At 42.4% G+C, this 1,153,433-nt stretch overlaps 3 protein-coding genes, 1 non-coding gene and 3 pseudogenes across 5 annotated transcripts; 4 read left to right on the plus strand and 3 right to left on the minus strand.

Annotated features, from left to right (window-relative positions):
• Positions 1-15,998: 15,998 nt before the first annotated feature.
• Positions 15,999-138,009, minus strand: LOC126253230 (D-glucuronyl C5-epimerase B). Its single transcript, XM_049954418.1, has 9 exons — positions 137,813-138,009; positions 129,958-130,125; positions 129,703-129,855; positions 104,989-105,160; positions 98,348-98,575; positions 88,757-88,929; positions 67,880-68,014; positions 49,950-50,137; positions 15,999-16,666 (listed from the first exon to the last, which is right to left on the minus strand). The coding sequence occupies exons 2-9, from the start codon at positions 130,111-130,113 to the stop codon at positions 16,132-16,134; spliced, it is 1,740 nt and encodes a 579-aa protein (XP_049810375.1). The 5' UTR covers positions 130,114-130,125; positions 137,813-138,009; the 3' UTR covers positions 15,999-16,131.
• A 1,146-nt stretch (positions 138,010-139,155) lies between these two features.
• On the plus strand, positions 139,156-789,414 carry LOC126253231 (uncharacterized). 2 transcript variants are annotated; one of them, XM_049954420.1, is made up of 4 exons: positions 139,156-139,372; positions 451,881-451,996; positions 750,208-750,381; positions 786,397-789,414. In XM_049954420.1, the coding sequence occupies exons 2-4, from the start codon at positions 451,882-451,884 to the stop codon at positions 787,614-787,616; spliced, it is 1,509 nt and encodes a 502-aa protein (XP_049810377.1). In that variant the 5' UTR covers positions 139,156-139,372; position 451,881; the 3' UTR covers positions 787,617-789,414. The 2 variants fall into 2 exon arrangements, with proteins under 2 accessions (XP_049810377.1, XP_049810378.1); XM_049954421.1 differs by having other exon boundaries at positions 451,900-451,996.
• Positions 556,038-556,155, minus strand: LOC126254077 (5S ribosomal RNA; annotated as a pseudogene).
• LOC126253809 (5S ribosomal RNA) lies at positions 588,826-588,942 on the plus strand (annotated as a pseudogene).
• On the plus strand, positions 761,384-761,501 carry LOC126253805 (5S ribosomal RNA; annotated as a pseudogene).
• Positions 789,415-874,607: 85,193 nt separating the features above from the next.
• LOC126252351 (uncharacterized) lies at positions 874,608-1,017,805 on the minus strand. The gene is made up of 7 exons (XM_049953241.1): positions 1,017,787-1,017,805; positions 1,017,195-1,017,536; positions 939,511-939,644; positions 914,475-914,694; positions 907,564-907,745; positions 881,545-881,716; positions 874,608-875,115 (listed from the first exon to the last, which is right to left on the minus strand). Exons 1-7 carry the CDS (start codon positions 1,017,803-1,017,805, stop codon positions 874,841-874,843), a joined length of 1,344 nt encoding a protein of 447 aa, XP_049809198.1. The 3' UTR covers positions 874,608-874,840.
• A 118,199-nt stretch (positions 1,017,806-1,136,004) lies between these two features.
• Positions 1,136,005-1,136,078, plus strand: Trnan-guu (transfer RNA asparagine (anticodon GUU)). The gene has a single exon. It is a non-coding gene; the product is annotated as a tRNA-Asn (tRNA).
• The last annotated feature ends 17,355 nt before the right edge of the window (positions 1,136,079-1,153,433 follow it).

Raw genomic sequence — 1,153,433 nt, forward strand, 5'->3', positions numbered from 1 at the left:
CATTATTCAACTTGTTACGAAAAAATAGGGCTTGGTTATGGGATGATGAGTGTCAGGAGGACTTTAATAACATTAAACAGGCATTAGTCAATGCAAACAATCTTAGACACCCTGACATGTCCAAGGATTGTGTCTATGCATAAATGCCTCATCTCAAGGCCTGGGGGCATGCTTGTTCCAGATGCGAAAAGAAGGGAATGATGTACCCAAGGTCATCATTTTTGCTAGTTGCACATTATCAGAACAAAAAGCTCTTACTCTGCATCAGAATTGGAAAGTTATGCTGTAATATGGGCATTTAAAAAGTTTGAATATTTTTTGTGGGGTAAGAATACCAAAGTTTTCTGTGAGCATCAGTCACTGTCATTTCTTTTAACATGAAAACTATTGCACCATAGATTAACTAGGTGGTGTCTATATTTGCACGAATTCAATTTCAAGATCATTTAGATTAAAGAAAGTCAGAATGTTATTGAGGATGCCTTGTGTAGGTTACCACAAGGTTTAGAGGAATTTAGTGAATTAACACAGCAAGATGCAGAAATCAAAACGTTATTAATGCAGGGTACAACACAATAGTCTAATTACCATAAGTTTTGTAAGCAAATGAAAATTATGCAACAGTATGATCACAGATGGAGTACAGTCATGCAAAACCTTAAGCAAGATGAAGGTGTAAAAGTAAGTAAACGGTATCAGGAGTACAAGACCATATTATTTCATAGGAAACATGAAAAATCTGATCAATGGTGTGTGTGCATTCCTGAAGATTATATTGGCAAATTTATAAGACACACACATGAAGTATGGGGACATTATGAAGCAGGCAAATTTACTGAAAAAAATTGCAACACTTTATTATTTTCCAAATCTGAGAAGGTGAGCCCTACAGGCACTAAGAAAGTGTACAGTATGTCAAAAATCAAAACAGTCCAGTGTGTCAAAATATACTGAGCTATATCAAAATGTATGCCATTAAAAATGCAACATCCACAAATATCACAAAAAGAATTGAGGGAGACTATTTGAGAAGAGTAAGTAAACCAAAGGTAGAACGAGTCTTTAAAGAATTTAACCAGTTTATTAGGACATACACCCCTAACAAACACACTACATGGGTACAATACTTAACTCCCTTCAAGCAAGTTGTCAATAACCTTCCACATTCTTCAACTGTTTCACACCTAATGAACTGATGTTCCAGACAAAACAAATGAGTGGGAGTCACCCATACCAAAGGTACCCACAACAGAAATGACACTACAAGACAAAATCAAACAAGCCATGGTTACACTAGAAAACGGGGCTGAGTATAGAAAGAAAATTTATAATCAGAAACTGAAACATCTTTAAATACTTCTGCCAGTATCTCGTCTCCTACCTTCCAAACTTTACAGAAGCTCTCCTGCGAACCTTGCAGAACTAGCACTCCTGAAAGAAAGGAGACTCGAACTCAGTCGGGCACACAGTTTTAATCTGCCAGGAAGTTTCATATCAGCGCACACTCCACTGCAGAGTGAAAATCTCATTCTGGAAACATCCCCCAGGCTGTGGCTAAGCCATGTCTCCGCAGTATCCTTTCTTTCAGGAGTGCTAGTTCTGCAAAGTTCGCAGGAGAGCTTCTGTAATGTTTGGAAGGTAGGAGACGAGATACTGGCAGAAGTAAAGCTGTGAGGCCGGGCGTGAGTCGTGCTTCGGTAGCTCAGTTGGTAGAGCACTTGCCCGCGAAAGGCAAAGGTCCCGAATTCGAGTCTCGGTCGGGCACACAGTTTTAATCTGCCAGGAAGTTTCATATCAGCGCACACTCCGCTGCAGAGTGAAAATCTCATTCTGGAATTTATACAATATTTGGAATGGCTATGTGTGTCTTTCAACAAGTGGATGGTCAAGTGTGGTGACATTAACATGCGTGTGCAACGAAATAATTTCTGAGTATTGTGGCTCACAACTCTTCACACATTAATAAATGAACTACAGTTGTTCGAACCAGTACTTACCTCGTCACCGGATGATGTTGGCCAGTGTTCTCTTCACTGAAATTGTGAGTACAATGCATAATAATGACGCACCGGCCGTAAAAATGGAAATCTTCTGCCACAGCGTCAGATTTTGAATAATAAGCACACACCCACTGCATCCAGGATGAAGAAAAATGCCAAGGCATTTCTTCAATATTTAATACTCAGGTAATGGACTATGTACGTAATCTTTTAGTTTCTTGAAGAACTCTAACATACATGGGATAAGCTAACACATCTATTCCATTACATGAAGGGCATCGACCCCTATCGGCGAATGTAAATATAAGGTATGCACATACAAAAACACTGTACTTATCCATACCATGTCAACGTACAGTGTGGGGGCAATTGTGTAGGTACATGATGAAAGCCCCCCCCTGGTTACAGTAAAGTTAAAATTTATTACAAAATGAAACAGCAATAACGATATAATCAAACACAAGCTGCAACATTGTCGCGAAAAAACAGTGACCTGTATATACAATAAGATTCCTTTAATTTACATCTATGTATTTGACGATGCTGGTGCTGATTCCGCATTTAACATTTGACAATGCCACTATGGTTGCAGTACATTACGACTTTGTTTTTATGAAACAGATCTGATGATGGTCATTAAAGACCGAAACCAGTAATCTGTCAACAAAAAGTTTGTGACCATAGATGTAAATTAAAGGAAACTTATGATATAATCAAAGACTGACTATAAGCGTCGGCAAAGGCATTAGTTATGAATGTGCAGTAAAGCACAGACAAATGACCCAACCCATCATTCATTTTTCTGTGTACATGATTTTGTTTTCATTCTCTCATATATAGAAGGATGATGAAGAGGATTTTCTCCATTTTTTGACACGCACTGGTGTCTTTGAAGTTGGCTGCCTGGATCTATAATTGAAATGTAAGACAGGAAGTCCTAATAGCCTAAATTCGCACAAGCAGAATATTTCTAATAATCCAATTATATTAGCCTTTAAATTTTTTTTAATTCATATAGGTAGATAATTTTATTATTATTATTATTATTATTATTATTATAACACAAAGGCCTCAAGGAAATGTGTGTGCACTATTTGTGGACATTACTTACTCCAGAAAGCTGCTCCTCAGTTCTGACAGAAGCCAGTCTTTCTCTCTCTCTCCCACTACGATGTTAAAATATAGTTATAGAATTAATAAACAGCACCAAGAACAGAACCCAAAGCATGAAGTAAATAAATAGAACAGCCAATTGAAAAAAATTGCAAAAGTTTATTGTAATACCCTCAGATGTCTTATGATACAATGTCAGTTTATCAGTACCTACAGAATAAAGCTTTGAACAATATATGTACAACAGTTTACAAAGAGTAAAGTATGTATTGTCTTAGGATTGGAGTTCAAATTTAAAATATATACACTCACATCATTTCATAAATTTGTTATTTTGCACATCAAAGTAAGAAAAAAACCACTGCATTGGAATGTACCACAAGGATGGATCTTTACAAGTAGATAGATAGACCTCATGAGATATTCATGCCAAAAGTTTTTATACTATTCTGAACTGCATTTATCAGAGCCAGAAATATTAAATAATATAACAAACAACACAGAAGAAATTCATTTAAAAACAGAGATCATGACCAAAAGGATTATAATACAAAGAATATTCACTGGTTCTCATCAAATATCAGCAGAATGCTTACAGTTATTTCAGATATCAGATCATCTGTCTTTTTAGACATGCTCTAAATCAATGGCAATATTAATATAACAAACAATGATTTACCACTGTCACCACCATTAATTCCTAATTACATATAGTCACACACAAGTAAAACAAACTACACAACATTGCTTGTGTTTCTGAACAAACAGTACACAAAAATGGTTAGTATTATGAAACAGGATTTACAGTATAGGAAAATAGCACGGCTTTCAAGAGGACTATGACAACCAGTACAAAAGTGGAAAAAAACTTGTTGAAAGATATTGCTGTAATTTTTGCATCATTAAAATAAAAGTAACAAACTTCAAAATTCCATGATCAATGATCACTTTCATAGAGCTGTTATTCAGATTACCAGTTTCAGAAAACTATGTTGTCATCTTTGGATCTGTAAAGTATACACCAAATAAGCCTAAAATTGGGTGTGAGATATCTGCATAACATTTTTAACATAATATGGATCCATAATGCACCTTATGCAATATACTTCAAAGAATATCGTCCATGAGTTCAACAATTTGTGTCAGATAATAAATAGACAGCCCAAGAATATGAATGGCATAGTATATCGGCATGTCAAAAGCAAAACAATCATATTATAAAATATCATACACACTAAATACATCAAGAAACAAGTCGTTAAAGCACCACCCCGTTTGTTGATGTACTTAGTTTGAACATTCAATATGTTTTGCTTCTTTAACACACACTGAATGATAATTATGGATATGCAGAATTTCATTTTTAAATTTAATTTTTTTTAGAACTAGCATTTTAAAGATAAAAAAATATGCTCTGATTACATTGTAAATATGTATAAGGATTTATATTTTGGGCTTAGGCTTTATATAAAATGCTGTAATTCAGTTTGTTACTACTGTGGTGCCACCTGGTGGCTGATTGTAATATCTGCTATGTTTACTACCCAATCTTAGTCTGTATGCAACTTTCAAGCGAGCACGAGCTTGTATATTTGGTGCACTGTGTTTTACTTTTGACAAGGCAATATAATATTCCACGCATATACCTGGAATGTCTATTTATTACGCGACACAAATTATTGTATGAGATTCTTTGAAGTGAAGTGCATAAGGCATGTAATAGATTTGTATTAGGTTAAAAATGTTACGTAGAAGTTTCACAACCAGTTTTGTACTTATCCAATTCTATGATTTTCAGATCCAAAGACTGCAACATAGTCTGCCAAAACTTGTGATCAAAGCAATCACTGCATTTTGAAGTTTGTTACTCCTGTTTTCATATCAAACTAGATTGCCCAGAGAGTGGGGTAACATCAAGCATATGACGATCACTGTCTTTGACACATGATACACAATTAAATTGTAGGAGACTGTGCCATAAAATACATTAACACTGCAATCAAGCTCACGGAACAATGAGATGCCAACTGGCTATATGTCAACTCTGCCAATGGCGTCAATCAGGTACAGTATGGAGGGGCATGAGATCAGCATATCCCTCTCCCACCTGTTGTCAGCTTTCCAGGCCTTGGAGCCACTACTTCTTGTTCATGTATCTCCTAAGATGAACTGGTTTCATATGCAGCTGACTGCAATTTGCAATCAACAATAAGCATGATACAATCAATAAACTATGCTTATATATGACAAATTGAAGAAAATTCTGACACTACAATGGAAATCATGAAAAATAAACACAATATAATTCTAGCTCCTATGAGTCTACATGGCTGTAGATATAGAGGCATGAAGTTTCTACTACACTATAATGCCATCAAGAGCTATGTCCAGTTTGTGAGCCGAGCTACCACTGATGTAAATCATATTAATTATTTCATGGTAGAACTCTTGGCAATTGTATTTGCAGCAGATCTGCAGTGTGTGAAATTCCATTGTGACCATATTACTGTATGAAGCACAATATTGGTTTATTTCATTATCAGCCATATATTATAAGTGGTGTTCCTGTAATCTATTCATAAAGCACTTCTGTTTGAAGTAAAAGAATCTGCCTGAATTTAAAGTATAGAAGCACAAGTTGATTAAAGAGCGTGTTTCTCATTACATTTCAACAGACAAATAATGGTGTAACTATAATTTACATAACCTGTGAGATCTGCACACTCAATAAAGATACATCCTCGTAATTCTGAATAGTTTTGCTGTACCTTCAAAACAAATCAGTTTTTCAATATTCCACATGTAACTCTTGTATTACGGTAACATGTTACAGATCTAACTTTCAACATGTCAACATCATAGCATATTTTCATAATGTTTAGAGCCACTTCAAACTGATGCACAAAACTGCCTTATTGTTGAACAAAATAAACATTTCACACACACACACACACACACACACACACACACACACACACACACACACACACACACACACACACCTGTTCCACAATTCATAGAATATCTCAATAACAACTACAACTGCCGGCAGGAACACAGATGCACCTTGGTGCTTCACCAAGTAATAATTTCCAAAGTGACACAGCATATCACATTTCAAAACCAATAATAATTTTACAAAATTTTCCAGCTCACAAAAATCTCTTACATACATTTTATCTGAATGGCAGAAATACACAAGAAAATTCACAGTGTGATAAAATAACCCAGTAATTATCATAACCATGCAAAGTCGACAAAATAAAAATATGTAGTTGCAAGGATTTATATATTGCACTTTCCATAGTGGCACATACGCCACATATTTTCAACATACCAACTATAAGTTGAAGGTAATGTTAATTCACTGGTGTAAAAAATTTAAAGAGCGCCATTACAGAGGAATGTTACGACAAATAAACCAATATGCTAATAAAAAATCCTTCTACTTCAAAAAAAAATTACGTAATGATCACAAATCTCACAATGTGTGAGTAAATCATGTAATGAAACTGCCAGTGGAAAGTTCTCATGGAATAAGAGATAACATTTCATTTCAGCTAGGAAGTGGATTATTAGTGAAACAGAACTTAATACAAAGTTAATATGGAATTAAAGATGTAAAATAATTATTTTCAGTGAAACTCTCACACTAATTTCCTATTGGTTTTTAACCAAAGGAATGATCAAAGCATATTAAGCTAAGGAATACAGTCTAATTTGGTAAAAACAACATAACAAACTCTTCATTGCATAAATTTTATAAGTTAGGAGTTGTACGAATTTTTTTTATCAAATACCAAGGTTCAGAAGTAGACAACACATTGGCAAAGACTGATATCTAATTTACAAGCACACTCAAAATACAGAACAACAGATGAAAGTGAAAAATATTGTACTTCTTTGAAAATGTCTAGCTGCAATTCTGTAAAATATAAGTGCCTGTAGCATATAAGTAGTAAACAGTTTGATGCTGACAGTTACATTGTCTAACATATTGCACAGTTCGTCTTGGCTCTTATCACGTTTACAAGCAATTGATGCTTATGTCATCTGCTGTGAATATAATGAATAAACATGTCTCCGAGTTGTATTTCAAGAATTTTAATGCAGTGTCACTTAATACCAAAACTTCTGCTTAATAAAATACATTGCACCTCAATATACCTGGTAGAAGATACCAGATAAAAGAAAGCTATATGTCAATACTGGACTCTACTGACACTAGAAACCCTTGAAATCATAAGAACACAGTCACTCAAAAAATGATCCATTCAAAATTTCTTTCTGCCTTCCAAGATCCTAAATTAAAAACTGTCAAATCAGTATGAAAATCAGTGAAAACTGAAGAGGTCGGTGGAAGACAGTTCTAACCCACAACAGTGTATTTTGAGTAATCACGTGTTATATGCTTGGTTTTAAAAAAAAAAAAAAAAAAAAAAAAAAAAAAAAAAAAAAAAAAAAAAAAAAAGGAGAGAGAGAGAGAGAGAGAAAGAAAGAATGTTAATACAATTTAGACAAAAAAAATCCAGAAAAGAGTTTTTTCTAATGGTAAATGGGGAATCACTTGTTATCAGCTGGGACTCATTCGAACAGACAACCAATAACGTGCCTGTAGCAATCTTTACTAAACGGAGGGTTGGTTCTTTCTTCCAGCTTCAACTGAACTCACAAATAACATACTTTATTAATTCCCCTCCTCATTTTTCACTGGAAAGTTTGTTCTGCATTCACTACAGGATAGCTTTTGTATGAACTTCTACAGGTTACGCATGTGCTTTCTTCATTCCTCACTGAAGCTACAATATTCACAAACCAAAAGTACTATCGCCAATCACAGGTATTCCTTTTTTACATGTTGACCACATTTAAAAAATGATCCCTGTTCTTTAGGCTTCTTCCTCCACATAATTTGCACTGATGAACATAACTCAAGTGAAAGTGAATAAAAAGAGTACGTTCCAGAGTATAACCATAAATGTTTAAAAGAAAGCAGTATAGTATGACACTATTTAATACACCTAGAGGTGTGTTAAAAGAACTTCACATACAACTGGGAAAACAATAATTTAACACCTTGAAACCACTCAAATTATAATGAAACCTCACAAATAAAAATATCAAATAATGTGATGGATGTCACCTTCAGTACTGGGAAATCTGAAAATATATGTATTTGTTACATGTGGCATAAGTATTTTGGAGCAACTGGAAGGTTTTTAACTGAATTGGGTGGCATGAATGCTGATAAATTTCACTTGTATACAACAATGAAACTCAGCTACTGCAGAAAAAAATACCTGAAAATATTCCCAATATTTCAGCTGAAAGCTCCAGCAAGCATCATTAAATGGTGATCAGATAATATAAACTTAATTTACTCGTATTAGCACACACATACATGCACAGACATCTCAACTCTGCATTTTTGCTGTTTACTTTCTCCTTAAATGTGATTAATCAATGCTGTTTATGTTTCAGTCTCTTATTGTACACAAATTGGCTATGGTATTAACATGTAAACATTTCAATCTATTTGGTTTTTATACACATACAACATCCTTTCAGCTACCCTACATATATAACAGACATTATTTAACAACTACCATCACAATGTTTGATAAATACTTTAACAGTTTATGTTGCTAATTCTTGTTTGTTTTCATAATAAATGTAGACAAAACCAGCAACATTTCAACTATGCATTTCTTGAATTACATTCTATTGGTCTCTCAGTCTTTCAGAATAATTTAAATTTAAAAACATGAACAGCTTAGCTCATTCCTACAAGAATAAGTTGCAATACACATAAAAATCTAGCACCATTTGAAGACAATTACAGAAATAAGTTTATAGAAAGTTTCTTAGCTATAACTGGTCTTAGAAAATATCACTATACCTCTGAAGGAAACAACATCTCATATCCTTTTACCAGTATAAGTACCGGTATACAAAAACAGGAAGAAAATGTTCACTATGATAAATAGGAAGCTGATTGTGGTATATAAAGTCTCTGGGGACATAGCTGAAGCTGACTTAAGCCTCCAGTAAGTGCTTTGCAGATGAACCGTTTAATTTGTTGAAAAACAGTAACATAAACAAGTTGGACAAAAATAACATCATGCAAAATTCGTATGTAATACAAGTGTACCAATCCTGTTGTGACCCCAAGTTAAATGTGGAGCAGACATAGAGCTACACAAAGGGCTGTACTCCATGGAGACGTCCAGTGGTCACAAATTCTTACTGAAGACACAAATAACACATATTTAACTATGCATGTAATAAATCAATCCCAATCATCCACTTAAAACTGCAGGATAGAAGAGGGAGAACCCAAGATGAAATAAAAAAGACAATATCATTATCTTTATCAATGCATTACAGAATTAAAAGTGTTACCACTGCCAGTATACCCTGTCACGACCTATTTTGTTTTTAATATAAGTTCCTCCTTCCTCTCTTTAGAATCACACCAATCAAGACTCCATACTTCTTACACTTGCTAGTAACTGTAGGCATTCCAAAAATAGCAACAACCATAGTGCACCATCTATCGAGAAAAGTTTGGCTTCAATAAAACTGCTTCCTGAAGGTAGGTATAATGAATGGGTCAATAATAACTTGCTTATGGTAACAATGCACCTTGAAATGGTCAAATCAAGCATCATTTCTGTGCAAGGACAAAGAAAATATGAGCGGAGAAAAAATATAGGATCAGAATGAAGATTTTAAATCAGAGTCTTGATCCAAAGAGGGTGATTGGCAAGGGATGGAAAGGAATACAGTGTACCATCCAATTATAGGCATCCACAAGGCTAGACAAGATGAGGCACCTAGCCTTTTCTGGAATCTGAGATACAGCCTTTTAAATCACTGCACAAATTTCATGCATTTCTATAAACAGCTGTTTGCATTTCTACTAAAGCACAGATTTAGCACTACCGAGTGCTATCAATCACTACACTACTCAGAATTGCTTGTCTGTCAAGCGGTTCACAGGAAACTGGGCTGTTCCTTGGTGTGGTGTCACTTTCAATGCTCTCTTACAGCAAAAACGGATGCATCAAAGTTGTGAAAGAGATGTTTTAGAGAGTACTTCTTGTTTTCTATCTTCATTTTGAAGAGTATTATTCAAAGGCATTTCTCATCAGTTATTTTTACACGTATCTGGCAGCATTTTATCTGCTGTTCTGACTGCTTTATTTCCATTTTTTAATTTCCATTGTCAACTCAGTATAATTGGTAAATTTAAAAAAATATTTCCTAGCTTTATTTTGTAACTCGCTCAAACCAACTGATTTAACTAAGTGAAGATCTCATTTCAGGCCATTAACACACGAAAAGGGGGGAACTAATAATGTAAAAAATGAAGTTCACATACACAAATGAAATATGATTATATTTTAGGAAGTAACTGTTCTTAAAAAATTTGCTGAGTCAAATTTAGTTCTTGGAGCAAGATACGTCTACAAATTCACAGAATCAGTTAATCAAAACTGACAATATTGCAATTTTGTCCCCACTTGGATAAATTTCTGTGGATGCCCATGCATCAAATGTCAGGAAAGTATGAGAGCAGCAGAAAACAAAGACAGGCTCTAGTACTATGGATGCAGATCAATAGAAGTTGTCATTAAATATGTTAAATGCTATAGATCACTGACACTGTAAAGGCATACATCTGATTAAACAAACTGAAAATTCTCTGTTGCACTGTAGTGCACATTATCTAACAGACAATATGTATTTTCAATATGGACTAAGAATTCCCAATCAGTATCACTACGAATGTCATGTGGTGCATACGGAGGGAACACAAACTCTAACAACAAAATTTCAGAGCTTGTTCAGGGATATTTTCTGAAAATTTGAGTATAAGAAACCCATGGTCTCCAGTGGTCTGTTATAGAGTAATTACATTTTGTCTGCTTTCTTATATTCAATTACCTCTCTGAATCTGTACTGAGCTGAAAATATGTGGACAACAGACACAAAATTGACTGTATATGTACTGTCTGTCTTGCATTCCATTCACTCACAGTATTTGCCTTTGACAACAGCAATGTACACTTTACTCTTCACCCTCAAGCTTGTCTTCAGTACTGCTAAATTCTGCCTCAGGTTTGTTTTTCTGGCAGTTAGCTGCATGTAGACAACACTGGTGCACAGCAGTATGGACTGTTTTACTGACGAAGAGTTGTCTGATATGCACTCATCCATGGGTCCACCATATGCAATTGAAGAGTGGCAGAACAGTGCTATGTCAAGCTGCTCTCACAGCAACAGCAAAAATGTTGCAGTATGCCTGTATCCATCTGAGGATTGTTGCATTACCCTGTTTTGTGTTGTACATTTTGTTGATTGCACATTAGAGGCTTTTTCATTGTTGTGAAGGTATTTTCACAGAAGCAATGGCAAATTGGGTAACTGGAGACTATTATACCAAAATACTTGCAAAATATCCCTGAACTTCTTCTTCTTCTTCTTCTTCTTCTCCTCACTATCACTTACTTGTGCTCCACTGCAGTCAAATTTTGGCACCTTTTTTTTTTTTTTTTTAACTTTGTGGTCAAATGGCCTTCCTGTTGCTGCAGTCATGAGTTACCTGAGAGAGGGAAGTCACATGCATCACCTGTCTGTGAACTGTGTAAATCTTATTCTGTGTGTGATCGTATTTTGACTGTTTGTGAATCATATCTTTTGATGCGGAAAGTGGGGACTATCCCAGCACGTCCCTAAACAAGTGTGAGAAACTGCATACAACCACACTTGGACCAGATGGTGTGTTAGCCATGGTCGTTAATCTGCTGCGCAAATTTGATCTGGATCTGGCTCACCTCACTGTCTTGTGAGCTGGTGTACTGAGCATTATGCTATATGAGCAGGTAAAATATCCCTGAATGTCCTCTGAAATTTAGTTTGTGGAGATTGAGCTAAACCTGTATACAGTAGATTCCGCATTAGTCAAACATTAAACTCTATAATCTTTGTGGCTATGGCACTTACATAAATGAAAAAAATTGGGAATTATCATTAATTCTGACTAAAAATGATGACAACCTAGTGAAACAATACTATAACTTGTGCTTATGCACTTAAAGCTCTAGGAAACAGTAGCATGTGTTTCAACAAAAGAAATGACATAGTCTTTATATGGATGAGTATTTGAAACATTACAGAAGGGCACTATAGTATTCACCTCAGCAATATGGACTAGCAACAGCTATTTCTAGCAACATCCACTGCAGTAGCATACACATATATTACAAATGATGAACTCTGCATTGTAGTACAGTAGGCCCCTCTGAGGTAATGTGTACGGAATTGTGGAAAGCACAAAAAAATCAAGATATGGTCACTGTGACACACAGAAGCTGAAGACATAAAATAAATGTGTAACAGATTTCAATCTCACAGTTCATCAGTAATATTTATATACTGTTCACTCCATTCCGACTACATTACCATGACTACTGTCTCACATATCTTACCGATAACTTTGTAATGTTTTTCACAGTTTCCTTTCATATCTATTACTTAACTCATTCTTTGTGACACACCTTAATTTGTTGATAGTTCTCTGATACATCTGATTTAAATGCTTAAGACCCCCTTTTCTCACGTTTACTGTCAAATTATGCCATACATCACATACATGCTTACAGAAATTTCTCCTTTAAGATTAGTTTGATGTCTGACTTAAGAAGGTGCTTTTCCCTGTTAAACAAATATTTCAATTTTTCAACATTATGGCACTCTTTCCACTACTCATGAGTGCCCCCCCACCCCCCCACCCCCCAATTCCAATTCAAAATTTTAAAGCATATTATGTATTATTATTATACATAGAACAATCCCTCCATTCCATTGGTACTTGTATGTGTTACTCATCCCACAATGTCTTACCCATTTTCAACATTAATGACAAAACCTTTGGGAAATATTACACATTACCTTTCCCATCTCTATTTTCTCACCTCTCTACCTCACTCTCATCAACCTCCCTCCACTAACATCAACATTTGTATCCATGGAAGTTATATGGTATGTTATTATTATTACTGTCATTTTGTTAAATGATTGTCTTCCTTGACTATCTATTTTTATTGTCACTATTTGCTCTATGCAAAAATCGTAATGCTCTAGTAAGAACTAGCTTCCTGTCAAATGGGACAAAACTCGTGTAAAAAGTTTAGTATAGTAGTGGAAGTTGTACAATGGAAACAACAAAACAAGATATATTCAACAACATGCATACTGAGTAGGGGCAACTTTGCTTCACCCTTTAGTGAATATTGTATCTTAAGAAGATATATTATTTTTTTTATTATGCTGTGTTGAGCTAGCATCAAAATAATGAACAACAGCATTATTACATAACTCCCAGCTATTTTAGAGAACAACTTTCATTTTTAACATAATTACATGATAACATTAAGTCACAGAACTATGAAATCTGTTTGGAGACACAAAACACTCTCTACTTTATGCAGACATATTCAGTATTCCATGGGGAATTGAAAGAAAATACAATTTCATAGTGTTGTACAAAAAAGATTTATCTACATGATGTTGCTGTGGTGTTTTTTGCTTTTCAAGTTCCTTTTACCACACACTGAAGTCCCTTCGACTAAATCACAATATTTCTCTCAAGAAAAGCAGCAACACTGAATCAGTTATCCATAAATATGAAAACTGAGCTGGATTACCAGAATTTCTGTGGCACGCGGAATGTCCTCTTTTAAGGTCAGTTTTCTCAGACTTGTTACATGTTATTTGCTGGAGGGAAATCAAAATCTGAAAAATTAACAAACTAGTTTTTGGAAGACTGATGACATCAGACAACTAATGTGCTTGGTAATTCATATAGCTTAGTTTACACAAATCACCCTCTCCTCAAAATTCTGCATCACATTTTTATCAATATAATTAAAATCCAAAAGCAGGACATCCACTGCAAGAAACCAAAGCTGACAAAGTAATCAAGAGGAGCCGAAGAAACTGCAAATGAAGAACAGTGATACCAACAAACCAGCTTCTGAGTGTATCAGTAAGTAATTACAACGGGTAGAATGAACAAAGAGATGCACTGATCAATGACCAACAGCATACAAGCATAGGCATACCTAGCAATTAACTAATATCTTCAGAAAATGAATGATTAGACCTTCTTTACAGGTTTTGAATTGATCCTCTACCTAACATTCATTACAAACTTAAAGTGTCAGCTTTACCAATTTTTCATAATTATGTCTTGGGGTTCCTTGTGTGAACTATTTCTTAATATACAAAACTGAAGCTTATAAACACTCAGAAACACAATACATTTTTGTCCTACAGTAAGAGTGTGAATGTCACAAAAATTTCATCATGAATGTTATTAGAACAGCTTTTCCGTGTGATGCTGACTTTTTATAACACCAGAAAAAAACGTGTTTTACTGAAAACTGGATGCCTGATATTGAGCAATGCCTAACTAGTGGTGAGGAACATTTATATGCTTTACTGGCATAGTCATCATAGTCGTGTATGAGTGAAAAAGAACATGAGATCTTTATACAAAGAGCCAACAAAATTTGGTAAAATGTTCTCTCAATGCAATAAATATAAAACAATGGTTCACAACACACTCAGTCTCAAGGAAGACATGCAGTATACAGACAGGATTTCAAAATGGTTGTAAGATTTTCCTAAAAATTATATATGACTGTACTTTTAACTTAAAACTGATTTTGTGTCTTAACTTTTCAACCTTGTTTCATAGCAGCCAAAGATACATACTATCTGCATAGAAAATTAAGTTATATTGAACAACTAGCCCCTCTTCAAAAAAACCACCAGCACCTTTTCCATCAAAAACAGGCAACATTTACAGCAAACTAAAATAATATAAACTAATAATGCACTTAGTTATGTGTGAAATAACACTACATAGCAGCTCTAAACAACTACAATGACAAGAAAGAAAATTGCACTCAGTTTGTGGTGCCTTCAGTGTGAATAACTACAACACTAATATAATCTACATCGTGCCTGCAATGCTGTTTAAGAACCTGCCACTCTCAGAACATGAAACAATGAAGTGGCTATAATTCCAGCAATGTCGAGGCAACACTAACAACCATGGGACCATAACATTGTTGATGTCAGTACAGTGTACTGTGTGTCAAATAGACAAATGACTTTGTGAGATTCTAATATTAAAAAACATCTGCTGACAATTTCAGTGCAGCATGAAAGGTTACTACACCCTGAGGGATGACCACATCTCAAATTCTTAAAAAAAGGCAATAAAATCAAAAGTATAAAACAACAAATGAAACCAACAATTCCTTGCAGACAAACAATCACTATGCTAAAAACAGGGCAACTGCCCTACTTCTGCATAAAAAGTGCTCCAAATGTAAGTAAAAATGAAAGGAACCAACAAAATGCTAGAACTAGGTTACCATTGTCATTGGTAAAAAAAGTAAATATTACTTATTGATGAAATAATGACACTTACTAAGAACCTACTATGGGATCAACATTGGTGTGGTAAGGCACACATCTGTAATTTTTATTTTTTTTTTAATTTTTTTTTTTTTTTTTTAAGCTGACTTGGAAAATTAGTCTTCAATAACTTCACTCCAAAAAAGACTGCCAGTCAGTTCTTTCATAAGCATCCATTTAATCACTGGATTTAGCTTTATTTTTATTCTCCTCTTCCCTCCCCCCCCCCCCCCAACTCCCACACAATAAAAGATTTCTTTTTTCCAAATGATAATGAAGCTTCCGATTTATCATCCTAATGTATAAATCTATTAAAACTAACAGAAAATAAAGTCATTTACCATGTAATGTTACCAAGAACAAATCATACTGTAAACTTTCTTACCATAATGCAGAGTTATGTCTCTTACAGTCATGCATAGCATCGAAGAGAAGTTTAGCATGACAAACATAAGTACATACAACAAAATAAAGCTGATTACCAAATAACATGTTTCACATGCTGTAAAGAAATTGTTCAGCTTCAGTTGTGTGCTGCATGCTTGCCCATCATGTAGCCTGCCCAACGATCAGCTGTTTCTGCCAGAAGGGTGTCCGAATCAATGGTAGCAAGCAACAGCAGTTGGTTGACATGAGTGGCATGGTAGTCCCACCGTGCTAGATTAGGTGCTGTTCCCAATGTAAAATGTCGTAAATCATAAACAGACCCAAAACCTGTGTCGAACAGTGGTAGCAATGTCTTGAGTGACCTCATACCACGCTTGAATAGATCTGCTGCCTCAGCAGCTGTGTCAGATGGTGCAACTGTCTGCAAATCATACAGTCCTAGTAACGAATAAATGAATCCATTTAACACAAAAGAGGAGGGCTGTGTAGGATATTCTTCATACCAAGATAATTGGTCAAGAAACATTGCTAGCACACCTCCATTCTGACTTGACACACGAAATGGTTTGAGTCCAGCAACAGCAGCTTGAAGATACTGTGGGTCTCCTCCTGAATGATGGTATGCACGTGCCAGGACAGAAATTGCATGGCCCTGGCCCATTGCTGAGTACCTGCACAGGACATAATTTCGCATTAAAAGCATGTAATGTTTAGTGCAAAACATATTTCATCAAACAGTTGTTACAAGGGAGCTTTTGGTTACACAAATAAAATATTTCTAAAATGAATCGTGCTAGTTACTAACTACAAGCTGTATTACAGCTTAGTACAAAAGTTTTGAAATTAATTTTCTATCTGAAACTTCAGTATTGGAGCACTGGAAAATTGCAATTATGTTACAATTAATTTTGACTATTTCTTGGTATCTTGCTTTCCTCAGGGAGCACTGGAAAATTGCAATTATGTTACAATTAATTTTGACTATTTCTTGGAATCTTGCTTTCCTCAACTATACCAAAACTAATTTGGTATTATTAATTGGTAATCATGTCTGCTGCAGCACATTTTAAACTAATTAGCATTGTGTGCATTATGATATCAAATATTCACTTTGTATCACTAAATTAATACTAATATGAATATAATAGAAGGAAACATTCCACGTAGGAAAAAATATATCTAAAAACAAAGATGATGTGACTTACCAAACGAAAGTGCTGGCACGTCGATAGACACACAAACAAACACAAATATACACACAAAATTCTAGCTTTCGCAACCAACGGTTGCCTCGTCAGGAAAGAGGGAAGGAGAGGGAAAGACGAAAGGATTTGGGTTTTAAGGGAGAGGGTAAGGAGTCATTTCAATCCCGGGAGCGGAAAGACTTACCTTAGGGGGAAAAAGGACGGGTATACACTCGCACACACACATATCCATCCACACATATACAGACACAAGCTCTGCATATGTCTGCTTGTGTCTGTATATGTGTGGATGGATATGTGTGTGTGTGCGAGTGTATACCCATCCTTTTTCCCCCTAAGGTAAGTCTTTCCGCTCCCGGGATTGGAATGACTCCTTACCCTCTCCCTTAAAACCCAAATCCTTTCGTCTTTCCCTCTCCTTCCCTCTTATCTGACGAGGCAACCGTTGGTTGCGAAAGCTAGAATTTTGTGTGTATGTTTGTGTTTGTTTGTGTGTCTATCGACGTGCCAGCGCTTTCGTTTGGTAAGTCACATCATCTTTGTTTTTAGATATAAATTAATACTAAGATTCACTATGCCAAACCCTAGAGAAAATCTGTTAATTCTGTAAATTTCTGCCGAGTCAGTCACAAGCAAACTGGTAAATTCTACATGATATGCTGCAGATATCACACAGGAATCCAATTGCAGTCATCGCTAACAAAATTTTGCCACTTAATTGCTACTTCAAAGAATTACAATAGAAGTCTACAATGCAAGTTTTCATGGCCAATATAAATCCATCATTGGTGACTTTTGTTACACTGCCATTAGACCATGCTCAAAGCCATGTTCATATGCACAGCATTTTGTGTCCTAATGATAAATCTTGACAGCCTCTGATGATGTCTCCAGCATTAGGATATGAAACATGCCTTAGATCATGGTCTAATAACCCTATACCAAAAATCACTAAAATTAAAATCACATGGTTGCTTAAGAAACAAGGTGCAATTCCGAAGCTAAGTTTGTTATTTGTACTAGAGATCTAGAAAACTAAACGTATCAATTCCTATCACATTATTACTACCCTTTCCCTAACATGAATCTCCCTAAATATTACTAATGTTGGTGATTCAGTTAGACCACACTGACAATCAATATTATTTTCTCTGGGTGATTTAGTTAGACCACACTAACAATCAACATAATTTTCTCTGGAATGTATGTAAGTTAACAGATATAAAACTGTGGTGTCACAGCCAGACACCACACGTCCTAGGTGGTAGCTTAAATCGGCCGCGGTCCTGTAGTACATGTCGGACCCGCGTGTCGCCACTGTGTGATCGCAAACCTAGCGCCACCACAAGGCAGGTCTCGAGAGACTGACTCGACCTCAGCCCAGTTGTACGGACAACAGAGCTAGCGACTAGACGTACTAAGCCTTTCTCTCTCATTAGCCGAGAGACAGAATAGCCTTCAGCTAAGTTAATGGCTACGAACTAGCAAGGCGCCATTAGCCTTACAGTGATTGTAATTAGAGTGTCACTTGTGTTCACCATAGAGATGTACAAGAAGAAATTAAAGATAAGTATATGAGAAATTCCGTTCTTTTCTTCATAGCATTAATTACGTATCCTGTTCCAGTACTTCACGCCCGTCTGCGTTAGTCTCGCGTGCCCTTTAAGCCACCTCTATCTACAAGGTGTTGGCCCAGCTGCCGACACATCAAAAACTAACATGCAATGACGTCCTAAGGCACCTTGTTACTTTCCAAAATTTTATTTGAGTGTCCTTATGATGAAAACAGGCTTCTTCCACTTATAAGGTTGAAAGGACAGTTTTGTGTAGTTCAACCATTTAAAATGAGGCACTAGAGTCTTCATCTGATCACAATTTTTTCTCCTTGTGATGGTCAAGATCATGTATGCCAAAAGGTATTAATACTGTTTCCACAAAATTCCTCATTTTGATTTATCATTGTTTGTACGTAGCTTCTTGGTCTCATCACCCAAACTCACTGTTTAATTCCTTGACAAGAGGCAGCTATATGTGTCCCTTAAAAATGGTACTTCTGACGTAATTCTGTTAGTGTATATTTTTCATAGATATCTGAGGTGCTTGGCAAGCCTGTTCAACTGAACTATCTGTTTATTGCAGCAGTGAGCAACAAATGTCCATCCACTGTATTGAGCCCTTCCAATATATAATTCAATGTAATACACAAAAAGAAATTCAGACAAGTAACATTCAAGGATTGAGCAAGACTAATAATGTAAATGTAGAGTTACACATCGCAACTCCTTAAAAATATTCTACAATTAATATAAATAATATGGTGTGATTCCTGGAACACTTCACACTGCTGGCACATAATTAGATGGTCAAGGGTCTCTCTCAGCCCCGTGTCTGTGTAACCTGTGCTTCCGTTTTATATCCTCTCACCTCTCCAAGGAAGGAACTATAGTTCTGAAAGCTAGGAAGTGTGTCAATCAGCAGTAAATTTCAGCTCCTGAAGGTAATCAATAGTCAGCGATTCTGTTTCATAATTTACCACACTTAAAAAAAAAAAATAAATAAATAAATAAAAATAAAATAAAAATGAAAGAAAGACAGCTAAACCAGTGAAATATGAGACAGCAAATTCAGTGTTCAAGAACCGCAGGAAGAGAAGATATACTTGGAAAAATGCTGTCGCTCAACATCTCCTCTATATGATGCTTGGCAATTTGTCCTTTTCATAATACTGGGATAAAGTAATTAGGTAACAAGATAAATCTAATGACTTTTATGGTCCTAACTTTCATTAGTGGTGACCCTAAATTTGAGGAAAGTGGCTACTGCTGCCAAATGCTAGTCTCACATGTAGTGTAAAACCACAGCTCACGATTTGCAGTGTAAATCCCAGAACTGATCTGATTCATTTCTGCAAAAATTGTATAATGTTGCAAGAATATTTTTTTGGGAAAGAATTAATTTTCTCATCTCTGTATTCCCTTGGTACACTGCTTCCATTGTTTGTCCAGTAAGGTATCTCTGAATGCTATGACTGAGCCGTCATTTACGATTCTGTGAAACTACACCTCTCATCATAGCTAAACCTGATTGCCTGGTATGCTTTATTGCTTCTATTTGATCACCATGGTCGGGTAAACTGTTTGCTATAGGACTTATATCTATTGTCTGAAAAACAGCTGAAATTACAAACAAATTAGCAAATGCGTGTGCACTAAGTCCTCCTGTTCTTGGAGGAAATGTTAACACAAGGCAATAAACCAATGATGTACATCAGTACCCCTAGATGCATTCGTTCAGTACTATCCAAGATGAAATCAATATTGAAATTACCACATACATTAGTGTCTGTATCATTTTTATTAAGTACTAGTGAAATGGGCAATGCTTCACATTTGTTAAAGACATATGAGAATTGCATGTATGTTCTGGACAGGGTATCCCTGGGATCAGTCTCAGGAAAAAAATTTCTGCCCCTTGTTACGACTGTCTGCTTTGAAGGTATGGAATTAAAAATTATAATAAATCATATAGTATATGAATGAAAAAGCTTCTTTGTTTGAGTTTTTATTGTTTTTAAAATTTTTTGTACACAATATAACTACAAAACTTCAGAATATACAAAATTTTTCGTTTTTTTTGTATACTGTTGTGTAACACCTCGAATTGGTCTTATGCACTACCAGTTCATGAAAGGACAGCATACAACTGAACACATAAAACATTTGTCTAATTGTTTAAATAGTTAAAATCAACTGTGAGGAGGAAAACAAAACAGCTACATGTGTAAATGTGTTCTGGCACATATATTGCACAACACACAGCTTCCTTCCCCCCCCCCCCCCCCCTCACCCTTTCCCTGGGTCTCTGCCAGCCACATCCTCCCCCTCTGTCTGTCTGCCCCCTCCTCCTCCCCCCCTCCCATTTTTCCTGTCTCTCCATCTCCACTTCCCTCTCTCTCTGTACAGCTCCTCCTCACCTCTCTTTATGTTCATCTCCTCCTGCTCCACACTCTCTCTGCCCATCTCCCCCTTTCACTCTCTGTCCATATCCTCCTCCTCTCTATCACCCCCTTCCACCTCCTCTGTCCACCTCATCCTCCCCCTTTCTCACCCTCCACCTACTCCCCCTGCTTTCTCTGCTTATCTGTGTCCATCTGTACATGTAGTCCCTATAAGGCATCCCAATACTCCCAGCACAACATGCCTCCTCCCTCTCTATATGTCCAGCTTTTCCTCCCTTCTCCCTGTCCATTTTATTCTCCCCCTCTTTCTGTGTCCATTCTCTCCTCTTCCAACTGTTTCACTATCCATCTCCTCAACCATGCCCATCCCCACTTGTAAAAGGCTTGCCAATACTACCTGCCCAACATCCCCCCTTCCCTGTCCATCCCCTCCTCTCCATTCTTTCTGTCCATCTGCTCTTCCCTCTTCTCTCTCAATCCATATCCTCCCTCTCCCCCATCTCTGCTCAGCTGTAGCCATAAAAATGTGTAGCCCATGCAAAATAGATATATAAAGCAGGCCAATACCACTCTCACAACATGCCTGTTCTGAAGATTAGCCTGCATGCGAGGGGCTTGAAAAACAGGTTTTGCCTTCCACGTGTAGGCTGCCCTGCAAATCAGGTCAATAAGTGGCGCCAATACTACTCCAGCGCATCACATCTGTCATGCAAGGCAGCCTATATGGCAGTGGCTGAAAAAAAAAAAGTCACATATCTTTGCTCCTATTGCAACTAGGTGGTTATTAATCCCACAGTGGTAATACTTATGAAGTTTGCAGTTTGTAAGCAAAATTTGGACGAAAACAGTCCAGACATTTGGGAGAAGATCCTGGCATACAAATGTAGATAAAGTCTGCTTTACACACACACACACACACACACACACACACACACACACACACACACTAGCCTTTTCCCTGTAGTTTCACCTGCATGCATGTATGTCACAAACAACACATATATCTCTTCGTCCAATTCCTCCTCTCTCCTCTCTCTCTGCTCAGCACCTCCTGACATCCATGTCTGACCATCTCATGCTCACACCTCTCTATCCATTCCATCCCCTCTTTCTGTCTATCTCTTTCTCTACCCTCTCTCCCTGTCCATTTCCTCCTTCCCTCCTCCTCTGTCTTTATATCTCCTCCTGCCCCTCTCTCTCCCTATTCATACCCTCCTACCCCCTCCTCCCCCCCCCCCTCCTCCTCTATCCATCTCAACCTTCTCACCGGGCATGCCCATCAGCATGTGTAGCCCCTGTAAAAGAGAAATGAAGCAGGCTGCCCTGCAAAGCAGGTCGACACTATTCCCACACAACAAGCCTATCGTGCAGGGCAACCTGTATGGATAGGGCATGAAAAGCATGCCTAACTGCCATGTTGGTTCTCTCAGGGCAAGGAGTTGTGGGTCAAATTTGGCCCACTTCAGTCCAGGTGGCTGGGACAAGTTCTTACATATAACTACAAACAATCACTCAGCCTATATTGGTGTATAAGGTATGGAGGTATGGAATGGGGTCACTGTGGCAAGGTTTGTAGGTGGACGTATCTGACAGCTGGTGAATCCTTCTGCCAGGTAATCCTTGCAGTTGAAAACAACAGTGGTGGAGCCTTTATCTGCAGGTAGGATTATCAGTTTTTAGATGGTGGACTACTGTTCTTTCTGTGGAAGTAAGGTTAGTTTGCATGTTGAGGGATTTGGGGAATGATGGTGAGGCACAGTTCGAGGTTAAGGAATTCTGGAAAGTTAACAGAGGGTGATTTGAGGGCAGTGAGGCTGGATCATGATTGGATGGAGGAGTGAACTGAGTTAGGCAGGGTTCAACATTGGTCTTTGGTTGAGTCTGGTAGGACTGGTGAAGAAAAAGTGTTTCCACTGTAGGGACTGGGAGAAGGAGAGAAGCTCTTTAACAAGTCCTGCTTGACTGAATTTGGGAGTGGGGCAAAAGGTGAGGCCTTTGGAAAGGACTGATATTTCTGTGGGGCTAAGGCTTCTCCCACCAACTCCCAAAATCCCACTGCCTGGCCACAGAGGAGCATTCCCCTCATAACTCAGTACCACCCAGGACTGGAGCAACTGAATTACATTCTCCGCCAATGTTTTGACTACCTCTCGCCGTGCCCAGATATGAGAAATGTCCTGTCCATTATCTTTCCCACCCATCCTACTGTCATATCCCGCCATCCACGGAACCTACACAATGTACTCGTCCATCCCTACACAACCCCTGCTCCCAACCCATTATCTAATGGCTCATACCCCTGTAACAGACCTAGATGCAAGACCTGTCCCATACATCCTACCACCACCACCACCACCACCTACTTCAGTCCAGTCACAAACATCACCTATCCCATCAAAGGCAGGGCTACCTGTGAAACCAGTCATATAAACTACAAGCTAAGCTGCAACCACTGTGCTACTGTGGGCATGACAACCAAACAAGCTGTCTGTCCTCATGAATGGGCACCGACAAACTATGGCCAAGAAATGAATGGAGCACCCTGTTGCTGAGCACAGTGCCAAACATGACATCCTTCATTTCAATGACTGCTTCACCGCCTAAGCCACACCAGCTTTCCTGAATTGCGCGGGTGAGAACTTTCCCTGCAATATATCCTATGTTTCCCTAACCGTCCTTGCCTCAACCCTCATTAGTCATTGTCCTCTCCCATCTCGCCCCTTCCTGTTCAGATTCCCGCACTACACAACCCTAATTCCACCATTGCACCCAGTCTTCTTACTTCTCTTCTTTTCCGCTACCCCCCCCCCCCCCCCCTGCCTCGCGTCTAACCTCCCGACTGCACATACCTGTCCTACCCTCTCCCCACCTTGCCCTCCACACCAGCACATAACTGTCTGACACCCCTATCCTACTATCCCTCCCTCTCCGCACCCCAGCCTCCTCCTTACCCCCACCCAGTTGCCACTCCCATCATGCACTGCTGCTCACAGTGTGGCCTCAATTTCCTGAGAGTGCAGTCACATGTGTGGGAGGGAGGGAGACGGTGTGTGTGTGTGTGTGTGTGTGTGTGTGTGTGTGTGTGTGTGTTTTTTACTAACACATACTCTCACAACCTTTTGCATTATGACATATTTGAGGTAAATGAAGAAGTGGTATTAAGAAAATATTTTGACATAGCATCTGTTAAGTGACTGAATAGCAAGTGAGATCTGTGGTTACAAGCACAGTAAAAGCAAAAAGAAAGTAAGTCTTCAAATATTTTCAGTACTCTATCTAGGTAAAAATACTCTGCAAAAACCTGCAATGTACATTGAGATTCTCCTTCGTTACAACCACAAAGGATATATTGCAAAAATGATTCCTTATATGCTTCCATGTAATCAATTATTAATGTTATTTAATCTTCACAGTCATTATAGGAGCTCAAGATTATTCACAGATTTTACTAACCAAGGGGTTCGTAGAAGTTTCCACAAGACACTTCAAGTATTTCCGTGAATTTCCCTACTGCCAATTTTTGTGTGTAGCTCATGGGCAGCTATGGGCAGCACCCTGGTGTCTGCCACTATTTCTTACTAACCCAGTGATGTGACAGGATATACCACTCTGTTATTTAGTGCACTGAAGCTCTCCTTTATGTGCTAAATGGGCTGTAATGGGCTGAAGGATCTTTGATTGGACAGCTTTATCGCTAAATCGGATTCATCAGAGAGATAAAATTGTATGATTGCATGCTGTTTTTGTTTAGTCACAACCTTTCTTTCTTTCTTTCTTTTATTTACAATTTCTTTGAATTGAGCCAATACAGTGATGGCTCTTACAAACATCAGTATGACAATAATTAGACTTGGAAAATATGTTTTCTGCTGCAATTGTTGCATCTTATATTTATTTTATACATTTATTACGTTACAGCCAATATGCTACTTGTCCATGTTACAATCCCTGTCTCAAAATTCATTGAATGAAGGTAAACATTTTTTCTATCTGAAAAGATTTGAATTTTGTATGAAAATCATTCCTCATAAGAGAATTTGGTAGTTTGTTAAACTTAATCAAGCCATTGATGTATGGCCTTCAATCTGATGTAATTAATGTTGTTTTTTTTTTTCAAGAATTTTTTAAAATATCATCCAGCTGTTGTGATCATGTAAATCACTGCACTTGATACAGTCTGTTGATCGACCCATTAAAAATGTAACTAATTTCAATATGTACAGAGAATATGTTGTTAGGTATTGGTGCTGCACAAACACTTAACAACATGAAATTCTACAGCCTATCCCATGTATAAGTCTTGCTGATTTTTTTTTCTATAATATTATTCTTTTTAGGTGTACCTCAGTTCCACAGTCTCATAGTTCAATCCCGTAACTGAGAAGGGTGAGAGTTGTTTCATAACACACTATTATCAATGTCTGGCTAGGAACTATGTTTGCAAGCTGCCTAAGGAGATATGTGGCACTGCTGACTTTTCCACATACAAAATTCGTATATCAAGACACAAAGGAATTAAAGACATAAGCTGCCTATAGGCATTGTTTTACATTAATGGGACACGTTGAAAATTTATGCCGGCCCTTGATTTGAACTCGGGCCTCCTGCTTACTAGGCAGATTCTCTGACCACTACACCATCCAGACATACCAGTCACCACAACTGCATGGTCTACTGTAGCATGCCTCCCGTCAGACCCAAATTCTCAACTTATGCCACACTCTACAGATGTAGTGCTCCTGCTCTTAGCCTCACTATTTGCAGCATCTCGCAGATTCCCGTAAGAGTTCGAGCTTGGTGTACATCTGCACTGAAGGGATCACTGGCCATAATCATTATAATTGTATAAAAATGGTGTCTTTTTTTTTCCCCCCCTCCAAAGATGCCCGAGAAAACAGACACCGCATTTAAAATACATGTAGTTTGTCCACCACAAATTTGCAACAACTTACACACTCAAGAATACAGCTCCCAGTTTCTGTTGTTGAGGTGTTGCATACATTATTTACTTTGTTGTGGTGGGGACTGCCTATTTTAAATGCCAGTAATTGAGATTTGGTGACATTCACCTCGAAACCGTAACAACTGAAGTATTTCGTAACTTCTGTTACAGCACTAGTAGCGAAAGATTCTGGCTCCTTACATTTCCTACTATAGAATAATATTGAGGTGTCACCTTCAAAGATTACTATATGGGAGTTAACGATTGTGCAGTGTCTTTGAGATGTATGAGGAAGAGAAACAGACCAAAGATTGAGCCCTGAGTAACCTTGTATTGTTGTTTCAGTGATGGATTGAAATTTCATAATTTTATTATCTAGTTTGTATGACAGTTTAGTGCACTGTTTGTGATTCAACCGGTATGTAAATAGAAAGTTCATGGATGGTCCTGAATACAATAGGACTTCAGTCTTTTTTTAGAAGTTATCTCTGTTTTACCATGTTGAATGTTTTTGTCAGATCGAAAAAGTATTCCTGCACTCTGCATTCTCTGCTCCAACAGATAGTAAATTTTTTAAAAGAATTGTATAACTTCGTAGTCTTTTCTGAAGCCACAACCTACAAGCACTTTGCATTTTGTGAAAAAGACACTTAGCTAGGATATGATAATAAATTTGAATATCTTACTAAAGATGGAAATTATGATTTTGGTCTGTAGATGGAGACATGCTCCTCCTCCTCCTTTTAAAACCTAGTTTCACTACACTCATTTTTAGAACAGCTGGATACATGTTTGCTCTAATGCTGCATTTAATCAGGTAGATAAGAGGTTTTGAGATTCCCTTTAAGCACACCCTAGTAATTTCACTTGATATGTCATCCTATCCAGGTGAAAAATTTTTCTTTAGCAAGTGTACTGCCTTATATGGCTCCTGCTCAGCCACTTCCACAAATTCAAACTCAGTACACTGAATGAGGTGACATAGGGTCTCTCCCTGCGTATCTATAATACGTGTTCACTGGTCGACAGAAATGAAGTAGTTATTAAAAATATTACATATAGTATTTGCATTTTTTATAATGTTTCCATCATGTTTTATGCTGCTGAATGGTTCCATGTTCATCTTCTTGGAACTCTCATGGTGTATCTCAATTAGCTCCCAAGATGCTTTGCTTAGGTTGTCAGACTGTTCTGTAGGTCTGCTGTTAATCTGATTAGATTAGATTAGTACTTGTTCCATAGATCATGAATACGACACTTCATAATGATGTGGAACGTGTCAGGTTAATAAAAGGTGTCTATGCAAGATATTAAACTACACAAAATATTACATGACACTTAACTTTTTTTGGTGGGGGTGGGGAAATTACCCACTTACTATATCCAAAAATTCATCTAATGAGTACGAGGAGTTGCAATTCAGAAATTTTTTAAATTTCCTTTTAAATGCTACATGGCTATCTGTCAGACTTTTGATGCTATTAGGTAAGTGACCAAAGATTTTTGTGGCAACATAATTTTACCCCTTCTGAGCCAAAGTTAGATTTAACCTTGAGTAGTGAAGATCATCCTTCCTCCTAGTGTTGTAGCCATGCACACGGCTATTACTTTTGAATTTGTTCGGATTGTTAATAACAAATTTCAAAACTGAAAAACAGTTAAGATCCCAAGCTCTTTAACACTTTCGCTGCGGCATCGGTGCAGGCGCGCAGCTCTCCAGTGCGGACCGGCAATGTGCGAGTGCGGGCCGGTAACACTCTGAAAGGGCAGGTACTGTCATGAAACAGATTCGAAAGCTATGCTTCCACGCTATCATCACTCTGCAATTCATCTGCAGTCTCTAAATGATAATCTCCGTGGTATGCCTCATCCTCACTACACAGAAAATCACTGTCGTCTAGTACACTAAGTAACTGTTCCTCTGTCAATTTAACACTTTTTCTGCTCCTTTTCACATTGGAAGGTCAGGGTGTCTGTTCATTAGTCTCCATTTCAAACAATATATGTTCGATAACTGACCACACAAAGGTGTACACGCTTTTATGCTAGCTTAGCCGCTGCAACTAGACTGCGTAATCCGACAGTGAGCGCGGACGCTTATAAGCGTCAGCCGCACTGGCTCGTGGCTTCTTGTGACGCTTATAAGCGTCAGCCACAGTGAAAGTATTAAATAAGTGTTTGCAGGATGATCTTGGATGAGCTCCAGCAATTATTCCGATTACATGCTTTTGTGCAATGAACACTCTTTTACTCAATGATGAGTTACCCCAGAATATGATGCCATACAAAAGCAGAGAATGAATATAGGCGTGTTAAGCTAATTTACTGAGATGTATATCGCCAAAATTTGCAATGACCCTAATAGCATAAGTAGCTTAACTCAAACGTTTCAGCAGATCTTCAGTGCATTTTTTCCAGTTCAACTCCTCATCAATGCATACACCTAGATATTTTGAATATTCTACCTTAGATATTGATTTCTGATTGAAGTCTATATTTATTAATGGTGTCATTCCATTTACTGTGTGGAACTGTATATACTGTGTTTTGCCAAAGTTATGTGAGAGCTCATTTGCACAGAACCACTTAACGATTTTCTGAAAAACATCGTTTACAATTTCATCAGTTAATTCTTGTCTGTTGGGTGTGATAGCTATACTTGTATCATTAGCAAAAAAATACCAGCTTTGCATCTTCATGAATATAGAATGGCAAGTCATTAATATATATTAATAACAGCAGAAGACCCAAGACCGAACCTTGTGGCACCCCATTCTTGATTGTTCCCCAGTTTGAGAAATCAGCAGTTTTTTGCATATTATGTGAACTGCTTATTTCAACTTTCTGCACTCTTCCAGTTAGGTATGATTGAATTCCATAAGTTAGCAACTTCATTTTTAAAAGTTTTCTTTGTCTGATTGTGTGTTTCATCGAAAACCTGCAGAGTAGCAGCTTCATAAAGCAAGTTTACATCATGTATACTCTGCTTGAGTCTTAGCAGATTTGGTGGGAGCTTTAGTCTAGGATAATGTCCATACTGACAGTGTATAATTACTGTCTGGTCTCTGACTGGACAGCAATAGTAATAATGACTCAACAGGGTTGAGTAGAACTCCATTTATCAGCAGACCCATTCACCAGTGATACTTCCATCCATAAACCAATATAAATAACAGTGCACTATTTGGGATTAGTAATTTTTTAGGAATTTGTTACTAATTAATAATTATTAGAAATTTATGTAGTATTTGTCATTGAACACACATCATAAAAATGAATGTGTGGTAGTTTCCAAGATTTCTTGAGAATGGATATGGTGACTGTTGAAACGTTTACTTATCAGGTTACAAACAAAAAAAAAAAATAATATTGATGGAGTTATTTGGATATTGTGTTCAAATGTCCTCAGAAGAATTTTTGCATTTACAGCAAATCCCTTAAAACTGTATTTATCAAGCCACAGTTTGTCTTGCTGCGAGATGCTTTGTAACGTATTTATTTCCTATTATTATTGAGAGTACAGAGATATGACCATTTTCTTTAGAAAGCTCACACATCTGGAGAAAGTTCAAACGAGTTCCCAAAGCACAAGTATTAAACACCAAATCTTCTTCATACACAAATGGCATTTTAATATAATCTTATCAATGAATTAGAGCCTGTCATTTGCTTAACTAAAAACTAAGCCTGTACTATTTCTTTCAGTTCATATTCTCAAACTGTCAATCTGTACCCGTTATCACATTCTTGGTTCATGTTGAGGTTCATCAACTGTGTGATCAAAAAATCTATATTTTTACATTTTGGGAAGTTGACAGCTGGATTTCTTTACATTTACAGCCATTTGCCAGTCATAGCAACAGGTTGATGTCTTGTCAACATCTGGCTGAATATTACAATTGTTACCAGAAAAGATTTCACCACAGCAAAGATTTCCTCAGAGATAATCATGTCACTGAGAAAAAGTGAGACACTGTAACTAATACTAACTGGCATGTCGTTTATTAATAATACAAACAGTTGTAGCCCTATCACACTTACTCTAGCACAACCTGTTCTCGCTCAAGTGCCAGTCCAATGGCAGCTGGACACCAAGGGTCAGTGGTGGGCAGCAAAGGGTGAACAGCTGTAATGGCTAATATGTGGCAGTCAGGCAGCTGGGTCAAAGCCTATGTGATCACATTGCCATGGCCAAATGCTTACAGGCAAGGGTGAAGTGGCTTGCACAAACACAGAAAGTGGGCAATGACACTGCCTGGTGGATAGCTTATCCTAGCTATGTCTACCCACAAACGAGCTGATGGATGGGTGCTGATGGCTGCCAGTGCCCCATGGGGGATAGTGTAATAGCTCTATGACACCTACTTCATTTGCATTAGTGGATGGCACAATGCAAAATAGTGTGTTATGTTCTATCCATCAAACACTGCAAACATTGTTGTTAGCCATAAAAATGTCATGCTGAGACTACCAGAGTTGGTACAACAGAATAGAAATGCAATAATGTGATGCATTTTCTTGAGACTTGTGTAGCATACGTACTGTTACACTTGGGCTTGAGATGAGCTGGATTTCCTGGGGGAAGAAAACCAGCTGGAAATGCTGCTGCAAGAGGGGCTACTGTATCACTTTTTGTTTTTTGTATTTATACAAACATTTAATCGCATTTCACCATAAAATTTTCTAGACGAAAACTTGCAGTCTGCTGGATTGCAACACTGGTTGATGACTTTTCCACATACGGAAGTAAAGCTACTTCATTAAGCGAGTTCATTATTCTTAAGCCCAAACTCCATATATACCAGGTGATCAAAACGTCAGTATAAATTTGAAAACTGAATAAATCACAGAATAATGTAGATAGAGAGGTACAGACTGACACACATGCTTGGAATGACTTGGGGTTTTATTAAAACCAAAAAAATACAAAAGTTCAAAAAATGTCCGACAGATGGCGCTTCATCTGATCAGAATAGCAATAATTCGCATAACAAAGTAAGACAAAGCAAAGATGATGTTCTTTACAGGAAATGCTCAATATGTCCACCATCATGTAAAGCATGTCCGGAGTTATGGTGAGGCATTGGCGTCTGATGATGTCTTTCAGCATCCCTAGAGATGTCAGTCGATCGATACACTTGCGACTTCAGGTAACCCCAAAGCCAATAATCGCACGGACTGAGCACACGATCATCACCAAACGACGCGCAAGAGATCTTTCACGCATCTAGCAATATGGGGTGGAGCGCCATCCTGCATAAACATCGTGCATTCCAGCAGGTGTTTATCACCCAGGCTGGGGACGATGCGATTCTGTAACAATCGGCATACCTCTCACCTGTCACGGTAGCAGTTACAAAACCAGAATCACGCATTTCCTCAAAGAAAAAAGGCCCCATAACGGTAGATGTGGTAAATCCAACCCATACCGTGACTTTCTCGTCGTGCAATGGAGTTTCCACGACAGTTCTAGGATTTTCGGTAGCCCAAATTCTGCAGTTGTGGGCGTTGACAGACCCTCAGAGTGTGAAATGAGCTTCATCGGTCCACAACATGTTACTCAACCAATCGTCATCTTCCGCCATCTTTTGAAACGCCCACACTGCAAATGCCCTCCGCTTCACTAAATCGCCAGGTAAAAGTTCATGATACCAATGGATTTTGTACAGATAGCATCAGAGGGTAAGCGTAAGTGCCAACCAAGCAGAGTATGGAATGCCGGTGCAATGTGCGACTGCACGAGCACCGACTTCCCCGTGCATAGACGAACCCGCTTCGGTCTCCATTTCTTCCTGAACTGTCTCAGCAGCATTACACCATGTGCTCGGTCAGCCACTACGGGGTCTATCGTCTAAACAACCCGTGACTTCGAACTTCAAAATCATTCTTGCCACAGCTGCATTTGTCAACGGACCTTTATCCGTTCGAATCCCCTTCCTATGGCGATAGGATCGTAATGCTGAACTAGCACATTCCCCATTCTGGTAATACAGCTTCACTAAAAGCGCCTTTTCAGGCAACGTCAACATGCTGCGACTGATTCTCTCTCTCATTACATCTCCTTTTATACACGATTGTCACGCGCAGTCACTGACGTATTGCTGTCCAGTGCCATCTGGCGGACATTTTGTGAACTTTTTTTGTTCTAATAAAACCCCATGTCATTCCAAGCATGTGTGTCAATTTTTACCCCTCTATCTACATTATTCCATGGTTTATTAAGTTTTCAAATTTATATTGACTTTTTGATCACCCGTTATTATAAAAATGAATGTACATATGTGTGTATGTTCCACAACTCTTCCTAAGCCAATAGTCTGATTTCAACCACAGTTGGTACACATCTCCCTTACTGTCAAGGCAACAACCACAGTGGGATATTATAGTTCAGGAGATATGATGTCAAACAATGAAATGTGTGAAAAACTACCACAACATGCACGATGTTTAAATTTATTACTTCCGTGTTACTAACTCTATTTGTGATAAATTTCGCAGACAGTAGCCTCATATGCTGCTAAATGCACCCACAACATTATACCACAGTACCATACATAGTTCAGGAGATATGACATCATAAACACTGAGATGCTAGAAAAAATGTCGCATCATGAATGAAGTTTTAATGCATTTATTGTTTATCACCAACACACTCCTACAGTTGCAATAACTTTAGGAATTTTCTGATACCTAGCAGCACCTTTGACATTTTCCAACTGCAAAGTGCAAATGGCTGCAAGTGAAAACAACAGTTGTTTATGGAGCTATGAAGAAGTGTTGCCATAGAGATGTTTACAAAATCGCATTGTAGACATGTGAAGCAGCTGCACCCAGCATCCAGGAAGTGTCCAGGATACTGTTCTTATACATTTGTAAATTATGCATATTTCTTTGTACGATTGTTTCTTAATTTCAGAGGTGTTTTCATGAATACTCACATTGGAAATTTTTTCAATATTATGCTACAAATGAGTTTCATTTTTGTTTCTGTTTCTACCAGAAAACTGGCAAAATGAATATCAAGGTAGTGATGGTTTTGTCAGCTACTTAGTTTACAAAGCAAAGTAAATTAACCTCAGTCAAACCTGGCAACTGACTTACCTTTTAGGTGGGACAAATTATACTGAAATTCGACAGTAACAACTAAAATAAGTCTATTGTTCTAAGAAACAATGTTAAATGGTTCATACAGCATGATCTTGTTACCTCATTTGTAGTCCATCCACATCATTGAATTCTAAAGAAAGAAAATTCTGCTCAGATGAGAACAACAACATAACTCATCATCAACAATTATTATTATTATTATTATTATTATTACTATTATTTACATTTTATGGCCTTCATTGGACCACTCTAGCCAACTTTACACAAAGAATTTTCCAGTTTTCTGTCAGCCCAGTACTTCTTCATTCTCTCGGATCTTATCCTTCTTTCTTCATCGGATATCACCCTTCCTTTTGTCTGTTTGTTGATTCTCGTTTGCAGTCTGGTTTGTTTGTCTGTGAGTTTCCTGGTTTTGTCAGTTTTATTTCTTAGGTCTTCCACTGTAATCTGTAGCTCACCCATATCTTCTTCGATTTCTGTAATCCACTTAATGTTGTACTTACTATTCCATAATTTTTGTATTATTCTTCTGATGATCCTGTTCTCTGGTGTTCTGATTAGATGTCCAAAAAATGAAATGCGTTTCTTCCTGATTGTACTCATTACCGGTTCTATTTCCTTGTAGACTGTTTCATTTGTAGCTACTCTCCAGTGTCCATTTCTCTGGTACGATTTGTTGATCCATGTTCTGATGATTCTTCTCTCTATTTTGAGTATTTTGTCTACTTGTGCAGTGTTAGTTGTTTTGAAGATGGTTTCACTTGTGTATGTTATTTCTGGTTGAGTGACTGTTTTGTAGTGTTTTAATTTTGTTGCTATTGACAGGCTCTTTTTGATGTAGGTGTTCTTGGTGATATATCATCAACAATAATAAGTTCCAGGGTAAAAAAAAAAGTATGGGAAGACAGAGACAAATACATCCAACAAATATATGCAAGATTAGATTAGATTAGATTAATACTAGTTCCATGGATCATGAATACGATATTTCGTAATGATGTGGAACAAGTCAAATTTTCCAATACATGACATGATTAAGTTAATTTAACAACATACTTAAGTTAATATAACAACTTTTTTGTGTGTGCTACTCTGAAATGAAGAGGTTAGCACAGGACAGGCGTGGTATGCAGAACAAAAATCTCTAAGAAAAAGGGCAGAGATGGATGCATCTGCAGGTGTTTTAAACCTGATGGAAGTCTACTTGAACAAAAGACTACATACTTTATGTAGACTTTTTTTATAATTCTGTAGCACTGAAAAAACTTGTTGTCTACTAATAAAACCTATGTTTATGAAACATTACATAACAACCGAAATAAAATCGGTAATCCAAAATTATTAGTTACTATAAACTAAAGAGACACCCGAAGTTGTGGAAAAGAAATGCCAAGTAGTTTGCAATTTGAGACAGGAAAGAGCCATTACTTTACGCATTGTAATCAAAATTGCAAGTACAGTCAGTTTTACATTTTAGTTTCTTTGCCTTTTTGGATGTGGACCAGCACACTTGGGTATTGTTGGACACTATTTTTGGTGTTTTTATGATGCTGTTTACACAGCACGCATTAGTCACAATGAACAAGACACAATGAGTTGTAGTTGGACCAAAGTATGCCTGTCATACAGTTTCCATTGCTGACATTAACCCAGGTCAGTATCAGATTGAGAAGTAGTTTTAGACTCACAATATGTACACTCCTGGAAATGGAAAAAAGAACACATTGACACCGGTGTGTCAGACCCACCATACTTGCTCCGGACACTGCGAGAGGGCTGTACAAGCAATGATCACACGCACGGCACAGCGGACACACCAGGGCCGTCGAATGGCGCTAGCTGCGCAGCATTTGTGCACCGCCGCCGTCAGTGTCAGCCAGTTTGCCGTGGCATACGGAGCTCCATCGCAGTCTTTAACACTGGTAGCATGCCGCGACAGCGTGGACGTGAACCGTATGTGCAGTTGACGGACTTTGAGCGAGGGCGTATAGTGGGCATGCGGGAGGCCAGGTGGACATACCGCCGAATTGCTCAACACGTGGGGCGTGAGGTCTCCACAGTACATCGATGTTGTCGCCAGTGGTCGGCGGAAGGTGCACGTGCCCGTCGACCTGGGACTGGACCGCAGCGACGCACGGATGCACGCCAAGACTGTAGGATCCTACGCAGTGCCGTAGGGGACCGCACCGCCACTTCCCAGCAAATTAGGGACACTGTTGCTCCTGGGGTATCGGCGAGGACCATTCGCAACCGTCTCCATGAAGCTGGGCTACGGTCCCACACACCGTTAGGCAGTCTTCCGCTCACGCCCCAACATCGTGCAGCCCGCCTCCACTGGTGTCGCGACAGGCATGAATGGAGGGACGAATGGAGACGTGTCGTCTTCAGCGATGAGAGTCGCTTCTGCCTTGGTGCCAATGATGGTCGTATGCGTGTTTGGCGCCGTGCAGGTGAGCGCCATAATCAGGACTGCATACGACCGAGGCACACAGGGCCAACACCCGGCATCATGGTGTGGGGAGCGATCTCATACACTGGCCGTACACCACTGGTGATCGTCGAGGGGACACTGAATAGTGCACGGTACATCCAAACCGTCATCGAACCCATCGTTCTACCATTCCTAGACCGGCAAGGGAACTTGCTGTTCCAACAGGATAATGCACGTCCGCATGTATCCCGTGCCACCCAACATGCTCTAGAAGGTGTAAGTCAACTACCCTGGCCAGCAAATCTCCGGATCTGTCCCCCATTGAGCATGTTTGGGACTGGATGAAGCGTCGTCTCACGCGGTCTGCACGTCCAGCACGAACGCTGGTCCAACTGAGGCGCCAGGTGGAAATGGCATGGCAAGCCGTTCCACAGGACTACATCCAGCATCTCTACGATCGTCTCCATGGGAGAATAGCAGCCTGCATTGCTGCGAAAGGTGGATATACACTGTACTAGTGCCGACATTGTGCATGCTCTGTTGCCTGTGTCTATGTGCCTGTGGTTCTGTCAGTGTGATCAAGTGATGTATCTGACCCCAGGAATGTGTCAATAAAGTTTCCCCTTCCTGGGACAATGAATTCACGGTGTTCTTATTTCAATTTCCAGGAGTGTATTATTCATCGAGAAATCTCATACAAAAAAAAAAAAAAACTGCATGATTTTGTAATCAGTGACTGGACATTTACTGACAAAATCCAGTATGAAATACATCTAATGATCAAACATTCATTTCACATCACTTCTGCACAATTTTGTGGCTTTTGTAAAACATCACATCAATAATCTGGCACGTATCAATAACTAACTTTGCAACATGTGTACAGAGGAATAGTGTGCATGTTAACTATTTTAAAAGTGCAATTATATGTGCTTATTTATGGAATATAGTTCAGTGACTGATTTGGATTGTGGAATAACTGTTATTCAGACACCCTCCATACATGTTCATGGATGTACCCACTTGTTGCAACACTGCAAATGCTGTGCTGGGACTGGAAGCACAATGATATGACTGATCATCCCATTTTCACCGTTTACAAAATTGCAAAGTTTCATTGAAACCTAAAACAGTAATGGATTACAACAATTGCATGTTGGGTATCCATTAGTCTCATCAAATGCTTACCTACTTCAATTCTCTAAAAAATGAAATAAAAAATAAAAAATGTTGAAAAAGTCTGATTTAGAAGTTACAGGAGCACAGGGTGTTCAAAACACTCCATATCCCTCTTGACTTCGTACATTTGAAGAAATAAATAGTTGTTCTATTGGCATCTCTGGCTTGCAGCCGGGGAAAAAAGTGTTACCAGCAGTGTAATGTTTTGTTTCAGTAGTCCACTGTTTCAGCTGAGAAGTCTTGGCTGATGTGAGTGTACAGTTATACTATTGAGGATGTCAGTGAATGAATTGTCTGACTGACACGAAGCAGCGAGTTGCAGCCTGCCATGTTTTGTTGGCATGATTTCCAAATGCTGTGTCTCACTCAAAGATGTGATTTTCTGATGCCTGTGCTACATATTACTGTCCACACAGGAGGAATGTGCTTTACTGTGCACAACAGTTGGAAATGAAACCTGCCTTGTTATTGTATGGGTCAGGATGTTATCATGATATCTGTTCAAACCATGTTTTCTTGAAGGGTGTGTGAATGGAAACTCCTGTCTGGATGTGCTGCATACGTGGTTAATACCTCACGCTGAAGATACGGCAATCTTGGATCGTGTGGTTACAGCAGCACAGAGCTCCAGCAAACTTTGCTATTTGTTCTTCTAATTGAAGTCACATTTGCTATTTGTGTTCTTGCAATCATTCATCAATAATTTAGAGCCAGTTGGAATGTATTTGGTTTGGTTGGCTGGTTAATTTGGAGGGGTGTGGGGGGTAAACAGAGGTCAGTGGTACAATGATTCAAATTGGCTGCACCTCCAAATCGAAATAAAGTTGGTCCATTGTAACTTGAGACACAATTTAGGTCGAATGGATGAAGATACAGCTACAGTAGTTTGGTTCAAGTCGAAAGTTAAGCAGTTAAGCTTTATCATGTAGCCATTGCTATGCATCAGGCGCTCCGTCCGTATTTATACGGGTACCCTTCCTTTTCATGTGCTTCGTCTGGTTTGAATCGACTGGTTATTTTGCTTTGATCTGATAAGTGCCGTTCTCTTTGTTATAGGTGTTTACGTCACTCTAAGCTGAAAATGCATTATTGTACTGTTTGTCTCATTCTGATAATGAGTGTTTATGCCCTGTCGCCGCTCGCGGCTTGCCTTGCTTTTGTGTGCGCTACTGCCGCTTACAATTAAAAAAGAGAGAGAGGAATTGTATCATTAGTGAAACAATGGCAAGAGACTGCTATTTGTTGTTACTTACACTGCTGTGTTCTTTGATAATGATCAACAAGAACCAAATAATAGACTGGATATGATAGAAAATGTTCTGAACTAGAGTTTAGCGAAAATTTTTCTCTGTTTGAAAATCTTTACAGACACCTCTTTAGCACATTACATTTTGCACAGAAATTAGAGTCATCTTAGATCTAAAAATCTAGTCAGTTGCTGTACTTCATTTCTGACTGTATCACTATTCAGCATAAGAATAATACAAATATAAACATGGCATGATATGTATATTCTCCCGCATTTGCTGTTGTCTCACTCTAGTTTCGTAGTTTATTAGGCAGACACAATTTAAATGAGATAGCAGCAAACATGAAAGAATACATGGCATAATGTTTACATTTGTAGTATTCTTATCGTGAAGAGAATACTGCATGTGATTCACGATTCATAAAAGTTCCTATTAGCAACGATCTCTTGTCACAGGTAGGAAAAAATTCAGAACATAGAGTTGGCCATATTGACATACATCCCAAACAGTCTTGCCAGTCGGATTTTCGTAGTAGATTTTTAGTCATGACTTCAAATGCAGAGTGTGTTGTTGTTGTTGTTGTTGTTGTTGTTGTTGTTGACTTCAGTCCGTAGACTGGTTTGATGCAGCTCTCCACGCTTTTATATCCTGTGCGATGCAGAATAGCAACACTTATAAAATAAGAATGAAAATAACTAAGAAATTAAACGCTGACATTTAAAAGAAAATTTTATTAGGTTTGTAATACATCTTATATGGAATGTTTAAAATATCAGTCATGATTCTGAATCACTATCACTCAATTCTTTGTTGCTCATTTCTTCATACAGAGCATAGTCCTCTGTACCATCTAGTGCACTGCATAATGAACATTTTTTAAATGCTTGTTGCACAGTCTGATATGGAACACACTTCCATGCATCATAAATCCATTGGCACACTTGCGACAAACTTTCATGTTTTACACATACTGTAGGTGTCAATTGTCCATTGCTTTTGGAAAGCCAGTCTGTGTACATGCGTTTAACCTTGTCTCATCTTCTACCTTTTTTTTTTAAATGTATTTACTGAGGCAGAGGTATTGGCGCCAGTCTTTATCATTGTGCCTGCAAATCATGCCTGTGTAGCGCTACATATATTCGACATCAGAAGTTAGTTGTGGCGGCACCTACCAACATTTTTCAGAACTTCCGCTTACTTTGCACTCGATTCCAAGCCGCAGGTTTTTTGGATTACAAAAACCGGAAAAAAAGTATGGCTTAGATTCGAGTGAGTACGGTAAAGAACAAGGAGGGGTGGGGGTAGGCAGTAGAGAGAGCATGGGAGCCTGGGGCACTCCAGAGGCACTACCCATGACAGGACATCATGAATGCTGTGGACTCATCCAGATCCCCATATCATACCATGACCGTGACAATGGGGACAACACCATGGGAAGAAGACACAAGAAAACAGGGAAAGACAGGGCAAAACCTGGCCTGCACGAAGGCAAGACCAAATTCCTCCCAAACTAAAACAAACACTAACTGGGGGACTACATCCATAAGGAAATTTAGGTACTTAAACCTGGGAGGACAAACCACTTTCAGGAAGAAAACATAGCATGGGTGTAAACATGTGATGGTTGTCTGCTAACACCTGAGAATGCAAGCTTCATCCGCTTACAATCATGACATGGAGTGTGGGAAGGCATATTTAGGGTGAAGGGCCAAAAGGAGAGGAAGTCTAACAAAATTTGGACCACCATGAGGGAGGTCACGCAACTACAAAAGGGGAAGGAGGCACCTCATTACAGAGTAAAAAACCATGGGATCAACCTGGTATGGCTGGCAAAAGGACGGCAGAGGATGGTAGATTCCCACTGCAAGAGGCAGATGGAGGAACACCATGTGGTAGAAATCTCCTTCATTGCACGAAATTTAATGGACATGGGGCAGCCACCAAGAGTTGACCAACAATTGAGCAAAAAAGAATTTAACGTAAAGTGGCAAAACCTGTCCCCAAGCAGGTCACAGAAAAGGGGGGGGGGGGGGGGGAGGTGCAAATATACAAACAATGCCAAGGCATGGATGATGAGTAATATATTTTTACATTTTCACAGAGAATTTGACGCCAAAATGGGGAGTGCTGCAAGAAAAGTGCTGCTGTTTGTAGATAGATGTGCGGCACATCCACCAGACGTATCGTTTCTGAGAAATGTGGAAGTAATTTTCCTGCCACCCAACTGCACTAGCCATCTGCAACCTTTGGACTTGGGAATAATACACACCCTTAAGGTTAAATACAGGACAGCCCTTGTAAAAAAGGCCTTGAATTTGATGGACCAAAGAAACCCAGCAGAGCTCACAACTGAAGCTGCATATTTTACAGGCAATGAATTTAATTATGTATTCGTGGAGGGGAGTCAGTGCTGAAACTATTAAAAACTGTTTCACAAAAGTGGATTCTGTGAGAATGAGATGGCAGCTCCGGTGGAAGATGTTGCAAGTGATTTGCATGAGTTTCAGGAATTAATAGGCAGTGATTCTGACACTTTTGAGGACTTTGTGGCTGTGGATGACAACGTGGTAACCACAAGAGTACGAAGTATTGAGGAGCTGACTGCAGAGAGAAGCTTGGAGAATAATAGTGGTAGTGAAAGTGACAGTGACAAGGAAGATGACCCTGTGCCCCCTACACTAAGGCAGCTGAAGCCTTTGAAACATTCAGGAGATATATGATGGCCAATAGACTTGAGGACAGAACGAGCAAGAAATGATTGCCATAGAGTCTAGGAGAAATAGAAAACAAACATGTTTGCTTGAATATTTAAAAAAATCATAGGTATGTGATTTTCAGATTGCATAGGTTCCTAGAGTTTAGTGCAAATTTAAGTTCCATTCATAATTTAATTATTAAAGTAATTTTTTTGTATCTAATTCTTTTTTAATCTGTACCATTTACTGTAATATGTTGAGTGTATCATAAACATAATTTGGCTCATATTCTGTAATTGGGTCAACTGAAGACCAGGATACCACTTGTAAGCTTTGGACAATGATGTCATATCTTAAGAATCTGTTATAACTTTTTACAGTGCAAACTGATCCATTTACATTCACCCACCCACCTACCGGGCCCCATGTTTTAATTACAAAAAACTAATCATTTGATACATTGATCATTTGCAATGAATATCATATTACGGTGTTGTGAAAATTTAAAATGTCATCTATGGCACTATTTGTCAAAGCTGATTAGTGGTACCCCGATCTTCAATAATGCCCTATAATTATTATTTGGAAGCCTTCCTCTTTATAGTGTTTTCCTCTATACAGTGTTCAGAAATTGTGGTCCCTTGAAAAACGTTATATAGAGGTTTCACTGTATGTTAAACTGCTTGAAGAAGGGCTGTACTTTTAGTTCACAGCTCCCTTGACCAGATATTATTGTTCAGACTACTCTCAATATCATCACACTGGGACTTTGGCAATCTGCAGTGTCGATCAAACCAACAGACAGATTGCAGTCACGATTGTAAGGTCAACACATACAAAAGCTGAAGTGGAATATATTATAAACATTACATTTTGCTTCTTAGAACATAATAATGGCATTCACAGGTCTATTGTGTCCAATTAGTTCATGGTTTCTGAATAGTGGAAGCCAATACAATGCCACTGCAATGCCTCAGAATCGAGGGAATATTTTGGATCAAGGTGTGTAGTCTGTTACAACAATGTGAACAAGATTTGAGTCATCCCACAATGTGCAACACTGCATGGCCCAGTACTCACCGTCTGTGGAAGACTCAGTGAGTAAGTATGACTCTTTCATAGTCACTGGTTCCAAAACTCAGCACTGCCAAGTCCCTGCAGTCAGTTATTGTGGGTACACTGTTCTACTCAAGTTTGTTTAGTAGGCAAATTCTTATTCCCTCAAATACCAGCATCAATTTTACCTGATTATATTTCCCATATCCTTCCCACAACACTTATGTGTAAACTAATACTATTACACCAGATCATTAAAATAATCACTGTGCAGTTAATATACTTTTACATAATAATGTAATAATTGATCATCACAATTTACTACTCCATAATTGTTCTCAAACAATGGCAATGTTCATATTTGATTGTATCATCATTTGCCAAAGAAATAGGCTCTTTTCCAATGCTAAAAATATGGTTCATATTGTTGTTATCCTGATTCATTATAACATTTAAATACCATTTAAAGTCAATATTCTCACAGTATATCTATTATTTTTACATAATTAAAACTTAAAAATCATTAAATATCAAGTTCTGTTATGGGATCAAACCGTTCTGTTACCGGCTGATGCTCTGGAGACGTCACAGACTAAGAGTATGACAAAATTATAGAAGTATTAAAGGAGTATTAGCTAAAGTTACAAGGTTTTTATGTACTTTTACTGCAAACAGTTTAGCTATTAATGATGGAAAATCCAATTACAACTTTTAAGTAACAACAGAAATGAATTTTGTAAATGGTGATGGAAGCCTTGCGAAAGTTGATGCGTTATGCTCCACCCCTTTTAGAGCGGCGATGTGTGCAACAAGGGACATTCTTTTCCCTGTTTCCTGCAACATCATTGAACTCGCTCAAAACTAAGGCACTGTAGAACTTTTGCATGACTAGGTTGTCTATCACCAGTCTTGAGCTGCAACTCAAAACATAACAACATTATTCTTGGCCAAACTTAGTGCCGATTTTCTTTATAGAAGATACTCAGCAGATATTATGCATTCAGCAAGAGTTTGGGGATGCAACAGATATGCATCAGACTGCACATTAAGAGGCCACATGTTTGATTCCTGGAAGGGTAATACGTTTTTAAAAGTTTTACATAAAATACGAAAACAGCTTTAGCAAGAATTGAGTGTAGCAGTTGTTTCAATTGTGGAATTTATTGTACATAGCTTCACATTAGTCTCAGTCTGAGAAATGGATGAAACGAGGATAAATGCATTTACTTTGCGAACAAACAATTCACTTTTTTTGGAAAGCAGTCCTAACAGTGAAGATATCACAATAAGCCCACAGTACATCAAGATGTAGGATGATGAGTTTATATGGAAAGATATACAACATGCAGGTGACATGAACAAAAGGGCTGTGTTGTTGGTAGTGAAAAGCATACTTCATCATTATGTACGATGATGAAACTGCAAAAGTTTAAACAATAAGGAATCTAGTGGACAGTGCAAAGATAAAAACATTGTTTCTAATAATGTAGAAAGTGTGTGGTCAGATAAACTAGAAATATTTTTCCAAATGCAACCTGTGGACAGCAATTGCAAATGAAAGTGCATGTAAACAGCAAGGAAAACACAGTAATATTCTGTTTCTGATCTGTGTGGTGAAGTTTTGTAATTGTGATTTGGTTTTCATATCAGAGGACTGTAAAAAGTAAGTTAAAAGATTTTTTTGGATTAACTCAAACCAGCAATCAACAGATATTACCTCATAAAATTCAACAGTCTATCACTTTAAAACTGTCCTACTAAATAATTCAGATGTAGGTGGGTAAAACAACAACTTTCACTAGGAGTTTAATTTCACTGAACGATACCATCCTTCGTTACAACAGTGGGAAAGCTAATCTTGGACGTAAGTTAATGTTAACTTCACAGCGTAACACACTTTTAATTGAGGTAGTGAAATTGCGCGTTGATGCGGTGACAATTTGCTGGTACAGTGCAACCACATTTTACCCATCTTCTCATTCTCTGGAACACTACAAAAACTTTCCAGGGGTTTTTATAGATGTATTTGTACAATATGAATACAGTATAACACATTTTCTGAAATGTAATTTTCAAACCCAGACATCACTGAAAATTAGCATTACAACATTAGGAGGAGCGAGCTCGCCAGTGATGTTACAGGCATCACATGACTCAAATGGAGCGTTTTAGCGGGCTTTCAAATTAATTGAATTTCATTTTCATAAAAGAACAATGAAATTGAAGAGGAAAAAGGCATGCTAGGAACATAAAATGGCATATTTAATCATTTAAGACAATTTCCGGAAAACAGTTGAATTCCTCCTCCCCCCCCCCCCCCCCCACCTTCCTTGCTCCTCCTCCATCCCCTTCCAGGACAACTGTTTTCTTTTCCTTACATTTGTGGAAAATTTTCATTTTAAAAAAATTTCTGCTGCACATTTGTCTTTCTTCTTCTTCTTCTTCTTCTTCTTCTTCTTCTTCTTCTTCTTCTTCCTCTTGTAAAGGGAACACTAACGCTTGATTTACTCACATGGAACAAATGTGGAAGCGTAACACTTCTGAATTCCTAGAGCTGACACAAGTGATGTCCTATAACAGTATGGTAAAGGATGGAGATAAAAAAGACAGAGTTAAATTGAGTAATATGGTCCATGTGACCTGGAAAGGACATGGCAATAAATTTTAATAATAAAATATCCAGGGGTGGCTCATTCTAAAGGGCCAGCGGGGCCCAGCCCCACCAAAAATTTTGTGATGTATTTTTTTCAGTTCTATATCAAACAGTTCGAGTATGACAACTTTCACGTAGTATGACTGACAGAAACTCTATGTAATCAGGTCCAGTTCTTTCTGTTGTAAGTGCACACAAAGTGTAACATTCTGCAGTGGCGAACCAGTTTTTCTTTCCCCATCCAAAGCCGAGAGCCAGGGGCAACTGGCCCATAGCCCCACACTCCCTCCACACTCCTGGCTCGCAATCACAGTGATGTGACCATTAACTTTCCCTTCTCCACCTTCCTTCTCACCACAGCATAACTGTGGGCCAGCAAGCAAGGATCCCAGTGGACATGCAACCACACGTGTACCCCTCATTCCCCGCACCCAAGCCACGACCGCCCTTACTCCCATCCACACCTCCAGATCTGAAAACTGCAGTCACAGTGACATGACCAAGCTGCTTCCCTTTCTCCACATTGGCCCTCACTCTAGTGCAGCTTAGGGCCAATTCGAGTAGACCTGATGGACAGATCACCTCACCCGTACCCCTCTTTCCCCTGCACTGCCCAGCCGCATTCCCACTCTCCTCCCTTTGGCCACCTGTTCACAAGTCTTCACAATGTTTGGGGCCAGCTACCTCCGGCCTGCAGCCCCTAACTGTAGTTTCTGTCATGTGTCTTACTGCATTCCTTTCCCCATCTACTGTCCTTCATTAAAGGGAAATGTGAAAACAGCGAACGAGGTGACCTCTCATTCATGTCTCATGTTCTCGAGCTGTGTGGTTAAATTCAACTCTTCATACAGTGATTTTAAAATGAATAAAGTAGATTGATTGTTTAAAACACCCTTTCATTTATTCGGTATGGAAGAGAAGCTGGAAATTGAGTGGTAGGCACACATCAACCAAAAATAATAATCATCATCATCTTGTGGTGTTGCAGTTCTTCTTGTTGCATCCGTGATTGCTACGAAAATAGGACGAGGAATTCCCCTTATACAAGACAGCTTTTTTCTGTTTTGTTTCACCTACACATGTTTCAGCACTTTTTGTGCTATCTTCAATGGGTTATTTTTTATTTTCTAACTTACATGATGCAATTGGACATTTATTTTGGTAGCTATTCTGCTACACAGTCTACAACTTCTCATGGTTCTGATATTGTGGTGCTTTCTCATATGTTGTTGGCGAACTGAATAGGCTGATTTTGTGACCTATGCTTGCTCAACACTGCACTTTCTCTGATTTTTCAAAACGTAGGGCAGAGTTTTCGTCACCATTACGTGTGGTATTCATTTGAAATGAATACTCTGCCTATGTTTTGCAGAATCAGAGAAAGTGCAGTGTCAGGCAACCATAGGTCACGAAATCAGCCTACTCACTTCGCCAACAACATACACTCCTGGAAATGGAAAAAAGAACACATTGACACCAGTGTGTCAGACCCACCATACTTGCTCCGGACACTGCGAGAGGGCTGTACAAGCAATGATCACACGCACGCACAGCGGACACACCAGGAACCGCGGTGTTGGCCGTCGAATGGCGCTAGCTGCGCAGCATTTGTGCACCGCCGCCGTCAGTGTCAGCCAGTTTGCCGTGGCATACGGAGCTCCATCGCAGTCTTTAACACCGGTAGCATGCCGCGACAGCGTGGACGTGAACCGTATGTGCAGTTGACGGACTTTGAGCGAGGGCGTATAGTGGGCATGCGGGAGGCCGGGTGGACGTACCGCCGAATTGCTCAACACGTGGGGCGTGAGGTCTCCACAGTACATCGATGTTGTCGCCAGTGGTCGGCGGAAGGTGCACGTGCCCGTCGACCTGGGACCGGACCGCAGCGACGCACGGATGCACGCCAAGACCGTAGGATCCTACGCAGTGCCGTAAGGGACCGCACCGCCACTTCCCAGCAAATTAGGGACACTGTTGCTCCTGGGGTATCGGCGAGGACCATTCGCAACCGTCTCCATGAAGCTGGGCTACGGTCCCGCACACCGTTAGGCAGTCTTCCGCTCACGCCCCAACATCGTGCAGCCCGCCTCCAGTGGTGTCGCGACAGGCGTGAATGGAGGGACGAATGGAGACGTGTCGTCTTCAGCGATGAGAGTCGCTTCTGCCTTGGTGCCAATGATGGTCGTATGCGTGTTTGGCGCCGTGCAGGTGAGCGCCACAATCAGGACTGCATACGACCGAGGCACACAGGGCCAACACCCGGCATCATGGTGTGGGGAGCGATCTCCTACACTGGCCGTACACCACTGGTGATCGTCGAGGGGACACTGAATAGTGCACAGTACATCCAAACCGTCATCGAACCCATCGTTCTACCATTCCTAGACCGGCAAGGGAACTTGCTGTTCCAACAGGACAATGCACGTCCGCATGTATCCCGTGCCACCCAACGTGCTCTAGAAGGTGTAAGTCAACTACCTTGGCCAGCAAGATCTCCGGATCTGTCCCCCATTGAGCATGTTTGGGACTGGATGAAGCGTCGTCTCACGCGGTCTGCACGTCCAGCACGAACGCTGGTCCAACTGAGGCGCCAGGTGGAAATGGCATGGCAAGCCGTTCCACAGGACTACATCCAGCATCTCTACGATCGTCTCCATGGGAGAATAGCAGCCTGCATTGCTGCGAAAGGTGGATATACACTGTACTAGTGCCGACATTGTGCATGCTCTGTTGCCTGTGTCTATGTGCCTGTGGTTCTGTCAGTGTGATCATGTGATGTATCTGACCCCAGGAATGTGTCAATAAAGTTTCCCCTTCCTGGGACAATGAATTCACGGTGTTCTTATTTCAATTTCCAGGAGTGTATGAAAAAGCACCACAATATCAAAAGCACGAGAAGTTGTAGACTGTGTAGCAAAATAGCTACCAAAATAAATGTCCAACAGCAAACAAAAAATAACTCACTGAAGATATCACAAAAAGTGCTGAAACATATATGAGTGAAACAAAACAGAAAAAAGGTATCTTGCATAAGGTGGAATTCCTTGTCCTATCAATGAAAAGATTTCTTGATGTCTCAACTCGATGGAAAGGAGAAGAGAACTTTCTGCAACACATGGTTGTGAAAAAAGTCTTGGTTAACAGTAAGTGAAGAGAAACAAAAATTATTTCATTTCTACTGTGTTATTTGGTGCTGAAGGATTGTGGGAAACAGTCAGTGGTAATGATGTAAAACATTTAAATGAATGACTTAAGGAAGATGAAGAAAGTGCACTACATTTAGAAAATGCTTGTAAATACAAAATGATTGGCAAAATTAACATTGCTGCTCAGTCTGACTTGGTTTATAAAATGTTAATCCAGAAACATAACATATTAGTTATGAAGCATAGACACACATTAAACAGAATAGTAGAGGGCTTAATGTTTTGTGGAATTCGTGAATTGGCACTAAGGGCTCACAATGAAAAATGGAAGTCAGCAAACTATGGCAAATGCCTAGATTTGTCGCCTCGTCTAAGAAATCTTGGAAGTGTGTTAGATGACCACTTAGGCAGTTCTAGTACCTTCTGTGTGTAAATATATGTCACACATGACACACAATGAACTTTTAGACTGTATATATCAAGAGCTGTTTAAAGACATTAATGCTGCCACTTTTGTTTCTGAGCAGGCAGAAGAAACAAGAGACATTAAGTGCAGAAGATAGGTCATCGTTATATTATGGTACATTAAGCAGAAGAAAACTGTTAAAAGATTCCTTTCTTTTGAATACATTAATGACAGGACATCACGTGGGCTTAGTGAGGTTCTAAAAAAGTCTAGAATCTTTCAGTGTTCTAAAAAAATCATCACTCAGGCACACATGGTGCCCTAGTAATGAGTGGCACTTGTGGTGTACAGAATCTGATAATTTCCCATATGTCACGTACATTCATTGTTATATACACCAAATGAATTTGGTATTCAGAATACTTATAGTAAAGATCGAGGAAAAAGATTCTTGGAATGATATTACAATAAGAGAAGCATTTGCTATACAAAATTTACCTCACAATCCATATTTTTTGTTCCTTCTAAATTTTTTCAACGAGATTATGAAACATGTTGGTATTTTGCATAACACAATTCAGATGCACAGTGCAAATGCCATTACTATATTCAAAGCATTATACCACTTTGAGTCAGTAGTTTCTGAAATACAAGAGAATAGTTAAAGGTATCAGGTTTCTGAAGATGAATGTTTTTCTCCTTCAAGAAAATGTTCCAAATATAGCACTGAACTTGATCTGACAACAGATGCCAAAGAAGTGTGTGACACTGTGACCAACCAATTGAAAAGAAGATTCCACAACTCTCATGTATTCATAGCTTCGAAATTATTGGTCCAAAACAGTTTGTTTCTTTCACAGAACATTTCCAAGCCACTTTAGTCAATACTACTTCATTAAATTACAGACCCTTTATTTGCCATGATAAATTGAAAAATGAACTGTCAGTAGTTTATCACAAAGATACGCTTAAAGATATTACGTCAATTTGTGAACTGTTCGCCTTTCTTGTGGAACATTCCTTTGAAGAATCATTTACTGAAGTGCACAAAACACTGCAAATTGCCTAACTGCACCTGTTTCAACAGCAGAAACAGAGAGCAGTTTCTGTACTTAAAAAAAAATAAAACCTCCCTCACAAACAGTATGTATCAGGAATGGCTGAACTTACAGGCTGTTTATTCCATTCATATGGAGGAAATAAGTAAAATTCCAAACTTCAACAACAGAGTAATTGAGTCAAAAGAATAGGCATGCACAACTACTACACAAGTAACCTTACGGAATAGAAACCTCATTAGTTAACGTTTGACTTGGGTAAAATACGTATGGCACCACTCCCACCCAAGGTTTTTCCAAGACTTGGTGCCCTTGATCATAAGGCAAAAGCCTTACCAATATTTGCTCTCCGGAGCATTCTCAATGGGGAAAAATTACTTGCTCCCTCTCACAGTTACACCATTTTTCTTTTTATACCACAATCAGACTACAGAAACACAACTAGAGTAAGTATAAACATCAGTCCAGAAACTTTGCAGTCCACAGCAGAAAGTTTTATGAAAAAAACTTTGAGTGGTTCACAAAAAAAAAAAAATAAAAATAAAAAAAAAATAAATAAATTTACAAATACTGAAAAAGCTGTGTGTGTCGATTTTCATTTAATTCCTCCGACTAATCAAATGTCTATTCCAGCACAATTAAAAATGATCCCCTAGAAAATGTAAGTGTCACAAAAATTTTGGTCCTATGGGTTCAGCAAGACATACACATACAAATAAATTGTCTAGAAAACTATCATCTGTGTGCTATGACCTAAGAACTTTAAAGGCTACCACAAACAAAACAACAGAAATGTAGTATCATGTCCCAAAATCATCCAGAATATTTGTGAAGTGTACAAAAATCACAGTTCAAATAAACACTTACCAGCCTGGTTCAAGATCTAACATTCCAGACGACAGCCTCCTGCGTACAGCATTAGGCCAACCACCTGTATTTGAGTCTTGGTGGTTAACAAGCCACCGGGCAGCATCATAAAACTGAGCAATGTGTTGACTGGATGAGAGAGTTATATTATCCACACACCCAGTTCCATGAAATGTCAAAGCTACAACCTACAACAAAACAAACACGAAACTACTACTACAACTTGCACACTTCAGTAGCATGACATTACCACTTCCTTTGTGTTATTAACCACCAACAAAACAGGAATCTATGAATTTGATATAAAAGAAACAAGAGTGCTCATTGTTAAGGAACAATCTGTCATAGCCTGCACATGTGAAACTGTTTTTTGACTTTGGAATCAAAAACAATCAATTCAAAAAAAGTGGACAAGTTGTTTACTACAGACCAGTCCGTGAGATGTAAAATAAAATCTATGTATAAAGCCACAAATTTATGTAATTACTGAACACGTTTATCATTAGTGGTAGTTACCTTCAAACTAAACTCCTTTGGGTCTATAGATCTGCCTTAATTCCCTCCAATGCTCAAAACATTTCTGCATCTACAAGGTGTACAATTTTGCTTTGGCCATTTTCCCCCAACATTTGAGGCTTTAATGAAACAAATTGGTTACACATGAATCATTCAAAGTTTTTTTCCATTGCTGGCCACTACTTTCTCCCACCTTTTGGGCTGTGTACGAATCCTGTGTCGAAAACATTTTTCATCTTTTGAAGCGATCCACGAATCGATCCAATTTGTGAAATCTTCATGAGATTGAAAGTGTTGGTCAGCCAGGCCATGCACAACTATTCACAAACACACAAACGCCGTTCAACATCTCTTGGTTTCAGCTCACACAAGACCTAAGTTCCTTCTTTCTGAATCATGCCCATAGCCTTGAGATGTTTTGAAATGGCTTGCTGTGTCACTCCCACTAGTCGTGCCAATTCTTCTTGAGTTTGACGCGAGTCTTTACTCAACAACGTCTCCAATCCTGCATCTTCGAAAGCACTCTCTCTTCCACCACTATACCGGTCTATGGCGTTAAAATCACCGTTACTGAAGTGTTGAAACCACTCACAGCTCGTTCTTTCACTAATAGCATCCTTACCATACGTACTTGAGAGCATTTGATGAGACTCAGCAGCTGTTTTCTTCATATTGAAACAAAACAGTAACACGTCCCGCAAATGATGAGAATTAGGCTCATGAACTGACATTTTCAATCGAGAACAACTTTATGATGCATACACAAATTTATTAATGTTTGAATGAGGTTATGTTGACCGAGGTCCAAGCTAACTGTCCGACGTCTGCGATCTGTTTCTTTTGACTGCTACTTACCGTTGTCACCACCTATCGGCAAACGGCGGAAGCAAAGTTGTACACCTTGTAGCATTCTACAGCAAAGAGCCAAAGAAACTGGTACACCCAACTAATATCATATGTCTGAAGTACTGCTGGAGGGAATTCACACCATGACTCCTGCAAGGCTGTCCATAAATCTGTAAGAGTATGAGGGGATGGAGATCTATTCTGAACAGTACGTTGCAAGGCGATATGCTCAATAATGTTCATGTCTGGGGAGTTTCGCAACCAGTGGAAGTGTTTAAGCTCAGAAAAGTGTTCCTGGGGCCACTCTGTAGCAAATCTGAACATTTGCAGTGTCGCATTGTACTGCTGGAATTGCCCCAGTCTGTTGGAATGCACAATGGACATGAACGGATCAGGTGATCAGACAGAATGCTTACGTATGTGTCACCTGTGAGAGTCGTACTAGACATACCAGGGGTCCCATATCACTCCAAACTGCATGCCCCCCACACCATTATAGAGCCTCCACCAGCTTGGAAAGTCCCCCGCTGACATGCAGGGTCATGGATTCATGCGGTGGTTGTCTCCATACCTGTACACATCCATCCACTCAATACAATTTGAAACAAGACTCGTCTGACCAGGCAACATGTTTCCAGTCATCAACAGTCCAATGTCGATGTAGATGGGCCCAGGCGAGGTGTAAAGCTTTGGGTCATGCAGTCATCAAAGATACACGACCGGGCCTTCAGCTCTGAAAGCCCAAAAGCCCAACATTTGATGTTTTATTGGATTCCTGATATTCACAGTACACTCGTGAAATGGCCGTACGGGAAAATCCCCACTTCATCACTGCTCTGTCGCATCGCTCGTGCGCCAACTATAATATCACGTTCAAACTCACTTAAATGTTGATAACTTGCCATCGTAGCAGCAGTAACCGATCAACAACTGCACCAGACACTTGTCTTATATAGGTGTTGCCAACCACAGTGCTGTATTGTGCCTGTTTACGTATCATTGTATTTGAATATGCATGCATATACCAATTTCTTTGGCACTTCAGTGTAAAAGGTTGTGCAAGAGCTCTGCCTTTTTACCTTCCAGCAGAGAGCAAGAAAACCGTGCAATAAACTCTTTGTCCACTGAAAACGGAGCTGATCCATTCTAAACAAACTTGTCACAGCCAAAGCACACAGTCCAAAAAGTCCAAGTCAGAAAGTAACTGCATGCCTATAAACTTCGGCAAATAGTTCCTTAGTAAGCATTTTACTGAGTGGAGGTCATCATCATCATCATCATCATCATCGTCATCATCTATGCAATGCTGCTAAAAATAGTATGTGAAACAATTTCATAGCTTTGGCTATTCCACGTATTCAGTTAAGTTCTTTTGTTTGCTTTCTGAACTACAACTGAACCAATCAGTTTCACAATTCCCATCTTCCAAACTCAGAATACACTGCAAGGTGAGTAGCAGTTACAGCTAGAATGTGCAACTTGTCACCAATAGTGCTGTATAAAAAGTATTTGAAAAGGCTTCAGAAAAATATATTTATTTGAAATATTGCTACTATCCCTTAAAATTCTTCGAAGTACAGCCCTTGAGCATCAACTAACTTTTGCCAGCAGCTTTTCCATGACTCTAAAGATACCTAGTAGGCAGAGTCTGGAAGATTCGGGTATGCATGCAAGCTTCTTTGATGGCACTTATGGTCCCAATGTGGTGTCCTCTAAGGGAGGACTTTACTTTTGGGAATAGTAAACAGTCTGCTGGTGATCAGTTGGGACTATAAAGGGATTGGAGAATCATCACAATGTCACTATTGTCAGGTAGTCTCTGACCTTGAAGTAGGTGTGATTGGGTGCATTGTCATGATGCAAATTCCAATACAGGGTGATAACTAGCCTCACCTGGTTGACCTTCCTCTTCAGTCTTCTTAGTATTTCAAAGCAAAAAGCACCATTCACTGTCTACCCCCCAGGTACAAATTTGTAGTGGACAACTCTCTAGGCACTGAAGAAAATTATTAGCTTGTCTTTCACTCTGGATTTGCTCATTCAATCATTTTTTGACAAGGTGATGCTACAGTGTCACTTGGAACCTTGCTGCTTTATTTCCAGGTCATAATCTAATTCCCACATTTCATCTTCCATGATTATGTTATCCACAAAGCCAAGGTCTTCTACAAAGCACTGCAGAAGGTCTTCACAGGCAGACACTTGCCTCTGCTTTTGGTCATTCTTCAAGATCTTTGGGATGAGTTTAGAGCAGATCTCTTGCATCGCCAAATTTTCAGTCATATTGCCAAATTTTCAGTCATAATGATATGCACTGTTATCATTGCAACTGCATCTGTGACTACACATATATTTAACTGACAGTCTCAATTTAGCACTTTATGCATATGCTGCATGTTGTCATTGGTTCTTGACGTCAGTGCCATCTAATGTGGAGCTCGTCCTCCAACTCTGTGGGCCATCTTTGAAGAGCTTGTGCCATTGGAAAACTGCAGTTTGTGACATGTTTTTATCCTTGAACACTTTGTGAATCATGGCCAATGTGTCCTTACTACACAAAATTTTATGGTGTACCTCTGTTCACTCATTCACTGCATTTTGCACCTGCAATGAGTCATTGAACAGGGCACAACTAAAAACACAATCTCACTTGAACAAATGCTTGCAGGCGACTGGCACTGGGCAAGTGTTGATGGTCACACCCCCCCACCACCCACCACTGAGCAAGTGCAGTGCGAGTGCACTGTTACAAAAGGTCACATCAGGAGAAAGTTGTTCCCGATACTTTTTATACAGACTGTGTCAATGGACCCATAAAACAAAAAAATCTCTGAAAAGAAATTTACCTGTACCGCTTACAACAAAGTTTTTTCCCCCCTTGGAAACATCCACTTATTGTTAGTAATGGGACTGAGCAGACTGAACATGACGAGGATGCAGGAGGGGAGACAGCGACACATAAAACCAATCTTGAGGTCACATTACATACTGGTTTTACAGAACAAAAAATATGGGTTTTGCGGCTTGGTGTCATGCTGCTTCCTCTCACAGCCTGAGAATACTGATTTTGATAACAACAATATCTTCACCTACTTCCTGCAGACTAAAACTTGACTTCAAAGCAGGTAACGATTTTTGCTTGCTTTTCAGTTACAGCGTACTAACTTATATAACTGCTATTCAGTCAGTCATTCGTGTAAACTAACTGTGCTGAATGTGTACATAGCAGGCTATATGTATCTAATCACCACACATCTAGTTGTCAGGCTATGCTCCTCACTGCTACTTTGGGCCAGACTATTGACAGCTTTTGTGACTTCATAAGTTCTCCTCTGACTGCAAGTTTATAATTGTCATAATCTATATCAATGTACCAATGTGAAATAATGTTGCAAATACAATGTCCAATAAAAAGTGAAGCATTCAGAACACATAGTCAGATGTTAATGCAAATTTGTAAATGCACACACCATCAATAAGTATGTAAATGATTATCACTGCAACTCTCTGTGACAAGTAGAATGGCCACTGAGTGCTTTAGTTCTCTTAACATTTAGTTTTGTTAATATGCCTTGTGGAGTATATAAAAGACATAAGCCATGTCAGATTTTCAGTGGTCACTGTGGAAGACATGGGAGACACCAAGTACTCGAGGAGCCTCACTGTGAATCTCTATTTGACCGGCTGGTGGAACTGTGATATCTCAATTTGTAAGGCATTCATTCATATGTCACAGTGGCCCAATGTTGGACTGCATGAAAACTTGAGGGCAGACATACTCGTCAACAATATTCTCTTCGACCAAGTGTGATGACCGTGAGGGAGGATAACTGAACTGAGCACCAAGGACATTGTAGTCTTCACGTTTGTCACATCTACATCTGCCATCTGAGAACAAGTAATAGATTCCCTATAACATTCAGTGTCACCCCATATCACTGGGCTGAGACTAGCAGCACCTGGGCTACCAAATATTGTTCAATGCGTAGGATGCCTTCAACATCACTACACAAACAGCTGAGTACTTTGGAGTGGTAACCACACCAGGAAGCATGGACTGCTGGCAAATGGCATCACATTGCGTTTAGTGATGAATCACAGTTCTGCACTAACCCGGATGACCATTGTCGGCGAGTATGGTGGCAACATCGGGAGAGGTCACATGCTTTCCATGGTTTGGAGAAACACAGTGATGTTATATTTGGTGTCATGGTGTGGGGAATCATCGGGTATGCCTTCAGGTCACAGTTGGTAGTGATTGGGGGAGCTCTGATGGGAAAATGGTGCATCATGGACATCCTGTGTCATCACAGTTGCGTCTTATGGGGCACTACTGAGGTGCTATTTTTCAACAGGACAATGCTCTTGCACACACGACACATGTCTCTGTGAACTATCTATCTGATGTAGATGTACTCCCATGGGATCTTTACCCAATAGGACAAGAGAAGGATCAGTTAAAACAGCTGTGTCAGTTATAACAGTTGTGCACCAACCTGCCTCACAGGAGAATACAACAGTTTTAGGCACCCATCCCAACCAAATCAATGCACACATCCAGGCTACAGGAGAAGCAATGCCATACTGAGAAGTGGGTTCATACTGCCAAGTTCTTTGTAAGTTTGACCCAATTCTGTAATCACTGGCATAACATCACATACCCTCTAAATCCCTTAAGTTTAATTTCAATTTCTTCTCCCCTTCTGGGTGCTCCACATTTTGTCAGGAAGTATAACAGCAATACACATCGCATATCACAATTTAAAGCAATGCACAGGATGTTACAAAAATGAAAGGTTTGTTACAAAACAATCTCTCTCTCTCTCTCTCTCTCTCTCTCTCTCTCTCTCTCTCTCATACACACACACACACACACACACACACACACACACACACACGCTCAAACCAAAAAACAGCGAGAACAGTTTTCTGACTGGTCTGATGCAGGCCAGACAATTTTCTTTCCTGTTCCAGTCATTTCATCTCACAATAGCACACCAAATCTGAAATGTACTCAATTATTCATCACACATAGCACATATTTTCTAATCATTTGCCTTTCCACGAAATTTGTTGTGTCTACAGCTCCTAGTATTATGGAAGCTATTCCTTCACGTCTCAGAATATAGTCTACTATCCTGTTCCTTCTTTTAGACAGCGTTTTCTACAAATTCCTTTCCCTGCTAATTCTGGGAACTTTGTTGTTCCCTACTTTATGAGTCAACTTAATTTTCAAAATCCTTCCACAACAGAACACCTCAAATACCTTGACTGTCTACTTTTCGGGTTTTCCAACAATCCTTGACTCACTTCCAAACAATGTTGTGCTCTATACAAAATGATCACAAAAAATCTTTCTTACATGCTTCATTCTAGCAGAGTTCTCCGGCACAAAATCCTCTCTTTGCCTGCACTTGTCTGCTTCTTATGTCCTCCTGCCTTCATCCATCACACATTGCATTATTTCCAAGGTACGAGAATTCCTTCACTGTTTATTATCTGGCTGCAATTTTGATGTTAAGTTTGTTGCTAACCCCACTGCTGCTGCTTCTTAACACTTTTTTCTTTATTCAGTTTCTTTTCATTTCATATCTTCTGCTAACAAGACTGTTAATTTCATTCAACAGATGCTGTAATTCTTCTTGTACAGTTAAAAGCTAACTTCACATTATTTGTGTGCTAATTCATCCTTTTACTGATTTTTAAGATCCTTTTGTGACCAGCAGTTAACTGTTTGTGGTGTATTACCTACATCACATATCTATTAGAGCCGTAACTCGATCTGCTGGCTGCCATATTCTGAAAAGCTGAGAATTGAAACAACTCCAGTAATGAACAGTAAAAATTTAATGCTCAAATCAAAAATTGGTGCAACCTCACAACCCTTTCACTAATGCACTATGCAATGAACACCTATACTAAGCATATTACTACCCATGCAAAATATGTATTCTACATCACGTTTTTCTGAAACATTTCAGGTCTAACAAGGGCACCTTATAGTCTGACCCCTTCCATTTTCTTCGTACTCACTTATTTTTAATTATTAATGGCACAAAAAATTTGTATATTTATTGTGAATTAAAATTTGATACGAAAATGCTATCCAGCAAATAGCAAATAAAATACTTCTCTTTTTGTATCAAAAAAATATAATTCAGTATTTGTTTGTTAATATTTCCACTCAATGATAAATAAATAACTTAAATAAAGGAAACAAAAGTTTCTGCTAATAAGAATCACACCAGTGACTTCATGATTGTACATCATGCACTCAGCTATTGGTTATGTTAATGGACATGAGATGTTTTATACTTAACAGCAATCAGAAATATTCTCATCTTCAAACACAATTTTTTCATAAAGTTTTGAGAATTTCAGTGTACTCCTTTAGTAAAGTTATGTAAGTATGAAGAAAATGAAATATTGCAACCCCGTAATGTTTTCTTGTAAGTTATACCTTATTAGGTCTATGTACTGAACAATCTAATATCTATGACAATATGTCTTTTTTGGTCAAAACTAAGCTTCGATGCACAAATACTGAAGCGTATGTAGGTAATGGGGCATCGGCAACGACCTTAAAGAAATTATTTTATTCTCATATTAATCCCATTCCCAAATGCAATGCACCGATTCAGATATTGAAAATGTAAAAAATAGCTACTAAGTTAACCAGTGTTATGAAAGGAAATGAATTGAGTCAAAGCTAGTAGTATCAAATTAGCAGTGCACAGTAAGAGTACAGGACAAAATAAGCAATTGCCCTGAAATTGATGTGGATGGAGCTTGTAATGAGACTCTTAGTCAATTAACATGTCTTTTTAATTGAAGGTGCAGCCAGACAAAATAAGAGAAGAACAACATATAACGAAAAGATGATAAGGTGACCCAACTACATAGGCAGAAATTACACTGTCAACAAAGGCAAAGGATTGTGATTAGTGACAGCAGTTGGGAAAGTTACCTAATACTAGTTGTTTGACGGTCAGCAACAAAAACAACAAAGGACAGGACGGACGAACTACATATTTTAAATAAACTTTTCTTTTATTCAATTAGAAGCTAAATGAAGGTTTAATAAACATCTACTTATAAAATTTATGTACACCATCACGTAAGTCACACAGCGAATTTCTAATTATTTGTTTAACATGATGTTAGTGACACACTGTAAATTTCATATAAAATAAATTATTTAGTTGTGCATTTCAAAACACTTTGGTGTAACAACAGATATTTTTTAAAGAGTTTTTATTTTATTTCAAGGAGTAAGAACAAAAAAAGATGTGGGTTTAGCATCCCAGTGACAAGAACTAAGAGAGAAGGTACTTAAGTCACGTCAACTTCAAAGCAACCATCCTGGAATTCACTTTAATCAATTTAAGAAAACCACAGCAGACCTTATACAAGATGGCTGTATGGCAATTTGAAAGCCACTCTCTCTAGAGCAAGTCGAGTGCCTTACGTAGGATATGGATGATGCTTTTGCTCTAACATCATCACCATCCTTAACTTAGTAGATAATGTATGAAAAGCAATGTAGGATTTGTTTAGGCCAAATCAGCACTTCAAAGTTGCCACAATGGTCTGTAAAGGTGTAAAATTCAAACTAGCTATCCTACAGTGTAGCTTACAGGTCAGTGTCTGGCATTATAACATCCATACTTCTCATACTGGTGTCCAGGGTCCATTCTGGTGATGATCTTTTTCACATTGTCTTGCAAGTCATCATGTTGAAAAAGGCACAAAGTACCAATTGTAGCAAAGCCTCTCACAAATGATGAGAGGAAATACTATAAAACCTCTAGTACTTTGCTTCACTATGTTATATGTTACTGTAATGACAGCAATGATGTATCTCAAAGCTTCAATGGCCATTTACATCAAAAGCATATCTGACCGAATCTTATTAAAAACTTCCATAAAGTAACTTGTTGGCGTGTAGTACGCAGTTGTCATCTTGTGAATGATGTCATATGGTGAACTTACTTCTGATATCTTCACTGGAACCCTTTTCCATGATCCAAGATCACTACACGTGGTACAATATTCTTTAACAATAAACCTAGCAAATTCAAAGATTCAGCCTTGGTGACAGTGCAAGAAGTAAGACAGTAAGTGCACATCACTATCTGTTTCTTGCTGTGTCTCAACTTTGGAAATCTCTCCGAGAAGTAAATTCCAAGTCAGTGAAAAACAGCAACTGCAGGAAGAACTGGAACCAGATGTTCTGGGGATAAATGAAGCACACTCTTCTGTCACACCACTGGCATTCCCTAAAGCTGTTTAAATAATGTCTGACAAATTAGTACAGAATGGCCACTGGTATCTGATTCTGATATAATCATGCATCTACCACATCCCAGCCACCTGATGTCAGAATGACGTAGGAATACTTCAGTATGACATGGGATGGCATGCAACCATTTCTGTGCCATTTAGTTGTATTTATTTTTAAACAGGATTCCATTGATTAATTTTAATTCTCTTTTGACAGTTTCTTCCACTTCAATAATACAGGATTTTTCCTTTGTTTGGCAGCAGTGTTTGTCAGAGCAGTGATGACTCAGATATCACCAGTGTTGTAATGTTACTCTAATGGGTTGTGCAAAAGTAGTCAGCATTTTTGCATCTATATCCATTTTTGTATATTATTCATACATCTTATTTCTGAAGTGTTAGTAACTATTTTATCAATCATCCTCATGTATCCTTCAGGCTTCTAAACCAGCATAAAGAATGGTCATTAGTCACAACTCTGAATGAGCTGCCATATAAAAAGGATCAAAATTTACTGGTTGTCCAAATAACTGCATGACATGCTTCCTCAGTTGTAGAGTAATTTTCCTTGGACTTGAGAGAGCATTCTCTAGGTGCATGCAATCGCTCTTTCAGTGCCATTCTGGATTTGCACTAGCATCAGCGTGTTATTCTGCCTGAGCAGTCTCACCAAAAAGCATCATGACTGGTGAATATGGTGGTGTTATGTTAGGAGTACAGGAAGCTGTATCTTGAATCTCAATACATGAAAATTTGGCATCCCCATTTAACAGTTCTTGTACTGGCTATGACCTGCAATTTAAATACTTTATGTGGCAGCACATTGTAAGGAAGGTTCTCACATCACGAATGGGCCAAGGAATTGGAAAATCCATCATGTAGCTTACTTTTATGGACCAGGGCAGATGGTGTGTTAACTAAGTGCTCCAAGATTTTTATTCCATGTATGATTAGGATGTTTTTTGCATTCAAGCGAAGACCTGTGTCATGGACACACTTCAGCATGGTTGTCAAGCAGCTACATGCTCTTCAAATGTCTTTGAGAAAAGAACAATGTTATCACACAGGAAAGATACTTCATCCTTTTAAGATGTTGTCCATATATGTTCAAAGGTGGTAGGAGCATACATCCATTAGCATAACTTTGAACTCAAAGAAGCCACAAGATTTTATTAAAACAGTCTTTTCTTGGTCAGCTTCATCAATTTCAGTCAGTCAGTAGCCAGTCTGCTTAATCCTATGGAGAAATACTTCATTCCCTTCAGACAGTCTCCAATTCTTACCAGTGGTTACGCTCCCTTTCTGATTCTGCTCAGCCACTACAATCCATTCACCGTAAGAATAAACCTGATGTAAACACTGCATTATGTATTCTTGTGCATTTGCTGGAACCTCATTGGTTTTCTGTTTCATGTGGGACTGCAGCAAAGCTGTCTTGAGTACTGTCAAGTACGATAATAAGGGTACATTTTGTGCTCTGCTTTACTCGCACATTGACTTAGCTATAATACGGGACAACAGCTTTACCGGCACATTTAACTTAGACAGCACTGGCCGTTCAGCTGGTATGGCTAGCCTGCAGCGATGTGGCCAGCCGCAGTTCACACGTAAAAAGAGATGAGCAGAGGAGCAATACAGCTTCGATGTCATTTAATTCTTAAGCAGAATGAAATAATACACTGCAAATCGCCCACAATACGCTCCTTAGACGACTACACGAAAATAGCAACACATTATCATTTTTAGTTAATGTACTACTGAAATTAAGCCAGGAATTCTCATCATTCTTGTTTTAACCACAGGGTAATTTTTCTGCATAAGCTGTGGGTAACATAAGAAAGTACTGAAGGATTTACCGTCAGTTGTCTGGTTTTTTTACATTACATTACATTTATCGTTTTCCATGGATCTGATGTCCTTATACAGATTGTTAATAGGAACAACAAGGGACCTAAAATAGAGCCCTGGGGCATCCCTTGTCTGATGGTTTCATATTTTGAATGACTATTGTTATGTGATAAGCCTGATACAGACACACACTGTTTTCTATTAAAAAGGTAGGATGAGAACCATGAGCCTGCTACTGCTGTTATCCCATAATATTTTAACTTTTGTATAAGGATGTCATGCTGAATACAATCAAAAGCCTTAGCCAGATCACAGAATATTCAAAGTGGTAATATATTTTGATTTATTGATTCTAATATACCATCTGTAAAAGTGAATATAGCTTGATCAGTTGACAATCCTTCCCGAAGTCGAAACTGACTGCGAATGAGAATATGTTTCTGTACTAAGTGTTCATAAAGTCTATTGTACATAACCCTTTCAAACACTTTTGAAAATATTGCCAATAATGAAATGTGACAGAAGCTTTCCACTGATGATTGTCTCCTTTTTTGTGTAATGGTTTGACAATAGCATATTTAAGCCTATCTGGAAAAGTACCACTGTGGAAGTATTCATTACACAAGTAACTCAGTATGTCACAAAGTTCTGAGGAGCAACATTTAATTATGGTAGTGCTGATTTCATTGTAACCACTGGTACATTTGTTTTTAAGAGAGCTAATAATATTAGAAATCTCTTTCGGTTAGGTAGGATACAGTTGAATTTTGTCAAACTTCTGTGGAAACGCATTTTTAAATATTTTAAGGTGTCTTCTGAGGAACTATGCAAATCTAAGTTGTCTGCTACTGAAAGGAAAACGTTGAAAGTGGCTGCAATTTTGAAGGTATCTCTAATCAACTCACTATTTACATTTAACATAATTTCCTCATTTGCCTGATTAGTTTTTTCTCTTTCACTTTTTACTATGTTCCATACAGTTTTTATCTTGTTATTAGAGGCATTTATTTTTTCTCGAAAATAAACACATTTTGAGGTTCTGATTACTTTGTTCAGAATTTTACAATATAATTTGTAATGCGATTCAGCTCTGTAGTCATTGTTTTCCCTTGACATTAAGTAAAAGTCTTATTTTTGTTTTGCAGGATACTTTTATTCTATTTGTAATCCAAGGTTTTGAAAATTTTAATCTATTTGCTTTGATTACTTTCTTAGGGCAGCAGTTTTCAATGTGACCTATGACCGTATTAGAGAAACGGTTATATTTTTCATTTATCCCGAGTGAATTGTATACATCTTTCCGGTCTGTATTCCTCAAACAGTTTTTTATACCTTCAATTTCTGTTTCATATATTATTCATAGTTTCCCACTTCCTGTTATTAGTTGAATCAAACCCCACTATATTAAATGTAAGCAACTGGGCATCATGATCTGAAACGCCATTAAATATTGGATTTATATTATGATTTTCTAGTGTGGTAGTATCTTTGAAAATGTTATCAATAGCAGTGCTGCTGGTACCCATACCCTGGTTGGGAACTGTACAAAGGGAATGAGATTATAAGAAGTGGTAAGAGACTATAGTATGGATCTTGAGTAGCTATCCTCCAGAAAATTTAAATTAAAATCTCCACTTAGTACGAGTGCATTATTTTTAGAAGTTAATAAATTTAATACTGCATCAAGCTGTTTAGTGAATAGCTGGAAATTACCAATTGGAGCCATGTATATTGTGACTATGATTATTTTTCTTTTGTGTGTTTCTACTTGTGTGGGACATGCTTCAAAAATGCTGATCACTACAATATTTAAGAATGTCAATGTTGTTATAATTGTGACCCTTTCTAATGTAAGTGGCAACTCTTCCTTTCTCCATCTCTCTTCTACAATACTTTGAAGCTAAGGTATACCCTTCCATATTAAGCATTTCAATTTCTCTAGCTAAATGATGGTAATCTCTTAGCTCCTTCCTTATCCAAAACAAAGAAATACATTTCAGTTCTGGAAGTGTCATTTGCTACGTTGTTAACGAGCCTATCAACAACAGAATCCACTAAGCCAACCAGGCACAGCATTTTCTCTTCTTTTATGACGAGCTGTTCTATATCCTGCCAGTGAGCGGCAGTGACGTGTGAAAAAAACTGTGTGTGTTAGTCCCAGTATGTCTTGCAGCTTAACAGTCTTGTTACTTCCTGGGCCAGTTCCAGGTCAGTTCTGTTGCGTTCATATTGTAATGGTGCAGTAGCAACTGTAAAACTGCAGCGTTTATACGATGTATTCGATGCTGTGAAAATGATTGTTTTTCATGTTTCTAAGATACGTATCTACCTCTGCGGTATAAAACGATAGGCATAGTCCAAATAAAGAGGATTCGGTTTTTTTCAATTTTGCTTTAAAAAATTAAACTTATGTTTTCTTAATTTCAACAACTTTTACGAACAGTCTTTCATAAAACATCGATAATTAAGAATCTGTATTGGAAACGGAAACAGGAATTTCACGTCCAATATGTAATTAGAAACAAGAAGTCTTGCATTATTCATAAAAAAATGATGAGTTTTATAATTACAAGATGTAGGGTATTTGAAATTGGATAAGGGAAAAAAAATGATACTGTGGAGGTTTGAACGACAGCATGAACAACTGCATTTGGTTCATATTTCATTATGCTACCGACTGCGCTACAGTTTCAACATGAGTCTGTTTATCAACTGCAATACATACACCACTGAGAAAACTTCAAAGCCAATTAACTTCGTTAATTGATGAAAAACCTTAAGAATGGCCTATTTCTCAGCACTTTTTAACTGTGTTACACATGCATGTTTCACTACGGAAAAGAAAGCAGCCTCAGTCATTTTCATACTGCACATTATCAGCGCGACAACCAGAGCACAACGCTGCAGAGGCTGTGACTGTACACAATTTTTGAAATAAAAACTCTGTACCTAAAGCATGATTAAGAAAAACATTGATAGCTGTTAGTACATTTGAATATCTGTAAGTTTCATTTAATGTAACTTAGTAATAAGATATCTAATATATAAGTAGGATCTACTTCCAAGAGTGTAACACCACCAGTATATGTGTGCTACGGCTTCTGACAAATCATCCCATTTGTTTACATCAGGTTTATTCTTATGCTGAACGGATTATAGTAATTGATGCAGAAATGCCATTTTCCACCTTTCTTCTTCACAAAGATCACGGGATAGAAAAATAATTTTTTAATAGTTTGACGATTTCACCTCACAGCATATCTTTCACTTCCTCCTGAATTATTCATCGTTCAGCTCCAAACACTCTATATATGAGCACTGACATATGAGAGATGATACCCAGCACTGATTTAGTGTACCACACTGGGTCATCTCATTTGCCTTGCCTCATTTCCGGACTTGAATGTAACTGAAAATTGTTTTAGAACAGTTGACATTCAACAACATCATTCTTTAAGTGAGCCCACACATATTGGCAGCTGGACAGTAGATTCCTCCAGTGAGCATTTCGTAATCGCAGCATAACATGATTCTGCATCAATGGCACTAACCTGACCATTCATGGACTGGTTTGACTGTCCCTGTGTAAATAAAATTAGGAGCAGGTTGGGCTGTTGGTGGAAATTTGTGATGCAGAACTAACCATGTCCACTTGAAATGGTTATCACGGTTGCTGTTATGTAGGTTCCTGTTGTGTTGTTGAGCACCATTTTGCTCTTGGCTCGAGCATCAAAGTTAAATGGCGACACTGGGGTGAGTGGTACACCGGGTCTCTGCTTCTGTAGTAGAAGTTATATGCTTGGAAGACTATTGCTATCACTTCTTAGCTTAATACTTGTGCTTCCTTAATGCCAACCGTGTTGAACACTATGGTGGCTAAGTAACTTCATTATACCTGCACTAACATGTAAACCAACATTAAATGTTCTATGCGGACCCTGAAGTGCATGCTACAGTCAGACGAGGCAGAATGATGCTATTCATTGGAACAATCATTTGGTACACTGCCCCTTGTCACAATGCATCCTCCACCATCTGCCTTCTTATGTGTATGCCACTATAACATTACACATTGAAAGCACATTCATTAAGTACAAAAATATGGACTGAGCTGACATGCTTGCCTCAGGAGTGTATGCTGCAATTTAGACACACACAAAGTGTTCTACCAGATTCCAATATTTCATAAATAATGAAGTCCAGAAACTTCCAGAAATCACAAACATGAAATGATAAATGACTGCAGGGGGGCAGGAATCAAACTAGTGGCCTGAGCATGACCAGCCAGCAAATATAATCACTACACCAGGGTGGATGACAAACGACATATGGTAATATTGTCTTAAACATTTTTTATGATCACACTACACTAAATGTGTAGTTCAGAAACTTAAATTTTCGTTCATTTTTTCCTATTAAAAATAAAATATTCAACTCGAATAACCTCTTCAGTTTAACTGAATCTACACCTGTGACTGAAAATTTTGTAGCCCTGATGCTCATCACAAGTCTTCAGATACAAATGATTTCTTCATGACTTCATAGCTGCCCTAATGATCTTAGTTCCAAGTTTAAACTGAAGAATTGTGTGCAAGTACATCCGGTAAATACCATAAAGAAGACAATGACACACCAAGAGTACATACAATAATGAACCAAAAGGTTCTGACCAGCTGCTTAATAGGGTGTTGGTTCACCCTTGGAATGCAATACACCAGTGATTCAGCGGTACAAAAATCTGACAAGTCTTTGACAAGTTTCCCCCACAGGTATGTGCCACTAGATGTCTATGCACAGGTCACCCAACTCCCATAAATTATGGACCGGTGATTTCTGGTCATGGAGCTGGTGCCCAACAGTCTCCCAGACGAATTCCCCTGGATTCATATGCAAATCTGGCAGCTAAGACATCAACATGAATTCACTTCATGCTCTTCAGACCACTGTAGCCTGATTTTGCCCTTGTGACCAGAACAGTTGTATTGTTGGGAGATGCCATAGCCACTGGGGAAGACCTTGAGCATTAAGTGATACAGGTGGTCCACAATAATGTTTGTGAAGTCCACAGCTCTCATGGTATCTTTCATTATTATCACAGGTTCCCTGGGAGCCCTGGTGAATCTCCCCCATAGCATAATACCTCCACCACCTCTGGTTGGCACCTGTGACTCAGTGCAGTTTTCAAGTAGCAGTTCATCTGGATGATGGTATATCTGGACACAACCATCAAGGTCGTGTAAGAAATCTACACCTATATCGACACTCTGGAATCAACCGTATGGCGTGCTGCCGAGGGTACCCTGTACCACTACTAGTCATTTCCTTTCCTGTTCCACTCGTAAATAGAGCAAGGAAAAAACTACTATCTATATGTCTCCATATGACCCCTAATTTCTCTTATCTTCATGGTCCTCACTTGCAATTTATGTCAGCGGCAGTAGCGTGGTTCTGCAGTCAGCCTTTTCTGTTTCTTAATAATGTGCCTCGAAAAGAATGTTGCCTTCCCTCCAGGGCTTCTGATTTGAGTTCCTGAAGCCTGTCCGTAACAGCTGTATGTTGTTTGAACCTGCCAGTAACAAATCCAATAGCCTGCCTCTATTGTTTCAATGTCTTCCTTTAATCCAACCTTGTACGAATCCCAAACATTAGAGCAGTACTCAAGAATAGGTTACACTAGCACCCTATTTGCGGTCTCCTTTACAGATGAACCAAATATTTCTAGAATTATCTCAATAAGCCGAAGTGTGATTCCTCTGCCCAGGTGACACATTTCCACTGATCCATGGTCCAGTCTCTATGGCCCCATACCCATTATGTTGATGACATCATTGGGTCAACATGGGAGCACATACTGGTCATCTGCAGCAGAGGCAACTATTCAATCATGTGTGCTGAATGGTATGTTCCAAAACATATGTGCCTGCATTAATAATGGATCATTTGAATCCCAGATCTGTTACAGATTGCCACCTATCCTGTTTTACACAGTAGGTAAGTGTCTGACTTCCATGTTCTGTGATGAGTGGGATCATCCAATACCCTGCCACCTACTTTTGGTTTCACTGTCCTTCAACCTTTCCATGGACGCTCCTCACAGCAGAACAACTGCTGACCAGGTCTGGAGTTTCCATAATACTTGTTCCCAAGTACCAGGCATAACATTAAGCCCTTTATCAATGTGACTTACGCCACTGCAGTTCCCCCATTTGCAGGCCATATCGTCACTAGTATGGATCTCTGCTTCACTTTTCTTATCGATTCATGTGGCCACAATGCCACCAGGTGGCATTAGATCTCGCTAAGGGCAGTGGTCGTAATGTCTTGGCTGTACAGTGTATACTGTACCTAAAAAAGCTATTCAAAGTATTACGTAAAAAACAGGTACAGACAGTCAAGTTGTAGCAGTTCTACACAAACAAAAAAGATGCTTGGGTTACCTTTATTTTGGATCTGAACAGCTTTCTTTTGGGCTTCTTCTGATATGCCAGACCTTTCTGTAGGTCAATGATGAGATCACGTGTCAGAAGGCGCCATTCAGATTGATGACCAATACCATGGTAGGTGTGCTGATCCTAGAAAACACACACAGTTTTTTAATATGGAAGACCTGAAAGAAAGGTCTGTGTCTTTGATTTCAATTATGGTTAAATGCAGAGATCAATTATTCTAAATGATATTTACTATTCTGACAGATTAAAAGGGATGCAAAAATTCAAAGTGCAACAGCAGTTATTTGGAATCCTTCCATTCCACATTACACGTTATTATTTTTCTTACTGGAGGATAGCGCAGCAAAAGTTGTTGTGTTGAACTCTTGAGCTAGAAGAATGGGCTACCATGGTATCAACAATACAGAGAAGTAGAATGTTACATTTGCTCAGTGTTGTGTTTAGTCCCTCTGTGTCAGTACTGCAATGTGTTAAATAAATACTAACAATATAATCTGTTTTGGGTATCAGTTGATACTACTTCTATTTTTATTGTGACAGCTACAGCTTCCAATTCACAGTGTTCGTTTACCTGAGGCACGAAACTAAAATAACTGTAAACACTTATGATAAAATAAAAAGTATATAGACTGAGTTTTTGCACTCAGATTACTGCTTTACATAAGTAAGGCTCACAGGGGGACCCTCCATATTGTAAATCATGGATTTTGATGTGCTTCACATATTTTGTAGAGGCACTTACCCTGAGTATCTGACTATCTGGTTTTTTAGCAAAGGGTCTTGGTTTTTAAGAAAAGCGATTTTGAATTTCATTGTGTGATTTGCATACCTATAACATAAGATGTATTCTGAGGAAGTCAGCGTAGCGCAGTGGGAAAGGTTAACGGCTACCGCTCTGGAGGTATCGTGTTCAAATCCTGCTTGTGCAATTTTTTTTCCCCCAAAATCGACGTAGTTTTCAATTTTATTTCCAAGAATATCAGCAAACAGTGTAAGGTGTGCGAAATTATAAGATTATAAAGATATATTCAGTTGTTAATTTTTTCTGTCATGTTGTTGTTGTGGTATTCAGTCCTGAGACTGGTTTGATGCAGCTCTCCATGCTAATCTATCCTGTGCAAGCTGCTTCATCTCCCAGTACCTACTGCAACCTACATCCTTCTGAATCTGCTTAGTGTATTCATCTCTTGGTCTCCCTCTACGATTTTTACCCTTCACGCTGCCCTCCAATACTAATTGGTGATCCCTCGATGTCTCAGAACATGTCCTACCAACCGATCCCTTCTTCTAGTCAAGTTGTGCCACATACTTCTCCTCTCCCCAATCCTATTCAATACCACCTCATTAGTTATGTGATCTACCCACCTAATCTTCAACATTCTTCTGTAGCAACACATTTCGAAAGCTTCTATTCTCTTCTTGTCCAAACTATTTAGTGTCCACGTTTCACTTCCATAAATGGCTACACTCCATACAAATACTTTCAGAAACCACTTCCTGACACTTAAATCTATGCTCGATGTTAACAAATTCCTCTTCTTCAGAAACGCTTTCCTTGCCATTGCCAGTCTACATTTTATATCCTCTCTACTTCGACCATCATCACTTATTTTGCTCCCCAAATAGCAAAACTCCTTTACTACTTTAAGTGTCTCATTTCCTAATCTACTTCCCTCAGCATCACCCGATTTAATTTGACTACATTCCATTATCCTCGTTTTGCTTTTGTTGATGTTCATCTTATATCCTCCCTTCAAGACACTATCCACTCCGTTCAACTGCTCTTCCAAGTCCTTTGCTGTCTCTGACAGAATTACAATGTCATCGGCGAACCTCAAAGTTTTTATTTCTTCTCCATGGATTTTAATTCCTACTCCAAAATTTTCTTTTGTTTCCTTCACTGATTGCTCAATATGCAGATTGAATAACATTGGGGAGAGGCTACAACCCTGTCTCACTCCCTTCCCAACCACTGCTTCCCTTTCATGCCCCTCGACTCTTATAACTGCCATCTGGTTTCTGTACAAATTGTAAATAGACTTTCGCTCCCTGTATTTTACCCCTGCCACCTTTAGAATTTGAAAGAGAGTATTCCAGTCAACATTGTCAAAAGCTTTCTCTAAGTCTACAAATGCTAGAAACGTAGGTTTGCCTTTCCTTAATCTTTCTTCTAAGATAAGTCGTAAGATCAATATTGCCTCACGTGTTCCAATATTTCTACGGAATCCAAACTGATCTTCCCCGAGGTCCGCTTCTACCAGTTTTTCCATTCGTCTGTAAATAATTCGCGTTAGTATTTTGCAGCTGTGACTTATTAAACTGATAGTTCGGTAATTTTCAAATCTGTCAACACCTGCTTTCTTTGGGATTATTATATTCTTCTTGAAGTCTGAGGGTATTCGCCTGTCTCGTACATCTTGCTCACCAGATGGTAGAGTTTTGTCAGGACTGGCTTTCCCACGGCCGTCAGTAGTTCCAATGGAATGTTGTCTACTCCCGGGGCCTTGTTTCGACTCAGGTCTTTCAGTGCTCTGTCAAACTCTTCACGCAGTATCGTATCTCCCATTTCATCTTCATCTACATCCTCTTCCATTTCCATAATACTGTCCTCAAGTACATCGCCCTTGTATAGACCCTCTATATACTCCTTCCACCTTTCTGCTTTCTCCTCTTTGCTTAGAACTGGGTTTCCATCTGAGCTCTTGATATTCATACAAGTGGCTCTCTTTTCTCCAAAGGTCTCTTTAATTTTCCTGTAGGCTGTATCTATCTTACCCCTATTGAGATAAGCCTCTACATCCTTACATTTGTCCTCTACCCATCCCCTGCTTAGCCATTTTGCACTTCCTGTCGATCTCATTTTTGAGACGTTTGTATTCCTTTTGGCCTGCTTCATTTACTGCATTTTTATATTTTCTCCTTTCATCAATTAAATTCAATATTTCATCTGTTACCCAAGGATTTCTACTAGCCCTCGTCTTTTTACCTACTTGATCCTCTGCTGCCTTCACTACTTCATCCCTCAGAGCTACCCATTCGTCTTCTACTGTATTTCTTTCCCTCATTCCTGTCAATTGTTCCCTTATGCTCTCCCTGAAACTCTGTACAACCTCTGGTTTAGTCAATTTATCCAGGTCCCATCTCCTTAAATTCCCACCTTTTTGCAATTTCTTCAGTTTTAATCTACAGTTCATAACCAATAGATTAAGGTCAGAGTCCACATCTGCCCCTGGAAATGTCCTACAATTTAAAACCTGGTTCCTAAATCTCTGTCTTATCATTTTATAATCTATCTGATACCTTTTAGTATCTCCAGGATTCTTCCATGTATACTACCTTCTTATCCCTTCACCACCAGAATAATTTCTTTTATCTCATCATTCATTTCTTCAATTTCTTCGTCATCTGCAGAGCTAGTTGGCATATAAACTTGTACTACTGTAGTAGGCATGGGCTTCGTGTCTATCTTGGCCACAATAATGCGTTCACTATGCTTTTTGTAGTAGCTTACCTGCACTTCTATTTTTTTATTCATTATTACACCTACTCCTGCATTACCCCTATTTGATTTTGTATTTATAACCCTGTATTCACCTGACCAGAAGTCTTGTTCCTCCTGTCACCGAACTTCACTAATTCCCACTATATCTAACTTTAACCTATCCATTTCCCTTTTCAAATTTTCTAACCTACCTGCCTGATTAAGGGATCTGACATTCCACGCTCCGATCCGTAGAATGGCAGTTTTCTTTCTCCTGAACGACGTCCTCTTGAGTAGTCCCCGCCCGGAGATCCGAATGGAGGACTATTTTACCTCCGGAATATTTTACCCAAGAGGACACCATTATCATTTAACCATACAGTAAAGCTGCATGCCCTCGGGAAAAATTACGGCTGTAGTTTCCCCTTGCTTTCAGCCATTCGCAGTACCACAACAGCAAGGCCGTTTTGGTTAGTGTTACAAGGCCAGATCAGTCAATCATCCAGACTGTTGCTCCTGCAACTACTGAAAAGGCTGCTGCCCCTCTTCAGGAACCACACGTTTGTCTGGCCTCTCAACAGATACCCCTCCGTTGTGGTTGCACCTACGGTACGGCTATCTGTATCGTTGAGGCACGCAAGCCTCCCCACCAACGGCAAGGTCCATGGTTCATGGGGGGAGGTTTTCTGTCATACAATATTATAAAATCTTATTTTTCATCATCCACATTGCTTGATGTGCCAGATCAATATTGTGGGTGATACTTACCATAGAAACAACCGAAGCACAAATTTTCGCAGCACGACGCGCATTTTACGAAAGCAACCGTCTTTCAGGCATATGGTTTCATCATGAGCGATACTGGGAAACAATTCTTTTGCATTCAAGATTTCTCTTTCAACTGCTAATTTTGATATGAACCATGCGTACCTAATCATGCTTTCAAAATTAGGTGCCCTGAGTTGATGTAGGATTAGTGAATGTAATTTTATCGCATCTTCCCTAGAAGCGATCTCCCTATTGTCTTCCATCAAGTCGGGACCATTCTGAACAATTTTCGCGAAAATTTTCACCTGTTGGTAAAAATAAATATCGCAGGGCTGCCAATAAGGAGTGCACTTTGGTGGGACCACTTTTAGGGTGCAGGTACTCGCCTTCCTTTCATCAGTGAATATCGTATAAAGTTGAATCAGTTTGCCCTTCCCACAAATCGATAATGAACAAAAAAATTTTCTGTCCCACGTACGGAAGAATTACAGAACGCAAAAATTCTTCATATATAAGTTTCGTGAACTTCCCGCATTTCGCGCAGGACAAGACTACATTTCTGTATTTCCCAGTTAATTTGTCTACTCGTTTTTGAATGTTAGGATGAAACTCGTCTTGCAAACATAAAAAAACACATGGGAGCAGGATTCGAACGCGGTACCTCCTGCGCGGTAGTCGTGCACCTTAACCACTGCGCTGCACTGACTTGCTCGGGTTACATGTAATGTTACAGGCATACAAAGCACGCAAAGAACTTCAAAATCCTTTATCTCAAAACCCAAGGCCCAGCGCTAAAAAACCAGATCGCCTGGTACTCATGGCAAATACCTCTACAATATATTTGAAGCGCATCAAAATCCGTGATTTTAAGTGTGGAGGGTCAGATCCAGATTACTACGTTCCACGAGCAACGTGCTACAAATTGCACTGTGAGTTCATCCTTATGGATTGGTACAAAACTGACTTTTTTCTCATTCCTCAATACATTTTCGAGCTGTGGGTTAGTCCATGAGACATGCAAGGATAGTACAATTGGTAATTTGCTGCCAGTAAAAGGCAGTGACCTTCCAAGTCTCCAGCCTGCCATATGATTAATTCATCACGAAGTTTCAGCACTATAAGTCATCTTCAGTTTCCCTGTAACAAATATGCTAGAACTCACTGGTGGGTGTCCATGAGAGAGATTCATTGTGATATAGTTTATCAGTTTTTATGAGACAATGCATCATTTACAAAGTTGTGGAAAGTCCATGTTGTTCAGTACTTATTTAGATTTTTTTACTTTTTTGCGAAAAAAAAATAATCATGGTGTGAGCAGCAAAGAGGATTACTGAATGAGTACAGTAGTGAGAGCAGGGTTAAGAGAAATTCAAGAGAGTACTGCATAACAAAAATACTACCTTAAATACACACTTCTGTGTATTTTGAATTTCTCTTAACCCTGCTCTCACTACTGTACTCATTCAGTAATCCTCTTTGCTGCTCACACCATGATTTTTTTTTTCGCAAAAAAGTAAAAAAATCTAAATAAGTACTGAACAACATGGACTTTCCACAACTTTGTAAATGATGCATTGTCTCATAAAAACTGATAAACTATATCACAATGAATCTCTCTCATGGACACCCACCAGTGAGTTCTAGCATATTTGTTACAGGGAAACTGAAGATGACTTATAGTGCTGAAACTTCGTGATGAATTAATCATATGGCAGGCTGGAGACTTAGAAGGTCACTGCCTTTTACTGGCAGCAAATTACCAATTGTGAGTTGCACATGTTGAACACTAAAGTTGAATACCTTCGTAATGTGAGAAGAGTGACCCTTTTGGTGTGTTATGCAAAAACTGAGTTCAGATACAAAATATTCAGAGAACCTGTACATATGGAAAACGATGTAATAATAGTTATCGAGGGAAGAAAGGTATTTTGATTGAACAATTTACTACACTGTTGAGATGTGGTGTGATTAAAATTATTTCACTCAGTTTGAATGGCAGAACGAAAAATATTTGAGCCATAATGAAATGGATATGATTGTCACAGAGGCAATATGCTAGAGTGGAATGGGTTGTAGAAGTGAATTAAAACAGCACCAGGTTGTGCAAAGATAGTTGTAACGTGCCAAACTGTAAGAAAGATCAGTTCATGTAAACTGCTGGCCTTTTTTCCTTAAGGCAAAAAGGTAATTCCAGTTTACCAGCACATCTGCAAATCAGATCAAATTCACCCCATGATAAATCCACCATCACAAATTCGAACTATGGAATGGTAGAAGAGCTCCAATGAGTGGCTTTGAAAATAAAATTTAGTACTTCCATGTAACTCTAAGCCTTACGGTAATTTATAAAGAAAAGTCCGTTGGAAACATGCAACAGCACTTTACAGCACAAGACTTCCTTTTAGAGAGTTTATTGCTCTAAATGGGCAAATAAATCATAATTCTGCATTTGCCCATGGAATACAGCCAATTCAACCCTATTCAAATCACAACAGCGATCACTGTCAATGAAAACAGCTGACTGCAAGAGTAGTGGGATGCCAGGTACATGTGAAAACAAGTAAGGTTTTTATTTCTTGATTCATCATTCAGCACAAAAAATAAAAATAAAATAAAATAAAATAAAAATATTCCAGACAATTACTGCATTTTTTGCTGCAAATGCACTATGCATTTCACACTTGATTTTCTAACAACTGTTTGCATGTACAAGAGTCAAAATGATGTTTCACATTTTACTACTGCTTGAAAAGTAGATTTCTCACTGGCTTCAATGACGAACAATGAATCCTCCAGTGAAGCTGAAGGACATAGTACCACACATCACTCAAGAATAAACACTTACTATACATAACTACAGCAGCAGCACGCTGGTTTGAATACTACAACTGACTAAAAACTCGTATAGATATTTGTATGTGATGCACCAACTAAATATCAGCTTATATAGTGGTTTTCCTCATCACATATAAGGTCAACAGTGTATGTTTTCTGTAGCTCTATAAGGTTGACAGATGTTTAAAAAAAGCAGCTCACTTTCTAATAAATATTTACATCTAGATCAACCTCTTTGCAACCAACATATGATATTCATATACAAAATTAAAGTAGATACTTCAAAATCCTGGTGAAGTGTGATACAGCAATTTTCATCATATGACAAAATCAATGAAATAGATAATGTTTACAAGAGGGAATTTAGAGCAGCTCGATTTACAAATTTCAGAAAATATGTGGAACTTTACATCTAAGGGGTGGGAGGGGAGAGAGTGAGAAGTAAGGTTGATTCTGATCAAAGGTTCTGAGATGCAATCCCTGAAGAGTGGACATGGCACACTGTTGGTGGAGACTTTCTACCAAATAACCACAGTAGGTCATCTCAACAGGGATGTAGCCTTCATCTTTAGTGATGATGGTCAATTTGAGCCTGTTCTAACAAGGGAACCTCCCCATCGCACCCCCCTCACATTTAGTTACAAGTTGGTACAGTGGATAGGCCTTGAAAAACTGAACACAGATCAATCGAGAAAACAGGAAGAAGTTTTGTGGAATTATGAAAAAAATAAGCAAAATATACAAACTGAGTAGTCCATGTGCAAGATAGGCAACATCAAGGATAGTGTAAGCGCAGGAGCGCCGCGGTCCCGTGGTTAGCGTGAGCAGCTGCGGAACGAGAGGTCCTTGGTTCAAGTCTCCCTCGAGTGGAAAGTTTACTTTCTTTATTTTCGCAAAGTTATGATCCGTCCATTCGTTCATTGACGTCTCTTTTCACTGTAGTAAGTTTAGTGTCTGTGTTTTGCGACCGCACCGCAAAAACCGTGAGATTAGTAGACGAAAGGACGTGCCTCTGCAGTGGGAACCGAAAACATTTGATCGCAAGGTCATAGATCAACAGATTCCTCCACAGGAAAACATGTCTGATATATTCTATACGACAGTGGTGACGGCATGTGCGTCACATGACAGGGATATGTTGTAGACCCACCTAACTTGTACACTTGGCGAATGGGTAAAAAGATTCTTCTACCTTGCCCGATTTAGGTTTTCTTGTGGATATGATAATCACTCCCAAAAAAGTGATGATGGACAGATAATAATTGTCTGAAAATAAAAAATTAAACTTTTCATTCGTGGGAAGACTTGAACCGAGGACCTCTTGTTCTGCAGCTGCTCATGCTAACCACGGGACCACAGCACTCCTGTGCTTACATTATCCTTGATGTTGCCTATCTTGCACATGGACTACTCAGTTTGTATATTTTGCTTATTTTTTTCATAGTTCCGCACAACTTCTTCCTGTTTTCATGATTGATCTGTGTTCAGTTTTTCAAGGCCTATTTACTGTGCCCACTTATAACTAAATCTGAGGGGGGTGCGATGGGGAGGTTCCCTTGTAAGGACTTGGATGGCTGTTTCAGGCATTAACTAGTTCTTTTGTTACTAACATGGGCAAGTCAACTATAAACATTATTATTTGTCTCCATTATTCTTGTCTGACGTATTTCTTCATTAATTCATTCGACATCCATGAAAGTTTTTTTTTCCCATGCATGGATGAACAAAGAATTGTGTAATAATGAATGGGCATGTGAGCTGCCAAAGGTGCCAGAGCTCTGTAGTAAAAGTATTTAACGACACAATTCGAACTGTCAAAATTAGCTGACACTTAGAAGAAAAGCACCACCGGAAACAATTTGTACACAAGAACAAATTATGATGTCGGTAATTCATAATATAATCACATTTAAAGCCTGAATCACAAAATGAGTTTTGTGAGTGTATAAGTAAATAGCTAGCACATTCTCAAATACGTACATAACTCTGCACAAATCTCAAAGTAGTTTTCAAGTCAAAGACTTCTGGAGGGAAAAAAAAACACTACTCTACTGGCTTGATGTTCCAAATAGGGCTGTGTTATATACTCAGAATGTTCCTATTCCATGAAATTCTTTCGAGCTGTGGTCTTTGTCAAATTGTAAAATGATGAATCGATGTTTTGGGCACAGTTGTATGTGGCAGTTATCAGGTACGTTCCATTCATAAACATTTGCCTACAAAAGGCTATGGTTCAGTTATGAGTTCTGGCTCAGTGCACAATTTTATTGAATGACGAAACTCACGGTCCTAGAAGCCAGGGTGCGTATTGGTGTACAGTAGGGATGTGAAGTCACATAACTAGCTATTTAATACATTCAAAACAGTATTCATGGTATAGAAAGAGCTATCAATAAGAAACAATTTGTACCTTCTACTTAACATATCTCTCTTGTCTATCAGTCATTTTGTTTATATTTTTCATTACATTAGCAATCATCCATAAAAATTTGAAGGTATTCTTTCCATGCCAATTCTGAGTCCAGTGTACACCAAGATCTTCATCTAAACTGATCACTTTAAATAAGCAATTAAAAATTTGAGATTTTGAATCTCCTCTCCTCCCCCTCCCCCCCCCCTCCCCACCACCACCACCACCACCACCACCACCACCACCTAAACCCTCTGTGGACGGCAAATGTAGAGATACAGTAGTAGTCTTATTGTCACACCAGCTTAGGACTGTACGGGTACATTTTCTCTTTTCTGTCATGTTATGTACTACTATATCAGTACGATTGCTTCCATCTGTGATGGAATGGACTGCCATCTGTTGCAAACATCTGCAACCACTTGCATTTTTAGGAAGTCTTGCATACATTTGATCTATGGGAACTAAATCTAGTACTTGCATTTGTAATTTCTTATTTGGTGAGAATGATGCACTCTAAAGGTTTGATTGGCGATGAAATTAGAAAAATACTGCTAAATGAAGGCTCAGCTGTGGAATCTGGTAGTGATTTCAAAGACCATGAAGACTGCAAGGTACTACTAACAGAAAGTGAAGATTCATTGAGTAAGATTGAAATTATTCACCAACTGGGCCCTTCACAAGTGAGAAAGATGCAAAAGGTTGGAAAGAGGGAGTACCGATGGCTGACAGACGGCATGTTTATGTCTCAGAATTATGCTTTTTCTAATGATAATTCTGATGTGAATCCTCATTGTGGACTAAGTGATGATCCTAGTGAAAGTGAATGTTTTTAGCTTACATTTGACAGGCAATTGATAGGATATACTGCCAATGAAACTAACAGCTTCTACAAAGTATTTTTTGCAGTCTGCGTGCTGATGGCACACATACAAGAGAACAGAATTAAAGACTGTTGTTCTACTGACCCACTGACGGAAACACCTTTCTTTTCAAAAGTAATGCCTAATCACAGATTTCTGACAGTTCTTTGAATTGTATATTTTAGTAATGCATGCATTTTGGGAGACACAGAGAGCGAATAGGCTTTATAAATTACAGCATACTGTGAATTTTTTGACAGCAAAATTGAAGTCAATATTAAATGCATTCAGAGATTTATGCATTGACGAGTCTTTGATGCTGTGGAAAGGTAGCCATGTTTTTAAATAGTATATACCAAACAAAAGGCACAGGTTTGGGATAAAACTGTTTATATTGTGCAAAGTTGAAACTACATTTATTTTAGATATTACAGTGTACACAGAAAGAGGAACAGAAATTGAAGACACTTGTGGCCTTTGTGTTTCTTGCACTGTTGAAATCTTATCTCAACAAAGGACGGAGACACACACACACACACACACACACACACACACACACACACACACACACACACAAAATTGTTGAAACAGAAACGAACAACAGAGAAACATGCTAGAAAATCAAGAGACACAGTATTGTTGTATAATGTAGCCAAAAGATGGGGGCAATACATAAAACTGACAGGTGACATCAGTTCTATTGAACATATGCAAAGTCAATAAATGGTACAACACATTTTTCTTTCACCTCCTGGTCTTGTCTGGACTAAATGTCCATATTCTTTATAAAATGAAAACTCAAAAAATCTCAGCCTCTAGGATCTCATGGGATAGTTGCTTGGAAAATACAGCATTCCCAGGAAGTCTGCCAAGGGAGGAAAACCAAAATTGTATGAGACCTTACAATGTCTCACACAGAGGCACTTTACTTCCCCAGTACCACAGATTGCAGCACAAGGATCTTGGACCCAAAGATTATGCCATGTATGCAGTCATATGACACAAAGAGACAAGAGAAGACAGGACACTAGGTTTAAGTGTGTAGAAAGCAATATCCCTTTATGTGTAATTCTATGTTTTAAAGTGTACCACACCCTGAAAAAAAATCTGAATAAATTTTATACTTCCATATAACACTTATCGTGTAATTAAATACAATAAAATGAGTTGATGAGGAAAAAGCAAGTCAATAACTTATCTATTTCGAAATGCTATGTAATTCAACTTCCCAAAATAACTCAGTCCAGAGAAGCAAGCAAGTGTATAAAAACTTAGCCTTCAAAGGGTTAACAACTGAAAGTCAGGTTGAAATTGGTATGCTCTGTTCTGGCACATATACTAAAACAAGCAGAGTCAAAGTTAATAGCTAGTGAGCCGATATAAATTTATAAGATAAGAGAAAAAAATTTCAGGCTGGTAATGCAAGAGATTTGTCTCAGTTATATTGTCTTACCAAAGGCATCTTCAGTGACAGGTGGAAAAGTTTGTATGTTTCAGTGAAGTCTAAGGTTACATCAATGGTAATATGGTTATCAGAAGAGTTATCACAGCCAAGCAGCCTCTGATGGAGGAAACAGACTAAGTGTCCCTTTCAATACAAAGCCTCTGTAAAGGCACAGCAAAGACAGCTTCTCTAGCAAAGAGCAAGGGAGATTTATTGCCAAAAAGCCCACAATCAACTCTTTCAAAGGACTTGTAGCCAAATGAAAAAAATTGCAAAACAAACTGGTTTAAGAATTAGAACATAAGAAGTTTATATCAACTGAGATTTGCCTGGGCACTCAATGCAAAAAATGAAATTGCAGAATTGGCATTATGGAGATAAGATGGTGTAGTGAGAGGATGGTATGAGAAATTACTCATATCTGGAGCTTGGAAATTACTTGCATCAAATTGAAGTCTTTGGGGAGAATGCAAAGAGAACAATTAGAAAGGTAAAAACAGAAAAATATCATGAGAAGACAGAATAAGGGTATGGATATTTAATGCAAGATAACAAAATATGTAGACAGAAATCTATAATCTTCTTTTAGACAATACTGATGTGTGTGAAATGCCAGAAGTATGGCTATCATCTACAATTATCGCCAAAAACAAAAATGGCAAACATAAATTAACAAGTTGAGGGATATCTCAGTTCAGTGTGCTTTATGATGTTTTTTTTTCCTTTCCTTCCACTAATATAGCTAAAATTAAGGCATTTTTTATGAAGTGGATATTGGAGTCATCAGGCAGTGTGACAGTTGCGGACATCAACTATAGACTAGACACATACTATAAGGTACATTAGGGTAAAGTATTGAGAAGTTTTGAAAAACCCATTATGGGAACATTTACTTGTTATCTCATGGCATATGGCGTTACAGCTGAGCCTGCACAATAGCTCGAGGGGAAAATGGAATAGCAAGAAATGTAGTTGTCATTGTCAAAGTAGCCACAAAAAGAACAAGACCAAACATAAAATACCAGGCAGAGGCATACAGCAAATTTAACATATGTGCAGATTGCAGGATTCCACTCTTGAAGGTAATTCTGTCTCCTAATTATAAAGTTTCTGTGATTGAATTTTTCTTTTGATATTGGCACATGCAGATAAAAATCACAGTCCTATCAGAGTCATAAATGGTTATGGAAGGGACAGAAGAATCTGCCCTACAATGCCAGCAAAGACAGCCTTGAAAATCAATGTAAGAGCGTGTTTTTCAGTTAAGTCTATGGATACCATTCAACAGAGCAGAAGGATTTGGCCACTAGAAAATTCCTTAATTTGTTGTTAAATCCTAAACACACATAATTGCTCAGGCAGGTAGCTTAATACCATGTCTTGGTAAGTGTGTTTGTGGTTCTTTCAGTACTTAGGCGAAGTCCAAGGTCAGCGCTAGCACAACGAGTTGTTCATGTGATATTCATTGGACTGGTGCCTGTAAACATGTGTCATGTTAGTGCTCTTTGAAGAGAGCTGTGACGGTGACATGGCTCTGTTCTTGTTCCGGCGTAATGATTTGCGAAGATGGAAGGGGAGGGGAAAAATAATAATAATAATAATAGAGATTTGAGCAGTGGTTAAGTACTTCATAAAGAAAGGAATGAAAGCAAAGGGCATTCATGCCCATTTCCAAAATACACTGGGAGACTCTGCTCCTTCATATTCAATTGTTACCAAGTGGACAAATGAACTTAAATTTGGTCGGGACAGCTTAGATGATGAGCCATGCAGCAGTCGGCCAAGATGTGCCACTACTCCAGAAATCATTGCAAAAGTGCACAAAATGGTCATGGAGGATCACTGATTGAAAGTGCGTGAAATTGCTCATGCATGCCAGATTTCACCTGAAAGGCTATATCACATTTTAACTGAAGAATTAGAACGGAATAAAATTATCTGCAAGGTGGGTGCCGCGACTCTCAATGGTGGATCAAAAACGCTTGAGAATGGACATAGAGGAACAAAGTGTGGCCCGTTTTAGTTGAAATGAACAAGATTTTTTGGGCCAGTTTGTGACAACAGATGAAACTTGGGTGCACGACTATACCCCAGAGACAAAACACCAGTCAAAGCAGTGGAAACATGCTGATTCTCTTCCATCAAAGAAAGCAAAGACAATTCCTTTGGCGGGAAAGGTCGAGGCATCAGTGTTCGGGGATGTGAAGGTGATTCTGTTGGCAGATTATCTCCCCACTGGGCAAACAATTACTGGAGAATACTATGCTAACCTCCTGGACAAATGGCAACAAAAGATACACAAAAAAACGCCAGGTTTAGCAAGGAGGAAAGTCATCTTCCATCAAGACAGTGCACACCCACACAAACGTGCCGTTGCCGTAACAAAATTACGCGAAGTAAGATATGAATTGTTGCCACACCCTACCTGTTCATCTGATATGGCTCCGTCAGACTTCCATCTCTTCCCAAAACTGAAAATTTTTCTTGGAGAAGAAGATTCACTTCAAACAGAGAACTGATTGCCAAAGTTGACAACTATTTTGCAAGACTGGAGGAAACTCATTTTCAAGATGGGATCAAGGCACTGGATCATCAGTGGACGAAGTGTGCTAATCTGCAAGATGACTACATTGAAAAATAAAAAAAATTTCAGAGATGTAAGTACTTTTTTTCTATTCCACTCTGAGAACTTATCAAATCATCCTCTTATTCTCATTCACACTGATGTCTTGTTTTGGATTTTATGTTTCAGAATACGAGTTAGGAATGGAGTGTAGTATCACATTGTACAAATATATCTACAGAAAAACTCGAAAAATTCATTATTTTTTCTGTTTTCCTTAATTCCTTAGTTGCTTCAAAATTCATGGAGGTATGTTACATCTATGCAACTAATTGAAGGGAGTTTTTTTACTGTGATAAGCATTTCGCTTCTTTCATTTGTGAAGGTGCTTCACAAATAAAAGAAGCAAAACATGTATGGCAATAAACAAACCGCCTTCAATTAGTTACATAGACGGAACATACCTCCATGAACCCAAAAAATTGTTTAAAAGAGTGTCAAAGAATAAGGAGATGTGTAGATCGTGGTTCAAACTTACTCCCAGAGATCCAAACGATGAAGTAACCTACTTCCCTATATGATAGATCAATGATTTGGTTCTTAAAAACAAAATTTTAAAAACGCCTCTTCGAAAGTGTGTGGCGAGTGCAACTATTGAAGTTCATCATAGTTTGTAACATGTATCTGATGAATCAAAATGTTTCATATATGGTAGTATAGGCTAAAAATATTATGGCGGGGATCTTTCATCTCTGTCTACTATTCTTAAGGATTCGATCACAGATAAATACTTGTGACAAGCAAGAGTGTAAATATGATTGCTGCTGGTTTCATTCGCATAATTTAAGCTGTGCTACTCGATTCCTGTCTGACCACACACTCTGACGTCACTAGTATTCAGAAAAAAATAGTGAATTATTTGTGACGAGAAAAAATATAAATGTCACTGTCAGTTGTATCATGCACACCAATTTCATCTTTCATTTCTTAAACATGTGGATGTCATGAAATTGAAGATACTCATTACTGAAAAATGTGCTCTTTCGAGTAAATAACAAAAAAACTTAACTTCGACAATTAACAAAGTCTCAATCTCATAATGTGTTACAAACACAAAGAGGAAGAAAATATTTTCGTACCCAGCAGTATGTGAACCCAACACTTTTGGCACTGCAGTTTGTTGCCTTTCTCATTTTTGGGAAGAGATGGAAGTCTGACGGAGCCATATCAGATGAACAGGGAGGGTGTGGCAACAATTCATATCTTAGTTCGCGTAATTTTGTTACGGCGACGGCACGTGTGTTTCGGCGTGCACTGTCTTGATGGAAGATGACTTTCCTCCTTGCTAAACCTGGCGTTTTTTTTTTGTGTACATTTTGTTGCAATTTGTCCAGGAGGTTAGCATAGTATTCTCCAGTAATTGTTTGCCCAGTGGGGAGATAACCTACCAACAGAATCCCCTTCACATCCCCGAACACTGATGCCACGACCTTTCCCGCAGAAGGAATTGTCTTTGCTTTCTTTGATGGCAGAGAATCAGCATGTTTCCACTGCTTTAGCTGTTGTTTTGTCTCTGGGGTATAGTGGTGCACCAAAGTTTCATCTGTCGTCACAAACCGGCCCAAAAAATCTTGTTCATTTCAACTAAAATGGGCCACACATTGTTCCTATATGTCCATTCTCATGCATTTTTGATCCACCATTGAGAGTCATGGCACCCATCTTGCAGATAATTTTTTCATTTCTAATTCTTCACTTAAAATGTGACATAGCCTTTCAGATGACATCTGGCAAGCCTGAGCAATTTCATGCACTTTCTATCAGTGATCCTCCATGACCATTTTAGGCACTTTTCCAATGATTTCTGGAGTAGTGACACATCTTGGTTGACCACTGCACGGCTCACTATCTAAGCTCTCCCAACCAAATTTAAATTCATTTGTCCACTTGACAACAGTTGATTATGAAGGAGCAGAGTCCCTCAGTGTATTCTGGAAATCGGCATGAATGTCCTTCACTTCCACACCTTTCTTTACGAAGTTTTTAACCACTGCTCGAATCTCTATTTTTTTCCATCTTTGCAAATCAGTACACAGGAACAACAACAGAGCCATGTCACTGCCACAGCTCTCTTCCAAGAGCATTGACATGGCATGTGTTTACAGGCAATGAATATCAGATGAGAAACTTGTTGCACTAGCAGTGATGTCTCGTGATGATTCCGAAGACTTTTCAAACCACCCTCGTAAAATGACATAATGTGGCATTTTTGACAGTATCCAGAACACAGTCAATATCCTATCACCATCATTCATTCATGGAAGCATGTGATCAGTGACATTTGAAGAGTATTACATACTCTAACCAAACTTTTCAGTACTGTGAAGAATGGTGTGCCTTGTAAGGGGTCCGTAGGCCCTTACTATAAGTTTGCACTCGGCACAGGTCAACAGGGCAAACAATCGATAGTGTCGGGTTGCGAGAACGAGTGTAGAGTTGAAGTCAGTTTTCCGGGTTGCGGGCCGAGCGGGTGGAGGCCTGTTGATGTAATGCAAGGCTGTACCGACAAAGGGAGTGGCCATCGCCGCAGTTTAACCCCTTTGTGTTAGAATAATACGGGAAAGTGAAAAAGTATAATTACGAGAGTGATCAGTGATATTTCTGTGCCGATATTTGTGGTTTCGCGTCTACCGCGCCGGCATCATTTGGATTGCAGTGATTGTATTTAGCGTGTGACGATTGTGAATAACGAAGAAGCCTGTGCTGAGATTAGCCGTAATTAAACATGTATGACGAAGGCAGTGGCTGTCTCCTTTTCTTGCGTTTTTGAGACGAATATAGGATCTTGATTAATGAAGCTGTGTTGGCGTTCTTCTTGTCACCAGACATTTCATTATTACAGCATTTGAGAAGGACAAAATGGAATGTAACAACTCCGTAGCAGTCAAATCCGATTGCCAGCTCCATTAGGTACACGGTCACATCAATTAATTATTTATCTGGGCTGCTATTCAGATCCCGATCGAGCGGGATACATTAAAAATCGGAGTGTTACAGCCTTTGTCGCCTGTTAGCTGATTCGGGTTCATGCCATTGTGGCATTGCTGTATGCATGCGCAGATCTGAGGCAGATTGCTTTCAATTAGTTGGCATGAGGAGAACTGACAACGGCACCTAGATTTGCTAGAACTGTTCGGTAACTCTTTCAAAATGCTTACAGAATAATGTTGGGGCTCTCCTTAAATAACGATCACCAAAATGGTGGAAAGATACAAAAACAGGGCCTCTGGGCATCTCCAACAGCCATACTACTTGAAGCGGCACTCCCTTAGCCTACATCTGGCACTTGTGTAACCACTAGGAAGCACAGTGAGCATGGCACCATTCGCTTCCACTCTATCATGGGCCAGCAAGTAGACTGTGCCACATCCTTCTGTCTATGCGGTGTCACAAGCCTCTGCAAGCCAGTTCCAGTTGCCACCTCTATCAGGACTATGCCCCTTCACCACGACAATGAGCAGCCATCAGTCAGTGATGAGCCTCTGCCTCTACAACATGACCTATGTGGACTCGTGTGCAAGGAATTGGTATCAGCTGGTTTATTGAATGTAGTCTTTGTAATTAATGGAAAGCCACTCCCTTGAGGTCCACCTGTACTTTGAATCTGTTGTAATTTTGCTCAGTGGTGACAGCAGTCATCACTGGAAATGTAACTTCTAGATTTATCCGTTTACCAGACACTCTCAAGACAATTCATGAAATTATAGGTGATCTTTATGTTCTTTCGGTTAATTAGTAACACTAGTGGACTTAATGTGAAGCAGACTTATATATTTGTTAAAATAAAGTTGATATTGTTTTATGTCTGCCTGGAAACTTTGTTTGTTTGTAGAGTCTGCATTATCCTGCTGAAAAATGGCACAATGATACTATTGCACAAGAGTTAACATGTGAGGACACAGGATGTCCATGGTGTACTGTTTGGCCATCAGAGTGTCTCAACCATTACCATCCACGACCCGATTTCACACCCAATGGCTCCCTAATACTGTAACGCCAGGAGTAACACTGCCATACTACATCAAAACATTGGAAGAAAGGGACCTCTACCCAGATTATTGCCATACTTGGCGATAATTATCAAGCACAGTAGTGAACAAGTGCAATTCGTCGCCGAACACAATGTGAAGCCATTCGGCAGCAGCCCATATTTTCCGGTCACAGGACAAGTCTAAATGCAGCTGACAGTGTAGTGGTGATAATGACAGCCTACGAATGGGATGTTAATTCCCTAGTCCGGTTATTGTTAGTCTCCAGCTAATGGTGTGAAATGACACCATTATTTATTCTCGGATGGCGTGTGCAGATGCTTCGGGATTATGAAGTGCTCTGTGTACAACACGGTAACATGCCTGCCTAGCCTCACATTCTCCTGCAGTCCAATACAGGGGCCACAGTCACATCCAAATGCCCCAATAATGTTGATATTGCACGATTTGACCAGCCGGGCAAATGGAAACCCACAATGAATATCCTTTTGAAACACTGTCAGGTGGCAATAGAGTTGTCTTACGCAAATGCACAGCATCTCTGTGCTCTTCACATTGATCACTCAATATTCAGCACTGTTCTTGCCACTTACACATTCTACAACACTTGGCATGAAAAACACTCAAGTCCCCTGATGGCCATCCCACCTGTCAGAGAGAATTTCAAGTCTAATCACTTACATACCTGCCTATGGTGCGTACATGTACAAAGTTACATCGACAACTGACTATGTCGTCTAGGCACTTCCCTTGTTTTGTCATTCTGTGTTTTTACAAACATTGTAATTTGCTAGAAATTTCCTTTTACCTATAAATGGGAGCAGCTTTTGCTGATGCAGGCTGTTCAGCTCCTCATGTACTTTGTGTATGCTCAATACACACAATTTCAGTTTGAAGTGTTAGTTCTCATAACTGACGCTTTATTCCAGATTCTATGTGACAATAATTTAACTTCTAAACATGGATATCACAATCACACAATCAATATACTTTCTTCCTCCACCTTCTCCATCTTACTTCCACTGCTGGATAAAGGTTTCAGCTAAACTTTCCATTGCATTACAGTCTTCAACCATGCACACATTATTGCTTCTGGATTTTTTTTATTTTAGTTTTTTACTTCATCTGCTAACCTTCCATGATCTCATTATTTTAGTTTATTTTTATCATTTGGAATCTAGCAAATAACAACCCTGGTCCTCCTACCATCCTTTAGCTGTGAGATTTGAAAAAAAAAAAAGAGCCAATCAGTACATTTCATGCAAACAACATTTACTTTTATGTCTTTCTTGTAGAAGCATTTCCATTCTTCATAACATTAACATTTTATCACTATTTTCTATGCTACAAAAATGTTACTTGTTTAACATAAGGTGGTAGTTCACTCAAACACATTCTGACAGTTGTAGGAACACCAACTGGTGATATTTTATCATTCAAATACTATGTCATGTTAATACATACAGGGTGCTGCACTTAAACTCAGACAAATAAAATTTTTTTAAAACCAAATTTATTAAAACAAAATACAAATGCAAATCCTTTTACATATAAGTAGTGGTACCTTTCAAGAGTAACATTACTCGATGTAACCCCCTTCAGCTGCAATGACTGCCTCCAATCTTGTCCTGAAGTGATCAAATGCACACTTTGAAACAGCGCTGTCCATTTCGCGAAATGTTGCTTCGATAGTGGTGTGTAGAAGTAAAACACTAGGGTGCCTCGTTTTATTTGTAGCTCTTTCGACTACGCTCCAAGCAAAGTCGAAAGGGTTAAAATTCGGGCTATTTGGGGGCAGAACATGTCGGTGTTATCCAAGAGCTAGTTTTGGACTAAATGGCTTGTATGAGGTCCTTCTCCGCCATACGATGTATTGTATGTTTGCTGATATTCAATATCGATGCCAATTTCCTCAGCAATTGCCCCAGGTTCTCAGAAAGCAGCACCTGAGCCTTTTCGATGGCTGCCATGTTCGTGACACACTTTTCCTTGAATGAGGTTTCCTCACTGGGTTAGCAGAACATTCCCCAGACTTCTCTGAAGCATTATACCTTGGCCACTATATCAAACAGTTGATCTCGGGTACCTGAAGATTCAACCTATTTCACGCCCAGCATGAAGACTTTCAATAGTCGCTGATTTGGTTGGGCTTGGAGTTGTCTGTAACATCTCGGCCATTTTGAGGTTCTGACTGTTTACTAGATGCATATGGCTTTCAAAAACATTAATCATGACCTCTAAAAGAACTACAATATGGGGGGTAATCCAAACTGAAATCTGTCCAGATTTAAGCACCGCACCCTGTATGTACAGAAAGTAGATTTGTTTCTTTCTGCTAAGCACAACAACAACTCAAATTAGTATACATTATTTGTATAATTATTTTATTAACAGTTATATTGTGCAGCCAAAACAGAAGCAAACAAATATCTCCAAGCTAAAAATTTATTACCTGGGCAGATATAAGGAGGTCAGAGCTGATGTAGTGTAGATAGAACCACTCATGCTTCTCACGATTCTGCAGTGTCACTGTGAAACTACCATTGCCCTCGAGTTTGAAGTTAAGGCTCAGTACCAAATCCATAACATGATCAAGCTGTATTGTGACACCATCTACAATGTTTTCTACAACAAAGAGTAGAATTTATTCATAAAAATAAGCATAAATAGTTTATTTCCTATAACCAAAAAATCACAGTACAATAACTGGTTAATGATTTAAGTGTGCCAACACAGAACTATGTGGTTGATGTACTATTGTGAAAATTAGATCTGTAAAAGTTAAAAAAAAATTTGTCTTCTCTGTTCTTTTCTAATAAAATTGTGCAGTGGGTGCTATCTTTCCTAGGATGCAATGTATTGAACAGGTGGTACACTATGAGAAATGTCATGCTAAATAACAATATATTTCCAAGTATCATTTTCAGAAATATTACTTAGTACTTATTACACAAGTTTTTTGGTTAATTTTCTCATTAAAATTACGGTAGAAAGCAGTGGCGAATTTTCTGACATATGCAATTAATTTTTAGTGTTTTCAGGTGCCAAATTACGACATCAACTTCTTTTTTTAATAAAATGGAATTATGTACTTTTTTTTCTGTGGCATTGAAAAGGGGATTTGAAGAAGACTCCAAGATATTTTAAGTGTGAAACTTGATTAAATAGTTACAAAATAGTACTGCAAATACCATCCCATCATCAGGAAAAGTGGTGCCACAAATATCTGCCCTAACATATAAAATGTAAGCAAATGCCAAACACTTACCTCCAGTATGGTTTGTGTGTTTACCTATGCATTTGAAGTCTGTGCTCTGCTGTTAGAGCAGTGGTTTTAGCAGTGGTAACATACAATCCACACAACACTCCAACACTACTAGGCACATTGAACGTGCGACTGGGATCAAATAAAGGAGTGTTTTACAAATACCATGTTTCAATACATTTCATCCTTTCCACATAATCCCACATGACTCAAAATCCATTACAGTTCTTCAAATGGTGTCTGCAAAAACTGAAAATTGAGGTGGTATTTCTATACACGATTTTGTTCACTGATGAAACATCATTATAAACTGTTGGAAAATCAGAGTCTTCGCTCTGTGTACTACTAATCAGTTGAAAATCGACACTTACTGAAGGAAGTAGAATATTAAACCATTCTCAGTTCGCCAACCTATGATGCAGGCTTTTGAAGAATTGCATCACTGATCTTTGTGGGAATTTAAAGTCCCATAAATAAAACAAGTATCCACGGATCTTAAAAGGTATACTGCTTCAATTATTGGAAGACATCCCACTGAATGTATGGCAACCAGTGTAGTACCAACATGACTGGTGTCCTACCAATTTCACACAGATAATTACAGACCTTGTTAACAGAATACTGAGAGATCCTCTGATTAGTCATTATGTGATTATGGAAAAACAGAATGGGCTTTGCACACACCAGACCTAATATCTCAGGAGTTTTATCAGTGAGGAAAATTAGAACAATCTACATCTACATCTACAGGGATATTCTGCAAATGGCACTTCAGTGCCTGACACAGGGTTTATTCTCAATTATTCCACTCTCTAACAGTGTGCAGAAAAAATGAGCACCTACATCTTTCTGTGTGAGCTCTGATTTCCCTTATTTTATTATGCTGATCATTTTCTCCCTATATAGGATGCTGTCAACAGAGTATTTTTGGATTTGGAGGAGAAAGTTGGCGATTGAAATTTCGTAAAATGATTCTGCCGCTACGAGGAACATCGTTATCTTCATGATGTCCACCCCAAATCCTTATTGTGCCTGTGACACACTCTCTCCTTTTTCTTGATAACACAAAATGTGCTGCCCTTCTTTGAACTTTCTTGATGTAATCCGTAAATCCTAGCTGGTAAGGATTCCACACATCACAACAGTACTGCAAAAGAGGACACACAAGAATAGTGTAGGCAGTCTCTCTACTAGATCTGTTACATGTTCTAAGTGTTCTGCTAATAAAATCCACTCTTTGGTTCACCTTCCCAACAACATTTCCTATATGTTCTTTACAATTTAAGTTGTTTGTAATTGTAATTCTCAGGTATTTAGTTGAATTTATGGCCAGTATATTTGACTGATTTATTGTGCAACTGAAGTTGAAGCATTCATTTTAGCACTCATATGGATGACCTCACACTTTTCATTATTTAGGGTCATCTGTCAATATTCACACCATACAGGTATCTTGTCTAAATCATTTTGCAATTGATTTTAATTTTCTGATGACTTTACTAGATAATAAATGACAGCTCATCTGCAAACAACTGAAGACAACTGCTTAGATTGTCTCCTAAATATAAGGAACAGCAGAAGGCCTATAATACTACCCTGTGGAATGCCAGAAATCACTTCTGTTGCACTCGACGACCTTCCATCAGTTACTATGAACTGTGACCTCTCTAACAGGAAATCATGAACCGAGTTGCATAACTGGGACAATATTCGAAGAGAACAGTCAACTGACACACATTCAACACGGATTCAGAATTCATAATTCTTGAGGCACACAACTATCTCTTTACGTACATGAAGTGCTGAGTGCTAACGAAAAGGGTTTCAAATTGATTGCATATTTCTAGATTTGCAGAAGGCTTTTGACACAGTGCCTCACAAGTGGCTCATAATCAAATAGTACAACAGTTGAATATGAAGGAGCATACTCACACCGTGTATTCTGGAAAGCAGCGTGAATTTCCTTTGCTTTCATACGTTTCTTTACGAAGTACTTAATCACTGCTCGAATCTCGATTTTTTTCCATCTTCGCAAATCACTATGCGGGAACAACAACATATCTATGTCACCACCACAGCTCTCTTCGAAGAGCACTGACGTGGCACATGTTTACAGTTGACAGTCCAATGAATAACACGTGAACAACTCTTTATGCTGTCACTGACCTCCCGCGATGATTCTGAGACCTTTTCAAACCACCCTCTTAATTCATAATGTTCAAACATAGCATACATTCTAAAATCCTGCTACATATTGACATTAATGATTTGGGCCAACATTTAGTGGATTACTCCTATTAGCTTTCTTGAATATTGGTGTGATCTCTGCACTTTCCATTCTTTGGGTATGGATCTTTAATCGAACGAGCAGTTGTATGTGATTGTTAAGTATGGAGCTATTGCATTAGCTTTCTCTGAAAGGAACCCAATTGGTATACAGTCTGGACTGGAAGAGTTGCTGTCATTGAGTGATATAAGTTACTTCACTATGTCGAGGATATCTACTTCTAAGTTACTCATATTGGGAGCTGTTCTAGATTCAAATTCTGTGGTGTTTACTTTGTCTTTGGTGAAGGAGTTTCAGAAGACTGTGTTCAGAAAACCGCTGTAGCAGCAATGTCATCCTAATATTTCCATTGCTGTCAGGCAGAGAAGGCATTGACTGTGTCTTGCCACTAGCATACTTCACATATGACCAGAAGCTCTTTGGATTTTCTGCAAGGTTTCAAGACAAAGTTTCATTGTGAAAATTATTATAAGCATCTTGCATCGCAGTCCGCGATAAGTTTCGATCTTCTGCAAAATATCGCCAGTCTTGGAGACCATGCATTCGTTCAAATTTGGCATGTTTTTCTATTGTTTCTACAACAGTGTTCTGACCCATTTTGTATAACATGAGGGAGTTATTTGGTATAAATCTCTCTATTGCTGTTGATACTATTTCTTTGAATCTAAGCCATATCTGGTTTATACTTACACTGTTAATTTGGAAGGAGTGCAAATTGTCTCTAAGGAAAGTTTTAGGTGAATTTTCATCTGCTTTTTTGAATACTTATATTTTTCGTGTATTTTACGAGGATTTGGTAGTTATGGTATTCAGTCTCGCTATGACAACCTTATGTTCACCCTGTATCTGTTTTGATGCTCATTATTAGCATAGGATTACTTGTTTCTAAGAGGTTTAGTGTGTTTTCACAACTGTTTACCATTCAAGTGGGCTCTTTAAATGCCTGAAATAATTTTCAGAGAATACATTTCGCACAATTTCAGATTATGTTTTACACGTACCTCGAGATTTAAACATGTATTTTCACCAACATATCAAGTGTAAATTGAAGTCACCACCAACTGTAATTGCCCGAGTTGGGCATGTGTTTGAAATTGGACTCAAATTTTCTTTGAACCTTTCAGTAATTTTATCATCTGAGTTGGGATGTCAGTAAAAGGATCCAATTATTATTTTATTCTAGTGCCAAGAATGACCTCTACCCACACTAACTCAGAGGAACTACCTACTTCAATTTTGCTACAAGATAAATTACTTTTACATGCAGCAAACAAACCACTGCCAATTGTATTTACCCTATCCTTTCCAAGCACTGTTAGGCCCTTCGCAAAAATTTCGGCTGAACTTATCTCCGGCTTTAGCCAGCTTTCAATGTATATAACAATTTGAGCATAAGTGCTTTCTATTAGAACTTGAAGCTGTTTTAGTTTCCCCACCATAACTATGAAAATTTAGAATTGTTAGGAATCTGCAGCCTACACAGTCGCAGAACCATCTGAGCCTCTGATTCAGCTCTGTACCAGAGGTCTGCAATCGTTCCTACTGACTATGCTCCAAATGGTGAGCTCTGCTTTCATCTCGGCTCTGATAGCCCTCTAAACCAGGGAGAATCTCTTCCGATCCAAAGCGACACTCATCACTGTTAGCAGCATGAGCCACCACCTGTTGTTGGCTGCACCCTGTGCTCTTCGTGGTATCTGAAAGATCTGTTCCACATCTGGATTGGCTCCAGCTGGTGTGCACATAGAATGCACATTGGCTTTCTTCCCCTCCTTGGCAGCCATGTCCCTAAGTTGCCCCCTAATGCGCCCAACACTGGAGCTCCCAACTACCAATAATCCCACCCTTTGTGACTGTGCAGATCTTGCAGGCTGAGAGGTTTACTCTGAAACAGGACAAGCAACAGTATCTGACTGTGCAACAGTGTCAGCCACAGACAGCACCTGGAATCAGTTTGTCAGACTAACCGGGGAGGCCTCACATTCGGCCTCCTTGGGAAGTCTTTCGCAGGCTGCCATACCTCGAGGCGACCTCCCATGTGACAACAGGTAGGGGCCAACCTCAATGTGAGCAGTCACTGGGCTGGCCACCAGTGTGAATCGACTGGCAGACTCGTGGGTTGTGCTTGATGTCCGTTGGATCCCAATGGAATGCCCACAACAGTGACACCCATGTACCTCAGCCTCAAGCTGTGTAACCAAATCCAAAACAGCTTCGAGCTGAGAGCAAAGTGTTACTAACTCAGCTCACATCAACACACAGCTATCACAGTCCCTATCTGTATTAAAGTACATGGAAAACTACACAGACAAACAAAGGACTATCGAAATGTGCTGCGGAACTCTACTGTAGACCCTGCCAAAAATGCTAGAACTGTGTCTAGTAAACATTACATTAACAATCAGAAATTCAAAAATAAGCTGCAAAAGTATGCAGATGAAACTACGTCATTCACTCTTAGTTAGGAACTCATAAAATGACACAAAATTGGTTACTTACCTGTCATTGCTCTGCCTTGGCTGGCAGCGGCAGCAGCTGACTGACTGACTGACTACTCTCAAATGGCAATTACTAGTTTTCAAAACAAATGAACACATGACTATCGACACATGGGTTGAAACACTATTGCGCACACTGTTGAAAATGCAAGAACTGTGTCTAATAAACTAGATTAACACCCAGAGATTCAAAAACTAAACTACCAAAGCTCACAGGTGAAACTGCAACAATGCAACAAAGACCTGTGCTGTGATAAATCCTACATTAAATTGAATTAGCAGTGTCGCCTGCCTTGTGATGCTGAAGGTTAACATCCTGAGCCCTGATAAGAGTCTATAGGTTTTTTTTTTTTTTACAATAGGGCAGACAATTGTGGGACCTCTTCTCCTGATGGCAGGGCAGCAATCTGAGGTGTTTTTATCTTGTTCCTATTTGATGAAGTTCCATTTGTGTTACACTGTTCCCAGTCCTCTCCAAAGGCTCTATCTCATACCACGGAAAAATTATGAAGGTCCATAAAACACATCTATGTCATAATTTGGCAGCTATGAATGTTAAAAATGATTGGTGAAGGTCACAAAATTTACAACATTGGTCTTTATAACTTGATGAAACCTGCCCACTGGTGTATTTGGAGCAAATATATCTAATTTTGGTGACCAGTCTTAGCCACCCCAAACTTGTGCAGTTTTAGTGCTGTGGTGGGTTATGGCCTTTTCTCTATTTTGGGTATGATTATTCATTTACTATACTATCCATAGTAGTGCCCAAGCAATCATATTTCCTTATTAATTATTGGATCTACTCTTGCACTGGCCCAAATAGATTTTGGGTTGACAGCCCCATGCTTTCTCACTGTTTGCTAACTATAATTCAGCTGAATCTTACTATACAGGGAGTAAATGGAAATTAGGACTTTCTACTACCCAACCATGATATTACTGCACTCAGCCTTCCATGGCTGTTATCAGGAACAGGCCATGACGTGAAAGTAAACAAGTGTAGTGGTGAGTAAGGAAAACACATTACGCTGTCCATGCTTTCAGGTCAGTTCTGCACGTAGCAGCGAGTGGATCAGTGGTCCTCGCATGATATTATCAGTGGTGCAGTGCAGTGTTATCCGCAATCGTCAATACCCCTGAAAGTGGGAGACATTGGAAGATGAACAATTTTACCAGGAAGAAAAAAAGGAGATTCAGGTAACAATAACTCAATAGAAAGCAATCTTGTTGGAGGCAAAAATGGTAGGGAAGTGACAAAGACGTGTAAAATAATTTTTTAAAGATTTTAACAAAGTGAAGAAACCAGAGAAAAAGTGAAAACTCCTAGAAAATAAAGGCATTCTAGAAAAGTTGTTTCTCTAGACAACTTTGATAAAGCACTTATTCTAAGAAAATTTTTGGAGTATTATGAGCATAAGAAGGAAATACCAACATTGAGTACACTGCTTATGTTTTCAAAAAACTGAGAAATTTTCATGGGGGAAGGGGAAACATTTCAGAAAATTTTAAAAGAGATAGGATTTCATTTCAAAAACTGTAAAAATATGAGAACCATGCTATCTGAACTTTAGAAATTGTTGTAAAACATGGGGAATACTTGAGAACAATCACAAATAATGGAAAGGGACCATGTAAACCAGCAGAGTTCATGGATGAAATGTGGATGCATATGCATTATACTATGAAAACGTGTTGGCAGCTTGAAGAAATTCCGGGTGATGACCATGATATGAATGGGGATGCTTATCACAGTTGGTTAGAAGAGAAACTGATTCATCACATCCCAGCTGGTAGTATTGTTGGTCTTAATAATGCACTGTTATCATACTGTTCAGACAAATAAAGCCACCACTACTGCAACTCTCAAAAAGTACTTAACTGAATGCCTCATTCCAAACAAAGTCAGTTTTGAAATGGATTAACAAGAAATGAGCTTTTACAAATTATGCATTATAATAAGCCAAAGTCTGTTTCTAAGACAGATGCAGTTTTAAAGCCTAAGGGATATACTGTTCTGAGGCTCCCACCACATCACTGCAATTTGAACCCTATAGAGATAATTGCACATAAAATGAAACAAGAAATTCCAGGGGAAAAAAATTCCTTTCATTAATTTAACTATCCTAAAAAAAATAACTACAGACTCTTTATCTAAGATTACCCAATATGATTGGCTAAAAACTTGCAGACATGTAAAAGGATTTGAAAATGATTATTGGCACAGAAATGGGTTAATGGAAGAACTAACAGAGAATATAATAATCAGTGTTAGTCTGGAGAGGGAAGGCGAATTTGCAGCACGACAATAACAGTGGTATAGAAACTGAGACACCAGATGAAACTGGAAAGGATTCCACTGATAAAGATACAGCAGATGAAGATACAGCAGATGAAGTATTTGGCACCTACCCCTTGTGCGATGGACTATTCGCTCCATAACTCTAAGCACTAACATGGTGCAGTTTTCATTGCATAACTGTAGTTGCACCACTCTTCCTTTCCTCTGCAACCTCGATTCCGCACTGACTCATGATAAGCTGACTGAAGTCCCCTACTCACAGGTGCAATAATACTGTGGGCAACAAACAGAATGCTATGGCGTTTAGTTTTGGGATTTCACGTACAGAGATATAGATGGGGAATTCAATTGAGCTATTCTGCAGATTCGATTCATTTCAATCTCAGTTTTAGTATGTGGTCATCCAGAAAGTAATTCACCACATTTTTTTCCTTCAACAATTCTTTATTTAACATAATAAGAATTACACACATGAAAGAATAGTGTTTTATCTACACACACCCTATTTTCCATGTAATTTCCATCCCATTCTATGGCCTTCCTCCAGCCCAAAACAATAGCGTGTATGCCCTGTCGGTACCAAACCTACTCCTGGTAGTGGAGCCAGTGCTTCACTGTGTGAATCACCTTGTCATTGCCCTCAAAATGTCTTCCATAAATGGCATCATTTAGTGGCGTTTGTCCTCACGAATGACATCAGCAGCTCACTGCAACATGTCAGGTTTGACAGTCATGGATGGTCTCCCCAACTGCTGCAAATCGTGGAACTCCACCGAACCGCCTTCTAATGACATCATCCGTGCCTAGCAACTAACTGTACTTCTGTCCACAGCAGTTGCTCCATAGACTTTGTACAAGCATTTGTGAATACTCCCCACAGTTTATTTCTCTGAAGTGAGAAATTCGTACAGACGCCATTTTGAAACTGTCCTGCAGGTATGTTATGTCGGAAGTGACAGCAACTTGGCACACTCACTCAGGAGACTTCAAATAATACATACGTAACATTTCGCACCCATAGCATTTTTTTCCAGCTGAGAGAGAGAAAAAAAAATGCTGTGTATTACTTTCTGAGCAACTGTTGTACTTAAATATCCTGTAACATAATACTTTGACTTTTTTCAAATTTTTCTGTAATACTAGCAGTTCCCCACACTAATACAGATCAGAAGTTAATAAAGTACATAAAAGTTTCAGCTGAAACAATGTGTGACTTTGTCTAAGAGGAACTTATTACCCAGATATAACATGTAAAGTTTTTCTAAACTGACAATACCAAAGTGTGAAAGTTAAGAGATGTTTCAATGGCACAGGAAATTCAGTCATCAAATAAAGGAAAGAAAAGCACAGAGTTCCTTATTTCATATTGCCAGCAGTTATCTTTCCTTTTACAGTGTCTTACCCTCTAACTGTGAACATTATCCACCTTTCTCAATGTTCAAAGCGCAGCTAATGACAAGTAGTCATATGCTTATTTCATGCAATGCATAGAACTGAAATAAAAAGTTAGGGATGGATTTCATTTATTTTGTCCTGAACCTAGTAAAATTCAGCAACAGTAAAATTCACTGGTGTTATCTATGTCAAAATATTTGGAGCCACGTAAGTACTTATGCTACATTCACTTCTCAATGTTCACTCTTTAAGAACATCAAATGTAAATATTAAAAGCAGTTCATATCTGGGCTAACCTTGGCTCTTAAAACAGACAATATAGTTCCCTGTGCCATTTTTTATATAATTAAGCTCAGCATCTTTAGGAACTCTCCAACTTCCTCTCTCTTTATCTCCATCCTCCACAACCACTTGATGAGGTTCTGGCTCGGTCATGTTTTTACTATAATGTGCTAAGCCAAACTGTGCTATCTGTGTGGGATAGAAGTAACCCTGAGGTTGCCACTGAGTTGACACTGGTACTCCTAGAAGAAAAGAAGCAACAACATATATTTTATTCAGTTGTGTTTACAAAATAATGTCTCAATTATTATTTGCAACTCTGAATCTAGCCCCCACCAAAAATGGAATAATATGGTGAATAATTCAGACACAAATGGACATTATTTGAAAGGTATATGATGCATAGTTAAGATCATTCAGTAAATGGTAGTTAGCACATATGCGAGGTTAACATAATTCTAATGAAACTTTTCTACTTTTCACAAAATGTGACTGGAGTAGCTATGCTTTTCTTGCGAAGCACATACACAGGTGCACAATTGTTCTGTCAAAAATTTACATAATTTTAAATCACCTACTTTTCTTGATCATTAACAGAATGGGCTGTGAGGAATGGAGGAAGCAAGCTCTGTACATCCCAATGACTGTTGCAGAGAGAGAGAGAGAGAGAGAGAGAGAGAGAGAGAGAGAGAGAGAGAGAAGATAAAGGGAGAATAGGAGATGGAGGAGATTAGTGTTTAACGTCCCGTCGGCAACGAGGTCATTAGAGACTGAGCACAAGCTCAGGTTAGGGAAGAATGGGGAAGGAAATCGGCCGTGCCCTTTCAAAGGAACCATCCCGGCATTTGCCTGAAGTGATCTAGGGAAATCACGGAAAACCTAAATCAGGATGGCCGGACGCGGGATTGAACCGTCCTCCTCCCAAATGCAAGTCCAGTGTGCTAACCACTGCGCCACCTCGCTCGGTAAAGGGAGAATAAGTTAGGTGTATCTTCCTCATGTAATGCTAACACTACATGTGTATTTGCTGCTTTGTACCAAGTATCTACAAAAACATAAGTGACACACAAAAGTAAGAAATATTTTAAGGTTTGGTGAAAGTAAAGACATGAAGTTAACAGAACAGAGCCACACCGGGCTGATCCTGTGCCCCCGACAGAGCTGCCAAATCTGAGCTCATACCCTCTTACCAGTTGTAATAATCACAGCAGAAAAGCGAGTTATAAATTAATTTTCATGTATTTCCTAAAAGTAATGTCACAAAATGAAAATGGATAAATGCTTGTAATTGTGCTAATCCATTTCAAGTTGAAAATGCTTGTATGTGCACAATACATTATACTGGTTCAGATTGTGAAAGAGATTTGAAAAATTAACTGTTGAATATTCCTTCCAAACACAGTATGAATACTGATCCTGTTCCAAATCAAAATTTACTATCCTTCGGTGCTGATTTTGAGCATTGTAATGAGCGTATTGATGACAGAAATATCCAGGCACAAGATCAAAGCTACTGCACAGAAGTAGAAGAAATTTTACAGGTAAATATATTACCAACTAATGAAGAAATTACTACTAGGCAAAATGTTAACTGTGGAAACAAACACTGCCTGAATGCAACAATGCATGCTTACACCAATAATTAGAATTTACAGAACAGAAATAAAAGAGATTAGGCAAAAGAATGCAGAATCATCTCTCTCAATGTAGTGCTGAGTTTTTGAAGTCAAAAGGTCTTCAAACAGTGATTCAAGACTCTTTTGCAGATTGTTCACAACAAGTGGTTACAAAATGATGGTGTACAAACTGGTCATCTGAAGTTGTCTATCTTATCAAGTGTTACCTTTTATCAGGGACGTATTTAAATATCCTCTTACTAGTGAAGTCACTATTAAAAGAATCAGGCAATTTTCTTGTTTAGGTTTTATTGATTTAGGCCTCAGTGTTTTGAAAAATCAATGTTATTAACGAAATGAAAAAAAAGTTGTAATATAATTATTGAGAATAGAATAATAAAACCCATCAATACAGTTAAGAAAATAAAATGACATTATAGGGGGTTTCTCCGTACTACGGGTCTATGTAGTCTAAACCTGTGTGAGCCTCTTACACCAGAAGAAAAGCAGCACATTCCAAGATGACTGACATCATTTGGAGGCTTTGGACCTACATTTCACTGACCATAGCAAAAATAGGACAACTAATATAAAGCCTAATAATAACAACGAAAACTGCAATATACTAAAACATGGAAAACCTGGGTTACATTCATAGCTACATATGAGTTAAACATGTGTGCACCATATGCCAATAAGCTTTCAAAGCAGTGCAGTGCAGTGCAGTGCAGTGCAGCGAGAGTTCACAGTGACACCACAGCTCACAGCCCACCTGCACATGACCCCTACCGTGTGTTCTAGTAGCCATGGTGTGAACCAAGAGCACTGTTCTCACATAAACCACATTAAGCCATCTGCTCAGTAACAATCATTTCTTTATGATGCTAGTTGGACAAAATTACACTGTGACAACAGTGTTTTAGTAAAGTTGTGGATCTATGGAAATGCTTCTTCTCACAGACAGAAGATGGGAACACGAGGGGTAGAACTCCTGTACCTCTCTGGGTTAATTCTTAAACTGTCTTTCTTACTTGTAATTTTTTTCTGGTAAATTTTATGTGCCCTATCCTTGCCTTCACCATTCGTGGGGTCCCCTCTCGCTATCCAATCAGTGTGGCCCATCCAAGCAATTCCACCTCTCATTATGAAGAAAGAAGTAACCAGTTAACATGACAGTCACTTATGTAACTGCTGCTATAATGCTACACATATTACTGTTATCATCTTATCATTAGATCACTAATGTTGGCTGTAGGCAGACACAGAATCCTAGCTGTTCGAAGTCTTCAGACTTTTACCACTTCAGAACTAGGGAGCCCAGTGACCAAGTAAAGTATGACAAATAGTCAGGAAGTTATGCAAAATAAAGGTGTTGTTTAACACATATTTTGCATTACATTTGAAGTATCATGAAAAGTTCCACATTATGGCGCGACATATCAAAAACTGTGGGAAGGTGGATTATGGGGAAAGTTGAATTTGGGTACCAACCAACACAAATATTTGCTGAAGTGTAACACATGAACATCTGCTCTATGTTCAAGGTAATTCCCCCCTTACTTAAAATTAAGTCACTGAAAGGAATTACACAGCAACAGAACAGTACAAATCACAGATAGATAAGGTGTTGCCGATTCGATAATGTTTGTAAAGCCTGCACGAGTGCATAACAAGACAGCTTGTAGCACAATAGCGATATTCTGAGTCATGCTGGGTGTTGAGTGTGTACAGATTTCCCCATCCTCCTTGTAGAAGCCGATGTGCAATAGGATGTGTAAGCTCACTCCCAAAGCTTTACAAGATCCAAGTGTCTCTCTAATTGTTGGCAATCAGACAATGAGGATAGAGATTTACTTCAGCCATGACCGCATAAAAAACTGAACTGTAGCCTAACTGTACCTGGTGTAGCTGTAATTGTTTTCTACCAAATTAATAATTTTGATGATACTGACAATATAGAAGATCAATCTTGGGGAAAAAACGCACCACCACCAGGGACAAGTCAACATTCCTATTCCAGTGAAATATTTCTCTTAATGTGCTATAACACACTTTATAATTAAATTTCAAATATTTACAATGAACAGTTTTTTCATTATGTGCTCACTCAACTGAGTCTGACCCACTTCTGCATAATGCTCTTGGTACCAACTCACATCGTCATCAACCCGTCTGCCAGAAAAGGTGGGAAACTGCAGAAGGTTCTAGAAGCTAAGGCTTGCCAACTAGCACCTGCTGCTAGGTAGTTTACTGGCAAGGATATCTATAACAGTGTCCTTACAAACATCATGATAACTATGATGTGTTGTGTTGTGTTCAAATATATACCGAAATAAAGTACCCTGAGAAGGCAGTACAATTAATAGCTTAAGAGAAAACTGAGGATTCTTTTCTCCTTATAATTTTGAGCGTCACCAAAATACAGAAGCTACAAGGCTAAATTTAACAGTACTGTATTTCAGTTAGAAACCTGGAGTCATGATGTAAAATGCACTACAAATTAGCATTCCTTTTGGCTTAATTTATAGATTAGAATTTCAGCACCATATTTATTAAACAACATAATAAAGCTGTTCCAGTTTTCATATTTGTAATTATAATAATGTGAATTGGCACTTTCAGAAGCAAAAGGCTGCAACAGTCCCACTTGTAAAATTATAGTTTTTATGTTTGTAGGAGTAAATGATACTCATTAATGTCACTGCATCAACCTTCCTTACCTACAGAAAAAAATTGTATTAACTTAGATTCCCAACTGTGAGGGCTAGTTAGATGTTTGTACAACAAGGAGACTTTTAAATTTTCCAGTAGAAGGCTTGCGGCTAGAAAGTTGAATGTTACACACGAAGTCCATATGGAAAAACGATTTTTTTCTTGTTTCTCTGGTGCAATCAGTGAGTGCAGTCCATGAGATGCAATCAGTGCAATCAGTATGTGCTAAACAGTGTGAATCTATAATTCTATAAGCTATAACCATGTGCCTCAGAAGCCTGTTTTTGGTAAATAACATGTCGTGGAAATGACAATGTGATTTTTTTAATGGAAATTTAAGAAACTGACTGATTTGAAGACATTTTTATAAATAGACATAAACTGTTTAGCAGAATTTGTTCAAGCTCTTGTTTGCTTCCTGCTTGAGATATTGCATGGTAAGCAGAGTATTAAATGTTTCCTCTTTCAGGGCAGCCAATTATACTTTTGAACTAACTGACCAATACTTATTTTAGCAGAGATGAAACTGCAACACTATCAGACTTTCAACTCTGAAATGTACCAGTTGCTGCTTGTCTGTATGATAAAGACTGAATACATTTCACATGATGAATAAAACTTCTGCATTGGCTGTTAAAATACTTTTTTAATAAAAGTCACTACCAGTTTTGTATCAGTAGAGATGCATCTTCTGGTGGCAATTTTTTCAAAAGTCATGGTGTGGCAAAGTGGTTGCTTACAGCCAAGCCCCACCATTCATCTAGATAAAACCAACAGCATACTAAAAGTGGTTGCTATGATTAAACTGACTAGCATAACACAACACCATGCTGTACACAGTATACAAGTGTACACAGCACCAGCATATACTTTACTGATCGGTACATCAGTACAGTTTATGCCAGCATTGTGCACACTTCTGCGATATCTGTGGCATGATGTTGCACAGTCCCACTCAATTTAAGCACAGACAACTGCTTTTAGTGTGTTATTGGTTTTATCTAGACAATGAACAATGGGACGTGGCTGTAAGCAACCACTTTGCTTGACAATGATTTTTAAAAAGGCTGTCACATGAAGCTGTATCTCTACTGATGCAAATCTGGTAGTGACTTTTTATTAAAAGTAGTATTTTAATAGCCAGTGTGGAAGATTTTATTCACCCTGTGGAATTCTCACTGCTTTTCCCCAACCTGTAAAACAATATGTTGAATGTATTTCAATTTTACCAAACTCAACTTTATATTATTTATCAAAAATATGCTGATGATGACCCTACACCCAATGAGTCAATTCTGTTTACCTAGGCCGTTGAAGTTTTTATACCATTTGATGGTGCCTATCTTGCTTACTAGATTTTCATGTTTTGTATACTAGTTTAGGAAGACAAATGTGCCTGATGATTATCAGTGATATCATATAGATCTAAACAGGTCATAAAACAATGGAAAAAAGTTTTTAGATCAACGACTGTTCTGAATTGTACAAAGTTTAAACACTGTCACTGGGTGTATATATATATATATATATATATATATATATATATATATATTGGTCTTTGAATATGTCTGCTTGTGTCTGTATATGAATTTTGTGTGTATGTTTGTGTGTGTCTATCAACCTGCCAGCACTTTCGTTTGGTAAGTCACATCATCTTTGTTTTTAGATATATTTTTCCTGCGTGTAATGTTTCCCTCTATTATATATAAGACTGGGCGCAGCAGAAAGTGGCGCGCTTATAAACCTCAATGGCGGCGCCAGAAACGGAGCAATTCTGCGGATCGCGCTTAGAACTATAGCGCAATCCTCCGCCTCTAGGCGGCAGCCAGGCGAAGCTCGTTCAAGGTCACCCGCCTTACGTAGCTGTGACTTACCAAACGGGAAAGTCCTGGTAGATAGACACAATAAAAAACACACAAATACCAAGGTTGCTTCATCAGGAAAGAGGGAAGGAGAGGGAAAGATGAAAGGATGTGGGTTTTAAGGGAGAGGGTAAGGAGTCATTCCAATCCCGGGAGCGGAAAGACTTACCTTAGGGGGAAAAAGTGTGTGTGGGTGGGTGTGGGCGGGTGGGCGTGGGCGCGCACGCGAGTGTACACCTGTCCCTTTTCCCCCCCCTAAGGTAAGTCTTTCCGCTCCCGGAATGGGATGACTCCTTACCCTCTCCCTTAAAACCCACATCCTTTCGTCTTTCCCTCTCCTTCCCTCTTTCCTGATGAAGCAACCGTGGGTTGCAAAAGCTTGATATTTGTGTGTGTGTGTGTGTTTTTTTATTGTGTCTATTTTAATATATTTTTCCCATGTGGAATGATACGAGATCAACATACCTTCTACAGCACTGACACATTTGACCCTCTCCCGAACTTCGACATTGTAGTTCTCAAAATACATGAACACTCCTTTTGGATCATATTTTCCTTTAGGTTTGTAAATCTTGGAATAACTATGAGACCATTCAAATCTTTCATACCCATCATAGGTAGCAAGTTTCCCAAACACCTAGAAATACAAGAGAAACTGTAAATTTTTAAGACAGTTGTATTAAGCATGTGAACACTTCATAAATATTTAGATCTCATGAAACAACTAAGCACATCCCTGGCAATGGTACATAAGCCAAGCCATGGTTTTCACACCATAAATAGTGTCATGTTGTGACCACAGTAAAGTCCAAATCAGAGCAGGGTTATCAACAGTGAAGTACAACTCTTAGCACTGAAAGCACGTTTATTACAGACACCGACGTACAGACAGGACAGACCTGAACTCCTGGACAGAGAGTGTTTTTATTTATACAAACCTTGAATATCTAGAATATGCAGATGGTACAAACATAAATTTTGAAACTTTCTGGAAATGATAAATATTAAATAACAAATATTTGCTGGTAATGGGATTTTAACTGGTGACCCACAGCGCACCAGCCAGTGACACTAAGTGCTACTCCACAAGATAGGCAGCACAGCTCATGACATTGCTCCTTCTCCAGGAGAAACAGCTATCTGCAATTTCAGCGGTTGTTACTGGAGCGGACTACAGCAGCTTGGATCTTGATCACTGCACTCTAGTCAAGTTATCACAGCATAATTTCATGACCAATCAGCAGATCAACAGATCAGGAGTTTCCTTGGACGAGAAGACCTAATCATCTATCAGCACCTGATGACTGTAGTAGGGCTTCATATAGAGGACACAGCTGACCCTTGATGAACTTCATATGTGACATCCACCAAGCAACAATGGATACATTATGGTCCGAAGTAGCACTTTAGTTACTTTTCTGCGAGTCCCACTTTTCACACAGTCATGAAAAGCTGCACCAGATCTGCTGGTCTGCACGTCACTGGCTGGTCCATGCCATTATAATGCTCTCTGCACTTCTCCTGGGCACCCAAGATCCACATGCAAACCAGCTGTCTTACATCTTCTGTTCCTGTGATGAGGTGTTTTATGTAGTCAGCCTAAATATCCTCCAGATGAAACAGGAATGATGTATCCATTGTCACTTCGGCCTTATGACCACGATGTAGAATAAACGGAGTGAAGCCAGTAGTGTCTTGCTTTGCTGTACTGTACTGTATGAGAATATCACAATGGGTGGTTATGATGTTCCAATCTCTCTGTGCAGCAACAACGTATACTGAAAACATATCTGTCATTGTCTTTTAAAGTGCTCAGTGAGGCCATTAGTCTGTATATGACAGGTAGCTGTCATCCTGTGGGTGATGTTGCCAATGTGAAATTACCTCTGTCATTAGTCTCATGTAAAATTTTTTCATGATGAGTGCCCCACACTACAAAATAATTTCTACATGTAACCTTACAATTTCTAGAGGTACAGTAGTCATCATAGCTTTAGTGACAGCATAACGGGTGAAGAAGTTAGTGCAGACTATTATCCTTCGATTCCTGTTAGTTGACTTCGTGATCTTCCCCAAGAGGTTGATTCCACAGATGAGCAGGGATGACAAGCAACCATTTCCATCCCATTGGATCAACGTTCCTCTTATACAAAGTTTTGTGTATTAATTGGTATTCCCTTTTCTCGGTTCCTTCTCCTTAAAGGCTCCTATCATTTTCAGCAATGCTAGATCTTCTCTCTGTTCAGCTGCAATGTCATTTAGTGCAGCGATGACCAAAATTTTGTCAACACTAGCATGTTCCGCCAAAGGACTCTTCGAAAATCAGTTGACATCCTTGTGTTAACATCCGTTTTTGTATACCACTGTGACATCACACTCATGAAGCCTCAGCACCTGCCTCACCAGTTGACCCAATGGATCCTTTAGGCTAGTCAGCCAGTATAGAGAATAGTGGTCAGTTACGAAGGAGAACAGTTTGCCAAATAAAAATGACCAGAACTTGCTGATGAACAAACAATGGCATGACACTTTTTTGTTTGCTGAGCAGTTCATCTCACACTCAAAATACTCAAGAACTATAAGTTGCTACCCTACCAACACCTTCCTGAATCTGTACAAGAACTGCACTTATCTCACACCTGACAGTGTGAGTGTGAAGTTCTGTCTTGGTACTCTTGCCATATAATGCTAAGACTGGCAATGTTGCACCTCCTTAAGAAATAAGAAAGATCTTTCTTGCACCTCATTCCTGGGAAATATGGGGTCCCCGTGCAGTAATTGTTGCAAGGGATGTGCCTTGATATAGACATCCTTTATGAATCACTAGTAGTATGAGCACATTCCAAGGAAACTTCTCATGTCAAAATGTGGCGAGGAGTAGGAAAATCTATGACTTCTTATTTTCTCTGGATCGGGATGGTCTCACCTGCCATTCATTAGGTGCCCTATGATTTATATTTTCTGGGCAAAGTGGTTCTTTCTTGGTTTCAGGCAGAGGCTTGCAATCTGAAAACACTTCAGCACAGTTGTCAGATGGCTTAGAGATATTCTTCAAATGTCTTCAAAAAATAATATCATCCAGACAGCATACAATGGCATCCATTTAAGGTGTTGAAGCAGATTGTCCTTTATATGTTATGGCTAGAGGGGTACACAGTCCAAACAACTTAACTTTGAACTCAGAGAGGCTATCAGGTATTAAAGTCACCTTTTCCTCGTAAGCTTCATCAACCTCAACTTGCCATTCTGCATAGCCAGATTTGACAAATACTTTGCCCTTTTCAAACGGTCCAGGGAATCATTAATGTGTGGCAATAGGTAGATATCTTTTTTCATTATTCTGTTCACTCATCAGTAGTTGACATCCTTCCCCTTCATAAAAACCACAGGAGGAGGACCAAGGACACACTGAAGGTTCAATGATGTCATCTTACAGCACTTCTCTCTTCCCTGCGAATTATGTGTCATTCAGTCGGTGACACTCTACATTAGCGCTGGCTAATTTGTGGATGATCCCCAATGTTGACACAGTGTTTTACCACAGACTGCTTGTTCTGGCTTTTCTCCAGTCCAGATTTGAAAGTATCTGAAAATTGGTGAAGAATAGCTAACACTCATTGACATTGTTTCTCATTCAGAACAGATTCTATTGGCAGTTTGACAGTAGCTTTCTCTACTGCTTGGTCCGCAGCTGTAGTAGAGAACAATCTTTTCAATGGTATTGGACTGCCCATCCTGAACTGGTTCACCTTCTGTACACGTATACTTTTGGGGTGACTTGTGGCTGCTTGTGACTATTAGTGACCTAAATTTCTCCTTTACCATCCACAGTGCTTACGATGATTGTTGGTATGCAGATACCTTTTGTGAGCCCAATAAGCTTTTCGCAACTGACAAAAGATTCACATTTTAACTGTGCCTCTAGACTGATTAATGCAACTCATCCAATTGATGACAGCAGTCTAACAATGTCTTCAGCAGCAAACAAGTGCCAAGAGCTATCTTTGTTATGTGTGCTTGTTGGAATAGCTTCATCACTCTGGGGTTCTGATCTTCCACAGTCTGACTGCTGTGATGTCTGCAAGAAGTCTCATCCCCGAATAACGTAATGATCACAATCTGTTAAAATGACGAATTTGAAGGGATGAGTTCTGTTACTGATAGTCATTTTTGCAATGCATGTTCCTGCCGGGTGGACGTATTTCCCATATGCGACCTTAAGCAGTACTGTTTTTACATCACAAAATATAGTCTTCTTTAGACGGTGACAATAAGTTTTTAACTTTACTGAAAAAGAAACTCCAGATTCGAGTAGTGCCTGGATAAGCTGGCCATCGATGACATTTCCTGTCGTCTTGGTAACTGTCATCCAAGGAGGATTATCATCTTTGTTGAGCTCACCTCCTTAGATGTTCATCTCAGTTACCCTGAATTCAGTGGCTATGTGAGTGGCTGATACCCCAGTACAACAATGGGGAATGGCTACAGAGTGCTGGGGAGCAATCTCGTCCATGGTGTGGTGATGACCATTGATCCACAAGTCAACTAATAAATCTGCAGTTGACTGTTGTGATGGTTGACATCTTGGGGTATTATAGTCACTGTACACTCACCATATTTCTCTACAGTAGTGTAGTGTGCAATGTGTCCACAGTTAAAACAAACCAGTGTGTAATCCTCTGTTATCCAAACGTCTCTTGTTCTGTGAGGCATTATACTTTTCGGAGCAGCTGATTCTACCTGCACTGGCTAGATATTGAGTAGACATTTGACAGCTGCGGCATAAGTCCGAATTGGCTGAGTCCATTCTTCAAGCTGTCTTTGACTAATGGCGTAGATTGGTGCCAAAGATCATTACACATCTCCAGGAATATTCTCTATTACCTTCTGACATACAGGGTTGATATTCATGGTGCTGTCTCTTGAGTACTTTGTCCAACATTCCTGGGTGCCATAAACTGTTTTATTTCTTCTCTTACTACCTGGTGAATGAGAAAGACTAGGTCATGGTGGTGTACTGGCAGCCGTCCCTTTGACAATTTCTGAAAAAATTACTGCAAATTTCCTTTAAATGTAAGGCTGTTCCTTTAGTATCCCATGGTGATTCGGATTCCCTGCATAGTCTGAGTACTGATAAGAGTGAGTACGTCAGAGATACTTAGGGTCCAGGTGACAGCCACTGTTTGCACCTGTACAAAGTGTGGCCACCGCAGAAAGGAGCACCGCCCTCTGACGAGTGTTTGCCAATATACCACAGTCTGGCAGTTGCGGCCAATCTCTTGCCAGTCACTGAAGCCTTACATATGCACCACTGGATAGCAAAGCATTCTAACCACGTTTTGTGATTTGGATTGTGGTACACGCTTAGACAACTCGGATACTCTAGGGACTTGTCTTGGTTATTAATTCACCTCGTGACCTCCACATGTTAGTCACCTCCAAAACTGCTTTTTTCAGTCTGCCAGTTTCTTTGTGACCACCAGCATGAGTAATCACAAACATGTGTTTCTACTTATACAAAACAGGATAGAAAATTGGTGATGAGAATTTTTTCACCATTCAGCTATACCAGTATGGCTTGGTTCATGAGTTTCTCAAGTTGTGGCAGCAGCAGTTGCTACAGAACACCAGCAACATCTAGACAGGCAGCTAGACAGGCAACAACACCACACACAGCTGTTACAGCTACTGCTACACTAATAGCAGTCATCGGCTGTGTCTGGCTCACCTCCCCACCTGACCTTCACTTGTGCTGATGAGGCAAATGAAGATTGGGAGATCTATTTCTGTCATTTCAGTGTGAGTCAAATTACGGACACTGGGCATCAGTGTGCACTCTTACTGTCTTCCAGTAGGAAACTGTATGAAGTGGTGCGAAAACTCTGGCCACTCCCAGATCCTAGTAGTTTGACTTTTTCTGATTTTTGTAGTTTGTGGACTGACTATTATGGTCTCCAAACTCACATTGTTGTGGCTATGCTCAGGTTTAAGGAAACCACTCCTGGGTCATTCCATATCAAATCACCCAATAAAAAATAAATTTTACACCCACCTCCTTAGATTTTCATGAAATTTGGCTCAAATGGTTCTAATACCATCCTGACAACACCTGCAATTTTTTTTTGCTGTATCTCTTACAGTTTTTTTATAAATTTTTAAAGTTTTTATGTTTTGCGTTTTCTGAACCTTCGGAAGTGGTCAATTTAATTTGTATTCAAAACTTTAAATTTGCTTATCTTAAAAACTCTTTTAGATAACATCATGAATTTTTGCTGCAAGTTTATTTATTATACATATTTGAAGATAAAAATGATGCTATTAAAATATATTCATATTTTCTATGAAAAAAAATATATATATGTATTTTTTTCTTTTTTTTTTTTTAACGGATGTTTTGTTTTATAAGAATTGCAATATCTAGAGTCTCAGACCTGATAGAATGCTCAAATTTGTTTTAATTTACTCTTAAACATATAGGCTACTTGATAAAACAAAAATAATGATGGCTTTTTAACATGTTTATTAATTATAGTAGATTACATTAGAATTATGTACGAAGATAGTTTACTTACGACACTTATGTATAACCCAACTGATTGCTTGAAACATTGAATTTTTTGAGTAATTTTGTCTTTTTAATAAACATTAATTCTGATTCAAACTGTTTTTCCACTTCATCCAAGAGCTTTCAGTTCTTTTGATACAGTCTTTTTTGAAGTAATACATTCTCCCAGTGCCGCTTGATTGAGGTGCGTCTACTACACAGACTATGTGCTCCAAAGGCACTATGCAGGAATCTTCTCTTTCAGGCCAATAAAATGATGCAGCGGGTCCTGAAGGATGTAGAAATAGAATTTCTGCATCTTCTTCATCATTGAATATTGTTTTTACCAGTCCAAAGTACCAGTTACCATCATAATTTGCAGCCACATAGCAATTTATGGATGGTTCAACACGAACCCAATCAGAAGAAGAATGGAAAGAAAAGACTAAGGATGGTTTTACACTATCTGTAGTCCTTCTAATTTCAAGGTTGTTTGTTGGAAGTGGTTTGAAGTTATGAAAACTTCTAGTTCCAGGAATGGTTCGGGTTGCTGAAAAACGTTTTTCTAGTTTTAACTGTAGCAAATCAGCTTCTTTTTTGTCAATAAAGTGAAAATGAATGTTCTCAATATTTTTTTCACAAAACTTGTACACATTGATTGCTGTCATTATTTGTTCTATGTCTGAAAGCTGTAGACTGGCTTTCCATAAAATTCTTTTAATAGTTCCTCCTAGGCCCATCACAAATTGACTTCCAATGACTTGTTGCAAAAAAAGAGTGTTGGGCCTTCAAATTAAAGTCTCTCAAGTGTTCAGTCAAATTTTTAAAACTGTTTCTATTTTTGTACTGCCCAGCACAATCATCTGTAAAGTAGTGAGCTGAGTCAATGTCAGTATGATGTAATGACAGCCACTTTGTAATTTCTTTTTGTACAAAGTTAACAAAACCAGTGTCATGTTCTTGGTCATCACTAATAAAACAGTGGTTGGAAACAAAAACATTGTTTTCCTCATTTCTTAGAAAAACTCCAACTGGGTGTAGAGTACAACCACCTCTATTCCAGTGGTAACTTTGGATCTCATTTTTTATAACAAAGGAATAATTTTCACTGAAATCCATCACAATAATTGCTGTTTTGGGTGGTGGGTCTTCTTTCAATCTTTTAAAGGCTGCTGATTGGGATTTTGCTATAAACGAGTGCGGGGTGAGCTTTTCCAATGACCTAACCAATAAAGAAATGTAGTCTTCAACACTGATAGACTGTTTGATCATTTCTGCCCTGTCTGTGTTAACCCACTGACTGATTACAATTTCTTCTTCTAAATCATAATCTTCACTTAGTTTTTCAGTTAAGTACTCAGTTAGTGCAGTATTTGCAGGACAGCTGTCGCAATGATGTAGCATGCAGTTTTGGTTTTCCGTGTTGCACACAAGCATCTTAATTAGGTCTTTATAAGATTTTTCAATTTTCACAGCATCCAGTAATAGTTTAACATTCTGGTGGATACTGCATACACATACAGTGTGTGTGCCTGCAGCACCAGCAAGGATACACCATTTAGGTCTCAAGAAACAAAATTTTGAAAATCCTACTTCTACCTCGGAATTCTCCCATTTGAAAGAATAATAGAGTTCTCTCAAGTTACACAAAATGAGTCCTTTTTGCATGTACACATTTTTTTGAACACTTACTTTGTCTTTTGTTCCAGGTTTCACTCTGGAACTTTCATCCTTTTCATAAAAATCTGTTACAAGTCTTACTCTATTTTCAGAAAGAGTTTTACCTTTTTTTGGACCAGGAGTTTCCAAAATACCCTTTTCAGATTTTAGCTTTCTAGCTTGTCGCACCATGTACTCACTTACATTAAATTCTTTCATCACTTTATTTCGAGTCCAAGAATCTGGAGCCAAGGTCAGAATCTGGATTTTTCTAGACCTCCCAACAGATTAAATCTTCTCTTTCATAAGAGAAATCATTACATCAAAATCCTTTGCTTTCTCAACCACACTTTTATCTTCTTCGTCATCATCAGAACTTGGTGCATCATATTTTAATGCTTTTGAAACCGCCTTTTTTGCAGTCTTTTCAATACTGCTAACCTTCCTTTTAAAATAAGACCCTTTACTTTGTTCTGACAAGCCATGAAGCTTTATCGGTGTTAAACCTAAATAATCAAGAGCAATGTTTGTTTGTACGAGGGATTCATTTCTGGATTCCAATGATTCTAATTCAACCATGACTTCATCATCTGTTTCACTTTCATTGACTTCAACTCTTAATTTTTCCTCACAAAAGTTACGACATGTTGAGCAAAGCTTTTGTCCAGGTTTTATGCTAATATTTTTTGTCAGTAATTGCTTAGAAAGATCCAAGCCTACACTTCTCAACGATTTTTTGATGGGCTTTTTGTGTTTTTAGTGGGTCTACACATGTTGTTTGATACTTTTCAAAAACATTTAAAAAGTAGTAGCTGTGGTGTGAACATATATTCTTAAATTAACACAGATTAATTCCAGATCGCAAGTGGATCAAATCTTTTTCTTCCTCACTCAATTCTGATACCGGTTGTAACTTTTTTGAAGGTGTGTAGGTTGTTTGGAAACAGTCAGATTTTTTAAATAACCCTACACTACAGGTTTGAATATCTGACATACTGATTTCACTTTTGGTCTGATTACTGTTCTGGTTACTTTTATAGGATATTGGAAAAGAATCTCTGTAAACTAAGTAACAGTACTTAATGAGAGTTCGAATAAACTTAATAAAATACTATCCAAGCACTATTTAACACTGTAATAATTTTTTACTTCAAAACACAGGAGTAACAATACAAAATCCAAGTGTACATTGTTACTCCAAGAAGACAAAAACTTATTTTCGGTGTCTAAGTCACTTGGTATTTTTTATTTTTAAAATATAATTAATATTATTTTAAAAATTAGATAACTATTAAACAGGTAAAAAACCAACATAATTTTTCTTTTATCTAATATCCTATACAATGAAGAGTATTTTAAAACAAATTTGAGCTTCCTATCAGGTCTGAGACTCTAGATATTGCAGTTTTTGTAAAACTAAACATCCGTTAGCTAAAATAAAAAACTTGAAAATTTTTTTTTCATTTGGAAGAATTTAATATATCTTTATGGTAATTTTTTTTTTACATTTAGATATAATACACAAACTTATTCCAAAATTTCGTACTGATATCTTGAGTATTCTTTAATATACAAATTTTTTTAGTTGTGAGGACACGTTTAAGTTACAGTTTCCGACTGCTGAAACAACGCCAAATCTAAAAACTTTAAAAATTTATAAAAAAAAACTATAAGAGATAGAGCAAAAAAATTTTACAAGTGCTTTCAGGATGATAAAAGAAGTAATTGTACCAAGTTTCATCAAAATCTGACATGGTTGGTGTCAAGGCCTGGGTGACTTGACATGGAATGACCCTCCTGCACAGTGTGGGCTGCTGACTTATGAAGCTTGGCAGACAAGTGTGACTTTTCCTGTAAACAGTGTGGTACATCCAATGCGGACTCCTTTATCTACGATGTTATTACCCGTCTCACTCTGGATTGAAACATTAGTGCAAAACATTTAGAGATGTTTGATCCTGTCTCGAGTGGTGTGTTAAAAAATACCAAGGCTCACGAAGTAACTGCGTCACTGCAAGAACTATTTCACAATTATTCAGGTGTCAATGTTGTTAGTAGTCTTAGTAGACATTACACTCCAAGATCAACGGATGACTTCCAATCAACATCATCATCCAATTTACTGAGAACCCATTTGTCTGGTGACATAGGTTTTAGTAGTTAGTGCAGTAATTAACAATTCTCCACCCTCACCATACATAAATGAGCACAAATGGAGGTGCTTCGTTCAACGCCAGTGTGTCCCAAAGCAAGCAGACACTCGTACAACATTTTCCTCCTCACTATTGTCAAAGGACCCCAAAAATGTTTGTGCTATCAGATCATGTCCAGATTGCAGTCCACAGCATCAATGATATCACTGCCCTTTCCGCAACATGTGTTTTTTATGCTGCAAACTGGGCACCTCGCAGGTGTCTGCCTTGGCCAGTATGTGTCAACAACTTCAGCCATTAAAAGGCTGCAAGCTATCTTGTCAATATCTGTGACAGCAGCAACTGAGATGCAGTGATTAATGTTGCAACTGGACTTTTGTGGCGTGAAAGTAGTTGTATCTGGTGACTCAGTTGAATCTTTTTAGACATTTTGTAAGCTCCCAAACAGTTTCTCCATAAAACACTGATGGATGGTTACTGCTGAGTTACTGCTGGCTTGGAATTCATTGCTCTCCTGAAAGTACAGACCTATGGAACAATGTACTACTAGTATTCCACCTTCCATTAGCATAAGTGAAGGCTTTAATTGCGTCTAATTGGAGCCACAGCGTTGGAGATGTTAAGAAATACCAGGCGTCTCCATCAAACAATCCACATTGTTACCACAACCAAGTCCAAATACAAAAGCAGAGTCATCAGTGAAGTACAACACTTAGCACTGTAAGCACATTTATTACTGACACAAACATACAGATATAATAGAACTCCTAAATGGAGGGACAAACACTAAATATTCCAGAAATGTTACAAACAAACAAAATTTTTGAGAACTTTCCAGGAATGGTAAACTCTAAACAAAAATATATAGCGGTGATGAAATTTGAGCTGGCGACCTGCAGATTGCCAGCCATCAATGCTAACCATTACTCCACAAAGCATGCAGCACGGCAATATTATTTGGGTTCTTTCAGGGCTAGAGTTGACAGTCATTTCAGTGAATGTAGCAGATGTGTGCACAACAACAAAAACGAAAAAATAAAAAACAAAGGCTGAAGCTCACATTGGATTATGGTAGGGAAGGAAATTGGCTAATTCATCTGAATATTTGCAAGTTAAGAAAACTATACAATCAAAACTGTAAATGCTACAATATTTGTTCAGTTGGAGTAGGAGATATGCAACTACAGTCAACACAGTGTAAGAAGACCACTAACAGATGGCAGTGTTGTTGCCAGCTTTCAACTCCAAGGCTCAGATGACTACAGACAAAAACAACAGCCACCTATAGAGCTGTGACATCACTGAAGCATTGCCATAGAGGCTTTTACAAAATCACATTAAGCAATTGGCTGCAGCACACACACAAAGCTGTCATGCCCAGCCTACTGCAGTTGTCAGGGATCAATTCACACCACTCGACTATAGCTGTTGAAAGAAATCTATTACAAATGTGGGAGTGCCTTCTCTGTTCAACTGTGTATACAAATCCTTTTTCACAGCCTTCAATCATGCAAAGATCTAAGAGTTCAAACTGTGGAAATCAAATGATATTCTATCATCCCTTCACAAGCCACAAGATGCAAAGTTCAGCATCAAGGAACCTGCTAACTTCCTACATCAAAGTGCACATGTATTGTTATTGGCAAATTTAACGGTATCCTGACCAAAGAGATATACATGCATAATGACCAGAATGGTGAGCAATCCAAAATTCAGCAGTGTTAACACCTCAATCAAAACACAATATGCACTGCAGACAAAACACATAGTGTCACCCCAAATGAAGCTTAATTTCAAGGACATTAATTGTTCAAAGTTTAGAGATACTCTCGATGCTACAGTTTTCATCCTTGAACCAACGCCAGCAGCTGCTAGGAGAGCAGCTGGTACCGCTTTATAATGACAGGGAACAGTTACAGCATGTTGCGGAGTGATCTTGCCAGGAGTCTTGCAACGGGTATGAACCCACAGACACTACAATTGGCTGTAGTCGACTGGTGTGAACAGGAATGTTGTGATGGTTAATGTCTTGCCCAGTAACAGTCATCAAACACTAATCACTTTTTTTTTTTTTTTTTCCTCCAGAGAGCAATCATAGATTTTCTTATTTCCCAGCACATTCATGGTGTGAGAAGTTCTCACAATGTGCTCATACTACTTGCAATTCATAAAGGGCTTCTGTACAAAGGCACATCCTTTGCAAGAATTACTGCTGGGAGATCTCAAATTTTTCTGATGCAACAAGTTCAGGTCACTTATTTGGCAAACCAGCCTCCACTGTAACAGACCACCATTTTCTATGCTAGCTGACTAGTGCGACAGATCCCTTGGGTCAACTGATAAGACAGCACCGAGACTTCATGAGTATGATGTCACAATGCATACAAAAACTGATGTAAACACAAAGACACTGACTGCTTTTCAAGGAATTCTTTGACAGAACATAGCAGCATGGACAAAATCTCTATCACTGCTGTAATAAATGACACTGACATTGAACAGAGGGAAGATCAAGCACTGCAAAAATCCATAGAAGCCTTGAAGGAGGAGTGTCCAACCAAAGGAGAATTCCAATTAATAAACATAACACTGTATGAGAAGAATTATGATTCAGTGGGGTTAAAAAGGTTGCTCATCATCTAAGCTCATTTACAACCAGTAATCTTTAATATTTCTGCAATTCTTCAACATCTGGCAATTTGGGATTTGTGAAGATTCCAGACAGTCAGACACAGGTATCATTGCCTTGTTTCTACCAATCCCTTAAACATTGTGCGAGTCACTAAATGATGCCAGTGGTGAAAGGATGTGTTGCAGTTACCTCCAAGCATCTGATAACATTTCCACCTGAAGCAGTGTCATTCCACTAGACTGAACTGATCTCTTGTGGAGTTTCACAAAGTCAATCAGCAGGGATCTAGAGATAATAGTCTACACCCACTACCTCACCAGAAGCTCAGGGCAGTGTGAAGTTCCTTGTAAAGGACATAATTTTGAAGCATGGAGCACTCCGTATGATATTTCTGACCATGTACAGCTTTTCCATTTGAGACTAGTATCAGAGGTAATTTCATATTTCAATGTAACCCACAGAATGACAGCAACCTATCACACAAAGACTAACGGCCTTAATGAATGCGGTAATGGGACATTGGCAGATATGCTTTCAATATACACTGTTGTTGAACAGAAAGAATCAAATAAAATATTGCCACATCATGACATTTGCATGTAAAACAATGAACTGCGACACTACATGCTTCACCCTATTCTTATTGCTCCACAGTAGTGAGGCAAATGCCAACAGCCTTGCCATAATGGTAACACCGGTTCCCGTCAGATCACCAAAGTTAAGCACTGTCAGGCTGGGCTAGCACTTGGTGGGTGACCATCCGGTCTGCCGAGTGCTGTTGGCAAGTGGGGTGCACTCAGCCCTTGTGAGGCAAACTGAGGAGGTACTTGATTGAGAAGCAGTGGCTCCAGTCTCAGAAACTGACATACGGCTGTGACACCTCTGGGCTGAGGATGACACGGCAGCCGGTTGGTACCGTTGGACTTTCATGCCCTCTTTGGGAGGAGTTTAGTTTTAGTGAGGCAAATACAACAATGGATGTACTGTACCCATTTCAAACAGACAATGCACAGGATGGCTATGTGAAACACCTCATCACCAAGGCTGAAGAAGCAAGGCAGCCAGCTTGTATAAAGAGTGATACCCAGAAGACAGACAGAGATCGTTGTAATGTCAAGCAAAGGTCAGCGATATACAGCTCAGGAGACTTGATATGCAATTTTACTTATTTGTGGAAAACTGGACTATCAGAAATGTTACTTTGGGCCACATTCATCGCTTGCTGGGCATCACACAATAAAGGATTGTGCATTTCAGCAAGAAGATAAAAGTGCACAGATCTTGTCCACGTCCTCCATTGACGGAGGCACAGGCTGATGATGGGAGCTTCTTGTTCAAGGAAGTGAGTCTGCTTGAAAACAGCAAATCTTCGACACAATAAAAAGCAAGGGATTGTGCTTTCCACCACAGAAACGATTGTTGTAGTCACCTGCTCAACCATCACATCGATGTTACCATGTGGAGGAGATTCAATGGTGACAGCAGAGGTGAAAGTTTCCCAGTCCGCCATGTTTAACGCCCATCTGGGCAAGTGTCCATGGGTCTGATGCTGGAGCAGTGACAGGGAGATGGGAAAGTGATCACTACCACACAGGTCATCATGTGCTCTCCAGTGGAAGAAGTCCTGGGCTGCAAAGTGATAAATCAATGGCCGAGTAACTGCCATGAGCCACACTGAAGTGTGTGGCGGCCTCAGTGTTTAAGAGGCAGAGGTTGAACTGAGACAGTGAAGTTTCGACATCTCTGCCTTGGCCATTAAGGGGCTCCGGAAAGGCTCAAAATCATGAAAAGTTCAATTTTTACTTTTTTGCGTTTTCTGAATCTGCAGACTATTACCTTTTAATAGATATATAATTTATTCAATTCCGAAGACTACAACTATTTTTAAATTTTTTTTGAAATGTGTTCTACATGGGCGTGACCCACTGTGGCGCTGTTAAACTGCTGTCAAATGGTGTTATTATTAACGTCCGTGTTCATCAGGTACATTTTAGTGATGTGAGATAAAGTATGTGTTGTGGCTAACCTGTGATGGTTCAATATATATCGCTGGTGTGATTGTCGATTGTTTCATGTTTATTTACTCTGTCGTTATCTCGAAAATATTCGTAATTAATTCTGTTTCTTGAGACTCTGTTTTGTTGAAGTATAATAAAGAGTAAAAGTAAAGTTATTAGAAATCCTCTGAAGGCTTTTAAGAAAAGGAGAAATACAAAATTGTTGAGGCTTTCGTGGCCACTTGTTGACAAACTGCCTATTGGCTTCTGTCTCGGGTTCTTCGGCCGACGTTCATCTAATGATTTTTCTGACGTTTCGCCAGCACGAGTGGCTGGCATTGTCAAAGCTTCACCCTCCATTGCCGGCAATGGAGGGTGAAGCTTTGACAATGCCAGCCACTCGTGCTGGCGAAACGTCAGAAAAATCATTAGATGAACGTCGGCCGAAGAACCCGAGACAGAAGCCAATAGGCAGTTTGTCAAAAGGAGAAATGTTGGAAAGCCAAAGGTATGTGTTATTACTGTAAACAATAAAGACGATGAAAATCCCCAACATAGCTTGTGTCCCAAAGAAGAAGACAGTTGGTGTAAATATAACAAAGGATTGCTAACTGGTGAAGTGTACACTCATAAGCATAGTCTGCCTCATGCAATAATGGAGGTGATAAAACCTATTTTCAGAGACTTAGCAGCACCTGAACTGTTGAAAAAGTGTATTCACGGAAAAACTCAAAACCCCAATGAAAGTGTAAATAGTGTTATATGGTCGAGAATCCCCAAGACTGTATTTGTTGGAATAGAAACACTTCACTTTGGTGTGTATGATGCTGTTGCGACTTTCAATGATGGCAACATTGTAAGGTGCAAGGTATTTAGAAATATGGGAATGAAGATAGGTTCTAACATGGTACGAGCAGTGCTTGCTTTAGACAAGGAACGCCTTCGGGCTGCAGACAGGGCTGTAAGGAGTCTAGAAATACAAGCAAGAGTAAACAGGAGGAGGAGCAAGAGGAAGCTGGAGGAGGAGTTTGCAGAGGATGAAGATAATCCATCCTATGGACCTGGCATGCACTAAAAAGTTAATCCATCTTTGTCGCTCGATTCCCAAAACTTTTATTTTCTCATACTAATTACATGTTTTCTAAGGATCTTCCAAACATATTTGTTTCAAACTTTCAGTAAATGTTACACAGTACCTTCTGCATAATTTAACACAGCATTTTTTCCAAAAAACTGTATATTTTTGAATATATAAATAAAAAATTGCAAAAAAAAGGTTGTGAATTTTCATTACAATTGAAAAAAAAATCATCTTTAATTACTGAACTAAAATTTTGTAAAATCCCTGTGTTAAGTTGTAGCCAATATTCCAATAAATAATCTGTAAAAAGTTCAACTTCCTAAGTTATTTTAACATTGCAAGTATAGGGCGTTCCAGAGCCCCTTAAGCATGGTGCCACCCCGCAAGGGGTTACGAGTGTTAAAATATCCCAAAAGTAGGAAGGGTTTAGGGAGTTGAGCAATCAGTGCAGCCAATGCGTTTAGGGGTACTGTACCATCTGGAGGAAGATACATGTTGCAGACAGTTATTTCCCACATCGTCCTTATCCTGACACCACAGTTTCAAGAGGGGTTTGAAGGGGCACCATTTCACTACAGACAGAGTTTAGGACAAACACAAACTCCACCTGACACTCGATCATAGTCGCTACGGTTCCTGTAATATCCCTTATAGCCACATAGTGCAGGGGTCCGCATCGCCGGGAACCAGGTTGCATGGGGGAGGGGAGGGGGGGAGGGGACAGTGCAGAAAGCAGATGTAAAGCTTAACAGTTGACGTAACTCAGCCAGGTGGTGGAAAAAACCGCCTCAATTCCACTGGAGGATGACATCATCGTGAGACTGGGAAGGCATGGAACATTCAATGAGGTAGTTTACACCTCAGGGCCAACTGCTGCCACCGACTTTTTGCCTGAGCAGTCTATATCCATTGTATTTGACGGTCCGGCGAGATCTAGGTCCTCAGCAGATGCCAGAATCTCCACCTCATCCTCAGACACAGAGCTTGTAGGTAGTGATGGTGTGGGTACTACCACAATTTCCTTGTTCTTGGGGGTCTTCTTTTTCGATTTCTCACACTGTTCATTGGGTTTCTCTAGCTGGGAGGGCGTCTTTGATTCAGTCTCCAGGACTAAGGAGGAAAGTGAATCCCTACGACCAGTTACCTGTGGCTACTTCAGCCACTGGTGGGTATCCGCTTTGCCACTGGTAGGAACCTGGGAAGGGAGTGGCCCAAGGGACCCCTTCCTAGTGAGAGGAGCCGAAGAAGACTTACGCTTTTCCAGCTTAGAATTGGGGACTGATGTCCCCATATTTTTTTTTTTTTTTTTTTTTTTTGGGTGGGGGGCGGGGGCTGCTCCCGAAGTAGGTGGTGCAGGAGCAACAGGGAGGGAAGGGCCACCGCCCCCTCCCCCTCTCACCATCAAGGGGGCACGTGTAGTTTATGGCTCTTCTGAGAGCTGACTGGAATTGGTGAAACATATGGGGCTGTAACAGTAGTTTTACAGCAGTTATAGAAGCAGTGTAAGATGTTGTCATGCACATGGGATGGCCCTTTCAAATTTCCTTTTAGCCTGAGTGTAGGGCAGTCGGTCCAGGGTCCTGCATTCCATTATTTTCCTTTCCTTATGTACACTCCTACAGTCAGGAAACTGTAGAGGCAAGGCAAGATGACAGCAAAATTAAATATACAGAACCGATAAAGCCAGTACTAAGTATAATAATGAAAATTCTAATCGAATTTATGAAAAAGCACAAAAATTTCTACAGAAATATGAATGAAAAATTCAACATACTTGCTAAGACAATGAACAAAATGGGAGAAAATATTGTAATTGAGATAAGGCAGTCAAGGGATGGATAAGAGAAGAAATTTGATGAATTAAAAACAGAGGTGTTATTGGATCTAAAAGTAGTAAGGAACAATACTGAAGAAGAAACAATGAACATGCAGGAAACATTTAAGGACAGGAAGATGAAAATTACGGAAAAACAGCATGAAACTATATTGCAGGACATATTACAGGTAGAAAAAAAGCAGCCAGTGTGAGCCAAATGATATAGAATGTGCAACAGTCAATTCGAGAACACGCAGAGCAAGCAGGAAGTAACGAACTGCAGACCACAATGATTTCTACTGAGAAGCAGACAGCAGTAAGTGCTAGAAACAAAATGTCCATCGAATTTCTACCTAACTGCAAAGCTAAAATTTCTGTTCAAAAGAAAGTGCATTGTTAGAATGACAGCTTGGAAGAAATCCACTTCTCATTGGACAGGGTGACTTGGTGAGGTGGATAGTGCAGGGAGTCTTACACAATATACACAGCCAGCAGACATGAAAGATACCAGAAACAGAAGAAATGGCAGCAGACCAAGAACCTGTATTACACGCACAAGCTGAATAAGAAGCAGACAGCTTCCTAAAAGGCAAGGCTGTGGGAATGGTGAAACACATAAGACTAATGTTCATACAGCAAAGATACATAAAAAGATAGCTGGATAAGAAGAGAAATGTTTTTGACACAGGTAGACAGAAGAAGATCACGGAGTAGAAAGAAATTATAGGTGATGGGATATCACTATGGCTTCAGACTTAGAGAATAAGTGGATGAGAAGAGGGAGTCGTATGCCCGAGTGTGACTGTCAAGCAGATCTGCCTAGAACGAGGAGCAAACCAGCAAGCAAATGAGACAGCAGGAATCTCCTGCTAGTGTTAAGATCCAAAATCTGTAAGACAGCAGCAGCTACTGGTGCAAAAACCATGTCAGTCATGAAAAACGGAAAGGTTAAATGAAAAACAGGAAAGTTTACTAGAGGAATGAAAGAGGACTGGAACTAACCCAATTATTATGAGAGAACTATATAGCCAAACAATGAAATTAATAATAGATTCTGGAAGTTCCTGTGTGCCATAACAAGTAATGTTTACGATAAAGTACTGAAGGAAAGAATGGAAATATAGTTTTCCAGCTAGTGGATTTAAAGTTAATGGCACTTTGCAAATGCAAGAAATCTATTAACTGCCAAGTGCCGTTGGAGTTAAATCAGTGGATGTGTGTGTCACATCACAGGGAATTCATGTGTTATATGGTCATTTACATTATTTACAGTTGTTAGGGAGACATGTATTGCTTGCACAAACTGTTGTGTCGTACTTATATTAGGAATCTATGAGAGAAACTAAGTGATGTTAAGAAGAATTATGATGAAATATTCAGGAGAAATGAGACAATATGAAGCTACACTATGTGATCAAAAGCATCCAGACAACCCTAAAAACATACATTTTTCATATTAGGTGCATTGCACTGCCACCTACTGCCAGCTACTCCATATCAGCCCCAGTAGTCATTAGACATTGTGAGAGAGCAGAATGGGGTGCTCTGTGGAACTCTGACTTCGAATGTGGTCAGGTGATTGGGTGACACTTGATGTCATACGTCTGTACATGAGATTTCCACACTTCTAAACATCCCTAGGTCCACTGTTTCTGATGTGATAGTGAAGTGGAAACATGAAGGGACACGTGCAGCACAAAAGTGCACAGGCCGACCTCGTCAGTTGACTGACCGAGACCACAGACAGTTGAAGAGGATCATAATGTGTAATAGGCAGACATCTATCTACACCATCACACAAGCGTTCCAAACTGCAACACGATCCACTGCAAGTACTATGACAGATAGGCGGCAGGTGAGAAAACTTTGATTTCACAGACAAGCGGCTGCTCATAAGCCACACATCATGTCAGTAAATGTGAAACGATGCCTCGCTTGGTGTAAGGAGCGTAAACACTGGACAATTGAACAGTGGAAAAACGTTGTGTGGAGTGATGAATCACAGTACACAATGTGGCAATCCGATAGCAGGGTGTGGGTAGGGTGAATGCCCGGTGAACGTGTGTAGTGCCAACAGTAAAATTCAGAGGTGGTAGTGTTATGGTGTGGTCGTGTTTTTCATGGAGGGGGCTTGTACCCCTTTCTGTTTTGAGTGGCACTATCAGCAAAGAATGTTTTGGAATGCCAACTTCGTGCGAGGCCTCACTGACCAACATTGATACCTCTCCTCAGTGCAGCACTCCATCAAGAATGAGGTGCCAGTCCCCAAAAAACCTTCCAACACCTGACTGAACGTATGCCTGTGATAGTGGAAGCTGTCATCAAGGCTAAGGGTAGGCCAACACCATATTGAATTCCAGAAGGGCCAGATGTCCAGGTACTTTTCATCACATAGTGTATGGTGCATGAAAAAGAAAGAAGGTGACTTTGAGGGAAGAAGGTAGATAAATAGCAAATGTGTTTTTTGGAAGATGACATTGGAAAAGAAGTACTGTGTTTTTCTCTTAGATAAGCAATAGCTGTATATGCAGCAATGAGTACTAACAGACACACTGGAATTCTGATGTACAAAGAAGAATAAAAAGATACTGAACTTTCCGAGATATGATTTAATATGAGATAAACAATATCAGGAGAAAGAAAAAAGTCTGACAGAATTATTAGCAGAAGTATAAGAAGTTTCGCCAAATTTATAGTTATAAAAAAAAAAAAGGCATTGAAAAGAAAGTAAAATGAAACACCTTATGCTCTTATTGTACATCTTCATCAAATACCAGCACCAATGAAAGACAAAAAAAAAAAAAAAAAAAAAAAAAAAAAAAAAAAAAAAAAAAAACATGAAAGTAAGCATACTAGCTGCAGGAGTGGAAGAAGACTAAGCGGAAAATATAATTACAAAAAATTAGTGGAGGAGATATTCCAAAGGACATTAACGAATGAAATTAACCACATTATCAAGTGCTAAAATAATATATGTGCGACTGTCAGGAAAGAACAGCGTTTAGTTTTTGGATTAGGTCTGCATATGTGGAAGACAATGCTATGCATTTATAATAATTATGTTAATGAACAACATTAAAGATGTGTTAAATAGTATATTTGTAGTACTTCAAAATGTTTATACTTTCAGATCATTAATGTGAATTTCTGGTGTACTTTCATTAAATTTTGGGGTAAATCATGTCTTACTTTTCAAAATTTTGGTAATCTTTCATTAATTTTTCAGGATTTTTTCTTTTATTTCCAAACATCCTTGTTGATTGAAGATTCTGGAAACTATTAGTAAGGAGATGTAACAATACAGAGACTGAGACTGTATCCGAAAGATCACATCCACCCTTACTTGCCTTTACTCTGGCAGAGTAGCATTAATGATGTGATGACCCTTACTAAAAGCAGGGAATAGTTTTTCACCTGCCGATAGTTTTGGCGCTTATTAGTTAGTATGACTTTGGTCATTATCTCAAGCAGGTTGCAAGTGTGAGTGCAAACTGCATATAAAATGGCATGATTTGAAGACCGGATTTAGTTTTGTAACTGATGAAAGTATATTTAATTAAAAGGTGACTATAAAGTATCAAACAGTAACGGCAAACTTACATAGAACTGCACTAAGTGGGTGAAACTCTTTTTTTAGTGTAAGATCAGTGTCCAGTGGGAAACTCAGCCAGGCAAGTACTAAAGATGTTAAAAAAGTTCAAGATACTCACAAAAGTAAAGTGAAAAATAATGTTAGTATATTTCATTAAAATATTGGGGGATTGAAGAATAAAATTGATGAGCTTCTGCTTTGTTTAGAAGATATAGAAACTGAGAATGTAATAGATGTACTATGCCTGTCTGAGCATCACATTGTCACTGATATGCAAAAGGTTAGCATCAATGGGTACATATTAGCTGCACATGTAAGTAGAGAAAATATGATGAGAGGAGGAGTTGCCATATATGTCAGAAGCTTCCACAGTGTAAAAAATTTAGAAACTAAAAAATTTTGTGTATAGCAACATATGGAAGCATGTGCCACTGAACTAAAACTAAATGATGGCACTTTCATAATTGTAACAGTGTATAGGTCCCCCTCAGGGAATTTCCAGCTATTTCTAGAAAATTATCATTTGTGGGGATTTCAATGTTGATTCCCTGAAAGAGTGTAATAGGGAAAATGACCTTGTAGTATTACTCAGTTCTTTCAATTTGAGCTCCGTCATTGATTTTCCTACTCGGATAACAAAGAACAGTAGGACATTGATAGATAACTTTTTTATAGACCAAGATAAGTTGAAGACATAAATGCTTATCCTGCTGAGAATCGTCTTTCAGATCATGGTGCACAGCTAGTTACAGTACGTGACATAGCTCCATGCAGTGTATCAAATCAGAATTTCAAAGCAGTGCGTTCAATTAACAATATAAATATTGCAAACTTTAGGGAAAGCCTACAGCAGCTAGACTGGGATGAAGTGTATAAGGAACCCGATGCAAACTTGAAATATAACTTATTTCACGATACATTTTTAAGGGTATTTGAAAATTGTTTTCCCAAGAAAATAGTTAAACATAATTCCAAGAAAACATATAATAAACCTTGGCTAACTAAAGGAATAAGAATATCTTGCAACCGTAAAAGAGAACTGTATCTAACAGCAAGAGGGAGTACTGACCCCGAAATTGTTCTATATTATAAAAACTATTGTGCAGTACTAAGAAAAGTTATTTAAAAAGTCCAGAAGCATGTGTATCATGTCTGAGATCAGCAACTCTGATAATAAAATTAAAGCAATTTGGAATATTATTGAAAGTGAAACAGGGCAACCAAGAGCACAGGAAGACTTCAGTGCCATAAAACTGAATGACAAGCGTACTAACAAACAATCAGAAATTGAAAATATTTTCAATAATCATTTTTTAAATGTTGTGGAGGAAATAGGGTCTAGATCTTCACTAGAAGAGGCAAGGCTACTAATAGAAGAGGCCATACCTGTGCAGTTTGAAACAACTGTATTTCCACCAACCTCTCCCTCTGAAATCAGTAAAATAATAAACTCACTGAAAAGTAAAAGCTCTTACGGAATGGATGGCATTTTCAGCAAGGTACTTAAAGCTTGTTCCACACAGATAAGTAGGATTCTTAGCCACGTATGTAATAGCTCTTTGGAGCAGGGTGTTTTCCCCGATAGACTGAAATATGCCATTGTAAAACCATTGCATAAAAATGGGGATACGTCGGATGTCAACAACTACCGCCCAATCTCTCTTCTGACAGCTCTATCAAAAAGTTTTGATAAAGTAATGTATTCAAGAGTAGCCTCCCATATTTGTAAAAATAAAGTACTAACAAAATGTCAGTTTCAACAGAAAATGCTATATACGCTTTCACTGATCAAATATTAAATGCTCTGAATAACCGGACATCACCCATTGGTATTTTTTGTGATCTCTCAAAGGTCCTTTACTGTTCTTGATATACATTAATGACTTACCATTCCACATTGATGAAGATGCAAAGTTAGTTCTTTTTGCTGATGATACAAGTATAGTAATAACATCCAAAAACCAAGAACTAAGTGATGTAATTATAAATGATGTTTTTCACAAAATTATCAAGTGGTTCTCAGCAAACGGACTCTCTCTAAATTTTGATAAAACACAGTATATACAGTTCCGTACAGTAAATGGCACAACTCCAGTAATAGGTTGGTTGGTTGGTTGTTTGGGGAAGGAGACCAGACAGCGTGGTCATCGGTCTCATCGGATTAGGGAAGGAAGTCGGCCGTGCCCTTTCAGAGGAACCATCCCGGCATTTGCCTGGAGTGATTTAGGGAAATCACGGAAAACCTAAATCAGGATGGCCGGACGCGGGATTGAACCGTCGTCCTCCCGAATGCGAGTCCAGTGTATCCAGTAATAAATATAGACTTTGAACAGAAGTCTGTAGCTAAGGTAGAATTTTCAAAATTTTTAGGTGTGTCCATTGATGAGAGGTTAAACTGGAAGCAACACATTGATGGTCTGCTGAAACGTCTGAGTTCAGCTACGTATGCTATTAGGGTTATTGCAAATTTTAGTGATAAGAATCTCAGTAAATTAGCTTACTATGCCTACTTTCATTCACTGCTTTCTTATGGCATCATATTCTGGGGTAATTCATCGTTGAGTAGAAAAGTATTCATTGTTCAAAAGCGTGTAATTAGAATAATTGCTGGTGCCCACCCGTGGTCATCCTGCAGACATCTATTTAAGGATCTAGGGATCCTCACAGTAACCTCACAGTATATATATTCACTTGTGAAATTTGTTGTTAATAATCCAACCCAGTTCAAAAGTAATAGCAGTGTGCATAGCTATAACACCAGAAGAAAGGATGATCTTCACTATGCAGGGTTAAATCTGACTTTGGCACAAAAGGGGTAAATTAGGCTGCCACAAAAGTCTTTGGTCACCTACCAAACAGCATCAAAAGCCTGACAGATAGCCAACCAACATTTAAAAATAAATTAAAAGAATTTCTAGATGACAACTCCTTCTACTCATTGGCTGAATTTTTAGATATAAATAGGGAGGGGAAAAAAAAGAACTTAAACATTAGTGTCATGCAATATTTTGTGTAATGTAATATCTTGTACAGATATCTTTTATTGACCTGACACGTTCCACATCATTATGAAGTGTCGTATTCATGATCTATGGAACAAGTATTAATCTAATCTAATCTGTATGTCTGCCCTCCTGCGGTGTCATCGAGCTGTTAGTCTGTTATCTACAAATTTAGACAGTAGATAACTTATCTCTTTCCAACCAGTAGAGTTGGTGGCTTACAATGGTATTTTGTTATTTAATATATGTAATATCATAGCATTGCTAATGGTATGAAATACATAGTTTTTATGGTATTGATGAAAGCCTATAAAAAATTTATACGTATATGACTTACTACAGAATATGAGAATAGTACACAATAAATATGTTTAATGAAACAACTGTTCTTCTAGCACTTTCCTATGATAGCAAAAACTTAGGTGTCAATAAAAAACATGCAAAATCCAAGACAGGCTGTAGGAATGAAATATATGGAAACTGCAACTGGAGTAACTGGAAATAAAATGAGTATTAAAGCACCTAATACAAATAAACTGAACAGCTCACAGCTTCCCAAATCAGCTTTAGAATATATATCACATAGCAGAATCCACATATGAAGATCTGAACAGAAATGAGAACAGATAACTCATAAAGTGAAGAAAATGATTATTATTTCTTGAGTTATGAGATTAAGGCACAGTGCATTATAAAAACATACCTCATAATATTTATTGAGAAATGAAAATGGTACATATACTTCTCCCCCTTCTTTCCTGCAGCTCACTGTATATTCACCGTTAATACTGCAGTCAATTTCTTCAAAGCCCTGTATGTCGGTACCATGATCCAGCAAATCACCTGCACCTAGACCCTGAAACAGTGACAACATGTTCAGAAGTTACGAAATCATTACACAAACCCACAAGACAAAACACTTAATAAGACACCAAACACAGTAACAAAGGGCACTTACTGGAACACTATTTGAAGGTTTCTTGTTGTTCCAATCTACAGAATGAGATTTTCTGGCATATACAGCTTCCCCACACTTCATCCACAAATATAGTGTCATACATAACACAATAATACATAGGAGGAACAGCGTAAGTTTCAGGTTCACCCGTATCATAACGATTAAGTCCTGTAAGAAAAAATGAACAACATATGGTCTTCCATCAAACAATTATCCACATTATGCCCAAGATGGCTAAGACAGTGCCTCTCTGCAATCAATTTTGTATATTTATTACTTTCAAAAGCAAAGTGTGCTTGAATTTGCTTTACTTGTGGCAACCACAACAGGTATCCACGAGTGAAAATCAGACAATAACACACAAAATTTTATTGCCATAAAGTTTAAGAGCAGCAAAACCAAAATCACAGATGAACTTATATCTTTTACCTACTATTCTACACAATAACCAATCCTCTCAACACATTTCTCCTATCATGGTACCAATTTCAATATGCCCTCTTCACAGAAGTCCATTTTGTTGGAGTGCAGCCATCCGCAGACTGCTGATTTCACTTCCACATCTGTCGCAAAGCACTGGCCGATGAAATTTCTTCACGGGACCAAACAGATGAATGTCCAACAGTGCACAGTCCGGACTGTATAGTGGATGCTAGATCATCTCCCACTCAAATTTGGGGATTTTCTCATGAACATGAACAGCAACATGGGGGTGAGCATTGGCATGAAGAAGTTTGACACCATCAGCATTAATGTTGTGAAGCACTTTCCTACCAGACTAAGTCACTTTTTTTCATACTAGAAAACCACTCCATAAAGGACCACTTGGTTTCGGGCATGTAGTGGTACACCTACGACTCATCATCAGTGACAATTCCTTTCAGAAAGTCATGCCCTTCTGTGGGTGGAGGGGGGAATAAGTGATCCAAACTTGTGATCATTCGCTGGCGCTTGTGGTTGTCTGTCAGGTTCATAGGCACCCAGCAAGCACTAACTTTACAAAATTTCAATTTGTCATGAACAATATTGCACATTGTGTCATAGGAAATGTTGTACTGCTGTAATATGGTTCACAGTTGTACACACCAGTCATTCAAAATTGCTGCCTCAATTGCTCTGCCACTCTGCAGGGTTCCAGACGTTGCCAGCCGCCTGGAGCGTGTTGAATCGCTAAGATTCACACTGGCCTCTTGGAAGAATGAACACAAGCTGGAGACTTTGTTACAGTCCATATGGTCATCCCTATACAAGCCATGCATGTCTCTGTGAATTTCGCACAGTTCATGTCCTTTGTCCTACATACATCTAACTACATTTCGCTCCTCTTCGCAAGTTGACAACCGTAACATGTGTGCCATGCTTGTTTTGCAGTGCAAGCTTCTCTCTCTACAGCTGCACATGAAAACAAAATACCCTCTGTAGTGCAAACTTCATTATATTTGTGCTCAAATTGCAACATTCCAGCTAGAATATCAAGGCAGAAAAAAATGGTTGTATAATACTTTGTGTTCATCAGGCGTATATATATTTTCCCTCTGCATACAAAATCAATCTTACATAAGTTTCACCAAATATTAATGTTCTTTTAACGACTGTTTCAAATTTGTTTTGGTTTACAATGCTCTCACCAGGCACTTTCTCTTTCTTTAATCCAATTTTATGTTAAATCCTCCTCTGTAGCTACAGTTCCTTGACGTTGCTAGAGATGGCCGGTTTGTATGTTGGTGGTGAAAGATATTGTCACTAACACTACTTGGCTATCACAACAAACAAAGTTGACAATACAGGATTCCTCGTCATCATAGTGTTTGCCAACACCTGTGGTCAACTTCTAAACCTTTCCATTATGTCTCACAAAGTGACAACATGTGGCATCCTTAGTATTACCAAATATAAACAGATTACATATTTGAAATATGTTATTTCCTTTCATTTGCATAATGTTCAGTAACAACATGAACACAACATTACACTCCAAAGCAACCATCAGATAATACACTGACCCAAGGTTAAACTGAATTACAATTAATAAAGCATTAAAATTCAGCAATAACCAAATAAAATCAGCAATAAGGAATCTTATGCCTTAAGTATCTCTCTCTCTCTCTCTCTCTCTCTCTCTCTCTCTCTCTCTCTCTCTCTCTCACACACACACACACACACACACACACACACACCCCTTATACTTCACCACTTCCTTTACATACACAGTCTTCCTTCTCCTGTACCACCTACAATGTTTTAACATTTTATACTTTGCTTAAAAAGCACCACTGGCAGGTATGAAATTCTCAACACTATTTTAACTAACTTATAAGAATCAATGTGTGTTTCATAATTAATTTGTGGCTCCTATATTAGGCAGGTTTGTTACATGTACAGGCTGCAGTAGGTATATATATATATATATATATTAGGAAGTGGGACAGACTTCTTTATGAGTGAAAGCTCTTAATTAGTAAGGGTTAAGGAAGCCAATCAGAAGACATCAAATTGTGCAACCCAGATATTCATGCCATGTAGCTGTTACTGCTCAGTTTGCAACAATCTTCCCACATTTGTTTATACAAAACAATACAGATTGGCTGTTCACCAACCTACAATGTAGGCACAATATGGCAAGTCAAAATCTGCTATCCCTTGCACTAAATGTGTTATGGGTGACAAAAAGACTGATTGTTTAACAACAATACTGAGACAAGCCCCTACCGGCACATCATAAGCCTGCAAACGTTGTGTTGCTCCCATATTCTGTGATTTAAAAGCTATCAGACCTGGGTGAAGACTGCTGTAGATATAGCTCTGCTGGGGTTCAGCACTATTCACACATCTCTCCAAACTCTTTATGCTTTAGAAGGTGAGTGAACCATGAAGTCAGAAAGCCTGTCACAAATAGCAAGTTCCAGGAACACAGTAATTTTGAGTCTAGTAAATGAATACTGGGAGTGCAGAGTTAGGGAACACAGTTTGCACACAAGTCCCCCTTTTTTCCTATACCCTCCCATAGCTATTTTTTCCATCCCTGTTCCATTAATCTCCTTTTCTCCACATATTCTCTTCCACTGCTTCCAACTAAACATCCCTTGATCTGCTGCCTTCGAGCCTCAATTCATGTATCTTCCTTGGTGTTCTAACACATGGCACTCTCTTTACATGTCCGTACTACTAAAGTCTTGCTGCTTCTATCTTTATTTGTAAAGGTGGCCAGTTCTTATTCTGTCCAACCTCATTAGTACCACACTGCTTTTGTGAAATTCAGTGTCATATGCCTATATCTCTCTCAATTTTTTTTTCCTTCACTGTCCAGCTTTCAGAACCATAGGTCAGGATAGACCACAGTATTATTTCCTTGGTCTTCTGCAAAATATCATCAACCCACACCATGCTCCTGACACTTCTCATAAACATGCTACTGCTTATCTCCCTCCCATCAAATTCCTAATAATTTCTTCCACTTGTTTCCAGTATGCTTCCAAGACAAAGCTATGCATTTCTTTCAACTGTTCCCCTGCCATCATGTTTCCTGAGGTAGCCTTCTCCCACTTTGTGCATGCAATAATTAACTCATTCCTCACCACATTAAATTTAATATTATATAATCCAACCACCTATGCCAACACATCTAATTACTGTGATGAAGTCTCCCTACGTTGTCAGCCAAGTCAGGGCATCGCCCTGCGGCAACATTTTGACAAGTTTCCTATTTGTCATCTTTAGACAAAGTTCGACCAAAAATGATGAATAGGAAATTTGTCAAAACATTGTTGCAGAGCGACGCTTTGACTCAGCTGAAAAACCAAGAAGACTTCTTCACTGTCATTAGACGTGTTGGCATAGGTGGTTGGATTATACAATATGAAATTTAATGCAATGAAGAGTGAGTTAATTATTGTGGGCAGGAAGAGGGCTACAGTATTCCATGTAGAAATATTTGGTATCAGAGTGTGCTGCAAAGGAGAATTTGCACAGATGCTACAAGGATTGTAATATATATACATATTTGGACTGCCTAGCTGCTCTGAAGTCTCTCTCTGGCCCTACATTGAAATAAAAAATTGTTCCAGAATGCTACAAAGCCCTTGTGAGACTAGGGGAAAGCCACAGAGTAAGGCTGCTGTGGGTCCCTGATCACTCAGGAATTAGTGGGAATGAACAAGCTGATAGAATGGACAGGACAGGAATGACAACTTGATTTACTGGAGCAGAACCTGTCCTAATCATCACTAGGGCAATGGTAAAGTCACAACAATATAGCTGGAACAAGAGGCAGCACACACAATATTTGACTACAAACCAAAAACAAAAACATCACAAACCAATTAATCTAAAGCGCCATGTTTCAGGAAAAGTTCTGTAATTCTGAATTTCAACAGGGAAGAGACTGAACTCATGATAGGACTCATGACTGGCCACGGGAACTTTAAGAAACACCTACACATGATGGTTATACAAGAAGACTAAATCTAGACTATGTACTGAGGAGGATGGAACCACACCCCATTTAATCTTCTAGCGCGAAACCCTAGAGGACAAAAGACACAGAATATTTGGATTGGTGAAACCTGAAAATATCTGTCTAGTAAGGAATTAGTCAAGTGTCTACTTTTTCTGTTTTTGTATCATTAGTGATCCTATTCATATACCCACCACATTAATGATGCTTCAGGGTTCAACATGGTATCACACTGTTTATGATTCGCTTTCTTTTCTATTGTTTAGCATTATGTTGGTGTAAGTTGTTCTTGAAATCTCTCCAATAACATCTAGAATTCTTGTTCAAATCAAAAGCTATTATTGCAGCAACTGTAACCTAACGTAGAGCACTCTTTCTTCCGTGAGATCTAATATTTATTACTCTTTCACCTACCCTTTAGTAAGCAAGGGGGAGACAATGGATTTTTTCGACTCAGTGGAGATGTGTTATACTGCACAAGGGCAGACTTACTATACTTACTGACAGCCCTAATTTTACCATTTACACGTGAGACAAATTTACACGCGAGACAAATAAGGATATTTTCAACATGACAATACTTCTTTACAATCACAGTAAGCACTCATAATCTCACGATGTCCTTTTGCTGCAGAATATTTTTGGACTGAAAATGATTGCATGTGTTATCTTTAATATCGGATCTCTCCCTGTGTTCTCTAAACAATTTTGATAAGAGTGATCCATTACACAACTCTGACAAAAATGAATATATAGAAGAACCATGAAATACAGTAATTGTATTATTTTCAATATTGGGAAACTTTAATCTCTGTCGCTGATAAGACATTCGAACACCTATAAGATTCCTAACATATTGTGAGCAGAATACGCTAACTACAGTTAGAATAAGTGGACAATTTCTTACAACATAGTGTAAGGAAACAGTAGTATTTACTGCTTCCACCTATGTGATCGAATGTGTATCTAGAAATTAATTAAAAATTTCCCACACACCTACACACAGAAGTCAACACCAGATTTTTGCAAGTTAAAACTTGCTGCAACCCCCCCCCTCCTCCCCCCCCACCCCAAAAAAAACACACACACACACACACACACACACACACACACACACACACACACACAAAAATCCAGTCATGAATGTTGCTTGATACCTCATACGATTGTACTTTTGATAGTAAGTGTACATGTGGTACTGGGACAGATGCTTTTCCGAAATCTAGAAATACTGCAGCTACCTGACTGCCTTGATCGAAAGGATTCAGCATACCACATGAGAAAAATGTGCGCCGGGTTTGACATAATAGATGTTATCGGAATTCACCCTGGTTGACATGGAGGAGGTCATTCTGTACAAGATACTCTTTATGTTTGAGCTCAGAATATGTTCTAAGACTGTACAATAAATTGATGTCAAAGATATTTGACTGCAGTTTTGTGGAACACTTCTGTTACCCTTCTTGTAGATGGGTGTGATCTGTGCTTTCTTCCAACCACTGGGCAGAGTTTTTCCATCGAGGGGTCTACGATATATTATTATTAACAGAAGGGCTAACTCAGCCACAAATTGGGTGTACAATCTGATAGTGATTCTGTTGGGACCTGGTGCTTTGATCAATTTCAATTAATTCAGCTATTTCTCGACACAACAGAGTTAAGCATCCCTGCTTTCGTTTTTCTGCCCTCAATTTCTGTTCCTGTTTTGTCCGTAGCTTGACACTAACTTCGATGCCACAAACAGCCCTTACATACAAACAGAATTCATTTAGGTTTTGCGAAAGATCTTTCAACAATATTTTTCTACACTAGTCACTAACGTCTTCAGGCAGTGCTCTCTCTTGACAGATAAATGTGTTTCATTCAACACCTCTCTTTCTATAGGCGTATGCTTTATCGATACCTGTTACACAGTAGCCTCCGTTTCTTTACAGTGACTATACCAAGGAGGGTTCCATCATGAAATGTTTTACTGGGCAAATACCTATCCAGTGCATTGTCAATTTTCTTTTACACTTGAGCCATAGTTTCTCTACCACTCCTGTCCTGATCTAAATGTTTCAAGTCCTTCATTGGGATGTGAGACTTTCTTCTGTATCTAGTTTGCAGAACATATAATTCTTTTTACTTGTTTTAGTTGTCCTTTGTAATATGGTATTCATTGCTGGTATAACTGCCTCACCACTTCTTAATATTTACATAGCTTGTGCTTAAGTATTACATAAATGTTGTCAAACAGCAATCTGATGCAAACCATGTTCAAAATAAGGAATGTGATAGCAGTGCAAAAATTTGTTTCTTTAATGACATCATCTTGATGTTACATGAAAGTCTACTGCCGTTTTTATGCTTATCACCCCAGCTGCATTGCAGATTAGTTTTTCCACCACAATCATGATTTCAGGGGTGGGGTGCAATACACAAGTTAAGACCAAACACTTTACAAGGAAATATTAATCGCAGCTTTGAGAAGTTTTATGTTCCTTCTGCAGCAAGAAAGGAGTAAATGCTTGGGTCAGTGGAAAGCGATAGTTCAAGGGGGGGGGGGGGTGACGTAAGTCACACACATCTTAAGTTCTCATGGACCCACTTGTTGCAATGATAGGGCTATTCAACAACAATCTTCAGAGTAAATGTACGCCTACAATGACTCAAGTTTTACTTTGTAAAAATCTGGTTATGGCCTGTGTATGTAGATGTGTGGGATTCTTTTACTTAATTTCTAAGGCACATATTCGGTCACTCTGGTGGATGCCGTAATAGAGGTCAATACTAACTATTGTTTTCTTACATTGTTCTAATAAATTCCCCACTTATTATAACTATAGTACAGCCCCTTCTGGTCACAGCATGCGAAGAATCGAATTCAATTATTAATCAGATAATTATCCAAAACAAGAGATAGGTGTGATGATTCTAATGGTTCGTAACCTCGATTTTATAGCCTAAAGTCAATGTTGTATGTCAAAGTATTAAAACACCTTCGATCAAGAATTGAATTTTTCCACTGCTACACAGTTATAAAGTCAGAAAATGCCTATCATGATGGGACAAAATATTCAGCTTCAGATAATGTCATTTAGTTAATCGACAATAGACTCGTCAGTTCCTAATCGTAATTGTAAGTCTTACATTACAGGAGGATAGTTTGTTCAAATACTTCTACATCATATATCTATATGTGGTTTCATAAAATTTGAACTTGGAATCAGAAAAACAAGCTTCAAAATTTTCGAAGTCATTTCCGTCGAACCGATTAAAAATATCTACCTATTCCTACAATCAACCAACATGTCATTATGTTTCTCATATGACAGTATACTTACAGGCAACGTTCTGTGAAAATAGCATTATAACTGTATAGTAACACTAAAAGTTGGTAAGTACGTCAAGCTACTGCACCTGTTAGATACGGTTGAGTTTTCCAGCTCCCATTTGGGATGCGGACTAACTCCTACATTTTAAAATTGAAGCTGCCAGTCAACCACACTTCATGACGGTAAACAACAGCTTACATCGTTATCATTTCTTGTACTGCAACACCACGCCTCTCAGTATCATATTTTGACACATCGTACTACGCAACCAATCACAACATCCCTGCAGGTCAGGTTAAAAACAAATCCAGAACCAAAGATCTTCCGACACCGGATATTGTTCCAATGGTCTTCGTGTATCTAGACAACAGAGATGTACAACGTTTGTACATATAAAATACTAAAGTAACACTGCATATCAATAAATGTATTCCAGCTCATAAAACCGTATCTATTGGAGAAGACAACATATTACCCACTATATTCACACGAATTTTAATTGATTGACGCAGCTCACAGTTGAAGAGCAGGAAGGCCTCAGTACAGAAATAAAAATACTACTCTAGATACCTATATAGGACACTAAAATTGAATAATGTAGCTGTTACAGAGTAAGTTAATATGCAGGAAATTTTCGCCGGTCAACTGGGGATACCCGCTTAAAAATTTAGGTACACCGCAAAGTATTTGACAATTGTTTGACTATACTATTTCTAAAATGTTTTCAGTATTATTCCTATTACCGAAAAATTTTGAACTTTACTTCAGAAAAAACGTAGTTCTCTAAAGGAAGGGAAATGATTTCCATTACTGTGAGAGATCTTGACACTGTACGGCAACTTTATCCACCGTAAATAAACAAGATAAACAATGTGTGTACTTAAAACATTGTTCGGACGCTCTATCTCAATTGAAGTGGCTTACTCGTAGCAAAATGGTACTGTCCATTATGAAATTTCTCGTTGTAAATGATAATCAACACAGGAATGAAACGGTGACATGTTACGAAGGAAGTGAGATCTCATAGCAAGGACGAGGGAATCCCCACAACACTTTCTTGAACAAAGTCTCCCTCGGATCGCCCCTCCACTGCCAGTGCGTGTGCGGAGCGCACTCTCGCGGCAGCTAACCCCTCCTTTCCCAACCCCGCCCGAACACGTCTTAGCGGAGATGCGCCCCGAGAATCGATCGTCCGGCAGATGGCAGTCAACTCGCCGCAAACCAACGCAAGCAGGGTTGCCTGCTTCGCTGAGGGGGGGGTCTCTTCTAGTATGAAGGCAACCTAGTTCTCGGGAAGATTTCAATGATGGATTAAGTGGAGGGGGCAACTGTGTGTGTGGTGTGGTACGGGTGCTTTTTTTTTTAATTCGAGGGACTGGTTTTTTGTGGGAGTGAGTGTATTTTTTCTAGTGTTTGGTGTGCTTTTTTTTTCCCTTGTTTCGCCTCTGTCCGCCGTGATCACGTTGGCGAGGTAGCACTCACCATGCGGAACGAAAGTACTATCGCGTCATGAGACGCAAATTTCGGCGGTAGGCGTGCGCGGGACTCGAACAAGGAGCCTGAGTGGAGAGTGTGCTGTTTAGGCTAGGGGGTGCAGCATCCTCGGCCTATCCCCAGCGGAGGAGATGCCGTGATGGCAAGGGAGGTAAGCAAAGCATCAGCATGTTACTTTGTGTGTTGTTAGATAACTAGGCGGTCAGACGCCGGCCGGGACACCCCTCGTGGTGGCCTCGCTCGCCGCCTGACAGCTCCCAATGTGGGGCACCTATTCGGGTCGAAACTCACTCTAGCCGCCCCTTATTTTTCTCTGTCATGATGCTTTCAATTCTTAACACAACTTACAGTTCGTAAAACCTTACCGCGTCTGTGTATCCGACGTACTCCGGCTTTCTGTGACTAAGGTTGACCCCGGAGATTTTATGTTCCAGTGCTATGCCTCTTAAAATTAATAATAGGAGCTGCGGATTCAAGTTTCCTGTGTGACTAGCCACTGATATTTGATAATAGTGTAAGACGATATTTGTCATTTACTTGATTCAGCAGCATTTTGTAATCGTGCCTCCTGCAGACAAAAAGATCCTTACGATGTATAAGCGCTGTACTACAGAGCTCTTTATGATGTTTTTCGTTGTATTTAATATCTGTTATAATTACTTATTCAAGTCCGCCTTATTATTATGAGTACAAAGACACAGTCGGGCACTTAGTTGTATACACTACGGAAAGAGAACGAAAGCGTGATGTCATCGTGTACAATCTCTCAAGAAGCTCTAAAGAAGTTCTTATACTTGCATAACCTTCTAAAAATTCTGTACGTAAGCCGTCTGAAATTGGGGGGGAGTCGTTTTAAACTTTGCGAGTGGTTTTACTTTGAGCGTGTTTCTTGTAGGATGTCTTATTCTGGCTCACTGGAACGATTTTTTCAGTAATATGGCCACCGGTAGCATTTTTAATGCCTTTTCCGAAACGTGTTTTGTCTTGATAACTTAGGAACAGTCATACCTGGAAGCTGTGCAGTGCTTTAGCTAGGAAAAAAAGTGGACAGAGCAGATGCAAGCCATTCCTCGAGATAATTCCTTAAAAACTGCAAACTGTGTTCCATAGTGAGCTGCTATATTCGGCCAGTAAGACTGTCGATCGCATGAGTAGAGAAATAGGTAGCTCTTGCAGATATTAACATTTTGACACATTAATATCTCTAAAGACAAAAGGAGTGATTTTTTTTATAAAAATGGAAACTGTAAGATAGCATATTTTCATTCATCGAGACGAAGTTTATGTATGTATGGGCGTCAATACACAGCCATGGTTACAGCTATCTCTCATAAGCTTAGCGTGTCTACATGCAATTCAGTGAAAGTTATGAATTAGAAAAGAAATTTTATATTGCACTAAATTTTGTGATTTCTTTTGCAGTACAACGCACTTAATGGAGATACTACTTATCTGTGACCGCATAGTAAACAGATATTTTCTGTAGATCAGGTCATCAATCTCGATAACTATTTGAGTTTGGAGACGAAAGAAAGAGTCTTTGCTATCCGATTTTTGTCTGGAGACTGCACGTCGTGAATTAGGTAGACTCAGTGATGTCGGAAAGCGGGCGATTCTTGGAGAAGCTATGTTGATTGGTTGGTTTGTGGGAGTAAAGGGACCAGACTGCTACGGTCATCGGTCCCGGAGAAGCTATGTCGTCAATATAGTTGTCACTCAGCAAAAACAAAGCAATTTTAGTACGAGAACTATGTTATTAAAGCAAAATTAGACTTTATTTTATGCAGCGCATTTACTCGGCGTTGTTGTCAGAAAGAGTGGGTTTTACTGTTTTTTTGTCCACGTAACATTTGTTACTTGTTTCGGACCTCAAATAGAAGACAGATTATAAACTGTCTTTGCAAACGAAGCATTGGTTCGTAGTAGATAATATGCTGAGCAGAAATACGTGGCATTATATAAATCATAGCGCGGTAAAATTTACAAGTTTCAAAATTGTAGCTAGCATAGTGTACCGTAGCGCTGTACGAGAGTAACAAGCGCGCATCAGGTTACGCACGCTACGGTAGTAAGCACCACGTTTATTTACTTGTTATTCACTCGTTTTTATGATACTTTATTTCCGGTTTCTGAGATACTATATGATGCTGCCTATTTTATTTCGAACAACGCTTCCACAATTTCTCATTTTAGTAGCGATTTTCTTTTATCTTTTGCGTCCATCCACGGAGCGTGTTTGACCTAATCTAGCATCAATTTTCTTTAATCGTTTACAATATCTCTTCATCCGTTCGCGCCTTTTTATTACCGTGGTAGTTGAGCGTTTGTATTTTATAGAGGAGACTTCTGAGCAGATTTACGTTTGTTAATTATGGTTCTGAAATTTTGTTCTCCCTCTCGCTCGAATGGTTTATTTATGAATGCCAGTTTTTGTTAGGTTCCGGTTAGCTCGTTAGTTCTATTTCCACTACGTTCACTCGGAGTTTTTCGAACTTTCGTGTTACGATATGTGCCTCATAATCGTTTTCTTTGATTTCTCAGTGGTTTCTCTGAGATGGCGGCGTTCCTATTATTGCTACGAATGTGTTGAGTGTTCGCGCGGTTGCTGTTTTGACAATCTTCGTGTAGCACTCCCCCTGTACAGCCTCGACCTCTATATGTTGCCTTTCGTATTGTTGACAAATAATGTTTGATCGCCTCTTGTAGCGTGTGCCTGATACATATAATTATATTCTTTTACGTCGTTATTCAAATAGTTGGTAGACATTATAGAATCTGCAATGATTCTTGTTTCCTTCTTTTATCAATTGGCAATGTGAAGACGAGCACTGGCTGGTCGAAATAGGTTACCGCATTGTTAAACGCTCTTGTGATGGTACCGTATTGAAAAATTAAAGTCAATAAATAAATGTGTAGTGTAGGCGCTTGGGAGAGTAGTATCACGCGGTGAAGTAGTTTGCGAATTTCAGTGAGCACAGTATTCGCTGGCGATAAGAGGGCAGCACGCAGGAAAGCGCGTGGGCGGAGTGCGTATGCAGTGCCGGCGTGTGTGCGTGCGCGCGCGCGCCCTGACCCGCGGCGGCGGGGGCGGACGCCGTTTTGGGCGGGGTGGTCCGGTCGCAGAAGCCAAGTTCCCACGCCGTTCGAGTCGAGCCATTTTGGAGAGAGGAAAAAAAATTTTTTTCGGTTTTTTCGGGAGCGGAGCGTAAGGCGTGCGGCGGCGGCAGCGGCAACGGGATCGATGCTGTGGGCCCGTCCGCGCGGCGTGGCGCGCCGAGTAGGTGTGGTGTGCCGCGCCGCGCGCCGTGTGGGCAGGTGCGCTGCAGTAGTCGCAGCGGCGGGCGGCCCGCCCCCGCCCTGGCGCCACCGCCGCTGGGAGGGGCACATGGCGCTCGCCTCGCCATTCATTCAGCGCCCAGATACATGTCGGCCGTTACGTGTTTATGATTCGCTACGACAGCCGGGCCACGCGCCTCCGCGCGCGGACACCTCGCTCCGCTCCACATGTCTCGTCCGCTGACGGAGCCGGAGCCGCAGTCTCTTCGCCTCGCACCGAACCAACACTGTTGAACCAAACTACCAATTTTTTAAAATCGAAATCAACACATACACAATCGGTCCAATAAGTTTTGTTCGCAGATGATGCTGTAATTTACCGTCTAGTAAGGTCATCCGAAGACCAGTATCAGTTGCAAAGCGATTTAGAAAAGATTGCTGTATGGTGTGGCAGGTGGCAGTTGACGCTAAATAACGAAAAGTGTGAGGTGATCCACATGAGTTCCAAAACAAATCCGTTGGAATTCGATTACTCGATAAATAGTACAATTCGCAAGGCTGTCGATTCAACTAAGTAAGAAGTAAGAGTGATTTCAAGTGTGCCGCAGGGGAGTGTCGTGGGACTGTTGCTGTTCACAATATACATAAATGACCTTGTGGATGACATCGGAAGTTCACTGAGGCTTTTTGCGGATGATGCTGTGGTATACCGAGAGGTTGTAACAATGGAAAATTGTACTGAACTGCAGGAGGATCTGCAGCGAATTGACGCATGGTGCAGGGAATGGCAATTGAATCTCAATGTAGACAAGTGTAATGTGCTGAGAATACATAGAAAGATAGATCCCTTATCATTTAGCTACAAAAAAGCAGGTCAGCATCTGGAAGCAGTTAATTCCATAAATTATCTGGGAGTACGCATTAGGAGTGATTTAAAATGGAATGATCATATAAAGTTGATCGTTGGTAAAGCAGATGCCAGACTGAGATTCATTGGAAGAATCCTAAGGAAATGCAATCCGAAAACAAAGGAAGTAGGTTACAGTACGCTTGTTCGCCCACTGCTTGAATACTGCTCAGCAGTGTGGGATCCGTACCAGATAGGGTTGATAGAAGAGATAGAGAAGATCCAAAGGAGAGCGGCGCGCTTCCTTACAGGATCATTTAGTAATCGCGAAAGCGTTACGCAGATGATAGATAAACTGCAGTGGAAGACTCTGCAGGAGAGACGCTCAGTAGCTCGGTACGGGCTTTTGTTGAAGTTTCGAGAACATACCTTCACCGAAGAGTCAAGCAGTATATTGCTCCCTCCTACGCATATCTCGCGAAGAGACCATGAGGATAAAATCAGAGAGATTAGAGCCAACACAGAAGCATACCGACAATCCTTCTTTCCACGAACAATACGAGACTGGAATAGAAGGAAGTACCGATAGAGGTACTCAAGGTACCCTCCGCCACGCACTGTCAGGTGGCTTTCTGAGTATGGATGTAGATGTAGATGTGGATGTACCTGGGTGTTAAAATCACGAACAACTTCAGTTGGAAAGACCACATAGATAATATTGTGGGGAAGGCGTGCCAAAGGTTGCGTTTCACTGGCAGGACACTTAGAAGATGCAACAAGTCCACTAAAGAGACAGCTTACACTAGACTCGTTCGTCCTCTGTTAGAATATTGCTGCGCGGTGTGGGATCCTTACCAGGTGGGATTGACGGAGGACATCTAAAGGGTGCAAAAAAGGGCAGCTCGTTTTGTATTATCACGTAATAGGGGAGAGAGTGTGGCAGATATGATACGCGAGTTGAGATGGAAGTCATTAAAGCAAAGACGTTTTTCGTCGCGGCGAGATCTATTTATGAAATTTCAGTCACCAACTTTCTCTTCCGAATGCGAAAATATTTTGTTGAGCCCAACCTTCATAGATAGGAATGATCATCAAAATAAAATAAGAGAAATCAGAGCTCGAACAGAAAGGTTTAGGTGTTCGTTTTTCCCGCGCGCTGTTCGGGAGTGTAATGGTAGAGAGATAGTATGATTGTGGTTCGATGAAGCCTCTGCCAAGCACTTAAATGTGAATTGCAGAGTAATCATGCAGATGTAGATGCATTTTCTGCACGGGAAAAAACTGGTACTATTAATCGGAAGAAACATGCAATTACAGTTCATCTACGGCTGCATCTACATGACTAATATGCAATTCACAGTTACGTGCCTGGCGGAGGCTCCATCGAAACATCTTCAAGCTATTTCTCTAGCGTACCATTCTCGAAAAGCGCGCGGGAAAAACCAACGCGTAAATCTTCCCCTGCGAGCTCTGACTTCATTACGATGATCATTTCGCCCTCTGTAGGCGGTCGCCAACAAAAAATCTTCACATTCTGAGTAGAAAGTTCGTGACTGAAAGTTCATGAGAAGATCCTGCCGCAACGTAAACACCTCTGTTTTAAATATTGCGATCCCAATTCGCGTACCATATCCGTGCTCTATCCCCTATTTCGCGATAGTACAAAACGAGCGGTAAAAAACTGACACTTAAATCTTTCCAGTTTGGTGTAGAAAACAGCCAGAGTTGCTAAATACAGTTCTTTTTATTTAACTGATGACCGGTTTCGGGCATCAGAATCCATTCTCAAATAATCCAAACAGAAAAAATGGTGCATTCCGTGATACCACACAAACCATGTTAATATTGTATTGCGTGCTGCAATAATTTTTATTTTATTGCTATACGAACCAGATTTCGCCCTCGACCATTTTCAGGTTCAAAAAACTGAAATAAACAACACAAATACAAATCACAAAAACAAGAAACAGGACACCACGAATCTTTCTTTGCCTCATTTATATGTCAAGTGATATCAGACTGATATGAAATACAAGTCCTTGTCGAAAAAGCGTATCTGATCGTGCAGGCCAGATCTGTCATTAGTAAATACATTGCAGACCTTCATTTCTTAACTCTATAGTAGGGACCGATGGCCTTTGTGGTCTGGTCCCTTCAACCTCCACAAACCAACCAACCAACCAACCAACTCTATAGCACAGCCGTTATATGAAACAGCTAACAAGTAAACATCTATGGGCCACACTATTGTGTGTGAACAATATCTGGCATGAACATAGTGAAAAGATCTTCCAAAGATCGTTTGAGAGACATCACAGTCTGCTCATGCGATTTGTGGTGTATCAGGGAACTATGTAGCTGAACTGTTTATTTTACTTGATAATAAGGTCTAAGGCGCTGCAGTCATGGACTGTGCGGCTGGTCCCGGCGGAGGTTCGAGTCCTCCCTCGGGCATGGGTGTGTGTGTTTGTCCTTAGGATAATTTAGGTTAAGTACTGTGTAAGCTTAGGGACTGATGACCTTAGCAGTTAAGTCCCATAAGATTTCACACACATTTGAACTTGATAATATAATTATCTTTGCCTTCATAGGTACATGACAGTGTTCACACTATGTGGAATGGAGGTCCAGTATTGAAATTCACATGTAAATATTATCGTAATATATTTGTAACAAACATGGAATTTCTACCTTGTAATAGCCGGCCGCGGTGGTCTAGCGGTTCTAGGCGCGCAGTCCGGAACCGCGCGACTGCTACGGTCGCAGGTTCGAATCCTGCCTCGGGCATGGATGTGTGTGATGTCCTTAGGTTAGTTAGGTTTAAGTAGTTCTAAGTTCTAGGGGACTGATGACCACAGATGTTAAGTCCCATAGTGCTCAGAGCCATTTGAACCATCTACCTTGTAATACAGTTAATTATATAAAACTTGGTGCACTATATAAGGGAGTAGTTATTTTACGATAAGACACTTCACGACGTTTGCTTGTGAACTTTAATAGTGGACCTGCATGCCATATAATGCAAACTTTATTATGTACCAACGTATGCCAAGATAATCATCACGCAAAATAAACAGTTAAGCTACATTGCCCCTTACACACAGATTGCATGCCCCTTATAAAACACAGATTGTATTGTTCAAACTGTGATATCTCTTAGGCGATCTGTGGAAGATCGTTTCATCTATTTCCATATCAGTTGCTCAGATACAGTAGTGTGGCGCATACCTTTATACTGGTGAGCAACTTTATTTAACAGCAGTGTTGTAGGGTCCAGAAATGAAAGTCTGCAATACATATGAGTATTTGGGCGTTTTAGAGGTGTTCTCATTTTTACTAATGGCAGATCTGGCCTATGCGACCAGATATGCTTTTTCGATACGGACTTGTATTTCATACCAGTCCGATGTCATTTGTCATATAAATAAAGTAAAGAATCTTGGTATTTATACTCTACTTTTTATGGTTGCTTTGCTTTTATTATTTGTACTTCTATTGTTTATTCCAGTTTCTGTTCTTGAAAATGACCTAAGGCCGAAATCTGGATCGTATAACAATAAAATAAATATTATTACAATCAAATGGTGGCAGTATATTCAAAAATTTATCACGACTGTGGCTCCAGCCAAAACAAAAATTACCATAAAAATTGCCATTTTTTCCGTTTGAATAATTTAAGAATGGGTTCTGATACCCGAATCCGGCCCTTAGTAAAATAAGAACAACTAAATTTCGCAACTTTGGCTGTTTTCTACATCAGACTTGTTAACCACAAACTGCTATCCTGCAATCAACCCAGCCTGCTGAAAATGCTTAAATCTCTCTGTAGAAGCACTGATTTCTCTTATCTTATTACCATGATAATTTTTCTCTATGCATGCGGGCGCTAACAAAATATTTTCACGCTCTGAGTAGAAATTTGGTGATTGAAATTTCATCAGATGATCCTGCCTCATCGACAAACGCCTTTGTTTTAATTAATGCCAGCCCAATTCGCGTATCATGTTCGTGTAAATCTCTCCCCTATTTAACAATAATTGAACTTCTTGGATGTCCTCTGTCAATCCTATCTGGTAAGGATCCCATACAGCACAGCAGTACTATCAGTCCGTCCCCGGTAGCTGAGTGGTCAGCGCGACAGAATGTCAATCGTAAGGGCCCGGGTTCGATTCCCGGCTGGGTCGGAGATTTTCTCCGCTCAGGGACTGGGTGTTGTGTTGTCCTAATCATCATCATTTCATCCCCATCGATGCGCAAGTCGCCGAAGTGGCGTCAACTTGAAAGACTTGCACCAGGCGAACGGTCTACCCGACGGGAGGCCCTAGCCACACGGCATTTCCATTTCCAGTCTCCACAAGAGGGCAGGCTCACGATAAGTCAAAATCTTGTATTCTATTTTTGTCTGAGCTGTTTATCGTCCACGTTTCATTTCCGCGCTGGGTTACATTTTATAGAAATACTTCTGTATCTACATCAACACGTTTAATCTACAATCCACAATTAAGTGCCTGCCAGAGGGTTCATCGAACCACCTTCAAGCTATTTCTCTACCGTTTCACTCTCGAACAGCGCGCGGTAAAAACGTGATAGCTCTGATATCCTTATTTTATTACGATGATCATTTCCCCCCTATGTAGGTGGGTGCCAAGAAAATACAAAGTGTCTCAAAAGGTACAGTACAACTTTAATGTGTCACAGCATCCAAACTAATTAAGATATTCACACAATGTCTGGCTTACGTGACACCCTGTTTCCCAAAGTTTTTATGTTATTCAGTCAATGTCAACATGTGCGCATTTGGTGTCCAAGCACGACACCCAGTCTGTGTTCAAGCTCTATCCATACACGACAGTCTATCCACATAGGGCGCAACATATTCACATCAGCTGTGACAATGGCAGCGACGATTCGCTTCTTTAAATCGTTAATGTGGTTAACGGGCCTTTGGTAGACTCTGTCTTGGGCTTATCCTCGTAGAAGTCCACCGGTGTAATGTCAGGCGGCCTATGAGGCCAAAGAATTGGATAATCCTTGCAAATCCGTTCTGTGTTAGCTTCGTTTATTCCTGGTCATCCAGTGTGATGCTGCACATAAACGCTTCCTGTCTGCATAAAATTCCTGTATCACCGGCATATCGAAATCCGCAAGGGTGGTTGCTTCAGATATCATGTTTCGAAGTTCCTTTGAAGCTACGTCTCCGGTTTGGTCTGAATAAACTAGCCCATACTCTCAGCCTTTTTTTGAACCGTTGTCATAATGCTTCAATCACGACAAGCTGGAACACACACAAGGGTGTTTCTCACATGAGCGAAATATGGTGTGAATATCTTAATTGGGGGCTGTAAAAATTTGTTATAGCGCACGTTTTGAGACACCCCGTATTTTCACATTCAGAGAAGAAAGCAAGATGATTGAAATTTCACGAGGAGATCCTACCGCAACGAAAAACGCAGCTGTTTTAATGATTGCCACTCCAATTTGCATATCATATTCGTTGCACTCTCTCTGCCCCTCTTTGAACTTTTTCGATGTCCTCCATCAATCCTATCTGGTGCGGATCCCACACCGGGCGACAAAACTCCAGAAGAATACGGACAAGTCTAGTGTAGGTCGGCTCTTTAGTACAAGTTTTTCATTATCTGAGTGTTTTGCCAATAAACTGCAGTCACTGATTTGCGCTCCCCACAACAATATCTATGTGATCGTTACAAAGACGGAGCACTAGAACCGCCGAATTTTCGAACCCCCTAAACAACTGTCGGGACACAAATGTCCCATCTCTAATCGATGCGTTTACAGTTTGTTCTTATCCTATTTTATTTTAGGGAATGAATTTTCCTGTAACAGATAGTCACTCTTATTGTCAGTTATTTTGTTTTAGCACTAAATATTAGGTAAAGTCATGCTAGATACTTTACGTTCACTACCAGCACGAGTTTCATTCTTACGAAGATGTGGGAAAGCATTCAGTATACGCTGAGAATCTTAATTGACAGTCATCCCGTATTTCTGCCTACACTTATTAGGTTTTGAAATGAGTAAACCGACATCTAAACGTGGACAGGAACACTGCTTATCGACACAGTTATACGGATCATGAATAATTTTGGCAGTTTCTTATGACTGTCTCACATACGTGTAACATGAGAGAAAGCTTTTATTTTGTTAGCCGATCGGACCGTGTCGACAGTAAATCAAACATGAGGTACATCATAAATTTCCTGAAGCAGTTACGTGACACCAGAAAAGACAAACCTTTACGCTCATGTAGAAGACCAAAATTCTCCTGAAGAACATTTTGCTTTCCGCTGCTCCTAGGAGTTCCAATATTAGTAACCACTTTGGCCAGTCAGGAGCTTCAGTCTCTGTACCGATAAACAAATTACCGAGAAAGAATTTTTACCTGAATTACGGCACTTTGTAGCATCTGAATAGCTCAATTTTGCACCATTTCGCTGTACCTACACTCTATGCATTATTGTTATCTTGAGCCGGCCGTAGTGGCAGAGCGGTTCTAGGCGCTTCAGTCTGGAACCGCGTGGCCGCTACGGTCGCAGGTTCGAATCCTGCCTCGGGCATGGATGTTTGTGATGTCCTTAGGTTTAAGTAGTTCTAAGTTCTAGGGGACTGATGACCTTAGAAGTTAAGTCCCATAGTGCTCAGAGCCATTTTTTGTTTTCTTGAAAAATGTCAACCGTAGCAGTTCTGGCTGCACAACCACGAATCATTGTGGCAGAACCGTCTCTACTAACTTTTCTGTTATCGTGATGATGTGGTTGCCCTTTGAATGAGACGGCTCCTACAGATCAGTGAAATGAGCATCATTCGTGGAAAGAACAAAATCACAACAAAAACAGGTAAGACAAAAATATAAGTCTCAGAAACGTTTCATTTCTTACTATACAGAGTGATTCAAAAAGAATACCACAACTTTAGGAATTTAAAACTCTGCAACGACAAAAGGCAGAGCTAAGCACTATCTGTCGGCGAATTAAGGGAGCTATAAAGTTTCATTTAGTTGTACATTTGTTCGCTTGAGGCGCTGTTGACTAGGCGTCAGCGTCAGTTGATGCTAAGATGGCGACCGCTCAACAGAAAGCTTTTTGTGTTAATGAGTACGGCAGAAGTGAATCGACGACAGTTGTTCAGCGTGCATTTCGAATGAAGTATGGTGTCAAACCTCCTGATAGGTGGTGTATTAAACGTTGATATAAACAGTTTACAGAGAATGGGTGTTTGTGCAAAGGGAAAAGTTCTGGACGGCCGAGAACGAGTGATGAAAATGTAGCACGCATCCAGCAAGCATTTGTTCGCAGCCCAGGAAAATCGACTCGCAGAGCTAGCAGAGAGCTGCAAATTCCACAATCAACTGTATGGAGAATCCTACGAAAAAGGTTAGTTATGAAACCTTATCGAGGCGATGGATCGGCCGCCAGGCAGCCCGTGACAGAGCACTTCATCACTGGCCTCCAAGAAGCCCTGATCTTACCCCCTACGATTTTTTCTTATGGGGGTATGTTAAGGATATGGTGTTTCGGCCACCTCTCCCAGCCACCATTGATGATTTGAAACGAGAAATAACAGCAGCTATCCAAACTGTTACGCCTGATATGCTACAGAGAGTGTGGAACGAGTTGGAGTATCGGGTTGATATTGCTCGTGTGTCTGGAGGGGGCCATATTGAACATCTCTGAACTTCTTTTTGAGTGAAAAAAAAACCTTTTTAAATACTCTTTGTAATGATGTATAACAGAAGGTTATATAATGTTTCTTTCATTAAATACACATTTTTAAAGTTGTGGTGTTCTTTTTGAATCACCCTGTATTTCCACTACTGTGTATATATGGAAACTCATTAGCATCTTCATAGCTGGTCTCTGATTCATACGAGTTCCCAGTTGTAACTAATTTCGCATCATAATCAGAATCAGCTGAAATACGTCTACATGCTCCCCCTCAGATTCAGCTTCTTCAGTATCATTTATCAAGGCTGGCATCTGCTCATTCGCGAGAACGTGACTACTAGTGATGTTGCACTACTTCACAGCGCCTGTTTGTGCTAGTTGTATGAAGTTTTATTCCATCAAAGACGCCGCACTTAGTTTTAGATTTGCATTGCAGCAGCAGGGCAAATAAGGAAGCTAACAACGTGTGGCGGTCGGCACCGCGTAGTTTATTCAGTGGGACAAAAATGTCACGTCGGCGAGTCTAGGTATTTATCATTTTTTTTTCGAAAACTGTGCAACTGAGGGCGTTGACTTGTAATTCGAAATATTAAGTCGTAACACTCACCTACCTCCGAAAACAATTAGAGGAGGGAGAGGGGTTAAAATTTTGCTATGGGACAAAAATGCCCCCACAGCGCTTCTAGTGTTAAATTTAATTCGACTTTGACAAATTTCTATTTCTCAAAAACGCATTTCTTGCTATTGCCAGTCTGCATTTTATACCCTTTCTGTTTCGGTTGTCGTCAGTTATTTTAGTGCCCCAATAGCAAAGTTCAACTCTATCTTTAGTGTCTCATTTCTTAACCTAATCCCCTCAGCATCAACTGATTTAATTTGACTACATTCCATTATCCTTGTTTTACTATTTTTGATCATCTTGTAACCGCTCTCCAAGACAATGTCCATTCCTTTCAGCAGCTCCTCCAAGTTCTTGGTAGTCTCTTACAGAATTACAAATGTCATCGGCAAACCTCAAAGTTTTTGCTTCTTCTCCATGAACTATAATTCCCTTTCCAAATGTTTCCCTGGTTTCCTTTACTGCTTGCTCAATGTACGCACTGAATAAACTGGAGTAAAATCAAGGTAGGCTACAACCTGCTCCCACTCCCTTCTTAACTACTGCTTCACTTTCATGCCATTCAACTCTTATAACTGCAGTACGGCTGCAGAGAACCCTTTGCTTCCTGAATTTTGTCCCTGCTACCCTCACAATTTGAATCTTTTAAGGGATGTCTTAAGGGTCAGCATTGCCTTGAGTGTTGCTACATTTCTCTGAAACCCAAAGATAGAATTATTGAGAGTAAGATTTAATGGAAGTTTGACTGATGGACGTAGTCTCAGGACAAAGTCGAAATAAAAGTATTCGCTACAAAAATAAAGTTAAAAAATAGTACTGTAGTTTCAATAACATTCGTATTTCTTTCCAAAAGGAAGCTGAACGTGACAACAACAGTTTTATTTATTTTAACGTTTTGTTAACCACGCCTTTTTGTGGCTCCGCTCAAACAAGATTCCTATAAATTACACAGTGGTCTTCTGTCTGGTCTTTCATACCCAAACGAAGAGTAGGCAATGGACAAAATAATTGTCAAATTGACCAGCGTGAGGTCTAGTTTCGAAAATAAAAAAAAATTGCTTTAAATTAATAGGGATATTTAAGAAAAATTAATTAGAAATTTTAGGGAAAATTTTTTGTCCCATTTTCATAGCCAAACAAAAGGGGTCTCAAACTGACGAGCATGAAGTCTAGTTTTGCAAAAAAAGTATTTAATTGCTTTCAAGTAATCGCGACAATTAAAAAACTAATTAGTGATTTTATGGAAAGTTACACAATGAATTTTTATCCATATTTTCGTAGACAAAGGAAGACTGAGAAATGGAGAAATAGGGTATCGTATTGGCCAGTGACTTAATTAGTAATTTGAGAGAAAAATGTAATATTTCACAAACAGCTGCGTAAACGAAATGCCAAAGGTTTTATCTCTTCGAGCTCATAAAAAGTGATACTGGTGTGATATTTAACTGTCAAAAAAGCTACTAAAGTTGCGACGTTTCAAAAGCAAAAGACTCTAAGACGGCAAATGAGGTTTCGAAGAGTTCATTTGATCAAGGCGTGGCTATTTTGCGTAACTGGAGCGATATTTCATTATTAAATGGCTTTCTTCGAATCATGTACTAATTTAGAACATTTCGAGAACTGCACACAGTAGGAAGACAAATGAGGTTTCAAAAAGTTTACCTTTCCGAGACCTAGCTAATATGCGAGCAGATGTGATTTTTGACTTTCAAACTTGTTTCCTTCGAATCTAGTACTAAATTTCGGGCATTTTGAGAACTGAAGACGCTAGGATAGCAAATGAAGTGTCAATATCACGTTTTCTGAGCAAAATTTGAAAATAAAAAAATAATTGAAAAATTGGTCAGATGTTTTGTGAAATTATATGTCTAAAAGTAAGAAATAAAATAGATTGCAGAAATATTTGACGTGCCTTTGAATGATGCGCGAACTCATGTACAGCAAATTAGATGCGTCAAATGCTTGTGTAACCTGTTTATTTCTTACTTGTAGGCGAATCATTTCGCAAAACATTTGAACGATTTTTCATTTTATAAAGTAACAAGGACAGCAAGCAACAGCTTTAGTCTTTCTTTGCTATATTCTCCATCACGACATTTTTCATCCGTAAAAGTCAATTTCCAGTCGCGAAGACAAAGAAAAATCCTGTTTCGTCAGCAGCGAACACGTGTTGTGCGTCATAATTTGCCAGCAAGAATCCTTGTTCATTTTTCTGTGCCGAACAAACTATGTCATCAGTGCTCGCACTCTCTCCACTAATCTTCACAAATACGGCGTTATGCCTTTTTTAAGTTGGTGAGCCAGCCCTCACCAGCGACGAACCCTTCGGTGCCCAGACTAAGATATCATCTCCGACAGTTAAGTTTTGTGCTCTAGATCGAGTAAGCCATTTCGATAAATTTTCGTCAAGGCGATGATCATCACCTAGCTGAGTTTTCAGCAGTCTGATGTTTCTGCTTCAGAACTATCGCTAGTGCGGATGACGAAATCCCGAAACTTTTTGGCACCTCTTCTTTACCTTCTCCATTTCACAGCCCACGGGCTCAATAACCTGTTTCTTTTCTGCGAAAATCGAAAACTTGCACTTCTCTAAAGTCAATTTTACAACTGATTTATCGAGATCCGAATAAGAGAGAGTGTACTGTATTCCTTTTAGAGCATCAGACGCCGTTTTCTTGCTGCAAGATAATATTTATTTCCATTTCAGGAGCCTTTCAACTTGTTTAAAGCGGTTTTTTTTCTGGAATATTGCAGTATTTTTTTACTTATAGATTTGAAAATTTCACACCACAGTTTTTACTCATCTATCCCGCCAAAAACTTGCTTCTATAAGTAGAAAATAAATAAATATTACAATATAAATCATATCTAATATAAATAATATATAATAAAGTTTTGTTGCTGAGAATGGCCACATTAGCAAATTTGAAATATGGAACTACGTAGACTGTAATTTCTTTTACAGTGGAACACTGTTTATTCGGGCCAGGTGGTATTGTAGGGAATTCGAATAATCGAAGAAGTGCGTAAAACGGAAAATCATCAAAATAGAATGACATGGGTTAAATGTTATAAAAACAAACGTTATTCTCATTTTCACCTAAAGACACAAATCATACATTATTTTCACATAAATGTTGACCACGTTGACGAAGGAAAAAGAAAAACAGTGAGCCTTATACCCCGAGATATCAGTAAATTTCTTTGGAATCACATTCGTATGCCATTTATGTACAGCATGGTCAAGTTAAGTTTTTCACCAATAGAAGTTCGGCCGGACGTTTTGCTCCTGGCGTTCCGTATCAACCATTATTTTGCCTGGCTTCGTTGTTGCTTGTGTGTGTGTGTGTGTGTCACAACGTCTTCAGATACATTGTTAGTTTTCTTAGCTAATCCAGCACCCCTAACATCACTGTGTGCTGACGAACAAATGGCGGTAATTTCATCATCAGAAATCAAATGTAGCCAGCGTCATTTTCATTTCGTAGCCAATCATTTACGTTTATAACACCTGTGTCTGAGCATCGTGTAATCTTTGCAAATGCGTCTACATCAAATTCAGTAGAAATGTTTTTGAACAGTTCTCCTTTATTCATCCTAGCAGAGCATCTGTCCGTGGGTACTATCACTCTCTTTCTGTGTGAGGTCATTTTACATTCGCAACAAACAATGTAGAGTAATACAGTATTGTAGAACTCAGTATCAACTTGTTAAATGACAAGTTACCAGTATACGTCTAAAACAGTACAATTTTTCTCTGTTTTGACGATTGCCTATGAACTATTAAAAGTACACGAGAAATGCGACGGTGTATATTTATATTTTATGCATTGTTTTTCGACCCAGAGTAGCGTTCTTGCGCAATAGGTTTTTGTCAAGAGAGGGGTAGCAGTCCTCGAACAGCTCCCTATTCTCCTCGGCATGCTTTATACTCTTTGCGAACTTAAAATCTGCTCTCGAGAGAGTAGTATTTTGAGGAAGCAGAATCGATTCAGCGGAATATGACGGCGACTCTGAACATCATTCTGGTTAAGAGCTTTTGTAAAGGTGTTCGAAAAAAATCTCGGTGATGGTTTCTGTAGTGTGTAGTTCGCGAATGTATGAACTGTATCCTGAAAGCTAATACGGAATTAAATATCGCTCGGTCTGTTGTCTCCATGTCGTACCGAACGAACACCATTGCATCGAACTCACAACGAAATCACGAGAAACAAGTTTGCACTGTTAACACTAACAAATTTGGATCGACTGCGTGGTCAGAAATAGTCTGAAAAGCTTGTAAGAGTGTTGCAAGGTAGGTTGTGCTTAGAAATAATTGTTGAGAAAAAAATAAATACGTTGCGCCGCTTGCGAGTTAATTAGCATTGCAGCTAGCCAATAAGGGCACTCAAGTGACCCGACAGAGACGGCGTCGCCAAACGTGTTCCTTTGGTTTCTTAAAACCGAACAAGAGATCGATACAAAAATTAGACATATGACGGTACTAAGGATCGAACCCGAGCCAAAGACTGAGCAGTCACGTGCACTATCATCTACGCTATGAAAAAACTGCCACTAATTGTATCAGGCGGCAGCTTGAATTTAAGCGCGCAATAGCCTGACTTGCTAACTTCAATGCTAATTAACTCGGAGACAGCACAACGTATCGAGTTCTTTCCTTAACAATTATTACACGCACAGCCTACCCTGTAACACCCTTACAAGCTTTTCAGACCGTTTCTGACCACTGTATAGGGGGAAGTAAAATAAAAACGAGAATTATGGAGTATCCAGGCGTGCAACTCTTCACACGAAACAAATCCTCGGCACGAATGTCTTTCTCCAGGGTTCGAAAAACGTGGAAATATCGGGACTGTATGAAGGATGTGTAAAGGCTTTCCAGCTAAACGTCTGTAGCGTACTCAAAAAAAACCATTGCAACATGTGGGTCCGGCCACTACGCTGCATAAATTTCCCTGGGAAGCCCTTACACATCATCTATAAAGTCTCCATCTCTCCCCAGGCCATTTCTATATTTTTGGAGCTTCGAAGAAAGACGTTCGTGGCCATCGAATTGCTTCGGACGAACAGGTGCACGCCTGGGTACAATCATGGCTCCGCAGGCAACCGCAAACGTTCTCCCGTGAAGGCGTTGACCGTCTTGTCTCACGGTGGGTAAATGTATTAGGAGCTCGGACGATTAGTTTTGAAATAGTTTACTTACTTTTTTCCATCTGTCTCGTTTTCATTTGACTGTCCTGTAGTTTCTTGTACGAGGTGGTATCCAACATTTCCCGAAAGGTCGTTGTTGTGGTCTTCAGTCCGAGGACTGATTTGACGTAGGTCTTGATGCTAATCTGTTCCGTGCAAACCTGCATAGCTACTGCGACCTACATGCTTACGGTATTGGTCGCTTGGTCTATCTCTGCAATTTTTATCTCACGTATTTCCTTCCATTATCAAACTGACAGTTCGTTTGATGTCTCAGGATGTATCCTGTCAAGCGATCCCTTCTTTTAGTTAAGTTGTGCCATAAATTTATTTTCTTTCCAGTTCGATTCAGTTCTCCTTATTAGTTATTCGGCCCACCCATCTAATTCACAACATTCTTCTGTAGTGCAACATTTCGAAAGCTTGTATTATGTTTTTGTCTGAATAGTTGATCGTCCACGTCTCGCTTCCGCACTGTGCTATTATCTCGTGCAAATACTTGCCAAGACTTAAATATATATTCGATGTTGACAAGTTTCTCTTCTTCGGAAACATTTTTCTTACTGTTGCCAATCTGAATTTTATATTCTCTCTGTTTCCTCTATCTATAATCCTCTGTCCCCAAATAGCAAAACTCATCTGTTACTTTTCGTGTCTCATCCCCTAATATAGTTCCCTCAACATCGTCTGGTTTGATTCTACTACATTCCATTATCCTTCTTTCGCTTTTGTTGATAATCTTATTACCGCTTTTCAAGACAGTATCCATACATATCAGCTGTTCCTCCAAGTTCTTAGCAGTCTATGAGAGCATTACAATGTCATCGGTGAACCTCAAAGGAATTGTTTCTTTTCCAAATTTTTCCTTAGTCTCCTTTACTGTTCGTTCAATGTACAAACTGAATAACGTAGGTGTAGGGTACGACAATGCCTAACTCCCGTCTCAGCTCTTCTCTGTCCTACTTTTATAACTGTAGTGTGGTTTCTGTAAAAGATGCAATCACCCTTTCGCTTCCTGTGTTTCGTCCCTGCTACCTTCACTATCTCAAATAGCGTATTCCAATCAACTTTATCAAAAGCTTTCTCTAGATGTATAAATGCTCTAAAGGTAGGTTTGCCTTTCTTAAGTCTGTCAGGGTCAGTATCGTCTTGCGTGTTCCTATATTTCCCTGGAGTCCGATCTGATCTTCGCCGAGGTCTGCTTGTACCAGTTTTATTTTCATTCTTGTGAAAATAATTAGTCAGCAACGATTTTGTTAAACTAATGGATCGGTATTATTTACATCTGTCAGCTCTTGCCTTCTATGGAGTAGGCTTTATTACATTCTTGTTGAAGCGTAAACATGCTTCGATTGTCTTATACTGGGTGAGTCAGGAGGAAAGGTACAGGGCTTGAGGGATGATAGTATAAGTGATTCTGAACAAAAAAAACTCCATAAGGACATATGCCCTAATGCGAATGGTTCCCGAGATAGAACGTATGTAATAATACTTGTTACTTATTTTCCGTGTTATTCAAACATCGTTATTGTTCACAACGTACGGCGGTAGTGTAGAGGAAGCTGAGACGAACAGTTTCATACAGGACACTTGTGTTGCATCAGGTCGGGAAACTACTTCAGATTGGGCTACAAAGAGTACCTAAGCTCCAGCGCAAGCGCGTCGCGCCAGGTTTTCACTATCGTCGCACTGTCTTTGGGCAGACTGTAAGTCCTAGAGAAACATGAATAGGACCTTTTTTTGTAGGAAACTGAATGTAATTTTGCACTGCGACATGTTTTCGCTGGAGGGTGCGGGTTTCGAGTGATTCAAGAAATCGTACAAAAGTGATATGTGTTCTATCTCGGCAGCCCGTCGGAACTTTGCATTTTGTCATATGAAGTTTTTTATTCAGAATCACTAATGCTATCACCCCTCAATGCGTGTACCTTTCCTCCTGACTCGCCCTGTATGTGTAGGATCTCAATAATTCTTAGTGCATGTCATCAACTCCAGATGCCTGGTTTCGACGTACTGTAATATGTTTAAAAAATTATTACGTCTTGCTTAGATCTTATTCTACACAATCACCTTCAGAATAGTTCCATTTGGAACGGATATACCGATTCCAATATTGCTGCCACTTTTGAAAGACCTCCTAGAAGTCTTCCTTTGTTAAAGTGCTTAAGACCTTTTGCGATTCAGCTTGAATCTCCTCCACTGTATCAAATCACGCCCCTTCAAACTGATTGTCGTTTTGGGGAAGAGGAAGAAGTCAAACGGAACAAGGCTTGGTGAGTATGGTGGGCGGTGAACAACTGCTATCTTGCTTTTAGTCAAAGATTCTTAACTCTAGGGGAAAAAAAGGACGCACCATGAAGAAATTATCCGAATGGGACGGAAATCGGTAGATGTGATGTATTTGTACAAACGAACAAACGATTACAACTTCAAAAAATTTGATTATTAATTGAAGAGAAGGAGCTTCATAAACTGAGCATGTCAATAACGCGTTGCTCGACCTCTGACCCTTACGCAAGCAGTTATTCCGCCTGACATTGACTGATAGAGTTGTTGGATGTCCTCCTGAGGGACATCGCGCCGAATTCTGTCCAACTGACGAGTTAGATCGACAAAATCCCGAACTGGTTGGAGGGCCACGACCATAATGCTCCAAACATTCTCAATTGGGGAGGGATCCAGCGACCTTGTTGGCCAAGGCGGGGTTTAGCAAGCATGAGGACAAGCAGTGGAAACACTCGCTGTGTGCAGGGAGGGTATTAGCTTGATGAAATGTAAGCCCAGGATGGCTTGCCACGAAGAATAACAAAACAGGCGTAGAATGTCGGCGACTTACGGCAGTGCAGTAAAGGTGCTGCGGATAACAACCAAACGGTTCCTGTGCTGTGAAATGAGTTGGCACCCCAGACAATCAGTCATGGTTGTCTAGCTGTATGGAGAACAATAGTCAGGTTGGTATTCCACAGTTGCCCGGGACAACTCCAGACATGTCTTCGCTGGACATCGAGCGTCAATTCGAATTGGGACAGCGGCGGATACCAATCTGACCTGTCAACCATCATATGGCCCGACAACCAGGATCTGATCTGCTATTTCTTTTCATCGCAGGACCACTTGGTTGTCATTCGCGGCACCCTTTCAGCACATTACGTTTGTTGTTCCTCCTAAGATCACATTTCAGCAAGATAATGCCCGCCCGCACACGCTGGGAGTTTCTACTGCTTATCTTCGTGCATGCCAAACCCTACCTTGGCCAGCAAGGCAGTCGGATGTCTTCCCAACTGAGAACGTTTGGAGTATTAAGGGCAGGGTCCTCGAACCAGCTCGGTATTTTGACGATCTACCACGTCAATTGGACAGAATTTGCCGATATCCCTCTGGAGGACATGCAGCAACTCTATCAATCAAGCCGATTAACTGCTTGCATAAGGGTCAGAGATGGACCAACGTATTGTTCATGTGCTGAATTTGTTAAGCCTTGTCTCTCGAACAAATCACCCATTTTTTTCTGAAATTGTAATCATTTATTTGTCTGTACATGTACAATACATCTACGGGTTTCCATCTCATTCGGATAATGCTTTCATTCGTTTGTAAGCCACCTCTGTGGACGTTTTTCTTCATGTCATCTCCTAAGTTCAGAACATGGTGATAGAATCCTTCATTGACCGTCTGACCAGGAGGTACGAACTCTTTACGAACAATAAAAAAAGAGAACAAATCAACAATGACTTCATGTCACTCCTGACTTGTTGAGCTTTTTTTGGTCGAGGTAAAGAAGAGCTCTTCCATTGTGATGACTGCTGCTTCGTTTCGGGCTCATAAGCGTAACACAACTTTTGTCACATGTGACAACCTTTGAAAGAACATTGAATCATCTCGAAACAGTTCCCTTGCAGACCTCCGTGCAATGTTATTTCTGATCGTCTTAAAGCAGTCGTTGAACAAACTTGGTCGCAATCGCTCTTATGTTCAATTCTTCTGACAGAAAACGTTCATACGTACCATCGGCGGAAAAATACTCCTATCGGAGTACAAAACAGCCAGGTATGTTCTTGTTTATTTATAAGACACTGACTGAAAAATGGATACCAGATACCGCAGTCTACCTTCCTCAGAACCCTTAAAAATTTTCACAAAAGTTTTGGCACGCAAACACATTCATGCTTTTTGACATGCGACTCACCTGAATCTCCCACAAGTTCTCATAACTGTAACTCACTCACACTCACTTGTCCACCGCTGTAAGTCGCTCATACCGATCCACTCCCAGTTGCCCTTTCTCACTCACTCATTCAGCCCAACTCATTTGCCGTTATCACTTTGTATCTCTCTGTCATTTTCTTCTGTCCCATAGCCACAGTCCTCTTCGTTCTGTCCTACTATTACGGTCTCGTCTCACTGTCGCTGCTTGGCTCTTGATCTCTCTTAATGCTAATATCTCATTCCTTCATTCCTACTGCTGCTCTCTCTTCTCACTGTCACTATCTATCTCTTCCCCACTGTCATTGTCATACACTGTCTCTCATTATCACTGGTTCTTATTCACTTCCAGCTTCTCTTTCTCTTTATTCCTCCTCCTCTGGCGCTGTCTCCTTCACCCTTTTCCTTACACTGTTCTGTCACTGTGAAGTATGTTCCACTGCCACTGAGTTCCTCCTTTTCTCTCACAGTCCCATTGTCTCCTTCGCTTTTTCTGCAACACCCCCACTGTCTACTACCTTCTGGTATTTATTAGTTCTCTTTGTCAGTGCCACTGCCTTCTTCCCTCTCAGCATAAAAACGCGAATATGATCTTATGCTAAAATTTCTTTAAGTTTCTAAGGAAGGTAGAATGAGGAAGCTGGTACCCCACATGTCGGTCAGCGTCTTTTAAATAAACAGGAACATATTCGTATTTCTTTGCTCCGATAGGACCATTTTTACGATGATTCCCTTCTTTTCCCCGCTGGAACAGGGCATGTAACTCATCCAGAAATGTTTAGGTCAGTAATATTTAGATAGTTTACGTAGATAAAATTGAATTAACTCAAAACTAATTAATTCAAAACTAATTTTACTCCTTAGACCGGTTCTTACGTGCAAAAAATGTTGCATGTGTTTCAGTACTACAACATGGGGTTCCCGGATGATAACGGAGATACTTTACAGCATATTTCTCCGTGTTCTCCGTGTTACGTCGCTTTATAAACTACTTTTTTGTCTCACACCGCATTTCCCGTATACAAGTAGGGTAACTTTGAGCCTCTGTGTCTCGGAAGCGGATAAAGATATGAAGAAAATTTTCAAGGTTGTTTGAGATCGGGGTCTTAGGAAAAAGTAAAAATTTCAGCCATTTTCTGTGCATTGCCATCTTGGAATCCTCGGTTAGGTTTTTTGGTCCGCCGGTGAAGGGTTTCCGAGGAACCGGCCACGAACTAATGGTGCCTCCATAAGTTCCATCAACGCCACCGTAGACAACATCAAATGCAAGAAGTACCAACCGGTTTGCTCGATTTCCCCAAGCAGGAGGAAGTGCGTAATATTCATACTTTGACCTTTCATTGTAGGATAGTGACACTAAGAAGATTCTCTTGTTGGGTATACGAATGGATCGAAGCCCAAGGGCTATCGAAAAAACTTGATCCTACCTTGTTATGGCCAATAGAACGCGAGGTACGAGCACCGGAAAATCCAGTTTCTATGCGCGGCGTTTTCGAACATATTAGGTACGCATGCTATCGTACGAATGCCGGTAACTTATTTCCAAGGTGTAGTGGTCTTTGATGGCCTTTCTTACCATCCTGAGGACTCATATCCCTCACTTTCTGAACAGTCTGTGGTGACTCGAACGTTCGTCAGCTTCAGTCGGCGCGTTACCGCAAGTTTAAGGCAAAACTTGATCAGACACTGTGTTCTTTCAACTCAGCCATCGCTAAACCGCAAACTCGCGAAACACAACAATGGAAAAACGTCAACCAACAGGTAAACATCTCAGCTCGGAGCCGCTTGCCACACTGGTTCAGAAGGATGTATGGAGAGAGACCTAGCGATATTCCAGTATACTTGGAACCATTAGCATGCAGAACTGAAATTTCGGGAACTTTTGTGTGCCACCTCGCACTAGTAGTACTTCTTTTATATTGTTGTCAATAATTTGTTTTGAATGCAAGAGGACTGCGATAGCCGGCCGGTGTGGCCGTGTGGTTCTAGGCGCTTCAGTCTGGAACTGCGTGACCGCTACGGTCGCAGATTGGAATCCTGCCTCGGGCATGGATGTGTGTGATGTCCTTAGGTTAGTTAGGTTTAAGTAGTTCTAAGTTCTAGGGGACTGATGACGGCAGATGTTAAGTCCCATAGTGCTCAGAACCATTTGAAGAACTGCGATAGTTTTCTCATTCACTGTCACTGTTTTCCGGCCTTCGGCATCGTTTTTGTGCGTCAGTTTTTGCCAGAAGATGGACGATATTTTCGAACACCCAGCTTATCCGCCCGATTTGCCCCCAAATCTCAGACCTGCCCTCATGGGGGTGGGGGAGCTGTCTTTTGAGGATGTTGAATCACTTCAGCGGAATGTGAAATCGATTCCAAACCGTATTCACCTGTCACAAGATTTGTCAAGGTCTTCCAGAAGAGTGTCAAGGGAAGGAATGCATGTTGAAAACTAATATTACAATAAATTTTTTTAACGTCATGTTTCGATGTAATCGGCCACACTTATTGACCCACTCTTTATATGGTATAAAGAATACAGAAAAGTAATTTTACAAAGCACACGCTTCCACACTGCACAAAGACGTTCTAAACGGTGTTTGACAATATAACAGTACATACAATAATGGGGCTGAAAATTTTCTGGCTCTGCACAGAAAAAATAATCGGAGTTTTAACGCTAAACGTTCAATCAACATATCTCATACGTTTCCAGAGTAATGTATTACTTACATCGTTGACTCAGCTTTTCTAGTTCATTCAAAAATAAATCATGTGTTAGATGATCAAACTGGCTATCTCTTCAACGTCGTCGTAAATATTGTGATCTCTCATGTTATTAAACATACAGAACTCCAAAGGAGCCACGTCAGGTGAACTCAGATAAGCGACCAACCGGAAACGTACGGCTTTCGATCTGGTATCCACGACTAGGGGCGTGTATGACCGTACATTGTCCTGCAACAGGAGGATCTCTTTGGTTGACACCCCGCACTGTTTCTTCTTGATCGCCTTCTTCAGACAGTCGAGGCAGGAAGATCGAATTTAGCGACCCAACGATGAGGAGGTCATTAGAGACGGAGCGCAAGCTTGAATTGTGGAAGGATAGGAAGGAAATAGGACGTATCCTTTTCAGAGGAACCATCCATTTATTCGCCTGAACCTCCGTGCTCCCGAATACTGACCCATGGTATTTCTATCCCTCGGTCGTTACTGGTCGAGGACTTTCCGATAGTATTGCAGCTCTGAGGCGGTTAGTCCAGCAACACCACAACATTCACTCCATAAAATGAACGCCATGACTTTCTCGTCCGATATTTGGTTGCGGAACGTCTCCGTCCACGAGGAGCCATTGTGCCACCATTTCTTGGACGCTCCTCGGTTTCGGGATCATAAATGAGGATCCATGTTTCATTCTCAGATACTAATGTAGCGACCAAATTCTCTGTTGCATCAAAATAGGCCGAAAAAGGTAACTCAACTTGTGCCCTCTCCTTTTCGCTACTGAAACGCATAGACACCTCGCTGAAAGCTGCCTTATATGTAGAATATTGTAAGTTATGAAAACAATGAGCTCACAGATGATGTCTAGTATTATGGGTCTATTTGGCGGATTTTCACTGGTCCTTAAGAATCGGCGGCTTACGCACATCACCACATGCCGACGTTGGGGGCCACCCACTACGGAGTTCGTATTTATAAGTAAATTCTCCAATTGAAACGAAATACCCAGTGATGTAGAAAGAACACGTCTCGACTAGTTTTTGAGACATCTCAGTGCGAATGTCCTTTGCACACTTGCCCTGGAGAATTAAGAACTTTGTGACGCCCCATAACTCCACGGAAGTGAGACTAGCTTGCAGCTCTGCCATCTCATGCTCTACCTGAAATTAAAAACAGTTATAAGAATACAAAACATGTAATATTTGGACAGTTAGTTAACAAGATATCTAGCTTTCATACGGTAGAAAATTGATTTTTAAATTTTAAGTGGAAGGGACCAAAGTCAGAAAGACTCTCTCCCTTAGGTCAAACAAATCTTTGATCTTAAGTGCTGCTATTCTTTGTATACATTCAGTATCCCTTGTTAATCCTATTTGATATGGGCCTCACAAACTTCATCAATAATTATTTGCACGAGTTTTTTGTAAGTTGTCTCCTTTATCGATTGATAGTGGTTCCCAGTATCTTGCCTATGATTCGAAGGCTGCTACCTGCTTCACCTACAACTGAGCCAATGTGATCATTCCGTTTCATATCCCAACAAATCGTTGCATCCTGGTGTTTGTGAGTTGGCCGGTTCCAGTTAGGATTCCTTAATATTATATTCATATGATGCAATGTGTTTGTGTTTTGTGAAGTGCATATTTTACATTTCCAGACATTCGATGTGACCTGTTAACCTTCGTACCACTTTGAAACCTTATCAAGATCTGACTGAATATTGTGTATCATCTACGAAAGTCTGAGGCTACTATTGCTACTGTCTTTCAGGAGATTAATCCTACTATATGAACAGCGAGATCTCAATCTATGTTAACTGATTCTTCCGTCGCTTCTTGGTGGAACAACATTGTGTATGTTCTACAAGCTTAATTTGCTTAACTAACCGGTTTTCGGCTTACAAGGCCATCGTCAGACTTTAATTTACTGTTGTCGTCAGAGAAATTACAATATATATTAACGACATTCCAAAAGATGTTACTCAATTAGACTGACGCACGAACACACAGTAAATGTCAACTTTGACACTGCAGCCGTGAGGCAATTAAACAGGTAAAAATTGAGCAGTAAATAAGTATAAAGAGCAAACCAGGAAAAACCAGTGCCTATATAACAGTTTAAATTAACAAACTCAGTGAATGAACTTGGTACTTGGTGAGTATACTAAAGAATGGTATTGCATATGCAAATTGATACATAAACAGAATAAAAGATAGAACTCACAACTGTAACAGCAGTATACGTGGAGTACATAGGCAATTCCAATAAAATAAATAAATACAGGAAAATGTAGGAACAGACGGAGTGGGGAGCATCTGGAAAATTGAGGATTAAATGAAGACTAGAAAAGGGGAAGTACTGATCTCAATACAGCTCGGTACTCCCCTTCTTCTAAGCTGCACTATCGAAGATGACATTTACTGTGTGAGTAACATCTTTTGAAATGTTGTTTACAAATAAGGTAGCTTCTTTGACGACAATAGTCAGTTAGTCTGACGATGGCCTTGTAAGCCGAAAACCTGTTAGCTAAATAAAATAATCCTGTTGAATATACACTATATTATTTTTTCCAAAATTTTTAATATTTTTGAACCACAGTTATGTAATAATGTTTGAATTATATTTCCTCCATTTGACTGTACAAACTTCTTTAGTTTATATCATTATCATTATTTCGGCCGTAAGCCCAACATTGTTGTAGTTGATAATGGCTTAAGGCCGAAACCATGATGGTAATATAAAGAATAGAATTTGTAGAGTTAAATGGCGAGAGTATCATTTAAACATTGTGTTTTTCGTTTGGATCTCAACAAATTTCCATGGGACACGCCTGAAATTACTTTTCGATCTCTCCGTTGAAGATAACATGAAGCTCTCTTCCTACCAAGAAATCCACAATCCAGTCAAAAACTTCGTTTGACTCTTCATGTGCTCGCACTTTCATTAATAAGCATCGGTTTGGCACTGATTCAAATAGTTTTCTTGCCTTGATCAATGGCTTTTGTGGAGGACTGATAAAAGTACGGGTTGGGCTTCGCATGACCGATTGTTTCGGAATCCATGCTGGTTGGCTTGCTACATTATATTTAAGTTCTGAATACGTTCTAAGATTCTAAAATAGATGAATGTCACATATTGGACAGTAGTTTAGTGGAGCACTTCTACTACTCTTCTTATAGACAATTCTAACTTGGACTTTCTTCAACCGTTGGGCATAGTTATCAAAGGTATCTACAGTACTTTAGGGTTAAAGTGAGGCGAACTCAGCCGCGAATTTCACTGCAAGTATTTTTTGATGACAATTCACAGCTACAGTGAGCCGACTCTCAACGAGCCATACATAGCTGTGGATACCGCTGACATTGTTCGGTCTCTGGTGAAGCAGGCTTCATATGAGAAAAGAACATACCCAATGGAAGATCGACTATACTGCATTGCAGCACCCATTGATTTATCACAGTGCAAGGCATGAAGTCAGCAGGAGTTAAGGGTTGTACTCTCTTTTAAGGTAGGGATGTACTCGTAGCTACGATTCCGCATGATTTCCCACACGGTACTGTCTTAGACACCCATTCTGCGTGCAGCAAGGAAAGTGCTAATTGAGGCGAGCAATCACTGCTGCTTCCAAGTTGGTTGCAGTGGTTGCCCTCCTCGTTGTTTATGCTATGTTGCCACATCGAAACTTGATATTCGTAATGTGTCTCCTGCGTGAGTACTTCGCTCCATACTACATTCCACTTTCCCTGCAGTTTGTTTGTTTGCCCGTACACGAAAATAATGTCTGCTAATTCCGTGACATGGTGCAATGTCATTTCTGAAGGCTGATCGGCTGTATTAGTTCAAATGGCTCTGAGCACTATGGGACTTAACATCTATGGTCATCAGTCCCCTAGAACTTAGAACTACTTAAACCTAACTAACCTAAGGACAGCACACAACACCCAGCCATCACGAGGCAGAGAAAATCCCTGACCCCGCCGGGAATCGAACCCGGGAACCCGGGGGCTGTATTAGTCGACAACATTGTTACTGCACCTGCGAGTGACGGCGCTTCGATCGGCTCGGTGCTTGCCTGTGCGCTAGAATTCTATCATAATGTGCTTTGCTGTTCTACCGACCAGACAACTTGCTTGTCAAGCTATTCGGATTGCCGTAGTGTATACGACAGTCGAAGAAAATGGACATGGTTTTTGTTTACTGTAACGTCATCCCGTGTTTCCAATAACGGCCACTGGAGGCCAAGTGCAGATGTCCAAGGTGGACAGCAACTTGTACTTGTAAACACAGACTGCAGTCTTACAGGTCTTTACATAAGGGCCGACCATATTAGACTACACAGCCACAGAGTATGTGTGTATATGGAGTGAGCATGGCCTACTGCGCATGTTCTCAATACCAAACTAAGCCAGTCGCATGATTTTGGGACGACGCTGCTTGTCCACAATTTGCGGTAATAGCGAAACTTTAATATTATGCGTATTCGCCTCATTTTTGTACGTTTCTGCATGTTTGAGTTTTAGTAAAAACTATGGTGCAGAACTATGTGAAAGGAGAATCAGTTACTTTTCGTAGATAATGTACAACAAATCTATAATGTTAAGTGTAGTATTGATACGAGGCACTTTATATGTTAGAAAATATCGAGACGCGGTATATTGAAGTCTTGCAACGTGGAGATAATTTCTGCGATTTTATCACCATCTGTTTACGAGACAAGTGCTAGATAAATTTTCAAGTGTGTCTGAGTAGACTGGCAGTTAGTAGATACACATTGGTGCCACGTTCATGCAGATAAAATTTATGCACGGCAGTCTGATTAATTTCCTCCAGTTTATGCAGGTTCTCAAACCCCTGCGCGTATCTGAGTATTTCTGCATGAGATATTTTCCTATCCAGCGTCATTGTAACGTAATTAACTACAACAGATTCGACAATATGAATTGATGCAATATAAAACCTAAAAGAAATATTGTTCGCTGTCACTTATTTTATGACCCCAAAATTCGAGCAGTGATCCCGCATTTTTTTTTTTTTTTGTGCGTAGTGTATGGCAAAATATGTTAGACATGTGATTTGAGACTTTCTCGGCGTATTCCATTCGTGAAATCTTCTCGGGTGATCAGCCGAGTAAAGGCGTCGTCTTCTCGCAACGTTTCGAAGGGTTTCGTACCCATCATCTTCGCTTGAAGATGATGGGTACGAAACCCTTCGAAACGTTGCGAGAAGACGACGCCTTTACTCGGCTGATCACCCGAGAAGATTTCACGTATGTTAGACATTTTACGTGTCTATAAAAACCAGAGGAGTAAATAAAGAAAAATTGCAAATAATATTGGACAAGCAGGTGGTACAAATCGTACAAATCGCTTACTGCATTAACTGTAACAATTTAATAGTTCTACATGCGTTGGTTTTTCGTGACACTTTGACGCCGCTACAGTGACATTGTAATTGATTAGAACAAAGATTCGACAATATGAATAACTGCAATAGAAAACGTAAAAAAAATTGTTGGCTTTCATTTGTTATTCCGTTATCGAAAAACGTAAATAAATTCGAACCTGATTTATGATAATGTGGCGAAAAAGTACAATAACAATGCTCTTCACGTCTCTAATCCAACTTCGTTCGGTCCTTGGTGTCAGATTGTTAAGATGTCCGCAACACGCGACAAAATTTCACGGTATTTCTGAGGTAATCTCTCTTTAGCAGTGAAGTAATGACACTCAAAATACGCTAAACGCTGTAAGGGCTAAAATCCGCCGTCCCAAAATCACGTGACTTGAGCTGCAGGAGATGTTGCGGAAAGAATTCTCCATCTGTGCATCCGAATGCCCACTCCAAAAATATTTACAGTCTATGCACGCCGTACAGCATCTGTAGTGCAGTTTCCTGTTCCTGCCACGCACAATATACATCTACATGTTAGTTTTGCAAACATACAATGTTGCGCGTTGCTTCACCTTTGGAACACAATCTAGCAGCGGTTCTGCGGGGCGTAGATTCAACTGGGCCTTGGTAGGTTTCTGAAGTTTCTGGCACCAGATATCTACGCACCGGTTACGCAATTCCTTTAAATTACGGGCAGTTGGTCTGCGGGCGCGGAGCTGCCTCCCGATTGCGTCCCACACGAGTAGCATCGGATTCAGATCAGGCAAATCTGATGACCAAGAAATTAACGTCCGTTCATTGTACCTGCATCAGCATTGCACTCTGTCGTCAGATCTGCCACAGATCGCCGTCCATCCTGTTATACAGATCGGACAAACCTCCTACCTCCACGTTCTGTGATAAGGTGTGGAAGTCCAGTACTTTCTCCCCCACCCGTGGTTTCACCGTCTTTCGACCACTCTCCATAGATGCTCACGACAGTACACACTAACGCCCTACCAGCTTCGCTCTTCCTTTTTCGACCTGCTCGTGCCCAGACACCGGTCTGTAACAATCTGCCTTGGTCAGTGTCGCTAATGTCAGTGGATTCCCCCAACTCCGGCACCTATCATCGCCAGATTGATTGCCCATTCGTTATGCACTTTCCTCACTACATCGCGTGTCTGCAACGTCACCAGGCGGCATTCTGTCTCGCCTTGGCAGTAGTCATAATCATTTTTGAAAACATTATTGAAAAACGACAATGACCAAAACAGAATATTTGAAATTAATTATAAAACAGTCTAGATCGCAAAGGCACGTTTACTGCAATGTGACAGGTTTGGTTCAACACATGGTTACCTTCGGACTTTCAGAACTTTAATATTGTACAGGATGTAAATTAGAGGTATATATAAAAAGAACATGAAATTATCTGTAAAATTATAAAACATAGATCTACCCATATTTATGGACAATGGCTGTACACGGAGCAGGAACCGCTGAATGACGATAGTCAACTGCTGGGGAGAACAGTGCAGCTATTTGTTAAATACTGGAGGCTCTGCCTACAGCTGGCAGCATGATATCAGTGGTAGCCAATCAGGTATAAGTCGAAATAATTAAAGAATTATTACGTAAAGAAGTAGTTATTAGTAAATAGAACATCAGAATCACGTAGAATAATTTTGTAATAAAGAAGAAACAGGTTGTTAATGCAGCTATTATCAAATAAATATACCAGGAATTTCATGAAGGAAACAAATAAAACATCGCATTTGTTTCGTGTAGGTTACCAACTAGGATCATGCTGGAAAAATAATTACGATGTTGTTGGTTTCTATGGAGATGTTGGACGTCGTTCCTAAAGTGTAGCAGCAGGGCGATTTCCAGAGAGGACGGAGAGTATCGATAGGTGATGACCAACAGACAATATTCCATAGATCTACGAAGTATGGTTACTATGGAGGTGGTAGGCGCTGATTACGAGCGGTTTCCATGGAAGCGGCCACAAACATCGATAAATTATACTTGGTAGAGAACGCCCCATAGATGCAGTCCCAAGATGTAAATAAGCGGTACTTGTTAATGTATGTATTGATCTGTAGTAAATTGTTGTTGATCGTAACATGCTAGAAGATAATAACAAAAAGTATGAGAGGCTAGCAGTATTAAAGAAAAATATGTGCCCATATTTCAGAAAGACAGTCCAAGCAACTTTTTTATATATTGACACATATGCAGGATGGCGTAAAATAATTTTAGACATCATTCAGCTTCCCATTTTCGGCAGGTAGTTCTCACCGTTAATCCACTGTAAAGTGTGACACGGAGCATACATGATATTTTCTTTGATATATTTATTTTATGACTGTTATAGGCTATATGCTCTCCACTTTCCTATGTGTTGTATAGCTTTCTTAATCTTATGGTAACTCCATCCTTTTTTATTGTCATCCAACATTCTATTTCTTCTTCTTCCTCTCCTTCTCTTACCTGCAATCTTTTTTTCAACGACTGTTGCAGGCACTTTCTATGCAGCATGTGCCCCAATCGAGATGTTTGCATCATCTTTAAAAGCACTGCTCCATTCGTCATACTATCAGCCCATTCCATTTTTCACTAAAATCTTCTCGATTTTCAAGCCAGGTCAATTCGAATGAAATTTTAGAGCTTTCGGCAGCTATCACCGCCATCATCGTCAGGAGCAAAACCAGTCGCTGCTGCGGCAGATAGGGTTTTCCGGTCATATAGCCACTTCAGAGGCCTCTGCCACCAGTCAGACAGGGCCGAAACGACATGTGCGCATGAGTCGTCTCAGCATTCCCTGATTGGTAAAACTGGCCGCAATCGTGACTATAAATGGAAAACCGTGCCAGTTCTGGCAGTCAATGGTTTTACTCCTGACGACGATGGAGGAAATAGACATCGAAACCTCAAGAATTTTACTCAAATTGGCGTGGCTTGAAAACCGGGAAGATTGTATTCAGACATGCTGCTTTGAAAGACGCTGAGGTCGCATCTCATATTTCGTATTTTTCTTTACATATATATCAAAACTATCCAAGTACTTACCCTTTTTTTGACTGCCCATGATTCGCTTCCGTACAATACTACACCCAGGTAAAACACTTAGCGAATCTCTATCTTAATTCTAACAGATTTTTTGCTAACAGCAAACATTTCACCTTTTCAAAACCTCATTCACCCGATAGATGTTCTGCTTATTAGTTGTCAAAGGTTTTCCTTCCAGTGATATTTTGATGGAGCCTACAAGATTGCCCGTTGACATCTCTCCTACATTTATCCTCATTGCATACTCCTTCCTGCTTTTAATATCCTCTCCCTCATAAACTGTGTTCATTCTCTGATTTAGCCAACAGTGACTGATTATCTGCATGCTTAGTTGTGTTTATCCTTTCTCTTCGTGCCATCATGTTTCTTTCTTCTTCTAATGCTTTGTTTATTAGCGCCTCAGAGCAAACACAACAGCGTAACAGCATACGTAATGCAACAGTATACCTCCCTGCGACATTCACGCGTAATGTGCATTAACAACGACTGTCGATGAATCAGTGGGTGAAACGGAATCTTCGAAATTAGTCCGCTGCGGTAATTAGGCAAGGTGTACGCTATTATTTATCTATTTGCAATTTTCTTTTTATTTTGTTACCTATAAACAAGAACACACCAAATATTGTACCTAAATTGATATGTATGAATATAACACATAGTACTGTAACAAAAAAATCAATTAATGTAACTCAGAATTACGGCTTTAACGAAAAAATCTACATAAAATATTTCCTTACAAAAGAAGATAATGAAATCTACATACTACCCTTTGTCCATCTGACACACAGGTATGTGCTCATCTGGAATAAAGAACACACATATTACTGGTCTACTGTACTATACCCAATTTTAGAATAGAATTATTTTCATCTAGACTTAATATGGAAAAAGGAGGTGTTGCAACATACATTAAAAGTTGGATATGAAGTCAAAAATATTGAAACTGTTTTTGTGAAGATCAGAACGTAGACACATGTGCTCGTGAGTTGTTACTGCAGAATACTTCTCGTTAACTGTAACAGGCTACAGATCCCCTCTAGGAAATTTTCCGCTATTTATGAGAAATCTAGATGCATTATTGGGCCGTCTTCCACACCAGAAAACACAGTTTGTAGTTTGTGGCGATTTCAGTTTAGATTTCTTAAAAGATATGGATGTGAAAAATTAACATGTACCATTACAAGTATTTAGCTGTGTCAATATAATTTGATTAGATGATTTTTCAACTAGTATGCAACAAGGTGGTGGGACCCTGGCTGATACAATTAATGTGTACCCAGTTAATGGACTGTCTGATCGCGGTGCACAATTCATGGAAATAAACAGTATAGCACATTAGAGCTCAGAGGCAGGTTCATACGAAGCAGTAAGGCTTCTTTACAAGAACAGGTTACAATGTTTACAAGTTAAAAGAGGTGGTATGTGATCAGGTACGTGCTAATGTCAAATTTATTCCACAATACATCTGAATGAATATCGAAAGGAGCTCTTCTAAAAAGTTACCCAGGAAACCCATTACAAAAACAAATAAACCGTGGAAAAATAAGGGAGTTAAAATATGTAAGAGGAAGGGGTAAATTTATACATGGTGAACCAGAACTCCACAGACAAATTTTCAGATAGTTCAGGGAAACATTCTGGTATAACGGATTCACAGTCTCTGGCGGTTCATTATAGAATAGTAATGTTATTATAATTTATTCTGTTTGTTACCGAAATCATCCTTGCTTCTACGAAAATACGTTCACAACATTGAAGATGCTGTAATATTCAATAATCAAAATATACAACACACAACACAGAGTAAATCCAGTAACCCTCAGAAGATGCTGTGTTGTGGGCACTGTTTCACTGTTTTTGTGGGAACAGCTCACCATGGCATCATTACGCTGCTCTTCCACTGCATTCAATGAATCCATTCACAAGGTGCATATCAGGCAGCTATCCGTCAGTAAACCTATCGATGGTACAGCTTTATATCACTGTTAACCCACAACTAACGCTGCCAGAAAACAGAACCCTAGATGGGACCAAGCAGTACAGAATGCAAACTTGAGAACAACGAGTTAAAGAGGGGTTGCTGTTGGCAGCAGCAGGTTCTGTGTGTGAACAGAAACAAGTCACACAGTGCATACCGTCTACATTTTTACTGTTGTGTACTATTTGCAGTGCAGTTCAGATACAAAGTTACTTGGCGCCATAAACCAAACGAAATGCAATATTGAACTGCAGGAGACTGTGGTTCTTTATATCTAAATACTCAGAAGATATTCCTAAATAACCTCTGGAAGTCTGAGCTTGGAATTATGGTTCACCTGTATGAAGGACAAAATAAGTCAAGATATGATGTTAGTTGCATACTACCAAAAATACAGTTATATTTTAAGGAAGTCATTAAACTTTCCAGAAGTATGCATGTCCTAATGGAAATTAATAATCCAAATAATAAAATTATAATTATAAGGGCTATTGTCAAATGGCAGACAAGGCAGCCAGTCAGTGAACGAGACACCACAAAAATTAAGCTAAATGACAATGCTGTGAGTGCTAACTCAAAAGCTGGAAGTATTTTTAACAACAGCTTTTAAAGTGTAGCAGCAAATACAGGATTAAATGGTTCATTTGAAGAAGCAAGAGCATATATTAAAGATGTCATTTCCTAATGCTTTAAGCACCGACAATCCTTTCCAAATTTATAGAAATATAAGAATTCTAAAAAATTTAAGCTGATATGGTGTTGATGTAATTCCAAGTATGATTCTGCACAGTTATTCTAACTTAATAAGTAATGTTCTCAGTAGGATGTGAATGCATCACAGGCTTAGGGAATTTTTGCAGACAAATTAAAATGTGCAATTGTTACCTCTTTATAAAGAAGGGACAAGAAGAACTTAAATAATTATTTCCCAATATCCTTACTAGCATTTTTTTCTAAAGATTCAGAAAAATAATATTCTCAAGAATAGTCCCACATTTAAGTAGAAAAAATTTGCTTAGCATATCACAGTTTGTATTTGCTGAGTTAGTTCTTTGGTTTCATACTCCGTGGATTAGTTACATGCTTAATTGTAACACTGTGGAATGATTCATTTTTCATTCACATTACACATTCATATATAAATATGGTCACATGCAGATCATGTACAATTTTTTTAGTATTGTTGTGAGTTAATAATTCTTACCTATCACCTTTTACACATTAAAAAATCAGAAATTCATCTTTGGGATAGAGGGAGTCGTCAAAGATAAACTTTTTCAGTTTGGTTTCAAATTTAACTTTGATGTCTGTCAGACTGAGTAAGTGACCAAAAATTTTGATCAAATAGGGGTAATGCAGGAGTAGGTTTAATAATGAATAAAAAAATAGGAGTGCGGGTTAGCTACTACAAACAGCATAGTGAACGCATTATTGTGGCCAAGATAGACACAAAGCCCATGCCTACTACAGTAGTACAAGTTTATATGCCAACTAGCTCTGCAGATGATGAAGAAATAGATGAAATGTATGACGAGATAAAAGAAATTATTCAGGTAGTGAAGGGAGACGAAAATTTAATAGTCATGGGTGACTGGAATTCGTCAGTAGGAAAAGGGAGAGAAGGAAACATAGTAGGTGAATATGGATTGGGGGGAAGGAATGAAAGAGGAAGCCGCCTTGTAGAATTTTGCACAGAGCATAACTTAATCATAGCTAACACTTGGTTCAAGAATCATGAAAGGAGGCTGTATACAGGGAAGAAGCCAGGAGATACTGACAGGTTTCAGATAGATTATATAATGGTAAGACAGAGATTTAGGAACCAGGTTTTAAATTGTAAGGCATTTCCTGGGGCAGATGTGGATTCTGACCACAATCTATTGGTTATGAACTGCAGATTGAAACTGAAGAAACTGCAAAAAGGTGGGAATTTAAGGAGATGGGATCTGGATAAACTGAAAGAACCAGAGGTTGTAGAGAGTTTCAGGGAGAGCATAAGGGAACAATTGACAGGAATGGGGGAAAGAAATACAGTAGAAGAAGAATGGGTAGCTCTGAGGGATGAAGTGGTGAAGGCAGCAGACGATCAAGTAGGTAAAAAGACGAGGGCTAATAGAAATCCTTGGGTAACAGAAGAAATATTGAATTTAATTGATGAAAGGAGAAAATATAAAAATGCAGTAAATGAAGCAGGCAAAAAGGAATACAAACGTCTCAAAAATGAGATCGACAGGAAGTGCAAAATGGCTAAGCAGGGATGGCTAGAGGACAAATGTAAGGATGTAGAGGCTTGTCTCACTAGGGGTAAGATAGATACTGCCTACAGGAAAATTAAAGAGACCTTTGGAGAGAAGAGAACCACTTGTATGAATATCAAGAGCTCAGATGGAAACCCAGTTCTAAGCAAAGAAGGGAAGGTAGAAAGGTGGAAGGAGTATATAGAGGGTTTATACAAGGGAGATGTACTTGAGGACAATATTATGGAAATGGAAGAGGATGTAGATGAAGACGAAATGGGAGATAAGATACTGCGTGAAGAGTTTGACAGAGCACTGAAAGACCTGAGTCGAAACAAGGCCCCGGGAGTAGACAACATTCCACTAGAACTACTGATGGCCTCGGGAGAGCCAGTCATGACAAAACTCTACCATCTGGTGAGCACGATGTATGAAACAGGCGAAATACCCTCAGACTTCAAGAAGAATATAATAATTCCAATCCCAAAGAAAGCAGGTGTTGACAAATGTGAAAATTACCGAACTATCAGTTTAATAAGTCACAGCTGCAAAATACTAACGCGAATTCTTTACAGACGAATGGAAAAACTGGTAGAAGCTGACCTCGGGGAAGATCAGTTTGGATTCCGTAGAAATGTTGGAACACGTGAGGCAATACTGACCTTACGACTTATCTTAGAAGAAAGATTAAGAAAAGGCAAACCTACGTTTCTAGCATTTGTAGACTTAGAGAAAGCTTTTGACAATGTTGACTGGAATACTCTCTTTCAAATTCTGAAGGTGGCAGGGGTAAAATACAGGGAGCGAAAGGCTATTTACAATTTGTACAGAAACCAGATGGCAGTTATAAGAGTCGAGGGGCATGAAAGGGAAGCAGTGGTTGGGAAAGGAGTGAGACAGGGTTGTAGCCTCTTCCCGATGTTATTCAATCTGTATATTGAGCAAGCAGTAAAGGAAACAAAAGAAAAATTCGGAGTAGGTATTAAAATTCATGGAGAAGAAGTAAAAACTTTGAGGTTCGCCGATGACATTGTAATTCTGTCAGAGACAGCAAAGGACTTGGAAGAACAGTTGAACGGAATGGACAGTGTCTTGAAAGGAGGATATAAGATGAACATCAACAAAAGCAAAACGAGGATAATGGAATGTAGTCAAATTAAATCGGGTGATGCTGAGGGGATTAGATTAGGAAATGAGACACTTACAGTAGTAAAGGAGTTTTGCTATTTAGGGAGTAAAATAACCGATGATGGTCGAAGTAGAGAGGATATAAAATGTAGACTGGCAATGGCAAGGAAAGCGTTTCTCAAGAAGAGAAATTTGTTAACATCGAGTATAGATTTAGGTGTCAGGAAGTCGTTTCTGAAAGTATTTGTATGGAGTGTAGCCATGTATGGAAGTGAAACATGGACGATAACTAGTTTGGACAAGAAGAGAATAGAAGCTTTCGAAATGTGGTGCTACAGAAGAATGCTGAAGATAAGGTGGGTAGATCACGTAACTAATGAGGAGGTATTGAATAGGATTGGGGAGAAGAGAAGTTTGTGGCACAACTTGACTAGAAGAAGGGATCGGTTGGTAGGACATGTTTTGAGGCATCAAGGGATCACAAATTTAGCATTGGAGGGCAGCGTGGAGGGTAAAAATCGTAGAGGGAGACCAAGAGATCAATACACTAAGCAGATTCAGAAGGATGTAGGTTGCAGTAGGTACTGGGAGATGAAGAGGCTTGCACAGGATAGAGTAGCATGGAGAGCTGCATCAAACCAGTCTCAGGACTGAAGACCACAACAACAACAACATTATGCACTTCTTTTTGTGCTTAAAACAACTTTAATGTGGAGTAGTGAATGTCACTTCTGTTTGTAATTAGGCCTATGTATGTCATTGTTCCTTAAATGCAGTGAAGTATTTACAACAAACTTCATGAGGGAATTAACATACAAGAAGCCAATAATCAAAATGCCCAACTCCTTAAACAAATGTCTACAGGATGATTTTGGTTGAGCACCACATATTATTCTTACAGCATATTTTTAGGCGATGAACACTTTCTTTTTTGAAGTTGAGTTCTCTAAGAATGTTATTCTATATGACATTATTGAATGAAAATACAACTTCCTGATTTGTCTTTCCCAAACATTTGAAATGATTCAAAGTGCAAGTATGAGTGATTTATTAGCTCCAAAATGTGTTTCTTCCAGGTTAAACTCTCATCAATATGGAAACCTAAAATTTTTAATATTTCCACCATAGCCATTATTTCCTCACCATGTGTTACACCTATCATTAGTATAGTACTTACAGGTGTGCAGAACTGAATATCTTGTGTCTTTTTGAAATTAAAAATGAGAATATTTGCAGAAAACCACTCAATAACACTGTCAAGAAATTTATTTACCGTTTTTTCTGTTGCTGTATGTATCATTAGATTGTTTTCAATACTAGTACCATTCGCAAATAGAACGAATTCTGTTTGTCTATTAGACAGAAGGTCTTTAACATATCACATTCGAGCAAGGAAGGTGACACAAACCGAAAACGGAAATTTTTTAAGTCTGTCACTGACAAACACATGTGAAGTGCCCCAACATGCATGAAAAATGTAATGAAACTGACTTCCATCAATACTTACTTTAAATTTAAAGAGAAGTTACACTATTTCGATAAAAGTCTTCTATAATTAATGCCTTAAGTCGACTTGTCTCAAGTTTTACATTTTAGAGTTGTGTTGCTGTTCTTGCCGGGGTGCGATATATGAGAAACAATAGTTGACCTAAGATTGAGCCTTATGAAAACCTATAAGTTATTTCTCCCCATTCAGAAGAATGTCTGCTGTGTACATTGGATGAATTATTAAGTGTAACTTTCTACATTCTTTTAATTGGATATGACATTGGTCTGTTATACCATCATTATATAAAACCTCAGTTTATCCAGGAGAAACTTGTGATGTACACAGTCTAAATTCAGAAGGGTTGCTCAATTGAGAATGTTAATTATGCATTCACTCACCGAATATTACAAGCCTTAAATAATAAAATAATGCCATTGGATATTTTTTGATCCTTCCAAGGCTTTTGATTGTGCAGATCACTCATAGAGAAACCTAAGTTTTATGGGCCTGATAGGTATACACACACCAGGTTTGAATCACACTTAACAAACAGAATAAAAAAAGTTGTGTTGAGTAGTTGAAACAATGACAGAAGGGAGATAAATTTTAATGACTGATCAGAAATCACAAAGGGAATCTCACAGGATTCTAGTTTGGGTCCACTCCTATCCCTTATGTATCGAAATGACCTTCCACTGTCCGCCCCTGGTAGGAACCTGTAATTAATTTTAGTTTGTTTTATTACTTTTACATGTCAGTTGAAAATTATGTACTACTGTGAAATGTTATGACCAATAAATTGGAAAAAAAAGTGGTCAGCGTGACAGAATGTCAATCCTAAGGGCCCGGGTTCGATTCCCGGCTGGGTCGGAGATTTTCTAGGCTCAGTGACTAGGTGTTGTGTTGTCCTAATCATCATCACTTCAACCCAATCGACTCGCAAGTCGCCAAAGTGGCATCAAATCGAAAGACTTGCACTCAGCGAACGGTCTATCCGACAGGAAGCCCTAGTCACATGACATTTTTATTTACCTTCCACTTAAAATTCAACAAACATAATTGGTACTTTTTGCAGGTAAACTAGTGTAACAATAAATCCATTTAGAGAGAAAACAATGGAAGAAATTGTTAACTAATTTTTCAAAGATTCAGTAAACAGTTCTCTGAAAACGGGCTGTTCCTAAACTTTGATAAAACATATATTCAGTCCTGTACCAAAACATAATCATACCAACAACTGATGTAGAAAATGAACAGGAGTCAGTATATAGGTCTGAATGCTCCAAATTTCTGGGTGTATGTATTGATTTTGAACTGTAAGAAGCTTATTACTGAGCTCCTGAAGCAATTAAGTTCACCTCCATTTTCTCATCACATAACTGCTAGTCTCAGAAACAAACGTATCAACCTCCTGACATATTTTCCATATTTCTAATCAGTAATGTATTATGAAACAATTTTTTGGGGTAACTCATCACTTACAAAAAAAGTATTCGTTGCACAAAAGGGAGCAGTAAGAATAATATGTGGTGTTCACCTGCTTGTGTCATGAAGGTACCTCTTGGAGCAGTTTGACATTTCAAATGTACGATCACAATACATTCACCAAAGAAATTCGTCCTAAATAATCCATCATAATCCATACCTACAACACCTGTTATTACCCATTACTGAAGCTGTCAGGGGCTCAGAAAGGAGTTCATTTTGCAGCAACAAAAATTTGGATCACTTGCCCAGTAACATAAAATGTCTGACAGGTAATAAAGCAAGTTTTAAATTAATCCTAAAATCATTTCTCCTGGACAACTACTTCTGTTCTATGGACGAATCTCTTTTTATATACTGCTAACCTGTAAGAAAAATGGTGTAAGCGTAGCTACATGAGTAGGACTAAAAAATGGTGTGTTCATTAAAGTTAACACTACTCACATATTTTCGTACATATCCTATAAATTGACTTGTTCCTCATCATTTAGGCAAAATAATAGTTCAAATGATGTATGGAACATGTAACTAACTGACTAGCTCACAACTAATTTGTCACATGACATATTTTGCAGTTAATAATTGTAGTCTATTCTATATAATACTACATACACTACACTGCTGCACTGTTCTTGGTATCAGAAACAAACCCATATTTCCTCATTTTGTCTGGCTGTATGGCACAACTCAAGATTCACAAAGGCTGTGCTGCTAGTCACCCAAGATGTAGAGATTGGGGGGCAGCTGTCAGGATTTCAAGAATTCCTTCCCTGTTCTACAGTGCTGTGTCTCGTTGTGATGATGTGTGGTCTTCTTTTTGGTTGTTGGTCTGCCATGTAGGCTTGCAGTTCATAAGCTGGTATTTTGACTCTGATTAAGTTCAGCTTGTACCAAAGCTCCTCGTTCCTCATTATGCTACTCAATAGTTTATTACTAAAGATGTTCCTGTCCTACTCTGTAACATCTTGTCTAATGGCATACTCCTAGACAATGTGGTCTGTTGTGTGTTGGCATAATTTTAGTAGATAAGTAAGCTTGGGCCACATTCTGATAGGTAGTGTATTGTTTACTTGCTTTTATGTTAGGAAGGACCTGCTGTCACAGATTTCTTGCCATTCTCTATCACTGCCTGCATGTAATTCCTTTCTTGTGGCTCTTGTGGCCGCATCCCCTTTACCTTATTTATTCTCCCTTTTTGAGCCAATATTGTGAACCTCTTTTTCTGACTACTAGATCCAGTGGTAGTAAGCCTAGTGACACCAGGAACACCTCAGTCAGTGTTATCCTATACACTGCCTGTCATACGTAGAAGTACACTTCTCTGTGGGCACTGAAGAGCCTGTGCTGTCTTTACGTTTCTTACTCTATCAGCACATACACACGACCTGTAACCAACAATAGCGTTTGTCTTGTGCTACGTTCTTATTGTACTTAAAGGTAGCTGAAAGCTTCTTTGGATAATTGATGTTTTTTGTTCAGGATTTTAATGCCCCTCTGGGAAATGATTTCCATGTACACATGGAAGCTTTAATTTTCATCGATGTCTGTACTGAGATAGCTATCTACAACGTTTTGTTTCACATGTTGATCATTTATTCTGACTCTGGAAGGTGTCGGTCTTGATAATTTTCCTTTTAGTAACATATAAGCTGTTTGTTCGCTGCTGTCATAAATTTATTTTCTACACAATAATATCTTTATGTTTCAAGAACTTTCCCGCTATGTTCCTCTAATATGAACCTTCTTTCGACAGATTCTACAGGGTGATTCAAAAAGAATACCACAACTTTAAAAATGTGTATTTAGTGAAAGAAACATAATATAACCTTGTGTTATACATCATTACAAAGAGTATTTAAAAAGGTTTTTTTTCACTCAAAAACAAGTTCAGAGATGTTCAATATGGCCCCCTCCAGACACACGAGCAATATCAACCCGATACTCCAACTCGTTCCACACTCTCTGTAGCATATCAGGCGTAACAGTTTGGATATCTGCTGTTATTTCTCGTTTCAAATCATCAATGGTGGCTGGGAGAGGTGGCCGAAACACCATATCCTTAACATACCAGCATAAGAAAAAATCGCAGGGGGTAAGATCAGGGCTTCTTGGAGGCCAGTGATGAAGTGCTCTGTCACGGGCTGCCTGGCGGCCGATCCATCGCCTCAGGTAGTTGACGTTCAGGTAGTTACAGACAGATAAGTGCCAATGTGGTGACGCTCCATCCTGCTGAAATATGAATTGTTGTGCTTCTTGTTCGAGCTGAGGGAACAGCCAATTCTCTAACGTGCTACATTTTCATCACTCGTTCTCGGAGGTCCAGAACTTTTCCCTTTGGACAAACACCCATTCTCTGTAAACTGTTTATACCAACGTTTAATACACCACCTATCAGGAGGTTTAACACCATACTTCGTTCGAAATGCACGCTGAACAACTGTCGTCGATTCACTTCTGCCGTACTCATTAACACAAAAAGCTTTCTGTTGAGCGGTCGCCATCTTAGCATCAACTGACGCTGACGCCTAGTCAACAGCGCCTCAAGCGAACAAATGTACAACTAAATGAAACTTTATAGCTCCCTTAATTCGCCGACAGATAGTGCTTAGCTCTGCCTTTTGTCGTTGCAGAGTTTTAAATTCCTAAAGTTGTGGTATTCTTTTTGAATCACCCTGTATAATTAGTAGATCGTCTGCGCAGGCGAAGCAGCCTCTAGTGCTTGTCATGCTGTGGAGCTGGTTTGGTAGTGGCTGTATGCCAACATCTCAGAATGTTGGAGCACGAACAGAGCCGTGTGGGTAGTCTTTGGTGGTGCTTTTCACAGTTTGCCTTCCGGGGCATTTCAGTTTCACCTGCCTGTCTGTGATATTACATTGTAGGCTGTTATACACACACCTGAGACAGTGCATCTGCTTCAGTCTTTTGAACAAGGCAGGCGACCATAAATTATAGAATGCCTCAGCTATACCATTCATTATGCCTATAGCGTGCTTGTCGTTTGAGGTGTTCACAATTTGCACTGCCTGTTTTACAGCATCCTCAGTGGATCTTATTCGACATTTATGCACATTCTGAGCACTCGTCTCTGCAAAAGAAATTTGTTTAGTAACGCTGTCAGACATGGAACAATTTGGCATACTAGCTGATGCAACACTTCTGGCAAAATTCTATCTGGCCCAGGCGCTTTTTCTTCTTTATCTTCACTATTGTCAGCCTCACGTTGCCCACGTTTTCGTAACAATTCCTTATTGAATATAATGAGAATTACACACACGGAAGACTGGTGTTTTATCTACACACCCTATTTTTCCACGTAATCTCCATCCCGTTCTGTGACCTTCCTCCAGCGCGAAGCAAGGGCGTGTATGTCCTGTCGGTAGCAGTCCTTGTCCTGGTGGTGGAGCCAGTGCTTCACTGCGTGAATCACCTCCTAATCGCCCTCAAAATGTCTTCCACGAATACGTCTGTCCTCGCGAATGACATCACCAGCTAGCTGCAACATGTCTGGTGTGACAGTCGTGGACGGTCTCCCCAGCCGCTGCAAATCGGTGAGCTCCACTGAACCACCTTTCGATGGCCTCACCATCCATGCCCAGCGACTAACTGTACTTTTGCCGACAGCAGATGCTCCATAGACTTTGAACAAGCGTTTGTGAATATTCCTCGCAGTTTCTTTCTCTGAAGTGAGAAATTCAATGACGGCGCGTTGCTTGTAACGTACATCACTTACAAACGCCATTTTAAAACTGTCCTGCAGCTACGCTATCTGTCGGAAGTGACGGAAACTTGGCGCTCTCACACAGGAGACATCAAATAATACATATGTAACGTTTCGCATTCGTAGCATCGTTTTCGGCTGAGAAAGAAATGCGATGCATTATTTTCTGGGCAGCCCTCGGACTACTGGCACTTTAAGTCTTCCATCGTTATATCTTTCGGTAGCGGAGTTCTCAGTAGGAACTGCATTGATGTCTTCCAGTCTGTCGTCATCGTGCCATCGGATGGTCTCACGGTGAATAACACAGTGAGCGGTGGAGCCTTGTTTGGTACAAGTTTGTGTGGAAAATCCCGTTTCTTCCTTGCCTCCCATTTTTCTGCTCTTGTTTGTTGTAATAGTTCGTTGTATTGCTGCTTGACTATTCGTCAGAATTCGCCCTTCATTGTCGTTCTGTTTCCCCTAAGAATCTCATGAATTATCTTATCGCATGTCTTGATGTGTGTCTTAAAGACTGCAACGAGGGACTCGAGGAATTTTAAATCCTTTTGACTTTCTGTCAAAAGTTGCCACAGCTTTGTCTTGCGCCGTCTGCGATGTCCTCACCAAATCATTGTCTTTGATGTCAACATGAATTACGCTTCCTTGCAGTGGTTGGAGTTCCGTTTCCTTGCATTGGTTGCAGCTTGAATTCTGCCTGTAAAAGTTCACAATACGCTATAAATAGGCTTTAAACTCGCTGGGGCTGGGTGGTGGCGTCGAAGTCATGATCTGTGTATGTAATTGCGGAATAGATGAAATTATAACCACCTGTCGTAATTCCGTCACACACCTGCCAGTTTGCTATGCAGCCAGTGAATTCAGAGTTTGCAATGGTGATATCTGTATTTGTTGCCGCCACTGCGTGACTTAGGAAAGCAGATGTGTTATGAGACCTACTCATGACAAAAAGCCCAAGTTCTTGCTTGCATCCGGAAGGCAGAGTCCACTGTTATCATTTACTGTGCTGTGCTACAATGTTGATTTCGCACTTGTGTCCATTACGAAAACGTGTCTGTATGTCGACCTGTTATTTCCACTGGTTTTTCCCCTGTGTTTTGTGACCCAGGAAACGGTGGGGGTGGAAAGTGGCTGGGGGTTGTATGGGCGTAAACTATTAACTAACTATAATTCAATTTATTAACAAATGTAACAACCTATAGCACATACAAAATAAGAAACAGCGGAAACATACAGGGCACAGATTAAAAAAAAAAATCACTCAAGACCTAACACAAAATAGCGCACCTTTCAAACTTGCTCCACTGGAAACAATCAACTTTACAACAAAGAGATCACAGATTAATATAACGGTTCTAGGCGCTGCAGTCTGGAACCGCGAGACCGCTACGGTCGCAGGTTCGAATCCTGCCTCGGGCATGGATGTGTGTGACGCCCTTAGGTTGGTTAGGTTTAACTCGTTCTAAGTTCTAGGGGACTAATGACCTCAGAAGTTGAGTCCCATAGTGCTCAGAGCCATTTGATTAATATAAGAAAATAACAACACACTAACACGAAAATAACAAGAACACACTAATACTTAACACAACACAACAGAGTATCAATGAATCAAGACCCTCTGAATTGATTCAGCATTACAATTGAAGCGTCATGAATTAAAATAACGATACACAATAAAAGGAGAATATGAGAATGTCTAATAAAAGATCTTACCCTGGAACCAAATCCCAAATGAACCCAACCAAAGTCGACACTGACACCTTATGAGACAGGCAATAAAAGAGAGACAAAATCCGCAATAAAGCCAACCATGTGTAGTCTTTGCTGCACGCAGAAGATAAGAACAGTAAAACAATTAAATCCACTAGCAATGTCAAATAAAATCTCACTACACACATTTTGACCAAATATAAGAATGTATGAAGATGCACCATCATACGATGTGAAGGTTTTCTTTGGTGATGCCAATGATAAAGTGGGAAGAGAAGATATTTTGAGACCTTACGCTGGCCTTCACAGTCTGCATGATTCCTCTAACAACAATGGAATGATTTATGAGTACCTACTTTTCTCGCAAGTCACCTGACCAAGAGACTGAACCAAATAGACCACATACTTGTGGATGCCAGACACAGAACTGCTATCCAGAATGTAAAATCTCAAAGAGGTGGAGAAGTAGGATCAGACCATTGCCTTGTGGTGACAGGAGAGGATAGAAAGCCATAACAGCAGGAGAAGAGAAGTAGACCAGAAAATAAATGCAGACCTACTGAAAGAGGACCACATGAAGGAAAGATATGCATTTGAAATTGGAAACAGCTTCGCTTCCATAGAAAAAGAAGACAAAGGTGATATTGAAAAGTTTTGGTCGAAAATCAAGACAGGCTGCAAGTGAGGTGCTGAAACCAATGGAGAAAAGGATGAAACCAATGGAGAAAAGGAGGGAGAGCAGAGGATGGTTTAATGATAGGTGAAGAGATGCAGTCACCACGAGAAAAGGAGCGAAACTGCTATGGCTGACAAACGAACAGGATGAAAGAACAACGTTGGGATACATGGTAGCACTAGAGAAGCAAGACAAGTCCTTCGAACATAAAAGCGAGAGTTCATAAACACTAAAATAAAACTGGCAGAAGAAGACCAGACAGTAGTACAAGAGACTGTTACAGGGCAGCCAGGTTCTTCAAGAAAGGATACAATCCAAGGATTGACGTGATCAGAGGTCAAGAAGCACAGATAATTACAGATTAAATGAAAGCTATGGAGAAATGGAAAAACTACTTCGAAAACCTCCTGAATGTGGATGTAAACACCATGAGTGCTACAACAGAAAATGAAGAAGAAGAATCATATAAAGAAAACAGAGATACTGTACCATTGGGGGAGTAAGAGCTACCAAGCATGGAAGAGTTAAGAGCGACCATAAAACTGCTGAAGAGGGAAAAGGCACCAGGAATAGATGGCATACCTGCAGAGATGCTGAAGGAGGGAAGATGCTACTCTACAAGTGAGACCATACCACTTCACCTGCTTAATTTGGAAGAAGGAAAGGATCCCAGAAGAATAGAGGGAGTCTGTCATCTGCCCTATTCTAAAGAAAGGAGATACAATGAGATGTAGCAACTATGGAGGAATCACACTACTAAGCACAGCTTATAAGATCTTGAGCTTGTTGTTACTGAAGCGACTAATACCACATGCTACAGTCGCAGGTTCGAATCCTGCCTCGGGCATGGATGTGTGTAATGTCCTTAGGTTAGTTAGGTTTAACTAGTTCTAAGTTCTAGGGGACTAATGACCTCAGCAGTTGAGTCCCATAGTGCTCAGAGCCATTTGAACCATTTTTGAATACCACATGTCGAGGAAGTGCTGGGATTCCAACAAGCAGGTTTCAGAAAGGGAAAGTCAACTGTAGACCACTTACATACAAAATGGCAAGTGCTAGCAAAGAGCTGGGAATTCCGCAAAAATGTTCACTGCCTTTTTGTGGACTTCCAAAAAGCATATGATAGTGTGAATAGACAAACAATATGACAAGAACTCGAAAGGGCGCAAGTTCCCAGAAAACGCATAAAACTGACACAGATATGCACCCACGACACAACATGCATGGTGAGAGTAAGTGGAAACATATCGAAGAAGTTCAAGGCGAGGACCGTAGTGCGACGAGGAGACTGGCTCTCCCCTCTTCTGTTTAACCTGGTACTGGAGAGAGCCCTGAGAGAGGTAGCAAGCCTAGAGACAGGAATACAGCTGGGAAGAAGGATCAACACCCTGGCCTATGTGGATAATGTAGTTTTAATAGCAGAGAAAGATCAAGACCAGGTTTAGATGATAAGAACATTAATGGAAGAGGCAATGAGAGGTCTGAAGTTGAATATGGATAAGACAAAATACCTCTTAGTTAGCAGAGAAAATGATGTCAACCCCTGAAGGTGGAGGACAAAGTCTTGGACAGGGTAAAGGACTTAAAATATCTTGAAGATGTACTCAATGAAAGGAACAAGATAGACCAGGAAATTACCACACGAATACAAGCAGGAAACGGGTCAAGGTTTGCTCTTGGAAAGCTGTCAAAGTCCCGGCTTCTGTCGAGATCCTCAAAGACCAGGATCTACAAGACAATAATACAACCTGTAGTCTTATATCGAGCAGAGACCTGGACCATCACCCAAAAATGGAAAGGAAACTCTTGACATTTGAGAATGCCACCCTCAGACAGATGTTTGGGCCAGTTAAGGATGGAGATGAATGAAGGAAAAGAAAGAACTGTGAATTGCAGGAGCTATACAAGCCGATGGACATCATGACAGTGATCAAAGAAAGAACACTGAAGTGGTATGGACACATAATGCATCAAGAAGGCCAGATCATCAGGCAGGTAGTGGAGGAAGATATTAGAGGCAAAAGACCACGGGGAAGACCACGTCTCCGATGTACTGATAAGGTCTGAGAGGATATGAGTATTCTGAGGCTGCGTGAAGAAGAATACATGGACCGAGGACGCTGGAGGAGGCTGATTGGTGAGGCCAAGACTGACTGCGGTTTGTGTGGCCAACGCAGTAAGTAAGTAAGTAACTTTTTCATTGCCCAACAACGGCCTCACTGTGTTTCACAAACGTAATTAATTGGCAACTTAAGTAAGTGAGCTGTGCCTCAGCCAAATGGGCTACTGGTCACAGGAAAAGCATCCTTCTCGGTCATATTCGAGCCGGCCGGGGTGGCCGAGCGATTCTAGGCGCTACAGTGTGGAACAGCGCGACCGCTACGGTCGCAGGTTCGAATCCTGCCTCGGGCATGGATGTGTGTGATGTCCTTAGGTTAGTTAGGTTTAAGTAGTTCTAAGTTCTAGGGGACTGATGACCTCAGAAGTTAAGTCCCATAGTGCTCAGAGCCATTTTTTTGTCATATTCGAAAACACGCCACAGTGACCAACTTTCACTCCCGGCTGCAGTGTGTTGCTTGGACTCAAGAACCCAGGCTCCATCTGCTGATCTGGCCGGAAAGATGCCCTGTGTTGACAGCAAGCCACCAACAGCCTCAAGCTGTCTCGCTGCTCTGATCCCTATTACCGGGTTCGTCTCTCCAGGCAGCGGTTCCTGTAATTCAAATTGCTGGCGTTTTCCTTCGCTGGCCGTTCCGAATCGCCCTGCTCTCCACTGTGGCTGGCAAACCCATGCGACAGTGGCCACCTCATCCTCTGTTTACACAGAGCCGCGCTGACGCCGGCAACTTTTTGGGCCAGCCACCCCAATACACAAGCAAGTTTTGCACGTACACCATACGTGGCCCCAGCGCCACGCCGAAGACTTCTCCGCTGCTGTCCTTGGCCCCCAGGCATGAGCTCTAAGATGATGATGTCACTACAGTTCCGGTCACCAGACTGCCTTTCGATGTTCCACTCGGCCACGCCTTGTCTTAGCATGGCACTACGTCCATGATACATGCCCCTGCAGTGGAAGGCACACAAGAGCCACTGTGGCCCCACCTTCTAAGTGAGACAGGAATTATGCCACGAATTGCTAATTCACCACACCATGTGGTCATAACTCCTGACTGTATTGATAAATATTGATTGGTTACGTATAATTTTCCCAAGCCATTCATTATTTCCTTTCTCTTCCTGTTTTCGTCGCTGTGTACAGTACTGCCCCAATGTTAAGCATGTTCGGGAACAAACAGAAGTTGTGTGTGTAGGAAAGGAGTACTACCTGCATCAAGTAAGTGCGCGATTCCGAATGAAGAGCAGTGCATTAGACCTATGAGTTTCAGTTGTGTTGGCACTTTTGTAGCGAACAGAACGTAATATCTTCGAAAATTTAGCAACATAACATAACAAATAGGGCGTTTGGTCTCTGTTGCAGACCCTTATAACCAGGTCACAGACTGGTCGCAGTTCAATCTGCATTGACTGTTCCAAGAAGTATCATTTCAAGGCTTTGCTAGCATTCTGAGATACAGCTCAGGGTCGACCCAGAATATTCCTCAATAAGACAGTCACTGAAGACCCCTACGACGTGTGCCCAAACAATCTAGTCGTCGTCGTCGTCTGCACAACGTGACCTGTATCTGGTATGAAGTACAAGATGAAATTCATCAATTTTTCCAAGATAATTAGCAGCAGAGCTCACATCTATCTCAGGAGTGATATTTTTCAATAAACTATGTATCGGAGATGAGATCACGTGGTACTCAAGCCAGACGGAACGCACTTTGTGTGCAACTCATGGCTTTTTTCCTCTTTAAGTTTCGAGGCTTTCCCTTGGGTCTTGGTAACACAAACCACAACCAGTCCTATGAATTACCCAATCTCGCATTGCCTTTTAAAGTCTCCACTAGCTAAGAGGGTTCTCATCATAGAATCTAGCACATACGACATTCCGCTAACCATTTCCAAAACATGATTTCTGCACTCCTGGTACACCACAGCCTCTGACCTATCGAGAGAATCGTACTTAATTACACCATAAAATCAGTCTCCGATCACCTGAATGGTTCTGAACTATGGAGTTATCCCTCCTCCTTTATTCAGTTCTCAATGCAAAGAAACGTACAATAAATTATTTAGGTTAGCACGTAGTAAATGTGTGATGGTATAATGTTAACGTTTACACTCCTTACAGTTCTGTCACCGGCCAGTGCCGTTTTCCGTCTTCTTGTCATCGATTACTTTTTCTGTGGCATGATTCCTTATCGTGTGACTTTCTCATTAACAACTTACTTCGATAGGAGCAGCAACATACTCAACTTCTCTAAAACACACAGTTCTACAAGATCTTTCCTTTTTATGGCACCGTTTCTCAGTTCACACAAACTACTCGGGCAGATTACACCACTATGATTTCATATAAATACCTCTCTATTCTCAGCACTCCCTTGGCGCATGCAGTGCCTTTCTGGCACCGCCAACAAAAAACTACACTGGTGCTTCTCGTTACCGTCAGACTCACAGCGTTCCTTGGCGTGTATGCTCAACAACTGCTACCTCAAATTAACACAGAAGTCATCTATGAAAGTCTATATGCTTTCTACGAAGATACATATCTTAACTTTGTTCTTCAGTTAAAGCTTCACAACAAGAAATCCACCCAGGAATTGCTTTCGGTTACTACTAAGCATTCATCCATACTCGTACAATACAACTTCAAGCTAACCATATAATCACAATGATTAGCAGCAAGGACAATCTTTGTCTCGATTAACATACTTTGTAATAATAAAAAAAAAAAGCCCGCAGCTCGTGGTCGTGCGGTAGCGCTCTCGCTTCCCACGCCCGGGTTCCCGGGTTCGATTCCCGGCGGGGTCAGGGATTTTCTCTGCCTCGTGATGGCTGGGTGTTGTGTGATGTCCTTAGGTTAGTTAGGTTTAAGTAGTTCTCAGTTCTAGGGGACTGATGACCATAGATGTTAAGTCCCATAGTGCTCAGAGCCAATAAAAAAAATCAGGAAAGTGAAGTAATACATACAAGGATACATATTGCAATATGAACGAAAATACTCACAAGATTTACATACTTTTATTTATTCTTTAAGGATTTTAAAATTTCATATATGATATAATCGACATGACTTCTTCATGCGTCATATCTGGATCTCAGCTGCATCTTTATGTGTAACTCTCCTCACACGAAGAGGACCAGCATAATTATTAAACAATTTGTTGCAAAGAAATCTGAGTTGCTTCGATAGCTTCTGGAAACCCATTAACACTTTATCTCTTGCTTTATGTTCCAACTGACGCATTTATCCCTCGTGTCTATGTTTTCCTCCATATGATTCTGTTTTGATATGGTTAATTATGAGTCGAACTATCTCCATGTGCCTATGTCTTCCGGTAGGTAGAAAATTCACAAGTTCTCGTATGCAGTGTGGTGATACTTTGTTTTTCAAGAGTATTTTGAGTCATTCCAGTTGATCCGTGGGGCAACTCATCCATTACTCCTGGAAGATCACTTAAAATGATTACACAATTACGGTGCTGCCTATTGAAATACACTCAACTTAATTTTCCTAATTCCTCCGTAATGCTTTCGGCCATGTTCAAAGCTAGATGGTAGCGTGAAGTGAAGACTGATGTTATTCCTCGTCGCTTAAGGATGGTTTACTATGACCAAAACTGCATTCCGTTGTCCGAGATAACTTTCTCAACGTGCTCTGCTTCCTTCATGAAGCGATTTATGAATTCCATCACAACTATTTTTGCTGTCACGCTTTGCAAACGGTTAACAGTAATAAATTTAGAAATAAGTTCTATGGTAAGAAATACAAACATGCACAGCATTGTTCCTCCCCGATCTTCTAGTTTTGATTTTATTAATTTCAAGGTAGGGTCTTTATACCGTTCCCTTGCAAGGGTTGAAGGGCTGAAGTTATGTAATTCCCGAAAGCTACTCATGATATATTCATCGCACTATACTTATTCTCATTCAGTACTTTGTCTAATCCTCAAGTGAGCCCTGTCATTGCATTACTTGGTCCCGGTACATAAATGATCTCAAATTTAAACTCCTGCAGGTAAAGTGCCCAGTGTGCTATTATTTTAGTGTTAAATGTACGGATATCGGAAATTGCAAGGCTTTATGATCTGAGTACACCTTAGTTTCACGACCAAAAATATAGTACCTGAGTTTGGTGAAGTCTCATACTATATATATGCATCATGTTTGATAACTGAGTAATTCAGCACCGTTAAGAACTTGGATTGCAAATGAGTTTGTTCGTGGTACATGCATTCCATCTTGTTCACGAACCTGAAAGAGTGTCATGCCTAACCGTTTTGGGAACTGTCTGATGAGAGATAAAATTCCTTGCTCAGGTAAGGTGAACCAATATCGGAGCTGATATCAGTGCTCTTTTGATTTCCTCTAAATCTCTTTGCTTCTCAGCATTCTTTTTCCTGTCAGATAATATAAGGGAGGGGGTAGTTAAATTTTCCACCATAATAAATATTTTATAAAACTTTGAGGCAGAGAAATGCTTGGTGGTGGTGGTGGTTAGTGTTTAACGTCCCGTCGACAACGAGGTCATTAGAGACGGAGCGCAAGCTCGGGTTAGGGAAGGATTGGGAAGGAAATCGGCCGTGCCCTTTCAAAGGAACCATCCCGGCATTTGCCTGAAACGATTTAGGGAAATCACGGAAAACCTAAGTCAGGATGACTGGAGACGGGATTGAACCGTCGTCCTCCCGAATGCGAGTCCAGTGTGCTAACCACTGCGCCACCTCACTCGGTAGAGAAATGCTTGCGTTTTGTTTTGTGCAGAGTACCGGAAATTCTCTAATGGAATACAGTTTATCTGGGTCTGGACGAAAGCACATGGACAAGACTGTCCAAATAGTTTACTTCCTTCCAACCAAATTCTGATGTACTTAGATTCACGTATGATATGTCCACAGCAAGATATCTAATGTTCAGTTGTGTTCTGCACATTGTGAACGAAGAGTGTGCCCTCATGCAGTGAACTGGACATTACAGTATCTATTCCTCTAATGACATGTTTAAATCGCAGGGCAGCTTCCTAACCTGAATACAAAAGCTGTGTATTCCTGACAGGAGTAGTGCAACCCTATATACGAGTAACTTGCTGTTAGACTGATTGAAGTTAACACCTGAGCTCCGTTGAACCATCGGTGTAACTGGTTGGTCCTTTCCAGTTTCAGGTATAGAGCGTATTTGTCTCGAAGCTAGGCCTAGTCTTATTGAGTCATCCTTGTTCGGTACACTAAGCAGTGGCCTGCTGTACTAGCTCACTGCAGGCTCTATAACACCTTCCATCAACACTGACTGAATCTCAGCTTTGACTTTTTCTCTGTATGTGAATGGTATCGAATAGAGTAGCACGGAAAACTTACAATGTTGCTTTACTCGAAATTTGTACATAAAGTTTTCAATTTTCACAGTGAATTAGAAAACACACGTTTGCTTGCAATATCTCACGTAACTCTTCTCTCTCAGCTTGCGCTGTTATGTGATGTACTCTTTGTTTGATAATTTGATTCAAATATTTCACTTCAAAATTTTCCTTTTGTGAACTCATGGTATTGTCCAACTCACTCACCTTCGAATTCACTACTGTACTAAGTGATTCACCATATCATCTTTATCGACACATTTCTCGAAAACTAGCGTGACTGCTTGCTCATCCACATTTAATGTTGCACAACATTCTGTCAAAAATAGTACAACCTGGTAACGATTCAAAAATTTCATCAATGGCTAACGCTGGGACCATTTAAAAATTGTACTAAACGAATGCATTTGGCATACAAAGCCTAATCACATTTGCCATATGACTTCCATGCCTCCGCCATGAGCTGCCTCCTGGACCTTGGTCTTCTGCAACGGTAGTACTGGCCAAGATTTGTTTTCTCTGCAGCCATTATACACATCTTCCCTGATGGCTGACACCTGGCACCCAGGATCAAGGATACACTGAATAATGATAATAGCTATATTCAGATGAATTATGAGACACTTAATTGCCTTTGCTTCCTCAGTTTCCTCAAGCAGTGACTCTATAATACCTTCATAGTCTTTGTACAACATTCCTGTTTCTCCCTTGTTCTTACCAGTTTCACATTGTTCTCTTTTCCTCTAGTCACAGCCGTGGGTTTTCAACTCCTCTCCCATCACATTCGTTATGTCGAGGATCGGATGATCGTATTTCTAAGATCCGTCAAAGAGGCGCATTGTTCATTGGTGGCATGTTTTCATTAAACCGCCATCAGTCGTCATTGTAGGGATGCGGACCTCACGAACTGCATCCACAATTTCTGTTCTATCTCCCATTATTTCATTTTTGCAAGTAATTTGCCTGTCAACATTTTCGTTCACGGCTCTCAGTATTTTATGGAGTACTTCCTCCTGACTATGTAACGTGATCTTGGCTGTCTGAATTTGGATCGTAGCCCAGCTATTGCTGTAAGTTCTCAAACGAATTGACATCTTGCATACTTTTTCCAGCGATCACGTTTTCTCGTTGTAAGCGATGGGGTAATTTTGTTAGGCTAATCTGCAACAGTTCTAGGAGATCATAGGGGTTATCTAGGTATTAACTGCACTTCCTCCGTGAAGTACGCAACGGTATCCACGGTCGTTGTTCATTTGTTGCGTCCAGGAATAGAGATTAATTCTATATGGATACAAAGTGCCGCCTACACTTACCATCGGCAGAATCTACGCTTTCGTTCCAGCCCGTTTGTACCACAAATTTTGGAGTTCGGCGACAATTGTAAAGACTATCTTATAAATTGTATAATTCTTCTGAGCCTCGCCATATCCATTTACTGCTTACATTAACATATTTGTTTCCAGGAGCACTATCTACACAAATTTTTCCCCTTTCCTAAATGTCCTTGCTGCAACTGTGCTACCATCTCTCGATTAAATTGTTGATCTCAAGCTGCGTCTGCCTAAAATGCAGCAGTGATCGTATCTCTTGACTGCTGCAGCTTGTGTGCAGTCCTATTCGCCTTCACTCTGTGAAGAAGTTTGCTTCACACGAATGGCGAGTGCATCTACACACATCAAAAAAAGTTTTGCATCACCTCGGTTCCGAGAGTTCCGGAACCTGTACAGAAAATTGGAACAGAAATCAACATAAACATCATTTCTGCTCTTTTGTTGCTCATGAAAACCACATATTGTATGTTGTACCACCATACAGTGAGACCTTCAGAGACGGTGGTCCAGATTGCTGTACACGCCGGTACCTCTAATACCCAGTAACACGTCCTCTTGCATTGATGCATGCCTGTATTCGTCGTGGTATACTATCCACATTTCATCAAGGCACTGTTGGTCCAGATTGTCCCACTCCTTAACGGCGATTCGGCGTAGATCCCTCAAAGTGGATTCTGGGTCACGTCGGCCATAAACAGCCCTTTTCAATCTATCACAGGCTTGTTCGATAGGGTTCATGTCTGGAGAACATGCTAGCCACTCTAGTCGAACATGTTGTTATCCTGAAGGAAGTCATTCACAAGATGTGCACGATGGAGACGTGGATTGTCCTCCATGAAGACGAATGCCTCGACAATATGTTGCCTATATACGAGTAGTTGCACTATCGGTCAGAGGATGGCATTCACGTATCGTACAGCCGTTACGGCGCCTTCCATGTCCACCAGCGGCGTACGTCGGCCCCACATAACGCCAACACATAACAGCAGCTGCACTCGCTGGACAGTGTGTCTAAGGCGTCTCCCACGATTGTCTGGTTGAAGGCATATGCAACACTCATCGGTGAAGAGAACGTGATGCCAATTCTGAGCGCTCTATTCGGCGTGTTGTTGGGCCCATCTGTACCGCGCTGCATGGTGTCGTGGTTGGAAAGATGGACCTCGCCATGGACGTTGGGAGTGAAGTTGCGCATCATGCAGCCTATTGCGCACAGTTTGAGTCGTAACAAGACGTTCCGTGTCTGCACGAAAAGCGGTTTTCAACATGGTGGCGTTGCTGTCAGGGTTCCTCAGAGCTATAATCCGTAGGTAGCGGTCAGCACTGCAGTAGTAGCCCTTGGGCGGCCTGAGCGAGGTATGTCATCGACAGTTCCTGTCTCTCTGTATCTCCTCCATGTCCGAACAAGATCGCTTTGGTTCAGTCCGAGACGCCTGGACACTTCCCATGTTGAGAGCCTTCCTGGCACAAAGTAACAATGCGGACGCGATCGAATCGCGGTATTGACCGTTTAGGTATGGTTGGACTACAAACACGAGCCGTGTACCTCCTTCCTGGTGGAATGACTGGAACTGATCGGCTGTCGGTCCCTCTCCGTCTAATAAGCGCTGCTCATGCATTGTTGTTTACGTCTTTGGGCGGGTTTAGTAACATCTCTGAACATTCAAAGGGACTTCGACTGTGATACAATACTCACAGTCAGCGTCTGTCTTCCAGAGTTCTGGGAACCGGGTTAATGCAAAACTTTTTTGTATGTATGTAGTTTCTCTGCTACTTTACTGGCCTGTCGAACAGAGTCAGTTGTTTCCATCTACATGATTACTCTGCAATTCACAATTAAGTGCCTGGGAAATGGTTCATCGAACCCTTCTAAATTTTTTTTCTCCCAGACTACTCTAGAACAACGCCTGGGAAAAACGAACACTTAAATCTTTCCCTGTGAGGTCTGATTTACACTCCTGGAAATTGAAATAAGAACACCGTGAATTCATTGTCCCAGGAAGGGGAAACTTTATTCACACATTCCTGGGGTCAGATACATCACATGATCACACTGACAGAACCACAGGCACATAGACACAGGCAACAGAGCATGCACAATGTCGGCACTAGTACAGTGTATATCCACCTTTCGCAGCAATGCAGGCTGCTATTCTCCCATGGAGACGATCGTAGAGATGCTGGATGTAGTCCTGTGGAACGGCTTGCCATGCCATTTCCACCTGGCGCCTCAGTTGGACCAGCGTTCGTGCTGGACGTGCAGACCGCGTGAGACGACGCTTCATCCAGTCCCAAACATGCTCAATGGGGGACAGATCCGGAGATCTTGCTGGCCAGGGTAGTTGACTTACACCTTCTAGAGCACGTTGGGTGGCACGGGATACATGCGGACGTGCATTGTCCTGTTGGAACAGCAAGTTCCCTTGCCGGTCTAGGAATGGTAGAACGATGGGTTCGATGACGGTTTGGATGTACCGTGCACTATTCAGTGTCCCCTCGACGATCACCAGTGGTGTACGGCCAGTGTAGGAGATCGCTCCCCACACCATGATGCCGGGTGTTGGCCCTGTGTGCCTCGGTCGTATGCAGTCCTGATTGTGGCGCTCACCTGCACGGCGCCAAACACGCATACGACCATCATTGGCACCAAAGCAGAAGCGACTCTCATCGCTGAAGACGACACGTCTCCATTCGTCCCTCCATTCACGCCTGTCGCGACACCACTGGAGGCGGGCTGCACGATGTTGGGGCGTGAGCGGAAGACGGCCTAACGGTGTGCGGGACCGTAGCCCAGCTTCATGGAGACGGTTGCGAATGGTCCTCGCCGATACCCCAGGAGCAACAGTGTCCCTAATTTGCTGGGAAGTGGCGGTGCGGTCCCCTACGGCACTGCGTAGGATCCTACGGTCTTGGCGTGCATCCGTGCGTCGCTGCGGTCCGGTCCCAGGTCGACGGGCACGTGCACCTTCCGCCGACCACTGGCGACAACATCGATGTACTGTGGAGACCTCACGCCCCACGTGTTGAGCAGTTCGGCGGTACGTCCACCCGGCCTCCCGCATGCCCACTATACGCCCTCGCTCAAAGTCCGTCAACTGCACATACGGTTCACGTCCACGCTGTCGCGGCATGCTACCAGTGTTAAAGACTGCGATGGAGCTCCGTATGCCACGGCAAACTGGCTGACACTGACGGCGGCGGTGCACAAATGCTGCGCAGCTAGCGCCATTCGACGGCCAACACCGCGGTTCCTGGTGTGTCCGCTGTGCCGTGCGTGTGATCATTGCTTGTACAGCCCTCTCGCAGTGTCTGGAGCAAGTATGGTGGGTCTGACACACCGGTGTCAATGTGTTCTTTTTTCCATTTCCAGGAGTGTATTTTATTGTGACGTTCATTCCTCCCTATGTATGTGTGCGCCAACAAAATATTTTCATAGTGACATGTGGCAAATATGGTCTACCTCCGGATGTTTGTGTCGCTTTCATACTGTGAGTAGAAGGTGACTGAAATGTAATGAGAAGACTTTTGGCTGCCATAGATCTAACCGACTTCTTAGTTCATGAGCCTTTTTGTGTAACTCCAAATGACCGTCGTTTTCCTTGTCAAATCTTTATCGAAACTATCGAACTTTTTATTCGTTTCCTGTTGACTCTTGTCGAAACCTTTAAACTTCTGCAATAGCAGCGGGAGTACATGAGCTTGTGAGTGCGATGAACCAGCCTTTATTTCCTCTACGCTAAGGAGAGCTAGCGGCGCCATACCGAGGGTATCCGCTCGTTATCCGTATGTGTTTCCACACTCCGGATCCACTGAGGGACATGCGCAGCGGAGCCTGGTTACAATCACATTCTCCTATGAAGCGAGCAGTCTACGTGCTACACCATTTCCCTTTAATTCCTCCCCTCCAGTCGATTTAAGGTCTTTTGTGCCTGTCCCAGCAGACTCGCGAAACTGCACGCTTTCCTCAAACACGGTATTTTGTTCACTGTCCATAACGACTAAACTTTTTGCCCTGGGCCTGACAGTGGCACCCGTTCGTCCTGATTATTCTCTACAATTCTGCTTATTCGAGAACACTAACCCACAGGAACACCGATTAAAATGAAATTCTATACAGCTGTCAAATACCGAATGAGAACCTAATAAATCCTTTAAAATAGTTGACATGGATATACACAGATAAATAGATTTTCCTCAAAAGGTACAACATAAATTCAATGCTAACAAGGTGGAAACGGCCTGTCAACGTTGAAACAATGCAAGAAAAGTTGTGTGAACTCTGAAAGAGAAGAACAATTGACGTGCATTCTGAAATTGTACATGTGCTGGTGAGTGCAATATACTTCTGTGTACATCACATTCACTGGCTATCAAGCTTGTGTTTCTTAATAACTAATGTACTTCAGTACGGCCTGTCAAACATTAATGATTTTGTGTGACATATAACTTGAATCTAAGCAAGCATGAGGTTGCACTAAAATTTTCTTCATTGCATATCTCTTAGTATGAATCTTCGTCTCTTTCAATACACATCTGCATTGATCTTTCAGGGTTAGGTATATGTGACTAGATGAAAATCATGTGTGGTATGAAAATAATTTGAAAATGTGAAATGATTCTTTGATCGTGACTGATGACAATTTATTCAAAATAACTACTATCATTGCTGATGACAAGCACTTCAAAACACATCTACAACACAAAATATTTCAGGTACAAACGGAGTCACACAATCTATTCCCCTTCAGAAATATTCATTAAACTGAAGGTCCCATAGCACATCAAAATACGATTCAGAGGAGACATTAATTCTACTGTGAATGGATCAGTCTCATGTCCGAGACATTAAAATACAAATCCTGGGACGAGACCCACTTAATCCCCAATCATTCATAAAGTGATGAAGCGGGCGAAGTTTAATTCTAGAGCCCACTCCCATTAATGCAAGCAAAAATTGAACAAGGGAGGTGGTGAGTGGTATCAGAGACGCATGATCACAAAAAATTGGTCAAAAATTGAAAAACTTGTGTTGGTACTCATTAAGTATATAATTTCATGCCCTACAAAATGAATTGCGACTTCATTGAAAGTTATAACATCACGAACACATGGGTATCTAACAGACAAAGGTAATAACATCTGACACAATTGTTCTTCAGTCAAAATAATAGCAAAGTCTTTGCCATACGGTTCATGAGATAATGCCTAATCAAATTACCAGAAAGAGAGATCACACCGTCTAATGTCCGTCCAATGTTTCGGACAGAGTTTACATTTGGTGGTAGCGACACTCATCTTATATACTTATATACTTATACTTAATACGCGAAATTAAATAAATGTATAAAAAAGGATCACGAAACGTTTCCCTAACATAAGGAAGCTGAAATAAAATGGATTAAGCAAATCTACAATTTAAACTATGATATTCAGATACCTGCTTTGTCAGGTGGGCAAGGCTGCTGAGGAGAGGCCGGCCGGTGTGGCCGTGCGGTTAAAGGCGCTTCAGTCTGGAACCGCGTGACCGCTCCGGTCGCAGGTTCGAATCCTGCCTCGGGCATGGATGTGTGTGATGTCCTTAGGTTAGTTAGGTTTAAGTAGTTCTAAGTTCTAGGGGACTGATGACCTTAGATGTTAAGTCCCATAGTGCTCCGAGTCATTTGAACCATTTTTTTGCTGAGGAGAGCACATATCCACTTACAAATTCGCCTCAAGAGTGGCGAAAAAGACCGCATGACAGAACTTGTTCCTCTTTCGAACTGATGGAAGGAAGAAGATCTCATTACGTGTGGCCAGCCACACACCAGTGACATCGGGACCTAGTGTTTATCTTTGACACTGTTCACTGCTTTTTACGGTCTCCGATTTTCTTTTCCTCCAGGTTAAGTTGGTAAGCCCTACTCGCTGCTAGGATCAACCCTGTTTGCCAGTGGAAATATCTGACAATGAAATGCACTCACACGCGCATTCACGCATTGCTAATCTTATATAGAATAAGTGGATAATGGAAGGGACTTATATAAGTGAAGTAAATTAACAGATTGGCTCATCCCTTCTCCAGCGGCTGGTTATTGGCGTTGCAGAGTAATGTGCGTCGTGAATTCAGTACTATGAGCACGCTATGTGTGTTCTAGATACGAGATTTATCAGTCGAGTCTGAATGACCCGTTTAAATAAATCTAACATGCTGATACAGCGTACTCTCTGGTGTTAGTTATTACGCCGACTTGACCCATTAAATGTATATCTATTCAACATAAGTTCCCGTTTTTTTTTATTGTTTTCGATAGTTTTCACCATAAAACTGTCCTTATGTGTCCACACATCTTCTCGTAAACATTATGGGCAATTTTGTTTAATTCAGTATATTATAACATCTTCCTATTATATAACATCTTCCTATTATCATACACCGAGAACTGTCACCTTCTTTTTTTATAGTTAACTTGTTCAATTTCAGATTTTGTATTCTCATTTTTTTTTTTTATTCTGCTTAGCTGCTATAACTTTTGCTATTTGCGTAAGCACCTTTGCTAGTTAATCCCCTTCTTCCTCTATGTTCGTAAATTTTCGTTTTCTAAGATGCTGAAATCGTTGCTTTGTAACTGTATTCTGTTTCTGGAATGCAAGTTACGATTCTATGATAACTTGAAATTGTGGAGTGATTAAGGACTGTTACACTCTGTATAATTTATTTGTTTGTCATAATTTTTAGTGTCATTTGTCCCTTGGCAAGTCCCTTGCTATTTCTTATGTTCTGGAAGGTTGTGTTAAAGACAAACATGTCGTTCTCATCGATTAATTTCACTAAAATATGACCTGTTTAATTTCTAATATATCTGAAGTTTCCCACTGAAGAACTGTTTCTTTAGGTTTTGTCCCACTTTCGCACTCAAATTCCCCATTATCACCATGTAACAGGATCTGCTGTTATTGATCAGTTCCTGGAACTCGACGTAGAGTTCTTCTGCCTACTCATCGAAATATGACTACATTGGTACATAGACTTGAATATCTGTCACTTATTTTTAAGACAAGTTTTTCTATTCTGTACGAGTTTTCATCAGCGTTTGTTATATTTTATTTTTCTTGTTTGCAGTTAAGCTAGCACCTGAGTTTCCTCCCTGTTCTATTCCCGTAGAAAAAAGAAAGTTATGGTTTGGTTCAAATGGCTCTGAGCACTATGGGACTCAACTGCTGTGGTCATCAGTCCCCTAGAACTTAGAACTACTTAAACCTAACTAACCTAAGGACATCACACACAGCCATGCCCGAGGCAGGATTCGAACCTGCGACCGTAGCAGTCGCACGGTTCCGGACTGCGCGCCTAGAACCGCGAGACCACCGCGGCCGAGTTATGGTTTAATTTGTATTTTGTTCACTACTCCTGGTTGGTGCTGGATACCATTTGATTTAGTATAACTCCTCTTACAAATCCACTAACCTATCTTTGGATCCCAGACATTTGCAATTTATAGCCCCTAAACAAATAGTAATAGACGCACTTCGATTTCTAAGGTTCGAATTGTAGTCTTCGCGTAACAAAGTGTGGATGCAGGAGGAGTTCAATGTACTCCAAGGCCTGAGGTCATTGACTAAGTCCTCACGGTCCACTCCCAATATTCTTCCACCAGGTTCATCAGTAGGGCGTCAGAATACCCTAACCATCGTACACTAGCCTACTAAGGTCCGAGGCTTTTGGCAGGATACGTAAACAACGCTACACTTCCGCAGAGCAGTGCCGGCATGAGGCCTGGTCTGGTTGCTTCCAAAGCTCACGTCCTGTAATCAACAAGTCAATTCGTGTGCTAATCATGTGTCAATAGAGACCTAAGGTCTACTGTCAGTATCGTTATTTTGTCGGTTTCTTATTTGTTTAAGCCATCGCAAATCTACTCTTTTCACTTTTTTCCTTAACTATGTGTCTATTACGTATCTTTTTGCTTGTTCCATAATGGAGTCACCTACATAATGATAAAAACTTAAAACCCACCAAAAGCGGCAATGGGCCAATTTGTAGAGAGCATGCCTCGCCTTTTACGAGGATGTGTGATTGGTACGGGTAATCATAACCCGCATAAGCTGTTTCGTTGTAGAAACAGCTTTCCCGTTTTATTACTTCTCTTGAAAATGTGTGTCATCGGTTTCTGTAAACTGTCGATTAAAGATTTTTTGGCATTTCTTTGGCTTTCTTGCACCGAATAAACAAACTGGAGAAGAATTCAATGTATCTTTTCTTTGAATTTTCTGGGTCTCTCATACGTTATTTCAGCTTAAAAATTACATCGGATTGTTGTTGTTGTGGTCTTCAGTCCTGAGACTGGTTTGATGCAGCTCTCCATGCTACTCTATCCTGTGCAAGCTTCTTCATCTCCCAGTACCTACTGCAACCTACATCCTTCTGAATCTGCTTAGTGTATTCATCTCTTGGTCTCCCTCTACGATTTTTACCCTCCACGCTGCCCTCCAGTGCTAAATTTGTGATCCCTTGATGCCTCAAAACATGTCCTACCAACCGATCCCTTCTTCGAGTCAAGCTGTGCCACATACTCCTCTTCTCCCCAATTCTATTCAATACTTCATCATTAGTTATGTGATCTACCCATCTAATCTTCAGCATTCTTCTGTAGCACCACTATTTATTGTCCACGTTTCACTTCCATACATGGCTACACTCCATACAAATACTTTCAGAAACGACTTCCTGACACTTAAATCTATACTCGATGTTAACAAATTTCTCTTCTTCAGAAACGCTTTCCTTGCCATTGCCAGTCTACATTTTACGAGGGCCGTTCAGAAAGTAACCTCCAGTTGATTTAAAAAAATACACCAAGTTAAATAAAAGTATTTTAATATATACATCTTACAACTACATCTTTGCACTATTTTTCTACATAGTCTCCATAGCGATTGAGGCACTTATCGTATCTCTTCACAAGCTTTGAAATTCCTTCTGCATAAAAATCACCCGCTTGTGCCTGGAGCCAGCCTGTGACCGCATCTTTGAGCTCTTCGTCGTCATCAAACCGCTGTGACCCGAGCCATTTCTTCAAATGCATGAAGAGGTGATAATCACTTGGCGCCAGGTCTGGGCTGTAAGGTGGATGGTTGATAACGTCCCACTTGAAGGACTCAAGAAGGGCCGTTGTTCTGTGAGCAGAGTGCGGACGGGCGTTATCGTGCAAAAAAACGATACCGGAAGTCAGCATACCACGGCGTTTGTTCTGTATAGCCCGTCGTAACTTTTTTATTGTTTCACAGTACACGTCTTGATTAATGGTCGTACCACGTTCCATGAATTCAACCAACAACACCCCTTTGGCATCCCAAAACACCGTTGCCATCAGTTTTCTGGCAGAAAAATCTTGCGAGGCTTTTCTTGGTTTGGTAGGCGAATTTGAATGTGCCCATATCTTTGATTGTTCTTTTGTCTCAGGGTTCACGTACTTAATCCAGGTTTCGTCACCGGTCACGATTCTGTTTAACAATGGTTCTCCTTCGTCCTCATAACGTGACAGAAAGTCTAATGCAGAGGCCATTCTTTGAGTTTTGTGGTGGTCGGTAAGAATTTTGGGCACCCATCGTGCACAGAACTTACGGTAACCCAATCTTGCTGTCAGTATCTCGTACAAGAGAGTCTTAGAAATCTGTGGAAAACCAGTAGACAACTCCGACATTGAGAAACGTCGATTTTCACGAACTTTTGCATCAACTGTCTGAACGAGTTCGTCAGTCACCAATGATGGTCTACCACTCCTCTCTTCATCATGAACGTTTTCTCGTCCACTTTTAAATAAACGTACCCATTCACGGACAACTCCTTCACTCATAACTCTTGGTCCGTACACGGCACAAAGCTCACGATGAATAGCTGCTGCAGAATATCCTTTGGCTGTAAAAAACCTTATGACAGCACGCACTTCACATTTGGCGGGGTTTTCTATTGCAGCACACATTTCAAACTGCCACAAAAACTAAACTAGCGCAGGTACGACGTTCACTCGACCACGGCTTGATGCCGACTGACCTGTTGAGTGCGTGAACGCACAGATGGCGTCGCTACTCCCCCCACAACCCGCACTGTGACCAATCGGAGGTTACTTTCTGAACCGCCCTCGTATATCCTCTCTACTACGACCATCATCAGTTATTTTACTCCCTAAATAGCAAAACTCATTTACTACTTTAAGTGTCTCATTTCCTAATCTAATTCCCTCAGCATCACCCGATTTAATTTGACTACATTCCATTACCCTCGTTTTGCTTTTGTTGATGTTCATCTTATATCCTCCTTTCAAGACACTGTCCATTACGTTCAACCGCTCTTCCAAGTCATTTGCTGACTCTGACAGAATTACAATGTCATCGGCGAACCTCAAAGTTTTTACTTCTCCTCCATGAATTTTAATACCTACTCCGAATTTTTCTTTTGTTTCCTTTACTGCTTGCTCAATATACAGATTGAATAACATCGGGGAGAGGCTACAACCCTGTCTCACTCCCTTCCCAACCACTGCTTCCCTTTCATGCCCCTCGAATCTTATAACTGCCATCTGGTTTCTGTACAAATTGTAAATAGCCTTTCGCTCCCTGTATTTTACCCCTGCCACCTTTAGAATGTGAAAGAAAATATTCCAGCCAACATTGTTAAAAGCTTTCTCTAAGTCTACAAATGCTAGAAACGTAGGTTTGCCTTTTCTTAATCTTTCTTCTAAGATAAGTCGTAAGGTTAGTATTGCCTCACGTGTTCCAATATTTCTACGGAATCCAAACTGATCTTCCCCGAGGTCCGCTTCTACCAGTTTTTCCATTCGTCTGTAAAGAATTCGCGTTAGTATTTTGCAGCTGTGACTTATTAAACTGATAGTTGGGTAATTTTCACATCTGTCAACACCTGCTTTCTTTGGGATTGGAATTATTATATTCTTCTTGAAGTCTGAGGGTATTTCACCTGTCTCATACATCTTGCTCACCAGATGGTAGAGTTTTGTCAGGACTGGCTCTCCCAAGGCCGTCAGTAGTTCTAATGGAATGTTGTCTACTCCCGGGGGCCTTGTTTCGACTCAGGTCTTTCAGTGCTCTGTCAAACTCTTCACGGAGTATCGTATCTCCCATTTCATCTTCATCTACATCCTCTTCCATTTCCATAATATTGTCCTCAAGTACATCGCCCTTGTATAAACCCTCTATATACTCCTTCCACCTTTCTGCCTTCCCTTCTTTGCTTAGAACTGGGTTGCCATCTGAGCTCTTGATATTCATACAAGTGGTTCTCTGTTCTCCAAAGGTCTCTTAAATTTTCCTGTAGGCAGTATCTATCTTACCCCTATTGAGATAAGCCTCTACATCCTTACATTTGTCCTCTAGCCATCCCTGCTTAGCCATTTTGCACTTCCTGTCTACCTCATTTTTTAGATGTCTGTATTCCTTTTTGCCTGCTTCATTTACCGCATTTTTATATTTTCTCCTTTTATCAATTAAGTTCAATATTTCTTCTGTTACCCAAGGAGTTCTACTAACCCTCGTCTTTTTACCTACTTGATCCTCTGCTACCTTCACTACTTCATCCCTCAGAGCTACCCATTCTTCTTCTACTGTACTTCTTTCCCCCATTCCTGTCAATTGTTCCCTTATGCTCTCCCTGAAACTCTGTACAACCTCTGGTTCTTTCAGCTTATCCAGGTCTCATCTCCTTAAATTACCACCTTTTTGCAGTTTCTTCAGTTTTAATCTACAGTTCATAACCAATTAATTGTGGTCAGAGTCCACATCTGCCCCTGGAAATGTCTTACAATTTAAAACCTGGTTCCTAAATCTCTGTCTTACCATTATATAATCTATCTGATACCTTTTAGTAAGCCCGCATCTCGTGGTCGTGCGGTAGCGTTCTCGCTTCCCACGCCCGGGTTCCCGGGTTCGATTCCCGGCGGGGTCAGGGATTTTCTTTGCCTCGTGATGGCTGGGTGTTGTGTGATGTCCTTAGGTTAGTTAGGTTTAAGTAGTTCTAAGTTCTAGAGGACTGATGATCATAGCTGTTAAGTCCCATAGTGCTCAGAGCCATTTGAACCATTTGAACCTTTTAGTATCTCCATGATTCTTCCAGGTATACAACCTTCTTTTATGATTCTTGAACCAAGTGTTAGCTATTACATCGGATTAACTAATCTCTCTGAACTGTCGTTTGACTGATACTTCAATATCATTAGTACATCGGATTAACTAATGATATTGAAGTATCAGTCAAACGAGAGTTCAGAGAGATTCCTACTTCGTGGACCAAAATATTTTCTTAATATCCTAACTGAATATCTTAGTGTATGACAAGCCTTCCACACAGCTAGGTCCGATTATTTCATCTTAAATTGCTCCGCGTTGGTATTCCATGGCACCAATGATTGTGACCAATTCCTGTGACCGTTTGGTTGTGGTATGATAAAATAATTAGTGGTCTTTGCCTGTCTACACAGTTGGCATAACATGCCGTTATGTCGGTAGCCATCTGCACTAAGTGTTGATCATCTGGGGGACTTCCTACATCTGCTAGCAATTTCCCCATTATGCTGCAACCTTGTAATCGGTCCTATCGTTCGCGAACAATCTTTGAAGTCTGTCAGTGTTATCTACATCTACAGCTACAAACCACCTTACGGTGCGTGGCGGAGAGTACCCTGTACCACTACTAGTCATTTCTTTTCCTGTTCCACTCGCAAAAATGGCGAGGGAAAAACGACTGTCTGTATGCCTCCGTATGAGCCCTAATGTCACAAATCTTGTCATCGTCGTCCTTTTGCGAAATATACGTTGGCGCCAGTAGAATCGTTCTGCAGTCAACCTCAAATGTCGGTTCTCTAAATTTTCTCAATACTGCTCCTCGAAAAGAATGTCGCCTTCCCTTCATGGATTTCCGTTTGAGTTCCCAAAGCATCTCCGTAATATTTTTGTGTTGTTCGAAGCTACCGTAACAAACCTAGCATCCCGCCTCTGAACTGCTTCGATGTCTTCCTTTAAGGGGAGGTAGGACACCAAACGGGACGACTTGGAGCAGGAGAGGCACCACAGGACATTTTAATTTCCACTGTCTATACTTTTACAAATGAATTCATAAAACTTTGTCAGCAAGACCAGGAAAGCTCCAGAATTCACACTCATAGCAGTGGAAGTTCAAAAACTTAACAAAATTAATTTTTTTACATTTGAAATTTCATAATTTTTTCATTTACTGTTGACTGCATTTGTTGCTATAGGTACACTTTTCTTCGTAAGTAAGAGAGATTCTTCGATGAATTTTGCACAGCATACAAAACATACTTGCAGGTGTATGAAACTCTAGAATTTATTTACTTTATGAAAAAATTAATGAGCTGTTACATTTTAAACTTCATGTTTAGAAAACACTCAAATTTTACAGTTAATTATCTCAATTTTTACCACAGTTTTAATAGATTAGGAACATTCTAGTGTTTCGTATTAAGAAGTTTGTGTTTAATAAATGGTTCAAATGGCTCTGAGCACTATGGGACTCAACATCTTAGGTCATAAATCCCCTAGAACTTAGAACTACTTAAACCTAACTAACCTAAGGACATCACACACACCCATGCCCGAGGCAGGATTCGAACCTGCGACCGTAGCAGTGTTTAATAAGCATACCAAGTTTGAAACTAACAGGATATTTATTCTGGATGGTACATGTACGTAAGTACAAAAATTTGTGATTTGCGGGAAATGTCCGTTGAAGTTTCTGCTTTTATTTGGAATTCTTTTAGAATTGTCCAGCACCATAAGCAGGTTCTTTTTCATTTTCTAAATCAGTTTTCTCTCTTTTTCACATTCTTATGATACACTCTTCTTGATTTTATCACTTCCAAAAATTATTCATATTCTTTCACTACACGCTTTCTGTCTATCGCTTACAAAGCTTTGATGCAGTTCACTCCGGGCTCGATTCCCATTTTCTATAAAACGTGTTTCCTGCTTTGCACACCATCATTAAAACATGAAACTGCATCATAAACACCAATAGCAAATGCATTTCTTCTCACAAATACGGTTTTTGGCAATCTTTCCCATACACTTTGGTTAAAACTTTCCTTTGGGTTTTGGGTACAGCCATGAAGACATTTCTTCAATAACTTTTCATTTTCAAAGTTCCTGAATATAGGTTTGATGGCTTCCATTACAGCAGTTGGTAGAAAATTCCTGTGATGATATTCTTCACCACCAGCAATTGACATTTGGTAGCCACACCATGATTCACTTCCTTTTAGCCACAAGCTGTGGATAGGGCTATTGCCTGTGGACGTTTTGTGGAAGTATAAGGCCCAAACTGTTTGCTTAATATTTTTCAAGTCCCCTGTGATCCTCCTTATTTCCAAGCCATAATATGTCTTTAGCTTGTCAGTTTCTGTATCCATCAGTCACCCTCTCCCTTTTATTCCCTTCCCATCAGATAATTTTACTCCAGACAAAAGTTGTCACAGCCTTCTAAGTCTATGCACGTCGATAGCAGCGGAAAAACTATAGATATCGGCCCGCCCTGCTAGCCGCGCGGTCCAACGCGCTGCCTCCCGAGCGGGAAGGCGTGCCAATCCCCGGCACGATTCCGCCCAGCGGATTACTGTCGGGGTCCGGTGTGCCTGACAGCCTGTAGATGGTTTTCAAGGCGGTTTTCCATCTATCCCGGCGAATGCGGGCTGGTTCCCCTTATTCCGCCTCAGATACACATACGCTTATACCATAATTACTCTACCACGCAAACGTTTGGGGTTACAATCGTCTGGTATGAGACGTTCCAGGGGGGTTCACTAGGGGCCGAACCGCACAATAACCCTGGGTTCGCTGTTGGGTGGCGGTAGGGTGGGTGGACTGCTGTGGCCTGTTGTGGGGATGTGAACCACTGAGGGCTATGGCGGGACAAAGTCTCTCTGTAGTTTCTAGGTCCCCAGTTTAATACAATACAATACAAGTATCGATCACAATAGTCCTTTGTTTCAGGCATGACAATCTCTGGCGCAAATATAAGCATTCGAATTCTGCAGAGCGAAATACACTTATGTATGATAGAAGAATGTAGTGCAAAGGGTGTGGCGCCGCATCTTGGTACACTTAAGACCAAATAACGCGCCTTATAATCTCTCAAATACATAGGTTTAATACATCAAACTATTCAGGAAGATGTGCGCTACAAAATGGACACATTTTTGAAAAATTGAATTCTTTAAATTATTTACGTCCTCCCCACCCTTAATCCGACCTGGTGCGGATCCCAAACAGTCGAGTAGCATTCAAGAATAGGTCGCACCAGTGTCCTATATGCGGTCACCTTGACAGATGAATCACACGTGCTCATAGATACTTTATGGAAGTAACTGCTTCCAGTGGTTGTTCTGCTGTTTTTAATCATACAATAAAGCGTCTTTCAGTCAGTGTATCTGCAGTATGTTATATTCGATTATGTTGAAGGTCAACTGCCACTCCCTGCACCAGGCGTCGATCCTCTGCAGGTCTTTCTGCATTTCGCTACAATTTTCTATCGTCGTTGCTTCTCTGTATACGAGAGAATCATACGCGAAAAGCCTGCTGGAACTCCCGACATTATCTACCAGGTCGTTTATATTACAAATAAGAATCGCATATTAAAATATTTTGATTTCCTCAACGACTGGTTTTGGCCGAAGTCTAGTTGTCATCTTCGGCTCTACAATTTAACAGGAGAGAAACATTACTATTACAATCTGCATAATTGTACAACCAGTGTAAAAGTGGAGAAAAGTAATAATCAGATCATAATATATAAATTCAGATCATAATATATACACTGACGGAAAACAGTCGCAACATCAAGAAGGAGTTGGGTGACATAAACGAAAGTTGATAGGCGTCTTCTTTCTCCATCTGAAAGATGATGCCTACTCAGATTTCGCGGCAGTCGCGTAAGAGTGGTGCTAGTAGCGCAAATAAGGTTTGCTTTAAACATTCACGCTGTAACGTTCGTGAGCGCTTGTTACGTTTGAGAATGGATGTGGTGAGTTGACGTCAGTCAAGAATGCCTTTAAGGGGACCTGGTCGTGAGCGAATTTCCTATGGTTGATCACACTAACGTTGGTAAACTTTTCTCAAAAACTATTACTTCAAATCAAAATAAATTTAAAACATGCATAAGCTGTCACATCTTCTTCAAGGAGTATTGCTTATATGACATTAGCGTTGTTCTCACAGTAAAAAGTAAAAAAAAAGGCATTTAACCAGATAACTGGAATTGAAACACTGATATCTAGATATTTGTCAAACCTTCAATATGACTGCCATAATTCTAGTAAATTTTCATGAAAATGATGTAATTAATCTCTGTACCAAGTTTCATTGACAGATTTATTAGTTATAGAGAAAATAGTACCTAAAGCTATAAATTTCATACTTTCGGGAAAATCATTTAAAGTTTTTCATACAATCTTTTTAATCTACGTTCAAAGTTAAAGACTCGCCAGGTACAGATCTCTCGTCGTTGGGGATTTTTGTATCCTCCAGCCTACGTCTGGAGGCCCTCTTTCGAATTCTGGCTTTCTTTGCCATTTGTAGGACACTTTTCTCAGCCTCCCGCACTCTCAGCTGGTCAGCTGACATAAGCGCATTCTTCATGTTCACCCCAGGCTGTGCGCCCAAATCACCGAAAAACTTTCAGCCTGCTGGCTTACTGGGGACTTAAATACAGCACTGCATCCGTGACACTAATTGTTAGTGGCCTGAGGCTCACAGATTCTGTTTTAGGCAAGCGTTCCCTACTCGGTTACTGAAACTTGTGTTGTGATTTTGAGCTCTCCCATGGATGCATTTAGCATGCATGTTTTTGTAAGCTAGGTTTTAAAACATTTGCTATTGTCGTTGGTAGAGAATGGTTATGTGTACATTCATCACCGATTGCACTAGCCCTCTGATATTTACACCATGACTCGGGGCCCCTCGTCCAAAACGGAATGACAGGGGTCGTCTGTTACCTTTAAACTTTTTTCCACTATTAAACTTCCTTATTCTGCCCATGTTTACAAAATGCATAGATAAAGTGAAACTTTCTTTCTTTCGCAACTGCCTTTATCCCGCATTGTGCGCAGGGTCAGCAGAGTAAGTACGGATTTGGCATGATGAATTTGAAGGGGTGGCCGGATGCCCTTCCTGCCGCCACCCCATACCCCCCAGGACAGAATTAGTGTACCCCAGCTGTCTGCGTCTAGTGTAAATCGTGAAATAGTGTGAATGTGTGTCAAATGTCTGTGAGTTGTGTAACTGAGGCGGAACGTGGGGACCAGCTCGATATTCACCTAGGAGGATGTGGAAAACTGCCTAAAAACCACATCCAGGCTGGCCAGCACACCAGCCGTCGTCGTTAATCCGCCGGGCGGATTCGATCTGTGGCCGGCGCGCCTACCCGAGTGTAGGAAGCAGCGCGTCAGCGCTCTCGGCTATCCTGGCGGGTGGATAAAGTGAAACTATAAACACAATAATATTACTTCCATAAAATCTAGTACTTTTTCACATCACTACGACGAGTAAAACGAAAATCGATCTCTGAACTGACATTCAGCTGTTACCTTCGCTCGCTTGAATAATGTAAATACGTAGAAAGTCTTCTGCAGTAGGAGTAAAGACAGTTAAATTGACAGCAGACAGAAGGGTGTGTGTCCCGTTTATCAAATGCTCTTCTTTCCTATTAATATGGCCAAAACTAACAAAAACCATACATTTAAATATTTTACCCAGGCAAATGTATTTACGAAATTTCGTTTTTCCATGGAGCCGTTATAGGTACGGCCCGTCAGAACACACTTGAGCAAGCATGCAGCAGTAGCATTGCTGGGCAGTTACGCACTGGGCTAACAGGTGGCGTAAGTGAGCCATTACAATGATTATTAAATATTCTTTGAAATACTACAGTGTATTCGCTACACGCATTGACACAGGAATGGTTATTTTATAATGAGATAATTATCTATCGGTCTAAGCAGAAACAACCATAAGCATTTACATAATATCCCAACATAATCAAAGACTGTCATTTCACCTGAATCACCGATACAATTATATCATTATGTACTATATTTATAGCAGATGAATGCAGACGAATTATCTTGGCACCACGCACTCCACCTCGCCTTCCATATATGCCTCCCGTCCCCATCCTCTGACCTGATTCCATTTCCCCATCTGCTCCTTTTCCTTGAACCTATCCAAGTCCTCTACACCTCCCGCAGAATTGATCCTTCCCCATCCCCTGGTTGCTACTCTCCTCTCAAACGCCCGCCTGCTGCTGTGCCTTCACCATTGTGTCCCCCCTACCCTCCACGTCCACACCCTTCATCTCCTTTCCCACAGTGGCTTCTGTCAACTCCACCTCCTGGATGATGCCCTCTCTCCCTCCATTCATCCATCCTATCATCTCTGATCCTCACCTCCCCCTCCCTACCTCTGTCCTTTTCCCAGGCCCCCTCTTCTCCCTCCCCATTCCCTCCTGTTCTTCCCTGCCTACCCATCCTTTCACTCCATTCTCGCCCCCAAGTCCTTTTGCTTTCCCCTCCTCTGCCTTCCCTACTCCTTCTCCCGTCCGCCCTGCCCCCTTTTTTATGCGTCCTCTCTCTCCATCGGCTCCCCCCTTTCTTTCCTCTCAACTGTCTGGGTCCTCCCCTCCCTCCCCCTCTTCAATCTGCCTTATGCTTTGGTGTGTTATCTTCGTGTCTATAGTGCAGTGTACAAGTGAGTATTAAGTGTTGTGCATCCCCTTTTTTAAGCGTTGCGAACAGAAACCATACTCTCACTAGGTGCGTTTTTTATCTCTTGTGAGCAGAAACCAGACTGTCGCCGTGTTCTTTAAACTGTGCATGTCTACTTACTGTGTGTCTTCATTAGCATCGTCAACCCCGTCTTTTTCTGTTTTAACTGTTACTCTTCTTTTGGGGAGGGCAGGGAGCACACACATATACACATCACATCACTTGAGCACATTTTATTTTTACCGAATACACTACACATGTATGGACTGAATCCCGCCAATTTCAATACATTTCAAGGAAGTTAACATGTCAAAGAACACACAAGGGGAAGACAGTCCACATCACTGACATCCCATCTGACCCATGACTCCAATTAACTGCCGATGGGTTTTCAGCTTCACGTTGTTGATTGCCTTTGTGAAACAGTCAGCAACATTCTTCTCACTTGCGATGTGTTCCAAACTTATGTTGTTGGCTTCCACCTCCTCTTGCACAAAGAAGATCTTCACATCCATATGTTTAGTCCTTTCAGAAGCCTCGCGATTTTCAGAGAGTTTCTTCACACCTTGATTGTCGATGAAAATCTTCATGGAGTGGTGCAGCAAACAATCTTCACCAATTTCACCGAGAAAGCTGTTCATCCACTTTGCTTCTCTTACAGTTTCACCCAGTGCAACAAACTCTGCTTCAACATTGCTTAATGCCACAGTTAGCTGTTTCCTGCTGCTCCAACTTACAGCTGCACCCTCAAATACTGTCAGATATCCACTAAAGGATTTACGGTGGTTTGGATCATCTCCCCAGTCTGGATCAGTATACATCACAGTTTTCTTACCAGTCTTATGGATAACAAGTGCATCATTCGTTGTACTACGCAAATAGCGTAACGTATGTTTGACAGAATGTCTGTGTTCCTCACTTGCATTGCTGCTGAAATGGCTCAAGTATGTCGCTGGGTAAGCTAAATCTGGCCTCGTACCCGTTGTCAAGTAAAGAACGCTTCCAACTGCGATCCTGTATCATGTTGCCTCATGTTCGGTGAGTTTGTCTTCATCTGTTGCATTTTGCAGCTTTAAATTGATGTTGAATGGAGTTTGCACAGGTTTACAGTTTTCCATTTGAAATTCCTTTAATATTTCTTTAGCATATGCTGACTGGTCCAAAACCAGCCTTGCAGCTCCAAGATCCCTTACTTCAAATTCAGCACTTAAGATATTTTTCCATCTTTCCTATTTCAGTTTTGTATCTGCACAACATTATATTATCTACATATGCTGTTACTATGATTTCACGTTGTATAGAATAGTAAACACATGGATCAGCTACTGATCACAGCATCCGTTGCTTGTGCAGGAACTCGTCAAGTGTGTCGTTCCATATCCTGCCTGATTGATGCAACCCATAGATGCACTTTTCTAGTTTGCAGATCCACTCACAATTGGGCAGTTCTTCTTGATCTGGTATGCCACTGAATTTTCTTCTTCGTTTGTCAGTGGCATCTGTGAAACCCATGGGTAGTTCCACATAGACCTGATCTCTCATGTCAGCCATCAAATATGCTGCAACAACATCTAAATGGTGAACTTCCCAGTCTCGTTCAACTGCTATTCCCATCAGTAGTTGCATACTTTTCATTTTTTCTATTGGACTGCAACTTTTGTCAAAATCTATGCCTGATCTTTGCTCATTTCCTAAAGCTACCACTCGTGCTCTGGGCCTAGCAATTCTTCCATTTTCATCATATTTCCGTTTGAAGAGCCATTTGTTTTGTACTGTTTTTGTTATAGGTACGTGGTACAAATGTCCAGGTTCGGTTTCAAAAATGGTTCAAATGGCTCTGAGCACTATGCGACTTAACTTCTGAGGTCATCAGTCGCCTAGAACTTAGAACTAATTAAACCTAACTAACCTAAGGACATCACACACATCCATGCCCGAGGCAGGATTCGAACCTGCGACCGTAGCGGTCGCCCGGTTCCAGACTGTAGCGCCTAGAACCGCACGGCCACTCCGGCCGGCTTCAGGTTCGGTTTCACAGTATATTTTTGTATTCTTCTAACATCGCTTTTTGCCATTTGTTTCTGTCTTCAGCTGATATGGCTTCCCATACACTTTGTGATCATTTTCTCTTGGTGTACTCTCATTCTCTATTGCATATACCTTCTTCTTTTCTGTTGTCTCATAGTCTGTTAGCCACTTTGGTGGATTGTCTTGTCGTCCAGAACGTGTTCTGTAGTTTTCATTTACCTCAGATTCTTGAAGTTGACAGTCATTATCCTCATTTGTGGAGTAAACGCTTTCAGCACACTCATCCTTGTCAGCACTCTCCTTCTCAATGTCAGTGTTTTTCGGAAGGCACGCATGTTTCCATAGCTTCACTTCGTTCAATTTCAGGCGCTTCTTCTGTTTCAAAAAATGGCTCTGAACACTATGGGATTAACATCTATGGTCATCAGTCCCCTAGAACTTAGAACTACTTAAACCTAACTAACCTAAGGACATCACACAACACCCAGCCATTCTTCTGTTTCCATAATATCCACATTCTTAATGCCACTTCGTCATATGTGATGTTAATGGCCTTCAGGTCAATCGCCTTTGCAACACTTTTGCTCAGTTTTGCAGGAAAGAGTCTTTCATCAAATACCGCATCTCTGGCTATAGTTATATTTCCTATCGCTGGATGCCACAGGCTGTACGCCTTAATGGTTTCTGAGTATCCAACCATTTCTTGACGCTGTCCTTCTGGTTCAAATTTGGCACATTGGTTTTTCATTTTTGCCCAAACACGACATCCGAATAATCGCAGATGGTCAATTTTTGGGTTCCGTCCGTGCCAACGTTTGTAGGGACTTTCTCCATCATTTTCTGTCGTTGGACATCTATTTCGCAAGTAATTTTCTGTAGCTATTGCTTCACCCCAGAAATTTTGTGACAATTCACCCTCTAACAACATACATCATACAATATTTGAAAGAGTTTGGTTGAACCGTTCTGCCATACAGTTTTGTTGAGGTGTGCTAGGGGCTCAACTGCCTCCGAATACCTTCTTTTAACTATGCTTCGAATTCTTTACTCAAATATTCGCCTCCATTGTCTGAACGTTATGTTCGTGTTCTTTTCTGTTGACAATTTTCTGCGTATGTTTTATATTATTTAAATGATTGAAACTCTTCAATTTTGGCTTTTAGTGAATATATTACTGCATATCTCGAGTAATCATCGATAAATGTGACAACGTATTTTGCTCCAACAAGTGTCTGTGAGCCAGATACACACTTTACATCACTGTGTATCAAATTTTTTCTGTTTGCAGTCAGTTTGGGGAAAGGCTTAGCTTTCATCTTGCCTTCGATGCACACTCTACACATTTCATTTATCTGGTCATCAGATGCTTCAAGAGTAATTCCACTGCATTTGATTTGTTTCTTTGCCTTTTCAACGTGAATGTGGCCTAGCCTTCGGTGCCACAAATCCAGTTCCCGACTGGTGCTAAAATTTGCAGTATGGTAACGTCCACTCACTGAAGGGCTGGAGCTGTCTTCACAAAAGTAATACAGATTGCCTTTTCTTAGTCCTTTCTCAGTTATTTCCCCGCATTGTTTCATTACTCGAGCTTCATTTTTCGTTAATGATGCCAACATTCCTTTATCGGTAGCCTGAGGGACTGATATTAAATTACACATGATATCTGGGATGTACAAAGTGTTGTGCAAGTCGACAGTTCGTCCTCCACATTCTTCTGACAGGTATATGCGCACAATGCCAAAGCCAGAAGTCAACAAATATCCACCACCAGCTACCTTTACTGATTCTTCACGTTCGGTGAAAGTGATGAATTTATCCCGTTGGTAAGTCATGTGGGCTGTTGCTCCACTGACCAGAATCCACACATCGTTTCTTTTGTTTTCAGGGAAAGTAGTGTACATCGCATGTGAATACACAAGTGTCCAACAAGGTCGCACTTAATTCCCTTGTAGCATGACATTTCGTGTTATTGTGTTTTCCTGTCAGTAATGACTTTTGCTATTGGTTAACGCAACAGAATTTGAGGATGTTTTATCTGCTTCCTTTCTCTGGTTTACTTGTTTGTCATTTGAAACATTATCGCGAAACTGTGGACAGTCTCTTCCAGTGTGTCCGTACTCCTGACAACGAAAACATCGGGGACCACGGTCATATGTTTTCTCGTAACTGCTGTGACTATTACCACGCTGGTTGTTTCCGTGGCCTCGTCCCCTTTGAATACTTCCGCCACGCTTCGTTAGTTGTGGTTGTCCTCTTCTGAACGCTAAAAGTTTAATGCTCTCGCTTCACTTTCGCGTTTCATGTTTGTAAGTCGTGTTTCTTCTTCTAAATGACGGCTTAAGTGAGAAATCCGACTCATGACATCCCATACTTCTTGCAAAAGTCTTGTACTCTGAAGGTAGACCCATCAAGGTATGCACAGCTGCTTGCTTGTCTGATAATTCAACACTAGAACCGCGAACTTCGAACAGAAGTGCATTGCGCCTCGTAAGGTAATCTAACATCGATTCATCTACTTTCGTTTCGATGTTCGCGTATTCCTTTAACGCAAAAATTGCATCCCACAAATCAAAATGTGTACGGGAATCTTTCAGTGCATCCCATCTCTTTCGCTGTTTCGCAGTCTTGTATATCGTCAAGTGAATTATCACCTACTGTTGTTAGTAGAACACCCATCGCCCTTTCATTTGCTTTCCGTTCGTCCTCTGTGGGTGCATTTCCCATGACAGGATCGATAGCACATCAACACTGTTCGCTTATGAGAATCCCCTTAATTCTTTATGACCAGTGACGGTAATTATCTGCATTCATCAGTTCGATTTTACGCTCGTCCACCATATTAGTGCTTTAAATATATCGTGTAGTAAAGAAAGACTTCCCGTTCGTAATTTTCCGCTTATTTTCGAGGAATTCAGTCGCGCCTATCACTTTCACACTGATTTCGTAATTTCGCTTACAAATGCTCTTCGCCATCCGCAAAAGGGAAAAGTTTTCAGCACTCTCAGTTTCTGAACAGTTCGAACATTTCTACAGCTTGTCTTCGTTGAGATGTCACCTTCACTCCCTGTCACTGTAGATCGGCGATCCTGGGCCCATAACCTGTTATCGTCTTTTGAGGAGGGCAGGGAGCACACATAGATGCACATCACATCACTTGAGCACATTTTATTTTTACTGAATACACTACACATGTACGGACTGAATCCGGCCAATTTCAATACATTAAAGGGAAGTAAACATGTCAAAGAACACACAAGAGGAAGACAGGCCACATCACTGACATTAACTTCCACAACGTTCCGCCATTTTGCAGTTTTTTTTAAAAGGTCACCGTTTTGTCGCCTGTTTTTATTGTTTTGTTATCTTCTCATTATGTTTTTTAACTCTTCTGTAGGCTGTAGAACGGCATAAACGAAAAAAAATATCTTGTTGATGGTGGCTATACATACAGACCTACTTCCTACATTTACAAATTCAAATGGCTCTGAGCACTATGGGACTCAACTGCTGTGGTCATAAGTCCCCTAGAACTTAGAACTACTTAAACCTAACTAACCTAAGGACATCACACACATCCATGCCCGAGGCAGGATTCGAACCTGCGACCGTAGCGGTCGTGCGGCTCCAGACTGTAGCGCCTTTAACCGCTCGGCCACTCCGGCCGGCTTACTTTTACAAAATCATTCACATAATTATACCGACGACATTATCATGCAGATGTTTAAGTGTAATGTCAGCAACAGTTGGCTAAGGACATACTTGCAAGCCAGCAGGCCTTGGAATTACAGCTCCAACATTCAGACATTCTTGGGAAAATAATGTAGACAGTAAAAATAAAAAATACAATATGCTGAAAAACTGTAAGCTGCTAATATGCAGCACCTATGGGTAAATACTAGAAATGCGAGAGGACTGTTTTATGACATATGGCGTATCAAATGTAACAAGAACGTGCTTAATAAGTAGTATAAATGGAGAGTGATCTTGTTATGGCTGTGCGGTTCATACACAGTAGTACTATTTACAGAAGGTATGTAAAAATAATTGTGATGAGGTTATTACGCTTTTCCACTTATATATTGGTTGTCATAGTAATGGAATATTGATATTGTAGATCCTAAGATGACAGCTAGATGCTGTCGAAACCGGTCATTGAGGAAACAAAAATATTTCAACACGCAATCTTGTCCGCAAAAATTCTTAAGCCTGCAAAAATTCTTATTTATTACCAAAGATGAGATCACGTACTGTCAATATGTGCAACTTGTGTAAATATATATATTGAAAAGTAATGGTCCTGTAAGACTGTCTTGTGCCACGCCCGAAGTTACTTTTACGTCTGAAGACTTCTCTCCGTTCAAAATAGGATGCCATGTTCTGTTTACTAGAAACTCTTTAGTCCAATCACACAGTTGTTCTGATAATCCGTAAGCTACTTTTTCGTTCATCAGGCGGCCGTGCGGAACTATATAGAACGTCTTCCGGAACCCAAGGAACACATCTACCTGAATGCCTTTGGCTGCTGATTTCTGGGTCTCTGGACGAACAGAGCGAGCCGGGTTTCACACGGTCGTTGTTTTTCGGAACCCATGCTGGTTCCTACGGAGGACACTTTCGATCTCCAGAAATGTCATTATTTTCGAGCTTAAAACATGTTCCAAAATTCTACAATCGACCGACGTCAGACATATAGACCTATAGTTTTGTACGTCTTTTCGACGACCTTTACTGAAAACGGGAATGATCTCTGCTTGTTCTCAATCATTAGGAACGCTTCGCTCCTCTAGAGACCAACGATGCACTGCTGCCCGAAGATGGGAAGTTCTTTTGCGTACTATGTGTAGAATCGAACTGGTATCCCGCCAGATTGAGTGGCCTTTCCGCTGTTGAGCGATTTCAGTTGCTTTTCTATCTCTTGGTCATTTATTTCGATATCTGTCAATTTGTCGTTCGTGCGACGATTTGAAGGAGGAACTACAGTGCGATATTCCTTTGTGAAACAGTTTTGCGAAAAGACTTTTAGTGGTTCGGACGTTTCTTAGTCACTGGTATTACGGTCACAGAGTGTCTGGATAGATGACAGTGACCAATTCAATGATTTAACAAATGATCAAACCTTCTTAGGATTTTCTGTAAAACCTGTAGACAGAATTTTACTTTCGAATTCGTTGAACACCGCCTTAAGCTAGTTTTAGTTTCATTTAGCTTTTCCTTGTCTGTAAGGCTTTGGCGGCGTTTCAATTTGCTCCCGACTTGTCAGAATGGTTTGAAGAACACTGATATAATATCATCTCAAACCTCCTGGCAGATTAAAACTGTGTGCCGGACCGCGACTCGAACTCGGGACCTTGGTCATTCGTGGGCAAGCGTTCTACCTACTGAGCTACCCAGGGACGACTCAATCCGTGTCGTCACAGCTGTACTTTCGCCAGTACGTCGTCTCCTACCTTCCAGACTTCACAGCAGCTTTCCTGCGATACTGCAGAACTAGCACTCCTGGAAGAAAGGATGTTGCGGAGACATAGCTTGCCACAGCCTGGGGGATGTTTCCAGAATGAAATTTTCACTCTGCAGCGGAGAGCTTCTGTGAAGTTTGGAAGGTAGGAGACATGGTACTGGTGCAAGTAAGGCTGTAAGGATCGGGCGTGAGTCGTGCTTGGGTAGTTCAGTCGGTAGAACATTTGCCCGCGAAAGGCAAAGGTCCTGAGTTCGTGTCGCGGTTCGGCACACAGTTTTAATCTGCCAGGAAGTTTCATATCAGCGCACACTCCACTGCAGAGCGAAAATTTCATTCTGATAATATCATCTGTCTGTCCCCCTCCCCTTTCCATGTCACGTGACCTCGATCCCACTGCTGTGAGAGCATCTATGTCACCACTAAACCTCAGGGCGATGCTCTGAGGTCTCTCGCTGTCGTTGAGTCCAAGCTATGACATGCGGCCATCTTCATCTGAGCTAAACGAAATTCTGCTCGCTGCTAGGTACGCGATTCTAATTTATTTGCTCAAGAATTTACGTCCTCGTGATACCACTTGACGACATTTCTCCCTAAACTTTTAAATCTCTTTGATTCAGCGCTTGCTCTGAAACTTATCGATTTCATGAGTGTTATTAGCAACTACGGTTCAACTAACTTACGTAACCGACGGCTTTAGTCCGTCTCTATGTAACTACAGTACAGAAGTTATGGGATACCTAATAATACCATGTCGGACCTTCTTTTGCCCGGGATAGTGCAGCAACACAACGTGGCATGGACTCCACAAGTCGTTGAAAGTCCCCTGCCGAAATACTGAGCCAGGCTACCTCCACAGCCTTCCATAATTGCGAAAGTGTTGCCGGTGCATGATTTTGTGCACAAACTGGCCTGTCGATTTTGTCCCCTAAATCTACTATGGGATACATGACGGGCGATCTGGGTGGCGAAATCGTTCGCTCGAATAGTCCAGAATGTTCTTCAAACCCATCGTGAACAATTATGGCCTGGTGATATGGCGCATTGTCAGCCATAAAAACTTCATCGTTGTTTGGGAACATGAAGGTCATAGATGGCTACAAAGAGCCTCCAAGTAGCCGTAAATTACCAAATCCAGTCCATGATCGGTTCAGTTTGATCAGAAGACCCAGTACATTCCATGTAAACACTGTCCACACCAGAATGAAGCCATCACCAGCTTGCACAGTGCCTTGTTGACAACTTTGGTCCATGGCTTCGTGGAATCTGCGCCACCCTCTAACCCTACCGTCAGCTCCTACCAACTGAAGTCGGGGCTAATCGGACCAGTCGTCTAGGGTGCAACCGATATGGTCACAAGCCCATTGTAGAGGCTCAGTAGGCGATGTGCTGTTAGCAAAGGCACTCGAGTCCAACATCTGCTGTCATAGCCCATTAACGCCACATTTCGCCGCACTGTCTTAATGGGATACGTTCCCTGCAGTTATTTCATGCAGTGTTGCTTGTCTGTTGGCACTGACAACTCTTCGCAAATGCCGCTGCTCTCGGCCTTTATGTGAAGGCCATGGCCACTGCGCTGTCCGTAGTGAGATGTAATGACAGCAATTTGATATTCTCAGCACTCTCTTTACACAGTGGATCTCGGAATACTGAATTCTCTAGCGATTTCCGAACTGGAAAGTCCGATACGTCTATCTCCAACCACCAATCCGCGTTCAAAGTCTGTTAGTTGCCGTCGTGCGGCCATAATCGCGTCGGAAATCTTCTCACACGAATCGCCTTGACCGTGTACGGTGGCAGTATATCTACTCCTGTAAAGAATAAAAAATCTGCACATCAGATTTCAGTGCCACCTCTTGCTTTCCTCCCCGCCTCCCCACTCCGTTCGCTCCTCCTCCTAGATGTCCTGCCACCGTACAAACCATAGGCGATAAAAAGCTTCAGTACAGCGCAGGCCGATGTTTTGGACCTTCTACCGAAACTATTCATGGTTCCCAGTATATCAATGTCTACATCTACATCCATACTCCGCAAGCCACCTGACGGTGTGTGGCGGAGGGTACCCGAGTACCTCTATCGGTTCTCCCTTCTATTCCAGTCTCGTATTGTTCGTGGAAAGAAGGATTGTCGGTATGCTTCTGTGTGGGCTCTAATCTCTCTGATTTTATCCTCATGGTCTCTTCGCAAAATCTACGTAGGAGGGAGCAATATACTGCTTGACTCTTCGGTGAAGGTATGTTCTCGAAACTTCCAACAAAAGCCCGTACCGAGCTACTGAGCGTCTCTCCTGCAGAGTCTTCCACTGGAGTTCATCTGTCATCTTCGTAACGCTTTCGCGATTACTAAATGATCCTGTAACGAAGCGCGCTGCTCTCCGTTGGATCTTTATCTCTTCTATCAACCCTATCTGGTACGGATCCCACACTGCTGAGCAGTATTCAAGCAGTGGGCGAACAAGCGTACTGTAACCTACTTCCTTTTTTTCGGATTGCATTTCCTTAGCATTCTCCTAATGAATCTGTCTGCCATCTGCTTTACCGACGATCAACTTTATATGATCATTCCATTTTAAATCACTCCTAATGCGTACTCCCAGATAATTTATGGAATTAACTGCTTCCAGTTGCTGACCTGCTATTTTGTAGCTAAATGATAAGGGATCTATCTTTCTATGTATTCGCAGCACATTACACTTGTCTACATTGAGATTCAATTGCCATTCCCTGCACCATGCGTCAATTCGCTGCAGATCCTCCTGTATTTCAGTACAATTTTCCATTGTTACAATCTCTCGATACACCACAGCATCATCTGCAAAAAGCCTCAGTGAACTTCCGATGTCATCCACAAGGTCATTTATGTATATTGTGAATAGCAACGGTCCTATGACACTCCCCTGCGGCACACCTGAAATCACTCTCACTTCGGAAGACTTCTCTCCATTGAGAATGACATGCTGCGTTCTGTTATCTAGGAACACGTTATCGTAGACAGGCTAGAAGCTGGTGTACTGTAACATCTAAACCGGTAACCACAGCTGATAGTGCTATCCTTAGTACATACACTGAGGTGAATAAAGTCACATATAAAGATGGCGGCAGTGTCGCGTACTCAAGGTATAAAAGGGCAGTGCATTGGTGGAGCTGTTATTTGCACAAGTGAAGTGTTGATAGCCTGCTTTTAATCGTCTGCGATGTTTGTTGCAGCTACACCTGCCTCTTGGGGCCGGCCGCAGAGGCCATGCGGTTCTAGGCGCTACAGTCTGGAACCGCGCGACCGCTACGTTCGCAGGTTCGAATCCTGCCTCGGACATGGATGTGTGTGATGTCCTTAGGTTAGTTAGGTTTAAGTAGTTCTAAGTTCTAGGGGACTGATGACCAAAGAAGTTAAGACCCATAGTGCTCAGAGCCATTTGAACCATTTTTGATTTTGCCTCTTGGGTGATGACAAATGGGGTTCCCTTCAGAGATCCCAGTGATTTAGGACTTCGTCAGGGATCGGCGAGTCCCGAGTGGTTAAAGTATACGGCAAAATGGTGGTATACAAACCTGGCACTGAGGCAACTGTTGTACACCACAGCCATAGTTGACAGTGGTGAACAACAGCTGCAGAAATGTGTCCGGCGAATAGACGTACAACTGTCGAGCAACTGACCGTCCGCATGAACCAAGGGGATACCAGCCATCTCTCCTCAATGACAGTTCAGCGAACGTCGTTACGTACGGGCTTCCGCACCCATGCTGGCTGTTGTTCACTGACGACGAAGACAGGGATTCGCACGCCAGTACTGCAACTGAACGTCCACTGAGTGCCGATAGGTGGCTACGTTTTATGCTTCATCGGCTTGAAACGTCTGAAAGCAAACATTGAGCAACAATCGTCGGAAGGGACCGGGCCAGACGAGAGAGCGTTACGGTCTCGGGATGATTTCGTGGCATTCTCTCGGAGATTTCGTCATTCTGGAAGACACAATGGACCAACACAATTATGCATCTATCCTTGGGGATCATGTTCAACTCTGCATGAAGTATGTTTTTCGTCGGCACGATGGCATCTACCAGCAGCAGAATGCAACGTGTCACACAGCTCGCAGTGTACGTTCGTGGTTTGAAGTGCGCCTGGATGACTTCACCGTACTGCCCCGGCCACCAAACTCCCAGGATTTAAACCTAATCGAGAATCTATGGGACCACCTCGATCGGACTGTTCGTTCCATGGATCCTCAACCGAGAAACCTAGCGCAGCTGGCGACAGCACAAGAGTCCTTACGGATGCCGAACCCTATCGGTACCTTCTACAACCTCACTGATTCTCTTCCCGCACGTCTCGCAGCAGTACGCGCTGCAAATATGGTTATTCAGTCTTTTGAGAGGTGGTCACATTAATGTAACAGGACACTGTAAAGAAAAAATAATAACACTCGAGTGAATGAGAAACGTGCTCAAGTTAGAAGGATAGTAAAGCGCGGATGCAGTCTTTGTTCTTTGCTGCACAAGTTGTCGAAACCGAAGCAAACAAAACAAAAGTTCAGAAATGGGATTAAAATTCGAGGGAACCGTGAAGCAAACAAAATAAAGGTCAAATGAGGTCAAACATAAGATTTGATTATACAGGGTGTTACAAAAAGGTACGGCCAAACTTTCAGGAAACATTCCTCACACACAAAGAAAGAATATATGTTATGTGGACATGTGTCCGGAAACGCTTACTTTCCATGTTAGAGCTCATTTTATTACTTCTCTTCAAATCACATTAATCATGGAATGGAAACACACAGCAACAGAACGTACCAGAGTGACTTCAAACACTTTGTTACAGGAAATGTTCAAAATGTCCTCCGTTAGCGAGGATACATGCGTCCACCCTCCGTCGCATGGAATCCCTGATGCGCTGATGCAGCCCTGGAGAATGGCGTATTGTATCACAGCCGTCCACAATACGAGCACGAAGAGTCTCTACATTTGGTATCGGGGTTGCGTAGACAAGAGCTTTCAAATGCCCCCATAAATTAAAGTCAAGAGGGTTGAGGTGAGGAGAGCGTGGAGGCCATGGAATTGGTCCGCCTCTACCAATCCATCGTTCACCGAATCTGTTGTTGAGAAGCGTACGAGCACTTCGACTGAAATGTGCAGGAGCTCCATCGTGCATGAACCACATGTTGTGTCGTACTTGTAAAGGCACATGTTCCAGCAGCACAGGTAGAGTATCCCGTATGAAATCATGATAACGTGCTCCATTGAGCGTAGGTGGAAGAACATGGGGCCCAATCAAGACATCACCAACAATGCCTGCCGAAACGTTCACAGAAAATCTGTGTTGATGACGTGATTGCACAATTGCGTGCGGATTCTCGTCAGCCCACACATGTTGATTGTGAAAATTTACAATTTGATCACGTTGGAATGAAGCCTCATCCGTAAAGAGAACATTTGCACTGAAATGAGGATTGACACATTGTTGGATGAATCATTCGCAGAAGTGTACCCGTGGAGGCCAATCAGCTGCTGATAGTGCCTGCATACGCTGTACATGGTACGGAAACAACTGGTTCTCCCGTAGCACTCTCCATACAGTGACGTGGTCAACGTTACCTTGTACAGCAGCAACTTCTCTGACGCTGACATTAGGGTTATCGTCAACTGCACGAAGAATTGCCTCGTCCATTGCAGGTGTCCTCGTCGTTCTAGGTCTTCCCCAGTCGCGAGTCATACTCTGGAATGTTCCGTGCTCCCCAAGACGCCGATCAATTGCTTCGAACGTCTTCCTGTCGGGACACCTTCGTTCTGGAAATCTGTCTCGATATAAACGTACCGCGCCACGGCTATTGCCCCGTGCTAATCCATACGTCAAATGGGCATCTGCCAACTCCTCATTTGTAAACATTGCACTGACTGCAAAACCACGTTCGTGATGAACACTAACCTGTTGATGCTACGTACTGATGTGCTTGATGCTAGTACTGTAGAGCAATGAGTCGCATGTCAACACAAGCACCGAAGTCAACATTACCTTCCTTCAATTGGGCCAACTGGCGGTGAATCGAGGAAGTGCAGTACATACTGACGAAACTAAAATGAGCTCTAACATGGAAATTAAGCGTTTCCGGACACATGTCCACATAACAGCTTTTCTTTATTTGTGTGTGAGGAATGTTTCCTGAGAGTTTGGCCGTACCTTTTTGTAACAACCTGTATTTCGATCATCTGCGGAAGTGACGAAGAATTATATGACCTGCTGAATCGAATGAGTAATCTACCAAGCACAGAATATGGATTGAGTATGAACCAAACATAGACGGAAGTGTTGAAGAGCAGCAGAAATTAGTGACGAATTGTCTCTTAGATTTTCTCAGTGATTCGTAGTCATGTCGTTGAAATTGGACATTCTGCCGGTGGTTCGCGTCTTCCCAACACGACATTTCGACGCCGTAATTCGGCCACAGGCAAAACATCCGATCTCGAGGAGGTTACAGTGACAAACGAGCTGACGAGGTAAGGGAATTGTGCTGCGTTGGAGACAAAATAACACGTTACAGACGAAGCTAAGAGAACGTAAGAAGCAGACCATCACAAGGAAACAGCATTTCCCGCCAAAAGAAATCTAGTAATGTCAAACACAGGCGTCGATTTTAGGAAGAAATTTTTGAGAACGCACGTCTGGCGCATGTCACATGAATCACTTACTCAGAGAAAACAGCAAAAGAGGAAAATCGAAGTACTTGAGATTTCACGCTACTACAGAAGGGTGCTAAAACTTAACTGGACTTTAAAGCTGGAAAAGAGGTGGTTTTCTGCAGAATAATTGATGCTAGAAATGTGTGGAAAACACTCTCTATAAAAAAGGGCAGGAAAAATTGTTAATTGATGGATGTTGGATGTAGATGATACCCTATGATTCGTACAAGATAGGAATCGCAGCGAGTGGCATCAAACCAGTCAGAAGTCCATGCTCCTCGTCCTCCTTCAAAAACTGCTTTGTCCATCACGGGAAATGATTTGTTAATGTGAAATACCGAGCGCTACCATAGTTCAAATTGTTCAGATGGCTCTGAGCACTATGGGACTTAACATCTATGGTCATCAGTCCCCTAGAACTTAGAACTACGTAAACCTAACTAACCTAAGGACATCACACAACACCCAGTCATCACGAGGCAGAGAAAATCACTGACCCCGCCGGGAATCGAACCCGGGAACCCAGGCGCGGGAATCGAGAACGCTACCGCACGACCACGAGCTGCGGACGCTACCATTGTTCTAGTGTCCACATTAAACTGCAGTCTACCCATCCACTAGTTGGGTAGATCATTTCAAAGGTCACAGGAGGGCACGTGCAGCCCATCGCCAATAGGACCACCCTTAATAAAGTGTTGTTGTGTTTGGTACAATCTTGCGTTTGATTTTGTCTTATACTAGTAACGTATATTTTTCCTATTTGTGGTGCACACCGTTTCATTCTTTGTAAACAGTATATTCTTCGTAGCCCTTTTATTTCTTTCCAGTAGTTTCGTCAATTCTAAAAATAAACGAATAAATTTTCCATCACATTGCGTTAGTGCGACAGCCTTTCGAAATCCGACAAAAATCTGCCCCGGTCATTAAAGATTCGTTTAGTTAGTGTTATGAAAATGATCAAGGGTTTCGTTTCCTTGAAATTGAAAAAATGTGCCTGGCTCGTCCAAATTAACACGAAAAATAAGAATAACAATCTGTGTATGAAGTTACATCTCTCTTATCTTCGGATGTTGTATAAAAACATCACAATATTAACATGTGAACATGGAAAATTGAAGCTCCGACTATTAACATTAATTATCCAAGGAGGCCAAAGAACTTACATAATTCGAAAGGTACTTTGGCATGGATGCGCACAAAAAGTAATCATGTGTGTACGTAGCCAATAAGAGAGGTAAAAGGAAATACACATGCACACATGATAGAAGTTTTCTTCTGACTCTCACACTGCTACCAACTTCTGTCCCACGTAACGATCAGGTTCCATCGCAAAATTGACACACGAAACGAAAACAACAACGTTTCGTGAAATCACATTTTAGGGACGTTTATGTTTATATGTTGCAGATAGTTCATTTGGTGTAACGCCTGCAAACCGGGCAGCTACAATGCCACAACTGCTAGATCATCGATGTTGTCGGAAGTGGAAAACAATACTTCGTAGTAAGATAGCCTTCGGGGGGCAACACACGTATAGGTAACTCTTTATTTTTTGCCTAAGAGTGTACGGAACTAATTTTGTGTTCATTTGCTGCCTTTACTACGAAGTATCAACTAAGTTCACAATTTTCAATTTCTTCATTTTGAACTGCTACGATTTCCTTATTATACGGAAACTATATTTGTCTTACGCTATGCGTCGAAGAACGAAACATATTTCGTACGTGCACTTACAATGCGACCGCCAGCATGTAACCAAGTGGAGGAAACGCAGATGCCAACCAAAAACGCGAGGAACAGAAAGTAATCATTTATTTACGTAAAAAAAGACGTGAACTATTTTATAATCTACAAATTCACACATAAAAACAAAACAGCCTCAATCTAGATTCCACTGAAGATGCCTTAAAGTAAAAGGCGAAACGTGTCTGGGAGAAATAAAATACACTCCTGGAAATTGAAATAAGAACACCGTGAATTCATTGTCCCAGGAAGAGGAAACTTTATTGACACATTCCTGGGTTCAGATACATCACATGATCACACTGACAGAACCACAGGCACATAGACACAGGCAACAGAGCATGCACAATGTCGGCACTAGTACAGTGTATATCCACCTTTCGCAACAATGCAGGCTGCTATTCTCCCATGGAGACGATCGTAGAGATGCTGGATGTAGTCCTGTGGAACGGCTTGCCATGCCATTTCCACCTGGCGCCTCAGTTGGACCAGCGTTCGTGCTGGACGTGCAGACCGCGTGAGACGACGCTTCATCCAGTCCCAAACATGCTCAATGGGGGACAGATCCGGAGATCTTGCTGGCCAGGGTAGTTGACTTACACCTTCTAGAGCACGTTGGGTGGCACGGGATACATGCGGACGTGCATTGTCCTGTTGGAACAGCAAGTTCCCTTTCCGGTCTAGGAATGGTAGAACGATGGGTTCGATGACGGTTTGGATGTACCGTGCACTATTCAGTGTCCCCTCGACGATCACCAGTGGTGTACGGCCAGTGTAGGAGATCGCTCCCCACACCATGATGCCGGGTGTTGGCCCTGTGTGCCTCGGTCGTATGCAGTCCTGATTGTGGCGCTCACCTGCACGGCGCCAAACACGCATACGACCATCATTGGCACCAAGGCAGAAGCGACTCTCATCGCTGAAGACGACACGTCTCCATTCGTCCCTCCATTCACGCCTGTCGCGACACCACTGGAGGCGGGCTGCACGATGTTGGGGCGTGAGCGGAAGACTGCCTAACGGTGTGCGGGACCGTAGCCCAGCTTCATGGAGACGGTTGCGAATGGTCCTCGCCGATACCCCAGGAGCAACAGTGTCCCTAATTTGCTGGGAAGTGGCGGTGCGGTCCCCTACGGCACTGCGTAGGATCCTACGGTCTTGGCGTGCATCCGTGCGTCGCTGCGGTCCGGTCCCAGGTCGACGGGCACGTGCACCTTCCGCCGACCACTGGCGACAACATCGATGTACTGTGGAGACCTCACGCCCCACGTGTTGAGCAGTTCGGCGGTACGTCCACCCGGCCTCCCGCATGCCCACTATACGCCCTCGCTCAAAGTCCGTCAACTGCACATACGGTTCACGTCCACGCTGTCGCGGCATGCTACCAGTGTTAAAGACTGCGATGGAGCTCCGTATGCCACGGCAAACTGGCTGACACTGACGGCGGCGGTGCACAAATGCTGCGCAGCTAGCGCCATTCGACGGCCAACACCGCGGTTCCTGGTGTGTCCGCTGTGCCGTGCGTGTGATCATTGCTTGTACAGCCCTCTCGCAGTGTCCGGAGCAAGTATGGTGGGTCTGACACACCGGTGTCAATTTGTTCTTTTTTCCATTTCCAGGAGTGTACATTGAAGCAAGGAAATGCTGTTTTTATTTACAAACGCGGTTTGATGAATTTACAGTACAGGTATTGGGCATGCATTTGCAAAAGTACTATGTATTCAAACGAGCTAGATGTGTGGCTCCGCACTTCAAGAAGAAAGAAACACGATAGGCCGAACGCTGCGTTCCTCTTGTTGGTCGGTTGCATGTACCTTCCAACAATGAGCCTTCACCAGCCAGGAGGATTCCCCTAAAATAGAAACAGAAGAGAACCAAAGTAGACCTGCGTCTGAAATCTGAACGTCCTCCTCATTTTGAAGGGCATTAACTAAAAATGAAGGCATCAGGAAGGCGAGAAAGCTGTGAACGGAACTGTATCGTTTCGTGTTTGGGTAGCTCAACTGGGAGGGGACTTGTCCGCGAAAGGCAAAGGTCACGAGTCCCAGTCTCGGTCCGGCACACAGTTTTAATCTGCCAGGAAGTTTCATATTATCGCACACTCCGCTGCAGAGTGAAAATTTCATTTCGTATCGTTTCCAGTCATACCCCGAAGCAGCAAACGCGACCGTGTGTCGATGAAACCTAGAGTAAGACACAAACATCAAACGACAGTGACACGTCTTTTACTTTTCACATTGGGGAGGCAGCTCTGACATCATGCATGATAACAGAAGCCAGTAGTAAGAAAAATCAAGACACTTTCATACGACTTGTCGACCTATACAAAACAGAAAACGAATATTGACGTCCCATGGTAAAGATAGTACCTCACGACGGAACCACAAACTTACGACAGTCGCTCTCAGACGCAGCCACGAATGAGAAACGTCGACGAATACAGGCCCTCAACAGGTTCAGTACGCCACCGCTGCTGGTAATCTACTGCTGCCTCACTCTTTGATAACAGAGGCTGACAGCAACATCTTCGTAGCTCAGTTACAGGCAACGAGTTAGTATCATTAGTCAGACTTTGCACCAAAGTTTATAGTTCAATGGTATGTGGCTGTCATTCAAAGTTCAAAGTAATAAGCAGTTATAACCGTGTTCTGCGACAGTATTAAATATGTATTGTCATTCATGTGGACATGGATTGCTCAGAGGTTAAGTATTCTGTATTACCGAGTTTTACTAAACTGAACTAACATGCTGTGATCAAAAGTATCCGGACACCCCCCAGAACATACGTTTTTCATATTAGGTGCATTGTGCTGCCACCTACTGCCAGGTACTCCACTTCACCAACCTCAGTAGTCATTAGACATCGTGAGAGAGCAGAATGTGGCGCTCCGCGGAACTCACGCACTTCGACCGTGGTCAGGTGATTGGGTGTCACTTGTGTCATACGTCTGTACACGAGATTTCCACACTCCTAAACATCCGTAGGTCCACTGTTTCCGATGTGATAGTGAAGTGGAAACGTGAAGGTACACGTACAGCACAGAAGCGTACAGGCCGACCTCGTCTGTTGACTGACAGAAGACCGCCGACAGTTGAAGAGGGTCGTAATGTGTATAGTGCGCGCAAAATGTCGTGGCCACTAGATGCGCAGTCGGCTGGGGAAGCGCGGGAAGAGTGGCACTGACCCCCCCTCCCCCCGGGTCAGTGAGAGTGCTGTAGGGGATATTCCGAATGTTGGAGGGTTGGTAAACGCCTGTCAGCCTCCCGTTCTGAACAAACGAATGAACTCTCCAAGCTCTTTGGACGAAAACTGGTAACAGCGCATCGGCCACCGTATCCTGTGCTATCTATAATACGCATACATCTATCCAGACCATCACACAAGAATTCCAAACTGCATCAGGATTCACTGCAAGTACTGTGACAGTTAGGCGGGAGGTGAGAAAACTTGGATTTCTTGGTCGAGCGGCTGCTCATAAGCCACACATCACGGCTGTAAATGCCAAACGACGTTTCGCTTGGTGTAAGAAGCGTAAACTTTGGGCGATTGAACAGTGGAAAAACTTTGTGACGAATAGCAAGTGACGAATCCGATGGCAGGGTGTGGGTATGGCGAATGCCCAGTGAACGTCATTTGCCAACGTGTGTAGTGGCAACAGTAAAATTCGGAGGTGGTGGTGTTATGGTGTGGTCGTGTTTTTCATGGAGGAGGATTGCACCCGTTGTTGTGTCAGCACAGGCCTACATTGATGTTTTAGGCACTTTCTTGCTTCCCACTGTTGAAGAGCAATTCGGGGATGGCGACTGCATCTTTCAACACTTTCGAGCACCTGTTCATAATGCACGGCCTGTGGCGCCGGAGTAGTTACACGACAATAAGATTCCTGTAATGGACTGGCCTGCACAGAGTCCAGATCTGAATCCTATAGCACACCTTTTGGATAATTTGGAACGCCGACTTCGTGCCGGGCCCCACCGACCGACATCGATACCTCTCATCAGTGCAGCACTCTGTGAAGAATGGTCTGCCATTCCCCAAGAAACCTTCCAGCACCTGATTGAAAGTATGCCTGCGAGAGTGGAAGCTGTCATCAAGGCTAAGGGTGAACCAACACCATATTGAATTCCGCCATTACCGATGGAGGGAGCCACGAACTTTTAAGTCATTTTCAGTCTGGTGTCCGGATATTTTGATCACATAGTGTATCTGTAGCTTCCTCTCGACCTCCTACAGAAGTTAAACTATTGACTGTCATCTAGGCTTGCTACGAAATACGTAGACGGCCCAGCCATATTAATGTGACAAACCTCTTATGTTCGACGTCAATGTGGAATGAACACTCACAGACGGCAGGTGGCAGCACCGGCAGTGAAGGGTATATAAAGCGTGTCGCGGCGACGCCGAAAACAGTACAGTCGTTATCTTAAAGCGTAAACGGAGCGATTTATCTGACGTACAAAAGGGGACGATTTTCGGCTTTCGGGCCAACGGTGGAAGCATTTCGAAATGGCTAAGTTTGTAAACGGTGTTTCTTTCTTCTTGAAGTGTGGAGCCACACTGGTTTGAATACATAGTACCTTTGCAAATGTATGCCCAATACCAGTATTATCATGCAGCTGGGAACACACGAAGTGTCAGTACAGAAGCATGAGCAACCCGTTAATTTCAGCTTCTTATCTAAATTATGTCGAGACTTCATTTTATCAGAGGCCTTGGGAAGATGTGCTGAGAACGTTAAACTTCGATTTAGATAAACTGAAGATACTTATGATGTGAGCGGAATTCAACACTATTACTCGCAAACTGCGGATTGTTTTTAAAGAATGCTTGTCGGCTAGGACGGTAAGAACTGGATAAATCTGGTTTTAACGCGTTTTTTTAAGTGCAATATTATATAAACTTGGTTGAATCTACCTGTCAGTTTTCTTTCACAGTATTTATGGCTACGGCTTTGGAAGACACTGAAGAGATCATCAGCATATTAAAATTTTCTTTAGCCACTGTCTTGTACCCCTTGAACATACATGTTTTAAAAAAGGGCAATGTTCTGTCTGCCCCCCTCACCGGCTATTCTTGTTTCTTGATCCCAGTTAACTAGTTTAGTATTGACTTGCTGCGGTTCAAATCATTCTCAGCTAATCGTAGTACCTGTTCTATCTGTCTTTGCATTTTTATTCACCACTCGCCTTCACTAAGCCTACATCAGTATGAGTGGTTTGTCTCGAACGTTATTAGCGCTATTCGTGTTACGTAAGAAGGCACGAGGCCTCAATTTGCTGTTGCCTTTGTAGATTTCCAACAGTATTTCAGAGGGAATATTTACAAAAGAAAGTGTTATCACCAGCGATATGTTGATCTTGTTAATCTTTTGATTTCAAAGAAAAATTGGCTTTTGTCCTTCGTGGAGTTTATCTCAGTACACAGAGCGAAATACTATTTCCCAGAATATGAACTTTATAGTGAAACAAAACGATCATATGGCATTACAGGCTAGGTGACCCCTTCTGGGGCCATTCGGCTGCCTGGTGCAAGTTTTTCTATTTGATACCTCCTCGCTGACTTGCGCGTTGATGATGATGAGGTAGAATGATTAGGATAACACAAACACTCCTATTCAAAATAAGGAAATGAAAGAGTCAAAAGTTGTAAACTAAAATCAGCGAATTAAAAATTTACTGTCTGTCTGCTGATGTCGATAACAACCAAGTACAGACACTTATGTAATTATTTAATTTATCTGTTCAGGTTGCGCTAGATCAGTTTGGCTTTAGGAAAGGTAAAGGCACAGAAAGGCTAATCTGACGTTGCGATTAATAAGGGAAGTAAGACCTAAGAAAATTCAAGATACGTTCATAGGATCTGTCGACCTGGAAAAAGCGTTCAACAAGGTAAAATGGTGCAAGATGTTCGACATTCTGAAGAAAGTAGAGGTAAGCTATAGGGAGAGACGGGTCATATACAATATGTACAACAGCCAAGAGGGAATAATAAGAGGGGACGACCAAGAACGAAGTGCTCATATTAAAAAGGATGTGCCCCCTACTGTTCAATCTGTACATCTAGGAAGCAATGATGGAAATAAAAGAAAGGTTCAGGAGTGGAATTAAAATCCAAGCTGTAAGGATATCAATGATACGATTCGCTAATGACATTGCTACCTCGAGTGAAAGTGAAGAAGAATTACATGATCTGCTGAACAGAATGAACAGTCTAATGAGTACAGAGTATGGATTGAGAGTAAATCTAAGAAAGGTGAAGGAAATGAGAAGTAGTAGAAATGAGAACAGCGAGAAACTTAACATCAGGATTGATGATCTCGAAGTAGATGAAGTTAAGGAATTCTGCTACCTAGGCAGTAAAATAGCCAATGATGGACGGAGGAAGGAGGACATCAAAAACAGACTAGCAATGGCAAAAAGGGAATTCCTGGTCAAGAGAAGTCTACTAATATCAAATATCGGCCTTAATTTGCGGAAGAAATTTCTGAGAATGTACGTCTGGAGTACAGCATTGTATGGTAGTGAAATATGGACTGTGGGAAAATCGGAACAGAAGAGAATCGGCGCATTTGAGATGTGTTGCTACAGACGAATTGTTGAAAATTAGGTGGGCTGATAAGGTAAGAAATGAGGAGGTTCTGCGCAGAATCGGAGAGGAAAGGAACATGTGGAAAACACTGATTAGGAGAAGGGACATCTGTTAAGACATGAGGGAATGACTTCCATGGTACTAGAGGAAGCTGTAGAGGGGAAAGACTGTAGAGGAAGACAGAGATTGGAATACATCCAGCAAATAATTGAGCACGTAGGTTGCAAGTACTATTCTGAGACGAAGAGGTAGTACAGGTGAGGAATCCGTGGCGGGCCGCATCAAACAAGTCGGAATACTGATGACAAAAAGAAAAAAAAAACAGGTAGCAATATTTACAACAGTTGCACAAAGTGTTGCCTCCGGCCGCCCCTGTAGCCAGCACACACACCGCACCCTGCGCAATGTGCAAAGTCTGCTGTTCCCCCTCCTCTGTCGGCTGCTATGGATGTTCCTATTCTGCTACCGCTTTCGCTTTTGGGAATGTAAACACATACATAAACATCCCAGATACGAATGTGTGAATTTCGCTTATTTGGTCATGTCATCAATTATTAAAAATAATGCCGCGTGAAATTCATTCCTCTGCGTCCTCGTTCTGATTCGAGGAAGAAGAAAGGCGCTGCATTAACTAACCACGTGTTTCTACGAACTGTCATTTCATTTACTCCTGCTAATATTTTCGCACGACAGACAATTTTGGAGACAGCAGAATAATAATATGAATATCGCTGTAAAATAAAACATGGATAAAATTATGCGAATAACACCATATGAAAATAGAACTCTAGCATACACGTAAATGGATTCTGAGAGAAGCTTTTTCTGATGTGTTAGGAACTTATTCCTATTCTAACAACCACGCTATTGTTCAAACAACATCACAGACAGCGAGAATTCTTGCCAGCAGATCATTTTCGTTGGGGCGAGATGTTTCATGAAATTTCAGTCAACAAAGTTTTCTTCTGAATGCGAAAATATTTTGACGACAACCGCCTTTGTAGGGAGAAATGATCGTTGTAATAGCATTAGGGAAATCAGAGCTCGCACGGGAAAATTTACGTTTTCGGTTTTTTCCGTGCTACCCACAAGAAGAAAGTATGTGGTTTGGAGTTCCATCAAGTTGCAATCGTGTACGTATGCGAATATGTTCAATGCGTTAGTGGACTTCCCTGTGCCCATTCCACATGATGTACATCTACACGCTGTCACTTAGCCTACCCTACAATATCAGCAAATGTGCACGTAATAAATAAATTCATTACATTGTACGAGTAATTATTTGTAGGCGCTCGTACTCCACTGACAGAATTATCTCTCTACAAGCTTGATTCCGTTTTTTAGGACTCAGTTTGTTTCCTGAACAACATACTTCATTCTAAATTGACACATTTGCATCATTCTACACTATATCGCATTTGGAGTCGCAATGGCGACTCCTGTATTCGCTTCAGTTCTTTCCTTAACTAAAGGAAAAAAATCAATTTACATAGCTGTCTTTGGCTATTTGAAATGCTGCAATGTCACTATCCTTGTTCACTTACTTACAGACATATTTGAAGGATTTCGCTGAGGTGCAGTATTCAGTGTTTGGTGCTTGGAACATTCTGGAAAGTAATGTGTTATATGGTGCTATTCATTGATTATTTCCAGTTCGTCGCTGCCTCATATTCGTATTTTTGCTGTGAAACCAACGTTTTCTGCTGATCGTCTTATAATTTGGGATTGCCATCAACTCCGGTTTTTGTGTCGTCCAAGTATGGTTTTGGGTATTTTTTTTGTACATTTTCCGTCACTCATACATGGCGAATTGGGGTTTAATGACCCTCAGAGCCCTTGAATCATGTTCTTCACTACTATGTAGTACAGTTTCGGATCTTTTTGTGGGTTGAGAAATTCAGCTTGGATGATTCTGTCGGTATCCGTGGGGTGAATTCTGTTGTGTAGCCATATGAGATTGTGTGTGTGAGGCAGTCCTCGCTTTTGCCGTTCGATTGTGTAAATTCAGCATTTAACGGTTACAAAGATGTGTTTTGTTATGACTTCAATAAATCTCTTCTTTTTTTGTCGAAAAACTCGGGGTATTACGTCTTGTCGATGCACGAGGACTTGTATCTTAGTTGTTCTTTGATTTCTGGCCGCGACGAGTTGCATGTGAACGTTATAAAGAGGTCAGGTCGCCCATATTTCCTTATGTAGGTCATGGCATCTTGCGTGTATTTGCGCATGTCTCTCGGACTTCGTATATGTGATGAGGGTAAGATTACCATTGTTCCAATGTCGTCAATGTTCCCTCATTTATTATTGCCTCTTGAAGGTGTATGTATTCTTCCGTGATTAGTTTCCTGTGATTCAGTCTTACGTAAGGCATCCGTTCCGGGAACTGTTCGAATAAACGGTGATTGTTGAGAATATGACTGTATGTTTCATTGTCTCTGATCGTTATGAGGAAAGCATAGAACTCTTTGGAAGTGACTTTTTTGCTTGTTTCTACGCCTGTTTCAGGTTGAATTTGTTTCACATTAAAATTAGATCCGTCCTGTCTGTGCAGAAATATTGATGGATATTGGAGGGCTCCATATGAACGGGTGTCTGTGCAATCCGTTGTAGTCCCTCTCTTCTTCGTTGTACAGTTATGTCACGGTTTGTGTTTTCATAGTCCACAATTATGATGACGATTTCGTCTATCTGAGGTGCATTAAATCGGCGTTCGTGTTCTCCATGCGGTCTTTTGTCGGCTTGAATTATGACTTTATAGTCATCAGAAATCATTTGGTCAAGTGCTGTGTTGAAAATGTGAATCAGTTGATTGTATTCATGTAAGATCCTCTGCACATTTCGGACTACTACTCGTTCTAGGCGCGCAGTCCGGAACCGCGCGACTGCTACGGTCGCAGGTTCGAATCCTGCCTCGGGCATGGATGTGTGTGATGTCCTTAGGTTAGTTAGGTTTAAGTAGTTCTAAGTTCTAGGGGACGGATGACCTCAGAAGTTAAGTCCCATAGTGCTCAGAGCCATTTTTGAACTACTTCTCGTCTCAGTCCACCGATATTTGTGCATCGCTGATTAGTTTCTGTTTCTTCATTTCCGATCAAATATACTTGCAGAAAATTATGGTCTTCGTTGAGTAGTGGTAGTAATGATCCCAGCCGCGCGGGATTAGCCGAGCGGTCTCAGGCGCTGCAGTCATACATTGATTGTGCGGCTGGTCCCGGCGGAGGTTCGAGTCCTCCCTCGGGCATGGGTGTGTGTGTTTGTCCTTAGGCTAATTTAAGTTAAGTAGTGTGTAAGCTTAAGGACTGACGACCTTAGCAGTTAAGTTCCATAAGATTTCACACACATTTGAACATTTGAGTAATGATCCCATATTGTGATAGATATGTCCTTGGATGGAAAAAAAAACATAACCAATTTCATCTCTGTTAGAGTGGATCGAAGTGACACCAAAAGAAGTCATTTGGAAGCATTTTGAAGAAATTGTTTTGATTCTGGAGTTTCCCCTGTCGTGTAATGTAAAAATTCCTGCGGAGGTGCTTCTAGTGGTGGTAATCGATTTTTTCCATTCATGCAGCAGAATCCTGGTGTTTCTGTACTGATGTATTTCGCGTTGCGTAATTGACAGATGTTATCCTTTTTTCCGTTGACGACGTGTTTGTATGTGTTATATTCTTTCGTCGTATGGTAGTGGAATGCGACATTTGTTAGATTGTTCTGTTTACTTGTCCTCGTCCGCGCTTCTCGTAGGTGATATTTTCGTGGCTAACTTGAGATCACAGTCTTTTATTATAAGATCGAGTCGCAGTTCTTGATTCTTCAATCCGTTCATTTCAGTGTTCTTCGGTTTCCCTGTTTCTCACGATGATCATTGTCTTTCGTTTGGGAACTTAACCCTCCGTCGCTCGCGCGGATGACACTCGTCATCCACATCACTTTCCCGCTCAATGTTGTCTGACAGGGCAGCATTGAGATCGCGCCATTTTCAGTACCTTTCCGTTAACTCTCCAGCAGTTAGCTACAATCATTGTTGGATTTCAGTTACGAAAGATACATTGTTTATGAAACATTATTATAGTCTGGAGGACACCAGTCATCCGCGCGAGCTCTGCTGCCACAATCTGAAACAAAAGTAAGTCTGTATTACTTTATTGCTTTCCTAGATTCAATCGATCTTTCATGTGCTTTAATTTGGACTTATTGAAACAGACTGCAGTTACCTTCCTTGTTATCTAGTATTCTCTTTATTTTTAGATTGTGGAAGAAATGTCAAAAGCAAAAAAACCTCCGACAGAGTTTAGTAGAGATCCTAATGTATGGTCGGATTGGTTCAATGAGCTGAGTGATGAAGATGCTCACAGTGATAGGGCTGACTCAGAGACTGAGGACTGTGTTCATGAAAGCGGTCATGATTCAGGAGCAGAACAAGAAGTGCCAGAGAATGATGAAAATGAGTCACAGGAAGAAGTAACTCAAGAGGATGCATTTGTTTTAGCGAAAGATGGAATAAGTGAACGAATGAAAAATTAATATCCTACCATTGTTAGAAGCAGATCTTGTAATATTATTACGCATTTACCTGGACCAAAAAATCAAGCTCTTATAAAAAAGAGATAAATAGAAATTCTGAATTTGTTCTTGGATGAAAACATAATAAGCATTGTCACAACATGCACTAATATATCCATCAGTGAATTTCATGGTAAATTCTCAAGGGAAAGGCATGCTAAAGAAACACATGCGATAGAGTTCAGAGCTTTCATTGGTTTGTTATATCTATGTGGATCTTTCAGATGTTCTAGGAAGAGTACATTGAAATTGTGCGATAACTCATAGGGAAACGGACTTGAATCATGTTATTTATGCATAAGTTAATACCGATTCAGGTTTCTGTTGAGATGCCGTAGGTTTGCTAATATCCGTGATGGAGGTGTTCCCAGAGAGACTGACAAGTTGGCTCCTATTAGAGAGGTACTTGAACTATTCACAAACGATTACCAAAAATATTTTTCACCTAGTGAATATCTTACTGTTGACGAACAGCTTTTGGCGTTTAAAGGAAACTGCCCATTCCATTCAGGCAATATATCCCTAGCAAACCAGCAAAGTATCGGTTCAAAGTGTTTACTTTGATAGACGTAAAAACAGTTTACACTTTGAATTTAGCGCGTTACGTCGGTAAGCAACCAGAGGGACCATGTAATGCCAGTAATTCAGCTGAAGATATTGTTCTTCGAATGGTCGAACTGTTTCAAACGTTAGAATATATTATAATGTGTACCAATATTAAATGTATTATATTTAGATTTAATAAAAAAATCATAAAATCAGTCATAAAGACCGTTCAAAGTATACAAATAGACCGCTTGCTTTGTGGATGACACCTGTCATCCGCGCGAGTGACCATGTCACCAATTTTCGCGCGAGTAACGGAGGGTTAAACATGATTCGCGCTCTTCTTCTGTTTCGTTTTTTTCGTTGCTCTTTTTTGTTTTCGCCTTTTTGCTTCAAAATTGGCAAGATCTTCTCCTTTTTTACGTTTGGGGATTGTCTAAAATACCAATAAAATCAAATTTTTATTAACAAATACTCTAAGTCCACTTTACACACTTTCCACACTTCATTTTAGATTTACGAGGGTTGGAACTTTAATAGTGGCAACTATTTATTTACAGCTCGTACAAAATAGATACGTGTTTCAAAGTAGTCACCAGCATAGTGTATAACCCGTTGCCAGCGATGTGGAAGTCGTAGGATACTCATAGCAGTGCCAGTTGTGTTGACAGTTCGAACGGCGCGGTCTATTGCCCGGCGAATTTGTAGCAGTTCTGAAGCGAATGCCGTGAAGTGTTTCCTTCAGTTTAGAAATCGAGTTGAACTCAAGAGGGCTTAAGTCAGAGGAGTGCAGTAGATGGTATAGCACTTTGCAGTCCCATCAGTCAAACAAATCAGTAACAACTTTCACTGTACGTGCTTGAGCATTGTCCTGCAAATTGATGGTCAGGTCCGGCAGAAAGTATCATGACTGCTGCCTCTAAGCTGGTCGTAGGCTGTGTTCCAAAAATGAACAGCATAGAGACAGAGTGATGACACTTAATTGCTTTATATACCGCTACCAATGGGTAGCCCCCACAAGTGGCGAATTCCAGAACATACCAAAAAGGCTACGAATGGTCCACAATGTTCCAGAACGTTCCACAACATTCGAGAGTGTTCTGGAATTCTCTCGAATGTTCTGGAATGTTCTAGAAATTTCTAGAGTGCGGAACTTCCCAGCCCTTATATCTTCAAAAGCACACCCTTCAGGTAAAAAAGGTAACTTTCTTCATGGATGGGGGGTAGAGGACTACCACACCATACCACCCTGAATCGTACTGGAACTCGTTTCTGAGTTTTAGCGGCACCCTTGTGAACTTACTTTTGTAGTATAATATATCGATGATTAGCACGTTTCCTACCGACCCATCCTAACTGTGAAGAAGATACTGGAAGGTGAACCAATTGCACCTAAAGCACTTTCAACTATAGTTCTCCTTTCTTCCTCTACAATCTTCACCATTTTCTTTCAGACTGTCATCATCTATTAAAAAATCCGATCTACAGATAATTACAGTAATTCATGTTCAAAATTGCCATTTTTAGTTATACACTGTTTCCAACTTGTTGCTACGTTGACGTTCGAAAAGTGAAACTTGGCGGGAGTTCTACGACGTTTGAGCACTCACATTGTGGTATTCCAAGGGCTCTATTGTTAATTTGCAACATCGCTTTACTACCAAGGATCGTATGACCATTTTGCCTGATCAGGTCCACCCCACGGTACAATGTTCGTTCCCCAGTGACCTTATTGACGCAGCCCGTTACGTTGCGGCCTGGTTTACTGAGCATGCGGATGAATTGTCGCATCTTTCCTGGCCACCACAGTTATCAGATCTCAGTATTACTGACTATTTGTGATCTACTTAGGAGAGAAAGGTGTGGGATAGCTGTCCACCTCTGTCGAAATTACAACGACTTGCCACTGTTTTGCAGGAAGAATGGTGTAAGACACTTACACAAGACCTGTATATATCCATTCCGAGAGGACTGTAAGCTTTCACTGATGCAAACGGCTTTTCTGCACCGTTTTAGGCATAGTAATGCGTTTTGCTGTTGATTTTTCCATGTTTTTGTCCATTCCCTGTACATACTTACATCCATGGCGTTTTTCTGAGACCAAAATAACACTCCTGCTGTGTGCTATAGCCAAACAAACGGACTTACATGGTCGGATAACACACTGCTGGCCTTTAAAATTGCTACACCACGAAGATGAAGTGCTACAGACGCGAAATTTAACCGACAGGAAGAAGATGCTGTGATATGCAAATGATTGGCTTTTCAGAGCATTCACACAAGGTTGGCGCCGGTGGCGACACCTACAACGTGCTGACACAAGGGAAGTTTCCAACCGATTTCTCATACACAAACAGCAGTTGACCGGCGTTGTCTGGTGAAACGTTGTTGTGATGCCTCGTGTAAGGAGGAGAAATGCATACCATCACGTTTCCGACTTTGATAAAGGTCGGATTGTAGCCTATCGCGATTGCGGTTTATCGTATCGCGACATTTCTGCTCGCGTTGGTCGAGATCCAATGACTGTTAGCAGAATATGGAATAGGTGGGTTCAGGAGGGTAATACGGAACGCCGTGCTGGATCCCAACGGCCTCTTATCACTAGCAGTCAAGATGACAGGCATCTTATCCGCATGGCTGTAACAGATCGTGCAGCCACGTCTCGATCCTGAGTCAACAGATGGTGACGTTTGTAAGACAACAACCATCTGCACGAACAGTTCGACGACGTTTGCAGCAGCATGGACTATCAGCTCGGAGACCATGGCTGCGGTTACCCTTGACGCTGCATCACAGACAGGAGCGCCTGCGATGGTGTACTGAACGACGAACCTGGGTGCACGAATGGCAAAAAGTCATTTTTTCGGATGAATCCAAGTTCTGTTTGCAGCATCATGATGGTCGCATCCGTGTTTGGCGACATCGCGGTGAACGCACATTGGAAGGGTGTATTCGTCATCGTCATACTGGCGTATCACCCGTTTTGATGGTATGAGGTCCCATTCGTTACACGTCTCAGTCACCTCTTGTTCGCATTGACGGCACCTTGAACAGTGGACGTTACATTTAAGATGTGTTACAACCCGTGGCTCTACCCTTCTTTCGATCCCTGCGAAACCCTACATTTCAGCAGGATAATGCACGACCGCATGTTGCAGGTCCTGTACGGGCCTTTCTGGATACAGAAAATGTTCGACTGATGCCCTGGCCAGCACGTTCTCCAGATCTCTCACCAACTGAAAACGTCTGGTCAATGGTGGCCGAGCAACTGGCTCGTCGCAATACGCCAGTCACTACTCTTGATGAACTGTGGTATCGTGTTGAAGCTGCATGGGCAGCTGTACCTGTACACGCCATCCAAGCTCTGTTTGACTCAATGCCCAGGCGTATCAAGGCCGTTATTACGGCCAGAGGTGGTTGTTCTGGGTACTGATTTCTCAGGATCTATACACCCAAATTGCGTGAAAATGTAATCACATGTCAGTTTTAGTATAATATATTTGTCCAATGAATATCCGTTTATCATCTGCATGTCTTCTTGGTGTAGCAATTTTAATGGCCAGTAGTGTAGGTTCCCGTATCGTCCATTGGCAATAGTCGATGACGGCAGTATTAGGTGTCACACTTTAGGCCTTAGATACATCCCTCATATGATCACACCCACCATCACTTACCGCAACGGTGCCCTGTGCAAGCCTGGCGCATCGTCTCATGTTTTTGTTGTACCCTTGCTCTGTCATTAATATCCAGCAACGTTTACCTTGGCTCATGAGTCCAAGCGACCTTTCTTTTGAAGCATCAGCCCTTTGCCACAATTTAGTTTGAACACATGAAAGTCGCCAACTACCAACTGCACTAATACAAAGGGCAACTTGGAGTCTTACTACAGATATAAGGCCGAAGCCGTTCATAAGTCAGTTCACTGCAAGCCATTAATATCGCGGTCACAGTCAGTCCATATAGTACGAATGTAGTCCAGGTAACGCAGGAGCTGTAATCAGACCGGTAGGTTGTGTGAACAGCTTGATGTGCGATGAGCAGCAAATTAAGTATTCCGGGATTTTTATTTCTTTGTCGATCATTTCATTTTCCACACATGGTGGGGATGCTGGCAGTAGCCATATTCTTGATTTTCAGCCAAACTGCGTTAAAATATTAATACAAGAAATATAATTTTAGGATTTATTCTGAAACATAGACGCCGATAGTGTGGCTGATACCAAGAGATGAGAAGGATGATGAGTGTGACACATCTAGTAGATCCCACGAATTCCATGCCAGCAGTTGGGCTGGTGGTCTAGTGGCAGAGAGCGTACTTGGAAACCGAGAGGTCACGGGATCGGATTCCGGTCGGACCACGGAAATTTTCGGCCTGCCTTTAATCTAGCCCTCACCTCTCAATTGTGTGATTAATCGCCAGAAACGACACGTAGTTTGGATTCCAAGTTAAACTGTTGGCCCGTGCCCCGGTTGGATAACTGAGATAGACTGGGACACACAGGTCACCGAAGTCGCGTCAAAATACACTCTAAGACAAAAAAAAAAAAAAAAAAAAAAAAAAAAAAAAAAAAAAAACGACGCACTGCGAAGGAATTGTCCGAATGGGACGGAAATCGTAGATGTGATGTACATGTACAGACAGACAAAAGATTATAAATTCAGAAACACTGGATGCTTTATTTGAGAGTTAGAGCTTCATAAATTGAACAATTCAATAATGTTTGGGACACCTGAGGTGGATCAACGCGTTACTGACTTGCTTGATTTCTGAAGATCATTCTCTTGAATAAATCAAATGGCACTGAGTACTATGGGACTTAACATCTGAGGTCATCAGTCCCCTAGAACTTAGAACTACTTAAACCTAACTAACCTAAGGACACCACACACATCCATGCCCTAGGCAGGATTCGAACCTGCGACAGTAGCGGTCGCGCGGTTCCAGACTGAAGCGCCTAGAACCGCGCGGCCACTCCAGCCGGCTTGAATAAATCATCCAACGTTTCTGAACCTGTAATCATTTGCTTGTCTGTACATGTACATCACATCTACCGATTTTCGTCCCATTCAGCTAATTCCTTCGTGTTGCGTAGTTTTTTTTTTTTGTTTTTTCTCGTCTTAGAGTGTATACACGTATACTGTGTTATATCTTAACATAAGATTACAACTCTTAATATGAAGATTATGACAGCATTTTAAATTTTTTATTTCAGTCAATAATCACATGAAACACTGAAAATTAATTTTTTTTAGCTCCTGAAAGCCGTTAGATGGTTAACCAGCAACTGGGACCGGGTTTCCGTGCCTCGGTTTACTCATTTAGTAACATACACTACTGGCCATTACAATTGCTACACCAAGAAGAAATGCAGATGATAAACGGGTGTTCATTGGACAAATATATTATACTAGAACTGACATGTGATTACATTTTTATGCAATTTTGGTGCATAGATCCTGAGAAATCAGTACCCAGAACAACCACCTCTGGCCGTAATAACGGCCTTGATACGCCTGGAATTGAGTCGAACAGAGCTTGGATGGCGTGTACAGGTACAGCGGCCCATGCAGCTTCAACACGATACCACAGTTCATCAAGGGTAGTGACTGGCGTATTGTGACGAGCCAGTTGCTCGGCCACCATTGACCAGACGTTTTGAATTGGTGAGAGATCCGGAGAATGTGCTGGCCAGGGCAGCAGTCGAACATTTTCTGTATCCAGAAAGGCCCGTACAGGACCTGCAACATGCGGTTGTGAATTATCCTGCTGAAATGTATGGTTTCGCAGGGATCGAATGAAGCGTAGAGCCACGGGTCGTAACACATCTTAAATGTAACGTCCACTGTTCAAAGTCCCATAAATGCGATCAAGAGGTGACGGAGACGTGTAACCAATGGCACCCCATACCAACACGCCGGGTGATACGCCAGTATGGCGATGACAAATACACGCTTCCAATGTGCGTTCACCGCGATGTCGCCAAACACGGATGTGACCATCATGATGCTGTAAACAAAACCTGGATTCATCCGAAAAAATGACGTTTTCCTATTCGTGCACCCAGGTTCGTCGTTGAGTACACCATCGCAGGCGCTCATGTCTGTGATGCAGCGTCAAGGGTAACCGCAACCACGGTCTTCGAGCTGATAGTCCATGCTGGTGCAAACGTCGTCGAACTGGTCGTGCAGATGGTTGTTGTCTTGCAAACGTCCCCATCTGTTGACTCAGGATCGAGACGTGGCTGCACGATCCGTTACAGCCATGCGGATAAGATGCCTGTCATCTCGACTGCTAGTGATACGGGGCCGTTGGGATCCAGCACGGCGTTCCGTATTACCCTCCTGAAACCACCGATTTCATATTATGCTAACAGTCATTGGATCCCGACCAACGAGAGCAGCAATGTCGCGATACGATAAACCGCAATCGTGATAGGCTACAATCCGACCTTTATCAAAGTTGGAAACGTGATGGTACGCATTTCTCCTCCTTACACGAGGCATCACAACAACGTTTCACCAGGTGAGTACAATCGTGTACCGCGACTCATCCATGCTTCGATGTCGGATTCCTGCACCGAAGTTAATCACTGTGCTCTGTGACGTGCTGTGAGCAGAATTTCATTTGTGGAGGGCAACGGCTTTGTATCCAATAGCGATGAGATTGTTGTGGACATTGCGCCAGTTAACCGGTTGCTGTTGTCCACCATTGAACTAACGTGTAATTTTCTGCACAATGGCTAGTCTAGCCGCACTTACAACCCTCGATAGTCGATAGCGACCCATATCGACACTTTATTGCCCTCAGCAGTTGAGTATGGCGGCAGCGGTTTCCTCTGAATCCAGATACTCGCGGTACACTCTCAACACGGTGGCACGTTAGAAACCCGGTACTGCACAGTCTCGGGAGCTCTCATATGGAGCTTCTTGCCCAACTAGCGCTCGACTTTCAAATCAATGTGTAGTTAAAGATCTGACGACATCTTAATTACGAGACGTGCTGCCAAATCATTCCTCTCTCTCTCTCTCTCTCTCTCTCTCTCTCTCTCTCTCTCTCTCTCGCTTTGTCCGCCGCTCGTTTTCTCGCGGTCGCGTTCTCGCTTCCCGAGCACGGGGTCCCGGGTTCGATTCCCGGCGGGGTCAGGGATTTTCGCCTGCCTCGCTCGAGATGACTGCGTATTTGTGTTGTCCTCCTCATTTCATCATCATTCATGAAAGAGGCGAGATTGGGCTGAGCAAAGGTTGGGAATTTGTTGTATGAGCGCTCATAACCGCGCAGTTGAGCGCCCCACAAACAAACCAATCATCATCATCATCATCTCTCCCTCTCTCTCTCTTTTTCCAGCAAAGGAGCTCTGTCTGATTCACGTGATCACGAACAAGTGTATAACGAACTCAGTGCTTGTTGCGACCGTGCATTATAGATAGGTCAGACTGGACTGTTACTTTTGTTACGTGAACTTTCGAACTCCATGCTTACAACGGAAGTATGGAAATGGCCATTGTCAACTGTGGACCGACGAGAGCGGCAGCACCGCTTTGATTACGTCCTAGAAAGACATGCGGATTGAATCCACGTATAGCTCATCTTTATCAATGGCACCGTTGGCGATAATGAGGTCAGCACTGACAAGGAAACCGCACTTAGTAGTCATCATCTATTTCTTTCAAATTTATGGTATATGCAAGGTTTGCCAGAAATGAAAGTTAGGAAAGTGGGACCTCCAGATAGCCAAGCGTTTAGACAAAATAGCAGTTTTGGTGAGGATTGGGCGAGGCATGAGCCAGTTATGGTAACGTAGTTTCAATGCAGCGGTTGGCGCAGCTGAGAGTACAGAATGGTGATCTGAAGGTTGTGGGTTGGAATCCCCATGGGAATTTTTTTAATTTTCAATATTTACGTTAGTTACACTGCAAATAAATCGAAATAATACTCCATATTTTGTGTTTATTAACATTTTCATAAAAGGCATTAAAAGAAAATAGAAATAAAAATTTGGAATTTCAAATAAATTTCGAAGAGGAGAGTGTAAGGCGCACACTAGAATTTCGTATAAGGTGTAAAACTGAATACTTTTATTATTTTTCAGTTGATGATTTACACACGCTGTGGCTATATTCGTCGTAAAAGAGGAGAAGCAGTAATTTTGCGCACGTTATAAATGCAGTATTTTTGCAGTGATATGGTTGTAAGGTTTCATCGCATAAAATACAATATTTTGAACATTATCTCGGTTTATTTGCAGTGTAAGTAACGTAAAAGCTGAAAATTTAAAAAAAGCGTACAGATGGGGACTCGATCCCACGACCCTTGGATTTCCGCTTTGTACCCTTTCCACTGCGCCATCCGCTACCTGAATACTACGCCAACATAAGTGGCTCATGCTTCTCCCGACCCAGCCCAAAACTGTTTTTTTTTTTTTCCCCCTAAACGCTTGGCCATCAGTAACTCCCACTTCTGTCACTTACATTTCTGGCTAAGCTCTCCATACACGAAAAATTTTAACGAAATCGGTGATGACGAGTAGGTGCGGTCCGCTTGAGGGTGTTATGCTTGGGAGGTAAGCAAATGGAGCCGTTCGCGTACTTCCAGGACATGAGGAAATTATGCAGAAGTAAAAATTTTTATTGTCTCTGTAATTTTCTTCTTGCATAATTAGTGCAAAAAAATAAGCAATCATAATTCCCTGTGAATTTATAACTTCAACAATTCTAAAATGCAACGCTGTCCTAGACACATTATTGGTCGGAAGGGGGTGCCTATCACAGGCTAGAGAGCCATGAGGTGGCAATTACTCCAATCCCCTCCATCTCTCTTTCGACCTGGAAAACAATACTCTCATCCAGTCTCTCCGCACAGGCAGACGTATCTGTGTGAAGATATCCATTTGTCTTGAAATCTCAAAACTATTTCACCATTTTACAAAGCTGTTTCACAGAGGAAGACCGCACTGCAGTTCCTTCTCTAAATCCTCGCACAAACGAAAAAATGGCTGACATCGAAATAAGTGTCCAAGGAATAGAAAAGCAACTGGAATCACTCAACAGAGGAAAGTCCACTGGACCTGAAGGGATACCAATTCGTTTCTACACAGAGTACACGAAAGAACTCGCCCCCCTTCTGACAGCCGTGTACCGCAAGTCTCTAGAGGAACGGAGGGTTCCAAATGATTGGAAAAGAGCACAGGTAGTCCCAGTCTTCAAGAAGGGTCGTCGAGCAGATGCGCAAAACTATAGACCTATATCTCTGACGTCGATCTGTTGTAGAATTTTGGAACATGTTTTTTGCTCGAGTATCATGTCGTTTTTGGAAACCCGGAATCTACTATGTAGGAATCAACATGGATTCCGGAAACAGCGATCATGTGAGACCCAACTCGCTTTATTTGTTCATGAGACCCAGAAAATATTAGATACAGGCTCCCAGGTAGATGCTATTTTTCTTGACTTCCGGAAGGCGTTCGATACAGTTCCGCACTGTCGCCTGATGAACAAAGTAAGAGCCTACGGATTGAAGAGTTTTTAGCAAACAGAACACAGCATGTTGTTATCAATGGAGAGACGTCTACAGACGTTAAAGTAACCTCTGGCGTGCCACAGGGGAGTGTTATGGGACCATTGCTTTTCACGATATATATAAATGACCTAGTAGATAGTGTCGGAAGTTCCATGCGGCTTTTCGCGGATGATGCTGTAGTATACAGAGAAGTTGCAGCATTAGAAAATTGTAGCGAAATGCAGGAAGATCTGCAGCGGATCGGCACTTGGTGCAGGGAGTGGCAACTGTCCCTTAACATAGACAAATGTAATGTATTGCGAATACATAGAAAGAAGGATCCTTTATTGTATGATTATATGATAGCGGAACAAACACTGGTAGCAGTTACTTCTGTAAAATATCTGGGTGTATGCGTGCGGAACGATTTGAAGTGGGATGATCATATAAAATTAATTGTTGGTAAGGTGGGTACCAGGTTGAGATTCATTGGGAGAGTGCTTAGAAAATGTAGTCCATCAACACTCGTTCGACCTATACTTGAGTATTGCTCATCAGTGTGGGATCCGTACCAGATCGGGTTGACGGAGGAGATAGAGAAGATCCAAAGAAGAGCGGCGCGTTTCGTCACAGGGTTATTTGGTAACCGTGATAGCGTTACGGAGATGTTTAATAAACTCAAGTGGCAGACTCTGCAAGAGAGGCGCTCTGCATCGCGGTGTAGCTTGCTCGCCAGGTTTCAAGAGGGTGCGTTTCTGGATGAGGTATCGAATATATTGCTTCCCCCTACTTATACCTCCCGAGGAGATCACGAATGTAAAATTAGAGAGATTAGAGCGCGCACGGAGGCTTTCAGGCAGTCGTTCTTCCCGCGAACCATACGCGACTGGAACAGGAAAGGGAGGTAATGACAGTGGCACGTAAAGTGCCATCCGCCACACACCGTTTGGTGGCTTGCGGAGTATAAATGTAGATGTAGATGTAGCTGTTATTGTCCTTGCGAATGAAAATTCCAGATGCCTCTGGGGTCTAAAGCTTTCTGTAGAGTTGTACCTACAAATCGCAATTTCATTTCCTGTTACCAGCAAAGGAAAAAAAAAATTATAAAAATATGAATATAAAAAGTAGCAAGTGGAAAAATGATTGTATCGGGATGCAAAAAAGGGGAATATGCTGCTGTTTAATGTAGACTGAATAGTGGTGTACCAACTGACTCATTCTACATCCATGATCAGCTTTAAAAATTTTAACAAAAATTTCGGCATGCAAATATATCCGTGCTTAACGTGCAACTCACCCTTCAGTCCCAGAAGCTCTGCTGTTACCGCTCACACTCGCTAGTCCATCGCTGTAAGTCGCTCGTACCCATACACTCCCACTTGCCCATTCTCACTTACTCATTCAGCCCAACTCATTGTCATTATGTCTTTGGATCTGTCTACGTGCCATCGTCTCCCATCTTACAGCCACAGTTTCCTTCGTTCTGTCCTGCTACTACGATCTCTTCTCACTGTCACCATGTCCCTCCTCTCACTGCCACCACGTCCCTCTTCCCCTCTCTGTCTGCTACTATCTAATTCATTACTTCCACTTCTGCCGCCACTACCTCTCTATTACTCGTTACTATTGTCATACAATCTGTCTCCCATCATCACTGGCCTTCGAGCACTTCCTTTTTCTCCTTCTCTTTATTCCTCTCGCAGTGACACTGTCCCCATCACTCTTTTACTAGCACTGTTCTGTCACAGTCAACAATGTTCCATTTCCACTGTATCCCCCTCTTTCTCTCACACTCCCAGTGTCTTTATAGCTCTTTCTGTACCACAACCGCTGTATGCTGTCTTCCAGTATTTATTACTTTTGCGTCTCTTTCCCACTGCCTCTGTCTCTTTCTCTCTCAGCATGAAAAAGCGCCAATGTATTCGCATGCCAAAGTTTTTGGGAAAATTTTTAAAGCCGCTGAAGAAGGCAGAATAAGGCATCTGGTATCCCACTTCTCAGTCAGAGTCTTTTCAACAGGAGCATATTCGCCTTCTTTGTGCTCCAATAGCAGCATTTTTTCCGATCGTTACCCTCGTTTCCTGCCACAGAACGGCATCTCATTTATATGAAAATGGTCAGTGAAATCTTGATAATTTATTTAGGTGAAACTGAAATAACGCAAAACTAATTTTGCATCTCAGACCGGATTTTAGGCGCACAAAAATTTTGCTCGTGCCTCAGTACCGCAACAATGGGTTCCGAGAACCCTTTTGATGATAACCTAGACACTATATAGCATGTATCTCCGTGATGCGCCACTTTATGAAGTACGTTTTCGGCTCACACCGGATTTTACATCCGTATTCTATGAGTACAAGGAGGATAACTGTGAACCTCTGTGTCTCAGAAACGGATAAGGATATCAGTCAAATTTTTAACTTTGTTCGAGATTGGGATCTGAGGAATATATCGTAAAAATTTCAGCCATTTTCTGTGGGTAAAAGTCTTGGAATCCGCGGCTCAGTTTTGGTGTCCAAAACCCATGTTTTTGCGGTATTTCTCGATAACGCTTAAAGATGTTTGAAAACGGAAAAACGGCACTTCTGCATAATTCCTTGAGAGTATAAAGCTAAAATTTTAGCAATTTTCTGCAGTTGGTTATGTAGATATCCGTCGCTGACGGGGGGACATGGTGAAGAACGCGTTTTTCGTGTTTTCTGAGGAACCGTGCATGAACTAATGGTGTCTATATAAGCTCCGTTATTTAGATATCCGTTCCTGACGGGGAAAATGGTGGAAAGCGCATTTTCTGGATCTCTCAGGAGCCGCCCATTAACTAATGGTGCCTCTATAAGCTCCTTAAGGCCCACCGTAGAGCACATCAAATGCCAAAAGACAAGTCGATCTGCTCCGGTTGTAATATTCATATTTTGACTCTGTACTGTAGGATAGTGACACTAAGACCAGCTTTCTGTTGGATATACAAATCGTCCCTAGCCCAAGGGCTGTCCAAAATACTTGACCCTACCTTTTTGTCACCAATAGAATCCGAGGTATGAGCCCCGAAAAATCCCACTTTTATGCCCATCGGTACGGAACGTACTGGTAGCCTATGCTGTCGCATGCGTACCTTTTCCTGTGTATTTGAATATTGTCTCCCTGATAGCAAAATAAAGTGGACAAACCTCTTATAAACTACACTTTTCAAATAACGTACACTGAACAGCGGTAGTATTAGTACGCTTGCTCATTAGTAAACACATTCCCTCAGTAGTAGCAGGTTTTATACTGTAAGAAATCGTGATTCGTTTCTTTCACCCCTTCGCCTTCCACGAACCCCCCCCCCCCTCCCTCCCGACCTCCTCCCACCTTTGCCCCCACACCCCATTTCCTGGAATTCAGATTCTACGAACTCTCCTGCTTTGCCGTATTGTAATTTTAGAAGTGAAGCGTTGTCAACAACTGCTTCAGTAAAATTGTTAGGTAGACCTCCACTGCACTACAGAACTATTTGTGATCGTGTTTACAAGTTACTTCTATGTTAATGACAATTTGTGAACAGTGACCAAGAGAGCCACGGAAATGGAAACGCCTCAACGCGTCACAACGAGACTGCCACGCCAGAAGAACAAAGATGACCACAGCATTTACGAAAAGGACTATGTAACATCAGTATGACCTTATTGTCAAGTTGTTTTTGTAATGCCATTTAGCCTGAAGATGAGGTATAACCCTCGAAGCATGTCTCTAAATAAATAATTAATAGAATAGTTGACAAAGTTTGTGACTGGTAGCGGTAATTTAAAAAAAACCTTTACATATTTCTTGAGACAGTCACGGTCGAAAAACAGTCAAAAGGCTTCAAAAGCAGAGAGCTACTAATGCCAGTATTGCTGGTCCCTGTTTTGACCAGAACCGAGGTGGAATCTTCCTACACGTCGGCCAGGGGCCTGAAGATGGCGTAGTAAATTGCCGAAACTAAAAGCCAAATAAAATAAGTTTGGAAACTAGACGGCTGAAAGGTGTTTGATTTGACATCTTTATTATCTCTACGAGTTATTCTCTTGTGCTAACCACTTCATCTCAGAGTAGCACTTGCACCCTATGTCCTCAGTTATTTGTTGGATATACACCGATCCCTGTGTTCCCCCACAGTTTTAGCCCTCTACAGCTCCCTCTAGCACCACGAAAGTTATTCTCTAATATCTTAATGCTACCCTATCATCCCACCTCTTGTTCTTGTCATTGTTTCCATACGGTCTGTTACGACGCAGGGAGCTGTGGTCACTTTATCTGCACAAACAGAATTAAATAGAAGGCAAAATTTTAAAGGCTCTACAAGTATACTGTATATAGTGTTCCCTCAAAAACAATTTCATTACTTTCCAATAGGTATTGATACACCACCTTCGTAAGCTGCATGAAACAAAAGTCACACAGCATGATCATAAATGTAGTTATGGAATGATAGTATGAACCATTCGACGCGCAAGTCGCCGAAATGGCATCAAATCGAAAGACTTGCACCCGGCGAACGGTCTACCCAACGGGAGGCCCTAATCACAGTTGTTTTATTTAGTACGAACAGTAGTAACAGCAAACAGTAAAAAATCTATAGCTAACAAACAATAGAAAGACAAACCCAGGAATTGGATTCACAAATTACACATACTCAAGGCTGTTTGTAGTTCAGCCTCGTGTGTAAAGGCGTGCGCAGGAAAATTTGAAACTGACTGTCAAAGAGTGTTGCGTATCAAGATCTTCAGGTATCATAGATACATAATTTCAATGGACATCTTTCGTTGTAAGCTTATAGTATCTATGGTATTCTAAAATCCTCTGATTGTATATCCTGTGGCAGACAGTTCCAAATTTTCCTGCACACACTCATACACAAGAAGCGGAACACCTATTCCGCGGTTTGTCTTCCAGTTGTTTGTGGTTAACAGTGATTTTTTATTGTTGTTTATTATTACTGTTGTTCTCGGACCTAATATTATTCCAAGCATATTATAGTTTAGGTCATCTAGATTGGTAACCATCTAGTACATGTCTGGGCGTAGAATGTTTTTGTTTTATGTAATTCACTCTAACGTAAATAATGACACGGTTTTTGATGAAACGTTATATGCAGTGCAGTTTTATCCCCTTTGGACTATCATTTACTTTGGTTTGTTGTTATGGTTATAGACGCAGTTCAGAATGAGAAAAGCTGAAAAGTAGTCAGTAGTGCTTACTAAAGTACCACTGTATTTTAAAATAACAACTTGATAGGAACGATATCATCCCCTAAATTTATCGATGCTGTGATTCCCCCCGGTAGAAGTCAACAAAAGAATTCATTTATACCTTTATAGTTTATCACTGGGTCAGTGCAAAATACCCGTATTCTACATGTATTATTTCTGCTGTATGCCAATAATGTTCCAACAAAAATTATTTTCCAATACGAACTGTTTACCTCTACTCATCAATACACTGGAAAAGATGAGTCGAGTAACAGCGAGCGGTTGCAGGTTTTACTTTCAGTATACGTGCAGGCGTGGTATCCGCAGTGCGCGCCTGGTCGTAAGAGCGACGCAGCCCAGCGAGCAGGTTAGCGCGGCGGGTTGCGCGCACGGCAGGGGCGCGCCCGGCCTTGGCTGACGCAGCTCGGCGCGTGGCAGCTCGGTGCGGCTCCCCCTGCCCTGCTTTCCGCACTGGACTGTCCCGACCGACCCAGCCCGGCCGCCACCGCCACCCGGCAGACGCCCCGCTGCCGCCGCCACCGCCGCTCCGCCCCCGGCGCCCGCCCGCGTCTCCGCTGCATCAATTACGACGCCGCCGGCGTTGTATGTCGGTCAGCGCGTGCGTTGCTCGAAATCGATCACTCACCGTGCCGATGACACGGCTGCTCGCTTTGCATTGCGCCAACACTTGATGTCGTTCCGGGGTTCCACCTCTTCCGGTTACATCGCCTTCCTCTATGCGCATCCAACGCAATATCGCACAGCTTATCAATATGATTCAGTGTGATCGCTCAGGTTTTTGATTAATGCAGTTCTTGGAACACCTCGAAGCAAACGCACTAGAATTCTAAGGGCAACTTGTTTTTGTCGATACATCTGACGACACTTTTGAGGTATGAACAGATGGAATGAAACGGCTCGAAGAGCTCCTGGAACACTTAAATTTCATCCTTTCTGATACAGAACGTACTAATGAACTTCAAAAGGATACCCACCTAACAATCTTGGACATGCTAGTTAAAAGAAGAGCTGACAGATCCCTGGGTCACATAGTATATAGAAAATCCTCGCACTCAGACCTCAATTTCCATGCTATGTACCTTCACAGATATGTTTCGTTCTAAGACTCCGGTCCATAAAATTCGAACGCTGAGCCTTTTCAAAGATTTTAAACAACCCCGAACAGTGTTTCGAAGAAATGGCTACTTAGATCTACAAATTGAGCGGGCGTTCCATTGAGCGTCAACCACACATGAGAGAAAGAAAAGCATTATGCTGGCCCGATCTCGGTCTGTAGACTCGTACAGAAAGATGTTATCCAGTGTATTTCATTCATGTCAACAAGGAAAAAAGTCTTCTTTGCTATATCAAGGTGGTTCAAATGGCTCTGAGCACTATGGGTCTTAACTTCTGAGGTCATCAGTCCCCTAGAACGTAGAACTACTTAAACCTAACTAACCTAAGGACATCACACACATCCATGCCCAAGGCAGGATTCGAACCTGCGACCGTAGCGGTCGCGCGGTTCCAGACTGTAGCTCCTAGAACCGCTCGGCCATTCCGGCTGGCTATATCAAGGTGATCTAGATCTCCGAAAGGCGGGTATGTATCACATTGCATGTGGATGTGGCATGTTTCACCGGGCAGAATATTAGCTCAATCGAGGAGACACACACCAACGACACAACTGAACGAAACAACGAAGAAAATTCGGTGTCACCGAGCACTACCTACGATGCAAACGCCATGTTGCTCAGATAGTGTAGTTAAGGAGTAGGTATAATCAAGTTAAAGACGTCGAGAACATGATACCTGGAAAGTTTCCATTTAAGTAATGGTCGGGATCTCGCATCAGTTTATTAAGATCTCACCGGTCATCGCATCCACCAGAGCTGAGATATACTGAGGCAACGTGTGTTTCACGGAATATTAGTGCAGCTTCTGAGCACCAGAGGACATAAAAGGTGCCGGAACTCGAAATCTGCTATAAATAGCGTAGCGGCATCAACAATACCACACAGACTTGTTGGAGTCCAGTCTGTAAATACACGTAACAGCACAGCTTGCAGCACCTGAATAAGAAGATGCGGACGGTCTTCGAAATACGGAACCAATAACATATCCTAATACCAGAAGACACACCATGAATATGAATTCAGTCAATTTTATGGCACATACTGCTGTTCTTACTACCACTCCATAACTACATTTATAACCATGCTATCCATTACTGTGCACGACGTATGACTTTTGTTTTTACAGCTTGTGAACGTGGAGTAGCAACATCTATTGGAAGTAATGACACTATTTTTGATGGAACACTGCATCCAGTGCAGTTGTAGAGCCTTTGATATTTTGGCTTCTATTTAATTTTGGCGTGATATTGTGTTTGTGCACATAAATCGACCACAGTTCCCTGGGTCACAACAGCTGTAGAAGGTTACAACTTTAGGGAAAAACAGAGATCGGAATATGCCCAACAATAATTGAGGATTTTGGGTGCAAGGGCTACTGAGATCAGTAGGTTGACACAAGAGAGGAATTAGTGTGGCAGGCCGTATTAAAACAGCCAGAAGACTGAATCCCCTGCCCCAAACAAAAAGGGCAGTTTACTTATATACACGTAGTTAAATTCAGGTCTATTTCACCCATCCCACTGCAGGGCAGACCACTTTCTTCCCTTACCTCCTTGTTCCATTCGTAAATAGTGCACAGGATGAACGAATCTGGGTAAGCTGCTGGATGTGCTTGGATGTATCTAATAGTTCTGTCATGATCATTATACGGGATTTGTGTGGCAGAAAGTAATATGTTACCTGACTCTTTTTCGAACATATGATCTCGAAATATTGATAGTACTATTAAAACTGCAAGAGCGTACTTTCGTGGAAGATTCACCGTGTAAATTGCTTCTCCCTATGTATATCTCGCGAGAAGACCATGAAAATAAAAAGGCACTTTCGAGTTCACGCAGAGGCTTGCCAACAATAGTTCTTCGGTGCACCATTCGCAACTGGAAGAGGAAAGCGAGCCAAGTGACAGTGGTACACAAAGCACTCTTTGCAACACACCATAAGGTGGCTTACGACATATAGATTTAGATGTAGTATCTGCTTTGCCTACTACTTGTTTAATGTAGCAGTTTCACGTTCTCCCTCTAGACTTACGCTCCTAAGTGATTTACGGTTATTCCTGTTTCCAATTATTGTTCGCCAATTGTGTAATCGAATAATAAAAGCTGTTTACGCCTGTTTATACTTAATAAGTTGCATTTACTTCGGTTGAGTCTTAACTTCCGGTCTCTGTACCAAACGCAGATCTTTTGCTGTTCTTACCGGATTTTGTAACAATTGTCTGGCATTGCAACTTTACTATATAATACAGCAATATTTCTCCCCGTTGAGAGCGATGTGTGGAGATCTGTGTGAATTGAGTTTCATAAGGTCGCTGTTTGCTGATCCTATGTTGATTGCTATAGAGGAAATCTCGCTTAACTGCAATACCGAGAGTCAGCCTCGCTGGAGAAGGTAATAACATCATAAATAGGTGGTATTCTTAGTCCCGAGATCGCCAACTACACAGGGTGTTTCAAAACGAATATTCGGGTTTTAAGGTTTTGTAGCACATATTTCACTCACCTTACAATTATAAAGAATACACGAAATGAAAGAGAAACACAAACAGTTTTTCTTACAATTATTCAGTGTGAGCACCGATTACACATCGTCTCGATAGGCGCCGGCCGGAGTGGCCGTGCGGTTCTAGGCGCTACAGTATGGAGCCGAGTAACCGCTACGGTCGCAGGTTCGAATCCTGCCTCGGGCATGGATATGTGTGATGTCCTTAGGTTAGTTAGGTTTAATTAGTTCTAAGTTCTAAGCGACTGATGACCTCAGAAGTTAAGTCGCTTAGTGCTCAGGGCCATTTTGACTCGATAGGTGAGTTGTTCCGAAACCTTGATCAATGTGTGAGGAGTAACTGTTGCAGTAACACTGTTTCTAAAGTCGGATGGATCAGCTGGTATCGGAGGCACATACACATGATCGCGTCAGGTCGTGTGTGAACGTGGAGGTCATGCATAAAATGCTGTGTCAACCGGCCCCTTGCGCTCAATCCATCGCTCGGATACAACATCGTTTAACCATTCGTGTAATGAGTGATGCCAGTGAGGCGGCGCACCATAAAGATGTGTTATTCAGCTTCTTCCCATTAAGGCACGAGCCGTAGCTGTGACACATCAGGATAAGAAACATCAGTTACAGTTGATTCACCGAGAAAGAAAGGCCCATAAACTTTCCACGGGGATATTTCTTGGGGTTAAGCGTGAAAGACACGCACTCGTTCAACACGTTTTTCAGTCCCTTTTTGTCATTCCATACTCTTACCATTGCGCACAGGTGTACAAGCAAAACTGTTTGAGTTGCTTTTTCATTTCGTGTATTATTTACAATTGTAAGTTGGACGTAATAAATGCTACAACGCCTTAAAACCGGTATGTTCATTTTTAAACACCCTGTATATTGAAAACTTGTGGTTGATAGAGCGTTACTTCTCCGTATTCAATCAACAGAAGGCAGCTTGTAGTCTGCCACCGTGAGAACATCCCATTGCAAACAGTTACTAGCAGCCTTTGTGTCGGTGAGTGGGAAGAGCCCAGACCCATGCATCGAAAGTGCTTATAATTCGAGATGCATAATATATACACTCCTGGAAATTGAAATAAGAACACCGTGAATTCATTGTCCCCGGAAGGGGAAACTTTATTGACACATTCCTGGGGTCAGATACATCACATGATCACACTGACAGAACCACAGGCACATAGACACAGGCAACAGAGCATGCACAATGTCGGCACTAGTACAGTGTATATCCACCTTTCGCAGCAATGCAGGCTGCTATTCTCCCATGGAGACGATCGTAGAGATGCTGGATGTAGTCCTGTGGAACGGCTTGCCATGCCATTTCCACCTGGCGCCTCAGTTGGACCAGCGTTCGTGCTGGACGTGCAGACCGCGTGAGACGACGCTTCATCCAGTCCCAAACATGCTCAATGGGGGACAGATCCGGAGATCTTGCTGGCCAGGGTAGTTGACTTACACCTTCTAGAGCACGTTGGGTGGCACGGGATACATGCGGACGTGCATTGTCCTGTTGGAACAGCAAGTTCCCTTGCCGGTCTAGGAATGGTAGAACGATGGGTTCGATGACGGTTTGGATGTACCGTGCACTATTCAGTGTCCCCTCGACGATCACCAGTGGTGTACGGCCAGTGTAGGAGATCGCTCCACACACCATGATGTCGGGTGTTGGCCCTGTGTGCCTCGGTCGTATGCAGTCCTGATTGTGGCGCTCACCTGCACGGCGCCAAACACGCATACGACCATCATTGGCACCAAGGCCGAAGCGACTCTCATCGCTGAAGACGACACGTCTCCATTCGTCCCTCCATTCACGCCTGTCGCGACACCACTGGAGGCGGGCTGCACGATGTTGGGGCGTGAGCGGAAGACGGCCTAACGGTGTGCGGGACCGTAGCCCAGCTTCATGGAGACGGTTGCGAATGGTCCTCGCCGATACCCCAGGAGCAACAGTGTCCCTAATTTGCTGGGAAGTGGCGGTGCGGTCCCCTACGGCACTGCGTAGGATCCTACGGTCTTGGCGTGCATCCGTGCGTCGCTGCGGTCCGGTCCCAGGTCGACGGGCACGTGCACCTTCCGCCGACCACTGGCGACAACATCGATGTACTGTGGAGACCTCACGCCCCACGTGTTGAGCAATTCGGCGGTACGTCCACCCGGCCTCCCGCATGCCCACTATACGCCCTCGCTCAAAGTCCGTCAACTGCACATACGGTTCACGTCCACGCTGTCGCGGCATGCTACCAGTGTTAAAGACTGCGATGGAGCTCCGTATGCCACGGCAAACTGGCTGACACTGACGGCGGCGGTGCACAAATGCTGCGCAGCTAGCGCCATTCGACGGCCAACACCGCGGTTCCTGGTGTGTCCGCTGTGCCGTGCGTGTGACCATTGCTTGTACAGCCCTCTCGCAGTGTCCGGAGCAAGTATGGTGGGTCTGACACACCGGTGTCAATGTGTTCTTTTTTCCATTTCCAGGAGTATATATATATATATATATATATATATATATATATATATATATATATATATATATATAGTCCTTGAGAGACGAGAGGGAAGACCGAGCGAGGTGGCGCAGTGGTTAAACACTGGACTCGCATTCGGGAGGACGATGGTTCAATCCCGGTTCCTGCCATCCTGATTTAGGTTTTCCGTGATTTCCCTAAATGGCTCCAGGCAAATGCCGGGATGGTTCCTTTCAAAGGGCACGGCCGACTTCCTTCCCCGTCCTTCCCCAATCCGATGAGACCGATGACCTCGCTGTCTGGTCTCCTTCCCCAAAACAACCCCAACGAGAGGGAAGTTTAGTCTCCCGTTGATGATGAGGTCATTTGAGGCAGAGCAAAAGTCCAGTCCCGACTGGGGAAGAATGGGAAAGAATATCGGAAGTGTCCTTTTCAAAGGAACCATTCCAGTATTCGTCTTAAGCGATTTAGTGAAATCACGGTAAACATATGGGTGGCCGGACGGGGATCTGAGTCAACGTCGTCCTGAAAATGTTCCCTGTGCATGCAGCGCGTGTTTTTCGCTGAGGAACATGTCCTCTGTAAACTCTAAGTTGTGTTAGGATTAAAGTGAATTGGTAGTGATTGGCACTGTAGGCAACTTGAGGGTATTCGAAGATTGTTTTTCTCTCAAACCCGTAAATTTTAGAAAATCTTACGGCCATTTAACTCCTATTAGCCGATTTGGACAAAGCCGTTTTCAAGAGGACCTATGAAACACCACGAATTATTTCTAAGAAGCACATCGAACTGATACACAATGTACGTTACATTAAGTAACCATCAGTTTAAACATTACGTGAATTAGTTAAGGGAAATTGACATTATTCACCTGTATGTGGTTACACTGTACGTCAACAGTCATTACTGACGTTCATTGTCGACCCGAATACGCGACACCTTTCAAAACAAATGTGACCTTGCAACCGAACATGAAAAATGTAATTCTGATTAATTGTTTTTCGATTTTAGGCCTTCAGTGTGCCTTATTAATAGTTGTAGTAGTTTCTGTTGCTTACATTTGAGGTTCTGAATGCATCATGGGCTGAGAATTTTTTCAGGTAATTTCGCGTCTTTTAGTTTTACGTTATAGGAAGGTGCAACTGAAGGGACGTGCACATCACATTACCTTTGCTTCACTTTGTCGACACTGACGAGGTATGGGGAGTCTTTGAATATGTTGCCGGTAGAAGCCTTGATGTGAAACGTCCCGAATTGGTGGATGTTGTGGTGCAAGCAGTACACGTGCTGTAGCATCTTCTGAGGGCACAGTAAACTGGCGCCTACATGTTTATTTTTAATTTATTCGTTTTTTTTAAATTTATGTATCAGGTTCCGTGGGACCATGTAAACCAAAGCTAGTTGGTTGTGGAATGAGTCTGTGCAAAAAAAGTCGGTTAGAAAATTTAAAATCAAGAGAAGCCAAAGAATGAATAAAAAACGATAAAAAGTTGTACAAGAGTGTATGAATAAATAGGACATTACGGAGAAAAGTTCTCAATAACTGCGACATAATCTTCCGCAGAATAAGTGTGTGACCAAAAACACCTTTCAACTTAAATATGAAGACTTGATATTCATCATCACTTTTTTTCAGTTCAGTTGGAAGTGTATTGAAAATGAAACTTGTTGAATGGCGCACAATTTTCTGTTAAAAGCCCAAATCGTTTTTCCGTCTACTGTTCACTGAATGAATGTTGCAATTTCTTCTGAATGAGTCAGTATTGTCAACAGTAATGATGAAATATATGCACAGGAATGGCAGAGTTACAACTTCAACTCTCGTCTACAGCCTTCAGAAGTTCTAGGCACTAGCTCTACAATGACTCGTTGCTCGTATGGGATTTGCACAGTTTTATCAGATCTAATGTTATTAGAAAATTTTTCGAATGTAGAGTCGCGTCACGTTGTATAATAACTGTCATCACATAGGCAAAACCAACTTTTCGGTCACGCTTGCAGTGGCTCCATAGAGTTTCTCCATTAGTAGACACAGAAGACACTGCAATCGTGGCCGAAATGTAGATTTCATTGTTTTACAGACTGTTAACTACTCTGGCTGCGGAAGCCTACGCACTTTCAAGTGAAGCCTGTTTTACAGGTGCCACTGCCGGAATTGTCACGTCTGAAAGAATGAGAATCCATATGCGACTGCTGTTAGAGTTCCGAAAATATTTAGGCTCGGTTGATTGTTCATCATCATCTAGAATGTATACCTCTAGCAGCACACAATTATCTGGAACAACTTACTACTCGTATCAGTTTCCGCACACCACATGGAACAGCTGGACGAAGTGCAGGTTGATATGCGCAGAAGAGACCTCTAGTTCCACTGTAGCAGAACCCTAGCACATTTCACTGCTGATGCGCGGACGCGTTCAATTATCGACTTCGGGCATTACAGCACTGGTTTAGGAGGATGTGTAATGTAACCACAGCCGAGAAGGCGTAAGTTGATACCTGACAGGTGCATTGGATTCGGCGCGACAGCGAACTCAGCCAGTCGCGTAATACGATTTTGTAAACGTCTCTATGGCAACGCTTTAGTGTTGTCGTAACTGTATAGACGACTGCTGTTTTCGTCTGCAGGCGTTAGCTCTACGCATCTGGGAGGTGGCAATAACGCTACCAACCGTTAGGGATCTTCTTACGCCGTCTCCACTAGAGCACGTTTGCATGATTTAACGACCTTGACTTTCTTCATTGGTGGCACGGCAAAGATTTCTTTAATGTTATTTCAAATGCCACCAAAATTGAACTGAATAGCCACGACTTAAAAGAATATCCTCACTTCTAACACTTCTTTATAAACGTTTATAAAGGGTGATTCAAAATTCCTATTACAAGCTCCTAGGGGATGTAGGTGAAGTTTTGATGAGGAACACATGTCTGGAAATGTACCGTTTGGTTGTAAAATTACAGGATCGAATCACTTTAGGGTCTCCCACTTCACGGTACACACACAGTGGAGACAATGTCTAACCTATGCGCTGCACGAGGCACGAGCGATGCTTCGAATACTAGTCCTCGGGTTCTCTTCTGTTGGGCTGGTGCATACGTTGTATCGTTTTTCCATAGGTTTGTTAAACACAACATATAACAGAGAATTTAGTCATCAGTAATATAATCTCCTTCGCTATTTACAACAGTCTGCCGAAGCTGGGATAACTTTTCTATTTCGCGACTGTAAACATCACGTGATTTTGAGGCGAAGAGGTCATCGAGCCATGTTCGGAACGCATCTTCATCCGGAAAGGAAGTTCCTTGAAGGTTGTTAGAAAAAGATCGGAAAAGGTGAAAATTGGCGACGCAAGATCAAATGGATAAGGTGGGTATGGAGTGACTTCTCAACCCAACTTCTATAGCGTGTTTTTTTGTCCGTCTAGCAGAACGCAGGTAGGCTTTATTGTGGAGTAGCGTAACATATCGCGTCTTCCTGGTCGTTGCGCCAGAAAGATGCCTCAGTTGTCGACAAAACAAGTCAGCAGTGATACTTACATCTCGGGAAAGCGACTAGTATTACATCACACCATCGCTATTCCACCAGGTATGGGCGTCCCCTCTGCAACTCCCAGAATCTTGTAATAGAAATTTTGAAACATCCTGTGTACGCTGATCAGCCAGAACGTTATGGCCACCGACCTACTATCGATGTAAACCCATCCAGGCCATAGCAGCATCACCGCGCGGTTCTAGGCGCTACAGTCTGGAACCGAGGGACCGCTGCGGTCAGAGGTTCGAATCCTGCCTCGGGCAAGGATGTGTGTGATGTCCTTAGGTTAGTTAGGTTTAATTAGTTCTAAGTTCTAGGCGACTGATGACCTCAGAAGTTAAGTCGCATAGTGCTCAGAGCCATTTTTGAACCATAGCAGCATCACCTGATGAGGGATGACTGCTAGTCAGACACACACAAGGTGTATGTAGTATCAGTGAGCGTATTGTCCGTGTATACTATCAGGAAAGCACATGACCTATCTGAGTTTGACCGAGGACAGGTTGCAGAGCATTTCGGAACTGCACGATTTGTCGGGTGATCGAAGAGTGCTGTGGTGGGTGTCTTCAACACGTTCCGAAACGAAGGTGAAATCACGTCCACACGTCTGTGAGGTTGGAGGGAAACTCTTCATTACAGATGTCGGACTTCTTAGGCTGGGCAGGCTGGTAAAACAGGACAGGTGGCGAGCTGTGGCGGAACTTCAGAGTACAAGTGTGTCTCAACATACCAGTGCACCGAAGACTCCTAATGATGGGCCTTCGCAACCGACGACCCACGCATGTGCCAAAGTTAGCACTAAGACATCGGCAACTACGAGTATGACTGGAATGGGCACGTGACCATCAGCACTGGATGTTGGGGCATTGGCAGAGCTTTGAACAGCCTGGTGAATCCTGATACCCTCTTCATCACGCCGGTTGGAGGGCGCGGATCCGTCGTCTTCCAGGGAACAGCTCTTTGACATAGGCACAGAGGAACGGAGACAAGCTGGCGGCGGCTCCATTATGCCCTGCTAAATATCCGCGTGGGCATCCATAGGTCCAGTGGAGCTCGTGCGAGACACCGTAACGGCTAAGGAGTAATGTACACTGGTTGCAGACCACACACACCGCTTCGTTACGATCATATTTCCCGACGGAAGCGGCATTTTTCAGCAAGATAATGCACCATGTAACAAGACCAGGAGCGTGATGTAGTTGTTCGAATAACACAATGGCGAATTCCAATTGATGTGCTGGCCCCCGAAGACGCCAGATTTGAACCCGATCGAACACATCTGGGATGTAACTGAGCGTGGTGTCAGAGCTCAAGACCCCCTCACCCCCGCCCCCCCCCCCCCTTCGGAATTTACGGGAATTAGGTGACTTGTGTGTGCACATGTGATGCCAACCCCCTACAGCGACCTACCAAGGCCTAAATAGTTCAATGCTACGACGCTTCGCCGCTGTTAACCGTGCCAAAGATGGACATACCGGATATTAAGTAGCTTGTCATAATGTTCTGGATGGTCAGTGTATATAGCGTGAACTGCAACTCCACCCGCAAATTTACAGAGATTGTTGTGGATAAGATCTGAATATTTTATATAACCACGGCTGCCCCGTCGGAGGTTCGAGTCCTTCCTCGGGCATGGGTGTGTGTGTGTTATCCTTCGCGTAAGTTAATTTCAGTTAGATTAAGTAATGTGTAAGCCTAGGAACCGACGCCTCGGCAGTTTGATCCCATACGAACTTACCACAAATTTCCAAAATTTTTAGTATAACCCAAGTATCTGGCGGCTCATTACACAGTTGTTTTATTTCGTTTAGATTCTTGCCCCAGTTAATTGTAGCTTTGTATCTCCACCGGAGTAAAGTAGTGCACAACATTGCAAATGTCGGCAGTATGCGCTAAGTGTCCTGTTTCGTTCCGCTCACGGTACCTGCTGTTGACAGCAGTAATTCGGTCTTTAACTTGTTGCCCTCAAATTTCCATTCAGTACTTCTCGGTTCTGGCTGGGGTCTGTTTTCGGTCAGAGGTAGTTGTGCGTTAACAGTGAAACCCAGCAGTACTGTGGGGAGGTCTATTGATGAAGAGCTGGCCGATATGCCTCTCGTGTATGGATTCATTGAATGTAATAGAAGAGCACCAGAACAACGCTTCACACAGGGGTGCCAAATGCATCACAGCACCTTTGCATCTAAGGGTCGCTGTATTACTCAGTGTGGTGTATTGTACGGTTTGGCTATTACATACTGCAGTCTTCTTCACTGTTGTGAAGGTATTCTCACAGAAACGACGGTGACTGCAATAACAAACCGATTAAATGATAATTTCTTCATTACTCGATAACAAACCGCCGGACGCTGCGGGTCCCTTTAACAAAAATACTCAAAGGGTATCCCTGAACAACCATACCGATGGCCTTCTGGTTCACCCTGAGCTCTGCAGCTAAGATACTATGAACTGTAATTAAATCGTTTTGTGAATTTCGTGACTATTTTTAAGTAATAGTCCTAGGGAACTCGAATTTTGACCGCTGTTGTTAAAACCGATTTTCTTAAAACCAATCGGACTTCATAGAAACAATTCTGATATGCTGTCCGAAACACCAAACAGTTAAATTATAGGTAAGTATGAGTGTTGAGTGTACAAGTTGAGGAGTGCAGCAAATCATGGCATTCTATATTACGGTCGTCAGCCCAAGACGTACATGCACTATATTGAACAACATGGTAACTATGTAGGTACAAACTTTGAATGAACTACACTACTGGACATTAAAATTGCTACACCAAGAAGAAGTGCAGATGATAAACGGGCATTCATTGGACAAATATACTATACTAGAACTGACATGTGATTACATTTTCACGCAATTTGGGTGCATACATCCTGAGAAATCAGTACCCAGAACAATCACCTCTGACCGTAATAACGGCCTTGATACGCCTGGGCATTGAGTCAAACAGAGCTTGGATGGCGTGTACAGGTACAGCTGCCCGTTCAGCTTCAACACGATACCACAGTTCATCAAGAGTAGTGAGTGACTGGCGTATTGTGACGAGCCAGTTGCTCGGCCACTGCTGACCAGAAGTTTTCAGTTGGTGAGAGATCTGGAGAATGTGCTGGCCAGGGCATCAGTCGAACATTTTCTGTATCAAGAAAGGCCCGTACAGGACCTGCAACATGCAGCCGTGCATTATCCTGCTGAAATGTAGGGCTTCGCAGGGATCGAAAGAAGGGTAGAGCCACGGCTCGTAACACATCTGAAATGTAACGTCCACTGTTCAAAGTGTCGTCAATGCGAACAAGAGGTGACCGAGACGTGTAACGAATGGGACCTCATACCATCACAACGGGTGATACGCCAGTATGGCGATGACGAATACACCCTTCCAATGTGCGTTCACCGCGACGTCGCCAAACACGGATGCGACCATCATGATGCTGTAAACAGAACCTGGATTCATCCGAAAAAATGACGTTTTGCCATTCGTGCACCCAGGTTCGTCGTTGAGTATACCATCGCAGGCGCTCCTGTCTGTGATGCAGCGTCAAGGGTAACCGCAGCCATGGTCTCCGAGCTGATAGTCCATGCTGCTGCAAACGTCGTCGAACTGTTCGTGCAGATGGTTGTTGTCTTGCAAACTTCCCCATCTGTTGACTCAGGGATCGAGACGTGGCTGCACGATCCGTTACAGCCATGCGGGTAAGATGCCTTTCATCTCGACTGCTAGTGATACGAGGCCGTTAGGATCCAGCACGGCGTTCCGTATTACCTTCCTGAACCCACCGATTCCATATTCTGCTAACAGTCATTGGATCTCGACCAACGCGAGCACCAATGTCGGGATACGATAAACCGCAATCGCGATAGCCACAATCCGACCTTTATCAAAGTCAGAAACGTTATGGTACGCATTTCTCCCCCTTACACGAGGCATCACAACGACGTTTCACCAGGCAACGCCGGTCAACTGCTATTTGTGTATGAGAAATCGGTTGGAAACTTTCGTCATCTAATCAGGTTGTAGGTGTCGCCACCGGCGCCAGTCTTGTGTGAATGCTCTGAAAAGCTAATCATTTGCACATCACAGCATCTTCTTCCTGTCGATTAAATTTCGCGTCTGTTGCACGTCGTCTTCGTGGTGTAGCAATTTGAATGGCCAGTAGTGTACTTACTGTTCACTTTGTAAGAAACACTCACTCATAATTTCCAATTACAAAAAAATTAAAAAAAAGTTTATAGACTAATTAAGTATTTGACTTTGATTTAGCAATAAAGAGAAACTTTATGAATTGTATCTAAAAGTAACAGATACTGTGTGACTCTAAAGTTTAATTATGGAATAACTGTTTTAACCATTCAATTCAATTTTGAAATGATAAAAAAGGAACAGAACTCGCAGCTAATACTCAGCAGCATGACAGTAAAAGTTCACTGAAGGAGAGGGTAACGGGGCAGTACGTATTAAGAAATTCATTGCCCACAAACACTGAACACAGTACACTGAACCAAAAAAAGAACTCTTTTAAAGAGTGACTCATGCTTTGCACAGTACTAAATCAGTGGTTTTCCCGGAGGTGGTGAAGTGAAGAAATTGTTCATCGTTATCGTCAGTTGTACCAGGTGCACATTTCCAGCACCAAGTAGCTTATGAGTGGCTCCACTCAATATTTGCAATATCCCGTGGACGTTAAGTTGCCTTTTCCATGCTCGAAGACATTATCCAAGCCCTTTCTACACTTCTAGCACCTACGACGCCTCGCTCTGCCTAGAGCAGCTTACGGCTTGGCGGTTCCTGTAAGACTCCTCGAATGTACTCCATTGGCGCGCGCTCCTGCTTTTCCTTTCATTCTCTTCTACCTCAGTACCACAGAGGGTCTTACCTTCGTCTTTTCCCTGTGTATTCGAACATTTTTGCATACCTATCTCTACACAGGGTCTCTCTCGTAAGATTTTCCGGCGCATTTTCTCCGGTTTCCCGGCAAATATCTACCATTTCATGTTTGCAATATGTAGTTTTAGCCAGCCCAAACAAACATCATTCATCATGTCTTTCATGTGACTCCCTGCGTCGAAGGAAAGCGTCGGTTTGTTTCCCTTAAAAAAAAGGAAAAAAATTGTAAAGTGGAGTTTTACGTGTTCATTCGATAGAGTGATACCTAAATTGTCTAGTGCCATATTCGTTTTAGCGATGCGTATTAACAGGTGCAATAAAACACGAAGAATAACCAGTGCTCCAGCATCGGTTGTGCAGCGCTACTGCATGGAGCCGGCCGGGGTGGCCGAGCGGCTCTAGGCGCAACAATCTGGAACCGCGTGACCGCTACGGTCGCAGGTTCGAATCCTGCCTCGGACATGGTTGTGTGTGACGTCCTTAGGTTTGTTGGGTTTAAGTAGTTCTAAGTTCTAGGGGGCTGATGACCTCAGCAGTTAAGTCCCATAGCGCTCAGAGCCATTTGAACTACATTTTTGAGCTACTGCATGGAGGTGGCAGTAAGCGCGGATATGTATGGTGCTGCCGCTGCTAGGGTACTGCTTATTCTTCGAGCTCTAATGTCCCTTTTAATACGCACCAATAAAAGGAATATCGCACGAGACTAATTTGGTTTTCTGTCGAATGGGCATATAAGATTCCACTTTAAAAAATTTGGTTTATAGCCGAAAACAAACCGTCGCTTACCATGGTCGCTTGGCGTCACATGAACGATGTGAGGGCGAGCAGTACTTGTTTGGGCTGATTCGAACTACACACTGAAAAAGCGAAACTGCAGATGTATTCTGAAACACCACAGGAAAAGCGCATGGTGACTCTTACGAGAGACTGCCGGTGTATAGACCAACAGTATCCCAATTTATAATATAAAATGGCAGAATATCTGTATAGCAATTCAAGAAAATACAATACAGCATCTCTCATTTGCAAGAATCATCAATATAAAAAAATAGCCTACATCGATAAAAATATTACTTATGCATTAGTGTACGTAATATGTGACCGTAATTTTATTTTTCAGAGGCCCAGAAAGACTCTATAGGCATATAAATCAATAAATCGCATTGAGCCACGGTAACTTTTATTTCCCCACTCCCTATGTGATCCTAGGCTGTTAATATACGCTCATAAGCATAAAGGAAAATATACGGGAAACCGGCTCTCAAAAATCGAAATTTCTTATTGTCATTTCAAGCGCACTTATTTGTAAAATGAAATTTGATAAATACAAATGCGATGATTATTTTTAGAGATATTGACAGATTTCCGACACATTGCACTTAAAGTCCCAAGTCCTCTTCCGCAACACAGCCTTCGCTCCAGCGATCCCGAAAGCTGATACAAAAGTAAAATAGCATTTGTTCTAACGAAAATCACAAGCATATAAACTCTCTACCTGTGGCAGTTAGCCGCGCGGGGTTAGCCGAGCGGTCTGGGGCGCAGCAAGTATGGACTGTGCGGCTGATCCCGGCGGAGGTTCGAGTCCTCCCTCGGGCATGGGTGTGTGTGTGTTTGTCCTTAGGATAATTTAGGTTAAGTAGTGTGTAACCTTAGGGACTGATGACCTTAGTAGTTAACTCCCATAAGATTTCACATACATTTGAACTTTTGTGGCAGTTATAAACACAATAAAACCTATGGTAAGGGGCCATGCTATTAATTACTTCTTAATTTTTTGGGAATGAAAATATGGTCCAAGTAGGTTGTATTCTTTTTATTATCTTACACGGTAAACCGACAATCAGAAGGAAAGTTTTCACACTGTGATTTGAAATAACGTAGCAAGGATGGTGTTCGTGCACAGTGAAACATGAAACCTGAGTGTGTTAGACACTGTTTTATCTTTGAATGATGGGGAGTCAAGAAAATTCCAAGTACTTGAGGAACTAGGAGCCAATCCAAGGGCAAACACATGACGGATGTTACGTAATACATATTTTTCAAGAGTCCATAAGGCAGATATATTGTTGGTGCACTCAGCTGCACACACGAACTCAGGAAGCAAAGAGTCGTGAGTGAGAAAAGGAGACAGGATGCCTATGATTCAGATGCTGCTGAATAAGAGACTGTGGAATATTAACTGTAAAAATAATGAATAAAATTTGTAAGTTAGAGGGAAATAATACCACAGTATTCCTGCTTTACGTACCAGCATTTTTAGATCCAAGCATCAGAAGTACTTTACCTTTGTAACACAAATTTTTAAATAAATATCAGCAGGTATCTGCACCCTGTATGTATTTATATCTGCGTTAGATCAAAATGTTCAAATGTGTGTGGATTCCTAAGGGACCAAACAGCTGAGGTCATTGGTCCCTAGACTTACACACTACTTAAAGAACAACACACACACCCATGCCCGAGGGAGGACTCGAACCGCCGGCGAGAGGGGCCGTGCAGTCCGTAACATGGCGCCTCAAACCGCGCGGCCGCTACACGCGGCTGCGTTAGATCGAAACAGTGAATGCACACAGTGTCATTTACTAGCTTGATCTGAAACAATGTGTAAGTACGACTGAAGTAAGCTTCTGCCACCTGATAAAAATATTAATGTCAGTCGACAAGATGTGACGCATGGCAATTCATACCCCACAAGCACCACAGAAGGGGGAATTACACCGCAGCGTGCATGGCCAATCCAATACGACTTAACACACAACTGGAAATTTGGCTTCATTGGCTCCTCACCCAGCCATTCCTCCTCCTCCCACACAGGGAATACCACACTGTGTCACAATGCTTTTCCTGCAGGCCTCCTTCGCTGCCTGGTCTGTTTCTTTGTTTTGTGGAATCTCCAAAAGCTCGACAACTTTATAGACCGTGTTAGGCCATTTTGAAATTGAACGATAAAATACAGCCCTTCTGCTACCACCAGTGTCAGCTGAAACAGTTGTATTATTTAACAAAACGTGATTTAGAATGTTTTGCTGATCACTGGTATCTCCTGCGAGCTATTTCCTTGTATTGCTTGTCAGGCAATAAGAGTCTCCTAGGAAATTATTTTTTCCCGTTTTATTTAAAAATTTTAGTTACAACTTTATAAAAATTAATGAAGCTTTTATACCTGATGCATCATTTCAATGCAGTTCCCTACCAAATATTATTTACTTGCTGGGAAGGCGAATCATGAAGACACGATCAGGGAAAATGACGTAACAGCGAGAATATCCCCTTTATGTTTATCATCAAGGGATATTACAGTACAATTGTTGTTCTAAATTAAAATACTGAGAAGTATAGACATTTAAAACTTATCAGTCTAAAATAATTTGTGGCATTGTTGCTCGAAGGCGATTAGTCTTTGGTGGGAATGATGTAAGTTCAATTTCTGATGTTAAACAGGAGTCATCGATACCTTTCCACTTGTAGGTTATTTATAAGCAAATTTCTACAAGTTAACCAAAAATGCGTAAAATATTCTTCCTGGTTAAATTATTACATCCTCTTGCTCAAATAAAATCGTCACTATCCCCTATGAGAGAGTCTTACGACACCATTTTTTCTCTATTTCTGAACATACAATCATCCTTTTGCTCGAAGAAGAGAGAATTTGATGTATTGGTAGTTGTCTGTGCGTGGACAGCACTTCTATAGGGTTGTCGAATCACCCCTGTGGTCAGTTTAGGTTCCTCACAGCGTAGAATGTTCAGGCAGATCCCTAGACCCTGCATTCCTGAGCAAGTTGCGATTGGGCAGTAGCTTTTGTAGACCACCATATAAAACTTGCAGAATGTCTCACAGAAATCTCTGTGCGTTCTTTGTTTTGGTGGGACTTAGTGATTAGAACAGGTTGCAAGGACAGAGATTCCAGTGATTTTGTACTAAATGTCTTATCCGAAAAATACCTTAAGCAATTTATAAGTGTAACTTCATGATTGTCTTGGTGAGAGACAGAACAGATTGTTTCACTTCAGTTAACGCAAACGATGTAATCAGATGCTCTAAGGCCGTATGGCATTCAAGCCAATCCAAGCCAGAGTCATACTGATAAGTGGGCACATACTACCAAGTTCTTTGTAAATTTGCTTTCATTTTTTAATCATTGGAATAACATCACATACCCTCTCAAACAGTGAAGAGTCATTTCGTTTCTTTCACTACTTCTGCGTTTTTCATTTTTTCTTGCCGGGCAGTGTATAAAATGAATCGTGAAAATTTTAGGAAGGAGTTTGGGGAAAACGCATAAACTAATCACATAGAGCTATAAACCAAGATTATTGCCTCTAATTTATTAACTGAACATTGTTCATTTTCCTTAAAATTTAGCCAGCTATGCCCAACACAGACAACCGTTTTTATGTTGTCAATTTCTTTTGTAGTCCCTAGTGTAGTCTTATTTGTGAAAGGCTGCTGTAAAGGGGAGTGGATAAAATTTGCGACAACTGAATTATTATGATATCTTTTAATGCTGTCTTTTGTGGCACTTATTTCGACGATGCTTATTGGTTGCGCTCTTTACTGAATATCTTCATATCTATCGTAGGTGCGATGCAAGAAATCCGTTGCATGTACTTTACATAGAGTCCACAAGTCACTAAGTGACCGGTGATCATTCTGGAAATAACTGCTACAACAAACAGTATTACAAATTATTATAAATCTTCCCATTAGTGTCTACAACTTTCTGGAAGCACTTTTACGCTGTTACAGGTGTGCGTCACGAACCGTGAAAACAAATAACTCAGATTCGCGTACTAGTTTATATAACAATTACACTCAGATCTTCTATCATTTTAATATAATATAATTTTCAAAAAAATGGTTCAAACGGCTCTGAGCACTATGGGACTTAACAGCCGAGGTCATCAGTCCCCTAGAACTTAGAACTCCTTAAACCTAACTAACCTAAGGACATCACACACATCCATGCCCGAGGCAGGATTCGAACCTGCGACCGTAGCGGTCGCGTGGTTCCAGACTGAAGCGCCTAGAACCGCTCGGCCACTCCGGCTGGCTATAATTTTCAACTTCAGTTTAGTCACAATAGGTGAACACGAAGTTTCTTATAGTAATGATTCACGGTACTACAACAAACGTAGGAGCTAGCAAGATAAATATGAGATTTTTTTTCCTGTGGCTGCATGGGGTGAAGTGAGGCGGTGGCGGCAGTATTTTCTGATAGGTTTGATGTGGCCCGTCACGACATCCTCTCCTATGTTAAATTCTTCTCCTCACTTGTTCCCAAGTCCTCAGTTATTTGTTCTGTTCTTTCCTCCAGTTTTTGTGCTTTGCGACCCCTTCGTTCACCACAGAGGTTATCCATTGACGTCTTAGCTCTTATGCTATTATCTTTCTTTTTGTAGACAGTGTTTGCCACGTACTCCTTTCCTCGCTGGTTCTGCGGAGGGTTTCCTTTTTTTCATCTTATGAATCTGTACAATTTTCAGCATCCCTCTGCAACACGTCTGAAACATGTCGACTCTTTTATTTTCTGGTTTACCATAGTCCACGATCTACTACCGCACAGTGTTGTGTTCCAGACGTACATTCTCAGAAATTTCTTCTTGAAATTGATGCCTATGTTTGACACCTACAGAATTCTTTCGGCGAGAAGTGTCCTCTTTGTGCTGGTGTGCATATGTTCTTGCTGCGCCTGTCATGCATTATTTTGCTTTAATAGCAGCAGGAGTCCTTCACTTCCATGTTAAGTATCTGGAAAGATAATCAAAACTTGCGCCCAAAGAAGAGCCACGTTGACAAAAGCTAACATCACTTCTCATTTGCTTAACGTTGTCTACCATTTATTCTTACCCTGTTATCTCAGTATAAACACTGGAGTCAAATTCGTTGGAACTCTTTCCTCCTCTTACAATTTCTGAGGGTCCTTACAGTTTCCCTCCATTCACTGTTATTCTGACTATAGTGCCAACAACTGTAATAGGAGAAGTTCTGAAATCGTAGACTCGCGCTTCATAACAAATAAATGTAACAATTTCGACAAAACAACATCCACAATAACAAACGAATTAATAGTGTGTGTGGTTGCTTGCAACAGTCGCAAATGCTAAGCAACGATGAGGCGTGCTGTCCACGAGGCGGTTCGTGGAATCTGTCAGCAGTCGCTGGCTTCCCTGAGAAGAGATTTTTGCCATTCCCCTGTGCATCTTGACACTGAAACTAGGATCCAGACCCAGAAACCATGTTGGCCAGCACTAGGTCATGTCGATTCTGTCGGGCATTGTCACCGTTGAAGAGAGAGTTTCGACCGACTGTGTTCCCTGAAAAGTCGCATCCGTAGTCGAAGTTCCTCTCGTCAGTACCTCTTAGCGTTAACAGTATTCCTCCAAGCGAAAATATGAAACTCCGTACGACAATCCAACTAGACGTTTCTCCACATTAGTACCCCACCATCAAACTTGAATTCTGCTTTGATTTTCATGGGATCTGCCGGCTACTCTTCTGCTGTAGAAAAGTGTGCGACAAGAACCATTCTCCAAACAAAGGTGAAAGTCATCTGTGGAAAGCTGACTTCCCAATAAACTGGTACGCAAACCGAGCGAGGTGGCGCAGTAGTTAGCACACTGGATTCGCGTTCGAGAAAATAACGGCTCAAATCCGCGTCCGGCCACCCAGACTTGGGTTTTCCGTGATTTCCGTAAACTGCTCGAGGCAAATGCCGGGACGGTTCCTTTGACAGGGCATGGCCGATTTCCTTACCCATCTGTGAAACAAACCGAGCATGGGCTCCTCCTCTAATGGCCTCGATGTCGACGGGAATTTAAACACTTACCTTCGTTCCTTTCGTCTGCACTTCGCACGACGTCTGGAATATACACTGAGACTGAGGTGACAAAAGTCGTGGGACAGCGATATGCACGTATACGGATAATGGTAGTATCGCGTACCCAAGGTATAAAAGGACAGTGCTTTGGCAGAGCTGTAATTTGTGCTTCTTCATGTGAAAATGTATCCCACGTGATAATGGTCGCACGAAGATATTTAACAGACTTTGAACGGGGAATGGTTACTGGAACTAGACGCATGGGGTATTCCATTTCGGAAATCTTTAGGGAATTCAATATTCCATGGCGTCAAGAGTGTGGCCAACCAAATTTCAGGTATTGTCTCTCACCACGGACAACGCAGTGGCCGACGGCCTTCACTGAGCGACTGAGAGCAGCGGCGTTTGCGTAGAGTTGCCAGTGCTAATAGACAAGAAGCACTACGTGAAATAACTTCACAAATCAATGTGGGACGTAGGAGGAACGTATCCGTTCGGACAGTGCACCGAAATTTGGCGTTAACGGTCTATGGCAGCAGACGACCGACGCGAGTGCCTGTGCTAACAGCACGAAATCACCTGTAGCTCATAACCTTGTCAGTCGGATCCTAGAGTCCCGATTTCAGTTGGTAAGAGTTGATGGTAGGGTTCGAGTATGGCGCAGACCCCAAGTTGTCAACAAGGCATTTTGCAAGCTGGTGGTGGCTCCATAATGGTGTGGTCTGTATTTACATGGAGTAGACTGGGTCCTCTGGTTCAATGGAACCCATCATTCACTGGTAATGGTTATGTTCGGCTACTTGGAAACCATTTGCAGCCACTCATGGACTTCTTCTTCCCAAACAACGATGGATTTTTTGTGTATGACAATGCTCCTTGTCAGTGGGCCACAATTGTTCACTATCAGTTTGAAGAACATACTGGACAACTCGAGTGAATGATTGGGCCACCCAGAGCGCTCGACATGAATCCCATCTATGAATTCTGGGACATAACAGAGAGATCAGTTTGTGCACAAAATCCTGCACCGGCAACACTTTCAAAATTACGGATAGCTAAATTTATTTATTTAGCGTATGTGGTTTTCAAGTACAAATGGTTTCATGTTTAAATACGTACAGACAGATAAAGATAAAATCAACTTACATTATAACACATAAATAATGTCTCGTCTTATCGACATTCAATTAAGGATAAAGTAGGCATACACAGGTTGTTACAATAAGGTATATTGTTATAGATAAGATAAAATTATCATATAGAAATTGTTGCTATAAGGTCATTCAGCAATCACATATATGGAATCTATAGAGTCTCTTTAAAGTTCTATATCTAGGTTTTCCATCCACTCGACGGCTGCAGGGGAGGCTGCATAAAGATCTCGAATGGATCCTTTAAACGCACGTTTAGGGCATTCCTGAATGATGTTCTGGATCGTTTGATCTGGATGTCCACAATCGTACTGTGGTGAATCTTGTATGCCCCATCTACAGAGCATCTCGCCACTTCTGCCATGACCAGTTCTGAGTCTATTGAGTATAACCCAAGTTCTTCTTGGCAGGTCTGTACCAGGTAGGTTTCCACCAGGTGATATTTCATTGCAGTTCTTGGATAGTCCAGTCTGAGACCATTCATTTTTCCATGAATCCATAGCATCGTAAGACGTATCCATAAGGTTTTGAGCTGTTCTCCATGGTGGTCTTCTAGATCTTAGTCGGGAAAGATTTGGGGCAATGTCCTGATGGATTGGAAGGTTGTTATTGGAGGGGATTTTACGCCATTCATTAACTAAGGCGGTTTGCCGCCTAAGATGTGGTGGAGCTATACTGCAGAGAACAGGAAGCCAAGGTAGTGGGGTGGATTTAATGGTCCCTGTTATGGTTCTCATGGTATTATTTAGTTGGGTAACGGATAGCTAAAGAGGCAGCAGAACTCAATATTTCTACAGGGGACTTCCATCGACGAGTCGAGTCCATGCCCGTCGAGTTGCTGCACTACATCGAGCAAAAGGAAGTCCGACACGGTATTAGGAGGTATCCCATGACTTTTGTCACTCCAAAGTAAAGAATTGCTCTGAGCCCCCGATGCATGGTCTTTCGGAATACTGCAGCTCTTGAGACAATTTTTTTATCATGTGCACAACATGTCTACAGTTTCGAAATACATTAACAAGAACGTCAGGCTGCGCATCCAAGGTGCTAACAGTAAGCACCTGGATGTTATTATTCGAGCCTCACATTTTTACCCACGTCGTCACATTGTCAAAGTACGGTCAAGTTGCAGCATTTATCCTTCATAAGTGCAATCGCATCTGGGCAGATGGCACGTTTCCTAGACGCTGGCGTAAAACCACTGACACACCCACGCCTAAGCCTAGCTACCGCCCCATTTCTCTCACTCGCTATGTTTGCAAGGTGATGGAACGTATGATTCATGGGCGGTTCGTATGGTGGCTCGAATCTCGCTATCGATTAAACATTGCACAATGTGGATGTCGAGCGCGTCGTGCTCCAGTTGACCATCCCGTCACTTTGTCAACCCATGTCACGGACGGTTTTCTGACTACGACCGTGTTTTTTGATTTGGAGAAAGCCTACGACACCTGCTGGAGTACTGGTATGCTCCGTACTCTAAACGCTTAATTTCCATGTTAGACCTCATTTTAGTTTCGTCAGTATGTGCTGTACAACCTTCCACCTACGCTCAATGGAGCACGTTATCATGATTTTATACGGGATACTCTACCTGTGCTGCTAGAACATGTGCCTTTACAAGTACGACACAACATGTGGTTCATGCACGATGGAGCCCCTGCACATTTCAGTCGAAGTGTTCGTACGCTTCTCAACAACAGATTCGGTGACCGATGGATTTGTAGAGGAGGACCAATTCCATGGCCTCCGCGCTCTCCTGACCTCAACCCTCTTGACTTTAATTTATGGGGGCATTTGAAAGCTCTTGTCTACGCAACCCCGGTACCAAATGTAGAGACTCTTCGTGCTCGTATTGTGGACGGCTGTGATACAATACGCCATTCTCCAGGGCTGCATCAGCGCATCAAGGATTCCATGCGACGGAGGGTGGATGCATGTATCCTCGCTAACGGAGGACATTTTGAACATTTCCTGTAACAAAGTGTTTGAAGTCACGCTGGTACGTTCCATTGCTCTGTGTTTCCATTCCATGATTAATGTGATTTGAAGAGAAGTAATAAAATGAGCTCTAACATGGAAAGTAAGCGTTTCCGGACACATGTCCACATAACATATTTTCTTTCTTTGTGTGTGAGGAATGTTTCCTGAAAGTTTGGCCGTACCTTTTTGTAACACCCTGTATACATGGGGCTTTTGAGGCCGCCTGCCCCGTTTCCTTCAGAAATTTCAAAAGACCGTGTTTTCAAGATACCTGTTGGTTCGGCCTTGTCGGACACCTTGATCCAGGAGACCTGGGTACCTCAAGGCTCCGCCATGAGCATCATCTTCCTTGCTAAAATCATAAACTGTATTATGACCCGTCTCCCGCCAGGCATCTCCGGCTCTCTTTTCGTCGGCGACTTTGCGATCTATTGCAGTTCTCCGCGGACTTGTCTCCTAGAGAGGAGTCTTCAGCGATGTCACGATCGTCTTTACTCGTGAAGTATCGGCAGTGGCTTTCGCTTTTCCACTGATAAAATAGTTTGTATGAATTTCTGGCGGCGCAATCGGTTTCGCTCTCTGTCTTTACATCTAGGGTCTCTTGTTCTTCCATTCTATAAAACTACGAAATTCCTAGAGCTCAAGCTTGATAGGAAACTTTGTTTATCTTCTCACGTGTCTTACCTGGCCGTACGCTGTACCCGGTCTCTCAATGTCCTACGTGTTCTAAGCTGTACTTCCAGGAGAGCGGAACGGGCTACCCTCCTCCGTTTGTGCCGACCCCTTGTCCGTTCTAAACTAGACTATGGGTGCTTCATTTATGTATATGCACGTCCGTCGATCTTACGCCGTCTTAATACAATCCATCATTGTGGAATCAGTTTGGCCACTAGCGCCTTTTACACTAGGCAGGCTGAGAGTCTCTATGCAGAAGCTGCCGAACTCCCTTTGTCATACCGGCGTGATGTCCTCATCAGCAGCTACGCACGCCGTCCGTCTGCCATGCCTGGCCACCCCTCCTATGCCCTCTTTTTCAGTGAGTCCCTTGACCATCAGTATAGGGCGGGAGCACTCGTCTTCTCTGTAACCTCCCAGATATCTCTTTCGGCTGCTGCTCCAGCAACTTAACTTCACGCTACCTGCCACGTTTCCGATGATCACTTTGGCTTCGTGCGGCGGTACGTGTTCATCTTGGACTTCATTCGCTTCCTAAGGCACTACTCTGGATTCGATCTGTCGCTGTAAGTTTCTCGACATTCGCACGGGATAGTACCTTCGTGTACACCGACGGCTCTGAGACAAGTGGTGTCGGGTGTCCGTTCTTCATTGGCACCGACCATTTTCGGTGTCGGCTTCCAGAACACTGCTCAATATTTACAGCGGAGCTCATCGCCTTTTATCAGGTCACCCAGTACATACGGTGACACAGGCTTTTCAATTGCGTCATCTGCTCCGACTCTCTCAGTGCCCTTCAAAGCCTCTGTGCTGTACACAGTCCATCCTTTAGTACAGAGGGTCCAAGAACGCTTCCATTTGGTCGCTGTTGAGGGAGCCGCTGTGATGTTCACGTGGCTTCGTGGTCACGTCGGTCTTACGGGAAATGAGGCTGCTGATATTGCTGCCAAGGCTGCAGTCCTCCTACCTCGGTCCGCTAACTCTTCCATCCTGTAGGATGACCTCCGTGTTTCTGTCTGTCGGCAGGAGGTGTCAGTTAGACATCACCAGAAGTCATCTCTTCAAGGGAATTAGCTCCGCGGAATCAAATCTTTATCAGCGGCTTAGCCGACTTCATTTCGGCCCTCTCGTCGCGAGGATATCATTTTAGATAGGTAGCGTATTGGGCATCGTCGTTTTAGCCATCGCCATTTGTTAAGTGATGATCCCCCACCACTTTGTGCTCATTGTCGTCAACTTTTTTCGGTTCGCTATTTCCCTTTTCTTAACCACTTACGTTCTTATATATGTTTGCCATCTGAGTTATCGGCTGTTTGTGCGAACGATGCGCGTCCTGTCGACCATGTTTTACTTTTTATCCTTCGTAGCAATACAGCGAATAACATTTAATATTTGGTTCGGGACCTCCGCTATCTCTCCAGCGTATTCTGTGGACCTTTCTCCACTAGGAAGTCTCCTTGTTCTTAGCTCGCTTTCCTTCCGTCAATTGAGCTTGACGTATAGTCGTGTATAAGTTCTTTTATTTCTTGATCTAAGGTTATGACATGAGCGCTTATGAACTTAGTTGTTTTCGCGTCCTAAAAGAAACAAACAAACAAACAAAGTTGTACTCCACAGTACTGGTACAGGTTTACCCAAGTTGCATTTATCTGATTATTCTGCCACGGTTCAGTTTTAAGTGGTTTGCATCGCAAAACATACACCAAAAAAAGTTTTACATCACCTCGGTTCCGAGAGTTCCGGAACCTGAACTGAAAATTTGATTAGAGATCAACATAAACATAAAAAAATGGTTCAAATGGCTCTGAGTACTATGGGACTTAACATCTGTGGTCATCAGTCCCCTAGAACTTAGAACTACTTAAACCTAACTAACCTAAGGACATCATACACATCCATGCCCGAGGCAGGATTCGAACCTGCGACCGTAGTGGTCACGCGCCTCCAAACTGAAGCGCCTAGAACCGCACGGCCACACCGGCCGGCCATAAACATCATTTCCGTACTTTTTACTGCTCATGAAAAAGACACATTGCATGTTGTGCCACCCTGTAGTGAGACCTTCAGAGGTGGTGCTCCAGTTTTCTGTACATACCGGTACCTCTAATACCCAGTAGCACGTCCCTTGCATTGATGCACATCTATATTGGTCGTGGCATACTATCAAAAAGTTCATCAAGGCACTGTTGGTCCAGATTGTTCCATTCCTAAACGGAAATTCGGCGTAGATCCCTCAGAGTGGTTGGTGTGTCACGTCGTCCATAAACAGCCCTTTCCAATCAATCTCAGGCATGTTCGATAGGGTGCTGGCCACTCTAGTCGAGCGATGTCGTTACCCTGAAGAAAGTCATTCACAAGTTGTGCTGGACAGTGTGTCTAAGACGTTCAGCCTGACCGGGTTGCCTCCAGACACGTCTCCGACGTTTGTCTGGTTGAAGTCATATGCGACATTCATCGGTTAAGGGAACGTGATGCCAGTCCTGAGCGGTTCATTCTTCATGTTGTTGGGCCCATCTGTACCGTGCTTCACGGTGTCGTGGTTTCAAATATGGACGTCGGGAGTGAAGCTGCACATCATGCAGCCTATTGCGGACAGTTTGAGTCCTGTGGCTGCACGAAAAGCATTATTCAACTTGGTGCGTTGCTGTCAGGGTTCCTCCGAGCCATAATCCGTAGGTAGCGGTCATTCACTGCAATAGTAGCCCTTGGGCGACCTGAGTGAGACATGTCATCGACAGTTCCTGTCTCTCTGTATCTCCTCCATGTCCGAACAACATCGCTTTGGTTCACTGCGAGACGCCTGGACACTTTCCTTGTTGAGAGCCTTTTCTGGCACAAAGTAAGAATGCGGACGCGATCGAACCATGGTATTGACCGCCTAGACATGGTTGAACTACAGACAACATGAGCCGTGTACTTCCTTCCTGGTGGAATGACTGGAACTGATCGACTTTCGGACCCCCTCCGTCTAATGGGCATTGCTCATGCATGGTTGTTTACATCTTTGGGAAGGTTTTGTGACATCTCTGAACAGTCAAAGGGACTTTGTCTGTCATACAGTATCCACAGTCAACGTCTATCTTTTGGGAGCCGGGGTGATGCAAAACTTTTTTGATGTGTGAAATGTGCCACACATTCAAGTAGGGGAGAGCTGGGCAAAGTGGCCAGGGTAAGGTATTCCTATTTTTTAAGCTGAGTATCAATAGACAAAAATGCATAGAAATCAGTGATTACAGTCTGCATCTATTGAAGTATAATATCGAATAGTTTAATTAGCACTTGAGACATCCAATTTTCACAATGTGGCAAAATGACCACTTAGTTTGCAACTCAAAAATAACGGATAAAAACTGTTTTATCAAATCATTTAATATATTTTATTGTAAAACATGATCCGAATTAAATTATTTACACTTCTCACAAATAGAAATTAAGTTGTGTTCCTCAGCTCCTGAACAGAGCTAGTGACCCCAGAGAGAGCACAATTGATACTTAATCCACTACTTTGGCCATGAATTTGAAAATTTTTCTTCGCAGTACATGCACTCTGGGTGCAACATCGTTGCCATCGAAAAGAGTTGTTCTAGGGCTGGGTTTCCCGCTCTTCGATCTCCTGTTTTTACTGCCTTTCTTCTCTTCGATGCTTTCAGTTTTTCCTTCTATTAACTTTCTTTTTCTCCGCTTTTCTTATCAGCCGCTTCTAGATCATTATTATAAGCACTTGCTGTAAGTATCGCCGCTGAGCCCTTCTTTCGGCCGCTGCTTTCAAGTATCCTTACAAAATGGGTAGAAGCCACCGCCAAGAACGCCACTTTTCCGGCATATCTTTTTTGACGCCATTACGCAAAAGCTGTATACCGTCTAATAGTAAGACCTAAACTTCAATAGCTAAAGTAGGATTACGGAATCAACATATGGCCCTTTCAACACAATTTCATTAAAAAGTCATAATTTATATTCTCTCTCCACGACAAGTACACAGACTGACGAATTACTTTACATCAAGGTAAATAAAATTCACAAATTATTGTAACTCTGAGGAGCGGCTCAGCAAACAGGTTAGACTTCATGGCATAATGAGGCCTCCAGGAAGAATAAAGCATTCCCGGCGCCTTGCCAGCACCTTATAGCTGCCAGGCAACTTTGCACGGATGTCCCTTACTCTTCACAACTTCTTTCTCACTTCCTCAAATATTTGGTCTGTGACAGCGAGTGCTGTGTCATCTATATAGGTGAAGCATTTTACCTCAGATATGACATTTTAGTCGTCTTACACGAGATCTGTTCGCTTTTCAGGACAACACAGAACCACTTATTATGCAACAGATCATGTGCCGTGTTTGTTAAGCGGTACTCTCCAGTGGTAACGTGTAAATCCGAATACAGCTTCCTACAGCGATACACTCCATTGTAAAACAAATGCCCTGCTTGTAATCAGATAACTCTGTTCTTCATATTATAAGAATGACGGGATATTGAACAATCGTGTGGGACTCACACGAAGTAAGATTAACACTGAATAGTGAAAGTATACAAAGAATAACAGTAGGAATGGGCAAAGGTTTGTTTGACTTGCAGGAGGTCCGCCCCTGGTAGCTGACTGGTCAGCGCGACTGATTGTCTCATCTAATGGCCCGGGTTCGATTCCCGGCTGGGTCGGAGATTTTCTCCGCTCAGGGACTGGGTGTTGTTTTGTCTTTATCATCATCATCATCATCATTTCATCCCCATCGACATGCAAGTCGCCGAAGTGGCGTCAGCTGGAAAGACTTGCACCAGGCGAACGGTCTACCCGACGGGAGGTCCTAGCCACACGGCATTTCCATACTTGCAGGAGAACGTTAACGAGATGCCGAAAAACCTGAACTGCCAGGCGCTCGGATATAAGCGAGGGCTTACCTGCAAAGTTTGAGGAAGCCTGAAGTGAATAATTTAGAAATATACTACAATACAATACATGACTGATTAGAGCGTGCCCAGAGGCCTTTATGCGGTCGTTTTTCTCGCGTTTCACACGGGAATGGTACGGGAAGAAACATTAGTAAGTGCTACAATTTGAAGGCCCTCTGACATGTACTTCACAGTGGTTTGCAGAGTGTAGTTGTAGACTCAGAGTAATGATCTAAGTGTTGCAGTTTGAGCAGAATTCTTGAAACTGCTTTAAAGGAGTCTGATAATCAAGAGTAACAGACATTCTTGGTTGCCTGTAAGACAGGTATTATCACTCCAAGTGAATGCCAACGCGTTTCGTTTAGTACGAACAAGGACGATTTCGGTTGTTGCCTACTCAAAACTGAGCAATTGTCGAGTGACTGTTTATTGTGCTACTAAGAACATGAAACATTCTCATATAGCGACTTTTTAGGATTCCGTTCCTTAGCTGTCTGTCTGTCAGACTATTTAAGACATCTTTTTATCAGGAGCAGGTAGATGTATCAGGTTGAAATTTTTTGTCACATTCTAAGACCTACGTCTCCTTGGCCGTGTAAAATAATTAAGCTTGTAAGACAACAGTCAAAAGAAATATGTCCCATATTTCGATACTCGCAAACTCACTCATCAAAATCTGTAGATGAATTATCGACATATGTTTTGGGCCTGGTGGCCCAGCGGTAAAGCGGATGCTGGGAACGGAGAGGTCTCGGTATCGAGTCTCGGTCAGACCACCGTTATTTCAATCTTCGTTTTAGCCTAGCCTTCACCTCTCCACGGTGGGATGAGTCTCCAGAAACAACACGTGGTTCGGAACCCACATTAAACTCTAGGTCCCGTTTCAATGGTATGATGAGGCAAGTCGTCGAAGTGGCGTCCAATAAAAAGACTTGCACCCGGCTATTGAGCCACAGGAAATTTTTATTGTTATATATATACATAATTAACTGTGCACAGAACGCTCAGAGCGCGAATCCTAGTCATACAGATCCGGTTTTTTTACGTTTCCAACACACTAAACATCATGAGTCTTCAGGACTCACAAAACTCGGGCCAGGAATTTGTTGAACTAAGATCAATATTTGTAAAAAGAAAAGAAATTCCACCAGGTAGTAAATAGATTTATTTGTTTCGAAAAACGACGTTAAAGTATAGCAGCTTCATTGTTAACGCGGAAAAAATCATCTGTGATTGTTCGGTGAGCCTAAACACACCTAGTCAGGGCTTTGTAATGTCGACAAACACGAAAGAATACAAGCGTTAGGTTTTCGGTTGGACATAGCTCCGACTCGGCGTGTTTACACACATTTATAATCACAAAAGTTGTTTTTATTGAAAATTAAGTTTTTTATGTTTTGAAATCGGTTTGCAAAAGAAGTACGTACAGTAACTACATGGCGGATTTCTTTTACTTGTGTAAATGAGGATCGTAGCTGAGGTCCAGCACGTTTCACCTCAATCTGTAAAATCCTCTAAATATCATTATAGTTGTTGGAAATATTGTGATGTCCTTGCATTCAAATGCTTAAAAACTTCTGAAATCGTGAGCCTGGGGCTGATCTGTAGGACTATGAACACTGAATAAGTTTTCAACTGCCAAGATTTCTAAAATAATTTATTCATGTAGATTACCGGTTTCAGCAGTTCTCTGTTGCCACCTTCGAGTCTGTGTTTAATTGCGTATAATGATGTAACCATAGATCTGAAGATGGCATCAGAGAATCGCAGAAATAATACATATGAATAATGATTTTAGTGACCTTGGCAGCTGGAAATTTATTCAGTGTTCAAAATGGTTGTACAATGTTTTGACTATATATTGGCTTTATTTGTCATGGAAGATCCGTAGTTTAATTTTAATTTTCACAGGACCTGCTTCTCAGCATAGACAAATTTAAGTAAACAAATACTCCTCTTCCTTTTACTGAGTATGTGATTTTTAGTGTTTTTTTTTCCTACACTTACTCATCCATGTCATGAAGAAGTTCAGTCACTGGAGTTACTGACTGTTGGTAGTACAGTCATACTTCTTATTCATTAGGAGCAGTCAACGGAGCTCATTGACATGCACGGTTAGCACTTACTACTTACTGCTACTTAGAGTGTATCTTGTTCAAAAATTGTTCAAATGGCTCTGAGCACTATGGGACTCAACTGCTGAGGTCATTAGTCCCCTAGAACTTAGAACTACTTAAACCTAACTAACCTAAGGACATCACACACATCCATGCCCGAGGCAGGATTCGAACCTGCGACCGTAGCAGTCGCACGGTTCCGGACTGCGCGCCTAGAACCGCGAGACCACCGCGGCCGGCAGTGTATCTTGTCATTGTGCTAATTTGTTCATTAGCTTCTCTCCATAGTCTTTCGGGAAAATTTTGGAAATTTGTAGTAAGTTCCTATGGGACCAAACTACTGAGGTCATCGGTCCCTAGGCTTACACACTACTTAATCTAACTTAAACTAACTTACGCTAAAAACAATACTCACATCCATGCCCGAGGGAGACCTCGCACCTCCGACGGGGGAAGCCGCGAGAACCGTGGCAAGGCGCTTGAGACCGCGCAGCTACCCCGTTTCCGGGAAAGCCATTATTTGTACAAGCGAGTACACTCAATCCAGATGTACAAGGGGGGATCAGAAAGTTTCCGTTAGAGGCCATACAGTCCAGAATCGGTGTGCTGGTAAGGCGAAATCGCCGTGAGCATTGAGACAATCAATGCCGTGTCCCACGGCGGGAAGAAGTGCTAACTGCCTGCTGCACATCCTCGTCCGACAGAAATCATCGACCCTTGAAGGCCTTTTTAAAGAGACGGAATGCTTGATATTCGCATGCAGTGAGATCGGCACTATAGGGCGGATGCTGGAGTTTCTTCCTCTTGAATGCCGTAACTTCTGTGTTACGACGTTTGCGATATGAGGGAAGTGTCTTGTGTCGAACTGCGACCAGCACGGAACTTGGCGCACGATTCCGCAACACTGGATACCGACAGAAGTGCTGCCCAATGAACGTTCTTCACTCACCGATGGATGTCTACAGTGTTCGTGCTTCAGCACCCAAGAAAAGAGTAACAGCACGTTGGTCCTTTTACACGCATTTAGTAATAACGTCACCATAGTTCACATTTCCGCATTTACCGCACAACGTTGAAAAGACACGAATGCCACACTAATCCCTTGCCTGCCTGTCGTTGCTTATATATCCCAATCGGAGTCGCACTACATTATACACTACTGGCCATTAAAATTGCTACACAAAGAAGAAATGCAGATGATGAACGGGTATTCATTGGACAAATATATTATCAGAGACATGTGATGACATTTTCACGCGATTTGAGTGCATAGATCCTAAGAAATCTGTACCCAGAACAACCACCTCTGGCCGTAATAACGGCATTGATACGCCTGGGCATTGAGTCAAACAGAGCTTGGATGGCGTGTACAAGTACAGCTGCCCATGCAGCTTCAACACGATACCACAGTTCATCAAGAGTAGTGACTGGCGTATTGTGACGAGCCAGTTGCTCGGCCACCATTGACCAGACGTTTCCAATTGGTGAGAGATCTGGAGAAAGTGCTGCTCAGGTCAGCAGTCGAACATTTTCTGTATCCAGAAAGGCCCGTACAGGACCTGCAACATGCATTCGTGCATTATCCTGCTGAAATGTATGGTTTCGCAGGGATCGAATGAAGCGTAGAGCAACAGGACGTAACACATCTGAAATGTAACGTCCACTGTTCAAAGTGCCGTCAATGCGAACAAGAGGTGACCGAGACGTGTAACCAATGGCACCCCATACCATCACGCCGGGTGATACGCCAGTATGGCGATGACGAATACACTCTTCCAGTGTGTGTTCATCGCGATGTCGCCAAACACGGATGCGACCATCATGATGCTGTAAACAGAATCTGGATTCATCCGAAAAAAAGACGTTTTGCCATTCGTGCACCCACGTTCGTCGTTGAGTACATCATCGCAGGCGCTCCTGTCTGTGGTGGTATGGTCTCCGAGCTGATAGTCCATGCTGCTGCAACTGCCGTCGAACTGTTCGTGCAGATGGTTGTTGTCTTGCAAGCGTCCCCATCTCTTGCTCGGGGATCGAGACGTGGCTGCACGATCCGTTACAGCCATGCGGATAAGATGTCTGTCATATCGACTGCTATTGATACGAGGCCGTTGGGATCCAGCACGGCGTTCCGTATTACCCTCCTGAACCCACCGATTCCATACTCTGCTAACAGTCATTGGCTACAATCCGACCTTTATCATAGTCGGAAACGTGATGGTACGCATTTCTCCCCCTTACACGAGGCATCACAACAACGTTTCACCAGGCAACGCCGGTCAACTGCTGTGTGTGTATGAGAAATCAGTTGGAAACTTTCCTCACATCAGCACGTTGTAGGTGTCGCCACCGGCGCGAACCTTGTGTGAATGCTCTGAAAAGCTAATCATTTGCATATCACAACATCTTCTTCCTATCGGTTAAATTTCGCGTCTGTAGCACGTCATCTTCGTTGTGTAGCAATTTTAATGGCCAGTAGAGTATATACGCTGCTGCAACGCCCTCAAACTAAAACTTTTTGACCACCCCTTCGCCACGACTTCTTGTTCTGTTCCAACCTCTTCAGCTCGGAGTAGCTCTTACGCCTTACGTCCTCAATTATTAGTTGTATGTAGTTCAATCTCTGTCTTCTCCTACAGTTTTCACCCTCTACAGCTCCGTCTAGTATCACGAAAGTTATTCCCTGGTGTCTTAATACTTGTCCTACCAACCTGTACTATCTCGTCTTTGTTTTCCAGATAATATTTTCCTCGCCAACTCGGCGGATAATCTCCTTATTCCTTATCAGTCCACCTAATTTTCGGCATTATTCTGTAGCACTACATCTCAAACGGTTCGATTCTTTTCTTCTTTGGTTTTTCCACAGTCCATGATTCACTTCCACAAAATTTTGTGCTCCAAACGTACAGCCTATGAAATTTCTTCCTCTAATTAAGGGCGATGTTTGATGCTGACAGACTTTTCTACATCTACATCCATACTCCGCAAGCCACCTGACGGTGCGTGGCGGAGGGTACCATGAGTACCTCTATCGGTTCTCCCTTCTATTCCAATCTCGTATTGATCGTGGAAAGAAGGATTGTCGGTATGCTTCTGTGTTGGCTCTAATCTCTCTGATTTTATCCTCATGGTCTCTTCGCTAGATATGCGTAGGAGGGAGCAATATACTGCTTGACTCTTCGGTGAAGGTATGTTCTCGAAACTTTAACAAAAGCGCGTACCGAGCTACTGAGCGTCTCTCCTGCAGAGTCTTCCACTGGAGTTTATCTATCATCTCCGTAAGGCTTTCGCGATTAGTAAATGATCCTGTAACGAAACGCGCTGCTCTCCGTTGGATCTTTATCTCTTCTATCAACCCTATCTGGTACGGATCCCACACTGCTGAGCAGTATTCAAGCAGTGGGCGAACAAGCGTACTGTAACCTACTTCCTTTGTTTTCTGTGTATTCGCAGCACATTACACTTGTCTACATTGAGATTCAATTGCCATTCCCTGCACCATGCGTCAATTCGCTGCAGATCCTCCTGCATTTCAGTACAATTTTCCATTGTTACAACCTCTCGATACACCACAGCATCGTCTGCAAAAAGCCTCAGTGAACTTCCGATGTTATCCACAAGGTCATTTATGTATTTCTTGGCCAGGAATCCCTCTTTGCCTGCATTAGTCTGCTTTTTATGTCCGTCTTTCTTCCTCTGTCATGTATACTTTGCTTCTAAGGTAATAGTATTCCTTCGCTTCGTCTACGTCGTGGCTCGTAATTTTCATATTTCACCCTGAATTTTAATGCCGCATTCGAACCTTTCTTTTATTTCCTTCACCGCTTCTTCGACAAGGAGATTTAACAGCCTGGGAGAAAAACTGCATCCCTATCGAAGATCCTGTCTTACACTTCATTCTTGACATTCCATTCTTTTTGTTCCATCTTCGTTGTTGCACCTTTTTTTCTGAGAACGTCGAACGCTTTCTCTAGGTCGACAAATCCTCTGTTACTCCTTACTTCCATTAGCAAGTGCAACGGCAGAGTGGTCTCTTCGGTGCCTTTTCCTTTCTTAATACGCTAATGCCTCCAATGCTTTTTAGTCCCATGTCTGACATCACTATGAGTAAATAAATGAAGTAACCTGTTGTCTGCGATATGGCATTGTCCGTGGAATACATTACCGTGCGAAACTAAACGATTTTCTTGCGATCACTGAAACACGTGTATGCTGCAACGGTGGTTCTCTGCAGTTTTCAGTAATTTGGCAGATGTTCAGGGCTCGTTGGTCAGTTCCTTCCCTTCCTGGCATAAGGCCAGTGTGTTTCTGCGGTATCCGCGGCAATACTTGTGCTTTAAGGCTTTCTAGATCAATGTAGAACACTATTTTCATTTGGTGAGATAGTATGAGTGGTGTTTCATAGTTTTGGCAGATGTTACCGGATTGATCATTATGAATTAGAAAGTAAATTGGTACCTGCAAAGTGATGTTGCCTTGTCTTAGGATTCAGTTTAAAGTATGGAAACTTCTGTGGATACGTACTGTCAGCAAACACTTCTGACTTCAATAAATGCATAATTTTTTCATTCTTTTCTTTTTTTCCCTGTTGACTCTTTGAATATGTTTTGGTGGATAAGGCTGTAGGTCCCCGGTTCCTGGTTTCAATCCGCAGTATGTCTTGGGATATTTTTCTTTCACTTAATGCTTGTTTTACGTTTGGCATAGTATGTAGACAATTCCTAGTTGCCCCGTGCGTTGGAGCCAACGTTAAAACTGTAGGTCTACCTCAGCGGAACGGCAGTTCAGTGCAGAGGTCAGTGGAATGGTTCAAATGGCTCTGAGCACTATGGGACTTAACTTATGAGGTTATCAGTCCCCTAGAACTTAGAACTACTTAATCCTAACTAACCTAAGGACATCACACACATCCATGCCCGAGGCAGGATTCGAACCTGCGACAGTAGCAGTCGCGCGGTTCCGGACTGCGCGCCTAGAACCGCTAGACCACCGCGGCCGGCGAGGTCAGTGGATGTCAGGAACATGCTCAGTAGGACCACATATAGATAAGTATTGTGGTGTTAAAATCAGTATCGTTTTCAGATAATTGTATCATGTTTAGGAGTTCCAATATTATTAACGTTGTTAAAAACTCAACGTTTTGCGACAATTATCTCCTTTTACATCAGTTTTCTTAACAGTTTTGTATATCTGTCACCCATTTTCATTTCTCTCTTTGCTCTTTCTCTGCTGAAGGCAAGGCTTGCTCTCATGTTTACATATGCATCTGCATGATTAATCTGCAATTCACAATTAGATGCCTGGCCACCTCCTAGCTACTTCTCTACCCTTCCACTGTCGAATAGAGCGCGGGAAAAACGAACACTTAAATCTTTCTGTGCGATATCTGATTTCTCTTATTTTATTATGAAGACCATTCCTCATGATCAATATGATGAGCATGTGGGTGCCAAAATAATAATTTCCCATTCGGAGGAAAAGATTGGTGATTGAAATTTCATGAGAAGATCCTGCCGCAACGAAAATCATCTTTGTTTTACTGACTGCCACCTGGATTCTCGTATCATATCCGTGGCGTTCCCTATTTCACAATAATAAAAGCTAACTGCCCTTTTTTTTTAACTTTTTCGATGTCCTCCGTCAATACTTTCTGATACGCAAGAAGACGGGCGAGCGTAGTGTAGGCATTCTTTTTAGTAAACCTGTTGCATTTCCAAAGGTTCTCTTAATGAACTGTTGTCTTTGGTATGCCTTCTGCACAACATTATCTATGTGATAGTTCGAGTTTGAGTTGTTCGTAATTGTAATTCCTATGTATTTAGCTGAATTGACAGCATTTAGATGTGTGTGATTTATCGTGAATCCAAAATTTGACGTATTCCTTGTAGTACTCATGTGGTTGATCTCACACTTCCCATTATTTGAGGTCAATTGCTAGTTTTCGCACAATACAGTTATCTTGAGCAAATCATTGTGCAATTGGTTTTGATCTTCTGATGACTTTACTAGGCGGTAAATGACAGCATCTTGTGTAAACAATCTAAGAGGCTTGCTCAGATTGACTCCCATGTCGTTTATGTAGATCAGGGACAGAAGAGGGCCTGTACCACTTCCTTGGCGAACGCCAGATATTACTACTGTTTTACTCGACGACTTCCCGTCAGTTGCTTCGAACTGCGACGTTTTTGACAGGAAGTCACGAATCCAGTCACACAGTTGCGGCGATACTCCGTAGATAGTCAATTTGATTAGAAGTCGATTGTGAGGAACTGTGTTAAAAGGCTTCTGAAACCTAAAAAAATGGAATCAGTTTGACATTCCCTTTGGATAACACTCATTACTTCGTGAGAATAAAGAGCTAGTTGCGTTTCACAAGAACAATATTTTCTCAGTCCGTTTTGGCTGTTTGCCGATAGATCATGTTTTCGAACACAGTATATCTTCCAAAATTCTGCTGCAAGCCGACGCTACTGACATGAGTCTGTAATTCAGCGGATTACTCCCATTTTCTTTGTTGAGTATTGGTGTGACTTGCGCAACTTTCGAGTTTTAAAGTACAGATCTTTCGATTAATGTCTGTTGTATTCAGGGAGATTTTTTCCATGTGTACAATCTTTAGGGATTGAAACGTCGTGTGACGAGGGCCTGTCGTCGGGTAGACTGCTCGCCTGGTGCAAGTCTTTCGATTTGACGCCACTTCGGCGACTTGCGCGTCGTTGGGGATGAAATGATGATGATTAGGACAACACAACACCCAGTCCCTGAGCAGAGAAAATCTCTGACCCTGCCGGGAATCGAACCCGGGCCCTTAGGATTGACAGTCTGTCGCGCTGACCACTCAGCTACCGGGGGCGGACATCTTTAGGGATTGATCGATTAAAAGCATACAGAAGAAAAAAGGTCTAATGAATTTATGTGCGGAAATGCTTGCTTTCCATGCTAAAGACCATTCATTCAATCATACATTGTTATAGAGACTGCGGTCTAATACGCGCTGTACCATACAGCCACAGTTACAGGATGTGTCGAAATTGGTTCCATGTTCCTCAACGCAGGCGTGTACACATCGGCAAGGCTGCATCAGAACAGTGTCTAAGGCAGCATGAATACGCTGCTCCAATGTCTCCACATCTGGAATGAGCTTTGCATACAAAATACTTTTGAGACGGCCCCATAAACAGAAATCGCACTGGTTGAGATCCGGTGAACGAACAGGCCATGCAACAGGATCCCCTCGTCCGATCCACCGACCAAGGATAACACGATTGAGATGAGTCCGGACGTTAACGGCGAAGAGGGATGGAACACCATCATGTAGCAGTCACATAACCCTTCGAATCATCAGTGGCACTTCTCCCAGTTGGGGAAGCAGCGTCACCCACAAGAAATGTCGGTAGTTCCGATATGTTAGGCGACGTGGAAAGAAGACTGGTCCCGAAATACGGTCGCCAATTATCCCGACTCTCATATTCCGGCTATCACCATACCATGGGGTACTGCATACTATACCACAGATGACAGTCATGAAAGTTGAAGTCACCACTCCATGAAAGGTGGCCTCATCTGTGAATAGGATGGAAACCACTGACAAAACTGCTCCCGATGTGGAAAGCCTGTCGCTGCACACGGCTGTAAGTGATAAGGGTAGTAACAGTTGTCGTGGAGAATGTTCCACACGGTCGCCTGCTTTCCCCTGTTCTGGGGCCCAACTGCCTGGTACTGACACGGCGGTTGCCTTCCACAATGTTAATCACATTTTCCTCCAAGTCTGGTGTCAAACTTACGGCTACGTCTTTCATGATTTCCTATTTCCTGAAACGACCCTGTCTCAGACAAACGGAGAAACGTTCTTGCGAACATTGAGTGCTGTGGTTCTTGTCGGCCCGGATAGGTCTCCTGATTCAACCTTGCTGTCCGCCGCCGTTGTCATTTGCCTTTCTGTAAATAAGCACCGTGTCAGCAAGCTCTCGATTCGAATACGGAACCATTGTGTACAACGCTGCATAGCATCCACTTATAAGGTGAGTCAGCAGAAGACTTGGCTAAAAATGGTTCAAATGGCTCTGAACACTATGGGACTTAACATCTGAGGTCATCAGTCGCCTAGAACTTAGAACTACTTAAACCTAACTAACCTAAGGAAATCACACACATCCATGCCCGTAGCAGTCGCGCGGTTCCGGACTGAGCGCCTAGAACCGCTCGGCTACCGCGGCCGGCGCAGAAGACTTGAATCAGACACAACATTATTAGTTACTATGGCAGGAAATGGTGCTAGGGCATGACGTATGAGTAACTGTACCACCGTCTAGGAGAAAACCATGCTTATTGTAACTGTGGCTGCATGGTACAGCGCATATTAGACGGCAGTCTCTGTAACAAAGTATGATTGAATAAATGGTCTATAGCATGGGAACCATACATTTCCGGACATAAGTTCATTAGACCTGTTTTGTTTCGTATCCTCTCATCGATCAATTTCTAGAGTTTGTACACGATGGCAAGAAACACCCTGTTTAATTGCTAGCGGTAAGTATGCAGTTATTGTATCAGCATACTCTGGTATACAATCTGTTTTGCAACACCGAGGATATCTATCTCTAACTACTCATATTTTTACAAAAAATGTTTCCTGACTCCACGGCAGAATATTTAATTCACTGATTACAGATTCACTTGAAATATAAATACATCTGCTGCCTTAGGCTAGCTTCTGCACACTGCCTATACCTGTAAATCGCTCTTGCATGGGAGTGTTGATGGTAGCGCCAGCGACATGGCTCCTCTCCCGCCCCTATTAGTCCGTGTACTCTTTGATGTCCTTTAAAATAATTAACAAAAACTGATGTCATTTGGGTAGATATTTTTGTACTAGGCAATTATAAAAGTAATCATACTGATTAATTAATTTAGAGGGTTACTAGTATACGTTGCATGTTTCCACTCAATTCTGCTCTATGCCATAACCTTCTACGGTATTTCAGCTCAGGTGAAAAAGTTTTATTCTGTAGAAGCGTGCAATAAGAATATTGTTTAAAGTTAATCACCATACATCTTGCAGAAAGCGCTTCAATGGCCTAGCGATGCACCCACTCACACGATAATGCTCATACGGTATGGGAATGCAGTCTTTCTCGACATATTTCATCGATGAAATGCTAGCGTGTTTCAATCGAGTCGTGTCGTCGTTTTCTAGCAGTGTTTCGACGAGTTTCCTAGTGACCTACCTGGTGGTGGTAATAGCGTGGGACAGAACAGTATACTGCTATACAAAAGTACGCAGCAAGGTTTGCTCCTACCTATTAATGTAAACTTCACTCGTTCCACCTCCTGGATACTCTCCTTTCTCATGGGACTGGCGGAACACGAAGTGTGAATGAATGAAATACTGGGTGCACGAATGCGGAAAAATTTTCAGGTTCGAGAATTTATTTTTCAGTTTATTCTTAGAAAAAATTTCAGGACAGTAAGAAAGGAAAATTAGACCTCACAGAACAGGGAGATCCAACTAGACAGCGAATGGGGTTTTTCACGATTCTGAAGACGAACATGAGGCTGCTGACTTACGGCGAGAAGACTGTCATTTGCGAAAGTTGTCATTAGTTTCTGTCCCCTTGCACTTTTATTGCTCACCCTAAATTTTCCATTACGGCTATCACTTCTTCGACGTACTATAAGACGATCGCAGTGCCACTGTAGGGAATAGCCACCCTAGAAACGAACAGCTCTTTATTGAACGGCTCGCAGTAATAAAACCGCCTAGCAGCGCCCACGGGAAAACAACCGATGACGGTACTGCTAAAGATATACAGCATCTGTAGCCTAGGTCAGGTCTGGTCTGACCACGTTACACTAGGAAACCATGTTACTTGTGCATACGAGATTTCTCTCATTGCGACTTACATGACGTTCCACTCCTTTACTTAGTTAACTAAATGAAGTCAATTACTTTTGACTGCCTGTAATATTACCGGTCGCGGCACCGATAACTAAATAACTGGGTCTCCAGCCTCACTGTATAATGTTGACACTGTAACACAACGGTAATTTACCGGGATGCAATGGGCCCTTCTGAAAACTCATTTCCCGAAGACAAATACAATTGAAAGGTTCGGCGAATCCTAGGGATATCAACGCTGGAAATAACAATGAATGGAATTAATTGACATCTCTTCTTTTCATTCCGCCACACTCAAATGTAACACAACACACAGGGATGCAGTGACAACACAAAATACGTGAACAAACAAACAAACTACTGGGCGTGCTGAAAGGTAATGCCTGCGAATTTTGGATTGTGTTCTCAATATCTGTTGAGGTATTACATCTCATGCATATTACTCGGTAGACTTTCCGCTTCACTGACCCAAATAGAAACCCTTTGTCGCTTCAGGGCTCCAAATTTTAGCGTGTAACGTGGCGTTGTGTAACGTAACTATGGCGGTGTTTGAGAAACGGCTTGCTGTAATCGAGTTTCGAATTCGAAGAGTTCGTCCACACAAGGAGCACCATATCCTTCAGCATGACAATGCCAGACCACACACGGGCACTGTTACATCTGCAACAATCCGACGCCTTGCGTTCACTGTCATCGATCATCCTTCATACAATCCTGACTTGGCCCCATCCGATTTTCATCTGTTATCAGAACTTACAGAACACTTTCGGAGTCTTCTCTTTGGTACCAAAAAACTGGTCTCTCGTTGGGAGAAATGTGTTCGTCGGTAAGATGTCTATGTTGAGAAATAAATATGTAGACATAAAGAATAAAAGTGTAGAATGTTAACAACATTTGTTTTATTTGAAAAGCTTCAAGAGTTTTCAGATAAAAGAATTCGGAGACATTACTTTTCAGTATGCCCTCATACCAATAAGGACAAGTGTATGTAAAGTGAGAGTGAAATTCTTTTATTAAATTTAAGTTCAAAGTAGCTCTAGTAGGGGAGCGCCCAGTAATTCCTGGCTTAACTTAAGGAGTTATCAAAACTTTGTTAGTCTCATTCATGCCCTAAGAAACTCGTAGGTTTTCCTGGAAACTAGCTGCAGGTACAGAAAACTACAGGTTCTCCAGTCCTTCACCGAAAAGATCACGTGTCCCCTTCAGCATTGTACCTTGATTTACGTTGACGGTGTCTCCCCGCTATCCGCCACTCCATGCAGAACTCGCTGCCACTTTCTTCGTCTACCGTAGCCCCTGTTGATTTAAAAACTCTCGTCGCACTCTTGGCCACCCTTGGGAGGCCAATCTCCGAGTAACGCTCACAGCTATCGCCGCTTTTTCCGCTCCCGTATCCCGGCGCACGCGCCTGGCCTCGTCCATCTTCTGACTGGTTGTTTCATAAACAACGTACTGACATGCGCTCATTGGATATTCGATTCTCTACACCCGACTATCTAGCTTGCTCCAGCCAGGACCAATTTCCCGGTGAAACTGTGGCATGGAAACCTCAGCTGTTACCGTTAACGGGGAAGTTACACTTCGCAGTTCCCGACGCACATCCGTTCTCTTCTCCTTTTTCTGCTTACTGGGCTGCCCCTGTTTTTTCTGCCTCATTCGTGGATGTGCTGGTCGTCCGTTCTATGTTCGCAAAACACACTGCGCTACGGAATTAAAGGATCATTGGGGGCGATAATTTTGAAATTTTGCTCAAAAGTGCCTACAACCTTTCTCCGTAATGCTGCAAAAGCGTGCCGCTCTACGACGTCGCCCTCTGGCACGGCGACGCTTCAACAGCAAGGTGTTGATACATTCGAAAATAGGCCACAGCTCAGAAGTTCATGTGAGTTGTAAGTCGGGTTAATGATGTCACATTGGCAGCATATTTCACAAATTTTTTCCCACCGACACAGTGGACGTGTCGCACAATGAGAATTTCGTCACAACCCGTCTTACCCACATTTACCCCTTCTCTTGAAGCCTCTGCGATGGAGGTCAGAAACGCGACGTCCACTGATGAAATCACGCGGTTTTCTCATGGTATGGGTGGCCCCGGAAAACATTTCAGACTCACCGCCGCCCAGAATCGACTCGAAAAGACCACAGGGGGGTGTCCTAAATGCCAGCGGTGAAACGACCCCTTTCTCGGGTGCGCTGATTGCCACGCTTTCGCTGTCGACAATTCGCAGAGCGATGAGCGTCACGATGATGTTCTTAAGTGCAGTGCTGCATCCCCGTTGAGTGTGATCGTATCCCTTTTGAGTGCAGCGTGAACGCAATTTTTGTCCTGGGGTACAGGTTGGAACCACTAGGGTCCAGTCAAAACAATCAAACTAAACTTGAACGTGGTCCAAAGTGGTAAAGGGTACTTATGCTTTTCCAGCCCTCCTGTTTTCCACCATCAAATGGTTCAAATGGCTCTGAGCACTATGCGACTTAACTTCTGAGGTCATCAGTCGCCTAGAACTTAGAACTAATTAATCCTAACTAACCTAAGGACATCACACACATCCATGCCCGAGGCAGGATTCGAACCTGCGACCGTAGCGGTCGCTCGGCTCCAGACTGCAGCGCCTACAACCGCACGGCCACTCCGGCCGGCTTTTCCGCCCTCCTATGGCATGATCACAAGGAGTGCAACAATAACATATGTGTAAATAAAACGGCAAATGATCACTCTCGTAAGACACCCCCCCCCCCCCCAGTTCGGCAACACCATCTGTGCCACCCACGCAACTTTATTAAGCACGTTACAAATGTGCGTGTCAGAAATTTCGACTCAAAATCAGCATGGCGGCTTCTTTAGCGCCTGAGGGCTAGGCAACGCTTTCGACATCCCTAGGTGAGGTTTGCCTACTTTCAGGCGCGAGAGCGTTCCGCCAGGGTTATATTATTCGTAATACCTTTTACATATTTACTCTTGTTGAGTTTCGTTAATTACGCTTGTGCCTATTGCTCTGTTCGGCACTGGCACAAATCCCATCAAGTTTACGTCATTGTCACAGGCATTGCGTAGGACTTCATGTCACACCTTTAAGTCTATTCGTAACGTCATTCTGGCTACGCCACCATCGGATCTGGAATGATGATTAAGTAACAAAGTTGTTTGTTAATATTATCAAGTTATGAAAAGTGATAAATTAAAAAGTCAAATTTAAAAAAGTTCGGTGGGGTGAGTTTTTAAAACTTTTTAACTTCTTATTTTTCATCTTCTATAGATTAATAATGTATAACAAACGCCTCTCCTTTTTTCGTTCCTTTAATCTTGATTAAACATCCGCTGAAGGTAGTAGGGGAAACGACGCTATAAATAAAGACATATGTTAAACAATCTAGACTGTTTTATTCACGAAAAAATTTACGCTCGATCCTCTGTTTAAATGAGAAACAGAAATGCGATCTTCCTTAGTGAGACATTTTGGAAACAGGAATTTACCATTTCAGCCTTCTCTCTTTGATCCCCCTATTCGATGTCGTTTTGGTTACAGACTGTCTGGACAGATTGTTTTGATAGGTTTACTGATTTGATATAAGACCGAATCTCCTTCGAGTTTTTAGTCACAATGGGAGATAGAATTTTGCTTTCGAATTCTTCGGACGCTTCACGCTCGGCTCTCCTTACACTAATTTTGTCTTATTTCAGTTTTTGTATGTCTATGAGGCTCAGATTACTTTTAAATCTGTACAGAAGCTTTCTATGCTTTCGAAGGAGCTTTGAAACCAGATTGTCGAAAAACGAGCGGTCTTCCCCAACCCTCACAACTTTAATCAACATGTAACTGCCTCAAGCGTATTGTCCAATACTCTTCAACTTTGTCCATTTATACTGAACATTTACAGTTTCCTTGGAGATCGTTTCATCTGAATCGGCTTTTTGCACTTTTTAAGCAGAAATAAAATGCGTGACAAAAACACGTGAAACATCCGGAAGGATGCGAGAAAACTAAATGGAAACTTTAGTAATTGGGCAGGTATGTGATGTCATTTCATTGATTACAAAATCGATTCAAATTTACATAGAACTTGGCACTTTGAGTCCACTTATCAGTATGACATTGACCCTCTGTGGCCTGGGTGTATGCGCGGATTTGGTTGGGACTGCGGTACAACGTCGGAACACTGTCACATAGGTTTGCCCCACAGATTTGGATACTGCGCTGTAAGGAAACCAGTCGCATGGAGACCCACAACGAAACCCTTTAAAACACTGTCAGGTGCTGATAATGCTGTCTCATAAGCTACGCAGCATCTCCGTGTGCTTCAGTGTTCCGTCAACATCTCATGCTATCCAAACTTCTTATATACTCTTCAGGCGTGGTAACAGCATTAAAAGGAACAACACTAGTGTAGACTAATGGCCTTTTTACCTCTCACAGAGAATCGCAAAACTAATCATTCATACCCCCACCGATGATGTGTACTGGAAGAAAGTCAGGGATGGTCGACTTCCGACCATGTCTTCTGGATGTTTCCCCCCCTTTTTTTTTGTCTGTGCGTTTCTATTGCTAGCCGTATTCGGTGATTCTACAGGATGTTTCCGTAAGAGCAAGCAAAAATGTAACAGGACATAGAGAATGCTCCAGTGAACAATTTAAGGTGGGGAACCTGGGGTTGGAGCAACCAGCTTAGGGAGGTATGGAAGTAAACTTGTCTACAACTTTGTCTAGCATTATTTTCCAGCTTATTTACAACTAACGTGCGTACAATTTTACACGTACTGTGCTTTTTGTTTACATGTGCATTCTTTATTTCCTGCAAGGAAGCAAGGAGGATGAGCATGATTACTTGGAAGTTATGATGCAGGTTTTGTTTACTTTACTTGTCGATAAGATGGTTCTGTTTTATAGTATTTACAATGTCCCATGACAGAACGTGCTGTGAATCAACGACAGACCCATTAATTACTCAGTGGTATTCAGAGACATGCAGTACAATATGATGGAGCAGTACCGGTACAGTTTCGCAGAACTCACTGACATGCGCCTTGTGTGTGGGTAAATGCTCTCGCTGCGTTGAAAGGCTGTACATGGATGATTTCCTAACAGGTATCATCGGTCACGACGAGTTTTTATTTCTCTTGGTCGACGAACGGGAAATAGATACATTGGAAAAAAGAAACGAGGGACCTGGCAATATGAGAACCACTCGCACATCCGATTTTGAAGAGGAGTTGCTGGAACATTTGCAGTGGACCCCACGACAAGTACTCGTCGTATTGCACGTGAAATGGGCACTGCACATACTAGCGTTTAGCGAGCACTCCACGAATAGCAATTGCATCCATATCACCCGCAAGGAGTCCACGCAATGCTTGTTACTGACTTTGCACCAAGGGTCGCATTGTGTCTGCGGTTGCTCCATCAATGGAATGATCCTCCAGACTTCCTCCAAATGTCTACTGACGAGGCCTCAATTGATCGTGATTGTATTTTGAATAGCAGGAATAGCCAAAAAAATGGTTCAAATGGCTCTGAGCACTATGGGACTTAACATATTTGGTCATCAGTCCCCTAGAACTTAGAACTACTTAAACCTAACTAACCTAAGGACATCACACACATCCATACCCGAGGCAGGATTCGAACCTGCGACCGTAGCAGTCGCGCGGTTCCGGACTGTGCGACTAGAATCGCGACAGGAATAGCCATACAATGTAGACTTTCACGGCCGGTGTTGTCTTCAGTTGCAAGTTCCGGGCTGAGAGGCCGTGGTCGATGTATAAAATTTCCACCTACCATCATCCTAGGCAAAAAAGAGATGTCATGAAAACCTTGGTGGACAGAGCCGGCTTACTTGCGACATGAACTAAATCACTTACGGTCAGCCTTCATTAAAAACGGATATACCAGCAAGGAAATTGATCGAGCCCTCCATCAAAGAAGAGAAGAAACCAGAAGTCCAGAGCAACAACGGTCACCTACTGGAAAAGTTTTCCTACCGTTGATTAATGAAGTCACGGACCGTATCGGGAAAGTTCTGGACAAAGATGGGATCGAAACAATCTTCAGACCCACCAAGAAGATTAAGGAATATTTAAGAACTGATAAAGACGCCCGACACCCCCTAGCAACACCTGGGGCATACAAAATTCCATGAAGTTGTGGACAAGTATATATTGGAACAACGAAAAGAAGAGTGAGCAACCGCTTAGCCGAACATAAAAGAAACTGTCGCTTAGTACACATCGAAAAATCGGCCGTAGCTGAGCATGTTTTTCGAGATGGGAACCACGAAATTAAATTTAATGACACAAGCGTTTTACACAAACATCCCATTATCATGCGCCCATGTATAGAGAAGCAACAGAGATTCACAAACACCATAGTAATTTTAATAGAAAAGAGGAAGTTTTAAAGTTGGACAAAATATGGATGTCGATGTTGAGCCAGCAGAATGACAATCGATTACTCTTAATCGAGAATGATGACGCCTTCCAAAGATAGGCATACCGTCGGCATCACGTGACGAATGGTGATGCCCTCTTTTTTCTCTATAAAAGCGAGAGTACCTGGTGCCTCAGTGGCAGTAGCCGGACGACCTCAGAAGATGTCTCCCGCAGATGGAGACGAAACGTTAGGTGACAATTTTATACATCGACCACAGCCTCTCAGGCCGGAAGTTTCAACTGAAGAGCAGGAATAGCCTTGTATGGGACGAGGGTAACCCTCACGCTGTAGTAGAGTCAGACCATCAAGTTCGTTTTGCTGTGAATATCTGGGGCGCCATTATGGGCGACAATCTCTTTGGGCCATCTTTTCTACGTGGCCGTCTGAAACGCCAGCTATAATTTAGCTTCGTGCAAAGAGTTCTGCCTGAGTTTTTGGAGAGCGTACCTTTGGCTGTCCGTGAGAGGATGTGGATACAAACTGACGGTGCACCGCCTCACTTCAGTGTGGGTGTCCGCAACCATCTCAATGCTGTATTTGCTGTTCGCTGGATTTGAAGAGGAGGTCCTATTCGATGGCCTGTGGGGTCACCTGACCTGAATCTCCTTGATTATTTCCTATGGGGATATCTAAAGTCACTTGTGTATGAGACCCCAGTCAATACGGAGATGGAATTAGTTGCCAGAATTGTAGCTGCTTGTGATGTGATTCGAAACATACCGGGGATATTTGTCAGGGTGCGTCAGAATCTTGTTCGTCGATGTCATGCTTGCTTTGAGTTCGATGGCCGTCAGTTTCAGCACATTTTGTAAGATACAATACAAACGGTATGTTCATTGTCTCAGTGATGGTATTTGTAGTTAACTGTTGTTGTTGTTGTTATGGTCTTCAGTCCAAAGACTGGTTTAATGCAGCTTTCCATGCTACTCTATCCTGTGCAAGCCTCTTCATCAATGAGTCACTACTCTAACCCGCTTCGTGTAATCATCTCTTGGCCTCCCTCTACGCTTCCCTCCAATACTAAATTGGTCTCCCCTGATGGCTCATAACGTGTCCTACCAACCGATCCCTTCTTCTAGTCAAGTTGTGTCACAAATTTCTCCTCTCCCCAGTTCGTTTTAGTACCTCCTCATTAGTTACGTGATCTCCCCATCTAACGTTCAGTATTCTTCTGTAGCACCACATTTCAAAAGCTTCTATTCCCTTCTTGTCTAAAGTGTTTATCGTCCATGTTTCACTTCCATGCGTGGCTACACTCCATACAAATACTTTCAGAAAAGACTTCCTGGCACTTAAATCTGTGCTAGATGTTAACAAATATCTCTTCTTCAGAAACGCTTTCCTTGCCATCGCCAGTCTGCATTTTATATCCTCTCTACGTCGACCATCATCAGTTATTTTGCTGCCCAAATAGCAAAAACTAATTTACTACTTTAAGTGTCGCATTTCCTAATCCAATTCCCTCAGCATCACCTGATTTAATTCGACTACATTCCATTATTCTAGTTTTACTTTTGTTAATTTTCATCTTGTATCCTACTTTCAAGATACTGTCCATTCCCTTCAACTGTTCTTCCAATTCCTTTGCTGTCCTGACAGTATTACAATGTCATTGACAAACCTCAAAGTTTTTATTTCTTCTCCCTGGACTTTAATTCCTACTCCGAATTTTTCTTTTTTTTTTTTTCCTTTACTGCTTGCTCAATACACAGATTGAATACAGCCTTATCTGGTTTCCGTACCAATTGTAAATAGCCTTTCGCTCCCTGTATTTTATCCCTGCCACCTTCAGAATCTGAAAGGGAGTGTTCCAATCAACATTATGAAAAGCTTTCTCTAAGTCTACAAACGCTAGAAACGTAGGTTTTTCTTTTCTTAACCTATATGTTAAGATAAGTCGTAGGGTTAGTATTGCCTTGAGTGTTCCTTCATTTCTACGGAATCCAAACTGATCTTCCATGAGGTAGTCTTCTAGCAGTTCTTCTATTCGTCTATAAAGAATTCGAGTTAGTATTTTGCAGCCGTAACTTATTAAACTGATAGTTCGGTTATTTTCACACCTGCCAGCACCCGTCAGTTAGCCGGCCGCGGTGGTCTAGCGGTTCTGGCGCTGCAGTCCGGAACCGCGAGACTGCTACGGTCGCAGGTTCGAATCCTGCCTCGGGCATGGGTGTGTGTGATGTCCTTAGGTTAGTTAGGTTTAAGTAGTTCTAAGTTCTAGGGGACTTATGACCTAAGATGTTGAGTCCCATAGTGCTCAGAGCCATTTGAACCATTGAACCCGTCAGTTAACTGTAACTAATTAAAATAAAAAAGTACACAGTAATGTGATTTTATTCATATTATCTCCTTAAGCAGGCTTCTCTGACCTAAGGTTCCCTACCTCAAATTGTTTAGTGGAGCATCCTGTATGTCATGTTAAATTTTTGCACGCTCTTACGGAAAAACCCTTTATAATGGCCGTATTATCACTAAGTTCCTATTGTACGGTAACTGAATAGAATATTTAGGACCTTTTTGTAAGAAGGTACACTACTGGCCATTAAAATTGCTACACCACGAAGATGACGTGCTACAGACGCGAAATTTAACCGACAGGAAGAAGATGCTGTGATATGCAAATGATTAGCTTTTCAGAGCATTCACACAAGGTTGGCGCCGGTGGCAACACCTACAACGTGCTGATAAGAGGAAAGTTTCGAACCGATTTCTCATACACAAACAGCAGTTGACCGGCGTTGCCTGGTGAAACGTTGATGTGATGCCTCGTGTAAGGAGGAGAAATGCGTAGCATCACGTTTCCCACTTTGATAAAGGTCAGATTGTAGCCTGTCGCGATTGCGGTTTATCGTATCGCGACATTGCTGCTCGCTTTGGTCGAGAGCCAATGACTGTTGGCAGAATATGGAATCGGTGGGTTCAGGAGGGTAATACGGAACGCCGTGCTGGATCCTCGTATCATTAGCAGTCGAGATGACAGGCATCTTGTCCGCATGGCCGTAACGGATAGTGCAACCACGTCTCGATCCCTGAGTCAGCAGATGGGAACGTTTGCAAGACAACAACAGTTCGACGACGTTTGCAGCAGCATGGACTATCAGCTCGGAGACCATGTCTGCGGTTACCCTTGACGCTGCATCACAGACATGAGCGCCTGCGATGGTTTACTCAACGATGAACCTGGGTGCACGTATGACAAAACGTCATTTTTTCGGATGAATCCAGGTTCTGTTTACAGCATCATAATGGTCGAATCCGTGTTTGGCGACATCGCGGTGAACGCACATTGGAAGCGTGTATTCGTCATCGCCATACTGGCGTATCACCTGGCGTGATCGTATGTGGTGCCATTGGTTACACGTCTCGGTCACCTCTTGTTCGCACTGACGGCACTTTGAAGAGTGGACGTTACATTTCAGATGTGTTACGACCCGTGGCTCTACCCTTCATTCGATCCCTGCGAAACCCTACATTTCAGCAGGATAACGCACGACCGCATGTTGCAGGTCCCGTACGGGCCTTTCTGGATACAGAAAATGTTCGACTGCTGCCGTGGCCAGCACATTCTAGAGATCTCTCACCAATTGAAAACGTCTGGTCAATGGTGGCCGAGCAACTGGCTCGTCACAATACCCCAGTCAGTAGTCTTGATGAACTGTGGTATCGTGTTGAAGCTGCATGGGCAGCTGTACCTGTACACTCCATCCAAGCTCTATTTGACTCAATTCGCAGGTGTATCAAGGCCGTTATTACGGCCAGAGGTATTGTTCTGGGTACTGATTTCTCAGGATCTATGCGCTCAAATTGCGTGAAAATATAATCACATGTCAGTTCTAGTGTAATATATTTGTCCAATGAATACCCGTTTATCATCTGCATTTCTTCTTGGTCTAGCAATTTTAATGGCCGGTAGTGTAATTTACGATGCTACTTTCTTGAGTCGGTCCACGGAAGAGGACAGGTGTTGATACGTCAGTTAGGGGCGTCGTCTGCAGCAGGAGGAATGTGGGTGCCTGCATGCCTGCGGGTATTCCCCGCCGCGGGGCTGGGTTGCGTGGAACGCCTGGCCGCGTCGGCTAGCGACTTGTGAAGCAGGCAGGCAGGCAGCGCGAGGGTATTTTAAAAACTGGGGCGTGCCGCGCTGCGGCGCCTCCCCCCAGGTGCGCGGCGCGGCGCGGCGTACGCGCTGGGCTGAAGCGTGCCGTAAAACGCGCCCTTTGATCGCTGGCTCGCGGCCGGCCGCGCGCCCGACTGGAAGGCGGCCCCGGCCCGCACGTGGCGCCGGCGCCTCACCTCAGCTCAGCTCAGCTCGCTGCCCGTGCCGCGCTCTAGTCTCGCCACGGAGCTCCCGCAGGCCGCAGCCGCGGCTAGCCACCCTCCGAGATTAAGGTCAGTCGGCCGCTCCCCGTCGTCGCTGCCTTCCCAGCTCTTTGCGATGATTGTTCAAATGGCTCTGAGCACTATGCGACTTAACATCTGAGTTCATCAGTCGGCTAGAACTTAGAACTACTTAAACCTAACTAACCTAAGGACATCACACACATCCATGCCCGAGGCAGGATTCGAACCTGCGACCGTAGCGGTCGCTATGCTTCAGACTGAAGCGCCTAGAACCGCTCGGCCACACCGGCCGGCGCTACACGCTTTCTGGAGGGCAGCAAATTCAGGAACTTTATTCCGAACACTCTGAAAATTTACTGCTAATATCTTGATAGCTGAAGTGTCTTTATACTGGGCGCGTCCTGATTTCCCTGCCTGCACGTCGACTGGTGAGTCATCAGGATACCTCGCACTACTGCGTAGCCCAAAGACACCCATGTGCACGCCACAAGTGCTCTGCTACCCGAGTAGCCGCTTCCTTTGCGTAGTGCACTCCTGACCTCTCTAGGGGCGTCCTACAATTACCCACCCAATAACGCAAGTCTAGAAATCTGCAGCCAACACCGTCACATGATTGTTCACCGTCTGGTCGCGCGCACTGTCACACTCCGCAATTCTAATCTCGTCACTGATTTCCTATTTCGGTTTGCAGACTACAAAAAATATACTGAACGTTTCAGGAGGAATCTCTCTTACTAAACAGCTAATTGTTGGTAGGGCGGGTGCCAGGTTGAGATTCCTTGCGAGAGTCCTTAGAAAATGTAGTCCATCAACAAGGCAGGTAAACATCTAATTGTTGGTAAGGCGGATGCCTGGTTGAGATTCATTGCGAGAGTCCTTAGAAAATGTAGTCCATCAACAAGGGACGTGGCTAACAGAACACTCGTTCGACCTATACTTGAGTATTGCTCATCAGTGTGGGATCCGTACCAGGTCGGGTTGACGCAGGAGATAGAGAAGATCCAAAGGAGAGCGGCGCGTTTCGTCACAGGGTTATTTGGTAAGCGTGATAGCGTTACGGAGATGTTTAGCAAACTCAAGTGGCAGACTCTGCAAGAGAGGAGCTCTGCATCGCGGTGTAGCTTGCTGTCCAGGTTTCGAGAGGGTGCGTTTCTGGATGAGGTATCGAATATATTGCTTCCCCCTACTTATTCCTCCCGAGGAGATCACGAATGTAAAATCAGAGAGATTCGAGCGCGCACGGAGGCTTTCCGGCAGTTTTCCTTCCCGCGAACCATACGCGACAGGAACAGGAAAGGGAGGTAATGACAGTGGCACGTAAAGTGGCTTCCGCCACACACCGTTGGGTGGTTTGCAAAGTACGATACGATAAACCGCAATCGCGATAGGCTACAATCCGACCTTTATCAAAGTCGGAAACGTGATGGTACGCATTTCTCCTCCTTACGCAAGGCATCACAACAACGTTTCACCAGGCAACACCACCGGTCAGCTACTGTTTGTGTATGAGAAATCGGTTCGAAACTTTCCTCATGTCATCACGTTGTAGGTGTCCTCACCGGCGCCTACCTTGTGTGAATGCTCTGAAAAGCTAGTCATTTTCATATCGCAGCATCTTCTTCCTGTCGGTTAAATTTCGCGTCTGTAGCACGTCATCTTTGTGGTGTAGCAATTTTAATGGCCAGTAGTGTACCTTCTTACAAAAAGGTCCTAAATATTCTATTCAGTTACCGTACAGTGGGAAATTAGTGATAACAAGGCCGTTATGAAGGCTGTTGCCGTAAGAGAGTGCAAAAATTTAACATGACATACAGGATGCTCCACTAAACAATTTGAGATAAGAAACCTGTGGTCAGAGAAGCCAGCTTAAGGAGATAATATGAATAAAATCACATTACTGGGTACTTTTTTTATTTACATTGGTTATAGTTAAGTGGAAGGTACGAAAATTACCCAACTATCAGTTTAATAAGTCACGGCTGCAAAATACTAACTCGAATTCTTTATAGACGAATTGAAGAACTGCCAGAAGACGACCTCATGGAAGATCAGTTTAGATTCCGTAGAAATGTAGGAACACTCAAGGCAATACTAACCCTACAACTCATCTTAAGAGATTGCTTTTCACAATATATATATAAATGCCCTCGTAGATAGTGTCGGAAGTTCCATGCGGCTTTTCTCGGATGATGCTGTAGTATACAGAGAAGTTGTAGCATTAGAGGATTACCGCGAAATGCAGGAAGATCTGCGGCGGATAGGCACTTGGTGCAGGGAGTGGCAACTGATCCTTAACATAGACAAATGTAATGTATTGCGAATACATAGAAAGAAGGATCATTTATTGTATGATTATATGATACCGGAACAAACACTGGTAGCAGTTACTTCTGTAAAATATCTGGGAGTATGCGTACGGAACGATTTGAAGTGGAATGATCACATAAAATTAATTGTTGGTAAGGTGGGTGCCAGGTTGAGATTCATTGGGAGAGTCCTTAGCATGGCTTAGTATTGCTCGTCAGTGTGGGATTCGTACCAGGTCGGGTTGACAAAGGAGATGGAGAAGATCCAAAGAAGAGCCGCGCGTTTCGTCACAGGGTTATTTGGTAAGCGTGATGGCGTTACGGAGATGTTTAGCAAACTCAACTGGCAGACTGTGCAAGAGAGGCGCTCTGCAACGCGGTGTAGCTTGCTGTCCAGGTTTCGAGAGGGTGCGTTTCTGGATAAGGTATCGAATATATTGCTTCCCCCTACTTATACCTCCCGAGGAGATCACGCATGTAAAATTGGAGAGATTGGAGCGCGCACGGAGGCTTTCCGGCAGTCGTTCTTCCCGCGAACCGTACGCGACTGGAACAGGAAAGGGAGGTAATGACAGTGGCACGTAAAGTGCCCTCCGCCACACACCGTTGGGTGGTTTACGGAGTATGAATGTAGATGTAGTCCTCTACACAGTCCCAGTTGCATGTCGCCTTTCTAACGGCTTCCAGAGGCAACAAAAATTTTATTTTCAGTATACCACTATGTTCCAAAACGCAACGCATAATAAGGGCCGGCCGCTGTGGCCGAGCGGTTCTAAGCGCTCCAGTCCGGAACCGCGCTGCTGCTACGACCGTAGGTTCGAATCCTACCTCGGGCATAAACGTGTGTGATGTCCTTGGGTTAGTTAGGTTTAAGTAGTTCTAAGTTCCACGGGACTGATGACCTCAAAAGTTAAGTCCCATAGTGCTCAGAGCCATTTGAACCATTTTTAACGGTATATTCTATAGGCATTTATCTAGAACTGTAATCTTCTCGTTTCCAAACATTTTCATCCGTTATCGAGAAACACCCCAAAAAACATGGTGTTTATGTACCAAAACCGAGCCGCGGTTTCAAAGACAGCCAGACACAGAAAATGACTGAAATTTCTACTGTATGTTCCAAGGATACCGAGCTACAACATCCTTCAAAATTTTCATGCTATCTTTACCCGATTCCGAGATACAGAGGTTCGATGTTACACATCATGTACACGTAAAATACCCAAGGATAATCCGGTGTGTGGTGAAAACATAGTTTATAAAGTTACGTAGCATGGACAAATATCCATAAGAGTGTCTCCGTTATCACCAGAATGGTTCTGGGAATGTTGTAGTATTGAAGCATATGCAACATTTTTGTGCACGTAAAACTCGCTATGACGTGTAAAATTAGTTTTACGTTATTTCAATTACGCGCAAGTAAACTATGAAAATTTTACTGACCGATAAAGTTCTTTTCATATGAGAAATATTCCGTGCTGTAGCAGGGAAAAGAAGGGAAACAGCGGAAAAAATGCTCCTATAGGGGCATAAAAAGGCGAATATGCACCTTTTAAAAGACTGACTGAATGGTAGACTACAAGTTGCCTCGTTCTACGTTTCTCACCGCCTTTAAGAATTATCCAAAAATTTTGGCGTGCGAACATATCGAGGCGAAGGAGATTGCGGTTGTGAGACAGTGACAGTTAGAGAGAGACAAAGAGATAATAACAGTGAATTAGACTGAGTGAGTGATTGAGAATGGGTAAGTGGGAGTGAATGGTTATGAGCGACCTACACCGATGGACTAATGGGTGTGAACGAGTTACAATTAGGGGCGTTTGTGGGAGTGAGAGGTGAGTTGCTTGTTGAAATGAGCGCAATATGTTCGCATCCCAAAACTTTTGGAAACATTTTTAAAGGTGCTGAGGAGGATATAATGAGGCAGCAGGTACGCCAGTTTTCACTCAGAGTTAAACAGGAGTATATTTTCCTTCTTTGTACTCCGATAGGAGTATTTTCCCGCCAGTTTCGTGTAAATGACCGAATTTAAAAATTTAAAGTACTGCCATAATATACTCATTGAGAGGTATAATCTTATATTAAAGGTTTAATACAGCAAGACATGTACCACAGTTAGAAACTGTGCAGAGTAAGGCATCGTAACTCACGACGCACGTACTTGTCAGACTATATTCGTTCGGTATTTGAGAATGAGGAGACCTAAAGACCACCATCAAACTTAATATAAACTTCAAACACTTGTGAAACTTTTTCTCGCAAAATGATGAAAGGAGAAAAGTTTATTGCTTAGTACATTTTCGCTGTTCAGGCAGTTAACTTTCAGCGTAAGGCTTGACGTTTTAATTTATTACATCGTTATTAGTACTTTTAATCTCTACACATTTTTCAGACAGTATCAGCATACAGGTGATCCTAGGAGGAATGGTCAATACTCAGGGATATGGGCAGACACAATTTTTCGAAGCAAAAAATTGTAATAAAGATGGAGTCTTGAATGCATCCTTTAAGAACTACGAACAGTACTGTGAAACATTTCTCTTCTACTGACCAATCTCTCTGCTTTCCATATTTTGGGAATACGTAGTATTGACCAAAACGAGAAAAACTGCCTTGCAAACTTGATCTCTAAAATGCATGCCTGAAGTAATATGAGCACTTCTACATCCACGTGATTACTCTTACAGTTTACAATCCTGTGCCTGACAGAGGGTTCATCGAATCACCTTCACTCTGTTTATCTACCGTTCCACTCTCGAAAAACGCTCTGGAAAAACGAAAGCTTGCATCTTTTCGTGCAAGCTCTGATTTATTTTATTGTGATGATCATTCCTCCCTATGTAGGTGGGCGCCAATTAAATATTTTCGCATTCGGATTGGAAAATTGGCGATTGAAATTTCATGAGAAGGTCCTGCCGTAACGAAGAACGGCTTTGTTTTAATGATTGCTACCCCATTTCGCGTATCGTGTCCATGGCACTCTCTCCCCTATTTCGTGATAATACAAAACGAGCTGCCTTTCTTTGAACTTTTTCGATGTCCACCATCAATTCTATCTGATGCGGATCCTGTACCACGCAGTAATACTCCATAATAGGACGGACAAGCGTAGTGTAGGCAGTCTCTTTAGTAGACCTGTTGCATTTTCTGAGTGTTCTGCCAATAAATCACAGTCTTTGGTTCGCTTTTCCCCATAACATTACCTCTGTGATTCTTCTATTTTAAGTTATTCGTAATTGTAATCCCTAAGTATTTAGTTGAATCACAGCCTTTAGATCTGAGTGATTTATAGCTTTTAGTACGCATGTGGTTGACTTCACACTGTTCATTACTTAGTCAATTACCACATTTCGCACAATACAGATATCTCGTCTAAATCATTTGGCTATTGGTTTTTATCACCTGCTAACTTTACAAGACGGTAAATGACAGCAGGATGTGAAACAACTCTCTTTACTGCTAGTTTTCCATATTTCGGGAGGAGATAGTATACAAAATAAGAAAAAAGTGTCTAGTAAATGTGGACTGTAGAATGCATACCTAAAGAGAGATGAGTAGTTGTTCAAAAAAAAAAAAAATGGCTCTGAGCACTATGGGACTCAACTGCTGTGGTCATCAGTCAGTAGTTGTTCAATAGAATGTGTGCGTTTTTGAGTTCATATGACGTCACAATCATTGAGATGCATGAAAAACTACCTTTTCCCACAAACTAAGAGCAAATTACCCGGACTACGCTCATCCACTCAGCAAAATTTAAACATATTCTCAAACTTTTCCAAAATGTTCTCGCTTCAGTGCTAAATGTCAAATATTGAACTCATTTGTAAATAATCAGAGCTTTGAAGATGTTTCATACAAGGAGTTTCATTTTTTAAAGAATCAGGAGATTCGGGGTTCACTGGTAGTAAATAATTTAGGATAACAACAGACTAATTCGAGTTAAATATTCTAATTTGCATTGGTTACAGAGATATAGGTGATTACAGAGATAAATTTTTGATTTCGTATGTTGGTGCTCCAGTTGCTGTGAACCTGTACATAGGTTGGCATTTTTCTTTTGATGTTAAAGCTAAGAAGTTGTTTATGAGTTTATATAAATCAGTTTGTCAACAGTTACTATGGTATGTTTCAAACTTCTGCTGCATCGTTTAACAATGCCGAACGTATTTATAAATGCTGAGTGTGCCGGTATCTTTGGGTACGGGTTTTCTAATGGAAACGCTGTTACTGTTTGTAGGGAATACAGTAGACGATTTACTTACCGGAGAGAACCAGATTCACGAGTGTTTATTCGTTTTTTCACTAACCTAACACGCACCCGTAAGATGAATCGGAAGAAATGCACACTAACGGCCTCTAATATACACACCATCGGCTTTTTGCCTGTGGGGATGGTTGAAAAGGCGAAGTCTGTAAAAAAGAGCCAAACGCAAGAGACAGAAGATCGTTTGGCTTATAAATACTGCGGCTCTATAAAAGAACATCAAGACGACATCAGAAAGTTACATGTGATGTTGTCGATAGAATTCGAAAGTGCATTGACGCTGTAGGTGGAATTCATGAACGTCAGAATTGAAGTTAATCATTCGCCTTCACTTACCACTTTTTGTGAGTGTTTTGCATAGCGTTATAACAGTTGCATCTCTGTAACCAATCAAAATTTTACACGTGTTACGTGTAATAATTTATTCGAATTAGACTAGACTACGTTTTTGCTACTCCCCTGAAACAACCTGTGTTTCGTTTCAGCAACGACATCGTTTGCACTAGGCCGTAAATTAAAAAAAATACACTGCAGCGCGGAAGGAACTGGTATAGGCATGCGTATTCAAATATAGAGATATGTAAACAGGCAGAACACGGCGCCGCGGTCGGCAACGCCTATATAAGACAACAAGTGTCTGGTGCAGTTGTTAAATCGGTTACAGCTGCTACAAAGGCAGGTTCCTAAGATTTTAGTGAGCTTGAGCGTGGTGTTACAGTCGGCGCACGAGCGATGACACGGTATCTACGAAGTAGCGATGAATTGGGGATTTTCCCGTACGACAATTTCACAAGTGAACCATGAATATCGGGAATTCGGCAACATCAAATCTCCGACCTCGCTGCGGCCGGAAAAATATACTACAAGAATGGGATCAACGACGTCCGAAGAGAATCGTACAGTACGACAGAAGTGCAACTCGTCCGCAAATTGTTGCAGATTTCAGTGCCGGGCCACCAACAAGTGTCATCCTGCAAACCATTCAACGAAACATCGTCGATACTGGCTTTCGGATCCGGAGGCCCACTCGTGTACCCTTGATGACTGCACGACACAAAGCTTTACGTCCCGCCTGGGCCCTTCAGAACCGACACTGGACTGTTGATTGGAAACATTTTGCCTGTTCGGACGAGTTTCGTTTCAAATTGTATCGAGCAGATGGACGTGTACGGGTATTGAGATAACCTCATGAATACATTGACCCTGCGTGTCAGCGGAGCACTGTTCAAGCTGGTGGAGGCTCTGTAATGGTGTGGGGCGTGTGCAGTTGGAGTGATGTGGGACCCCTGATGCCTCTAGATACGACTCTGACAGGAGTCACATACATAAGCATCCTGTCTGATGACCTGCATCCATTCATGTCAATTGTGCATTCCGACAGACTTGTGCAATTCCAACGAGATAATGCGACACACCACACATCCAGAATTTGCTACAGAGTGGCTCCACGAACACTTTTCTGGCCACTAAACTCCCAGACATGAACATTACTGAGCATATCTGGGACGCCTTGCAACGTGCTGTTCAGAAGAGATCTCCACCCCCTCGTACTCTTACTAATTTATGGACAGCCCTGCAGGATTCATGGTGTCAGTTTCCTCCAGCACTACTTCAGAAATTAGTCGAGTCAATGCTACGTCTTGTTGCGGCACGTCTGCGTGCACGCGGGTGTCCTACACGATTTTAGGCAGGTATACCAGTTTCTTTGTTCTATCTAACAATTAACCGATATTTCCATCGGATTGGAAATTTTTGAAAAATCCAGCCGTGAAGTATTCTTTTATAATTAGAAATATTGTTTACGTTTAGAATATTCTGTTATGCATGTGATTCGCGTTTTAACAGCGGAAGACGATGCATGCCTCAATATCTCCGTCAGACATCCGTGAAATAGTTCAATAAAGTTTCTGGAGAACTGCCGGATGTCTACAAATTGCTGACACGATATTTCGGCGCGGAGTCTTCTGGCCATCTGCAGGTGGACACATACAAAGGGTGTGAGCTGACGTATTTAAGACCCCACCGGCCTTTGCGTGCTGTGTCCAGTTGGCGTTGCGCATGCGCTGTTTGTCTGCACATTTGCGCCCTGCGCTGTGCGCCCTCACTAGTGAAAGCTCACTTCATCGATATCAGATCGATTGTCTTCGTATGATAAACGACGCCGGTACCCACCGCAGGAAGTTTTTCCATGACGGGACTCCATGCAGAATTTAACTCTAAATCGCCGTCTTGATTAATAACGGACTCAGAAAATCGTATCTCCACTGATTCATTGATGATAGAGCTCTAAAAGTTTGACGTATGGGTCACAATGTTCGTCCGGCAATAGCGGACTTATTGGCTTGGAGGAGGCGAGTATGCCGCTAATTTTCTACGATGCGTTCCTGCACTGTGCGCTTCGTTTGCCCTATGTAAGATTAGCCGCATTCACTCGGAATTCTGTAAATAACTGCCTCCCGCAACTCTAAGTCGTCGTCTGACAGATCCCAGTAAGGTCGAGATTTCAGGAGGAGGACAGAAAAGTGCTTGAACTTTATGCCTTTTTAATATTCTACCTATTTTCACTGAAATATTTCCAATATGTATGATACATAAGCAGACGTTTTGAAGGCCACCTCCTCTTGTTTGTCCTGGCCGTTTCTACGTCTGTAGCGCTCTCTGTACTTGCTGGGAACAATATCCATTATTCTGGAACACAGTTTGCAGGTGGTCCAGTTCCATTTGCAGATTATCAGCATCCGAGATGGTATGAGGTCAGTCGGTTAAAATCTTTAGAACACTCATGGTTTGTGCCGGATGTTGGCAACTAGTAGCTTGCAGATCCAGGTCTTAGGATTCGCCTTTCGATACACGGAATTCTCAAGTGTGCTATCGTTCTTACGTCGCATCAAGATGTCTAAAAACGGCAAGTAACCATCTTCCTCCACCTCCGCAGTAAATCTTATGTTTCCATGTACGGAGTTCAGATGTTGAAGGAACTCTCGGACAGTGTCCAAACCATGACGCCAAACTATTACAGTGTCATCAAAAAATGTTCAAATGTGTGTGAAATCTTATGGGACTTCACTGCTAAGGTTATCAGTCCCTAAGCTTACACACTACTTAACCTAAATTATCGTAAGGACGAACACACACACACCCATTCCCGAGGGAGGGCTCGAACCTCCGCCGGATCAGCCGCACAGTGTCATCAAAGCACCTGCAAAACACTGTAATCAATATTGGAGCAGCCACCGATGATTTAGTCAAATACTTGACAACTTTACTGAAACCCATTGTAGGCAAGTGTCCACATCATACAAGAAATTCTAGTGTTTTTATCAGCACACTTCAGTCACTTAAACACGAAAGCAACGACTGGTTGGTCAGTTTCGACGTCGTTTTTCTTTTTACAAATGTGCCTCTGGTGGACTCAGTGCATCTCATCGGCAATGGGTTTGGGACTGACATTACAGACTTGTTCAAGCATACTCTTTTCGACTTACTTTTTATTTGACAATGAGTTTTTTGAACAATCTGACGGAGACGTCCTTTGTCTATCTTGGTGGATCATCTTTTTTATGGAAGATTTTGAGGAGCGATCACTCGCCTCAGCTACTTTAAAACCAACTTTATCCTGGTAGTATGTTGGTGAAACGTTGAAAGTCTGGCCTCATGGTTTGGACAGTCTCCGAGAGTTCTTTCAACATCTGGACTTCGTACATGAAAACATAAAATTTACTATGAAGAGGGATAAAGATTGTTAATCGCCGTGTTTAGACGTCTTGGGGCGATGTAAGAGCGATGGGACACTTGGGCATTCGGTGTTTCGATCCACTCATACAGACATGTATTTGCAAGCTACTAGTTGCCAACATCCGGCACAAACCACGGACATTCTAAAACTTTAATCTACTGGCCTCATACCATCTCGGATGCCGATAATCTGCAAATGGAATTGGACCACCTGCAAACTGTGTTCCAGAATAATGGATATTGCTTCCAGCAACTACAGAGAGCGCTACAGACGTAGAAACGGACAGGACAAACAAGAGGATGTGGAACTTCCTGGTCGATTAAAACCTTGTGCCCGACCGAGACTCGAACTCGGGATCTTTGCCTTTCGCGGGCAAGTGCTCTACCATCTGAGCTACCGAGGCATGACTCACGCCCGGTACTCACAGCTTTACTTCTGCCAGTATCTCGTCTCCTACCTTCCAAACTTTACAGAAGCCCTCCTGCGAACAGTTTTAATCTACCAGGAAGTTTCATATCAGCGCACACTCCGCTGCAGAGTGAAAATCTCATTCTGGAAACATCCCCCAGGCTGTGGCTAAGCCATGTCTCCGCAGTATCCTTTTTTTCAGGAGTGCTAGTTCTGCAAGGTTCGCAGGAGAGCTTCTGTAAAGTTTGGAAGGTAGGAGACGAGATACTGGCAGAAGTAAAGTTGTGAGTACCGGGCGTGAGTCGTGCTTCGGTAGCTCAGATGGTAGAGCACTTTCCCGCGAAAGGTAAAGATCCCGAGTTCGAGTCTCGGTCGGGCACACAGTTTTAATCTACCAGGAAGTTTCATATCAGCGCACACTCCGCTGCAGAGTGAAAATCTCATTCTGGAAGAGGATGTGGTCTTCAAAACGTCTGCTTATTTGCTATTGGAAATATTTTAGCCACATTAAGAACACATAAAGTGAAAGCAGTTTTCGGTCTTCCTCCTAAACTCTCGGCGCCACAGGGATCTGTCAAAGACGAATTAGAGTATCGGAAGGCAGGTGTTTATAGTATTCCGTGTGAATGCGGCAGATCTCACATAGGGCAAACGAAGCGCACAGCGCAGGAACGCATTGTAGAACATCAGTGGCGGGCTCGCCTTCTCCAAGCCAGTAAGTCCGCTATCGCCGAACATTGTATTTCCACTGGTCACTCGATGAAATACAACAAAACGTAGATTGTGGCCCATACGTCAAACCTTTGGAGCTCCATTATCAGTGAGCCATTGGAAATAACGCTGAGCCTCTTATTAGTGGAGACGGCGGTTTCGAGTTAAATTTTGCATGGAATCCCGTCATAGAAAAACTTCATGCACTGGGTAGCCGGCGTCGTTTATCACACGAAGTCAATCGATCTGATACCTCTGATGAAGCCAGCTTTCTCCACGGAGGACGCGCAGCGCAGGGCATGATGTCGTGTGACTAGGGCCTCCCGTCGGGTAGACCGTTCGCCGGGTGCAAGTCTTTCGATTTGACGCCACTTCGGCGACTTGCGCGTCGATGGGGGTGAAATGATGATGATTAGGGCAACACAACACCCAATCTCTGACCCAGCCGGGAATCGAACCCGGGCCCTTAGGATTGACATGCGTCACACTGACCACTCAGTTACCGGGGGCGGACAGCGCAGGACACACATTTGCAGACAAAAAGCGCCTGCGCAACGCCAACTGGACACACCAAGCAAGGGTCGGTGGGGTCTTAAATACGTGAGCTCAGTCCTTTCGTGTCAGTATTCACCTGAAGATGGCCAGAAGACTCCGCGTCGAAATATCGTGGCAGCAATTTGCAGACATCCGGCAGTTTTTATGGAACAAACTGTACCCAGGGAAAGTTTTAATTCTCACACCCCTGAAATGCTTACGTCGTAACAGCCCGCGGCGATTTATTTATTATTTTTCTTTTTTTTTTTTAATTGGCTTACATTACGTTTCCATACAGCCATCTCAACAATGGAAAAATGATACAACGACGAGTTTCGACAGTTCAGAGTATTCAGTAGGGTTAATCCGTACACTGGTACGAAGTTACATAGACTTAGTCTTGTCGTATGACGCCATCAAGGCGATTTTAGGGTCAGTTATGACGATACGAAGATAAGGACAACGCAACACCCAGTCCACGAGCGAAGGAAATCTTCATTCCGACCGCGAGTCGAACCCAGGCAGCCAAATGTCTTCAGAAAAGACTTCCTATACTTTTATTTATATTTGGTGTTAACACATTTCTCTTATTCAGAAAAGCTTTTCTCGTTACTAAGAGTCTGCGTTTTATATCCTCAATACATTGGTCATCGTAAGTTATTTTGTATTCCAAATGACAAAACACATCTAATAATTCCAGTTCACTTTTCCTATCTAATTCCCTCAGCATAGGTTCATTTAATTCAACTACATCCCGTTACCCCTTTGTTATTTTTAATATTATTTTCAAGACAGTATTCGTTATATTCAGGTTCTTTGAGGTATTATAATTGCACATAATTTTAATTGAATCAACTGTGGGTTCTTGGTGAAACATTGTAAATTAACTAAACAAACACTGTTTTTAGCCTTGTTTCACAGTTTGCTATTAATGTTATAGCACAACTTAGGTTTCGGGTTATAAGCCCATTTTCAAGTACATTACTGATTCCAAAAGACGATAATACATAGATAAATATGATTACAAGGCAAAGATAATCTCAACTTCTTAGGTATCGATCCATAATGTAATGTACACTTACATCAATGACCATTTTTAACAATTTACATCCATTATTACACGTTCACCAATTATACTTCAATGACCGGACGAAAGTTGTGCATCAGCTAAGATATTTTTAACAACGATGAACTGTGACCAAAATTTTGATTCTATCCTGGGGTTGTGATCTCATCTAAAAGAGGTGAATAATTGAATTGGGTTTGCTCGTTTAATAATAGGTGTGGGGATATAACATCTGTTTTTTAATATCTCAAATTTCTAATTGGTCGAGTTTGGGCCCCTTTTCCTCTGTGTGTAGGACTTTTACATCTGTTGTGTATTTGTGATTATTGTCCAGGAAATGTTCTGCAAGGGCTGAATCAGGCTTCCTCAATCTCCAGCTTTTGTAGTGTTCCTTAAGTCTGGTACAGATTGACTTCCCCGTCTGTCCAATGTAGCATATGATTTTATAAACCCCCAGTCAGTCTTAGTTTGATCGGTACCGAACTATATCATAGGTACTATTTTTCGTAAAGAATACTCCTTGCACAGCAGAGCAGACCAGAGCCTGTTTGGTGTAGCGTAAGTGGGATATATGTGGTAGCAGATTGTGGTTTCATAGAGTAATTTTTTGTGTACGGAATTCTCCACACTGCAGATTAGAAGGCAAATATACAATTCACGGTCCATTTGTTGGTTAAAGGAGTATAGTGACTTTCGTAAAAAAAAGAATTACTCCACTACTGTGTAACTGATATTGCTTGGGATAAACAGTCTGACATAAAAGCTTAATCTCGATATCGACAACATCTTTCGAGATTTCTATTACACATTCTCAGTGAGTTAGCAGCTTTTTTAGTGCGTGACGAACAATCATATGGCTTTTTGGCTTTTAAATTCCCAGTAGTTCCCACCGTGGTCTAGAGGCAGCACGGTAGCTCAGCGTGTTTGGTCAGAGGATTAGCTACCCTCTGTAATAAAAAACTAAGTGAATGGATCAACGAAGAACCTAAACGGGTGTCATCGGACGTCCGCCCCGAACAAATTCTACGAACAATGTAGAAAAAAATGAGACAAAAAAGGGGGTAGCGTCTTTGATTCATAATCAAAACGTTTTCGGTCCCGGGTTCGAATCCCGCCGCTGCTTAAATTTTGATTAATAACCAGTATTGGTGGCCGAAGACTCTCATTCTACCAATAGCCTTGTCAGAGAGGGCGGAGGAGAGGACAGATGTTCAGGGTAGTCTCTTGTCCTACGGGTGGGAAACTGCCCCTAAAGGTAGAAGAATCAGCAATGATCAACGGCATGAGGATGCAGAACGCAATGGAAACCACTGCATTAAAGACAAGTAACGTGTATACACAGGACATGTGGCCTGTAATTGAAGAAGTGTCATGATGATCTCTCCATTGGCAAAAGATTCCGAAACAGTCCCCCATTCGAGTCTCCGGGAGGGGATTGCCAAGGGGGAGGTTACCATGAGAAAAAGATTGAGTAATCAACGGAAGGATAACGTTCTACGAGTCGGGGCGTAAAAGGTCAGAAGCTTGAACGTGGAAAGGAAACTAGAAAAGCTGAAAAGGGAAATGCAAAGGCTCAATCTAGATATAGTAGGGGTCAGTGAAGTGAAGTGGAAAGAAGACGAAGGATTTCTGGTCAGATGAGTATAGAGAAATATCAACAGCACTAGAAAATGGTATAACTGCTGTAGGATTCGTTAGGAATAGAAAGTTAGGGCAGAGAGTGTGTTACTGTGAACAGTTTAGTGACAGGGTTGTTCTTATCAAACACCGACAACGATAGTTCAGGTATACATGCCCACGTCCCAAGCTGAAGATGAAGAAACAGAGAAAGTGTATGAGGATACTGAAAGGGTAATACAGTATGTAAAGGGGGATGAAAATCTAATAGTCATGGGGGACTGGAATGCAGTTGTAGGCGAAGGAGTAGAAGAGAAGGTTACAGGTGAATATGGGTTTGGGACAAGGAATGAGAGAGAAGAAAGACAAATTGAGTTCTGTAACAAAGTTCATCTAGTAATAGCGAGTACTCCGTTCAAGAATCACAAGAGGAGGAGGTATACTTGGAAAAGGCCTGGTGATACGGGAAGATTTCAGTTAGATTACATCATGGTCAGACAGCGATTCCGAAATCAGATACTGGATTGTAAGGCGTACCCAGGAGCAGATATAGACTCAGATCACAATATAGTAGTGATGAAGAGTAGGCTGAAGCTTAAGACATTAGTCAGGAACAATCAATACTCAAAGAAGTGGGATATGGAAGTACTAAGGAATGACGAGATACGTTTGAAGTTCTCTAAGGTTATAGATACAGCAATAACGAATAGCTCAGTAGGAAGTACAGTTGAAGAGGAATGGACATCTCTAAAAAGGGCCATCACAGAAGTTGGGAAGGAAAACATAGGTACAAAGAAGGTAACTGCGAAGAAACCATGGGCAACAGAAGAAATACTTGAGTTGATTGATGAAATGAGGAAGTACAAAAAATGTTCCGAGAAACTCAGGAACACAGAAATACAAGTCGCTGAGGAATGAAATAAATAGGAAGTGCAGGGACCCTAAGACGAAATGGCTGCAGGAAAACTGTGAAGACATGGAAAAAGAAATGATTGTCGGAAGGACAGATTCAGCATACAGGAAAGTCAAAGTAACCTTCGGTGATTTTAAAAGCAAGGGTGATAACATTAAGAGTGCAACAGGTATTCCATTGTTAAATGCAGGGGAGAGAGCGGATACGTAGAAAGAATACATTTGAAAGTCTCTATGAGGGGTAAGAATTGTCTGATGAGATAGAAGAAGAAACAGGAGTCGATTTAGAGGAGGTAGGGGATCCAGTATTAGAATCAGAATGTAAAAGAGCTTTGGAGGAGAGGGTATCGGTGAAAAGAGTACATTGATGGCCTCTGTGAGGGGGGGGGGGAAGATTTGTCTGATGACGTGATAGAAGAAGTAACAAGAGTCGATAGGAAAGAGATATTGGATCAGAATCAGAGTAAAACTTTAAAAGAGCTTTGGAGAATTTACGATCAAATAAGGCAGAAGGGATATACAACATTCCATCAGAATTTCTGAAATCATTGGAGGAAGTGGCAATAAAACGACTATTCACGTTGGTGTGTAGAATGTATGAGTCTGACGACATACCATCTGACTTTCGGAAAAGCAATTCCGAAGACGGCAAGAGCTGATAAGTGCGAGAATTATCGCACAATCACCTTAACAGTTCATGCATCCAAGTTGCTTACAAGAATAATATATAGAAGAATGGAAAAGAAAATTGGGGATACGCTAGATGACGATCAGTATGGCTTTAGGAAAGATAAAGGCACGAGAGAGGCAATCCTGACGTTGCGGTTAATAATGGAAGCAAGACTAAAGAATAATCAAGACACGTTCATAGGATTCGTCGACCTGGAAAAAATCGCTCGACAATGTAAAATGGTGCAAGATGTTCGAAATTCTGTAAAAAGTGGGGGTAAGCCAAGAGGGAATGATAAGAGTGGACGACCAAGACCGAAGTGCTCGTATTCGAATGGTTCAAATGGCTCTGAGCACTATGGGACTTAACATCTTAGGTCATCATTCCCTTAGAACTTAGAACTACTTAAACCTAACTAACCTAAGGACATCACACACATCGATGCCCGAGGCAGGATTCGAACCTGCGATCGTAGCAGGCCCGCGGTTGCGGACTGCAGCGCCTAGAACCGCACGGCCACCGCGGCCGGCAAGTGCTCGCATTTAAAAGGGTGTAAGACAAAGATGTAACCTTTCGCCCTACTGTTTAATCTGTACGTCGAGGAAGAAATGATGGAAATAAAAGAAAGGTTCAGGCGTGGAAATAAAATTCAAGGTGAAAGGATATCAATGATAAGATTCGCTGCTGACATTTCTATTCTGAGTGAAAGTGAAGAAGAATTACATGATCTGTTGAACGGAATGAACAGTCTAATGAGTACAGACTATGGATTGAGAGTAAATCGAAGAAAGGCGAAGATAATGAGAAGTCGCAGAAATGAGAAAAGCGAGAAATTTAACATCAGGATTGATGGTCATGAAGCAGATGAAGTTAAGCAATTCTGCTACCTAGGCAGTAAAATAACCAACGACAGACGGAGCAAGGACGACATCAAAACCAGACTAGCAACGGCAAAAAGGGAATTCCTGGCCAAGAGAAGTCTACTAAAATCAAATTTTGGCCATAATTTGAGGAAGAAATTTCTGAGAATGTATGTCTGGAGTATAGCATTGTATCGTAGTAAAACATGGACTGTGAAAAAACCGGAACAGAAGAGAATCGAAGCATTTGAGATGTGGTGCTACAGACGAATGTTAAAAATTAGGTGGACTGATAAGGTAAGGAATGAGGAGGTTCTGCGCAGAATCGGAGAGGAAAGGAATATGTGGAAAACGCTGATAAGGAGAAGGGACAGGATGATAGGACATCTGCTAAGACATGAGGGAATGACTTCCATGGTACTAGAGGGAGCTGTAGAGGGCAAAAACTGTAGAGGAAGACAGAGATGGAATACATCCAGCAAATAATTGAGGACATAGGCTACAAGTGCTACTCTGAGATGAAGAGGTTAGCACAGGAGAGGAATTCGTGGCGGTCCGCATCAAACCAGTCGAAAGACTGATGAAAAAAAAGATTAGTTGTCGCTTCCTTCTTTCTTCACGTATATTTGTCCCCCTCTTGCGGAGTACGACTGTTGTGGGTCAACTAGTCAACTATTGAGTGTATGTGATAGTGGACGCGGGGAGAGAGAGAGAGAGAGAGAGAGAGAGTGCATTGTCTGGATTATTGACGAGAGAGTGCCAGCACATAGTCCTTCATACGAATAGCGCCGATGACGATCGAAGAGAGTGACCGCGACCATCGGACTATCGAATCACTTTTTGCCGCTGGGCTGTTAAGGAGCGGATCTCAAATCTTGGTCCAGCATTCTTGATTCGAATGCTTTGTGTTTTCCCCAAAATCACTTCAAGCCAGTTCCGGGTGTGATTTCTTTGAACAGGCCAGAGACGATTTCCTTACCCATCGTCATCAAGTATCACGTTGTGCACGTATCTGATGAGCACATGATGTCGATTGTCCTTTGTACTGTAAACTGCATTCCTTCCATGAGGTATTAGTGAGTGGTCTGCGTTGTAACTGAGGTTATTGGTGCATATTCTACTGGTCACGAACCATACGCCAAACTTCTAGTCCCCCACATTGGTCCAAAGATTTCTAGTACCAGGACTCAGCCGAATACCTTCGGAACGAACGTCAACTCAAGAGTTCGTGTTAGCGGCCTCTGTATCGGAAACTCAGAGATTTCCTGCTTTAACATGAAATTAAAAAAGCTAAGGCAAAACCCTTAGAGGTGAGTAAACAAAAAAAAGTTCTCACATAAAATGAGCGACTGGAAACCGTCAAATATTTCATCTGCCTGGGGTGTAAAATTATATTAAGATCAAAGAATGATATTACAAGCCGTATCCGCCAAGAAAAACCTGCTTTTACAACAGAGGAAACATTTTCATATCCAGCTACACAGACAGACCTCGCAGAAAAGACCTCATAAAATTTGTTTGAGTATGCTGCTGTATGGAAGTGAAACGTGGAGACTTAGGGAAGTAGGAATAAAAAAAAGATAGCGTTCTAGACGTAGAATTACCGCAGAATGCTACGGATTGCCTGCCTAGTTAAGGTATCATATGAAGAGGAACTGTGTAGATTGGTGAAAGAGAAGCCGTGGCTCTTAAAGCTTATCCAAGGGACACTTGTGTCGGCAGTCTACTGAGACACGATGCCGTCATTAAAAGCATCATTCAAGGGATAGTAGAAAGGCAGAACACAAGAGGGAGACCGAGACTGGAATACATCACCCAGAGCGTGGATGATACAAGCTGCACCACCTATACCGTTCTCAGGAGGAAGGCTGAAGACAGAAGAGCATAGCGAACAGCTGCTTCCTTACCTAATGGTTGCAGACCGAAGGAGAAGTAGGAGTAGAAGAAGAAGAAGCATAGTGACCAGCTGCTAAAATCTAAGGTACCTGCATAGGGAAGTAAAGATACTGTATGCAACTAGTAAGCAAGGTCGTTGACCTTTTGTTACCAGAGAAGATTATTAATCGAATGTCATTGTGCACAATGATGATGGTGATGATGATGGTGGCACATTGGTTCCACTATTTTTGTCTGTTTTAGTTGCTTTGTTCTCTGGTCGCTACGTAACACCTTGTTTGCAGTCCACATATTTATCTTGTAGATGTTGTTCCTAAAAATCATAGTGAGAAATTAATAGTTATAATGATCATCATCCGCAATTTGATATCTACAGTTGTATAAGAATCACAGCCAGACTTTTCCACCAACTACAGTTTTCAGCTATACATATTACCGATGCTCTCGCCATGTTTTCTGATGTTACCTACCCACCTTCCATTAAGTCGCTTCGGTATCTTCTTGCCTTTTGGAATCCAGCAAGCACCTTCACTGGTCCATCTACCTTCCATTCTGTTACTGTAATGCCGCGCGCACTAGTACTTCATTTTCATTATAGTGGCTATTACATCTTTTACTCCAGTTTGTTCCCTGGCCCATGTATTTGTTTTCATGCCTGTTTTAGTAATTCCCAACATGCGTCACTCAGATGATCGTTGAGTAAATCTCATTGAGTAAACCTCAGTGTTTGATTGATTTCGGATTAAAAATCACTTACTCCCTGCCATATGCCACAACTACTTGTACACACTGATTGGAAACTTTTCTGTTCATACATATCGAAATCTTCGATTTTAAAATTCGATTCAGTTTACCAATAGCCCTTGAGGCAATCGTTACATTTCTGTTTGTATATTTTTCTGTCTTAAATACAATAATTTAACTGGGGCTAAGACTTGACAGCTAGCTAGCACTGTCGTTACAAATATTTTAGCATACAACCACTAATATTTGGAACATAGTCCACAGACACGCTGTTAGTAGTCAGACTGACACCATCTGGCAGTCTAACTCAGTGCTGCATAAAATTCACTTCAAAGATATTCAAGGTCCAAATATAAAAGCAAAGTTATTCGGATATGAAGTTTCCATCTTACTTACTTGAAAAAGGGCAACGCCAGATTCCCTTCTCTGCACATCCTGCAAATCGTTTCATCCGGTCATGTCAGCTGCCTCTCTGTGTGCCGCTAGTTCGTAAACTTGTGTACAACTGTTACAACTCTGACAGACTGCACTAAGCCATCAGCCGTTCCTTAATAGTCCAAAGATTTTACAAAGGGAATGGAGAGACACCATACGAATGATTATGTGTCAAATATTTCACATTTATCGCACTAGTGTCAACCTTAAACAAGATAAAGAAAGGGAAGAAACTCGAACCGCTTGATAAACTAGAAGTGGCAATGCACCGGGTTGAGTTTTATAAGGTACTTAATATGCAAACTGACGAGAATGGTGTTTTTTTTTAGATCTTTTTTAAGGGTGACGTTAGTGTGATATAGTCCGCAGCTCGTGGTCGTGCGGCAGCGTTCTCGCTTCCCACGCCCGGGTTCCCGGCGGGGTCAGGGATTTTCTCTGCCTCGTGATGACTGGGTGTTGTGTGATGTCTTTAGGTTAGTTAGGTTTAAGTAGTTCTAAGTTCTAGGGGACTGATGACCATAGATGTTCAGTCCCATAGTGCTCAGAGCCATTTGTGAACGTTAGTGTGATAAATGTTAATGATCTGGCTCAGATAACCATTAGTATGGTGTCTCTCTATGCCCTTCGTAACGTATTTGGCATGTTATAGAACGGCAGATGTCTCTGTACAGTCTGTCAAACCTGTATAAATGTTTACGAATTAGTGATGCACGGAAAAGCAGCTGATACGACCTGAGTTTACCGCCTTTCGAAAGGAGCGTTTTGAAGAGCGTATGGTAAAATGGATAAGCGAAACAGGGAACCTGGTGTTGCCATTTTTAAAGCAAGACGAAGACTAAATGTCCGATAATTAATATTATTTTTTACTTTTAGTGCTTTTGAAATGCATTTTATATACGATTAACATAGACAACCATATGATGGGAGCATGAGTCCCGAAACGTGTTGCTGTGGATTATGTTCCCAATATTAGTGTTCGCATGCTAAAATATTTATAACGATTACGTTAATAACCGCTATCTCTGGTCCTTAAGATGGACCGTATTAGAATAACTAGCACTATTTAATTTTCTGTGTGTTCATTATAATCTACTTTAGTCTTTTTATAACTGATTTTCGATAGCTGCCCGTACAGCGCAATGCACAGCGCACTATGTAGCGGAACAGGATGGTGAACCATACCAAAACCTTCTAGGAGTCCAGGTGGTATTGATCGTGCGGATCTACGACGGAGGCTGGTGCACCGGCCAGCATGGGTGTGGTTTTTTGGCGGTTTCTCACGCTAGTTTAGTCAAAGCCTGGAATGGTTCTCACTTTCCGCCTCAGACAACACGCTACACACACAGTTAAAACACGATTGCACACAGAATAAATTTCTGCAATCGCATACAAGTGGAGCACGCGGCTTCACTTCTTCACGTAACTGACTGCTACGGTGACAGGAAAGGCGTCCGGCTGCAAAGTTGAATAAAAATAAAACTGCCAAAACTGGAGTACATCGGAGCCCGTATCGAAGAGGGGAAACTATAACGAAAAGAAGAGAAGGTAATTCGTTTTCTAACCTACTTTCAAACTTAATAGAGGCAATTTTACCATTCTGAGTTGAAGTTTACCGCTACTAGATGCAAACAATACAAATTTATCAATGAAATTAAGATGGTTCAGATTTGTCCGATTGACAAATAGACCTTCGTTTTCCCTCTTTTAGGATCTGAAAATTTTCTGTAGCACTGCTAAGAACAGTTTTGACGGTAAGGAACCTTCTCGGTTGATTACTCATTCAGCTGACTTTCCCACTATTCTGCTGAAGTTTACTCAATCAAACGTATGTTGAAGCGCTGGCTGGTTTCTCAATTGCTGTTAATACAGATGTAGTTGAAACCGAGTAAAAAGCCTTCTCAGACCTATGAAACACAAATAAAGTGACAATTCATACTCACTGACCCATTTCATCGTTTCGTTCATCACTTGCAAAAGTACATTTACGGAATATTAGCTGAGAAATACAACTCCTCAACTCTTTTACAATACTGAAACCAATCTATAGTTGCAAGAAAGGAGAAATTTACAAAAATGGTTCAAATGGCTCGAGCACTATGGGACTTAACATCTGTGGTCATCAGTCCCCTAGAACTTAGAACTACTTAAACCTAACTAACCTAAGGACATCACACACATCCATGCCCGAAGCAGGATTCGAACCTGCGACCGTAGCGGTCGCGCGGTTCCGGACTGAGCTCCTAGAATCGCTAGACCACCGCGGCCGGCAGAAATTTACAACTATTGTAAGTTAAAAGATGTTTACCAAAACTATAAGGAACCGTAAAGAACAAAAAGAAATTGAATGTTGTTGAGGAAGAGAAATAAGGTGGAATTAGAAGTGCATACAGCAAAGCGGTAAATCTAATACGCCTTTGATGTTGTTGTGGTCTTCAGTCCCAAGACTGGTTTGATGCAGCACTCCACGCTACTCCATCCTGAGCTAGCTTCTTCATCTCCGAGTAACTACTGGAACCTACATCTTCTGAATCTGCTTACTGTATTCATATCTTGGTCTCCCCCGACGTTTTTTACTCCCCCAAATTTCCCTCCAACACTAAACTGATGTTTTCTTGATGTTTCAGAATATGTCCTGTCAACCGATCCCTCCTTTAATCAAGTCCTTAATCTATCTTCTAAGACACGTCATACGGTGAACATTGTCTCGCGTATTCCTACATTTATCCGGAATCCAAACTGATCTTCCCCGAGGTCGTCCTCTACTAGTTTTTCCATTCTTCTTCTGCAAAGAACCCTTGTTAGTATTTTGCAACCATTCCCTATCAAACAGATCGTTCGCTAATATTCAAACCTGCGAGCTACTGTTTTCTTTGGAATTGTGAGTATTTCGCGTATCTGATGCATATTGCATACCAGATGGAATAGCTTTGTCGTGGCTCGGTCTCCCAAGGCTATCAGTAATTCTGAAGGAATGCATTCTACTCCAGTGTCTTTTCTTCGACGTAGTTGTCATAGTGCTCTGTCAAACTACTGTCGCAGTATCATACCTCCCATCCTATCTGCGTCCTCCTCCTTTTCTATAAAATTGTCTTGAAATCATCTGCCTTCTGAATTCTCGATATCCATACAGCTCCTTCTCTTTTCTCCAAAGGCCTGTTTAATTTTTCTGTAGGTGAGATCTGTATTTACGCTAGTGAAATATGCTTCTAAATCCTTACATTTGTCCTCTAGCCATTCTTCCTTAGCCATTATGCACTTTGTTCATTGTTTAAACCTTTGTATTCCGTTCGACTGATTCATTTGTTTTGATTTATTAGAAAATTGGCAAGCATTTGTTCGTCAACTATCGGAAACTATTGCAGTAAACTCTTCATGATAACTCATAATAATTAATCGAGTGTAACTAGATGGCCGTATGTTGAAATCTGTACAACTGAGACATCTCGGAGTGTGCTATTTTCCTCCGGATCTTTGTTCAAAGGACGAAAGACAGGAAAGGAAGAAAGATTAAGATTAGCATCCCACCGTTATCCAAGTCTTTTCAGAGGGAGACCTCTCTCAGTTGTAGAAGTATTCGGAAAAACTCTGTCACGGGTTGTTTTAAAACGACGCCTACCTACGTCTGATGTGACGTTTACGTCACACTACATAACTGTTGTGCTACCTCCGAAAGACTTGTGGGCACTCAGCGGCACAATACTGAAACAGCACTGTCATTGCCCTTGATTTGCAAAGCTCTTTGGAATTAGGTGGTTGTCCAACAAAAGAGAGTGCGCAGGGTCGTACACAACGCCAGTAAACATAGTGATGCTTAGCTACGGAGAAGTTGACAGAGTAGATGACACCAGCAATATCTAGTAAAAATTCTTAAAATTTACGAGGACTTATTATTTTGTTCTCAATATAGGTTGAGTTGAGGTATTAAGTGTTATGCATATTATCAGATCGACTTTCTTGCTTCGCGGACGCGAAGCTACCCACCACACTCTCCAACTCTCCCATATCCCCCTACGCCAGTTGAATCTCTTAGTCGAGTGGCGTAGTACTTCAAGTAAATTCACAGAATTACAGAAGAGTAAAGCGGTTTTATAAAAGGAAGGTCATGTACGGATAATATGAGGTGTCTCCAAAATGAAACTTTATTATGCTTTATTGCTTGTTGTACAACATTTAAGGCCCTATGCCCCTCAAAATACACTCCTGGAAATGGAAAAAAGAACACATTGACACCGGTGTGTCAGACCCACCATACTTGCTCCGGACACTGCGAGAGGGCTGTACAAGCAATGATCACACGCACGGCACTGCAGACACACCAGGAACCGCGGTGTTGGCCGTCGAATGGCGCTAGCTGCGCAGCATTTGTGCACCGCCGCCGTCAGTGTCAGCCAGTTTGCCGTGGCATACGGAGCTCCATCGCAGTCTTTAACACTGGTAGCATGCCGCGACAGCGTGGACGTGAACCGTATGTGCAGTTGACGGACTTTGAGCGAGGGCGTATAGTGGGTATGCGGGAGGCCGGGTGGACATACCGCCGAATTGCTCAACACGTGGGGCGTGAGGTCTCCACAGTACATCGATGTTGTCGCCAGTGGTCGGCGGAAGGTGCACGTGCCCGTCGACCTGGGACCGGACCGCAGCGACGCACGGATGCACGCCAAGACCGTAGGATCCTACGCAGTGCCGTAGGGGACCGCACCGCCACTTCCCAGCAAATTAGGGACACTGTTGCTCCTGGGGTATCGGCGAGGACCATTCGCAACCGTCTCCATGAAGCTGGGCTACGGTCCCGCACACCGTTAGGCCGTCTTCCGCTCACGCCCCAACATCGTGCAGCCCGCCTCCAGTGGTGTCGCGACAGGCGTGAATGGAGGGACGAATGGAGACGTGTCGTCTTCAGCGATGAGAGTCGCTTCTGCCTTGGTGCCAATGATGGTCGTATGCGTGTTTGGCGCCGTGCAGGTGAGCGCCACAATCAGGACTGCATACGACCGAGGCACACAGGGCCAATACCCGGCATCATGGTGTGCGGAGCGATCTCCTACACTGGCCGTACACCACTGGTGATCGTCGAGGGGACACTGAATAGTGCACGGTACATCCAAACCGTCATCGAACCCATCGTTCTACCATTCCTAGACCGGCAAGGGAACTTTCTGTTCCAACAGGACAATGCACGTCCGCATGTATCGCGTGCCACCCAACGTGCTCTAGAAGGTGTAAGTCAACTACCCTGGCCAGCAAGATCTCTGGATCTGTCCCCCATTGAGCATGTTTGGGACTGGATGAAGCGTCGTCTCACGCGGTCTGCACGTCCAGCACGAACGCTGGTCCAACTGAGGCGCCAGGTGGAAATGGCATGGCAAGCCGTTCCACAGGACTACATCCAGCATCTCTACGATCGTCTCCATGGGAGAATAGCAGCCTGCATTGCTGTGAAAGGTGGATATACACTGTACTAGTGCCGACATTGTGCATGCTCTGTTGCCTGTGTCTATGTGCCTGTGGTTCTGTCAGTGTGATCATGTGATGTATCTGACCCCAGGAATGTGTCAATAAAGTTTCCCCTTCCTGGGACAATGAATTCACGGTGTTCTTATTTCAATTTCCAGGAGTGTAGTCCCTTCTAGTGGCAATGCACAAAACGACGTCCTTTCATGGTGGTTTTAAGTTTGGAAAACAGGAAAAGTCTCTTGGGGTTAGGTCCGGAGAATACGGTGGATTGGGCAAAACGGGAATGTGATGTTTTACTTGATATCTGTGGACATGGAGGCACGCTTGAGCAGACGCCTTATCACGATGCAACATCCAAGTCTCGTTTTACCACAATTCAGGCCTATCCCTGCGCACAGCATCCCACATGCGCGCTAGAACTCACTAGCAACTTCTCGAACAGTTAAATGACGATTTCCGCAATTCAGAGCGCATACACTTTAGATATGCTCGTCTTTCGTTGATGTGGAGGTCGTCTAGGCTTGGTGTTATCACTGACAGACATTCTGCCCTGTTGACAACGCGTAAACAACCCACAGCACTGCCTTCGAATTATATAGTCCGCCCTGTATGCTTGGCTAAGCAGCTGAAATGTCTCTGTGGAAGTTTGGCAGTGTTTGTAGCAAAATTTCACAAACACACACGCACATACACACACGTTGTTCTTCAAGCTTCTTCATTGTCATTTTGGCACTATTCCGAGTGCTCACTTCTGCGACGGTAGCTCACTTACAAATGGTCAGAGCGAAACGCGACAAACGGCAGTTTGTTGCCTAAACATGCCGCTACGTACGCTCAGTAGTCGCAGTCAGCTCCCTCTGCCAGTTGGTGGGATATTTCAAAAGTTCAGTTTCTTTTTGAACATAACTCGTATTATTCGAGGCATGCTGCCACGGGATGGTAGGTCCGCAACTGTTCATTACTGGGGAAATTGGATAAATTTTTATTTCGTTTGGTACCAATGGTTACAATAATAGTGCAAATTGTAAAACTGTAACTGTTTTGTCTTTCGCCTTATTTTATTTTAGACAGTATGCAGCTAACATACAATTACGAACAACATATTTTAGGTTTTAACATTGACTCTCTTTATGCAAGGTATTAATGCTTGGTACGCCCGCCCAGTTAGCCGTGCGCTTTAACTAACTGCTTTCCAGGCGGGAAGGCGTGCCGGTCCTCGGCACGAATCTGCCCGGCGGATTAGTGTCGAGGTACGGTGTCCCTGCCAGTCTGTCGAAATGAAGCTGGTATCTGTATAGATATCATTGGTGATCTTGTAGCTCTAGAAGAATGACATTATAATGAAATTTAGACCTTTAGCTGCTTACAGGCGTTAATAAATATCAACGGGGACAGTTGAAAAATGTGTGCCACGACCAGGACTCGAATCCTGGACGTCCTGCTTACATGGCAGACCCCCTATCCGACTGAGCCTGAGCCACCGAGGACACAGACGATAGTGAGACTGCAGGTACGTATCTCTGGGCACGCTCCCCGTGAGACCCACACTTTCCATCTTTCTGTCAACACACTACATGATTGTCTTCAGTGTGGATGCACTCAAATTGCCCGAACTCGTACGGGAATCGGTAGATTGACAGCCGTGAGCAATGAGTATGGTGGGCAGGGACACTACAAACGTAGTGAGTGGACACAAAGTTGTAAAGTGTGGGTCTCAGGGTAGCGTGCCAGAGATAATTCTCTGCGCTCTCACTATCCTCTGTGTCCTCGGTGGCTCAGTCGGATAGAGGGTCTGCCATGTAAGCAGGAGGTCCCAGCTTCGAGTCCCGGTCGGGGCGCACATTTTTCAGTTGTCCCCTTTGATATTTATCAACGCCTGTAGACAGGTAAAGGTCTAGGTTTCATTATAATTTCAGTCTGCGGGTGGTTTTAAGGCGGTTTTCCATCAGCCTCGGCGAATGCGGGCTGGTTCCCCTTATTCCGCCTCAGTTACGCTATGTCGGCAATTGCTGCGCAAACAGTGTCTCCAAGTACGCGTACACCATAATTGCAATTGCCCTACCACGCAAACATTGGGGTTCCACTCGGCTCGTGTGAGACGTTCCCTGGGGGGGGGGGGGGGGGGGGGGGGGGGGTTCGTCCACTGAGGGCCGAACCCCACAATAACCCTGAGTTCAGTGTGGGGCGGCGGTGGGATGAGTGGATTGCTGTAGCCTGTTATGGGGTTGTGAACCACTACGGCGGGGACGGTGCCTCCCCGTCGTTTCTAGGTCCCCAATTCCATACAATACAATGCTTGGTACTGCATCCTGCTACAAAACTACGGGGCTGTATACAGGAGGGCGCGCTATGTCGTCGCCTCCTGGCATTGTATGTTTCATTTGGACGATACGTTATTTTGTAAACAAAAATAAAAAATAAAAAAAATAAAAAATAACATTTCCTGTAATGTAAAACTGAAATCTTCATTTGAATGCTACGTTATTCCTTAAAACGAAATTGTCAGCGTGTTCTATAGTGTAAATTTGATATTTGTTTACTTTTAAAAATGTTATCAATAAATTGTCGAAAGCCTGAATAAGCACTTTTTGCAGACCGTTGGAAGACGTGCAGGAAGAGAGTCGGTGAGGTCCTGGAAGGTACCGACAGGGATGTGGAACCATACCCACTCCAGTGCGGTGGCCGACTGCGCTGGATTTCTCGGTTGAGGCTCCGTGGCGCCAACAACCCGATCGGGACGGTTCCTCACATTCTCGAGTGGGTTTAAACCCGAGGAGTTTGGTGGCCAAGGGTTTATGGTAGACAGATCGTGGTGCTATTCGAACCTCGCATGTACACTGCGAACTGTGTGACACGTTGCATTGTCCTGCTGGTAAATGTCATCGTGCTGAGGAAAAACAGACTGTATGTAGTCGTTGACATGGTCCTCAAGGATAGATGCATTATTGTGTTGATGCACTGTGTCTACAAGAATGAAGTGATCGCCCAGGGAATTCCACGAAAACAATCTCTTGATCCTAACGCTCTCTACTCTGGCCTGGACCCTTTCGACAATTGTTTAGGTGTTTGTTTTCAGACGTTTCAAGTTGATGGAGCATAAAACGTGGTTCATCTGAAAAGGCCACCTATCGCCACTCAGTGGATGTCCAGCAGTGGTATTGGCGCGCGAGTCCCTGTCTTCGTCGTCAATAAACAACAGCCATCGTGGGTGCGTGAACCAGGCGCCTGCTGCGGATGCCCATGTGCAACAACGTTCGGCGCCGGTTTTGGATAATGGCGTTCTGCCATCCACGGTGTACCTCAACCACGGCGGCACGCGAACAGTTTTCAGTCTTAGCCCTTTCGGAATGGCCTCCAGCCTTGGCGCAACAACCAATGAATGTTTTCCTTTTCGACGTCAGACGAATCACTCCGTTTGCACACTACGACAACGACTACACTGTTTTCCGCGTCCCCCTCGATACATTTTACTAACCCTCCACTGAGAGCACTGTGACCTGCCGTCTGTGAATGGTAATTGCATGTTGAAGTCGAACATAGCCGATGGTCACATTAGCGTGATTGGACCGTCTACCATAGCACCTCTAACATTATCACCATTTATTATACTTTAACAGCAGTTTAAAACGGTCTAAAAATCATCAACCTCATAAAAACATAAAAATCGCCCACAAACTATTTTTTTAAAACGTAATTTATGGATCTCAGAACTTCTATAAACATGTGTAAGTTTTAGCTGACCAGCGGATTTTTTTCGCTACCAGTATGACGCTTCGTGGGGACTTGAAATAATAATAAAGTAAAAAAAAAATGGGAAATCGTTCTTGAGACGATACAGGCCGCAAACAGGGAAATCCACTGATGTAAGCGGCCTCCACAATGGACACATTGTTATGGCCAGGCGGCTGGGAACCAGCATCTCGGTAATGACGGAGCCTATCATCTGTTCACGTACTGCTCTCGTGAGAATCTATGGAAAGGGGTAGGCCAACAGTTGTTGGACGCCTAAGCCTTATTACAAAATGTAAAAGTCGGAGGCTTGGACCGTCTCTAGAGGAGGATGGGTGGTGATCTGTGGCAGATCTGACAACAGAGTGCAATCCTGACGCAGACACAGGTGACTCGGAGTTCATCTTTTAGCGCACATTGCTGAACGTAGGGTTCTGTAACAGAAGAACCTCACGTTTTCCCATGTTGATCCAATGGCATCAACAGTGACGGTTGCAGTGGGCACGGATCATCGAGATCAGATCGTGGATAATGGAAATGCGTCTCCCGGTCGAATGAATCATGTTTCTTGTTACAGTAGATCGATGTTCGTGTCTGGATACTCCATAATCCAGACGAACGGGTGCTCGAAACATGAACGCAGGCCGGTGGGGGAAGTATTATGTTATTGGAGCCATACGCTGGCTTTTCATGGAATCTGTGGTGGTAATTGATGGGACCATGACAGCCCTGCACTACGTGAACGTTATTGCTGACCACCTGCATCTCTTTTACGTCTACATCTACAGCTACATATATACTCAGCGAGCTACCGTACGCTGCGTGACGGCGCGTAGCCTGCGCCTCAAACACTCAGTTCCTTCCCTATTTCACTTGCAAATAGAGCCAGGGAAAATCGACTGTCTCTGTAGCTATTTGCGAGCCCTAATTTATCTTATCGTGTGGTCCTCGAGAAATGGACGTTGGTGGCAGCAGATTTGTTCTGCAGCCAGCTTCAAATGCCGGTTCTTTGAAGTTTCTCAATAGTGTTTCTCAAAAAGAACGTCGCTTCTCTCCCCTCCCTCCCAGGGATTCTCATGTGAGTTCCCGAGTCATCTCCGTAATACTTGCGTGTTCTCCGAACCTACCGGTAACAAATCTGACAGTCCGACTCTCAATTGCTTCCATGTCGTCCTTCAATCCGACCCGGCGCGGATCCCAGACGCTCAAGCAGTACTCAAGAATAGGTCGCACTAGCGTCCATGCGGTCTTCTTTACAGATGAATCACAAATTTCCAACATTCTCCCGACAAACGGAAATCGACTATTCGACTTCCTTACTACAATACCTACTAAAACATGCTCGTTCCATTTCATATCGCATTGCAACCTTATGCCTACATATTTAATCGACGAGAGTGTCAAGTGCCACACTACTAATGCTGTATACGAACATTTCGGTTTTGCATTAACTTACAATTTTGCACATTTAGAGATACCTACCATTCATCACACCAGCTATAAATTTTGTCTAAGTCATCCCGTATCCTCCTACAGTCACTCAACGACGACACCTTCCCGTACGCCACATTATCAGCAAACAGGCACAGATTGCGGCTTACCCTGTGCGTCAGATCATTTATGCGTATAGAAAATACACTCCTGGAAATGGAAAAAAGAACACATTGACACCGGTGTGTCAGACCCACCATACTTGCTCCGGACACTGCGAGAGGGCTGTACAAGCAATGATCACACGCACGGCACAGCGGACACACCAGGAACCGCGGTGTTGGCCGTCGAATGGCGCTAGCTGCGCAGCATTTGTGCACCGCCGCCGTCAGTGTCAGCCAGTTTGCCGTGGCATACGGAGCTCCATCGCAGTCTTTAACACTGGTAGCATGCCGTGACAGCGTGGACGTGAACCGTATGTGCAGTTGACGGACTTTGAGCGAGGGCGTATAGTGGGCATGCGGGAGGCCGGGTGGACGTACCGCCGAATTGCTCAACACGTGGGGCGTGAGGTCTCCACAGTACATCGATGTTGTCGCCAGTGGTCGGCGGAAGGTGCACGTGCCCGTCGACCTGGGACCGGACCGCAGCGACGCACGGATGCACGCCAAGACCGTAGGATCCTACGCAGTGCCGTAGGGGACCGCACCGCCACTTCCCAGCAAATTAGGGACACTGTTGCTCCTGGGGTATCGGCGAGGACCATTCGCAACCGTCTCCATGAAGCTGGGCTACGGTCCCGCACACCGTTAGGCCGTCTTCCGCTCACGCCCCAACATCGTGCAGCCCGTCTCCAGTGGTGTCGCGACAGGCGTGAATGGAGGGACGAATGGAGACGTGTCGTCTTCAGCGATGAGAGTCGCTTCTGCCTTGGTGCCAATGATGGTCGTATGCGTGTTTGGCGCCGTGCAGGTAAGCGCCACAATCAGGACTGCATACGACCGAGGCACACAGGGCCAACACCCGGCATCATGGTGTGGGGAGCGATCTCCTACACTGGCCGTACACCACTGGTGATCGTCGAGGGGACACTGAATAGTGCACGGTACATCCAAACCGTCATCGAACCCATCGTTCTACCATTCCTAGACAGGCAAGGGAACTTGCTGTTCCAACAGGACAATGCACGTCCGCATGTATCCCGTGCCACCCAACGTGCTCTAGAAGGTGTAAGTCAACTACCCTGGCCAGCAAGATCTCCGGATCTGTCCCCCATTGAGCATGTTTGGGACTGGATGAAGCGTCGTCTCACGCGGTCTGCACGTCCAGCACGAACGCTGGTCCAACTGAGGCGCCAGGTGGAAATGGCATGGCAAGCCGTTCCACAGGACTACATCCAGCATCTCTACGATCGTCTCCATGGGAGAATAGCAGCCTGCATTGCTGCGAAAGGTGGATATACACTGTACTAGTGCCGACATTGTGCATGCTCTGTTGCCTGTGTCTATGTGCCTGTGGTTCTGTCAGTGTGATCATGTGATGTATCTGACCCCAGGAATGTGTCAATAAAGTTTCCCCTTCCTGGGACAATGGATTCACGGTGTTCTTATTTCAATTTCCAGGAGTGTAATAGCGATCCTATCACACTTCCCTGGGGCACTCTTGACGCTACCCTTATCTGTTATGTACACTCGCCGTTGAGGGTACCATACTGGGATCTGTTACTTAAGAAGTCTTCGAGCCACTGACACATACAGGCATCATATTTCGTATGCTTGTACCTTCATTGACAATCTCGAGTGAGGCACCGTGTCAAAAGCTTATCGAAAACCTAAGTCTGTGGAATTTGCCTGTTGCCCTTCACCCACAGTTTGCGGGATATCATGTAATAAAAGGGCAAGCTCAGTTTCGCACGGGCGATGCTTTCTAAAACCGTGCTTATTCGTGGACAGAAGCTATCCCTCTGAAGCAATTTATTATATTTGAACTGAGAATATATTGAAGAAATTTGCAGTAAACCGATGTTAAGGATATTGGTCTGTAACTTTGCGGGTACGTTCTTCTATCCTTGTCATATACAGGAGTCACCTCCACTTTTTCCAGTTGCTCGGGACTTTGTGCTGGGAAAGAGATTTGCAATAAAGGCAAGCTAAGTAAGAGGTTAATGCCGCAAAGTACTTTTTATAAAACCAAACTGGGATTCCATTCGCACCTGGCGACTTATTTGTTTTCAACTCTTTCAGTTGTTTCTCTACGCCAGAGATGCCTATTACTTTGTCTGCATACGGGAGTCTGTGCGATGGTCAGACGACGGTATGTTTGCACGATTCTCCTGCGTGAACGATTGTTTAAACGCGAAATGTAAAACTTCGGCTGGCCTTTTGCTATCTGCTTCTGCCGCACCAGACTGGTCAACGAGTGACTGTATAGAAGCCTTTGATGTTTAGCGATTTTGCTTAGGACCAGAATTTTCTCGGGTTCTCTGTAAGATGTTTTTCTGAAGCATGACATTGGTAGTTGTTGTAAGCTTCAAGCATCGTTTTTTTGGACAGACGTGCGAATCTCTACTAATATTTGCCTGTCGTCATTTGCGCGTTATCTTTTGAACCGAGACTGCAACAGCCTCTTCTTTCACAGCATCTTCCGAATTTCGTAGTTAAACCACGGTGGGCCTTTTCCGTCCTTAATCCACTTTCTCGGCACAGATTTCTCCAGAGCACGAATTAAATTCCTTTTGAACTATGTCCACAATTCGTCAACGTCCTTCGTCTGGAACTAAACGATGCCAAATAATTGTCAGAGTGGGATGCTAAGAACTGCTTATCTGCCCTCTACAGTAGAAATACTATATTAGCCTTGTTGATTGATTTATTAAGTAACCATAGCCGCTATGATGACATCACGATCTCTAATCTTTGTCTTTATACTGATGTGTTCAAAAGTATTTCCCAAGACTATCTGCGTGTACCCCCTGCAGTGAATCCATAGCCGTCCCAGTCTGTAGTCGGTAGGTTAACGTCACCTTCAATTACTATTGCACAATACGGGTATTTCCGCACTGCTTATCGTAGACTTTGTTTGAACGACTTTAAAACTGTTATAGCGGAAACGAGTGGGCCGAAAAAAGTCTAATAACTGACTTCATTTTACGTAGATCCGTTATAAATGAGCAGATAATTTAACTGCCACAATCAAATTCGACTTCAGTAGAGACAATTATCTGAACATTTCGTCTCCTAAGCCGTCTAAGCAGTCTTTCCAATACACGTTCCATGACTCACTGAATATCTCAGAGCTTTCTGCTTAGAGTTCAGCCATCTCTCGGTCACGACATAACTTGAGCGTGAGGAAGTTCCTGGAGGGCAGTAAATTCGTGAACTTTGTTACGGATACTTCGACAATTTAGAAGTAAAATTTTGACAGTGGAAGTGCCTTTACTCTGAACGTGGTCTTACTTCGTTATCTGCATATCGTCTGGCGAGTGTTCATAGGAGTACTACCGCGTAGCCTAAAAAACCTGCAAGTGCTACCCGAGTAGCTGCTTCCTTTGCGTAGTGCACCCCTGACTTATCAAGCGGAGTCCTACAATTCCCACACTCTTATGCAGGTCCAGAAATCTACAGACAAGACTTTCGTAGAGTAGGCAAAGTATTTTTTTGGTTGAAATCCTCCACTCGACTGCAAACCAGATGACTCCGATCAACTCTGGGAACAGTGCTGAAAACTGCGAGCTCTGCTTGCATCCCACGCGTGAGGCCAGCAGTCTTCACCACTTCCACCAGCCGTCCGTATGAACTGAGGATGGCCTAAAAAAAAGTGACAGGCGTTGTTGGTGCTCACGTGTGCCACAACTCGCAAACAATTGCAGCCTGCACTCTCGATAGGCGCATGGTGAGGGTCCCCTGGCAGACGTACCGAATGCACATTGGCTTTCTTTCCGGCCCTCAACGCTGTTTACCTAAGGGGCTATATAACGAGCCTAACGTTGGAGCTCCCGGTAACTAGCAAACCTCTGCCCCCCTGTGCCTTTTCGAACCCTGTTGAAGGAAGTTCACCTGTTCACTCACAGGGCGCATTGGCCCACCCGATGCGAATGCGTCACCACTCGCCATTCACCAACGGCGATGCCATATTACAGCAAGGAAACTGTCTATGTCAAAATAATAGAATCGTGTTACGGGGTTTTGAGGAGCATGATAGTGAATCAAGTTGAGATGTTGGTGGTCTACGTCGTCTTATCTCGACTTGATGGAACTCGCTTGGGACGTTACTGGGCGTCTGCTCCACGTCCACGAATAACTGGACTGCAATTTACAGGAATTGTATGACCTATGCTTAGACATCTTGGGCCACAAACCTCTGGAAAACTAAGGACTTTTTGAATCCGTTCCACATGAAATGTTACTTTATTGAGTTCTAAAGGCAATTAAGTAGGTGGGTTAAATGTCTTGTTTCAATAACGTATTTGAAATAACAAATATGAAACCCGTGTTTTGCCGATTTCTCTTTCTGTTATGTTTTTCATAACAGACTGCCACTATGCCACGCCCCAGAAACATATTCCTTATTCTTCATACCCTGCTAAAAGGGAAGTTACACTAGATTTTCGTGTTAGTACTTTGTTTTTCATGGTTACCTTTTTTATGTTCATACATGGATTTGATTACTGAATACCTAGTACTTGAGAACATTTAATTTCATAGTCAGTCCACAATTATTCTAGTTTCTCCAACCAACAACCAGCGTGTTCTTTCTTCTCATCACTTCATCGTCGTGCTTGAAGGGAAAAGTCAAGCACTGACTTAAGAGCAAAAAAGTTTAATAATAATAATAATAATAATAATAATAATAGCGGCCGAAGACATACAATGTATGTTGGAGATTATTCGAGAACAACGGGTATACTGCAGAGGGCACTCAGTTATAGGAATCAACGTTCAGCTAGTTCTTGCATCCAATGTCCCGGGTGGTTGGACTATGTGTATGGATTTTTCGGGAATATACCGTCCATGGTTAAAAGCTCATCAATGGAAACACTTGAGAGGATGTTTTCACTGCTACTGTAATTTCGGTAAGTGTTGTGCTTCTGTACGTAGTATGTCTGATGCATCACCAAATGGTTCAAATAGCTCTGAGCACTATGGGACTTAACATCTGAGGTCATCAGTCCCCTAGAACTTAGAACTACTTAAACCTAACCAACCGAAGGACATCACACACATCCATGCCCGAGGCAGGATTCGAACCTGCGACCGTAGCGTTCGCGCGGTTCCAGACTGAAGCGCCTAGAACCGCTCGGCCACTGCGGCCGGCGATGCATCACCACTAGCCAATGTTGCTAAAGGAATAAGCGCATATTTGAACAAGTTCATATATCCTAAAATGTGATCTGAAATTTAAAAAAGAAAATAGATGAATCTTTTTCTTTTTTTAACTGTGTTTCATTTCAAATAAACCATCAATAGTAGGTAAAGATATGCTGTCATTGTAGCTCAGTCAGTAAGATACTTTCACTAAAAAGTAGAATTCCCCCATTTCATTAATACCTTTTCAAACTGGGTGAGATACGATGATTGCACATTTTTATGCGATGAAATTGACCAGTTGAAAGTAGACAGTGAGGTGCCAAAAGTCATGGGTCACTTCCTAATATCGTGCCGCTCCTCCTTTTTCCCGGCGTAGTGCAACAACTCGACGTGGCATGGACTCAACAAATGGTTCAAATGGCTCTGAGCACTATGGGACTCAACATCTTAGGTCATAAGTCCCCTAGAACTTAGAACTACTTAAACCTAACTAACCTAAGGACATCATACACACCCATGCCCGAGGCAGGATTCGAACCTGCGACCGTAGCAGTCCCGCGGTTCCGGACTGCAGCGCCAGAACCGCACGGCCACCGCGGCCGGCATGGACTCAACAAGTCGTTTGAAATATCCTGCCGAAGAATTGAGCTCTGCTGCCTCTATAGCCGCCCATGTCGGAATATGTGGGTGGCCAGATTATTCGATCGGACTGTCCGGAATGTTCTTCAAACCAGTCGCGAACAATAATGGTCGGTTGGTTGGTTTAAAAGAGGGGGAAACGACCAAACTGCTTGCTCATCGGTTCCTTGTTCCGAATAAAACAATGCCACAAGGGGGAGAATAAAACAAACGAGACGTACAACACAAAACGGAAAGAAAGTAAAAACCACAAGTACGAAGGAAAGGTAACAAACACTAAAAGGAACAAAGGATGACAAGAAAACAGAGAGATGCTAGAAACGGTTAGAAGAGAGTAAAACAAGAAAGCAGATTACAGTGGCTTGAAGTCTGGAAGTGCCACTTTCTTTAGTCAAGAAAGACATAGAAGTTTATCATAGATGCATATCAAGATACTCTCCAAAAAGCAGTAAAGTGGTTATCTAGAACTTTGTTCACTCTGGAGCTTGTGAGTTGACATACAAGTTTATTATATATTAACAACTGGACCTGATCCACGTTAATCAGCCCCAACTGTCGTATCGTCGTTTACGATCACATCGCTGTTTCCCCGGTAGTCTCCTTGCGCACAGTAGTCGTGCTTTGCTTTTAGGTAGACACACATCGTCATTTTTTTAAAAGTCCCAGCAAAATCTTTTGTTACATGTAGGTCCATAAGACAATAGCCATCTACACGAAGGTGCTGCAGAACTTCCTCTAGCACAGCCATTTCAGAATCAACCAATTTAAATTTATAAGTACTGCCACAGGAATTTTATATTGCTGCAAAACGTTTCCAGTGATTCCTCGCCAATTTTTCAAATATTTCTCGTGCTACTGCGTTGTTGTTCTCCTGTAGGAGAAATACTAGCTTCGTCTTGATGCCATGTTTTGCAGAGACGAACTTGTAGGATCTGCTGTGTAGATGAATGCTGAATGACCCACAACACTTGTCTTTCTCTTATGTTACAAGTTACAGCGACAAATCAAGACACACACACACACACACACACACAAACACACACAGACAGAAGCCCAACTGGGCTAGTTGCTTACAACTGGATAAAGTCAGTTTCTTGGAAATTATTTCCAGCCTGGATCTTTTGGGTAGAAACGAAGCTTTGACAGCCTCAATTGGACAAGATTCTGTGTTGTCAACATAGGAGAAAGTATAAGTGAGTGTCACCATTGTTAGGTGGTAATGGAACTATATTTTGTAAGAATCAGTAAGCGTAAGGTTTGTTTAAGATAGTCAACGTTGTAATTCACTCCATCTTCAGCACAGTCCTTATGGTTTAGTGTATTTAAGGATTGGCTTTGACAGGTAGGAATTTGTGGTAATGGTAGTTTTCGGGGTGGGCATTTGGAAGAAGAGGAAGAAATACACATTTTATAGTTGCTCTGGCTGGATGGGGAATCTATGGCAGAAACTGATGGAAAAGAAAGCAACGCACTCCTGGTAGGGTATCCAGTAAGGAAGATAATATTCTTGTACAAAAGGTGTATTTATTATCACATACATTTACATATAGAATATGGGAACAATCTGGATACGAAAGGGAAACAAGACATTTAAATTTACTGTGTGTATTTATGTAAAGTATTTACACATTACGGTACTTGCAGGAAAAAGATGTTTACGGAATATATGAAAGATCTGTTTATAAACCCACACCCCAATTTAATCTGCTTAAATAGTGGATGGTAAAATTGTATCAGGTGGACTGGACAGTGCGCATATTGTTATTCCACACATCTTTGCGAAGGAAAAGCAGTGTATCGAATAGACTAAGGCGGAACCCTATTAAAGAAATTACGTGAGTAAGTGCAGTTAATTTGGAAAACTTTACCGAGAAGGACAGTTATAAAATGGTATTCGAACAATAACAGGCTGTTGCTGATGTGTAAGAAAGGCTCGCCTTACACGGAGTATATGGAAAATTTTGTACACCAATGGAGGGTACAAGATATCTGTATTCACTGTAAATGCTAGTGGAGGGTGATTACAAGATTGTAGATCTTTCGAAAATGGACTCGACAACATTCTTATCAACCTGCATATAATGCAAGATTTCGCTGATATTTTTAGCAAATTGGAGATATGCAACTGCCTAACATCAAAGCATGACTAGGAGACTACCAGGGAAACAGCAATGTGATCGTAAACGACGGTAAGACAGTAGGGATGGTCTCTTTAACGTGGATGACCTCCAAATGCAAAGATATATAATAAATTTGTACGTCAAATGACAAACCCCAGAGTGACCGAAGTTTTTGGTAATCACTTTATTAGTTTTTGGGAAATGTCCTGATATGCGCCTACGCGAAACATTTAAGTCTTTCTCGGCTAAAGAACCTTGTAATAGCAGATTCTGAGCCACCATTCATAACTACAGAATGGGCGGTGTGTTCGACTATGTGGAAGACTCAAAGGGTACTGAACGACAACAAACAATATATACACACACATCAAAAAAGTATTGCATCACCTCGATTCCGAGAGTTCCGGAACCTGTACAGAAAACTGGAATAGAGATCAACATAAACATCATTTCCGCCCTTTTTCATTGCTCATGAAAACCACACATTACATGTTGTACCACCATACAGCGAGACCCTCAGAGGTGGTAGTCCAGATTGCTGTATATACCGATACCTCTAATACCCAGTAGCACGTCTTCTAGCATTGATGCATGCTTGTATTCGTCGTGGCATACTATTCACAAGTTCATCAAGGCACTGTTTGTCCATATTGTCTCACTACTCAAAGGCGATTCGGCTTAGATCCCTCAGAGTGGTTGGTGGGTCACGCCGTCCATAAACAGCCCTTTTCAATCTACCCCAGGCGTGTTCGATAGGGTTCATGTCCTGGAGAACATGCTGGCCATTCTAGTCGACCGATGTCGTTATCCTGAAGGAAGTCATTCACAAGATGTGCACAATGGGGGCGCGAATTGTCATCCATGAAGTCGAATGCCTCGCCAATATGCTGCCGATATGGTTGCACTACCGGTCGAAGAATGGTATTCACGTATCGCACAGACGTTACGGTGCCTTCCATGACCACCAGCAGCGGCATACGTCGGCCCCTCATAAATGCCACCCCAAAAACATCAGAGAACCTCCACCTTGCTGCACTCGCTGGATGGTGTCTTGATTGCAAAGATTCACCTCGCCATGGACGCCGGGAGTGAAGTTGCGTATCATGCAGCCTATTGCGCACAGTTTGAGTCGTAACACAACGTCCTGTGGCTGCACTAAAAACATTATTCAACATATTGGCGTTGCTGTCAGGGTTCCTCTGAGCCATAATCCGTAGGTAGCGGTTATCTACTGCAGTAGTAGCCCTTGGGCGGCCTGAGCGAGGTATGTCACAGACATTTCCATATCCGAACAACATCGCTTTGGTTCACTCCGAGACGCCTGGATACTTCCCTTGTTGAGAGCCCTTCCTAGCACAAAGTAACAATGCGGACGCGATCGAACCGCGGTATTGACCGTCAAGGCATGGCTGAACTACAGACAACACGAGCCGTGTACCTCCTTCCTGGTGGAATGATTGGAAATGATCGGCTATCGGACCCCCTCCGTCTAATTGGCGTTGCTCATGCATGGTTGTTTACATCTTTGAGGGGATCTAGTGACATCTCTGAACATTCAAAGGGACTGTGTCTGTGATACAATATCCACAGTCAACGTCTATCTTCAGGAGTTCTGGGAACTGGGGTGATGCAAAACTTTTTTTGATGTGTGTATAATGTGCTCCCCTCTATGCTGCGCCATTCGTTTCCACGCAGTGTCACCTAACGAATAACTTGAACAACAAATGCTGTGTGGTATTAAGTGTTCTGCAGTACGTCTGTTGGGACAATAACGATATCTAAAAGTTGACTGGCGTGCAAGTAAACCTTCCAGAGCATCTTAGCCAAGAAAAGATTATGGGCTATGTTTTGTTTCCCTTAAATTTTAATTATTTGCCAGTAAACTATGTAGAGGTTGTTAATTGAGGTCCAAATCAATGTAAGCAATATACATAAGCTTTATGGTAAGCCTGGAGAAAGATATTCTTCTCAATCTAGGGCGCTGTTCTCCACAGTACCATTAAATATAGATACTGGCGAATTAGAGTTGATGCCGACAAATAATGTTTGTTGTGAATTGGCAGGAGCCAATTCACGGGGTTTGGAGGAAGCCGAAAGGCACGCGTTTAAGCTCACGCAGGCTGGCGTGAGGCCTGGAACAGGTAAAATAATTATACTATCAAGAAAAGTAAGTAGCTGCTGGAATACTTAACTTTAATCCATAATTGGTGAACATCGGTCTGACTGTACATGCATCACAAGATAAATATCAAATGATAATGGCGCCTTGCTAGGTCGTAGCAAATGACGTAGCTGAAGGCTATGCTAACTATCGTCTCGGCAAATGAGAGCGTAATTTGTCAGTGAACCATTGCTAGCAAAGTCGGTTGTACAACTGGGCGAGTGCTAGGACGTCTCTCTAGACCTGCCGTGTGGCGGCGCTCGGTCTGCAATCACTAACAGTGGCGACACGCGGGTCCGACGTATACTAACGGACCGCGGCCGATTTAAAGGCTACCACCTAGCAAGTGTGGTGTCTGGCGGTGACACCACAATGTTCTTCCATAGGTCTTAAGAAAAAGACCCAATGTACTGAACAAATTTAAATATACCCTTTCAGAGAAATTACTTCCTTTAGAGCAGTTAATGTGCTAAGAGAATGAAAAAGGAAACCGAAAATGCGAGAGATCTAAGTTGATAAACGAAAACTGAAAAATACTGCGAACACAGCTGCCACAAATGAGGAATATGCTGGGCATACACTCAAATGGCGAGAGGTGGGAATAATTAATGCATCCAAGAACACTGTCATGTTAGTTTTCGGGCTCCAAGTGTTATGCTGTGGGGAGGCATAATGTGGCATTGGCGTACTGACCTTCAAACATTTTAACACGATGCACTTACCGATCAACGTTATTGTGACACTGTACTAGTTCCCGATGTGCATCGTTTCAGAGGTGCATTCGATTCTGACTTAATTTTTATGGTTGACTATGCACGACAGACTGAAACAGCGCAAGTGGAAGAGCTCTTGAAACGAGGGGATATTCGGGGAATGGACTAGACTGCCCGTTCCCCTGACGAACACGTGTGGGATGCATTGAGAAGATATATTGCAGCAGGTCCACATGCACCAAAGATAATCCAGCAGTTGTCAACAGCGCTTCTGAAGGAATGGAACTCCCTACCACAAGAAATTCTTACCAACCTTGTGGTCGGCACGGTAGTACGTTGCAAAGCATGCACTGCCATATGTTATGATCACACACACTATTAAGAACCATATCCCGCCTTTTGCAACATCCGGGGGACCATCATAAACGCGGTGACTTCAGCGTCTTTATTGTCTTTGAATAAAAGTGTTATTTTTCCTCTTCTCATTTTGTATTTCTTTCAGTTAACTTCTGCACTAGTCTGTATGAGTTTTCTCTGTGTATGGTCCAAGTTTAATCGAGTTTTGTTACTTGGCGGTGACACGTGATGCGAAAGTTACTTTGTTCCTTAAGTTTTTCACATCAGTATATTTGTTTAGCCTAAGGAATCACCAGACCTCGTCACACGACCGTTAACACGTAATAGCATCAAGTAAATAGTACAATAATACTAATACGGCTGCTACAGCTACTACTAGTAATGCAGATAATAATAATAATAGCTTAATAATAAAAATATAATAGGTGTTATAGATGGAAGGATGCTAAGGCAGGATGGAAGAGCTTCAAAGTGGACCTAAGACGTGAAGAACAATAAACGCATGAAGGAATATCAACTGAGTCTTGAGCCTTACCTGGCTAAATAATTTTCTCAGCTGATCACGTTACTAAGAGTAAGAGACGGTTGCGTGTACAGATGCTCTCAAAGGGCACATAAAGGTGGGCTACAATACGATCCTTGTCCAATTCTGCCATTCTTGAACTTGCAACACTTAAATGCAGGGAGACATCCGGTTGGCAAAGCGTCTGGTATCTACGATAACGGTTTTCGGCTGCACAAAGACATCCGCTACTATACGGTACTAAAGTAGTAAGTGTGCAGCTTAAAGTGATCAATGCATTTCCATTCCAGTGTATAAATAAACACTCTGATGTCTACCAGATGGAACTCTTTATCCTGTGGAAGTCGTTCAGATGCTGGCAAGAACTCTGACCTCTTAATTCGTAACAAAACTCTTTCTTTGTTGTTGTTATTGTTGCTGTTGTAGTATTCGGACTGGTTTGACTCAACTACCCAACCTAGTCCATCCTATGCCAGCCTCTTTCATCTCCGAATAACTACTGCAACAACAGTTTGAACCTGCTTACTGTGCCCAGTGCTCAAGCAATGGTCTCCTCCACAGTTCCTCCCATAACCAAACTGCCTGTTCCTTGAAGCCTCAGGATATGCTCAATCAACCGGTCCCTTATTTTAGTCGTGCTTTGTCATAAAGTTCTTTTTCCTGCATTTGATTCACTACCTTTTTATTAACGAATCGATCTTTTCATCTAACTTTCACCATTCCTTTATAGGAGCATATTTCTGATGTTTCTGTTGTCTTCGTGTTAGTGTTGTTTCACTTTCGTACACGGCTAAACCCTAGGCAAATGCCTGAAAAACACATTTTCTAACATTTAATTTTTTAATCGATGCTAATAAATTTGTTTTATGGAAACGCTTTTCTTGCTATCGCCCGTCTGCATTTCACAGCATTTCTATTACGCCCGTCGTCATGCAGTTTTCTGTTCAGTTCACTGTTCACTACTTTTGACACCTCATTTCCTAATCTAGTTCTGTTAACATGGCCTAATTTAATTCGACAACTTTCCATTACTCTGAGTTAACTTTTGCGATGTTTGTCTAGTAGTCTCTTTTTAAGACATTATTTATTTCATTCAACGGCTCTTCCAAGTTCCTCGCCGCTTCAAATAGATTGAGCTTATCGTCAACAAGCCCGCACGGTCTAAGCACGGCTTTCCGGAGCGTGAAGGAGCGCCTGGTCCCCGGCACGAATCCAACCGGCGGACTTGTGTTGAGGTCCGGTGAGCCGGCCAGTCTGTGGATGGTTTTTAGGCGGTTTTCCATCTGCCTCGGTGAATGCGGGCTGGTTCCCCTTATTCTGCCTCAGCTACACTATGTCGGCTATTGCTGCGCAAACAAGCTCTTCACGTACGCGTACACCACCATTACTCTACCACGCAAACACAGGAATTACACTCGTCTGGTGTGAGACGTTCCCTAGGGGGTCCACCGGGGGCCGAACCGCACAATAACCCTGGGTTCGGCGTGGGGCGGCGGAGGGGTGAAGTGGACTGCGGTAGTCGTCGTGGGGTTGTGGACCACTGCGGCTGCGGCGGGGAGGGGGCCTCTCCGTCGTTTCTAGGTCCCCGGATCACATACAACATCGTCAACAAACCTCACACTTTATTTCTTCTCCTTGAGCTATAATTCCGTAAAAAATGGCTTCCTCACTGTAGAGTTTAAATAACATCGGTGATAGGCGGTAATCCTATCTCACTCCTTTGTAAACTAATGCCTTCCTTTGACGTCCTTCGACTCTTGGAATTGCGGTCAGGTTTCTGTACAAGTTGTAAAAATCCTTTCGCTCCCCATATTTTATCACTGTTACCAACAGAATTTCGAAGAGTATTCCAATCACTATTTTCAAATATTTTTCTAAATCTGAAAATATTATGAAATCAGGTTTGTCTTTCTACAATATATTATATAGAGTTGAGTATTGCCTTTCCTATGTCTACATTTCTCCGGAACCCAAACTAATTTTGTCTGAAGTCAGCTTCTACCAGTTTTTTCGTTCTTTTTGTAAATGGTTCCTGTTAGTATTTGCAACCATGTCTTACTAACTCTTGGTTTGGTAATCATCACTACTGTCAGTTGTGCTCCCTTTGTAAAAGGAATTAATGAATTCTTTTTGAAATCTATAGATATTTCACATGTCTCGTATAACTTGTTCACCAAGTGGAATAGTTTTGACGCGGGTGCCTCTCCCAAGGATCTCAATAATTTTGACGTAATGTCCTGTGTTCTCTGTCAAATTCTTCTCTCAGTATCCTATTTGACATCTCAGCTCCATCTACTTCCTCTACTGGTTTTATAATATTGTCTTACAGTTTGTTCCCGTTGTAAAAACCCTTCATATATTCAATCTAACTTTTTTCCGTTTATCATTCCCGCATTGCGGACTTGACATCTGGCATCTTAATATTCGTTCAGGTGTTTCTCCTTTCTGCGAGACCACTTTATTTTTCCTGTAAGCGGCAACTATCTCTCCCTTGGTCATGCATGTTTCTGTAGGTTTTTATTTCTCGTATAGACAATCCTGCTCTGCCATTTTGCGCTTCCTGTCACTAGCATTTTTTTGACTTCTCTGCTCCCTTTTGCGAGCTTAATTCGCAGAATTTTTATTTTTTCACCTTTCAGCACTTAGATTCAATATATCGTGCGTTTTGTAAAGATTTCAACTGGGCCCTGGTTTCCTACCTATTTGACCTTCTGCTGCCTTCTCTATTTCATTTCTCAAAGTTACTCATTCTTCTGTTGTATTCTGTACATTTGTGTGAGTCAGTTATTCCCTAAAGCTACCTTTTAATCTCTCAACAGTCTCTAGTTCTATCAATTCATCCAGGTCTCATCTCCTCAATTTCTTACCTGATCTGTTACGCGGCTAGTGAGTCTGTAGTTTCACAGAATAAACATAAACAATCGGAACAGTAGAATAAAGAAACAATTGCATCATACTTATGGAAGTGTTAATAGTCCCATAAAAAACCTTCACGCATAACACAGTAAAAAATTTCATCATTGGGGTTTGACCCCAGCACCCTTTTGCTCCATAGTTCTGCTGTTACATTTAATTAATGTTTACACCCATTCTGCTGGACGCCAGCTCATACTACGAACTAAATCTGAGTTTTGGTTGATACTCTTATCGACATACAACATTTGGTACCAATCTGAGTGTCTGACATCTGGAGTTTTGGCTGTAAGATCAAAGATCAGTGCTAAGCTTTAAATAGATGCTAATTACGGCCAGCAATGATAAGAGTGCCCCCACATTCACAGTTTCTTTTTAAAAAGATTCACAATGTAAAATATATTTAAAAAAACATAAAATATGAAATGTAAGGAGATAAACAATACAGCAATGAATAAAACAGTCCCTACTATAATAAAACATTAAAAGTAAAATGAAAAATCTTGGTTGATAAGTTTCCATTCACCATTTCTAAACGTTGTATATCACTACAAAGTATCGATCTGACGACGAATCTTGAAATAAGGTAGGTGTTGTTCCTAATAATAGTATTATACACTAAAAAACCAAAATTATTTGTACTGAAAAGACATCAAGCATCCAGATGGATTTGTGGTGTAGCGTGGCTATGTCAGTTGATGTTCTTTGGTGGTTTCGTATCCCAATAGTGACCACGTGTATGACGGAGTTCTCGGTAGTGCCACATCGCGCTTCCTTCACGCCATGTCGCAGTTCGTCAACACGCCAAGGCCGTGATAACTACGCCTCGTATGTAACGCGTAGTCTCTAGAGGCTGCATCATTGGGCCACGATTTTAGAAGACCACAAAAACGCAACACTAATTCATGAAACCGTTTCGTGATGTGAATATTACCCTGCTGTGGCATTTAAATCAAGTACTTATGCACCAATCCTGGTGGTGCTGTATGGCTCTAAATGTTGAGAACACTTCACGTCCATAGCTCCCTTGTGCATTTGCATCTTAAAGCAGTAAGTCGAGTTCGATTAGAAGTGTGGTAGTCAATCATTTTTACCCATCACACACACTTATGTATCTCTGCTAGTAGCAGATTTTTCTAACTGGCCAGCACTTCCAGAATAAGGATGATTATCAGTCAGATTTACAATACGATAAAACATAAAACATATAATATAATTACTTACCAAATACTCTGACAAAATTTTATGAAAACCCAATGGAAGCTGGAGCGCACATTAGTTGGTGACATGGACCAGGTTGACTGCCATTGCTTTAGAACATCATCATGTTTCGGCTCTTATGTTAAAGTGAATCTTAAGTCAATGATTTAAAACCTAGTTAACACTGGGTCATATTAGACTAAAGCATATCATAATATTTTCTCATGGAGGAGTGAGAGAGGAGAGGGGGGAGTGCGAAATGTTGCGCTCTACACAGTGAGTTTGCTATCTTACAGATTTTAATTATGTACTGTAATTTTTTGATCATGTGATGACCTGATGCTGGAACGTGGCACTTCGGCAGGCGAAATTAGCGTATGTGCAGGAAGTCCCCATTTCACGTTAGTAAAGCGACATAGCCACCAGTTCAAAATGGTTCAAATGGCTCTGGGCACTATGGGACTTAACTGCTGAGATCATCAGTCCCCTAGAACTTAGAGCTACTTAAACCTAACTAACCTAAGCACAACACACACATCCATGCCCGAGGCAGGATTCGAACCTGCGACCGTAGCGGTCGCGCGGCTCCAGGCTGTAGCGCCTAGAACCGCTCGGCCACTCCGTCCGGCATAGCCACCAGTCACTGAAGGAAAGCGTCAAGACTCATTCCAGCTCACCATTCTGCAGTATACTGTTCCCGGCTCTACGGACGAACCTTTAGCGCCACGTGCGAGCGCACCGGATCGCAAGCGGAAGTGACGCCACAGCAGCACCAATCCACTCGTGGAGCGATGACCCAGGCAGGCTCTGTAATCGAGCAAGGCTTCGCCGTAGACCTGACGCAGTCTCTGCCCGCTGCCCCAGTCTGGCCATCCAGATTTAGGTGGACCGTGATTTCCTTCAGTCGGTAAGGCAAATACAGGGACGATTCCTTTGCAAAAAGACACAGCCGATTTCCTTCCCTAAACCGAGCCTGTGCCCCATCCCTAGTGACCTCGTTGCCGATGGAACGTTAAATTCTAACTTTGCTCTCACCCCCCGTTCCCCCCTCCCCCACCTCCCGCCACCCCGCCCCACTCCGCTGCATCACGACACCGGACATGGTACAGTGGTTGGATAAACATATGGAAACACCTCGAGAAATCCATGCTTGAACATAAATGCAGATGCTAGCCAAGCCTGCAGGTTCCGCTGTTGTATTTGACCACGAGAGGGACTGTGCAATGGCCTAAACACATTGCAAGTTCAAATTGTTCAAATGGCTCTGAGCACTATGGGACTTAATAGCTGAGGTCATCAGTCCCCTAGAACTTACAACTACTTAAACCTAACTAACCTAAGGACACCACACACATCCATGCCAGAGGCAGGATTCGAACCTGCTACCGTAGCAGCAGCGTGGTTCAGGACTGAAGCGCCTAGAACCGCTCGGCCACACCGGCCAGACATTGCAAGTGATAGTCGTGGTCCTAACTGTTTTCTGAGTAGTTGTACAGCGAATGTGGACAAACATCATCAAAGTCACAAGGTGGACGAAAATAAGTGTTGAGTGATCGTGGCGAAAGGTCACTGAAGAGAACTGTGGCGAAAAAGTTGAGGAAGACAGCTACAAAAGTCACTGAAGAACTGAAATTCGGAGTCACGAACCTTATCAGAACCAAAAGAGCTGGAATTCCGAAACGACTCATCAGTTATGTAAATGCCCACAACAGGAATAGGTGGACTATAGAGAAATAGCGGAATGTCATTTTGTCGGAAGAGTTTTGTTTCACACTGTTTCCAACTTGTAGCCAAGTTTACGTTCCCCTTTTATTTATTTATTTATTTATTTTTGAGCCATATGTCTTCTGACTGGTCTGACGTAGGCCACCACGGATGCCTTTCCTGCGCCAATTTCGACATCGAAGAATAGCACATGCAGCCTACGACATCAATTAGTTGCTGGATGTATTCCAGTCTTTGTCTTCATCTATAGCTTTAGCCTCTTCGGCTCCCTCTACTACCATTGAAGTTATTCCGCGAAGTATTACCAGATGTCCTACCATCCTGTCCCTTCTCCTTCTTCGTGTTTTCTATAAGTTCCCTTTCTCCTCATTCCTTATCTTATCAGTCCACCTAATACTCAACACTCATCTGTAGCATCTCGAGTGCTTCAGTTCTCTACTGTACCGGTTTTTCCACAGTCCATGTTTCAGTACCATACAATGCTGTGCTCCAGACATACATTTTGGGTCCGCAGCTCGTAGTCTCGCGGTCGCGTTCTCGCTTCCCCAGCACGGGGTTCCGGGTTCGTTTCCCGGCGGGGGCAGATATTTTCACCTGCCTCGAGATGACTGGGTGTTTGTGTTGTGTTGTGTTGTGTTGTGTTGTCATCATTCATGAAAGTGACGAGATTGGACTGAGCAAAGGTTCGGAATTTGTACGGGCGCTGATAACCGCGCATCATCATCGTATACATTTTCGGAATTTTTTTCGTCAAGTTAAGGCTTATATTTGTAACTAGGATACTTTTCTTCTTTAGGAATACCATTTTAAAAGTTTTGAAATTTTTTGAAAACATACTCAGCGATCTTAAAACATACTCAGCGATCTTAAAATTGGTTAAAATTAAAATTTAAAACAGTCTTGATCGCAATTTTTATTTTATTTATTGGAGTGAGTGACCGGTTTCGAGTCTTTCATAGCGTCATCTTATGAAAGAGTCGAAACCGGTCACTCACTTCAATAAATAAAAAAATTGCGATCAAGACTTTTTTTAAATTTTAATTTTAACGAATACCTTTTTTCCCAGTGATAGTCTGCTCTTTATGTCCTCCTTGCTCCGTCCATCATGGGTGATTTTGCTGCCTCGGTAGCAGAATTCCTTAATTACATCTAATTCGTGATAAACAATTTTTAAAGGTTTCTCAGAATTCACATTTCTGTAACTTCTCATTATTTTCGTCTTTATCCGAATCACTCTCAATACATATTCTGTACTTATTGGACTGTTCGTTCCATTCAACAAATCTTTTAATTTGTATTCACTTTCACTGGGTATAGCAATATCATCAGCAAAACTTTTAACTGATGTCTTTTACCTAGAATTTTACCTCATTGCTTCTTCGATGTATAATGACGGTTCAAACCCGCATCAGGCCATCCTGATGTGCGTTATTCGTGATTTCCCTAAATCACTTCAGCCAAATGCCGGGATGGTTCTTTTGAAAGGGCACGGTCCCCTTGCTTCCCCATCCATCCTTTACCCTATGGGACCGATGATCTCGCTGTTTGGTCCCCTTCTCCGAATCAACCAACCAATCAATCATCGATGTATAGATTGTTCTTGGTATACTATTCTTATTGTTCCATTTTGATTCTTGTATATATAATATATTCCCCGTCTTTTCCTGTAGCTTACCCCTATTTTTCCCAAAACTACGAACATCTTGTAACATTTTACATTGTCGAATGCTTTTTCCAGGTCGACAAATCCTATGAATGTGTCTTGATTTTTTTTGAGTCTTGCTTCCATTAACAACCTCAACTTCAGAACAGCCCCTGCGCTGCGTTTACCGTACCTAAAGCAAACTGATCGTCATCGAACACGTCCTCAATTTTTTTTTTTCTAATCTTCTGTGCCGCGCGGTAGGATTGTGCGGTCCCTCCCGCCGGAGTTTCGAGCCATCCCTCGGGCATCGGTGTGTGTGTGTTTTGTTCTTAGTTAGTTTAGTAGTGTGTAAGTCTAGGGACCGATGGCCTGAGCAGTTTGATCCCTTAGGAATTCACACACATTTGAACAATCTTATGTTTAATATTATCGCCAGCAAGTTGGATGTATGAGCTGATAAGCTGATAGTGCGATAATTCTCGCACTTGTCAGCTCTTGCAGTATTCGCAATTGTGTGTATGATATTTTTCCGAAAATCAGATGGTATGTCGCCAGACTCATACATTCTACACACCAAAGTGAATAGTCGTTTTGTTGCCACTTCCCCTAATGATTTTAAAAATTCTGATGGAATTTTATCTTTCCATTCTGCTTTATTTGATCGTAAATCCTCCCAAGCTCTTTTAAATGTTGACTCTGATCCAATATCTCTTCCCTATACACTCTTGTTTCTTCTTCTATCACGTCGTCAGACAAACCCCCCACCCACCCACCCCCCACCCCCTCATAGAGGTCTTCAATGTACTCTTTTCACCTATCCCCTGTCTCCTGTGCATTTAACAGTGGAATTCCAACTGCACTCGTAATATTACCACCCTTGCTTTTAATTTCACCGAGGTTTATTGACTTTCCTGTATGCTCATTCAGTACTTCTTCGGTACAGTATCTTTTTCGATTTCTGCACATTTTTTCATGCAGCCATTTCGCCTTTGCTTCCCTGCACTTCCTATTTATTTTAACCCTAAGTGACCTGTACTTCTGTATTTCTGAATTTCCCTGAACGTTCCTGTACTTCTTTCTTTCGTTGATCGACTGAAGAATTTCATCTGTTACCCGCCGGCCACTGTGGCCTAGCTGTTCTAGGAGCTTCAGTCCGGAACTGCGCTGCTGCTGCTGCGGTCGCAGGTTCGAATCCTGCCTCGGGCATGGATGTATGTGATGCCCTTAAGGTAGTTAGGTTTAAGTAGTTCTAAGTCTAGGGAACTGATGACCTCAGATGCTAAATCCCATAGTGCTCATAGCCATTTTTGAACCACGGGCCCTTGGCTTACTCTGCAAGGCCGCGTTACTGCTGAGGGTTATGTGACCATTTTGGCTCTTCAGATCCCGTTCTATGGTAAACGTTTGTTCCCGATTATGATGGTATTCGCAGGACGACAGGGAGCGTGTTCGCACAGTTCACGTTATGCAGGACTCGTTTTGTGAGCACGAGGATGATCCGTCCCAGCTCCCCTAGCCACGAAAGTCACCAGATCTCAATATTATAGAGCTTCCGAGGTCTGCTTTATAAGATTCCTTTGAAAATCAAACAGTGCCTGAAGCTTCTTGGCAGATTAAAATTGTGTGCCGGACCCAGACTCAAACCTGGGACGTTTCGCAAATGTCCCTGGTTGGAATTCCGATCTTTCACGCAGTTTTAATATATCAGAAAGTTTTTTATCAATCCACACACCGCTGCTGAGAGAAAAAAAATGGTTCAAATGGCTCTGAGCACTATGGGACTCAACATCTTAGGTCATAAGTCCCCTAGAACTTAGAACTACTTAAACCTAACTAACCTAAGGACATCACACACACCCATGCCCGAGGCAGGATTCGAACCTGCGACCGTAGCAGTCCCGCGGTTCCGGACTGCAGCGCCAGAACCGCTAGACCACCGCGGCCGGCTGCTGAGAGAAAATTCGTTCCAAATACAGGAGCGGTATTTACCCATCCCGAGACGACTGGAAGTTGTTTTGAACGCCATTGTACTTCCTCTACCGTAATGGACATGGTCATGTAATGTGTCTTTAGGGTTTCCGTATTTTTGTCGACACCATGTAGCTCTCCCACGTCAGACGCACTGCCCCATCGCAGGTATGTTAGCGAAGAATTACATGCCAACCGTCAAACAAAAGACGAACAAGGCACCGCTAATCTCGGCAGCATAAATATCAACAACCAATTGTGTGACAATGCGAGTGACGGTCATTTGACATAAATAGTAGATTAGGTGTTTAATCTTTTTGAAATTTAGTAAATAATAAATTAATATTAATAGGAAACAAAAGAAACTATAAACTCTCAACAGCCTGTGGTTCTTTCAACTTACGAGTTCCCATCTCCTTCACTTCCTACCTAATATAAATACATGGCGTTTCAAAGTCTTTCCATGAATTGTCTAGGGGTGATAAGTCACGTCATGGTAACAAAAAGCCGGCCTTGAAACGACGAGATTTGACCGAATTAAGAGAATCTGCTAACCATGTGTACTGCATTCTACCAACTGCAATATCGTTAGTAATTTTCAACTAAAAAAGCAGAAGTGAATGTCGCTAAGCGAAGAAAGATACTTTAGTATCAGGACCAAATTTTGCTGGACCAACCCCCCTCCCTTCATACAGAGCAGATGATCGGATTATAGAGAATACACAAGGCACATGCATTTAGCCTACGACCTGCCACCTCTCAGAGGCATAACCGATGCAAAAGGACGTCCAGTGTCGCCTAGAAATGTCAAAGAGCAATTTGTAGATGCCTGGTTTGAGATCCCTACTGTTGGTGGGATGACGGAGCATGTACATCTACATCTACATCTACATCTACATGGATACTCTGCAAATCACATTTAAGTGCCTGGCAGAGGGTTCATCGAACCACCTTCACAATTCTCTATTATTCCAATTTCGTATAGCGCGCGGAAAAAATGAACACCTATATCTTTCCGTACGGGCTCTGATTTCCCTTATTTGATCGTGTTGATCGTTCCTCCAGATGTAGGTCGGTGTCAACAAAATATTTTCGTATTTGGAGGAGAAAGTTGGTGATTGGAATTTCGTGAGAAGATTCCGTCGCAATGAAAAACGCCTTTCTTTTAACGATTTCCAGCTCAAATCCTGTATCATTTCTGTGACACTCTCTCCCATATTTCGCGATAATATAAAACGTGCTGCCCTTCTTTGTAATTTTTCGATGTACTCCGTCAGACCTATCTGGTAAGGATCGCACACCGCGCAGCAGTATTCTTAAAGGGAACGGACAAGCGTAGTGTAGGCAGTCTCCTTAGTAGGTCTGTTACATTTTCTAAGCGTCCTGCCAATAAAACGCTGTCTTTGGTTAGCCTTCCCCAAAGCGAGTACGATTGAGCAGGTCGGTTGGCGCTTGGGTCCTTAATGACACAACATCACCAGAACAAGAACGTATTACATTAGAGTTTACAAATATGTATTCTTCTCTGTGGCGATGCGCAGGCCAGCGGAGGGCTGTGCATGGTCTCGGAACGTGCTGACGCTGTTTCAGCAATCTGACGTCTGCCCACGAGAAAGGCAGCCCGTGGCGCGTAAGTCACACACGTGACACTGCAGGTCTTACGGTTGCCAGCGACCGTCTCCGGCGGGGCGCGAGTCACTATTTCCGACGAGTTTAATAATTCCTCATTTCGCCTGCTCCTTTTAATGCACCTAAGCTGTCGACGGTACACTAGAAATTTAAGACTTTCAGTGGGTACGTTTTCAATGACGGATTGATTTCCTATGTGCCCTGCACGGAACCGAGCGTTCGTGAAGTGTAGCGGACAATCTGACTAGTGTGACGTCACAAGTTAGTTGCAGGGCCGGTATATCTCTTTGGCCTGGAGCAGTCTTTGGAGGACGTCGTCCCAGTGGCCGCCAGTTCTTGTAAACATGCTGTCGAGCGGATGGCAGGTCTCGCTGGCATTGCTGCGCAGGATAGCGACTGCATTTTACCAGAGCACTCTCGTGGACATCGATGGGGTGGGCTCGGGTAATATCTCAGTAGCTCTGCACGGTGTGGAGATGGACAACAGCGTAACCCTTCCACTAAGGAAGTACGGGGATGTCGACGACGTCTTACAGGTACTAGTCGGGGGGAGCACTGGTTAGCTTGCTTCTCGAATACTGCTACAGATTGACGGTGCACCAAAAACCATCAGTTTGGCTCTGAAAGCCGGCGGTATAAGTCTCCTGGCCTTATCAGTGATTGACCGGTCGGCAACCCACAACTATCAAGTAGGTAGCAGTCTCGAAGGCAGGAGTCATTTTGGCGAACGGTAGTAGCGAATCACTGGTTCGGCCTCGTAGCTGGTACACTGCAACATAATCATGTTAACGCTGAAGCCCGAGTATTATTGCTATTCGTTTGAGGCAATGATGTTACACCTGGCCGAATGTGGCCAGCTTTTTCGGGCCCATCAGCTGTCTTCACCACCTCTCAATTCCACAAGAACGGCTTTCAGGGCTTCAGCCTCTTGACTTTCCGCCATACTGGCAGGCTGATAGTTCTTCTAAAACTTTCACTATCTCTTGCGAAAGCAGGCCGTGTTGTCAGTATTTCATATTGCTTAGTTCACGATACAAGACTCTCGTTCGCACGACGTGAAGCGTCGGGCTTGAGGCAATATCTGCTCTGCTATTCGCTATGTTAGCCTTCTGCCTGTTCGACATTCTGATCGCCACACGGGGTGTTGGCATAGCTTGCCTTGGCTTGGTAGTCTGCTCAAGAGGACTTTGAGAAAACTTTACATTTGCCAATAATACATTTCTGCGGTGTAACCATCTTGTTTCTTGAAGATGTTATTCCCCTCGAAATGATCTATCACCCCTAATCGTTTGATGCAAAGGGTTTGAAAGACCTTGTGTGTGTACAGCAGTATGGTCACCCTCCTCCTACAGCCAGATACTTCTGGCGGGTTTGCAGCAATTATCGGTCCTAGCGAATACACATATGCACTAGTGTTCGGTACTCTTGTTTCTGACCCTGTAACTTACGTTGTTGATCACTGATAAGCAGTTACAGAGTAATTGAGTAGTTATCTCTGGGTCTTTGTTTTCAATATCTGAGATGATGGGCTTGGTTCAAATGGCTCTGAGCACTATGGGACTTGACTTCTGAGGTCATCAGTCCCCTAGAACTTAGAACTACTTAAACCTAACTAATCTAAGGACATCACACACATCCATTCCCGAGGCAGGATTCTAACCTGCGACCGTAGCGAGATGATGGGCCATAAAATAAGCAGTCACATTGTGAGTGCTTGTAACTCTGATATGAAACTAACATGTTTGGTTCAGTTTTAATAATGCTGTTAGTTGTTGCAATGGTTTCAGATGTTAGATTGAAACTGTCTTGGCTTTTATATCCCACATGTTTCCCTTAACACTTTCGGTAGTAATTTGTAAACGATCTAGAGACGTCATCTGAGGTACCCCACCATCATCACAGACAGCCAACGGGAAACTACTGGAATCTGTTATTTCAGAAGGAATGTGTTATTAGAGGTAACACTGACGAAAAACCTTGTAATATGGACATTCATTAATGTTACATTATCTCACTTCTGTTTACTTCTGTAAGGAGAGAGTTGAACGAAAACGTTCAGATCAGTATGACGAAGGTTTTGTACCTGTGGTGTGCCTCCCTTGTGAGAAGCGGATACCTTAGATGCCATAAAAAGTAACAGCTACTAATACTGTTGTGTTGGAGATTTTGATCTGCACGGGACTTTCCGATCACAACAATACGTCATCTGACACAAACTGACAAAAAAATAATCAGTTGTTTTCAAAAGCAAAATGGACCGTTACATTACCCTACAGCCTCCTCTTTGGCAAAAACTGCGAATTAAATTTTTTTAACTATGTAATCTTCCTGTTAGCAAGTCAACATCACAGTACTCTGGTACCAGGGAACCTGTCAACGCCTCGCAATTGCTAAATATGTATAGGAGTTGTATGTAAGTTCTAATCTTCTCATCCTCCCTGTCTCACCCTCCCCCTCTCACTGTCCATCTACTCCTCCCGCTTAACACGCTAAACAGATTGTCCAGACAACTTCAGCATGATTTTACAACTGTGTAAAGATATGTCACATTTTATGAGTGGAGAGTGCTTAGAAAATGTAGTCCATCAACAAAGGAGGTGGCTTACAAAACACTCGTTCGACCTATACTTGAGTATTGCTCATCAGTGTGGGATCCGTACCAGATCGGGTTGACGGAGGAGATAGAGAAGATCCAAAGAAGAGCGGCGCGTTTCGTCACAGTGTTATTTGGTAACCGTGATAGCGTTACGGAGATGTTTAATACACTCAAGTGGCAGACTCTGCAAGAGAGGCGCTCTGCATCGCGGTGTAGCTTGCTCGCCAGGTTTCGAGAGGGTGCGTTTCTGGATGAGGTATCGAATATATTGCTTCCCCCTACTTATACCTCCCGTGGAGATCACGAATGTAAAATTAGAGAGATTAGAGCGCGCACGGAGGCTTTCAGACAGTCGTTCTTCCCGCGAACCATACGCGACTGGAACAGGAAAGGGAGGTAATGACAGTGGCACGTAGGGTGCCCTCCGCCACACACCGTTGGGTGGCTTGCGGAGTATAAATGTAGATGTAGAACTCTCTCCTTCTCCTCCTCACCCCTATCTCTATCTTCTCCTTCTCCCTCTCTCTGTTTATTCCGTTCCCCCTCTATTTGTCCATCTCCTCTTCTCATTTCACTCTGGCCTTGAGGCTTGTTTATTTTTATTCGAAATGAAACTTAAGTCACTTAAAATGAATGGGTAAATCGAAAAGGATCATTAATATAAGGGGCACGGGAGAGACATCTCCATCAGCTGGGTCTCTGAGGATAGTGGCTTCAATGACAGTATTTCTCATAGTTGTAATCTGTGAACGGATCGGATTGCAAAGTTTCGGATGATTCTGATTCCAGATTACAGCAGTATTTTAATCATAAGTCAGTCAGTCATGAAAACAACATTCCTCTTTCCTCTTAAAGCTAACTGCAATGAAGAAAAAACAGCACATTGTTGTGTACACAGTTTTGTTTGAAATTATACATAAGCAGAAAGAATAAAATTTTGGAAACAATTTATGTAATGTCAGATCTTAGTTTCTCCCGGCGTATAACTGCCATTTTCGAGGCGAAGTTGCAAGTAAGCGATGTGCACGCGAATTTGAAATCTCAGTTTCTACAAAAACTCCGTAAAGATCACACACACGCAATTATCGATATTGAAATTAATAACTTGAAAACAAAGTACCATTTTTGCACAATAATATTTATTAGTTCTTTATGGACTGGCTTTCGGCTTCTTAGGCCATCGCCGAATAACTTAACGCTAAACAGATTGTCCAGACAACTTCAGCAAGAGTTTATAACTGTGTAAAGATGTCACATTTTATGACCATATCGATACAAGACACCAGCATGATATAATACCTAAAGAGACACTGAACAAATATATTTTATATAACAACATATTCAAATATTAAAACTATGTGACTGTACAAAACAGAAATGTTCTACAAGTGAGTAACGGCGCAGACTACTATGTCATATGGACAAACTGGTGAATGTGGCGAACAGACCGAATAAAGGGTGAGGAAGAAAGACGTCTATGGAATGTGGGTGTGGAACAGTTAAAACAAGCTTGGTAGCTAATGGTGAAAAGAATAATAACTGGCTGCTGCTTTAATATGGGCGAGTAATGGAATTGTGCTTGGTCATTAAGGGTCAGGTCGGGATTCTTTGACAGCTATTTATTAATGGCCAGAGTTTCAAGTAATGTTAGTTTTCCCTCTTTAGTTCCTTTACGAGAACATTACACTTCACATTTTAATGACATTCATTCAGAGCATGTTCAGCAGAAGGTGGAATCTTTCTTCCTCAGTATACAACTCCTTCCATGTTCAGTCAGTCTAGTAGTTATACCGCTGCCTGATTGACCCACATATAATTTTCCACACAAATTTCAGGAAGTTCTGTAAATTCCATTCTGTTCTAAAGGTGTAATCTTATCTTTACTCTTGAACAGAAGGTGGGCAACAGTATTACTAGTGTAAAAAACTGGAGTATATTTCCTGGATTTTAGTTTCCTGTCAAGAACCTGTGAAGTCCTACCCACATATAGCAAGGGGGCCCGTTTGTTGTCAGTGAGTTTTTGTGCTGTCTGAGGTGGATAAAGGAGAGCTGTTAACGTCTCGCTCATTTTTTTTGCTGAGTATATTGTTCAAATGGTTCAAATGGCTCTGAGCACTATGGGACTCAACTGCTGAGGTCATTAGTCCCCTAGAACTTAGAACTAGTTAAACCTAACTAACCTAAGGACATCACAAATATCCATGCCCGAGGCAGGATTCGAACCTGCGACCGTAGCGGTCTTGCGGTTCCAGACTGCAGCGCCTTTAACCGCACGGCCACTTCGGCCGGCGAGTATATTGTCAATCAGTGTAGGACTATAACCATTACTGTATGCTATTTCTTTAATTATTTTCAATTCATTTTCAAAATCTGGTTTGGTTTGGTTTGGTCTGGTCTGGGTTACAGATAGTAGACGGTGCACAATGGAGCGGAAGGCTGCAAGTTTGTGTGTTATGGGATGCTGGGAGCTGGCTGGTATTACTGTGTCCGTTGAGGTTACTTTCCTGTATATCTTAAATAAATGCTGTTTGTTACTGATGTCAATGGTGAGGTTCAAAATGTTGATTGTCTCCTCTCAACTCCATTGTAAACTTGATTTTATTGTGGTGCAAATTCAGATATTGAAAAAAATTATTTAATTGTCTGCTGATACCTGTCCGCAAGCACAGTACATCATCCACATACCTAGTTTAATATTGTATTTTAGAACTTAAAAGCTAAAATGTTTGCTCAGAATTATCCACAAACATTCCAGCTAATAAGGGACTCAGGGGGAACCCCATTTCTACCATTCTGACTGACTGTACAGAGACTGTTGGAATTGGAAATAATTTTGCTTTAAGCGTGCTTCTGTTGCTATTCTTATATCTTCTATCTCCACTGGATTTGTTCTGGCTTTTATGTGACCATTCTGTTGAAATTTCCATTGCCGCTGTAACAGGAATATTAGAAAACCGGCTGCTAACATCAAATGACACTAGTTTTCCACTAGGTAGAATGGGTACATCTTCTAGTTTTTTCACTAATGCAAGTGAATTAAGTATTCCAAATTTTGGTTGAAATTTAGTTTTTTTAAATAGTGAATCTAACTTCTTTGTTAATTTATAACAAGTTGCTAAAACTGAAGACACCACAGGTCTAATTCGACCACTTTCTTTGTGAAGCTTATGTAACCAACACAACCTGGGGCTTTTCGTTTCATATTTGTTAGGTATTAGGCATCACTATCCGTATATATGGATTTGCAGGTTTTAATATTATTCCTCGCTTCCATAGCATATTTGATTGTGAGATCGTTAGATAACTCAGCGAACCATACAGGGATGAGGAATGTAAACACTTTTTCAATATATTTTGACTTGTTAAGTAACACTAAACTGTTTCCCTTGTCACTGTTGGCGGCAATCAATCTTGAGAATACAGTTTTTTCTTTAATGTGTACAACACTTTTTGTTTCCTACAACTAGTCTTGAACGTATCTGTATTTACTGTTTTTAGTTCATGAGCTGTCAAATGTTTGGTAGACCCATCGCCTGACAAAGAATATTAAAGATCCACTTTCAGTATGTCTGGTTGTTTTTCGGAAATACTGGATTTCGGAGCATATTTAATTCCCTTATTTAAAATTTGGAATTCTTCGGAAAACAAATTTAGATTTGATAGGTTAATGACACGTTCTGCATAGTGTTGACGATTAGCGTTTATAGGGGCTCGTTTCAGTTGAGGTAACTTCGATTTTAGCTTTCCGGCGGAGGTACGTCACGTTTTTTATGGCAAGCGATTCTTTTCCGACTGATTTATCAATTACATCGAATTCACAAGGGCGTAGCAGTAAAGTAATTGTCACGTGAACAGTTTTCAAATGTAGACACACATTATCACGCACCAAATATCAGCTTTTCATTTCTTCATTCACCCACGTCCTCTCGGCCGTACGGACAGCTTTCTTGGCTGCTTGTGTAGTACTTCTTGACTTCGGCATCGCGTTTTTCGGTGTTATATTTAGCTGTAAGCACTCGCGATTGAACCAGATATATTGCGTGCGCATGGACTTCTGTTTCACTAACCTATTGTATATGAGGGATAACTGAACCTATTGTATATGAGGGATAACTGAGGTACATTAGCACATTTAATAATATTTCTCCAATATTCCGTCGGTTCGTGGAGGTACATAGACATATTAATAACTTGAATACAAAGTATTAATGTTCCCAATAATATTTACTAGTTCGTTATTAACCAGCTTTCGGCTTCTTAGGTCATAGTCGGATAACTTACTGCTAAACAGATAGTCCACATAACTTCAACGAGCATTCATAACTGCACAAAAATTGTGAAATTTTATGACTGTATCGACACAAGACACGAGCATGATGTAATACCTAAGAGATACTGAACAAATAAATCTTATATTACAGTATATTCAATTTGAGTGTATAAAACAAATTCCATAGACGTCTTTCTTCCCCTCCGTTTATTCGGTCTGTTCGTCACAATAACTAGTTTGTCCATATAACATGGTAGCAGCTTGTGCCGTTATTCACTTGTAGAACGTATCTGTTTTATACACTCTCGCTGAAGTCGTGTGGACTATCTCTTTTTCATTAAGTTATCTGACGATAGCCTAAGAAGCGGACAGCCGGTTCATAAAGAACTAATAAATATTGTTGTGGAACATTAAGACTTTGTTTTCAAATTATTAATATGTCTATGTTCCTCCAAGAACCGACAGAATATTTCATAAAGAAATCAAAATCATCGGATGAGATACCATTAACTCTGTCGCTCCGTTTGTTGACAAGTGAGGGGGCAGAGTTCCATGCAGAATTTAAACAAAAACCACCATCTCTATTTATAAGTCTTTTTTCAAAAATTCTGCGTGGAATATTGCTCTCGCACTTGTCAAAAAACAGAGAAACAGAGTTTTTGCTACCTCATCCGTTGACTATTAATTTCATTATACTGTATATAACTTCTGACGTCGGTCATCTTTGGTTTGTGATGGCGCTAATTGTTTACAGTGTGTGTGTGTGTGTGTGTGTGTGTGTGTGTGTGTGTGTGTGTGTTATCTTTACGTAGTTTCTGCGGAAACTCAGGGTTTAAATTCGCTAGCTCAGCTCTTACTTTCTGTAGTTTTGCTCCTGTCGAAATATCGGCGGTTGTTGACAACATCACCGAGCTGCGTTCCCATGTGTTATTTGAAATATGTGTGATGTTTTAAATACCCTTAACTCTGCGTTAAAACTGTCTGCGAGGTGGAAAATGAAACCACACATCTTCACAGCACAGCACCTTACTTCTCGCAGTCAGTTTTAACAGAAAATCTGCAAATTCGCGTTTAAAAAAAATATAGCCTTTGTTCGTCCCAATGTTAATAGAGTATCATGTAAACATTTGAATTAAATGAGTCATGAATTTTCCGACATTTTTACTAACAACATTCCCCATTTATGTAACCTTATGTATGTTAAAATTCGTAGGCTATGTCTGTCCGAACGTTAATTAGAGTATAGTGTAAGAATCTGAAGTCAATTGGTGAAGTAGTTCTCCAGTTTTTTGGCCACAGCATTAAACTGCAGCTTATCTTTGTATATTAGTATAGATTTACACTGCTCGTTGTTAAAATTGTGACAAAAGATAACAAAAGCGAAATTTTATTCGTATACAATACAGTAGTAAGATGATATTGCTAACATTGTAGGTGATTTAGTGGTGTACAGGGTGCGAAATTTTGTACACAGGTCCACCATCTGTCTCAATAACAACGTATCCAACTCGGCTGTACATGGACTCGAACTGAGCTTGGATGACACGTAACGATATGTCATTCCCTGCTGCTTCAGATGTAAGCGAGTTCATCAACTGTATTGGCCGGCGAGTCGTACGTGTCAGTCTGTCAGCCATCCGTGACCAAATCTGGGGAACGTGCCAGGCAGGGAAACAGTCGAATACCCTCCGTTTGAGGTAGATCAATACAGTATAACATGCGGTCTTGGGTTATCTTGTTGAAAGATACCATCACGGAAGCCTCGTAGATGGGAACAGCCACAGACCTCAACATGTTGGAGAAGTAACGCATGGTGTGCAAATTACTGACTGTGCGAATCAGATATGGTCGTGTCGTATATCCAGTGGCACTGCACACCCCATGCCATCATGCCGAGGGCTGGACTAGTATGACGTTGGGGAATACCGTCACACAATGTTCGTTCTCCTCGGACCATGCACAGACGCATGCATCCATCCTGATGCTGCATGCAGAACCAGGACTCTTCTAAAAAGACGACAAGGTACCATTTCAGTGTCCAGTGTTGTCCGATCATATTACGAATATTTCAAAGTTTTTGCTATTTTTGATCTGGCTGCATCACACGAACACGGATACATTTCTGCTACAATCAGATAATTTCTGTGTACTAGGTCTTACTGAACTACGCTTTTCTGAAGTAAGTCACACGTTCTTATAATGTCAGCATCAGATTAAAATATTACTTGGAACATAACAACGCTGTTGTGCTTGTTCGTCGTCACACGGCATATACGACGACACAAACTGCGTCAGACTTCTAGGCGCCAAACCTAAAAACTCGCTGACAGCGTACAGCTGCATTACACTAATATGGGCGCATAACCTCAAATTATCAAAGAACGAAAATACGCTTACCGCTTACCAAAACCATGTATTCGTTCCGCTACTTGCTTAATTTGCCATTTGTTTGAAATCTTATTTCTCTCTCCGTCATGATGGAAAAAAACAAACTCTATTGATTTATATTCGGATTGTATCTAAGCTATGTACCTGCTTTTGAGACTTTTCTGTTAGATAGAATGTTTCACTTTCCCCTCTGTACATTTCCATTTATTTTCTTGATTATTTTGCAGTGTGTTTTGGTTAAAGCTTATCGCAATAAATCAATATTTTTAACAATTTCAGTTTTCTGTTGACATTACCTAATGAGCTATACAACACTGTCTTGATTCAGCTGATCTTTTCCCCTACTTAGAGATATGTCGGTGGTGACAACAGAGAAAAATGCTATGTGCTGGTTTTCCCCACATTTATTAATATTACTATTGCTTTGCATTCGATTTTACTTCAAAAATTACATTGTTTGCAGACCTACATACACCACCTGACAAAAAGTGGAGGAGGAGACGAAGTGAAAGTTTATGGGTTAAGGGGGTATATGACGTTGTTTCACTGATTACAAAGACTTGGCAGTAGAGCCCATTTATCAGTACTACGTTGCACCCTCTTTGTTCTGGATGCATGCGTTGATTCAGTTGTGAAGGGTGTCATACAGCCGCTGTCGCCTCTCCTCAAGCAAGTAGACCTACATCTGTCCTGCCGGCCGCGGTGGTCTCGCGGTTCTAGGCGCGCAGTCCGGAACCGTGCGACTGCTACGGTCGCAGGTTCGAATCCTGCCTCGGGCATGGATGTGTGTGATGTCCTTAGGCTAGTTAGGTTTAAGTAGTTCTAAGTTCTAGGGGACTTATGACCACAGCAGTTGAGTCCCATAGTGCTCAGAGCCAGCCCATCTGTTCTAAATGGTCCTTTATCTCCTGGATACTACCACTAGCATAGAGCTTATGTCAGAGTTCAACCTACACTTGTTCTGTTGGGGGCAGATCTCGGGATCTTGCCGGGCACTGGAGTCCCTCAGCATCACACAGACTTCATAGGGGCACGTGCTGTGCGTGGACGAGCGTTGTCCTGTTGAAAAATGGCATAACGAAATTGTCGCATCAACAGCAACACGGAGGTTGCAGGTTGCCCGTGCTGTATGGTTTTGTCGAACGAGTTCTCGCAACACTACAAGCCGTGACTTCAGATTATACCCTATGGCTTCTCACGTTATAGCGTCAGTATTAACATCACAGTACTGCTCCAAAGAATGGGGCCTCTACGCAGGAGTCACCATACTAGGCAACGATGGTCATCCGGGGTAGTGCTGCAAAACTACAGTTCGTCGCCGAACACAATGCGTGCCATTCAATAGCAGTCTATGATTCTCAGACAAGTTACTGCTGCAAAAGTAGCCATTAGTGATGTGGTGTTGACGGCAGCATACGCATGGGACGGTAATTCCGTAGACCGGTTTCTGCTAGTCTTTGATCAATTGTGCGAGATAACTCAGAACGCTGCAAGGAGTCCATTATTTGTTCTCGGATGGCAGGGGAAGATGTGAACGGATTACGACGAGTTTTGCACAAAGTAAGGCGATCCTCCCGTGTGATGATCAGACTTGGCCGACTGGAGTCTTGATGAGTGTCCCTGCCCTGCCACACAGTGCAACTTCGAGCCACTGTTATATCAGTTTGCCACTCAAATCTGGATTTTGCACAATACGACAAGCCGGCCAAATGGAGGCCCTCAACGAGATCCATCTTGGTCAGTTGCTGAGAATGCTGTCTCACTTGCCATGCAGCATCTCCATGTCCTGCGCAGTGAGCACCTAACGCCTGATGCTGTTTACACTCCGTACACAGGTTGAGTCACCAACTATTGCCACCTAGAATAACTCCGAAAGTATGATAGTAGCTGAAAAGTTTGTGGGACAAATGTTTCATGGGACAACGAGGGGCATAATATGACGTTGGTTTTCTGTTGTTAGGTGGGGTCGCGTCAGAGATATGAAGGTAAACTTTTTAGTGGGATGTTATAGTTTGGTTCTTATTTTCTGACAGAGGCTATCGAGACGAATCCAAAGATGTGTAACAGTAAGGTCTTTGAAGGTCAACGAAGGTCAAAAAGGTGGCATGAACGTCAGTTTACAGAAGATGTTCGAAATGATGACCATTGGTATCAATGCAGTGCTGCAATCTTCTTACCATGGATTGAGTGGTATTCCTTATCACATCAGCTCTTATCGAAGTACACGCTCTGACAATTCTCTCTAGTATATCGTGCAAATAATAAATATTCACCGAATATGGCGTATCAATCTAACGAGCCATTGGCATATAAATACCATTCGACGATTTCGCAATACAATACGAATAAGAACGGTAAGGCTAGTATCGTCGAATGAAGAGAATGTGAGTGATGTATTCCTACGAAGAACAAGTCGATATGCTTCTCATTTACGGAGAATGCCAACGAAATTCAGTGAGAGCTACAGACTTGTAAGGTATCCTCAACGTACTCACCCTACACACCGTACATTTAAATATGTGTATGATAAATTGAGAACAACTGGATCTTTAACTCATCGGAAACATAACCGGCAAAGTAAAGTTGCTAACGAGGAAACGGAAATTGGTACTATTGCCACTGTGGTTCGAGATCCTTGTGTAAGTGAGCGACCATTTGTAGCTGCAGTTTATGGCGGGTCATGGCCCATCGAACATAGGCCGGTGTGAGGTTGGGTTACACCATTAAGTTAAGTAAAGGTTTAGACTTCGTACACATGTACTGTTTGTGTTTTCCTTTTTTCGTTTATAAATGTATAGCTATGGTGTTCTTTTAATCATTGACAAAGGTCTTCTTCGGCACTTGTGGGTTTTATTGTTCTGAAGAAGGTGTAGTTATCTACGCCGAAACCTAAGTTAACACTAGGTGCTTTTTTCTCAATCGAGGCGGGTTTCTAGTTTTTTAATATATTAACCAACGATTGCTGACGCGCTGCGATGTTGAAGGTTCTTAATTTTATTTTATTTACTGTCGAGGCTACATTCACGAACCATGGAAATGTTAATTTGCATAACATGCATTATTGGGCAACTGACAATCCATGATGGCTGTGGCAAGTTGCACACCAAATACCGTGGTCAGTGAATGTATGGTGTGCGAGTCTGGAGGACAGAATTATAGCCACTAATTCATCGAAGGAAATCTTAATCGTAGGAAGTACACCAGATTCCTGCAAGAAACATTAGGTCTGTTATCAGAAGAAATACCTTTAGGAACAAGAAATAGTATAAGAAACATTAGGTCTGTTATCGGAAGAAATACCTTTAGGAACAAGAAATAGTATGTGGTATCAACACGATGGGTGTCCGGCACACTTTTCGCTGATGGCTCGAAATAAGTTGGAGAGACAATTCCCAAATCGTTTGATTGGACGCGGAAGAGATGTGTCGTGGGCGTCTCGTTCGCCATACTTGACGCCTCTGGATTTTTTCTTGTGGGGATTCGTAAAAGACATTGTTTATACAGACGTTTCAACTACACCTGAAGATATGCGAGAGAGAATTGTCAGAGCATGTCCTTCGATAAGTGCCGATGTATAAGGAGTACCTCTCAATCCATGGTAAGAAAATTTCAACACTGCATTGATACCAATGGTCATCACTTCGAACACCTTCTATAAATGGACGTTCATGCCACCTTTGTGACCTTCGTTGACCTTCAACGACCTTACTGTTACACATCATTGGATTCGTCTCGATAGCCGCTATCAGAAAATAAGTACCAAACCATAGCCTCCCATTTAAAAAGAAAGTTGACCTTCATATGTCTGACATGACCCCAAATAGCAACAAAAAACCAACTTCTTATTATGGCCCCCGTTGTTCCATGCAACTTCAGTTCCTATCGTACTTTTGCAGTTATTCTTGGTGGCACTAGTTAGTGACTCACTCGGTATACTCTACCAGGGCTGGAAAAACGCTAAAGACGAACGACACTACTGTACTCTCGTGGTCATTTTACTTTTCACAGAGGATTGAAACTCTTATAATGCACACTTATACCGATAGTGTGTACTTGTTTAGAGTTGGATTGTCTTCCCACTACGTCTTCTGAATGAATTAGTTCATGGGCTAGGATTATGTCATTTTGTTGTTATTTTGCTAGTTTCAGTCAATTAAATTTTTATCACCAGTAATGCGTTAACGTGAAAACATGCGCATAGCCAGAAATCATCATTCAGGTGACCGCAAACTACCCATCTGCATTTAGGGGCCATAAATGAAGCAAATACAATAAGGACGAATATAGCGTGGCACAAGTTCACGAAATTCATAATTTTCTTCATTGTCGTGAATACTGCGTTCGTTCCGCAATCACACAGATGAAGGGTGTGACCCATATTTCTTCACAACTGTTTGGTTTAAAACTGAAACGCATTCTGCTTTCAGGACTACATGTCACATTCACAAACTACTATCAATGTCGGTTTTACGTTCTTAAAATTTAATGATGTATTGGCATCACGAAAAAATTGCAGCTAACATTTTCGTAAACTAACCTGCAACTGATTTATGGTTATGGTCCTACACGGCAGTGTGGAGAATCCTGAAGATGGGCTGATGGACCTTTAAAATGACACTTCTAGTCTTTTTCCAAGAGTTAAATATAGTCCTGGCTGGCCAGTAATGGCAGACACTGTAAACCACATGTAGGGAAAACCTAAATTTTGACATTGGTTTCGAGGCGCAGCCTTCTCCTTCTTATTAGATTGATTTAGTAAGAAAATGGCTTCGTTCATTTCCGTCGGGTGCCATCCCTTTTTGAGTCATCAATCTTCTGGCTATTTCGACGCAGCCAGCCACGAATTCTTGCTCTTGCGCTAACCTCTTTATTTCAGGCTAACACTTGCACCCTTCATTCTCAATTACTTGTTGGATGTATTCCAATCTCCGTCTTCGCCCACAGTTTATACACTCTACAGCGACCTCAACTACCACGGAGGTTATTTCCTGATGTACTAACACTAGGACTGTTGATATTTTCAAAATGATCGGGAACCCGATATAACGATATTTAAAAGAATATCGTTACCGGTCGTCGATTTATAGAGAAAAGTGTCGATATATCGATAAATCGCCGGGAAAACATTCGACGTACCAACCTATAAAAGTATCGAAAAAATGGCTCTGAGCACTATGGGACTTAACTTCTGAGGTCATCAGTCCCCTAGAACTTAGAACTACTTAAACCTAACTAACCTAAGGACGTCACACACATCCATGCCCGAGGCAGGGTTCGAACCTGCGACCGTAGCGGTCGCGCGGTTCCAGACTGTAGCGCCTAGAACCGCTCGGCCACCCCGGCCGGCCAAAAGTATCGGCTACACATTGTAAATATACTGTCGGTTTTACAGGTGTATATTAAATACTAATTTGTTATTAGGTATTCCGTACAACCTAGCTGCGTATTTATCCCCCTTAGAGCAAGAACTGAAAGGAAAACGATACACGCCCACGCTCGGTGATAACCACTTTGGTAACAATGGTAACTGCATGGATGTGGCACAGTAAAAGGTTTCGATGGGTCCATCGTTCGGTTTCGTCACATATCGGATTTATCCGGAACACTTCATATCGGCTAACCACTTCTTGATTTCTACAAACGCCAGCGCCGGCCGCGGTGGCGGAGCGGTTTTAGGCGCTTCAGTCTGGAACCGCGCTGCTACTACGGTCGCAGGTTCGAATCCTGACTCGGGCATGGATGTGAGTGATGTCCTTAGGTTAGTTAGGCTTAAGTCGTTCTAAGTCTAGGGGAGTGATGACCTCAGATGTTAAGTCCCATAGTGCTTAGAGCCATTTGAACAAACACCAGCGACCTAGCAGTTGTAGTGTCAAAATTGCGTGGAGAAGTTAAACGCTACAGTTACCGCCGGTAGCGGCGAGCGTCGAATATGTCGGCATTCCCTCACACCTGTCTAGCACACCGCAAAGACCAATCACATCAGTTAGATTTTAGTTCATCATTTTCAGCAACTGTTTTTGAAGAATGCCGACGAGAAGAAATAGCACACTAGTTTCGTTAAAAAAAAGTTTGTCGCTACTGGTGGGCTATTTCTTAACATCGTAAATCTTGTTATTGCAAATGGTTCAAATGGCTCTGAGCACTATGGGACTTAACATCTGAGGTCATCAGTCCCCTAGAACTTAGAACTACTAAAACCTAACTAACCTAGGGACATCACACACATCCATGCCCGAGGCAGGATTCGAACCTGCGACCGTAGCAGTCGCGCGGTTCCGGACTGCGCGCCTAGAACCGCTAGACCACCGCGGCCGGCTTGTTATTGCATTCACACCGGCACCCCCAGTGCAATCGGACTTCTTCTTTGTGCCTCCTATACTTGCTTCGCACAATCTGAGAGAAAGACTGCACGTAATGAAAGCTCAAAGAGTAGTGAGACTGCTTCACACAGTGAACGTAAAAAGAAGTTTTACTACGATTTCAAAAGAACAGTTACAAATATTTACCGGAAATTGCGAAAAAATATAATATAAAATAAAAATATCGGCACTCGATAACGATATATCGGGGATAATGATGTCGCCGGTATGTATATCGGCATCTTTAGGAACAAAAACGATACAATGATATATCAATATTTCATCAACACCTCTGATAAATACATGTCTTATCATCTTGTCAGCGTTTTGCATGTTTCTTTCTTCGCCCATTCTGCGGAGAACCACCCCATTTCTTATAAGTGCGCTTAATTTTCGACATCCTTCTAAAGCACAAGATCTCAAATTTACGATTCTCTTCTTTTCTGTTTTTCCCACAATCCATATTCACTAACATACAATGCTGTGGTCCAAAACACAGTCTCATAAATTTCTGCCTCAGGTTAAGGCTGATGTTTGATGCTAGCAGACTTGGCCAGAAATGCCTTCTTTTCCTGTGCTAGTCTGCTTTTTATGCCCTCCTTGCTCTTCTTTTATGTCCTCCTTGCTTCCAACATTGCGAAATTTCTTTACTTCGTGATTCCCAATTTCGATGTTTACCACCAATCTCTTTTCTTCCTACTCCTCATTTTATTCGTCCTTCTTCGCTTTTCTCGCAGTCCGTATTCTGTACTCATTAGAGTGTTCACTCCATTCAACACGTCTCCTATATTACTTCTTCACTTTCACTGGGGACAGCAATGTCATCAGCAGATCTTATCAATGATATCCTTCCACTCTGAATTTATTTCCACCATTGCCTCTTTGATATGTAGGTTGAAATGCAGGCCCGAAATATTATATCCATGCCTCACGCTCTGTTTAATCAGAGTACTTCCTTTTTGTCTTGCATTTTTATTGTTCCCTCTTGTACGTATTGTTTACTATCCGTCTTGCCGTAAACCTTACACTTATTTTACTCAGAATTTGCACCATCTTACATTATAGAATGCTTTTTCCGCGTAGACAAATCCTATGTAAGTGTCTTTGATTTTTCTTGAATCTTGCTTCCACAATCAACTGCAATGTCAGAATGGTCTCTTCGGTGCTTTTACCGTGCCGAAAGCTAAATTGATTGTCGTCTAACAGATCCTCAGTTTTCTTTTATTCAATCTACTATGTATTATTCTTTTGAACAACTTCGAAGCAGGGGCATTAATCCTGTTGTGCGACACTTCTCGCACTTATCTGCCCTTGCTATCTTCGGGAGTGCTGGATGATATTTCTCCTAAAGTCAGATGATATATATGTACAGAGTCGCAGGCTTTACCCAGAAAGTTGAGTTGTACCTTGATTGCCACTTCGCCCGATGATTTAAGAAATTCCGAAAGAATGTTATGTATACCTTCTGTCTTATCTGATCGTAGGTAGTTCATAGCTCATACTATCCAGACCTAAATTCTGTAGAACTGATCTGGAATCCTGCTGACAATAAGATCCGTAGTTGTAATATGTGAAGTACCTCCCTCTCGGAGCTGAAGAAAGGTTAATGCTTTTGCTGGTGTGCCTTTAGAAGATAGGAGAAAATCGGTAGGTCGCGTTAAAAGAGCGTGTTTCCTTCTACTGGTGACAGACGTTTCGATGTTTGTCGAAAATGAAAACGTAATAATATCAGTTAATATGGATTTAAATTGAGATTTCTCGTTAACGTACGTGACTGAAAAGGAAGACGATAAATCGTCAGAGAGCTTGCGAAAGATATGGAAATTACGGTGGTAGGCAGTTGTACGTATTCATCCAGATAAGCGTACTGCATCGCATAACTGCGGTAAGTCCTCCATCTAAACGGACAGTTGCTTAGTGGTACGTATAGCGTGTGATAGGGCTCCACTTGTAACAGTACTGGGGAGAACGCGGATAGTGTGTGAAGTCTTATTATGGGACTTAACTGCTAAGGTCATCAGTCCCTAAGCTTACACACTACTTAACCTAAATTATCCTAAGGACAAACACACACACACACACACACACACACACACACACACACACACACACACACCCATGCCCGAGGGCGGACTCGAATCTCCGCCGGGACCAGCCGCACAGTCCATGACTGCAGCGCCTCAGACCGCTCGGCTAATCCCGCGCGGCGCGGATAGTGCCTCCCACACTTCTTTCTCGGGCGTGCACGATGGTGCTGCCACCCTGGGCGGGACTTAAGTTCTCTTTGCCGAATATTATAAGGAAAATTATTCCACATGCGCTAAGAAGCGCTACTAAGCAAAATCGGAGGAAGTAACATGTTTCCAAAGTTAAGACCCTCTTTCGCTTGGTTCACTGCAGCAACTTTTCGTGTATTTTGCGGTTAACGTGTCTCGTTTAGATGAAGGAGCTCCATGAAATCTTAATAACGTGTTCACGTTACGTATGAATTACTTTTATGTACTTCCGGCGTGTCATTTGTGAGCTACAGGAAGTAGTGATGGTTTCGTAAATACAAATTTGTGTGAAGAATGGCACAGCACTTTCTACTCCTTTCAGCACTATCTGTACACGTCTTCTTTTACGTACTGCTATGTTCACCAAGTCGGAAGAGTTGGACCACTGGGTGAGAGGGATCAGCGGCGTATTTCACAAATGCGCCGCTAGAGAGTAGCCACTCCTACTTCTGAAGAAGCTGTTTTGTGAACAAATGTGATACAAAAGTGTTGCTGTTGCTTTCGTGTTAGTTCTGGTGAGAAATCGCATTCTCTATTCTGGTAAACCGAAAAGTTTTATTGTGCAGTTACATGTTTTTAGTATTTAGGCTTAGTTTGCACAATATTGATGCAGCTTTTTTTAATGCGAGCTTGACAAATTTTTAGGCTTGAAACTAACCGGAAATGGCCACAGAGTCCGCTACCTGCAGATAGGAAGTCGTGTTTGTCTATCTCTTCCAGAAAATTGAGAGAGATGGAGTTCAATTAAATTTAGCTTTAAGGATGTGGAATAAATCCACTGAAGATATCCGCAGTCCCAGAGTATGCTTGTCTGTCGGAAGATACGTCTGTTCCAACAGTTCGAAGAGCAGAATCTCACACACAGACCAACTAGCTACTTCAAAGCTCATCAAAAGACCTAGTGACTTCAGGCACGTCAAATTAGCAGAGTTATCTGCACAAGGCAAATTGCCTCACTGAAACATCTCTTATCAAACGCAAAACTTTCAAGATTACCACTTCAAAACTGACTGTTCCTAGAGCGGCATAGACAAAACTTTTGGAAGAAATATCACCTGCTCCTTTTATTGATAATATCGTGAATTTTAAGAGGAAGGCAGCTACTTTACCCAAATGGCTAAACTCTGCTGAAAATATAGAACCTGCAAAGAAAAAGAGGGATAACAAAAGAAAGGAAACAGGATAAGGTACAAAAAGATCACCAAAAGCAAATACTGGTGAAGAGAAAAACAGACTGATGAAACTAACAACGAAAATTACTGCAACTAGCTCACTGTCTTCATCAGATGTAGACATTATAGAACATTATAAAATAGCTTTTCAGAATGGGAACGTGCTGGATGTTTTGAAATCTATAAAAAAAACTAATAAAAATGACTATTAGATTCAGTGTGTTTCCCATTCACGATGATCACACGAATGTTGTTCAGTTTTTGGTGATAAGAGTAATTACTTTGGTGAGAAAAGGATAGGATAATGCTTCAACAAAACCAACATCTCATTAGAAATCAAGTGTTCAATCAAGATTTTTAATAAACTCATAATATTGTTTTGGACTAAAATAATTTAATAGTATAATTCTCTATTCATTACAACATATACCAAATAAGACATGTAATTTTAATGACTTTTCTTTTCATGTATAGCAATTTTTACATGTTCAGTCTCTCCCAATACACTGGTCTATCTCACCTCACCCACACAACTGTAGGTGAAATGGACCAATCATGTATACTTTAATTTTATCACATCTCTTGCATTTTCATTGGCAGTGCCTCAGTAATACATTGTAGTGAAGTTTATATCGCTCAATCTAGGTATAGTGGGGGCGTAATATCAACAGCAGCCGAAAATGACATAATGAGAGTAGGATTCGTTATGAATAGGAAGGTAGGGCAGAGAGTGAGCTACTGTGAATACTTCAGTGATAGTGTTGTTCTCATCAGAAACGACAGCAAACCAACTCCGATAACAAAGTTCAGGTATACATGCCGAAGTCACAAGCAAGAGATGAAGAAATAGAGAAAGAATATGAAGATATTGTGCGAGTAATTTAGTGCGTAAAGAGAGATTAAACCTAATACTCATGAGGGATTGGAATGCGATTGTAGGAGAAGGAACAGAAGATTGGGTTACAGGAGAATATGTGCTTGGTAACAGGAATGAGAGAGAAGAAAGACTAATTCAGTTATGCAATAAATTTCAACTAGTAATAGTGAATACTCTGTTGAAAAATCAAAAGATGAGGAGGTATACTTGGAAAAGTCCAGGAAATACGATATGATTTCATTTAGATTACATCATGGTCAGGCAGAGATTCCGAAATCATATAGTGCACTGTAAGGTGTACCCAGAGACAGATACGGACTCACATCACGATTTAGTAATAATTAAGAATAGGCTGAAGTTTAAGAGACAAGTCACGAAGAATCAATGTGTAAAGAAGTGGGATACGGAAATACTGAAGTATGAAGAGATACGCTTGAAGATCTTTGAGGCTATAGATACAGCGATCATGAACAGCTCAATAGGCAGTTCAGTTGAAGAGGAATGGACATCTCTAAAAAGGGCTATCACAGAGTTGGATACAAAAATATAGGTACGAGGAAGGTAACTGTGAGAAACCCATGGGTAACAGAAGAAATACTTCAGATGATTAATGAACGTTAGAAGTGCAAAATTGTTCAGGGATATTTTGGACACACAAATACAGGTCACTTAGTGATGAAATAAATAGGAAGTGCAGGGAAGCTAAGTCGAAATGGTTGCATGAAAAATGTGAAGAAATCGAAAAAGAAATCATTGTTGGAAGAACTGACTTAGCATACAGTAAAGTAAAAAAACGGTCGGTGAAATTAAAAGCTAGGGTGGTATCACTAAGAGTGCAATAGGAATTCCGCTGTTCAATGCAGAGGAGAGAGCGAATAGGAGGAAAGAGCACAGCGAAGGCCTCTATGAGCGGGAGGACTTGTCTGATGAGGTGATTGAAGAAAAAACAGAGATCGATAGAGAAAAGACGTGAGATCCATTATTAGAGTCAGAATTTAAAAGAGCTTTAGGAGACTTAGGATAAAATAAAGCAGAAGGGAGAGAGAACATTCCATAAGAATTTCTAACATCATTACGAGAAGTGGCAACAAACAGGCTACTCACTTTGGTGTGTAGAATGTGTGAAACTGGCGATGTAACATTCTGAAAACTGCGAGAGCCGACAAGTGCAGTAATTATCGCACTACCAGCTTAACAGCTCAGGCATCCAAGTTACTGATAGGAATAAAATACAGAAGAATGAAAAAGAAATCAAGGATCTGTTAGATGACGATCAGTTTGGCTTTAGGAAAGATAAAGACACGCTGCTGTTGTTAATGGAGGCAAGACTAAACAAAGATGAAGAAACGTTCATAGGGTGTATCGACCTGGAAAAAGCGTTCAACAGTTTAAAATGGTGCAAGATGTTTGAAAATTTGAGGAAAGCAGGGGTACGTTGTAGGGAAAGACGGGTAACGTACACTGAGGTGATAAATATCATGGGATGGCGGTATGCACAAAAACAGATAGCGGTAGTATAGAGCACGCAAGGTATAAAAGTGCAGTACTTTGGCGGAGTTGCCATATGTACTCAGTTGATTCAGGTGAAATGGCTTCCGATGTGATTGCGGTCGCACGATGGAAATTAAGACTTTGAACGCGGAATGGTAGTTAGAGATGGATGCATGGGACATTCCATTTCGGTAATCGTTAATGGATTCAGTATTCCGAGATCCACAGTGTCATGAGGGTGCCGAGAATAGCACATTTCGGGCCTTACCTCTCACCACGGACAACTCAATGGTGGACGGCAGCCACTTAACGACCGAAAGCAGCGTCGTGTGCGTACAGTTGTCAGCGTTAATAGACAAGCAGCATTAAGTGAAATAACAGCAAAAATCAACGTGAGCCATTCAACGAACAGGGTGGCAAAAGTTAGCGTCAGTGGGCTATGGCAGCAGACTGTCGACGCGAGTGCTTTGCTAACAGTGCCACATAGTCTGCAGAGTTTCTCCTGTTCTCGTGACCATATCGGTTGGACCATAGACGACTGAAAAACCGTGGCCTGTTCAGGTGACTCCCGATGTCAGTTGGTAAAAGCTGATGGTAGGATTCGAGTGTGGCGCAGACTCCAGGAAGCCCATGGGCCCAAGTTGTCAACAAGCTGGTGGTGACTCCATAATGGTGTGGGGGCTATGTTCGTATGGAATGGACTGGGTCCTCTGGTTCGACTGAACCAATAATAGACTGAAAATGGTTATGCTCGTCTACTTGGAGATCATTGCAGTCATTCTAGGTTGGAATTTTTATGGATGACATTGCGCCATGTCATCAGGCCACAGTTGTTCGCGATTGGTTTGAAGAACATTCTGGACAATTCGAGCAAATGATTTACCCATCCAAATGGCCCAACATGAATACCACCTAACATTTATGGGACATAATCGAGAGATCAGTTGCTGCAGGAAGTCCTGCATCGGAACACTTTCTCGAGTATGGACAGCAATAGAGGCAGTATGACTCAGTATTTCTGCAGGGGACTTCCAACGACTTGTTGAGACCAAGCTACGTCGAGTTGCTGCCGTACGCCGGGCAGAAGGTGGTCCGACACGACAGTAGGAGGTATCCCATGTCTCTTGTGATCTCAGTGTGTTATTTACGGCTAACATAAGGACAAATGGGGGTGTGAGCAGCTTCACTCTTCTATCGGTGGAGAAAGATGCACTTGTCTTTTCGAAAAGACAGAACGAGGAATTGTTTTTCGACAGTGTGACAACGCAGTTTAGCCGTAAAGAAAATTTTTTTTCCTTTTTTTATAATCGTTATTTAACTTACAGTGTATTTGTTAGAGGAAAAATTGATTTACACAACTGGTCATTAAAATTGGTATACCACGAATATGACGCGAAGACAGGAAGATGACAGGAAGAAGATGCTGTGATATGCAAATGGTTAGCTTTTCAGAGGATTCACACAAGGCTGGCGCCGGTGGCGACACCTACAACGTGCTGGCATGAGGAAAGTTTCCAACCGATTTCTCATACACAAACAGCAGTTGACCGGCGTTGCCTGGTGAAACGTTGCCGCGCGGGATTAGCCGAGCGGTCAAAGGCGCTGCAGTCATGGACAGCGCGGTTGGTCCCAGCGGAGGTTCGAGTCCTCCCTCGGGCATGAGTGTGTGTGTTTGTCCTTAGGATAATTTGGGTTAAGTAGTGTGTAAGCTTAGGGACTGATAACCTTAGGAGCGAAGTCCCATAAGATTTCACGCATTTCTTTTTTTTAAAACGTTGTTGTGATGCCTCGTGTAAGGAAGAGAAATGCGTACCATCACGTTTCCGACTTTGATAAAGGTCGGATTGTAGCCTATCGCGATTGCGGTTTATCGTATCGCGACATTGCTGCTCGCGTTGGTCGAGATCCAATGACTGTTAGCAGAATATGGAATCGGTGGGTTCAGGAGGGTAATGTATCACTAGCATTCGAGATGACAGGCATCCTATCCGCATGGCTGCAACGGATCGTGCAGCCACGTCTCGATCCCTGAGTGAACAGATGGGGATGTTTGGAAGACAACAACCATCTGCACGAACGGTTCGACGACGTTTGCAGCAGCATGGACTATTAGCTCGGAGACCACGGCTGCGGTTACCCTTTACAGTGCATCACAGACAGGAGCGCCTGCGATGGTGTACTCAACGACGAACCTGGGTGCATGAATGGAAAAACGTCATTTTTTCGGATGAATCCAGGTTCTGTTTACAGCATCATGATGATCGCATCCGTGTTTGGCGACATCGCGGTGAACGCACATTGGAAGCGTGTATTCGTCATTGCCATACTGGCGTATCACCCGGCGTGATGGTATGGGGTGCCATTGGTTACACGTCTCGGTCACCTCTTGTTCGCATTGACGGCACTTTGAACAGTGGACGTTACATTTCAGATGTGTTACGACCCGTGGCTCTATCCTTCAATCGATCCCTGCGAAACCCTACATTTCGGCAGGATAATGCACGACCGCATGTTGCAGGTCCTGTACGGGCCTTTCTGGGTACAGAAAATGTTCGACTGCTGCCCTGGCCAGCACATTCTCCAGATCTCTCACCAATTCAAAACGTCTGGTCAATGGTGGCCGAGCAACTGGCTCGTCACAATACGCCAGTCACTACTCTTGATGAACTGTGGTATCGTGTTAAAGCTGCATGGGCAGCTGTACCTGTACTCGTCATCCAAGCTCTGTTTGAGTCCATGCCAGGGGTGGTTGTTCTGGGTACTGATTTCTCAGGATCTATGCATCCAAACTGCGTGAAAATGTAATCACATGTCAGTTCTAGTATAATATATTTGTCCAACGAATACCCGTTTATCATCTGCATTTCTTCTTGGTGTAGCAATTTTAATGGCCAGTAGTGTAAATGCACTATTCGTGACATTAACATTTAGTCAACAGTCCCTTATTGTCCGGATCTGGTAGGCCTGTGATAGTTCAAGTCACAATCCCTGCATACGCTATTGATTCTGGTGAGCTTATGATAGGGCAGTGACGGAGACAGTCGGCAAGTGAGATAACGCACAGATAGGAGAGTGTGGTGCAGTGACAAACTGCTGGTATAAAGACGACTAACGAGTGGTGGCGCCTCCTCGCGACTTGGCAGTGGTTCTCAAATTGCAGCGCGGCTGGGGACGCGCAGCTGCCGGGGGCGTTTGCTCAAGGCGCCGGCCGACCCCGCCTCAACGCGAGCACAAACATGACCCGGCCGCCGCCTTCCGCTGACCCTGACGGCGAACAGAGCAGAACAGAAGAGAGCAGAAGCATGACTCAGTTGCTACTGTTTCTGCACTGCTTCGGGACTCTCGCCTGAATCGGATGCAGCCTCCCACACGATATAGGGGCTGTCGCTATGCGTTTAGCACGGAAAGCCACACAAAGACGAATGAAAGAATCGTGGTTAAGCTTCGGTATTTAATACCAATAGATAAGCATCTGATCTGCATTTGAATACTGATATACTGAAAATAAGTCATCTGCATTTGAGTACTGATGTAAAAATGTAAAACGTCAGAATTAAACCATACTAGTCATTTTGCTATTTTTACATCTATGTTGCGACCCGTAATCGTTTTCAGAGCAGTTAAGCTCACTGTATCATAGATCTGAGTGAGTAACGTGGCTGCCCTTGGTGGCCGAGAGGTTCTAGGCGCTACAGTCTGGAACCGCATGACCGCTACAGTCGCAGGTTCGAATCCTGCCTCGGTCATGGATGTGTGTGATGTCCTTAGGTTACTTAGGTTTAAGTAGTTCTAAGTTCTACGGTACTGATGACCTCATAAGTTAAGTCCCATAGTGCTCAGAGCCATTTGAATCACTTTGAGCAACGTGTCTTACAAAAGGAACGTTCATTTGCTTGGTAAAAACGTTGGCAGCTCAGAAAAATGTTCCACGATTACTGTCATCTATTAATTGTTTACGAAGCCAACAAAATATCTAGTTTGGTTCAGTAGTCGTGTGACTGTAGGGAAGAGCGAGGAGGAGGAGCGGAAGCAAATACCTAGTTCCTAGACTGAAATTTTCACTGTACAGCGGAGTGTGCGCTGATATGAAACTTCCTGGCAGATTAAAACTGTGTGCCGGACCGAAACTCGAACTCGAGACCTTTGCCTTTCGAGGGCAAGTGCTCTACCGACTGAGCTTCCCAAACACGACTCACGCCCCGTATTCACAGCTTTAATTCCGCCAGTACCTCGTCTCCTACCTTCCTTCACAGAAGCTCTCCTGCGAACCTTGCAGAACTGGCACTCCTGTGAAGTTTGGAAGGTAGGAGACGAGGTACTGGCGGAATTAAAGCTGTGAGGAAGGGACGTGAGTCGTGCTTGGGAAGCTCAGTCGGTAGAGCACTTGCCCGCGAAAGGCAAATTTCCCAAGTTCGAGTCTTCGTCCGGCACACAGTTTTAATCTGCCAGGAAGTTTCAAATACCTACTTGACCGAAATTCGTTGACACAGCCAGTTGGCATGTGCGTACTGTGACTGTGTTTTTGTGCAAAAGATTTTAAAGCTGCCCATATTCATCCAGAGTTGGGTTTATTTTAAGGGCGTACAGAATGAGGGAAAGAATGGTTACACAAGGATGTCGAGACTATGAAAGTGTCTCTACAGTTTAGCCTAATGAAGAGCGAAGTGGCAGGCCCAGAATGCAGACCGATGACACAGTGAACATCAGGACAAAAACCGTCACCTGATGTTTCACGCATCACTATTTACTCGATTTTCACGAAAAGCTCGGATATCGCAAACTGAGTACAAGATTTCAACTGGTGTTTGGCTCAAAGGATCGGACAGATTTTAGGAGTTTGGTTGTAACTAAAAAAAAAAAAAAAAAAAAAGCAGCGACCTACCCTCCTCCCTGTCCATTTAGCAGGAAATGAAAGCATGCCATAAAGTGCTGATCATCGCGGTACAGTACTGCCTAACTGTCTGGTTAAACATAATGGAAATTATATAGCGTTAGAAGATGTTTCCAGTAATTCCCACGTTTAGTGGCGTGAAGACACAGGCAGTATACAACTGGTTTGATGCAGCTCGCGACGCTCTCCTGTGCCAACCTCTTCATCTCAGAGCAGAGCTTCCAAAAAATGGTTCAAATGGCCTTGAGCACTATGGGACTTAACATCTGAGTTCATCAGTCCCCTAGACTTAGCACTACTTAAACCTAACTAACGTAAGTACATCACACACATCCATGCCCGAGGCAGGATTCGAACCTGCGACCGTAGCAGCAGCGCGGTTCCAGACCGTAGCGCCTAGAACCGCTCGGAGTACAGAGCTTCCACCTTGCGTCCTTAGGTATTCCTTGGATATATTCCAATCGCTTTCTTCCCCTACAGTTTTTACTTTCTACAGCTCTCTCTAGCACAATGGTTCCCAAGGTTTCTGAGATCATTATTCCTGAGCGTAAATAGTCAGTAGCTAATACCCCGCCCTCTCCCTCCCCTTTCCTTCTCATCTATTGACCCCTCGCTTCCCCACCTTATCATGAACTTTAACTCGTAACTAAACAGCAGAATGACTTTTCTTGGAACACTTTAATTTTTAAAATGATGAAAGATGAATGATCTTTAGTTTGAGTGTGCGCGCGCTCGTGTGTGTGTGTGTGTGTGTGTGTGTGTGTGTGTGTGTGTGTGTGTGTGTGTGTGTGTGTAAGAATGAATGACGAAGGAATTCGTGGTGCAGCGCAAGTGCCATTCACAACTCCTTTCTCAGATAACGAAGCTAACTATCTGCAGTGAGGGTAGACACTTGTTACAAAACATACTTTCCGTCCATAACTGGCCTCCACTGATGCAATTGCTTGACCCACACATTGCTGCCCAAACTAAAAACAAACAAATTGAAACTATATACACTATATGGCTACGAAGTCTTTCGCGACGTATTTCTTGAATAAAAATCTCTCGGTGTACATGCCGCGTCAATTCAGGATTAAACTCCAAGCTTTCGACCACTACCTCCATGGTCGTCGTCAGGGCTAAAACTGACTGTCGTGAACTAGCGAGGTTCCCACTTTAAATGCAAAGGACGGCTTCTGATTGGCTGGAATACGTCATAGCAACAGCGATATGGCGCGTAGTGAAGTGGTGCCCTCTACTTCCATAGATGTAGTTTCTACCCCGCGTTGCTTGCAGCGCCATCCCTTGAATCAGGAGGTAAAGTGCGGGAAGTTTTAGTCTGCGATTTTTCTTTATCCAGTGCACTCTTCCAAGTGTTGCTAAGTGCATAGCCGTTGTCTCTGTTAAACTTATTATCGCTAACTCTAATTTCGACTGCTTCCCGGATCACAGAGTCCCAGTAATTCGATGCATGGGCTGTTACTCTGGTTTCTTCAAATAAAATCTTATGCTTGTTAAGCAGGCTATGTTCAGCCACCGCTGATTTTTCCAAATACCTGTATTTCAGGTGGCGCTGGTGCTCGATGCAGCGGTTGGCAACGGTTCTTACAGACTGGCCCACGTAATTCTTGCCGCATTCGCAAGGAATAGTATAAATTCCCGGCGCTCTTAAGCCGAGACTATCTTTGACTGGTCTCAACATTTCCTTAATTTTCCTAGGTGGTCGGAAAACTGGTTTAATTCCTTGCCTCTTCAGGACTCTGGCTATCTTGCTCGTTGTAGCACCGCAAAAAGGAAGCCGCGCTATGTATTGGTCGTCTTCTTGTATATGGCTGGCATCGCGTCTTACTTTCTTGGACAATACTGATTTAATTTCACCGGCAGAATAACCATTCCTCTTGAAAACAGTCGTCAAATGGTTAATCTCGGGACCGAGGTAGTCCTTGTCGGAAATTGTCCTGGCTCTGTGTACTAAAGTATTCAGCATAGCTCTTTTCTGAGACGGATGATGGAAGCTATGGCTATGCAGATATAAGTCTGTATGGGTTGGCTTCCTGTACACAGAATGGCCCAGTCGTCCATCCGGCTTTCGCTCCACCAACACATCTAAAAAAGGTAACTTCCCTTCCTTCTCTACCTCCAATGTAAATTTTATGTTTGGATGTACACCATTTAAATGTTCGACGAACTGCTGCAGCGTGTCGCTGCCGTGTGGCCAGATTAAAAAAGTATCGTTGACGTATCTGTAGAAGCATGATGGGCGGAGGTGAGCACTGCTCAACGCTCGTTCTTCAAAGTCCTCCATGAAAAAATTCGCTATTGCTGGTGACAGTGGCGAACCCATGGCTGTTCCATCCGTCATTTCATAATAATTTCCACTGTATAAGAAGTAAGTGGTCGTCAAGATATGCCGGAACAACTTCAAAATTTCTGAGGAAAAATGAGCAGCCAGCAGTTGTAATGTGTCATCCACAGGTACTTTGGTGAACAGAGAAACCACGTCGAGGCTGACCATGATATCACTTGGGCCTATCTTCATCTGTTTTATGATATCAACAAACATTTTTGAATTCTTAATATGATGTGGGCAGTGACCAACTATAGGTGCCAACAATTTAATTAAGTGTTTTGCAAGCCTGTACGTAGGAGAGCCAATAGCGCTAACAATCGGTCTCAACGGGACGTTCTCCTTATGAACCTTTGGCAAACCGTACAGTCTTGGTGGCCTAGGTGCTCTCGGCCGTAAGTTCTTCACTAGTTCGTCGGAGAGGCCAGAGTTTTTTAGTAGCTCCCTTGTCTTCCTGCTGAGCGCCGATGTGGGATCCCGTCTGAGAATCCGGTATGTGCTATCCTCCAGTAATAATCCAACTTTCTTGTGGTAATCTGTAGCATTGCATATAAAAGTGGGAACCTCGCTAGTTCACGACAGTCAGTTTTAGCCCTGACGACGACCATGGAGGTAGTGGTCGAAAGCTTGGAGTTTTATCCTGAATTGACGCGGCATGTACACCGAGAGATTTTTATATACGCTATAGTTATTATGCATAAATCACTTGATTGCTGTTTTCCTTACTGGGGGGGGGGGGGGGGGGGTGAACTGCTGTTAATGCTTTGTGTCTGACCACACTCACTAATAATAATAATAATAGTAATAATAGTAATAATAATAATAATACTGTGTACAGTGCTATAGTAGCCCTTATGTAGTTACTGCTGTGCCGTGCTGTCAATTAACTCATTTATCTGTCTCGAAGTGAGTAATGAAGCAATTGCTGGACTACTGCAGTTACTACCTAAATTTGGATAAGACATTTTCTTGGGATATTTAGAATTTGTTACGTATATGTCTCACTTTTATCGTGAGCGATGTACGAGACAAAGCACAGCGTACACCGAACAGCCAAAGAAACTGGTACACCTGCGTAATATCGTGTAGGGCCCCCGCGAGCACGCAGAAGTTCCACAAAACGACGTGACATGGACTCAACTAATGTTTGAAGTAGTGTTGGAGGGAACTGACACCATGAATCCTGCAGGTCTGTCCATAAATCATTAAGGGTACGAACGGTCAGAGAGCTCTTCTCAACAGCATGTTGCAAGGCATGCCAGATATGATCAATAATGTTCATGTCTGGAGACTTTGGTGGGCAGCGGAAGTTTTTAAACTCACAAGAGTATTCCTGGAGCCACTCTGTAGCAATTCTGGACGTGAGGAGTGTCACATTGTCCTGCTGGAATTGCCCAAGTCCGTCGGAATGAACAATGAGCATGAATGGATGCAGGTGATTAGACAGGGTGCTTACGTACGTGTAACCTGTCAGAGTCGTATCTAGACGTATCATGGGTCCGTTGTCCCTCCAACTGCACACTCCCCACACCATTACAGAGCCTCCACCAGCTTTGACAGTCCGCTTCTGACCAGCGGGGTCCACGGATTCACAAGGTTGTCTCCATACGCGTACACGTCCATCCACTCGATACAACTGAAACAGGACTCGTCCGACGTGGTAACGTGTTTCCAGTCGTCAACATTTCAATGTCGGTGTTGACGGGCCCAGGCGAGGCGTAAAGCTTTGTGTCGTGCAATCATCAAGGGTAACGAGAGGGTCATCGGCTCCGAAAACCCATATCGATGATGTTTCGTTGCATGGTTCGCACGTTGACACTTGTTGCTAGCCCAGCATTGAAATCTGCAGCGAAGTCGGGGATTTGATGTTTTACCTGATATTCACGGTACACTCGTGAAATTGGCGTACTGGGAAGTCCCCACTTCATCGCTAACTCGGAGATGCTGTGTCCCATCGCTCGTGCGCCGACTATAACATCACGTTCAAACTCACTTAAATTGTGATAACCTGCCATTGTAGCAGCAGTAACCGATCTAACAACTGCGCCAGACACTTATTGTGTTATTATATAGGCGTTGTCGACCGCTGCGCCGTATTCTGCTTGTTTACGTATCTCTGTATTTGAATACGCATGCCTATACCAGTTTCTTTGGCGCTTCAATGTATGTGTGTAGTGGGTAGAGTATGTGAGGGACCTGTAACATCCACCACATTAATGCTACTAACTGAGAAAAAGTAATTATCGACAATTTATGCAGTCAGTGTTAGAATCTTACAAAATTGTGATAATAGTAGTGATCTTTTGAAAATAATTTAGTTTTGTGACTGAAAAAGAATGTTTTTGCTTCCGTGGGGATGCACACCCTCTAAGTGTTTCATAAAAGAATACATCGTTCATTGTAGGCTGTATTGTTCTTCATTAAAATCAATGAGCACGATATGTAATACATGACGTAGCTCTAGCGGTTCTAGGCGCTCAGTCAGGAACCGCGCGACTGTTACGGTCGCAGGTTCGAATCCTGCCTCGGGCATGGATGTGTGTGATGTCCTTAGGTTAGTTAGGTTTAAGTAGTTCTAAGTTCTAGGGGACTTATGACCACAGCTGTTGAGTCCCATAGTGCTCAGAGCCATTTATCATTTGTTTACATGACGTAGCAAATGTGCTTGATAATGTCTCACTGCCGAAATTAGCTAATAGCTCAAGTTTAATGAAGCACAACACAGCCTACAATGGACGATGTATTCTTTTATGAAACAGAATTGAATCGTTAGTTTTCCCCCTCAGAAAATGCCATTTTATCCATCAGGGAGTAATTACCCCCAGGTTGGGAATCACTGTTCTAGTTCCACGGAATTACTGCCTTTATTGCCGGCCGCGGTGGTCTAGCGGTTCTGGCGCTGCAGTCCGGAACCGCGGGACTGCTACGGTCGCAGGTTCGAATCCTGCCTCGGGCATGGGTGTGTGTGATGTCCTTAGGTTAGTTAGGTTTAAGTAGTTCTAAGTTCTAGGGGACTTATGACCTAAGATGTTGAGTCCCATAGTGCTCAGAGCCATTTGAGCCATACTGCGTTTATTCCGTGGGGGCTTAACACACGGAAAGCACTAACAAGAAGAGGAGGGGGGAAGACAGCATATATTTTTCTTCCTTCATCTTTCCTGTGGGGCGAACGAACAACTTTATTTCTTATTTTGTTAGTCCACCTAATTTTCAATATCTTTCTGTAGCACCACACCTCAAGCGCTTCGATTCTCAGGTTCTTCGGTTTTCGCACAGTCCATTATTCATTTCCACATTCTTCTGTGACCAGACGTACACCCTTAGACATTTCTCCTTCAAATAAAAGTCGATGTTTGATATTAGTTGGCCTCTTTTGGCCAGAAATGCCTTCTTTGCCTGTACTCGTGTGCTTTTTATATCATCCTTGCTTCATCCGTTCTGTATTACTTTCTTACAAGGTGGCAGAATTCTTTCACTTTGTCTACTTCGTGGTCGGCATTTTTTATGTTAAGTTCATCGCTAATCTGGTTTCTTCTGTTCCTCACTACTTTCAATACTTTCGTCTTTCTTCGATTTACTCTGAATCCATATTCTGTACCAATTAAACTGTTCATTCCACTCAACAGTGTCTCAACATGGGTTCCTGCGAATAGCAGTGTCATCTGTGAATCATTATTCCACTCTGAATCATAATCTCAGTCGCTAATCTTACTCTTATATCTATCATTGCTTCTACGATGTATAGATTGAAAAATAGAGGAGAAAAACTGCATCCCTTTTGTACATCCTGTTTAATGCTGGAGCTTCATTCTTTGTCTTCCATTCTTATATTTCCTTCTTGGTTCTTATACATATCGTATTTTACCCGCATTTTCCTACAGCTTACATTAATTTTTCTGACAATTACGAACATCTTGTACCATTTTACACTGTCAAATGGTTTTTCTACCTCGGCAAATCCTATGTATATCTGTTGATTTTTCTTAAGTTTCGCTTTCATGATCAAGGTTCGGATCGCGGTTCCAGGACGTCCTGATTACTAGTCAAAGGCGCCTCTCCTAGACCTGTATGATGCTCTGTTTTCACAAGCGACCTATTTTCATAAATGAGTTTTGACGAATTTCGGGATGTACTAGAATTTAAGAGTGATGTTTTCATTTTGATCCAGACGTTAGCGATTGAGGCTACATTCCACTAGACTGAGTAATGGCTTGTTGAAGTCAAGCTTTTTCCGATACTGTTTTGGGGTAATTTAATGCGACTCCCGGAGAAAAGCGTGTAGTGAATGTTTGACATTGCATATGTGGGCACAATTCTTTTTAGCTATGAGTGACACGCCAAGAAGGAAATTTTGCGGAACAGCTGAATCTGTTGTGGGACAACTTAACTGTGCGCTGCCTACGATGCAGATTTTGACTTCAGAGTCGAACTGAGTGGCAGAACATCTAGTCTATTCTTAGATCTGGCTGCTAAAAGAAGAGCATTTAACATCCCGTCGACGTAGAGTTCATGCAGAAGTCCAGCTCGGCCGGGGAATGCTGGGAGGGGAAAATAGCAGAGGGCGCTCTTGAGGATTTATCCCGACATTCTGCAACAAAATTTATACTCCGCAAGCTACCTTATCGTTGTGGAGGACACATCTACATCTACATACATACTCCGCAAGCCACTGTATGGCGGAGGGTCCCTGAGCCATTACTAGCCATTTGATTTTCTGTTCACTTACAAATACGATAGAAAAAAAATCTTATCTTCACGGTCCCTCCGCGAAATGTGCATTAGCGGCAGTAGAATTGTTCTGCAGCCACCTTCAAATGTTGGCTCTCTAAATTTTCTCATTAGTGCTTCTTGAAAAGAACGTCTCCTTCCTTCCGGTGATTCCTGAAGCATATCCTTAATATTTGCGTATTCTTCGAATCTGCTGGTAACAAATCTAGCAGCCGCTCTCTGAATTGCTTTAATTTCCCAACACTCAAGCAGTACTCAACTGTGGGTCGCACAAGTCTCGAAAATGCGGTTTTATTTAGAGATGAACTACACATTCCTAAAATTCTCTCAATGAACAGAAGTCGCCCATTCGCCTCCCTTACCACAGTCCTTACATGCTCGTTTCATTTAATAGTGATTTGCAACGCTACGCCTAGCTATTTAATCAACGTGACTGTGTCAAGTGTGCTTGGAACATTATGGGTTTGTTTCTGCTACTCACCTGCATTAACGTATATTTTTATACGTTTAGAGCTAGAAATTTCCTCTAAGTCATCTTGCATATGACTAAAGTCACTCAACGACAACATCTTGTCATACACCACAGCATCGTCTACGTCTACGTGATTACTCAGCTATTCACAGTAAAGTGCCTGACGGATGGTTCAATGAACCACCTTCAAGCTGTCTCTTTACCGTTCCACTCTCGAACGACGGACGGGAAAACAGATCACTTACATTTTTCTGTGTGAGCACTGATTTCTCTTATTTTATCGTGATGATCATTTCTCCCTAAGTAGGTGGGTGCCAACAGAATGTTTTCGAACTCGGAGGAGAGAACTGGTGATTGAAATTTCATGAGAAGATCCCGTCGCAACGAAAAACGCCTTTTTTTAATGATAGCCACTCCAATTCACGTATCATGTCTGTGGCACTATCTCCCCTACTTCGAGATAATGCAAAACGAGCTGCCCTTCTTTGTACTTTTTCGATGTCACCCGTCAGTCCCACTTGATGCGGATCCCACACCGCACAGCAGTACTCTAGAATAGGGCGGACAAGCGTGGTGTAAGCAGTCTCTTTAGTAGACCTGTTGCACCGTCTAAGTGTTCTGCCAATGACTCGCAGTCTTTGATTTGCTCTACCCACAACATTATCTATGTGCTCGTTCCAATTTATGTTATTTGTAATTGTAGTCCCCAAGTATTTAGTTGAGTTTACAGCCTTCGGATTTGTGTGACTTATCGTGTAATCGAAATTTAACGGATTTATTTTAGTGTTCATGTGAATAACTTCCACTTTTCTTTATTCAGGGTCAATTGCCACTTTTCGCACTATACAGATACCGTATCTAAATCATTTTGCAATTCGTTTTGGTCATCTGATGACTTTACAAGACGGTAAATGACAGCATCATCTGCAAACAATCTAAGACGGCTACTCAGATTGTCTCCTATGTCGTTAATATAGATCATGAACAATAGAGGGCCTATAACACTTGGGGAACGCCGGATATTATTTCTGTTTTACTCAATGACTTTCCGTCTATTATTACGAACTGTGACCTTTCTAACAGGAAATCACGAATCCAGCCGCACAACTGAGGCGATATTCCATAGGCATGCAGTTTGGTTAGAAGAAGCTTGTGACGAACGGTGACGGAAGCATTTAGGAAATCTAAAAAATATGGAATCAATTTGACATCCCCTGTCGATAGCACTCATTACTTCATGAGTATAAAGAGCTAGTTGTGTTTCACAAGAACCATATTTTCTGAATCTGTGAGGACCATGTGTCAATAAATCGTTTTCTTCGAGGTTCTTGATAATGTTCGAATACAGTATATGTTCCAAAACCCTACTGCAAATCGACGTTAGTTATATGGGCCTGTAATTCAGCGGATTACTCCTACTTCCCTTTTTGGGTATTAGTGTGACTTGAGCAATTTTCCAGTCTTTAGGTACGGATCTTGCTGTGAGCGAGCGGTTGTATATTATTGATAAATATGGAGCTGTTGTATCAGCATACTCTGAGAGGAACCTGACTGCTATAAATCTGGACCGGAGGCCTTGGTTTTATTAAGTGTTTTAAGCTGCTTTGCTACACCGAGGATATCTACTTCTATGTTTCACATCTTGGCAGTTGTTCTTGATTAGCATTCAGGAATATTTACTTCGTCTTCTTTGGTGAAGGAATTTCTGAAAACCGTGTTTAATAAATCTGCTTTAGTGGCATTTTCATCAGTGACTTCACCGTTGTTATCGCGCAGTGAAGGTATTGATTGCGTTTTGCCACTCGTGTGCTTTATGTATGACCAGAATCTCTTTGGGTTTTCTGCCAGGTTTCGACACAGAGATTCGTTGTGGAAATTGTTAAAAGCATTTCGCATTGAAATATGTGCTATATTTCGAACTTCTGCAAAACTTTGCCAGTCTTGGGGAATTTGCGTTCTTTTAAATTTGGCTTGCTTTTTACGCTGCTTCTGCAACACTGATCTGACCCGTTTTGAGTACCATGGGGGATCGATACCGTCACGTATTAATTTATGTGGTATATGTCTCTCAATTGCTGTAGATACTATCTCTTCGAAATCATTCCACGACTTCTCTACGCTTATATGACCAGATCGGAAGGAGTGAAGACTGTCTTTTAAAAAGGCGTAAAGAGCATTTTTATCAGCTTTTTTAAATACACTCCTGGAAATTGAAATAAGAACACCGTGAATCCATTGTCCCAGGAAGGGGAAACTTTATTGACACATTCCTGGGGTCAGATACATCACATGATCACACTGACAGAACCACAGGCACATAGACACAGGCAACAGAGCATGCACAATGTCGGCACTAGTACAGTGTATATCCACCTTTCGCAGCAATGCAGGCTGCTATTCTCCCATGGAGACGATCGTAGAGATGCTGGATGTAGTCCTGTGGAACGGCTTGCCATGCCATTTCCACCTGGCGCCTCAGTTGGACCAGCGTTCGTGCTGGACGTGCAGACCGCGTGAGACGACGCTTCATCCAGTCCCAAACATGCTCAATGGGGGACAGATCCGGAGATCTTGCTGGCCAGGGTAGTTGACTTACACCTTCTAGAGCACGTTGGGTGGCACGGGATACATGCGGACGTGCATTGTCCTGTTGGAACAGCAAGTTCCCTTGCCGGTCTAGGAATGGTAGAACGATGGGTTCGATGACGGTTTGGATGTACCGTGCACTATTCAGTGTCCCCTCGACGATCACCAGTGGTGTACGGTCAGTGTAGGAGATCGCTCCCCACACCATGATGCCGGGTGTTGGCCCTGTGTGCCTCGGTCGTATGCAGTCCTGATTGTGGGGCTCACCTGCACGGCGCCAAACACGCATACGACCATCATTGGCACCAAGACAGAAGCGACTCTCATCGCAGTTTGCGGCTGTTTGCTGATGATGCAAATACAGTTTGTGGTGGAGTATTTATTGCTGTCAGAAGTAGTTTGCCCTTTAGTGAAATTGAAGTAGATAGTTCCTGCGACGAAGTATGCGTAGAGGCTATACTTCACAGTCGGACTAAACTATCAATTGGATCGTTTTTCCGACCCCCCCCCCCCCCCCGACTCAGAAGATTTAGTTGCTGAACAGTTCAAAGAAAACTTGAGTCTCATTTCAAATAGGTACCCCACCCATACAATTATAGTCAGAGGTGACTTCAATCTACCCTCGATGCGGTGAAAAAATTATACGTTTAAAGCCGGCGGCAGGCATAAAATGTCATCCGAAATTGTACTGAATGCTTTCTAAGAAATTAATTTTGATAATTAGTTCAAGAGCCCACTCAAAGCGTAAATGGTTGCGAAAGCCTACTTGACCTCTTAGCAACAAATAATCCTGGACAAATAGTGAGTATTGTGACGAATACAGGGATTAGCGACCACAAGGCAGTTGCTGCTAGGCTGAATAGCGTTACTCCGACAACCACCAAAAAGAAACACGAAGTATATCTACACTCCTGGAAATGGAAAAAAGAACACATTGACACCGGTGTGTCAGACCTACCATACTTGCTCCGGACACTGCGAGAGGGCTGTACAAGCAATGATCACACGCACGGCACAGCGGACACACCAGGAACCGCGGTGTTGGCCGTCGAATGGCGCTAGCTGCGCAGCATTTGTGCACCGCCGCCGTCAGTGTCAGCCAGTTTGCCGTGGCATACGGAGCTCCATCGCAGTCTTTAACACTGGTAGCATGCCGCGACAGCGTGGACGTGAACCGTATGTGCAGTTGACGGACTTCGAGCGAGGGCGTATAGTGGGCATGCGGGAGGCCGGGTGGACGTACCGCCGAATTGCTCAACACGTGGGGCGTGAGGTCTCCACAGTACATCGATGTTGTCGCCAGTGGTCGGCGGAAGGTGCACGTGCCCGTCGACCTGGGACCGGACCGCAGCGACGCACGGATGCACGCCAAGACCGTAGGATCCTACGCAGTGCCGTAGGGGACCGCACCGCCACTTCCCAGCAAATTAGGGACACTGTTGCTCCTGGGGTATCGGCGAGGACCATTCGCAACCGTCTCCATGAAGCTGGGCTACGGTCCCGCACACCGTTAGGCCGTCTTCCGCTCACGCCCCAACATCGTGTAGCCCGCCTCCAGTGGTGTCGCGACAGGCGTGAATGGAGGGACGAATGGAGACGTGTCGTCTTCAGCGATGAGAGTCGCTTCTGTCTTGGTGCCAATGATGGTCGTATGCGTGTTTGGCGCCGTTCAGGTGAGCCCCACAATCAGGACTGCATACGACCGAGGCACACAGGGCCAACACCCGGCATCATGGTGTGGGGAGCGATCTCCTACACTGGCCGTACACCACTGGTGATCGTCGAGGGGACACTGAATAGTGCACGGTACATCCAAACCGTCAACGAACCCATCGTTCTACCATTCCTAGACCGGCAAGGGAACTTGCTGTTCCAACGGGACAATGCACGTCCGCATGTATCCCGTGCCACCCAACGTGCTCTAGAAGGTGTAAGTCAACTACCCTGGCCAGCAAGATCTCCGGATCTGTCCCCCATTGAGCATGTTTGGGACTGGATGAAGCGTCGTCTCACGCGGTCTGCACGTCCAGCACGAACGCTGGTCCAACTGAGGCGCCAGGTGGAAATGGCATCTTGGGAATTTGTCACCGTATAGAGTAGGGTAAACATAGTCATGTGTAGGGACTGTGGTTGTTGTGAGCGGACGCAAGGAGAATTGGCCACTCTTCGGGGACAGGTGGAGGCTTTGTCTGTTAGGCTCATCGAGCTCGAGGCGCAGGCGTCGGCTCGTAGTGGCGTTGGGGCAACTGTGGTGAGACCTATGCCTACTTCGGTGGCCTTGGAATCACATGGAACCCCTGATGTCGCTGCGTCTTCCGGCAGTGAGCATCTTACCGGTCAGCCATCACTCCAGGGTGAATGGCGGACAGTGGTGGGCTCGCGCGTGCCTGGCCGAAAGGCGAAGGTGGGATCTGGCCGCGTGGCGGCTGCCTTACCCCTTTCCAACAGGTACGGGGTGCTTCCTAGTGGTGATGACATCGTTTCCGAGCCACCACAGGATGCCTCGCCTGTTGGGCCAGTGGCCGATTCTCCGGCAAGGTCCCGACAGTCACAGAGGGCGGGCCTATTAGTTATAGGGAGCTCCAACGTTAGGCGGGTTATGGAGCCCCTCAGGAAAATAGCGGGTAGGTCGGGGAAGAATGCCAGTGTGCACTCGGTGTGCTTGCCGGGGGGTCTCGTCCGTAATGTGGAGGAGGCCCTTCCGGCAGCTATTGAACGCACTGGGTGTGACCGGCTGCAGATAGTAGCACATGTCGGAACGAATGACGCCTGCCGCTTGGGTTCTGAGGCCATCCTTGGATCCTTCCGGCGGCTGGCTGATTTGGTGAAGACAACCAGCATCGCACGCGGAGTGCAAGCTGAGCTTAATATCTGCAGCATAGTGCCCAGAGTCGATCGCGGTCCTCTGGTTTGGAGCCGTGTGGAGGGTCTAAACCAGAGGCTCAGACGACTCTGCGACTATAATGGTTGCAAATTCATCGACCTCCGTTATTGGGTGGAGAACTGTAGGGCCCCCCTAGACAGGTCAGGCGTGCACTACACACCGGAAGCAGCTACTAGGGTAGCAGAGTACGTGTGGCGTGCACACGGGGGTTTTTTAGGTTAGAGGGACCCCCCCTTGGGCGAAACGATAAAATACCTGACGGCTTACCAGAGAGAACATTATCATCGTTGATAAAGAACGTCCGTCCTCAGAGACCAAAAACAGGAAAAGTTAACGTAATATTGGTAAACTGCAGGAGTATCCAGGGCAAGGTTCCTGAATTAGTATCTCTTATTGAAGGAAATAGTGCGCATATAGTATTAGGAACGGAAAGTTGGTTAAAACCGGAAGTGAACAGTAACGAAATCCTAGACACAGAATGGAATATATACCGCAAGGATAGGATAAACGCCAATGGTGGAGGAGTATTTATAGCAGTAAAGAATTCAATAATATCCAGTGAAGTTATTAGCGAATGCGAATGTGAAATAATCTGGGTTAAGTTAAGTATCAAAGGTGGGTCAGATATGATAGTCGGATGCTTCTATAGGCCACCTGCATCAGCAACCGTAGTAGTTGAGCGCCTCAGAGAGAACCTGCATAACGTCGTGAAGAAGTTTCGTGATCATACTATTGTAATAGGGGGAGACTTCAATCTACCAGGTATAGAATGGGATAGTCACACAATCAGAACTGGAGCCAGGGACAGAGACTCTTGTGACATTATCCTGACTGCCTTGTCCGAGAATTACTTCGAGCAGATAGTTAGAGAACCAACTCGTGAAGCTAACGTTTTAGACCTCATAGCAACAAATAGACCGGAACTTTTCGACTCCGTGAATGTAGAAGAGGGTATCAGTGATCATAAGTCAGTGGTTGCATCAATGACTACAAGTGTAATAAGAAATGCCAAGAAAGGAAGGAAAATCTATTTGCTTAACAAGAGTGATAGGGCACAAATCGCAGAATATCTGAGTGACCACCATCAAACGTTCATTTCTGAGGAAGAGGATGTGGAACAAAAATGGAAAAAATTCAGAAACATCGTCCAGTACGCCTTAGATAAGTTCGTACCGACTAAGGTCCAAAGCGAGGGGAAAGATCCACCGTGGTATAACAATCATGTACGAAAGGTACTACGGAAACAAAGAAAGCTTCATCATAGGTTTAAGAGTAGTCGAATCATAGCTGATAAGGAAAAGCTGAACGAAGCGAAAAAGAGCGTAAAGAGAGCAATGAGAGAAGCATTCAACGAATTCGAACATAAAACATTGGCAAACAATCTAAACAAGAACCCTAAAAAGTTTTGGTCATATGTAAAATCGGTAAGCGGATCTAAATCCCCTATTCAGTCACTCGTTGACCACGATGGCAGCGAAACAGAGGACGACCGAAGAAAGGCAGAAATACTGAATTCAGTGTTCCGAAACTGTTTCACTGCGGAAAATCGTAACACGGTCCCTGACTTCAGCCGTCGCACGGACGCCAAAATGGAAAATATTGAAATAAACGATATCGGAATTGAAAAACAACTACTATCACTTAGTAGCGGAAAAGCATCCGGACCAGACGAGATACCCGTAAGATTCTACAGTGATTATGCTAAAGAACTTGCCCCCTTTCTATCAGCAATTTATCGTAGATCTCTGGAAGAACGTAAAGTACCTAGCGACTGGAAGAAAGCACAGGTCGTTCCCATTTTCAAGAAGGGTCATAAATCAGATGCGAATAATTATAGGCCTATTTCACTTACGTCAATCTGTTGTAGAATAATGGAACATGTTTTGTGTTCTCGTATTATGACGTTCTTAGATAATACAAATCTCCTTCATCATAACCAACATGGATTCCGCAAACAGAGATCATGTGAAACCCAGCTCGCCCTATTTGCCCAAGAAATTCACAGTGCCGTAGACACTGGCGAGCAGATTGATGCCGTATTCCTGGACTTCAGGAAGGCATTTGATACGGTTCCGCACTTACGTTTAGTGAAAAAAATACGTGCTTACGGAATATCGGACCAGGTTTGTGATTGGATTCAGGATTTCCTAGAAGAAAGAACACAACATGTCATTCTTAACGGTTCAAAATCTGCAGATGTAGAGGTAATTTCGGGAGTACCGCAAGGAAGCGTGATAGGACCTTTATTGTTTACAATATACATAAATGACTTAGTTGACAACATCGGTAGCTCCGTGAGGCTATTTGCAGATGACACGGTTGTCTACAAGAAAGTAGCAACATCAGAAGACTCGTACGTACTCCAGGAAGACCTGCAGAGGATTAATGAATGGTGCGACAGCTGGCAGCTTTCCCTAAACGTAGATAAATGTAATATAATGCGCATACATAGGGGCAGAAATCCATTCCAGTACGATTATGCCATAGGTGGTAAATCATTGGAAGCGGTAACGACCGTAAAATACTTAGGAGTTACTATCCGGAGCGATCTGAAGTGGAATGATCACATAAAACAAATAGTGGGAAAAGCAGGCGCCAGGTTGAGATTCATAGGAAGAATTCTAAGAAAATGTGACTCATCGACGAAAGAAGTAGCTTACAAAACGCTTGTTCGTCCGATTCTTGAGTATTGCTCATCAGTATGGGACCCTTACCAGGTTGGATTAATAGAAGAGATAGACATGATCCAGCGAAAAGCAGCGCGATTCGTCATGGGGACATTTAGTCAGCGCGAGAGCGTTACGGAGATGCTGAACAAGCTCCAGTGGCGGACACTTCAAGAAAGGCGTTACGCAATACGGAGAGGTTTATTATCGAAATTACGAGAGAGCACATTCCGGGAAGAGATGGGCAACATATTACTACCGCCCACATATATCTCGCGTAATGATCACAACGAAAAGATCCGAGAAATTAGAGCAAATACGGAGACTTACAAGCAGTCGTTCTTCCCACGCACAATTCGTGAATGGAACAGGGAAGGGGGGATCAGATAGTGGTACAATAAGTACCCTCCGCCACACACCGTAAGGTGGCTCGCGGAGTATAGATGTAGATGTAGATGTAGGCATGGCAAGCCGTTCCACAGGACTACATCCAGCATCTCTACGATCGTCTCCATGGGAGAATAGCAGCCTGCATTGCTGCGAAAGGTGGATATACACTGTACTAGTGCCGACATTGTGCATGCTCTGTTGCCTGTGTCTATGTGCCTGTGGTTCTGTCAGTGTGATCATGTGATGTATCTGACCCCAGGAATGTGTCAATAAAGTTTCCCCTTCCTGGGACAATGAATTCACGGTGTTCTTATTTCAATTTCCAGGAGTGTATATGATGGTATCTGTTCTTTCGGACATGTCCGAAAGAACAGATACCATCGTCATATATATAAGTAGGTCGGTTATCATAATGTTCTGTCTGATTAGTGTGTATGTATATTCAGAATATCCAACTTCTTTTAGAAGATTTCCTGTACGAATATTCATGCATACAAGACCACTAATATAAAAATTAATCGGATGGTAAGTGAAGAACCTATAAACTGCGCACAACTAGATAATAAGTGAGTACAAAAATTACCTAGCTCCTGCACACACTTGCTACCGATGAAGCAATTAATATATAACCACTAGTATGTAGCCTTCAGAAAGTTGCAAAAGCTGAGTATCCCTTGTAATATGCATAGCTGCGTACTCCTGTAATTAATTATAGTTCATAACGTCAGCAAAATTGTGACCCTTACTCATAAACGATGCAATATTCTTATCTCTGACTCTACTTCTAAACTAAATTGAAATATCATCAGCGTTAAAGTTATTATAACAGTTATCAGTAAAAGGTATTAATATAATATTCGGGTATCGTTAAATTACCTCAGCACCTACTTATCCCCTTTTACGTGAATTACGCGTAAAATTCTATCACTGTCTGCCCTTTTTTTGACGCTTCTTCTAACAAGAAAACAAAAGATCTGCCCATTCGCAAAGTCGGAGATGTAACATCTGCACTTATTTAATATTATTAAGTCTACTATAAGTGTATTTTTTGCTTTTTATTTCATTCTCTTGAAAGCCCCCACTTAACGTTATATTTATTTTTCTTTTAACAGGTAAAACTCAGCCTATGCAATACTTTTTCTTTCTTTAATATTATTCTAAATTACCACTGTATAAGATACATGCTAATTGACGGTAAAGTCTTTGAAATACTCTTCACTCAAACTATGGAAATTTGTAATATCTTCCACTTTAAACAATTTCAGTACTAACAATGAAACTGTAAAACCGTCTGTGTGTGCCTGTTTGTCTGTTTGGACACGCTAATCACCAAAATTGTTGCAAGAATTTTCATGGGGTTTTCAGGGATAACTTGAGCGAGGCTTGGAGTAACTACTAGGCTTTGCTTCATCAAAATGCAGTCACGAAAAAAAGGTATCATAATTTAAAGTTTTATAAATGCGGAAGTGTGCCTGACTGTTACCTGTTGACGACTAAGCCGCTAAACCGATTTTGATGAAAATTTGGTAAGGACATAGCCTGAACGCTGAGAAAGAACACAGACTACTTTAGAAAGCGTCTAGTATAAGATATTTATTCATTTGGAGAATATTACACAAATTTTGGAAAAATATTTTCTCTTTGAAAAAGCTATTTACGCTTTGACTTTTGAATTTTATTTTTTTGGAAATGCTTTTGTCGGTTGATATGTGATAAGATTAAAAGTAATGAATACAAAGCTTATAAAATCTTTATCCATACTTCCACACTATTTGTTGCATAATGTACCCGTTGTATAATCTATAGCTACTATGCGCACTATCCATTACGAGAACGTGAGAACTCAGTGACTTGCAACACACTTTACTCATAATTTCAAATCTTTTTGATACCTTTTCTCTCTGAGAACCCCCACGAAATGCTGCAAAAAATTATTGCTTACTACATTCTCGCTGTTCACGCAGTAAAATTGTCGCCTTAGCAGACAGTGTCGATATAAGCTGCTGAATTTTTCTACAAAAGCATATCAATGCCTTGAACAACTTGTTAGCCAGTCCACATGAAATGGAAATACTTTAGACCTTGTAGCTACAAACAGGTGTGACCTTATCGACAGTGTGAGTATAGAGACAGGAATTAATGATCACGATGTGGTCATAGCGACGATGGTTACTAATATAAATCCGTCAAGATGCCAGGAGAGTATCAATGCATTGTCTCGTGGTGATATGAATTAATAAAGTTTTCCCGGGATTCCAGTCGTGTCAGCTGGTTAAGATACCACAAGCTTTCGGGCGAGCTCTCCTTGGTTTTTGTCAGATGGTACATGACTGCTGTGGCCTCAGCCGTTATACAACCGTGTTGCTGGCTGTGACGTCACTGGTGCCCTCTTCCTCGCCAAATGAGATAATCTTTAAGTCTCACTACCGTCGCGCCTGCTTCAACCTCACGATGGCTTGGTCGCAGGCTGTGCTGGGCTTCTAACCGCTGTCCTTGTTGACGGTGTTTTCAGATATTTTTATTTCTACCTCTTCTATTATGAACGCGATCCCAAACTCCCTTCGCCCTCATTATGACAGATGTTCAATTCGGTTGATTGAAATCGGCCGGCCGGTGTGGCCGTGCGGTTCTAGGCGCTTCAGTCTGGAACCGCGTGACCGATACGGTCGCTGGTTCGAATCCTGCCTCGGGCATGGATGTGTGTGATGTCCTTAGGTTAGTTAGGTTTAAGTAGTTCTAAGTTCTAGGGGACTGATGACCACAGATGTCAAGTCCCATAGTGCTCAGAGCTATTTGAACCATTTGATTGAAATCGCTGGTATTGGTGACCCAATAGTGTTCACAATGGGGCGAAGCGGAAAACCTGTTTTGTGGATCTTACCATCTTACAGACTGGCAAAACGTCTGGCCAGCCCCCTTAGGGGTGATTTCGGTCTCTTGTGTACGTCACATCAAGAACACCGACGATTTTACCAACCGAATACACATCTGCGTATTGGGGAAAGTGATACAATGGTCATCTATGATTTAGTCTCCCCATTTACTATTGTTCCTCTCAATGACTGCTTAGATCTCCTCTCCCAGTTATCGATAATACAGTTGTGCGATTGTTTAAGCACACGTTGACATCTTCGTATTTCCAATACGACGGCAGTATTTCGTCCATTTGGAAGGCATGGTGATGGGAAGTGCGTTAGCTCCATCCATAGCCACCTTTTTTTATAAAGAAATTTGAAGACATCTCTTTGGATATGGCTCCAAATAAATAAAGTTGCCTTCATCGTGACGTCGACGTCACTTTTGTCATCTGTCCTCATGGACATGAAAAACTGGGAGAATTCTTAGAAAATATGAACGGCATTCGCGACCATATTATTTTTACAATGGATATAGAGAAAGACGGTGGACTGCCCTTCCTTGACGTCCTCGTTTACCGGAAAACCAATGCATTCCTCAGGAAACCTACACACGGATCGGTGTCCGCACGCTCTTAGCCACCACACTCCTGCACAAAAACGTGGCGTTCAGAACAACCTCACCCACCGTTCTAAAGTCGTCTCACACGCTGAAAATCTGTGGCTAAAACTAACCAACCTCCGAAAGGTCTTCCGGGAAAACGGTTACAGTCACCACCAGGTTACACAAGCTGTTTCTGGTGAGACACGCAAAAAAAAAAAAAAAAAAAAAAAAAAACTCCGAGAAAAGAACCAGAAACTTGAGCATTTGCCTTTCTGTGGCTCAATGTTGGGGAAGATTAGCCGTCCCCTACAGAGACACAACAGCTCATAATCGTTCAGACCCCCAGTGAAAATACAACTAAAGAGGCTTGTGAAGGACGATCTAGGACTCAACAGCAGCCACACTGACGTGGTATTTCGTACACTCAAGGCGTTCTAAGTCGGTCCAACAGTACACACTGTAAATAAAAACCGGACGGAAAACGAGAGTTGCTAACGCCTACGCTATCCTGAAAAGTCAGCCGTGACAGAACACGCTTTCGAAACTCGAGACCGAATTGTATTCGACGAAACATTTGTCATTGCGAGGAGGAAGGGATTTTGGGATAACGTCATAAAAGAAGCGGCAAAAAGAAAAATACCTGAAAACGCCAGCAACAAGGAGGGCGGTCTGCAGCTCAGCACAGCCTGTGCGTCGTGCCGAACCCGAGGAAACTCTGGTCATTCGTAAGACAAGCAGACGAGTCGAATGTTTCTATCCAGTCACTTGTCGACCAGTCTCTAGTGCCAGTAGAAGACAGCAAAAGTATAGCCGAACTTTTAAATTTCGCGGTTAAAAAATCATTCTCCCAGGATCCTACATACATACCATCCTTTGACTGATAGAAATGGGCATCCTTGACGTAAAGAAGCAACTGAAACTAGTTCTATAGTTGACGTAAAGAAGCAAAGAGCTGAAAATAAATAAGTCACCCGATCTAGATCGAATCCCATTTCGGTTTTACAAACAGTTCTCCACGTCATTGGCCCCTTACTTAGTTTCCATTTATCGCGAATCTCTCGACCAGTGCAAAGTGTCAAGTGATTGGAAAAAAAGCGCAGTTGACTTTTGAATACAGGAAAGGTGGAAGAAGCGGTCCGCTTAATTACAGACTAATAGCCTTACTTTCTAAAGTATTTATGTTCTTCTTCAGGGTTCACTCTGTCTCCATACCAAATTTCATCGAAATTGGATCAGCGGTTCAGTTGTGAAAATGTAACAGAGTTACTTTTGCACATACACTATGTAATCAAAAGTATCCGAACACCTGGCTGAAAATGACTTAAAAGTTCGTGGCGCCCTCCATCGGTAATGCTGGAATCCAATAGGGTGTTGCTCCACCCTTAGCCTTGAAGACAGCTTCGACTTTCGCAGGCGCTGGAAACTTTCTTGGGGAATGTCAGCCCATTCTTCACGGAGTGTTTCATTGAGGAGAGGTATCGCTGTCGGTCGGTGAGGCCTGGCACGAAGTCGGCGTTCCAAAACACACCAAAGGCGTCTATAGGATTCAGGTCAGGACTCTGTGCAGGCAAGTCCATTACAAGGATGTTATTGCCGCGTAACCACTCCGATACAGGCCGTGCATTGTGAACAGGTGCTCGATCGTATTGAAAGATGCAATCGCCATCCCCGAATTGCTCTTCAACAGTGGGAAACAAGAAGGTGCTTAAAACATCAATGTACACCTGTGCTGTGATACCGCCACTCAAAACAATAAGGGGTGCAAGCTCCCTCCATGAAAAACACGACCACACCATAAAGCCACCGCCTCCGAATTTTACTGTTGGCACTACACACGCTGGCAAGGCGTCGTTTTGCATTTACCGGCTTGATGCGTGGCTCATGAGCAGCCCCTCGACCATGAAATCCAAGTTTTCTCACCTCCCGCCTAACTGTCATAGTACTTGCAGTGGATCCTGATGCAGTTTGGAATTCCTGTGTAATGGTCTGGATAGATGTCTGCCTATTACACATTACGACCCTCTTCAACTGTCGGCGGTCTTCTGTCAGTCAACAGACGAGGTCGGCCTGTACGCTTCTGTGCTGTACGTGTACCTTCACGTTTCCACTTCACTGTCACATCGGAAACAGTGAGTCTAGGAATGTTTAGGACTGTGGAAATCTCGCGTACAGGAGTATGACACAAGTGACACCCAATCACCTGACCACGTTCGAAGTCCGTGAGTTCCGCGGAGCACCCTATTCTGCTCTCTCACAATGTCTACTGAGGTCGCTCTATGGGGTACCTGGCAGTAGGTGGCAGCAGAATGCACCTAATATGAAAAACATATATTATGTCTACGTCTACGTACGTACTCCGCATACCACCGTACGGTGATTGGGAGAGGGTGCATACTACAACTACTAGTAATTTCCTTTCCTGTTCTGCTCCCAAATAGAGTGCGGGGAAAACGACTGTCTAAAAGCGTCCATACGAGCCTTAATTGCTCTTATCTTACATTCCTGGCCCTTACCCCGAATGTCCGTTGGCGGCAGTAAACTAGTTCTATAGTTGGCTTCAAATGCTGATTCTCTAAATTTCCACAATAGTGCCCTTTAAAAACAGCGTCATCTTTCCTCTAGGGGATCCCATTTGAGGTCCCAAAGTGTCTCTGTAATACCTGCGTGTTGATAATACCTACCGGTAACAAATCTAGCAGCTCGCTTCTGAACTGCTTTGATCTCTTCCTTTAATCCGACCTGGTGCGACCCCATACACATTAACAATAGTCAGGAATGGGTTGCACTAGCCTTGATTTGAATAAAGAAGACAGCTGCGACACAGAATTCTTTATTGGGGAAAAAAAGTCGACACCTAAAATTGTGAAGTATGGACTGGGACACACGTTTTTTACATCTGTGAACATAAACCATGTTAACAAATTATCAAATTTGTTGCGTAATGAGCGCTTTGTATGATGTATTGGCTGCTTCAATACCACGATGTGGAGCTGAGCGCTCCTGGCCACGCCAGTCGGTACCCACCACGCTACAGCAACGCTTTGTGCGTGCAGCGTCGCGTGCATTTGCAAGTGCAACTCATCGCCACTCATAATAACAAAACTACTGATATGCGAGCACAGCCGCAGGTAACAGCTAGTAGGTAATAATATTTGAAGAAAAAAAATAAAAAATATATCTTTAGATATATTTCTTTTCTTTTGACGCTCTTGTGGCACTTTCTTTTATTGCTTATCATAAGGCATTGGGATTAAATGAGTCTAGGCAGAATACGAAATACATACCTTAAATTTTTTCTTGTTACGAAGGGCAGGTTTATTCAGAGTTTTTAATGCATACAACCGCCTTTATGAGCGAATGCTAATGTAACCCAAACCACCAGAACATCAGACCGGCATCAAAAATAGCTATTGCCACCATCAATTTCACCCTAACATTTAAATACGCAAACAAAGCTCATCATCCTCAGGCGTTGGCGGCTGACTATCGCCTATTCCCCATTACATGATACAGCAGTGGTAGCCAAAGTGGTCCCTACCGCCCAATAGTGGGCGTCCTATCTTTCATAGGGGGCGGTAGACGACAGGGGTCTTAAAAGCATTTTCGTTAGGTTTTCATAAAAATGTATATCTGCTTTATAATTTTTATAAAGTAAAGTAACTTCCCTACTTAATAAATCACCATTACTGTGGAACTGGAGGGTCGTTAGAAAATTTTAGTACTAGCAGAGATATAAAAGTGGGCGGTAGGTAGAATAGGTTGACTGTCCTTGTGTTACTGTATACAAGGTGATTCTTATTAATGTTAAAAAAGAAACTAAAGCGACGTAGGTGAGGCTGAGTCAAGTAATTTAATATGTGACACATAGGGTGGCAGATTTGGGGAAATACATCAAAATTGGATGACAGGTATTGAACATGTGACGTCACCACATGACGTAGCACGCTGCACATCCAGCGGCTGAGCCTTATCGGTCTGTCGCACCTGATCATCCCAACCCAAGTCATATATTCACGTCTGTGTGGCTCTGGGCGAACGTCCATGGCTTTAGGGCGTGGGGCTCAGGATTCGAGCCATGCGTGTGGCAGGCAGTATTTTTTCGCATTGCGTTAGACAATTACCTGTTTACAATGAGGCAAAATTTGGTATTTTATTTACCGGTCTCGCGATCTCCACTGGTTAATTGCAAAGTACAGGAGAACAAAAACCTAGCGTTTTGCGTAACAAGTAAATGAGTACAAGGGTCCGAACTGCGTCACTACCAGAAAGCGACTTACGTTTTCTTCACTAAATAAAGTACGTAAACAGAAAAAGGAGTGACAAAAGGAGAGAAATACATTAACAGCGAGGACAGTATGTTTCTAACTTTTGTAACGTTTATAAAAGGTGTTCAAAAAAAGAGTAGCCTAGCGGAGAGAGGGTGGGATCGAGAAACCCAATAGCTACACGTGTGTCGAGGTCCGTCATCTGGTGACGTCACATGTTCAACATTTATCATCCCCTTTCGGGATATTTTCCGACATTTGCGGCCCATGTGTATTAAACTACTTTATCTACGTCACTGCGGGGGTTTTTAAACGTCAATAACAATCACCCTGTGTATTGGACACTAGACAGTCTTCCCTTAAGTGAATAATATCACTGAACAAAGTTCAAATTAATGGTCCCGTTTTGATAAATAAACTACATAGAACTCGAATAAAAATACCTTTAGGGCAACAAATCTGTATAATAAATCTCATATTCAGGAATTTACTTATTAGTTAGTGCCTGGTAACGAAATATTCTGCACATGATTCATACCTATGAAAACGCACAGCCAGAAACCACTTTTTCTTACGTGATGGTTCCGTACAGGCTCACTAGTAGAGTAAAATGGGAACAAATCGCAGCTTATGTCCACACCAAATAATCATCAGACCAAAACACCATTTAACAAAAGGTGATTTGTTGGCGTACAGCCATCAGCTAATGATTCCTTAATGCAGGGGTTCCCAGGCGTTAGTGTACCAATGATGGTAAGCAAGGACACTGTAAGTAGTATGTGTACAAGTAAACGAGAAACAGACCGAAATAATGAAAATTATTCTCTTATGTTCTTTATTTTTAAAGGAAAATGATAGTGAGAAAACTGACTGATAAAATAACTTTCCCAACGCTCCATTCTATAGTCGTCGCTAACACGCAGGGAATGATTCGCCTTGTTTTGACGTTGGCTGCATTTTGAACGTGTCTTGTCGGTGGTTATTTGAAAGTTTTCGTGCTGCTTTGCAAGTGATGACAACTTAGCGGTGTACCAACGTCTTGCGCTGCAGTGGTCATTACGCAGTGAACTGCTTATTGTTGTTATTGTCGCTTTGTTGGGCGTAGCGTTAAGTGATATCGTGATACGAGGAAATCTTGCGTTTGGAACCGGAGTGCGCGTATTACAACGAGCTGATTCTCGACTACTACAATTTTGATGTGAATTTTAACGCGACTGTGTGACTTACAAGTGATGGTGTTTTAATTTAAACATGAAATGATTTTTAACTTAGGAAGCTCCTACCTCTAAGGATATAGTTAAAAGCCCGCATCTTGTGGTCGTGCGGTAGCGTTCTCGCTTCCCACGCCCGGGTTCCCGGGTTCGATTCCCGGCGGGGCCAGGGATTTTCTCTGCCTCGTGATGGCTGGGTGTTGTGTGATGTCCTTAGGTTAGTTAGGTTTAAGTAGTTCTAAGTTCTAGGGGACTGATGACCATAGATGTTAAGTCCCATAGTGCTCAGAGCCATTTGATATAGTTAAAAAAATCTTAACCATTACCTAAGCGCAAGTATGGTGAAAGCTGCTTACAATCTGGCTTTACAGTAAAGACCGGTACGGAAATCAGTGATAACCAAATCCCTCGAAGCGCTATATGCTTAGAAAACTTTCAGATCAAACCATGAAGCCTTCCTTATTAAAAAAATTATCAAAGTTCTAAGCACTTCAGTTAGTTGGTAAACCTGTTGGCTTTTTTCAAAGGAAATCTGCGTTTTGTAAAAAGGAACCCAAAGGCATAGAAAATTTAACTAACACTGATACTAACTTGATGAAAGCCTCATACTCGTCTACCGAGCGAGGTGGCGCAGTGGTCACACACTGGACTCGCATTCGGGAGGACGACGGTTCAATCCCGCGTCCGGCCATCCTGATTTAGGTTTTCCGTGATTTCTCTAAATCGCTCCAGGCAAATGCCGGGATGGTTCCTTTGAAAGGGCACAGCCGACTTCCTTCCCTGTCCTTCCCTAATCCGATGAGACCGATGACATCGCTGTCTGGTCTCCTTCCCCAAAGAACCCAACTCATACTCGTCTAGTTTTAGAATTACAAAGGAAGGAAAACCTCAGACCATAGGCAAGTCTCTCTTACTGTCAGCGGCTAGAGACTTGGATCAAGCAGTTTTGGAGGAAAAAGCGGCCAAAGGAATACAATACACATGATAGATGGCGCGGGATTTAGGACTCCAAACGTTGGGGAGTTGGAGTTCAAAATCCTGCCGCACCTATCACGTGTTGTGGTCTTCCTTCGTTCATTAGCCTCCGGACATATGGCGATCCCCGCCAGTTTTGTAAACAACTAACCGCCTCCAGTGCTTTACCTTCAACTGATTACAGGGTATATAAATTTTGAGTATTGGCATATTTGAACATTCAAATTATGTTAACCGCTTTATTAATCTGTTCTTCTGGTTGCCTAAGTTTGTCATTATGAATGTTGTCTCCTACTATCTGATATGTTGATTCTCGGTACCGACTAGTTTGCCATTGGTGAGTGTCTTAAATGTGGTTTTAATCTAATAAGGGTTTTTAATACTTTGAGTCCTTCAGCTGCAATCCATTTGCACTTGAATGCACATGTAGGCTCAATAGCTTAATTAACTTCTCGCTTCTCGATTTCTGTTATTGCATAACTTTTTCTTTTTTTTTATCTTTGTAGTAACGTGGCTGGTTAATTGGTTAAGCTTCTCAGACAGACGGTCTGCTGATGATATTTTATGCTTCATGTATTGCATTTAATCATATTTATTACATTAACTACGGTTCTTTTTGCCATAGTGCCACATCCCCTGCACTGACATCTTACCTGCTCTGTAGGACCAGCATATTGTGTGGGTAGTATCGAAATGCGTTCCAGGCAGTATGAGATGGTAGCAGGCTGAAATGGGGAGGGGGGAGTAGAGAGAGAGTGGTGGGGAGGGAGGAGCGTGGGGGTAGGGGTGTTGTGGAAGATGAGATTGATATTACTTTCTTGTCTGATCAGTACAAATTTTGGAAATGATGGTTAGCTAGATACTTCATATTTTACACGTATCTCATAACTGGAGGACACTGTTAATTCGCGCTCTTATCTGATGAGGGGCGGAGGGTGCTTTGTGTGCCACAGCCATTTCTCCCTTTTTCTGTTCCAGTACTCAGTGTTTCGCAGGAAGAATTACTACTGGTAAGCCTATGTGTCAGCTCAAATATCTCTAATTTTTTTTCTTCACGGTATTTTCTCGAGTTGTACTTAGGAGGAAGCAATGCAGTTGAAACGTCCCCTTAGAAAAATTATACATGACAGTGCTTAAACTGACACACACTACTTTTAGTGCAACACAATCTGACTTTCAATAATCCCTACAAAAGAATGGCCCTGACTGACAATAACCTATACCTTTCATGAATCACTTACCTCACAAAAATCTTCGTTACTCCAACTACTGCAATACAGCGAGCGTCACTACTGCCAGCTAAATTAAGGATTCAAACTACTGAAGTCACTAACTAGTGATAGGCATAGTCAGCAAATGAAAGATTTTGATAGAGAACAAACAATGTATTTACCTTAATAGTGTTCAAAAGTCATAATATATATACAAGTTCATGATATCCAGTATTACAAATTTACTCTTTCTGATGGACAGACGTCCAGATCGTTCGCTCTCAAAATTCCGCCATCTCTCTCCCCACATCCACAACTGCTGGCGGCTCACCTCCAACTGCGCAACGCTACGCGCTGTTACCAGCCCACTGCCCAACACTACCATGGCGAATATTGCAACAATGCCGACCAGCCTCAGACTGCACACAGCACAGTCAGTGATTTTCATACAGAGCGCTACATGGAGTTACCAGCATAAAAACCTAAACAGCCTACTTACATAGCCCTCATGCTCCCCACAAAAAAATTTACAAATTGTTTTGGGCAGTGGACAATACAGATTTGAAAAAATTTTTCATAATTACACTAACAAAGAAACCAAATGCACACACTTATTGATGCAATGTTGGTCAAAAGCTAAAATTTTCTCACAGTCCATAAAGACAGTCCTGATCGTTCATCTAAGTAAAATTGCAGTGTTTTTCTCAAAGTTTGAGCAGTAAAAGAAAATGCACACGGAAGTAGTGGAGTTCCATGCTGTCTTGAAGAAGTACTGTTGTCCTTCCAACGGAAAGACAGTGCTGACTCTTGACATGCAGACAGGTAATGGGCCAAAACAGAGCAAACCCACAGCAGAGTCAGTCGAAGTTTTGAAGAATATTGGTAGGTAGGTCATCACAGAGCAGACCCACTGTAGTTCTGGTAGAAATAATGGTATTGGTGGATCATCAAAGGTGCACCCACTTCAGTCCTTGTAGAGATGGACAGCAGCCATCTGTTGCGACTGTGCAGGTGCACAATCACCATCGAAGAGTCTGCACTACGTAGCAAGTCCATAAACCACCACTCGTGCACTCACAAACTCCTTGGTATGTCCTTAGAAGTCTTGCAGACAATATAGCAAGTCCACAAACCACCACTTGTGCACTCACAAACGTTCTGGTGTGTCCCTAGAACCAGCAATGCTGTTAACCAGCCCCTTCCTGAATTATTAACACACGTGCAAACACTAACAGTCCCTTTATATATATATATATATATATATATATATATATATATATATATATATATTGTGCATATACTATGACCAACAGAAATGTGTGCAGTGAAATGTAATTTAATTTGCAGAACTGGTGTCTATACAATTATAAATTTACGACATGAGAATACAATTACAAAGGTAAAAAATACATCATTAAAGAACATAACAATACATATAACATTTGTAGTAATACGGGCTTTGGCGAATATTGCAACAATGCCGACCAGCCTCAGACTGCACACAGCACAGCCAGTGATTTTCATACAGAGCGCTACATGGCGTTACCAGCATAAAAACCTAAACAGCCTACTTACACAGTGAGTCAAGTGAACTGGAGTAAACCTGAAATTTACCACATGTCCCTGTTGTAATCTCATCAAAGTACTTGAAATAGATTGAAAAATTTCACACACACGTAAAACTAAAAAGCAGAAAATAATTACTAAAATAAAAACGAATTTTTAATTTACCACGTATCTATGTCGGACTATGACACATAAAATAATTTCTCCTAGTCCCATACAGATTCGCATCTCCATACACACCGTCCTCATTTGTGATTGTGCAACTAACAACTACTGCAAATTGGCAGTTGAAGATAGCTGAAAAGCCCATACCGTGTAGCCAAAAGTTCATGAGGCCAGTGAATATACACTCCTGGAAATGGAAAAAAGAACACATTGACACCGGTGTGTCAGACCCACCATACTTGCTCCGGACACTGCGAGAGGGCTGTACAAGCAATGATCACACGCACGGCACAGCGGACACACCAGGAACCGCGGTGTTGGCCGTCGAATGGCGCTAGCTGCGCAGCATTTGTGCACCGCCGCCGTCAGTGTCAGCCAGTTTGCCGTGGCATACGGAGCTCCATCGCAGTCTTTAACACTGGTAGCATGCCGCGACAGCGTGGACGTGAACCGTATGTGCAGTTGACGGACTTTGAGCGAGGGCGTATAGTGGGCATGCGGGAGGCCGGGTGGACGTACCGCCGAATTGCTCAACACGTGGGGCGTGAGGTCTCCACAGTACATCGATGTTGTCGCCAGTGGTCGGCGGAAGGTGCACGTGCCCGTCGACCTGGGACCGGACCGCAGCGACGCACGGATGCACGCCAAGACCGTAGGATCCTACGCAGTGCCGTAGGGGACCGCACCGCCACTTCCCAGCAAATTAGGGACACTGTTGCTCCTGGGATATCGGCGAGGACCATTCGCAACCGTCTCCATGAAGCTGGGCTACGGTCCCGCACACCGTTAGGCCGTCTTCCGCTCACGCCCCAACATCGTGCAGCCCGCCTCCAGTGGTGTCGCGACAGGCGTGAATGGAGGGACGAATGGAGACGTGTCGTCTTCAGCGATGAGAGTCGCTTCTGCCTTGGTGCCAATGATGGTCGTATGCGTGTTTGGCGCCGTGCAGGTGAGCGCCACAATCAGGACTGCATACGACCGAGGCACACAGGGCCAACACCCGGCATCATGGTGTGGGGAGCGATCTCCTACACTGGCCGTACACCACTGGTGATCGTCGAGGGGACACTGAATAGTGCACGGTACATCCAAACCGTCATCGAACCCATCGTTCTACCATTCCTAGACCGGCAAGGGAACTTGCTGTTCCAACAGGACAATGCACGTCCGCATGTATCCTGTGCCACCCAACGTGCTCTAGAAGGTGTAAGTCAACTACCCTGGCCAGCAAGATCTCCGGATCTGTCCCCCATTGAGCATGTTTGGGACTGGATGAAGCGTCGTCTCACGCGGTCTGCACGTCCAGCACGAACGCTGGTCCAACTGAGGCGCCAGGTGGAAATGGCATGGCAAGCCGTTCCACAGGACTACATCCAGCATCTCTACGATCGTCTCCATGGGAGAATAGCAGCCTGCATTGCTGCGAAAGGTGGATATACACTGTACTAGTGCCGACATTGTGCATGCTCTGTTGCCTGTGTCTATGTGCCTGTGGTTCTGTCAGTGTGATCATGTGATGTATCTGACCCCAGGAATGTGTCAATAAAGTTTCCCCTTCCTGGGACAATGAATTCACGGTGTTCTTATTTCAATTTCCAGGAGTGTACATGATGATTATGCACCGATGGTTGAATGCTGCTATTCAGTTTGCATAGCGACCTAAAGATGACACTTATGTAGTGTTGAAACTGGTGGCGTAATTAATGTATTTTCCAAAAAATCCTGCTGTTGGTATTCCTTTCCTCAAGAAATTTATGATCACCTGCGGTCTCGAGTCCAGTTCTGTGAGGGATCATCTAAAATTTATTTTTAGCGAGTTGTTGAAGGTAATGTATCGTATTAAACCATTTGTCAGTTGCTTATTGGCTGCAGACGAGACTTATTACGAAAAAGACAGATTTTTTAAACTTAAAGATATATTTGCCCTTCAAGAAGAACATTGTACCGGTACCAGTTAAAAAGTATTGAGAAGTAGTAGCATGAAACAAGAGACTAAGATTTAAAAGATCCTCTGTCAGGTTTTCTTACAAACTGCGGCTGAATTAGCTGCGTTATTAACTCCGATTTATCGCAGACTTTTTTTTTTTTTTTTTTTTTGCAGATATCTGCGCTCGGAGTACGAAAGGAAGTCTGAGTCAGGCGTGTTTACAACTGCGATAACAGAGTAGACCAGTGAACGAAGGCTCACACTTCTGCTACACAGTTCTACATCAATTCTGGGCGTGGGTGATAACTGACACACTCGCAGGAATATGGCGAAGCAGGTCTAGTTTGGCGGCAGCGAGGAATTGCTTCGAGGCTGTTTTATGTAAGACATGTCTGCAAAGCTTCGCTACTCCGTTGATGATCAGAGTAGTACTGTCAGTGGTCATGGGCAGAGATGAGGTACTGCAGCCACATGTCAGTTCTCAAAGGAACATTTGGTACCTACTTCGTGTTGGGAGCCAATGTGACCAGTGTCATCACAGCTGTCCTGAAGAACGAATTTGTTGAAGATGGGGCGTTCACCCCAATGACTGGTTACTGTCACCAGATCTGAATAGTGTGCAGCATTGGGGAGATGTGCTGCAGCCCGTCATGGATACCAAGGCATCTTCCAGACTTCCACATATATTTACTCAGAAATGGAATTGACAGCGAATAGCCCTTATGGCTCAGGTTAATGAGAACACAGCACATCATTACTACGGAGGTGTGGAAACTACGTGGAGGGGCTAATAATATATCCTATTAACTACTTTGTTCTAGTTTCCTACTTATTTATTCCTGTTATTATTTTATGTTTAATACCAGCCAAAAAGCAAGTACTTAGTACTTATATGAGTGTACGTTTAACGCGGACGTATTTCATCCTTCCATCGGCATGAGATTTTTTGCAAGGGAATTTCAGTTAAGACAATATGTACTGACTGCATCGTCCCTGACTACTCTGAAGATTTATTTCATGTGGTGCATTAAGTCAGTGAATTGTGAGAGACAGTGATCCAAACCAGCCAAATCCGTCAGAGAATCTACTCGTTGTCCTTCAATTTTTGTTCGGCATGAGAACTCAGGTTTACCTCTAATTGTAAGTAAATTTTGATTCACTTGTGAATATGGTAGGAAATACTATGGCAACTTAATTTTTTCTTGAAGACAGGACTGAATGTCATTTGATGCATTAAAAGAGGTCAGTTAGTTTTCGAAGCCGATGTCTGTTAATGGTTGTGAAGAAGAAGTACTATATTAAACGTAACATTTGGATCGCAAAGATTGGCTTTTACTCTTCGAAACATTCAATTGCCGTGCTGAAGGAGGTACCCCTTTCACCATATTGAATGGATTTTGTTAGATGAACGATGTTAGTTAGACAATCTTGATAAAATGCTTTACTTCTGTTGCTCTTATAGTCTAGAAACGATATCGTAGCACACCGAACGTACAAGGGTCGTACCTAACCGCCATTAAATGACATACTAAGCCCTAGTTCATTTGGTAATAAAGACAATTAGTTACGCAATCCGTAGAACGCTTGGGATTCTCTACGTCCATCTTGTAGCAACCATTTCTCTATGGATTAATTTCTCGTACAAAGATCCAATAAGCTATGTGATCAAAATTATCCGGACACCCCCAAAAACATAAGTTTTTTATAGTAAGTACGTTGTGCTGCCACCTCAGTAGTCATTAGACATCGTGAGAGAGCAGAATGGGGCGCTCCGCGGAACTCACGGACTTCGAACATGGTCAGGTGATTGGGTGTCACTTGTGTCATACATCTGTACGCGAGATTTCCACACTCCTAAACTTCCCTAGAGTCACTGTTTCAGATGTGATAGTGAAGTGCAAACGCGAAGGGACACGTACAGCACAAAAGCGTACAGGCCGACCTCGTCTGTTGACTGAGAGAGACCGCCGACATTGAAGAAGGTCTTAATGTGTAATAGGCAGACATCTATCCAGACCATCACACAGCAATTCCAAACTGCATCAGGATTCACTGCATGTACTATGGCAGTTAGGCGGGAGGTGTGAAAACTTAGATTTCACGGTCGAGCGGCTGCTCGTAAGGCACACATCACGCCGGTAAATGCCAAACGACGCGTCGTTTGGTGTAAGGAGCGTAAACATTGGACGACTGAATAGTGGAAAAACGTTGTTTGGAGTGACGAATCACGGTACACAATGTGGCGATCCGATGGCAGGATGTGGGTGTGACAAATCCCCGTGAACGTCATCTGCCAGCGTGTGTAGTGCCAACAGTAAAATTGTGAGGTGGTGGTGTTATAGTGTGGTCGTGATTTTAATGGAGAGGGCTTCCATCCCTTGTTGTTTTGCGTGGCACTATCACAGCACAGACATACATTGATGTTTTAAGCACCTTCTTGCTTCCCACAGTTGAAGAGCAATTCGCGGATGGCGATTACATCTTTCAACACAATCGAGCACTTGTTCATAATGCACGGCCTGTGGCGGAGTGGTTACGCGGCAATAACATCCCTGTAATGGACTGGCCTGCACAGGTTCCTGACCTGAATCCTATAGAACATCTTTCGGATGTTTTGGAACGCCGACTTCGGGCCAGGCCTCACCAACCGACATTGATACCTCTCCTCAGTGCAGCACTCCGTGAAGAATGGGCTGCCATTCCCCAAGAAACCTTACAGCACCTGCTTGAACGTATGCCTGCGAGAGTGGAAGCTGCCATCAAGGCTAAGGTTGGGGCAACACCATATTGAATTCCAGCATTACCGATTGAGTGCGTTACGAACTTGCAAGTCGTTTTTAGCCAGGTGTCCGGATACTTTTGATCACATAGTGTGTATTACTTGGATATTACAGTCAGAGAGATCTCTTGCGAATGTAATTCCGTAATCATTTAACACACATGGCATTATTAATAGTAGCAAAGAAAGTGAAAAGCGTGAATCAACCAGGAACCAGTATCCACAATTGAGCATTTGTTACTTTTCCTCTCCACATCATGAGTGATGGCTAACCAGACCGTCCCCCTGTGATCCAAATTTCCGCTTATTAATTTTTCATCGAGCTTCCCACGTTATATTCAAGCACGGTCCTTTTAGTGTATTGTTTTCACATTATACGTCCGGTAATTTGAATCCACCCTTTGTGTGGTGCTGTCCACAAAGTGTTTGTTACAGTTAAAGATCATTTCTATCACACTGAATGTAACGAATCCTTGTATACATGCTTACGATTCTCAGTGAATCAGCTTTATTAGAATTAATGTGTTTTACTTTGCGGAGTGGCTCTGTCCTTCCCTTGTATATCCGTAAGCTCCCTCTTTTATTGCATCGTACTAATTACACTAAGTATAACGAATACTTACATGAATTTACCTACATCACGACTAAAGGTCCCTTTCAGAAGGTATTATTTATCAAATTAATTAATTTATCAGCAAGAATTGTGCATATTTATGCTTTGGAAGTTAATAAAAGGAATAGGTTCGATTCAACCCGAATAATAAATCGCACAAAGATTCGAGAAGTACTAAGTTCATCAAACCTAGCAAAATCCGAGTATTTAAATAAAATTATGCATGTGTGGATTCGTTAGACTCAGTGTAATTAGTACCATACAACGAAAGAGGGCTCCTACGGATGGACAGGGAAGGACAGAGCCCGGTTAGCTGAAAAAAGTAAGCACGTATTCGTTACATTCAGTGAGTTCTGCGCTCTCTTATAGAAATGATCTTTAACTGTAAAACCCCGACTCGAAGTCATGTGGTGAACAGCACCACACAAAGCATGGGTTCAAGCTATCCGTTGTATAGTATGGAAAAAGTAAACCAAAAGGACCGCGCTTGCATATAATGTGGAAATCTCGCTGAAGGCGATTAGCTGAAAGAATAATAATCGGAAATTTGGATCAGAAGGCGATAGTACGATGCACACACAAAAAAATACCGGCTTCAACCGAGCAAATTCGTTCAGGTTGCACGTCACAACCAATTAACACTCTGAAAAGTCACTGGCGTTGAACAATCATACCGAAACACGAAATATTAAACTTAGTAACAACTAACATAATAAACCCACGGGGTCGGTGACGAACGAAGAACAATGCACATTTGTATGATCGCACGTAAATTGCAAAATCAATTTGACTGAAAACAAATAATTAGTAGCAGGGCATTAAAGCGTTGATTTACTCAGATCTACCGTCATCCTAACCTGCACAAAGCAATCTGTCTTACACTATGTCGCGTGCCAGAGGAACAGGCATACCCACACCAGGACGTTGGTCACTGTGGTTGACTCAAAAACCGGTCTCCAGCCGTCCGTTGAAAATGGAAAATGGTTCTCTGTAAGGAAGGGAATGGCGCCGTTCAACTAGCATATAGAGTGACGCGAAAAAGCGGTGAGACCTCGGATTTGCAGCATTTTGCATTAGAGGACATCTACGTAACGGAAATATTTAGATTGGTATTACTACATCTGAAAAACATTCAACCACTCATCCATATGGTACAGACAGACATTCCAGGCGTGGTAAGGGACAAGGAAAGGGGTTGTTCATCTCTAATAAAATAAAGCAATACCGCTCTATTGTATCCTTCTCCCAACTGCCGTACAACCTCAACTGGACAGTAGAGGCAACAGAAACTTATGACGTTAGCAGTCCATGAAAACTTAAAATTATGGAACTGGGTGAGGGTACGCTCATTTCAGAATAACGACGCCAAATCCGCAAAAATCTTTGTTCTGGATCTAGTTTCGACAGTATATCATCGTCTGCTAGGCTTACAGTTTTGAAAATGGTGTACACCACATGCACAATTTTGTGTTAAGAGTACCGTGTAACAAGTCTGTCGGAGATGTTTCCTGGGATATATGATGTCATGACGTATTCTAGGGCTACCTATTGTTATAGCGATAAGTAGATTTATAAGATAATTTAAAACTTCAATACACAATATTAATGTTCCACAGTAATATTTATTTAATAGCTTGTTATCAAACGACTTTCGGCTTCTTAGGCCATCGTATATAATTTGATACTAAACAGATAGTCTACACAACTCCAGCTAGGATTCTTAGTTGCACATAAATGGTTGTACAAAGATACCTGACACAGCATCGATACAAAACCTAAAAAGACTCTTATCAAATAACTTTTGTACTACAGTATATTCAGATATTAAAACCAGATGAATGTAGAAGCCAAATATGGTTCAAATGGCTCTGAGCACTATGGGACTTAACATCTGAGGTCATCAGTCCCCTAGAAGTTAGAACTACTTAAACCTAACTAACCTAAGGACATCACACACATCCATGCCCGAGCCAGGATTCGAACCTGCGACCGTAGCAGTCGCGCGGCCAAATATGCTTGTATAAGGAGTACTACCACTACTATGTCAAATGGACAAAGTGATGAATGCGATGAACAGGTCAAAAAATAGCGGAAGGGAAAAGAAGTGTATGGAACATGGGTGTGGAACAGTTCTAACAAGCTTATTATCTAATGGTGACAGAAATAATATCTAGCACCTGCTACGTTAGTAAGGGAGAGAAACGGGACTGCATTTGATCATTAAGGACCATATCAGGGTTCCTTGACTAGTTAAAACTGTAATCATATGGTACAGACCAATTCAAAAATTTTGAAGTCCTCTAGAAGATGGCGTACTGTCGACACTGTTGAAGACCAAAGAAATTTTGTCAGCTTTGTGGTGGTAACATACAGAGTGAGTCAGGAGGAAAGATACCATACTCTGAGGGCTGATAGTATTATGATCTTGAACGAAAAACTGCTTATGGACGTATGACCTATTACGGACGGTTATCTAGGCAAAAAAACGTTTAATCACATTTGTACGTTTTTTTTTTTCAATAACTCGGAAACCACACCTTCCAGCGAAAACGTGTCACAACACAGAATTACACTACATTAAATTTTATGCAAAAAGGTCCTATTCATTTTTTTCTCTAGGACTAATAGTTTGCACGAAGAGAGAGTAAGAATGCTGAAAATCTCGCGCGACGCGCAAGCACTGTAGCTTAGGTAGTTTTTGTAGGCCAATTTTCGGTAGTTTCCCGACTTTATATACTAGAAGTGTCCCGTATCAAACTCTTCATCTGAGCTCTTTCTGCTCTACTGAGGTACATGTAAAAAATGAATAATACAGGAAATAAATAACATTGTTCACTAAATGTGTTATACCTCGAAAACCATTCGGAATAGGGCGCACGTCCATTTGAAATTTTTTGTTCAGAGTCACCATCACCCCCCAAGGCACGTACCTTTCCTCCTGACTGACCCTGCATCAAAAATTTTTTATGATAGCTGTGGAAAACAACTTAAAGAATATTTTGTATGTAGCCTTGTTGAGAAAAGCACAGAATAATATTTCCCATTTGTCTTGCTCTGTCTTTTACTATGATGTGTCTTAAGATAGTGAGAGTGTGTGGTGTATTACAAGTATATTCGTAATTCATATTGACTGATGATGCAGTATATATGAATAACGTTGGATCTTAGTTTGATAAAACGCTTTAAAACTGCAGTCCCATTTAAAAGGGGCCACTTCCAACACACCAGTGCCGATTGTTCTTGCTAGAACTAGTTAACACTTAATGACAGTCCTAGTACTTCAGCGCTGGCTGATGTTCACACCCGTACTTTGTTACAGTTGCACTTGGCCCCGGTTTACGAAGATTTTTAATGTTCCTGAGTTGGATCCGGGTACACATACATGATAGTACCATTCTTTCGCCGCGAGAAGTTAACAGCGACCTGTATCGGCGATGGCAATAATGTCTCGCCGGCACGAAAGCTTATTCAAGCTTTGTTTCTCGCCGCGTATTCTAGCGTCGCTAAAATTCCGTGTGTCTGGCTCGAAGCTTCGACAGCAGGAGGAATGCCGTGCGTGACACATTTTCTCATCAAGACAAACTCGTTTAATGACACGATGACGCCACTATTATGAGGGAGACGTGACCGTGCTCGTTCTGTGCCCGTCGAGATACTAAGCTACATGCTTGATCGTCATGTAAGTATATAGCAACTTGAGCTGGAGAGTTACCTACTCGGTAATTTCCGTAGTGCGTGACATCGTATGCGTGGGGAAAAAATGGAAGGAGGATTAGAGTTTTAACATCTCGTCGACAGCGAAGTCATTAGAAACGGAGCACAAACTTGAATTTTCTAATGGATGGGGAAAGAAATCGGGCTTTCCCTTTTCGAAGGAACCATCCCGGCGTTTTCCTCGGGCGATTTAGGTAAATCTCGGAAAACCTAAATCTGGACGACCAGACGTGGATTTGAACCGTCGTCCTCCCGAATGCGAGTCCAGTGTGCTATCCCTGCGCCGTCCAGCCCGGACACGTACATGTGACTGAGATCACAATGGCACCTATGTCGGTGGATTTCGCCGACGATCGACATCGGCCGAAGACGACCGATCTTTTCTAATAAGTACGCCATTACGTGCACGGTGACTCTGTAGCCGATGTCATCGCTCGAGCGTACACACTTCGGAGGACAGTCGGTGAAATTCAGATCAGTTTATTTTCTCCCGTCAAATCGACCAACGTTCTTACAAACAAAATTTGGAGTATGAGCAACTGATAAGTTTATTCCAAAAAAGAAGAGTTTGTGGCATCCTGAGGATGGAAATATCGTAATCGGCATATAGTTCAGACTCTATGGACTAATATCAGACGTTAATTGGAAACCATAATTAAGGAAAATCTTTATTGGATATTTTGATGTAAATTATGACCTCGAAATGCTTATGTTACTCTAGTGGATTTTTTGGGGGTATGGTAGGTCGGCATCAGCTGTCTCCAAATTATTATTTACTGCTTACTGGCATTTTATGCCGGCAGGGTGGTAATTCTGTCGTATTATGTGTTTTACAAATGTGGTGTACGGTATGTATTTCCACTCTTCAGTGGTTCAGGTGTTTAGCTTGGTGGCTAGCGGAGTATACGTGTAGATGTAGAATGAGTCGTGCATGTACAACACCGCCCTTTAACTACTTTGCGTAGGTGCTCACGACAGCAGCACATAAACAGTAGATCAGCTTCGCGGTTTCCGAGGTACTCGTTCCCAAGCGCTCTACCATAACCTTTGTCAGAACCGCTTGTGTCTGTGGATTTCCCCATTTGCAGCCCTGTCGTCTCTGGAATTATGCTCCATTCGCCTCTGCTCCGGTTTTACTGGCTGATCAGAAACAGTCTGCAAAGCCTGGAAGGGTTTTGAACAGGTAGATCCTACTGAGAAATAATTATTAAGAAAAAATTCGATACGTTAGCCAATCAGTTCGCCGCGCGTGCAAATTCAAGCAGCCTGCCAGGTACAGTTGGTGTAATTTGTTTTCATAGCGTAGATGATATCGTGCTCAGTCGTTAGTTCGGATTCGATTCTTACCACCGTCTAATGCCCAATTTGTGTATCGCTCTCTTGTTCGGTTTTAGGAAACCAAAGGAAGAATACTATTCGCCACACTGCCTCTGGCAGGCTGCTTGAATTAGGGCGAGCGACGATCTGATTGGCTAAGTTCAGTGCTAAATATCTCGGAAACGATGAAACGTATCTAAATTTCTCTTAAAAATTATTTCTCAGCACAACCTCCCATTCAACACCCTTAAAAGCTTCTCAGACTGTTTTGACCACCCTTTATAATGTCCTTACCACGTCACGTCCCAGAAACGCCACGAAGTAGCATTCAGTCGCGCGGTGCGCAATGATCATAATGTTTTGTTTCACCAGTGTATGGGAATACGTCAAAGAATGACGCAACGGTATGAAGCCAGATATAACTTCAATAATGATGCCTCCAACACGACAGCACAACTTACGGCCATCTTACAAGGGAACCCTCCCTATCGCACCCCCCTCAGATGTACTTATAAGTTGGCACAGTGGATAGGCCTTGAAAAACTGAACACAGCTCAATCTAGAAAACAGGAAGAAGTTGTGTGGAACTATGAAAAAAATAAGCAAAATATACAAACTGAGTAGTTCATGCGCAAGATAGGGAACATCAAGGATAGTATGAGCTCAGGAGCGCCGGGGTCCCGTAGTTAGCGTGAGCAGCTGCGGAACGAAAGGTCTTTGGTTCAACTCTCCCACGAGTAAAAATTTTGATTTTTTATTTTCAGACAATTATTATCTGTCCGTCCGTCCATCCGATGCGAGGTAACTGCGCCGTAGTATAGGGACGCTACACCTAAACAAACATCGAAACACACGACGTCAGTCGACTACAACGCACGGAAGAGAGAGTATTTCTGCTAACGAGGCTCCCTGGCTGGCAGCTGACTGTTCGCTACTTTGGACGAGAGTGCATTTATACGTGAGATATATTCCGTGGGCAATATGAATCCAGCAAATATAGCGAACGGACGGACAGATAATAATTGCCTGAAAATAAAAAATTAAACTTTTCACTCGAGGGAAGACTTGAACCAAGGACCTCTTGCTCCGCAGCTGCTCACGCTAACCACAGGACCACGGCGCTCCTGAGATCATATTATCCTTGATGTCGCACATCCTGCGCATGGACTACTCAGTTTGTATATTTTGCTTATTTTTTTCATAGTTCCATACAACTTCTTCCTGTTTTTTCTATTGATCTGTGTTCAGTTTTTCAAGGCCTATCCACTGTGCCAACGTATAATTAAATCTGAGGGGGGGTGCGATGGGGAGGTTCCCTTGTTAGAAGCTACTAAATTTTGCGCCCTTATATTAAGAGGGCCGGCTCATCGTACTTTTAGATTCAAAATATGTATTACCTTGTTTAAAAATCCAATAGTCACCCAATAGCCTATTTGATAGTGACAGCTATGTGTCCTCTGACAATGTCTAATAAAATCGCTTACCAGTATGTAAGGCACTGAAATAGCTGACATCTTACAAGGAACCAATCGAGGGCGAGATCGAAAGTTAATCTTCAATAAGGCTAATTTGAAAGCTTTGTGTTAAAGATTACGACAGGAAAAACATTAGCTACCAATGACTCAGAATTTGCGTCACGAGGGAGACAGAAAATGATTTTCCGGGGGGCCGCAGAGATCAACCTTATGTCGGACGTATGTATTACATACGTTCACAAAATGGACGTCGCCAACATTCAAGATATGTTCAAAACAAACATTAATTTGCACCACGAACACCGAATGAAAAATTGCGCACCACAGTGATCTCAAAGGTTCGCGCCATCAAAGTCGAAGGCGAACTCTTTCGGAGTTACAAACGGTGCAGGACATTCAATTAGGTACGTACTCTTAAGTAATGCATATAGAATCATATTGGTATAACAGGGTGATGAGAACTCACGGAATATGATCGCATGCAACCGATTGCGAAACAGTCTGCTGTGGAGCTTATCGTGAAACTGGCTGGCTGCAGATAGTGCGATAATATGTTCTATAGAGACGGACAAAACGAACAACCAGAGGCTGAATATGTTCAATGGTTCAAGGTGGTATGAATTTCAATGTCATACAGTTTTTGTAACAAGTGGGCCTTGTCCGCCATTGAAACGTCGTAGTTTTTATTGTGCACTACACGGTTATATTGCTGTGGACTTCGTCAAAATCTGTTCGTTACTCTTGTTTTTACTATTCTGCGGATGACCTCCCATGTATTTAAGGTTTAATATAGGTGAACAGAATGAAGGCCTATTTCTTGTCACAGCCACAGGAGTTCTGGGATCAGAGAATCCTTCGGGTCGTGAAACAATGAGATATTTGTGTTCAGGCCTCTGGTGATTGCTTTTGAATAAAGACTTCAGTTGCACAGTGTTGTTTCGTACATGTTTTTATGAACACCCGTCACACAGTTCGGAAGCTGGCTCCACAACCTTACTGACAATCGTGAGCTACCAGAAATATCAGCTACCGACGTAAGCCCCTTCAGTGTGAAAAGCGCCTTGCTAGGCAAGTCAGTTCAAAATCCATTGCAGCACATAGAAATTGTATACCTTCTTAGCAGGAGCGAAAGCAAAAGAAGGCAAATTTGTGGGATATAAAGCAGTAACTATAATAATGGAATTGGACTGTAGGCGTATTTTCTATATTTACTCGTATATATCAGTTGTTAAGGTACTTTAACTATGTCTCTATCATTTACCGCTTTAATATATTCCTTCAGACTTATTGAGTATGCAGATTATTGAAAATATCTCTGAAATCCACATAAGGTAAAATAAAAACAGCCAGTCAAAAATGCAACATCATTGCACGTAGATTTCTTAGTTATCTTTTCCCTGTGAAATGCGCCTTATTCTCACTACTGCCATTCCTGTGATATCATCTACACTCATCCTCATAAATTAAGAATAATGCTGATATAGTGTGAAACAACGCTCTGGCGGGCGGTTGGCGGGTTTAAATCACCTTGAGGTATGACCATGAGGTGAATTTGACCTGCGGCCGTCGCACATACGCAGATGTGTGTTGGTGCATGGCAGAGTACGGTGCAGCGAGTAAGTGTGCAGACGTTTTCAGACGTGCTTATGGTGACCGTGTGTTGAAAAAGGCTCAAAGAACACATATTCATGCTGTTATGAGGGGTAGAATACTAGGGCGACTGGAGGCTGGTCAAACACAGCAGGTCGTAGCACGGGCCCTCCATGTGCCACAAAGTGTGATCTCAAGATTATGGCAACGATTCCAGCAGACAGGAAACGTGTCCAGGCCCTACAGTACGGGATGCCCACAGTGTACAACACCACAGTAACACCGATATCTCACCATAAGTGCCCGCAGGATGGCCACGGAGTACTGCAGGTAGCCTTGGTCGGGACCTTATGGCAGCCACTGGTACATTTGTCTCCAGACACACAGTCTACAGACGACTGAACAGACATGGTTTATTTGCCCGGAGACCTGCAAGGTGCATTCCACTGACCCCTGGTCACAGGAGAGCCCTTAAAGCCTGGTGTCAAGAACACAGTACAAGGTCATTGGAACAGTGGTCCCATGTTATGTTCACGGACGAGTCCAGGTATAGTCTGAACAGTGATTCTCGCTGGGATTTCATTTGGCGTTAACCAGATACCAACCCCTTAATGTCCTTCAAAGGGACCTGTATGGAGGTCGTGGTTTGATAGTATGGGGTGGGATTATGATTGGTGCACGTACGCCCCTGCATGTCTTTGACAGAGGAACTGTAACAGGTCAGGTGTATCGGGACGTCATTTTGCACCAGTATGTCTGCCTTTTCAGGGGCGCTATGGGTCCCACCTTCCTCCTGATGGATGATAACGCACGGCCCCACCGAGCTGCCATAGTGGAGGAGTACCTTGAAACAGAAGATATCAGGCGAATGGAGTGGCCTGCCTGTTCTCCTCACCTAAACCCCATCGATCACGCCTTGGATGCTCTCGGTCGACGTATCTCTGCACCTCTTCAAACCCCTACGACACTTCAGGAGCTCCAACAGGCACTGGTGCAAGAAGGGGAGGCTATACCCCAGCAGCTGATCGACCACCTGATCCAGAGTATGCCAACTCGTTGTGCGGCCTGTGTACGTGTGCGTGGTGATCATATCCCACATTGATGTCGGGATACACGCGCAGGAAACAGTGGCGTTTTGTAGCACATGTGTTTCGGGATGGTTTTCTCAACTTATCACCAATACCGTGGCCTTACAGATCTGTGTCGTGTGTGTTCCCTATGTGCCTACGCTATTAGCGCCAGTTTTGTGTAGTGCCACGTTGTGTGGCACCACATTCTGCAATTACCCTCAATTTATGAGCATGAGTGTTTGTCATGCACATTTGATTTCGATCGTCCACGGCATATCTCGTATTTTCACGGTGTTTTTGTAGATAGTTGCAGTTTCGAGACGTCCATCACGTGCACCATCTTAAACACGACAAGTCCCCTTTTAATACAGATGCCCGTTTTGTAAGTGATGAAAATGAGTGCGCAGGCTTCGTTTGATTCTTCGCCGACTCTGGATTACCTTCCTTTACTGTGAAACCGCCCAAACTAGAGAGATTTATGCAGTGCTGCAGTTCAAAAATTTAAACATCTACGCCAGTACTCCGCAATCCACCTGAAGGTGAATGGCGGAGGGCACCTCCTGTACTGATTCTCCTTTCCCTGTTCCATTCGCGAATGTGTAGAATGACTGGAAGCCTCTGCATTAGCTCTAATTTCGCGAATCTTCTCGTTGTGGTCATTCCGCGAGATGTATGTGGGAGAAAGTAATGTGTTATCTGACTCTTCCCGGAAAGTACTCTTTCGAAATTCCAAAAGCAAACCTCTCCATGATGCACAACATCTCTCTTGTAACGTCTGCCAATGCAATTTGTTGAGCATCTCCGTAACGCTCTCGCACCGTTGGATCTTCTCTATCTCTTCCATCAGTCCTACCTGGTAAGGGTCCCAGACTGATAAAACATGTTTAAGAATCCATCGAACTAGTGCCTTGCAAACCATTTCCTTACTACGAGAATTACGTAGCCTTAAGATCCTTCCTATTAATCTCAGTTTTGCCTCTGCTTTTCCTATTATTTGTTTTATATGGCCATTCCACTTAAGGTCTCTCCGGATAGATGCTCCGAGATATTTTGCAGTACACACTATTCCAAGTAATAGTCAATAGTGTGCAGTAGCTGATTTCCTATGCATGCACAGTATGTTACATTTATTTACGTTCAAAGCCAACTGCCAGTCCGTGTACCATTCATCAATCCTCAGTAGATCCTTCTTCAAATCTTTACTATCTTCTGGCGTTGCTAGCGTCTTACAGACAACCTCATCCTCTGCGAATAGCCTTAAAGAGCTTCCGACGGATTCTACTAGATCATTTACATACATACCAGTAACAATCCTACCACACTTCCTTGGGGTACCCCCAGAAATTACCATCACATCTTTCGATTTTGAATCCAGACGTAAATCTCTTCCGATACTCGTTAAGATCGTATTTTTCTCACTAAACGGCAGTGCAGGACAGTGTCAAAGGCTTTCCTGAAGTCAAAGAACACAGCATCAACCTGGAAATCTACAGCGCTGTGGATCTCATGGAGGAACAGAGCAAGCTGAGTTTCGCAAGATGTCTATTTCCGGAATCCATGTGGTTTTTACGGAGGAGATTTTTGTCCTCCAAAAACTTCATAATTCTTGAGTGTAAAACATGTTCTTGAGTATAAAACATAATTCAATAGACTGACGTCAACGATATAGGTCTATAACCACGCAATCTTCTTTTCCTTTATATTTCCTTAATTATGTTACATCACGTCTCTCATTTCTTCTCCTCCCTTCACCATGAGTCTCCCTCATACTCCCTGCTGCTAGCACTCCTATCTAAAATCTGTCTCTTTCATAATGTCTAATTATAACAGTACTTATCATCTACGAATATAAACTCTCTATATATATGTATTTTTCCAATTGCGCCTTTGTAGTTGTTTATTTCACTTTCTGTACTAGATGTACTTTAACATGCCTACCAAAACATATGAATGTAAAATAAGTAGAATGCCTGATTAGATGTAAGAGAGGGCCTGATGGCCCTAATCTTGCCAGGTTAAATAAATCAATAAAATAAAATAAAAATAATTATGTGCATCTGTCCTACGACCCTTCTTGAAAACGAGAATGAATTGCAAATTGCTGCTTGAAGGGTACCAAGTTCTTCCACATAGTCTCTGTAGAATATTACAGGTATCTCATCTGGTCCTGAGTGGTCAGCGCGACAGAATGTCAATCCTAAGGGCCCGGGCTCGATTCCCGGCTGGGTCGGAGATTTTCTCCGCTCTGGGACTAGGTGTTGTGTTGTCCTAATCATCATTTCATCCCCATCGACGCGCAAGTCGCCGAAGTGGCATCAAATCGAAAAACTTGCACCCGGAGAACGGTCTACCCGACGGGAGGCCCTAGTCACACGACATTTCCTATTTACATCTGGTCCTGATGCCTTTCCATTACAGAGCGACTGTAATTGTTTTTCTCTTCTGCGATCAGTTATATCAATAACTGTCATTTAGAATTGTGCAGTGATTGAAATGCGGCACCGTATTATGGTCCTTCGCGGTGAAACAGTTTCGGAAGACCGAATTCAGTATTTCCGTCTTCTGTCTGTGATTTTGCGTTTCGATGCTTTTATGATCACTGAGTGACTGAATAGATGATTTCGACCCTCTTAGTGATTTTACGTAATACCAAAACCTATTAAGACTTTTAGTCAGATCGGTTGACAGCATCTTACTTTGAAAGTCATTGAATGCCTCTCTCATTGCTGTCTTTACTCCTCATGCTCATTTTCGCTTCGTTCAACTTTTGTTTATCAGTCAAGTTTTGATTTCTCTCGAATCTATGATGAAGCTCTCTTTATTTTTACGAAGCACTTTCAACGCTACTATTAAACCACGTAGGTCTTCCCATCCCTTAAAATATTGGTTGGAACATACTTTTCTAAGGCATAATGAACGATGCTTTTGAATTTTTTCCATTTGTGCCCCCATATCTTTGTTCCCAGCACTGAATGTTTGACGTCGATTACGCAGATACTCTGCAATCTGTATCATGTCACTATTTCTAAACAAAAATATTGTCCTTCCTTCTAATACCCGTAGTCATAGATACTAATACACCCTTATGGTCACTGATACCCTCTCTAAGTTAACTGATTCGACAAGTTTAGATCTGTTTGTCGCTATGAGGTGTAAGGTCTTAATTTCTCGAGTTGGTTCTCTGTTTGTTACAAATAATTTTCGTACGAGACATCGAGAATAATGCCACACGGATCCCTGTCTATGGAACCAGTTTTGACAACATGACTCTCCCACTCTATACCTGGGAAGTTGAAGTCAACTTCCCCCCCCCCCCCACCCCCCTCCCACCCCACCTTACAACAGCATGATCAGGAAATTTATTAACGATATTCTGCAAGTTCCATCTAAGCGCTCTACCACTACAGATCCTGACGCAGGTAGGTTATCAAAGCATCCCATTACCATTTTTGATGGCCGAGCGGTTCTAGGCGCTACAGTCTGGAACCGCGCGACCGCTACGGTCGCAGGTTCGAATCCTGCCTCGGGCATGGATGTGTGTGCTGTCCTTAGGTTAGTTAGGTTTAAGTAGTTCTAAGTTTTAGGGGACTGATGACCTCAGAAGTTAAGTCCCATAGTGCTCAGAGCCATTTGAATCATTTGCACCATTTTTGACCCAACTTCGATGCTTATCTTCACCCAGATTAATTCACATTCGGAATCAAATGATAACCTCGCTAGATATTATCTAATAGTTTGACAATAAATATGACGTCACCATTGGCGTCTAAACTATCAGTACGATAAATATTCCATCTGAATTTAGGATTTCGTTGCTATCCATATCCCAATACTGTCTGAGCGTTACAACTTCAATAAGCGATACTAATTCCGGGACCTTACCACGGACGCTGCTGCAGTTTACTAATATGATATCAGCCTTCTGTATTTCCGATCTGAAGGGACGATCATTCTCTGGGAACATTCGATTTCGGCAGGCAATTCGTCTCCCTTCTCGTAGCGGAAGTCGAGAAACTTGCATACGATAGCGTCGCAACATCGTCTTAGCGTCTGGCTTAGACCTTCCACTCTGCTACAATAGTGAGTTTAGGCTGCACCCACAGTGCGATGCTACTTGTCTTCACCAAGTCAGCTATCAGCCAAAAGGAACCGAGAATGCCCTCAGAGCCTAAATACGCTCTAGACGAGTGCTTTAAAAAGTCGTATAAACACTACAGTCACGTAGATAAAGTTGACACTGGACTTATGTAACTGTGCAACGTACACCAGCCTTTTAATAAATGTTCGTTGATATCAGTGTCATTTCAGTGTCAGGTCGTTGGCTGCATACTCGCTCCTTATAGTGTCAAAGACGTTCCCGTACTTCGCAGTTAAATGAAGAGGTGAATCGAATAAAATGTTCCAGAAACACTGATAGAGAAGACATGTGAAGTACATATTTTTAATGATTAAAGCGTGTCTCATAGCGAAAGACGCAAGAAAGAAGGTCAGGAACGTGAACTCGTACCGCTTGCGTTAAGGCGGAGGCCGGATTTGTACCTGAAAGTAGTTTTGCTAATTCCTACAAACCGTCCCTGTCTGGCCAATGTTCAGTCCTTGACGAACCGTTCGGCCACACTGGCCGGCTATATGACGTATTTAAATCATCTTATGACTCCATGGTAATAAGCAGAAATGGTAGTGATGCTACTTACGTATCCTGGGGCCGAAATAAATAATAAAAAAATTACAGTGTAATGACTGTGTTTCCATAATGCAGTATGCGTAGCCTGTGTAAGATGTTGAGAAGATTGCAAAGGAGATGATCACACCGTCGTATTGGAATGTATAATTCAGTACTACGACAAAAGATTCATTCGTTTTCTAATAGAACAGTATTCTCACGGAGATTTCATTGCATTACGAGTGCAGTGTCTTGACGAAATTGCGACAAAGCAAGGAGAGAGTTTTTGTGTGTTGGAATATGCGAGATGTTTATTCGTTATAACAGCGCAGCGCAGCGTGCATTCAGAACGAATTATGGAAAAGAATCGCCATGTAAACGCAGAAATGTGCGTTGATATCGACAATAATAGGGACACTGCTTTTCCCTATAAACACAAAAGCACCTGTCGCGTAAGTGTGTCAGGTGTAACCGTGGAGATGGCGAGGGAAAGCTTCGTACGCAGTCCAAAAATAATCAACGGTCCACGCAAGCCACGAACTTGGAGTACTGCAGCAGACAATGTTGAAGATTTTGCGACGGCAGTTACATTTCAAACCATACCATCGGCAACTCGTGCAACAATTAAAAATTGAAGATTATGCCCGGCGCCTCCAATTTTTGCCTCACAATGCAGGAAGCACTTGAGGAAGAACGTTTCGCCTCCAAGTTGATATTCAGAGACGAAACAACCTTTTGTTTATTTGGAACGGTTAATCACCACAATGTAAGAGTGTAAGGCATTGAAAATATGTACTTATGAAACTGTGGCTCATGAACGAGATTCGCCGAAGGTTACTGTTTTCCGTGCAGTGTACAGACGAAGCTGTGTGAGTCGTTATTCTTCTATAAGAAGATAATTATGTTGCAGTCGAAGCTGTTGCCACAACTGATTGCTGATTCCGAGAATTTTATATTCCAAAGAGACAGTTCACTCCTCCGAATTGGGGCATCGATGTTCATTGCTATCTAAAGAAAGAACTTCCGCATCTTTTGATTGGTAGTAGTGGTGAAGTTGATGTGGATTTGCTTCCTTCCGGCCCCCCCCTCACCCGCAGGTCTCTTGACCTAACATCTTTTTTGACTTCTTTACTTTGAAAGTGCATTAAGGACTGTGTTCATGTACCCCGCCGCCAAGAACACTGGAATATCTCAGATAAGGCATCAAAGCTGTTCTGATGACCACTGACGGGATGTTTCTACAGAAGGTATGGAACGAATTTCACTCCTACGTGTATGTCACTCCTGCGAACGTAGGGGACACTCATAGATAACATAGACAAATGTAATGTATTGCGAATACATAGAAAGAAGGATCCTTTATTGTATGATTATATGATAGCGTAACAGACACTGGTAGCAGTTACTTCTGTAAAATATCTGTGAGTATGCGTACGGAACGATTTGAAGTGGAAAGATCATATAAAATTAATTGTTGGTAAGGCGGGTGCCAGATTGAGATTCATTGGTAGAGTCCTTAGAAAATGTAGTCCATCAACAAAGGAGGTGGCTTACAAAACACTCCTTCAACCTATACTTGAGTGCTGCTCATCAGTGTGGGATCCATACCAGGTCGGGTTGACGCAGGAGATAGAGAAGATGCAAAGAAGAGCGGCGCGTTTCGTCACAGGGTTATTTGGTAAGCGTGATAGCGTTACAGAGATGTTTAGCAAACTCAAGTGGCAGACTCTGCAAGAGAGGCGCTCTGCATCGCGGTGTAGCTTGCTGTCCAGGATTCGAGAGGGTGCGTTTCTGGATGAGGTATCGAATATATTGCTTCCCCCTACTTATAACTCCCGAGGAGATCACGAATGTAAAATTGGAGAGATTCGAGCGCGCACGGAGACTTTCTGGCAGTCGTTCTTTCCGCGAACCATACGCGACTGGAACAGGAAAGGGAGGTAATGACAGTGGCACGTGAAGTGCCCTCCGCCACACACCGTTGAGTGGCTTGAAGAGTATAAATATAGATGTAGATGTAGAACATTGGTAGGATGCGAAATGCAAACTTGGCGAGTTTACCGTTCTATTCAATTATAAATCATATTTGCACAATGTAATACTTTGGAAAAATGTAGAGCTTTGGAAACGAATGAATCACTTATCAATGATCAGATATTAATGATGCATAACAACAGGTCTACGCGTGAAGTTTGCTGGTCTTCCTACTGACATGTGTCAATGATGAACGTGTCTTGATGCTTCTTCGTTGTCATCGGGGGTAATTCACTGCAGCGGATATTGGCACGAGGAAACGCGAGTTTGTGTGTGAAAGCTGTGACGCCAAACATATGTAGGACATACCTGGAGTTGGTTTGCTCAAGCAGACGTCGCCACTGCAAAAGATACGCATCCGGATGTTCTCCGTCAGTTGTGGATCGTGACGCAACAACAGACTCGGTGTGTGTAACATGTACTAAATATACGACCGCCACTTCACTGCACTTCTGGCCCACGACTGCTGGCCGGCGCGAGCCACTTCTGTGCTCTGCACTCGCTTATACTTACGCGAACACGCATGCGCATTGTCTCTCCTGAGGGCCGGCTAGCAACGGCCTTGTCGTAAAAAGAAAAAACAACCTCAGTAGGAAGGACTGGGCAGTCACGCTAACGACCACGGGAGCTACTGAGTAACGACTGACAAGCTACTGTGAACGAACCAGTTTCTTGCAGGGATATTAATTACGGTAAATACTCTTTGGTTTGTGACTTTTTTGTGGCTTCGCGTTTTAGTAAAATATTATAAACTGTTGCTGGATCATGTTTTAAGATACTTTCATCAATAGAAGATAATTATGTTGATGTCGACTTGGTCCCAAGCTGTGAAACCGGGTTGTACTTTTGACATATAAAAGAAAAAAGCCGAAAAACGATCAAACTGAGTATATCCTAAGTAAGAAAGTACAATTAAAACAAAATATTACAAATATAATATATAAAAATGAGTGTTTCCTCGTTTTTTATACATTCCTATGCTATTCATTCGACTGAAATGAAATTTTATTGAGTTGCTTGGCGAATGCCTGCGAAGGTTTCTGTGGAGTTTAACAAGCACGTCACACCCACAGGGAGGGGCGTAAAAAGGCGGTGATATGAAGGTTGACTCAGAAACATCTGGTGCACTTTCAGTCGGATTCTGTACATACATGACTCGTTATGCGAATATTATTTGCAAAAAAGAGTGGTGGGAGTGATACTCCAACCACCCCTAGGGGTGAGAAACGCAACATGTAAAAATATTTTATAACGACCGATATAGTATCATATCGATGGTTTTCTCGCTCGCTAGATTTATCGGTGACAGTCACAATGACGTTTCTCCTCTAGAATTGAAGGTAGCGGGGGGGGGGGGGGAGGGGGGAGAGGGGAGAGGGGTCAAAGGCACTGACGTATCAGCAGTATCTCTTTAACTTTTGAAGGAACTTCTCCGAAAATATCACTTGCTATCTGCAAAAATCCACTGTGACAGCAAGAAAGGGTTAGAAATCCTGTGATGGAAAAGGGTGACGTGAAAGCATAACTCAGGAATGCCTCGAACAATTCCGACCAAATTTGGTGTACACCTGACCCATTATTTATATAAAAATTTTTGTATTTTCTTCCTGCATAAATTGACTGTAATACTTTAAAAGTGAGACGCTCCACCTGTCATATTTGGCTTGTTCAAAGTATCAATCACATTTCGCCATCGTGTTTCGGAGCCTAAGATCACGCCACACGGCTCAATACCATAGATACTTTCAGTGTTCTCTCTAGAGTCAACAGCGGAGATTCAGATGACATTGACAATCATTTTTCTCAAAACGACAATCAGTTACTGGCACAATTACAAATATCCTCAGAAATCAGATGAAACTGCAGGTCGAAATTCGCTAGAGATACGGATGAAATATTTGTACAAATGTGTTTGTTTGTGTGTGTGTGTGTGTGTGTGTGTATGACATACGCATAGGCGAAGGAAGTTGCGGGCAAAAAACTTGGAATATGTCAATTAAATGTGGAAAATCCGTGTTTTTTCACATGGTCAATTGTATGTTGCTTGCTCACGAGTGGGAAAAATTTATTCATTTTTCCAGAAGTCGGAAAGACCAAAAATACTGTATATTCCAATGCGCTTGAGCAGACTTTTTAAAGTGTAATGTAATGCAGAAAAAACATTTCTTTCTTTTATTGTGTACCTACTTAGAAATAAAGAGAAGCGTTGGAACGCATGCTGGGCTCAAGGACTCAGTTTGTTAAGACAAAAGTTCTAGAGCTACTTGATGGATTTGGAAATGGATCAGCAACAAAGGAACTAAACACAACAGTAATAATAACCTGCTATGTACCTGGTAAATTAAATTGAGTTTGGAAAGTGAAGATTTTAACTTGTCTGAAATGGCAAGTTTACAGTCAGTGTTTTATCAGCTTTGACATAATGCAGACAGATATTTACTTTCAATGCATAAATTGTTTAAAAAATTGGATTCCTCAGCCAGCAGTGGAGAGATGCATTTCGGGAGTTGCTAGGAGAGACTGAAGGACAAACGACTCGATCAGGGAACAGACTGGGGAGAAACAAGTAATTGTGAATACATTGAAAATGATATGGAAAAGGTCATGTTGGCGGGCGAACAGATGTTATACGGACCAACGAAGTTCTTTGCTGAATTGCGAGAGATAAGTATGACGGATGTGATGAACTAATAGGATGAGGTCAGACGGCAGAAAACACTGAGGGCCAGCATGGATGCTTACGTCCGAGCACCGTAATCCTCGGAAAAGTCTCGAGAAGATCTTTATTCATTAGCTGAAGATGAGAATGACAGTGATGATGATGTTGATGACGACGTAAGTGGCTTGATTGATTGCGGTGCTGCTTTGTGGACGATGAATTAGTGCGGAGCTAAAATTAATATTAGGTAAACCTGCTGTTAGACATTCTATACAGCACAATAATTTGTTATTTCATATCTTTATCTTCCATATTTATTATATACATTGCATACACGGTGTTAACAAAAAGTATTTGATATTTTGAAAGGTGGTAGTATAGACTAAAATAAGACAATGGTCCAATAAACATGGGCTTTAAATTCATACCTCAAGAGATGTAAGTACTTCGTCATTTTTGCCGCTATGAAACACCTTGCTTGTACTGCAATCTCTTTGCTATTTTGAACGACCCATGGAATATAGTGAACAAATAAAGACAGATTCCGCTTTTATTGCTCATAGATTCAGCGTGCAGTAAACAACTATTTAAATTGTTACTGTAAATCATGTTCACAGGTATGGGTAAGTGCGGCACGTACGTTAGTTGCAATGGAACTAGCTTAGGTTTGATAAGTTTGTAAAGTGTTTTTACATTGTAGTTTTATCTTGGCGTTTACGAGCATAATGGAAGCCTATTATTCCACACGGGAAATGACGGACATGACCTTCTGTTATGTCCTGGCAAAAGGAAGCTACAGTCGAAGCCATCCCCTGCATATTGAAAAATATCCAGACTAATTGAGCCTTACATTCCTATCAAACGAGTTGCCTGTCCTGCTAGAGGATGCACCATTCCAACAACTGTTGCAGGTGTGGTTCATGAATGATGGAGCACTAGTCCATTTTCTCCGTGATGTTCGATAACACCTCATGCACACACATTTAACGGATTGCTCTGGGAGGTCCAGCACGTTGACCAGTTCGTCTCCTGATAGCAAAGAGCTTACAGCAGAAGATATGTGTTTCACAGTAGCGAAGGTGAAGACGTGCTCACAGCTTTTTAGGTATGCATTTTGGAGCCCATGTTTACTGTACAGTTTTTCCTTGTTTTGATCCATACTACTACCTCGCACCTTATTGAAACTTTATATTGTTTAACACCCTGTGTACATCATTCGCCCAATAAAGCTTCTTTGTGTGCGTGCACAAGCAACACATGGTGTGGGATGTCTGTTCAAACGTTCGTACTTCGCCTAGAGAGAATGTTCATTTATCTCACAGACGCACTAAAAGTCAGTTCAATTTAAGAAAGAATGCACGTCTCTGCGTGAGTCTTCACTGAACGAGAAACTTTAAGTGAATTTTTAGTTACGCATTTAGTATAAGAGTTTTTTATTCCATAATGACCGTCAGGTTTTACAAGGACCTGTCTTCTACAAACAAGCACATACAAGCTTAGGTTTTTCTTAGAGTTACGTTTAGGATCAAAACATTCATTTACCATTCACTAGTGCCCAATGTTCCCTTCACGACAAGCATCCAGGCGCTTATACTAGTTCGAGCATGTCTGAAGCTACAGCATTCACTGCTGGTTCTTTGCGGCATCCCAGTTCGCCGCAAGTTGGAAGGTGAGACACACAGCTGTCACCTCTTACAGATCCTAACCTCAAACCGGACTGTGACAGGCGACTTGGTGTAATGACAGAACCGTACGCGCCTCACTGCCGATCCATCGTTGAGGTAATTCATCTACGTTCCAGTGCGTTGTACCTGAATCCTATTCAAAAATTAAATTTTCTGCATTTTCTCGCAATTGCACTATGAACGAGCACATAAACAGATAAATAACAATAATAATAATAAAACACATCATTTCACATGTTGTTGTTGTTGTTGTTGTTGTTGTTGTTGTGGTCTTCAGTCCTGAGACTGGTTTGCTGCAACTCTGCATGCTACTCTATCGTGTGCAAGCTTCTTCATCTCCCAGTGCCTACTGCAACCTACATCCTTCAGAATCTCCTTAGTGTATTCATCTCTTGGTCTCCCTCTATGATATTTACCCTCCACGCTGCCCTCCAATACTAAACTGGTGATCCCTTGATGCCTCAGAACATGTCCAACCAACCGATCCCTTCTAGTCAAGTTGTGCCACAAACTTCTCTTCTCCCCAGTCCTATTCAATACTTCCCCATTAGTTATGTGATCTACCCATCTAATCTTCAGCATTCTTCTGTAATCATTTCACATAACACTTTCAATTATGTTTTTTTTTCCTTCTTTTTATTTTCTGAAAGACATTGTTCCCAACGCTAGGAAATGTATAGTACTAACACAATGTCCCCTTTATAGGCTCAACATCTCACTCGTTAGAGAAGAAAGCTGACTCAGTTTTTGAGCCTAGAAAATAAGAAGTCGCTGTGCGTAAATTGGAAAGCGGGCAACATCGCTTTGGTTGTGACATCAGCTGATAATGTGTGCATTGTTAAGTAACAATGTGTGTATATTTTTGAAAGTATTTTCGTGCAGAAGAAAACAGTGATCTTAACTGAATATTTTAAAATTAAAATTAAAACATTCTAGATCTCAGTAGAACATTTATTAAAAATGGCAACATGTTGCGGTCAAATAGCGACCACCTTCAGACCATAAGCACTGAAATGTAAGTGCAGTATAGATTAAAGGAATAACAGTTGATGTAAGGTAGATCAAATTTGATTAAAATTTAGCCGGCTGGGTGGGCGAGCCGTTCTAGGCGCTACAGTCTGGGGCCGCGCGATCGCTACGGTCGCAGGTTCGAATCCTGCCTCGGGCATGGATGTGTGTGATGTCCTTAGGTTGGTTAGGTTTAAGTAGTTCTAAGTTCTAGGGGACTGATGACCTAAGATGTTAAGTCCCATAGTGCTCAGAGCCATTTGAACCATTTTTTTGATTAAAAATTAAGTAAGTTATACCGATGATGGCATGTGGTGGTGGTGAACGGGACAGGTATCGTGAATGCACGAACGACAACTGCTGATCAGCGTAGAGGGGCTATGGGTTAAATACTGGACACTCCGCCCACCACTTATGGCATTCCGTCAATAACAGCCAGCCGTGCACACAGTACATAAAAAGCGTTATTGAAATAATGTACACACAGAATAATTGTACAGACATCAACAAAAATGTTTTATAATATCACATAAATAGTTGCTATATAAAGCAGTTAGTTGAAATACATTTAAATAAATACAGACGAATGTACAGGACGGTAATTAATTGTAATAGGCTATGAGTACGTAGATTGTCCTCTATGGGCATTTGAAGAACTCGGAGAACATAATTATAGCAAAGATAGAGCTATGAGACGCCGTTGGTTTCTACGGAGATGAGGTGATGGTAATGGTTTGCACCATCCAATGCTGACGGAAGACGTAAATGACACTTCGTATTATTTTAATATTTGGACCTGTTATTTTAGTACTTGTGACATTTCGGCTATTTTTACGTCTCCCTGGTGCTTTTACGGCAATCTACCGATCTACACTGCTAATTTCCACGTAATATACTGCTTATACCTAATATTACAACCACTTCTGTCTCCAGCCATCATAGCATTTCTAATTTCTACGTAATATACTGCTTCATACCTAATATTATACTCTTCTGTCCCCAGTCACCATGATAGTTACTTCATAGCGTTCTTCAGAGGTCTTTTGTACATCAACAGTTTCTGTTGTCTGCACGACATCGGCAACTCCGACTGAAATGGGCACGTGACCGCCACCACAGGACGTTGTCGCAGTGGCAGAGCGTTGGACGGTCTGATGGATCCCGACACCTTCTTCATCATGCCGATGGGAGGGCGCAAAGCAGTCGTCATCCAGAGGAACAGTTCCTTGACACTATGGCCGCCAACTGTTGTCGCATCTCTGACATGGTCTTCCGCCAGCCCTGGGTGGTGCATTTCGATACCTTCACGCCATCTCCATGGAAACCTACGGCTTCACATAGCTCTGTGTTTGTTGTGATTACGCTCTACGAGTTACCTTCAAATGCTCATAAAGGGAAATCTAGGTATTCACACCCAATACAATTGATTCTTCTCCTGTACATCCTCCTGTGTTTATTTAAATGTATTTTGATGGTTGGTTGATTTGGGGGAGGGAACCAAACAGCGAGGTCATCGGTCCCATCGGATTAGGGAAGGATGAGGAAGGAAGTAGGCCGTGCCCTTTCAAAAGCACCGTCCTAGAATTTGCCTGAAGCGATTTAAAAATGGTTGAAATGGGTCTAAGCACGATGGGGCTTCACAGCTGAGGTCATCAGTCACCTAGACTTAGAACTACTTAAACCTAACCAAGATAAGGACATCACACACATCCATGCCCGAGGCATGATTCGAACCTGCGACCGTAGCAGCAGCGCGGTTTCGGACTGAAGCTCCTAGAACCGCTCGGCCACAGCGGTCGGAGAAGAGATTTAGGGAAATCACGGAAAACCTAAATCAGGATGGCTGGGCGCGGGTTTGAACCGTCGTCCTCCCGAATGTGAGTCCAGTGTGCTTACCGCTGCGCCACCTCGGTCGGTAAATGTATTTCGATTAACTGCTTTATATAGCAACTATTTATGCACCCACCAGGTTAGCCGAGCGCGCTAACGCGCTGCTTCCTGGACTCGGGTAGGCGCTCCGGCCCCGGATCGAATCCGCCCGGCGGATTAACGACGAGGGCCGGGGTGCGAGCCAGCCCGGATGTGGTTTTTAGGCGGTTTTCCACATCCCCCTAGGTGAATACCGGGATTGTTCCCACGTTCCGCCTCAGTTACACGGCTCGCAGACATCTGAACACTTTCGCACTAGTCCATGGATTACACTATTCGCAGACAGTTGGGGTACACTAATTCCTTCGCGGGTGGGTACGGGGTGGCGGCAGGAAGGGCATCTGGCCACCCCTTCAACTAACATTGCCACATCCGATTAACCATGCCGACCCTGCTTATCCGAGGGAAAAACGGCACAAGTAAATGAAAGAAAGATAGCAACCATTTATGTGATGTCATATAACTTTTTTATTAACTCTTGTACAATTTTGTACAATATTTTAATAACGCTTTTTACGTATTGAACGCCCGATTAGCTGTTATTGAAGTAATGAGATAAGCTGTCGGTGGAGCATCCAGTACTTATCCTGTAGCCCCTCCATCCTAATCAGCAGTTGACATTCGTGCATCGTCACGATACCTGTTGCGTTCACTGCCACCAGCGACCATCATGGGTATAATTTATTTTAATATTGGTCATACACTGATCAACCAGAACATCGACGTGTCCACCTCTCGCACGGATAACAGGGGCGACGCGTCGTGGCATGGAAGCAATGAGGCCTTGGTTGGTCGCCTGAGGGAGCTGGCACCACATTTGCACATATAAGTCACTTAGTTCCCGTAGATTCCGCGGAGGGAGGCGATGAGCGCTGACGCCACGTTCAGTCACATCCCAGATGTGTTAGTCTGGGTTCAGATCTGGCGATTAGGAAGGGAGGGGGAGGGGGGGGGGTGGCAGCACATCAATTGAAACTCACCACTGTGTTCCTCGAACCATTCCATCACACACTCCTAGCCTTGTGACCTGGAGAATTATCTTGTCGAAAAATGCTTCTGCTGTCGGGAAACATGATTATCATGAAGGGATGTACGTGGCCTGCAACCAGTGTACGATACTTATTGGCCGCGAATGAGCTCCACTGCACCCATGGATGCCCAAGAGAATGTTCCACCGGGTATATTGGAGCTGCCGCCAGGTCGTCTTCGTCCCGCAATACAGGTGTCAAGGATCTGTTCCCCTGGAAGACAACGAATTTGCGCCCTCTCATCAACACGGTGAAGCATGTATCGGGATTCATCAGACCATGGGCCCGCCGGAGTGGCCGAGCGGTTCTGGCGCTTCAGTTGGGAACCGCGCGACCGCTGCGGTCGCAGGTTCGAATCCTGCCTCGGGCATGGATGTGTGTGATGTGCTTAGGTTAGTTAGGTTTAAGTAGTTCTAAGCCTAGGGGACTGATGACCTCAGATGTTAAGTCCCATAGTGCTCAGAGCCATTTCAATCAACAGACCATGCAACTGGGCCAACGTCCAGTGACAATGGCCCTGTGCCCATGTTGCCGATGTTGCGGAGTTTTCATTGGCATATTCATGGAATGTAGTCGAATTAAGTCGGGTCATGTTGCGGGAATTAGATTAGGAAATGAGACACTTAAAGTAGTAAAGGAGTTTTGCTATTTTGGGAGCAAAATAACTGATGATGGTCGAAGTAGAGAGGATATAAAATGTAGACTGGCAATGGCAAGGAAAGCGTTTCTGAAGAAGAGAAATTTGTTAACATCGAGTATAGATTTAAATGCCAGGAATTCGTTTCTGAAAGTATTTGTATGGAGTGTAGCCATGTATGGAAGTGAGACATGGACGATAAATAGTTTGGACAAGAAGAGAATAGAAGCTTTCGAAATTTGGTGCTACAGAAGAATGCTGAAGATTAGATGGGTAGATCACATAACTAATGAGGAAGTATTGAATAGGATTGGGGAGAAGAGAAGTTTGTGGCACAACTTGACCAGAAGAAGGGATCGGTTAGTAGGACATGTTCTGAGGCATCAAAGGATCACCAATTTAGTACTGGAGGGCAGCGTGGAGGGTGAAAATCGTAGAGGGAGACCAAGAGATGAATACACTAAGCAGATTCAGAAGGATTTAGGCTGCAGTAGGTACTGGGAGATGAAGAGGCTTGCACAGGATAGATTAGCATGGAGAGCTGCATCAAACCAGTCTCAGGACTGAAGAGCACAACAACAACATGCATGGATCGTCGGCTGCGGAGTCCCATTGTTAGTGTTCAGACACACTTGTACTCTAATGTTAGTTCCGACACAGTTCGCTACTTGTCCCGTTTTACCAGTCGGCCCAGCCTACGACGTCCGACATCTGTAATGATGGGTGGCCGCCCAACCCTTCGATGTCTGGACGTGGTTTTCTCCTTGGGGTGGCCATATGTTGAATAAGTGCAACCACAGCACTCCTCGAGCATCGGTCAAGTTGTGATGTTTCCGAAATGCTCGTACCGAGACTCAGGGCCATCACAATCAGCTCTCGGTCAAACTCAGATTCGGTGCGCGCGTTACCCATTCTGTAGACGGACAGCACGCTCACTGATACTACATGCACCGTACGTGCATCTAACTAGCAGTCATTCCTAACCAGGTGACGCTGTGGTCATAATGTTCTGACTGATCATTGTATTTTAGGCACCTTACACCAACTGTAATTACTGGATTTTCCTCAAACCTATATTATACTTACATTTCAGTGTAGTTTGAAAGTGGGTGCTATTTGACCGAAACCGACTGCCATTTTTGTCCATGTTCTATTGCGTTCCTCACTGTTTTAATTTTAATTTTGAAATTTGTTTATACTGTATGCATCCACTGGGAGAGAAAAATGACTGAACAGTGTAGCACCAGTTTTTTTCATTATCAAATAATTTCCTCGTAAAACAATATTATACGGTAGGAATAAATCGAATGAGGTAGTGTTGGACTGTTTTAAACAGACTCGGTTTGTACTTTGGAGGGTGGAAGCTCCAGTATTCATCCAGCTATTCTGATGTAGGTTTACATGGTTTCCCTAAATTACTACAGATAAATACCGTGAATGTTCTCACTAGGAGGTCACGGCCGACTACATGTTCCATCCTTATCAAACCAGACCTGTGACTATCTAAATATCTGTATATGCGAATTACATTTTTTTTGTCCTTAAATTGTAATAACAAAACATCTCCAATATTCTTGTAAAAGTGATCTACGGATGAATAGGTAGTAGTAGCAAGCGATCTAGCTGCACCTGGGACACACTTACCGGCAATCACATGAACCAGCGACTTATAACTGGCGTCAATGTAATTTTAGTTTGTAAGCTATATTTCACCCCAAGTTTCTATCTACATCATGTAGACCGTATAGTGTTGTAATTTCGGATAAATCTTCTTAAAACACACTTCACTTATACTTCGCGAGATTAAAGCTGCGCCGGCCGGTGTGGCCGATCGGTTCTAGGCGCTTCAGTCTGGAACCGCGTGACCGCAGGTTCGAATCCTGCCTCGGGCATGGATGAGTGTGATGTCCTTAGGTTAGTTAGGTTTAAGTAGCTCTAAGTTCTAGGGGACTGTTGACCTCCGATGTTAAGTCCCATAGTTCTCAGAGCTATCTGAACCATTAAAGCTGCAATAATAGCCTTCGCCCATACGTCATTTACTTTCACGTTAAACCATACTTGTCACGGAATTCTCTTTCTGCCAGTTTATGTAAATACAACAAAGAAACCTCCTACATCGCGATAACATTGCCAGTTAATTATCAAATAATAATTTATGTTACAATCGTATCCTTTTAGTAAACCGATTAGCTGGTACAGTATTCATTATTCTCGAATAATTTTCTGACACTTACTGCACTAAACACTATAGAGGTAAGAATCATAAAATACGAAATGAGACGAAATTAAATAAGCCTGTATTGTTTCGATAATACATATACATATCCTCGTGAACACTAAATTCATTGTGTTGAAGAATGGATTCAAACTGCAATGATCTTATCCTAGGAAATTTTCCTCGCTTTCGATTGTCAAATTAAACACCGAAAAAAAGAAGGACCTGTCAGCCATGTCCAATTTTCTTGGAATGAAATACAGGGAATCGTATTTATTTCTCGTTGTCTCAGTGATGCCAATACTACGTTCTCTGTTCATGCTCGAAATAAGTGTGCACGTTCAGTGATTCATTGGAAGTGAAGAATCGCACTTCCATCTTTACCTAATCTTGCAGGGTGACAATGACATAGGAAAATGTCCAGTTGCAGGATGACAACAACACAGGGAAATGTCCAGTTGCTTGGTTAAAAGCTGCATCAAAAGTTCAATATTTGCAATAGTATAGCAGGTATTATCGTGTGAACAGTATATCCACTGGTTCCAAAAATTGTCAGCTGTTCCGTAGCCTGGATTACCAAAGAATGATCCTGCATGACTACGAAGTTGTCATCTTCATAAAATGTGGAGAAGTTGAAGAATAATATGAAAATGCTGCAAGCCCACAAACCTGACGAGATAGGTCAAAATTAACAGCTGGAAATTTTCCTATATTGGCGCCATACTACGAGATTACGATCTACCACCTGTCTTGTAATGTTTTTAAACTACGTACTGCTATTTTCTTGGTATTTACAATGCATGTTATTACATGACTACAGACAATATATTTTGCAATGCGTATTCACCGTTTTATCACATTTTGAACGATCTGATGATGGTTTCAGGTAGCAACCGAAACCAATAATCGTACATTAGTTGTGATAGAAAAACTGCAGTCTAGGCAGTTAAAGTTTCTTTACTTTAAAGAAATTTTTATTTAATAAACCATATTAGACCGCCGCCTCCTGCCTGATAAAGGCTTCACCAAGGAACGCTTTTAATTGCACTTCCTTACAGTACTATATCTGCAACGTTTGTCGAAAAATTTTCCGTTGCAATCTATCATTCGTCTAAACCTCAGGATCTCCATCTCTCTCTCTCTCTCTCTCTCTCTCTCTCTCTCTCTGTCACACACACACACACACACACACACACACTATTTCCTCACCCTGTACTTTCCTCCCCTTGTGTATTGTCCTCTCTCTTTTTGCTACTCTGTCTTTTTCATTTTTTTCATATCAATTGTAAATCAAAGTGCACAGTCGGCCCCAATTTCAGTACGAAACTAGTGATATACAGTATGTCGATTTTGTTGCAGGAAGCACGAGGCAAGAGGCCCTTCAAGATATGGGACAGCTGGAGAAACATCCGGAAAGGACTGGTGGTCAGCAGCTTCGAGGAGCTCATCGTCAGAGGTCAGTGCCCGCCTGAGCAAACCGCAGGGATCGCGCATAGCTGAGCCAAGCACTTCGGTGGCTCGCATTCAAAAGCGATCCTCCGACAAGATATTATTTCCAGGCCTGGTAGGCTTACGAGACGCCAGGGCTGGTCCCTGAAATCACGATAGTAAAAAATCGTCCTCCTTCGGTGTTCAGGAAAGAGCCAACTGAACGTTATAGTATACTTTGTACTTGAGAACGGCTCGCGAAAATGTTCCGAACTTTTCTTTACGAGAATAATTATCTCAAAGTGCAAAGTATGAAGGTATAAGTTTTCGACGAAACAATATATTGTCTTCGGATAACAAACTAAGTGATTACTGATTCGAAACTTCTTTTCATATGCCATCCGCGTCTTTGTAGGAAACTGATTTTGTTGTCTGTAAAATATGTTCCAAATGAAAACAAAATTTTATCATCTTTAATCCCATGGGAATGATTTTTCCACACGACCGTGGTGTAATCCAGGGCAGAAAGTAAGTCAGCATCAGTCGAATGTCATCTGACTTTTTAACTGCAATGCAAATCTAGATTTCAACTGACAGTGCAGCTATTATCAGTGTTATAAACACAAATAATGCAATAATCATAGAAACAGCACATTAATCAAACGCCAAGTCACAATTGTACATAATTACAATTCGACAATTACATACCTTTATAAGTAAACATGTAGACCGAACCTGATTATAACGATACATATTCCAATCTAACGCAGCTATGTACAAGCATTTGTCCTGGCGAGGTCGCTGTTCACAAATCTATACAGATAACCACGGTTTACGTCATACTGCATAGCCAACGCTCTCTGTTTATTGCCCTTATGTAAAATAATGTATTAAGCCAAAAAAATGTTGTACATAAAAACACGGGGAATTCGAATAGTAATTAAAATAAAGTACAGTTTTGTCTGGCGGAGCCGGCCGAAGTGGCCGTGCGGTTAAAGGCGCTGCAGTCTGGAACCGCAAGACCGCTACGGTCGCAGGTTCGAATCCTGCCTCGGGCATGGATGTTTGTGATGTCCTTAGGTTAGTTAGGTTTAACTAGTTCTAAGTTCTAGGGGACTAATGACCTCAGCAGTTGAGTCCCATAGTGCTCAGAGCCAGCCATTTTGTCTGGCGGCACACATTTCAAAATATCACTGTAACAAGTGTTACATTACGTCATACTGAATAGCTAACGCCCTCTAGTTTTTGTGCCCCTATCTGAAAGAAAGGGTTAAGCGAATCTTTTTGTACATAAAAATACGGAACATTCACATAGAAATTATAGTAAAATGCAATTTTGTCTAGAGGCATATAAACATAAATAAATCACTGTGCCAAGCGTTACATTACGCCATACTAGACAGCCTACGACCTCTGTTTTTATTGATATAACAATTATAATAAAATACAGTTTTGACTGGAGCCAAGTAAATTTAATAATCATTATGACAAATGTTACCTTAGACCTTTCTGTCCTAGAACACCATTTTAATTAGAACCCTTACGTTTTATGCTTCTTGAACAACCGCGATTACAAATTGCACTCTACCATCAGCGTTTCATGATATTAGTCTGTTTTCTTATAACACGATACGTAGAGAAGAAACAAACGTTCTGTGGATTCTGCACTATAGATAACTGTGTGTCAGGTTAATTATTATAATGTTACGTAAAATAGAATTAGTTGAATTTAAATTGTTTTGATACAAGCAGCGCTCAGTAAGTAATGGAACACTTCTTTCCTCGACCAATTTTGACTGAAAAAAATGTGGAATTTGTTGCTGAACATCGTGGAATATTCCCACTTCAGCCCCTATCATTCCATGAAGTTCCAATAGGTGGCGGTGCTACACGTAGCCTTCTTAGTAACGTCTCTAATGGAGGTGCTTTCCAACCAGAGAGCTGTCATTAAGTTTCCTTTGGCCGGAAACCAGAACATATCAGAATGTCTACGGAGACATGGCAGTAGACAAAAGCACGCTGAGTCATTGAGCGAGGCGTCTGTCGTCATCACAACAAAATCGCGCTAAACTGTCCGATCTCACGCATGTCGGCCGGTCGTACATAGCTGTGACTCCTGCAGTGTTGGAACGTGCGAACACACTTACTCGGGGTCACAATCGAACACCTCGTTGCTCAACTGTACGTCTCTGTCCGTATTGCTGACACACTCGTCCACCAGTTGGGATACTCAGAGGTGTGTACCCGCTGGATTCCTCGCCGTCCAACAGAAGACCATAAAGAGCAACGACGGACCATCTGTTTGGCCCAATGAAGAATGCACTCCGCGAAAAGTGGTACGTGGATGTTGGTGCGGTTGTTATTGATGCAGTAAGACATTGCCTCCGACGTCGACCAGTAGAGCAGTACCATATGGGCATAGAGACTCTCCCAGCCAGGTGGTGTAATGCCGTCGCACTGAACGAAGAATATTTTGGAAAATAGGGTTTTGTAGCCAAAAGAGTGGGGAATAGTATGGTGTATTAGATTCCTGAAAAAAACCATCCTGCTTTTTGAAAAAAGTGTTGCATTACTTATTCAACGCCCCTCGTATTTATGGGATTCCGACTGTAATTAAGTATCCATTGTCCATTACATGATACACGTAAATTAATATGGTACATTTCTAAATCACTCCTGTACAAAGCTTCATCGCATTCACAAATGTCACTGCCCTAGGCACTTTTCGTAGATTCCTTACGTCAGATAGAGCAGTATGCATGTTTCGTTGGTCAGGTCGTCTGATTATTCGGGGAAACCAGGCTTGTTCAAACTGAATATCGCTTAATAAATAATAAAATATACTGAAGTGAGTGTGACAGTAGTAATAGTATGTATAAAAATGTCTGATGTTGATCAGCAAAAGTGGGATACAGAGACAATCTACCTAACTTTTTACGTATGTAACATTGATTTTGTTCACGGCTGAATTGTATCTTTGTTACCCATTTCGGAACACCACAGTATTCATTACTCTACTTTCAAAATGTATTGAATGACATAAAAAAACAATGAAAAATTATTACTTTAGGTTATAATTTCTTCTGCCAGATTATAGTCTTAGCCGAGACTACTCGCACAAATAAAATAACTATATAAAACTGCATCGTTCATTGGTTTTCATGAAGCGATTCAGTAATCAAATAAAATATAAGGAGCCCAATTCGCGATTTTTTCACTTTTAATATATTTAAAGAACCTGAAATTTGCCCGTATCAAAATAATTTTTAATACAAGTATTAACCAATTTGTGGTATCAGGTTCTCTTTGACTGGATGTTAGTTCTACAGGTGTCTGAGGGAAATTTGGAACATTGATAGAGGTTTAGCATTTTACCGGGAGACTATTGCGTCACATGGCTGCACTCGGAGCACACACTTTGGAGGAAGGAGTTGTTGTGGATATTGGCTGTAGATGACACTTTCAAGATCCTGGTAGACAAAACTTACAAGCTCACACCCAGCATAGGGTCAGAGGGCTCGATCATTCTGAATCAGAGGCGTCTTCAACTAGATATGTAAATTAACCAGTTCCGAAAAAATGTGGTTAACGAGACCATACTACTGTTCACAGGTGATAATCGTCTTCTACATCTTTTGTCCGTTCTAGGACGAAAGGAAGGAGCTTGGTTATACCGTAACACCCGCTCTTTTTCGGTGTCCTTCCAGGTGTTGGATGAGGAATGTTGAAGGAATCGGAGGAAATCAATTGGCGTATCCTTGAAGTGGTTTGGAAAGCTAGGCAAAAATCAAGATAACTGTTCAGGAAATTTTATTGTCTCGTCCAAAATAAGAGGTCTCTGTTCTTTAGCCTTTGACCCACTTCTCTTGATTATTTTCTTTCCTTTTTAAACCAGGTCATCGCGGGTGCCTTGTGCCATCTCGAGCTCCTGTTCTACAGAAGTCCACAATTTGATCTTTCATCTTTTGAATATTGTTTTTCCTTTTCGATAATCTAACTCATACTGATTTTTATACAGCGCGGCCAAAATAAAACTGCGTAATTTATTTCATGCAACTTAAGACAGGAAACCAAATTTACATCACTCCACCTGGGGTGGATGATGAAAGTAGGTTTGCCTACCTTAAGGTCCATGATCTTACGGGCCAGTTTTATTCTAACTACCCTGTGTACGCGGAAAGACATTTGTAGGATTGCTGAACTGCTGAAATAACTTGCCTAACAGCGTACCCCAGAAACGACACAACAACCAGCAAAGAGCTGTTGTACGAGACATGTCCAAAAAGTGTGTGTAATGTATCCTTAATAGGGTGTTTTTTGGGAGGGGGGGGGGGATGGCAACACTCAGTAGTAGAGAGAGGGGGATCCCCTAACCAGAGCGAGCAACACCTAACAGGACGCCTAGAAGCAGCCCGATCTACAATCTTGTAGTGCGTGAACTCACTTATAGTGTCCAACTGCGTGAAAGATGTCGGTAAGAAATCCCGCCAAGTACCTGCTTCCTACTCGTGGTAGGAATAACACTTACAGAATTTTTTTCGCGAATCAAAACAGTTTACTGCGAAGATGTTATGAACTGAACGCTGTTTAAGTGGCGTATGGAGTTCAGTTGGGCCTGAACAAATGTTCATAACGAACGGAGGAGTGGGATACGTTCCATTTTGACTCATCAGTTTGTGCAAAAAACAGAAGAAACTTTCATTAAGAACGTTTATTGCCAGTGAATGAAATTTCTGTGGTGCTACCTCAGCTCTCCAGAGCTCTCTTATAGGAGACACTCACAGAAACGCTGGGGTACTGGAAGTTGTGCGCAAGATGAGTCCAAAAACAGCTGACCGAGCAGCACAAGAAAAATCTAATCAGTAGCGCCCAAGAGTATCTTGAGCGACGTGGATTGGAAAGTAATCTGTATATTGAGCAAGCAGTAAAGGGAAAAAAAAGAAAAATTCGGAGTAGGTATTAAAATCCATGGAGAAGAAATAAAAACTTTAAGGTTCGCCGATGACATTGTAATTCTGTCAGAGACAGCAAAGGACTTGGAAGAGCAGTTGAACGGAATGGACAGTGTCTTTAAAGGAGGATATAAGATGAACATCAACAAAAGCAAAACGAGGATAATGGAATGTAGTCGAATTAAGTCGGGCGATACTGAGGGAATTAGATTAGGAAATCATACACTTAAAGTAGTAAAGGAGTTTTGCTATTTGGGGAGCAAAGTAACTGTTGATGGACGAAGTAGAGAGGATATAAAATGTAGACTGGCAGTGGCAAGGAAACCGTTTCTGAAGAAGAGAAATTTGTTAACATCGAGTATAGATTTAAATGTCAGGAAGTCGTTTCTGAAAGTATTTGTATGGAGTGTAGCCATGTATTGAAGTGAAACATGGACGATAAATAGTTTGGACAAGAAGAGAATAGAAGCCTTTGAAATGTGGTGCTACAGAAGAATGCTGAAGATTAGATGGGTAGATCACGTAACTAATGAGGAAGTATTGAATCGGATTGGGGAGAAGAGGAGTTTGTGGCACAACTTGACAAGAAGAAGGGATCGGTTGGTAGGACATGTTCTGAGGCATCAAGGGATCACCAATTTAGTATTGGAGGGCAGCGTGGAGGCTAAAAATCGTAGAGGGAGACCAAGAGATGAATACACTAAGCAGATTCAGAAGGATGTAAGCTGCAGTACGTATTGGGAGATGAAGAAGCTTGCACAGGATAGAGTAGCATGGAGAGCTGCATCAAACCAGTCTCAGGACTGAAGACCACAACAACAACAACATTGTGACTGTAAATGAAATGTGGGTGGCTCGTTACACTCCTGACACAAAAAGGCAGTAGTCACAGAGCCGTCACGCCAATGCACCATCTACCAAATAGTTCAAATACACAATTTCTTGCAAAAAAATCATGGCCTCATTGTTTTTGGACCCGAAAGGCATCATTTTGGTTCATTTTATACCTCGTATTTCGCTGACTTGGCGCCTTCAGACTATAGTCTTTTCTCCTCCCTGAAGGCACAAATGTGTAGAATTAAATTTTCAACAAACGAGCTGGGGACAGAAAGACTTTCCGAAGTGGGGCAAGGAGTTGAAGGGAGTGTTCTTAGAGGAGGTCAAAAAGAAGCTTTTGCTATGGTTCACACTGCATTGAATGGGATGGCAATTATTTGGAGAAATAGTCAACAACTGTATCAACAATAATTTTTTCTTCAAATAAGCATTGTTTCAAAAAATATATTAGTAACAATCTAGAAGACTTACTTTCTGAACGTGCCACGTAGCAGTCACTCACTTCTACCACCTTGGGCGCTCATTAATTTAGCATCTAGTACGGCGGGTAAGTACTCTTCAGTTAGACGTCGAACAAGTCGTCAGCTCTGCTCTCCTTCAAGACAAGCGGACACGGACACATTTACTCTGCTTATAAACGGTCCTAGCATAAGATGAAACGCAGCCTCATCCTGTTGTTCGTACCATATTAAATAGGAAGTTTCCATAATGTGTAGCCGGCCGGAGTGGCCGTGCGGTTCTAGGCGCTACAGTCTGGAACCGAGTGACCGCTACGGTCGCAGATTCGAATCCTGCCTCGGGCATGGATGTGTGTGATGTCTTTAGTTTACTTAGGTTTAATTAGTTCTAAGTTCTAGGTGACTGATGACCTCAGAAGTTAAGTCGCATAGTGCTCAGAGCCATTTGAACCATAATGTGTAAGATAAATCCCGGAACTGTAAATACCCTTTCGACACTGGTTTCAACTGGAGCAAATATCGCTGCGGACTCTGCCAAAGGCCATCCTTCCATTGCAGAAATGAACGAAACGTATAATTTTATTGAAAACACTGTCTAATACACGAAGTGGCATAAAGCGTACATTTAGAACGAGAGATATGTGTGCTTTGGAGTTGCCGATCGAAATTGGTGTTCGGCAAAAGGAAGGAATATTATATCTTAATTCTCGTTTATAGTTAGGTTATCCGGGACGGAGCACAAGCTCGGATTAGGTAAGGATAACATCCTTCCCCAAAGGAACAATCGTGGCAATCGCTCTAACTGATTTAAGAAAACCACAAAACTAAACCTGAATGGTCAGACGGGAATGTGAACCGTATTTTTTACGAATGCAAGTCTAATTCGCTAAGCACTGCCCCACCGCATTTTATCGGTGTAAGGTCTGACGTGTGTACTTTATGGTTTTTCTATATCCGTGTAAGTAAATACCAACTTTATTTTGGCAAAAACTTGTTTGAGGAGAAGCAAAAAATAAAATCTGCTGTTGTTAGTCAGCATGAAATGTTTAGGATGTAATGATCTTACTCCGAGTTAGGAATAAGATAGCAGAGAGACGATTCCCATACCAATTTGTCTGGAGAGCGTCGCTCAGGATCAGATTCACTTTCTCTTTTGTTGCTGCGGTGGTCTAGCGGTTCTAGGCGCTCAGTCCGGAGCCGCGCGGCTGCTACGGTCGCAGGTTCGAATCCTGCCTCGGGCATGGATGTGTGTGATGTCCTTAGGTTAGTTAGGTTTAAGTAGTTCTAAGTTCTAGGGGACTGATGACCACAGATGTTAAGTCCCATAGTGCTCAGAGCCGTCTTTTGTTGCTGGCATTAGCTGTTTCCACCCCAGCGATTAATTGTTCATAAATTTCTACCGTGTTCCTAAACATTAACCGAGGTACGTGGCGCACAGATTGGGGCTCTCTGATTCCTGTTTAGGGAGGAGCTGCATTCAGATCCCCATCCCGTCCTTTTGTCTTACGTTTCTCCAAATTTCGTCAGAGTATTGTTGGGATGGTTCCTTCTGCGTGGCCATGAAAGATTCCCTCCCTCATACTTGAGCGACTCAAATAGTGCTCCGTACGTTATTACATGTTTTCTTACATTGTATATAAAGCACCACCTCGGATGCTGTTGAGAAACGGTTTACTTTCCACTGCCGGTTGCATTCACTGAAGGGCCGCTGGTAATACGTGCCTTGGGCCATGCCGAGTGCTTCGGTACACATGAAAGTCCTAGGTAGCTGTCATCTGAGGATGTTCGACAAGCATAACCGGAAGCGGAAAGCTAAGCGTTTCTTAACAGCAACTGAAGTAGTGTTCTACATACATCATAAAATTATTAACTGCTGTGGCAGCTCAATGCATAACAAGCACAACATTATTTCATTTCCATAACTACCAACCACTGATTATGGTAGCGCAGATATGACAGTGGAGTCCTTTTCGAAAGGAACAGCGTTTAAGTAGATGTCCATAAGTCACTATTAAGGTTTTCCGTGAGATTCTAAATCTCTTGATGGGGCAGGCGTGTGTGGTCTCTTTCAGAAGAGCACGATAACTTCCTCCCACTGTCCTTTTACAAGCTGTGCCTATGCTCAGTCCTCATAAATTCAGCGTCGTAAAGCTGACCTTATTTCTTCCAAGGAACAACGTCTGGGCTGAATTTAATTTACCATCAAGCAGTAAACACAATTTGCAAAGCAATATTTTCCACCAAGGCATAAATACTGCACAGTAAATAACCCAAAATATTAAAGAGATGCCTAAAACAAACTTGTTTAAAATTTGTTAAACCATACGTTCTATGCAGTGTAGGATTACTTACATATCACAGAGTAGGCGTTTGGCCTAAAGTGGAGGACAAATAATTAGAATACCAAGTGGGCTATCAGTGGGAATTCGCATTAAGGAGCGAGCCGTGCTATGGTAGTCGGTGCAGTTGTGCAAAGCCACTGTGCAGGGTGGCGTAGTGGTTAGCGCATCTACCTAGTCAGCAGGAGACCCGGGTTCGAATTTCAGCCGTTGTACAAATTCTCATTCGTCGATTCTGTCTGCATGTGTACATCATAGATGTCTGACGCCTGAAAAGGTGTCTGGAACTATTTAGTTTCATTTGAGACAAATAATTAATAGTAATACACCTGTCATTTCTCTTTTCTGACCTTATGCTAAAGTTTTTCAATGTATAGTACCAACATCTTCTTTTTCTCATTTGTAAGTCGGCCCTTATTTTGTATTAATTTTCCTTTGTGTTCTTAAATAACTTCCAATTCTTCTTAAATATCTCATCCTTTGTGCTTTTTCGTTGGTTACAGTCCACGCTTCATTGTCATACAACAAAATGGGAATAGCCACAGTTTTATAGAATTTCCCGTAATCTCTCTTCTCACTTAATTTTTTTATTTTTATTTTTTGCAAAATATGATTTGACATAATTATACCCTCGCAATGTACTGATTAACATCTGTTACTTGGTGAAAATATGGAATACATCCTAAGAAATTAAGTGATTTTACCTTTACATTGATTTCTTATCAATTACTATTTTATAGCTAATAAGTTCTGTGCGGTTATATGCCATGACTTTAGAGTTGTTCATTGAGATACTAAGATTATGTATTTCAGTTATTTGGTGTAATTCGTGAGTGGCTCTTTGTAAGCCTATCACCAGCTATTACCTGATCGGCCAGCGATGAAAAAAGTCATTACAAAATTCTCATAAGGTGATTTTTGCGTGTAATTGCTAATTTTTTGCATTCATCGCCTAACAAGTCATCCACATACAAATTAAAAAGTATTGAGGACGTGCTGCACCCTTGCCGTACATCTGACTAATTCTTTGTTTAAAACTTCAACTCATGCAATGGCTATTTCTGAGTTTTTCTGCATGTTTCTATGTACTTCTCTCAGATGTATCAGCAGACCTCTTTGTTCCACATTATGCAAATTGTTTATAGATTAACCTTACAAAATACTTCACTAGTGTGTGTAAATATAAGGGGAATTTCTGTTTGATACTACAGGTATTTCTCGAGTACTTGGCTAACGGTAGATACGTTATCCTCTCCAAAACCTAGTTTACTCTTCTAGCCAGATAGTTTGGCTCTGGGTAATGCAAGTCCTCACTCCTCTTACACATTATTCATGTTTTGACATTTGTTTAGCTCTGGCCGGCCGGATTGGCCGAGCGGTTCTAGGTGTTACAGTCTGGAACCGCGCGACCGCTACGGTCGCAGGTTCGAATCCTGCCCCGGGCATGCATGTGTGTGATGTCCTTAGGTTAGTTAGGTTTAAGTAATTCTAAGTTCTAGGGGACTGCTTATCTCAGATGTTAAGTCCCATAGTGCTCAGATCCATTTGAACCATTTTGTTTAGCTCGTTTGCAAATTGGAAATTTGTGGTAAGGTCTTACGGGACCAAACTGCTGAGGTCATCGGTCCCTAAGCTTACGCACTACTTAATCTAACTTAATCTAAGGACAACACACACACACACACACACCCATGCACGAGGGAGGACTCGAACCACTGACTGGGGAAGCCGACCGGGCCGTGACAAGACGCCTCAGACCTTTAGCACATTTAAAAATCTTTTATTTTTTATTTCAGACGATGGATACAGGGTATTATTATAGGTGCAAAGGAAAGGATCGAGTAGAGAACATGGAAACAAATAAATAATACTAATATCAATGGGTCCAGAAACCAACGGTTTTTAAGATAAGACGTAAGCACAAGTGTAGTCATATTAGTGTTACAATACTTTTAATGTCTAAGGTTATTTTCATTTCGAAACACGAATAGTGAGGTGTAAATTACAAAGTGATAGCTGCTGTCCTTTGACTTTATCATCATTCCGGGTGCCTGAGTACAGTGCTGATAAGTAGCGTTCTCCAGTACGTTCGCCAGTGTCAGGTCTTCTTAGGCACCCCAACTTAAAACCCATTGGCCTTTAGGTGAGGGGGATATTTAAAAGCGTTGGTATATTCCAGCACTGTCGGTAGGGTCGATGAACTACAGGAACAAAGCACATGGTTGTCAGTCCACTCGGAACATGTCAGGTATTTTTGAACGTGTACGGGCGTTGATGAGCAGATCTGCTGAAGCCAGCCTTCACATGAACCAAGGCTGTATGGGACGGCTGTAAAGTGAAAAAAGGTACATTCCGTTTAAGGATAACGGTGATTGACTCATTATGAAGTTCCGTTGATTCGTGACACAATCATAACCGTTTTCAGCCCACAAAGGCCATCTTGAGATGATACAGTACGGAAAAAAAGCTTATGCTATAATCTTAAAACAAGTAAAAATATTTTTAATATATCGACTTGTAAGTTAAGCGATGTGACATTATATTTGGATCACACCTTGGTGAATACACGTTCATGCGTTAACTAAACGCAGTACCAAAAAAAACAAGGAATTACACACATTAAAAACAGTTTTGCATCACCTCGGTTCGGAGAGATCCGGAACCTGTACAGAAAATTGGAATAGAGATCAACATAAACGTCATTTCTGCTCTTTTTATTGCTCATTATAACCAAACATTGCATATTGTATCACCATACAGTGAGACCTTCAGAGGTAGTGGTCCAGATTTCTGTACATATTGGTACCCCTAATACCCAGTAGCACGTTCTCTTGCACTGATGCATGCCTGTATTCATCAAGGCATAATATCCACAAGTTCATCAAGGCACTGTTGGTCCAGATTGTCCCACTCCTGAACGACGATTCGGCGAAGATCCCTCAGAGTGGTTGGTGGGTCACTTCGTCCACAGACAGCCTTTTTCAATTCATCCCAGGCGTGTTCGATAGGGTTCATGTCTGGAGAACATGCTGGCCACTTTAGTCGAGCGATTTCGTTATCCTGAAGGAAGTCATTCACACGATTGGGGGCGCGAATTGTCGTCCATGAAGACGCATGCCTCGCCAATATGGTTGCACTATCGGTCGGAGGATGGCATTTACATACCGTACAGCCATTACGGCGCCTTCCATGACCACCAGCGGCGTCCCTCGGCTCCACTCTAATTCCACCCCAAAACAGCAGGGGACCTCCACCTTGCTCCACTCGCTGGACAGTGTGTCTAAGGCGTTCAGCCTGACCGGTTTGCCTCCAATCACGTCTCCGATTGTTTGGTTGAAGGCATATGCGACTCTCAGCGGTAAAGAGAACGTGATGCCAATCCTGAGCGGTCGATTCGGCATATTGTTGGGCCGATCTGAACCGCGGTGCATGCTGTCGTGGTTGCAAATATCGACCTCGCCATGGATGTCGGGAGTGAAGTTGCACATCATGCAACCTATTGCGCACAGTTTGAGTCGTAACACGACGTTCTGTGGTTGCACGAAAAGTATTATTCAACATGGTGGCGTTGCTGTCTGGGTTCCTCCGAGCAATAATTCGTAGGTAGCGGTCATCCACTGTAGTAGTAGCCCTTTGGCGGCCTGCGCGAGGCATGTCATCGACAGTTCCTGTCTCTCTGTATCTCCTCCATGTCCGAACAACACCGCTTTAGTACACTCCGAGACGCCTGGACACTTCCCTTGTTGAGAGCCCTTCCTGGCACAAAGTAACAATGCGGACGCGATCGACCGCGGTATTAACCGACTAGGCATGGTTGAACTACAGACAACCTCCTTCCTGGTGGAATGACTGGAAGTGATCGGCTGTCGGACGTCCTCCGTGTAATAGACGCTTCTCGTGTATGGTTATTTACATCTTTGGGCGGGTTTGGTGACATCTCTGAACATCAAAGGGTCTGTGTCTGTGATACAATATCCACAATCAACGTCTGTCTTCTGTTCTGGGAATCAGGATGACGCAATTTTTTTGTCTGTGTAATATTATTTCCCTCCTTTGGCATATGTAAAGTTAATGCTGTTTTATTACTGGCGTAGGTAATCTCTTTAAGTCTCTCACTGGATTTGCATCCGGGAGAAAGACTGTTCAAATCCCTGTCTGGCTATTGAAATTCAAGTTTTCCGTGGTTTCTTAAATCGCTCCAGGCAAACCGGGATGGTTCCTTCGAAAGGGCCGATCGATTTCCTTCCCCATCCTTGAAATATTCCGAGCCTGTGCACCGTCTCTAATGACCGTGCTTTCGACAGGATGTAACCTCAAATTTTCCCTTCTTCCTTCGTTCTTAAATCGCAAGTCAAAGGACCTGTCTGTCTGGCCGATACAGCTTTTCTTCGCTGTGACGGCATGATATATTATGGAGTTCAAACTTCCCACAGTTATTTTTATATGGTAAGTTATGAGACACTCTTATTTTATTTTATAGTAGCGAAACCATCAAAGCTTTGTGTTTGCTAAATTTGTATTGGAATTGTAAAAACTCTCCTCCTCCCCTCTCTCTCTGTCATTTCCTCCTCCCCCTCTCTTTCTGTTCACTCCTCTTCCTCCCTCTCTTTGTCCATCTCCTCCTGTCCCCTCTCTTCGTCCCCCCCCCCCCCAATGTCACTCCCCTTTGCCTTCTCATCTCTCTCTCTGTACATCCCCTCGTTACCCCTCTCTCTGTCCGTTTTCTCCTGCACCCCCTCCGTATCCGTCTCCTCTTCCCCACTCTCTCTCTGACCTTGAGCCTTGAGATTTGGAAGGTAGGAGTCGAGATACTGGCAGAAGTGAAGCTGTAGGGATGGGGCCGTGAGTCGTGCTTTGGTAGCTCGGTTGGTAGAGCACTTGCCCGCGAAAGGCAAAGGTCCCGAGTTCGAGTCTCAGTCCGGTACACAGTTTTAATCTGCCAGGAAGTTTCACCTTGAGCCTTGTTTATTGTTACTGCAAACGAAACTTTCATTGTGAAATGAATTCACTTAAGATGAATTGGCAAATCGATTGATATCATTAATATAAGGCGTAGAGAAGAGACCTCTCGAACTCTGTACTGTGAAGATAGTAGCTTCAATGACAGTATTTATCAAAGTCTTAATCTGTGAACGGATATTACTGCAAAGTTTCGAATGATTCAGATTCTATTGTACAGTAGTACTCGAATGGTAAATCGATAACCCATAAATACAACAGCCGCGCGGGGTAGCAGCGTGGTCTTGAGAGCCTTGCACGGTTCGCGTGGCTACCCCCGTCGGAGGTTCGAGTCCTCCCTCGGACATGGGTGTGTGTCCTTAGTGTAAGTTAAGTTAGATTAAGTAGTGTGTATGCTTAGGGACCGATGACCTCAGCAGTTTGGTCCCATAGTACTTACCACAAATTTCCAATATCCATAAATACAACATACCTCGTACCTCTTAAAACTGATTGCAACGAAGAAAACAAAACGGCACACTACTGTGTATACAGTTTTTGTTTACAATTGTATGCAAGGAGGAAGAATATATGTGGAGGAATCAATTTGGTCAATGGTTTAAATGCACTGATGTGTAAGTTAAAACTGACTGCGAGAACGAACACGAAACCACAAATTTCACAGCAGACCACTTTCTATCTCGCAGTCAGTTTTAACTAAAAATCTGTATACTGTTGTTTAAAAAAATATATAGCCATGTCCGTTTGAATGTCAGTAGAGAGAATGTGTTTGTTGCAGGAAGCTAATGCAAGTAGTTTACGAGTTATCGTGTTGTGAAAATTGCAAACAGAACTACTTAGATCAGTGGTTCCCATCCTGGGGCTAATTACCCCCTCAGGGGTAAAATAAAGTTTTCTGGAGGGTGAAAACTTAACGATTAGATTCCTTTTCATAAAACAATACATTGTCCATTGTAGGCTGTATTGCACTATTAGCTAGTTTCGGCAGTGAGCCTCAAGCACATTTGCTATGTCATGTGTTACATATCGTGCTCATCACACTATGAGCACATAGGTACGAGGAAGGTAACCGTGAAGTGACCATGGCTAACAGAAATAGCACTTTAGTTGATCGTCAAAAGAGGGAAGTACTAAAATATTCAGGGAAATTCAGGAATATAGAAATACAGCGTCCGGCAATCAAACCTCCCGCATTTGACGTAGCCGACGTGCGAGTTGTAGTGAGGATACTGATGTGGAGTGTGTTTTGTTTGAAAGCGGTGTACGTGCCATATTCTGTGGGCGCCACGGTGTGGCTTGGTGAGCGTCGTGCGTCTGTTGTGGAGGAATTTATTCGAAACGTTGGCCCTGTGATCAGTACTCACCAAGCGCTTCGGAGACGGTTCTAACTTGGCCGACATGATCGTATTCCGTACAGAAAAACTATTCAGCTATGGGTGTCAAACTTCAGAAATAAGGGTTCAGCACTGAAAAGAAAACCTACCGGCCGTCCTCGGTCTGCAACAAAGCCGGAAAATGTGGCGTGTGTGAGGTGTTTCTGTGCAACAATCACTAATGTGTTCAACACTTAAACATGCAGCTGCCCTGGGATTATCTGATAAGAGTGTAAGAACAACTCTTCATGAAGCACTTCATATGCACCCCTTCAAAATGGTGGTTATTCAGGAATTAAGTGAAAGAGATTTTTAAACTCGCATAGATGCGTGTGAGGAAGTTCTTCAAAACATTCCACCTGACGTTTTCTTTATTTCTTAGGATGAGGCCGATTTCCACTTATCAGGAACTGGGCTGCAGAAAACCATCGTGAAATTCATCAGCGACCATTACACAGCCCTCTCATGTGACAGTTTGGTGCGCCGTTGCTGAATGTTTTATGTGGGGACCGTATTTTTTCGAAGAAGGGGGCCACACGGTAACGGTTAATTCAAACGGTTATTGTCAGATGCTAGAGACCTTCATTCAGTCTGGTCTAAATCAGTTTATTGCAGATCATGAAGATCAAGAAGTGTGGTTCCTCTCGGTGTTCTATGGAAATGTCGCAGGAGTTGGTTCCTGATCATCTAGTCTCTTTGCGAGGATACATTGCTCGGCCCTCTAGTTCACCTGATTTATTGCCTTGTGAGTTTTTTATTTGGGTACACTTAAAAGCTCTAGTGTACAAACATCGTCCCATAATACTGCAAGCACTTTAAGAGGCCATTACCCAAGAAGTGGCAGCCATTCCAAGAGAAGTGACACGAAGAAATATAGAGAACCTTCAGGATAGACTTCGTCAATGTGTCAACAACGGAGGACGTCATTTAGCAGATATTTTTGTAACCAAATAATCCAAAACGGCAAAGTATGTATTTTTTATAAATAAAAGTAATTTTTCTCTACCACGGTTAGTTTTTCTGTGACAACCTATTAAAATGAAGGAGGTTTTACTGCCGGACACTGTACATGTCACTTTGGAGTGAAATAAATCGGAAGTGCAAGGAAGCTAAGGAAAAATGTAAAATGTGAAGAAGTCAAAAAAAAAAAAAAATGATTATCGGAAGGACTGAATCAGCATATAGAAAAATCAAGACAAGCTATTGTGACATTAAAAGTAAGGACGGTAACATTAAGTGTGAAATGGGAATTTCACTGCTAAGTGCAGAGGAGAGAGTGAAGAGATGGTGAGAGTACATCTAAGGCCTCTGTGAGGGGGACGACTTGTCTGATGACGTGATAGCAGAAATAGGAGTCGACAGGAAAGAGATAGAGGAGCCAGTGTTAGTCAGATATTAAAGGAGCTTTGGACCAGTTAAGATCCAATGAGGCAGATAACATTCTGTTGAAATTTCAGAAATCATTGGGGTAAGTAGCAAAGAAACGGCTATTCACGTTGTTGTCTAGAATACGAGGTGTGGCTAGAAAAAAACCGGACTAGTACTGGTGAAACAATAAAACGAATGAAATAAGGCTGAAAGTCGCGTGGCCTGTCACGTGACTCTCGCTCCGCCTACTGCTCGAGTTTCATCTGCCTCCTGCACTCAGTCTGCTCGTGGCGTCTGTTTTAAGTAGTTGACGTTTTGTCTGTGCGTCGGAAAATGTTGAGTGTACAGAAAGAACAGCGTGTTAACATCAAATTTTGTTTCAAACTAGGAAAATCTGCAAGTGAAACGTTTGTACGGCGATGATTGTTTATCGCGAACACAAGTGTTTGAGTGATTTAAACGATTGAAAGATGGCCGCGAAGACACCAGTGATGACACTCGCACTGGCAGACCATTGTCAGCAAAAACTGATGCAAACATTGAAAAAATCGGTAAACCTGTTCGACAAGATCGCCGTTTAACAATCAGAGCAGTGTCTTACTTAACAGGAGTTGACAAGGAAAGTGTTAGGCAGATTCTTCATGAAAGTTTCAACATGAACAAAGTGTGTTCAAAAATGGTTCCAAAGTGTCTCACAATTGAACAGAAGGAACGCCGAAGAATGATTTGTTCTGACATCCTGGAAAACATTGAAAGTGATCCCACCTTCTTACAAAATGTTATTACTTGCGATGAATCGTGGTGTTTTACTTACGATCCCGAAACTAAACGCCAATCGATGCATTGGAAAACTCCTGGTTCTCCACGACAAAAAAAAGCACGAATGTCAAAATCGAAATTCAAGGCAATGATGATTGTTTTTTTTTTGACATCAAAGGGATTGTGCACATTGATTGGGTACCAGAGGGACAAACAGTGAATCAGCATTACTACATTAGCGTCCTGGCTACCCTACGTGAGCGAGTACGGAGAAAACGGAACGATTTGTGGAGAAAAAAGTCATGGATCCTTCACCAAGACAATGCCCCAGCTCACAGTGCGTTGTCAGTGAAGACGTTTTTGGCAAAACACAACATTCCCATCTTAGATCATCCACCCTACTCACCTGATTTGGCCCCCTGTGACTTTTTTTCTTTTCCCTAAAGTCAAGTCAGCTTTGAAAGGAACTAGATTTGAGACTGTTGAAGCAGTAAAAGAAAAAGCGACGGAAGTAATGTATGGACTTACCGAAAATGATCTGCAGCATTGCTATGAACAGTGGAAAATTCGTATGGAGCGGTGTAGAGACCGAGGAGGAGAGTACATTGAAGGAGATAACATGAAATTGTAAATAATTGTAAATAAATGTTTTTTCCAGCATCAGTCCGGTTTTTTTCTAGCCGCACCTCGTATAAGGCCCTGGCGATATACCATCTGACTTTTGGAATAACATCATCCGCATAATTCCGAAGATAGCAAGATCCGACAAGTGAGAGACTTATCGCACAACCAGCCGGACAACTCATTCATCTAAGTTGCTGACAAAAAAATGTACAGAAGAATGGAAAAGAAAACTGAATATCTGTCAGATTACGATCAGTTTGGTTTCATGAAAGGTAAAGGAACCAGAGAGGCAGTTTTAACACTGAGGTTGACAATGGAGGGAATGCTAAAGAAAATTGAATTCACGTTCATAGGATTTGTCGACCTGGAAAAAGCGTTAGACAGTGTAAAATGGTCCAAGATGTTCAAAATTCTGAGAATAATACGGGTAAGCTATCATGAAAGGCGGATTGATATACAGTCTGTACAAGAATCAAGAGGGAACTATAACACTGGAAAGCCAAGACTGAAGTGCTCGTAAAGAAAATGGTGTAAGACAGGGATGCAGTCTTTCACCCCTACTATTCAATATATACAGCGAAGAAGGAAAGAAGAAAATACAAGAAAAGTTCAAGAGAGGGTATAAAGTTCGAGATGAAAGGGTATCAGTAATATTATTCGCTGATGAAATTGTTATCCTCGATGAAAGTGAAGAGGAATTACAGGATGTGTTGAATGGAATGAACAGTCCAATGAGTACAGAACATGGATTGACGGTAAATGGAGAAAGACGAAAGTAGCGAGAAGTATCAGAAATGAGAACAGCGAGAAACTTAACGTCACAACTGGGGATCACGAAGCAGATGAAGTAAAGGAATTCTACTACTTAGTCAGCAAAGTAACCCATGCTGGGCAGAGCAAGCTGGACATTAAAAGGAGACTAGCAGTGAGAAAAAGGGCATCCTGGCCAATAGAAGTCTTCTAGTATCAAACAAAGGCATTAATATGAACAAATAACTTCTGAGAATTTACGTTTGAAGCACAACACTGTACTGTATGATACTGAAACCTAGACTGTGGAAAACCGGAACGGAAGAGAATCGAAGAAATTGAAATGTTGTGCTATAGAAGAATGTTGGAACTTGGGTAGACTTATAAGGTAAGGAATGAGGTGGTCCTCCGCAGAATTGGCGAGGAAACGGAATTTATGGGAAACACTGACAAGAAAAAGGGACAGGGTGAAAGGGTCACCTGTTAAGACGTCAGGGAATAACTTCAATGGTACTGGAGGCAGTTGTAGAGGGCAAAAAGGGGAAGATAGAGATAGGAAGACACCCAACAAATAATTGAGGGCGTAGGCTACAAGTCTACTCTGAGAGAAGAGGTTGGCACGGGACAGGAATTCGTGGCGAGCTTCATCAAACGAGTCAGAAAACTGATAACAAAAAGAATTGTGATGAGGGTAAAATGATATCGTTGAAAAAACTAAAATACAAACTGATAGACAACTCTTAAAACTATGTGTGTGTGTGTGTGTGTGTGTTATATTAAACGAACTTAAGTATAAATCACTATATTTCAAAAATAATCGTGTAAGTGTTAAACATGTTGCCATAGTTGTTGCTGAGAAAATGTAGTATAACTTCAAATGAACTGACTGGTTGCACATTATAGCGAGACATCGCCGTTGTGATTCAAGGAAAATACCATCACTAAAATCTTTGTGTGGCCATATCGCAGAGTTGCTTTATAATTATTGAAAATATTTTAAATCCATCTTTGCAACTATAGGAAAACGCGTATTTTATCACTAAACGCGTTTATTTTATTGAAATAAAACATCAGTCATACGTAATGAAACATATTTAGAGTGTGGTTTGCTTTCTAAATAGATAAGAAAGTGTTGACGTTACTTACGCTATGTTATGTATTTATGAAATAACTGAAGAAATTATGTAATGGGAAAAAACGCTCTCTCTCTCTCTCTCTCTCTCTCTCTCTCTCTCTCTCTCTCTCACATACACACACACACACACACACACACACACACACATACATTCACTCTCTCTCTCTCTCTCCTCTTCAATTTCTGCTCAGCTAATTTCCTCCATCTCATCTTATTACCAACTCAGTCTCCATTCCAATACCTTGTTTCACTATTCACTCATCTTTGCTCCCTCCCTCCCTCCCCACCCAGTTACCACTTACATCTTGAACTCCACCACTACACTTTCATTTCACTTACACATTGAATAAATAAGTAATAAAGCGCAAACATCAGTCACGGATTAGGCCAGTTTCTTGTAATTGCCAAGACGACTTTAAAATATCTGTATAAATAAAAATCAGATGCCACGTGTAAGAAAGATAATCAGCTGCAAACGGCATGATCAATTTGGTTGATTTTTATTGTTATGTTCGTTACTGTAAAGACAAGATTTGGATGAAAGAAATTTTTTGGAAACTCCAACGGGAAAGTTGGAAATTAACATCAGTTGCTGTATGTATGAAACATCATCAATTAAGAATGGCTTCATAGAATTGATTGGTTTTTGTCTTTGGTGTGCTCGTAATTGTCAGGACAAGGTCTTCACGAAATCAAATTTTTAGAAAATTCCAAAATTTCGGAAATTAAAATCAGTTATGAAAGATTTTCTCTTGAGAACGGCTCGATCGATTTGGACGATTATTTTGTGTGTGTGTGTGTGTGTGTGTGTGTGTGTGTGTGTGTGTGTGTGTGTTCGTAATTGTGGATGGTAATGGTAATCTTGCTATGAAAATGAAAATAAAAAAAATTGCCTGTGGATGGACATAGAGGGGAGGAGGTTATGCACAGAGAGATGTGGGGAACAGGAGATGTACGGAGAGAGAGAGGGGAGAAGATAATATGAGCAGAGAGAGAGGGTACGGAATTTAGGATGTGTATACAATTTCCGTACATATTTAGCAATTGCGAAGCATTATCGCGTTTGCTAGTTTTCAGTAAATAAAACCGACAGTCTTCGAAAAACGTAGGTGGAAATATCATTACAATGAAAGTCAGGCCTGAAGGCTTGCTGAGGTAGCCTAATAGTTATGGAGACTGATCGTGAAAGCCTGGAAATATAATTTGTAGTCCTGATCAGGTACAAATTTTAAATTTTCATTGATAGCTATATTCTCATTACACTACAGATTTAACATTTTTGACGGTAATCTTTTCATGTCGTTGCAGTTTATTGATTTCATCCCTAAAGATCCAATCATTACATTTCAGTACTTCAGTTGATCAGAAGAAGAGTTCAGAAGATGGTATAACGTTCTCCCTGTTGTGCTATCTGCCATCTGTGTTGAAATGTGTTATCCATCCAGTAGTTCTAAGTTAATACTGTTATTGGTTCCAATTGATTCTGGTATGTTTCATGGTATCCTCCGACATCGTCACGACGACCTCTTTTAGTATTTTCTTTTAATTTGACATACTCTATCATGTTGCTATATTCGTTCGGCCAAAACATTCGTTTTCTCATTAGCAGCTGCCACATTCCGCTAGAGATATATTATTTTCATTTGCCGTCTTCGTACCTGCAGAAACCTGTACTATATACTTAAACACTTTGTTAAATCACTGTACTTTTCGTCTACAACAGCAAACCATTCATTTCATGCGACGCTGTACTTATATGCTGTTTTTACTCTAAATTTCATGTTGGTGTAATTTTAAATACAGGTTTACGCTTTAAACTTTTGTAAACTCTGTGTAAAATCTCTGTGGCGAAATAATTGTTTCGGCAGCAGCAGTAAGTATTAAATCAGTGGCTCACTGGATGCCGGGAAGGTAGTTCATGCGATTTCTACGAAGAAGCAGTTACGCCAAACGACGAGAAAACATATCGAAAAACAAAAAAGAGTGATGAAGTACAAGACTGCAAATCCAAAAGCCCCTCGTTCTATATCCGGTGAGTTCTAGGATTTTTATCTGTCAGTCACCACTTCTTTCACCTCCGAAAATGTTCATTGATGTGAAAATTTTCGAGGTGGACCGTCGTTAGAAATCCAAACTGTAGGTACCTTCTATAAATGGCTGGGTGAGTCAGTTCAAAGCTCGGAAGGTGATGGCATACTACCTCCAGCAGGCCCATGCCTAGTAAAGTACTGCGGTGTTCAAAACAATCTTCGGATTGATGACCGCTGGATGAGATGTTTTCAGTGGATGAGAGATCTGGAGGACGTGCTGACCATGTGAACAGTCGAACACGTTATGTATCGAAAAAGGTATCGACAAAATGCTGTCTTGTGTTACCTTGTTGAAAGATAACATCACGGACATCTCGAACCTAAAGTACAACAATCATCCTTAATACAACAGAAATGTAATGCCTGCTGTCCAAATTAAAGAATATGCGAATCAGTGGTGATTGCGCTGTTTATCCAAAGACTCACCATAAGCCAGGTGCTTGATCTGTATAACGGTGATAAATGTAATGAGCAACGTCTGTTCTCCTCGGAGCCGGCACACATGGACTCGTCCATTGGGACACCGCACAGAAAACCGACACGCATTTTAAACGATGATGTAGTACCACTCGTGTCCATTTTAGTGTTTAGGCACACCAAAGTCGACGCACCTCACTCAGCTGTCGCGTCAAGAGAAGCCACAACAATGTCCACTGTTCTGACAGCTCGTGGTGTTTCAGACGTCTTCTGACGTCTACTTATTTTGCTGTCAGCAAGTTCATTTCCTGACTCAAGGTACAGGACCTGGCTGTACGATCCTGCACAGCCGAGCGAACAACATATCTGTCCTCTCGGACACAATCACACAGGGCAATTTTAATCCTGCGTCGCGCTTGGTGTGGCCTCCTCGAACCTGTAGATTCCCTATTCTCACTATAGTTTTGGTTTCCTGACTAAGGCGAGCAACAATGTCGCGGAACGATAACGCAATCTTCTCACAAATAACCAACAGCCAAAAATTATTTCTGAATAAGAAACCCTCTGCGTAATCTTCCCCCACGTACAGAATGTAACTCGTACGTAATTCGTGCTGTTTCAATGATATGCTGGTCATTTGCTTATCGAAGAATGTAAGTTTTCTTCATGCCTTTACGTATGTTTAATGTCGCCGTGATGGTGTTGCAATTTTAATGGTCAGCTGTTTCCATAATTGCTGGAGAACTCATTACTCTGAACAGCTGAGGCGATGAGTTTCGTGGCGAGATATCAGTGAATGTGTCCGCTCACAGTATACGAAGTCAACCTATTCATCTTGAACAGAGTTGTAAAGTATCCATAAGAGTCTACGAATCTTCCTCTCCGTGTCATTCACCAGGAAACTTCCTCATGCTGTCAGTCTGGTTAGGACTGACTAACTTGCGAGCACAATCCGTCCAACACAAATGTCTGTTGGAAAAAGTCGAGTCAGGTGACCTCAATATGAAAAGCAAAGTGTGGCTTTCGCATTCCCCCATATGTTTTTTTCAGAGACGTTTCATTAAAATTAACATGTTTCGAAAGATGTAGGCTGCGAACCGAACCTAGATTCTGCAACCTTGTCGAGGTTTTCACAGCTTTGTCTGGCTGTTCCTCACTTTTTAATTTAGAAACTTCATTGAAGTTCTGCTGCACATCTTGATAGACTAGCAGTGCTAGAATAAAAACGACCTGTCTACTGCATAAGGGACTGTTCTCTGAATAAATTTTGCAAAACTGGGTACTTTATGGCAAAGTAAAAATGAGTTTCGGATGGCTGTTCTAACCCAGATATCATTTTTTAAAGAGTGAGAACTACGCAGTCTACGTGGAAGTGCTTCTGTCTCCGGAAGATAAGAAAACGTTACTGGTGTATGTGAAGCTGTGGTGGTAGATCGTACCAGGATAGCTCACTCGGTAAGATAATTGCTCACAAAAAGTAGTGTTGTAGACTGGAGTCCCAGTTCAGTACACAGCTGCAATTTTTGAGGAAGTTTCAAAACAGAGCACACTTCGCTGCAGAGTGAAAGATGGTTTGCTAGCTAGACCGATTTGTCATATTTCCGTCCAGCATGCGGCTCCACTGAGTCAAAACGTTTTACTACTCCACTTATCAGAAACGCCCACTTTACCTCCCTAGCCAGTAGCTTTTGATTGGTTACGAGCAATTATCCATTGTCGTTTACGACCCCCCATCTGGCGAGATATGAGAAAGGTTTTCTCCTTTCCGACTGAAGGAGCTACCAAGAAGGATTTCGTAAATAGCTACATGATGAAATCTTGGGTCACCTGGTTGTTTACTTAATGAGAATCGATGATTCTCAGTCCTTAATTCCAAGCAGCTTGACGCCTTCTTCTTTGTTTAGTACGTAATTAGTCCAGTAAGTGTTCAGATATTTCTTTTCGTACGTTATTCAGTTAACCAGATTCCAGCACTTCAAATACGCATCCAATGTATTTTACAATCTAGATTTTACGGTATTTAGAGGAATACTTTTCGAATAATATGCATGCGCTAGACATATAAACAAGTCTATCATATAGGCCTTGATCTATACAGAACACAAAAACGACATATTTAAATTTACTCCCATACTTGAGACAGGTCTAAAACCCTTGACCACATAACTGGGCCACAGCTTTACCCTGAGACTACGGAGGCCGGTAACCGCTGAGTTTGCCCCTGTCTCGTCATACAGCCATATATTTTACAGTATTAATTTCGTTGTTTATATGATAGGAAAGAGATATATTAACCTTTACTTGTGTTTTATTGCTTATGTGTATTTCTCAGTACTTTCTTCCTTTTTTTCTGTTGTGTTGCTCATAGGCTTACTACGGTATAATTCTTCCTGTTCTTTCCGGAAGAATCATTATCTACTGTAAGAAACACCTGATTAAGTTGACACTCTGTCCTGTTCCGATGCGATTTATATTCATCCAATGAAGCCGTGAGAGTTCAAATCCCAAGGGTAAAAAAATGTCGTACTTCAGATGAATGACACGTAGTACGCGTTTCACGTCATTTGCTATCAATGATGAAGTTCTTATGAACAATCTATTGTGTCAACCGCAGGTGTAGATTTCTGGAGCGAATTCGCTTTGTTGTCAATCATTATTTTGGAATATTCTTTCAAGGTGGGCTTATTCTCTCCGAAACAGAGAAAGGGCTCTGTGATTGAGTGCTGGAAGCTAGTATAATTGGAATAGTTCTTATGCAGACAGAGAAGGAATATATTCCACTGCGGAGCCACGAATGCCAAGAACTTTATGAATCTCGTAAAGTGGATAGTGATCCTGATCTAGCTCATGAATGGATGCGAAAATTATTAAAAAATTGCTTTAAGAAAAGCCATGGTATTTCGTAGCCTAATGTTTGTGTAAGCATTAGCAGGGGTGCCGCAAGTTCTGGAAATCAGAGAAATTAAGGGATCTCGGGGAATTTCAAACATGTCAGGGAAATTTGGAAAAACACTGGAAAAAATCTCGTTTTTGTCTCAGTAGATGAAATGCTTTGTTTACTGAGATGTCATGCATCGTGACTGGTTGGGCGCAGCTGAGCATGTGCACCGCTTCCCTACTCCCTGATTCTTGCTGCTCCTCCCCTTCCTACCACTCCCCTCCCCTCAACTTGCAGTCAGTGCTTGCTACTAGCCTAGCAGCTGTCGGCGAGAGGCAGGGAGGCGTGAGGTGTGGTTTGTTTGGACCTGATTCTCAGAGATTCTTGACACAGTGGCCGGAGACGGCCGCCATGTGTCCATGAGTTGTGTCTGAGTGATTGTACGAATACGTGTGAGCTCTCGTTTTCTGACAAAGGCTATGGCCGAAAATATAGTTGTGAGAGTGTGATTTTTTCTACATGCCTGTTTGCTGCTCATCGATTATCTGTACAGTGAGTTGCTACCTATCCTCATTAGTATTGATTCTCAGAGTATTTGCGCATGTTATCTGTTGCATGGATTGATCACCCCGGTCTCATTTCATCAACATGGTGCCTGTGACACGTGAATAGCTGGCCACAATAATGGATTTCCGCAATGGGCCAAACCCGCAGTCCGTTTCTGCGGGTATCTCTAACGGATCGGGACTGCCGATCTGAAACACGTCGTTTTACACTAATGTGCAGGCCCTGCCAATTGAATCTAGTCTCACCGATCTGTCCGGAGGTCGGGTCTGTCTTGTGTGTGACGTAATGCGGCAGTTTTCGTGGTTTATCCGTGGACCGAGGACTGCGGTGCTCCCGGGCAGGCCAGAGCCCACGGGGATGGATTTAAGGAATTGTGACTGTCTCACATTTTATAGACATTTTGTTGTTTGTAGTACATTTTAGCGTTTCGAAAGTAGCTTATGTATTAGAAAGTATGGACGATAAGAAAAAGAGAATTGTGACAGTCGCTGGCGGTTTGTACGCTATATACTCATATATTTCTCTAAAGAAAAATTACACAATACCTGTAAAAAATAGACATAATACAGTGGATAATAACTGACAATAACGAACACAGTATAACCAACATTTTATTGGCGGTTACCTATAGTGTTGGTTTACACAACTCTTCCCTGCCTTATACACTTCTCTCAAGAGGCCTACTTTTTTCTGAGGTTATTTCTGAAAACAGTGAAGGTATTTTAAATCTTTCCTGCGACTCCAAGGAAATGCCTATTTTTGTCACCAAATAGGTTTCGTTTTATTGAAGTAAAATAACGAGAGTGGTCTTAATGAAACACATGTACCATTTGGCTTGCTTTCTCCATCTAAAAACAGTTAATTACAGGAGATGGTTATGATAGTACTTTTAATTTTTGCTCACACTGGGGAGAAATACGGAAGTCCTCACATATTTTTGAGATCTCAAAATTTGTCAGGGAAAAATGCTAACACTTGTCTGGACATCGGGGAAATATCAGGGAATTTCACTTGGGGAAACTCGTGGTAACTCTGATTAGGATTTAGCGTTCCTTCAACGAGACGGTCGTTAGAGACCGAGCATAAGCTCAGAGTGGAAAAGGATGAGCCAGGGAGTAGACCGTGGTTTATTCAAAGGAACCATCTCAGCATTCATATGAAAAGAGCTGGGAAGTCCACGAGTAATCAAAATGTGGATGGTGAAGACAGGAGGGGATTTGAACCACACACCTTCCGAAAGCAACTCCAGTGTGATGACCACTTCGCCACCTCGAAATTAGACTGGGAGCCATTTCGACGGATTGTGTACGAATTGTTAGTTTTCATGTCTGTGATATTTGCACGTAAAGTCTTTTGATGTGCTTGCCTTCGTTGTTTGAGGTGAACAGTGGGATCTACCGCCCACTTAACAGCCCACCCATCTCGACTAGCAAGAGTAACGAGATGTGAGAGAGTGTAGCGCCCCTATCCTTCGGATGAGTCACCAGAAGCAGTGTGACTTGGTGCTACAGCAGGGGATACTAGGGCGAGATTTAGAATTTAACCAAAAGCTCTGGAACTGAATCTGATGGTCAAGAACTTAAAGCAACTACCAATCCTCCACTTATTGGTTCAACAGTGGATAAGAATCGGGATACTAATAGGTAGAGTGATACCGCACAAATGTGCAGTTGTGACCTGCGCGGCGGAGGCAGATTATAAAGATAAAACTTCCTCAATAAAAAACGTATGGAATGCATTAGTATTATTCAGAGTCGCGGTAGTCTGCCTATGAATCTAATATTTTCGGTTGAAGTCGGACCTCGTAATTTCACTCCAGTGATTAAGAACTTATTGGGTGATCTTTAGCACACGTTAATACATTATAGCCTGTCATATTCTTGATACGGTCCGTAAGTTACAGTTTTCTTTCGTAATTATTGAGAATGGTAAGAAATGTGAGTCCTTAAACTCCGTCATATCATTTTGGATATCGTTTTTCCACTTCTGGCCGTGGATGAATGTTTCCATTTCCTCCAGCATGTTCAGTTTCCAGTCCTTTTCTGAAGTATACCTTATTTTAAGAACGTTGTCTATTGGCACACGGGAACCAGTTGGCTCTATTTATTTTCCTATAGCTGTGCTCAGAGAAAATGACAACCAGCAAGCCGCTATGTGAATTCCGATTTCACTAATTTTACCGTCAGTCATTCTGTGAAACATATGTAGGAGGAAGTAACGTTGTTCGACTATTCTTTGGACGAACTCTGAATTTCTACGTCAAACAACACCATGATGCAAAAGTCTATTCCTGTAACATATGCCACTGCCATCGGATGAGGATTTCCGGGACTCACTCCAGCGCTAACTAGACGTACACGTGACGAAATGTGCTGTTTATGCATTGTAAGACGAAGAAGAAGAAAAAGAAAAGAAACCGTCGCACTACGAAGAAATTATCCGATGGGTCGGATATCGGTAGATATGATGTACATGTACAGACAAACAAATGATAATTTGAAAAAAATTGGATGATTTATTCAAGAGAAAGGGCTTCACAACAGCGCATTGGCCCAACTCTGGCTCTCACTCAAGCAGTTATTGGGCTTTACATTGACTGATATAGTTGTTGGATGTCCTCCCAAGGGATATCGTGTCAAATTCTGCCCAATTGGCGGGTTAGGCCGTCAAAAACCCGAGCTGGTTGGAAGACCCAGCCCTGCTGGCGACGGTAGGGTTTGGCAAGTGCGAAGACAATCAGTACAAAATCTCGTCGCGGTTCCACTGCTTCAACCAACAAAGCATGTATGGTTGTGGATCGCATTCCTCGAATATATATCTTGAGACAGCGATACTGAAGACTGTCAAGTTCAGACAGAGCTCTTTGTGAAGCATTTCAGTAAAGAAGGCATCCTTAGTCTAGTACTGATCTTATTTGGTGAGCCCAGGATGGCTTGCTATGAGGGGCAACAAAACGGGGCGCAGAATATCGTCGACGTACAGCTGTGCTGTAAGGGTGTCTCGGATGACGATCAAAGCCTCCTACTACGAAAAGAAATGGCTCTCAAAACCATTACTTCTGGTTGTCGGGCAGCATGGCGGGCGTCAGTCAGTTTAGTATCCCAGCGCTGTCTGTGGCATCTCCAGACACATCTACGGTGGTCATCGGAGGTCAGTTCGAATCGGGACTAATAACTGAAGACAATTCTACTCCAGTCAACGAGATTCCAGGTCGAATGTGTCCGGCAGCATTGCAGCAGGGTTGTTGGTGTACAGAGGTCAATGGTAGTCAGCGCAAGGGGAGCCGTGACCTCAGCCCCCTTTCTGAGAGCCGCCTATTAATGGTTCTTGTGGTCAGTGAAGCTCTAGTTGCACGTCGGATCGATGACGATGATGAATTCGGGGCTCTGAGAGCCTCCCTGACGATTGCTCGGTCCTCACGGTCTGTCGTCTCTCTCCGCTTCCCTCTTGACGGTGTGTTCGGCCACGGTTCACCCATTCCTGCCATTATCGTCGAATAGTGGCATGGCTCGTACTCAAATGTCGAGCTATTCGCCGACTACTCCAACCGGCTCCTTTGAATCCAACTGCACATCCTCTCTCAGATACCGACGTTTGCGGATATTGCCCACACGCCTGTCTGCGAGGCATTATTACTGTCCAACTGAGTACACTGGATGAAATTCGCAAGGACTTTATGCCCTGGTATCGTGTCTCCAATTTACTATCCTTTCCAGCTACGCGGTGAAACTGCGCTGCTGCCTCACACATTCATCCATCGGCCGCCAAAGTTTACAATTTTGTATTTTCTTTCGATACCTGTGTGAATATCAATCTGTATCCAATTAGCTTAATTCTGTAGAGCGCCCCTATTTTTCCTTTTTGTCTTAGATTGTTTTTGACTGTCTTAGTCTTCTCTATTAATCCTCCGTGGCAAGGACATTCCACTGACATGCAACGCTCAGGAATCGGCGGAATGTTGGTTTTGTTTGAGTACTATATTTCTCTAAGATTCTTCCAGTGAATTTATTTGACATATGTCTTTCATACAACTAACTTCACATGCTCGTTCCATTTCACATCGCTCCGTCCGCTTCTTCTAGTAATTTTACAATTATGACAGTTTCTGCTATTGATCATCAGCAGTGTAATAAGGCAGTAATGGGTCTTTCCATCTGCTTATGGTGAATCTCAGCTGCCAGTCACTGAACTGTGAGTCTTTCCCGTAAATGGCTGCAATTCGACTGCACTGCTTTTTTCCATATATACGAAAGCTTCGTCCACGAACAGCCTTACGTAGCTTCCGATGTTTTCTAACAATCATTTATACAGGACGTGTCAGAAATACTAATGTGGCTATTTCGTCACACTGAATTAAGGAAATGACTCTAAACAAACATATGTCTGCAAAGCATTTTTTTTTTTTTTGGTTGTTGCCGGCTGCTGTGGTAGAGCGGTTCTAGGCGCTTCAGTCCGGTACCACGCGGAGTTCTAAGTCTAGGTGACTGATGACCTCAGATGTTAAGTACCTTAGTACTTAGAGCCATTTGAACCACTTTTTTAGTTGTTAATGAAAGAAAACGTACCACGTTCTCAAGACCTAAACTAACAACAAACGTTCAAAATGTTCTCCAATTTATTCTAGACTTGCTTCCACCCGTCGTATTATAGACTGTTGCAACCCTTCATACAGACCGTACCATACTGAATACTTTTGTAGGTCGCCATGACGACACCTTGTTAAAGTCTGTCTTTTTTGCAATCTGACTGTCTGCTACATACTCTAATTATTTTACGTGGCCTGCAAGTAGTAATCCAAAGGAAAGTGGTCAGTGGCATGTCCACTTCACGTAAGTTGTGGTCCATGGCCTATTTATCTGTCATGTACAATACGGTCTGAAAAGTGCTACAGCCCTATCAAGTATTTGGTCTCAAAAAGTGTTCTGAATAAGCTTCGTGTCAGTAGAATGTGTAAGATGTGTTGCACGAACATAAACAGCACTTGCCCGCGAAAGGCAAACGTCCCTAGTTCGAGTCTCGGTCCGGCATACAGTTTTAATCTGCCAGGAAGTTTCATATCAGCGCACACTCCCCTGCAGAGTGAAAATTTCATTCTGGAAACATCTCCCAGGCTGTGGCTAAACCATGTCTCCGCAATATCCTTTTTTCCAGGAGTGCTAGTTCTGCAAGGTTCGAAGGAGGAGGAGGAGGAGGAGATTAGTGTTTAACGTCCCGTCGACAACGAGGTCATTAGAGACAGAGCACAAGCACGGGTGAGGGAAGGATGGGGAAGGAAATCGGCCGTGCCCCTTCAAAGGAACCATCCCGGCATGTGTCTGAAGCGATTTAGGGAAATCACGGAAAACCTAAATCAGGATGGCCGGAGACGGGATTGAACCGTCGTCCTCCCGAATGCGAGTCCAGTGTGCTAACCACTGCGCCACCTCGCATGGTTCGAAGAAGAGCTTCTGTAAAGTTTGGAAGGTAGGCGGCGAAATACTGGCAGAATTGAAGCTGTGAAGAAGGGTCGTGAGTCGTGCTTGGGTAGCTCAGATGGTAGAGCACTTGCCCGCGAAAGGCAGAGGTCCCGAATTCGAATCTCGGTCCGGTACACAGTTTTAATCTGCCAGGAAGTTTCATAAACAGGGTGTCTCTCCTAAAAGTCGTTAGGCGCAGTTTCTCTGCTATTTCTGCTGGCATCTGCAATATCGTTCATGCAATGTGTAGGTGGAATAGGCCAATGAGTACTGCACATCACATGTTTCATGCAAACGACCAGTGTCAACGGAAAGCGTCGGTTTGTTTCTCATTACAAACAACATTATTTTTAAAGCGGAATTTTAGGGCCCAGTCCATAGAGTGGTCCCAAATTATAGTACGGTATTCGGTTTAGCGGTATGTATTAACAGGGACAGTAAAACAGCAAGAATAAACGAGAACTCCAGCAGCGACTGAGTAGCGCTGCTGCATGGCGTTAGTAACAGCGTGGTTCAGGGCGGCACCTGAATCACTGCTGAAGTATAGGTCATTCAGTGTGGTTTAATGTCCCTGTTGATATCTGCCGAAAACAGCACGATTCTAATTCGGGACCACGCCGTCCAATAGGCACGCAAAATTTCGCTTTAATTATCATCCTGTTTGTAACGGGAAACAAACCGACGCTTTCCGTCAACACTCGGCGTTGCGTGGTGCACGTGATGAGCAGTTTTTGTTTGGCCGACTTCATCTGCACATTGCGGAAACGAAACTGCAAATATCTCCCGAAACACCAGACAAAATGCGCCTTACAGCCTGTATACCTGACACCAGTCAGTCACATACAATTACAGCCAAAGCATTAAAAATAACCTGAAGCCGGTATCTTGACTGAATTTTGCCAGGACGATTATCATCCACCCGCCAATATTGGATGTGAAAATTTGCTTTTCCGTCCTCTAATATCCCGTCACTCAGGGTGTTTTGGCAACATCATTTTTGCGGTTCATACTTCCGCAACCGCAATTACCGCAGGCCAATGAATTGCAACAAACACATCACGTGACAATGACCGTCAGCTCTCTGTCGAAAATAAATATCAGGTATGGCAGCCGAATCAAACTGTTCGAACTTCGTTACTGAAGTCATAGTTACTCCGACTTGCTAGTGCAACTGTTGCCTTGCTTTCTAGATCTCGGTTTTATTTTGGAATGTTGTTGGATCGTGTATTGTCGTATAAGGCGATTCTTGCTTTCGTTCATCAGGAATGATTTAGGCTCGTGGTACTTGCAGTCTTGACGCTCACTTCCTTTTGTGCTTTCGGCTACCGATTTGACTTTCATCTTGGTTCCATACGCCAAGTCATTAGCAGCAGTATCTGCCTAGGTAGTATAAGGATACACTTCACTCTGCTTCTGAATGTTGCCTCATCTGCAAGTGAGGCTGAAGATACGAGCGACAGATTGCAGGTTTGTGCAACAATCAAAAAGTATACATTTTCCCTCGGTCGGCGGTCAGATTGTGAAAGAACCTGTACGTGTTGAAGATAATACGGATGTACGAACTACTCGCGAATTACCACTTGTTGTATCAGATGTTACAGCGACATAATCGTGGCTGATTCGTGGATCTACTTCGACAGTGTACAGAAAGCATTCTTGCTGGTTAAGAGTACGAATGCAACCTGATCTGCTTCAAACTATCGTTTGTAGTACCATGGATCATATCTCATGTGTGAGCAATGCCACGTAAGCAACAGCAAATTTTGTGCTACTTGTCTTCTTCGGAAATGCGTTTTGATACAGCCGTGCAGCCTTGCGTCGGCACGGAGTGACTTTCCAATCGTGGTTAAACAAAACTTTTCATTTACCAGGTAACTGACTGCTAGTACACACGAGAAACTTTCAGACTGACTAACGAACACAAATCTCAAATTTAAACATATATCCATAGAAATACGACGCCATCAAGAATTGAATTAGTGCACCAGCAGACGTATCTATATTATCACTTTCTTACCCAAGAAATTAACGCGATTTGTTGATCATTGTTGGATTTTACCTTAAAATGCGTTGGATGTAAAGTTTCATTAGTAATCCAGAAGTGAAGGATTTTCATTAGAGAAATCCCTCCCCAAAATCTGTAAAATTATTTCTGATGAATTCAACATACAAGGGGCGTTCAAAAAGGTTCCTTTCGAAGGTCGTACAGTCGAGAATCAGACCAAATCGCCGTGAGCTCCGAGGCAACCGTCCCACTGATGCACCAGATTGAAGATAACCGTTTGGTAGAACGCCCTGTCTTGTTGCGTAATGAAGTCCGTAACTGCCTGCTGCACATCTTCGTGTCTCCCTTCAAGGCCTTTAAGGGACAGAAAGCGTTATATTCGCATGGGGAGAGATCAGGACTGTATGGCGGGTGCTCGAATGTCTCCCACTTGAGTTGTCGTAACTTCTGCGTTACGACATCAGCGATATGGGGACGTGCATTATCATGAAGAAACAGCAACCCTTGTCGCAGTCTTCCCGGACCTCGGTTTCCGGCAGACATGCTACCCCGTACACATTCTTCATTCTCCGATGGGTGTCTACCGGTTTTAGTCCTTTGGCAGTTAAGAAAAGAATAACAGCACTTTGGTCCTGTTTGGGCCGATTTGTTAATAACGTTGCCATAGTTCATGTGTCTGCATTTAAGATGTGCACTTCGGAGAGACATGAATGCCTCACTAATCATTGCCTGAATGTTGGTGCTTATATACTCGCATCGGAGTCGCATTGCATGTACGCTGCAGCAACACCCTCAAATGGAAACTTTTTGATCGCCATTTATCTATTGCGAACAATAATAGATGTTTCTCAACTTTCACAGCTAACGATTTCTTCCCATTAAGTTGTATTTACAAGAAAATCTCCAATCTAGACACGACGTTGTCTGTTATTCTGTAACCTCGTATGTAGTTCACTAGGGACAGTGTGGATCAGTGTAGAACACGTGTCAGAACTGAAGGAATATGGCATTAACCATGTAACTGCTCTTTGCTACACTCTGGTTTTCGTGGACGACCTGAATTAACTGAGTTTTTTCGTGATCACTGTTTGTGGATCCTAAGGAAGAGATTTTCAGTCTCCGAAAAAAAAAATCAGAATGCTACAGGTTAAAATGCTGTAAGAACTTCTAACAACGTGCAGCCCGTCTGCAACTGTGATACTTAAACATATAACACATCAGCCTCAGTTGAAAATAGAAACCAATCTTTAGCTGGGTTTCAACCAAAATAGTTTGGCCTCCTTCAGAAGCTATTGCCACTGAAGTATTGCATGCCAAAGTTTGGCCATGTTAAGTATAAACACCCCCAAGCCCACAAAATGGCCTTCTTCCATTCTTGCATACACCGAGCGCTCGCCATTTCTCTTTCAGCAGACGCATTGGAGAACGAGTTACAAATCCTAAATATTATCGCCTATAATAATGGATATAAACCTGAAATTGTGAGACAGCTCTTTAACAAAAAAACAGGTAGAAAAAGTGCGACTTCATCTACACTAGGCGTCGCACCAGAGTATAACTCCACTAGCTTCATTTCTATTCCCTTCATAGGCAAAGCATCTTATAAAATAGGACGTCTCTTAAAGAGACACGGCTTCAAGATTGCATATTCTACGAATAACAGCCTCTAAAAGAACTCGTTAAAGAATACTAATGACAAATTATCTCGTTCTGGGGTGTACAAAATCACCTGTAGTGATTGCCCTAGTTATTACATCTGCCAGACAGGGAGAGCCCTCTCAGCTAGATATAAAGAACAAATACCCACCAAATAACACAGAGCTATTAAATTGCGATGTTAAAGGCACTAGGCTTGACATCCTTGAGGAGTTGTAAATCATTAAACACCTGTTGCTTGATAAAGTAAACCTACATAATGACAATTGAGAAATAAGAACTTTTTCAAAGGTTTTCAACCGTTGCTTCACCGGCCCTGATGTTATGGTGCCAGCCGGCTTATTATTTGTTGTTGTTGTTTATGTGTGTTAAAGTACATAAATGTATCGAAGTACATACATAAACTTTGAAAAATATTGCCGGCTGCGGTGGCCGAGCGGTTCTAGGCGCTTCAGTCCGGAACCGCGCGACTGCTACGGTCGCAGATTCGAATCCTGTCTCGGGCATGGATATGTGTGATGTCCTTAGGTTAGTTAGGTTTAAGTAGTTCTAAGTCTAGGGGACTGATGACCTCAGATGTTAAATCCCATAGTGCTCAGAGCCATTTGAACCATTTTGTTACGGTGCCTTTGTAGTCGCCGACGCTTGACTCCACTTTCTTTAGTCAAATAGTAATGTATTCAAAATTGAGGAATAATTTTGCCGAGTAATAGCTAATCTTTCTTATGGGCTCCGAATCCGTTTATAGGGTTCTCGTTCTCCTCAGAAGTAAGTTCGGTTACAGATTACGCCATTAACAGTTTCAATGGTTATATTAATCCAGTTCCTAACGTAAAGGTAGCTATTGTTTATGCATCTATATTTGCACGTGAACATGCGCATGACCATCAGCAGTGCCTGGTAGATATCTGCTCTCTGCGATTAGTTCCGGCGCAGCTCTCGCGGCCCACCGACTTCGTCAGCGCAGTGGGGCCTGCTGTTTCTCTTCAGCTAAGTAATGTAGATTTATGACTGGTTACTACGGTGCTACAGTTTCATACTTGACATGGCCAAACTTTGGCATGCACTAGTTTAGTGTCAATAGCTTGGGAAGAAGGCCAAATCATTTTGGCTGAAACCTAGGTAAAGACTGGTTTCTAATTGCAACTGAGGCTGACGTGTTACATGTTTAAAATGGTGCAGTCACCACAGACGCCTACTTCAGCGGCAACACCGCAGACAGACCAGCGATGCGGGTTGCAGACTCCGCTGCGAAGTCTGGTCAACGCAAGTGTGTTTACAAGCAAGTACCACAGTTGACAACAAGCACATAGGTGCGGCCAACGTCCACCAGGAGCAGCAAGCAAAGGAAGGGTGCGCGACGATCAACGAACTATTTCCTGGCGATCACGTGTGTGCAAATAGTCCCAGAAATATTCTTCCGCCTGGGGCTAGATAAGCCGGCGCCTGGCCGTTCAGTGGGCTGTTCTCGACTCGCCTAGTGCGGAGAAGATCGGCCGGTCCGGAGGTGTGCCACCTCGAGCCTCCTCTCTTCCGCAACGATTATGATACGTCGCTTCCGTTGTGTTAGGCTAGCTACCACCTGCTAACAGCCGATGTCGACGTGGAACAGTTGCGAGGGTATTGAGTCGAAGGGAACTCTGATTATAGGAATTAGTTGTTACTTGCTTGATCCGCAAGAAGGGATCCAAATTGGTTTTTGGTTTTGAAGAGTGTGTTACTGTTCGTGGTTTATTTTAGTTTCCTTAATAAAAGAGAAAGTGGCAAAATGAGTTGGTTCTTGCTCTGTAGATATAGCATAAAACGTTTTCCAGAATCCTACACCCGAGTTTCATAAACTACGTGTGCCTATAATTTTGTGTAGCTGTCCTAAAACTGTTCTTGGAAATGGAAATGACCTGATTTTTTGTAAAAGCCGCTTGGAACACCTCTTTGATCTAAACAGAAAATATCAAAAGTTCACACATCCATCTGACCACACGCTATCGCGTCTCAACTGTAATATGAAAAGTGAACTAGTGCATCTGACCATGACTGCCAAGGAAAACAGTGTTAATAGAACATATTCGTCGCTACATACAAAACCAAGTCAACACTATTAGCGCTTGTGTTATCTATAGTTTCTGCTGCCTTGGTGATCAAGATGAAATAAAGTTTCCCCTATGAGACATTCCATAAAACGACTGCTGACTGCGACTGAAGTTGTCAGTACCATATTAGGTAAGCTGTAAATCCATCAATATTCACTGCAGCTTTGCGTTGTACGTTCAACCACTAATGTGGAATGTGACTGAATTCGTGAAATAGTATTTAGAGCCACAAGCTGTACCGTCTTGCGTAGGACTGAAAAAATCTCAAATTCTCAGTAATTTTCATAATGAATACTAACAGGACTGCAGAGGACATGACCTGTCTTGATTAATTGAGCACGCATCACTACTTCCAGATGTAAATAAGCATAAAAATTTCAGATCGTTTGCACAACCGATTTAAACCAAGATTAAAGCGACTTTGTGTTTTCTTCAATAATTCGAAAGACAGAACGATATATCATTCTCATTTAACTAAAGGGAAAACCTAAGACCCATAACTTCTCTGTTTCAAATTAAAGTTAAGTCTTACCGACACATAGAATTCCTCTCTATCCTAAAATTGTCGATTCATTTTTTCTGTCCATATACAAAATGCTTTCAAGATGTCGCACAGAAGCCAAGGAAGAAACCAGAGAAAATACGGAAAACTACTATGAATTACGATTACCATGCATTCATTCACTCACTAACACTCCTTTCAGTATATCTACCGTGAGTAGTAGATATCCCTGTGAAGATTTTCAGGTTTCCACTTAGAATTTTCGCTGTCGCAGATGTTGCTCCCTGTTCGTACTTTCCACAATGATGTTGCCTTCGTTTGTTTCATGATACTACTCAAAGAGCGCGACTCCACTGATCGGTAAAATATCCAAGTCAAATAGTCCTTTTCCCGTAAACAAATTACTGAAGTTTTTTTCTCAACAATTGTGTATGTTTATTGAGGTGCTGAATACGAATTTCATATTTTCTGGCTTGTAGAAGGTCGGCTTCGCAACGAAAAACGTGAAAAACATCAATTTTCACACTTTTTCAGGTTTTTCGCTTGTAACTTGAACACTGTGTGTTTCTCGACAATGACAGTTTTCCGTGGTAATGGGAGCCAACCCATTCTTCGTCGACTTCCACCACCACTGTTCTCTATCTAAGTGGTTACCGATCTACTGCAGGATCTGATGGAAAGCTCTGAGCGGGTGGTGTTGAGCTGCAGATTCAATGGTAGGTTTGGAAGCCCTGTCTGCTGATGACTTGTATGCTATTATGACTGTCATAATAATCATTGAATTACATTTTTTTCGGTTGAAGAACAACAAGAACTCACTCTTCAGACTGGACCGTCCACAGCGTCTGACGCTTTGCGTTGACCTTCTAGCACCCGAGGAACTTTGCCTCGTCCACGAATGGCCAAACGGAGACGAGTGAAAAATTGCGTACATGACACCAGTGCAGGTATTTCTTTATGCATCCATAGTTCACTATACAACTTATGTCTTTTGTCACCATGTTCTAACACAAAATACCTTCATTATTTTCCAGATGAAGAACTTACTCGAAGTGATGACCCAATCCTGGGCTCAACACCCTCCGATTTCATAATACATGTACCGGGTGATCAAAAAGTCAGTATAAATTTGAAAACTGAATAAAACACGGAATAAAGTAGATGGAGAGGTACAAATTGACACACATGCTTGGAATGACATGGGGTTTTATTAGAACCACAAAAATACAAAAGTTCACAAAATGTCCGACAGATGGCGCTTCATCTGACCAGAATAGCAATAATTAGCATAACATAGTAAGGCAAAGCAAAGATGATGATCTTTACAGGAAATGCTCAATATGTCCACCATCATTCCTCAACAATAGCTGTAGTCGAGGAATAATGTGAACAGCACTGTAAAGCATGGGCGGAGTTATGGTGAGGCATTGGCGTCGGATGTTGTCTTTCAGCATCCCTAGAGATGTCAGTCGATCACGATACACTTGCGGCTTCAGGTAACCCCAAAGCCAATAATCGCACGGACCTGGGAAGCCAAGCATAACGAAAGTGGCGGCTGAGCACACGATCATCACCAAACGACACGCGTAAGAGATCTTTCACGCATCTAGAAATTTTTTTGGTTCTAATAAAACCCCATGTCATTCCAAGCATGTGTGTCAATTTTTACCCCTCTATCTACATTATTCCGTGGTTTGTTAAGTTTTCAAATTTATACTGACTTTTTGATCACCCGGTATATTACTACTTACAATTCCGCATTCATGTTCCTACTCAGTAAGAAATACCTATATACTGTAGATATAATTTGCTAATGTTATCATTAAACATGATTTTTTAATCAGTTCATTCAAAACAACCTCTTTTAATCGTAATATACCGAACTTACAGGGCTGCTGAGAGATGGATTTGACTGTAGGGCGCACAAGACATTTTTCGTTCAAAATGGTTCAAATGGCTCTGAGCACTATGGGACTTAACATCTGAGGTCATCAGTCCCCTAGAACCTAGAACTACTTAAACCTAACGAACCTAAGGACATCACACACATCCATATCCAGGGCACACTGAAGCGCCTAGAACCGCTCGGCCGCAAAGGCCAGCTCACCTTTTTTTTTTTTTTTTTTTTGTAGCCTGCGCTTTTCTAACTCCCCCGTACGAGAAAACTGAATGTTTCAAACCAATATTATAGGAAATTTAATGTATTTCCACGTCGTCTAGAGGTTTGGTTGATATATACACTCCTGGAAATTGAAATAAGAACACCGTGAATTCATTGTCCCAGGAAGGGGAAACTTTATTGACACATTCCTGGGGTCAGATACATCACATGATCACACTGACAGAACCACAGGCACATAGACACAGGCAACAGAGCATGCACAATGTCGGCACTAGTACAGTGTATATCCACCTTTCGCAGCAATGCAGGCTGCTATTCTCCCATGGAGACGATCGTTGAGATGCTGGATGTAGTCCTGTGGAACGGCTTGCCATGCCATTTCCACCTGGCACCTCAGTTGGACCAGCGTTCGTGCTGGACGTGCAGACCGCGTGAGACGACGCTTCATCCAGTCCCAAACATGCTCAATGGGGGACAGATCCGGAGATCTTGCTGGCCAGGGTAGTTGACTTACACCTTCTAGAGCACGTTGGGTGGCACGGGATACATGCGGACGTGCATTGTCCTGTTGGAACAGCAAGTTCCCTTGCCGGTCTAGGAATGGTAGAACGATGGGTTCGATGACGGTTTGGATGTACCGTGCACTATTCAGTGTCCCCTCGACGATACCAGTGGTGTACGGCCAGTGTAGGAGATCGCTCCCCACACCATGATGCCGGGTGTTGGCCCTGTGTGCCTCGGTCGTATGCAGTCCTGATTGTGGCGCTCACCTGCACGGCACCAAACACGCATACGACCATCATTGGCACCAAGGCAGAAGCGACTCTCATCGCTGAAGACGACACGTCTCCATTCGTCCCTCCATTCACGCCTGTCGCGACACCACTGGAGGCGGGCTGCACGATGTTGGGGCGTGAGCGGAAGACGGCCTAACGGTGTGCGGGACCGTAGCCCAGCTTCATGGAGACGGTTGCGAATGGTCCTCGCCGATACCCCAGGAGCAACAGTGTCCCTAATTTGCTGGGAAGTGGCGGTGCGGTCCCCTACGGCACTGCGTAGGATCCTACGGTCTTGGCATGCATCCGTGCGTTGCTGCGGTCCGGTCCCAGGTCGACGGGCACGTGCACCTTCCGCCGACCACTGGCGACAACATCGATGTACTGTGGAGACCTCACGCCCCACGTGTTGAGCAATTCGGCGGTACGTCCACCCGGCCTCCCGCATGCCCACTATACGCCCTCGCTCAAAGTCCGTCAACTGCACATACGGTTCACGTCCACGCTGTCGCGGCATGCTACCAGTGTTAAAGACTGCGATGGAGCTCCGTATGCCACGGCAAACTGGCTGACACTGACGGCGGCGGTGCACAAATGCTGCGCAGCTAGCGCCATTCGACGGCCAACACCGCGGTTCCTGGTGTGTCCGCTGTGCCGTGCGTGTGATCATTGCTTGTACAGCCCTCTCGCAGTGTCCGGAGCAAGTATGGTGGGTCTGACACACCGGTGTCAATGTGTTCTTTTTTCCATTTCCAGGAGTGTATAATCACGAGTTGTGCGGGGTGGGAACGGGCGTTTTGATGTTTTCGCGGAAGGGTCCAAAACCGCTGCTTTTCAGTGCCCTCTAGCGCCGACTGGTCATAAAATCGTAACTGGCTAGTGTATTTTGTAGAAAATACACTGAGGAAAAAATTTCTGTAGTTTTGTTACGGAAATGGCTGTTTTGAACATCTTCTCTCGGCACTCAGCGCTATACGAGGTGTGGCTAGAAAAAAACCGGACTAGTACTGGTGAAACAATAAAACGAATGCAATAAGGCTGAAAGTCGCGTGGCCTGTCACGTGACTCTCGCTCCGCCTACTGCTCGAGTTTCATCTGCCTCCTGCACTCAGTCTGCCCGTGGCGTCTGTTTTAAGTAGTTGACGTTTTGTCTGTGCGTCGGAAAATGTTGAGTGTACAGAAAGAACAGCGTGTTAACATCAAATTTTGTTTCAAACTAGGAAAATCTGCAAGTGAAACGTTTGTAATGTTACAACAAGTGTACGGCGATGATTGTTTATCGCGAACACAAGTGTTTGAGTGGTTTAAACGATTTAAAGATGGCCACGAAACACCAGTGATGACACTCGCACTGGCAGACCATTGTCAGCAAAAACTGATGCAAACATTGAAAAAATCGGTAAACTTGTTCGACAAGATCGCCGTTTAACAATCAGAGCAGTGTCTGAGTTAACAGGAGTTGACACGGAAAGTGTTAGGCAGATTCTTCATGAAAGTTTCAACATGAACAAAGTGTGTTCAAAAATGGTTCCAAAGTGTCTCACAATTGAACAAAAGGAACGCCGAAGAATGATTTGTTCTGACATCCTGGAAAACATTGAAAGTGATCCCACCTTCTTACAAAATGTTATTACTTGCGATGAATCGTGGTTTTTTACTTACGATCCCGAAACTAAACGCCAATCGATGCATTGGAAAACTCCTGGTTCTCCACGACAAAAAAAGCACGAATGTCAAAATCGAAATTCAAGGCAATGATGATTGTTTTTTTTTTTTTGACATCAAAGGGATTGTGCACATTGATTGGGTACCAGAGGGACAAACAGTGAATCAGCATTACTACATTAGCGTCCTGGCTACCCTACGTGAGCGAGTACGGAGAAAACGGAACGATTTGTGGAGAAAAAAGTCATGGATCCTTCACCAAGACAATGCCCCAGCTCACAGTGCGTTGTCAGTGAAGACGTTTTTGGCAAAACACAACATTCCCATCTTAGATCATCCACCCTACTCACCTGATTTGGCCCCCTGTGACTTTTTTCTTTTCCCTAAAGTCAAGTCAGCTTTGAAAGGAACTAGATTTGAGACTGTTGAAGCAGTAAAAGAAAAAGCGACGGAAGTAATGTATGGACTTACCGAAAATGATCTGCAGCATTGCTATGAACAGTGGAAAATTCGTATGGAGCCGTGTAGAGACCGAGGAGGAGAGTACATTGAAGGAGATAACATGAAATTGTAAATAATTGTAAATAAATGTTTTTTCCAGCATCAGTCCGGTTTTTTTCTAGCCGCACCTCGTACAAATAAACGGAAAAGGTAAATGTTAACTGATTTCTCGTCCTCCCCCACTCACTCTTAATTAAGTTTATGTTGCTTCCACTTCAATATATTATTTATAATGCTCGATCGAAGACATCTGTTCGTAAATCATTCCCATTCGTGATGAAATATACTTAAAGAAAGAAGAAAAAATTAAGTAGCGGTTACTTGTAACCCAAAGCATTCTTTAACTATGCTTCAGACAGAAGTTGCAACAAGTTCGTAACCCTGTTGTACATACGTGAAAAAATCTGCATTGCCTCAAATGCTTCCGTAGTTCTCCACAAAAAGAGATTCTCTGTCACAGTTAAGCATAGCATAATTTTAAAAGGAACAACTCCACAGAAAGAAAGCCAATCGCTTTATAACTAACCACTGCTTAATGTATTGAGCATTAAGGTAGGCTCAGGCTAGTACATTTAAATTTGCTAGAGCGTTGCCGTGTTTTGAATGAGCCTTCCGACGTAATGTTCGTTGTATGTCATACAAGTAATAAGACAGTGTTACAACAAATCATAAACTTTGAAGACGCAACTGAAACAGAAACGCAAAAGCGACAGTGATTACAACTGGTCGTATCAGTCTTTGAAAACATTGCATTTAGGGCACCTGTTGATATTCTTGTTATTTTCTTTTGGAATACGATTCCTAAGTATTACGCATTGATAACCACACTATAATAGCTACCTTGTGCTGTGCTCTTCGTCCCATTACTTTCTCTTGGCAAGTAGCTTGATGAATGACTGCGCCAGCCGGCCAGTGTAGCCGAGAGGTTCTAGGCGCTTCAGTCCGGAGCCGCGCTGCTGCTGCGGTCGCAGGTTCGAATCCTGCCTCGGGCTTGGATGTGTGTGATGTCCTTAGGCTAGTTAGGTTCAAGTAGTTCTAAGCCTAGGGGAGTGATGACCTCAGATGTTAAGTCCCATAGTGCTTAGAGCCATTTGAACAAAATGACTCCGCCAAATTACTTCATGATGATTTATTTATAATTGTTGGCCGGTGCCTGGCGTTGTTCTCGTACACGAATGTAGACGAGTAATCAGTTGACACAGCACCAAACATAAAACAGGTGAATAGTTGTTGTATCGTATGATCAGATCGCTGATGAAGATTACTCGTAATTCGTTCCGACCACTATTCATGTGATAACACTCTACACTCCCTTTAAAACACTTTTTAACCGTTATCGAATAATTATTGACAGGTATACGTTATTGTGATATACTGCTTTTTATCATTTTATTTTAAATTCATTTTAAATCCTTTCTACAAACCAAACTGTAATGGTTTCCACAATCCCTTCTCGCTGCAGTTGACTTACATTGGCTCGCCACAATCAGTTCAATAATAGGAAAATGTTGATTCTGAGCAAGCCTTGATACTGCCATCAGACAAGCAGTATTTAGGACATCAATTATAAATTTCAAGTTTTGTAGCTGGCATTTATTTAATCATTGAGTGCAGTCTTTTACGGCCAGTATTTGCGTTATTGCTTATATTTCTTTTGTGGGCATAGGGCCGTGGTCGAGATCATAATTCATTGTCTAACGCTTTATCAAAAATGGTTCAAATGGCTCTGAGCACTATGGGACTCAACTGCTGAGGTCATTAGTCCCCTAGAACTTAGAACTAGTTAAACCTAACTAACCTAAGGACATCACAAACAACCATGCCCGAGGCAGGATTCGAACCTGCGACCGTAGCGGTCTTGCGGTTCCAGACTGCAGCGCCTTTAACCGCACGGCCACTTCGGCCGGCAACGCTTTATCTTCCAGTGCTGGAGACATCAGAGGCTTTAACGATTCAGAAAGTAGTTGCAGTCTCAAACAAGCTCAGCAGGCCGAACTTTTTATATGTATCCACGAAAAGGGCGGTTCGTGACCTCAGCGGTTTGATGACGTCACGAACCGACTGCTGCGGGGATACGTATAAATAGTTCTTCCTGATGAGCTTGTTTCAGGATGCAACTGTTTTTTGAGTTGTTAAACCATCTGATGACGTCTCCAGCTCTGGAAGACGAAACGTTAGGACCACGACCTTACGACCATAAAAAAATATCAGCTATAATATTTATTTGATGTGTTAAGTCGTTATATGTATATTTGTATATTGTTCTTTATGTTTTTTATTGGTATATCGACAATGGCTCGTCGCTACCGTTACAGCCATTGTAATATGTGAACACTGATTTATTAAACTTTATAGTAAAAACTAATGTACTTAATAATGCTCTCTGCCGATAACATAGCAAATATGTACCATTAGCAATAATTCGCTATCCGTTTTGTTACGTGCCATGATTTTTGCCCAACGTAATCTAAATACATTAAAATGTCAATATTCGTTTGTTCAGAATCTTACATCTCGAAACGTTCTTCGCCAATTTACTTCAAATTTTTACACGTTAATCTAATGAACATTCTGACGGAAATTTGCATGGAAAGTTGTTAACAAAAATCTCGAAAACGTGTAATTGATTTCCTTCAAATTTTTGCACGGTAGTCTAACGAACATTGGGACATTTAAACAATGTAAAGGTTTTCAGTTAAAATCGCGAGAAAGGAAATGCTGTGCTCTGCTATGAAAATGTGCAATTTCGGTTTCTTTGTCGTAGTCTATTTCTGTTACGATAGGTTGGCATGTAAACAATTTCAGAAATTGCTTTTCTCATGTGTTATTATATGGCGGATGATTCAAAATGAAAAACAGATTTCAGTTGCTTACTGCAGACAAACTATAAAACATAGAAACAAATTGAAACTTTCCACTGATACATGCAAAGTTTTGATGCAGCTGCGCTGTTGTTTGTTTGTGGCAACATGGCAACTACACCACAAGAGAAATCATTTTGTGTGTTGGAATTTACGCGATGTCAATCTACTGTTTAAGTGCAACATGCATTCCACCGTCTATTCAGCAAGAAGCCGCCTCTGCATACAAAATTCTTGTAATTTGTTTGCATATGCATGTGACATCATTTTGCCAAAAGATTTATATCACTGAAGCCTCCTAAAATTAGGATTTATAGTATCGTTGCAGCTTCGGGCTATAAGAGGTTGCGTGTAATGTTTCCCCACTAGAACTTAGGACTACTTAAACCTAACTAACCTAAGGACATCACATACATCCACGCCCGAGGCAGGGTTCGAACGTGCGACCGTAGCAGTCGCGCGGTTCCGGACTGAAGTGCCTAGAGCCGCTTGGCCACCACGGCCGGCAAGACGATGTCCTGAGTCTGGATTACCATCAGGCAGTTTATTTCTTCTCCTGTTCTTTATTTTTCGCATCCTTGCACCCATACTTTTCTGCACATGTTCACAACATTCAAATTTCGAAATATCTGAGTCTCCATACACATTTGATTCTTTTACTTTCGTAAAGCATTTTTAATCTCCCTCCCCAAAATAATTAATGTATACACTGTTCTATGTTTGAAACTTATCTGACACTTTTAACACACCTTCCTCTTTCATCTCAACACTAAAACCATCGTGATTTTTAGAGAGCTTATAAACAAAATCCTTCTTATAATGCCTGCAACCGGCAAAGTGCGGGCCGGCCGGTTTGGCCGTGCGGTTCTAGGCGCTTTAGTCTGGAACCACGTGACCGCTACGGTCGCAGGTTCGAATCCTGCCTAGGGCATGGATGTGTGTGATGTCCTTAGGTTAGTTAGGTTTAAGTAGTTCTAAGTTCTAGGGGACTGATGACCACAGATATTAAGTTCCATAGTGCTCAGAGCCATTTGAACCATTTTTTGTAAAAGTGCTTTGAGAAGCGTTCAATCAATAATCTTTCCATTATCTGGAAGCACCCGGTTTCAGAGATGAATCTATATGGGAGTATACTACTCCCCTCCCCCCCCCCCCCCGCCCCCCTTCCCCCTATTTCTCCCGCAGGGGCCGTGAGAACAGGGTTAGATTAATTACAGCGCAGAGAGAGCTATTTAAACAGTTATTCTTCCCGCGCTCCATAATGCGTGAGGTAATCATGTCTGCCCCCTCCCCCTTTTTCACCTCTCGTCCCACATTGTTATAATATGGTCCCATTCTTAAACTACACCCATTTTTTGGAATTGGATCAATCAAAGTGGTTCTAGGTCAGCAAATATTATGCCAATTATGGAAAAGTTCAAATGGGCATGACAGCTGTAGATCACTACAAAACGTATAATTTCGAAGCAGGTCGACATAAATGAACCTATGAGTTGTTGCTTTGATGTCCGACAGTAAAGTACTGGCCAGTTTACAGCATTTCCTATGCAATATGAGAACGAGTATGAAACATACTAGCTATAAATTGTTAAAAAGTAACATCCACTTACGCAATGAAACCAATTGTTGATTTATGCTGCTGACGAACGGTGAGCCACCCAATAATTATGACCTTGTTACTTGTCGTTGCTAACAGATGGCAGCCCAGCTATCAGACTCATAAGCAACCACCTTCAGCAGAAATACATAAATGTATTCGCAATTGCGAATATGGAAAACCAGTAGCTGTATAATGAAATGACGACAATGAAAATTTGTGCCGGGCTCGGGCTCGAACCCGGATTTCCCGCTTATCCCGAGCGTTCGCCTTATCATTTGGCTATCCTTGCACGACTCACAGCCAGATCCAAACTTCTATATGTCGTCAACCATGCGTCCAAAACATGTACTCGTACATCCATTATGTATATTCCCTTACAGGCGAGACATTTTACTTGAAAGTCGCTTGCCGGGTGTCGACGGATGAATACGATATTGAGGTGCCTGTGTTATTGCGAATTACGTTGCAATGTTCCTTTGGATATGCATGCGTGTCCTGAGGAACAGTGACTGCGGCGACTACAACCGTCTTGAAATACATGAAATGTATTCGCATTTGCGGAAGTTGATAGCCATCAGCTGCATAATGGAATGTGGATATACAAAATTTGTGCCGGGCTGGGACTCGAACCTAGATTTCCCGCATATCGCGAGCGGCCGCCTTACCATTACGCTATCCAAGCACGACTCGCGGCCAGACACAAACGCACAAATTATTTGAATCTCGTTAATTACATACCAACTCTTACATGAGAAATATTTTCTGTATACCTTCGTTTCGTAGATATTCCCTCTAAACCTTTCGAGGTGTGTTTTATTCCTTAAAAGTGAAATTGGACACAAACAAAAAAAATACGTATTGCGCTATTTTTCCCCTTCTACGCACCCCCCAAGTTTCATCAAGATTGTGTACTGACTCTTGGGAATGTTCCCTTATAAGCACACGGTGAGCATGTCGAGATGCATAGAAAGTACTCTCTCCCGCCAAATGTGAAGCCCTGCTGATGGTTTAAGCATGGTTTCATGCAGCCAGATAACGTAACTGTCAAACATTTCCTTCTTCATGAAATTCTCAGTCGCACATTGCAGGGGCAAGGAACACTCTGCTGCAGCGGTTCTGATGGGAAGTGTTTGATCACCCACCATACAGCCAGGACTTGGCTCCCTTTCATTTTCATCTGTTCCCTCACATGAACCGTTAGCTATGAGGACAGCAATTTTGCACAGACGAGCATAGGCAGTTCGCTGCAATCACAGACGGCATCCTTCTGTGACGAGGGTATTGATAAGTTGGTACCACGCTACGACAAATGTCTAAATCAGAGCGGCGACTATGCAGCGAAGCAGCTGAAGGTGTAGCTAAAACTGCACCTAAAACATTTTTGATTTTTACAGTGGTTTCCATTTCTCGAGTGATCGAAGGTCGAAAACAAAAAATGTAGCCATGGTATTACTGATCTTGCTGCCAAATCTGACGCAGTGGAAACCGCTGACTGTCATTTCATGTCATCCTGGAGATTATTGGAAGGGCTTAATACCTGCGAACATCAACCTCTCTCCTGATATAGTTGGTCAGGGGCTCTTGCTCAACTAAGAAGTTGAGGGTCACATAAACAGGGCAAAACCAGAAGGACAAATAAACATGGAGACCAGGGAACTGTAAAAAATTTCGTGTGACTTGGGCCACCCGTCGGGTAGACCGTTCGCCGGGTGCAAGTCTTTCGATTTGACTCCACTTCGGCGACTTGCGCGTCGGTGGGGATGAAATGATTGTGATTAGGACAACACAACGCCCAGTCCCTGAGAGGAGAAAATCTCCGACCCAGCCGGGAATCGAATCCGGGCCCTAGGATTGACATTCTATCGCGCTGACCACTCAGCTACCGGGGGCGGACAGAGGTCTCAGTCTTTGCATCACCGTTAAATAACCTGAAAAAGTTGAATGTAGATGAAATGAGCTTGACAAAAGAAATTAAACCTTTCCAGATCAGACCTGCATCATTGTTTCCGTATGTACTCCCGTTTTTAAATCGCTCATACATAGTTAACACACGCCTAATCGTGTCTTGGAAGATGTCTTCGAGTCGTTTTAGAGACTTACTTTGGTAACTCGAGGTCGCGACAGGGAGTGTCCACCACCCGATGCTATCCTCATCAAAGTCCCGGTGCTATGCAGCATGCGGTCTCACTATGTGACGCAATGATATCATTATCGGAAAAATTTGTAGTCTGGGCCGGATCAATTCCTTTCGCCTTGGTACTAACAAAACAGTTTAGATAAGGCTCACCAATCCGACCTTGACCCGCGAAGCGAGGATAAACAAGTCATCATTTCTATGCCGCTGTCATCTCTGTAGCAGTTGGGTTACCTTCAGATAAGCTGCAGATTCATACTACCGTACCGGAAACAGGCTTGACTTCCAGTGTCCAAATGACGCTCAGATGTCACCCTGCCGTTTCACCGGAAAGTGCAGCTGAGAAAGAGAACTGTGACAATCGAAACTCAGCGTGGCGAAAGAAGCAGAGGTTGAAAATACCGCTTCAGTTGTAATTTACTTTATTTTCACACGACCGGTTTCGGACTGTTATAAGCCCACCCTCAGGTTTCGTACTGGAAATAGCAAAAGGCGGGAGATAATTTTCACACGCCGCAACACACATAAAAGACAAAAACAAATATTTTCTAAAAAGTTTTTAAAACTTTTAAAAAACATTTCGATACCGCCGGTCGGGCTAGGTGCTGTGAAACCAGTGTCAGTGCGCAAGTGGCACCAGACAGTACTACGGACGAGTCCCTGGGTAGGAAATGTAAACAAATGATATCACAACACACGCTGTGCTGTGGTCCCCGAGCGCCGCGTGTACCAGACGCGGTGTGCTGCATATGAGCGCAGAACAGGGAGTAGCGGATGCGAACGAGAAGGCAAAAATACGCTCCTTTACTACACATAATGCACTTTTAACTTATATCGTATATTTTTATGTAATTTTTTGTTTTTCCTTCATTTTAAATGTAAACCACCAAATTCAAATTGTGAGCCGTGCTAGTGGCCCGTGTTCTTCTCTCCGTCAATAGATAGCAGCACTTTTGCCACTCTGGTTTACCAATTTGCCTCCTCGTTCGCATCCGCTACTACCTGTTAGTTTAAGTTAGATTAAGTAGTGTGTAAGCCTAGAGACCGATGACCTCAGCTGTTTCGTCCCATAGTCCGTACCACAAATTTCCAATTATTCCGATTACATCGTCAACCACGGCATCGTGTAAGGAGGGAGGGATGGCTTTACCCTTCTTACGAGACAATAATGCACAGAAACGATTCCATATTTACATCAGCTCATAGCAGGAATCTTAAGACAACTTATCTCCATAAGTTATATCGCTCAGTTAACTGTGTACCCTGCAGATCTAAAGTGAAAAACTTGTAGACTCTCACGTATGTTAATCCGTTTTCTCTGTTTCTGTTATTTGCATTGACTTAACTGTGGCACTGAATGATCTGATAAATGGATTGCGTTGTGTATCGACTTGTATTCCTACATTTTCACAGCTTCGTGGTAATCCTTTTTATGATGCTACTGCAGTGTGACTGTGGGCTGGACGTAGAAACACAGTTGCGAAGCCGAAAGTGCGTTTTATCCCTCTAATTCATGCTAATTTGGGATGGTTTTATAAATAAAGACTTTTTTCGTAACTTCATCATCGTAAGTTGAAATTCATTTTGTATTAGTGCAGCGCATATTAAACAGCGTTGTTTCGATAGCTTATTGAACGCAACAGTCATACATAAGAGAAATTTATCAACAGCGGTATAATCTCCCACACTGATGAATTCTTCTCGGGTTATTATCCGAGTTGTGACGTCGTCTTGTCGCAACGTTTCGATGAGTTTCGTACCCATCATCTTCTGGCGAAGAAGATGGTGACGTCGTCTTGTCGCAACGTTTCGATGATTTTCGTACCCATCATCTTCTGGCGAAGGAGATGATGGGTACGAAACTCATCGAAACGTTGCGACAAGATGACGCCACCACTCGGCTGATAACCCGAGAAGAATTCATCATTGGAATATTCCGAGAAAGACTGCAATCGCGTATATTTCCCACATTATCTAAAACAGACTATCAATGCTCGCATAGTTTTTGGACTTCACTCTTGTAGACAATACCGCGGTAGTCCTTCATCTCCCTGCATGTGATTCTATGTAAGGGAATTTTCTCTGAATCTACAAACTTACTTTTACCTTTCTTCATCCTTTCTTCTAAGATAAGTCGAAGGTTAAGTATTTCCCGGGACCCGAACGGATCTTCCCTCAGATTAACCTCTACCAGTTTTGCTGTTCTTCTTTAAGTAATTCGTGTCAGCATTTTACAGCCATGACTGATCAAACTTATAGTTCGGTAGTATTCAAATCTGTCAGCAACTGCGTCCTTTGATACAGGAATTATTATGAAGGCATGCTGAAAAGTAATGCCTCCGAAGTTTTTATGCAAAAATTCTTAAATATTTTTAAATAACAGAAACTTTATTAACGTTCTACATCCTTACTCATCATGTCTACATATTTATTTTTTCGAAATGGTCACCCTGACGACGAACACATTTCTTCCAACAGGCATTAGTTTCTCGATATCGTCACTGTGGAATGTTTACATTGTTGACGGAGCCACAACCTCACCTCTGCTTCCACCGTTCCATCACTGTTAAATTGAAGTCTTCTAAGATGTGCTTTGAGTTTTGAAAACAGATGAAAATCGGATGGGGCCAAGTATGGACAATGATCGACGGCAGTGAACGGAAGGCGTCGGACTGTTACAGATATCGCAGCGTTCGTGTGTGGTCTGTTATTGCCATGCAGAACATGAGGGTGCTCCATGTGTGGACGAACTCTTCTAATTCGTGGTTTCAGTTTTCTGTGGTTAGAAACTTGATTAAAGCACAGTGTTTCTCACGCAGTTACACATGAGGACTGTTCGAAAAGTAAGGAACAATCGTTCGTAAACAGGAAACTACAGTGAAAATCCAATGAAGCTTTGCACAGATGTGTTGAACAGTATCTCTAGTGTCCCTGTAGGCAGCGTCACGTCGTCCTTCTCAGTTCTGAGCCCACAGTGAGTGCGAAAGAGGCTTACAAAGTTGTGCCTCCCGCCAAGTATGAGTGCCTGCCGAGAGATTTCGCCTGATTTCAGGCAGTCTCACATAACGTAATCGCCATGCAGCTCCTTCTTCGTGACAGCTCTCGGCCAGACACTGCAGGGACAACGAGGACGCTCCTGCAGCATTTTCAATGGGAAATTTCTGATCACCCACCATACAGCCCACACTTGGCCCCTCTGATTTTTATCTGTGCTCAAATGAACTGCCGGCTACGAAGGTAACGAGGTGCAGTCCATCATATAAAATGGTCGGAAAGCACAGCCGCTGCCTTTTTTGACGAGGGTATAGGAGAGTTGGTACAACGCTACGACAGATGTCACAGACGGAGCCGCGACTGTGTAGAAAAGTAGTTATAAGGTGCAGCTGTGACAAATGAAACATTTCTGGTTTTCACTGTGGTTTCCAATCGTTGCATTTCCCGTCCACTCGGCAGGACGACGGTTCAATCCCCCGTCCGGCCATCCGATTTAGGTTTTCCGTGATTTCCCTAAACCGCTTCAGGCAAACACCGGGATGGTTCCTTTGACAGGGCACGGCCGACTTCCTTCCCCATCCTTCCTTAATCAAATGAGACCGATGTCCTCGCAGTTTGGTCTCTTCCCCCAAATCAATCGAGTCGAATCCATTTCCCGTTTAGCCATTCATCTATAGCACTCTATATTTTAGATTCTGTATTACCTTTGACTGCATCATTTTCAAGGGATAGTTAACGTATACAAAGAAGCACATCAAAAATGTTTGATTCACGGTAGAGCATCACGGAAATATTAACAAAGCTGAATTGGCAGACTCCTGAAGGCGCACGCAAATTATCTCCCGAAAGCCTAGTTAGCCTGCTAAGTTTCGAGCAACAGTATTACGTGAAAAATCTGGAGATATTCTTTAGCCCCCCAGTACTGTTCCCGTACGGATCGTGAAGACAAAATGAGACGTACTGGGGTATTTAAGTAGTCGTTCTTCCCGCTCTCCACACACGAATGGAACGGGAAAAACGGTAAGCGCCCTCTGCACTTCACTTCATTAAGGTCTGCATACCATGTATGTAGATTTAGAAGTCTTAAGTGAGAATTATATTGACGCGTTATTTTACATTTCAATGCTTCTCGTTGTTATTTGCGTCTATGTGACTGACGAACGTGGCAGCAGCATTCAATATTTGCTCATGCCACTGTATATTTGCTGTGGCCGCTGTTTTGCTAGCAATCTACTCGGATGTCCTTTGGCAAAACAACACAACGTTCATATGGCTCTGAGCACTATGGGACTCAACTGCTGAGGTCATTAGTCCCCTAGAACTTAGAACTAGTTAAACCTAACTAACCTAAGGACATCACAAACATCCATGCCCGAGGCAGGATTCGAACCTGCGACCGTAGCGGTCTTGCGGTTCCAGACTGCAGCGCCTTTAACCGCACGGCCACTTCGGCCGGCAACGTTCATATGTGAAACAATCATATGTACAGTATTAGGCCTGGTTTCTTCAAGGATTGTTACAGTGTTCGTTATATTTTCAGTTTTGTATTACGTAGCTTTTGTTCTGTAACTTGTTGGCGGCGAAGCCTCTGTGCCTCTTGTATTTTTAATGTTTGCACGGTGGAGGTATAACACGGGGAGTTGTCATGACGTGACGAATTTGAAGCTGACGTCAGCCCTGTCAGTTGCCCCAAACATTAGCGTCTGATGGAAGTGTTTTGATATTTAAAAAAATACTAGCTTGCGATATTTACCTGTGCACTAACTGTTCTGAATATAGTTTTAAGTGTAAAGGACTCCCATTTCATTCGTAACTGCGCTCGTTCAAGCGATGTATCCCTTTACAAACAAATACACGAATTTTGGTTGCGCTGATTACTTTTACTATAGTGGTCTTATTTCTTTCAAATTGAAAAATAGTCTGGGTTTCAGCCTTATTTAATTTCAATAACTCGTTTCAGCGTTTTGAGGCTTTATGGGATCGTCTACAAAACAAGAAAACCAGTAATTAAGAACATAATAGAGGGACGGACACGGTCCTATCATGTACGGCTACGCGAGTAAATAATTTACAACATGTATTAAGGCTTACGCAAAAGTAATTGGATATAAAAACCATCCGTCATACAGTTATAAACAGTGATATTTGGTCATGTTTATAAGAAAAATTGCGACAGTATGTATGAAGGAGACGGAATAATTCCAAAAAAGTTTAAAAAACCCCTATGTTACCTTAAGCATACCAGCAGAAACCACCATAGCAGCCGGCCGCGGTGGTCTAGCGGTTCTAGGCGCTCAGTCCGGAACCGCGCGACTGCTACGGTCGCAGGTTCGAATCCTGCCTCGGGCATGGATGTGTGTGATGTCCTTAGGTTAGTTATGTTTAACTAGTTCTAAGTTCTAGGGGACTAATGACCTCAGAAGTTGAGTCCCATAGTGCTCAGAGCCATTTGAACCACCATAGCAACACTGCGTAGCACCACGCTTACAAAAGTAGAAACTCGGTAACAGCTGTGCACGGCACAATACGTCCTCTTAGCTGTCACACAAGTGTGTCTATGACAGACAAGAAAGCACACGCTGTGCTAGTGTGGCAAGGATCAGATGGCACGGAAAACTAGCCATAAGGCGCGTGCATGAATATAAAACTATCAAAAACAAATAGACTAGAATGCATATGTGCAAAACCTAAGAAGTTATACAAATTATGTAAAACCAAATATATATCAAGATACTCATATACGAGCAAGAGAAAAAGGTACAGTGATGGTAGCATGATACATGCGAGAAAAAGTATGTAATAGAGGCGCAGTAAATTGATTAAAATTGAATATGCGTCTTCAGCACATGTATTCATTAATCAATCCAACTCTAAAAGCTCTCTGGATGGACACTATGAGAGAGAGAAAGACTGTAAGCCGACAAAACACAGGAAAATATGTTTTCAGTGTTTTCGGTAAGAGAACATAGATCAAATATCAGTTTCGTTACGATGTAGGAAAATTCTGGTTTACGAGAGCAGCCTTGTCGCATTACATACTTATCTTCTTGTTTATTCGAAATTTACAACAAAAACAAAGTTACATGCGACGTATTACTGGATCAAATATGCATTTGAGACCAGAGAAAGGTCTGAAAATTCCTTCCTGTGATTCTTTTACTCACGAAAGCACTGTAACATTTACTATTTAAAACAACTGTTGCGTGCACTTGAAGGAAATGAAAAAAGAGCAATGATAAACAGTAGTCTGCTAACGTTTCGTAACATTCAGTATGACGGCGCCGGCTTCAAAGCAATGCAAGATTGACAGCGTAAGTCTGTATCGCCATCTCCCATCATACATCGATGGATTGGCGTTAGGTATCTTTTTGCAATTATTTATTTTTCATAATTTATCATCATCTGCGCGTGAATGTTAATCATGAACATTCGTGACACCAGTTTCCGGGCTCCTTATGACATTACTGTCCACTTATAATGGAACCGGCTCTGAAGAGATTTAAATTATCGAATGTTGACTTGAACGGATTTGAATATCTAATTTACAATGATTATGATATAACATTTAATCAGTTACAAGCTGAAAACCTTGTTTTTACACCAAAGTTACTATAAAATCCTTACCCGCAAGTAGTAAACAAAACCTCAAAAACGTAAATTATAGACATCCCATGAACGATTAGGTAAAGGTAAGCCAAACAAATTGTAATACTGCCCAAAGGTAGTTATAAAAGTAAGCAATCTCACTTACGATTTAGGATTGCTACAATACGCCGAGTTCCAGAACGTGAACACAAATTCCTGTCGTCATACAGATGTCAGATTTAAAATTCCCACTATGTTTATACTGTGCGTCCGTGAAAAATAAGCTACTTTATTCTGACTGGCCCGAGCTGGAAACTTAATGACGGACGCTAGCTCGCGCACGTCTTACCAAATACAACATTTAAATACGTAAAATTATTAACAAGATCACTGAATACATACATGCTCAAGCACATCCTCCAAGAGACAGGTAATGTTAAATATAACAACAAACAAAAGCAAAAGGAGGAAAAGTTGGCAAAGAATGGTGATAGGGAAATGACGTAGCAGACAATGAAAACAGATTTTTTTTTTTAAATCTAGGCACTATAAAACTACATTTATTCAAAGAAATACATATTGTATGAAGTCAGTAAAATTACATTAGAAATTATTTTGGCTGCTTTCTGAATCTTAACGGATGGAGAACTTCATGGCGATGCAAAATCCTGAAATTGTTCATCTGTGCGCGATAGATCACGTCGTGCGTTTATTTTCATCGATCAGATGGTGGCCGCGGCGAAACTGTAGCAGGTTCGCAAATATTACAATCCTCTTGACGTTTGCATAATCCGTGTGTCGATGACAATATTCCTCTGTCGACTCCCTTGTGTTCTGGTAGGAAACAACTAGAATTCTTGTTCACTGAGCCGGCCGGAGTGGCCGTGCGGTTCTAGGGGCTACAATCTGGAACCGGGCGACCGCTACGGTCGCAGGTTCGAATCCTGCCTCGGGCATGGATGTTTGTGATGTCCTTAGGTTAGTTAGGTTTAATTAGTTCTAAGTTCTAGGCGACTGATGACCTCAGAAGTTAAGTCGCATAGTGCTCAGAGTCATTTGAACCTTGTTCACTGACGTTCGAACACGCACGACGGTAACATTTCTGCCTCGTAATACAGTTCACAGTTTTTAAAGCATGCAAAATCCTGCCAACTCGCGGAGTATAAAATTCGTCTGTTTTTGCCATACAAACCACACCTGTGAACTCACAATCTAGTAGATAATATTCACAAAGAGAAAACTGTTTAGCTGTTTTTATAACCGATTTTATTACCTTAACGCGCGTGAACTCGTATTAGGTTGCAAATGAAAAGATATAAAACACATCAGTTCCTGCAACTCAAGCCACAGTATCCAATTCACTCTAGCTAAGAAATAGTAACGGCTTACTCGTGTATGCATTTTCGATGGAATGTGTCAGCATTTCACGAGGATCGCACTATTTGAACTAGTCTGACGGTTTTTGCAAACTGTTGTCAGTGCAATATTAAGTCTACAGCTTTTCTGCGGAAGGTAATGCGTTGCGTTTCGCTTTTTTTTCTAACCGATCGGATAGATTCAACAACTTAAAATTCTCCAATGTATGCCCTTCTGCATCAATACATTTTCGCCAGCGCGATTGACACGCGTCATAAGCTTTCTGGAACTCCTCAATCTGGGTGATGTTCAAGAAAACTGTCGAAGTAACTTGAACGTTGTCCACCGTATTCCTTGTCCACCGTATTCGCAATGTTAGCGTTCGGCAGTATTTGACATGACGCCGAACTGTTAATCCCTCCGCGTTCAAGCAAAATTTCTCACTCACCCACTCACTGTTCGACTCCTTCACTATCGATGTTTCACTCGCGCTCTTCCTTTCGTATAACAGTTGCGTTTACTATAGTTATTACAAGAAAATATTACATGAAGAAGAAATATTGCTCACCCAAAATTAAACACATTAATAATAAATACGAAGCGTAACCTAATAAAAGTAATTCAGAGTTTAGGCCATCTCGGCCGCCTCTGTAGTAGTGTAACCAGCGGCGGACTCAGGTTCGATTCCCGTTCCTGACAGCGGTTTTCCTTCGTAGGAGTACTAGAACAGAGTTCACTGAGCCTCTTGATACCAATTGAGGAGACACTTGTCCGAGTAGTGACGGCTCCAGGTCACGAAAACTGACAACGCTCGGGTCCGGGGAGCTGCGTGCTGACCCAAAGCTCCCCGCCCCCCACCGCCACCACCATACCGAACACAATGACGCTACTGGCAGATGGTGATACGGCAGTCAGTCGGTACCTATGGGCCCGTCAAGGCCTGTGGATGTTCACATTTACAGTTATCTCTCGTACTGTAGAACAAAATACATTAACCAGGAAAAATATGTGTATTGGCTCTGAGCACTATGGTACTTAACATCTCAGGTCATGAGTCCCCTAGAACTTAGAACTACTTAAACCTAACTAACCTAAGGACATCACACACATCCATGCCCGAGGCAGGATTCGAACCTGCGACTGTAGCGGTCACGCGGTTCCAGACTGAAGCGCCTAGAACCGCTCGGCCAAAATATGTGTATTGCAGGGATGAAAAAAGAGAAAAAAAAGTAATACCACTAAGAATCAGCAATGTTTTCACACACTCAATTCGTTAATTAATATGTTTTCTTTTACTGTACTTCAATTATTTACCATCCGTCGATATTTTTGCACCACTGATGAAACTGGTCAGTAAAGACAGGATTTAAATTTTTTATCACTTCGGAAATCAGGATATGCCCTGACTGATTCACTAACTCATCATCGTCCTCCCCAAACCGCTAAGGACAGAAAATTAAAATGTGAGAGGTTGTTGACCTTATGCTGTAGGCATCGTGTAAGAAGGGATTTTTCGATATTGCACCCCTAAAGGTGTGAAATAGGAGATGAAAGGCTTTTCGAAAAGATGTTGCTGTTAAGGTAATTTTGAAGGTATAACTACGAAAATTGATATTTGGTTTCTCGATCAGAAATAAAAAAAAAATACACATTTCGGCATTTTTGTAAATTCAGCCCTCAAAGAGGGTGAAATAGTGGGCGAATGTTCTTTTTAAATAAATCATTATAAAAGAACTACTAAACACTGTTAAAGATACATCTATGAAAAATTTGTATTTGGCTTCTCGGTTAAAAATGAAAAAGTTACGTGTTTTAGTGTTTTAGGAATTCAACCCCTAAGGGGATGAAAAGAGGGATGCAATATTTTATGAAAATATTTAGTTATAATAAAACATTTTAAAGCTAAATCTATGAAAACTTATTGGAAGTAAAGAAATATGTGCTAAAGATTGTAGGATGAAAGTTTCTGTGGAAATAACACTAGCGAAACTCAAAAGGCAGGATGAACAAAAACCTCCGACTCTAGAATAGCTTTCTGATCAGAAATACATTGGGAAAAGACCATGCATCAATGGCCTTAATTTCAGTGAAATGTTTAGAAGGTGTTACAATTTGTGAACTACAACAAAGAAAGCTATTTAACAGTCACTAAGACAAATTGGCTTTGTCAGAATTGCATAGAAAAATAAACGGATCTTTAATAAATTGCTCAGTAGGATTAAGCATGTTTATAAAATTACCTTTGTAGTAATTACTAAGTAAACGCGGACGCTTTCTAGTATTCAATATAGCTCGTTCCCTTTAAGATTTTTGCAACTTCCCATCGCACCACCCATCCGAACTCTTATCTTCGGCTCCGTGTTTAGCTCTCAAATGACTCCCAAAGAACTTGACAAATGGCTCTAAGCACTATGGGACGTAACTTCTGAGGTCATCAGTCCCGTAGAACTTAGAACTACTTAAACCTAACTAACCTAAGGACATCACACACATCCTTGCCCGAGGCAGGATTCGAACCCGCGACCGTAGCGGTCGCGCGGTTCCAGACTGTAGCGTCTAGAACCATTCGGCCACTCAAGAACTTGACAGCCTGGTCAACATTGTACCCATACAGATCAAAGATGTAGCGTATCAGTGGATACACTCCAAAAGTATTTTACAACTTGCTTTGTACGTGTACTGTGAGGGTTGAGAAAGATTCGCCGTGGTTCAATAGTGGAGCTGGAAAATTTCTTACGAAACCAATGACAAGTTCATCACAGATGTAAGCTATATGAAAACCTTATTTACAAACAAAAACTTAATGAATCAAAAAGTAATGTCAGGAGAGCAATGCTAGAAGAGTCGAGTGAAGCAGAAAGTAAAATTTGTCGCCAGATCTAACGGCAATTATTAAGGAACTTTGTGTTAAATTAAGTCAGTAGATCGAGCAAAATCATCTATTTAGACCCTCAGTAATCATACTGGTAACGGAAAGGAAGATGACTGACACAAGATGGTGAGCGCGTTGGTTGCGTAAACTACTGCTATGCGCTGCAGAAAAAATTTGTGCTATAACAATTTAGTTCTGTTTATACCGAGGACGTAACGATAATTACAGAGGCATTTATGATTAGAACAAAAAAATTGAGCAAAACATTAATTCTAACGTACTTACTAAGCTTTGGAGCAATTATATTATCAGAAGTGGAAGCCTGCTAAAAGCCGTGCTTCTGATACTGAGGAATTAATAATAAAACGAGAGAGAGAGAGTATAAAATCATTTACCTAATGTGGTTAAAGGAGCACTCAACTATCTGGCACTACGAGGTAGTAGATGGTGTGATAAAATCCCGCAACAAAAAGTGAAATCCGCTACTTAAATAGTTACCACGTTTCTAGAAGAGAGGCGCACCAAAATGGGAACAGCAGAGGCAAATATCGCGGCAGGGAAAGGGTTGTTCGTGTTCGCTTCAGACCAGTGCACCACTAAAAAGAAAAAAACCTGAGGTGACGGAAGGCATGGGTTTTCTCCAAATTTCCGGACCTCCTTTTGACAGCCATAGTGCAGAAACTCGACGTGGCATGGACTCAATAAGTCGTTGAATGTCCCCTGCAGACATATTGAGCCTTCTGCCTCTATAAACATCCACAATTGCGAAACTGTTGCCAGTGCAGGATTTTGTGCACGAACTGATCTCTCGACTTCGACTCTTAAATGTTCGATGGGACTCATAACGGGTGATCTGGAGGGCCAAATCATTCGCTAGAATTAATAGGAATGCTCTTCAAAGCAGTCGTGAACAAGTGGTTGACGTTATTAAGTCCATGAATGGCTGGAAATGGTCTCCAAGCAGCCGAACATAACCATTGCCAGCGAATCATCGGTTCAGTTACACCCGAGGACCCAGTCCGTTCCATGTATACACAGCCCACACCATTATGGAGCCGCCACCAGCTTTCACAATGCCTTGTTGAGTCCATGGCTTCGTGGGGTCCGCACCACACTCGAACCCTACTGTCAGCTCTTACCAGCTGAAATCAGGACTCATCTGACAAGGCCACGGTATTACAGTCGTCTAGTGTCCAACCGATGTGGTCACGAGCCCGGGATAGGCGCTGCAGGCGATGTTGTGCTGTTAGCAGTGGCACTCGCATCGGTCGTCTGCTGCCAAAGACCATTAACGCCTTGCTTGTCTGTTAGCACAGACAAATCTACGCAAACGCCGCTGCTGTTAGTCGTTAAGTGTAGGCCGACGGCCACTGCGTTGTCCGTGGTGAAAGGTAATACCTGGAAATTGGTAATCTCGCACACTGTTGACATTGTGGATCTTGAAATACTCAATTCCCTAAGGACTTCTGAAATGGAATGTCCCAAGCGTCTATCTCCAACTGCCACTCCGTGTTCAAAGTCTTTTGATGCCCTTCGTGCGGCTATAATCACCTCGGAAACCCTTTCGCATGTATCACCTGACTACAAATGATACGTAACTCCACTAATGCACTGCCCTTTTATACCTTGGTGTCTGAAGTACTACCGCCATCCGTATATGTGCATATCGCTTTCCCATGACTTCTGTCAACTCGGTGTAGATTAGCTAGAAGACTCTTCTGAGGCGATATGTGACATCAGTTATTTGAAAAGTTTGGGACACGCCTGATTCTCTGTGCACCTGTATAGGAATTTCCCATATAAACGACATACTGCAATGTTATAAATACGTTAGACACCATAATAAGCTGCGTCAAAACCTTGCAAAAACGAGGATTTCCTTGTCAACAAATATTAAAATACCACTAAGAAAATTTTCGAAATTAACAGTTTCATCGCACGCCGCTTACAAGAAGCGAACACAAATCTGACGTAGCAAATACTGTCATTTGTGACTTTATAAATGTACAAAATAGGTATATAATTGCCTCAGTAAACAATTATTGTGGTTGTATTTCCTCCAGCAGATAGTATCGATGTGTTGTATTAAATATATTTTCGTGTACGAAGAACTATTAGAATCTCAGGTAGTTTTGTTCCATTTGTCATGACGAAAATAAAGATGGTTCTGCAAGCCGCAAATGGGTCACGGATTTCCAAACCAGTGATTTACGGCTTTACTCTTCAAGGTAATAGTAGTAAGATAGTGTTATTCCCATAAACGCCATCAAGTTTCGAAGGTCGTAAAGTGGAACAGAATTTTACTGTGGGATAAATTCTGCATCATCTAAAATTGCCACGCGAATAGCAGAAGGAATCGTTTCCAGCCAATCCGTATACAACTGTGTATGCTTTCCGGTAGTCATAGTATACAAAAATTTTGCCGTATTTGCCAGCGGTTTCTAAAAGCAACATCACAGTAAATCAACATCACAGTATTTCTAAGTCCAACTGACCACCATCTTCATGTTGAATGCTGTTGTTTAGTCCTGTTCACAACACATTACTGCTTGCCATGCAGTTTTTCTACAAACACAGCTACTTGTCATATCGCGAACAGAACTTTCTAATCCATCAGTCTAGACATTCAGACGAATGTGAAGAATACTGACGTATCTCTGTCTTTAACTGATTGGAATTCGCAATGTCTTGCTTTGTGTTAGATGGGAACCTGTTAAATTCCTTTGCAACTGAGTACACAACTCCACTTGGAACCTGAGACGAGAAGTCAAGGTTTAAATGAAAATTACTGTTGCACCCAGCATTGTAATTGTGTTTATCATAGCTCAGCTGAAATTGATAGTTATTGACACAGGAGAAACCGTTAAGGAGTAAATTTACTGGAAAGAGAAAGCAGGAATCCCATCGTCTCTAAAAAGAGATCTACAATACACTTCCCTACACAACACAGTACTGACGCTGCAAATATTCTGTGTTTTACTTTGCACTGCATAAATGTCTACCTAATATGATTGTTCACTCAATTTATCCACTGATCTGTTCCGTCCTATACATGTCACACTGTCTCCTGCTTTTGTTCCATATTTTGATTAGCATTTATTTCAGTTCCTCACTATCGAATCTATTGTTGTTGTGCTCTTCAGTCCGAAGGTTGGTCTCATGCAGCTCTCCGCGCAAGCCTACCCTGCGTAAGTCGTTTTATCTCTGTATAACTACTGCTCTCTACTTCTAGTTGAACCTGTTTATTGGACTCGGGCTTTGGTCTCCCTCATTAACCCATTAAGTACCAGTGTCCTATTTTGAGGAGAGAGCATATATTTATTTATAAATACACAATAAATTATTAATTTGCAACTATTACTTTTCTACGTCATTTGTTGATGATTTTTAATTACAAATGTATGCTTACAGGAAATTAAAAGCAATAAATCCTACCATTAATTAATTATTGAATACTAAGGCACACTTTTCGTTATTACAGGTATTTACTTTATAGACGATTTAGTAATATATGAAATATGTGGCAAAGATCTTTTTGTGATTATTTATAGTCAACAATATTTCTTTTAAACTACTTGCATTGTTAGCTCGATTGGAGTTATATTCATTGTTTTCCATTGTTATAAAATTTGGTGTACTCGAAATAGGACACTGGGACTTGGGTTTATCATTTCAGTTATTTGTATTGCTGCATGTTCGAATATGAAACTCAGCTACTGCTGATTTATTTTCTTTTTAGAACGTGGTAATTTTACCAGATTTTGTTGCTGAGGTAAGTAACGACCACTCTTTTACATATATATACTACAGGATATGATGTTACTTTGAAATTTACAGCATATTATGTAAGTATATTTCTGAATATGTTACCCATTAGTAAATAATACAGTTCCAGATGGACAGAGGTATTTACACATTCCCTTTTCTGTAGTTTGTGCTAATGTATTATTCTTTCATTTCACTTTATTTTATTACATTTTATTTCATTTCATTTTATATACACTCCTGGAAATTGAAATAAGAACACCGTGAATTCATTGTCCCAGGAAGGTGAAACTTTATTGACACATTCCTGGGGTCAGGTACATCACATGATCACACTGACAGAACCACAGGCACATAGACACAGGCAACAGAGCATACACAATGTCGGCACTAGTACAGTGTATATCCACCTTTCGCAGCAATGCAGGCTGCTATTCTCCCATGGAGACGATCGTAGAGATGCTGGATGTAGTCCTGTGGAACGGCTTGCCATGCCATTTCCACCTGGCGCCTCAGTTGGACCAGCGTTCGTGCTGGACGTGCAGACCGCGTGAGACGACGCTTCATCCAGTCCCAAACATGCTCAATGGGGGACAGATCCGGAGATCTTGCTGGCCAGGGTAGTTGACTTACACCTTCTAGAGCACGTTGGGTGGCACGGGATACATGCGGACGTGCATTGTCCTGTTGGAACAGCAAGTTCCCTTGCCGGTCTAGGAATGGTAGAACGATGGGTTCGATGACGGTTTGGATGTACCGTGCACTATTCAGTGTCCCCTCGACGATCACCAGTGGTGTACGGCCAGTGTAGGAGATCGCTCCCCACACCATGATTCCGGGTGTTGGCCCTGTGTGCCTCGGTCGTATGCAGTCCTGATTGTGGCGCTCACCTGCACGGCGCCAAACACGCATACGACCATCATTGGCACCAAGGCAGAAGCGACTCTCATCGCTGAAGACGACACGTCTCCATTCGTCCCTCCATTCACGCCTGTCGCGACACCACTGGAGGCGGGCTGCACGATGTTGGGGCGTGAGCGGAAGACGGCCTAACGGTGTGCGGGACCGTAGCCCAGCTTCATGGAGACGGTTGCGAATGGTCCTCGCCGATACCCCAGGAGCAACAGTGTCCCTAATTTGCTGCGAAGTGGCGGTGCGGTCCCCTACGGCACTGCGTAGGATCCTACGGTCTTGGCGTGCATCCGTGCGTCGCTGCGGTCCGGACCCAGGTCGACGGGCACGTGCACCTTCCGCCGACCACTGGCAACAACATCGATGTACTGTGGAGACCTCACGCCCCACGTGTTGAGCAATTTGGCGGTACGTCCACCCGGCCTCCCGCATGCCCACTATACGCCCTCGCTCAAAGTCCGTCAACTGCACATACGGTTCACGTCCACGCTGTCGCGGCATGCTACCAGTGTTAAAGACTGCGATGGAGCTCCGTATGCCACGGCAAACTGGCTGACACTGACGGCGGCGGTGCACAAATGCTGCGCAGCTAGCGCCATTCGACAGCCAACACCGCGGTTCCTGGTGTGTCCGCTGTGCCGTGCGTGTGATCATTGCTTGTACAGCCCTCTCGCAGTGTCCGGAGCAAGTATGGTGGGTCTGACACACCGGTGTCAATGTGTTCTTTTTTCCATTTCCAGGAGTGTAGATTATAATGGCCTTCAGACGAGATAGATACCTCACTAACGAAGAAATAGAAGAAATTTGGAACATTTGAGGAAAATTTGTCAATTGACGAAATGATAGTCAAATACTATGGACGAAGTGGGCTGAAACAGTTTATCCGAGGCAAGCCTATTTGATTTGGCTATAAGTTGTGGTCTCTTTGTGGAGCAAGTGGTAACTGTTTCAAATTTGATTCATACTGTGGAAAGGATCCAGAAGATACTGCAATGGATGACCTACTATTGGGATCAAGAGTAGTCCTAAACATGCTGGACTGCATTGAAAAACCGGAGAGTCATTGTGTGTACTTTGACAATTTATTAACTAGTAGAGATCTTCTGATTCAGCTGAGAAATTTGGGTTTTCAAGCAACTGGGACTGTCAGAGAATCGAGTTGGTGACTGTCCACTACTGAGCAACAACGAACTGAAAAAGACAGTTCGAGGAAACTATGACTACCAGTTCGACAGGAATGTTGAAGTCTTATTTGTTCGATGGCACGACAACAGATGCGTTACAATTGGTATAAATTTTGACAAAGTTGAACCTTTGGGAGCAACTACGCGGTACAGTAGACAAGCAAGTAAGAAGACACAATTGCAACAACCTGGCATTTTGAAGTCGTATAACGCGTACATGGGAGGTGTTGACCATCATGACTGGTAAGTTGGAAAATATGCAACGGTAATTAGAGGGAAAAAAGTGGTACTGGGTCCTTTTTACACGATGCTGCAAATGGCCCTCGTAAATGCCTGGCTCTTCTACAGACTAGTACATGGGAAAAATGCACTGGATTTACTGGATTTCAGACGTGCTGTTACAGTTACATACCTGAAGTTGGACACTGGAAGACTGAATATTGGACGTCCAATGGAATACCCATCAAGTCAGTTGAGAGTGATACCAGACATCAGTTTTTATGGAATTGGTCATATGATTGACAAAAGCAGCACGCAAAGAAGATGTGTAAGAACTAAATGCAACGGGAAACCAAAACATTGTTCAAATGGTTCAAATGGCTCTGAGCACTATGGGACTTAACATCTATGGTCATCAGTCCCCTAGAACTTAGAACTACTTAAACTTACCTAACCTAAGGACATCACACAACACCCAGTCATCACGAGGCAGAGAGACAAAACATTGTGTTAAATGCCGTGTAACACTGTGTGTGAAGTGTTTTGTACTATTTCATAAGAAATAAATAGTTAAGACTTGAATACAGTTTAGTATGCTATACGTTACTGTTAGATCCCAGCGTCCTATTTTGAGGACGGAAATTATATCAGCATGTATAAATATTCTTTGGCTGATTTTGTACTTATTGTGGTTCATACACTATGTACATTATAATTAAGGAATAAAAAATTCAATTTAAAAAAAATTAATTTGGGACTTAATGGGTTAATTTGTACAATTTGTATTCCCCCTCCTCACACACACACACACACACACACACACACACACACACACACACAAACAAACAAAATTCGCCCCATAACCAAAGTGACGATTCCTTGATTCCCCAGGATATGTCATATCAACCGAGCACATCTTTTACTCATAAATTTCTTTTTTACTTCGTCGTTAGTTATCCGATCTATCCCTGTAATCTTCAGCAACCTTCTGCAGCATCAAATTTCAAAATATTCTATTCTCTTCTTGTCTGATCAGTTTATGTCCGCGTTTTACTTCCGTACAAGGCTACACCCTTCACAAGTACCTTCAGAAAAAACTTTCTAACACTTAAATTTAGTCGTATGTTCGATTTTAACAAATTTCTCTTTTTCAGAAACGCTTTCCTTACTATTTCCAGCGTGCTTTGTATATCGTCTCTACTGCAGCCATCGTCGTATTTGGCTGGCCAAATACCGAAACCTGTCTACTACTTTCTTTGTCTCATTTCCTAATCTAGTGCCATCAGCATCATCTGATTTAATTTGAGCACATTTCATTATTCTAGTTTCACTTATGTTGGTGTTTATCTTATAACCTCTTTCCAATACACTACCCATTCCGTTCAACTGTTCTCCCTAGTACCCCCTGCCACTGAAGGAGTTACATTGTCATCACGAAACCTCAATTTTTTCTCCTCCCTGAACTTTAATTCTTTTACCAAACTCCTCCTTGGTTTGATTTACTGCACTGGGGACAGACTACAACCCTGACTCACTCCCTTCTCAGCTACTGCTTCTCTTCCGTATCCTTCGACTGTCGTAGCTGCTATCTGATTTCTGTACATTTTGCTAAAAACTTTTCGTTTCCTTTAATTTATCCGTGATACCTTCAAAATCTTGAAGAGTGTATTCCAGTCAACATTTCCTGAAGCCTGTAAGTTATTTGGTTGATTTGTGGGAAGGGAGCAAACAGCGAGGTCATCGGTTCCGTCGGATTAGGAAAGAATCGAGAAGGAAGTCGGCCGTGCCCTTTCAAAGGGACCCACCCGGCATTTGCCTGAAACGATTTAGGGAAGTCACGGAAAATCTAAATCAGGGTGGCAGGACGAGGATTTGAATCTTCGTCCTCCCGAATGCGAGTCCAGTGTGCTAACCACTGCACCATCCCGCTCGGTGATATAAATAAGTGCTATAAACGTACTTTTTCCTTTGTTCAGTCTTTTTTCAAAGATAAATTGTAAGGTCAGTACTGCCTCACGTGTTCACACATTTCTCCGGAATGCAAACTGATCTTCTTCGATGTCGGCCTCTACTAATTTTTTCCATTCTTCTATAAATAACTCGTGTGAGTACAGTTCATCCATGACATTTGTAGCTTGTAATATTCATACTTCTCAGCACTCACTTTTCTGTGGAATTAAGGTTACTACATTCTTCCTCAAGTCTGAGTGTATGTATTCTATCTCATATCATGCACATTGGTTGCAATTCTTCCGTCAAGGCTGACTCTCCCAAGCATTGTTTCGGCTTATGTCTTTCAGTGCTTTGTCATTGTTTCGCAATATGATACCATCGATTTCATTTTTATTTACTTCCTCTTACCTTTCTATAACAATGTAAAGTTCATTTCCCTTCTACAGCCCTTTTGGATATTCCTTCCACCTCTCCTTTCAGCTTTCTCTTAATTTCTGGGTGGTGGCTTGTCGCCTGAGCTCTTGATTTTCACACAACTGCTCCTCTTTTCTCCGGAGGTGTCTTCAGCGTTCCTGTGTCATAACTGTTCTTCTATACACATTCTCCAGTTTGGTTTCCCCTGGATATGCATTTCTAAAACCTTCTTTCGAGTCAATTCAGTATAGAATTTTATTATCTTGCATTCTTCTTCTTTCAAATTATTGCAATTTATTGCAGACATTTGGACGTGGAAACCTTTTTTCGTGTTTACACACATTAAATTTCTCTTGAATTCTCTTCAGTTGACCTGAATACATACATTCAGCTAAGTATAAACAACCGGTTTTGTCACTGTGATGATGTATCTTTTCCTCAGAGGAAACAGATCTCCTGTATTTTATTATTCTACATTCTGTTTCGGCTCTTCTACACCTATATTGTTTTCTTCTTCATCATATGTAGTCTCCATTTCTGCATTTCGTATCCCACGTTCTCTGTCTTTGTTCTCTTCTCACATGTCACTACACACCTCACCCAATGAATCTTGAGTGTTTCATGTGCGTGTTTCTTCTGTTCCTTTCAGGTTCTAGTTATTGCCAAAAGTTCGCTGTTTGATATTTCTTCTGTACAGTCCTTTCAAGCAATTTCTCGTCATTTGCATTGTGATTCAGTGTTGCTTTAACCTATTTTGTACTTTTGGTTTGTTTCTTTTCTTGTTTGTATGTCGTGCATTCATGCTTCCACGGTCTGAGGTGTTCCTTAACTATGAGAGACTCTTCCTTCCGTCAAAACGTTCGTTTTTTATTCTTTTTCATACTGATTAATTATTTGGTGGGCTTCTTTGTGTTATCTGTACTGTAATAGCAGTTCACAGCAACGTATAATGTATGTACTTCCTCATTTCGATTTCCTGGAATATCAAGCAGCAGTCTTAGCTGCTCGCGCGTTCTGGTATTGGATTATGTAATTTTATTTAATGCAGCAGTTGCTTGGCAGGCAAACGTACATTATGAGCACCAATTTTTCATCTTAAATCGATTACGGTTTATTGGGCCACAATTAAATAAATTTATGTGTCTTATTATTTTGGTTACAAGGTCTAGTTGAAAACTGGTAGGCATTATATAACGCGAAAGAGGAGCTGATGCACGTTTTATGTTTATCATCCCATCCGCGACGAGTTACTACAAGCAGATCACGAGATCGAATTGAAAAGGCATGGGGAATGAATTCATCCCTGTGCCATTCAAAGGAGCTATAATAGCATTTGCCTTATCAATTCAGGGAATCCCCGAAAAAAATAAAACTCGATGGCCAGACGGAGAACTGAACCACGATCTCCACTAAAAGAGTGAACCACCAGGCGAGGTACGACCTCGAGGATCAACCGGGCATCACATGACAGCATCACAGGGGCCGCAAGCAGCGTGTGACATGAACCTCACCTCTGCGACGCAGGGCCGAGACTGGATTCAGAAGTTCCTTGCAGGTAGAACTCGGCTCGTCGTTCTTAACGCAACATAATCAACAGAAGTAAGCGTAATATCCCGAGTACTGCAAAATAGTATGATAGGCTCGTTACTGTTTTTGTAAAGATTATAAAGTCCCCCGCTGGATTTTTCTGTCTCCATATGAAGGTTAATATTGCGAACTACTGTAGTGATTTTCATATGGTTTTCACTAACAGAGAGACAGGTTCACGAGGAAGGTTTGTGTGTATAAAAGTTTCCGTTCGAAGTCCATACATTTCAGAATCGGTATGCCATTCAGGCAAATTCGCAATGAGCATTGAGGTAATCATCCCACCGATTCGCTAGGTTGAAGATACCCGCTTGGTGAAACATAGTGTCCTGCTCCACGCACAAGTTAGTGTCTGCTGCACTTCCTCGTCTGACAAGAATCTTCGACCCTTCAGGGCCTTTGTTAACGAACCGAAGTACTGATAATAGCGTGGGGAGAGATCAGGACTATAGAGCGACTGCTCGAGTGTCTCCCACCTGTAATGGGTAAGGCTGGACTCCCACATCGACTGGCGTTTTATGTCGAACGTAACTTGACGCACCATTGCACAACGGTGGTTTTCGCGTGCCCCATATACACTCTTCTTTCTCCGATGGATGTCTACCATTGTTTGTCTTTCGGCAGGCAAGAGAAGAGTAACAGCACGATGGTCCCGTTTGGACGCATTTGGTAATAAAGTCGTCATAGTTTTCCTCATTTACCGCAGGCACGTCCGAAAGCCGCAAACACGACAGTGATCCATCGTATACATGTCGGTGCTTATATACTCGCATAGGAGTCGCACTGGTTTGCTTGTACGCTGCAGCAACGTCATCAGATGGAAAATGTTTAATCACCCTCTACAGGGTGACGCAGCTAAGTGATAAGCCCCCTTGTATCTCCCGAACCGGAATAGATACAAAGATGCCGTTTGGACAGTGAATTGCAGGGACTGGGGCTACTTGAATACTTCACATTTCATGTTTGTGTTATTTTTTATTACAGAGATATGAGGCCATCTTTGGTTTTTTAAATGGAACCCTATGTTAAATTTTAGCGTAACATGATGGGGTTAAAAAGGCTGTTTCAAATATGTGTTTATCACAATATTTAGGCGAATAGTTTTTGAGAGACAGATATGTTCTCGTATCGTGTTCGTCCATCGAAGCGGCGTTGTCCAATGCGATCTTTGCTGTTGTGTAGAGTACATGGTAAACGTCGCGTGTCCGTCCTTACACAAACACGCCCGTTTACCAGACAATAGTAATACCTACTGCGATATTTTGCGCAAAAATTAACTGATGATGTCGCACAAATATTATTCAGTTATTTGACAACTGTGATATCAAAATAGTAGACAACATTCAGTATTAAAATACTACAAGATGTTAATACATTTTAAGTAATAGAAAAACAAATGTAAATGAGGAGGCCCTTATTGGTCAGTTATTTCGTACGAATTTGTTTTTTATTTGACAATATTTACTATTGATCACAATAGGAAGAAAATACACACAAAGATGCAAAATACATACTGTACATGATAAAAAACTTTACTGAAGCATGTGCTCAAAATTCTTACCCTCTACTGCGATGCAGATTTGTAGTCGCTTTTCGAGTGATTTGTGAACGGCTGCGAGGGTGTCACGTGAGATACCAGCGCACGTTTCGATGATACGTTGCTTCATATCGTCTGGCGTAGTTGGTATTTGAGCAGACACTTTATGTTTGATTGCTCCCCATAGAAAAAAATAAAGATGGGTCAAATCAGGAGACCGTGCTGGCCACTTCACTTCAGCACGTCGTCCTATCCAACAATCCGGGAACTTTTCATTTAACAGCTCTGTAGCCACACGGGAAGAGTGAGCAGGACAGCCGTCATGTTAGAACCACATGCATGACGCGCAGTCAGAGGTACCTTTTCCAGCAAAATGGGCACAACGTTTAGCAGGAACTGTGCATAGTTATTGCCATTTAGTATACCCGGAATGACGTACGGCCCCACGATGGCATTTCCGACGTTGCCGCGCCACACGTTAACACTCAACGGTTGCTCATGCTGGACCTGTGGAAGCCAATGAGGGTTCACAATTGACCAGTAATGCATTTATGCAAATTCGCATTACCGTGGTTGGTGAAAGTCGCTTCATCAGTAAAAAGAAACCGCTGAAAAAAACGTTGGATCATCTTGTAGGCCCTGTAGAGCAAACCGGCAAAATTCCTAGCGCCGTTCGCCGGCCGGAGTGACCGAGCGGTTCTAGGCGCTTCAGTCCGGAACCGCGCTGCTGCTACGGTCGCAGGTTCGAATCCTTCCTCGGGCCTGGATGTGTGTGATGTTCTTAGGTTAGTTAGGTTTAAGTAGTTCTAAGTCAAGGGGACTGATGACGTCAGATTTTAAATCCCATAGTGCTTAGAGCCTGGCGCCGTTCGAAATCCACGCCGGAGAGTGCTTGATGTAATGAGAGGTGAAACGGGTGAAATCTATGCCGGTGCAATATGCATAGAACACTTCTCTGACTTATACCACATTCTGACGCGATACTTCGTGACGAAACAGTAGGGTCGTTACGCGCCAACGCTAGAACGCCCTCTTCATGTACCTCGCCAGTTGCAGTTTTCTGCCTTGTCCTCAGTATGGCGTTCAATGATCCAGATTCAAGTACTTCCTTGCAAATACGTGCAAGAAGCTGGCGCGTAGGACGCTCACGATTAGGATACAGCTCTCCATATCCCTTTATTGCTCTAACAGCATTTCTTCTGCTTTCACCATACACTAGAAGCATATTTAACTTTTCTTCGTTGGTGTACATGTCTGCTCCACGAAACTGTGATGGAAATGCGATGTCTCATTACTCCAGCTGCACATTTATACCATTCTCTCCAGCCACCTTGCGGCGTTATCGAGAAAACAACGCCTTCCCTGTTAAGTTCCTCAGTGGTCAACAGGAAAGATCGCATTGGACGACGTCGCTTCGAAGGACGAACACGATACGAGAACATATCTGTCTCAAAAACTATTCACTTAAATATTATGATATACACATATTTGAAACCGTCTTTTTAAGCCCATCACGTTATGCTAAAATTTAACATAGGGTTCCATTTAAAAAAAACCAAAGATGCCCTCATATCTCTGTAATAAAAAATAGCACAGACATGAAATGTGATGTATTCAAGTAGCCCCAGTCCCTGCAATTCACTGTCCAAACGGCATCTTTGTATCTATTACGGCTGGGGAGATACAAGGGGTGTTGTGAGCTGCCTCACCCTGTATATGTTAATGATGAGTATGTAATATACGAATTTTTATCTATTCCGTACTTACGCTCTAAGACAGAAAAAGATGCACTGCGAAGGAATTATCCGAATGGAACGGAAATCGGTAGATGTGATGTACATATAAAGACGAACAAATGATAGCAATTTCAAAAAACTGGATGATTTGTTCAAGAGAGAGAGAGAGAGAGAGAGAGAGAGAGAGAGAGAGAGAGCAACATAAATTGAGCAAGTCAATAACGCGTTGGTCCACCTCTGGCCCTCATGTAAGCAGTTATTCGGCTTGGAATCGATTGATAGAGTTGTTGGATGTACTGCTGAGGGATATCGTCCAACTGCCAGGTTAGACTGTCAAAACTTTGAGCTGGTTGGAGGCCCTGCCCATAGGGCTCCAAGTGTTCTCAACTGGGGAGAGATCCGGCGATGTTGTTGGCCAAGGTAGGGTTGGACAAGCACAAAGACATGCAGTAGAAACTCTCGCCATGTGCGGGCGGGCATTATCTTGCTGAAATGTAAGCCCAGGATGATTAGCCATGAAGAGCAACAAAACGTGGCGTAGAATACCTTGACCTACCGATGTGCCGTAACAGTGCCGCGGATGACAACAAAAGGGCCCCTTCTATGGAAAGAAATGACACGCAAACCATCACTCCTGGTTGTCTGGTCGTATGGCGGCCGGTAGTCAGGTTGATATCCCACCACTGTCCGAGGCATATCCAGGCAAGTCTTCGCTGGTCATCTGGGCTCATTTCGAAGCGGGACTCATTAATGAAGACAATTCTACTGCAGTCAATGAGATTCCAAGCCGAAGACTCAGTCTGGAGGCGCCGTGGGCAGCGGTTGGATACCAACCTGACTGTCTCCCGTTAGAAGTCACAACGTCGAGGAGTGGCGGCCTGGGGTGCCCTTTCATTTCATATTAGCATCTCTTTGGTTGTCATCCGCGACACCCTAATAGCACATCGCCAAGTCGACGATATTCTCGTTGTCCTCCATGGCAAGCCATCTTGGTCTACATTTCAGCAAGATAATGTCCACCCACATATGACTAGAGTTTCCACTGTTTGTCTTCGTGCTTTCCAAACCCTGCCTAGGCCGAATCTCTCGCCAACTGAGAACCTTTCGAACACTTTGGGTAGGCCCTCCAGCCAGCTCTATATTTTGACGCTCTAACGCGCCGGTTGGACGGAAATTGTCGATATATTCAGCAGGACATCCAACAACAGATCAATCAATACGAAGCCGAGAAGCAGCTTGCATAAGATCCAGAGGCCTTATTGACTTACTCAGTTTGTGAAGCTCTTTCTCTTGACTAATTCATATAATTTTTCTGAAATTGTAATCATACACCGGTCCCGTCTCATACGGATAATTGCTTCGTGGTGTGCCTTTTCTTCCTTTTTTTATTTATTTTTTATTTTATTTTTTAAGATGTTCAAGTTCTACTATTGATTCCTGCACCAATCGTTGATTCTATCGAGGTCTTCCTGCATTACGCTACTGTTTTCTGGCGTTATAACCTTCCTATAGACAAGAAACAGAATCTAAAGCGAATCCTTATGCGCTACACCTAGGTCATCTATACTAAGGGACTCACCGGGAACGCCGCGCTGGGTAACCGAGCGGTCAAAGGCGTCTTGTCAGGGTCCGCGCGGCTGCACCCCCCCCCCCCCCCTTTCCCCTTCGGAGGTTCTCCCTCGGGCATGGGTGTGTGTGTTGTCCTTAGCGTTAGTTAGTTTAAGTTAGATTAAGAAGTGCGTAAGCTTAGGGATCGATGACCTCCGCAGTTTGGTCCCATAAGACCTTACCACAAATTTTCACCTTGAACCGGGACCAGCTGTAGGTCGCCTACCTCGCTCTAGATGAGTAACATCTTTTCCAATGTTGTTTACAAATAGCGTAACTTCTTTGACTACGATAGTCATTTAGTCTTATGATGGCCTTGTAACCCTTCGCAAATTCCGATCCAACCTACTACCTCTGATAATTTTCAGAATTCTCATTTACAGCTGATCATCTCCTATTCCACAAACCTAAGAACATATAAAGTTGAACCGTCCAATGGTTTTTCTGAAACCTACCGTTGCCCCAAAATTACCATAAAACACCCGCGTGCCCTTACTACTATAAACAATGCCCTGATATTCATTTGCCTCACTTATGCAACACCTGCGGCCGACCACATGTTACGTATTTCCACAATTACAAATCAAAACCACAGACACACTTAACACAGGACTTAAGTCCACCTACGTCTGGTTCATAATCTCGCCGCTCTGGGAAATTCCGTGTGTCCGCAACCCACCGTACAAGACGTATTTTTTCTCTCGCTGTCAGTTCCATTTTTTGACCTTAACGTATGCGCAACAAATGGTTCAAATAAGTGTCATTTCCTGTCAAGCACAAAGAAATGCTAATCTTCCATTATGTTTTCCTCGACGCTCGACCCACATCTATAGCGTCATTCAGCACTAAAGCTTCGTATTCTTCGACTTCCTTTCTTCCTGCACTGCTATTAAGGCACATTTACTGCCACTCACTAACTTCATCTCACTTCATTTGGAACTGTTAGTACCCTTGCTGCTATCCCACCGTTGCGCCATGATCGTCTTCATAACGCACCCGCATCAATCGATAACAGCACCAGAAGCCGCAAGAATGAAGCAGTATCTGTACCCATGGCTGTTGCGCACCGTACGTATTCGTTACTGAGTTACAAGTCTTCCATGATATTCAAAGTACTGTTTCGTTACTGTCCGAAACGTTTCGTTACGTGTTTTCTACCCCGCTCGCCATTGGTGCCCTGTTCGAGCGAAGACAGCAGTATTCGTAACTGTCCAATTCCTATTTTTAACAGCACAGTTATACCCACAACATGATAGATTAACAAAACCAGTATTGATTTGTAATGACTACGATGCACTCTCTAATGGGTATGTGCCTCGATAATACCCGATACATTCGATTCAAAATTAGTCATTTTATTTACAGTCTCTACTAAAATGTCGCCATTTCTATCAACCACAGCACCCTCAGTAAGTGTTCTGTTCTCGAGAAGTTTACCGATAACGCTGACTTAATAACATAGTGATACTACGGACTTGGAATATGCATGGCTCTTCTTATGCTCTACAACGGACTTAGTTTTGTCTCTTGTTTTGATTTGACTTATGAATATTCCGGATGTTTTCCTAATCTACGATAACCAAGTGTTAACTAGATATAGTATTCGCTGTTTAACTATACCACACGGTGTGTGTCTAACAAATTTGCTACTCGGGTTAGTAGCAGCGCTGATACAGAAATTAGGAACTTCTTCGTCTTATTGTCAGTACGTGGAATCTTATCTGCAGTTTTTCATCCATTAATGATTTCAGTTTACTCTCGCACTATCTTGTACATCGATTCGCCTTTCTGCTATCTTTCACAGCTTTCTCAAATTTTTTGCTGAGCTGTTTCCTCTTGGGTCTCATTTGCTCACATAAAATTTCTTCTGCTGCCCCCCCCCCCTATCATAGTTATCCTTTCCTCATTTGCCACTTCTGTTCGTGTCCAACCTCTCCTGTTTTGTGTTACGGATGCAGACTCTATTCCTGACATACGCACCAACGGTCGAATGTAGAATTATATGTAAATCACTCTGTATCAAACTGTTGCACGATTGTGGCGTTCTTCAGTTTATGTAACACATCGTCAATTTCGAGAGCATTTGGCACGGAATCGTTGAGGTTGAACAGTGGATCAATGGAAATGTGCCGCATGATTAGATGAATCACATTTCTTATTACACCAGGTCGGTTTTTGCGTCCGAATGCACAATTATCAAGGCGAATGGCTGCTCGAAACATGCACCACTCCTCGGGCGCAGTCTGGTGGGGCAGATACTATGTTATGAAGGACATTCATGTGGGTGGAGACTTTTGCTGCAGTGCTTGAAAAGTATGGTAGTAAACTCACGTTGATGTCTTGATCAACAAGTTCGCCTGATCTCAACACGCCCGCTTGAATTTTGGCGTGCTCAATCCTATTATGATGATAAAAAGCCTTTCCGACTTTTATTTCAATACTAAAATTCAATACTATGAAAGTTTTTTAGAGGTTCTTAAGCTATACATTTCATATACAATTTAAATCAATAATCTGAATTGTGAATGGAGTAGCTGGGCGTAGACCAGGGATTCTTTTCCAGAATGCGTTTCTCCATCGGCGCTGCTGATGCTGATTAAGTACTTAATGGGACCAAACAGCTAAGACCATTAGACTCCTCTAGTACAGAGGCAGTATATCCAATTTGACTGCGAATAGAGAAAATTCTGATGCAAGCACGATAAGGTGCACTAAACTTTTGCGTAGCGTATATATGAGGCACAACATGGGAACGCGCCCAGTATTCACCTAATGAGATGTGGGAAAACCGCCTAAAAACCAAATCTAGGCTGGCCGGCACACTGACGCCTCATCGTTAATCCGCCGGGCGGATTCGATCATGGGCCGGTATACTTCTCCATCCTGGAAGCGGTCGCTCTAACACGCGCAGCTATCCGGGAGGGTTTCGTTGGGACCAAGGCTCGGTTACCGACCACAAATCATGGTACACAATTTCGGCACAACTTCCATAAAATCTTGTGGATCCGTTCTCTTGTATTATCTCCTCACTGTTGTCACCTCACCTCTTCCACAGTAGTGACTTCGTGTGTCCTTTTAGTTCTGATATAACCTTCACAGCACTAAGTCGGTACTGACTTTTATCTGTAATGTCAATTATTCATTTTGAATTTTTCACCCTGTTGGATATCAGAAACTAAAATAGGTATGTTAATAACTTTTGTGCAGCTACTAACACAGGTGGTAACTTATTACATCACTCACAGTAAAATGATGACCAGAGACACAGAGCTGTACTTTTATTAATCATCCAGAAATATATGGAAATTTTCAGGAATTTCATCATGCGCCAGACAGATGTAAATGCATTGTTGTTCCTATATAGCACTAACTTCTTAGTGTCCTATCTGAACGCAGACTTATCGAATCCTGCCGTTGGTTGAACGTCTTTTCACGAGGAAAATTTCGCTAGCTGGGGATAAAGGGGAGGCATGGTACAGCACATGATCTCACTAATGTGGTTCACAGTTTTTGTAATATTTCAAATTTTTCCACCGTGCGTTTTAGATAATCGTGAGGATACAACATTCACTGAGCTGTGCTGCAGTTTGCGTTGGTGCTGTTTGTAGGTTTCCGCCCTCTGTTGCAGCCCAGACGATATCGTTTAGTTGGCATGGTTGCGGTTGTTTGTCTTCTTCTTGTGTTGACTGGCGCCACTCAGTTTCGCAGGCGTTGCCTGTCCGCTAGTGGCAGCAGCGGCAGTTTATCGATATGTAGTACTGTTGCCCTATCTTTGGGCCGATATATTTTTGTTTTTCCGGGTCGTGTGAGTCGGCAGTTCGGTTGGGGACTCAGGAGGAGCGAGGTCCTTGCAGTGCGGAAACACGCTGGGACCGCTGCCGGCACACGTGGACTGCGGGATGGAAGGGCTGTGCTCACGAGGGTGCACGACCTCGTCGTAAACCAGATCCAGCAAGCCTTAAGATGAGTGTATTTCAATCCAAGTAGAGAAACCTCCACCACTGTGATATCTCGCAATTCTCCAGTGACTTGGGTTCGTGTTGCTGCTCGTAGTGTCGCCGAGGTGAATAGCAGCGAGTGGAGTGCTTTCTACTCTGGTTAAGTGGTTCCTTTCTCGTTCTGGACGCTCGAAACACAGTATTCTGGGGACGTAGTGCAGACCGCCGGTTCCGACTTTGGCGTATTGTTCCATCAATGCATTTGGTTTATCGGACGTCAGGTAGCTTCAGCAAGATTATCATTAGTCATTCGTCGGACTGCCACTGGTCTGAGTTACCATCTTGTGAAGTGAATGCAACTCTTAGCTGCCTATCTCATCGCACGCGAAGGTGTTTGTTGCCGGACTTTCTCCGAGGTCTATTCCTGGAGCACCTTCTGTGGCCCCATGTGTTACAAAGTTACCATCATCTTATTTCATCCGTTTGGTGATCAGTTGCTTGTTTTTTTAATTACCCTTTTCTATTGTATTTGCTGTTTTACAGCAGGTTTCTAAAATTTTTATATTATTACCGTTCCTGGCGTGTAAGGCCTTCAGCTGTGATTGTGGTCATTTGCCTTAAAATTCTAATTTGGTATTTGCATTTTAGCAGAAAGCCTTTAAAATCTTATTTACTGCCATTCCTGGCGTCTGATGCCTTCTGCTGTGTTTGTGGCTACTTGTCTTTAATATTTCAATACTTGTAACTTGTAAGTTGCAGTGAGTTTTAAACAATTCTTAATTTATTGCCATTCCTGGCGTGTAAGGCCTTCTGCCCAGATCACAGTGGCTTTTTTTTTTAAACATTATCTGTTGTATCTGTATTTAATGGTGATTTGCTAAATTGTAGCTCACTGAAAACACTATTATTTACAGTTGTTTATTCCTTCATTAATAACGTGTGGTATTTTATTTATTGTTGAGTCTGGAATTACTAGTTTAAAATAAATTGTGTGTAACTGTAAAAGGCAACCAATAGTAACGGATTACGGCCCCGTGCACAGTCGTAACCCAATCCTGCCTTTCCTTGACTATCAGGTTTCATTCACCTACATGCAGAACAACCGAAGCTAGGTGTCTTGGAATAGGTCTGGATGAAAAATTTTCAAACAACTTACGGGAATTCAGCCAGGTAATACTTACAGCTACCGCCGATATTTCGGCTACTCCTCGGCTGAGGTCGGCCGCGCGGTATTAGCCGAGCGGTCTGTGCGCAGCAGTCATGGACTGTGCGGCTGCTCCCAGCGGAGGTTGGAGTCCTCCCTCGGGCATGGTTGTGTGTGTTTGTCCAGTATAATTTAGGTTAAGTAGTGTGTAAGTTTAGGGACTAATGATCTTAGCAGTTAAGTCCCATAAGATTTCACACACATTTGAACATTTTTTTTTTTTTTTTTTTTCTGATATCGTGGGAACTAGAAATTGCCCATTAGCCCACGGATCGCGGCTTATATCCTGGTTTGCGCAGTGATGTGAAACTGCGCACTACTTGTTGCAGGTGACTGCTAACGTCCACTGACGACCACTGTTGTAGGCCACTCGAATTGCTCACGAGCTTACTCCACCTGGTGGTTAGGCTGCCCCGTGCAACACGAGTTGCTGGAGGGAAGGCTAGCTTGCAGTGGAGATGCGACCCGCGACTCACGGTCGCGACATCGTAATAGAAAGTGGGTGTGTTGAAAAGTAATGCCTCCGATTTTTTTTATGTGAAAACACTTTTGAAATAAAACGTTATTAACAGGCTACATCTTTATTCTTTATGGCTACATATTTATTTCTTAACAATCACCTTTGCGACGGACATATTTCTCCAGTAAGTGACCATTTTGTTAACACAGTCAGTGTAGAATGTTTGACTTTGTTGATGGAGCCACAACCTCACCTGTGCTTGCACGGCTTCGTCACTATCGAAGTAAAGTCCTAGAAGGCGTTCTTTAAATTTTGGAAACAATTAAAGTCGGACGGGGCCAAGTCGAGGCTGTGTAGAGAATGATCGATGACAGTGGACCCACGGCGTTAAGATTGTCGCAGATTCAGCAGCTAGTGTGTGGTCTGACATTGTCATGTTAATTGAGAGGGTGCTCCATGTGTGGATGAATTCTTCGAATTCTAAACACGATTACTGCACACTTTCTCACGCAGCGACATAGTTACATTATGCACCGTTATGTTACACGCTGCAGTTCGAAGCCTTCTAGCGGCAGAAAGCTGTAGATATGTGGACATGTAGAATAACGGTGTAGAATGTTAGTAACGTTTGTTTTATTTAAAAAGCTTTAAGACTTTTCACATAAAATTCGGAGCATTACTTCTGAGCACTCCCTCGTAGCTAAGTGGCATGCCTTCCGTTTTATGGCTCAAGAACTGTATTTAACGTCGGTCCTCTACTAAGAAGAGTTGTGCAGATGCTTGTAATAGTCTTTGGTGGAGGCTGACTACCATCAGTTTCCTTGCCTTGAATACCAGACGAGTTCCATAGTATTAAAATTCTGAGACCTGGCTAGTCAGTCCAAGGAACGAATACCTTCTCATACGAGAAATTCTTCCACCAGTGAAGATGCATGCAAACGGTTCGTAAAGCCTATGAAGAGGCCGGCAGAAACAACTTACCTCCGACAGGCGCACAGGTGGTTGCAGAACCTCTTCTCTGTACCTCTGGGCGCTATCAGAAACGAAGATGTCTAGTCCCATTGAACCGTGACGCTTTCACACACGAGAACCACACCACCATCAAATTGGTCTCTTTCCACGAAGTGTCCGTGACTATGCCAACTCTCTTGTTTCTTCTAGAAAAATGTGCGTTAGCGAGCTTCGTTCTGCAAATTTGGTAGGCGACCATCTGTGAACAGCACATTCCTCTGTTCAGTCCCGGTGTTGCGCATCCCCCTCCCCCCTCCCACATCACACACACACACACACACACACACAGAATATTAATTTTTGTCTGGAATCATTGCTATCATTATCCCAGAAATATAATAGACACAACCCTCCTGTTCCGGCCAAGGTTTTCGTGAGGTTTCCCGTGGTAATACCAAACTGAGATTGTCCCAATTATCCCCAACTGGGACACCTTTTTTCCCACTCGCAGCCTCCTGGGACGTATGGCTCAACATAATCGTGACTCTTTACTGGGTTGGATCTCAGACAGCCCTTCTGTGTCTTGGATGATGATTTTTGCCAGAAAATGCAACTGACCGGTCAAATGCACATCTCTTGTTTACAGTTGTAACGAAATTTAGAACACAAATGAGACGTTAAAATATTGTGGCCAGTCGGGAAACGCATTTTCGAAAGCGACACACTGCCAGATACTCTATTTGATTTTGTATCATGGATGTCATCAAATTATCTGTATGTTTAACTCCGTACCACCTGAAATCTCAAAGTTTCCATTTATGCATGATCAAGGGAGATGACACAGACATTTGCTGTGTAAATCTTCTAGAGAGGTTTATATTCCCATTCACGCCTTTGCACGTAGAAGTATGGTAGCACGTTTAAACATCGACCGGCCATTTCCTGACATTTTATTTTAACGCCTCTAATACAGGACGTTTTTTTCGTATGCCCTTACTCCGCCTCTGCTCTGAAACAGCACACATTCGCACCACGTAAATTCTAATACAAAATCCACTTCATTCGGTACTTAATCTACAGAACGCTGTATCCCAATGTGCTGTCTGCTCACTTTGTCCTTTGACACAGAGAGCGAACTTGCACTGCAATGCTTTGTAATACTGCGGATCGTTTTATCTCAGCACGAAGGAGACACGTATACTGATAAACCTGCTGTACGAAACAGTTGACATTTACCTGCCAATTTCGCTGAGTTTTACAAATTTTTACTTTGACTGTTTATGTAAAACTATAGATAAGGCATGAAACGTCTCTCTTTTTACAAATGATGTTGTTAAGTACCATATAGAGCCTTCTAGTGTCACAGTCTAATTAAAAAAAATCATATTGCAATAAAATTGCCAAATACAGTGAAACTCGTCTTTCTTCAAATAATTTGCGGCAGTCATAATAAATGGTCGTCATTCCAAATCGGGCACACGCTTACATAAACCATTTGGTTGTCGGACAAACTCTTACATAAGCCATTCGGTTATTCCGCATTTCTCTAAAAGCACAAACGCCAGACATGACCCTGACTACTCTTTCCACTACTGAACAGTGCGATTGTAAAGAAAAAACAGTATCTTACTTTACAGACACGCTTCCAGCAGGGTATTGTCCTGGTAAGAGATGGCACCACGATACCGTCACATGAGAGGTAAGACATGAGGCGCAGGATGTCCGGGAAATACCATTGCGCCGTCATAGTTCCCTCAATCACTACCATGAAGCCAGGAGTAACACGGCTGTGGCGCTCCAAAACGTTGGAAGAATGGGACCTCCTCCCAGGTCGTCCCCATCCCGGGTACTACAGAACGACGATTATCAATGTGACGTCATTCATCAGCAGTAGCCGGCGGGGTGGACGCGCGGTCTAGGGCGTCATGTCACGGACTGCGCGGCTCCTCCCGCCGGAGGTTCGAGTCCGCCCTCGGGAATGGGTGTGTATGTTGTTCTTAGCATAAGTTAGTTTAAGTAGTGTGTAAGTCTAGGGATCGATGACCTCAGCGGTTTGGTCCCTTAGGAATTGACACACATTTAAACATCTGCAGTACATGCTGTCCGGTCACAGTACCAATCCAAACATAGCCGTTTATGCCGTGGTGTCAACAGCAGCCTACGCATGGGACAGTAATTCCCTGGTCCGGCTCCTGCTAGTGTCCGGCTTGATACGTGGTTCTTACTGTAATTAAGGAAAACGAGGAAGAGAGGACCCACCAATATAACTTTCTTTTCACACAACCTGTTCATTTATGAAAATACACTCCTGGAAATTGAAATAAGAACACCGTCAATTCATTGTCCCAGGAAGGGGAAACTTTATTGACACATTCCTGGGGTCAGATACATCACATGATCACACTGACAGAACCACAGGCACATAGACACAGGCAACAGAGCATGCACAATGTCGGCACTAGTACAGTGAATATCCACCTTTCGCAGCAATGCAGGCTGCTATTCTCCCATGGAGACGATCGTAGAGATGCTGGATGTAGTCCTGTGGAACGGCTTGCCATGCCATTTCCACCTGGCGCCTCAGTTGGACCAGCGTTCGTGCTGGACGTGCAGACCGCGTGAGACGACGCTTCATCCAGTCCCAAACATGCTCAATGGGGGACAGATCCGGAGATCTTGCTGGCCAGGGTAGTTGACTTACACCTTCTAGAGCACATTGGGTGGCACGGGATACATGCGGACGTGCATTGTCCTGTTGGAACAGCAAGTTCCCTTGCCGGTCTAGGAATGGTAGAACGATGGGTTCGATGACGGTTTGGATGTACCGTGCACTATTCAGTGTCCCCTCGACGATCACCAGTGGTGTACGGCCAGTGTAGGAGATCGCTCCCCACACCATGATGCCGGGTGTTGGCCCTGTGTGCCTCGGTCGTATGCAGTCCTGATTGTGGCGCTCACCTGCACGGCGCCAAACACGCATACGACCATCATTGGCACCAAGGCAGAAGCGACTCTCATCGCTGAAGACGACACGTCTCCATTCGTCCCTCCATTCACGCCTGTCGCGACACCACTGGAGGCGGGCTGCACGATGTTGGGGCGTGAGCGGAAGACGGCCTAACGGTGTGCGGGACCGTAGCCCAGCTTCATGGAGACGGTTGCGAATGGTCCTCGCCGATACCCCAGGAGCAACAGTGTCCCTAATTTGCTGGGAAGTGGCGGTGCGGTCCCCTACGGCACTGCGTAGGATCCTACGGTCTTGGCGTGCATCCGTGCGTCGCTGCGGTCCGGTCCCAGGTCGACGGGCACGTGCACCTTCCGCCGACCACTGGCGACAACATCGATGTACTGTGGAGACCTCACGCCCCACGTGTTGAGCAATTCGGCGGTACGTCCACCCGGCCTCCCGCATGCCCACTGCACATACGGTTCACGTCCACGCTGTCGCGGCATGCTACCAGTGTTAAAGACTGCGATGGAGCTCCGTATGCCACGGCAAACTGGCTGACACTGATGGCGGCGGTGCACAAATGCTGCGCAGCTAGCGCCATTCGACGGCCAACACCGCGGGTCCTGGTGTGTCCGCTGTGCCGTGCGTGTGATCATTGCTTGTACAGCCCTCTCGCAGTGTCCGGAGCAAGTATGGTGGGTCTGACACACCGGTGTCAATGTGTTCTTTTTTCCATTTCCAGGAGTGTATAACCATAAAATTTTCTTTAACAAAATGAACAAATTTACAAGATTCTTTTAACCTTAGCCCTTAAGTTGAATAAGCTTTTGCAGAAGAAATCTGAAGTTCTGTATTACAAAACAGCAAACAATGCGACAGTAATTACAAGACGGCCGGACCTGCAGCTCGCCCGTTATTTGGTGAAACAGCGGTGTTTACTACCGTGCTGGACACATGAAAACTGTATAGGCACCATTGATGACAAGAGTGATTAATTTACTCAAAACAGATCACGTAACTTTTAATTTGTAAGCTGTATGTCGAAAGGTTCGGGGTTAAGATGCGTACCTGTGCTTAAAGGTTAAACAGATTAGCAAACAATATGAGAATGATAATGCTTACTTCAAAGCAACCAAATTCTTAATTTCAATTGACAACTAAAGTGCGAATGGATCCCAATCCGTCCCTTCTGACAATTTTATTTTGACTAAAGCCCTGGTGACAGTTGGCTGTTAATATTTTCAAAGTTAAACTGATTGTCACTTATTAAGACCGTTCTGAAGGTACGTCTTAAAACATTACTTGTGAACACTTATTACAAGAGAACTCACTCGGCAGAACCACAAGATCCAGCTAAAATACACCAATAATGACCCAGTCTTCCAAACATAGCAATAAACAGCTTAGCATAACAGTTGTCCAGATTATAACTAATGACTGAGAAATGCAATTACAATCAAAGAATTGAACCGGTTAACATCTGAATCTAACCACAAGGTCCCTCTTTTGTTTAACGGCAACCTGTGCCATAGTCCAATTGCTCTGGCTGTATTTACGACCAAGAGCTGATTCATTAGAACATTAATGATCGGGTACAAACCAGGAAGGAAAAGCAATATAATAGGGGGACAAATTTTCAAACGACAAATGGTTCAAATCGCTCTGAGCACTATGGAACGTAACAGCTGAGATCATCAGTCCCCTAGAACTTAGAACTACTTAAACCTAACTAACCTAAGAACATCACACACATCCATGCCCGAGGCAGGATTCGAACCTGAAACCGTAGCGGTCGCGCGGTTCCAGACTGAAGCGCCTAGAACCGCTCGGTCACAGCGGCCGGCTTCAAATGACAACTAGTCTCTTAGTACAATACTACGGCCTATATTTATGATCAAAGAGCCGACCGAGTAAAACTCTGAGGGTCGGGTACAAAACAGAAAGCAGTAAGGAGGGCAGGTAGACAATGACACAAATCACCACGAGGATTATAGAATGTTACTCCCCTTTATCTGCAAGCAGTTCCATGGATCCACGTTTCGTCACAGCGGTTACTGAGAGGTGCCGATGAAAGCCAGGTAGAAGAGAGCAACCAGGCCACGAGCGGTCGTCCGACACGAATGTTGCCAAACAACCTACGGAATGTCTGCCTCCTGCTTGTAGTCAACGCTGACCAAGGTGAAGTACTCCGGTACCTTCGCTCTGCGCAGGCCCTCCTTGCGCAGCTCGTGGCTTCGGCTGCTCGGACCTCGTGACCATCTTTTGTAGCGACGCTACCGCCAATCCCCAAACTTCGTGCCTCCCTCTCTCAGGCCAGCGAACCTCGTACATATATCGGCAAGTAAGAACCTTCTAAGGGCACAACCGACAGATACCAACTCTTCCTCATAGATATTGGCAATGGGGCCGCAAGAGGGATACTCGATACTACACCTTAGCCAGTTCTCGGATGGCAGACGCAAATGTCAAGGGATTACGATTTGCATCATGTAGAATAAGACGAGCCTCCCTTGTGACCATCAGACGTGGTCGACTGCAAACTTGAGGACGAGTATGCGTATCCTCCCGTTCCCGTGCAGTCCAACATCGGGACACTGTCACGTCCAAATCCTCCTCGATGGGGCACCTCTCAAACTGACAGGTGGTGATAATGCGGTCTCACAACAGTACGTAGCATCTCCGTGTTCTTCATAATGGTCATTTAACATCTGACGCTGTTAACGCCTCTTATATAATCTACCGGGCCTGGTAACAGCATTAAATACGAACAGCACTAACCCACTCTCGTGGCCGTTTTAACCCTCACACAGAATTTCACCTCTTTTAATGTACACATATGTCGATGATGTGTAGGTGTGCGAAGCTACATTGACATCCAACAATATCTTCAAGGTGCTTCAGTTATTGTCAAGCAGTGTATGAATTAGTCAAAAAATGTCTAAAACGCTACTTTAAATTTCCAGAAGACTTGAGGTTCTACACTTAAGCACCAAATAAACTGGTATAGGCATGCGTATTCAAATACAGATATATGAAAAAAAGGCAGAATCCTGCGCTGCGGTCGTCAACGCCTATATAAGACAGTGTCTGATGCCGTTGTTAGTTCGGTTACTGCTGCTACGATGCCAGGATATTAAGATTTGAGTTTGAACGTGGTGTTACAGTCGGCGCACCAGCGGTAGGACACAGCATCTCCGAGGTAAAGATGAACTCGGGATTTTCCTATTCGACCATTTTACGAGTGTACCGTGAATATCAGGAATCCGGCAAAACATCGAATCTCCGACATCGCTGCGACCGAAAAAAATTCTGCAAGAACAGGACCAACGACTACTGGAGAGAATCGTTCAACGTGACAGAAGTCCAGCCCTTCCGCAAACTGCTGCAGATTTCAGTGCTGGGCCATCAACAATTGTCAACGTGCGAACAATTCAACGAAACACAATCGATATTGGCTTCTGAAGCCAAATTCCCACTCGCGTACTCCTGATGACTGCACGACACAAAGCTCTACGCCTTGCCTGGGCCCATCAACACTGACATTGGACTGTTGACGACTGGAAACATGTTGACTGTTCGGACGAGTCTCGTTTCAAATTGTATCGAGCGGATGGAGGTGTACGGGTATGGAGACAACCTCATGAATCCATGGACCCTGAATTTCAGCAGGAAACTGTTCAAGCTGGTGGAGGCTCTGTAAAGGTGTAGGGCGTGTGCAGTTGGAGTGATATGGGACCACTGGTACGTCTAGATACTACTCTGACAGGTGACACGTACGTCTAATCATCCACTGTGCATTCCGACGAACTTGGACGATTCCAGCAGGACAATGCAACACCTCACACGCCCAGAACTGCTACAGAGTGGCTCCAGTAACACTCTTCTGACTTAAAACGCTTCCGCTGGTTACCAAACTCCCTAGGCATGAACATTATTGAGCATATCTGGAATGCAACGTGCTGCTCAGAAGAGATCCCCACCCTCTCGGCCGGCCGCGGTGGTCTAGCGGTTCTGGCGCTGCAGTCCGGAACCGCGGGACTGCTACGGTCGCAGGTTCGAATCCTGCCTCGGGCATGGGTGTGTGTGTGATGTCCTTAGGTTAGTTAGGTTTAAGTAGTTCTAAGTTCTAGGGGACTTATGACCTAAGATGTTGAGTCCCATAGTGCTCAGAGCCATTTGAACCAACCCACCCTCTCGTACTCATATGGATTTATGAGCAGCCCTACAGGATTGATGGTGTCATTTCTCTCGAGCACTATTTCAGATATTAGTCGAGTCCGTGCCACGTCGTGTTGCGGCGTTAATGCGTTCTCGTGGGGGTCATACACGATATTGGGCAGATGTACCAGTTTATTTGGATCCTCATTGTAGTTAGAATTAAATTTATTTTTCAAAGTAAAATAATTTTAAAATCTATTACATTTCCTAACTTAAAAAGTAGAATCCAAAAAACTTGCACTGTAATTTCTCAAGAATCACTAAGCAAGAATTGCTTTTGGACACTCCTTAGCATTTTAAGAACAATTTCGTTTATACTACGCCCAAATGAGCTAAATCAGCATATGATAAGGAACCTCTCCAAGGAAGCATGAAATACGACAATCATCTTCTTCACATACAATTTTTTTAAATATCACCCACAATATATTCTATCTGCAACAACGAAATGTACTATACCTGAAGACGATGAAATGCCGTGACGAGTCGTGTGGCTCTGTTCGTGATGTCCAGGTAGCCTTTCATCAACGAAGGCCCACATTAGCACTTCTTGCCATCATTTGGCTGTTGCAGGGGTTGGATAAAAATATGGAAACAACGCAAGAATCCTATGCTTCAATGTAAATGCATACACTAGCCAAGACCACAAGTGGAGTTTTTATAACTGACCACGAGCGGCACCTGTGTAATGCACTTAATAACTTGTAAATGTCAATCATGATCAAAAGAGTGTTCTGTGTAGCTGTGATTCCGTTATGTCGGAGCTAAGTGAATTTGAACGTAGGAAATTGTTGGTCCCCGTATGCTGGGTTCTTCCATAACCAGGGTATCCGAAGTGTTTGGTGTTACACCGTAACGAAGATTTACATCGCATACAGAGAAAGCACAATCATCCGCTGAGTCACAACTTGGAGGCAAGGTGTGGTGCATAACGGTGACGAACGTACATTGAAGAGGGTTGTGATGAACAATAAGCGAACGAAAGCTGCAAAAGTAACTGCAGAATTGAATGTCGCACACGTGCACCCTATCAACAACAAAACAAATGAAGGGAACTCCAAAAGCAGTGATATGCAGTGTGAGATGGAATTCCAAAACCACACATCAGTCATTAAGATGTCCGTAATGGGGAAACGTGGTGCCATAGCTGTAAAACCTGCACAGTGGAACAATGGAAGAAATTCATTTGGTCAGACAAGTTTTGTTTCACAATGTTCCCATTCCCGACTTCTGGGCGAGTTTACGTCTGGTGTATGCTACATGAAGCCTACGATGCAGACTGTCAAGAGTGAAATATAGCGGGAGTCGGCGCTGATATGGGCAGCCAAATTGTAGTAATCCAGGGGCCCCATAGTCACTCTGCGAACAGCAAACCGTACACTAGCCTCAATCCGAGTTGATATGCACACAGCCCGCAACTTCCGCCTTTCCCTTTCGCACATTCACGTCTCCTGCTACCGAATCCTTGATCCGTACTTTACCCACTCACGGTTTCATCAGATTTCATTTTGACTGTATCTGTACAGGATGTATCATAATTAATGGGGTAAACGCATACAGTTGAAAGTACACGATACTAAAAGCAAAAAAAGTTTCAGTAAGCATAGGGTCGAAAATGCATACCTTAAGAGCTACGATAAATTTTTCATCTTAGATACTGTGAAACAAATGTCTTCTACAGTACGTTCTTTGCTTTCCATATTTTGCGAATTGGCAGTATGGAGCAAAACAAGAAAAAATGTCCAGTAAACATGTACTCTAAAATGCAGACCTTAAAAGTTACGAGCATTTGATCATCAGAAGAGTTATGTTTCAAAGTAGCGAAGATGGAAAAAGTGCTCATAGCTCTTAAATTATGTATTTTAGAGCACATGTTTACTGGGCACTTTTCCTTGTTTTGGTCCATACTGCCACTTTCCAAAATATGGAAAGCAAAGAGCTTGCAGTAGAACAGATTTGTTTCACAGTATCGAAGATGAAAAATTGCTCGTAGCTCTTAAGGTACGCATTTACGACCCTATGTTTACTGAGACTTTTTTGCTTTTAGTATCGTGTACTTTCAACTGTATGCGTTTACGCTATTAATTAAGCTACACCATGCAAAAAAATGTCTGAGCACTATGGGACTTAACTTCTGAGGTCATCAGCCCCCTAGAACTTAGAACTACTTAAACCTACCTAGCCTAAGGACATCACACACATGCATGCCCGAGGCAAGATTCGAACCCGCGACCGTAGCGGTCACGCGGTTCCAGACTGTAGCGCCTAGAACCGCTCGGCCACTTCGGCCGGCCTAGATACCCTGCACATTGATGACTCATCTACAGGGTGGTCAGAACAGTCTGAAAAGCTTGTAAGGCTGTTACAAGTTAGGTTTCGCTGAGAAATAATTGTTAAGAAAAAAATTGGATATGTTGCGCCATTTCCGAATTAATTAGCATTGAAGTTAGCCAATCAAGCCTTTGCGCACGCGAATTCAAGCTGCCTATCACATGTAGTTGTTCTCATAGCGCACTGTACTGCCCCGCCATTGACTCGCGTTCGATACATCGTACCTTCCCACGTTCATTTTTTATATCTCTCTCTTGTTCGGTGTTGGGAAACCAAGCGAAGAACAATTTGGCGACACCATCTCTTGCGGACCGCTTGAAGCTGCCGCTCGCAACGGCCTGATTCGCTATCTTCAATGCTAATTAACTCTGAAACGGCGTAACGTATCGAATTTCTTTCTTGACAATTGTTTCTCAGAAAAACCTACCAAGCAACACCTTTACAAGATTTTCAGCCTGTTTCTGGCCACCTTGTATATCCTAGCTTGATACAAAAAACTATGTTGTCAGAACTTTGAGTAAACATTACAGTATTTAAAATAAATAGTCATTTATAAAATTTAATTGCAGAAAAATGGAAACAACATTGTTTTACATATCTGCATCTACATCTACAACTCCGCAAGCCACCTAATGGTGTGTGGCGGAGGGTACTTTCGGTACCACTATCTGATCCCTCCACCCCTGTTGCACTCGAGAATAGTGCGTGGTAAGAATGATTGTCGGTAAGCTCTGTATTGGCTCTAATTTCTCGAATTTTCTCTTTGTGGTCAATAAGCGAGGTGTATGTGGGGGGACGTAATATGTTGTTTGAGTCCTCCTGAAAAGCGCTGTCCCGAAATTTCAATAGTAAATCTCTCCGTGATGCACAACATGTCTCTTGTAACGACTGCCAGTGGAGTTAGTTTAGAATCTCCGTAACGCTCTCTCGCCAGTTAAACGATCCCGTGACGAAACGCACCACTCTTCGTTGGATCTTCTCAATCTCCTCTATCAGTCCTACCTGATACGGATCTCAGACAGATGAGCAATACTCAAGAATCGGGTGAACAAGCGCCTTATAAGCCACTTCCTTCGTGGATGAGTTACATTTCCTTAAGATTCTTCCGATAAATCTGAGTGTTGTGACTACTTTTCCCACTATCTGTTTTATATGGTCATTGAAGTTAAGGTCGCTCTGGATAGTTACGCCTAGATATCTTACGGCAGACGCTGTCTCCAGCTGGGCGGTAGTGCATTTCTTTTCCTATGAATACGCGATGTGTTACATTATTTACGTTCAGGGTCAACTGCCAGAATCTGCACCATTCATCAATTCTTTGCAGATCGTTCTGCAAATTCTTACTATCTTCTGGCGTTGCTACTTTGGTATAAACAACTGCATCATCTGCGAATAGCCTTCAAGAGCATCCGACGCTTTCTACTTGATCATTTATATATTTTGTGAACAGCAACGGTCCTATCACACATATGAAATGTGATTGTGTTTCTGAGTATTACAAGTTCATGTTTCTTAATACGCTCAGAATAGCCGACGGGATCTGTTCTGTTGCTCACACTTGTAAATGCTTCTGAACGCGAAATTGCAGCTGTTACTCATCGCCGACCTCACTCTGATGTTAGCAAATCTCTGAACCTATTCACCATTGCATCAGCGTCTGAGCTACTTCGACACCTGTGAATGTGCTCTGCAAAAATCGTCCATACGAAGTCTTACTGACGTGGCGTAAAATTTCACCATGACACTACACACTATTCAAAGCATAAATACAGATTTTGCTCCAATACACTGTTTCTTTTCCTATAAAAACAGCACATGTCCGTTTACGGAGAAATTTTCACTATCGCTTGCAGTGATAACTCATATTTTGTCGCTTTCTTTTCGCCAGTCTGACTTCACCCTTTATATGAACACCACTTTGTCAGAAGTATCGGGACACCGCTACATAATTTGGGATTGAGCTCTAGGTGTCACGAGACGCGGACTTGCCAGAATAAAAGTAGGCGGCTGATACAGTGTCAGTAGAGTAGCAGTAACACCAGAATCGTCATTCGAACGTGGATTACACATTGGACGTCACATGAGTAACAAATCGGTCAGGGTCATTTCAACCCTGTTAAAGATGTCATGGGCACGTCGACCGTTCTAAAGCAGACTGTCAAGAGTGAAATATAGCGGGATTCGGCGCTGCTGATTTGGGCAGCCAAATTGAAGTAATCCAGGGGCCCCATAGTCACTCTGTCAGATCACATCACTGCCGAAGTTTGTGATCATTTTGGCTATCAGGTCCATTCCATGTACTTGTTCCACTATGGTGATGCTGTGTTCCAAGACTAAAGGGTCCCTGTTCACACAGCTCGAATCGTCCAGGACTGGTTTTATGTCGATGAGGATGAACTATCGCATTTCCCTTGGCCCCCAAAGTCAACAAATATCAATATTATTGGGCCTTTGTGGTCTACTTTGTAGAGAAGAGTTCGTGATTGATATCTATTTCCATCATCGATATCCGAACTATGGTTGTTCCTTCACGTTTCCACTCCGCCGTCACATCGACAGCTGGTGATCTGACGACGGAGTGGAAACGTGAAGGAACAACTACAGCTAAAGTAAGACCAGGCAGACGTCATTTCTGACCAACAGGGGCCGTCGAACATTGTGGAGTTGTTTTTAAAAGATCGCCTGAACTCAGCGGAAGCTAAGTGCTACCAGCAAGCCAGCTGATCAGTAACTGTGCGCAGGGAGCTGAAAAAGAATGGCGTACAATGATCGAGCAGCTTGAGGCGAAGTAAACAGCGACACCGCTGCACAGTCAGTGATTGGAGACAAGTCACATAAAATGGCGAGTCACGCTACACCCTGTGGCAGTCCGATGGAAGGGTTTGTGTTTAACGACTGCCTGAAGAACTTTTACCTGCCATCGTCTATAGTTCCAACAGCGAAGTACGGAGGAGGTGATCTTACGGTAAAGGGGTGCTTTTTGTGGCTAGGGTGTGGCTCTCTTATTGCGCTTAAGGGAACGCTAAATGTTAAAGGATATGACACAGTTTACAGCAGTATTAGTAATGCTTTCGGTGCCGGAGCAGTTCAGAGAGGATGACTGTATCAACATGACCCCGTAACCTGCATCTGTGAGACAATGTTTTGTGGTCAGTAACATTCCAGAGATGTACTGGTCTACCCAGAGTCCCGAGCTACACCCAGTAGAACACTTTAGGGATGAACGCTCTAGACCCCAGCGTCCAACGTCACTAAAGTCTCTGGTTCCGGCTCTTTATGAAGAGTGGGTTACTGTTTATCTGCAGACAATTCACTGATCGTATCCCTAGCAGTGCCCCAGCGGTCATAAAGGCGAAGAATGGACACTCCCCGTACTAACGTCCATTAATACGTGTCCGTATACTTTTGATCGTGTACCGTACGAGTTATCTGTGTGTTCCGGGACCCAATGTGAGAAGGTGTACAGAAATATTTTCATCCTATGTAGACGCTGTGAATAATTTCTGGAATTGAGGGCGTTGTTCAAGAATGGTTCAAATGGGGCTTAACATCTGCCGTCATCAGTCCCCTAGAACTTAGAACTACTTAAACCTAACTAACCTAAGGACATCACACACATCCATGCCCGAGGCAGGATTCGAATCTGTATCAGTGGCGCGGTTCCGGACTGAAGCGCCTAGAACCGCTCGGCCACCGCGGCCGGCTAGTGCGTTGTTTTCTGAAGCGCATTCTAGACTTGAATATGATGATTTTATCTGCGACGAGCTTACAGCGAGCGCTCCGCTACATAATGAACAACTCTGGAAACAATCCCTGGGTTGAGGCTGAGTCTTTTCTTTGCGATACTCTTTCTAACAAGGATGCTAGTCTATCTAAGCATGCAATAGAGCTTTGCGGAGCTTGGAACGTGGGAGATAGATAGTGGGAAACTGAAGTCGTGAAGATGGATCGTAAGTCGTATCTCTAGAGCCCGCAAAAGACAATATTCCAGATTCGATTCCCGGCCAGGCACACAGTTTTAATATGTCAGGAAATGTCATGATGTTTCCTGTTGCACAAAACTGATTATTTTGTACGCGGTCTAGTCACATTAATGTGACCATCATCTACGTTCGACGTAAACATGCAGTAACCACTCACAAGCGACTGGGGCCATCACTATCAGTGGAGGTCACACAAAGTGTGTCGGAGGGGGGGATTCGTAAGACAGGGCAGTCGTTGTTGTAATGCGGAAACGGAGCAATTTATTTGACGTCCAAAAAGGCATGATAATTCGCTTTCGGGCCAAGGGTAGAAGCATTTCCGAAACGATTAACATTATAAACTGTTCGCGTACCGCCATGGTTTAAGTACGAGTATGCCGTGAGTGACATAATGGCATTATCCAGAACCGGCGCCATGCAAATTCGATACACCACAGGACATAAATGACAGTTTTTTTTCAAAGTAAATTCCGCACTGGCTGTATGAATGATTGTTATTAAATCTGCGATCGGTTTCGCACCACCTATCGGTGTATCCTCAGGCAATCTGTACAAAAAAATAATATAATAACAGCTCATATAAACTAATCGATCCCCCAATTTTGAGGTGTATATTAAACTTTTAAATAGCCAGTTTTTGAATGAAACAAGAAAGTACTCACATACGCTATTTATAACATAGTAACGTTGAACATTGCCCTGTAACCACTCCCATCTAGTGAAAGCGGTAGTTAAAATTTGAAAATCTTTTTTAAAATTTTTTTTTAAAATGATGGGAGCGGCAATGCCTAGAAAATAAAAATAAAATACAATGTTGACAAAACTTCCCTAAACACGAACGACGAAGAGCAGAACATTAGCATGAACAGACATTGGAATTAGGGCCATGTAAACATATCAGAACATACCGTGCAAGTTGAGAGGAGCCACACGGCAGAGGACACGGCCTGACTGATTGGCCGAAACCCGGAAAGCGCACACGCAGTGGCGCGACAGTCGCCAGAGGCTGGATGACGTGTACAAGGTTTGAAGAGTGGAGGGTGCTGTCCATTTGATAACCAATTCCTTATGTCTATTTTTTAAAAATAGTCTTATACCATACTAGGTGTCCAATATAAAAAAATGGGCAGTTAGTTAAAACCATAATAATAATAAATGTGGTGGCTCTGACAGTGCTGACCGTTGCGATGTGTACGAGCGAACAGGCGCGCAAATGTTGAGTAACTGGTCGCCCTGAGGAAAGGATCCAATGTCTCCCCAACGACCCTTCAGCAAACGTTGCTGCATGTGGGCAGCTGGCCACTGGTTCATGCACTCATGCTGCCTGCTGTTCATCGACAACAAAGTCTGGAATTTGCACGCCAATAACGCAGCTGGACGACCACTGAGTCGCGACAGGTGCTCTTTTCAGATGAAACACGTTTCATGCTTCATAGGACAGATAGCCTTTGGCGTGTACAGTGTCAAAGGTCTGAAACCAAACACCTTGCAACGGTCGTCGGAAGGGTACAGGTCGGAGGGCATTCCCTGGGTGATCTCGTCATTCTAGAAGATGCAACGGATCAGCACAAGTTTGCATCTGTCCTTGGGGACCTCGTCCACTCATAGATGCACTTTGTTTTTCCTCGGCACGATGGCATCTACCAGCAGGACAACACAACATGTCACACAGCTCGCAGTGTACTTGTGTGCCGGCCGGAGTGGCCGAGCGGTTCTAGGCACTACAGTCTGGAACCGCGCGACCGCTACGGTCGCAGGTTCGAATCCTGCCTCGGGCATGGATGTGTGTGATGTCCTTAGGTTAGTTAGGTTTAAGTAGTTCTAAGTTCTAGGGGACTGATGACCTCAGAAGTTAAGTCCCATAGTGCTCAGAGCCATTTGAACCATTTTTTTGTACTTGTGTGTTCCGGAGAGCACCATGATGAATGTACTAATTTCCCGTGGCCAAGGGACACCCGTGCTTTAAACCTAGTCGAGAATCTGTCGCACCACCTCGATTGGGCCTTTCGCGCCATAGATCCTCAACCGAAGCCGGCCTCTGTGGCCGAGCGGTTCTAGGCGCTTAGGTTAGTTAGGTTAAAGTAGTTCTAAGTTCTAGGGGACTGATGACCTTTGATGTTAAGTTCCATAGTGCTAAGAGCCATTTTTTTTTCCTCAACCGAGAAAGCTAGCGCAGCTGGTCCACAGCAGTGGAAGCGCCACGGCTCCACATCCCTGTCGATACATTCCAGAGCCCCATTGACCCTCTTCCTGGACGTATCGCAGAGGTCTGCGCTGCGAAAGGTTGTTATTACGGCTTTTCAGAGGTGGTCACAATGTGACTGGGCAGTCTAATAGTCAGCCACACGATTCGCATGCACTAATCTCCTGGATATCTCGCTTTTATGAAAATCTGCTACGGAAATTTCATCCATCATAAAAAATGCATCTCTGTGGATTATAATGAAAATTATGAAGCAGAACTTTGGACACTTCATAGACAGAGACAGAAATAATATCTGGCTTCTGCAAGGATTGTGAAGAAAGATCTTTGCACCCTGTGATTTCTTTCTGTTATCTAACAGAGGACCCTACTTTAGCAGTTTTCGACTAATAATATGGTTCAATAACACTAGATTTGTTCTGTAGGACATCCAAACTGAGATAGATGATTAATTAATTTAAAGAGTTCATTTGTATTAATTTATTCAAAGCACGACCGGTTTCGGAAAGTTAAAATCCCATCTTCAAGTGTTTAAAGTTTTTGTACGAGGGCAGTTCAATAAGTAATGCAACACATTTTTTTCCTCGGCCAATTTTGGTTGAAAAAACCGGAAATTTCTTGTGGAATATTTTCAAACATTCCCGCTTCGTCTCGTATAGTTTCATTGACTTCCGACAGGTGGCAGCGCTGTACGGAGCTGTTAAAATGGCGTCTGTAACGGATGTGCGTTGCAAACAACGAGCAGTGATCGAGTTTCTTTTGGCGGAAAACCAGGCCATCTCAGATATTCATAGGCGCTTGCAGAATGTCTACGGTGATCTGGCACTGGACAAAAGCACGGTGAGTCGTTGGGCAAAGCGTGTGTCATCATCGCCGCAAGGTCAAGCAAGACTGTCTGATCTCCCGCGTGCGGGCCGGCCGTGCACAGCTGTGACTCCTGCAATGGCGGAGCGTGCGAACACACTCGTTCGAGATGATCGACAGATCACCATCAAACAACTCAGTGCTCAACTCTGTTGGTAGTGCTGTCACAATTGTTCACCAGTTGGGATATTCAAAGGTTTGTTCCCGCTGGGTCCCTCGTTGTCTAACCGAACACCATAAAGAGCAAAGGAGAACCATCTGTGCGGAATTGCTTGCTCGTCATGTGGCTGAGGGTGACAATTTCTTGTCAGAGATTGTTACAGGCGATGAAACATGGGTTCATCACTTCGAACCTGAAACAAAACGGCAATCAATGGAGTGGCGCCACACCCACTCCCCTACCAAGAAAAAGTTTAAAGCCATACCCTCAGCCGGTAAAGTCATGGTTACAGTCTTCCGGGACGCTGAAGGGGTTATTCTGTTCGATGTCCTTCCCCATGGTCAAACGATCAACTCTGAAGTGTATTGTGCTACTGTTCAGAAATTGAAGAAACGACTTCAGCGTGTTCGTAGGCACAAAAATCAGAACGAACTTCTCCTTCTTCATGACAACGCAAGACCTCACACAAGTCTTCGCACCCGAGAGGAGCTCACAAAACTTCAGTGGACTGTTCTTCCTCATGCACCCTACAGCCCCGACCTCGCACCGTCGGATTTCCATATGTTTGGCCCAATGAAGGACGCACTCCGTGGGACGCACTACGCGGATGATGAAGAAGTTATTGATGCAGTACGACGTTGGCTCCGACATCGACCAGTGGAATGGTACCGTGCAGGCATACAGGCCCTCATTTCAAGGTGGCGTAAGGCCGTAGCATTGAATGGAGATTACATTGAAAAATAGTGTTGTGTAGCTAAAAGATTGGGGAATAACCTGGTGTATTTCAATGCTGAATAAAACAACCCCTGTTTCAGAAAAAAAATGTGTTGCATTACTTATTGAACTGCCCTCGTATTTAGATGTGTTTAGACATGCGTAACATGCGGTCGGGTCAGTCAGTGAGAGGGCTCCAAATCCCTGCTTCTTAGGCGGAAACCGCCCGCCGTCGGGTAGGCAGCCGTACACTATGAACTATCACGGCTGAGTGGAGGGTGACGCCGGGGTCTGGAGGCGCTGTGCCGTGTGCACAGAACCGGACGGCGGACAGTTTCCACCCAAGATGCTGTGATTTGGAGCCGTTTTACTGACTGGTGCAACCGCATGTTATGCATGTCTAAATACAAAAATTTTATGCACACTAAGTGGCATTTTAACATCCCGAAACCGGTCGTGATTTGAATAAATCATTAATACAACTGTAGCAGAGCTCTTTAAATTAATCAATCAATCATCATTGAACCGATTACAGTTGCTATTCAGTGAATTAGTTGAGGAACAGCTGCTGTTTTTACACAGCGCATTTTTGAACTCTACCAACAAAATTTCAGGCACTGATCATAATGGTTGATGAGTGTTTTGATATGAGAACCGCTTAGCCACCGACAGTTCATTACATAGTGATTCGTTCGCTATGTTTTTTCGTGTAGCTTTTTGACTGGTTCAAAAATGGTTCAAATGGCTCTGAGCACTATGGGACTTAACTTCTAAGGTTATCAGTCCATTAGAACTTAGAACTATTTAAACCTAACTAACCTAAGGACATCACACACATCCATGCCTGAGGCAGGATTCGAACCTGCGACCGTAGCGGTGGCGCGGTTCCAGACTGTAGCGCCTAGAACCGCTCGGCCACCCCGGCCGGCCCTTTGTGACTGCATTACGCCCATAAATGCATCAACTCATTGCAAATGCGCGTCATATTTTTAAGAAGACCGTTTCTACAGACTTCCTCGAAGTAGACTTCATTGTGGAATGCCCTATTGCGCGTCTCCTCCAGCATTTTCTCTTACAACAGTAGGACTCCGTCGTGTGTACAAGACACATAAATAATGCTTATAAACACTGTGATTCAACAACGTTGTTTGCATACATACAAACACACCATCGTACACAACCGCTTATTTATAAAAACGCTACAAAACGTTTAACCTTCGGAAGATGGTCGTTTAATGGTTCTTCTAAGGTTTCGCCAGAACGAGTTGTCAAAGATTCTCCCTCCATTGGTGGTGGCGGACTGGATTCGAATCTGCGGTCGGAGGTCATTTGCTTGGCGCACCGACATCTAAGGGTCTTTCCACGTGATTTACCCCTGTTCTTTTCAGCTTTTTATTTACAGCGCCCGTTCGCTACAGAGGGGGTATCCAGACTCCGTTTATGTTCAGACTTTCGTTTCTCTTCTTGACACTATCGTCGTATTTGTGTATTCCGATGACTTCCCTGAACACCTTGGCGTTGTAGTTTTTCTCCACAGCTAGAACAAGCTTCCGGCGAATTTTATCACTAGTTTATGCTCTGTCACGGGGAATCTCTCTATCATCTCAACCCGCAATGCCGTTTATCTTCAGAGATCCTGGTGTTGACAGATCACCCAAACATTCCAACACAGATGTTTCCACGTGTACATGCCACATACCATGTAAATTTTGAGTATATACTACGCTAATACCCTGATATGCTACTGACTTATCCCTCTATTATCTAAGTTTTTTTATTATTGTCTATCAGACAGCATTTGACGGAGGAGAATTAATCATCTGAATAAAACTTTCTTACCCCTTTGAACCTATTGCAAATATTTTAAGGGATGTATTCACACAGTTTCCTAAATTATTAAAAACAATTTGTCACTTATTATGAATAACAAGAATCACACTGCAATGATTGCAAGGCACAAACCCGTATAGTAATGAGTCACGTATTTCCAACGATCTGTTCAGCAACATCAAACGCATGTTCGCAAGTTCCTTTAACGACTAATACTCCATCCCTGACATGGACTGCAAACACTAGTCAACTTCACTGTGGAGACATCACTGACGACTGTATTGTGTGTTTAGACCGGGGACCTAGAAACGACGAAGAGGCTTCGTCCCGCCATATCCCTCAGTGGTTCACAGCCCACCAACAGCCTACAGCAGTCTACCTACTCCACCACCACCCCACACCGAACCCAGGGTTATTCTGCGGTTCGGCCCCCAGTGAACCCCCCCCCCCCCCCCTCCCCGGGAACATCTCATATCAGACGAGTGTAACCCCAAATGTTTGCTTGGTAGAGTAATTATTGCGCACGCGTACGTGGAATGATTCAAATAGCTCTAAGCACTATGGGACTTAACATCTGAGGTCGTCAGTGCCCTAGACTTACAACTACTTAAACCTAACTAACATAAGGACATCACACACATCCATGCCTGAGGCAGGATTCCAACCTGCGACCGTAGCAGCAGCGTAGTTTCGGACTGAAGCGCCTAGAACCGCTCGGCCACAGCGGCCGGCCGCGTACGTGGAGACAGTGTTTGCGCAGCAATCGCCGACATAGTTTGAGGCGGAATAAGGGGAGTTAGCCCGCATTCGCCGAGGTAAATGAAAAACCGCCTAAAAACCATCCACAGGCGGGCCGGCACATCGGACCTCGACAATATTCTGCCGTGTTGATTCGTGCCGGGGACCGACAATATTCTGCCGTGTTGATTCGTGCCGGGGACCGGCACGCCTTCCCGCTCGGGAATCAGCGCGTTAGACCGCGCGACTACCTGGTGGGCTCACAGACGATAGTTAGTTATAAACAAGGATCTCATACGTATTGCTGACTAAAGGCCTTATGTCTCCTGAAATATTCATTTACAACCATTAGTTCCTTTTTTTAGGATCGTTTAACTTTTGTATAATTCTGAAGAAGCCACGCCTTAAGCACGTTATTGCGTATATTCTGTTCTCGATGTGTCGCGTCAATTACAGAAATAACTACTTACGAAAATTACATTACCAAGATATTACCATCAACAATGAATAAAACATGCTCCAGGTATGATATATTTTAATCCAAAAGTGAAAAACTTACTGTGCTTTCAATTTTATTTTCGAAATATCTGAGGCTGTGATAATTACAACACCGTGGTATTGATTCAGGTGCACTTTGAATATGTCCCGGAAGAATTTACATTAGTGATAGCTAACATCGGAGTGCAAATTTCATCTCTGCTTGCTGAAGAACGAATTTCACTGACGGGTAATCGACGAACCAAAACACACACACGAGCACTGGGTCCAAACGTGAAGCCTTCAGGAATTTTGCAACATGAGACCGAGCATGGTTAAGTTCGGATACTCCCACAATCCCAGGCACACATTATTTGAGCAGAACTAGCCGGACACCTAGTAATCGAGATTAAAATGGGCTGTCTCCACCCTTCGCCTTTATGAAGCCTTGAACTGTGCTGGACACACTTTCCTTGAGTTGCCTGAATGTCTGCGGTGAAATGACTTCCTACTCTTCCTCGACAGCCGAAACCAAAAAAGGTACTGATGGGACCAAAAATGGGTCTGAGCACTATGGGACTTAACTGCTGTGGTCATCAGTCCCCTAGAACTTAGAACTAATTAAACCTAACTAACCTAAGGACATCACACACATCCATGCCTGAGGCAGAATTCGAACCTGCGACCGTAGCAGTCGCGCGGTTCCGGACTGAGCGCCTAGAACCGCTAGACCACCGCGGCCGGCCTACTGATGGGACCCAGCGATTTGGAGCGAAGGCTACGTTCGAACTCATTTCAAGGATGTTCCACTGGGTTCGATCTGGACGCTGGGCAGACCAATCCGTTTCCGGAATGATACTGTCCACAGACCACTGCCTCACAGACGCTGCTTTATGACAAGGCGCATTGTCATGCTGATACAAACAGTCGCCGTTTCCTGACTGTTCCTATATTTTACGCAGTCCGAAAAGCTGTTAAATGCGTTTATACCCTTCCGCTTGAAGCGTTTCCTTAAGCACAATAAGAGGGCCACATCCTAACCACGAGAAACACCGCCATATCGTAGCACCAACTCCTCTGTATTTCACTGTTGCCACTATAGATGATGGCAGGTAACGTTCTCCAGGCATTCGCCAAACTCTCACCCATCCATTGGATTGGCACAGGGTATAACGTGATTCATCACTCGTTTCCAGTCATCAACTGTCCAGAGGCGTCGCTTAGCAATCAGTACAGAAATGTGTAGTTCATGAGAAGCTGTTCGACCATTGTACACCATTCTTTTTAACTGCCTAAGCAAATTCATGTGTGTACTACACTGACGGTAGCATTTTGGAACTCACTAGCAATTCCTTCCACTGATTTCATGCCTTTTTTTGCACTGCGCAAATCTCTGCGGAACCTGTTAGTATATGTCTCCTCGCTTTGGTTTAGCTGTGACTGTTCCTTCCCGTTTCCACTTCACATTCACATCGCCCTCCACTTGAGCAGCTTTAGAGGGACTGAAATGTCTCTGATGGGTTGCCTACTCATGTGACATCCCACCATTAGTCACATTCGGAGTGACTGACCTCTCCTGTTCTTGCTGCTACCGCTTCTCTACTGACAACAACCGAACCAAGGCGTAGTGCTTAGCACACGGATCTCGCATTCGAGAGGACGACGGTTCAAACCCCGTCTTGGCATTCGGTTTTTATTTTTCCTTACACATCCTTCCCTAATAGAGCTTGTGCTTAGTCTCTAATGATCTCAATGTCAATAGGACGTTAAATACTAACCTTCCGCACCTCCCTTCTGCTCATGCTACAATACTCCCCGCCTGTTTTGACAATGCCGGGTCCACCTCTCGTGACATCTAGAGACCGATTACATACGTGTGTCCGGATACTTTTGATGAGGTAGAGTATGGGAAGAATTCCGAGCGCCGTTAAGTACAAAACATTTCAGACATTTTAACAGAGCAACAGATAATGGTTAATCTTTCCATAAGCATGTATAAACTGGTATCATTCACAGCATTTCAGTACAGACTCCCCGCTTGTTTTGACAATGCCGGGTCCACCTCTCGTGACATCTAGAGACCGATTACATACGTGTGTCCGGATACTTTTGATGAGGTAGAGTATGGGAAGAATTCCGAGCGCCGTTAAGTACAAAACATTTCAGACATTTTAACAGAGCAACAGATAATGGTTAATCTTTCCATAAGCATTTATAAACTGGTATCATTCACAGAATTTCAGTACAGTATAGCACTCCGTCTTCAGGCCACGAGTGGCCTACCGGGACCATCCGACCGCCGTGTCATCCTCGGTGGAGGATGCGGATAGGAGGGGCGTGGGGTCAGCACAACGCTCTCCCGGTCGTAAGATGGTATTCTTGACCGTAGCCGCTACTATTCGGTCGAGTAGCTCCTCAATTGGCATCACGAGGCGGAGTGCACCCCGAAAACTGGCAACAGCGCATGGCGGCCTGGATGGTCACCCATCCAAGTGCCGACCACGTCCGACAGCGCTTAACTTCGGTGATCTCATGGGAACCGGTGTTATCACTGCGGCAAGGCCGTTGTCGTTTCAGTACAGTAAAAGATTTTGATTTAAAAAAGAAACTTCAGGTAAGTTCCAGTATGATCTTTTGATTTCACTGACTCCGAAGCCTACGTTTATTACACTGACAAGAGACCTTATACCTTAGTGTGTGACATACATTTCAATTTGATATGTCTAGCTGTCCCTGAGAGAAAGGGTTTTTAAAATTCGGACAGTCAGACAGAGACAGACAGATAGAGGGACAACAAGTGATCCTATAAGGGTTTCGTTTTTACCGAGGCACAAAACCCTAAAAGGAAACTGAGTGTGTATCATGTAAATCTCGTAATCGGGACGTCTCTGGTTGAAATCTTGTTAGTCGCTAGTTTTCATCCTTTTACTTAAATTTTCTAGTAATGATGAAGTGGAAGCCAATCAACAAATAAATATTAAACCATATTTTTTGTAAAATATGACTATTTTAATTGGTAATTGGATGAAAGTAATTAAAATTTGACACAGACATGCGAGAAGTTTGATTATTAAACGTAAAAATTGTCTATGTTCATAACAGTGTTCAGTATCTAGAAACAGCAAAGTATTTTATTTTGTATCAGCTGTTACTCACAGCTGCACTCGATATGAGCAGTTTTTTTTTTATGATGGGTGATAGCGAGTAAGTAAGCTGCTATACGTGCAGTAACATCAGTTGCCCCCACGTGTATGCCTGTTCGGGAGAGCACAGTTCATGACGTACGCCACCCTGTCCCAGCTCCCAAGCTCTCCCAACGCACGATGCGTAGACATGCGCAGCTTCGCTGCCGAGCAGTGCGCACAGAGGGGCATGGGAACGTGTGTATATCTATGTATCATGTTACTGGAGTAGCTGCACATTCTAGAACGTGTACGTTAAGCAACAGATAGTATGGAGATATGGATTAAACAAACTTAAGATTGTATAAGAATTATAGTCATTAGACTGAATCGTTTCATGTAGCGCATATCAACCAACAAAAGCAATTTCACAACTGTGATGGATATCAAAAGTGAAAGAGCAAATAGCTTTTCCAAAGACCAAATATTTTTCACTAATTCGCGTAATATTCTTCAAAAGCAGCCTGTGTTCTTCCTCAGGGTTCGAGCTATCTCCATATCAAATTTCACCGAAATCGGTTCAGCGGCTTACTCGTGAAAACGTGATAGTGTTACTTTAACATTTATAATATTAGTTAGGATAAACTTTCAATTGCAGTTTTCTTTCCGCGATCTAATTTTGATGAAATAAAGCCTGTACGGTGCCCCAAAATATGCTCAAGTTACCCATGAAACCCCATCAAATAGATTAGCGTGTTCAAAAGACAGACAGACACGATATTTTTACAGACTTATTATTAGTATAGATTTGATGTTTCGAATTTTTATATCAAATTTTAATTCATTGTGAATAACCGCTTTACATGCAATTAGTAACTAAAAATAAAATAAAATAAAAAAACAAAAATTGATATATATTATTATGAAGTATACTTTTATTTATAATTGTTAACCGCATGAAAATAATTAAAATTCGATACAGAAATGCGAAAAGTTGTTTAGTTAAATGAAAAAATAATTTATGTGAATAACACTGTTGAGTCTCTAGAAATGACAAAGTATGTCATTTTATCCTAATTTTTTTACCAATTTAGATTTATTGTGAATACTCTCATTTCATGCAATTAATTACAAAAATAAAATGTTATTTGTATTAAAATATTGTGATTTAGTATCTGTTAATGAGCATTTCTGTTTGATAAATATATAGTTAAAACAGGAGTAGAAAAAATTGAGACTAGATTCAACGACTTCGCAATTCCAATAGTTATGCTCTGTGCTCTTGACTAACGGCATACCTGTACTACCTCTTGAAATATTTTGTAGTTAACTACCCTCGGAAAATATTAAATATTCAAAGTCGTTCTTTTCGAGTTTTATTGGTTGTTGTGTGTTTTTGCTGTAGAAAATGGATATTTGGGCACTGATCTACGTATCCTACAAGTGTGAAGAAAACTGAAGGTGGGCGGTGCGTAAGGTCTCCTTGTTAGCAGATGCTTGTGTTCTGTCACGTACGGAACCACCCGACCATTAGGTCCAGAGAACTTTGGCATGTCTCGACTACGTACACATGGCAGCCTGCGATGACGTTTTGGAAGGGTCTGTGACTATTACTGAACCTTGGCAACACGACGGTCATATCACATTGCTCGTGCGCAGATTACAGACAAAGCCAACCGAGATGTGTCATCGAAGCATTACGAACTGGCTTCGTGCATAAGTGGGAAAATAATGAACACAAACGTATGAGGACGTGCTGAAAAGTAAATCCCTAATTTTTATGTGAAAACTCTTAAAGCTTTTTAAATGAAAGAAACTTCATTAACGCTCTGCATTTTTATGCTTCATATCTACATAATTCTTTCTCGACATAGTCACCCTGGCGAAGAACACACTTCTGCCAACAAGAGACCAGTTTGTTGGTGGCGTCACTGTAGAATGTTTGAGTATGTTTCTGGAGTCACAACCTCACCTCTGCTTGCACTGCTTCATCACTATCAAAGTGAAGTCGTCGAAGGTGTTCTTTAAGCTTTGCAAACAGATGAAAATCGGATGGGGCCAAGTCGGGAATGTGTGGAAGATGACCGATGACAGCGATCCCAAGGTGTCAGATTGATGCTGATGTCGCAGCACTAGCGTGTGGTCTGGCATGGTCATGCCAAAAGAGAGGGTGCTCCGTGTGTAGACGAACTCTTGGAATTTATGCTTTCAGTTTCATGATGCAGCGACATAGTTACCTTACACATCTCTTGTGTTACACGCTATAATTCGGAGTCCTCTAACGGCAGAGGGTTGAAATTTGCGTTAGCGAAGCGAGAAAATCGACAGAGTAATAAGCGTGACTTGTAATCTCTCAACCGATGTTGAGAAAAAAATAAAAATTCACAGTCGTCACCTTTCAGTACGCCCTCCTATATACTCATATTTGCTGTTTTCGTCCTGGATGTATTGGAAATATTTTGTGTGCCGCAGTTGTCGATCTATTCTCGTAATTTAAAACAGCTTTGAGAATGATGTCATCCGTTTCGAATTCCGTCTTATGTTGTATTGTATTTTATGTTAACCGGGGTCCTAGAAACGACGGAGAGGCTCCGTCTCCGCCGCAGTCGCAGTGGTGCACAACACCACGACGACTACCGCCCCGCCGGCTGGTGTGGCCGTGCGGTTTAGACGCTTCAGTCTGGAACCGCGTGACCGCTACGGTCGCAGGTTGGAATCCTGCCTCGGGCATGGATGTGTGTGATGTTCTTAGGTTAGTTAGGTTTAATTAGTTCTAAGTTCTAGGCGACTGATGACCTCAGAAGTTAAGTCGCATAGTGCTCAGAACCATTTGAACCATTTTTTGACTACCGCCCCTCCGCCACCCCACACCGAACCACTCTTTCGGGGTTATTGTGCGGTTCGGCCCCCGGTGGACCCCCCTCCACCCTCCCCAGGGGGACGTCTCAGACAAGACGAGTGTAACCCCTATGTTTGCGTGGTAGAGTAATGGTGGTGTACGCATACGTGGAGAACTTCTTTGCGCAGCAATCGCCAACATGATGTAGCTAAGGCGGAATAAGGGGAACCAGCCTGCATTCAGCGAGGCAGATGGAAAACCGCCTAAAAACCACCCACAGACTGGCCGGCTCACCGGACCTCGACATAAGTCCTCCGAGCGGATTTGTGCCGGGCACCAGGCGCTCCTTCCCGCCCGGAAAGTCGAGCGTTAGACCGCACGGCTAACCGGGCGGGCTTATCTTATGTTACTATTCAGTATACATCACTTCTGTGTCATCGCTCAAACAAAAACTTTACTCCTACGTGGAATAAGGCTTAAAACTAACAAAGAAATTACTGTATCCAGCATAACAGCACACGAATATCTGTAACTGTTGTTAACTGCTGCCGGCCGGTGTGGCTGAGAGGTTCTAGGCACTTCAGTCTAGAACCGCGCGACCGCTACGGTCGAATCCTTCTTCGGGCATGGATGTGTGTGATGTCCTTAGGTTAGTCAGGTTTAAGTAGTTCTAAGTTCTATGGGACTGATGACCTCAGATGTTAAGTCCCATAGTGCTCAGAGCCATTTGAGCCATTTTGTTAACTGCTAATTTTATTTCTAACTGTAAAATAGTGTTAGATATTTCTGCAGGCTCACTGAAAAATCAGTCGTTAATCGAAGGATGAAAAATACTCCTGCTAACTTCGCCTCCGTGGCCTATTCCTGCCCTCTCCACTCAGCACTGCCAAATCCAAATCTGCGCTGCACTCCAAAATCTTCACATAATTTTTTATTTGAGTTTTTGTTTTGGTACATATATATGTGTATTATGAAGTTTCCGTTGTTTTGTTAAATTTTACGTAAAATAGAAAAGAACTAAGAAGTGTAAGGGGCAGGCGTAAGTACAGTACCTTTGAAGCTCACGAAAACATGGCAAGTAATGAAGAAATATATTTTGAAGATGACAGAAGCGTCTTTGTAAAAGAGGTGGAGCGTCAATGATTCAGCAAATATGGACAAGGGTGATATTATCTCGTGGTTTAGCGCAAGCAATTTGAACTTAACTGCTAACTAAAACACAGTGTATTCAGTCTGTAATACGGAACTATTTTAGAGGCAACATTTTGTTGTTACATGTGATTACTATAGCTGAACATTTTAAATTCGCAGTACTGAAGGTAAATGAAGAGTTGACGTGGAAGTATGACTTTCAGGATCGTATAAAGAAACCAATTGCTGCTTTACTAAAAGAACAATCTTCATTCTTTGCCACGCTGAAACGTGAAAGGTGGTTTAAGCTGCATGTTTTCAGTGTGTTATATAATATGGCACCACATTTTCGGTCAACTCTTCGTCTTTACAATGAATACCCGTAGCCCAGAACAAGGCTTTTGGGCGTTAATTCTTGGAATTCATGCAAGGCACTGCGCAAGCGTCTACGAATTCTAACTCTAGCATCCCAGTTAACACACTCCCTTAAGGGATTAGTGGTTAACAGCAAACACAAAAGCAAACAAGGTGCCATTCACGCCCCACACTGCACTCATTAGTGCACCTGTGAATGCTTCCACCTATCATGGCAAAGTGGTTCAGTGGCAGATGATTGACATCTATGACGATGATCGAGGATAATACTGTCCTTAAACTAGCCCAAGATTGACAATACAGCTGTGTTCAGCCTGTTTCCGGAAGGAGATCTGAGCTAGAAGGTGGGAAAGTTGAGTCAAAAATTCTACAGTAATGACGCAGATTCTATAAGCAACAACCATTTACATCATCAAATGTTCAAATGTGTGTGAAATCTTATGGGACTTAACTGCTAAGGTCATCAGTCCCTAAGGTTACACACTACTTAACCTAAATTATCCTAAGGACAAACACACAGCCGGCCGGAGTGGCCGTGCGGCTCTAGGCGCTACAGTCTGGAATCGAGCGACCGCTACGGTCGCAGGTTCGAATCCTGCCACGGGCATGGATGTGTGTGATGTCCTTAGGTTAGTTAGGTTTAATTAGTTCTAAGTTCTAGGCGACTGATGACCTCAGCAGTTAAGTTGCATAGTGCTCAGAGCCATTTGACAAACACACACGCCCATGCCCGACGGAGGACTCTGACCTCCACCGGGACCTTTACATCATCGACAGCTCCGCGAACGCCTCCCGTCTTATGTAACCGGCGATGAAAATGTGTCCGTTTGAGGGTATTGCTGCAACATATATGCAGTTTTCCGTGACTCCGATGTGTGTATATAATAATTGGCATATAATCCAGGGATTAGTGTGGCATTCGTGTCTTTCCGACGTGCGTGTGGTAAATGCGGAAACGAACTATGGCGACGTCATTACCAAATGCATCCAAACAGGACAAATGTGCTGTTATTTTTTTTTCTTGGCTGCCGAAGGTCAAACACCTGTAGACATCCATATGAGAATAAAGAATGTTGTGTGCGGTAGCATGTCTGTCGAAAAACACCCTTGTCTAACAGCGCGCCAAGTTCATGGCAATTTACGTCCCCGTATCGCAAATATCGTAACGCAGAAGTTACTACAACTCAAGTGGGAGACACTTGAACACCAGCCCTATAGCCGTGGTCTCTACCCACGTCATTATCACGTCTTGTGTCCCTTTAAAAAGGCCGAGTATCGATGGTTAATGTCGGACGAGAATGTGCAGCAGACACTTACGGACTTCCTCGCACAGCAGGATACGGTGTTTCACTAAATGGTTATCTTCACCCTGGCGCGTCAATGGTAAGATTGCCTCAGTGCTCCCAGCGATTTTTCCTGATTGGCATACAGGTTCTGGACTGTACCTGTACAGCCTTCGAACGGAAAGTTTTTGATCGCCACGTATTTATAACACTGGTTTAAACATTACACAGAAAGAGCAAAAACTGAAAAGAAATTCAAAATTTTCAGATTTTAAGTTGAAGCTCTTCCTCGAAGTATGCTCTTTTAATTCAGTCGCTTTATTTTACGTCGGAAAAATGCTTCTGTCGGAACTCAAAAGAGGCGATTATGTTTCTCTTTAAAAGACTCTGACAGAAAAAGGGGAACCTGTTGCCCCAAACCTCATTCCGCTTTCCGCAAGGAAAAGTTTAGCACGCGAACATATTCGCACTCTTTTAACAACGAACATTCTACATTCTTTTACCCAGTCTCTCTGTAGTAAAACCTTCATACTCATAGCCCTCCCCGACACCCCCCCCCCCCCGCCACACTGTTACTGTCTGTCTGTGTGTCTCTCCCATTGTGTCCTTTTTCCCCCCTTAACTTACAGTATATCCCACTGCACTGCCTGTGTCTCGTCTCTAACTTACACTATCTCCTTTGGTCTTTCTTTCACACTGCCACTGTCCCCACCACACTTCAGCAGCTCAAAAACTCTGGGTGTCCAAATTATTTTTCCCCTGCACCTACGTGCTTAAAATTTGAGTCCCAAATGCGCCCGCCCCTCTACCTACGTGTTAAAGTTCGCCGGTGTGGGAGGGTCTAGACCCTCCCAACCTTATGTGTTGTCTCCACTCATACGTAATTTTCATTTCAACTGTCTCCTCTCTCTTTTGTTCCCGCTGCTTCTATCTCCGTCCATCTTTCTTTCTCCTTTAGTGCTACTGTCTGTCACTGACCATCATTACCTTCTCTCTCTTTGACTCCCACTGCTATGGTTTCCATCCATTTCTCTTTCTGTTTCATTGCCACTTTCTCTCCCGTCGTTCACCTCTCTTACACCGTCAATGTCTCTTTACTACTCTCACAAAAAACGGCGAATATGTTCGCATGCCCGGCCTCTGTGACCGAGCGGTTCTAGGCGCTTCAGTCCGTAACCGCGCCACTGCTACGGTCGCCGGTTCGAATCCTGCCTCGGGCATGGACGTGTGTGATGTCCTTAGGTTAGTTAGGTTTAAGTAGTTCTAAGTTCTAGGGGACTAATGACCTCAGATATCAAGTCCCATAGTGCTCAGAGCCATTTGAACCACTTTTTTTGTTGGCATGCCAAAATTTTTGGTCAGGAAGGCGGAAAGAGAATTGAGACAGCTGCTTCGCCACTTTTGTGTCAGTCTCTTAAAGAGGAACCTATTCGCCTTTTTCGTGTTTCGATAGAAACATTTTTCCGATGGTTCGCTTCTTTTCCCTACTACATCAGGGTGTGCTGCTTATGTAAAACGAACGCTGTATGTCAGAAAAGGTTTCAAAGTTTATGTATGTACTTCGATACATTTATGTACTTTAACACACATAAACAACAAATAAGTACGTATAATGTAAGATTAACACAAGGCCGTTTGATTTACATTTTTTTTATCGGTACTTTGCTCATTGATAGTAAATAATTGAGAACATTCATCTTATGATTTGTACCTTAAAAGAATAAAAAAGGTAACAGAAATATTTTAATGAATTCACGGTCTTTCCAGTCTTACATATTTTTTGAATGTCATATTAAGTTGTTTCGAGGCATATTGAGACCCCTTTTATCTCATTTTCTTGTCACTGCAGTACAACTTTTGCATACTTGCATAGGCCTGAAGTGCACATTACAGAGAGACACAGAGTCATAAAGTGTCATTGGTTAAAATCTTTCTGACTAAAAACACAGTCAGGAATTCCTAGAACTTTTGTCTTGTGTTCACTACGTCAATTAAAACTACGTTTATGCCTCAGACCGGACATTACGTGCATATTTTACGTGCCTAAGTACGGCAACTTTGAACCTCGAGATAATCATATTAAGAATGTATGATAAAAATGTCAACAATTAGCCAAGAATAGAAATTATAGAAGGGGCTATCCCTACAACTGGTTCTTTTCGAAGCCAAAAATCATGGTTTTTTCGGATTTTGCTCAGGAGCCACCCATGAAAAAATGGTGCTTCTCTAGCCGCCCAAGGTCCACATGCCAGGCGAAGTGGCCGTGCGGTTCTAGGCGCTGCAGTCTGGAACCGCGATACCGCTACGGTCGCAGGTTCGAATCCTGCCTCGGGCATGGATGTGTGTGATGTCCTTAGGTTAGTTAGGTTTAACTAGTTTTAAGTTCTAGGGGACTAATGACCTCAGAAGTTGAGTCCCATAGTGCTCAGAGCCATTTGAACTAAGGTCCACATTAGACCACATCTAATGCAAAACAATCAACCGATTAGCTCACTTTTCCTGGTCTGCAGGAAGTGTGAAATGTTTAAATTTTGGCCCTGTGCTGTAGGATAGCTAAAGAATACCCGTTCTTCCGATAGTTATACAATTGGTCGCTAGGCCAAAGATTACCGAAAAGACTTGATCGTTTATCTCTGTGCTGTGTGGAACCTGAGATATGGCCCCCTGAAAAATCGCATTTTCGCTGGCGACTTTCTGGGATATATTGATACAGTGTTCTTCCTCCCAGTAGTTAACAGAATTTGCACTGCAACGTATTATTTACTGTAAATACGGCAGTAATTTTTTGTGCTTCTTATTATTTATGTACTCGTCTTTGCTTTGCTCCTAAATTTTCTCGTTCGCTTTGTGTGTATTATGTAGTGACTCGTTCCATGAAAGTACTGTCGGTGACACCATCCCAAGAAGCCTAACGAATGAAATTAATTTTCGATTATAAAGCATAAGCGAATCTGGAATTCTTCATTAGCATTGCAAGGATCCAACTCTTGTTACATTTTAATGACAGAACACTTCTGAAGCCTAGTTTGCATTGGAGGGTATGGAAGCGAACACGAGCGAACTAGCACTAGCAGACAGTTCGCCAGCGCCCGCAACTGTCCGATTCATCTGTGACCAAGCGTTTACTCTGAACCAGTGGTCCTAAAACTGGGACGCGCGGGTCGCTTGCGGCCCCAATCTAAAATATGTGCGACCCGCGATTCTCAACCGTATTTTATAATACTATGCATGTAGCTACGAATGGCCGACTCCATAAACGCCAACTAATTTTATGAGCTTCTTAAGAGTGCAGTTTTCGTTCTTAGTAACAAACAATCAGACTTACAGATACAGTAATATTTTGAGATGCGCTTAACTGTAACTGTCGTGAGTGAATTCGGCCGCTTACCTCAGGGGCAGAGGGCTAAGTAGCGCTGGCCACTACTGGCTTAGAAGACGTATGGGGAGGAACGTTTCATTGTTTGTATTCCAGTGCAGACCACTCACGGAGTGCGTGACTCGTAATGATCAGCTGCTGTGGACTGAATTTCGAACGGAAGTTACATGGATTCGCAAATGCACATTATACAGGCGGTCATCTCCAGATGATGTACATATTTGTAGCTAGGAATATGAAATTAAATTACGGTTGTTGTAATTCAATACAATGAGTAGAAGAAAAATGACATTCAACGAATACTGCGTAATTCATTTAAACGTAAGTACAACTTGCCATTTTTACTCAATTAATCAGCCGGTCGCATAGACAACACAACAACTCTTCGCTAGGCAGTTACAGTGTAACAATTTTGGGATCGCTGAGGATGGCAGCAATCTGAAATAGAGAATAATCAACACAAAATTTTCCGATCAGTTCTAACTTTTGACGAGCAGAACTTTAGGGTCGGCGGCCAACTTACCAAGCTCTTACTGCAGCAAGACCATTGGAGGCTCTTGACATGTTAATTTGTGTAGGTTACCAGTTAATAATACGATCGGTGCCTCCCCACAATGCCCATATTGACTCTTGAGCAAAGAAGTTTGACAACCATACCTCTAGATGGACCAGAAGCCTACACGAGATATAGAGCGTAACACGTGAACACTACTTTTGTTTCTTTGCGCTAACAATCAGCATGCAGGCTACACTACCATGTAGACAGAGGCTTGCTACAAAATTCTGATAGAGAGCATTGTTTTGTATGGCAGCGCGCTGTTCTTGACGAAATAAGCAAAATTACGTAAGAAAAAATTTTTGGTGAATTTGTATGAAAGGGAGAAATGCGTGGCTGTAGCTCATTTAACTCTGAATGGCAGCCACCGTTTTCCTAAGAATTATTCCAAAACTTCTCAGATATGTCGGTTGATACTTTTCGATAGGTTCTCATTACAAGTGAGGAGGAAATTTAAAAGCAGAACACTAATTACCAACTAATTTCCGAATCAGCAACTGCAACATGTACGTTAGTGATTATTTCGTATTTCAATAGGTGCAGTGTCTCATATAGTTTCTAATGTCTGCAACGACATATTCGAAGCACTCCAAGGATTTTTTTGCTACCCCATCCACCCTTCTTTCTGTGAAAATAACATCACAACAGTGAAGAAACCTGTAATATGCAATAACCAAACCGTAGTCCACGCAACACACAGCAGACAGCAACGCAACAACTTTCAGCCGAAACACCATACTGTGATATGGCTGCCGTCGCTGCCGGAACCACTAAGCAAGCGGCGTTGTGCCGCTGTTCTATTGCATTCAGTGAGCCCAAACACGAGGTGCAGATGGGCCGACTCTTCGTCTGTAAATCAATCCATAGCACTGCTGTGTATCACTGTTAACGCACAACTAACACTGCCACAAAACAAAATTCAAGATATAACCAGGCAGTACCGATTGCAAACTTCAGGACAACGAGTTAAAGGGGGCATTGCTGTTCACAGTAGCAATTACTGCAGACGAACGGAAACAAAGCACATAGCACATACCATCGGTATTTACACTGATTTGCACTACTTTCAGTCCGATACAGACTCAAAACTAACAGGGACAAGAAACCTAACGAAATGCGACAATTCTGTAACGAGCGGACGGAGACCGTGAATCCCTTCTACCAAAATACTCTGAAGGTATCCGTAAACAACCTGTGAAAGTTAGTTTACAAAATTCTGGTTCACCCTGTAGAGTTTGTTACAGGGCAGATAGCGTGATTCTGAGTAAATCATTTTAATTTGTCATTAAAAAATCTCTAGCGGAAGTGGTACATCAGTCATGTAATTAAAGCTATCATGAATCTAAGAAACGAGAACAGCCAGGTTTTTCTCATATTTTAAAATTTAATCAAAATTATTTACACATATTCACATTTTGTTTACTTTAATACATATTGCAGTTCTCTATCTTCATAAAAATAAATACAAAGGTAGGGCTTATTCACTCCGTACCCACCTGACGGAGGCATATGATCTGTATAAATAGAAATGTAAATTTTGACACGAAGTTGAATTCGGGTGTGTTTATGTACCTAGTGGAGCTCGCATGTATAAATATGTATGTAATAAATACAGGGGAAATTTATATAAAAATGTAAATGTTCGTTTCCTCAGAACCTCCGAAAACTGTTCACCGTTTGCTTCAAACTTTTGAGACAACGTTATATACGAATGCGCACGTGTTTACCAAAAATCTCGGAATGATACTGATCGATTTACTTCAAATTTTTGCACAATACTCTAACGAAAATTCGGAGGTAGGGTATATATTTTAATGTATACGGTATACAAATATATATATGTAATATATGTTAAGGGGAAAATCTCAAAACATACTTCATGATTTACTTCAAATTTTTCACGTTATTGTAACAAAAGTTTGGATATACGAGGGTTGGAACTTTAATAGTGGCAGCTATTTATTTACAGCTCGTACAAAATAGATACGTGTTTCAAAGTAGTCACCAGCATTGTGTATAACCGATTGCCAGCGACGTGGAATACTCTTAGCAGTGCCAGTTGTGTTGGCAGTTTGAGCGGCCGTGTGGCCGAGCGGTTCTAGGCGCTTCAGTCTGGAACCGCGCGACCGCTACGGTCGCAGGTCCGAATCCTGCCTCGGGCATGGATGTGTGTTATGTCCTTAGGTTAGTTAGGTTTAATTAGTTCTAAGTTCTAGGGGACTGATGGCCTCAGAAGTTAAGTCCCTTAGTGCTCAGAGCCATTTGAAGCCAGTTCGAGCGGCCCGGTCTATTGCCAGACGAATTTGTAGCAGTTTTGAAGCGAATGCCGTGAAGTGTTTCCTTCAGTTTTGAAACCGCGTTGAACTTACGAGGGCTTAAGTCAGGGGTGTGCATTAAGTGGTATAACACTTAGCAGCCCCATCAGTCAAACAGATCAGTAACAGTTTGCACTGTACGTGCTTGAGCATTTTCCTGCAAATGATGGTCGGATCCTGCAGAAAGTGTCATCACTTCTGTCTCTATGCTGTTTATTTTTGGAGCACAACCTACGATCAGTTTAGTGATAGAAGTGATGACACTTTCTGCAGGACCTGACCATCATTTGCAGGACAATGCTCAAGCACGTACAGTGCAAGCTGTTACTGATTTGTTTGACTGATGGGGCTGCTAAGTGTTATACCACTTACTGCACTCCCCTGACTTAAGCCCTCGTAAGTTCAAGTCGGTTTCTAAACTGAAGGAAACACTTCACGGCATTCCCTTCAAAACTGCTACAAATTCGTCGGACAATAGACAGCGCCGCTCGAACTGTCAACACAACTGGCACTGATAAGAGTATCCTACGACTTCCACATCGCTGGAAACGGGTTATTCACAATGCTGGTAACTACTTTGAAGGTCAGTAAAACTTTGAAACACGTATCTATTTTGTACGAGCTGTAAATAAGTAGTTAACACTATTAAAGTTGAAACTTTCGTATATACTGATGAGCCAAAACATTATGACCACCTGCTTAATAGTTTCTTTATCCGACTCTGGAACGAATATATCCCTGACTCTGCGTATCAGGAACCCGAAAATTTGTTGGTAGGTTTGTGGTGTTATGTGGCATTAGATGCCTACGCACAGCTTACGTGATAATCGCCGCTGATTTGCGTATGCGCTGATGGCTCCCGATAGCGACCCAGATGGGTTCAATAGGATTTACATCAGGCGATTTTGGTCGCCGAGACATCAACGTGAGTTCAGTATAATGCTCCTCAAATCTCTGTAGCGCGGTTCTGGCTCCGAGACAAGGACAATTATACTACTGAAAGATGGCATTGCCGTCGGGGAAGGCATCAAGTATGAAGGGCTGCAAGTAGTTCGCAGCTGGCACCGTGCTTTCGATTACTACCAAAGGTCCCTTGCTAGCGCAGGAGAAGGTCTCCCACAGCCTAATGCTGCTTTTACCACACTGCGTCCGTGGCGCGCCGCACGTTTCGGGCCGCTCTTCACCTCGATGACGGCGTTTGTGGAGTCGACCATCGCACTAGTGTAGCAAAAATGTGATTCCCCTGTAGAGCCGACACGTTTCCATTGACTGACGGTCGAATCCCGATGGTCCCATGCCCATTGCAATCTTAACTGACGATGTAGTTGGGTCAACATTTGAACACATAGGGATGGTCTGCTACAGCTCCGCGTTCAACTTTGTACGATGAACAGTGGGGTGCGAAACACTTGTGCGTGTACCAGCATTCTGCTCTTTCGGCGGAGATACCAGATCACCATCTGTTCTACTTAACAAAGCAGACAAGCCTCAGAACCCTACGTTCTGTGAAGAGTCGTGGACGTCCAACCATTTAGCGCATAGTGATCGTTTCACTGTCCTACCTCTTTCCGTAGATGCTGATGACAGTAGCACGTGAACATTGAGATGCTAGTCCACAGGTTCTGCGTAATAATAAGCTGCCTTTTGTCAAAGTCGCTTATCTCAATGGATTTCTCCATTTGCAGCCCATATCTTCATTAGGGTATCTGCACCGCTTACACACTTTTGTTACCTCATCACGTGCGTGCGGACCCACCAGGTGTCATTCAAAGTCGCGGTGGGCAGTGGTCACAAAGTCTTGGCTTATCAGTGAATCACCTAAAACTTGTACTGCAAATATTGCGGAAATTGAAAATGCTATTGATGTGTGGTTTTCACAGAAGGAGTTGGTAGTCAAGGGCTTGTGCTTTTGGCCAATACACAGATTGTAATAATACTTTGAAAGCGTATTTTTTGTGCAAATAAACACTTTCTTAAATGGAACAACGCTTATTGACATTCACAAACAAAAAGTAGGGTAAATTACAATGTCAATGGTAATTGTTGCAGGGGTGTACTGCATTTTCTTAATATACAGAGAGTGTGATGCTGCATGTTTCTAGTCGTCGTAATCCACTTCCAAACTACATCCAAGCGAGGGACCAGAATTATCACGGGCAATTTCTGATACAGTGCTTGAGAAAATGGATCAGTTCTCTGTAACTGGGAAGCTTAAAATCTCCACCCGGCCATCCAGAATTAGATTTTCCTATGTTCCTTTAACCGTTTCAGTCAGATTCTCTGAAAGTTTTAACAACAAGGCTCCGGTTGATTTCCTTCCTTTTCCATCGATGGCCGTATTCCGTCTGCATTACCCTCAATGTCAGAAAGACGGTATATTACATTAATTCATATTCCAAGATTCCAAGGAGAGTGGTCCCTTAAGTGTGAGAATAAGGATGTACATTTTATTTAAGGGCAATACAGTTAATTCAGTTACCGTTGTGTAATATCGTGATATTACAGTACTAATGCTAATGATGAAATGAGTTGAACAAAAATGGTTCAAATGGCTCTGAGCACTATGGGACTTAACGTCTGAGGTCACCAGTCCCCTAGAACTTAGAACTACTTAAACCTAACTAACCTAAGGACATCACACACGTCCATGCCCGAGGCAGGATTCGAACCTGCGACCGTAGCGGTCGGGCGGTTCCAGACTATAGCGCCTAGAACCGCTCGGCCACACCGGCCGGCTGAGTTGAACAATTTGATATATTCCTTTGAAGATACTCCTCAGATCAGCAGGAGGAGTTGCCGTGCAGAAAGTTCTTTAACCCAGTCTAACGCAACTCCACAGTAACCGTAACATTTTGGCATACTCTGGCAAGTTGGCGAATACAATATCTCTCTCTCTCTCTCTCTCTCTCTCTCTATCTATCTCTCTCTCTCAGTTTGTTTGTTTGTGCGCGCGCGCGCGCGCGCGTGTGTGTGTGTGTGTGTGTGTGTGTGTGTGTGTGTCTCTGTGTGTGTGTGTGTGTCTCTGTGTGTGTGTGTGTGTGTGTGTGTGTGTGTGTGTGTTTCCTTTGTGTACAGACGTTAAGCTGTCGAAACCTTCTTCGAGGTTGTATTTAGTCCCAGTATTAAGCAGTTGTTTCCAATGAAAACTAATTATTTATTATTATGAAAATGAGATAATATATCAAATTACAGATATATAATTTTGACGTAGGCCTATGGATACCTCTTGAAAAAAATTATTTCGGTTATCAATATAACCACTCGGTCCTACGGGCTTCATCGCTTCTGAAATGCTTGCCTCTGTCGCTTATTCCGGAACACATGGGAAAACTTAGAGATGTGTGGCGCGTAAGGTGGGTGATTGAACGGTCAGTTTGAGAACGAGCATTGTCACGTTGCAATAAAACGCTGGTAGTCAGAGGTCCTGGCTGCAGATTTGACTATGAATTATAAACTGAAGAGCCCAAAAAACTCTTATAGGCATGCGTATTCAAATACAGAGATATGTAAACAGGCAGAATGCGGCGCTGCGGTCGGCAACGCCTATAATAGACAACAAGTGCTTGGCGTAGTTGTTACATCGATTACTGCTGCTACAAAAAAGTGAATCTGAACGTGGTGTTATAGTCGGCGCACGAGAGATGGGAGACAGCATCTCCGAGGAAGCAATGAAGTGGAGATTTTCCCGAACGACCAGTTCACGAGTGTACCGTGAATATCAGGAACCCCGTAAAACATCAAATCTCCGACATCGCTGCGGCCTGAAAAAGATCAACGGCACCAACGACGACTGAAGAGAATCGTTCAACGTTATAGAAGTGCAACCCTTCCGCAAACTGCTGCATATTTCAATGCAGGGACATGGACATATGCCAGCGTGCGAACCATTCAACGAAACATCATCGATATGGGCTTTCGGAGCAGAAGGCCCTCTCGCGTATCCTTGATGACTGCACGACACAAAGCTTTACGCCTCGCCTGGGCCCGTCAACACAGACATTGGACTGTTGATGACTGGAAATATGTTGGCTGGTCGGAGCGGATGGACGTTTACGGGTATGGAGACAACCTCATGAATCCATGGACCCTGCATGTCAGCAGGGGATTGCTCAAGCTGGTGGAGACTCTGTAATGCTGTGGGGTGTCTGCAGTTGGAGTGATATGGGACTCCTGATACGTGTAGATAGGACTTTGACAGGTGACAAGTACGTAAGCATCCTGTCTGGTCATCTGCATCCATGTCCATGTCCATTGTGCATTCCGACGACTTGGGAAATTCCAGCAGACAATATGACACCCCACACATCCAGAATTACTACAGGAGCACTCTTCTGAGTTTAAACACTTCCGCTGGCCACCAGACTCCCCAAACACGAACATTTTGAGCATATCTGGGATGCATTGCAACGTGCTGTTCAAAAGAGATTTCCACCCCTCGTACTCTTACGGATTTATGGACAGTCCTGCAAGACTCATGGTGTCAGTTCCCTCCAACACTACATCAGACATTAGTCGAATCCATGCCACGTCGTGTTAGGACACTTCTGCTTGATTGCGGGGTCCTACACGATATTAGGCAGGTGAATCAGTTTCTTTGGTTCTTCAGTGTATATATTTGGGAAGAGGTATGGCGCCAATCCTTGCTCGATCTTTTAGTTTCAGGCTGATGGCAATGCTCTCATGTGAACTTTCAATTCAGCAATCAGCTGAAATCGCACACATCTTGCGGTCACATTATTGAATCTCAGTACGTCATGGATAATATTGTGTGTTGAACCAACACTAATACCGGGCATAGCGGTCATTTCGTTGACAGTAATACGCCAGTTTTCATTCACAATCTCTCACTGCGGCAATATTTCGTTCGACACTAGGCGATGTGCGTGGCCATAAGCGGAGCCGCTTTCACAGAAGTTAACGTCTTTTTTAAACTTTCAGCACTCCTTGTATACTTTCTGCAGGTATACACCCAAACCACCGCAGCTTGCTTTCGTCCTGTGATTCATTTCCACAGATATAATAACTTCGCCAGCCAGAAAACGTATCACACATTGCTGCTCCAGCTCGGTGAGGAGGCGACGTTTGGACTGCTACAGCTTCCTTTTCTAGGAGTAAGCTAGTGTCAGTCGAAGCTTACTAGGAAGTGACGTAAAAACGACACCTACACGTTCAACACATTCGTCGACTGCTATCGAGTGCTGTATCTGTTGATTCATTCGTGGTACAAAATTCGTTCTGTAAATGCCTTCCATGCATGTTTACAGAAAATTACGTGCGCCATACCTAAATGACTGTAATCATCATATGGCATCGAAACTTGGTAGACATGCTAAAGCGTTAATGCGGAATCAATTTCCTTTGGAAAAAAATTAGTTGCAATTTTGGCCACAGGTGCAAATTTGGCGCTGTGTACTATATGACGGTATGCAGTTACACTGTGCACTGAAATGGTGTAGCCGACTAAAAGGTCCGAGAAGAGGCCTGATGTCACGATAATGAAATTCGAAAACACGAGTGAGCTTGGTGTGGCACCTGGAACAGGAAGGCGTCCTATCCGCTCGAGTTTATCGACGAGGTTGCTGTTGTTGTAACTGACCATGTAGCAGATACCCCAGGTAGTGCTAGAGATCGTTAGTGTCACGAAAACTGCCCATCCCATGGTCAAGAGTACGGAAAATTTTGCAGTCTACATTACATTGGTTCCCGTACAAGATCCACATGGTGCAGCAACTGAAACTTCGTGATCCGCAGCAACGTTCTGACTTTGCTCTTCGGTTTCTGCTTGCGGTCGAGCAATATTTTATCGAGTGACGAGGTTTACGCTACAGTATGGAGTGAACACAAAGAACCGTCGAATTTGGGGTACTGTTAAGCCGCATGTTTTGCACGAAGAACCATTGCACTCAACCTTTGTGATTGTTTGGTGGTGGATTCACAATCACCTTTACTCTCAGTCCGTCCTTCTTTGAAGAGAATACACAACAGAAAGCCTGTCAGGTGTACCGTGACGTCTGCACATTATCGAGACCTCCTTGTGCAGCATGTGAGTCCTGATTTGGAAGAGCGCAACCGCGTGGAAACCACTGTTTTCATGCAAGATACGGCAACTCCTCATGTCGCTCGCCCAGCAAAAATCTGCTTAATGCAAACTTACACGAACGTGTTATCTCGAGAGGTTTTTCGAATGCATGGTCTGCATGTGAATCGCCTGATCTGAATCCATGTGACTTTTGGCTCTAGGGATATCTAAAAGAACACGTTCACCAGGACACGTTCGTTCTACGTAAACAAATGTCAGCACACAGGAACACAGTGTTCAGATTCCAACGGCTCTGCTGTGAGTCACTGTTGATGACGTCCTTTTACCCACTGTATATCACGTGGTTTTACAGACACAGCATGTCGTCGACGTCTCCGGTGGTCATACTGCACAAACTGTGTAAGTCCCGGTTACTAATAAAATCAACCGTCTCACTTTTCTGCCCATGACCCATTCCTAATCCATTACATATTGGAAACATTTCTGTACGTCTTTCTTGCGTTCACAGCGCCAGATCTGCACCTAGTGGCCAAATTGGAAGTAATTTTTTTCCGGTGTAAATCGGTTCAGCATTAACGCATTAGAGTATCTATCTAATTGCCATCGATAATGATAGCCTACGCACTTGATCTCCGTGAGTAGCTGCACTTTAATTATAACCACCCGGAACATTATACCGCATAGTCCAGCTAACGAGCCGGCCTTTGTGACCGAGCGGTTCTAGGCGCTTCAGTCCGGAACCGCGCTGCTGCTACGGTCGCAGATTCGAATCCTGCCTCGGGCATGGATGTGTGTGATGTCCTTAGGTTAGTTAGGTTTAAGTAGTTCTAAGTTCTAGGGGACTGATGACCTCAGCTGTTAAGTCCCATAGTGCTTAGTGCCATTTGAACCATTTTTTTTCCAGCTAACAGTCGTCAAGCGCATTTTTCTGATGTTTCGGCAGATAGTTGCAATTTCTTCTTTGTAATGTGTAACTGGAGTCAGCCGAAACGAATACTGTTCGTCACGTTTTCCATGCGACGACCAGGCTTGAGGAAAGCGTCGGTATGTGTCTCGTTACGATCATAATTATTTTTAAAGCGAAAATTTGCGTGCCCATTCGATAGAGCGATCTCAAATTATTGTGATGCGATATTCAGTTTTATAGATATCTGCTAACAGAGGCAGTAAAACACGAAGAATAGCCAGTACTTCAGTAGCGACTGAGGACTACCCTGGCTCGCACTGGCTACTAACGCCATGCAGCATCGCTGCTCAGTCGCTTCTGGAATAATGGATATTTTTCGTGTTTTACAGCCGCTGTTAACATATGTGGATAAAATGAATATCACATTAGAATAATTCTGGATCGCTCTATCGAACGGGTACGTAAAATTACGCTTTAAAAAGGATTCTGTTTGTGATGGGAGACAAACTGACGCTTTCCGTCGACACTGATCGTTGCATGAAAGACATGATGAGCAGTATTTATTTGGACTGACTCCAGCTGCACAATGCAAAAACTAACTCACAAACATCTACCGAAACGTAAGTGAAAACACCGCTGACGACTCTTAGGAGGGACACCCTTTATATAATTGTAGTGAATATTATGAAGCTTCTTGCAGCAGCATGTCAAACTCACTCCTGAGAGAGAAGGAGAGAGGGGTGGGGGTGAGGGGAGGTGGGGGAAGAGATAGATAGAGAGAGAGAGAGAGAGAGAGAGAGAGAGACACACCAACACCGACCCCTTATTTGTATATAACATCGAATATTACAGAAGAAATTTCTACTGAAGTAATGAGAAAGTCCCAGAATCTTTTACTAACGCGAAGATGTATAAATAAATTAGAATATAGCAGGACGCGATCCTTCTCCTTTTGACTTAGTAATTCCATGCCTCTATCCGCTACAATACAGTGAACTCATACAACTTCTGATATTTGTTTTAGGATTTCATCCTGCAATTCCATCTTACGATGTCCTGAAGGCTTTTTATCATCGACAAATGGCATCTAGTTATAACAAATCGTACCAAAAGCGACGTATTTGTGACAACATATATCCATAGTGCATAAGTAGACGACGAAATCTAATACGGTGTCTCCAAAATTCTTTGTCGACTACTATTTCACTTTCGTTGTTGCTTCGAGTTTTATGGAGGACACGTCACTTCTCGGTAAGGTTTGAGTGACATGCAACAAGAGACTGGCAACTGTTGGTTAGTTGTCGAAATACAAAGAAAAATCCTACCAACTGGCTAATGCATAGCACAACTTTTAGTGACTTTTTTGCACTATAAAGGGTTCGCTATAGCAACAAAGTATATTATTGAATGAAATATTGACTCTCAAATGAAGCAGTCGCATGAGGTTTTGGAACAGGCTTCTAATTATCTATAGCATAAATGATGAATACGACAAATGTTAGACGAACGTTACGCTGAGAACATAGTTTCAGAATAACCTGTCAAGTCAGCGGACTGTTTTAAGTATTAGTGTGTGTGCCATAGCTACCGATAGAGCACTGTTTAATAATAAAATCAACACAGTTCCCCATGCTTGCGTGCTATTTCTCCAGTGTCAGCCTTTCAGCTGAGTGTACTTTCCGTGAAACTCTTTGGAACACACGATGGAAGATAATTCGTATATTTATTACTTGCTGTAGTCTCAGGTCCATACGCAGAGGGTCTAGGGAAAACTGCTCTGTTTCCCCCTTAAACACTCGTTTCTCGTCTGTTTCTCATCTTGGTAAACATAGTATGCGGGCAGAAGCAATGTTTGGTAGTCCCTGTCTGATATACCGATTCAACCTGCAGCGTATCATGAGAAGAGTGTAGACTTACCTTTTGACGACTTTCTTTCAAATTCTCAATCACTGTAATAGTGTGTTAATGACTAAACTGGGAGCTTGTAACTGAAGTAGCGTGCTTGATAATTTTCTTAGTTCTCCTTTGAGCCTGATAAAATGTTCTAAAAGTGCTCAATATTCCTCATAAAAGTTCTGGAAAATTTAAGCTTGTTTCCTGCAGCTGATTCTATTCTTCGTAAAATTCTGGCAGTGCTATTATATTTGCTACTGTTTCCTTGCTTTCCTGAAGCCAAGTTGGTCTTCAAATATTGTTTGGTATTAGTGTTTATTCCTTCTACAATGATTTTAGTAAGATTTTTTTATGCATTTGATATTAATACCAACGTTCTGTAGTTTGAGCAGTCTTTAGCATTTACTTTCTTAGGTACAAGGCCTGATTTGTTTTTCTTGAATTCCGCTGATAATGTACCATTTTATAGCACTCATCACATTTATTTACGCAATTGTTCCTTCCCCTCGTCTTCAATACTCTTATCTGACAGCTGGTGCTCTGTCCGTAGCTTTTTTTATTGCTTACGTCTTTGCAGGTGCTGTGAAATTCAGGCCTCAAATGACCTTTAATCCATTGCGCTGCCTTTCATTGTACAAACTGGAAATTTTCGATGTTTTTATAACTGACAATCGACGGTACTTCATGCCTCTAGTACCATTCATATCAAACACTCTACCGGTATTTCTTTCGCCATCTGTCTCTCTCTCTCTCTCTCTCTCTAACAGATCGCTTGAACATGGTGGAATATATGCTATATTGAGTACATTCTACGACTTTTTGTAGAGTGTTTGCGTTTCATTTGATATAAGAGCAAGTTGATGTTAATATGTTGGATAATTGATGTCTCTGAGACAAAATAATTGTGCTATTAAAAATAAACAAACTCTTCATTACGTTCTGAGGTTTGTAGTGATCTGTTTCCAGGAACAGACAACGAAAGCATATGAGGTGAATTACGTGAGTGTTTAAAAAAAGTGAAAATTAGGGGTTTAATGTCTTCTCTGATACGCGTTTATTACTGATGGAGCACTAGGCAGGATTATACAGAGATTGGGGAAATTGTACAACGATGCATGATGCTCTGTCTTATATTCACCAGCATTCCAGGAGACTGGCGCACAATTTCGGAAACGAAATTTCTAGTATCGAATGGAACCTCGTAAACTAGGACTTCCGTACTCCCCAGAAGTAGTAGTTCATCTGCATCAAGTACGGTGGGTCACTTAGCTGATCGTGGAGGAAAAATAGTTACAGTTAATTGCAGATCAAGAATATCCATAACGTCGCTTCTCGTCGAAACCATTTGTACTGTTAGCCGGGTATCTACGAGTTGAAGTGACTAAACTTGTACTGAACGGTTAGAACAACAGTAGCATCGGAGGAGGTGTCGAGGTACGTATTGTAGACATCTCTGTTCAATCTTTCGGGAAGTGAAATTAGTTGGTACTCTCTTACTGGATTCTATGATTCCTTCTAGATCAAACAGCCCAAAAAAGATCCTAGAACAGCTTTTGAAATTTTTGATGATGAATAAATCCGGTCCAGTTGTACTTCACAAATCTTTCATTTCAGGATCTAAATCCCAAGGAAAACTAAGAGGGATTCTTCATAAAATTAAGATTAAAGAGGTCCACACAAGTGTGAACATCGGTTCATAACTTGATAGAGTACGACAAAGCCGTACCAGTCATGTAAACAATACAGCAAATTTATCGAGTAGCATGAGAGATAATGTGCGGGTGAGGCATGGAAAGGTTCTCTGAGTCCACCAGTACTCCACCCTGTAAACGTGGCCTAACTGGAAAACGTGAATGTAATAGCACTGAAGCACATATTGCCAGCCTAATGTAATCTATGTACCAACTGCGAACGACTAGATATGTGACGTGGGCTTAAGAAATTAAAATGAAGCCATATAAGCCTTAGAATGCCGATTTGTGATCCTCAAAAGGAGCTTACCATATAAGTGCTCAGCCCGCCGCATATCGTGGACGTCCAGCAAGTCCGGTCAACAGAATGCTGCGCAAATCGCGATGATACACCTGAGTACACGCAAACATGATAGAATGAACGCCGCCAGAACTAATATTGAGGGCGGGAAGGACAATTGAAGAAACAATAACTGAAAACGCGGCAACCACCCGCGCGTTTCCTCCCAAATGGGACCCGCTCCTAATAGCGCTAAAACCCTTTTCTTATGCATGGCAGTAGCTCAGATACACTTAGTACAGAGCAAACAATAAAAGCACGACATGCAATGTATAACGCAGTTGTCAAGAAATAAAAATTACAAAAATGTATAATGAAATTGTCAAGAAATAAAATTAATAAAAATTTAGAGCAAAATATAAATAATAAAACCGTAGTATGAAATATGAAAGGAGTCAAATCGACGTACCGTACATTAAACGTAATAGTGGGAGACATACAGAGTAGGCCTACGTCATATTAAGAATGTAATGCTATACATGCAGGTAGTTCGACACAACGTATAGTGCAACCTACATAATCAGGACGCGTAAAATCTCCAGGATCGGAGAAGCCATTGTGACTAGTAAACTCCAATATATAGCTGCAGAGTTACAGCTTATGTACTAGGCTGAGGAAGAATATATAACGTACAACCCATTGAAAGAGAACTTCAGCCAAGTTTTGAAAACATTATACATGGATCCGGTGGTGGCCACTGACGTATAAGTGTGCACAGGAGTTTCACTGCGGTTCGCGCGGCAGTCTGTTGACCAGTTTTTCTTGGCTTCCACGATATTCGGCGTGCTATACACTTACATGGCAAGCTACTTCTGAGGGTCATGAACTGACATTCTTCGGTTTTTATACCTTCATCATGCTATATGTATAGTCGTTCGGAGCTGGTTCATAGGTTACATTAAGTTGGCAATGTATAGTTATTAGCTGTTAAACTCATGTTTTTTTTTTTTCGGTTAGGCTCCGTTTACTCAGTGTGGTACTGGTTGCCTGGGAGAACCTGGTAGGGCTTTGTCGTACCCAATCAAGGTTTTACCTGATGATCATATTTGTATGGGCCCTTTTAATGTAATTTATTTTATGAAGTATCCCTCCTAGTTTCTTTCTCTCTCTCTCTCTCTTTTTTTTTTCTTTTTTCCCCTGGGTCGTTTGTATGATTTTATTCAAATAAAGGATTGAAGTGCAACTGGAGCAGATTTATTCATCAAGAAAAATTTTAAACTGAGTGAGGTGTCGTAGTGTTTGGCATTTGGGAGAACAACGGTTCAAACTAGTGTCCGGCTATCCTGATTTAGGTTTTCCGTGATTTCCCTAAATCGCTTTAGGCCAATACCGGGATGGTTACTTTGAAAGGGCACGGCCGACCTCCTTCCCTAATTCAATGGGATCGATGACCTCGCTGTTTGGTGCCTTCCCCCCACCCCCACCCCCACCCCCCCAAAAAAAAAATCAATCAACCAGCCAAAAATTTTAGCAACAGTTGTGGGTGTCCCGCAAAGAATATACTATGCCAGCTTCTGAAATGTTGTCGACAGCGTCCACGCTGTTTGTACTAATAATTTGCCGTCGTAGGCAAGATAACTAATGTAGGCAAGTTCCCGACAGCTAGATGCGGAATTACCGGGAATAAAGAAATGCCGTCACCAGAAGTTAGTGTGCAAGGCGAGCCGGGGAGGGGGCGGGGTTTGGTGCACGTTTTGCTCGTCAGACGAAGTTGTCGGTTACTCTCAATTCTGGCCGATATTTGCTGTGCATTTGGGGGCATGCGGTGCTATCGACGGTGTTCCGTTTGTGGAGGATAGGAACTTTACATTTGGCAGGTGCCTTGGTGCCCTTTGAAAGGAGGTGGTTATGTTTAGACACAAGGTATCACTCTTTATTCCTTTTGCTTTCGTAATCGTCTGTATCACATAATGCTAATACTACGATGGGCGCTAACTCCCCTTTTTTCTGATGTACACTCGCTTCCAGCTCTTAAATCCAGTATATGTGGGAAAATCGGCTACGTCTACAATTCGTAAGACACTCAACAGTGTGTAGCAAAACGTACCTCCTTTACTAATAGCATACCAACCGTTTCGTTATCATTCGTGAAGGTAAACGGGAAGAGCAAACTTTGGTAAGCTTCCGTACGAGCTTGGTTTCTCTGATTCACTTTCATGGTCGTTCCGCGATATGTATCTGGAGCAAAGTAGATCTACTATCTACTGCTGAGAAGAATTCGCGCGATAATTATGCGGAAGTTAGTCGGTTTTCCATAGTGATATAGTCTTGAGGCCATTGTAAAAACATTATCGTTAGCGCCATAAATATATTAAATCATTGCACCTTTAGGATGCACTGATATTCCTGGAATAGTAGTGGTCAAATGCTTGATATATGTGGCCATGGGTATAAGTATTTGTGGGGTGTAAGATAAAGTTTATTAATTCTGATGCTCTACATGCAACTGCTGAAACCCGTTTTTTGGGCACGATAAACTTTTGTCTTATTTAGTTAAAATATCGTAATCACATAGGGTACTGAGAGGAGGGCGGGCGGTTGGGGAAGCGTTCTCGTCTATTTCTTTCTGACAATAAGGATTTCATGTCTGCATGGATGTTTCATACGAATTTTCTCTGTTGCGTAAACAAAAAGCCGGTTATAAAACCTGTGTTGAAGGTAAAATTCGTGTGTATTGTGTAAGCATGCAACATATCCCTTCATCAGTGAGACACAGAAGGCAGAACGCCTCCAATGATAACTTCTAAATGAAGAAACTACGACGTCTGTAGTGACGAAGAAATACACTTTTAGAATCCCAAACAAATACCGTAATTAAAATTTTCACATCAGTTATTTGTTTATATATTTTTTAGTTTGACTGCATATTGACTATGATAGTCAGGGGGCAACAGCTAGTTAAGTTGTATTCAGCAGTGAAGATATTGTTTTCCTATAGACAATGTTTTACAAATTGTCGCTCGAGAAATACGCGGCCTGGGCATAATATTTGATTGAAACAGTTAGTCGGCAGTTCTCTTGAAATGAAGATGCGTTGTAGTGTGAGTTTTGGAACTGTATTCATCTCGAAATTGTGTTCAGCTTAATCATTCTCGTCACATTTACAGTATACCTGTACTTTCAGCGTAAAGAAACTCACTATGTGTTCTGCCGTACGATATTTTTCTGAATCAAAGCGTAGCTTGAAATCTTTGGAGGAAGAAGACAATGGCCGGCCGGTGTGGCCGTGCGGTTCTAGGCGCGTCAGTCTGGAAGCGCGTGACCGCTACGGTCGCAGGTTCGAATCCTGCCTCGGGCATGGATGTGTGTGATGTCCTTAGGTTAGTTAGGTTTAAGTAGTTCTAAGTTCTAGGGGACTGATGACCACAGATGTTGAGTCCCATAGTGCTCAGAGCGATTTTTTTGAAGAAGACAATGAAAGCAATAGTTTGTGACACGCCATTAATTTTTGTTTGTTAAATCGTTTATTGTCGGTATCTTTATATGCTGCTGAAGGTACACGTGAATTATTTGACTAAATGAATCAACTAGGGTTTGAAGAGAATGAGTAATGTTGTACAGCAGCTAACACTGCAGTGGTAATGATATATTTTCTGCACTTGTTACACATGTCGTCCCAACCTGAAGCGACCATTGCGGAACAAGTGTGGCATATTGTCAGAAGAAAGCGCGTGCTACGAGTTTCCCGCGCAGTTGTGCAGCGTGCGAGTGAAACGGCGCGGCAACCTCCATCTACATCTACATCTATACTCCGCGAGCCACCTTACGGTGTGTGACGGAGGGTACTTATTGTACCACTATCTGATCCCCCCTTCCCTGTTCCATTCACGAATTGTGCGTGGGAAGAACGACTGCTTGTAAGTCTCCGTATTTGCTCTAATTTCTCGGATCTTTTCGTTGTGATCATTACGCGAGATATATGTGGGCGGTAGTAATATGTTGCCCATCTCTTCCCGGAATGTGCTCTCTCGTAATTTCGATAATAAACCTCTCCGTATTGCGTAACGCCTTTCTTGAAGTGTCCGCCACTGGAGCTTGTTCAGCATCTCCGTAACGCTCTCGCGCTGACTAAATGTCCCCATGACGAATCGCGCTGCTTTTCGCTGGATCATGTCTATCTCTTCTATTAATCCAACCTGGTAAGGGTCCCATACTGATGAGCAATACTCAAGAATCGGACGAACAAGCGTTTTGTAAGCTACTTCTTTCGTCGATGAGTCACATTTTCTTAGAATTCTTCCTATGAATCTCAACCTGGCGCCTGCTTTTCCCACTATTTGTTTTATGTGATCATTCCACTTCAGATCGCTCCGGATAGTAACTCCTAAGTATTTTACGGTCGTTACCGCTTCCAATGATTTACCACCTATGGCATAATCGTACTGGAATGGATTTCTGCCCCTATGTATGCGCATTATATTACATTTATCTACGTTTAGGGAAAGCTGCCAGCTGTCGCACCATTCATTAATCCTCTGCAGGTCTTCCTGGAGTACGTACGAGTCTTCTGATGTTGCTACTTTCTTGTAGACAACCGTGTCATCTGCAAATAGCCTCACGGAGCTACCGATGTTGTCAACTAAGTCATTTATGTATATTGTAAACAATAAAGGTCCTATCACGCTTCCTTGCGGTACTCCCGAAATTACCTCTACATCTGCAGATTTTGAACCGTTAAGAATGACATGTTGTGTTCTTTCTTCTAGGAAATCCTGAATCCAATCACAAACCTGGTCCGATATTCCGTAAGCTCGTATTTTTTTCACTAAACGTAAGTGCGGAACCGTATCAAATGCCTTCCTGAAGTCCAGGAATACGGCATCAATCTGCTCGCCAGTGTCTACGGCACTGTGAATTTCTTGGACAAATAGGGCGAGCTGAGTTTCACATGATCTCTGTTTGCGGAATCCATGTTGGTTATGATGAAGGAGATTTGTATTATCTAAGAACGTCATAATACGAGAACATAAAACATGTTCCATTATTCTACAACAGATTGACGTAAGCGAAATAGGCCTATAATTATTCGCATCTGATTTATGACCCTTCTTGAAAATGGGAACGACCTGCGCTTTCTTCCAGTCGCTAGGTACTTTACGTTCTTCCAGAGATCTACGATAAATTGCTGATAGAAAGGGGGCAAGTTCTTTAGCATAATCACTGTAGAATCTTACGGGTATCTCGTCTGGTCCGGATGCTTTTCCGCTACTAAGTGATAGCAGTTGTTTTTCAATTCCGATATCGTTTATTTCAGTATTTTCCATTTTGGCGTCCGTGCGACGGCTGAAGTCAGGGACCGTGTTACGATTTTCCGCAGTGAAACAGTTTCGGAACACTGAATTCAGTATTTCTGCCTTTCTTCGGTCGTCCTCTGTTTCGGTGCCATCGTAGTCAACGAGTGACTGAATAGGGGATTTAGATCCGCTTACCGATTTTACATATGACCAAAACTTTTTAGGGTTCTTGTTTAGATTGTTTGCCAATGTTTTATGTTCAAATTCGTTGAATGCTTCTCTCATTGCTCTCTTTACGCTCTTTTTCGCTTCGTTCAGCTTTTCCTTATCAGCTATGATTCGACTACTCTTAAACCTATGATGAAGCTTTCTTTGTTTCCGTAGTACCTTTCGTACATGATTGTTATACCACGGTGGATCTTTCCCCTCGCTTTGGACCTTAGTCGGTACGAACTTATCTAAGGCGTACTGGACGATGTTTCTGAATTTTTTCCATTTTTGTTCCACATCCTCTTCCTCAGAAATGAACGTTTGATGGTGGTCACTCAGATATTCCGCGATTTGTGCCCTATCACTCTTGTTAAGCAAATATATTTTCCTTCCTTTCTTGGCATTTCTTATTACACTTGTAGTCATTGATGCAACCACTGACTTATGATCACTGATACCCTCTTCTACATTCACGGAGTCGAAAAGTTCCGGTCTATTTGTTGCTATGAGGTCTAAAACGTTAGCTTCACGAGTTGGTTCTCTAACTATCTGCTCGAAGTAATTCTCGGACAAGGCAGTCAGGATAATGTCACAAGAGTCTCTGTCCCTGGCTCCAGTTCTGATTGTGTGACTATCCCATTCTATACCTGGTAGATTGAAGTCTCCCCCTATTACAATAGTATGATCACGAAACTTCTTCACGACGTTCTGCAGGTTCTCTCTGAGGCGCTCAACTACTACGGTTGCTGATGCAGGTGGTCTATAGAAGCATCCGACTATCATATCTGACCCACCTTTGATACTTAACCCAGATTATTTCACATTCGCATTCGCTAATAACTTCACTGGATATTATTGAATTCTTTACTGCTATAAATACTCCTCCACCATTGGCGTTTATCCTATCCTTGCGGTATATATTCCATTCTGTGTCTAGGATTTCGTTACTGTTCACTTCCGGTTTTAACCAACTTTCCGTTCCTAATACTATATGCGCACTATTTCCTTCAATAAGCGATACTAATTCAGGAACCTTGCCCTGGATACTCCTGCAGTTTACCAATATTACGTTAACTTTTCCTGTTTTTGGTCTCTGAGGACGGACGTTCTTTATCAACGATGCTGATGTTCTCTCTGGTAAGCCGTCAGGTATTTTATCGTTTCGCCCAAGGGGGGGTCCCTCTAACCTAAAAAACCCCCGTGTGCACGCCACACGTACTCTGCTACCCTAGTAGCTGCTTCCGGTGTGTAGTGCACGCCTGACCTGTCTAGGGGGGCCCTACAGTTCTCCACCCAATAACGGAGGTCGATGAATTTGCAACCATTATAATCGCAGAGTCGTCTGAGCCTCTGGTTTAGACCCTCCACACGGCTCCAAACCAGAGGACCGCGATCGACTCTGGGCACTATGCTGCAGATATTAAGCTCAGCTTGCACTCCGCGTGCGATGCTGGTTGTCTTCACCAAATCAGCCAGCCGCCGGAAGGAACCAAGGATGGCCTCAGAACCCAAGCGGCAGGCGTCATTCGTTCCGACATGTGCTACTATCTGCAGCCGGTCACACCCAGTGCGTTCAATAGCTGCCGGAAGGGCCTCCTCCACATTACGGACGAGACCCCCTGGCAAGCACACCGAGTGCACACTGGCATTCTTCCCCGACCTACCCGCTATTTTCCTGAGGGGCTCCATAACCCGCCTAACGTTGGAGCTCCCTATAACTAATAGGCCCGCCCTCTGTGACTGTCGGGACCTTGCCGGAGAATCGGCCACTGGCCCAACAGGCGAGGCATCCTGTGGTGGCTCGGAAACGATGTCATCACCACTAGGAAGCACCCCGTACCTGTTGGAAAGGGGTAAGGCAGCTGCCACGCGGCCAGATCCCACCTTCGCCTTTCGGCCAGGCACGCGCGAGCCCACCACTGTCCGCCATTCACCCTGGAGTGATGGCTGACCGGTAAGATGCTCACTGCCGAAAGACGCAGCGACATCAGGGGTTCCATGTGATTCCAAGGCCACCGAAGTAGGCATAGGTCTCACCACAGTTGCCCCAACGCCACTACGAGCCGACGCCTGCGCCTCGAGCTCGATGAGCCTAACAGACAAAGCCTCCACCTGCCCCCGAAGAGTGGCCAATTCTCCTTGCGTCCGCTCACAACAACCACAGTCCCTACACATGACTATGTTTACCCTACTCTATACGGTGACAAATTCCCAAGATAATCTTCTGATGAGCTACTCTGATAATCAAGAAACACTCACTGAAATACGAGACACGAAAACTACGCTAGGTTTTCCCAGAAAAACTATTTAAAAGCTAAGCGCAGCAAATAAGTACAAAATAAATTTCTCTCCTAACGATCAAGAACTGTTAGTTTCTATGCAGAGCAGATAGACACAAATAGAATCCCTTCCTTAGTGGAAGGTCGTAAACAAAATGCAAAATAAACGCTTTATACAAACAGTACTCGCTGCTGCTGGTGCACTCGCTCTGGCTGTCACAAGACAAGTCACCAAGGCTGAAGTACGCTGGACATCGCGATTCTTGTTAGCTAAACGTCTAAATCCACCGTGAAATTCTGGCGATATATACCAATTGCAATGCCGTGTCCAACCTTGTGCAATGGTACCAACAATTTGACCATGGCCGCACGAACGTGAGTTACGGAAATTCTTCACCTTGCACCATGCGATTTCCATCTTTTCGCCAGGCCGGATTACAGTCATCTGCGAGGCAAGAGATTTCCCAGCGATGAGTAGGTTCACACAGCGTTCCTCAAATGGCTCCATGACCAAGAAGTGGATTTCTGTCGGCGAGGATTAGAACGATTAGTAGAACGTCCCATCTGCTGGTTGGAGAGACTTGGTAGCGATGCTGAAAAATAGTTTCATATATCTGTGGCACGTTGACGCGTAGTGCAGCATTCAGCAAAAAAGTTATTTGGCCTGCTATAACAATACGCAACTTACTTTTCGAAGTCCTCTCGTACCCTCCATTCGTACACACTAACAGTATTTTTGTGTTTTATTAATGATTTAGTTCTTTTGTTTGTAATTTTTCGAAGCACCGTTCTGTAAACTGACTCATTCCATATTCAAGGAGCTTAGGCTCGCATAGTCGCACGGAACCTACGGCGAAGTCTGTTAGTCGGGCAGCATTTTTCGGGTAGCCATAGGCAGCTGAGGCGAGGTAGGTAGCGAGGAAGGAGACTGTTTGCCCGCAACCTGGCTTACCCCTCGCATGCATTCTTCTAAACTGTCTACTTCAATAATTATGTTGCTAACTTTGTTTGTGAGTGTGGGGTCTATAAGTTTTGTGAGTAAGGCTATCCACGATTCACAGTGTTTCTTTTTGTTTCTTACGTTGCAGTTCCACATCACAGCACGTAATACACACGGAAACACATGTATACAAAAACACTTATCCATATAAGAAATTGAAATGTTTGTCTGGAGCAATGGTTAACACTGTCACGGGAATAAAATAGTTTCAACGACCCAGTACGACAAAGCTTCCCTGAAGATTTCCCTTCACTGTCAGAAAAATTCCGAAACTGGCAAGCATCTCCTATTTATTTGTTCCCAATTGGAAACCCATGTGCTCCACTTCCAGCCTTCCTGGTAATCGGCTGAAAATGATCGCAGCTCACTAGCGGGCCAGATATAAATACCCTCTTAATTACACAGAAAATGTGGATGTACTGCAGTCGCGTGATAATTCACAATTCCAGTCCGCACCAGGTTGGCGTAAATGTTAGAACACACCAAGAGAATAATGCAGATAGCCTGTGGTCAAGCCAATCAGTGTGACCAGTAGACACCCTATTCTTTAAAGAATCTAGCTCCCAGCTAGAAAACAGCTTCAGACGTCTGATTGCCTTACAGATGGGTTAAAGCCTTATATTTAATGCTAAGCATGTAAACCAGAAAAGGTAACGGCCTTGCCACAGTGGATACACCGGTTCCCGTGAGATCACCGAAGTTAAGCGCTGTCGGGCGTGGCCGGCACTTGGATGGGTGACCATCCAGCCGCCATGCGCTGTTGCCATTTTTCGGGGTGCACTCAGCCTCGTGATGCCAACTGAGGAGCTACTCGACCGACGAGTAGCGGCTCCGGTCAAGAATACCATCATAACGACCGGGAGAGCGGTGTGCTAACCGCATCCTACTTTGAGGATGACACGGCGGTCGGATGGTCCCGGTAGGCCACTCGTGGCCTGAAGACGGAGTGTATGTAAATCAGAAAACAATTTTACAAAAGGTTTGAAATTATGTTTAAAGTTTGTTTCAAGTTGTTAAGCGGTGTTATCAGATACTGGATGACGACAAAGTGGGTAATTTGCACTCAGTTTTAAGCAAAAGCTAGTCTTATTACGCATGTCAATGGTTATGACGTGATATCTCCTTAAATATGTGGCTTACAATGGTGTAATTTTGCTGGTACATTCAATCGTAGTAGCTGGTAGTAAAGAAGTAATAAATTAATACACCATGACTGATGCTGAAATTTTACTGCATGAACAGCGATCAAAAATTTTCCTTTCATCATTTTGCAGTGGGAGTCAGCGAGAAAAAGTTGCGTAAATGTTTGCAATTATGTGTCAAGTTCGCTGAAAGTCACCAGATGCATTCATTCTCAAATACTTGATGAATACAGTCTGCATATTTTTGTGTACTGTGAGTTACCGGCCAGCCGTGGTGGCCGTGCGGTTCTAGGCGCTTCAGTCTGGAACCGCGCGACAGCTACGGTCCCAGGTTCGAATTCTGCCTCGGGCATGGATGCGTGTGTCGTCCTTAGGTTAGTTAGGTTTAAGTAGTTCTAAGTTGTAGGGGACTGATGGACCTCCAGATGTTAAGTCCAATAGTGCTCAGAGACTTTTTTAGTTACGTACAGAGTTTCTGCCTGTAATACCTGCCGTACTGTATTAAACCTTTAACACTAGATTATACCCCTTTCATATTAGATGACAGCATTTTAAATTTTTAAATTCGGTCTAATTATATGAAATATTGAAAATGTAGTTTCTGTTGCTCCTAGAGGCTGCTAGGCTACCTGCGACTGGAACTGGGTGACAGTGCTTCGTATTAGCTATTTAGTGAAATGGATCCGTTGAACAGCAATCAGAAACGGCGTTCAGTCGAAACCCAGTTCACGTCAGCGCTGTCGGGCTTCGCGCGTGGTTTTAGCCGGGTCTGAGGCGCTGCAGTCATGGACTGTGCGACTGGTCTCGGCGGAGGTTCGAGTCGTCCCTCGGGCATGGGCGTGTGTGTTTGTCCTTAGGATAATTTGGGTTGAGTAGTGTGTAAGCTTAGGGACTGATAACCTTAGCAGTTAAGTCCCATAAGATTTCACACACATTTGCACATTTTCGGGCTTCGCTAGCACTTTGATGGGTGACCGTGTGTGTCTGCAAAGTGCTTTTGGTAAGCAGGGTGTACTCAGTTACTTGATAAGCAGCGACTCCGGTCACGAAAACTGACAACGGCTGGGAGAGCGGTATGTCCTTCCATAACCACATCCAGTGACACCTATGAGCTGAGGATGATACGGCAGTCGGTCCGTACCGTTGGGCCTTTGACGCCTGTTCGGGATGAGTTTTGGGCTTAATTAAACTGACGGTGTTCCGAGTGCTGCAGTGTGAGCTGTATACATCTCAGGATGCTGAAACATCGCAGTTATGTTCATTAATCGGTACGCTCGGAGTTTATGCTGAAAAAAAATAGTCTCACTTTGTACCACCAGCTGAAAATATGGCACTGTCAGTATTCAAATTGTGGTGTGGGTGCAGGAAAAGTGGAGGAACGATAAAACACATAATAAAGGTGGTTCAGACACATTTACTAGGATATGGTCACAAGTTACAACATGTGTTCAATATGGTCTATCGAGTCGACAAAATGCTGTGTCTGTAACACGGCATGGTCGAATGTTGCTCGCAGCATAGCCGGTGTAATCAGAGCGATATGTCGTCCTATGATATCCTTCAGAACAAACGAGTCCGGGTTCATCCCTAATAGACAGGATCTTTCAGATATCCCCACAACAAGAAGTTACATGGATTTAGGTCAGGGAATCTGGAAGGCCAGACATCTTGAAATTGTCTAGAGATGATGTGGTCGTTAGCGAAGGTTTCTCGAGGCACATCTTTCACCAGACAAGCGTGTTGCCCCGTCTTGCATGAAAATAGTGGGGTAGACACAGTTGCGTTCTTGCAGAGCTGGAATCACGTATAACTGGCCGCATCTGCTGTTACACAACCAGGCAGCAGACTCGCAATGGGCAGTGTTCGTGTTTTGGGCCAATGTCAGTACTTTCTATGGACCACTTAGAACTGAATCTACCATTTGACGTCTGGAACTTGTCGTACGAGTGGTGCATTCATACCATAGTCTCCTGTGAAGGCCTTCCGCGGTTTGGTATAATTGGAGCATGTAATGTACTGAGTGAAAACAATTGTTATTACCGGTTAGGAGGATCCACGTGTTATTTACCTCGTAAGAGGCTATGATGACGATGGGGAATGGTTGACTGAGCAGTTGATACTGGGTCTTTGGCTATCGTCTGTGGACAGCGTCCTGGTGTTGTGTGATGAACAACGGGGTGGAGATGCTGACCCAACTAAACACACAACAGTAGGAGATGGCCGCTGGCACAAGGACACCAGGCTGGGGAAGGTGCTGCAGCAAAGGAATAGTGTCAACAACTCGATGAGTGTTTACCCTTATGAGACTACAGCGGCAGCATCTTGAGATGTGGGCTGACTATGCCGATAGGCGTAGATACTGTGAGCTGCTGGCTGGTCGCTGCAAGTCAAATGCACGAGGCGCCCAAGCGTGGACTGCGAACCAAGGACCCTCGGAAGACGGCCTGCAGTTGGTTGCTGCCAGCCAGCCGTAGGCTCCCAGCAGGGAGGCACCAGTTCAGCTCCCAGCGTCATCGCGATCAGTTGTGGTTCGTAAACGAGCAGCTGGTTGTAGATGAGACTGGATGACCAACGTGAGATCGACAGCTAGTGTTCAGTACTTCTTGATGTCGGCAGTGGTTGATGACGTACCACTGGTCTGGGAGGTCAGCATTGATATTGACGTGCCTTTTATCTGTTACGAAAAAGTGCAGCTTCCAGTCATGTCTGAGGCCCAGCAATAGGCGACTGGGCCCAGTGTAAATAACCTGTGCCAAAGAGCCAGACTAGAAGCTTTCGCCATGCCGGCTCCAGTTTTTTTTCTTTTTTTTTCTTTTTTCAACGCAAGCAGCGGAATTGGGTAAGCTTCCTGCCTGCTCTTCTGGCTGCAGATTTGGACGTCAATTGGGAAAGCCACTGTTGCAACAATATCGTCTTGAATATGTAAACCATTTTTGCACAGTTAAACAGAGACCATGCCTGAATGAAAAAAGTAACATCCTTCCTTAAGGTTGAGTCACTTTCAGTACCCTCTTTTTTGTCGCCTTTAGGTAGCATTCTTTTTCCCCTTGAGGAGGTAAAGAAAGTACCTAGCGTACAATATTCTCCGCTGGCCGCTTACGTAATAGCAGAAATCCGATTTCATAAATAATTTGGATCTTCTGTCTTTCCTAGTGAAGAAACGATAAAAGAATCTTAGGTTACTTTTTATCAGATATCTTAAGAGCATCCTGTTGACGAATCGGTAAGAACCAAACTGTGAAACTGTCAGTAGTCAGTAGATAGTAAACTATTTGAAATTTAATTTACAACTAAATTGTAGGCTAACTCCAGTGTCACTCAACGCCATAACAGTAGTCCTTAAGCCGTTTCACCATCGAGATCATAAATTGTTGTGAAAGAAAGTAACAAGTTTCATGACTCATATGGAATGTATACTTTCAGATTTTGACCAGTAAGCGCTTCGTGGGTATCAATATATTTCTTGTAGCATTTCCTACTGGTGTTTGACCCACTTCTCTGCGACATTCTCGCGCTGACTAATATACAAACGATATTCTGTGCATGTTTGAATGTTCTTCCTCCATTCAGATAATCCAACAGCGTAAGGGAACATACACTACTGGCCATTAAAATTGCTACACCAAGAAGATGAAGTGCTACAGACGCGAAATTTAACCGACAGGAAGAAGATGCTCTGATATGCAAATGATTAGCTTTCCAGAGCATTCACACGAGGTTGACGTCGGTGACGACACCTACAACGTGCTGACGTGAGGAAAGTTTCCAACCGATTTCTCATACACAAACAGCCAGTTGACGGCCGTTGCCTGGTGAAACGTTTTTGTGATGCTTCGTGTAAGGAGGAGAAATGCGTACCATCACGTTTCCGACTTTGATAAAGGTCGGATTGTAGCCTATCGCGATTGCGGTTTATCGTATCGCGACACCGCTGCTTGCGTTGGTTGAGAACCAATGACTGCTAGCAGAATATGGAATCGGTGGGTTCAGGAGGGTAATACGGAACGCCGTGCTGGATCCTCGTATCATTAGCAGTCGAGATGACAGGCATCTTATCCGCATGGCTGTAACAGATCGTGCAGCCACGTCTCGATCCCTGAGTCAACAGATGGGGACGTTTGGAGGACAACAACCATCTGCACGAACAGTTCGACGACGTTTGCAGCAGCATGGACTATCAGCTCGGAGACCATGGCTGCAGTTACCCTTGACGCTGCATCACAGACAGGAGCGCCTGCGATGGTGCACCCAACGACGAACCTGGGTGCACGAACGGCAAAACGTCATTTTTTCGGATGAATCCAGGTTATTTTTACAGCATCATGATGGTCGCATCCGTGTTTGACGACATCGCGGTGAACGCACATTGGAAGCGTGTATTCGTCATCGTCATACTGGCATATCACCTGACGTGATGGTATGGGGTGCCATTGGTTACACATCTCGGTCACCTCTTGTTCGGATTGACGGCACTTTGGACAGTGGACGTTACATTTTAGATGTGTTACGTCCTGTTGCAGGTCCTGTACGGGCCTTCCTGGATACAGAAAATGTTCGACTGCTGCCCTGGCCAGCACATTCTCCAGATCTCTCACCAATTCAAAACGTCTGGTCAATGGTGGCCGAGCAACTGGCTTGTCACAATACGCCAGTCACTACTCTTGATGAACTGTGGTATCGTGTTGAAGCTGCATGGGCAGCTGTACCTGTACACGTCATCCATGCTCTGTTCGACTCAATGCCCAGGCGTATCAAGGCCGTTATTACGGCCAGAGGTGGTTGTTCTGGGTACTGATTTCTGAGGATCTATGCACCCAAATTGGGTGAAAATGTAATCACATGTCAGTTCTAGTATAATATATTTGTCCAATGAATACCCGTTTATCATCTGCATTTCTTCTTGGTGTAACAATTTTAATGGCCAGTAGTGTACTATTGTTTTACCTCTCATGGACGAATCCAATTCTTCACTCAGCAGACTTCCAGTGAACCTGTGTGCCTCTAATTCTTCATTCGGCAGACACCCTTTAATTAAAATTATTAATAATTCCGTAGTTGATCATCTAGCCGCACCAACAAATATTTCATTCCAGTGAAACCGTGTTCCTCTAATACTTCACTCAGCATTCTTCCAGTGAATGTGTGCCTCTCGAAAGATTCAGTGATTCCTTCCCCATCTCAAACTACTCTGGATATAATTTATACATATTTCAGTGATGTGTCCCAATGATTGCTTGACAGTGGTGTACAAATATCGATTTTTTGTTCATTTACTGGTGTATCACATCTTTATGCTTTGGGTTGTAGGCAATATGTACAAGAAGCATTGATCATCTGCAGTTCATCCTACGCTCTGCAACGATTTGTATTTCGCAAGAATTTTCTAATTACGAGCGCACTGGTAGTTTCTTAGGCCGTTAATCGGAGTGGGCAATGCACGACCTAATTTGTTCGCTTGGTTCCTTTTCATCAGACTGTCGGTCCTACAACGTTGCTTAAAATCTCATACATCTAACATAGAATTAATCTGTAAACCCTTTTTATTAGGTAGACAAGTTACAAAATAATACAGAAATATGTGAAATTATTGAATAAATCCTGTATTATTAATGATGTTAACGAAAACAGATGGTTACAGTTTAAACCAAATAAATATTAATTAAATGTTCACCCATATGTGAATAGTGACCCCACATAACCTGCGGATTGAAACGAAATAAAAAATAATGAAAAAATAAGTATTAGGTGCGAGCGGAGCCTCGAATGTAGAAACAAGTGCATAAAAATAATTTAACTGCACATTAATCCACGAAAATGAACAGAAAACACTCAAAGTCCGATAGGACAGTTTCCCATTATCAGGTGCGACATAAAATGAAGTTTATTATTCTGTGGCAACTGGGAAAAACATTCAACAAGTTCATCACACATATTTAAATATCTACAACATCAAATCATTACAGTCCACAGCTGCTTCAGATCCCGTAAACAACGAGTTGTTAAAGCAGCTTAAAATCAATCACCAAAAGCTCATAGCCACTTGCATACTCATCAACAATGACCTATCTCCACACTGGCGACAAAAGACCACATAAGCTTTAACGCTCACCTTTAAACACTTACTGTGATGCCACACACTAATGGATCCAAGTTATAAACTTAAATAATGACCACCATTCAAATTTAAATCTAATTACACTTAAATGTAAGCTACCACAAAACAGTGAAAATTTTAGTTGTCATTTTGTGACCTGTTATTAAAATAACAACATACTGTTAAGCAAACAAATTTCACCAAGCAATCTTGTATCCGATTATATGAAGTGATAACCTTTATCTAAAACTATAAGTACACATCTGACAGTAAACTGTGTTTACTCATCCACTAGGAATATTAGCTAAGAATTTGGGAAACTCATGCAGCGTTTAACTGTGTGTAAGGAAGGCGGATTTATAATACTGCGGTATTTACATATCCACTATTAATATAGTTGTGTGTAATCCTTTAAACAACTGCACAATTCGACAAGTTGCTTGTTGTGTTTACTGACTTCATGAACTTTCATTTTACACTTCGTACACAATAGTACCATTGTTAAATGTTACCCTAGATTCATTGTGGAAGTCTTAATGAACTCGAGCCGGCCGAAGTGGCCGTGCGGTTAAAGGCGCTGCAGTCTGGAACCGCAAGACCGCTACGGTCGCAGGTTCGAATCCTGCCTCGGGCATGGATGTTTGTGATGTCCTTAGGTTAGTTAGGTTTAACTAGTTCTAAGTTCTAGGGGACTAATGACCTCAGCAGTTGAGTCCCATAGTGCTCAGAGCCAATCTTAATGAACTCGTCTCACTACCACAATTCTTCTAATGTACTTGGCTTTCCCATATCGTGTTTGTTCGATCTAAGGTAGTTTAGTTCAGAACGTGATATTCACTTTTCATTTCGTTCCCTTGTGTTGTCTCCACCCTTCAGCTAATAGGTCACTCTCCAGCCTCAGGAAAACTCTAGATTCAGCATTCAGTCACCTCCATTCCTCACATTCCTTGCCCTGTTCGCTAGTCGCCCCGAGCTGTGAAAACATTCATCCTTGCCTCTCGCTCCACGAGCCGGCTTCTCGTAAAGTCGCATAATGACACCCCCCCACCCCCTCGCCCCCAGTGGTCAATATCGTGACTTACATTTCGATACTTCCCCAAGGAATACTTAGCTTGGACCCACGCTACTGTTCTAAACTACTATGATACGAATGTGATGTGCTTTTCAAATTTTTTCATCATCTGTTTCAAATTCCTAGCCTGTAACGTTTCCAGTAGGCCTATATTCGAGTCTTATTTGTAATACTTTTAACCGTACTTGGAGTATAATATTTTATGGACTGCGGTAAAGACAACTTTATCTGACGATTCGTGATCTCCATGCTTCCTATCAGCGTTGTTGTGGAGCATAATTCGGAGAGCGATGGTTGGCGAGATGGGGAGTTTAACCTGACCGAAATCGAATCCGCGTACCGCACTAATGGCCGATGGTCTGGTACACCGACAGATTTGGGTGTGATTTCAAACGGGTTGCGTGACTTGTTAAGAAGAAAGAGGCCAGAGTTTTACGTTTTCTCGGCGGCTTTCTAAGGAAATTTTTTCGAAGTGGGTGTAGCGATCTTATAGTGGTTGCACTTGGCGACAAACATAACGGCTAGTGAAGAAGCGAGAAAGTTTGTAACTGATCTGGGAGCAACGGCCATACAACGTTGACAGCAAGCGCGGAGGCAAGCTGCATACGTCGCTGGACGATGCCTAGTAGCCGTCGACGATGTTGTAAACAACGCTAAGGCTTCTAAATGCCATATTGCAACCACATGTTGAGAGACATTGTGTGTCTCGTACATTGTGTAGCTTGGGCACGACGTAAATCGGACCCTCGGACTTATTGAGACGATATGAAAGTTTTCTTTGAATCTGGGTCCATAGTTGTTACGAACTGTTCGACTGACTCAAAGCTGCCTAAAACTTAATTTTTAGGGTTTCTTCGTACTATCGTATAACTTCAATCTCTCATGATTTTCAAGGGGTCGTGCTAAAAAGTTTTCTTATAAATGAACATTAAATTTTCAGTATCGGTACATCATTTTAGATTTAAAGCACTGATTAAACAGGTATCTATTTCACCCGTTAGCATGCTGTTAAACAGATATTATAAACTTATGTCATGTGTGTATCACGTTTGAAAATATGCGGTGTACTGTGGTAAGTTACCATATTAGTAGCAGCACCTTCTCTAAACTGACAATATCTCCCATCGTAGATGTTTTGTTGATGAAACAGCTAAAAATGTATCAGATCAAGCATAAGTTCTTATCTGTTTTACCACTGCTTTTAACTTTAACTAAATTATGCACTGAACAAAAAATGGTTCAAATGGCTCTGAGCACTATGGGACTCAACTGCTGTGGTCATAAGTCCCCTAGAACTTAGAACTACTTAAACCTAACTAACCTAACGACATCACACACATCCATGCCCGAGGCAGGATTCGAACCTGCGACCGTAGTGGTCGTGCGGTTCCAGACTGTAGCGCCTTTAACCGCTCGGCCACTCCGGCCGGCTGCACTGGACATCTAACGTTTTACAACATTCCGTGTAACGAGGTTGGGGAGTGGAGGGCTGGCCTTTATTGACTGGTTGACGGTTGAGCGGAATATTACTTTTATTGGCACACAGTAATTCCTTGGAAACATCTTGATCGCTAAAAACTTTATTTATAACGCATTTTGTGACGTCATCGTCAGATAAAATGTGCTTAGGAAGGCTCATACGGGGAGCAATACAAGAAAAACGTAAAGTTTCATGTGCAGTTGCCGTTAGGCGTATTTTCAAAAGATGTTATTTCGAGACATCGCATACCAGACTCAGCGCCTGTCTCACCAGTGCATACACAAGGAACTAAATGACGAGGCCTGTTGACTTACCATCTGGGAGTGGCGGCGCAGGTGTCTGGCATGTGAACAAGTGTGGCTGGAGATGGAAAGAAAAACACGGGGGTTATAAAAGTGCAGGTCTAACTAGACCGTCCGCTTACACTAATAGAAGACCCAGACAGTAAAAATGAGACTGAACCACGGCGTAATGTAATACATATAACGATAATACATGTAAAAGAAATTCATGCTAGAATGATACCCCGTATTAGGCAATATGGACGAGTAATGCTGAAATGATAAACTCCCATATTTAGGCAATGAAACAGCGTGAGGGAGGGATGAGCTCGTACAATGTATGATAGATTTGTGTGTAGTATTCTCAAGGCAACAAAGTGTATCAAACACCTACTAGCAACCCAGACCGGCAAAAATAGAAGCCAGTTCTATGTTATCATTTGAATCATGCGTCCATGGGTTGTAAAATATTGCGTGACCTAAAATAAATGAAGTCAAAAATAAAACTGATACCAAACGTATAAGATCGGTATAGGCCTACACAGGGCGGTCAGAAACAGTCTGAAAAGCTTATAAGGATGGTGCAGGGTAAGTTGTGCTGAGAAGTAATTGTTAAGAAAAATATTCGATACGTTACGCCGCTTCCGAGTTAATGAGTACTGAAAAAAGCCAGTCAGCCCGTTGCACGCGTAAATTCAAGCGACCCGCCTGATACAATTAGTTTCAGTTGTTGTAATAGCGTAGATGACAGCGCACGAGATTTCTCAGCCTTTGGTTCGGTTTCGATCCTTACTACAGTCCCACGTCCCATTTCTTTTACCTCCCTTGTTCGCGTTTAGGGAACCAAACGAAGAACACTTTTGGCGACACCGTCTCTGGCGGGCGGCTCGAATTTGGACACCCAACTAAATGATTGGTTAATTTCAATGCTAATTAAATCGAAAATGCTGCAAAGTATCGAATTGTTTTCTGAATAATTACTTCTCAGCAGAATCTAACCTTCAACAACCTTTCAAGCTTTTCAGACTATTTCTCGCCACCCTGTACATACATAACCGTAAAACTGCATGGCTGTGAGTTAAAAACGCACGCATAGAAAGTGGAGTAAGCTTAGTTGTCTATAGTCAGATATAAAGAAATAGATTTAACATATACATCGCGTATGATCATGTGAAACACTGGTACAACAGTAGTGAACAATGAACAAGATACGACGTTTTGTTGTACAAGTTTGTGCTCTGTTAGATGTATCATCCTCGTGCTGTTGTACAGGTTGTGGCAAGTTTGTTGCTACTGTATGACTGAGGTTAGGATATGTGTTACAAGAAAGGACTTTATTTAATAATTCACTCTCCTCTTTATTAAAGCAAATGTTGGTGCTAAAAAGCATAGTCTGTGTAACACTGTGTGCAATACAGCCATCTAAGTGTAAGGGTGATTAGATGAATTATATATACAGTCAGTTCTGACTGACTCCTTCCTGCAGATACCACGCATGGTAGAAGTATCAGTTTTAGAGACAACAAGGTCTAAATGTAGTAGGAACTGGTGCTTTTTGTATATATTACATGATCGTATTTCCCAATCTGGGGTATCATTCTGTTTCATTATATTCATTGCATTACACCATGGTTCAGTTTCATTTTTATTGTCTGGGTCTTATATTAACGTAAGCGAGCTGTTTAGCTAGTCCTGCATTTTTATAATTCCCACAGTTTTCTTTACACCTCCATTCACTTTAATTCATATACTGGTCGTCTGTATCAACACACTTTGTTGGTAATCCAACTGGCCTAGCCATTTGTGTACTGGCGAGGTAGGCATTCCCCTCGGTACTCCGGCACGTAATTAAGCATGTTCATATCTTTGCTTTTGATCTAATGAATGTCCCTCCTTTTAGAGTAGAAATTTATGTTGCAGTTCCTAATGTTGCAAAGCCGCTTGAGATCTTTTGCACCCATCCCACACCCATGAATTAACAGGTAGATGTTATCCGAGGCTTTACCTGCCATTTTTGTAATGTTAACGCTGTCCTGGACAGACATTGTGTGCCACAGTGCCGTGCTGGGCTACCAGGACACGTTATAAATTACTTGACATGGACAAAAAGATCTTAAAGAGAGACACCGTTATTAAATTCAACAAAACGTGTTCAACATATGAAATCCCCCCGAAATTATAATAGGTATTATTTTAGTAAGACCATTGCTCAGACCCCCTGTATGTATACTTCAGCTAATGTAAATAGCTGTTAGGAAAGAAATTTGTGCATTGTACTAAGAAAGATCACTTTAATGGGGAAACTTACTTAGACCACCTTCTGTTGGCTAAGGAGCTTGACGGGTCCACTTCTGACCGCGCTTGCAAGCTTATTACGCACACTACTAAATTTCTAGGGGATGAAATTTCAATCACTCACGAACAAATGCTTGAGAGACTTGGCTTATGATCTTCCGCTCACACGGCCGAAAAGGCACCTAAATGGTCCTTTCACTTTCACAGAAAAGTTGATAATTGCACCAACGTTTGCTGTAATAAAGAGGAGAGTGAATTATTAAATACAGCATTTCTTGTAAAACATACCCTAACTTCGACCATAAAGTAGCAACGAACTAATAAAAGCAGCAGTGCTGTAAAAATAAATAAATCAATCAGCCACGAGATAGACCAGCTACTAAAAGAAGTACTGTCTGAGCCAGAAGCGCAGAGGTTGCGGCGGGGCGGGGTTCGACTTTCGTGTGCAGGCTGCTAATTAAAATTCACCTACCTCAGACGGGCGTCTGCTCGATGTCCCTTCACTCTGCAACGTAGATACTTACACGATGATGTAAAAAACACCATCTAATATCTACAATTACTGAGGCCGCGCAACTCTAGTTATCAAATAAAGTTCTGTAGATAAACTGTCATTAAAAATTTATCGGGCGGTAAGAAAATGGATTGGCTTCTGGAAAATAACGTCCGAAATTTTCACACAAAAATGTTCATTTTTGTCTTTATAGCCAAAGAAACGGTACTATTTATCCACATTTAAACTATTGCCTATTTTGTTCAAGTTAACAATTCATACACTCATTTCACATGCACAGCAGCCAGAAATCTGTCCAAACACAATCCGAATTAAACCACGTTTTCACAGTCATTAATTCCACCACTAATATGAGTTATTACATTCGGTCCTTCTTGTGGATTTCAAAAAATAAATTGCTTGCCAAAAATGCTCAGTAGTTGAATACTGAAACATGCCACACGGATACTATGAAGACCAAATTTTCACACGCGAATATCTTTCCAACAAAACAATTCCAAAACTTGGAAACCTCACAAAACTGTCCGTAAATGCAACTGCTATTACAGCCACACAATCTGGACGCGAGAAGCCAATTATTTCCTCATTTTACACATTATCTTGACTGGCACTAGTAACATGACCGTCCGCATTCAAAGCTAGTGAGAGACTCCTCCCAGTATAAATATCAGGTAACTAGCGGGAACCGTCTCAATTCTGATTGGCTAACCATACTCACTGCCGATCAGAATGCTCGCTCATGATCATACTCGCGCCAAAACTGGTCTGCACCAATCCTTACATAGAGACGCGTCTACGTCATTCTGATATACAAATATGTTTAATAAACGAAAACGAAAAGGCAATAAATCGGGAAATATCCTTTAGATATCGATAATACTCTAGCTGACTTTCTGGCTGCTGTGTTACAATAGCAATCACACCTAGACATACGTCATCAGCGAAGCGGGTAAATTCCCTATGAACATTTTCCCACGACAGGTTTGCCTAACTCTTGCAGGTTACTTATGACGGTACATAAAGCAACATTAAAATTTGAAGAATGTCCCACTCACATATACTCCCACAACAATCTTAGACATCAATAATAATTTTGTCTGATTTTTATATTATGTAAACGAAAAATAATTAAAGTTTTAAAATGAAAATCTCAATTAATTAATTCTGCAACCTGCGAGTTCTGTTTATGTTTTTAGATAATACCAAAGGATAAACTATTATTTTTCCTAACTGAATTTAGTTTTCTAAGTGTCGGTTTTTGACTTTTTAGCAATTTTTTTCTTTATCTCTGAAACTATGATAGCTATAAAGCTGAAATTTGGACACAATCTTCTCCTGAATGTAGTGTACCAATTTTGAAAATGATTGAATAATATTTCATATCATTTATTTAGGTTCTTATAGGGGGTGAATGTACGCGTCCTGTAAGAGACATTGGATAGCTTTCCCACGGCAGGTAGAGACAGATGTGCGTGTGTCTCCCGGTTAGGCCGGCAGTTGTCAGCCCCCGAAGTTACACGCAGCTAGCTATCCTAAAACAAATGTTCGCTCGGAGCAAACTTGCGACGCTACAAGGTGTAGTATTTGAGGTAAGGATCAGCTGTTAGTCTGCAGTGTTACCGAAAAATGGGAGACAACAGAGTTCTTGTCATACGTGCTGCAAAGGACATACTTCGGTTAATATATATAAAGCCACAAAAGTTCAGAAAACACATGATTTTACTAATAACACCAACACTGAAGTATGCCACTTTGACTTGACTTCCAAATTTACCAGTTAAACAAAAAGTGCATTCAAAATCGTACGTAAATACCTGACCCTCATTTAATAAAGAGTCTTATTACGTATGAACCGTAAAACGCCCTCATTAGGAAGCACACTAAAAATCTATAAACTTGGTGTTCCTCTTGGATCGATAATCAGTGCCGTAAATACTCCTTGCTAGTGGCTCGCTAAAGAACTCAATTTCTTTCGTAACAAACACTATTATTATCATCCGGTTTCATATACCATCAGAAACCAACAATAGTTAATTTCTTACCTTAAGGACATTCCAGTTGGTAATAAATGTTATATGTGAGATGGGATGTGGTCATCATGTATACGAACATCCTGATTAAGGATTATAAAAAGTAACCTTAAACAATATAGCACCTGGATGTTCAGGTCATCAATAATTTTCTAATGCTCCTCAAGCTCATTCTCAATAATAATGTGAATTGTTTACGTACGACGAGGTAGCCTTGCTATGTGATCACCATTAGTCAGCACAATTACTAATATTTTCATCGAAAATGTAAAGAGTCAATATTTTAACACCCACCCCACCCATAAGGACAATATCGTATGTTACTGTCATGATGCGGATGGTGTTTTTCTCTAATACAGTGGCACAAGATGACAGGCTATCCATTGTTAATAGGATCTGCATAGTGTATATCCTGAAATACCGTTCACAGTACAGAACCACAATAACCTGCAGCTAACATAGTTAGACCTTCCTATCTTCCTGTGTAATACTTGTATTTATTTTGCGCACTAATGGTTTTCCTGTACAGGTCGTCAAGTGTCCCAACTGGCAACTGAAACATAAGAACTGCATGAATATTAATGGAAATTACTCTACATCTGCTGCTCAGTGTAACTCCCAAAACTATTATAAAGTCCTTATCTGGGAACCATATCCGAACAGTTAGGTGAATGGCTGAAGACGGCTGGCATTGTACCAGCTTTCCACATGCCCTATCAGGTCATCTTTTAATTCATACACCATGAAACTCGCAGCAAACAACTGTAGGCACGATCGGGTATTTACAATATGAAATCACGTACGATGACTGTGACTTTCGACAAGTCAGTGAAACAGGACATGCTTTTTCCACCAGATTCAAGGAGAACTAGAGAGTAGATAGTTCTAAATCGGCCCTAACTAGTCATCCTAAGGCGTTCAACCATTCGCTCTCTGTTTATAATTTTACGTCCTACACCTTCAACTCAAACGACGAACCCTTGCTCTTCTAGAAGAAAAAGAAGTCCTCTGCAATCTTAATCACTGCCCAGACTGCACGTGGAAACACAGGTCCGTTCTTGATAATTACGGCCTCCTAAATCAGAGCATTCCTGACCCTATGCCCATGTCTCTCAGGCTTCGACAACCAGATGTACAGTACACACACTACAATATGACGATGGTACATCTATTGTGCAAAAACGCTTATATCAACAGTGACTTGTGATGTTCATGGTTATTATTGGTGTTTTAAAATGTTGTTAATGGCTGGGGGCAGCAACTGTAATGTATCTTCGTTAGGAGGAAGTGAAAAATCAGCCAAATCAGTTGCAATAATGCAAATTAGGTTTAAGTAGTTCTAATTTCTAGGGGATTGATGACCTCAGAAGTTAAGTCCCATAGTGCTCAGTGCCATTTTTGTAGCTATAAGCCACAAATAAAGGTAAATTCACGTCCATAATAAAACAACCATGGAACACCAAGCTAACTGTCATTAGAAAATGTTTCACAAATGCAAAGAATGAACTGACGTCACACCGATTTCCCATGAGCAGAGGAAAATTTAGGACGCGAAAAGGCATACTACTATGCACATAGTAAGTGCGAAAAAGTGCGGGTACGAGTAGCAGTTAAATATCTAGAAACGACTAAAGTAATCAATTATTGATGTGCAGGGTGAATATAATTAAAGCTAAACTTTCAAACAGCATGATGTCAAATTGCAACGGAATACTATCGGAGAAGGGGCAAAACGTATGGCAGAAGAAAAATAAATAGTTAAATGCTGCAATAGATGGGGCTGTAAGCGGTCGCGCGGTTCCAGACTGTAGCGCCTAGAACCGCTCGGCCACCCCGGCCGGCTGTAAGCATCATAATTTAATAGTGGTCGACTACAGATGACAAATGAATCATACAACAATGCCTAAAGTGTACGTTTGACGTTAAACAAACTGTACTACTCAGTGTGCGTGGGTGTACAGGTGTGATACTGTTAGTTATGTAAGCGCATCCACCACCACAAACTCATATCACATAGGATGGGAAAAAATCGGTTTTTAATTGTCCTGAGGTCAAAAACCGTATAAAAAGCATCAATCACATCGGTTTTTAATTGTCCTGAGGCCAAAAACTTCATAAACAACATCAGTCAAAATGAAATCGGATTATTAATTTCCGTGTGGCTGAATCAAAACATGTTCAGTATGCTGTCCACCGTTTTCTGCAATGAGTTGAAATCGGAAACAGTATGTTCCACAACTGATCTAAGTGTTTCCGGGGTCACGTTCAGAATGTGTTGCGCAATGAGTTCCTTCAATGCAGCTAAGTTTGCAAACGGAACACTGAATATAACATCTTTCAGATAGCCCCACAGCCACAAGTGACACACATTAAGATCAGGTGATAGGGATGGCCAGGCTGTAGGGAAATGGCGGCTGATAATTCTAGCATTTCCGAAATGGCGCTTCAGCAGCTGCTTAACTGGATTTGCAATGTGCGGAGGTGCGCCATCTTGCATAAAAATGGTCCCATCCACACATCTACGCTTCTGGAGAGCTGGAATGACGTGGTTGCGCAAAAGTGACGTGGCTGCGCAAAAGACTCTCATAGCGCTTACCAGCGACGGTACAGTAACAGGATCGGAAGCACCCGTCTCTTCGAAAAACTGTGGCCCTGTGATAAATGATGCCGCAAATCGGCACCACACAGTGACCTTTTCAGGATGTGTATTGGCATATACTGTCCGATGGAAGTGGGCGTCGTGTGTCCACAAAATCTTCCACGGCCAATCATTGTCCACTTCCATGAGAGCAAGAAATTCTAACCTTGCTGGCAGGTCAACAGGACTTGCAGCTCGTGCACAGGGCTAATTTTGAATGGACAGCAAAGAAGGATTTTACGCACCGTGCTCACGGGTATGTCCAATGTTCGGACAATTCTGCGTGCACTACACGTTTGCAAAGCATCCCTCGTCTCCTCCTGCATTGCTGTGGCTATTGTTTCCGCTGACGTAGAATCAGTTCGTCCCCTCCCTCTACGAGTTTGCACAGTGACCTTTTCAGGATGAAGTGTTATTGGTTGATTTGCGTGTGGATTTTCCGTTGCCCATATTCGACAATTTTGTGTTTTTTCGAATTTCCAAATCTTTTTCTCCAGACTACGGGAGTCATCTGACCAATGCCTTGTTTCAAACTCTTCAGTATCAGGAACTTCTGCAGAGCGACGTGTGCACAGTCATCATTCTTCTAATACAGCTTTACAAGCAGAGCGCGATCCTGCATTGAGACAGTCATGGCGAACGTCGCAGACGCGAAAGGAGGAAAAGCCGTGTGCCCGGCGTGTTAATACCAACTTCAATGGGTCACGCGCGTGACAGGTGTTTTAATTTACGTATTCTGACACATACAGCGCCATCTATTGGTCAATTTTCACGCTGTTTTTTTTTCTTCTGCCATACGTTTTCCCCCTTCTCCAATAATATTCCGTTGCAATTTGACGTCATTCTGACAGTGGTGTTATTTCTACAGCGTTTCGAAAGTTTAACTTTAATTATAATCACCCTGTATAAAAGAGGGACTTAGCACCTGTACGGTAGTATAAAAAAGCATACGACGTATTTTTGTTTCTGAGTGTCACAACTACATATCTCGAAAACGACGCGTCGTACAAAGAAAATGTTCCTGGTGAAAAGTTGATACCAGCAATGGGTGATACAAATGGGCACCTCCTAAGAACCCCTCCTGTGTGTGCGGCGTCATCTTCGTATTTTCTAACCCCCCAAATTTTATTGCATCTTCGGAGTCTAAGCAAACAAAGCGTACGCTTTACGCAAACCATTGTTTCTGTGGTGTCACCGCCAGACACCACACTTGCTAGGTGGTAGTCTTTAAATCGGCCGCGGTCCGGTAGTATACGTCGGACCCGCGTGTCGCCACTGTCAGTGATCGCAGACCGAGCGCCGCCACACGGCAGGTCTAGAGACACTTACTAGCACTCGTCCCAGTTGTACAGCCGACGTTCATAGGAATGGTTCACTGACAATCACGCTCTCATTTGCCGAGACGATAGTTAGCATGGCCTTCAGCTGCGTCATTTGCTGCGACCTAGCAAGGTGCCATTACCAGTTATATTGAGCTTATTATAAAACCTGTACCGTCAAGAGCGATGTACACCAATTATGGATTAAAGTTAAGTATTACATCATCTACGTACTTTATTTGCAATTCTCAAGACCTTGTCCTGTTCCAGACCTCACGCCAGTCTGCGTGTAATTAAACGCGTGCATTTCGGCCTCCTCTACCAACACGGTGTTGGCTCTTCTGCCAACACTACAGTTTCCCACTCTTGATAGACGGCGCTATAATCCACTAATATCAACGGTGCCTGTTTTTGCAATTAAGAAACGACGCATTTGATTCCACATTTCATTTACGATGTAAATATAAACCTTTTGGTTCTAACAGTTGCTACTGAAGTTTAAACATTACTTGAGTGTTGCAAATTCGATTATACAGCAGAAATGACGTGGCTAGACATAAGGGTGCTTGATTTTGGTGGCCTGCCATGAATCCCGCTACCAGGTTGACTGATTTAGATGTGTTTCTCCGTTCAACCGCTGTAACTCTTGCGCTGACCGCTACGCGGCTACCGGCAGAATACACACCACAACAGTTGTAATGACGTAAAATATCCATGAAGTGATTATGACAGGCGCACCTGCCATGGATATTCGTCGAAATCAAGCACCCCAGAGATAGAGGCAAGAGGGCTCCCGAAATCAAGCAACCCAATGGTAGGAGCAAGGGACTCACCTGTACCAACCATCCCAGCGAGAACAGACAATTATTATAACTACGTCGTCGTTCCTGGTTCATGCTAAACGTAGTTTCTAATGAGACACTGAAGCCAATAACTACACTGTACCTTACAATGGTGTTTCAACACTAAAGTAAGTTTCGAACATATCAACCGATAGGACACAAGGGTTTACATTTACATCGAAATGGAATGCGGGATCAAGTGCGTCGGTTCTTAATTGCCAAAACAGTCGCACTTTGTTACGACGTTACTATAAATAGAAAACCGTGGTTTGAATGAGGCATTTTCTGGCGTAGAAGCCGAATATGCGACAAAATTGGGGTTACCATTTGCAAATACATTGCTGACCCGTGTAGGAGGGATGGTTAGGAGGTGGGCAGTTCTAGCACAGACAAATGTCCCCTTCACTAATATTAGCTTTTCACCTAGCCATTTTTTTCGTGCGATGCGTCATTTGCTATATATATTTAGTTGTCTCAAGTTAAAAACAAACACACTGTGTATGTTAAATCTTTGGAATGTTTGAATTTCTATATTTTGGTTTGTATCTGATTATCGGCACCGTACTTTACCCTAGTTTTAACTGCACACGTTTATATCGTACCCACTGCGATTTTACGTTAAGTACATATATTTCGATGTTGTTTGTTTGATACCGGTTCTACTTTTGACTATGTACTTCAAGCTCACACCAGCTTTTACCCCGCATGGGTACATGCTTCACATGCTTGTTAATAGAGAACTGTCTTCCGTTTTTGCCACTCTTTGTTGTAAGTTGATCTTTGTTACAGTTTGTTGTTCTTGAGAGCACTACAGATAAGTCTATTATACATCATACGACCTCACCACTCCGTCACGGTATTTTATTGCCTGAATATGGCATCTTTCATTTCAGTATTACCCATCGTTATTGCGTAATAAGGGGTATCATTATAGCATAAATTTTTTTGCAGGTGTTATTATATGTATTGGATTACGCCATGGTTCAGTCTCATCTTTATTGTCTGGGTCTCCTATTAGTGTAAGCGGACGATCTAGTTGGACCTGCGCTTTTGTAAGTCAAAAGGCCTCGCCATTTCGTTCCTTGTGTGTGTACTGATGAGACAGACTAGGAAATGAGACACTTAAAGTAGTAAAGGAGTTTTGCTATTTGGGGAGCAAAATAACTGATGATGGTCGAAGTAGAGAGGATATAAAATGTAGACTGGCAATGGCAAGGAAAGCGTTTCTGAAGAAGAGAAATTTGTTAACATCGAGTATAGATTTAAGTGTCAGGAAGTCATTTCTGAAAGTATTTGTATGGAGTGTAGCCATGTATGGAAGTGAAACATGGACGGTAAATAGTTTGGACAAGAAGCTTTCGAAATGTGGTGCTACAGAAGAATGCTGAAGATTAGATGGGTAGATCACGTAACTAATGAGGAGGTACTGAACAGGATTGGGGAGAAGAGGAGTTTGTGGCACAACTTGACCAGAAGAAGGGATCGGTTGGTAGGACATGTTCTGAGGCATCAAGGGATCACCAATTTAGTATTGGAGGGCAGCGTGGAGGGTAAAAATCGTAGAGGGAGACCAAGAGATGAATACACTAAGCAGATTCAGAAGGATGTAGGTTGCAGTAGGTACTGGGAGATGAAGAAGCTTGCACAGGATAGAGTAGCATGGAGAGCTGCATCAAACCAGTCTCAGGACTGAAGACCACAACAACAACAACATCTCAGGCGTGTCCCTCTCTTTAGCTTAGCATTTTCTGTTGCAGTTCCTCATGTCGCACAACCGTTAGTTAGATCTTTTGCAATGAACTGTCAAGCTCGCCCCATACCTATGGCTGAATAGACCATTTCAGTAATAAGGTGTTTTTCTTGTAATGTTAACGCGTTATTCCACCATGCTCTCCCCTTCTTGCTTCAGTGTGTGGCACTCGGTGATGGATAATGTCGACAATAAAACCATTTATAGTTTAAAAAAACACCTTGTGCACGTAGGTATGTGTAATGTGCTGTATTTTACTAACCATAATGACAACATGTCATGAGATACTAACTCACAGTTGAACGCGTTTTACAACAAAAAATTTTTGATGACTGGAAGATGACAGTTACAGCTGTCGAAACCCGTAGTCAACAATGAAGACTAGTATATGCCATCATGGCTACTGATAATGTTTCCAAGTGGAAACATGTTGCCTGGTCGAATCTCTTGTAACCCCAGGTCGACGATAGTCCAGACACGTGTCGTCTGTCGAACGCCTGCTCGAAACAGGCACCGCGCCCTGGACGCTGGCCGATAGAGCAGTATTATGCTGTAGAGGGCATTCAGCTTGGCTGCCATGGGACCTGTGGCAGTAATCTAAGGCACCGTGATAGGTGCGTACTACGTGAAGATTACTGCGGCCTGCCTGCGTTCCTCACACTTGATGTCTTCCCCCACAGCGGTGGCGTCTTCCCGCAGGATAGTTGTCCCTGTCACGAGACGAGATTCGTGGGGCAGTAGTTTGAGGAGCATGTTAGTGAACCCCAGTTGATGTCTTGGCCACACAGTTTGCTTGATTTAAATTCGAAGGAACGCACCTGGTACTCTATCGGAAGCCAGCTACGCATCCACAAATCGCTGACAGTAAGGGATGTTCAAGGTGAATGTTAATAAAACCGACAAGCTGCAGGGACGGATTCCTGATTGCAAATGGAAAAAGGTCCTATGAACATGTATTCGGGAATGGATGGTGTGCGTGCAACGACAACAAATCGTCCCGGAACACAGTATAGAGCTGCATCGCATCCACTCCACAACAGTGTTCGAATTCAAAGTGACCTTCATGGGATGTGGTTGTCATGCAGGAGCGCCGGCCGCTGTGGTCGAGCGGTTCTAGGCGCTTCAGTCCGGAACCGCGCTGCTGCTACGGTGACAGGTTCGAATCCTGCCTCGGGCACTGATGTGTGTGATGTCCTTAGGTTAGTTATGTTTAAGTAGTTCTAAGTCTAGGGGACTGATGACCTCAGATGTTAAGTCCCATGGTGCTTAGAGCCATTTTTGTCATGTAGGAAACACATAATCGTACTTTGGCTTAAACCACGTTGGTGGGCCACTTGCCTGTGGTTTGTACTAGGTTTCGTCTCAGTATCCCGTAGAACCGGGTCCTCCAAATCTGGTGTACGCACAGCCCACCGCCCCCCTGCACGTTCTTCTGTATGAAAAGGACTCAAGGTCACACAAACTCCCAAAGAGGGCTAGAAACGTAGGGTGATGCGGTTAGTGTTTGTGAGGATACTTGTTTTGGTAGAAATGTGCTGCCTCTCGACCGTTACCATCTGCTTGGCTGTACACAAACACCAACTCTGCTTCTTCCCGATATGAATGCTGTACCATTTTCCTGCTTCCAGTACGCTTCGTCAATCACACGGCCTGCCAAAATACAAGTGTGTGAAATCTTATGGGACTTAACTGCTAAGGTCATCAGTCCCTAAGCTTACACACTACTTACTTAACCTAAATTATCCTAAGGACAAACACACACACGCATGCCCGAGAGAGGACTCGAACCTCCGCCGGGACCAGCCGCACAGTCCATGACTGCAGCGCCTTAGACCGCTCGGCGGCCTGCAACACATAAGGGACACACGGCACGTGGTAAGAGAAGCGTTCATTCGTCAGTGCCATCTACCGTGGCAAAGATGCATTTCCGGACACATATTCACAGGACCCTTTCCCCTCGATTTCCAGTCAGGAATCCGCTACTGCGGTTTTCGGTTTTATTAACGCTCACTCTGTATATACCAAGTTTGATTCAAAATGGTCCAGTGGTTAGGAGATGTGGAACGAACAGACACACACCTATTTAATATGTATGAATTTCTGTTTTTCAGAGTTATTGCGCGGAAGTACCTGATTAACCACTGACTTTACTGCTTTTATCTTCATTGTATTAACGTAATAACAGAATCTATAACATTACTATGCATTATCTTTTAAAAGTCGTTATTTATTGATCTCGTCTCCACTGTATCTTCTGAAAGTCATTCTTATATAACGTGAAGCACATACTACTTCTGTTCTCGGTTTTTTAAATAATTTATTGTAGTCCTCCGTGAGTTTGATACCTCTCTCAGGTGTATCATGTATAATTTTCAGTTAATATGTGTAGAACGCTGACAACATCTTCCTTTTCATTTAACTACGCAAGATTTGTCTTGAAGATCTCATCGGTCGGGCCAAACCCGAGGCACAACATGTTTAATCCCATTACTGTTAATTTCTGTATGAACTTTTTCTGTGTTTTCTCCTTCTGGGTCTCCCTTACCGCACTGACCGTTTTCATCATTTTTTATTCAAATGACAAACTGAGACCAAACCGCGCCAAAATGACAGCGTCAGGAAACCGGTACTACAAATGATTCTCCTATTTTTGTAAAATCACAAGAGAGAAAATTAGCAACAAGCTTAGATTTATAAAGTATTGAAAGATATATGAAATTCAAATACATTGCTTGGGCTCTTGAACGATCAAAGAACTTTGTCCTCAATAATGTCAAGGAAAATATGAACATCACAAACTGCATATTCTTGCTGTAATGGTAATTTAAAATCATCACAGTACGTTTGCGGTTCTAAGCAAAAAACAGCTTTCATCATCCAGCTGTAATGATGGGTAGTCCCTTGGAGCTCGGAAGGATATTCCAGGAGACGATGCTTCACCTGTAACGGGACAACTATTATTTGTTGTGTATACCGTAATCTGTCTTTTTCTTTCCCTTGTCTTGTTACCTTTCTAATCGGAGCACTTTCTGGTCTTCTTTTCTTATTTTTCGCTTTTGGTTCTTGTACACTGAAGAAACTGGTATAGGCATGCGTATTCCAATACAGATATATGTAAACAGGTAGAACACGGTGTTGCAGTCGGCAGCGCCTATATAAGACAAGTGTCTGTCGCAGTTAGCTCGGCTGATGCTGCCACAATGGCAGGTTATCAAGATTTACGTGACTTTTAACGTGGTATTACAGTCGGCGCACGAGCGATGGGACACAACATCTCCGAGGTAGCGATAAAGTGGGGATTTTCCTGTTCACGAGTGTACTGTGAATATCAGGAATCCGGTAAAACATCAAATCTCCGACATCGCTGCGGCCGAAAAAAGATCCTGCAAGAACGGGACCAACGACAGCTGAAGGAAATTGTTCAACGTCACAGAAGTGCAATCCTTCCGCAAATTGCTGTAGATTTCAATGCTGGGCCATCAAAAAAGGGTCAGCATACGAACCATTCAAGGAAAAATTGTCTATGTGGGCTTTCGGAACTGAAGGCCCACTCATGTACCCCTCATGACTGCACGAAGCAAGGCTTTACGCCTCGCCTGGACCCGTCAACACAGACATTGGTCTGCTGATGACTGGAAACCTGTTGCCTGGACAGGCAAGTGTCGTTTCAAATTGTATCGAATGGATTGACGTGTGCGGATATGGAGACAACCTCATGAATCCATGGACCCTGCACGTCAGCAAAAATGGTGCAAATGGCTCTAAGCACTATGGGACTTAACATCGGAGGTCATCAGTCTCCTAGACTTAGAACTACGTAAACCTAACTAACCTAAGGACATCACACACATCCATGCCCGAGGCAGGATTCGAACCTGCGACCGTTGCAGCAGCGCGGTTCCGGACTGAAGCGCCTAGAACCGTTCGGCCACCCTGGCCGGCTCCACTTAATACAATTCAGCAAGGGACTGTTCAAGCTGGTGGAGGCTCTGTAATTGTGTGAGGTGAAGCGTGTGCAATTGGAGTGATATGGGACCCCTGATACAACTAGATACGACTCTGGCTGGTGACACGTTCGTAAGCATACTGTCTGATCGTCTGCATCAATTAATGTCCATTATGCATTCCAACGTGTGCCATATTGTGTTAGCAGTGAACGATAAATGAACCTACTGCCCGACTATGTGGATATTAGTGTGCGTATAACACGCAATCCATTAGCTGTAAATTCAGGACGGATAATGGCTCAAGAATGGCTAAGAAATACTGCGCAGACAGGAAGAGGCTTGTTAGTCCACCTGGTCACCTAGACACAAAAATTGGTATTGATGCAGGAACATTATTAGATGATCGAAGCAAAGAATACTATGGTGTCGCGTACTGATATTAATATTTCGCGAAAGATGGACATGTCTCAGGGGGTCGCAGCACACCGATTGTCACAACAGGAATAGGCCACACCACCTGTGCTGGGTGTGTCTAGTGGCGTCATTCCGCCGTTAAAAGCCTCCGTTCCAATCTTTAAATACGTTAGAAAATCTCTCGACTGCAATCTAAAATGCCCTCCCTCCCTCTCCCCCCCCCTCATCTAAAACTTATCCGACAAAAGTCCTACAACAGATAAAAATTACTAAAACTCCTTGCAGGCTGTTGATGTGGATTATTACAAAAGCGTTATGCTACTCACCCTCAACTTCGCCAACGCAGCATGAATCTGCACATCCCATCATGTCATGGCATGCATTTCACCCTCCCCTGCTGCACGTAATCTCCACCAGGTAACAAAAATGCCCGCTATTCTTAAATTCCTCTAACATGCTCATATATCCTATATACCCGCAAATTCGAAGATCAAACCCGATGATCTACCCAATCCTCTCCAATCCCGGGCTGCTTTCAGCGCCCGTACCAACGCGTCTCACCCTCCCTGCATGTCCATAATCCGTGTATCCATTCCATCGGTAATTTCAACATCTTCCCTCCTCGTGACCAGAAATCATCCCTCACGTCTACCAATGCTACCAGCGACAGCCCTATTATACATTTCCTTCCCTTGCTTCTCCCAGCCTCCTGACCCATACATGCTCCTTCCTGCTCTGGTCTTCACTTGACATCCCGCTAACCAGCCCAACATTATCCTCGCCACTCCCAGACGTAGAGAAGACGATTTACCTGTATTTTTCTAATGCCCCTCACCCTCTATCCTGCCTTCTTTCTTTCCTCCATGGTTCAAATGGCTCTGAGCACTATGGGACTTAATTTCTGAGGTCCTCAGTCTCATAGAACTTAAAACTACTTAAACCTAACTAACCTAAGGATATCACACACATCCATGCCCGAGGCAGAATTAGAACCTGCGACAGTAGCCTCCCGACAGAGAATCTGCTGGGAGCTACCTACCGGATGATGAAAAAGTCAGTAAAAATTTGATAAGTAACACTCCACGGAATAATGTAGGTAGAGATGTAAAAACTGACACACACGCTCGGAATGACATGGGGCTTTATTGAAACCAAAAACAGATCCTCAAAATGAGCAACAGATGATACAAAAGCAATAACTGGCATACCAATTGAATGTTAGCGAAGACTATGTCCTTTATAACAAATGCTTAGCTTATCGCCGTCATCCATCAACAATTCCTGTGGTTGAGGGACAATGATGTGAACAGCACTGTACACCATATCAGTAGGTGTGGTGAGAAATCGCCGTCGGATGTTGTCTTTTAGCATCCTAAGGAAGTCGGACGATCGCGACAGACCGACTCCAGGTGGCCCCACAACCAATAATAACACTGAGGTCTGGGAACCTGCGAGGCCGAGCATGATGGATGTGGAGGCTCAGCAAGCGATCCTCGCCAAACGATGTGCCCAAGAGATCTTTCAGATGTGTAGGAATATGAAGTGGAGCGCCATCCTGCAGGTGTTTATCATCCAGCCTAGGAATGATCCTCTTTTTGTGTGTGTGCCTGTGCGTATATATATATATATATATATATATATATATATATATATATGTGTGTGTGTGTGTGTGTGTGTGTGTGTGTGTGTGTGTGTGCGCGCGCGCGCGGATGGTTGTGACGATGTGCTACCAACTTAGTGGATAGACTTCTTTTGTGGATGGCCAAGGCGTAACTTTGTCTTTATTGTAATATCCATAATGGCATTGGGCTTTTTGTTTCTTTGGCCCTTGTAACCTGTAGGTGAAAGGTGTGGTGTACAGTTGGTGTGCGACTTCGGTAATCGCCCAAGGTGTCTGGACCCATTGCCAACTCTCACGAGCTATTGATCCCACTGACTCCCTCTCTCAGTATGGCTCATATTATACTGGATACTCATGCGACGTCATTCATGTGTTGCTGTCCAGCGCCATCTGTTGGCTAGGTTTTGCACTCGTTTTCGGTTTCAATAAAACACCATGTCGTTTCAGGCGTGTGTGTCAATTTTTATCTCTCTGCATACACTAATCCGTACAGTATTGGATTTTCAAATGTTAACGGACTTGTGAGTTATCCATTATGTTACTAAATGACTATACCGATGCACGATCACCGAATCACAATTACAGGCTGCTTATGTAACTGCTTCCAAAGCCAACAAAAATTTGGTTTTCAATCTTTCATGACCGAATTTAAAAATGCTCTCGCCGTGTGGAGTGGCCGCGGGTTTTGAGGTGCCATGTCACGGATTGCGCGGCCCCTCCCGCCGGAGGTTCGAGTCCTCCCGCGAGCATGGGTGTGTGTGTTATTCTTAGCATAAGTTAATTTAAGTAGTGTGTAAGACTAGGGACCGATGACGTCAGCAGTTTTATCCCTTAGGAATTCACATACATTTGAACATTTTTTAAAGATGCTCTCATAATCTTTTGATTAATTTACACGCCACCAAAGTTCTATAAATCCCTCCAAATCCTCGAACGCCTTGCACTCCGTCTCGCATTCCTCATGCGTCTATCTTCCGCCAACTGGATCCTCTACGATCTCATCAAATTCCCATCCCTCTTCACCTACGTCGAACACTTACGCATCTCCTATACTGTCCGCAAGCTGGTTTCCAATAACCTCATTGTCTCCCCTCTGATCACCAACCCTGGTATGCAGTCGCACCTTTACAAACCCATCTCTCTGTCCCTAAACCTCCACACCCATCAAATCCTGTCCCAATGAAACATCAACCTATCCCCTCTCCCAGACAATGAGATCCGTCTCGATATTTATCCTTCCTACCAACTTCAATTCTTCTCCACCTCTCCCACCACATTAGGGCTCTTATCTCCTTTCTCTCTCCATCCAACCCCATCCTATTCCTCTCGCAACCACTGCCCTACCCACACGTCGCACTACTCCTTACCCTTTGTCTTTCCCACCGACTGTATTTCCCACTATCGACCTCACCTCCTACATCTCAACTCCATAGCATTCCCATTTAACATACGCCTGTCTTCCTACCCACACCCCTCAACCCTATGGAATATACACTCTACTCCAACAATACTTCTCACCCTTGTGCAGCTCCTTCAGATTTTACGTGAATGTGTAGTGCTTCAGTGATTTTATCGGAAGAATTTCACCTTCCTGCGACGTGTTTTAAAATATTCAAATTTTCTTTGTTTTTAACTGTTCGTCTTTGATTTTTTGTATTGTTTGTATTTCACACTGTAAATTTTTGGAATACCCCTGGCTGAAGAGCGGAGAATTGTACCGCTGTCCCCCCCGCCCCTCCTGATTAAGACGTTAACACCCTCCCCATCCCCAAAAAGAAATGAATTTAAGAGAGTTTATCGCTTACTACAATTCCTCTACCGATTTTGCCGGCCGCTGTGGCCGAGTGGTTCTAGGAGCTTCAGTCTCGAACCGCGCTACCACTATGGTCGCAGGTTCGAATCCTGCCTCGGGCATGGATGTGTGTGATGTCCTTAGGTTAGTTAGGTCTAAGTAGTTCTAAGTTCTAGGGGACTGATGACCTCAGATGTTAAATCCCATAGTGCTCAGAGCCATTTGAACCTCTTCCTATTTCACCATATCTTCATTCGCGCTCACTCACTCATTCACTCACATACACACACACACACAAACATCTATTAAAAAAAAAACACGCTCTCACAAGGAGCGACGTATTAACGCCCAATAAAACACACAAACAGGCACAAAAGAAATGAAAAATATCAACACACACACACAAAGGCGAAAGATAAACACACAGTGACAGTTGGCAACACTACACATCGTAAACACATACATGTTGATTAAAAAATGTAAAGTGCGTTTTCGTAACAGATGTGGGTGAAGGAACGCCGAAAATCGGCCAGCTCGAGCATGGAGACTAATGAACACATCTCCAGTACCACACATACAGGCTAACAGCGCTATAAGTCGTAACACCCAATATTAATTTCACCTCACGGGATTTGTGCAACAGAAGTTGATTCTAATCTGAAAAACAAGGGAAAAACATGACAAAATGTATCATAGTAACATACTGTTACTAATACATAATACATTATCGTACGTATAAAAGAAAGTTGCTTTAAAAATAAAAGAAGCGAAACGCGTGTGCCAGCAACCAGCCTTTCATAGTTGCATAGGCGGAACATACCTCCATGGATTTTGAAGCAACTAAGGAACGACGGAAAACAGAAAAAAATTACGCTTCAGAAAACAGCGAGAACTGGCGGGCAAGTGCGGGGCGGCGGTATATGCGGAAACTGTCGCGCCAGTAGAGCGGCACAGGAGGTCCGCTGCGTCAGTGCCATCCACGGAAGCGAGCTGCGGCATCTTTTATATCGATACTCGGACTGAGCGGGTAATCGAAATCACTGTTGGATAATAAAATGACCATGGCACGAAAAATTAGGGAAACTCGACCTCATTCTGAGGCTTCCCGATATTCAGCAAAAGGAGAGAACAGGAAAGAAGGCATGACAGTACGGTCCAAAGTGCCATCCGGCACACATCCCGTGTGGCTTGTGGGATATATGTAGAACATCGTGGAAAAAGCCAAGGACGGAAGCGGTGGGCCCTTGAGTATTGGGGAGCAACTATGAAGACATTCACTTATTGATATCTTCTTTGGTGACGGGAAGAATACTGTTACAGCTCAGAGTTACAGAGATGAGGTCTCTTCAACGACTTTTCGTATGTACAATTGGTCCAGTCTTCCTTTTAGTGGACGAAAAACACCATCCGCATCAAACTGTTCCGATTGATAATTTCCCGTAGATTAAGTTGTTGTTGTTGTTGCTGCTGCTGCTTCTGCTGCTGTTGTCAGTTATGGTGGTTGTGTTTGAGCTGTTGTTGGTCGTCTTCAGTCCGAAGACTGCTTTGACGCAGCTTTCCACGCTAGTCTGTTACATGCAAGCGTCTTCATCTCTGAGTGGCTACTACAACCAACATCCAATGGAACCTGCTTATTATATTTCTCAGTCTCCCTTTACAACTTTTCCCCCCACACTTCCCTCCAGTACCAAACTGGTGATTGCTTGATGTCTCAAGACATGTCATATCCAACGATCCATTTCAATCAAGTTGTGCCACAAATTTATTTTCTCCTCAGTTCTGTTCAGTTACTCCTAACTAGTCAGTGATCCATCCAACTAAACTTCTGCAATCATCTGTAGTACCACACTTCAATAGCTTTCTATTTTCTTCTTCTCTAAACTGCTTATCGTTCACGTTTCACTTCCCTACATGGCTACTCTCTTGACAAATACCTTCAGAAAAGATTTCCTAACTCTCTTTTTTCAGAAACGCTTTTCGTGCTATTGGCAGCTTGTATTTTATATCCTCCCTAGTACCGCCATAACCAGTTATTTATCTGCTCAAATAGCAACTCTTGTCCACTATGTCCCTCAGCAGCAACTGATTTAATTCGACTACATTCCATTACTTTGTTTTGCTTCTGTTGCTCTATCCTCTTTCCGAGACAACGTCCATTCCATTCAACTGCTCTTCCAAGCCCTTTGCTGTCTCCCACAGAATTACAGTGCCACTGGCAAACCTCAAAGTGTTTATTTCTTCCCTCTGATTTTTAATTCCTGCTACAAATTTTTCTTTGTTTCCTGTTCAGATGGCTCTGAGCACTATGGGACTTAACTTCTGAGGTCATCAGTCCCCTAGAGCTTGGACCTACGTAAACCTAACTAACCTAAGGACGTCACACACATCCATACCCGAGGCAGGATTCGAACCTGCGACCGCAGCGGTCTCTCGGTTCCAGACTGTAGCGCCTAGAACTGCTCGGCCACCCCAGCCGGCTTTGTTTCCTGTACTGCTTGCTCACTGTACAGATTGAATAACATCGGGGGTAGGCTACAACCTTGTGTCACTCCCTTTAACAACCACCGATTCCATTTTATGCCCCTCGACTGTAAAGCTGTAAATAGCCTTTTTCTCCCTGTATTTTCACCTGCCACCTTCAGAATTTTAAAGACAGTGTTCTAGTAAACATTGTCAAAAGCTTTCTGTACGTTTACAAATGCCAAAAACGTAGGTTTACCTCTCCTTAACCTATCTTCTAAGATAAGTCGTAGGGTCAGTAATACCTTGCTTGTTCCTACACCAGTACTGGAGGAGCAGTCGGAAATGCAAAAGTTGTCTGCATCCAGAAAAGGTGAGACAGACAGTCCCACAGCTGCTGCAAGACCGTTAGTGACCACTAAAACTAGAGGGGACACTCAATATGGAGTCCTACGGGACCCCATTCTCTTCGTTATGGGGGGAACTATGGGAGGCACTAACTTGGAAACTACGGAGCGACAGGAAGTTTTGGATAAAAATCTGGAGTGGGCCCCAGAGACCCCACTCATGTAATGTGGCTAGTTTGTGGTGTCGTCAGGTCGTGTCGTAGGCTTTTCTTAAATCAAAAAGACGGCTACCAGGTGTTGACGTCGGGAAAAGGCTGTTCGGATGGCAGACTCAAGGGACACTAGGTTATCGGCTGTAGAGCCATCCTGGAGGCAACTGCTCTGGAACGGAGCCAGTAGGCCCCAGGAGTCCAGGAGCCAACACAATCGCCGACTCACCATCCATTCTAGTAGCTTACAAAGAAGTTGATGAGGCTGATGGTCCGATAGCTGTCCACATCAAGAGGATTTTTACCAGGTTTGAGCACTGGAACGATAGTGCTCTCCCACCACTGCGCCCCGAATACGACATCACTCCAGATGCGGTTGAAAATGACGAGGAGATTTCGCTGGTAGTCCGATGAGAGATGTTTAATCATCTGAGCTTGGATGAGATCTGGTCCAGGGGCTATGTTGGGACAATGTGCACCGCGAGGAGGAGTTCCCACTCAGTCATTGGAGCATTATACGGTTCACTGTGGCGCGTAGTGAATAGGAGGAGTTTCCCCTCCATTCGCCATTTGAGGGTACGTAAGGTGGGGAGGGGGAAGGGTTTTTCTCCGATGCAGAGACCTGAGCATAGTGCTCAGCAAAGTGCATATGGATCGGTAGATAACACTCCATTGCTATTAATTCCAGGAACACTTGTTGGGGTCTGGTACCCAAGGACGCATCTGATCATCATCCGCACTTGTGAAGGCTGCGTATGCTACCCAATGGTTGTGACGTACCCCTCCCAAAATTCCTGTTTCCGTCTTTTTATGAGCTGGTGAACACGAGCACGGTGCCGTTTAAAAGCTACACTCCTGGAAATGGAAAAAAGAACACATTGACACCGGTGTGTCAGACCCACCATACTTGCTCCGGACACTGCGAGAGGGCTGTACAAGCATGATCACACGCACGGCACAGTGGACACACCAGGACCCGCGGTGTTGGCCGTCGAATGGCGCTAGCTGCGCAGCATTTGTGCACCGCCGCCGTCAGTGTCAGCCAGTTTGCCGTGGCATACGGAGCTCCATCGCAGTCTTTAACACTGGTAGCATGCCGCGACAGCGTGGACGTGAACCGTATGTGCAGTTGACGGACTTTGAGCGAGGGCGTATAGTGGGCATGCGGGAGGCCGGGTGGACGTACCGCCGAATTGCTCAACACGTGGGGCGTGAGGTCTCCACAGTACATCGATGTTGTCGCCAGTGGTCGGCGGAAGGTGCACGTGCCCGTCGACCTGGGACCGGACCGCAGCGACGCACGGATGCACGCCAAGACCGTAGGATCCTACGCAGTGCCGTAGGGGACCGCACCGCCACTTCCCAGCAAATTAGGGACACTGTTGCTCCTGGGGTATCGGCGAGGACCATTCGCAACCGTCTCCATGAAGCTGGGCTACGGTCCCGCACACCGTTAGGCCGTCTTCCGCTCACGCCCCAACATCGTGCAGCCCGCCTCCAGTGGTGTCGCGACAGGCGTGAATGGAGGGACGAATGGAGACGTGTCGTCTTCAGCGATGAGAGTCGCTTCTGCCTTGGTGCCAATGATGGTCGTATGCGTGTTTGGCACCGTGCAGGTGAGCGCCACAATCAGGACTGCATACGACCGAGGCACACAGGGCCAACACCCGGCATCATGGTGTGGGGAGCGATCTCCTACACTGGCCGTACACCACTGGTGATCGTCGAGGGGACACTGAATAGTGCACGGTACATCCAAACCGTCATCGAACCCATCGTTCTACCATTCCTAGACCGGCAAGGGAACTTGCTGTTCCAACAGGACAATGCACGTCCGCATGTATCCCGTGCCACCCAACGTGCTCTAGAGGGTGTAAGTCAACTACCCTGGCCAGCAAGATCTCCGGATCTGTCCCCCATTGAGCATGTTTGGGACTGGATGAAGCGTCGTCTCACGCGGTCTGCACGTCCAGCACGAACGCTGGTCCAACTGAGGCGCCAGGTGGAAATGGCATGGCAAGCCGTTCCACAGGACTACATCCAGCATCTCTACGATCGTCTCCATGGGAGAATAGCAGCCTGCATTGCTGCGAAAGGTGGATATACACTGTACTAGTGCCGACATTGTGCATGCTCTGTTGCCTGTGTCTATGTGCCTGTGGTTCTGTCAGTGTGATCATGTGATATATCTGACCCCAGGAATGTGTCAATAAAGTTTCCCCTTCCTGGGACAATGAATTCACGGTGTTCTTATTTCAATTTCCAGGAGTGTATTTGGTGCTCCTGTGATGGGTACCGCTTATGTGGCTGTAGGGCCTGCCTACGCTCTTTAATGGCCTCAGCGATTTCCGGTGACCACCAAGGTACTGTCTTTCACCGGGGGTGGTGGTGGTGGTGGTGGTGGTGGTGGTGGTGGTTAGCGTTTAACGTCCCGTCGACAACGAGGTCATTAGAGACGGAGCGCAAGCTCGGGTTAGGGAAGGATTGGGAAGGAAATCGGCCGTGCCCTTTCATAGGAACCATCCCGGCATTTGCCTGAAACGATTTAGGGAAATCACGGAAAACCTAAATCAGGATGGCCGGTGACGGGATTGAACCGTCGTCCTCCCGAATGCGAGTCCAGTGTACCGGGAGAGCCATGAGGAACAAGAGATCGCGTTTTCCACCGCCGCGACGATCGTTGTGGTCACTCGCTCGACCACCACATCGATGTTATTGTGTGGGGGAGATGCAGCGGTGACGGCAGAGGCAAAAGCTTCCTAGTCTGCCTTATTTAATGCCCATCTGGGTAGATGTCCTGGGGAATGACGTTGGGGGAGTGATAGGAAGTTGGGGGAAGTCGTCGTGGGCTCTCTAGTGGACAGATGGGAGAAGTCCTGGGCTGCAAAGTGATAAATCAATGGCCGAGCAAATACCATGAGTTACACTTAAGTGTGTGGGAGCCCCAGTATTTAAGAATCAGTTGTCGAGTTGAGACATCTCTACCTCGGCCAGTAATCATCGTGCCACCCCACAATCAGTTATAGGCGTTAAAATCTCCCAAAAGTAGGAAAGCTTTGGGAGTTGAGTAATCAGTGCAGCCAGTGTGTTCAGGGGTACTGCATCATCTGGAGGCAGATATACATTGCAGACCGTTATTTCTTACATTGTCCTTATCCTGACAGTTTTGGGAGGATTTTGAAGGGGCACAGGTTCACTACATACCAGGTTCAGGACATAGACGCATATTCCACGTGATACTATTGTAGCTGCCACAGTTTTTGTAACATCGCCTACAGCCGCAAAGGGCAGTGGTCCGCATTGCCAGGAACCAGGTTTCCTGAAGGGCAATGCAGAAAGCAGGTGTAAAGCTTAACAGTTGTCACAGCTCAGCTAGGTGGTGGAAAAAACGCAGCAGTTCCACTGGAGGATAACATTTTCTTGAGGCTGGGGAGGCATGAAGCGATCAAGGAGGCAGTTTACACCTCAGGGTCATCTACTGCCACGAATTGAGTACCTGTGCGATCTAGATCCATCATATATGAGGGTTCATCGAGATCTAGGTCCTGAGGGGATACCAGAATCTCCTCCTCATTCTCAGATGCAGATGTTGTATAGTTGTATAGTGTCTGTATGGGTGCCATCACAGTTCCTTTGTTCTTGGGGGTGGTCTTCTTCTTCTTCTTCTTCTTCTTAGATTTCTCTCGCTGCTCCTTGGGTTTCTCTGGCTGGGAGGGCTTCATTGATTCAGTCTCAAAGACTGAGGAGGATCTCGAAGCCCTACAACCAGCTCCCTGTGGGTGCTTCAGACACTGGTGGGTGTCCTATTTCCCACTGGCAAGGACCTGGGAAGGGAGTGACCCAAGGGATCCCGTCCTAGTGAGAGCAGCTGCAGAAGACTGATGCTTCTCTAGCTGAGAAGTGGGGAATTATGTCCCCGATGGTTGGGGAGGGGGGGGGGGGGCATTGCTCCGAAAGTAGGTGGAGTGGGAGCAACAGGGATAGGAGTGCCCCCACCATCGAGGAGGTAGAAACAGTCTTGCAGGCCTGAGGGCTAACTATAAATGGTGGAACTCATGGGGCTGTCATGCACACAGGATGTAGCCTTTCAAATTTTCTCTTAGCCTCAGTGTAGGTCAATCAGTCAGTTTAGGGTCTTGTATTCCATGATTTTCCTTTTTTTCTGTAGAATCCTGTAGTCCGGCGAGCAATGGGAATGTTGCTCGCCACAGCTGAACAGACGGAAGGCGCGGAAAATGCAGTATTGGGATGTGATGGCCGTCCACAATCGCGACGTTTGACGCTGGTAGTACAGCTGGAATACATATGCCCGAACTTCCAGCGCTTAATACACCACATCGGGGGAGGAATATATGGCTTTACATTGGTGTACCATCACCCTGAAGTTCTCGGGGAATGTATCACACTCAAAGGCCAAGATGAAGGCATTGGTGACCACCTGATTATCCTTCGGACCCCTGTGGACACGCCAGGCGAAACGAACACCTTGTCGCTGTAAGTTGACGCACAGCTCGTCATCTGACTGCAAAGGAATATCCCTGTAGAATATAATCCCCTGGACCATATTTGAGCTCTTATGGGGCGTCATGGAAACAGAAACATCCCCCAGCTTGTCATAGGCCAGTAATGCCTGTGACTGTGCAGGGGATGCTGTTTTTTACCAGGACTGACCCATTTTGAACAATCCCTCCACCTCCCAAAACTTGTCCTCTAAATACTCCACAAAAAACAGAGGCTTCATCAACATGAAGGATTCCCGATCAGCTCTCGTACGTACTTGGTACTGGAGCGTATAAGGTTTGCTTCCACCTTTAGCCTGAATAATACCGGGAGTAAACTATAAGAATGTTTCACTTCCATCTCAACTACTGCTTCTCTTTCACGTCTTTCAACATTATTGACTGCTGTCTGGTTTCTGTACTAGTTTTAGACAACTTTTCGCTCCTTCAGTTACTGTACTTTGAACTGGCTGTAAAGGAATCCAAAGACAAATTCGTAAAGTAAATTGAAGTTCAGGAAGAGGAAACAAACAATTTGTCGTTTGATGATTTTGCCATTCTGTCGTAGACGGCAAAGGAATTGAGGAGCGGTTGAAAGGAAGGAAGTTTGTTTTTATTTATTTATTTCATTAACAGTACAGAGTAACCCACCGCCTTGAAATGTAAGGTGGGTCAGATGCTTCTGAATCTAATAGCAAAGACTTCTCATTGTTACGATCTTATTAGTATACAATTGTTAATGATTTTTTAATAATATAAAGAACGTAATATATAAAGATTTCTCTGAGGTTACAGGGAATTGAATGTTTCACAGTTGTTAAAATGGTTCCGTATAATTTGTTACTACCTAGTTGATGAGAATATAATTTATATAATGCAAACGTCAAAGAAAAATAAAGAAAGAAAATGTAACACAATGAGCGTGGTGAAAATAATTTGTAGTATGTAAACGGAAGGAAGATTAGTGTTTAAGATTCGGTCGACAATATGGTCATTAGAGACGGAGCACAATCTCGGATTGTGCCAAAGGTGGAGAAGGAAATCGGCCGTACCCTTTCAGAATAACCATCCCGCCATTTGTATAGAGTGATTCAGAGAAATCACAGAAAACCTAAATCTGGATGGTCGGACGCGGATCTGATCCGTCGTCCCTCCCGAATGCGAGTCCAAGAGCAGTTGAATAGAATGAATAGCTTCTTGAAAATAGACTGTAAGATGAATATCAGCAGAAGTAAAGCAACGGTAGTGGAATGTAGTCTAATTAACTCTAACGATATTCTGGAAAGTAGTAGACAAGGTTCGCTATTTGGGTAGAAAAATAAGACAGTGGGCGGATTAGAGAGGAACAATGGCCGAGATAGATAGAGTATAACACGCAGGCTGGCAATAGCAAGAAAAGCGTTCCTGAAAAAGAGAAGTATTTTGATATCGGATATAAATTTAGGTGTCAGGAATTCTTTTATGAAGCTATTTGTTTGGCCTGCAACCCGGAATGGCAGTGAAACGTGGACGATAAGCAGTACAGAAAAGAAGACAAAAGAAGCTTCTGAAACGTGTTGCTACGGAACAATGCTGAAGATTAGACGGAATAGATCGAATAACTAATGAAGAGATACTGAATTGAGTTAGGGGGAAAATAAATTTACGGCGCATTCACTAACTACAAGGAGGAATCGGTTGTCTGGACGGATGCTGGTGCATCACGCACTAGTGAATTTGGTAATGGTGGAAAGTAAGGGTGACATGTACGAGGTGCGGCTAGAAAAAAACCGGACTGATGCTGGAAAAAACATTTATTTACAATTATTTACAATTTCGTGTTATCTCCTTCAATGTACTCTCCTCCTCGGTCTCTACACCGCTCCATACGAATTTTCCACTGTTCATAGCAATGCTGCAGATCATTTTCGGTAAGTCCATACATTACTTCCGTCGCTTTTTCTTTTACTGCTTCAACAGTCTCAAATCTAGTTCCTTTAAAAGCTGACTTGACTTTAGGGAAAAGAAAAAAGTCACAGGGGGCCAAATCAGGTGAGTAGGGTGGATGATCTAAGATGGGAATGTTGTGTTTTGCCAAAAACGTCTTCACTGACAACGCACTGTGAGCTGGGGCATTGTCTTGGTGAAGGATCCATGACTTTTTTCTCCACAAATCGTTCCGTTTTCTCCGTACTCGCTCACGTAGGGTAGCCAGGACGCTAATGTAGTAATGCTGATTCACTGTTTGTCCCTCTGGTACCCAATCAATGTGCATAATCCCTTTGATGTCAAAAAAAAAAAATCATCACTGCCTTGAATTTCGATTTTGACATTCGTGCTTTTTTTTGTCGTGGAGAACCAGGAGTTTTCCAATGCATCGATTGGCGTTTAGTTTCGGGATCGTAAGTAAAAAACCACGATTCATCGCAAGTAATAACATTTTGTAAGAAGGTGGGATCACTTTCAATGTTTTCCAGGATGTCAGAACAAATCATTCTTCGGCGTTCCTTCTGTTCAATTGTGAGACACTTTGGAACCATTTTTGAACACACTTTGTTCATGTTGAAACTTTCATGAAGAATCTGCCTAACACTTTCCTTGTCAACTCCTGTTAACTCAGACACTGCTCTGATTGTTAAACGGCGATCTTGTCGAACAAGTTTACCGATTTTTTCAATGTTTGCATCAGTTTTTGCTGACAATGGTCTGCCAGTGCGAGTGTCATCACTGGTGTCTTCGCGGCCATCTTTAAATCGTTTAAACCACTCAAACACTTGTGTTCGCGATAAACAATCATCGCCGTACACTTGTTGTAACATTACAAACGTTTCACTTGCAGATTTTCCTAGTTTGAAACAAAATTTGATGTTAACACGCTGTTCTTTCTGTACACTCAACATTTTCCGACGCACAGACAAAACGTCAACTACTTAAAACAGACGCCACGGGCAGACTGAGTGCAGAAGGCAGATGAAACTCGAGCAGTAGGCGGAGCGACAGTCACGTGACAGGCCACGCGACTTTCAGCCTTATTGCATTCGTTTTATTGTTTCACCAGTACTAGTCCGGTTTTTTTCTAGCCACACCTCGTATGTCCGATGGAACTTGGCATCGAACTGTACAGACACTCTGATATACAGACACTGCCGTATTGCATTCAATGCCAAAGCAAGGCAATCTAAGGAGCAAAACAATGTCTCTCCATATCCTGGAATCATACAATTTGTGTGAGAGATAAATTACTTACTTATATTTTCGTTAGTGTCTTAAGTAAACTATTTATCTGCAAAAAAGAAAAAATAGAATCTATGCTTACAAAATCGACTAAGCTCTGCGGAAATTTAAAACTTCCCATGCTTTTACGCCTGGAGAGTGCCAGAAGCCCCTACCTGACGTCCGCCAAAATTGTATAGGCTATTCCATATCGCTCGGGTTGAGAAGCTCGATTTAGATCTACTCTGTCCGAACGACTATTAGAGAAAACGCTAAATTTATTAATTCTTCCCTTAACAGACAAAAGATTAGATGACCTAGTCAACCCATAGGGCCAGGTGTCTCTGAAGTACCCAGCGAAAGGAGACAACCTATTTCTCAGCAAAATATACGGAAGAAAACCATTTGGTGAGACCCGGCGTTATGTGTAGAGATGGTAATAAAAAAATTTATGCACCCATGAGGTTCTTGTGAAAATATACTTCTCTCTAGGATTCAAAGATTTTCTTGCAGGGCAATGTATTCTGAAGTTGATCCCAGGCACTGCTTCTCCATTCACAATTCAGATTATTGATTTAAATTGTATATGAAATGTATAGCGTAAGAACCACTAAAAATTCTATGGTATTGAATTTTAGTAGCAAAATAAAAGTCGCAAGGGCTTTTTTTATCATCATAATAGGATTGAGCACGCCAAAATTCAACAGAATAACTCATTTTCATTTTTTAAAAAGCATTCTCATCGTTGGCTCGAGTTGTACCGTATGAATTGCAGTTTCGTACTACCTCAGTGGTTTCTGCGCCACTTTTGAAACAGGCACACAAGAGGTTTCTGGAATAACATTAAGCAATGCACGAATATAAATAATTGCTATTGAAAATGCTAGACACGCCGAAATAGGGCATATAGCCGGCTGTTTTCCGTGTGACATGAGTGAAGAATGATTCTTGGAAAGTCACGATGATTAGCAGTAAAAATAGACAAAAAAGTAATTTCAGTTCATTCATCAACAACTCTGCGCACCAGGTATAATCTCGAATCCGAGTTGAAAATAAACGAATCGAAATGCATTTCACAAAGCAGATAATAAATCTTTTAAATATGTGTCTTATTCAATTTTTCAGGTCCCATTGCTAACTTGTAAAATTAACATTCTGAGTATAATATAACTTAACTTCCCGTGGTATTTCGGACGTTTAGAAACTGATGGTGAAACGTACTCTTATCAAGGAGATAGTCACTTGTCTACAGAGTGACCCAAAAGTCCAGTAACATGTGAAAATGCACTGATTCAAAGAGCAGTGTAGGTAGAGAGGTAAAACTTGACGCACATACCTGAAATGACAAGGGTTTTGTTTGAAACCAAAAACGAGTCCAGAAACCGGCTAACAGTAGGCGCTGTACCGTAACAAGTCAGTGACGCCGCAGTGGAGAGCGAGGGAGTCAGATGCGCCAGCAGCCGCGGCGTATTGGCCTAACCAGAAAACGCACTGTTAGTGAATCTTTACTGTCAGAATGGAGACCGTGTAAAGGTCCTGTGACAAGTGTCGCTGTGATGAAAATAATCACGAATTTCGAAGCCACTAGTTGTTTAGACGTTAGTCACCGTAATGGGCGACCAGTCACAAGTGCTATAGCTGCTCGGACAGTTCAGGAGATAAGGAGACATAAGCGGGCTCATCTCTGCATGGTGAAGTCAACGCTCGTGAAGTCTCACTTCGCACGTGCATTCCACGCACAAGTATTTGGAGATAACTACGGCGTACCCTCCAATCCTATCCGTTCAAAATCCAGCTTCATCATGAACTTAAGCTCGCGGCTTTCGCATGTGACAGTGGCCCGGTGTTGGACTGCACGGGGACGTGAGGGTAGACATAATGGTCGTCAACGTACCTGTAGATCACGTCTCACTACCACAAGGGAGGATCGCATTATTGTGCGCCAAACACCTCTTAACCCATTCCTATCTGTACCTGCCATTCTAGAACAAGTAATGAATTTCTACACTACTGGCCATTAAAATTGCTACACCAAGAAGAAATGCAGATGATAAACGGGTATTCATTGGATAAATATATTATACTAGAACTGACATCTGATTACATTTTCACGCAATTTGGATGCATATATCCTGAGAAATCAGTACCCAGAACAACCACCTCTGGCCGTAATAACGGCCTTGATATGCCTGGGCATTGAGTCAAACAGAGCTTGGATGGCGTGTACAGGTACAGCTGCCCATGCAGCTTCAATACGATACCACAGTTCATCAAGAGTACTGACTGGCGTATAGTGACGAGCCAGTTGCTCGGCCACCATTGACCAGACGTTTTCAATTGGTGAGAGATCTGGAGAATGTGCTGGCCAGGGCAGCAGTCGAACATTTTCTGTATCCAGAAGGGCCCATACAGGACCTGCAACATGCGGTCGTGCATTATCCTGCTGATATGAAGGAATTTGCAGGGATCGAATGAAGGGTAGAGCCACGAGTCGTAACACATCTGAAATATAACGTCCACTGTTCAAAGTGCCGTCAATGCGAACAAGAGTTGACCGAGACGTGTAACCAATGGCACCCCATACCATCACGCCGTGTGATACGTCAGTATGGCGATGACGAATACACGCTTCCAATGTGCGTTCACCGCGATGACGCCAAACACGGATGCGACCATCATGATGCTGTAAACATAACTTGGAATCATCCGAAACAATGACATTTTGCCATTCGTGCACCCGGGTTCGTCGTTGAGTACACCATCGCAGGTGCTCCTGTCTGTGATGCAGCGTCAAGGGTAACCACAGCCATAGTCTCCTAGCTGATAGTCCATGCTGCTGCCAACGTCGTCGAACTGCTGGTGCAGATGGTTGTTGTCTTTCAAAAGTCCCCATCTGTTGACTCAGGGATCGAGACGTGGCTGCACGATCCGTTACAGCCATGCGGATAAGACGCCTTTCATCTCGACTGCTAGTTAAACGACGCCGTTGGGATCCAGCACGGCGTTCCGTATTACCCTCCTGAACCCACCGATTCCATATTCTGCTAACAGTCATTGGATATCGACCAACGCGAGTAGCAATGTCGCGATACGATAAACCGCAATCGCGAGAGGCTACAATCCGACTTTGATAAAAGTCGGAAACGTGATTGTATGCATTTCTCCTTCTTCCACGAGTCATCACAACAACGTTTTTACCAGACAACGCCGGTCAATTGCTGTTTGTGTATGAGAAATCAATTGGAAACTTTCCTCATGTCAGCACGTTGTAGGTGTATCCACCAGCGCCAACCTTGTGTGAATACTCTGAAAAGCTAATCACTTGCATATCACAGCATCTTCTTCATGTCGGTTAAATTTCGCGTCTGTAGCAAATCATCTTCGTGGTGTAGCAATTTTAATGGCCAGTAGTGTATTAACATTCTGTGTTATCTCGCACCATTCGTCAGAGACTAGCAGCTTCCGGATTAGAAAATGCGCCGGCTGCCGTTAACACCACATCAGTGGCTGCGTTTGGACTGGTGCAGTGACCAGTAAACATGGCTGCTGGCGAATAGCGTCGTCAGCGAGTATGGCATCGATCTGGAGAGAGAGCCCATTCTTACAGTGTTTCGGAGAGGGACAGCGATGTTACTCGTGGCTTCATGGTGCAGGTAGTGATCAGGTACGACTTCAGGTCACGACTGGTAGTGACTGCGGTCACTAACGCACTGCGGAACGTCGCGGACGTTCTCCGTCCTGCGATGGTATCATGGTACCATTTTTCAGAACGACCGTGCTCGTCCACAAGTGTCACATGTGTCTATGGACTGTCTGGTGATGTTCAGGCCAGCAAGAGTCCCTGATCTGTCCCCGCTGGAAGGTTTGGGGACCAGTTCGGACGACAACTTCGTCCCACTGCTAGTGTCCATGGCCTCAAGCACTGAGTGTGTTGTGCCGGCCGAAGTGGCCGTGCGGTTAAAGGCGCTGCAGCCTGGAACCGCAAGACTGCTACGGTCGCAGGTTCGAATCCTGCCTCGGGCATGGATGTTTGTGATGTCCTTAGGTTAGTTAGGTGTAACTAGTTCTAAGTTCTAGGGGACTAATGACCTCAGTTGACTGAGTGTGTTTTTCAGTTTTATTAGGTCTCTCCACATTCGTTCCTTTTACTGTGTGTCAGGGCGCTGATGACCTCGATGTTGAGCGCCCATAAACCCCAACACACACACACACACACACACACACACACACACACACGCCTCAAGCACCGTCTACGACAGTTGTGGGCCAGCTTGCCTCAGTAGAGCATACAACTGCTTTATGACACACCTCCCAGCTGAATCAGTGCACACATCCTGGCCAGAGGGATTGCAAAGCCGTAACGATAAGTGGTCCCATAACACTAAGTTTTTCGAAAGTTTGACTCCATTCACTGAAATACGAGGGCTGTCCAGAAAGTAAGTTACGATCGGTCGCGAAATGGAAACGACTATGAAAATCCGATAAAGCTTTGCAAAGGTGTGTTGGGCAGTGTCTCTAGTATGACTCTAGGTAGAATTATGTCGCTCTTTTCATTCCTGAGCTCTTAGTGAGCGCTTAAAGATGTTATAGAAAATAGTGTCTTCCGCCAAGTACGAGGGCCTGGTGAGAATTTTCCCCTGAAGCTATGCAACCAACATTACATAACTGTCGTGCGGTTTCTTCTTTAAGACAATTCTCAGCCTCATTCTGCAGGGGCAGTGGAGATGTTCCTGCATCGTTTCAAGTGGAAATGTTTGGTTACCCACAATACAGCCCGTAATTGTCTCCCACTGAGTTTCATCTCTGCTCAAACGAACCGCTGGCTATGAAGACAACGTTTTGGCAGAGACAACGAGCTTTAGGCCAGCGTAGAGAATTGGCGGAAAGCACTGGCGGCTGCCTTCTATGATGAGGGTATTGGAAAGTTGGTACAACGCTACGACGGATGTCTGAGTCAGAACGGCGACTACGTAGAGAAGTAGCTGAAAGGTGTAGCTAACTGTTACAAATGAAACGTTTCTGATTTTCACTGTGATTTTCATTTCGCGATCAATCGTAACTTACTTTCTGGACAGCCCTCGTAGCATCAGATACTCATATTCCGCGAAGTGACATTCGTTTCCTCAACGCCGTCTGGATGCTTCACGTTTTTCTCAGGTAATGAATTTTAGTTGTAAAAGGTCGGTGTTACCTTTTTTACTATCGTCTATGGATTCAGCAAATGAAAAATCACAATAATAAACCATTTCATTAAAAAAATGTTCTCATCGTTGGCCTGCGCTATTATTAATATTAATTCTAGACTCGTACCATGTCAGCGATTTCTGTTACATTTCTGGTGTAGACACAACAAAGACACTGGACTTTGCAGATAATATTAAGAAATGCAGGAAAATAAATAACTGCTATTGAACTTGTTAGATACTTGGAAACCTAGAGCTGAAATTTCTACGTGTGCTAGAATGGGCTTTGGCTTCTGAAAAAGTCGTATGGAAAGCAGTCAGACAAACAAAATTAATTTGAATTCATTCATCATCTAATCTACGTACCAGTTATAATCTTCAATATCTGATTGAAAATAAAGGAATCTACACACTCTTTACATCTTAAACATTTATTCAAATTTTGTTGAAAATAGCTCATCGGCCGTAATTACTAAGCTGTAAAATGAACATTATCGGTACAATAAGGTTAAACTACCCATGATGTCTTGAGCGTTTCGAATTCGATGATAGTAAATTGTTCTTACATTGTCCAATGAAAGAACGTGCTATGAATCAACGACAGACCCATTCATTACTCAGTGCTATTCAAAGACGCACAGTACAATACGACGGATGAGTTTCGGTACAGTTTCGCAGAACTCACTGATATGCACCTTGTGTATGTGGAAGTACATTGCAATGCTGTCGCTGCTGAAAAGCGATACAGGGAACAGTTTCCTAACAGACATCATCGGTCACGACGAGTGTTTGTTTCTCTCCGTCGACGAACCGGAGTCTGGTTCATTGGAAAGAAGAAACGAGGGACCTGGCAACGGACCTCATTACAAGTACTCTCCGTATAGCACGTGAAATGAGCGCTGTACGTACTAGCGTGAGGCGAGTAATCCACGAACAACAATTACACCCATATCACCCACAACGAGACCATGCAATGCTTGTGACTGACTTTTCACCAAGGGTCTCATTGTTTTACTGGTTGCTCCAACAATGGATGGATCTACCAGGTTTCCTCCAAGTCGTGCTGTTTACTAATGAGGCCCCATTTGATCGTGATGGTATTTCGAACAGCAGGAATAGCCATGTGTGGGATGAGGAAAACCCTCACGCTATAGTAGAGTCACACCGTCAAGTACGTTTTGTTGCGAATATCTAGACCGTCATTGTAGGCGACAATCTCATTGAACCATATCTTCTACCTGGCTGTCTGAATGGCCACCTGTACTTCAGTTCCGAGCAAAGAGTTGTACCTAAGTTGTTGGAGATCGTACTCTTGGCTGTTCGTGAGAGGATGTGGATACAAGACGGGGAACCGCCTCAATTCAGTGTGAATGTCCGAAACCGTCTCAATGCTGCATTTCCTGGTCGCTGGATTGGAAGGGGAGGTCCTATTCCATGGCTGGCGAGGTCGACTGACCTGAATCCCCTTGGTTATTTTCCATTGAGATATCTAAAGTTACTTGTGTATGAGACCCTAGTGGATACAGAGGTCGAATTAGTTGCCAGAATTGTAGCTGCCTGTTATGCGATGTGGTTCGAAACACACCAGGTATATTTGTAGGGGTGCATCAGAATCTTGTTCGCCCATGTCATGCTTACATTGAGGCTGATGGCCGTCAATCAGCACGTTTTGTAAGATACAGTGTAAGTGCTACATTCATTGTGTTAATGATTGTATTTGCAGTTAACTGTAACTAATGTAAATAAAACAGTTCACAGTAATGTTATTTCATTCCCGTTATCTCCTTAAGCTGCCTTCTCCGACCCCAGGTTCAAATTGTCCAGTGGAGCGTCCTCGATGTACCGTTTAAGTTATGCACGCTCTTGTGGGAACACGCTGTTTAGCAGGCTGATGGAGTCAAGTACACGCGGTGGACACATACCTTGTCACCTGTCACATCTGGCTCCTAGGGCTTTTGCAGGCGTTAATACTGAACAGCAGTGCTACTAGACGATGAATCGTTTATAGCATTTCTTAATGAGTGTCTAGCCGATACATTTTTAATTTATATGTATCATCGCAATACGGAGGTAACATCCCTAACATGTTGTTGTTGTTGTGGTCTTCAGTCCTGAGACTGGTTTGATGCAGCTCTCCATGCTACTCTATCCCAGTACCTACTGCAACCTACATCCTTCTGAATCTGCTTAGTGTATTCATCTCTTGGTCTCCCTCTACGATTTTTACCCTCCACGCTGCCCTCCAATGCTAAATTTGTGATCCCTTGATGCCTCAAAACATGTCCTACCAACCTATCCCTTCTTCTAGTCAAGTTGTGCCACAAACTTCTCTTCTCCCCAATCCTATTCAGTACCTCCTCATTAGTTATGTGATCTACCCACCTTATCTTCAGCATTCTTCTGTAGCACCACATTTCGAAAGCTTCTATTCTCTTCTTGTCCAAACTGGTTATCGTCCATGTTTCACTTCCATACATGGCTGCACTCCATACAAATACTTTCAGAAACGACTTCCTGACACTTAAATCTTTACTCGATGTTAACAAATTTCTCTTCTTCAGAAACGATTTCCTTGCCATTGCCAGTCTACATTTTATATCCTCTCTACTTCGACCATCATCAGTTATTTTACTCCCTAAATAGCAAAACTCCTTTACTACTTTAAGTGTCTCATTCCCTAATCTAATCCCCTCAGCATCACCCGATTTAATTTGGCTACATTCCATTATCCTCGTTTTGCTTTTGTTGATGTTCATCTTATATCCTCCTTTCAAGACACTGTCCATTCCGTTCAACTGCTCTTCCAAGTCCTTGGCTGTCTCTGACAGATTTACAATGTCATCGGCGAACCTCAAAGTTTTTACTTCTTCTCCATGAATTTTAATACCTACTCCGAATTTTTCTTTTGTTTCCTTTACTGCTTGCTCAATATACAGATTGAATAACATCGGGGAGAGGCTCCAACCCTGTCTCACTCCTTTCCCAACCACTGCTTCCCTTTCGTGTCCCTCGACTCTTATAACTGCCATCTGGTTTCTGTACAAATTGTAAATAGCCTTTCGCTCCCTGTATTTTACCCCTGCCACCTTCAGAATTTGAAAGAGGATATTCCAGTTAACGTTGTCGAAATCTTTCTCTAAGTCTACAAATGCTAGAAACGTAGGTTTGCCTTTTCTTAATCTTTCTTCTGAGATAAGTCGTAAGGTTAGTATTGCCTCACGTGTTCCAACATTTCTACGGAATCCAAACTGATCTTCCCCGAGGTCTGCTTCTACCAGTTTTTCCATTCGTCTGTAAAGATTTCGCGTTAGTATTTTGCAGCTGTGACTTATTAAACTGATAGTTCGGTAATTTTCACATCTGTCAACACCTGCTTTCTTTGGGATTGGAATTATTATATTGTTCTTGAAGTCTGTGGGTATTTCGCCTGTCTCATACATCTTGCTCACCAGATGGTAGAGTTTTGTCAGGACTGGCTCTCCCAAGGCCATCAGTAGTTCTAATGGAATGTTGTCTACTCCCGGGGCCTTGTTTCGACTCAGGTCTTTCAGTGCTCTGTCAAACTCTTCACGCAGTATCTTATCTCCCATTTCATCTTCATCTACATCCTCTTCCATTTCCATAATATTGTCCTCAAGTACATCGCCCTTGTATAAACCCTCTATATACTCCTTCCACCTTTCTGCCTTCCCTTCTTTGCTTAGAACTGGGTTGCCATCTGAGCTCTTGATATTCATACAAGTGGTTCTCTTCTCTCCAAAGGTCTCTTTAATTTTCCTGTAGGCTGTACCTATCTTACCCCTAGTGAGACAGCCTCTACATCCTTACATTTGTCCTCTAGCCATCCCTGCTTAGCCATTTTGCACTTCCTGTCGATATCATTTTTGAGACGTTTGTATTCCTTTTTGCCTGCTTCATTTACTGCATTTTTATATTTTCTCCTTTCATCAATTAAATTCAATATTTCTTCTGTTACCCAAGGAGTTCTATTAGCCCTCGTCTTTTTACCTACTTGATCCTCTGCTGCCTTCACTACTTCATCCCTCAGAGCTACCCATTCTTCTTCTACTGTATTTCTTTCCCCAATTACTGTGAATTGTTCCGTTATGCTCTCCCTGAAACTCTGTACAACCTCTGGTTTTTCAGTTTATCCAGGTCCCATCTCCTTAAATTCCCAACTTTTTGCAGTTTCTTCAGTTTCAATCTGCAGTTCATAACCAATATATTGTGGTCAGAATCCACATCTGCCCCTGGAAATGTCTTACAATTTAAAACCTGGTTCCTAAATCTCTGTCTTACCGTTATATAATCTATCTGATACCTTTTAGTATCTCCAGGATTCTTCCAGGTATACAACCTTCCTTTATGATTCTTGAACCAAGTGTTAGCTATGATTAAGTTATGCTCTGTGCAAAATTCTACAAGGCGGCTTCCTCTTTCATTTCTTAGCCCCAATTCATATTCACCTACTATGTTTCCTTCTCTCCCTTTTCCTACTGACGAATTCCAGCCACCCATGACTATTAAATTTTCGTCTCCCTTCACTACCTGAATAATTTCTTTTATCTCGTCATACATTTCATTAATTTCTTCATCATCTGCAGAGCTAGTTGGCATATAAACTTCTACTACTGTAGTAGGCATGGGCTTCGTGTCTATCTTGGCCACAATAACGCATTCACTATGCTGTTTGTAGTAGCTGACCCGCACTCCTATTTTTTTATTCATTATGAAACCTACTCCTGCATTACCCCTCTTTAATTTTGTATTTATAACCCTGTAATCACCTGACCAAAAGTCTTGTTCCTCCTGCCACCGAACTTCACTAATTCCCACTATATCTAACTTTAACCTATCCATTTCCCTTTTTAAATTTTCTAACCTACCTGCCCGATTAAGGGATCTGAAATTCCACGCTCCGATCCGTAGAACGCCAGTTTTCTTTCTCCTGATAACGACGTCCTCTTGTGTAGTCCCCGCCCGGAGATCCGAATGGGGGACTATTTTACCTCCGAAATATTTTACCCAAGAGGACGCCATCATCATTTAATCATACAGTAAAGCTGCATGCCCTCGGGAAAAATTGCGGCTGTAGTTTCCCCTTGCTTTCAGCCGTTCGCAGTACCAGCACGGCAAGGCCGTTTTGGTTAATGTTACAAGGCCAGATCAGTCAATCATCCAGACTGTTGTCCCTGCAACTACTGAAAAGGCTGCTGCCCCTCTTCAGGAACCACATGTTTGTCTGGTCTCTCAACAGATACCCCTCCGTTGTGGTTGCACCTACGGTACGGCCACCTGTATCGCTGAGGCACGCAAGCCTCCCCACCAACGGCAAGGTCCATGGTTCATGGGGGGGGATCCATAACATAGAGATATCTAATCTGTCAGTAAATGAGCCTTTACAGACAATTTGTTCCTGAGATCATTTTACTCATCAAATATTCAGGAACAACCTCTCAGAATTTTTCATCTTTTTGTATTTACTCTAAAGCCTCTTTTACTTTATTTTGATTACTTATTCACCCGAGCCAAAATTTGTCAGCCGTGGAAAGAGTCAAAATAAAATAATTTTCTTGAGACAGAAAACCTTCTGTTCACAAATCAGCACGGATTTAGAAATCACCGCTGGTGTGTAACTCACCTTGCCCGTTTTCTCACATGTTACTTAAGTGTGTGTTATGCATTGTCCTTCGGACATGCACACGTGTATGGATGACACTGTATACTGAAACGTCCCCTTAGAAAAATTTATGAATTACTGTGCTGGAAAACCGATTACGTTATTTGCTTTTCAAACAGCTGAGCAAAACTGAACGTACTCAGACATTAATCTCTTTACTTATTCTGATCATCACTAAACTGACACACAACATTTTTAGCGCAACGCAATCTGACTTTTAATAATCCCTACAAAAGAATGACCCTTACTAACAATAACCTATACCTTTCATGAATCACTTACCTCACAAAAATCTTCATTACTCGAACTACTGCAATACAGCGAGCGCCAATACTGCCAGCTAAATAAAAGATTCTAACTACTGAAGGCACTAACTACTGACAGGCATAGTTAGCAAATGAAAGATTTTGATAGAGAACAAACAATGTATTTACCTTAATAGTGTTCAAAAGTCATAATGTATACATCAGTTCATGACATCCAGTCTTACAAATTTACTGTCCGTGATGGGCACACGTCCAGATCATCTGCTCTGAAAACTCCGACATCTCTCTCCCGACCTCCACCACTGCTGGCAGCTCACCTCCAACTGCGTAACGCTACACGCTGTTCACATCCAACTGCCCAACACTACAATAGCGATTATTGCAACAATGCCGACCTGCCTCAGACTGCACATAGCACAGCCAGTGATTTTCATACAGAGCGCTACATGGCGTTACCAACATAAAAATCTAAACAGCCTACTTACATAGCCCCCATGCTCCCCACAAAAAATTTTACAAATTGTTTTGGGCAGTGGACAATACAGATTTTAAAAAATTGTTCATAATTACAATAACAAAGAAATCAAATGCACACACTTATTGATATACTGTTGGTCAAAATTAAAGATTTTCTCACAGTCCATAAAGACAGTCCTGATCGCTCATCACAGTAAAATTGCATTGTTTTTCTCAAGGTCTGAGCAGTAAAAGAAATGCACACGGAAGTAGTGGATTTCCATGCAGTCTGGAAGAAGTAGTATTGTCCTTCCAACGGGACAGTGCTGTCTCTTGACATGCAGACAGGTAATGGGCCACAACCGAGCAAACCCACAGCACAGTCAGTCGACGTTTCGAAGAATATTGGTAGTAGGTCATTACAGAGCAGACCCACTGTAGTCCTAGTAGAGATTATGGTATTGGTGGGTCACCAGAGGTGCAGACCCACTGCAGTCCTTGTAGAGACGGCCAGCAGCTATCTGTTGCGACTGTGCAGGTGCACAATCACCATCGAAGAGTCTTGCGGACAATACAGCAAGTTCATAAACCAGCACTTGTGCACTCACAAAGTTTTTTGAATTGTCTTTAGAACCAGAATGTGTGCTGTGAAACGAATGCTTACAAGTTACTTAATTTGATGAACTGGTGTCCATTACAATTTTATAACATGAGAATATAATTACAAAGGTACAGAAAACATCATTAAAGAACATAATAGTACAGATAACATTTGTAGTAATACAGGCTTTACAAAAGAATAGAAATAAACATATACATCAGTGTTACAGGAGTTATGACATAAGTGAATACATAAAAGATCAGAATAGCTTTCGAAAATAATGTCTAAACATCTTTACAAAGTAAATAACATATTATTAATGCAAATTATATTTGAGGATAACAGTATTCCTCATCATAATGAATGTAGCTAAGTATTAGAAAAATTCTACAACATAAATCTTATTAGCTAAACACATAAAGACAGGAAAAACACAAATACACAAGGGTACACAAACACATAGTGGGATAACACAAAAGGAAAGGACAGGGTTTGTTTTCAGTGTAACATTTGGTACTGCAGTCCAACCCAAAACTTCATTCCATAAATCTTCCCTCTTATTTCAACAATTGCTCTTGCAAAAAAAATCCTATCTAACCATGTTGTCCCTAAACCCTACTGTTTTGTATGTATGCTCTTTTAAAATAAATATTTCTCATTGTACAAGACTCATTTTTGCCCAAATCTTTTTCAATGCATTCTTTCCCTATTCTTCATAGTTAGTTTCTTATATAGTATCCCCCCCTCTTAAGCTAACTTAAATCTACTGAGCTCAGATATATATACTAAGGGACGAGGCAATGCAGCAACACACAACAAATTAACACAAACAGCCAAAAAAATGCAAATTGGCAAAGCAAGCAGCAGTGTATCTAAATTAGCAAAGCAAATGCAATATTACAACTAATATAAGGCAATGTGCAGCAACAAGAAAAATAAATCAGTAGTAAAACTAGCTTAACAGAGTAATACAAAGTGACATTCAGTAGCACTATGCCTGGCAAACAGCAGCAGCAAATGCTATAACTTATACCTAAATATGACAAAGCTCAAGAAGAAGAAATAGTACACTAAAGACAACAATGCATATAAGGGAAATGTCTATTCACATCTGTATGTCTATGTAATTAAAGTGGTGCACCACAAAAACTTATTCTACAAAAAATTACCAAGTACTTGAAAAGAAAATTATGTATGCAGTTACTGTTATTAGTCCCTTCTTATTGTTCTTTCCTTTCCAAGTGCTCCTTTTTCGAAGAATGTGGATCATAAAATTATTATTTACTAGATCTGTTGACAGAAAGTGTTCACATTAGCAAATGCATTTAATTTTATTTTATATAACCAATGCTGCAACACAGCTGGAAACCAGATATCAAATGAAATAAGCAACTATGCAAAGCAAACCATAAAAACATCATTCAATAGCCATGTGGCATTTCATAAATCAGTAGAAATTCTCTCAACTCTCGTAGAAAGACACTTGTCATAATCATGTGTGCAGATGTAAGAATATTTCCCATCAATTCATAAGCATTTCAGTAAGTAGCACAAAGTACGATATGTTTCCAAGTAATGAGCATGTCGTATTTGCGATGCTTTCTACAAAGGAATGTCAATAGCGAGATTAATGGCCTCTTTTTTTCTCCACCTAATGGCTTCTTCTCCAGGCAGGTGGCACAGCTCGCCGCCCACGATGCATTACGTCAAGGTCACTTGCCTTTCTTACCGAAATATTTACGACAGCAGTTTGCACTACAGTGACAGTGTCATATAAAAATTTCACAGGTCGAGAATTTGTGTTACAAATGTGTAGAAACAAAATCCAATAAATATAACAGTGTCCAAAAAATTTTCGCCGGCATTGTGAAACATTCACACATGTACACACATTTCATAACTCTTAAAGTACGATTCTTGGTTTCCAACATCCGTTTTCACAAATCTGAGTCCCTAACCACTACTCATTATTCCTTACCTTATTACACATATACATATTCGTCGACACTTCTTCAATATTTCGTCATAAATTCCTCATATAGCATCAGCTTATTGATCATAAACATACCTCAACAGCATAACACACATCGTCATCGTAATAATAACATCATAAAACCTCAGCCAAATTTCAAAATCGTAGTAGCTTCCTCCAATAATTTCAAAACCTTCAATAAAGTCATCTACCTCAAACGTACTTCAAAAATCATGATCTCATACCAAATACATCATTCAAAGCTCTCATAGTATCACAATGGTTCCGAAAAAAATATGAACAGTTCACAAAGTACAGACAAAATACAATTTCATAAGTGTGAAGTTATCCAACTGTGTAATTGCGTAAACTTGTGTCACTGACATAGTAAAAAAAAAAGTTTGTCTTTCTCAGTTAAATGATCAGATAGCTGTGTAATTTATGTGTTAGAGAAACATGGTACCGATGTGTAAAGTTGTATAAGCGAATACCATATTCGCTAGGGCTCCTTGTGCTTGCCAAACACTTGGTACACAAAGCAGGCATGTACCCCATGAGGATTAATGTAATTATACCCTCAGGTGTTACCGATTACAGCAATGGAATGAAATGTATCACAGAAAACCTTTGTATCCTTGTAATTCAAAAATCTTTATAAATAAATGTCTTAAGTACAAAATTAATCACTCAAATACGTGTACTGTATTGCTAAACTGTGCGTCTTGTTCTAAGATAAACTCTGTCATTACTTAAGTGTAAAAATGTAGCAAGTGTCGTAATTATCGTCGTCCGTAAGCAAAGTTCTGTAGAAGTCAATGTACTTACCTCGTAATAAACAAAAGTGAAATGCTTTGCGTATAGATATCGTAGTTATTACGTATAGTACTGTGATCAAGAAAGTACTATACTGTAACGTATTGTTGTGCTACGAAAAAGGCTGTCTCATTGTAGCTATACCACAAAAGTTACCACTAAAACATGTTTTACTTTCCAGAAGAATTCAGAAAAACTGTGCAGATATAAAAAGATACACCGCAAAAGCAACAATGTAAATTGTGTCACACATTAGTAGCGTTGTGATATAATCGTGAAGCTGTCAAATAAACTAACCACTGAGTCATCTGATATCTCTCAAAAAGCACTTTAAATCCATAATGTATTTTCAAGTAAACCGAAATGTTGCACTAAAACCTCATTAGCAGTAGCGGTAAATGTTCTAAGTATGTGAGCCTTATAGTCGTTACGTGATGGTGCAACTAATAAGCAAGAATGTACACACACAATAACACTGTGTCGTCTGTTCACCATAACAATGTATTCGTAGTTACTGTCTAAGTATGTTCCCTAGGTTCTAGACTGGATAGTTAACTTCCAAACATTGTTACATGTTAACAGTTTCTAAGTGTGACAAAGAGTACTAGTAATGTGAAGTGAAAAATTTTATAGCAAAGACTAAGTTAAAAAGCAGATTATCTTTCAATAAACGGTTTTACATGTGAAATGTGGTGCAATCCTTTACCCTTTCTAGTGTGCAGAGTTCCAACTTCAAAGTAATTATCATGTTGTATACGTCGGTAAGGACTGCTAAATTTTTCCTCAAGGTTAGCGTCTATGTTATTTTTCTCTGAGCCAGCCGGCGCACGTGGCTGCCTGCGGTGTGAGTCATTGTCTGTCTCTTTGTTTTCGCGCGTCGTTATTGGGATTAGGAGACCTAATTTATATACATATTCACCTCGTCGAGAGGGCCCTGCCCTGTTTGAATCACGCCAGTTCTGATGCAATTCAGGTCTGTTGTTACGATTATATCGTCTGTCTTCATGTCGGTAGATTCCATAATTTCTTTCTTGTCGGTCATGTGGTGGAGAATTTCTCCCTGAATCGTAACTGCGCACTGAACTGTTGCGTCTGAAGTTATTCTGTCTCCCCTGATAATAATTGTTTTGGTTCCCATATTGTCTGTTTCTATGGTTATCTCTGTCATATTCATTACTACGGAAGTGCGATCTTTTCCCGTAATTATTACTACTTTGCCAATGGTTGTCATATGGGTTGTGTCTGTTTTGGTCACGATTTACGTCGTAAGAATAGCCTTGTCGTGTCCAGTTATTATTTCTTTCATCGTGGAATTGTGACGGATGTGAGCTGTAATTGTTGTGTTCTTGTTTTCACGACCCGCGATTGTCAGTGCCAATTTACAATGCTTGTAACAGTCCCTGAAAAGCTTCAATGTCGTCTTTGCAACGTCCTGCCAACATAATATGTCGTAAATGTTCAGGCAATTTGATTAAGCAAATGCGGATGAGTTCTGAGGGGCTGTATGGGTTTGACAGGTACTGATTCTTGTGCAACATATCTTCAAAATATTTCACAAGACTGGAAAATCCAGATTGTTCGAAATGTTTCATCATTATGATGCTATGTTTTACTCTGTCTTGTGTAGCTTGAGACCAATATGCTGAGAGGAAGGCATGATAAATTCTCCTTCACTGTGACAATCGTGAATGACCGATTGCATTCTTACAGCTGGTTCATTCTCTAAATAGCCACAGATAAATTCTAATCTGTGCTCTAATGACCAGTTGGGAGGAAAACAATGAGAGAATTGATGAAGCCATGCTTGTGGATGAATGTCGTTGCCGGAATTCTTAAATGTTTTGAATTTACATGTAGTAATAAACAGCTTATAGTCAAAATCATAATGTCGGCGAGTCGCATGTCGGTCATTGTTACGTCGTTTCGGCGGTTCCATCTCAAAATTCAGTGTACCTTGCCAATTTATTTCATAATTTCCGAAGTGACCTGTGTTATTATTTTGTGTCTGTTCCGTATTTCTACGTCCCTCTTCCCGTATTGGAGCGCGAGTGTCCTCTGAAATATGTAATTCTTGTATTAGCTGTGTCAACTGATCTTGTACTTCCCGGATTTCTCTTTTGTACTGTGTATTGATTAGGTTCTGATTTTGTTTGAATTTTCTAATTTGTTCATACTCTTCTGTGTCATTAAAAACTACCGGTCTTGTGTCATTCAGAGTATCATCTACCTTCGTACATAAATTATTTAGCTGATCCGAAAGTTCGACTACTTTCTCTGACAATGAACTAATTTCCTTCATGTGTCTTTCTGAACCAATTTTCAGAGTATCTATTGTGTCCTTTAAGTTTTCCTGACTTTTTGCAAGTTGTGTAACCGAATCGGTAGATGCAACTGAGTCAATTTTAGCCCTCAAGGTCTCGTGATTTTCATGAACAATAGTTTGCAGTTCTTTTATGGCTGCTTCTTGATTCTGCAATGCATTTTCATGCCGCGAAAAAATAGGTTGAAAATGCTCAAAAATTTGTGTTTTACGTAATTACAGACTTTTTGACATTTCGATTCAATGTTATGCAACTCAGTAGTTAAATCTTCACGTGTTTGTTGAAGTGTTTCTTTAATTTGTTTCTGATTTTGTTCCATTTGTTGCTGTGACTGTTTTTGAATATTTTGTTCCATTGTGTCTAACTGTTGCTGTGTTTGTCTCTGATTTTGTTTCATTTGTTGCATTAATTGCAATAATAATGTATTAATGTCTGGAATCTGTTCCTCTATGCTTTTGGGTAGTGCATTTGCACCGGCCACATTCACATTTTGACAAGTAGAACATGTGCCTTGACTTATTTGAGAAAACGATGAGGACCCAAAACCTGAATCTACAGTATTTGCAAGATTGTGTCCTGTCATTTGGGATTCCTGAGGCGAGCTGTTCCCGACCGATCGATCGATAATGCTTCCCTGTTCACTAATTGTTTACTGTCTACACCATTATTTCCCTCCTGCTCCATTTCCCTATGCACAATTACCAGATTACTACGTTGAATGTCTGTCATTTCATTACACGGTGCTGCTGATAAGCTACAATCGTCGTCATTATCATTTCTCAATTTACTTTGGAGCCTAGTGTTACGTTTTTCACACGCCATAATTATCACGCATTTCACACAATAACAAGAAAAGTACAATTTGAAGAGCAAAAACAAGAAAACACATTAACATAGCACTTAAAATAATATCTAGTTAATTGCAAGAGCATTTGCGAAATACTTGGTGCAAATCTACATGCATGCCACAACTGTTTTACTGTACAACAATGAAAAACTACAACTACAAAGGAAATTCTCTCTACAATTACGCTCTAGCAATAAACAATAGCTACACTAATCACACATACAAGAAAAAATCAGATGATTCCAGTGAGGTATCCTCGGCTAAGGGTCGACATATGAAACGTCCCCTTAAAAAATTTATGAATTACTGTGCTGGAAAACCGATTACGTTATTTGCTTTTCAAACAGCTGAGTAAAACTGAACGTACTCAGACATTAATCTCTTTACTTATTCTGATCATCACTAAACTGACACACAATATTTTTAGCGCAACGCAATCTGACTTTTAATAATCCCTACAAAAGAATGGCCCTTACTAACAATAACCTATACCTTTCATGAATCACTTACCTCACAAAAATCTTCGTTACTCGAACTACTGCAATACAGCGAGCGCCAATACTGCCAGCTAAATAAAAGATTCTAACTACTGAAGGCACTAACTACTGACAGGCATAGTTAGCAAATGAAAGATTTTGATAGAGAACAAACAATGTATTTACCTTAATAGTGTTCAAAAGTCATTATATATCAGTTCATGACATCCAGTCTTACAAATTTACTGTCTCTGATGGGCACACGTCCAGATCATCCGCTCTCAAAACTCCGCCATCTCTCTCCCCACATCCACCACTGCTGGCACCTCACCTCCAACTGCGCAACGCTACGCGCTGTTCACATCCAACTGCCCAACACTATACAATAGCGAATATTGCAACAATGCCGACTAGCCTCGGATTGCACACAGCACAGCCAGTGATTTTCATACAGAGCGCTACGTGGCTTTACGAACATATAAACCTAAACAGCCTACTTACAATATTACATCACAAACACAGACATTGCAAATAGTATTCCATACCTAGAGAAGGCCACGATAGTAATAACGAAAGTCTCTCCCTGTGCGGGAATCACAGCAATTGTGCAAGGGCAGCATGTAGACAAACAGTGACATATGGAAGTTTGGGTCTGTCTTGGAGGCGAGTTTGGGTAGCCAATGTGGTTATGCCGACCGCTCACGGTAAGCGGGAAATCCGGGTTCGAGTCCCGGTCCGCCACAAATTTTCATTGTCACTAATCAGTTGTGTAAATGAAGTCCAAACGTGTTCGCATCTGCAAATACATTCCTTTCATCAAATGAGAATCCCTGGAGGAAAGACGACACACTTTTCGCCAGGCGTGTACCGACATTTGGTACCAACTGCAGATCGGTTCCATTGTCACCAACGTACATTTCCCTCAAGGACCACGAAGATGGGAGGAATTACACTAGTACGGAGACTTACAGAATGTCGCTTTTCCATTGCTCTATCCGCGAGTGGAACAGTAAAGAAGATGACTATTAGTGGTATGTGGTGCTCCCCGCCAGGGTGGCTTGAGGAGTATTTGTGCACATATAAATGTAGAAGACAGACACGCATGCTGTCTACTTACCAGCTTGGCGAACGACAAGTGATCATGTGTACTCAGCCCGGTGCTTGGCTTATATACTCCTGGAAATGGAAAAAAGAACACATTGACACCGGTGTGTCAGACCCACCATACTTGCTCCGGACACTGCGAGAGGGCTGTACAAGCAATGATCACACGCACGGCACAGCGGACACACCAGGAACCGCGGTGTTGGCCGTCGAATGGCGCTAGCTGCGCAGCATTTGTGCACCGCCGCCGTCAGTGTCAGCCAGTTTGCCGTGGCATACGGAGCTCCATCGCAGTCTTTAACACTGGTAGCATGCCGCGACAGCGTGGACGTGAACCGTATGTGCAGTTGACGGACTTTGAGCGAGGGCGTATAGTGGGCATGCGGGAGGCCGGGTGGACGTACCGCCGAATTGCTCAACACGTGGGGCGTGAGGTCTCCACAGTACATCGATGTTGTCGCCAGTGGTCGGCGGAAGGTGCACGTGCCCGTCGACCTGGGACCGGACCGCAGCGACGCACGGATGCACGCCAAGACCGTAGGATCCTACGCAGTGCCGTAGGGGACCGCACCGCCACTTCCCAGCAAATTAGGGACACTGTTGCTCCTGGGGTATCGGCGAGGACCATTCGCAACCGTCTCCATGAAGCTGGGCTACGGTCCCGCACACCGTTAGGCCGTCTTCCGCTCACGCCCCAACATCGTGCAGCCCGCCTCCAGTGGTGTCGCGACAGGCGTGAATGGAGGGACGAATGGAGACGTGTCGTCTTCAGCGATGAGAGTCGCTTCTGCCTTGGTGCCAATGATGGTCGTATGCGTGTTTGGCGCCGTGCAGGTGAGCGCCACAATCAGGACTGCATACGACCGAGGCACACAGGGCCAACACCCGGCATCATGGTGTGGGGAGCGATCTCCTACACTGGCCGTACACCACTGGTGATCGTCGAGGGGACACTGAATAGTGCACGGTACATCCAAACCGTCATCGAACCCATCGTTCTACCATTCCTAGACCGGCAAGGGAACTTGCTGTTCCAACAGGACAATGCACGTCCGCATGTATCCCGTGCCACCCAACGTGCTCTAGAAGGTGTAAGTCAACTACCCTGGCCAGCAAGATCTCCGGATCTGTCCCCCATTGAGCATGTTTGGGACTGGATGAAGCGTCGTCTCACGCGGTCTGCACGTCCAGCACGAACGCTGGTCCAACTGAGGCGCCAGGTGGAAATGGCATGGCAAGCCGTTCCACAGGACTACATCCAGCATCTCTACGATCGTCTCCATGGGAGAATAGCAGCCTGCATTGCTGCGAAAGGTGGATATACACTGTACTAGTGCCGACATTGTGCATGCTCTGTTGCCTGTGTCTATGTGCCTGTGGTTCTGTCAGTGTGATCATGTGATGTATCTGACCCCAGGAATGTGTCAATAAAGTTTCCCCTTCCTGGGACAATGAATTCACGGTGTTCTTATTTCAATTTCCAGGAGTGTAGAACTATGACGAACGTAGGCAGGCAACGTTCGTTCTCCTCTAAACCTAGATAAATGGGCACGTCCATCTAGATGCTGTACATCTAGGCCTCAATACCGCTCGTGTGTCCTGCGCTCTCGTGAGGTGTAACACTATTTGCGTACATCTCTCTGCCGCTGTGTCAAGGCAGCCAGTCTGTGGTGCCATCGCGCTTAGGAAAAACAAACTGACTGTAGTGGTGGACACGATCCGCAAGGACAAGTCCATACTTGATTAAGCTAATGAATTGAGTCTTCCAGAATGACGAGTTCACTCAGGGAATACCACGAAAACATTACCCAGGCCACAACGCTTCCTCCTCTGGCCTGGACCCTCCGACGATCTTTGCCGGGTGCTTGCTTTCGAACATGTCATGCTGTACACAGCAATGACGATCTGTCCGACGGAGGGCAAAGGCACCCAGTAGACGTCCAGCTGCATCAGCATGGATGCATGAACCAGGTGCGTGCTGCGGAGGCCCATACACACCTACGTTCGCTGAACGATCTTTGAGAGACACTATTGGCAGGCCATTGGTTCATGTGGGTGGTCGGTTGCTGAACACTTGTACATCTATTCGCCTGTACATATCTCCGTAGCCGTCGTCCACCCCGGTCATCTTTGGCCCTTGGTGCACCATAGTTGTTTCGGCACCAGTTTTCGACAGCGTTATTCTGCCATGCGCGGTATTACATACTTTAATCATAGCGTAGGCGAACAGTTTAGAAATTTCGATATTTCGGAAATACTTCCACCCTTGGTCTGAAAGCCAATGATCATGACCTCTTGAACGCTAGATAAATCGCTCTGTTTCCGCATTACGATAAGGACTGCAGTGTTTTCCGCGTCCAGCCCCACGCGGTTTATATACCCACCACTGCTAGTGCTGCCATCTGCCATCTGTAAGTGGTTAGTGTTCGTTGACTTCAAACATAGGCGACGGTTAAGTTAATATGAAAGGATCGCTTTCCTCTCGGGCGATAGTCGTGCAGCGCCACTGAGGTCCTGCACTGCGTTGAATGTGGCCCTCCTGAACCTACTGATTCCATACTTGCATGACAGTTGTGGGATACCGATCAAAGCGAATAACAATATCGCGGAACAGTGAATCACGCTCTCAATAGGCCACTATCGTGCAACTGCTGACCACCGATATGTGCTGCCAAACGTCTTACGCAAGGAACAACACGACATGCTCACTAATAAATAAGAATTTAATGCGCTTTCTTAATGAGTGGCATGTTCTGTAATCTTTCCTTGTATGCAGAATGTAGATAGGGGTTGCCCTGACTTGCTCACCATTTGGATGCCTATGTATGTCGTTGACTTCGCGAAAGTTTGACGTTTGTTGCGTCGAGTTGCAATTTTAACGGTCAGCAGTACAAGAAGAGTAAACGAGCTTCGGACTTTTAATGTCTCGAGCAGTATGGATTATTTGCATAGTGCTGACAGCAGTACCCAGCAGCAGATCATGAATGTGGAAGTTCGAAGTAAGCTTTTATTTTTCTATACTCAACCCTAAAAATTTAATTGATTCTTCTTCGTTGATTGTTTGGGTAGCTTGTGAAAATAAAACGTCACTTCTACGGTATTGTACGTCAGAAATGTAATCCACTGTGCATTATTCTAGCTAAGTGACAATCTGTTTTCAGTAAGCCAAGAGCTAATGTTATGCCCCGTTCTTTGTGCAAAACCTTTTACATTTAAAAAAAATGTTCGAATGTGTGTGAAATCTTATGGGACTTAACTGCTAAGGTCATCAGTCCCTAAGCTTACACACTACTTAACCTAAATTATCCTAAGGACAGAAAAACACACACACACACACACACACACACACACACACACACACACACACACACACACACATGCCCGAGAGAGGACTCGAACCTCCGCCGGGACCAGCCGCACAGTCCATGACTGCAGCTCAGCTAATCCCGCGCGGCTTTTACATTGCATTTGACACCATCCACAATATGAGCTGTGATATGCAAAAGGGAAATTATTTGAATCATGTGTTTTCTTAAGTGGAAGAGAACTTGCATATATCAAGAAAATCGTTGATTCTAAAACAAGATCATGCAGCATGCGCTCTTCTGGCCCCAAATGCCCATAACACTACCCCAAGCAGATGCATATGTGTGCTTTATTTTTTGACACTTGAAACATTCTGTTGGTACATTCATTGCCGGCCGGGGTGGCCGAGCGGTTCTATGCGCTACAGTCTGGAATCACGTGACCAATACGGTCGCAGGTTCAAATCCTGCCTCGGGCATGGATGTGTGTGATGTCCTAAGGTTAGTTCGGTTTAAGTAGTTCTAAGTTCTAGGGGACTGATGACCTTAGAAGTTAAGTCCCATAGTGCTCAGAGCCATTTTTTTTTGGTACATTCATAGTCAGACTTTGGTGTTCACGGTCGTGCATTCACAAAGTAAATCTTTGTAGGCTACCACTGCATGAAGCGCGATTTCTGAGGTTTGGTTACAACTGAAAACAGAGTTAGTTCACATGGATCATTTTGCAAAGCTAGTAATGTGCGACATGATAGTGGTGCATAGATTACTTTTCGTCTTCCTGTTTAAAAGCCGACCGGGGTGACCGAGCGGTTCTAGGCGCTACAGTCTGGAACCGCGCGACCGTTACGGTTGCAGGTTCGACTCCTGCCTCGGGCATGGATGTGTGTGATGTCCTTAGGTTAGTTAGCTTTAAGTAGTTCTAAGTTGTAGGGCACTGATGACCTTAGAAGTTAAGTACCATAGTGCTCAGAGTCATTTGAATCTGCCAAAAACCGGCAAGAAAGTGAAAGCAACAGTGTTGTACTTTGGAATGTGTATATGTGCGTAAAAGAGTAAAGATGATAGGGAGAGAGAGAGAGAGAGAGAGAGAGAGAGAGTTGGGTACTCAGCGCAAAAAACTAGAATGGATCATCACCTAAAGCTTTTCATAGTCGTCGTTATTCTTGTTCAGAAAAAAAAGGTATGTATTAAACGGTTACGTTTTAGGAGTACGAATACAGAAGACAATGAAGAATAGCTTATTAAAAATAACATAGAGGCGCCCCTTTAATATTCAAAAATTTCATAACTCAAACATTTCATAACTCAAACATTTGAAGATATCGATACAAAATCTTTAACAAGTGGTAGTACGCAAAGGCGCCACTACTGTGCTATATGAGCAAGGCTGGTTAGCTTTCTAGTCTTCTGAAATAGAGGGAAGGGGCGTACACTTTTCGAAACCCATGTTAAAGACCTATGTACGTGTAATTATATTTTTCGCCGTGGTAATAATATGTTGCATTATTTAATTTCACCATACACTTGTCATATTGTCAGTTTTATTATTACTGTAAATAAAATTAAATATAATTATCAAATCTACACTAATAAGGCCCTTCACAGAAATGTAGCAAACGTTTCCCAATATGAGTTAGTAAACATATTTTTTATAATTGAATAATATAACATGTGAGCACATATTTCACTCTATTTTTCATTTTTACAACGTTTCAGGCAAACAAAATTGTTTCCTTCGACACAGCAATCTTGACGGGCCCAGCGATAACATTTCGTGCACTGTGTCCATTTTCCCTGTGTCTGTCGTCAGAAAAGCACCCTGTACACAGTAGGCAGCCCGCGTCATCGAAAACGCTGTTGTCTGAATCACAACTCTCATCAAGATGGCCATCGGATGCAGTATCACTAGATGATTCTACTGCTTTAAGTTTTGAAGATTATACACTTTTCTTCGCGAATAACGTTTTGGCTGCTTTATTTTTAATTTCACCTGTTGATTTCTTCTGTTTAGATTTTTGCGATCGCGAACGCGATGTTGCTTTAACTGCCGTATCTCCAGATGGCTTTGCTGCCTGTGGAAGAGGTCTAACGTTTGAAGGGCTGACAATATGACCAACATCTCTGACTAGATTCTTCTTCGTTTTCGACATCACTTTCTTGAAAACGGTCAGCATGTTGATGAATTGAAAAATCATAGTCTTTAAAGATGTTTCTATTGCACAGGATGAGACTTTTTTTTCAATGCAATCACAGACTCTTCTTTTTTACTGCTCGGTTTAAGCTGCTCCAAATAACGTCACTTTTAAAATGGGCTGGGAAAACAACGTGGGTACTCTTCAGCCATTTTTCTCTCTCACGCAAAGCAGGCTTTCAAGCGCTCCGTGTGCATTTAATCCGTTGGGTGAGGTGGCAATCATACGATATGACCATTGTTATCCTGTGCATTATCTAACACATCGAGACTCTTCGTTTGAGAATAGTGTTCATCAGGGATCCGAATGACAGATTCATCTGATGATGGCTTTATACGGATCACAAAATGATCAGACTACTGGGTAAAAATGTCAGCTTGTATCCAGTCAATGGGTGACAAGCTGATACTGATCCTGTAGGTGCACCGTCCATTAATTCCTACTTCATATTTTTCTTCGTGGAGATGGTTAATGGCGCAACATAAGTGCCAGCTGCGTTCTTACAAGTCACAACTGTGACATTTTCCCTTTCTGTTGAAATGAAGGCAGCAACTTGTCTCTTCCCATTCATAGCAATAGCCTTGCTACGTTCGTGCTACACAGACGTCACCGCTGCTTCGTGGACACTGAAGATTCGGTGTGCGTTATGGTTGACTTTAGGTAGTAAATATTCGTAAATACCAGAAAATGTCGCTACATTTGCTAGAGTAAAAGCTTTCACTCTTGCAGCTGCGAGACCCCGAAGAGTTCTCAGGGGTAAAGTGGTGTGACTTCTATGGGAAACTCGGAGCCATTTCTTTTCTACTGAAGCCTTTTCTGAATTGAAGAGGTCCTTCAGCCTATTTCTGACATCGAACTGGAAGTCCATGTTTCTTATCTCCTCACATTCAAGAGCATGCGCTCGTTCTTACACTGCAAGGCGGTGTTTCACCAGCTCTTCTTCCAAGATGAGCCCCTACCAACCACGCGGTTTCCTCTCACAGAATTATTAAAAGGAATCCCTGCTTATGGTAATTTAATAAAATAAAAGTAAATGCAAATATTATTTTACTACAATGAATGATAAAATATTGTTCTTGTATGATATTATTGTCTAATGTATAGGCCTATATAACAAATTGTGAGGAAACCAGTTCGCCTAATATGCCATAGGTATCATAATATGCACCATTATCGCGAATTTAGATCGCCATACTATCGCATATTAGGAATCTCGTTATCTTGAACAAACAATCTCGCTCATGCTAACAATGTTCAATGGAAAATGAGCTAATTGTCAATAATTACCGGTTATTCCGTCACAAATAGCATAACAGGCACCTCTTGTGAAGGACGTTAATCTCCAGAAAAAAGCAATTTCAGGACAAGGAAATGCAGCACATTTGTTGTTTATAATGAGCCCTGTTGTTGATCGTTTTCGACATTCTTTGTCTCAGCGCAGCCAGTGTTATGAAAATTTATGTATTTGCGAAATTCTTCTGTTATTCGAGAGACAAATTTCAAGCTGTTCATCCGGATAAAAAAATATTTTTCATGTTGTGTGACGCTGAAACAGGTCACATGCGTGGCCTTAGACTGCACTGGAGCAATCTCAAACATGCAATGTTACAGGCTTGAGAGATATGGAGATTTTAGCGACGTAGTTGTAACCATATCTATGACGAGCCAATACACAATGTGTAGACAGTTGTTATCCAGAACCATTTTTGTTATTCTTGAGCGATGTTCCACTGCACAAGCTGCAGTGAAGGAGACCATCATCAGTCCCCAAAAATGGATAAAAACCTGAAGCTTGGTGAAACATCATGCAGAACCCCAGATAAGCAGCTTGTGTTCAAGTGGTGTGACAAATGACAGGTTGGGTGAGAACGTAGTTTCTCGCGACGACATTCGTAGGAAAAACTGTCTCGGCTTTCCTGTCGCCTTAGATACAAGCGATATCTTAAACTCTCTGGTATCTCCACAGTTGTCATCTTCATGAAACGACTATCGTAACTGAATCTGCGCGTGTATTTTACTAATGCGTTTCTGGTGTTTGACAAATAGCAGTCTACAAAATTACGTCCTATTGGCTTACAGCAAAGACCAAAAATGTAAACATGCCGCCAGAAATGATGTTGAGGTCTGTGATGGACAGCTGCTAGTAGAACCACCGATGGCGCTAAGCTCTTTGTTGCCTGACAAGTGTTTGACCACATCCAGTAAAACAGGCAGAGTTCAGGACAGATCAGGCGTTTCAGTCTACTTTACAACCACACAAGAATACAAAGCATACGCTGCATCCGTTGACAGGTTCTGCCTCAGGGTCCGTGGAATCTCTAACTTCATTGCGAGTGCTGCAGCTGTTCCATCGGTCAGCCCAAATGCACAATATCAGAACGCTATACAAGTCACTGACGCCATATTAAATACAGACATTTCGACAAACCATCAGTTGCCTAGCACTGTCTCACAACCAAGCATAGAAATACGTTTGAATTGATGTCCGGGGATTTTGCTGTCAAGTAAGTCATTGAGAACAGATTATGCAACAACAAACGGCTCTAGCTAGGTACATCGGCTGCACCCTTAATAACGCACGAAATCCGGCTGACAAGCTACAGCAGAATTTGCCAGGTTGTCTACTGCCTAACAAGATAACTAGCTCCACTAGCAGTCAAGTATCACAGTCCGTAGCATTATCTCTTGTAAGATTACTACATTCCTTTGTCCTTGCACTGAGGTTCTATAAGATGAACACCAGTTTGATTTCAGGAAAGGTAAAGGCAATTCTGAGGTTGCGCTTGATATAAAAGGAATCAGGACTAAAGGTAGATCAAAACGCCTTCATAGGTCTTGACTGCCTAAAAAAGCTTTCGACAATGCAAAATTGTGCAAGATGTTCGAAATACTCAGGAAAATACATGTAAGCTGTAGGGAAAGACGGGTAGTATAAAGTATGTACAAAAACCAAGAAGGAAAATTAGGACTGGAAGACTAAGAACGAAATTCTCGGGTAAGAATAGATATAAGATAAGGATTAATTCTATCACCACTCCTGTTCAATCTGTTCATCGAAGAAAAAAGAAATAAAAGGAAGGTTTGTTGATACCGTCACTGTAGAATGTTTGACTTTGTTGACGGAGCCACAGTCTCACCTCTGCTTGCACCGCTTCATCACTATAAAAGTGCAATCCACGAAGGTATTCTTCTAGTTTTGGTAACAGATGTAAATCTTAACAGTCTTAATCGCATCTTTTTAGTTATTTAGTGCCGACCGGTTTCAGCCCATCGCAGGGGCCATCTTCAGGGCGAACATGCCGCTGGTCGGCTGCTGGTGGCGTCACGTCTACCAAGGTGTGGCAGGAGACGCGACTAAGAGTGTTTTCTTAAAACTATGTTAATTTTACATCAATCGCTGTCACTCCACAACCATATTGTCCAAACAGATGTGAATCTGATGGGACCACGTCGGGATTGTGTCTATGATGGTCGATGACACTGAACCAAGGCGTCGAACTGTCGCAGATGTCACAGCGCTCATGTGTGGTGTGGCACTCTCACGCTGAGAGAGGATACTTCAAGCGTGAACGAACTCTCCGAATTCGAAAGTCGATTTCAGCACATTGTTTCTCACCACACCGGCACAGTTACGTAACACACCGCCATCTTACACGTTACAATTCCGAGTCCTCTATCGGCAGAGGGTTGCAAATATGTAGACATGACGAATAAAGGTGTAGAATGTTAATAACGTGTTTTATTTATAAAGTGTTCAGAGTTTCCACGCAAGAAATTCAGAAGTGTTACTTTTCAGCCCCCCTTTTGTAGATTGGTAGAAAATGGACTATGAAATGAAATGGAGCACTTGCAGTTAGATGTGCAACATTAACGAACTAATCTTCAGATAAATTCGTACACCTAAATTTTCTTAACCATGTAATTCGACATAAGTAGCTTTCATAATCGAGCGTCTACTGCACAGTTAGAAGATCCACAGTCGAGTGGCAGTGTTTAACCTTCTGGGCGATAACAAGCACGCGCTGGTGCGACCTAAAAAAGGTGCAGAGAGCGTGCAGCATTGACTAAAGAGCAAAAACTCGAGTTCATCAGAGAACCGTCAAAGAACAATGAGCCCGGAATGCTCTCTTGCAGCTGTGCTACAGGGAGGTGGTTCTGTCGTGATGTAGGTCGAAGTTTCAGGCTAGTGCATCGATGAATCGATCGAGGAGGCGCAGGAGTTCAAGGACTGGACTCGCATTGGCGTATAGGAGGTTTCAAAACCCACCTGATCAACTATATTTCGGTCTTCTCTGCTATCCAGTGATCATTTAAATCTAATGTTTCATTCATCATCCTTCTACGTTTATGTTCAATTGAATATTCCTCTTTTCCATTCCTTTTTAGTTAAACGTTCCAGTTCCTTGCGTTCTTTTTCATCCATTTGCCATAATCGGGACTTCAAAAGATCGTTAACCTCCTACTACAGTAGTAAAGTAAAGTAGTATGGCTAGTATGGCTTGGTTGGCTGGGAGACCCCAAAGGACAGGGTCAGCCGCCTGATTGGAAAGGTTTTTCCTAACCGCCGCGCCTAATGGGACGTTTACGTCGCTAAGTACGAGATTTGTGTGGCAAGTGTATCTGACTGAATTTACCAGATATAGACTGGGACACTCAGATATTTAGGACGGGTGGTAGGGACAGAGCATCGAGTGACATTATACTGAGTGCACTATCCGAAAATTACCTCGAGCAATTAAACAGAGAACCGACTCGTGGAGATAACATCTTGGACCTACTGATAACAAATAGACCCGAACTTTTCGACTCCGTAAGCGCAGAACAGGGAATCAGTGATCATAAGGCTGTTGCAGCATCCGTGAATATGGAAGTAAATAGGGCTATGAAAAAAGGGAGGAAAGTTTATCTGTTTATCAAGAGTAGTGGGAGGCAGATTTCAGACTACCTAACAGATCAAAACGAAAATTTCAGTTCCGACACTGACGATGTTGAATGTTTATGGAAAAAGTTCAAGGCAATCGTAAAATGCGTTTTAGACAGGTACGTGGCGAGTAAAACTGTGAGGGACGGGAAAAACCCACCGTGGTTCAACAACAAAGTTGGGAAACCACTGCGAAAGCAAAGAGAGCTTCACTGCAAGTTTAAACGCAGCCAAAACCTCTCAGACAAACAGAAGCTAAACGATGTCAAAGTTAGCGCAAGGAGGGCTATGCGTGAAGCGTTCAGTGAATTCGAAAGTAAAATTCTATGTACCGACTTGACAGAAAATCCTAGAAGTTCTGGTCTTACGTTAAATCAGTAAGTGGCTCGAAACAGCATATCCAGACACTCTGGGATGATGATGGCATTGAAACAGAGGATGAGACGCATAAAGCTGATATCCTAAACACCTTTTCCCAAAGCTATTTCACAGAGGAAGCCCGCACTGCTGTTCCTTCTCTAAATCCTCGCACGAACGCAAAAATGGCTGGCATCGAAATAAGTGTCCAAGGAATGGAAAAGCAACTGGAATCACTCAACAGAGGACCTGACGGGATACCAATTTGATTCTACACAGAGTACGCGAAAGAGCTTGCCCCCCCACCCTTCTAACAGCCGTGTACCACAAGTCTCTAGAGGAACGGAAGGTTCCAAATGATTGGAAAAGAGCACAGGTAGCCCCAGTTTTCAAGAAGGGTTGTCGAGCAGATGCGCAAAACTATAGGCCTATATCTCTGACATAGATCTGTTGTAGGATTTTAGAACATGTTGTTTGCTTGCGTATCATGTCATTTCTGGAAACCCAAAATCTACTCTGTAGGAATCAACATGGATTCCGGAAACAGCGATCGTGTGAGAGCCAACTCGCTTTATTTGTTCATGAGACCCAGAAAATATTAGATACAGGCTCCCAGGTAGATGCCATTTTACTTGACTTCCGGAAGGCGTTCTATACAGTTCCGCACTGTTGCCTGATAAACAAAGTAAGAGCCTACGGAATATCAGACCAGCTATGTGGCTGGATTGAGGAGTTTTTAGCAAACAGAACACAGTACGTAGTTCTCAATGGAGAGACGTCTACAGACGTTAAAGTAACCTCTGGCGTGCCATAGAGGAGTGTTATGGGACCATTGGTTTTCACAATATATATAAATGACCTAGTAGATAGTGTCGGAAGTTCCAAGCGGCCTTTCGCGGATGATGCTGTAGTATACAGAGAAGTTGCAGCATTAGAAAATTGCAGCGAAATGCAGGAAGATCTGCAGCGGATAGGCACTTGGTGCATGGAGTGGCAACTGTCCCTTAACATGGACAAATGTAATGTTTTGCGAATACATAGAAAGAAGGATCCTTTATTGTATGATTATATGATAGCGGAACAAACACTGGTAGCAATTACTTCTGTAAAATTTGGGAGTATGCGTACGGAACGAATTGAAGTGGAATGATCATATAAAATTAATTGTTGGTAAGGCGGGTGCCAGGTTGAGATTCATTGGGAGAGTCCTTAGAAAATGTAGTCCATCAACAAAGGAGGTGGCTTATAAAACACTCGTTCGACCAATACTTGAATATTGCTCATGAGTGTGGGATCCGTACCAGATCGGGTTGACGGAGGAGATACAGAAGATCCAAAGAAGAGCGGCGCGTTTCGTCACAGGGTTATTTGGTAAGCGTGACAGCGTTACGGAGATGTTTAGCAAACTCAAGTGGCAGACTCTGCAAGAGAGGCGCTCTGCATCGCGGTGTAGCTTGCTGTCCGGGTTTCGAGAGGGTGCGTTTCTGGATGAGGTATCGAATATATCGCTTCCCCCTACTTATACCTCCCGAGGAGATCACGAATGTAAAATTAGAGAGATTCGAGCGTGCGCGGAGGCTTTCCGGCAGTCGTTCTTCCCGCGAACCATACGCGCTGGAACAGGAAAGGGAGGTAATGACAGTGGCACGTAAAGTGCCCTCCGCCACACACCGTTGGGTGGCTTGCGGAGTATAAATGTAGATGTAGATGACTGTAATTTGTGTGTGTGTGTGTGTGTGTGTGTGTGTGTGTGTGTGTGTGTGTGTTTTCTGGTGGCATGTGTGCGGATGATGATGATGATGATGATGATGATGATGATAGAAATGAGAGGGTGAATTCCAGTGCCGACACTTGGGCTATTCCTCTCTGATACCACCATCGGGGCCGCCATGCTTAACTTCTCCATCGGACTGTCTGATTACCGCCACACCCTCACTCCGTAAGACACGACGGAGAGGTCTGAATTGTAATCCAGGACATTGGCGCAAAATCCGGTGATCAGCAACTTTATGTCACCAGCCCTCGTCCCCTTTGCTGGAAAGGCAAAGAAAAAAATTGCCACCAGCGCGTGACATACCTGGGCAGTTACCCCTCTAAGTATCGGCCACAACCGGCATCTCTAAATTTCGCTTAATCTGACCGAACGAGTGTATTCAACGAGGCAAGACCGTTGGTTCTCTACGGTACTCATTTTTGTATGTGTATCAGTGAAATCACAACTTACAAATTCAAATTGTGTAAGTGATGTCTTTAGTTATGGATCTTTTACTTTAGTTCGTTCAAAATAGAAGAAGAAGTTTAATGTTACTCTGTTACTTTTTTCTTTGTACAGACTAAACGCAAGTATCTTACTGCCTCGCTGCCGATTATGGTTATATTTTTTAGATCACGCCGTTTCTCTTTCCTGACAAGGTAGTTACACCTACTGAACTCACAAGGGAATGGTTCAGTCCGACGTATAGAATCCTACCCTGAACTTTTTCACGCAAGAAGAATGCAGCAAAAGAAATGTGCTGTCAAAATTATAGCCGCTGAGGCGCACTGCAAGTATTTTTGACAAAGACGTTGAAAATTCCCAAATTTATAGTCCGCCAGGCACATGGAAAAATCTTCATTCCTGCCGTAGCTGTAGCAGATAGTGCATTGTGCAACTCTGCTGGCATATATCCTTGATTGAAAGCACCTTGGTAAACAGATAACACGGCACGGCGCAGTTGTAATTTGTGAAGCGAATTTCTGTTTCCGTTCATAGTTTGACACAATATTTCACGGTTACTGTTCTCTCGAATATATAACTTATTTAATATTGATAATAATACCTTTGCGGTATCGCGATTAAGAATGGAGATGAAACTGAATTAACTTTCTATGTGATTTTTCGAATATGCTTACTAGTAACATCTGTCTTTGTGCAGGTCCCAGAGTTTCACAGTAATCTCGCATGCAGTTAATATTTTCAACCTTCCAAAGAAGAAATGGGCAGAACGTGGTATGCAATAGAAATCACTTCTTCTAAAGCCCAACATGTGTGTTATTTATTAGTTAATTTCTCGGACGGCCACTTGAATGTTGACATTTTGTTAGAAATCGTGAAAGCATTAAAACAAATTCCCTAAATTTTGGTTCATATCACGATTATTATGCTAATTAAAGTCTTGAACAAAAATAGTGTCCCTTCCAAGCGCAAAGAAAACGCGCAGTAAAAGTTTTCAGTGATAAAGAAGAGGCTGTATTATTTTTTTAGCTAATCGAAGGAGGGAGAAAACACTTCAAACTTAAGCAGTATGCAAAACCGCTTTCATTTTGTAAAAATATGAACATGAACTGTAAGCATGGAAGAAATATTTACAGGAAGTACAAAATATGTGACAAAATGAAACTCACGAAGTGTGAAACTAAAACTATTCGATTTGGAAGGAAGGAAGGAAGGAAGAGTGAGGTTAGCGTCCCGTCGACATCGAGGGCATTAGAGGCGGAGCACAAACTGGGATTGTGTCAAGGGTGGGAAAGGAAATCGGCCGTGCCCTTTCGAAGGAACCATTACGGCATTTGCCTGGGTCGATTTAGGGAAATCACGGAAAACCTGAAAGTCGATAGCGGGACGCGAGTTCGAACCGTCGTCCTCCCATAAGCGGGTCCCATGTGCTAACCACTGCGCGACCTTGCTCGATAAAAGATTTCGAACAGTTGATAACAGTCAGTTTACCGTTACTGAACGAGATCTACGAAAGTGGATCCCCCGAATTGCAAGAGAGATAAACATTACTGATTTCCAGGCTCCTTTGACCTGGTTAACAAGAGCCAGGAAGAAAGTATACGGAAAAGGAAGTCGCAAAATTACCACTTTACGTCAGGTAAACGTTTGGAGTAGATGTCATTAATAGGTAATACTATCGAGAAATTCGTAGCTGATATGAAGACGAAGCTTCTCGTGGCCCCATAAAAAGCTGCGTATAAAGCAAATCAGTCAGGTTTTTCGTGCCAAAACTACGTACAAATCTTATTGTCACTTCGAGAAAAAAAAATAAAAAAAAGAAAACAGACAGCCGCTTTTGTAGTCGATGAATGCTATGCCACGTTCGTATACAACTACTCCAGCGATAAGTAACAGTGGTCTTCAGAAATCTCAAGGAAAATTTAGAATCAAAAATTTAAATTAATGGTTGTAATCGACATAACAAAATGGGAGAGCATAATTTTCAGTGTACGGTCACGACCATTTCTGACTCCATTCCAGTTCTGTCTAAACGAAATTAGTGAAGTGCCTCAGTGCATTAATTTTTCCTTTAATAATGTGCTTCGTGTAAGGAATATGTTTGTTTTCATCATGCAATAGACACTTCGCATTTTTTGTGACGATTACAGGGATAAACAAGGAACTGTTTCATTGTTGTAAAATATGTATTACTCAAAAATTAACATAAGAACTTTCCTATAGGAATGTCCATAAAATATTTAATGTCAAAAATGTTTAAGCCCCGATTGATGGATGTCGTCTGTAATGTAACATCATACAGTGAACTGATTTTCTTTCTTCTGCGAGTCACTTGTGTGCAACAACTGTATCTGCAGCATCTTAGTTGTTCACATGAACTACAAGTTATTCAAAAAATGAATGATCTGGGACATCTTTGGTGTGGTTTAAATGCTTAGGACTTCACGCTACATTCGCTTGTCACGGCCGAGTCTACTTATTCGCAAATTCCCCGCGTTAGGCAGGAAAGGCTGTACAAACCGCTGTTATAAGCGATTCTACGTGCGGAAAAAGTGAGTAACTAACATATTTAAAAAAGTTGTAGTGCGCATTACCAGCTAAAATTTTGATAGTGCATTTCCTATCGTGTATTCTTCCTGTGTGTATAATTTCAGGGTAGGTTCCGAGATGGAGAGCACGATTGTCAATTGCAGGACGTACCATACGCAAAGTTACCTGAGTTCAAGGCACCCACGCTAAGTAATGATTCTCACTAACAAAATTCAGTTCTCCAGTTAATTCAGTTTTACCCACCAATAGAATCACACACACATATATAAAATAAAGAAAAATTTGTTTTACCTTGCTTCACTGCACTAACGTTGTGGTTTCTGGCCTCTGAAATGTCACCGTTTGTTTGTCTCGTCTAGACTGCTTACTCACAGCAAATGACATCTGATGGTGCTCATTATAACAGTGGTTGTTGACTGTTCGGTTTTCCAGCAGCGAAAACGTTAAAGTCGGTAGTACTTCTGTGTGCATATGACTACCTACATACAAAAGTAATAATTGTTGTAATGGTCAACTAAGTAATAGATAACCTAGACAGTAGTTCGTTCTTTACATCAAATAGTTTTTCAGAATTATTTATTACTAGGTTCGTGGAGGGAAACCAAGCTAAACTGCCTACCTGTGTGGTCACGAATCTGTCACGGTCTTCTTTGCACTATATCTGCTTTTCAGTGAGAGCTGTTTACAACTAAAGTTGTTTTTTTCAGCTTAGCATTTACACTGCCACAAACCCAGAAATGTATTTCTTAACCTTCTTCAACTTAGGCACTCCTGACAACATAAAATTGTAGGGACATAAAATTCCACATTCGTGACGTCGACTCAGTAGGGAAGAGAATTGTACCTGGAGGGTAGTGTTTCTAAGAATAAATCCTCGTTCCTGGCCGGTGTTTCAGTCTAGTGACCGGTTTGAAATCAGTTAAAGGAATGTGCACTGGAGAGTTCCATACGCATCCTCCAGCATTTTCTACTGTCTTAGTTGTTGTGAGACATGAGGTTTTGTTTTATCTGAAGTTCGTGTATACACTGACGGAAAAAAATCGCAACACTAAAAAATAGAGTAATGAACTTTCGAAAATGTATTCGTCTAGATAACACACTTAAATAATTTAAGTCATTAACACTCAAAGATCATAGGTTAGTGTAAGTGCGAGATAAGCCACTGAAAATGTGTAATGGTTTAATTCACTTGACGCCTTCCTGAGAGACAATCTCCACTCATCCCAAATTAATAATATAAGTGTAGACCAGATGTGGCTTAGATTCAAAGAAATAGTATCGGTAGCAATTGACAGATTTATACCAAATAAATTAACAAACGACGGAGCTTATCCTCCTTGGTACACAAAATGGGTTAGAACACTGTTGCAGAAACAACGAAACAAACATGCCAAATCTAAACAGAATCAAAATCCCCAAGATTGGTGATCTTTTACAGAAGCTCGAAATTTAGCGCGGACTTCAATGCAAGATGCCTATAACAGTTTTCACAGCGAAACTTTGTCTCGAAACCTGGCAGAAAATCCAAAGAGATTCTGATCGTATGTGAGGTATATTAGCGGCAAGAAACAGTCAATGCCTTCTCTGTGCAATAGCAATGGAGATACTATCGAAGACAGTGCTGCCAAAGCAGAGTTACTAAACACGGTCTTCCGAAATGCCTTCACAAAAGAAGACGAAGTAAATATTCCAGAATTCGAATCAAGAATAGCTGCCAACCTGAGTAACGTAGAAGTAAATAGCCCTGGAGTAGTGAAGGAACTTAAATCACTTAATAAAAACAAGTCTTCTGGCCCAGACTGTATACCAATTAGGTTCCTTTTGGAGTATGCTGATGCATTAGCTCCATACTTCACAATCATATACAACCGTTCGCCCGACGAAAGATTCGTACCCAAATACTGGAAAGTTGCACAGATCACACCAATGTTCAAGAAAGGTAGTAGAAGTAAGCCACTAAATAACAGGCCCATATCGTTAACGTCGATATGTAGCAGGATTTTAGAACATATATTGTTTTCGAACATTATGAATTACCTCGAAGAAAACGGTCTATTGACACACAGTCAACATGAGTTTAGAAAACATCGTTCCTGTGAAACAAAACTAGCTGTTTATTCACATGAAGTGTTGAGTGCTATTGGCAAGGGATTTCAGATCGATTCTGTATTTCTGGATTTCCGTAACGCTTTTGACACTGTACCACACAATCGGCTCGTAGTGAAATTGCGTGCTTATGGAATATCGTCTCAGTTGTGTGACTGGATTAGTGATTTCCTGTCAGAAAAGTCACAGTTCGTAGTAATTGACGGAAAGTCATCGAGTAAACAGAAGTGATATCTGGCGTTCCCCAAGGTAGTGTTATAGGCCCTTTGCTGTTCCTTATCTATATAAACGATTTGGGAGACAATCTGAGCAGCCGTCTTCGGTTGTTTGCAGATGACGCTGTCGTTTATCGACTAATAAAGTCATCAGAAGATCAAACTGCAAAACGACGTAGAAAAAATATCTGAATGGTGCGAAAAGTGGTATTTGACCCAGAATAACGAAAAGTGTGAGGTCATCCACACGAGTGCTAAAAGGAACTCAAACTTCGGTTACACGATAAATCAGTCTAATCTAAAAGCCGTAAATTCAACTAAATACCTAGGTATTACAATTATAACAACTTAAAATGGAAGGAACACATAGAAAATGTTGTGAGGAAGGCCAACCAAAGACTGCGTTTTATTGGCAGGACACTTAGAAAATGTCCTAAGGACACTGCCTGCACTACGCTTGTCCGTCCTCTTTTAGAATACTGCTGCGCGGTGTGGCATCCTTACCAGATAGGACTGCGGAGTACATCAAAAAAGTTCAGAGAAAGGCAGCACGTTTTGTATTATCGCAAAATATGGGGGAGAATGTCACAGAAATGATACAGGATTTGGGCTGGACATCATTAAAAGAAAGGCGTTTTTCGTTGCGATGGAATCTTCTCACGAAATTCCAATCACCAACTTTCTCCTCCGAATGCGAAAATATTTTCTTGACACCGACCTACGTAGGGAGAAACGATCACCACGATAAAACAAGGGAAATCGGAGCTCATACGGAAAGATATAGGTGTTCCTTCTTTCCGCGCGCTATACGAGATTGGAATAATAGATAATTGTGAAGGTGGTTCGATGAACCCTCTGCCAGGCACTTAAATGTGATTTGCAGAGTATCCATGTAGATGTAGATGTAGATGAATGGTTCAAATAGCTCGAAGCACTATGAGAACATCGGAGGTCATTAGTCCGCTAGAACTTAGAATACTTAAACCTAACTAACCTAAGGACATCGCACTCATCCATGCCCGAGGCAGGATTCGAACCTGCGACCGTAGCAACAGCGCGGTTCCAGAATGAAGCGCCTTGAACCGCTCGGCCACAACGGTCGGCGAAATGTGTAATGCTGGTACATTAATAACCGGTGTAACCGCCAGAATGTTGTGCATGGATTGTGTAGTGTAATCGCTGGATGTCACTTTGTGGGATAGAGTCTATGCCTGTTGCACTTGGTCGGTCAGTACAGGGACGGATAATGCTATTTGTGAATGACGCTGGAGTTTCCGTCCGGAGATGTCTCATATGCGCTAGATTGGGAATAGATCTGGTGATCGGACAGCCCAAGGCAACATGTCGACATTCTGTAGAGCATTTTGAATTACAACAGCGGTATGTGGACGAGCATTATCCTGTTGGGAAATGCCCCCTGGAATGCTGTTCATGAATGGCAGAAAAACAGGTCGAATCACCAGACTGACATACAGATTCGCAGTTGGGATGCGTAGGAAGATGACGAGAGAGGTCCTGCTGTCATACAAAATCGCACTCCAGACAAAATCCAGGTGTAGGTTCAGTGTGTCTAGAACGCAGACAGGTTGGTTGCAGGCCCTTAAATGACCTCCCTCTAAACACACGGCCATCGCTGTCATCAAGGGAGAACTAGCTGTCATCAGAAAACACAACTTACTTCCAACCTGCTGCCCAATAAGCAATTGCTTGACATCATTGAAGTCGCAAATAGTGGTGGTTTGCGGTCAGCGGATCGCACGCGACAGGGCGTCTGGCTCGGAGCTGTCCTTTAAGTAACCGACTTTTCACAGTTCGTTGAGTCACTGTGACTGCTGCTGAAATTGCTGCTGCAGGTGCAGTATAATGCGCCAGAACGGTACGCTGGATACTACAGTCTTTCCTCTCGGTAGTGCCACGTGCCCTGAACACGGGACCGCTGTGAATGCTGCAGCCAACAATAAAACTTTGGTTAAATTTCGTCGGGCCTTCCGTGACAAACGTCACAACATTAATGCTGACTGTGTCAGACTTCTTCATGACAATGCTCTCCCTCATGTTGCTGTTCCTGTTCGCGAGAAAATAACAAAATTGGAAAGTGAAGCGCTCCGACATCCACCATACAGTCGGAACCTTGCGCTGTCTAACTGTCATCAGTTTGGTTCCAAGAAACATCTGGCCAGCCAACGCTTTTTGATAGATGCAGGAGTGAAATCAGCAGTCCGCAGATGGCTATGCCCCAGCTAAACGGAGTTCTACGAACAGGACATACTGAAACCGGTGTCCGCAGCTCGTGGTCGCGTTCTCGCTTCCCGAGCACAGGGGTCAGAGCTTTTCACCTGCCTCGAGATGACTGGGTGTTTGTGTTGTCCTCATCATTTCATCATCATTCATGCTAGTGGAAGATTGGACTGAGAAAAGGTTGGGAATTTGTACGGGCGCTGATAACCGCGCAGTTGAGCGCCCCACAATCCAAACATCAACATCATCATCATCTGAAACGGGTATCACAGTGGGAGAAATGTGTTGACAACATTGGTGACTATGTAGAAAATTAGAAAAAAGATGAAAGTTCATTTGTGATTTTTTTGTTTTGTTACCTGTTAAACTCTTTGGCAATAAAATTACTATGCGTTATTTTCCCATCTTACCTTGTACTTTACGTTATTCATTAGTATCAGATAAATCTAGATAGTGGAATGTGTAGTTGTTATTTACTATAACATATACACATTACTAACTAGTAATTGGACGGTATGCTTATTTCGAAAAAAATGTGATTTCTGGAAATTCTGCTGACTTACACAAGAACTGTACAGTAAATTTTAGCCGGCTGGTGTGGCCGAGCGGTTCTAGTGGCTTCAGTCTGGAACCACGCGACCGCTACGGTCGCAGGTTCGAATCCTGCCTAGGGCATGGATGTGTGTGATGCCGTTAGGTTAGTTAGGTTTAAGTAGTTCTGAGTTTTAGGGCACTGATGACCTCAGATGTTAAGTCCCATAGTACTCACACCCATTTTTGAAGTAAATTTTATGATTACAATACTAGAGCGGTCGAAATATTGTAACTCATGCATGTAACTCGGTCGATCTTTCCCACAACGCTGACGCAAAGTGCAACCTCCTGATTATAGAGGGTTCCGAACTTTGGCGTATAACATTTCGGTAACTATACCGGTAACTATACGTAACTATACCGGTGCGTGAGCAACAGACCCTCAGAAAACTTGATAAAACGAACTCGATGTTTTCGTCCACACATGGAGCAGCCTATCCTGCATGACAATGCCAGAGGTGCACACACGAGCGCTGTGCCATGTGCAACAATCCAACGTTTGTGTTAGCTATCAACGCTCATCCTCCACACAGTCCCGATTTGACCACATCCAATCTTCACCTGTTTCCAAAACTTAAAGAAAGCCTTCCACGTGTTCACTTTGATAGTGCTGAAACGGTACAAGCACAGGTGAGGTTTGGCTCCGTCAACAAAATCAAATATTCTGCAGTGACGGTATCAACAAACTGGTCTCTTGTCGGGAGAATGTGTTCGTCGCCAGGGTGACTACATTGAGAAATAAATACACTACTGGCCAACAAAACTGCTACACCACGAAGATGATTTGCTACAGACGCGAAATTCAACCGGCAGGAAGAAGATGCTGTGATATGCAAATGATTAGCTATTCAGAGCATTCACATAAGGTTAGCGCCGCTAGCGACACCTACAACGTGCAGACATGAGGAAAGTCTCCAACCGATTTCTCATACGCAAACAGCAGTTGCCTGGTGAAACGTTGTTGTGATGCCTCGTGTAAGGGGGAGAAATGCGTACAATCACGTTTCTGACTTTGATAAAGGTCGGATTGTAGCCTATCGCGATTGCGGTTTATCGTATCGCGACATTCCTGTTTCCTTTGGTCGAGATCCAACGAGTGTTAGCAGAATATGGAATCGGTGGGTTCAGGGGGGAATACGGAACGCCATGCTGGATCCCAACGGCCTCGTATCACTAGCAGTCGAGATGACAGGCATCTTATCCGCATGGTTGTAATGGATCATGCAGCCACGTCTCGATCCTTGAGTCGACAGATGGGGACGTTTGCAAGGCAACAAACATCTGCACGAACAGTTCGACGACGTTTGCAGAAGCATGGACTATCAGCTCGGAGACCATGGCTGCAGTTACCCTTGACGCTGCATCACAGACAGGGGCGCCTGCGATGGTGTACTCAGTGACGAACCTGGCTGCACGAATGGCAAAACGTCATTTTTCCGGATGAATCCAGGTTCTGTTTACAGCATCATGATGGTCGCATCCGTGTTTGGCGGTGAACGCACATTGGAAGTGTGTACTCGTCATCGCCATGCTGGCGTATCACCCGACGTGATGGTATGGTGTGCCATTGGTTACACGTCTCGGTCACCTCTTGTTCGCATTGACGGCACTTTGAACAGTGGACGTTACATTTCAGATGTGCTACGACGCGTGGCTCTACCCTTCATTCGATCCCTGCGAAACCCTACATTTCAGCATGATAATGGACGACCGCATGTTGCAGGTCCTGTATGGGCCTTTCTGGATACAGAAAATGTTCGACTCTTGCCCTGGTCAGCACATTCTCCAGATCTCTCACCAATTCAAAACGTCTGGTCAATGGTGGCCGAGCAACTGGCTTGTCACAATGCGCCAGTCACTACTCTTGATGAACTGTGGTATCGTGTTGAAGCTGCATGGGCAGCTGTACCTGTACACGCCGTCCAGACTCTGTTCGACTCAATGCCCAGGCGTATCAAGGCCGTTATTACGACGAGAGGTGGTTGTTCTGGGTACTGATTTCTCAGGATCTATGCACTCAAATTGCGTGAAAATGTAATCACATGTCAGTTCTAGTATAATATATTTGTCCAATAAATACTCGTTTATCATCTGCATTTCTTCTTGGTGTAGCAGTTTTAGTGGCCAGTAGTGTATGTAGAATTGGAGAGTAAAGATATAGACTGTTAGTAAAGTGTGTTTTGTTTTAAAAGTTGTTATACAGTAGTTTTCACACAATAAATTTGGGGGCAGTTCGTTTCAGCACGCCGACATAGATAAGTAATATCAAACATTTTGTATCAAACCCGTACAGAGTTGTACTGACTTGAGTCTCATCGGGCCATGCACTAACCAGCGGGTTCCGTATTCTAGAATGATACAAACAGTGTTGTTTATGGATAATATTTTTTACGAAGTGCGAATTTGGTTGTAAGTGTAGAAGGTTTTCTCATTTGGTGCACCTAAAACTTAAGAGAGATATTGATGGTGTTACATATCGAAGGCCACTAATAGAATTCCACGCCGATAAACATTTTTATAAATTATATTGAAACGTAGTTTCATTCGTTATTTTCATTTCGGTTCATTCGAATTAACTAGGATTTTCATACATGAATTGTTAAGTTATCATCTTAATATATAAAAATTCAGACTGCATATGTTTTCGCTCGTTAAACTCGAAAAGCAGTCGGCTGATTGCTTTGAAATTTTGACGACATTGCATTCAAATATGCGCGTGTTTTTACACACCTTTTTAAAAATATAATTCCTTTTTTTTAAAATATAAGTAATACATAGATAAATATGCAATATAGAAAGAGGAAATGTTATTATCAAAAATTTCTAATACTTGTTGAGCGATTTACTTCGAATCCTTCGAATCTTTACTCGGTTCTTTAATGAACATTCAGACGGACATAAGTTATATATATATATATATATATATATATATATATATATATATGCTTAACCCATATACTTCAAAATATTAACGTCACTGTAACAAAGGTTTGGACACATACAGACTAAAAATTTTAACATATGTATATAAAAATACATAATAATGAAACGTTAGCAAACAGAAAAGTTACATTTATGGCTTATCACCTTATGACTTAAATACTACTACAGACCCTAAATTTACAAAAAGAATAAACAATGCTAGGGTCAAAGCGAGGGGGGAATAGGAGATGGAGAGAGGGCGGGAGGAAGTGGAAATACAGAGCGGAAATGAGGAGATGGACAAGAGAGGGGCCGGGAGTGATGGAGCGAGAAGTTAGAGGAGAAGATGGACAGAGAGAGGGGGGAGAAGCAGGAGAAGGGAGGAGAAGATGAGAGGAGGGAGATAGTGATGGGTAAAGACAGGGGGAGAAGGGGATTAGGACATACATCTACTTGCCATCCATATTTAGCAATTTTCCATTTAACAAGATTGAACCATAACACCGCGTGGCCGAGTAAGCTACTATCGTATAAACTGCTGTCTTTAGTACTACGTAATTAGAACAGACAATTTAAATAAATACAATGAAGCACAGGATATTCACTCTATTCAATGTACGCTCTGCCTTAGACATAAATGAGAGCAGCTTTTCAGATGGCAATTAATAAAAACATTTCCGAGCCGATTTCTAATTTTTTCCATGATATCCGAGATTCTGGTGTATGAAACAAAATCCAAATGGCATTTTGCAGCACTACACCGGCCACTTCAAGAATCTATGATCTGTTCACGACGAATGTGCAGACACGGCAAAGGCTTTTGAGTCTAATGCAATGGTTGTGTTTAAACAACATCCCTCTTCCTAAATAGCGTCTTTCTGTTTTGTATGGAAATCTTGTCTATCATTTACAGTTGTCTGATTACCGACGCGTTCTCGGCGGATTGCATATTCCATACTTTTTCGGACATGGATCCAGTACACTGCAAATTATTTATTCCAATATTTTCCATCCATTGTCATGGTCTATCGGCGACTGACTTTTGAGAGTGGAAGCGTGCGTATTTTATGCTTGTGATGCCGAAAACAAATGATTAACAGATATTACTTTGGTGTTCAATACATTGGATCACAGGGCGGTGTCTACCTAGCTTCTGACTGATTTTAATTCGCAAAACAATTCTCACTGAACTTGTGCATTTTCAACATTAAGTTTTATATCATACAACGATATGTACGATATCGAATGACACTTCACCTTAGCATTAAATCTTGTCGAAAATACTGCAGATACGATGAACATGGAACTCTGAGTTATGGTTCTCAAAATTATGGTTATTAACATCTGAATGTACCATATCATTCAAAATTAAAAGAAAAATGGAAAAATAAATTCTCATTCTGGAAACACCCCGAGGCTGTGGCTGAGTCATGTCTCCTCATGTCTCCGCAATATCCCTTCTTCCAAGACTGCTAGTTCTGCAAGGTTCACAGGAGAGCTTCTGTGAAGTGTGGAAAGTAGGTGACGAGGTACTGGTAGAAGTGAAACTGTGAGGGCGGGTCGTGAATCGTGCTTGGGTAGCTCAGTTGGTAGAGCACTTGCCCGCGAAATGCAAAGGTCTCGAGTTCGAGTCTCGGTCTGGCACACAGTTTTAATCTGCCAGGAAGTTTAAACACACAATTGTTTAAAAATGATTAAAAGAACAGCAGCTAGAATAGATTTGTTTTTCACCAACAGGTGCCGCTGTTGCTGTCCTGTATCCACTGTGCGCCATCATTCAAACAAATTTGCCAGCTGGTGAAAATGGAAAATGATGCAGACAAACTGTGGGACGTTCCGTGGACAGACGAGACACACTTTTCACTTGATGGAAGTGTATATGAACGCATGTGTGAACTGTATTTCGCCACTATGAGAACTATTGAATGAAGTGGGACTTGTCGGTGAAAAACGTAACTACTGTATTTTGGCACTAATGCATTTCATTATTAAAACTACTCCGTATCTTTCAGTACATTTACGTGAAAATCGCATTTTGTTGGTGACAATACCTTTCGAATTACTGATCTTTTTTTTCCATTTTTTGCCGTTGTCAATCACACAGTGATTGAAGGTATCCGAGGTCCATTTAATTTTTGATCAATGCTCAGAAATTTGCGGAGTAAATCATAGATTTATACAAATTGTAATAGAAAGAACTTCTGTGAACTTAATCATAAAATGATTATCTTAGATAATATAAGGAGTTAATTAAAATGTAACATTAGAGGGTGCTTGATGTGAGCTCGAAGATTACAAACGGTCAGGGAAAGGAAGGAAATGTGGCTGTTCAGCTTATTGTGTATGGTGTTCTCGGTCATCCTCGTCAGACTAGAACTAACGAAGTTTACATTATTTATGAGCTGCACAACTCATCGATTTTTGTCTATTAAAAAATAAGAGGAGCGTAGAATTTGCTCTTGGTTTAGGTACAAAAGAATCAAGTTTTAAAGGTGGTATGGCTTTGGACAAAATCTGATCGCTGTTGGTGCTCACTTTCCCTGTTAAGTGTAAAGCTGACGTATCACCGAAGAAACGTCAATTATTAGTATCCGATAAAAATACGAAGATAGACCAAAGATGCAAACTGGTAAAATGATGAACAGACGGTTTACTTCCGTCCTTCCACTTCATTCACACCTACAAATGCCGTATCTGACCTATTCTTACCTTTGTCGACATTGCTTTGGTTTCTGACCCTTTCTTTACTTTATTGTTCGTCTGATTTGACTCCGTTCCCTTTGTTTTACTTTTGTTGTCGTTCATCTGATATGCTCTTTTAAGATAACAGCAATTTCGTTTCCCTGACCATTCAAGTGCTTTGCAGTCTCTGAGAGTGCAGTGTCATCGGCAAACATTAGATTTTAATTTTTCTTTCTCCATATTTTAATTCCCTTCCCAAAAATTCTTTAGCTTTCTTCACTGCTAATTCAACGTAAATACTAAATAACTTCTGGGATAGGCTACAACCCTGTCTCAACTACTCCCTTTCAAGCGTTTCAACTGCAATGTTGTTCCACATGAGTTGTGTATAACCTTTCGCTACCTGTATCTTATCCCTGCTACCTTCAAGATCAGGTAAATACCGGGTTGGTACGTAGCACCCATGTTCCGCCTCGAAGACACGCTACGCAATCATTTCGAAAACGTTCTCACGCTTTAACGTGAGAACACTAGAGGCAAACTGTTGGGGTACACAAATGCGTTCCGGGAGGAAATGGTGTCGCCAGGATTCCGGAAGGATACCGTAGCACCCACAGTATCATAGCATGAAGAGCCCTTTGAGACACGGCAGAACGTAGAGAAAGAAGAAGACTCCAGACAACATTGTCAAAGGCTCTCTGTAACTCTTCAAATGATACGAACGGTGGCTTGCCTTTCTTCATTCTACTGAGGTGAGTCATTGAATCAGTGTAGCCTGGCATTTTCCTAAATTTTCTCCTAAATCCAGACTGATATTTCCCGAGATCCGTATTATCATTCCTTCCAATATTCTATGAACAATTTGTGTTAGTATTCTCAATCATGACTTACTAAACTAAAGATACGAGAATGTTCAGGCGTGTGAACACTACCATCCTTTTCAATTGAGATTATTCATTCTCCTTGAAAGCAGACTATTTCATCTTTCTCATATATCCTGCAAACGTGGGTGAATAATTTTTTCATGGTTGATTCTTCCAAGGATCTATAGAATTCTGATGGCATGTCAATTACTCCAGGTGCCTTGACTTGCGTCCACCAATCCTCAGACAACTTATTTTCGCAGTATCATGGCCCCATCTCATCTTCGTATTTTCTCTTCTGTTTCCTTAATATCAGCTTCACGTTTCTTTCCTTTTTGAAAGACCTTATTTGTTTAAATCTGCCTTGCCAGTTGGTTCTTGATCCTCACGCAGTTGCTTCTCTTTTCTACAAAGTTTTCCTTATTTCTATAGGTGACATCTACCTTTCCCACAACCATCCCTTCCATTAAGGCTCTGCATTTCCTTCAAAGCCATTCCTTCTTTGTAATTTTGCACTTCCTGTCACCATCATCGTTCAGACGTTTGTATTCCGTTTCACATGCATCATTTGTTGCATTTTTATATTTTCTCCTTTCATCAGTTAAATTAAATACCTCTTGTGCTATCTAAATATTTCTACTAGAAGTTGCTTTTTTGCCTATTTGATACTCTGCTGTCTACACTATTTCACCTCTCAAAGTTGTCCAGTCTTCTATTGTATTCTTTTCCCCATTTTGAGTCAATCATTGCCTATTGCTCCCTTCGAATCTCTGAACGACCTTAGAGGTCTAACATTTGCTTCACATTTTTTGGAAGCCACTTCCACCACTTCACTGTACATTACTATTCATTGACTTCACACAATCATGATTTCGGCTTGATATTGCCATTCACAAGTTCAAGCTGAAATTAAAAATTATTAAAATATACAGATTATGCAGTGCAGGCCATAATACGAGGAACAAAAAGTCTTTACATGTTTACGAACATTACTAACATGTCACAAAATGTCCGACGTGTCTAAATGACATGTTATCGTCGAAATAACATACATCTGGTCTTATAAACCAGTCTTCGTATTACAGGGTGTAAGTACATATCAAAGATACATAATGTGGCTGACATTGTGCACAGCGAATAACATTACATTTCGTTAATGTTTATTCGCTGTGCACATTGTCAGCCATATTACTTATCTCTCATATGAGCTCATATTCTATAATACGAGGCTTGTTGAGAAAGTAAATGTACAGTCACCATAGCGGGCTGTGGTTTTCTGTTTTCTGAGAGCTGGTAACACTGTGTGGTAGAGGAGGATCACCTGACCAGAGCGAGCATAGCAGGAACACGTTAGTACGTAAACTCATGCTCTAATGCCCAGTTGCGTGAAAAAAAATCCCTTCAAATGCGAGCCACGTTCTGTGATCCGCTTCCTACTAGCGAAAGGAAAACACCTACTGAATATTTTGCGCGTTCAAAATGGTTTACCGAGCGAGGGAGCGCAGTGGTTAGCGTTCGGGAGGACGACGGTTCAAACCCGCATCCGGCCATTCTGGATTTTCAGTAATTTCCCTAAATCGCTTACGGCAAAAGTCCAGGATGGTTCTTTTGAAAGGTCGCTGCCGACTTCCTTCCCCATCCTTTCCTAATCCGATGGGACAGATGACCTTGTTGTTTGGTTCCATTCCCCAAATCAACCAACCAAAATGGTTTACGGCGGAAGTTTTATGAACAGAATGTGTATGTTTAAGTGATGTAGGGAGTTCAGTGCAGGCAGAAGAGAGGAGTGGAACACCTTCCATTTTGACTCATGTGTTGGTGCAAGAAAATTAAGGAAACTGTTCGTGAAAATCGCCGATTGACAGTGGATGGAATTTCAGCGACTACTCCACAACTTTCCAGAACACTCTTATACGAGATACTCACAAAACACTATGATACCGGAAACTGTGCGCAAGGTCGGTCCAAAAATAGCTGACAGAGCAGCAAAAGTAAACTCAGGTCAGTAGCGCCTGCGAGTTTCTTGATCGACTTTAATTGGAAGGTTAGGTTTTTCTGAGCTCTGTTGTGACTTTAGATGACACGTGGGTGGTTCATTGCACGCCTGAGGCAAAAAGGCAGCCGTCACAGTGACATCACACCAAATCCTCATCTGCCCAACAATTTCAAAACCACAATTTCGGGCGAAAAAGACGTCTCAGTGCTCTGGATACTAAATGGCATTTTTGTCGAATTTTTGCCTCAGAGGTAAGCAATAAATGTACAACGGTATTGTGAGACCCTAAGAAACTCAAAAGGAGTGTTCATAACAAACGGATGAGAATGCTTACGATAGCAGCGTGCTTGTTACACGACAACGTCCATCCTCATACATCCTTAGCCACCATGGCGCTCTTGGACTCATTGGGTTGAGATTTTTGAACCACTTCGTATTCCCCTGTCTTGGCGCCTTCAAATTATCTCTTCACCTCCATAAAGCACAGTTGAGTGGAATAAAATTTCCAACTTACGCTCAGCCGAAGAAAGATGTTCACAAATGGGAGAAGGAGCTGGTGGGAGAATTCTTCGAGGAAGGCATACAAAAACTTGCGCCACGGCTCACCACATGCAATGAACAGGATGGCGATTGTATAGAAAAATGATCAACAGTTGTATAAATAATAATATTCAGATTTTTTTCAAATTCACTTTTTTCTAAATAAATCGAACATGCCTCGTACGACGATTGGCTTATAAGATCGTGTATACACGGCTGGAAAAAAATTAGTACTCTTGGTAGATGACCGCGATTCTGATCCGATGACAACATACGCCTCCTCGGGGATAGTAGATGTACTGATAATGGTTTCAAATGTCGTCCGCCAATATATATCACAGCGCCATAGCTACTACAGTTCCATTTTTGTCTACCCTTTCATAGGGAATGCCCACAGCCAGATGCCTCAGTGTGGTGCACATGCGTGAAGCAAGAAAGTAGCCATGCCGTGGAGGCGCACTTGTGCTTCCTACAGCCAAATGAGCGAGTTTGAAAGGGGCCGAACTGACGCTTTCCGAGTGGCGGGATTGCCCTTTTGGAGAATCGTCACATTAGTCGGACGTGCTGCGTCAGTTGTGCAACGATGCTGGTATCAGTGGTCACGTGAACATTCTCACACCCTTAGGCGCAGCACAGACGACAGTCAGGATCTTCGTATTCTAAGGGCAGCAATGGCAGAATGTACAATTACCACAGCACAGATAAGAGGGCTTGTGAGCCCAGACGTGTCAACACGAAATGTTGCGAGCTTCACTACTGGGCATTAAAATTGCTATATCAGTAAGAAATGCAGATGATAAACGGGTATTCATTGGACAAATATATTATACTAGAACTGACATGTGATTACATTTTCACGCAATTTGGGTGCATATATCCTGAGAAATCAGTGCCCAGAACAACCACCTCTCGTCGTAATAACGGCCTTGATACGCCTGGGCATTGATTCGGACAGAGCCTGGATGGCGTGTACAGGTACAGCTGCCCATGCAGCTTCAACACGATACCACAGTTCATCAAGAGTAGTGACTGGCGTATTGTGACGAGCCAGTTGCTCGGCCACCATTGACCAGACGTTTTTAATTGGTGAGAGATCTGGAGAATGTGCTGGCCAGGGCAGCAGTCGAACATTTTATGTATCCAGAAAGGCCCATACAGGACCTGCAACATGCGGTTGTGCATTATCCTGCTGAAATGTAAGGTTTCGCAGGGATCGAATGAAGGGTAGAGCCACGCGTCGTAGCACATCTGAAATGTTACGTCCACTGTTCAAAGTGCCGTCAATGCGAACAAGAGGTGACCGAGACGTGTAACCAATGGCGCAACATACCATCACGTCGGGTGATACGCCAGCATGGCGATGACGAATACACACTTCCAATGTGCGTTCACCGCGATGTCGCCAAACACGGATGCGACCATCATGATGCTGTAAACAGAACCTGGATTCATCCGGAAAAATGACGTTTTGCCATTCGTGCAGCCAGGTTCGTCACTGAGTACACCATCGCAGGCGCCCCAGTCTGTGATGCAGCGTCAAGGGTAACTGCAGCCATGGTCTCCGAGCTGATAGCCCATGCTGCGGCAAACGACGTCGATCTGTTCGTGCAGATGGTTGTTGTCTTGCAAACGTCCCCATCTGTTGACTCAGGGATCGAGACGTGGCGGCACGATCCCTTACAGCCATGCGGATAAGATGCCTGTCATCTCGACTGCTAGTGATACGAGGCCGTTGGGATCCAGCGCGGCGTTCCGTATTACCCTCCTGAACCCACCGAATCCATATTCTGCTAACATTCATTGGATCTCGACCAACGGAAGCAGCAATGTCGCGATACGATAAACCGCAATCGCAACAGGCTACAATCCGACCTTTGTCAAAATCGGAAACGTGATGGTACGCAATTCTCCTCCTTACAAGAGGCATCACAACGACTTTTCACCAGGCAACGCCGGTCAACTGCTGTTTGTGTGTGAGAAATCGATTGGAAACTTCCCTCATGTCAGCACGTTGTAGGTGTCGCCACCGGCGCCAACCTTGTGTGAATGCTCTGAAAAACTAAGCATTTACATACCACAGCATCTTCTTCCTGCCGGTTAAATTTCGTGTCCGTAGCACGTCATCTTCGTGGTGCAGCAATTTTAATGGTCAGTAGTGTAGTTATTATCAGTCGGAATACGGGCACGCACACCTCTACCCCGTCACGCTGTTGCATTTATGCGTACGACTCGACTGGTGCCGTCAGAGGATCACTTGGAATATGGAATGTCATTCCGCGGTCTTCAGCGATGAAAGCAGATTTTGCCTGCACAGAAGTGCTGGTCGTTGGCGCATACGACGTAGACCTGGTGAGCTCTGTCTCGTATATTTCATTAGTCCAGGCCTTATGGTCTGGTGTGCGGTAAGCTACAACTCTCGTTCACCTTTGAGGAGACGCTAACCATTGCTCGGTATGTGCAGATTGTTGTTAGTGCACTTCTCTTGTTGTTATTGCAACAGAAAGGTGGTGTGTTGTTCCAACAGGATAATGCTCGCCCATACACTGCCCGTGAAACTCAACGTACTCTGCAAGATGTGCAGCGACTTCCCTGGCCAGCACGACCTCCGAACTTGTCTCCAATCGAGGACTTGTGGGACATGATGGGAAGAGAAGTGACACGTGCGACTCGTCTACCAACAACTCTTACAGAACTACGTGAGTAGGCATGGCATGAGGTATCCCAGGACAGTATTCGCCATCTGTATTGGAGTTTCACCATGGGCCGACTGTTGGCACCTCAGAACTGCTTGTGGTGTTTATCTGTAAATGTAATCATCCCATGTACTCCATACGCACTGTCGCAACAATAAATCTTGAGTGTATTGGAAACCTCTGAAAGGGTATACTACTATTTTTCCGGCAGTATATATTGCCGCTGCAACACAAGGAGGCCATTAACGGGACGAAAGAGTTGCCACAATTTGTGACGTGGCTGTACACACCAAGAATGCCTGATGTGGGACTTTGCCGTTCTCCGTGCGAAGAGTTTCGTTCTGCCTATTGTACGTTGACGTTGTGATGGTCTGATCTGTGTAGCACATTGTCCGCATTTCCGGAACAGCGAAAATCTACACGAAAAGTAATGTCAGTCTTCAAAACTATTGTTACACACATTCTCGATCATCACGCTGATGTTATGAAGCAAATTTTTGGAGTTTATTCTTATTTACTGTTTTTGGAATACAAATCTGAAAGCTTCCGAGAATAACATTTTTTCCATAAAATCACTGATTCTGGTAGTATAATTCAGCGTGTCACATATCAGAAACCGGTAACTGTAGCTTATCTGCTTTGTGCGGATACAGCCTCAGCCACTGTTGAGAACATAATGAACAGCTATTTTAGGTTGACGTGTAGCCCTTCGAATTGACTTACTTAGGCTGTTGCAACCTCAGGAGGATATTCTGAGTCTGTCGAGTCGAAACACGAAGCCCTCCTTCATGTAGTTTACACAGGTTTGCAGTTATCCGAAACAGATAGTGTTGTGAGGTTATTTACAATCGCGTAGTGTGTGTACACGCGACAAAACTACCTATTCACTATACTGGTAGAAGAATCTTCAGCACACTAAATGGTCATCTGTGCCGTCTCGTCGATGGGGATAATATGTTGTAATTGACACTTCAGGCTTACCAAACACAGCAGACCTTAAAGAAAAAAGTAAGTGTGAAAAACTGATTTTTTTTCCCTGCCTGATGGACCACAGTTATGTAGAACTTTTTGAAAGAAATTTGAGTCATTTGACTCTAAATTACTATTCACTCAATCATGGTTTCGACTTTATAGCCATTGTCAGGTTCAAGTTAAAATGATTAAAACGATCCTATAGTGCAGGGCACAATATGAGGAACAAAAAGTCATTGCATACTTAAGAAAATTACCAACGTGCCACAAAATGTCCGATATGCCTAAATGGCATGTCACTGTAGAAATAGCATGCACTGTAGAAAAAATAGTACACTCTTGTAGCAGTTTCCAATTTACTGAAGATTTATTGTTGCAACAGTGCATACGGAGTACATGAAATGATTAAATGTACAGATCAATATAACAAGCGGTATTGAGGTACCAGGTGCTGAAACACTCACTTTAGTACGAGGTGTAGCCTCCACGGGGTGTAAAACAGACGTTGACTCTGGCATCCAGTCGATTGTACAGATGGCGAATACTGTCCTGGATCGCACCGCAGACCATAAGACCTGGGTGGAGCCTGTGTGTCTTGGACGAATTCACTCAGCGCTCACCAGATCTACGTCGTACGCGTAAACCGCGATCACTGGCGTGCAGACAGAATCTGCTTTCGTCGCTGAAGACCACGGGGCACCACTCCATCTTTCAAGCGATCCTCTGACAGTACAATCGAGCCGCGGATGTCGAAGCTGTGGCGTGAGTAGGAAATGGGCTGGAGGTGTGCGCGCCCGTAGACCCACTGGTGATAACCGGTTCGCAAGAGTTCGTGTTGATGAGTCTGGGCTACTGTGGTAGCTGTACGATCTACCACTGCTGGTAGATCTCGGCGGGTGTCTGTGCAGAGTGGACGTCCAGAACCTCGTCTACGGGTGTGAGAATCTTCGCGGCGCCACTGATATCAGCATCGCTGCACACCTGGCGCAGCACGTCCAACTTGTGTGGCAATTCTCGGAAAAGACCATTCCGCCACTCGGAAAGCCACAGTTTGGCCCCTCTCAAACTCGCTCAGTTGGCTATCGAAAGTACGAGTGCATCTCCGTGGTATGGTTGCCTTCTTGCTTCACGCATCTGCACCACACTGAACCTTCTGGCTTCGTGGATTCCGTATTAAAGCGTGGACAAATAGGGCTCTGGTAGCTATGCCATTACGCTACCTGTTGCCATATGACGCCGAAACCATTGTACGTACATCTACTGTCCCCCAAGGTGGCGTATGCCGTAAGCGGATCAAAATTGACGTCTTTCGGATTTGACCGACAACGCTACATGCTGTCCGAAGGAGGTGTGAGCTCGTTGTAAGGTTGACTGTTGAAGTGACCAGTAGTGACTCGTTGAATCAGAGTTCGGTTCCGCCATCTGGCCAATTCTTTTTTCCGCCTTGGTAGGTAGCAACGGCTTTCTGTGGTAGCTGCTCTTAGTTTTCATGAGTACAACACTGGTGCATATTGTATATAGCCTATATTTAGTGTAATGTGTCTGAATAAGAGCTGCAAATTCTGTCAGACAATATTTATTAAAATCGTGTTGCACGTGTGTAATGATCCGAAAGAGATAAGCAAATTCGAAATTGCACGACATTCCAATTGAGAGGACGAGTGGAATATGGTTTTACAATGGAAATTATAGTTCATTTCTCCCTAATTTTCAAGAAAAATTGAACTCCCTAACTTCGCTGGTCTGCGGAAGTGAAACTACAGACGCCAGATGACGGAATGCACTACGCTTTGCCTTATTCCAATTAGAATTTAATGTGGGAAAATTACTTTTTGTGTTTGCTTTGATATTGTTTTGAATTTACCCAATACATACTATTATTACTGAAGAGTATTTTATACATAGAGGAAAGCTACTTTTGTGAGACAGCTGGATTATGACTTCCCGTGCGGAAGTAGGTAGGAACCCTCATTAGCAATAATAATCTCAGAAACCGGTATAGTACGGTAAGCTAAGATTTCCCGACTTTCAAAGGATTCCAAACCAGCTCTCCCTGCATTGTTGCAAGCAACGAAAGCTACAGTTAACCATCCGTTACCCAAACTGGATGAAGAAGAAACTTTCATTATAGAAAAGTTTAACTCGCACCACAAAATAGAGTAGGTCCATGAATAAGAACAAATTGAGAAGTTTTACCAACTCCTCTTACTTCGTTCTTTTTACCCTTTGCAGAAGATGTCGAAGCACCAAGAGTGCCGTCCACATTGACAAGTGATTTGTAAATCAGCATTCGCCGGCGACGACGAAAACGACGTTTACGCATCATTGTAAGAAGCAGTGCCTCAGTGGCTATTCACTCAAACCGAGTGAATGCGCTAGACAGAACAGTGTGCTATTTATAGCATCAGTCCTGGCGCACGCAGCGGATGTGGACTCTTATCAGCTCCCGCTATCGCACCGGAAGTGAGTTTTCCAGCAACACAGGTCTAAGTAATACTAGAGACCGTGTTGCTCCAACGCAATTTGAATCGCGCGCCAAAAACACAACAGCCAATCAGAGACTGTGCTCGGCGAATGCTGATTTACAAATCACTTGTCAATGTGGACGGCACTCTTGGTGCTTCGACATCTTCTGCAAAGGGTAAAAAGAACGAAGTAAGAGGAGTTGGTAAAACTTCTCAATTTGTTCTTATTCATGGACCTACTCTATTTTGTGGTGCGAGGTTAAACTTTTCTATAATGAAAGTTTCTTCTTCATCCAGTTTGGGTAACGGATGGTTAACTGTAGCTTTCGTTGCTTGCAACAATGCAGGGAGAGCTGGTTTGTAATCCTTTGAAAGTCGGGAAATCTTAGCTTACCGTACTATACCGGTTTCTGAGATTATTATTGCTAGTGAGGGTTCCTACCTACTTCCGCACGGGAATTTGTCTTTGTCTTGTCTGTTCTGTTAAGAAGTATAACATCTTAGATCTCACAGCGCCTAAGGCATAGAGCAGTGACAACAAGACCATTACGGACTTTGACACTGTCTAGAATCATTGATTTTAATGGTGTTGTAATTCAAATTTTTTGAGTGTTTGTTCTTGTAGGGCTTTAATATCTGAAGGTGAGTACCCGTTGCAACAATATTCATATGATTATGTTCTTAGCAAAGCGCTTTCATTCAGTGTAATGAATGGTCCTTCAAATCCTGCAGCGTAACAGTGTGACTAGGCTTCTAGCGCAATATGGCTTATTCGGAATATGCGACACCATGGATATCCTAATGTGCGACAGTGTAGATTATTAGGACACGCTGTCTCATTAGACCGCGCGGGATTAGCCGAACGGTCTCAGGCGCTGCAGTCGTGGACTGTGCCGCTCATCCCGGCGGAGGTTTGAGTCCTCCCTCGGGCATGGGTGTGTGTGTGTGTGTGTGTGTGTGTGTGTGTGTGTGTTTGTCCTTAGGATAATTTAGGTTAAGTAGTGTGTAAGCTTAGGGACTGATGACCTTAGCAGTTAAGTCCCATAAGATTTCACACACATTTGAACTTTTTTTTTTTGTCTCATTAGGATAACTTTATCTTGCCATACTAATAGCTGGAGCCAGACTAATATTTTTACTAAGTGATTTGACAACTTTGGAAGCTATTGAAGCCATCCGGTTAAACTGTTGTGCTAATATTTAATGGGTATCACATCACATTTTTGTGGTATTCAAAGTTAGAGAAAACTGTGTCCACATCATCTGTGTATCACCATATTTTACGCATAATATGCACACTGTTGTATGGTTGTCAAGAGACCGTTTAAAACGCGTTGTCTCCAAGGAACAGAGACCTAGTGGGCAAATAACCGAGTCATGCAGTAACACTTTTTATTACGAGGTTATTTGGAGCGGCCTGCGTGATAACAGCAACAATGGTAAATACTATAAACTGCCTCTGGAAGACAGGACTTTTCCCATGACTCAGGCATAAGCTTAGAGACAATGACTTTGCAATACGCCAGGAATTTGGCATACAAGAGGGAAACAACGGAACAAATGTGAGTCAAAATGCTATTCGGCCAGCTCACAAAATCGGCAAGCCACATCAAGAGCCACCAGCTCTAGTCAAATCAGCACTTTCTGAATATGTTAAGCAGCTAATATCATTTCCATACAGGGAATGTTTGAAACAATTCCGAGAGCTATAGTGGAATCAAAGTGGGCAGAAGCGAAAGTTTTGTTTTTGAAAAAGAAAAAGAGGATAACACGGAAACAATCTTCCAGTTATTCGGAGTCCAATACAAATTTGAGGACAGTGCATCAGACATACAATCTGAAGAAGAACAAGAACAAGAAGAAGACACCGAATGTATATTGAGTGGTCTTTTTCTGAACACCAACATTGAGAAATGGGTCCCCGAAGAATGTTAACTTGAAAAAGAGATTTTGTTTGCCCTGACTGCACTTATTTTGCGCAATAAACACAGGAAACTTTGGAGAGGCGGTAATGAAGATATTTTAGGATGAAACTGTCCGTATATTGGTTCACATACTGGTCGGTATTAAGTGTTCCCTCTGACTGTCTCATTTTACTCCATTTCTATTTCTATTGAAATTTAGGTATTTGTGCTTTTTTTCAAATTTGCATGTGTTAAGTGAAATGGATCAACAAAAAATGTAAAGTACAATGATTTCACGGAGATTTCCAGTTAAACATGCAATTATACAAAATGACGTAATATCGAGAGAAGCAATATGAGACGGGTAAAGTTTCACTTCATGGATGAGGCTAGTATGAGGTCCATCCACCATTATCAGTTACCTGCCTCGTGCGACGAGGCGTGGAGGCGGTCAGCCTCTGGAAATATGTCTCATTATCCGCGACATTTTCTCATGCGTCCAACACTAGGTGCCACAGTTAGGTGTGTGTGGGCCGATGTCTGTCAGAAAGTTCACGTGACGCTTCATTTGCGTCCACAAATTTTCAGAACGACAAAGTCCGACGCTCGTTTTCATCCTGTTGCGAAAACCATTGCTAAACGATTCGACTCGCGTGAAGCGGTGAGTGGTCCTGCTGGAACAGGATCACTCCATTGGGCTACCGCATCCTCACGCTCGGCACCATAGTATGTTTCATGATGTGCAGATACTGATCTGCCGTCGAGATGACCACGAATTCAATGAAGTATCCCTGCCCCATCTTATGACATCCACGTTCAGCACGAGACTTATGTGGCCAACACGTAAATGTTGCTCCACATACTTGCCTGTAGATCATCACCCGACCCTCATTCATTTAGCTAAATATTGACTCGTCTGAAAAGATGACATGGTGCCAGTCACGGTCTACATTTAATTCAGTGATAGTAAGCCTATAAATATTCATCTTTTGGATTTTCAGCTCTTGTATTTTTTTCCGTGTTTGCAGTTATAATTATTGGACGCAGGTTCCGCTTTTCATGCAAAAACACTTTTTTCTCTTGTTACCCAAACATGTTTCAGCAGCTCTGTGTCATCAGTGGGTTTTACTTATTCAAAACGTGATTTTACATTATATGGTCGTGCATAACCATACAACGCAAAATCACGTTTTCACTTTTAAAAAAAGCACTGATGATAGCACAGAGGTGCTGAAACACGTGCATCTTCATATTTTCGCGGTGCAAAGATTGTTCCATAAAATTTCGGGCGTGTAGTCGCATAAATTCGACTTCTTGTAGTATTTCGGCTGAATACCGTCCAGCCATCTTCAAAGTGACCTGAGATGACTGATGCCCCAGCACTTGCTCTGTCCCGTCTTAGTAGTGAAAGAAGCAATTGAAATTCGGTTGGCGAGTGATTTAATTAATGGAGATAGCGGCTTCAGCTTGGACAGATCTTTGAATCCGGCAATTTTTGTAATAAAGTCACGAAGACGTCGCGACATTGCAGCTCGCAGTGATACATTGATATCACCATGTGGATCGACCGCGCAGCCATAGATCTAATTCCATGCATATGTCATATCTCTTTGCCGCCGATCAACTTCTCTGGCGCCTCGTGTATCTGTGACCGCATGCGCAGTGGTTCGTTCCGTGTGTTTAAAATGACGGAGCAAGTGCTGGAGCGTCAGACGCCTCGGATCACTCTGAAGACGGCTGGAAGGTATTCAGCTGAAATATTAGAAGACAAAGTCGAATTTATGCGTCTGCACGCCCGAAATTTTATGAAACGTGCCGAAACATGTTTGGGTAACAAGATAAAAAACTTGTAAATAATAGATTTCAGCTGTCAGTCGTCCTTTTTAAATTTTATTGGCAGATCTAGATTTCAGCTAGAAACTAGCCATTCTCAATGCACTATCATTTTTGATCAGTGCATGTAATGCCTGTTGGTCGGGCTTCATCCACAGTTCATCAAAATCATTGATCAAAAATGATAGTGCATTGGGAATGGCTAGTTCCTAGCTGAAACCTAGTTCTGCCAATAAAATTTAAAAAGGACGACTGATAGCTGAAATCTATTATTTACAAGTCAATATAACTGTCGCTGCGTGCAACAGCGTTCTGAATGGAAGGTAACCTGAAGGGAAAAAACTATTTTTGCATGAAAGACGGAACCTGTATCCTATAATAAGCCTATAAAGTTTGTGATCTTCAGAGAGGTCCTCTTTAATATTCCCGTAAGCGGTTGCGAACGGTTTGCGAGCATCCAGGAAAATTTATCTCATTCTTGCCATGGATGGCGCTTAAAAACGGACACTCCATACAGCTGTCAACTAACACGTTGTCTTGCTGAGGTGTCGACACCTCTCGTAAGCCCGACCCTTGAATCCAGCCAGGTACCGCTGTGTCGCCCCTCCGCTTTATAGACATTCGGGCACAGCGAGGTCGAACGCCGCTCCTGGCTGCCGCTTCACCGAAATCACCGTACTGGGTGAGTGCCAGGAAACTGTCGCTCGTGGCATACCTATTTTCATACATCTGTCATATACCCCCGTCTGTGGTGCAGTGTTCGGCAGATCTCTGCTTGCAACATTCAAGGTCCCGGGTTCGATTCCCGGCGGGTCAGGGATTTTTACCTGCCACGAGATGACTGGGTGTTGTTATGTGTCTTCCCCATTTCGGTCTGAGGAAGGCAACGGCAAACCACCTCCACTAGGACCTTGCCTAGTACGGCGGTGCGGGTCTCCCTTCCCCTCGGTCAAGACACGTGGGACTTCATTTCCATTTCCATATTCAGGGTGGTCCATTGATCGTGACCGGGCCAAATATCTCACGAAATAAGCTTCAAACGAAAAACTTGCAAAGAACGAAACTTGTCTAGCTTGAAGGAGGAAACCAGATGGCGCTATCGTTGGCCCGTTAGATAGCGCTGCCATAGGTCAAACGGATATCAACTACGTTTTTTTAAGCAGGAACCCCCATTTTTATTACATATTCGTGTAGTACGTAAAGAAATATGAATATTTTAGTTGGACCATTTTTTTCGCTTTGTGATAGATGGCGCTGTAATAGTCACAAACATATGGCTCGGAATTTTAGACGAACAGTTGGTAACAGGTAGGTTTTTTAAATTAAAATACAGAACGTAGGTACGTTTTAACATTTTATTTCGGTTGTTCCAATGCGATACATGTACCTTTGTGAACTTATCGTTTCTGAGAACGCATGCTGTTACAGCGTGATTACCTGTAAATACCACATTAATGCAATAAATGCTCAAAATGATGTCCGTCAACTTCAATCCATTTGGCAATACTTGTAACGACATTCCTCTCAACAGCGAGTAGTTCGCCTTCCGTAACGTTCGCACATGCATTGAAAATGCGCTGACGCATGTTGTCAGGCGTTGTCCGTGGATCACGATAGCAAACATCCTTCAACTTTCCCCACAGAAAGAAATCCGGGGACGTCAGATCCGGTGAACGTGCGGGCCATGGTATGGTGCTTCGATGACCAATCCACCTGTCATGAAATATGCTATTCAATACCGCTACAACCGAACGCGAGCTACGTGCCGGACATCCATCATTTTGGAAGTACATCGCCATTCTGTCATGCAGTGAAATATCTTGTAGTAACATCGGTAGAACATTACGTAGGAAATCAGCATACATTGCACCATTTAGATTGCCATCTATAAAATGGGGTCAGCGCCACCTATCATAAAGCGAAAAAAGTGGTCCAACTAAAACATTCATATTTCTTTACTTACTACACGGACATGTAATAAAAAATGGGGGTTCCTATTTTAAAAAACGCAGTTGATATCCGTTTGACCTATGGTAGCTGGCCAACCATAGCGCCGATTGGTTTCCCCTTCCAGCTAGACGAGTTTCGTTCTTTGTAGTTTTTTCGTTTGATGCTTATTTCGTGAGATATTTGGCCTGGTCACTATCAATGGACCACCCTGTATATATTCATGGGAAGTGAACGCTAATTACTTCAGTGTAATTCCGGATCGTGAAATGCTGCCACGCGGTTATCACATAACTGTAAAATTGTGCTCTTTTTTGTTTATTCGACGCAAAAGCATCATTGTATGTCATACAGATAAAATTAAGTGTTATATGCATTTAGGGTGTTACAAAACGATACTGACAAATCTCGAGGGGCGTAGAGGGTGTCTTGGGGGAAAAATTGAGGATGGGGAAGGATATGCACGTGTCCGGAAACATCGTCCAACGACGCTACAGAGCGTAGAAGCTACAGGCGCCGGCGCCTGCCGCAAGGCCACCCCTTCAGGCGCAAATGTGTCCTTGTACACTGACAGACAGTGGGCGGAATGTTTCGCAGTGTTGTTCGTTATTCAGTGATGGCGACTGATCGCCATCCGCCAGTGGAGAAGATGGAACTAGCTGCTTCGTAGACAGGCATTATCTCCTATGATTGCAATGCTCTGTTGTCTCGGTGAATGACGGTTTCGTACACTGGTTTCTATCCGCAATTTGTCTCAAAGAACCCTCTAAAATCTCCATTGTTTTTGGTATACAGTGGAAAAATAAACTTCAGATGAAAACCCATGTCCGAAACCATCTTCCGATGAAGCAACAGAGCATGGCGTTCTTAGAAGACAAGGCCTATACTTGGAGCAGCTTGCTACATATTCTCCAGTGGACTGGGTGTTGTGTCGATTCCCTAAGGTCTCGACACAATGAGTGGCTAGGTGCACGCGAAACTAACGCAGACGGGCGTAAATTCTGAAACAGGAGACTGGATGAAAACTATAAAGAAAAGAAGAGAGATTTTAATATACTTAACTTTAATGTAGTCTTGTTCTTGTTGAAATACATCTCTTGCATAGTAGTAAGCGATTAGCTCTGATACAACTGGCGCCTTGCTAGGTAGTAGCGATGGACTAGCTGAAGGCTATTTAATCTGTCTCTCGGCAAATGAGAGGAAGACGTGATACGTCTTGTCGCAAGCTATGTCGTCCGTACAACTGGGACGAGGTCATGTCCGTGTCTTGTGACCTGCCATGTGGTGGCGCTAGGTTTGCGATTACACAGTGGCGACACGCGGGTCCGACATGTACTACAGGACCGCGGCCGATTTAAGTTACCACCTAGCAAGTGTGGTGTCTAGCGGTGACACCACATTCCTCCCCCGCAAATCGGCGAACGGTCGTGAGATAAGGCTTCCGCCCGCCGTGGGGAGGACCCCATGTTGACGTATGCGATGAGGTGGGGAGCCTAACAACAGGCGAGGCTGTGCCACCCGCACCCGGCCATTCGGTCCGAGGGGAGCTAGGAAACGCCTGCAAACCTAGTCCAGGGTGCACGTCAACATGAGGTGTATGCGCACGTAATGAGACAGAAGGGTCGACCTCCATGTGGTCGGAGCACCCGACGGGCGAAGACGACATCTGGTCCGGAGCGGGCAAGAGGTCCATGGCGGAGGACGGCTGGTCACGGGAAGCAAGCGGCGGCGCGTGACCCAGAGAGGCGCGTGGCGGCTGCAGCGAAGCGTCCGCTGCTGGCGGCGCCGGCGGCGGCTGCGGCGGCGCGACGCCATGAGGCAAAATGGAAGGCATCGTCGGTAACACCTGGGGATGAGGCGAGCCAGTAGATGGGTCCCCAGGGCGCTGACCTGACGGCTCCGTCGCTGAAAGCAGACGGGGAGCGGCAGAACCCAGGCGACGACAGAGGCGCAGCTGATTGAGATGCCGACGCACCTCACCAGAGGCCCCCAAAACCAAATACATCGCGCGGCCGAGGCAGCGAAGAATGCGCCCTGCGAGCCAACGCTGTGAACCGCGATAGTTGCGATAATAGACAACGTCGCCAGGAGCAAAAGCAGGAGTCTGCCGCTGCACAGGAACCTGATGTGGCGGATGCAGCAAAGACATCAGAGTTCGATGAGGACGACCATGGAGCAATTCAGCCGGCGAGCGACCATCGCGAGGCTGAGAGCGATATGAAGACAAAAAGAGCAACAAAGCGTCCTCCCGAGAATGCGACTCTTTCAACTTCAACATCTGCGACTGGAAAGTCCGGACCAATCGTTCAGCGGCACCGTTTGACTGAGGCGAAAACGGCGCGGATGTCAGATGTTGAATACCATTGGCCTTGCAGAACGACTGAAATTCTGCGGACATGAATTGTGGGCCATTGTCGGAAACAATAGTCTGCGGAAGACCTTCAATGCAAAAGATAGCAGACAAGGCTTGGATGGTGGCAGAAGACGTCGTGGAAGACATCCGGACAACAAAAGGAAAATTACTGAAAGCATCGACCACAACCAACCATCGAGCATTCCAGAATGGACCAGCAAAATCGATGTGCAAGCGTTGCCAAGGGGAAGTGGCTTTCGGCCATGCAAAGAATGTCCGCGGCGGGGCGGATTGTTGTTCGGCACACGCCACGCAAGAGGAGCACATAGTCGTAATCGCAGCATCGATTCCGAACCAAGTACAGTGCTGTCGAGCAAGTTGTTTCGTTCGCACTATACCCCAATGTCCTTGGTGAAGAAGCTTTAAGACAGAGGACTGTAACGAACGTGGGACCACGACTCTGGATTGATCATTATCAGAACGCAACAACAAAACACCACGTCGGACAAAAAGTCTCTCCTTGTGAGCAAAAAAACGGCGAACCAAAGGATCCTCGATCCGTGACTTTGACAAGGGCCATTGCGTAGCAACAAAACGCAAAACGGAAGCAAGGACAGGGTCAGCAGCTGTGGCAGTAGCTACACGACGAAAATCAATCGGAAACGATTCGACCACGTCATCGGTTTCCGAATCAATGAACATGCAAGCAAGTTCGGAAGAATCGAATGCTTTATCCGCAGCAACAGGCAAACGGGACAACGCATCAGCGTTTCCGTGCTTAGCAGTGGACCGATACAAGATATCGTAGCGGTACTGCGAGAGAAAAAGTGACCAGCGAATGAATTTCTGCGCTGTACGTGGAGGTACAGGCTTGTTCGGATGAAAAAGCGATGTCAAAGGCTTGTGGTCCGTGATGATGGTAAAGTGACGACCATACAAGAAATCGTGAAACTTTGTTACACCAAACACAAGAGCCAAAGCTTCTTTCTCTATTTGTGAATAATTTCTTTGCGCAGATGAGAGCAATTTTGACGCAAAGGCAATAGGGCGATCATGCGAGCCATCCTTGTGCGCAAGCACAGCACCGATCCCGAAATCCGATGCATCGACCATCAACAAAAGGGGTTTTCGGGGATCGAATGGCGTAAGGCAAGTATTTGAAAGTAACGCCGATTTCAACTGGCGAAAGGCGCGTTCGCATTCCGTCGTCCAGACGAACGGAACACCTTTACGGCGTAAGCGATGAAGCGGAGCTGAAATGGAAGAAGCATTGCGCACAAACCTATGATAATAATTTACCTTACCCAGCACACTCTGTAGCTGTTTTAAGTTCTGCGGTGACGGCAAGTCCTGAATGGCACGAAGGTGCTCTGGACTCGGATGTATACCTTGGGCGTTAAGGACATGGCCCAGGTACGGTAAGTCACGAGCAAAAAACACACATTTGTCCTTCCTCAAGCGAAGACCATTCTGACGCAAGACCTGAAATAATGTCCGGAGATTCTGCAAATGTTCGGCTTCTGTCTTTCCTGAGAGCACAATATCGTCCAGATAGTTCGCAGCCGTAGGGACCGACGCACAAATAGTTTGTAAATATTGCTGAAATAAAGCAGGGGCGGATGCACACCCGAATGGCAGTCTTTTGAAGCGATACAAGCCAAGATGCGTGTTAACCACTAAGACGCGCTGGGAGTCTTCGTCCACAGGTATTTGCAAGTACGCATCTGCTAGGTCCAATTTTGAAAAATATTTTCCCGGGCACAGTTTGTCAAAAAGATCTTCCGGGCGGGGCAAAGGAAAAGTAGCAGTCACAAGTTGTGGATTCACAGTTGCCTTGAAGTCCACGCAAAGTCTCAATTTTCCGGAAGGTTTGGGCAAAATTACTAAGGGTGAGGCCCAGAGAGAAGCCTGCACTCGTTCAATGACACCTTGAGATTCTAATTCGGCTAATGTTCGTGCGACCTCATCACGCAATGCGTGGGGAACATTGCGCGCTCTGAAAAATTTCGGTTGCGCGTTGTCTTTCAGTTCCAAATGCGCTTCATAGTTCTTAGCGCAACCAAGGCCCGGTGCAAAAATGTCTGCAAATTCTTCACAAAGACTAGAAACACTGGCGGAAGGCACAGTCTGATTCACTGATAGGACCTGATTCACTATAGACAAATTAAACAATTGAAACAAATCTAAACCAAACAAGTTCACGGCACTAGAGGAACGAAGAACATAAAATGACACAAGTTTTGTCTGTCCCTTGTATGTTGCAATAAGGCTGCACTGTCCTAACACAGGTATGTGCTGTCCTGAGTAACTAGTTAACGTAACATTTGCGGCACGCAATGGCGGGGCGCCCAGTTGTTTGTACGTGTCGTGATTGAGCAAGGAAACTGCAGCTCCGGTATCGAGCTGGAATGGTATCACTTTTCCTGCAAAGTCTAAGTCCACAAAAAGTTTATTGTCTTGTTGACGACAAGAGCGACTGTCTCGTGCAATTTGAACTGATACAGGTCCAGAAGCACTTGCAACTTTACGGGATTTCCGGCGACGTCGACGCACACTTTGGGTGGGACGAACACAGTCACTGTTAGCTAAAGTGTCACTGGACGGGTGGGAATGAACGACATGAATGTCCATGGGCGAAGGTCCACGAGCCTGATTGTCCTGGGTGCGATTCCGGCGCGAAGCAAAGGGCCTGGAATTTGTGTGATTGTCTGACCTAAGCTTTTTCTGGCAAACACTTTGTACATGTCCTTTCTTTTGACAGTAAAAGCAAATAGCTTGGCGTGACGGGCAATTTTCACGCGAATGTCTAATTGCACACCGCGGGCAAGATTTCACTGCATTTGCTTGCTTACGCGGCGCACGTGGTTGCAAGCTAGGCGGCCGCTGCGAAGTCGGGCGCGAGGGCCGCTCAGCGTCCCGTGCAGCGGGCCGGGCGGGCCGATTAACGTGACACACTGCTGGCGAAGTTTCAAATGATTCCTGAGCAAAGTCTAGTGTGTCTTGCCTGTCCAATATGTCTATCACTTGTTGCAGGGAGGGATTAACTAGCTTCAAAATCTGTTCCCTTATGCGAACATCAGAAACGTTCTGTGCAATTGCATCACGCACCATAGTATCTGAATATGGGAGGCCACATTCACAGGCAAACGCACAGTCTCTAGTAAGTCCTTGCAAAGTTGCAACCCACTCCCTATTAGTCTGACCGGCCGTACGTTTTGTACGAAAAAACGTATACCGTTTTGCAACTACATTTACTGTTTCTTTGAAATAGGCATCTAAAGCCGACAAAATTTCTTCGTAGGACAGAGTTGCTACGTCGCGTCGGGGAAACAATTTCACTATCACACGGTAGGTAGACACACCGACACAAGAAAGCAAAAACGGCTGCCGCTCTTTACCTTGAATTCCATAAGCAGTGAGGTGGAAGTTGAACTGATCGGCCCACTCAGTCCAGCTTTCGGTTGTGGCCTCAAAGGGCCTAAATGGCGGTGCGACAGCGTTGTGTGGCTGCGGTAGCGAAGAAGCGGCTGCCGCCGCATCGGTTTGCAGCGCACGTTGACCCTGGACGAGCTGTCCAAGGGCTTCCAATAACGCCTGCGTCTGCTGATTCTGCAAGCGAAAAAATTCGGACAGTACATCTGGAGAATGCGGCGAAGCCATGACACAAGCAAATTAGAGCAAATAGAATACAAGAACTGCAACGTGGGCGCGGCACCACACCTCGTCGCCAAAATATTGTTGTGTCGATTCCCTAAGGTCTCGACACAATGAGTGGCTAGGTGCACGCGAAACTAACGCAGACGGGCGTAAATTCTGAAACAGGAGACTGGATGAAAACTATAAAGAAAAGAAGAGAGATTTTAATATACTTAACTTTAATGTAGTCTTGTTCTTGTTGAAATACATCTCTTGCATAGTAGTAAGCGATTAGCTCTGATACAACTGGCGCCTTGCTAGGTAGTAGCGATGGACTAGCTGAAGGCTATTTAATCTGTCTCTCGGCAAATGAGAGGAAGACGTGATACGTCTTGTCGCAAGCTATGTCGTCCGTACAACTGGGACGAGGTCATGTCCGTGTCTTGTGACCTGCCATGTGGTGGCGCTAGGTTTGCGATTACACAGTGGCGACACGCGGGTCCGACATGTACTACAGGACCGCGGCCGATTTAAGTTACCACCTAGCAAGTGTGGTGTCTAGCGGTGACACCACACTGGGGATTTTCTCTGCTCGGGGACTGGGTGCTTTTGTTGTCCTCGTCATTTCATCATCATCATCATCATCATCATCATCATCATCATTCGTGACAGTGGCTAGATTGGATTGGGAAAAGACTGGACTGTGTAAAAATTGGGACTTTGTACGGGTGCTGATGTCCGCGTAGTTGAGCGCCCCACAAATCAATCATCGTCGTCATCTTCTCCAGTGATGATCGTGACATTCAGTACGCGATCGCTGAATAACAAACACTGCGAGACGTTTCGCCTACAGTCTGTGCATGGGGGCTTAATTAAAATAAAATGCAAATAATTTTAATTTTTTGTTTTAGTAGCTGTCTGTCCGATTACGAAGTCTCGTAAACGGTTGGCCCTGACTAGTATTATTAGCTATCTGACTGCATAGAACAACAACAATGAATGAAATGAAAATTTTGGTTAACACAATTAATTAATTAAGTCCCCAGCAACTATAAAACCTACGAAACCAAAACACAAGTGTCACTGTTCTGTGTGTGGAAGTATGACTCAACGTACACATCTGGCACGGTTCTTCTTCAATTTCAAATACCATTTATACTCAAGTTCTTGTAACAAAGTCTTAAAAGTCTCAATGTCGTCTTTACATCTTCCAGCTAAAGCAATTTGTCTTATGGATTGTGGCAGCTTAGTTAAACAAATGCGAATTAATTCAGTCGGGCTATAAGGGTTGGACAGGAACTGATTCTTTCGAATCATGTCTTCAAAGTATTCTGCCGGCGTGCGGAACTCAGACTGTTTAAAATTACGCTGCATAATCAGACTATGTTTGACTCTGTCTTGTGTGTTTTCGGACCAATATGCCGATAGAAATGCATGATAAAAATCATTCAGATTATTACAATCTCTAATGAGTGCACGCATCCGCGTCGCCGGTTCGTTTTCTAAATATCCACACATAAATTCCAGTTTGTGACTTAGTGGCCAATTTGGTGGGAGTGCGTACATAAATTGATCTAACCATGAACATGGATGTATGTCATTCTTAGAATTGCGGAAGATCTTAAATTTCCGAACAGTCAAAAAGTGTTTATAGTCAAAGTTTTCGCCTCGTGGCGACAAAGACCTACCGCGTCTGTCCCAGTCCCAATGTCGATTATTGTCAAGTTCGCGCGCCTGGCGCTCTCTTGTTGTATCCCGTAAATGAGACAAATTACTTTCTTCAAACCCCTCTGCTATCTGTGATTCTAAATTTCTTCTGCTGTCTTTTCCTACGATTTCGCCTTCAATTTGTTTGACTTGCTTTCGTAATGCTTCAACTTCCCTTTTAACGCGTTCATTAAATTTTCCCTGATTTTCAACATGCTTATTTATGTTCTGGTACTCTTCGGTTTCTGCAAATGGTAATGGAGCTGTATCATCTGAATCTCTATCCCCATTTAAACTAAGACTTGTCAATTTATCTGAAATCTCCTCAACTCTTTCCGATAAGTCACCTATTTTTTCTTTCTATTTACTTACGTCTTCCGTAAGTGTCGCGACTCGGGTTTCAGTATTGACACATTTGGTAGTTAACTGTTCATATTGTTGTGTTAGGTTATTTAATCTGTCATTTGGTACGGATTCCTCGATTCTCTCAAATATTTCTTCTTTATCGTGTGCACGTTGTAAATTTAACTCTGAAAATTTTTGTACTATCACGCGATCTCTTTCTTCCTGTTCTCAATCTTGTTCCCTTTGTCTAATCTCTACTGCAATTAATCTATTATTGTGAGAATTCAAAATCGGTTGTACTTCTTCTCTGATTTCTTTCCTTAACTCATCTTTCATATTTTTGAAACATGTCCCTATTCGTGAGTCTAACCGTGTTTCCATTGTTTCCATCTCTGTTTTAATTGTTCCTATTTGTGATCCCACTGTTTTTAATTCAGATCCCAACTGTGATCCCAGTGAGTCTAACCGTGTTTCCATTGTTCCCCTATCTGTTGTAATTGTTCCTATTTCTGAGTCTAACCGCGTTGCCAAAGTTCCCATCTCTGTTTTAAATTCAGATCGTAACTGTGATCCCATTGTTCCCATCTCAGTTTTAATTGTTCCTATCTCTGTTTTAAATTCAGATCGAAAATTTAATATTGCACTCATCAACTGCTCCATATTAACTTGTTCGAAATTCTTTTCGCCCCTAACATTTCCCGCGAAACCAACTTCTTTCGTCATGACTGTAAAGCTATCTGTGTTCGATACTATTTCAGAATCTTCTATCGTTAATCTCGTATTCTGTGAATTTTCTGATTAAGAAAAATTTTGAAATGGTTCCGGACTATTTTCCCGACTTATTAAATTGTTTTCCACTTCATTATTCATGATACTGTTTTCCTCTGTTGGCGAGTTCGCCATGTTAACAATTTCGTCATTCTCACTATCCATCATTTTTGCCTTTTTCATCGATCGCGTAATCATTTACAAAACATACAAAACTCGTCACTATATGAAAATTACACACAATGACACTTTATCTCCAACAATACCATTCACACGAAATGTTTCCCTCAAACACGATTAATCGAATAATTGCACTAATTGTCAAACCCGTAGACAAGACAACAGAAATGAAATTTTGCAAAAAAAAAAAAAATACCATTAGAAGAATGACAATTACCAAATCTACGCGTGCAATATAGACTACAATTACTAAACTACAAATTACTACAACAATCCTACTGTCTACTATTTCTACAATCAGAAGAATTCCAAGGGACGATCCGAAGCAGCGGTCGCCACGTGCATGGGGGCTTAATTGAATGAAATGCAAATAATTTTAATTTTCTGCTTTAGTAGCTGTCTGTATGTCCGATTACGAAGTCTCGTAAACGGTTGGCCCTGACTAGTATTATTACGCCATCTGACTGCATGAAACAACAAGAAAGAATGAAATGAAATTTCCATTAACACAAGTAATTAAGTCCCCAGCAACTATAAAACCTACGAAACCAAAGCACAAGTGTAACTGTTCTGTGTGTGGAAGTATGACTCAACGTACGCATCTGGCACGGTTCTTCATCAATAACACAAGAATTTTTAAATATTATTTATACTGAATTAATTAAAGAAAATAGAAATACCATAATCACTCAAGAAAACTAGAATTACACTCTAATCCAAGAACACAAGCCAGATGCTTTGTTGACTGAACCTGTAATGACGCATTATTTAAGACACTGAAATAATGAAAAAAACACAGAATATTTTACCTTCATATATATTGACGCAAAGCACTCTGATCATTACAATTTTCCATTCCAACAATATCTGCTGTCTAGCCCATCAAACAACTGCATAAAACATGGAACAAGCACTCCTTACTACAACATCTCGACAAACACTGCCCACTAGCACATCTCAACACACACTGACTACTACGAGTCCTCGACAAGCACTGCCCCCTACGACATCTCAATAATCACTGCCAGTGGAGGCGGCGGAACAATACTCTCTAGCGCGATCTCTGGCGCTGTGGCTCAGTGTAGCCACCTTTCATCTGTCAGCGTACAAAGTCACATTTGCTGCCGAAGGGATGGCCTATCGCCAGGCGCCGGCGCCTGTAACGTCGATGCTGTGTAGCATCGCTGGATGACGTGTCGGACATGTGTTCCTATCCTCAATTTGTTTCTCAAGAAATGCTCTACAACCCCTCGACGTTTCTTGGTCTTATTTTGTAACACTCTGTATACAAAAAAAAATGTGATGATTATACGCCTTCACGGAAAACCCAGATGGTCTACAAGTAACATCGTTACAATAGGAAGGGAATAAATACACTGCTAAAAGTATGTCACATGTTGTGTTGCCATCATTGTGTGTTATACCACTGGTGCGAGCTTTGCTCAACCGAAGGACTCCGGGTTTATCAAGATATGCAAACAGTTTTGTTTTGCCGACAGTACATTGACATCCGAGTAGTCTTTTCTACATCGTACATCCGCACGTATGGTTCCCCACACTATTGGTATATGGATGAGCGGGACACTTACTGCACAGAGTAATAGCTTCCACATACACATCTGCCTACATAAGGACTTACAAGGGCTAATCTCAGACAGCGGGTCTCTAGCAGGAGACTCAATGAAATGTTAGTCTTAGCAATCTTTGTCGCAGCCACTGGTCAAGAAACAGTTATGGTATAACTCAAAAATTTTATTTAGTGTAGTTTGATAGCTTTTAGTTTTAATGAAATGAAACTAATAGCTTCAGAGACTCTTTTCAAGTCTCAAAGAGCTATGACGTATATATGCAGACTGAAGCGACAAATAAAAATTTGTACCTAGGCCAGGATTCGAACCCAGTTATCCTGTAAGCTAAACAGATGCGTGAAACACTACGCCACTCTGCCACAGAGGCTTTGCACAACTACACGGACTCCCCTAGCATGGATATTTGCTCAGTCAAAATTCCCATTCATGCCTCAGTCCACTTGGTATTCCACTTAAACTCTACCAGCATTGCAGAGGCTCTCCGAGGAACAGCACCTCAGAATCGAACGAAATGGGGTATCCTGCCTGAAACCTAGGCACAGGTGTTTTAATGAAATGGAACTATGTGGTTCCACAGACCTTTCCAAAACCCGGTTTCATTCCCGCCCTTGGTACAAATTTTCATTCATCACTTCAGTCTGCGTATATATATTTTTCATTTTGTTCATTTAATATCATCATATGTGTACAATTCTTTTGTGGGGATCGTAGAATGTTTCCGCTTCAGCCCCTATAGATTCATGAAGTTCCGACAAGTGGGCGGCGATATACGTATCCTTCAAAATTGAGGCTGTAACGGAGATGTATTAAAGAATAGAGTATGTATATCTATGAAGTGAGCTTAGTCTACTGCGCATATTCTCAACATCAAACCGGTCTGGTCCCATAATATTGTGACGACACTGCTTGTCTACAACGTGTGGTATTAGCGAAACTTGCATATTACACGTAATCGCTCTGTTTTGATTTCGTTCTTGTTCGTTTGAGCTTTAGTAACAGCTAAGTGATAGATAAATATGCAAGTTTGAGTAAACTGCCAGTCAGTGTGTACATATTGATGCTACGTTCACATGCAGATAAAATATATACATGGTAGTAACTTTCTCCAATTTATGAAAGTTCTCAAGTACCTGTGTGTAAGTATTTCTGCACGAGACAGTTTCCTATACAGTGTCATTGTCAGGTAATCAATTAGTACAGAGATTGGACAATATACGTGCAATAGAAAACTTAAATATTGTTGGCTGTCACCTCTTATCCCGTTACCGAGAAAACATATAAAGTCAGTCTGAGCTATGATACGGTGGCGAAAATGCACAATACCATTGCTCTTCGCATCTGTAAGCCTACTCCATTTCCCAGTGTCAGATTTTTAATACGTCCGTAAAACGCGCATACAAAGTTTCACAGTACTTCTGAAGATGATCTGTCTGCAGCAGCGAAGTAATAACACTCAAAATACGCTAAGCGCCAAACGGGCTAAATTACGCAGTCTCACAGTCACGTGACATGAGCTTCAGGAGATGCGGACAGTTCTCGTTCTGCACACCCGAATGCTCACTCCATAGATATTTATACCCCATGGTCCCAAGCAGAGTGCTGTCATTGAGTTTCTTTTGACGGAAAACCAGGGCATCGCAGATATTCATAGGCCCTTGCAGATTGCCTACAGAGATCTGGCAGTGAACAAAGGCACGGTGAGCCGGAGTGGCCGAGCGCTCCTAGGCGCTACAGTCTGGAACCGCGCGACCGCTACGGTCGCAGGTTCGAATCCTGCCTCGGGCATGGATGTGTGTGATGTCCTTAGGTTAGTTAGGTTTAAATAGTTCTAAGTTCCAGGGACTGATGACCTCAGATGTTAAGTCCCATAGTGCTCAGAGCCATTTGAACCTTGACTTACACACTACTTAAACTAACTTATACTAAGAACAACACACACACCCATGCCCGAGGGAGGACTCGAACCTCCGGCGGGAGGAGACGCGCATGCAGTGACATGGCGCCTCTAACCGCGAGGCCCAGGCGTAGCTCTTCGTAACCTAACACGTGGTAGCCGCGTGCCAAACCATGATATATGGTGCTTAAAGTGTAACATCCAACATGGCCGAAGTCGAATGTATGTTTCAGCACTGGACGGTGACCAACGACTATGAAGACCCTCAAGAACCGGTGTGCTGCAGCAGAAAGACCAGGCAGCTCGTAGCCCAGGTTCGAACACGCGACCCACTAGGAAATTTGTCACCAGCAGAAGCTACTTTAAAAAATGCATAACACTGTGCTATTGTTTCGTTTGGCATTGTCACATTGTCCACTTTTGTTTGCTGTACAGCTGCCGTTGGTGACTCTGAACCGAAACTGCTAGCAAAATGAAATTATTACAGACAGCACAGTGTTATGCCTTTTTTTTAATTTGTAGAGGCTTTTAACATTCGCCTAAGCAAGATATTCAGCAGAAGATGGTCACGCAGGAAGTGACCCAGTTGAGTGTCAAGGTTTCAAGTCGTCTTCATACAGCCCCCAACTGCTGCCGGAGACGAGGTCCTCAGAAGGCGACTGGATGCTTCATCTCTTACTGCTGTGGTCTTCGCCTCGAAATTAACAGCTAATGAAGACAGTGGTGTTCCACATGACGTAAATACCTCGATAGGATCGTGTACCGAGAACATCGGCAAGCATCTAAGAACATGTGAGAATGAGGGTCTGTTTTGGGGTTGGGGCGGGAGGGTATTTAAGAGAGAGTGCTGCCCAGTATTTCTCCAATAGCAACAACTCCCACCCGAGAAGAGACTACATGCTGTATCAGCCGGCTATCACCATTGGGTGGGATGCCTTAACTCTTTCAGCGTTTCTGGTGTAGCAAGCTCCTGCAAGTGCCTAGCCGGAGCTGTAGTATCGCGAACTGCACCCTTCAGAGGCACTGGCTAGCTCTTCTTCCGCTTCGTCTGCTCTCTGAATTAGCAGTCTTTCTTTCTGAGTACGCCTTCTCGTGAAACAGCGTCGGGGCTTCAGGCTGGCCCTCGCTTCCCTCTGTATGACGTCGTTTTGCTGAGCGTCGCAGGATCAGTTTATCGCACTCGACAGAGTCGTGGAGCAACAGAAGTAAATGATGAGACGACACATGGGAGAAATTCATAAATAGTGGATTCGGCTGCGTGTGGATACGTAAGAGCTGCAAAAGCTTCCTCCACAGTGCACAGCTGGGCTGTGAAGTGTGCATGGTGAAGGCACCATCGTCTCACGCTTTTCTTCTTTCTTTTGGGGCCGTACTGGAACGTGTCTTACTGTTGCATCTCCAATACTGCTCCGAATACAGTGTGACGATACAATCTGAGCGACAGACGTGGCATACTGCATTGAGATACATATCACCTTCTGGATTAAACATAGGTACCAAACGGAAACTGCTGAATTTCGTCGAAGAAACTGCAAGTTACTCTCACAGATAAAGATCAGCAAGTGACATCTATGACCAAACAGGATCTACCAAACCCAAAAATTACTGATGGAACGCAGTCATCAAACATTTAGATAAAACGTCTACCCCAATTACGGCCATCTGGTCATCGGATTTAGGTTTTCCGTAGTTTCGCTGACTCGATTAAGGCGAATGCTTGGGTGGTTCTCCGGAGAAGGATACAGCCAATTTTCTTACCCTTCATGACATCATCGACGGGGCGTTCGCCTGTAAACAGTTTTTTAAACAGTGTGTACCAAAGTCCTAGCATGAGCGTTAAAGTGAAAGAAATAACTACTGATTGCATCACGGAAGTGAAGTGCAGCAACCCTAAAATTTTTACGTTGCTACGACTCTAACTACAGAGCAGCTAAGAAGGTGTTATTTCGCACAAGACAACTGTGGCTATCAAAATGCAAGCAAAAAGAAAAAAAAAGAAACATGTATCTTCATTCAGCCAGCTGCAGATATACACCCTTACTTTTGGCGCCTGTAGTCTAGAAGTTAATGTTCGCAACATACTATTAACACAGTTTCAAAATATAGGTCCATTACGAACAATTACAAGTACTCTCTTTAACAATATCTAAAATTAACACTTCTAAAGTGAAAGACAAAAGAAAGGGCAAAATGACGACACCTATTCCTCTCACACAAAGTGATTCAGCTAAGTCAGTTCAGCTCCAATATTTTCGGGGCTGGTTAGGATGTTGTAGTCTCCCCCAAATTACTAATCAGATTTTGAACAGTGGAACGCCATACCATCTACGATACTAGCAGCAGAAATTATTACTGTAGTTATATTTGAAAAGATGCAGTTCATACCAATAGGTTTGCAAAAATGAATATTCGTCCTTTAAAGAGGACTTCACACAATTCAGTTGACACAAAACGGAAGTACGATATTTTAAACGGTTCAGGAAAAACCTGAGGTTAACAGCTTAGTTGAAATGCCCTGTACACAGTTTAACTGCCATCTGTAGATAAGAGAAAGCTCTAAATGCATATGTTATCAACTTAGCGTGTACACTATTCAAAAATTATAAGAGAAACTTAGAGAAGATCGGCAAACAAGTTACAAATTCAGGTAGTGAATTGTAGAGCACATCCAGGAGAAAAGATGAACTCTAATTGAGCTTTCAGTGGACGCTCCAGGATACGACAATAACTAAACGGGCGGGAGGAGGGTGCAAGCTGAGTATTGGAAAGCGCTTGGTTGTTTCACAGTAGTTGGTAATCCTTTATTTAATAAGATATACTTAAAACGTCAGTAACATATAAATTAACAGTAACATATTGATTTCAGGCCGACAAACCAGAAAGACCAAACTGACAAATATTTCTTTTTCTTGACAAGTAATGCCTCTTTAAAATAAGTTAAACATTCATAAAAAATACAACTCGAGAGACCTTTAGGCATCCGTAAAATTTCAACCAGGCAAATGTGGCTTCTCTATAATTACAGAAAGAGCATTACCATAACAATTTGAGAACATTAGATAGCAAACTTCAAACAAGGAAGGTGACCCTTATTTTGAAAAAATTTACAAGTTCAGGATTATGATTAAGATAATTGGAGGGCGCTTTTAGCGTTAGCAGTTTAGAAACCGAAGGACAACCCCTTTTTAAAAAATTTACAGGTTCAACGTTTCACAGAATGGAGGGGCTCTTTGGCATTAGCAAGTTTTCAAACAGGAAGGTAAAAATATTCAAAAATTTGCAAGTTCAATATTTGAAAATGCTTTAAATTTTACAGATCCAGGATTACGATAAAAGATTTGGGGAGCCCTTTGGGCAGTAACAGTTTTGGGGCAAAGGTAGTAACGATTTTAAAATTTACAGCAATCCACAATTAAGGATTGAAAGATCTTCAAATCAAGCAAACGTTAAGGCGGCAATAACAAAACAAGGCCGGGCTGGCTGAGGCAAGGCTTAGCTTGGCGGACACTTTCATTGAGAACCACTCATTAGATAGCAAACTTCAAACAAGGAAGGTGACCCTTATTTTGAAAAAAATTACAAGTTCAGGAACTTAACTTATAGAGAGATATCGTAGCAAGCGAGGAGGCCGCGCCACCTCAGTAGCTACCGCAAGACAGGAGGCAGAACACCATACCACACACACGTACACAGCCGACGTGGACTAGCCACGCCCGGTGAATCGGCGGGTAGTGGAGAACACGCCGGGGCCAACTGCTCCAACGCTACGAACAACTCGTGAAGCCGACCACAGTGGTAATAAATATACAGTAGTGAAACAGTAAATCCCTTCTTTTAAGAGAAGTACTGAATCACACCAAGACCTTCCAACGAGAGTGCAGAAAACGAGCCAACATTCACAGGGCCGCTGGCGTTAGCTTATCATGACCATGCCCGATGTTGCGAATCATGCAGAAGTCGGGCAAGCTAGAACTTGCCATCTTGAACGTCAGGCTCGATATTCGACCTCAGTGGTCACTAATGTACACTCATGCTCATAAATTAAGGATAATGCTGATACATGGTGAAACAACGCTCTGGTTTGCGGGTTTAAATCACCTCGGGGTATGACCATGCGGTGCATTTGATCTGCGGTCGTCGCGCGGTGGCGCTGGCAGCAGTCCACATACTCAGAGGTGATTTGGTACATGTCAGAGTACGGTGCAGCGAATGAGTGTGCAGACGTTTTCCGACGTGTTAATGGTGACTTTGTATTGATAATGGCTCAAAGAACACATACTGATGACGTTATGAGGGGTAGAATACTAGGGCGACTGGAGGCTGGTCAGACACAGCAGGTCGTAGCATGGGCCCTCCTTGTGCCGCAAAGTGTGATCTCACAATTATGGCAACGATTACAGCAGACAGGAATCGTGTCCAGGTGCTACAGTACGGCACGTCCACAGTGTACAACACCACAGGAAGACCGATGTCTCACCATCAGTGCCCGCAGGCGGCCACGGAGTACTACGGATAGCCTTCCTCGGGACCTTATCGCAGCCACTGGAACAGTTGTCGCCAGACCCACAGTCTACAGAAGACTGAACAGACATGGTTCATTCGGGTTTATTGGCACGGAGACCAGCAAGGTGCATTCCACTGACCCCTGGTCACAGGAGAGCCCGTAAAGCCTGGTGTCAAGAACACAGTACATGGTCATTGGAACAGTGGTCCCAGGTTATGTTCACGGACGAGTCCATGTATAGTATGAACAGTGATTCTCGCCGTGTTTTCATATGGCGTGAACCAGGAACCAGATACCAACCCCTTAATGTCCTTGAAAGGGGCCTGTATGAATGTCGTGGTTTGATGGTGTGGGGTGGGATTATAGTTGGTGCATGTACACCCCTGCATGTCTTTGACAGAGGAACTGTAACAGTTCAGGTGTATCGGGACGTCATTTTCCACCATTATGTCCGCATTTTCAGGGGTGCAGTGGGTCCCACCTTCCTCCTGATGGATGATAACGCACGGTCCCACCGAGCTGTCATCGTGGAGGAGTACCTTGAAACCGAAGATATTAGGCGAATGGAGTGGCCTGCCTGTTCTCCAGACCTAAACTCCATCGAGCACATCTGGGATGCTGTCGGCCAACGTATCGCTGCACGTCTTCAAACCCCTACGACACTTCAGGAGTTCCGACAGGCACTGGTGCAAGAATGGGACTATACCCCAGCAGCTGCTCGACCACCTGATCCAGAGTATGCCAACCCGAGGTGCGGCCTGTGTACATGTGCATAGTGATAATATCCCATACTGATGTCGGGGTACATGCGCAGGAAACAGTGCTCTTTTGTAGCACATATGTTTCGGGACGGCTTTCTAAACTTATCACCAATCCCGTGGACTTACAGATCTGTGTCGTGTGTGTTCCCTATGTGCCTATGCTACTAGCGCCAGTTTTGTGTAGTGCCACGTTGTGTGGCACCACATTCTGCAATTATTCATAATTATTGAGTATGAGCCTGAGTGTATGTGTTACCGTAGAACATACTACAAACTCAGTAATTTCACACCCAAAGCAACAATGCTTGAGTACGGAGTGACGGAGAACAGCGGATAAACCAGCCTCGAAAATCCAGATACTCAATCGGTGGCAACCCCACACCAAAACGGCCCCGTACAAGTAGCCGCTCACTTCTTCGTGCGACCGCCGATCAGGCCCTGTAATGGCATGCTCACCGTTCGTCACACATTCCTCTCTCTCACTACCCCACCGTCCGTCAACAATCTGCCTCCAATCCCCTCTAATGGAAGAGCCAACTACAAGAAGACCGAAATGCCACCCGGTGGCGTGACAGGAAGACGGATTGCGCCAGTAAGCAATGATATAACAGCTCGGAAAACGAATTGACACGTGTTGCTAATCATGGATTAAAAATGATGAAGAGTGGGCTGAAATTAAAGAGTCAGCTGGGAGAATCGACGATTGAGGAAGTGAAATACTGAATGCTGAATAACGTTGATATTTGTTCGGAGGTATGCTTGTAGGTATGCGATAATGAGTAATTCGGTTGGGAAGAAGTGGATATCCATAAAAAGGCTACGCTAATAGTAGTCATTGGGTGGACAGTATAAGAAAAACGAAAATTTAATTGCGATGGATTGGAATCCCAAAATAAGAAAGGCAACAGAAAGGAATATAGTAGGAGGACATAGAATGGCGAAAGGACTGAAAGGGTAATGTACCTGGCAGAATATTCACGAAACATAATTAAATCTCCCACTTGGATTTAAGAATCATGAAAGAATGTATACGTGTGCAGATAACTGCCTTGCAGATATCATTGCACTCCGTCATGCACAAAGGGCCAGATACTGGTTCTGCTGCGAAACGGCTGTTTTTTTTTGTCTGTTTTATACTAGACTCCAGCGAACATATCCCAGATGTTTTCTTTCTATTAAACAAGGAACTGCCGGCCGGTGTGGTCGAGTGGTTCTAGGCGCTTCAGTTTGGAACTGCGCGACCGCTACGGTCGCAGGTTCGAATCCTGCCTCGGGCATGGATGTGTGTAATGTCCTTAGGTTAGTTAGGTTTAAGAAGTTCTACGTTCTATGGGACTGATGACCTGAGCAGTTAAGTCCCATAGTGCTCAGAGCCATTTGAGCCAACAAGAAACTTAAATCTGCGTCACTCTGTAAACTACCTGTGCTTTTCCAATTCCTTTCTTTTCTGTTTTCTTCCTTCCACCTCATCTTCTAATCTTGCTCAGTTAATTGTCGCTCTTCCTCCGATCAGACAATCTTGATTCCTTCTTCACTGTTGCCACACGTTTCTGTTACGTTTTATTAGTCACATTTGACAATAACATAATGAGACAATTGCTTAATACGATTTTGATAAGATTGGGATTTCTTAAATTCCATATACTAAATACTCTGTACCGATCATCTCTCCTAAAAGTCGTCTGTTGCATTTTCTTCAGGGTTTCGGCAGATATTTACAATTTCGTTTTTCCATTGTGTAGCTGGAGTCAGCCCAAACAGGCAGTGCTCATCATGGCTTTCATGCGGTGCCCAGTATCGACAGAAAGCGTCGGTTTGTTTTCCAGTACAAAGAACATGATTTTTAATGCGTAATTTTACGTACCCATTCAATAGATCGGTCCCATTTTACTCTAACGCAATATCTGTTTTATAGACATGCGTTAAGAGGGACAGTAAAACACGAAAAATAATCATTACTCCAACAGCGACAGCAGTGCCTTAGTCCGGGCTGACTGCTATCGCCAAGCGTGCAGCGCTGCTGAGTCGCTGCTGGATTGCTATTTATTCTTCGTGTTTTACTGTCACTGTTAATACATATCGACAAAACGAATATCGAACTAAACTAACTTGTGAGCGCTTTGTAGAATGGGCACATAAAATTCCGATTAAAAATAGTTTTGTTTGTAACCGACGCTTCCTGTTGACACTGGATGTCGCAAGAAAGACGTGCCAAACAATAATACACTCCTGGAAATGGGAAAAAGAACACATTGACACCGGTGTGTCAGACCCACCATACTTGCTCCGGACACTGCGAGAGGGCTGTACAAGCAATGATCACACGCACGGCACAGCGGACACACCAGGAACCGCGGTGTTGGCCGTCGAATGGCGCTAGCTGCGCAGCATTTGTGCACCGCCGCCGTCAGTGTCAGCCAGTTTGCCGTGGCATACGGAGCTCCATCGCAGTCTTTAACACTGGTAGCATGCCGCGACAGCGTGGACGTGAACCGTATGTGCAGTTGACGGACTTTGAGCGAGGGCGTATAGTGGGCATGCGGGAGGCCGGGTGGACGTACCGCCGAATTGCTCAACACGTGGGGCGTGAGGTCTCCACAGTACATCGATGTTGTCGCCAGTGGTCGGCGGAAGGTACACGTGCCCGTCGACCTGGGACCGGACCGCAGCGACGCACGGATGCACGCCAAGACCGTAGGATCCTACGCAGTGCCGTAGGGGACCGCACCGCCACTTCCCAGCAAATTAGGGACACTGTTGCTCCTGGGGTATCGGCGAGGACCATTCGCAACCGTCTCAATGAAGCTGGGCTACGGTCCCGCACACCGTTAGGCCGTCTTCCGCTCACGCCCCAACATCGTGCAGCCCGCCTCCAGTGGTGTCGCGACAGGCGTGAATGGAGGGACGAATAGAGACGTGTCGTCTTCAGCGATGAGAGTCGCTTCTGCCTTGGTGCCAATGATGGTCGTATGCGTGTTTGGCGCCGTGCAGGTGAGCGCCACAATCAGGACTGCATACGACCGAGGCACACAGGGCCAACACCCGGCATCATGGTGTGGGGAGCGATCTCCTACACTGGCCGTACACCACTGGTGATCGTCGAGGGGACACTGAATAGTGCACGGTACATCCAAACCGTCATCGAACCCATCGTTCTACCATTCCTAGACCGGCAAGGGAACTTGCTGTTCCAACAGGACAATGCACGTCCGCATGTATCCCGTGCCACCCAACGTGCTCTAGAAGGTGTAAGTCAATTACCCTGGCCAGCAAGATCTCCGGATCTGTCCCCCATTGAGCATGTTTGGGACTGGATGAAGCGTCGTCTCACGCGGTCTGCACGTCCAGCACGAACGCTGGTCCAACTGAGGCGCCAGGTGGAAATGGCATGGCAAGCCGTTCCACAGGACTACATCCAGCATCTCTACGATCGTCTTCATGGGAGAATAGCAGCCTGCATTGCTGCGAAAGGTGGATATACACTGTACTAGTGCCGACATTGTGCATGCTCTGTTGCCTGTGTCTATGTGCCTGTGGTTCTGTCAGTGTGATCATGTGATGTATCTGACCCCAGAAATGTGTCAATAAAGTTTCCCCTTCCTGGGACAATGAATTCACGGTGTTCTTATTTCAATTTCCTGGAGTGTAGTTTGCACTGACTCCAGCTACCAATGCGAAAATGAAGTTACAAATATCTCCCGAAACACCAGAGAAGATGCGCCTTACGGCTCTAGGGAGAGACACCGGCTATTATTACTATTATTATTTCATTTTTTAATTTTTATTATAAGATTTAAGAGAAGGCTTGAATCTTGCTAGTGAAATGTTCCCGCTACCTTGGGAAGCATTCCAATTACTATCGATGCTAAGGATTGCACCGAATAGTAATATCGGCACTTAACGAATGAAGCACACAGTTTTTTTGTTGCTGGTTGAGGAATACTTAACCTAAATTCCTTTGGATATAGGCTGCTCCTCTAGGAAAGAGAATCCTTGGTCTTAATGCAGCCGGTCTTTCTATATGTGTATGTTGCAATAATAATCTGCAGAATTTTGAGTCATCGTCGTTTATTCACGAAAAATACAAAACATTTTCATTGTCCAACCGTTCCATCCACGCCAGCCACTTGCATTCAACTGCTGTTCCAACTTCCCTCCAAAACACATCTCCTCCAAACACATCTCCTCCAAAGAACAAACAATTGACAAAACATTAACATCTTTGGAAATGGAAGATTAATTATGTAACCACTAAAATTAATATCGATAATTCTGTCACACTAGAAAATGCATAATAAGGTTTGATTAACAATTGGCATAAAACTGAAAGTAGACACTAAGATTTGCACATAGTAAAATGTGTAAGATCAGCACATAATCTGCATAAAAACGAGAGTAGACACTAAGATCTGCACAAACAACTCCTTGCCCGCATCTCGTGGTCGTGCGGTAGCGTTCTCGCTTCCCACTCCCGGGTTCCCGGGTTTGATTCCCGGCGGGGTCAGGGATTTTCTCTGCCTCGTGATGGCTGGGTGTTGTGTGCTGTCCTTAGGTTAGTTAGGTTTCAGTAGTTCTAAGTTCTAGGGGACTTATGACCACAGCAGTTGAGTCCCATAGTGCTCAGAGCCATTTGAACCATTTTTTGAAACAACTCCTTCCCATGGGTCTGAAGCGTTGTGCAGCCTTGAAATGGAACTTTACGGCATACTGGATGCTGTTAGGCGCCCCCCTTGGATTAGTTGTTAGAATTTTTGGCTACCGAAGCGGACGTCCCTGGTTCAATGTCCAGAGACCACGTAAGTTTTTTCTATAGTGGAAAGGTGTGCAGCGGACTCCAGTCTGTGTCCTTCCCGTTTTGAAACGTTCGAGGATTCTACCTTGCGACATAGGATACAAATGTGCCTTTTCTGTCCAGAGGTTTAACTGATAGGTGCTTGAAAAATTTTAAATAATCAAGCGGGCGTTGTTCAAGTTCAGTTTCAATTTAGTACAGTGTCATATAACATTTTCATGATGGCCCGCTTGCAGATAAGAAGCTCCACAAAATAGGTCAACAACCCACAAAGGCTTCAATAAGCGTAATTTGGTACTTCCAAATATGTCGAACGTTTGGAGGATGGTTTTCCAAGAAAATAATGTCCCTTGTAAATACAAGGTGTATCAAAAGAATCATCCGATTTAAAAAAAAATATCATAACTATTACGTTATTGGGGATATGTGCGTGAATAACGTACTATTGGAAAGAAGAAACTCTCGAGTTTCACATGGTTCCCGCTAGGTAGCAGCAGTGTGCGCCCACTTCAGTCCTAGTAAAAATGATATCGGAACAACAGCAAGCGGTTTGTGTTCTACGTTTTGCGCAGTGCGGGTCATTAACAACTGTTAGGCGTGACTTTCGTCCTAGGCATGGTGTGGATCCTCCTAAAGCATAGTGCATTAGACGATGACATTAACAATTCCGAGAAACGGTTGTATGTGAAAAGTAAATCGCTGGGCCGTCCCCGAGTGCCTGATAAAGACTTCCAACGCATCCGCCATAGTTTCATAAGGAGTCCGTAGAAATCCGTTCGCCGTGCAGCTTGACAGCTCAACATGCGCCCGATGTCCGTCTGGCGTGTGTTGCGTCGACGTTTACACATGAAACAATACAAAATTCAGCTACTGCAAGCTCTTCGTGTAGGTTGCAAACAACAACATGTGGAGTTCTGTAATTTCGTTCTTGGCAAGACGGAGGATGACAGTTTTCTTCCACGCTTAGTGTTTAGTGACGAGGCAACATTCCATTTAAATGGAAAGGTGAACCGTCATAATGTAAGAATATGGGTTACGGAACAACCACATGAAGTTGTACAACATGAGAGAGGGACTCTCCAAAACTTAATGTCTTTTGTGCAGTTTCGCGGAAAAGGTGTATGCTCCGTTTTCTTTGACGAGAACACTGTTACAGGAAGCACATATCTCGATATGCTTGAGAACTTTGTTTTCCCACAGTCGAAGACTCATTCGAATGATTTCATTTACCAACAGGATGGGGAACCGCCAGACTGGAATCTGGAAGTGCTGGATTTTTTAAATCAAAGGACTGCAGAACAATGGATGCGTCGTACTGGAGCAAATGATTGAGCCTTACATTACTGGCCTCCAGGGTCACCGGACCTGACTTTATGTGATTATTTCTTATGGGGGGTTTATAAAAAAAACTCTGTTTATGTGCCAGCGTTAGCAACAACAATGAATGAACTAAGACATCGCATAATAGCAGCTGTGAAGACTGTAACTCAAGACATGCACGCTGCATTGTGGGAACAATTTGAATACCAAATATATATTCCGTGCATCACAAGGGGGCATATTGAACACCTATGAAAAGGTGTAAAAAAGCTTTCTGAGTTTCTCGTTCATCAAAAAACGAAATTCATTGCATATGTTTATTAGTTTCAGAAATATAGACATGCCAAGTTGGTTAATTATTTTTGGTACACCCTCTATATGACACAGGCAAGTAAGAAACTAAACCAATTCGTAAATGACGTGAGATTTACATGGACTTGCTTAAACATCAAGTAGGCTTGAGAAGATCAGCACGCCATACATTAATGCTGCGCCAAGACACTGTGAAGTGTATCCTTTCCGCGCTATTCGTTTCTATATAGATTAAAATGCCAGTTACAAGGTGACCGCGCCTACCCGTCATCACCTACTTCGACGAGATTTATGGTACACACAGGGATTGGCCAGAAATGAAAGTGACAGAAGTGAGAGCTCCAGATGCCAACCGTTTCGAAAGAAAAAAGCATTTTTGTCACTGTCAGGTAACGCATGAGCCATTTACGTTAGCGTAGATTCCAGGCAGAACTGTGATCTGACGGTCGTAACAATGAGTCACCACGCAGAGAATATTTTTGATTTTCTATTTTCAATGTCTTCCCCCATGAACCATGGACCTTGCCGTTGGTGGGGAGGCTTGCGTGCCTCAGCGATACAGATGGCCGTACCGTAGGTGCAACCACAACGGAGGGGTATCTGTTGAGAGGCCAGACAAACATGTGGTTCCTGAAGAGGGGCAGCAGCCTTTTCAGTAGTTGCAGGGGCAACAGTCTGGATGATTGACTGATTTGGCCTTGTAACATTAACCAAAACGGCCTTGCTGTGCTGGTACTGCGAACGGCTGAAAGCAAGGGGAAACTACAGCCGTAATTTTTCCCGAGGACATGCAGCTTTACTGTATGATTAAATGATGATGGCGTCCTCTTGGGTAAAATATTCCGGAGGTAAAATAGTCCCCCATTCGGATCTCCGGGCGGGGACTACTCAAGAGGACGTCGTTATCAGGAGAAAGAAAACTGGCATTCTACGGATCGGAGCGTGGAATGTCAGATCCCTTAATCGGGCAGGTAGGTTAGAAAATTTAAAAAGGGAAATGGATAGGTTAAAGTTAGATATAGTGGGAATTAGTGAAGTTCGGTGGCAGGAGGAACAAGACTTTTGGTCAGGTGATTACAGGGTTATAAATACAAAATCAAATAGGGGTAATGCAGGAGTAGGTTTAATAATGAATAAAAAAATAGGAGTCCGGGTTAGCTACTACAAACAGCATAGTGAACGCATTATTGTGGCTAAGATAGACACAAAGCCCATGCCTACTACAGTAGTACAAGTTTATATGCCAACTAGCTCTGCAGATGATGAAGAAATTGATGAAATGTATGACGAGATAAAAGAAATTATCCAGGTAGTGAAGGGAGACGAAAATTTAATAGTCATGGGTGACTGGAATTCGTCAGTAGGAAAAGGGAGAGAAGGAAACATAGTAGGTGAATATGGATTGGGGGGAAGAAATGAAAGAGGAAGCCGCCTTGTAGAATTTTGCACAGAGCATAACTTAATCATAGCTAACACTTGGTTCAAGAATCATGAAAGGAGGCTGTATACATGGAAGAAGCCAGGAGATACTGACAGGTTTCAGATAGATTATATAATGGTAAGACAGAGATTTAGGAACCAGGTTTTAAATTGTAAGACATTTCCAGGGGCAGATGTGGATACTGACCACAATCTATTGGTTATGAACTGCAGATTGAAACTGAAGAAACTGCAAAAAGGTGGGAATTTAAGGAGATGGGACCTGGATAAACTGAAAGAACCAGAGGTTGTAGAGAATTTCAGGGAGAGCATAAGGGAACAATTGACAGGAATGGGGGAAAGAAATACAGTAGAAGAAGAATGGGTAGCTCTGAGGGATGAAGTAGTGAAGGCAGCAGAGGATCAAGTAGGTAAAAAGACGAGGGCTAATAGAAATCCTTGGGTAACAGAAGAAATATTGAATTTAATTGATGAAAGGAGAAAATATAAAAATGCAGTGAATGAAGCAGGCAAAAGGGAATACAAACGTCTCAAAAATGAGATCGACAGAAAGTGCAAAATGGCTAAGCAGGGATGGCTAGAGGACAAATGTAAGGATGTAGAGGCTTGTCTCACTAGGGGTAAGATAGATACTGCCTACAGGAAAATTAAAGAGACCTTTGGAGAGAAGAGAACCACTTATATGAATATCAAGAGCTCAGATGGCAACCCAGTTCTAAGCAAAGAAGGGAAGGCAGAAAGGTGGAAGGAGTATATAGAGGGTTTATACAAGGGCGATGTACTTGAGGACAATATTATGGAAATGGAAGAGGATGTAGATGAAGATGAAATGGGAGATAAGATACTGCGTGAAGAGTTTGACAGAGCACTGAAAGACCTGAGTCGAAACAAGGCCCCGGGAGTAGACAACATTCCATTAGAACTACTGATGGCCTTGGGAGAGCCAGTCATGACAAAACTCTACCATCTGGTGAGCAAGATGTATGAGACAGGCGAAATACCCACAGACTTCAAGAAGAATATAATAACTCCAATCCCAAAGAAAGCAGGTGTTGACAGATGTCAAAATTACCGAACTATCAGTTTAATAAGTCACGGCTGCAAAATACTAACAAGAATTCTTTACAGACGAATGGAAAAACTGGTAGAAGCGGACCTCGGGGAAGATCAGTTTGGATTCCGTAGAAATGTTGGAACACGTGAGGCAATACTAACCTTACGACTTATCTTAGAAGAAAGATTAAGGAAAGGCAAACCTACGTTTCTAGCATTTGTAGACTTAGAGAAAGCTTTTGACAACGTTAACTGGAATACTCTCTTTCAAATTCTGAAGGTGACAGGGGTAGAATACAGGGAGCGAAAGGCTATTTACAATTTGTACAGAAACCAGGTGGCAGTTATAAGAGTCGAGGGGCATGAAAGGGAAGCAGTGGTTGGGAAAGGAGTGAGACAGGGTTGTAGCCTCTCCCCGATGTTATTCAATCTGTATATTGAGCAAGCAGTAAAGGAAACAAAAGAAAAATTCGGAGTAGGTATTAAAATTCATGGAGAAGAAGCAAAAACTTTGAGGTTCGCCGATGACATTGTAATTCTGTCAGAGACAGCAAAGGACTTGGGAGAGCAGTTGAACGGAATGGACAGTGTCTTGAAAGGAGGATATAAGATGAACATCAACAAAAGCAAAACGAGGATAATGGAATGTAGTCAAATTAAATCGGGTGATGCTGAGGGGATTAGATTAGGAAATGAGACACTTAAAGTAGTAAAGGAGATTTGCTATTTGGGGAGTAAAATAACTGATGATGGTCGAAGTAGAGAGGATATAAAATGTAGACTGGCAATGGCAAGGAAATCGTTTCTGAAGAAGAGAAATTTGTTAACATCGAGTATAGATTTAAGTGTCAGGAAGTCGTTTCTGAAAGTATTTGTATGGAGTGTTGCCATGTATGGAAGTGAAACATGGACGATAACCAGTTTGGACAAGAAGAGAATAGAAGCTTTTGAAATGTGGTGCTACAGAAGAATGCTGAAGATAAGGTGGGTAGATCACGTAACTAATGAGGAGGTATTGAATAGGATTGGGGAGAAGAGAAGTTTGTGGCACAACTTGACTAGAAGAAGGGATCGGTTGGTAGGACATGTTTTGAGGCATCAAGGGATCACAAATTTAGCATTGGAGGGCAGCGTGGAGGGTAAAAATCGTAGAGGGAGACCAAGAGATCAATACACTAAGCAGATTCAGAAGGATGTAGGTTGCAGTAGGTACTGGGAGATGAAGAAGCTTGCACAGGATAGAGTAGCATGGAGAGCTGCATCTAACCAGTCTCAGGACTGAAGACCACAACAACAACAACAACATTTTCAATGTTTAAGTGACATATAATACAAATAAACCGAAATAATTCTCTGTATCTTGTATTTAGTAGCGTTTTCATTAATGGCAGGAAATGGAAAATCAAGGAAAAATTTGGATGGCAATTAAATTTCCAGAAAGGCATTGTAAGGTGTACACCGCGTGTATAAAATTACTCTTCTATTATTTTACAGTTGGTGATTTACACGCGCTGTAGTGATATTCATCGTAATAACAAGGGAACCCATTATTGGCATGCAGCTGCTGAGGGCTGCTCGAAGGTCAAAATAATCTAACGGAATACGAAATTCTGTTTGCTATTATTCCACTGTCTTCTTGGAAAATTATTTGCCTAGTTATCATGGACCCTGTATGTACAATCCTTTCTTGGTAGTTATGTACAATCCCAAATTTCCTTTTGCCTTTACTTTTCATGCCTTTTATGAAGATATTAATAAAAAGAACACATTGAGCATTATTTCAGTTTATTTGCAGTGTAAATAACGTAGAAATTAAAAATTTTAAAAAAGTCAGCAAACGGACTCGACCCCACGACCCTCGGATTTCGGTTCTCTAAACTCTCCGCTGCGCCTACCGCTGCCTCGGTATTACGGTAAAACATATGGCTTGTGTCTCGTTCGACCTGCGCCAAAAATGCTGCTTTTTTCTAAATCCTTGGCCGTCAGGAGCTCCCACTTCAGTCACTTTCATTTCTGGTTAGGTCCTGCATATTCCATGAACTTGGACGAAATGGGTGATGGCGAGTAGGCACGGTCGCTCGCTAGTAAACCACTTTATATAAAAGGAGAAATAGATAGACAAAATTCTGCTAGCAGTGTTTCGTAGATTTATCGCAAAGACAATTAATAAGCGAATATTAAAATATTACAGTACACGTAATTTTTTTTAAGATTCGCAATTTGGCTTCAGGAAAGTACCATCAAGTGAAAATCGAGTTTATTATTTACTTTATGTGAGGCACTTTTAGAGTCAAATGATACGCCGAAGACAGTTGCGAGGTGCCGGGGCGAGCAGTGTATTTAACACTAAATTCTTCTAGAATCTTCATATGTAAATGATGCTCTAAGCCCCCCCTATTCTAACTCCGACTTTTGCTGTTGCACATGGATTAAGAAGAAACGCGAACTGACTGTAATCGACCCTGCAAGTGGAGTAGAAAAGAGTTTGGCACGTGCAATAATTTAATTTGATATAAATTAATTAAATAAAGGAAAGTTTCATTAACGTAGTGAGAAATGAATGGGTTGCTCTACCGATTAACAGAATGAAAGTTCTGTCCAAAATAACAATTTGATTTATTATGACTAAACTCAAAATAATAAACAAAACACATGAAACATTTACAATACATCAAATTGGATACTCAAATAAATGCTGTGAAGGTGAAGTTGTCCATAAACTAGATTGTGACATTTATGACGAAGTGGTATGTGAGCCAATTTCTTGCAACTCAAATCTTAAGAGAAAAACACAGCCAACCCAACATTCATTGCTGCTACAGTAGTGAGAACTCAGACAATGAACACCCAAGACAGAACAAAGTTAGAAAAGAAGAACAGGCACACGCTCTGCTGAGCTCTGATTATCACGTAGAAAAATTTTCTAATCTGCCGGTGCTGCAGACATACATTACCAGGCTGTCTTCTTCTTAACTGCAAGGACACGATCTGGCGTACTGGAGGCGATGGCTGGTCGTGGTGATAATAATGTCGCGAGTATAGTCCGAAACAAATTATCCTGGTCTGGTTGTTCCAGACTAAAGACTTCCCAGCAATACAAATGCGCCTCTGAGGGAGACGAAGAAGGCTCGCCACACAATCACTGACGGTACAGTGATTGATTTTAACAAGCAAAGTCACACAGTAACTCTGATACAGTTAACTTTAGCCAAAACTGCTCAAGACAGACAACATAGGCCGCTTGTATGCAGACCACTCAATTTCCAACTGTACTCGGAAAGTTACGTTGAAGTCGAAACTTCAGCAACTTCGTCAAACAGTTACAATTAAATAAAAGTATATTAGACAGCCAACGGAAGGCAGGCTGTCCAGAGCAGCGAGAGCTCAGTCTTGTAACCTACTCCAACCGAAAGGCGAGAGCCGACTCTCTCCAGAGCACCCGTACAAACCGAACACAGAACATTCGCGCCCCCACGACAGTGGCCGTGGTTAAACGTTCCAATCAGCAACTCCAAAACCGGCGGAAAATTCCACCCTATTGCCGAAGCACTACCATTCCACCAATGGAGATTCTTGGCGCCAATTTCTGCGCCGATTTTGCTACGTCACGGAGCTATGCCCTGAGCAAGCCAATCACAGTTACGATTTTTCATAAAATGCGGGAATTTGCCCACCAAGACTGCCTGGGAACACAAGTCATTCCCACGCCTCGCTGGTAACCCGCCAGAAAGTGTTTTCACTAAGTTTCTGCGAAGTAACAGAATCTCTAGCCCAGCCGCTCCTTCTGGCCCCTCTGGGCGTGTCGCTCCCGCTCTTATGACAATGTCAGCGTTTGGAAAGCATCCACTCGACTCCCTCACACCTCACACCCGTCGGCTTAAGCCTTTCAAGATCAGCAGAACTCGCCTGTCACCGGACCACCCGGGTGACGAGAGACGCTGCGTGGGAAGTCCGCATGTGAAGGAATAGCAACTTTTCACCGCATGCAATTAAAGAGGAAAATCGAACTACTCAGAGTAAGATAGAAATATGAGAGGGGGCTCATGCCACCTCTCACAGTAACTATCTTCTTTATTTAAGGGAAAAACATTCGCCTGTTTGAACTATACTATACTTTTCAATAACTTGGACTCTCTCGGAATTAGGGAAAACACTCGACAATTATAAACATAACTACCACTAAATAGGAAACAGAAGGTAGACCTCCAGAGTAAGAAGCTATAAAATAGATTTGAATCCGACATGGGTCCTGCAAAAAAAAAAAAAAAAAAAAAAAAAAAAAAAAAAAAAACCACTGAGAGGTTCCCCAGGGTTCCGTTCTAGGTCTACAATTTTCTTAATACATATGAGTGCTCTATCACTAACAACGAAAAATGAACCACAAAATTTCCTTTTTTCCAAATGAAGTAAGTTTTAACTAAGGAAAGTTGAATAACTTTCATCGAAGTATCATCTTCAGGATATTATGCAGAAACTAAGGGCTCTTATCGTGACATTAAGAATAACTGTCACTGTCGCAGTTACTAAACGCGAAAGCTTGTTGACTTTACTTACCTTCTATGGTAACTCTGCTCTGCTCTGCTCTGCTCTGCTGTACTCTACTGTATATACTCACTCAAACGAGCTCCCGTTTAGAACACGAGATGTGTCAGTTTGAGAACTTCATGAAAGCCATTGCTCATCTGTATCGGAATTCTAACTCCGGCATACCTCTACGTATACTCCTTTATGGCATTTTTCATTAATTATATGGACGCTTTCAAGAGAAAATGCAACATTCGAACAGTGAACATTCGACAGTAAAATGATTTGTGCTTGTATTACACTTCTTTAAATATGGTCCGGAAAGTATTGTATTCTGCAGGTTCTAGTTTCTATAGACTTTCAATATAACTGATAAATCAGAGTTACTGCCCCCATATTTTCAAACTTAAGTTGAAAGGCTTCCGTGCTCTACTTCACTATCCTAGGATTTTTGTTTCAAAATTATCATCAGTCTGTCAATAATTTAATGACTTATTCAACGATCGAGTTGTTTAGCACAGGTGTCAGAGACCTGAAAAAACTGTTTAAAAATGAAATAGTGCGCTGTCTCTAAAAGACTGTGACATATTTGGGGCATTAAACTGCTGTAGACTCTACATGATTTCTCTGAGGACAAAATTTGTTTACATTATCCCATTGTCCTATAATAAAGTTCTCGTGCTCCCTGCAATCATTACTGACGTAGTCGTTCGGTCAACAATGGAACATGCTCTTTCGTCCGATGTGGAAGGTCATTTGTAGCAACGATATTAGAAATATTATGAACTCTGAAATCTACATTACAGAATGCTGCCCGTTCTGTTCTATGAAACAGATAAGCCTTGCATGTTCACCTTTTTAGACGGCACTACCGCCATTATTCCAGTTCCAGCCGGAATGATGACAGCCTGCGCCTCGTGCCTCCACGATAGTTGATTCTTGCCTATGGCCCATCCCAGTCTGCCATTTTTACAAGTCTGTTAGACCTGCAGCCCTGCCCATCCACCGAAGAAGTGTTAAATATGCGTCAGGGGTTCATCTCGTACCCTTCACAAGTGTCTTTTTACGGGAGGGGGGGGGGGGGGGGGGGTGGTCAGTGACCATAAAGTTCTAGCTTAATGGTCACCATCGATTAACTTACAAAATTACGAGCGTGGACCATATCAACATACTCGCGAATCAGTACGAAAGCTCTGGGAAAAAAGACGAAAAACTAAGTTCAGCATTGAGAGATAGTCATGGGATAGTGGCATACAATGCGTAAAAAACAGGCAGAACCAACATCATTGATTATTAAAAATGTTATCAAAGACGCGACGTTAGCAAAAAGATAATTATTTCAGACGTAGGGTCCACATATCCGAATCTCACAAACTAAGCAGCAAAAAACGTAGGTGAGATTTGTGAAACTGACGTTTGGATTTCTAGATATTATCAGTGTTTGGTTTGGTATTGCTGCGTCCAGTCAAGACAACTGGTTTAAACTGTACATAAGTCAATTTCGTTCGATATACTGTCTTCACATACCTCATTTTCCAAAACGTTTGCTCACACCTTTAGGTTGTTCGCAACACTGATGCCATAACAACGGCAAATTTTTCCACATTGGGAACTTAACACAGCTAAGCAGCGGTAAAATTCAACAAATATTCCTCACTCTGCTCCTCTTACAACAAGGTCTTTTCTTCCAAATAACTTAGCTCTCACTGCACTTGAACTGGCGTATTATCAAGGTTATATTCAAACTGATTCTGGAACAGAAGCACGCCACTCTAAATTCTGTCAAGATCTGAAAATCTCTCCAAAATTTTTTCCTAAAATGAAAGTTGACACCATCGGGGCTTATAGCACAAAACTCTTTGAAACAGTGAAAAGAAAAAAAGTTTTCTCCTCCAGTTTTGTTTCAAACAATTACAGCATTATCCGAAATCCTTTGATGATTTTATAGAGATCAAAAACGAGCTTATCCTTTGTCTGAAATTTCAAGTGCAGTTCGTTGACGTAAGATGTGATGTCGACTAAAAATTACAGCTTGTACAGCCAGGTAAGTTCTGACAGCTATGGATCGGCTCTATCTTCTCAGTGAGAGAAACGGAGACTGTAAAGACGAAATAGGACTTTACCGCAACTGCTCAATGATAAGCCACTCTCAGAATTCAGAATCTATTTCTTCACGAAAATCCTGGGACTGACGGTGACTGAGTGCATGTCCCCGAATGAAGTTCATACGGGATAATGCCCTATACTATTTGTGATAGTCATTTGGCAGTCTTTACGCAACATGATATGAGACCACGTCGGTAGATCCTTATGTACGAAGATATTTGGGTCCGTATGTTGGGACGCCGGCGGCGGTCGAAATTCTGAGATGGAGCTCTTGACTTGCTGCAGTAAGAACGAACGTTTTCGTGACGGATGGCCATGTTGTTGCTCGAAAAATTCCGAAGAGTACCTGAATGGTTCCCCATACACGAAGTCTGCTGCAGAAGCTCCGATGTCAGGCTTAACGGCTGCATGTAGTGCTAGTAATTCCAGCAGTAGAGGACGTACGTCTCGTGGTCTACAGGTTTTGTCAAGGAAATTCAAGAGCCATCGGCTGACTGAATAAACTGACGTCGCGGGCCTGATGCAATCCACGAACCGTAGTTTGGAGTCCCCTGCTCTAGCAGAACAGTGTTTACTACGTCTAAGGAAAACTTTGTCGCAGGGTGGCCAGCGGCGATTTTCTGGCAATAACAGAAGTCGTTTAACATATTAACGACGCGCTCGACGTGGAAGCCCTGCTGATTCTGGGTCGCATAGATTGTGCCCGTCAGTCGACCGCAAATAACCGAATTCTAGCCACTTTCCCTCAGCCTCGAGTAAGTGTACGGAAAAGATCTAGACGAACTAGTGATGGATAGCGTAAAATGTAAGTAAGTTTTACGGTACAAGCCTCTGCAAACGAGCAAAGTAACCATTACTTGATAATCAGTTCAGGATGGCATACGCGACGGATTCGATCCAAGTATGGTTCGCATCTCAACCGCCAAGTTAGCCTACTCCGCATTAAACTATGAACATCTCCACTGTAGCATGTGCGTAAAAGACGTAAACTGTAATATGAAATTGGGCATCCGCTTAGCAATAACATCTAAAAAACCGCATTGTCCATAACAGAAAATACACGTGCACATACAAAGAATAAAATAATTAAAACTGCTTAAAAAATAATTTTCAGAAGTAATTTCGTGCACAGTTTTTCTTTACTACTACAGATACTTATGCATCATATTTTTTCAACGAAATTTTTCCATTTTAACAATTAAATGAGAAGCGTCATAATCAGGGAGTGAGTAAAGACGTACTTTAAGAGTAATTATACATTTTCAAAAAATAAAATAAAAAATGTAGAGTAAACATTAGAAAATTTCGAAACGAACCAGGATCTGAAGAGAGTCTTGGCGCAACTAGTTAATCTGAATAATACCTCAAAAAACGATGTATATATCTCCTGAAAGCATTATAAGTATCTTTATGCAGTAGGGATGACTTCTTCTTACAGGTCTTATTTTATCTACAGTCGATTTCGGTGTAAACACATCTTTTGCCATCACTGCAAAAAATGCAGTATCAAACTAGTTACTTTTAAAATGGGGATCATATATTAACTTCATTAAATCAAAACAGCTCCAGTTTTTATTTGTTCATATGTCGAGCAAAGTGTTATAACCTTTCCAACAGACAAGAATTATGGACAGTGTCTGTACTGCATACATGTATAGTTATTACACTAAAAACAGACAGTCTACGACACAGATGTTTTAAAAGGTAAGAACCATGAAGGCACACAAAATGTTTTAATGAACTATAATGGGTAAAGAACTATATTGGGCTACATCAGCCTTAGGAGGAGCGTTGTAGTCCTCTTGCGACACTGATACAAAACAGTTTAGATGGAGTGACGCTAACGTGTCACTTACATGAGGCGGCATCTGAATTGTTTTAATTTATTGGAGTTAACGCATAATTAGTTTAAAAGCAGCCGTAGATAGTTTGATACTGCATTCTGTACAATTATGAAAAATATATGTTTATCGTATCCAGGATCCTGAAAGTGGTGTAATGTAACACCAAAATCGACAGCAAACAAAGTGAAACTTCTAAATACAGCTGAAAGTGTCGTCCCTACAATATAAAGCAACAACAGTGGCTGTCATTCCACGATCTTTCGAAGATGGAGGTGGAGAGATGAGGAGCCTCTCTCTGTGTCTAGATAAAGAACAAAAAACAAATTCTAAAAATAAAAAAAAAATAAAAAATAAAACTGCTGCGCCGTTATTGTCACTTTCTTGATTCCCTTTCGACTTTTTCTTCGTATCGCCAGTTTTGAAGACTGAAGGCCAGTTTTATTCGCTTGTGTGACGTACCTTTTTCGCGTCAGACTTGTCCACGACAAGAATTTTCCAAGTCCATCATTCTGGTACAAACAGATAGATTATTTCGTATGAGCTTGTCCACGAACCATTAAGACACAACTTGTTCACTGGACGCACACCGACTCAGACAGGGCAACGATAGTGAAGGAATTGTGTCTCGAAGGAAACATTTCGATATTCTCCTTAACGGATTTCGAGAAATCACGGAAAATGGAAATCTGATTAGCGAGAGAGGGATTTGAGCTGAGTGAATCCAGTCTGTAGACAATTGCGTCGCCTCAGTGACAAACTGCTGTTTTCTGAGTCGACATTATTCTATCTGATCAAATGTATCCGTACACCTGTTAGTGGACATTATTATGGGCTGTGTCCACCCTAATCGTCGTCTCGAACTGATCCTCTACTGTACGCACTACACAGTGTTGTAAAATGTAGTCATATAATTCCATCATTCCGCAGTTAGTGTTTTTCTTAAGTGCAATAAGGGGAGCACAGCCAAACCTTGAAAAACACCCCGTACTACAGCATCACATGCTCCATACTTCACTGATGGCACTAGACGCGATGGGGTGTAGCGTTCATTTGGCATTCGCCAAACCTAAATCCATCCAACGGATTGTCGAAGTGTATGGCGTGATTCGTCGCTCCATATCGCTTGTTTCCGGTCATCCATTGTCCGTTGGTGTCGCTCGTTAAGTCACCTGACTCTCGCTTAGGACTGACAAGAGAAAGATGGCTTATTAGGAGCTGCTCGATCATTGAACCCCATTCTCTTCAACTCTCCATGCACAATCATTGTGCTAACTGGACTACTGGTTGCACTTAGTGACTTCCGTAAGGCTTCGCATAGCGGTGTATTGATTACTACAGATCACGATGACTCTTTCTTACCGGAAGGTGACTATCAAGTTCACGTTCGACGCACAATACACAAGACCAAAAGCACACGAAATCGAACGCTTCATGCGCGAAGTGGTAAAACTAGATCCCCGGGAGCTGATAGGAATTCACCTATCACTAGTGGCCAGCATCATATATGTAAAACCCACAGACGAGGCAGCGTGCAACAGACTTATCCGTTGATCCACCGAAGGTTACCGCTTTTACCACGCCGACGGGAACTTGGGTGTGGTTTCTGTTGATCATGCCGGTCTCGGAGTGAGAACGGTACGCGTATTCGAACTTCCGTTGGAAGTTCATGCGGACATCGTTATCGCAGCTCTTCGCCCTTACGGCACGGTCCTTAATCATACTGCGGAGAAATGGACCAGCTTCGAGATGTATCCCGTACTCAACTGAGTGCGCCAAATAAGAATTGAACTCCAGAAGCACATACCGTCTTATGTGACAATAGGTTGGTTGCCGGGCCATCGTTATATAAGATGGTCAACCGAAAACCTGTTCTGGCTGCGGGCAGGAAGGCCATGTCCGAACTGACTGTCTGCAGTAGTACAGCTACGTTGGGACACCCAGCAACCGCCACAGCAGATGACGTCGCTGCCTATTACGTACGTGCAAGCGTTACGGAACGACGTGGGCGACACGCATGACAAGCCGTTGCCCGTAGACTCTGCGAGTATCGTCCCCGATCCCACGTCACTGACGGCGCAAATGGCCTTGTCACACCAACAACCAGACGCTCCAGAACAGCTGCGGAGCCATGGCCCTACCTCGCTCCAGTCGAACACATCATCAGATATGGAAGCGGATCCGCAAGAGGATCGTACCGAACAGCATCCGTCAGCAGACGTGGAAGCTCCACCATGAAAACAGCGTTCGAAGAAACGAAAGAAGAGACGGCTTTCCACAGAAGACGAGCAATGCAACCGAGGCGACGAACAAGACAATGGGAACGATCGAGATTCGTTTCCACCGCCAGGCCAGGACGACATCACATCCACAGCGTCGGTGCTACAAACCGCGGAGAAGCCGCCACATCAACGAGACGCGATGGATACAGATACGCAACAGGATGAGTTCCCACCTGCAGATGAACGGCCGTCGACAGCGAGAGTCCTCACCAGTGCATTAGGAGATTGGGCACAAGAAATGGAACAAACTGATGAGATGCAAGAGGACGACGTTCAATCGTTGTCTCACACCGACAACGAGTCAGGAGGGAACCTTGCCCATGGCGGTCAATGAGGCCGTGTCGTGTGGTCCCGGTCCAGGAAGAACGCTCCGTCGACGGCCGATCAGTAGATGCGTGAACTCCCAGCAGTGCACAACCGATAAGATGTCATACGTCTACCGTATTAGCACAGTTAACATCAGTGGTATTAGCACCTCAGTAAAGATACAAATGCTGCAAGATATGCTGCGGTCAGCGGATGTCGACATAGTTTTTCTGCAAGAGGTACAAAACGATGCCCCAATTGAGTTTTACGGTTATGACGTCCATCGTTTAACAGGTTACGACGGTAGCGGTGGCTCTTACGAGAAGGAATAGTGGCGGAAGATGTGGAATACTTGCCATCGACCCGTGGTGTTGACCTGACTGTAGGGGATGTACGTTTGGTGAATGTTTACGCACCGTCAGGTTCGACCAAGAGACACGAGCACACAACCTTTTACACAGAGGAAGTGTCGTCGCTATTTCGAGGACGTCAGGTGAATTATGTTGTCGGCGGCGACTTCAACTGTGCTCTGCGGCTCGAGAACCAACGACCACACTTCTTTCATTGCATGTGTCACGTGGGCTACGCAAGGCGACGATTGACGCCGAGGTGTGGCCTACGGCCTTTACAGACCACCAGGCTTACATCTGCACCATCGCTCTGCCACGAAAAAAGACATGGTGCAGTACGGGCTCATGGAAGCTCAACGTTACCCACCTGCAGGATGAAAACTGTTTACAGGAGGTTGAAGTCACATGGCGACAATGTCAACGGCGTCAACGTTCGTACGATTCAACGCTTAAATTGTGGCTCTGCTGCGTCAAACCGGCTTTACGCAGATCGTTCACACGATATGGTCGAGATAAGTCACATTGGCAACGGGCGACTCCCGAATTTTATTTCACAGCCCTACGTGAGTTGGTGAAACAACCACCGTCTGCCGACCGTCAGCAGGCTATCCAACGTATCAAAGCACAACTGCTGCGTCTAACGGCAGTGAAGATGCAAGGAGTTAACATTCGTGCGAGGATGCTCGACCGAATACGCAACGAACGGACGTCATTCCACTACATACTGAGAGAAAGAAGGCAGCGGCGACGTACACTTGTACGGGATGACGAAATGGCCGATGGATCGCGGGCCACGCTACAGAAGGATATTGCACGTGCTTTTGCTCACCACTGCCGCAGTTTCTACGCGGAAGACCAGCTGGACGGAGCAGGACTGACAGACGTGCTTCGCGAAATGCCAGCGGACGAGCACTGAAGTGGGCGGCCTAAAGGCTGAAATCACCGTAGATGATCTAGACGCTGCCCCAAAGTGTGGTGCGTTAAACAAATCCCCTAGACCGGATGGGCTCCCTCTTGAGTTCTACCGCACCTTTGCTCTTCTGTTGGGACCGACGTGGGTACAGATGCACAATGAACTCTTAACACCTACCTTACGTGTCCCTACCGAGTTCACAGAAGATATCATGATACCCGTTCCAAAACCAAGTGGTGGTCGTAGACCACAGGACTACCGGCCTTTGACATTATTGAATGGAGACTACACAATCTTTGCACGTATTCTCCGCGCTCAGCTTCAAGCGGCGATAAAGGACAAAACACATTTAGAACAAACGTGTCTAGGTGGGAAGAGCAACATACACACAGCGCTAGGGGCATACAGGGATGTCATAGTACTGATGTCGGCATGTCGATTACGAGGAGCCCTCGTGGCAGTGGATTTCGATCACGCTTTCGACCGAGTGGAGCATGTGTTCCTCCGCGGGCTCATGGAACGGATCATGAGGTTGATGAATGGAACAAACTCGAGAGTCTTGGTGAACGGTGTTAGCTCCGAACGTTTCACCATCCAGCGCTCAGTGCAGCAAGGCTGCCCGCTTTCGGCCATCTTATTTGCGGTCGCTCTTGAACCTGCACTACACGGCGTCCGACGACGACTTGAAGGTTTCCAACTACGGACCGCATCCTTCCAATGCGGCGCAGACGCCAATGACGTCGTTCTTTTGGTCAAGCCAGAAGACGAAATCCAGGCGGTGCTGGAATGGCTCCAGCAGTATGGAGCGGTAGCGGGTAGTGTCATCAACCTACGAAAGACCCGATGTATGGAAGTGGGCAGAGGACTGCCACCAGGGACAGCAATGCCCATCACCAAGGTCCCCACACTCAAGTGTTTGGGAGTGATATTCCATGGAAATATACGACGTGGGATAATTATAGACGGCTACTGCGACAGATTCGCGGATTGGTACGTCAACATGCACTGCGCGCGATGGACGTGTTCCAGCGCGCACATTATGTCAACGTCTACTTGGCGCCGAAAATAAGTCACTTGGCACACATACTGCCGTTGCCCACCACGATCGCGTCAAGACTACAGTCGGCCTTCGGACATTCAGTAAGTGCCGACCTCCTCTTCAAAATCCACTACGATACGAGAGCAGGAGGCATCGGACTCGTAAACATGAAGAACGGGGAGCGTGCGATATTTCTTAGTACGCTGCAACGCTATTGGAAAACCGAGCACGTCACCTTAATGGGCGCTGTGATCAACGAAGTGGCTCCGCATTCACTCTGTCCACCATTCAATGTAGGCCATATCACGGCACCGCTCACACACCTTCGGGATTTCTTCGTCGATTACAGTTACGTTCAGAACAGTTTGCCGGAGACCAGGCTGCCCACAACGAAAGACATATATCGAAGCTTCCTTCAGCAACAATTTCGCAATGTGGCCGAACAGAAGCCGGCGATGCAGAGAATACGGAGAGCGGTCCATCTTCCCTCTTTCCCTACAAAGGTAAGCGCATTGTGGTATGTAGTGGTGAACGGCAAATTCCCAAACCGTCAACGACTGCACTCTACTCATCTGGTCGACACGCCGATATGCGCGGTCGTCGACTCCGACGAGCACCGTTTGACTTCTTGCACGGCAAGCGACTGTTGGCTTCTAACGAGGAAAATGCTCTCTCTTTTACTGCGTACGGCGCACAAGGCGATCAAAGCTGGCGACCTACTGTTCCTGGACAAATTATACTTTCCCACCGCCAGGACAAACGCCGTAAACTGGATAAAGTGGATGGTGACGTACACTACTAGCCATTAAAATTGCTACACCACAAAGATGATGTGCTACAGACGCGAAAATTAATCGACAGGAAGAAGATGCTGTGATATGCAAATGATTAGCTTTTCAGAGCATTCACACTAGCAGTCGAGATGACAGGCATCTTATCCGCATAGATGTAACGGATCGTGCAGCTACGTCTCGATCCCTGAGTCAACAGATGGGGACGTTTGCAAGACAACAACCATCTGCACGAACAGTTAGACGACGTTTGCTGCAGCATGGACTATTAGCTCGGAGACCATGGCTGCGGTTACCCTTGACGCTGCATCACAGACAGGAGCGCCTGCGGTGGTGTACTCAACGACGAACCTGGTTGCACGAATGGCAAAACGTCATTTTTTCGGATGAATCCAGGTTCTGTTTACAGCATCATGATGGTCGCATCCGTGTTTGGCGACATCGCGGTGAACGCACATTGGAAGCGTGTATTCGTCATCGCCATACTGGCGTATCACCCGACGTGATGGTATGGGATGCCATTGGTTACAGGTCTGTGTCACCTCTTGTTCGCATTGACGGCACTTTGAACAGTGGACGTTACATTTCAGTTGTGTTACGACCCTTGGCTCTACCCTTCATTCGATCCCTGCGAAACCCTACATTTCAGCAGGATAATGCACGACCGCATGTTGCAGATCCTGTACGGGCCTTTGTGGATACAGAAAATGTTCGACTGCTGCCCTGGACAGCACATTCTCCAGATCTCTCACCAACTGAAAACTTCTGGTCAATGGTGGCCGAGCAACTGGCTCGTCACAATACGCCAGTCACTACTCTTGATGAACTGTGGTATCGTGTTGAAGCTGCATGGGCAGCTGTACCTGTACACGCCATCCAAGCTCTGTTGGACTCAATGCCCAGGTGTATCAAGGCCGTTATTACGGCCAGGATCTATGCACCCAAATAGCGTGAAAATGTAATCACATGCCAGTTCTAGTATAATATATTTGTCCAATGAATACCCGTTTATCATCTGCATTTCTTCTAGGTGTAGCAATTTTAATGGCCAGTCGTGTATTATTTGTATCGCACCGATGACCAGAACGTCATAGACTTCTGGTACGTACTGCAAGAGCAACATGATATCTTGCGGCGACACGTGTAATATAGCAAATGTTTTTTTCCACTTACTTGGGTTCGTTATTCACGGGCCCTCCGGCTAGTTGGGGTGTTCCGGGTATGAGAAGTGTAGCGAGGAGATATCGCAACATTCAGGAACTAACGTTCATGCCTGATGTACTCAGGGGACTATACATAGTTTTTAAGTTAACGAGAAGCCGACCTGGATACACGTCAACAGGACTGTTGCAGGGACCTGTATCCTTTTTTTTTCTTTTTCTAGTGAACTCTATAAATCTTGATGGCGTTAGGAGCCGTTTTTTTAGGTTTGGATGTGTTGAATGGCACCTTTAGTTTCTGTATATTGTGTTTAGCACCTAAGAAAACAATAAAACACCTCAGATTAATCCCCTTCATGCCTTGATCCACATTCCCAGAAAAGGGAGGGTGGGGACATGGTGGCTAGGCCTCGAGTTGCGACTCCTGCCCGCCCTGCCTCCGCCAGCCCGTGACCTGATCCCACCGAGGGAGGAAAAAAAGTGGCTAGTGTTGCTGCCTCTATATAACGGGGTCCCGGGTTCGATTCCCAACTGGGGCGGGGATTTACATCATTAGGGAAAGTGGCGAGACTGGACAGTGAAAAGATTGGGATTTTGTACGGGCGCTGATAACCACGCAGTTGATCGCCCCACAAACCGAATATCATCATCACCTGTCCGTTAGTACATGATGTCTGCCAGGTCATGGTTTAGCTGTGGATGTTCCTTCGCTTTTCCAATTCAGTGACGTCACCGACAGTGGCCTTGCGCTACTTTAAAATGGTTGAAATGTCCCAGATCGATTTGTTACTCAGTTGACATCCAACAACTACTCCACTTTCGAAGTCACTGACCTCTGCTGACCAACACATTCTGCTATTACTGCTTCTCTACTGACAATGCAGTCCTCCCCGCCTCCTATACTGCAGCGCCACAGAAACTGCTGTAAGCAGGCGCATTCAAATACAGAGATATGTAAACAGGCGGAATACGGCGCTGCGGTCGGCAACGCCTATGTAAGACAACAAGTGTCTGGCGCAGTTGTTAGATCGGTTACTGCTGCTCCAATGGCAGGTTATCAAGATTTAAGGGAGCCCGAACGTGGTGTTACAATTGGCGCATGAGCGATGGGACACAGCATCTCCGAGGTAGCGATCAAGTGGAGATTTTTCCGTACGACCATTTCATGAGTGTACCATGAAAATCAGGTAAAACATCAGATCTCCGATGTAGCTGCGGCTGGAAAAGGATCCTGCAAGAACAGGACCAACGACGACTGAAGAGAATCGTTCAACGTGACAGAAGTGCAATCCTTCCGCAAATTGCTGTAGATTTCAATGTTTGGCTATCAACAAGTGTCAGCGTGCGAACCATTCAACGAAATATCATCTATATGGTCTTTCGCAGCCGAAGGCCCACTCGTGCACGCTCGATGACTGCACGACACAAAGCTTTACGCCCCGCCTGGCCGGTCAACACCGACATTAGACTGTCGATGACTGGAAACATGTGCCTCGTCGGACGTGTCTTGTTTCAAATTATATCGAGCGGATGGACGTGTACGAGTACGGAGACAGCCTCATGAATCCATTGACCCTGCATGTCAGCAGTGGACCGTTCAAGCTGGTGCAGGCGCTGAAATGGTGTGCGGCGTGTGCAGTTGGAGTGATATGGGACCCCTGATACGTCTAGATACGACTCTGACAGGTGACAAGTACGTAAGCATCCTGTCTGATCACCTGCATCGGTTCTTCTCCATTGTGCATTCCGACGGACTTAGGCAATTCCAGCAGGACAATGCGACACCCAACACGTCCAAATTGCTACAGAATGGCTCCAGGGACACTCTTATGAGTTTAAGCACTACGCTGTCACCAAACTTTCGAGACTGTACATTATTGAGCATAGCTGGGAAGCCTTGCAACGTACTGTTCAGAAGAGATTTCTACCCCGTCGTATTCTTACGGATTTATGGACAGCCCTGCAGGATTCATGGTGAGAGTTCCCTCCATCATAGTTCAGACATTAGTCGACTCCATTCCACGTCGTGGTGCGGCACTTCTGCGTGCTCGTGGGGGCCCTACACGATATTAGGCACGTGTACCAGTATTTTTGGCTCTTCAGTGTTTTATACGGGGGGGGGGGGGATGGGGGGGGGCCCTCTCGGTCATCCTGTGGTCAGTTGCGCATTATATAAGGGTGTCCGAATATTTTTGATCAGATAGTGTATTAGCAAGACCACAGCATATGAGCTCTTTTTGTTTATGTATTAAATTTTAAAAAATACCTTCACTATGACAGCGAGGAAACCTGTTGAGTCGTTTTCATATCGATGGAAAACCCTCGATTTATAGGCTACAATATGAAATGTGCAGCTTAGAAATCTTTTTACTCCACTGAAATAGCAGGCAAAATTTTTCTTAATTCTGTCGAGTTTGCAGCTAACTTAGGAACAAAGTAGATGAAATTATTATGCTGTGCAATCCTATTCATCGAACTATTTCTTTGAAGATTCAGGGGTGCCCTGGTAGGAGATGAGAACGTGTATCTTCACTGACATTAGACCGACTTGCCTAGAGACCAGTGAAAGTGCCGTTCCGGCAGATTGTCTTGTCGTGGACAAGTGCCGTAACAGCATCTATATTCATGTTACTTAGCTTTACACACCATTTCAACATTTCCCACTGGGACTTAAAGCCTAGAATAGAGTTGCATTTTTAATTGATTTATGATTCCAACTTAATATCTGCGGACTACCTACTTCCTATCCGCCGAATGAATTCGGTATGGTCCAGATTATGAAATAGACGAGATTACAAGTGAGCTCTGACGATTCCTTTTTTATTCGCGTAGGTTTTATCTTCCGAGTCCTAAGCACTGCACCCGACGACGGCTGCGTCCCCACTGTCTGTGGTTCCGGAGAATACCGTACATAGCCGTCACTCTCTGAGATCTGTGTTATCAGTCTTTCCCCTGGCAGAAGTACCAGACGGACGCTCCTACACCTCTTTTCTGTCTTAGGTGAGTACCACTGCCTTCGCTATTTGTGTCATATGTGTGTCTGCGTATCCCTTTTTTTAAGTGCTTCCTTGTCAACCACACACAAATGCAAAAGTTCGGGGCAAAAGTACGATGGCGATAATTACTTCACGTTGTTGTGTGTTGGCAATTACTTAGGGCCTGTAGAATAATTTTTTAGTTGTAGAAATGTATTCTGTTATTGTTATAAACAGTTTTTGTCTGGTGTTAAACAATTAGTAATTCTATGTTATTTTAAAGAGACCTTGACCTGTGTACAGTACCTGGGGCGGGGCAAAGACTTGCACGCAAACTTTTATTTCCAACTTAATAGTGTTAGAGTCTGTTCACGTTAGATTTTAGGCATACTAATGCCGTGCACATTGCCTGTTGTTGTATAAAGGTCACGAGTACTGCTCAAAAACTATCCTCCTCTTGCCCGGTAGACATACCGTTTCTTTTTCCGAAACAGTAACATTTCTGTGTTGAACCGCATTTCGCCGGTCATTCATACAAACGAGTCGTAGATTAGTTTCCTCACAGATACGGAACTGAAATTCAGCGATAACGAGACTAATTAACCATTTTCTGGGCCGTGATTCATAATGACGATGATTATTATATGTTGGTTTGGTCGCACGATATCATCGCGGTTAAGTTACAAATAGGATCTCATCTTGTGGGTGATTCATTTCAAATGAAAAGAAAGTTACGTAAGTTTAACTGATACGGAATGAACTCGAGGCCATTAGACTGACTATAAGCTAGGACTGGACAATAATGAAAGGAATCGGGCATGGGCTTCTCTGAGGGACCATCGCTGGATTCGCTTTGTCTTGTGGACAAAGAAGAACCCAATGCATTCATCATTGTTCCACGTCGGCCTAGGACCTTATTAGAACAAGTACAGTTTTGGGAATGAATCGATGTAGTTCTTGCTCGAGTTCTCAGCAGCTGTAAACATTTCAAACGTTTATGACGCTTGCGTTCACGCAGTTTGTCTCGCGCTGGTCATTTTATTTCTTCGGACACACCTTAGAGGAGAGGCACACACAGACAATTAACTAACACTGGAAGATTCAGTGCCTTGTATCACGCATCAAATGCCAATCATATCATCATAACTGGCATAAAACAATAATGTTTCCCAACTCATTCACCATTAGCACTAAAGCCTCTGGAACTACCTTCCCGATAGTGAACCTGTGTTCCAGCACGACTCTGCAAATTAGTAAACTTACTTACTTCACCACAATGTTTCCGAAAGGGGCATTTCACGCAGTTCATCAACGAAAGAAATCATAGCTTCCCCATTCATTAATTTTTTTATTTCATATTTCACCTCTTCCTTACATTTTTGTCTTTCTCTTCCAAACTTTTTCTTCCCATTTTCCAGATTGATGCTTTGTCCCTTTTATTTTTATATCTTCGTATTTCACCTGTTCCTTCTACTCCATTTATGTCCACTACTAGACCAGTACACAGTTCAAATCAATGCTTATGTTATTATTATATACTTATTCGATTTTGACCACTCAAGTGTGTGTTTAAGCTTATTAGTGGGTATGGCTGTTTTTGCCTTACTGCCTTCCCATAACACTTTACTGACTGAACTGTATTGGTTCTTGCGTTCTTCTGACCGTTATTATAACTATACTTGTATTTCTATAATTGCTTGAGTTACAGCATAGAGTTTACTGTATGCTAGAATATAGAGTAAAATTGTGTTTTGGAAAAGACATGCAAAATTACTCTGACAGGTACAGACTAATATGGTGGTTTGAAACGAGATAGGGACTTTGTTAATGACAATTACAGGGGCATTACTGAAGTCCATTGGAAGCAGTGCTATTACCGTATTGTACAGCTGCTTTGCAAGCAAACGTTTGCGGGCGATCTGACAGATAATCAGCTTCACAGGCCATGAGATTAACACTGTCAGACTCTCCTTGAGTCCAGTTGCAGAGAGATTTTCCTGGAAGTCCTCTGTGAACGACTCTTATGTCAAATATAATGACTGAGAAGATTCCAAAATTGACAAGCTTTCAAAGATGCTTTGTTTGTTATATCACCTTTCTCTAATTCCTAATTTTTATCACTGTATGTTCTTTGCCTGTTTCTGGTAAGCAGGACAGCTACGCCAGTGAAGAGAGTAGCTTTCCATATCGTTTTCGTTCGCGACAATGCTATTTGACTGTTTTATTCGACAGATAAGTCGGTTGAACTGTGTGGTCAGCATATAACTGAAAAACTTGTGTTATTATTATTATTATTTCTTTACTTTCTCAGACGTTAAGTCTGGTTGAGAATGGAAAGTGACGCGGACCTTGATCAAGCGTCACTTCCTATTAACTGTACGGTATGTGTTATATTGCATTTAGGAACTTTCGGGTAATTGAACATGTATCAATAATTACGGATTTCTGTAGTTATATATATAAGTTTGGATGTAGCTGTATTGCATTGATGTACTGGTGGATATCGTGTGGTATGACTCCTGTAGTTGAAAGTATAATTGGAATAATGTCAACTATATCTTGATGCCACATGTCCTTGACTTCCTCAGACAGTTGGATGTATTTTTCAATTAGGATCTACTTTGTATATTTCCAGTATCTGTAGTAACCATGAGTGGGGTACACTATCAAAAGCTTTTTGGTAATCAATGTATGCGTAGTGTAGTGACCTTTGTTTGGTTTTAGCTTGATATGTCACCTCTGTATCTATTATCAGTTGCTCTTTACATCCTCGTGCTCCTTTGCAACAGCCTTTTTGTTCTTCATTTATAATTTTGTTCTGTGTTGTATGTGTCATTAATTTCTGTGTAATGACTGAAGTTAATATTTTATAGATTGTTGGTAGGCATGTTATGGGACGATATTTAGCTGGGTTTGCTGTGTCTGCTTGATCTTTAGGTTTCAGATAGGTTATTCCATGTGTAAGTGTATCAGGGAATGTGTATGGGTCTGCAATGTAACTGTTAAATAATTTAGTTAGATGTGAATGTGTTGAGGTGAACTTCTTTAGCCAGAAATTTGCTATTTTATCATTTCCAGGGGCTTTCCAATTGTGCGTAGAATTAATTGCTCGGGTGACTTCATGTTGCAAAATTATCACGTCAGGCATTTGTGGTATCATCTTGTATGAGTCTGTTTCTGCTTGTATCCACCGTGCATGCCTGTTATGTTGTACCGGGTTTGACCATATGTTGCTCCAGAAGTGTTCCATGTCTGTTATGTTTGGTGGATTGCCTATTTTAATGTGTGTGTTTTCTATTGTCTGGTAAAATTTCTTTTGGTTTGTGTTGAATGTTTGGTTTTGTTTCCTTCTATTTTCACTTTTTTTGTATCTTCTAAATCGTTTGGCCAAAGCTTGTAATTTCTGCTTCTTTTCATCTAATTGCTCTATTGCTTCTTGTTGTGAGATTTTACCTAACCGTTTTCGTTTTTTGTCTGATATTTCATTTCTTATAAATTGTGTTAGCTGTCCGATGTCTTTTCTCAGTTTTTCTATTCTGATCTGTAGCCTGTGTTGCCATGCTGGTTTTGTGTGTTTCTTCTGTGTGTTGGTTGGTTCTGATCTCTGCCTAGTGTGTATATTTACTGTAGTGAGTGCTCCTACATAAACCAGTAGTTGTAACTCTTCCATTGTTGTATTTTCATTTATTTTGTTGTGTATGATTGTGTTGATAGTTGTTACTGTTGTTTCGACTTGTGGGTTATTTGGTGGTCTATGCAAGAATGGTCTAATGTCTGTATTTGTGTCTTTGTATTCTATATATGTCAGCTGAAATTTCTCTTCTATATCTAACATGTGTGTCACTTCGTGTTCTATTTGTGCTTGTTCTGGTGGCTGTCTTAAGATGTCGTTTTCCTCTGATTGTTTAATTGATGTGTGTTGTTCTTTGTTTGTTTGCTCTGGGATGTTTGAGTCCATTACTGTATTTTCTTCTTCTTCTGATTGCACATTATTTTGTTCTAGTATTTGTTGTACTTGTTGTTTGATGTTTTCTAATTCTGACTGGGGTATCCTGTTATTTTTGATTATTACACGGATCTGATCAGCTAGTCGTTGTTCTGTTAAAAATTTTAATTCTGGGTATCTGGTAATAAATGTTGTGTATACTTGTGATCTGTATCCAGTTGTGTTGGTTCCTAGGTTTGTTGCTTGGTAATAATAGAACATGAGGTGTCGATTAACTTCATCTGACCATCTCATCCTCTGTCTTTGTTTTCCTTCTAGGGTGGTTGCAGGAAGCATATCCTGCAAAACACCTCTATTTGGATTTGAATCATTTTCTAGTTGGCTAGCAGTGTCGTTACCATTGTGGGCGGGCATAGGGTTCAAGCGTCGTCCCCGACCATGACGGCGCTTGTCCGAGGCTTCTTTAGTTCTGTCCTGAACCAAGTAATCACACTAAAAGGGGGGTTAGCCCTATTAGTGGTTTGTTCTTTTCGTCGCCTTTTACGACTGGCAGAACATACCGGAGGCCTATTCTTTTCCCGGGCCTCCACGGGAATTATTATTATTATTATTATTATTATTATTATTATTACTGGTCCTGTTGTTTCCTTAAATCTCCTGTACACTGCTATTGCTATGTTTTTTTTGATATAGCTATTAACAGTCTTATGACTGCATTTAGTCTCATTCTCACTTTTATTGTTTGTGTTAGCTAATACCCAGCATTATATTTCGTTTTAGAAATACTGTATTTTTGAAGGATAGCTGGTTATATTTAAGACGAGGCCTCTAGCCGTAATCTTGCCAGATAAAGTGAATATCCAAGTAAATACGATGAATATGACGACTCATAGCTTAACACTTTCAGACCCTCTGGCTACAATTGTGTACACTAACTTTTACTGTGTCTTAGCTGCAACGGAAATATTTTTTCCCAGTTGAAATCTGAGGTACACATTTGTGAATTTTCAACATTTCCATCACGCGCAAATGCCGCCTTCTGTTGGGCATTACTATGAAAATATCAGCAACTCAGTGCAGCTGTGCGCAGCAGCTCGTGACCACCAAAACACACGGATGTGTCTCATTGAATACTGTTGTTGTTATATTGCATGGTAATTACTGAATGACCATTTTACTATTTATTACAATAGAGACATAAAGTGAAGGCAAGTGTACAAAGTATGTTTTGAAAACGGGAACATATTTTTGTGTAAATCTTGCATCCAAAATCATTAAAAATCACCTAAGAGCATTACCCCACAAAAAAATCCTTCTTCCAGAAAAAATTCAGATCTGAAAGTGTTAAGTGCATAGGTTTTCCTCAAAGAGACCTCACATAGTGAAGAGAATGCACAATGATTTTCCTAAAACTGAGCTGTTGAAGAAATAATTCCTCGAAGACTTCTTGGCACTGTCTTTCCCTCTACATATATGTTGCATGATTTTCTCAACGCATGCATTTGCAGTGTTATTATTAGGAAACTTCTTACACGTTTGCGTTATAATGCTTGATTGTGGCCGCTAACAGCTATTTGAAGGCTAAATGTAATGATGTGATAATGGTAATAAGTATTTTGTGTTTGTATGCACGGGGTACATCTAAAAATTCTGTAAATCGGCTAGTTTATAAATGACATACTTTGCCTCGAGTGAAACGTCGAACATCCTAACATGAAACGGATTCCTCAGTTGTGGCGAATAAAGCATAGAGAGTACGAAGCCTCTTGTCCTAGAACCACCTAAGCAATGTATAAACACCAACTTCCATAACAGATTTCGGAAAGCGGAGACGGAGACGCAAGGGACGATAATGCTAGTTTACACGAAACGTGGCCAGTTAGAAGGAAGCTGTTTTGGGATCGGTTTAAATGCTTTGTCAATGGAAACAAAACTCTTCTTGACTCTCAATTTTCGATCCAGTAGTTAGAAGTCCAATGACAAACAACATCGGTAGAGTGCAACATACGCTGGCTCTAAATCGGTAACTGTCTCCGAGAAATATAATGGAGGACAAGGAGACTCGCATAGACTGTAATAATGCATTTACAAAATTTTTGGTAAGCGTAAGCTACAGTATTTATCGACTTGTGGCTCGTAAATTGACTGCCGAGCACAAGACAACACAAAGGGGAACTGTGGAATTTTTCTTTCATCCGCATAACTCCATCTACCTCTATACACCGCACCCCCCGATTATGATGTAAGACGGAAGGATGCTGTTGAATGGCCCGCCACCTAAAAGTTTACTGCACTTTCTACGGCCTCTGGTATAAGACATAATGTCATAGTTGTGTTCCAGAGTCCATAAAAATTTAAACATGTTTTGCACCAAAGAAAACATTATATCGCTGAGAAGTGATTCAGCCGGCATTAAGACGAGACAATTAACATTTTTTACTTCCCACTATGTCCAATAAATGTTTATATATCTATGAGAACGTCTGATGCTTGCAAAGCAATATTTATTAGTGATAGTATTATTAGAATTTGCAGGATACAATTGATGTCTTAAAGGAAAACCGCATTATTACTTCCGTCTGTTTTACGTATGCTGTTTCATTTGCATACGGATAAAAATCGCGTGAAATAAATAGAACCAAATATTGTAGACAAAGAAATCAGTTTAAACATTATCATTATGTTTCATATCCATTGGTGAATTTTTTAAAGGATTTATTCAAAGTTCGCGCTGCGTCACCAATGAACTGACTGCTGCCAATAAGTCTGGAGTAATCACTTCACACGCAGCACTAATTCGCTCTCTCCTGTTCTCCAGAGTCTTTGAAACCTTCTTGTAGAGCACTTGCTTTACACGAGTCTAGAGGAGGAAATCTAAAGATGACAAGCCGGTCGATTTTGCTGGATATCCCTGAATAGAACTGCCTCTTCCCTTCCAGTAGTTCGGAAATAAGTGGTTTAATTGACCTCTTGCTACCGAAGAATAGTAGCTGGGATATCCATCACGCTGGAACCACATCATTTGACAAGTAAACAAGGGCGTATTTCCTAATGAGAAGGATAAAATATCATCGAAAGGTCTGTGTACGTTACCTCGTTCAAGGTAGCGCTGTCCGGTTAAGCCACACCACACGTTCAGAATCCACTGTCGCTTGAAAGCCTGACGAAGCCAATGCAGTTTCTCCATTGACCAGTAGTGCATGTTTTTCAAATTTACATTCCCCTGACTTGTGATTGTGGCTTTTTTTTAAGTCACTGCCATGTTCAGAGGTGGAGCAGGAAACGAAAATATGGAAACACCAAAATCGTAACCATTGTAATTCGGAACCGCTTCCAGTCGCCTCGGAACTGCTAAATAACTGATGCTGAATGGTTATCAAAGGAAACTTACTCCACTCTTCCAGCATAATAGTGGCAAGTTCAGGTAAAGACGCATAGTAAAGGTAGTAAGGGTGGATAGTGATCACGCACCGTTCTCGCCAAAGTGAACACAAAGGTTCAACCATTTTGAGATCTGGTAGCTATGGAAGTCAACGGAGACGCGACAATCCATACGTGTTCTCACAAAACCAGTCCAGGACAATGCAAAGTGAGTGGCCCTCTCGTCTTGTAACATAGCATCACCGTTGCGGAACAAATGTTGTACCGTAAGATGGAAGTGATCAGCCAAAACGGTCACATAATCCTTGGCAGTAATGCGAGTTCGCGGAATAAACATGAGATCTATGGAATACCACGATATGGCTGCCAAAATCATCACTGACCCCCGACCTGTTCCACCCTTGGCTGCAAGCAGTCGGCATCATAGGCTTGGAACGGTGTGTATAAAACGTAAACTAGACCAGAAGCTGGAAACAGTGTGAAACAAGATTCATTCGACCAAATGATTTCTTCCTTTGCTCCACAGTCCAAGTTTCATGGCTTTGGCACCACATTTCCATCAGTGTTGAGTGTTTTTGGAATTGCAGCTCACTCTGCTTATAGAGATTCCTCAGTGTTGTTTTGGTACTTACAGAGTTCGCGAGTACAACATGTAGTTCTTCAATGACTTTTGCAGATGTCGTCGTCTTACTTTTCGTCACAGTCCTCTACAAAAACCGTCCGACATGCTCAACCGAGACACATTTTCGCCCCCGTTTTGCCTTAGCAGGTGATGTTTTTCCGCTTTCCCTTTATGCGGTATAAATCTTAGATACCTGCGTCTTGTAGCACCAAACACTTCAGCTACTTGGGTTACGGAAGCATCTGTCACACGAGTACCAACAATTTGCCCGCGTTGGAATTCACTCTGCTCCGACATAACACACGCGCAACTACACAGAACAGTGTTCTGACCACAACTGATCCTTGCAACGTATTGACAACATTGCACACGCACCATTCCTGGTCAAATACAGCAGCACCACCTGCATGCTTGGCTGCCATCAGCATTTACGTTCAAGAATGTATTTCTCGTGGTCATTCCATATTTTTTGTCGTACACCTGTAGCTCTTGATGTAGAGAAATGTTGTACAGGCGCTGCTAATGTCTACGAAGAATATGTAGAACGGTTTTCTGGCAGGTACCAACCTCACTCATTGTACTTGACGAGAATTGGGCACGCGAATTTATTGCATCAGCTACAAGAGCGTCTGCTTTTGGAGCATCGTTAGTAACAGTCTTCCCTCATATACATTTTCTTGGGGCAAAACTTCCAGTTTTGCGGAGCTTTTCATTGTATTAACGTAGATGGGACGAGTTGGACAGCGTCTACCTGGTGTGGGCTTTCAAAAAAATTAGTGGTGGCCCTCGACTACGTACCCTCAGAGTTGAAATATTAGAGGTTTTGGCTGGTTTCGTTGTCTAGGGGCTGGGATACGTAGTTGCCGCATTACAAGACAAATACTTCTGAGTCTACAGTATACAATATGAATTAACGGATGAATCGAATGGTCGAAGGTTCCTATCATTCGACAATTGCGAATTTTAAATGTAACATAGAAATTTATAAATGAAAGATTGCAATTAAATAAAATCTGCAGATACTATTTTAACGACTTTAAATGATGAGTATGATAGCAGAAGAACCTTTAGTAATGCCATTTATTACTGCAAAACACTTATTGGTGTCGATGGTCCAGCAACCAAATAAAATATAAGTTGAATAACATGGAAACAATAGATTCCTACTTCACGTAATTAGTTATGAACAACAACATAGCTCGCAAGATATTCCATTCTAAAGGCATACTACGTCTTCACTACAGTAGCCACGGAAATCTCAAGTGCACAACTCGGCACTACGAAATATTTCTATCTCCCGCGACCACGCGCAAACTGCTCAACACTCTCCAAGTACTTCCTGCGACCGTCCACGCGCCTTCCTGTCCAGCACTCCCCCATGACCCCTGCTACCCGATGCTCCTCCCCCACTTCCATACAGTCTCCCCATTGACTTCAGTAGTCTCCTACCGTAGTAACGAGCGCTGTAATTGGCTAGACTGCTCCCGCCATGTCTCCAAGCCAACGCATACTCACAAACATATTGAAACACATACGAAATACAGGATTTACATTTAAATAACTTGAAATTCTATAAATATTCCTACGGTTGGACCATAAACACGGTCTAACACACATTATTAAATACATAAACAGATTACATAAAAATATACCAAAGGAATATAAACAAAAGTAGGCCAGTACCTACCTAATGCATCTCGGCTTTCTAAATCACAGTAAATATTTGACCAATTTCTTCATGAATAGTATATATTGGATATAAAAAAGACAGATGAATAAATATATTTATAAGCATGCTGTTATCGTTTTTTCGTGTAACTGTGGAGTACTTATAGCTTGACGCGATCAATAGTAATCGACCACTTGGACTTCCAATAATTCATGTACTACTCAAGTTTCGTGCCTGTAATTCATACCAATTTAGGTTAACACTAATAGCTTTCTAAAGACATGTCGATCGACAAAATCGGATTAACCATTTAGATTTTGGAAATTCGTTGCTGGGTGTTACTTGTATAATTTACGGTCAGATACTAAACTTTAAACTAATAAAGATATTGAAAATCTGATTACACCATCAGAATCATCATGCAAATAATGGTAATTCACATGTTTCTTTTTGAGGTATCATGATTCCTCTGGCTATTATTAATTTCTACATAAACCGTGAAATCTCAGCCTTTATGGTTTCGCAAAGTTCGCCATCTTTGGCACTCCCGGCATACAAATGTCCTTAATCGACACAAAGCACAGTCCTCGACACAGCGTCAACATGGAATTCCCAGCCACGCGGTTCTCCTGGACCACACGCTGGGGCTACCCTTCTTGCTCCGGCTAACGGCTCGGCACCACATGGTTGCTGACGAGCCCCGGCTTGCCGTGCGGCCACTCCAACTCAGAACTTAGAATATTTTTAGTGCGCCACAACTCGCCCATTACCTCATCCTGGGAAACGCTCTGCATGCAGCTCTGCTGCTGTTGATGCACTTTGGTGATATTTCCCATATATTAAGAGCGTGTCGATTAATTGTTCATTAGTAAATGGCACTGTACTCATGAAATGGCTTATACAGTTACTACCGATTCGACTATGTGAATTTTTTACCCCGAACAAGACACTGTTAAAGAACTGCTGTATTCCTCACAATAAATCTGATCTAGGCCTACGTAGACTGTACTTCAGTTAATTCCTCCGAAGAGCAGCACACGAATGACGAAATATCTTGTCTCCACGAAACAAGTTTCCGTCGAGAGTTGCGGAAACATCACGTATCTGTTAGCTCGACGGTGCAAGTTCCCTTGGAGGGTGGCACATACTTCGGGGTGGCTGGACGTTCAACGGCCGCAACAACAGTGCCAAAATCCTTACATTTACTGTATTTTTTCTAGGTAATTCCTTTCAAATCTACAAAAGAGTTATATCACTGAACTCGTCGATATCTGCTGTTTTGACAGCAAAAAGGCACAATTCCATTTTAAAAAAATGTTGATCAAGTTTCAAGAAGACATGACTGAGTACCTTGGGGTTTTCAGAATACGACTGCACGATGACTGCAAAAAGAATGACACACATCGGCGGGTAGAGCATCTCCCTCTAAGTTTCGATTCGTAATACGCGCCGTGGCACATTTGCAACAGGGCGTGTCGGAATACGCAGACAAATCGTCTACTCCGTATTGTCGCATCGAATTAATTCGCGCATGCAGACAGGTCACCCAGCGAACAGATTTCCAAAGCAGGTTGGTGCTGCGCCTTCACGAACAATTTGTGTCAACTACCTCAATGAACTGCGTGCACTTATTGACGTTTCCCGTGTCACAAGCTGCGACCATATTCAGCACTTGTACCGTGAGTTAAGTACTTCGAGAGATCCTCTAAATACTGATGTCTGTATCTTATCTGTATGTCTTGGACGTAACATCCATTTTATTTCGTGAAGCGTTCAAAATATGGAAACGAGAACTTCAGCAAATTATAGTATGCAGAGAGGCATGTAATTTTTTTGTATGTGTAATCCTCTTGACTCTTGTAATAATCTAAATGTAACTGCAACTGTGCTTGTTTTGTATGGTTGATATACTTCTTAACAACGTCCTACAGCTCTTAAAAATAAGAACACAGTGATGTAACTCTTATTAATGATGGCATCAACAATTTATCCGAGACATGAGCCAAAACTGAAAACGCGATCGGAATCGGATACTGCTGTGTAAATACCGCCAAGCGAGACTCTCATTTCAGTCTCCGTTGTTGTATCAAGCCTTTCGATAATAGTTGTTCTCTTGAACATGGGGTTCGCCCCGATAGCTGAGTGGTCACCGTGACGGATTGCCGTCCTACGGGTCCGGGTTCGATTCCCGGCTGGGTTGGGGATTATCTCCACTCAGGGACTGGGTGTTGTGTTGTCTTCATCATCATTTCATCACCATCCGGCGCGCAGGTCGCCCAATGTGGCGTCGAATTCCGCTGCAGCAAGGCGGCCGGACCTGCCCCGTAAGGGGCCTCCCGGCCAATGACGCCAAACGCTCATTTCCATTTTCCTTGAACATGTACAAGCATTTGAAATGGTTTCCCTAAGCGCTAGGAGGTAGCGTATACAGCCGTTGCACAAAAATATGGAAACACCGCTACAAATGCTTGCTCGAACGTAAATACAGGTTGCGCTGATTTATTTGATCACGTACTGCTCCTGTGCAATGTCCACAATACGTTGCAACTATCAGTCGCGGTCAGAACAGTGTTCTGTGTAGTTGTGTGTGCATTACGTCGGAACTAAGTGAATTCGAACGAGGGCGAACTGTTCCTGTTCGTATGGCGTGTGCTTCCGTAACCAATGTAGTGGAAGTGTTTGGTGTTTGAAGACACACCGTATCTAACATTATTAACGCACTCAGGGAAAGCGAAGAAACGTCATCCGAATCCCAACGCGGAAGAACTTTTGTGTTGAGTGATCATGACAGGCGGTCATTGAAGAGGATTTTGACGAAAAAGAAGGGGACTACAGGTGCGAAAGGCGTTGCAGATCTGAATGTCGCACACGTGTCAACACCAAAAAGACCCGAAGGGAACTCCATCAGCAGGGAACTGCAGGGCGTGCTAGAATTCCGAAACCTCTAATCAGTGATGCAAATGCCCGTAACAGGAAAGCGTGGTCCCGAAGCCATAAAACCTGGACTGGGGAACAATACCAGCAAGCCGTTTGGTCGGAGGAATCTTCTTTCACGACGTTTCCAACTTCGGGCCAAATTTACGTCCCAAGAGTGAAACAGGGTGGTTCTGTGATGAACTGGGCACCTACATCTTGGAATTCTGTCGGCCTCATGGCTACTCTGCAAGGTCACGTTACGGCATGGATTACGTGGCTCTTTTGGCTGATGAGGTCCATCCCATGGTAGAACGTTTATTGCCCAATGCTGATGCTATGTTCCAAGATTACAGAGCCGCTGTTCACACAGCTCGCATCGTCCAGGACTGGTTTTTCGAGCACGAGAACTAACTGTCGCATCTACCCTAGCCACCACAGTCTCCAGCTCTCATATTACGTATGAGCCTTTGTGGCCTACTTTGGAGAGAAGAGCGCTTGATCGCTGTCAACCTTCATCTTTATTACATGAAGTTCACAGTATTTTGCTGTAAGAATGGTATAACAATCCCTTGAAGACCATACAGGAACGACTGGAAGCTGTTCTATCTCAATTGCGCAGGCCTGTCTTCTTGCTACATATAAGGAAGGAGCCTGCCACGAGAGCAGTACCAGACTTGCTGGTGTCGAAACAGCGAGTAACAAAATCTGCGCTCGACATCTGGCAAAGACATCTAGAGGAGTCGTCAATTTTATCGTGGAATAAAACTGGTAACTGCAAACCCAGACATTAGAAAATCAGTTACGGTGGTTTGTTTTCATCTTCTGTTTCCTCTGTTTTGTGATGCCATTTATGGAACTTAAATACTGAATTTCAGGTCCACCTGTTTGTTGCACATAGAACTGTTTTTTTGTAGAAACCCAAACATGCTCCAGCACCTTTGTAACATTGTCAGTGGGTACTCTTTATTCGTAAACACGTTTAAGTAATAATTATTCTGATGAAATTGGGCCTAAAATATTTTTGTCTATTGTTGTCATTACTTTACTTTTTTCTACGTTGGTGGGTTACGTACGGCCGTCTGTATATTATTGTACATTGGTAGCTTCTCGTCTGCTATTAAATGATGTTGACAAGTTAATAAGTAACTTTGTCTATAAATGTAATTTTGTTGTGCGAAAATATTTCGCGGCTATATTTCTCGGTTATTTACATTTCGTTTCTCATCTACATTTTCAGCTGTTGTTGAAATGCACACACTAGCATAGCACTTTTTTTCAGTGGCAAGTAACACTTTTTCGCCCGCCCGGTTAGCCGTGCGGTCTAATGCACGGCTATCCGAATTGGGAAGGAGCGCCTGGTCCCCGGCACGAATCTGCCCGGCGGACTTGTGTCAAATGGCTCTGAGCATTATGGGACTTAACTTCTAAGGTCATCAGTCCCCTGGAACTTAGAACTACTTAAACCGAACTAACCTAAGAACAGCACACACATCCATACCCGAGGCAGAATTCGAAGCTGCGACCGTAGTGGTCGCGCGATTCCAGACTGTAGCGCCTAGAACCGCTCGGCCACCTCGGCCGGTGGACTTGTGTCGAGGTCCGGTGAGCCGGCCAGGCTGTGGATGGTTTTTAGGCGGTTTTCCATCTGCCTCGGTGAATGCGGGCTGGTTCCCCTTATTCCGCCTCAGTTACACTATGTCGACGATTGAAACAAGTTCTCCACGTACGCGTACACCACCATTACTCTACCACTCGAGCATAGGGGCTACACTCGTCTGGTGTGAGACGTTCGCCGGGGAGGGGGGGTCCACCGGGGGCCGAACCGCACAATAACCCTGAAAAAGTGGTTCGGTGTGGGGCGGCGGAGGGGTGAAGTGGACTGCGGTAGTCGTCGTGGGGTTGTGGACCACTGCGGCGGCTACGGCGGGGACGGAGACTCTCCATCGTTTCTAGGCCCCCGGTTAACATACAATACAATACAATACAACACGTTTTCACTTAACCGGTGTTTATGTTTGTGCTTTGTGTCCAATCCGTGTTCATGTTCGCTCGTTCCCATATCTCGCAGTAACATCAGTTAATTTCAGAAAACAAGCTACCAGTATACAGGGTGTATTTGATAACTGAGGACATTCTCCTAAACAACATTACATATAAGTATTTACTTCATTTGCAGAATAATAATTACAGATTTTACGAGTAGTATGTTCTTAGGTTGTCTAGTACCTCCAATTATGCATGGCACGAGTAGGCGATTAATATTTATTTTCCCCTGGGCAGCATATCAGATATAGAAGTGTGGACGTGTGGACGCTAAACGGATAGTCTGTACTGAAAGGCTTAGTCCAATTCACGGCGCAGCTACGACCATGCAGAAAGCATCCGGTTGTAAATTATGTCATGTGTTTTCTGGGAAGACTGTTAGACACTCAGAAAAAATGGGAACAGAAGAAATGGGTACATATTAATGTACCAATGATCACAAAATCCGTACCTACATCCCTAACAACCTGTATAGTATGCCGGCCGCTGCGACCGAGCGGTTCTAGACGCTTCAGTCCGGAACCGCGCTGCTGCTATGGTCGCAGGTTCGAATCCTGCCTCGGGCATGGATGTGTGTGATGTCCTTAGATTAGTTAGGTTCAAGTAGTTCTAAGTCTGGGGACTGGTGACCTCAGATGTTAAGTTCAAATGGTTCAAATGGCTCTGAGCATTATGGGACTTAACTTCTAAGGTCATCCGTCCCCTAGAACTTAGAACTACTGTTTAACTAACCTAAGGACATCGCACACATCCATGCCCGAGGCAGAATTCAAACCTGCGACCGTAGCAGTCGCGAGGTTCCAGATTGAAGCGCCTAGAACCGCACGGCCACCGCGGCCGGCGGATGTTAAGTCCCTTAGAGCTTAGAGCCATTTTTGAACCTTTATAGTACCGGTAATGTATAAAGGGTTCTATATAACCCACCAAAGTTGAAAAAACTGAGGCAATAGCAACAGAGAAAAACTGTTTTTAGGCCTAATTTCGCTATAATAATTTTTACTTACATGTTTACATTTCGCAAAACTGAAAAAGGATTACTCACTGACGATGATGCAAAGGTGCTGAAACATATTTGGTTTATATACACACCAGTTTTTTGTATAACAGGCAGATTTGAAATCCAGTAATTTTGCCTACCAACATGTCTACTGCAAGAGCTCCAGAACCAAATAATGAATAATTTACGGAACTTTTTAGACACGTTATGTCTTTATGCATGCATGTATGTAGTTTACATTTACTTGGTTTCGGTGATGACTTTGCAGTCGTCCTGTGCCTGTGATAGATAGCAAGTGTGATGTGGGTGGGCGCTGGTGCGGCGTAACAGGTTGCGGTATTGTCCCCAGGAAGGGAGAAGCTCGGCCTGCCGGTAGGTGAGCCGGTACGCCTCGTGCTTGAAGCAGACGGGACGCAGGTGGAGGACGGCGAGTACTTCCGCACGCTACCCAACAACACGGTGCTGCTGCTGCTCCGGCAGGGCGAGCGCTGGTACCCCAGCGGGGTCGACGTCATCCGTGCTGGTGAGGACGCGCGCTCCGCCGCTAGCTGTCACTGCCACCGCACTCCACCAGAAGAATGGCACCCTCCACAACTGCGCGACGCGCTCTGCCACCGCAAAGTAATGCACCACACTGCCCCCAACCCACCACTTACTGTCCAGCCAGCTACCGAGCCCTAAGCACTGGAGGGCTGCGTTATTGCGGACCGGGCGTACGAACTGCCAGTGCTAGCTGATAGTGGATCTACCAAACATAAATGCAGGATGCACCGAAACTACCGACAAAATTTCGGAGGATTACATCAGGCATATCTTATGAGTACGAGGGCTGATCAACGCAGTCTGAGAATGGTATTTTTACGCAAGTTTATTACTCCATTTCAATGTTCACACGATCTTTTTCGAAGCACTCCGCTCATACTTGAACGCACTTTTTGCAGCGTCTCTCCCAGTCCTCGAACACATGACGTAGTCCGTTCTTTGTCAGTTCCTTGAGAATCGCCTCACTTTTCTTGGGCACTGCTTCAGAGTTCTCTATCGAATGCCGAGAAGCTTTGCCTTTGAAGATGGTAACAAAAAAAGAAAGAAAAAGGTCACTGGGTGCAAGGTCTGGGCTATAAGGTGGATGCAGTACACAACTAATGTTGAACTGAGCCGGAAACTGCATGACTTGATTTGCGACGTTAGCTGCACACTGTCATGATGAAGTCGTCACAATCCGAGTAAGTTCTAAGTGTTAGCCCGCCCGGTTGGTCGTGCGGTCTAACGCACGGCTTTCCGGGCGGGCAGGACCTCCTGGTCCCAGGCACGAATCCGCCCGGCGGATTTGTGTCGAGGTCCGGTGAACCGGCCAGTCTGTGGATGGTTTTCAGGCGGTTTTCCATCTGCCTCGGCGAATGCGGGCTGGTTCCCCTTATTCCGCCTCAGCTACACACTACGTCGGCGATTGCTGCGCCAACAAGTTCTCCACGTATGCGTACACCACCATTACTCTACCACGCAAACAGAGGGGGTTAACTCGTCTGGTGTGAGACGTTCCCTGGGGGATCCACCTGCGTTCGGTGCGGCGGCGGAGGGGTGAAGTGGACTGCGGTAGTCGTCGTGTGGTTGTGGACCGCTGCGGCTGCGGCGGGGACGGAGCCTCTCCGTTGTTTCTAGGTCCCCGGTTAACATACAATACAAGTTCTAAGCGTTTCCTTGTAAAGTTTTCCTCAGATTAGCCAATACTGACGTTTACTGTACCGCTGTTACAGCAGTGTGAAAGGGGACTGCGTACTGATAAATCACTCCATGACAGAAAATATGATCACCAACACTTTCCCTCCAAATGGAATAACTCCCGCCTTTTTTGATGTTGGAAAACTCGGCGATTTTCGCACTGTGACCGCTCGTTTTCCTTCAGGGTCACAATGACGCCTGCATGACTTACCACTGGTGATAATAGATTCCAGAAACGCATCCCCTTCGTCAGCAAAGAGACGCAATCCTCACGGCTTGTCTCCATTCGCACAGGTTTTAGTTCGGCAGTCAACATACGTGGCACCCAGCGGTCACGAACAGGGGTCATGTGGAGATGATAGTGCGCAATCGCAAAGACACTGTCACTTGAAATTCTCAACACTTGACTGAGGTTGCATAATGCTATCTGCCAATCCTCACGGGCAATCACAGCAGCTGTGTTGATGTTGACTTCACGCGCAGCAGAAGTCGAAACACCAGGCGCCCACCTTCCTTAATACAGACAAGTCGGCCTTCTTTGAAGTCCTTGAAACACTTAAACACTGGTGCACTATATAATGCATCTTTACTGTACGCTTGGTGCATTTTTTCGCAAGTTTCAGTGGCTCTATGGTTCAAACGAACACGGAATTTTATTGCGCCGTACTGCTCCTCACGCGTCACCTCCAGTATTTGGTATGCGAAATGCAAAGAGCGTCTACGAAACAAAGCATTACTACCAACCTACCAATACGTGAGTGCTCCCGCGTATGGATATTACACATAAAACCCCCCTCCTTTCTACTTTCATTGTACAGAAAGGAAACTGTTACAGAAGCTACAGGAAAAAGCAGTGTCAGTCTCTATTGACCAGCTTTCGTATTTTGGAGCATTAGATTCCTGGTCTCCAGCGCTCGTTACAGAGTAACTGCAGTTCCCTTGACTACTTACCCCGTATATCTTTGCATCTGTACTGCGCTGAAAATATCTACAAGCAGTGCAAATGTCGACGGTAAAACTGTGTAAAACTATGGAACAAGGTAAAGGAAAACAGTTCAAAATATGAGACTGACAGGACGTTTAAACTGACTAAAGAGGACTGGCTAGAGGTCAAAGGCAAGGGAGTAGATGCTTGCGTAGCTAGAACAAATGTAGACGTTACCTATAGGAAAATTAAAGAGAACTTTGAGAAGAATAGAAGCAGCTGTATGAATATAAAGAACTCAAGTGGCAAGCCATTGCTAAACAGAGAAGGGAAAGGTGGAAGGAATACGTGAAAGGGTTATACAAAGGAAAGAAATGGGAAACCAGTATTAGGGAAAGAGAAAAAGAAGACGAGATGCAACATATAAGGGGATTTCAAAAAGGAACGAGCCGGAGGCATAATTACAGAAATCAGTACCTGTATGCTAGAAGTATTGACCCTGGCTGTTGAGACACTTGTCCCACTGTGACACAAGGCGGTGAATGGCTGTCTCATAAAATTCCCGGAGCTGCGGTGTTAACCAGTTCTGCACGTACAGCTGGACGTCGTCGTCCGAGGTGAATCGTTTACCCCTATGTGTGTGTGTGTGTGTGTGTTGGGGTTTATGGGCGCTCAACATCGAGGTCATCAGCGCCCTGACACACATGAAAATTAACGAATGTGGAGAGACCTAATAAAACTGAAAAAACACACTCAAAGAAAGCAGAAAAGGAGGGAAAATACTACAGAAGAATGTAAAACCTAAGGAAAGGGAAAACATAGCAACAAGAATGACACAGGAAATTGTCATTGGCTGGCCACTTACATAAAATATGGGCGAGCTTGTCACACAGTGAGCAAATTAAAATCCTCTCCCTAAAATCTTTGTAAAAACATTTGACATGGCACAGAACTGTAAAACTTTAACCACATTCGTCCGAGTGTTGCCTAAAAGAGTTGGCAGGTCCGCTGGCAAGTCAGCCGCGGCCCGCTGGTCAGAAAATAAAACGCAATCCAGTAAAACGTGGCGCACAGTGACCTGGTTTACCCCTATGCTGACGTTCTTCTTTGAACAAGATGGCCCGCTTCTGATTCACCTCCTGCAGTACGGGACAACAGTGAATGCCCAACGTTACTCGTAAAGCTTAACTACCCTTCGCCAAGAGATCAAATCAATACGACCTGCCAATCTCACCCGGGGGTCATTCTGCTCCACGACAATGCAAAGCCTCAGACGGCCAACAAAGTCGCGGCACTCCTGCAGAAATTCAAATGAGAGGTCCTCGGCCACCCTCCATGCACTCGGGACCTCTCTCCCTATTTTTGGACCCCTTAAAAAGGCTCTGAGGGGCAAACGATTCACCTCGAACGACGACATCCAGCTGTACCTGCGGAAATGGTTAACATCGCAGCCCCGGGAATTTTATGAGACAGCCATTCACCGCCTTGTCACAGTGGGACAAGTGTCTCAACAGCCAGTGTCAATACTTCTAACATTCTATTGCCTCCGGCTGGTTTCTTTTTGAACTGCCATTATATGACAGTACGGACGACGTACTCTCAGAATTACTGAGAATCTTTGGAGAGCCACCCACGATAAAACTGTTCCACGTTGTATGCAAGGTACAGTACGTCACACAGGCGAAATACCCTCAGACTTCGCCGCGCGGGATTAGCCGAGCGGTTTGGAGCGCTGCAGTCATGGACTGTGCGGTTGGTCCGGGCGGAGGTTCGAGTCCTCCCTTGGGCATGGGTGTGTGTGTGTCTGTCCTTAGGATAATTTAGGTTAAGCAGTTTGTAAGCTTAGGGACTTATGACCTTAGCAGTTAAGTCCCATAAGATTTCATCGACACACACCCTCAGACTTCGAGGCGAACAATTTTATGATGTGAGCAACCGCAGCTGAAGTAATCCATATTTGACAAATAAACTGCTTCCAGCTGTACATGAAACATTATTTACAGGAAAACGACCGGTTTCGTGATATCAAATCACATCCTCAGGTGTAGATACGTCAGTAAAACATTAAGCCCATAATATTGGAAGGAGGGGGACTCAACCTTCTTACAATAATTTGGCCGGCCGGGGTGGCCGAGCGGTTCTAGGCGCTACAGTGTGGTACCGCGCCACCGCTACGGTCGCAGGTTCGAATCCTGCCTCGGGCATGGATGTGTGTGATGTCTTTAGGTTTGTCAGGTTTAAGTAGTTCTAAGTTCTAGGGGACTGATGACCTCAGATGTTAAGTCCCATAGTGCTCAGAGCCAACAAAAATGGTTCAAATGGCTCTGAGCACTATGGGACAACATCTATGGTCATCAGTCCCCTAGAACTTAGAACTACTTAAACCTAACTAACCTAAGGACAGCACACAACACCCAGCCATCACGAGGCAGAGAAAATCGCTGACCCCGCCGGGAATCGAACCCGGGAACCCGGGCGTGGGAGGCGAGAGCCAACAAAAATAATTTGATTTGGGGCACCCTGCGTGTTGCAGGTAACAGCATTATATTTTGAGAAGCTTGAGTCCCCTTACTTTCCATATCATGGGATTAATGCTTTACTGACTTATCTACACGGGTTGGATAAAAAATAGTGGCAACAGTGTCGCATCATGGGTAGCATGGCACGCCCGCAGTCTATAGCTGATAGCAGACGGTCAGCTGAGGCAGTGCAGTGAACGGCGATGGCTGTCTCTGAGTCAGTTGCGGTGTGTACTGCCTGAGAGTGCAGGCCACTTCAAGCACCCTAACAGTATGATTAGAAAACACGAACGACGTGCGTGGATCAAGACTCAAGTGGCACGCAGTCGGAGCGCACAACAGTGTTGTGGCACTGCATCCTATCATCCTTCATGCCAATGCACGATGGCACACGGCGAACCCCGTGCATGAGCTTCTGTATATGGGGGTGGCAGATTCTGGAGCGTCCACGATATTCACCCGATATTATGGGTCCGTACGATTACGACCTGTTCGCCAAAATAAAGGAATCTCTTTGTGGCATGCGCTACAACACAAGAGAAGACATCATACGTGCCATAGGGCGGCCCTTGCGGGACGTCGACAGAGATGGATGCGCTGACGGTGTACGACGACTTCCTTCTCTGCAGCAGAAGATGATGGAGATGCGGGTCCATTATATTGAAGGCATGTAATACGGTGAACATGTGTCAATGAAGTCCGGTATGAATTACAACCGTGTTGCCACCACTTTTTATCCAACCCACGTACATCTGAGGATGTGATTTGATATCGCGAAACTAATTGTGTTCCTATTAGTAAGGGTTCATACAGTATGTAGCTGGAAACTGTTAATTTGTCAGATAATCCAAAAGAATGTAATAATTCCTATCCCAATGAAGGCAGGTGCTGACAGCTGAGAACGTTACCGAATCATCGGCATAATAACTCGTGGTTGCAAAATACTGACACGATTTATTTACAGAAGAATGGCGACATTAGTAGAAGCCAATCTTGAAGAAGATCGCATTAGCTTCCAGATAAATGTAGGCAATACTGACCCTACAACTTATGGTGAAATACAGGTTAAAGAAATTGAAACGTACGTTTGTAACCATTGTACATGCAGAGAAATCTTTTGGCAATGTTGACTGGAATATACTCTTTCAAATTATGAGGCAGCAACGATAAAAGGGGGAGCGAAAGGTTATTTACAACTAGTGCAGAGACTAGACGGCAGTTATAATAGTCGAAAGACATAAAAAGGAAGCAGTGGTTGGAAGAAAGTCAGGCAATGAGAAAGAAGTAAAGGCAACCAATGAGAAATTTTGAAGAGAAGAAATAAAAAGATTGAGCTCTACCGATGATATTTTAATTCTGTCAGTGACGGCAAAAGTGTGACAAGAGCAGTTGAATGGAATGAAAAGTGCCTTGGTAAGACGTAATATACTGAACGTTAAAAATAGATAAGAATAATGAGGTGTACTCGGACTACATTCGGAGCGATGCCGAGGGAATTACGGTAGGAAATGATACACTAAAAGTAGTAGACGAGGTTTGCTGTTGGGACAGCAGAATAACTGATAAGGGGCAATGCAGAGAGGATGTAAAGCACCGGCTGACGACAGCAAGAAAAAATTTGTGAAAAATGGGGATTTCTTAATATCTAAAATAAATTTAAGTGTTGAGAAGAGTTTTCTGAATTTATTTTTGTGTAGTGTAGACTGGTACGGAAGGGAAGTCAAAGGTGTACGATAAGCACTTGAGACAAGAAGAGAACAGAAGCTTTTGAAATGTGGTGATACAGAAAAGCCGGCCGTTGTGGCCGAGCGGTTCTAGGCGCTTCAGTCCGGAACCGCGCTGCTGCTACGGTCGCAGGTTCGAATCCTACCTCGGACATGGATGTTTATGATGTCCTTATGTTAGTTAGGTTTAAGTAGTTCTAAGTCTAGGGGACTGATGACCTCATATGTAAGTCTCATAGTGCTCAGAGCCATTTGAACCATTTGGTACAGAAAAGTGCTGAAAATAAGGCGGTTAGATCGACTAATTAATGAGGAGATACAGAATCGAAATGGGTAAAAAAGAAATTTATGGCACAACTTAACTGAAAGAAGGGATCTTTATTGATGGCACATATCTTGAGACATCAAGGAATTGTCAATCTAGTATAATGGAGGGAAGTGTGGGGGGCTGAAAATGGCAGATGAGGACCAAGGTATGAACACAGTGAACAGGTTCAAATGGATATTGGTTACGGAAGTTATTCGGAGATGAAGAGGCTTGCAGAAGGTGGACTACCGTGAAGAGCTGCGCCAAACGAGTCTTCGGACGGAAGACTTCAACAACGACAACTACATGGGTTTTTTGTCACGTTTGGAAAGAGACTTGTTGCATTGACTCACATCACTTGCTGCAGACAACACCAATAGCCCCTTTACTCTTCGCCTTCAAGCTTGCATTTAGTACTGGTTTTTTTTTTTGTTCCTCGGGCAGTGTTAGTGATACACAGTGGTATGGGTAGGTGTACTGATGGAGAAGTGACCGATATGGGTTCACTCAAAGCAATGCTAAAGCAACACAGAGACGCTATGCTGTTCCCGCGCTGACGCACTGTGATAAAAGTGTACGTATTTTGTCGAAGGCTTGTTGTATTACTCTCTGTTCTGTATTCTACGTCTTGGTGATTACATATGAAAGGCTTTTTCACTGTTGTGAAGGCGTTTTCGCAGAAACCGAAGTAACTGGAGTAACAAATCGAATCAATCGTAATTATATTATTACTACACTATGAGATCAAAAGTATCCGGACACCCCCAAAAATATACGTTTTTCATATTAAGTGCATTGTCCTGCCGCCTACTACCAGGTACTCCATAAAAGCGACCTCAGTGGTCATTAGACATCGTGAGAGAGCAGAATGGGGCGCTCCGCGGAACTCACGGACTTCGAACTTGGGTCAGGTGGCTAGGTGTCACTTGTGTCATACGTCGGTACGCGAGATTCCCACACACCTAAACATCCCTAGGTCCACTGTATCCGATGTGATACTGAAGTGAAAACGAGAAGGTACAGGGACACGTACAGCACAAAAGCGTACAGGCCGACCTCGTCTGTTGACTGACAGAGACCGACGACAGTAGAAGAGGGTCATAATGCGTAATACGCATACATCTATCCAGACCATCACACAGGAATTCCAAAGTGCATCAGGATCTACTGCAAGTACTATGAGAGTTGGGTGAAAGGCGAGAAAACTTGGATTTCATGGTCGAGCGGCTGCTCGTAAGCCACACATCACGCCGGTAAATGCCAAACGACGCCTCGCTTGGTGTAAGGAGCGTAAACATTGGAAGACTGAACGGTGGAAAAACATTGTATGGGGTGATGAATCACTGTACAGTATGGCGATCCGATGGCAGGGTGTGGATATGCCGTATGCCCGTTGAACGTCATCTGCCAGCGTGTGTAGTGCCAACAGTAAAATTTGGAGGCGGTGGTGTTATGTTCTGGTCGTGTTTTTCATGGAGGGGGCTTCCACCCCCTGTTGTTTGGCGTGGTACTATTACAGCACAGGCCTACATTGAAGTTCTAAGCACCTTCTTGCTTCCCACTGTTGAAGAGCAATTTGGGGATGGCGATTGCATCTTTCAACACGATCCAGCACCTGTTCATAATGCAGGGCCTGTGGCGGAATGGTTACACGACAATAACATCCCTGTAATGGACTGACCTGGACAGACTCCTGAACTGGATTCTATAGAACACCGGTAGGATGTTTTGGAACGCCGACTTCGTGCCAGGCCTCACCGACCGACATCGATACCTCTCCCAAGCGCAGCACTCCGTGAAGAATGGACTGCCATTCCCCAAGAAACCTGATTGAACGTTTGCCTGCGAGAGTGGAAGCTGTCATGAAGGCTAAGGGTGGATCAGCATCATTTTGAATTCCAGCATTACCGATGGAGGGCGCCACGAACTTGTAAGTCATTTTCAGCCAGGTGTCCGGATACTTTTGATCACATAGTGTATATAATGAGCCACGTGTCTTTTGTACCAAAGTATTCTGAACGTATCCGTGAACAACCTTCGAGATGTTATAAGTGTTCGGATTCATCCTGACTACTTCCCGTAATTAGCGTACCGTGCCAGCGGTAAGTAGGGATCAACTTCATATTACTTTGCAGCCCAACTTCCAGTTATATCACCGGTTTGTAGATAACGAACTTATAGATTCCGCGTGTAAACGTCTACCTATCGAGTTGCTCTTCATGGAAAATAGTAGTGTCCCGTTCATCCAAGTGTAATTCTGAGCAAATCGTAAAGACTTGATACGTCTTGCCCCGTGAAACGTGGTCACGTCACTTTATTACCTCCCTCTTTCCCAGAGCTATAAAATGTTGTTAAAAAGGAAATATTTAATATTAAAAATTTGTGATTTTCCATCAACATTTTGCGAGATAAAAATGTGAGCAGACTTAAATATACAGTAAAATATTCCCCATTTATATAGACTGCCTGACAAAAAGTGAAGAACCCAAGGACATGTCGGATGTCAATGTAACTTTGTACAGGAACACCATTGTTTGTGATAGGCAGAAAGATCACCTAATTGCATTAGTATTTTTCGTGTTTAGCGTTGTTACTAGACCTGACAGGCTACGTAAGGGGCATGAACAGCATCAGATGTTAAGTGATCTTAGTGAAGGACACGGAGGTACCACATATTCATGTGATGCAGGTCTATCGGCTCCTGACAGCAGCCTCACTGTTGGTCCCCATTTGGTCGGCTGGTCGAATCGTGCAGTATACAGATTTGTGGTTCATTCGGACGTGACAGTGGCCCGATGTTTGGCCGCATGGGAATGTGAGAGCAGGAATACTCGTCATCAAGGTTCCGGTCGGTCACGTCTGACCACCCTGATGGAGGGTGGAGGATTGCCGTATTGTGCACTAAGCACATCGTAACCCTTTTCATATCTGTGCCTCCCATCCAGTAACAGCTAATAAAATCGCCTCAATGTTTTGTATCATACCGCACTGTTCATCGGCGACTAGCGCAGACGGACTAGGGAATTACCTCCCGTGCGTAGGCTGCCATTAGCACCACAACACAAACGGATGAGTTTGGAATGGTGCCGTAACCGGGAACCATGTATTCCTTACACATGATGTCGCATTGCGTTTAGCGATGAATCGCGGTTCTGCGCTACCCAGGCTGACCATGCTCGGCGAGTATTGCGGCGACCTGGAGAGAAGTCCCATTATTCCAGTGTTTTGGAGAGACACAGCGGTATGGTGTGGGGAGCCATCGGGTATGACGTCAAGTCACGGCTGGTAGTGACTGAGAGCGCTCTGGTGGTACAGCGGTACGTCACGTATATACTGCTTTCTCTTGTGCTACTCTTCTCATGTGACAAAATCGTCGTGCCATTTTTCATCAGGACAATGCTCGCACATTCGTGACAAGAATCTCTATGAAGTTTCAGTGTGACGAGGCATTCCCGTGGCCAGCAGGAGCCCCGATAGAACATGCATGCTCTGACGTCAACTCCAGCCCAGTGCAGGATATCAACGACGTGGTACAACATTTGTGGCCTAGCTTGCCTCAGGAAAGGATAAAAAGGATTTATGACTTAAATGGTCAAGAAAATCTCGTCGCCAGACGTAAAATGTCCCGTCAGACGATGCCTGGGTACTGAGGTATAAATCAAATGAACACAATAGAACAGAGTAGAATTATTAATACACTGAATTTTTGTAAAGTGACTCCTCTTTGAATTGCAAATACAAGTCCTTTAAAAATGCTGATACAAGTTAAACACTCTCTTCACAATAGTCTGGAGGCCAGTTCATAGGTGCGAGTTCCGTGTAGAAAGTTACTTCTGCACTAAGACGATACAAGACTACTCCGCACCTGAGCCACACAACAGCTCGACAAGAGCTCCGTAAGAGCTGGGTAACAACTCCCACGAATTGGGCTGAGGTGAACTGGCTGAGCTGCAGTCGGACGGTCGCTTTATCACTGTGACGCACGGCGCCCGTGGCTACTCAAATTATGGGGCGTGACGCTCGCGCTGCAAGGGGTTGGACGGCGGCAGTCGCTGTCATTGCCACTGTCGGACGCTGGTTATGATACCACAAAGACACCTTTCCCAACTGAATCTGTGCATGCATCCAAGCCAGAGGGTGTGTAACGTCACATCGATATGTGGGCTCATACTGCCAAGTTCTTTGTAAATTTGACTCTACATTGTAATTACTGTCATAACATCACATATCCTCTCAACCCGAGGATTCGTTTCGTTTCCTCTTCCCCTTCTGTGCTTCCTTTTTTTGTTTTTACCAGGCAGTATACTTTCATTTGCCAATAGCCTTGCCGCGGCAACAGCCTTGCCGCAGTGGATTCGCCGGTTCCCGTGAGATCACCGAAGTTAAGCGCTGTCGAGCGTGGTCGGCACTTGGATGGGTGACCATCCAGGCTACCATGCGCTGTTGCCATTTTTCTGGGTGCACTCAGCCTCGTGATGCCAATTGAGGAGCTACCCTATCCGCATCCTCGTCTGAGGTTGACACGGCAGTCGGAAGGTCCCGATGGGCCACTTGTGGCCTGAAGACGGAATGGTTTTTTTAATAGCCTTGCCGCAGTGGTCACACCGGTTCCCGTCAGATCACCGAAGTTAAGCGCTGTCGGGTTGGGCTAGCATTTGGATGGGTGACCATCCGGCCTTCCGAGTCCTGTTGGCAAGCGCGGTGCACTCTGCCCTTGTGAGGCAAACTGAGGAGCTCCTTGATTGAGTAGCAGCGGCTCCGGTCTCTTAAACTGACATACGGCCGAGAGAGCGTTGTGCTGACCACATGCCCCCCCATATCCGCATTTAGTGATGCCTGTAGGCTGAGGATGACATGGCCCCCGATCGGTACCGTCGGGCTTTCATGGCCCGTTCGGGCGAAGTTTAGTTTAGTATCTTTTCACTTGCCGGAAACTTCCTTTCCGAATCGCTAGCCGTCATTAAACATCATTTGAACTGAATTTTATTTAGGTGGTGCCCCAAGGTTCGTAAATATTTGAAGAAGAATATGAACTCCTAGGTAAGCTGCTGCTTGAATAGAAACTTTTCACTATCTACAATTTTCGATCCACTGATCATCATCAGGTCCCTGTATGATTACTAAAAGACGTGAAAATATTTGGCTCATTTTGTCGTCAATAATACGAGATATGTGAAGCACTACTATCTTAGAAGACGACATACATAAAGAATAAAACCAGTTTACTCAACGTAGTTAACATGATGATGTCTTCCATAATCAAATCCGCCGCGCGGGATTAGCCGAGCGGTTTAAGGCGCTGCAGTCATGGACTGTGCGGCTGGTCCCGGCGGAGGTTCGAGTCCTCCCTCGGGCATGGGTGTGTTTGGTTGTCCTTAAGATAATTTAGGTTAAGTAGTGTGTCAGCTTATGGACTTATGACCTTAGCTGTTAAGTCCCATAGGATTTCACACACATTTGATCATAATGAAATCCAAAAGCAAGAAATTAGAGCTGTTTATGACGCACATATATTGTAGGGGTGCTGTGATAAAGCCCTGTATCATTAGCATGAACTGTTTTTCTTGCTTTTTAGCAACGGGCATGATCATAAAAGGACCACTTGGATTACATTTCATTATTGCCGTCAGAACATCACCTGTGTTAAGTACTCTGGCTAGATTTTTAAGCATAGTATGTCAGTGTTTTGTATTATGGGTATATTGTCCTTACAATTAGTACAGGACAGTTCAAAATGAGTATAGTTGTTACAAAGGACGGCAATGATTTAATGCATAGCGATACACCGATAAGAATTATAAAGAATGCAAAAGTTCGCATTTCTTTATCTAACCGATGTAACCTAAGGACATCACATACATCCATGCCCGAGGCAGGATTCGAACTTGCGACCGTAGCGGTCGCGCGGGTCCAGACTGTAGCGCCTAGAACCGCTCGGCCACTCCGGCCGGCCTCGCTACAATTCTCAAGCTCTCTAAGAGAGATGGCTGCAAATGTAGACATGAAGAATAGAGATGCAGAATGTTAATAGCGTTTGTTTTATTTAAAAAGTTGTAAGAGCTTGCACGTAAAAAAATCGGAAGCATTACCTTTCAGCACGCCGTCGTAGTTATAACCCTTTGTAATCGCTATATTCATTTTGAATTGCCCTGTATATTTTCAGGCACAAAATTAGTGAAATATTGTTAATGCTTTTCTATTGTTGTGCAGGGAACTGATTATCATCTGAGTGATGAAAACTGGTAGTCGATGAAAGCTTTTTACTCAACTAGCAGCTTATCGTGATGACGACGACGTTCCTTAAGTTTTAATTATAAGGGATTCTCAGGCTATGCGCAGCGTGAATGGGCTTTGAAACATAGGGCGACATTATTATTCCAATCAAAAATAAATGGGATTGTGTTTTGACGGAACTAGTAGCTTAGTTATTAAAAAAAAAACTTTGCCCAGTGAATGCTTATATGTAGCGGAAGAAAATAAGAGTATCGAAGAATGATTGTACGAGGATTCGATCGCGGATTCCTGCCTTGCGCGGTTAGCGCCATGTCGATTATACCATCCGACATCTCACAGCGTCAACTTGTCGTGGGCTCCTTCCCATTCGTCCCATTCTTGCAGAGGCGCTCTCACGGTGCTCCGAGACTATATTCTATTCGTCGCAAGTTTAACGCGGAAGTAAACATTGCGCTACGTATTCATCCGCGTTTGTTGTTACCTCATTGGAGTCTCCTTCGTGCGGCACTTCAGTTACTCCCCATCGAGCACAGTCGCATACGATTATTACGATAGTTTCGTGCTGCAGCCTCGGAGTACTGTTCGCGAAATCGTGTCATTTATCTAACACAAATAACTGTCGTCTTCTCGTCTTGCGAGGAGAAGATAGTTTACTGGCCATTAAAATTGCAACACCACGAAAATGACGTGCTACAGACGCGAAATTTAACTGACATGAAGAATATGCTGTGGTATGCAAATGAATAGCTTTTCAGAGCATTCACACAAGGTTGGTGCCGATGGCCACACCTACAACGTGCTGACATGAGGGAAGTTTCCAACCGATTTCTCATACACAAACAGTAGTTGACCGGCGTTGCCTGATGAAACATTGTTGTGATGCCTCGTGTAAGGAGGAGAAATGCGTACCATCATGTTTCCGACTTTGATAAAGGTCGGATTGTAGCCTATCGCGATTGCGGTTTATCGTATCGCGACATTGCTGCTCGCGTTGGTCGAGATCCAATGATTGTTAGCAGAATATGGAATCGGTGGGTTCAGGACGGTAATACGGAACGCTGTGCTGGATCCCAACGGCCTCGTATCACTAGCAGTCGAGATGACAGGCATCTTATCCGCATGGCTATAACGGATCGTGCAGCCACGTCTCGATCCCTGAGTCAACAGATGGAGACGTTTGCAAGACAACAACCATCTGCACGAATAGTTCGACGACGTTTGCAAAAAAAAAAAAAAAAAAAAAAAAAAAAAAATGGTTCAAATGGCTCTGAGCACTATGGGACTTAACATCTGAGGTCATCAGTCGCCTAGAACTTAGAACTACTTAAACCTAACTAACCTAAAGACACCACACACATCCATGCCCGAGGCAGGATTCGAACCTGCGACCGTAGCAGTCGCGCGGTTCCGGACTGAAGCGCCTAGAACCGCATGGCCACCGAAGTTTGCAGCAGCATGGACTGTCAGTTAGGAGACCATGGCTGCGGTTACCCTTGACGCTGCATCACAGGCAGGAGCGCCTGCGATGGTGTACTCAACGACGAACCTGGGTGCACGAATGGCAAAACGTCATTTTTTCGGATGATTGCAGGTTCTGTTTACAGCATCATGATGGTCGCATCCGTGTTTGGCGTCATCGCGGTGAACGCACATCGGCAGCGTGTATTTCTCATTGCCGTACTGGCGTATCACCCGGCGTGATGGTATGGGGTGCCATTGGTTACACGTCTCGGTCACCTGTTGTTCACAATGACGGCACTTTGAACAGTGGACGTTACATTTCAGATGTGTTACGACCCGTGGCTCTACCCTTCATTCGATCCCTGCGAAACCCTACATTTCAGCAGGATAATGCACGACCGCATGTTGCAGGTCCTGTACGGGCCTTTCTGCATACAGAAAATGTTCGACTGCTGCCCTGGGCAGCACATTCTCCAGACCTCTCACCAAGTTAAAATGTCTGGTCAATGGTGGCCGAGCAACTGGCTCGTCACAATACGCCAGTCACTAATCTTGATGAACTGTGGTATCGTGTTGAAGCTGCATGGGCACTTGTACCTGTACACGCCATCCAAGCTCTGTTTGACTCAATGCACAGGCGTATCAAGGCCGTTATTACGGCCAGAGGTGGTTGTTCTGGGTACTGATTTCTCAGGATCTATGCACCCAAATTGCGTGAAAATGTAATCACATGTCAGTTCTAGTATAATATATTTATCCAATGAATACCCGTTTATCAACTGCATTTCTTCTTGGTGTAGCAATTTTAATGGCCAGTAGTGTATTTATAATGAATTTTCACTCTTCACATTAAAATTGTGAGCCAGACCGGGACTTGAAACTGGAACCATCGCCTTTTGCGGGCAACTGCTCTACTGATTGAGCAATCTAAGCACGACTCTTTACTCGTCCTCACAGCTTTACTTCCGCAGTGCCTCCTCTACTAGCTTCCGAAGTTCTCCTGGATAACTTCCAGGTAAAGGACTCCAGGAACTAATGCTACTGCGGACAAATGGCTTAGCCACTGCAATGGTATCCAGCTTGGGGATAATTATCTGTAATACTGATTACATAAGTTGCCAGTAGTCACATTAGACAGTTTGTAGGAGTTGGTCATATATTCGCTTCACAATCTGTGAATTCCACCATAATGTGTTACACCTTAATGGCAGTAACTGAAGAAAACTAGCATTAACATGTGGTACAATGTGTTCCATGTACCTGTGACAGTTGAATTGAGACATATATTTCATGAAAATGCCTCCTCAGAGTTGTTCGAAGGACTTTCAACAAGTAATACAACTTTTTTTTTCTTGGCTAATTTCGGTTGAAAAAATTCGGAATTTGCTCTGGGGCGCAGTAGCATATTCCAGCCTCGGCCCCTATGGCTTCACGGAGTCCCGACATGTGGCCGCGCTATACGTATCCTTCAAAAAGGTGTCTGTAACGGAGGTGCGTTCCAAACAGAGAGCTGTCACTGAGTATCTTTTGCGGAAAACCAGAGTGTCTCAGGTATTCATAGGAGCTTGCAGAGTGTTATGGAGGCTTGGCGGTGAACAAAACCACGGCGAGTCTTTGGGTTAGCCGTCTGTCATCATCGAACTATGTGCGCAAACGTGTCCGACCTCCAGCGTGTCGGCCGGCCGTACACAGTTCTGACTCCTACAGTGTTGGAACGTGTTAACACTCCTTTGCGAGTTGATCGACGGATCACAATCGCTGCAAAACTGGATGTTTCTTTTGGCGGTGCTCACACATTCGTCCATCAGTTTGGGTACTCAAAGATGTATGTCCGCTGAGTTCCTCGCCGCCTAACAGAATACCATAATGACCAACGAAGGACCATCTGTGCGGTATTGATTGCGCGTTGCGAGGCTGATCGTTACAGGTGATGAAACATGGGTTCATCGTTTTGAACCGGAAACAGTACGGCAATTCATGGACTGGCGCCACACCACCTCTCCTTCGAAGAAAAAGTTCAAAGAAGCACAATCAACTGGTAAAGTCATGGCAAATGTCTTGGGAACTCTGAATTGGTTATTCTGTTTGATGTCATCCCTCGTAGTCCAACTATCAACATTGAAGTGTTTTGTGCTACCCTCAGGAAATTGAAGAAATTACTTTAGATTGTACGTCGCCTCGAAAATGCAAACAGATGTCTGCTTATCCACGACAACGCAAGGTTTCACACAAGTCTGCGCACCCGAGAGGAGTTCACAGAACTTCACTTGACTGTTCTTCCTCATCCACCCTACAGCCTGAACCTCGCACTTTCCGACTTCCATCTGTTTCGCCCATGAAGGATGCACTCCTCGGGAAGCAATAGGCGGATGGTAGGAAGGTTATTGATGCAGCTTTGTACCCAAAAGAGTAGGGAATAACATGGTGTATTGGAATCCTGAATAAAACAAACGTGCCTTAAGAAAAAAGTGTTGTATTACTTACTGAACGCCTGTCGTAGATATTTCCCGCAATTGACCAGTAATTCCTTTATTATTCACTTCGAAACAGATAAACGCATTAACTGACAGCACAAAACAACAGTAACTATGTAATGGTTATTAAACTGCTGTAGGGCCTACAGGCGGTTGTTATTGTCAGCAACAATGGTCAGACACAAAGGACTGGCTGCCTGAGGTCTTCTGATTTCTGGCAGTTCAGAAATATGGAGTACAGTAATCAAGTGATTTACAAACAGTAGGCCTAAAAAGTTGGTATTTAGTGGGATTGCAGGGTGTGGGTGGAGAAAGTGTCGCTAGGGAGAGAAGTGGTGCAGAGGAAGCATGTTTTGCCACAGGTGCCTATCCTCAATGAGAACAACGAACTTTCCTTTCCGAGAACGAGTTGTAGATAGCACTCACGAGGCACTAAGAATTTCTTCATCGTTCTATAAAAAAATATTGTTAGAAGAAAGCAGCACAATTTGTCACATTGAATCATCAGTTCAGTAAAACGCCTACAAAAACTAAATATCATTTATCTTTTGTCATTTTGAAAATAAAAGCCTTCAAAGAAAATTCTTCTTCATTCTAAAGCTTAGTTAGGCGCTAATGTCGATGATGGTGGGAGGATGGGTGAGGGTATTACCCAATATCTGGTCTCACTCAGGGCCTAAGAAAGGCTGGGAACCATTGCTCTAGGGGACTGATCCCAGAATGAAATTTCACTGTGCATGGAGTGAGCGCAGATTTGAAACTTCCACGCAGATTAAAACTGCGTGGCGAAACGGTACTTAAACCTTTGACGTTTGGCAAAGATGCCTTGTTCCAAAACCGGTTTGGCACGCAGTTCGGAACTGGCAGGAAGTTTCGTACCTGTGTTCTGCTTTTTCTTTCCGCGCGCCTAACACACTCATCACAAAAACTCCAATTCAGATTTCTTTAATGTCAGTACCGCCATTCGATTGTTTTTTATTTGCAGTGTTACATTTACACGATCATGATTTCGGCTTTTAAGTGCCATTATCAAGTGTTTTGATGTTATACAGTGCCTAAGATGGCATACTGTCGTATTTAAAATACACAATTAGACACGACAGTATGCCATCTTAGGCATTGTATAACATTAAAACACTTGACAATGGCACTTTAAAGCCGAAATCATGATCGTGTAAATGTAACACTGCAAATAAAAAAGCAATCGAATGGAGGTACTGACTTTAGAGAAATATATTATGACTGTGGCCCCACATTATGAAAAAATTATCCCATTCAGATGCTATTTCTGAATTCTACAATCGGTAACGACATATTTTTTTTCTGAAACCTTTTCTAAAGCATTAACCAAAATCTGTTTTTCGCCGTTTTTACCGGTTCTCCACGCCTGTATTTCAAGACAAAATAAGCTCGCCTGTCTTTAAAGAGAGAACGACTATCCGATGAAATCTGTAACAACAACTACACTTATGTCCAAAATTAAAGCAACAAACGGAAATATTGCAAGCTTGTGTTTATTTTTCCACAACACGGTATAACAGGTGATAGTAAAGTAGAAACAATGTAAAGAATACAGAACGTAGTCAACTGCAACATGCACAATGCTAGACAAAAACGTTCTTCGTGTTTTTTTTTTTTTCCAACATCAAATCTGCACGCACATTCTGACAACTGGTTAATGTGCTCAGTATGGGGTGTGACCACCTACGGCACCAATACAGACCTGATAACGACGGAACTTGCTGTGAATGATATCATCAATCTCATGTTGAGGGAACAACGCCCATTCTTCCTGCAGAGCTACTCAAGAGCGTGGTCGTTGGATGCTGACGTGATGCAACCCGTCTCCCTCGTGAATCCCAGATATACTCTATGGGATACAAATCCGGAGAGCGAGCAGGCCACCCCATGCGTGCAATATCTTCCGTTTCCAAAAAAACATCAACCATCCGTGCTCTATGAGGGTGAGCATTATCGTCCATCAGTACGAAGTCTAGGCCTACAGCACCTCGCAACAACCGCGCATGAGATCCCAAGATCTCCTCACGGTAGCTGACAGTAGTTAAATCTTGTTGATTCATCCGTACAATTTCATATAGAGGTGTTAGAGTGGTCAACATAATCCCTCCTAGAAATCGGTCTCTTTTCACAATGTTTTGATCCCGAAATAGTGTTCCACGTACCCTCCAAATTCGAATCCGTCGAGAATCATTCTCCATACCAAATCGGGACTCATCTGTGAAAGAAACATTGGGCCACCGTTCGAGCGTCCAGGAGGCATGTTGACGGCTCACTCGAGACGTTCCCTTCTGCAAAGACACGCCAGAGGTAAACAGAAAGCAGGGGTCTCCAACACTAAAGGCCACTCTGCTGAAGCCTTCTGTGCACCGTTTGTCTCGGTACAACACTTCTAAGGCATACTGCGAGGACAGATGCCATTTGCAGTGCATTAGTAAGGCGATACCGTCATGCCCTTACAGCCAAATAGCGGTCCACACTTTCTGACGTCACACGTGTTCGGGATACAATTTCGGTCTCTATAAACTGTTGCCTCATCCGAGAAACAACAGAATGATTCACATTAAGCCGTCGGGCCACATCACTTTGCGATTCTCCTGCTTCCATTCTTCCTATGGCCCCCCACAGCAGAGAGTCTGTGGCGTCTTCTCTGTGCCATACTGCACCGTCTGTGACTGGGTACACAGTGACTGTGGGTGTGAGAATACCCTGAAAGCACTACCCCACTTGATAGGAGCCATGACGTCATTGCTGGCGTGGTTGTCCGTTGATCGGAATGCGATCTTCCGTCCAGAACAGGATCGTAATGACAACTGTCGTCCGCCGTGGTAGCTGAGTGGTCAGCAGAATGTCATTCCTAAGTGCACGGGTTCGATTCCCGGCTGGGTCGGAGACTGGGTGTTATGTTGTCCTAATCATCATCATTTCATTCCCATCGACGCGCAAGTTGCCAAAGTGGCATCAAATCTAAAGACTTGCTCTCGGCGAACGGCATACCCGACGGGAGGCCCTTGTCACACGACATTTAGATTTTACAACTGTTCACAGTTTCTATGATCATATCGTGAATTAGACACATGACGGGGAAATAGTAGGTTGTTTTTTTTTTTTTTTTTTTTGTGTTTACACCAGTGTGTATAAGTTATACATTTAGCATAGAGATTGGCAGAAGCGGTGAAGATTTTCAATGATTTTGCTCGTCATTCACCCTAGAAGAATGAATAACTGATGCATTAAGTAGGGCACACTTCCAGTGTCGCCACAACGGGTGTTGCAGAAATACTGCAACCTACGAGTAATGCTGTTGAGCGGATGATGGTTTACATTAGAACTGAACTTAAATGAACGAAGCAGTTACGCGGCCGGCAAGACAATTCATAAAGGGAATTCATTCGCCCCTTGTTTTAATGATGTTATTAAATTCCTTACTAGGAGTGATGTCTCAGTTCTAATTGTGCCGAAAATTAGGTACCTTTCTCGCCTCTCATTTCATTAGGAACGACACAGGAAATTAATCTTAAAATCTGAAGACTTATCAAATTACTCTTAAATTAATAATGATACGCTGCTCCTCAGGATAGTACTGCCTAAAGTGTACAGCTGCCTTTTTACTAGGATTGTCTTAACCGATGAAGCTGTATTCGAATGTCCTGAAGTTTGAGTGTTAAATCTCAGTCTCCCTTCCTTACATTTACAAACTTCTAGGGTTTTTGGTTGTGTAAGAGTGTTAGTTCATGGGGCGGGGCCGTCCAGTCTATAGTGATAACTATGATACGACATCGCTTTGACATTTGGAGTAGACCGTTAACGTTAATACACAAATCAATTGCAGTATTCGCAGTCTTGGCTACATTTAATTTTGAACAGATATCCGGTTTAGGTTCAACAGCGGATACCTTCTTATTTGGGCGGTTTGAAGTTGGAGTTTGTTCTGGGAGAAACGACAACCGTAATTCAGTCGCTTCACAACTACTTTTATTCGTATCCTTTGACTGTTACAACTGCAGTCCTCTATCTTCAGAAGTTCAAACTGTGTGTTCCGTCAAAAATGTCAAAAGCCTTCTCTAAATCTACAAATGTTATAAACTAGCTACGCCTTTCTTCAGTGTATTTTCTAAGGTGATTCATACGACCAGTATGCTCTCATGTTTTCCCACACTCCTCTGGAACCCAAAATGGTCTTCCCTGAGGTCGACTTCTACTACTTTTTTGAACCTTCTATAAGAAATTCATATTTTGCAGTCGTGACCCATTAAACTGACGGATAGGAATACACTCTTCCTGCAGTCTGACAGTATTTTGCCTGTCTGATGCATTTTGCATACAATGTGGAATTGTGAGCCATCATCTGTACATACTGACGGAAAAAAATTGCAACGCCAAAAATAATTAATGTAGAAAAATCAAATTTCTGGAATACATTTGTCTAGGTAACATATTTAACTGATTAACATTGTAAGATTGTAGGTTAATGTAAGCGTGAGACAAGCCATTGCAAATGTGAAATGATGGTACTTTAATAACCGGTGTAACCGCCAGAATATTGAATGCAAGTATACAAACGTGCATGCATTGTGTTGTATAGGTGCCGGATGTCAGTTTGTAGGTTGCCTGTTGGACTTGGTCTGTCAATATAGGAATGCTGGTTGTAGATAACGTTGGAGTTGTCTTCCGATGATGTCCCATATGAGCTCTATTAGAGACAGATCTGGTGATCGAGCAGGCCAAGCCAATATGTCGACACTCTGTAGAGCATTTAGAGTTACAACAGCGGTATGTAGGCGAGCGTTATCTAGTTGGAAAACACCCTGGAATGCTGTTCCTGAATGGCAGAAAAACAGGTCGAATCATCAGACTGACGTACAAATGCAGTCAGGCTCCGTAGGATAAGCACGAGAGAGCTCCTGATGTCAGACGAAATCGCAACTCCAGGTGTAGGTCCATTATGCCTGCCACACAGACAGATAGGTCGCAGACCCTCAATTGACCTCCTCCTAACCAACACACGGCCATCACTGATACCAAGGCAGAACATGGAATGCACGTTCAAGATGAGTGGATCCGGGCTGTCCTTGAAGTAACCGATTCATGACATTCCGTTGTGACACTGTGGTGTCAACTGCTGCTCAGATTGCTGCTGCAGATGCAGTACGATGCGCCAGAGACATACGCCGAACATGATTGTCTTCCCTCTCGGTGGTGCCACGTGGCCGTTCGGAACCTGGTCTTATCACGACCGTACAGTCTGGTGACCACCGCTGCCAGCAGTCATGTATAGTGGCTACATTCCAGCCATCAATATGCAATATCGCAGCAAGAACATCCAGTCCTATTGCATGATGTTGTTCAAACTCAGTGAGCTGTTGTTGATAATGGCGTCTTTGTAGCCTCAAAGGTGTTTTTGACCAACTTCAACTCACCACGTCCAATCTCGAAAGCAACTAACGCTCATGACCGTTACAGCGTCTGTTTAAAGAAAACCTTGTATGCCTCACAGTGGAGCTACTAGCGCCACTCTTACGCGACTGGAGCGAAATTTGAATAAACATCTTGTTTCAGATGTAGAAACACGCCTAACAGCTTTCATTTATGTCGCACGACTCCTTCTTGGTGTTGCGATTTTTGTTGTCTGTACCATTCAAATTAAAGTCCCCTGTATTGATTGATAAGTAGACTGATTCATGATGAAGATTTGTTTATATATATTTATTGGACTGGATTTTTTTTCAACTTCCTATCAGTTGTGAAATTAAAACCGTAGTGAAAATCCAGTGACGCTTCGCACATATGTGTTGCACAGTGCCTCTAGTTTTCCCGTCTATCACGTCACGTCTCACTTTTCAGTATTGAGCGCACAATGATCATCTAAGTATGCTTAGAAGATTGTGTCTCGCGCCAAGTGTGAGGTGCTTGCTGAGAGGTTTCGCCTGATTTCATGCAACCCACATAACATAACTGCTGCACGTTTAATTCTTCGTGACAATCTTCATCCACACCCCGCAAAGGCAACGAAGACACTCCTGCAGCGTTTTCGATGGGCAGTGTTTGATTGCCGACCATACAGCCCGGACTTGGCTCCCTCTACTTTTCACATTAACCGCTGGCTATGAGATACTTAGCGCTATCCATGCGAAGCCAGCACAGATCAATATTCACAAGCAAACACTAGGCTACAAACAGCAAATCAGTGTGACAGTTCACATGACTTGCTATTTGTAGCAAAGCATTTTGTATTTGATAATATTGCACATGGCATTGAAACCGATCTTATGTTAATAAAAAATACTTTGCTATTGAAACAGAATATTTGAATATACTGCTACTTGCTATTTATAGCCAAGCATTTTATATTTGATGATATTACACAAGGCATTGAAACCGATCTTATGTAGTAAAAAATACTTTGGTACTGAAACAGAATATTTGAATATACTGCTAAAACCTGAAGTGGGTAAATTCGTCACATCAGTTATGTCCGCAAGCTCTTCTCGCCTAAAAATCACTGCAAGTTCCATTGCTTCAGTTTATGACCATGCGTGCCCTCTGTAATCGGTTCACTGTTCATATAAACTAAAATGTGATAAACACAGCGAATTTTACAATTGACATCGTGACTATGGTGGTCGACATTTCGAACAGCTTCTGTAGAGAAACGCATTCGCACTGCCATACAAGTATTCTTATAGGTGATTGGGGTAATGAGCGGAACGAATCACTCTGGAACGAGCGGAGGCCATTGATTCCCCATACATAAAACACTCGAAAAACACCATCGCTGATCAACCTTGGAAAGCTTGTTGGTAGATTTAAGAGACTGAGTGTATTTTTCTTGCATGCAGGGACTGTTGTACAGACTGGTTAAAATAAAACTTAGCCAAAAAAGTTTTCATCGTTTTGTGACAACGTAATCTAAAGAGCAAAGAGTGAAGCACTGGGACATTTTTATCACAAGTTCTTCATTTCTTTGGATGAGACCTTTTAGAATCTTTCGGGATAAGTAAACTCAGAAAAGAAGAGGCATTAAGCATCAGAAAATCCTCGTTAATATTTTCCGGACCTGTTTTGGTTGGTTCTGAGCACTATGGACTTAACATCTGTGGTCATCAGTCCCCTAGAACTTAGAACTACTTAAACCTAACTAACCTAAGGACATCACACACATCCATGCCCGAGGCAGGATTCGAACCTGCGACCGTAGCAGTCGCGCGGTTCCGGACTGCGCGCCTAGAACCGCTAGACCACCGCGGCCGGCGGACCTGTTTTGTTTTGGCCACCTTGTGCGTACGCTTTGCTGCTCGGCTTGTGCGTAGTCCGGCCCGTGGTTTTAGCCACTTGACCGACTATCCTCTTGGTCTTTAAGTGAGGTGCATTAGTTTGTCGGGTGCATTTTGCCTCCTGTTCCTTGTTCCATTTATGCATTTTTTCTTCAAATTTAAAACTGCATGAATTAATCAAGTTCAATATTCATTCGCCAAAATTGCGATGTTATTTTCATCTGACAGTATAGAAATATACAGAAACAGATAACGGATATTTAGTGAAGTTCAAAATGCTCGGTAGCAGTATAGCAGAATCAATTTCTTGTCTATGTCCATTGTGTAATAGTGACAACCTTCTTTGCAAAACTACAAAAGAAGTTCATCGTTGTGAAACGAGAGCGCTGTTAAACTTTGAAACTTAGGAAAATTTATGCATGAATTGTCGCTATGTAAGTGACTATGCACGTTAAAACATTTTTTTTCCTCATAAAGATGCATGACGTTACCTACTATAAAATGAAACGTGCAGCGATTTTATTCTGTTGCACATTGCTTGGTTAAGTCGAGTAACTGTTCTGTAGTGATTAAATGTAAGAGTAGCCCCAATTGTAATGGAAATGCAAAAAATTATGTACATGTTTGTAATTTTGTATTTGAATTTCAAATAAATTGGCATGACCAGAAACTAGAGTTCCTGATAGCGTTACCCATACTGCTGTATGAAACTGATTTAATGTCTAAAAATTATATGTATATTTTCTGTTTATCTGATGAAGGGCGGGCGCACACCATTAATGCGTGACACGTCTCGTTGGGAACTTTTTATTCAAGAAACAATCTGTTTTACTGTATCCTTAGATTTCTTGTCAGAACTAAAAATTGTTGAATTTATCTCACTAGTAATTGCCCGCAACCATAATCGCCTAGTAATCAGCACAAGCTGCATTAAAACAACCAGCACGGTTTAGTACATTATATGACAAGTAGGAAACAGTTCGAGTGATAAATATTTATTTTAGTTTATATGACAGGACGCGACAGTCGGAACTGAGGTACAAAAGTTTACTGTACTCCAATAATGGTACATGGATAATAAAGAAAGACGTTGCATAAATTAAATGTTATTCACATATTGTGCAGGTTTTGCACTGTATTTGATCAACACCACAAGAGCATCACCTGTGGACTAACTGCTTTTACTTTAGAATCTTGGCTAGACTGCTGAAGCAAAAACGCGATATTGGTATCACGCACAGAGACGCTCATGAAGGTGTACATGTAACACTATGTTTGCCGCTACTTCCGCTTGTCACAATGGTTCAAGGACTGTTGCTGGGAATGAAGGCTAAGTCTGATTCGGATGCTATCCGGTCTAGTCATCATACTCGAGGGGGAAAATCTGTTAGCTGTCCCGGACGGGGCAGTTGTTAAACACCTCGATTGACCACATTAGGTAACACTAGGTTTGTGTGCGGCCGTTCTTGTCCTGGAAAAGTACATCTCCCTGACGTTGTAATGGACAGTACATGGTGGATGATGATCTGGTGTTTTCCAAGAAACAGTGCACGGCCCATCCAGAAACGAACGGTCATTGCTACGTACGACGCCACACTCTACTCAATCCCGTGTTTGCCCTTACGTCGTTGCATAATACGCCTGAGGTGCGATCTCTTGATCGGCAGGGCATTTGCAAACGACCACCAGTGACGCAAAGTCAGAAACGGCCGTTATCACTACAAGCAAGTAAGCGCCATAGAATCCTCCAGTTGTCTCTTTCGCGACACAAACGTAAGCAGACTACACGGCATTGCGACGTTATAGGAAGTCTGTCGGCCGGCACCTATACTCCTAGTTGTAGCTCGGGTGTCGGCAGACAGTTCCCGATGGTCCTAGCTGAGTGACACTCTAGGAACAACGTAGGACCTAATTTGTGTTGCGTTAGACGTGCAGTGAGCAATAAGTGGTCGCCTCGTGTGGCAATCCATGCGTTAATATGTAAAGCAAACCGCGCGGAGCCATAACGATGGGCAAATCTACCTTCTTTGGACTGCTGGCGTCAACACTGATACACTTCTGCCACCTGACGTCCAGCTTAGTGGCCAAGGACCATACAGCTTCTGACTGGTTCACAGTACGTCAGCCTTGGCATGCAGTTAATGGCACGAAGTGTACTCATCGATGCTGTCCCGGGATGTCTACAAAGCTTACAAACACGGTATGATGATCGAAACAAAGACTACTGCTTCTGCAAATCAAATACTACTGTTATGGGCTCTGTGTTTTATGTCCTGTAGTCTCTCAGTGGTTGAATAGTTAAGTGTCAGACTACGAATCCAGAGGTCTGCTTGGTCCTAAAATTTTTTACTCTCGCTTGTCGCTTCGTTCATCTCTGGGAACGATTTCTCAGTGCGAAAAACATCAAGTTGCACAGTAGATCTGCGTCCACATTTAGCTATGGATCCCCTTATAACTGGTATGATACGTCAGTTCAAAGATCGGAGATAGGCACGGGCATCCTAAATCCAATAGGACAGCATTACTGTGTTCAAACGAACCTTCGAGACGAGGACAACGCTACTCTTCTTCGTAATCTCTACACCGTCCACAGCACGGATCTTTGAACTATTTCTTTCACTGCCCTTTTCCATTGACTCGTGTAAATGTAGCATTTCCACTTGGTGTCGGTTAAACTGTCCATTCTTCATTTTCCACTAGTGTACTTTCCCGTGTCACCAAAGCTCCAAGTGTTTTATCATTAAGCTTTGCAGCCACTCATCGTGTTGCCGCCTAGCGTCGAAATTTAGTCTATATTGTTGCTTGTTCCTAGGGTCATAATCACCATAATTCATAATGACATGTATCGGTTCAGTATCATCAAACAGAGTAAAAGGTCAGTTAACGAGTAAGTTACAACTTGATATGATGTACCATCTGTCTGAAAGCCTGAACCGAAGCTATCGTTACTATGTGACCCTCTAGGTAACAAATAGCGAAATTCTATACGAGATAACTGATATTCATTGTAACAAAAGAGAAGTGGAAGGATGGTAGCCTCTTGTCCGCTCCAGTTTTTATTATCGTGGGCATTATATGATTCACATCAACAGCTGGAAACGCACGTGAGTTAATGCGTCATGAAATAGAGGGTAATAGGGATTTGAAGAGCAGACGCACGTCGAAAATGAGCATCACTTCTGCAGAACACATAGGCGAATCTGTGATAGGGTACAGAGGTAATCTAGGCTTGCAAAAGGTAACTAACGCCGCTGTCATGCCGTGACATGGCCCACCTCTTAACATACGTCATGTCGGGTTGTCTCCAAGTATTTGCACTTTGTGTGTGCCGCCCATGTTGACTGCACATCACAAAATGTAAAGAATGAGTATTGCTTTATGAAATCTCGAGCTTTGTAATGAATATATGCTTACCTCAATTGGCATCGGCGATGAACTGTTAACAAGCCAAGGCCAACTGCGGGTCAATGTACAGCGAGCATCCTAGGCCGCCCACGAAAAAGAAATCATGGTGTCACCACCCTCCGTGAAAGCGGTGCTCGCAGTCTTCGTGAATAATTATCTCATACAGGTTAAAGCAGTTCCACCCTCTAGCGCAAACTGCAAATAACTGCTTCGTGAGACGACTGAACGGAAGCGAACGGATGGAGTCATTACCAAATGCGGTTTGCCTCTGAAGGGCAAACGCGTCCTGTGAGTAGCAACAACAATTCAGAGTGTGAAGCCCTCAATCATCCTTCGTTGTGACACAATCTTGCCCAAAGTGATTTAAATTGTTCAGTCACTTCGATAATAATTTTTTGAGTGTAGACTACCTGACGATACAAATATGCAAAGGAAGATTGCCGTCTGGTTTTAGCACGATCCAAAGATCACACGTTACTCTTCCGTGGGGTGTAACACGATGGAACATGTGTTTCGAACGTATAATTTCCTGTCGATGCAAATATGCAGAGGGAGATTGCTGTCTGGTTCCCACGACAAAACAAAGAATGTCTGTTGCTCTTCAGTGGCGAGTAATACAGTGTAACAAGTGCTTCAACGCACTGGGAAATATAGCGTAGTAATTAAAGTATTCATCAGATCATTTCTTTTATTTATTTAATGCCTTTATCAATTTGTAACTTACTTTTTGACTTGACCAACCGGAAGACAACGCTAGAACTGTACGAATAGAAGAAAGGAAGCGTCCATTTGACGTCCAGGTTATTAGAGGACAATTGGACAATTAGGAAGCTAGATAGCCTGCAAGAACGGAGCTCTGATTTGCCTTCAACATTGCCTAGTCAGCTTTCATGCGATTCCCACACTGACACCGAGCGAACGCCGGGGACGGTTCCTTTGATAAGGCCCTGACTCAATTTAGTGCCATTTTTTCTTTAATAAGGATATCAAACACCCAACGGGTTGGAGATTTTGCTCATCTTTCGCAAGATTGTGTTACGTGCTTTGAGGCAACAAATGCTGTCCTAGTACGATGCGCATCTCGAGCGAATTCGAGAAATCGAGCTTCAGAGGTTAATGAGCCTCTTGAATACCATGCGAGAGCGCTAGCTGCGGCGTACACAAATAACTGGAAGACTACCCGTGTTGTTTTCGAATCGTGTCGGTTTCTTTTGCTGTACTTTCTAATCTAGCAGGAGACATTTCTGTAGCTAAAAATGAATAATAAATAGATCCTTAACATTCTTAGAGAATGCAAGAAAGCACTAGAAGCTCTGAAGGAGACAGCTGAAAAGGCTGGTCTACAAATATCTTTTGAAAGAAACAGACTACACGAAGAAAAAAAGTAACTCACCAAGAATTTTAAAATCCAAGTATGATAACATCAAGAAAACAGACAACCTTAAATATCTGCTTGAAAATATGAACACAAAAAGTGAAAAAGAAGCATTTAAAATCATAACTGAAAAGATAAAAAGAGCATATGCGAAAATGAGAAATCTGTACAATAAAAAATAAAAGTTAAATTAAGACATTATGATACGGTCGTAAAACCAGAAGTCCTCTATTGGTAGGAAGTACTTCTTTTACATGAATCCAAAATAGCATTACAAGGTTTGTAAAATAAAGAAAGAAGGCTCTTATAAAAAGTATTAGGTCCAATCGAGAACAAAGTTTTAAGACAAAATAAGTAAATATACTCATTCTGCTCTAAAATAAGATATGAGATCAGGAAAAGAAGGGGGTTACACTCTGTGGGCATGTAGACAGAATGAAGGAAGACAGATTAACAAGAGGGATCTACACTTTGTTCCAAAACAGGAAAACAAACAAAATGGCTAGGGAGACAAGACAAAGAAGAACTTAGAAGAAATGTAGGTAGAAAAGGAGACCCTCCTCAACAGAGGCAAATTCAGACTAGAAGTCATGAAATTCGAAGGTTTTCTGGGAAATAAAACAAACAGAAAAACAAGTATAGCTACTGATCAGATTGGAGGAAAAGAGGGAAATCTGAGGAAATGAGAGAGTTTTGGAGAAGGATGAAGGATAAGAGAAATATATAGTCTAATTACCTTGATGTGGTTCTTCGTCTCAAACAAATTTTTTTTTTTTAATGTTGATAATCATTATGGTACATTTGTGTCAAGTACATTCAAGATATAACTAGGAATCATGGTTAAATGACCATTTATTTATTAAAGCGTTTACATTCATACGAGTATCACAGTGAATGCATACCGGGCTGTACCTGTTTTGAATGACGTAGATTGTATTTGCGATACGCGCATGAATGTATCGATAAATGAAAGTACATTTCATCGTGATTCCTTATTACACCTCCAGTATACCTTCCCGCGAGTCTACCACAACAATTCTAATTATTATTATTGTTCCTTGCGGAAAAAACATAATTCGTTGTAGCGATGATTAATGGAAGATCAGAAAGATAAAGGACGATATGCTTTCTTAGTCGATTACGTTAACACCACTGCTTAGTGGACAGCCCTATCCGTAAGGTGTTCAGTAGGCTCGTAAAATTTTGAACCTGTTTTCTTCAAAACGCCTGAGAAGAGCATAGTACTAGAGCAGAGTTTGTTACAGCTAAGTATGTTTTGCAATCGTGCGAAAGATGAGCCAAATCTCTGAGTGGTGAATATTTAGCAAGGTGGATAATGGAGAGACTGGCACTAACCATAGGAGGTTACTAAATGATTCAGCAACCAATGATAGGTTCCAGGGCAGGTATACGATTCTTCCGTGTAATACGAAACATGTCTACTGCAGATATACAGACGTCTCTTACGTGTTTCGTAGTTTCGGAAGCTTGCTTATTGTGGTTTTTTGAAACGCAGATGTAGATAACGGAAGATCCGTATGACTTTTTTTTTTAGTTAAACTAACGACATGAGGTCGCTCAGGTGACCTACAACCGTTATACGATTCACTAAGAAGCCCTAACACTGCTACAAGTTGCTAAATAACAAGAATTAACTTGATGTACCGTGTGAGGAACAGTCAAATGCAAACGAGACAGATGGAAACATTTTATTCTTTCAAAATTAATCACCTTAACTGTAAAACATTTACTCCAATGAGAGACAATACGGCCACTGCCTTTATGGAAAAATGTTTGTGGTTGCCTATGAAACCATGATGTACCCGACATACACCTCTTCGTGCGAAGCAAATCGCGTGGTGAGACACCGAGACTGCGTGGCGGATGCATAAGGGCTTCTCAGTGAAATGTCTGCAGCGTAGTGTAAACAGCCTTGTCTACATGTTGACAGGCATTATCCCGTAATAGAATGACGCCGTCCGTCAACCCGCTGCTCGTTCATTTTCTGGAACATAGCGCCACAATTATCGCACAGCAGTAGGTGAGTCCAAACACCTAGGAATGTTAATGGAAGGCACCACACTGTTGCAGGATAACGCGCGCCCACACGTGACCAAGGTTTCTTCGACTACGCTGCAGCAGTTTCGCTGGGAAGCCCTTACACATTCTTCATACAGAGCCGATCTCTCCCCATGCGATTTCCATATTTTTGGAGCCCCGAAGAAAGACACCTCTTGGCCGTCGATTTGCTTCGGACGAAGAAGTGCACGCCTTGATACATTCAAGTTTCCATAGGCAACCGAAAACGTTTTTCCATGCAGGCGCTGACCGTTTTGTCTCTCAGTGAGATAAATGTACTTGCAGTTACAGTGGTTACTTTTGAAATAATAAACAGTCTACTTATTTTTTTCCATTTGTCTCGGTTTCATTTGACTGCCCCTTATAAAAATTATACTGACGCGTCTCGGGATTAGCTCATCGTAAGAATAACAGAAAGAACTTGATAACAAAGTATGGTGTCAAGTGGTAACACTACTAAGACAATACCTTGTATCAAGTTCGATTCTGATATTCTGATGATGGACCACGCCACAAATGCATCACATCATTTCGGCCTGGAACGTACTGAGCAACCTTTCTGCTTCAGAGCTTAATACAGGTTGAAATGGAACAGCAGTCAGATAATTATGTTATGCCGTTTCTGTGCCAAAAATGAACGAGACGTGCGTGATGTGATCTGTGGTCCATTTTCGGGTACATCAGTGTGTTATGTTCCCTATATCAAGAATATCGTCACCAGTGTATGGATTGCAGCTGCTGATGTTGTTGATGACACACGAGCAACATTTGGGATATTAGTGAGAGCACCCACAACAAGGATCCACATGGTCTATTTGGATGAAGCTCGAAAGTAGAAGTTCACATGGTCTCACCACTGACTGGGAACTGGCCATGGATAATAATGTCGCACCGTATTTGACTTGTATCGCGGTCATGTTTGGTGGTCCGAAGTCAATGTACATGACACATTCCCGATGCCTTTGTCTTAGAAATTCCTCAACGGATCTTGAAAACGTGAACCTAGAGTGTAGTGTAATCACACACCGTCACTTTGACTCTTTTGTGGTCAGTGTGCCCCTGTACATGGCCAGTCTCAGAATACGAGAAACAAATTATATACAAAGTTTTTTTTAAATGACACAGGGCTCTATCGTCTGTACTATTTGCTATGAATTCCACAATTCCAATTCATACTTTCAAGTTATTTTCCAGTAATTAAAGTGCTGAAAACACAGCACTTATAAACATTAGTAAAACAAATAAAGAAAATGTGAATCTAAATAGTTCATTCAGCATTTGTCACACAACGTTCACATCCCTTTTACTTGTTTCATTAACGTTAACAACTGCTTTGCTTTCATCACCTTAATCACTTGAAAATGGCTTAATTGTCGGAACTGCAATTGTGGAAATGGTAAAACTACTGCAATCGATGAGGGACCTCATGTCATTTAAAAATTCAACGGGACTGTAATCCCAAAACAAATATCAGGTACATTAAAAAAGAAACGACCTGGAGGCTGAAAAATGACAACCACTGAGAGGATCTTAACGTTACTACCTGCGAAACAACTGCGATCTAGGCGTGCAGAGGTCCCTAACTCGTCTCCGGGGGCACACGGGCGCACACCCACGTAATGGCATACCTAGCACACGGACGCCTCGCCCGTCCACCGAATTCAGTATTACTGAAAGCAGTGAAATGGCGGTTTCAAAAGAAGTGCAAATCGTTGTCGTGCGTTTCCTGGCGTTGGAAGAAGAGCGAGGACCAGAAATTCGTCGAGAAATGGCGTGAGTGTACAGAGAGCATTGCATGTCCGTTGCAAGACTCAAGGCGAGTTACGGTAGCATCGATATTGTCGCAGAGATCGGACTGAGTGTCGGAATTGCAACGAACATGCAGTGCCCTCCGTACACTTGTAGTATTCTTTGATGAATTTCCGTTCCTCGCACCCCTTCCGTTGTCAAGAGATGCACTCACTACAACCATCTTCTCTTCTTTTGAAGCCTCTATTTCTCTATTCCTCTATTCCCAACACGACTGAGTACTGTGATGGGTCGACGCAAGAACGTTCTCGCTGTTGTCATGTTGATGTGCATCCGTATCCCAATAGCTACGAATTTGGGACCTCAGCCGTCATTAGGGAGCGAAACGTTGTTCCGCAGGCTATGACTTTACGATCCTTTCAGAGGTTTTAATTTTACAGCCTCTGACTCAGTTCTTTTTCACTGCACTTTATATAGGATTTTCCAGGAGAGTAATAAATATTCAGGGATATGACAGAAATAACCATTCGAAGCAGAATAGTCTAGTAAACGTGGGCTCTAAAATGCATACCTTAAGAGCTACGAGTACTCATCATATTAGATACTTTGAAACAAATCACTTCTGATGCAAGCGCTTTGCTCTCCATATTTTGAGAGGTGGTACTATGGACCAAACCAAGGAAAAAAGTCCAGTTAAGTGGGATTTAAAGTGTGTACCTTAAGAGCCATGAATCTTTTTGTAAACGGCATCATATTCGCTGTTGACGGTAAAAATTATTTATTTTACCATTTCCAAGTGGTACTGCAAAAGGTTTTGCTTCAGCACATGTCAGACTTTGAAGTCCTCCGACATGTATACATGTCATCATCAAAAATAAACCTTTGCACTGTAGAAATACTGTAACATCAAACGAGTGCAAAGCTCTGTACATCATGAGATGGTATAAATTACGTAAACTCTTACCAATGTTAACATCCTTCACATAAATCGCAACAAGTCAATGTTCTAACATACTGTTTACATGAGAACTAATGCCGTTGGCGCGTAAATAAATTCGGAAGTCAGATAGTCTGTGCAGAGAGAGAGACGAGCCATAAGCTGTAAAATGAAAACTTCTGAAAGAGTCATAATTGTCACAGCCTGCTGAACAACGTTTCGTTCCTGTGTACAGACAGTCTGACTTACGAAAGCATCTGAGAGCCAACGCCTTAGTTCGCATGTAAACAGTTATGTTAGAACATTGATTTGTAGCGATTTATATGAAGGATGTTAGCATCGGTAACGGTTCACGTAATTTACATCATTTCCCCAATGCACAGAACTTCGCGCTTGTTTGGTGTTAGCGTATTTTACAATGAAAATTCTTATTTTTGAGGATAGCGTGTATACACGTCGGAGGATTTTTGAAGTCTCACATGTGCTGAAGCAAAATCATTTGCTGTAATACTTGGAAATGGCCCAACGGCCGAAACTGCAATTATGAAATAAATAATATCTACATTCAACGGCGAATACGTTATCTTTTAAGAAGTTTTACATCTCTGTTGACCCCGACCATGAGAAGTTAATCTACGAGCACTTGTCCTTCTACGATGCTGTGAAACACATCTCTTCTACGAAATAAGTGGCCATACCTCTTAAAATACCATTTTAAAACTCATGTTTACAAGACATTTTTTCTTGTTTCGTTCCACACTGCCTCTTCCAAACATACAGAAAGCAAAGAGTTTGCAGAAGAGATTTGTTTCACACTATAGAAAATGACGTAGTGCTCATAGGTCTCACGATACGTATTTTAGAGTCCATGTTTACTAGAATTTTTTGCTTCAAATAATTGCTGCTGTCACATCCCAGAATACTGACTATTCTTCCCGTAACATTCTGTGTAACTGATACAGTAATGTCAGGTGGCGGTAGAGTTACATTTGATGCGATACTTTGTATTAAGGGGGGTAGGAGGTCAAACGGACGACTTGGAGCAGGAGAGACACCACAGGAATTTTTAATTTCCACTGTCTATACTTTTAAAAATAAATTCAGAAAACGTTGTCAGAATGACCAGGAAGGATTCAGGATTTACACTTATAGTGGTGGAAGTTCAAAAATATAAGAAAATAATTTATTTTTTTACATTTGTATTTCATCTTTTGTTCACTTACCATTGGCTGCATTTGTTGCTATAGGTACACTTTTTCATAAGTAAGGGAGATTCTTCGATGAATTTTGCACAGCTTACAAACCATACTTACAAGTGTATGAAACTCTAGAATTTTCCAAGTCTATTAAAAACTGTGGTCAAAATTGAGATAATTAACTATAAAATTTGAATTTTTTCTAAACATGAACTTTAAAATGTAACAGCACGTTCATTTTTTCATAAATTAAATAATTTCTAGAGTTTCATACACCTGTAAGTATGGTTTGTATGCTGTGCAAAATTCATCGAAGAATCTCTCTTACCTATGAAGAAACGTGTACCGCCGACCGGAGTGGCCGTGCGGTTCTAGGGGCTACAGTCTGGAACCGAGTGACCGCTGCGGTCGCAGGTTCGAATCCTGCCTCGGGCATGGATGTGTGTGATGTCCTTAGGTTAGTTAGGTTTAATTAGTTCTAAGTTCTAGGCGACTGATGACCTCAGAAGTTAAGTCGCTTAGTGCTTAGAGCCATTTGAACCATTTTGAAACGTGTACCTACGCCAACAAACGCAGCCTATAGTAAGTGAAAAAATGATGAACTTTCACATGTAAAACAAAATTAATTTTGTTATGCTTTTGAACTTCCACTGAATGAGTGTGAATCCTGAATCCTTCCAGGTCATGCTGATAAAGGTTTATGCATTTATTCGTAAAAGTATAGACAGTGGAAATTAAAATGTCCTGTGGTGTCTCTCCTGCTCCAAGACGGCCCGTTTGACGTCCTAGCCCCCTTAATGTTTTTGGTCTTCTGATGATGAGCTGCGTCCGAAACGCGTAAGTAAAAGTTTTATTTGAGGTAAGTGGATTCGTGCTGTTTAGCGAGCTGCAGCAGTGTTAAAAGCTTGCCCATTGAATAGGAAGGAGTAGGACACCGAGATGTAGGGTAGTGGCCGGCGTAAAGCGTGACTGGGAGCGCGAAAAGTGCGCGCGGCGAGTTGTCGATATCTGGCGCCTCGGGGCGCGCGGCCGCGGCTGCGGGCAGCGCGTGCGTGCTGCCGCCACGCCCTCGGTGTGCGCTCGCCCGGGCCCGCCCCGTGTGGCGTCCGCCCACTCACGCATTCTCCGTCCGTCTCCGACAGCTATCACCGCCATCCCGAAGATCGTATGCGAGACAATCCACGCGTTGGAGTTGCACGATGAGACCCCGTCGTGGAAGATCATGGACAACAAGGGGCGCATCACGGTGGTCCTCCACTGGGACCAGAGGCAGCAGCAGCAGCAGACGCACAAGCAGCCGGGGGCCGAGCCGGGGGCGGCGGCGGCGGCGGCGGGGGCGGGCGCAGCCGGCGGCGCCCCCAAGTTCTCGCCCAGCAAGAAGGTCGAGCAGCAGGTGCGGCCGTCGCTGGTGATCCAGACGAGCCTCGAGAAGCTGGGCATCCACGGGGCGCAGGTGCAGCCGCAGCCGCAGGCCGGCAAGAAGGAGACGCTCATCAACGACGTGTACGCGCCGTCGCCGCGCTTCAACTCGAGCCCGCAGATCACCGTCATCAACCACGACGAGGTGAGCAAGGGCGGCGCGGCCGTTACGTTCCACCCGCACCACCTGCACCACCACCCGGCGCACCGGCTGCCCAAGCAGCCCGGCTCGTTCGACGCCGCCACCGTGCACGTGCACACGCCCGAGTGCGTGAACCACGCGGGCCGCGCCGCCAGCCCCGGCGACGGCAATGGCCCCGGCGACGTGGCCGAGTGCGACTTCCACTGCTGCGCACTGCACGAGGAGGGCCGCAAGATCGCCGTGCACAAGTCGGTGGCCACGTCGCCCATCCAGGACGCGCAGCAGCAGACGTCCCCGCAGCCGTCGTCGCTGGCCGGCGCCGGCTCGGCGAGGGCGCAGCCCAAGCAGCAGCACGTGCGCTTCCTGGACGTGGAGGGGGCGGCGGCGGCGGCGGCGGGGGTGGCGGGCGCGCGCGGGCCCGCCGACGAGAGCTCCGAGTCCGAGACCGAGAACACCGTCATGGAGGACGAGGCCGTCACCTCAGAGAAGTTCCTGCTGCTCATAGACCAGCTGTCCGTCGACCAGAAGCGCCACCTCACCATCAAGGACATCGGCATCATCCTCGAGAGGCTCAGCTCCAAGATCCTGGACGTCGAGCGGCTGGACCGCGAGTCGGAGAGCGACGACTGCTACAACTGGACCATCAAGGCCACCATCCGGGGCGACGTGCTGCGCGAGTTGGGCGTCATCTACAACGGCAACTACTACGCCATCTCGGAGCACCCCGGCTACAAGGAGGAGTCCGAGGAGAACCGCGAGGATCCCGAGGAAGAGGAAGAGGAGGAGGAGGATAGGCTTTAACCGTAGCTGAACTCACTGTAGTACGATAGCAGTTGACGATCAGTTATGTTTAACTACTCGACAAAAAAAAACTTGTAGGAATGAAATTTAAAAAGAAAACAAAAAACTTAAAAAAAAGAAACTGTTGACATTCCCGAGTTGTTTAATTCGTTTTTTGTTTTTACACAACAATGACGTTCGTCGTCGTTAACGTTGATGGTGCTGACCCCTCCAAAAAGAATTTCTTCCGTTTTTAGTTCGACAGGAGCAATAGTTTCCTCCGCGCGCCACTCGTGCACACGGTGCCTGTTGGGCCACATTCTGGCTAACCTCTCTCCTCATTCCGGAAACCCTCCCCCCTCCCCCTTCCCCGTACCCACAACTCCTTCCTACCTTCCCTCCACTTCCGCCTCTCGTGCTCCATCGAGGGCGCGCGGTTGAAAAGCGGTTAAACTTCGACTACAGTCGTGGATTCTTTTGACCCGTTGTTGCAACTCTGTTGTTGAGAGTAGGGCGACTGATGTTTATGTCTGTGAAAACAATCAATAATTATTATTATCAACATTATTACTAAAGCACGAACGCTGCCCAGTGTGGTGGGTTTTCTACGAGTGTGTTCATGTACATGTGTCGTGTCGTTATAAATGCCATATGTCATGTGACTCGTTTCGATCCCCGCCCGTATCGTGTTGTCATTTTAATACTGCGCCTTGATGGCTCGGAACAAATCTGTTGAAGATGTTAATGAGAGAATGTTGAGAGTGATTAAATTAAAAAAAGACTACAGTTCATGCCGCAGCCATCAACATTTAAAATCCACGAGAGTATTAGGATAATTAAAAATTGGACACGTTTTTTGTGGGAGGTTAATTGATATCTGCAGGAAGTCGAGCGAAGTATGAAGTTTAACTCACTATTAGATGAAAATGTGTACAGTTCAGATAATAAAGGCTAAGAGAGAAACGAACTCTTGCATGTGCAGATATATCCAAATGTCTTCCTTTACTTCCAAAAAGTAAATGCTGTTATTCGATAATCAGACTGTTATTCGGTAATCAGTTTTTGCAACGACCAATTTTGCTTTGTTCCCTCAAAAGTCACTTCCAGGAATTGTACACAGAAGCTGTCGTGTTTTCTTTTGTGCTTTTGGATATATCGGTACATGACCTATTAGGTAGGTTTAAAATTTAATTTCATCTTTCTCAATAATCGTTGTTTTATTTTTTACTTTTTATCAATCAGAAGAATCGCACAATATTCTAGATTATTCGAGTGTTCTTGTTCCATAGTTCGTTGGATAAAATTGGGTAGAGAAACGTACTTCATATATAATATAGAAAAGCGTGTTAATCTACATGCTGAAAATGAAAACAATATATTGCTGTAAAGTTGTTAAGGGTGCAGGAAGAATAATGAAAACATAGTAGAAGCTGTTGAAATTCTGTAAAATAATTTAATATTTCTTTCTCAATGTTTCAATTTTTCTCGTTATGTTAGCACAGTGAGATTCGGTTGTGAAAAATATCCAAGCAAAGCAGTCAGCGGTATTGTGAAATCCAAAAGTATATTTACGTCATGGAGTGCATTGTTATGGGAAACGAGAAAATTTGTAGGCCTATATTAGATAAATTATGATATAGAAATATATATTTAAAGTATGTCTAAAATGAATGACTCAATCATTAAAAGAAGTTCTAAACTTACAAGCATGGAAGAAACGTAGCAACGTTTTGGTGAATTTTTCAGGTTCGTTTTTCACATGTTTTTATTTGAATGTATGTTTTGCCAAAGATGCTAATTGTCACTGCCAATGAAGACAAAATATGAACGTTGAATATTGTCCAGTGGTGGAGTAATCCTTTCTTCAATTTTTCCTCTCATTCCCTATGCCTTCGTTCCTGTATCCTTCATCTACTAGATTAGCAAAACGCTTGTTTTTTCACGAAGTATATTCTAAGCACGTTATATGTTACGCATCCGCTGAGCAAGTTTGGTGAGCCAGCATGATTTTGTACATTACTATAAATTTGTTGGTATGCACTTTGTCACACGTGTTGCATGAAGTGGAAAAGCCGTAGGGAATAAGACTTTTAGAAAAAGAAGACATATCGACAAATTGTCGCTTTGAAATTTCTGTTTATCATGAATGGCTCGCTTAACAGCTCTATTGATTCAATGAAAAACACTTCAGTTATTTCTTTTTTTTTTATAGTAAGAACCTTACAAGAACGTTATATTTTGAGTGGAGACACAAATACACGCCAATGTCATGGGCAGTTTGCAAACAGTCTGGAAATTTACTTTTTATTGTATAGTAATAGTTTTTTGCTTAGTTCAGTGTAAACCGCAACTTAAAACAAACGTCGTAATGAAAGCAAAATAATTAGCAAAGTCATCACCACAAGGAATCTTCCAAAATACTTTCAGAAATATTACGTTTATTTTAGTATAAAAGATATATTCAGGAATCATTATCATGTTAATCAAGCACCCAGTAACTGCATTCTGTTTATAAATCACGAAATCATAATTTCAGCGTCAGGCACTGCTCGTAACTAACCACTGCCATCACGAACAACGTATCACGCAGTCTGTGAAATCAGTAACTTCTCCAGTGTTGATCAATGCTCATTTACAGTTATGTATGCAGTAACATGTCCTCTGTTGTAGGTAATGTCGGGGCTTTAAAATATTTTGTTGCAGAAGTCAGTTTTTATCTAGTCTTTTAATCTATTAATTCTGCACACGGAAGTGGAATTCAAAAGCCTTGAATTCAGACAGGTTCTTGCTGCGATGTTGGCAGGTAATGAGTATTCTTGAATACAAGGCGATGGAATTTACGGAAAAGTCTTTCCCTGAGTTTTCATTGTACGAAGCAGGTAATGCAGCAGCCTCTAAACGAGGCATTCCTTCAAAAGCACCGAAGCTCACTAAAAAAAGAAACGTGCCGATTTTCCTAGTGCTGGAGACGGGAATATAAAATTTCAGTGTTTAAAATTTTAATTCTTATTTGCTTCTATTGCTCCTTCTTTTGTAAGAAGTAGATAAGACATTGCTGCAGAGCGTCACAGATGAAAATTTAACAACAGACTTATTTTGTCAGAGTTGTGCCCTTCACAAAAAGACAGAAATCTCATTAATACTTTTAATTTATACTTCTAGTCTTTCCTTTCGTATATTTTTACTTGTAACTTTCTTGTCCTTCCTTTTCAGCAGAATATATTCGTTGTCGATTTTTACCGTATTTCCATTTATAATTAGCCTCTTCAGTGTGCTATTTTCCTTCCGTCAGGATGTATACTACTACGTGATTGTCCTTCGCAACGTTAGATGAGAAGTAACTGTTTTTGACTGTTCAGTTTAATGAAGAGCATGGTCTATTAAATGGAATCAACTATTCCATGTGTTGTAGCTATTACTACATTACAAGACGTTGCAAGCGACGGGCAGTATAAGTTGCAAATGAAATAAAGTGCCTTAATAAATATTGTGTATTACATTTTACGACGTGACAGTATTACGCTTGCAACAAAGTGACAGCCATAACGGTTTACAGAAACTGACTTCGAGTCTATAAAGGCGTTGCGATACGATAATAGGCACAGTGGTTCTGTTTTTTTGTGAAGTGCAATTTGTGTGTGGCGTGACCAGGTGATCTGCACAATACTGTTATCATCATCGTTCATTTTGGCTGCCATACTTTCATCTTAACATGAGCTTCTAATGCCTTCACTGTCATACAAAAGTATGCCAGTGTCTCCTAGTGATTAGTAAATTAGTTATTGTTAAGCGCAAATAATTACGCCTATACACGGCTCATTGTAGTGACATCAGTATTATATAAATTATCTGCTCTTCGTTCATATTTGCTTGCATACATCAAGTCTGACAGAGTATTCTTTTACGTTCAAATTGAATGGCATGTGATATTTTCAGGTACCGGTGCTTAGAACTGGAAAACACGTCATAAGAAATATAGTTTTGCTTGTTGTGGAATGACAGTTACATTAGAGCACAACATCACGTCTCAGTCATTATGTTCTACACAGTTTCCGATATCGTACTGAGTTGTTATTCCATTCTGAAGGACCGGGGTGTATTTTGATTATCCTCCTGTTCCAATTGTTATTACTACGTTTTCTTCAGCCAGATAGCTAATGGACAAATTATACTTTCAAAGTTTATACCTAGCATTCTGCTCCCATGTAGTACAAAGTTTTCTAAGGAGAACTGTGCATACCTGAAGCAGGAGGATGATTGAAAGGGGTTAATACGGTTCACCATGAATTAATAGTTCTGCTTAAATGTGAGTTAGTAACTTCCAAATACACAGAGTGACTACAAAACTGTGGCGTGGTGGGTAAGACACGAGGGATTTGTTTAAGTTTTTGAAAAATCCTGATTTGACCCAATAGCTGAAGGTCACTGTATTGACACTTCCAGTTTCTGTCAAACAACAGACCAACGTCAAGTACGAAAAAGGCGTCAAGTTTTTTATACCTGAGGATTGTTTGTTGTTGGACCGGATCTACTAGCTTCAATGAGGCGTAGCTGTGGCTATGAAATAAGATCTTTCAAAAATATTTAAAAGCTCCAACACATTACTACCTTAAATAATTTACTGATGTCTATTTAATATAAGATGAAAAATGAAGGTTAGGCGTAGATGACGAGAATGGTTTTTTCTAAAGAAATAGCCAAACCATTTTCAGTGTGATATTGGATGTGTGTATTGCTAATAGGACGACAATATGCTATCCGCAATAGAAGCTACAGTTAGATGTCCTACTTTCTTAGTCATTCCGTAGTTAAAGCGATTGTTTCATGCGTGTCTTAGACACCACCACAGGGTTCACTGACTGGACATGCTGTAACAACTTGTTCGAGTCTGCGGAGCTAATGTCTGCTGCTACAGTTGCGGAATTTCCATTTCCTGCTATTAGTACATCTATAAGCTTGTTCTACCATGATTAGTTAGCACACAATTAGTTTGATAAAAGAAGGCACAAGAGCAAGAAGAATAAATATTTAAATATAGAATAATCTGTGAGTATCTGACTTTGAAATAAACCTTCAAAATGCATAACACTGTTTTATCGACGAAACCGCTGGATGAAGTACATGTTCTGTTTTTGAATTACGATCTGATTTAAATTGGCATCTGGCGTTTACGGGGCAAAGTTTCTTCGAATTATTTCGACAAGTACTTAATGTCTCCTAAAAAATATGTAAATAAACCTGAATGTCGCGTATTATATAGATGTTTATAGTGTCGGTAATCATGTCCAGACTCTGTTTTTACTTTCTGTTAGAGCCAGAGCTATGCTAATTTCTTTTGAAAGGATTGTAATTTTCCAGTCTGGGAAACAGCTTCAACCTTGAAAATAACGTCACGTCTTAAAAACTATTGACGGTATTAAATACCTTTTGTTTATTACTAAAATACCTCTCTCGGGGGCATCTTTACAGAGTTGATTGGTGCATTAGATTTGTATGTATGAGCTTTGGATAACGGTGTTTTTATATAGTTTCTAATTTTTTCAGCCGCAGGAAAGTAATTAGTTGCACAAACTTCAACAAAAATCTCGTAAAAATTATGGTTTTCATTTATAATATAGATCCCTATGTTAGGTTTGTAGAATATACTCTGATTTAAATTAGCTGGCGTGCGGCGTTTAAGTACAAATCTGAAATTCGGGTGTAATAAAAGATGTTCATAGTATCAGTAATCATTTCCAGAATCTGTTCTTAATTTTGAGTAGGGTCAGATTTATGCCTATAATTTTTTGATATGGTTGAAATTTCCAGTCTGGGAAACATTTTCACCCTTATAACGTCACATCTAAAAAATTACTGGAGGTAGCGAAATACCACTCTCGAGAAAATCTTTCCAAACAAAATATTTGATCAAGGGGACATCCGCAAATGAGGGACATATTTATAAAATAAAAATCTGCTTCAGTTGCCAGTAATTATCTCAGTTTATTCCACGATCGGTTTCGACGCTTAAAGCGTCATCTTGAGGTGCCACCAAGTAGTTATTCCGTGTCGTGCTGTTCAGGTGGGCGCTGTGGTTTCTGATCCCACACGTCCATGCGTTTGTTTGATATGGATTTCATACTCCATGACTGACTGCCCGACCGGCACACATTTATGTTCTCGTAATTATTTGGTGGCAGCTCAAGATGAAGCTTTAAGCTTCGAAACCGGTCGTGGAATAAACTGAGATAATTACTACCAACTAAAGCGGATTTTTGTACTAAAAATCTGTCAAAAGTTAATTAGTGCATTGCGCTTGTCTATATAAGTTTTCGGAAACGGAGTTTTTTTTTTTTAGGTGTCACTCTTTAATTCGTAGAAAGTAATAAGTTAGACAAGCTACAAAAATTCTGTAAAAATTCTTATTTTCATTTATGATACAGATACCTATAGTGTCACCCCTATGGACATTTTTCGACTACTTTCGTAGCATATTGTAAGGCTTCCGAAACTAAACATTACCCCAAACTCATTCTGCTAGAACTGGCATATACAGTGGTTCGCGCAATGTAGTGGGAGCCGAATATGATGTTTTGGTAGCGTCAGCATTCCAGCCGCCAGCTGTCCAATGCCAACTAGTTTAAATCGGACTATAAACAACTTGGAGGAAAACAATAGCCAGCCACATTTAGGACCTTTGTTCGTAAGATGCGTTTCAGGCTCTTCTTAAGTGATCTGTATGAAGGTAGCGTATTACTTGGTACGTTCGTATTGAACCCGTGCAGATTTCTTTAATTTGGTGTATGCAAGCCCGTTCGCGGATCACTACACGAGCTGGGCTGCTCCGCTGTCGCGCAGCCACTAGCCAGGCTGTCTGCACGCGCGGAACTGCTGCCCGTCGGGCGCGCTCGGTCGCGTTCGGCAAACGTCGGGCCAGCACGTGGGGGCCAGGGGTGTCCGCGTGGGTGGCGTAGCGGGAGTCGCAGTCCCTGCCGGCCGGACAGGGGTGTCCCGGAGCGGGCGCTATTGATCTCGCGCGCGGCGCGGCTTGGCGCGGCCCGCCATTGATCGTGGGCGGCGGCTGCCACCGCCGCCTCCTCCTCTGCGCGGCACACGTGCTGACCTACATCCGCTCCCCACCTCCCGCCACCTTCAAACGGGCGCCGCCGCTGCCGCCGCCCAGCGGCCATCGGCGACGGCTCTGCCGGCCTGCGGGCACTGAGGTTCGGGCTGCCGCGCTGGCCTTCTCGTCCCGTGAGTCACGCCACATATCAGCTCGCCGGTGGAGAAGTTGCTTCTCGGCCACCTTACAGCTCGCAAAGCACCAACGCGAAATAATTTTCACTATAGCGGATAAGACGAACACCGTATTGGTCACTTTCTATATTAATCCGAGTTACCGGTTCGGCTCTTGCTAGAGGTCACCTACAGATCCATATCTGATTAGTGAGAATCGCAGCTCACCAGGACGAGGCCTCAGTTAAAAATAAAGGCCCCGCTTGATGACCACCTCCGTTTCGCAACAATTAGATTTGGATCTTACAACTTTCTTTGCGCGTTATTATACGGTTCTTTTAATTCTGTCCCTTAAAAGCTATTTTTTACATAGCCTTTCTTTTTTTGTATGAATAATAATAAGCCTCCAGAACTGCTTTTTATAGTTTATTTACTGCCTACCTAGATACAATCAATAACTTGATTCATTGATTCAGCTACCTTTACCTGTGGGTTTTATGCAACTCGCAACACATTCAGAAACCACATGCGAAATACTCTTATTCTCTCGCTTGCTATGGGGAAACTATTAGACCTATAGAAAAAAAAATGAACAGGAAATTTAATGTATTTTGTAACAGGATACGTTTTCGCTGGAGGCCATGGTTTTCGAGTTATCCAAGAAAAAGGCATTTGAAATTCACTTTTGTAGGTTTTCTTGAAAAATTCAAAAGCTACAGCCCCAAGTGTAAACATTTTCCAGTACAACATTTAACTACATTATATTTCTCACGAAGAGGCCTTTTTTAGTTAGCCATGGTGAGCAACAGAACATAAAAATTTTGTGCTTGGTATTTGAAGGCATTGCAGACTGTATAAAGTCCGTAGGTAGACGCACTGAACCATCCATTTTGTAGCGCACATGTGTGTGTGTGTGTGTGTGTGTGTGTTGTATAATTATCGGTTGTATGTATAATTTATACTTATAATTCAATGTCATTTTTCAGTTATGATATACTTTTTTGTCATATATGTGCTTGGCTATTACAATAGTGACTTATGTGTCAGAGATATGGTTTAGTATGTATCTTCCAGAAAATCGACACTCTACTGTAGATATAGTCACTAATCTTTCCATTCTTCATAGAGCGGAAAAGTAAGCGACATGGGCCCCTTAGAGGAAGCAGAAATCTACACGCATTTGACAAAAAATCCAAATAATGTTTTAAAGGAACAAACAGAAATTAGAAATTAAAAAAAATGTACTGAGAATGTTGATAAAATACTTACCACTGATCTATAACTCGAAACAAAAGGCAGTCCAATATTTTAGATACGATGTAAATCGATGTCCATCACAGATGTAAATTTTGTAGCAAAGCAAATCTCTCGCACATAAAGGACAGGCCTCTCAATGTCGATTAATAATGTACAGAAAACAGTGAATAGATTGTTTACTATGTATGCATCCTCGCAGGTACGCGACTGAATGTTGAGAGTAATTTTTCTAAATATTATTGTCTGCACATGCCAACGTATCCATAAGCCTGCACGTAACGGAGGATTGTTCGTCCCATTCTTTAAATTACTGCTAAAGCCCGATGAGTAGACGAATGGACCTTACCTGTTTGGCGTTATTCACCGTCTCCGTCTTCGGAAAGGAGACAAAAGTAAGGAATCCACAGATGAATTATTATTATTATTATTATTATTATTATTACCTGTGGCCTAAGCAATCGAAGGCTGCTATTACTCAGTCTTAATAAAAGTATTTATTTCAAAATTTCTGATTGGTTGATAGGAGAACGTAAAATAAAGAGATATTGCAGTCAGAAGATAACGTCTGGCAAGACTAAACCTAATGCCTCACCCTGCTGACAACCTACGATTCGCAGTAATTGGATTTGGATCTGAAGATGACCTCTAGCAACAGTCGAAAAACTGGTAACCTGAATCAATGTAAAAGTGACTCCGATGGTTTTCGTTTTTTTAACCTATTAAAAGTAGTCACTCTGTCCCCGGACTTTATATTCAGCTATAACCATTTTCACTCATTATTCATTTTCGTCATTAAAAAAGTCGTCAGTCTTACTCTTACTTCTACGCTGTCCCGCTCTTTACCTATCGTCACCACCTACTTCTTCTTTTTCTGTTGACTTCCCAGGTTTAAGGTAACTCAGGCTATTATTGCTTCACTACCTTCTCCTCTTGACTTCTCAAAGACCTTCATAATGAAATGTCGTAACGCAGGAACGCTGGATTTTTTGCGAATGATTGAACCCAGCATTTGCGAAATATGTTCTTTAATTATGTTTGTATTAGAAGTTTCTTAGTGTACCAACCATCTACATCGTGTTTTTATTTTTGTTGTCATTATGATCTTCAGTCCGTACACTGCACTACTCTATCCTGTGCAAGCTTCTATACCTCTGCCTTAATTTTGCAACCTATATCTATTTGATCCTGATTGCAGTCAGGCCTTGGTCTCCCTCTACAATTCCCTCCCCCCACTCCCATCCCCCCTCCCCCGCACACACATTTCCCTCTATTACCAAAGTCACGAATCTCTCATGCCTCAGGATGTGTACTATCAACCGAGCCCTTCTTTTAATCAAGTGCAAGAGTTTTCGTTTCACACAATGTAATTATAGATGCAAAACAGTTAACGGCTTGATTCTTACATTACCAAAAATTGTACTTAAAGTCAGATTTATTTTGGCATGGCCTGACGCCTGCCTTTTCCATTCTCCATGCGACCATACCGTGGCAGGTCGTCTGTATAATTTTATGGCATATTCACGTTGAAAGCAGACAGAAGGTGCAACTTCAACCTGTGTCCAAGTGGAGCACAAAAAAGTGAAAACCCTCATACTGTGTCCAAGATAACGAAAAGATATCAATTACTGCACTATCGTTGTAGTTCTCCTTCCTGTGTGATCACTGTATGTGAAAGTATGAACCTATGTTTCGGCTACTGGAGCAAGTAACATTCCGTTGGTTGTATTAATGCTACTGGATCGGTGCTGTATCAACTCTGATTCGCCCAAGTTTTACCTTCCTCGCATTACCTGTTGCAAAACTCGTTATTTGGATACGGAGAGTTAACGGTCTTTATTAACAACATTTTTTAAATTTTAATATACATGACTGAATAATGTCGAATAAGCTGCCACCGTCCAATAACAATTCGAGTGAAAAGTTGCTACTGATTTAGGACCACCAACCCTCCTCCATTTTATAACGCTCTTATTAAGTGAAAATAGAGCTGACGGAACACTAATATATTGGAGGTGAAGTGGCACTAATATTTCGTCAGTGGCAGCTTCGCTGACGAAATGATTCAAAGACCATTTCTTATTAGATGAAAATAAACCAATAATCGTGTGTCAGCTAATGAATCCAAACTGTCGTAAATTTGTGAGATTTTTTTTTGTTAATTGATCGATTTTATTAGTTTCTTCAAGACCATCAGTTGTCATTAGAGTTTGATCTTGTCACCTAACGAGATGCTGGCTTTGTGCATTTATTTTTCCGCTGTTTTCAATAATTTGTGTTGCACATCCTGATGATATTTCAGTCTTCAACTGGAACTTTCTATTAATTAATACCGTGCGGCAATCCTGCATCTACTGCATCTTTGCGGAGCTGTCTTTCTTTCATATTTCTCCATTGCTTTTTAATATTTGACCTCCTGGCGGAAATTACCGGCTTCTCAAGCTCTTATCAATCCGTAGCATCATAAATATTATCTCCGCTTTCATACCTGTGTTTTTTACTTTATTAGTATCGGATTCTTGGACGGACATTTTGTAACGTGCACTTAACTGTGATTTTTCTACACCTGCTTTGTGTCGTACTGCATAGACCTTCCTGCTTTCTGTGTCGATAATGTGCTTCGAAGCCTTTGGTGTACTATTCGCAGCTTTGACACCAAGGAATCCAGTATTCCGCTACGCAACTGCTGCCAGTTACTTCTTCCTTTGTTCATGTGCCATCCTCTTTGTTCCATACAGTAATTATTCTTCACCTGCCTCGCAGATTATCAGACGCTAAATGTCCTTTGATGCCATAAAATTACTATTCCTCGCCTTTGCACCTCTGCTTTGTCCTGAGCAGTACAAATTTATTTGTTTACAGTAGTCCATGACGTTCAAAATCATCTGTCGCAGCAACTAACGAAGATGTGTGTCACCTAAATATTGCGCAGAAGTGCCACGCGTCAAGGTGAAAATATGATATCACTATCTTTAAAGTATCGAAAAATATTTGAGGAGAAAAACGTAGATGCTTCGCCAAATTTGTCATTCTTCATTGAGTAAGTGAATAAATATATTCATAGCACCCATAGCAGACCTCTTTTTTGAGAATGAAATAGCACTAAATCCAACATATTACTTACCTTCGAGCAGGTGCCATAGTCGTTCAAAGTTCCTTAAATGACATTTTCTGTCTCCACCTGTAATTATTTTTTTCCATTACTGGAAAATTTCGGCCGTTACTCCTTTCTCATGCGGTATTTTATGTACATGTGCGCACTCTTCCAAGCTATTGAGCCAAAAGCATACGACGGGCAAACAAAGCTTGCGACTAATAGTATAACGAACGTACGCATGACAGGTTGTAAGTTTTATATTTACCTTCAATATGCTGGTGGCTAGACAGCTTGATAGCCTGCTCTCATGCACGTCGTCTAGCGTTTGAAAATGGCATAACAGCCGAATTTGGCGAATAGTGGGAAATGAATAATAATTATAAGGAGTAAGCTGGAAGACTCAACTATTACACAAAAACATTAAGTTTCGTTCTTTTTACATGTTCGTGTGTGCAGTTCTGGCACACATCGACATTTCTGCGCCACAGTACCGTAGCGCGTAGGAGCCAAAACAAAATAACAAAAAAAAAAAAAGTCTCAGCCCGTTAGTAAATGGAATATCACGTGGCAATGAGTTCGGCAGGAGCGACAATGTTGCATTTCTACGGGGTGATGATTAAAAACTGTGTGACTACTACTCTACTCGTACAGTGGAAGGCGTAACTTGTCATCTTCCACTTCGTTTAGGTTTCACGTGAATGTGCTCCTTCAGTAATTGACCGACCGAGGTGGCACAGCGGTCAAGACACAAACTGGTGTCGTGTCAGAGAGGCCCACATTTAGGTGAGACTTCTGTAAATCACTTATGCCGAATTCCGGGATGGTTCCTTTGAAAGGGCACGCCCGATTTCTTTCCCCAGACTTCACCAACCCGAGCATGTGCTCCTTTCTAACGACCTCACCGTCGACCGGACGTCACACCCTCATCTTCCTTCGTTACTTCAGTAATTGGCAACAATTACTCTCTCGCGAGTCCTCAGTGACGGCGATGCCTCAGTGACGGCGAACTCCTTCCGGGAGCTACTGACGCGCCAGATGCAACCCGGCGCTGCGAGGTGCGACCGCTCAGTGCCACACAAGCAGCGACACGGTCCCCCGATGCCCGCATAGTATATGTTTACCGCTCCGCCAACTGTTAATTAGAACCGTGCGTCAAATTAATAACACAGCAGGGAAGAGGCCACCTCCGAGGGCCGCGGACGGCTACGGGGCCTCGAGATCGAATATCGGCGAAGCCATTTGCGATGGGCGTGGCGGAGCGGAGGAGGGCAGTGCCTCCATATTAACTAGCAGCCGCCGGCCAACTCGCTCCTCTGCCGTGCTGCCTGCCGCTCACAATCCATTCACTGTTCCCCGGAATTTCCATTATTGTCGTATTTCTCCGTCACTACAGTAAACAGTCTCTTCAGATCCGATTGTCTAAACGCGCCGCAAGCTCTACCCGCAAGCTTGTTCATGTTTCCTTGGATTCTTCTCGGATTTTCAGTCGATCAGCTGCTTCGTTCTGAAGTAACGTTTCGAGAAGTAGCCTGCTCATCATTTTAGGCACCTACAGGAAAATTGATGGAAATGTTGCATCAAGAAAACACTGTTAGTCGACTAACCATCAGAGAAGACTTAACCGCTAAAATTCAGAGAGAACCTGTTCTAATCATACAATTAAGACTTTCACGACTGGATGGTACTGTTGTTGATAATTCTTCCGGGTTATATGGCCGTGGTCCATGGAATGCTTCTATTCCTAACGTTTCGTCCAATACTACGTTGGACATCCTCAGAGGTATGGCTGGTCCTGTTGAGTCGGCAGGACTCCACAGGACCAGCCATACTTCTGAGGATGTCCAACGTAGTATTGGACGAAACGTTAGGAATAGAAGTATTCCATGGACCACGGCCATATAACCCGGAAGAATTATCAACAAAAGAACCTGTGTTGATCCACGTAATAAGGAAACGCCCACACAACTTCGACTGAAGTTTCACCGATGTTAAACAGATGAATCGCCCTGAAGAGAACCGCTGCAGATACGGTAGAAACGTCGCCTTTATAGTTTTATTGTTTCATTTTGACGCAACCTCACACCGAAAAATATTTTACTGAATTTTTCGTGTATGATCGTACTATTTCTTTCATATTAGACGTTAGGATAAAAGCCTTGAGAAGCTTCCTTTCTCATATTGTCTGAGGTTTATTACTTATTTTGCCCAACCGGTAGTCACTCATCCTTTCAGTTCGTTGTTTCTGGAATTTCCACATGTGGAGCATATTTTTCGTTTGGTTCTTGCATCATTTGGCATTTTTGATGTGGGTCGTCACGACTTCCTCTCTTGTGTCAACTTCTTCTTTTCGTAGTACTTAAACCCAACGTTCTCAGTCACTTGTTGGCCATATTCCAATCTGTATCTTCCCCTACTCTATGTCCCCTTTACAGCTCTCTCAAGTACCATAGAAGTTATTCCTTGTCGTCTTAGCACATGTCCTATCATTCTGCATCTTCTTCTAGCCATTGTTTTCCACATATTTCTTTTCTCTGTGATTCTGCGAGTAGTCTCATTTCGTATCTCAATCAGTCTTCTTATTCTGTAATCTCACATCACAGGTGCTTCGATTCTTTTCTGTTCCGATTTTTCCACTGTCCATGATTCGCCACCATGCAGTGCTGTGCTCCAACGTACATTCTTAGAAATGTCTTCCTCAGATAAAGGCACTTGTTTGATACCAGTAGCTAGGAAACCCTCTTTCGTCTGTGCTAGTGTGCTTCGTAGATCCTACTTGTTTCTTCCGTCATGGGTTACGTTGATTAGAACGTAGCAGAATTCTTTCACTGCGTGTACTATGTGGCCGCCAATTTTGATGTTATGTCTAGCCAATCTCACTTATGCTACTGTATTCAACAGCACCGGTAATTCTTCCTTGTAGTTTCTGATATTAGTAATGTCATCAACGACTTATTATTGTAGCGGTATACATCAGTGTCATTTATGTATACTGTTATCGGTATTCATGGTTGATATTACGATCTAACTAGGTAACACATAGCACCTGTTCTAGAAGTTATTCATTGACACCTGCTTTCGAGCGGTCTGGAAAATTTCATACTTTTCGTCTTGTTTTCTTAAATTTTTCATCTTTTGCTGTCAATTACGTGTCTTAAGCAGTTTGCTGGCCGTTGTTAGTTATCACCATTTTTTTGGTACTACCATTTGATTGTCTGTAAACAAAAATGTATTCATGCAATATTTTTTGATGGAATTAATCCCATTGCACGGTTAATTTTATATATAAGCTAGACTAATCTTACACCTTCGTTTTTCCTGGGCTTGTCTTTTAATTGCTATTTTATTATAATTTGTATACTTAAGTATACCTTCCCTAGTTTCCTATGAAGTATTTCTGTTTTTTCGATGTACGGTCATACGACGGTCTATAAACCCCCTTATAAATATTTGGATTTTTTCTCTTATTTCTTCAAAGTACAGCGTGTTTGCTGCGATATTGCTGTCACAAGAGTTACCTTTACCAGAACAGTCTTGCTCTTGTAAGAGACGACATCAACAATGATTGGAACATTTCATTTATATAGAAAATATTATGAATTAATTTTATGAATGCTGTCTGTCGTAATGTCGTAATGTCGTAAATGAATACTGGTGTCAGGAGCAAGTTTCAAATGAATAGAAAACGGTACAAGTAAAATCACTGTGTAAGAAAGGAAGCTGAAACCCACCCGGGAATAATAGACGATTCAGTGGTGTAAGCTGTTATTCAAATTCATCTGCACAGGTTTTAGGAGTTCTCTGTCAATCTTAAGATTGCCACATAAGTACAAAATTAAACATTACAGAAACTAGAGATTCAGCAGCGTGATTCCTCTTCCAGTACAGTTGGCGATAAATTGCTTTCACAAATATTCATCCAATTAATTTTATTTTTTACCAGTTCATAAAATCTGAGAAAATGTCAGCATACGCAGTCCCTTAAACTGCCAAGGACAGTCGTTCGTCTTGTGCTTCATATAGCGCTTTTTTTTTTTTTTTTGCCAATTCCGGCCACAGAAATTGTATCGAGACATTAATTATATTCCTCCATATGTTTTTTTTTTAATTCGTGTCAGTGGTCACATTTTCAATTCTTATGCAAAAAATTCAACTTGTTTGCTATACGTATTGTATCAGACCCACACAGCTCTTTCGTATTGCTATTATATACAAGACAGTAAAACGTTTTACCTCCGTTACTTGATGGACGTTTAGTTAATAAAAAATGACAGAGGACTACCACATCTACGGAATTCTTCTTGCTAAACGTATTTCTCGGTGTCGTACTTTTCAGAGATTGCCATCGTAGTTCTCAATATAGGTTTATAGTGCTTCCTATGCATTGCATTACTTATATCGGCTGGTTGTATTTCCGAAGGTCTCACGTAAATATTTTTTTCTTGGGTTTAGTTTCTCTTTATATTGTAAGACGGCTGACGGCGCTTCAAACCCCCCCCCCTCCCCCTCTGGCCATTCATTTTTTCTTTGTTACCCTAGATCGCTTAAGACAAATGCCGGGATGGTTCCTTTGAAAAAGGCACTGCCGATTTTCTTTCCTATCTTATGTCAATCACAGCTTGTGCTCCGTGTCTAATGGCGTCGTCGTCGACGGAACACTAAACTCTAGTCTTCCTTCTTCATGTTTTCTTCGTTTGCCTTGCTCCAACACTCCTTCCAGATATCTCTGATTGTCTTGCTTCTTTCTTTCGGGCCGTCCACCAGTCAGAAACGGGAAGATGCTGTCATTCATTTCTTAAGTTTACCAGAGTTTGCCGGCAGGCAGTGAAAGCTGCTTCCTTCTAAAATCACCCATCTACTTCTTTCGTCGTTTTCCTTGTCTTCGTAAAGTTGGCACGATAATCTATATTTGATAATGCCGGTGGTAGAGGGTGGCTTCATGCTCTTCCTTATCACCCCCTCACTCCGCCCCTCGAGACGGAATTTGTGTACCCCCTCTGTCTGCGCCGGCGAATCGAGCCTCCTTCCTACAAATGGAGCAAACCCTATTCTTGTCTACTGCGGGTTACTAAGAACGCCGTGCTGATCTTGGAATGTCTGGCCAACAACGACCGACCCAACGGATGGTACTGCTTGCAGAACGATCAGCCACACGCAGGTGGAAGTGTCTGTTCGAACCACATCGCACAGTGCATGACATCGATTCTCCCACTGAAAGAGTACCTTTACTGGGCCGTGAATTGGGCAGGTTGAGAGTACAGACTGACGTTCCATAGACCAGCAAGTTGAGTTTTCCTACAATGACGAGCTGATGGCTACGACACCTGTTACGACTTTTTACTAATTTAGCCGTCTAGATCGCTTAATCTGTTAACATTTATCATGACGTTTCGGCTACTGTTATCATCATATCAAAACTTAGAACTAGTAAAACTAAGTTCGTGTCAATTACAAAAAAATTATACGCCAGAGGTGGGCGACACATGCGATTGACACTAAACTTCTACGACTCGTAATTTCTGATCTGATGTTGGGAGAAGCCGAAATGTTATAATAAGTGAGAATGTATTTAGTAATCTAGTAGGTTTTCTCGCAAAGAAATCATAATGATCGTCAGTTCGTTTAGGGAATTAGCTTTGTTTATTACTACTAAGATCAGTTGCAGCCGGCGGACTAATTGGACGGTCTGATTGATGCGAATGGTTGGCGAGGCCCGTTGTCCCTTCGGACAATCTCCTCTCCCCCCCCCCACCCCACCCCCCTTCCCCGGTCAGCAATACATCGGACGTCTAGTCCTCAGATGGCGAAATCTCAAATGTAGGTTAGGTTTTATTTTTCTTCTACTCTACACGGCAGCGTGTGCTGTTCTTTATTGCTACTGGTCGGTGGTGATCACACATCGTCAGACGTGTCTAGAGACTGTTCATCCTACCGGTCCAATTATTTAAAAAAAAAGGCACCACTTAAACAGTAATAACTGGTAGCATTCGATCATTTTGTGTCCTACACACAACTCAACAACGCGTTCCGAGAATCAATGCTCCCATCGTCAGGTTGTCAATTTGTCAAAGTCAGCTCGTGAGGTTACCAAGGATACAAAGACATTGGAATGTGGGTCCTCGTCTTACAATAAAATCGCCGACTCCTATCCATAGCCGTCCCATATCACACAGCACCACCAACCATAATGCGTCCTCCTACTCAGGTGTGGGCTCCAAGAATATCAAGACGGTTCTCCAGCCGTTTAGGAGTTGTGAACTGAGATGTCCGAGGAACTACTGTGTAAGAGCGGCTTTTGAGTCAACCGTATCGCTGTTCTATTCGTCACCCATCTTTCCTCATTTCAAAGATGCTACCTGCGTGTTGTCGTCTACGATCGTTTCTCGTCAAAAAAGTACTGCAGATTTATAAATATGCAACTGCTTTAAAATAATTCTATAAACCCGTTAAGAAAACTAGTTCCGTTTTCTTGCTCTTCTGCTTTAAGAATATTGTCATATTGCTTTCATGAATGGCACTCTCCAATTCTTCTACCGAATGGCGTTCACGTCTCTTCTTTTTTTTCTAAGTCATCTTCTATTCCCTTAAGGGGATCGCGTGTTTCTTACGCATGGATCGCAAAAGCTGATTTATCGTAGTAAGTTAGTCCGAAGGCATCTTTATGTTGTTTGGATGAGGTCGAAAATATTCTTCCTATTCGTACCGTACTTTGCATCACAGGACTCGAAGTGTATTTTAGAAACTCTTGATCTTTTGAACTCATATACCCCTTACCGACATCATGTTTCAGTTTATAGGGTTCTAGATTACTTGCGCGAAACGCTATTTTGATAGCATCAGGAGGTTTAAAAAGCGTCATATTAACACTCTTGGAGCTGACAGCTGATCAGGTGCACGGTGCTGTGTGAGATGGGACGGCTAAGGACAGAAGACGACGATTTTAGTGTACGACGAGGACCCACAGTCCAATGTCTTTCTACTCTATTTTATGAACGCGGCAAATGTGTTGCTAGTCGTTTTGGTGCTCTAACCTCACGAGATGAGTTCAACAACCTGATGATGGGAGCGTTGTCACTCTGAATGCGCTGTTGAGTTGTGAGTAGGGTGTAAAGCGATTGAATGCTACCATTTATTACAGTTAAAATACAGAGCAATTCCGTTATGATGTTACAAACTTTAAGGCATAATCGAGACGAGTAAGTATGTCGATTTGAGGTAAGGGACCCTGGTCCGGAAACGTAGGCAACTGTCAGGCAACTGTGGTTGTTTCGGCCAAACAAGAAAAATGTCCAGTAAACATGGGCTCTAAAGTGCGTACCGTAAGAGCTGTGTGCACTTGTTCCCCTTCGATACTGTGAAACAGATCTCTTTTACTGAACAAGTGCCCAGTAGTTTGTAATAATAATCAGTCTTGGTCGCAAATTTTTTATTAAAAATTAAAACTCACGTTTCCGTGCTAACCGGTTTCGGTCATACCTATATGATCATCAGACCATGCCTCATTAGGTAGTGAGCAGAGACGGGGAGCGGAGCACTGACAATTGTCGGAGGACACCTCCTTCGATTGTTATGTATACAGCAGGCGGAACGCTGACAAATGCCGGAAGACACGTCCGCCATAGGCAGAACTGTCGCCGGAGGTGTGTTCCGGCACTCGTCAGTGTTTCGCTCGCCACCTCTACTCACCACCTAATGAGACAGATCTGACGATGATATAGCTATAATCGAAACCGTTTAACATTGACACCTGATTTTTAATTTTTAATAAAAAAAATTTGCAATCAAGACTGATTATTATTTCAAATTGTCCAAGCATATCGCTGCTTTTTCCAGTAACGTATTTTAAATTCTTAAGTGCCTATAGTTCTTAATGTTTGCGTTTTCGAACTGATGTTTACTGGACATTATTTTCTTGTTTTAGTTCATACTACCACCTCTGAAAGTTGCCTACCCTACAATCTTAGCAGCAACAGTGCCGTTATATGTACTCCACTGTCAGAGGTATCAGAACGATTATCGCTTATAACTTTCTGTTCGTTCGTTTCCAGTGTCATAGATATCAGAACGATTTTCGCTTATGACTTACGGTTCGTTCGTTTCCGAACCAGGGTCCCTTATCTCGAATTGATACGTTCGCCCTTCTCCATCATCTATGAAAGTTTGTAACGCCGTCAAGGAATCACTCTCAGTAATAACTGACCCCACGCTTCCTTAATATGGGTGATACTAAATAGTACGTCTTTAGTTTAGAAGTCCGCCACGCGATCGACTAGGCTCAAGGACCGAGACTGTCCCGAGATCAGTACAGCACCGGAAAGTGTTCGTGGGGTACCACGAGTGACCAGTGGTTTTGCGAAGCGCCTCTCTAGCCCGAGCTGGGGCGCATCCCGGCAGCGCTGCAGTAGCCGCTCCGGCGTCTGGTCTCCTAGAGAGCAGGAGTGCCGTCCCGTCCGGTCTGGTCCGGAGCTGCCGGCGACCCGGGCGGGGCTGCAGAGGACATAAGCGAGGCGATGCGGTCCAGGGCGCAGCGCCGAGGACCGATCTGCAGCGGCAGCAGCAACGGTGGCAGCGGCACGGGTGGCGGAAGTGTGGCCGCGGGAAGCGGGTCAGGGGGTCATGCAAGCAGTGAGGCGGAGCCGCCAAGACGGCCTCCCGCCGCCGCCGCCGCCACCGCCTCCCTCTACCTGCCGCCGCCGCCGCCGCCGCCGGTCGATACTGCGGCCGTTGACCCGCGGCGCGGCGCGGCGCTGCTGCAAACAACGGCCGCCCGTCGCTCCTCCAGCCGGCGCTGGCCGTCCGCCCTACCGCAATCCGCAGGAGCCGCCGCAGCACGCCGGCGCCGCGGCGCTCCCCCTAATTCTCCTTGTGTACACACTCTCCTCCCGTTAGCTCCCTTACTAATCATCTCTGACGAGCCACTCGCGACATGTCTCTTCACACCTCTATGTCCAGCCCATATCATACGCGACTGATCGACAGTCGCCTAGACCTAGATAGCAACCGATGACTACACTGTCCGCTACTGTCCTTGTGTACACGCTCCCCTTTTGCCGGCTCCGTACTAGTCATCTCTGACCGACCACCCGCAACGAGTCTTTTCACACCTCCACATCAAGCCCGTGTTATACCTGAATGATCAACGGTCGCGTAGTCCTAGACAGCGACCGGGGACTACACTGTCCGCTGCCGAGGCGCGCATCAAGAATACGACAGCGGGTTGGGTGACCACTGTAGCGTGCTCTGCTAGGTGTAAACTGTTTACAACGCATCACGGTGATGTGGGAGAAGTCGAGACAAACAATTTTTTATACGACACTTATAATCTATCAACCTGGGAAACAACCTCAGTCTACAAAAGCCACGTCAGATTTTTTTTATATCCTCACATCCTCTTACCTCACCGGCTTAGCTGTGCACTTACAAATTGTAAAATGACCTTTGTGTAAATGTTACTTCACAGTTTTGTGACCAATCCTAAACCTTTCTTTTACTGTCCTCATTGCGTTTTAGATGTAATAGATTGACCAAAGGGGCCTCAAGACTGCATCGCTGTCTTACACCCTTTTCTACCGGAGAACTTCGTTCTTGGTCCTTCATTCTTATCTTTCCCTTCTTGGTTCTTGTACATGTTATATATTGCCGTCTTTCCCTACAGTTTACACGTATTTTCCTGAGAATTTTGGACATCTTGCACTATTTTGCGTTGTTCAACGCTTTTTATTGTAAAATGATGTTTGTGTAAATGTTACTTCACAGCTTTGTGGCCGAGCGAGGTTGCACGATAGTTGGCACTCTGGTCTCGCATTCGGCAGGACAAACGGCTTAGATCTACGTGCGGCCATCCAGATTTTCGTTTTCTGTGAAGCCACTGAATCGCTCCAGGCAAATGCCAGGGTGGCCCCTTCGAAAGAGCACGGTCGAATTCCTTCCCCATCCTCGAAACATTCCGAGCTTGTGTTCCGTCTCTAAGGGCTCTGATATCCACGGGGTGATAGACCCTAATCTTCATTCCTTGCTTTCCAAGTTTCGTGAATTTTAACAGTGTAAAAGTCACAATTAAATCGTTTTGTTTCTCTGGCCTTCTTACTATGAAACTGCTGTGCCGGTAAGGGTTGAGTTGAGATCAAACTGTAAAGTTAATAAGCTTTTGAGATTTGCGAACGTTTTTCCTTTCATTACCCTAAAGGCTTATTGTGCGCGGTGCGCATGTCCATTATTTAGGTGGATTTTGTGGGCGAGTTTGAGGTTATTTTCAGGCTTGATGGACCACAAGTCTCTCGTATCAAATTGCTCGTCTCGACTTGCCCTACACCTCTCGTCTATACCTGGCATAAAATAATTGTATGCGCCATACGAAAATCATTTCCACGAATACAGTTACCTCACTGTAACTGTCCTCACTTATTTCCTGGGTGTATTCCAACCTCTGTCTTCCTCTACAGTTTTTACCATCTACAGCTCCCTCTAGTACGTTTGAAGTTACCAATTTTGACGTCAATTTAACGTAAATCTCATTTGTGCTACTCCTAATTGCTTTAGTATCCGTTCGGTTTACAATAAATCCATAGTATCTGCTCATTAGCTTCTCCATTCCATTTAACAGGTCCTACAAATCTTCCTGACTTTCACTGAGGATAGCAGCAGCATCCAAGTATATCATTGATGCCCTTTCGCCCTGAAATTTAATCCCAATCCTAAACCTTTTTTTTCTGTCCTCATTGCTTTTTAGATGTGATAGGTGGACCAAAGAGGGCCCAAGACTGCATCGCTGTCTTACACTCTTTTCAACCGGAGAACTTCGTTGTTGGTCCTTCATTCTTATTTTCCCCCTCTTGGTTCTTGTACATGTTATATATTGCCCGTCTTTCCCTACAGTTTACATCTATTTTCCTGAAAATTTGGACATCTTGCACTATTTCACGTTGTTCAACGCTTTTTATATGTCGACAAATCATATGAAAGCATCCTTATTTTTCCTCTCGGATAATACTAGTACAATTCTCCATTTATGTGAGCACCGTATTAATAGCTGCTGCATCAATCATCTGCTAATGTCAGTGCAGTCTGCCTGTAATGTGAAGAGCGAGTAGGTGAGTCCCCACTCTCTCTGTCGAACTTCCGTCACTACGACTACCTACAGGTTGTGGTCATTTACATCTCCTGGCGGCACAGTGATGTCCTTCTCTGATGACATGCTGGACAGAATGAGACCAGTACGATGCACTAATGGGCGAAGAGAAATGTAAACCTCCAATGAGGTACTGCACTTGACGTATCAACTGGCCAACAGCCAGGCCTTACAGTGGTTTCTTCGTACCTACTAGTCAGTTCACACGCCAGGTATAGTGTGGTCTCCGACTGTGATTCGACAGTTGTTCATTCTTTGTGTAATATCTACATCTACATCCACTCTCAGCAAGTCACTATAAAGTGATCTTACACGTTAGAGAAGCATCATGAGTAAATAAAAAAATGTCAATACTTCTTCAGTAAAACATTTCCCAGTATATGACTGTGAGGTCCTATTGTTTACAAACCAAAGTGTCGGAGATGCTCTTGCAACTGACCTTTGCCAGTATGTTGTATTTACATTAACTATATCATCTTGATGAAAGCCATTTTCAACAGTGGCCGAAACGTTGGTTTTATAAAGAAAACATGACGATGTGGTCACATACCCAGAAAGGTGTTACTGAAGAACGTTCACCGGTCATTTACCCACAAAGCTTCCCAAATGTGATGACTTCGAGTGTTTTATCTCCCACACCTGTTTCTTTTCTGCATTATAGGCCCTAACTGCGCTCACGTACCTAGCAGACTGTGTTATTACTTTTTGCCCCCATTGTTTTAATTCTTAAGTGTTTAATGCTTCCCTGCAGCTCTTGTAGATGTAATAAATAGGCTACTCGACAAGGTATGCGTAGTGTATTGCAGACGATGCTTCTTGCATTTCCCAACAGAGAGCGCTAAGAACGATCTACGGACTACTTCAAAGTGAACAATCTACTGGTCATTTTTATAATTATTTACTTCTAGTCACCTTTCCATGACTTAAATCCGCATCTGCCTGTATTTTACATCTCTTCGAACAAGGCGCCCTCCTGTACGAACTTAACTGCTTTATTCTGGAATTTGCCCCTACTGTAAACAGCAATATTGTATCGTCAGGTTACAGTAACTGTGACTCCCAAAATAAAACTTAGTAAGGTGGCGCAGTGGCATGCACAATGGAAGGGTGGTCGGTCTACATATTGCCATGAAGCAGTCAGCCAACTGGATTCACCGAGATCTTCCATCTTTTTCTGTCTTGTGGTGATCTTTTCATCTCTATGTAACTATTGCACCCTACATCTCCTACGGTCTGTTTTGCTATTTTAGCCTTTTTCTGGCCCTACAATTTCTGCCCACTTCCAGTGACAGGTTAATTATTACGAATGATGTCCCTCTTTTTGATGCATGTCTTCCATAGAGTTTTTTCTGCATCTGCTCTTTTTAGTACTGCTTCTTTTTGTCCTTTACATCTGCTGCTGAACGTCAGTCCCTAACCTTCCTTTCTTTTCCGCAAAGTCCAGAAGTCTGCACACAGAAACAGGCAAGACGTTTGCACACAGAAACAGGATTTTCCACCAGATGTAAAATATCGGATACCGTCAATCAAGGCGAAGAATATATCCTACGCAACTGTCTGAAAGTAAATAATTATGGAAGTGATTAGTAGCTTGTTTATTTTGAAATGTTACTAATTTATCTACTGTCCATCTGACCTAGAGCTCCCCCTCTAATGATCTAGTCGTTGCCATTTTCTTTCGAGTTAAGATCCTTTACAGAAAGAGAAGTGTTGACCTTATAATCGTTTCAGTTGAAGTATCGCCCAACAATTCGTAAATTCCCTCGCTCGTCAGGAGTAACACTAAATATTACAGCTTTTCGCAACGCGTGATAGGCCTATATTAACAGGAAAACTTCCTTTTTTGCCCAGATTTTAGATGGATTTTTCCAATGTTGGTGGTGTTGCTGCTTTTACGTTATTATGATTATTTTTAAGGTTCTCCATTTTATTGATTTTCGTTGATGGTTTACTCATTTGTAGCTGGTGTTCTTATTCCATTTTTGTGCACTAATTTTCTAGGTAATTGTCCACATTATCCGCCACACTAGCAATAAAATCTTCTGCCATTTTTGTCGATACAGTCACCACCCATTTTGTTTATTGATCGCTATTGATCTCCTTGTGTTTCATTTGTATTCTAGGTGTCACTCGAAGTTCGAGACCCAATTTAAATTTCATCGCAATTACTGAGAGGTTGTGATGTGCCCAGGACGTGTCTGCTACTCCTGCTGCAGTTCAGTTCTCGTTAGGTAAATGTTATCTCTGCTGTCATTGATCGATAACATGCTGGTATTATTGGCCAACAGTATCAGGACTAGAGAGTACTTGCGGAGGTGTGCAGCAACAGTAGTATAAGCAGTCAGATTTGATCCTCTAGCTTTCTAACCTGTTAAGTCAACACTCGACTAATTTATAGCCGTTTACTGTAGCTGCTCTGCAAACCTCTTTTAATTTTAGCTATCGCTCTTATCACTGACTGGTGGCGTAATCGGCTAGCAATAGGAGGACTCTTTTGTAGTTAGAGCAGCCCTTTTAAAATTGAGAGACCACTGTCTCCTCATCATTTCCAGTACTGGACCGCGGCCGCATCTGTACCGACAAAACCGCATCCCTGCCACCGCATTTCTTCAACTCACATGGTACACCGACACATTTAACAGACTCGTCCTTCCCAACACTTTCTTACCAGCTACATCTTCTTTACAGATCGACACTGCAGCACTACCCCCCCCCCCCCCCGTCCCCTACCCAACCAACTAATATCACATAGCAATGTGTGCGTGTTTCTTTTTTACCATATCTGGTCCCACCTTCCCTCCTCCCCCCCAACCCCTCAATCCACAGTTCTGAACGCCCACTCTTCCGCGTCACCCAACCAGGCATCAACCACTCCAACCTCTTCCTCCGCTGACAATCTGTACTAGAGCTAATCACCGTGTGTACGAAGTCCAGAAGCAGTATCGTCAACTAAACCGCAACGCCAGCACATCCAACGTCGTCTGGGTTATAGCGAAATAATATTGATTTGAATTACTGCTTATTTTATTGTTCCTCGTTGTTTTCCCCCACCAGTCTGGTTGGTGTTATCGGTCTGAAACGACTTCCTTTCCATTGCTAACCTCTTCATTCTTCATCTCATTGTTGCACTTACACCAAACGTTCACACTTGGATATATTCCAGTCTGTGTCTTCCCCTACAAATTTCTTTTTCTGCGGCTCGTTCAAGTACCATGTCTTGACATATGCACTACCGTCCTGTCCCTACTTCTCGCCAATAATTCCGACATAGTTCTTTCCTCGCCGATTCTACGGGGCACTCCTCATTTCTTATTAGTTTATTTTACTAGTTTTAGCATTCTGATTACTGTCAGTTTCTTCTCCTCCCTTCAAGGGGGAAAGGCGGGGCGGGTGGGGGGGGGGGGGCGAAAAAACTAGTCAGCAGCGCGAGCCAGCTTTACTTTCGAGAAGAAATACTGCACGATAATTCACGTGTGAACAGGCTGGAACTCTGCGGATATCTTGAACAGGAAGTAACTCTGTCGATGAAAGCTGGTGGAGTAAGTTGTCGTAAACTGGTTCGCAGCAAGTGGTGGACCAATAGCAGCTACGGACGTCTGAATCGAGCGAGTGGACGGTGTGTCAGGCAAAAAAGAAAGAAAGAAAAAAGAGTCCAAAGGGAGAGAAGAGGAAGAAGAAGGAAGGAAGGAAAGCCTTGGGCAAACGTTTCGGGACACGTTCCTCTCTTAACGAGCCGGCGCGAAATTTAATTCAGCGAGTGGCGTGTGAGGAGCGGTGAGCGGTGCCGGTGCCCTCCAACACGTGGCAGAGTCCCGCGCACGTGCGAGCCCGCCTGGGCCACGGGGCACCGCGGCCTCGCCCGCTGCCCGCCGCCTGCTGCCTGCTACGGGCTGCCCACGCGTGCGCTGCCGCACGCCCCTCCGTGCCCCACCCCGTCAGTCTGTCCCTCCACCGTAGCCCTCAGTCGGCGTCGGCGGGGAATCTCGGCACAGCTCGGCAGTCCTCGGCAGTAGTCGGAAGCGCGGGCTGCGGCCCGGGCCCGGACGAACTGGTCCAGCACACGCCCACGGGGCGCACACCGCCCACGCGCGATCTCCCGATCCTCCCCCTCCTCCAATTAACGGCCGCACTAGGTTTCACCTTCACTCGCCAGCGTGCGTGCCGCCGTCCACGCACTCTGCTCACCGTGAATGTCACGGCCTCTCTTTACACGAATCAACGTTAATGTAGAGCAGCGATGTTTCAGCCATTGCTTTCAAACTGCCGACCCTTTTACTCTGACCCAGGTTCCATCCTTTATTACCATCCCATCGACATGTCATTTATCAACCGATGCAACATAAGGCAGTTACAAGTCTTTTCCCATCCATCTCGGTCTTGCGCAAGGGCAAACGTGTGACTTCCGTCCAGGTTTTGCTACTATCCTTCATTTCTTTCTCCGTTCCAAATACTTGTTGTAGGCAGTGGTTCACAGCTATCATTAGTGATATTTTCAAACTGCCAAAAGCTGCTTTAATAGTATTTCTCGATTATTAATGACTAGTTTCAATCATGCGTAATCATGGGTCGACATTCGTGTTGCGCGGAAATTTTTTCGAGAGGTGGAAAGAATCTGAAATTGCCATTTTTGTACATAATTGTTTCAGTGGGTTCGAGAACGTGTCGTAAGCTAAAAACTAAATTTGACAAAAACAGCACAAAACTCGTTGTATGCCAAACGACTGGCAGGGAACAACGCTATGTCTTTTTTTTTTAATACCGAAATGGTAAGCATATTTCATTAGTTTATGCTAATTACAAGTAAAATAGCACTCTTATGGTAATCAAATTTGGAGCACTGATGAAAAGTTTTCGTGTTTCCAGTACGGCGGGGGTGTTGATATACTGGAAAGTTTCGAAAAGTGTAAGAACTCATCATCTGCTGACCAGAGGAGCGGAAGTATGATACTTGTCGCTACTTCGCAGTATCTCAACACTGCAGCCCCTGATGGAAACCCTAGAGCTTTTCATCAGAAACGTATGCCAGCAGAGTGTGTATCCCCATAAATCCGAACTTACTCACTAGAAAAAAAATTATTCATTTTCCAATAATGTTATGTTTTCACCAAAAGTTAAAAATGTGAAATAGAAAACAAATCAGGACTGAGAAAATCCTGTCGCATTCCAACTAAAATAATCAGAAAAACAATGACAAATTAATACTTCTCGGAGTGGATGAACAGTGCACACCCCAGCTCTCTTACGGACGGGGCGCTGTAACAAGTTGCAGGTGTATAGCCAGTGCCCAGTAGAGCATAGCAGCTGAGGATCGACCTATAATTTAGTTTTACCACATTCCTCACACATTATCACTGCGACAATGGATATTGACAGTGGAATGTGTATGAAAACACGTTTCGTCTGATTAAACTAATGGCCACTTTAATCTTGATTTTTCATTTTCGTCGTAAGAATCTAATGCTGTACACCTTTCTTCATACTGTTACCTCGGCACACCTGATGATTCGTTTTCTCTCACTTTTTGAAGGCAAATCCCATAGACTGAATTATTATTATTATTATTATTATTATTATTATTATTATTCAGTGTAACCTTGCAGTCCAGTTGCATGACACTATGAAGCCTTCGCAAAGTTGTTATATTTCTTTGTATTGTCCATAACATCGCAGAAACTTTTGCATAAAATGAAATTTATCCTTATTGCCCATGGGATATATTTATTTTTGCACTTTGCTGCTGGCTCTCTAGTGAAGATATTTGACACCCATTTCGTTCGACATCTTGTCCTTCCTTCCAAAATTTACACGCCATCGACCAACTTAACATTTTGCTTGCACTATCCATCAACTTTTCTACCAGCTTTCTCACTCTTTTCATCTTATCGTCTTTAATAAATTGAGTCACATTAACAACAAGAAGCGGCTGTCCACGAACGTATTTTCCACTACTTCTTTCCTTACTTCCCTTGCGAGGTAATAATGGGGATTACTTTTAAGTAGAATCTTGCCTTGCAATTTGTCACATGTCTAAGTTAGCTGCGGTAGGATCTACGGTTCGCCTTATCGAGTAATAACAACCACTGTGGTTCAACAAATTCTGTGAAAGGTTTTCCTGCTTTCTACATAAATTATTTGGAAACTGCGATCACGTTACTCGCAACAAGTGTGATTGAATATGACTGCGGTGTACAGCGTTAGGCGACATGAAGACTGCGAATTTACAGCATTGCCAAGTTAACAAGAGCCACAAGCGGCCCGTGAACCACATTATGCCCACCCCTGTTCTATGCTGTGCACTCTTACACTTCACTTGTATGCCCGATGTCAACGAAATGCCTTTCCGTACTATATTTATAATACTATGTCGCTCTGATGATGATACATGTGATTGATCTCAAATCTTAAAAAAAATATATAGATATAGCAGCTTTCAGTGGTCTGAAGATGCCACTCCTCAATCTTTTCCGATTGATCTGCTCCTATTTCCTCGTCCTCTCGCTTTCAAGATTCCAGTCGAACACGCGTTCGGAGATGTTGTCTTCCGTGTTTCTCAGAATGTACCTAGCCTAGCGCCATTTAGACTCACCCTCACTCTGATGTCCATGGATCTGTCCTAAGGGATTTTCCGAAGGGCTTCATTTGACTTAAGATCAGGTGGACAGCCGTGTGCTGGACATTTTCCAAATCGGTCATAGTTCTGCAAAATTTCTCATGCTTTGACTTTCTGTGTTCGACATGTTTGTTGGCACTTCCATCCACTCAGATAGCGATTCCAAGACAACAGAAAAGATTGGACTGTCTGTGTTGTCTTTCGTCACGTCTCCTCGTGTGTGTTGTATTTTCTCATTTCTACTGTCTCCCTGGGTGTCTGTAAATCAGTTGACTGTGCTTCCCTTGTTTTGGAGCCTTGCCATCAAGCCTCGAAGAACAATCAACAAGGACAGCATATAGCTATGGTTCACTCCTGCATTTGTTTGAAAACATTCTGAAAACTTGATTCGTTCTTCAGTGTGGATTTGCGATCTTGATACTTAATTTTTACGGAAATCCTCGAGCTTCCAACCCGGTCCAGAGTTAGCTTCGTTTGAAACTGTCAGAAGCTACCTCGGAATATTCAGATCGCACTTCCAGCGGTCACCGGCTTGTACTGATCATTTCACTAAAATCTTGAGTGTGGCGATATAGTCCGAGCCAAGATCGGTTGACTCCGATCCAGCTTGCTTTCTCTATTTTTTTTTTTATAGTGTTACACTCCATTTAGATTATTCTTGAGGAAATCTTGCTGGGAACGGGAGTAGATCTCTCTTTACTACACAAAATACATATTGTCGTTAAGTATTGCCGGGTGACAAATCAGGTTGACGATCCCACGGTTCTACACAATATTTCATATTTCGACCACTAACATCGTCGTCTTCGTCAATACGGAGAATGGGCGTACCAACAGAATATATCTGCCACCTCAGCTGGCCAATATTCACGCAGGCTCTTTAAATGATTCTCACATATCTCCTGATCAGTTTAAACGCCCACTATACTACCATTATCCACATTATCCAGAGTACACCATCGCCCATGCGTTAGTTCAGGGCATAACACAGTCTAAAAGCCCATAATTTATAAACCTTACCAAGACAACTGACTCACTCTTCGAAATACTGCGCAAAAAAATTAGATTCGTCATGCGGCTAGTCGTTCAAATATGAGACTGGCAGTTGTGATGCTCTTAATAACATCCACGAAATTTGTTTCCATCTATCCCTTTACCTTTGCTAGAACGCCCCCTCAATTATGTTTTCTAAAGAGCGATTATCCCCTAGGCCATGGTCCACAAAAATCCTTTTCCCCATCTGTTCAACTTACCAGATTTTTTCAAGCACCTCCTTGCCATTTTTTAAAAATCCATCGAAGATGTCTCGGCGAGTCTTCTCTAGATCCGCATTTCCATTACTTATCTTTCCCACTTTCTCACTGTGTAGTATTCATTGCCACATACGTGCTCCAAATAAACGTGTGATCAAACAAATATTTTATCGCTGAACCTCGTGAAATTAAGGCGACCAAGTCTATTGTTGGTTTACAACCCATATCACAGGCATTGTCATCAGTACGAACCCGTGAATATCAGTTTCATTTTTTGTGTTCGCTATCCACTGTCCATCACTGCAGCAGTTCAATCTGCATTACGTTTATAACGTTTGACTCAGTTATTACTTGCAATACCAAATGTGTGACCTTATTTATAAATTGCGGTGAGATTTTCCGTGCAAATTATTTGCTGTCTGGGCAGTGAAAACTTTCTCCCAGAAAAAAAAAAGAAAAAAGAAATCGTCGGAGTAGTAGTACAACAGTGGAAAAAGGAAACAAAAATTCCAACTTTCACATTCACAGAAGTTAGCTTCTTGCTTCCTACTTATATCACCCAGCACGTACAATAATTCTAACGAAAAGGATCATATAGTGCAGTTTACCGTTTTTCTGTAACATTCTGTCTACTATTTTCCTCTGGTAACCTTATCATGTGGTTAACGTTGTATATTTACCGTGCAAAAAAATACGCTTTGTCAGTTTGGGTCCAGCCATCCTGATTTATGCATTACGTTCTTCCCCTAATTTATTAGCTTTCTGTTACTTAGCGCTGTCAAGCGTGTTATGTTGGCTATTTGGACATTTGAAAGCAGAAAGGCGATGAATATTTCTGTCTCGATTTCACAAAAATAGTGAGTGTACTGCTTAAGCTGGGCGAAAATGTGTCTGTATTTGGTGTCTTGGGCTTTTTAATGGAGAAGAAGGAATCTTTTAATAATATACCTGACAAGCATTAACTATCTACACCGTTTTTTATGCATAAAGATGCGCATTTTACTGGCTAATGTTGTCGATTGTACTGCTGCAGTGAGATACTATCATCTTCGCCGTGCCGCTTACCCAACAATGGAAGTTGAACACCGAAAAACGGGTCCGCGCAAAACAGTTAATTTGAGCGGCGCTACTCGCAAGATGTGATGGTTTTTACACATAAATACTGAGGACAGTCCGCGAAGGCGGGAAGGTCAAAGGGCGCACACAAACCGTGGGCGGAGTAGCCACGCCCTTCCAGCGGCCACCCAAGACGCCGCAACAGCCAACTGCTTCTCTGCAGCTATCTTCAAGAACGCCAACACAAGTCTCAGCTTCCATTCGGTTCGCATTATCTTTCCGTATGATTCAGATATGGTCTGCAGCAGTCAGAAAGTAGGCCCTTAATTCTCAGTTATTTTATATTCACGAATTCCCCTTTTTTGTGAATTAGTGCAGAGCCATCACGAGAATCTCTTTGAAAGACCAAGGTAAATCAATGAATCTTTGGTATCAAAATTAAGCTAACTGTTCACCCACCAATTTGTGGTCATAAAGCTCTCAGATTTCTCCTGTTTTTGGGCAGTCATTATTTTTCTTACACTATGGTCTGCATACTATCTTTTTGTTGAGTAACTCATACCCATTTCGTTTTTTCTGCAAGATAGTAAATAATCCATTGTATGGTGCTTTCTAAAAGGTTTCATAAAAAGCATTGCTAGATTAGAAATTTCACTTGTTGGTATTTTAATTTTTTTCAGTGTTACATAAACTGATCTAAAAGTACACACACACACACACACACACACACACACGTGCATATGCATGTGTACAACCTTATAAAATCTTCACATGATTACATGGCTTCATTTTATAAATTATCTTGACAAGCTATTGTTAAGTGTTTCAATTTGTAGTCATCACCATAGGTACAAGCCCACAACAGCAACATCTGTTATTGGTGAAATAATTCGTTATGGATGAAACAGAAAATAGTCAAGATACATAATTATTTCAACCTGTTACTGGTACTGATCTTTCAAACATGGTGAGATCCAGTGGTTTACTCTTAAAAAATAGTTCATACATTTGCTCTGTTTCCTCCCAGACATTCCAAACAGAAAGGATTTGTTTGTTAATATAACAGATAAAGCAACAGTACCGTATGCCTTTTAACTTCATCCCTGAGACAAGTGACTAATTACTGTTTATATGGATGTTTGTATTACATTCAAGGACTTGAACTGCCATCTATCCACACAGCACATTGTGACCATTCTGGAGATTATGAAGCAGTCGACTCTGAATATATTGTAGTGGACAATGGCTTGAGATTATTCACATACATCTAAGAAAATGAAATAAAGGCAACCTAACTTAAATGGCTGTTGCTTCTGTTTGTTATATGGTTGGTAATATTCCACAGAATTATCTGTTTTTTCTGAGGCTTTCTTCATTGAAATTTTAATAAATGTTTTCCTTATTAAGTTCTAGTGCAGAATCTGAGTATATAATTATATTTTCATGAGCCTTTGTGCTTCTCAGTTTGGTATTTACTTTTTTATTTTCTTTCTTACTTCTTATGTGAAATAACTCTGTTCACAGACATTCTCCATATCTATTACTATTACTGAGTTGAAGACTAATTTGTTTCCATGAAGTTTCATTTTAAAGAGAGCTTCATTGTCACTCTATTGACAGAGTATGTAGAGATAATGAAGGACCAGTGCAGCTTCATTACTGACAAATTCAGCAACCCAGCATAATCAAACCCAGTAATTATTACAATCAAGATATCCAGCTTTAACCATAAAATTTTGTTGAGCTATAGCCCAGAGTTTTCTTTTCCTCTGTTCCTTAATTATATTCTTTAAGAATATAATTTAATTGGAGCATCCACTATTTCCCGTGTTATTTTCACTATGTAAGTAGTGTCTGCTACTGTTGAAGCCATGAACTCTGAAATAAAGAGATACTAGCAATACAGAAATTCACCTGAAGTAGATGTAATTATACAGCTTCCATACTTTGTTTCTCTATGAGCAATAGACAGTTATAACAAAAATGAAGAATACAAACTGAAAAAAAAATCCCCTCAGACATAATGTTGGACACAAAGGAAATGTTAGAGCAAGATCTAATTAGTTTTTTTTTTTCTTTCAGAAATGATTATTTTAAAATATCCTACAGCAGCAGTTCTGAAACAACACTTCTGAACACATGTGCTAGCATAAATGATAAGTCAGCAGAATGTTTTTTTTTTCCCCCCCTGCAAATGGAAACTATCTTTCATCCAACTCATATTTCTTCATTATTCTCTCTCTCTCTGCGTAAAAATAATCATAAAAGTGCTGAAGAATTACTAAAAGGAATCCCTAAAATTAACATTTTTTTACTATTCATCATAATACTTCCGCAAAAGGAAATACATAGAAAAGGGGCCTTATTAAAACTTGCTATAACTCATACAGTTTGTCGTTATTTTATCACTTCAAATTATTTTATTTCATTGCACTACAATACTGAAGATGATAGAACTAATTTGGCTTTTGAATAACAGAAATGGCATTTTACTTGCAGCAGTGCCCTGTGTTAGATCCATCTACAGTAAATTCACAGGTATTGTAATTATGATCAAGAGCTCAGGAAATCAGAGTCTTCATACTACATATGCATAGACTTTGTGAATGGTGACTTACAGATTTTAAAAGTTACAAAGGATCTTAAGCTTCTACTGTTTCATTAGCAGTGTCTTACAGTGATCACTAATTAAATGTTGCTTTAAAAAGTTCTTAGCAGTGCATTCCACTCACGCATATAATTAGTTTTTATTTTTGTAGTTTAACTCATATGATTACGATCTTTATAATTTTCTTATTTTTCATTAATAATAACCATGTAGCAATGCCATAGTGCCATTTCATACATGACATTGGCCAGACTACTCAGCTGCTTGTGCAAAATAATAGTGTTGCGGGTTTTTTAAGAACCAAACATCTAGAACATAACAGGAAATCTTTGTGTAACAACCATGATATTACTGGTCAAGAGAAAAGGAATATCTCCTTTTTTTAATTTTCTTTCACTGAACAGTGGCTATCACGTTTCTTAATTGAGATAAACATATTATGTATATGACATGATTTTTTTCAAGCTTTCAGTATTTTGAAGACAGCCAGTACACGTTGTTGCCACTGATAAGGGATTAAATTGATTACAAAAAGTATAGTACAGTACTTAAATTTCAATATAATTTTAATGAGAAATAGCTTTTGACACTGCCCTTTGTACAACCAAACTACCTCGGAGACTATCATATTGTAAGTGCTTGCATACTAATTTAGTCTGTGTCATCACTGCAAATGCATGAAATAGTTCATCAGGGGACAGTTATGAGTATTTGATGAATTACAATTCTGCTATTCTAATCTGTTCATTGAAATTTATTTTGCATTATTATACATTCAGATTTAGTTACTGGAAATTCTTATGTTATGAATATTCTGGTGATTATTTGGTGCCCATCTGAATCTGAAGTTCAAAATTAGCACATGCACTATACATGAAGAAGTATCTTCAAGTAGTATGCTCCCAAAAGCTTCATAACATGCTTCAGTGTCTGCTGTTATGAAATATCTCATTCATTGTAAGTTGATGTGTCTAACTTATTGCTTCTCAAGAAAAATATTTGTGTTTGATTCCCTACACCCATTACCTAAAGTACCCATCACACCACTTATGGTCAATTTCTCAACAAGCTCATAACCTAGCCAAAGCAAAATCACCATATTAAAATGAAATGGAACTGATTTTAAAGGTAGAACTACAATGAAGATGAGAATGTCCAGAGAATAATGAATATACACGCACAAAGGATACACTTAGTTCATGGGGCATTTATAGACTGCTTTTTTAAACAACCTAAAATTTTGCTGTAATTTCCTAATTGAGTGCCAATTTCAAGTAAGCATGGGAAGTCTGATCTGATGTGAAATGGTGTTAGAAATTTTTGCTGATGAAATAGGAAGTATGTGCCTCATATTTGTGCTGAAGTAATGGTCTCTGCAACACAAAACTGATTCACTGATCAGTAATGTTAAAATACCTACTATGTCCATATTTAATATAGTAATTTATTGTGCTGTTACTTTAGCATGGTTTGTTTCCATTCCATATGATTTTGGGTACAAAGTGTCAGTTATAGTATAATATTTTTGTTCGGTGCATACTGCGTTAATGATATTTGAAATTAGCAACAACATTTCAGAATTATAATTTGCAAAATTAAATTCTGTTAGCAAAAAGGTTTAAAATGAATGTGCACACACAGAGCTCAATCAATCACAGGTACCTAATAATACCTACAGAAATACTGCAGCAGTGTGTAACAAGGTGCATCACTCGAAGTATATGTACAATAAGAAGTATTTCTTAGCTTCCATAACTCAGATACAAAAACTTTCCCCAATTATTTCTACATGTAAAAAAAGATCTGCTTTTATGACCTTTGTTCATCAGTGCTACAAGGTTCTGGTGAAAAAACCTGAAATAAATATGAATACATTTTAATTTAAATTCATACTGTCAGGGTATTCAGTTTTGATAGCTTTAGTATGTCAAAAGTGTTTATTATTGTTGTTCCTCTTTTTTCAGCAACAATTACTCACCATTTCATCTGTTGTAAGTGGCTGTTCCCTATAATAGCCTACTGACTACATAAATAAGTATACCATTACAAGTTTTCCTCTGTCTGGCTGTCCCCCTCTCTCTCATACTTCAAAACAAAAATGGTAGATGACTGTCTCTAGCTACAATGGAAAGCAGGTTCTTAGAGTAACAGCAATTAGATTCCAGTACCATTCACAAAAAATTGATGTTGAAACACTAATATTCTATAATAGCAACATTTATCTTGTAGCTAAGCTTATCAACTCTTTACAGAAACATCCTGGTGCTAGATTACAGTACTTGGTGGAAGACTGTGATACAGGCTTCTTCAGAAATGCCTGAGTGAACTCATCCATAAAAATGAAGTAAGTGTGTTGACAAACATACATACACTGCTCTTACACCACAATAAAGCTTGTAACATTTGCAACAAAATCACAAATACAACAAAAGCTGGTGAATCTGTGTATTACAGTGAAAAGACTATCCACACATAGTTCACAATTTTCAAAAATGACCTCTTTAAACAGTATAAAAGGGCAACAAAGCAATATGATAAAGTTGTAGGATTGTACTGCATAAAAACGTGAATAAAATATCTGAGATTTCATTTACATAAAACTTACTTAAATGTATGACATCTTGTTCAGTACTCCGATGTACTGCTAGGAAGTCAATGTACCTTCTTTAAATCAGATATTTATATTCACTAAGAGTTCACTACAGAGCAAGTTTGATAAACATTTTCTATTTTGACAGTATGTGTTATATATCAAACAAATTCATTTCTTATCATACTGCTACACAAAATTATTCTGAACATATGCTACTGTATGTTAAAAGAAGCCAATTTTGGCAGAAAATTTGGTGCTGACAAGACAATTGGTTTTGACAACAATAAAACATGTTCTTGAGCTGAAAATCTCTCTGTTATAATTATACAGTAGCTGTGTGGCACTAAGAGACTTAAGTTCATGGTTACTGCAGAAATACTGTGAACCAGTTTCTTTGCTAGAGGTGACAACTCCTTGGATTTTTCAATAATAATATCATTTCATTCTTTCCTGAAAAAATCTTACCTCGTAGCAAAGTGCTACAAGTTTTGTTTCATACTACATTTCCATACACAAAACACTCACATACATCTTTCTCAGAACAGAAGTACAATGCGCTACTTCACTCAAATGGAATGTCTTATGGCAATACAATAAATGTCAGAAATGAAGAACATATGTTGTGTATACTATGAATACTAACAGATTCATAAAACAATATATTTTTTTAAAGAAGAGAAGATACATAGAAGCCTGCATGGAATTATTGTTGAGGCAACACTTATTTCTTTTTCTGCCTATCTCTATGCTTTTCTGTTGCTGAACACTTTTGAGTTCTCTTTGAGAAGTAAATATTAACACTGAATCACAGTTTACTTTATTGATGTATTCACATGTGGCACAGATCACACTGAAATAAATATATTTGTTTTACAGCTCATGTATTCACAGCACCTTTGCAAAAAAGCTGAGCGATTAATAGCAAAAGCATTCACACTGTTCCTTTATATAGCTATGTTTTAATAACAATGTAGCTTAGAAACCTCTGACCTTCATGCAGCACCTTTGTATGCTGAAATGCCAAAAACTGCATGAAATACATTGATCCATTAACAGGAGTGCCAGTTCTGTAACTGAGATAAGACAAAAATATTTTACTTGTAGAAGTTCTTGTTTAAGACAGAAACCTATCATCAGATACACAGCAGTTTCCCTACAAGCCATTTTTTTAAAATGCTAGTTCATTTCACTGACTTGTTTGAAACACTATTATCAAAAAATATTACCTCAGCCATAACCTTTCAACAATTTTAAAAGTTTCTTAACCATATGAAAGTACAATAGAATCACTCAGCAGCTGTTGCACAGGTTGGCAAAACATATCTAATTGTTCACTGGGCAGCCTTAATACTCACCATGTACTTAAGTACAGCAAGATCCTCTTACAAAATTCAGATGTCAAGATACCATTAGCAATTTTACAATTATTAAATAATGTTGTCTGTGTTTTAGTAGATCAACTTGATACCTAGGCTACAAAACTGACAGAGTAGGAAACTGCCACTTACAACAGGCTGGTAGGCAAGAATCGTAGAAGCTGCTTGGAGACTGTGTGACTGAAGTGATTGATCTCTAAGACTGTGTGTGTGCTTGTGTATTTATGTGTGCATTCTCTGTCATGTGCACTTGTACATGTTCCTGTGTATTATATGTAGGATTAAAAAATGCAGAGACTGGTATTACTACATGTTGAAAATATTCTATGTGTGGATTGTAGACTGAGAGATATGAATAGCATCTGTTCTTGTTATAACTGACAATCAGGAAAAATCTGATGCTTATTGTTGCAATCTGCTGCACTAAAAATCATCCTTTAAGTGTACTATAGGTTAGTGGGGTATGTTATGAAGATAATTTGGATTGTTGTTAGTTTGACTGACTGTGTGGGAAAAATACTGTAAGGAAAATGAAGTATTAGAATAGAGTTCACAGTAATAACTGCTAGACAGTAATAAAGAAAGACACTGTTTCCAGTTATATGAATTTTACACTTGGCCATGTTTGCTGGATTATTATTATTACTATTATTATTATTGTTATTATTATTACATAAGAGGTTGAAACTTTGCTATCCATCTTAAATTGGTGACACTTATTTGTATCACTGTGAGCAATTTATGTCTGAAGCTGTCTTTAAAAGATGAGATTTATTTCAGGCTTACTTATTAAAATAAAGCCATAGCAAAAGTTCTTCAATTTCTGGCAAAAATATAACAATACCTTTTCAACACATTTGTATGGCATGTAGCTTCTTACTTAACACAAAAATGGATTTCATTACATGCACAGAGATTTATTTGGTAAAGAAATGCAACAAAGCTGCAGGTACTTCTTGGAGTTTCTGTGGTGAGCAACATTAGAGTAAACTATTGATAAGTTCACAGTCCTTTGAAGAACTGTTGCATAGCACATGTATGAACACTGAGATTTGTACCATAATAGGCCTTTTACCATAATGGGCCTTTTCTATTTCTGTTTTCCCTCATATGTCACCTTTGTTCTAGACATCATTAATGACATTCATTAGCCAGTACCTGCATTTTCAACTTCTGTAAGCCATATCATTCTGCACACAACAATAATATTGTTGTATTTTCTTTACTGCAGATCAGTTCTCTCTTACATCTCAGTACCCAACTTTAAAAATTTCTGAATGAGAAAAATACACTGATTGTACCAACTCATTCAATTCATTTTATTCTTTTATCTGTTAGACAGATAACTGATGGTATTGCAGTGCAAAAAACTGAATCATTGTAAAGGTTGAATTAAGTTTCCTCCTTGCAGTCTACTTTTCAGTACATGAATCACACTGAGCACACATTTTGGTTGGGAATTTATGGATGGGCAAACATGAAATTATTTCACAAGATTGAGCAGTTTTAATATTTAATGTATTTTCTTTCATTTTTATTGTGTAAACACATTTACTGTTTACTTAAAATTATCAACCAGCTTGTAATTTGCAAGTATATTTTATACAAGGAAATTTCTTCATATTAATAATTTTCTTCTGAGCTCATTTTGTACAGCATATTACTATAGCTCCCTAACTGTTGCATAATGTATGTGACTACTGGGTCTAAACAGCTAGTCAGCTAGTTATGAGAAGATTCCAAATCAGCTTTTTTCTTCTCAAATATTCAGAAATTGGCGGCAGCCTTGCTAATCAATACGTAATTATTATTCAGTAATTAGGTTTTGGAGCAAACATACTGTACTGTAGATAGAAAATGATAGTTATGGGTCATGATTAATGACCTCTAATGTCTGACATGTTGAAATAAATGAAATTTTATAAAGACAGCTGGTAAGAAACTGAAGGGGGAGATGTCATTTGGGTGAAAGGGATAGATAGCAGTACTGAAGTGAACTGAATTTGCTTAGCTTAAATAAATAAACTTACTGCATTTGGCATTGTAATTTATTACAGGTAAACAAAACAGAAAATATAAACACTGAATGTAAGTTCAGCACTCATGGCTGTTCATATATAACCAATGGTTTGGCACTTCCAAACATCAGCATACCACACAATGCCAAATGACATGTCTTTGTAGTATGTATGAAACTGGTAATATAGAAATGCTTGTTATTCAATTTATTTCCATTTCAAGTCCATATTGTGTTTTTTATGAGCAATTTCCAATGTAATACTGGATCATTTTCTACAAAATGTAACATTTTGTATTCAAAAGATGTCAGATTTCGTATTGTTTCATGCAAATGCTCTTACAAAAGAATCTCATAGTTAATTAGTTCCATAGGTACTGGTATAATAAAGTGAAACACCCACTGTGCTGGAAGAAGGTACAATGCAAAGAGGAAGCTTCAGTGAAATTGATTTCACATATTCTGTTTTGTGAAATTAGAATTCTTATTTACTTCTAATTTTGTATGTCACCAGTTGTGGAAATAGTGATGGCAGTGAGTGGCTTTTCCAGGCATTGGCATCCAATGCTCTTGTCATGGACATAAACATAAACTATAGTGTAAAATCATCTAAGACAGAAATCAACTTCATAAGTTCTGGGGTTGTGATCACCTTTTTTTCTGGTGTGATTTGTAAATGAAAACTACCAGAAGAAACAGACAAAGACTAATCTACTTTGCAAATGAAAAGCTCACTTGAATCTTCACTGCCCAATTGTTGTTTACAAAGAAAAAGATGTTAATTAAAACATAAAAACATTGGTAAGTAAATAAAAGACCATATTAATTATAAAATAAATAACTAAAACCAATTATTTATCCTAGTGTGTCTTATTTCATAGCCTTTTGCCTTTTGCTCCAGTGGCCAAGATGATAGTCTTCTTGTGGCTTCATTAACAGGTATGTGTAATTAAAAAAAAGGTAGGTTTTCTGCAGGTATTTGTGTTCTTTAATCACCAGAAGCTTCCATATCAGCCACACTACACAACTGGTTAAGAAAGTGCTAATCGAAGATAAAAATAACCATAGTATGATGTCAGCAGGGCCATGTGGCAATGCTTTGTACCTCATTCCCTCTAGCCACTAAGGATGCAAGATGGAATAAATTGGAGAACTGACTATGTTTCCAAACTATCAGTATCAGAAACTATTTGAAAATCTGACTCTACTGAATACACGTAACTATGCTATTCAGGTTTTTAACAAACAAAAACCTTCAAAACTAACAATATATAAACACATTATGGTTGATATTGTATGAGGTCAGATCCAAAGTGGAGGACAGGTTCAGAACATTGAGATTAATTGAGTTATGAGTTAGATCATGATAGATTGTATACATCCACTTTTGTGAGGGAGTTATGAAATGGTTATATATACACTATTACACAGAAAATTACTTTTACTTCTATATAATAATTTTATCTGTTTGATGCCTAGGGAAAAAAATATGGAAAGAAAAACTTAAGTCTTAACTTTCTCAAAATGAAACACTGTGAAGTTATTTGGATTATAGTTGTGAAATCTAATCTTCAGTAACAACAACACTGAAAGGCAGAACTGTGTTGCAGTGAGGGTATGTTATGTCAGGTTCAAAATTTAATATGTTTTTGAGCCCTTGGTATTTGCATCCATTAGAAGTGCAAATAATAATAAACCACCAGCACATGATGCAATTTAAGTATCATAACTGAAACATCCAAATTCATCCACTATTATTTATAAGCAATTCCCATCCTCATCACATATCTGTAAAACCTAGAAAACTGCCCAGTACATAGCCCTACCTAATTTAACAAAAGCTTTTCATTCCTCACACTGATTGCTCCATTTCATTCCTGAGCATTCTGTAAAGTTTCTTAAATGTGTCGTGAACTGAAGACTCACATAGTTGCAGAAAAAGATTGCTGTATAAACTCTAACAGTGTCCACTCTGCCTAGAGTGTAGCACTATCTGATCTCTACACTTAGCTAAACAAGTCTGTATAAATGGTATGCTGAAATTGCCAGTCAGAAATATTTGCACTATATGCCAGAGAAAAAGTTGCATTTAAAGCCACACAGCTTTTAAATTGTATAACAGGATCACTTCCTAGAATGTGCAGATCCAATTGAAATAATAATGTTCACTTCAAAAATGAGACTAAGCAGCAACCAAACCTCTAAAGTTAGTTAAAATTTGGGATAAAGTGACTCCTTGATATATTTAAGCTTACGAATCAATATAATTGGCAAAAAAACATTGCTCTTTATTGTAACAGCGGTGCAAATTACTACATAGTGGCGAGTTGTGATAAAATTTTACTAGCCTGTCATATTTGATAATCAGAGCAGCGGATAGTGCCAAAAGATAGAAGCCAGGCATAAATATAGAGATTTATTAATGATTCACCCGACACCAGAGAAAGAGGAAATGTGAAAACCTCTATGGGCAGTGTTTGATGAATTCTTCTACTGATTACACAGAGATTAAAAATTTAGGATACCTCACTCTACCCTCATCATTTGACTGAAGTAAAACTTGGATGTGTAATAACAGGAGAAGAAACACTGGTTGTTGTTTAAAGTTGCAAATGACTTCACTTCTTGGTCTGTTGAAAAATCAAATAGTTCTACGATTAAAAAGGTAGTTGCATTAACACTTTAGTAGGTCTGTTATAGTAAAGTATGTTATAGTATAGTATGTCAAAATTAATTTCCTTTCAAATTATAACATCCATCATACCTTTCCTGTATGAGGACAATATAACTTAACGTGAATAAAATCTTCTCAGTATTCAAGCCACATCAATTTGAATAAAACACACGAGCTTTTAGTGACTATTTCCACCATCACTGTCAGGTGTAAAAGCCACAGACTGCCGGGCCTAGTATATAGTTTTCTGCGTACACTGACACAATTGCTGGCTCTGGCACCAGTCAGGGAGGGCTGAAACGAAGCTTGTATGGAAGGCAACTTGGGTAGCTCATAGCAGCCCCGGCCCAAATGACATCATGTGCCTTGAATGGGAGCAATGCATCTGAAACTGCCACTTCTGCTTCCCTACAAGTGTCAAACACCTGTTTGAAAAAAAGCAAAGATGGACGAAACTGCAACTGCCACCTCCCTACAAGTGTAAATAATCAATTTGAAAGAAAGCAAAGATGGATGCTTGATGCTAGTAGGGAGATGGGAGTGGCAGTTTCAAACAAGGTGCCAGCCCCTCATGTCACCTGTCATCACCAGGTCACAAGGCGGGCCGAAGTTGCTACAAGCTGCCCATCTCACCTCCCATGCACATGTCGTTTTGGCCTTGGCTGATTAGTGCCAAAGGTTGCAATTGTGCCTGTATAAACAGAAAACCGTACCAGCCCCAGTAGTCTGTGGTTTTTAGTCCTGATGAGTATAGTGGAGATAGCCATCGAACTGACGTGGCTTGAAATCTGAGAAGACATTATTCAGACATGCCACAACAAAATATTCCAAGGACATGTCTTAACTTGACATAATTTCATTGTAAGTTAGAGACACTTCGTCTGACTACCCACTTTTTCATAGCAATTATTAAAATATTCTCTTTTTGGCATAAAAATACCTTGTCCATGATGCAATACTTGGAAATACTATGTAACAACAGGTGTTTTGGCTTTTTATTTATGAAGTGTTGGAAGTTATCTTGAGTGGTTCTTGCTTTTTAATGTTTACCTCATCACAGATATGCTACCCTATTTCATAGTAATGCAAGTCTTGGAACACACTTATGCTTTATATATATTTTTAAACCTTCGTTTTATTGTTCACAGCACTGTTAACTGCAAGTATTTCAAATAAAATGTTTTATTTTACTTTTATCCTTATTTTGAGTTTATGTTATCTGCTAGTTTTCAAGATGAGTAAGATAATTTAATAACCAAGACTGTGTTAAAGGCTGCTGTATCCCAGCTAAATAACAGATAATACATGCAAAAACAACCACAGTTATGAGTTTCATTATTGTTCCCACTGCACAGACCATCTGTAATTTTGCACAGACACAGGAATACTGTTAAATCATCATCTAATGTCACACATGTGCTATTGATTTTGCAACTGTGAAAGAAAATCCTAAGTACAAATATGCATGTTTCATAGTTAATAATTTCATATACTGAAAGTAAGTACAATAACACTGTTTTTGTACTTTTCGTGCCAGGGTAGCTCTTTCACACACGCAATCACACATACTTCAGCTGCATTAAGGAAGAAAATTATCTTGAATGACAATAGTACCAAAGAAACTCTAAATCTGCTGATATATTTAGGGGAAATTAACTAGAATGAGATGTACCCTCAGAATCCTAATGAAGTCAACTTAGTTTATCATACAGGTAATCAATGTTATTATTATATTCTCCACTTCTTATGTGATTGGACACACATACCTGGAGATTCACTGAGTATGAGAATGCATAATTTCTGCATCAGTAAGCCATTATTATTTATCTAAAATATATTTAGCTCTATATGATGAAAGTCCTCAGCCAAAATATTTACCTGATAAAAAAATATCAAACTACATCTTTGCCTTTCATGGGTGGCATTCTACTGTCATGAATGACAAAAATCTCTGTTTAAGTTACAATTAAGAGAACAGTTTTAATCTGCCAGGTTACTTTGTAGCAGCAAAAAGCAGACTTCCCCCCCCCCCCCCCCCAAGATATAACCAAAACCTTCAACACAGTAAAGCATATGTTCATCAAACAGGCTGTCACTTTTGGAGAAGAATTTAATCATGCAGCAATCAATTGGAACAAGTGCAATTTTCTAAGTGGTGGGCATGACAAGACATCCTGTGAAATAATACTAAATGCTTTCTCTGAAAACCATTTGGACCAAATAGTTCAGAGGCCATCGTATATATTAGGTCTTGTAGCAACAGACCTGACCTCTTCAAGGACATCCATATCTAAACTGATATCAGTGACTATGATGCCATTGTACACCAATGAACAAAGGACAAAAAAACTAGTAGCAGACTGTAATGTTCTGTAAGCCAGGCAGTCATATCACATGTCAGACAGGAACCCAGAACATTTAGCCCTGGCAAGGAGCACGTAGGGGAACTGTGGTTCACATTTAAAGGAACAGTTGACAAAGCCACTGGATATTATGCATCTATGTCCATGATGGGAGGGACTTTCTATTTTACAGTCACAGTAAAGAAACTTCTGAAGAAAAAGTTACTACTGTGTAATAGGTGTGAAACGAAACAAACATTATGTGGCCAGAACTCTCCAAACAGCTGTATTTAAACCAATTTTATTAAGGCACTACTAGTTTCATGGCTTGTAGCTATGTCATCATGTGCATATAAACATTAAAATATGTACAGAACATGGCAAAAAATGTAGAAGGGTCAATCTTCTTAGTTAAAACCATAATGTTCTTACAACAGATAGTCGAATAAAAAGTTGGGCAAGCATGTTTATATGCAGAGGTTTTCACCGTCCAGCTTTTTATTCATTAGCTATCCACCCTGTGAACATTATGGTTATAACTGAGGAGGTAGGCCCTTTTACATTGTCTGTCATGTTCTGTACCACATTTTATTGTTTATATTCACCTGATGATGTGGCTACAAGGTATGAAACTAGCCACAAAATGTACCACCACAGCTGTGTATGCTCAGACTACAGAATTATTTGTGGTCAAACAAACAGCTATAGACAGAGAGATGCTGAATGAAACTTTGGCTGCAAAGAGACTGCATGAAGTCTTCAGTGACTACCACAGCAGAATCTTATTGAAAGATCTCTCATAAACCCCAAACAAATGCTGGTCATGTGGAAAAGCTGTCTGTGGCACCAAAGTTAGTGTCCAAACACTCAAGGATGATGCAGTAACCAAAATTGAGGGTTGCAAACCAAAAACGTAAATATTGAATTCTGTTTTCAATGTTCTTTTATGATGGAAAATACTTAACTACTGCCCAAGTTTAATTCCCTCACCTTTGCAAAGATGAATGATACAGATACTGCCATCAATAGCCATGAGAAACAGTTGAAATTCTAAGAATGAAACAAGGTTTGAGGATCTGGTGTAATCCCTGTTAGATTCTATACAGAATTTTCAGATGAGTCAGCTCCAGTTTTAACCTCAAGATACTTCAGATCACTCAGATGAGAACTTGTGTCCAGTAGCTGGAAGAAAGCATAGGCCGTGCCCACATACGAGAGTGGTAGCAGAAGGGATCCAACTCATTGGAATCCATCTGTTGTAGAAGCCTAGAGCAGATTCTGAGCTCAAACATAAACATAAACAGAATTACACCCTCCATGCCAGCCAATATAGATTCTGAAAACATCTGTTACACAAAACATCCTGAAGGCCATGGAATCAAAACAGTCATGTGAATGCAGTATTTCTCAACTTCTGAAAAGCTTCTGATACAGTACCACACCAACATTTATTAACAAAACTGCGATTGTATGGGGTATCAAGCAAAATTTGTGACTGGACTGAGAATGTCATGGCAGGAAGTCTGCAGCATGTCATCTTGGATGGTGAGCCTTCTGCAAATACAAAAGTAATTTTAGATGTGCCCCAGAGAAGTGTATTGGGACCCTTACTGTTCCTGTTTAACATTGATGACTTATCAGACAATATATTAATAGTGACATGAGATTTTTTAGGATGGTGGAGTTATTTATAATGAAGTATTAACTGGAAAAAATATGATTACAGTATATGTGACTCACAATTCAAAACAGTCAACTCAGACATATATGTGCATGTATCAGTTTGTATGGATAGAAAATGGAAGCTCAAACATGGGTAAAGCAGGTGGCAGGCTTTGGTTCATAAGCAAGACACTGGGAAAATGCAGTCAACCTACAAAGGAGACTGCTTATAAGAGACGTCTGTCCCACCTTAGAACATTGGTCATGTATTTGGGACCCATAGCAAATAAGATTAACAGAGGACACTAAATGTATACAAAGTAGGGCAGTACAAGTGATCACTGGTTTGTTTGACTCATGAGAGAGCAACATGGAAATTCTGAAAAATGAATTGGCAGATGCTTGAAGATAGACACCAGTTACCTGGTAAAAACCTATTTACAAAGGTTCAAAAACCAGGGTACTTTCCGGCTCAATATTATGTAAATATCAACACCTATTTCTTTCAGGCACTGTATATAATGTATATGTATTTCAGATTTTTTGTTGATACCAGGTAAGGCAGCCCACTTTCTAAACAAATTAGAAGTGTTTTGAATATTTTTGAACCTGCTTAGGGTTATTAAAAAATTGCAAAGAAATTGATGCAAGTTTTTTTTCCAAAATGCTTCCTCAAATTGAAGTACCATTCAATCCAGTGTTATACATTTGAAAGAAACCAAATTTTTACCAGATATACATGACATGATGGCTGAGGTACTATACCTATTCAATTATAGAGCTATGTATATTACAAGGATAAAAAATATATCACATCTTACATTTTAATTTTTATATTTTTTTTTCCTAGTAAAAATGTTACTTGTTCTATAATTTAGTTGATTATGCAATAAAGCTTAGGTCTACTACATAAGTATGGACTATTGCAAGTTACAGAAAAAAAATAAGCGCAATGCTTTATAAACTTTAGGAAATATTTGTACCTGACATCTGAAAAATACAACTTGTGGGAAATTACGAATTAAGATATGAGTCCAATTAAACTGTGCCTCACAACACTCCTGAAGCATAGTCTTCATCTTGCAGCATATCTTTATCTTCAGGCTTCCTCTTGGCATTCCTTTTAGCACTTCTTGCTTCTTTCATAACGTGATGAGAGAATCTTTCAGCTTCATGCACCCATTGTCTGTCACATGCAAGCAGTTGATCTTCCGCATTAGAGCCACATTTTATGACTAAATTTCTCAGGACTTCCAACCTTCCTATCAATCCATCATTGAAACATATCACTGCATCTAGTACACCAAATCTTAATGTATTTAGTCCTACAAAAACATTCTTGGGTAATCTTTCCCATATGCAATGGTTGAAACTTTTATTTGTATTCTGAGTGCCCCCATGAAGACATTTTCTAGGCAAAACAGGGTCACTCAGGTCTCTAAAAATTGGTTTTGTTTCATTCACAGCAAGCTCAGGAAGAGAATGCTTATGATGGTATATTTGACCACTTTCGTTTGCTTTTTGGGAACCACACCAAGAATCTGCTTCTTTAGGGCAAAGTCCACGAACAGGGTGGTCATCTGTGGACAACTTATGAAAGTAGGTGGCCCATACAGCTTTTCTCATTGCTGTAACATCATTCAGAGGTGCAGTTCATCTAATGGGCAGTCCATAATAACTCTGAAGGAGGTCTATTTCAGTTTCTGTCAATCTGCCTTGGCCACACAGAGATCTTCCATCAGATAGCAACTTTCCTTTCATTTCTCTTCGTAGCTTGCTCAATCTAGCACCCATCGTCTTTTGCACATGTCCACAACACTCCAGTTTTTTTTACGAAGGTATCACCAAAAATTTTGAACTCATTAATTTTATTGAAAGCTTTAGAGTCCCCATCACCAAGGTGCTTTGTATATCTAACATTATAAACGGACACCGACCTCTGAAAAATTTTTAGAGCTCCATCACACTCCATACCTCCACTGTAACCATCATAATTCTTAGAACACTGATGTTCAATATGTCCTTCAGTGTTATCATGGCAGGTATGGCAGTAGTTAGATAAGCGCTCAACGTCAAAAACTTTTCCATTCTCCAGAGAAGTGGCACTTACAACACCATTCAAGGAACGATGTCCTCGATATAGCCATGTCCCATCAAGTGCAACAGCAATGTCCCTGGTTCCATTAATATTTACAGTTTCTTCTACTGCATGTTTCATAGATGCTTTAGACACAACCATCAAGGTGCCTAAAAGTAGTTTTATGTACTTCCTGAACCTACTGGGAGGAGGAGGAAGGTCCATCAAACCACAAAATGTTTGAGCAGCCTTTCTCCCTTTTCCTATTGCATGCACTGGATACACTAATTTCAAGTTCACATCATATTAATTATACACAATGTTCAAAGTAATTTTTGATGTCAGTTTATTGCAGGATCTACACAGAACTACTAATTTTGACGTTAAACCCTTCCTGCTAATTTGTTCAGTTATTTCCAGAAAGGCTACACCATCACATTGTTTATATTTTGCCACTTCCTTTATCAAAAAACTTAAGATGCCCATATCAACAACAACAAATCCACTAAAAACAGTGTCATTGTTAACACAAAAATTTGAATCACCAGAAGGCGTGCCATGTGGGAGTTTCTTCCACGAAGAACTGATACGTAAGCTACTTTCAACAGTGTGGCTTGCTTTGTTTGTGAACTGGATACCATGGAATTTCCTTTTATTGAATTTCTTGATGTGTGGCATAGTTTGTATTTATTGTACACTAAAGGATTTGTACTTCCACAAATATATGTAGCACTTGGGCAACAAACATTCAGTAACACGTGAACAAACTGCTTCAGCAAAACAAAAGTAAATACTAGCAAAAATAATCATTTACAGTCACTAGAAACCTGCACTGTTACCAACATATACAATGTATCATACATATAATCGCAGGAAACAGAAAGTTCACAGTTCTTTTTGAAATAATACTGATTTCTGTAACAGAAAAAAAGGGGGCATGGCAGCATATATGATTGTAACTTTAAAATTTATGATATGAATATAATAGAGGGAAACATTCCACGTGGGAAAAATATATCTAAAAACAAAGATGATGTGACTTACCAAACGAAAGTGCTGGCAGATCGATAGACACACAAACAAACACAAACATACACACAAAATTCAAGCTTTCACAACCAACAGTTGCTTCATCAGGACAGAGGGAAACATTAAAACCCACATCCTTTCGTCTTTCCCTCTCCTTCCCTCTATCCTGATGAAGCAACCGTTGGTTGCGAAAGCTTGAATTTTGTGTGTATGTTTGTGTTTGTTTGTGTGTCTATCGACCTGCCAGCACTTTCGTTTGGTAAGTCACATCATCTTTGTTTTTAGATATAACTTTAAAATTTGGTATATATAGGTCATTTTTCATTTGAAACCTATAACGTATATATCAATGTAATCACGAAAGAATATAGAATTTCGTAAAGTCACAAAAAAATTTCGATTTTTCCACCATTTATAAGTACCCTGTATCCTTAAGGGGAGACTCCAGAGATATACTTCAGCTTCCCTCATATTGCTCCTGTTGGGACTGTGAAGACAAGATTAGACCAGTTATAGTGCACACACAGCATTTATGTAGTTCTTTTTCCCATGTTCCATATATCATTAGAATGGAAAGAAATCTACATTGTACATTGCTAAGTACCCTCTTCTGTACACTTCATAATGCTTTGTAGAGTGTTGTTATAAATGGAGAAGCACTACTGTAGTGTGAACATTTCAATCTCAACAGACTACTTTAGATGTGCAGTAGATCATACCCCATCTGAGAAAAAGTTTCTGTTGTTGTTGTTGTTGTTGTTGTGGTCTTCAGTCCTGAGACTGGTTTGATGCAGCTCTCCATGCTACTCTATCCTGTGCAAGCTTCTTCATCTCCCAGTATCTACTGCAACCTACATCCTTCTGAATCTGCTTAGTGTATTGATCTCTTGGTCTCCCTCTACGATTTTTACCCTCCACGCTGCCCTCCAATGCTAAATTTGTGATCCCTTGATGCCTCAGAACATGTCCTACCAACCGATCCCTTCTTCTAGTCAAGTTGTGCCACAAACTTCTCTTCTCCCCAATCCTATTCAATACCTCCTCATTAGTTACGTGATCTACCCACCTTATCTTCAGCATTCTTCTGTAGCACCACATTTCGAAAGCTTCTATTCTATTCTTGTCCACACTAGTTATCATCCATGTTTCACTTCCATACATGGCTACACTCCATACAAATACTTTCAGAAACGACTTCCTGGCACTTAAATCTATACTCAATGTTAACAAATTTCTCTTCTTCAGAAACGATTTCCTTGCCATTGCCAGTCTACATTTTATATCCTCTCTACTTCAACCATCATCAGTTATTTTACTCCCTAAATAGCAAAACTCCTTTACTACTTTAAGTGTCTCATTTCCTAATCTAATTCCCTCAGCATCACCCAATTTAATTTGACTACATTCCATTATCCTCGTTTTGCTTTTGTTGATGTTCATCTTATATCTTCCTTTCAAGACACTGTCCATTCCATTCAACTGCTCTTCCAAGTCTTTTGCTGTCTCTGACAGAATTACAATGTCATCGGCGAACCTCAAAGTTTTTACTTCTTCTCCATGAATTTTAATGCCTACTCCGAATTTTTCTTTTGTTTCCTTTACTGCTTGCTCAATATACAGATTGAATAACATCAGGGATAGGCTACAACCCTGTCTCACTCCTTTCCCAATCACTGCTTCCATTTCATGCCCCTCGACTCTTACAACTGCCATCTGGTTTCTGTACAAATTGTAAATAGCCTTTCGCTCCCTGTATTTTACCCCTGCCACCTTCAGAATTTGAAAGAACCCCTGCCACCTTCAGAATTTGAAAGAGAGTATTCCAGTTAACATTGTCAAAAGCTTTCTCTAAGTCTACAAATGCTAGAAACGTAGGTTTGCCTTTTCTTAATCTTTCTTCTAAGATAAGTCGTAAGGTTAGTATTGCCTCACGTGTTCCAACATTTCTACGGAATCCAAACTGATCTTCCCCGAGGTCCGCTTCTACCAGATTTTCCCATTCGTCGGTAAAGAATTCGCGTTAGTATTTTGCAGCTGTGACTTATCAAACTGATAGTTCGGTAATTTTCACATCTGTCAACACCTGCTTTCTTTGGGATTGGAATTATTATATTCTTCTTGAAGTCTGTGGGTATTTCGCCTGTCTCATACATCTTGCTCACCAGATGGTAGAGTTTTGTCATGACTGGCTCTCCCAAGGCCATCAGTAGTTCTAATGGAATGTTGTCTACTCTCGGGGCCTTGTTTCCACTCAGGTCTTTCAGTGCTCTGTCAAATTCTTCACGCAGTATCTTATCTCCCATTTCGTCTTCATCTACATCGTCTTCCATTTCCATAATAATGTCCTCAAGTACTTCGCCCTTGTATAAACCCTCTATATACTCCTTCCACCTTTCTGCCTTCCCTTCTTTGCTTAGAACTGGGTTGCCATCTGAGCTCTTGATATTCATACAAGTAGTTCTCTTCTCTCCAAAGGTCTCTTTAATTTTCCTGTAGGCAGTATCTATCTTACCCCTAGTGAGACAAGCCTCTACATCCTTACATTTGTCCTCTAGCCATCCCTGCTTAGCCATTTTGCACTTCCTGTCGATTTCATTTTTGAGACATTTGTATTCCTTTTTGCCTGCTTCATTTACTACATTTTTATATTTTCTCCTTTCATCAATTAAATTCAATATTTCTTCTGTTACCCAAGGAGTTCTATTAGCCCTCGTCTTTTTACCTACTTGATCCTCTGCTGCCTTCACTACTTCATCCCTCAGAGCTACCCATTCTTCTTCTACTGTATTTCTTTCCCCCATTCCTGTCAATTGTTCCCTTATGCTCTCCGTGAAACTCTCTACAACCTCTCGTTCTTTCAGTTTATCCAGGTCCCATATCCTTAAATTCCCACCTTTTTGCAGTTTCTTCAGTTTCAATCTGCAGATCATAACCAATAGATTGTGGTCAGTATCCACATCTGCCCCTGGAAATGTCTTACAATTTAAAACCTGGTTCCTAAATCTCTGTCTTACCATTATATAATCTAACTGATACCTTTTAGTATCTCCAGGATTCTTCCAGGTATACAACCTTCTTTTATGATTCTTGAACCAAGTGTTAGCTATGATTAGGTTATGCTCTGTGCAAAATTCTACAAGGCGGCTTCCTCTTTCATTTCTTCCCCCCAATCCATATTCACCTACTATGTTTCCTTCTCTCCCTTTTCCTACTGTCGAATTCCAGTCACCCATGACTATTAAATTTTCATCTCCCTTCACTACCTGAATAATTTCTTTTATCTCGGCACACATTTCATCAATTTCTTCATCATCTGCAGAGCTAGTTGGCATATAAACTTGTACTACTGTAGTAGGCATGGGCTTTGTGTCTATCTTGGCCACAATAATGCGTTCACCATGCTGTTTGTAGTAGCTAACCTGCACTCCTATTTTTTTTATTCATTATTAAACCTACTCCTGCATTACCTCTATTTGATTTTGTATTTATAACCCTGTAATCACATGACCAAAAGTCTTGTTCCTCCTGCCACCGAACTTCACTAATTCCCACTATATCTAACTTTAACCTATCCATTTCCCTTTTTAAATTTTCTAACCTACCTGCCCGATTAAGGGATCTGACATTCCACGCTCCGATCCGTAGAACGCCAGTTTTCTTTCTCCTGATAACGACGTCCTCTTGAGTAGTCCCCGCCCGGAGATCTGAATGGGGGACTATTTTACCTCCGGAATATTTTACCCAAGAGGATGCCATCATCATTTAATCATACAGTAAAGCTGCATGTCCTCGGGGAAAAATTACGGCTGTAGTTTCCCCTGTCTTTCAGCCGTTTGCAGTTCCAGCACAGCAAGGCCGTTTTGGTTAATGTTACAAGGCCAGATCAGTCAATCATCCAGACTGTTGCCCCTGCAACTACTGAAAAGGCTGCTGCCCCTCTTCAGGAACCACATGTTTGTCTGGCCTCTCAACAGATACCCCTCCGTTGTGGTTGCACCTACGGTACGGCCATCTGTATCGCTGAGGCACGCAAGCCTCCCCACCAACAGCAAGGTCCATGGTTCTAGACACCTATTAATGGACATTAATAATGGGGTGTGCCCACCCTTCATTTTTATGGTGGCTTGAACTCTGTTGGGGACACTTTCAATGAAGTGATTGATTGTCTATGGGGTAATGGCAGCCCATCCTCCCTCAAGAGCTGAAACCACAAAAGGTAGTGAATTATTTATTTATCCGACACAATTATGGCCTATTATTTGTGAAGCTAAAACAGGCCATGCACTCACCTTTTTGTGGATAATAATACATGTACATATTAATTATTTATTCCTAGTATATATTTTTAAATACTTACATTACCACTACAAAACTATAATGAAACCTCTTAACCAGTTATCCAGCTACTAATATTAGTGTCAGTACTACTGATTCTGTTCTGTTTCTGTTCATTTTAGTAGGGTGATTCTAAAATGTAGAGGGTTGTTTCTCCTATTGGGCATGCCCTCATATTATCCTGGTCAACAGACCTCAGCATTCTTCCATAGTGCAGGGATCCTTCCTTGCATGAGACACTCACTGAACAGTTTACACAAGAGGCTATCTAATTGTCATATAAGGCTAGTACTATTTTGACAGGGATCCCTTCTGGTTTTGGAGATTTTTTTTTCTTTTCATTCTTAAAACTATTTGTCTGATTTCTTCTTGTGTGAAGTAGCTTTTTATTTCTGTAGTCTTCCTGTAAGAATATTTAACCTATGCTGATCTTCTATCTCTTCTTCTTTGTCATCAAGAAGCACTGTTTTAATTACCAGGACAACTTTCTATTACCATTTCATCATTTCTTTTGAACAAGGGCAAAGGCTGATGGTCACTACTTTTGCACAGTCTATTTTGTTTGGTATTTCCCTGAGACTGGTTTCTAAGATAATATTCACAAACTGTTTCCATCATTCAGTTTTTGTTTTCCATAACTGTTCCTTAAAACTTTGCTTAACATGTTTATACTTGCAGCCATCAGATTCTTTTGTCTTGCGTCATGCTGCTCTGGTATAGCTTCCAGCCTCTTAATGTTTCACATCTTAATTCTAACAACATCTTGGTCCAGATGCAAGGAACTCCTCTAGAAGGACCTCTCCTGATAGGTATCAATGCTTCCATTGCTCCAGGTATGGCCACTATTAGTTCTTGCATTTTAATGTCTATATCATCACTCCCCGATGGACTTGCCCAACACCAAAACACACTTCTCAGTTAGCCTTCTTGACACTCTATTTGGGACATGTGCACATGTCTTCTCTGGTGTCTTGGGTTTCCCTTCTAGTGGTGATACAGTGTGTAATTTTGTGATCATTTGATGTCATTGCACCCTTAACCTTCCAGTTTGTCATACACCACATCACTGCCATATTTGCTACAGTGCCATCTTTGTTTGACATTGCTCTGATCCTCCCTTTGTAGGTTCACAGATTGCAATGTGTATTAAATGTCTGTAGGTTGAGTTTCGTGACAGTTCTTCTAGTTACCTGTCATGGCTGTCATTCGGGTTGCTACACCACAATACTCACTTCACATTTGCTTCATTGGAGTACACATGAAGCTTAATTTGTCCTAAGTGAATAATATCCTATTCAGCCCTTGCAGATACTCTTCAACCTCATCACTAAACTGAAAATACAATGAAGTTGGACCTTGTGCTCTGAAGTAAAATTGATGTTCTAATTCTTCCCCACAGTATTTCATTGGGTTCATGACAGGACTCTGGACATCTATTTCATGAATGTTATTGTCCACAAACCATTGCATGTTTGTCTCCGAATTGTTTCCCCACTGTATGCAGTACACAAAGCTATAAAATGTGTTTTGCTAGTGTGATAAGGGAACCACACCCAAACCATGAGAAACACTCCCATACAGAATACCACCTTCTACGTATTTCACTGATGATATTACACATTACAGCAGGTAACTTTCTTCAGGAATTTGCCAGATTCATCACTTCAAATCATTCATTTCCAGTCATCCACTGTTCCATGGCTTGCTCTTTACATCATATCAAGCATTTCTTAGCATTGAAAATAGAAACATGTGGCTTGTAAGGAGCTGCTCAACCACTGTACCCCATATGTTTTAACTTCCTACACACAGTATTGAGCTAGCCGGACTGCTGGTGGCATTTTGGAACTGACAAGTGATTCCTTCTGTTGATTTCATGTGATTTTTTACACAATGCTCGACAATTCCTGTCCATCAGTGCATGAGGTCTGGCAGATCTGCCTCTCATGGCATCTATTGGTCAGTTCTGTAATATATATGAGTGTCCAGGTACTTTTGATCAGATAGTGTATGTGTGTAACTAAAAGAGCAAAGAATCGAATACTGAAGAATTCCATTACAAGCATATTGTGGAGCAATCAGTTATGTACAATTGTTATTCAATGAAAAGTGAAAACTTGTGAGATGAATGGTAACACTTAACTTAAGATATTTTGTGGTTCATACAACAAAATTAAGTGATTGAAAGGAAATGTCTCACTATTTGGTCAATTTTGACACCATTAGTAAAATCAAATTGTTGTATCATATTATGTAAATACTGTAATCATTGAATATTTTTGTAGCAATGGGGATACCAAGATGGAGACAAAAAACAGAAATGAGGAAAGGCAACCAATTTTGTGCATCCGATAGATGGATGGCATTCTGAAACATACAACACATCAGATAATTGTGCACTTGTGTGTGCCCTCACCCCCCCCCCCCCTCCTCCCTATAAACACCACATAAGTGGCTTTGAGCAACAATGGTAAAATAATGATTAACAATCACAATAAACACCAAACTGAGAGGCTGCAGCAGGAGAGAGAGGGAGAAATGTGGGGATAGTGAGAGTATGAAATCAGGACAGGACAAATGCGGAGGAAAATGATAAGAGAGAAAAGAGTGACAGCAGGTGGGTGGAGTAGGGATGCTGAGATTGAGAACTAATGGAAGTTTAAGTCTGAGTGTTTACAAGAATAGAAGTTATGCTGGAAGGGCAATTCCCAAATTCAAACCAGTGCTCAGTTTAGTGTCCTTTCTATGCAAATCAAACCTATGATGAAGTGTATATAGGATTATTGTCTTGGAATAGAAATGTTATTTCTGTTTATCTCATTGCATATTTCTTTCACTTACCTGCTGCACTATACTGTACTGTAATGATTCTTGTTATGTACAATTTAAGTTTCATCACTTTATGTTGCTTGGCAGTGAAATATCATTAAAAAATTACTTGTGCCCTAAAGTTTTGCACACCAGTGTGTCAAGAACATAATTAGATTATACATATGGTTTAAGTTAATTTTTGAAGATACATTTCCAAAAGTAATCGCTTCTACTGAAACAGATAAGGAAAGTAAATGGTTACTGTGGGTATTATAAAGTTTTTCCAGGCACAAAAATTTCAGTTCTTTGCAAAAGTACTACACTAATCCACAGTTCCTAAATTACTATCACAGGTGTTAAAAAAATATACAGGAGGGTAGTGCTTGCCACAGAAAAAGCCATTCAAAGACAAAGTACTATTTGATGCAGAAAATAAAAGCAAAGAATTGTGGGATGCCATAAAACAAGGAACTGCAAAAGGAAGACACGGGTATAACAACATGCAATTCAAAGGTGAGGGTACAGCAACAGAAAATCCTCAAAAATTGGCAAGTTTTGTAAATGACTATTTCTCTGGTATTGTGGAGCTGTAGAAAAGTGTTTCCAAAACATGTGTAGCATCCACAATGACTTATGAAGCAAGTGCAATGATGTTGTTTCTAACAGAGACTGATAAAATCAGCAAATATACAGGGTGAGGCAGAAAGGACGGGCATTTTTAGAACAGCTAGTATTCGGGCTCAGGTGGTCGGAGTGGGAGGAGGGGGGGGGGGAGGGAATGTGGTAACATGATTGGTAGCTCCTGCCATTTTGTTTAGTCAAGGTCATGGAGCCATGGACTGTGCAACATTGTGTGTTTAGCTACGATAGTTCTGTGTGCAATAGTGAGTCTATCATTGCAGTGCAGCTTGAGTTTCGTCGCCATTTCAATCTAACTAGACATGATAGTGTTCCCAGTCATAACACCATTTTATGATTGGTAGAATCATTTCAAACATGAGGAACAGTTATGAACAAAAAACCACCAGGTGCTCCTCGCTCAGTTCGGACACAAGAAAATGTGGAAAGATTTCGGCAAGCCATACTCCGTAGTCTGGCTGATCTGCTAGAAGACACTCAGCTGAGCTGCACATCAGTAATCGCTCAGTAAGGTGTATTTTGCACACTAACCTAAAATTTCGTCCCTACACAACCGCCATTGTGCAAAAATTAAACCCAAGAGATTATGAACAGTGGCTAAATTTTGCCCAAGAAATAGAGGCCATATTTGAACAAAATGACAACATTATTTTGCTTATGATGATGAAGCTTATTTCCATTTGAATGGAATGGTAAATCAGCAGAACTGTCATTATTGGGCCAGTGAAAACCCAAAACTACTGGATGAGAAAACATTACATAGTCCCAAGATGACTGTTTGGTGTGCTGTGACAGGTACAGATGTTATTGGTCCATACTTTTTCCAAAACAAGAATGGGCACACCGTAACCATAATCTCTGAATGATACAGAGAGATCATCACTGAATTCATCCTACCTGAATTAAGAAAAAAAATGTATACCTATCTGGCAAGTGTGGTTTCAGCAGGATGGAGCTACAACTCACACTGCAAGATTGACTATGGAAGCAATTAAGACTGTTTGTCGTGGTAGAGTTATTTCCCAGTTCTGGGACATTCATTGGCCTCCTCATTCCCCTGACCTATCTATGTGTGACTACTTTTTGTGGTGTTACCTCAAATCACATGTGTACATGCATAAACCATGAACACTTGAAGAACTGAAGGAAGCTGTTCCTGTGGAAATCGTCCAAATAGACAGAGGCATGTTGCAGAGAGTTGAACCAACTTATAAGAGTGCGTTGAGAAGTGCATCACTGAAAACGACCGTCACCTGGGAGATGTTGTTTTCAACCATTAATTTTGTTAAATGGCAACATTATTTGATTGTTATTCTGTAATAATATATTCTGTAATAATATATTGTTCATTTGAAAACCATACATCCTTTATGCCTCACCCTGTAGATAGGCTCCAATCTATTCAGAAGGAGTGTACAGGCAGCATACAAGCCATATTGACAGACACAATAAATAAGCCATTTAAATCAGCTATTTTCCCAGGGTACCTAAAACATGCGCTAGTGATGCCCTTACTAAAGAAAGTCAATGCAGAAAGTACTGAAAACTTCAGGCCTGTTTCACTACTGTCTTCACTCTCAAAAATAATTGAATATATAATGAAGGCAGCCTAATTAGTTACATGAATAAATACAACATTTTGAATGAAGCATAGTTTCATTTCCAAAGTGAGAGAAGTGTAATATCAGCCATTACAAAGCTTACAAAAGTGGCATTTGATTTTCTTGACAAGGATGAATAAGCTATAAGTATATCCTTAGAATTGTCAAGATTTGTGACACTGTTGGCTGTAAAATACTGCTAAACAAGCTACAAGTATAAGAGGAAAATCAAACAAGTGGTTCCACTGTTACCTCGAAAACAGGGTGCAAATGCTAAAGATATTTCACACATCCACTGTTCATAATTTTTTAGTAAAAAATTGTCAGACAAGATATATATAAACACGGGTGTTCCTCAGGGTAGTCTGTTGGGTTCAGTTCTGTTCTTGACACACTGGTTTGCAAAACTGTAGGACAAGAGTAACTTTTGCATGATGTGTCACTGCCAGCTAACACAAGCTGATGAAACTTAAATCATACGTAGAAATAATCACTACCGTATAGTACAGAAGGTAACTGAAACAAACACACAATGGAATGGATAGAGAGAGAGATTTTTATTTCTAGACAGCAATTACACTGACTTTACTGTGATTTATGATAGTCCCCTGGACATTACAAAAGCTTGAACTTGGTTCGTAATAGTGTGTGTGATTATCATGGATGGCAATGCATGCTGTACAATGTGCTCCCAAGCTGGCCACAATGTCAGTATGAGATCTTGTCGTAGGGCAGCCCATTCCTCCACCGGTGCAGATGACAACTGATGGATGGTCATTAGTACATGTGAACATGCTGTAATGTCTTCCCAATGCATCACACATGTGCTTAATGGCATTTATGTCAGGGAATGGGCAGGCCAGTTCATTCGCCAAATGTCTCAATTCCAAGAACTCCTCCACCTGTGCTGTTTGATTCAGTCATGCATTGTCATCCTTAAAAATGAAGTTAGGCTGAATGCACCACTGAAAAGATGCACATGGGGTACGAATGAAATGAAATGATCGTACAGCATTGTTGGCCGGGAGACCCCATGCGGGGTGTTCGGCCGCCGAATTTGCAACTCCTTTTCAGCTGACGCCACTTCAGCGACTTGCAAGTCAATGATGATGAAATGATGATGAAAGACACACAACACCCAGTCATCACGAGGCAGAGAAAATCCCTGACCCCACCAGGAATCGAACCCGGGACCCCGTGCACCGGAAGCGAGAACGCTACCACAAGACCACAAGCTGCAGACATGGGGTAAGAGACAGTGTCACAGTGACATTGCCCGATGAGTGTGCCATGCTCAAAAACTTGAAGGGCAGCATGCCGATGCAACATTATGCCTCCTCACTCCAACTCCACTCAACACCTGGACCACCAAAACAATCATGCTCAGCAAATGTTTTGGTGGCCTATGTGACATTTTGTGAAGATGCATAATGTTGCATGGGCACACTGCCCTCCAAATCTTTGAATGCACTGCATTCACAGGTCAGTGTTATTGTGACACTGTGCTCTTTTCCTGTGTGTGTTCTTCCAGAGGTGTAATAGGCCTAACTTCGTTTTTATGGAAGAGAATCCACAGCTATACTGAACATTGCAGGAAGAGGAGGAGGTGCTCTTGGAACTGGAGAAATCTGCCAAGTGGACTGCCTGCCCATTCCCCCCCCCCCCTCCTCTCCCCCATTTCAATCCAATTGAGCACATGTGGGATGTGAAGTGAATAACCATCCAGCAGTTGTCAGCTGTGCTGGTGGCGGAATGGAATATCTTGCATGGAATGGAGTAAATACACAAAGATACTGGCAAAAAGAATGTCATTAGTATGTTATGTTCTTAGGGTTTCGTCATCATTTTGTAATAGCCAATGTCTTGTGGTGACATATTATTCCTGTGTACATTCTTAGGCATGGTATTATTTTCTAGAGATAAGAGGCACAAAACATAGAAACAGTTTTTAAACTGCAGAAAAGGGCCATCAGAATAATAACTAGAAGTAGTAGTCACGCTCATTGTAATATATAAAAAATTGGGTATCGCTGCTGCACAAAGTGAGTATGTCTACCAACCCATGGTGCATTATCAGAAAAACATTACTAGGTGTTTCGCTAATAGTTCTATACATAGTCATGATACAAGATCCAGTTTGGACTCAAGTTTATGTAGGAAACAACAAACAGAAAATACCAAACAGAATTTTTTTTACATGGTATAAAACTGTATACTAAATTATCCAAGGAAATTAAGGAAATTACTAAAACACATCTCTTCAAAAAGCCAGGTAAAGCCTCATCATAAGTACTATAATGCATACTATACAATTAATGATTACTTGGAGGACTCAGAGTAGTTGGCGATAATAAAATGGGAAAAGTACAACAACTTGTGTTTCAATACACAGTCATGGTTTACTGCTTTTACGATCAAGTCATGTGTCCAAGATCTAAAATGCATGGTAGTATTGTCTTGTCATTCTCCTGAGTTCAACATCTCACTCATTGTCATGGAACGTTGACTCAGTTTTTAGGTGAATGCAGGGAAGGACAGCAAAATAAACAGGGAGCATAGCAGAATGTTTATGGCCCTGGTGTCAGTTTTCCAAACAGACTGGAGTTAGTGCAAGAGGCTTAGCAGCATATTCATGGCCCACAATTCATCCACAGGTGTCCTTAGTGTACACAGTGATGAAGAGCAAAACTATATTTTATAAGCTATCAGAAACAAATTGTGTGGAAATCAAAGAGTGACGTATACTAAGGGCCAATTGAATTAGGCAGTGCAGGTATTAAAATAATGATCTCATGTTCACAAGGCTGGAGTCCATTCTGTTCAGCCACCCTGAGTTTGGTTTTCCTAAACAACTTCAGCCATAAGCTGGGATGATTCCTTCATCAAGGCCATGGCTAACACACCTGCCCTATCATTAAAGAACATGCTTATGTTTTCTGTTGATGCCTATATTTTGGGTTATTGATTTTTATTGCATTACCATGACAATTCCTATATTATTGTGAGAAGATTCTTGGATGAATGAAAATAAATAAATGGAAGGGACATAGCAATAGGATTGAGGATCAGTTGTTACAGAAACTTTTGTCAATGATCCCCTCTACAAACTGTTACTTAATAACCTAACTCACTCCTCACTCATGTTTTCTATTTTGATGTGTAATATATTTCCTGTGTTAAGTGAGACTAATTAGCCAGAATGTTAATTACTGTCATTTGACACTACAAATACTTATATATATATATATATTTGGTAAGTCACATCATATATATATATAAAACAGAGGGAAACATTCCACGTGGAAAAAATATATCTAAAAAGAAAGAAAGTGATGAGACTTACCAAACAAAAGCGCTGGCAGGTCGATAGACACACAAACAAACACAATGTGTGTATGTTTGTGTTTGTTTGTGTGTCTATCGACCTGCCAGCGCTTTTGTTTGGTAAGTCTCATCACTTTCTTTCTTATATATATATATATATATATATATATATATATATATATATATATATATATATATATATATATATAGAGGGAAACATTCCACGTGGGAAAAATATATGTAAAAACAAAGATGATGTGACTTACCGAACGAAAGCGCTGGCAGGTCGATAGACACACAAACAAACACAAACACACACACAAAATTCAAGCTTTTGCAACAGTTTGTTGCGAAAGCTTGAATTTTGTGTGCGAGTTTGTGTTTGTTTGTGTGTCTATCGACCTGCCAGCACTTTCGTTCGGTAAGTCACATCATCTTTATATATATATATATATATATATATATATATATATATGTGTGTGTGTTTGTTTGTGTGTCTATCGACCTGCCAGCGCTTTTGTTTGGTAAGTCTCATCACTATATATATATATATATATATATATATATATATATATATATATCAGAAAGACATTAGGGGCAAAAAGGGACAGGTATACACTCGCGCGCACACACACACATATCCATCCGCACATATACAGACACAAGCAGACATATATAAATGCAAAGAGTTTGGGCAGAGATGTCAGTCGAGGCGGATGTACAGAGGCAAAGATGTTGAATGACAGGGGAGCTATGAGCGTTGGCAAGTTGAAATTAGTGGAGGTTGAGGCCTGGTGGGTAACAGGAAGAGAGGATATATTGAAGGGCAAGTTCCCATCTCCGGAGTTCCAATAGGTTGGTGTTAGTGGGAAGTATCCAGATAATCCGGATGGTGTGACACTGTGCCAAGATGTGCTGGCCGTGCACCACACGGTGATCCTCATTACCAACAAACACTGTCTGCCTGTGTCCATTCATGCGAATGGACAGTTTGTTGCTGGTCATTCCCACATAGAAAGCTTCACAGTGTAGGCAGGTCAGTTGGTAAATCACGTGGGTGCTTTCACACGTGGCTCTCTCTTTGATCGTGTACACCTTCCAGGTTACAGTACTGGAGTAGGTTTGCCAAGGTAATCCCATTCCTGATATCCAGGCGGAGCTTCAATGAATCCTCAGAACCTTAGGCCCCCTACACAACCTTTCACCTGACTCTATCAACCTCCTGACCCCACCAACACCCCGCACCCCTACCTTCTACCTACTTCCTAAAATTCACAAACCCAATCATCCCGGCCGCCCCATTGTAGCTGGTTACCAAGCCCCCACAGAACGTATCTCTGACTACATAGATCAACACCTTCAACCCATTACATGCAGACTCCCATTCTTCATCAAAGACACCACCACTTTCTCGAACACCTGGAATCCTTACCCAATCTGTTACCCCCGGAAACCATCCTTGTAACCATTGATGCCACTTCCTTATACACAAATATTCCGCATGTCCAGGGCCTCACTGCGATGGAGCACTTCCTTTCACGCCGATCACCTGCCACCCTACCTAAAAGCTCTTTCCTCATTACCTTAGCCAGCTTCATCCTGACTCACAACTTCTTCACTTTCGAAGGCCAGACATACCAACAATTAAAGGGAACAGCCATTGGTACCAGGATGGCCCCCTCATATGCCAACCCATTTATGGGTTGCTTAGAGGAAGCCTTCTTGGTTACCCAGGCCTGCCAACCCAAAGTTTGGTACAGATTTATTGATGACATCTTCATGATCTGGACTCACAGTGAAGAAGAACTCCAGAATTTCCTCTCCAACCTCAACTCCTTTGATTCCATCAGATTCACATGGTCCTACTCCAAATCCCATGCCACTTTCCTTGACATTGACCTCCATCTGTCAACATCAAACCCACCAACAAGTACATGATGACAGCTGCCACCCATTCCATATCATACGGTCCCTTCCCTACAGCCTAGGTCTTTGTGGCAAACGAATCTGCTCCAGTCATGAATCCCTGAACCATTACACCAACAACCTGAAAACAGCTTTCGCATCCCGCAACTACCCTCCCGACCTGGTACAGAAACAAATAACCAGAGCCACTTCCTCATCCCCTCAAACCCAGAACCTCCCACAGAAGAACTCCAAAAGTGCCCCACTTGTGACAGGATACTTTCCGGGACTGGATCAGACTCTGAATGTGGCTCTACAGCAGGGATACGACTTCCTCAAATCCTGCCCTGAAATGAGATCCATCCTTCATGAAATCCTCCCCGCTCCACCAAGAGTGTCTTTCTGCCATCCACCTAACCTTTGTAACCTCTTGGTTCATCCCTATGAAATCCCCAAACCACCTTCCCTACCCTCTGGCTCCTACCCTTGTAACCGCCCCCAGTGTAAAACCTGTCCCATGCACCCTCCCACCACCACCTACTCCAGTCCTGTAACCCGGAAGGTGTACACGATCAAAGGCAGAGCCATGTGTGAAAGCACCCACATGATTTACCAACTGACCTGCCTACACTGTGAAGCTTTCTATGTGGGAATGACCAGCAACAAACTGTCCATTCGCATGAACGGACACAGGCAGACAGTGTTTGTTGGTAATAAGAATCACCGTGTGGCTAAACATGCCTTGGTGCACGGCCAGCACATCTTGGCACAGTGTTACACCATCCAGGTTATCTGGATACTTCCCACTAACACCAACCTATCGGAACTCCGGAGATGGGAACTTGCCCTTCAATATATCCTCTCTTCCCGTTACCCACCAGGCCTCAACCTCCGCTAATTTCAAGTTGCTGCTGCTCATACCTCACCTGTCATTCAACAACATCTTTACCTCTGTATTTCCGCCTCGACTGACATCTCTGCCCAAACTCTTTGCCTTTACATCTGTCTGCTTGTGTCTGTATATGTTCGGATGGATATGTGTGTGTGTGCGAGTGTATACCTGCCCCTTTTTCCCCCTAAGGTAAGGCTTTCCACTCCCGGGATTGGAATGACTCCTTACCCTCTCCCTTAAAACCCATATCCTTTCGTTTATATATGTGAAGTTTTTTGATGGCTGTCTTCTTTACACATTTTAGTGTTTACTGGTGTGTCATTGTGGAGAATAATACACAGGCAGACACCAATCATTCCATATGCATGATCAGCTCTTCGTGATTATTTCTGTGCGCAATAACCCTCCAGCTAATGGATAAAGTCTCACTAATACTGTATCTAATAGTTTTTATTCGTGCTGCCTTCTTTTTGAGTCATCAGTCTTTTGACTGGTTTGATACAGCTTGCAATGAACTCCTTTTCTGCGTCAACCTTTTTGTCTCAGAGTAGCACTTGCACAATACTTCCTCAGTTATTTGTTGGATGTATCCCAATCTCTGTCTTCCTCTTCATACTTTACCCTCTTGTACCAAGGATGTTATCCGCTAATGTCTTAACACACATCTTATCAACCATGGTCCTAAAGCATGTGTGCTCTTCTTCAACAATCCTGTGGACAATATTTTCATTCCTTGTCAGTCAACTTTATTTTCGACTTCCTTCTATAGCATCACATCTCAAATGCATCAATTTTCTTCTTGTCCAGTTTTCCCACACAATGCTCTGCTTTTGTCTTTATATAACCATTTTTGTGGCATACATGTAAAAAACTTTGCAATGTAATGCTCACTGAAATATGTAATGTGACTAAGCTTTGTATATTTACAACAGCTGCCTTCTACTAGATCTAGTAATGTACAAGGCTAGCTTACTGCTTACAAGTGTATTTCACACATGTGTATTTCAAAAGGCGTATCGATCATGTGAACATTATTTCTTTTGCCTGTACTTTATTAAGTAAAGGTTGCTTTGCACACTGAAATGAGTAGTATGAAATGTTAACACGATAAAATCTCAATGATAAAAACAGTAATGAAAAAACATCACCAATTGTGATCTTCTGTGGCTTATTAAAGGCATTCAACAGTGTCAGTCATGATGTTATATTAGATAAGTTAAGTTTTTGTGAAATACATAGTTCAGCAAATGTCTGGTTTGTTCTTATTTAAGAAACAGAATGCAGAAAGTTACCTTAAGCTGTTTGAGTAATACAAAGAGGAAGGCCATATCATCTGCATGGGGAGAAATTACAATTGGAGTCCCAAGGAGATTGATTATGGGCCAACTACAGTTCTTGCTTTATGTTAATAATCTGCCACTCTATCTGAACCAGCAGACAGAATTATTCCTGTTTGCAGATGATGCAAGCATTATTGTGAAGCTGAGAAAGTAGTAAATTATGTTTTTGTAAAAGTTACTGCATAGTTTTGTACAAATGGGCTAGCTTTAAATTTTGAAAACAACACAGTTCACCCAGTTTCATGCTGTCAATAATATTCCTCCTTCTATTAACCTAGTATACTAACAAGATATAATTTAAAAAAAAAGGAAATTGTAAGCTCTTAGGTGTGCATATTGATGAAAACTTAAAGTGGAAAAAACCATATAGTAGACATGCTAAAATGTTTAGGTTTGGATATTTTTTACCGCAAAAATAACTGCCAGCTTTGAGGATGCAGTAAATTAACATACTTTGCATATTTTCATTCATTAGTGTCTTATGGGGGTAATACTATGGGGTAACTCCTTGCTGAGGCAAACTGTATTCATTGCAAGAAAGAAAGTTGTAGGAATGTTCCTTACTTTAACACGCAAAGTTACAAACACTTACAGATCAGGTCTGCACATGGTTGGATAAACATAAACGGACTCAAGTTCTAAATGGACTCAGGTTCAAAATGTAAATCAGGCACTCACTCGAGATATGTATGCAGTAGCCAGGCATGGTGTGGTAAAAGGGGCGGAGTCACAGAAATTGTTGCCTCTCCCAGTGTTCATCACATGATATCCTCACATACAATACCCGCTGTAAGACTTGTAAAGCAAAATTTAGTCTGCACAAGAGTGTGATGCAGAAACACAATATCCTTGGCAACTGCATGCCAGACCTATAGACAGTGCAGGCATCTTGCAGCATCATGAAAACACTACCGTCAGGTGTGTCACCACAGGGCTAGTTCCTCATGGTGTGGGCATTGAGCAGCAACAAAAGTGGATGCTATGAAGGATGGACAAAGACTGGTAAAACTCGGTTGGCAGAAGCCTCGCTAGGGGCAGCTATTGTTCCACACCAGTAGTCAGTAACCATAGCTGTGAAGTGTCCTGTCACACAGCAAGGTTGACAGCCGTGAATGGAAATACTGCTTGAGGGGTGAAACTTGCTACCTTAGCAGACAGCCATAAAGTGTTATGAGTGTACGGAACCGCTAAGACAGCTGTGCGATGAAAGGTCACCACACAGCTCCACCCCCCACCCCCCATCCTTGCCATGAGAATGGAGAAGTGGTGTTCAATGAGATGACAATGGCGAAGGCTGATACTGGTGTCAGGTTGTGTTATGACAGTGGAACAGTCATAAGGCATTGATCATGTATGTGTCAGCTCTGTGGTGGGAGTGAGTGCAGCACATCAAGATGTCAGGCACACAAAGGGCACAGCAGCCGGATGTCAGTGGTGCCGGTCCATTGCGTGACAATGCGCGGTAGCCTGCAGGATGGGGGTGCCATGCAAGTATGGTCTGAACCTGTGTTCAGTGCTGCACACACAGGTGTGAGCAGGTGCTGGGAGCAGTTGCCAGGGCAGGACTGAGAAGGCAAGGGTGCAGCAGCCTTGCTGGGTGGCTGCAAGATAGTGTTGACAGGTGGCCGCATTTTACACTTGAAAGCGCTCACACTGGGCAGTGTTAGATGAACCACCAGTGCCTGCTGTGTCATGTTGGGATTGCAGTGCTGAGAGCCTTTAAAATAACGCTGCTGTGAAGGCATTTGAGGCTGGTATGCAGTGTTGGGGATGTAACTGGCAGTTGACGACAGCAGAAGAGAAATTACTGGGACGGTTGTAGGCTGCAGGAGAGGTAGAGAAGCAGGGACATGAGTATCCTGTGCATCTGTCTTGGTGACAGCTGGTGGGTTGGGTGCAATGCCAGCATATTATGTTGAGTTTTCTGCAGTGCTTTTGGCTGTAGTGCTGTGGGCAGGTATCTCATGGCTTTCGGTGGTGGGGGTGGTTGACACGGTTTCATTGGTGGCATTGGAATTGTCACCATTGTCCACATTTTGGAATTATCGGAGGGCCTGGTATCACCAGCAGCAGATTTCATCTGCAGGTTGTTGGTGGAGATTGTAGTCAAGCTTGGCAGTTTGTGGTCAGGCTGCATATAGGCGGGCTTCTGCCTCTCAATTGATATGCTGGTCGGTGTGCCATGCAGATGGAGTCCTGTTTCATGACCCGGTGGGGGTCAGAGTATTGCAGTTGCAGAGGGGGCAGCGAGCATTGATGCACAGCATAACGTGGGTGCACAAACACAGGTTCATTGTGAATGAAAGTTCTGCATTCATTGTTGTGCTGGGAAGGGTAGGTCACAGAGGCCATGGAGTCCTGCAAACTCCAGATAGTCGCCTGGGACAGCCAGCAGCTGGCTGTAAACAAGATCAGTGGCTGATGCCTCAAGGTCGGCCTTGTGAGTAATATGGAGACTGAGAAGTACCAGCAACAGGGCAGTGGTCCACCTGTTGTTGTGTCAGGTGAGGGTGGCATTCAAGGTATGTTGTAACTGTTCCACCATGCCATTGGTGGTTTGGTGATAGCTCAATGTCAAGTACAAGTCAGCTCCACACAGATCTGTCAGTGCATGAAAAAGGCCAATGTAAATGGGCACCTGCAATCCTTAGTGATGTGGTATGGGCAGCAGAGAAGGGAAATCCCTGTGGAGATGAAGATGGCTGCTACCATGGCGGCAACAGCATCGGGTATTGACATTGTCTCAGGCCAGCGCGTGAACCTGTCCACCATTGTAAGAAGGTAGTGGCAGCTATAAGATGAAGGTAGGGGGCCAACAATGTCCACATGAACATGGGAGAAAGTGATATATGATGTCTGGGAAAGCTGTGACGGAGGCATGTATGTGGTGACTGACCTTGGCGCTGTGAGAGGCGAGGCACATGTGTACCGAGGTCCTGCAGTTCCTTCCTAATACCTGGTCACACAAAGCACTGCATTGCTAGAGTGGCAGATATGTGCACACTGGGGTGCACCAGGTTGTGTAATTGACTGAATGTGGCCTTGCGGTTGACAGCACTTAGGAAGAGGCATGGTGAGCCAATGGACACACAGCACCAGATACTGCTGTCGGAGCCAGCATATGTTGAAGATGGAGGCTGGAGGCGACCTCTTGGCTGATGCCAAAGCCAGCAAAGATAGCATCCACCAAAGAAAACTGTAGTCACAGGTCCTGCAGGTTGAAGGGCAGCAGATGAGCCATGGCACAGCTGGATGGAGTGGTTGCATCATGCGGTAGATTGGACAGTGGTGCTTTGAGGCCAGGAGCGGGTGTGGGCAGTGATGTGATGTGAAGTCCAGCATCAGGGGCTGGGACACTGGTGTTGCCACAAGTGGTGTTCCATTTCCATGAGGTACATGGTCAGGCCGGCAATACTGTTGTGCAGCACTGGCAAGAGAGCTAAATGTAGTGGGGCATCAGTTGGACATATAGCAGTAACCATTAGTCGCAAAGTTGCACAAGAGGTGGCAAAATACACATAAAGGAGTGAGTTGTTGGTGTGAAATGCACTAGTATCCATACATGAAAACAGAAGTTGCTGGATGCACACATGCAGGAGTCAGAGCATGCGCCTAATGGGGCAAGCCAGCCAGTAATGTGCCAAAATAGAATATTAAGTTGAGTGAGTTCATCACCGTGTCACCAGCATAGGAATGTCTCTTACTTTATTGAACTAAGTAACGTGCAACATTGCAAACACATAAAGGTCAGATTGGCATGTGGGAGGAGTAATGCAAATGGCCTCAGGTTCAAACTGTAAATCAGTCTCTCACTCAAGATGTGAATGTACTTGCTGGGAGCAGCATGGTAGAAATGGCAGAGTCAGAAAAATTGTTGCCTTGTCCCACTGTTCACTGCATAATACCTGCACTTACGATACCCACACTAAGACATACAAAGCAAAATTTGTAGTCTGCACAGGAGTGTGATACCAATACACAATATCCTCAGCAACTGCATGTCAGGCATAAAGACGGTGCAGCATGGGTGTCTTGCAGCATCGTAGAAGTACCAGCCTCAGGTGCATCAGCACATGGCCAGTTCCTCACAGTGTGGGAGCAGAGCAGCAACAAAAGTGGACGCAATGAGGACTGGACAAAAACTGCTGAAACTTGGTTGGTGGAAGCCTCACTAGGGTCAGCAATTGTTCTGCATTGGTAATCAGCGACCGTAGTGGTGAAGTGTTCTGTTTCACAGTAAGATCAACAGCCATGAATGGAAGTACTGTGTGTGGACTGAAACTCACTGCCTTAGCAGATGGTCGTAGCAGTTTTTGAGTGTGTGAAACTGCTAATACAGCTGTGCAGTAAAAGGCTGATACTCAGTAATTAGAATTATGTGTGGATGTCAGTTACATAGATCTCACAGGTATCTCTTTAAGCAAATAGGAATATTAACTCCAACTCGACAGTACATTTTTTCACTTATGAAATTTATCATTAACCCTCCATCTAAATTTGAGAGTAACAGGGACATTCACAAGTACAATATTTGAAGGATAAATGATATGCTTTAACCTTAAATGTATCTAACTTTGGCACAGAAAGAGCTGAAATATGCAGTTATAAAACTCTTTGCCAGTCCACCCATGGAAATAAAATGCCTGATGGATAACAAAAGGGTTTCCAAATGTACATTAAAGAGCTTTCTCATTAACAACTCCTTCTATACAACAGAGAAATTACTGAGTAGAGATAATTAGTCATCAAAAAACTGTAAAATGGCTGTACGTATCCATATAAGTATTATTTTTTACTTATATGTATATAAATGTTCTGTACTTTTTCTGCTGAGACAGTCCACATTATAAGTTTGTCACGGATTTGGTCTGTGAAAAATGTAAATAACTAACTTCAGTTACAGCAATGGTTCTCAATACAATATGTAGCAGTTTCCGCTTCTTTGACTATAATCTTGGATCATGATGTTCTACTGTCATAATGGAGGTAAGTAATTTAGAAATTTCATATACAGGGGGATCAGAAACAGTCTGAAAGCTTGTTAAGGTGCTGCAGGATAGCTTTTGTTGGGAAATAATTGCTAAGAAAACATTTGATATGTTGCACCATTTCTGAATTAATTAGCATTGAATTTAGTCAGTCAGGCCATTGCACACACAAATTCAAGTGGACCACCAGAGACAGTGTTACCAAATGTGTTCTTTGTTTGTTTTTCTGAAGCTGAACAAGAGAACAACACAAAAATTGGACTTTGGACAGTAGTAAGGATCAAACCTGAGCCCAAGGCAGAGCAGTTTCATGTGCTATCATCTGTGCTATAAGAACAATTGACACTAATTGTACCATGGGTGGCTGTTTGAATCTGCACATGCAAAAGCCTGATTGTCTAACTTCAATGTTGCAACATATTGAATTTTTTCTTAACAGTTATTTCTTAGCACAACCTACCCTGCATCATCCTTACAAGCTTTTCAGACTGTTTTTGACCATCCTGCATAAGTCCATATTACACAACGTACAATGCATGTAGATGGCAGTTACCACATCAGTTACAATACTTCCATGTATTAAAATTCCTCTTTACAGAGCCCGTTCCTAAACTCTGTAAGATTCAACATTATTCATAGATCGTCAGTCACTCAAACATTTTCTTAGTTGTTTGAACATGTCTGCAGCCTCACCGGAAGCCTGACTTTGTTAGTATATCTTTCCTGCTTTTCCTGACTCCACAGGGGCTCCCCTGCATTCCTCTACAGACTTACAGCATCAAAAGAAAGGATATGGTTGAAAACTGTAGAGCTCCAATGAGGTGTAAATTCTAAAAATAAAGTTTCACTTTGGAGTGGAGTATGCCATGATAAGAAATTTTCTGTAGTATAAACCTAAACATCACTATGCCAACTCAGAAAAAAGGGATTGGATTAAGGCAAGGGAGCACTTCCATAGTCATACTGTCAGTAACATCCCATCTGGCCTAGATAGAATTAATCCTATGCCTGTGATTTTTATTGTTTTCAGTAACTCATTGTTCGCGTAATTTATTGCGAAAGACAGAGTACAACGTATATATAATTATACATCGGTGTGCAAAACGACAAAAGTAACCTTCTGCCACGTAATACAGCTTGATGAAACATGTACCATACATAGACAGAATGTAACTAAAGGAAATACACAATGAAACAAATGGAAGTGACATTTTTATTTAAAGACCATAATCACTATGAAGTCACCATGATTCATGATGATCCCTGGACGTTACAAAAGATGAGATATGGTTCTTAATGAGATGTGTGATCACCATGGATGGTGATGCATGCTCTACAATGTGCTCCCATTGTAATCTTACTCTCCCACACATCACCATTAAATTTCACTGCCTCTGTATGAGTTTTGAAAGGTTTCTGAGGTGTAAGATGTACAAAAGAAAAACTTTTTACTTACCTTCATTTACTCTTGTTGTTGGCTCCAAGGCTTGCATCTAGGGGTACATTCTTGTGGCTGAAAATTTTATTTAATGTTGTGGGTTCCTGATGACTTAATAACTGATGAAGATTAGCCTATATATTTCTTGAATTTTATTCTTTGTCACATTATTAAACATCACACTGTTTTTACAATTTCCACTTAATATTCCAAATTACTTTGTTAGTGTCGATCATTAAAAAAATATGTTTGTCTCCATCAGAGCCATACCCACTACTCCTAACATTCTGAGGTACTCACAATTTTCCAAAGAGTTTACAAAGCAAAAGAGTTTACAAACTTTCTTGTCAAAAGAAGAATATTTGCTAAAATATAACAGTATTTTGTCAATGAGTCCAGAAATAAATTTTATAATTATTGCCTGATTGTGAAATTAATAATAGGAATTGTACACTACTGGCCATTAAATTTGCTACACCACAAAGATGATGTGCTACAGATGCGAAATTTAACCGACAGGAAGAAGATGCTGTGATATGCAAATGATTAGCTTTTCAGAGCATTCACACAAGGTTGGCGCCGGTGGCAACACCTACAACGAGCTGACATGAGGAAAGTTTCCAACCAATTTCTCATACACAAACGTTGTTGTGATGCCTCATGTAAGGAGGAGAAATGCGTACCATCACATTTCAGACTTTGATGAAGGTCGGATTGTAGCCTATCGCGATTGCGGTTTATTGCATCGCGACATTGCTGCTCGCATTGGTCGAGATCCAAAGACTGTTAGCAGAATATGGAATCGTTGGGTTCAGGAGGGTAATACAGAACGCCGTGATGGATCTCAACGGCCTCGTATCACTAGCAGTCAAGATGACAGGCATCTTATCCGCATGGCTGTAACGGATCGTGCAGCCATGTCTCGATCCCTGAGTCAACAGATGGGGACGCTTGCAAGACAACAACCATCTGCATGAACAGTTCGACATTTGCAGCAGCATTGACTATCAGCTCGGAGATCATGGCTGCGGTTACCCTTGATGCTGCATCACAGGCAGGAGCGCCTGCAATGGTGTACTCAACGACGAACCTGGGTGCACGAATGGCAAAACGTCATTTTTTCGGATGAATCCAGGTTCTGTTTACAGCATCATGATGGTCACATCTGTTTGCCGACATCGCGGTGAACGCACATCGGAAGCGTGTATTCGTCATCGCCATACTGGCGTATAACCCGGCGTGATGGTATGGGGTGCCACTGGTTACACATCTCGGTCAACTCTTGTTCGCATTGATGGCACTTTGAACAGTGGACGTTACATTTCAAAAGTGTTACGATCCGTGGCTCTACCCTTCATTCAGTTCCTGCGGAACCCTACATTTCAGCAGGATAATGCACAACCGTATGTTGCAGGTCCTATACGACTGCTGCCCTGGCCAGTACATTCTCCAGATCTCTCACCAATTGAAAATATCTGGCCAATGGTGGCCGAGCAACTGGCTTGTCACAATGCGCCAGTCACTACTCTTGATGAACTGTGGTATCGTGTTGAAGCTGCATGGGCAGCAGTACCTGTACACGCCATCCAAGCTCTGTTTGACTCAATGCCCAGGCATATCAAGGCCATTATTACTTCCAGAGGTGGTGGTTCTGGGTACTGGTTTCTCAGGATCTACGCAGCTAAATCGCGTGAAAATGTAATCACATGTCAGTTCTATTATAATATATTTGTCCAATGAATACCCGTTTATCATCTGCATTTCTTCTTGGTATAGCAATTTTAATGGCCAGTAGTGTAAGTAGCCTATGCCAGATATTTTGTAATTTCAAATATTTTTAAAAGAAGAGTGATTTTAACTGTACGCACAGAGTACTAACAAACTGATTTCTTTTTACATATTTTAGTCCAAAACATAACACATTGTATACAAAAACATAAGAAGTTCATTCAGTTAAACAGCTGATATGTTGTTCACCTATACAAGAATCAATAGTACACATGGTATCGGTTATTTCTATAAAAAAGGTAATGTTAAGGGGAGTTGGAATGCCCTATCTCGCCAATGTTAAATTTGCTAACTTTGTGTACCTTTTTCTTTGGAACTATTATCTTCAGAACTTTGAAATTCTGGCAGAGGTTTTCAGCATATATTGTGAGCCCACTGAACTAGAACCAATGTTTTCTTTTTGTTGGTATAGTATTTATGAATTTTTTACCATTAAGCCATTTTTTATTGGAAAAAGTATAACATAAACTTCCCTAGTTCAGAGAATAAGCCAGTTCTTGTCATGATTCTAGTTCAGTGGCCTCTTTGAACTGTTTTGCAGCATTTCTGAAAATTTGAATGTTGTTGGTTGAGTGGTTTATGAGATAAAGGTACATGTAACACTAAAAATGTCAAATGCCAGAAAATGCGATTAAAGTAATTTATTATGAAAATTCACAAATACCTTTTATTCTATTATCAAAAGTGTCCAGCAGAGTAATCAGGGTCATCTTCTAGTTCTTCTTCTTCACCTAGAAGCTTTCTTCTCCTTGCTGCCCTTGCTTTTTTTGTATTAAATTCAGCTGCATACTGAGCCTTCCTTACTCGCACGCTGTCCAGAAGCTGAAGACCTCTGATGGTGTTGATACCAGGAGCAATGCCGAGCCTTGCCATGACCTTTAGCCTACCCATATGACCATCATTGAATGAAATAACAGCATCACTGACTCCCCATTTCAATGTTTTTATCCCAACAAATACATTCTTAGGTACACGAGTCCAAATGAGGTTGTTGAACGACTCGTTTTGATTCTGGGTACAACCATGAAGACATTTTCGCAGAAGATCAGGATGCCCCAAGTCTCTATATATTGGTTTAATTACTTCCATAACAGCCAATGGAATATAATTTTTATGGTGATAAGGATCCCCAGTAGCTTGAGATTTTCTATAATTGCACCATGACTGAGGACCATCTGGACAAGCAAAATGTTGAGGATTATCATCAGTTGATGATCGATGTAAATATGTGGCCCATACAGCTTGTCTCATTTCCTGCAAATTATTTGCATTATTTCTTATTGCCATACCATAGTATTGTTGTAATTCATTTATAATTTTATCTGACAGGCGACCTCTAATGGTTTTACCATCTGACAAAATTTTGTCCTTCAGATTCTGTTTCAGTTTCCTTAGACGAGTGCCCATTCGTTTCTGAACATGACCGACACATTCTAGTTTAGTTATTGTCTTATTGACATATGGCATGGATTCTGTAACACTTTTGTATGCCTTGGAGTCCCCATCTCCAAGGAATTTTGTGTAAAATACTCCCCGTTCTTTTTCTGATCTGCTAAACATTTTCACAGCAGCGGCAGCCTCCATGCCTCCACTCGTACCTTCATAATTCTTGCTACATATGTGAGCTGCTTCTATCTTACCAGATGCACAATGGTAACAATGTTTAGTGAGCACTTCATAGTCCAAAACTTTACCGCTGTCCACACTAGTAACAGTAGCAACAGCATTTTTGGATGTGTGACCCCTTTTCTGCCAGGTTCCATCAAAAGCAACAGGGATATCTGGGTTTCCTTCATTTATATATTTTGCTTCACTGGCAGCAGCTTTCATTGATAAATCTGCTACAGACTGAACAGCATCTCCTATCACTTCAGTGTAATTGTCAATTTTAGCAGGTGGAGGTGGAAGATTCATTATGGCACAAAATGTTTGAGCAGCAGTATGTCCTTTACCAATTGCTCTCATTGCATACATTAGCCTGATATTACTCTCAAACAAATTGCTACTGCATGTTTTAGAGCTCCAAAAACAGGTCTCATTTTCACAACTGGCACAAACTATAGCAATTTTGCAGGAAAGTCCTATAGATTTTGTTATGTTCATATCAAAAGAACCTCCACAAAGATTACAACACAAACATTTCTTCATAAACTCAATAAAAACAGGAAAGTCGACTAAAACATATTGTTCATTAGAAGCTTCATCTGTAATTTCACTTGCACAGTTTGATAACTTCTTTTTTGATGCACTGGTGGGCGTGTCTCCTTCACACATCTCAGCTGTACAAACGTCAGAACTTTCACCAGCATCAACAGGTGCTGAAGCAGAATCACTTGAACAAACGTTATTTGTAAATCTATTACCGCGAAACTTTCGCTTTTTAAATAATGATGCACTCCTAGGCATCGTAGAAACTACGCACTCACCACTGAAAGTCAAAACAAGACAGATAACAAACTCCAAATGAGCGACAAACTAAACTCGAGGCTCAAAACAAACACTCACAGATCAAAAACTGAACAATAAACACAGCTAGTCGTAAAAACAATGGTACCTATGGAAGGATCAAAGATTCTACAACTGAAGAGTGAAATCCACAGCCTTCTATATGTAATGTTTTCGGAAATGCGAAGATTTAAATGTGTACAAATCACAAGATGGGTAACTTTGCTGGGCGCACATGTAATTTTGAAAAATTAAATAAAAATACTTCCAATTGGAATTTCTTAACAAATTTTGCACCATTTTAAGCAGAAAATTTCAAATTAAGTTATAAGGTTAAAAACTGAAAATGTGAATTTTTTCCATTTTCCGGCATTCCAACTCCCCTTAAAGGAGTGTGTCCTATTACGCCATGCTGGCCTCAAGATTGGTAAGGTGTTCAACAATGCTGGATGTACCCTCATAAAGTCGTAAGTGAGAACATGTAATGCTCCCAGGAACATTGTCAAACATGATCATTTTGGTGGTCCAGCTGTTATGGTGCGGAAGGTATAATGCTGCAGGGATGTACTGGTCTCCAAAATTTTGAATAAGGTACACTCACTAGTCAGTCTTATTGTGACACTATTCTCCTTCCCTGTGTGTGTATTTTCAGGAGTGCATTTTTATGCACGTCAATGTACAGCAGCATTGAACAGTGCAGATGGAGGAGCTTTTGGAATGAGTGGATATTTGGTGAATCAACCAGTTTCCATTTCCCTGACTTAAATCAAATCAAGCATGTCTGAGATGCATTGGCAAGACATATTGTACCCAACATGTCCACATGCACCAATGATCATCCAACAGCTGTCAGATGCGCTTGTGGTGGAATGGAAACCCTACACAAGAACTCCTTACCAACCTCTTGACGAGCATGGGAGCACATCACATAGCTGTTATCCTTGGTAATCACATGTCCTACCTTTGTGATGTCCAGGGGACCATCATGAATCTTGGTGACTTCAATTAATTATTGTCTTTGAATAAAAATATAATTTATGTTCATCTCACTGTATATTTTTTTCAGTCACCTTCTGTACTATACTGTATCAGTTCTTTCTGTATATAATCCAAGTTTCATCAAGCTATATCAGTTGGCGATGACACATATCATGAAAGTTACTTTCATCCTTAAGTTTTGCACACCAGTGTAGTTGAAACAATAGCTTGCACAACAAAATACTGTAACACATACAAATCTGTAGACTTAAAACAAAAATCATGCAATATATTCCATCATGAATAAGGAAACTTGTATATTGAAGAAAGGATGAAATTCTAAACATCAGTAAAGGAAATTGGAAGGACAAGTGGAATATCAGTAGACACACTATGTTTATCAGAACATCACATGGAAATCACTGAAATTGGCAAGATTCCTCTATAGCGATAATATCATACTAGTGCAAACAGAAGCAAGAAAATGGCGAGTAGCTATGTGTATGAAAATTTTCTAAAGGCCCTACAATCTATAGTTTAACGTATATTGCGTCCTTGGATGCTATGCCATAGTGCTGGATCTGAAAACACAAGATTGTGGTAATACTGGGACTTTAGAAGGTAGCAGCAGGGATTATCTTCAGTGTCATTGGGCAGCTGGAGAAAGTTCTGAAGATTCATTATTTGTGCAGGCTTCTATCTGATCATACTGTGCATGGACACTTTAGAGTTTTCAATTTCCAGCTTTGGATTGTTTCCCACAGTAAGGTCCACTGGTGATTGAAGGTCATAGATATAGGAAACTTGTTCTTATTTACAACTAACTTTATGTGATTTCCACAAAGTAAAGGAAAATAGTAAATGGTTTATCTGACAGTGGCGGTTAGTGTAAGACCCAAAGAAATGACACCTCATAGATAAGATTATTAAAAACCTAATGATTTACTGCTGAAGCATTTTTAAAAAAGTCCCAAAGTTGGACATGCTCCAAAAATAAAGTGGAGCTTACATAATACTAGGTACAAAAGGCTGGTTAAAATCTGAAATTAACAGCAGTGAGATTTTTGCATAAATCTGAGGGTATATTGAAGGGATGTCATACTAGGAAATGGAAGTGGTGTGTTTTTCCTAGCAGACAATGAAGTCAAATCCACTGAGATAGATATTCAAGCTCTATGTGAGATTATCTGGGCAAGGCTCGGTATCATGGGTGGCTATCAACAAATAACTGTTTCTCTATATTAGCCACCTAGTCACTTATCTGGCGAGCATTCCTTGCTTAGCAAATGTCCAGTTAAAATATTACACTATTATTCCTACTGAACCTCTCGGTGTGGTGTTATGTTTACCTGACTTCTTGGATTGGCCTCAGGTAATGTGGAGATGCTTGTCAAGCTGCCACAGAGAAATTATTCTCCCAGAACGATTGACCTCTGGTGATGTGGAGGTTGCTGTGGAGATAATTATTCTTGCCGCATTTCAGGCCAACATGTTGTCGCCCTGTAGTATGGTTGGTGGCCCAGGTCTGTGACAAGGTGATTGTAGGATTGACCCTACTTTGTGTAGAAGGAAGTTGCAAGCTGCCAGATTCTGTCACACAAAAGCAGAATTTCAATGTCTTTTTGCAGCAGCCAAGCTAAATACAGCATCAGGAGGCACAGAATAACTTTCAGCATTCAATTCTGCACCCTCTGCAGTGTCGAGATGTGTGAATCAGCATTCTTTCTCAAACCACAGCTGCATACTATAGCACTGGGTTTGGGTTGATTTGGGGGAGGAGGAAACCAAAGTGCAAGGTCATTGGTCTCATAGGATTATGGAAGGATGGGGAAGGAAGTCGGCCATGCCCTTTCAAAGGAACCATCCCGCATTTGCCTGAGGCAATTTAGGGAAATCACAGAAAATCTAAATCAGGATGGCTGGACGTGGGATTGAACTGTCATCCTCCTGAATGCGAGTACAGTGTGCTGACCACTGCACCACCTCCCTCAGTGCTATAGCACTGGTCTGACCAGTGCTAGATAGAGCATAATGCCATGGCACAGAGGCAGCAACAGCTGTGGATTAAGAAGGGGATACAGGATGTGGAGATGCCCAGTGCTCTGCTTCTGATGTTATATATATATATATCTAAAAAGAAAGATGATGAGACTTACCAAACAAAAGCGCTGGCAGGTCGATAGACACACAAACAAACACAAATATACACACAAAATTCAAGCTTTCGCAACAAACTGTTGCCTCATCAGGAAAGAGGGAAGGAGAGGGAAAGACGAAAGGATGTGGGTTTTAAGGGAGAGGGTAAGGAGTCATTCCAATTCCGGGAGCGGAAAGACTTACCTTAGGGGGAAAAAAGGACAGGTATACACTCGCACACACACACATATCCATCCACACATACAGACACAAGCAGACATCACGTGGAATGTTTCCCTCTGTTATATATATATATATATATATATATATATATATATATATATATATATATATATATATATATATATATATATATATATATGGGGTCCAGGTGAGCATTCCGTCAAGGATCTCCCTGAAGTATTTTGCAGTCTTTGTTCATGGAATGAAGCCTCCCACGATGTTGACTAGTGTCAGATCTGGTGGCAGATTCCTTCAGGTGAAGGCTATTGCCTGGCTCTTGGCTGCATTGAACTTAGTTGCCACTTCATCGCTTCTTCTCCAATTGCATCATACCTGACTTGCAGGTGGCATCTCATTGTCTACACATTTATGCTGCAAGTGAACAGCAATGTATAATCATCATAAAGGGCCTACTCTACATGCACCAACTGTGGTGAAACAGCAGAGTACAGGGAGTACAGCAAAGTGCTAAGCATCAACCCATGCGATACCCACTCATGTATCCAGTATTGAGTGGATGACCCATCATTTGCCCTCACATGGAAGGTCCTCTCAGCAAGGCAGGACTGAAGGAGGACCATGTGTGATGTCAGTATCCTGTGCAAGAGTTTGTATGTGAGGCCATTATGCCATACAAGATCAAAAGCCCTGGATACATCGAGCAGCACTACCCCCAAGGTACTTCCTTGTTACCAGTGCCCTCATCACTGGTTCCACCAGTCACAACCGCTAGTGAGAGGTTGTAACCTCCCCCTCACTTATCGACCTTAATGACAGTGAAAAATTAAACCGCGTGTACCTAATGGAAATTTGGGAAAAGCAATCGTCACCGAAGATAATCTGTCGGTAAAGAGGGAGGAAAGGGTTACATCTAAATGAAAGGAAAAATGCAAATGAAACTGGTGGAAATTAATTTTGAAAAGGGGTAAAGTTAATAAAGAAAGTAAATGTGTGGCCATTACATCAACAATTAACTAGCGGTAATTAGATATTTGAGATTTGGGGGAAATCACGGTCACCAGTCCTAAGGACAATTACTATAGTAACTGAAAAAGAAAGGTTATTACACATATAATTAGCACTAGAAGCATGGCAACTGAAGGTTGACACGTGTAGTGTGAAAACTGAAAGTTTGTCAGAAGTAATAAATTTCGCTACACTCTGACTTAATTCAGCAAAAGAATTAATAAATCCAGGAAAATTGAAAGTTAATTTAGTGACTGAAATTAATAGTGAACTTTGTTTCTGAAGCATATCGAAATTCAGTAAAATACAGTTAGTCTTGGGCTACCTCAACAATCATTTCAAAAGCTACTTGAATCTACGCAATTTAGAAATAAGATATTTAACTTCGAACTTGAATTAAATGATTCTGAACAATTAACAATAGTAAAATTTAGTACGTACCAAGCTGAGCTGCAGTCACAGGTAAGCATAAAATATGCTAACAAAACTCGCACTCTTAATTTGTGCTCGTGTAATCTAAATATTGTAGCCAGCTATGAATACTTTAACTGAACTTTGAAATTAAAGCAGTGAAATCGAATTATATTATTTTAATGCTGGCGTTTGAATTTCAATGACACTCGGGTTCATTTCGGAAAAGGAAGGGACCCTGCTTGGCAATGCAATTGGGACAATGAGCAACAAAGTTTCATGCTAAGTTGCTGTAATTTTGTGATGCAACAATTTTAAAAGCTGAGGTCTGCCATACAGTTCTGAAACTTTACGTGCTTTTAGTCTTCCTTGTTGGTTGATTGAAGGTTTGAAGTCATCGATCGAGGAGGTGGCGACAGTCACTCATTGTCAGCCGTCGCTGTTGCAGAAGCTGGATGCTGGCGCGCCTTCTTCTCGACAAGGTCACCAGGCGAAACAGGCTCTTGATGTGTGCCAGCTAATGCTTCCTGTCTGCGACACTGTGCTAGAAACTATTATAGCCAATCGAGCGCAATTGCATGCTGCCCAACCCCGAACGCGCGGCAACTCGTGGGAGCGTCACACAACACACCTGCACCACTGCACTACTCCAGCCAGACTCCTCTCTGCCCGCGCTCCACGCGACAGAGCTAACACTACCAAAGATCCTAAACACTTTCGTTCTTCACACGACCTATCGATGTATTCGTTCGATAGCAATAGTTTTCCCTAGGCAAGACCCAGCGTAAAATACAAATAATATTTACAAAACAAACCAATTATACATCGACACAAATGCATAAATATATATATATATATATATATATATATATATATATATATATATACAAATAGTAAAACAATTACAATATATAAAGACACAGAAATGTCATGTCTTGAGGTAACAAAACAAGGAAAAAAATTATAGTACAATAGATGGAAATAGGAGGATATGCATTTCCAGCGTTACAAGGTGGAGAGGTCTCTCCAAAACCCAGACTATTTGTCTCGTATGATACTCTCTTGCATGACATGTAGCATCAGCTTCCTAGTGTACAGTCTCTTGAAACCCTGAGAGGGACAGGAGTAGGCCGACAGGCCAGTACCTGGCTACCTGGTGTGGTTCCTTGTCAGATTTCAGGATAGTTACCACTTCCGCATGTTTCCATGCAGAGGGGTAACATCCGACCAAAGTATCTGATTGAAAGCATCAGCTAATGGCTGATGGAACCACAGTGGAAGGTTCTTCAGCAGGTGATTGTTGATGCTGCCGCTGCCACCTGCTCTCCTGGCATTCAGAGAACAAAGTTGAGATGCAACTTCTTCCTTTGTGATTTTGCTGTATGTCATATTCTTCTACCCTGGCAGTCAGAAAGGAGGACAGCTACTCTTCAGTCTGGCAGCTGTGTTTCTCATTGATGACATCGGCCACCATCATGAAGTTTTCTATGAATGCATCAGCTAGTAGTACACTTGTCTTAGCATCTGGTTCACAGATGAAGTCATGGCTGACCTGCAGCAATGGAATGCACTGTGGCACAGGAAGCTTTTTGTGACTCTCCAGGTACTGCCATTGCCAGAGTTTGGGGTGGACACAGGGTCTGCCCAAACTTGGTTCCCGTGCTCCTCTTCCGCTGTCTTATTCTCCTGCCTCATGCAGTAAACCCAGTGTTTCATGTCTGGTTGGCGAGTGAGGTGTCATTTATGGAACAGCCATTTCTTCTCAGTGGTTGTCACTAGTATGAGGGGCAGCAGTTGGTGTGGAAGTCTCATGGTCATTGTGGTGACCTCAGAGTGGCTGTATCTTTAACTATTCTGCAGTTGGAGAAGTCTAGCACTATGTCAGCCTCCACTTCCCCTGGGTCAGGTGCATTGTCCAGTAGGTCTATCACTTCTGTTTGGTAGCACTCACTGTTCATGCTTCGGCAACTTGGATGGCTGGCAGGTAGCATAGCTCTAGTCACATCCATGTGGAAGATCACAGGGGCAAGGTCAGATAACAGGATGTTTCTTGTCATAGCAGTAGTGAATTTCCCAATGCCCTTCAGGAAAGGGGGGGGGGGTGTTGAACACATCTGATGACAGGCCTCTGTTGTCTGGAAAGATATGGAGCATTCAAAAGGATACAGGGTTACAGGACCATTCCAGTGTGCTGAGCCCATTGTTACTGGTAAGGGGTGAATTCCATTCCATGTTCTTTGCACTAAAATCACTGCCAATGAAAAGTCGCCCCCATACACAGCAGAGAGTTGAAGCCCACTTACTGGAGCAGTCCCTTTGACTGTCGACAGAATGTGATGAAGAAAATCTCTTCAGTGGTAGTGTTGGCAGCCACCCTGTGGCTTCCAGTGTGGCAAGCACTGACAGTATGAGTTGATGGTGCCACAGTGTGGTTTTGATGTAGACTGATGTGCTGCCTCTTGTTGTTAACCTGTCAGTTAAGTAGGAATTACATTGACCCTGGGTTTAAGGAAGGTTTCCTTTACTGTAGGAGCTTACAAAATTTTCCTTGCTGTGGCCAGAGATTAAATGTATAGATTGTTAAACACGTACATAGCTGTTACTCATGGTGCATCTAGTTTCTTGCAGCACTGCCCTAGGGCACTGCCATGTGTATGTCGACAAGGATTGTAAGTTGATGCATAAGTTGGTTCAGTGACTGCAAGAGTGATTTGAGCTCATTTGCGTTCTGTCTTGGGACAGCAGCAGCTGTGGCAGCTACCTTCAGTGCTGGGGTGGCAGGTTGTGACTGGGTGACTGCTACTGGCTGAGAAACACGCTTCATGGTCTTTGGTGATTCTTTTAAATGTCTTGGAGCTTAAAGCAACAGTCAGTTCAGAATGGTGGAAGACAACTCTAACTAGGCTGAAAGCCTAAACTTCCATAGTCAAGATATGGAACTCACTGCCAGATTTTGGCTGGACTGTCCCACCATATCCACCATACAGAACAGAACCTGATGTAGCACCTTCAGGTGACAAATATTTTCCAAGCTCATAAGCTATTGCCAAAGCTGTAAGACAGTGGCTAGCCTCAGTTGGCTCAAGTCTTTATGAGTTCAGCGTGCTGGCTATTATTCACCATTAGCAAAGATGGTGGTGAATATGTGGGAAAACAGTGGGATGTAGTTGAAATACTACTACTTTTAACTGTGTTACTGTACTGGTGAATCTGCTGTAGTTTCCATTAAAATCAGTTTTTTAATGGTCCTGGTATTCATTTATCAGATGCCTGCAATAAGAACACTTTATTAAGTGGATAGCAACAGCTTTGGAGAGGCATCTTCAAACTCCCTGAATTTCTCTCTCTTATTTCCTACCTCAGTGCACTTCTTCTTTAATGGTACTTGTTTTTAATGATAAAATTCAGTTTCCCCTGAACTGTGATCTATGCACCACAAGACAAGACAAACAAGTAAATTTCATGCTGACCTAGCTTCCTAATTTAAAATTCAGAGTGAAGTTCTGTATTTTGGTGCAAAGGTGTTTGACTGGCACCCATCTAAAGTAAAGCAAGAAGTTAAAAATCCTAATAAATTGAAAAAAATTAAGAATACTGATACTTTATTTGACACACCACCTACAAATTATTTCATTGTATAGATTCAATGACTGAAGATTACTGGTACCAGCACTATTAGTAACAGTGCAATGTCTTATTTTGCTGGATATAAATTGGTAAAGTATGCACTCTGTGATAAAATGGGCATCAGGAATATTGTTCCTATCAGACATCACTCAGAAAACTAGAATTTTTGCTGAAAAGTGAAGGAAAACGAATTGTTGGTGTGACACTTATTTCAGCTTTCTTCTATTAAAATAAAATGTATTCTTAAATTATTTACTTTATAAAACAATAGAAATGGTTAGATTGCTACTTTTCACATAGAAGAGGTGTTGAGTGGAAGGCAGGCACAATTAAAAAGACTATTAGGTACGTTCAGCTATCAGATATAGAAACTCACACACATCCACGGCCACCATCATCTCTGAGCTGAGCATGCCACCCAACATGATGTTCTTAAATTCAATAACTGCTTTACAGCCTGTGCTATGAGGATTATTCCCACCAGTACCACCTTTTCTCAAGTGCACAGGTGATAAATCCCCCCGCAACATATATTTTGGTCATGTAATACCTTTGGCCTCAACCTTTGCTAGTCCATGTCCTCCATCTCCCCTCTAGTGTCTTTCCTACTCCTGCTCAATCCTCACATATGCTTTCTATACTCCGAGTGAACCTGCATAGTCCTTCCCCTTCTCTGCTTCTCTCTTCTCCCCCTTTTGCCATTACAGCAAAACCTCGCATTGCTGCACCAACCCCACCAGATCACTGCACATGCCTACAGGCAGTACTAGCATCCTCCTCCATCCATACCCTCCTATCCTTCACCCTCTCCATCCTGTGCCTCATCTCTAGCCCCTACTACCCATCCCAGCAAAATCCACCTCAGATGTAGTCGCAGTCAGGCCTTAGTGCCTGGACATGACAGTGGCCATGTGTGTGAGCTGTGCATGTGTGAAATTGTGTGAATGTCTTTGTCTAGCAAAAGGCTAAGTCCAACAGCTGAATATATCTAACAGTATTTTTCAGTGTGCCTGTCTGCCATCCAACACTTATTCTATGTGGTGAGTAGCAGCTTAACTTTCTCTACTGGTGTTATTCAATCTTAGATTTTCCATTGTTTGAAACTCTGTAACACCTATACATAAAAGAAAACAATAACATTCTGTAGTAAAATAATTTATTAAATACTAGATTAATGGGATCACAGCTCAGACAAACTTCTCAAAGAAGTTTTCAAAATATTTACAAAATTCACTCTTTACATAAATAATGAACACAACAAGCATAAGTCCAATGTCACTATATAAAGTAAAAGTTTTAGGCAGCTTCTGGATATACAGTGACACTTAGGAATATTATCACAAGGAATCTGCCTTTTTTCATGCAAAATTATGCTGGTGAAATGCTGAAGCTATTTTATAGCTTTGTTGGTAATGCTCTTATTGCCTTCAAAATCCACAGGAGGATTAACTATATGATATTTAATAGTGCTCCTGTTGTTGTTATGTTTGCAGTTTTGTTGCACTGCCACTGAATTTGTTGCTATTTGTTCACTTATTTCATTTTTTTTCCTTCGCCTCCAATATATGCACATGAACCATGCAGCTGTTGGCACAAGAACCATGATTACAGGAATCAGAAAGAGAAGATGGACAGACCCATCAACTCCTTGCCCAAGAACAGGATCTGAAAGAAACATCAGTATTTAATAAAGTTAGTCATACAATAACTGCTCAACCTTAAGGTTTACATTTGACAAGTCCTATTTTTCCTAACAACTTTATGTGAAAAGCTTATTTATGAGGTCTTCATATACTGATTACTATGACTATTCACATTCTGTTCAGTGCTGCAGTCCTGTCATTTTGTCCATTGGTCATGTTGGCATTAACTGTGTAATCAGGAGGTCAAAACCCTCCAAAAATCATCTACAATCAATTCAAACAAATTTTCACTCTTATTTTCAGTTTACAAGAAGTTGTTTATCTAGTGTTACATTTCAGGTCTTCATCTTTATTCCACTGTTTGATTAGTATAGACATTTATAATATGAAGGATATCTTTTATATCAAGCTATAGTAATGTCTATGTGATATACACAATTGGATCAAATGACAGTCATAAAAGTTATGGAACTCTCTTATGTGTAAAACCTTTCCTTCAAAACTGTGGGTTTCTTGAAGTGTCAGAATCTCAACTTACACTGCAAAAACTGTTTGCTGTTTGGAGGGTACTTCCGGTTTTAAAATGGACATATGGTTAATTTTCAATTGAAGTGAGAATGTGTTTTATTACTTTTAAAAGCCCAATTCTGTAGCTCATTTTAAGTTTCAATTTTCATTTATGCTTGTTGGGGGTGTATTCCAGTGCGAAAGTGCATAATTGATAACATCCATAAGTGTTGGGAGTATGTTGGTCAGCATGAACTGCAGCTGTGACATTTCATCATCAGCTGATGTGGCTCAAGCTTTATTATATACCATTGCATACCTGTGTGTTTACAAAGGCAATATATATCACTGAAGCATTTGATTGTGACCAGCTTATTGGTGCCAGACACATGGGACCCACTGTCTCATACAGGCACTGTGTTTCTCATGTGCTACTATGTCAAGGAACTACTGTGAGTACCTTAACTCAGGGAAGACTGCCACTGCCAGAGTCAACTACTGCGGGAAACAATTGTTGCTGACAAGGGTCATTGTTGATTGTCATGGATTGTAGTACTGGATAAATGAGCAACAATACGATAAACTGATTTCTTCTGGGTGGGCACCACAGCCTTGCTAAATTCAAAGAAAGAAATCATTTCCAGCAGGTTGTTTAGTAAACATATATTATTTGTGTAGTCCTATGGGTCAGTGTTGCACTTTGGCTCATTTTCAAGGCCACTGCAGAATAAACAGTCAGAAACCACACAAAGCAACTCTTCACAGTCCAACCACATATGTAGACATCGTGTGGGTCCGTGATGTTATCTTCACTTGGCTCACCTGGCTGAAGACTGGAATGAACTCATAAATAGACTTGGACCCTCTGTAGCTATGACAAGATGGTTATGGCTTTATGGTGTTTAATTATTTCATGGATTTCCATCACTCTTCCAAAGCCAATTTTCTGCTGTTCAATGGACAATCACTCATCTGATGTCAGCAAACTGAATTGCATTATGGAACCATCATGCTTGATAAGTGTGCTCTTGTGTGCTGGCTACTCTTCTGTTTACAACAAACTGTCCTCCGCTGTTATTTTGATAATGTGTGTTGACCATATGATGAGTGAAGATCAAAATTATTGAAACATAATACAAACTATTAATGTAACAGCTTTTGGGTATTTTAATACGTCTCTTTTTTAATTATTTATGATTGTTGAGAACTGCCTGCTGGAAGGTTCCTTTAGACAGTTGGCTAGGCTGTTGAAGGAAACTAACATTGCACATTACTCAGTTTTTGAACTTAATGGAAGTTCTAAACCAGAAGCTTGGTTCAGACAATTCTGTGATACTAATTTCTTGACCTTTGCTACTGGATGGAGAATATTAGAGTCCCCCTCAACAGATCAGGTGTGGACAACACCAAGGAAGTTACTACTTGCATAGCAGAGTATGTGTGGTGTGCACATGGGGACTTTCTTTAGGTCAGAGGAATTCTTGTGTATAGTCAAAGATGAATCGGTTGCCAAGTTTGAAGATGGATCAGCCACATTCCCCTCAGAGGAGAATATTCATCTTTATAAACCATAAAGAGAAAATTGTAAGGTGATATCAGTAAACTGCAGGAAGTCCCTGTTGAGATCCCATGGTTAGTATTGCTTGTTCAAGGTAATACTGTCCACGTATTATTAGGAACAAAGTTAACTGAAACCAAAAGTTAACAATAATGATAACCTAAATTTGGACTGGATTATATACTGCTAACCACTAAAATTGCAGCACCAGAAATGTTACCAAATAACAAAATTTTACTTCATGTGTGTATATGGCATGGACGGAAGAGTACTTGATTAAATTTACAAGGGATTTTGGGCTATAAAGGGTGCAAAATGTAGTACATACAATTACCATTTCTGCCAGCAACTATGGCTTTAATCCAGCTGGATATTGCATCAAATTGATCTTGGGTGATAGATGTGGGTAAGCCACTGCTGCTTCAACTCTATGCTACAGATGATCAGTCATAGTGACTCGTGAGTGGTGAAATACCAGTCTCTTGACAACCCACAACCTGATATTTTCACTGTACGAGAGATCTGGAGAACATACTGGCCAGGGTATCCATCTAACAAAAAAATGGTTCAAATGGCTCTGAGCACTATGGGACTCAACTGCTGAGGTCATTAGTCCCCTAGAACTTAGAACTAGTTAAACCTAACTAACCTAAGGACATCACAAACATCCATGCCCGAGGCAGGATTCGAACCTGCGACCGTAGCGGTCTTGCGGTTCCAGACTGCAGCGCCTTTAACCGCACGGCCACTTCGGCCGGCTATCCATCTAACACCGTTAGAGAGCAGACGGCAGGACTGTACAACATGCAGCTTTATGCTGTCTTGTTTAAAGATAATGTCAAGGAGACCTTGAAGATAGAGTACTACCACTGGCCTTAACATATAATGGCTACTGTCCAAAATACCAGCCATGGGAACCATGTAGTGTACGCAATGAGACCCCATATCATCAAACAAGGTTCTCAGACCTTATGACAATAAGAAATACAATCAAGTATTGTTTGTTTGCATCAGAGCTACCAAACACAGGAAAGTCCATCATGATTCTGTGTGCAGAACTGGGATTCCTCTGAAAAGATGAGGTGATGCCACTTCTCTGTTCAATGTTGGCACTGAGTGCACCACTGTCAACATCTACACTACATCTACATACTCCACAAGCCATTGTAACACGTGTGGTGGAGGGAACCCTGAATTACTACCCATCATTTCTTTTCCTGTTCCACTTGCAATTAGAGCAAGGGAGAAATGATTGCCTATATGCCTTCATATGAGCCCTATCTTACCTTATCTTCATGGTCCTTGCACAAAACATACATTGATTACAGTAGAATTGTTCTCCAGTCACCTTCAAATGCCAGTTCTCTAAATTTTCCCAATAGCATTCTTCAAAAATTATGTCGGATTCCCTCCAGGGATTCTCATTTGAGTTCCCAAAGCATCTCTGTAATACTTGCATGTTCTTAGAATCTACCACTAACAATTCTAGCAGCTCATCTCTTAATTTATTTAATGTCTTCCTTTAACTAACCTGGTGCTGATCCTGAACACTCAAGCAATACTCAAGAACAGACTGCACTAGTATCCTACATGCAGCCTCCTTTACAGATGAACCACACTGAACCAAAGTCAACCATTTGCTTCCCTACTAGCATCCTTACGCATTTCATTTCATATCACTTGGAACGTTAAGCCCAGATATTTAAATGATTTGACTGTGTCAAGCAGCACACTATTAATGCTGTATTTGAATATTATGAGTCTGTTTTTCCTACTCATCTGCATTAATTTACATGTTTCTACATTTAGAGCTAGCAGCCATTCATCACATGATCTAGAGGCTGTGCACCCCTCTTTGCTGCTATTTCAAGGGAAGCTACAACAATGATCACTATGCTGGCAATACAGACATAGTCTCCCTGTCCATATGGATACTTGTCTTGCTGGAAACAAGCACATTTCTTGCCTCAAGGTATGTGACGTGGCTCTAAGATCCCACATGACCTAGTGAACAATAAGTATGTCCTTGTGGGCACTAGTTGTGCAGTGCCACTGAATCCTGCACTGTGTAGCTTATGGCTCACTGGACCCCTAGCACAAGTCTTGGGATCCTCATGAAACTGAGCAGCAACACTGCAAATTGATAAACCACAGTCTACATAGGCTGCAATTCTGCTGCTGTCAAATTCTGAAATGTGTTGGTACACATTTCTTCTTCTTACGCAAGGTATAATATATTCTTCTCCCAAACAACCAATACCAAAATGTGATTTCAAAGTGAGAAATCCACTGTATCAACTTTCCTTGTATGGTGGAAGTGTGTTTATTTCTGCAAAAAATTCTATAGTATCTAGTTAGGCCATTACAGATTCCAAGTCTGAAATATGAATGAATTTAAGCACCAAAGATGCTTTTATAAACCTCTGTCTCAAGAGTTGCAGTTACAGAACACTTCATAGAAAACTCATACAATATTGAGAATAAGTTTTTTGTTGATGCTATTGTAATGGAAGAAAAATAAAACTTGCCCATTATAGAATGAGAGAGTAATGTTATTAAAACTGGGTCCATATAATGGGATTTAGGAGAGATTGTTCTGAACGTAATGTCAGAAATTACTTTGAGCTGATAGTTGCAGAACCAACTTTGATGGTGTCTTATTGTTAGACCTCGTCACAACTAAAGCTTTCTGAACAATTAACATGGAGGAGGATATTATTAATCATGAGCCTGTTATGGCATTGATGACTAAATGTATACAAGAATATTAAGAAAACAATTTTCTTAGCAAGAACAACAAGATACAAACTGTAGAGACAGGTCATTCGAAACAAGTTGGTTTAACATATTGCTTTCTCAGACGTATATTTCATTAAATTACCACAATAAGAGAAATTAGAGTTCATACAAAGGTTTACTGACAATAATTCTTCACAGAAATCATTCACAAGTGGAACAGGGATTCTTGGGGGATGGAAGGGGGGGGGGGGGGGGGAGAAGGATGTAGTGTTGCCACAAGTACACTCTGCCACACACTGTTAAGGTGGCTTGTGGAGTACAGACTTAGATATAGATGAAAATAATTTACACTTCTGTTAGTAGACAAGATACATACAACATTAATTTCTTGTCAATGTTTGTTTGCCTCTAATACTAATACAACATATTTTACGTGATCATTAGATGTGCAGAAAACGAATGTCACCATTCACCTGACAGATGAAGTAATCCACCTTTCTACCAGAATATTTAGATGCAGAAATCATTGTGCATGAAATGAAGTTTATTCAAATATACTTCAACATTACTATGCTAACAGAATATACTCTTACGTTGTCTGTCATTTATGTCATTGTACCTTGTAATTGTACCTTGTGATTCATTTGATTAATCATGATATTTCTAAATCAAAATTTATGATTCAAGCCCCAATTCACTCCCTTATATTTTAGTCACTTCGAGCAATTTCAGTCTGTTTCAATGATTAGTTCAAATGAAAAATATAAATTATACCATGATTTGCATTTCAGATTAAACTTATAGCCTTTCAGTAATTGGCTGGCATACTCAGTTTACAGAACAGTCTGTGTTACGGGCTTACCATCACTAGTATGATAATGTTCTATCCAGACAAACATTCACCTGGCTTCCTTGGAAAGCAGTCCATCCATTTATCCATCCATCCATTCCAGTGCCCTATATCCAGTCAATGATAGTATGCTCCCGTTTCACAGAGAACAAAATCTGTATACAGATTATTATTATGCTGGGGTCACCATTCCCAATGGCAAATCCATTGCCAGCACCCCCCACCCCCAACCCCTTCTCAAGAGGGATCTGTGTACCACTTCTTTCAGCATCTTGTGGTAAGTAGGTAGTGAAATATGACATTGTTTTTCAGTTTGCACATGATGTAACTGAGGCAGAACCTGGGAACCAGCCTGTATTTACTGAAGTGAATGTGGAAAACTGTCTGAAAACCACCCACAGACTAGCTGGCACACCAGTTCCTATCATTAATCATTGAGGCTGGGCTGATCTGGAGCCAGCATGCCTCCCTGTGAGCTGGAAGCGTGTGCAGGCAGGTCTTTGGAAACAGGGCAGGTCTTTGGAAACAGTATCTAAACTATAAACTTAGTGAATTAATTGTTCTGTTTAGCCACATACAGTAATTGCTGTTTTTTCCAAATGTGGAGCAGGCCATGACATGCCAGTGGGTCCCATTATTACTAAATACAATATTTCAGATTATGTGAGTTTACTTTGTATCTGCAACAGAGTAAAGCTATCGTGAGATGAATGTCATCATAGTAGATGTTAGAATTTTATTCACTAGATAAAGTTATTGTAAAAATAAATTTTTTATAGATATAAAATATAACATACTATTAGAAGTCCTTGGAAGCACTGTCAAATGAACTTCTCTATAGACAAAACCTCTTGAGTTAGTTACCACACAAGCATAATCACGAGAATCCTTTTGTTGAGCAGCAGGAAGATTAAGTTTACCAATGTAAGTATCTTCTGATATAGCTAATTGCCCACTGGAGTTAAGTGCCTGAAAGTGATAGAAAGATAAGATTTTTGTGAACATTTACAATTGCAAGAAACTTTTGAAGCTTAATATCAATAAAGAATACATCTATGCAGGCAAGAATAATATCTTCCAATGATTTCTCTATTACAACACATTCAGAGGAAAGAACACTATGTTCCAAACATCGCTTAAGGTCCATGTGATTCTGGGTGTGCTAACGGCAAGCACCTTTGAGATCTCAGACAGTTCTGGAGGGTTAAAGTTTGAGAAGTTGATGTCCCTCTCCGTGGGTTGCCCTATAGTATCTATAAAGTGTGTACATTGCATAGCAGAACTCTGAAACATGATGATGGAACATCTAGCATTACAAATAGAGGGGAATCTTGTCTTAAATTATTGGCTCACAAAGGTTGTAGAAATGTAAGAGAAAAAGAATCAACTTCAAGCAGTCATAAATGTAATTGCAACAGGCTTGGTCATCCATGTGAGGCAGTTGAACCCAATAAAAGAACACAAGAATTCAGTTCTTTTAAACAGATGTCAGCATAAATCAGACAGACCAAAATAAAGGAAAATCTAGAATTGTCAGAACACATTTTCAACTAGAATAGAGAAAAAGAGACATTTGAAAAGCTGTCACCTTCATTCACAGAACTGTGAAATAACTGAAAAGAAACAGGAATGAGATGAATGTGGAAGCAAGTGAAACTGAAGAAGATGATGTAGTTTCGTAGACCTTCAACATGATTTTGCTTTTGGATTCCCTAAAAATGTGGTATACCCATATGAACCAAATCCTCTAAAACCACAAAAAAAGAATAAATTCCCAGGCTACAGGCATAATTAAAATTATGCTGAACAGTCCAAAGAATCCTGTAATTCAGTAACAGACTTGTAAACGTATGAGACTGCAGTTATGATCAAGCACTAGTTTGGAAAATAAATGTTTTGAACTTTGTAAAGCAATCAGACAGGGTACTAATAACAATTAGCATAAGTAACTGAAAGTAACTGTATGTAGAGATTTCAGTATTGATTTCATCTCAGGTAGTTCTGACTGAGGGTGCCTTGAATTACTGATGTCCAGCTTTGGTTTGATGCCCACAGTAACATTCCCAGTAAAAACAGGATGTAGTGCAACAACAGCTGATAATTTATTTCTAAATCCAACTTTTTTTCATGACATACATGTGAGATCCATAATGAATGGGTTATCTGACCATATACCATGACAACAATAAAACATATACTCATTAATCATTTTCAGCTCAAGAGAGAAAATTAAAATTTCACAGAATTATAAGTGCTGACTCAGTGACACTGTTCCGATACATTTTACAGAATGAAAACTGAGAACAAGATTACACAGGAAATACAATACATGAGAAATTTAGTTACTCCCCAAAAATCTTCTTGCAATGATACAAAACCAGTTTTCTTTTACAATTACAATGGAAGCTCAGAGGAAGGGTGATAAATATTGGGGATTAGTACCTTAAGAGAAATGGAGACCACTCAACACACACACACACACACACACATTCTCTCTCTCTCTCTCTCTCTCTCTCTCTCTCTCTCTCTCTCTCTCTCTCTCCTGCACAGCTACATTGTGCTGGCTGAACACACAATGCTGAGAATGCAGTTTGTGAACTGGGGTGAGGGATTGTGTCAGGTAGGTTGGGTAGAGAGGGAAAGAGGTGAGAAAGGGGGGGGGGGAGGGTTGGGAAGGGGTAGCTGGTGGCATGGGACATGGAGGGGGGAAGCAGATGAGAAGGATAGTATGCGGAGGGAAAGGTAGCAGTTTCTAGGGCTAGGAATGCAACAAATGGGCATCAGGGCTGATGAGTTGATGCAGCACGCAACGAGTGACATGGAGGCATGGATTAGGAGGGGGTGACTAGACAGAGGAAGTGGGGATTGTTTGGTAGAGGGTGCAATGGGTTAGCATAGATTAAGGCCAGGAGGATTATAAGAGTGAAGGATGTGTTGCACAGATAGCTCCCATCTGTGTAATGCAGAAAAGCTAGTAATGTAGGAAAGGATCCAGATGGAATGGGTTTTGAAGCAGCCATTGAACTCAAGCATGTTGTGCTCATTAGGATGTGGTCTACTCTCTTCTTGGCCACTGTTTGGCAGTAGCCACTCATTCTGGTAGACAGCTGCTTTGTGGTCATCTCCACATAAAATGCTGTGCAGAAACTGCAGCAGAATTTGTATGTGACATGGTGGCTTTCCGGTGTGACCCTGCCTCTGATGGGAAAGAATAAGCCAGGATCAAAAAATCTTGTACTAGGAAGATAAAACATTACTTAATGCAGATTGCTGCCATTTGGCTATTGTGGACATGAAACCAAAGCTGGCCATCAGTAATTCTAGGTGCCCTTACTCAGAACCATGCAAGATCAACACTGATGCAATTACTTACCAGTTATTCCAATAAGCTTATCCATCTCTAAATGCTTAATGAAGTTGAAAACATTTCATTTTGGGGCCAATTGACTTTCAGAACTGCTGCATTGTATGTCTCCATGTCTATTACTGAAATACAACACTCAAAGAGCTGTTTCTTGCAGGATTCACTGAAGTCTTATGACCTAGAACTCTATCCTACTTTGTGTGTATGTTGTCACTCCCTGTGCCTTCACTTATGTGACATTATCTTGTATGCATCTAGGTGTATCTGTCCAGTCTGTGTAATTTCCAAATGACTATCTGTTATGCATAGCATACCTGTAGACATTTCCTTAAGTGTTTCAAGTTGTCTAATGGTATGAAAGGCTCATCTTCCTTGTTTAATTCCTTGTTTTGATTGAGAAGCCCATGTACTATAAAAAGACGTCATGAATTTATTGAAAATCTAAGGGATTGGGTAGTTAACACATGTAAATGGAAATCAATCATGCAAGTAACCTTTTGCCACAAAGATTTAGTGTTATCACTATGGCCGGTCCGAGAACATTTTTCCGCAAGCAACTTATCATTTGGCACTTCCTGTCCCTCCTTCTCCCCTCGTACATTTTCACTCATGTCAGTTTTTGCTACTAATTGTGATACACACCATATACAGGCCTTGCACTCAGCTTGGAGCCCAAATGATTTCTACTAATTGTGATACATCTTGTATTAAAATCTTACAGGTGGGGCACCTCTGGCACCCCTCTTAGCTTGGTGCCCCAAAGGGCGGATTGTGTTGTTGGACCTTAAACCAGTCCTGGTTACATATCAATCAGACATATGTGTGATTGCTTCACTCCGTTAAATGACTCCTGAAGTTCTCCATACACATGTTCAATGTAACACTTGCTCTTCAAATTTATCAGAAGAGCTGTCTCAGTAACTCTAGATGTCATCCTTGGAGCAGTCCAGTTTTTCAACCTTATAATAATTTATTCACATCTTCTCCTGCAGTCAGTTCGGAAGAACAATTTTCGAGCACAGTCTCCAATAGCCGAGAGAGCTATGTGCAATGTATTCAAAATTTCAGCAAAAGCAATTGTCTATCTAGCCACAGAGTTTCATACACTGCAATTAAATGAACAGAAGTGACAGATGTTTTCTGACCTCTCTGGAATACTTTTTCAACAAATAAAGTTAGAGCTAAGACCTGTTCACAACAATTGATTTGATCTGGACTGAGTGTAGCCTAATCCAGTGTCAAAAATTGTATATATTCCATTATAAATTAATGTTTCTAATAACTTCCTGAATATACTAAGCAAGGTGATGAAATAGTAACTTGGTGGACTACTGCTAGCTTTCTCTTGTTTTAGAAATGCTAGTGTTTGAGTAACTTTAAACTGTCATAGGATTCTTCCAGCACTGACACTAAGAGTTTAAAACTGTGTTAGCCATCTTCTAGCTTGCAGACTCTGATTTTTGGTAAACATAGGATAGAGTCTAATATTTTCTGCAGCTTTCCTCAGTTTGGCTTTTTTCATTGCTGTGTAAATCACATTTTCAGTGAAGGGATGGCTGAAGTTGTAATCTGCCTTTAGTTCTTTGTCGATATGTACTTGTTCTTGCTTAACAGGACTTTAAAAATGTGAACTGATCAAGACTGTCTACTGTTGGTGTCATCCAGCATGAATTTGACACAGATTTACAATGGATAGCACCAACAGCAGAATATTAAAATCGCCTACTAAGTATCGTAACTGGATGTTGAGAGACATATACTTCTTGTTGGAATCAAGAGACAGAAAATCTTAGCAATGAATATCAAGGAAAAGACAATGTAGGCATAGGAAAACACAGACAGCAGGCAATAAAAGGCTGTGGAAAGTTAGAGGAAGGAAATGACAGAAAATCTAAACTTCACCCACAGCAGTCAGAAGCTTGGTCCACTTTACAACAACTGAGGACTGCAGAACTGAATAACCCAAGAATCTAAAGTTACTCTCTTTGAAGTAGCTCATCACTGTGCAGAAAAAGTAAATACAGACCACAAATACACAAGATGTTCTACACTGAATGGCAGACAGAATATCAAAATGGAGAGCTATAGTACATTCAGGGGGGATTTCATTCTCACTCAAAAACCATGTTCCATAGTTTCCATCAGAAATATGTAGATTAGCAAAGAGAGATTGCTCTCAGTAACTACTTCTTAAAGCCACTTCAGAATTAAAAATTAACAACCACCAATGATAATCTCATTATGATATTTAATACTTCCCCAGTATACAGACAATTCTACAACATTTCAGGAGAATAATGGATGTCAGTAACTTCTACAGATAATTTTACAACATTTCAGGAGGACTAATAGATGTCAGTAACTTCCTACATGATACTTCAGTGCCGAGTTTTATGCCCATCTTCAAGTGTATACTGTGTATGTCTGAGGATAGACAGAAGACTCTGTGGCTGATATGTCTTCACAGGAAGCTACTAACATCCGAAAGTTTTTAATAACAATGATAATCTTCTCTATTATATTTGTTCCTGAAAAGTCCTACAATGATTATTGTATATAAGTAGTGTAAAACCTCACTACTTCAATAAACGCAGTCCCTTTTCCGGTTTTACCATACTGTTTATATGCCACCACTGCTTGCACAATATTTACACAAGTAAAATCAGTATTTATTAAGAGGCAACAATTATCCACATAAAGTAATATTGATGGCCAATCTGCAATAAGCTGTATTACCAATTGTCTATTCATTTAAAAATGCTATCCTTCAATCCAAATAGTCAGATAAGCTAGTATGTTTTTAATCTATATTTTCAATCAGCTGTGATTAAACAGTTTGTCAGAGATATTTGCTCCATGAAACACATCGCCCTTCTGAATCTTAGGCAAGAATCCAGAGTATACATGATTGAAATTATTTTTATAATTTGTACTGTTGCGTATATCACAGTTAAGCTGAAGTTGCTGTTCATAATTACCTCAAATACCATTTAACTGTAAATGTACTTGAAAGTGAGTGTAGACATTTCATGATCTTTGAAGAGGTGTCCCGGGGGAGGGGGGGTGAGTTAGTGCTTGGCTGCCACAGGGCTGCAGCCTTTGCAGCACCTCTTTTTTTTCTGTGCTGCGTGTCTATCCTCCTGCTATTTTTCCCCTCCCTCGGGGAACATGTTTTGGGTATCCTTGGGAATGAGTTCTGAAATGTCAGTAACCCAGCATCATAACAGTCCTTTGTCTCCTTTTTCCTTCTTACTACATTCTCCATCTCCTTTTGCCCCACTTTGACATTGAAGGTCTCTCTCTGTTTCTTCCTTCTCCCTGTGCACTCCTGAAGGCCAGTCCATGTGCTTGACACATAGCTGTGACTGGGTAACACCTGATTCCCAGCCCCAGGTCAACAGGCAGGGTTTGTACATACCCCCTGGGACAGTCCAGGCACAGGGAGGGGCCTGAGCTGTTACTTTCCCGACAGCCAATTGGCCCCTCTGTTAGGAGTTCAGAAGGTGTGATCTGAAAATGAACAATCATGTAAGGTGGGTGAGCCCTCCTCTGAGTGGGGCCAGTTGGAAGGAACATGCTACTGTAGACACTGCAATCAGGGGGATTTTTTCACAGTGAGCCAGTCACCATTTCAGTTTAAATCTACTAAACGTAAATGACATTAAAGATTCCAAGACCCTCCCAGCTGCACCTTGGTTTTTCATGGTATCATGTACTAATGAAGAAGGTTAGTCCTTCACTATGATTAATCTGTTTATTATTCAGAAAGGTGTTGATGCAGTTGCAGGCCGTGTGAAATCCTGCTCTTGCTTACATAATAGGACTTTGCTTCAGGAGATCAATTGTGATTTTCAAGCCCAACAACTGCTTACAACTTTTCTCCTTCATGGCTAATCTGTTAATGACAAGGCCCATCATATGCTAAATTCTTTGCATGATGTTGTTTACACTCAACTGCTTGATGGTCTGCCCAATGGAGAAATTCAAAATTATTTCTCTGATCGGGGTGTCACTGCACTCCATCAGGTAATGAAAAAGATTAATGCAAACTTGGTGGCTATAGGCACTTTTTTTCCTCACATTTGATCAAGTAGTGCTTCCATCAGAGATAAAGGCAGGCTATGAAGTCATCACTGTCTGACTGTACATTCAAAACATGATGCATTTTTACCAGTGTTAACGTTATAACTACACTCACATGTCATGTCAAAAAATGGCCAAATTTGTTACTTGTGGTAGAGATGCTCATGAAGGCTTTGGCGTTTGAGGTCTCTCTGTTTCTTCTTCCTCCCTGTGTGCTCCTGGATTTCATTTCATGTAATGTCCATCTGTATGACACCCAGCAGGTACTCCCCACTGTATCAGTTGTAATGAGGACCAAGCAGCCTCATCCCGTGAGTGTCCTGTATCTTGAAGAGCAGGCCATCCAGCAGATCCAGGTGATGGAAAAAGTACCCTACCCTGTCAATCAATAATTGTTGACCAGTTGAAAGCCCTTCATTTTACTATACAGACTTACAGTACTGTTCTTACTATGCGTCGCCCCATAAAGGTCATGGCCACACAGACTCGCATCTCCAGAACTGCAATTGTAAAATCACACAGTATCTTGGTAGCATCCCTAACTACTCTCTTACAGCTGCACAACAAGCCACGAAATCTTTGTTACCCATGGCAAAATCACCTGCTACACAACCGGCAGTCCAAAAAGGACAAAAGGAACACTCCTGTGAAGTATTTTTATGTCCCTCCAGCTAGCAAATGTCAGTCTTTGTCTCCCAACATTAAAGGCTCTAAGAAATCAAACAAAGGAAAACAGCCTTTCCTTCCTCAACTCGGAGATCCTCTTCAGTGGTGTCGCATCATGATACCATCACCCAGCCAACCTCCATTATGCCGGGGCGCAATGCCTATAATGCCTATGATTTTTCTGCCCAGGAGTCCATAGGCTGACCCAGAGGAATGCCAATGCTTCTGTAGATTTCATGGAACAGGATTCTCCAGCCTCTGTGCCCTGTAGCAGTGAGTCTTTGAAGGCTGGCACTCGGCAGCCACTGAAGTGACTTTCTTGGAATCACAGTGTCTGGTTGCTTTCTGCCTCCAAGAAACAAACTTTTGTGCTCATGACTGCTTTCACCTCTCACATTTCCTTCCGGCTGCTTTGACCTTCCCCCTGAGGACACTATTCCATCACATGGGGCAGTCATGCTGCTCATGTGGAATGACATCCACAGCCAAACCATCGCACTGAATATCCACCTCCAAACTGTTGCAGTCCGCATTTGCCTTCCTCATTTCACCTTTTCTCTCTGTAATGTCTACATGCCTCTGTAGTTTGCTGTCACCAGGGCAGACTTACTCCAGCTTATTGGTCAGCTCCCTCACCTTTTTTGCTGCTCAGTGACTTTAAAACCCATCATCCCCTTTGGGGCTCTTCGAGAACCTATCCGAGGTGTTCCCTCTTGGCTGACCTCCTTGAATCAACTCAATCTCATCTGTCTTAACATTGGAACACCCACTTTCCTTTCACAATCCACGCACACCTATTCCCATTTGGACCTTTCATTCTGCACTGCCCAGCCTGCCCAGAGTCTTGAGTGGTCTGTTGTCTCTGAAAGTACTCGAGCAACCACTTCCTGTACAATGTCCATTTGCTGGCTCCTACTCCATCTGAGTGTAAACCTAATTGGCAGCTTTCTAAGGCTGGTTGGAGACTTTAATCCTTTCTGGCAACCTTCGATGGTCTTCCCCAGTTGTGATGACCAGGTAGAGTATCTTATGGACATTATCCTTACCACTGCAGAGCATTCCATACCTTGCACTTCTTCTTTACGGTGCTGCCACAATGTGATTTGCATGTAGAAACACGCTCTCCACATTTTTAATTGTCATTCTACAATCATGAACGGTATTTGTTATAAACAGTTGTGTGTGCAGTGTCATCACATTTTCAGGTTAGCAAAGAAGCTAGTTGGGTTTCATTTACTAATTCTTTTAACAGTTTCACTCCTTCTTCCATTGTGTGGAGTGACCTCCGTCATGTGGCGTAACCTCCATCGATTCTCTGGGACCAATGTCCATCCCCCAATTTCCGGCCTGATAGTAGCAGATGATGTGAATGTGGACCCTATTGCTATCTCCAACACCTTGGGCTGCTATTTTGCAGAGATTTCAAGCTCTACCCGCTATCACCCTTCCTTCCTTCCACAGTAATGAGTGGAGGAGGCTCGGGCGATATTCTTCTCCTCTCAGAATTGTGAATGCTACAGTGTCACTTTTACTATGAAAGAGCTCAACCATGCTCTCACTTCATCTCGATTTTCCACCCCAAAGTCGCACAATGTTCATATTCAAATGTTGCAGCACCTTTCTCTTGAAGGCAAGCACTTTCTCCTTCATACGTTCAACTGCATTTGGGCAGATGGCATGTTTCCAGACGCTGGCATGAAGACACTTACCTAAGCCCGGTAAGGACAAACACCTCACTTCCCATTTCTCTAACCAGCTGTGTTTGCAAGGTGACAAAATTTATGATTCATGGCCTGCTAGTATGGTCACTCAAGTCTCGCAGTCTACCAACCATTGCACAATGTGGATTTTGAGCATGCCAATCTGCAGCTGACTATCTTGTCACTTTGTCAACCCATGTCATGAATGGTTTTCAGCTGTGTTTTCTTGATTTATAGAAAGTCTATGACACCTATGGGAGGACTTGTATCCTCCATACTCTACACATATGGAGCTTCCGAGGCCACCTGTTCCATCTCCTTCAGGAATTTTTAAGCCACAGTTTCCACAATACGTATGGGTTCAGCCTTGTTGGACACCTTTATCCAAGAGAACAGGTTGCCTCAAGGCACTGTCCAGAGTGTCATCCTCTTTGCTATAGCCATTAACCCTATTAGGGACTGTCCCCTGACAGGCATTGCCACCTCCGTTTTTGTCGACAACTTTGTGATCTATTTCAGTTCTCCATGGACTTATTTCCTTGAAAAGCATATTCTGTGATGTGTCTATCATCTTTACTCATGCAGCATCACGAATGGATTTCACTTTTCCACCCTACAAATTTCTGGTGGTGCAATTGGTTTTTTCCACCATTTTTACATCTTGGTCCTGTTGTTCTTCCACTTGCTGAAACTATGAAATTCCTGAGGCTCAAGTTTGATAGGAAACTTTATTGATCCTTCCACATCTCAGACATGGCTATGCACTGTACCTGGTCCCTCAGTGTCCTATGTGTCTTAAATGGTACTTCCCGGGGAGCAGATCAGACCACCCTCCTCCATTTGTACTAATTTCTTGTCCGTTTGAAACTGGACTATGGATGTTTCATTTATTCTGCTGCATGTCTATCCATCTTAGGTCATCTAAACACAATCCACCATAGTGGAATACATTTGGCCACTGGTGCCTTTTACATTAGGCTGGTTGAGAGAGTCTACGCAGAAGCTGTCGAACTACCACTGTCACATTGCTGTGATATTCTCCTCGGCAGATGCTGTTTGTGTGCCATGCCTGGCCACCCCTCCTATGCCCTCTTTTTCAGTGACCACCTTGATCATCAGTGTGGAGCACAGCCTTCTCTATTACCTCCCAGAGTTCCTTTTCAGCTACTGCTCCGGCAGCTTAACTTCACATTACCTGCCACATTCCTGATGGATGTGAACCTTCCACTGCCTTCATGTGGCAGCCCATGTTCATCTTGGACTTCATTCACTTCTCAAGGACACTACTCCAGATTTGATCTATCACTGTAAGTTTCTCGACCTTCGCACACAGCTTAGCAATAGCACCTTCATGTGCATTGCTGGATCTATGACTGACCATGGTGTTGGGTGGGCCTTTGTCATTGGCACCAACTTTTTCAGTATTGACTCCCAGAACACTGCTTGATTTTTACAGCAGAGCTCTTTGCCCTCTATCAGGACAGTCAGTATATCCAGTGACATAGGCTTTTTAATTGTGTCATACACTATAATTCTCTCAGTGCCCTTGCTGTACACCATCCATCCCTTAATGTATAGTAATTTTTGACTTCGTTTACTTCTTGATGTTCTAAGGTTACGATGTAGTTACATAAGACCTCAGTTGTTTTTGCATCCTTAAACAAAAACAAACAAAAAAACCTCAAGATGTTCAGTTATATTACCCAAAAAAACATTATGATTATTATGTATAGAAATGTTAATACAACACCTGACAACAGCCATATGGAAAAATGGAGAGTGGAAGTGTGCCAAATATTAATTTTTTCTGTAGATCAAGGCAGTGAGAGGAAATACTTCGAATTGTGAGCACAAAGTGTGCTGAACTTAAGGACTGATAAGAAATGTATTTCAAAATTCTGGCAAAATGTAAATATTTAGGAGTAAAGGAGACCCTCTGTGGAACAGCAGAGGTCTTCAGCTGTCAAGTGGCACATGCAAAAGAGAATAAAACTTCACTACTTCCAGAATAAATCCTTTGATAAGCTGCATTACTACTAAATATTTATGTGAACACCAAGAAATATTATACATATGGTTTCAGTTAGAATGTAGCCATTAATGTATATTTATGCTACCTGTAAGTCATTGTTTTCTGTTTGAAAATATGTAAAATGAACTGCTGTTGAGAATTGAACTATCTGCTATCAATATGTTACACCCATTGTACTGACAGTGCACAGTTAAATTGACTTTGGGCTCCAACGCAGTTCCAAAAAAAACAAAAACGGGTTACAGGTAGCTGCAGTACACTAAATAAAACCCCCTTTGTGAAATCCCTAGATCTCCAGACAGATAACTGACAGAGGAAGAACCAGCATATCAATACATTAACTAAAAATCTCAGTAATTTTCTACTTTGTTCTGAGAAATATTTCTCACTGTGTTAAACTACATCAGGGCTTAACAACTGGCCGGTTTTGAGCGCGAGTACTCGCGTCTGCTCAGGCACGTGCTTGCGAGCAGGTGTAAGGTCGCAGAGTAGGGAGGGAGGGGAAATGCGCGCGCACGTTTGAATAGGGCCGCAGCTTGCCTATTGAAATGGCGCGACTGTGTAACGTTTAAAGTACTTCGATCAGCTCTAACAGTCACTTCGCTGGCTAAGAATCATGTCAAGTCGCCGTTGTGTAACCCCAACCATGCTTTCGCAGTTGGGAGGAATTGTATCTGTTTACAGAAAAAGATGGTATTGCAAAATGTTTAGTATGTCACAAAACGCTGAATTCTTTTAGGAAATTTAATTTGCAGCGACATTATATGTCGTACCACGTGAAAGACTACAGAAGTGGAAAATGTGATGGACCAGATCGTGCACACGAAGTTATTAAACTTAAAAGAAAGCTATCCGAAGAAGATCTGCACGACGAAGAAAAATCAACTGAGGCAGCTCTCAGATTGCTTTGCTTTTGCTTTGTTTTGCTTTGGTTTTAGCAAAATCCCTGCACCCCTTCTCTGATGGCGATTTAATAAAAGAATGTTTGGTAGTTGCAGCGGAACATTTGTGTCCATCTCAAGTTGAACAGTTTCGGATTGTGCCATTATCTAACATGACCATTATGCCTCGCATACAGGACATGGCAGACGACGTCCAGAGCCAGCTTGCAAATATCTGTAAAGATTTTATGACTTATTCTCTAGCTCTGGATGAAAGTGTTGATATCACTGGAACAGCGCAGCTTGCCATATTTATTAGAGGTGTTAAAAGAGATCTTCAGGTGAGGGAGGAGCTCCTCGATGTAGTAGCCATGAAGAACACTACAACTGGAGGTGATATTTTAAGTAGTATTGAAGAAAGTGTTGAAAATATAGGACTGTCATGGAATTCTTTAGTTTCAGTGTCTACAGACGGTGCACCAGCGATGAGAGGGAAAAAAATCAGGTGTCGTTGCGCTGTTGAAGGAGAAAATGCAAAAACTGACCGTGCCGAATGAAATATGGGGCGTTTACTGTGTGATCCACCAGGAAAACTTATGTGCAAAGAGTATCACTCTAAAAAATGTAATGAGTATTGTTGCTCATACAACCAATTATATAAGGAAGCATGGGCTACAACACAGGAAATTTAAAAGCTTTCTTGAGGATGTAGAAAGCCAGTGTGGTAGCCTGCCTTATTACAGCGAGGTCCGCTGGCTTAGTCGTGGCGAATTATTAAATCGATTTTTTTGCCTATTAGATGAGATAAATATGTTCACGGAAATAAATAACATGTGTGTTCCTGAATTGAAAGAGCCTTCATGGAAATGTGATCTCACATTCTTAGCAGATTTAACTAGTCATCTGAATGCTTTGAACATTTCACTACAAGGTAAAGATCTGCTAATTACTCGTTTCATAGATCGAATAAGAGCTTTTAAAATGAAATTGACACTTTCGGTGAGTCAGCTGGAAACAGGAAATGTAGCTCATTTTCCTAAATTATCATCCATGCAAGGTGTTCACAAAGACTGTGAATGTTATTCACATAGTTTAGTTGCCCTTAAAGAAGAATTTGATCAACGCTTTCAAGATCTGACAGCACTAGACAGTGATTTTGATCTGTTCTCCTCTCCATATTCAGCGAATATTGAAGAGATTCGTCCTGAGCCGCAACTAGAAATTATTGACCTTCAGTGTGACAGAGACAAATTTCAGAACAAGAAAAACATTTTCGTATTCTACAGACACTTCCCTCAGGATAGATTTCCTCGATTGCACAAACTGTGTAACAGTTCACAAATTAATACGAATGTAGAGGCATACACTAAGCTAATAAAATTATGTGGCACGTGTACATTCTCCTTTATTTGTTTCAATTGTCACAGCAATAATTCGTGAGTGATATCCCTGCAGGTGGCCGCAGATTTACATTGACTGGTGGCAGCTGTTGTGTGGCCCACGTCACTCTCCCCACTCTCTGTTCTGGTCCGGTAGAGGGGGTAGCGTGCTCGCGCTGCTCCGTGCTCGCGCCTTGCTGCTCACAGCTTGCTCTGCGAGCACGTATGTTGTGAAGCCCTGACCTAACATGCTACTTTCATCTGATAGTATTGTCTGACATTATCTTTTAGGACAATACAGTTAAGGCCAAAATAGGAATTCATTTTACAGAAATATGCAGTAAGAATATTATGTGAAGTTGATAACTGATGCAGAAACCTCTTCAGGGACATTGGTATTCTTATGTGATAACTAACACTTGGTTTTAGAATCATAAACGAAGGTTGTATACCTGGAAGAATCCTGGAGATACTAAAAGGTATCAGATAGATTATATAATGGTAAGACAGAGATTTAGGAACCAGGTTTTAAATTGTAAGACATTTCCAGGGGCAGATGTGGATTCTGACCACAATCTATTGGTTATGAACTGCAGATTGAAACTGAAGAAACTGCAAAAAGGTGGGAATTTAAGGAGATGGGACCTGGATAAACTGAAAGAACCAGAGGTTGTAGAGAGTTTCAGGGAGAGCATAAGGGAACAATTGACAGGAATGGGGGAAAGAAATAAAGTAGAAGAAGAATGGGTAGCTCTGAGGGATGAAGTAGTGAAGGCAGCAGAGGATCAAGTAGATAAAAAGACGAGGGCTAATAGATATCCTTGGGTAACAGAAGAAATATTGCATTTAATTGATGAAAGGAGAAAATATAAAAATGCAGTAAATGAAGGAGGCAAAAAGGAATACAAACGTCTCAAAAATGATATCGACAGGAAGTGCAAAATGGCTAAGCAGCGATGGCTAGAGGACAAATGTAAGGATGTAGAAGCTTGTCTCACTAGGGGTAAGATAGATACTGCCTACAGGAAAATTAAAGAGACCTTTGGAGAGAAGAGAACCACTTGTATGAATATCAAGAGGTCAGATGGCAACCCAGTTCTAAGCAAAGAAGGGAAGGCAGAAAGGTGGAAGGAGTATATAGAGGGTTTATACAAGGGCGATGTACTTGAGGACAATATTATGGAAATGGAAGAGGATGTAGATGAAGATGAAATGGGAGATAAGATACTGCGTGAAGAGTTTGACAGAGCACTGAAAGACTTGAGTCGAAACAAGGCCCCGGGAGTAGACAACATTCCATTAGAACTACTGATGGCCTTGGGAGAGCCAGTCATGACAAAACTCTACCATCTGGCGAGCAAGATGTATGAGACAGGCGAAATACCCACAGACTTCAAGAAGAATATAATAATTCCAATCCCAAAGAAAGCAGGTGTTGACAGATGTGAAAATTACCGAACTATCAGTTTAATAAGTCACAGCTGCAAAATACTAAAGCGAATTCTTTACAGACGAATGGAAAAACTGGTAGAAGCGGATCTCGGGGAAGATCAGTTTGGATTCCGTAGAAATGTTGGAACACGTGAGGCAATACTAACCTTACGACTTATCTTAGAAGAAAGATTAAGAAAAGACAAACCTACGTTTCTAGCATTTGTAGACTTAGAGAAAGCTTTTGACAACGTTAACTGGAATACTCTCTTTCAAATTCTGAAGGTGGCAGGGGTAAAATACAAGGAGCGAAAGGCTATTTACAATTTGTACAGAAAGCAGATGGCAGTTATAAGGGTCGAGGGGCATGAAAGGGAAGCAGTGGTTGGGAAAGGAGTGAGACAGGGTTGGAGCCTCTCCCCGATGTTATTCAATCTGTATATTGAGCAAGCAGTAAAGGAAACAAAAGAAAAATTCGGAGTAGGTATTAAAATTCATGGAGAAGAAGTAAAAACTTTGAGGTTCACTGATGGCATTGTAATTCTGTCAGAGACAGCAAAGGACTTGGAAGAGCAGTTGAACGGAATGGACAATTTCTTGAAAGGAGGATATAAGATGAACATCAACAAAAGCAAAACGAGGATAATGGAATGTAGTCAAATTAAATCGGGTGATGCTGAGGGGATTAGATTAGAAAATGAGACACTTAAAGTAGTATAGGAGTTTTGCTATTTAGGGAGTAAAATAACTGATGATGGTTGAAGTAGAGAGGATATAAAATGTAGACTGGCAATGGCAAGGAAATCGTTTCTGAAGAAGAGAAATTTGTTAACATCTAGTATAGATTTAAGTGTCAGGAAGTCGTTTCTGAAAGTATTTGTATGGAGTGTAGCCATGTATGGAAGTGAAACATGGACGATAACCAGTTTGGACAAGAAGAGAATAGAAGCTTTCGAAATGTGGTGCTACAGAAGAATGCTGAAGATAAGGTGGGTAGATCACGTAACTAATGAGGAGGTATTGAATAGGATTGGGGAGAAGAGAAGTTTGTGGCACAACTTGACTAGAAGAAGGGATCGGTTGGTAGGACATGTTTTGAGGCATCAAGGGATCACAAATTTAGCATTGGAGGGCAGCGTGGAGGGTAAAAATCGTAGAGGGAGACCAAGAGATCAATACACTAAGCAGATTCAGAAGGATGTAGGTTGCAGTAGATACTGGGAGATGAAGAAGCTTGCACAGGATAGAGTAGCCGGTCGCGGTGGTCGTGCGGTTCTAGCGCTGCAGTCCGGAACCGCGGGACTGCTACGGTCGCAGGTTCGAATCCTGCCTCGGGCATGGATGTGTGTGATGTCCTTAGGTTAGTTAGGTTTAAGTAGTTCTAAGTTCTAGGGGACTGATGACCTAAGATGTTAAGTTCCATAGTGCTCAGAGCCATTTTTTTTAGGATAGAGTAGCATGGAGAGCTGCATCAAACCAGCCTCAGGACTGAAGACCACAACAACAAACAACAACAGTACAGTTACACTCTTATAGTTCACTACCTGACACAAGAAGTGAAGCACCCAGCAGGGGAGGAGGGAATGAAACAAAACTTCATGGGTTTAGAGGGTATGTGATGTTATTTATGTATTTATTGTCCTCTGAATCAATACTGTACATGACATGCACATGGTGATGCACGAACATACATTTGATGTTGGACATTATGATAATTTGCTGGCATGAAGTAATATGCCAAAAGTTTACACAAACATGAGTTTACATACATATTTTCTGAGAAGTTATGAACACACAAATTACATACTCAGTTATACATTTGTATTTTAGTGCTGTATTCCTCTCACACATATACACAACAGTACCTGGTTGGATATTCTTTCTGCACTTAATTTGCTTAGTAGCAGATGATATAGATGCAAGTTTTTTGCACATACTTGCATTAATGTTTTACTCTTTACAAAATTCTTTGCTGCAATTTGTTTCATGTTTCTTTCCACGCACGCGGAGCAGCAGACATTCATTTCTGATGGCAGGCTGTTGTATATTTTAATGCCTTTGTTGATAAAGGCCACGTATTATCAGTATGACAACACACCTCCTCTGGCCTGTATGCACACACTAATTTGGTTGGGAGAGTTGTCATAAGGCCATTGTTTCCTCTCTTGAGGCTAGCTGGTCCACAATTGTTGTAACTGTCCTTGATATCCCAGGTACTGCCACTAGAATGGAGTTGACATCGAAACTAATCCGAAACTTGTTCTATTGGGGACAGATCTGGTGACTTGACTGGCCACAGGAATGTTTCAATATCACACAGATTGTTCATAGAGACATGTGCTATGTGTGGATGAGCACTGCTCTTAGAAAAATGACACCATGTACTATCACATGAGGAATAAAACATAAGGACATGGGATGTCTGTGATGTGCCATAGTGCTATCAGAGTTCCCTCAATCACTACCAGCCATGACCTGTAGTCATAGCTCATAGTTCCCTGCATCATGATGCCAAGGGTAACATGGCTGTGCCTCTCCAAAACATTTGAAAGAATGGGTCCTCTCCACAGGTCACCATCACCCACCACTGATTGTTATACAAAGTAGTGCAAACCACGATTCATTGCCGAAAACAATCTGACATAATTCATCAGCAATCCATAGTCACTGTAATAACACCAGTCCACATGCAGTTATTTGTGTTGTGGTGTTAATGGCAGTTTATGCATGGGACAGCAATTCCCAAGTTTGGCTGCTGGTTACTTGTTCTCAGGTGGAACACATGTGAAGGGGTTACAATGCACTTGGTGCACAATATGGTGATCCTCCCTTGTCGTGGTCAGATGTAGTCAACTGGAAACGTTACGATGAGTATGCCTGCCCTCACATTCCCATACACTGCAACAGCAGGTGTGTGGTACATCCAAATGCCCCACAGATCTGGATATTGCACGATTTCAAGAGCTGGACAAATGGAGACCCACAATGAGGCCCCTTTCAAATTCTGTCAGATGTGATTAACGCTGTCTGACACAAATACGCAGCATCTTCATGTCCTTCACAGTGATCATTTAACATCTGACACTGTTTCCCCCCACTATATATCCTACCAGGCCAAGTAACGATACTAAACATGAACAACACTAAAGAACTGTGGTGGTCCGCCGATCATTTACATACCCACTGATTATGTGAACATATATGAAGTTGCATTGGTATTTGTATATGTATAAAGTTACTTGACATTTGAGCATATCTTGTGAGTGCTTTGCCAGGTAGTGTATTTTTGGTTGACAGTAAGAGTGAATTTAGATTGAAAAGTGAGTTTCACAAATGTAGTTTACTAGCAGACATTAGGCAGGATATCAGAAATCCCCAGATGTAAGTGAAAGAGTGTCTTATTAGCACATAACATATAAGAATATTTACTCACTAAGAGGTGGCAGGAGAACACACCTAGAAAAAATATTAGAGTTTCTAAGCTTTCGGACCCAGTGGCTCATTCTGGTAGAAGAGTTGAAGTGGAAGGGAGAGGGCGATGTAAAGGAAATGGTGAGATATAGGAAAAGGAGTAGAGTTCAGAAAAGTCACCCAGAATCCAGAGTAAGGGAGGCTTACTGGTCGGGATGAGAAGTAAAAAACTGATTATTTTCATTGATTTATATAAGAATATTTGTGTTGGGGATGTAAATTTAAATTAAAACTAATTTCCCATGTTAAACAGTTTCACTGATGTCAAGTACTACATGAAGTAGTAGATAAAAACAGCAGGGTTTTCTTTTCTTCTTCTTCTTCTTCTTCTTCTTCTTCTTCTTCTTCCTCACAGTACTGGTTCCTGCTTTGCTACTAATGTATGTAATAACTTAATTTCTAAGGCATTACATATAGTAATGTAGAAGTAATCCCCATAATCAACAATGTGAGTAGATTATCACTGGTTATAAGTATGCTTTACAAAAATAATCTGTAATGGGTCCTTCTAAATGTTAATGTAATGTTGTCTTTTATCACAACCTTTAGGTTGTCCTTCACAATAGGATATATGGAACACAATGTGTAAATAAATGATTAATATGCTTGCTCACCATCACTGATTGTACTCTTTGTTCTTTTGCTTTAACAGGCAATGGAAAACTGTCACTGATTAATCTACACTTTACAAGTGTGGACTACAAAATCAGGCTGTGTTATATGTCACAGGAAACTGCCAAAACAAATGCACAGTAAAACATAATGTGTTAATTAGGGCAGGAGAGTTCCTCTGTGGAAAATGAGGGCCACATTACACTGTTTTGCCATTGTAACATACTTAGTTTATTGTATCAAAGGGCATAGTTTGTAATCTGTAGCTGGTGCCAGACATCTCTCTGCTTCGAATATTTTTATGTCACAATTCAGAAAAGTAAACTAAATGAATGAAAGGAATGAGGGTGTCATCACATAAGCAGTGTAGTGCTAGTTAATTATTAACATCACTGTTGATTTCTCTGAATTTTAAAGCTGATACTATGTGACATACCTGAAGAAATATGAATACTTCATTGCAAGTCACATGATTAAATTGTAAATAAAAAATCATTCACCTAGTTTCATCATAAATTTTCAGTTCCTTAGGTTTTTCATTTTGATTTTGAGGCATGTATAGGATGTTTCAGAATTACACTGACCAACTTTGATGTGATGTAGTAGATGTCTTCAGGAACAAAATGTGGATAGGAAGCCATGTCCAGAAATGTCATCCAATGATGCTACAGAGTATTGAAGTTATAAGAGCCAGTGCCTACCACAAGGCCTTCCCTCAAGCAGCAGGCATGAGTCTGTTCACAGAACATCTAACAATGTACTTGGCAGCAGTCTGGACAGCAGATGGCACAGAACATGGCCTGACAAACCAACATCACAGAGACCACTAACAGTGGTAGTGACATAGTGGAATGACAAACACATCCAATAAAAATATAGCGCTCAGTTGTAGTTTGACACATGCTGGTGTGCCTCAACATAGAGACATTTACCCCCGTTGAGGAGTGTGGTACATTTCACATACGACATGGTGAAAGATAATGGGCAGGCAGCATTACCCAACAATATCACAATAGGTGTCTCCTGCTGCACTCCACATTTGCACCCGTCCTTCAGCATGTGGATGAATGGGCAGTTTCACAGGGCTTCAACATGACAGAGACCACATGTGAAGCATACGCATGCTACAATTTGCAGAGGACATACTAGAGAGGTTCAACGCAGACCCATCCTCTAACACCCACACTGTGGCACATGCAACATAAAGCTCCCATTCAGCAGTTTGGCAAATGCTGCATGAGAACAGAAGGCATTCATTTCATCTTCAGAAGACGCAGGTACTGATGGCCCATAATTTTTCTCTGCATGTCGAATTCAGGCAGTGGTTCTAGCAGTGTTGCACCAGATAGCTGTATTACATTGAGTACGTGTTGTTCATGAATGAGACTTCCTTCACCAATGAGGGTCCATTCAACACTCACAATGGCCATGTGTGGGTGGAGGCGAACCCCCATGCCACCTACAACTAAGGTTATCAGGAAAAGTTCAACATCAATGTATGGGCTATCATGGGCCACGATTACCTGATTGGCCCCTACATCCTTCCCCCTCAAGTCACAGATGACAGCTATACAACATTCATCCGGGAAGTGAGGCCGGAATTACTGGAGTCCATCAATATATGTTTTTCCAGCACAATAGGGCATCCACATAGTTCAGTCAAGCTTCCAGAACCCAGATCGGACCAATATTTTGGGACTGCTGGGTTGGTCGAGGTGGCCCTGTAACATGGCTGCTTCTGTCACCTGACCTCAAACCATTCAACTTATTCCTATGGGGATATCTGAAGAATGTGCTGTACAAATCCCTGGTGGAGTCAGCAGAAGACCTAGTAATCTGATTATGTCTATTATAAATGGTTTTGTGAAGGTCTGCCACTGAAAACATGGGTTTGTTTATTTATAAAGTTTCTGCTACCAATCAAGAATTTCTTTTATTCACATGTTACACCACACGTATCAGGAAATGATTCTCATTTTCAGGTATGTTTTCTCTTTTTAATATGCCATTTTTACATAATGTTTTCGATGTGTGAGGTTCTACTTTGTTTTGTTGACTTTACTGAAACATATAAAAAGTACACAATTTTTAGTACTTACAGTTTTCTCATGATCCGTTTGTGCAGTTTCACTTATGTTAAACATCACACGCAACTTTCAGTGCGCAGTATATATCGAGAATACCTTACATAAGCAAACAGTTACAAAGATGTTTTAGATGCAGTTGACACATATAATGTTACAAGTCTTCCACAGAGCATGATATGCTTTTGTACAAAAGGTATTTATCATATCGATATACATATAACTTGCATATATCTGTTTTACAATGGTGCTTATTTCTATAAGTTGCTGTTTTTATTTAAGCAGCAGTGTAGGAAAAGACAGATTGCTACTTACCATAAAGAAGACATGTTAAGCTGCAGACAGGTGTAATTAAAAGTCTCTTACATAACTTTCGACCACAGCCTTCATCAACAAATGAGAAACACTCACCATTGCCTGTTTGCATCTTAACGTATCTTCTTGCCAGTAAGTAGCAATCTATCTTTTCCTACATTGCTGATATTCCTACCTGGAGTTTCCATTGTCTGTTTTTATTTAAGCATATTCTCAAAGCATCTGAAGAAAATCACTGATCACGTTCAGACTTTTCATTAAAGATTTTGTCTTCATATTTTCTGTAATGTGAAGGTATTTCTGGTTCCTCTAACAAATCCATTTCATGCACATTATTTAATCAGTGGAATACTTTAAAATTTTATTCTTGTTTTTCAAATGGGTGCCCTGTATTATGCATGTGTGTGGCTGTTGCTGATATTCTGTGTAGGCTTTAAAGTGCTCTGTGTACCTGGCGCTGAAATTTTGGCCTGTTCGTCCTAGGCAGAACATACAACATTCCTGGCATGTTACTTTGGATATTCCAGAGTCTGGTTTCAGTCATGATTACACTTTACATTACTTATTAGTTTTGTTGTAGTTTATTTGATGTAGAAAACCCAACTTTGTGTTTTGAAAATATTTGCGAGCTTCTGTAACATACTGCAAATGTATGGGATGATAGATACACATTTGTTTTTGTCTTTTTTCACTGTGGTGCACTTTCTGTTTGGGTCTTTCTTTACTTTGTCTAGGACTGTGTCAACCATGGGAGCAGTATAATCATTGGCAACTGCAATCTGATTCACTATGTTTATTTCTTGTTGCATTTCTTCTTGGTTCAAAGGTATTTTAGTTGCCTGTTTATGGATGTCCGGGTTGACATGAAGTTGCAGGGATTGTGGTGTTGGTCATTGTATTTTCCTCATAAATTTTGAATGTGTGTTGTTTCTTTAATATTTAAGCCATGTATTTGATACGTTTGTCTTGTTCATGTTCCACTGTAAATGTCATTGTCACATATAGATTACTGAAGCAATTTACACTACTGGCCATTAAAATTGCTACACCATGAAGATGACATGCTAAAGACATTAAATTTAACTGACAGGAAGAAGATGCTGTGATATGCAAATGATTAGCTTTTCAGCTTTTCAGAGCATTCACACAAGGTTGGAGCCGGTGTCGACACCTACAATGTGCTGACATGAAGAAAGTTTCCAACCGATTTCTCATACACAAACAGCAGTTGACCGGCATTGCCTGGTGAAACGTTGTTGTGATGCCTCGTGTAAGGAGGAGAAATGCGTACCACCACGTTTCCGACTTTGATAGTGCGGTTTATTGTATTGCGACAGTGCTGCTCGCGTTGGTCAAGATCCAAACAGCAGTTGACCGGCATTGCCTGGTGAAACGTTGTTGTGATGCCTCGTGTAAGGAGGAGAAATGCGTACCACCACGTTTCCGACTTTGATAAAGTTCAGATTGCAGCCTATCGCAATTGCGGTTTATTGTATCGCGACAGTGCTGCTCGCGTTGGTCAAGATCCAATGACTGTTAGCAGAATATGAAATCGGTGGGTTCAGGAGGGTAATACGGAACGCCGTGCAGGATCCCAACGGCCTCGTATCACTAGCAGTCGAGATGACAGGCATCTTATCTGCATAGCCGTAATGGATCGTGCAGCCACGTCTTGATCCCTGAGTCAACAGATGGGGATGTTTTTGCAAGAGAACAACCATCTGCACGAAGAGTTCAACGATGTTTGCAGCAGCATGGACTATCAGCTCGGAGACCACGGCTGCGGTTACCCTTGACGCTGCATCACAGACAGGAGTGCCTGCGATGGTGTACTCAGTGATGAACCTGGTGCACGAATGGCAAATCATCATTTTTTCGGATGAATCCAGGTTCTGTTTACAACATCATGATGGTCGCATCCATGTTTGGCGACATCGCGGTGAACGCACATTGGAAGCGTGTATTCGTCATCGCCATACTGGCGTATCACCCGGCGTGATGGTATGGGGTGCTATTGGTTACACGTCTCAGTCCCCTCTGGTTCCCATTGACGGCACTTTGAACAGTGGATGTTACATTACAGATGTGTTACGACCCGTGGCTCTACCCTTCATTCAATCCCTGGGAAAACCTACATTTCAGCAGGATAATGCAAGACCGCATGTTGCAGGTCCTGTACGGGCCTTTCTGGATACAGAAAATGTTTGACTGCTGCCCTGGCCAGCACATTCTCCAGATCTCTCCCCAACTGAAAATGTCTGGTCAATTGCGGCTGAGCAACTGGCTCGTCACGATACACCAGTCACTACTCTTGATGAACTGTGGTATTATGTTGAAGCTGCATGGGCAGCTGTACCTTTACACACCATCCAAGCTCTGTTTGACTCAATGCCCAAGCATATCAAGGCTGTTATTATGGGCAGAGGCGGTTGTTCTTCATACTGACTTCTCAGGATCTATGCACCAAAAATTGCATGGAAATACAATCACATGTCAGTTCTAGTATAATATATTTGTCCAATGAATACCCGTTTATCATCTGCATTTCTTCTTGGTGTAGCAATTTTAATGGCCAGTAGTGTAGAATATCTGTCTTTGGCATCCCTTCCACTAATAGTAGTGTGTCCTCTAGATATCTCATATAAAACTCAATTTTCTTTAGTCTGGGTTCTTGGCTGCTAAATAGCTTTTGTTCCAAGTGATTTATGTGTATCTCAGCTTTGGTAGCTGATATATATGATCCCAATGCTAGGCCATCTGGTTGGTTGTAAATGTTGCCATTAAGGGTGAAGTATTTGTAACTTAAGAGTTAGCTGGGGAAGTTCCATAAATTCAATAATCTCTGTGTGTGCAAGTTTCTTAGGTTTCATAACGTTCTTTTGGATCAGTGCTACAGCTTCTTGTATGGTTGAGTTTGAGTAAAGGTTGGTAATGTCAAGTGATAAGAGCTTACCAGTTTGGGAGACTTTTACCTTTTAGTTCTTCAGCTAGTATCATGCTGTTTTTTATAGACTATGTTGTTTTATATGTATAATTTTTCCATTTTATTCAGTTTCTGTGACAAGTTCTATGCCAGGCTGTTTATATAGTTTATCAAGGGATGTATCGGATTACCTTCTTTGTGTATCTTTTGCTGTGCTCTTAGGTGTGGTGCCTTTGGATTCACACATGTAAGGTAATCCAATATTTCACATGGTAAATTCTATAAACAGCCCAGCACACAAACTGTCACAGAACCTGAAAATCATCAGAAATTATACATATGAAACAACATAGTCTATATAAAAAAACAGTATGATACTAGTTGAAAAACTAAAAGGTAAAAAAAGGTTCCTGTCCTCTCAGAATGTCAGCCATTATTCATGTAATGTGACTGATCGTCGCATGCTTCAGCAGAGTAGATGGCAATGGCTGCTGCATAAATCAACATTTGCCTTTGTGATTTTGACCCTGTCTTTATTTGTCTTGTATACTATACCACAAACATTGGAAATTGTATAGAGGGTTTCAGGAGCCATACTCTGTGACAGAAGCCCATGAATGATGCTGCCAGCCACCATGGCACTGGCGCATCGCATTCATATGAGACAAGGCGTGTATATGCAGCAGGTAATTATTTATTCATTTGCAGCTTGAACAGTTATAAACATCAGTCTCATATTCCAATTTTTCTTTTAGACTAGTCTATTCCAGCTAGCATACCCACCAGTGGGCAGCCAGGTGTGCACGTGAGTAGTAAGTTGGTGCATGTGCAGTCAGGCAACCAAGTCATAGGGTACACGATTGTTCTATGCTAGGAGCTCACAGACAGGAGGGCTAGAACATGTGCAGAACACATGTAACAGGACCACCTGGCAGTTAAGTCTACCTAAACTTTGCCTGCTCATGAGCGAGTTGATGAGGTACCAGTGCCCGCACCCCACGAGGCAGCATTGGAACAGCCTTCTTTAGACCAAAAAAATCATAGTGACACTACTGCTGATATTACCCTTGGCCATTTAAATGTATTACAGAAAACAGGGTATCACTACAATTTCTTAAATTAATGCATTACCTAATGCCTTCTAAAAAATTGTGGTTAAGTGCCACAAAAATCTGGAAAAAATTAGTCAATCTCTGTCAGTCACTATAATGAAGGATGATACCTTTGTGACAATTTCAATCAATATAGCCTCAATAAAGATAAATCCTCTATGGATATTTCCTCTTGCTCTTGAACTTTCTTTCTCTGTACTGAGAAACTCGAACAATGAATCGCATGACTGGTTCTCCTCAATGTTTGAGTAACACTTCCCTTCAGAGTGACAAATAATAACAATCCAAATATTCAGCAAAAGTTCAGATTGGTCAAGAAAAGTGACAGAAAACATGTTATGGCCTGTCCAGAGCAACCCTCCTTGTATTTGCCTTACAGTATGTTATCTAGCAAAACAACGGAGACCTAAACTTGTACAATTCGCACATTTGAGTCCCTGTGAAATATAAATCTACTGTCTAACCACTGTACTAGGTTGCCCTGTTACTGTTAGAGTAAACCAAAGGCATGTGCTTAACTAGGAACTTCTGCTAGTTTACAGGAGGCACGGTTAATGATGAACGATACTAGTTTATTTTTAGTTTTTGGAAGGGCATGAAAGAAGAGGCACTTTTAATTTGACCTTTCAGCAGGCAGTGCTTTTTGCTGAAATGTCACATAAAGCCTGTAAATAAAACTCATTCAGATTCAATATTTTCCATGTAGTATACACACAAAATGGGCATCAACAAAAATGACATAATTAATGCTGGAAATACGTACTTCATATATATTGTCTCCATAGCGTATAGTTTGTGAAGCTGAGCTGCTGTCATATTTCCGGACCCAATGGAACTGTGCAAAAACATTACTTAGTGCTTTGCAACTGAAAATAATTTGTGAGCCTTCCAGAACTGTTACATTCTCTGGAAACACCTCCAAAATTTGTGGGCATTCTGCAGTTTCTGAAATAATAACCGAAATTTTCACTGACATTGTTGCATAACATTATAGAAAAATTTTCATTGATTGTTTCTATAAAGGAGTCCACAAAGAGAAACTCAACACTTCAACTAAAGTAAATCATACAACTACGCCACACTGTGGTCTGATCAGAGATTATATTTTTGCAATATGTTGTAGTGTGTTATGGTTATTTTTTGTGATAAATATGTAGTATGTGGAAGTGATGAAGCATGGTGAAATAAACTAATAAACTTCGGTTACTATATTTCTCATTGTTATTATTACTCTAATTGCTCATTAATGTACAATATTGCCTCAAAGTTGGATAATTTTACTTATATTTTTCATTAAATACAAGTAATAAATCCTATACTAATTAGTTTGTGAGATAAATGTTAAATACACATATAAAAATGTAAATGCAGTGTATTCCAGAAGAACCTGGAAAATTAGTAACCAGGAAAAATGGATTGTACAAGACCATAAGCAGTTTCCATCACTTTAAACTGTCTTCATACCTTCTTTCCTTATGGGAAATTGTATCCTGTCAACATGCAAATAAATATAAACATAACACCCACCTCAGTTTAAGAAGATAAGGGATCACCCATGGCCTAGCAAAAGTGAGTATTTTACTGATGACTATATTTAAGAATACTAATTGATAGAATAAAAATAGCCTAACTGCATCTCTCCATACAATGGAGATGTTGAGTCGCAGATAGGCACAGCAAAAAGACTGTCACATATTAGCATTTGGCCAGTATGGCCTTTGTCAAAAATAAATCCCCCCCCCCCCCCACACACACACACACACAAATGCAACTCACGACTGCAGTCTCTGACAACCGAAGCCACACTACAGTCATCTGTGTGTGTGTGTGTGTGTGTGTGTGTGTGTGTGTGTGTGTGTGTGTTGGCATACACGCGTGCCTGTGACGGTCATCTATTTTTGATGAAGGTCATACTGGCTGAAAGCTAATTTGTGACAGTCTTTTCATTGTGCCTATCTGTGACTTAGCATCTCTACTATTTGGTGAGTGGCAACTTGCCTTTTCATAATATTGTTACAGTCCATCCTGGATTTTCCGTTGTTTGATTTCCAACTGCATCTCTTTCATTCTATTACTACCTACACTTTATTTTGCACCTAGTGTTCTGAGCACTCTTTCCTTCTTTTTGTCTCCAGATACATTGCAGAGAAAGAAAAATTTTCATTGTGGAAAGCTTGAATAACCATCAAAATTTCTCCTTCAATTACTCTTATTCTTCCAGTCTTGAATTTGTCCACATCCCTTCCCCTTCCATGCCTGACCTATAAATATACATGAACACAAGAAAGATACGCCCCTCCCTCCCTTTCAACATATAAAATATACATAAAAACAATTCCCCAAATACTTTTACAGTAATTGCCGATTACTTCGTTACACTCACATTCTTTTAAGAGTTTCTAATTTCTTTCCACTATCAGAGGAAGAATTGTTGGAGAAAGGGGAAAAATAAAAAAGCAATAATGTTAATTACTATTTCTTGAGTTACATCAGTAACTTCCAATATGTTACTAGTTACTTCTATATTAGCTACCTGCATCCATAGGCTGCAATTGTTAACATGCTTCTGTGTGGTAGCACTCAACTCTGAGGTAATCTAGTTTCAAAACAGGTTGTGGATGAAATTTTCAGTGCAAGTATTTGGCTAGCAAGGGGGGTGGGGGTGGGGTAGGGGGACAGGTGGTGATGTAAAGTACCTGATCACCAGTCTTTCCATCAGCGTTCTGGATTTAATTCCAAGCCTCTCCGCCAATTCTCATGAAGAGACGGCAAATGACACTGTTGGAGCCATCCACTGGATCAGAACACTAAGGTCAGCAGTCCCCTTGGTGCTATTCGAGAGGCTATGTGTTGGCACCACGTTTCTCCCTCTCCCTTCTATCATCATCATCATCAAAAGCAAACAACACAAACACAACACTACGCTATACATGCACCTATTACACTCATCAACACTCCACCTACAACACATTTCCTACACATCCACAACAAAAGGGCCATTTTTGTGGAGGAAGAACATCCTTTCTGACAGCAGATGATCACACCATGTTGGATATCCAGCCAATGATGCCCCTTAACATTTACATTTTTACTATGTTAGCTGTACAAACGCCGCACGGGATTAGCCGAGCGGTCTGAGGCGCTGCAGTCATGGACTGTGTGGCTGGGCCCGGCTGAGGTTCGAATCCTCCCTCGGGCATGGGTGTGTGTGTTTGTCCTTAGGATAATTCAGGTTAAGTAGTGTATAAGCTTAGGGACTGATGACCTTAGCAGTTAAGTCCCATAAGATTTCAAACACGTTTGAACATTTTTGAGGTGTGCAAATCTAATATCCTATCTCATGCAAGGAATGTATTCCATTCTTTTTTATTCTTGGTCTGTACTAGATCTCACCCAACACTCCTGTTGAACATCAGTCAAGTCTATTGATGTTGCAGCAATATCAGCTGTCTCTGGTAGTTGCTGAAACCAGTTTCAAATTCCTTGTTGACTCAGGTGCTATAATCCCACTTGTGTGTCTCTTTGATTTTTCTGAATATTACATCCATAATCCTATTAAGCACTTGTACAGCAGATAAATCACAACAGGACTCCTGAAGTGCCTGTTTCTGTCATGTTTTCACTCATTATTTCAATGTATTTTCTTAATGGGTGCTATACGTAACGCTGTTCTCTGATGCGGTTCAAGAAACATTGTCATGTATGATCCTTTATGAGCAGTTTATCTTCTTGTAGTTGTGTCATATGTGTAAAGACTGAGCCTCTTTATTTGCTGTCTTTATCTAATGTTTGTAAAGAACTTTTACAATGGTCAACCTACCTTTATTATGAGCTAATGACGTTGCCAAAATTGCAGTGTATATTGATGAGTCAGACATTATGACCTGTCTACCACGAGAATGAATGCTACCTGGCAGTGTTAACAGCTCATGAAATAGTTACAAAAAGTATGTAAGCAGAGGGGAGACAAATTGGAAAGCATTCTAGAGATAAGATGGGCCACAAATCAGGATATCCACTGGCATAAGCAACATTATGGCCCACATCCTGGGAATGAGCATTTTGGAAATAGAGAAGCAGGTTGGCTGGTTTCATGCTACTGTCATGGGAATTTATGGAAAGTGGCTGTAAAACAGGGAAACTGCAAGTAAGGGTCACCTATGCCTATTCACAGGAGGTGGATGTCAGAAGCATGCATGTTCTGTAAAGTAATAAAGGTAGCAATTGATGGTATATCTAATGACAGAGTACAATCTAGTTCAGGTGCAAGTGTTTCAGAGCACACCGTTCAGAACACACTGTTGAACATGGAGCTGCACAGCAAATGACCCTATGTGTGTTCCCATTTTGACCCAACATCATAAGTAACAGCTGCAGTTGGCACATGATCACTGAGATTGGACCATGGGTCAATAGAAATATGTCACCTGGTCGGGTGAACCACCATTTTGTTATACTACAGTGATCATGCCCGTATATGCTCTTATCCAGGCAAACAGCTGCTTTAAATGTGCTCCTCATCATTACAAGCCAATGGGGGCAACATTGTGCTATTGGAAACATTCACCTGGGCTTCTGTGGTACCTGTGATAGTAATCAAAGGCTCCATGACAGCTGTGATCTACTGGAATATTATTGCAGACCACCTAAGTCTCTTCATGACTGATGTCTCTACCGACAGTGATGTCATCTTCCAGGAGGTCATAATCATGCTACAGTGCTTTGAGGAGAATGATAGTGAACACAAATTGATGTCTTGGACACCAAATTTGTCTTATCTGAAGCTGATAGAATACATTTGGATGTCATTGGGTACCAACTCCTAGACCACAAACCAGTGGCCCACAATTTACAGGAATTGTATGAACTGTGTATAGACACCTGGTGCCACATCTCCAACAAACTACTGAGGGTTCGTCAAATCCTTGCTATATAGAATTGCTGCTGTATTGTGCTCTAAAAGTGGAAAAAAACACTGTTAAGCATAATGTTATAGTTCATCCTAACACAACTTTAACTGAAATTCTGTTTTATCTCTGTTTTTAAAACATGTTTTTGTTCTATTCAAATATAATTTTTTGCTTCCTCAGTCTCAGACCCAGAAGATAATTGATATAACTACTGGCATCACTTCTTTTGGTGTGGTTCATAAATCTGTCAAATGCAAAGAAGACAGTGACATCACTGTAATTTATATGGTGAGCCATTACTGATTCTGTAACAGAGCTGTTTGATGTTTTTATAGACATAGCAGTAGGCAAGTGCTTGTTTCCCAGGGGTAATTTGTTTCTCCTCCTATTTCATTCACATAGAGTTTGGTACACTACCATTCAGGGATTAACACCTCAAGATATAAAATAATAGCAGTTGTTATAACAGTAAGCTCAGTTATGTTTCCGATTTTGTAACTGTATAGTTTATGCACATTCAAGAGATACAGTTCAACATAGTTGTCAAATTATTGTGTTGTTTTGCATAATTTGTCCAGTGAGCTAAGAACAATGTTGTATCCACCTTTACTTGCAGCTAAGGGAGTTCAGCTGGCCACAGTGGCCGAGCGGTTCTAGGCGCTTCAGTCCGGAACTATGCAGCTGTTACGGTCGCAGGTTCGAATCCTGCCTCGGGCATGGATGTGTGTGATGTCCTTAGGTTAGTTAGGTTTAAGTAGTTCTAAGTTCTAGGGGACCAATGACCACAGTAGTCGAGTCCCACAGTGCTCAGAGCCATCTGAACAATTTTCTTGCTAAGGGCAGGTCATTAGCAAGTACTAGCAATCATTCAGCATCATTTCTTTCTTGCTGTTCTGCTAGTCCAATAATTAGTCACTGTTTGGTAACCTTTCTCCATCAGTTTTTACCTGTACTAGTGACTTTGAGATTTAGTATTTATTACTTCATAAAAACTGATGTTTTATTTCACATGTCCAGCAGAGCCCCTACTAATTTCCTTGATCTACATTTCTTAGTTCAATGCTCTGTCATTTTAACAATGTGGTGAGGAAGTACTGACTCACTGTTTGTTGACAGGGGGAAGATAACCAGCAAGGCTTCAGTGAACTTCACTAACATCACTACCCTACCTCAAAAGGCCAACACCATTTGGAATATGTTTGTCATTTTGTTTATGGTTGTGGTAAATACAGTGGCACAATTATGATAAAACTAAGTAGTATGTATAGGCTAAATTTCATAACTCATTGTAATAAAGTGTGAATGTATGTCTAGAGTATCTGGTACTGTGTTTTCTCAAATTCATATATTTTCTCTCTCCTAGCACTTAGGACACATTTTGTAACATGTAATTCATATGACGAAATAAGTGATGAAACAGTACACAAATAATAATAGTAAGAAAACATACAGCAAAATTCTCTCAGCTTAGGGATTTGATAGACAATAAAATATGATTGTCATCAAGATATGTATATTGGTAGTTTCTTCTCATCCCATTCAATATATCTCTCCTGATCTGGGATTCTGGGTGACTTTTCTGCAGCTCTCCCCATTTCCTAAATCTTACCAGTCCTTTTCCCTCATCTGTCTTCCTTTCCCTTCAACCCTTCTGCCAGAAGTAGGAGCCACTCACTGATTATGAAAGATTGTGCATTTTCGTATCTTTTATATGTGTTTTCTCGTGCTGCCACTTGGTGAGTAAACTTTTTACCTATTCATATTATTTTATAAGAACATTAAACACATTTTGAGTCAGGTATGACATTTTATGACATTTGTGGATCTCAAAGGCATAACAAAATATTTGTAATGAGATTTTGAGGCCATTCTAATGACGATAATCACCTTATCTGTGCTTGTTACACACAATGAAAGTACCATTCTTATGAATTAGAGTACATCAGACTTATTGCATGGAAAGGGTCCTTCCACTCAGATATTATTATTGGCTATGTCTCTGTGGCTTTGGTTATCATTTCCTTGTTAGAAAAGCATTCACTTCTCTAATTCCACAGCTACTGTAACAGTTACCTACTTGTTTCAGTGAGTCAAATACAATTTCACTATTTTCCTAATGTACACATCTAGTCACTATTCACTGTCCATGCCATCTTTTTGCATTGTTATTTGAAGTACAATGATGTATCTTACGTATTGTGTGTGCTCTTATTAAACAAATATCTCTGCACAGGAGCTCTACAGATACATCTAGGTGATTACTCTGCTATTCACAATAAAGTGCCTGACAGAGGGTTCAGTGACAAATTAACTGTCCTAATTTTTGTTTTATTTTATCTCAGTGCTTGAAGCTACTCTTCTAGAACTCACCAATTGCCTATGGTGTGTGTATACTCCTGCACACCCTAACCCCACCCCCACACCAGTTTTTGCTATGACTCCCATATTTTTCTCTGTTTCTGTTTCTCAAGCATGACATGGAAGGGAATAAATTTAATAAAATTGTGAGTAAGTGTTCTCTTCTCTCTCCATATTTTGAAAAAGGAATGTAACCACATGAATATGCGACAAATACATATCTGTTTGCTTTAAATATTGCTCTAGTATTGTTCACTTTGCAGATTAAAGAGTGAGTTTATTGTTATTCATCATTTATTGTAAGTATAGAATAAAAAAACTGGATTTCACATTAGTTAAAGTGCTTTTATACATGTTCATGTTTCTATATATTAACTTTGTAAATACTTTCCGATCCAATACATACCAACAACTTCCAAAATATATGAAACAATTGTTTTTCCGTCAGCAGTTTTGTTTCCATAAGGATAAACACACTGGTACATCCCACTGTTTGCTACTGAGACATTATTCATTAACAGATTGCCACGGCACAATTTCTTTCCACAAAGGTGTAGAGGTTTATTAATGTCCCCTTCCTCAATATGCTGCGGGCATGGGTACTGGCCATATCTCTCACCACACTCCTGGAAAGAAAAGGAAGCTTAAATTTAGACATAAAGACATAAACGATAATTCTTATCTTAGTCAATAGAATATTTCAAAATACTAAAGAAAAAAATTATAAATCTCTGAAATCAACGGCCTTTAAGCATCTACCAAGAAAACAGAAGGCAGGGACTTCATCCAATAACTCCCAGGAGAGTTTCAAATAGATCATGTGGCCATTTCAAGAAAGTCCTGTAGCTAAATCCAGAATGTGAGAGTGTTAAGATGGGCGAGCTTGGACTCATACCACTACCTCTAAAAAATAAAGTTCCGATTTCTACCTAGGAAAACAAGAAAACCTCAAATTCCCAAACTTAGCAAGTCTGACTTGGAAAAACTGAAAACCTGCAATATGCTTACAGAGAGAATGCAAATGCTAGATCATGAATGCAACAACTGGGACCAGCTAAGGGACAAATTAGTAAAAGCCGCAACAGAAGTCGCCCCACTAAGGAAACAGAGGAAACATGAGTGGTGGACAAGTACCTGTGACCAAGCAATCGCAAAAAGACAGGCAGCTTGGCTCAGGCAGGTTAAACGTCAGTACACTCAGGACAAATTGACTCAATTAGATGAAGATTTCAAGAAGAATACTACTAGAAACTTTTACAAACTTTCAAGTGAAATCTTAGAAGCTATGTGCCACACAGCTTACACTTCAGAGGACCAAATGGAAGCATAGCCTATAATGACAAAGACAACTGCCACATATTGGCCAAATATTTTGAGAATCTCCTTAACTGTGAGTCCCCTAAAACCTCCTTTATCTATCAAGACAGTCCCAGACAACCAAACTCTCACCTTCCAACAGAAGAAGAAGTATAAAACATCATTCAGTCCCTGAAGAATAACATAGCACCAGGAGAAGACGCTATAGTTGCAGAGCTGTGGAAGCAGGCCGGAGACAAAGCAATCAGCTAGTTGACTGACATCCTAAAGAACATTTGGGATACTGAGAAGTTACCAGATGACCAGACAGCTGCTCTGATCCACCCCTTACACAATAAGGGTGATCTGTCTGACATCAACAATTATAGAGGGATCTCATTGATACCAGTCACCTATAAGATATTATCTAAGGCATTACTGAACAGAGCCGAACCTCAATTGGACCCAAAACTTGGAGATTATCAGGGTGATTTTAGAAAAGGATGTTCTTTTGCTGAACAGATCCTTAACTTGAAGTCAGTATTAAGTCAAATTAAACTAGCGAATAAACAATATGTAGTTACTTTTGTTGACTTCAAGAAAGCATACGAGTCAATCGACAGACATACACTTACGAGAATTTCGCAGGAAATGGGTCTGGACCAGAAAATCCACAGCCTTATCCAAAACACCCTGACTAACACTAGATCATGAGTAAAGGAACACTTTCAGAAAGCTTTGAGATAAAGAAAGGAGATAGACAGGGAGATGGTCTTTCACCTCTTCTCTTCAACTGTGCATTGGACAAGGTGATCAGAGAGTGGCGAAAAGAAATGGAAGTACAAAATATATCGAGCAGTATTTATCTGGGATACAAATGGAAGGGACTAGTAGTAGACTGTTTAGCTTTCGCAGATGATCTGGCACGTACAGCAATCTCAGTGAAAGTAGCAGTAAAGCAGCTCAACATACTCAAACTCCAGGCTGCCAAGGTACGACTTCAATTGTCATTAGAAAAGACAAAATACCTCACCAACATCAGTGATACTCCCAGTGAATTACAGTAGAAACAAGGTCAAATTGAGAAAGCTGACAGATTCAAGTATCTAGGAGAATGGTTGGAACCTAATCTATCAGATTAATAAGTTACAATTAGCATATCGATTAACCAAGAACATCTATAAGAAGAAATGCCTATTTCGCAATTCCAAACTAAAACACTACCAAACAGTTATCTGCCCTGAAGTCCTATATGCCTCAGAATGCTTGAATCTGAACAGGAAAGGCTTGACAGATAAACTAGAGATTCAGGAGAGGAAGATCCTGAGAAAAATTCTGGGTCTGGTCAAAATAGATGGTGAGTACAGAAGACAATCAAATCAGGCACTATACAATCACACCGGGAAAATCACAGATGTAGCCAGGGAGAGACGTCTCGCTTTCTATGGACATATCACAAGGATGGATATTGCTGGAGCAGACACAAATGAAAAGCAGAAATTAATCCTCAAGGTTACTGAATGTCTTCAGCAGATAGTCACAGAAAACCCTCTTAACATATTACTTACAACTGTATAAAGCTAAATAGTTTTTCTACTTTAAATGTGCCTTATCAGAAGTATGGTACTTGGAATTGTGATACATAAAGGTAAGTACTGTCTTCTTTTAACAGAACTAAATAAAGATAGATCCCTGTCATTTAAATCTTAGACATGGGAAGGAGCTATTGTCATTGTTTTACTTCTGTCAAAAGTTATATGTCATGTTGCATTGAGAATTCACTCCTACATACTTTGTCAGTGTCAGAGACTCAGGTAAGCGTCAGTTTGTTGAAAATGCGTTATGGAATTTAATTTCATGAGGTTCTTCTTCAGAAACAATTGCTACCTTTACAAGTCAGTCAGATAGGTCCATATTTAAAATAAATTTATGCCAGTGAGACATGCTGCTCTCTTATTCAAACTGTAACTCTGTCATCACTGAGAATCAGACAGCTAAAGAGGGCAAGGAAGTTAATTGTTATTTATAAATACTATAGCTCAATTGTTCAGTGGATGATTGAACTTCTTAGGAAAATAATATTATGATAGTAAAGGTTATTCAGTGTGTTCTCAGTATGTATTCTAGAAGGAGTAATTTTTTGGGCGAGTGATCAGTTCTTAAGAGTAATCGAGAACATAGGATGGAGTGAGCTGTGGGCCACTACTCATATCAGCAGCAACAGTGTCCACTACATGGTATCCGAAACAATCCTAACTTCTTTCTGAAGATTTGCGGAAGCGGTAAAAAAGTCTAGCTAGCAACATTCATTAGGTCTCAGGGTTACAACACTCTCAGAATTTACAGGGTTCTTTGGACTTAGGCCAAGATTAATCTCCAAATGTTTGATTAGTTTGGTGATGCTCTTAGCTGCACATTTGTTGACATGTACTGTAGAGAAGAGACTGGCCCAGTTTATATGGATCTGCAAAGTGCCTGCTGTAGTAAAAAACACAAATAATTATGTCTAGAATAACCAGTTCAAAGTTTATATTTTCAATATGAAATCAATGTACATGGCTATGCTGATACCAAACAATTAACAAGTACAACAAAAGTAGAGTCAAGTTAGCACACAGATAAACCATAACGGAATGAAGAAGAGAACCCTCTGCTTTGTAATTATAATAGATACGTTGATCGTCTGAATCGTGAAGTGGTGCAGTCTCTTGGCTGCGTGTGCAGAGCTAGATGTTATGCTGCTGTTGCTATTTTATTGTGCTGCTGCCTGAAGGCTGGGCTCATGCCACCAAGTGCAGGCATGGGCAGGTTGAATCATAACGTGACAGCCAGCACCTTGGATCTTGTTATATTCACTGCCAGCATGGTGCTGGTTGGTACAGCACCTGCGGACCATTCAATGCCACTGGTTGTTGCTGAAGCTCGTCTGCACCCAGCCCATGATGCTGGTGCAGAGGGCTTGAAAAAATGTTGGAGGAGGTGAAGTAGGCAAGATTGTGCCTGGTGGAGGAGGTGGAGACAGAAACAGAGAAGAGGTCTCCAAGAATGGAGACAAGGGTTGGACCTGGACCGCTGGAGGGAGGAAGGCCTGGGAGTTTAGTGCAGGGATTGCAGAGGCTGGTTTCTCACCCGTGGGTGGACTTGGTTTCAGTACTGTGTCACCAGCCATGCTGGCTGTGAATGACTGCCTGGTGCAGCACTCGCTGTGACTAAAAGTGAAAATCTAGATGGGGGTACCTGGCATGCATCTCGGTGACAGAGGAGCCCAAGGAAGGTGCAGGGCAGGGACCAGGAGGTTCAGGACTGTATGTGTCTGGTGCCTGTGCAGCAGTTCTGCCTCTCATTGACTGCTGTGGACCTGTAAGAGCTGAGAATGTGTTGGAATTGTTCTTCCACTGGAGCGGTGCTGATATACTTCCTTATTTGTATCTTGAAAGTCTTTATGAGGTGTATTGCTTGCCCATTTGACTGGGGGTGAAAGGAAAGCACCCTGACATAATGGATACCATGTTATGCACAAAAATCTTGAAAAGTCTATGAGGTAAACAATGTGTTGTTGTCCATCTCTAGGATGTAGAGAAGCCTTAATGGCAAAAATACAGGGGAGGACCCACATCATAGATTCTGCTGTCATAGGGCAGCAGTTTACAATGTATGGAAACTGACAATAGGCTTCTATGACTACCAACCAATAAGTGTCCAAGAAGGGCCCACAAAATCTGAGTAGTCATGCTCTGACGGCTGTGAACACTCTGGTCATGGAGAGTAATATTGCTGTGGAGTGGCCTGGTTTCCTGCACACTTAGAACCAGAACAATTAAATGTTGATTCTCACAATCAATCTTGGGGCAGTAAACAAGTTGGTGAGCCAGCATCTTCATTCTTAACACCCACCCAATTGCCGCATTGCAGGAGGCGAAGAGTGTCTCACTGGATAGATGCTGGAATGACCACTGTTGTCACAGTGCATTCAGTAGACAGCAAAATGAAGCCACCAACAAGAGTTAACCTATGGCACAATACAAAATAATTGTGGGTGGGACACAAAGCTGTAGCTGAAAGCTGATCTGGCCAACCCTACTGAATATACTGAAGGAAACCAGGACTGGAATTGACAGCATGGGCACTGCAGGACTCATAATGGGGAACAAATCCAATGTCTTTCTAGCTTCCTCATCAAGCTAGAAACAAAGTACTTCATCCTGATGGAAGCCAGGGTCAGGTCTAATCAGAATATGTGAGAAAGCGTTGGCATTAGAGGGCCAAGCTGTGTGGCAGAAGTGAATCTTGGAATGACAACGACTGACGAACAGGGCCCATCTTATGTGACAGTTGTGCCATGGTATTACAGAGAGAAACTAATAGTGTATGATCAGTAAGTATGTGAAACTTGACACTATATAGAAACATGTGAAGCTTCCTGAGAGAATAAGTAATAGCAAAGGTCTCCTCCTGTAGTTGAGAATAGCTCTTTTGTACTACATTAAGCATTTTTGAGGAAAAGCAATGAGATGTTCTGAACCATCTGTGTTACACTGAGACAGCATGGACCCTTCATGCCATATTGAGATGCATCCAGAGTCATTACAAGCTGGTAACGAGGTTTGTATCTAGCCAGGAACATGGTGGAATTCATATCATCTTTCAATTTTCAGAACACTTTTTGACAGGCAGGCATCCAGAAAAACAATGTGCCTTTCTTGTGCATTGGTTGAGAGGATGTGCTACTGTAGCTGCATGCAAGAGGAACTTACGATAATACATAACTTTGCCTAAGAAGTCTAGAGCTCCTTCACATTAACAGGACAAGAGTGTACCTCAATAGCCACAGTATGGCCATTGCTCAGCTGTACCCCTTGATGGGAAATGACATGCCCCAGGTATTTAACAGAAGGCTGAAAGAAATACAACTTACCCAAATTGCACTTGAGACCATCACCTGCAATGTCTGAAACAGAAACAACTACAGGTCATTGGCTGGATGATAAGGATTCAATGACAACTAATGCTATCAGCCTATCTTGTTCTTCTTTCACTTGATCACAAAATGCCAGCAGCACAGGCACAACACAAAAGAAACAAGATCACACTGTGAGTTTGAGGGTGATACAGTATGTGTAATCTGTGGCCCTGTCTAGCCACTGTGCAAAAATCACAGAACATCTCCTGCAGAGGTCATCCAGTTCTTGATAAAGTATGAAGTCAGCCATTAAATTATCAAATCAGTGAACATGAATACAAATGCTGTGAAAGCAGACAAATTTTCCAAGCAGGCACCATCCACCAAAAGGACCATCAATAGGTGCACCACCACCTTTTATGTCATGTCTGCCATATGTTGTTGTTGTTGTTGTGGTCTTCAGTCCTGAGACTGGTTTGATGCAGCTCTCCATGCTACTCTATCCTGTGCAATCTTCTTCATCTCCCAGTACCTACTACAGCCTACATCCTTCTGAATCTGCTTAGTGTATTCATCTCTTGGTCTACCTCTACGATTTTTACCCTCCGCACTGCCCTCCAATGCTAAATTTGTGATCCCTTGATGCCTCAAAACATGTCCTACCAACCGATCCCTTCTTCTAGTCAAGTTGTGCCACAAACTTCTCTTCTCCCCAATCCTATTCAATACCTCCTCATTAGTTACGTGATCTACCCACCTTATCTTCAGCATTCTTCTGTAGCACCACATTTCGAAAGCTTCTATTCTCTTCTTGTCCAAACTAGTTATCGTCCAATGTCTGCCATAAACTGTCCAATAATAGGAATTTGTTGCCAGTTATAACTGACAAAATAGCATGAAGCAGCAGACAGTCAAGGCAAACTGAGGTGCACATAAGTGTTAAGAGTTCAGAAGTGTTTTTGCCGCACTTGTATCCACTTGCAATTGAAGGAAGGTGTCGTTGACACACACACACTGATAAACAATTAGTTATAAAGAGTTGCAAGACTGCCGCACACAAGGCTAATGGCAGTAATATCCTTGACTGATTGAGGGAAGGCAGAAGGGTTGTCAAGAGCTGAACATGACATCATCAGTCGCAGGATTCAAAAGTTAATTGCATTGTGGTAGAGGGTCCACTAAAAGTGGGCAGATCCTGTCAGAAGGGTCAAACTATAAAAGGAGGAAGTTAAAACACACTCAGTAGAAGGCATAAAAGAGTAGGCAAAATCTATAAACTGGAAAACAGAGGGATAAAAGAGTAGTCATGGGTCCCAGACATAGAAAACGTGAAGAGATGCCCCAACCACAACCACCCTGCCCCTGCTCCAGAAGTAAAGCAAAATCTTATAACTGAAAATAAAAACTACTTTCATTTAGGAAACTGAGGACCAGTTCAACCATCCATTAATCATCTGCTAATATTAAAGACAAGGAATCTGGAAGGCTACACTCAGTTTGAAGGGCCAAAAGAAGAGGATAGTCCACCAATACAAGGGATGCCACCGGTCTGACAGTTCATTCCCTGTGGTGCCCACATGACTTGGGACCCAGAGGAAGGCAACAGAGCAGGCGGCATGGCCAAGGGTTGAGAGAGTAGCATTGGTCTACAGCCTGCAAGTTGCTCACTGAGTCAGTACATACTGAAACACTGCAGAGGGAGGCCTCAGTAAAAAAATGGAGTGCCCTGTTAATGGCTAGCAGCTCTGTTATGAACACACTACATGATCCCAGCAGTAAATGGTGTTCCATGTGAGTAGGAGATGTAAAAGTGTGTCCCACCTTATCTATTGTTTTAGAACAATCAGTGAACTCTTCAAGAATGAAACATACAAGATGCCAGAATATCACAGGGGTGACAGAGACCTTAGGACTGTGAAATAGATCAGTCCTAATCTGTGGTCAAGGCACTATCAAAGGAGGAGGGGGTGTGGGAGGAAATAAGTGGGTTTCCAGTGAGTGGAGGGGTAATATGCATTCCAACTGGCAATCCCACCCTGAGGTCGGGTATCAGGAGGGAGACATCCCTCGTTTGCACAAACAACAGGTCACGTGGGATGGTCAGGGAATCATTAAATGCTGATCACATAAGAAACCAAGAGTTGGCTCCATCATATTTGTAGAGGGGGAATCTCAGCTTCTGCGAGAAGGCTGTCGACAGGACTAGTGCAGAAGACACTGATAGCCAGACACACCCCAGATTGATGAACAGGATGAAGTAGTTTGAGAGAGAAAGGGGCTGCCGAGCCATAAACCTGACAGCATACAGTGCACAGTAAATATGGAGAAGAGTAGCACAGTCTGTGGGCCATGAGACAGAGAGCATTAAGTTTCCATATGCAGGTGGTCTTCAGGTAGCGAATATAAGACAGCCACATCAGCTTTTTATCAAAATAAGGTCCAAGAAATGGGACTGTGCTACAACATCTAGGCGCTGGTTGACTAAATGAAGTTCTGGATCAGGGTGTACAATGGGTCGATGGCAAAAATGCATAAGCCACATTTTGGAGGGAGAAAACTGGAAACCATGGAAGAGGACCCATGCAGAGGTCCATCAGATGATGCCTTGGAGTTGGCATTCAGCAGATGCTACTGAGTGAGAGCTGCACCAGATGCAAATATTGTCGACATATCATGCCGCAGTAACCAGAGGCCCAACAGAGGTGACAAGCCCATTGCCAGCAATGAGGAAAAGTGTGACACTAACACAGTACCCTGTGGGATACAATTCTCCTGGATCCAAGGAATGCTGAGAGAGGTGCCAACTTGAGCCTGGAAGAGTGGGTGGGGTAAAAACTCATGGATAAAAATTGGAAGGGGGCCATGAAAGCCCAGTCATGGCTATAACTAAAATGTGATGGCACCAAGCCATGTCATATGCCTTATGTAGGTCAAAGAAGGCCACAAAAAGGTGCTGGCAGTTAGAAAAAGCCTGTTGGACTGCTGTATTCAATCTGAGTAAATGGTCAGTTGTAGATCACCCTTCCTGGAAGTCATGCTGATATGGGGACAAAAGGCCCTAAGATTCAAGTACCCAATATACACTCCTGGAAATTGAAATAAGAACACCGTGAATTCATTGTCCCAGGAAGGGGAAACTTTATTGACACATTCCTGGGGTCAGATACATCACATGATCACACTGACAGAACCACAGGCACATAGACACAGGCAACAGAGCATGCACAATGTCGGCACTAGTACAGTGTATATCCACCTTTCGCAGCAATGCAGGCTGCTATTCTCCCATGGAGACGATCGTAGAGATGCTGGATGTAGTCCTGTGGAACGGCTTGCCATGCCATTTCCACCTGGCGCCTCAGTTGGACCAGCGTTCGTGCTGGACGTGCAGACCGCGTGAGACGACGCTTCATCCAGTCCCAAACATGCTCAATGGGGGACAGATCCGGAGATCTTGCTGGCCAGGGTAGTTGACTTACACCTTCTAGAGCACGTTGGGTGGCACGGGATACATGCGGACGTGCATTGTCCTGTTGGAACAGCAAGTTCCCTTGCCGGTCTAGGAATGGTAGAACGATGGGTTCGATGACGGTTTGGATGTACCGTGCACTATTCAGTGTCCCCTCGACGATCACCAGTGGTGTACGGCCAGTGTAGGAGATCGCTCCCCACACCATGATGCCGGGTGTTGGCCCTGTGTGCCTCGGTTGTATGCAGTCCTGATTGTGGCGCTCACCTGCACGGCGCCAAACACGCATACGACCATCATTGGCACCAAGGCAGAAGCGACTCTCATCGCTGAAGACGACACGTCTCCATTCGTCCCTCCATTCACGCCTGTCGCGACACCACTGGAGGCGGGCTGCACGATGTTGGGGCGTGAGCGGAAGACGGCCTAACGGTGTGCGGGACCGTAGCCCAGCTTCATGGAGACGTTTGCGAATGGTCCTCTCCGATACCCCAGGAGCAACAGTATCCCTAATTTGCTGGGAAGTGGCGGTGCGGTCCCGTACGGCACTGCGTAGGATCCTACGGTCTTGGCGTGCATCCGTGCGTCGCTGCGGTCCGGTCCCAGGTCGACGGGCACGTGCACCTTCCGCCGACCACTGGCGACAACATCGATGTACTGTGGAGACCTCACGCCCCACGTGTTGAGCAATTCGGCGGTACGTCCACCCGGCCTCCCGCATGCCCACTATACGCCCTCGCTCAAAGTCCGTCAACTGCACATACGGTTCACGTCCACGCTGTCGCGGCATGCTACCAGTGTTAAAGACTGCGATGGAGCTCCGTATGCCACGGCAAACTGGCTGACACTGACGGCGGCGGTGCACAAATGCTGCGCAGCTAGCGCCATTCGACGGCCAACACCGCGGTTCCTGGTGTGTCCGCTGTGCCGTGCGTGTGATCATTGCTTGTACAGCCCTCTCGCAGTGTCCGGAGCAAGTATGGTGGGTCTGACACACCGGTGTCAATGTGTTCTTTTTTCCATTTCCAGGAGTGTAATTATAAGCTAATCATCCTCTTGAATGGTTTACAAAGTATGCTGGTAAGGCTAATCAGGTGGTAGCTGTCGAGAGATATTGGGTTTTTTCCGGGATTAAGGACAGGGATGACTATGCTGTCTCACCATTGCGAGTGGAAGGCATCTATGAGCCACATGTGATTGAAGACCCTGAGGAGATGCTGCCTCTGAATAACGTTCAAGTGTTGGATCATCTGGTTGTGGATGGAATCTGGGCCTGAGCTGTGTCATGTAAAGAGGTACGAGCCTGCAAGAATTCCCATTCAGTGAAGGGTTCATTACAGGATTCAGTTTGGTAGGGGTTGAAACAGCACTTCTTTGGCCAGGGAGGGGGAGCAGCACATGGAGGGGAGGGTGTAGGAACCACAGGAGATGGGGAGATGGGAGGTGGATGGGGCTGGGGTAAGGAAGAGGTAGGAAAGGAAAATGATGTACCAGAGGCAGAAGTAGAAAAAATCATTGCTGGTTGGACTAGGTCATATTTTTGGTGAGCCTAAGCATAAGATAGATGATCCAGTGACTTGTACTCTTGGATCTTCTTTTCTTTCTTGTAAACTGGGCAATATGGTGAGTGTGGAGAGTGGTAGTCATGACAGTTGATACACACAGGTGGCGGAACACAGGGGCTTCCCTCATGGAGTTGGTCACCACAGTCACCACACAGAAGGTCTGCCATACAGTGGACATAGGTCCAAAATGCAAGCACTGAAAGTATGTTGTGGATGATAGGACATAGAGCTTTATATCACATCAGTAACACATAACCTCAACCTGCTCTGGGAAAGTATTCCCCTTGAAAGGAAGAAAAAAAGCACCGGTGCCGTTACAGTTGTCTTTACGACCCTTCTGCACATGGCAAACAAAATGAATGCCACATTGCCAGGCTAATCACCTGGAGTTCCTTATCAGTTTATAGGATGAGGAACTATATTGAGAAACTGGTGAGGAGTAATAGACACCAGACAACATCAAGGTGATCACAAGCATTCAAGGCTACAGATTGGGCGACAGAAGAAGCTTTGATAAACAGGGAGCTCAACCATATCATACTGAGAGACTCCATTTCACCAAAGTTGTCTTCAATATTATCCACAAAAAATGACTGCTTTGCGGTGGTGAATGTGTCATCCTAGCACAGCCCAGGTAGTGGGGAAAGTGTTTCATCTCAAGATGGCAAGCCTGGCTGTCCTCCCACGGTGTAGCCCGGGAAGGGAAGGCTGCAGGGTCATACAAATCAGCATTCAGTGATCTGCTACTACTCGAAGAGATGGCTGGTTGAGACTGCCGAGATTTTTGCAGTTTGATACATATTGTGTGCCTAGCATCCAACTGACACCACCCACTCTGATCATGGGCTTTCCCCACGAGTGCCATCGAGGCACAGCGTGGCCATCTGGCATGGCAGCTATTGCTGGGAGTTCTAGGAGGACAAGCAACCACTCCTTGACATACATGAGGAGGGAACAGCTCAGGTATCAGTAGTTGATCCCTGTGTTGTCAGGGAGCTCAGCTAGTTGGGTACATAGCAGCCCCACAACACAGACTGCCTACATGTGCTGGTGACCTAGCAGGGCAAAGGGGGAGCCACAGCAGTGAAAGAAGGTGCTGGAGGAATCTATGCCAAGATGCTAGGGAGGGAGTTTCCCCAAATCGCTCATACTAAAGACAGAAAATTTAGAAATGGAGTTCAGACACCAAGGGGGGACCAAAAATGCCAAAAAGGATGAAAGAACAGGCAAGAGGAACAAAATCACAAGGTATACAGGGAACCAGGCAGATAGCCAGGTTGACATAAATAAAAAAAACAGAGAGACAGAGGAGGGGGCAGCAGGCAAGGAGCCAAGATGGGGAGGGAGGGGCATGATGAAGTAAATGCAGCCCGGGGAGGAAGAATGGACTCCAATAGCTTGGGGCCCTGTGTGCACCAGGCACAAACTCACGAAAGTACTGCGAGCCCCTGGTGTAAGTAATGTCCTTAGCTTAAAGGTTCAGACTCACAGTTGGAGCCAACCTAGAGCTGCACACTACTGCTATATGATTTTTCTTTCAACATTGATGGCAAGAAGCCCAGGCTGGTTGGTTGGTCATGCTGAATAAAACCAACTGCTGAGAAAGGCAGGGGCTTGTGAAAGTTTGTCCACCATGCAGCGGCTGTGTGTGCTGTACCAATGTGACTTTTGCCTCTAGTGCTGGAATGTGTATGCCTACTGTCCTCTAAGTTGACAGTGACCACATCAGCCCAGGTGTCTAACTGACAACATGTGGCCTGGTAAACTTCATATAATTGTGTTATCTTAAGTACTACTTCTAAGGGGGGGGGTCTTCAAATTGCAGTGCCCATTGGCAGATTTCTTTATCAGCACTGACATAATAATAGCACCCCAAACCATTGTGTCTGCATAAGACTCCTTAGATTGAGTAGTAATGAAACACACTTGCGACTTAAACCTTGCGACTCTGCAGCCAAAGTTCAACAAGATTAATGGGGTTGCTTCCTGCACTGCCAGGTGTTGGCAAGCACAAGTTGGACCATAACAACATGAGCCAGCATCTCACATCTTCTTATGTTAACTCCCACTGAGGCACCATTGTATCAGATGTGGTAACACAGTTACCACATCTGCCTTAGGTCAGAAATTAATGCTTGAGTGACAGAATACATGAAGAAAGATCTCACAATCCTGCAGGTTAAATGAAACTCTGAGAGCCATACATGAACACTCATTAGTCTATAAGAGACAGTCTGTGAAACATTGAAGTTTACCCATGGGGAAAAAACTGCTAACTGTGGACCATGAACACATGGAAAAGAACAGATACATCCTCCTGGATTTTGAGAAGATGTTTATTCAATACTGTCAACTCTCAGTGACGTTAAGGGTATGCAGAATACACCCATCCCCTTCAAGGTACATGACTAGTTTCACAAACTTTTAACATGCACAGTCCAAGACAGTATTCTGAATGTGTGCTTTAGAAACAGAGGCTAACATTTGTTGTGCCTTAAGAAAATATCATGGTAAAGTTTTACTTTCAGTACACATAATGTACTACATGTCTATATCCACATCTATATCTACACTTTGAAAAACCACCCTAAGGTGCATGGCACAGGTTTTGTCTCATACCAGTCATCAGGGTTTCTTCCTGTTCCATTCACATACGGAGCATGGGAAGAATGCTTGTTTAAATGTCTCTGTGCATGCAGTAATTATGCTGATCTTATCCTCATGATCCCCATGCGAGCGATAGATAGGGGGTCATAGACTACTCCTACAGTAATCATTTAAAGCTGGTTCTTGAAACTTTGTTAATAGATTTTCTCAGTATAGTTTACATCTGTCATCAGGAGTAGTTCAGTTCCTTCAGTATCTCTGTGACACTCTCCCACAAATTAAACAAACCTGTGACCATTCATGCTGTCCTCCTCTGTGTATGTTCAATATCCCCTGATAGTCCTATTTGGTATGGGTCCCATGAGTGATTTGTAAGCAATCTCTTTTGTAGAGTGATTGCACTTTCCCAGTATAATACCAACTTGAGACTATGTGATCATTCCATTTCATATCCCTACAAAGTGTGCCCACATGATGTGGACATTCTTAATTTTCTTTCTTCAACTAGGTGGAGGTGGCAAAAGAAAATTTCAACACATGGTACCACACAAAGGGGCAAGTATGTCACTGTGAGATTAGTGTTCTTTGATCTTTTTACCTACAAAGTAATTGAAGGAAGTATGGTTTTCTTTAATGGAAGAATATCATTTTTTAAATGAGAGGTATCAGAAAGAGTTCGAAAATAATGATAGTAATAACACACTTGTTCATTTATGTAGCCACACTTCTTTCAAAAATAGTCAAGAAATATGTGAAATGTGAAGTGGCAGAACCCATTACGAACTTGAGATTGAGCATATCTATGTAGAAATGTATTTACTTGTTGTAATAGTTTTCTAGTATTTCTTCTGTCATCATACAATAAATAAATAAAACAGCACACTTTCACATTATTGCCACAGGCAAGAAAAAGGGGTCAGACTGATCCTGTGGCTCATCACTGTGTATCACATTATAAACTTCTCACTGGAGTCCTACTGCATAGCCGTAGCACATTTAAAGCAAAACAAGAAACAGCACATATAGACTTTGACAATTACCATGCTTTCCTTGTATATGTTCCTCCCCCACACCCTTGCCACTTGTTGCAATGTATCTGCTTAGATGCTGACTTCTTGTAAGAATAAACTACCTGTCTAATCTCTTCTTTCATGGCCTGTAGTTATCTCACCAGGCTAGTTCACAGACAGACACCACACGCACCCCCAGCTAGCTTTGGAAAGAAAATGACAAAAGAGTCCATGTGTTAACTAACTTTTCTAAGAGCTATGATTTCTTTGAAATAATGCCACACTATCTAATATATTTCCGTCCAGCTCCCTCTGCTGCCAGTTTCCATAACAACCTGGTCAGAACCCAAGTTTGCTCCAACAGCATTTCCCGTAACTACTGGTTACCTTTGAGTTCCAACGCTCAAAAACTTAACAGACAGCCTCCTATTGTTACCAACACTTGCTCTATTAATGGCAATAACTATTTAATCAAAGAGATTGGAACCTAAAAAACAACATGTCATGTACCAGTTTTTGTGCAACACTACCAAACCTTTTGTGTTGGTATGACAAACTTCAGATTGGCTAATAACAACAGATGGATGTACACAAGAGTGTATACACTTCCAAAACACAGTATCATGTTGCCTAGCACTCTCTAGTTGGTGTCTGTTTTATCATACAATACCATCCCCCCTCCCATACACATACAAACATACAAATCACGGCCTTACAGAGATGAAGCACCTTGCATGCTTCTACAGTACAGATAGCCATAATTCCTGAAAAGGGGCAGCAGCGTTTTCAGTGGTTGCAGACGTAACATCCCAGATGGCTTATTGATCTGGCCTCGCAACATTTGTCAACATGACCCTTCTATGTTGATATTATAAACAGCTGAACACAAGAGGAAATGACAGCTGTTATATTTCCTAAGAACATGCAGCTCTGCTGTATGGTTAATGATAATGGCATCTTCTTGAATAAAATATTCTTGAGATAAAATAGCCCCCATTCCACTCTCTGGAGGGGGACTACTCAGGAGGAAGTTATCAGGAGAAACAAAACTGGTGTTCTCAGTTTGTAAGCAGCAGTTTTACATTTCTACATGTTCCACCTGTGGACACTTTTGAGTAAAATTTCTCTTCCTGTATTAGAAAAACAAACCTGTATTTAAGCAATTATCAGTATGACTACCATTGTTCAATTCTGTAGTGAAATGCCATAATTTGGTATGTATAAGGAATTTTAGGATTACTTAGCCAAGAAATCCACAAGATATACTTAATGCCAAATTACCTAAATTAGAAAATGAATGCAGTCTACAAACTTACTTATTCTCTTTCCAAAGCTGTTTCACAGAACACTGCACTGTAGTTCCTTCTCTAGATTGTCGCACAGATGACAAAATGGTAGATATCGAAATAGATGATATAGGGATAGAACAACAATTAAAATCACTCAAAAGAGGAAAGGCCGCTGGACCTGATGGGATACCATCATCCCCCTTTTCAAGAATGGACGAACAGATGTGCAGAACCATAGACCTAACGTCGATCAGTTGTAGAATTTTGGAACTCGTATTATGTTCGAGTATAATGACTTTTCTGGAGACTAGAAATCTACTCTGTAGGAATCAGCATGGGTTTCGAAAAAGGCAATCATGTGAAACCCAGCTCGTGCTATTGGTCCACGAGACTCAGAGGGCCATAGACACGGGTTCCCAGGTAGATGCTGTGTTTCTTGACTTCTGCAAGGCGTTTTATACAGTTCCCCACAGTCATTTAATGAACAAAGTAAGAGCATATGGACTATCAGACCAATTGTGTGATTGGATTGAAGAGTTCCTAGATAACAGAACACAGCATGTCATTCTCAATGGAGAGAAGTCTTCCGAAGTAAGAGTGATTTCAGGTGTGCCACAGGGGAGGGTCGTAGGACCGTTGCTATTCAAAATATATATAAATGACCTTGTGGATAACATCGGAAGTTCACTGAGGCTTTTTGCGGGTGATGCTGGAGTATACCGAGAGGTTTAACAATGGAAAATAGTACTGAAATGCAGGAGGATCTGCAACTAATTGACACATGGTGCAGGGAATGGCAATTGAATCTCAATGTAGACAAGTGTAATGTGTTGCGAATACATAGAAAGAAAGATCCTTTATCATTTAGCTATAATATAGCAGGTCAGCAACTGGAAGCAGTTAATTCCATAAATTATCTGGGAGTATGCATTAGGAGTGATTTAAAATGGAATGACCATATAAAATTAATCGTCGGTAAAGCAGACTGAGATTCATTGGAATAATCCTAAGGAAATACAGTCCAAAAACAAAGGAAGTAGGTTACAGTACACTTGTTCGCCCACTGCTTGAATACTGCTCAGCGGTGTGGGATCCGTACCAGATAGGGTTGATAGAAGAGGTAGAGAAGATCAAATGGAGAGCAGCGCACTTCGTTACAGGATCATTTAGTAATTACAAAAGTGTTACGGAGATGATAGATAAACTCCTGAGGAAGACTCTGCAAGAGAGATGCACAGTAGCTCAGTAAGAGCTTTTGTTGAAGTTTCGAGAACATACCTTCACCAAGGAGTGTAGCAGTATATTGCTACCTCCTACATATATCTCACGAAGAGACCATGAGGATAAAATCAGAGAGATTAGAGTCCACACAGAGGTATACCAACAATCTTCCTTTCCATGAACAATACGAGACTGGAATAGAAGGGAGAACTGATAGAGGTACTCAAGATACTCTGAGCCACACACCATCATGTGGCTTGCGGCGTATGGATGTAGATGTAGATTCTGGGCTGAACTATAAAATTTAATGCATCATTATGAGCATAGGAAAATGAATAGTCCACAAACAGGACAATAAACGGAAATGCACAAGCTCAAATCATTAAAGCCAACTAGAAACACACTTAAAATACAGTACTTTACCCGTAAAATGTAAACTTTCACAGCTGGAATCATCACAATTAATAAAATATTCCGGGCTATTATGCTGTGATCTAAAGGATTCCATTTCAAAAGCCAACATTTCATCCTTATCTGCAGATGACATATTCATTGTGGCGGCATGGCAGGGAGGAACTGGATTGTTTTCACAAACATCTGAACAGGATCAATCCAAAGATTAAATCGTCTTGATGTACTAGTTTTCAAGAAAAAAGATGGTAGCTTGTGCCACACAGTTTACCAAAAACCCACACCGGGATTCGATGCACCACCCTTAACAAAAGCGAGGTATCATAAAAACGTTGACAGACAGAGCAAGGAAAATCTGTGAACAAGAACTGCTTGATGCAGAAATAAAACATCTCACCACTGCATTGCTCAAGAGTGGTTATTTGTTCACTGAGGTGAAAAGAGCATTAAGACCACTGCATAGAAATCATAGTGATGCTCAAGTGCCAGTGAAATCAAAAGTTTTCCTGCTATTCATTAAGGATGTGACTGACTCATAGGAAAAATATTGAGAAAGCAGAACATCACAGTAATTTACACACCCATATGGAAGATACAAGATCATTTAAAATCAGCCAAGGATGCTCGCCAACTGTTGGAAAAAGCTGGAATTTATAGGATTTTGTGTAGCTGTGGGCAGGTGTACGTGGGTACTACAAAAACAACTGTCAAAAAATGACTTGAAGAGCATAAGGGCAATTTCAGAAGAGGGGAGACTGACTGACAGATCAGCTGTTTTGGAACATGCTTTGCAGTCAGGAGACCACCACATTCATTTTGACAGGACTCAAGTACTGGTAGCCACAAGGATACCACAAAAGGCTGTACAGAGTGGCCATAGAGATTGTGAAACACCCTAGGAATTTTAATAGGAAGGAGGAAGGCGGGAAATTGAATGAAATTTGGATTCTGGTACTGAAGAAGATGTGTACCAGTCTTCCATAGTAACAGCGGACAATGGCATTTGACAACAACCAGTTGCACTTGCATATTCTAAACGTGACGTCACGCCACTGCGTGGAAGCTTGCGAAAGCAGAATTTTGCTGTGTTCAGTAGCAAGCCAGAGTGTGAGTTGAACATTCAATAAAGCTGCAATCCTTGTTGAAAATGTCTTCCGCAGATGGGGACAAAATGTTGGGTTTTGAAGTTAAATCCCATAGACCATGGCATAACAGCCCAGAATATTTTATTAATTATGAGTGTTGTTACAATAATTACCAATTCCATTCATCAATAAAACTATGTGTGCAGATACTAGCCTTGGTAAAGAGGTGTACATAAAAATTTCAGATATAAGTAGGCAAAAGCAAACTAATCCTGTGCACGTCTTTGAGCTCCTATGTGAAAAGGTACATCAAGTTTACTCCCTGGGTGTGATTAGTGTGAATGATGGGCTGTTTGAGTGAGTCTGACAAAGTAACCAGCACATGAGTATGGGAGTTTCAACAAACCTGAAATATATCCAGCAACTGAAGGAACTACCAGTCAGGGTGAAAATATACCTTCACCCCCAAAAATAAAACGAACTAATGCGGTACGGAGTACTGATAAGAACACTGGACAATATTTATGCGGGTTACTATAACTGTGGTTACAATTATTATAAGAAACTAATAAATCAGTACAGCTGCATTCTTTCAAAAACTCAATTCAAGGTAATTTCAGATTGTGAGATGCATAAAAGACAAGATTACTTCAAGGGACACAAAATCTGAAAATGAAAGTTTTAAAAAGAGTCCCTAAGAACAATGCATCCATAATCTGGTGTTGACATATTCCAGTATGGATTCTGGAGTTTGTTAGCACAGTTTCTCTGGACAGTTCTAAAGCTTCTTTGCATTTTGTGCATTCAAAGAAGACTAGAACATTTCATCCAGGCATAACACTGTGGTCATGGCTTGCAAAGAGATTGAAAAAGACCATATTATTACACAGGCAGCAGAAACATTTGTGGCAGATGCGGACATGTGCATTAAAAACAAAAACATAAGGTGTGTGGGCTAATGATCAGAGCCAATTTTTCTATGAACTATGGTCTTCTTCAACACTGTCACACTGAGGGAAAACCAACAGCTGCTAGTGTACAGTCTGTTCATAGGGTCGCAAACAAACATGACTGTGCCTAGGAATGGTGTATTAGCAAACAAACATTACACTTAGCAAAATTTTACATAAAATAATCATCTCATGGGTAATCATATGCATTACATAATTTTTAATGTAATTGTCTTAATCACAATTTTTTTAACATGATTACCGATTTTGGCTATGCAGTAGCCATCTTCAGAATCTCTCATTCTGCTCCATTGCAACAAATCACAAACTTGTGTTATTTCTCATAATGATAACTTGTTGCAATGCAGCCAAATACAGCTTCGGAAGATGGGTATTGCATAGCCAAAATTGGTGATATTGTTCAAAAACCTTTGTGATCAAGACAATTTTTTAATTTAAGCTTTACACTTGTTTTCAGGAAACATACGGGACATTGTTCCACAGGTTACAATGAAACTGGCAGCAGTGCCTCCACAGAATGTTCATATTGAAGTGAGTAAAAATGAAAAATTACTAGAGAGCATATGAAAAAGCTTTTTTATATTCAGCTGTTGGCGAAAATGTTGGTGACAGATGTCTATTACTTTGCATTCTTGGTCAGGACACAAAGACCACAATCTTATTGAAGAAAAGTAATCACGCTTGGGGCCTGCCATATGCCATATGATCATTTTTTTTTTTTTCACAACAAAGACTTACAAAGACTTTTTCCAAACAAGGTACCATGTTAAAGACAGTGCCACTGAAGACAATCAAATACTGCCAGTCTCTTGAAGTACATTTGTTTTTAGATGGTACAAACTCTATTCCTGATGTTTTGTTGATTTTGTGTACTTGTTAACTGACAAAGTACAGGTAATGTTACATGACTGCATTTCATCATCCAGCTTCACTCTGTGACCTATAACCATTTTTCTGCATTGACATACAGATCTATGTTAACCCATGCTTTGCAAAGGTCTGGTTACAAAGTTGATGTTCATGTTGCATCCTTTGATAATGTGATGGTTGGTTTTGGGGAAGGAGACCAGACAGTGTGGTCATCAGTCTCATCGGATTAGGGAAGGATGGGGAAGGAAGTCGGCTGTGCCATTTCAGAGGAACCATCCTGGCATTTGCCTGGAGTGATTTAGGGAAATCACGGAAAACCTAAATCAGGATGGTCGGACGCGGGATTGAACCGTCGTCCTCCCGAATGCGTGATAATGTGATGACTGTGACTTTTTATACTGGACTTCTGCAGTGTAGATACATCAAAACTGATGTAGCATTTCCATATGTTGCCCTTTTCAAATGTGCATACTATTCCATTCCAACACGTTTTAACCATTTCACTGAAACTTGACAATTACACTTTAATGACAAATAAAAGAAGAATGTACAACAATGTTGCAACTTCTATTTTGGAAATAGAATTTTGTAAGTACTTTGTATGCCAGTTGATCATTCAAATGATGTTATCAAAAACAAAACGTTAGTTTGAGGCACTTGACGCACCATACTGTTGTTCCACTAAACAGCCCTTCATCACTATGATTTATTGAAACAGTCTCACATGAAGCAAGAAATTGGTGCAGTGAACGAAGAGTATGAGAAAATAATTAAACTTTTCAAAAATAATAGTAGTCATGCAATCCATAGTTTGTATCTTAAAGTCTGCAAAACAAATAGTAAAAAATGAAGTGCCTAGTGAAACAGCAAATAAACTGCAATAATTAAATTAATGAACAATAATATTAAACTGTTGTTAATAATGTAACTGCCAATATTTGTCAGATTAAGTGTTAAGGCTGAGTGCGCTCTCTCTTGATTCCTAACCTTACCCCTGCCCCCCTCCCTATCTACCCTCCAGATGCTGCACCTAGCAGCCCACTATCCTGCCCCTAGACATCCCTGAGTATTCTCACAGCCAGTACCACATCTTCCCCTACCATTGGTATCCCACCCCCTACTATCACACACCTCCTTACCCACCCTAGAAAAATCTCAGACACAATCACAGTCACGCCTTAGTACCCAGAGTCGATAATGGTCATGTGTGTGTGAGTCATGCTTGTGTGAATGTGAGTGAGTTTTGCTGTCTACAACTGATGAAGGACATAGACTGATAGTTGAATAACATCTAGCACTCTTTTTCATTGTGCCTGTATGTACTCAATGCCTCCTCTTTGTGGTGAGCTGTGATCTATCTCATCAAACCGTAATTGATCTATCCCAAATTTTTCATTGTTTTCACTTACAGGCTGTAAGAAAAACTCTCCAAATTGTAATATTGTTGGACAAAATACAATGTGAAATACTGTGTCCGAATGAACACTGGCTTAAGAAAGAGGACTGCATCTTATATACCTCAGATGACTGGCTGTACACCCAAAACTGGTTGCTATAGGTCTCACATGAAGAAAGGTGGTAGTGTAGCTATATTAGTTAAAGGAGAATGCCCCTTAAAACCAGAGTGACAGATAGTAAACATTTAAATGTAGATAGAAATCTGATGCTTCTCCTATCCAGTTCCCTGTTTGCAAAGTGATTGAAATGTCTATATACTGTTCACCCAAAAAATGCTTTAAGGAGTGCATGAATGATCTGTTAATCCTATTACAGTACTTAAATGTGAGATGAATAGAATATTAAGAGCCCTAGCCATAATCCAGTCCCACATATTGTTCTTGCGTTGTTGCTCGGCTCATGGAATCCCCCCAAATGACCTTACCCATCTCTGGCTGCCGCCCTTCCTTCCACAGTGACTTCTATCTGTTCAGATTCCACCAATCCTTAGCCCTCACCAACATTGTCCTGGGGTACAGCTATGGGCTCCTCCATAGCACCATACTATGCTCATCTATTCATGGACCATCTAGAAGAATCCTTCCTGAAAACCCAGAATCCCAAACCCATCTTCTGTTTCAGATTCATTGATGACGTCTTCGTGATCTTGATCGAGGGTGAGGATACCCTATCCGCATTCTTCCAGAACCTCAACACCTTCTTCCCCATTCGTTTCACATGGTCCTACTCAGCCCATCAAGCAACCTTCCCCATGTTAACTTCCACCTCAAAGATGGCTATATCAATACCTCTGCCCATATCAAACCTACCAACCACTAGTAATACCTCCACTTCGACAGCCAACAGCCATTCCATATCAATAATCTCTTCCACACTGCCTAGCCACCTGTGGCCATCACAAAACAGATCTCCCATGCCTTATCTTTCCAGTTACCCAACTCCCCCAAAACACTCTCTGTCACAGCCTGTGCCATCTGGATCCTTCCCACCAACACCAGCTTTTCTGAATTGTGCAGGTGGGAACTCTCCCTGCAATATATCCTATGTTGCTGTAAACCTCCGGCCGGCCGGTGTGGCCGAGCGGTTCTAGGCGCTTCAGTCTGGAACTGCCCGACCGCTACGGTCGCAGGTTCGAATCCTGCCTCGGGCATGGATGTGTGTGATGTCCTTAGGTTAGTTAGGTTTAAGTAGTTCTAAGTTCTATGGGACTGATGACCTCAGATGCTAAGTCCCATAGTGCTCAGAGCCATTTTTTTGTAAACCTCCCGGCCTCAACCTCAGATAGTCATTGTCCTTACCCATCTAGCCCCTTCCCTGTTCCCACTAGAGCACTACACAGTCCTGTATTCCCCCAATACACTGAGGCCTTTTACTTCTCTCCTTTTCTGCTACCCCCTTCTTCTTTTGCCTGCCCTCGGTGTTATCTCCCAAATGCATCTAGCTGCACTACTCTCCACCTCGTCCCTGCATGCTCCCAGCAGCACCTCACCATCCCCCACCCCTAAGCTACTATCATTCCACCTCCCCAACTCAGCCTCCTCCTTACTCTCACCCAGTTGCCTCTTCCATAATGCACCGCTGCTCGCAGTCTGGCTCCAGCTGCCAGAGAGTGTGTTAGTGTGTGTGCCTTTTGTCTATTTTTGATGAAATTCTTGTTGGGCAAAAGCTAACTTTCTGACAGTCTTTTTGTTGTGCTGGGCAGCAGTCGAACATTTCCTGTATTCAGAAAGGCCCGTACAAGACCTGCAACATGCGGTCATGCATTATCCGGCTGAAATGTAGGGTTTCGCAGGGATCGAACGAAGGGCAGAGCCACGGGTCGTAACACATCTGAAATGTAACGTCCACTGTTCAAAGTGCCGTCAATGCAAACAAGATGCGACCGAGACATGTAACAAATGGCACCCCATACCATCATGATGCTGTAAACAGAACCTGGATTCATCCGAAAAAATAACGTTTTGCCATTCGTGCACCCAGGTTCGTTGTTGAGTACACCATCACAGGTGCTCCTATCTGTGATGCAGCGTCAAGGGTAACCGCAGCCATGGCCTCCGAGCTGATAGTCTGTGCTGCTGCAAATGTCATCGAACTGTTTGTGCAGATGGTTGTTGTCTTGTAAATGTCCCCATCTGTTGACTCAGGGATCGAGACGTGGCTCCACGATCTGTTACAGCCATGCGGATAAGATGCCTGTTAGCTCAACTGTTAGTGATACGAGGCCATTGGAATCCAGCACGGTGTTCTGTATTACTCTCCTGAAAACCACCGATTCCATATTCTGCTAACAGTCATTGGATCTCAACCAACATGAGCAGCAATGTCATGATACGATAAACCGCAATCGCAATAGGCTACAATCCAACCTTTAGCAAAGTCGGAAACGTGATGGTACGCATTTCTCCTCCTTACATGAGGTATCACAACAATGTTTCACCAGGCAACGCTGGTCAACTGCTGTTTGTGTATGAGAAATTGGTTGGAAACTTTCCTCATGTCAGCACGTTGTAGGTGTTGCCACCAGTGCCATCCTTGTGTGAATGCACTAAAAAGCTAATCATTTGCATATCACAGCATCTTCTTCATGTCGGTTAAATTTTGCATCTTTAGCATGTCATCTTCATGGTGTAGCAATTTTAATGGCCAGCAGTGTATAAAGAATATTAAAAAATAGCTAGGTGGTACATTCCTAATGTGTATAAATAAAAAATACTGCTAAGCCATACTATAAAAAATCATGTAGCAATAGTAATGTTCAACGGTATATCTCCTTTCCACAGTAGGATTGCTGAGGTACCTTAGGGACATGCAAGTTGACTAAATAGTGTCCAATCAAAAGATCTGCACCAGGCCATTGAGCCATATGGAGTTATTATCATTATGTCTATATAGCTGTGGATGATGCTTCATGCAGCTTGAAAGCTGTCTACAACACCCATCTATGTAGGTGATGATAAGACAGTCTAGCATAGAACCATTATAATTTTGGTAGCTGAGCCTAAAAGGGACGTCTCAGCCAACCATTACATAACACATCCACATAAGTAATTAATGCAGGAGAAGATCTGCAAGAGAAGATACTAACATGCATTTCAGACGTATGTGCACACAGACAAATACACATGGTCAAAAGCCAAGATACTATGTTCAGTTACTTTTTTACATGCCTATCTGCTACTTGATGTATGAGTTGTTGCTTAATTCTTTCCATGCATTGATTTCAGTTATTAGCAGATCTAAAGAAATCAAGTTTTATATTTATATAGTCAACATAACTTTTGCCCATTTACCTGGAATATCCACGTAGCTTTGTGCTTCTTGAATCCACTACTAAGACCATTTTTCCAATGTGGATGGCATTTCAGCTCTACGGTATCACCCACTTTCGCCATCTTCCGCTCAAATTTAGGATGCATCTGCGACTCTATACATTAAAGAATAAATAATCATATTACCACTGGATCAAAAATTGTAGAGGAATACTGTTTTTCACATTATATAAAGGTGTTAGAATTTCTGTATCTGTTATTCACTCCTAGTTTTATTTCAGAAACAACAGTGTCTCTAAGACATTGTACAATTTTTCTTTCAGGTACTTATGAAATAGTGATATCACTTGACATTCATTACTTGCTATACTGAAAGTCAGGACAATGTTTGCGTCCACAGCTCGTGGTCGTGCGGTAGCGTTCATGCTTCCCACGCCCAAGTTCCCGGGTTTGATTCCCGGCGGGGTCAGGGATTTTCTCTGCCTCATGATGACTGGGTGTTGTGTGATGTCCTTAGGTTAGTTAGGTTTAAGTAATTCTAAGTTCTAGGGGACTGGTGACCATAGATGTTAAGTCCCATAGTGCTCAGAGCCATTTGACCCATTTTGACAATTTTTGTCACTAAGAAAAGCAAGAGCAAAAAAGGCTGCAGAAGACTATGGCAAATGAGGCCAAGTGAAGTCTAAGCTTTTTAACTGATAATTACACACATAAAAAAAGTTAAGTGTGTAATTGGTTCTCATATCATGAAATGAGATAGACATCTTCTACCGTATTTTTTGATAATACAGAATATTACACAAAAGAAAACTACACTATATGTTCTCTATGAACCAATTATGACATCAACAACATTATTTGAAAAAATAAAAACATTTCACTGTCTCACAACATTTTATTTGAAAAAATAAAAATGTTTCAATGTCCGACAACATCAAAAAACATAAAATGATTTGTTCAAAGCACTGTTCAATAATGTTTAGGTCCTCCACAAACTCTCAGGAACTCTTTGAATGTAATGGGGCTTGCTCATTAGCAACTCATTGCAGGAATCTTGAACAATTTTGTCCCACTTCTCAATGGAGGATTCCGGAGAGTTTCAATCATTAATGCACAATGTTGATGACTAGAAATTGCTCTTTTGAGAAAGCTCCAAGCTTTTTCTGCACAATTCATACCTGCTGAGCACGCTGACCAATCAATTCTTCAGATCTCATGTCCTATCAGACACCAACACATTGTGCTTGCACTATGAGGTCAGGTGTTATTCTATAGAGTGAACCCTTCCCCTACATTCTCTGCAAAACCATTCCCTATGGCTCAGAGAATGTTGTTTGCATAGATTGCAGCAGTCATGTTCCCTTTAATTGGACTGAGTGGTGTGCAGTGGCCATATATGATACGTGCGCAGAATATGATTAAGTCACTGGATTGTTGGTGATGTTCCACAGTCATTGAGGGATGATTGCATTCCCCTGTTTGGTTCCATATGTGTACAGCATTGTCATCATAGTGCAAGCCTATTCACGCTTTGTTTGTGAACAGCATTTTGGTCCCAAGGTCTTGTGTCCAATGTTCATGTGCTCTAGCCGATCTTGTGATGTTGACAGAGAGTTGGGGTCTTGAGAGGTCTTCAGCTGTACAAACCCCTGAAGACTGTTGTGCACAGTTTGGGTACTCACAATAACCACTTTGGCTTCTCGAAGCTTGTGGCACAGAGTATTTGCTGTCTTTGTAGAGTGTCACCATGCAGATATCATTACATACCAGGTCCTGAGTTGCCGTAGTTTTGCATGGACAGCCTTTGCAATGTCAATCAGCTACTGAATGCATTTCCTGGAACTTTTCCCACAGTCTGGAGATGACACTTTGATTTACATGAACAATATTCACAACATCACTTTGTCTCGTGTTTTGTCCCATCAGTGTGTTGATTTTGATACGGTCAGCAATGGAAAGCCTTTTCCGAGGCATTGTGTTGCACTATGAGGTACATGGACAGCTGTGCATTCACCTTTCAGTTTAGTAAAAATGAGTCTGTTGTGTTTTCAAATGCATCACATGCTGATAACAGTTACTTCCCCGTGTTCTGCTAAAAATACTGTCTACTGTATAAATTGCTTAGTCTCATTGTATTTATTTTATTGTCTTCCAATTTAATAAACTGCCATTTGGATCTAATAAAGCAAATTTCTTTGTACACTGTATACTACCAGAAACTTATTAAGTATTTACAACAGTCAACTACTTTATATTTATGGGAAGTGTACTACCAACTAATGTAAGTGCTAAACAGTGCATGTATTCACATGGAACACTTTGTAAAATGTGTTTCTGCATGCTTCTTTTCAGGTGCAGCCCAATTATGTGATGACAACAGTGCTGCTAAGACTTTCTGCACAGTCCATATTTTTCTGCCTGTATTCCTGTGCCTTACCTCTCTCTAGTTTTCTTCAAGATTATGGATAATCACAATAACATTAGTTCAGAAGCATATCGCACTACATGAGTCAGCTCTCCCAAGAAAGGCTAAAATAAGGTACCATGTAAATGAATCTACCACTGCTACAAATTTTGTAAGCATTGTATATTGGAGTTTAACACTTTTTTTCAATGGTTAAGACCATTACAGCATCAGTACTGGCCATGGTAAATTGTTGGAATCAAAGAGAGTGCATAATTCATGTTAATAGTAAACAAGAAGACTATAGTGAATTACACCATCTTTAGATGAACTGTGGTGCTGTGAAGATTATTTCTTCAGTTATTTTTATGTGTATTGCCACATTTGGAACATTATAAAAGCCAATTTCAGTGAAAATATTGACTAACTGTTGTTGTGCACCACTAATTGTCTAGCCAAAACATAGAAAAGGTTAAAAGTGAAATCTGATAAGTTTAATAAACAATCTGCCAGAATGATACCAAATAATTACTAATACACTGACTAGTCTCTGAAAGGAATAACTGCTATAGAACTGTCAGCTCTGGAAGTTTGTGCAAGTATTTATATATCAATTGAACTATGCTTTACACAATATAGATGTGCTTGTAGATATTAATCAAGTATATAGTTTCACATCAGCGCACACTCCGCTGCAGAGTGAAAATCTCATTCTCAAGTATATATTTGCTTATAAGCATATGGAATAAATTAATCTGTGTTTTATTCAGACTTGTGCCTATTTCCTTCCACATTGCCACCTTTCCCAGTACTTTCTCTTTTTTTTGTATCGTGTGTACATTATACAAGACACATTAATTTTGCACACCCCAAATCAACTAATCCTTTGGTTCATCTATTTGTCTGCATCAGTGTGCGATTTGCAGAGGGGGGGTTCCCCCCCCCCCCCCTCTGCATCAGACCATCCCCTCCTCTGGTTTTAGTTTATGCATCCCAACCAGGGATGTTTATTTCCCACACACTGTTGTAAAACTTTACACATAATTTAAATTTGTGGAGCCGAATACTGAAAGTTTTTAGTAAGTCTTACTATTAATGTGTTTCCGTTTTCTAACATCAGAATAAGTACAGATTTTCACAAATGTGCCTCTACTTTTTGAATTCCTCTCGTATACCTGTATGTAGATGATTTTGTAAATAAGCTTTACCTATAATGTACTTTTAAAGATATAACAAGGGAGCGCTTTTCTGATAGTGCATACGCATGAATAGTGAGTTTCGGCATTAGCATCTATTTATAAATAGCTGTTTAAACATGCGTAACGCCACGGTCCAAGCTAGTAGCATATATAATTCTACTAACCCCCTAAGACATCCCCCACACTGGTAAAAGCACAAATCGCACCCTGGTCTGCACTATAGAAATATACAACCTGTCAGCAGGCTCAGGTTCAAGTGGGGGCAGAGGGTGAGGTGGGAGGAGTGGGGAACATAGATAAGAAGTAGACGGACTTAGATTTTTACCTGTATCAATTTCTAAATTTCAAACCTAAATTATAGAGAATGAAGCAGAATGAAAACTAAGAATTTTAAAAAATGTCACAAAATTCTAGACTTACAGTGAGCACAGGTCATGAATCCTGCTTGGGTAGCCCAGTCGGTAGGACATTTGCCCACAAGGCAATGGTCACCAGTTTGAGTCTCAGTCTGGCATATAGTTTTAATCTCCCTCGAAATTTCAAGTAAGAAAGTTACTTAAGTAATGATTCCAATGTTAAAACAGCATGAAAACATAAGAACTTTGAAAAGTCACAAAATTCTAGTCATTACAATCTATGTATGACACAGTATACCATAAAATATTCGATGCATAGAGGAAGAACTTCAAAAAAAGTTCTACACTACTGGGTGGACGACAAATGAGAAAAATCATTTGAAGATTTGTTTGGCTAGATTAGTACAAACCAGTCAAACAGGGAAATTGTGACTTTCAAAGTTAGTGACAATGTCAGTTGGCTTTTTGTTCCTTAATGATAAACATCAGTTGTGGCACTGGATTTACTTACTTCAAGCCTTATTTGTAATTATCAATCTAAATAACGTTGTTTTAATTTAAGTACATGTTAAGCAAATCTACAGGCCCATTTCATCAACCAAAAGTTCAATTTTAAGGTATACTACAATCTGATTTGTGTTTTGACCGACTGAAAATTAGGGTTGTGTTTTCAGAATTTGTGGGTTTGATAGAAGTAGTAAGTGCTTCTTCAGAAGAAGACGAAGACTTTAAAAGAAAAATATCGATACTTTTTTCGATATATCAAGAGCGGGTAATGATATTTTTATAATATCTATTCATCGGAATCCCAATATTTTTATAAATATCAAGTCCTAGTGTGAATAAGGACATGTAGAAACCTGTTTTTCATCTAGGAGAATAAGAAACAAAATCTGTCTGGTTGAAAAAAAGTTTCATTCTGTACAATAACTAAAAATATTGTATGAATTGTGTTTTTATTATTCTGTTTTACTAATAAAAGTTAATTATGCTATTTTAACATTAATTGTCAAGTCACCCCACCCCCTCCCGCCAAAAGTAACGAAGAGCTTTCGTAAAACATCTCTTTCACCAAAAGGGGGCAGCCGCACGGACCGTGACAAGGCGCCTGTGACCACGCGGCTGTTGGGAATAGAGTCGGTAGTAAGGAACTAAAAAATTAAAATGTAATGCCTAATGCTGAAGTCTGAATGATAAAGAGCGAAAATGTAGTTGGCGATAAACTCTTTCTCCTTTCATCATTTTGTGAGTGGTGTCAGCAAGAAAAAGTTTCGCAAACGTTTTAAATTACATGTAACATCTGTTGAAAGTCACTAAGTGCTCTCGTTCTCAAAAATGGTTTTAGACGAATATTCTCTGGGCATTTGCCGCAAGACAAATAGACAATGTATAACTGTCAAAGCTAATTTTCTACACATCTAAATGTCTGTGACGTATCTCCTCAGCTATGTGCCATACCAGTACAATGACATAATTTTGCAGGTACATTCACAAGTATATGTGTATACTGTCTGCGAACTGCGTTGCGAGTAGAGTCGACAGTAAAGTAGTAATAAATTAAAATGCCATGTCTGACGCTGTGGCCGCGAGGAGCTACGGGCTCTGCCCGTGCATACTCGCCACTCCCTGTTTGACCGAGTCTAAATTGGTTCAAATGGCTCTAATCACTATGGGACTTACATCTGAGGTCAGCAGTCCCCTAGACTTAGAACTACTTAAACCTAACATCACATACATCCATGCCCGAGGCAGGATTCGAACCTACGATCGTAGCAGCAGCGCGGTTCCGGACTGAAGCGCCTAAAACCGCTCGGCCACGACTGACCGAGCCTATGCAACCTCTGCGCCGTGCGGTGGGCCTCGGGAGCTCACGTGAGCCTATCAATATGAATCCCAAACCACCTAAGATGAGAAGTCAGTTTAAGATTCACATGTAATCATCCGATCCGCCCGATTGTAGATAGTACCGGGACTGCCTCCCACAAGTTAGAGTTCTGCATCAGAAAGTAAAAGATAATTTTGTGTTTACAAAGAATTACGCCGTTAAAAATTCTACGGAGTTCCAATCGTTTGGAATGCATAACGTGCTCTGAAAACTCCAAGTTCGTGACTTTTGATATAACAAGTCTATACACCAATGTTCCGGTGGACCAAACCCTCTGGATTTTAGAAGGTAACTTGCATCAGTATAAGAAAATGTCGGAAAATGAAATAGATGAGTAAATGAATCTTCTGCGTATTGTGTTGACACATAATTATTTCATATTTAACGGAAAAATGTTTTCTCAACCGTGTGGACTAGCAATGGGAAGCCCGCTGGCTGGCATTCTGTCTGAAATTTTTCTAAATTACTTAGAATGTGGTTTTTTTCGCCAGTAATGTAGACATCATGGATAATATAACCTTTTACGCAAGATACGTAGACGATATACTTCTTATTATTGACGATAACCAAAACGACATAGACAAAGTTTTCCTAATATTTAACGAGCTTTATGAGAAGATTAATTTTACACCTGAATATGAATCCTCTAACAGATCTTTAAATTATTTAGATCTTACACTCACTATAGGAGATTGCCACATTGCGTTCAGCATTTTTCGTAAAAGTACATACTCTGATAATATCATACCGGACGATTCCGCCCCCCCCCCCCCCCCCACAAGCTCATAAGTTAGCTTTCTTTCATTCCAGTATACATCATGCCCTGACAATTCCCCCGTCTCCAGATGCTTTAGAATCTGAATTAGTAACGCTTGAGGAAACTGCTAGAAATAATGGTTACAAGGCTGACTTGTTGAGGCAAATGTACAACAAGAAACTAAACAAAAGAAATAACACGTCATCCACATTAAATGAGGTGGGAGAAAGTGAACCTGCTGCCATTTTATCTATTCCCTTCATATGCAGGGTTTCTTACAGATTAGGCCGAATGCTTAAGAACCATGGGTTTAAGGTAGCATTTTCAACCAATAATAATCTGAAAAAAAAACTTTGGGCCATACACTGCAAGCATCAAGTGACAAACTATTTCGCTCAGGGGTTTATCAAACCAACTGTGAGGATGGTCCGAACTATTATATAGACCAAACAAGCAGAGCCATTGCTACTAGATATAAGGAGCACATTCCAACAAAAAATGGTTCAAATGGCTCTGAGCGCTATGGGACTCAACTGCTGTGGTCGTAAGTCCCCTAGAACTTAGAACTACTTAAACCTAACTAACCTAAGGACAGCACACAACACCCAGCCATCACGAGGCAGAGAAAATCCCTGACCCCGCCGGGAATCGAACCCGGGAACCCGGGCGTGGGAAGCGAGAACGCTACCGCACGACCACGAGATGCGGGCGACATTCCAACAAAAAAATGGTGACAGCACACGAGGTTCCTCCTTCGCCGAACACCTGCTCCAAATGGCACATGCGCCTAATCCCCTAACCAGAACGGAGCTACTTCATCATGAGATTAAAGGTACTAGATTAGACATCCTAGAGGAAATGGAGATTTTTAAACATTTACAATTTGATAAGTGGCAACTGCCTTGCTGCAGTGGATACACCGGTTCCTGTCAGATCACCTAAGTTAAGCGCTGTCGGGCGTGGTCGGCACTTGGATGGGTGACCATCCAGGTCGCCTTGCGCTGTTGCCAGGTCGCCTTGCGCTGTTGCCATTTTTTGGGGTGCACTCAGCTTCGTGATGCCAACTGAGGAGCTACTCGACCGAATAGTAGCGGCTTAGGTCAAGAATACCGTCATACGGACCGGGAGAGCGGTGTGCTGACCCCACAACCCTCCTATCCGCATCCTCCACTGAGGATGACACGGCGGTCGGATGGTCCCGGTAGGCCACTCGTGGCCTGAAGACGGAGTGCTTTCTTTTACAATTTAATAAGGATAACCTCCTTAATGATCAACTTCAGTTAAAAAACAAGACTGTTTTTAATGTTTTATGCCATTATTTAGAATATCGTGACCAATTAATGATTGGTTGGCAGGAGCGGAGCAGTATTTCGGTAGCGGTGTGACACAGATGGTCGGTGTTTGATGTACTTTATTTTAGACATCCCTTTAAGATAGTGGCTAGCGTGCATGCATTTGAGCACGTGACATTTTGGTATATGATTCCCATCAGGTGGTCTTTCCACATACGGTGCTTACATAATGTGGCACACACGGTTTTTAAATAATTAAGATGCCAGCATCTATCCCATAGACAATAGTCATATTCATAGAAGTGGTTACGAGCCCACGAGCGGTGAAATGGAGCCTCAGGTGACAAGATGAAGTTTGGATGGTCCGTCTCGGCCTTTTGGGATTTAATTCCCTTTACATTTATTTGTAGTTGCAATCCAGAGACGACTTCATCCTTGTCCATTTATGGCATGCACATGGGCATATTAGTAGCTATCTTTTATTTCTTTTTAATTCTTCCCTGTGAAGAACATGCCCTTTTCCCATGTCAAGTGTCCATAAAATTTTCCTATGTGTCTTTTCGGGTCAAGCAGGTTTTATCATATCATATCTATTTAACAATAGCCTTTAATATAAGAGGCGATAATTCTCTTTTGTAGCGCGTAGTGAAATTGACCTCTGTCGGTCGATAGGGTATAAGGGCGATGAAAGGGCGTTGCACGTCCGTTGACGCAATTACCATATTTTTTACACGTAAAACATAATTTGACCTATGCTGGTCATCTGCTATTACATGGCGATGAAGTGGCGCTCGTTCACTCACGCGTTATTTTTAGTAATAAGATAAAAATTAATCTTGATAATATTCTTCATTCAGTGCGTGTCAGCAATAAGAAGTATATGTACATCAACTGATAAAAATACCTACTCGACCATCTGTATACAGGTTAACCGAAATTATTGCATTATTGCGTTTACATACTACAGTTTCGCTGATTTATGTCCTATGGCATCTTTCATTAATAACGATGGGTGCGTTATGCAGCATTCGTTGTGAAAGGGCCGATATATTCTAATAGTGTAAGTCGGCGTAGTGTGTTCGAACTTACATAAATCCATGCATAGTTTGTAACATTTCAGCCATAACCTGATGCAGAGGCTTTATGTTTAAGAGTCTCAACCTTTCTGTAAGTTATTTGTTTTAAGATATAACTGCGTCGGTCTTTTATCTTTGGCAGTCATGGTCTCAGACATGCGCAATGTTCCCCACCATGTTGATATGCAGCGCGTCATCTAGGTCTGCTTAGTTTCACGTGAGCTCCCGAGGCCCACCGCACGGCACCCATGGAGACGAGGCGCACGCCAGAGCTTAAGTCAAGTCTTGGTGTTGACTTAGTACGTATGTACCGCATTTTTAAAATGTGACTACCCATTCAGGCTGTTTTAGTTTTATTTCTAGACCATGCCCTCTTAGATAAATTATATGGTTCAAATGGCTCAGAGCACTATGGGACTTAACATTTGAGGTCATCAGCCCCTAGATTTTACAACTACTTAAACCTAACTAACCTAAGGACATCACACACATCCATTCCCGAGGCAGGATTCGAGCCTGCGACCGTAGCGGTCGCGCGGTTCCAGACTGAAGCGCCTAAAACCGCTCGGCCACACCGGCCGGCTTAGACAAATTATAGATTCAGATGTATCTTCTGAAGAAGGATCAATTATTTGAGCTGAAACCTATGTAAAGGTTGGTTTCATTACCGCAATCGAGGCTGACAGTTTCGCCCGCATCTCGTGGTCGTGCGGTAGCGTTCTCGCTTCCCACGCCCGGGTTCCCGCGTTCGATTCCCGGCGGGGTCAGGGATTTTCTCTGCCTCGTGATGGCTGGGTGTTGTGTGCTGTCCTTAGGTTAGCTAAGTTTAAGTAGTTCTAAGTTCTAGGGGACTGATGACCATAGATGTTAAGTCCCATAGTGCTCAGAGCCATTTGAACTTTTTTTTTTTTTTTTAGGCTGACAGTTTCTTATGTATTACATTATCACGATTGCTGACTGGGCTGCAATGTTGAAAGTACAAAAACTTTGTCATTTTGTAGTAGGTTCGTACTGATGACACTAAGTCCCGTGATTTCTGAAGGATTTTTTTTCCAGAAAAGACGTGCTCGCGTTTTCCACTTCAATCAAGTCGCGGCAGGCGTTCATGTATCGTTGTTTTTGTTCGGATGTCAAGATGTGCGGGACAAAGTTCGCAAACACTTTTCTCTTCTTCAAAATATTTGGGAGAATGTCTTGAACAGTTGATTTAGAGAAGTTGCTCCGTTGTAATTTGTGACACAATAACGGTGATGATGATGATGATGATGATGATGATGATGATGACGTTTGGTTTGTGGGGCGCTCAACTACGCGGTCATCAGCGCCCGTACAAAGTACCAATTTTTACACAGTCCAAGTTTAACACAATCCAATCTAGCCACTGTCACGAATGATCATGATGATGATTATGAAATGATGAAGACAACACAAAGACCCAAACCCCGGGCAAAGAAAATTCCCAACCCAGCCGGGAATCGAATCCGGGACCACGTGATCTAGAGGCAGCACCGCTACACAATAACGGTGACACTGCGACCGCACGTTCCCATTCAACATTGCCTGCTCCCAACTGACTGGTCGAAAGAACATCCGTTGTTTATCAGTAACCAGCTTAGCGCCCGCTGCATCGCTCGCATAGACTGTATGGCCTGCAGAGATTTTTTTTAATATTTAATCGAATTTTTATGTTCACAAATTACAATATCTTCTAAGCTTTTTAGGCTACTTAAGGCCACATAAGCATGGTCTTTTCCGAATGTGCTTCTGACCAAAAAGCGATTCTGGTAGCTAGAGTCCAAAGTTTTTGTTAATCATGCCTTTTGCGTTCTTTTGGAGATATTTCCACAGCAGCTTTTATCCCGTAACAAATATTTCTTTGTATCAAATTTACTTATATCGAATCGAGAAGTGAAATACCAGTTTTCATAAATTTAACTTTAAAAAATTTGTAATGCAATAAAATATTTTCTTAAAAATTTTCGTCCCCTATTGCTCTCCCTTAGGTGTTGAATTTTCAGAAACACTAAAGCACGTAGGTTTTCATTTCTAACCGAGAAGTCAAATACCAAATGTCATAAATGTAGCCTTAAAATATTTTATTACATCTTTAGTAGTTATTTAAAAAAAATTTTCACCCACTGCTTTCCCCGTAGTGGTTGAATTTGCATACATGCTGAAAGATGTATTTTTTATCTTCTGACTGAGAAACCAAATGCCACTTTTCGTAGTTCTAGCTCCAAAATTGCCTTAATAGCGACATTCTTTTTTTTTTTAAAAAAAAGAAAAACATTCATCCCCTTAGGGTTGGAATTTCGAAAAATCCCTTCTTAAACGACGCCTACAGTAATAAGATCCACACTTTCCCCAGATTTCAAGTTTCTATCCTTAGCGGTTTGGACTGGACGATGATGTAGAGTCAGTCAGTCAGTCAGACATTGCCTTTTATAAATAACGATTAGTTCAAGCTGTCACGATAGTTACTGCAAAATGGTTCAAATGGCTCTGAGCACTATGGGACTCAACATCTGAGGTCATCAGTCGCCTAGATTTTACAACTACTTAAACCTAACTAACCTAAGGACATTACACACATCCATGCCCGAGGCAGGATTCGAACCTGCGACCGTAGTTACTGCACTGACGTCGCTTATAAGCCAGGAATAAAATTAATCTCGGATATTTTTGGACGGACGGTGTACGTTAAAACACCATGGAATAAGTTCCATTGCACTAGAGGGAGCTGTAAAAACTGCAGGGCAAGACAGAGACAGGGATATATCTAACAGTTATTGAGGACGTTGGAGGTAAGTTCTGTTCTGATTTGAAGAAGTTGGCCTCATCAAACAAGACAAAAAACAGAAGTGTTTCCGCCCTCCTCCACAAAAAAAAGTTTGTAATTATGTTTCTATTTATATGGATTGTTAAGGAGAGAAAAGAGCGGGGAAGTGTTTCTGTACAGAGCCTATGGCTCTCGAATAATAGTAATTGGGGGAGAGGAGCAGCGCCAAACTCAGGTCTCGGTCCTGCAGACGGATCAGCACCAATTGTGTCGTATGCCCTCATCCTATGAAGCTCTGAGGAGATATTTGGTATTTAATACAGGACATTGGTGAATGATTTGGAGATGGAAAATTGTACGCTGCCACTTCCCCTCACACCGAGCGAGGTGGCGCAGTGGTTAGCACACTGGACTCGCATTCGGGAGGACGACGGTTCAATCCCGTCTCCAGCCATCCTGATTTAGGTTTTCCGTGATTTCCCTAAATCGTTTCAGGCAAATGCCGGGATAGTTCCTTTGAAAGGGCACGGCCGATTTCCTTCCCAATCTTTCCCTAAGCCGAGCTTGCGCTCCGTCTCTAATCTAATGACCTCGTTGTCGATGGGACGTTAAACACTAACCACCACCACCACTTCCCCTCACCATGCTGTTCACACCTGGTTACGAAAATTTCCTTCACCTTCAATATTCGAATAGACTACCGCTAAATTGAGCGCCGTTGCACTAGCATGTGTCGGCGATCACGGCTAGAAACGCGTGTAATCGGTAATTATCAGTAAATTTGGTGACAAGTAAAGCAGCACTAGGAACGGGTTGCACTACATGTGACGAAAAGCAATAATGTTACACAGCAGTAACTAGCGTAAAATTATCCCACAATGTTCACTAGAAGAATAGTCCGCTCCCGGTAGCTGAGTGGTCAGCGCGAGAGAATGTCAATACTAAGCACCCGGGTTCGATTCCCAGCTGGGTCGGAGATTTTCTCCACTCAGGGACTGGGTGTTTTGTTGTCCTAATCATCATCATTTCATCCCCATCGACGCCCAAATCGCCGAAGTGGCGTCAAATCGAAAGACTTGCACCCGGCGAACGGTCGACGGGAGGCCCTAGTCACACGGCATTTACACTAGGATGGACTACATGCTTTATTTAGGAAAAAATATTGCGAACAACTAAGACTCAAGAGTGAAGAAAGATACGAAATGACGTAGAGAATAGCAATATGTGACACAAGGGGACGTTTCTAGAAATAAAGCATTTAAAAGTGCAAAAAAAAAAAAGTGTCGTAAATTGGTCAGCGGAAATGAGACAGAGGGGTAGTGGAACGATGAATGAAGAGCGGTTACTGAGAAAGGAGCAACAAAGTATTGAAAACTGGAAAAGTGATTTCATGAAGGCTCTACTGCTAAAAGAAAGCAAGAAGTCGTGGGAATGCTGCTTTTGTTCAACCGAAACATAAAAATATTGTTGACACGTCCGAGAGTAGGAAGGAGGAAAGTAGAATAGCTCTGGCGTTTGTAGCCCTCTCACTGTTACGGAAGCAGTCTTCCTGCTTCAAGTTGACATTTAATACACTACTGGCCATTAAAATTACTACACCAAGATGAAATGCAGATGATAAACGGGTTTTCATTGGACAAATGTATTATACTAGAACTGACATGTCACTACATTTTCACGCAATTTGGGTACTTAGATCCAGAGGAATCAGTACCCAGAACAACCACCTCTGGCCGTAATAACGACCTTGATATGCCTGGGCATTGAGTCAAACAGAGCTTGGATGGCGTGTACAGGTACAGCTGCCCATGCAGCTTCAACACGATACCACAGTTCATCAAGAGTAGTGACTGGCGTATTGTGACGAACCAGTTGCTCGACCACCATTGACCAGACGTTTTCAATTGGTGAGAGGTCTGGAGAATGTGCTGCCCAGGGCAGCAGTCGAACATTTTCTGTATCCAGAAAGGCCCGTACAGGACCTGCAACATGCGGTCGTGCATTATCCGGCTGAAATGTAGGATTTCGCAGGGATCGAATGAAGGGTAGAGCCACGGGTCGTACCACATCTGAAATGTAGCGTCCACTGTTCAAAGTGCCGTCAATGCGAACAAGAAGTGACCGAGACGTGTAACCAATGGCACCCCATACCATCACGCCGGGTGATACGCCAGTATGACGAATACACGCTTCCAATGTGCGTTCACCACTATGTCGCCAAACACGGATGCGACCATCATGATGCTGTAAACAGAACCTAGATTCATCCGAAAAAATGACGTATTGCCATTCGTGCACCCAGGTTCGTCGTTGAATACACCATGGCTGGCGCTCCTATCTGTGAAGTAGCGTCAAGGGTAACCGCAGCCATGGTCTCCAAGCTGATAGTCCATGCTGCTGCAAACGTCTTCGAACTGTTCGTGCAGATGGTTGTTGTCTTGTAAACGTCCCCATCTGTTGACTCAGGGACGAGACGTGGCTGCGCGATCCGTTACAGCCATGCTTTAAGATGCCTTTCATCTCGACTGCTAGTGATACGAGGCCGTTGGGATCCTGCACGGCGTTCAGTATTACCCTCCTGAACCCACCGATTCCATATTCTGCTAACAGTCATTGGGTGTCGACCAACTCGAGCAGCAATGTCGCGATACGATGAACCGCAATCGCGATAGGCTACAATCCAACCTTTATCAAAGTCGGAAACGTGATGGTACGCATTTCTCCTCCTTACACGAGGCATCATAACAACGTTTCACCAGGCAACGTTGGTCAACTGCTGTTTGTGTATGATAAATCAGTTGGAAACTTTCCTCATGTCAGCACGTTGTAGGTATCGCCACCGCCGCCAGCCTTGTGTGAATGCACTAAAAAGCTAATCATTTGCATATCACAGCATCTTCTTCCTGTCGGTTAAATTTCGCGTCTGTAGCACGTTATCTTCGTGGTGTAGCAATTTTAATGGCCAGTAGTGTAGCACGCGTTTTCATCTAGATGAAGACATAGATGCGGATGATGACGGGATGATCATTTGAAAACCAATTAACGAATCATCATGTCTGTCACAATAGTGTTCATCGTAAAGCAGAAAAGAACACATTTTGTTTCAAAGCCGTGTCCCTAAAAAACTTTATTATAATTACATCATAATTTTGCAGACCAAGTGAATTTTTATCTACACAAGAAAGTAAGGTTAAACCTCTCAACTGGTAACGTGGCGCTGCAGAGTATTCCAAGCGGCGAGTTAGTGCGTCAATTAACAGTTTACACAACACTAGTTTTACAGGGGGTTTAATTAAACTTTCGCTACTTAGGTCAGTGTATACGGAAAACTATTTACCCTATGGCTGCCCAACTTTAAAGGAAAGTGTTCGGATTGTGCGCTGCAGGGTTTGCCTTGTTAGTGGTGTTTGTGTCATGACTTGTCGTTAGGCGCCGGTATTGGTACGGCGACATAGGTTTGAAACAATGGAATTAGTGTGCATTACAGTTATGGACACTTAACAAGGGTCTGGACAATGTGAGAGGTTCTCTTTCCGCACGAGGTTGAAAAACGCGATTCGGAAGTCCGAATTAACTGGCGAATCGGGAATTGCTCCTGGAAGAGGACGACGGCTAACTGCACCACATACTATTACTGCTGCCACTACTGAGATGTGCGATCTTCAAGCAGTGCACGAGCTGTGGCACGACAACTGAAGATTCCACTGTCCACCGTTGTTTGGAGCAGCAGTAGAGCAATCTCTAGTGCGATTCCAGGCTGTCGTGGATGCAGATGGTTGTCACACTGAGCAGCGTTTGTAACTTGGAACGTAAGCATCGTACGCAATTAATAACTGTTACCTTCTCACGTGGAAATTAAAATGTGTTTCTTTCAATGGCTTGTTCGATAGTTCTCTTCCGCATGTCCTCACAAATATCTCCACAAAGTTTCACTGTTCTACAACCAACAGTTTTTCATGAGAACCCTCTAAAGTGGCGAAAGTTTTCACTTATAATCACTCTGTACTTATTTTTGCCACCAGTGAAAACCTTTAATGTGGCTTGCGGAGACTGGATGTAGTTGTAGACAACACGGGTGATAAGAGACTTCGAGTCTATAAGAAAAAATACCAAGATGAGGTACGTGTTCACAAAAGTGCTTTCACATCGTAAAAACTCGAGGATTTGATATACGAACTGCTGCAACATCCACCATATTCAAAAGATTTGACATCCTCTGATTTGCACCTGTTTCAACATCGAAAGCAACGTTTTGATGTCAATAAATCGATTACAACAGCCGTGAAGGGGCATTTCACAGACCGTGAAGGAGCATTTTACAGACCTTCCTGAATCACTTCAGGGTTTTAATCCATTACCTGGAATGACTGTAAAAAGTCGCTATGTCGAAAGAAGTGGATTTTTAGGCTTACATATCTCAATCGGAAAAATGGAAGCCTTAAAGGATCATTTTGTTGTCCGTTTGTCTGTCTGTCCGTCCGACTGTTAAGAACCCATTCTGTCAGGAATGGACAGATGTATCTAACTGAAAGTTATGTCACATGCTAAGGGGTATGGTCCTTTGGTGGTATAAAGAAAGTTAAGCTTCTAAATTAATGCAACCAAAAGACACGGCCGTTTATGTCACATATTTTGATACTCGCAAAAACACTCAGCACAAACTATAGAGTGCTGCCCATCGACCAAGAATCAGGAAATTTGGCAGGGTTTTACAGTACAAGTAAAGGAGGAAATAATTGGTGTTGCTAATTGCAACAGTGACATGTTATTATAACCTCAAAATTAATAAAATAAATGACAATAGAAAATTCGAAATTATACAAAAATACCAATGTTCAAATTAAAACATTCTCAAAAAAGTCTTGGTATTCCCGGTGACCAATATCTTGCCCTTATCGATATCGAGTAGAGGCCGTGATTCTCGATTCCTGGGATGGTGGTGGTAAGTTCCTATGGGACCAAATTGCTTAGGTCATCGGTTCCTAGGCTCACACACTACTTAAACTAACTTACGCAAAGGACAAAACACACACACACACACACACACGCCTGAGGGACGACTCGAACCTCCGATGGAGGGAGCCGCGCGAACCGTGGCAAGGCGCCTTGGACCTTGCGCCTACACCGCGCGATTGCTGGTATGGATCAATTGTCTAAACACATAATTAATTTTGTATGGAACCCTCAGAGCGCAGTCCTACTCGCACTTGACCAGTTTTTCTCTTGGGAGGGCCTTGGGTCCCATAAAATACAGTACAGAAGGTACAGAAATTATTTTTACTAAAGACACACTTTCACCGCCAGGCCGAGAACTTTTCACCCTAGCCTCTAATTCACGCGATGATAGTTGCAATCCAGATTTAGTAGAGTAATCTGTTTGTGGCGCTGAATTTACTTCAGAATGTCGCCTATCAGCGCTAATGAGATCCCAGCGGGCAGCGTGCGTCTTTCTCCAGATGTTACCATCGAGGGCCCAATGAGTGTACTTCATCCCCGGCTCCGGGAACTAAAGGCCGTGGCGCCTGGTGTTCAGACAGCTGGTCACATGATCCGCATCTTGTTTTTGCTTGCAGACGTTCGTCGCGTAGTTTTTCTACTGGGTTTTATCGTCGCCCGAATACTCTGGTACATCAGCTTCCCCGAACGGTCGATGCCCGCTGGCGTATCAACAGACAGTCGTCGGAACTGCGAGCTCGCATACAAGAAGCACTCATCGGAGACTAAGAGCATTCCGATAACACCACTTCAGAACTCGAGCAGCTGTGAGCGCGGACAGATCCCATAGAAGCTACGGCGTAACAGCGCCGATAAAGGGCTGCTAAGATGCAGAGTTGCTATCTTGCACGGTAGCGACGAGGTTGTAAACTAACTGTTCGACTGAAACTTCCTGGCAGATTAAAACTGTGTGCCCGACCGAGACTCGAACTCGGGACCTTTGCCTTTCGCGGGCAAGTGATCTACCAACTGAGCTACCGAAGCACGACTCACGCCCGGTACTCACAGCTTTACTTCTGCCAGTATCTCGTCTCCTACCTTCCAAACTTTACAGAAGCTCTCCTGCGAACCTTGCAGAACTAGCACTCCTGAAAGAAAGGATATAGCGGAGACATGGCTTAGCCACAGCCTGGGGGATGTTTCCAGAATGATATTTTCACTCTGCAGCGGAGTGTGCGCTGATATGAAACTTCCTGGCAGATTAAAACTGTGTGCCCGACCGAGACTCGAACTCGGGACCTTTGCCTTTCGCGGGCAAGTGCTCTACCAACTGAGCTACCGAAGCACGACTCACGCCCGGTAGTCACAGCTTTACTTCTGCCAGTATCTCGTCTCCTACCTTCCAAACTTTACAGAAGCTCTCCTGCGAACCTTGCAGAACTAGCACTCCTGAAAGAAAGGATATAGCGGAGACATGGCTTAGCCACAGCCTGGGGGATGTTTCCAGAATGATATTTTCACTCTGCAGCGGAGTGTGCGCTGATATGAAACTTCCTGGCAGATTAAAACTGTGTGCCCGACCGAGACTCGAACTCGGGACCTTTGCCTTTCGTGGGCAAGTGCTCCACCAACTGAGCTACCGAAGCACGACTCACGCCCGGTGTTGGTAGAGCACTTGCCCGCGAAAGGCAAAGGTCCCGAGTTCGAGTCTCGGTCGGGCACACAGTTTTAATCTGCCAGGAAGTTTCATATCAGCGCACACTCCGCTGCAGAGTGAAAATATCATTCTGGAACTGTTCGACTGATGACGCAGCATACTGGAACCCTGTTATCTCACGTTCGTCTGTCGCTGGAACTGACATGGACGATTTGCTACAGTTAGCTGGTGCTTGGTCTCAACGTTTTAAGTTTCATTGAAATGTCATAAATGCGACAACAGCAATATTTTTAGGTGTCCTCTAACTAAAATTGTTGGTTGGTAAGGTGGTAGCATACAGTTAACTCCAAGGGAGGTGATTTACTCATCCATAATAGTTTCGAGTGCTTTTTTTTTTTTCCTCCCGTAGCTCAGTCGTCAGTTGGCATGGATGTGACAGAAAAAGAAACATGAACTCTGCAATGGTCGTGGCTGTACGGCAGATAATTTCCCCTTTCCACATCTTGATAATCAGCGGTGCTGCAGTGACTGAAAGCATTACATTATTCGGCCCACTTGACAAGAAATTAAACACTTTAGTATCAGACTAACAGTCACACCATTAACTCAGTCTCAAGATTCCTTATTCGAGCACGAATTAGAACAAGAGTGTCTGATATAGTGGCAGCTATGGGTCCTGGAGAGTTTTTCTCACACGCACCGTGAAGGAGTGAAGGAAGGATAGTTTTCAACGTCTCATCGACGTCTGCGTCAGTGAAAGTGAACCCGTATCTCAGTTCAAAAAAGGGAGGAAACAACCGAAACCTTACTGAAGGAACAGTCCTGGCATTCGCTTTAAATGATTTGCCGAAACCAAAGTTAAAAAGACAAAGTAAGTGAATTATTCTCATGTGATAACCTCTTCATCTCAGAGTAACATTCGCACCCTATAACCTTAATTGAACAAATTCTAATCTCTCTTCCTCCACAGTTTTAATCCTCTACAGCACCTTCAAGTACCGTGGAAGTTACTCCTTTATGTCGTAACACATGGCTTATCACCCCTTTCTTTCTTCTCGTCAGTGTTTCACACATGTTACTCTCCTCATACACGAAGGTGAAGAAAGTAGTGGAATACCTCGTAATATCGTGTGGGACATCCTTTCCCCTACGTTGTACAGCAACTCGAAGTGGCATGGACTCAAGTCGTTGGTAGTCCCCTGCAGAAATAAAGAGCCATACTGTCTCTATAACAGTCCACAATTGCGAAAGTGTCGCCGGTGCAGGATTTTGAGCATCACCTGCCCTCTCGATTATGTAACTATTCTATGGGATTCATTTTGGATGATCTGGGTGGCCAAATCGTTTTAAGTCCATGAATGGATGCAAATGATCTCCAAGTAGCCGAACATAACCATATCCGGTCAATGATCGGTTCAGTTGGAACAGAGGATTCAGTCCATTCCATGTAAACACAGTGCACACAATCACGGGGTGCCTTGTTGAAAAATTGTCTCCATGGGTAAGTGCGGACTGCATCAAATTCGAACTCGACCATCAACTCTTAGCAGTGAAATCGGGGTTCATCTGACCAGATCACTGTTTTCCAGTCGACGATGGTCTAACCGATATGGTTACGAGCCCAGGATAGGCGCTGCAGTCGACTGTTACCATAGCCCATTAACGGCAGATTTCGCCGCACTGTCCTAACGGATACATTCGTCGTACGTCCCTTATTGATTTCTGCTGTTATTTCACGCAGTGTTGCTTGTCTCTTAGCACTGGCAACCTTACGCAGACATTGCTACTCTCGGTCGTTAAGTGAAGGCCTTCGGTCACTGCGTTGTCCGTGGTGAGAGGTAATGCCTGAAATTTATTATTCTCATCACACTCTTGACACTGTGGATCTCGGAATATTGAATTCCCCAACGATTTCCGAAATGGAAGGTCCATGCGTCTAGCTCGAACTACCATTCCCCGCTCAGCGTCTGTTAATTCCCTTCGTGCGGCCACAGTCAGGTCGGAAACATTTTCAGATGAATTACCTGAGTGCAAATGTCAGTTCCGCCAACGCACTGCCCTTTTATACCTTGTGTACGCAATACTAGCGCCATCTGTATATGAGTATACGTAAACTACCTTCCGTCTAATGTACAACAAACAGAATCATTTCTTTTTACGGATGACACTAGTATTGTAATAAATAAAAGCATCCATACAGCAACAGGACAAATTTCAAATAATGTTCTCAGAAATATTATTGTGTGGTGTTCTGCAAATGGTCTCTCTTAATTTAAAAAAAAAAATTCAGTTCTGTACATCTGGAGATTCTACACCATTATAAGTGTAACACATGGTAAAGAAACAATGACTAGGTTGGAAACCGCAAAATTTTTAGGTGTCAAGGCTGATGAGAATTTAAGCTTGGAAAAACACTTTTTGGAACTCCCAAAACAACTTAGTTTGGCCACACTTGCACTTCGAATCACTACAAATCTGGGGAGAGACAAATCAAAAAGTAACATATTTTGCGTATTTTCATTCCAAAATGTCATGTGGAATAATGTTCTAAGTTAACTGATCGTTCAGAACGGAACTCTTCATTACTCAAAAACTTGGTGCAAGGATAATATGTGGTGCTCATCCACGATCATCTTGTAGATATCTGTTCAAGGGGCATTTTGACTACTGTTTCGCAGTCTATTTACTTACTCATTAAGTTCAAAGGGAACTATGAGGTTTATAATTACGAGGGGATGCCGATAACTAATGATTCGAATTTTTTATATTAAAAATTCTTTAAGCATTTTGAACGAAACAACGTTATAGACATTCTACATCTTTATTCTTCATGTTTACACATTTGTTTCTCAATCTTGAAAGGAGGATATAAGATGAACATCAACAAAAGCAAAACGAGGATAATGGAATGTAGTCGAATTAAGTCGGGTGATGCTGAAGGGATTACATTAGGAAATGAGACTCTTACAGTAGTAAAGGAGTTTTGCTACTTGGGGAGCAAAATAACTGATGATGGTTGAAGTAGAGAGGATATAAAAATGTAGACTGGCAATGGCAAGGAAAGCGTTCTTGAAGAAGAGAAATTTGTTAACATCGAGTATAGATTTAAGTGTCAGGAAGTCGTTTTTGAAAGTATTTGTATGGAGTGTAGCCATGTATGGAAGTGAAACATGGACAAGAAGAGAATAGAAGCTTTCGAAATGTGGTGCTACAGAATAATGCGGAAGATTAGATGGGTAGATCATATAACTAATGAGGAGGTATTGAATAGGATTGGGGAGAAGAGAAGTTTGTGGCACAACTTGACTAGAACAGGGGTTGGTTGGTAGGACATGTTCTGAGGCATCAAGGGATCACCAATTTGGTATTGGAGGGCAGCGTGGAGGGTAAAAATCGTAGAGGGAGACCAAGAGATGAATACACTAAACAGATACAGAAGGATGTAGGTTGCTGTAGGTACTGGGAGATGAAGAAGCTTGCACAGGATAGAGTAGCATGGAGAGCTGCATCAAACCAGTCTCACGACTGAAGACCACAACAACAACATAATCATCCTGGCGACGAACACATTTCACTTGACGAGAAACCAGTTTCTTGGTTGCGTGACTGTAGAATGTTTGACTTCGATGACGGAGCCACAACCGCATCTCTGCATGCACCGCTTGCACATCGAAGGTGTTCGTTAAGTTTTAGAAACAGATGAAAATTAGATGGGGCCAAATATGGAGGATGGTCCATGGTCGTGTAGCCAAAGTGTCGGGTTGTTGCAGAAGTCGCAACATTCGCGTGTGTTCCTACATTATCACGCACCGACACATTTACTTTACATACCGCAATGTTACACGCTAGAATTCGGAGCCTTCTAAAGGGAGAGGGCTACAAATATGTAGACATAAAAAATATATAGCGTGATAATAACGTGTGTTTTACTTAAAAAGCTTTAAGAGTTTGCCCATAAAAAATTCGGGGGCATTACCTTTCAGCACGCCCTCGTGTAATACAGTAAGAAAAAATGACAGTCAGTGCTCCACATTAAGGATGACTTTAGGAAAGAGAGTGGTACACAGGGCCGTTATTAAAAAAAATTTTTAGCCGGCCGAAGTGGTCGTGCGGTTAAAGGCGCTGCAGTCTGGAAACGCAAGACCGCTACGGTCGCAGGTTCGAATCCTGCCTCGGGCATGGATGTTTGTGATGTCCTTAGGTTAGTTAGGTTTAACTAGTTCTAAGTTCTAGGGGACTAATGACCTCAGCAGTTGAGTCCCATAGTGCTCAGAGCCATTTTAAAATTTTTGATCAATTGCATAAAAGTCTGACACACTGCAAAGATAAGTTTGAAAACAAAAGTGAAAAAGTTTCTCCTTCACAACGTCTTTTATTTCGTACGAGAATTTCTAGTTTTCTAATGAGTAAAAGCTGGCGGACAGAAATTACTAATATAAATCTGTATTTAAAAAATGCTTGTAAATGATCAACATGTACCTATACTTACATATGAATTTGTAATGTGAATGTAAAGTGGCTCGTACCATATCATTACGATTAATCGTACAAATGACCCATTGAACATGAAACTAATTAACTAGCTCACAGATTCTGACGAGAATCCCCACATTTGTTGCCTTGTAACTCCACACATCCTTCCATAGCACCACATATTCAATACTTCGTTACTCTTCTTTTGTGATTCTCCCACAATCCATGATCCACTTCCATACAATTCTTCCTCAGGCGAAGAGCTGTGTTTGATACAAGTAGACTTCTTTTGGCGAAGAATGCTCTGTTTGCCTGTGACAGTCGACTTTTTATAGTCTCCATACATCGACATCCATAATTTTGTTTGATAGGTAGCAGAATTCCTTTCCTTCGTCTACTTCGTAATCACCAATGTTGATGTTAAATTTCTCGCTGTTCTCATTTCTGCCACCTCTCATTACTTTTGTCTTTTCCGGTTTATTCGCAATCTATATTGTCCAGTCATTAGATTGTTCATTCCATTCAATAGATCCTGCAATTCTTTTTCACTTCCACTGACGATAGCAGTCTCATCAGTGAATCTTAAATTGATATTCTTTACTCAGAATTTTAATCGCACTTACGAACCCTGCCGTCCTTGCTTCTTCGATGTATCAATTCACCAGTAAGGGGCGCAAGACTACATCCCTGTCTTACATCTTTTATAATCCAACTACTTCGTTCTTGGTCTACAATTCTTATTTTTAAAAGGGGCTAGGCATATGGAGTTAAGGAAATAGAGGGTGTGAAACCTGATCTTGTTACATAGTCTATTAAAAAAAATGGCTCTGAGCACTAGGGGACTTAACATCTGAGGTCATCAGTCCCCTAGAACTTAGAACTACTTAAACCTAACTAACCTAAGGACATCACACACATCCATGCCAGAGGCAGGATTCGAACCTGCGACCGTAGCGGTCGCGCAGTTCCAGACTGAAGCGCCTAGAACCGCTCGGTCACATCGGCCGGCTACATAGTCTATTCTCTTAGAATTACACAAAGCAGATTGCCCAAACAGCACCTCGTTCGTCACTCCATGGGACATTAAGAAGAGGTTTGTAATTTAACGCACGATTCTGCGGCACAGTTCGCTGATTAGTGGTATCACATCACCGCACTAGCGTTCGTTAGCAACCTCGGCCACGCACCCGGCGTAACGAGGTCAAGAATAAAAACAAACCATTCTAAAACAGAAACTCGAAGGATTGTCTTACGGGTGCAGAATATACTCTGCGTGAAAATCAGAATTATGCAACAGCTTCGTAGATTTAACGGAAATTTACGTAGTATCCGATGATCGCGGAATGGAAGTTGCCTTTCTTGGATGTGGTGGCCGAATGAAAATTAGATAGTCAACTCGGCCGCTCTTTGTATAGGACACCGTCGCATACGGGCCTATATCTCACTGGGTGTAGATTTCATCGTAAAACTCAAGAGAGCTAACGCCCTAATGCAGAGAACAAGGACTATTTTAGACAAAGCCTATTTCAACTCCGAAGTTAATCACCTGATCACAGTGTTAGGCCGGTATTAAACTATCAAATTTCTTTGTCAAAGATGTGATCAAATATTCCGTCAAATATATTTGACAAAGATCTTTGACGTAGCGCTAGAAGGGGTATTATACTGTCATCATATTTTTCGTCAAAGCTCAAGATGGCTGACAACAACAACTTGTTATTAACAGTTGCATACCAATTGGGGGGGGGGGGGGTTAGTAACTGACCCCAACGAAGTTTTTAGGCTAAAACTCCTGTCGTGTTCAGTAGTTTATATAATAAATACATGACATTTATCGTAATTATAATTACTACAATCGACAATAAGAACAGCTTTTGGTTTACATTCATTGTTGAGTTATAGCGATTGTTACAACTGAAGGTGTAGCTGGTCAACAATCACCACTCGCAGTCAACCGGTAAACAGTGTGGTGAATGGAAGATAATATCTTTGTGGCAGGTGACAGAATGTACAAGAAGCTGAAATTGACAGATGACCAAATTAGAAATTTGCTTGAGAGTTCAGACAATGAATTTAGTGGTGAACTATCCGAAAGCTCAAGCAGTGAAACTGAAGATGTAGTCATGGAAATTCCAGATCAAGTAGTTTCTGACAGCAGCGAGTTGGACGAATGTGAACAGGGTAAGTATTGATTTTTATTACTTTTTGCAGATATTTGGGAGTCTATTAAGATGTGTGTCTCGGTAGAGTGCTTGGTTTGCTAGTGTTCGGTTCTGTTTTCATATTTTTATAGATATTCAGCCAACAAGAAGACGACCCAGGCCGAAAGCACAAATTGATCAACTTGAAAAAGACATGGTGGCCCTGTCAAGTATGATGTGGAAGAGAAGCCCTTACGTAAATCAAAGGAGGAGGTCTGTTGCTAACGTAATGAGAACCCCGAAAGGAACTAAGCCAGGGATAAAATCTGATACACCAGGTAAAGCTTTTCTCATGTACTTTGATGATAACATCCTGGATAACATTTTGATGTGAACCAATCAAAAGCTTGGAAATCTTAGGGAATCATCTGAAGATATTTTCATAAAAAATTCGAAAGCATTTGAAAGGGAAGAAATTGTCAGCAATCGGAATTCTGTTGAACTGTGGAGTCCATAGACAGAACAAGGGCAGTTTACGTGATATATTTAGTAAAGAAAACTTTCCGATGTACCGAGCTTCGTTTTCGGAGCATAGACTGAGGTTCATACTGAAGTGCTTGCGTTTTGATGATGCTTTAACTCGACCAGCCAGAAAACAGACCGACAATTTGCTCCTATCAGGGATATATGGAACATGATAGTTAGTAAATTTCCTGAGTTTTATAATACTAGTGAGTCAGTTACAGTGGATGAAGAACTTGTGACCTTCCATGGGCGATGCCCATTCGGGCTATATATTCCAACAAAACCAGGAAAATATGGAATAGAGGTGAACCTGTTATGTGATTCAGATACAAAATACTGCTTCGCTGCGGATCCCTACGCTAGAAAGCACGCTAATGAGAAGAACCATAACAGTGGCCCTGAAATAGTTAGAAGATTGATTGAAATGTCTAACTTGAAACAATCTGGAAGAAATGTTACCATGGACAGAAAGTTCACTACCGTTACACTCGAATCTGATTTTTTGAAAGAGAAAATAACTATAGTCCTGTTTCTCTAAAAAAAAAGCTACACCAGGAACAATCCAATTTGCCTTTAGTGATGATGCCACTTTAGTCAGTTACGTGCCTAAGAAAGGAAAGGTTGTTACAGTATTGTCAACCCAACATCATGATATGAATGTGACGGAAGAGAAGCCAGACATCATTCTATTCTACAACTGTACAAAGTCAGGAGTGGATACATTCGATAAGTGTGTAAGAACGTACAGCTGCCGTCGAGCAACGCGTCGATGGCCCATGGCGGTGTTTTTGAACTTGATTGACATTGCAGCATACAATTCATATGTTGTATTTCAAGATACACACAAGGAATGGACAAAGAATTACCCGACAAAGAGTTCTGGAAGAAAGAAGTACCTGAAAGATCTTGCTCGTGAACTTTGTGACCTCAACATGAAAAGACGCGCTCAAAATGCTGTAGGCCTACACTCAAAATACACTACAGCGTTATCAACTTTTGGGTATGAGTGTAATCAAAATCAAGGTGCTGTGAGCAGAGGAAATAATGTTACGGAGCCGCGACGGAAAGTAACACGTGCAGCTCTGGATAATCTGCCACAGGAAGGACGCTGTTACTTATGCGCCAGAAGCAAAGACCGGAAGTACATGAAGGCTTGCACTTCTTGCGGGAAGTATATCTGCCCTGCACACACCAAGAAAGAAGAAGTAATTCGTACTGTAAAGTGTTCTGAATGTGAACCTGAGTAATCCTTGCAATTGTGAAATTAACACAAATAAATGTAAAAAAAACTATTTATTTTTTGCTAAAAATGTCCCAGAAACCCTTTCCCAGTAATAATAATCAACATTTTAATCTTGTAATCCGCCACAATTATGGAAATACATAAGTAATGTGATCCTAGACAGAGAATGCGTGATGGTTGTGGGGTCAGTTGCTGACCCCTCCCATTGGCGTTGGCCAGTGCAACATACAGCATTGGTATGCAACTGTTAACCGCAGCAGTTTCATGTACCACAATTGCACTGTGTGCACATGTGGAAGAGAAGCGGGGGAAAAAAGGAAACACACCCGGTGAAGCCGTGGGTTTTACGACGACACGATAGAAGCATTCAACAAAACTTGTTACGTGAGCTTATAGTGGAGGACGTCAAGTCGTACATCAATTACTTAAGAATGGATGAGCATACATTTATGTATGCGCTCAATGAAGTGTATCCTCATATCACAAAGCACAATATTCACTTAAGAACTGCTACATCTGCATGTCGGCACACACCAATTGTATTTACCGGCAATGTTTATAAAAACACTACAGATGACCGAATGCAGCGATGCTAGCGCTCCATGTGGTAACATGTCACATTGCAGTGAACAGAAGACAAGCGACTTCTTTGATCAAATCTACAGCGAGGCCCTAGATTTAATCAAATATTGAACGACATTTGACGAAGTTCCCTATTACACCATCAAATATCTTTGACAAAGATATTGGACAAAGATATTTGACAAAGAAATTTGATAGTGTAATACCGGCCTAAGAAGGAACGGGTATTTAGCCTGTGATATTAGGTCATCTCTGTCGAGGGAAGGAAGACGCGATGCCGCTCAACCAAGGGAGGAGAACAAACACATACCGCGGCTGCCATTTTTCTGCGCAACAACAATTATTATAGGTAGACTATTAAACAGACAGGAATCAGACCTCTTTTCTAGCCACATAGGATAATGAAAGAAATGTTGCGGCTTGTTAAATGTTATTTCGGCATGAGAGCACCAGAGATTTATAATATTCATTGCTCGTGTGGCAACAGTTACGTGGGGAAATTTATAAACACACTTGGCGATCGCTTTGTTGAAAACGTCACCTTAAGTACATAAATTTCCGAACATCAGCAGTGGTAGAGCACAGTCTACTGAATAAACCCAAGACTGTGTTTTAACAGACGAGAATTCTGGCACACGTTTCAAACTTCTGAGAGGTCGTGATTAGGGAAGCCATAGAAGTGTGCAACTTCAATACGGACACAAGAAATACAATGGACAATGCCTAGAATTGTGCGCTTGACACAAAAATCGTAGAAGACTTCATAATAGTTTACCAACTGGTGCGAGTAGTGGCGCTGCAAGCGTAATCTATGGACGAAGAGGACGCCGCCTCAGAATTCATCTCCGTGATGTCACTTGAAGAGCATACAACTGGGAGCCTTGGGAGTTGCACGACAGTCAGACCCAGTCCATGCCCTAACGACGATGATGGAGGCACTTATCGAAAGCTTGTGATTTTCTCCCAATCCGCGACAAAAAAAAGTCAACCGAGAGCTTTAAATGACTGTCGCGAGAGGCTTCGTAACCATATCCCCACATCCGATTATCATTACCACGAAATAACTACAGTAGCCGAAGTTCTACTTTGCAACAAAAACATTCGTCGGAGCATAGCAATTAGCAAAAACAGCATTGCTGATAATCTGTCGGAGTAATTCCAGATGTATGCAGTACTGAGTGGGCCAAAACCACAGGTAATGGCAGAGTGGGTTAAACGTTCCTGTGTCCAAGTACGGGTTGCAAATAACTGATTTCGCTTGCTAGTGAGAGTTCTAGATTTTCTACCGACGCCACAACTGCACTTACAGCTTTTTCGTTACATGCGGAACCTCCCACCCAAAAAAATATTGGATTTTGATTTGACGGAATGTAGGAGCTAGCTCCAAATTAAAGATGGGAAAAACTGCGGTTAAAACTGAAACCGGTATTTTAATTCAGAATAACCGGTGTATTTCGGTATCTGTTTGGTCTCGATTGCAACAGTTTTTTTTCTATTTTATACTAGTAACCGCGTAAAAAACTGGCATAACAATTTGTCATAGCAGCACCGCACAAATTTTTGGATTTTAAATAAAACAGTTTTTAAAAACGAGTAACTCTTATTTGTAAAATTTTCATTGCTTTGAAATACTGGGCTGTTCTAGAAACTGGGATGGGCTGTCAGTACTATCTTAATAACAACGCCTACAGTAAGAAACAGGCAAACAAAATTGATATAAGAATCAGTACAGCATTTCAGATACGATAATGTACCTTTTGCCGTCTGGCGTGGGCTATTAGAAGGTAGGCATTTACTTGCAATATCCAAGATCTGTCTCCACCTGGTCTACAGGTAGTTACTCGTTGTCATCCTTGGACATCAGTTGTATTGCAGAATGTTACCATTTCTTATTTGGAAGTATTTTACACAGTGGTGTAGCAATGGAGCACAATGTTCCACTTCCTTAGAAGATTAAAAACGGAAGGAAACACAACAAACTTGGGACATAATATTAAGGAGGAAACATTCACACATTACTAACAAGGGAACCTCCCCATCGCACCCCCCTCAGATTTTGTTATAAGTTGGCACAGGGATAGGCCTTGAAAAACTGAACACAGATCCATCGAGAAAACAGGAAGAAGTTGTGTGGAACTATGAAAAAAATAAGCAAAATATACAAACTGAGTAGTCCATGCGCAAGGTAGGCAACATCAAGGAGACTGTGAGCTTACGAGCGCCGTGGTCCCGTGGTTAGCATGAGCAGCTGCGGAACGAGAGGTCCTTGGTTCAACTCTTCTCTCGAGTGAAAAGTTTAATTTTTTATTTTTAGACAATTATCAAAGTTCAGGTACTCACACATAATCAACTTCGCTATCCAAAATTCCAGGACATATTCAGATTTGCTTGGACATATGCAGGATTTGACGGTCTACACATTGAAACATTTGAAAAACGTAAAAAACATATGTTTTGACAGGGCACAGGGAAAACTGTGCGACTTTGAAACTGTTGCATTCATTTGTTGCAGTTTATGTAACAAACTCTTATGTTTTCATTACTTTTTTGTGAGTGATTGTCACATCCACAAGAAAACCTAAATCGGGCAAGGTAGAAGAATCTTTTTACCCATTCGCCAAGTGTGCAAGTTAGGTGGGTCGACAACATATTTCTGTCATGTGACGCACATGCCGTCACCAGTGTCGTATAGAACATATCAGACGTGTTTTCCTGTGGAGGAATCGGTTGACCTATGACCTTGCGATCAAATGTTTTCGGTTCCTATTGGAGAGGCACGTCCTTTCGTCTACTAATCGCACGGTTTTGCGGTGCGGTCGCAAAACACAGACACTAAACTTATTACAGTGAACAGAGACGTCAATGAATGAACGGACAGATCGTAACTTTGCGAAAAGAAAGAAGTTAAAATTTTCGCTCGAGGGAAGACTCGAACCAAGGACCTCTCGTTCCACAGCTGCTCATTCTAACCACGGGTCCACGGCGCTACTCAGCTCACATTGTCCATAATGTTGCCTATCTTGCTCATGGACTACTCAGTTTGTATATTTTGCTTATTTTTTCATAGTTCCACACAACTTCTTCCTGTTTTCTCGATTGATCTGTGTTCAGTTTTTCAAGGCCTATCCACTGTGTCAATTTATAACTAAATCTGAGGGGGGTGCGATGGGGAGGTTCCCTTGTAAGAAGAAAAAATGGTTCAAATGGCTCTGAGCACTATGGGACTTAACATCTATGGTCATCAGTCCCCTAGAACTTAGAACTACTTAAACCTAACTAACCTAAGGACAGCACACAGCACCCAGCCATCACGAGGCAGAGAAAATCCCTGACCCCGCCGGGAATCGAACCCGGGCGTGGGAAGCGAGAACGCTACCGCACGACCACGAGATGCGGGCTTGTAAGAAGAGAAGATAAATTTTATTGCTGTACCTATAATTTTATGAACGTGCTACAAACTAGGGACAGTAACCGGACCATTAATTTTGTGGTTTCCGCAGGGTGAAAAACGGATGCCATTCAAAAGTGATGATGCAAGTCATCAACTTGTGACCCATCGTTCTCACTGTCCCCCCGCCCATCTCTTTCATCTTTACTGGAGAAAATGAGACCGATTTCTGCCGCAGCCTCAACTCCATATCGATAGTGATCCCATACTCCTTACCTGCATCAGAATTTTTCAATCTTCGTTCCAAGTCAACTGTTATTGCTGGAAGTAACAGCAAGAAAAGAATCGAAAATCGGTATTTCAGAAACTGGTTATTTTGAGTGGTTTTAACAGTCAGGTTAAACCGGAGACGAAAAGAACCGGTGTGACGAAAAACTGGTGTTTCAGCAATAACCGCTACCCTAGTCCAAACACACAGATCCCAGACATTCTCAGGAAAAGAACCCACTGGTAATGGGCGTCATCGAAGCTACCAAGGCAATCGGAAGTCTCGGGAAGAAGGTTAAATTTGTGTGGATCAAGGAACACCAACATTACATATTACGTAAATGTCGACGTTTTGGAGAGAACCGTCACTTTAATCGGCTCATTTAAAAACATCGAACTACCGTCATCATATCTGAAGATAACAAAGACGCTAATGGGAAAACGAATATCAATTATCGAAATGCAGTAAAGGAACAAATTATGGACAAATACAATGGAAAATTCACTGGATGCCCTGGTTCCAGAGACTAAAGCGAGTAAAAATTTTTAATTTCTGTAATCCACATGAGATTTGAAAAATCTGCCAGAAAGTTTCATATCAGCACACACTCCGCTGCAGAGTGAAAATCTCATTCTGGAAACGTCTGTGGCTAAGCCATTTCTCCGCAATATCCTTTCTTTCAGGAGTGCTAGTTCTGCAAGGTTCGCAGGAGAGTTTCTGTAAAGTTTGGAAGGTAGGAGACGAGGTACTGGCAGAAGTAAAGCTGTGAGAACGGGCGTAAGACGTGCTTGGGTAGCTCTGATGGCAGAGCACTTGCCCGCGAAAGGCAAAGATCCCGAGTTCGAGTCTCAGTCCGGCACACAGTTTTAATCTGCCAGGAGGTTTCATAAGAGCGCATACTCCGCTGCAGAGTGAAAATCTCATTCTGGGGGCATGAGATTTAATCACGGATCATTCTCCAGCCAACTTCACAGAATAAATGTACAAAATAATCCTTACTGTAAATGTGATGGAGTAACATTAAGAGACATAAACCGTGTTTTCTTCGACATTAAGTTAAGCTTTGTGCAATTCTAAGTTTCCATCATTTTCTTCGCATGTTGGATGTATACAGAAAACAGTTACTCAGATGTCATTAACAACTAACCACTAAAATTCTCTTTCATCAAAATAATACACCAAAATACTGAGAGATGGCTCTAAGGTGTGCAGACCGAAAGCCAAACAATCAACACAACCTTATGGAGAAATTTGTGTTAAGGTCTTATGGGACCAAACTGCCGAGTTCATCGGTCCCTAAGTTTACGCACTACTTAATCCGACTTAAACTAACTTACGCTAAGGACAACACACACAGCCGGCCGCCGTGGCCGAGCGGTTCTAGGCGCTACAGTCTGGAACCGCGAGACTGCTAAGATCGCAGGTTCGAATCCTGCCTCGGGCATGGATGTGTGTGATGTCCTTAGATTAGTTAGGTTCAAGTAGTTCTAAGTTCTAGGGGACTGATGACCTCAGATGTTAAGTCCCATGGTGCTCAGAGCCATTTGAACCATTTTGATAAACAGACACACCCATTCCCGAGGGAGGACTCGAACCACCGACGGAGGTAGCCGCGCGGACCGTCCCAACCCGCCTCACACCGCCATCCCGCGCGACCATTATGGAGAATAACCAATGCTTCTCATCGATTAGTCGTTGTTGTGGGCTCCGAAGCACAAAAAGAACAATAGGGGTTAATGCAGTTTCGACGTTAATGACACTAGAGAATGAGCGCAAGCTGACAGTGGGGAAGGAAATGGCGGTGTCCCTTTCAAAGTAATAATCTTTGCCTTACTTGATTTAGATAAACAACGGAAAAACTAAGTCTTGACAGATGAAGCAGGAATGTGAATCCACTGTCGTAACGACTGCTCGGTGCATGCTCTTAGGAGCCCAGGCGACATGCGACAATATCTCATAAATATTCGTGTAGCGAAATGCCTCGTCAAAAGGAAGGTCGTGGAGGAAACTCTACAAGGTGTGTTCAAAAAGCAACGAGAATTTTGAAATCCCTCGTGTCGTATAGGTCCAATTCACGCGATTTTTTGTTGTTATGTTGGTTAACATGTCTGAAAGGCATCTGTACAGTGTTAGCCACATTGGATATTGAGTCTGTCGTCAGCTGTCAAAAAAGTTACATGTGTTTTGGTAGCATCGGCGACTGTTTATCTCCTTGTCTGCACATCCTGTTTTTATGGTCACGCTAAACGCAGGAACTATTGTACAGATTTTGATATGGTTTTCACTACCAGATAGGTATTTTATATACTGTCCAGTAACATTAATCTGAACACCTGTTGGGAGCTTAAAGAACCACCTTCTGCAGCACTGGCCGCTGCGATATGTGAAGGTAGAGAGTCGATGAAGCTCTGGAAGGTATCGACAGGGGTGTGGAGCCATGCCGACTCCAGTGCTGTGGCCAGCAGCTCTTAAGTTTCTCGGTTCAAAAGTTCCGTGGCGCGAACAGACTCATCGAGATGGTCCCACAGATTCTCGACTGGGTTTTAATCCTAGGCGTTTGGTGGCCAGGGAATACTGTAAACGTATCCTGGTGCTCTTCGAAACAAGCACGTAACTGCGAGCTGTGTGGCTCGTTTGTATTGTCCTGCTGGTAGTTGCCGAGGAAAGAACAAACTGCATATATGGTGGGTCCCTAAGGACAGATGAATACTTGTGTTGATCCACTGCGCCTTCCAGAATGACGATATCACGCAGGGAGACACCAGGAAAACATTCCCCAGACCTCCCTCCTTCGGCCTGAGCCCTTCCAGCGATTGGTGCAGGGTGTTTGCTTTCATACATTTCGCGCCGTACACGCCAACGGCTATATGAGAGATGGAGCGTCAGATGGAGCTAGAAACGTGATTCGCTTTAAAAGACCGCCTGTTGTCACTGAGTGGACGTCCAGTTGAGGTACTGCCGTGCAAATTCCAGCCTTCCTTCGCAGGGTCAACAGCAGTCGGCACCGGTGTATGAGCCAGTTGCCTGCCGCGGAATCTCAAACGCAATTACTTTCACTGAAGACTCGTTGAGGAGACACTGTACGTATCCCCTTGGTTCACCTGGGCGGTTTGTTACTGACAATTTTACATCTGTTCGCCAGTATACGTCTCCACAACCGTTGTTCATCCCTGTCATCTACGGCTCATAGTGCACCGCAGTTACCATGGCAGTGGTTTCAGATGGCACCGTTTTGCCATGGGTGGTATACACTGAAGAGCCAAATAAACTGGTACACCTGCCTAATATCGTGTAGGGTCACCGAGACCACGCTGAAGTGCCGTAATACAGCGTGTCATTGACTCGCCTAATGTCTGAGGTCGTGCTGGAGAGAACTGACATCATGAATCCCGCGGGGCTGTCCATAAATCCGCAAGAATAAGACGAGGTGGAGATCTCTTCTGAACAGCACGTTGCAAGGCATTAAAAAAAAAAAAGGTTCAAATGGCTCTGAGCACTATGGGACTCAACATCTGAGGTCATCAGTCCCCTAGAACTTAGAACTACTTAAACCGAACTAACCTAAGGACATCACACACATCCATGCCCAAGGCAGGATTCGAACCTGCGACCGTAGCAGTTGTGTGGTTCCGGACTGAAGCGCCTAGAACCGCTCGGCCACCGTGGACGGCGAAGGCATCCCAGATATGCTCAATAATGTTCATGTCTGGGGGGTTTGGTGGCCAGAGGAAATGTTTACACTCAGAAAAGTGTTCCTGGGGCCACTCTATAGCAATTCTGGACGTTTGGTTTGTCGCTTTGTCCTGCTGAAATTGCCCAAGTCCGTCGTAATGCACAATGGACATGAATGGAGGCAGGTGATCAGACGCGATGCTTACGTGTCACTTGTCACAGTCGTATCTAGACGTGTCAGGGATCCCATATCACTCTAACTGCACACCACACACCATTATAGAGCCTCCATCACCTTGAACAGTACCCTGCTGACATGTAGGGTCCATGGATTCATGAGGCTGTCTCCATAACCATACTGTCCATCCGCTCGATACAATTTGAAAGGTGACTCGTCCGACCACGGAACATGTTTCCAGTCATCAACAGTCCAGTGTCGGTGTTGACGGGCCCAGGCGAAGCATAAAGCTTTGTGTCGTGCAGTCATCAAGGTAAATGAGCGGGTCTTCGGCTCCGAAAGCCCATATCGATGGAGTTTCGTTGAATGGTTCGCGCGCTGACACTTGATGGCCCAGCAAGGAAATCTGTAGCAATTTGCAGAAGTGTTGCAATTGTGTCACGTTGAAAGATTCTCCTCAGTCTTCGTTGGTCAGGAACTTGCAGGATCTTTTTCCGGCGCAGCGACACCGGAGATTTGATGTTTTACCAGATTCCTGATATTCACAGTACCCTCTTGAAATGGTCGTATGGGAAAATCCCTTCATCGCTACCTCGGAGATGCTCTGTCCCAAAGCTCGCTCGCCGACTATAACACCACGCTCAATCTCACTTAAATCTTGATAACCTGCCATTGTAGCCGCAGTAATCGAGCTAACAACTTCGCCAGACAGTTGTTGTCTTATAGAGGCATTACCGACGACAGCGCCGTATTCTGCATGGTTACAATCTCTGTATTTGAACACGCATGCATATACCAGTTTCTTTAGCGCTTGCGTTTAGCTTAACAGGGTGGCACGCGATCAGTTCACAAATTTCTCCGTTTGGAATGCATCCACCCTTGGCCCGAAAGCCACTGGCCATGCCTTTTGGACGCCAAATAAATCGCTCCGTTTCAGCATTACGACCATGATTGAACTCTTGTCCGAGTGCTCCCCGACACGCTTAATATATCCTCCACTGCTAGTGTTGCCTGCAGCTGTTTATTAATGTCGATGTCGATCATAGGCGGTTGTCACATTAATGTGACTAGACCGTGTAATATTTCGTGCAAATTGGCTGAACTATGATGATTTAAAGTGCACCACCACTGTGAAAACACTGACATTGCCATACAGTGGTTAATTGTAGGACTCCTTGGAATCATCCACGATATAGGAGTAAGGCCGTCCGACTGCAGCGTCATGCCGGCGCGAGCTAGTGCTACCGGGAGCCTAGCGCGGGATACCGCTGACCTCGCGATGCAGCAGGTACCAGATACGAAGCTGACAAGAACAGATTCTTTGGTACTGAATTAAAGTTTAAGGGATGTGAAGAGTAATTCTGGAAGAGGTCACACAGGAAATATAGCTCGCGCTGGACTGATGTTGTAATCAGGTAGCTGGCGAAAGGCCGTACCTCGTGCTGAACTCCGTACCGGCACGGTAGCTCAGCGTGTTCGGTCAGAGAGCGGGCTGGTCTCTGTTATAAAAAAAAAAAAAAACTTAGTGAAGGGGTCAACAACGAACTTTAACGGATGTCATGTGACATCACGGATGTCATGTGACGTCCGCTACGACCAAAAACAACGAACAATATCGAACAAAATGCAAAAACACTCCGTTGTGGTCGGGAGGGCGTACTTTTCTGTTGCTTAGTCGGACGACCTGGAAGTGATTGAACCTACGCTGAACTCGTGCGAATCGCGTGGTGCGGTATATCGTAGATCCCGTCATTGCCACGGGATATTAGTCCAAACGCAAAATAAATATGGAACAGATAACATTCGCGCCTCCTGAGAACTTTCCTGGCTTGCGCGGCTTAGATCGTTTAAATGATACGAAAGTCACGCTCTATTACCTAACGTTGTTCTTTGAATTTTAATCACAACTCCGCGCAGTGATCCGTAAAGAAAATTATCAGTATGCTAGACAAGTCGTTCCGGCATAGATACTTAGTGTTATCCATACGGAGCCTGGGCTGGTCACTAGTTTTGTGTAAAACTGTAACAGGCAATTTGTATTAAATCTGGCTACCAGAGCACAGTCCTAACACAGTCCTCCCTAATGTTTGGCAAAATTATATTTGTATCGGCACGAATAAGGTTTCGTCTTCCTACGCCTTCTTCGAGTGGTGGTGTTGTCACACGAAGACGGGTTAGAAAACCGAAAGCCGGTTCATGACGATACAAATATAATTTTGCAGAACATTTCGAGTGTTTCCTACTTAATATTACCCTGTTCTGCCAAGTACCGATGGAAAATTCAGTTAATGTGAAAAGCTGTTATAGAAAGAATCAGTATGTCTACATGCGACACACCTTCCGAATGACGAAAACCGAATTTCGGAAACCGTTTTTCGGTGTCGTGTTTAGATGTTACGGTCTGAATCGGATTTGCTAGCTCAGTTAAATACAGCGTCTCGAAAACAGCAGTTCCAGTTTCTAATTTAGTCAACACAATCGCTATTTTTCTTCATTTAAATAAAGGTAAACAGTTTCACGCTCAGACTAATATTTCTGCTTCTCCTTCACTGCACAGTGGGTCACTGCGGCCACACTACTCGAAAATTTTGAAAACAACATGTAACATGACAATCGAAGCACGTTACAAAGACGATTGTGCGTTTACATGAGAGCGAAAATTGATTGTGGAAGTGGAAAACTGGTGGCTAGAAATGGCTTTGCAGATTCGATTTTGGAGTGTTTGCAGAACCAACTAGAAACAGTACCGGTACTGTTGAATCGTGTTAGGAAATCCGTTTTTTGGAGCCCCATGTAAATATACTGTATGAGAGGCGGCAGTTTTGTATGCGACATTGTTCACAGAGAACATATTTCCTGAATACATGTATGAAAGAGGTTCTCTGGATTCCAAAGTTTAGGCTGTGGTCAAGTATTCAGTGTGTGTGTGTGTGTGTGTGTGTGTGTGTGTGTGTGTGTGTGTGTGTGTGTGAGAAAGAGACTCGGTTTTTGAGTTTCGTTGGAAGCAGACGTGTGTATTGATAAGGCGGCCTGTTGCTGAAATTTGGAAGATGTTAAGAAGGTAATTTGCTGTGGGCGCTAGCTTAGTAGATAGTTGGACGTTGCGTATGGGGAGCATTTTCAGTATGGGTTCGTAAATTTTCGTACCTCACACTGTTTGATTATTATAGTACTTATGTTTCATTGTCTGCCCCCGGTAGCTGAGTGGTCAGCGCGACAGACTGTCAATCCTAAGGGCCCGGGTTCGATTCTCCGCTCAGGGACTGGGTGTTGTGTTATCCTAATCATCATCATTTCATCTCCATCGACACGCTAGTCGCCGAAGTGGCGTCACATCGAAAGACTTGCTCCAGGCGAGCGATCTACCCGACGGGAAGCCCTCGTCACACGACATTATTATTAATGTTTCATTTTCTTGGAAATGCATGAACTCAGGAAAGGAACACATCACTCTTTACCACATTTCATTTTCTAATGTTGGATGTAAATATTGTTTGAAGAGTCCGCCTCCGTAGCGTAGCAGTAGCGTTACCGCCTACAACGCAGGGGGCCCGGGTTCGATTCCCGGCAGGGGACGGGATGTTGTGTGTCCATCATCATTGACACACAAGTCGCCGATGTGGCGTTACCTAAAAGGACTTGCAATACGGCGGCCGAACTCCCCCGAATGGGGCCTCCCGGCCAACAATGCCATACGTTCATTTCCATTTTTTCCATTGTTTGAAGAGTTAAATTCTGTGTATGTTTGAAGTTTATCCCAAAGTATTAATTAGAAGAATTTTATTTTGGATGTTCAAATTATAGTAGCAATGACCAGTAATTTAGTCTTGTTGATACCTTGTAATTTCGATGATTAGAACATAAATCTAAAGTGCACTTGGCTTGCAAATTATTTGACATTAATTATCCACATCCCACTTGCTATCCAGAACACCGCATTGGAGCCTGCGAGATCCAATTGTTAACTTCACGTGGTGCAAGATCTTGCATATCACATGGCAAGATTAATTAAGTAATAGCAAGCAGCGTGATTTATTACTGGTAGGCAGCTGCAAGACAACCAGTTTGTCCATTTGCTCACAAGGAACCCAAATTGTTTATTAGGGAAAGAACCGAACATCGTTTATTTAGATTATATTCACATTCTGATGTTATTTAGTTCAGTAGCTGTTTAAATGTGTTTTGTTAGAGATCAAAATATTGAGATTATTCACATGTGATGGCTAAGATGCGTTTTGTCCAAGAGGATTGCCTACAGGGTACGTAATAACGCACGTTGCTACTTAGAACACAGTAGTTTTATATGCAATCCAAGTAATGGTTACACATTGCGACTAGTGAGAGTAAAACTATATTACGTATACAGTCACATTAAAGTCTAGAGGTTTCTTTGAAATCCAAGTTAAAAGCGTCTTTTCAAAAGTTATACAGATAAGAAGTTAAAAAACATAACACTCACACTGAATACCAGTCTCTTTAGAAATGTCGCACTTATAAAGCTGGAAAGTTGCATCTGAGTAAAGGCATAAAACTTCCAAATGGTTACAAATCGCAGAAAGTTTTAGAAATTTTAATATTCCTTTTGGTGGGAAACACAAGCATGAAAATAGTGAAGGAAATGATTCTAAACGATCGGTGGTTAACAATCAGAAAAGTCACTGATGATAATGTGACATTAATTGGTTCGTACTTTGTAATTTTTTCGGATGGTTTGGGCATGAAATACTCGACAACAAATGTAATTTCACAACTGTTAAATTTCGAACAAAAACAGCGCAAAAATCAAGTTGCTCGGCAGTCTTTAGATGAAGTGAACAACGACGCAGAACTACTGCAGCGTGCTATAACAGATTATGAAGCATGGGTTTCCTGATAAACCGTCGAAATTACGGCTACGTCGTCCGCAATGGAAGCACTCTGGATCGTTAAGGCTGAAAATCTCGATAAGTGCGATCAAATGTGAAGTTTATACTCACTGTTCTCTTCGATTTTAACTTGATACTGGACCATTAGTTCTTGTCGCAACGTCGATCAATAAACAGTATTGGTTACAAGTTAAATGCTGATTGCTTGAAGCAGTCTGAAGAAAAGAAAGCTGCCCGGTATTATCCGAAACAATCTATCGTCAATGCATCGCGATATTGCACTTGCTCACACTTCATTAGTACTGAATTTTTGGCCAAGAACCATAATGATGGCCCAGTCATCAAATTTGCCAGATGCTTTTCCATCTGACTTTAGTCTGTTCCCAAGAATAAAGAAAACGTTAAAGGGCAGTCGTTATACCGAGCACGCTGGACTCGCATTCGGGAGGAAAACGGTTAAATTCCGCGTACGGCCATCCTGATTAGGGTTTTCCATGATTTCCCTAAATCGCTTCAGGCAAATGCCGGGATGGTACCTTTGAAAGGGCACAGCCGACTTCTTTCCTCTTCCTTCCCTAACCGATGACCTCGCTGTTTAGTCCCTTCCCCCCCACAAATTAAACAACAACAGTCGTTTTACAAGCACAAATCAGATTAAAAATGGATCGCAAGAAGATCTAAAATCTATCCCAAACAAGCGAGATTCAGAAGTGTTCCCTGAATGGGACAAAGCTTTGGTATAAGCATGTAATACCTAATTGGGACTATTTCGGAGAGGAAAATATCGACCTAGACAAATAAAATTCTTTCAAAAAATAAGTAAATAGATAAAAATAAAAATTCCGTTATTTTTTGAACACATCTCGTATATGATGAATTCCGTAGAAAGCTTGTATATTCGTTGCAGCATCTCGCTGGATCATACTCCTGTCGCATTATGAAATCTAGGGTATACTGCGACCATGACATCAACTTCCTTAAGATAGTGAGGGACTGCCGTCATCTGCACCAGCCAAGGTTATGGCTGATACCCAGTGGCTTTGCAAAGCATGGCATCAGCCTGATACATTGAAAACCGTGACGAATGCTAACCACGGCCACTACGGCCTCTTCCCCTGTATTCCTAGTTCGCAAGTAATCATGCAGTGTGTGTGCCAGAGCATATTCCCTCATTTCTTGTTTCTTTCGCGGACGGTACTCAGGAAGAACGAATGTCTGTACGGCGGAGGTTCGAGTCCTCCCTCGGGCGTGTGTGTGTGTGTGTGTGTGTGTGTGTGTGTGTGTGTGTGTGCTTGTCCTTAGGATAATTTAGGTTAAGTAGTGTGTAAGCTTAGGGACTGATGACCTTAGCAATTAAGTCCCATAAGATTTCATAGACATTTGAACATTTTTTTGAATGTCGGTATCTACAATACTGTTTGCGAAAATCGCGACCACAAGAATAAGACGTGATTATAACAAAATTCCGTCCACATAAATGGTCAGAATTACAGAAACTGTACACGCACTTTGATCGTGATAATTCGGTACGGCCTGAAGTCCTCCGTAAAGCAGTGAGAATCTCTACACGTCGCAACAGGGAATCAAACAGGATCCCCACAAGCTGCTGGGGAACAGATTGCTATGCGGTTTGAAGGTGCGTCCGTAAAGCATCGACGACGGTTGCAGGAGGACCAGAATGAGCATGCTGCCGACTGGCCTCACCGCAGACATGTTCGTTGGGCAGCATGTCAGTCGAACGTGCAGGGCAGGGAACTGGTGGTACCCTCTGTTCTTCGAGTCAGGGTAGCACATTCGTCACCACATGAAGCAGGTCATTGTGTTATTGCCCAGGCCTCTAAAACCTGCCTGATGGAGCAGTTGCTGTTCAGATTTCCCTCTACACGCACAAGACGAGATCACATGTTATAGGCAATGGGACACAGTACCTTCACACCTGGCGTTTGTCAGCTACACGATCCTCAACAGTGCTGTATGCCCGGCTGCTTTCACCACGGTAGCGTCTAACACGGGCACGGCCATCAGTGTGGGACAAGTTGAAGCGGTACTCATCCGAAAACACAAGATTTTGCTACTCACATTCCATTCACAGCGTTCATGTGCCCATTTAGCGTGAGGCGTTGGTGGGTTTTAAGCAGACGGAACGGTGCGTGTGTCACCAGCCCAGCCGACAGCAGGCAGCATCGAACCGTCGACGTAGACACGCTTATACACGTTGCAGTGCTGCACCGTCGAGCTAACACTGTGGGCGAAGCTGTTCTGTAGGTTCCGGCCATGCAAACAAGATGGCGGTCATCCCGCACTGCGATCACATTGTGTGCTCCAGTAGCTGCTCGTCGCTGTTGACGACGCTCTTTTATCCATTGGTTTCACACACGCATCACTGTCGTAGCAGCGTGTTACGCACGATCCGCAATGTCGCGGTAAGACAAACCAGTTCTCTGGAGTTCTATCACTACTTTCTGTTCGAACTCAATTTCAGCCTGATATTGCGTCTTTTGACATCGACAAGACATACCGGTACTGTCTTGCAGGTTTCCACTTAATTTGAGGGCTCAGCACCGACTCGACGTGGTGCAATATCGACCTGTCCAGTAATACAATAGAGGACCCTGTGGGCCTACGTGTACACCACCTCTCTGCAGTCTTAATCATCTATTATGGTTGCATGGCTCTACACGTCTGCTGACTTTGGAGTGATTCAGACCGTTCCTTCTGGGTGCTGCAATTTTCACAAGCAGTGGTTTATATCTGAATTTCTCTAATTTTTGCCGTCGTGAGCAATGTTCGAGACGTATGTTTAGAGGAAGCAATACTTGATTCCCGAAAAGTGTCTGACACGGTGCCCCGTTGCAGACTGTTAACGAAGATAAGAGCATACGGAATACGTTCAAAGATATGTGAGTGACTGAAAGACTTCTTAAGTACAACAGAACCCAGTACGTTGTCCTCGACGACGAATGTTCATCAGAGACGAGGATATCGTCAGGAATGCCCCAGGGAAGTGTGATAGGATTCCTATTATTCTCCAAATACATAAATGATCCAGCGGACAGGGTGAGCAACAATCTGCGGCTGTTTGTTTATGATGCTGTGGTGTAAGGGAAAGTGTCTCGTCGAGTGACTGTAGTAGGATACAAGCTGACAGACAAAATTTCTACTTGGTGTGATAAATGGCAGCTAGCTCTAAATGTAGAAAAATATGAGTTAATGCCGATGAGTAGGAAAACAATCCCGTAATGTTATACATACAGCATTAGTAGGGTGTGCTGCTTGACACAGTCGCATCGATTAAACATCGAGGCGTATCGCTGCAAAGTGAAATGAAATGGAACTAACATGTAAGGATTGTAGCAGGGAAGGTGAATGGTCGACTTCGGTTTATTGGGAGAATTTTAGGAAAGTGTCGTTCATCTGTAAGGCCTTGTACACACTAGTATCCTAAGGCGAGCGATTTTTATGTCTAGACAGTGCCTATAGACAGTCGATTGTGCACGGCAATTGAGAGAAATTTCTTGTCTGTAGACACGCTTTTGCAACAAAAGCGCTGGACTTTTGAGTCCCATCTGAACTGGGAGACATTCGACAATTCCTAGACAATGTTGCGCCACACTTCGTAGTGTGGACATGTTGGTAGCCATGGCCTCCATTTACTGTCACTGCGCCGTGGAAAACGCTTTGCAACGTTTTATTTATTTACTTTCTTATTGTTAAACACCACGTATCACGATATGTACAATAGAGAAAGTGTTGTACCTGACAAGATTTTCATGTGGCATCGTGCTAGTGGGAAGTTAGTAATCACTACAAATACAAAGGAAAACGTCCTCACTGAGTAACTCCACCGCTCAACCCGGACGACTACTGACAGAAACTACCAATTTGGAAAGCGTGTTGATATTACACTGTAGATGTCGATTATGAAGGTTTTTTTTTTTTTTAATTCCATCCCTAAGAGGGTGATATAACAGATGAAAGGTTTTTTGAAAATATGTTGCTATTAAGGAAATTTTGAAGCTAAAACAACAAAAACTGATATTTGCTGTCTTGGTCAGAAATTAAGACATACGTGTTCCAGCGTTTTGGAAATTAAACCCCTTCTGGAGGGGGGGGGTGAAATAGTTGAAGTAAGTTATTAAAAATTACTGAAACATTTTTAAAGTTACACTATGAAATTTGATATTTGACCCTCGGTACAAAATAAAAAATTCGTGTTTTACTGTTTCTGGAAATTCATCGTCTAAGGGAGTAAAATAGGAGATGAAAGTTTCATTACGAAAGCGGTCTGGAAAACATCTGAAAATCTGTATATGGATTGTCTGTTAGAAATGAAAAAAAATCTTGTTTCAGCGTTTTTTTTGGAAATTCAACCCCTTAAGGGGAAGAGGGGATGAAAATTTTTGAAAATACTTTGTTATATTAAAGCAGATTTAAGGCTGTATCTATGAAAATCGGTGCTTGTCTTCTAAAGAAATGTGTTAAGGTGTGAAACTCCATCTAACAGAATCGCTTTTCGGTCAGAAGTGCATTCGGAAAAGACCATGCTTCTAAGGCCTTAATTAGCGTCAAATTTTTAGATGTTGCCAGTTGTGAACAACATAAAAATTCCATTAAAGAGAAACAAATGAAATGTGTGCAGGCCATAGAGCTCGTTCAGAAGACAAACATCGCAAGAATAACTTGGTTATCGAAGAGCTGGCCAAAAAATATTATGTATCAGTGAGTGACGGTGAAAAAAAAATGCTGTCTTCTACTTTCAACGCCGAAAGTAAATTATAGCCGAAACGAGGCCCGCTCCACAAACAGTTCCCGTTTCAACCACCGTCTGCTTTTTGTCCATTGTTATCACTGCACAAGCTACTAATTCCAAGAAGGTTCGCTATATTGGCAAATTTCGAGGAAAAAGGCAGTCAAGTGCGTACACGACACAAAATATCTACACTGCCTATAACATTTTCTAGCTACATCTTTGTAGACAGTCCCTCTACAATGTCTGTAGACAATCGCTCGTTTTGTATACAAGTGTGTACTTACCTTAAAGGAGACCGCGTATAGAACTCTAGTGCGACTCGTTCTTGAGTACTGCTCGAGTATTTGTGGTCCCCATCAGATCAGGTTAAAGGAAGACATCGAAGCAATTCAAGACGGACTGCTACATTTGTTACCGGTTCGAACAACATGCAAGTATTGTGGAGTATGCTTCAGGAATTCAAATGAGAATTCCTGGGAGGAAGGCTGCGCTCTTTTTGAGGAACACAATTGCGAAAATTTAGAGACCTGGCCTTTGAAGGTGGCTGTAGAACGAATCTACTGCCACCAACGTAGGCAACGTAAATTTTCGTATGGACCACGATGATAAAAGAAGTTATGGCTCGTGCGGAGGTATATAGAAAGTAATTTTTTCCTTGCTTCATTTACGACCGGAACTAGAAACGAAATGACCAGTAAAGACAAAACGTATCCTCCGCCACGCACACTGCAGTGGCTTATGGAGTATGTATGTAGATGTAGATCCGCATCAGAATGGAGGGACGAAACTTTATACCACAGTAGGAAAGTTACGAGGTCTCGTTGACTGCTGCACCTGCCAGTCCGTCTTCGTTGTTCCAGATAAACAAACTTTTCTCACGGTACAAAAGATAAAAAAGGCAATGGATGTCGACATTATATTACGTTTTTCCTATCGGGGAAGGCAACAACTCGCAATATAACATGACTGGTCCATAGTGTAGAAACATAAGGCTTCAATGAAGTGTTGGCGTGCGTGTCTCCATGACGTGGGCTCCTCAACAGTAAGAGATAATAAGGTACCTCAAGATGAAATGCTACCGGGAAGCGTCGTCGCAGTGAGGTCGTGCAGTAGTTAACCCACTGGGACTGTACGCGAAAGGAGCGGGGTTCAAATGTCATCCTGACAGTTTTCATGGTTTGACTAATTACTTGCGGCCAATGCCGGCTTAGTTTCTTTCAAAAGACGCGACCGATTTCTTTCCCCGTCCTTTAAAGACCGAGCTAATGCTCCAACTGCAATGACCCCGTCGTTAACGGGGACTTAATTCTAATTTCGTTCCTTTATTTTCATACAATTATCGGGATAAATGATATTGAAGCATAAAATGCGTGCAGCATTCTAAATTACGAACGAAGGCCGTTTCTTAATCTGTGATAGCTTCAAGTACCACTGGGTTATATCGGGCGTAGTCACTCAACACTTGGTGTATTAGTTTTATGCCGTAGTGGATTCAGATTAAAAGAGTACAGCAGTACGAAAATATCAGCGAGCCCCACTGCAAAGCTCTAGGATTACTTGACCGTGCTGTTTGTATTACAATAATGCCATCTAGCTCTTCTACATAATCAGACATTTTTTTATAGTTTCTGGGTCTGTAATTACCCTTCAATGGCTACCTTGCGTGTCTGCATAATTGATTTTTCCTCCATACATATTTTCTCCATCTTGACATTTGACATGCATAAGTTTTTTCTTAAAGAATTTTTCAAAGTTCAGAAACAACCGCAAAATAATTGAGGATACACCGTGTGGAGCTACCTGAAGTGGACTGTCCAGGTGAAATTAGCTGTAGCAAAACCAGATGCCAGGCTGAGAGTCAATGGAAGAATCAGAAGGAAATTTAGTTCACCAGTTACAGGATTCATGCTAGACATAGAGAAGATATTAAGAAGAGTGGAAAATTTTGCCATGGGACGAAATGGATCAGACAAGGCATAACTGAAAACAAAGAATCATAGGAAGAAATGTAAGAATCTCAATGCAAATACTGGAGGGAAACAATAGAATAAACTGAACAATGAAATGAGAAGGATAATAAAGAGCGTGAATACTAGATAGAAGCAAAATGTAAACATAGAGTAATAGGAAGCATAGGCGGAGATTAAAAAAATCTGTACGGAGGACAGAAATTTGCCAAAGAGAAAATAGAAGTAAATCAATTATATAGAGACTTCAGATAGGTAAGCTATGAAAAGGCTTATTATACTAAAGAACTATATGACTCCAAAATGAATTTTCTCTCTGCATCAGAACGTGCGCTGATTAGAAACTACCTAGGCGATGAAAGCTCGAACCTGGGAACTTTGCCTTTCATGGGCAAGTTGCCTCCCGACTGAACTATGCAAGCACGACTTACAACCCGTCCTCAGTGCTTTACTTCCGCCAGTATCTCATCTCCTACCCCCCTTCCTGTATCGTATGCAGGAGAACTTCGATGAAAGTTCGAAGTTAGGAGATGAGGTGCTGGTGGGAGTAGAGTTGTGAGGGCGGGTCGTGAATCGCGCTCGGATTGCGCAGTTGGCAGAACACTTGCCCGCGAAAGGCTCAAGTCCCAGGTTAGAGTCAAGGTCCGGCACACAGTTTTAATTTGGCAGGCAGTTTCAACTATAAGACTTTCAAAATTATTTTAATCAGTGCAGTGAATTCAAGGGAGAACTCTAGGAAACCACAGCAACTATCAGGAAAGGAAAGACTATGAACAATGCGTGTGTGCGTGTGTGTGTGAAATCCTAAGGTACTAAACTGCTGAGGTCATCGGTCCCTAGACTTACACACTATTTAAACTAACTTACGGTAGGGACAACACACACACCCATGCCCGAGGGAGGACTCGAACCTCCAGCGTGGGGAGCCGCGCAATTCGTGACATGGCGCCTCAAACCTCGCGGCGACTATGAACAGTGACAGGATCCCAAATGAGGTGTTGAAGGTAGTTTGAGAAGGTGTAGTTCAGAGACTAAAATTACTGTAAACAAAATATACAGCATAGGAGGAACGTCGAGAGGATTCACTTGGAATATTCATGGCCCCACACGAGAGTAACAAAAGGCAGAGTAGAACAAAAGACTCCAAAACTATTAGCCTTACATCTCACACTACCAACCACTGATCGTATAACATTGGGGGAAATAGACAACACATGTCAGAGGATAAGTTTGGATTCAGGAGAAGACAGGAAGATGAGACGCCATTGGATGTGTGAGATTACCGATGGAAGTCAATAGGAAGATGTATGTTTCATGGTTTGGAAAACGCTCTGCTCGAATAAGATAGGCTACTGAAAAATCCAAAAATGTACTGAAAGAAACAAAAATAGACTGGAAGGACTGGAACTAATGAGGAACTACATCTAGCAACTATGACGGAGAATAGTGGCGAAACAGTATGAGAAAGAAACAGATAAATTGCTGTTAATTGCTAAAAGAGGTGTAATACAAATTGTTAGATAGCTCCGCTCTGTTTTTATATCTATCGTGACACACTTTTGAAAGATACTTTGAACACTACTGGCAGAATATAGGTAGGGTGTGAGAGAGATGGTTGGTTCTGAGCACTATGGGACTCAACTGGTGTGAGAGAGAGAAAGTTACTAAAATTTCAAAAAAATCAAGAGATTTTAAAAGAAAATGAAGATATGCAACCGAAGAGGATAACGTGTATAAAGCAAATCTTCATAAAAAAGGGTATGAGAAAGAGGTTCACAAAATATTTCATTCAGCGTGTGGTCATTTATGATTGAGAAATTTGGACAGAAACCTTTAAATCTGACTGGAGAAGAAATGAGATAACTACACGGGTTCATAGAGTAAGGAATGGTTAAGTGATTGAAAGAGTGAAAGAACCAAGATCTCTGCTCCAGTATACAGAAAGAGTAACCTGACTTGGGTAGATTTCAAGAATTTGCCTCTCAAAAAAACACAAAAGGTAGAAACAGAGTTCCAACACTACTGGACTGAGAGTAGTTGAAGCTTTTCAACAGTCCGCATAGACTTTCAATTCAAAGCCGCAATGCTTATTTGTAGAAAAAATGGCGACACTGCAAGAACGATCATTTTGTTGGTGCGTCCCTTGTTAATGCGCGGCCGGCCAGAGTGGCCATTTGTTAATGCGCAATGTGCATTTCGGCAATCCTACAAAGAGCCACCTCGTCGAAAGCATATTTGTGAGTCGCTTTGAAAATTCGTGGAGAGTGGCTGTATCTGAAAATGGAAGAGCAGCGGTCGTCCAGGCACATCGAATGTAAATGTCGAGAGTATCCGTGCAACTTACGAAAGGAGCCCAAGGAAATCCACAACTCGACCAACCAGTGAACTTAAAATCCTTTAATCAAAGGTACGGGAGTTCTGAAACACAGTCTACATCAGTATCCATACGTCCATCAGTATCCATACTAACTGCAGTTATTGCAAGCATTGAGTTCGTATGATCACACCAAAACATAGGCATTTCGCACAGCAATTCTAGAGGACATAGATGATGAAAATTTTTCTTAACAAATATTTCTTTTCGGATGATTCCACTTCTCACGTTTCTGCTAAAATTAATCACCATAATATTATATTTTGGCTGATTGAAATTTCTATGCAGGTTTTTCAATGTAAAGGGGACTCACCAAATGTTCTAGTTCTGTGCCATTTATGGAAACAAAATTCATGGTCCCTTATCTTTCATTGAAACATTGCCACAGGATTATCTTATCTAGAGATGCTAGAGACTGACTATTTTCCCCAATTTCGAAGCGATTTATATAACTTCATCTTCATGCAAGACAGCGGACGCCTCACTACACCAACCAAGTCCTAAGTTATTCTTGTACCACTGTTTCAATATGTATTGCAAGGCGAGTGGCAGAAGATCAGTTTCGTCGTGGGCTGCGTCCCGGCCCTTACCCCCTACGACGTATACCTATAGCGTACATAAAAGACCGTGTTTTTGTTCCAACTATGCATGTTACTCTTCAAGATCTATGGCATCAAATTGTTGAAGCTGTGAGATCGAAAACTAGAGACTAGTTGATTCATGCGAGGCAAGAAATGAACTACTGTTTGACCCTATCCAGGAAAGTAAGAGTTGTGTTTCTAACCTTTGCAATTTGAGAGAAATGTTTGAACTGCTCCATCTTTTTGGATAATCATGTACAACTGAAATAGTCATTTAACACACATATATACCAATAACTGAATTCTCCGTCGGTGCCGGCCGGGGTGGCCGAGCGGTTCTAGGCGCTTCGGTCTGGAACCGCGCGACTGCTGATAATACACTCCAAGACAAAGAAAACAACGCACCACGAAGCAATTATCAGAAATGGAAATAAATGGGTAGATGTGATGTACATGTAGAGACAAACAAATTATTAGTTTTAGAAAAAAGTGGATAGCTTATTCAAGAGAAACAGCTTCACAAATTGAACAATTCAATAACGGTGTAGTCCACCTCTGGTCCATATGCAAGCAGTTATTCGGCATGGCATTTATTGACAGAGTTGTCGGATGTCCTGCTGAGGGACATCATGCCAAATTCTGTCCAATTGGTTTGTTAGAGCGTCAGAAACCCGAGCTGGTTGGAGGACCCTGCCCACAATGTTCCAAACGTTCTCATCTGGGGAGAGATCTGGCGACCTTGCACGCCAGGCCAAGGTGGGTTTGTCAAGCACCACAAGAAGCAGTAGAAACTCTCGCCGTTTGTAGGTGGGCATTGTATTGCGGAAATGTAAGCCCAGGATAGCTTGCCATGAAAGGCAACCAAACGGGCATAGAATATCGTCGACGTACCGCTGTGCTGGAAGGGCGCCGCAGGTGACACTCAAAGAGTGTCCTGCTGTAAAAAGCAATAGCACCCCAGACAATCACTTTTGTTTGTCGGGCCATATGGGAGGCGACAGTCAGATTGGTAACACACCGCTGTCCAGGGCAACTCCAGACATGTCTTCACTGGTCATCGGAGCTCAGTGCAAAACGATGTAAGGTGGCTATAACTTCGCAATTTACAAGCACTCATCCACATACTTTGCTGTGATCTACAAACACAATTAGGTATCATGTGATAGGTTGTACATCGTATACATGAATATATAAGGAGACTGACATTGTCACATATGTCTTGTAAATAATTGTTAACGCTTATTGCATGAAAGGTGACGGAGTGACTTTATTATAAAAACGGCATAATGAATGATTGCCTATACTGTAGAGGTTGGGACGCCAGTGGAAATGAAACGGCTGGCGGAGCTGAAGTCCTGGGTGGAAGGCCCACATAGGTGTGTTGATCCTGCTTAAATACAGGAAATAGCAAGACGGACGTCGTAGCACCTAAACGCTGGAGCACAATAGAGTCGCGACCGGCCGGTGTTGTAGACGAACATGAAGGATTATACTTCGGAAACACTGAAAATCTTGGACGCAGGTGAGAGGAACGAAGAAGCGGCACCTCGGAAACCACGCAGACTGGGTTATTTCTAAGGATTTTTACTCAGAAGCGTACCATTGTACGAGTGTAGGGTTTTCCTCGCAAACTTTTCGCGCTGGACGACAAAAGACTAAAATATGGTTGGTCGGTGTTCGGAAGAATCTGTAGAGAGGGAGAATATTCCGTGGTTTCGGGAATATGATTCGTTTTCGGAATTATGAGAGTGGAGAGCCAAGCCTTGCTGGGAAGCCAGCGCTGGGGAGAAGGGGTCTTCCGTTTTGAGCTCCCGTGTGTGACGCTTGCTCAGTGTCAGCTTCTTGTTGGTACGGACAGACTTGCTGTCTTTCCTCTCACGAGATTTTATAGTTAGAACGGTTAGGCACTGTACTGCTGTGAACTTATACGATTCTGGACTTCCCCTCCGGGTTGGAAGTCGTCAAAAAAAAAAAAAAAAATTGGCTCTGAGCACTATGGGACTTAATATCTGAGGTCATCATTTCCTAGAACTTAGAACTACTTAAACCTAACTAAGCTAAGGACATCACACTCATCCATGCCCGAGGCAGGATTCCAACCTGCGACCGTAGCGGTCGCGCGGTTCCAAACTGTAGCGCCTAGAACCGCTCGGCCACAACGGCCGGCTGGAAGTCGTCGTTGAGTACGCAGCGTTCAGTGATTGAGAGCACTTCTTCTGCCTATACTTACGTTGAGACGTTATCTGAACTCCGTCCTTGTGGTTGGAAGTTCGCGTTTCTCGTATATAGAACACAGAGAGGAGAAGACAGTATTAGAACATATTAGTCAGAGGACCGCCTTCTGCCGTCCTAGTCTTTGACAGAGTTTTTATTTGTGGCTGGAGTTCTTCCGTCGTCGCAGACGAGTGCGAGAATCATCACTTCGACGCACCGGACACTGTACATAATGTGATATCGCAAATTGCTTCGGCTTATTAGGGCTATAAAAACTAAACAGCTCTGATCACGTTAGTCTATTTCCACTGAGGTTCCACACCACCGTAGATCATGTTTGAAAGTAGTGTCTTCTAGTGTTTGGTACGTTGATGATGTCAGTCATTTCGCGTTATTGATATTATATCGCGCAGACATAATTAAGGGAAGAGTCGGGCAACTGATTAGTAATTTTACTTAGGGAATGTTAACTCTATAATATAAGGGTCTTTTTAATCTACAATAAATATATAAGCAGGAACAACGTTTATCATTTCGTAGGATTAGTTGCCTTCATTATTCATTTATGTTTAGATTGTAATTTATAGAATTAAGAGCTCCTAAGATCTGCTTCAGGGAGTAGTCAGACAGGGCCAAATCTTCTTTTTAGCGTTTATTGTTCTCCGTTGCGCACATTCATTTTAGACCCGCCTGGAGTATACACCCGCCTGGAGTAGCAACATGGAACGAGACTCATCACTGAAGACAATTCTAGTCTACGGGATCCCAGACCGAAGACGTGTCTGGAGACGCCTCCAGACAGTGATGGGCCCGACAGCCAGGAATAATGTTCGGGATGCCATTTGTTTTCAGAGCAGGACCCCTTTCGTTGTCATCCGCGGAATCCTAACAGAATAGCTGTACGTCGACGAAATTCTATGCCTCGTTTTGTTTCCCTACATGGCAAGCCATCCTGGGCGTACATTTGGCGAGATTATGCCCGCGTGCACACGGCGAGTGTTTCTAATGCTTTTCTTCGTGCTTGACTAACCCTACCTAGGCCAATATAGTCGCTGGATCTCTCCACAATTGAGAACGTTTGGAGCATTGTGGGCAGGGCACTCGAACTGATTTTGACTATCTAACGCGCCATTTGGGCAGAATTTGGCACGATTTCCCTCAGGAGGACATCCTACAGCCTAACAATCAATGCCAAGCCGAATAACTGTTTGCATATGGACCAGAGGTAAGACAACGCGTTATTGATTTGCTCACTTTGTGGAGCTCTTTCTCTTGAATACATCATTCAGTTTTTCTGAAATTCTAATCATTTGTTTGTACATGTAGATCCCGTCTACTGATTTCCGTTCCAGTCGGATAATTCCTTTATGGTGCATCTTTTTTTTGTCTTAAGAGTGTATTAAGAAAGAAGACAAACACATTAGGAAGTCAAATTCTTGTCGGGTTTCCAGCCGGATCAAACTGTGATCTGAGCACAATATTTCAGCGGTCCGCCTGGCCGCCATCATCAGGTGAGAAAAGCTCCGCTGCTCTCACCCATAACTGATTCCACTCGCAATTGACAGCACCTTTATATGCATCGGAAGTACAACAGCGCATGCGCTAGATACAGCGCGCACGCGCTCAATCATTCCTGCTGCCCCCTGGCACAAAAACAGATGCAGCACCTCCGGTGACGAATACTGTTGAAAACGATATATCGTTACAAATAGACGGCCGATTGAGATTCCGTTGTTTCTTCATATCTGATAAAACAGGATTCCACGTTTTACTTAGCGGGTATCCATTATCACGATTAATGATATTGTCTGCTAGTCTGGTTTCGACAGATTCTTTTAAAACACAATCCCAGTACCGCGAAGCATAGGCAACTACTTGCGTCTCATTGTATAGCATCCTGTGTCCCTCTGTAAGGCAATGCTCAGACACAACAGATTTATGTGGTTGTAATAATTGCGTATGGCGATGATGTTAAATACACCTGTCGTTGACGGTACGAATAATTTGGCCAATGTAAATTTTCCCGCACTCACACGGTATTTTGTAAACGCCAGACTTCCTCAAGAGCCAAGAAGTGATCGAATCTTAGCTGGCGGACGAAAAACACATCTGATCTCATATTTCTTCAAAAATCTACCTATCTTGGCGGACACTTTCCCAGCATACGGAAGAAAAGCCACCGACCTAAAGGTGTCTTTAGAAGGTTCTGGTAGAGGTTCAAACTCAAAAGCACGTCGAATTTATCGGTCCGTATAGCCGTTATTACTGAACACCTCCTGTGAACAGCTCCTGTGCTGAATTCTTTGCATCCGAGACAGCATATGTTCGTTTCCTGTAAACACTGTGTCCAAGATTTCCGTCTTCTTTTCTATAAACTAGTACTCCAAATGAGGTAACTTTCCCTCCTTTTCAATTTCCATCGTGAATTTGATGTTCGGATGAAGACAATTAAAATGGTACAATAACCGATGCAAAGAGTCTACTCCACGTGGCCAACATATCTCGGTCACACATTAGGAAGTGTTTTTAAGACTGTCGTGATGAAGTCTTCGTTGTTACAGCGTACAGCGCGGGGAATAGTGTGGCCGGCTGTGTCTTTTGTTGTGTCTTGACAATATCAAATTTACATCCGCTTTGAAAAATGATCCTGAAATGATCGGGTGAACCACTGATCCCAGACTCCTTTGCGCATACATTTTATTGGAACGAAATACTAATACGTCTGCCTACTGCTTAGCTGCGCCCATCTCAGCTGCTTCCAAGTAAAGTTATTCGCGCGTATCAGAACGCTTTCCTCGTATGCTGTACAGCGTCTAGTGGTCATTGTAGTTTCCTAGCACCTGCGTAACACGTGTCTGTGAATACTAATGCTGAATTCGAATAAAGGCGATGAGGTGTTCTACAAAATTGGCGACCTTGACGTCTGTAGAATGTTAATTAATAAAGGTTCCGGTACAGACTGTCAAAGAGTCACCTTCGCTTTTAAGTAACAATGACTGGATGAGAATCACTGGAGGATGAAACGAGCAGGCCACCGTACTGTTACAGTTATCTAAAATATGTATCTTTCTTCTGTTGAGAAGCAAATGCTGTCCATAGCAAAAGCAAGCTTAGTATCAAGAGTTTAAAATTACAGTATCTCCGTCTGAACAAAAGCAGGAAGAACTATACATTTCTTAAGAATTATATTGTACCTCGATCGCGCGAATACGAATCATTCTCTTCTCCTTGACATCATTAGAGGGAGCTATCTGGTCCCATTATTCAGGTTTTCGTTGCAATCAAACAAAGTGTCATAACATTTCTAGGCTCCTGCTTTGCGCATATACCGCCACTACATCATCCGTCTGTTACACGATGGCAATAAACTTACCCACAACAAGACTTAACAAGTCAGCAGCTTAACCAAAATTATCTCAGTACGTGTCCATAGAGAGGGCCGTCGTGTGTGTCGCTTCTAGAGAACGTCTAGCTAATCTACAAAAGTAGCTAAGTTAGTTTTAAATAGTTCTCACTTTCAGGTGGTTTTCTTTTACAAACAGTTATATGTTGTATATTTTTAATTTTATATTTGCAGTTTAAGAGTTACCAGCCTTACACTTTTACGTAGTTGTATTCAAACAATTAGGATGAAGATATGGTTAAATTGCGAGTTTCTCTCAAGGGTTGTTATTTTGAAGACTTGCTATGCTATTACTCAGCGTATTCAAAGATGTGTAGCTGTGTATAAAAGTTAGTTTCATTTGTAATGTAATTTCCTAGTGTTAATTATTATTGTAAAGCTTACTACCATTTAAGAATATTTTTCACCAGACGCATTTCGCTTTTATTTACAAAGCACCTTTGGAGATCAATCTGGAAATGCGGTAAGCATAATGTTTCTACATTTTACTATCGATAGCTGAAAAACAGTTCTTCCTTATAAACTTAGCATACAACTGAGTTACAGCGTTTTCTCCTCTTGTTTATTTGTTCTGAATCCAGTGCTAGATGTTAGTGGAAGTTGAAAAAAAAAAAGAAAAAAAATCCTGCTTGGACTTTCACCTGTCGTGATTCTTTGGCTTTTACTAACCGCTTTCTTTGCTTGCTTTCGCGTTGTTTGCACTTATCACTGGCTCAAACCCAAACAACATTGACAGAAAAGACAATGAAATTTAAATACATAGACATTAGAAAAGCTGTATACACTTAGGGGTAGAATGAAGAAATTTTGAGAATACAGGAGGAACAAGTACGCTAACGCTAACTAATGGTTCTATTTGTTTTGTTGCTCGTTTAATTTCTTAAGAATTATTCAAAGTTTGTAAAATAAGGTAATATAATACAAATCAAAACAGGAACCAGCTCAAGTAAAATGCCACAAATACATCAAGTATTTACAGGAGCATAGCCATTTCACCTCCTCTTTAATATACATGTTGTAAACAATAACTGTCAAGAACATATCACAGTGGCGTAGAGGAAGTCGAGACGAAAAATTTAATACGGGACACCTGTCATTTATCAAGTCGAGAAATTACCTCAATCTGGACTACAAAAACCAGTTAAGCTACAACGCATGCGAATCGCGTGAGATTTACAATAATCTATCGCTCTCTTCACGCAAATTATTAGTCTCCGAGAAAAAATGAATAGGACGATTCTTGTATGATATTTAATGTAGTTTAATTTTATACTGAGACAAGTTTTAGCTATAGGCCGCGGTTTTTGAATTATTCAAGAAAAACAAACTAACCCTCATCCTAACTCTCACTTTCCACCGTTCAGAATTTTCAGTATGTTGTTCATGGCACTAACGCCATACAAAGGCATATGACAGCACAAATTATTTCCGATATTCGATAATTTTGGCCTTCATTAACAAGGGTATTTACCACCCCTTAGTTGGAAATTTCGTTGCTGTCGTGGTCCTCAGTCCGAACACTGATGCAGTGCCCCATGCTTCTCTATCCTGTGCAAGCCTCTTTCTCTCCGAGTAAATACTGGCACCTACATCGTTTTGAACCTTCTTACTGTATTAATCTCTTGGTCTCCTTCTACATGATTACCCCTCACACTTCCCTCCAACACTAAATTTGTGATCCCTTAATGCCGCAGCCGATCCCTTCCTATAGTCAACCTGTGCCACAAATTTCTTTTTTTCCCCATTTCTATTCAGTATTTCCTCATTAGTTACGCAATCTACCGATATAATCTCCTGCATTCTTATATAGCATCACATTTCAAAGCTTCTATTCTCTTCTTGTCTGAACTGTTTATCGTACACATTTCACTCCCTTCCCATGCTAGGCTACACTCCAGGCAAATATTTTCAGAAAATACTTCTTCATACTGAAATCTATATTCGATGTTAAAAAAATTTTCTCCTCTTCAAAAACGATTTTCTTGCCATGTTCAGTCTATATTTCACATCCTCTACTTCGGCCATTATCAGTTATTTTACAGCCCAAATGTCAAAACCCATCTGTTACTTTTAGTGCCACGTTTCCTAATCTAATTCCCTCAGCATAGCCTGGAACCGAGTGACCGCTACGGTCGCAGTTTCGAATCCTGCCTCGGGTATTGATGTGTGCGATGTCCTTAGGTTAGTTAGGTTTAAGTAGTTCTAAGTTCTAGGCGACTGATGACCATAGAAGTTAAGTCGCATAGTGCTCAGAGCCGTTTTTGAACCTGATTAATTCGACTACGTTCCATTACTCTTGTTTTGCTTTCGGTGATGTCCATCTTATATTCTTGTTTCAAGACACTGTTTATTTCATTCCAACTGTTCTTTAAAGTCCTTTGTTTTCTCGGACAGAATTAACAATGAACTTTAATTCCTTCTCCAAATTTTTCTTTGATTTTCTTTACTGCTTGCTCAATGGACTGATTGAATAACACCGAGGATAGACTACTATCCGACTCACTTCCTTCTAATGCAGCCGGACAGAGTGGCCTTGCGGTTCTAGGCGCTACAGTCTGGAACCGAGTGACTGCTACGGTCGCAGGTTCGAATCCTGCCTCGGGCATGGATGTGTGCGATGTCCTTAGGTTAGTTAGGTTTAAGTAGTTCTAAGTTCTAGGCGACTGATGACCTCAGAAGTTAAGTCCCATAGTGCTCAGAGCCATTTGAACCTTCTAATGCACTACTTCCCTACTATTCTTATAACTGCCGTCTGGTTTCTGTACAAGTTGTAAACAGCCTCCCGCTCCCTGCATTTTACCGCTGCTACTTTCAGAATTTCAAAGAGTGTCTTCCAGTCAACATTGTCAAAAGCTTTTTCTAAATCTACAATTGCTATAAACGTAGGTCTGCCTTCCCTTAACCTGTCTTCTAAGAAGTCGTAGTGTTAGTACTACTTCGCGGTCACCGGACATAACACCACTGGAATTCTTCCTTTGGGTTTATGTCAAGGACCATGTTCAGATGATGTCTGTGATATCCTTCGAACAACGAAGTTTATTTAATGTGTGTGTGTGTGTGTGTGTGTGTGTGTGAGTGCGCGCGCGCAAAACCCTGCCTTACCCATGTTTGTAATCAGAGAAATAATATTTCTGGGACACCCTGTAAAATCAATCTGTAATCTTCCGATGTCTCCAGGTCTCTTCCACGCATTCAACCTTCCTTCATGATTCTTCACCGAAGTGTTAGAGTTGATTAAATTACCCTCTCTGCAAAATTCTACCAGGCGTGATCCTCTGTCATTCCTTTCCCCAATCGATATTCACATACTTTTTTCCCTTCTCTCATTTTTCCTGTTATCGGATTTCAGCCCCATTACTATTAAATTTTCATCTCTTTTAACTAAGCGAATAATTTTTTTACATTGTGACACATTTGTTCAATTTGTCCATCACTTGTGGAGCTAATTTGCATATTATCTTGTACTGCAGTGTTGCGTGTTGGCTTCGTGTTTATCTTGAGTACGATAATGGATTCACTATTCTGTGCATTCCTATTTTCTTGTTCATTGTTAGGCCTACTCCTGCATCACCCCTATTAAATTTCGTATTTATAACTCTGTACTCACCTGATGTGAGGTCTTGTTCCTGCCACCGAATTCGCTAATTGCTATTAAGGGTTCTAACGCTACACGCTCTGACCCGTAGAATGTCAGCTTTGTTTCTCCTGATTACGACATTTTCCTGACAAGGCCCCGCCCAAAGATCCTAATCGGAGACTATTTTACCTCCGGGATATTTTACCCAAGAGGTGCCATCGTCATTCGGCTATACAGTAGAGCTACAAGAGTGAGGTTAATGAGAGAAAGAAGACTTTTGTAAACGTTATGAAAAAACTAATTACAATTACAATTCGATCTATATTTAATCTTTACAAGCACTGTAGTTTCGTAGTAGGAAGACCCAGACAAATAAAACGGTTTAGTTGTTAACTTGGTGCAGTTAAAATAACAATGCTGTGAAGAAAAATTTGCATAAACGTCAATTTTACAGTTTTTAATTGCACAACTTACCCGGTGGTGTGTTAGCCCAGTCAGTGAAGACCAAAAAAGGTCGAATACGGGAAGTAATTCGCGAAGATGAAAATTTTAATACGTAACAACATACTAAAAATCCTGACCGGTGGGGTATGAGTGTGGCGGTGGTGGAGCAAGGGAAGGTCAGTTTTGTACGTTTCCTGTAGCGAGAACTTATTCCAAAACAAAATTAGAGTACATCAAATTTCCTACAAGAAAAGGTAGTATTAATTTTTTCTCTAGGACTAATAGTCTGTGCAAAGACGGGATGGTTTTTGTGGGCCAGTTTGAGGTAGTTTTCCGACTTGATAGACCAAAGTGTCCTACATCACCCAACTTGATAGACCAAAGTGTCCTACATCAAACTGTTCGTATTTCACGGAATAATGTAGATAGAGAGATAAAAATTGACACATACGTTTGACATGACATGGGATTTTATTGAAACAAAGTGCGCGATACGATCAAAAGATGGCGCTTCATGTGAATACAAAAGCAATAATAGCGTAACAACTTATTTCTAGTAAAGACGGTGTTCTTCAGAACAAATGCTCAACATGTCGGTCGTCAGTCATAAAAAATACCTGTAGTCGAGGGACAAGTTGTGAACAGCAGCACTATACAGCACGTCGAGGTAGGTATAGTGAAAAATATTGCCGTCGGGTGTTGACTTTAGCATTCCCGGACGATCGTGGTAGACTTGCGACTTCAAGTAGTGCCACAGCCAATAATCACATCAATTTGGGTCTGGGAACCCGAAAGGCCAAGCAAGACGGACGTGGCGGCTCAGCATGCGATCCTCACGAAAAGATGTGTGCAAGAAATATTTCACACGTGTAGCAATACGAGATGGAGCGCCATCCTGCATAGAAGCTAGGGTCGATCTGACTCCCTTTCTCACTGCAGCTCATTCTATACATGATTCCCGTGCGGCGTCACTGACGTGTTACTGCCCCTGTGGGCCAGCTTTTGCACTCGTTTTTTGTTTGAATACAACCTCTCTACCTACATCATTCCGTAAGTTAGTGCATTTTTAAATGTTAAGGGACTTTTGGGTCGCCGTGTATATGGATGTGGGACTTGAGAACTAAAATTTAGAGACAAGTTTCAAAGCCATTGGTACTGTTAATACTTTTATTCTGCAGTTTAATATTTTATGCTATTATTAGCATGGTTATAAATGCTATTATTTGAGATGTGTAAAAGTTCTAAAAATTTTATGACATTTCTTAATCATGAAATATGCCTACTTATGCTGATTTAGGCTATACAACAGAATCAGATACTTGTATCTTTAAAATTTGTGCATGTTCTGCACTTTATTCTTATCCTGTACGTTGGTTCAAAGAGAAACAATGTTAAGGAATGCTACATGTTATAGTAATTGAAGATATTTTCCGTATGAAATCGTCACTGTGTGTGTCATTCGATACGAGGGAAAGCCAAAACAACTCTTTAAAACTCAAATGAAACTTAATTTTCCCGATGTACCATTATTCAGCATAACTTTCGTAAGTTCTCTATTGTCTCCAGGGCGGTCTATTAATAGATCTACTCTGCGGACGAACAAAGTGAATAAATAACTGTAGGGCTTTGACCTTTTGTGCAGATAATCGTTTAGGTGTCGTGTAAATGGGTTGCAAGTCATGATTCACGGGATGCTTGCCTCTTATTGTTAGATTTAACATCCTGATCTCCTCTTGCGGACTGAAGGAAAATTTATAGTATACGTTCCCAAGTGATTTGCGCCCATGTTGCAACCATTTTATCTACAGTTTACTCTCAAAATGTTTCTGTGAGCATAACTTCGATGAATAAGTTCACTGAAATTAACAAAACCGTTTTGCTCGAGTTTCCTAGCAACTAACCTGATCAAATTAGCCCTGTCTCAAGGCGTATCAATTTTTGCAGTTGTATTAATTTTTACTTTATTTTATTTTATTTTTTACTTTTTCGATAGCTGTGTGAATGGAATCAGCCTCAAGGTTCAAGAGAGTTATGATTAATAGCATCCACCTTATTACTACAGTGTTTTTCTTCATGAAATATATTCATAAGCATGACAGAGAAATTAATATTCCTGTTCTGGCCACTGCAGGAGTCGCTAAACGTATTGACCTCAACGACTTCTTCAGATAATGATAGCATGTGCTTGCGAATACATGAAGCTACTTCATACTCTCCGTGGCCAGCAATAGCTTCATTCCAAATAAAGCACTGAGCGGATTTGTGCTTGTTGGGTACAGATAACACAGTTAAACAGAGCGTTTACGGCGACAGTTTATGGAAAGCTGTTGCATTGAATAAAAGGAAGCTCCGTTCTGATAAGGGGATGTTTATTGGTTAAGTTATTTTTTGTTTCAAGTGTAATTTATTTTTCATATCGTATCCCGATGTTATTCAATCTGTATATTGAGCAAGCAGTAAAGGAAACAAAAGAAAAATTCGGAGTAGGTATTAAAATTCATGGAGAAGAAGTAAAAACTTTGAGGTTCGCCGATGACATTGTAATTCTGTCAGAGACAGCAAAGGACTTGGAAGAGCAGTTGAACGGAATGGACAGTGTCTTGAAAGGAGGATATAAGATGAATATCAACAAAAGCAAAACGAGGATAATGGAATGTAGTCAAATTAAATCGGGTGATGCTGAGGGGATTAGATTAGGAAATGAGACACTTAAAGTAGTAAAGGAGTTTTGCTATTTAGGGAGTAAAATAACTGATGATGGTCGAAGTAGAGAGGATATAAAATGTAGACTGGCAATGGCAAGGAAATCGTTTCTGAAGAAGAGAAATTTGTTAACATCGAGTATAGATTTAAGTGTCAGGAAGTCGTTTCTAAAAATATTTGTATGGAGTGTAGCCATGTATGGAAGTGAAACATGGACGATAACCAGTTTGGACAAGAAGAGAATAGAAGCTTTCGAAATGTGGTGCTACAGAAGAATGCTGAAGATAAGGTGGGTAGATCACATAACTAATGAGGAGGTATTGAATAGGATTGGGGAGAAGAGAAGTTTGTGGCACAACTTGACTAGAAGAAGGGATCGGTTGGTAGGACATGTTTTAAGGCATCAAGGGATCACAAATTTAGCATTGGAGGGCAGCGTGGAGGGTAAAAATCGTAGAGGGAGACCAAGAGATCAATACACTAAGCAGATTCAGAAGGATGTAGGTTGCAGTAGGTACTGGGAGATGAAGAAGCTTGCACAGGATAGAGTAACATGGAGAGCTGCATCAAACCAGTCTCAGGACTGAAGACCACAACAACAACAATCTACAGTTACATTAGCCAAAGTTGACGCTGGCTGTTCTGGCAGTAAAAACCATGAAGGTTCTTCATCAGTGTACGCACTGGTTATTGTTGTGTGAACAAGTTTTTTATGATACAACATTGGTTTTCGGGAAGCCATGTTCTTTCGTTGACTTTAAAGCTAGACTTTGGTTATTCTTATATATAAAACTTTGTAAATTTCTTAGCCGACTGCACAATGTATCTCACTTTCGTGAAAACTGACCTTAGTTGTCTTTGCATTAAGCCACAGATCTACAGGGTGGTGAGAACCAGCTTGAAAAGTTTGTGTGTGTTGCAGGTTGGGCTGCGCTGATAAATAATTGTTAAGAAAAAAGTCCGATTCGTTGAGCCGTTCCAATGCTCCAGTTCTGCAAGGTTCGTAGGAGAGCTTCTGTAAACTTTGGAAGGTAGGAAACGAGGTTCTGGCAGAAGTACAGCTGTGAGGACGGGGCGTGAGTCGTGCTTGGGTAGCTTTGATGGTAGAACACTTTCCCGCGAAATGCAAAGGTCCCGAGTTTGAGTCTCGGTCCGGCACACAGTTTTAATCTGCCACGAAGTTTCATATCAGCGAACACTCCGCTGCAGAGTGAAAATCTCATTCTTGATTCCGGATTTGTTTCCTATTCAGATCTCCGGGAGGCGTCTGTCAACGGCAGGTGATCATGACAAAAAGAGTGAATAGCCAGCTAAAGGATAGAGTTCTACGAGTCGGGGCGTGGAATGTGAGAAGTTTGAGTATGGTGGGGGAAATAGGAAATCTGAAAAGGGAAATGCAAACGCTCCATCTAGATATTGTGAGAGTCACTGAAGTGAAGTGGAAAAAAACACAAATAATTCTCATCAGATGAATATAAGGTAAGATCAACAGCAGATGTAATGGTAGTTGGATTCGTCATCAGTAGGGAGGTAGGACAGAGGAGTTACTTAGGACAGTACAGCGATACGCTTGCTCTCATTAGAACCGACAGCAAACCAAAGTCGACAGTCGACAAGGTTGTTCAGATATACATGCCGATGTCAGAAGCAGAAGATGGACAGAGAGAGAGAGAGAGAGAGGAAATATATGAAGAGATTACGGATAATTCAGTGTGTAAAAGAAGATGACAATGTACACTACTGGCAAATAAAATTGCTACACCAAGAAGAAATGCAGACGATAAACGGGTATTCATTGGAAAAATATATTATACTAGAACTGACATGTGATTACATTTTCACGCAATTTGGGTGCATAGATCCTAAGAAATCAGTACCCAGAACAACCACCTCTGTCCGTAATAACGGATAACGGCCTTGATACGCCTGGGCATTGAGTCAAACAGAGCTTGGATGGCGTGTACAGGTACAGCTGCCCATGCAGCTTCAACACGATACCACAGTTTATCAAGAGTAGTGACTGGCGTATTGAGACGAGCCAGTTGCTCGGCCACCATTGAGCAGACGTTTTCAATTGGTGAGAGATCTGGAGAACGTGCTGGCCAGGGCAGCAGTCGAACATTTTCTGTATCCAGAAAGGCCCGTACAGGACCTGTAACATGCGGTCGTGCATTATCCTGCTGAAATGTAGGGTTTCAGAGGGATCGAATGAAGGGTAAAGCCACGGGTCGTAACAAATCTGAAATGTTACGTCCACTCTTCAAAGTGCCGTCAATGCGAACTAGAGGTGACAGAGACGTGTAACCAATGGCACGCCATACCATCACGCCGGGTGATACGCCAGTATGGCGATGACGAATACACGCTTCCAATGTGCGTTCACCGCGATGTCGCCAAACACGGATGCGACCATCATGATGCTGTAAACAGAACCTGGTTTAATCCGAAAAAATGGCGTTTTGCAATTCGTGCACCCAGGTTCGTGGTTGAGTATACCATCGTAGGCGCTCCTGTCTGTGATGCAGCGTCAAGGGTAACCGCAGCCATGGTCTCCGAGCTGATAGTCCATGCTGCTGCAAACGTCGTCTAGCTGTTCGTGCAGATGGTTGTTGTCTTGTAAACGTCCCCATCTGTTGACTCATGGATCGAGCGGTAGCTGCATGATCCGTTACAGCCATGCGGATAAGATGCCTGTCATCTCGACTGCTAGTGATGCGAGGACGTTGGGATCCAGCACGGCATTCCGTATTACCCTCCTGAACCCACCGATTCCATATTCTCGTAACAGTCATTGGATCTCGACCAACAGGAGCAGCAATGTTGCGATTCGATAAACCGCAATCGCGATAGGCTACAATCCGACCTTTATCAAAGTCGGAAACGTGATGGTACGCATTTTTCCTCCTTACACGAAGCATCACAACAACGTTTCACCAGGCAACGCCGGTCAACTGCTGTTTGTGTATGAGAAATCAGGTGGAAACTTTCCCCATGTCAGTACGTTGTAGGTGTTTGCAAATTACAGCATCTTCTTCCTGTCGGTTAAATTCGCGTCTGTAGCACGTCTTCTTCGTCGTGTAGCAATATTAATGGCCAGTAGTGTAATAAACATCGGGGGGGGGGGGGGCTGGAAAGCGGTGGAGGGGGAAGGAATGGAAGGCACAGGTACGGGAGGATACAGGATCATTCGTAGGAATGAGAGAGTAGAAATACCAGTTGTGTTTTGCAACGAATGTCGGCTATTAACAGTTAATTCATTGTTGAAAAACCACAAGAGAGAGAGGTATATTTGGAAAAGGCTCACAGATACGGGAAAATTCCAGCTAAACTAACATCATGGTCAGACAGAGATTGCGCATTCAGATATTGGATTGTAAGGCATTCCTAGGAGCAGATATAGACTCGGATAACAATTTTTTTTGATAAAGGGCAGGCTGAAGTTTAAGACACTCCTCCGGAAGGATCAAGATGAAAGGTTCTGAGGAATGAAGAGATACCCTCGAAGTTCTCTGAAGATGTAGATGCTGCCATAATGAATACCGCAGTAGTTGAAGAGGAATGGACATTTCTAAACAGGGCAATCCTAGATGTCGAACAGACAAACATAGGTATAAAGGAGCTAACTACGAAGAAACCTTGGGTAATAAAACAGTACTGTAAATGATCGACGAAAAGAGGAAGTACAAAAATCTTTAGGAATATAGAGGGTAGACATATAAGTCACTTCGGATGAAATAAATAGGAAGTTAGGGAAGTTACGGCGAAAAAATGCTGCAGGAAAAATGTGAAGAAATCGAAAAAGGACTGATTCAGCATACAGAAAAATTAAAACAATTTTCGATGAAATTAAAAGCGAAAATATCAACATTGGTAGTGCGATGGGCATTCCGCTGTTATACCCAGAGAAGAGAACGGGTAGATGGAAAGAGTACACTGAAGGCTTTTGCGAGGGGAAGGTAATTGTCTGATGATAGAACAAATTGGAGTCGCAACTGAAGAGAGAAGGGATCAGTATTAGAGTCAGAATTTGAAAGAGCTTAGGCAGACTTAGATCAAATAAGGCAGAAGAGATAGATAACATTCCCTTGGAATTTGTAAAATCTTTGGAGGACGCGGCAATCAAGCGACTATCAAGTTATATGTGTAATCTGTGAGCCTAGATTAAAGACATAACATAAATTTCAGAACAGTATCATCCACACAATCCTGAATATAGCAACAGCAGGTTAAGTGCGAGAACTACCGCACGATCAACAAGACAGACAAGACCTCTCCCCTCAATGTACTGTTTCCATCAATCCCGTCTCTCGTCTGCACTTAACAGCGGGATTCCTAAAGCATTCTTAATGCTGATACCTTTGCTTTTAATTTCATCGAAAGTTGTTTTGAGTCTGCTATATGCTACATCAGCCCTTCCGACGACCATATCTTTTTCGATTTCCTCACATTTATCCTGCAACCTTTCCGCCACGGATTCCCTTACTTTCTATTTATTTCATCCTAAGTGGCTTTCAATATTTTCCTAAACTTTTTGTATCTCCATCTTTCGTCGATGAACGGCTCATGCATACAAGTTGCTGACAAGAATAATACACAGAAGAATGAAAAAGAAAAAAATTGAGTATTTGTTAGATGACGAAGAGGTTGGCACATGAGAGGAATCCGTGACGAGCCGTATCGAAGCAAATCTCCACAAGAAAATTTAAAAACGCATGCAACTTTCAACGTCGTCATCTCTAGGACACGTTTCGCGAACTCCGTATTATAAAAATATAGGGGAAACCGAGGCACACTGACACTGGTTCCATTTCGGTATTTTTAAATTATTTTCGTTAGAATCATCCTATTTAAAATTATTTAGTCCTGTAATGTGATTACTGAAGGATAACTTGCTATACGTACTTTTAAGTCAACATTACATTTAAAAGCGCAAAATAAGTTTATATAGGCACAAATCGAGGGTCTAAATGTAGCCTGTGTATGGGGGAAGTTTACGCGCTTATGGGGTCTCGTTTATGCATATCATAGAACACAAAAATGAGTAAACAGAACACACTACTAAAATTTTGAAAATATGTTTTATTGGGAGTAAATAAAATTGCAGACTTACTTACACCAATTAGCATGGTAAAATACAAATGTTTTAGAGGCAGTAAACTTTTTTTTTCTTCCGAGCTTCCACCTACACATCAGAAAATGTTTTGCATCACCTCGGTTCCGAGAGTTCCGGAACCTGTATAGAAACTTGGAATAGAGATCAACATAAACATCATTTCCGCCCTTTTTATTGCTCATGAAAACCACACATTGCATGTTGCACCACCATAAAGCGAGGCCTTCAGAGGCGCTGGTCCAGATTGCTGCAAACACCGGTACCTCTAGTGCCCAGTAGCACGGTCTCTTGCATTGATGCATGCCTATATTCGTCGTGGCATACTACCCACAAGTTCATCAAGGCACTGTTGGTCCAGCTTGTCCCACTCCTCAACGGCGATTCGGCGTAGATCCCTCAGAGCGGTTGGTGGACCACGTCGTCCATAAACAGCCTTTTTCAATCTATCCCAGGCATGTCGGTAGGGTTCATGTCTGCAGAACATGCTGGCCACTCTAGTTGAGCGATGTCGTTATCCTGAAGGAAGTCATTCACAAGATGTGCACGATGGGGGCACGAATTGTCGTCCACGAAGACGAATGCCTGGGCAATATGCTGCCGATATAGTTGCACTATCGGTCGGAGGATGGCATTCACGTATCGTACAGCCGTTACGGCGCCTTCCATGACTACCAAAGGCGTACGCCGGCCCCACACAGTGCCACCCCAAAACAGCATGGAACCTCCACCTTGCTGCACTCGCTGGACAGTGTGTCTAAGGCGTTCAGCCTGACCGGGTTGCCTCCAAACACGTCTCCGACGATTGTCTGGTTGAACGCATATGCGACACACATCGGTGAAAAGAACGTGATGCCAATCCTGAGCGGTCGTCTCGGCATGTTGTTGGGCCCATCTGTACGGCACTGCATGATGTGATTGTAAAGATGGACCTCGCCATGGACGTCGGGAGTGAAGTTGCACATCATACAGCCTATTGCGTATAGCTGGAGTCGTAACACGATGTCCTGTGGCTGCACGAAAAGCATATTCAACATGGTGGTGTTGCTGTCAGGGTTCGTTCGGGCCATAATCCCTAGGTAGAGGTCATCCACTGCAGCAGTAGCCATTGGACGGCCTGAGAAAGGCATTGTCCGAACAACATCGCTTTGGTTCACTCAGAGATGCCTGTACACTTCCCTTGTTGAGAGCCCTTCCTGGCACAAAGTAACAATGCGGACACGATCGAACAGCGGTATTGACCATCTAGGCATGGTTGAACTACAGCCAACACGCGCCGTGTACCACCTTCCTGGTGGAATGACTGGAACTGATCGGCTGTTGGATGCCCTCCGTCTAATAGGCGCTGCTCATGCATGGTTATTTACATCTTTGGGTGGGTTTAGTGACATCTCTGAACAGTCAAAGGGATTTTGTCTGTGATACAATAGTCCGCAGCTCGTGGTCGTGCGGTAGCGTTCTCGCTTCCCACGCCCGGGTTCCCGGGTTCGATTCCCGGCGGGGTCAGGGATTTTCTCTGCCTCGTGATGACTGGGTGTTGTGTGATGTCCTTAGGTTAGTTAGGTTTAAGTAGTTCTAAGTTCTAGGGGACTGATGACCATAGATGTTAAGTCCCATAGTGCTCAGAGCCATTTGAACCATTTTTTGTGATACAATATCCACAGGCAACGTCTGTCTTCAGGAGTTCTGGGAACCGGGGTGACGCAAAAATTTTTTTGATGTGTGTATGACCTGTATAGGAATCTGAATGTTATGGAAGAATTATTCATCTTCACTGTCCGTGTTGTAACTTAAGGCCACAATAAATATGTTTCCTGTGGCACAATCGTTGTTAGGCCACCTTTTACACCAAAGGCACAGGACCAATTTTCTGTTTCTTTTAGACTGGTTGCATAGCTTCAAGCAGTAAATAAGAAGACACTTTCCATTCTCTTCACAAGACTGCTGCTGGTTGTAAGAGAAAGGAACAAGAATTGGGAAGAACATTCGTTGAGACGTGAGTGCTTCCTAATAGATGCTTTGGAAAGACCAGTATGTGAGAGGAGATTGAAAGGAAGGAAAAGATACAAGATGACATAGGGTAAATCGGAAATTGCGCGGACCTGAAGAGTTTGGCAGAAAAATCTGCCTTCTGGCAGAACACTGATATGAAACACCGATACACTACGTGATCAAAAGTATCCGGACACCTGAGTGAAGATGACTTAAAAGTTCGTGGCGCTCTCCATCGGTAATGCTGAATTCAACATAGTGTTGGCCCACCCTTAGCCTTGATGACAGCTTCCACTCTCGCAGGATGATAGCTTCCACTCTCGCAGGCATGCGTTCAATCAGGTGCTCAAACGTTTCTTGGGGAATGGCAGCCCATTCTTCACGGAATGCTGCACTGAGGAGAGGTATCTATGTCAGCCTGGCACAAAGTCGGCGTTCCAAAACATCCGGAAGGTGTTCCATAGGATTCAGGTCAGGACTCTGTGCAATCCAGTTCATTACAGAGATGTTATTGCCGTGTAATCACTCCGCCACAGGCCGTGCATTATTAACAGGTGCTCGATCGTGTTGAAAGATGCTAGCGACGTCGCCGAATTGCTCTTCAATAGTGGGAATCAAGGAGGTGCTTAAAACATCAATGTAGGCCTTAACACTACCGCCTCCAGATGACGTTCACCGGGCATTCGCCATACCCACACCCTGCCATCAAATCGTCACATTGTGTATCGTTATTCGTCACTCAACACAACGTTTTTCCACTGTTCAGTCGTCCAATGTTTACTCTCCTTACACCAAGCGAGACGTCGTTTGGCATTTAACGGCGTGATGTGTGGCTTATGAGCAGCCGCTCGACCATGAAATCCAAGTTTTCTCACCTTCCGCCTAAGTGTCATAGTACTTGCAGTGGATCCTGATGCAGTTTGGAATTCCTGTGTGATGGTCTGGATAGATATCTGCCTATTAAACATTACAAACTTCTTCAGCTGTCGGCGGTGTCTGTCAGTCAACAGACGAGGTCGGCCTGTACGCGTGTCCCTTCAACTTTCCACTTCACTATCACATCGGAAACAGTGGACCTAGGGATGTTTAGGAGTGTGGAAATCTCGGGTACAGACGTATGATACAAGTGACACCCAATCACCTGACCACGTTCGAAGTCCGTGAGTTCCGCGGAGCGCCCCATTCTGCGCTCTCACAATGTCTAATGAGGTCTCTGATATGGAGTACCTGGCAGTAAGTGGCAGCACAATGCACCTAATATGAAAAACATATGACGTTGGGGGTGTCTGTATACTTTTGATCACATAGGGTATATGTTGTCCTTATCAGTTCTTGTTCTCAAAGCATCGTTCTTTCTCTTTGAGATTCATTACCTTCAAATAACTTTCTTATGTATTTCTACCTTTCATTCTGCTGTGCCTTCATTTCTGACTGCGTTACCAACTGCTGTTGCCTTACGGTTTCCTCGATGGGGGGGTGGGGGGTGTATCAGTTAGGACGCCAACGCAAGACAGTGCGTAAATGTGTCACAACACGTGCGTATATGTGCCCCGTCGCCATGTTTGAATTAGTTTCGAAAGCACAGTAGTAACTTTCAAGGTTTCAAATTATACAAATGTACCTTGTAAAGTAGGATAATCGCCTGCAAAGGAACATGTGTTTATCTATTTTCAGTTCTAAAACAGGTGTTCCCTAGGAGCTTCCCTATTTATCTTGCACGAAAACACCAATACGCTCTTCACGGTTCACTCAACTAGTGCCGTGAAGTTTGTGAGAGCCAGCAGATGGCTGTACTGATCTTCCATTCTCGGTAGAACGTTTCCCGAGAAAATAGTGTTATCCGCAGACGTGCCCCGAGCGCAAAAGTATCCCTGTCTCCCCTGTGAATGTATGTTCCAACTCGCCTCCTAAACCACTGCATCGATTTCTGCTGCACATGGTACACACATTACTTACTGCCTGGAAAGAACCACTGTGAGAGTAAGAACCAACTACCTCCCATAAGGTTTGAGTTGGGAGGAAAAAAGAAACGTAGCTCACGACGCGCCAGTACCGTGAATGTATTAACCCAGTAGTTGCGAATGAGAGCAGTCAGGGACTTAACACTTCATTTCAAACCCTTGTTAAACTATTTTTGGTTGACAGTCCACAAAATGATGAAAGGAAAATGTTTATCGCTTGTTACATTTTCGGTGTTCGTGCAGTAAAATTGCCGCATCGGGCGTGACGTTTTAATTTATTACTTCATTCCCTACTTAGTCTACTCGAAACATTTCGCAGAAAGTATCCATATATACAACTGAATGTATCGGCAAAATAATATCATTGCACGACACATAGTTCAGCATTTGTGACGTCCTAAACACTTAGCTGCGTGAAAACAAAACTGCAGGGCGAAATTCGCTAGAAATACAGGTGAAATATGTGTACACGTGAGAAATATGTTAAATATACATGAAATTCATGTGGCATGTGCGGACGTCGGTGCACCCGAGAGTAAAAACTTCCTACGAAACTCCTGGATAGATTCCAACCAAATATGCTCCCCATATTACTTACTGTCTGGAAGGATATATTGTAGGGTAAGAACCACCAACCTCCTATTGGGGTGGGGATCTATATAAAAGTGTATGTGTGTGTGAGGGGGAGGGGGGAGGAGGAGATGAACAGAGAGGGAAAGGAGAAGAATGACAGAGAGCAGGGAGGAGAACAGAGAGGAAGAGCTGGACAGACAGAGGTGAGAGGAGGAGATGGACAGAATTAGGGGGGGGGGGAGGAGATGCATGGAGTGATTTGGGAGAGGGGGGGGGGAGATAACAGAGACAGAGAGGGGTGAGGCGGCAGTGGACAGAGAGAGGGACATGAGGAGATAGACTAATGGAAGACTGGAATAAATACTCAGGTAGTCCTCTATAATGTAGTTTTTCACGGCCGGTATTGTCTTCACTTAAAACTTCCGGGTTGATAGGCCGTGGTCGATGTATAGAACTCTCCCCTGACGGAGACGAAACGTCAGGGGAGAGTTTTATACATCGATCACGGCCTATCAGACAGGAAGTTTTAAGTGAAGAGTCTTCTATAATCAGATTGGCAGTTGATGACAAAGAGCTCCCTATAGCAACTCCATCCGTCTGTTCGCAGCACTGATCACTGAATAAGAAGTATGTGGGGGCAACCCATGTAGAATTAGGTTAGTTAATTTAGCACCAAACTATGCTCAATAAACAGTGCGAATCAGGGGAAAGCGAATGATAAGAGAGACCACATCAATACTGAAATATCAATCATTCAAATGCAGTCCGTCTAAACGACGTAAGTATCCGTGGAGTTCTTAATATGACGTACACCCCAATATAGTAGTGAAATCAACGGACAGCGAGGTTTCGGATGACAAATATTTACTGTCAGTATGCCTAAGAGGAACGCCTTCTTTGAGTATGTAGAGGGGACAGGGCAATTCGAGTTAAAAACCATTTTTGTCGGGTCAGCACTGACTGCGATACGATGGATCAGATGGACTCTTATTTTGGCAGTGTTCTGTAAATTTCCACACCCTCCTTCATTACAGGAGAGTGTCGAAACCGCTCCCGCGACCAGAAGGCACAATTTTCCGTGAACAGCCTGACAACCAAATGAACCTAATTTACACAGTGATTGTCAAAGCCACAATATTTCCCGTCCCAGTCAGCAATGCTAGATCAGCGGTTTAGTACAACCACATCTAGAAATGTGTGAGAATTCTGTAAGACATAAATCTTAGATTCCACGTGGAGCCAAGTGTCCCCTAGTTGTGCACTTTTGCGGACGTCTATGCAGCCGAGCAACTGCATTCTTTTGGTAACGTCAGTGCTGCCGAGCAACAATATCGTCTTGGTGAAATATTTCGACAAACTTTTCTACTCGTCACAATCAGCCAGTAAATGTCTAGTCTTGACGCAACGTGTCAACGTGTCCCACAATCCGCCTCAGCAGGTGAGGTTGCTAACTTGCACCTGAGCAGTGGCGCTCGACTCGAAAGTAGTCCTGACAGGGTTGGGGGAGGGGAGAGGTGACGTAAATTTCCTGATTAACAGATTTCGTGTCATGTCTACGTTATGAAGTGAGGGCTGTACATGGTGATATATCCGTCGAACGGTGACGTTAATCCTGTCGGCACTTTTGATGCTATTCGAGAGAAGCAGGCCATGGGCCAACGTCGTGTTTCATCCTCTCCCTCCTCTCATCATCGCACAACAGAAACATGGCACCACACTACACACACCAATTACTGTCACCAACTCATCAGATACACACAACTCTAACATTTCGCAACGTACTTGTGCCATTCTGCACAAAGAAAAATATTGTTTCTCAATTATGCGGCTGAACCTACCTCTCTGAGCCCCTCAGTCAACAATGCTATACGATAATCATTCAGCAAGTTCCACATCCAACATGTCCCTGTTACGTTTGAGAATCACGGGCCAGAAATTTGTGAAAAATATCAAGGCGATACTGTTGCCCGAAAATGATTCCTCGGGAATTTGTCACGTGCCCCGCTTTCCGTGGGATGACTCGATTTTTAGGGGTGTCACGACTCGCCACGCTTAAGCTTTCCAGTGAACTGAACGGACGCTACAGCGCTTGCTGGATAGGTACGTTTCGAAAAGACTCAGCCCCTTGGCTCCCACTGTTATACCATTACCGTTACGCCGCTGTTTTCTGAATAGTGTTTCAAATTTTCCAGTGCTCTCGTCTATGGCTGGCCTGGACTTCTCTTTGCGTTCCAACTGGTAGGCTACTGAATCTCTATTCCACTCTCCTGTAGTGAGAAACAAAGCACTGGACGTAGGTGACTTTTAGCAGTGTACACAACGCACCACAACGTTCTCTGCCATTAAGTCAGTGAAAGTACGACTGGTAAGTAATTTGTAGAATATTATCTATTTCGAAACAAAGCAAACAGAAACAGCAGCTGTTATTCTATTGCGCGTGTGTTCAAAGTCACCGTAAAAGAGCGATGTTAGGCAGCGAGGAAAACTCCCATGCGCCATGCGCGCTTAGCCTACTGTTGATTATGCATGTTAAAAGATGATTATTAATATTTAAATACCTTACTGAGTTTTGCTGAAGCGTAACGGAAATTCTTTATTACTAGCATAATGTTGGAACGTTTGATGAACATAACAGTACCTTTGAATACAGTTGTACCGGGTACCAACGTTGTTCACAATCCATTGTAAGGAGATGCTTATACACTGACTGGAAATATGCACTTTTATTTTATGTCCCGCCTTTTAGGTCCTTGTCCCGCCGACTTTTTTAAACCACCAGTCGCTAAGCCCTGGCATTCCGAAAACTGGATCTAGAAACAGTATTCATCTGTGTAGGTTGTGATGTAATCAAATGCGAAACTTATTAATTATATGAATGCAAGGTTTGTAGAAAACTATACACACTCAGATTTATTGTTTCGTTAGTAATTATTTATATATAACGAGAATTTTTAAAGTTTAGTTAAGAGTATGTGAATTTAAGGCTATCAAGCCTTGCTAAATGTTTATCAGTTCATCTCTTTGACAATGATGTAACCTGTCTGCTTCAAATGTTATCTTTGTACTTTGCCTGTACACACTTGGCAGTGTGTTGTGGAGTGATGGAGGCAAGTTCTGTTTGTAATGCGCTAGAAAGTAGACATTGCAGTTGGAACTGATAGCTCAGGGATGCGAATGAAGTCATATTTTGTTATTCCGATGTTTGAAGAGTTAAAATACAAATATGTAAAAGTGCCGCTATATATTTAATTTTTAGTTTGTGGTTCATCACAGTTTCAAAGTGATAGGACCAGTGGATGTTCTTCTTACGAAATATAATTGCAGATGTTATCAAGCCTGTCTAAGAAGCCAACTTCAGGACTATCAGCTAAGTAAAAAACTTGTGTTTTATTGAAGTGAATATAACTTCTGCGAAACTCTATTCGGAATAATGACAAACGTCCGCTCCATGGATAAGGTCACTGCATAGACCAGAGTTGCCCAACCCGCAACGCAAAACAAGAATCAGTGCGGCCCAGTGAACATTTATCCCACAAAAAAAAAAAAAAAATCCACCACATTTCGATTATGTAAAGTTGTGATAAAGTGAAGCACAGTCCTAAGGACGGGATTAAATACGCAGCCATAGATCTGTCGCAAGAATTTTAAAATCGATTTCTGAATTTTCGACAAAATAATCAAAATTTTTGTATTTACGCGATAGCTTTACAAAAAGATCTTCAGGTGTAATGCATAGAGTTGCAGTCTGCCATCCAACTAAAATTTGATCGTGTATGTCTGTTGGCCTTTTACAAATTATACCTCCCCAGAGACAAATATCCCTTGCTGCACGGTGATGGGGTAAACACTCAGATGACAAATTTCAGGGGATACCTGTGTGCACATATACAAATGGCGGTAGTATCGCGTACACAAAGTATAAAATGGCGGTGCATTGACGGAGCTGTCATTTGCATTCAGGTGACTCACGTGAAAAGATTTCCAACGTGGTTATGGCTGCGCGACGGATTTTGAAGCGGAACAGTAGTTGGAGCTAGATGCAGGAGGGGGAGGACATTCCACTTCGGAAATCGTCAGAGAATTCAGTATTCCGAGATCCACAGTGTCAAGAGAGTGGTGAGAATACCAAAATTCAGTCATTACCTCTCACCACAGTCAACGCAGTGGCCAGCGGCCTTCACTTAATGACCGTGGGCAGTGGCGTCTGATGAGAGTTGTCAGTGCTAACAGACAAGCAACACTGCGGGAGATAACAGCAGAAATCAATCTGGGTCGTACGACGAATGTATCCTTTAGGGCAGGGGGGGGGAGTGAAATTTTGCGTTAATGGGCTGTGGAAGCAGAGGACCGACTCGAGTGCATTTGCTAACAGTACGACATCGCTTCCAGGCAGTGCTTTTTTTCTAAGAAACAGTTTGAGAGTACTCCGACATGGGATATAATGCAGCGAACATTAGTTATAACTGAAGCATGGGATACCACCCGTCATCTGCTTTTAGTAGCCATTACGTCATCAACATGTCGAACTAAAAAAGACTCTTCAGTTGACTGTTGACTTTACTACAGCTCAAATGAAGCAGGCGATACATGTGTACATACAAGAGAATGTGGTATCGAATACTTCAGTTTACATCACCTCAAATGAAGCATGCTATTTGAGATTTGAGCGTACGCATATCCGTTTAGCACTACCATCGCCCACTATTAACCGGCGAGGGCACAATATACGTCGAGAACGGTTGCCGCAGCTTCGAAATGCTTGAAACAATGACGTCGATTTTCCCACCAGAAACTGCACTGGTATCGTTCGTATTGCAATTATCAACACGGAAAACTGAAATAAAAAAGTTACGTCCGTGAAATAAATCTTTGGCACTCTTTCAAGTTCTCAACATCGTAAAAAAATTACTTTGTCGACGAAAAAGTTTAGGGAAACGCATCCCCCAGCGTTGCCCCAGAAAAACAGCACTGCTTCCAGAGCCTCTTCTGGGCTTGTGACCACATCGTTTGCGTCCTAGACGACTGGAAAACCATGGCCTGACCAGGTGAGTACCGATTTCAGTTGATAAGAACTAATGGAAGGGTTCGAGTATGGCGCTGACCCCACGGAGCCTTGGACGCAGGGTGTCAACAAGGTACTGTACAAGCCAGCTGTGGCTCGAAAAGAAACTTCCTGGCAGATTAAAACTGTGTGCCGGACCGAGACTCGAACTCGGGACCTTTGCCTTTCGCGCGCAAGTGCTCTACCAACTGAGCTACCCAAGATTCGTAGGAGAGCTTCTGTGAAGTTTGGAAGGTACGAGACGAGATACTGGCAGAAGTAAAGCTGTGAGGACGGGGCGTGAGTCGTGCTTGTATAGCTCAGTTGGTAGAGCACTTGCCCGCGAAAGGCAAAGGTCCCGAGTTCGAGTCTCGGTCCGGCACACAGTTTTAATCTGCCAGGAAGTTTCATATCAGCGTACACTCCGCTGCAGAGTGAAAATCTCATTCTGGAAACATCCTTCAGGCTGTGGCTAAGCCATGTCTCCGCCATATCCTTTCTTTCAGGAGTGCTAGTTCTGCTAGATTCGCAGGAGAGCTTCTGTAAAGTTTGGAAGGTAGGAGACGAGATACTGGCAGAAGTAAAGCTGTGAGTCGTGCTTGGGTAGCTCATTTGGTAGAGCACTTGTCCGCGAAAGCAAAAGTCCCGAGTTCGAGTCTCGGTCCGGCACACAGTTTTAATCTGCCAGGAAGTTTAATATCAGCGCACACTCCGCTGCAGGTTGTGGCTCCATCATGTTGTGAGCTGGGTTGACATGGAATGGACTGACTTCTCTGGTTCAACTGAACCAATTATTCGCTGGAATGAATGCTGCTTGAAGACCATTTGCAGACATTCATGGACTTCATGTTCCCAAAGCAACGATATCATTCACGAATCGGAATTGTTTACGATTGGTTTAAAGAACATTCTGGACAATTCGAGAAAATGAATTGGCCACCCAGATCACCCAACATGAATCCCATCGAACATTTATGGGCCATAATCGACAGCTCAGTTCGTGCACAAAATCCTGCACCCTCGACACTTTCGCAATTACGGACGGCTATAGAGACAGCATGGTTCAATATTTCTGCAGCGGACTTCCAACGAATTGTTGAGTCCATGCGAAGTCGAGGTGCTGCACTACGCCAGGCAAAACGAGGTCCGACACGATATTAGGAGGTATTTCGTTGCTTTTGTAAGCCGAGTGTATTTTCGTACTTCGTGCTCCGTTCTAATCATCGGGTAAGGATCTGAATCCCGTTTGCTGAAGAAAACAGTCCGGTGTCTTCACACAGCATCGTGTCGTCCTGTGTTGCAACTGAGGGCTCAAGGAAGTGCCCTCGGCGGAGACCCACCTGGGAGAGCGGCGGAAGGCGAGGAGACGCAGCAGCAGAGGCAGGCGGTCGCGGCCGCGAGCGCGAGGACGGGCGCCGGCAGCAGGCGCATCCTGCGCGGCGCGACGCTGTGCGGAGCGCCCTCTGAGCTGAGCCGAGCTTCCCCCGGCAGGCGGCTGGACTCGACTGCGGCCGCCGCGTGCCGCGCCGGGCCACCGCGCTTATCGCGCCTGCGCACTGGGCGAAACCTTATCTCGCGCGCCCGCCGCGGCCGGCTCCTTCGGCTGATACGCACTTCTCGAAACCGATGCGCGGCGCTGACAGATAAAGCACCCGCGCGCTCGCACGTGGGGCCGGATGTCGCTGCCGATCAGCCTTCAGCTCTGCAACAGAAACAAAGATACGGCGGGCGTTCCCAGAAAGATCCCCGAATAACAGTGGATGGCGTTCGAGTGTAACTTCGACGCTGGCGGCAGCGCACCTATTTTATACAGGTTTCCGAGGAGGAACGGTCAACATTCAGGGATATGACAGGAACGAACATTCGAAGCAAAACAGTCTAGTAATCGTGTGCTCTGAAATGCATACCTTTAAGAGTTCAGCTTCCTCTGACAGCCTATAAAATAAGCCATTTTTACGATTTTTTTTACAGATCCTAATTAAGCAGTCGACACAAATCTTTTTGTACAATATTTATTGATTCTTGGACAATATTTTCCGATTTTTTTAAAGAAATTCGATCATTAAGGACCTCCCCCCAACCGTTCGTGAAGTTAAATCTGCTTTGCCCAAAATGAAGTGTGTCCATGACGCGAGCACTACAGGCTGCAAATCTTGTCTGAAATCAGACAACAATTTTCTTAATATACAGGGTGTACATAAAGCCTGGGAGCACTTTCAATGATTTAGTGCACAAGAACCAAACATTGTACAGATGGTGTATAATGCTTCCATTCTAGATACTTGAAATTGGCCAAAGGCCGAAATTGAACAATAGCACATCAAATAAAAAGAATAGTCGCTGAAGGCATCATGTAATCACTCAAAAGATTCATCGCAGCTGCAGACCACATTGCAATGAAGTCTGAAGAATACGGCAGGAACGATCATCCGAAGCAAAAAAGACTAGTAAACTAAAATGCATGCCTTGAGAGCTATGAGCACTTGTTCATTTTTGCTAATGTGAAATACATCTCTCCTTGTGAAAAAGCGCTCACAGCTCTGAAGGTCTGCAATCTAGAGCCCATTTTACTAGACCAGACTAGATACAGTGTGTTTCAAGCTGACAGAATGGATTGCGACACATTAATAGAGATAATTTGTGAAATATGGCTGAACTACTACTCGGGCATCTTCACAAGGAGTAATAGGCTATCTTTTAATTTTAGTTTATTCATTAGTTATTGCAAAAAACGTGACTAGAAACACTCGATAAAACTACATGTTTATTTCAAACGTTCGCCATTTTATTATTTTGTCAAATTTGAAAAAAATTCCGCTACTCCGTGCGCAATATCCTATGTATTAAGAAAATTGTTTGTTCTTTTGATTTCAGATAAGATTTGCAGACTTAAGAATTTCCGTCATGGACATACCACCTTTGGACAGAGCAAATTTAACTCATCGTAAGCGAAGGCTTCATGTTGACTGAATTTCTTTAACCAATCAGAAAATGTTGTCTTACAATCATTAAATAATCTATTAACAGATTTACGTTCATTTCTTCATTAATTTTTCAAGGGGAAAAAATCTTAAAAATAGCTGACGAGAGTGGACCCTTAGGGGATGCATTTTAGAACTCATGATCACTAGACTTTTTTGGTTCGAATTTTGGTGCCTTTCATATCCCTGAATACCGACAACTCCTCCTGCGACACCCTGTATTCGCTGTTACGATTGCTGCTTCCAGCACATTTACTTTGCCTCATTTAACCAAGTTCTAACTGGGAAGAAAATTCCTGCTAGAATCAGGTACTCGATCACACTCTTTGAAATTTTGAAGGAAACAGGGATAAAAATACAGGGACCGAAGAGTTATTACATCTTGTACAAAAACCAGACTGTGTTTTGTGAGGTAACGGGCGAATTGTGACAACCTGAAAATATTGTAAGTTCAGAGTTGGCGTGGCCGCACGGACCGCTCAGCCGGCCGGGGCCAGCAGCAAACACGTGGTGCCGAATGTTAGATAAGCAGGGCGGTAGTTCTGTACAGTACGGCACAGGACACGGGCAGTGCTGGACACGTCGGCGCGACGGACGCGGAGTCGGCGGAAGGACTTGGACAGTGGAGCAGTTTGAGAGCCGTCGCGGAGGATGGAAATATTTCGGGAGTGCCGACCTGTGCCCTTGTATGATTTCTGTGGCTTCTGCAAGTGAAGTCGTAGTATGCGTTCAGAAGTGAATATATCGCGAGCTATGTTGTTGTTCATAACTAAATACGTGAAGTAGGAATCTATTGTTTTCCTGTTATTCAACTTATATTTTATTTAATTGCTGGACCATCGACACCAATTAAGTGTTTGCAGAAATATACCGCATTCTCAAAAGTACTTCTACTATCATACTCATCATTTAAAGTTGTTAAGATAGTACCTGCAGATTTTATTTAATTGCATTCTTTCATTTATAAATTTCTACGTTACACTCGCAATTGCCGAGTGATAGGAACCTTTGACCATTCGATTCATGTTTATATTCATATCGTATACTGTAGACTCAGCAGTATTTGGCTTGTAATGCGGCAACTACGTATCCCAGCCCCTAGACAACGAAACCAGCCAAAACTTTTAATGTTTCAACACTGAGTCTGTGGGTACGTAGTTGAGGGCCACCACACACCACCACTCACCATTTTCGACTTGTTTGAAAGCCCTTAAGTTACACAGTGTCCAGTCACATTAGCGTGACCACCTGTCAAAAGCCTGAATAACCATCTTTTGCAGTGCGCACCGCTGCTAGACGTGCAGGAAGAGTGCCAGTAAGGCTCTGGAAGGTACCGACTGGGACGTGGAGTCATGCCGACTCCAGTGCCATGGCCAGCTGCGCAAGGTTTCTCGGTTGAGTATTTATGTCGCTAAAGGCCCGATCGAGGTGGTCCCACAGATTCTCAGTTGAGTTTAAAACCGGGGTGTTTGGTGCCACAGGAATACGGTAAATTCATCCTGGTGCTCTTCGGAACACGCATGTAGAGTGCGAGCTGTGTGGCAACTTGCGTTGTCTTGCTGGTAGATGACGTCATTCCCAGGAAAAACAAACTGTATGTAGCAGCGGACATGGTCCCCAAGGATACATGCATACTTTTGTCGATCCTTTGTGCCTTCCAGAATGACGAGATCACCCAGGGAAGGCCATGAAATCTTTCCACCAGACCATAATCCTCCCTCCTCCGGCCTGGACCCTTTCGACGATTGCTGCAGGGTGTCTGTTTTCGGGCCTCGAACGCCGTATACGCCAGGGATCGATTAAGTGTCCGATGGGGCATAAAACGTGATTCATCTGAAAAGGCCAGATGTCATCACTCAGTGAACGTCCATTTGGGGTACTGACGTTCAAATTCCAGCCCTCGTCGCTGATGAACAGCAGTCACCATAGGTGATGAACCAGACTTTATACAGGGTGGTCCACTGATCGTGACCGGGCCAAATACCTCACGAAATACGCGTCAAACGAAAAAACTAATAAGAACGAAACTTGTCTAGCTTGAAGGGGGAAACCAGATGGCGCTATGGTTGGCCGCTAGATGGCGCTGCCATAGCTCAAACTGATATCAACTGCGTTTTTTTAAAAATATGAACCCCCATTTTTTTTACATATTCGTGTAGTACGTAAAGAAACATGAATGTCTTAGTTGGACCACTTTTTGCGCATTGTGATAGATGGCGCTGTAATAGTCACAAACATATGGCTCACAATTTTAGACGAACAGTTGGTAACAGGTAGGTTGTGGATGAACACTTCTTGTTTCCTTAAATAGCATAACTATCCGGCGAACGGTCCAGACATTTGGATGATGTCGTCCAGGATACCGAGCAGCATACATAGCACACGCCCGTTGGGCATTTTGATCACAATAGCCATACATCAACACGATATCGATCTTTTCCGCAATTGGCAAACGGTCCATTTTAACACGGGTAAAGTATCAGGAAGGAAATACCGTCCGCACTGGCGGAATGTTACGTGATACCACATACTTATATGTTTGTGACTATTACAGCGTCATCTATCAAAAAGCGAAAAAAGTGGTCCAACTAAAACATTCATATTTCTTTCCGTACTACACGAAAATGTAATAAAAAATGGGGGTACTTACATAAAAAAAACCGCAGTTGATATCAGTTTGACCTATGGCAGCGCCATCTAGTGGGCCAACCATAGCGCCATCTGGTTTCCCCCTTCAAGCTAGACGAGTTTCGTTCTTTGTAGTTTTTTCGTTTGATGCTTATTTCGTGAGAAATTTGTCCCGGTCACTATCAACGGATCAGCCTGTATACCCTCCGCTGCCGGTACTGCCACTTGCCGTGTGTGATTGGTTATTGCATGTTGACGGCGAACATAGGCGCCGGTCACATTGATGTGACCCAGTCGCGTAATAGTCGAAGAGCATTCATGGGAAGCCATAGCTGAAGAGGAAATGAGACAGTGTTGTAGCCTATCGCAGAGTTATTCAAAGTCTATATTGAGCAAACTGGGAAAGAAACCAAGACGAAATTTGCAAAGGGAACTAAAGTTCTTGTAGAAGAAATACAAACTTTGCAGTTTGCCGATGACGGTGAAATATTGACAGAGGCGGCTGAGGACAGAGAAGAGCAATTGAATGAAATGGACAGTATCTCGACAAAAAATTGTAAGACAAACACCTGAAAAGTAAAAAAAAAGGTCCGGGTAGTAGAAGTAAATCAGGCGGTGCTGAGGAAATTAGATTAGGAAATAAGATACTAAGTAGTAGATGAGTTTCTTTTTAGGGCAGCAAAGTAACTGATGACGCCGAAATAGGGAGGATATAAAACGCAGACCGGCGATAGCAAGAGAAGCATTTCTGGAAAAGATAAATTTGTTAACATCGCATATAGAATTAACTGCTGGGAAGCCTTTTCTGAAGGCATTTGTGTGGAGTTAAGACGTGTATTAAAGTGAAACGTGGACGATAAGCGAAAGGTGAAATGTGGTGCTATAGGAGAATATTGAAGAATAGATGGGTACATCGAATAGCAGATGAGGAGGCACTGAATCGAATCGGGAAAAAAAGAAATTTATGACGTAACTTGACTAAAAGACGGAATCGATTGATAGGACAAATCCTGAGGCACAAAGGTATCGTCATTGTGGTAAAGGAAGGAAGTGTATGGGGTAAAAATTGTAGAGGGAGACCAAGGCGTGAATACAGTAAGCAGGATAAATTGAATATAGGTTGCCGTAGTTATGCAAACCACTCTTCGGACTGAAGACGACTACTAATCTTAGTGATAGGCATTCATATTTATTTATTTATCAGATTCCGTGAGACCATCCGAGCCAGAGCTACTTGCTTGTGGAAAGAGGCAGTACACAGTTTACAAAATGATCAGAAAATTTATAAAACAAAGAATTAGAGTTAATAAAACACGAAAATAATTGTGAGAGACTATACGAATGAATAATACATTACAGAGAAGAGTTATAGACTACTGCGAGGATATCCTACATATAATAAAAGGTGTGTGCCTTAAGGAAACTTTTCAATTTGGATATGAATACTTCGGATTTATCAGTTCTACAGGAAGCCTGCTGAAAATAAAACCTGCCGAATACTGCACACATTTCTGAACAGTGCTTATGGAAGTATTGTCCAAGAGCATATCTGTTTTCCATCTATCGTTCACTGAATGAATGATGCAGTTTCTTCTCAATGAGTCAGTATTGTCAACATCAAATCCCTTGATAGAATATGTGTACAGAGACTTCCGAGACACGTGAACAACGGCCTACACGAAGTTAGCAAACTGATACTACAGATCAATCTGACCTACGAATATTCTTGGCGAGAGCCCAAATTTGCAATTTTAAGTAATCAGGTATGGTGAACTACAGAGTTCAATTCTAGGTCAATTATTACTGCTAATATACGTCGATGGTATACCACCCTCACCTATTTGCCCTTTTAGCAGAACGCACAAATACAGGGCTATTACAAATTATTGAAGCGATTTCATAAATTCACTGTAGCTCCATTCATTGACATATGGTCACGACACACTACAGATACGTAGAAAAACTCATAAAGTTTTGTTCAGCTGAAGCCGCACTTCAGGTTTCTGCCGCCAGAGCGCTCGAGAGCGCAGTGAGACAAAATGGCGACAGGAGCCGAGAAAGCGTATGTCGTGCTTGAAATGCACTCACATCAGTCAGTCATAACAGTGCAACGACACTTCAACAAAGATCCACCAACTGCTAACTCCATTCGGCGATGGTATGCGCAGTTTAAAGCTTCTGGATGCCTCTGTAAGGGGAAATCAACGGGTCGGCCTGCTGTGAGCGAAGAAACGGTTGAACGCGTGCGGGCAAGTTTCACGCGTAGCCCGCGGAAGTCGACGAATAAAGCAAGCAGGGAGCTAAACGTACCACAGCCGACGGTTTGGAAAATCTTACGGAAAAGGCTAAAGCAGAAGCCTTACCGTTTACAATTGCTACAAGCCCTGACACCCGATGACAAAGTCAAACGCTTTGAATTTTCGGCGCGGTTGCAACAGCTCATGGAAGAGGATGCGTTCAGTGCGAAACTTGTTTTCAGTGATGAAGCAACATTTTTTCTTAATGGTGAAGTGAACAGACACAATGTGCGAATCTGGGCATTAGAGAATCCTCACGCATTCGTGCAACAAATTCGCAATTCACCAAAAGTTAACGTGTTTTGTGCAATCTCACGGTTTAAAGTATACGGCCCCTTTTTCTTCTGCGAAAAAAAAACGTTACAGGACACGTGTATCTGGACATGCTGGAAAATTGGCTCAGCGCACAACTGGAGACCGACAGCGCCGACTTCATCTTTCAACAGGATGGTGCTCCACCGCACTTCCATCATGATGTTCGGCATTTCTTAAACAGGAGATTGGAAAGCCGATGGATCGGTCGTCGTGGAAATCATGATCAGCAATTCATGTCAAGGCCTCCACGCTCTCCCGACTTAACCCCATGCGATTTCTTTCTGTGGGGTTATGTGAAAGATTCAGTGTTTAAACCTCCTCTACCAAGAAACGGGCCAGAACTGCGAGCTCGCATCAACGATGCTTCCGAACTCATTGATGGGGACATGCTGCGCCGAGTGTGGCAGGAACTTGATTATCGGCTTGATGTCTGCCGAATCACTAAAGGGGCACATATCGAACATTTGTGAATGCCTAAAATAACTTTTTGAGTTTTTGTATGTGTGTGCAAAGCATTGTGAAAATATCTCAAATAATAAAGTTATTGTAGAGCTGTGAAATCGCTTCAATCATTTGTAATAACCCTGTATAAGAGTTGTCTTACAGAAAGGGGCAATATCTGAAAATATCTGCAAGTGGTTTGAGGCACAGTAGTAGTAGTTGTTGTTGTTGTTGTTGTTGTGGTCTTCAGTCCTGAGCCTGGTTTGATGCAGCTCTCCATGCTACTCTATCCTGTGCAAGCTTCTTCATCTCCCAGTACCTACTGCAACCTACATCCTTCTGAATCTGCTTAGTGTATTCATCTCTTGGTCTCCCTCTACGATTTTTACCCTCCACGCTGCCCTCCAACACTAAATTGGTGATCCCTTGATGCCTCAGAACATGTCCTACCAACCTATCCCTTCTTCTGGTCAAGTTGTGCCACAACCTTCTCTTCTCCCCAATCCTATTCAATACTTCCTCATTAGTTATGTGATCTACCCATCTAATCTTCAGCATTCTTCTGTAGCAGCACATTTCGAAAGCTTCTATTCTCTTCTTGTCCAAACTATTTATCGTCCATGTTTCACTTCCATACATGGCTACACTCCATACAAATACTTTCAGAAATGACTTCCTGACACTTAAATCTATACTCGATGTTAACAAATTTCTCTTCTTCAGAAACGCTTTCCTTGCCATTGCCAGCCTACATTTTATTTCCTCTCTTAATTCGACTACATTCCATTATCCTCGTTTTGCTTTTGTTGATGTTCATCTTATATCCTCCTTACAAGACATTGTCCATTCCATTCAACTGCTCTTCCAAGTCCTTTGCTGTCTCTGACAGAATTACAATGTCATCGGCGAACTTCAAAGTTTTTATTTCTTCTCCATGGATTTTAATACCTACTCCAAATTTTTCTTTTGTTTCCTTTACTGCTTGCTCAATATACAGATTGAATAACATCAGGGAGAGGCTACAACCATGTCTTACTCCCTTCCCAACCACTGCTTCCCTTTCATGTCCCTCGACTCTTATAACTGCCATCTGGTTTCTGTACAAATTGTAAATAGCCTTTCGCTCCCTGTATTTTACCCCTGCCACCTTCAGAATTTGAAAGAGAGTATTCCAGTCAACATTGTCAAAAGCTTTCTCTAAGTCTACAAATGCTAGAAACGTAGGTTTGCCTTTCCTTAATCTTTCTTCTAAGATAAGTCGTAAGGTCAGTATTGCCTCAAGTGTTCCAGTATTTCTACGGAATCCAAACTGATCTTCCCCGAGGACGGCTTCTACTAGTTTTTCCATTCGTCTGTAAAGAATTCGTGTTAGTATTTTGCAGCTGTGGCTCATTAAACTGATTGTTCGGTTATTTTCACATCTGTCAACACCTGCTTTCTTTGGGATTGGAATTATTATATTCTTCTTGAAGTCTGAGGGTATTTCGCCTGTTTCATACATCTTGCTCACTAGATGGTAGAGTTTTGTCAGGATTGGCTCTCCCAAGGCCGTCAGTAGTTCCAATGGAATGTTGTCTACTCCGGGGGCCTTGTTTCGACTCAGGTTTTCAGTGCTCTGTGAAACTCATCACGCAGTGTCATATCTCCCATTTCATCTTCATCTACATCCTCTTCCATTTCCATAATATTGTTCTCAAGTACATCGCCGTTGTATAGACCCTCTATATACTCCTTCCACCCTTCTGCTTTCCCTTCTTTGCTTAGAACTGGGTTTCCATCTGAGCTCTTGATGTTCATACAAGTGGTTCTCTTATCTCCAAAGATCTCTTTAATTTTCCTGTAGGCAGTATCTATCTTAACCCTAGTGAGATAAGCCTCTACATCCTTACATTTGCCCTCTAGCCATCCCTGCTTAGCCATTTTGCACTTCCTGTCGATCTCATTTTTGAGACGTTTGTATTCCTTTTTGCCTGCTTCATATACTGCATTTTTATATTTTCTCCTTTCGTCAATTAAATGCAATATTTCTTCTGTTACTCAAGGATTTCTATTAGCCCTCGTCTTTTTACCTACTTGATCCTCTGCTGCCTTCACTATTTCATCCCTCAAAGCTACCCATTCTTCTTCTACTGTATTTCTTTCCCCCATTCCTGTCAATTGTTCCCTTATGCTCTCCCTGAAACTCTGTACAACCTCTGGTTCTTTCAGTTTATCCAGGTCCCATGTCCTTAAATTCCTACCTTTTTGCAGTTTCTTCAGTTTTAATCTACAGTTCATAACCAATAGATCGTGGTCAGAGTCCACATCTGCCCCTGAAAATGTCTTACAATTCAAAACCTGGTTCCTAAATCTCTGTCTTACCATTATATAATCTATCTGATACCTTTTAGTATCTCCAGGGTTCTTCCATGTATACAACCTTCTTTCATGATTATTAAACCAAGTGCTAGCTATGAGGCACAGTCATGTTGTTGAATTTTGTCAAGTCAATAAATAAAATGCAGAACTTCTTACAGAACGCGCCAAAATTTAGAGCCATAATATGTCCAAATAAAGAATATGTTTAGTTTTTTGCACTGGTACAGATTACAACATGCATCTTTCTGTATATTTAATGAAGTTATTTATTCACCTGTGAAAGATTTATAATCAAGAAACTGGTTTATTCTGCATGTTTCCTTTTGTATATGGAATCATTTTTGTGGGGAAGTGTACTTACACTGGAAACGTATTGAGAATAAAGAAGTTACTTGTAAGTATTAAGCCTCATGCCAGACGCAGTACGTTCAGCAGACACCTCTTTAACAAAAGATTGTTCCATTGACAGCTTTGTCAGTCTATACTTGTTAACGTAGTTTTAAGATACTAATGTTACTAAAGAAAAACCATAGCAGAACCATCTTCACATAGACTTCAAATATTAACGTTAGTACAGAAACTTGTCGTACACATGGGTATTCAGTTATTCCACAATCATCAGGTCTATATACGCATTTTATGGAAAATATGATAGAGTTTGTAGAGATCACCTAGGAAGTGTACAAGTGTGAGGCCGAGACTGAATCAGTATACATGCTCAAGCTTTTCATAACACGATGACTCACCGACCAACGGGAGCTCCCTTACGAAGCCATCACTTCGCTCCACCCAGTGGCGGCAGGGTCACCAGGAATGCGTTCTCCGAAGAGCCCATACGTTTTACATTGTTCAAGCTGTAGATTCGGCATCGTAGCGAGATTCGAGTCGCGTTTCCTAGAAGGCAGAAGGGACTGTTGGAAATCTGTGCGCTGGTGGAAAACGGCTCAAAAGCAACGGGAACCGCTATCGATTCCACCACAGACAGAAGCTGCAGCCAAATGCCAGCAATGTAATAGAGAGTAACAAGATACGGAATCACTCCTTGACGACGTGAAATGTCGCTTCGCCAATCGGAAGAGGAAATCCGGATGGTGGCCTTTAGTTGCAAGACACCTGACGAGAGATGGGGACGAAGTGACGACGTGGCATGACGAGAGAAGATTTCGGCACCCCTTTGCAGGATGTGGAAGTGAAGAATGGAAATTGTGACCTGCGACTGACTACATTAAGAGCCGCGGACAGCGCGGAAAGACGGAACGGTGTGTATCCGGGGCGCTGAGAGAGATGCAAACAAGCCGACGGACGAGGAAGAATGCGCTAAACAAGCATAGCGGTAGCGGCCCAGTTAATTCTTTTCTCTGACCCCAGTAATATGCGCTTTAGCCGTATCACCCGCAGAGCACTTATTCTGTCATTTTTATATCTTCGCAAGCCACCTGACGGCATGTGACGGAAGGTACTCCATGAGGCACAATGCCTCTCTTGTAGTGTTTTCCACTGGAATTTCTTGAACAGCTACGTAGCGATCGCGCGCCAACTAGGCGATCCCTTGACGAACCGCGCCCTTCTTCATTGGATCTTGTCTGTTCTTTCTATAAATCCAACCTAGTAAGGGTCGCAGACGAGCAACACTCAAGAGTCGGTAGAACAAGTGTTTTGTAAGCCACTTTTCTTGTGGATGAATTACATTTCCTTGAGATTCTTCAGCTCGTGCAAAATTTTGCCAATTTGGTGGCCTAACGCCTTTTGACTTACAAGGGTAGTAGTAATCTTAATTAAACTGAATATATTAATTTTACATATATAAACTGAACTGTTTAAATGCATTAAAATTTTGTAATTCATCGCTTAATATTGCGAGGAATAGAATAAAATGAAATAAAATTATGTCAGCAGTGGGTACCGAACACGAGCCAGCGAATTGTCAGCATGCGTTTTCGTTTCAGGGACGATGAAGTTACTGATCCTGTAGCAACTTATTTGACTCAAATCACTTAATTATAACGTAATTAGCTCACTTAATTAGAACGTAATTAGCAGTTGTTTAGAAGTTCACAACATGTATGCTTAGTGATCCATTTTCAGGGAGCCCATTCCATTGGCGCCCAGCGTGGAGCCTAAGTAACTAAAATCATTACATTTCATTGACGACCAACGTGGGACCTAACTAAACCCATCACTACATCTCAAGTTAAAAAGAGTAAGGTGCAGAATTTTTTGTCTTCATCTCCTACACCAATGTTCCAATCACTAAGAATATCTTCACAAGAATGCCGGCCGCTGTGGTCGAGCGGTTCTAGGCGCTTTAGTCCGGAACCGCGCTGCTGCTACGGTCGCAGGTTCGAATCCTGCCTCGGGCATGGATGTGTGTGATGTACTTAGGTTAGTTAGGTTTAAGTAGTTCTAAGTTCTAGGGGACTGATGACCTCAGATGTTAAGTCCCATAGTGCTCAGAGGCATTTTTTTCTTCACAAGAATTGTTAAAACTAGTGTATTTTATTATACTAATCTCACATGAGCATTGCAGTATTACAACATTTCATCACTTTGTCATCCAATTACATAGCACAGCAATAAATTAATTTGATGTGCTAAGTGAAAGATCCAATTGTATCATGTATCACTGTTTATTCAGACTCCCTGATGTATTTTCTTTTATTCAGTTTAAAAAGTTCAGTTTTTCTCCTTCTGTCCTCCTTCATGTAAGGACACCTTTTCTTATTACATAAGCTAGTACAAATAATAATAATAGTATTCACATGCACTTAAGTGGTTATTTTATAGCAGTCCAACAGATATCGTGTTACTAATGACATATCCAGACTTTATCTCTGTTTCAATTTGTAATTGCGTTGGGAAGAGACTGCTTTGCTGGCGTGTCGATTTAGGCACCATCCATGAGCCATTACAATAAGCAGATTTGCATTATCTAAAAGTCGAACCTTTTAGTATAAATTCCTTGTCACGATGTCCGATCAACTTTTTTGTGTAATAAAAAATGTTGTGTGTCAGTATACTTCATATTATCACAGTCCGCCGTCACCAAGCGTATCTGCTCCCCAACAAAGAGTCTGAAACAAACCACCAAGAAATCATGTAAGGGACGGGTCTTATTTTGGCCAACAGTTGGTGGATTTAATTAAAATTAAATGTCTTATGACATATTTTTCTTTGTCATGTCCTGTTGTGGTCAACGTGATGCATCCCGACTCTAAACAGTTTCTTTTCGGAGGAATTAAGTGCATTAATTTCTGTTCAATCACAATTCTTCCTTGATTTTGCATGGGATACGTTACAGAAATTACATAAGTTAACATGACTTCTTCTGATATCGCAGAGACTCCTCTGCGACGGACCCATGTAACACGGTTCTTGCGATGTCGTATCATGATGACGAAGAAGAGTAAAATGATGATGCTGACGATGATAAGGTCCGACAGACATGACGCTCGTGTCGCTCTTCTGGAGGGACTGTAAAAGCGAAGCCTAATCTGGAAGACGCTATTACAACTGATGCAGAACTACTGGTAACGCCCAGGACCATCATTTTACGTGCAGAAAAAAGCTGTAATACAGAAATACGTTCTGACAGGCAGGTAGTTTCTTATTACTGCGTTCCACAGGCTCCAAAGGTATTGCTAAGGACAAAACCATTTCTTCTTCTACCTGTTGTTGTTGCGGTCTATAGTTTGAAGACTGATTCGATGCAACTCTTCACGCTAGTGTACATTACATTCGCACTGACGTCACCTCACCCCCTGAAAAGCACACTGATCACTTAGAAGTGCTGTAGATAGTGTAGAACTGGTACCAGGAGGTCATGTGACCCTCCACCGCTGACTTGAGTCTTGATAGTAAGGTGGTGTGTACTGTACCAGTCGGTTCTATGGTATCAGCGCAGTAAGATGGTTCGACGTGGAGACATGACGGAATGGCACAAAGGAGCTATCGTATCACTGTGAATGAAATTGTACAATTTGTTGTTACACTCTAAAACAAAGAGAGACACTACGAAGGAATTATCCGAATGCGACTTAAATCTGTAGATGTGATGTACGTGAACAGACAAAGAAATGATTAAAATTTTATAGAAATTGGATCATTCATTCAACAGAAAGTGCTTCACAAACTGAGCAAGCAGTGACGCATACGTCCACCTAGGGCCGTTATGGAAGCTGTTATTCGGCTTGGCACTGACTGACAGGGTTGGATGTCCTCCTGAGGTAAACCGTGCCACACTCCTTCCTTATGGCGCGTTAGACCATCAAAATACTGATATGGTTGGAGGGCCCTGCCCATAATGCTCAAAACTGTTACAGTTGGGGAGACGTCCGGCGACCTTGCTGACCAAGGCAGAGTTTGGCTACCACGAGGACAAGCGATAGAAACTCTCCCCGAGTATAGGTGGCCGTTATTTTTCTGAAATGTAAGTCCTGGATGTCCTGCCACGAAGGGCAACAGAACGGGGCGCAGAACATCTTCGACGTACCGCGGTGCTATAAGGGTCATGCGGGTGACAACCAAAGGGGTGCCGGCCGGAGTGGCCGACCGGTTCTAGGCGCTACAGTCTGGAACCGCGTGGCCGCTACGGTCGTAGGTTCGAATCCTGCCTCGGGCATGGTTGTGTGTGATGTCCTTAGGTTATTTAGGTTTAAGTAGTTCTAAGTTCTAGAGGACTGATGACCTCAGCAGTTAAGTCCCATAGTGCTCAGAGCCATTTGAACCATTTTGAACCAAAGGGGTTCTGCTATGAAAAGTAATGGCACCAGAGACCATCGCTCCTGGTTGTCGGTCCATATGGCGGGCGACAATCAGGTTGGCATTCATCCACCGTCCGAGGGGTCTCCAGGCACATCTTCGGCCTGGAATCTCAGTAACTGGAGTAGAATTGTCATCAGGGATGAGTCCCGCTCCGAAGTGAGCACGGATAACCAGCGAAGATATGTCCGGAGACGTCCTCAGTGTCGCCTTGATACGGTCTGACAACCACGAGTGATGGTCTGGGCTACCATTTGCTTTGATAGCAGGACTCCTTTGGTTTTCATCCGCGATACCCTTACAGCACAGCAGTACGTAGACGATGTTCTGCGCCCCATTTTCTTGCCTTGCATATCAGCAAGCTAATTTCCGTCCGGACACCGTGAGAGTTTCTGTTGCTTGTCTTAGGGCTAGCCAAACCCTGCCTTGGTCAGCAATGTCACCGGATCTGTCGCCAATTGACACCGTTTGGAAGATTATGGGCAGCGCCCTCAAACCATATCGGGATTTGGACGATCTAACGCGCCAATTGGAAGGAATATGGCACGATATATCTCAGGAGGACATCCAACTCTGTTAATCAGTGCCAAGTCGAACAACAGCTTCCTTAAGGGCCAGAGGTTTACCCGTGCGTCATTGACTTGCTCAGTTTGTGAAGCACTTTCTCTTGAATAAATCATCCAATTTTTTTGAAACTGTTATAATTTGTTTGTCTGTTCATGTACATCACATCTACCAATATCCGTCCCATTCCGATAATTCCATGGCGGTGCGTTGCCTTTCTGGCTTGCAATTTATACCTGTACAAAGACGGGTGGTGCAACATGTGTACAAAGAATTGTGTATCACTCGCAGCCAAGTGACACAACCTAAAAACAGATGTCGTAAAAATGACTTATCGCACAGGGACCAGAGACGAGAGAGTTATGGCATGCCAATGACAATCGTTTTCCAACCAGTTAGGAATTGCTGCTCTTGGTGAATGCAGATCCATCTCAACCAGTTTCTTAGCCGACATTCCGAAAGGAACTACATGAATGGACAGTTAAAGAGTTGGGTACCTCGGAAAAGACCACAGTGACGCATAAAGCTGCACGTCTTCGCTGGGCCAAACAACAGAAAAACCACAGACTGGAAACTTATAATGCGATCCGTCAAGGCGTATATTTGTCTCTTTTCAAACGAGCAAGGCCTCTGGTGCACCGATGGTCCAATGAGGCGTTTCATTTGCAATTTGTGGAGAGTGTAGTTCAGGCTGGAAGTGGTTCTGTGAAGTTTTGTCTTTTCTTTTCGCGCACCGTAAATTAGGCATGCTCATTCAAGTTACTGTGAACATGAACCACGATGTCTATTCAAACATAATCGATGTCCAAGTGTTGCCCTTATTTCTACATCCCCACGACGAGTGCTGTGACCAGTTCCGTCTTCTAAAATGACAGCAACGGCCTTCACGAGGGTGCATGCATACGTTGCTATGCTGCCGGTGTTGGACAGTATAAACGTGATGGCTCCGGGAAGAGACAAATTTTGTACCCGATTTGATTATTACACATTAGTTAGCAATGACTTTAACGCACATGTTGCGAAAGGACATAAGGCTTCAGTCAGTATACCGGGGCATCACAGTAGTGGAAAACGTGACGCAACGGATATACTCTCTTCACACTGTGTGCTTAAATTATCAGCAACATCAGTACATGACTACGTCATACGAGGCAACGTCTTCTCACTATGTTTTTTCCATCTCATCGAAGTTCTTCCCTGTGTGATCACTCTAGCTTAGAATTCACTGTTTCGACTCTTTCTTCTCTCTTCCTTAGCAACTGTACAAAAGAAAACTGTTATTAGCACTTAACCTTTGCAAATTATGCATAGCGCTGTCTAACAGTGGATCACAGGAAAACTGCAGTGGACGTATCTTTCATTCGATTCAGGAAAGGCATTCAAAGGAACCATTTTTTCCGTCCTAATTTTCGGATTTTGCAATGTGGCCGTTATTTAAATTTCCTATGGTGTTCCTGGATATCACCACCTATTTCGGTTTCCGTTAGCCTATTGTGATGCCTAGAACATTTATCCTCCAGGCAGTTTGTACCAGCTCTCAATCCTCGGCCGAAGAGTACTATCAGGAGATAGATCGTAAGTTTTTGAAATTTCTGTGATACCACCCGAAGTCTCGCCAGGGAAAATCAGCAAAATTTAGCACGTCATAAAAGTCTTAAACAGCAAACTTGCTATACTTATTACAATACAACATAATGAGAAGGCACAACATAGCTCCTTCCTAGTTTTTTTTTAGATGTGATATGCTGCAACGTTTGCACGTCAGAAGTCATTGCAGGCCGAAGATGTGGGGCGGGCGCCGTTACGTTCCAGTGGGATGAAACTATTGTTTGTTCACACTTCGACTTTTGATGAAGAGCTAGCGAGCGTATCTGTTTCGGAAAGGATTGTTTTTCTGTCAATCGGTTACTTAACGTCTGGCAGTTGCGTCGGTAAACAGATTCTGGTCAAACTGATAAACAGTCGCCAATGACGTCAAGATTTCTCCGAGAGCATTGGTCGCGAAGTAAACATCTGTCCAACGGTGGACACCCTTCACAAACTACAGTTTTCGAAATGAGCACACGCCTTCAATGCTTCGTACTCAAAACACCGCTAATGTATTTGACTCATATCAGTAGATAAGCGTTCCAATTCCGCTCTGAACGGTCAGATTTGGTTATCAGAAGTTCTCACAAAGCAATCAATGACAATGCAATTTTTTATTTGTACGGGCACAGTTTGCTTCTCCAGCTTCTGCAGCTCGGAAAATAAGATCACTAATTCAACAAAAACCAAGCAACTACAGGAACTGCTATTACGCCAACAGTTCATTAATTTGCATACTGAAGACGGCTGTACAGTTCGAATACTGCCATCTTTGTTGAACTCTCGCTGACCAAGGCTCTGTTCTTTTCTTGATATGTTGTTATAAGTATGTGGATTATCTATTCTATACTTATAACAAACCAGCAAGAACAAATAACACAAACAGAAACTTTAATAGAGGAAGGAGACCTTGAAAAAGCAACAGACAAAATAGAAGACCTAAAAATTCAGTGATACAAACAAACCCAAAAACAAGGACGGCGAAAAGATGGTTCGATGCTGAAGGCTATAGCAAAAGGAAGACTGTTCTAAGAACGCTCCACAGATTAAGAAACCAGCACGACGAGGAAACATGCAAACTATACGCAGAAGAGAGGAAAATCTACAAAGAACTAATAGAAGAGAAGAAAAAAGAATATACAGAAAGAGAGGCAAAAAGAGAAGCGGATGAAGCAGCGAAAGACCCATACATAGCAGCAAGACCAAGAAGACTGGCTCATACACCAAATATAGACATGAAGGAATGGGAAGACCACTTCAGTAAGATACTGAACAAACGAGGAATCCAAACACCCCCAAATAAAGAGAAACAACATCAAACAAAGGAAAAAGACAACGTATGGGAACCTCTAAACGAAGAAGGTGTGAAAGAAGTAACAAAAACAATGAAGAACAAAAAAGCACCAGGACCCGATAATATATATAATGAACATATACAAGATGCGAAAGAGGCTGTCCAGCACGAATGGATCAAACTATTCACCAACTGTCTGGAACTCGGAGGCATAGCCCTAGAAAATACTCAGTTCAAGATATTTTCAAAGATAATTACACAAAAAGTCAAAGCCTGTGTGGATAGTCACCTCCAAGAACCACAAATGGGCTTCAGATCTGGAAGATCAACGCTACACAGTGTTCATAGACTTTACCAAAGCCTTTGACCTACTGGAAAGAGATCTCATAGTCCGAAAACTGGAAAACACAATTGGAGAAAATAGCGTATGGGCAAGAATAATCAACAAATATCCTCGAATACGCCTAGATCACAATATCAGACAACCTCTCTTTTTCGAACTTCATTTTGCAATCGAACGGAGTCTTGCAGGGTGACCCAATGAGCCCTTTGATGTACATTCTTGCCAATGAAGAAGTACTGCGAATTGGAGAAAATGAAGATGTATACATATATACATACGCTGACAACATAGGATCAACAGATATACAGAAGCTGCAGTAAATCTTAGAAAAATAGATAAATGGTGCAGTGAACACAAACTACACATAAACATAACAAAGACCGAAATGGTGATTTTCAGAAAAGGATGCAAAACACCCAAGAATGCGGAAATCAACATCAGAGGCCAAAAAATAAAAATCTCATCAGACTAAATACCTAGGGGTGACATTGCAACCAACAGCCAAATGCTTCACAAAACATACAATAGAACGTGCAGCCCAAGCAATATAGCAATACAGAACATCAAAAACATCCGCCTACTCAGTCTAGAAACGGCCGTGAAATTATTCAACGCAAAAATCTCGCCAATCCTGGCCTACGGGATGGAGGTTATATGGGACCACCTGAGAGAAAAAAATCTGGAAACACTAGAAAAGGTAAATACGACTTATCTAAAAAGAGCACTAGGTCTCTCAAAGACAACAAGATCTAGACTAGTGTACCTGGTATCGAGAGAGACATTCCTAATTGAAGACTTCAAACTGCGATAAACACACACCAAGGCTTCCAGAAATCAACTGAAGATCGTGCAGGATAAACGAGAAAAAGTATGACCGGAGTTCTATGGCACCGAAACAATGACGACACGCTCATGGACAGCACCAAACTTCGAACTGCGACATGTCGTAACTAGATTATCTATTCACGGCTTTCATCATCTAATTTGCAAAAACAAAAATTATCACGACCCAACCACAGCATATGTGTGTGAATTGTGTAAAGAAGCCTGCGAACGATATCGCATAGAACTGTGCAGTAAAAGAGTGAAATCTATAAATGAATATGCAAAAATGTAAAATGTAAATGTAAAATGTTAAGCAATGTAACTATATATGGCTATTTGGCTGAAATTTTATTAAATAAAATATAAGTATTAGGATTATGTCATGCAGAAATGTCACGTCTTTGCAATAGAACAATCGGAAACTTACTGACAGATTAAAGCTTTGTGTCTGAGGGGGCCTTAAAACAGTTACCTTGTGTTTCGCAGGCAATGCTATAAAAAAAAGTAATCGCTGAGCTATCCAGCTAGGAATCACGGCCTTTCGTCAGTAAGATATACAGGAGACGTTTAGAAAGCAGGAAATAGATACTAGCAGAATTGAAACTGTGAGGGCGCGCCGGAATCTTGCCTGAATAGCTCAGTAGGTAAAGGCATTACGCGCGGCAGGTGACGTTCCCGGTGAGAATTCTTGTTCAGTACACAATTTTAATCTGCCTGAAAACTTTAAAAAAAAGTACACACTACGCTGCAAAGCAAAAGAATCATTCAGAAGCCTACCTATAATAAATAATATCAGATATTGGTGACTGCTTCTTCTTCCACAGGTTGTTCAAGTGGTTAAACCTTCAAATAGGCATGTCAACACACATTCATTGCCTGACAAAAAACGTGAAGCACCCAGAATCGAAATACGAAACGAAATGAAACTCCATGGATGGAGGATGGAAAGGATATGTCTCAGTCTCAGCTGAAGTAAACACCGACCGTGAAAGGAAAGGGGTGACGTGAGAAATGAGAGGCGCGTTCGATGGCTTTAAAAGCGAATTTTGTCAGCCGATCTGACTAAAATCCTAAGAGATTTTCTTCTTACGTAAAGTCAGTAAGTCAGTGACCATAACGGCACCGAACCGGAAAATAGAGATAAGGCTGAAATACTGAACTCGGCCTTCTGAAGCTGTTTCACCGCGGAAGATCGTAACATAGCCCTTTCACGGTCCTTTCAATCATCGTACGAACTTCGAAATGACAAGAACTGAGATAAACGATCGCGAAATAGAAAATCAGCTACAGTCTTTTAGTAGTGGAAAGGCACCAGGACCAAATTAGATACCTACAACCATGTTAATTATATTCCGTCTTGATTGCAAAAATGTTTATTCACATGACCGGTTTCAGTTCCTCTAGAAGCATCTTCAGATCTGCAGTTTCGGTTACAGGAGTAACCCGTCCACACACAACAACCTTCACATGCTGCGTCACATAATGTGAAGGTTGTTGTGTGTGGACGGGTTACTCCTGTAACCGAAACTGCAGATCTGAAGATGGTTCTAGAGGAACTGAAACCGGTCACGTGAATAAACATTTTTGCAATCAAGACGGATTACAATTAACATTGTATAACCACTGATTGCGGTTTTCCATCAGACATTATGTCTGTTTTTGCATACCTACAACTGTTTACAAATATTACGCGAAATAACTTTCTCCCTATCCTTTCAGCACCAGTTTATCGTACTACTCTGGAGCAACGAACGGTACCTAGCGACTGGAGAAAAGCACAGGTCATTCCCGTTTTTAAGAAAGGCCGCAGGCCAGATGCACATAGTTATAGGCGTATATCGTTGATGTCGATCTGTTGTAGAATTGTGGGTTTCATCCAAATGAATTATGACGTTTTGGATAATGAAAGTCTATAGAAATCAACATGGATTCCGCAAACAAAGGTCTTGTGAAACTCAGCCCGGTCTCCTCCTCCACGAGATCCACAGCGCTGCACTCAACGACGCTCTTGTTGATAGCGTCTTCCTCGACCTCACGAAGGCATCTGACACTGTTCCGCGCTGCATTTAGTGACAAAAATACGAGCTTACCGAGTATCGGACCACGTTAACGACTGGATTCAAGAGCTCCTTGGAACATGAACTGCCGGCCGGAGTGGCCGTGCGGTTCTAGGCGCTACAGTCTGGAACCGAGCGACCGCTACGGTCGCAGGTTCGAATCCTGCCTCGGGCATGGATGTGTGTAATGTCCTTAGGTTAGTTAGGATTAAGTAGTTCTAAGTTCTAGGTGACTGATGACCTCAGCAGTTAAGTCGCATAGTGCTCAGAGCCATTTTTGAACATGAACTTAATGCGTCGGCCTTAATGGAACAAAAGGTAATTTCGGAGGTACCCCTAGGAAGTGTGATAGGAATGTTACTGTTTGCAGTGTATGTAAGTGACCTATTAGTATGTAAGTGACCTATTAGAATGCGTCGCCACCTTTTTAATGCTGCTCGCAGATGATGCGCTTGTCTGTACGAAGCTAGCAACGCTAGAAAAAACGATTTAAAGAAGGACCTCTGGAGGATTAATGAATTGTGCACAGACTAATAGTTGACTCTGAACGTAAATAAATGTACTGCGTGTATGAGTACATAGGAAAAATAATTTACTACTTTGCAACTAAACTATTGACAGTAAATTGCTGGAAACAGTAAACACTCTAAAATATCTAGGAATATGTATCGGGACGACCTTAAGTGGGTGACCAGATACAGTAAATAGTAGAAAAAGTAGATGCCAAACTGAGATTCAGAGGAAGAATCTTAAGGAAATGTAATTCATCCACTAAAGAAGTGACAAGGCACTTGTTCGATTGATTCTTGAATACGTTTTATCAATCTGGGGCCTTTACCAGTTAGGACTGACAGTAGAGAGAGCGAGAAAATCCAACGAAGTGCGGCGCGTTTCGACACGGGATCGTTTAGTCGACGCGAGTGCGTTACAGAGATGCTCAACAAGCTCCAGTTGCAGATGCTACAAAAGAGACGTTATGCAGCACGGACAGGTACTATTGGGATTTCGAGAGTCGAACAACATATTTACTTCGTCCAACAAACGTCTCGCGAAATGACAACACGAGAAAATTCGAGAAATTAGAGCTAATACATAGGTTTCCCGACAGTCATTCTCCCCACGCGTCATTCGCGAATGGAACAAGGAAGGGAGGATCAGTTATTGGCACCAGAAGTACCCTTCACACACCGCCAGGTGGCTTGCGGAGTACTGATGTAGATGTACAACTACAGTATGTTTGCAGGAAAGCGAAAGACGAGGCAAACGGAACAAAATCTACAGATGTAAAGGTGATTTCTGGAGAATCGCAAGGAAGTGTTATTCGATTCACACTGTTTATAATATACAGGGCGAACTAGAACTCCATCGACAAACTTTCAGAGGTTATAAAGGAATACCATCGAGTATTTTGGTATGAGGGACCCACGGTCTCCAGCGGCTCATTACAGAGTTACTGCATTTCGTCTTATTTATTGCTTCAGTTAGCTGTGTGTTTATATTGCACTGGAGTGTACAATACTGCAGGTGTCGACTGTTTTTTTCCATTCGCTCACGGTACCTGCTGTTGACAAGAGCTGCAATCGATGTCAGGAACCACACTGAAGTACAGTTTGGACGCCAATGGATTGGTCTTGGAGATCCTGTTCCATGGCCAGCTCGAGCCAGCAGACATGACACTAATGAACTTGTTCTTCTTGGGGCAAGTGAAAGTCTAGTTTACGGCACTACAGTTGATACTCGCAAGGATCTAGTTGTTGGTTTATCACAGACGCGGAGGTAGTACGCCATTCTCCTGGAATTTTTGAGCATGTAAGACAGTCGATGATGCGTCCTGCACTGATCATGATGGTCGACATTTTGAACAACACTTGTAATGGAACAGCTCTGCAGTTATTACATGCTGTACTGTATACCGACATAAGACACTGACACAAAAGTTTGCCTGTTTCGTCTGAGGGTTGTTGCTTTAACTCTTGATGTGTTTTTTGTGCTTTGATTATAGCATAGAGGTTTTTTCACTGTCGTGAAGGTATTTTCACAAAAAAAGGTGGGCTGCGGTAACAAACCGAAACCGAATAAATCATAGATTATTACTCTGAAACAAGCCGCCGGAGATGGTGGGTCCCTTACACCAAAATACTCAGAAGGGATTCTGAAGAATCTGTGAAATTTTGTTGACGATGTTCTGGTTCACTTTGCATATAACTGTTTTAGTGTATAACTCCGGAAAATCCATGAGGTTGTTCGTATACGATGCGGTTGTCTAAAGAAGATTCATATAAATAGTTTGTTCAGACTTTCAAAGTGATGCTATCTACAGTTGTCTGCTGGCAGTGTGGCTGTCCCGTATTTCGTGACAAACATAAATACACTCCTAGAAATGGAAAAAAGAACACATTGACACCGGTGTCTCAGACCCACCATACTTGCTCCGGATACTGCGAGAGGGCTGTACAAGCAATGATCACACGCACAGCACAGCGGACACACCAGGAACCGCGGTGTTGGCCGTCGAATGGCGCTAGCTGCGCAGCATTTGTGCACCGCCGCCGTCAGTGTCAGCCAGTTTGCCGTGGCATACGGAGCTCCATCGCAGTCTTTAACACTGGTAGCATGCCGCGACAGCGTGGACGTGAACCGTATGTGCAGTTGACGGACTTTGAGCGAGGGCGTATAGTGGGCATGCGGGAGGCCGGGTGGACGTACCGCCGAATTGCTCAACACGTGGGGCGTGAGGTCTCCACAGTACATCGATGTTGTCGCCAGTGGTCGGCGGAAGGTGCACGTGCCCGTCGACCTGGGACCGGACCGCAGCGACGCACGGATGCACGCCAAGACCGTAGGATCCTACGCAGTGCCGTAGGGGACCGCACCGCCACTTCCCAGCAAATTAGGGACACTGTTGCTCCTGGGGTATCGGCGAGGACCATTCGCAACCGTCTCCATCAAGCTGGGCTACGGTCCCGCACACCTTAGGCCGTCTTCCGCTCACGCCCCAACATCGTGCAGCCCGCCTCCAGTGGTGTCGCGACAGGCGTGAATGGAGGGACGAATGGAGACGTGTCGTCTTCAGCGATGAGAGTCGCTTCTGCCTTGGTGCCAATGATGGTCGTATGCGTGTTTGGCGCCGTGCAGGTGAGCGCCACAATCAGGACTGCATACGACCGAGGCACACAGGGCCAACACCCGGCATCATGGTGTGGGGAGCGATCTCCTACACTGGCCGTACACCACTGGTGATCGTCGAGGGGACACTGAATAGTGCACGGTACATCCAAACCGTCACATCGAACCCATCGTTCTACCATTCCTAGACCGGCAAGGGAACTTGCTGTTCCAACAGCACAATGCACGTCCGCATGTATCCCGTGCCACCCAACGTGCTCTAGAAGGTGTAAGTCAACTACCCTGGCCAGCAAGATCTCCGGATCTGTCCCCCATTGAGCATGTTTGGGACTGGATGAAGCGTCGTCTCACGCGGTCTGCACGTCCAGCACGAACGCTGGTCCAACTGAGGCGCCAGGTGGAAATGGCATGGCAAGCCGTTCCACAGGACTACATCCAGCATCTCTACGATCGTCTCCATGGGAGAATAGCAGCCTGCATTGCTGCGAAAGGTGGATATACACTGTACTAGTGCCGACATTGTGCATGCTCTGTTGCCTGTGTCTATGTGCCTGTGGTTCTGTCAGTGTGATCATGTGATGTATCTGACCCCAGGAATGTGTCAATAAAGTTTCCCCTTCCTGGGACAATGAATTCACGGTGTTCTTATTTCAATTTCCAGGAGTGTAATACACTTCGGCTCAAACACAGAGTTCAGGAAAGTGCATGCATACTTCACACGTCCACGGGAGTTCGTTTATTATTGGATAAGTGATTTCAACACGGACATACAAAGACTTTATATTTGGTACATTCCGGACTCCCGACTGAAGTTTCATTTCAAGAAGTTGTCGGTAAAATTTATATCATTGCGATAGGAGACCGTCGCGTTAAGGTTCCACAGACCATTGAGATGAGAGGCATATCATACTAATGACAATATAGCATCCCGAATGAAGCAGCGCATATGAAGAAGCCGGATGTGCGAAGCTGTTGCATTTATTGATTCCATACTAAACACATTTGAAGGGCTACGTTTCAAAATCGTGTTTGGAATAGCTGAAGCGTAATCTGAAGCTCTTCCGGCGTCGTTAAGTAACTGTGAACGATTGGTGGTACCATTATAAGGTAGAAGGAACAAAACTACACTTAAACCAGGAGCTGACTATGAAGGAGATACATCTGAAAACGATGTAAGCGTTTTGGCAGTGAGTATCGTTATTATTGTTTGCAAAACGGTCAAATAGCAACACATTATATGGCTTTCTTTGTCCGTGACACAGTGACTAGACGCAGAAATTACGAAAATTAGAACACAAAAGTGCGCATAGACCTGAGTAATATGGTGCGAGCGCACATCATCCGCTGGGATGGCAAAAGAAAGTGTAATATTTTCCCGTCCTTTTCACTTCCGATTTGGCATTACAGAGAGATCTATAATTACTTGCACAGACTAGGATAATGCCTGCTGAGGAACACATAATGACCGGCTTGTAAAAAAAAAATTGTACTCGTATTTCGGTCTCAGGTCAGACAAATGGAATCACCTGATGATGACTTGGCGATAAGTCGAAACCTCTAATAATACAAAATTCGTGACGTGAGAATGAAATACATGATAAAAATTATTTCTGTTATGGCGAATTAAAAAAGAAATTTTTAGAATTCCGCCTTAAAAACTGACTCAACTTAATATCAATCATTTTGAGAAACAAATCTTTGATCTCACACTAAAATATTATTTAGCTTGGTTTTTATGCAACATTTACTTATATATTCCGCACGCTGCCTTGCGGTGTATGGCGGCAGGTATTTTGTGTACCACTTTAACTTCCCCTCTTTCCTGTACCAGTCGTCAGTGGTTCGCGGGAAGAACGATTGCCGGTAAACCTCCATGTGGGCTGTAATCTCTCTAATTTTATCTTTATGGTGTTTTCTCGAGATATACGTAGGAGGAAATATATGTGTTGACTCTTCTAGGAACATACGCTCTCGATACTTGAACAGTAAACCAAACCGTGATGCAAATCGCCTCTCTTACAGTGTCTGCCATTTGAGTTTGTTGACCATGTCTGTGATGCTTTCGTGCTTACTAAATTAGCCTTAACGAAACACGCTACTCTCCTTCCGATCTTATCTATTTTTTCTATCAATCTTACCTGGTGTGGACCCCATACTAACAAGCAATACTTTGTTGTACACTACTTTTCCTGGGGATTCTCCAATGAATCTCGGTCTGGTATCTGCCTATCCTACTATTAGTTTTATGTGGTCGTGTTACTTCAAACCTCCGTACACACACGCACACACACACACACACACACACACACACACACACACACACACACACACACACACACACACACTTCGTTATTTTATGGAAGTAAATGTTTCCTGTGATTGTTCTGCCTATGTATTCACAATACGTTACATTAGTTTATGTCGAGGGTCAATTGCCACTCACTGCACCAAGGATCGATCCTCCGCAGTTCTTCCTGTATTTCGTTACAATTTCGTAGCGTTGAGACTTCTCTGTATGTAACAGCCTCACCCGCAAAATGCCTCATGGAACTTCCGATGTTGTCTCCTTTGTCATTCATACATATTGTGAAAAGTAATGGACCTATAACACTCCCTTCGGGTACGTAGTAAGAGGTCACTTTTACTTTTCTGATGAGCATGATATGCTGTATTCTGTCTGCTAGAAACTCTTCAACCCAGTGACACAATGGTTCATTGGGTGGCAGTGCAGAGCGGAACTGTATCGAATGCCTTACGGAAGTCATGGAAACTGCATCTACTGGGTGCCGGTATCTTCCGCCTTCCATGTCTCGTGGACGAACACGACCGTTGTTTTCGAAACGCATGTTGGTTGCTACAGAGGCGATTTTCGGTCTCCAGAAGTGTCACCATAACCGAAACTACCGTGTGCTCCAGGAGGGAACAAGACTTGCACACTGCACGTACACGCGTAGCTTAAGGGCTCGACTCTTTCCTGTCGGCATTGTTATTAAAATTACACTATCACTTTTTCTATTTTCTATAATAACGCAGTATTTCATACCAATACAAATGTTATGAGTAAAAATTACTCCTTTTTTAGAAGAAGATTTATTTAAAAATTAATAATTTTAGCACGGCTGCAATGACTAATTGACGTATCGGTCTGAGGCGCCTTGCCACTCTTCGTGCGGCTACCCATGTCGGAGGTTCGAGTCCTCCCTCGGGCACGGGTGTGTGTGTGTGTTGTCCTAAGTGCTTGTTAGTTTAACTTAGATTAAGTAGTGTGTAAGCCTTGGCACCGATGATCTCAGCAGTTTGGAGCCATGTAAGCTTACCACAAAATGTGTCTGTGTTTCACTCGGTTGTTGTTGTAGTCTTCAGTCCAGAGACTGGTTTGATACAGCTCTCCATGCTACTCTACCCTGTACAAGCTTCTTCATCTCCCAGTACCTACTGCAACCTACATCCTTCTAAATCTGCTTAGTGTACTCATCTCTTGGTCTCCCTCTACGATTTTTACCCTCCACGCTGCCCTCCAGTACTAAATTGGTGATCCCTTGATGCCTCAGAACGTGTCCTACCAACCGGTTCCTTCTTCTAGTCAAGTTGTGCAACAAATTTCTCTTCTCCCCAATTCTGTTCAATATTTCCTCATTAGTTATGTGATCTACCCATCTAATCTTCAGCATTCTTCTATAGCACCAAATTGCGAAAGTTTCTATTCTCTTCTTGTCCAAACTATTTATCGTCCATGTTTCACTTCCATACATGGCTACACTCCATACAAATACTTTCAGAAATGACTTCCTGACACTTAAAATTATACTCGATATTAACAAATTTCTCTTCTTCAGAAACGCTTTCCTTACCATTGGCAGTCTACATTTTATATCCTCTCTACTTCGACCATCATCATTTATTTTGCTCTCCAAATAGCAAAACTCATCTATTGTCTCATTTCCTAATGTAATTCCCTTAGCATCACCCGACTTAATTCGACTACATTCCATTATCCTCGTTTTGCTTTTGTTATGTTCATCTTATATCCTCCTTTCAAGACACTGTCCATTCCGTTCAGCTGCTCTTCCAAGTCCTTTGCTGTCTCTGACAGAATTACAATGTCATCGGCGAACCTCAAAGTTTTTATTTCTTCTCCATGGATTTTAATACCTACTCCGAATTTTTCTTTGTTTCCTTTACTTGCTCAATATACAAATTGAATAACATCGGGGATAGGCTAGAGCCCTGTGACACTCCCTTCCCAACCACTGCTTCCGTTTCATGTCCCTCGACTCTTACAACCGCAATCTGGTTTCTGCACAAATTGCAAATAGCCTTTCGCTCCCTGTATTTTATCCCTGCCACATTCAGCATTTGAAAGAGAGTATCCCAGTCAACATTGTCAAAAGCTTTCTCTAAGTCTGCAAATGAAAGAAACGTAGGTTTGCCTTTCCTTCATCTATTTTCGAAGATAAGTCGTATGGGCAGTATTGCCTCACGTGTTGCAGCATCTCTACGGAATCCAAACCAATCTTCCCCGAGTTCAGAATGCTCAAATGTGTGTGAAATCTTATGGGACTTTCACCAGTCCTTAAGCTTACACACTACTTAACCTAAATTATCCTAACGACGAACACACACAACCATGCCCGAGGGAGGACTCGAACCTCCGCCGGGACCAGCCACACAGGCCATGACTCGAGCGCCTTAGATCCCCGGTTTTTCCATTCGTCTGTAAAGAATTCGTGTTAGTATTTTGCAACTGTGACCTATTAAACTGATAGTTTGGTAATTTTCACATCTGTCAACACCTGCTTTCTTTGGGATTGGAATTATTATATTCTTCTTGAAGTCTGAAGGTATTACGCCTGTCTCATACATCTTTCTCACCAGATGGTAAAGTTTTGTTAGGGCTGGCTCTCCCAAGGCTGTCAGTAGCCCTAATGGAATGTTGTCTACTCCCGGGGCCTTGTTTCGACTTAGGTCTTTCAGTGCTCTGTCAAACTCTTCACGCCGTCTCATATCTCAAGTTTCATCTTCATCTACATCCTCTTCCACTTCCATAATACTGTCCCCAAGTTCGTCGCCCTGGTATAGACACTCTATATACTCCTTCCACCTTTCTGCTTTCCCTTCTTTGCTTAGAACTGGGTTTCCATCTGAGCTCTTGATATTCATACAAGTGCATCTCTTTTCTCCAAAGGTCTCTCTAATTTTCCTGTAAGTAGTATCTATCTTACCCCTAGTGAGGTATTACTCTACATCCTTACATTTGTCCTCCAGCCATCCCTGCTTGGCCATTTTGCACTTCCTGTCGATCTCGGTTTTGAGACGTTTGTATTCCTTTTTGCCTGCTTCATTTACTGCATTTTTATATTTTCTCCTTTCATCAATTAAATTCAATATTTATTCTGTTACCCAAGGATTTCTACAAGCTCTCATCTTTTTACCTACTTGAGCCTCTTCTGCCTTCACTATTTCATCCACTATTTCATCCCTCAAACCTACCCATCCTTTTTCTACTGTTTTTCGCCGGCCGGAGTGGCCGTGCGGTTCTAGGCGCTACAGTCTGGATCCGAGCGACCACGCCGGTCGCAGGTTCGAATCCTGCCTCGGGCATGGATGTGTGTGATGTCCTTAGGTTAGTTAGGTTTAATTAGTTCTAAGTTCTAGGCGACCGGTGACCTCAGAAGCTAAATCGCATAGTGCTCAGAGCCATTTGAACCATCTACTGTTTTTCTTTCCCCCATTCCTGTCAATCGTTCCCTTATGCTCTCCCTGAAACTCTGTACAACCTCTGGTTCTGTCAGTTTATCCAGGTCCCATCTCCTTAAATTCCCACCTTTTTGTAGTTTCTTCATTTTTAATCTACAGTTCATAACCAATAGATTGTGGTCAGAGTCCACATCTGCCCCTGGAAATGTCTTACAATTTAAAACCTGGTTCCTAAATCTCTGTCTTACCATTATATAATCTATCTGATTCCTTTTAGTATCTCCAGGGTTCTTCCATGTATACAACCTTCTATCATGATTCTTAAACCAAGTGTTAGCTATGATTAAGTTGTGCTCTGTGCAAAATTCTACCAGGCGGCTTCCTCTTTCATTTCTTAGCCCCAATCCATATTCACCTCCTACGTTTCCTTCTCTCCCTTTTCCTACACTCGAATTCCAGTCACCCATGACAATTAAATTTTCGTCTCCCTTCACTATCTGAATAATTTCTTTTATTTCATCATACATTTCTTCAATTTCTTCGTCATCTGCAGAGCTAGTTGGCATATAAACTTGTACTACTGTAGTAGGTGTGGGCTTCGTATCTATCTTGGCCACAATAATGCGTTCACTATGCTGTTTGTAGTAGCTTACCCGCATTCCTATTTTCCTATTCATTATTAAACCTACTCCCGCATTACCCCTATTTGACTTTGTGTTGACAACCCTGTAGTCACCTGACCAGAAGTCTTGTTCCTCCTGCCACCGAACTTCACTAATTCCCACTATATCTAACTTTAACCTATCCATTTCCCTTTTTAAATTTTCTAACCTACCTGCCCGATTAAGGGATCTGACATTCCACACTCCGATGCGTAGAACGCCAGTTTTCTTCCTCCTGATAACGACGTCCTCTTGAGTAGTCCCCGCCCAGAGATCCGAATGGGGGACTATTTTACCTCCGGAATATTTTACCCAAGAGGACGCCATCATCATTTAACCATACAGTAAAGCTGCATGCCATCGGGAAAAATTACGGCTGTAGTTTCCCCTTGCTTTCAGCCGTTCGCAGTACCAGCATAGCAAGGCCGTTTTGGTTAGTGTTACAAGGCCAGATCAGTGTATAAGCCAGACTGTTGCCCCTGCAACTACTGAAAAGGCTGCTGCCCCTCTTCAGGAACCACATGTTTGTCTGGCCTCTCAACAGATACCCCTCCGTTGTGGTTGCACCTACGGTACGGCTATCTGTATGGCTAGGGCACGCAAGCCTCCCCACCAACGGCAAGGTCCATGGTTCATTGGAGGGGTTACTCGGTTATCAGTAGAAAATTAAAGAACTGTTACAACCGTGATGAAATAAATACCGAAAAATACCCATTAGGTCTAAAATACCGGTATCGCTTTTTCCCATCCCTAATTCGGAATCTGTATTAATCTCATTAGATATTATCGTATCTAAATGGTTCAAATGGCTCTGAGCACTATGCGACTTAACTTCTGAGGTCATCAGTCGCCTAGAACTTAGAACTAATTAAACCTAACTAACCTAAGGACATCACACACATCCATGCCCGAGGCAGGATTCGAACCTGCGACCGTAGCGGTCGCTCGGCTCCAGACTGTAGCGCCTAGAACCGCACGGCCACTCAGGCCGGCTATTATCGTATCTATTATGGCTATAAAGACGTCTCGACCACCAGCGTCCAACCTATATTTGTGATATACATTCCAGTCAGAATTTAGAATTTCGTTGCTGTTGACACAGTTTAGCAAGCTTTCTGTCCCCGGTCCTATGTCCGCATCGGTACCGTTTATAAGCAAGACTAATTCCAGGATCTTACCAAGGCGCTCCTGACTTATTAAGGAAGGGAGGGGGGGGGGTTCGTACAATTCTCTAATTGATAGCGAAAGTCGAGAAATCCACATCCGAGATCGTCGCAGAGTCGCATGAGCCCTTGGTTCAAGCTTTCCACTCGGCTCTATATCAGAGGAGCATGATCGGTTCTGGGAATGGCGCTACACAATAGCTTCCACCCCAGGAGAGATGGCGCTGTCTCCACCAAATCAAACACCTATAGCAACCAAGGGTGGCCTCTGAACCCAGGTGGCAGGCGTCGTTCGTGCCTGCGTGAGCCATGATTTGCAGTCGGGAGCGCTCACTGCGCTCAGTCACTGACAGCAGAGCCTACTCCACAGGCCCGACGAGACCCCCCCCCCCTCCCCCAATCACACAGAGTAGGCACTGGCCTTCTTTCCCCACCTGCCCACTATTTCCCTGAGGGACTCCATCATTTCGCGTAACACTGGTGCTCCCAGTGTCAAGTAAACCTACTCTCTGCACATGTCCGGACCTCTCAGGAAAATCGGCCACTGTTCCAACAGGCCAGGCACCTCATGCAGGCTCTGATGTATTTTCAGCAATAGGCAATACCTCAGATCTGTTTCTAAGACGCGAGGAGACAGCCGTGTGACGGGTACACAATTTCGTCTTCTGCCCAGTTGACTGGCCAGGACGTGCAAATCGGAAGGAACAGCGGCATCAGGGGTCTCAGGCGACGATTTAGGCTCCAGAGGTGCCAAAACAATTGTCTCAGATGCCCCGACGCCAACGCAGCCCAGGGTAACAGCCTGAAACCTGTCGACCATGGCCAACACAGTTTCCAGTTGTTCACAGACAGTGGAATGTTCCTCCTGGCTCCCTACACAGCAGATGCAGTCCCTGCTGTTGTTGTGATCTTCAGTCCGAAGCCTGGCTTGCTGCAGCTTTCCATACTACTCTATACTGTGCGAGCCTGTTCATTTCCGAGCAGTTACTGCAACCTTCATTCTTTTAAATCTGCTCACTGTATTCATCTCCACGTTTTTTTACCCCACACAGTCCCCTGCAATACTAAATTCTAAGAAAGATAGCCTCATCCTCAAAAAACAGTTACAATTGCGTAACAAAAATTTTTTCAATGACTTCATTCCACTACACGCGGAATTTTGATTCCTTTATTTTTTACTATGTTTTCCTGCCTCTAGTTCCGACACATCTTTCTCTTCAAATCTCATATAGATATATACTACTAAAGTTCCCTTCATACACATTTTAGACTTTGCAGCTCTTTGTGTAAATATTCTACAATATTCTGTTCTTTACGTAATGGGCATTTGTGTAAAGCCTAAAAGATGGCTCTTAGTTGTACTTCATTTACTTGGGCACTTTATGATTTCAAAAATACATTTAGCTGCCGTCCTTTGAATTTTTTTTTTATATAATAAACTTGTATCCTGTTTTCGCAGTCTGAAGTTGTTCATTGCAGGGCAAAGGCGGGAAAATTATTATATAATTTAATTTGTGACTTTGACTTATTGCCTTCTCGCATTGTAACTTTACGTAAGTAACCTTTCTATGTTACGACATTTTTCATCTTTGTTAATGTTTCTGTCAAACTTATTTCTCTATGTATTATTTTATAGGGTTGTTAAAATTTCATTCTGATTAAGACATCCTTAGAGATGTCGAAATCTACGTCAACGTATTAAAAAATTATTTGTAACCGGTTGGCTGTATCATTTCTCCGTTAAAACTTATGTACGGTTGCTGAAAGACGGCCATGTTTGCCGGCCGAAGTGGCCGTGCGGTTAAAGGCGCTGCAGTCTGGAACCGCAAGACCGCTACGGTCGCAGGTTCGAATCCTGCCTCGGGCATGGATGTTTGTGATGTCCTTAGGTTAGTTAGGTTTAACTAGTTCTAAGTTCTAGGGGACTAATGACCTCAGCAGTTGAGTCCCATAGTGCTCAGAGCCATTTGAACCATTTTGAACGGCCATGTTCAAAACTGTAAAGTGGGTGATACCTTGATGCCTCAGAATGTGTCCTATCAATTGACTCTTCTTTTGGTCAAGTTGCGCCTTAAATTTCTTGTATCTTCAATTCTATTCAGTACCTCCTCATTAGTTACGTGATCTACCCATCTAATCTTCAACACTCTTCTGTAGCAACACATTTCTAAAGCTTCTATTCTCTTTTTGTCTAAACTGTTTATCGTCCCTGTTTCACTTTCATACATGGCTACACTCCAGATGAATACCTTCAGAAAAGACTTCCAAACACTTAAATTTATATTCGATGTTAACAAATCTCTCTTCTTCAGCAATGCTTTTCTTGTCATTGCAGGTCTACATTTTATATCCTATCTACTTCGGACAGGCAGCCCCTATCCATCTTTAATTAATTTTTCTCTGAACCAAAGGTAATGTAATACCAACCTAAGAAGTTGAATTCACTCAGCACAAGCGATCGAGAAATACGCAAACTCTTACAGTAAGATAAATAGCACTACTAAAAACAGCTAAATAAACAGCTACTGTTCACCGCTACTCATAAGCGCGCAAGAATACCAGTAAATTAAATTACGTACACAATCCGTGTACTAAAGGTAAGCTGCGGCCGCTGCTGGGCTTCTCTCTGCTCTGAGATTCGAGCTGTACTGAATATTTACTGTTTGCAACGGTGCGCGAGCAGCTACTCTTCAGTGTAGTGTCTGCTGGCGTATACTAATCGCCATCTTGCTGCTCTACACCTACATCTACGTCTGTACCTCGCAAGACGCCTTACTACGTGTAACGGAAGGTACTTCTCGTACCATCGTCTCTTACCCCCTTGTCCGCAGCTCGTGGTCTCGCCGTCGTGTTCTCGCTTCCCGGCGGGGTCAGGGATTTTCACCTGCCTCGAGATGACTAGGTGTTTGTGTTGTCCTCCTCATTTTATCAACATTCATGAAAGTGCCGAGATTGGACTGAGCAAAGGATGGGAATTTGTACGGGGGCTGATAAACGCGCAGTTTAGCGCCCCACAAACCAATCATCATCATCATCTTACCCCCTTCTCTGATCCATTCGTGAATGGCGCTTGGGAAGAATGATGGTCGGTAAACCTCTCCCATTTTCTCGCTGAGGTCATTTCGCGAGACGTATGTGAGAGGATGTAATGTATTCCCCATACTCATTCGGACTTTCATTAGCAAATAGCCCCATACTGCACAGTGCCTCTCTTGTGTCGTCTGCTAATGGCGTTAAACATGTCCATAATGCCCTTGCAGCGACTAAACTATCCCATGACGAAACGTGTCTTTCTTCATTGGATCTTCTCTGTTTTCTTCTTCCAAGCTGGTAAGCGCCTTGGTCATCAACTATACTCAAGAATTGGTCTCGTAAGTGTCTTGTAAGCCAATTCTTTCCTGGACACATTGCATCTCTTTTATATTTTTCCAAAGAATCTCAGTCCGCCATCTGATTTTTCTACGGTTACTTTTACGTGATCATCCCACTTCAAGTCACTTGAAGAGGTCACTCTTCAGCATTGTGCTGTTATTACTGTTTTCAGTTATTTATCACCAATAGCGTAATCGTAAACAGCGAAGAAATCTTGGGTAACAGACTAATACGTAAACTGACCGAAGAAACAAAGAAGTACGAAATGCTCAGAGAAAGTCGGAAACACAGAAATATAAGTCACTTAAAATGAAAGGGAAGCGCATGGAAGTCAACACGAAATGGCTGCAGGAAAACTGTGAAGAGATCGAAAAAGAAATCGTACAGAAAGGTCAAAATAGCCTTCTATGACATTAAAAGCAATGGCGTCAACATTACAAGCGTAATGGAAATTCCACTAATGAACGCAGAGGACAGGTCAGTTCGGCGGAAGGGGGAGGAACTGCCCTGATGATGTGTTAGAAGAAGCAATGGGAGTCGATACGGAAGACACGGTGATCCATTATTAGAGTCTTAGTTTAATAGAGATTTGGAAGACTTACGAACTGACAAGGCAGAAGGGACAGACAACATCTTTAGGAATTTCTAAAATAATTGTGGTAAGGGAGAAACTAAGAACTATTCAAATTTATGAGACAGGTGACATACCATCAGAATTTCGGAAAAATATTACACACACAATCTCGAAGGGCAGGTAAGTGCAGAACTACCACACAATCGGGTTAACAGCTCATGCATTCGTTTCTAAAAAGAAATATGTGCATTTCAGAATGACTGAAACAATTAAGAAAAATTTAGACACGTTCATATTACCTGTCGACTTAGAAAAAAACGCCCGACAACGTAAAGTGGAGAAAGATGCTCAAACTTCTGAGAAAAATAAGACTAAGCTATACGGAAAGACGGATGATACACAATATGTACAAGAACAAAGGACGAACAATAAGAATGGAGCACAAAGAGAAGTGCTCCGATTAAAAAGAATGCAATCCCTCGGCCCTAATTTTGAATCTATACAACGAAGAAGCAATGATGGAAATAAAAGAAGGATTCACGAGTGTAATTAAAATTCAGGATGAAAGGATATCGATGACAAAATTCGCAGATAACACTGGTGTCCTGACTGTGGACGTAGAAGAATTACACGACCTGCTGAACGGAATGAACAGTGTCATGGGTTCAGAGTATGGATTGAGAATAAACCGAAGCAAGACGAAAGTAATGAAGAGTAACAGGAACGGGATTAGCGATAAAATTATAAGAATTCGTAATCACGAAGTAGACCAAGTTGTGGAATTCAACTAGCTTTGAAGGAAAATATCAGGTGGCGAACGAAGCAAAGAAGACATAAAAACAGACTAATACACAGACAAAGAGGGCATTCCTAGTAACAAGAAGTCTACTAACATCAAACGGTGCTCTTAATTTGAGGATAATTTTCTGAGAATGTACGTTTGGAGATCAGGACACTACGGTAGCGAACCATTGATTATACACTCCTGGAAATTGAAATAAGAACACCGTGAATTCATTGTCCCAGGAAGGGGAAACTTTATTGACACATTCCTGGGGTCAGATACATCACATGATCACACTGACAGAACCACAGGCACATAGACACAGGCAACAGAGCATGCACAATGTCGGCACTAGTACAGTGTATATCCACCTTTCGCAGCAATGCAGGCTGCTATTCTCCCATGGAGACGATCGTAGAGATGCTGGATGTAGTCCTGTGGAACGGCTTGCCATGCCATTTCCACCTGGCGCCTCAGTTGGACCAGCGTTCGTGCTGGACGTGCAGACCGCGTGAGACGACGCTTCATCCAGTCCCAAACAAGCTCAATGGGGGACAGATCCGGAGATCTTGCTGGCCAGGGTAGTTGACTTACACCTTCTAGAGCACGTTGGGTGGCACGGGATACATGCGGACGTGCATTGTCCTGTTGGAACAGCAAGTTCCCTTGCCGGTCTAGGAATGGTAGAACGATGGGTTCGATGACGGTTTGGATGTACCGTGCACTATTCAGTGTCCGCTCGACGATCGCCAGTGGTGTACGGCCAGTGTAGGAGATCGCTCCCCACACCATGATGCCGGGTGTTGGCCCTGTGTGCCTCGGTCGTATGCAGTCCTGATTGTGGCGCTCACCTGCACGGCGCCAAACACGCATACGACCATCATTGGCACCAAGGCAGAAGCGACTCTCATCGCTGAAGACGACACGTCTCCATTCGTCCCTCCATTCACGCCTGTCGCGACACCACTGGAGGCGGGCTGCACGATGTTGGGGCGTGAGCGGAAGACGGCCTAACGGTGTGCGGGACCGTAGCCCAGCTTCATGGAGACGGTTGCGAACGGTCCTCGCCGATACCCCAGGAGCAACAGTGTCCCTAATTTGCTGGGAAGTGGCGGTGCGGTCCCCTACGGCACTGCGTAGGATCCTACGGTCTTGGCGTGCATCCGTGCGTCGCTGCGGTCCGGTCCCAGGTCGACGGGCACGTGCACCTTTCGCCGACCACTGGCGACAACATCGATGTACTGTGGAGACCTCACGCCCCACGTGTTGAGCAATTCGGCGGTACGTCCACCCGGCCTCCCGCATGCCCACTATACGCCCTCGCTCAAAGTCCGTCAACTGCACATACGGTTCACGTCCACGCTGTCGCGGCATGCTACCAGTGTTAAAGACTGCGATGGAGCTCCGTATGCCACGGCAAACTGGCTGACACTGACGGCGGCGGTGCACAAATGCTGCGCAGCTAGCGCCATTCGACGGCCAACACCGCGGTTCCTGGTGTGTCCGCTGTGCCGTGCTTGTGATCATTGCTTGTACAGCCCTCTCGCAGTGTCCGGAGCAAGTATAGTGGGTCTGACACACCGGTGTCAATGTGTTCTTTTTTCCATTTCCAGGAGTGTATATATAAATGGAACAGAAGAGAATCGAAGTGCATGGAAGTCAAGGCGAAATGGCTGCAGGAAAACTGTGGAGAGATGGAAAAAGAAATGGCATGTGGTGCTACCGAAGAATTTTGAAAATCATATGGCCTGGTAGACAAGAAATGAGGAGGTTCTCCGCAGAATGAAATAGACGAAAAATACTGACAAGTAGCAGACACACCATGCTACGAGAAGTGTCAAGACATCAGGGAATAACTGCTCTGGTATCGGAGGAAGCTGAAGAGAATAAAAGCTGTAGGGCAATATGCCCAACAAATAATTGAGGACGTAAGGTGCAAATTCTGCTCAGAAATAGTGAGGTTTACACGAAAGAGGATTTCTTGGTGGGCCGCTTCAAAGCAGTCAGAAGACCGATGACGAGAGAGAGAGAGAGAGAGAGAGAGATTTACATTTTTTATGTTCAGGGTCAACGACTAATTCCTGCACCGTTCATCGATCCTCCGCCGATCTTTCCGCATTTCGGTGCACTCTACTGGCAACAACACTGTTGGCGAAGAGGGTCATAGTGTTTCCGATGTTATCCACTAGATCATTAACGTGCGAAGGGCGTTCAATAAGTAATGCAACACGTTTGTGGGAAACTCCGTACGCGCAGGCTCTGAAGGCCCAGCAGTATCGACCGACAGTCATGATATCCTCAGGTGATATGCATCACCGGATACGGATATGGAGGGACACTTGGTCAGCACACCGCCCTCCCGGCCGTTGTCAGTTTTCGCGGTAACCTTTCAATCAAGTAGCCCCTTTATTGATCTCACAAGGGCTGCGTACACCACGCTAGCCAACAGCGCTCGGCGGACCCGGTTCGTCACCCATCCGGTGGTCTGACGGAAACCGACGTTACCACTGCTTTTTGTGAAAACAGGTAAGTTTTAAACCGGATTCCGTTGCACCATATTATTCCCCATTCTTTCAGTTACAAAACCCTATTTTTCAACATAATCTCCGCTCAATGGGTCGGCCTTAGTCCAGCTTATTGGGAAGGCTTGTATGTCCACATGGTTCCACTCTAATGGTTGACTTCTGAGACAACGTCTTACTGCATCAATTATCTCATCATACACAGTTGTACAGCGTGGTGTTCAACTGTTATCCGTTGATCACCTCGAATGAGTGTGTCTGCACATTCCCACATTGCAGGAGCCACAGCTGTGTGCAGCTGGCCGGTATGTGGGAGATCGGACAGGTTTGTGCGACATTGTTCCGATGATGACAGATGCCTCGCCCGACTCACTATGCTTTTGTTTACTGTCAGGTCTAAAAAGTGGTTCAAATGGCTCTGAGCACTATGGGACTTAACTTCTGACGTCATCAGTCCCCTGGAACTTAGAAGTACTTAAACCTAACTATCCTAAGGACATCACACACATCCATGCCCGAGGCAGGATTCGCGCGGATCCAGACTGTAGTGCCTAGAACCGCTCGGCCACCCCGGCCGGCTTACTGCCAGGTCTCCGTAGGCATTCTGCAGGCGCCTATGAATATGCACAATGCTTTATTTTTCCGCCAAAAGAAACTCAATGACAGCTCTCTCTTTGGAACGGACCCCAATACAGACACAATTTCGAAGGTTATACACTGAAGCGCCAAAGAAAATGGTATAGGCATGCGTATTCAAATATAGAGATATGTTAACAGGTAGAACACGGCGCCGCGATCGGCAACGCCTATATTCGACAGAAAGTGTCTGGGCCACTTGTTAGATCGGCTACAATGACAGGTTATCAAGATTTAAGTGAGTTTGAACGTTGTGTAATAGTCGGCGCACGAGCGATGAAGTGATTTTCCCGTACGACCGTTTCACGAGTGTATCGTGAACACCAGGAATCCAGTAAAACATCAGATCTCCGACGTCGCTGCTATCAGTAAAAGATACTGCAAGAACGGGACCAACGAGGACTGAAGAGAATCGTTCAACGGGACATAAGCGCAACCTTGGCGCAAATTGCTGCAGATTCCAATGCTTGGCCATCAACAGCTGTCAGCTTGCGAACCATTCTACGAAACATCATCGATATGGGCTTTCGGAGCCGAAGGTCCGCTCGATTACCCTTGATGACTGCACGACACAAAGCTTTACGCCTCGGTTCGCCTGGGCCCGTAAACAACGAAGTTGGACTGTTGATGACTGGAAACATGTTGCCAGGTCGGACGAGTCCCGTTTCAAACTGTATCGATTGGATGAACGTGTACGGGTGTAGAGACAACCTCATGAATGCATGGACCCTGCATGTCAGTAGGAGACTGTTGAAGCTGGTGGAGACTCTGTAATGGTGTGGGATGTGTGAAGTTGGAGTGACGTGAGACCCCTGATTCGTCTAGATACGGCTCTGACAGGTGACACGTACGTAACCATCCTGTCTGATCACCTGCATCCATTCACGTCCATTGTGTATTCCGGGGGACTTGGGGAAATTTCAGCCAGACAATGCGACACCCTAGGATGGGTGAAATAGGGGATGAGACGTTTATTTGAAAATATGTAGCTATTAAGGCAATTCTGAAGTCAGACCTACGAAAATTGATATTTGGTTTCTTGGTCAGAAATCAAGAAATACTGTTTCAGAATTTTGTGAAATGGGGTTGAAGTAGTGGGTGAAAGTTTTCTTTTAAATAAATCATTATTCAGGAACTACTAAAGTATTTTTAAATCTGCAGCTTTGAAAATTGGTATTTGACTTCCTGGTTACAAATAAAACATATGTGTTTCGGTGTGTCTGGAAATTGAACCCGAAGGTGGTGAACGAGGAGATGAAATATTTTATGGAATATTTCATTATGAACTCATTTTCAAAGCTAAATCGATGAACATTTGCCTCTGGCTTCTCGGTTAAAAATATGTATGTCACATCAAGAGAATCTTCCGTCGGTTCTTGGTAGAACAACATTGTAATAATAAATGAAAAGCACCAGCTGCAAACTGGTGCTTTTCATTTATTATTATGTATGTCACTGTTTCTGGAATATGAATCCTTATTAGGGCAAAATAGGGGACGGAAACTTTTCTCGAAATATATCTTTATGGAAGCAGTTTTGAAACTAAATCATTGAAAATTAGTATTTGGATTCTTTGTTAGAAAAAAAGTGTGAATCACTGATTCTGGATATTCAGCCCCTAATGGGGCGAAATGTTTTATGAAACTATTCCTTTGTGAAAGCATTTTAAAAGCTATATTTATGAACATTGGTATTTGTCTTATCGGTTAGAAACGAAAGAAGTACGTGTTTCACTGTTTTCGGGAATTCATCCCCTAAGGATGTAAAATAGGGGCATAATGATTCACTGACTCATCATCGCCCAGCCGAAACGGCTAAAGATAGAAACTTGCAATTTGTAGAGGGTGTGGATCTTATATTGCTGGCATCGTTTAAGAAGGGGGTGAAATAGAGATGAAAGGATTTTTGAAAATATGTCACTATTAACGCAGTTTTGAACAGAAAACTGCGAAAATTGGTATTTGGTTTTTCAGTCAGCAATAAAAAATACGTGTTTCAGCATTTTTGGAAATTCAACCATTTAAATGGGTAAATAGTGGATGAACGTTTTCTGGAAATAATTCATTATTAATTAAGCACTACATAATTTTTTAAACTACGTGTATGAAATTTGGCATTTGAGTTCTCGGTTAGAAATCAAAAATACGTGTTTCAATGTTTTCGGAAATTCAGCTGTCTTAATGAGTGAAAGAGGAGATGAAAAATGTAATGAAATTATTTAATTATGAAAACCTTTTCAAAGCTACATCTATAAAAATGTGTATCTGGCTTCTCTGATAGAAATTAGGAAGTACGTGTTTCACTTTTTTTTTGGAAATTCAACGTTTTAGGTGCTAAAATAGGGAGTGAAATTTTTAAGAAAATATTTTGTTATATTAAGAATTTTTTAAAGCTGAAGCTGTGGTGATGATGGTGTGTGTGTGTGTGTGTGTGTGTGTGTGTGTGTGTGTGTGTGTGTGTGTGTGTGTGTGTGAACACACATACATTCATATACATATATATAAATGTATGCATCAACAATATTCACTGCTAACCGATCAGTCACTGTATTGGCGTACCATCATGCCCAAGGGTTGCATATGTAATGGCTAATGCTGCGAGACCTCGGTTGGACTAGTGAACCCACTGTCCTTTCTACGCTGTTATGATCCACCTGCACTCGGTAACATATTCAAGAGACAAGTTTTCACTTAAATGGGCAGCGACGGAGAATCGTGAGTCGGGTCTCCGAACGTATGGAGACGGCGAGTTCGGAGATTACGTTATAGGACCCACTGGATAGTTTATAGAGAGCATGCTGAATTCATTTCTGATCTCCACACGCTACTTGTGTTTCGGAGAACGACGTTTAAAATGTCCTTCCGGTTATCCAAATTTTGGTTTTCCGTGTTGCCTAAATCGGTTAAGGCAAGAACCATAATGGTTCCGTTGAAAATGACAGTGCTGAGTTACTTCTCGAGTCTTCTCTAATCCGAGCTTGCGCTCCATCTGTAATGACCACATTGTCGACGGGACGTCAATCCATAATCTTCCTTCTGTCTTTCAGAAAGGTACTACAGGCAGACACTGCGTTTCTGCCGTATGGCGTCCAGCTTCTGCAATGGAATAAATGTTTAAAGCAGGATAAATTTTTAATATCATACTTTTTTAAATCGGAGTGTAAAATAATTTCCCTTAGCCGTCCCTGTGGAAAACTATACTGCACTGTACAGTTAGAACTCCGTTTTGCACAGATAATATCTATAGCTACTGTTACTTAAGTATAGCACAATTATATCCTTACGCAAACGTAAGTGTTGTTCTACACCCGATACGGTAACAGTACAGCTTTTTCTCGTTCGACTGCGTTTAAGTGCGAGTAATGCCGAATATATGCATGAAGATGAGAGCGCTATACGCATTCTAACATCACTGGTCACTCTCACTACCTTACACTCCCACTTCACTCGCATTCATTGTGGGTTCCTATCCCCTGTTTTGCACACGCGCCACCCTACCAAGTCTATGGCGACAGACTCCTTAAGGATACCACTGTCGCTGTATTAAGTCGTTATTTGGTTTTCCTACTAACATTACAGTGGCATAGTGGACGCAGGATCAAAGCTGCAGCTATAAAGCTTTTATGTGGTGAGTTGTCTACCTGTCAAGAATTGCCTCTATAGATAAGGTAAAAATGGTGAAGAAACATTCTGTTATCTTCTCTGAGTATCGTGTCGTGTAGTGCGTGCTCCGAAACGTGCCTTTGCCTGTCCGTATGCATCGCCGAAAAGCAGACGTGTAGACATAACGTTGAGCCGCTGCTTTTCGCAGTGTCTCGCCCTGTGTGTGTCGTGATATCAGACAGAGAGTGGGCAGTTCTGGGGAACGTGGCGCCTCGGCAGATACGACGATAGCTTTGAGTCGCCGAAAAGCAGAGTTCTAAAGTGACAAGGCCACGGGAGTCGTTAAGCGGACGTCGCTGCTCCTCAGTCTCTCGGACGTTATCCTCTTCAGTCTGTCGACTGCTGTTGTAACGGTTTCTGATACCGCAAGGGAAGGCTCACACCAAGAACGCATCGAAGCTTTATTTTGCAGTAGCTAGTTAAATCCAGTTTTGACGTGAATCTTTGAGCCACACGGCGTATTATTTGATCCACAAAGTTATGGGATTACAGCCAAAACTAAAATTTGTTTACTGCTAATATTTCGGCTGTGAAACGTTCAGCCGTATTCGGAACGAGGCGAAAAGACTGACAGTACCGCGCTCCCTTCGTATATACGGGGTGGTCAGAAACAGTCTAAATAGCTTTCAAGGATGTTACAAGGAAGGCTGTGCTGAGGAAAATCGTTAGGAAAAAAATTCGATATGTTGTGTAGTTTTCGAGTAAATTACCACTGAAGTTAGCCAATCAGGCAGCTGCGCGCGCAGTTTCAAGCGGCCCGCCACATACAGTGTCAGTTGTTCTCGAACCGTACATGATTGCTGCACGAAACTGCTCAGCTTTATTACCGTCTCACGTCCAATTTTTGTATCGCTCTCTTGTTCTGTTTTAGCAAACCAAATGAACACTAATTGGCGTCACCGTCTCTGGCGGGTCACTCGAATCTGTGAGCGCAACTGCCTAATTGGCTAAATTCAATGCTAATTAACTCGGAAATAGCGCAACGTATCGAATTTTCCTCTAAACAACTATTTCTGAGCACAATCTGTCCTGCATCACCCCTACAAGCGTTCCAGACTGTTTCTGACCACCCTGCATCTGTTCAAAAGTGTTTGGACATCCTTTACTGTACATTAATAGGAGATGTGTCCAACTTCTGCCTCTATGGCGACTTGACTTCTGTTGGGGACACTTTCAACGAGGTGTCCGGATACATGTGGACGAATTGATGCCCATTATTCCAGAAGATCCGAAACCGGAGAACGCTGGGGTCTGGACCGAAGCCAAGGCTACAACTCATCTCAAAGGTGTTCCATTGCGTTCATTTCAAGGATATTATTGTCCACAAACTATTGCCTTTCAGATGCTGTTTTATGACAGTGGTCACTGTTCTGTTACGTTGATATAATGATAGTCTCCGAAATGTTACTCTACTGAACGCACTACATAATGCTGTAAAATGTGTGCTGTTTGAGGCTTTCCCGGCGCTGCATCTGCTTGATAGGTTCCAGGGAATTACGTGAAATATTGTGCGGTTCTTACAATATTATCCGGCGTAATTTCCGGGAACCTATCAAGCAGCTGTAAAATGTGTTTAAATCCTTCCGCATTTAGCGTTGTTTAAGCGCAATAAAGGAGACGACACACTAATCACGAGAAGCACCCCCATATCGTAACACCACTTTCTCTGCTGGCACTGCACGTGATGGCGGATAACGTTCTTTAGTTTCAGTGTTAGAAGCTGTGGAGGTTATCCTTATATTGAAGATACCAGTATTTATTTTCTGCACAAGATCATAATTGCGATAGTCTAAGAGTGGTTTACATCTATCTTCGGTCTAAAAAATTTTAAATTACTGGTTATCTGTTCATCTTGTGACAATAAACGTTTGCATCGAAAAGTGTTCCGTGCCAGAGACTATATGTGCCGCTACTGCGTTTTCTTGCAAACTTTCATTGCCGGCATTTAAATCCTGAGTGATTTTTGTTACATGAATACTAAGCTGTGGTCTAAGGCATACGCCTGTGTGTAACGTTTAGTCATCTGATGCTAGAGACATAATCAGAGTATATAAAGACGCCCTTAGTATTTTCAAACTTAAACAAATTAAGCAAGCCGAACTGTTAGCATTAGGAGAGGAACCACCAGGAACACAAATACGACGAATTTTCTTGAAATGCCTTCTGTTATACGCTTTCGGGGCAATGACTCTTTCATTCATCACGTGGTCTTTCAGTGGGATTCCTTTCACCTTTCTGGGAAATCGCATTTCGCCCCTTAAACTCTGCTGTTATCTTTAGCAGGGACGTAAGTAGTCTGGGATACCCAAAAGAAAGGAAAACGAGGAAAAATTAAAATAAATAGAGAAAATGGAAAAACAGAAACTACGATATGTATCGATGAATGGCTAAAAATAACCCTGATGAACAGCTATGTTTCAGAAATAGTCCTTTGAAAACGAGACAGTACCCCACAAACAACTGACAGGTATACAGTCAGTGTTTGAATTCTCCTGGGGCACCACCCCAGGACATAGCAAGCACTCTGATTCGTGTAAGCCTGCTCGACCTGTTCACGAAGTTCTGTAAGAGTTGATAATTGACGAGTCGCACGAGTCCCTTCTCGTCCCATCATATCCCACACATGCTCATCATATACCACACGTGCTCGACTGGAGCCAAGTCCGGAGATCGTTCTGGTCAGGGAAGCTGCCGCACGTCTTTCAAAGCACGTTGAGTTTCAAGGGCAGTGTGTGGGCGAGCATTATCATGTTGGAGCAATACATCACCTTCCTTTTGCAAGAACGACCAAAGGGGTCTAACGCTTTTGGCCTGCGTTGAGATATTTGGTAACCTATTTGGCTCTTGTCCAAACTATCATGAATATCATGCCCCACAAATAATCTGGATATATGCCATCGGTCTCCACATCTTTTTAGCATTTATTCTCCGAAAATCTAGGATCATGGAATGGTCTGCATCCACGCAGCAACCCAATTCTTGATGGTGCAGCAGGAAAGGTAGTTACGAACAAATGTACCGGATATATCATCACAAAAATGTTTGGTCATGTTTCCTTTTTAAAAAAATACTTAATCACAGCGTGCCTCTTTCACTGTGAATTCTCCATTTTCTTGTGACATGTTCACACTTGCACGGATAAATAAAAACCAATGTTACTGCTACGCAATTGCTGTCACATATAACGTAACGAACAAGGTTTAAAGCCAAAACACCAGAATCAATCTACTTCAGTTTTAAATAGGAAAACCAGGGACTTATCAACATTCCCTCGTAGACACACTCGAATGTTCAGAGAACCAAACATTTCACCAAAAGGAAAACTTCCTGACACAGAATGGGAATACAGTGTATGAAGTAACACCCTTTATAGATGTGGCACAAATTTTAATTCATTTCTTCAGCTTCCATCATTAATACCATCTAGTTCAATTGTTCCCAACCTAAGGGGGACGAAACTTTTCTGAGGAGTAAAAAGAAAAGGGTTCGATTGCTTTTCCGTCACAAAACTAAATTATTTTTAAAAGATCATTACTACTTTCACTATTTCATGAAACAGCTATACTGACTACGTAAGTTACCATTAACTACATTTTTTTTTTCCAAATACTAGCATTAAAGCTTGACACAATTTGGTGGAGATTAAAGCTTGTGAAACAAACGTAAGGACATCGTCTTCCTCACATGGGCAACCCACTATACACGTGCTTCGTAATTTGTGCAGTGTACCTATCAGAGTAAATTGAGACATAAACGTCACACACACAGTGAGCCACAGTTCCGTTAGGACTGTGGCTATAGAAAATAAAAGGCATGGATTACGTTCACAAAATCACTGTACTTATTCAAAACGTTCTCCCCCGAAACACAGTTGAAATGGTTTTAAAGATGTTTTGAAACGGTCACTGCAGTCCCTTTTTTGAAATTGCATTTAATACTGCAGTACAATTTTCTTGGATGTCCTTAACTGTGTTGTGATGGTGAGCTTTCATTGCCAACTTCAATTTGACGAACAACCAGAAGTCGACTGGAGCCAAATCCGGCGAATACGGCGGCTGATCCACCGCGGATGTTTGCTGGGGCCAAAAGCTCGCGCACGATCTTCGTTTTGTGGCCTGAGGCGTCGTCATGGAGGGGAAACCACGAACCTACCTCTCGGTATTGGGGTTGAATTTGACGACGACGAACGACAGAGAACTCATAAAATCTTATGTCGCCTCGCTGCTCCAACGCTGTTCTCCGACGAGTACCAGACACGTACTGTTACAATGGTGGTCAGGACGTCTGCTGCTACACTTTTTTTTTGTAGGTTGAGGTACAGCGTCACCGGTGGCGAAGGGACTTGAAGTCCCATACCACCCTCCGACGGTGGAAGTTCAAGGTAGCGGGCAATAGGTAACACAACTACATAGGTACTGTTATTGGTGATCGTATGGTGGTCACAAGTACCGAGTGGTCGAATCAAGACTGACACTTTATTAGTTGCCGTAACACCTGTTACATGGTTGTTGTTGAAAATTTAAGGATCGTGAAGCCGTAACTCGTCAGGAGATGGGATTACAGTTTGGAATTTGACACAAGCAATCCACACGGAAGTGGGAGATACTTTTTGTTTAAATATCTCATGAAACTGACTTTCCCGATTTGTAGGTAGTTCCCACATTGAACCATAAAATATTTAATTATTCACGTCTCAACAGATAAACGAACTAATTTACAGCACAACAGTAATACTGTAATGGCTACTATACAGCTTTAGGGGCTACACATTACTATTACAACAATTATTATTTGCAGTGGTCAGACATAAACCATTGGCATCCTGAAGTCTTACAATTTCTGCCAGCTAAGAAGCAGAGAGTCCAACACTCAAGTCATTTACAAACAATAAGTATAGTGCACACATTTTCACTTAGTTGATATTAAATGAGGATCCACAGGATATGGATGAAGTAAGAGTCCCTAGGAGAGGAGTGTTACAGAGGAGGCATGTTTTGTAAAGGGTTTCTATTCTCAACGTCGATAGTTAGCTCTCTTTTCTAATAAGGAGTTGCAGGTATCACTCACGATGCACTGAGAAATTGATTCATTATTCTACACAGAGACGTTTTTAGAAACAACCAGTACCAATTGACTCATTAGTTAGCTGGATAATAAAACACAAAAACAAAATATCATTTATCTTTTGTAATTTAAAAAAAGTATTAATAGAAATTTCTTTTTAATTCTAAAATTTAGTAAGGCGCTACGTAAAATTTGGTTACATTTAAGGGTAATGGTCTCAGAAAGATTGGGAACCACTGATGTAGTTCGTGTCTACTCTTTAGACAAAATAATGCGATTAGTTCTACTATTACAACCTCTAAAACCAAATTCTGAACGAAAGGCTATACACAGTAATTGGTTCCAAGATGCAAATGTTTGTGAAAGTCGAATCACCAACAATGAATAGCCAAAATGAGTAGCTATTTGCATTATGAGTATCAACAGTAAGTGATTACGACATGAGAGAGATGTTGTACACGGGGGCCCTAAAACGTCTTCCATCATGTGAACTGAAAGCTCAGTGTAAACTCCAATTCAGTCAGAAAAGGCCACTAAATGAAATGGAAACGCGAAATCAAGCGGCGGTTTACCTCGTTGTCGCGAAAAACTGAAATGTCAGCTTGTGAGCGGCTAACCGTTTGATCAGTCGATTGTTTTCTCGTTCCATCGCGTTTTTTCGTTCTAACGAAACAACCGAATGAAAGCAGTCTGAGGCCACGTCAGCTATAGTGTGGCATTTTGACTCACTCTCTTGGTCTGAGTGGCTTCACTCAATGTGAGGCAACCGACGACACAGGTCTGACCGTTACGGCAGTTATATGTATGTTTTCAGTCGGTCTCCGTGTTTAAATGACATCATTTACCCAATTTCTCAGCCTTTTCGTTTGTTCATGAACCATGACTACAGTTGCCAAGTTTTTTCGATGCAAATAAAGAGATGTGAATAAAAACTATATTTCTAATAATGGAGTACGTATTTTTAAAATTCATACATTTATTAACTTAAATACGAATTTTCTGCACTTCTGGCGGTAAATATGGATTTTGATTGGTTTTAAAAGGTTGATAGCTAGAGCTACATCATAAATTTTCATTGAAATGAATGATCAATTACTCTTCCCGCTGGTTTACACCTATCACCAATAATTTTATTTCGATAAATGACGTGAAAAAAGCATATAAGATATTTTTTTAACTGTGTGGCGATATAATCACTTACTTTTTAAGAACATACTGTCACCTTCCGGATATAATGGTTCAAATGGCTCTCAGCACTATGGGACTTAACTTCTGTGGTCATCACTCCCCTAGAACTTAGAACTACTTAAACCTAAGGGCATCACACACAACCATGCCCGAGGCAGGATTCGAACCTGCGACCGTAGCGGTCGCGCGGTTCCAGACTGTGGCACCTAGAACCGCTCGGCCACCAAGGCAGGCTCCCGAAGTAATCTTCCATTCCTACGTCACTCAGTGTTTCGGCATTTTGATGCAGATAGAAAGTTCACTAGTATTAAGTAATCGCCTACGCATAAACGTGGGCGAAAAACTGAATTAAAAGCTACTTATTTCCACTCACCAGAAAGTAGATACCGGAACGACAATAACACTGGTGGCAGGCGATAATAGAGAACCGACAACAATAATAATCCAACAATGGCAAAACGATCGAATTTTTCCGCTCAGTACTGATTGCGCCGGACCGCGTCGACTGTTTTCAATCGGTTGCTCCCACAGACGGGTTTCACTCAAAATAACGAATAATAATTCAGCCAATACTTAAATCTATAACCAAATGAGTCGATTATTCTCCAAGAACTGAATGGATCTATTGTTTTCATCCGGTTGTACTCACCACTAGAACGGAGCAGAATAATCAGTCCAAGGCATTTCGGTGCTTGGTTGCAAGAAGTGTTCGAAACTAATGGACAGATGATCGTTGAACATAGCGGTGACTTGCTGGTGGACAACGCACTGTGACCAACGCACGTGATGAATGTCATATTGTTTGCATGGCCGTGAAAGATTATACAGCTGCATACACAGTATTAAGTCGGCGCTGGCGCAGTGCAACACTTGTGAGGGCTGAAACGTCCCTATGTCTCGTCTCGAAGTTGCTGTGGCTTTGCGCGAAGCCCCACTTGTGTCCACGCTCAGATTCCACGCACTGTTTACTGAGTTCACATTGTGCGTTTGGGTCGCGCCGGGATGGAATATGCTGGGTCATCAGCTCCATCCTCCGTCCACAGTATTCACACTGTGCGCTGTGCAGAGATGCGCGGCACTATAGTAGAGAGGAATGGGGGGGGGGGGGCGGCACTTTTCCCATTTTGAATTCCCTACCGAAAAACTAAAGCGTCAACTTTTTAATTTCGTATGGTTCCCCTTTAGTTCCGTAACATTTCTCAATCGATTTAGAAGTTAGTATTCGGTTTAAAAAAATCTCATTTTATTGCATAAGATATTTTATCTCCTTAGCCATTTGTCAGGCACGTTCACTTGACATAGAAATCTTTCATTGAAAAAAATGTGATATTGAGTAACTTACCGTTCGGTACATTTTAAATCAAGGACGGCCAAGAGTCCAACATGCGTACAGCTCTCTTGACGTGTGCTGAGATCTATCGCCTAGCTGCACATTTCCCGTATTACCTAGCTGCACATTTCCCGTATTACCACACTACGTTGTCTGTTTCGGGTAGAGAGAGAAACCCAACGGTCCGCATTTATACAGGGTCTTGAGAAACAATCTGAAAAGCTTGTAAGGGTGTTTCAAGGTAGGTTGTGCCGTTTCCGAGTTCATTAGCATTGAAGTTGGCGAATCAGGCTTTTGCACGTGCAAATTCAAGCGGTCTGCCAGATACTATTAGTGTCAGTGGATCTCATAGCGTAAATGATAGCGCACGAGGCTGCTCAGACTCTGGTTCGGGTTCGATCCTTAGTAGCGTCCCACGTCCTATGTTTGTGCTGCTCTCTTATTCAGTTTCAGTGAACCAAACGAAGAAGGTGTTTGGCGACACGGTCTCTGTTTGGCTAGCTTTAGTGCTAATTACCTCGGAAGCAGTGCAACGTATCGAATTTTTTCTGTACAGTTACTTCTCAGCAAAAACTACCCTCCAACACCCTTACAAGCTTTTCAGACTATTTCTAGCCGGCCGGTGTGGCCGTGCGGTTCTAGGCGCTTCAGTCTGGAATCGCGTCACCGCTACGGTCGCAGGTTAGAATCCTGCCTCGGGCATGGATGTGTGTGATGTCCTTAGGTTAGTTAGGTTTAGGTAGTTCGAAGTTCTAGGGAACTGATGACCTCAGATGTTAAGTCCCATAGTGCTCAGAGCCATTTGAACCATTTAGACTATTTCTGACTACTTTGTATATGTGGCAAGGCACTCAAGCAAGGAAAATTGAATGGTTTGCATGCAGCTTGATTTCATATTTCTCATCAACACAGATCACAAAATATTTGTCTGGTTATAGTGTAATTAATTTTGGCGTGCTGAAGACATAATAAAATTTTTGTCTGGTACAAAATGTTGGCATACCGACAGATGCAGGTAATTTCGTAGATTTTCGTCTCTCCACGTAACTGTGATTCATTTAGTTTCGTAATCGAAAAAAGCCTTTCATGCACTTATGCACATCGAGATACTGCGATCTCCTTCTGCAGAAGAGGAAACTTTTCCCGAGAAAATCAACGTGGAACTTCTGGACAGTTTTAACACAGAAGGATATGCCTTTAAAACGAGAATTACACGGCGGATCGACCTTTCCAATGTGCATACGCACAGGGGTGTTTTCAACTGAAACGGCCAATAGTCTCGAAACAGATGTAGTACTGACGGTGTTCGCAAAACGTTTAGAAAATTATTCAAACAATTCTTTTAATGCCACAATGAATTCTTTTCAGAATTCGTCCTTTCTTTAACGCCAGTGAGCTTAGGGAAATTGTCATTGTTCTTTGTCGGTATTTGTCCCTTCAACAACACGATTGTCTTTTGAAATGCGTCCCTATCAACTGGAAAACAAGTTGTCACCTTGCAACGACTTACTGTAGGCAGTACATGGTTTGCAGTCCGCTCGGGATGTTCTAATTTTCGTTTTTGTTATTCTTTTTCCTTCATAATATCAACAATAGCGGGTTTTAAATCGAAAAATAGTTGCACGCACCCCTTTTGACTTAAGCAATGTACTTAGTAGTACAGCAGAAAATGTTGAACCTGACAATTTAATAATGTGTACCAGATCAGAAAATTTACTATATGTCCCATCAATTTCATCACGTACTACATGCCTGGAAATTTAGCACAAAATGTCTCATGACATACAGAATAATGAATCCTGCACGAATTGTTGAGCCATGTCGGCTCATTTCATATTTTATATCTTTGCCTACTGGCGCGATCTGTTTCTGTCTAGTCACTAGCTGGTGCTTCTGTCGCATGTTGAGTCTTTCTTTGGTTGTAGTTCCTTGGAATGGCTTGTTGACCACATAGACAGGCAGTCGGTCGCAGTCATAATAAGAAGCACATGTGACGTATGGTGAGCTTAATCCATCCCATCCTCTGTTATGCCAGTCCCGCCTGGATATCTGCCCCCTCGAAATTCTATAATTCCCTCCAGATCCTCGAGTGCCATGCACTCTGCCTCACTTACCTTATACGCCTCCTGTCCCCCTCACGGAGCCTCTACCACCTGATTCCTTTCATCCATCTGCTCCTATTCCTCGAACATATCCGCGTCCTCTACACTACCCGCCGCCTTGATCCCCTCATCCCCTGGTTGCTTCTCTCCTCTCCAACCCCCACCCTCTACCGCGCCTTCACTGTTGTTTCCTCCCTACCCACCACCTCTATACCCTTCATCTTCATTCCCAAGGTGGCTTCCGTCCACTCCCCCTCCCGGATAATGCCCTCTCTCCCTCCATTCATCCGTCCTATCAACTCTGATACTCACCTCCCTCTCCCTTCCTCTGTCCTTTTCCCGGGCTCCGTCTCCTTCCCCCTTCCATCCTGTTTTTTCCCCGCCAACCCTCTCTCTGCCCATTTTGCATTCCCCTCCTCTGACTTTCCCCACTCCCTCTCGCGTGCGCCCCCCCCCCATGAGTCCCCTCCCTCCATCGGTTCCCCCCACCGCTTCGTTTTTCCTCTCCTCCTCCCTTTTTTCCCCTCATCTGTCCAGGTCCCCCCCCATCTGCCCTTGGCTGTGGTGTGTCATCTTCGTGCCAACTTTTTAGTGTAGTGTTTCAAGTGAGTGTTAAGTGTTGTGCATCTTTTCCGAAGTGTTGCAAACGGAGATAATACTGTTGCTGGGTGTGATTTTAATATCTCTTGCGAACAGAAACCGGACTGTCGCCGTGTTTTTTTAATTGTCTGTCTACTATTTCACCTGACTGCTTCCTGTGTATTTTATTAGCATCGCCAATCCTTTGTTTTCTGTTTTAACTTTCACAATTTTCCGCCATTTTACCATTTAAAAAAATGGTTCAAATGGCTCTGAGCACTATGGGACTTAACATCTGAGGGCATCAGTCCCCTAGAACTTAGAATTACTTAAACCTAACTAACCTAAGGACATCACACACATCCATGCCCGAGGCAGGATTCGAACCTGCGACACGTAGCGGTCGCGCGGTCCCAGACTGAAGCGCCTAGAACTGCTCGACCACTTACCTTTTAAGTCACCATTTTTATTGCCTGCTTTTATTATTTATTATCTTCTTCTTATGTTTAAAAATTTTGTAGGCTGAAGAGCGGCGTACTACCTGCTGCCAGCCCGCTCAGCCCCCCCCCCCCCCCCTCGGGAGGAATCGAAACTCAATAAAGGAAAAAAATATATATATGGTGAGCTGTTCACGGAGCTTAGGGGCGCACGATTGTTTAAGCGTCCCGTGGCCGGTAGAGTTGTGTTGGGCCTAATTTCGACGTAGCCGGTTTACTCTGCATTAAGAAGGCATAGTACTCGATGTGGGTGTTGGAGTGCTGTTCATTTTCTGGTGCTGTCTGTGCTGCCCTTTGGGCGTAAGGTACTCTTTTACTTGATTGACACATGTGATCCAGTGTTAAAGTTGCTCCCGCTACGCTGGATTGCTTGTGGTTCTCCATCACTCTTTCTCAAGTGTTAAATTTCCCTTTTGGTGCCTCTGTTTGAAATAATGAGTGGCATATTTGGGTGTTTTTCTTTTCATTGCAATTTGTCCAGTTTCTGCTTATCGTGCCATTCGAGCCTCAAATTAATGATCATATGTTCTAGGCTGCCACGTGCGTTAGTGAATACTGAGGTCAAGACTGAATCTCATTTCTACTGACTGATGTAGCGACTATAAAACTGCCGACGGTCGTGGTAAGCAAACGCTAGCAGCCCACTGAATCTTGGCTCATTTGGAAAATGTGGTGAGATTTTGCCTCTTTCAAGAAAATTAATATTCATTGTTTTTGCATATAATTACTATTGCCGTTGTTTGTTAGCCTTCAAAATTTGCTTGTTACCTTTTAAGTCACTTAAATCAATGTGTTTGAACACTCTCTTAATTCTTGGTTGTTACTTTAACTTGTTATATTCTATTACGAGATTAACTGGGTAATACTTTTAGTAATTCTTATCGTAATTTTCTTGTTGTAATACGTAAGTTCTGGTTGGGGCTCGGGGTCACGCTCACAATGAATTTCTTGTCTTGGTCTGACCATTTTCTACGATTATTCTTCATGAATTATATGTTTGCTTGTCTGCTCTCGGCTTTCCGAACTGTCCACGGGTGTTATGTTACCCTCCTTTTCGTCGGACGTAGTCTGTCCATGTCGGTTGGGTATGTGCGCGCGGGCGGCGCGCTGCTTCACGTCTCACCGTAGCCTCTTCTTGGTTTGCTACGACATCCCTCGAAAGTTGATTTTGTCTCGTAGTAGTCGGGCGTTAATTTATTCAATAGTGCCAGTTATTCTAGACCATCTTATCCAGACCTGGCCTGCCGTACCTGCCCCTTCCATGTTTTCCCTGTTTGAAGTTTGGTTTTAACTTAGTAGTTTTAATATTGGTGAAATGCTCGATTTGTAAAATGGCATTTTATTACTTTCCCACGTCAGTATCTTGATTATGCCTAAGTGGCCTCTCTGATTTGTTAAATATTGGATATTTGTGTTGATACCAAACTGGTGTAATTTTGTGTTACCACACTTCTTGTAAGTTATATTCATTAAATTGAAGCACCCCCTTTGGCCAGCCAAATGTTAGAACTGTGTCTTTAGCATCATTGCTGTCATTGTTTTCCCAGCAATAACTGCATGTTTGAGTTCTATTTGATTGTGCTACTTGCTTCCTAGTCCTTCCTAATTTGGTGTATTTTATTCGTTTCAATTATCTAATCATCTATTGGTTCATTTGAAGAAATTTTGGAGTAAGTGCCTGAATCATTTGTATTTTATTAGTGTATTTGGTATTTGTACAAAAAAAGATTGTTGGACTTTTATGAAGTAGCAAATAACTTGGATAAATGGCCTGCACCTTTCCCACGCCCGTTTAGTTCTTTCCTTATCCCGGGTCGTCCACTGACATTTCATTTGTCAGCCTTTCTAATCTTTTGCTCTTTCAACGTAAACTATATCTTAAAATACTTCCTGCATGATTATGCAATATCTCTCCTGAGCGAATTTGTGTTACCCGTCTATTATGCGACTGCATAACAGATATTAAGAATTCTCATCCTTCTCTTCTGTGACTGCCATTCAGTTTCAAAGGCTTGTCAAGTAAGATCGCTAGACTGCTTTCCGTGCAAACAGCCACTGGACCTGTGAACTTCCTTTATAACATGGACAAATAACGAAGGATAAACAGCGCCGACAATATGAATCTGTCGAACTGAAGGAAGTCGTGACGGCGGAAAAATGCTGCACTCCAGTGCTAAATGAAATGTCGTGCTCTACCAGGTATTTCCGAGAAGGGCCGAGCGAAGCCGAGGTGTACAGAGTTGTGCCGAGACAGAATTGAATAGTTTCTTGAATTGGCAGTAATAGTAGCATAGTCATTCGAAACGGAGAACTTCTTTATTTCACTGGCGTACCTCGGATGGGTTATTAAGCTCAGCTGTTGCCTTATTGCTATCTGACAGGGCCGCTTCTAAGCGCAGTCTTAGAGGTGCCAGACGTAAACGTACCGTGTGCTCGTTCGCTTCAACCCAGTGGTACCAGGTCCAATGCACGGCACTTTAGTTGGAAAAACCACATAGACTTTTAAAAGAATGTTTAACGGAATGTTGGCAATTTGGTTCAAATCAAATGGCTCTGAGCACTATGGGACTCAACTGCTGTGGTCATAAGTCCCCTAGAACTTAGAACTACTTAAACCTAACTAACCTAAGGACAGCACACAACACCCAGCCATCACGAGGCAGAGAAAATCCCTGACCCCGCCGGGAATCGAACCCGGGAACCCGTGCGTGGGAAGCGAGAACGCTACCGCACGACCACAAGATGCGGGCGTTGGCAATTTGACGAGAGTTTTATTTCTTGAAAAATTGGCTTCTTCGATACCTCATTTTATGCAAAACAGGACCCATAAATTGTCAACCGTGCTTGCCTAATATCGAGATCGCTCCAAGAATATACCTGTCATTTTATAACAGACAGCTGTTGAAAAAGGACATCTTAAAAACCGAACTTGATCAAAAATAGGCTTCGAACCTACACGTTAGAGGCTCAATGTTTTGGCTTCGCTCAGTATTTAATTTGATACTCAGACAAGTTACGAAACTGATGTGAATAACTTTATTAGTATGACATATAGCAGCAGACCTGTTACCCAACACGAGTATTTATTTTTTTCACTTTGGTGTTTTGGAAAAGCACTGTACACTCAAGGGCTAAAGAAACTAGTACACCTGCCTAATTTCGTGTAGGCCCCCGCGAGCACGCAGAAGCGCCGCAGCACGTCGTGGAATGGATTCAACTGTCTGTAGTGCTGGAGGAACTTGACACCATGAATCCTACAGGGCTGTCCATAAATCCGTAAGGGTATGAGGGAGTGGAGATCTATCCTGAACAGCATGATGCAAAGCATAATACATACGCTCAATAACGTTCATGTCGGGGGAGTTTGGTGGCCAATGGAAGTGTTTACTCAGCATAGTGTTCCTGGAGCCGCTCTGTAGCAATTCTGGACGTGTGGAGTGACGCATGGTTCTGCTGGAATTGCCTAAGTCTGTACGGATGCACAATGGACATGAATGAAGGCAGGTGATCAGACAGAATGCTTACGTACGTGTCACCTGTCAGAGTCGTATCTACATGTATCAGGGGTCCCACATCACTCCACCTCCGCATGCCCCACACAATTACAGAGCCTCCACCAGCTTAAACAGTCGTCCCCTGCTGACATGCAGGGTCCATGAATTCATGATATTGTCTCCATACCCGTACACGTCCATCCGCTCGATAGAATTTAAAACGAGACTCGTCCGACCAGGCAACATGTTTACAGTCATCAACAGTCCAATGTCAGTGTTGACGAGCCCACGCGAGGCGTAAAGCGTTGTCGTGTAGTCATCAAGGGTAAACAAGTGGGCCTTTGGCTCTGAAAGCCCACATTTATGATGTTTGGTAGAATGGTTCACATGCTGACACTTGATGGCCCAGCATTGAAATCTGCAGCAATTTGAGGAAGGGTTGCACTTATGTCACGTTGAACGATTCTCTTCAGTCGTCTTTGGTCCCGTTCTTGCGGGATCTTTTTCCGGCCGCAGCGATGTCGGAGATTTCTTGTTTTACCGAATTCCTGATATTCACGATACACTCGTGAAATGGTCGTGCGGGAAAATCCCCACTTCATCGCTACGCTGTGTCACATCGCTCGTGCGCCGACTGTAACAGCACGTTCAAACTCACTTAAATCTTGATAACCTGCCATTTTAGCAGTAGCAACTGATCTAACAACTGCGTCAGGTACTTCTTTATACGTTCCTATTCTTACATTTCATTTGCATAAAAAATGTTTGTTCATAGTTAACTATACGATATTTCAAAATAGAAAAACTCTTTTGGATTAACATCAGTCTCAACTTCCTCTTTTTATATATATATATATATATATATATATATATATATATATATATATATATATATATATAAAGGTCATAAATCGTGTCTGATAGAGTACCTTAATGATCTTAATTTGTTTCGTTGTTTTAAATCACGCCCTTTCAGTAAGCAACACATTGTATAGTAAAATGGTATACAAATAAATAATAAACACTAAACGCTGCATTATACGAGTAGATATTTAATCTGAAAATTGCTCTAAAGTACTGTTTACGCTGGTTGGTTGTCGCAAGGTTTCCAGACATTCAGCCTAAGGGATCTATACATTAGTCCTCTTATACAATAGGTGTCAGCTAAGAGGTGGCACCAGGCTCCCATGATCCATTCTCTCTTCATTATCAACAACATAAACAAAGCATAGCTATCTACAAGAACTGATCACAGCACAGTCATCTGAATGTAATATCTGCTCCGAACGTACAACAGCCGTACTGCGTGAGATATGACAATGTTCACAAGTAAAGTAGTATGTTTTATCGAGGACATCTAAATGCATCCCTCAGATTCTCCCACCTAATGATGTCATCCAACGCTAACTTCATTGTTTTTAAACCTCGTGTCCAATCTAGGGCGATCTTAGACTGTGGCCTGTTCTAGACAAGTGTTCCAGTGTTCATGCGCAGTGAATGGAAAATAATAATTACGAACTGCTATCAACATAACGTGGTCCAAAATTTCTTACCGCTGAGTTGCTAGTTTCTATTGACGCCTAAACATCTTAAGAGTAAAGCATGTAACACGTCCACATCATTGCCACAATCCAAATAGATTCTAACTGAAAGTCCATGCTGTGGAATTAGAAGTTTGTATTGCAATTCTTACTAACGATGTAATGAGATCTGTCGCCATTTGGCAGATTCACGGGCATACGCTATTCGTTTCCATGTTGTGATAATTGCGAAGCGCGCTCCGTACTGACGAGCGAAACTGACAAAGCAGCTGCGTACTGACTCCATCAGTGTCACCACCTACTGTGTTATCTTTACGACCGCGACCCCGAAAATACACGTAGATACATCGTCTCACCCTTGTTTGCCCTCGGGATTACTTCCCCGTTTCAATTTTCGCATCACTGCAAAGACGAGTGATACAAATATTGGTTCAGCGGCATCGAGAAATAACTGAAATCGGTAAAACTGAACACTGACCAGGGCACGCTGTAATATGTCAGATGCTATACAGAATTTGCGGCTCAGTTTTAGCATAAATACCACAGTTCCCTAGAACGAAAATGTGCGCATTAGTTGGAAGAAAGCACAGCTTACATCCGTCTGCAAGAATGGTGAGAGAACTGATCCTCAAAATTGCCGTCTAATATCAGTGTCATCCGTCTGTTCTCATTATGAGCCCAAATTTAATGGAGTATCTCGAAATAAAAGGCCAGCGACATGAATTACGAAAATGTCGGTCATCCGAAACTCAACTCGTTCTTACCTCGAGTGACCTTCTGAAAGGTATGGACCACGACAACGGTGTGGATGCTCCATTTTTTTGACACCAGAAAAAACATTTGGTTGAGTACTGCACCAAAATTTGTGAACGGATTTGTTGGTAGGGAGTACCCATCATGTTATCTTGGATGGAGTCATCAACCGAGCTAGAAGTACTTTCCCACAGAGCTGTGTTGGGACCTAAGTTGTTCATGTTGTATATTAATGACCTGACAAACAATATTAATAGTAACCTAAGATATCTGGCACATGATTCAGTTACCTATAATGCAGCACTTTTTGAAAAAGAAAAGCTGCGCAAATACCAAGTCAGATCTTGATAAGATTTCAAAGTGATAGAAAGATTTGCAACTTGCTTTAATTCTTCAGAAATGTAAAATTGTGTGCATCACACAACGCAATTGCAATGAGACCTGTAATTACAAAGTCAATGAGTTACAACTGTATTCCGTCAACGCAAAAAACTACGTCGACGTAACAATTTGTACTGGTATTAAATGTAACGATTAAAAAAGCTCAAACGTAGATAAATCAAACGGCAGACTTAGTTTCATTGGCAGGATAATGGGAAAATGAAGTTAGTCTACAAAGATTACTTGCAGAATACACGTGCGACTCGTGCCAGAATATTACTCAAGTACGTCTGACCCGTATCAAATAGGACTCACTAGGATGCAGAGGGTATACAAAAGAAGAGCAGCACGAAATGTCACATGATGGTTTGATCCGCGGGAATGCGTAAAATAAATTCAAGAAAAACTGAACTGGCAGCTGTTCGAAGCTAGAAGCGAACTATTCTGCAAACTTAAAAAAAAAGTATAAAGTGAGGAATCTACGGATATACTAGTCTCCTGCGTTTGGCTCCTGTAGATACATCGAAGACAGGATTAAACTAATCCCAGCGTGCATAGAGGTACCCATATGTGAATGGAACGAGAAGATACCCTACGTCTACATGGCTGCTCTGCAATTCACAAATTAAATGCCTGGAAGAGGGATTCACAAAACCCTCTTCATAATAATTCTGTTAGAAAAAACGAACACTTAAATGTTTCCGAGCGGGCTCTGATTTCTCTTGTTTTTATTATGATGATCGTTTCTCCCTCCGTAGGTCGGCGTCAACGAAATATTTCCGCATTTGAAGGAGCAAGTTGGTGATAGAAATTTCATGGGAAGATCCCGCCGCAACGAGAAACGCCGTTTTTGTCCACCCAAAATCCTGTATCATGTCCGTGATACTCTCTCCCCTATTTCTCGATAACACAAAACGTGATGCCCTTCTTTGAACTTTCTCGATGTACCCAGTGAATCCAATATGGCAAGGTTACCACACTGCGCAGCAGTACTCCCAAAGAACACGGACAAGCGTAGTGAATGCAGTCTAGTATATCTGTTGCATCTTCTAAGCGTTCTGCCAATAAAACACAGTCTTTGGTTCACCTTCCCCCCACAACATTTTCTATGTGTTCTTTCCAATTTAAGTTCATCATTATCGTAATTCCTAGGTATTTAGTTGAAGTTACGGCCTTGAGATTTGATTACTTTATTGTGCAACCGAAATTTAAAGGATTCCTCTTAGCAGTCATGTGTATGAGTCACGTTTTTCATTATTTAGGGCCAATTGCCAATTTTCGCACGATACAGATATCTTATGTAAATCGTTTTGCAATTGGCTTTGATCTTCTAAATGACTGTACTAGACGGTCAACGACATCATCACCTGCAGACAGCCTAAGACGGCTGCTCAGATTGTCTCCTAAATCGTTTATGCAGATAAGGAACAAAACTGCCTTGGGGTACGCCAGAAATCGTTTCTGTTTTAATCGATGACTTTCCGTCAATTACTACGAACTGTGACGTCTCTGACAGGAAATCACGAATCTAGTTGCATATCTGAGGTCATATCCCATAAGCACGCAATTTGATTACATAACAAACCATTTGTGAGGAACGGTGTCGAAAGCCTTCTGGAAATTCAGAATCAATCTGAAATCCATTGTCGATAGCGTTCAAAGAGCTAGTTGTGTTTCACAAGAACGATGTTTTCTAAATTCGTGTTGACTACGTGTCAATAGTCCGTTCTCTTCGAGGTAATGCATAATGTTCGAACACACTATATCTTTCAAAACTCTGTTGCATATCGGCGTTAATGCTATGGCCCTGTAATTTAGTGGATTACTCCTATTGCATTTCCTGGATATTGGTGTGAGCTACGTGACTTTGGAGTCTTTGGATACGGGTCATTCGTCGAGCGAGCAGTCGTATTTGATAAGTGTAGAGGTACCGCATCAGCATACTCTGGAAGGAACCTAACTCGTTACAGTCTGGACCGGAAGACTCGCTTTTATTAAGTGAATTAAGTTGCTTCACTACTACGAAGATATCTATTTCAATGCTAACTCATGCTGGTAGCTCTTCTTGATTATAATTCTGAAATATTCATTTAGTCTTCTTTGGTGAAGGAATTTCGGAAGGCTTTCTCAGCACTGTCATCGATAGTATTTCCGTTGCTATAGCGCAGAGACGGCGTTGTGTCTTGCCGCTAGCATACTTTACATACGACATAATCTCTTTGGATTTTCTGCCAAGTTTCGAGACAAAGTTTCGTTATGGAAACTATTATAGGCATCTCGCATTGAAGTTCGCGTTAAATTTCGAGCTTCTGTAAAAGATGTCCAGTCTTGGGGATATTGCGGTCATTTAAATTTGGTTTGCTTTTTTTCGTTGCTTCTGCAACAGTGTTCTGAGCTTTTTCGTGTACCATGGAGGATCAGCTCCGTCGTAGTATAAATCTATCAATTTGTTTGAATTCAATCCACGTCCGTCTACATTTACATTGTCGATTTGGACGGAGTGGAGATTGTCCTTTAGGATGACGTCAAGCGAATTTTTATCTGCTAAATATATTTTTCGTTTATTTTTGGAGGATTTTGAAGTTACGATATTCAGTATCGCTAAGACAAACCTGTGTTCACTAATCCATTTATCCATTTGGATGCCCGTTATTAGCTCAGTATTATTTATTGCTAAGAGGTTAAGTGTGTTTTCACAACCGTTTGCTATTCGAGTGGGCTCATGAACTAATTGCTCCAAACAATGGTCAGAGAATGCGTGTAACACAATTTTGGATGATGTTTAATGTGTACCTCCATTGTTAAACATGCATTTACGTCAATATATCGAAGGTAAATTGAAGTCACCACCAGCTACCATTGTTTGAGTCTGGTACGTGTTTGATATAAGAGTTAAGTTTTCTTTGAACCTATTACTTGGTACAGTGGAAAGTACCCTTTGGCTTGCTCTTAACATTGGTTTGTAAGGTACAGATGTAGATGTTGAGAGATCCTATACTATGCAAAAATGGTTCAAGTGGTCAGCACACCACTCTCCCGGCCGTTTTGCATATTTTACAGGCCGTGAGACCGCTACTACTCGGTCAAGTAGCTCCTCAGTTGGCATCACGATGCTGCGTGCACTCCCAACCAAGGGAAAACATCATTGGCAGTAGCGGGAATCGATCCCGGGTCCTCCACATGTCAGCCATCTACACCGGCCGCTCAGCTACGGTAGTAACGCCACTAACGTTGTCTTAGAGCTAGTAAATCCTGTAACTATCTAACGCTACGTTGTTGCTTTTTCGGAATTACTGCACTCGTTTTACTTACAGCTAATTTCTCCCTCAATTTTTGATGGCACTCCTGGTTTTGTAATCTTTTTATCATTTCTCTACCAACACGACTAAATAATTTCCATTGCATCGCCGTACGTCGCACGTAAAATTCTAATATTTATTAGTGAGATGTGCCATTACTGACAAACAGCAAAAAATCTTTCACTTTCAGAATTCTCTGGTTATACTTATATATATTATGTTCTTTATATTATTTTAAAAAAGCATTAACAACTGTATATCAATAAGATTGTAACAATGAGAAGTCTTTGCTGTTAGATTCAGAAGCATCCGACCCACCTTACATTTCGAGGCGGTGGGTTACTATGTACTGTTAATGAAATAAATAAATAAATATACGTAAAGGGCGATTTTCTGTAGATTTAAGTTTTTTCTGTTAGTAATTAAGGAACAATAAGCTGCAGAGAATACAAGGGCACAAAAGAAAATATAAGGGACGAGGCAAAAGTTTCCGTTTGAGTGCGTTGCTGCAACGTATATGCAAAGTAGTGCGACTCTCATGTCGGTATATAAGCACCGACATGTAGGTAAGGGATTAGTGTGGCATTCGTGTCTTTCCGACGTATGTACGGTAAATGCGGAAACGTGAACTATGTCAACGTTATTTCTAAATGCGTTCAAACGGAACCAACGTGTTGCTTTTATTTCCTTGGCTGCCGAAGGACAAACACTGGTAGCCATCCATCGGAGAATGAAGTGTGTATAGGAAAGCTTGTCCATTCCGTTACAGAACTCAAGTGGTAGATTTTTTTGAATGATGCTGCCATCATCTGACTCTAATAATATTTATTTTATTGTTATACAACCCAGATTTTGGCTTTAGGCCATTTTAAAGTACAAATACTTAAATATGTCAAAAGACATCAAACTGATATAAAACATAAATCCTTGTCAGAAAAGCATATTTGTTCATAAACCAGATCTAAAATAAGTTGTAGACCTTCATTTCTGCACCCTACAGCACAGCTGTTATCAATCACTGCTAACCAATAAACAGGTATGCGCCACACTATCGTATCTGTTGTTCAGACACAATAATGTGTTGCATAATTGTTTATTGGTTAGCAGTTTCACATAACAGCTGCGCTGTTATCCAGACATTGTAGTGTGTGTCAGGGTGGGGGGGAATTAGTGTATTCCGGTATTTGCCTTTAAAGATTTTGGAAAATCACGGAATACCAAAGTCATGATGGCCGGACGCCAGTTTGAACCGTTGTACTCCCGAATGTGAGTCCAATGCGCTAACCATTGAACTACCCGGCTCGGAACAATAGTGTGGCCCATACCTACATATTGGTTAGCCGTTTCATGTAACAGCTGTGCTGTAGGGTGCAGAAATTAAAGCCTGTAACTTATTTAGGAATTTTAGAGATGTTTTCACTTTTAATCATGTGGATCTGTACTATAAGACCAGATATGTTTTTTCTGACAAGGACTTACATTTTATAGCAGCCTGATATCTTTTGACACATGAATAAGTTTTTGTACTTGAAAATGGCATAAGGGCGAAATCTGGATTGTATAACAATAAAAGTTATTACAACCAAATGGCGGCAGCATCATTCAAAATATTGTCCAAGACTGTAAATAACATAAACAAAATAAATTATCGAGTGCGAGACACTCGAGTACCCGCCCTATAGTCCTGATTTCCCCCACTCCCGCCTTCCTACACTATGTGATCAAAATTATCTGGACACCTAGCTGAAAATGCTGGAATTCAATATGGTGTTGGCCTACCCTTAGCCTTGGCGAGAGCTTCCACTCTTTCAGGCATACGCTCAATCAGGTGCTGGAAGGTTTATTGGGGAACGGCAGCCCATTCTTCACGGAGTGCTGCACTGAGGAGACATGTTCTGTAGGATTCAGGTCAGGACTCTGTGCAGGCCAGTCTATTACAGGGATGTTATTGCCGTGTAACCGCCACAGGCCGTGCATTATGAACAGGTGCTCGATCGTGTTGAAAGATGCAATCGCCATCCCCGAATTGCTCTTACACAGCGGGAAGCAAGACGGTGCTTTAAACATCAATGTAGGCCTGTGCTGTGATAGTGCCAAGTAAAACAACAAAGACTGCAAGCCCCCTCCATGAAAAACACGACTACACCACAACAGCACCGCCTCCGAATTTTACTGTTGACAATACACACGCTGGCAGACGACATTCACCGGGCATTCGCCATATCCACATCCTGCCATCGGGTTGCCACTTTGTGTACCGTGATTCGTCACTCCACACAACTTTTTTCCACTGTTCATTCGTCCAATGTTTACGCTGCTTACACCAAACGCGGCATCGTTTGGCATTTACCGGCGTGATGTGTGGCTTATTAGCAGCCGCTCGACCATGAAAGCCACGTTTTCTCACCTCCCGCCGATCAAAGTACTTGCAGTGGATCCTGATGCAGTTTGGAATTCCTGTGTCATGGTCTCGATAGATGTCTGCCTTTTACACTTTACGACCCTTTTCAACTGTCTGCCGTCTGTCAGTCAACAGACAAGGTCGGCCTGTGCGCTTTTGTGCTGTACGTGTCCCATCACGTTTCGACTTGACTATCACATCGGAAACAGTGGACCTAGATATGTTTAGGAGAGTGGAAATCTCGCGTACAGCCGTATGACACAAGTGACACCTAATCACCTGACCACGTCCGACGTCCGTGAGTTCCGCGGAGCGCCCCATTCTGCTCTCTAATGATGTCTGACTTCTGAGGTCTCATGGGGTGCATGGCAGTAGGTGGCAGCACAATGCACCTAATATGAAAAACGCATGTTTTCGGATACTTTTGTTCACATAGTGTATGTAATTCTCATGCATTCGGTCCCTTAAAGACCTTGAAGGATCGACGAATCCTGTCAGACTAGGATATGCAGCAAGTAGTACGGACTTCTTCACGCGGAAAGACACGGTGTTTTGTCAAATGGGTATCTTCAACCTGGTGCCTCAGTGGGTTGATTGACTCATTTCACACGGCATTTTGCCTGACTGGTATGACAATTTTGGAGTGCATTGTCTCCGAACGGTAACTTTTTGATCGACCCTTGTGCAGTGATGGAAACGGAAAGTGTTAAGTCATAGGTGTGTCTCAGTGTCACTTTTCAGGTGAAGGTATCAGCACAGCATGCTCACACGATCTGCATGTCCTGCTTATCGCTATCTTTTGGACACTGAGAAAGGTCGAAGTAACGGCATGGAAGATCATACCGACAAAAAAAATGGTTCAAATGGTTTTGAGCACTATGGGACTTAACATCTGTGGTCATCAGTCCCATAGAACTTAGAACTACTTAAACCTAACTAACCTAAGGACATCACACACATCCATGCCCGAGGTAGGATTCGAGCCTGCGACCATAGCGGTCACGCGGTTCCAGACTGAAGCGCCTAGAACCGCACGGCCACAGCGGCCGGCCATACCGACATATCGCACAGTTGTATGCAGTGCTATGACTGCAGAACTGGCAGCGAGATGGACTCACAAAACAGTGTGTGGCATGAAGAGTAGGCACGGGTGCTTCGAGGTGGACAAGCACCGGAAGATCGTAGGACTGATCGAGAGGCTCTGACGAACAGACGGGTGATAATACCTGACATATGGACAGTTAAAGGCGGAGTGTCTCCACGAACTGTCGGGAACACACTATTGGAACCTGTGCTGGGATCGCGAGTCCTCATCTATAGAATACTACTGACACCATATCACAGAAGACAGAGACCTGTACTGAATCGGGCTAGAATCATCCGCAACACTGATTGACATTCTGTGGTGTTTAGCATAGAGCCTCAATTCTTGAGATCCATACCTTCTAAGTTCTGGAATCATGGCGATAGAAGCTGTTGGATGTGACAACAGGTCTTACTGATGGAAGTCTAATTAGACTCACCCCGAACTCACGAGCGTTTAAAGGTCAAGTTTCAAAACGCTGTAAAAACAAAACCGCTGCTCAGAATTACGTCAAATTTGAACAGAATATTGTCGAAGAAGGGGGAAATCTTATGTAAACCAAAAGAGTTACAGAAATTATGCCACTAAAAGGCGCTGTAAGAGTCATAACGTAAATATTTTCTGCTACAAATGACAGATAAATCGCAACTGACGGCTATGGTGTGGTTGTTGATTAAACCAACAGCACTGTGCAATGTGCATGTCCGCACAAGTTTGGCATTCAACAGCTGTGGCCCTTTTAGTTAGGTCGTACCAGAGCAAGGCCGTACCACATCTCCGAGCAAAAAGCGGTTTTTTATTATCCTGAGACCAAAAACCGCATAAAAAGCAAAACGACATTGATTTTTAATTTTCCGTGTAAAAGGCAAAAAGCCGTCGGTCTTAGTCCTGGGACGAAAACCCGCATAAAAAGCAAAATAACATCGGTTTCTGTTGTGTGACTGGAGCAAGACATGTTCAATGTGCTCTGCACCTTTTTCTACCACGAGTTAAAAACGAGAAACAGCATGTTCCACAAGAGATTGTAGCGTCTCAGGGGTCACTTTCAGGATGCGTTCCTCAATGCGTGCCTTTAATTCAGCTACGTTCGCCACACGGATTAAGATCAGGTAATCTGAACGGCGAGACTGCAGAGAAATGCCGACTTGTAATTCTAGCCATTTCCGAAATGACTGCAGTAGGCGCTGCACTGGCTGTACAACCTGTGGAGGACCATGATCTTGCATAATAATGATCCTACCCACACATCCACGCTGTTGAAGAGTTGGAATGACGTTGGTGTCCAAAGACATAGTGTTTACCAGTGACGGTTCGTATAAAAATTTCGCAGAACTCACACCAGTTATCTTTGCAGAATGAAGTGTTACAGGTTGATGTGCTGCGGATTTTCCATTGCCCATATTCTGCAATTCTGATTATTGATAAATCCTTAGAAATGTAAATGAGCTTCGTCCGTCAACTTCCATGCGAACAAGAAATTCCAGAGAGTACGTCTGCCTTGATGGCAGGTCAGCAAGAAGCAGCTGCTGAACGTGGTTGATTTTGTATGGATGGCGATGTAGGGTGTTCCGTAGAATTTTATGCACCATGCGACAGGCACTTCAAATTCGAGGAACTCCTCGTGCACTATGTGTTTGCTCGACCACTCCTGCAGTCCTGTGGCTACACATTCCCCTGATGTCGGATTAGCTGTTTTCCTCCCTCTGCCACATTGTGCTTCAATAGAAACCGTCTTTTCGAATTTCATAACCGTTTTCTCTGACGCTACGATACATCGGACCAACGCTTTATTTCATACCCTTGAATGTTCGGAACTTCTGCAGGGCTACTGGAGCACAGTCATCGTTATTGAAAATACACTGAAGAGCCAAAGAAACTGGTACACCTGACTAATATCGTGTAGGGCCCCCGCGAGCATGCAGAAGTGCCGCAACTCGACGTGGAATGAATTCGACTAATATCTGAAATAGCTCTGGAGGGAACTGACAACATAAATCCTGCAGGCTGTCCACAAATCCGTAACGAGTACGAGGAGGTGGAGATCTATTCTGAAAAACACGTTGAAAGGCATCACGGATATGGTCAATAATGTTCATTTCTGGGGAGCCTGGTAGCCAGCGGAAGTGTTTAAACTCAGAAGAGTCTTCCTGGAGCCACTGTGTAGCAATTTTGGGCATGTGGGGTGTCACGTTGTCTTGTTCGAATTGCCCAAGACCGTCTAAATGCACAATGGACACGAATGTATGCAGGTGATCAGACCGGATGCTTACGTGCGTGTCACCCGTCAGAGTCGTCTCTAGACGTATCAGGGATTCCGTATAACTCCAACTGCACACGCCCTACACCATTACAGAGCCTCCACCAGCTTGAACAGTTCCCTGCTGACATCCATGGTCCGTGGATTCATGAGGTTGTCTCCATACCCATACACGCCAATCCAATCGATACAATTTGAAACGAGACCCGTCCGACCAGGCAACATGTTTCCAGTCATCAACAGTCCAATGTCTGTGTTGACGGGCCGAGGCGAAGCGTAAAGCATCAAGGGTACGCCAGTGGCCCTTCGGCTCCAAAAGCCCATAACGGTGATGTTACGTTGAATAGTTCGCATTTTAACACTTGTTGTGGCCCAGCACAGAAATCTGTAGTAATCTGTGGGAGGGCAACACTTCTGCCACGCTGAATGATTCTCTTCGGTCGTCGTTGATCCCGTTCTTGCAGGATCTTTTTCCGGCCTCAGTGATGTTGGAGATTTGGTGTTTTACCGGAGTCCTGATTTTGATTTTCACTGAACACTCTTGAAATGGTCGTACGGGAAAATCGGATATGCTGTGTCGCATCGCTCGCGCACCGACTATAACACCAGTCCAAACTCATCTAAATCTTGGTAACCTGCCATTGTAGCAGCAGTAACGGATCTAACAGCTACTCCAGACACTTATTGTCTTACATAGGCGTTGCCGACCGCAGCGCCATATTCTGCTTGTTCACATATCTTTGTATTAGAATAAGCATGCCTATACCAGTTTATTTGACGCTTCAGTGTAGCTTTATCAGGAGCGCGCGATTCTGGATTGAGTCACTCACGCCAACGGAAACTGAGACGCAAAGTGAGGAGCGGCCGTGTCTTTTATTTTGCATATCCTCCCGCTTGCAACGCCATCTAGTGGTAAAATTTTCGTTAATTTTTTTGTTTCCATAACGTTTCCCTCTTCTTCGATAATATTGTGTCCAAACTGACGTTATTCCGAACAGTGGTTATGATTATTGTGAAACTGTATCTTTAATTTTAACCAACCTGTATTTGGGAGGAATGGAATACCCTGTTGCTTCATGATCAGAGTACTAAGTGGCATATTCCAGCAGAATAATACAAGACCCTAGACTGCGGTTCACACTAAAAGACTTCTTGAGAAATGAGTGGAACCTTCAGTGGTCTGCCCGGTCCCCTGATTTTGAGAATGTGGACTGGAATACTATGACATCTACATCTACATCCATACTCCGCAAGCCACCTGACGGTGTGTGGCGGAGGGTACCTTGAGTACCTCTATCGGTTCTCCCTTCTATTTCAGTCTCGTATTGTTCGCGGAAAGAAAGACTGTCGGTATGCCTCTGTGTGGGCTCTAATCTCTCTGATTTTATCCTCATGGTCTCTTCGCGAGATATACGTAGGAGGGAGCAATATACTGCTCGACTCTTCGGTGAAGGTATGTTCTCGAAACTTCAACAAAAGCCCGTACCGAGCTACTGAGCGTCTCTCCTGCCAAGTCTTCCACTGGAGTTTATCTGTCATCTCCGTAACGCTTTCGCGATTACTACATGATCCTGTAACGAAGCGCGCTGCTCTCCGTTGGATCTTCTCTATCTCTTCTATCAACCCTATCTGGTACGAATCCCACACTGCTGAGCAGCATTCAAGCAGTGGGCGAACAAGCGTACTGTAACCTACTTCCTTTGTTTTCGGATTGCATTTCCTTAGGATTCTTCCAGCGAATCTCAGTCTGGCATCTGCTGTACCAACGATTAACTTTATATGATCATTCCATTTTAAATCACTCCTAATCCGTACTCCCAGATAATTTATGGAAGTAACTGCTTCCAGTTGCTGACCTGCTATAATGTAGCTAAATGATAAGGGATCTATTTTTCTATGTGTTCGCAGCACATTACACTTGTCTACATTGAGATTCAATTGCCATTCCCTGCACCATGCGTCAATTCGTTGCAGATCCTCCTGCATTTCAGTACAATTTTCCAATGTTACAACCTCTCGATACACCACCATCATCCGCAAAAAGCCTCAGGGAACTTCCGATGTTATCCACAATGTCATTTATGTATATTGTGAATAGCAACGGTCCTACGACACTACCCCCCCCCCCCCCCCTGCGTCACACCTGAAATCACTCTTACTTCGGAAGACTTCTCTCCATTGAAAATGACATGCTGCGTTCTGTTGTCTAGGAACTCTTCAATCCAATCACACAATTGGTCTGATTGTCCATATGCTCTTACTTTGTTCATTAAACGACTGTGGGGAACTGTATCGAACGCCTTGCGGAAGTCAAGAAACACGGCATCTACCTGTGACTGGAATTCTTAAGGTAGCAAGGTTAAATTCAGGGCGCGAAAGGCTATTAACAACTTGTGTAGAAACGAGACGGCAGTTATAAGAAATCTGGGAAGAGATGGGAAGACGTATACTTTCATATTAGCCTCCAGGCAATAGTCTTCATGAACTGACCCAACATGTGTTTCAGGCATGCCAAGAAATTCATGAAGATGATAATCAGAGGTTGTTTGCTTCCATCTCACAACGAATACAAGAGTATATTAATACCTGTGGGGTCACGCGTCGTACTGGTGGTGGTGGTGATCACTTCCAAATGGAATGAAATTTAATATCCATTGTGTGATGAATATCTTCAAGTTTCGTAAATATTGGACTGGTACTTCATAATGTAACACTTTCGCGATACAGGAAGATAATCTGCACTGTGGCTGATGGGGGTAGCTGTGAGCTGGTCTGCTATCTACTCTACACGCCACTGTACGGTGCGTGGCGGAGAGCGCCCTGTAGCACTATTTGTCATATCCTTTCCTGTTCCACATGCAAACAGATCGAGGAAAAAGTGACCTGGTAAAAACTTTCTAAGGCAAAGATCGCATCAATATTTCTTTATTTACAAACATCCGGTTTCGACAGACTTTGCCGTCATATTCAGTTCTGTAACATAGCACGTATATTTGGGATATATCTCATATCATGATTTTGACGTTAAATTTGAAACAAAAATTTTTGTTAGGCATTACGAGAAACGGAAATGGAACTGTACATGTATATACCTTTAAAAATTGATGTTATAAAATGTCTTCATTTTGAGTTGGACTTTACGCCAAGTTCTCATGTAGATAAAATGTAGCACGGTAATGTAAAGGTTTGTTATAAATAAAACATTTAAAATCAAGCAGCACCTTGTGTACATGCTCATGCCCATATACGTGGTTCTCACAGCTATTTCTTAAGTCACAAAAACACAGTATAAAATGAAATACACATACTACATCTATTAACGTCAGCTGAACTTGTTCTAATCACAGGAGATCCATCTTAGACGGCGTATGTGGTACGACTGGAAGGTAGTATTCCAAAGCTAACACGTATGCAACGTGTTACAGCCACTAAATGGCTCTTAAATCCTGACCAGTAGATCAGAGGGTAAATTATCCCTCTTTTGATTTAAAATTACTTTCTTTTGCGAGAGGATTTTAACTATAGTAATAATTAGAAAACTGTACTATGCATGTAACTGAAACATTTTCTTAATTCTCACAATCCCCTTCACACTTTGTCATTACTGCTTGCGTATAGGTAAGTTTAGGTATTTAATCTGGTACAGTTTACTTCGGTGTTTTTCTGAAGGGTGCATGCCACAAACGCGACAGACATGCAGGCACCCGGACATGGCCATGTGCACAAGGTGCTTCTTGATTTTAATTTTTTTATTTATCACCAATATTTATGTTGTACTATATTTTATCTACATGACAACTTCGCGTTAGGCCCAACTCAAAATGAATAAATTTTATAACATAAACTTTTGAAGGTGTGTAAATGTACAATTAAATTTCCGTTCCTTGTAATGCCTAACTAAAACTTTTATTTCAAATATTACGTCATGTTCTTGATATGAGATATATTCCATGTACTGTATATGCACTATGTTCCAGACCTGAAGATGACAGCAAATTCTGTCGAAACAAGTTGTTTGTAAATAAAGAAATATTTGTGCGATATTGGCATTAGAAAGTTTTTACCAAGTAAGACAGATCGCTCCTTCTAATTTCTCAGCATCAGAAAGGTCACGGAAAAAGAACTATCCATAGGCCTCCGTATGAGCGCTAATTTCTTGTATCTTATACCTATCGTTCTTACGCAAAATGTAAGTTGGTGGCAGTAGAATCGTTCTGCAGTCAGCTTCAGATGCCGGATCTCTATATTTTCTCACAAGAATAGGTCGCACTAGCGTCTTACGCGGTCTCCTTTATAGATGAATCACACTTTCTCAAAATTCTCCCAATAAAACGGAGTCGACCATTTCTCTTCCCCACCACAATCCTCACATGATCAGTCCATTTCATATCGCTTTGCAACGTTACGCACAGATATTTAAACGATATCCTAGCCAACGCTTACTTCGGCATCTCGCTAGGCGGCAGCGGAGTCATGCGTGCTATGAAGCTACTAAGCGCCGTACGCTGACCAGCTCATGGTCTTGTCACCCCCAGCGAATGAAAGTGTTAGTGTCTTGTGGGACAGCGGGCGAGCTGTTCGCATGTGGAGTTGATGCCACAAAAAAATGGTTCAAATGGCTCTGAGCACTATGGGACTCAACATCTATGGTCATCAGTCCCCTAGAACGTAGAACTACTTAAACCTAAGGACATTACAGAACACCCAGTCGCATTCGGGAGGACGACGGTTCAATCCCATCTCCAGCCATCCTGATTTAGGTTTTCCGTGATTTCCCTAAATCGCTTCAGGCAAATGCCGGGATGATTCCTTTGAAAGGGCACGGCCGATTTCCTTCCCAATCCTTCCCTAACCCGAGCATGAGCTCCATCTCTAATGACCTCGTTGTCGACGGGACGTTAAACACTAACCACCACCACCACCACCAAGCTACCGCACGACCACGAGCTGCGGACTTGATGCCACATTGTAGGCACTGTGTTAACTTGGAAGGAAGCTCGATGACATCATTTACACTGTATGTTGGCGGTGTCACTCGGAAGTATAGTGGAGTTTTAAGTTACGTCTTGTGTCTAAATCGGGCATTGCTGTAAAAGTTTTACGCTTGGTGGGCCAGTTAGTTTTCCGTCGAGATAACGAGCTGTTTACGCACTGTTGAGTGTGCTGTCTGGATTATCTGAAGGTCAACAGGCGCACCAAGTAACGCATGCGTCATTTGCTAAATTGGCCGAATCCGGCCGTATTGCTTGCGGATTTTCGTAGTGTGAAAAAAAGGAAGAAAGCAAGCCAATAAACGGCGAACTTTACAGTTTACTATGCAAAACTCGACTGCTTCCGCTATTAATGTACCCCACTCATTAACTTTGTTTAATACTTTGATTGTGTTACGGAACGTTAGAGATCCGTATGTTGTCACAGTTCACCGATCTCTTCAGTACTTGATTTTGGCTGAGTACCGCTAAGCATTTTGATTGCGCGTTTTGATTGTTATTGGTGAAGGGTTTTTAAAATTTTATGTATCAGGACCCTTTATTCTTGCTAATTCCTTAAAAATATTTTGTTTTAAAAAGGTAAAATATTTGTTAGTTTTGCTCCTGGTTAGATTAGCAGTGGCTTTTTAGAGAGATTTTGGCAAACCTGTGATTCATTTCACTCTAGGTGCTTTTGAGGTTTTTTTTTCTTTTTACCTCTCGCATTTGGGCTAGGTGCGGTAAAATTTTGTTTATTTAATTTGAAATTTTTGTCGAATGAGAGCCCTCTGAAATAAGATCTGTTACAGCTCCCCGAAAATGTTTCAATGTCTTTTTGCAAAGTGTTCCTTTATTTTAGAGTGTAAAATGTTTTAACTGCTTATTCTATTTTAAGACATTTATTGTTAATAATATTTTCGACTTGGCCGTTTTCCTTGGAGTTATTTGATAAAATAAAATTATGAAAAATTGTACATGTTTATTTCTGAGCATGTGCGCTTGGTACCTTCCACTACCGAAATGAGCGTTTACCATGAGACAATTTTAAGATAGCTCAGCTGAATCGATTCAAATCGAAGGACTAAGATTTACACTGGTTTCTTTCCTCTCGCTGCCAGGCTAACCTGTTTTTGTTAGAAGACAGCAAAGAGTTTATCGCGTCGTCTGGTTTTATATACGAAAGCAGGCGTAACAAGTGGAGTTAACGTTTGCTTGTGGAAACATTGTCTCTGCAATATTCAGTACCCACACTAGACACTGCTGACCTCGGAAACCATTATTCTTGTGCAATCTTCGATATACTGTGACTCATGTGTCTTGCGCCGACTATCATCCGATGTTCAGAGTTGGTTAACTTGCTATTTACTGCCATGTTTACGATACGCCTATCATCGTTCAGTACGAGTTGTAAACTGATTGGTCCAAAGTGAGGGGAAGGATTGTCCCGCTCGAAGACGTGCAGCGTGTGATGCCCGAATGTTGCGCCTACATGTGGCGTATGCTGCTTGTATAGACACTGTAGCTAAGCAGTCTGTTACAGAACTATCTGACTAAGGGATCTAACATTCCACGTTCCGAAGCTTACACCGTCAAATTTGTTTCTCCTGATAATGACTCCTTCTGATCAATTCCCGCTCAAAGATCCGAAAGGAGCACTATTTTACCTTCCAAATATTTTGCCCAAAAGGATGCCATCACCATTAAGTCATACAGCAGAGCTGCATGTACTCGGCAAATACAATGGTCGTGGTTACCACTTGCTTTCAGACGTTCGAAGTACCGACCTAGCGAGGTCACGTGTTTAGCTAGCAGAACAGTCAGTCGTCAAGACTGTGGCGCCTGTAACTACTCCATAGGCAGCTGCGCTCTTGAGGACCCATATTTTAGTCAGCTATCCCCACAGACAATCCTCTGTTGCGGTTGCAACTATCGATGAGGCACGCAAGCCACCCCCTGCGGCAAGGTGCATGATCCTGAAAAACTAAGAATGCGCGTGTTGCAGTATATCTTGCAATCCTATTATTTGAGTAAATGTTGTTTCAAGCAGAAAAAATTGTCATTCTTTGGCTGTTCAGGTACACCCGTGTGTTCATGTCACATTTTCATTTATTTATATAGAATCGACAGGTGTGCGGCCGAGTCTGAGAGATCTTTAGTAGGTGATGCAGCACATGGTGCCGTCATCAGTATCTGATGCTCTTTAATATCCTCAATATTTAACACGAATTAACTAGTAAGAGTCGGATGACTGTAATTTTTCTGTCATCAGTCTAATGATTGGTTTGATGCGGCACGCAGCAAATTCCTCTCCTGTGCAAACCTCATCTCACAAGGGAACCTCCCCATCGCACCCCCCTCAGATTTAGTTATAATTTGGCACAGTGGATAGGCCTTGAAAAACTGAATACAGATCAATCGAGAAAACAGGAAGAGTTGTGTGGAACTATGAAAAAATAAGGAAAATATACAAACTGAGTAGTCCATAGGCAACATAGGCAACATCAAGGGTAAGGTGAGCACAGGAACGCTGTGGTCCTCTGGTTAGCGTGAGCACCTGCGGAGTGAGAGGTCCTTGGTTCAATTCTACCCTAGTGCGAAAAGTATACATACTTTATTTTTGCAAAGTTATGATCTAACCGTTCGTTCATTGAAGTCTCTGTTCACTGTAATAAGTTTAGTGTCTGTGTTTTGCGACCGCACCGCAAAACCGTGCGATTAGTAGACGAAAGGACGTGCCTCTCCAATGGGGGCCGAAAACATTTGATTCAGGAAAACACGTCTATACGACACTGGTGGCGGCATGTGCGTCACATGACAGGAATATGTTGTCGCTCCACCTAACTTACACACTTGTCGAATGGGTAAAAAGATTCTTCTACCTTTCCCGATTTAGGTTTTCTTGTGGATGTGATAATCACTCCCAAAAAAGTGATGAAAACATAAGAGTGTGTCACATAAACTGCAACAAATGAATGCAACAATTTCACAGTCGCACAGTTTTCTCTGTGCTCTGTCAAAACATGTTTTTAACGTTTTCAAATTTTTCCGTGTGTAGACCGTCAAATCCTGCATATGTCCAAGCAAATCTGAACATGTCCTGAAATTTTGGAGAGCGAAATTGATTATGTGTGAGTGCCTGAACTCTGATAATTGTCTGAAATTAAAAATGTAAAATTTTTGCTGGAGGGAAGACTTGAACCAAGAACGTCTTGTTCCGCAGCTGTTCACGCTAACCACGGGACCACGGCGCTTCTGTGTTCACACCGTCCTTGATGTTGCCTATCTTACTCATAGACTACTCAGTTTGTACATTATGCTTATTTTTTCATAGTTCCACACAACTTCTTCCTGTTTTCTCGATTGATCTGTATTCAGTTTTTCAAGGTCTATCCACTGTGCCAAATTATAACTAAATCTGAGGGGGGTGCGATGGGGAGGTTCCCTTGTCAGAGTAGGCCTTGCACTCAACATCTGAAATACTCGTTGGATATATCCAGTTTTCACCTTCTCCAACTCCGCCGAGTGCTATGAAAGTTATTCCATGTCTTAGCATAAAGGTCAGCAAACTTTTTTCACAGCGGGCCGAATAACTGACAAACTAATGAGCACGGGTCATATCATCATTCCGTTCAATACTTGCAAGGCAGATCCAAAGTTCTGGGAAAAATATGAAAAACTAGGCTCAAAAATCCGTGTTACTCATGGGTGAGTGGTATGCAATGCAAAAAAATGACAACAAGTACATTTATTTACTAAAGAAGCCTTTAAAGAATGCGACGTTAGCTTAAAATAGCCACGTGTCCTAATCTGACAAACTAAGCTGCAAGAGGCATTAATGAGATTTGTGAAACTGGCGTTGCCTTTCAAGATATCATCAATGTTTGACTTTTCATTGCTGCATCAAATCAAGAGAATTACTTTCAAATGTTCGTCAGTCAATCTCGCTCAAATTGCTGGCTTCACGTACTTAATTTTTGAGAATTTTTTCTCACAGGCGTAACATTGATGCCATACCAGTGGCAAATTTCTTCAGTTTCGGAAACTCATTGTCAGAAAAGCAGCGGTAAAATTCGAGAAGTTCTCCTTCTCTGCACTTCCCTCTCTAAGTGAGATCTAAGAGCCGAATTGGCACATCATCAACGTTACAATTAAATAGATTCTGTAACAGAAGAACATCACTCTCAATTCCGTCAACATTTGAAATTCTCTCCAAAAAATGCTTCTTTAAGTCATGAATATTTTTTTCGGAAAATCAAGATTAACATCTTCAGGTATTGTAGCACAAAAACTCTTTGAAATAGCGAAAATGAGAAGTTTTCTCCTTCCAATTGTGCTTCAAACAATGACAGCTTTCATCGAAATCCTTTGATCATTCTGTAGAGATAACAGACGAGGTTATCCTCTTCCTGAAGTTTCAAGGTCAGTTCATTCATGTTGGATGTGATGTCGACAAAAATGACATCTTTGACATCGAAGAAAGTCATGACAGCTGTGGATCAGTTCTATCTTTTTTCGTGAGAAAAATATCTATTTCGTTTTAGAGCTTGTAAGAGTCAAACTCGTCTTTATCGCAGCTAAGCAATTTTACTGCTAAGTGATAAGGCAAGTCACAGAACTCAGAATCAATTTCTTCAAGAAAAGCTTAGAGCTGACGGTGACTGAGTGCGAACCTTCGAATACACAAGTAATATCTGAGTCTTTCCCGCAAGGTGCTTGCTGACGTATGATACAATGTTTCAAGGGAGCATCCGAAATATGCAAATCTTGCGACTCAAACCTGACCTGACTCACCAGACAGTTCCTCACTCCAGCCGTTTCTTCCTCCACAAACTGTGACATCTCGGAGCTGATTCCATTGGAGGTTATAGTATCGTAAAATTTTTTGCACTTCCATGAAAGTGTCACTTCTAGTTTCTGTTTCATGCAAACGGTTACCAATTCTTCCGCTATCTGAAAGTCTAAGCTGACATCACGAATCAACACGAGAATTTGTGACGTACTCCAGAGACCAATAGACTCATTCAGCGCCAGAGAACACCGAAAAACTTTGTAGCTTTCTCGCGTATCTGTAACACTACGATCATACCACTGTATTCTACTTTCCACACAGCTGAACTTTACGAAAGTCTGATACCTTCCAAGCAAATCGGCTTTCTTAGGACACAAGTAATTTTCAGCTTCTATCATACCGGGTGGTCGTAATTAAACTTTCCCTATTTAACACGTTATTACATGGAAACTAACTACCGTACGAGTACTAAACATAGTAGCATTAATGTCAAGGACATGGGGAAGAGAAATAATACAGAATCAATTCAGTTAAGGTTCTAGGCAATTCAGTCAGGAACTGCGCGATCGCTACGGTCGCAGGTTCGAATCCTGCCTCGGGCATGGATGTGTGTGATGCAGAACATTAAAAGTGTTTTAACTAAATTCAAAATGGCTCTGAGCAATATGGGACTTAACATCTGAGGTCATCAGTCCCCTAGAACTTAGAACTACTTAAAGTTCTAAGTTCTAGGGGACTGATGACCTCAGATGTTAAGTCAGACTTAACATCTGAGGTCATCAGTCCCCTAGAACTTAGAACTACTTAAAGTTCTAAGTTCTAGGGGACTGATGACCTCAGATGTTAAGTCCCATATTGCTCAGAGCCATTTTGAATTTAGTTAAAACACTTTTAATGTTCTGCTATGTACATCATACCATTACATACCGGTACTATTACTGCTACAAAAAGGACTCAATATGGTGCCCTGCAAAGTCCAGAAGATTCTGAAAGCGCAGGATTGCATTCTACACAGCAGAACGAAACATGCCCGTAGGCATGCTGGCTACCTCTCTTGATATGCTGCACTTCACATCAGCACATGTGTGAATGTTCCCCTGGTAAACACCGTCCTTCAGGTAGCCCTGCGAGTAGAAATCACACAGAGAGAGGTCAAGTAATCGTGCCGACCAAACATTTGAAAACGATCAGCGGCTAATTCGATCGTTTCCAAATGTGTTTCGGGGAAGCGGGTGAACACGAGATAGGTGCAGTGGGGCTCCATCTTCCATGAAAACCATTGAATTCAATGCGTTTCTCTACTGTAGGGCGGGTGTGACATGCTGACGAAGCATATCGCAGTAACGGTGGCCAGTCACATTGCACGTCTTTAGTCCCTGAGCGCCAGCCCGCTCAAAAAAGAATGGGCAAATGATGAATGTTGCCGTGAAGCCACACCTTACAGAGGAACTGCATGCACACTGACTCGAGCTGAAGACCCCCTCACTCGCCAATTCTGTGTGTTCACCTCATCCGTCAGAGAAAAATGAGCTTGGTCTGTCAAGTGGAAGGTCTAGGGTCATCCTTGTGAGAAAGTGGGGAGCGAAGTCAACACGTCCTGTGGTGCAAGCTGCTGTACGTAATGGGTCTTGTACGGATACCATTTGAGACTGGTTCGAAGCATGTTCGGGATAGTAGACCACGGAATGTTCAATTGTCGTGACACAGCACGCGCACTGCCTGACGATAGGAAATTGCGCACAGCTTTGTCTGCCATAGTAACAGCGATTTCATCATCCATCTGTGGTGTAACCGGTCGCTGGCCTCTTCCCGAAGCGACGCCCAGTTCACCAGTTGATTCGAACTCCACCATGCTCCACACAACAGGTGGAGAAAGAGGACCCTACCGTAATCCTTTCAGCCGGTGATATTCTCGAAGTGAAGCTGCAGCATTACTGTTTTGGTAATAGAGCTTCACCAATAATGCCCTGCTCCTTTTGTCCAAGCTCATGTTGACACGTCAGCAAGTGCACTGCGACTGGTCAGGTGTGTGAGACTATTAATCACGATGACTGATCACACCTGCTGGCCATAGTTGTAAATCGATGGTGCCGCTGTGACGCATGGAAATAATGCACCCTATACTCCGGACATTAATGCCAACAAGTTTGGTACTCAAACGGTAATTAGTTTCTGTGTCATAATGTGTTAAATAGAAAAAATTCTATTATAACCTCCCAGTACATTCTTTGAAGTTACCATCGGTAAACAGTTTTAGTCGTTCCGTCATCATGTGTTTTGCAACTTGTGCTAGTGATATATGCATTTACAGGAAACTTTCTCGTGAGGGATTTCTTTGGGTTTCTACTTTGTTTCATGGATTCATACTTATCAGGACGTGGCTTTCCAAAAAACTGAATATGTTGATAGATTTCTGGCGTAATGTTAAGTGCCGGAACGTCGTTCAAGGAGGTTAGAGCAGAGAGGGCTGTGAGACGACGTCAGTCAATAGTATGCTGACCCACTCCTCTAGGACGACACCGAGTCAGCAGCGGCCTCTAGGCGTAGAGAACATAAGCGCGCTCCGCCTGGCCGCAGCCCAATTGAAGTCTAGCCGATCTACGAGCTCTACAGTAGCGACTTATGAACTATACTGTTTCACTTGTATTAGTTGTATACACTGAAGAGACTTCTTATTTGACTATCGCATAGACGAGTATGCAGGACACAACAGATACAACGACTACACTACTCGGCTCTGTGAAAGACGATTTGGGGCTTAGGTAGCCTGGTATATACAAAATTCCGTGACAGCCTTTTGATTCGCACAGTTCGTGACAGGTGCGCGGAACATCGCCGTCATACGAGGCTACAACAGCCGGAAAAGTCGGCAGTAGCAGAACATTCCTTAAAAGAGAGACACGGTATGAAATTTGACGAAACTGTGATAGTTGCCAACACTTCCGGTTTTTGGAACAGTGTTTATAAAGAGACAATTGAAACTGGGTTGGCGGATAACGTGATTAATAGAGACAATGGGTTTCCTCTCAGCAGGACGTGCAACCCTGTACTATCCCGCATCAAAACAGAACGTTCGTGGCGGCCAGTCCGAGTGTTCTAAAATCGCCTGTGAGTGCGATACATCGTTGCCGCCGGTTTTCTACTAAGGGTGGCGCCACCTGGCCAGTCTTGGAGGGCAGCAACTGTGATGGGCGGCGCATGCGCCGTTTAGCATTGTCTCTATTAATGACGTTATCCGCCAACCCAATTTCAATTCTCTCTTTATAAACACTGTTCCAAACACCGGAAGCATTGGCAACTATCACAATTTCGTCAAATTTCATACCGTGTCCCTCGTTTAAGCAATGTTCTGCTACCGCCGACTTTTCCGGCTGTTGTAGCCTCGTATGACGGCGATATTCCACGCACCTGTCACGAACTGTGCGAATCAAAAGGCCAATGTAAGCCTTCCCACGTTGACACGGAATTTTGTATATACCAGGTTTCCTAAGACCCAAATCGTCTTTCACAGAGCCGAGTAGTGTAGTCGTTTTGAGTCACTATGAAACAAAACATCTGTTGTGTCCTGCATACTCGTCTAATATACGGGGTGTTACAAAAAGGTACGGCCAAACTTTCAGGAAACTTTCCTCACACACAAAGAAAGAAAATATGTTATGTGGACATGTGTCCAGAAACGCTTACTTTCCATGTTAGAGCTCATTTTATTACTTCTCTTCAAATCACATTAATCATGGAATGGAAACACACAGCAACAGAACGTACCAGCGTGACTTCAAACACTTTGTTACAGGAAATGTTCAAAATGTCCTCCGTTAGCGAGGATACATGCATCCACCCTCCGTCGCATGAAAACCCTGATGCGCTGATGCAGCCCTGGAGAATGGCGTATTGCATCACAGCCGTCCACAATACGAGCAAGAAGAGTCTCTACATTTGGTACCGGGGTTGCGTAGACAAGAGCTTTCAAATGCCCCCATAAATGAAAGTCAAGAGGGTTGAGGTCAGGAGAGCGTGGAGGCCATGGAATTGGTCCGCCTCTACCAATCCATCGGTCACCGAATCTGTTATTCAGAAGCGTACGAACACTTCGACTGAAATGTGCAGGAGCTCCATAGTGCATGAACCACATGTTGTGTCGTACTTGTAAAGACACATGTTCTAGCAGCACAGGTAGAGTATCCCGTATGAAATCATGATAACGTGCTCCATTGAGCGTAGGTGGAAGAACATGGGGCCCAATCAAGACATCACCAACAATGCCTGCCGAAACGTTCACAGAAAATCTGTGTTGATGACGTGATTGCATAATTGCGTGCGGATTCTCGTCAGCCCACAAAATGTTGATTGTGAAAATTTACAATTTGATCACGTTGGAATGAAGCCTCATCCGTAAAGAGAACATTTGCACTGAAACGAGGATTGACACATTGTTGGATGAACCATTCGCAGAAGTGTACCCGTGGAGGCCAATCAGCTGCTGATAGTGCCTGCACACGCTGTACATGGTACGGAAACAACTGATTCTCCCGTAGCACTCTCCATACAGTGACGTGGTCAACGTTACCTTGTACAGCAGCAACTTCTCTGACGCTGACATTAGGGTTATCGTCAACTGCACGAAGAATTGCCTCGTCCATTGCAGGTGTCCTCGTCGTTCTAGGTCTTCCCCAGTCGCGAGTCACAGGCTGGAATGTTCCGTGCTCCCTAAGACGCCGATCAATTGCTCGAACGTCTTCCTGTTGGGACACCTTCGTTCTGGAAATCTGTCTCGATATAAACGTACCGCGCCACGGCTATTGACCCGTGCTAATCCATACATCAAATGGGCATCTGCCAACTCCGCATTTGTAAACATTGCACTGGCTGCAAAACCACGTTCGTGATGAACACTAATCTGTTGATGCTACGTACTGACGTGCTTGATGCTAGTACTGGAGAGTAATGAGTCGCATGTCAACACAAGCACCGAAGTCAACATTACCTTCCTTCAATTGGGCCAACTGGCGGTGAATCGAGGAAGTACAGTACATACTGACGAAACTAAAATGAGCTCTAACATGGAAATTAAGCGTTTCCGAACACATATCCACATAACATATTTTCTTTATTTGTGTGTGAGGAATGTTTCCTGAAAGTTTGGCCGTACCTTTTTGTAACACCCTGTATATTAGACGAGTATGCAGGACACAACAGATGTTTTGTTTCATAGTGACCCAAAACGACTACACTACTCGGCTCTGTGAAAGACGATTTGGGTCTTAGGTAGCCTGGTATATACAAAATTCCGTGTCAATGTGGGAAGACTTACATCGGCCTTTTGATTCGCACAGTTCGTGACAGGTGCGCGGAATATCGCCGTCATACGAGGCTACAACAGCCGGAAAAGTCGGCGGTAGCAGAACATTGCTTAAACGAGGGACACGGTGTGAAATTTGACGAAATTGTGATAGTTGCCAACGCTTCTGGTTTTTGGAACAGTGTTTATAAAGAGACAATTGAAACTGGGTTGGCGGATAACGTCATTAATAGAGACAATGGGTTTCCTCTCAGCAGGACGTGCAACCAACCCTGTACTATCCCGCATCAAAACAGAACGTTCTTCGTGGCGGCCAGTCCGAGTGTTCGAAAATCGCCTGCGAGTGCGACACATCGTTGCTGCCGGTTTTCTACTAAGGGTGGCGCCACCTGGCCAGTCTTGGAGGGCAGCAACTGTGATGGGCGGGCATGCGCCGTTTACAATGCAGAGGCCAATTTAGGACATCGATTTGCAGCCTTGACATCAGTTCTCAGCGGGTCTCAGCAGCAGAAGCAGCGTTGTTCTAAAGATGGCGAACAATTGGATCGCCGAAGTATATGAATCGAGTTGATTTTAGTATTCGGCAGCAAACCCGAAGAGACTTTCAAGGCTTATGACGCCGGGAAAGCCTACGGTGCCAGTGTACTACGTATCTTTTCGTTTGTGCCCTGAAACACTTTTAATGGGTAAAAGACACCCCGAAAGGTAATATGGTATTTGAAGTTTAGAGGAAATATCTTCGAAACGATGATCTGTAAAAAATGTTTTTTTCTATAAAAGTTGATTTGTAATTAATGATCTTGAAAAACTGTGTAATCAATAATTTGAAATTTTTCCAAATAATTTGCCACATTAATTAATTGTGAAAAATGAAAACATTTGTTAAAATATATATTAAAGAAGCTTTCAAGCCACATATATCCCTGTGTAATAAAGCCGGATCCTCAAATACCATTGGTAAAAAATCAGCGGTACACAATGTGCCGTCTGAGTATTTCCAACATACCTATCTAAGCATTCATTACTATTCTAATTATTTATTTTACTTATATTTGTTTTATGTTTTAGTTATTTTATGCTTATATTCATAATCTTTTGTGTTTTAGCTTACATTTTCACATACGTGCGTTTTGTTTATAGAACTCATTATTATAATATAAAATAATTTCAGTAACAATCTGTAAAGAAATGTTTGGAACAAAACTTTTTTTTACATTATGCACATAAATAAACGAAATTCCTTCACGTAATAAACACGAAGGATAAGACAATATGAAACAAAATTCAGCAGGATATCAAATTGTCACGGGCGATTCTCTAAATATCTTGATTGGGCATTAGGCATATTTCAGTATAATGGTAAGCCTTGGCGAAGAGAACTGATAATGCATTAGTAACTGCAGCTTAGCGGTATTGTTTCTCAGATGGAGACTGACATCAGAATAATTCAATAGCATTAGATCTGAAAATGTTCTGACAAACTTTTTCCGATATCGAAAGCAGTATACTTTTCACGGCTGTATCTGTGCCATCAACCCCTTTGGAGTCACCAGAGGTTTCTTGTCCTCAGGTACGATGCTCAAAAAGTTTTTTCGCACTGACCACTAAATGGGTACACGTATCAGGTTAAAATTTACCTCATCCACTAAGGTCTCTAGGCCCTTGGCGGTGTAATAACTGTAAGCTTCTATCTCAATGCAGACAAAAGATACGGCCGTTTAGGTAACGTATTTTGATACTCGCAAACTCACTCATTAAAACCTGTGGGGTACTTCCCGTTGGCCTAAAATCGTGAAATTTTTCAAGAAGCAAAGTTTCACAGTGCAAAGAGAAAATCCGAAAACTGTAAATTTGTAATTATATCAAACGAAAAAAAATTGACAATTGTTATCAGACTGTTTGTCTGTCCGTCCGTCCGTCTGTTAGATCCCTTTTTCTCAGGAAAGGGTAGACTTAAGGGGAGCCGGAGGTGGTCAAATCCAAAAAATTACGATTATTTTTTTGCTACCGAAAATTAATTGGAACATTCCTCTTTAATGTAAACTTTGAATTATTGTTCTACTCGCCCTAGAAGTGGAGTTATTACCATTTTTCCCCACGCCTGCAGAGGAAATGGGCGGCCGCTGAATGCATCTAACACCCTCTCGTGACTTCCTGGCGAACTGCTTGGGATTTTCTCGGCCTGTTACGCATACAGCGCCTTATGTTAAACGCATACAGCGAGTGTGCAAGGGTTGGCTACATTGTTTTCTGTGACAAATATTACCCGTATTTCCTTACAGCTTACTCCATTTTCCTCAGAATTTCGAACATCTTGCTCCATTTAATATTGTCGTACACTATTGTTCTGGTTACGATGCCACGTTTTAGTAACCGTGTATATAAGACGAGGAAGAACGTATGGAAAAGAAAATTAACACTAATACCAAGTTGCGATACTACAATGTACAATGAATAAGAGCGCGGAACATCTTCTCTTTGTTCTTTACCGTTTCGAATTAGTTCAGTGTTGCGCCTGTTGTTGGTAGTATTATACTTCTTGTGTAAAGCGGGTAATATGCAGTATGTACAAGAATCAGGAGGGAACAATAAAATCAATTTTTCATGACTTAGCACAGCCAGAATTGTTACACAAATGTCTGCACGGAAAGACGCTAAATCCTAATGAGAGCGTAAACAATTTGATTTGGAAAGTGATTCTTAAAAGGGTGTTTGTAAGCATAAAAACACTGCACTTTGGCATTTATGATGCAATAGCAACCTACAACCAAGGGAACAGTGTGAAGTGTGAAGTTCTGAAGGCATTAGGATTTACAGCTGGGGTGAACACTGTACGAGCACTAAGAAATATTGACAGAGAAAGGATAAGAGGAGCAGAAAGAAGAGAAAGGCATATGAAGTATGATGTAACAACAGGTCAGAAAAGAAGACAGAAGAGGAAGCTTTTGGAGGATGAAGAAGAAGACCCTGATAATCCATCCTGTAGTGCAGGAATGTATTGAGAAACTTTGATAGCCATTTCCCGTAAATTAGAATTTTTCGAATATAAGGAACATTTTCTCAAAATCCACTCAAGCTAGAGAGATGAAATTTTTATTCAGCACTCCTAGTGGTCAAACTTACATTGTAACACAGCCATTTGGCAATATGTTCAGTAGTTTCATTTCAGTTTAATTATAAAGCAATTATTTGTAAAAAAATTTGGGTCATTAATAAAAAAAATAATTGGAAGAAAAGTAGAAAAGATACTCCAAAATCCCTCTGTCATAACTGCAATACTAAACCACTCTATATGTAAAAAAAATTCAAATTTTTCTATTTGGTAGTTTATTCATAAATGTTTCTCAAACTTAGTGATTTTAACATGGGCAGCATAGGCACCTCCGGCTCCCCTTAAGTGGAAATTTAAGTCACATACTAAGGTCTAAGACCCCTTGGCGATATAATAAACGTTAGCTTCTAAGTCAATGCAATCAAAAGGTAGGGCCATTTATGTCACATATTTTTATACTCGCAAACTCACTCATCAAAACATATAGGGTATTTCCCACTGACTTAGAATTATGAAATTTGCCGAGAAGGAAGATTTCAGAGTACAAGTAAAGGAATAAAATCCTAAAATTGTTAATTTGTATTTGTATCACATCATTTGTTATCCGATGTCAAACTTGTAATTAAAACAATCAAAGTCCAGTTCTCAGGTTCACTGGGTCGTAATGGTAAAAGTCAAAATTCAGGCAAGGATCGACTTTATTGCTCATATGACGCATTTCGGAATTTATCCATCATCATATATCCAGGAACGATAGTCTGCGAAAGTTTGTTTCACATACAACTTGAAACGCCATATTTACGTGCAGTAATCGCTCCCGTACTTATCACGGTGGACAAATTCCGAAACACGTCATATGAGCAATCGTGTAATTTCTTGCCTGCTTTTGGCTTTTACCATTGTGACCTAGTCAGCCTGAACGGAGAACTACTGGTTATTGTAAGAATGGTCGCCTACCTCCTGCATGACTTTGTCATATTTATGTTATTGAAATCAAAACATCGTCGAAAATCTTGAAATCCCGCGGTCTGATACCTTGCCAGTATCAGTTTCGAGAACAGGCAACGATGGTCGAGATTCCCGATTCCCGGAATCGATGAATTGTGTATATACTTTGTACGGAACTCTCAGTACGCGAGTCTTACTCGCAGGTGGACAGTTTTTTCAGTCTTTCGAATAAGGGGCATATTATTTAAAAACAATTTTATTAAAGAATAAATATATTGAGAAGTAGAACTTCTTATTCGACATTACAGCCCTTGGTGGGCCCTGGCCTCCTCAACATCTTCCTCCATTTCTCCCTGTTCTCAGCTTTTTTCTTCCATCCACGGATCCCCATCTTGGCATGGTCAGCCAGCACATTGTCCATCCATCTAGCTCTTGGTCTGCCCTTTCTTCTGGTGGAATACAGTCTGGCATTCATTATTCGTTTGGGCATCCTGTCTTCCGTCATACTCTCTATATGTCCTAACCAACGTATTCTTTGAGATTTGATAAATTTCACTGTATCTTTCTCTTGTATAAGTTCTTGTATTTCATGGTTGTATCTCACTCTCCAACCTTCTGCCCCTCTCACGGGCGCTTAGATTTTTCGTTAGATTTTCCTTTCAAATTCCCTCAGGCTATTATTGTCTGCTTCTGTCACTGTCCACGTTTCTGATCCATACGTAGCAACAGGTCGCACAAGGGAACAGTATACTCTCGATTTAGTTGCTCTTGTAATTAGAGAATTCTTGAGTATCTTTAGGTTTACATAACAGGCTTGGTTTCCTGCTTGTATCCTTCCTCTGATACACTGTCTCGTACCATTATCATTGGTTAGGAGGACACATAATACTGTAAGCATCAAACAGCTTTGAAGCATTTATCAAAGATCTTCAGGTCCTGCGGTGTTGTTCTAGCTTCAGAATGGGGCATAACCATATATTCTGTCTTGCTTTCATTTACAGAAAATCTAATTCTTGTTGCTTCTGTATTCATTTGTCCATACATTTCTTTAAGCCTTGTCACGATGGCAATATCATCTGCAAATGCACATATCTAGCTGGACTTCATAATTGTTGCTCTTAACTACTTTTTGTATGATACTATACAGTGCTAAGTTAAACAGGACCGCATATAGGCCATCACGCTGTTTCACTCGATCCTCAAAGTCAAACTGCCTGATCATTCTGTTATTCACTTTTACTTTTGTACCCTTCATTGTTAGCTCGATTAACGTTCTCAGTTTATCACAGATGTCCAACACAATGCTGGTCTATAAATACTATCGAAAACTTGTTTAAAGTCAACGAACAGGAAATGGAGATCTATATCATATTCATAAAATTGTTCCATTATTTGTCTATCAACAAATTGGTCAGATGTACCTCTGTTTGGCCGGAATCCACATTGGTATTCTCGGAGTACCTTCCACGCGCACTTCTTTATTCTTTCGTTCAGCACTCCAGAGAACGTCTTATATACTGTATTTAGTAGGGTTATGCCTATACAGTTTTCACAGTTGAGTTTTTCTCCTATCTTAAATCTGAGGCATATTCTTCCAGTAATCTACTCTTCCGGCTTGCTTTCACTTACCCATATGTTCTTTATTAGTTTAAATATTTCATTCTTGCAGGTTGCCCCTCCTGATTTTATAAGCTCTGACGCGATCCCATCTTCACGAGGTGCACGGTTATTTTTTAGTTTACTGAAACTGTTTCCACTTTCAGCATTGTTGGATTTTGTGCATCATCCCTTTCAGTTTCTCTTGCCTCTGTGTTCTCTTCCTGTTCCTGTATACCTCTCGGAGCCTGATTTGAGTTTTTGTTGAGCATATCTTCAAAGTATACTGCTTACCTCTGCAATGTTTCTTGTTTATCTCTTATTATCTCGCTGTTTCCGTTTTTGCATGCATTTTGTTTGAGTTGAAAACTTTTTCTCATCTTTCCCATGGCATGATATAATTTCTTCTATCTCTTTAAGCTTTGATACAGCCATTGCTTTTTCTTGCAAATTCTTTTGGCATTGGATCTTAATTCTTTGTACACCTACACGTTTCTTTCAATAACAGGCAACGATGGTCGAGATTTCCGTTTCCCGGAAAGGATGAATTGTGTATATAGGAGGGCTAAATGAAAAGTAATGCCTCCATCTTCGTTAATTGAGTTTGGATGGGAATATTTTGATAAATCAAACACAGAAATAATCCTTAGAATGTGATCTTTAATTACCAGTATTCACTTTTGCACATAATCACCAGCCGGTTGGGTACATTTCTGCCAACGACGAACAAGTTTTTTGAAGCCGTCTCGGAAGAAGTCGACAGAAGAGGACAATAGCGGGTGCGTTTACTTAATAACGATAATAATCATATTTATTTTAAAATGAATTATGCAGTACAATCACAAACCCTTAACAAATCCTCAAAATGTCATTTTTCCCTCTACTAACTCCGTTGTATTACAACAGTCTTATTTACATTTTTATGCCTTGCTACAAGAAAGTATGTTCACACATTTAAAGGTGACCATCTGCATAATGCACATTCTTGAATCCCGTTATTTACTTGTGTAATTTTTACCATAAGCATCTGACCGGTACGAAATGTGCACGACAGTGGTTTGTCATCATGGTTTGTCATCACTGGAAGACAAATAAGAAAATTCACTCTCACACATCCCCTCCCACACAGAGGCCAGTCTGTTAACTACATACGTTTACAAACAGCATAGACTGGCTGAGGCGTCACAATATTCTACGTTGACTAAATACCACCATGCAATCTATTTTCCCTCTGCACTCCACACGCCACGGACAATTTTTCACGTCTATTAAAGAAGAATTACGTCATATACGATATAACTACCGATAGTTAAACCAGACAACCGATAGTGACGATAGTGCAGATGCTATCGATTAATCGATGGTTTATTGATGTTTAAGTAACACTAGTAAAGAAGAGGCAACGGAATAAGCCAGTACCTGCGGCATACCGATGCTGCCAACTGTTGAAGAGTTGCGAAGGCAGAGATTACTTTTCAGTCAACCCTCGTACTTTGTGCGGAACCCCCAGTACGCGAATCGTACTCGCACTTGGCCAGTTTTTTAGTGTTTCGAATAAGATGTGTATTATATAAAAACAAATCCATTAAAGAATAAATATACTGAGAAGTAGAAGTTAGTATGCGTAATTCTTTGAACAGCCGCCTGCAGGGCACTTATGTGAAAGTAATTATTTCTAAAACACACCGTCGCATCTTTTCCGAGTTACCCTCCTTCGCTTTGTATGTAACAGTGCATCCTTACTAAAGATATGACGATTTGCTTCCTAACCGAGACTGTTCAGGAACGCTTCGTAGGCAATGGCAGCTGCTTCCGGTGTCTTCGGACAGGGCCTACAGATGGCTTCCTTAGCCTTTGGAAAGAGAGAGAAACAACGTGGAGCCCGATCTGCGCCGTAACACGGACGTCTTAAGTGTCTGCATTTGGGACTCCTCAAGACAATCTTGCTGAATACTGTAAGGGGCACAAAAATGGCCGCCATTCCAGCCCTTCTGAAGGTCGCGCACAGCAGCAAAATTGTATCGACTACTGAAACTGCTCAGCACGTAAGATGTAGTGTAAATGCAATTACCTAAACTCAATGCTGCAGATCAACTTCAGAAACGGGAAAAAAGCAACAACACTAAAAAAATTACAAAAGTGTGACATTACGAACGCTACGCTTGAAGACAACATGTTATGAACTCGCTCAAACAAGGCGCCGCGAAGTGCAATTTGTCAACAGTGGAGTGAAACTAACGTAAAACATAAGGATGTGGTTGGGGAAAAATTTCGTGTTGTCACGTGACATCTGCATATTCATAGGCTATTACATTAAAACAGTGTAAAAGAGGTTCCTCCAGCATAAATTAAAATAAAACTACTGAATAAAAAATCAGGAATTAAAAGACTCGTTAATGTACCGGATGTTTATAATTAAACTTACGCTATCTGTGAGGGTCCCATGAAAAACGAGTGATCGTAGGCCGGTGAAACGTTATGTCAATATTTGTAGGAACGAGCGGTAGAGAAATAATGAATAAACCACTAATTTCCACAAGAGTGGGCAACATTTGTTAATTATGTACCAAGTTTACGTTCCAAGTTACAGACATTGCTCAATGTGACGATCATCTGTATCCACGACAGCCTGGGACTACACTAAAGAGTGCTCCACTACTGCCCAAAACGTCTCAGGTGGACCACGGAATGTTCGGCTGACGGGAGGTAGCTCGGGCACGGCTGGAAGATCGCACATTGTGTCCAGCATTCTCGACCATGGCAAGAGTAACTTCTTTTTGACGAAACTGGCCGTCGGCCTCTCCCAGAAGCAATTCCAAGATCGCGAGTTAATTAGAAATTAAGAATCATGTTCTTCAACCGTTGTGCGAAAAGAGAACCTCTGTATTCCTTTAAAGCCTCGATACTCGCGAAGAGCAGCAGCACTGCTCATAGCAGCTTTACGAGTGAAGCCCTGCTCACCTTGTTCGTACTCCTATTGACTGTGTGTGCAACTATAATGTGCGTTGATGGTTGTGTTTCAACCCTATGTCGCCGCACCAGAACCGGCGCCCAACGGCAAGTCATGACACACTACTAAACAACGCAAATCTCGCAGCGCACAGTCTGAACATCATTCCTATAAAGTTGGGTACCCATACGATAAATAGTTTTCCGTCTGCACTGGCTCAAGAACCAAAGTTTAATTATAACCGCCTGGTAATACAATTCAGTATGCACGATACGAATAAAAGATTATAAACAAATGTGATAAACGACATCACAGTATACTGCGCGTCGTAGGTTTTCATTCTTGTTCATATATTTTAAGACAGTGCAAAATTAGCAAACATAACATACAGGAGGTGGAGAAAAATATGTTAACATCTAAAACACAGGACATTATCATGCCTATTACGGGTCTAGGAAAACGGTTGGGGCCGGCCGAAGTCGCCGAGCGGTTCTAGGCGCTACAGTCTGGAACCGCGCGACCGCTACGGTCGCAGGTTCGAATCCTGCCTCGGGCATAGATGTTGGTGATGTCCTTAGGTTAGGTAGGTTTAAGTAGTTCTGAGTTCTAGGGGACTGATGACCTCAGAAGTTAAGTCCCATAGTGCCCAGAGCCATTTGAACTTTTTTTTTTTTTTAACGTTTGGGATTCAAAACAATTTACAGTTGTCTTGGAGTAGATTAATACAGATCCTGTATGGTTTTCAAGAGAATCTTAAACCATTCTTCTTGCAAAATAGTAGCAAGTTCAGGTAACAATGATGGAGGTGGATAGCGGTCAGTCACTCTTCTCTCCAAAGCAGATCACTAAGGCACAGTAATATTTAGATCTCATGACTGTGGCGATCAGGAGAGATGCGGCAATTCATTATGGTGTTCACAAAACGAGTCCTGGAGGATACAAGTTCTGTGAACAGGGCCATTTCGTCTTGAAACACTGTATCACCGTTGGGAACAAACTATATATTATGGGATGGACCTGATCAGCTAAAATGGTCACAGAATCCTTTAGCAGTAATGCGATCTTGCACAGTAACCATGGGATACCACGATATGGCTACCCAAATCGTTACCGAATCCCAGCCATGTTTCACTCTTGGGACGTAAACTCAGCCAGTAGTTGCAGGTAGTGTGAAAAAAGGCTCATCTGACAAAATAACTTTCTTTTGGCAGCACTTTTCACAGTTACGAGTATTTGGTGAGTGATGAGTGGTTTTGGAATTCCAGGTCTCTCTGCGTTTCCCTACTTGTTGAGCTTCCTTCGTGCTGTTTTGGTGCTGAAACCGTTAGGAGTGTTCAAAAATGTTCAAATGAGTGTGAAATCTTATGGGACTTAACTGCTAAGGTCATCAGTCCCTAAGCTTACACACTATTTAACCTAAATTATCCTAAGAACAAACACACACACCCATGCCCGAGGGAGGACTCGAACCTCCGCCGGGACCAGCCGCGTTAGGAGTGACTTTTCAGCTGTCGCCCATTTATTTCTCTCATCAATCCTCTTCAACTACCGTCTGTCACGAGCACTCAACACAAACTATCGTCCGCGTTGTTACTTGGACAATGTTTTTCCCTTTTCCTGTAGACGTTATAAGCCTTCGATACGGTGCCTATTGAAACACCAAACACTTCGGCTACCTTAGTTGCTGAAGCATCCACCATACGAGCACCAACAGTTTACCCAGTTCGAATCCACTTAGTCCCGAGATAATGAACTCAGTTCACATAACACTGTCCTCACTACAATTGACACTTGCAACGTACTGACGACATTGCACAGTTGCCGTTCTTGATCAATTACAACAGCGCAGCATGCAGCCTTGGCTAGAATTTATGGTCAAACTTGCAGAAGCAAATATGGGTTGAGGTCTGCCCTTTTACTTTAGGTGATGAGAAGACGAGTGCGGTAGTGTTTTCACACTTCAGTGAAGTGTCTGGAATCCGACCAAAGCTTTAAGGTGGATATTTTAGTGTACATATTGCACAGTGGCTGGATCATCCCTTTTACTGCAGCGATCGGCCAGCTGCAGCTATCTGCCATATTATTACAGTTCTTTCCCCTGCTTTTTCCCTTTTTACTGCAACTTTTTCTACGAAAATGATATTGTGTGTCTCTCTGTGTGTGTGTGTGTGTGTGTGTGTGTGTGCATATTTTATTGGCTTATTTACCTTTTTATTTGTAGTTCAAGTTTCAATACAATGTGAATTATATACACACTCGTCTGAAAACCATAGTACGAATACCTAAGACCTTGCTGTCATGTGATCACATCACCCGTCATGACATTAGCATTGTCATTAACGTTGTCATTACTGTTGCCGCCGTTTCATGTCATTCTTAACGTAGCTATTACGCGTAAATACTTTTTTGTAGTTGTGGGTACAACTTTGCTCCTCAAAGTGTCATTTGAATTGGATTTCTTTTTCTGAACGTATTTTTCTCTTTGATATAAAAATGAAAATTCGTTATTGGTAACAGATGAAGACGCAAAAGTTGAACTCGTCATATCAAAACAATTCCCAACTGAATCGCCATTCCGTTGCCTTACGTTGAATTCGAAAGTAAAGTTCTATGTACTGACTTGGCAGAAAATCATGAGAAATTTTGGTCTTATGTCAAAGCGGTAGGTGGATCAAAACAAAATGTCCAGACACTCTGTGACCACAATGGTACTGAAACGGAGGATGACAGACTAAAGGCCGAAATACTAAATGTCTTTTTCCAAACCTGTTTCACAGAGGAAGACTGCACTGGAGTTCCTTCTCTAGATTGTCGCACAGATGACAAAATGGTAGATATCGAAATAGATGACAGAGGGATAGAAAAACAATTAAAACCGCTCAAAAGAGGAAAGGCCGCTGGACGTGATGGGATACCACTTCGATTTTACACAGAGTACGCGAAGGAAGTTGCCCCCATTCTTGCAGCGGTGTACCGTAGGTCTCTAGAAGAGCGTATCGTTCCAAAGGATTGGAAAAGGGCACAGGTCATCCCCGTTTTCAAGAAGGGACGTCGAACAGATGTGCACAACTATAGACCTATATCTCTAACGTCGATCAGTTGTAGAATTTTGGAACACGTATTATGTTCGACTATAATGACTTTCCTGGAGACTAAAAATCTACTCTGTAAGAATCAGCTTGGGTTTCGAAAAAGACGATCGTGTGAAACCCTGCTCGCGCTATTCGTCCACGAGACTCAGAGGGCCATAGGCACCGGTTCCCAGGTAGATGCCGTGTTTCTTGACTTCCGCAAGGCGTTCGATACAGTTGCCCACAGTCGTTTAATAAACAAAGTAAGAGCATATAGACTATCAGACCAATTGTGTGATTGGATTGAAGAGTTCAAAATGGCTCTGAGAACTATGGGACTTAACATCTATGGTCATCAGTCCCCTAGAACTTAGAACTACTTAAACCTAACTAACCTAAGGACATCACACAACACCCAGTCATCACGATTGAAGAGTTCCTAGATAACAGAACGCAGCATGTCATTCTCAATGGAGAGAAGTCTTCCGAAGTAAGAGTGATGTCAGGTGTACCGCAGGGGGGGAGTGTCGTAGGACCGTTGCTATTCACAATATACATAAATGACCTTGTGGATAACATCGGAAGTTCACAAAGGCTTTTTGAGGATGATGCTGTGGTATATCGAGAGGTTGTAACAATGGAAAATTGTACTGAAATGCAGGCGGATCTGCAACGAATTGACGCATGGTGCAGGGAATGGCAATTGAATCTCAATGTAGACAAGTGTAATGTGCTGCGAATACATAGTAAGAAAGATCCTTAACATTTAGCTACAATATAGCAGGTCAGCAACTGGAAGCAGTTAATTCCATAAATTATCTGGTAGTGGGCATTAGGAGTGATTTAAAATGGAATGATCATATGAAGTTGATTAAGCAGATGCCAGACTGAGATTCAGTGGAAGAATCCTAAGGAAATGCAATCCGAAAACAAAGGAAGTAGGTTACAGTACACTTGTTCGCCCACTGCTTGAATATTGCTCACCAGGGTGGAATCCCTACCAGATAAGAGTTCATGGAAGAGATAGAGAAGATCCAACACAGAGCGGCGCGCTTCGTTACATGATCATTTAGTAATCGCGAAGCCGGCCGGAGTGGCCGTGCAGTTCTAGGCGCTGCAGTCTGGAGCCGAGCGACCGCTACGGTCGCAGGTTCGAATCCTGCCTCGGGCATGGATGTGTGTGATGTCCTTAGGTTAGTTAGGTTTAATTAGTTCTAAGTTCTAGGCGACTGATGACCTCAGAAGATAAGTAACATAGTGCTCAGAGCCATTTGAAAGTAATCTTCCTCCAGTGGAAGACTCTGCAGGAGAGACGTTCAGTAGCTCGGTGCGGGCTTTTGTTGAAGTTTCGAGAACATACCTTCACCGAGGAGTCAAGCAGTATATTGCTCCCTCCTACGTATATCTCGCGAAGAGACCATGAGGATAAAATCAGAGAGATTAGAGCCCACACAGAGGCATACCGACAGTCTTTCTTTCCACGAACAATACGAGATTGGAATAGAAGGGAGAACCGACAGAGGTACTCAAAGTACTCTCCGCCACACACCATCAGGTGGCTTGCGGAGTATGGATGTAGATGTACGTAGTCAGACCAGGCAATATTCTGCAGTAAGGCGACCTCCTGTTGCGTGGCGGCAGCAGCTGTTTTGGAACCACTTGTCGTGGCCCTGTTAACAACCCCGTGTAACGCCGGGGGTTGTCGAAAGAGCAAGTGATTTGCCGGACGGCGCAAGACGTAGCTCGTGGAACGAAGTAATTGGAGGATTATGTACAATGCCGGCTTCGGTCGAGTCGGACACGAACTAAATGCGGGAAAGAAAACGTGGCACGTGACAAAATTCATTCGGTACTCCTTTTCAGTTATGACTTACTCGGCACGAATAAGAAATTGAAGGAATACGAAAAGTACCTAGTGTAGACTTGCGGGGAAAAAAGGCACGCGAGAGTAATGAAACGTTTCCGTTACTCCGAGTCAGCAGAGGGTAACGAATTGGAGGAATATCAAAGTTACCGTCTTGGTCCGAGACGGGCGGGGAACAAAACGTGAGTAACGAGATGTCTCCGGCAGTAACGAAACGTTACCTTGAGTCTCGTGGAATGCTCGTTACACAGTACCGGATACCTAAAGATATGCAACAGCCTTATTTACTGGCGAGAGGCACAACGAGTCACATAAATGATTTCAACCCAGTTAAATTTTCAAATAACTTGCGAGAATGTAGACGGGTAACGTCGTCGACAACCGCCGATTTTTCGACAGGTGACCGCCTTGTCAGTCGCAAGTCAAAACTGCAACAAGAAAGCGCGGTGCAAAGGAATTTACGACGTCTGTTTTCAGAACAATCCTGGAAAGATCACACACACACACACACACACACACACACACACACAGAGTAAACACTAGCGCCAATACAACCAAAGGTGCCGACGTCAAGTTATCGATGGTGAAAATTACTGAAGGGTGAGGCATATTAATTCTGTCTCTCTCTTTTTGACAACGGAGAGAGCTGGATTCCACGCAAAATTTAAGCTAAAACCGGCATCTTTGGCTGGGATTAACACGTAGATGCAAAGCCGTACAGGTATCAACGCTAACAGCTACTAGTAGTTTGACAAACTATCACTGAAGTAACAAAGTCTGTAATGGCTAGCCCTTATGAAGTAGAAGCTAAGTTGCTTGGTCGTCGGCTCGGAATCAAATGGGCTGAATCTGGAGCGGCGCTCGTAGAGCTGCACAGCGCCGGCTAGAGGGCGCTGTCGTCGGTGTCGTAGTCGTAGTGCCAACCTAAGAACTTGCACCTACGCCGTGGCATCGTAGCTATTGATACCACAGCTTCCAAGCTAGCAGAATTGCTTAACTACGTCTACTTCGTGGTCGGTCATAAATTTTGATGTGTAATTTACTGCTAGTCTCATTTCTGGTACTCCTTATTACTTTCTTTTTTCTTCGATTTACTCTCAATGCGACTGTGCACTCATTTCATTTCACCCCAGATAACAATGTCATCAGGATATCATATCACTGATATTCTTCCACCCTGAATTTTAATCACATCCTTCAACCTTTATTTTATTTGCGCCATTACTTCTCCAATGTACATACTACTCAACAGTACACCCGTATCTTACAGCGTTTTCAGTCCGAGCACGTCGGATTTGATCTTCCGTTGCTATTGTTATTCCTCTTCATTTTCATACATAATAGTACACGGTGTAACGGGTATAAGAGTAAATATTTCTATACGCGGTACCTTAATATGTACACACATCAGTATGTTGGTTGTTTCTTCTCTGCTTCTAACAGTCTTCCCGCAAAAACGTCACATAATTTACCACCTGATGTTTTCTACACTGTCGGAAATTCATCACTGAACGGACTGCACGTGTCAGAATAGACTAACCGTTTTGCGTCCTTGCGTCTGCATTTCAGTACATGACCTGCTACCCAGTGCAAACTAAACAGTAATGCCTTACTCCTGCCACATATACTTGGAAGTACTGGCCAAACTAAAAACATACGACTTGTAGTAGCTATAACTATTAATCTACAAATGACATAAATACTGAGGTACTGTTGTTAATTACACTGCGTTCCTCTCTCACCTACAGAAACTTCTACGCTTACACCCGTCACTTCCTGTTTATTACCTGTCTTTAGATAAAGCTCACGCCTGTTTTTCTCAGGATTTCCGAGATTTTTCATCAGTTGACATTTTCTCTAAATCGATAGTGCGTCCTCATCAGACTGTTCATCCCATCGTCCGCAACTCGTGGTCGTGCGGTAGCGTTCGCGCTTCCTGCGCCCGGGTTCGATTCCCGGCGGGGTCAGGGATTTTCTCTGCCTCGTGATGACTGGGTGTTGTGTGATGTCCTTAGGTTAGTTAGGTTTAAGTAGTTCTAAGTTCTAGGGGACTTATGACCACAGCAGTTGAGTCCCATAGTGCTCAGAGCCATTTGAACCATTTTTTGTTCATCCCATTCAACAGATGCTGCACTCCACTTTCACTGGCTGCTTAACGGATTCGTAATCGAGTAGATCCGTGTGCAGTTTGTCTTACGCCAGCCAAGCGAATCATCGCGTGCAGACGACAAAAGCCTGTGGTTTGTGTGTGTGTTTGTGTGTGTGTGTGTAGTGACCTGGGCTCCGCAGCTGCGGCCGGCGCGAGGGTGTTGTCTGCGAGTAGTTCACAGAGCCCCGCGGCGCGCCGGGGAAACAGACAGATCGCGCGCCGGAAAGTTATCGGCCGGGTTCGCATGTTTAATTTGATTTCCAGTTAGGTGTATTTATGCCGTTGCGGACAGATTTAGGACGCGCGAACGGCTTTAGGGCGCCAACAAACCCTGTGTATTTACGGATGTCTACATATGTCGCCGTTACCCGCCAGAGGTAAACCAGCAGGCCGGATCAGAACTCGCCGCGAGGAAGAGCAGCTACGTCGGATGACCTCTGCGCGCATTGCTTGCTCCATGTGACAGAGCGAATATCTCTCGGCGCCTCTGTCTGCAGGTATGAGCGTAGATGAGAGAGATTTCAGTTGCTACTTCCCCAGAAGTGTGAAATACTCTTGTCCTGTTCCATTGACGGGATTACGTCAAAGTGAAACGTAAATGTCACACGGATGAGGCTTTTGGCCGGATCCGACGAGCCGACTGCAACAGGAAATCTCTCCAGCCTTTGTTGCCACTGGATGAATTCTACTGATAATACTGCGTCTTCATTCAAACGGTTTCTCATTTGACTTCACGGGCTTAGCGGATCCAGTTCCAGACCTCCTCCACATGCAGGCAGCGACGCTTATCATTTATTTTATTTTATTTTTATTTAATTTTGATCGTCAATGTTCTCGGTGTTTGGTCTGGGCGGACGTCACGTGACACCCCTTCAAGTTCATCGTTGATCACTGAGCTTTCTTACTACAGACGACAGACAACCCTTTGACCGAACACGCTGAGCCACCGTACCGGCCATTCAAATACAGGGATGGTTTTGACTGCGAATCATAATTACATAGTATTACATAGTATTATTGTACTATCAAACTTGACATATACCTGAATGGGGGACCATCCCATTGCAGGTAAGCCGGCCGGCCGTTTTGGCCGAGCGGTTCTAGGCGCTCAGTCCGGAACCGCGCGACCGCTACGGTCGCAGGTTCGAATCCTGCTTCGGGCATGGATGTGTGTGATGTCCTTAGGTTAGTTAGGTTTAAGTAGTTCTAAGTTATAGGGGACTGATGACCACAGATGTTAAGTCCCATAGTGCTCAGAGCCATTTGAACCATTGCAGGTAAGTTTGGTGGTGGGGCTGCCAGCTGTCACCTGTTAACAAACTGCCTATTGGCTTCTGTCTCGGGTTCTTCGGCCGACGTTCATCTAATGATTTTTCTGACGTTTCGCCAGCACGAGTGGCTGGCATTGTCAAAGCTTCACCCTCCATTGCCGGTGGTAAACTGGAGGCGAGCTCGCGGCCGCAGACTATATGTACCTGGCGCGCCAACGTCCGAGGGCTTCTCCGCGGTCATTTCCGGTGCGGTTCTCCTCTTGCTACCTGCGACGGTCGTTCGCTGCAGTACGGGGAGCCAGGATCCGTTTACCTTAAGGCTTCCCGTACTGCAGCGAACGACCGTCGCAGGTAGCAAGAGGAGAACCGCACCGGAAATGACCGCGGAGAAGCCCTCGGACGTTGGCGCGCCAGGTACATATAGTCTGCGGCCGCGAGCTCGCCTCCAGTTTACCACCGGCAATGGAGGGTGAAGCTTTGACAATGCCAGCCACTCGTGCTGGCGAAACGTCAGAAAAATCATTAGATGAACGTCGGCCGAAGAACCCGAGACAGAAGCCAATAGGCAGTTTGTCAACAAGTGGCCACGAAAGCCTTAACAATTTTGTGTCACCTGTTAGTTCCACATAGCTATATGGCGTATGTAAGATACATACATATATATATATATATATATATATATATATATATATATATATATATATATATATATTTCTTACGTTAAAGCGAAGTACTAAGCACTGGTCAACACAAATGATCATCTCTCTCTGTATATAAAGTGAAGTTGACTCCTCCCTTCCGCCTGTATGTGCAGGCTAATTTCAAGACCTGCTGTAGGAATTTTGTTCCGGTTTTGACTAATAGACACAGATTCTTGAGGAACGTTTCTGTATATAATTTACATATATTTGAAACAAACTATCTGAATTATGATGAATTAAAGATGTGAAAATGACACCACTGCACTCTAGCGAACAGTGCATGCAGTATCATGAGAATGCAGAAAGTGTACTGAAAATAGCATTTAGTGTGGTGGTCTAGAATTAAAGCTCCACCAGCCATAGAACTCAACGAAAACCAAAATTCAAATACATCGCCCATTCCAGTACAACAGCCCAGAACACTGCCAAAATTTACCCAGACCTAGGAACCACCCACAGCTAACTCCACAACCCCACCTCATCAAGACGAGAGAGCAGATAATTGATACACACACACACACACACACACACACACACACACACACACACACCACCATAACCAACACACGACCGTGAACCTCTCAAGGAGCTACCACCCACAGCTAACTCCACAACCCCACCTCATCCAGACGAGAGAGCAGATAATTGAAAAACACACACACACACACCACCATAACCAACACAAGACCGTGAACCTCTCAAGGAGCTATAACTAGCTCTAAGAAACCGCACATTGTAAATAGAAATTGTGGATTGTAATTAATACTCTACACTTCAATCTTTATCACTCACCATCAACTAGGCATAAGTTAACCCCAACCTACTCCGCTTCTATCGCTCTCCCTTGTCTTCACACTACCATTTTATGTATTATGTGACATTATTATATTTGAATTAGAATCAACACGATCTGTAAGCAATATTATATTACTATGATTATAGTAAACGCATAGATTGTTAAAAAGAACAATCTCAATATAACAACATCAGAATGAATAATACAAATTGTAATATCAAAATGAAAGACTCAGTTGTATTTCAAAATGAAATGTGCACTGAATTGCATGCAAAATAAATGTAATTAAAAATAAAATGTAAAACACAACAGCTGAAAAATGAGATACAACAAGCCCTCGAACAGCCCGCCCTTCTCCATCAGAGGAGGAAATGAAGCCGGGCGGTGTGGCCGAGCGGTTCTAGGCACTTCAGTCTGGAACCGCGCGACCGCTACGGTCGCAGGTTCGAATCCTGCCTCGGGCATGGATGTGTGTGACGTCCTTAGGTTAGTTAGGTTTAAGTAGTTCTAAGTTCTAGGGGACTGATGACCTCAGATGTTAAGTCCCATAGTGCTCAAAGCTATTTGAACCATTTGAGGAAATGAAAAAAAAAGTTAAAGTGTCGGGCTAGGAAACGAAAGGTTGTAGAATCGAATCATGACTGGGTCATTTCTTTCCACTCTGCCTTTTTACCTAGGATGCACCTCTCAATGATATGGTGATTCGCCATTAACGAAATGCAGCTCGGATTCCACGTTGCACTGTAGCTCTCCTTTTCCCGGCCGGATAACTGCCTAGGGACATGCAAGTCGCCTAAGCGACATCCAAGTGATCGCAACCGTTTCAGAACTGCACAGAGGGAAAAAAAACATGCATTCAAAAACCTGGGGTTTTCAATATTTTTACATAAAGTAAAATGCAGCCTGCGCTGCAGCTTTGCTTCGTTTATACAAAGAAAGTTTTACAGCAGTGCATCATATGAATCAACTCTCAGTTTCGAATGGCAGTGTCTGCTTTCCTCACATTAGCAATCACATTTCGCACTTTTAATTCATCGCAAAGTCTTAGACTAATGGGCAGTATCATAGTTTCCCTGTAATCGTCTGAGAGCAAGTGCACAATGAAAAAATCTCGTAGGTGTGGATACGACTCTTTACGTGGCGTGATGAAGAAGTCTTCCATAAAGAGCCCACGACAAAGGATTGCCGCAATGAGTCTCTCAACAATGCATGAAGTGCATACTAATCATCTCAAGATATTTGCTGTAGCACGACCTAAATAAGAGAGAGCATGATGTGTGTTTACTTTTATTTGCACCACTTCAGTCAGTCTCCGATACATATTGAATCACTCACTCACGCTCACACATACGCCCATGACTAGCGTCCAATGTTTACATTGTTAGTAAAAGTACTACTTACATCACGATGCTCTCCCATCATTATCAAGAAATGTCACTCCAAACACCATTTCCGTAGGGAACACACAACATGCACGTCTCTACACAACATTTCTGCCGTACGCCGCTTATATCGCGTGCATTTTATTCGTGGCCCACAAAAAAGTCAGGTCGTCTGGCCGCAGATACTTAACGCTACTCGCGGTAGTAACAATATTAAAATATTTTTAAAAAAATGGCTCTGAGCACTATGGGACTCAACTGCTGAGGTCATAAGTCCCCTAGAACTTAGAACTACTTAAACCTAACTAACCTAAGGACAACACACACATCCATGCCCGAGGCAGGATTCGAACCTGCGACCGTAGCGGTCGCGCGGTTCCAGACTGTAGCGCCAGAACCGCTCGGCCACCAGCGGCCGGCAAAATATATTATATATTTTATTGTTACTATTATTAAAAACATGGGTATCTGTGGCAAGTGAGGGCCAAAGGAAATTGTATTTGGGGCAAGGAGAGTGTGTGGCAAACTGTGAGCTTTCATAGAACCAAACCTTGGACCTATGATTGCATTGAGGGGTGTACAGCGTTTAATCTGCACCTAAAGTTATAGTTTTACAACCAGTGTTCGGTCAGAGAGTGGTTAGCTACGCGGCGTACACCACTGGCAGTTGTCCTTGACATTTGAGTGTGAGAGGCTCCATATTCCCATCGCCATAGCACCCCTATGAAGAAACACAGGGTGATCCAAAACCAGGTGGAAGGACATCCACTATAGGTAGACGTAACAGGCAAAGCATAAACCATGCAGAAGATTATGATGACAACGATAAAACAAAGAGTTGATGCGTTTCAGTGATGGTATGATGATGATGAGCTATCGTTTTTGGTAATTGATACCTTTATACAAAAGAAGGATCATTATGGAGAACTCACAATCGGAAGCTAGTTGTAAGTGGGATACTTCTGATGCAGTGCTAGAAAGTGTGCATCAATACCTGCATGGCAGACTGCAAGTTTGTGATGAGCACTGGCCGTCAGCAATTTGAACACCACCTTAGAAAACAATTCTCCTTCGTTCTGTATTCTAAAACATTTGTTACTTCACTTTTTCCCTTAATTTAGTGCTGACACATGGAGCAGACAACTGCCGCTATTTACAATTTTCAAATTACTATTGCTTGTGGCCCCCATGAACCATGGACCTTGCCGTTGGTGGGGAGGCTTGCGTGCCTCAGCGATACAGATAGCCGTATCGTAGGTGCAACCACAACGGAGGGGTATCTGTTGAGAGGCCAGACAAACGTGTGGTTCCTGAAGAGGGGCAGCAGCCTTTTCAGTAGTTGCAGGGACAACAGTCTGGATGATTGACTGATCTGGCCTTGTAACACTAACCAAAACGGCCTTGCTGTGCTGGTACTGCGAACGGCTGAAAGCAAGGGGAAACTACAGCCGTAATTTTCCCCGAGGGCATGCAGCTTTACTGTATGGTTAAATGATGATGGCGTCCTCTTGGGTAAAATATTCCGGAGGTAAAATAGTCCCCCATTCGGATCTCCGGGCGGGGACTACTCAAGAGGACGTCGTTATCAGGAGAAAGAAAACTGGCGTTCTACGGATCGGAGCGTGGAATGTCAGATCCCTTAATCGGGCAGGTAGGTTAGAAAATTTAAAAAGGGAAATGGATAGGTTAAAGTTAGATATAGTGGGAATTAGTGAAGTTCGGTGGCAGGAGGAACAAGACTTTTGGTCAGGCGAATACAGTGTTATAAATACAAAATCAAAACGGGGGAATGCAGGAGTAGGTTTAATAATGAATAAAAAAAATAGGAGTGCGGGTAAGCTACTACAAACATCATAGTGAAAGCATTATTGTGGCCAAGATAGACACAAAGCCCACGCCTACCGCAGTAGTACAAGTTTATATGCCAACTAGCTCTGCAGATGACAAAGAAATTGAAGAAATTTATGATGAAATCAAAGAAATTATTCAGATAGTGGAGGGAGACGAAAATTTAATAGCCATGGGTGACTGGAATTCGATAGTAGGAAAAGGAAGAGAAGGAAACGTAGTTGGTGAATATGGATTGCGGCTAAGAAATGAAGAGGAAGCCGTCTGGTAGAATTTTGCACAGAGCACAACTTAATGATAGCTAACACCTGGTTCACGAATCATAAAAGAAGGTTGTATACATGGAAGAAGCCTGGAGATACTGACAGGTTTCAGATAGATTATATAATGGTATGGCAGAGATTTAGGAACCAGGTTTTAAATTGTAAGATGTTTCCAGGGGCAGATGTGGCCATGGGTGACTGGAATTCGATAGTAGGAAAAGGAAGAGAAGGAAACGTAGTTGGTGAATATGGATTGTGGCTAAGAAATGAAGAGGAAGCCGTCTGGTAGAATTTTGCACAGAGCACAACTTAATGATAGCTAACACCTGGTTCAAGAATCATAAAAGAAGGTTGTATACATGGAAGAAGCCTGGAGATACTGACAGGTTTCAGATAGATTATATAATGGTATGGCAGAGATTTAGGAACCAGGTTTTAAATTGTAAGATGTTTCCAGGGGCAGATGTGGACTCTGACCACAATCTATTGGTTATGAACTGTAGATTAAAACTGAAGAAACTGCAAAAAGGTGGGAATTTAAGGAGATGGGACCTGGATAAACTGAAAGAACCAGAGGTTGTACAGAGTTTCAAGGAGAGCATAAGGGCACAATTGACAGGAATGGGGGAAAGAAATACAGTAGAAGAAGAATGGGTAGCTTTGAGGGATGAAGTAGTGAAGGCAGCAGAGGATAAATTAGGTAAAAAGACGAGGGCTAATAGAAATCCTTGGGTAACAGACGAAATATTGAACTTAATTGATCAGAGGAGAAAATATAAAAATGCGGTAAATGAAGCAGGCAAAAAGGAATACAAACGTCTCAAAAATGAGATCGACAGGAAGTGCAAAATGGCTAAGCAGGGATGGATAGAGGGCAAATGTAAGGATGTAGAGGTTTGTCTCACCAGGGGTAAGATAGATACTGCCTACAGGAAAATTAAAGAGACCTTTGGAGAAAAGAGAACCAGTTGTATGAATATCAAGAGCTCAGATGGAAACCCAGTTCTAAGCAAAGAAGGGAAGGCAGAAAGGTGGAAGGAGTACATAGAGGGTCTATACAAGGGCGATGTACTTGAGGACAATATTATGGAAATGGAAGAGGATGTAGATGAAGATGAAATGGGAGATACGATACTGCGTGATGAGTTTGACAGAGCACGGAACGACCTGAGTCGAAACAAGGCCCCGGGAGTAGACAACATTCCATTAGAACTACTGACAGGCTTGGGAGAGCCAGCCCTGACAAAACTTTACCATCTGGTGAGAAAGATGTATGAGACAGGCGAAATACCCTCAGACTTCAAGAAGAATATAATAATTCCAATCCCAAAGAAAGCAGGTGTTGACAGATGTGAAAATTACCGAACTATCAGTTTAATAAGTCACGGCTGCAAAATACTAACACGAATTCTTTACAGACGAATGGAAAAACTAATAGAAGCCGACCTCGGAGAAGATCAGTTTGGATTCCGTAGAAATATAGGAACACGTGAGGCAATATTGACCCTACGACTTATCTTAGAAGCTAGATTAAGGAAAGGCAAACCTACGTTTCTAGCATTTGTAGACTTAGAGAAAGCTTTTGACAATGTTGACTGTAATATTCTCTTTCAAATTCTGAAGGTGGCAGGGGTAAAATACAGGGAGCGAAAGGCTATTTACAACTTGTACAGAAACCAGATGGCAGTTATAAGAGTCGAGGGACATGAAAGGGAAGCAGTGGTTGGGAAGGGAGTGAGACAGGGTTGTAGCCTCTCCCCGATGTTATTCAATCTGTATATTGAGCAAGCAGTGAAGGAAACAAAAGAAAAATTCGGAGTAGGTATTAAAATCCATGGAGAAGAAATAAAAACTTTGAGGTTTGCCGATGACATTGTAATTCTGTCAGAGACATCAAAGGACTTGGAAGAGCAGTTGAACGGAATGGATAGTGTCTTGAAAGGAGGATATAAGATGAACATCAACAAAAGTAAAACGAGGATAATGGAATGTAGTCGAAATAAGTCGGGTGATGCTGAGGGAATTAGATTAGGAAATGAGACACTTAAAGTAGTAAAGGAGTTTTGCTATTTGGGGAGCAAAATAACTGATGATGTTCGAAGTAGAGAGGATATAAAATGTAGACTGGCAATGGGAAGGAAAGCGTTTCTGAAGAAGAGAAATTTGTTAACATCGAGTATAGATTTAAATGTCAGGAAGTCTTTTCTGAAAGTATTTGTATGGAGTGTAGCCATGTATGGAAGTGAAACATGCACGATAATTGTTTGGACAAGAAGAGAATAGAAGCTTTTAAAATGTGGTGCTACAGAATAATGCTGAAGATTAGATGCGTAGATCACATAACTAATGTGGAGGTATTGAATAGGATTGGGGAGAAGAGAAATTTGTGGCATAACTTGACTAGTAGAAGGGATCGGTTGGTAGGACATGTTCTGAGGCATCAAGGGATCACCAATTTAGTATTGGAGGGCAGCGTGGAGGGTAAAAATCGTAGAGGAAGACCAAGAGATGAATACACTAAGCAGATTCAGAAGGATTTCGGTTGCAGTAGTTACTGGGAGATGAAGCAGCTTGCACAGGATAGAGTAGCATGGAGAGCTGTATCAAACCAGTCTCAGGACTGAAGACCACAACAACAACAACAACAACAACAACAACAACATTGCTTGTGGACTATTTGTACTACAAAAATAAAAGAAAACACTATTGAAATTCTAATTTACTCCAGTTTCATTTTGTTGATTTCAGTAGCTAAAAAAATGGTTCAAATGGCTCTGAGCACTATGGGACTTAACATCTATGGTCATCAGTCCCCTAGAACTTAGAACTACTTAAACCTAACTAACCTAAGGACATCACAGAACACCCAGTCATCACGAGGCAGAGAAAATCCCTGACCCCGCCGGGAATCGAACCCGGGAACCCGGGCGTGGGAAGCGAGAACGCTACCGCACGACCACGAGCTGCGGACGATTTCAGTAGCGATTTCACCATTACGAAAATGTGACTTTCTAAAATAAAAACCCGTACTAGTGATTATTAAATTGTGTATGTATGCTGTAACTGTAGACCACTGCATACACTTCATTTCTGATGACGATGATGTTGGATTTGGGGCGCTCAAAAGCACAGTGACTAACATATTTTCTGGATCATTCCACGCAAATGTCATGGAGGGGGGAGGGGTTACATAGTCCACCTCCACAAGCTAAGCTTTTTGTAAAGTATTGAAATCCACCCACCAAGTGTAAAAAAACCGCCCTTCTGATACACTAACCTGACTTTTAAAATTTGTATATAAAAATGCTAAACTGCCTGCTCGAGCTGTTCATCCAGAACCCACTGGCCTGCTCTCCGCAACACTTTAGGGACAAGGCCTGTCATTTCATATTGTCGGGTGAGAATAGTGGACAGCCTCCAGCCAAACTGATGGTTGCTCTGTCACCACATAAAACTCATGTAATTAAAATATGCTGAACTGAAAGTGGTAGCAGCTGTGTGCCAAATCCGATATCTGGTCGAGGGCTGTAAGATTCAGTATGATGACGTGACAATTCGGAGATAACTCACAAATGCAAAGTGGCCGTCTTCTTAGCTCAGTGGCACAGTCGGCTTTCAGCCGTGTTATCGTGCGGACGGGCTCGGCGCGCCGGGCAGTGCTCCGCAGGTGTTGTTGTTTACCCGCTAGCGCGCGGTCGCGTCGTTGTCTTGCCGTATAGTACCTGTACCGACCCGACATGGCGTTCTCATATCGAAAAGCTACACTCAAACTAACGTTCAACGCATCGTACATGAGACCGAAGGCCCATGAAATTGAACGGTTTCTACGAGACATCATGCACATCGAACCACAAGAACTGATAGGAATTCATCTGTCTATTGTAACCAGCACAGTGTACCTCAAACTGATCGACGAAGCGGCCTGCGACAGATTACTCCAACGATCTGCAAACGGCTTTCGCTTCTGTCACGCAGACGGTAACGTGAGCGTGGTAGTAGTTGACCATGCTGGTCTGGGTGTGCGTACCGTGCGCATCTTTGAACTACCGTTCGAAGTTCCTGCCAACCTAGTCGTTGATGCGCTGCGGCCATACGGCACAGTTCTGTGCCACACAGAGGAGAACGTTCGAAACGTACCCTGTCCTTAACGGGGTACGACAAGTGCGCATAGAACTTAAGAAGCACGTTCCATCATATGTTTTCGTTGGTGGCTGCCGCGCAATTGTTATATATGATGGACAACCGAGGACCTGCTCGGGCTGCGGCCCGGAGGGCCATGTTAGAACTGAGTGTCTGCAGCGCCGCCTCGTTCAGGTGCCGCGCTATGAACTTCCCCAACGATCCACTATGACCTCTCTCCCGCTAACATACACTCCTGGAAATGGAAAAAAGAACACATTGACACCGGTGTGTCAGACCCACCATACTTGCTCCGGACACTGCGAGAGGGCTGTACAAGCAATGATCACACGCACGGCACAGCGGACACACCAGGAACCGCGGTGTTGGCCGTCGAATGGCGCTAGCTGCGCAGCATTTGTGCACCGACGCCGTCAGTGTCAGCCAGTTTGCCGTGGCATACGGAGCTCCATCGCAGTCTTTAACACTGGTAGCATGCCGCGACAGCGTGGACGTGAACCGTATGTGCAGTTGACGGCCTTTGAGCGAGGGCGTATAGTGGGCATGCGGGAGGCCGGGTGGACGTACCGCCGAATTGCTCAACACGTGGGGCGTGAGGTCTCCACAGTACATCGATGTTGTCGCCAGTGGTCGGCGGAAGGTGCACGTGCCCGTCGACCTGGGACCGGACCGCAGCGACGCACGGATGCACGCCAAGACCGTAGGATCCTACGCAGTGCCGTAGGGGACCGCACCGCCACTTCCCAGCAAATTAGGGACACTGTTGCTCCTGGGGTATCGGCGAGGACCATTCGCAACCGTCTCCATGAAGCTGGGCTACGGTCCCGCACACCGTTAGGCCGTCTTCCGCTCACGCCCCAACATCGTGCAGCCCGCCTCCAGTGGTGTCGCGACAGGCGTGAATGGAGGGACGAATGGAGACGTGTCGTCTTCAGCGATGAGAGTCGCTTCTGCCTTGGTGCCAATGATGGTCGTATGCGTGTTTGGCGCCGTGCAGGTGAGCGCCACAATCAGGACTGCATACGACCGAGGCACACAGGGCCAACACCCGGCATCATGGTGTGGGGAGCGATCTCCTACACTGGCCGTACACCACTGGTGATCGTCGAGGGGACACTGAATAGTGCACGGTACATCCAAACCGTCATCGAACCCATCGTTCTACCATTCCTAGACCGGCAAGGGAACTTGCTGTTCCAACAGGACAATGCACGTCCGCATGTATCCCGTGCCACCCAACGTGCTCTAGAAGGTGTAAGTCAACTACCCTGGCCAGCAAGATCTCCGGATCTGTCCCCCATTGAGCATGTTTGGGACTGGATGAAGCGTCGTCTCACGCGGTCTGCACGTCCAGCACGAACGCTGGTCCAACTGAGGCGCCAGGTGGAAATGGCATGGCAAGCCGTTCCACAGGACTACATCCAGCATCTCTACGATCGTCTCCATGGGAGAATAGCAACCTGCATTGCTGCGAAAGGTGGATATACACTGTACTAGTGCCGACATTGTGCATGCTCTGTTGCCTGTGTCTATGTGCCTGTGGTTCTGTTAGTGTGATCATGTGATGTATCTGACCCCAGGAATGTGTCAATAAAGTTTCCCCTTCCTGGGACAATGAATTCACGGTGTTCTTATTTCAATTTCCAGGAGTGTATGTGGAGGCGGCACGACATGATGTGATGGATGATCAAAACCTGCTACCTTCTCAAGCCGCTGCCAGCTCCGTTCGAGAGTCAGCGCCGTCGACGACGCCGCAGCGCAACGGTGCAGAGGTTCCTACAGCATCTGCCCACCGCAGCGTCGTGGGCACCCAGCCACCGTCACTGTCGGGATCAGACACAGGGGTTCCTAGCAACCGAGACTGTGTCGAGCCCCGCCCTCCAGTGGATGTCGAATCTCGGACCCGAAAGCAAAAATCACCCAAGCGACACAAGAAGAGGCGATTGTCAGCTGAAGAACAGGACAGGGATGTGAAGCCGGCGGAAGACACCGAATTTGTTGACTCGCCCACAATTGCAACGGACTCCAGTGGCATCATTCACCAGAAGGTGCCTGAAGACAAGGAACACTCTCCTAAATCTGGTGGCCTAGAAAACGAGGCGCACTGCGTCGACTCCCAAAATGTGGGCTCCTGTGAAAGCGACCAGCCCCCAATGACAGCACAATCGTCTCTTGGTGATTGGGCAGACGATATGGAGGCAGATGATGCACAGCAAACATCGATATCTCCACCAGAGCCCATGGCTGACATTGAGCCCGGAGGGCTCTGCCAGTCAGGGACTCCTACGGCACAGTAATGCACAGCATGCAGATGGATGGCTGTGTGGTGTGTGGTGTGTGAGATCACTGTGGGATTGCACCGGAACACTGCCTCCGCCACTTGATATGTCTCAGTCATACCGTGTGGGAACTGTCAATGTAAATGGTGTCCACTCCACTGTCAAGACCCGCATGTTACACGACATGATCACAGCGGCAGACTTGGACATTGCCCTTCTCCAGGAGGTCCGTCCCGAGCTGTGTTTAGACCTATATGGCTACACCACGTACAGCCTACCCGTAGGTGATGGCGCAGGAGGAACGGCCATCCTTCTCCGAGATGGCATAGTCGCGACGGACGAGACGTACTTGCCGAACGGGCGAGGCATCGCACTCACACTTGGCGCAGTGCGCCTCATTAACGTCTACGCTCCCTCCGGTAATTCGCACCGTGGTGACAGGCATGTCTTCTATTCGGAGGAAGTAGCCCCACTTTTGCAAGGAAATATGGACCATTACATAGTGGGCGGCGATTTTAACAGTGTTCTGCGGCCCGAGGACCAGATACCGCATTACGTCCCATGCCCGGCTCTACAAGCATTGATACGTGACCTCGCGCTCCACGACACATGGCTCTTACATCATGGGACCCAGAGTGGAGATACGCACTTTACCAGCCATTCTGCCAGCCGTCTGGACCGGATATACGTCTCGCGTGCCCTCCGCACAGCAACCCGTGATGCAGAACTCTGGCCGACGGCCTTCACGGACCATCTCGCGTACATCTGCACTGTCACCTTGCCCCGACAACTCACAATACGCAGCAGGGGCCCGTGGACGCTGAACGTCTCCCTCCTTCGCGAGGAAGCGTGTCGGCGAGCAGTCACTGACACGTGGCGTCGATGTATCAGGCGCCTGCCTATGTATGCTTCCACGTTGCTGTGGTGGCTGGGATGTGTCAAACCTGCCCACCGAAAGACCTTGATGGCCTACGGGCGTGACAGATCGAACTGGCAAAGGGCAGCATCGGAATTTTACTATACAGCGTTACGTGAGCTGGCGACGCAACCGCCGTCTCCCGAACGTCAGATGTCCGTACAACGCATCAAAGCTCGTCTACTCCGCATCAGGACAGAGCAGCTAGACGGTGTCCGCATCCGTGCGCGAGTGCAAGACTGTATCCCCAACGAAACAGCGTCAGTGTATCACATAGTGCGCGAGAGGCGCCACCGCAAACGTCAGCTCATTACGGCGGTACACACGGAGGACGGCGGGCGCGCAGTGACACAAACGGACATCGCGCACACGTTCGCCAGACACTATGGGACCTTGTAGATGGAAATCCGCGAAATGTACGTGATTATGACGAGCTGTTGCACGATTTTCCCGCCCCTCGGGACGTGGCACCCGATGATAGTCTGCTGTTGCCCATTACACCCGACGAGCTGACATCGGCCTTGGCACGTGGAGCACCGAACAAGTCGCCTGGACCGGACGGTTTACTCCTGGAATTCTACCGCACTTTTTACCACCTTATGGGTGACAAATGGCTCCAAATGTTTCAAGACCTGATCCGCCCTGATTTCACTGTCCCCACAGAATTCACAGAAGGCATCTTGATCCCAGTTCCGAAACCGAATGTTGGTTGTAGGTGGCAGGATTTTCGCCCACTCACACTCCTCAACAACGACTACAAGATCTTCGCCCCTATCCTCTGCGCGCGTCTCCACACCGCTATCGGGAAAGCCATCCACACCGATCAGACATGTTTAGGTGGTGTCAGCAACATACGGCGTTAGGAGCATTGTGTGTTGTGGTCTTCAGTCCTGAGACTGGTTTGATGCAGCTATCCATGCTACTCTATCCTGTGCAAGCTTCTTCATCTCCCAGTACCTACTGCAACCTACATCCTTCTGAATCTGCTTAGTGTATTCATCTCTTGGTCTCCCTCTAGCCCGCATCTCGTGGTCGTGCGGTAGCGTTCTCGCTTCCCACACCCGGGTTCCCGGGTTCGATTCCCGGCGGGGTCAGGGATTTTCTCTGCCTCGTGATGGCTGGGTGTTGTGTGCTGTCCTTAGGTTAGTTAGGTTTAAGTAGTTCTAAGTTCTAGGGGACTTATGACCACAGCAGTTGAGTCCCATAGTGCTCAGAGCCATTTTTTGTCTCCCTCTACGATTTTTACCCTCCACGCTGCCCTCCAATGCTAAATTTGTGATCCCTCGATGCCTCAAAACATGTCCTACCAACCGATCCCTTCTTCTAGTCAAGTTGTGCCACAAACTTCTCTTCTCCCCAATCCTATTCAATACCTCCTCATTAGTTACGTGATCTACCCACCTTATCTTCAACATTCTTCTGTAGCACCACATTTCGAAAGCTTCTATTCTCTTCTTGTCCATATTAGTTATCGTCCATGTTTCACTTCCATACATGGCTACACTCCATACAAATACTTTCAGAAACGACTTCCTGACACTTAAATCTATACTCGATGTTAACAAATTTCTCTTCTTCAGAAACGATTTCCTTCCCATTGCCAGTCTACATTTTATATCCTCTCTACTTCGACCATCATCAGTTATTTTACTCCCTAAATAGCAAAACTCCTTTACTACTTTAAGTGTCTCATTTCCTAATCTAATTCCCTCAGCATCACCCGATTTAATTTGTCTACATTCCATTATCCTCGTTTTGCTTTTGTTGATGTTCATCTTATATCCTCCTTTCAAGACCCTGTCCATTCCGTTCAACTGCTCTTCCAAGTCCTTTGCTGTCTCTGACATAATTACAATGTCATCGGCGAACCTCAAAGTTTTTACTTCTTCTCCATGAATTTTAATACCTACTCCGAATTTTTCTTTTGTTTCCTTTACTGCTTGCTCAATATACAGATTGGATAACATCGGGGAGAGGCTACAACCCTGTCTCACTCCTTTCCCAACCACTGCTTCCCTTTCATGCCCCTCGACCCTTATAACTGCCATCTGCTTTCTGTGCAAATTGTAAATAGCCTTTCGCTCCCTGTATTTTACCCCTGCCACCTTTAGAATGTGAAAGAGAGTATTCCAGTCAACATTGTCAAAAGCTTTCTCTAAGTCTACAAATGCTAGAAACGTAGGTTTGCCTTTTCTTAATCTTTCTTCTAAGATACGTCGTAAGGTTAGTATTGCCTCACGTGTTCCAACATTTCTACGGAATCCAAACTGATCTTCCCCGAGGTCCGCTTCTACCAGTTTTTCCATTCGTCTGTAAAGAGTCCGCGTTAGTATTTTGCAGCTGTGGCTTATTAAACTGATAGTTCGGTAATTTTCACATCTGTCAACACCTGCTTTCTTTGGGATTGGAATTATTATATTCTTCTTGAAGTCTGAGGGTATTTCGCCTGTCTCATACATCTTTCTCACCAGATGGTAAAGTTTTGTCAGGGCTGGCTCTCCCAAGCCTGTCAGTAGTTCTAATGGAATGTTGTCTACTCCCGGGGCCTTGTTTCGACTCAGGTCGTTCCGTGCTCTGTCAAACTCATCACGCAGTATCGTATCTCCCATTTCATCTTCATCTACATCCTCTTCCATTTCCATAATATTGTCCTCAAGTACATCGCCCTTGTATAGACCCTCTATGTACTCCTTCCACCTTTCTGCCTTCCCTTCTTTGCTTAGAACTGGGTTTCCATCTGAGCTCTTGATATTCATACAAGTGGTTCTCTTCTCTAAAGGTCTCTTTAATTTTCCTGTAGGCAGTATCTATCTTACCCCTAGTGAGATAAGCCTCTACATCCTTACATTTGTCCTCTATCCATCCCTGCTTAGCCATTTTGCACTTCCTGTCGATCTCATTTTTGAGACGTTTGTATTCCTTTTTGCCTGCTTCATTTACTGCATTTTTATATTTTCTCCTTTCATCAATTAAATTCAATATTTCTTCTGTTACCCAAGAATTTCTAGCAGCCCTCATACCGCGACGTAATTTCTTTGACGGCGGCCTGCAAAATACGAGGCGCCCTTGTCGCCGTAGATTTTGACCACGCATTCGACCGCGTCGATCACGGCTTCTTACGCGCAGTTTTGCAACACATGGTTCTCTCTCCGGAGTCTGCACAGGTGGTCCTTCGACTGGTCCACGGAGCGCGCTCCCGCATGATGGTCAACGGTTATCAGTCTGGTCACATTGTTGTTGGACGGTCAGTGCGACAAGGGTGCCCCCTGTCGGGCATATTATTTGCTGCAGCGCTTGAACCAGCTTTACATGGTCTACGGCAGCGATTAACTGGTATCTCCTTGCGGGACGTGACCTTTTGTTGTGGTGCATTCGCCGATGACGTGGTGTTCCTGGCCAGATCAGAGGATGAAATGCATATGGCGCTACAGTGGCTACGCCAGTACGGGGCGGTCGCTGGGAGCGTCATCAACGTGAAGAAGACAAAATACATGGATGTCGGAGGGGGGATTTCCCACACAACGGCGGTGCCCTTTGACAAGGTGCCCGTACTCAAGTGTTTAGGAGTGCAATTCTATAGCAATGTCCGCCGCACGGCGGCGGCTACGTACCGCCGGGTCCTACACCAGACACGTGCTCTGCTGCAGGACAACAAACTGCGTCGCTTGGATATGCTTCTCAGAACACGTTATGTCAACACCTATCTTGTCTCAAAACTGAACTATTTTGCGCATATCCTTCCCTTGACAGCTACGATGGCCGACAGATTTCAAGCAGCGTATGGACATTTCGTAAGCACCGGTCTGGTTTTTAAAGTCCGATACGCCACCCTGACACTGCCGCAGCGGGCGGGCGGTATCGGTTTAATTCACGTATATAACCGTGCGCGATCGCTTTATCTCAACACTATGCGTCGTGCGTGGACCTCTGCCCATGCCACTCTGACGGGCACCCTGATAGCGGAAGTGGCACCACACTCTCTGCATCCCCCGGTTTCTGTAGGACACATTTCACCGGCACTCACCCACATCAGAGACTTCTTTATTGACTTCAGCTACTTATGGTCAGAACTTCCGACGACACGGAAGCCCAGCACAAAAGACTATTATCGCCTCTATCAACAGCGGCAACCTGTAAATACGGTCACCCACAGACATCCTGAAGTTGCCTGGAACACTGTGTGGCGACCGGTACACACGCCTTTTCTACCTACGACGGTGCGTTCATTGTGGTACGTGGTTGTGAATGGGAAGTTCGCTACTCGTCAGAGGTTACATTCCATACATCTGACGGACGACCCCTTGTGTCCGACATGCTCAGTCGCTGACTCGGATGCACACCGTCTGACGTGTGCCGCGACCAGCGAGTGCTGGCTACTGACGCAGCGCATGCTGGCATTACTCTTGCGGCGATTGCCGGAGTCTATCTCTCCTGCTGACGTATTGCGCCCCGACGGCGTATACTTTCCATCAACCAGAACGAACGCCGTTAACTGGCTAAAAGGCATGGCCGTTTACTACATATTTTGCGATGCTCCCAAAGGCACACTCGACTTTTGGTCCCTATTGATGACGACACATGCAGCTTTCAGCCGCCACCCGAAGTACAGAACTCGTTTCGCAAATTATTTAGGTTCATTATTTGCGGATCCTCCTGCTCACTGGGGCGTTCCGGGTACGAGACGCTGAAAATGAAGAAGAATCCTGGAGCATATTGATCCTCTACGGACGGAATAGGGGGGAACCCCTCCCAACAGACGAGAAGACGACTCTGACGCTCGGCTACGGCAGTTGTAGGATCTTTCTTTGTAATGAAACAAAAATAAATCTATAATACAAAAAAAAGTGGTAGAGCACTGGTCTCGTAAACCAGGGGTCGTGAGTTCGACCCTCACAGAAGGCATTCATTTTTTTTTAACTTCCGTGCTGAGAGCAGAGCTAGCTCGAGCAGCATCTAACACATGGCAGTACACTGAATGACAGGGAAGTACTACAACCTATGAAGAGTATTCTACTTGCCTCAGAGGTTTACTAAATGTGTAGGCGGAACACTGTTTTATACCACTATTTTGTACGCATTTTGTAGTATAATGTCATATTTGGCGATGCGATTCGTTTATGAGCCTCGCTGCATTGTGCATGCACGTTATCCATGTGAAGAGGCGTAAGCAGATGCTATCATTCTGCGAGATGCGTGCAGAAGGTATACGAGTTGCATTGATAATGAGAGCAGAAGTGAATAAAAGTCAATGCCTCCGTGGCGCAATCGGCTAGCGCGTTCGGCTGTTGACCGAAAGGTTGGTGGTTCGAGCCCACCCGAGGGCGAAATCGTTTTAATCGCCACCGAGGTGAGGACATACGTCGACTTTGTTAGAGATACACCGCTAGTGTGACAATTTGGCTGCGTTTGAATGATGCCACGGAGCCTTATACACGATCAGCCAAGTGACAGTGTAGGTAAAAACATGGCCCTGCACAGACGTTCTACTGTTTTCCTATTTATTCGTCATGTGTGACACTGCAATAGAGCGACGCCCACTACAGAAGACGTATTACTTACATTTAGTACACCGCGAGTGCCATATGACAGGGCTTCTCTCTCGATGTTGATTTGTATTTGGTGTCTCTTAAGTGTCTGTCTGCAGTAAGCCGCTGTTGGTCGAGTGACGTGCATATCCACTATCTATAAGCTTCACATATTGGTCGCCAGGAAAGGAACCCGTATGTTAATGGACAGTATACCTCCTGGTGATCATCACCTTATTCCATCAGTATGGGTGGCATGATGTCTGCCATGTCTAGGTTGTCGATTTCATTGACCACAGTTTATGTCTGTCACCCATCAGTATGGTTGGCACGATGTCTGCCATGTCTAGGTTGTCGATTTCATTGACCACAGTTTATGTTTGTCACTTCCAATCATTCGTTGTCTCACTGCGTCATTCCCCCTTGTCCCGTCGTGTCAAGGCATGGAGCAAAAAATCCCTCCTTGCCTTGGTTTTGGACCTGCTGTAGGGCTGGAAGCATTTCTTGTAACACTTGTAGGGTACTGACCGAATCAGACACTTTCTCCTGTGCTGCCTTCGTGCCTCCTCCGGTGCTTTAGGACTCAGTATATCTCCGCATGATTATTCACTTAATTTCTGTGCAAATGGCGCCTCCGATTTCAAAAGTGTTCGGGATGCAAGCTTCAGGTGGTTCATAATGTATAAACGACGTGTGCGCTGGGATATACACTATCTGACCAAAAATATCCGAACACCTGTTAGGGGACATTAATAACGGGCGTTTCCACCCCTCGCCTTTCTGACGGCATGAAATCTGTGGGGCCACTTTCAGTGAGGTGTATGCATATCTGTGGAGCTGAAACCAGAGAAGATAGTGATGTTGGACCCTGCGGTCTGGACCGAATTCGACGTTCTAACTCATTCCAAAGATGTTCCATTGGGTTCAGGTCGGGACTCTGGACAGGGCAGTCCATTTCAGGAATGTTATTGTCCACAAACCACTGCCTCGCGAATGCTGCTTTGAGAGGGTGTACTGTCATGCTGATTCAGTCATCGTCTCCGAACTGTTCCTCTACTGTAAGCAGTGCATAACGCTGTAAAATATGTTCATTTCCTTCGTATTTAACGTTTTCTTAAGCGCAATAGGGAGACCACACACAAAAAAAGCGAGCCCCATACTGTAACACCACGTCCTCCGTAGTTTACTATTAGGACTACACATGATGGCAGGTAAGGTTCTCCAAGCCTTATCCGAGCCCAAACCTTTCCGTCGGATTACCAGATGTATAGCATGACTCATCACCCCAAATCACTCGTTTACAATTATGCACTGTCCAGTGGCGTCGCTCTTTACATCATCGCAAGTGTCGCTTAGCTGTGACTACAGAAAAATGTGGGTCGCTGCTCGGCATTGTACACCCTTTTTCTTAACTCCCTACACACGTACGCACGCTCACAGTGTTAACTGGACGGCTGGTAGCACTTTGGAACTAGCGTGATTCCCAGCCACATCACCAACAGACGACTTCTTATGATGTAACAATGTATGCAAAACTCTACTTGGAGTGCGACGAATTGATATTGTATACTTACATGTCCGAAAGAACAGACACCATATCCATATAAGTACATAATTCTGGCAATACCGGCCATGACCTTCTTCTTCTGTGCGGATGCGCACATATTACCAGAACTCTTACGGGACTTGGTAAGAATGTCTTCCACGAGTAATGAGTTTGTTGGGTAGGGACACTACGACTGTAGTGTGTGGACATACAAGGTGAGGATGTGGGTCTCGCGAGAGGCGTGTGCGAGATAGTCCCTCCAGTTACACTATCCTCTGTGCCCTCGGTGGCTCAGATGGATAGAGCGTCTGCCATGTAAGCAGGAAATCCCGGGTTCGAGTCCCAGTCGGGCACACATTTTCATCTGTCCCCGTTGATATATATAAACTCCCGTCAGCAGCTGAAGGTATTAATATATAATTCTAATTGATATTGTGGTGAACGGCAATTACCGATTGCGAGAATCGGACGTTCCGTGCTACGAACGCATCTCTGTGTCTTACCGAACCAAAAATTTGTTTTATAGACTCTTTGTGAAGGAAATGGAGAGGTCGGACGTGCGAGAGGAGGAGAGAGATTGTAATGTTGTGAGACACCATTACGGTATATAGTAAATGTTCAAATGGTTTTTTGCACAAAATAAAATCCAATAACTAACTTCAAGTATTCAAGGTTTGTATATCTCCATACCGAAATTAGTTAATTATCACGGTACAGATATTACGAGACGCAGATCGATCGGGGATGAAGTTGGAACTATAGTGCTAACCTGCATTTTCCACGGTCAGAATTCGTCGTGAGATTATCTCCGAATTAATAAATTTTAAATTGCTAAATTGTTGAACCTATCATCCAAACTCACCAAACAACATAGCACATAGTTGTGCCGAACGTTCTGCGTAGCGAGAAAATGTTTTAGAGATTTCAGGTAGAACGGATAACGACGAGGAATTTCCTAGAGATCGGCGCTAGGGAACACACTCTTGGTCTCCTATGGTATTTAAAACGAAACATTTATATTTCCCAGGTTTTCAGGAGAGTAAAGATAATAGGAAATGAGGAACTAAGCTAAACAAACTAAAACCAATAATTAAAATAAAAGCACACATAAAGAATATGTATTAATAATAATAATAATAATAAATAAGGAATATTTTTAACTGACTAACCAGTAAAATAATGTATTAGATTGTGCAGCTTTAGACGGGTTGAATTATCCTTGAAGTATCTGTTACTCAGGTGGCAGCTAATAACTAATCTATGTTCGAAGTCAATGAGTTCTCCTAACCGAACAATTCTGCTGTTACTGCTTCTCTGCCCACAACACTATACTTCCAGCCTCCTTTTATACTGGTAGGTCCACATCTCGTGACACCTTGTCGTCAATTCCGCATTACACAGGGTAGGACGCAGAATTCCACCTTACGCAAGACACGTTTTTAGTTTCGTTTTACCCAGACATGTTTCAGCACTTGTTGTGCTATCTTCAGTGGGTTCCTTTATTTTCTTACTTACATGAAGCTATTGGGTATTTATGTTGGTAGCTAATCTATTACACTGTCTACAACTTGTTATGGTTTTGATGTTGTAGTGTTTTCTCATATGTTTTGGCGAGGTGAATAAACTGATTTCTGTAACTTATGGTCGTCTGACAATGCGCTTTCTACGAATGTTCAAACATGGGGAGAGTTTTCGCTGCCATTCAACAACTCTGCCCATGTTTGAACATTCGTAGAAAGTGCGTTGTCAGACGACCATATGTCACAGAAATCAATTCATTCATCTCGCCAAAACATATGGGAAAACACTACAACATCAAAGCCATGACGAGTTGTAGACAGTGTAGCAGATTAGCTACCAACGTAAATACCCAATAGTTTCATGTAAGTAAGAAAATAAAATAACCCACTGAAGATAGCACAAACAGTGCTGAAACATGTCTGGCTAACACAAATCCGAAAAGGTGTTTCCATAAGGCGGAATTCCGTGCACCAACGTAAGTAGAATTGCAACACAAGATGATTATTACACAGCGAGTTCGGATACATTTGATCGGATAGTGCAGTTATCAACAGATGTTATATTCTGATCAAAATAGTTTCAGATAAACACTTGAAGTACACTGGCTGCTGTGCCACGCAGTTTAGTTATTCACTACAATGATTCTTCTAACGAAAAACTGCAGTGCTGAAGAGCGCAACAATGGAAAAGTTGTGTGGATTGCCTGGCAATGCCACTTGCTCACAATTCTAAACTAAAATTATGAATTATAGTGCACAGTAAATGTGTCTTTTATAAGCGCAAGAATAAATATCGGAAATACTTAAAATTATAACGAAGCGTAACGCTGACTCTGCCGACATAAATTCCCGTGGCAGACAGAGAAGAACCTCGATTACGGTGCCAAGACCGGTACCGACGGCGACAGAAGAGCAAATTGTTCGTCAGTGAGCTGTTTATCCTCGTGTGAGTGGCGCTCAGTCTTCTGTTTAAACACCTACAACGCAGGCGAGTGCAAGTCAAGGACAGCAAGAATTCACAGAAATCAAATCGCTCTGTAGCTTCCACTGAAACAGGATATTTGATGCCAGCGCAAGAAAGATAAAAGTAAAACAGAACAACAAAAGTAGCTGTCTGTCTGTTCGTTCGCAACCATTTTGTTCTTTTCAGACTAGTACCTTGTTAAAGTTTCTAAGGATATTCGGCACAGACGGTGAATATAGCACAATCAGTATCAGTTCCAGTTTGCTTAACCTTAGGACGACCGTCATTAGCGAACTACCTAGAAAGACCGCTACCGATCATTTTGACCTGTGAAGTTTTTCTTCTTTGTTTGCAGTTTTACTTCTTAAGTTACTTCAGTACGGTGTCTTTATAGGTCAGTAGTGCATTATGATTATCGTACAAATGCGGTATGCTCAAAAATTTCAATAGAAAGTATATTTCACCAAATAAAAAAGGTCGAAGCAAAGAAGGCACTGTAAATACAAAATCAATTTAAACTATATTTACAAATGAAAATAAACATATAGTTAAACAATAATATGTTTTATCTGTTTGACTTGTACTCAGTCAAAACCCCAAACAGGTCATAACACATACTTAGTACGAAAAATAAAGAACAAGGGACACAAATTGCTGTAGGAATAAAGATTAAATAATTTTTTTTCTCTCTCTATGACATCTTTTCAATCAAAGCTACTACATTTGTCAAAAAATTTTGCACCCACGTACTGAACACTTCCGGCACATGTACCACACATGAATATCTTGTACACACAGGTTTTTGGTTTTATTGGAACTTTCACATACTATCTGGCACGTTTTCCTTATCTGTATCGTACGCATTTCTGTGGTCGCAGTGAATGTATGAACAGGTTCTTTCCTTTTCCATCATATGCAGAGGAGAGTTCTTCTGTTAATCTAAAATGAAACATTCGCCAGATAACTTCTCTCCTGTTGTCTCTCTGTAAAGGATCCAGTCGTTGATTCCAGAAAGGTCTAGGACATTGAAAAACACGTTCACGGGCCATCTGTGGTAACCAAACTTGGCAGTTTACAGACGAGACATCTGGTCCAGAACATCAAATCCAAATTTGGTGGAATTGTAAAAGCTCACAGTTTCAGGTGGTTTCTTCTGTGTGTGTTTGTCCACTGCAACTGACTAGTGCATTGTGCTCAGCAGAAGAACATTTTTCTTGGTCTCCTTCTGATAGAAAGTGTGATACCAGATTTGTATAAAATAGTATCATACAAAGATCCAGCAGTAGACTTCGCTGATGGACGAATTTCTCTTTGGGTTTTCTTGAGTGTACCCACAATGGTTGTGTTCTCCCACTCCAGCTGCTCTGCAAGATGTTTGGCTGTGAAGAAATCGTCACATGTTGCATACAAAGATCCAGCAGTAGACTTCGCTGATGGACGAATTTCTCTTTGGGTTTTCTTGAGTGTACCCACAATGGTTGTGTTCTCCCACTCCAGCTGCTCTGCAAGATGTTTGGCTGTGAAGAAATCGTCACATGTTGCATTTCTTCCTTTTGAAGTGTAAGGTTGCATGAGACATGTAACAACATGCTCTACAACAGGTATGTTAGTGGGTCTTTCACTTCGTTTACCCAAGTAAGGAAATCGATTACCCATATATTTACTACTGGCATCTGCTGCAAGCCAGAACTTTGAGCCAAATTTGTCTATTTATTACTCATGTATTGTATAAAGCAGCACCGAGCTTTACTTGTATAGAGCTGCTCATGTATAGTTATAGATGCACCTGGCTTACAGTTCTGGATACAATTAGATACAAATAATTCCAGACTGGTGTTGCCATAGCAGCCCTTATCAGTTAGAGGGCCCATACAACAGACAAGCACGGTGGGCTACCGACCTCCCTTCAAGAGCTCAGATCAAAACATCGCCAGAGGATGTAAACATCATCAGGCTTTCCGAATAAACACGGCACTACTTCGTGAAAAGCCATGTGACAGAGATCCACCAATTGGAAATAATGTGACTACGTGTAGCACTCCGCCGAATCGGTGTTATCAGGACGCCAGCAGAGTCTGTCAGACCGGCAGTGTGTACCTATAGCTAGGACAGATCCGGCCAGTACCTACGCTGGCTCAAGTCTAGTAGCCTTCAGTAGAAAGTTGTATTTTATCGGGCATAACGCCACTTTGTAATTGTGTAGAGTAGTATTTTGGTTCTTATTTATTTTCATTATCTTGTACTCTTATCTGGCTTTTACCGCCACAAGAATTGTTGTGCTTCTTGTTGTTCTTGCGTTTGGAAATTAGTGTACCCCAAGAAGGCGTTATAGTTAAATAAAGTGTGTTCATACTTGATCGTTAGTTCTTTCCCGCCAACCGTGGGTCACTACAGGTGTGGCTTCGAAGCTATCGGTCTTGAGTATTCCGTCACGAGTGTGGTTGTCATCAAATCTTAAAAATAGCATCATTTCTACGTAATTGTTTATTCCCATAGTGCCGGTTCCCACACTCGAGATCACAGAAATTTCAGAGGGAAATTCTTTCCTCCATACACTCCACGTGCATGCATTATAGCTATGGCAGCTTCTAATTGGGCAATATCAAGTACCCATACGTCATCCTGGAGAAGTTCTCGGGCTCTTTAATTTGTTCTGTAGAATATTATTGTCTATCAATACTCGCCATACACTCAAGCAACTGCCTGCGACTATAAGTTTCTTAGCGTTACACATTGGTACAGAAGTTTCTGCCAACACGATATGACGCCCTGATCTTCCAGGTGCTTGCCCTGGTGCACTGTTCCGTCGACTGAGTCTCTGCACATCCAAGATGGATGCAATTTTTTCCGTGTTTTTTTTCCCCTCTCGTCTGCGAGTAGAAATTTGTGGTGCCACTGGAATCGAATATGTAAGAACTGGGTCATTGGCATGTCGTTGTACCTGTTCTGAATATTCATCTTCTGACTCTGGTGATTCGCCTTGTTCTGTTTCATGGTGCTGATATCCCGTGTCACCTTCATAATTTTTGTCATCTTTATCATCCAGCTCATCACATTCAAAAATACCTACTCCTACAGAACCTTCCTCTGGTGCACTGTTCACATAATTCAGTAATTCTTCATCCGAACAAAAACATACTAAAGTATGTCTACTCTGAGATCACAACAATAAAATAAATGAAGATAAGCGGATGAAAAAATCCATTGTTGCACTTTAGACATGAAACATAAAAAATATCTCACTGGTCAGAATGACCGGCTGCAGTCCTTTAAGGTAAAACTGTTTATAATATGTTCAGAGTTTGTAATAGGCTCCAGTCTTTTACAGAAATTATAAACCACCAAAGTACATTAAAAGTTGTGAAATGTATGGCCTATAAATTAAAACGCAGACTGTTGGACAACGCTGATCTGTCCGATTGACCAGTACGGTCCTTCTAGTGTTAAATGCGTTCCAATGAGGTCAGTAAGGCTTTCCAGTTGAATATATAGCTTCTTATAAATTTTTGTTTGCGTCCATGACAGGAGTACAGCCTGAGAAAACCGTAAAGTACAGTTGCTAACAGAAACCCCTTTTTTGTTACACTACCGTTACCTAAACTGTGAAAGACATTTTTGACAATAACACATTAATACTGATAAGACGAAACTAAAAATACACTTACGTGATAAGCTGGGGAATTATTATCAGTATCTGAAATGAAACTGTATTTCTGAGTTAATAATATGATTCAATTTAATCAATAGTTTCTACCATGAGTGAGTCAGTTCTCCTGATAGCTGTCACGTTTCTACTATTTTACCTTTTGGCAGACACTAACTGACAGCGTTTAATACAGCTTTTTAACAGGAGTTGTAACTCTTAGGAGTTGCATTAAAAGGAAGAGTCAGTAGAAACGAATGAAAATTTCTATTCTGTACCTTTCTTTCGAGTGAGGGGGGGGGGGGGAGGTTGATTTTTACGAAAGAGTGGGAAATTTTTTTGAAGGGAAATAGCTGTTGGTATCAGCGATACTTGTAACAGCTTTTTTCTTCTGGTAGTTCCTACTGAACTGCAGTGCGTTATTTATAACAAACTCCATGAGCGTATATACTATGAATCACTAACCACAATGCCTAACTTCTTGAACACATGTCTACCATAATATCATGGGTGAGCACCACATCTCATTCTTACATCATGTTTCTGAGCACTGAAGACTTTCTTTCTTAATGATGAGTTAACCCAAAACATTATTCCAAAAGACATATGAAAATAAGCAAAATATATTAACTTACTGATTTGTCTTTCTGCACGTGTTGCAATGATTCAAAGTCCAAATGTGGATGAACGAAGTTGTTTTAGGAGTTCCAAAGCACGTTTTTATTTAATTTAAATTTTCATAAATACAGACACTCAGTGGTTCATGGTGTGGGTTCCTGTAGTCATGTCCTAGTTCATGAACCACGGGCAACGTATGAGTGGCCAAGTAAGCGGTCCCGACAGTCGGGATACCAGTTACTTTGGAATAAGGCTGGGCATCTCGGACATATTCTGAGTCGTGGTCACCTTTGTGCTCATACGGCAAAGACTACCAAATCCACCAGTTAGTCCCTCAACCGTTAGGGGTAAAACTCAATGGGACTCGGGGCAAGTATGGCTAGCAACCTGCTTCCCTGGTACTTTAAATATGATGCTGGCAACAATCAGAGCAAAATGCCTCGGACCTTTGGAGGTGACGGAGTCCCACCTCTAACTGACAAACCAGGGACTCCTAAGATACGACTTGGCAAACAAATGGTAATGAGATGGGGAGCTTTCAATATCAATGGGGGTTACTCTGGGAAGAAGGTAGAGCTGGCAGAGGCTGCAAGTAAGATGGGGCTGGACGTTTTAGCTGTTAGTGACATTCGGATAAGGGGTGAGAAAGAAGAGGAAGTGGGAGAATACAAGGTCTACCTGCCAGGAGTCAAAGCAGGAATAGCACAATGGGGTGTAGGGCTTTACATCAGGAAAGAAATGGAACCCAGCGTAGTTGCAATAAGGTATGTAAACGAACGACTGATGTTGATAGATTTGACAGTGTCTAGCAAGAAAATTAGGATTGTGTCAGTATATTCGCATTGTGAAGGGACAGATCAAGATAAGATGGATAGCTTTTATGACGCACTCAGTGATGTAGTTGTTAGAGTAAAGGACAAGGACAGTATTCTGCTCATGGGTGATTTTAATGCCAGGATTGGAAATCGAACAGAAGGGTATGAAAAGGTTATGGGTAAATTTGGAGAGGATATGGAGGCCAACAGGAACGGGAAACAACTCTTTGATTTCTGTGCTAGTATGGGCTTAGTAATCACAACCTCCTTTTTTAAACATAAGAACATTTGTAAGTAGGCTGTTTAGGTTTTTTTATTGGTAACGCCACCTCTGTATGAAAATCACTGGCTGTGCTGTGTGCAGTCTGTGGCTGCTTTGCATTGTTGTAATACTCGCCATTGTAGTGTTAGGCAGCTGGCTGTGAACAGCGCGTAGCGTTGCGCAGTTGGAGGTGAGCCGCCAGCAGTGGTGGATGTGGGGAGAGAGATGGCGGAGTTTTGAAATTTGTCATGAACTGCTATATATATTATGACTATTGAGGTAAATACATTGGTTGTTCTCTATCAAAATCTTTCATTTGCTAACTATGCCTATCAGTAGTTAGTGCCTTCAGTACTTTGAATCTTTTATTTAGCTGGCAGTAGTGGCGCTCGCTGTATTGCAGTAGCTTGAGTAGCGAAGATTTTTGTGAAGTGATTTGTGAAAGGTATAGGTTAATGTTAGTCAGGGCCCATTCTTTTGTAGGGATTATTGAAAGTCAGATTGCGTTGAGCTAACAAAAATATTGTGTGTCAGTTTAAGCACAGTCGTATAAAAATTTTTCTTTATTATTTAAATTTAAATACATCCACCACTGCTGGCGGCTCACCTCCAACTGCGCAACGCAACGCGCTGTTCACAGCCAGCTGCCTAACACTACAATGGCGAGTATTACAACAATGCAAAGCAGCCACAGACTGCACACAGCACAGCCAGTGATTTTCATACAGAGGTGGCGTTACCAATAAAAAAAACCTAAACAGCCTACTTACACATTCACCGGTATACTTGGGAAGGCAGGGGAACCAGATCTGTCATTGACTATATAATAACAGATCAGGAATTCAGGAAGGCTGTGAGGGACACACGTGTATTCAGGGGATTCTTTGATGACACTGATCACTATTTAATCTGCAGTGAAATTGGTATCGTGAGGCCGAAAGTGCAGGAGGTCAGGTCCATATGTAGGAGGATAAGAGTGGAGAAACTTCAGGATAAGGAAATCAGGCGCAAGTACGTAACAGCGATCTCCGAAAGGTACCAGTTAGTTGAATGTAGTCAATTACAGTCATTGGAAAAGGAATGGACAAGGTACAGGGACGCAGTACTAGAAGTGGCTAAAGAATGTCTTGGAACAGAAGTGTGTAAAAGTAGGATGAAGCAAACAGCTTGGTGAAATGACACAGTCAAGGCAGCCTGTAAAAGGAAAAAGAAGGCGTATCAAAAATGGCTACATACTAGAACTCGGGTAGACAGAGAAAGTTATGTTGAAGAAAGAAACAAAGCCAAACAGATAATTGCAGCTTCCAAGAAGAAATCTTGGGAAGACTTTGGAAACAGGTTGGAGACTATGGGTCAAGCTGCTGGAAAACCATTCTGGAGTGTAATTAGCAGTCTTCGAAAGTCAGGAAAACTGCTGGTGAATCCTGTGGATGCCTTGGGCAGATGGAGGGAATATTTTGAAGAGTTGCTCAATGTAGGTGAAAATACGATCAGTAATGTTTCAGATTTCAAGGTAGAATGGGATAGGAATTATGATGGAAATAGGATCACATTTGAGGAAGTGGAGAAAATGGTCAATAGATTGCAGTGCAATAAAGCAGCTGGGGTGGATGAAATTAAGTCGGAACTCATCAAATACAGTGGAATGTCAGGTCTTAAATGGCTACACAGGATAATTGAAATGGCCTGGGAGTCGAGACAGGTTCCATCAGACTGGACAAAAGCAGTAATCACACCAATCTTTAAACATGGAAACAGAAAAGATTGTAACAACGACAGAGGTATCTCTTTAATCAGCGTTGTGGGTAAAATCTTCTCAGGTATTGTTGAAAGGAAAGTGCGAGTATTAGTTGAGGACCAATTGGATGAAAATCAGTGTGGGTTTAGGCCTCTTAGAGGTTGTCAGGACCAGATCTTTAGCTTGCGGCAAATAATGGAGAAGTGTTATGAGTGGAACAGTGAATTGTATCTATACCTTATAGATCTAGAAAAGACATATGACCGGGTTCCTAGGAGGAAGTTATTGTCTGTTCTACGAGATTATGGAATAGGAGGCAAACTTTTGCAAGCAATTAAAGGTCTTTACATGGATAGTCAGGCAGCAGTTAGAGTTGACGGTAAATTGAGTTCATGGTTCAGAGTAATTTCAGGGGTAAGTCAAGGCTGCAACCTGTCTCCACTGTTGTTCATATTATTTATGGATCATATGTTGAAAACAATAGACTGGCTGGGTGAGATTAAGATATGTGAACACAAAATAAGCAGTCTTGCATATGCGGATGACTTAGTTGTGATGGCAGATTCGATTGAAAGTTTGCAAAGTAATATTTCAGAGCTAGATCAGAAATGTAAGGACTATGGTATGAAGATTAGCATCTCCAAAACGAAAGTAATGTCAGTGGGAAAGAAATATAAACGGATTGAGTGCCAAATAGGAGGAACAAAGTTAGAACAGGTGGACGGTTTCAAGTACTTAGGATGCATATTCTCACAGGATGGCAACATAGTGAAAGAACTGGAAGCGAGGTGTAGCAAAGCTAATGCAGTGAGCGCTCAGCTACGATCTACTCTCTTCTGCAAGAAGGAAGTCAGTACCAAGACTAAGCTGTCTGTGCACTGTTCAATCTTTCGACCAACTTTGTTGTATGGGAGCGAAAGCTGGGTGGATTCAGGTTACCTTATCAACAAGGTTGAGGTTACGGATATGAAAGTAGCTAGGATGATTGCAGGTACTAGTAGATGGGAACAATGGCAGGAGGGTGTCCACAATGAGGAAATCAAAGAAAAACTGGGAATGAACTGTATAGATGTAGCAGTCAGGGCGAACAGGCTTAGATGGTGGGGTCTTGTTACACGCATGGGAGAAGCAAGGTTACCCAAGAGACTCATGGGTTCAGCAGTAGAGGGTAGGAGGAGTCGGGGCAGACCAAGGAGAAGGTACCTGGATTCGGTTAAGAATGATTTTAAAGTAACAGGTTTAACATCAGAAGAGGCACCAGCGTTAGTAACCCGTGGTTGTTAAATGGCTGTGTAATATCGTTTCTGATTTGTTTACGAGTGAAAATGCTTTCAAATAATGATTTGAATCTATCATGGGATAGATTCAGTTTTACGTCACCATTTAGTTCATTATAAATTTTATCCCAGGTTCTATCCTGTAAACTATTCATAAAAGGTTTATCCTGGAATAACTAATTATTTTAACTGATTTTCACTGAAGAGCTTTTCTTTGAGTTTTTCTTTGAGCTTCATCAAACAAAAGATTATCATTTAGAGACCTACCGTCTTTATTTACCCTTGTTGAACTATCGATAACTGAGATAAAATTGTAGGATCCAAATAAGATTTCCATCTTACTTTTCCTGTCAGAATCCTATAGAAAATTTACTCTGAAATCACTACAGTTTATTATGTGCTTGCCGCTGTCTGATAGCGTAGCAAGGAATTCCTGTGTCTCATAAACAGCCCAAAATTTCTCACTGAGGATCTATGTACAGCTAAAATTAAAAGTGAACTATTTTCCACTATTAATTCACAAGCACACACCTTTGTGTGCTGATCACTACAAAATATTCTTGCGTCAATGTTTTTAAACCTGTGTTCTGTGTTAATACATGTAAGAACTCCTCCTTTTGGCATATTACTTCTACAAGAGTACGATGCTAGACGTAATCTTTTACATTTAACTTTTCTATCTCTGTGATAATACTGTCCTTAGACAGTTGTAGGATGTCTACCCTTTTCTGAGGCATCTAAATTTTCTTGACAGATAAGAAATTCTCCTACCATAATACCCAGACATATAACGTTCGGTTCAAATAAAGTAATCCTACTTTTCTGTGCTCTGTTAAGCATTTTTGGGACTTTTGTGTTATTTTAACTTGTTTCACAACAGGGCGCCTGAATCTTGAATCTAATCAAAAAAGGTATCCCTCTGACACAAGTGATCACAAGGTTCTTGTTTTGTGAGATGGTGGTGTTCTGTACATTTACGGCAAGAAACTCAGCCAGTCTATCTGTCGCTCTCTTACTCAATTGTAGAGCGTGTCCAGTAAATCTCCATCTTCCAACTATTGCAACGGGGGATCCACAATACGATTTTCATCTCAATCAGCAACAGCCATCTCACACCTTGTTCTTACACCTCAAAGCAATGTTAATGTGGGGCTGGTCTTGGTGCTGTAGTACCTCCACAAAATTCACACTTATTTGTGAAACTGATACACCTATCCCATCCAGTTCACACCTAATGGTACAATATCTGTCTTTAATGAGGCTGTTCCGCAAGTGCACATACTATGATCTCCTGATCCTGTTTGTGAAAATCCTTCAGAAAGGTTCACTGGCACAAAGATTTGTGTCTAACACATGACACACAGTCCAAGTTATGACACAGGATTCCATCATGGAAACAAATACTCTTATGGGCAGATAGCAATATTTGCAAGAATAAATTGTTTCCATTTTTTGATGAAAGGATACTGGGGATATAACTAGGAAACTGGTATATGCATTTTCTTAGTCCTTTGCACAAAGTAAGTTACTGATTGCTATACCACTCCCTTTGTATGGGTGTACTCTGGTGGAGTTGTATGGGCAGGATAAGTCACAGGTAGCTCGAAAACAGTTGATTTGTTTAAAGATATCAGTCTTCTGACTGGTCTGACGGGGTCCCTCTCGAATTCCTCTCCCGTGCCAACCTTTTCATCTCAGAGCAGCACTTGCAACATACGTCCTCAGTTATTTGTTGGATGTATTCCAATCTCAATCTCTAGGTTCCTCCACAGTTTTTACCCTTCACAGCTGCCTCTAGTACCAGAAAAGTTATTCCCTGACGTGTTAACACATGTCGTATCATCCTGTCCCGCCTTTTTGTCATTGTTTTCCAGATGTTCCTTCCTTCGGCTATTCTGCGAAGAATATCCTTATCTTATGAGTTCGCCTTCCTTTCAAACTTGTAGTGCCACATCTCAAACGCTTCGATTCTCCTCTGTTCCGGTTTTCCAACAGTCCATGTTTCACTACCATAAAAGGATGTGCTCCAAACGTATAGTCTCAGAAATTTGATCCTCAAATTAAGGCCAAAGTTTAATACTAATAGACTTCTCTTGGCCGTAAATGCTTTTTTCCTTGTGCTAGTCTAATTTTTATGTCCTCCTTGCTCCGTCCGTCATGAGTTATTTTGCGTGCCTAGCTATCAGAATACGCTGACTTCGTGATATCCAATTCTGACGTTAAGTTTCTCGCTGTTCTCATTTCTGCTACTCCCCATTGCTTTCCTCTTTCTTCAATTTACTCTAAATCCATATTCTGTACTGATTAGACTGTTCATTCCATTCAATATATCCTCTAATTCTTCTTCACTTTCACTGAGAATAGCAATGTCATCAGCGTATCCTATCACTGATATCCTTTCACACTGAATTTTAATTACACTCTTGAAACTTTCTTTCTTTCCGTCATCGCTTCTTCGATGTATCGATTGAACAGTAGGGGCGAAAGACTACATGCTTATATTACATTCTTTTTAATCCGAGCACTTCGTTCTTGGTCTTCTAGTCTTGTTGATGCCTGTTTGTTCTTGTACGTATTATATATTACCTGTCTTCCCCTATAGTTAACCTCTATTTTTTCAGAATTTAGAACATTTTGCACTGTTTTACATTGCCGTAAGCTTTTTCCAGGTCATCCTATGAACGTGTCTTGATTTTTCTTTAGTCTTGCTTCCCTTATCACGGCAACGTCAGAACTGTCTCTCTGATGCCTTTATCTTTCCTAAAGCCAAACTGATCGTCATCTAACATATCCTCAATTATATTTTCCATTCTTCTTTATACACTCCTGGAAATTGAAATAAGAACACAGTGAATTCATTGTCCCAGGAAGGGGAAACTTTATTGACACATTCCTGGGGTCAGATACATCACATGATCACACTGACAGAACCACAGGCACATAGACACAGGCAACAGAGCATGCACAATGTCGGCACTAGTACAGTGTATATCCACCTATCGCAGCAATGCAGGCTGATATTCTCCCATGGAGACGATCGTAGAGATGCTGGATGTAGTCCTGTGGAACGGCTTGCCATGCCATTTCCACCTGGCGCCTCAGTTGGACCAGCGTTCGTGCTGGACGTGCAGACCGCGTGAGACGACGCTTCATCCAGTCCCAAACATGCTCAATGGGGGACAGATCGGGAGATCTTGCTGGCCAGGGTAGTTGACTTACACCTTCTAGAGCACGTTGGGTGGCACGGGATACATGCGGACGTGCATTGTCCTGTTGGAACAGCAAGTTCCCTTGCCGGTCTAGGAATGGTAGAACGATGGGTTCGATGACGGTTTGGATGTACCGTGCACTATTCAGTGTCCCCTCGACGATCACCAGTGGTGTACGGCCAGTGTAGGAGATCGCTCCCCACACCATGATGCCGGGTGTTGGCCCTGTGTGCCTCGGTCGTATGCAGTCGTGATTGTGGCGCTCACCTGCACGGCGCCAAACACGCATACGACCATCATTGGCACCAAGGCAGAAGCGACTCTCATCGCTGAAGACGACACGTCTCCATTCGTCCCTCCATTCACGCCTGTCGCGACACCACTGGAGGCAGGCTGCACGATGTTGGGGCGTGACCGGAAGACGGCCTAACGGTGTGCGGGACCGTAGCCCAGCTTCATGGAGACGGTTGCGAATGGTCCTCGCCGATACCCCAGGAGCAACAGTGTCCCTAATTTGCTGGGAAGTGGCGGTAGGATCCTACGGTCTTGGCGTGCATCCGTGCGTCGCTGCGGTCCGGTCCCAGGTCGACGGGCACGTGCACCTTCCGCCGACCACTGGCGACAACATCGATGTACTGTGGAGATCTCACGCCCCACGTGTTGAGCAATTCGGCGGTACGTCCACCCGGCCTCCCGCATGCCCATTATACGCCCTAGCTCAAAGTCCGTCAACTGCACATACGGTTCACGTCCACGCTGTCGCGGCATGCTACCAGTGTTAAAGACTGCGATGGAGCTCCGTATGCCACGGCAAACTGGCTGACACTGACGGCGGCGGTGCACAAATGCTGCGCAGCTAGCGCCATTCGACGGCCAACACCGCGGTTCCTGGTGTGTCCGCTGTGCCTTGCGTGTGATCATTGCTTGTACAGCCCTCTCGCAGTGTCCGGAGCAAGTATGGTGGGTCTGACACACCGGTGTCAATGTGTTCTTTTTTCCATTTCCAGGAGTGTATTATTCTTGTCAGTATCTTTAATGCATGCCCTGTTAAGCTGATTGAGCGATAATTCTCGCACTTGCTGGCTCTTGCTTTCTTTGGAATCGTGTGGATGTAGTTTTTCCGAAATTCAGACGGTATGTCATCAGTCCCAACATTCAACACATTTACATGAACAGTCGTTTTGTTGCCATTTCCCCCAATTATTCTAGAAATTCAGATGGAATGTTAGCTACTCATTCTGCTTTATTTGATTTTAAGTACGCCAAGCTCTTTTAAATTCTGACTCTAATACTGGATCACTGGATCATCTATCTCTTCCCTTTCGACTCCTGTTTCTTCTATCACCTCATCAGCTAAGCCCTACCCGTCATAGAAACCTTCAATGTACTCTTTCCAACTATCCGCTCCCTCCTCTGCACTGCATTTAACAGTGAAATTTCTTAATGTTTGAGCCCTTGCTTTTAATTTCACCGAAGGTTGTTTTTGACGTTCCGATATCCTGAGTCAGTCCTTCTGACAATCATTTCTTTTTTTATTTCTTCACATTTTTCAAGAGACCATT

Source organism: Schistocerca nitens, chromosome 4, assembly GCF_023898315.1.
Source record: "Schistocerca nitens isolate TAMUIC-IGC-003100 chromosome 4, iqSchNite1.1, whole genome shotgun sequence".
Classification (NCBI taxonomy): domain Eukaryota; kingdom Metazoa; phylum Arthropoda; class Insecta; order Orthoptera; family Acrididae; genus Schistocerca; species Schistocerca nitens.

Excerpts from the sequence above, each read along its gene's own strand:
- LOC126253230 (XM_049954418.1), bottom strand. The coding sequence starts at position 130,113 with ATGATACGGGTGAACCTGAAACTTACGCTGTTCCTCCTATGTATTATT. Across the intron at positions 98,576-104,988 it reads ATGTGTCAGTGCTGTAGAAG|GAGTACCAGTGTCAACTCAG; the intron begins GTATGTTGATCT and ends CTTTTCTTCTAG. Across the intron at positions 50,138-67,879 it reads TGTTCAGATCCAAAATAAAG|GTTGTAGCTTTGACATTTCA; the intron begins GTAACCCAAGCA and ends GTTTTGTTGTAG.
- LOC126253231 (XM_049954420.1), top strand. The coding sequence starts at position 451,882 with ATGTCGATTTTGTTGCAGGAAGCACGAGGCAAGAGGCCCTTCAAGATA. Across the intron at positions 451,997-750,207 it reads CGAGGAGCTCATCGTCAGAG|GAAGGGAGAAGCTCGGCCTG; the intron begins GTCAGTGCCCGC and ends TATTGTCCCCAG. Across the intron at positions 750,382-786,396 it reads GGTCGACGTCATCCGTGCTG|CTATCACCGCCATCCCGAAG; the intron begins GTGAGGACGCGC and ends CGTCTCCGACAG.
- LOC126252351 (XM_049953241.1), bottom strand. Across the intron at positions 881,717-907,563 it reads ATGGAGACAATATATATGAA|GCACTTAACTCCAGTGGGCA; the intron begins GTACGTATTTCC and ends TATCACTTTCAG. Across the intron at positions 875,116-881,544 it reads GCTTCCAAGGACTTCTAATA|ATCCTGTTCTTGGGCAAGGA; the intron begins GTATGTTATATT and ends TGTTTCTTTCAG.